Source organism: Gorilla gorilla, chromosome X (assembly GCF_029281585.2).
Source record: "Gorilla gorilla gorilla isolate KB3781 chromosome X, NHGRI_mGorGor1-v2.1_pri, whole genome shotgun sequence".
NCBI lineage: Eukaryota > Metazoa > Chordata > Mammalia > Primates > Hominidae > Gorilla > Gorilla gorilla.
In genome coordinates, this window is record NC_073247.2 from 149,980,831 (window position 1) to 151,134,263 (window position 1,153,433).

Consider the following 1,153,433-nt stretch of genomic DNA (forward strand, 5'->3'; position numbering starts at 1 on the left):
ATCCTAAAACAAAACAAAAACAAAAACTATAAAGCAACAACAAAAACAAAACTCTCAATCCAAAAGAAAACAGGAAAAGAAGAAAAAATGGAAAAAAAAATAAACGGAGCATATATTAAAAAAACTGATATGGTAAATTTAAACCCACTCATATGAATAGTTGGATCAAATGTAAATAGTCTAAACACACCAATTAAGAGGGCGAGTTTGTCAAATTAATTAAAAAAAAGGCAGACTCAACCAAATGCTCTGTATAAGAGACACACTTTTAATACATCAACATAGATTAAAAGTAAAATGATTGAAAAAGTTATACCATGCAAGTAGTAATCATAAAAAGTTTGAGAGCTATATTAATACCAAAGTGTACTTCAAAACAAGGAATACTTGCCAGTGATAAGGAGGGACATGATATAATGATAAAAGGGTTGATTTATCAGGAAGACAAAAACAATCATAAATATTTATCTAATTATATAGAAAACTACACAGAACTGAAACAAGAATTTGACACAAGTACAATCTTACTTGGAGACGTCCACATTTTTCTCTCAGTAACTGGTTAAACAAGTAGAAAGAAATCAGCGATGATGCAGAAAACTTAAACACCATCAAACAATTTAACTTTGCTGACATTTAAATGCCACAACATCCATTAGCAGCATCTTGCACATTCCTTTCAAGTACACGTGGAAGCATTGATAGATCATATTCTGGGTCATGAATCAAGTCTAACTAACTTTAAAAATATTTAAACAGTACAGAGTATGTTTTCTGTCCACCAAAAAACAAACACAAAGTAATTAAAATGTTATTTGAGAAATACTAAGTTATTTGTAAACAAACATCACACTTCCATAAAACCACAGGTCAAAGAAGAAATCACAAGGGAAACTGAAAAATGTTTGAACTGAATGAAAACAAAAAGCACAGCATATTATTATTTGTGCGATGTAGTTAAAGCAGTGCCTAGAAAGACATTTATAGCATTGAATGGATACATTAGAAAATAAAGTTTCAAAATCTGGGCTTCCATGGTAAGAAGCTAAAAAAGAATGTGTTAAATCCAAAGTAAGTAAAAAAAGGAAATAAGATAGACAAAGAGGAAGGCAAAGAACTTTCAAAAAACAGACAATTAATGGAGAAATACTAACACCAAAAGTTGTTTCTAGTCAAAGTGATCAAGAAAAAAAAAGAGACCACAAATTCTCAGTTTCAGGAATAAGTGCAGACTCATTAGATATCCTATAGATTTCAAAAGGAAAATAAGAGTATATTATGAACAAATATACACCAATAATTTTAACAACTTAGGTGAAATGGAAAAACTCTCTAAGAGATGCAAGTTATAAAATCTGACTAAAGAAATATAGAATCTAAGTATCACTATCTCCATTAAAAGAATTGAATTTGTAGGTTAACCCCTTCCAACAAAGAAATGATAGCCCTCTTTTCTTCACTGATGAATTATGCCAAACATGTAAGCAAGAAATAATATCAATCACACAACTTATTTCAGAAAATAAAGAACGAGGGAACACCTCCAAAATCATTTTATGAGGCCAGCATTACCCTGATTTTTTTTAAAAAAGACGTTCTAAGACTAGGAAACTACAGACCACTATCTGTTCTCTATAAGTAGCATCATCCCTCCTCTTAAGGAGCTCCAATATGTGGGTGGGTAGAGTGCTTAAAAATGCACCAAAGTGTGTATATCATAAAGTAGAGCATAACTGGCATTGTAGAAAGCTCCTTGAGCAAGTTTATGTTGTTTGGTGGTGTTCAAGTTTTCTATAGCCTCACTGATTTCAAGTGGGCACACAGAGGAAGCAGCTAAGAAATCTTCTAACCAAGTGTCTGGGGGAATTGGGCAATTATTTGCATCCATATCTGAGCTTCCTTATTATACTCTAAGCTTCTCAAAAATTGGGAAATATCTCATTCATCTCTACCTATGTATGGTTCTCTAATAAATTAATACTTTAAAGGAGGGATTAGCAAAGGTTTTCTGTAAATGGCCAGAAATTAATTCTTTTAGGCTTTGCTGACCACATTATCTATATTGCAGTTACTCAACTCTGCTATTGCAGAGCAAAATTAGTTATAAATGATAAGGAAATGAATACATCTAGGTATGCCCCAATAAAATTTTATTTACAAAGACAATTGGAGGGCCAGATTTGGCCCACAGCCTATAGTTTACCAACTACTGATTTAGAATATGCTACAGAATATGCCCAAAACTGATCCTGTGTGGTGAAGCTAGCAGTATAAGTCAGAATAGTATCTCCCAATTATTGATGTTATTAGTGTTCATTCTAGTACTATAATAGTAAAATGTTGGAAATAGCCCATATATCGAAAAATAGAGTAGTAATTGACTAAATTTTGTTGTAGAAATACAATGGGATGCTTTGCACTCATTCAAAATGGTAAAGATGTACAGCATTTGACATGAAATGATATTCTGTACACATAAGGTAGAAAAGCAGAATATAAAAGTCTTGCTTGCATTATTGTCCTAGGCTCCTAGACTCCTTACTCCAAAGGATTTACATCACTCAGCAGTTAGAGTAATATTTTAAGAATTCAAATAAAAATGTCTCATACTCCTTTTTCAAATCCTTCAGTGGCTTTCCAGCATATTTGCTTACAAAGCTTTACGTGATCTGGTCTTTGTTTATCTCTGATCTCATCTCTTACTACTTTTCCTGCTTACCCCCTATATTCTAGCTAGCACCAACTCTTTATGCTCTGAATGCCTTCTCCACCTCAAGAGTTTTGTGTTTGCCATTTTCTCTGCCTGGGATGTCCCAATTCTCATACTTCAGATCTCAGTTGAAAAGGCATCTTCTTATGGGCACCTTCCCAACCCATTATTTGTTAAGTTGGCCTTTTGCAATTACTTATTTCCTTTGGAATTTTTTTATTAAGTCTTTAATTATTCTGCTTATTAGTTTTTTTATTGTCTGTCTTTCCAACAGGTATGTAAGCTCCAAGAGAACAGGTGTTTTTTCTTAACATAGTACAGGCACATTTTAGCCTCTGAGTACACATTTCTTGAAATAATAAATGAATGAATGAAACACATTCATAGTAGAAAGCAGAGCACTAACAAAAGCATGGGGTTGCAAAGTGCTAGAACATGGAAATAACCCCTAGACTTTTTGTCTTCTCCCTTTTTCTCTTTCTTTCTCTGACATATATGGACACACACACATACACACACAAACACACACACATACACATGGTTTGTAGTCAAATAAAATGTTGGTTAAAGCCTCAGTAAACTTATACTTAATTTTTCAGTACTTAAAATTTCTTTATATGTAGGCTTCATTTAACTGTACTGCCTGCTCTCAAAAGATATTCAGATTTCTTAATAGAGAGTGAGCCATCTTTTATTGTTTGGTTTGTTTTTCCTTTTCACGGTAGGTAGCAGTTATTTCCTGATGGGAAACAGTAAGAACACATGTTTTCATTAAATTTTCAAAGCTTTTTTTACCCCTAATGAGAAAGAATCTCTTAACTGGAAGTGTAGCTTGTGATCTTTCAAATGGCTATTGCATTCCTTTTGCATATATATGCAAATATATATGTATATATAATACATATACATATATATTATATATCCACCAGTAGTGTGATTGCCAAATCATATAGTTTTATTTTTAATTTTTTAAGGACTCTCCATACTGTTTTCCATAACAGCTGTACTAATTTAAATTTCCACTAACCATATATAAGGATTCACTTTTCTCGACAGTCTCATCAATATTTGTTATCTTTTATATTTCTGATAATAGTTATGATATGGTTTGGCTGTGTCTTCACCCAAATCTCATCTTGAGTTATAGCTCACATAATTCCCACATGTCATGGAAAGGACCCAGTAGGAGGTAATTGAATCATGGGTGTGAGTCTTTCCCGTGCTGTTTTTGTGATCGTGAATAAGTCTCATGAGATCTGATGCTTTATAAAACGGGAGTTCCCCTACACAAGCTCTCTTGCTGGCCACCATGTAAGATGTGACTTTGCTTCTCATTTGCCTTCAGCCATGATTGTGAGGCCTCCCTTGCCATATGGAACTGTGAGTCTATTAAACCTGTTTCCTTTATAAATTACCCATTCTCAGGCATGTCTTTATTAGCAGCGTAAGAACGGATTAATACAGGCTATTTTAACTGGAGTCAGGTGAAATCTCATTGTGGTTTTGATTTGCATTTCTCTGATGTTCAGTGGTGTTGAGCATTTTTTCACACATCTGTTGGTCATTTGTCTGTCTTCTTTTGAGAAATTTCTATTCAGGTCTTTTGCTAGGTTTTCAGTCAGATCACATGTTTTATTTTGCTGTTGAATTGTTCGAGTTTCTTATATATTTTGGATATTAACCCCTTGACAAAAGTGGAGTTTCCAAATATTTTCTCCCATTCTGTAGGTTGGCTCTTCACTCTATTGATTATTTCCTTTGATGTGCAGAGCTTTTTTATGTTTATGTAACTCCATTTGTTGATTTTTGCTTTTGTTGCCTTTTTTTTTTGTTTGAGGTCTTATCCAAAAAATCCTTACCCAGTACAATGTAATGAATCATTTTGCGTATATTTTGTCTTAGTAGTTTCACACTTTTGGGCTTCACATTTAAGCCTTTAATTGATTTTGAGTTGATTTTTGTATATGGTGAAAGCTAGAGGTACAGTTTCATCCTTCTGCAAGTGGACATCCAATTTCTCCAGTATAATTTATTAAAGAGACAGTCATTGTGTGTTCTTGGCTTCTTGGCATCTTGTTGAAAATCAACTGACCATAAATGTGTGGATTTATTTCTGGGCAATCTATTCTGCTACAATTATCTATGTGTCTGCTTTTTATACCAATATAATGCTGTTTTATTTACTATACCCTTGTAATATAGTTTGAAGTCAGACAATATGATGCCTGCAGCTTTGCTCCTTTTGCATGGGTGACTTTGTCTCTTTGGGCTCTTTTTTTGGGTCCCTATAAATGAATTTTTTTCTATTTGGAAAACAGAAAAAAGTCATTTTCTATGGAAAATGATATTAGCATTTTGATAGGAATCGCATTGAATCTGTAGATTGCTTTTGGCAGTATGATCATTTTAATATTAATTCTTCTGGTCCGTGAGCATAGATATCTTTCCATTGGTTTGTGTTCGCTTCAATTTATTTCATCAGTGTTTTGTATAGCTTTCCTTGTAGAGGTCTTTAATCTCTATGGTTAAATTTATTCCTTGACATTTTATTTTTTGAAGATATTGAAAATGGTCTTGGCTTCTTGATTTCTTTATCAGCTATGTCATTATTGGTATATAGAAAAGCTACTTGTTTTTGTATGGTGACTTTGTATCCTGCAACTTCGCTGAATTTATTGGTCAGCTCTAAGAGTTTTTTGGTGTTTTTTTATTATTATACTTTAAGTTCTAGGGTACATGTGCACAATGTGCAGGTTTGTTACATAGGTATACATGTGCCATGGTGGTTTGCTTCACCCATCAACTCATCATTTACTTTAGATATTTCTCCTAATGCTATCCCTCTCCCAGCCACCCACCCTCCAATAGACCCTGGTGTATGATGTTCTCCTCCCTGTGTCCATGTGTTCTCATTGTTCAACTCCCACTTATGAATAAGAACATGCAGTGTTTGGTTTTCTGTCCTTGTGATAGTTTGCTGAGAATGATGGTTTCCAGCTTTATCCATGTCCCTGCAAAGGACATGAACTCATTTTTTTTATGGCTGCATAGTATTCCATGGTGTATATGTGCCACATTTTCTTTATCCAGTCTATCATTGATGGACATTTGGGTTGGTTCCAAGTCTTTGCTATTGTGAATAGTGCCGCAATAAACATACATATCCATGTGTCTTTATAGTAGCATGATTTATAATTTGGGTATATACCCGGTAATGGAATTGCTGGGTCAAATGGTATTTCTAGTTCTAGATCCTTGAGGAATCACCACACTGTCTTCCAAAATGGTTGAACTAATTTACACTCCCATCAACAGTGTAAAAGCATTACTATTTCTCCACATGCTCTCCAGCATCTGTTGTTTTATGGTGGTCTTTAGATTTTTCAATATACAATATCATGTCAACTTAAAGAGGGAAAGTTTGACTTCTTCTTTTCCTATTTGGATGAATTCTGTTTCTTTGTCTTGCCTGATTGCTCTGGCTATGACTTCCAGTACAATGTTGAATAGGAGTGTTGAAAGTGAGCATCCTTGTCTTGTTTCATTTCTTAGAGGAAAGTGTTTCAGATTTTTCCTATTCAGTATGATATTAGCTGTAGGTCTCTCATATATGGCTTTTATTGTGTTGATGTATGTTCCTTCTATACCCAGATTTTTGAAGGTTTGTATCATGAAGAGATGTTGAATTTTATGAGATATTTTTCTGCATCTACTTAAATGACCATGTGGTTTTTGCTCTTCATTCTGTTGATGTGATATATCATGTTTAATGATTTGCATATATTGAACCATACTTGCATCCCTGGGGTAAATCCCACTTAATAATGGCATATTATCTTTTTGATGTGCTTTTAAATTTGGTTTTCTAGAGTCTTGTTGAGGATTTTTGTATCTATGTTTATCAGGGATATTGGCCTATAGTTTTCTTTCTGTGTTGTGTCCTTTTCTGGTTTTGTTATCAGGATAATGCTAGACTCATATAATGAGTTAGGGAGAATTTCCTTCTCTTCAGTTTTCTGACAAGTTTGAGGAAAATTGATGTTAGGCCTTCTTCAAAATTTTGGTATAATTTGCGGTGAAGTCATAGTCCTGGACTTTCCTTTATTAGGAGACTTTTTATTACGGATTCAATCTTAATACTCATTACTGATCTGTTCAGGTTTTCTATTTCTTCCTGATTCAGTCTTTATAGGTTGTATGTGTCCAAGAATTTATCTATTTTTTCTAGATTTTTCAGTTCATTAGTGTGTAGTTGTTCATAATGATCTCTAATAATCTTTTACATTTCTATGGTATCAGTTGTAGTGTCTCCTTTTTAATATTTGATTTTATTTCGGTTGTCTCTCTTTTTTTCTTGGTTAGTCTAGCTAGCAATTTATTAATTTTGTTATCTTTAAAAAAGTCAAACTTTGATTTTGTTTGTTTTTGTGTTTTTTTAGTCTGTATTTTATTTACTTCTGCTCTGATGTTTAATAGTTCTTTCCTTCTACTAATTTGGGGTTTGGCTCATTCTTACTTTTCTACTTCTTTGAGGTGCATTGACAGATTGTTTTAAACCTTTCTACTTTTTGATGTAGGTGTTTATTGCTAAAACTATCCTCTCAGTACTGTTTTTGCTGTATTCCATAGGTGTTGGTATGTTGTATTTCCATTTTCATTTTTTTTATGAAAAAATTTCCTCCTTAATTTCCCTTTTGACCCAATGGTCATTCAGTACCATATTGTTTAATTTCCACATATTCGTATGGTTTCCAAACTTCTTCTTGTTAATTTCTAGTTTTATTCTATTGTGGTCTGAGAAGACTCTTTATATGGTTTTTATTATTTTAAATTTGTTGAGACCTTCATCAAGTCAAGCGGCCTTGTGTATGCTGCATATTTGAGATTCAATCATTGATGTTGCTCAACGGGTTTAAATTAGGTTCCAAGCTTCTGCAAGGCCCCCTTTCTATAGCTTCTACCAGTTCTCCAATGGAGGAACATTTTCTTAGACTGTCCTCACTGATCTGGTTTGGGACAGAACAATTAAACAGCCCATACTTAATCTGAGCAATAAAGCTTATTTTGATTAGACCTGCAAAGGTTCCTGGTAGGATATTATCCCCAGCAAGTCTCTCTGTTTCTTTCCAGGCCCTAATTAGCTCTTTATACTCTCTGGATATGAATATTTTAGATCATGTTTAACTTAATTAGTATAAAGATTTTTATGATGATTTTCTTTCATTATTACCAAAAAATGGAAAAAGAAGAGAAGAATTAGTGGATTCAACAACATAAAAATTAAACTGCTTAACAAACTTATTGTAAAAAGTTTCAATTATAAAATAAGAGAAACGTTGGCAACACACATGAGAAAAGACAAAGCCTTAATATATAAACAACACACAGAAATCAATAAGTAAAAAATCAGTATGCCAAAAAGGAAACAGATGAATAATATAATCTGGCAATTAAAACTTTATAAAGTACATGGCTGAAAAATATAAAAAATGTTCAACCCAACAGATAATAAATGAAAAACAAATTAGAACAATAATGTGTTACTACTTTTTTCATACCAAGTTGCACCAAAATTGAAAATATATAGTTTTGACAGTGTTGCCAGGGGGAAAATGTTGTAAATAATTACTTTCATACATGTTTAGTAGGATTATAAGTCAATGCAATCTTTCTGGAGGGAAATTCAGCATTTGTGTGTGTGTGTTTTTTTTTTCTTTTTTATTTATTTATTTATTTTTCTTTTCTTCTTTTTTTTTTTTTTAGTATTTATTGATCATTCTTGGGTGTTTCTCGGAGAGGGGGATTTGGCAGGGTCATAGGACAATAGTGGAGGGAAGGTCAGCAGATAAACATGTGAACAAGGGTCTCTGGTTTTCCTAGGCAGAGGACCCTGTGGCCTTCCACAGTGTTTGTGTCCCTGGGTACTTGAGATTAGGGAGTGGTGATGACTCTTAAGGAGCATGCTGCCTTCAAGCATCTGTTTAACAAAGCACATCTTGCACCGTCCTTAATCCATTTAACCCTGAGTGGACACAGCACATGTTTCAGAGAGCATGGGGTTGGGGGTAAGGTTATAGATTAACAGCATCTCAAGGCAGAAGAATTTTTCTTAGTACAGAACAAAATGGAGTCTCCCATGTCTACTTCTTTCTACACAGACACAGTAACAATCTGATCTCTCTTTCTTTTCCCCATATTTCCCCCTTTTCTATTTGACAAAACTGCCATCGTCATCATGACCCATTCTCAATGAGCTGTTGGGTACACCTGCCAGACGGGGTGGCGGCCGGGCAGAGGGGCTACTCACTTCCCAGACGGGGCCGCTGGGCAGAGGCGCCCCCCACCTCCCAGATGGGGCGGTGGCCGGGCGGAGGCGCCCCCCACCTCCCGAACAGGGCGGCTGACCAGGCGGGGGCTGCCCCCTACCTCCCTCCCGGACAGGGCGGCTGGCCGGGCGGGGGCTGCCCCCCACCTCCCTCCTGGACGGTGCGGCTGGCCAGGCGGGGGCTGCCCCCCACCTCCTGGATGGGGCGGCTGCCGGGCGGAGATGCTCCTCACTTCCCAGACGGGGCGGCTGCCGGGCGGAGGGGCTCCTCACTTCCCAGATGCGGCAGCTGCCGGGCGGAGGGGCTCCTCACTTCCCAGACGGGGCGGCTGCCGGGCGGAGGGGCTCCTCACTTCTCAGACGGGGCGGCCGGGCAGAGACGCTCCTCACCTCCCAGATAGGGTGGCGGTCGGGCAAAGACACTCCTCAGTTCCCAGACGGGGTCATGGCTGGGCAGAGGCGCTCCTCACATCCCAGACGGGGCGGCAGGGCAGAGGCGCTCCCCACATCTCAGACAATGGGCAGCCAGACAGAGACGCTCCTCACTTCCCAGACGGGGTGGCGGCTGGGCAGAGGCTGCAATCTCGGCACTTTAGGAGGCCAAGGCAGGCGGCTGGGAGGTGGAGGTTGTAGCACGCCGAGATCACGCCACTGCACTCCAGCCTGCAATCCCAGGCACTCGGCAGGCTGAGGCAGGAGAATCAGGCAGAGAGGTTGCAGTGAGCCGAGATAGTGGCAGTACAGTCCAGCCTCGGCTGGGCATCAGAGGGAGACCAGGGAGAGGGGGAGGGGGAGGGAGAGGGAAGCATTTGTTAATAAGCACTATAGAATCTGATAATCCTTTGGTTCAATAAAATATTGGCTGACAAAGGTCTAATATCCAGCATCTATAAGGAACTTAAACAAATTTACAAGAAAAAGAAACAACTTTATTAAAAAGTGTTTCTAGTTTATTTGCATAGAGGTCTAGTTTCTCTGATGGTAATTTGTATTATTTGCATAGAGGATTACAACAGGCAAACAGATGCTTCTTAACCATTGCGCATTTGATTTTTGTTTTAAGTATCTGAGTGAAACTATGGCAGATGTGCTCAGGGATAGGAAAGTTGTTTCATATGTCCCTGCTCATTAGGCCACCTGAAGGACTAAGGATGGATTCAGGACTTGCCACTTCTGCCTACTAAAAGAAAATGCTACATAATTTTATTGAATGTGCTGTACCAGAAATCCTGGAAGATCTATGAATATAAAGCTAGAAAGATTATAATTTACCATGTGAAGAATTTTTTCCTTGCTAGGAAAATATTTTTTAAATGAGAGTGCCTGTTAGATTAGATAATATTCTGCATGAAGAACTGATTGGTAAAAAGCACAAAAAAGTTTTCATTTTCTGATACCAGCTCTCTGAGTTGGGCTTATTTATAAAGTGTTTTAAATTTCACTTGTTCCTAGTAGGGACTAAAAAGTCTGTAGCTGACTGTTTCATTTGGAGTAATGGGCAAGCATATAAATGTAGAAACACGGAAAAGCAACCAACTTTTTACCACTGTTTAATAGGACAGTGAAAAGTCAGAGACTGATGTTGTTTATGGTGTGTCTCCTGAATTACAAAGGTACAAATCCTCCCTACCTATATTCCCCTTACACTTCCCTTGGCAGCCTGTGTATGGTGTGTTGCATGATGTACCTGCCTTTCTGCTTTTTGGGATTTTATGCTAGTGTAAATTAGTAAGCTTCTATAGCAAAGGTAACAGCTTGATAGGAAATCAGCTTGATAGCTAAAGGTTATTCTTAAATATTACATTGCACCTTTATTTTTATGTCCACCTTGCAAAAGCGCTTACCAAGGAGGTGTGTGCCAGAAAGCACTATTGATTTAAGAGCCCTTTGCTGTATTGTGGTACATACTCTCATTAGGCCAGCATCTGGAGATGTGAGGGACTCTCTTCCTGCAGCAGGAAGTGTGAAAACAACCAGGAAAGTAGTATGCTAATGACATCACTCTTGCTCCTGCTACTTCATTATTAAGCGCAAACTCCCTTGGCCTTTGCCTATGTTATTCCTTGGAATCCTGAGGTCATTGAGGAGTGGGAGGATGCTTAGCTGCCTGAATTCATTCAGCATTCTGCAGCTACCCTACTTTCCTTATCCCACCTCTAGTCTACTGTCCACTTTTGCCTCTTGTTGTCCCAGTGGTGACTATGGGATTCTGGAAGGAGGTGTGCATGCTTCAGCATTTCTAGCTTCCTTTTCTTAAAGGCAGCTGATTTAGTGAAAAGAACTATTAAAGTGAGACATACGGGTTTCTCTCTGGACTCTGCTACTGTCTTAGTCTGCTATAACAAAATACCACAGACTGGGTAGCTTATAAACAACAGAAATATATTGCCCATAGTTTTGGAGACTGGGAACTCCAAGACCAAGGTACTAGCAGATTCATTGTCTGGTGAGGGCTTGCTTTATAATTTGTAGATGGCCATTTTTTTTTTTTTTTTTTTTGCTATATCTTTACATGGTGGAAGTGATGAAGAAGCTCTCTGGTCCTCTTTTGTAAGGGTACTACTCCTATTTATAAGGGCTCTACCCTCATGACCCAATCACCCCCCAAAGGTCCCACCTCCTAATACCATCACATTGGAGATTAGGTTTCAACATATGACATGAATTTTGGGGGAACACAAAGATTTAGTCTATAGCAGCCACACACTAGCTGTGTGCTTTGGTCTCTGAACTTCAATTTTGTGATCTACACAATCAAAGTAATAATAGCTCATTCATAAAGTAGACAGGGGAATTAAAAGAAAAAAATGTGTCTAACATTTGACATAGAGCCTAATACATAGTAGCCACTTTGCAAATATTAACCTGTATTTAATATTTCTTCAAGACAGAAGCAGTCCCCATCCCACTCAGGGTCCCTCAGAGGCCTCATATCCTTTATGCTCCCCTTACCCACTCAAGGACAACAGTATATACATACCATCTGTCTTTCTTCCCTGACCATGCCCATCTCCCCCGCTCAGTCCTGGCCTCCTTACTCCTCTTCTATCAGCATTCTAAAGGTTTAGAGAAATTAAAAGTAGCCCCTATCCTTACAATCATTGAGGACTGTAGTGGTAACATCTGAGATTAATCTCCTCCTTAACCTGGAGCCCTCTTTAATGGCACTGTTGCCTTCAGTATCCTGGAAAGTGGTTTAAACCCTAGCTTTTTCTTATACTCACAGATCCTTGATTCTAGTTGAGCTGGGAAGGAAGGGGAAAGGAACTTACAACTTCCACCAAATCCCTGAACAAACGTCACAATGACTGGCCATGGCTAGGACTCAGCTGCAAGGCAAGAGGAGGCATTAGGTTTTATTTCACTCACCCCACAGCTTTATGAGCTTGTTAAGACACTATGGCTAGAATCAGTGTTAGCCTTATGAGGCCTCATGACAGGGAGAGAAGAGTTATGAGCAGCAGTTGTCAGTTTTCTGTGCCAAGGCTTATTGCACCTTCAAGTTTAGATTGCAATCTGGGTAACTTGGGCCTGAACAACATGATGACCTCTAAGATGTTCCCTCACAGAGCTGGGGAGAGGCAAAAGCAGTCATTGACTTTACTGAGTTTCCTAGTTGCATCTACATAAACCTAAAGCAAGTGAGAGAAAAATCCAGTCAAACTAGTTCTTTGGAAGTCAATCCAGAGGATTTAGGTAGGGACCAGAGGAACTTCCTCAGAGATAGGCTTGTCAAAGAAATAGGTTCAAATATACACTCTTGGAGGGTGCGGTGGCTTACACCTGTAATCCTGGCACTTTGGGAGGCCAAGGCAGGTGGATCACTTGAGACCAGCCTGAGCAACATAACAAAACACCTCTCTACGAAAAATACAAAAATTAGCTGGGCCTGGTGGCACAAGCCTGAAATCCTAGCTACTTGGAAGGCTGAGGCATGAGAATCGCTTGAACCTTGGAGGCAGAGGCTGCAGTGAGCCAAGATCATGCCACTTCACTCCAGCCTGGGTGAAAGAGCAGGACTCTGTATGAAAAAACGAACAAACAAAATAAAAAAAAACAAATATACACACTTACAAAGCAGAGCAGTGCATTGGAAGACACATGGGTCTTCCCCATTTCCAGTGGAACTATCTATAACATCATTCAATGAAGTGATGAGTTGCCAAACTCCTAGTTACTTTGTCCTGTTATCTAATATACCTACAGAGCCCACTTGTAATTAATTGATTTATTTTGCATTATTACTATTTGTGTTATCACTTTCAGGAGATAGGAAACAAAACTGCTTTTACACATCTGATCACCAGTGACATATTTTGATACTCTTATTTCAGCACAGAATAGGGCAAACAGACAGGGTACCAGCTCTGTGCCCTCTAATAGTCTTTCCATCTCCTGAGTTCAGTTTCACATCAGAGAAGGTATATGATATGTGTTTACTGAATGGATGAATAAATGAATGTGAAATGGGGATAATAATAACACTCAGCTTAAAGCAATTTTGTGGAGAGTAAATGAGAAGATTCATGAATTTAGCACTACACCTGGATCATAGCAGTAAGGGTTTCAATAAATGTTAGCTCCCTCCCTCTTTCCTGCTCCCTCTCCCAGGCATCCATACAGCCTCACCACCTTTCAGGCAGCCCTGTTAAAATTGCTGGAGCAAATATTTCATTTCAGGCTGTCTTCCCTCAGCACCTCTAGAGACTGCCTCCCACGCAGCTGGTATGTGCATTCAGACGGCAAGTGACTCAGGGACAGTGTCAACAGGGTGATGAAAACTGTGACAAGAGAAAAGGGTAGTCTGAAGGCAGAAATAACTACTGTGAATCCAAGTGTTCATTGATCATTGTTCTTATCAAGCTGAGAAGTTGCACTTTGGGTGATAGGAGGTTTTGCTGAAAATGAATTTGTTAGAATATTTCAAGGTTCGTACTCATTTAGATACTTAGACAAATTAAAGAAATCCCAGCAGGAAGCAATCCTGATAATTTACACACAGCACCAGGGGTTGTGAACTAGGTTTCAGATTTCCTTGAGAGCTGATATGTGCTCAGTGATGTATTAAGAAAATAGAGGATATGGGAGTAGCTGCTCCTGCCACAGAGGACCCTCATGGCCCACACCATGCCAGTGAAAAGTAGTTTTATTCTGATCCTCCTGGCCTTTGCAGCTTCTCCAAGACATGCTTCATCCCCACATTTTACTTGCATTTTTGACTGTCTCTGTGTCATAGCTGAAGTTTTTTCTCTCCTCTTCCTTGCCTTCCCTGCTTTCTTTTGTGAACTCCCTTCCTTCAGGGTTGTTGATTTTCCCCTTTCTACTGCGCCATCTATTTTCCCATGCCTGATGTGGCCTCCAATTTGATCTGCCAGATTACCCCAATTATCTCATCCAACTGAAAGAGTTTTCAGCTAGGAAGATCATTTGAGAAAATAAAACTTCCCAAGAGTTTGAGCTGCAGAAAATGAAAATGGGCTTCCTAGACAGGTTGCGAGGTCTAGTTCACAGAATATAAAAACAGAATCTGTGGCCCATTGATGAAGATGTTGGAGAAGGGGTTTTAGTATCTGATGAAGCTCCTTAAGAATTCTGAGATTCTACAGTGTTAGCAACATCAGCCCTCTCATTTTACAGATGAGAAAATTAAGGCTAAAGGTTTAAGGAGATGCAATACCTGAATAGGTTTCCTGAGTTTTAGTCCGGGACTTTTTCCACTATCACACACTGGCTTCTCAAACCCGCTACCAATCTCAATCCCTCTGGAAAGCTCTCCTTGGTTAAATGAATTTCAGGCTTAATTACATTCTATTTCAAATATACCTTGTCTTGCAAAAAATTCCACCACCATTATGAGTCCCACTCACACACCCACAAAGAGGGGCATTACAATTTTTATGAAAAAATATCTTTGTGCCAAGCTACTAGATGCACAATTGCTAATGAAAATAATCAGACTTAGAAAAAGTCATCTAGGGAGTTTGGCTGAGACCCTTCCCCTTTCAGATACTGTCCATAACCCCCTTCTTGATCACTTGTGGTTGCTTAGACAACTAGGCTTGACTGAAACTCTAGGTTGACATTGCCAAGTTCAATATTACGCAAGATGAAGAAAAACAAAAGGTCAGAGTCTTGCCTTTGGAGAGCTTAGATTCCTGTAGAGAAGATCACACATAGGTGAAAAAAAGGATTTAAGAGCAAGTACAAGTAAGATGGTAGCAAATAACACAATTGTACGCTTTAAACTGAAACTGTAGGTAAGTGCTTAGAGCACATTAAAGAAAAAAATTAGGGCTATTTCTCCATCAAATGTTTTTCTTAATAGCTGCTCTGTTGAGAAAAATTGTTCCATCATCATCAACAAACATTGACGAGCACCTTCTCTGCTGGCTGGGGAGAAGAGGAGGCACCTACATCAGGATAGAGATCTAGGCCATGCGTCAGGCAGCAAGTACTCAGGTCCAAGAATGTTCAGGTACACAGGTATGCAGGGGAGGTGCTGAAATCAGAAATCCCGAGGGCCCGAAGAGAAAGAGAGGGATTTTCTTCAGGATGCTGGTCTCAAAGTGTTCCTTGAAGAATAGCTAGGAAACAGAGAGGGCAAAACTATGCCAGGTTGAGGAAACAATATGGAAAGGAGGTTTCGTTTACTATGAGATTTTAGGAGCCAACATTGAAGAAAGAGAAGCCCAGTTGTGGAAGACCATGAATAATACATTAAATAAGGATTTGTACTTTATCCTATAGCCACTTGGGTACCATTGAGGATTTTAAAAAGAAAAGGAGAGGGATAAACTTTACAGAAAGTTTTTAAGAAGTACTCTCTTTACTTTCAGGTGTGGGTTGTTGGTGGTAGTGATGGTAGGGAAATGATCATGTAAGTGTACAAATGGAACCAAAGCTTGGGGATGTGGATCTCAGGAAGAAGAAATGAATAAAACTGTAGTCCTTGTTTTGATGTATTTAGGAAAAACAACGTACTCCATTTTAAAAACAAAAATCAAAGAATGTTGTTTATTTAAAATCAATATACACGTCTTTAGTGATTTGGGGTATTTGACCTCTTCTTCCAGTTTCATGTTTTAAAGGAAATACAAGAACAAGGTGCATTTTGATTTCTTTTTAAAATTATGCATAAGTAAAACTGTCTAATATGCCAGTGAGTGTCTTTCCTTCTTTAAGCCTAAATATACTTAAAACACTATTTATTGCCAAATTAACAATTCTACATTAAAGTTAATTTTAAAAAATAAGTTATTGTTCCTGATGATATAACTCTTTGTTATTTTTCATGTTCCCTTCCAGACCTAATCCTTATATATAATTTATTTTATATAACTGTTATTACAGTCCTTTATGTAACTGTCACTAAAACCTACATATAAAATGAGTTTTAATAGAAAACTAAACCACATAAAAATAAACACAAATGTTGTAAAATGCAGTTAAAAATAAAAATGCTATTTTGATACAATTTTGCTATGCCTCCTCAAACTCTCTCTAAACTACACCTGAAGTCATACAAACTGTTAGAAGGCTCTCATAGTTTACAAGCCTGAGATTTGTCATCACTGGACCATAAACTGTTGATACTTTTAGGGTCATTATACTTCTCATGAGTAAGTAAAGTGGGCTTTAAGATTTGGTCCCTAATAGTTGTGATACTTATTTAATTATTCAAATAATCATAGTAGTTCCTTTTACTGTATGCCAATGGAATGCCAGGCACTGTGCTAATCAATTTGCATACATTAATTATCTCCTTACGACACCTGAACAGGCTAGCAATTATCCTCATTTTACATAGAAGGAAACTGATGCAAGAAAGGTCAGAACCATACCTAAGATCATGAAGTTAGTTAAGTACCAGAATGGGATTTCAAATTTAGGTCAGCCCCATTCTTGTGTCTGAACTCTTAACTGATACTCAACTTGCTATTTTCAATTTTGAAGGGGAAAAGAACTATTTTTGTTCCTATTTAGTGCCTCACCCCCAGCTCCCATGTAACTTTTAGTTTCAGCAGCAGCAACCTACAGAATCCTTGATGGGAGCAATCAGTAGAGTGTGAACAACCTTATGGCTGACAGACACTAAATATATGAATCCTGAGGAAACTAGGCACACTGGGAAACTGCCCTGATCAAACCTTTTGAGGATTCTACCTAGTAGGAAATTGTTTCTTCTCCACAATAGTATTGACACCAGGTTCCCAGCTTCTGGGAATCACTTGCTTGCATAATCCATGTCTTCTAGTAACTGTTGGGGTTGGGGGATGGGAGTTGGTATGCAATTAAAGCATAGCTTTCATCCCATTAGTCCTTCAACAAATATTTTTTGAGTACCTCATACATACCTGGTACCATAATTGAGCAACTTTTATCATTCTCATTTGTGTTTATTCAGATGTTTTCTGTTAATTTAATTGGAAGTTTAATTTGTTTTCTCTTCTTGGTTGTTGCTTATTTTTCTCTACTGTATACTTGAGGAAATGGAAACTTCCTCAGCAGTCTTCTCCTGGGCACTCTGAGCTAACCATGTCAAACACTGTCTGGTTACTTTCCTAATGGAGTCATGTCTGAGAAGAAGTCTTCTAAGGTCTCACAATCAGTGCTCTGGGTGGGGCAGGGCTAGCTTGCTGGGCATGCAGCTTGTGCAGTCATACAGGGCCTGAGCCTAGAAAGGCCCTGTACTTTGTAGAATGCTCTGCTGTTGCTGACTTGAAAATCTTAATGACTTTTGAACAAGGTGCCCCATATTTTCATTTTGCATGTGGCCTCATAAATTATAAGGTTGGTCTTGGATGGGCCAATGGCCCAGTGAAGCCAGTGGGAACTGGGATCACACAAATGATCCTTGCCAGCCTTGCCTAGATCCCCCATTTTGAATTGAAGAAAGATGGGAAGATGAATGGCCAATTCATCTTGTTCAATGTATGTCTGATCTCCATTGAACAATGTGAACCACCTTTGAGGTTTTTGTTTTTGTTTTTGTTTCTGTTTTTGTTTTTGGAGTCCCGCTCTGTCGCCAGGCTGGAGTACAATGGTGTGATCTGTGCTTACTGCAACCTCCGCCTCCCAGGTTTAAGTGATTCTCCTGCCTTAGCCTCCGGATTAGCTGGGACTACAGGCGCGTGCTATCACGCTGAGCTAATTTTTGTATTTTTAGTAGTTTCACCATGTTGGCCAGGATGGTCTTGATCTCTTGACCTCATGATACGCCCGCCTTGGCTTTTTTTTTTTTTTTTTTTTTGTCAGAAGGAGTTTCACGCTTGTTGCCCAGGCTGGAGTACAATGGCATGATCTTGGCTCACTGCAACCTCTGCCTCCAAGGTTCAAGCAATTCTCCTGCCTCAGCCTCCCGAGTAGCTGGGACTACAGGCAGGCACCACCATGCCCAGCTAATTTTGTATTTTTAGTAGAGACGGGATTTCTCCATGTTGGTCAGGCTGGTCTCAAACTCCCGAACTCAGGTGATCCATCTGCCTCAGCCTCCCAAAATGCTGAGATTATAGGCGTGAGCCACTGCACCCAGGGAGTTATCTTATATTTGCAGATTTCCCTGCAGTCAGACATAATCCAGGTGTAAAAGGATAGAATCAGAAGACATGGGTTAAATGTAAGCTCTACCACTTACTTACACGGTGATATTAATAAATCACTTAATGTCTTTGGACCTCACTTTTCTATCTGTAAAATGGAGATAGCAGTGGTCTGCCTTACGTATCTGAAAGAGTGTTTGTGAGACTCAAATGAGATAATGTATTTGAAAACTGTTGAATGTTATTCATGCTTTTGAGATCAGTATAATTGTATATTCTTTCTAAAGTCTATGTAAAATAGATTTTAAATTTTTCTATTTAACAGACTAAGTGTTTGTGATTATAAAATCAAATAAACAACTGCAGAAGTTAAGAAATGCACAAAGAAATAGATCAAAAGAAGAAACATAAAACCCTGTAGAGAATGCATGCCATTTCTTGCACTGGAAGCTATCAAAGTGATTAACAAACTGCCGTGATATTTTCAAATTCTTATTGCAATTCTCATTATTTAAATAATAATTGGGATCTCAGGAGCATCATTTTCCAGCTACAAATCTATTGTCTGTCTGCACATTTGCCTAACACTTCAAAAAGTGGAACTGGAAATATTTGAGAGAAATTTGTACCTACTTGTCTAACTTCCAAATCCCTTGTATTCATCTTTCTCCTGTCCTTCTATTTGTTGACAGTTGATATTAAATTCTTGTTTTTGTTTTTAGGAGAGAACGAAAGAAATGTTTAAAATGGTATGTTTCTCATACGTCAGAAGCTACATCAATCACCTATTCCCCCCTCCCTTTCCTGTCAGCTATGGGAAGTTCACACAGGTATAACTTTTATTGAAAGTTGTTGTTGTTGTTGTTTTTAACCAGAGGAGCCTACATCCACCAGAATTACCAGTCACTTCTCTTAACTGGTATGCGGTGAGCAGTCTAGCCACTTTTAAATGTTGTACTCTCAAATAAGCTTCCTCTAATCCTCCATGGCTGTTCTGACAGTTTTCTGGAAAGTTGGCTCATGCCATGATGTATATAGTGAGTTCATTTTTAGGCTCATTTGCCACATTTTTCGAGTAAAATGCATAACGTGAATTCCTAAGTTACAAGCTGGGCTTTGTAGCTATTTCTTTCAAGTCAAGAATTTGCTTCTTGGTTAAAAACATCATATTTCCAAGTTAATAGACATCCAGATGGGCCATATGCTCCTCCAAAAAATTTAGGAGGGGGATGTCTCACAACCACTGCTAGGGCTACTTCCTCTCCAGGCAGCTCATTTTGGAAGTGGGCAACCTTGCCTAACTTGTACATAAATGATTTTAGCATCCAAATAGTCCATACAAGTTGGTCATGAAGATAGTAAAAAACATTGATTAACCATTTGTGGTTCTATTTTGCTTATCATATACACATGGTTACACAGTGTAAAATTTAAAGTTAAAAAGCAATTTTACAGTTTCTTGTACTTCATTTCATTTTGTCATATCACTAAAAGCCATTCATAAATGAATCTTCATATTTGTATGGCTTAGCCTCTGGTCTTACCGCAGATCCTGCCTTAGCACTTTGGTTATTAAAAAAATAGGCAATACCCCTCCTGGATTAGTGTCTCTGAGGTGTTTCAGTAGATTTGTCAAACTTACTTTCCCCCATATGCTCCAAGACTGATAGATTGAATCTCTTTGAAAGGTGCATATGTGCACAGCCTTAAGTAAAATATACCCCCATTCACAACATTAGTGACAAATGGGAAATGGAGTTGAATGATTCCATTTATCTTAAAACTAGCAAAGGGACTCTTTTTCTGACTGTCTGTGCTCAAACCCCTGAAATAAAGGCTAATGATGGAAGGGCCAAAAGAATGCACGGTGCTCATGTACTAGATGCTTCCTCCCGAGAGATTGGCTGCCCAAGGTCAATGATAGGGCAGGGTATATGTGAATAGTAGGCTCTACTGAAGATGACTTTGGCCCAAGGCAATCCGCTTTTCCTCTCTTGAATTCCATTTCCTCTTCTGTAAAGGCAGAGGGTTGAGGTCAGCAGAAAAAGTGGGCTTTGATAAGGAGGTGATAGATAAGAGACTGTAGAGAATAGTGGCAACGAGGATGGGCTATGTAGCTAGGTTGCCTGCATTCAAATTCTGGCTCTGCCATTTACTGGTTGGGTGGCCTTGGGGAAGTTGTACACTTTGTGCTTCAGTTTCCTCTTCCACAGAAAGGGGGCAATAATAGTGCCTACTTCACAGCATTGTAAGAATAAAATGAATTCATACGTGCAAAGACTTTAGCACAGTACCTGGCACACTGCAAGTGCCCAATATGTTTCAGCTGTTATTATCAGTGGTCTGTAAGCAAAGAAAGGTCCAGAATTGCTGATTAGGACGATATCTCATCCTGGAGTCCCAGAAAGCCCCAAATAGTAGGTCCTTTAGTGCCTCTCAGCCATCCAACTACTGAACATTGGTCGTTATCCTCTTCACCTGGCTGAGCCATTGATAAATGGAATATTCCCTTCTTTGCCTCCTGATCGTATGAACCACACATACCTTACAACTCCCACCCCTTTCACAATGCTTTACCCAAACCACAAGGCACATCCACAGACTCACCATAAAAGTAGGCCCACACATAATATTTAGACACATCATTTAAAATACACTCTCTCACACACCCTCCACACCACACACACACAATCAATCTCTGTCTCTCTGTCTCTCCCGCTTCCCCTGTCCCCGCCGCTGCCCACCGACCCACCGCCTCTCTTTCTCCGCGTCCATGACTTGCCAACATGTAGGTTTAGAACAGTGGGCCAGGCCCAGGTTGTGCCCCAAGAGGGCCACTTCTTGCACAGTGCTGTGTGCCTTGCCTCTCTCCATGAAAATAATGTGCTCTGGCTGGCCTTGCACAATCCTTGTCCAGCTGGCTGGCAAGCAAATGAGAATGCCTCACATTAACTGACTGAGCGAGACCTTCATTACCTGGGGTTCAAAGCTCTTCTCTTTCCAACTCTGTATGGGTGCCAAATAACAGAAAGAGTCCTTTCTTGCATCATGATCCCTGCAATAATTGCTGCCTCAGAGGTCAATGCCATATTACAGCATTAAACATGAGTGACCTGTACTTCCTTGCCTGAGCCTCTGTGTTGCTTCTGTGACCTGTGTAAAAACTGTGAGCTATTCTAACAAACGTACCATTTTCTTTCATAGTTTGGGGTCCAGGTACTAATTACTGGGTCAGAAGAACATAGCATAGTTGAAGCTATAACTTATTTTGATATTCTGAATTTTCAGCAACACTGGTTCAGGTCTTAGGCCAGCTGCTGAGAATGGTGGGGGGGCAGGAAAGAGGCTGCTACTTGATGAAAATTCAATTTAAGAAAATGAGTACCTCCCTTTCTAACTGTAAGTTAACAACAGTGACCATCTCGTCAATATCATTAAACCTTTATGGAACACCCTTTAGCCTCAAAGTTTCTTTTCCTCTTTAAAAACTTTTCCTCCCCAGTTACCTGTAAATTGATGCATTATAGCAGTAACAGAGATAACAAAATGCTGTAGGAATGAAGGGGTGGGTTGCCCCTCCACACCTGTGGGTGTTTCTCGTAAGGTGGAACGAGAGACTTGGAAAAGAAAAAGACACAGAGACAAAGTATAGAGAAAGAAATAAGGGGACCCGGGGAACCAGTGTTCAGCATATGGAGGATCCCGCCAGCCTCTGAGTTCCCTTAGTATTTATTGATCATTCGTGGGTGTTTCTCCGAGAGAGGGATGTGTCAGGGTCACAAGACAGTAGTGGGGAGAGGGTCAGCAGACAAACATGAGAACAAAGGTCTTTGCATCATAGGCAAGGTAAAGGATTAAGTGCTGTGCTTTTAGATATGCATACACATAAACATCTCAATGCTTTACAATGCAGTATTGCTGCCCGCCTGTCCCACCTCCAGCCCTAAGGCGGTTTTTCCCTATCTCAGTAGATGGAGCGTACAAGCAGGTTTTATACCGAGACATTCCATTGCCCAGGGACGGGCAGGAGACAGGTGCCTTCCTCTTGTCTCAACTGCAAGAGGCATGCCTTCCCCTTCTACTAATCCTCCTCAGCACAGACCCTTTACGGGTGTCGGGCTGGGGGCGGTCAGGTCTTTCCCTTCCCACGAGGCCATATTTCAGACTATCACATTGGGAGAAAGCTTGGACAATACCTGGCTTTCCTAGGCAGAGGTCCCTGCAGCCTTCCACAGTGTTTGTGTCCCTGGGTACTTGAGATTAGGGAGTGGTGATGACTCTTAAGGAGCATGCTGCCTTCAAGCATCTGTTTAACAAAGCACATCTTGCACAACCCTTAATCCATTTAACTCTGAGTTTGACACAGCACATGTTTCAGGGAGCACGGGGTTGGGGGTAAGTTCATAGATTAGCAGAATCTCAAGGCAGAAGAATTTTTCTTAGTACAGAACAAAATGGAGTCTCCTATGTCTACTTCTTTCTACACAGACACAGCAACAATCTGATCTCTCTTGCTTTTCCCCACAAGGAAAATCACCAACTTCCACTCAGCCACAATCCTTCTGTGAGACCTCATGGAAGATACTTTGCTTTTTCTCCCGGGTGGCAGTTTCTCCACTAGCTATGTTATGTTTTTAGGCCATGTTTTTGAACTTCCTCTTTGGTGGGTAGCCTGAGATGATCATTGAAGGCATACACACTTATTTCCAAAACCAGAAGAGATTACGTCTTGGGTCTAAAAAGTACCCCTGACATAGGAGGTGCCTCCATACCTATAAGCATTCCCAGAAGCCAACAGGATTGCGTGGATCAGAACATTGAGTAAGGCAACACGGCTTAAACCCTTTGCTGTTCATAGTTGGAAAGCAGCTTCCAAGGAACCAGATCTCAATTTCTTCTACAGCTGAAGACACCTGAAGGCTGAAGCAGGACTAAAGAGCCCAGAGACAGCATGGTGTGTTAGGAGAGAACTGACCTTGCACTTGGAGGACCCAGCTTCTGGTCCTGCTATGCGACCCACTTGCTTGGTGACCAACTTATGTCTCCTCTCAGGACACTTGTTTTTCCATGTTTCAAAAGGGGAAATTGGACTAGATGGTCTCTAAGGTCTCTTCCAGTGTTGATATTTGATTGTTCTCCCTAGGGGTTTAACGTAGATCATAACTATTCTAGAGTCACACCCTCTGTCCCCAATCCTGGATCAGTATTTTGTTGCTAAGGGAAACAGGCAAGCAAAAATGTTTGACAATCCTTAGTGCTATCACCAGTTGCCAAGTACACATCTGTCATGCTGACAGTGTCAGCAGGGTCACTTTTTGTATCTGGATGACAGAATGGTCATATTATTGCTTGATTTGAAGAAGAGCACCATTGACTATCTGCCGGAAAAAAGCTGTGGGTCCTTTATGACTGCATGATGCACTTCCACTGTTTAGGAAACTGACTATCCGATCATGTGAACTGACAGATATGGGGCTGTGTTAAATATTAAGTATTGTAGAAATGAAAACTGTTATTAAAGTAGTAAAATGTTTATCTAGAGAGCAGTGCTGATGAAACACTGTGGTTAGTTCTTGCCCTCTTTGTTAAAATAGGTAATTGATTGTACCATCCACATACCCACGTGAAAATTATCCAGCATGTTGTATTTATAAGCTCCTCCCTACCTGAGAGAAAAAATGAAAATTATCTAGCCTTTTTGTCCTGGGTCACTTAATTCAGTTTCAGTCCAAGTTTTTGACCTTCTTTAATAAGAAAATGCCAGATTTTCCATCCCATAATCTGGTTATCTAATACCTTGCTCAGTGATTAAAATTGATTAAAATGAAGAAAGAGTGCTCTTTTAAAATAAGAAAATGATGGAATTTCTATGGTTTAGGTTGTATTTAAGCAAAGATTGGATTAAATTGATCTGGATTGAATAAAGGACACTCTAAACAATTCTAAACTTATTGCAACTCTGAATATTGCTTTCTGGAATGCCTCAGCACAAAATGTCACTGTCACTTTTGTTTCATAAACACATATATCTTTTAATGCATAGATAATGCACTTTTTAGAGGCGTTTAAAACATACACATTTGCATAGATATTCATTTACAACTGTTTTCACTAAACCAAAATAGAAAAGACTTAGCTGACTTTTAAGCACTTGCATTTTCCAGTTTGAATACAGAGAATTATGACTTTGGAGATCCCCATTTACATAACCAAGAGGTGGCAGTATTACATCCATTATGTATTCACTGCACCATGTATCATTTAATGATAAAAAGTGAAATGTGTAAATAAAAACATGTAACAAATACTTCTGTCCTTTATAAATGTCTGCATCGCTAAAAACCATTAAAGTGTAATGTTTCCTTGTAAACAACAATAACCTTCCCAAAAAAATCAAAGCTAGGAACCACAGTTTATTACCACTAGTGAGTTTATTGCAGCTCCAAGAATCCATACACATCTACTTCAGTAATCACTTGTTTTCTGGTAAAACATTCACCTCCTTCCCAAATATATATATATAAATCAATTTCTAAAAAAGCAATCAATCACAAGATGCCCCAAAGTAAGACCCTCTGTTTCTATATAAGAAACAATTTAGAAAAAAAGTAAGTAAAAGAGTTAAATATAGATAAACATCATCTTATTAACTGATTATTACTATTAAAATAACTATTTGGAATCAAACATTTTTGGTTACATTCCAAGATTGTTTTGAGCATCTACTATGTTATAACATGTCACTTGTGTTATGATCCAAGTAAGTTTTATCTAAGCTACCTAATCTTTTCTGTTTTATTTTTGGTCTTCTATTTCTAACCCGTCTTGGAGATCAAAAAAAAAAAAAAAAAAAACAATAATAGCAGAAGCAAAAACTACGTAAAACTTGAATCTGTTGAATCACCAGTTTATTATAAAACTATCCTCAGTAAAAATCAATACCGCAAATACATCTGAGCAATGAAGTATTGGTATTTGGAATAGAAATTCTTAGAAAAGTAGTTTAAATAGAAACTGAGCACTTTACATTTGGCCTTGTGGAAAGTTGGGTTACTCATAAGGAAATATGATGTTATTTTAAACCACGAACAGCATTGTATAAGATTTCTAAAGATCCATCATCCCTGGAACTAAGCCATTTGAGTGTTGGGAAATATTTTTATGTTATTTAGATGCTTATGCTACTGATTAGAATCAGTGCATATGCTAACTGTATAAGAATGTTTGTTGTACAGGGTCTAAACTTTATCTAAAAAGCTTTTATAGGGCACTTAGATTATCAATATCAAACCAAAATATTTATAGCTCTCAATTTCCAAGAAGGTATTATATAGTTATGAGATTGACAGTTCTAATTGTGGACACTTGAATATTTTAAATGTGTCCCTTTTATTTCTTTTTTTAGATCTCATTTAAAATCAGAAATTGTGGTTGTAATGGAGACAATTGGGCATTTTTTTCATATATGGAATAAACAGCAAACACATTCTCAATGAGTTTAGACTGAACATCTAGTTTGAGAAAATTTGGTTTATGGACAGGAGTCAAAGTTTACCTGTGAAGATAATGAAATAGCATGACAGAAAAGAGTGGTGTTGTGCCAATGGCCAAAAGAGTAGATCAGAGATTACCTTCCAATGATTTCAAAGTGGGCAAAGGTTTTAATTACTGAAGGTGGAAAGGGAATTAATTTAATTATTGTAATCACTCCTAAGAAATCTTCTAGTTTCACCACACTGTGGAATAATTTAGAGTTTATAATTCATTCTTAATCAAATTTGATGCATTACATTGCCATCTCCCACAATGTTAAAATAAAAATGTATTTTAATGTTTTAATTAAATTTATATTTTTTCTATGTATGAATTATGTGGTTGTATTACAATATTTGATACTTCATCAAACTCTCACCTTCCTCTGTGTACAGGTACTCCTGTCACATTTTCAGATTCTTTCCCATGCCTCTATTTTCCTTCCTCAATAAAATATTCATTCCAGGGAAAGATGTTGGTTGGTCAGGAAGAGGAGGAAGCACCAAGATAATATCAACATTTATTTCGTTACTTAAAACATACCAGGTGCTTTGCTAAGAGCTTTGTACTGATTATCCTGTGTAATCTTCACAACAAACATTTCAGGTAGGAACTGTTATTATCCTTATATGACAAAAGGGAAAACCAGAGATGTGAACTGACTTGCCCAAAGTCAAACAGCTGGTAAGCAGCAAAGTACAACACAATTCCATTTACAGGAGGCAACATCACCAACAACAATAATAGCCCCCGTTTGTTGAACTGCATTATGTGTTAAGCACCATGCTAAGCATTTTACAAACATCAGTTCATTTAATCCTCACAACAGTCCTTATGAAACAGGGGCTAATCTTTTTTTTTAATTTCATTTTATTTTTTATTTATTTATTTTTTAAATTATTATTATACTTTAAGTTTTAGGGTACATGTGCACAATGTGCAGGTTAGTTACATATGTATCCATGTGCCATGCTGGTGTGCTGCACCCATTAACTCCTCATTTAGCATTAGGTATATCTCCTAATGCTATCCCTCCCCCCTCCCCCCACCCCAAAACAGTCCCCAGAGTGTGATGTTCCCCTTCCTGTGTCCATGTGTTCTCATTGTTCAATTCCCACCTATGAGTGAGAACATGCGGTGTTTGGTTTTTTGTTCTTGCGATAGTTTACTGAGAATGATGATTTCCAATTTCATCCATGTCCCTACAAAGGACATGAACTCATCATTTTTTATGGCTGCATAGTATTCCATGGTGTATATGCACCACATTTTCTTAATCCAGTCTGTCATTGTTGGACATTTGGGTTGGTTCCAAGTCTTTGCTATTGTGAATAGCGCCGCAATAAACATACGTGTGCATGTGTCTTTATAGCAGCATGATTTATAGTCCTTTGGGTATATACCCAGTAATGGGATGGCTGGGTCAAATGGTATTTCTAGTTCTAGATCCCTGAGGAATCGCCACACTGACTTCCACAATGGTTGAACTAGTTTACAGTCCCGCCAACAGTGTAAATGTGTTCCTATTTCTCCACATCCTCTCCAGCACCCCTTGTTTCCTGACTTTTTAATGATTGCCATTCTAAGTGGTGTGAGATGGTATCTCATTGTGGTTTTGATTTGCATTTCTCTGATGGCCAGTGATGGTGAGCATTTTTTCGTGTGTTTTTGGCTGCATAAATGTCTTCTTTTGAGAAGTGTCTGTTCATGTCCTTTGCCCACTTTTTGATGGGGTTGTTTGTTTTTTTCTTGTAAATTTGTTTGAGTTCATTGTAGATTCTGGATATTAGCCCTTTGTCAGATGAGTAGGTTGTGAAAATTTTCACCCATTTTGTAGGTTGCCTGTTCACTCTGATGGTAGTTTCTTTTGCTGTGCAGAAGCTCTTTAGTTTAATTAGATCTCATTTGTCAATTTTGTCTTTTGTTGCCATTGCTTTTGGTGTTTTAGACATGAAGTCCTTGCCCATGCCTATGTCCTGAATGGTAATGCCTAGGTTTTCTTCTAGGGTTTTTATGGTTTTAGGTCTAACGTTTAAGTCTTTAATCCATCTTGAATTAATTTTTGTGTCAGGTGTAAGGAAGGGATCCAGTTTCAGCTTTCTACATATGGCTAGCCAGTTTTCCCAGCACCATTTATTAAATAGGGAATCCTTTCCCCATTTCTTGTTTTTCTCAGGTTTGTCAAAGATCAGATAGTTGTAGATATGCGGCATTATTTCTGAGGGCTCTCTTCTGTTCCATTGGTCTATATCTCTGTTTTGGTACCAGTACTATGCTGTTTTGGTTACTGTAGCCTTGTAGTATAGTTTGTCAGGTAGCATGATGCCTCCAGATTTGTTCTTTTGGCTTAGGATTGCCTTGGCGATGTGGGCTCTTTTTTGGTTCCATATGAAGTTTAAAGTAGTTTTTTCCAATTCTGTGAAGAAAGTCATTGGTAGCTTGATGGGGATGGCATTGAATCTGTAAATTACCTTTGGACAGGGGCTAATCTTTTCTCTGTTTTGTGGGTAAGCAGATGGAGACACAAAAGATTTGTAACCTACCTAAGGGCATGTAGCCGGTAACCTAGGATTCAAATCCAGGTCTCTCTTCACTCCATAACCCTTAACTCTCCTGCTATAAAATAGAAGAAGACGGAACTGAAGGTGGGCTCCAAGGATGATTCAGCTTGTTCAGCATATTCAAATAATCCTAGAGCTGTCCAAAGATATGAGATTTGACTTTATACTTCTTATTTGTAGCTACCTTCAAAAGTAGACCTGGGGCTCTGTCCATATGCAAACTTATATGGTACACCTTCACTCAATATATTGTTTTGTTCTGTCTTGTGGATAAGGATTAATCCAGGAGGGAACATGCTCATGTCACCCTTCTGACTCAAGAAACTTATTAACTGACCAGTTTTATCAAAAGGGTGGAAAATCCTGCCCATGTAGATACTACTTACAGATACAAGTGATTCCTTACCACCACTCATACCATCAAGGCATCATGAGTAGAACAGATGCCTTTGGATTTTATAGACTATTTATTTATTTATTTATTTTTAATTTTTTAAAATTATACTTTAAGTTCTAGGGTACATGTGCATAACGTGCAGGTTTGTTACATATGTATACATGTGCCATGTTGGTGTGCTGCACCCATTAACTCATCATTTACAATAGGTATATCTCCTAATGCTATCCCTCCCCCCTACCCCCACCCCACAACAGGCCCCGGTGTGTGATGTTCCCCTTCCTGTGTCCAAGTGTTCTCATTGTTCAATTCCCACCTATGAGTGAGAACATGCGGTGTTTGGTTTTTTGTCCTTGGGATAGTTTGCTGAGAGTGGTGGTTTCCAGCTTCTTAAAGAGTAGTACTGGTTGAGGGGGGTAGAGGACACTGACCTGTGGTATTTGCGCTCAAAGGGAAAAGTCATTAAAGACCAAGATGTGAGATCCAAAGAAATGAATCAGAATTGATGAAATTTCTTAGCAGTTGAGAGATTACTTGCAAATATCTTTCATTTTATGGACTATAGTGCAGACCTAGGACTGTGAGCATTCTTTTTCTCAGAAAAAAAAAAGGCTTTTTGACACTAACACACTGTGAGGCAAAGCTATCTACAAAAGACCACAATTAAAGCAAACTTACTTTTACTTTGTACCAAAGATGTGATTTATATCCTAGTCTCCAAAGATTAAAAAAGCTCATGTGCAAAGATAGAGACATCTATGCCTTGAATTATTAAACTTGTCAGTCTCTATTTTTAAAAAGTCAACTTAACATGCAGTCCTGGATGTCTGAACCACATTCCATTTGCAAAAGGCAGCAGTAAGGATGCTCACTTCATCTATTTCTTTGTTAAGTAATGAGCAATCTGAAAAGACAAGTTATTTGTAATCAACGTATCCATTTTAAAAAAGGACACGTCTAAGGAGAAATCCAATCATCATCAGTTGAAGTTTGGATTCAGTGGTAGACTTTCCTTTGGAAAACTAAGTATTAAATCTCATTTATTGGTGCATGAATTAGAAATTTATTACAAGCTAGTCTGCTAGGTTTTACCTTGTGATATGCAGAATGTTGCTGCTATATATAATAAAAAAGCTTAGTGATACAGCATGACCTCAGCGGTTTTCTATTCAAGCATTGTGCATGAGCGTGGATAATTTCAATCAGAGTAAATGCAATGGAGATATGACTTTAAGCCGAAGCTCTGTCTCTGTGACCTTGGAAAAGTTACTTAACCTCTCGTGCCTCAGTTTTCTCTTTTGTGAAGTAGGATGTTAGATTCGTTCATCTCACAGGTATGTATAGGGTACCTAGTATTTGGTAAGTACTAAGGTTGTCATAGTGAACAAGAAAAGCCCTTGCCTTCATGAAGCTCATAGTCTATGTGTAGAGACAGCCAATAAATAGGCAAATAAATAATTTAATGTATAATTTCAGACAGTGGTATGGTTTATGGAAAAAATAAAGCAGAATAAGGAAATAGAGTGTGATGAAGAGGATAGACTTTTTGAAAGACTGCTCCAGAAAGGCTTCTTTGAGGAGGAGACTTTAAGCAGAGACCCAGATAAAATAAAGAATCTAGACATACAAAGATTTGGGTGAAGGAAGAAGGAGACAGAAAGTGCAAAGGCTCTAAATTCAGTGTGCTAAATATATTGGAGATACATAGAGGAGGCTGGAGCTGACTGAGGAAAATCGAGAGCAGTAAGAAAATGGCAAGAGCATAGGAGGCCTTTTGGGCCATGGTTAGGAGTTTTGTTTTATTTTAAGTATGATGGGATGTTATGGATGTTTAAGCAAGGTAGTGCTTTGATTTGATTTACATTTTTAAAAAGATAACTCTGTCTTCTCTGCAGACAATAGACTTTAAGGGGAGCAAGAGTGGAAACAGAGAGCAGTTAGGAAGCTATTACAATAATCCAGGCAGGAAATGATGTTGGCTTAGACCCTGATTTTCATCAGCAGAGGTAGTAAGAAGTGTTCATATTTTGAACATATTTTGGAGGTAAAGCCTACACAATATCTTGATAGATTGGATATGACATGTGTATTAGTCTGTTTTCACACTGCTGATAAGGACATACCCAAAACTGGGCAATTTACAAAAGAAAGAGGTTTAATTGGACCACAGTTCCAGGTGGCTGGGGAGGCCTCACAATCATGGTGGAAGGCAAAGAGGATCAAGTCACGTCTTACATGGATGGCAGCAGGCAAAAAGAGAGAGCTTGTGCAGGGAAACTCCCATTTTTACAACCATCAGATCTTGTGAGACTTATTCACCATCATGAGAACACCATGGGAAAGACCTGCCCCCATGATTCAACCACCTCCCACAACACATAGGAATTCAAGATGAGATTTGGGTGAGGACACAGCCAAACCATATCAACATGTGAGTGAAATAGAGGTACCAAGGATGATTCTGAGAGTTTAGGTCCAAGCAAGTGAAATGTTTGATAGTGAGATAGGAAATATCAAGTGAGATAGGAACTATATCTCACTTGATATATCAAGTGAAATAGGAAAGATGGAAGAACATTGTTTAGGACAAGAATCACTAGTTCTGGTAGACTTGTGAAGTTTGACATACTTATTAGATATTTAAGTAGAAATGTTGAGGCATCAGTTGAATATATGCATCTGGAGCTTAAAGAATGCGAAGATATGGAGTGACAAATTTTGGAATTTTCAGTATATAGAAGGTGTTTGAAACCATAGAAATGTAAAATATCAACTCCTAAAGGAGAAAATACAGTTGAATAAAAGAAGAGATCCAAGGATTAAACCTGGATCACTCTTTCATTAAGAGGTTAAATAGATCAGGTGGATCCAACAAAGGAAACTGAGAAGAAACAACCCATGAGATAGAATAAGCAGCAAGAAAGAATGGTGTTTCAGAAGGAAGTGTTTCCAGATGAGGAAGAGAGTGATAAACCATGTCAAATTTTGCTGAGAGAATAAGTAAAATGAGACTTGAGAATTGGCCAGTAGACCTAGCCACATGGAGGTTGCTGAAAAACGTGTTAAGGGTGGTTGCTGAAAAATGCTTGGTGAAAAATTGTTGGTTGAGAAGACAATGGAATGCAAAGAAGGAGAGACAATGAGTATACATAACTATTTTTAGGAGTTTTGCTGTGAGTAGGAGCAGAGAAATTATGTAATAATAATGCTGTTTTTACTGGCTTATGAAAGTTATTGGCAGACTCTTACGTTTAATATACAAATAATTAGACTGGTAAAAATCACTTTCTAATGTCCATAACTGGCAAATTCACTTTACATGTTTCTACATATTCACGCATTATAAAGGTTTATTAGTATTTTTGACCACATTAATCTGAATGTTAAACACATGGCAGTCTTCACTGAGTCAGAGACCCCCTCATATGAAACATAAACCCTTTGCCCCATGCTTACTGCCATTCCGGATGACTTTGTTCACTCATAACCACTATCTAAGAAGATGTCTATATTTTTCTACCAGCCTATATGCCTTGACACATATACTACATAGAGGGAGTATACTTTCTCTTTAGTCTTCAATATAAGCATAAGATCTGTGAGGAAAATTAAACAGAGTGAGTCAAAGTTCTAGAAGGTGGCTTGAGGTCATGTCATAGTTATGGAAAGGGGAGCAGAAAGCTAGAGAACAAAATATTTATTGATTTCTTCCTTTTCATGAGACAATCATGGAAAGGGGAGGGAAATAAACTTGCAATGGAATGAAACTTTCAGAGACATTGAAAGGTATTTATGTGATTGTCAATTTTTTTTGCTCCAAAATGTCTAAGGAGTTCCTTAGAACCCAACCACATTCATTTATAAAATGAGGGTGTTGGAGGAGTTTATGCCAATAAGTGACTGACAACATTAACTCATTCTAGAGGTTCTGGCCATCACCAATATTCCCTGTATTCCCAAGTAATAGAAATAGAATTTGACTTAAGCCAAAGGAAATATTGACTGCTATTTCAAGGGTTTACCTGGCAGGGTTGGTAATAGCAAAGAATCCCTAGTGTGTCAAGGAGAGAATGGAATCTTTTCTCCAGGTGTAAAGCCTATAATAATCACCGGCATCCACTTAGATCAGAAAATAAAGCTGTTAAGTTAGAAAACAGCAAACATTTATTTAGTGGATTTCAGCTAACCCCATGTGTGCATGTATACACATGCATGTGTGCACACATGCACACACTTTGTGTGATATAATAGCTAAAGGACAACTCTAAATAATGTGCTTCATAAGGAAAAGTAGTCAACAGATGCATAGACTCTGTTTACGTATTTATTCCCAGAGTTGATTGTTTGTGTTAATTTCCAAAAACCCTTGTGTTGATGAGAGCTAGTTGGTAGAAAGAGAAACAAACTCTATGTCATTGTATAATTATGCCCATGTTTGAAAATTTCTTTTTGTTTCTCATCAAGATGCAAGGCTTACCATATATCATTATGCACTGACAATGCTAATAGAGGAAAAAATAAAGCAAACAATTAGCCTCGAGGAAAAGATATAAACTAATGCACAATTCATGAATTTGCTACTCATTCACACCTGTGATTCTAACAGTGAGTGATTTTGAACAATTTTGAGTTAATCTTTTGAGAAAGCACTTGATGTTAGGATTATTTAAAATATGACTTCTTATGGTACGTATGCAAAATAAGTTGTTTTCAACAGAGATGAAGTTCACTGACTTTCGTACAACCTTCCTAAGTAGGCCAGGAATGAGACTCAGGGCAGCTTCATTACTGCCATGAAAGCACCTTACTGTGAGCTAAATGTTTGTGTCCCCTCAAAATTCATATGTTGAAGCCTAAACCCCAACATGATAGTATTTTGAGGTGAGGCCTCTGGAGGTTGATTAGGTCAGGATGTTGGGGCCCTAATGAATGGGATCTGCACCCTTATAAGAAGAAGAGACATGACAGAGTTTCTCTCTTTCACTTTCTCTCTCTCCCTTTCATCTGAGGATATAACAGTAGATGACCATCTACAAACCAGAAAGTGAACTGTCACCAGGCCTTGGATCTGCCAGCAATCTTGATCTGGGAACTTCCCAGCCTCCAGAACTATGAGAAATAGATTTCTGTTGTTGAAGACACCCAATCTGTATTATTCTGTTACAACAAACTCTATGGACTAAGACATGCCCCTAATGATAATGTCCAAATGGGATACAATTTCACAGATACACGTATAATCTGCAGTCATCAGAACTCTGGATAGATCCCAATTTAAATCAGCTGATGCAAAAATGAGGATGTATTAGTTTAGATTACCTAGTATAGAAGGAGTTGTATAGCTGGTTGTCAGCAATGATTACAGCAAGGAATTTTACTACTCCCTGCATATACTCTTTTTCTCCATTGCCTGTCCATTTCTCAATATACAGTAATTTTATTCTTTCAGATTAGCTTTTAAAATACTACAGAAGATATCTTATTGGCCCACCTTGGGTCAGGCTCCCACTGTTATACCAATGAATGGTCCCTTGAGCACTACCTCTGGGAAATATAAGACTCCCTATGCCCCCATGAAGCCTTCAGAAGCCCTGAAAATGTGGTTTCTGGGTATATACCAGCCACACAGCATTACCTGGACTACGTCCAGGAAAATAGTTACTACCTTCCTGGGATTTAGAACTGTTCATATTTCAAACAAGGCCAAATAAAACAAAGGAAAAGAATGCACAGACACATATATCTCCTCAATAAATCAGAGGGCTTCATTTTGCTGGATTCCATTCTAGACTCACAGACACCTGTGTTGGAGTTGGCAGGAGCTCATTACTCAGCTTTTCCTTTGTCTTTCTGAAAGTAATCAAGAAAAGAGGCCTAGGAGCCAGGTTAATTTAAATATTTGTTTATAGTCAGTAAAACTGTATTGGAAGAAGTGGTTTGGACTGGTTGCCAAAGTGGGAATTCCACATTACTTCCCCTCAATCTGTATTATGAGACCTACATATGGGAAGAGTTGGGTCTATAAACCAGGAATTTACCCAGCTAGCCACATGGAAGGCTGATACATACCCTGGCTGAGCAAGAGTCAGAGGGAAAGAAAAGAGGGAGACTTTCAGTTTTGCCTATAGAAAGTAGGTCCTGAGCCCTGATCCAGCTATCTTTACCATATATGGAGCAAGGATAGAGAGAACAAGTGCCCCTAAAGAGAGAGCAAGCAACCGATATATGCATGTATCCAGTGACACCTTTCCCCATTTCATCAATCATGTAAATAATTTTTTCTCCCTAGGAAAGGAAAAGGTGAAAAAATACAGAAAAGCCCTTAAAATGTCTCTCTGATACTACTTTCTCCTGGGGAGTGAAGCCAAAGCTCTCTTATGGAAACATGAGGACAGAGGAATAGGATCCACATCCCTACAAAGTATTATTTTTTCATAACCATGATTATATCATAGTACATTCTTATTGTTTATTCTAATCTACTAAGCCACCAATAATAGAGGCATGTACCAATTTTACCACAACTTTGCAAGCATCATGGATGAACCATTGAACATTTTGGTTTTGACTAATTTAATAGCTATAAAACGCAACTCATTAATTTTCTCTTTTTTATTTTTTGATTGCTAGAGGGTTTAAATATTTTCCCATATGCTTGTTTACTAATAGCATTTTCTTTTATAAATTGTTCACCTCCATTACCCACTTATCTCACCTATTTGTATGAGCTTATTAGATTATATAGACAGCAACTCTTTGTGATATTTACTCTTAACTTTTTTTCTCATCTGTTGTTTACCTTATTATTTTAGCCACTTTCGTATGTATGCAGAGGTTTAATTTTCAGGGAGTCCACATCATCCATTTTCCTTTGTAAATTCTTTAATAGCTTCAAATCTAAGAATGTAATTGACCCCTTGTTCTAATGTATTTTGGGGGATGGAATTATTTAAAAAAAAGAAGCAGTCATGTCTCACTTCCAAAAAAGTTATAGGAATCAAAGCAATCTTGAACTAAATCACAGTTTGTAAATGAATTAGTTAAGCTTCAAGTTAGTTTTTCCTTATTCATGCTGAAAAAGACTTTTTCTCTTTAAGCAACAAAATATGGATCACAGCGGGAAGTATTAACTTCTAACACTTTCGGAAGCGCACAAACCTTCTGTTATTCCATTCACATAAAATACCAGTTGACAGATGGTATTTGCCAGAAAATAGGAGAGAAAAGAATCTGAGCAGAGATTTATAAATTGAAAATTCTCTCAAGAGAAGTACCTATCTATTTGGTTGGATATTTAAGAGATAATAAGTCTAGGGCCAGTGTCAGAAAATGGAAAGAAGATAGGGAGAAAAGGAAGTTCAGTCTTAAGCCTGGTTTCATTTTAACTAACTATGTGACTTTCATCAGCTATTTACCTTCTCTGGGCACATGTTTTCTCATGGTTTTTGTAAGAAAATTGAACAGAATAATTTATTAAATCCCTTTTGATGCTAGCATTCTGATTCTTCATTTATTCATTTAATAAAAATGTCGAGTTCATAATATGTAGCAGACACTCTGCTAGTTGCTAGGAATATAATGTTAAATAAGAATAGTTGCTAGGAATACAATGTTAAATAAGAAATAGCTCCTCTTTTCACTGACCTTTTGAGCAACTTGATAGGGAAAAGAGATACATAAGTAGAACACTGAAAACCTATGTTATTAGTTCTTTAATGGCAGTGGGAGGTAGAGCTATGCACTGTAGGCTAAGGAAACAACTAAGGGGCATCCTCTCCATCCCCAACTTCCATCTCCATGCTTTCCTCAGCACAAGTCAGGTTGTCAAAGGAAAACTTAACTGAAACCTAAAGATGTATAGGATTTAGGTAAGAGGAGAAGAGATGTGGGTAGATGAGGAAGACTATGTGGAGGAATCCAGTAGGAGCAAAGGCTGAGAAGCATAAAACAACAGGAACCATGCGGAAAACTGCAAGTCTTGATTGTCCTGGAGTTTGGAGTGTAAACCAGAATAAGCCAGAGACAAGGCTAGAGGACAGGGCTCAGATCATAGAGGACTTCTTGTGTTAGGGTAAGTAATCTGGCATTTATTCTCTCAGAAAAAGAGACTTATTATAGAGTTTCAGGTATGAGAGTACCATGGTGAGATTTGTATTCTGTCAGAAGACTGCAGGGTGGGTTGGAGGAGAGTACAAATGGAGGCAGGATTAGGTAATATATTGAAAAGCTATTGTCATAAACCAAGCATGATCCTAGAGGCTTAAATAAGGACAGTAAGGGTGGCTGCATATGGTTGTTCTGGTCATTTACTGCACAGTGGTACCTGGCTAGGGGACAAATGGGAGCTAAAATTCAGTTTGTACTCCAATTGTCAAGTCTGCGCCTTGGTAAGAGGCTTCATCCTTCCAGAGAAAGAGACACCATGTTCTAATTCCTGCAAAGAGGTCATAAATGCTAACTAGCATTGGCCCTAAAAATGGTCTTAGACATGAACACGGATTTGAGAAATATTTAGGAAGGATGTAGGAAGGACTTTAACAAAATTATTGTGAGTATCAAATAATCTAACTATTTGTTATTTCTAAAAAATCAATATTAGATGGCATTGATCTTTCCCCTCATTGAATTTACCTGTGTAAGTTCTGAACTATATCAAAGTTAAGTTCATTTATTTAAATATAAGCTACCAGAGTTAACAGGAATTGTTAGTTTAAACATTTACCATACCATGTGTGACACACAATTGCCATCAGCTGGATTGGGCTATTGAAGATGGTAAATAGGACCTCCTATGGCCATACCATTAGGCTCTAAAAACCATGAGGCCATAGTGCTTCATGGTTTTTATAAATATCCACTTTCATTATCGCTTTTTATTTTCACACTAACCTTCTAAGGATGGCACAGAAAAATGGCCTTATTCCCTTTTGTAAATGAAGAAACTCAGGATCAGAAATGCTAAGGGACTTGGCATGGTCACACACAGACACAAGACAAGAACCCGAGTTCCAAGCCTCCCAGGCCAGTGCTCATTCCTTCACACTAATTGGCCTCCATGACTACTCTATCTGTTGTAATCTCACTGCTAAAATAGTTTGAGAAACATCACGGCTGAAAATTCCTATATTAATTTTCAGTAATCATCAGCAGAAATCATACTGATATTTAAAGGTCATTAGTAAAAACAATTTATAAAATACTAAGTGTCAGTCCCAGCAGACTAATAAAACTATCTGAAATGGGAGAGGCACCGTTTCTCTGGCATTCGTTCCATCATCTGTGCCTTCTATTCCTGTATTAGTTGTCATGTGCTGCATAACAAATCACCCCCACCTTGGTGAAATAAGTGAATGGATTCAGCAAAAAATCTTAAATATTTGCTACGTGCCAAGCTTTATACTAGGTGCTGGAGATACTGTGAGACACAGTCCCTGCCCTCGCAAATCTTATAACGTAGTGGGAAAGGTAAACAGGCAAAAGCAATAGACTGTGATGAGGGCTTTGATGGAGGTAAGCCCAGTGTAGTCTGGAAGTGCAAAGAATGTACACTCCTATCTCAAATTCTGTGATAAGGGAAAAGTGAAAAAAAATCACCACAGAAGAAGTAATATACAACTAGAATCTTGAAGTAAAAGTTAATATACCAGTGAGAACAGGAGCAGGGGGAGGAAATAGCATTCCTGGTAGCAAGAAAAAGAAGTGCAAAGGCCTAGCAACAAAGTGTGCTTAGATTGCTGTATTAGTAAGCGTTTTTCAGAGAAACAGACCCAATAAGATAATATGTATATGTTTATATAGGTGCTATATTGTGTGTGTGTGTGTATATATATATATATATATATATATATATATATTTGTGTGTGTGTATGTGTTAGAGTGACAGCAATTAAGAGAAAGAGAGAGATCTTAAGGAACTGACATGCAATTGTGGAGGCTGACAAATCTAAATCTGCAGTGTAGGCCAGCAGGCTGGAGACACAGAAGTTGGTGCTACAGTTTCAGTTTAAAGGCAGTATGCTGGCAGAATTCATTCTTGCTTAGGGGATATTAGTCTTTTCTATTAAGGCCTTCAACTGACTGAGTGAGTCAGTTACATTATATTACATTACATTACATCTACATTGCAAAGAATAATCTGCTTTACTCAAAGTTTTTAACTGTTAATTGCATCCAAAAAAAAAACCTTCGTAGAAACATCTAGAATGATGTTTGACCAAATATCTGGGTTCCATGGCCTAGCCAAGTTGACACATAAATTAACCATCAAAGTTGCTGAACATAGTTGAGTATACCTAGAGAGCAGATGTCATGTTAAGAGGGAGGTTTTGCAAGAGACAAAACTGCAGAAGAAAATGGAGTCCAAATCCCTAAGGATTTTACAAGTCTAGAAAGAAACCGAGGACTGTATCTTGAGGGCAGTGAAGAGCTATGTAAGGCCTAGATTTCCATTTTAGAATGGCTCTTCTGACTGCAGGGTAGAAACTAAATTGGGGAGAACAGGGAATCAAGAACTAGCAAGAGGAAGACCAGAGAGGAGAAAATTGCTGAGTTCAAGCAAGGCATGTTGGTAGCTCGGACTAGAGAGATGGGGATGGAGATGGAGATAAGTGCTTGAAATCCACAGATAATTTAGAGGTAGTAGTCCCAATAATTGATCATGGATTTGATGTATTAGAGAGGGAGAAGTAGCCCTAAAGTGATACCCAGGATGCTGGTTGGGGCACTGGATAAATAGAGATTTCATTTACTAAGATGGAAGAAAGAGAAGGAGGAGGCAATTTGAGGGAAACTATGAAGCATTCCTTTTGTACAAATTGAATTTGAGATACTGTGAGATTCTAGATAGAATGGCAATTGAATGAACAGAGAGTTATATAATCCTATTCTTTCTAAAAACAGTGAAAGGTGCTTTTACGCTACCACAATTCATCTGCCTTTTTCTCTTCATCGGGCAAATACATTCATTGTAAATTCCTGCTATTCCTATAACCTAATGATTGTCAGCCCTTCTCCCTGGATTTTACTGTGGATGCAACTGGAAATAACACAATGGAGCTGCACACACTAGCAATTTAAAAATTCCTGGAACTCCTTGAGATTTTTAGCTTAAAATAATAAAATGTGGATTATTTTTGGCATCAGATTCCAAGCCATTTCCATTGACTCCACAATCCTGGAAAAGTATTTCGTTTTGGTGCTATCAAGCGGGTTCCCAGGATACCCTCATAAATTGTTCTTTTCCACTTTTATCCACACAGAAGCCTGAGAGATACTTTTACAATGTAAATAAGATGATGTTACTGCTTTGCTCAAAACCCTCCCATGGCTCCCCATTTGGTTCTGAGTAAAAGCCAAAGCTCTAATAATGGCTTTCATTCTACAGGATCTGTCCCCTGGCTATTTTTTCTGATCTTATTCCAGTCTCCCCCTTACCCCTTCCATTCTATCCACAGAGGCCTCCTTTCTATTTCACAAATGCACCAGATACACCTCCATCTTAGGGTATTTGTATTTTCTTTCCTACTGCCTGGAATGTTTTTCTGCCAAATATCAACATAAATACCTTCAGTCTCTGCTCCAATGTCAACTTGCCTAAGAGGCCCTCCCTGATAACCCTAAATGAATCTTGCATAAATGTGCCAAATTCAGTGCCTTCCTCTTATTCCTGCCATACGTACACACACAGGCACAAACACACGGATTCAGTCATTTCTCTCTGAAAGTGGAGTTTCCTGGTAGAAACATGTTATTTAACAAAAGATATCCTGGGCTAAGGCAGTGTAGAATGATGGGAATAGAGAGTAAGCAGTGGAAAGATGCTGAAGTCAGCCTTCTTTGGGGATGCTGGTGGCCTAGTTCTACCTAAGATAGACCCACTAAGAGTGGCTTTCTCTTCTTTTTTTAAATATTTCATTGTACTACCACTTTTCTAACATTGCCTTCTCCTGTTGAAATGGCATGTCTCTAGTTCTGCTCCTAGCTTCTGGGTCTCTGTCCCAATTACCTACCCTGAGAAGAAAGGAGCCCTGACCTGGCTATATGAGGTAGAAGGCAGTGCCATAGGTATAGTTCAGGCCCTGGGACATCCAATCCTTCTTCTTTCTCCCTGAGGCCAAGAGTCTTACCTCTCTCCTCTCCTTGTAATAATCATGTTTTGGTTCACTTCCAGCCCTTTGTCAAAGAGAGTAGGACATGGGCTATCCTTTAAGATATGGGCCTAAAATCTCCCTGGCATGATGAATGATCGTATTGGCCCAGAAGCCATTGAGGGCTGTAATGGGAGAGGGCATCATCTCTAATCTAGTTCGTCACTCTCCATCTCAGAAGTGCATGTCTTATTTTCCATTTAAACCACTGGAAGTAAATGTTCTACTTTCAACTCCTAGAGATTATGGTTCTGTTCTTTACCTGACATTTATGTTCTCTGTCAGCAACTCATTAGATATGCTAAGAAAAGAACAAAGTGATGGGGTTGGGAGTTGAATGGAGTACGTCAAAGAGATGGGATATCCTGGAACATGTGATTTGCTTTAAGCTCTATTCTTGTCATGTCTTTTCATCCACTGTGACCCCAACCTCATGATTGTTCCTGTAACATTAGTCTAACAAACACACCATTATAATTGCACAGTTTTTTACTACTATTTCAGAGCATCAGGAGTTGGCCTAACACCTTGGCTATTATATTCAACAGAGCCTATTCAAATTATAAATAAAGCTTTACTGCTAGCTCTTTCCATTTTAATTTCTCACACATGTACATTATCTTTGCTTGCCAGAATGACAGCTCACTATCAGTGAGCAAACACAGGTAGAGGAAGAAACTACCCAGCAGAGAAATTGAAACTAGCTGAGAAGTTCAACATATATCCCTCTCTACTAAGTCTCATCTTGGAAGAAAGAAGACTACTTTCAGTTAGAGTTGGAAATCTAGGACACTGCCTCTAAGAGATAGAAATTCCAAATCCCACACCAACTTTATGCTCTATCTAGTTAGCTATTTTATACCTCTGCAGCTTTTCTGAGGGTCTTTTCTTTCAAGATTCAATTCAAGCCCTACCGCCTTTGGAAAACCCCCTGGGGATTGAAAGGCTGTTTTTACTTTTATGCCCCTGTAACATTTTTTAAAACTTTTTATTTTGAAATACTTTTACATTTACAGAAGAATTGCAAAGATAGTACAGATAATTCCTATAAATCCTTCACCCAGCATCCTCTAATGTCAGCATCTTACAAAATCCTTGTTCATTTGGAATTCACCAGTTTTTCCACCAATATCCTTTTTCTGTTCCAAGAGCCAATCCAGGATCCTACGTTGTGTTTGGCTGTCAGGTCTCCTTAGTCTCCTCCAATTTGCAACATTTTCTTGGTCTTTCCTTGTTTTTCATAACCTTAACACTTTTTAAGAGTACTAGTCCAATATTTTTCATAATGTCATCTTTGTTCACTGTAAAGTTATTACATTCTCTTTTCACACTCTATTCACTAGAAGTGAATCAGCGAATCCAGCCCACACTGAAGAGGAGAGGAGTCAAGCTCCACTTCCTGGAGGAAGGAGTATCAAAGAGTTTGTGGACACATGCAAAGAATACATTTGCAAATATCCAGTTTCTACTTAAGGTTTTGCCTGTACAATTTGCCACTATCATGTTCTAATAGTTCTAATAGTGATTTTTCTATTTATTTCATTCCTTTCACATTTTATTTATTTTTAATTTTTAATTTCCATAGTTTTTTGGGGAACAGGTGGTGTTTAGTTACATGAATAATTTCTTTAGTGGTTGTTTCTGAGATTTTGGTGCACCCATCACCCAACCAGTGTTCACTGTACTCAATGTGTAGTCTTTTATCCCTTACCACCCGCCAACCCTTTCCCCCAAATCCCAAAAGTCCAATGTATTATTCTTATGCCTTTGTGTCTCATAGCTTAGCTCCCACATTTGAGTGAGAACATACGATGTTTGGTTTCCACTTCTGAGTTACTTCACTTAGAATAATAGTCCCCAATTCCAGCCAGGTTGCTGTGAATGTCATTATTTCATTCCTGAGTAGTATTTCAGGGTAGATATACACCATATATTTTTTATCCACTCGTTGATTGATGGGCATTTGGGTTGGCTCCATATTTTTGCAATTACAAATTGTGCTGCTATGAACATGCATGTGCAAGTATCTTTTTCATATAATGACTTCTTTTCCTCTGAGTGGATACCTAGTAGTGGGATTGCTGGATCAAATAGTAGATCTACTTTAGTGCTTTAAGGAATCTCCACACTGTTTTCTATAGTGGTCGTACTAGTTTACATTCCCACTGACAGTCTAAAAGTGCTCACTTTTCACTGCATCCACATCAACATCTATTATTTTTTAATTTTTTGATGATGGCCATTCTTGCAGGAATAAGGGGATATCACATTATGGTTTTGATTTGAATTTCCCTGATAATTAGTGATGTTGAGCATTTTTCCACATGCTTGTTGGCCATTTGTATATCTTCTTTTGAGAACTGTCTGTTCATGTCCTTAGCCCACTTTTCGATTGGATTGTTTGCTTTTTTTTTTTTTTCTCGCTGATTTGTTTGAGTTCTTTGTAGATTCTGGATATTAGTCCTCTGTCAGATGTATAGATTTTGAAGATTTTCTTCTACTCTGTGGGTTGTCTGTTAACTCTGCTGATTATTATTTTTTATTTTTACTGTGCAGAAGTTTTTTTTAGTTTAATTAAGTCCCATCTATTTATCTTTGCTTTTGTTGCATTTGCTTTTGGGTTCTTGGTCATGAAGTTTCTGCCTAAGCCAATGTCTAGAAGGGTTTTTCTGATGTTATCTTCTAGAATTTTTATGGTTTCAGGTCTTAGATTTAAGTCTTTGATCCATCCTGAGTTGATTTTTGGATATGGTGAGAGATGAGGATCCAGTTTCATTCTTCTACATGTGGCTTGCCAAGTATCCCAGCATCATTAGTTGAATAGACTGTCCTTTTCCCACTTTATGTTTTTGTTTGCTTTATCAAAGGTCAGTTGGCTGTTAAGTATTTGGCTTTATTTCTGTGTTCACTATGCTGTTTCATTGGTCCATATGCCTATTTTTAAACCAGTACCATGCTTTTTTGGTAACTATGGCCTAATCATATAATTTGAAGTTGAGTAATATGATGCCTCCAGGTTTGTTCTTTTTGCTTACTCTTGCTTTTGCTATGAGGGCTCCTTTTGGTTCCATATGAATTTTAGGATTGTTTTTTCTAGTTCTGTGGAGAATGATGGTGGTATTTTGATGGGAATTGCTTTGAATTTGTAAATTGCTTTTGGCAGTATGGACATTTTTACAATATTGATTCTACCCATCCATGAGCATGGGATGCACTTCCATTTGTTTGCATCATCTATGATTTCTTTCAGCAGTGTTTTGTAGTTTTCCTTGTAGAAGTCTTTCACTTCCTTGGTTAGGTATTTTCCTGAGGGTTTTTGTTTTGTTTTGTTTTATTTTGTTTTGTTTTTGCAGCTTTTGTGAAAGGGCTTGAGTTCTTGATTTGATTCTCAGCTTGGTCACTGTTGGTGTATTGCAGAGCTAGTGATTTCTGTACATTAATTTTCTATCCTGAAACTTTGCTGAATTCTTTTACCAGTTCTAGGAGATTTTTGGATGAGTCTTTAGGGTTTTCTAAGTATATGATCATGTCATCAGCAAACAGCAACAGTCTGACTTCCTCTTTACTGATTTGGATGCCCTTTGATTTCTTTCTCTTCTCTGATTGCTCTGGCTAGGACTTCCAGCCCTATGTTGAATAGAAATGGTAAAAGTGAGCATCCTGTCTTGTTCCAGTTCTCAGGGGGAATGCTTTCAACTTTTCCCTGTTCAGTATAATGTTGGCTGTGGGTTTGTCATAGATGGCTTTAATTACCTTAAGGTATGTCCCTTCTATGCCAATTTTGCTGAGGATTTTAATCAAAAGGGGATGCTGGATTTTGTCAAATGCTTTTTCTGCATCTATTTAGATGACCATGTGATTTTTGTTCTTAATTCTGTTAATGCGCTGTATCACATTTATTGACGTACATATGTTAAAACATCCCTGCATCCCTGGTATGAAACTCACTTGAGCATGGTGGATTATCTTTTTGATATGCTGTTGGAATTGGTTTGCTAGTATATTGTTGAGGATTTTCACATCTATGTTCATCAGGGATATTAGTCTGTAGTTTTCTTTTTTTGTTATGTCCTTCTCTGGTTTTGGTATTAGGGTGATATTGGCTTCATAGAATGATTTAGGGAGGATTCCTTCTTTCCCTATTTTTTCAAATAGTGTCAATAGGATTGGTACCAAATCTTCTTTGAATGTTTGTTAGAATTCAGCTGTGAATCTGTCTGGTCCTGGATTTTTTTTGTTGGGAATTTTTTTTATTACCATTTCAATCTCACTGCTTGTCATTGGTCTGTTCAGATATTCTATATCTTCATGGTTTAATCTAGGAGGATTGTATATTTCCAGGAATTTGTCCATCTCCTCTAGGTTTTCCAGTTTATGCACATATAGGTGTTCATAGTAGCCTTAAATAATCTTTTTTTAAAATTTATTTGGTGTCAATTGTAATATATCTCATTTTGTTTGCAGTTGAGCTTATTTGGATCTTCTCTCTTCTTGGTTAATCCTGCTAATTGTCTACCAATTTTATTTATATTTTCAAAGAACAAGCTTTTTGTTTCACTTATTTTTTGTATTTTTTTTGTTTCATTTCGTTCATTTAGTTCTGCTCTGATCTTTGTTATTTCTTTTCTTCTGCTGGGTTTGGGTTTGGATTTTTCTTGTTTCTTCAGTTCCATGAGGTGTGACCTTAGATTGTCTATTTGTGCTCTTTCCAACTTTTTGATGTAGTCATTTAGTGCTATGAACTTTCCTCTTAGCACTGCTTTTGCTGTATCCCAGATGTTTTAATAAGTTGTGTCACTATTATCATTTAGTTCAAACAATTTTTAAATTTCCATCTTGATTTCATTTTTGACCCAACAGTCATTCAGGAGCAGGTAATTTAATTTTCATGTATTTGCTGGATTTTGAAGGTTCCTTTTGGATTTGATTTCCAATTATATTTCACTGTGGTCTTAGAGAGTACTTGATGTAATTTCGATTTTCTTAAATTACTGAGACTTATTTTGTGGCCTCTCATATGGTCTATCTTAGAGAATGTTCCATGTGCTGATGACTAGAATATATATTCTGCAGTTGTTGGGTAGAATGTTCTGTAAATATCTGTTAAGTCCATTTGTTGTAGGGTATAGTTTAAGTCCATTGTTTCTTTGTTGACTTTCTGCCTTGATGACCTATCTAGTGCTGTCAGTGGAGTATTAAAATCCCCCACTATTATTGTGTTGCCATCTATCTCATTTCTTAAGTCTAGTAGTAATTATTTTATAAATTTGGGAGCTCCAGTGTTAGGTGCATATATATTTAGAATTGTGATCTATTCTTGTTGGACTAGTCTTTTTATCATTATATGATGTCCTTCTTTGCCTTCTTAAACTGCTGTTGCTTTAAAGTTTGTTTTGTCTGATGTAAGAATAGGTACTCTTGCTCGCTTTTGGTGTCCATTTGTATGGAATATCTTTTTCCATCCCTTTACTTTAAGTTTATGTGAGTCCTTATGTGTTAGGTGAATCACCTGAAGACAGCAGAAACTTGTTTGGTGAATTCTTATCCATTCTGACATTCTGTAACTTTTAAGTGGAGCGTTGAGGCCATTTACATTCAATGTCAGTATTGAGATATGAGATGCTATTCTATTCATCATGCTATTTGTTACCTGAATACCTTGTGCTTTTTTCATTGTGTTATTGTTGTGTAAGTCCTGTGACAATTATCCTTTAAGGAGGTTCTATTTTGGTGTATTTAGAGGATTTGTTTCAATGTTTACAGCTTCTTTTAGCAATTCTTATAGGGTTGGCTTGGTAGTGGCAATTTCAGCATTCATTTGTCTGGAAAAGACTGTATCTTTTCTTCATTTATGAAGCTTAGTTTTGCTAAGTACAAAATTCTTGGCTGATAATTACTTTGTTTAGGGAGGCTAAAAATGGGACCCCAATCCCTTCTAGCTTGTAGGGTTTCTGCTGATAAATCTGCTGTTAATCTGGCAGGTGTTTCTTTATAGGTTACCTGATGCTTTTGCCTCATAGCTCTTAAGATTCTTTTTTTCACCCTGACTGTAGATAACCTGATGACTATGTGCCTAGGCAATGATGTTTTTGTGATGAATTTCCCATGTGTTCCTTGTGCTTCTTGTATTTGGATGTCTAGATCTCTAGCAAGGCCAGGGAAATTTTCCTCAATTATTCCCTCAAATATCTTTTCCAAACTTTTAGATTTCTCTTCTTCCTCGGGAACACCAATTATTCTTAGGTTTGAACATTTAACATAGTCCAAAATTTCTTTGATGTTCTGTTCATCTTAAAAAAAATTTCTGTGTCTTTGACAGATCAGGTTAATTTAAAAGCTTTGTCTTCAAGCTCTGAGGTTCTTTCTTCTGCTTATTCGATTCTATTGCTGAGACTTTCCAGTGCATTTTGCACTTCTCTAAGTGTGTCCTTGATTTCCAGATGTTGTGATTGTTTTTTGTTTATGCTCTCCACTTCACTGAATAATTTTCCTTTCATATCCTGCATTATGTTTTTGATTTCTTTGAGTTGGACTTTACCTTTCTCTGGTGCCTCCTTGATTAGCTTAATAATCAACCTCTGAATTCTTTTTCTGGCAATTCAGAGATTTTGTCTTGGGTTGGATCCATTGCTGGTGAGCTGGTATGTTCTTTTAGGGGTGTTGAATAACCTTGTTTTGTCATATTAATAGAATTTTTTTTTGGTTCCTTTTCATTTGGGTTGACTATGTCAGAGGGAAGATCTGGGGTTCAAGGGCTGCTGCTCAGATTGTTTTGTCCCACAGTATGTTCCCTTGATGTGGTGTTCCCCCCCTTCCCCTAGGAATGGGGCTCCCTGAGAGCCAAATTGTAGTGATTGTTTTTGCTTTTCTTGGCCTAGTCACCCAGCAGAGCTATCTGGCTCTGGACTGGTACTGGGGAGTGTCTGCAGAGTCCCATGATATGATTTATCTTCAGATCTTGCAGCTGTGGATACCAGCACCTGCTCCAGTGGAGGTAGCAGGGGAGTGATGTGGACTCTGTAAGGGTCTTTGGTTGTGTTTTTGTTTAGTACGCTGGTTTTATGTTGGTTGGCCTCCAGCCAGGAGGTGGCACTTTCAAGGATGCATCAGCAGCAGCCTTATAGGGAGGATGCCAACTTGCCCTAGGACACCTGGTTAAGTATTCGGTTTTCTCTGGTGGTGGGCAGGGCCATAGCACTCCCAAGAGATTATCCCCTTTGTCTTTTGCTGCCAAGTTGGGAAGAGACAGACCACCAAGTCGGGGCAAGGATAGGTGTGTCTGAGCTCTGCCTCTCTTTAGGTACGGCTTGCTGTGGCTGCTGTGAGGGATTGGGGTGCTCTTCCCAGTCCAATGGAGTTATGTTCCCAGGGGGATTATGGCTGACTCTGCTGAGTCATACAGGTCTCCAGGGAAGTGGGGAAAAGCCGGCAGTCACAGGCCTCACGCTGCTCCCATGCATCTGTAGTCCTAAAGGCTGGTCTCACTCCCACCATGCACCTGCCCCCGCCAATAGAACTGAGTCTATTTCCAAGCAGTTAGTGACCAGGGCTGGGAACTTGCCTCAGATCCTCAGCCTCCCCACTCAGAAAGCAAGCAGGCTCACAGGTTTTTGGCATCTCAGGGAGCCTGCAGCGGTGATCCAGATCCTTCAAAGAGTCTGTGGATTATCTCAGCTTTCCTGGTATGTTCCTATATTATCTCAGCTTTCCTAGTATGTTTCCTGGTATATTCCTGGTATGTTCCGGGTATGTTTCTGTATCTCAGCTTTCCTGGTATGTTCCTTAGAGCAAAAGTTAACAATGTTAGTTTCCACATGTTACTCTGTCTGTAGGAGCAGGAGCTGCAAGCTACTCCTGCCTCTTCTCTGCCATCTCAATCCTAGTACCACCCCTTTTACATTTTTAATTGGCATTCTTCTGTGAGGAAGATTTGGCCCTTTACCTCATTTATTTATATAATCATCTATTTGATCCAAGAATCATATGGACTCTTGGATATTTATTTTATACTTTGGATTATAATCTAATACTGTTATAATTTACTTTCTTGCTCACATTTTCAAGTGTGAGACATAGAAAGCTATTTTAATTTGGCTCTTCTGTCCTTTTGACATCACCTGAAACATTTTAATATACTTTCCTGTGTGTGTGTGTCCATCTCATTCAATTAGGTTGTCCTCAAAGACAGAAATGTTGTACTATTTATTTTTGTGTTCCTTGCGTTGAACACAGTGATGGACATGGTAGGTCCTTGATAAATGTCTGTTGAATGAATTAGAGGAACAGAGAAATGGGAGTGGAAGATTTATCTCACTAATAAAAGAAGAATTCATCACTTTAGGCCCATACAAGTCCATATGGGATCACAGGAAACTTAGATACAGAGTTGTTTGTAAAGACCTCATCATTTTTATGAGAATATCATCTAACACAGTTATAGATCAATTTGTGAACAGAATTTCTGCTGCCAAAGAAGAAGAGGTATTGTTGAATAAGTGAACATAGATAGGGTGCTTGAAATAGTAAGTGTCCCCAGAATCATGGCCTCAGAGTTTGGAAATGTGCTTTGTGAAGAGTATTTGGAAGCAGTCCATATACATTCCCTGAACACAGAGCCTTCATAAGCTACTTCTGACTGGGAAGTTCTCACTGACTCCTGACATCCCAGAGAGTCACATTCTGTCCAGGATCAGGAGGGTGGTATAGATTTTAGAGTGAGGCTATTCAGCCAGTCAGAATATTTGGCTAAGAAATTTAATGCTTTAAGGTAATATCTCATGTATCCCAGAGTTTCTGAGATTTATTTTTCTTTTTTCTTTGCACCTGTGAGAAAAAGCCAGCTAGTGGCAAAATTTTAGAAAACTTCTGATTCTCATCCATTTTCATCTTTGGTAAGGACCATCGATCTAGGTTTCTCAATAGAGAGCTTAGAGCTCCTGAAGGCAAAGTTGTATGAAACTCAGCCAGGATATTCTTGGTCTCTGCCCAGGTATTAAATAAGAGCCAGAAAAAGCTGCACTCAGGCTACTCACAGCTACCTTAGTCTCACAATGTCCAGAAGAGAGAAGATAACCAATCATCTTTGGGTGGTGGGAAAACCTTTCTAGAACTGTAACATAGTAGGCAATAGAATCAGTGAAACTTGAGCTGGAATTTTCTTTACCTCTTGCTTATTTTATAACCTTGGACAAATTGCTTCCTCAAGCCTCGGTTTCTTCATCTGTAAAATGGCGATAATATTGCCACCTTGGTAGGTGGCTTTAAGGAGATAAATCATAGATGTAAAGCCCCTAATGGAATACTTGGCACACAGCAGGTGCTGAAGAATGACACCTGTTATGAAGGCTCCAAACTCCCATTCCCTAAGCTCTTCTTGCAATTTCAAGTTCTTGTCCAGTCTGTAGTAAGTAACTGTTGCTGCACTACTCCATCCCAAATGTGAAAAGAATTCACAAGCCTTCCTTTATACAGCCCACAATGCCCCCGGCCTGCAACCTTTCCTTTTAGTTTTTAATTATGTTCATAGTTCTCCTCAGAATGGCTCCCAAAAAGTTTCAGATTGTTACCAGCTGAAAAAAACCTCCAAAATCAACCTCCTTCTTGTATCTATTGTCCTCTCTTCAAACCATCCTGTGGCTCTCTTGACAATACTTTGTGTTCCTACAGCATATTTTAGTAAAATAGGATTAAGTCTTTTCTGTTTGGCTCTAGGAAGGCATATTGCTTTCTGATCAAGTGTTACAAGCATTTTTTCAATACAAGGAGAGATGGAGAAAAATGTATACCACATCAGCCAGAATCTCTAGTAGAAAAAATTCCTACACATGGGAAATTCTCTTCACCTGAAAGCCTTAAATATAATATAGTGATTAGTTTAGATTGTTACTTGACTTCTGAGTAGTATGACTCTAAAAACACAGAGCTCTTACATGCATTTTAGCTTTCTCTGCATCCAGTACTCTGCCCGGTCAGGCTGACAGAGATGAATCTTTGAGTATAAGCTTTTAGGTTAGATTGTCGCAAGCACAGCACTGCACATCCTATAAGCTGACAATAATTAATAAGAGCATATAGTAAACACATATAAAAATTATATGGCCTGGCCTCATGTAGTGCAAGATATAACTCCTGTAATCAAGACCTAACTGGCCATTTTTAGGACACCAGTTCCCTTCTATAAATCTCCTGCTTCCAGGACTGCAATTTGATATGTGTAGCTGAGAAAAAAGTTGGTAAGTGGGCAGAATATTTGCCTTAAATATCTGAGGAGAAACCATGAAAGGAAGAGCTGAAAATTATTAATGTGGTCAGTGGGGCAAGAAAGAGATTACAGAGCTTAAATTGTGTTTTCCCAAGCGTCAAGCTAGCTACATCATTAGGGAAAACAGCATATAAAACAAAAGGTGAAACAGAGAGCATTCTAAAAACTCATCATTACAATAATTTCAATATCTTATATTTATAGGCAGATTAGTCAGGAAAAGAAGCCTACAAGATTCCTTGTAGGATGAGTTTCCAGAATAGGGGCACAAGGTCAGGCAGAGTCACTCTGACTGGGATAAGAAGAATTGAAAATGAAATAGATGGGGTTAGCCATCTGTGGAAATCTTTTCAGAAGCAACCAACCCTAAGAGATATCTTGAAAATGTGTTGCCTAATGAAACGAAGGCAAGTCCCTAAAATTTCCTTGGGAAGATGCCAATCAAAATGTCATGCATTTAGGATCTGCTGTAATCTCAGAATTGTTACTTAGATTGGGAGTCATAATAGCTGGCATCCTACACTTGCTGAGTGACCTTGGGGAAGTTATTTGACCTCCCTGAGACTCAGTTTCTTCATCTGCAACATGATAAAGACTTATATCTACCTGATAGAATTGCTGTATTATATGAAAATATTCATTAGAAAGTGCTTTGTAAATGATAAAAACCCTAAAATATTAATTTGATGATGATGCTAATGATGAAAGTGACAAAAATGTAAATGGATATGGGCTGTAGAAAAAGGATAATTGTAGTGTATGTTCTTCTTAATTGTGATTGTGACTAGGTCTCCCTGCCTGGTTTAGGGATATCCTAGGGTGCTACTGCCCACTGCCTACATATTTTAACCCACCCAGCCATAATTACCAGTGATTTGTCATCTGTCTCCCTTGCACATGATGGCAAGTATCTCTTATTCCCTTGCCAAACCCTCCCCTTTCTTACTTTAAAGCACCTCCCATTTCTCCTTGCAACTAGTTCTATGTAATTAAAGGAAGAGAAATCATGATGTAGTCTTGCCCAGCAATTTTCTCTCTTTTCTACCATCTTTCTTTTGCTTATTACTCCCCAAAATACATCTTCATGCAAAATAAGTTAAGTCAAAAGTGCCTTTGATTAGGTCAATAACCATAGCCTTTGATCTAAAGCTTGCTTCATTTTAATTCTACACTGGAACCCCGCCAGGCATTCCTAAATGTTTTATGGCTTATGGTCATACAGTCCTAGGAGACTACCAAGTCTCTATCCAATGTGATTTTTATCATGTGATTTGGCAACTGATTTCAAGTATATGCATATCTTCTACTTATGCTTCCACTCCCATCAGCTCTTTTGTAAATCCTGCTCTAGGACTGTCAACTGGTCAAGTTTGTGTTCTACCTTGGCAATGTATTGTCAAGATATATAATTTATTTTGATTGCTTGAAAAACACTTAATACAGAGTTCAGCATTGGAAAGAACATTACACCAAAAAGTCAGGGGAACTAAGTTCAAGTTCTCAGCCTGCCACTAACTAGCTATGTGACTTGAACAAACCACTTTATTTGTTGAACTGCAGTTTCCTTATCTGTAAAATTAGAATGATCACTGTTTTACTGTGTATCTCACAGAAGCATTGCAAGGATCACTGTTTCCTGTACTTGTGTCTCTCATGCTATTTATTACTTTGTGCTTTAATTGTTTGCTTATTTATCTGTCTCTCTATTCCCAGAACCTAGCAGAAAACCAGACGTATAGTAGGTGCTCAATGACATTTGTTGGAAGAATGAGCACATGAATGAATAAGGTAGTGATTGTGAAAGTGATTTGCAAAAATAAAAATGTATTCAAAATTATTTCAAAATGTCCTAGTAAGACAAGTATTGTAAGTATTTGCATACCCCGTTTAGAGATGAAGTAATAGACTCAGAGGGGTAAAGTACATTGTCCAAGGTGGTAAAATGACTTGATGATGGATAAATGAGAAGACTGGGGTCTTTTGACTCCTAGTCCAGCTCATTCTCTACTGCAGTACATTGTCTCACGTTTTGTTATCAGTATTGTAAATCTTATTGGATGGAGACTTCAGATATCTTATTTTCTGGACCATGTGGGATGAGACTATAGTAATGATCAATTTGGCCTGGGCTTCTCAAAACATTAGAGTGTAAAAAGTGACTGGTAGTGCTTAGAGCCCATTATGTAGTTTTTTTTTTAATAGTTTGATTCTGAAGTAATCTATCAGACCAATAAACTCAGAGCAAAAGAGCACTTTTGAGCAGGGCCTAGCCGAGTAAGAAACCACTACCCAACAACAGAAGTTAAAAACATTTGCAGTCATAGTGACCCGAGATCACACTCCAACCTGGGTGACAGAGTGAGACTCTGTCTCAAAAAAAACAACAAGCAAAAAAAACAAAACAAACAACAACAACAACAAAAATTGAAGTTATGACTACAATTTGCAGATAACCAGACAATTGACAGGAAGCCAGACTTTTCTAAACCACTTTAAACCACTTTCTTCTCATGAAACCAGGTAACTTGCCTTTATTTTATCAAGAAACTGTTACCCTATGATTCTTTACAGCTAGAATGAATGCTAAAAGAGCAATAAACACCTTTAGGAAACAAGTGTAGGACAGAATTCAGGAGCCCTGCAATTGCAGTGTGGTGTCTCAATCAATTACATTGAAAAAGCAGCAGCTGCAGAGGCATTGTTACCTTGGAAACAAAATAAGCATAGCTTATAGAAGTGGGCAACACGACCTGAGCACCCCACGCACTTTTATGTGAAGATAGTTCAGAGCACAATTATGCCAATTCCTGCCACACACTAATACCAATTTTAATACACAGAGAACAGCCCTTGAAATCTTCCCTGAGGTTTGCTTTTGGCACTGTATTATATTGCAAGCACACTGAGTAACCAAATCTAGATGGGATCCAAGAAATCTCTGTGTTGGACTCAATTCCATCCTAGAATATTTATATTTGTTATTTATTATCTATTATTTATTATTGTTTATTTATTTATATTTATTATATACCTTTCAGCTCCACCATCATACCTCCTCCCACAAACAAGAGCTCATCTTTTCTCATATGTAGTATTGCAATAACCTTTTAGGTAGACCCCTTTGGCCTGTTTTTGGACCACCTACAACACTTCCTTTACATGGTTCCCCGAGTAATCTTTCTAAAATTCAAATATTTGATCATGCTATTATCCTATAAAAACCCTTTTAAGTAGTTCTCCATAATCTCAACTGTATTTTAAAAAATGTACCCTGGGGTTTCACTGTCAAATAAGTTTAAGGAAGTGTTTCTTAAAATATTCCTGCTCCTGGGCATTTGCCCTGCATAATAGTGTATTGAGAGCTCTGAGAAGAGTACCATAAAAATCTGTTTGATTTGTTAAATCCAGTACTTCCATACTTATTTGACCACAGACCCATTTTTCATACTACCTCTACCAACATGTCTAAGCCATTGATATATCAATTTATCAATCTCTTCAGTGTCACTCTCTGAAAAAAATGGTTTGGTAAGTTGTCAGTATCTGAACAATTTCTTAGACCCATGTTCTTTTTTAGTTACAAGTTAGCTTAAAAAAAAACCTTAAAGTTTTTAAAATGTTTTGTTTTTAGCTCATTGGCTTGTATTCTATTTTATTAATTAACAAACTTTATTTTACAGAGCAGTTTTAGGTCCACAGCAAAGTTGAACAGAAAGTACAGAGTTCCCATATATCTCTATCTTCACACATGGACAACTTTCCCACTGACCACATCCTGTAATCAGGTACATTTGTTACAATCAATGAACCTATATTGACCCATCATTATCACCCAAAGTCCATAGTTTACATTAGATTTCACTCTCGGGAAAACCTTAAGTTCTCACTGTGAATTGGTTCCTTGTCAATTTCTAGCCTCTATTGGGATTATACTTCTGTTTAAAATAGGGGCACCAAGCAATTCATTTTTAGGGATCAGCTTTTTACTAATCAATAAAGGTCCTTGATAAAGAATCTTACCATACCATGAACTTAGTTGTACATCAACATCTTAGGGAATCAGTTGTTCTCATTAACAACATTTCCCACAGAGCTGAAGGCTAATCCTTTCCTGCCATCAAGGGCATGACACCAAGGTACAGCACACAAACAGAAAAGATGTGTGTTGAGTTTTGAAAAGGGAATAGAAGTTTGCCAAATTAAGAAATAGAGAAATGGATTCTGCTGTGGACTGAACTGTGTCTCCCCCCACCCAAATTCATATGTTAAAGCTAAACCTCATATGATTGTCCTTGGGAAAAGGGCCTTTAGAAAAGGGATTCAGGTGAAATCAAGTCATAAGGGCGGGGACCTGATCCACTACAACTGGTGCCCTTAAAAGAATAGAAAAAGACAGCTGATCTTTCTCTCCACCGTGTGAAGTCACATGGAGAAGACGTCCATCTACAAGCCATGAAGAGGACCCCCCTGGACCCAACCATACTGCCACCCTGTTCTGCGAATTCCAGCTTCCAGACCTATAGAAAATACTTTTCTATTGTTTAAGCTACCCAGTCTGTATTTTGTTATGGCAGTCTAAGCTAAGACAGCGTCCAAATAGAGAGAATAGCCTATATACAGGTAAAATGTCACAGGAAAAGAGTTTGCAAAGACTACCAGGTGATAAAGCCAGATTGCACATGCCCTTTATGTCATTCAAAGAGTTTTCAAAAAACACTGGTCAATAGGATTAAGTCCAATGTGTGTTCTTTTCAACAGTAGTTATATTGTGCTTTAGGGACAATTTACAAGAAAAAGAGAAAAAAGTCAGGAAATACAACTGGAGCCTGTGAATGCTCCAGGAACTGATAAGAAAACTTAAAGATTGATAAAGGATGACCTGATTTTCAGGAGTGGAAACTTCAGTGTCCACATCATCTTTCAACTCAATTGTCGTAATAGCTTCTTAACTGTTCTCTGAAAATCTACTCTTGTCCCTTCCCAACCCTGCAAACCCATTTTTTTTCTACCTCAGACAGAGTTGTAGATAAAGCTTCTCACAATCTGATGTGCATTGGAATCCCCTGAAGGGCTGGTTAAACAGATTACTGGACTCTACTCCCAGAGATTCTGGGTCAACAGGTCTGTGGTGGAGCCCTGAGAATTTGAACATCTACCAGCTCCCAGGTGATGCTTTTGCTGCCAGTCCTTGGACCATACTTTGAGGACCACTGGCATGAAAACCAACCTGATTAGTCTCAGAGTTGCAATTAATATTCATTTTTTCCTCCACTGTACAAATGTAGACTCCCCTCAGCTACTATACCTTCTAACCTTGATGGCTTCTCTTGCAGTGTGAATTTGACTCTCATCCCTGAGTGATCTGAGTCCCTAGTCATCATATTGTCTCATGCTTAACTCCTGCCCTTGTCTATTCAATATTACAATGGAGCAAGGGGTGTGCCAAGAGATGCCCCAGTTGATTATCTGGGTTTCATAAGTATTCACCCTGTTACCATTGTGTAACAACAACCCAACCTCTTCCTGCCAATAAGTCAGTGAGTCCTACCAAGATGATGACTCCTTTTTTCTCTTGTGGTCCAAGGATATAAAGAGTCTCAAGTTCTCTAGTGGTAGTTGTCACTTGTAATTCAATGTTACACTTGCCGTATCCCCTGGTAAAAGTGTGCTGCCTTTGGTGACAAGCATCTCTATTCTAACTCTATTGAGCCTATAGTTCCAGGGACAGGAAGAACAAAGTCTCCCATTGTAAGACAGGCAGTAATAGAAAATGGAATCATCCTTGCTTTCACCCATTGGTTTTCAGATTATGTATTCATCCTGTAGGGTTACAGCACCATATATAAGTCTTTTATTTAATTTATACACTGTATCCTAGAAAAGGGAACCCCATCCTCAAAGAGAATTCCCTCGAAGCTGGCACTTCAGCTGTGCCTTCAGCAGGACTTACAGACAGTCTATCAGGCTGGAAATTTCTGAAAAGCACAATATCTGAAACAGTCAGTGGAACCCATGGTTTTATTTTTTGAGATGTTTTATTGGATCCCATTTTAATGGATCCTTTTATAAGCCCTCATATAGTGGTGCTGGCTGAGGCTCTGCAGGCAAGAAAGGAAAACCCATACCTGATATACCCATCTATTTCTAACAAGAAAGCACTGGCCCTTCCAAGATGGAAGAGACCGACTTGCCACCCTCATGGCCAATTTGCATCTTCAAGGACAGGTTCTATATTGAGGGCTCAGTGTTGTCCTTTGTTTCTGGCCAATTGAATATTTGACAGCAGCAATCAGCCTTGGTGAATGGGAACCCATGTTGTTTGGTCCATGTGTGGTCTCATTTTTTGCCTCCATGTGCTCACTATGCCAGTTCGAGAGTAGCCAATGTCAAAAACAAGTTAATGTCAAATGACTGAGTCATTCTATATATTTGGCAGTTCAGTGTCTCTCCCATAGTAGATGTTTTCTGGTAAGTGTTAACATGTGAAACAAAGATTCTCACATGTTTTACCCACTCAATTATGTCCATCCACATGGCTTTACCCCAGAGTTCTTTATTTCAGTCCTTTCTATTTTTTTTTTCATGCCCCTACCAGCCAGACAAGCCATTTGCTGCTGCTCATGAGTCTGTATATGTATTCTAAATCCTGGCCTCTTCTCCTTCCACAAAAGGTGGACAACCTAGTGCACTGCCTGAAGCTGTTCATCGGAAAAATTGTTTATCACCAGTTTTTCCTGGCCATCCCTGAATAAGATTGTATTGCAACTGTCATCCATTTTTTGTTTGCACTCATCTACCCAGCTGACTAATCTTTAAACAAAGTTTGAACCTCTTCACAACTCCCGCATCAGCCGGTCATCTGAGCCCCCAGATGTGGCCATAGGCATGGCTGAGGCAAGGGAAAGGATGATGGTGCAAATGTGGTAGATGATTCTGGTGTCTGGGCTACTGGTTCATGTAGTTTGCTGGTATCCTTTGGTCTTCCTTGTACTTATCTCAGATGTGGCACTTCTACTCTATGATGGGTTCATTCTACATCCTTATGATTTCATCCTCTCACCATTACCAATCAGCAACCCCAGTCTTCTCGTCTCTTGCCTGCCATCATTCCCTTAAAAACTTTACCCCATAACCCTTCAGGGAGATGGATTTGAGGGTTCCTTCTGTCTCCTCATCCAGCTACCTAATGATTATTAAACTTTTTCTCTGCTGCAACTCCTGCTGTTTCAGTGTATTGATATGTTATGGTACAGCAGGCAAATGATCCTGGTGGTCCCATAACACAGGCATACTGCTTTTCTTGTGGTAACGGGAACAAGTGCAACAGTATGACTTTTCCTTCAGTGAGGTCTCAGCACATTTCTGAAACCAGGACCCCTGAAAACTATACTGATTCAGCAGACTCCCGAATCTTTCAGTATTTGCCTTTTACCTCTTGGAGTGGAATGCATGTGTCTTACCAAGTTCTCCATCATGCTAACCATCCCTTGCTGATGTGGCCCAATTAGCATGAAGTCATTGGCTTAAAGGATCTATGTGATTTTCTGCAGTATTTGCAGATGGTTCAGATCTCTTCAGACTACTCTATAACAAAGGGTCAGAGATTTAGCATAGCCCCATGGAAAAACTGAAAATGTGTGCTAATTTTCATCCTTGAGAACATGAACTGATTTTGATCCTCTTTGATTGGGATATACAAGAAAGAATTTGCCAAATTGGAGGCCACATATTAATCTCTTCTGACAGACATTTCATATCTATCACAATGGCTGTAGTTTGAGCTATCACTTAAATGAATTTGTGGTAGTCTCTAGTTACCATCAGTATTTATTACATTTCTGTAGGGACTAAACTGGTGGATTAAATGGAGATATAATGGGAACTACCACCTCTGCATCTTTCAGGTCTTTAATAGTGGTGATAACTTCAGCTACTCCCCAAAAGTAACACTGGCTTGAATTTACTATCTTTGCCTGAGGTGACAGGGGGTGGAATGAGGCAGCTCTTATCTTATAGTCCAAGGACCCAAGTATGTGAGTTATTCCAAATGCCAAGTATGCCAATCCAATTATACATTTGAGTGTAGGGAAAAGAAAGAGAGATCAGATTGTTGCTGTGTCTGTGTAGAAAGAAGTAGACATAGGAGACTCCATTTTGTTGTGTACTAAGAGAAATTCTTCTGCCTTGAGATGCTGTTAATCTGTAACCTTACCCCCAACCCTGTGCTCCCTGAAACATGTGCTGTGTCAACTCAGGGTTAAATGGATTAAGGGCTGTGCAGGATGTGCTTTGTTAAACAAATGCTTGAAGGCAGCATGCTCCTTAAGAGTCATCACCACTCCCTAATCTCAAGTACCCAGGGACACAAACACTGCGGAAGGCCTCAGGGACCTCTGCGTAGGAAAGCCAGGTATTGTCCAAGGTTTCTCCCCATGTGATAGTCTGAAATATGGCCTCGTGGGAAGGGAAAGACCTGACCATCCCCCAGCCCGACACCCGTAAAGGGTCTGTGCTGAGGAGGATTAGTAAAAGAGGAAGGAACGCTTCTTTGCAGTTGACACAAGAGGAAGGCATCTGTCTCCTGCCCGTCCCTGGGCAATGGAATGCCTTGGTATAAAACCCGATTGTATGTCCCGTCTACTGAGATAGGGGAAAAACCGCCTTAGGGCTGGAGGTGGGACATGCGGGCAGCAATACTGCTCTTTAAGGCATTGAGATGTTTATGTGTATACATATCCAAAGCACAGCACTTAATTCTTTACCTTGTTCATGATGCAGAGACCTTTGTTCACGTGTTTATCTGCTGACCTTCTCTCCACTATTATCCTATGACCCTGCCACATCCCCCTCTCCGAGAAACTCCCAAGAATGATCAATAAATACTAAGGGAACTCAGAGGCCGGCGGGATCCTCCATATGCTGAACGCCGGTCCCCTGGGCCGCCTTTTTTCTTTCTCTATACTTTGTCTCTGTGTCTCTTTCTTTTCCAAGTCTCTCGTTCCACCTAACGAGAAACACCCATAGGTGTGAAGGGGCAACCCACCCCTTCATTTGAGACCAGGGAAGTAACCATTAGGTGGTTTCATGGACCCAGTAAATCCATAGTAAGCCAAACCTTGGCCAGATTTTTGTTTATTATCTGGCCTCCAATATGCCTCCACCCTAACAGAAGAGTCGTAGCTTTTGCTTACATCCTGTTTCCCAGAATTGAGTCATATAGCTACTCCTAGCTGCAAGAAAAGTTGTGAATGTGAATATTTTAATATTATGAGTAGTTGGGCAAATCACCAACCCAAACACAATCTGAGCTCTGTAAGTAAGGAAAAAGTGGAAAATAGATGCTGTGTAGGTAGCTAGCTTGTCTGCAACAGCAATGCCTATTGGATCCAAGAGGTTTTTTTTTTTTTATATGCCATATTCCTTTTATACTTAAATAACCAGTTTAGGAAAATTAGAGCAATATTCATTATTATTCCATTTAAGATAATGTTTACAAAATACTGAAGTCTCCTAGTGTTAGTGAGGTTATTCCCTCAAAATCAGTGCCTATGTGACTCTGAACAATGTCTGTCTCCAGCTTTCCATTGTTCCAGAATCACATTTTCCCCAAATTAATATGAATTGCTAAGAACATTTTCTATTTTGTTATATCTATAAGGGAGAGAGAGACAGCCAATTTTTTATTAGTCTCAAATTATATTCATCCCACTTTTTTGGTGGTAAAATTACCTCTTATGAAGTGACGATGATTATAACTTATAATTAAATAATAATTTATTTAATATCCTTATTTGGAAAATTAATTTCCAAATATATATAACACCTGAACTTAACCCTTAAAAGTAAAGGAAAGATAATGCAGACCTCAAGTAAATTGTCTTAATGTCAGATAATATACAAATGTCTGAGTCCAGAAGAACATAATAAAGTCTCCTTTACTTTTGATTTAACTGTATGTTTCAAATCATCTGAGGCACATCATAAAAATTGTCTCTTCTTTATCATTTTACCCATGCCAAGTTTCCTAATGGACACAAGTTCTTCATTCTACTCTTTTAAATTACCCCACTTAATCAACTCTTTTCAATTGGAAGGAAACCTCTTCCTTTTAAAATCACCCAGCTCATTTCTTTCTCGTGTGGCCACTTAGATTTGGTGATTCTTCCTCTTGTCCTGTGAAAAAGGTTATCGAGCATTGAGTATCTTGATCCTTAGACACCTGATGGATTGCTTAGTATATTAGAAAAGGGGGAGGTTTAGATTCTGAAGGATAAATTGGAGAACTTTAAAAGAAGCTATTACCTTTCTCTGCCTTCAGGGTATAATATCTAAAAAAACAATCAGATATTGTACACTGCAAAGATCAAACTGCTCTTAGCACTTTCACTTGCATTATAAAGCTAAAATAATCTCTAGTTCTTTTTTAGCATGGAGGTACAGGACCAGAGAACAACTTTAGTTATTCTGGCCTAGATATGCTTTGTATCTCCAGAAGAAATGCAAGAAAAAAGAAAAAATATGTATCCCATTACACTTATATCACTCCCTGTCTCAAATTGATTTTTGAAATTTGGTGAGTATAGTGAACTCTAGGTGTACAATAGTAAAATTATAGCAGACTTGTACCATGTAGTTAAAATCATCTCTTACATCTAAATGCCACTTTAAAGTTAGTACAGACCTGTTTTTATCCATTACTTCATTTGATTTTCTTTAATCTCTTATGAAGGTAACTGAGCAAGATAGTCATTAGTACTGATCACACATATTTAAGCTGTCTCTCCCTTTTGGCACATAGGAAGATTGCCCTTCTCTCTGCCTACTTCAAGTTAGGTGTAATCATATGACTTGCTTTGGCCAATGAAAGGTGAGCAGATGTGTCATTTCCAAGGAAAAGCATTGAGAGGCAGTCCATGCTTTTCCACATTTTTTTTTCCCTCTGTCAGGGCAACCGGCAATGTTAAGTCTGTGTCCCAGAGTGAGAATGAAAATTCAGAGCAAAGTCCCCAGACTACCCACAATGAACATATAGTGTGAATGAAAAATAAACCTTTTTGTTGTTTTAAGTCATTAAGACTTTGGAGTTATTCATTACAGCAGCGTAACCTTGCTTAACTTGCAAGATTGAAGTGGCTTTAATCTTAACAATATATTGTTTGCGAAGAATGGAAACCCATTCAAACTAGCTTGAGAAAAGTGGGCTACAAAGGTATCACATTAAACCCAAGTGTAGGAAACATGACCAAGCCTTGTGGAACCAACCACATATTTGATGATCTCTTTCTTCTCCTCTATTCTGTCTCTCTCTCTCTCTTTCTCTCTTTCTCTCTCTCTCTCTCTGTCTCTCTCTCGTCTGCCTGTCTCTTTCTCACTCTTACTTTCTCTTTCACACACACACAAACACCTTAAATCCCAAGTCTACATGATCAAATTTCTAGAAAAGAGAAGCTGATTGCCTAAGCTTGGATTAAGTGTCCTTCCCTGTATCATTCAGCTGTGACCAAGGCACAAGGTCATGTGGCAAGCAAGCTGCTCACTTTCTGCAATAGGCAAGGCATATTCTGTAAGAAGAGAGAATAGACAGAGTGAAATGATAGGCATTTTTAGTCCACCAGTCAAAATTAGTTGGCTTCAGAGCCAGAAATAGAACTCAGGTGTTCCGACTTGTAGTTCAGGGCTTTTTTTCTACCACACCGTTTGCTGAAGCTTCACACTTTTGTATTTGGAAGAAATGATTGGACCTAAACTCTATCTGAACCCATGTAATGATAACACTTTTTATAACAGGGCACTACTGTTATTTTCATTTAAAAAATATATATAGTGATGCAAAAATAGACTGGTATCTCATAGAAGATATCCAGCTTTCATTGGATAATAAGTCAAAACCTCCTTGAATTTATAATTCTATATTTATTGTGCCTTATTTTGTTGTCTTCTTTCAATGTTTCTGTATTGAATGATCTTTGTCCTAAATCTATCTAAAAAAATACAAAAAAGTCTTTGATTTTCTTCTCAAAGTTTCAGAGTTAGATGTATTCTTTATCCAGATTTTTTGGGCTCAATTTTTATTTTCCCTAATTTAACATTAACTTTTTAACTATTAGTGTTCCTTAAAAAACCTTGTAACAGCATGAAAATCAACTTATAACTTGAGTAACTTGTATTTCTACCAAATTAATAAATATGTTATTTTTATGTCATCTGTGATGTTACTCTCACTATATGCATGGTGTACATAAATTCAACATTTAATACTCAATAGCCTCTGAAGAATATTTGCACAATTTGAGCAAGCTACCATGCATTAAAAGAGCAGTGACAGGCCAGGAGTGGTGGCTTACACCTGTTATCCCAGCACTTTGGAAGGCTGAGGCGGGTGGATCACCTGAGGTCAGGAGTTTGAAACCAGCCTGGGCAACATGGTGAAACCCCATCTCTACTAAAAACACAAATAATTAGCTGGGCATGGGGGTGCCACGCCTGTAATCCCAGCTACTACGGAAGCTGAGGCAGGAGAATTGCTTGAACTCAGAAGGCGGAGGTTGCAGTAAGCTGAGATGCCACTACACTCCAGCCTGGATGACAGAGCAAGACTCCGTCTCAAGCAAACAAACAAAAGAGCAGTGACAGCTTGGTTATGGTTCTGTGAATTGAAATGCCAGGCTTCCCTTAGGGTTAGTTCCTCCATAAGAAAGATGACAATTCTTCTATCCTCTACAAAGAAGTAAAATATTTATCTTCTCTCTTCACTCTTCCCTGCCTCACCTATCACACACATTTCTGTACCTGATTATGGTGTTCTCCCTTGCCACTAATACTCGGGCCATGTTTCTGAAATCCAGAGCTTAAAGTTATCCAGAAAATTGCTTAATGTAAAGCTTGCTTAGGGTGCAGCATGCTGTAGTAGAAAAAGCTCAAACCAGGCTTGAGAAAGCTAGATTCTAGTTCTAGCTTTGTTCTTTAAGAATGGCAAACCTTCTGCAAGTCATATACACTCTGAGCTTCCATTTCCTCATCTGGAAAAGATATATTATAAATACTGTTCTACTCACCTCTCAGGCACACTGAAGGCTCAAAGGAGATGTATGTCACAATTTGTTTAGTACTGAGAAAAAATATACTAATGTAATATACCATTAACAATATTTTGTATAAGAATCTCTATCTCTTACAGTCTCTCCGAAATTGACATTAGAAGAGAAAATTTAAGAATAATCTTAAATAGAAGACAAGCAATCCCTTATTTAACAACATCTGTGTCATAAATGTTTCATATATGTTGTTTGCCACAGTTCTTCCAACTGTTTCTGTCAATGTAAGAACAACTGGAAATTTCAGACAACCTAAAGTTTACAAATAGAAGAAGGCAAGATGCTGTTTAATAAAATAAATCACTTCAAGACCCAATGATAGATTTAATAGTCATGTCCTTTAGCAGATGCCCAAATCCTAAAGTTCACATGACCTTTAGATTTTTTTCACTGCTAGAAATCCTACCAATTATAGACTCCATTGTATTAATATGCATCTTCTTTGAAAATGCATGAAAATGCATGTTAATCTCTGCTTTATAAGGTTGCAGATTTTGGTTGAGGTGCAAAGGTAGGTATTTTTGTGGCCAGTAATACTTTGTGGGAATGTAGACCTGAGCGATTTTCTCTGGTAGGGGATTAAGGAAGCATGCAGGTATTGGGCTCCAAGCCCAAGGAATAGGAGAAAAGTAGTGGAAGGGTAATAAAGATAATCTTCATCTATTTTTAATGAAAAAGTAACTAATGATAGCCCTGTAACTTACAATAGAAGAAATATTCTCCTTTCACTTCCTTCTCCTCTTTCTTCTGCTTTCAACACATGAGCCCTGTATTAGGGATACAACTATTATATGGTTTCTAATATCTAGGAGCTTCCTTACCTCAACCCTACATTTCAGGAATACAGCCCTCAGTATCCAGAAATCAGGCAGAGACATTAGATCTAGAGTTACATTTCTGACCATAGTTTACTTTCCATGCTACCTTTTATATCAATACCCTTAGATCAATCAATCTGGAGCCTCTTAGATCAATATGCTTCTCTGTTATCATCCCCTGATGTGTATATGGGAAGGATGGAAGTGGAGGAGAAGGAAAATATTGGGTCTCACCAAGGGTTACATGTATATGAGGCAACTGAAGAAAATGACTCTGCTTTTCCATGTAAGATTCCATGTTGATTTTGTGGGCAAATTCAATTCCTTATCTTGAATGATATACAAAAGTTTAATATATTCAGCAAATATTTATTGAGCACCTTCCTTGTACCAGACACTGTGGCAGATTATGGTATAATATGAGATGAATAAGCCACTATGCACATTCTAAAGAAGCTTACTGTTCACTGGGAAGAAGACACAGGCATCAGATTTCAAAACAATAAATAAATACTGTATTAGGAAAACAAACAGGGTTTTATGAAAGATCAGAAAAGACTTTGTGCAGGGCAGGTTTTCAGACGAGCTAAGAGGAAGTTGGAAAACTGCACCAGACAGAGGAAATAGTGCAAAGTTTAGCATTGAGATAAGGCATAACATATTTGAAGAAGTGCAGAAACTCTATTGTGGCTAGAAGATAGAGTGAGGTGAAAAGGTGGGAAGGGTAGCAAGAGAAAAGGCTGTGGCTGTGAGCCTTATATATTTTATTAACATATTACAGTGGCTTTCCAATTATGTGTGATGATAATTCTGGAAGATTTTGGAGTTAGATGAGGTCAGTAAAGAATATTCTTCTACCATATCTGAGGTTAGAACCAACAGAGGGAGAAAAAAAAAGTCAGATAAGTGTAGATAAAAATATCAACTTTATGTTGGAGAGTATAACTTTGTATATATTATAATGTCAAGTAGACTTGTTAATACTGCATCCTTAATTTGAATTTATCTACCCAATCCCAGATACTACTGAAATACCCTAATAGTCTTCTATAGCAGATCAGCCTTTGTCAACTTTACAGCATGGAAGAGCAGATAATTCATGCGTCCTGAAGGCAAACTATTTCCTGAAAAAAGAGCCCAGGAGCTAAAGAACGTGAGTTGTCAGATTTCTTGTAATGAACAACCACAATAGCAACAACAACAAACTCATTCAGACACATAAAATATGATAACAAAGAGAAGGTCTCAGAACTTCCACAAGGAAGAAAACAAAAGTTATACTACAAAGGGGCGAGAATCAAATTGGCATCAGACTGTTCACCAGCAATTTGTACCTCTGTGCATCTACTGAACATCTGTCATCCTTGAAAGTCCTGTTATACAATAAACAAGTAATCGAATCACACAAACAATAACTTCTTAAGAAAGTGAGGAGAACTCGGGAGACGGAGCTTGCAGTGAGCCAGGACGGCACCATTGCACTCCAGCCTGGGCAACAAGAGCAAAACTCTGAAAAAGAAAAGAAAAGAAAGAAAGAAAGGAGGGAAGGAAGGAAGGAAGGAAGGAAGGAAGGAAGGAAGGAAGGAAGGAAGGAAAGAAAGAAAGAAGAAAGAAATAGGAAGGAAGGAGGGAGGGAAGGAAGGAAGGAAGGGAGGGAGGGAGGGAGAGAGGGAGGGAGGGGAAGGGAATGTTTGGGCACTTGCATATTTGAAAAGATATTTTGTGTTCAAACAAGATTGGTATATTGTGTGTAGAATTCTAGGATTAAAATGATGTTTCATTAGAACCTTGAAGTGTCTACTCCTACTCATTGTTACTCCTACCATCCAATTTTTTTTCCTCTAATAATCTTCCACTCTGTTTTTGAAACTCAAATAGTTAAATAATGGATCTCTTGGATGAATTCCCTCTGTTTATTTTCCTCATATATTTATTTCTTTTTTATTTGTTTTAAATCATATGACTTCTCCACAAATTTTTCTTCTATCAGTTTCTAAGAGCTCTTTTTAGTGCTCTGATTGTTATTGCTTTTCCTGAGAACTCTCTTTTATGTTGCTATCTTCAAACACGTAGTTATGTTTTTTTCTTTGTATTTGAAGATTTAGCAACAGAAAAGCTTTTCATATTCCAGAAGTTTGTTCACTCACAGAGTTTACTTTAAGGGAGAGAAGGCTGTTTCACAAAGTGACCCACAGAAGCCAATGTCATTCTGGAGGTGCTAATTACTACACTAGTTGCCCTAATTTCCCCAATAACATATATTTTTAACTTCTTTAGGAAAGTGTCTTATAATTTTATTTGCTTATTTGTTTACCTGGGAGATAAATTTTGGCAGTGGGTGGTGCAAACCTAATAAGCTTCAGTGTTTTGAGGTTTCATTTCTCTTTACTGACCTCTTTGCATTAAAAGAGATTCAATAATTCTTTTTTTTTTAAGTTTTTTCTTTTATTATTATACTTTAAGTTTTAGGGTACATGTGCACATTGTGCAGGTTAGTTACATATGTATACATGTGCCATGCTGGTGCGCTGCACCCACTAACTTGTCATCTAGCATTAGGTATACCTCCTAATGCTATCCCTCCCCCCTTCCCCCACCCCACAACAGTCCCCAGAGTGTGATGTTCCCCTTCCTGTGTCCATGTGATCTCATTGTTCAATTCCCACCTATGAGTGAGAATATGCGGTGTTTGGTGTTTTGTTCTTGCGATAGTTTACTGAGAATGATGATTTCCAATTTCATCCATGTCCCTACAAAGGACATGAACTCATCATTTTTTATGGCTGCATAGTATTCCATGGTATATATGTGCCACATTTTCTTAATCCAGTCTATCATTGTTGGACATTTGGGTTGGTTCCAAGTCTTTGCTATTGTGAATAATGCCGCAATAAACATACATGTGCATGTGTCTTTATAGCAGCATGATTTATAGTGCTTTGGGTATATACCCAGTAATGGGACAGCTGGGTCAAATGGTATTTCTAGTTCTAGATCCCTGAGGAATCGCCACACTGACTTCCACAATGGTTGAACTAGTTTACAGTCCCACCAACAGTGTAAAAGTGTTCCTATTTCTCCACATCCTCTCCAGCACCTGTTGTTTCCTGACTTTTTAATGATTGCCATTCTAACTGGTGTGAGATGGTATCTCATTGTGGTTTTGATTTGCATTTCTCTGAGGGCCAGTGATGGTGAGCATTTTTTCATGTGTTTTTTGGCTGCATAAATGTCTTCTTTTGAGAAGTGTCTGTTCATGTCCTTTGCCCACTTTTTGATGGGGTTGTTTGTTTTTTCTTGTAAATTTGTTTGAGTTCATTGTAGATTCTGGATATTAGCCCTTTGTCAGATGAGTAGGTTGCGAAAATTTTCACCCATTTTGTAGGTTGCCTGTTCACTCTGATGGTAGTTTCTTTTGCTGTGCAGAAGCTCTTTAGTTTAATTAGATCCCATTTGTCAATTTTGTCTTTTGTTGCCATTGCTTTTGGTGTTTTAGACATGAAGTCCTTGCCCATGCCTATGTCCTGCTGGCCAAGGTAATTTACAGATTCAATGCCATCCCCATCAAGCTACCAATGCATTTCTTCACAGAATTGGAAAAAACTACTTTAAAGTTCATATGGAACCAAAAAAGAGCCCACATCGCCAAGTCAATCCTAAGCCAAAAGAACAAAGCTGGAGGCATCACACTACCTGACTTCAAACTATACTACAAGGCTACAGTAACCAAAACAGCATGGTACTGGTACCAAAACAGAGATATAGATCAATGGAACAGAACAGAGCCCTCAGAAATAACGCCGCATATCTACAACTATCTGATCTTTGACAAACCTGAGAAAAACAAGCAATGGGGAAAGGACTCCCTATTTAATAAATGGTGCTGGGAAAATTGGCTAGCCATATGTAGAAAGCTGAAACTGGATCCCTTCCTTACACCTTATACAAAAATCAATTCAAGATGGATTAAAGACTTAAATGTTAGACCTAAAACCATAAAAACCCTAGAAGAAAACCTAGGCATTACCATTCAGGAGATTCAATAATTCTGCAAGTCAAATTAACCTTCTCCCCAGTTGCAGATGATAGCTCCCACTTTCCCATTCATCAATCGCTAGAACATTTTCTAGAAATTTGTTGAAATCTTTTTCCACTAATGGCCTCCTTTAGTTATTATTATGATTTAGGATTAAAGCGGGCCTCAAGAAAAAGAGGGGTTAAAAGTGGTGTGTTCTGTCATTCTGAACTGGAAGCCTTTGTGAGTCCTTCAAATTTCAACATTGCTAGGTTCGTTTCTCAAATGATTGTTATGAATAACGCTGCCACCAGCGATATATGAGAATACTTGTTGCCCTGTGTCCTTCACAACAATGAATATTATTGCTCTTTTGAATATTGACCATTCTAATAGGTTAAAAATGGCATATCTTTATTGTTTTGCTTTGCAGTTTTTTGATTGAAAAAGAAGCTGAGTACCTTTGGATCTCAGATGGGATTTTTCTCTGATAGAGTTTGCTTTTTATGTACTTTGATCATTTTATTGAGGTTTGATATACACTTTTTATTCATTTGTAGCAGTTGTTTGTATATGTTATGTATTGATAGATACCAGATAAATTTAAAAATCAGTTCTACTATTATAAAGCAGCAAAAAAGTTGCTTTATATATATTAGTTGTTACACAACAACAAAGAATGTACCTAGGAATACATCTAATAAAGGATGTGCATGACCTTTAAGTAGAAAATTACATAACGTTATTGGAGAGTATGAAAGAATGCCTAATGAAATGAAAAGATGTACTTTGCTTATGGATAGAGGACTCAATACGAAAAAATGCAGATTCTTTCCAAACTCATTTATAGCTTCAATGACAGGTCAATTAAAATCTCCCCAAAATTCACTGTGGAACTTGACAGCTGATTCTAATAAACACACACACATGCACACACACACACACACACACACACACACACAAATGAATGAACAAAAGGCCAACATTAGCAAAGATAATCCTGAAAAAGAAGTTTGTGACAGGAGAGAGAGTTGTTCCTTATCTGATATAGATATGTATTATAAAACCATAGTTATACAGATAGTGTGACATTCATAGATACACAGATGAGCCAATGGAACAGAATGGAGAGGCTAAAAATAAATCTATGTCTATATATCTATCTATATATATGCACACACATATATATGGAAACTTGATATATAACAGAGATGCACTGCAGATTAGTATGTAAAGAGCATAATATTTAATAAACAATGTGGTTGTATACATATGTAACAAACCTGCACGTTGTGCACATGTACCCTAGAACTTAAAGTATAATTAAAAATAAATAAATAAACAATATGGTACAATTGATCTTCTGTGTGAAGAAATAAAATTGTTTCCCAACCTCACACCAGAAACAAAATCAATTCCGATTGGATTAAGGTGGCAAATCTGAAAGGCAAAACGTGAAAAAAAAATTCACATGACAATATAGAGGAAATCTTCTATACCTGATGTTAGATAAAAATTTTATAATCAAGGCACAAAAATCCAACCAGACTGGCCAACATGCTGAAACCCTGTCTCTACTAAAAATACAAAAATTAGCCTGGCAGGGTGGCATGCACCTGTAATCCCAGCTACTTGAGAGGCTGAGGCAGGAGGATCGCTTGAACCTGAGAGGCAGAGGTTGCAGTAAACCAAGGTCATGCCACTGCACTGCAGCCTGGGTAACAGAGCAAGACTCTGTCTCAAAAAAAAAAAACAAAACAAAACAGAAAAAGTAACAAAAATCTCAAACCAGAGAAAAATGCAGATAAATTGTATTTAAAATTACAAATTTTTTTTTTTTGAGACAGAGTTTTGCTCTTGTTGCCCAGGCTGGAGTGAAATGGTGTGATCTCTGGCTCACCACAACCTCTGCCTCCTGGGTTCAAGCGATTCTCCTGCCTCAGCCTCCCGAGTAGCTGGGATTACAGGCATGTGCCACCACTTTGTATTTTTAGTAGAGATGAGGTTTCTCCATGTTGGTCAGGGTGCTCTCGAACTCCCATCCTCAGGTGATCCGCCCACGTAGGCCTCCCAAAGTACTGGGATTACAGGCGTGAGCCACGGCGCCCGGCCTACAAATTTCAATTCTTTAAAGGATATTTAAATACTGAAAAGACAAACCACAAACTGAAAAAGTATTGGTGACACATATAGCCATAAAATGTTACTTTATTGATATATAAAATGTCTATTAATTAATAAAGCAGATAGCTATGAAATAGGCAAAAGAAATCCATAGGTATTTTGTAATTGAGACAACAAGAATGGCCAATAAGTTATTAAAAGATACACAGACTCCTTAATATTTAGGAACAAAACCACAATGAGACACTACTACACACATCACATTGGTAAACATTTAAAAGTCTGAAAATACTAAATGTTGGGAAGTTAGTGGAAGAAGAGAAACTCATATACCAGTGATGGAATGTAAAATGTTACAATCACTTTGGAAAATAAATTGCCATGGCCTGGTAAGGTTGACCATGTGCGTATCCTACAAGCTAGCAATTTCACTTCAGGTACAGCCATAGAACACTGGCTTTCAAATTCTCATGACTCACAGTAAAAGTAAAATTTACATCATGAGTCAGTGTATACTTGCATATATTTTGACTAATGTTGAAATGTGTGTTTCAAAATAATACTCACTGCTATTACTTTTGATGCATTCTGATTTTTTCATGTTCTATTCTTTTCTGCACAATTTCCTTTTATCCTAGATGTGACTCAACCCACTAACTGGTCACAACTCTCAGTTTGAAAAATATAAGTTTAGAGAAAGCTTTCGAGTGTGCACTTGGAGATACAGAAAAGAATGTTCATAACTGCACTTCTTAAAATACAAAAAAAAATAGAAACAACCCAAATGCTTTTCAACAGTACAATAGATAAAGAAATTGTTGTTTATTCATACAATGTAAGAATACTATGTATGTGAGGAAATGAATGTCTTATAGCTACACATTACTGTATGAATGGATCTCTCAAACATGTTGAGTAAAAACACAAGTTGCAGAAGACTACATATATGTATTTGTCCGTTTATATTAAAGTCAAAACCACAAAATTATATACTGTTTAGAGATACATATTTATATATTTTATTTATTTATATGATAAACTGTAAGAAATACAAGAGAGTGATTTAGACAAAATTCAGGAAAGTGAATCTTCTGGGAAGATGAAGGTGGATGCCATAAAGGGGTGACACACTGGGTATATCTAAGGTATTGCTAATGTGCTCTGTTCATTTCATTAATAATCCCTAAACTGTCCCCATTATTATATAGGCTTTTTTATGTAATGATATAGTTTATAACTTTAAAATGTAAAGGAATGAATTTATTATTTTATTTAGCAAATATTTAGTAAATGCCTGCTAGGGACAAAAAGATAAAAATCCCTGTTCTCATGGTGCTTGCATTCTAGTGAGGGGAAGACAGACAATAAATAAGACTAATCAGTAAAAGAACTTCTATTTTAGAAAGTGATAAATGCTAAGGATGAAACATAAATCAGGAAAGGAGTTATGGTATGTGGAATATGGATGTCAAGGAAGCCCTTCACAAAAAGTAAGGGAGTAGAAGATGAGGTGTGAGGAGAAATTAGGACCAGATCTAAGTGAGATGGGAAGCCATTCGAAAGTGTCAAGCACAGGGGTAGACTTAATCTGATGTACTTTTTAAGAGTCTCACTGCTAATTAATGCCCTATCACTAGAATAAAAAATAAAATGGGTATCATAAGTGTTCTAAAATGTTACTCTGAAGATAAGAAATAAGGTATTAAATACACCAAGGCCAAAACCCTAAAATAATGGTAACTACATTACTTTTGGATGTTTTTGAGCAAAATGATAACATAAGAGAAACAACAAAATACTTAAGAAAGAAGACATATTGGTGTGGGGGTTATAGTCAAGAACATCAGGTTGGCAGCTATTACAATAGTCCACCTGTGAGGCAGTGCTGTGCCCTGAACCCTCTGATAAGTACTACAGCGAGGCTTCAGGGCATTTGCTGTTTGAGCCTATCTTCATGTACACATCCAGTTTTGCAGTCCCCCTTTCCCACAAAGCTTTTCTTTCATCTTGAAATAACGTCAGAAATAAATGACTGTCAGGAATCTATGTAGGAGCTACATGTAGAGCTACATATATAGTCATGTAGAGATTATAGTTTCCAATGTGATCTTATTGGACAAACCACACACCTGTTCATTACTCAGCACCTGGCAATTGTTTCTATAGCTGAGAAGCTAAAAAAAAGAATTACCTGAAATGTATACACCAAACAAAGATGATCTTGGGGAGAAGTTTGAAAAGTAAGTGCAAAAGTAATGATATAGTTGTCTGCTTCTTATTTCATTGTGTCTGATCACTTTCAGAAGTCTATTAACAAAAGTGAGTCCACAAGCAGACACTGAGATTTATATGCAGAACTACTTGTTAACTTCTATTGTAGAAGATATGAACATGTGAAATTTTACATGTGAGAAGTTTGCAAAAAATAAAAATGTTAGAAGTATTAGTTCACAAAATATAATAAATCATATTTACAAGTATATAGTTTGCTATGCATAATAGCTATACAAGTCAACCTCATTTATTTTCCTTTAGAAGCTTTTACAAACTCTATTACTGGGCATAAATAATACAGTAAATTAGCATTTTCAAAGTCTAGTATGATTCAGATAAATGATAAGAGGCATGGAAATGACACATGGGAAATGTCAGATATGTGGAGGGAAATTTAAAGAGTCATTTTTATTGATTTATTTTCCTTGTACCTAAAATCAGATACTAAACCTGGGAAGCATTGGAATTTTACGGATATTAATTTGACACTGACATGGTAGGGCAAAACAAATACAAATGAGACATCTATGAATATCACAGGAATTGCTACTGACATAAAGAAACTTCTGTCTCTGTGCCACTGGCTAAAATCAAGCTGGTGCTGGTCAATGCTATTACAATACCCTGTAGGACATTGATCACAAGAATTTCTTGCACAAGAATTTAATTGCACTTAGTATTGGTTAGAATACATGAACCAAACTCCGGACTTCGCAATCTTTGTTACACAGAGGTTTATATTAGATATGTATGGAATGATAAAAAAATAAAAACTGAGTGTTATATGTTTAACTTGTGGTATAAATGAATTAGGTTGAATTTATTTCAAAATAGACTGACTTAAAAAAATAACTCACTTAGAAATTAATCAGTCAGAAGCACTTTTGGGCAGACAACACTTCAGTGTACAACAGTATCATAAGAGTCAGGAAAAATGGACTGATGTTGGGGCTATCCGAGGGCTGATCCTCCTCCACAAGGGAGACTGCCCCCAAGACCTGAAGCCAAGGTTCTCCCAGTGATAGAAAAGTATCAGGCAGAGGGAATTCATCAAAAGGAGGCTCTTAGTAAATTAATAATGAAATAAAGCAAGGCTGACATTGAAACCTGCTGAGACTTAGAGTGCTTAAATTGACCAAGAATTGGCTGAGGGAGAGGATCAAGGCCACTTTAGGTCAAGTTAGAAAAGAAATTACCATTCCTTTGTTTGCTTTTACTTTGGGTCTTGAATTGGCTACTTTGTTATTTTAAACACACAGCACTGTATAGAGCATTTTATTTGTTCATTCTACAAATATTTATTAAGCAACTATAATGTGACAGATACTTTTCTCAGTGCAGGCATAAAGTGATGAGCAAAATAGGTATGATCACTGTACTCATTAATTTAATGGTCTAGTGGGATAGGCAAACAAGCAAATTAATCTATACATATATACAAGAATATATACATACAAATCAAGAACAGTCCTCTAAAGGAAAACAATAATGTGCAATAAAGGAAAATAGCAGGGATACTTACTAGTTGATTGCATGTTAAGGAAGGCTTCTCAAAGAACGTGACTCATTTCATTTAAAACTCAATTATCCCTATTTTACACACGAGAAAAGGAAGATTTAAAGTGACTAAGTGCCAGCAGTTAACTCAGCTAGTACTGATAAGGAACTGGGATCAAATCAGGCCTGCCTGATACTGTATTTTATGCCTGCTATTGTATTTTATGCTCTTAACTACTGACCTTAACCATCAGGTTGAGGAACAGGTGTCTGTGAGTTTCCCTGAACTGCTTGTTTGGGTTTATTTCGGTTCTGAGCAACAGCACTATCCTTGCCACCTAACAATCAGCACTGCTTTAGCTTCTGATAGTCAGCAGAGGTCAGAGTGCGATACCAAGAAACAAAGAGATAACAAGACCGAACCAGAAGGTTGTGGTCATAAATTCACAGCAGTATATATAGCAGCATTTGATTGGTATGAAATAATCGCGTCATATTTTGGGTTAAACCATGTATTTATTTACATAAATCTTGTTAAACACTGAAGTTCAACTACAGTTGTGGAACTCTCTTCACCTTTTCCAGAAATCTGGTTAAGTGCAGTAACAGGCTAAGCAACTTTTAGAACTGCTCTTATTAATGAAGCATCCAGTTGCATATTTTTGATCCAAGTAAGTGAGAACAACAGAATAAAATCAACTAAGACAAATAACACATTAGTAGAAGGATAAGAACAAAAATTAATAAACTCATACAAAGACAAAGAGAATATTAATAAAGGAAAAGCTGATTCTTTGCAGAAAGAGAAGAATAGCTAGCAAGAGATGGTGTCAAGTCCAGGAAACATTTCCTTATATTCTTTATTGCCAAATGTGCCATCTTTGGCTAATTTCATTTCTGCCACCACAAAAAAAGGTAGCAACACTCTTATTTAGCAAAATGTCATGGCTTTTGTTTGCATTGAAACAATATATATCTTCTTTCATCTGTAGTTTCCTAAGAAAATTTATTTAGTACTGGTTACGTAATTACTTTGGATCCTGACCTGTGGCTGAGAACCATCCCAGTCAGATGCAGCGGTGGGACCAATACATGAGCTGAGGCTTCAATCCCCTGACACATGCTCTATTGGCCCATCTGACTTCATTTACCAGACACAATTTCTCACAGAAAAAAAGAAATTAAGAACTTCAAGATTGCAACTACAGAGCCTTAAACCCAGTGTGAGGCACTTCTGAGCACAGGGTCCTGTGTGACTATACTGGCAACATGCCCATGAAACCAGCCCTGGTTGATCAAGTGATTGTTCCTTACATAGGGGCTTTTGCCATTTAAGCTCTTGTAGCTTTAATAGGCAACCATACTGAGCTAATTCCATCAAATGGTACATGTACCAATAGAATAGCTCTTCCAACTGAAGATCACTTGTTTAACTTTTAAAAATGGAGTTCTGGAGCACTTAAATCAATAAATACTTGTGCGTCCACTGTGTTTGGGGTAAATCAACAAAAGTAAAGACAAACTTCCTCTTCCCCAAGAGCTCACAAATCTAATTGGAGAGGGAGAAATAAGATATGATCAATGGATGTATATCTAACTTATTTTTCTTAAAAGCTTCATAATGTAACATAATGTGCCACTATTTACTCAAATATTTCCCTAATGTTGGGCAGTCATATTATTTTCAGTCAGTCATATCAGTTAGCTTTTGCTGTGTAACTAACCGCCCCTAAATTTAACGGCTGAAATTAATAATTTATTAATTTCCATGATTCCGTGGGTTGGTTGGGAAGTTTTTCTCATCTAGGTCAACTCAGCTGATATATCCTGGGCTCACTCTTGTGTTTATGATATACAAGCAAATTGACAGAAGGCTGGATATCCAGGATAGTCTCATTCTTATCTCTGACAGTTGGAAAGCTGTTGACCAGAGTGACAGGACTGACAGGTACACATGTCTCTTGTCATCCGTCATTCTAGCTAGTTTCATTCACGTGGTAATCTAACGCTTCCAAGAAAAAGATCAAGCTTCAATGCACAAGCACTTTTGAAGCCTCTTGATCATATTTGTTAATGTCCTATTGGCCAAATAAATCACATGGCCAACTCAAATTTAAGGGATAGAGAAACAAAATTCACCTCCTAATGAAAAAAAGTGATCACTTTTACAATATTTTGCACTAGTTTTTCTGATACTATATAATAAAGATATTTATGCAAGCATACCTTGTTTTATTGTGCTTCACTTTATTTTGCTTCCCTTTATTGTACTTTGCAGATACTGCATCTTTTACAAATTGAAGGTTTGTGTCAACCCTGCATTGAGCAAGAGTATTAATGCCATCATTTTTTCCAATAGCCTGTGCTCATTTTGTGTCTCTGTGTCACATTTTGGTAGTTCTTGTAATTTTTCAAACTTCTTCACTCTTATTATATCTATTATAGTGACCTGTGTGATCAGTGATCTATGTTCTTACCATTGTAATTATTTGGGGCACCAAAAAAAATGCCCATTTAAGATGTCAAACAATTGACAAACATTGTATGTGTTCTGATTGCTTCACCAACCAGCCATTTTTCCATCTCTCTCCCTTTCCTTAAACCTCCCTATTCCCTGAGGCACAAGAATATTGAAATTAGGCCAATTAATAACCCTACAATGGCTTCCAAGTGTTCAGCTGAGTGACACATCTCTCAATTTAAATCAAAACCTAGAAATGATTGAGCTTAGTTAGACATGACAAAAGCTGAGATAAGCTGAAACTAAGCCTTTTGCAACAAACAGCCAAATTCTGAATGCAAAGGAGAAGTTATTGAAGGAAAATAAAAGTACTACTCTAGTGAACACATGAATGATAAAAAAGAGAAACAGCCTTATTGCTGATATGGAGAAAGTTTTAATGGTCTAGATAGAAGATAAAATCAGACACAACATTCTCTTCAACCAAAGCCTAATCCAAAGCAAGGCCCTAACTCTCTTCAATTATTTGAAGGCTGGGAGAGATGAGGAAGCTCTGGAAAAAAAAGGCCTGAAGCCAGCAGAAGTTGGTTCATGAGGCTGAAGGAAATAAGCTGTCTTATAACATAAAAGTGCAAGGTGAAGCAGGAAGTACTGATGGAGAAGCTGACACAAGTTATCCAGTAGATCTAACTACGATCATTGATGAAGTTGGCTACACTAAGCAACAGATTTTCAATGTAAATAAAATTATCATCTATTGGAAGAAGATACATCTAGGGCTTTGATAGCCAGAGAGGAGAAGCCAATGTTTGGCTTCAAAGCTTCAAGGTCTCAGGCTAATTCTCTTATTGGGGCTAATGTAGCTGGTACCTTTAAGTTGAAACCAATGCTCATTTACCATTCTGAAAATTCTAGGGCTCTTAAGAATTACGCTAAATTGACTTTCCCTGTGCCTTATAGATGAACTAATGAAGTCTTGTTGACAACACATCTGTTTACAGTAGGATTTACTACATATTTTAAGTCTACTGTTGAGACCTACTGTGCAGAAAAAAAAGATTCTTTTCAAAATATCACTGTGTCTTGACAATGCATCTAGTCACCCAAGAGCTCTGGTGGAGATGTACAAGAAGGTTCATGTTATTTTCATGCCTGCTAACACAACGTACATTCTGCAGCCCGCAGATCAAGGAATGATTTTGACTTTCAAGTCTTCTTATTTAAGAAATACCTTTTGTAAGTCCATACCTGCCATAAATAGTGATTCCTCTGATAGCTGTATCTGAGGAAAGTAAATTGAAAAGCTTCTGGAAAAGATTCACCATTTACATGCCATTAAGAACATTTATGGCATTAACAGGAGTTTGGAAGTAGTTGATTCCAAACCTCATCGGTGACTTTGAGAGGTTCAAGACTTCAGTGGAAGAAGTAACTGCAGATGTGGTGGAAGTAAGAAGATAACTAGAATAAGAAGTGGAGACTGAAGATGTGACTCTATTGCTGAAATCTCATGATAAAACTTGAAAGGATGAGGAATTGCATCTTATGGATGAGCAAAGAAAATAGTTTCTTGAGATGGAAACTACTCCTGGTGAAGACGCTGTGAACATTGTTGAAATAACCACAAAGTATTCAGAATATTACATAAAAATAGTTAATAAAGCAGCAGCATGACTTGAGAGAATTGCCTACAATTTTGAAAAAAAAATTACTGTAGGTAAAATCCTATCAAACAGCAATGAATGCTACAGAGAACTCTTTTGTGAAAATAAAAGTCCATTGTGCAGCAAACTTCACTGGTGTTGTATTTTAAGAGATTACCACAGCCACCTCATCCTTCAGCAACCACCACCGTGATCAGTTGGCAGCCAGCAGCATGAAAACAAGACCCTCCACCAGCAAAAAGATTATGATTGCTGAAGGCTCAGATGATTGTTAGCATTGTTTAGTAAGAAATAATTTTTTAATTCAGGTACGTACATTGTTTTTTTAGACCTAATGCTATTGTATACCTAATAGACTACAGCATAGTATAAACATAACTTTCACATGCACAGGGAAACAAACAATTTGTCACTAACCTTATTGCACTATTTGCTTTATGGTGGTAGTCTGGAAGTGAACTTGCAATATCTCCAAGGTATTCCTGTACAAGTATGGTGGGTTTTATTTCTGTAAGATAGATTTCCTGAAATGGAATTGTCATGCTAAAGGATATGTAAATTTTTAATTTTAATAGGTATTACAAAATTGTTTCCAGAAAGATAATAGTACTTTATATTTGAACAGCAATTTATCAGTGTTCTTTCCTCTGCATTATCACCAGGAAAGAATGTTAGCACTATTATTTTCTTTTCACAATCAAATGTGTGCAAAATGCTATCTCACTGTTACTGTAATTTGCAGTATCTTGACTACTAACATGCAATAAACTTCAGAAAACATTTATGTTAACACAGTTGTTGAAAGGTTATTTATTAAGGTGATTAAGGACAAGTCAGGAGAAATTCTCAATTGATGTTGACAAGAAAACTGCTTGTCATTTAGTTGTCGATGTAAAACATGCACATAAGTCCAAGATTTGGACTTTTAGTAAAAAGCCATAACAAAATTACACATAAAGTATATTTAATAGAAGTATGGAGAAAGTTTTATCTGACTTTGGAGATCAGGAAGGGTTCCTAAATGAAGTGATAGATGAAATGGCATTTCTTAATCCCGTGCATATTTTAGAGCATATTTTATGTATCAATCTTATCTTCAGCTCTATTTTGCCTAAGTTATCAGAGGTAAGAATTAGAGGAAACAATATATGCCTGGTGGGTGAATGGGAAAAGATAGACTTAATAGAAATTTCACCAAAAAATAGTGCATACAGATGATGGAGATAATTAGGTGTTTCAGTAGTATAGGAATTGGTCTTTGGGGATCAGGCTCAGAAAAAAAAATCTGTTATTTCTTATTTTTCCACCAAACACTGAGAGCTTTCCTTTAGAGGTAGTGAGGTGATTAACTGATTCTGAGTTTTTCCTCATTCTCAACTTTGTTGAGTTGTTGGTGTTAAGCTATGTTACAGTCACAGGGCACCAAATTGTCCATGAACCAGCATTGTTAAATTTATAATCCTAGACAGTTAATCCTAGGAGAGAGAAAAATAATGGAAAAACCAAAGCTTAAAAATCAAAAATACATTGAAGACTTCCATGTCTGCAAATATTCACATATTTTTCAAAGCTTATAATGAGCAGTTGACACTTGGGATTTCTTCCTATATATCTTAGATGGAGTTATGTTCCTTGGCTAGCCAAAATTCTTTCCTGATTCATTAATACACCAACAAAATCACTTCATGCTTAGTTTACACGATTTCATGTTTTAAAAACTACAATACACATATTCATTGTAGAATCAACTAAAAATCACTCAGTGTATGTGGAGATAATTTCCATATGATAAGGGAAATGAAAATGGCAATAACCTTATCTCCATTCCTCCAGGGAAGGAAATTGAATATAACATTTTAACCTTAAAAAAGACACATAGATTGAAAGCTTAGAAAAAAGCCAGTGATAGCTTTCGACAGTGGCAATACGTTGCCCAAATCAACCACTAGAATATGCACCAAAATTGTACCTTCCTCTATTTTTATTACTTGATTAAACTACACAATCTTAGGATCACCAGAGTTTGATGACTAAAATTTTAAAGTATTAGCATGAATTTTTCCTTTCATTTTTAAATTGTGTAATGTCAATTTTAAATGCAAAGCATTTAACTTGTATGCAAAAATCACTAAAATTACACAATTAGTGCTTTGTGGCTTTTCCCTGGAGGGCACCTAGGGTTGGCCAAAAGAAAATAACATGAGCCAGACTTAAATGTTAGAAGGAGAACGAGAGACTAGACCTAGGCCCGAAGCTAGCCAAGGGAGTGCTCCTGAGCACTAGGAAACTAGCAAGATGAATGCATACCCTTTTGTATTAGTCTGTTCTTAACACTGCTATAAAGTAATACATGAGACTGTGTAATTTATAAAGAAAAGAGGTTTAAGTGGTTCATGGTTCCACAGGCTGCACAAGAAGCATGATGCTGGCATCTGCTCAGCTTCTGGGAAGGCCTCAGGAAACTCTGACCCATGGCAGAAGGTGAAGGGGAAGCAGGCACGTCTTATATGGCAGAGCAGGAGCAAGAGAGTGAGGGGAGAGGTGCTGCATACTTTTAAAACAACTAGATCTGAAGATAACTAACTCACTCACTATCACAAGAACAGCACTGAGGGGATGGTGCTAATCCATTCGTAAGAACTCCACCCCCATGATCCAATCACCTCCCATCAGGCCCCACCTCCAATATTGGGATTATAATTCAACATGATATTCAGGTGGGGACACATATCCAAACCATATCACCCTCGAAAGTATGCAGAGGCCTTACTTCATGATATGAGGCATGCTCAGACCTTACTGTCATTGGACTGCCCTGCCCACCAGCTACTAGACCTGTACATTGCACCCCAGAAGAAGGAGGGGTCTGAGGAAGTTAACTTAGGTATTTTACCAATCCACAGCAAACAAGTGACTTCCAAAGATACTTAAACCTTTCCACTGAAGTGTGCTCGATACTTGAATTGTAGGTGGGTGGGCAAAAGACTCACCTCAACCAAGAGGCAGATTAAGGCTGGCCACCCACTAGACAGTCATTTGTGCTCCCAGCCTAGCCTGGGGATGGCTGCTGCCACCATGCCTCATGCTAAGATGTCATGGGGCATGCATGCCCAACTTCAACTCTCCCTGCCCTTTCACCCAGGCTTCTGCAGGGGCCTGGGGGTAGCAGAGCCCAGGGAGGAAGGGATAATAGGCAGGGCACAGAGTTTCAGAGAGTGAGAGGGTGGCCAAGAACTGAACCTGTCTGGGGAAGGTGACAGGAGGTAAGACTGCATGTGAGCCAAGACTCCGAGCCTCCAGTGCATGTCCCATTTGGCTTAACTCAAAAAGCAGAATTGTAAAGATAAACTCATTTATAATATTTAAGACAGCAACTACAGAATATTAAGCCCCAGGTGCAGGGCTTTCTGAATGTAAGATCCTCTACAACTGCACTGATCACATGGCTATGAAGCTGGTTCTTGCAGCAGGACTATGGAAGGTACATGTAACAGGGGGAGTAGGGTTGAAGAATGGACCAAGTTGTGGGCTACTGTAATAGTTTGAGGGACAGAACTGGGACGTAAGCAGTGCCAATGTGCATGAAAGGAAGAAGGCCATTGGTGGGCTGTGGATAGAAATATCTGGAGACACAAAGATGAGAATATGCCAGTAAGTAGGTGGGGCAATGAGAAAGTTGAATGGCTCAGGAAAGTCAAAGGCAGTGTTTTCTTGGGTCAATAAATGTGACCCAGTAGCTTCTTCAGGATACCACGCTAGCAGAGTCCAGTACTGTAAGATGAAAGGCAAAATGAAGTGAAAATGAGGTTAGAACGCTTTAGAACAAGAGGAGTACTTCTCAAAGGCATTCACTCTCTCACCTCTACCCTCTCTTACAGGTCTTCCCTTTTCCCTCTTTCAGTATAGCTACAGTCTCCATATACCATACTACTGGGAATGTATATGTAGTTCTATGGTTTGCTCAGTCATTTTGTGCTGAGCTATGGAAGATAGTCCAGCTACCTGTTTATACTTTGGTATCATCCTTGGGCTATTTGCACACGTATGTTGATACAGCCACTTCTATCTATATAATGAAACTGTTTAAGGACTCATTTTAGAAAAGACTCTCTTTGTCTTTCCCTCCTTTACCTATACCTCCAAAGTTCCTGGTTTTTATTCCTTTTTTGTGTGTGACTCCAAAGCTAAGGAGAAGATAAACCACAGCAGTATTTACCAAGGTTCTTTTTCTTTTTCTCTATCCCGTTTCCTCCTCTAGAGTCACATTTCAGCTGCTCAGAAACTTTTCTGTTAAAGTTGTTGATGTATAATTTATACATGATTATAAGTATATAGTTTTATAAATTTAGACAAATGTATACACCATGTAACATTACACAATTATAAATATAGAACATTTCCACTACCCAGAAGGTTCCCTTATGTATTTGCCTGTATCCCCCACCCTTCCATCTTACATAACCACTGATTTCTATTAACTAAAGATTAGATCTGCCAGTTCTAAATTTCATAAAAATAGAATCACACAGTATGTACTATTGTGTCTGGCTTCTTTTGCTTAAGATAGAGATTTTGATATTTACTTTTTTATCACTGAGTAATATTCCATTATAAGGGTACATGGCCAGGTGTGGTGGCTCATACCTATAGTCCCAGCACTTTGGGAGGCTGAGGTGGGAGGATGGCTTGAGCCCTGAAGTTCAAAACCAGCCTGGGCAACAAAGCAAGATCCCATGTCTACAAAAAATACAAAAAGAAAGAGTATGCAACTAATTTATTCATTCACTCATTGGTTGACATTGTTTCCAAGTTATTGGCTATTATGAATAAAGCTGCAATGAACATTCATTTAAAAATATTTGCATGGACATGTGTTTTTGTTTCTTTTGGATAAATGCCTAGGAGTAGAGTAGCTATGTAATTAGGTAAATGTATATTTAAATTTATATGAAACTGCTAAACTGTTTTCCAAGGTGATTGTACCATTTTACACTCTAACCAGCACATATGATTGATCCAGTTGCTTCACACCTTTGACATTTGGTGTTGTCAATGTTTTCCACTTTAGCCAATTCAATTAGTAAGAAGTGTTATACCAGAGAGTTTTTTTAATTTCCTCCTTCTGGATGACTGATAATGTTAAAAATATTTTCATGTGCTTTTTGTCCTTTCATAAAGTATTTGCTCAAATATTTCATCCATTTTAATTGGATTATCTTACTTTTTAATTACTAGAGTTTTTATGTGTTCTGGACAAAAGTCTATTATCAGATATATGTATAGTAAATATTTTCTTCTAATAGGTAGCTTGACTGTTCATTTCCTTAACTGTGTCTTTTGAGAAGCAGACCTTTTACATTTTGATGAAGGCCAACTTATCATTTTTACTTTTGTATGATTTCTCTAAGGGTAACAAAGTGCCTCCTTAACTTATTAAAGTTTATTTACAGTCAATATCGTACCTCTTCATACCTGACCCTTCATATTCTCACTTTCCAACTCTCATTTAACACCTGACACATCCCACTTCCCTCTCCACTTCACAAATACAATATTCTTACAACAGTTTAATTACACTTACTCACCTCTTAACATTTGTTTTATTGTTGGCATATTTATTACTTCCACACACATTGCAAAGCTCATCTTGCAGTGGTATTATTTTTACTTGAATCAGTCAGTTGTCTTTAATTGAAGACATGAGAAGAAAAATAAAACCTAGTATTTTATATTTACCCACTTATTTATAATTTCTGATATTCTTATTTCCTTTATGTAGATCCTATTTTCTATCTGGTATCATTTCTCTTTAACCTGATGAGACTCTGTTAGCGTTCATTTTATTGCAAGTCTGCTGATAAAAAAATTATCAGTTTTATTTATCTGAACATATATTTTACCATCATACTTGAAAAATATTTTTGTTGGATATGGACATACTAAGAGGTTTTATTTTTTCCCTTTAAGTACTTTACAGATGGTATATGCATCTTAAAGAGTAGTCTTCTGGCCTACACTGTTTATGATAGGAAGCCAGCATCTATTATTACAATTGTTTCTGGTATGTAATGGTGTTTTATATTATGACTGCCTTCAAGATTTTCTCTTTATTTTTGGCTCAGCAATTTGATTATGATGTGATGAATTTTGGCTTATTTTTGGTTGTTTACTTTTTTTTTGAGCAAATTGGATTAATAAGTCAATATTTTCCATCATATTGGGGAAATTTTTGACCATCACTTCTCCAATTTTTTCTGCTCTATTACTATCCTCTTCTATTTCTGAGATTCTGATTACAAATATCGTGTATCTTTCAATATCATTCCACAAGTCTCTGAGGCTCTGCTCATTTTTACCTATCTTTAGCCTTCATCTTTTCAGATAGAATATCTATTGTTCCATCTTTGAGATTACCGACTCATTAGTCTGCAATCTTCAATCTGAAATCTGATGTTAAACCCATGTATTGAATTATTTATTTCAGTTATTGTACTTTTCACTCTTAGAAATTCCATTTTTTACATTTTTGCTTTTACTGTTAATATTCCTTGCCTCTTGACTCATTAAGATCATGTATTCCTTTAATTATTTTAACACATTTTCATTTAGTTCTTTGAACATTTTTATAATAGCTGCTTTAAAGTCTTTGTCTGCCAAATCCAAAGTCTGGATCACCAATGGGTCAGTTTCTATAAACCTTTATTTCACTTGACTATGTGTCACATTTTCCTATTTTTTTCATGTGTACTATTTTTTTAAAATTGTACTTGACATTGTTGATGATATATTTTAAACACTTTAGATTGTGTAATCTTTACCTGGAAAGTGTTTATTTCTTCTTAATTACTAGCCAATCATCTTCAACTTGGGTTAGATTAGGTTTACATTTTGGAAGGTAAGATCTATGGAAATTCCAGTGTTTTCCCAGATCCTCCTACTTAATGAAACCCAACTTCCAACCTTTGTATCCCTCGAAAATTTTGTCAGGGTTTGGTTTTAGTCTTCATTAAAGTAGATCTAGAGTCAGCCATATTGTGGTTCTTAATCTTAAGGCACATCCTTTCTGGTGTCTCCGTTGGGTGGTATAGATATGTTAATGAAAGCTTTATACTCTAGCTAGGTCAGACTTAATATTTCCCAGTGCTCACTGAACTCTAGACTCTCTTCCTTTCTCAAATTCATAGTAGCTTCTCTCTAGTAAGCATCATGCACTCTCACCCAACACTTGCAGAGGCCAGCCAAGAAATCACGCAGTACATTTCCTCAGAGTTTTGGGTGCCTTCTCTACGTGCAGCTCCTTTCTCTTCAGTATTCTGTCCTGCAGATTCCAGCCATTTCAGCTTCCCTGAACTCTCACTTCTGCTTCCTCAGTTCAATGACATTTCTATGCCCTGCTCGATTCCAGTCCTTTGCACCATGCTTGAGATATTGTCCTCAAGCGAAGAGCTATCTGTTTTTTAAACTCTGTGAACTGTTTCTTTATATATTTTGTACAGTTTTATGGTTGCTTATGATGGGGAGGCAAATCTAATACCAGTTACTCTATCATGGTTAAAAACCTAATTATTTTTTTCAACTCCACTCTCACTGTTGATTGCTTGTAATCACCATGCCCCTGGCTAGAATCATGGGGTGTAATCCTGGCCTTTTAAGTCATTCATTTTTAATATACTTATTATCACTTAAGAAAATTACATTTATAAGATCAGAATTAGTGAATTGTTAGTAAGGAAACAGTGTTAGTTATACTAAATATAGCACCGTGAAAGGTTTATCATTTGCATTGCCGTTTCAAGAGTTATTTTTAAGACTGGTTACTTGTTATTCAGTGTGCCTCCCATTTCCCTTTACATCAATGAGCTTTCTATTTTTTCATAAAGTTAATGCTTATTGAACTTTTACTGTGATACACACACACACACACATACACACAGATTTTAGTGTGTACTGTGAATACAGAAATCAAATGCAGTCCCTCATGAAATTTATTGTCTAGTGAGAGAGGCAGACAAATAAACAAATAATTAATACAATGCCCAAGTTGTCGAGATATATAGTACATCTGGGAAACTGACAAATAGGGATGTGTTGATATCTTTATTACTGATCTGTTATAAATTATCTATTAATTAGATTATTATTCGACATCTTATTTTTCCATCAGCTCATGCTCAAACTTTTGCCTCATTCAAAAATCCTCCTTGGTATTACTGGACCATCTACAAAATTAGTCCCTTTAACTGTTGGTACTTGGGGTAATACAATGTAAACTTTTTCAGATATAGTGCTTTAGACTCAAATATAAATTAACTGAGTTTAAGTAGGTGTTTTGATCAGACCTTATAAATATTCAATTACCTTAGTAAAAAACTGAAATACAATTTTATTGCTTCTTTTCCTATGTAGAAAAAATAAGTCATTTAAATGTTCAATAGACAGTACTTTTTATGATTAACCTACAATTTAATATACTATAGTTGGCTGCTACCAAACGTACGGTGAGACTGAAGGGATTGAGGAAAAGCACATAAAACACCTAGACCCCTCTTTATTGAAAGGATAAGGGTTGGAATAATTTTATTTGATAGGCTAAGTGTTGACCTATAAAAGGAGAAAATAGGCCAGGGAAGAAAGGATAAGCCTGGTGGAAAGAAGTTAAAGTATGGTTGCTTTGGAGTTATAAAACTCCTAAACCTAATCAAAGAGAGGGAGGCCAAAGGGGTTCTTTCATGTGCTCGAAAGGATGTTTCAGAACATCCTCATGAAAAATAAGCAATGATTTCTACTTAACTGCGAACTGGATTTCCCAGACTTTTTCTGTTCTTTTATTCCAACATTGGTAGTTTAATCAGGTTTATGAAGAGAGAGAGGAGCTTGTTAAAAATCCTGCTTTGGCTTTTCTCCTTTTTCTTCTTTCTTGCACACAGTTCAAAATCAACCAATAAATGAAAAACCTACATGGTACTATCTCAGCTCATTAATGTGAAGGGAAATGGGAAGTATACTGAATAACGAATAAGTAACCAATCTTAGAAATAACTGCTAATTGATGAAGTATTAAACAGCAGTGCAAATGATGGACCTTTCATGGTGCTATATTTAATATGATTGAAATTCATCCATAAAAACTTCATTTTAGAGGAGATGGGAAAATTGAGCTTTTGATTAGTAAAAAGTGGATTTTCAAAAATGAAGAGGAAATATATGCAATATACCTAAAGATGGTAGGACTAAAATCTTAGTGAAAGTGTATTTGTTTCACTTGTTTTTCTGAATTTTTAGCTCAGAGCAGTCAAGTTCTCAATGCATTGAACAGAAAGATTGCATTAGCTCAGTAGCAAAAATTTAGCCTCAGTGAAAAAAAATTACTGATAGTTTCTTGGTCCATGTGGGATGGGGTAACAGAAGAGGGAAAGGTCTTCTCCATTTTGATGGCTAAATTTCAATGTAAATAAAATTAGTATATTAGTTTTTGGGCAGAGCTGCAAATATTTTTAGAAATAGTATGAGTGACTGCTTAACCAAAATTTCAAAGACTTTTTAGATATAAATCACTGTATGGCCTTTTGTTCTGAGATTGATTCTGTGTGAAAACTTGTGACGTGGAGCCAAAATTCTTGGTTTCAAATCACATCTCTCCAATTTGTTGACTTAATCTCTCTGTGCCTCAGTTTATTCACTTTTTAAGTGGGCAGGGAATTATATCCTCCTTTCAATGTTGTAATAATTTAATGAAATTGTGTATGTAATATGTCTAAGACAGCTTAGAGCATAAAAGTAGGTGATGAGTACATGGCAGTTATGTTATTCACCAAAATGGAAAGTCCACGAGGGCATAAACTGTGTGTTATTCATAATTTCATACCCAATATCTTTTTAAGTGCCAGGCACATGGTAAACACACAATAAACAAATAAATGTTAAATGAATAAATTCCAGTTCCACACTCTTTAAACATATATAGAAATTGGTCATATCAAGGATGGTTTTGGCTTTTGTTGATGAATTCTCAAAGAAAGCAACCAATGTAGTCAACAAAACAGTCCCAAGTAGGTTACCTCTATCTCTGCTCCTATGTAGTGTAGATGCTTGAATTATAAGGCCTAACCGCTAGAAGGTAGAGAGCTAGCAATCTGGCTCTCTTACAACATACCAGTTTCAAGAAATGAAAGGCATATGGTTTTCGTTTTAATATTTTGCTGTTTCTTTAAATTATTCCATCATATCAGTGACACATGATAATTTCCCCAATAGGCAGTGGGTCTCTAAAAACATTCTTCCTGGATACCATGATTTAATCTATGTTGGTTCAAAACTGCTGGATACAGCAGAAATATTCATTGATTTTCATCTAATTTATCCTTTTTCTTTTGTTAAAGTGTTAACAAGTCCCCTTGATCCTCATTGATATGATTTTAAAAGTACCCATAAATACATTTATACTGATCTAATTCCTTGCACTTTTTGATCCTTTTCTTTGTTGAAATGAATCCTCTGGAAGTATACAAATGTAAATGAAAAATTCATAACTTACCAATAGTAAAATAAATATCAAAATGAAGGGGAAAAGGATAACTGTAAGATGGTAATAAATTCTAATTGCACTAAACTATAGCAAAGAGCTATTCTGAATGGGAGCAGAGATAATCAGCAGTCCTTCAGTACATGCACGTTGTGTGAGCAAGTGTACTCTGGCTATGCAATGAGAACCTGCCAGTTTTGAGCCTTTGAAGATTACTTTGGTGATAACGTATGGATTTTGTCCAAAATTCATGGCATTTTTGTGAAAGTTATGAAAGGGTTTTCTTTTTGAGTATGCTTTCAAACCCTGTAATAAAATAAATAGTATTTCTGCTATATTTGCATATCTGTAACTTATTAACAAAAATGTGTGGTTATCTTTCTTATTATGAAATTAACCTCTTTTAATTGAGAGACTAAGTATTGCAGTGGATAAAAAGACAGGTGTTAGAGTCAGGAAACAGGTTTGATTAGACCTCAAATCAGAATCTGTATCAGTTACATATGACCTTCAACAAATCCCTTTGTCTTTCTGTAACTCAATTTCTTCATCCATAAAATAGGAAAAAATAACACCCAGATAATACAACTCTAAATTGTTTTCTTAAGTGTTAAATTCTCTTTCTTTTCCATTTTCAATCTATTATACAAAATAAGAAACAGAGAGAGGGGAAAGTTTCAGATATTTTTGATCTTTAGGTATATAGACTTTATTTATTTATTTTTATTTTTTATTTTTTGCTATTTGAGTGAATATATTTTTTGGAATACTAATTTCAAGACATTACCATAGTTTAAAATTTCTTTTTTTTCCATTGCTTTTTTTTTATTATTATTATACTTTAAGTTTTAGGGTACATGTGCACAACGTGCAGGTTTGTTACATATGTATACATGTGCCATGTTGGTGTGCTGCATCCATTAACTCGTCATTTAGCATTAGGTATATTTATTTTATAAATTACCAGTCAATATAATTAATCACATTTCACCATAGAATAGTAAAAAAAAAATCCTGAGCATTTTCACTGCATTTTACAAAAAGAACAATACATTTACCTAAAACATTTGCCAAAATGATGAAATGTTCTTTTAGAGTACAATATAAGTAATATATTCAAGTAGCTTTCAGGGAGCAGAAAATCTAGCTGTGTCACTTGATTTAAAGAATTGTAGCTATATTATTTTAGATTAGAAGTCTGGTGGCTAGGACTGCCTCCTATCTTTCAAAGCTATGCAGTCTGTGTTTAAGGGCAGTGGAATGACTAATCTCATTTAGATAGGCATAAAGATGTCTGCCAATCAGTGACCCAAGCTTTTCTGCAGAACCAATACGATTGGAGAAACACCTTTTTCACTTCAGGCTGCATTAAGAACCAGAGGCAAATATGGAACTATTAAATGTATAAATGAGTTTAGACCAAATTGGGGGAAAAAGGCAAAAATCAAAAAGGCAAAAAATAACTAGAAAATTGGTACCTCTTATTAATGCAAATAAGTTCAGTTTTAATGGTTTTATTGAGACATAATTAACATACCATAAAATTCACTAATACAAAGTGGACATTACAATGGGTTTTAGTATATCCACAGTGTGGTATAACCACAGCATTATCCATAATTTGAAATTTTTTGTTATCCTAAAGAAAAACCCTGTGCTCATTAAAGAATCAAACTCCATTCTCCCCTCCCCCAGCCCCTAGAAATCACTAATCTTCTTTTTGTCTCTTTGAAGTTGCCTATTATGGACATTTCATAGAAATACAATTATACAATATATAACGTCTTGTATCTGACTTCTTTCATTTAGCATAATGATTTCAAGTTTTATCTAGGTTATATAGCATGTATCAGTACATTATTTCATTTTATTCATTTGTACAGATACGTCAAGTTTTGTTTGTCCATTTGTGTTCTGATGGACATCTGGGTTGTTTCCACTTTTAGGCTGTTATGAATAACGCTGCCATGAACATTCATTTATACATTTTTATGTGACCATATGTTTTCATTTCTCTTGCATATAAACTTAGCACTGGAATTCCTGGGTCACTTGATAACTGTTGAGTTGTAAGAATTCTTCACATATTCTGAGAATAAATCTCTTATCAGTTGTATATTTGTTAACCCACCCAGAATGGGATAAAGTATTATTTTCTCACTTTCTTGATGATATCTTTTGGTACATAACTTATAATTTTGATGAAGTCCTACTTATCTTTTTTTTTTATTTGTTCCCTGTGCTTTGGTGTCATATCCAAGACTATTGCCTAAGCCAAGGTTATATGACTTACTCCTATATTTTCTTCTAAGAATTGTAGAGTTTTAGCTGTTGCATCTAGGTAATTGATAGATTTTGAATTAATTTTTGTATATGGTGTAAGGTAGTTGTCCAACTTCATTCTTCTGCATGTGAGTATCCAGTTGTCTCAGAACCATTTGGCACCATTTGTTGAAAACATAATTTTTCTTTCATTGAATGGTCTTGACACGATTATCAAAAATCAATTGATCATAGAAATATAGGCTTTTAAAAAGAATGAGATCATGTCCTTTGCAGGAACATGGGGATGGAAGTGGAGGCCATTATCCTTAGCAAACTAACGCAGGAACAGAAAACCAAATACCGCATGTTCTCACTTATAAGTGGGAGCTAAATAATGAGAACCAACGGGCACAAGGATGGGAACAACAGACTACTTGAGGGTGTAGGATGGGAGGAGGGAGAGGATCGGTAAAAATAACTATCAGGTACTGTGCTTAGTACCTGGGTGACGAAATGGTCTGTGCATCAAACCCACATGACACGAGTTTGCCTCTAATAACAAACATGTGCATGTACTCCTGAACCTAAAATAAAAGTTAAAACAAAGGAAAGAAATATGGGTTTATTTCTAGACTCTTAATTCTATTTTATCGATCTACATGTTTACACTTAGAACAGTACCACTGTAGATTTGTGGTAAGTTTTTCAAGATTGTTTTCCTTATTCTGCATCCTTTGAATTTCCATATGAATTTTAGGATCAACTTATTAATCTCTGCAAAAAAAGCTGGGATTGCATTGAATCTGTAGATCAACCTGGGAAGTACTGCCACCTTAATAGTATTAGGCTTCCAACCTATGAATACAAGATGCTTTCCATTTATTTAGCTCTCCTTTAATTTCTTTGAACAAAATGTAACTTAATTTTGTAGGATGAAAATTTTTATGGGATGTTCTTTGGCTGTCATCCATCTCCTATTACACCATGACACTTCTCAGTGGCATCCATATTGTCTCATGCTTTAGACCTTTTCGTGGGTAATTATAGGCTTGGTGTTCAAACAGATCTGGATTTAAAACCAACTCTGTCGTTTATGGTCTGTGGGACCATTTAAAAATCAATTAATCTTTCTGTGCTTTGTTGCTCTCTTATTTAAAATAGAGAAAATATCTGCTTCAGGATTACTGTAAGGAATCAATAAGTATTGGAAAGTGTCTGCATGGTTTCTGGCACATGGTGGTCATTCAATAATTGCTACTCTCCTTCTTAATCCTTGCTGACATCAAAATAAATCTTAAGATGAGTGCCAATGGATAATGGGGAAACCAATCAATCACTGGTACTGTGCTACCTTCTTAGGTAGTAGATGTATTAACTTTCTTAAAAAATAATAGACATTTCAATAAATATTTTGGGGAGATTTTAGGACATGTGCCTTTTAAATCACACACTACAGGCCACTCCCTCATAATAGTATTTAGCATTTACCACATAAATTATTCTGTGAGGAATTATAGATATGTCTAAGGTATAAATAGCTCTGCCTAAAGATACTGATATTGGAGTTGGTAGGACAAAAAAAAAAAGCAAATAATTGATAGCTGTCATAAAGGCAATAGTTGACAGCATTTTCTCAAAAAGATTGTCCAAAATAAGTGATATGAGGCTTTAGAGAAAGAAAAGGTCAAATGTAGACTGGACTGGTCCACAAGGCTTTTTGTAAATAAGGTAAATTTAGCCTTGGGGTTGAATAGCCTTAGATAAGAAGAGAAATGGGAGAAGAGAGAATGGCATGAATAAAGGCAGTGTGTCAATGAAGGTTATATGATTGTAGGTTAGGAGATTGACTCCTGGTTAAAAACTTCTGTGTGATTATACAGGCCTACACATACTCAATTACAGGTTTCACCTGGCAGGCCTCGTGGAGAAAAGCTGCCCTTCCCACACCACACATAGTTCACAGCCAATTAACTAAAGTTTTTGAGGGGAGCTGCAGTGAAGGCATCCCCTGGCCAGTCATGTTCTTCACGTATTTGCATTCATAGCACCAGTGCCACAACATGGATGGAACTGGAGGACATCATGTTAAGTGAAACAAACCAGGCACAGAAAGTCAGACTTTGCATTTTCTCACTCATTTGTGGGAGCTAAAAATTAAAACAATTGAACTAATGGAGAAAAAGAGTAAAATGTTGGTTGCCAAAGGCTGGGAAGGATAGTGGGGTGGGGAGGGGAAGTTAGGATAGTTAATGGGTACAAAAATACAGTTAAATAGAATGAAAAAGTTCTAGTATTTGATAACCCTCATTCTTAAATGTGTTTACCTGAGACTTGGGCAGAGGTCTTCTTTAGCTGCCTCTGCCGAGGCTTCATTATAGAGGGAGGAGGGGGAAACCTTAAAGATAACTTTTATTTCACTATGACTCAGTAACCAGTACTTTTCTACTCCAAGCCCACCCGACCCAAACCACCCCCAACTACCTCAGAGTCCATAAAACTCTAGGAATCTTTTGTTTAGACTGAGATGACCCCCATGTCTGTGCTGGTCAACCTGATGCTCCACTGGTGCATCTTTTCATGGAGACAAATAAATAAGGGTGAGTTAGCACTTCATTTTCTTAGGTTTTGACCTCTTATAATTTTGCAGTAAATGATTACAAGCTTAACTCTTATTTTTGAATTGTTGTTTTAATCAACTACTCTAACACCTGGCAGCTCAGCAATCTCCCAAAGCTCAGTTTAACTCCTAACAGTAGATAAGAGCAACTTGCTCTGTCTAAATATGCAAAAGAGAAAATTTATTGGAAGGGTATGAGATAGAGTAGATAATTGAAGGAAAATCCAAAGAACCAAGCTTTAGAAAAGATAGGAGGCAAAGAACGCTAAGGCAGTAGGATCTAACTAACAACATTCCAGGAATCACTTTCTAAATTAATTAAGTCTAATTCTTGTGTTTAGTACGTGTGTAGCTCCATTCTGAGGGAAATTCCAGACAAAGGGAGCTTGGCTTAATTAGGACCACATTTCTACTTTGGGCTCCTTATTTGATAATCCACAAAGATTGTATCCAATGCGGGTTAGGTATTTTCTCAGAGAAAAATTTGCTACCAGACGAAGATAATCGGATACTGGTAGACAAAAAAGACAAGTGTATTGTAGGGAAGCACAAGTTGTCCTTGAAGGACGGTATAGATTTCTGTTTCTCGGGACTGTGGGGTTCATGTAGAGGAGTAGAAGGGGATAGAACATAAATATCAGGGGCTTACTGTGGGACATCATAAAAGTCAGACTAAGAATTTTGTTATTTATCGTATAGCCACTGGGAGCCTTAAATCAAAAACATTTTGTCATGAGAGCAACATGATAAAAATAATAATGTAGGAAGATTGCCTTGGTAACATAAGGATGAAACTGAAAGGAAGAGCGAACAAGGCAGGAGGTTACCATAAGAGTGTAAGCATGAGATATTAGCTTCCAGAAGGAGGATAAGTGGAAAGAAATTGCCAGACATTGTAAAGGTAGATTTTCATAATTGACTGGTTGAATGAGGGGTAGGGAAGTCAAAGATGAAGACTGACCAACAGACAGATTGGGTAGTGAAGAGGAATACTTTAAGAGAGAAAAGGGCTTCAGTTTCTCCATCTGTACAATAAAGCAGTAAGACTAGATTTCTAAGGTGACTTCTAGGTTTCAATTTTTATGATTATATGAGTTTTAAACAACTTTATTGAGGAATAATTGAGATGCAAAAATGGCACATACTTAATTGATACAACTTAACAAATTTTGACATATGCATACACCCTGAAACCACCACAATCGTGATAATAAACATATCCATCACCTCCAAAAATTTTCTCATGCTCCTGATGCTCCTCTGTTTTTATTTTATTTTTTGCAGGAAGAACACTTACTAAAACCCTCAACTGAGCTATAACCCTCAATAACTTTTTAAAATGCACAATACAGTATTGTTAACTACACGCACTATGTTGTACAGAAGATCTATAGAACTTCTTCATATTACATAACTGAAACTTTATACCCATTGAACAACAACTCCCCATTTCCCTCTCTTCCCAGCCCCTGGCAACTACTATTATCTGTTTCTATCAGTTTGACTATTTTAGATACTGCATATATGTGGAATCACATAGGATTTGTCCTTTTGTTACTGGCTTATTTCAGTTAGCATAATGCCCTCAAGGTTAATCCATGTTGTCACATATGGCAAGATTTTCTTCTTTTTAAAGATTAGATCATACTCCATTGTAAATATACACTACTGTTTTATATACATTCATCTGTCGATTGACATTTAAGTTGTTTTCATATCTTGGCTTTTGTGAGTGATGCTATGTGAATATGAGAGTGCAGATACTTCTTCGCAATTCTAATTTCATTTTTTTGGATATATGCCTAGAAGTTGAATTTCTGGATCATAAATTACATTTGAATTTTTTTTGAGAAAACTCCACACTATTTTCCATAGTGGTTGCATCATTTTACATCCCTACCAACAATGTACATGGGTTTCAATTTCTTCACATCCTTGTGAACACTTCTTTTTGTTGTTTTCATAGTAGCCATCTTAATTTGTATAGGATGATCTCATTGTGATTTTTATTTGGACTTCACTGATAATGAGTAATGTTCGGCACCTTTTGATATACCTGTTGGCCATTTGTGTCTTCTTTGAAGAAATGTCTATTCAAGTCCTTTGCCCATTTTTTTTTTTAAATTGGGTTATTTGTTTGGTTTTTGTTTTTGCTATTAAATTGTATGTTATACCTTATAGTTGTACCTTATATATTTTAGATATTGATCCCTTATAAGATATTGGTTTGCAAATATCCCCTTCTAAAGGTTGCTTTTTCATTCTGTTGACTATTTGCTGTGCTGAAGGTATTTATTTTGATACAGTCCCATATACCTATTTTTTCTTTGTTTTCCTGTGCTTTTGGTGTCATATCCAAGAAATCTGGTTTAATGCTGCTGGCATAGCTCTGTGAAATTTAGAGAAGGCACCAGGTGTGGTGGCTTATGCCTGTAATCCCAGCACTTTGGGAGGCCAAGGCAGGTGGATCACGAGGTCAGCAGTTTGAGACCAAACTGACCAACATGGTGAAACCCCGTCTCTACTAAAAATACAAAAAAAATTAGCTGGGCGTGGTGGTGGGTGCCTGTAATCCCAGCGACTTGGGAGACTGAGGCAGGAGAATCACTTGAAATCAGAAGGTGGAGGTTGCAGTGAGCCGAGATTGTGCCACTGCACTCCAGCCTGGGCAATAAGAGCAAAACTCCATCTCAAAAAAAAAAGAAGTTTAGAGAAGGCACATAATGCTAAAACTTCTCCCCCAGGAGAGAGAGAGAGAGAGAGAAGAGTAAAGCATGTATTCACCATTTTGGCCTTTCAGTGCACTGTTATAAGGAAAAGGAATGGATGGCTTACTGCAGCAAGCACAGCTCTGTGAGATTGGGAAAAGGTGCACAATACTGAGACTTCTCCCCCATGATGGAGGGAGAAGACTGGAAAGTGCACATTCGTTAAAAAGGTTTTAAAGGCTTCCAAAATATGTAGTCAGGCTGATCAGTGAAGGTCTTTCCCTGTCAAAGCCAGTCTGTAAAATTGGGAGAGGTCCCTGTTTTTTCATATGCATGAACACCAACACTAAACTACAAGAAACACAAAGAATCAAGAAAATATAACACAACCAAAGCAAAAAGTAAATCTATAAAATGTGACCATAAAGAAATAGACATCTGTGAATTTCTTGATAAAGAATTCACAATAGTAGTCTTAAAGAAGATCAGTGAATGATATGGTTTGGCTCTGTGTCCCCATACAAATCTCATCTTGAATTATACTCCCATAATTCCTACATGTTGTGGAAAGAACCCAGTGGGAGATAACTGAATCATGGGATCACTTCCCACATACTGTTCTCGTGGTAGTGAGTAAGTCTCACAGGATCTGTTGGTTTGATAAGGGGAAACTTGTTTCGCTTGGCTTTTATTTTCTCTCTTTGACTGCTGATATCCATGTAATATGTGACTTGCTCCTCTTTGCCTTCTGCCATGATTATGAGGCTTCCCCAGCCATGTGGAACTGTAAGTCCAATTAAACCTCTTTCTTTCATAAATTGTCCAGTATTGGGTTGTCTTTATCAGCAGTGTGAAAATGGACTAATACAGTAAATTGGTACAGTAGAGTGGGGTGTTGCTGGAAAAACACCTGAAAATGTGGAAGCAACTTTGGAACTGGGTAACATGCAGAGAGTGGAACAGTTTGGAGGGTTCAAAGAAGACAAGAAAATGTGGAAAGTGTGCAACCTCCTAGAGATTTGTTGAATGGCTTTGCCCAAAATGCTGATAGTGATATGGACAATGAAACTCAGGTTTAGGTGGTCTCAGATAGAGATGATGAAGTTATTGGGAACTGGAGCAAATGTGACTGTTGTTATGTTTTAGCAAAAAGACTGGTGGCATTTTCCCCTGCCCTAGAGATTTGTGGAACATTGAACTTGAGAGAGATGATTTAGGGTATCTGGCAAAAGAAGTTTTTAGCAGCAAAGCATTCAAGAGGTGGCTTGGATGCTGTTAAAGACATTTCATTTTATATGTGAAGCAGAGCATAAAAGTTTGGAAAATTTGCAGCCTGACAATGTGATAGAAAAGAAAAACCCATTTTCTGAGGAGAAATTCAAGCTAGCTGCAGAAATTTGCATAAGTAATGAGAAGCCAAATGTTAATCCCCAAGACAATGGGGAAAATGTCTCCAGAGCATATCAGAGGTCTTCATGGCAGCCCCTCCCATCACATGCCCAGAGGTGTAGGAGGGAAAAACGGTTTCTTGGGTCAGGCCCAGGGTCCCCGTGGTGTGTGCAGTCTAGGGACTTGTCCTGCATCCAAGCCACTCCAGCCATGACTAAAAGGGGCCAAGATAAAGCTTGGGCTGTTGCTTCCGAGGGTGGAAACCCCAAGCCTTGGCACATTCCACATGGTGTTTAGCCTGCAGGTGCACAGAAGTCAAGAATTGAGGTTTAGGAACCTCTGCCTAGATTTCAGATGTATGGGAATGCCTGAATGTCCAGGCAAAATTTTGCTGCAGGGGTTGGGCCCTCATGGAGAACCTCTGCTAGGGCAGTGAAGAAGGGGAATGTGGGATTGAAGCCCCCACACAGAATCCCTACTGTGGCACTGCCTAGTGGAGCTGTGAGAAGAAGGCCATTGTCTTCCAGAGCCCAGAATGGTAGACCCACCAACAACTTGTATTGTGCACCTGGAAAAGCTGCAGCCACTCAACATCAGCCCATGAAAGCAGCCAGGAAGGGGGCTGTATCCTGCAAAGCCAGAGGGGCAAAGCTGCCCAAGACCATGGGAAGCCACCTCTTGCATCAGCGTGACCTGGATGTGAGACATGGAGTCAAAGGAGATCATTTTGGAGCTTTAAGATTTGACTGCCCTGCTGGATTTCAGACTTACATGGGGCCTGTAGCCCTTTGTTTTGGCCAGTGTCTCCTATTTGGAATGGCTGTATTTATCCATTGCCTGTATCCCCATTATATCTAGAAAGTAAATAACTTGCTTTTGATTTTACAGGCTTATAGGTGGAATGTACTTGCCTTGTCTCAGGTGAAACTTTGGACTGTGAACTTTTAATTCTGAAATGAGTTGAGACTTTGGGAGACTGTCAGGAAGGCATGATTGGTTTTCAAATGTGATGATATGAGATTTGGGAGGGGCCAGGGGCAGAATGATATAGTTTGACCTGTGTCCCCCACAGAGGTCAGAGGAACAAAAAGAAAAACAGAATGAAAAAGAGTGAGGAATGCCTAAGGGACTAGGGGACACCTTCAAGTGAACCAATATGGAAGTTCCAGAAGGAGAAGAGAAAGAAAGGGGAAGAAAGCTTATTTTAAAAACCAATGACTGAATACTTTCCAAATCTTGGAGGAAGGAAGGGTGGGAATGGAGATCCAGATTAATGAAGCCCTAAGAATCCCAAAGAGAATGAATCCAAAGTAGTCTACCTCAAAACACATTATAATCACACTGTCAAAGAGAATCTTGAAAAGAAGCAAGAGAAAAGTGACTCATCACATAAATGGAGCCTCCATAAGACTGTTGGCAGATTTCTTAGCACAGCCTTTGCTGGCCAGAAGGAAGTGGAATGATATATTCAAAGTGCTGAAAGAACAATTTGCCAACCATAACATTATACACAGTAAAACTGTACTTCAAAAATGAGGAAGAGATAGAGCTTAGGGAATTCATCACCACTAGGCCTTCCTTACAAGAAATGCTAAAGGGACCTACCTCTTCAAGTTGAAATGAAAGGATGCTGAACAGCAACATGAAAGCATATGAAGTATAAAACTCACTGATAAAGGTAAATACATAGACAAACATAGACTGTAATACTGTATTGATGGTGTGTAAATCACTGTATTTTAGTATAAAAGTCTTTAAAAAGTAATAATAACTTTATAAAAAATTTGTTAATTGATATGCTGGACAAATGATGAAAACTGTGAAATCAATAATATAAAGTGTGTGTTGGAGAGGTGTAAAATTGTGGAGTTTTTGTACGTGGTTGAAGTTAAGTTGTTATCAGCTTAAAATAGACTGTTACAAGATGTTTTATGTAAGCCTCACAGTAATCACAAAGAAAATACCTTAGCAGATACACAAAAGAAAAAGAGAAAGGAAGAGAAAGGAATCAAAACATACCATGACAAAAAATCAGTGAAACACTCACCAAAAAAGACAGCAAGAGAGGAAAAGAGCAATAAAATAACTACAAAATGAGCAGAAGGAAATTAATAAAATGGCAATAGTAAGTCATTTTCTGTCAATAATTATTTTAAACATATATGGATTAACTCCCTCAATCAAAATACATAGAGTGGCTGAATAGTTCAAAAAACAAGATCCAACTGTGTGCTGTCTACAAGAAACTCACTTTAGACTTATGAGTTTTGTTTGATTTGATCTAGAAGTATGCTAGGCCTGTGGCATGCATTGTTTAAACATATATGCCCATTCTTTGGGTCTAGTGCTGGAACTGTTATTAACCCACTCATTTTGCTTTGTGCCACTATTAGGCCATTCTTACTCTGCTAATAAAGACATACCCAAGACTGGGTAATTTACAAAGGAAAGAGATTTAATTGACTCACTGTTCCACATGGCTCAGGAGGCCTCACAATCATTGTGGAAGGTGAATGAGGAGAAAAGGCACGTCTTACATGGTGACATATACCCTGAGCATATGCAGGGTAACTCCCCTTTATAAAACCATCAGATCTTGTGAGACTTATTCACTATCATGTGAACAGAATGGGAAAAACATGCCCCCATGATTCAATTACCTCCCACCAGGTATCTCCCATGACATGTGGGAATTATGGGAGCTATGATTCAAGATGAGATTTGGGTGGGGACATAGCCAAACCGTATCAGTGCCCCTAGACCTTTTTTGGTCAAGAAAAGGTTAATGCTTTTCCTTACCATCCTACAGGAATAAATACACATTTCTTTATATTTAAATAACCCTTTACGGTTAGAGTACTCTTCTGAATCTACTATGCATTTCACCCTGTGAGGTAGGCAGTGCAATAATATATTTATTTTGTTGAGGAAACTGGGGCATAACAAGATGAAGTGAATTTCCCAAGGACACACAGATAAAAGATGAAGCTAAAACTAGGATTCAGTTGTTCTGATTCCTAGTCTAGGACTGTTATATTATACTAAACTATATCAAGCAGTTATAGCCTCTGAATGAATTTAGATTTCATATGAATAACTTAGGTGAAAACGTGCTATGGTAGATGACTATATTAGAAGCATTTGAGTCCTCAGAAATCATATATGCTACATTTATTTCCAAAATCTAGAATATAAACTAAACAGAAAAAGTAGATATGTGTGTGTTGCAGAATGGTGTCTTTGGGCCAGTTTCAATAACTTCCCTTTTATTTTACTTCTCCCTAACACAACCACATGGTTCAAAATTGGGTTTTAAAAATAAGCTTATTTGTTGAAATGATTAACAAAAATTGAAAATATAGAAATGGGACCAGTCACACAGTATTTCCACCTCTATTTCCTTTCCCTTGGCTGTAGTATGAAATACATTTATTGGTTGGGCATGGATGTTGCTTATGATAGACAACATTAATGCCTCCCCCAAGATCACTGGATTCTGCTGCATGAGTACCCTGATACCACCCCAAAACTATTTTTTCCCATCCCAGGAAGAGTTAAAGATAGTAGGGTTGGATCTCAGGGCATCATCCTGAAAAGCATGGATGTTTGGAATGTCTTTTATAATTCCCACCCATAAGAGTAGAACCAGCTTCCCACTGGTTCTTCTCCAAGCCTGGAACACTAAAAGTTCTTCTCCAAGCCTGGAACACTTAAAAGTGGGGAAAGAAACTTATTACTCATTAATTTATTGCTTTTTAAAATGAAGAGAAAGGAGAGAGAGATCTAAAAATATTGGCTCAGGTACCTTATCTTCAAGGGGAAAAATTTTAAAACTCAAAATATTCCTCTGACTTGGTCATGCTAACCAGAACAAAATTACTTTTGATTCTTCATGTATTTTGAAAGGAAATGTTTAAAAGAACAAACTAGTTAATGTCTGAACATTACTATGATCTTGGACTTTATTTGTTACAAAAAGGAAAAATCACATACAGAGTCTAAAGTCTGCTTCACCATCCTTTAACCCAACCTCTAAGATCAAACAATCACAAATAAAAATTTCAGAAATATACTCTACTGTCCATCAGTCCATCTATCACATTGAGGCAGAGGCGTAGCAATCATCATTTTGAGCCATTGCTTTTATCTCGAAACCTCACAATTCCAGCTAAGAAAAAGGCCACCACAACAAACTAATTTTCTTGGAATACTGATTTTACATGTGTTTACCATTCAATTTTATATTGTTTTTCTTTGTGTGGTAGAAGTAAAGTCAGTAAATATAATTTTTAAAAAATTTTAATTAGCTTCTTCCATAAATACTTTTCTCAAACTTCTGGTACTTGCTACAACATGTCTTCTAGTGAGTACTTGTAGATAACACAAAAGAATTAGCAAATGGAAAACAGGTTCTATCAGAAAAAAGCTAGTGAAAATCTTATTCACTCCCTATCAAATGAGTGTGGCTTTACTGTATTTGGAAAACTTTTTCAAGTTCATTGTTTAGGCAAGGTTTTCCTCAATATATGCATTTATAATCATTTTCTGCTTGGAACTCTTCAGGCCCTTTTCACCAAAGTCAGTGTATATTTTCTGCTGTGTATCTACCCTGAAAGTAAACAGTAGATATGTTGTTTTAAATATTAGCAGTTCAAATCTGAAAAACCAATATGATGAGTAGAAAGGTAAAAATAGGATTAGCATTTGTTTTTATAATATATATATATACTCGGAATTTGAATTCCAATTAAGCCCACACAAAGTGCCAGGTACCTTGCTAGTTGATGGGATTGAAAACCTAGATAGGAAAGTATCTGTATACTCAAGACCCTCAGCATCTCATAGGGAGATACAGAAAAAGAAGCAAATAATTCTAATGCAATGAGGTGTGATACCGGCTGTCATATATATATGTTTAAAGTACTATATGTAATTTGAGGAGCTGCAAATTTCCTCAAGTGGTGTTAAGGAGAGATTTTCCTGAGGTGGAGATATTTGCTTTGAGTCTTAAAATATGATTAGGAACTCCTCAGACAAAGAAAGATGGGTAAGGGCAATGTGAAAGGAATAAAAACTGATATGAAGTTAAGATGACTGGTATATCCGAATATATGGGGCAAAGTAAAAAATCCAGAAAAGCCCATTGGATTTTTTTTTATTGATTTACAGCTTAATCATATGAGCACAATGAATATTTAGAGACTATATGATATAAAAAGAACAATCAGAATAAGCTATTATGTCTTCCTGAATCTCATTTAAAACTTAATTAGATCTGGCGGGAAGCTGGCAGAATCCTATCTGGTTGGAAGGAGATAGATCTATCACTGTAAAAAAATATCAAAAAGTCAGCTTATTTCTCCACAAGCCCAGAACTTATCTGTAAACTCAACTTTGCAATGTTGGAAGAGTAGATTCTTACCTTAAAAGAGACATTTCAGTTTATAAGTGTTTTCCAAATACATTTTCATTTTATCCTTACAGCTATTCTTTGAGGTATTGACAAATAGGACCTTTATTATTATCCCTTTCATCCATATATGAACTAAGGTCAGAGAAGTCAAGTAACTTTTCAAAGTCACAAAGCATGTCAGTTTGTATAGCCAAGACCAAAATCCATATTTTCTGATACTAAATATTTCATTCCCTACTACACCACACACTATATTTACCAAAATTTACAACACACTTTTAAAACAAATTATGCCATGAAATTATAATTATACTTAAATTGTTCTATGATAATCTTAAATTGAATTGAATTAATTCATTTCTTCAAAATAAATCTACTTATATCTACCTTGAGACATGTAGGCGTGAGGTAACTTTTTTCCAAAAATCCTTACAGTAGAAAATCCTACATTCTTCACCTTGCTCATTGCCCTGTGACATTGACTTGTGTAAACATACACCAACAGGCTTCTTACCTTTAGCTTCCTGTTGGCTTTGGCCAGTGGGAGGAGGCACCTTCAGATGAGAGAAAAGGCAGAAGATGAGGTTGGAATATGTATTATATTCCTTTGACTCCTTCCCTGCTGTTCTACAGTAGGATGGCTATGTCCTGCTACTGAAGGCCACAGCTCCAATCATGTGGCCCTTCACACATAACTATCCTGTCTGGGTTCTGATAATCATTTCCTCCTTTGTTCCTTCAAGCCCAGCGGTGCTAACAGTACCCTATTGTTGTTAGTCCTGGGGTACTTCACCATTACTTACTGCTATTCCTAAATCCTAGCCACACTTTTGTAAATAGTCCATGTGTTAAATTCTTCTCAAATTATTCATCATAAGTGTGTCATATGTTTCCTGCTTGGACTTGACTGATAAAGCCCCTAATCTTCCTTTTTGCTTCCTTGCACCCATTTCTGATAGTCTCCCCATGCAAACTCCTTGTTTCATTCTTTTATAAGGCTAAATAGTATGCCTCTGTGTGTGTGTGTGTGTATGTGCACGCGTGTGTGTGTATGTGCACGCGTGTGTGTGTGTATGTGCACGCGTGTGTGTGTGTGTGTGTATGTGCACGTGTGTGTGTGTATGTGTGTGTGTGTGTGTCTCAGTGTTGGGGGAGGGATGTGGTGGGAGGTGGTTGGATCATGGGGGCAGATTTCCCCCTTGCTGTTTGCATGATAGTGAGTGAGTTCTCATTACATCTGGCTGTCTGAAAGTGTGTGGCACTTCTCCCTTTCTCTCTCTCTCTCCTGTTCCACCACGGTAAAACATGCTTGCCTCCCCTTCACCTTCTGCCATGATTGTTTCTTGAGGCCTCCCAGTCATGTTTCCTGTTAAGCCTGCACAACTGTGGGTCAATTAAACATCTTTTCTCCATAAATTACCAAGTCTCAGGTAGTTCTTTATAGTAGTGTGAAAACACACTAATACAATGGACATTTAGGTTGTTTCCACATCTTGCTTATTGTGAATAGTGTTGGAGCCAGTGAGAAAGGGAAATAGAGTATGTTGGTCAAGGGGTACAAAGTTTCAGTTACACAGGATGAATAAGTGAATAAGTTCTGGAGATCGAATGTACAACAATATGATAATAGTTAATGCTGTATTGTATAATTGACATTTGATAAAAGGTTAGGTCAATAAGTGTTGTCACCATACACACACAAGCAAATGGCAACTATGTGAGGTGATAGATATATTAATTAGCTTATTTTTGGTGATTATTTCACAATGTAAGTGTATATCAAATAATGAGTTTACACACCTTAAATATATGCAATTTTAAATTGTGAGTTATACCTCAATAAAAAAATAAGTAAGTAGCTCCACCCCCATCACTCTTTCACACAACCTTCTTTTTTTTTGTTTTTATGTTGAGACAGGGTCTCATTCTGTTGCCCAGGCTGGAGTACAGTGGCGTGATCATTTTCCACAGCATACTCAAACTCCTGGGCTTTGAAGTTATCCTCCTGCCTCAGCCTCCTGAGTAGCTGAGACTACAGGCACATGCTGCCACGCCCAGTTTTGTTTTGTTTGTTTTGTTTTTTTTTTTTGTTGTAGCCACAAGGTCTTGCTATGTTGCCCAAGTGGCTCTCAAACACCTAAGCCCAAGCAATCCTCCCATCTCGGCCTCCCAAAGTGTTGGGATTATAGGTATGAACCACCATGCCTGGCCTATTTTTCTTATATAATGTATTACTAACTGAAATTTCCCTTTTTGCTTATTGTGTCTCTCCCTTCAAGAAGGAAAGCACCTTGGAGAACAACATGGTTTGTTCATTGCTGTATCTCCAAAGCCTTGAGGAATGTCTGGCATACAGTATGTACTTGGCAAATAATTCCTGAGTAAATGAACAAATAAATAATTTTGGCCAAGTGATTAAGTGGTTAAGAATCAAACTTCCTAGATTTGAATTCTGACTCTCCAATCACCAGTCTTATGCCCTTGGGCAAGATGCTTGACCATTCCATCACTTGGCTTTATGATCTTTAAAAGTAGTAATATAAATAGAACCTAACCCTTAAGGTTGATATGATGTTTGACTTAGTATATGTAAAGTGCTTAAAACAGTATTTGGCATATAGAATGTGCTTTATAAGGATTATATCATTACTGCTGCTATTAGTGCATCATAGATTCACTGGGGCATTCTCATTCTCATTATTCCCCAAATCCTCATATTCCAGTACTAGCTCTTGGTCATTAAATCATTCATGAGGGCCTCTGTCAGATGTATTTAGTGGTTAAGGATGTAACCCTGTAGACACTAAAGATCTATGGAGTCACTGATGCTTAAAATGTAATTGTATTGATTCAACGGCAAGATTCATCACACATTTTACAAATATGGAAGATACTCAACACACACACACACACACACACGCACACACACACACACACACAGCATAACTTTATCAGATGGATCTGTGCTTGTTGAAAATTTTGAGGTCTATGCAGTTGGTAGTGCCCTAGAAAGTCCAAGCTATACGCTTAAATTATAATGCCCACAAGTCTTAGGAACTATTTTTGTCATTTCAGTATAGTGCCTTTCTCAATAATATCTATTTTGCTGAAAGCAAAAGATGTCAGAAAACCAACAAATAATTATAATTCTTTTTTAAAAACTTTTAAGTTCACGGATACATGTGTAAGTTTGTTACACAGGTAAACTTGTGTCATGTGGTTTATTGTATAGGTTATTTCATCACCGAAGTATTAAGCCTAGTACCCATTAACTATTTTTTTTTGATCCTTACTCCTCCTATCATCCACCCTCTGACTGACCCCAGTGTGTGTTGTTCTCCTCTATGTGTTTATGTGTTCTCATCATTTAGCTCCCACTTGTAAGTGATAACATGTAGTATTTGGTTGTGTGTTCCTGTGTTAGTTTGCTAAGAATAATGGCCTCCAGCTCCACCCATGTCCCTGCAAAGGACATGATCTCATTCTTTTTTATGGCTACATAGTATCCCATGATGTATATGTACCACATTTTCTTTATGCAGTCTATCATTAATGGGCATTTGGGTTGATTCCAGGTCTTTGCTATTGTGAATAGTGTTGCAGTGAACATACCTGTGCATATGTCTTCATAATAGAATGATTTATATTCCTTTTGGTATAGTATACACCCAGTAATGGGATTGTTAGGTTGAATGGTATTTCTGTCTCTGGGTCTTTGAGGAATCTTCACACTGTCTTCCACCATGGTTGAACTAACTTACACTCCCACCAATTGTGTATAAGCATTCCTTTTTCTCCATAATCTTGCCAGCATCTGTTATTTTTTGACTTTTTCATAATAGTCATTTTGATGGGTGTGAGATGGTATCTTATTGTGATTTTGACTTGCATTTCTCTAATGATCAGTGATACCAAGCTTTTTTTCATATGCTTGTTGACCACATATATATCTTCTTTTGCAAAGTGTCTGTTCATGTGCTTTACCCCCATTTTTATAGAGCTGTTTGTTTTTTTCCCGTAAATTTGTTTATGTTCCTATAGATACAGGATATTAGACCTCTGTTGGATGCATAGTTTGCAAAACATGTCTCCCATTCTGTAGGTTGTCTGTTTACCTTGTTAATAGTTTCTATTGCTGTGCAGAAGCTCTTTAGTTTAACTAGATCCCATTTGCCAATTTTCATTTTTGTTTCAATTGCTTTTGGCATCTTCGTCATGAAATCTTTTCCTGTGCCCATGTCCTGAAGTAATGCCTTGGTTGTCTTCCAGGGTTTCATTTTACGTATTAATATTGCCATGTAGCCTCAACATAAATTGACCTCTCAGTGGCTACATTTTTCCTATAGTTAAAATGGGAAACCTTTGAGAATGAGTTACTGTGTTGCAGGTTAGCTCCTGCAACTCAGGTAATAAAAAAGTCTCTAAAAATCATGGAGAAGAGGGACAAGATGTTTGACTAGATGCAGTCACAAAGCACTGCTGCCATCAAGGGAGTCCAAATTATCCAGCAAATCACCATAATTTGGAGAAATTATGCTCAGAGTGGAGGTAGAGGCAACGCTGAAGCTGAGACTCTTTAGTCTCAGCTTCACAGCAGGGACAAAGCTGTGAACCCTGCACAGTGTGGACAAATTACAGGGCTTATCCTTGGCCTCAAAAGGTTCCTGGTAAAGGAAGGAGCTGAGGAATAGCTCACTCTCACTGTGGGCCTCTGAGAGCCTAGCTACAAGGAACCCCACATCCCCCATGGACATGTTAGTTGTCAGGGGACTCTCCCTGGGGAGCAGGCAGAAACAGGTCTTCAGACAGCATGGAGCCTAGGAGCTTTTTTGTTCTGAGCAGCTCCAGTGGACAGCAGTCATAGACACCCATTCCCCAGGGCTCCACATGCCCCACCAGGTGATACGGGCCCCAGCTGATTTCTGAGCCAGCAGAGAGTAGGGCTAGCCTTCTTGTGGAAGTTCAATGCATCTGCTCTGCAAATCCTTCTGCCCTCTGGCCCTTCCCAGGGTCTATGCCTAGCTACCTTGCAGGAGGGGATGCATAGCACAACCATTGTAGCACAGCCTGAGTGCATTGCTGCACCTGAACACTTTCCTGTTGGTCAGGAGCACATTGGACCCTACAGTGCAGCCAGGACTCAAGTGGAAGAGAAGACCCCACCATCAGAGTAGTGAGAGGGATAAGACTTGTGGGCTCCTGTGCTGGGGTGGGAACAATGCATGCCTCCTCCTACAAGGTCAGTCCAGAGAAAGAGTGACATATCTCTCTGTTGCAGCCTTTGCACTTAACAAAAGAAATGCAGGCACAGGACTAGCAATTGGAGGCGGCTCCCCCAAGGCCCAGAGGAACATCTCTGATATGAGGGGGTCATCTCTCTTTCTGCCTCCCTGCAGAGGACACCTATGGTGCATGCCTCCTCCTACAAGGTCAGTCCAGAGAAAGTATAACATATCTCCCTGTTGCAGCCTCTGCACTTAACAAAAGAAATGCAGGCAGAGGACTAGCAATTGGAGGCAGCTCCTCCAAGGCCCAGGAGTGGACCTGGTGAGGGGGTCACCTCTCTTTTTGCCTCCCTGTAGAGCACACCTGTGAACATAAGAAAGTACAGAAGAGTCATGTGGCTGGGTATTAACCTAACTACCTGCCATCATTCTCAAGTGCCATCTTCTGGATTGCAGTCCAAACTACAAAACCAAAAATTTATCCAGCTAATATATATACATGTGAAACCAAGTGCAATAATTCAGCTGCACATGAAGATGCTATGCAGACCCCTGGCCCTCTGAAACCATCTGGAAACAAAGCCACCTGACTGTACTCAACTTATATCATAGGTAAAGGAACACCAACCCTTCCAGATGAGAAAGAATCAGCATAAGAACTTTGACTATTCAGAAAGCCACAGTGTCCTCTTACCTCCAAATGAACCCATGTGCTCCCCAGCAATGGTTCTTAACCAGTCTGAAAAGACAGAAATATCAGACATAGAATTCAGAATCTGGATGGCAGGAAAACTCAGTGAGATTCAGCAGAAAGTTGAAACCCAATCCAAGGAATCTAAAGAATCCAGTAAAATAAGCCAAGAGTGGAAAGACAAAATATTCATTTTAAGAAAGAACTAAACTGAACTTCTACAGCTGAAAAAACTCACTACAATAATTTCATAATACAATCAAAAGTATTAACAGTAGAATAGACCAAGCCTAGGAGGGAGTCTTAGAGCTCAGAGACTGGTTCTTTGAGTCAACTTGGTCAGACAAAATTTAAGAAAAACAAATTCAGAAAAATAAACAAAACCTCTGAAACATATGGGAATATGTAAAGAGATTAATCTATGACTCATTGGCATTCCTGAGAGAGAAGAAAAGAGAAAAAGCAACTTGGAAAATATATATGAGGATATAGTTTATGAAAATTTCCTAATCTCAGTATAGAGGATGGTATGCAAATCCAAGAAATACAGAAAACCCCAGCTAGATACTATATAAGATGACCATCCCCAAGGCACATAGTCATAAGATTTACTAAGGTCAAAGGAAAAGAAAAAAATCTTAAAGGCAGCTAGGGAGTAGGGGTAGGTCACATAAAGAAGGAACCCCATCAGGCTAGCAGCAGACCTCTCAGTAGAAAACCTATAAGCCAGAAGAGATTGGGGGCCTATTTTCAACATCCTTAAAGAAAAGAAATTCCAACCAAGAATTTCATATCCTGCCAAACTAAGCTTCATAAGTGAAGAAGAAATAAAATACTTCTCAGGGAAGCAAATTCTGAGGGAATATGTTTCAACTACACTAGCTTTAAGACTCCCTTAAGGGAGTGCTGAGATATGGAATTGAAAGAATGACACCTTTTACCAAAAAAACACACTTAAGCACATAGCCCACAGGCATTATAAAGGAACTACACAATCAAGTTTACATAATAAGCTAACAACACAATGACAGTATCAAAATCACACATATCATTGAATATAAATGGACTAAACATCCCACTTAAAAGACACAAAGTGTCAGACTGAATAAAATGACAAGACCCAATGATCTGTTGTCTTCAAGAGGCCCATTTTACACGTAATGGCACCCAAAAACTCAAAGTAAAAGGGTGGAGAAAGATCTACCATGCAAATGGAAAACAAAAAGAAGCAGGAGTCACTGTTCTTATATCATATGAAACAGAATTTAAACCAACAAAAATTAAGAAGACAATGAAGTGCATTACATAATGATAAAGGGTACATCCAACAAGAAGCCTTAACTATCTTAAATATATATGCACTCAATACTGGTGCACTCAGATTCATAAAACAAGCTGTTCTTGACCTAAAAAAAAGGCTTAGACAACCACACAATAATAGTGGGAGACTTCAACACCTTACTGATAGCATTAGACAGATCATCAAGCTAGAAACTAACAAAGAAATTCTGGACTTAAACTTGACACTTGACCAATTGGACCTAATAGGCATTTACAGAACACTCCACCCAACAACCACAGAATATACATTCTTCTTATCTACACATGGAACATATTCTAAGATAGACCACATGCTTGGTCATAAAGCAAATCTCAACAAATTAAAAAAAATTGAAATTGTACTCTCAGTCCAAAGTGCAATAAAATAGAAACCAATGTCAAGAAGATCTCTCAAGACTACACAATCACATTAAATTAAACAACTTGCTCTTGAATAACTCCTGGCTCAACATTGAAATTAAGGAATAAATTTAAAAAACTTTGAAATTAATGAAAATATGGACACAATTTATCAAAATCCCTGGAATGCAGCTAAAGGGGTGTTAAGAGGAAAGTTTATAACCCTAAACACCTTCATCAAGAAATTAGAATAATCCCAAACTAGTCAAATAACTTTGCACTTAAAGGAACCAGGAAAAACAGAACAAACCAACCTGAAAGCTAGCAGAAGAATAAAAATAATTAAATTTAGAGAACTTAATGAAACTGACATGCAAAAATCCATTTAAAAGATCAGAGAAACCAAGAATTGGTTATTCAAAATAATAAATAACATTGATAGAATGCTAGCTGGACTAACAAAAAAAAAAGAGAGAAGATCCAAGTAAGTAAAATCATAAATGACAAATATAACATTACAACTGATCCAAAGAAATTCAAAAGATCCTCAGAAACTACTATGAATGACTTTATGTACATAAATTAAAAATCTAGAAGAAATGAATGCATTACTGGAAATGCACAACCTTGTAAGACTCCATTATCAGGAAGAGATTGAAACCTTGAATAGACAAATATCAGGTACTAAAATTGTATCAGAAACAAACAAACAAACAAAAACCTATCAACCAAAAAAAGCCTTGGACCAGATGGATTCACAGCTGAATTCTACCACACATATGAAGAACTAGTACCAGTACTACTGAAACTATTACAAAAAATTGAAGAGGAGGGACTCCTTTCTAACTCATTCTATGAAGCCAACATCAGCCTAATACCAAAATCTGGCAGAGACAAAATGAAGAAAGAAAACTTCAGCGCATCTGATAAACACAGATGCAAAAGTTCTCAACAAAATTCTAGCAAACTGAACCCAGCAGCACATCGAAAAGTTAATTGGCCCCAATCAAGTAGGCTTCATTCCTGGGAAGCAAGGTAGGTTCAACATAGGCAAATCAATAAATGTGATTCACCACATAAATAGAATTAAAGCAAAAATTATATGATTATCTCATTAGATGCAGAAAAAGCTTTCCCTGAAATCCAACATCCCTTCATGATAAAACCCTCAACAGACAGGTCATTGAAGAAATATAGCAATACCTCAAAATAATAAGAGCCATCTATGACAGACCCACAGCCAACATCATGCTGAATGGACAAAAGTTGGAAGTATTCCCCTTGAGAATGGAACAAGACAAGGATGCCAACTCTTACCACTCCTATTGAACATAGCACTATGAGTCCTAGCCAGAGCAATCAAAGGAGAAAAAAGAAATAAAAGGCATCCAAATAGGAAAAGAAGAAGTCGAATTATCTCTCTTCACCAATGATGTGATTCTATTCTTAGAAAACCCTAAAGACTATGCCAAAAGGCTACTAGAACTGACAAATGATTTTGTAAGATTTTAAGACACAAAATCAATGTATAAAAATCAGTAGCATTTCTATACACCAATAACATCCAGGTGGAGAGTCAAATCAAGAACACAATCCCATGTACAATAGCCACAAAGAAAATGAAATGCCTAGGAATACAGCAAACCAAGGATATGAAAGAGCTGTACAAGGAGAACTATAAAACACTGCTGAAACAAATCAGAAACAACACAAATAAATAGAGAAACATCCTATGCTCATGGATTAGAAGAAACAATATCATTATGATGGCCATATATCCCAAAGATATTTAGAGGTTTAATGCTTTTCCTGTGAAATTGTCAACATCATTCTTCACAGAATTAGAAAAACTTATTTTAAAATTAATATGGGACCAAAAAGAGAGCCTAAATAGCCAAAGCAATCCTAAGCCAAAAGAACAAAGCCAGAGGCATCACACTAAATGACTTCAGATTATATTATAAGGCTACAATGACCAAAACAGCATGGTACTGCTACAAAAACAGACACATAGACTAATAGAACAGAATAGAAAACTCAGAAATAAAGCCACACACCTACAACCATCTGATCTTCAACAAGGCTGACAAAAACAAGCAACGTGGAAAGGGCTTTCTATTCAATAAATGACGCTGGCATAATTGGTTAGCCATAGGCAGAAGAGTGATATTAGCCACTTAACTTTCACCATATACACAAATTCACTGAAGGTGGATTAAATATTTAAATGTAGGACCTCAAACTGTAAAAGTCCTAGAAGAAAATCTAAGAAATACCCTTCTCTACATACACCTTGGCAACAAATTTATACCAATTCCCCAAGAGCAACTGCAAGAAAAACAAAAATTAACAACTAGGAACTAATTAACCTAGAGAGCTTCTATACAGCAAAGGAAACCATCGATAAAGTAAACAATCTACAGAAGAGAAAAAATTATTCACGAGCTATGCGTGCAACAAGGGCATAATATCTAGAACCTATGAGGAACTTAAATAAATCAACAAGCAAAAAACAATCCCATTAAAGTGTGGGCAAAAGACATAAATATACACTCCTAAAAAGAAGACATACAAGGGGCCAGCAAACATACGAAAAATTGTTCATCATCACTAATCATCAGAGAAATGCAAATCAAACCATCTGATACCAGTCAGAATGGCTATTATTAAAAAGTCAAAAAAATAACAGATTCTAGTGAGGTTATGGAGAAAAGGGAATGCTTATATACTGTTGGTGGGAATGTAAATTAGTTCAGCCTCTGGGGAAAGCAATTTGGAGATTTCTTAAAGAACTTAGAGATACCACTCAACCCAGCAATCCCATTATATACCCCCAAAATATAGATCATTATACCAAAAAAAACATATAACCTCATATGTTCATCACTGCACTGTTCACAATAACAAAGACATGGAATCAACCTAAATGGTCATCAATGGTGGATTGGACAAAGAAAATGTGGCATATATACATGATGCAATACTACACAGCCATTAAAGAGAATGAAATCATTTCCTTTGTACCGATATGGATGGAGCTGAAGGCCATAATCCTAAGTGAATTAACACAGGAACAGAAAACCAAATACCACATGTTCTCTCCTAAACATTGAGCACACATGGACATAAACATGAGAACAATAGACACACTGCAGACTACTGGTGGAGGAAGAGGGAGGAAAGCATGAGCTGAAAAACTACCCACTGGGTACTATGATCACTGCCTAGGTCTAATATACCCATGTAGCAATCCTACACATGCTATGTGTAGGATAAGCCATGTATCTAAAACAAAAGCTGACATTTAAAAAATAATCAGGGAACAACTCTCTGTATGTTAGAACAAAGCATATACCTGTACATGCCTATCAATTAGCTCAAATGAGCATGACTACTTGAAGAGTATGATTTTGCAGAGCCATCTTAGCACTGTGCAGTACTTCTAAAGTTCTACCTCAAAATACTATAATACAGAGAAAACATGAGCAAATATATATAAAAAAAACGTTCTTTTTTGGTGTTAGAAAACTGCATTCAGCTCTTTTTGATGGATTTCTTAGTTGGTTCATTGAAACAAATTCTCAGCTAATTCAAACAACTCATGCATTTTGCTGTTATCGCCCACAAAACTGATGTATTTGTCCAAATTGCTAGTTGCTCTGGTTTTCTGCAGCAGAGGGTAAGTTCCGATGAACTCTAGTAGATGGATGAAAGCAATGTAGTTAGCTTTCTAATAACATCCACAAATGATCACCAAAAACAACACATGTATATAGGATATCAAAAAGATCCTAAACCATCATCACAATTTGACTTTTTAAAACTTACACAACAAGGCAAACAATTTGGTGGTAACTTCTAAAATTGTACTAGAACTAGGGCAACTTGCACACACAGAAACAAATAGAAGAATTTGTTGCCAGAATGTTTCTGGTGTCTGTGGGTTTTAAAATAAGTCCCAGTTTTCCTCCTGATCTAGAACATCTCATTATCATCATCAAAAGGAATACTTGCTTCTGATGTCTTATATATTTACTATCTTTAACAGATAGCCAGGGGATTGCAGTCTTTGATGTTTACATTTATCTAATTTATTGTCCACAGGCTTTGAATTGCTTATTTAATTTAAATTAATGGGCCATGTTTAAATCAAAGAAAGCTAAACTAATTAAGGCAGAATAGCCTAATCTGGCACTTTAAACTTTAAGATTTATTGCGGACATTCAAGATTTGAAATTGACTGCATTTATTGAATAAAGCCAGGAAGCCATTTTATTCTAACGGTTGGGCTAGGTTAATCTGTAATGAAATCCAGTCTAAGAGTAGAGGGGGGAGTTCAATTCAGTTAGACATTTGAGTACTGTGTGCCATATAGATGCTAGATACTGAGGATAGGGAGATGACTAGGCCTCACACTGTACTTTCATGGAGCCCACAGTCTACTAAGAAGGATGGAAAGGAAGAAATAATTATCACAAGGGATGCATCCTCCTTTCTTCTGTAAGTATGTGAAGAGGATTTAACTTCCAAAGATATATTCAGTTCAAAAAGCTTTTACTGAAGACCTATGATTATGTGTTGGAAACTGGTACTAGTGTTAGGGACTGAGAATACATAAATGAAGCCTTTGCTTCTGTCATTGAGACGAAGGAGACAAAAGAAACAAATGTTTACAATACAGTGGAAATAGATATATGAGCACAGTGAATAGAAACACAACTTGCTCTGGAGGAGTTAGAGATAACGAGATATTGCCAATTGATGCATTCAATAAATGTTTAATAAGTGCGCTCACTATGTATCAGGTCATGGGGTAAAGGGATGAATAAGTCATAGATCCTTCCCTAGAGGAGCTCATGATTCAATGGAGCTGTGTATTGCAAAGTGCTACAAATGTTTGCATCTGGTGGATTATTTTAACAAAAAATAAAAAGTGTTTGAAATTCTCAGCCTTCTGAAAGATATAGCACTGGCTTAATGTAAAAATATAGAAAATCCTGAGGACAGAAATAATGAATGATGTAAGACACAGAACTATCAGTTAGATGAAGGTTAACAAACAGTTTTTTTACTGAACTATATTGTGTTTAAAACAACTTACAAGCTGAAGTTAAAAAATGACTCATGACGCAATTATGAGTTCTATCGATTAAATCATGATAAATTGCCTCAAATGTTTTTCTTGGATTGAATTATAATCTATGATATTAGACTGTTTACACAATATCAAAATCACTGGTGGAAAATTGTAAGATTTGGTCAACTAGTTTTTCTCTACTTTATGCTAAATGATTTAAATTTAACAATAATAATTTTCTAAAAATAACACTGTTCAATGATGATAAAATTGTTGTCCCAGTGTATTTCTGTACGATTGTGAGTTGTTGAATTGGTTGAGTACAGAACTTCTTAAAGTTACATAGAGTAGTTGCTTTGCCTTTACAGACATATTCTTTTCAAGTTCCAAGATTCATAAATATTAAGATTGTATATGATTTCCTCACTAAAACATCTATGACTAGAAATTGTTACTTTTTTGGAATTTTTTATATGCATCACCAGCAGTTGACTTTCTTGTGGGGGCTATTCTTCCACACATAAGATTTTATTACTTAGAATTTTGTCAGGTTGACTAGAGAATAATCATGCCACTTGCAGAGAAAAATGCTTTCCAGTCCACTGCTTCATTTACCATCCAAGTGAATACTAAAGGTTGCCAGGGGTGTGGAAGGGAGACAAATCATGATATCATCAAATCCAAGGGTCACTTGAAAGTATTTTAAGCTTTGAATATGAAATCTAAGAATGTTGTTTTGTACTATATAAATAATCTTACCCTTTTATTTTTAAAATACATACTTGACTATGTCTCTAATCCCATGCCAAGCAATACAAGGAACTTAGAAGTAATACCAATCCTTTGTGAGGCCTAGGTAGGCAGATCACCTGAGGTCAGGAGTTTGAGACCAGCCTGGCCGACATGGTGAAACCCTGTCTCTACTAAAAATACAAAAATTAGCTGGGTGTGGTGATGTGCACCTGTGATCCCAGCTACTCGGGAGGCTGAGGCAGGAGAATCGCTTGAACCTGGAAGGTGGAGGTTGCAGTGAGCTGAGATTGCGCCATTGCACTCTAGCCTGCGTGACAGAGCAAGACTCCATCTCAAAACAAAACAAAAACAAACAAACAAACAACGACAACAACAAAAAACAGAAGTAACACCAATCAGCCCTCCCATCTTCCATGTTATTTGTCTAGTATTATAGTCTCATCTTCTTTTTGGTCATATCAACCGAGAAAATTATTCACCAATATGATTGTTTATGTCAGGGGTTAGCAAACCTGTTCTATAAAGCTCGAATAGTAAATACATTTGGCTGTGCAGGCTCTACAATCTCTGTCACAACTGTGTAACTCTGCTAATATAATGCAGAAGTGACCATAGACAATAGGTAAATTAATGAGAGTGGCTGTGTTCCAATACAATTGTACTTACAAAAACAGGCTGTAAGCTGCATTTGACCTGTGTAGGCCATAGTTTGCCAAACCCTGGTTTATATATCAGAGATTTGTTCAGCTTTACCACAATCACCCTGCTTTTTAAAAACGTTTGCATTCCACTTCTTATACATTTAATTTTCTTCTTCCTGAAGGGGAGCTCCCGTTCGTATTTCAGAGAGGGTCTCTAAAGCATAATCATCTTTGACAGCTAGGATTTCCTGAAGCTCTTCAGTTTAGATATTCTAATCTAATTTGATTGGTAAGTGTTTTAAATTTTATATAAAAATTACAAATTCTTTCTAATTCTGTGAAGAAAGTAGCTTGATGGAGATTTCATGTGGAACCAAAAAAAGAGCCCATATATCCAAGACAATCCTAAGCAAAAAGAACAAAGCTGGAGGCATCATACTACCTGACTTCAAACTATAAAGGCTACAGTAAGCAAAACAGCATGGTACCATTACCAAAACAGATATATAGACCAATGGAACACAACAGAGGCATCAGAAATAATGCCACACATTTACCACCATCTGGTCTTTGACAAACCTAACAAAAACAAGCAATAGGGAAAGGATTCCCTATTTAATAAGTGGTGTTGGGAAAACTGGCTAGCCACATGCAGAAAACCGGACCCCTTCCTTACACCTTATACAAAATTAACTCAAGATGGATTAAAGACTTAAATGTGAGATCTAAAACTATGAAAACTCTAGAAGAAAACCTAGGCAATACCACTCAGGACGTAGGCATGGGCAAAGACTTCATGACTAAAATACCAAAAGCAACAGCAACAAAAGCCAAAATGGGATCTAATTAAATGAAAGAGCTTCTGCACAGCAAAAGAAACTATCATCAGAGTGAACAGACAACCTACAGAATGGGAGAAAATTTTTGCAATCTATCCATCTGACAAAGGTCTAATATCCAGAATCTACAAGGAACTTAAACAAATTTACAAGAAAAAAAACAACCCCATCAAAAAGTGGGTGAAGGATATGAACAGACACTTCTCAAAAGAAGACATTTATGCAGCCAGCAAACATATGAAAAAAACCTCATCATCACTGGTCATTAGAGAAATGCAAACCAAAACTACAATGAGATACCATCTCACTCCTATTAGAATGGCAATCATTAAAAAGCCAGGAAACAACAGATGCTAGAGAAGATGTGGAGAAATAGGAACACTTTCACACTGTTGGTGGGAGTGTAAATTAGTTCAACCATTGTGGAAGACAGTGTGGCGATTCCTCAAGGATCTAGATCTAGAACCAAAAATACCATTTGACCCAGCAATCCCATTACTGGGTATATACCCAAAGGATTATAAATCATTCTACTAAAAGACACATGTACACGTATGTTTATTGTGGCACTATTCACAATAGCAAAGACTTGGAACCAACCCAAAATGATAGACTGGATAAAGAAAATGTGGCATGTATACACCATGGAATACTATACAGCCATAAGAAAGGATGAGTTCATGTCCTTTGCAGGGACATAGATGAAGCTGGAAACCATCATTCTGAGCAAACTAACAGGGGAACAGAAAACCAAACACCATGTGTTCTCACTCATAAGTGGGAGTTGAACAATGAAAGCACATGGACACAGGGAGGGGAACATCACACATTGGGGCCTGTTGGGGGTTGGGGGGGCTAGAGGAGGGATAGCATTAGGAGAAATACCTAATGCAGATGACGGGTTGATGGGTGCAGCAAAACACCATGGCACACGTAATACCTATGTAACCAACCTGCACATTCTGCAAATGTATCCCAGAACTTAAGGTATAATAAAAAAAATTATAAGTTCTGATTCCTTTATTCAAAAGGTCATACTCTAATAGAAAATTGTATCTATACTAGGTTTAAAACTGTTTATTTATGATATAAATATAAACAAGGACTGGAAAGGAATGTGGGAAAATAAAAATAGTTGATTTGTTAGAATAGAAGGATTGTAGCTGATTCTTTTTTCTAGTTATATTTGTAGAATAAATAAATCTTTTAAAAGTTTTTGTTTCAACTGATTCAACTTTATTTTCCTTGGCCAAGAAACATATTTATAGCTTTCAAATAAATTGGTGTAATATCAATATCTAAACAGAATGACATTGATTTCTTTTTGTAAGATCTCAGTTTCTCAAAGAATACCTTAGGGAACTCTTTTGACAACTCTGTGGAGTTATGCCGTCTGGATGACACAAATGTGTTGAACACTGATTCCCAGAAGTATACACTGGTTTCTTCCCCAAGAGGCCTGTGTGCCTACCTGATGCTGAAAATTGGTAGCTACTTGGCATAGGAGCTGTATTGCATAGTCAAAACTCAAGTTCCATAAGTATCATTTGCGCTAATGATTGACTGTCAAACATATGTTGATCTTAATGTCTTTGGCAATGAGTGCTTAGGGGAAAAAAAAACTTGTCAGTAGACTACCACTAGAATCACCTTAATTTTACACTCATGACCTTTGATAAGGACTGTTATAATGTAATATTTTTATCAGTTATTTATCACTGCATAACAACCTGCCTCAAAACTTATTGGTTTAAATATGCAAATATGTCTTATGTCTCAAGATTCTATGAGTTTCCTAAGATAATTTTCTGGACTGGGTTGGTTTAATTAAAGTCTGCTCTGCTCACTGATGTGTCTCTCTTCAGGCAGTGGGTTAGCCGACACCTGGATGTTCCAGGATGGCCTCATTTCACATGTCTAGCACTTGTCAGACTTATTAAATGGGGCACATTGGTTATCTTCTGTAGTGGATGCTATGGCATGCAACCTAGATCCTCCTCTACAGGGCCAAGGCAATTTTCCCACAGTGTCTAGAAGTGTTGCCAGCTGACAATTTACTACTGTGCCCTTACCCCAATTATTGCCAAAAGTTGCTGCATAGCCCAAGATCATATTCCCTCACTGAGAGACACCCTCATTCTATTACTGGTTCTTGCAAAGAGAAAATGCCTAGACCCTTTGCCCAACTTGGTACAACTTTGAATAACCATCTCAGTTCTAGAGCTTCCCAAGGAATCAGCTGAGACCTTCATCTCAACTGTGTTGCAGCCCAACTTTATCTTGTTGCCAGTCCTATATTTGTTATTGCCTCACAGTTGTTGCCAACAGTGCTCTCAAAAGCTTCCTGCTTGGAAATCTCCATCCCAGAATCTATTTTCTAGGGAACGTCACCTAAGACATCTTTATGTGGTTTCTCATCCTCTAGCAGACTTTCAGTCTCATTCATCTCAGGGTTGTTACAGGGTTCCCAAGTGCTTAAAGAAGCCATGTCTTTTGAAGACTGGGATCAGAACCTGCCCAATTTCTCTTCTGTCACGTTATTTCGATCAATCTTACCAGTTGTTAAAATAAATTTGAAAGGGTTAAGTAATCATTTAAAAAAATTATAGAGGTGGGAACTTTGCGTATTTCTCAGGCTAGTCTCAAACTCCTGGGCTCAAGAGATCCTCCCATCTCAGCCTCCCAGAGTGTTGGGATTACAGGCACGAGCCACCACTCTTGGCTCTATATAATCTTTAAAAATTTTTTTCAAAACAGGGTCTTGCTCTGTTGCCCAAGCTAGAGTGCAGTGGCATGATCATGGCTCACTACAGCCTCAACCACCTGGGCTCGAGAAATCCTACTGCCTCAGCCTCCTGAGTAGCTGAGACCACAGGTGCATGCCATTATGACTAATTTTTTTTTAATTTTTGGTAGCCATAGGGTGATATTGTTTGGATACTTGTCCCCACCCAAGTCTCATGTTGAATTGTAATCCCCAACACTGAAGGTGGAGCCTGGTGGGAGATGTTTGGATCATGGTGGCAGATCACTCATGGCTTGGTGCCATCTTTGTGATAGGGACTTCTCACAAGATCTGGTCATTTAAAAGTGTGTGGCACCTCCAGCCCCACTCTTTATCTCACTTACTCCTGCTTTCACTATGTGAAGTCCCTGCTCCTGCTTTGCCTTCTGCCATGAGTAAAAGCTCCCTGAGGCCTCCCCAGGAGTTGAGTAGATGCCAGCACTATGCTTCCTGTAAAGCCTACAGAACCATAGGCCAACTAAACCTCTTTTCTTTATAAATTGCCTAGACTCAAGTATTTATTTATAGCAATGCAAGAAGGGCCTAATACACGATGTCTCTCTATGTTGCCCAGGTTGGTCTCAAACCCCTGGGCTCAAGCGATCCTTTTGCCTTGGCCTCTCAAAGTGATGGGATTACAGGTGTGAATTACCACACCTGGACTTAATTAATCTTAATAGTGGTGATGATGATGCTTTTTCGAAGGTTATTTTCTGCCAGGCATGATTCTAAGCACTATATTTATAATGACTTATTTATTATTACAGCCTTATATGGTAAATACTGTAGTTATCCTTTTTACAGGTGAAGAAACAGTGAAGTTTCATCATATATTTCCCTCAAATAGGCTAAATGTACCACATGAAATCTATGAAATACCCCCCCCCCCCCTCTGTTCCTAATGTGAAGATGGGTGATGTGGTTCTGTGATGTACAGAGCAATCAATCAATTGGCTGACTTCACATTTGGGATTTAAGTCATTGAACAATGCTGATGCTAGTGAGAAGTTTCATTAACTCGAGAATTTTATTAAGTGAATGAGACTTGGAAGTAAAGAGTGAGAGGCCTCACATCTCCCAGTTTTTATTTGGACTCTACAAATGTTGTGGACTTCAGCGTGCTTGTGCTCATGAATCCCTACTATATTTTATTCACTGAGGGATTCCCACGCTGAAAGAATTTCAATTGAAGAATTTGTCTGGTGTGGTCAAACTGCCCGTTGTGCATCAGAGCAGGCATTTTAAGCATCAAGCCAGCTTATATTTGAATAAAGGTGGATCTACTTACTGATCCCAGGCATTTATGCTGTCTGCCTTTTATTTTAATGATTGCTTTTCCCCAACCTCCTTTGATAATCAGAAGCTATTTTTATGGCTACTCAAATATTATTGAGGCAGCATAGATTTAGCATAAAACTTTCTACAGCTAAGAACTGTCTCCTCATTCCTCTAACATAAAAATGCAGAAACTATTACTAAGGGAATGTGAGAGCAATGTTGCAACATTTTCACTCCACAGCACGACCGGATGGCAGTTTGGTCTGACTGGCTGCGTGGGTATTCCCTTTCTCCCTCACTATTCAATATATAATTGACTAAGGGGCTGACCTTTCCATATGGTAAAGATTGCTATTTGGTTATGGAAATGCAAGTTGCTGTCCTCTTGTGCTGGAATTTTTAAACAAGCTTCTAGAGAACATAAAGGGCATCTTAAATGCCCTACAATTACAGCATATGTAATTTTCACCACTGAGATATTGTAAGTAGCCTAGAGTTGTCTTTGTGGATTCTCAACCTGAAGCTCCAACACTTCACTGTCACTTGTACTATAGTTAGAACACTAAAAATATAATTCATAATGTAAACATATGTTCAGTTTATCCTTAATAAAATCAAAAAAGAAGTCATCTTCCAAAATGGGGCACTGTTCAGTCGCATTCTTTACAAGCTGGTCTACAATGCATTATCATAAAATTTTGGCTCAGAAGAGGAATTGTAGTATACTTTCTCTAAACTGCAGTCATTGACTTAAAATGTCATAAGTATGCTCCAGGGACAGTTAGTAAAATTATTAATGGAAGGCGACTGAGCACCTATAAAGTTTGAAAGGTTCCCCAATGAATAGCAGCTAGCCAAATCAGAATATTAATGTTTATTGTATTTATGACTTATTGAGCATATTAAATAAACAGAGCTCAATGTTAGGCTCCTGACCTCAGTATTATTATTGATATTACTTACAGGGTAAGATTTTCATTCAGGGAAATTATTTTGATTAATTTCTTTGTTGACTAAGAAAATATTCTCATTTCCCACTTCCAGAGTTGCTACTTCATTTACTTCAGTTGGCAGTAGAAAAGGTGATTAAATTGTTGACCACTCATGTTCTCTTTTGTAGTATATTTGAGTTTGTCTACTTCAAAAAGTAGAACAGGAGCATAATCATGGTGACAGAGTTTCTGGGATCTGTAGCTATGCATCTCCTCAGGTCATTGCTTATTGTATCTGCCTGACTCAGGGAAAGTTCCACCTCACTGAATGTTGCCAAGCCACAAACTGATAGAACACCACCATTTTCGTCGATAGAGCAATTTGCTAAAAAGTCTTTCAGCAAATGATTTGTTATAACTGAGCCTAAGTGTACAGAACACCCTGGGCTTCTATTTGTTTTTACCTTATGCAATTGTGTTGTCAAATAATAGTTAGATAAATTAATATCAGTTCTTAAAAATTGCCTCAAATAAGACGAAATAAAGACCTTAAAGCAGTTTACAGCAGTTTGTTTTCTACTCTTAAGTCCTCCATTTCTACAGATGACATTCTGTTCCAAAAGAATTAAAATCAAACCATCAGGTAATTGTATCTATATACAAAGTTATTTTCTTCCATATTCAAATCTCTTTGAAACTGTCTTCCCTTTAGCACTTAGTTTCTAATTAAGCGTGTCTTTGGTACAAACTTGAAATCATCGTTAAATTGCCACAGATGGTTCTGCCTTGTTCACATTTTTTCCTCAGTCTTTCCCTTGATGTAGCTAGGAGCTAGCTTTCTGCTTTGATTTGCCTTAGATTTTAAGAAGTTAGAAATGCAAATATCATTTTACTCCATAAACTGGACTAAATGGCTTTTCCTTCTCAGAATTCCTTGGAGGATCTTTGTTAACATCAGTTTGTGTCGCTATTTCTAGTCATATGGCATGTGAATTATTTTCCTAAAATGTGTTTAAACTGATATGGTCCTCACAATCAACTGAAGGTATTTATCAAGATCATTAAAATAAATCCATATGTTATCCATTCATCTGCATAGATCTTTCAAATGGATATGTTTTAGTCAATATTTTAAGCCATTTCCCTAACATTCCACCTTGCTATGCAACTGTAAACCTGAGTGTTCTACAAATAGCCATACGCACACAAAAGGGATTTTCAAATGCCAGTGCTGATGTTTGTAATAAGTTTTCCCCAGTTTGTGTGCAAAATTGTATTTGTTTTATGTGCTGGGTAGCTAGTGGAATTTCCTTCCAAATGTCTGTAGTAAAAGAGCCACCTCTTGAGTTAAGCTGTGAATTTTTTAAAGAGGGAACTCTCATTAACCTTGATTATGGACCCACAAGATCCAGCCTAATGCTGTGGACTCTGAGTACATTTTTGGTGAATTACAGACTGATTATCTGTGAAAAGCACAGGCTGTGAAGAGACTGTTAATTAGGGATTAAATTGTATAACTGATTACATCATATTTAATAAGTTTTATGAAATCCAGTTTGATTGAAAAGATATACCAGTGCCACTTAAAAATGAACAACACTATATAAACCATAATAGGAGGTAAACATGAATGCAAACAGTCCAGAAAAAATGCAGCATCGGATTGTGAACAATTGAAAACTTGGACTTCCCATGCTTGGCATGTGCCTTACTTCTGTCTCCTTTCTCATCATATGGAGAAGAATTAAGTTAAAGAAGGGAAACTGCATGGAAGGTGATGTCCTTATTCTTGTTCACTTTGTGGTTATTATTCTTGCCCACTTCTGGTTTACCTTGCTCCTTGTAAGCACCTGCATAGCATTTTATGTTTTAGAAATTAAAATTGGACTTTGGGAATTATAGTTGGGAAATTATTTTCATCTTTCTTAACTTATTTGATCTTCATCAGAACCATAGGATTTAGATAGTTATAGTAGTCGTTGTAGTAGTAGTAGTAGCAGCAGCACTAATAGTAGCAGTAATGATATAATCCTTATAAAGCACATTCTATATGCCAAACACTGTTTTAAGCACTTTACATATACTAAGTCAAACATCATATCAACCTTAAGGGTTAGGTTCTATTTATATTACTACTTTTAAAGATCATAAAGCCAAGTGATGGAATGGTCAAGCATCTTGCCCAAGGGCATAGGACTGGTGATTGGAGAGTCAGAATTCAAATCTAGGAAGTTTGATTCTTAACCACTTAATCACTTGGCCAAAATTATTTATTTGTTCATTTACTCAGGAATTATTTGCCAAGTACATACTGTATGCCAGACATTCCTCAAGGCTTTGGAGATACAGCAATGAACAAACCATGTTGTTCTCCAAGGTGCTTTCCTTCTTGAAGGGAGAGACACAATAAGCAAAAAGGGAAATTTCAGTTAGTAATACATTATATAAGAAAAATAGGCCAGGCATGGTGGTTCATACCTATAATCCCAACACTTTGGGAGGCCGAGATGGGAGGATTGCTTGGGCTTAGGTGTTTGAGAGCCACTTGGGCAACATAGCAAGACCTTGTGGCTACAACAACAAAAAAAAACAAAACAAACAAAACAAAACTGGGCGTGGCAGCATGTGCCTGTAGTCTCACCTACTCAGGAGGCTGAGGCAGGAGGATAACTTCAAAGCCCAGGAGTTTGAGTATGCTGTGGAAAATGATCACGCCACTGTACTCCAGCCTGGGCAACAGAATGAGACCCTGTTTCAACATAAAAACAAAAAAAAAGAAGGTTGTGTGAAAGAGTGATGGGGGTGGAGCTACTTACTTATTTTTTTATTGAGGTATAACTCACAATTTAAAATTGCATATATTTAAGGTGTGTAAACTCATTATTTGATATACACTTACATTGTGAAATAATCACCAAAAATAAGCTAATTAATATATCTATCACCTCACATAGTTGCCATTTGCTTGTGTGTGTATGGTGACAACACTTATTGACCTAACCTTTTATCAAATGTCAATTATACAATACAGCATTAACTATTATCATATTGTTGTACATTCGATCTCCAGAACTTATTCACTTATTCATCCTGTGTAACTGAAACTTTGTACCCCTTGACCAACATACTCTATTTCCCTTTCTCACTGGCTCCAACACTATTCACAATAAGCAAGATGTGGAAACAACCTAAATGTCCATTGTATTAGTGTGTTTTCACACTACTATAAAGAACTACCTGAGACTTGGTAATTTATGGAGAAAAGATGTTTAATTGACCCACAGTTGTGCAGGCTTAACAGGAAACATGACTGGGAGGCCTCAAGAAACTAACAATCATGGCAGAAGGTGAAGGGGAGGCAAGCATGTTTTACCATGGAGGAACAGGAGAGAGAGAGAGAAAGGGAGAAGTGCCACACACTTTCAGACAGCCAGATGTAATGAGAACTCACTCACTATCATGCAAACAGCAAGGGGGAAATCTGCCCCCATGATCCAACCACATCCCTCCCCCAACACTGAGACACACACGTGCACGCACACACACACATACACACACAGGCATACTATTTAGCCTTATAAAAGAATGAAATTTTGTCATTTTCAACAATATGAACATGAACCTGTAGGCCATTATGCTAAGTGAAATAAGCCAACCACAGAACAACAAATACCACATGATCTCACTTATAAAGGGTGGAGCTGCTTTTGGCTATAATCTGGGAAGTCCTTTCTGAAGTGAAGATAATTGGAGGAGGCTGAAACATTTACAAGGGGAATGAAACAGCCATGTAGACAGAGTTCATCATAAAGTAAGAATAGCATTAGTTCAAAGGTGATAATGACTAAAATCACAGCAGAAAAGAGAAGAAGAGAGTGTGTCTAGAATGTAGAGAATGAGGGGGAGAGTGCAGAACATGAGTTCAGAGGTCCCAAAGGGGTTTGGTTCCATAGAAGGATTTTGGATTTTGCTCCAAGCAAAATGAAAACTCATGGAAGACTTTTGAGCAAGAAAGCATTAGAGTCGGATTTAAATTTAAAATGGCAATTTCTGGCTGTTTTGTAAAGAGAGAACTTTGCCCAGTTAAAAGTAGAAGCAGAAAGACCCATTAGTAAGAAGTGAATGGATTTGGGGCATACTTTGGACTCACAGACAGTAAGGAGAGAACCTGGATGATAAATCATGTTGTCTACTCCTCAAAAACTAGTTTCAATTTTATCACCAAGAAAATTAATATTTTAATTGCTGAGTGTGGTAAGGAAGGAAAGAAATGTGCAGGAGACAGACAGGAGAGACAGAGAGAGAGAGGCGGGGCCAGAGAGAAAAGAAAGAAGAGTAAAGAAAGGGAGGGTAAGGGAAAGGAGGAGAAGGGAAGGGAAGAAAGGAAAGAGAAAACATTTAGAATATAAATCTCTGAGGAATATCTTTCAAGTGAGTTGCCACAGTTGAGAGCTTTAAGCAGTAGAAAGTCTCTGGAATTGGGAAAGCAAATATTCAGTGTTTCAGAATACTAGGAGACCAATTTAGCCGAGAAATTCTTCTCAAGATAGACTAAGGCCCAGATAGACTCTAGGTGGCTTCTAAAGTGAGAGACAGAATATCATTGTTGATGCTTATAAAAGTGGCCTCCCTTTTATCCTTACAACTGACATCCTCCCCTAAATTGATAAGCATTACAGAATTTAGTCAACTGAATGTATTTTTATTCTTTTGCTTCTTCAATAGAGAGTTATTTAGCAGAGTCTTGCCCGTTTCCTTTAAATGGGGATGTGTTTAAGCAAAGCATATATCTCTTGTGCATCTTAGCCAGTCTAGTGTGCTGTGAAAGCCTGATAAATGTTCAATCACTCTAATGACCTAAGACTTCTTCCTGAATGTCCTGAGGCTTATCTCTTGGGTGTAAAGCCTACATTGTTCTGGGAAGTAGTCACAGTAATGGTTCGGTCAATTAGTATAAGTATTAGCTGTGACTAGATCCAAATGATAAAACTGTGTTTTTAAGCATTCTGAATGTAAGGCACAATATATCTAAAACCTCTTTGTAGATTAAATCAAGTTATAGCCAATATTTCATCAAGCTCCATTTAACAAAGTGTGCCAAGAATCTTAGGATCACTCTCTCTCAACTTTCTTTCTCCTTCACATCCTGTCTCCTGTTAAAACCTGCTCTAAAGAAAAGATTCGAAAGTCATTTGCAAAAGTATAAATGTCTAATAAGCCTTTAGGTATTTATTTACTCCTTCAAATACATTTTCATTTCAACAGGAAATAAGAAGTCTCGAAGGAAAAGAATGACACTCCAGTTACAAAATTTGCCCATCAATGAAAGGGGCAGAACAAATAAATCAAATGTTTACTGTATTAATCAAGATTCTGCAGAAAAACAGAACCAATAGAATATTGATTTATTATTTATTTGCTCATTTATTATAAACACTTGGCTCACGCAATTATGGAGGCTGAAAAGTCTAAATCTACAATGTGGTCTTGCAGACTAGAGATCCAGGAGAGGTGGTGGTAATGAAGTTCCAGTGTAAAGGTAGTCTGCTTGAGAATTCACTCTTGCTTGGGGAGGCCATTCTTTCTGTTCTATTCAGGCCTCCATTTTATTAGATGGTGCCCACCTGCATTAGACAGGGCAATCTGCTTTCCCCGAAGTTCACTGGTTTTAATGTTAATCTCATCCACAAACATCTTCCAAGTTGACACATAAAATTAACCATCACATCTACCTTTGATAAGAACTGTTGAAAATATGGTTCTATCTGCTTACTTCTCCCATGGGTTGTGTTCCTCATTATATTTGATTGTCTTTTGTTTGGAATTCTGTTCAAAACCAACATGATACATATATGAAATGTTATGTTCAAAACAAAAAACATACATATTTGATATGTTATGTTTTCTGCTATCAATATGTAGATATAGTAAAGAACATACCGGGGATAACTGACCATGTTCAAATTCACAAACGTATGTATTAAGCCCTTATTATAGGATAAGGATTGCAGGTGAAAACACAAATAGGTAAACCATAGACTTACTCTCACACACTCTTGGGGTGAGGAGTAATACAAGTATATAAATTATTATATGTAAGGTAGAATAACAATACTATCGTAAAATGAGTATATGCATGATATTTGAGGATTTAAAGAAAAGAGACATGATATCCCATTGAGAGAATGTATCCATTTCTTTCTTCCTTCATAAAATAAATATGTATGAAGTTCTACTATAGCTAAAGCACTATTTTAGGTGATGGTGATACAGCAGTAAAAAAAAAAAAAAAGAAAAGAAAAAAAAAATCCCTGCCCTCATGGAATTCCCCTCCTAGGAGGGAAGACAGACAGGTACCCAACATGAAAACGAATCAGTAGAGTGGTTTTAGGTCCTGATAATATTTCAGAGAGTGATAAATAAAACTTTAAAATTAAAATAACCAAAGAGAAGGTGATGGGTTACTATTTAAGTTAGGAAGTCTAGGGTTTTGTTATTGTTTTTGTTTTTTGAGTCAGGGTCTCGCTCTGTTACCCAGGCTAGAGTGCAGTGGCAGGATCATGGCTCACTGTAGCCTCAAACTCCTGGCCTCAAGCAATCCCCATGCTTTGGCCTGCTCAAAGTGCTAGGATTACAGGAATGAGTCAGAGCATCCAGCTCCTTTCTAAAGAATGGCATTTGAATGGACACCTGAATAAAGAATGGAAGTTATCCATGCTTTTGTCTAAGGGAAAAGCATCCCAGTAAATGGGAATCACAAATGTAAAGCCTCTCAGGAAAAAATAAATGGGTTTGGAGTGTCCAGGAAAATCTTCATGAGGGGTGGGATTTACAAAGAAGCTTAAAGAAGAGGTGAGATTTTTTGCAAGTAAAAATGGGAGTGAGAAAGTGGTGTTTATTTAGAAATATAAAATCTTCTATGAAGAGTATTGGTTATATGTATTTATATGACCCTATAATATTAATTGTAATATATTATTTCCTAAGTGCTTTTATTTCTCCTCTGTTTTGTGCAATGAATAATTCAAGACATTATGAAATAAATATGAGTGTTGGTCTCATCCTTCTGAAAGTAAAGGAGTGAGGTGGGCAGGTCTACTATCCAGAGTATGTGCAATCTAATGGAAAGAGCTCTTTCCTCAAAGAGTTTTGTTCTCTAATTTCACAATGAGATCCACATAAATAGCTTTTGCACGCCTCAATAGAGGGTTATTTCTATCTGTCATTCACACTAAAGTGAGAATAATTTTGATCAGGTAGTTGAATAATTTCTTTGTATACTCACATAACCTCAGGTAATCAGAAGGAGACTTAAAAGTCACCTCAGCCAAGCACCTCCTGATGCTTTTGTCCCCACCAAGTGATTGCCTATGTTACTGAACACAACTAATGTTCTCTCTGAGACATCCCATCCCATCATTGGTCATCTTGGATGAAATCATTCTTTTTGTAGCACCTATCCATTGGTCTAATACCTATATCTCTATGTCAGGATTCTTAGTCACAGATAATAAAATCCACCCTAGGTAGCTTAAATATAAAGGGATTTATTACAGCTTGTTAGATAGCTTACAGAATGTTTGACAGTGTGGGAGATCAAAGATTGGGTAATACACAGCCAGTAACAAGAAATTCTCAACCAAACTGTAGGGCTACTGTAGCAGAAATTCCACTAACACGAATGCCCACTATTCAGCATCTGTGATTTTAGACAACAAAAAGTAGAATCTCTGCCACATTTTCTCTTGAAGATTCTAACTCTTTATTCACAGTCACCACTTCTCTCTCAAATTTAATGGGCAAGTATATCTGTTTGGTGAAGCCTAGATCACATACAGAAGCTTAGACATAAGGGAATCTGGACAATGCAGTTTTGTGATTGCAAGACTCTTACTAGTGAAAAGTATGGTAGAAGAGGATTGGGAAGGATATGGAATGAGCCAATCTGTAATATTTGTCATATTTCTTCTCTGAGATTTCTTGAAATTAAACAGCTTCAGTTCCTTCAAATGTTGGAGGCTGTTGAGATTTAAGTCGGTTCGCCATCCTGGTACTTCTTCTCTGAGAACACCACTATTTGAATATCTCCTTCAAAATGTCATACCAAGAACATGATAAATTTTTCAGGTATATTTTGACCTGTGAAAAATGGAGCAGTCCTACTACCTCTTCAAGACACTGAACATCTATTGATATAGCCTCCAAATGCTGTTGATTTATGGAGCTTATTGTGTAGGACAGCAAGTCCTTTTCACATGTCTCACTGTTTTTTGTGTTTTTTGTATTTTGTTCTGAGAAGGAGTTTCTCTCTTGTTGCCCAGGCTGGAGTGCAATGGCGTGATCTTGCCTCACCGCAATCTCCGCCTCCCAGGTTCAAGTGATTCTCCTGCCTCAGCTTCCTGAGTAGCTGGGATTACAGGCCCAGGCCACCACGCCCAGCTAATTTTTGTATTTTTAGTAGAGACGGGGTTTCACCATGTTGGTCAGACTGGTCTCCAACTCCTGACCTCATGATCCACGCGCCTCAGCCTAGCCAAAGTGCTAGGATTACAGGTGTGAGCCACCGCGCCTGGCCATCTCACTGTTTTTAAGATAAGTCATCCCAAAACTGTGCTACTATACTTGTAAGGCTGGTTTTATACACAAAGGTAGAATGTTGAAATGTATCACTATTAAATTTCATGTTGTTAAAAATCAGAATTCAAAACCTGGTATCAAGAGGCTAAAAATATGGGCAAAATATATTTTCCAATATAACTCATTATCTCTTCTGGTTTTGTATCTACTAATGGCTTGATAAGCGTTTCAAACTATATTCTCACTCAATTAATTAATATGATTAATATGACAAGGTAGAAGACAGAGACCTATCAGAGATGAGTTAACACTGATATATTAGAATAAATTCTGTTTAACCGTACACACACACACACACACACACACACACACACACACACACAATTGTTGTCTGGTCCCAATTTATTCATCTTATACATAGTATACTAGGAAAGACTTTGAGTGCTAGTTTTTTTGTGTTGCTATAAAGAAACACCTGAGGCTGGGTAATTTATAAAGAAAAGAGGTTTAACTGGCTCACAGTTCTGCAAGTTGTCACTAAGCATGGCACCAGTATCTGCTTGGCTTATGGTGAGGCCCAGGAAGCTTTCAATCATGGCAGAAGGCAAAGGAGGATCCAACAAATCACATGGCAAGAAAGGGAGCAAGAGAGAGCAGGAAGGTGGCACATTCTTAAACAACCAGATCTCACATGGACTCAGAGCAAGAACTCACTCATTATCACAAGGGTAGCACCAAGCCATTCATGAGGAATCTGCCCACCATGACCCAAACACCTCCCACTAGGTCTACCTCCAACATTGGAGGTCACATTTCAATATGATATTTGGATGGGACAGAACATCCAAACCATATCACTTTGCAAAATGCCACATAAAAATCCAGTTACATCATTTTCACATAATACCCTTTATCTACCAGACTGATGAATTTCAACATAATTCATCCCATCATCCTACCCACATAATAGATCTGACTCCTGATTTTCATATATCTGACAAAAGGTCGTTTCTCCTTTAGGTCACTCAGGAATGTTAAACCGTCTTTGAGACCTTTAATTTCCTCTCACCATGATTAATTAATCACTAAGCTGGTTGTTTTTCTTCCATTATAATGCTCTGGTGTCTCCATTTTGTACTTTCACCACCTTAATCTGGGCCTGTATCACTTCAGACATGGGCTGCTGCGAAAATTTAGCAATTTCCCTCATTGTTTTATTTGGTGACATCGTGAAGAATAACTTCCTTTTGTTCTTGTGATTCCCATTTAAAATGCAATCACCCGTCTCCTCTGTACACATTTATTAGAGATTCTTGAGGGCAGTTTCTTTCAACCTGTTTGTAAGCAACTTAAAAGCAAATATTATGGTATCAGCTCCCACAATTATTGTTCACAGAAATATTATTTCACAGCAGTTAACTAGAGCTTGAACCCATTGAATCAATTCACTTATTAAATGTAGGTACGGAATATTTTTGTAGCACTTATGTGAAGATGAATATATGCAACTGTTTTGAACCAAGAGCAGCAATACCACATTGAATTCATTTGAGTGGTCTTGTGGTAAAGCTTTAAGAATTTGTCATTTGACAATCTTCCAAATGTATTGGCTGCTACTGCAGGCAGAAATCTATTGGCAGATAAAATGCCCCAAGTGTTTCACTTGCAGTGTTTGGCTGAATCACATTTGGCAGTAAAATCTATTCAGAGACCTCAGAGACTCATTAAAACCAGATAACATTGGAACATAGCAAAATGGTTTCTATTTGGACCATAGTGCCAACTTAATAGATGTGTGAAAAATAAAAGAATTAAGTAGTTTCTTGTAAGAACATACATCTAACTAGCCAAGTCCTGAAATCAGTCAGTATGTGTATATGTATTAGGTCAATGGCAGTTGACCTACATGGGTGATAAGAGAGAGATGCCTAAGAGCACACTATATATGTGCTAGAGTATTGAAAATAAATTACCTAGCATTAAAGTTAAGGTATTAGTACATAAATATGCTTCATTTGTATGACACAAAAAAGAACAGTCAGTCTATGGGAGAACCACTTACTAATGGGGACATAGCTCAGTGGTTCCCAATCCTATATATGATACACATTTATCTCAAATCTTAAAGCAGTTAAAAAGTTTTTCTAGTCACTAGAATAATTCATTGTCATTATAGAGCATTTGGAAGATGCAGAAGTACAAAAGAAAAAATACCATTACCTGGAATCCTGCCACTCAGATTTTACTCCTATTACCATTTGGTAAAACTATATAGAATTTTAATATATTTTTATATATAGGTATCTTAATGTGCATATTGTCAAAAGAAATGTTTTCTACTAAAATAAAATAGTTCTTCATTTTCTTCTCATTGATGCTTTCAAATGAACATCCATATGTTAATTCTTACCAACTTTAATCTTTTTGTTGATTTTTATCAGTGCTCTAACAGGGAAAATCAAGAATGTATGTATTGTTAAGATAACTAACTGATGCTTGTTTTAGAAGTTGTGCTAGCTATTCTGAAGCTCCTTTCTAAAAGACCTCACTGAAGGCATAATAACCTCCAGTAAAATGTAAAGCACTTTGGTAACTGTCAACAAGTGTCAAATAGGTCCCTTGCAGGGAAGGCTGAGTATCTTACTTCTTGGGAACCTCTCTGGTAAGGAATATTGAACATTGTGAATACTGCTTGCCTGGTAATCAGGACATCAGAGCTCTAATTCTGACTCTGCCACTGAATTGCCACTAATCTTATTTTCTGATATATGGAATGGGGGTGGCAGGAAAGTGAAAATATTTTAAATTATCTGAAAATTTACTGAGGATCTATTCTGATTTAGACAGAAGACATAGGTAATCAATGTATTATATATTGGATGTTAAATGACTGAACAGCATCTTCATCTCAGAAAGGTTAAGCAGTTATAGATATAGCATTAAATTAATTGGAAATGTGGGAAAAGGTAGAGGAAAAACAAATTGTGTCAACTCTCCTAAAATGCTTTTCAGAAAAAAAAAGAAAAAAGCACAATAAGGAAGTCTCCTTGACAAGTATAAATATTTGAAAATAGTCATTAAATAATACTGTCATTGATTTGTTGAGATTGGAGTCTTGACTTTCTGTTGGCTCCTTCCTATCATAACATTCAGTTTTCTTTGCCCATTTATTATTTATTCTAATCATGAAGCAGTGGAGTGACATAGGTCCATGGTAAATACCAAAGGAAGTCTCAAGCCAGGTTCATTATACTAAAGTCTTGAAATATATTATTATGTGCCGTACTTATATTCTTATTAAAGTAGTTAGGGTTAATCTTTCCTGAATGCATGGACTATTAATTTCTTTTAAAATGGACTGGGGGAACAATTGTATATGTGTATTAGTAAGGTTTACTAATGAGATGGTCTGTTTTCATTTTTTGGCTCAACTTTAGTGATTCAAGGTTGGAGAATCACTTAGCTATGTGGCTCTTCAAGACCTACAGCTCACAGAGTAGATTATGAATGATACAAAAGAGTAGAGCTCTGACAAGGCCTCACAGTGATAAAGTACTGGGGGCAGAGACACGCAAAAACCTATGAATCTCAAATTTCTGCCATGGAACTCTCTAAGTTTTCAACACTAATCATAGCCACACTTTAAAAATAAGATAAAGAAGCTCCACTTTCCCAGTCACTGGTTTCTTTCCTCTGCATTGTTCTTGCGTTTGCCTTTATTGACGTGGTATCTCTTCCCTCTATTCATATTGTTCCCTGGTTGGCTTTGACCACTTAGAGGGCAAAGTCAGCAAAAAATTTTTGAGAGTCTGAGAAGACAGGAGAACTGTGAAGGAATTGGAGATTTTGCTTGTGAAGTACTGTCCTGTTGTTCCTTGTTACTAACAACAGGAAACTGAAAAAAAGAGATTGTCAGATAAAGGGAAGAGTGAAAGAAAGGAAACATCAAGTATCTTTTCTCTTCTCAGGGATAGGTGGATGGGGGGCACTCACTGAAAGCCATGGGGGAAATATGAAGAGAAGTGACAAAACATTGTCACAGGAGGGATGGAGCAGGATGGCAGAGTAGCAGGCTCTACCAATCATCATCACTACAGGAACACAAAATATAACAACTTTCTACACCAAAAAAAGCACCTTCATAAGAACCAAAAATCAGATGAGCACTCCCAGTACCTGGTTTTAACTTTATATCACTGAAAGATGCACTAAAAAGAGTAGAAAAGACAGTCCTGAATCACGACACCATCCCTCCCCACCCCTCTGGCAGTGGCCATGTGGTGTAGAGAGAGAATCTGTGCATTTAGGAGAAGGAGAGTGCAGCGATTATGAAACTTTGCATTGAACTCAGTGCCACTCTGTCACAGCAGAAAGCAAAACCTGGCGGAACTCAGCTGACACCCACCCATAGAGGGAACATTTAAACCAGCCCTAGCCACAAGGAATCACCTATCACAGTGGTTATAACTGGAGTTCTGGCAAACCACGCCACCATGGGTTAAAGTGCTTTGGGGTCCTACATAAAGTTGAAAGGCAATCTAAGACACAAAAACCGTAACTCCAAGGACAGTCCTAGTGCTGAACTTGGCTCAGAGCCAGTGGACTTGAGGGACACATGACCTACTGAGATACAGTCAGAGCAGCTAAGGGAGTGCTTCCAACAGCCCTCCCCCAACTCCAGGCCACAAAGCTTGTGGCTTCAAAAGAGATCATTTCCTTCCATTTGAGGAGAGGAGAGGAAATATTAAAGAGTACTTTGTCTTGCAAAGGATTCCAGCTCAGCCACAGTAGGATAGGGCACCAGTCAGAGTTATCAGGCACACTTTCCAGGCCCTGACTCCCAGATGACATTTCTAGACACACCCTGGGCTGAAAGAGAACCCAATGTCTTGAAGGGAAGGACCCAGTCCTGGGAGGATCCATCATCTGCTGACTAAAGAGCCCTTGGGCCCTGAATAACTAGCAGTGACACCTAGGTAGTATGCCATGGGCCTCAGGTGAGACGCTCAGACTTGCTGGCTTCAGGTGAGACTCAGCATATTCCCTGCCTAGCTGTGGTGGCTAAGGGGAGAGACTCCTTCTGATTGAGAAAAGTGGAGGGAAAAATAAAGGGGACTTCTTGCACCTTAGGTACCAGCTCAGCCACAGGGGAGTGCAGCACCAGGCTGGCTCTCTGGATCCTCAATTCCAGGCTTTGGCGCTTGGATGGCATTTCTAGACCTCCCCTCTGGACCTCTGGGAGAGAGGGAAGCTCACTACACTGAATAGTGAGTCTCAGGCCAGGCAGCATTCACCATAAGCTGACTGAAGAGCCCCTGGGCTTTAAGGGAACATTGGTGGGTAGCCTGGGAGTAATCCCCATGGGCCTGTGGTAGTGGTGGCCACAGTGAGAGACTCCTCTGCCTGTGGAAAGGGGAAGGAAGACTGGGAAGAACAGCATCTTGTTTCAGTGCCACCTCAGCTGCAATACGACAGAACACCAGGTAGACCTCTAAAGTATTTTACTCCAGTCCCTGGCTCCTGTACAGCACCTCTGAACCTGCTTGGGGCCTGGGAGAAGTCACTGCCTTGAAGGGAAGGAAACAAACCTGGATGCCTTCACCATCTCATGATTGTAGAGCCCCAAGGGCCTTAAGTGAACATAGGCAGTAGCCAGATAGTGGTTACAGTGAGCCTTGGGTAAGACCCAGTGCTATGCTGGCTTCAGGTCTGATCCAATGCAGTTCTAGTGGTAGAGGCAACTGGGATGCTTGTTCACTCCATACTCAGCTCCAGGTGGCTCAGAACAGAGAGAGACTCCATTTGCTTGGGAGAAAGTAAGGGAAGAGAACATGAGTCTCTGCCTGGTAATCCAGAGAATTCTTCCAAATCTTGTCCAAGACCATCAAGGCAGTACCTCTATCAGTATGCAAGAATGACAGCATTACTGGTCTTGAGGTCCTAAAGCAGATACAGCTTAGATCACAACATCCATGTTATTTCAAATATTTGGGAAGCCTTCTGAAGAAGAAAGAGTACAAACCAGCCCAGACTGTGAAAACTACAATAAATACTTAACTCTTCAATGCCCAGACACAGGTAAACATCCATAAGCATCAAAATCATTCAGGAAAACATGATCTCACCAAACAAACTAAATAAGTCACGAGGGACGAATCCTGGAGAAACAGAGATATATGAATTTCAGACAGAATTCAAACTAACTGTTTTGAGGAAATGCAAATAAATTCAAGATAAGCAGAGAAGGAATTCAGATTTCTATCAGATAAATTTAACAAAAAGATTGAACTAATTTAAGAGCAGCAAGCAGTAATTCTAGAGTTGAAAAATGCAATGGATATACTGAAAAATGGATCAGTCTTTTAATACCAGAATAGATCAAGCAGATGAAAGAATTAGGAAGCTTGAAGACAGGCTATTTGGAAATACATGGTCAGAGGAGACAAAAGAGAAAAAAATAAAAACACAAAGAAGCATGCCTACATGATCTAGAAAACAGCCTCAGGCCGGGCGCGGTGGCTCACGCCTGTAATCCCAGCACTTTGGGAGGCCGAGGCGGGCGGATCACGAGGTCAGGAGATCGAGACCATCCTGGCTAACACGGTGAAACCCCGTCTCTACTAAAAATACAAAAAATTAGCCGGGCGTGGTGGCAGGCGCCTGTAGTCCCAGCTACTCGGGAGGCTGAGGCAGGAGAATGGCGTGAACCCGGGAGGTGGAGCTTGCAGTGAGCCGAGATCGTGCCACTGCACTCCAGCCTGGGCGACAAAGCAAGACTCCGTCTCAAAAAAAAAAAAAAAAAAAAAAAAAAGAAAACAGCCTCAAAAGGACAAATCTAAGAGTTACTGGCCTTAAATAGCAGATAGAGAAAAAAAAAAAGGGTATAAGGTTTATTCAAAAGCATTATAACAGAGAACATACCAAAACTAGAAAAATGTATCCAAGTACAAGAAGGTTATAGAACACCAAGTAGGTTTAACCCAAAGAAGACTACCTCAATGCATTTAATAATCAATCTCCCAAAAGTCAAGGATAAAGAAAGGATCCTAAAAGCAGCAAGAGAAAAGAAACAAATAACATACAATCAGGCTCCAATATGTCTGGCAGCAGACATTTCAGTGGAAACCTTATAGGCCAGGAGAGAATGGCATGACATATTTAAAGTGCTGAAGGAAAAAAACGAACTTTTACCCTAGAATAGTATATCCAATGAAAATATCATTCAAACATAAAAGAAAACTAAATACTTTTCCAGACAAACAAAACCTGAGAGATTTCATCAACACCAGAACGCCTACAAGAAATGCTAAAGGGAGTATTTCAATCAGAAAGAAAAATATGTTAATGAGCAATAAGCAATCATCTAAAGGCACAAAAGAAACTTGTATTAGTAAGTACACAGAAAAACACAGAATATTATAACACTGTAATTGTGGTGTGTAAACTACCCTTATCTTAAGTATAAAGACTAAAAGATAAACCAATCTAAAATAATAACTATGACAATTTTTCAAGACACAGACAGTATAGTAAGATATAAATAAAAACAAAATGAGTTAATTGTGGGATAAAGCTAAGGCATATGGTTCTTATTAGCTTTCTTTTTGCCTGCTTGTTTGTTTATGCAAGCATTGTTATATTGTTATCGGCTTAAAATAATGGGTTATAAGGTAGTATTTTCCAAGGCTCATGGTAACACAAAATCAAAATTGTATAATGGATACACAGAATAAAGAATAAGGAATTAAATCACAATTAAAGAGAAAATCACCTTCACTAAAAGGAATACAGGTAGAAAAGAAAAAAGGAAAAGAAGACAACAAAACAACCAGAAAACAAATAACAAAATGGCAGGAGTAAGTGCTTACTTACCAGTAATAACGTAGAATGTAAATGGACTAAACTCTCCAATGAAAAGACAGAGTGGCTGAATGGATTAAAAAATAGTGAGACCCAATGATCTGTTGCCATAAGAAACATACTTCAGTTATAAAGATACACATAGACTGAAAATAAAGGGATGGAAAAGATATTCCATGTAAATGGAAACCAAAAAAGAACAGAAGCAGCTATACTTATATCAGACAAAATTGATTTCAAGGTAAAAACTGTAAGAAGAGGAAAAGAAGGTCATTATATAATAATAAAGCGGTCAATTCAACAAGAGAATATAACAATTTTAGATATATATGCACCCAACACTGGAGCACCCAGATATATAAAGAAAATATTATTAGAGCTAAAGAGACAGACCCCAATACAATAATAGCTGGACAATCCAACACTCCACTTTCAGCATTAGACACATCTTTCAGACAGAAAATCAGCAAGGAGATATTGGACTTTATCTGCACTATAGAACAAATGGACCTAATAGACATTTACAGCATATTTTATCCAATGGCTGCAGAATACACATTTTTCTCCTCAGCACTTGGACCATTCTCAAGGACAGACCATATGTTAGGTCATAAAACAAGTCTTAAAACATTCAAAAAGTTGAAATAATATCAAGCATCTTCTCTGACCACAATTGAATAAAAGTAGAATTCAATAACAAGAGGAATTTTGGAAACTATACAAACAAGTGGAAATTAAACAATATGTTCCTGAAGGACCACTGGGTCAATGAAAACATTATGAAAGAAAATGAAAAGTTTCTTGGAACAAATGATAATGGAAACAAAACATACTAAAACTTATGGAATACAGTGAAAGCAATACTAAGAGGGAAATTTATAGCTGTGCCTACATCAAGAAAAAAATAAAAACTTTAAATAAATAACGTAAGATGCATCTTAAAGAACTGGAAAAGCAAGAGCAAACCAAACCCAATATTAGCAGAAGAAAATAAATAATAAAGAACAGAGCAGAAATAAACAAATTTGAAATGAAGAAAGCAATAGAAAAAAGCAATGAAACTGTAAGTTGGTTTTTTGAAAAGATAAATAAAATTGACAAACTTTAGCCAGGCTAAATATGAAAAAAGAGAGAAGACTCAAATAAATAAAATGATGGATGAAAACGGAGACATTACAACTGATACTTCAGAAATTCAAAGGATCATTAGAGGCAACTATTAGCAAGTGTATGCCAACAAATTGGAAAATCCAGAGGAAATGGATCAATTCCTATACACATAAACCTACAAAGTTTGGACCATGAAGAAATAAAAAAACCTGAACAGACCAATAACAAGTAATAAGATCAAAGCCATAATAAAAAAAAGTCTCCCAGTAAAGAAAAGCCCAGGACCCTATGGCTTCATTGCTGAATTCTAGCAAGCATTTAAAGAACTAATACCAATCCTACTCAAACTGTTCTGAAAAATAGAGGGAGAGGGACTATTTCCAAACTCATTCAATGAGGACAATATTATTGTGATACCAAAACCAAAGACACGTCAAAGGAAGAAAACTATAGGGCACTATCTCTGATGAATATTGATACAAAAAGCCTCAACAGTATACTAGCAAACCAAATTCAACAATACATTAAAAAGATGATTCGTCATAAACAGACTTTATTTTTTTTTTCAGACTTTATTTTTGAAAGTCTTTTCTTATTAATAATTTTTTAAGTTTTATTTTAGCTTCAGGGGTACATGTGCAAGTTTATTATATAGGTAGGTTGAGTGTCTAAGGGGTTTTGTGTACAGATTATTTTGTCACCCTGGTAAAATGCATAGTATCCAATAGGTAGTTTTTTGCTCCTCTCCTCCCTCCCACCCTTCAAGCTCAACTAGGCCTCAGTGTCTGCTCTTCCCCTCTTTGTGTCTATATGTTCTCATATTATAGCTCCTACTTATGAGAAAATGTGGTATTTGTTTTTCTGTTCTTGCATTAGTTTGCTTAGGACAATGGCTTCCAGCTCCATTCATGTTGCTGCAAGGGACATGACTTCATTCTTTTTATGGCTGCATAGTATACTGTGGAGTGTATGTTCCACATTTTCTTTATTCACTCTACCATTGATGGGCATTTAGGGTGATTCCATATCTTTGCTATTGTGAATAGTGCTGTGATGAAAATATGCATGCAAGTGTCTTTATGATGAAATAATTTATAATTCCTTGGGTACATACACCAAATAGTGGGATTTCTGGGTCAAATGGTATTCTAAGTTCTTTGAGGAATCACCATACTACTTTCCACAATGGCTGAACTAATTTACACTACCACCAGCAGTGTAAAAGCCTTCCCTTTTCTCCACAACCTCACGAGCATCTGTTATTTTTTTCCTTTTTTTTTTTTTTTTTTTTGACAGAGCCTCACTCTGTCACTAGGCTGGAGTGCAGTGGTGCGATCTCGGCTCACTGCAACCTCCACCTCCCAGGTTCAAGCGATTCTCCTGGCTCAGCCTCCTGAGTAAGTGGGACTACAGGTGTGCACCACCATGCCTGGCTAATTTTTTGTATTTTTAGTAGAGACGGGGTTTCTTCATGTTAGCCAGTATGGTCTCAATCTCCTGACCTTGTGATCTGCCTGCCTCAGCCTCCCAAAGTGCTGAGGTTACAGGCGTAAGCCACTGCACCCAGCCCTTGACTTTTTAATAATAGCCATTCTGACTGGCATGAGATTGTATCTCATGGTGGTTTTGATTTGCATTTATCTAATGACTAATGATGTTGGGCATTTTTGCAAATGCACACTGGCCACGTGCATATGTTCTTTTGAAAAGTATCTGTTTATGTCCTTTGCCCACTTTTTAAAAATGGGGTTGTTTTTTGCTTGCAAATTCATTTACATTCCTTATAAGATTCTGGCTACTAGACATTCTTTGGATGCAGAGTTTGCAAAAATTTTCTCCCTTTCTGTAGGTTATGTGTTTAATCTGTTGATATTTCTTTTGCTGTGCAGAAGCTCTTTGGTTTAGTTAGATCCCATTTGTTATTTTTTTGTTTGCATTGCAATTGCTTTTCATGTTTTCATCATCAAATCAGATGTGGTTTGGTTTGGCTGTGTCTGCACCCAAATCTCATCATGAATTACAGCTTCCATAATCCCCATGTGTCGTGGGAGGGACCCAGTGGGAGGTCATTGAATCATTGGTCCAGGGTTTTCCCATGCCGTTCTCATGATAGTGAATAAGTCTCATGACATCTGATCATTTTATAAATGGGAGTTCCCCTGCACATGCTCTCTTGCCTGCCACCATGTAAGACGTGACTTTGCTTTTCCTTTGCCTTCTGCCATTATTGTGAGGCCTACCGAGCCATATGGAACTGTGAGTTCATTAAACCTCTTTCCTTTATAAATTACCCAGTCTCAGGTATGTCTTTATTAGCAGCATGAGAACAGACTAATACAGTAAGTTGGTACCAGGTAGTAGGGCACTACTGCAAAGATAGCTGAAAATGTGGAAGTAACTTTGGAACTGGGTAATAGGGAGAGGTTGGAACAGTTTAAAGGGTGCAGTAGAAGATAAGAAAATGGGGGAAAGTTTGTAGCTTCCTAGAGACTTGTTGGATGGCTTTGATCAAAATGCTGATAGTGATATGGACAGTAGAACCTGGACTGAGGTGGTCTCAGATGGAGAAGAGGAACTTGTTGGTAATTGGAGTAAAGTTCACTCTTGCTATGCAAAGAGACTGGTGGCATTTTGCCCCTGCCCTAGAGATTTGGGGAACTTTGAACTTGAGAGAGATAATTTAGGGTATTTGGGGGAAGAAATTTCTAAGCAGCGAAGCATTCAAGAGGAAGCAGAGCATAAAAGGTTGGAAAATGTGCAGCCTAACAATGCAATAGAAAAGAAAAACCCATTTTCTGGGGAGAAATTCAAGCTGGCTCCAGGAATTTGCCAGAGTCCCTACTGTGACACTGCCTAGTGGGGTGGTGAGAAGAAAGCCACCATCCTCCACACCCTGGAATGGTAGATCGACCGACAGCTTGTACCGTGCATCCAGAAAAGTCAAAGACAATCAATGTCAGCCTGTGAAAGCAGCCAGGAGCAGGGGTGTACCCTGCAAAGCCATAGAGGTGGAGCTGCCCAAGGCTGTGGGGGCCCATCTGTTGCATCAGCATGCCCTGGATGTGAGACATGGAATCAAAGGAGATCATTTTGGAACTTTAAGGTTTAATGACTGATCTGTTGGATTTAGGACTTGCATTGGGCCTGTTGCCCCTTTGTTTTGGCCAATTTCTCCCATTTGGAATGGGTGTATTACCAAATGCCTGTACCCCCATTGTATCTAAGAAGTAACTAAATTGCTTTTGATTTTACAGGCTCCTAGTCAGAAGGGACTTGCCTTGTCTCAGGTGAGACTTTGGACTGTGGACTTTTGGGTTAATGCTGAAATGAGTTTAGACTTTGGGGGACTGTCAGGAAGACAAAATTGGTTTTGAAATGTAAGTACATGAGATTTGGGAAGGGTTGGGGTGGAATAACATGGTTTGGTTTGGCTGTGTCCCCACCAAAATCTCATCTTGAATTGTAGCTCCCATAGCCCTACATATCATGGGAGGGACTTGCTGTGAGGTAATTGAATCGTGGGGGTAGAGTTTTCTCATGCTGTTCTCATGACAGTGAATAAGTCTCATGAGATCTGATGGTTTTATAAAAGGGTGTTCTCCTGCACATGATCTCTTGCCTGCCACCATGTGAGACATGCCTTTGCTTCTCCTTTGCCTTCTGCCATGATTGTGAAGGCCCTCCAGCCATGTGGTACTGTGAGTCCATTAAGCCTCTTTCCTTTGTAAATTATTCAGCCTCCGGTATGTCTTTATTAGCAGCGTGAGAACACACTAATGCAAAATCTTTGCCAGGTCCTATGTCAGGAATGGTATTTCCTAGGTTATCTTCCAGGGTTTTTTACAGTTTTAGGTTTTACATTTAAGTCTTTAAGCCATCTTGAGTTGATTTTTGTGTGTGGTGTAAAGAATGGGTGCAGTTTCAATCTTCTGCATATGGCAAGCCAGTTATCCCAGCACCATTTACTGAAGAGGGAGTCCTTTCCAAGTTGCTTCTTTTTCTTAATTTTGTCAAAGATTAGATGCATGGCACTGGTACAAAAACAGACACAGAGACCAATGGAACATAATAGAAAGCCCAGAAATAATACCTAACTTTAAATTAAACTACAGAGCTATAATAAACAAGACGGCATGGTACTAGCATAAAAACAGACATATAAATCAGTGGAACAGAATAGATAAGCCAGAGATAAATCCATACATCTACGGTGAGCTAGTTTTGACAAAAGTGCCAAGAACATATATCGGGAAAAGGACAGCCTCTTCAATAAATAGTACTGTCAACACTGGGCATCCATATGCAGAAGAATCACACTCAACTCCTATCTCTCACCATATACAAATATCAAATCAAAATGGATTACAGGCTTAAATCTAAGACCCGAAACCATGAAACTACTACAAGAAAAAATTCAAGAAACTCTACAGGACATTGGACTAAGCATAGATTTCTTCAGTAATACCCCACAAGCACAGGTAACCAAGGCAAAAATAGGAAAATGGGATCACATCAAGTTAAAAAGCCTTTGCAAAAAAAAAAAAAAAAAAAAAGGAAACAATCAACAAAGTGAAGAGACAACACACAGAATGGGATTAAATATTTGCAAACTATCCATCTCTCAAGGGATTAATAATTCATAACCAGAATATATAAGGAGCTCAAACAACTCTATAGGAAAAAAAGCTAATAATCCAATTAAAAATGGGCAAAAGAACTGAATAGACATTTCTCAATAGACATACAAATGGCAAAAAGTATATAAAAAAGTGCTCAACATCATTGATCACCAGAGAAATGCAAGTCAAAACTACAATGCAATATCATCTCATCCCAGTTAAAATGGCTTATATCCAAAAGTCAGCAATAAGAAATGCTGGTGAGGATGTGGAGAAAAGGAAACCTTCATACACTGTTGGTGGGAATGTAAATTAGTACAACCACTATGGAGGACAGTTTGGAGGTTTCTCAAAAAACTAGTAATACAGCCCACATATCCCACTCCTAGATAAATATCCAAAAGAAAGGAGATCAGTAGATCAAAGAGATATACTTCTACGTTTATTATAGCAAAATTCACTATAGCCAAGATTTGGATTCAACCTAAGTGTCCATCAACAGATGAATGGATAAAGAAAATGTAGGACAAATACACAGTGGAGTACTTACTATTCAGCCATAAAACAATAAGATCTTGTCACTTGCAACAACATGGATGAAACTAGAGGTCATTATGTTAAGTGAAGTAAGCCAGGCACACAAAGACAATCTTCACATGTTCTTACTTATTTCTGGCAGCTAGAAATTAAAAGAATTTAACTCATGGAGATATAGAATAAAAGAAAGTTTATCAGAGGCTAGGAAGGGTAGTGGGCATGAGTGGGTAATAAGTGGGGATGGTTAAGGGGTACAATAAAAGTTAGAAAGAGTGAATAAGACCTAGCATTTGCTAGCAAAACAGGGTGACTGTAATAAAAAATAATTTAATTTTACATTTTGAAATAACTGAAAGAGTATAATTGGATTATTTGTAACACAAAGGATAAATGTTTGAGATGATGGCTACCCCATTTACCCTGATGTGATTATTATGTGCTGCATGCCTGTATCAAAATATCTCATGTAACTCATAAATATATACACCTACTATGTGCCCACAATTTTTTTTCAACTATCTATATAAGCATCTATTGCTGCAAAAAAAGCATTGCCATATGTTTGAACGCAGTACTACCTGTCAGCAAGAGACCAAATGACATATAAACCTTCCTTACTGAGACTTGAATCAATATGCCACTAGTTTGCAGCAGCACAGCCATAATCACCTACTGAGGAGTTTACAGAAAAAAAAAAAAAAACCAGACACTTAGGTTGATTCCAGGAATTCACATAGAATCAGTGGCCAGTTTATAGCATCTCAAGAGAATAAAAGAGTGATAAGGAAGAAAGGCATCTAGAGAAACAGCCAAAAGCTCCACCGCCTTTTGTTAAATGTTCTGCTCACAGCCAACAACGTTTCACCAAGACCGGTCTTGGCAGAGCCTTGGGAAGACTAAAAACTTAAGTTTACACCTAATCCTTAAAAGCAAAGGGTTAGCTAGGTGACTGCTAAAGTGTGTTTCCAATCTTTCTTGATCACATATCCTCCTTATCAGTAAAATAATAATAACTCCCAACATGGCTGACATTTGGCTAATACACTCCTGTACTTCCCGACCTATTGTTTGCATCCATTCTAATTGGCCAGTGTCCAATTAGGCTATCATATTTCTTTAAGGGGATTTTTGAAACAAAATTTCCTGATCTGTCTTGATTTTCCCTGATATACTTCATAGCTGTGAAGGCCTCTTCCATAGAGTCACTTTGGAGGTCTGAAAGGGTCACAACATGAAAATTTCCCCTATCTTACATTTGATAGCCCAATGTTGCCAGCTATTTAAGGTCTGGCTAAGTTAATAAACCAGAGAACACTTGGTTAAAGGGTACATATAAGTGAAAAGAACTAACTGCTACCAGATGGGTTAGGAGGTCCAGGAGGAGCCTATTAATTCACCGCTCATCAGCTCTGTCTTCTCTTATCACCAGTTGCAGGGAGTTCTCATGGCTGCTCAACCTCCACCAAAACCAGGAGACCCTGGGAGCTCTAGCTATGCAGAAAGCCATACAGCCAAAAGAAGTCCAGGAAACTTCAAGTGGCAGCAGGGACATTCTGAGCAGGTGTTTCTGAACAGCACCTATAATAAGCGATGTGGCTAAAGCAACAGTAGTACCTAGAGGTGAGCAGTGGCAACCTTAGAAAGGTTGACAAACTTTAGGGTAAAACCCAGACCCTAGCTGGTTCCTTGAGATTTGGAAGCATTTAGTATCTTTGGTTACATGGCCATAACTAGTTTCCTGCTGCCTTTTCACTCCAGCTCATGGTTATTCGGTGAGGAGGAGAAGCACCACAGAACAATGCCAACACCAGTTCAGTCTGAGGTGTGAGTGTGGGAGAGGCTGTGAGTGTGAGAAAAGTAGCATGAAAAATGCAAACATTCTGATTCTAAAATAGAATATTAAATCCATTTCTATAAGCAAGTACAGGAGGATCTTGGCAGTGTATTAAAGTTCATGATTCCTGCACATCATCTCATATTGTAAGTGAAGTCCTAACAAGCGGCAGGGAGATGGGCTGTGGTAGCCAAACATCTTTTACACTTTAAGATAATGTTGTCAGGGACATTGTTCAGCCATAAGAAGCTAGTTCAAAATGGAAAGGAAACTCAGATAGATGGGTGCTTTAAAAAGTGGGAGGTAGCATGGTATGATGAGAAGTGTACAGATTTTGGATTCAGGTAAACCTGAGTTCCGATCCCAGACCTGCCATTGAATGTATATTTTGTGACTTCAATCAAGTTGGCTTTCATCTTCTCATTTGTCAAATTGAACTAGTAATAGCATCTATAAACTAAGGTTTAATGAGGATTAACGAAAATGCTATATGTAAAGCCCCAGCACAAGAGTCTGTCACATAATAAGTGCTCAGTAAGTGGTTATTCACATTCCACTTTGCTCTCATTTTTTCTTGGCCTCTTAGAGTATAAGAACTTAAGACACAGACAAAAACATGGGCCTAGGAAGGCCAGAAAGTGGAGGATGACTAGGCATAAGACTTCTTTTTTTGAGACTGTAACTAGAGACAAAGCATTTCTGCCTTCTAGGTTTGGAAAGGTTCTTGTATAACAATCTGGGGAGTATAGGCGGGAGGTTAAAATAAACAACTCATTAAACCAGAACATTTAATATGCTATTACAAGAGGCAGGAGGGAAAATTAATAACTTCTAAAGACTCCTTGGTCTCCTCTGTGTATCTGTGCTCTGAAGATTTCAGCCAGATTGGCTTGACAGAATATGGGCTTGTCAGGGTAAGTTATGCTCTGATGGGAGGCTCAGTGGTCTTCCAGCTTTGCCCCAAATGCATGATGATCTCCATTCATGAAGATCTCATACTGACTCATCGGAGAAGTCTAGGAATTGAAAAGCTGAGCTAAAAATCATTGTGGGCAGCCTTTTCTGAGTATGTAGGAAAGGAAGATCAAGAGATAAATATCTCTGCTAGAAAGGATGCAAACAGCAGTGTTGCCAAATAGGCTGCCCTACTTGCCTTGCCTAGGATAAACCATAAAGATTCTTCCCAGACAAACCAAAGTGGTGGCCAAAAGCCCAGATATTACAAATAATTTAATTCAAAAAAATAGCTGAAAGATACAAATGCTTATGAGAGTCAAGTTGTTTTCCTAGCTAGACTCTCCAAGTACTCTAAGAACTGATGAGATAAAGCAAACATGTTACAAATGTACCACAATTTATTATGTAAAATTGGTATTTCCTATGTTGAATTTGCTTGAAGATAAATTAGAAGCCATTTCCTTATAAAAAGATTCACACCAGGATTTTCTTTCAATAGTGCATTTTAGAATAAATTTTCTCCGTATGCAGCTCTTCATGAATGTGCCTACTGGGCAAAACAGAAAGTCCTGTGAAAAGAAGGAAAGAGGTTAAGATTTATAAAGAGCCAAGGAAAGCAACTGCCTTCTCATTGGTCATAATGTGCTAACAACCAATCATCAGGAACAGCCAAAAATGTTACAAAGGGCTACAGTTATAAATGTGGCTCCTGAATTGTCTGTTTGGAATCAAACATTGCCACAAGGTTGCTACATGAATCAGCATCTCTTAGTAAGTATTATATTCTGTGGATATATATTATGGTTAAAATCTATTAAGTACTGATTCTAGGCATCCAGGCAGTCGACATATGTCACCATAGTTCTTTTGGTGATGGAGGAGAAATTATAATTTAGAAAGGCAAGGAGGAAATAAAATTAGTTTCTATTAAAATTAAAAGAAAGCATTAGCTGACTTCATTAAGGCAAGTCAGAGCCATTAGGAAATGAAATTACGTATCTAAAATCATGAAGCCTTCAGATAGAGCAATAACTATGGAATCTATCTATTTCTCTTCTAAATTTATCCAATGTTACCTCAAAGCCCTGCCAGAAACATAATTCATTCTCTCATGCCTCTTTCATAGTTAGAGTTATAGAACTTTACATAAGAGGCTAAAATTACCCCATATTGTAAGACACTTACAAGGTTGCTATTCATGTGTTTAGTCCTAGAGTTGCATCCTGGCCAAAACAGTCTGTGCAATCAAGAGAAATTTCAAAATAAGCCTGGTTTTCATTTTTATTTATTTTTATTGTTTTTACAGACAGGGTGTCGCTTTGTCACTCAGCACAGCAATCATAGCTCACTGTAATGTCGAACACCTGGCCTCAAGCAATCCTCCTGCCTCAACCTCCTAAAGGGCTGGGATTACAGGCATGAGCCACCATGCTTGGCCATCATTTGTATTGCTTAAACATTGCTGTATCAGTCAGAGTCTCACCAGGACATAGATAGAATGCTCAAATGGTGTAATTGAGGAAGGTTTAATATAGGGGCCGTTTTTATGAAGATGTAGTCAGGGTAGGGAAAACCAACAAAGACAGTGACATATCTGGGGACTAATAACAGGGGGAAGCTGCTACCATGTCCAGAAGTGAAGGAAACAAGAGAAAGAGTGGTGTTACTAAAACTCAGTGGACACTGTAGCCATAAAAGTAGGGCTTCTTAACAGAAGTTTTAACACTTAATAAAGGAATGAAGCCACTGCCAAAAGCATAACCAGGTTAGTTGTTGGGTAGGGAATCAATACCCTACCCAACATCTCTCTTTTCTCATTATTTGATCTCATGCTAGTGCCTTCCATTGACTGAATCTGAAGAAGCCCCAGCTAGAGACCTGGGAGATACAGTACCTAGAGCCTGCAGGGGTGCAAATCAGAGAAGAGAATGGTAGAGAATAAATCTGTAGGAAAAAAAATGGAAAATAACTAGCACTGATAGGGGCAGAAGAGGGCAGGTTCTTGGCAAGAGCCCCACCCTCAAACTGAAAAGGTGATATGGAGGCCCAAAGTGAGAACATACATTCCTGTTTTCTAGCTTGAATGCTGCCTTTTCCAAAACCACTCACAGCCCACCCCGCTCCCCCATCCTGTGCCCATAAAAACCCCAGGCTCAGCCAGTGAGAGAGAGAAGCAGCTGGACGTTGGGGACTACAGTTGGACGTCACAGAGAAGTAGCTTGACTTCAGAGGGAAAGCTTGATGGCATAGCTTCAGAGAGGATCCCAAGAGGGGAGGACCAGACTCCATGGGAAGATTACCTTCCCATCCATCCCCTTCAGCTCCCCTTCCCACCGAGAGCTATTTTCACCAGCAGTAAAATCCCCCACATTTACCATCTTCAATTCATTCATGTGACCTCATTCTTCCTGGACACTGGACAAGAGCTCAGGTGCCACAAGTGTGGGTGCAAAAGGCTGTCACACTATCCCTCCACTGAGCTGTTAACACTTAAGCAACATCTGTGGATGACAAAGCTAAAAGGGCACTGTAACACTTCCTTTGGGGCTTCAGGGGTCACAAGCATGCTCCCCTAGATGCTGCCATGGGGTGGGTATGAAATTTTCTCTTGCTAGTGCCCAAAAGCACTCACCCTGGCTCCTGCACTTGCTCACATGAGCTCCCCCTCCCGCAAGAGGTGGAGCAGCAAGTGAGTGAAGTTCACCCCAGCTGGCACCTGTGCACTCCAGTTTACACCTGTGAAGGGGTCGGGGAAATATCCTGCTTCAGTACCACTATGAACATGGATTCATAAACCACAGCAATACTTCCTTAAGATGTCCCATTTCTCTTTCATCAATTTCCTTCACAAATCACAGTTCTCCTCATAACCCCTTATAATCCCCTCTAGTTCTTCCCTTTATGTACCTATTATTAATATCTTATTCTCCCACCCTCCTTTTTCACTCTTGATTCATTCTATACCACAGAAACTCAAGAGTGAGTCTGATAAGGCAGAACCCTCTTTCCATTGTGCAGGAAAAGAAGAAAGCAAGGTATACCAGGCTTGAATTCCCTTTAGCAAGCAGGAAGAAGGAAACATTGGAAACATTCATTTATTAACAATTTTTATCTCTTTAAAATAGAACTTTCTTAAATTCTAATCTAACTGCTCTTTTATTGCCATCACCATGAACACAACAATTATCAGTATTCTAAGGTCACTCTGCTAAAGCCACACCTGCTTACTCTCAAGGTTTTTAGTATTGTATCTTGACTCGTCTGAGGTTAAATATCACTACGGTTTCTGCAACCTCTTACATTTTTTTCTCTAGGAGTTAGAGTATTCTTGAAAGAAGTAAATGGTACTAAAAATGAACTTTAAAACTTAAAGCAATAGAGTAATGGGCCTGCAATTAGTGGAGCTTATATTCTGCTGGGTGTTGTCAGGGAAAGAGTCAAACAAAGGATTGGTAAAAACATTGTCATCCCAAGGTAACTGTGTGCATGCCCAAACTGTATCCTATGAAGAGCAACATCACAGGCCTCACACTGCAGGGGAAAACAGACTGCCTTAAAGTAATACAGCCAGCAACTACACACTCTCATTTTCACTGAAGTATTATTCACAATAGTCAAGATATGGAATCAACCTAAATGTTTATCAATAAAAGAATGGATAAAGAAATCATGGTATATATACACAATTGAATACTCTTCTGCCTTGAAAAGAAAGAAATCTTGACACTTGCAACAACATGGATGAACCTGGAGGACCTTATACTAAGTGAAATAAACTAGGCAGAGAAAGAAAAATACTGCATGATCTCACTTATATGAGGAATATAAAAAAGTTAAACTCACAGAAGTAGAGAGTAGAATGAGGATAACCAGAGGCTGGTTGGGTGGAGGAAGGGAATGGGGAGATGTTGGTCAAAAGGTACAAAGTTTCATTTAGCCATATAGAATAACTTTTTGAAATCAATTGCACAGTGTGGTGACTACAGTTAATAATAATGTGTTGTACATTTCAAAATTGCTAAGATAGTACATTTCAAATGTCTCACCACAAAAATGATAAGTAAGTGAGATGATGGATATGGTTTAGCTTGATTTAGTCATTCCACATTGTATACTTATATGAAAACATCACACAGTACTCTATAAATATATAAAATTGTTATTTGACAATTAAAAATAATAATTTTAAAAGAACCATATAGAAATTCTGGAAATGAAAAGTACAATAACTAAAATAAAAAATTTGTTAGAGGAGCTCAACAGATTTAAACTGGCAGGAGAAAGAATTAGTGTGCTTGAAGATAGATTAATAGAGATTATGCAATCTGAAGAGCAAGAAAGAAGAACAGAGCCTTAGAGAAATGTGGAACACCATTATGTGCACCAATATATGCATAATGATGGTGACAGAGGGAGAAGAGAGAGAAAAGGGATAAGAAAAATATTTGAAGAAACAATGGCTCAAAACTTCCCAAAACTCTTGAAAAACATTAATCTACACATTCAAATATCTCAGCAAACTCCAAGTATGATAAAAATAGAGATCTGAAAATAGTCACATAATAGTAAGAGTGCTTAAGGACAAAAAAAGGGAAAATATTAAAAACAGCAAGAGAAAAATGGTTCATTACTTACAAGGGAGCACCAATAAGGTTAATAGCTGACTTCTCATAAGAAACTTTGTACATCAGAAAGCAGTGTGATAACATATTCGAAGTGCTCAAAGAAAAAAATGAACAACCAAAAATCCAATATTCAGCAAAGCTATATTTTAAAAAAATGAAGAGAAAATAAAAGCATTCTCAAATAAGTGAAAACAGAGAGAATTCATTGCTAGTAGAATTTCCTTGCAAGAAATATTACAGAAAGTTCTTCAGACTAAAAGCAAATGACCCTAGACAGAAATTCAAGTCTACACACACAAAAAATAAAAAGCACTGGTTTTTACATAATTATAAAATTATGTAATTACATAATTATAAAAGATAAATGAGTCATATCAGCATAAATGGTAGAGTAGGTACCTCCCCACTTTCATCCTACTCTCAGCCCCCACTCCAAAGAAACACCAAAAGACAAGCAGAAACTGTCAAAATCAACTTTGTCAGAACTCCAGAAAACAATCAAAAGTTTGCAGTAAACAAGCTAACAGTGAATCAAGAAAAAGGCAATATGGAACTGTTTCGTGATGTTTTTACCTGCCCTTACTCCATCCCCTTTCCTATACGGCAGTAGTCTTGGTCACTGAACAGTGGCAGTCTGTTTTCCTAGTGTGACCATGGCCCCTGGTTCTAGAAGGGAACAGAGCATACCTTATTCAGAAACTATTGTGAATATATGTTCTAACCCGTCTAGGGGCTACATGGAAAACTAAGGCAAGACACTCATAACTATTTTGCCTAACTTGGGGCTCAAGCTAGAAAAATGGTAGACTTTACTGGAAAACACTGCAAGCTAAACTAACAATCCTTAGATGCTGGGGACAAAAAATTATAGACAAAACATCAAAAAAACCAACAACTAAGGAATGAGAAAAAACCTTGGGAGAATTTCTTTGTGAACCTAGGATTTCAAAAGTAGCAGTTTAGACCTGGTAATTTAGGAAGTCATGCACACAACCAGAGACACATGCTAAGACCTAAGCTTTCACTTTAGGCTGAATCCTAGGCTCAGTGCAAGCCTAAGTGTTAAAGGAGTGCCCTGGCACAGACCTAATCTGCAAATACTGGGAGAGGTGTCCTTTGTTTGTCTGTTTGTGCTCCTGGAGTGCAAGGTAATCTCTATCAAAACACTAGCTGAATACAAGCTAAGGAACAGAAACTTCAGTTACCATACATGACAAAGAATACAGTATTTGCAAAAATTGCTTGAGTTAGACTCTAAACAAATGAACTAGTTCAGCCTTCAGCAATAAAAAAAGCAAACTCTGGGGAAGAGGGAGAATTTCATAAATAAGCTTGTGTTTGAGGTAGGCCTTAAGGAATAGGAAAATTTGCCTTCAATAATAGAATGAGAAGCTAGGAGAGGAAAGCTTTTATCATTAGAGGAATACAGGGAGCCACACTATGGAAAACAACAATATCTAACCTTGGTCTTAGGAAAACTCAGCCTCCAAGATATACGGCCCAGATTGTCCTTTGGGTAAGAAGAGCAAGGAAAAAAATACACACTCAGTATTTCCTGATGAAGCTGTAGGAAAATAGGAGTTACTTTCTGCATTAGAAAGTTTGTCATTTCCATTAGGTTGACAAAGGTCGAAACCAGGCCGGTAGTTCTTGTTGAAGTGGATTAATATAAATGTTGAGAGTTGAGAGCTAGTTACTATCCAGTGGTAGAAATAAGAACTTTGTCCAATACTCTAGCTTTACAGATGAGGAAGACAAGGCCAATGAATAGGGTGTGACTTTACCACCAATATATTGAGGGCCTAGAATTTGAGCTAGGTCTTAAAGAATGGTTTGTATTCTAGCATTTCAGTTTTCATTATACTCTAGTGTGTATTCTGGCAACAAGGGAAACAAGTTATAGGATATTGAAAATACTTCATCAATGTCTCCTTTTAAATACCCTCTCACACCAAGGGAAAAAAAGATACAGATATTATTAATGTTATTTGTACATAGATCTAAAAATGTCTAACAGTAGCCCCTTAATATACAGTATTTGTAATGAAATAAATAATGTCTAACTTTCACAAAGTGCTTTAGAGTTGACAAAGCATGTTATAGATTCAATTTAATCCACGAAACAACCTTATGTGGTAGGTATTATTATCCACAATTTTGTAAATGGTGAAAAAAACAAAGAACAGTTAAATAAATCTTTGAGTGCCCCAAATCATACAACTAAAAGTTTATTAAAGTTCAAACCTAAATTTCATGATTCAAGTCAACTCTAGGAATTATCCTTGACTACGTAATCTATGTTTCTAAGTCCTGTCAATTAAATCCTGCATATTTTTCCTCTTAAGCAGGTTTTAAATCTGTCTTGTTCTCCATGCCTACTACCCCTGGCCTCATCAGACTTTTGTTGTATTTCCCATGTGCTGTTGTAATAGTATTTCAACTTTTCATTCCTCCATTCTCATCTTCCTTAAATTTACCTTTCATGCCACAGCAAAAGTGTTATCAGCCGGGCGTGGTGGCTCACGCCTTTAATCCCAACACTTTGGGAAGCCAAGGCAGGCAGATCGCAAGGTCAGGAGATAGAGACCATCTTGGCCAACACGGTGAAACCCTTTCTCTACTAAAATACAAAAAGTTAGCCAGGTATGGTGCTGTGCACCTGTAGTCCCAGCTACTCAGGAGGCTGAGGGAGGGGAATCACTTGAACCCAGGAGGCGGAGGTTGCAGTGAGCAGAGATCACACCACTGCACTCCAGCCTGGCAACAGAGCAAGACTCCATCTCAAAAAAAAAAATGTGTTATCTAAATACAAATCAGACTTGTCTTTATAATACTTCAAATAAAAATAGAAGAATAAGTCAAAATTTGGTAATATTTTAGTTGAAATGGATTAACACATTGTTAAAGGGAACTCCAATGCTGCAGTGCCATGTAGTGTTGCACTGTATATATGCCTTCAGTGGTTTTATAACTTTACTGGGGAGATAGAATTAACATTCTCAGCACAAATATCCCAAAAGAAAGGAGAGTATATAATAAAGTGCTAAACTGCATAAAATTAAGAGTCAGGATCCGTGAAAAAAGTACCATATGGTTTATTCTCTTGGTTTCAGAAACTGCTTTGAAAAAATATTTTTTTGTCAAATTGAATAGTGTACCCTTAAAGTGTCAATTTTTAAATTTTCCTTTTAATCCTTAAAACAGAGGAATACAGTTTGATATGGTTTGGCTCTGTGTTTCCACCCAAATCTCATGTTGAATTGTAATTCCCAATGTTAGGGGAGGGACCTGATGGGAGATGATTTGAATATGGGGGCGGATTTCCCTCTTGCTGTTCTTGTGATAGTGAGTGAGTTCTCATGAGATCTGGTTGTTTAAAGTGTTTAACACTTCCCCCTTTACTCTCTGTCTCCTGTTGCCATGTGAAGATGTGCTTGTGTCCCCTTTGCCTTTCTGCCATGATTGTAAGTTTCCTGAGGCCTCACATCCATGCTTCCTGTACAGTCTGTGGAGCTGTGAGTGAACTAAACCTCTTTTATTCATCAATTATCCAGTCTCTGGCAGTTCTTTATAGCAATGTGAGAACAACTAATACAGAAAATTGGTACTGGAGAAGTGGGGCACTGCTATAAAGATACCTGAAAATGTGGAAGTGACTTTGGAACTGGGTAACAAGCAGAGGTCAGAAGAGTTTGGAGGGCTCAGAAGATGACAGGAAGATGAGGGAAGGTTTGGAACTTCCTAGAGAGTTGTTGAATGGTTTTGACCAAAATGCTGACAGTGATATGGACACTATGAATTCTTGGTTGAGGTGGTCTCAGATGGAGATGAAAAACTTACTGGGAACTGGAATAAAGGTCACTCTTACTATGCTTTAGCAAAAAGACTGGAAGCATTGTGCCTCTGCTCTAGAAATCTGTGGAACTTTGAACTTGAGAGAGATGATTTAGGGTATCTGGTAGAAGAAATTTCCAGGCAGCAAAGCATTCAAGATGTGACCTGGCTGATTCTAACAGCATATGCCCATATGCAGGAACAAAGAGATTATCTTAAATGGAAACTTGCATTTAAAAGGGAAGTAGAGTGTAAAAGTTTGGAAAATTTGCAGCCTGACCATATGGCAGAAAAGAAAAAAAACTATTTTCTGGGGAGAAATTCAAGCCAGGTACAGAAATTTGCATAAATAAAGAGGAGTGGGATATTAATAGCCAAGACAATGGGGAAAATGCCTTCAAGCTATTTTGGAGACTTTCGTGGCAGACCCTCCCATCACAGACCCAGAGGCCTAGGAGGGAAAAAAGGTTTTGTGAGCCAGGTCAAACACATACAATACTGCACAACTCCATTAAAATATCATACTCATTAATGAGAATGATACCTCTGATGGAAACCATGACTGCTTTCCACTAACACTTTCACACTGATTGGCACCAGCTCTATCCTTCTCAGCCCAAATGGCTGCTCAAGTTGCGAAAAGAGTTCTTCCTCATCATCATAGTGAACTGGCAAGCTTATAATAACCACTGCCTGGAAACAGGAATTAGCAGTCTCTTACACTAAACCTCAGAATCAATTAAACTACTTTATTGACTTGATGAGCAAATTTCCATCAAGTATCCTCTCTAAGGTCCTAAAGCACAGCCATTCTTTCCTTAGATATCCGTTTGTCTCAGAGTTTGCCTTCCTTTTTAATTATCCTATATATCTGTCCATTTTCCATTTTGGCAAAAGATACATGGAGTATTTGGTAGGCCAGGAAAGTGGGTCCTAGTATATGACCACTAAATACAACTTTAGTGAAGAAGGTGATGAGGATAGGAAGGGGAAGAAATAAAATACTAAGTATATTGAAAAGAATAATTTAAAAATTTTTTTGAAATATATCAAAAATCACAAACCTTATTTATAAAAAGACAGCTGCATGAGAATAAACAAAACACATGCCATGTTATTGAATATGAAGACTCCATAGTATACAAATGTCCATTCTTTCTGAATTACTCTATACACTGAACACAATATAAGAAACAATGAAATTCATTCTGGAACTTAAAACTAATATGTTAATCAGGAAAAAATAAATGTATGAAACCCATCAAGAAAATTGTGTAAAATGAAAAAAGTTAGAGGATATTTGTATTATAAAATAATTTTAAAAGCATAATTTTATCACAGAAAGAGTCAGCACTTTGAAACAGAACAGAAACTCTTGACAGATATCACATGTATATCCGATATAAATATGTGATTAAAAATCCATGCAAATTTAGTTGATAAAGCAAAGCCGTCATATATTATGTAACAAAATCCAGCAAACCATTAAAACCTTATATAAGGAAAAAATACTATGAAGAAAATTTGAAGGCAAATGACTAATAAGAAAAAAACCTTACTACTTGAAGTCCTATTACAAATCAAAAAAAGAGTAATGTTTCCCCAAAATTGGCAGCTATAAGTTTGAAAAAGGAGTACAAAAAGCAAACAAATGTGAAGACTAGATAAAATATGAAAAAGCTCAATTTCAAAAATAATAAAGTGATGTAAATAAAGTGAGACACAATTTCACCTCTTAAACTTGCTAAATCATACAAAATTATAATTACTCATGTTGGCAATGTAATGGGGAATGGGAATGTTGATAGGCCTAATTTGGGAATGTAGTCTGGTGAGTCTCTGGAGGCAATCTGGCAATATGTACCAAAAACTCTAAAAACGTGCATCAGCTAGGACACAGCTATTCTGCTTCTAGGAATTTATTTTTAAAAATAATCATGGAAATGCAGAGATTTAGCTGCAAGAATGCTCACTTAATATTATAAGCGATGCCAAAAATTGTTTCTATCTTCTTTTGATCTCCTTTTCCCCTAAATTTCTACAATGAGGAGTACTTTTGATACAGGAGAAAAAGAATTGTTGCTTATGAGCAAATCTAAATAAACAAGAAAGCCACATTAGTTTAATGGAAAGAATACTGGAGACTGAATTCCAAACCTAGATGCAACTCAGAATCACCTGAGTAGCTTTTTTTTTTAAATTATCTTAATTGGAGAATATGCCAGTTCTGACTTCTTGCCTCTATTACTCTATTACCCATCACCTCCATGGCTGCTAACAAGCAAACTACTATCATCCCTGGCCTACAGAAAAGAGCCACTACTGAACTTGGTGATGCTAGCGCCTTTGCACTAGCACATTCTTGATAACCTTGATGAATGGTGAGTCCTTTGGGTTCTCCTGTGGAACATAACTCTCTGGTGAGTTTTATGGCCTCACATAATAAATCAATTCCAGCATTCCTCCTTCCCTGAGCCTTTTTATTTCTTCTTCTACCATCTGCCAGGGCAACTTTGACATTTTCACTTCCCACAGCATGAGACATCACTTTCTCCAGGCTTGTAAGAAACATGCTAGCAGTGAGTTTGTCCCATCCAAGGAGTCTTTGCCAGGGTGTTAAATCCTGTGTCCTAAGGAAGTGCCCCTAAATCAATGAATTCTTGGTAATCTAGTCTTACATTCCAGATTCCTTGTAGAAGCATCCTCGAAACTGAATCCCAGAAAATACTATGGCTTCTGCAGAACATGCTAGCAAATTTTTGCAACTCTTTCAGAGTGTAACGTCTTTCCTCCTTATCAAAACTATCACATTCTGATCCAGGTTATGTTAATATTTAACCCTAGTTATTGTCCTGGCAACCAAGAGAGGAGATGGGACATCTCCGTGTGGGGAGAGGGATAGTACCAGCTGCCTTGCATGAGAGAAGCCTCTGTAATTTCTTTTCTCATAGTAAAAGTACTAACTCTTACTCCAAAATGGTGGGCCACTTCTAGAAGCTTTGAGAGATGTAGGGGGGATCTATAGAGTGAAAATCTTCAAGACCATCCCCTTAGATGTCTCCATCTCATGTTTCAGCATCCCATCTAATAGTAGACTTGAATTTGGATAATGGACCTACTTTGGCTGATAATTTAAACATTTCTGGACCTCTAGGACCCTAATTAGCAAATCCTTAATTTACCCCTAACCTGTAACTATTCTCCCATTGGAGGCCTCCTGTTAGGCTACCTTGAAGACAGTGTGGCTCTCACATTTGGCCTTTAATTGTTTGTTAACCACCCTCATTTTCTCATTATCTCTCTGCAGGGCATTAGTGCAATTTAGTAACAACAAACAATCCCTACTACATCAAAATTGAAAACTTTTACTAGCCAAAAGACATTGTTAAGAAAATGCACAGGTGACAATCATAAAGACTGAACATATTCTGGGCCATAAAGCAAAGCTTAACACATTTAAAATACTTCAAACTAAGTTCTCTGATTGTTACAGAGTTAAACTGGAAACCAGAAAAGAAATATTTCTGGACAATCCCCATGGGTCCAAATGGAAAATATTTTGAGTTGTATGATAACAAAAACATAACATACCAGAACTTGTGGGATACAGCTAAAGCAGTGCTGAAAGGAAAATTTATAACAGTTAATGCCTATATTATAAAAGAAGAAAGGTCTCATCAGTGATACAAGATTTCACCAGAAGATACTAGGTAAAGAAGACCATACTTAACAAAAAGTGAGGAGAGGAGAAGAATCAATGAGTCAAAAGCAGGTACCTTGAAAAAGTCAACAAAATAGAAAAATTTCTAGCCAGACTGATCAAGAACAAAATATGACACCAGTTACAAATATCAGGAATGAAATTGGGGAAATCACAGAAGACAATACTGATATTAAAAGCATAATAAAGGGATATTACAAACAACCCTATGGCAATAGATTCTACAATATAGATGAAATGGATGAATTCCTCAAAACTTGCAAACTTCCAAAATTCACTGAAAGAGACATAGGTAACCTGAATAGTACTATGTAATTCTGAGAAATTAAATTTGTAGTTTAGAAGCTTCCAACAAAGAAAAATTCTGGTCCAGATGGCTTCACTGGCAAATTGTATCAAATATTTAAGTAAGAAATAATAACAACTCCACAGGAATTCTTCCAGAATTTATTTGAGGAAGAAATTCTTCTTAACTCAGTTTATGAGACCAGAATTACACTAATAAGGAAACCAGATAAGAGCATTACAGCAAAAGAAAATTGTACAACAATATCCCATATAAACATCAATGCAAAAAACATCAACATAAATACTACCAAATAGAATCTAAAAATATATAAAAATTATATCATGACCATGTGGGGTCTATCTTGGGAAACAAGGTTGGTTCATTCAACTATCAGAGTAATTCATCATATAATAGATAAAAGAAGAAAAACATGTCATCATCTCAATAGATGTGAAAGAAACCTTTGACAAAATTTAACATCCATTCATGATTTTTAAAAACCTCCCAGAAATCTAGTAGTAGAAAGAAACTTCCTCAACTGTTTAAGGCTAACTAAAAGAACTTTTGAATTTGTTCATCGATGATTTATGTTCATTATTTCTTTCATAATTAAAAAAGTTTATTTTTCAGTTTATGCCGAATAGTGACATTTAGTCAAATCCTAAAAATTCACCATAAGCTTTTGAGACATTGGATTAGTATGGAATATTCTAAGCTTTGAAATGAGTAATATCACACCAGGCAGTCTAGAAACTCTCAACTGTAGTTTCTCCAGAAGATAAACCTCATGTCTCATCCTCTTTGAGTTAGACATGTGACTGTATGAGTTGGTGTTGAGGACCAGGAAGTCTAACAGCATTTTCTGTCGATTTTAAAACTATCCTTATCCTTTCATATCACCTCAAGTTCACACATACTTTCTGTGGGCATGTGTGGAATGGGGCCTACTAATCCAAAGCCTATGCTCAGGTTTGTCTAAGAAAAATTATTTCACTTATTATTTCCATAACTACTTAGGCTTCAGCTCTTTCTGTTCTGATAAGTCATTTCCATCCACTTCTATCCATTGCTTTCCTTTCAAAATGTTGTTTATTTCTCTCTTGTGCTATAGTTTCTTCTCTTTCTCTGGTGGTTGTGTTTATATGTGTGTTATTTTTCTGTTGTTTTAATGGGATTTAGGGTGGCAGCACAGACAAGCATATGTTTTCATGTGCCATTTTTATAGCTTTATTATTTTGTAATTTATACAACATACAATTTACCCACTCTGATTATATACTTCAGTGACTTTCAATAAATTTATAGAGTTGTTAAACTGCTCCAACAGTTCAGTTTTAGAACATTTCCATCACCCCAAAAAGTTCTTTCATGCCCAAGTGTTGTCAGTCAACACTCTCAGACCCAGCCTCAAGCAACCAGTGATCTGTTTTCTTTCACTGTAGATTTATCTTTTCTGGCTAATGCATATAAATAGAACCGTACAATACACAGTCTTTTGTATCTGGCTTTTCTCACTTAGCATTATGTTTTTGAGGTTTGTTCATGTTATAGAATTCATCAGTAGTCTGTTTCTTTTTATTGATGAATTGTACTGCATTTTACGGACACACCACATTTTTTAAAATTCTTACACTAGTGGATGAATATTTGGATTCCAGTTTGTAGCTGTTATAAAAAGAATGCTTTTATGAACATTCTCTCACAAGCCTTTATGGGAAAATGTTTGTATATCTCATGGATAGATATATAGGAGTAGAATTGCTGTGTTGTGTGGTATGTTTAACTATTTAAAAATTTGTCAAACTGTTTTTAAAATTGCCTAAAACATTTTACATTTCCACCAGCAATGCTCTAATTTTTCCACATTATTGTCAACACTTGTTATTATCTGGCTTTTTGGCTACAGTCATTCTAGTGGTTGTATATTGGTATGTTATTGTGGTTTTAATTTTCATTTTCATAATGACTAATGATTTTGACCATTTCTTCATATGCTTATTTCCTATTCCTATATCTATATTTGCTGAGCTGTCTATTCAAATCTTTTGCCCATTTCTTAATTGAGCTATTTGTCTTATTACGGACAAGAAATTGAGTTGTATTGAGTTGTGAGAATTATTTAATTACTCTTGATAACAGTCCTTTACAGATATATGACTTGCACATATTTTTCTCCTGGTTTGAGTTGTCATTTCATTTCCTTGTCTTTTGAAACACAAAAGCTTTTTATGCATATAAAGTCCAACTTGTCAATATTTTCTTTTATGGATCATGCATTTGGTGCTGTATTTAAGAACTTGCCTAATCCAAGGTTACAAAAATTTTCTTCTAAAAGTTTTACCTCTTACATTTTGATACGATAGATGTTTAATTGATTTTGGGGTATTGTGTGAGGTTATAGTGTAGATTCATCTTTTTGCACATGCTACCTCAATGTCTCAGGACCATTTGTTAAAGACTACCTCTCCTCTATCAAATTGACTTGGCAATTTATTGAACATCAATGGAGTATAAAGGTGAGGATGTATTTTGAGAATTTCAGTTTAATTCCATTAATATATATGCCTATCTGTTTACCACTACAATACTATCTTTACTAACGTATCTTTATAATAATTTTTGAAACTAGGAAGTGTGAATCCTCCAACTTTTTTTTTCAAGTTTGTTTTTGGCTATTCTGGGTCCCTTGCATATCCATATGGATTTTAAGAAGAGCTTGTCAATTTCTGCAAAAAGAGCTGTATTAGTCCGTTTTCACGCTAATGATAAAGACATACCCGAGTCTGGGTGATTTACAAAAGAAAGAGGTTTAATTGGACTCAGTTCCACGTGGCTGGGGAGGCCTCAGAATCATGGCAGAAGGTAAGGAGGAGCAAGTCACATCTTACATGGATGGCAGCAGGCAAAAAGGGAGCTTGTGCAGAGAAACTCCTGTTTTAAAACCATCAGATCTTATGAGACCCATTCACTATCATGAGAACAGCACAGGAAAGACCCACCCCCATGATTCGATCATCTCCCACCGGGTCCCCCGCCTCCACAATTGGGATTTATGGGAGCTACAAGATGAGATTTGGGTTGGGACACAGAGGCAAACCATATCAGAGCCACCTGGGAATTTGGTTGCATTGAATCTATAGATCAATTTTCCATCTTATCATTACTGAGAATTACAATCCATAAATGTGAAATATCTTTCCATTTAATTTGATTTTCTTTAATTTCTTTCAACAATGTTTTATGGTCTTCAGTGTATAGACTTCCACTTGAAATTTGTTTCTAAACATTTGCTTATTTTTGCTGCTCTAGTGAATAAAATTGTTGTCTTGGTTTTATTATCATGTTATTCACTGCCTTACAAGAAATACTCTATAATGGTCTTTCTCAGCTGTTTTATCTAAAATATAAATTGCATGATAATGTGTGAAAATGTATTATACACAAATATGATTTCCTGGACCATTTGCAATAACTCTTTGCACCTTCTCCATCAGAAATCCGAGGTACAACATTTTAAAATTACTTTTTTGTTAATATAAACAACTTGGTACCTAAAAATATAATTTAAAAAACAGTAAATATTGCTTTCTAAATTTAGGGAAATGGGATTAAGAGAAAATCTCAGATAATTTATACAAATTTAAAGATTTTCTTTGTTGGTTTAACTCCTGACAATAAACTTTTATTAGAGAGTAGAGTTAGACTTGAGAGTTATAAGTAGACAGGCTGAAAAATGGAAATAAAGTCATTCTCATAGAGTACTTCTGTGTGATATTCTGTACATATATTTGGTTTTCACTCATGACAATAGAGTTTTATTATGGCATAAAATTAAAAACCTTTTTAATGTGCCTTGTGAACAATTTATCAGTTTACTATGGCCACAACTACATTACGTGACTAACAACCACAAAATCTCAATGGCATCAATGTTAATCATTTGTTTAGCTCACAACTCTGTGGGTCAACTAATTTAGGCTGGACTCTGCTGGGCAGCTCTGCTAATCTCAGTTTTGCTTGCTTATACATGTAGGTGATGTTTGATCTAGGCTAGGCTCATCTGGGCAGCTCTTCTTAACTCAGGTGTGCTGGCTCACACATCTGGGGGTTGGCTGATCCAGGCTGGAGTAGAATAGGCTGTTTTGCTAATGTGAAATATGCTTTCTCAAACATATGAAGATAAACTGATCTAGGCTGGTCTCTGCTGTGGTAACAACTCTGCTCCAGTTTTCTCTCATTCTTCTTTGGGGTTCAATGGGCGAGCCTGAGTCACGTTCTTTTTCTGACAATAGGAGAGGTCCAAGAGCAAGTGTAAACATGCAAGCCTCTTGAGGCCTAAGGTTAGAGCTAGCTCACTGTTACTTCTAACGCTAGCTCACTGTTACTTCTAACTTTTCCTACTCCCCAAAGCAAATGTCATAGTCCTACACAAATTTGAGTTTGGGAGGACATTTCTGCAACATGGACATAGGGAGGGATGAGGAATTTGAAACAACACAATATACAACAAAACCCTAAAAATAACTCATTATTAAAATTCTGAAATCATCATGAGTTTACTCAAGACTTTTCAAACTCATATTTGAGAGTTTCACCCTTAGATTCTCTCAAAATGACCTCCAAGAATGCCAACTCAGTGTCACAGTAAGGGACTACTGAGTCTTATTATCTGAGCCTTTGTTGTGTTTTCTGTGTTTTTGGTAAATAAATACATTTCTAATACAAGGCTATATTGGTGTGCTGACCTACACAGTATGTCTTAAATGGCAGACATTTATCTAGATAATGCTTTTTAATGTCACAACGAATATATTTAATTTGATAAAAAATAAAAAAGGCTTTGTACTTTTGAAACTGTGCTCTAAGCATTTGCTAGCCATTTGTACATTACTCCCTTTGATTGTTATACAGCTCTAATGGATGCATGTTTCAACACTCCCTCACCCTCTTGTGTTGAGGAGACTCTGAGTGGGATGTTCAGTAGTTGGTATATCATTCCTAGTTGGCCAGATTCCATATAATCACCAAATGGTAGAAATTATCTCAATGTGTTACAAAAAAAAGAAATATTTGACATGTAATTAGACTGTACTTATTTAGTAAATTATATTGGGAGCAGAGGGAAATTGCGTTTGGAATAAATATACCAAGAAGCTAGTATTTTACCCTAATTTGTAGTTTCACTATGGTTTTCCATTCAACTGTGACTAGGAAATTATCTCACGCAGTGAATTCTAAATATAGAAAAAAATGAAAAACAAGAAGCAATTCATTTAAATTCTAAATTTCTTACAAATCTTTTTCTGTTGGTAAAAATACGAACAATATTTCATAGTCTAAAACCCCATAAAAAGTCACCTGGCACCCAGATATACTGTCTTCAGAATGCTATGAAACCTAAGGGAATCATAAGTTTTTGCTATAGTTAGTGATATGTTTGGATAAGAACAAACCATTGGTTCAGTTTAAGTCCTCTTCTATTCATGAATCTGTTGATTCACTAGGAAAATGGCCACAGCTCTTTTAAAATCAATTCATTTTAACAACTACTTAGTGTGTCCTCATTACTTCCAAGGCCCATGATAAATGCTGAATGCATCCAGACATGGTACTAGAAGGCCTAAGTGTAAGAAAGGAGAGAAAAATCTAGAGAAATACTTATTATAAGAACTCACATTTATTGAGTGCTTACTACATGCCAGGTACTACATTAACTGTGTCATAATCATTATGTCATTTAATCTTCACAATAACCCTAAGACATAGGTATTATCATCATTCCCATTTTACATATGAGGGAACAGAGGCTTAAAATGGTTAAGTAACTGGTGCATGGTGTCAGAGCTAGTAAAGAAGGCAGAACTTGTACTTGAACACACTTTTGTTGGAGTCAGTATTAATCACCATTGTTCAATAGGTTACAAGTACTCTTATTAGTGAAAAAATGCAATGGGCTCAAAGAGAAGGAAGATATTAGATAGGAAGGAAGGGAGTCATAAAGGGGTGGGGTCCTGTGAGGAGGGGAATTCCAGGCTGAAGGATACATGAGCAAAGCTAAAACTCTGCAGAGCATATTCAGGCAATGGTAAGGAATTCTAGCACGGCTGCTGCATTTGAGGTTTGAAGAGGAGGGAAAATAGAGGGAAATGAGCCAGACATGGTAGTTTGGGGGAGAGTTTGTCTCATGTTTTGAATGCTTTTCATAAGATATTGAGCTTCAGTTTTGAAGGCAGTGGGTTGTCATACAAGGTATTTTAGAAAACGAGGTGATTAATTTAAAATTATGAGATCTCTATGTTTACATAAATGGTGATACCATGTACTATTATTCAGAAAGCTGCAAACTTCTATTATTATGGCGTGCTGGTCCCAGAGCAGGTGGATGAGACAGTCAACTTAAAAAGCCCAAGATTGGGCCAGTTTTAGTATTAGACATGTAGTGAAGCTATTGAATCAATGCTATATTAAACAATGCTCATATAGAGATGTTTGTAAAAGCTAAGCCATTTGAAATTTATTTCTCAAGTGGGCAAAATTGATACTAAACATTCAGGAATCTCAAGATTCTTTTGAGAAATGTATGGATTATAAACTGAAAGAAATATATCACCTATAAAAGTTGTCTTTGCAAATGAATTGTTTAATGAGGTGATGAGGTATCACATTAAGGACTAAAAATGAACTTTCCTATCCTATTGATGTTTTTGTTTGTCTTTTTCCTTCCAGAACTCCCATCCTGAATCTCTCTTAGTCTTATCTGAATGTCTTTGCACATAGTGATCCTTCTACTTGGAATGCATTTCCCCTGTCTCTTTGCTTGATTCATTCCTAATGATCACACAAGACTTATCTTGGGCATCACCACCTTCTCCAGTAAGCTACCCTAATACATTTTCCCCACCCAAATCTTAATTAAGTACATATTTTGTGGTCAATCAAAGCCTCTTGTTCCCTCTTCCAGCTTCTCTTACAGTCCTTTTTATATTACATTGTAGTATTATGTTTACTTTTCCATGTCCTAATGACTGTGAAGTCCATGAGTGCAGGGACAGTTTTATTCATCTCTGGGTCCTCAATTTTTGTATTATTTGTTCATATAACTACATATGCAATAAAATGTTTGCTGAAGGAATGAATGCATATGTAACTGTGCAGCTAATACCTCTGAAGAAGCAATTTGATTGCTTGAAAGCCATAAGTTTAATCCTAAATGCTCTAAAACGAGATGAGATAGCCTTTCCTTTTAATGAATGTTTGTTTTTATTTAATGGTTATGTGTTTACAAGGGAAAACAAATGTTGAGGCTAAAAACTGGATGAAACTGAACTATTACAACAACCCTTACTCTGAGAATGAATACAAGGACAATCAAAGGATATAAAGTAGTCCCCCTTATCCTCAGAGGATAAGTTCCGAACACCCAGTGGATGCTGAAACTGTGGATAGTACTGACTCCAACTGCCAGCAATTGGAACATGTTTCTGTTCATGTCTCCCATCCACAAATGTAATGCTTTTTCCATCTTTCAAAAAATGGGGTACATAACAGGTGTATATATTTACGGGGTAAATAAGATATTTTGATATAGGCATGCAATTGTGTAATTATCACACCATGCAAAATGAAGTATCCATCCCCTCAAGCATTATCCTTTATGTTGTGTCTTTTTATCTCAACTAAGTACTTATTATGCACTGTGGCCATAAATTTTGCAATGTGAGGTATGACAGCAAAACTAGCACACATTTGTTTTTCTTTCTTCACAAGTTCATGGACAAAAGATTTGTTCTTACTGTGTATCATAGCAACCTCAGCATACGACTTTTTTTCTTTCCTTATTAAGTGAAGAACTTTCAACTTTTCACTTAATGGAAACACTTTACTGCTTCTCTTCGGCATATTCAAACTGCTAGCTTCACTACTCTTCATAATCTCATGCCTTCACTTGGAAACTAGAAGTTAGATAACCGTCTACATCTTATTAAAGTCATTGCGTTTTACTAGGTCAGCTCCCAGTTAACACAGTCCAGAAATTTCATTCATGTGCATGATTTGGGAGTTTTCACTTACATATTTATCTCAACCGACATCTCTGAATTTGTTTATATATTTCTTAAGAGAGAAAATTTTACTGGAATAGCAATAGGCATTCCCAGTGTTTTTAGACCTATGCCCTCAAAACTGTGATAAGATTCAAGAGGGGACTTCCCAACTTTTAGTTACTTGAATCCCTCTCATCCCAGGATAGTAGGACTGAATTGTCTGTGACAATGTTTTTATATTTACAGTTTAAAACCTCACATACTACACAACAAAAATACACCTTGTTATCTATGATGGCATGATGTATAAAGAAATTAAAGGCCCTTTCCTACCAACAGTACCACTAAGAAGCAAGAAACTAAACATTCACATGGTATACTGAGTTGATTTATCAGTGAATTTACTTTAGGGTTTAAGTGTATTGCATTAGGTATCTCTTAAGGAATATATTATCAATGCAGTTTCTTTTCACATTGTATTCGTTGTCTCTTAAAATCCAAGCATTTATGTTTAAGACATCCTCAAGGAAGAACATGGTTTAATTACAAGGAGAAAAGCCAACAGAAACGCTTTTGGCACAGAAAATTTGCACTCTGCCAGAGTATAATTTATCCCTGCATGTACATACATAAGAGTATAGAGTGAAAAAAAAGGGGGTATATTTTCCTGTCAGACCACATCGTTCACTGCATTCCCAGCAAAATGAAGGGAAGATGGGTTAAATAACACATAAAGCCTATGATTTCCACATTCAGCAGCAAAAATAAGATAAGCACTAATTAATTAATCCAACTAAACTTTGAGTACCTCTTCAATGCCATAATCTGGGGTTGGATTTCCGAGGAAGCCAGTTCTGAGATGGGCTTCATTATGCAGGATATTTACTAAGAAGTGACCTTGAGATAACGTCTGCAGAAAAGAGAGGGAAGGAAACAGGAGTAGGCAGCAGGAGAAGGTGATGTTTGATGCAGCCCAGTGACAGCCCTGTACAACCCCACAGGATCTCTGAAGCTATAGCTGCCCTTCAGAAGTCCCACACCCCTCCATGGGTGGGTAGGATCAGGCATATGTAATCCTAAATCATTTACTCGTTGTGTCTTGGCCACCTTGGGAAGGGATGTGACTTTGAGCAAGGCAACCCTCTACAGCTGAGCTGATCCCTGAAGGGGCTGATTACTGAAGAGGCTGTTTGCGGACAGCACTTCCAATAGCTGAGATGAGTCCTTCCCTGAAGGGGGATCTGGATAACACACCATTGTGTCTACCATAGCCATGCACTGTGCTAAGACTGGAAATACAAAAATGGGCACAATTTTTGCCCTTGGGAAGGTCAAAGTCTCATAGGGTAGATTGTCTTATAAACACACAAGCAAAAAAAAGATATTTGTTTTATGCTATTTGTGTTATTTATTTTGTGTATTTAAGGCACCGTTACAAACATTTGCATACATTACCTCATTTAATCATCACTAGAACCCAATGTGGGTGGAACAATTAATATCCTATTTATCAGAAAGGAGGAATAAATGAATCAATGGTAAAGTGACTTGCTCAAGGTCCAATAGTAAGTGGTTGATGGATCCAGCATTCAAGGCCTTTCAGTTTGACTCCAGTGTGATAACTGTTTGTTTTTTTTTTTAAAAAAATAGGTACTGCAGAAAAGACAAAAGGTGTGTGATCAACTTTGCCTATGTTTATAGGTTTCAAAGAGCAGGATCTTTCCCAAACACAACACACACATGTCACTTCCCTGTTTTAAAGCCTTCAATGACTACTCATTGCCTTCTAGGACAAGGCCAAACTCATCAGCATGAGGTTTACCAAAGCTGATCTAGCCTTTCTAATTAACTGTGTGTGGCCTCTCTCATCCCACACCTCCTCATTCACAGGTTAAACAACTTGTAGTTTTATTAACCAAATAAGTTGATGTTGTTTTAAACTTATAAGCCTTTGCACACACAGCTCCCTCTACTAGGAATGGTTTTACCAGAATGGTCCATGCCCATCCAAGCAACTTTTATGTGTTCTTGAAGACTTGGCTCAAAGATCATCTGCTCTCTGAAGACTTTGTCAAATATCCCAGTTAGGGTAAATCACTTCCTCTTCTTTAGTCCCCATTGTAGCTTGTACATAATTTTACTAAGCTTCCATCATACTGTCTTATAAATATTTTTATTTATTTCCATTTATTTTACCTGAAGACAATTATTGTGTTTTACTTATTTTTAGAATTCCAGGCTCTAGCAGTTTCTGGCACAAAGTAGGAGATAAATATATTTTTGAAATAAGTGGATAAATAAGTAATTCTGGACTCCAACCTCTACTTCATTCTCCACACCCAATCGGTCACCAAGTCTTGGGACATCTGCCTGTTAAAAAAGATTCTAAATTTCTGGTGCCCTCTTTATCCCTGCAAGCACAGTCTCATTCAAGTCAGCAGCCTCCTAAGTGGGGTTTCTGTTTCTTGCCTTCAGTCATACTTCCTCCTCTCCTTGTTCAAGCCATCTTTTGCATGGCTAGCAGAGTAATTTGTCTGAAATGTAAATAAAATTACACCAATCTCACAGTTAAATCTCTCCATGGGTCCCAACGACACACAAGATCAATTTTATATTTTACATTGCATATATGGCCTGCTAGTTATTTGTCCCCTACTGATCTTTGTAGCTTCATCTCTCTCATTACTCCCCCATATTCAGAGCCAGAATGATAAACAGTGGGACTCTCAGGAAAGCTAATAATTTGATACTAATCAAGTCAGTATTTTTTTCAATACTTCTTCATCGATTTTGTCTAAGCAAGGATAGGAAGAAATTGATTTATTAAGGATAAAATTTTATTCCTCTTTATGCTTAAGGTAAAAGATTTATGACATTAATTTATACCATACAATTTCTAAATTCTGACAACTACTTGGGAAGCAGCGTGAACCAGTTAAAATGTAGCTACTAGATAATTTCTAATTCTAAATAAATCATCCAATGTATTGTTGCTGAATATAGGTGACTATCCTCTGACTGTCTTGGGTTTAGTTGTGCCAACTGTAGTTGGAACATGCAACTTGTGCATGTGTGTTGCAGAAAACATTTGACAATGAGAAGTCAGTACCAGTAGGAATGCTTTTTAATTTTTAGGCGAGGTACTGAGTATTTCTGTCAAAGAATGTGTGATTTCTATTTTGGCAGTGATATAATGAGTTGTAGATAGAAACATGACTTAACTGGTGCCATCTACTACTTAACACTTTAATGTTTAATGCCCATAGTAGACTGACATCAGAGCAGCTGCCTGCCTGGCCTCTTCCTGGATATGGCTCATTCCCTACTCACCTTGACCATACCATATATATGCAAGTTTTCAACATGTCATAGTTTCCTGAACACATGCTTTTTGGATACACTGTTCTCTCTCCCTTCAATATCTTTCACTTTCTTTTTCTTCCACTAGGTTTATTTTGTTTTTCTTTTTAAATTTTTTATTTTGACAAATTATAATCATATACAATTATGGGACCCACAGTGATGATATATGTATATAGTGTGGAATGATTGAATCAAGCTAATTAACATATCCATCACCTTAAATACTAATAATTTATTCCCCTGTCTAAATGCAATTTTCTACCCTTTGACCAACATCTCCCTGATTCCTCTCCCCAACCCGACCAGCCTCTGATAACCACGGTTTTCCACTCCCTGCATCTATGAGTTTGACATTTTTAGATTCTACAGTAAATAAAACATGCACTGTTTGTCTTTCTGTGACTGGCTTATTCCACTTAGCATAATATTTTTGAGGTTCATCCATGTCACAAACGCCTGAATTTCCTTCTTTTTAAAGGATGAATAATGTTCTTTTGTGCATATATGCCATGTTTTCTTTATCCATTCATCCATCGACAGACACTGAGATTGATTCCATAACTTGGCTTTTATGAATAATGCTGCAGTGAACATGGAGGTGCAGATATCTCTTCAACACACTAATTTTAGGTTTTCTTTTTGGTGTCATCTCTTCTGTGAAGCTTTCCATGAAGCTTTTCCTAATGCCCACCTTCAAGACACTAGAGGTGGAGATAAAGTTCTCCCTCTTCTTCATTTCTATAGGGCTCTTACGTGATTCCTAGTTTTATCTTCAGTCATTGAGTAGGAGGTGTCCATTACCAGGCTAGATTATGAAGATATTTGTAAGAAAGATAAAGAGTTCATTTTTAACATGTTTAATTTGGGGTTTCTTTTAGAACATCCAAGTAGAGATGTCCAGTGTTCTGCTAAATATGTATGAGTTTACAGTTCAGATGAGAAGTGTTGGGAAACAGTTCCTTATGGTTTCTCACATTTTTGTGCATCTTGAGAGCAGAGTATTCCATGTAGGAGTTCTAGATTTAGGGGAATTTTTTTTTACCATGGAATGAAGATTTCTAAACCTACAGCAGAATAAGCCATGAAAAATAGTCAGTAGTGGAAGGATGATTTCATGCAGAGCACTAAGAAGTGAGAGCAACAATGTCCTTGACTCTAAAAAATAATCTGCATTTAATTATCCTTGTCTGCCTAAAAAGCTTCTATTCATCCTTTTATTCTCCATAATCTGCAGAATAAAAAAGTCAACAACTCTATGAAGCCTTCCCAAATTTCCAAGAAGACAGGTTTCCCTTTCCTATGATATATTTGTAACATCTACATTAGTCTATCACTTTTCACACAGTATTATTACTACTGATTTACATGTTTGTTTTTTCTTCTGGGGCAAGAAATAAATAAATATAAAGAAGACAGTAATTTTCTGAATGTATAGTTATTATAAGTGGGTTTGATGAAAAAGGAGAAAAGAGGTATCTGCAATTGGGCTGATAATAGAGAAATGTAGGCAGATCCAAATCCAGAACAATCTTATACTGGGCAGAAGTATGATTGAATTGTGGGGCAGGGTGGAGTGGCTTAGGAGAGTTGCATGGCCAGTGAGCCAACACTCGGGCATGGCCATGGGGGGAATATTTGTGGTTCTGCAGGGGATGCACAGATGATGATGAAGAGCAGGACATGGTGATAATATAGAGGTGGATGCTAGGTAATGGCTACGTTGCTTCAGCATCTATGCTAGGCACTTTTTGTACATTATTCTATATAATGTTCAAAACATCAATGCAAGGTAGATGTTATTGTTACCAAGAGGCTTAGAGATATTAGAAAATTGACTCAAAGTTGCAAAGCTGATAAAAGTGAAAAATGGAAAAGCCTAGGCCTGTCTAGCTTCAGATGCTTTTTTGAGTACACCAGTTTTTCCCTATCTGAGATTAACATAACACTGATTTATGCATAACTGGCCAGGAGATGTTAGACAAGTGGTACACAATAAAGTATTCTGAGGTCAAATAAGTTGAGAACACATAAATAAGAAAGATAATCAGCTATATTAACTGCAGAATTCCAAAAATTAATTTGATTATAGTATTCCTTTGTTCGTATACCAAAAATTACCATCTATCATGCCACTAGCATCAGGTCAGAGTCTGGAAAATGCTACACTCCACTATGATAGCAAATGTCACCCATGTAAAAATCTTATTTTGTTTACAGAGAAATTGTAACCAAAACAAAACTTTCACGGCCTTCACCCACAAATTGTCACTCAGAAGTTATAAACAAGTGGATCATATGGCTCAGAGCTCCTATGAGCTAGTTCACATTATTAGTTGTCAACCTTTCATTTCATTAAAAAGGTATCAAAGTATACTTATTTCATACCAGGGACACACATTTTGCTTCTGACTAGTTCTAGATAGGAAAATGCTTCCCTCTACCTTAGAAATACTACCCAAGTATAATTATAGAGGAACAAAAAGATCTGCCAGTGATCTTATGCAAATTTTGGAAATATCAGTGTGAGTTATCTTAAATTAAGCAGACTTTCTATGTAAGAGTACTGATTACAAACTCTTTAGGGAAAATGCACTATTTGTTGTTACATAGTAGCTAGGCAGTCCACCTGCTCTTCTTTGATCACTGTTCTATTTTGAATGACCATTTGGTATTTAATTAATCATCTTATTGGAGAACCCATCTCGCATTGTCTGCATGTGATTGTATAGGCAAAGGAAGATGGAGACACTAGCTACCAGAGGCTTCTTTGTATATTTTCATGTAGGTATTATTTCAGATGGATTGCATTTTACTCACAGCCTCAAAATAAATAAAATTTACACTAACTGCTATTTTATTATAGGGAAGTAATACCACAGTTCCACCTGCTATTTAAAGTAAATGCATTAGAATAAAATTTTAGTTCAACTTGGCATAGTAGCTAGAAGTAAAGACTCTAGAAACACACCTTGGACTCTGTCCCTTACTAGCCAGGTGGTATGGAACAAGCAAAATATTCTCTCTGTGCCTTTGTTTCCTCAACTATAGAATAAAGATAATACTGATCCCTGCCTCAAAAGATTTTAGGTGAATTAAATGAACTAACATATATAAAGCACTTAGAAGAGTACCTGAAACACAGTAATGCTATATAACTGTTAGAAGATTAATTAAATACAGACTTTTAGGTCTTCTCAAAACTTTAATATGCTTGTGTTTAGTGTGCATCTATAGGAACCTAGTTGTTAAGAAGGTGACTAGCATCCTATCTATTCGGTATTGTACTAGAATTCCTACAAGCTAGCACCGTAAGGCAAGAAAAATAACCAAAGGTATTAGGTTTCTAAATAAAGAAACAGAACTGATATTAATCACAGACAAGTTTATCAACATAGAAAACTAAGAGAACATGCACACTAGTTTTTGGAACTAACAAGAGAGTTCAGCCACATTGCTGCAAAAAATATCAATATGCAAAACTAAATCTTGTTTATTCACACTAGCAACAAACAGAAATTGCAATTAAAATTAAAACCATTGATATTAGTAACAAAAATATCATCTAGAAATAAATCCAATAAAAATGTACAAAAGCACTATAAAATTATAAAATTATGCTTGAAAGGTATTTTAAACATTTTATTTAAAATAAGAATTGTAGTCATGAGAAGACTTAGGAGAGTACAGAGATGAAATTTTGCTGAATTAATCTAAAATTCAACGTAATTCCAACTAGGAGAGTAAGCTCTGGATATAAACTTGGCAGCATTCAAATTCCAATATAACCACTTACTATGTTATCTGGGGCAAGTTACTTCAACTTTCTGTGCTTCGGTTTTGTTATCAGATAGAGGCAATGTAGTATTTTTCTCTTTAAGTTCTTCTGAATGATAAATAAAATAATAAGGATAAAGTTCTTAAAATACTCCTGGCACATAGTCAAGTGCTCAAAAAATGTTGCCTATTACTTTTGTTCTTGTTATATTAAGAACTCCTACAGGTTTATAAAAAAGAGAAATGACCTAATAGAAAATAGGATATCAAACTAAAAGGAGTTCACAGAATAAGAAATACAAAGTCCAATATGCATTTAAAATATTCTTTACTAATAATTTTTAAGGAAAATAAAACCCTATATTTCTTTGGTAATATTGGCAAAGATTAAAAAATATGTTTCTAAGAATATAAGAGAAATAAGTGTTTTCATACACCACAAGAATGTAAATTAGCACAATTTTGAAGAAAAATATGACAGCATCTAACAAATTATAAGATGTGCATAAATTTTGATATAGCAATTCAATTTGTGGGGATTTATCCTACAGAAGCAATAGCGTAAGTAAACTAAGATGGAATACAGGATGTTTATTGCCATAATTGTAGTAGCAGAAACTGAAAATATCCTGAAGATTCGTATTATTCAGCCAATGAAAATGGATAGACAGATATACATTAACATGGAAAAATGCCCAAGACCTATTGTTAAGTGAAAGAGCAAGATGCAGAACAGTAGTCTAACAAGACATCACAATTTAAATTTTTCATATAAGTTTTGTAATATACATAAAATCCTCTGAAAGAATATACAGAATCTGTTCACTGTGGTAAACTCTGGGGATGGGGGTGGGGAGGGAATACATATGGCTTTCATTATCTCTTTTAAGCATGTCTCAATTGTCTAAAAATGCTACAAGGTGATTGGCTTACTTTTATGGTAAATAGATTTACTTCTGCTAAGTTTTATTTAGTTAACATGGTTTTCACTGTTAAGCTGTCTCTTAGCTTCATATATATGTTAAATTATTTATATTCATTTACTAAATACTAAACACTTCTCTAATTCAGTAAGATGTTTACTATTTAAATTTATGAAAATTTTAGAATGCTAGGTCATTGACATTTTAGTTCAATCTTTTCTGGTTCATGCTTAAAACTGATTATATATTTCTCCAGTATGATGGTTAATATTGAGTGTTAACTTGATTGGATTGAAGGATGCAAAGTATTGTTCCTGGGAGTGTCTGTGAGGGTGGTGCCAAAGGAGACTATAACATCTGAGTCAGTGGACAGGGAGAGACAGACCCATCCTCAATCAGGGTGAGCATCATCTAATCAGCTGCCAGAGAGACTAGACCAAAGCAGGCAGAAGAAGTTGGAAGGACTTGACTTGCTGAATTCTTCCGGCCTTTATCTTTCTCCAGTGCTGGATGCTTCCTGCCCTTGAACATCAGACTCCAAGTTCTTCAGCTTTTAGACTCTTGGACCTCTACCAGTGGTTGCCAGGGGCTCTCGGGCTTATGGCCACAGACTGAAGGCTGCATTGTCGGCTTCCCTACTTTTGTGGTTTTGGTACTCAGATTGGCTTCCCTGCTCCTCAGCTTGCAGACTGCGTGTCGTGGGACTTCATCTTCTTTAAAACCTCCCCTTCATATATACATGTATCCTATTAGTTCCGTCCCTCTAGGGAACCCTGACTAATACAACCAGAGTCAAATTGCAAAGGTTTCGGTTGTCTATTTGAACAATTTTGTCATTTCCCTATACAGTATATACCCCTCACTAGGACAATGAAGAACCATACCCATAAACTTTGTTTGATCAGCATGGCAACTTTGGGTTCATTTGGACATTTAAAAAGCATGACTCTTGATACCTCTGGGCAGGAGTTGGGGAAATGCTAGTGAAGCCAAAATGCTCTGATTGGAGAAAGAGGGTATCTTTTTAGTATTCCCTAAATAGCCTTCCTGAAATGACCTTCCACCTCTCCTCATTTCCCTATGTTCCATTCTGTCGGCACACATGGCAGGGAGAGGATGTTTTCTCTAAGCCTTTCCCCATTGCCAGCCCATTCAGTTAGTGGTTTATTCAATTCTCCCCTACTCTTCACCAGCACCTACTATTTTGGATGTCTTGCCTAACATCCATCCAAGGTAATGTGGCTGTATTTAGTATTTAAGTCTTGGTGAATATGTGAATCATCCCACTTTTCTTTCTCTCTCTCTCTCTCTCTCTTTCTTTCTTTGTTTTCCTCTCTCTCTCTTTCTTTCTTTCCTTTTTTTTTGAGATGGAGTCTTGCTCAGCTGCCCAGACTGGAGTGCAGTGGTGCGATCTTGGCTCACTACGACCACCATCTCCCGGGTTCAAGTGATTCTCCCACCTCAGCCTACTGAGTATCTGGGATTACAGGCACCCGCCATCATGCCTGGCTAATTTTTGTATTTTAGTAGAGACAGAGTTTCACCATGTTGGCCAGGCTGGCCTTGAACTCCTGACCGCAGGTGATCTGCCCGCCTCGGCTTCCCAAAGTGTTTGGATTACAGGCGTGAGCCATTGCATCCAGCCTGTCCCACTTCTTTCTTATAAATTTCCTGTTAAATCTTGGAGGCTTTGTTAATCTCAGAAAGTGTATTACCCAGACTTAGGCTTTTTTTGTCATATAACTGAAGAAGGGGCAGATATTCACATGCTGAAAGTTGTTCTGAGTGTTTGCATTCAGGAAAGTACAACTAAAAGCAATCTGTTTACCTAGGAGGTTGTTCAATTTTGTACTGGAGATTCTATCCAGTGCAACAAGAGAAAACATAAAGATCTCTAGATTTGAAAGGGTGATGTAAAACTGTCTTTATTCACAGACTCCAAGATAGCATATGTAGAATATCCTATTAATCTAAAAAAAAATGTTTCAAGAGCTAATAATTGAGTTTGGCAATATTACAGGACAAATGATCTATATGCAAAAAATCAGTTGTATTTTTATATACTAGTAATGAACAATTGGAAACTGAAAGTTAAAACAGTACAATTTAAAATATTATCAGTGAAAAATCTGGCAAAACATGTAGAAAACCAAAAGCTATAAAAACCATTGCAGATATAAATTAATGAAAACCTAAATAAATGTTGGTCTTGAGGAAAAACCCTATAGAGAAACAGGTTTTGGTGGATTGAATTGTAGTCGTCAAAATATATGTGCAAGTCCTAACCCCTGGCATTTTGAAATGTGACTTTATTTGGAAAAATATTCTGTGAAAAGGTTTAAGTGAGGGATATTGAGATAAGATTCATCCTGGGTTATCTGAGTGGGCCCTGAATCCAATGACAAGTGTCCTTATAAGAAGAAGAAAAGACACAGAGAACACAAAGGAGAGACACAGGAGAAGTCATGAGAAGATGGAGGCACAGATTGGAGTTATGCAGCCCCAAGCTAAGGAACCCCTAGAGCCACCCAAAGATGAAAGAGGCAGAAAAGGACTTTTCCTAGAGCCTTGAGAGAGGACCACTCCACCAACACCTTGATTTCAGACTACAGACCTCCAGAACGGTGAAGGAATACATTTCTGTTTCAAGCTACCCAGTTTGTGATAATTTATGACAGCCCTAGAAAACTAATATACAGATATAAGAATTACAATGGACCTCTTGTCAGCAACCATGCAAAAAAAGAGAGTGAAATGAAATATTTAAAGTGTTGAGAGAAAAAATTAATCTACCAACCTAGAATTTTATATCCAGAAAAAATGTTATTCAAAAATGAAGGAGAAATAAAGACTTTCTCAAACAAAAACTGAGAGAATGCATCACGAGTAGATATACCTTGCAAGAAATGTGAAAAAGGTCTTTGGATAGAAATAAAAAAATATATATTAAAACCTTATATATAAGAAAAGAAGAGTGTCAGAGAAGGAATAAGTGAATGAAAACAAAATGATTTTTTTTCTTAATTGACGTAACTGACAACTGTCTGAAAACAGTGTATTGGGTGATCATAGCATATGTGTAAGAAAAGTGAATAACAGCAATGTCACAGGAAATGGATGGAAGAAATTGGGAACAATCTTTTAATAAAATATACTACATGGGAAGCAGTTTAGTGTTATTTGAAGGTTGGACTTCTATTAAAACTATATGTTGTAAACACCAGGGCAACTTAAATTTCTTGAAAAAGAAATATTATTGATATACTAAGAGAGAGAGAATGAAATGGAATCATATTAAATGCTCAAGTAAAATCAGAGAAGGCAGAAAAGAGAAAAATGAAGAATAAATGAAACAGAAAGGTTACAAACATGGTATATATGAAACCAGCTATATCAACTATACCTTAAATGTATCTATGTACACAATTTTTTAAAAACAGAGATAGAAAAATTCATGGAAAACAACACCCAATCATATGTTGTTCACAAAAAATGCATTTTAAATATAAAGACTCAGGTTAAATGTAAGAGAATATAAAAGATACATCATACTAACAATAAAATAAGAAATCTAGGGTACCTATATTAATTTCATATTATAGTTGGAGAATTCTATACTATTCTATCAGTAATTGGTAGATCAAAGAGGCAGAAAATCAGTAGGGATATAGGTGACCTAAACAGCACTATCAATCAACTTGATCTACTTGACATTTATAAAATACTGTATCCAAAAACAGTATAATACTTATGCACTTCAAGCTACATAAAACGTTCAATAAGATAGGACACAATCAGAGCTATTAAATGCACCTTCACAAATTTAAAAGAAGAGAAATTATACAAGATATGTATGTGTAAAATTCACAGACCACAATACGTATAATTCATAATGCATGATGGAATTAAACTAACAATCAACAACAGAAAGTAGCTAGAATAGCCCCCAAATATTTGGAAACTAAATAACATACTTCTAAATAATTTGTGGGTCAAAGAAGAAGCCCTAAGAGATAGATAAAAAGACTTTGACTTAACTTAAAAATGAAAATAAACCTTCACAAATTTTAAAGAAAGTAGAAAAAATAAAAACAAAAATTAGATAAGACATCAGGGTGTAAAGCCAAGATGGCTGAATAGGAACAGCTCCAGTCTACAGCTCCCAGCTTGAGTGACACAGAAGACGGGTGATTTCTGCATTTCCAACTGAGGTACTGGGTTCATCTCACTGGGGAGTGTCAGAAAGTGGGTGCAGGACAGTGGGTGCAGTGCAACGAGCATGAGCCGAAGCAGGGCAAGGCATTGCCTCACCCAGGAAGCAGAAGGGGTCAGGGAATTCCATTTCCTAGTCAAAGAAAGGGGTGACAGATGGCACCTGGAAAATCGAGTCACTCCCAACTGAATGCTGTGCTTTTCCAACTGTCTTAGCAAACAGCACACCAGGAGATTATATCCCGCTCCTGGCTCGGAGCGTCCTACACCCACAGAGCCTTGCTCATTGCTATCACAGCAGTCTGAGATCAAACTGCAAGGTGGCAGGGAGGCTGGGGGAGGGGTGCCCGCCATTGCTGAGGCTTGAGTAGGTAAACAAAGCAGCCAGGAAGCTCAAATTGGGTGGAGCCCACCCCAGCTCAAGGAGGCCTACCTGCATCTGTAGACTCCACCTCTGGGGGCAGGGCACAGCCAAACAAAAGGCAGCAGAATCCTCTGCAGACTTAAATGTCCCTGTCTGACAGCTTTGAAGGGTAGTGGTTCTCCCAGCACGGAGCTTGAAATCTGAGAACGGACAGACTGCCTCCTCAAGTGAGTCCCTGACCCCCGAGTAGCCTAACTGGGAGGCACCCCCCAGTAGGGGCAGACTGACAACTCACACGGCCGGGTACTCCTCTGAGACAAAACTTCCAGAGAAAAGATCAGGCAGCAACATTTGCTGTTCACCAATATCCACTGTTCTGCAGCCTCCGCTGCTGACACCCAGGCAAACAGTGTCTGGAGTAAACCTCCAGCCAACTCCAACAGATCTGCAGCTGAGGGTCCTGACTGTTAGAAGGAAAACTAACAAACAGAAAGGACATCCACACCAAAACCCATCTGTACATCACCATCATCAAAGACCAAGAGTAGATAAAACCACAAAGATGGGGAAAAAGCAGAGCAGAAAAACTGGAAACTCTAAAAATCAGAGCGCCTCTCCTCCTCCAAAGGAATGCAGCTCCTCACCAGCAATGGAACAAAGCTGGATGGAGAATGACTTTGATGAGTTGAGAGAAGAAGGCTTCAGACAATCAAATTACTCCAAGCTAAAGGAGGAAGTCTGAACCCATGGCAAAGAAGTTAAAAACCCTGAAAAAAAATTAGATGAATGGCTAACTAGAGTAACCAATGCAGAGAAGTCTTTAAAGAACCTGATGGAGCTGAAAACCAAGAAACGAGAACTACGTGACGAATGCACAAGCCTCAGTAACCGATTCAATCAACTGGAAGAAAGGGTATCAGTGATGGAAGATCAAATGAATGAAATGAAGCATGAAGAGAAGTTTAGAGAAAAAAGAATAAAAAGAAATGAACAAAGCCTCCAAGAAATATGGGACTATGTGAAAAGACCAAATCTACATCTGATTGATGTACCTGAAAGTGACAGGGAGAATGGAACCAAGTTGGAAAACACTCTGCAGGAAATTATCCAGGAGAACTTCCCCAATCTAGCAAGGCAGGCCAACATTCAAATTCAGGAAATACAGAGAATGCCACAAAGATACTCCTCGAGCAGAGCAACTCCAAGACACATAATTGTCAGATTCACCAAAGTTGAATTGAAGGAAAAAATGTTAAGGGCAGCCAGAGAGAAAGGTTGGGTTACCCACAAAGGGAAGCCCATCAGACTAACAGCTGATCTCTCAGCAGAAACTCTACAAGCCAGAGGAGAGTGGGGGCCAATATTCAACATTCTTAAAGAAAAGAATTTTCAACCCAGAATTTCATATCCAGCCAAACTAAGCTTCATAAGTGAAGGAGAAATAAAATACTGTACAGGCAAGCAAATGCTGAGAGATTTTTGTCACCACCAGGCCTGCCCTAAAAGAGCTCCTGAAGGAAGCACTAAACATGGAAAGGAACAACCAGTACCAACCACTGCAAAAACATGCCAAATTGTAAAGACCATCGATGCTAGGAAGAAACTGCATCAACTAACGAGCAAAATAACCAGCTAACATCATAATGACAGGATCAAATTCACACATAACAATATTAAACTTAAATGTAAATGGGCTAAATGCTCCAATTAAAAGACACAGACTGGCAAATTGGATAAAGAGTCAAGACCCATCAGTGTGCTGTATTCTGGAAACCCATCTCATGAGCAGAGACACATATAGGCTCAAAATAAAGGGATGGAGGAAGATCTACCAAGCAAATGGAAAACAAAAAAAGGCAGGAGTTGCAATCCTAGTGTCTGATAAAATAGACTTGAAACCAACAAAGATCAGAAGAGACAAAGAAGGCTATTACATAATGGTAAAGGGATCAATTCAACAAGAAGAGCTAACTATCCTAAATATATATGCACCCAATACAGGAGCACCCAGATTCATAAAGCAAGTCCATAGAGAACTATAAAGAGACTTAGACTTCCACACAATAATAATGCGAGACTTTAACACCCCACTGTCAACATTAGACAGATCAACGAGACAGAAAGTTAACAAGGATATCCAGGACTTGAACTCAGCTCTGCACCAAGCAGACCTAATAGACATCTACAGAACTCTCCACCCCAAATCAACAGAATATACATTCTTTTCAGCACCACACCACACCTATTCCAAAATTGACCACATAATTGGAAGTAAAGCAGTCCTCAGCAAATGTACAAGAACAGAAATTATAACAAACTGTTTCTCAGACCACAGTGCGATCAAACTAGAACTCAGGATTAAGAAACTCACTCAAAACCGCTCAACTACATGGAAACTGAACAACCTGCTCCTGAATGACTACTGGGTACATAACGAAATGAAGGCAGAAATGAAGATGTTCTTGGAAACCAATGAGAACAGAGACACAACATACCAGAATCTCTGGGACACATTCAAAGCAGTATGTAAAGGGAAATTTATAGCACTAAATGCCCACAAGAGAAAGCAGGAAAGATCTAAAATTGACACCCTAACATCACAATTAAAAGAACTAGAGAAGCAAGAGCAAACACATTCAAAAGCTAGCAGAAGGCAACAAATAAGTAAGATCAGAGCAGAACTGAAGGAAATAGAGACACAAAAAACCCTTCAAAAAATCAATGAATCCGGGAGCTGGTTTTTTGAAAGGATCAACAAAATTGATAGACTGCTAGCAAGACTAATAAAGAAGAAAAGAGAGAAGAATCAAATAGATGCAATAAAAAATGATAAAGGGGATATCACCACTGATCCCACAGAAATACAAACTACCATCAGAGAATAATATAAACACCTCTACACAAATAAACTAGAAAATCTAGAAGAAATGGATAAATTCCTTGACACATACACCCTCCCAAGACTAAACCAGGAAGAAGTTGAATCTCTTAATAGACCAATAACAGGCTCTGAAATTGAGGCAATCATTAATAGCTTACCAACCAAAAAAAGTCCAGGACCAGATGGATTCACAGCCGAATTCTACCAGAGGTACAAGGAGGAACTGATACCATTCCTTCTGAAACTATTCCAATCAATAGAAAAAGAGGGAATCCTCCCTAACTCATTTTATAAGGCCAGCATTATCCTGATACCAAAGCCTGGCAGAGACACAACCAAAAAAGAGAATTTTAGACCAATATCCCTGATGAACATTGATGCAAAAATCCTCAATAAAATACTGGCAAACCGAATCCAGCAGCACATCAAAAAGCTTATCCACCATGATCAAATTGGCTTCATCCCTGAGATGCAAGGCTGGTTCAACATACACAAATCAATAAATGTAATCCAGCATATAAACAGAACCAATGACAAAAACCATATGATTATCTCAATAGATGCAGAAAAGGCCTTTGACAAAATTCAACAACCTTCATGCTAAAAACTCTCAATAAATTAGGTATTGATGGGAAGTATCTCAAAATAATAAGAGCTATCTATGACAAACCCACAGCCAATATCGTACTGAATGGGCAAAAACTGGAAGCATTCCCTTTGAAAACTGGCACAAGACAGGGATGCCCTCTCTCACCACTCCTATTCAACATAGTGTTGGAAGTTCTGGCCAGGGCAATTAGGCAGGAGAAGGAAATAAATGGTATTCAATTAGGAAAAGAGGAAGTCAAATTGTCCCTGTTTGCAGACGACATGATTGTATATGTAGAAAACCCCATCGTCTCAGCCCAAAATCTCCTTAACCTGATAAGCAACTTCAGCAAAGTCTCAGCATACAAAATCAATAAGCAAAAATCACAAGCATTCTTATACACCAACAACAGACAGAGAGCCAAATCTTGAGTGAACTCCCATTCACAATTGCTTCAAACAGAATAAAATACCTAGGAATCCAACTTACAAGGGATGTGAAGGACCTCTTCAAGGAGAACTACAAACCACTGCTCAGTGAAATAAAAGAGGATACAAACAAATGGAAGAACATTCCATGCTCATGGATAGGAAGAATCAATATCGTGAAAATGGCCATACTGCCCAAGGTAATTTATACGTTCAGTGCCATCCCCATCAACCTACCAATGACTTTCTTCACAGAATTGGAGAAAACTACTTTAAAGTTCATATGGAACCAAAAAAGAGCCTGCATTGCCAAGACAATCCTAAGCCAAAAGAACAAATCTGGAGGCATCACGCTACCTGACTTCAAACTATACTACAAGGCTACAGTAACCAAAACAGCATGGTACTGGTACCAAAACAGAGATATAGACCAATGAAACAGAACAGAGCCCTCAGAAATAATACCACACATCTACTACCATCTGATCTTTGACAAACCTGACAAAAACAAGCAATGGGGAAAGGATTCCTTATTTAATAAATGGTGCTGGGAAAACTGGCTAGCCGTAAGTAGAAAGCTGAAACTGGATCCCTTCCTTACACCTTATACAAAAATTAATTCAAGATGGATTAAAGACTTAAATGTTAGACCTAAAACCATAAAAACCCTAGAAGAAAACCTAGGCAATACCATTCAGGACATAGGCATGGGCAAGGACTTCATGTCTAAAACACCAAAAGCAATGGCAACAAAAGCCAAAATTGACAAATGGGATCTAATTAAACTAAAGAGCTTCTGCACAGCTAAAGAAACTACCATCAGAGTGAACAGGCAACCTACAAAATGGGTGAAAATTTTTGCAAACTACTCATCTGACAAAGGGTTAATATCCAGAATGTACAGAGAACTCAAACAAATTTAGAAGAAAAAAAAAACCCCATCAAAAAGTGGGCCAAGGATATGAACAGACACTTCTCAAAAGAAGACATTTATGCAGCCAACAGACACATGAAAAAATGCTCATCATCACTGGTCATCAGAGAAATGCAAATCAAAACCACAATGAGATACCATCTCACACTAGTTAGAATGGCAATCATTAAAAAGTCAGGAAACAACAGGTTCTGGGGAGGATGTGGAGAAATAGGAACACTTTTACACTATTGGTGGGACTGTAAACTAGTTCAACCATTGTGGAAGACAGTGTGGCGATTCCTCAAGGATCTAGAACTAGAAATACCATTTGACCCAGCCATCCCATTACTGGGTATATACCCAAAAGATTATAAATCATGCTGCTATAAAGGCACATGCACATGCATGTTTATTGTGGCACTATTCACAATAGCAAAGACTTGGAACCAACCCAAATGTCCAACAACGATAGACTGGATTAAGAAAATGTGGCACATATACACCATGGAATGCTATGCAGCCATAAAAAATGATGAGTTCATGTCCTTTGTAGGGACATGGATGAAGCTGGAAACCATCATTCTCAGCAAACTATCACAAGGACAAAAAACTAAACACTGCATGTTCTCACTCATAGGTGGGAATTGAACAATGAGAACACATGGACACAGGAAAGGGAACATCACACACTGGGGCCTGTTGTGGGGTGGTGGGAGGCGGGAGGGGTAGCATTAGGAGATATGCCTAATGTTAAATGACGAGTTAATGCGTGCAGCACACCAACATGGCACATGTATACATATGTAACAAACCTGCCCGTTGTGCACATGTACCCTAGAACTGAAAGTATAATAAAAAAAAAAATTGAAAAAAAGAAAGAAAGAAAGAAGTTCGAACAAGCTAATAGTGTATAATTTCATTTATATGGCATTCTGAAAAAAGATAAAACTATAGAGACAGTAAAAGGATCAGTGGTTGCCAGGGTTCGGGAGAAAGGGAAATAGTTTAATAAGTTTAGCACAAGGGATTTATTAGGGCAGTGAAATTATTCTGCGTGATACTGTACTGGTGGATACACCAGTTGGAGACACTAAACATTTGTCAAACCCTATGGAACTTTTCAGCACAAATAGTTAACCTTCATGTACGCAAATTAAATAAAATCATTTAGAAGGTTGGGGGAAATCTCAGGATGGTCTGGAGAATACAATAAAACAGCCTAATTCTATTACAAAGGTATGGAACAACCTCACTAGAGGGTATTGGCTGGGGCGGGGAGGGGGGTGGCAAGCTGCTGACCTAGATAACTTTGGAAATGAGTGAACCTCTTCAAAAGTAAAAAAATAAATAAATAAAGAACCAAAATGCACTGTACAGAGCAGAGGGGATCAATGTGGATGGGAGGCAGGACTAGAATGCAGCTCCCACTCAGACGGACAGAGCAGCGTGTGGTTTGGAGGCTCTCGCATCGTGAACTTTTGTTCTAGAACAACTGCAGGAATACATTAGGAAAGTCAAGAGAACCAACAGACCCTCTGAAGGAAATAGATTGCTCCTGCACGACTTGGGAGACACCCCAAATACTGTGAGTGCCCAAACTGTGGAAGTGGAAAAGGGAACCACTGGGGAACCTGAAGTTCTAGATTATGGGAGAAGATTCTGACCTTACCTGGAGCTAAGTCCATTTAGAGAACCGAGTGAAATACAGGGGTAGAAGAAGCAGCGGGAAAAGCCCTGTAGGCTTGCTGGGACCCCTAGCAAGCCATTTCTGCCCTACCTCACAGGGGTCCTTGGGGAGGGGGGCCAGAGGCACTGGAAAAAGGCCACAGGGAGAAGGAAACCTCCAGCTGAACTTTGTAACAATTTGAACCCATCAAGATGTCTCCTGGCCAGAACTCGGAAGAGGGCATAAATGTGGTGTTCAGACTCCACAGGCAGGGGGAGAATTAAAGCGCTACTTGCTTTCGCAGCTGGGAGACAGGTAGCCTGGGGTAAGTTCTCCGTGCTGCTCATCCACTGCCTAGAAACAGACTTGGTGTTGTTGAGGGATGGGGGGAACTGTGGAAGTGAGACTGGCCCTTTGGGTTGCGTGCGAGCTGGTTGAGGCCTGTGAATGCCAGCTTTCCCCCCTTCCCTGACAACCTGCATGACCCAGTAGGGGCAGCCATAATCCTCCTAAGAACATAACTCCATTGACCTGCGAACCTCACCCACATCCCTGACAGCAGCCAAAGCAACACTCGCCCACGGAAAGTCTGAGCTCAGACATGCCTAACTTTACCCCCACCTAATGGTCCTTCCCTACCCACTCTGGTAACTGAAGACAAAGGGTATATACTCTTGAGAGTTCTAGGATCCCACCCACTGCCTGTTCCTCCCCATACTATGACAGCTGATGCTCTCTTGAAAGCTCCATCTCCCGGCAGGTCAACCAGCACAAAAATAGTGCATTAAGCAACCAAAGCCAAGGACCATTTTAACCCCCTACCACCTCCAGCAAAGCAGGTGCTGGTATCCATGGCTGAGAACCGCAGATGGTTCACATTACAGGAATCTGTGCAGACAACCCTTAGTACCAACCAGGAGCCTGGTAGACTTCCTGGGTGGCTAGATCCACACGACAGATAACAATCTCTACAGCTCAGCTCTCAGGAAGCCACATCCCTAGGAAAAGGGGGAGGGTACTACATCAAGGGAACACCCCGTGGGACAAAAGAATGTGAACAACAGCCTTGAGCCCTAGACCTTCCCTCTGACAGAGGCTACCCGAATGAGAAGGAACCAGAAAACCAACTCTGGTAATATAGCAAAACAAGGTACTTTAACAGGCCCAAAATTCATGCTAGCTCACCAGCAATGGATCCAAACCAAGAAGATATTCCTGATTTACCTGAAAAAGAATTCAGAAGGTTAGTTATTAAGCTAATCAGGGAGGCACCAGAGAAAGGCAAAGCCCAATCTAAGGAAATAAAAAAAAAAGATGCAAAAAGTGAAGGGAGAAATACTCAATGAAATAGGTAGCATAAATGAAAAACAAAGCTTCAGGAAACAATGGATGCACTTATAGAAATGTAAAATGCTCTGGAAAGTCTCAGCGATAGAATCGAACAAGCAGAAGAAAGAACTTCAGAGCTCAAAGACAAGGTCTTCGAATTAAAGCAATCCAACAAAGACAAAGGAAAAAGAATAAGAAAATATGAAGAAAGCCTCCAATAAGTCTGGGATTATATTAAACGACCAAACCTAAGAATAATCGGCATTCCTGTGGAAGAAGAGAAATCTAAAACTTTGGAAAACATATTCATGGGAATAATCGAGGAAAACTTCCTCAGCCTTGCTAGAGACCTAGACATCCAAATACAAGAAGCTCAAAGAACACCTACCTGGGAAATTCATCGCAAAAAGATCATTGCCTAGGGACATTGTTATCAGATTATCTAAAGCTAAGATGAAGGAAGGAATCTTAAGAGCTGTGAGGCAAAAGCACCAGGTAACCTACAAAAAATTTTAAAAACCTATCAGATTAACAACAGATTTCTCAGCAGAAACCCTGCGAACTAGAAGGGATTGGGGCCCTACTTCAGCCTCCTAAAACAAAACAATTATCAGCCAATAATTTTGTAACCAGCAAAACTACGCTTCATAAATGAAGGAAAAATACAGTCTTTTTCAGACAAACAAATGCTGAGAGAATTCTCCACTACCAAGCCAGCACTACAAGAACTGCTAAAAGGAGCTCTAAATCTTAAAACAAATTCTGGCAACACATCAAAACAAAATCTCTTTAAAGCATAAATCTCACAGGACCTATAAAACAAAAATACATTTTAAAAGAAATCAAAAAACAAAGAACCAAGCTATATAGGCAACAAATAGCACGATGAGTGGAATGGTACCTCACATCGCCATACTAACATTGAAAGTAAATGGCCTAAATGCTCCACTTAAAAGATACAGAATTGCAGAATGGATACGAACTCACCAACCATCTGCAAACACATAAGGACTCACATAAACTTAAGGTAAAGGGGTGGAAAAAGACATTCCATGCAAACGGACACCAAAAGTAAGGAGGAGTAGCTATTCTTCCCCGCCCCCGCCCCCAACCCGAGATGGAGTTTCGTTCTTGTTGCCAAGACTGGAGTGCAATGGCGTGATCTCGGCTCACCACAACCTCCGCCTCCCGGGTTCAAGTGATTCTCCTGCCTCAGCCTCCCGAGTAGCTGGGATTACAGGCATGTGCCACCGTGCCTGGCTAATTTTGTATTTTTAGTAGAGACGGGGTTTCTCCATGTTAGGCTCCCGGCCTCAGGGGATCCACCCACCTCAGCCTCCCAAAGTGCTGGGATTACAGGTGTGAGCCACCATGCCCAGCCGAGTAGCTATTCTTATATCAGACAAAACAAACTTTAAAGCAACAGCAGTTAAAAAAGACTAAGAAGGACATTATATAATGATAAAAGGCCTTTTACAACAGGAAAATATCACAATCCTAAATATATATGCACCTAACACTGGAGATCCCAAATTTATAAAGCAATTACTAATAAACCTAAGAAATAAGGCAGACAGCAGCACAATAATAGTGAGGGACTTCAATACTCCACTGACAGCACTAGTCAACACAGCACAACACAGGTCATCAAGACAGAAAGTCAACAAAGAAACAATGGATTTAAACTACACCCTGGAATAAATGGGCTTAACAGATATATACAGAACATTCTACCCAACAACTGCAGAATATACATTCTATTCAACAGCAAATGGAACATTCCGCAAGATAGACCATACGATAGGCCACAAAACGAGCCTCAATAAATTTAAGAAAATTAAAATTGTATCAAGCACTTTCTCAGACCACAGTGGAATAAAACTGAAAATCAACAGCAAAAGGAATATTCAAAACCATGCAAATATATGAAAATTAAATAACCTGCCCCTGAATGATCATTGGGTCAAAAATGAAATCAAGATGGAAATTTAAAAATTCTTTCAACTGAACGACAATAGTGACACAACCTATCAAAACCTCTGGGATACAGCAAAGGCGGTGCTAAGAAGAAAGTTCACAGCCCTAAACACCTACGTCAAAAACTCTGAAAGAGCACAAACAGACAATCTAGGGTCACACCTTAAGGAACTAGAAAAACAAGAACAAACTAAACCCAAACCCAGCAGAAGAAAGAAAATAGCCAATATCAGAGCAGAGCTAAATGAAATTAAAACAAACAAACAAACAAACAAAAAATACAAAAGATAAATGAAACAAAAACTGGTTCTTTGAAAAGATAAATAAAATAACAGAATATTAGCAAGATTAACCAAGAAAAGAGAAAATCCAAATAAGCTCAATTAGAAACAAAATGGAAGATATTATAACTGACACCACAGAAATACAAAAGATCATTCAAAGCTACCATGAACACCTTTATGCACAAAAACTAGAAAACCCAGAGGAAATGGATAAACTCCTGGAAAGATACAATCCTCCTAGTTTAAATTAGGAAGAACTGGATACTCTGAGCAGACGAAAAACAAGCAGTGAGGTTGAAATGTTAATAACAAAATTACCAACAAAAATGTCCAGGACCAGACGGATTCACAGCAGAATTATACCAGACATTCAAAGAAGAATTGATACCAATACTACTGACACTATTCCATAAGATAGAGAAAGAGAGACCCTGCCCTAAATACTTATATGAAGCCAGTACCACCCTAATACCAAAACCAGGGAAGGATATAACCGAGAAAGAAAACTACAGACCAATATCTCTGATGAAGATAGATGCTAAAATCCTTGACAAAATACTAGCTAACCGAATCCAACAACATATTGAAAAGATAATCCATCATGATCAAGTGGCTTTCATACCGAGGATGCAGGGATGGTTTAACATATGCAAGTCAATAAATGTGATACACCGCATTAACAGAATTAAACACAAAAATCACACGATCATCTCAATAGCTGCAGAAAAGGCATTTGACAAAATCCAACATCCCTTTATGATTAAAATTATCAGCAAAATCAGAATACAAGGGACATACCTCAATGTAGTAAAAGTCATTTATGACAAACCCATAGCTAACATAATACTGAATGAGGAAAAGTTGAAAGCATTCCCTCTGAGAACTGGAAGAAGACAAGGATGCCTAATCTTACCACTCCTCTTCAACATAGTACTGGAAGTCCTAGCCTAGCCAGAGCAATCAGACAAGAGAAAGAAATAAAGGGCATCAAATCAGTAAAGAGGAAGTCAAACTGTTGCTGTTTCTGATGATATGATTGTTTACCTAGAAAACCCCAAACACTCCTCCAGAAAGCTCCTAGAACTGATAAAAGAATTCAGCAATGTTTCTAGATACAAAACTAATGTACACAAATCAGTAGTTCTTCTTTACACCAACAGCAACCAAGCTGAGAATCAAATCAAGAATTCAACCCCTTTCACAATAGCTGCAAATAAAATAAAATAAAACAAAACACTTAGGAATATACCTAAGCAACGACGTGAAAGACCTCTACAAGGAAAGCTACAAAACACTGCTGAAAGAAATCACTGATGACACAAACAAATGGAAACACATTCCATGCTCATGGATGGGTAGAATCAATATTGTGAAAATAACCACACTGCCAAAAGCAATCTACAAATTTATTGCAATTCCCATCAAAATACCACCATCATTCTTCACAGAATTAGAAAAAAAAAATTCTAAAATTCATATGGAACCAAAAAAGAGCACACACAGCCAAAGCAAGAGTAAGCAAAAAGAACGAATCTGGAGGCATTTTATTACCTGATTTCAAACTATACTATAAGGCTGTAGTCACCAAAACAGCGTGGTACTAGTATAAAAATAGGTGCATAGACCAGTAGAACAGAATAGAGAACCCAGAAATGAACCCAAATACTTACAGCCAACTGATCTTTGACAAAGCAAACAAAAACATAAAGTGGGGAAAGGACACCCTTTTCAACAAATGGTGCTGGGATAATTGGCTAGTCACATATAGGAGAATGAAACTGGATCCTTATCTCTCACTGTATACAAAACTCAACTCATGATGGATTAAGGACTTAACTCTAAGACCTGAAAATATAAAAATTCTGGAAGATAACATTGGAAAAACCCTTCTATACATTGGCTTACACAAGAATTTCATGACCAAGACCCCCCCTAAAAATGCAATAAAAACAAAGACAAATTGCTGGAACTTAATTAAACTGAAGAACTTTTGCATGACAAAAGGAACATTGAGTAAAGAGACAACCCACAGAGTGGAAGAAAATCTTCACAATCTATACATCTGACAAAGGACTAATATCCAGAATCCACAAGGTACTCAAATAAATTAGCAAGAAAAAAAACAATCCCATCAAAAAGGGAGCTAAGAACACGAATAGACAATTCTCAAAAGAAGATATACAAATGGCCAACAAACATATGAAAACATGCTCAACATCACAATTGATCAGTGAAATGGAAATCAAAAGCCCAGTGCGATACCACCTTACTCCTGCAAGGATGACCATAATTTAAAAAATCAAAAGATAATAGATGTTGTCATGGATGCAGTGAACAGGGAACACTTCTATGCTGCTGGTGGGAATGTAAACTAGTACAGTCACTATGGAAAACAGTGTGGAGATTCCTTAAAGAACTAAAAGTAGAACTACCATTTGATCCAGCAATCCCACTACTGGGTATCTACCCAGAGAAAAAGAAGTCATTATATGAAAAAGCTACTTGCACATACGTGTTTATAGCAACACAATTCGCAATTGCAAAAATGTGGAACCAACCCAAATGCCCATCAATCATTGAGTGGATAAAGAAACCAATATATATGATGGAATATTTCTCAGCCATAAAAAGGAATGAATTAATGGCATTCACAGCGACCTGGATTAGATTGGAGACTGTTATTCTCAGTGAAGTAACTCGGGAATGGAAAACCAAGAACTGTATGTTCTCACTCATAAGTGGAAGCTAAGCTATGAGGATGCAAAGGCATAAGAATGACACAATGGACTTTGGAGACTTGGGCGGAAGGGTGGGAAGGGGGTGAGGGATAAAAGACCACAATTTGGGTGTAGCTTATACTGCTGAGGTCATGGGTGCACCAAAATCTCATAAATTACCACTAAAGAACTTACTCATGTAACCAAACACCACCTGTTCCCCAATAACCTATGAAAACAAAAAATTTCAATAAAAAAATTAAAATGAACTGTACATATAAACACTGTTTTCTAGTTCTATACAACCACTTTACCTGTATACTGGAATTGAACAGTTAAATGGGTGGCAGATGGTGAGAGCCATGTTTCTCACTATTGGAGTAAATGTTACAGCAAAGCAAGGCTCGAATAATCCTTGCCATAATGAATTACAGGTAGAAACACCAATATAAACTAATGTTCAGTTTGATATAGACGCAGATAGTTACATATATTAATATTTATAGATATGTGTGTATACATGAATTAATACACACACACATGCACATATAGACAGTAGAGAAACCTGAGAAATACCATCTCAGCCAGATAACCAAGATGAGTACCAATGGTGATAAATCATGTTGCTCAAATGTACTCTTGATATGGTTTGATAAGAATAGCACGTCATCTCTCATCTTCCTCCTCAAACTCCATAACCCCAGTCTCATCATGGAAAAACATCAGAAAAATCCAAGTTTAGTGTCATCCTACGAAATACCTGACCGGTAATCCTCAAAAATTTCAAAACAAGCAAAGTTTGAAAAACTGACATAGCCAAAAGGAGCCTGAGACACAATGACTAATAGCATCGTGGCATCCAAATGAGATTCTGGAGCAGTAAAAGAACATTAGGTCATACTGATTTGTTATTTGTGGCAAATGTACTACACTAATACATGATATTAATGGGAGAAACCAGGTGTGGAGGATATGGGAATATTCGTTATTATTTTCATATTTTTCATGTAAATTTGAAGTTATTCTAAAATTAAGTTTTTTTAAAAAATACATTGTTAAGATAATTTGAAGGAAACAAGTCACAGGCTGGGAGAAAATGTATGTGCATACCGTATCTGATTAAAATAACTAATTTTCTGAATGAAGAAATCTTAAAACACAAAAATAGTTCCATAAATGCATACAATTATGATTTGCTAATCAAAAAAATTTAATAAATAATTTTTTTAAAAAAACTTAAATCCCCAGCTACTTGGGAAGCTGAGGCAGGAGAATCGCTTGAACCCGGGAGGCGGAGGTTGCAGCGAGCCAAGATCGTGCCACTGGACTCCAGCCTGGCAACAGAGTGAGACTCCGTCTCAAAACAAAAACAACAACAACAACAACAACAAATTTCAATCCTAAAAAACACAGCAAAATGAAAAAACATATGAATAAAAAGATGTGCAAAAGATTTGAACAGACTTTTCACCAAAGAGGGCATACGGATTACAAAAATTCATATGAAAAAATGTTCGATATCATTTGTCCTTAGGGGAAAAGGCAGATAAAAGCCATAGTACGATTCCACTATACACTTATTAGAGTAGCTAAAATACAAAATCTGAAATTTCCAAATATTGGACCGTATGTGGAGCAACAGGAACTCTTATTCATTGCTCCAGAGAATAAAAATTGATACAGCCACTTGAGAAGACCATTTCTTATAAAGACAGAATTACCATAAGTTGAAACAATCTTATACTTAGGTTTTACCCAAGTGAATTGAAAACTTACGTTCACAAAGCAACCTTTACATGAATATTTATAGGAACTTTATTCATAATTGCCAAACAAGATGTGCTTCAAGATGTAAATGGACAAATAAACCTTGTTACATCCATACAATGGTATACTAGTGAGTGATAAAAAGAACTAGCTATTTATTCATATAACATGCATGGATCTTAAATGCATTTTGTTAAGCGAAGAAGCCAGATTCCAAAGACTAAATATTTATGATTTTACTCATATGACATCCTGGAAAAGACAGTGATGTAGATACAAACAGCAAATTAGTAGTTGCCAGTAGTTTAGGAAGTGGAGGAAGTGGCTGAATACAAAGGGGCTGCACAGAGGAATTTTAGACTTACGGAACTGTTCTATATGATAGTTGAGTGGTAAATATATGACTGTATGCATTTGTTAAAATCCTTACATCTGTACATCATAAAGAGTTAACTTTGATGTATGAAAACTTAAGTAATTCAACCAGCCATTGTGTATTTAAAAGAATCACTGGCTGCTGAGAGAGGAATGAATTTTACAGGGGTAAATGAGGAAGGAGAGGTACCAGGGTGGAAGCCTTTACCATAGTCTAGGTAAGAAATGATGTTAGCTTCACCCACAGAGGTAGTGATGGAGATCCCAAGCAAGGAGAGTCTGAGAAACTGGCACGGATAGGAAGAGGCTAAGGAGATGTGGCCATTGACAGCAGTGTGATATACTGGAGGGCATAAAAAGGAAACTAGCTAAAAATTAGGTAAGGAATTATGAATAAACTATAAGTTTTTGTTAATAATGATGTATCAATATTGATTTATTAGTTGTAACAAATGTATCATAATAATGTAATCTGTTAACAATAGGAGAAACTGGTTGTGGGGCATATAGGAACTTTGCACCATCTGTGCCATTTTTCTGCACGATTCCACTCACATGATGTATATAAAGTAGTAGAAGTCACAAAAACAGAAAGTGGAATGGTTGTTGGCAGGGGATATAAGGAGAGAGAAATGGGAAGATGTTGTTCAATGGGCATACAGTTTCAGTCATGCCAGATGAAAAAGTTATAGAAATTTTTTGTACAACATTGAGCATACACTTAACATGTTAAAAATTGTTAAGATGATAAATTTATGTGTTTTTAATCACAGTGAAAGAAAAACTGCACTAGAACACAAGGTCAGAGGTATTGATATCAAAACAAGTTAAGAGTGATGAATATTGAAAGGAAAGAGAACATATTTGGTAACAATAAAATCTACCCAGAAAATCAATAAATTAGGCATGGGGGAAATTCAAACACTTAAGAGACTTCCAAAAGATTGTGTATGGAATTCACTATAGCAAAATCAAGAGTGCTGCCCCACAAAATCAATAACTAATTAGAACATGTAATAGAAAATATCCCACTTACAACAGCAACAAAATCCAGAAATTATCTAAGAAGCTTGACAAAATTGTGTAAGATCTTTATGCAGGCACCTAGAAGAGTTTCCTGATAGATTCAGGTAAAAAATAAAAGTCCCAAATAGAAAGATCAATATACCGTATTTGTCGATGGAAAACAGAGTATTGTAAACATGTCAATTGTCCTTAAATTATTTACAGATTTGGTGCCTTATCTATACTTGCCAAGATGACAAGCTTGGCCTACTATCTTCCTGGGAAACAGCCCTGGGAAATTATAGAAGGGAGAATGACAAACAAAGGAATTAAACTTGCTAACTATATTGTATTCGTTTCTCAGGGCTGCCATAACAAATTGCCACATACTAAGAGGCTCAAAGCAACAGAAATTTCCTCTCTCACAATTCTGTTCATCAGAATCTGAAATCAGTATCACTAGACTAAAATCATGTCAGGAGGACTCACTTTCTTCGTGCTTCAGGGGAGGATATGTTTCTTGCCTTTCCAGCTTTTGATGGCTGCCACTATTTCTTGGCTTATGGCCTCATCACTCTAATTTCTGCCACCATCTTCACGATGTTTCTTCTGAGTATGTGAGAAATTTCTCTGCCTCTCATTTATTAGGACACTTGTGATGTATTTTGGGTCTACCTGGATAATCCAAGTTAATGTCCTCAGCAGAAGATCCTTAATTTAATTACATTTGCATAGACCTTTTTTCCAAATAAGGTAACATTTATATTTTCAAAAATTGGGACCTTATAGCTTTCAGAAGCCGTTTTCTAGAATACCATAGTCTATTATCTAGCACCCAGAGATTCACATCCATCCCACATGCTATATACATTCACACTATCCCAGCATCTGAAAAAGTCTCAATCTGTTACAGCATCAACTCCAGTCTAAAATCTCATCTAGATAACTTTAGCTCAAAAGTCCCAAATCTGAATCATCTAAATATGGTATAGGCATGATCCATTCTGGGGCATAATTTTCATCTCTATCTCTGAACCTGTGTAACAAAAAAACAAGTTAGCTGTTCCCAAAATACAATGGTGGAACTGGCATAGTGTAACATTTATAAACATTCACATTTCTAAAGAAGATGGGAGGAAAAAAGAGACCACATTTCCAAATCATTTAAAAATCCAGCGGGACAAATTCCATCAGGTTTAAAATCCTGTGAATAATCCTCTCATGATTCAAGGCTTTCATCACTGGGTCCAAGTCTTTGCTTCTGGAGTTATCCATCTTTTTTCTTGAAAGGTAGCACATGTGTACTGATGAGTAGTTCTATCAATCTGTTTTCTACCCATAAAATTTTAAAAATTCAATAGCCTTCCTTCATTTCATATTGTCTTTGTCCCTTTCAGTCCTATCTGGAAGTATTTCTGTTGATATACCTTTCATAAAAACTTTGTGGGCCTCCCATGTATGTCACAGGGATTCACTCCATTTTAAAAGATGGTCCTCCCAAGATATTGCCTGGAAAATCTCAACTCTATTCCTGGCTTCTAACGGTTGAGTGTATTTATGAATTGCACACATAATTTCTTCAGCATTGGCCTTCTCTGCAGAACATACTTTCTTAACAGTAAATCTAATTCAGCAATTTTTGAAACCTGGTAAGCTGAGAATTTCCCAAATCAAGGGCTGGTTCAAATTTGCTTAATAGTTCTTGCCTCAATTTATCTCTCTCCTGTCACACTTTACTATAAGCAGCAAGGAGAACCTAGGGAGAATTCATTCCTTGACTCTTCCAGTTTCTGGTGGCTGCATCGGACCCCATCACTCCAATCTTCATGGACAGTACCTTCCAATCTCTCTGGTCCATCTTCACTTCACCTTCTCCTCTGTGTGTGTCAAATCTCCCTCTGCCCCCCTCTCAAGAATGCCAGTGATTGTATTTACGGCTCACCCATGCAATTCAAATAATCTCTTATGACAAGACTTAATCACACTTGCAAATACCCCTTTCTCAAATAAGGCAACATTTACAGGTTCAAGAGACTGGAATCTGATATCTTGAGGGGCTCACCACAAATAACATCAATATCTAAACAACATGAGAAATGCTTGGGAGTGGCTGAAGATTGTGTTGAATTGGTACTTGTGTTTGGAATGAGAGTAGAGGGAGGTGGCAGTGAATTTGGGGAAAGTTTGCAACCTGCAATAGATACTAGATGACAGAATAGATATGCTATGGTCTGAATGTGTCCCTCCAAAATTCATATGTTGAACCATAATCACCAATATGATAGTGTTAAGAGGTGGGGACTTTAGGAGTTGAATAGGCAATGAGGGCCCCACCCTCCTGGATGATATTAATGCTATCAACTAAAAAAAAGAATCACAAGATCTATACATTTAGAAAAGGAGATTCTATTTCTTATAAAAGATTAGAACCTGCAAGGTGGCCATCCCACAGACTGGCAAGCATAGGCACTGGTAAACACCAGAGACAGGCACTTAGAAGGAAGAGGGGTTAGGGTAGAAGCTTTATGCTGAATGGATTCGCTAAACATATATATTCAATAGGTTATAGGAGTAGTTATGAATATTTATGAAGGTTGTTCTGATACATGCATACTGAACAAACATGCATGTTACATATGACCCATGTTCACCTTAGGGTAAAGACTTAACGTTTAAATATATACAACTGCAAACTAGCCAGAACCAGTCCATCGTGAATAGAATGTTATTGAAATCAGCCTCTTGTCCAATCAGAGCTCTAGTTATGACTGCTGGAAGAGGGGAGTCAGTTAGTCAGTGCCTGTGAGCTGGGTGAGCTGTTATTGTTTCAGTACTGCTTATCTTGAGGCCAGTGCTTGTTCAGTTGGTAGAGAAAGAGAAAAACCTTGTGGCAGTTAGAACATAAATTATTCTTTAAGTGTAGAAGGTACATGACTTAACCATTGCCTGGCACATCCATTAAGTCTTACTTATAATTTGGTATCTTATTGCCACAAAGAGTTGATGCTGTCAGTCTTATGATCTCTATTTTAATATTAATGCTGGTTAGTGGTTGTGCATAAACTACAAAGGGAGTGGATATAATGAGACATGCCCAACTTCCTGTTTCCATCATGGCCAGGAACTCAGTTCTTAAGAATTCTCGGGGGTCCCCTTGGCCAAGGGGAGTCCATTCAGTCTGTTGGGGAGGGGGATTTAGGATTGTATTTTTAATTTACAGTGCCTTTACAAAAGCGCTTGAGAGAGAGAGTTCAGCCCCATTTTGCCCTTCCATCTCTTCTGCAATGTGATTACACTGCTTTCATCCCTTTTTGCTCTTTTTGCCCTTCTGCTTTCCATCATGGGAAGACGCAGCAACAAGGCTGAATCTTGGAAGCAAAGACTAGAACCTCACTAGACAACAAACCTGCCAGTGCCTTGATTTTAGACTTCTGAGGCTTCAGAACTGTGAGAAATAAACCTTTATTATTTAAAAATCACTCAGTCTCAGATGTTTTGTTATAGTGGCAGGAAAGAACAAAGACAAGATAGCAGGAAAGATTTTAAACTTTGGTCTCTGCTTCACCGCATAATTCTGAGGCAGTCCCTCCAAATACAAGTGCCATTAGCCATGGGCTAATATCAGGACAGAAGGAAAGATGGAATGGACTGAAGCAGTATGACTTGAGTCTGTATTGACAACCACCTGAAACCACTTTACAGGAGGAGAACTATTCTTTTAAAAAATTTATGATTTTAACAGTGTATAAAAATGGAGTACAAATAAAATAGCAACTATCATAGTAAATCACACATTGGGTAGGTATTCTTTCGTGTGTGTGTGTATGTATTCTACGCATATGCTTTGTAGAGATGTAAAATACATTTCGTACCAAAAATGAGAGTTAAAAAACTAAAAATCATTGCACCGAATAATGCAACGTTAACTTCAAAAGAGCAGGACCTTTCAAGATGATGAAGAGATAAGCCACAAACTGAGAGAAAATATTTGCAACCGACATATCTGAAAAAGGACTGTTATCCAAAATATACAAAGAATTCTTTAAAACTCAACATTAAAAAACAAAAACCTGATTTTAAAATGGGTCAAAGACCCGAACTGATACCTCGCCAAAGAAGCTACACAGATGGCAAATAAGCATATGAAAAGATGCTCCACATCATACATCATCAGGGAAATTCAAATTAAAGCAACAAAAATAGAGCACTATACATCTATTAAAATGGCAAAAATTCAGAAAACTAACAACAGCAAATGCTGGCAAGGATGTGGAGCAACAGGAAATTTCTCTCATTGCTGGGGGAAAGGCAAAGCGTATAGCAATTTGGAGGAAAGTTTGGCAGTTTATTGAAAAATTAAACACACCCTTACCCTACAATCCAGCAACTGCACTTCTTGATGTTTACCCAAAAGGGTTGAAGACTTATGTCCACACAAAAACCTACACACCAATATTTGCTGCAGCTTTATTCATAATTGCCAAAATTTGGAAGTAACAAAGATGTCATTCAAAAACTGTGGCCCATCCAGGCAATAGAATATTATTCAGAGCTAAAAGGAAATGAATTATTAAGCCATGAAAACAACATAGAAGAAACTTAAATGCATACTACTAAGTAGCAGAAGCCAAATTGAAAAGCCTTCTATTGTATGATTCTAACTATATGACATTCTGGTAAAGGCAAAACTATGGAAACAGTATAAAGATCAGTGGTTGGAGAGGTTGGGAGGAATGAGGGATAAATAGGTGAAACACTGAGGATTTTCAGGACAGTGAAACTACGCTGTTTATGATACAACAATGGTGGATACATGTCATTATTCTTTTGTTCAAACCTGTACAATATCCAGCACCAAGAGTGAACTATAATGTATACTGTGGGTTTGGATGATATGATGTGTCAATGTAGGTTCATCACCTGTAACAAATGTCCCACTGTAGTAGAGGATGTTGATAATAGGAGAGACTATGCATTTGTAGGGGCAAAGCGTATATGGCAGTGGTCCCCAAACTTTTTGGCACCAAGGACTGGTTTTGGGGAAGACAATTTTTCCATGAACAGGAGCGGGGAGGATGGTTTCAGGATGAAACCGTTCCACGTCAGATTATCAGGCATTAATTAGATTCTCACAAAGAGCGTGCAACCTAGATCCCTCACATGTGCAGTTCACAACAGGGTTCGCTTTCCTATGAAAATCTAATGCCACCACTGATCTGACAGGAGGTGGAGATCAGGCAATAAAGCTTGCCTGCTGCTCATCTCCTGCTGTGCTGCCCTGTTCCTAACAGGCCACAGACTGGTACTGGTCTGCGCACCGGGGGTTGGGAACCCCTGCTATACGGGGCATCCATATACCTTCATCTCAATGTTGTTGTGAACCTAAAACTGCTCTAAAACCATAAAGTCTTTTTTAGAAAATGAATTGGCCACAAAATGTCATAAAGTGTAGCAGATTAAAGTACTTTTTTGAAGTCTTGAAAACAAAGAGCATGGCCTTCCAAAATCAGGCTGTTCAGCCTCTTCCATGTAGAAAATAAATATTTCAGAACAAAAGGCTTTGAAAATCTAAATCTGCCTGGTGAAGTGACCCCAGAAAAAGGTGTGCTTCTTCTGTAACAGATCACTTCATATCATGTGTGCTGCTGCTCTCCCTTCTAGCATCTAGCCTGGGAGCTGAAAACATCCTCTGTAAGAGTTACAGGTGTATAAATGCTCAGAGCTGAAAGGGTGTGGTTTCTCTCATGGAATGTTTAATCCAGGATCCAGGACCTAAGACAAGGACCCTCAAGAATGAAGAGTGGAGTTTGCTGTGGGATGGGGAAGACATACACCCACCTCAGAACTTGAGGTCGTTGGTTTGAGGTAAATGGACTCCAGTTTGCAGAGGGAGGAGGCCAACTCAGTGTCAGAAGTCAAGGTGATGATACTGAGGAAGGCTAAGCAGAATCCCCACCACAGAAGAGTCTGGGCTACAGGCCCATCCTGCCTTAACTGTTAGCCTTAGAAGGCTTTGGGGACATGATGGCCCTCAACCTGATTTCCACCCTGAAAGGGGAGAAGTTTCAGGGAAGTGAGGGTCTTGGTCTGAGGGGGTAGGACTCGGGTCAGCAAAGGTAGGAGTTCCAGGCCCTTCAAAGTGAGGACCCTTATTGGGGGCTGAGTTAACCTCCCACCCTCAGAAGGGGCCCCACCAAAATGCAAATTTGTTGTTAGCCTTTGGAGGTCCCTGGCTGTCAGGAACAGGCGGGCGCCAATACCCACCTTCTCTGCAGTTCTGTGAAGGATGTCTCAGGTAGACTGGGGAAAAGGCCTTGTGAAGACAGGGAGTTGAGGTCCTGTAATGAGAAAATATGTATACTTTGAAAAGGACTGATGGTAACCCTTAACCCAGAACAAAGAGAATACCACAGAATCTTATGCTGCCCAGCTCTGGTGGCCCCTTGTACAGGCATGTCAGGCTGAAGCCCCACCGGTTTGGTGGTCTTAGTGAAGTAAAGGCATCAATGAGGGGTGTGGCCTCTGGTGGACAAAAAAACGGGCCCCAGGTATTGCCAGAAGTCAAAGTGAGGCCACTGAGCTAGGTCTAAGCGGTTTTTCCACCCAAAGTGGAAGGGGACTTATGTTGCCCTGCTCTTGTTGTCAGCCCTGAGAAACCTCAGGCAGAGTGCCCAGATGTGGTGTAACTTTTTTTTTTTTTTTTTTTGGAGATGGAGTCTCGCTCTGTCACCCAGCCTGGTGTGCACTGGTGCGATCTCAACTCACTGCAACCTCTGCCTCCCGGGTTCAAGTAATTCTCCTGCCTCAGCCTCCCGAGTAGCTGGGACTACAGGCACGTGCCACCACGCCTGGCTAATTTTGGCATGTTGGCCAGGCTGGTCTTTAAGTCCTGACCTCAGCCTCCCAAAGTGCTAGGATTACAGGCGTGAGCAACCGTGCCCGTCCAATGTGATGTATTTCTTTCTTCTTCTTCTTCTTCTTTTTTTTTTAAATTATACTTTAAGTTCTAGGGTACATGTGCACAACGTGCAGTTTTGTTACATAGGTATACATGTGCCATTTTGGTTTGCTGCACCCATTAACTCGTCATTTACATTAGGTATTTCTCCTAATGCTATCCCTCCCCGTGTCCCCCACCCCATGACAGGCCCCGGGGTGTGATGTTCCCCACCCTGTGTCCAAGTGTTCTCATTGTTCAATTCCCACCTTTGAGTGAGAACATGTAGTGCTTGGTTTTCTGTCCTTGTGATAGTTTGCTGAGAATGATGGTTTCCAGCTGCATCCATGTCCCTGCAAAGGACATGAACTCATCCTTTATTATGGCTGCATAGTATTCCATGGTGCATATGTGCCGTATTTTCTTTATCCAGTCTATCACTGATGGACATTTGGGTTGGTTCCAAGTCTTTGCTATTGTGAACAGTGCCGCAATAAACATACATGTGCATGTGTCTTTATAGTAGCATGATTTGTAATCCTTTGGGTATATACCCAGTAATGGGATGGCTGGGTCAAATGGTATTTCTAGTTCTACATCCTTGAGGAATCGCCACACTGTCTTCCACAATTGTTGAACTAGTTTACAGTCCCACCAACAGTGTGAAAGCATTCCTATTTCTCCACATCCTCTCCAGCATCTGTTGTTTCCTGACTTTTTAATGATTGCCATTCTAACTGGTGTGAGATGGTATCTCATTGTGGTGTATCTTAACTTTCACTTTGGAAGTCTGAGGGAGGGGAAGCTTCCTCTGAGGGGGCGGGCTCAACTTAGGCAAGCAGAAGAAGAGTCCCAGACCCTGTCAGGCTCCAAGGTGAGGCCCGGAAGAAGTAAGGGAACCGCTCACCACACTGGAAGGGTCTCCTCCAGCTTCACCTTGCCCCTGGATGTGAATGCCTCCAGGTAGGGTTCCGGGATTTGGTGTGTCTGGCCTTTCATCTTTAGAGTTGCACGGAGGAAGGAGGCGTCTTCTGAGAGGACTGAAGTTGGCTTGGCAGAGGGAAGAGTCCCAGGCTCTCCAGGTATTAAGGTGAGGGCCCTGAAGAAAGACAGAGGAGATGTCTTACCGCAGAGAGAGGACGACCCAGCTCCCTGCCCCTTCTGTCAGCCCTGGGATGCTGCAGACAGGGTTCCCGGATGTGGTGTATCTGGGCGTCCATCTTTGGAGTCTGAGGTAGGTGAAGCTTTATTTGAGGGGTGTAGACTGAGGTCAGGAGAAGGAGTCGTCCTAGGCAGTGCCAGACATTGAAAGGAGCCGGGCACATTCCTCAGCCCCGGGCTCAAAACAAACAAGCCCAGTACAAACACATCCCATCCTCCCATCTTACCACATATCGCCATATATCTCTCAAACTTCCTGAGCCCAGTACAAACACCACCAGGAAAGTCTCCGATAAGGAGACAGCCGTTCAAAGTTTTACTGAAAAAGTGGGAACCAAAAGAATTTCTTTGTTCCCCTGTAACTCTCAGGCTATAAAAAGCAAACACTCGCATTGTTCAGGGCCCTCTTGTATGCTGTGGAATGGAGGGACCAGGTTCGAACTTGTAGTAAAGATCCTTGCCGCTTGGCTTTGACTCTGGACTCTGGTGGTCTTCTTTGGGGAACTAATGGTCTGGGCATAACAACATCAAGATGAGGACCCTTACGGAGGGCTGAAGGGATCTCCCATCAGAAAAAACGGAGCCCGTAGAAACTCATTCCTGCTGTCAGCCCTGGGAGGCTCCAGTCAAGCAGACACACCTTCCCCTATTCTCCGCACTTCCTTGTTGGAGAGATAGGAATCTTCACTTGAGGGCTGCATCCTCAGTTCAGCAGAAGGGAGGCAGTGCAAGTCCTGTCGGGAGTAAATAGGATGACTTTGGGAAGAACTGAGGAGACTCCACCTCAGAACCCAATGGGATCGCCACAGAAATTCACCCTAATCCTCACTGTCAGCCTGAGAACCCCAGGAAATACTCTCTGGCTGAGCGTCCTCTTTTACATGCATCATACACAGATTGGGTGTTGTAGGGGGATGAGAGCCTTGGTCTGAATAGCCAAGCCTCTGCTTATCGTGGGGAGGAGTCACAGGCCCTGCTAGGCATAAAGGCAAGGACCCTTAGGTAGGGCCGAGAGTACCTCCCACCCCAGATAGAGAGGGCACCACAGAAACCTCCCCTTCTCTGAAAGGCCTCAAGCTTCACTCTAAGGCAGAGGTCCCCCCACCCCACTCATCCCCCTCATTTCCTTGTCTGGCCCATCTGGGATATGGGCACCTTAGCATAAGAGAAGCATCCTCTAGTCAGAAAAAAGAATGGGTTGCAAGCCCTGTTGGGAGTAAAAATACCCCCAACTCAGAACCCAAAGGGAGCCGCATAGATACCTGCCCTGACCCTGCTATGAGCCCTGGTAGAATTTACTCAGGTCTGTTAGGCTGAGGCCCCAACTTATTTCCTTCTTGGTGATCTTAGTTAAGTTAAGGGCGTTAGACGGGGTGCAGCTTCCAGTCAACACAGTGGGGAGCCCAGCCCTGCCAGGAGTCAAGGTGAGAACTCAGAGAATGGACTGATGAGGCCTCCGACTGTAAGTAGAGGGACCCAAACCATGTCCTGCTCCTGCAGCCAGCCCTGGAATACCCTGAGTAAGACTGTTAGGCATAGGCACCTCCCTCCAACCTTCCACTTCCCTCACTTGCTTGTCTGGCATGTCTGGCCGTGGAAGCCCTGGCCTGAGGGAGGTATCCTCAGGACAGCAGAAGGAAAGCAATGCAAACCCTGTCATGAGTAAATATGAGTCCCTTTGGGAGAATTGAGGGCAAATCTTACTCCAGACAAAGGAAGTTTCCATCAAAACCTGCCCCACACCTATTGTCGGCCCTGGTAGCCCCCAGAGAGGTCTGTCTGTAAGTCTCCCCTCATTTTCCACTGACCTGAGAGTCTCAAAGAGAAGAAGGCCTTTGTCTGGGATGGCCAAATTCAGGTCACCAGAGGGAGGAGTCCCAGGCCCTGCTGGGCATGGAGGTGAGGACCCTGAAGGATAACTGAGTGTACCGACCACCCAAGGACATATTAAGTCCAGCCCCTGCTATCAGCCCTAGGAGTTCCTGGGCAGGGGTGGCTGTATGTGGTACTTCTTCACTTTTGTCTCATTGGTCCCAGGGAAGTGAAGGCCTTAGTCTAAGGGGGCAGCTTCACATCAGTAGAGGAAGCTGCATCTAGTCAGCCCAGGAAGGAGAACTAGGTTATACCAAGAGTCCAAGTGAGGATCCTGAATGAGGATTGAGGGGACCCCCTGCCACCTTCATAGAGTTGAGGCACCTGCCCTACACTATTCCTTCCCCGGGAGGCCCTGGAGCATGGTGTCCAGATGTGCTGTGCCCTCCCTCCCATCAGCTGGACTCAGTTCAGCAGAGGGAGGAATTTCAAGCCCTTCCAAGAGTCAATTTGAGGATGGAGGGGACTTGACAAAAACAGATGGGCCCAGCCCTTCCTGCCCTGGTGTTAGCCATGGTAGGACCCAGGAGTAGTGGGGGATCCACTCCAAAGCTGTGAGGACCTCAGAGTCTGGCCCCATCCCACCTATCAGCCCTGAAGGGACCCCCTGAACTCCTCTTACAGCAGATCCAGGAACTGGAAGTGAAGGCCTTAATATGAGGCACATGTCCTCAGCTCACAGAGAAGAGGAGATCCAGTCAATGCCAGGAGTCATGATGAAGTGCAGGACGGGAGACCTGTGGGGCCCTAGAGCACTAAAAGAGGACCTGTTAAGACAGTATTTATCAGAATGACAAGGTTAAGTTTTTCACACTCTTCCTCTCCCCGAGTCCAGTTGGCTTCATCAGCCATCTCCTGACCATGCTCCTGCAGGCTGCCCCCGAAACAAGTCAAGATGCCTCACAGCCAAAAGAGTCGGCACTGTGAGCTTGAGCAAGGGCTTCAGGCCCCCAAAGAGGCACAGGGCCTTGTAGGTGTGCAGGTTGCTGAAGCTGAGAAGGTGAATACCACAGCCTCCTCCTCTTCCTCTACTCTGATCCAGGGCACCTTGGAGAAGGTGTCTGCTTCTGGAACACCAGGTACTCCCCAGAGTTCTCAGAGAGTCTGCTCCCCCTGCACTACCATCAAAGCCACTCCATGGAATCAATCTGGTGAGAGTTCCAGAAGCCAGGAAAAGAAGGATCCAGGTGCCTCCCAGGCCCTGCGAGAGCCCGAGTCCTTGCTTGGTAGCATGCTAGAGAAGAAGGTGGACGAGTTGGTGAAATTCCTGAGTGTCAAGTATACAACAAAACAGCCCATCACAGAAGCAGAAATGCTGAAGGGTGTCATCAAAGAACACAAGGATCACTTCCCTCCGATCTTTATGCAAGCCCATGAATGCATGGAGATTGTCTTTGGCACTGACATGAAGGAGGTGGACCCCATCAGCCACTCCTGTGTGCTCCTCAAATCACTAGACCTCACCTACGATAGGAGGCTGAGCGATGACCAGGGAATGCCCAAGACCGGCCTCCTGATTCTTATCTTCGGTGTGATCTTAATGGAGGCCAACTGTGCCTCTGAAGAGAAGATCTGGGAAGTGCTGAATATTATCAGGGTGTATGCTGGGTGGAAGGATTTCATCTATGGGGAGCCCAGGAAGCTCATCGCCAGAGATTTGGTGCAGGAAAAATACCTGGAGTGCTGCCAGGTATCCAACAGTGATCCTCCAAGATACAAATTCCCGTGGGGCCCAAGGGCTCATGCTGAAACCACCAAGATGAAAGTCCTGGAGTTTTTCTCCAGAGTCAGTGGGAGTGATGCCAGTTCCTTTCCACTCCTGTATGAGGAAGCTTTAAGAGATGAGAAAGAGAAAGCTCAGGCTATAATTGCCACCATGGATGGTACTACTCTCATGGCCAGTGCACATTCCCGGGCCAAGTCCAGCAGCTTCTCTTGCCCTGAGTGAAGTCTCAGGCAGATTCTTCACTCTGTGTTTGAAAAGAGAAGTCAAGGGTTTAAGTAGTGAAGGGCTGATTGCAGATTTTTATCTTTTTGTTTGTTTGTTTGTTTTTGCTTTTTGGTATTTTTCAAATGTTTCTCTTAAAAGGCTTATTAGCTTCAGAATGCAGATTCATGAATGACATTGGTCACACATTTATTACTGTTTATCAGTTTTAAAAATAAAAGTTTTCTATTATATAAACCAAATGGGGGAAGCTTCCGTCTTATTTTGTGATCTGGAATAAGATAACATGGTGTTGGAATAGGAATTTTCTCAGAAATGTGTAACAGCCTAGCAATAAAACTAATGAGATCAATAAATACAGGAAAATCATAGAAGATGGTTAATTGTAGGATTTATGTATGCCTCTTAATCTGTGGTTTTGTATTAAAGATTTATACCTGAATTATTTGGCTTATTCAAGAATGTATGAGAAATTAAATCTTATTGAATATGAGCCCCAGTTCACTGGCTCATTTATTCCCCAAACATTAATTGAGCATCTGCTCTTTGTAAGGCACTGTGTTAGTAGTGGGGATTCCAGGTTAAGTGAGGAGGTTGGCAAGATGCCCTTTAAGACCTAAAGAGCAAGTACAAAGAAGGAGTGAGGAAGTGGGACTTCAGATTAAACAGTCAAGAAAAAATGCTTGAGCTAAGGAAGTTTGGAGATTTGGAAAAGTGCAACTCCTTCTGTGGGAGTTAATTTTAAGTTAAGCTGGATGGTGGCAGGGGCCAGGTGCTCAATATGTCTTGTAGGTGAGATAAAAGCCTGGAATGGAAAACTGCTCCTAGCAGTTCCTTCTAGATGGTGGACAAAGCAGAGAGGAATCTCCACCTGGGGCAAAGTATGGATGGACTGTGGCCTGCACTCATCCCAGTGTAGTTGAACAGAGTGCATGAACTAAGTGTTCATACACATCATCTGCAAGGGTTTCCTGAGAAATAGGGTGATACCCCCTTAAAGTGGTGCCCAGAAGCCTCTAGGCTGGCATTCATTTCCCTGGTGTGGGAGAGCCAGGGCCGACTCTATTAAAAAGGCATTTAATTAAACGATCTTGACTGTAATTTGGCCAGTTCTAAGCAAAGGCTACATTTTGAGTGGGAGTGGAATGAATGAAAATAGTGATTTGCATGGAAGAGAAGTTGGGAGGGTTGGAAGGAGTTACTCCTTGACTCAAAACTTCTAGGATCCTTGAGTTGCATCCAGCTGGTGAAAACTTCCCTACATCCAAATCAAATAATGTGTCTATCAATAGGAAAAATTTACTGAGTTTTATTTATAAAGTAGCATTTCTGACCCATTTGGTGTGTTATGTCCTAGTGTGCTGCATATTCTCTGAAATATCCTTGATATCTCTTTCTCTCCCCCACCTTCCCAACACACACTCTCAGAGGATATGGCACATATGGAGGGTTTAGGGTTAAAATCATATTGAAAACAACTGCCATTCATGAAAGATCCAATACATGCAAGTGGCTGTGCCAGGTGCTTTACTCACATTACGTACATTCCAACACTTCTACAAGACAGGGCTTATGAAATCCACCTTACGTATGAAGAGCCTGAGGCTCATAGTGCTTGATAATTTCCCCAGATCATATAACTAGTAAGTGACAGGACTGGGACTTGACCTCTGGCCTGAATTCATCTAGGCCCACACTGCCCCACTCATCCTAGCCTGAGGCAGGCCTTCTGCCTCTTGGTTCATATCTGTTCTCAGTACTCCATAATGTTGTTCAGGTAACAAAAAGAACCTTGTGGCTAAGGTACTAAAAAGCAGGCCCAAGGAAGGAAGATGGAATGAGAAACACAATCTGAGAGTAGTCTGTGGGCTTTATGAACCTAGGGTCCTCCTGCCTGAGCCCCGTGGTCCTTGAGAGCTGATTCTGCCCAGGCGCTCACATTTTTGTCCTGTCCCAGCACTTCCCTGCATTACAGTACCCTTTCTCTGGTGTTGACCTGTGTGCCCCCCTGTCCAAACCTGGAACCTGGACTGCTTACCAGATCATCATCACTGCCTCCTCCTCTGAGGGCTGTGCCCTGCTCCAGGTGGAAGAACTCAAAATCACCTGCCCTTCCCCTGACACAGAGCATTCCTTCTATCTGCAGATGTTCCCTGAACTGTTCCATCCCTCATTCTGGAATCCCATTGATAGCAACAGCCCTTTCTAATGTTAAAAGCACACTTAGGAGGATGTTTTGATGCCTGGTCATTCCCCCTGGGCCTCTTCAACACATACTCAAATTGTCTTGCAAATGGATTAGTGAGTAGAGTTTGATTTGCACATAATATGCTGGTGCTTGGGATATAATCCTAAAGTTAGAAAAAGAGATCTTTTAATCATCCTGATATTTGTGATAGGAATTTAATAAAGTGTATTATTTGAAGCAGGCCACTGAATGCATTGACAAATGAATGGTAATACTTTGATGGTTGAAAAACCAAAGCCTCCCTTATAAGCAGTAGGCAAAGAAAGACCATATAAATTACTTGATAAGCAAACATCTACAAAAGGCTGAATTCCTAAAATCCTAAATTTCTCCTAGGAGGTGAACAATAATTCCCTGACAGACATGCTAGCTCTGATGAAAAAGAAAATAAAGGTTCATCATCATTCTACTTGCTCTTGTCTGTGTTTCTGCCTCCACAGGAAAATCCTGTTTTGTAGTTCACTTAATGGTACCTGTACAGGTGTTCCAAAGTGTTCAGTCCTGTGGAAGGTAGCAGAGCCTCATAAGTTAAGATTTTGACCATGCATCAAATAGAAGGAAAAAATTCTTAGTCTACTAAAATTATGGAATTTTTTGCAAAGATCAGTGCAGAACTCCCTGCAAAGATTTCTAGGATTCTTTGAAAACTGGATGTGATCCTGTATTTGAAAGCACTTAAGAACCGTGGTGAATTTCAAGATGAATTTAGTTTTCTCAGAAACTCCTCCAAGAAATGAAGAGTGTTGTAATAACAAGTTATGATAGTTGCTTTTTATTGAGCACCTATTATGTGACGGCAAAAGCCAGTGTGCCATTTCCATGCCTCCTCTCGCATTGAGCAGCAAACACGGTGGCCCTGAGTTCAGATGGTGGAGCTACAGAACAGGGAAGCAGCCTGGATCCCTGGGTGGCCTGACAGAGGAAGCCCCTGGCAACCTACATCAGAACTTATGCACACAAAAAGGAAACTTTTGTTGTGTTAAGCCATTCAAATTTCAGGTTTTATCTGTTGCATCAGCTAGCAGTTACTTAACTGATAAATGCACAACTTTTATTTATATATATCTTCATATAATATGTTTTATTTAAATATAAAATCATTATATTTAAATTTTTTATACTTATATTATATGTATACTTGTTTACATAAATATTTGAATAAGTCTCGAGGAACTCCTAGGCTTATTTAAATATTTTCATCACAAAAGTAGCTGTGCAAGTACACTTATTGCAAAAAATTTTAAAAATACAGATCAATCAAAATTCTTGCCTTTAAAAAGTTCCTCCAAAATTCTGGCACCTTTTTGGGGATAATCGCAATCAACAATTTGATGTGTATTATTTTAAAGCTGAATCTAGGCTTTTTCATAGATTAATATAGTAGAAAATTATATTGTGAGTTTTTTTGGTAGAGTTAGCTGAGGCTTTATTTTGGAAAAATACAATTGAATTGGTTTTTAGTTAGGGGGCATGGGCAAGATCAGGTACCCCAGGCAGTAAACTCCCCTCAACGGTAGGCTAAGGGCTATGGCTGAGCATCAGATGGGTCTCCCGCTCCCTATGCTCCCCTGCGCAGTGGCCTCTCCCACAGGTTCTGGGGCAGCCACAGGAGTGGGTAGTCTGGGAGGGGCTGCTGTGGCTATTCACTTGGGCAGCACATCAGGGGACCCTGACACTAGCTTCCCATCACGGGTCTCGATAATCTTCACAACCATGGCCCTGGAGGAGCTCCTGTGGCTAAAGGCATCAGAGCCCCTGCCAGAGCCAAAGCCAGAGCCCAGGCTGTAGAGCTTGTGAGGCTCCCATAGGCCAAGCTCAGCCCACCTGAGTAGCCACTGGTGGTCTTCCTACGGATACTCATGTTACTCATCCCAGATTCCATCCAGCTCTTCTCATCCTCCACTCCAGCAGCCTCCTGTAGGTGGCAATCTTGATGTCCAGGGCCAGCTTGAATTTCATCAGCTCCTGGTACTCACGCAGCTGCTGGGCCATGTCCTGGTTGGCCCCCTGTGGGGCTGCCTCCAGCGCCACTAGCTTTGCATTGACGTCCTTAACGGGCATTGGTGTCCTTAACAGCCAGCTCCCCACACTGCTTGACATCTTCCATGGCGGCATCAGGTAAGCCATCTGGCTTTTGAGGCCCTCAGTCTCATCTTAGAGCTGGCTGATGTTCCAGTTCATTTCAGAGAGATCCATCTTTGTACAACACAGGTCATCTCTGTGCTTCCCAGGCAGCATCTGCAGCCCCTCATACTTGTTCTGGTGCATGTTCTCAGCCTCAGCTGGGTTACGGCTGGCAATCCCCTCACACTGGGCACACTTGGCAATGATGCGGTCCACATCCAGGGAGTGGCTGTTGCCCATGGACAGGAACCACAGGTGTGTCCAAAAACTGGGACTGCACCTCAGGATCTTCTCTTCATACAGCTGCCTGAGGAAGTTGATCTCATGGGTCAGCTCTTTCAGCTGAGACCTTAGCTCTACTTTGTTCATGTAAGCTTCATCCACATCCTTCTTGTTGAGGACAAATTCATTATAGCTGTATGCTTATTGATCTCATCCTTGTACTTATTCCTGAAGTTTTCCACCAGTCCCTGAATGTATTCAAGATCTGCTTCCAGCTTCAGCTTTTTCATGGCCCAGGGTTTCCAGATGTTTCCAAAGGTTATTGATGTAGTTGTCAAACATGATGTTGTTCCAAGCTGCCTTCTGCTGTGGCACGAGGCTCCACTTGGTCTCCAGCATCTTGTTCTGCTGCTCCAGGAACTGCACCTTGTCAATGAAGGAGGCAAACTACTTGAGAGTCTTGATCTACTCTTTCTCCTGGGCGCCCACAGCCTGGATGTTGGGGTCCACCTCCACCTTAAGAGACTCTGACTCACCTTGAGTGGAGGCAGGCCGGCTGAACCAGATGGAGATTCAAGGAGCCCAGAAGCTGCTTCTGAGTAGAAGCATTTTTTTAAAAATATGCATGGGTAATGAAGTACACATTCACCTGACATTTGCCTTTGCCACTTAATAAAGTGGATGCAGAATCTTTCCATAACAGCACACATAAATCTACCTCGCTTTTGTACCTACTCCCTAGTATTCTAAAGAATGTAAGAATGTATGTGTCATAAATAATTGAAAATTTTTCCTCCTAATGGACAAATGAGTTGTTTCTAGATTTTTTTGTATGATTAATAGGACTTAAATCAACATTTTTTTAAACATGAATTCTTGGTCAAATGTGTGTTTTTTTCTCATAAGAAAGACATTTTAATGTGGAAAATTGGGTTTAAGTGGGAGAGGTGTGAATGTTTTTTATTTTTATAAATATTGCTGACATTTTATTCCAAAAATGCTGCAACATTCATTTTCTCATAAACCAACATATGTTAATACCTACATGCTCAGAACCATTTTTTATTATTAATATTTTAAATTTGGGGTAAAATTATGGGTGAACAAGTATTATCTCACTATTGTTTTAATAGATATTTTCTCATTTTCTCATTAGGTTAAGCAGAAAATATAACTTAATTCCTCACCCATACAAAGCGAGATTTATGCAGTGATGTCCAGAGCAACAGAATTCTTCCGGGTATGATTTAAAATTCTGAAATGTCAACCATTCTCCCTTTGCTTTTAGAAGCAAGGGTTTGGTCAGAATGTTCAGGAGCAGAGCCAGGGAAGAGGACCAGACAGGACACCCCTAAGCTAGTGAGGGGCATTGGAAGGATCTAAGGAAGAGTAATTGCCAGAGTCCACGAGCAACACCACATGCAAAATGGTTCCAGAGAGCCCAAGGCCAGCTGACACTCAGAGCTGTAAATCCGGATTTCAGTGTAGAGTGAAGCAGTGCCTATAAGAGAAGGTGGGAAATCTGGGTGGGGAGCATGGTGGTTCAGGACAACTTATGTGAATAGGCTTGGGGAATCTCTAAATCTTTGTTACAAGCTGGAAGCTTCATTGTGGTCTGGGTAGGCAGGTCTCGTGACAGAGCGGACCAGTGGCATGCCAGACACACCACCTTGCCTTAGAGTCATCTTATGTCCTGTCAGGAAGAGCATGGCTGGCTACCCAGCATTATTCTAGGTGAGTTACGTCTCCTGACTACTCTACTAGTCCATGACACCCTTGCCAGTTTCCCAGGCCTGGAGTTGTTGCAATGCCTGCCAGAGTCTGGTATGTTTTCCCCTCCACAGTGGTCCTCCTCCATGGAGGCTGAGGCTTTGTGAATGAATGGGGTTGGTGACTGATGACCAGCAAGATAACAAGCAGAAACACTGAGGAGCAGTGGAAGGGATGCTGCAGCTTCCAACAGGGGCAATTGGAGTGGGAATGCCCTGGGACAAATTATCTCAGTGACTGCAGATAAAGGGCTGAGGGTAGACTTGCCTGGAAAACAGTCCAAATGATGTCCCCTGCTCAGATTACCTCCCTTGGAATCTGAGCCGTTGGCACTCTAGAGGGTGGGTGTCTTGTGGCTATGACTGCTGGCCTACGTTGCCACCAGATGCTGTCTGGCTTAGAGCATTGGCCCAAGGTGCAGACATGTGCAGCGTAGATGGAAAACCCATGCAGATGGCACATGCTTCCTTGTTAAACTAACAGAAATATGTGGGGTGCAAAGCAGGAAGCATCATGTATGATGATGTTGAAAGCATCCCCACAGCCAAGATAGTGTTTAGGCCTGGAGATGAGACATCCATAATGACACACTCGGTGCTACTTTCCCTTGGGAATTCTGAAGTTACATGAGCAGTTGTGGCACTGTAGGTTTTTTTCCATGGAGGCAGAAAGCCCAGGCATGAGGCAGGCTCCACATTTTGAACCAGCTAATGTGACCCTCTGGTACTTTCATTTATTCATTTATTCTTCCAGCAAACATTTATTGAACACGCATTGAAGAAAAACAAATGAAAAAGACAAAGCATTAAATTCAGACTGGAAATTAGGCTGTGCTGCATCAATAGAGATCATTTGAGGTCATAGGTTTAGGGAAAATTGAGGTTTGTATACGTAGCAGCCATCCTCTCTCTGGCAAACACAGTTAGCAACCAAACTCACACAAAACTTGATAAATCCAGGGAAGAATTTAAAGGGAGAAAGTACCCATCCAGAAAAATCCACCAGAGAAAAATGCCCTGTGTTTTCCTAAATATAGTCTATATGTATGTATGTATGTATGTATGCATGTGTGTATGCTTGTGTCCATGCTTGTGTATTTGTGGTTTGTTTTATGTGTATGTAAAAAACACCCACACATACAATTATATATTGTGAGTTTTCAATCTCACATCTGCTATCTTAGGTCACCTCTAAGGCTCTAATCTTACTGGCACCAACACCCAGACCCTCTTCTAACCCTGTGTGGCTGTTTGAGGGAGCTGGCAGATCTGCATTAACTAAAGTTTCTACAGCAAACAGACAAAGTGCTGGGTGCAATCTTGGGCGCCAGGACCTGAAGGTCAGGTCTCAATTATCTATCGTATTTATATCTAGCTGGTGGACAGCAGTTGTCAAAATTTTAGATGCGAGACCCATCATTCAATCTGAAGCCTTCCACAGAAATCCAATAAATGAACATGAGAAGGCAGAGCAGTCTGATTGCAATGAGGACTATAAGACCAGAGTTTTGTCCACTCAGTACCCTTTCTTCTTCCTCTGAAGCAGTGGGCCTTGACACTCAACCCACAGAACTTTAGTCTTCCCTTGAGCCCTGCTAGGAAAGCTCTATGCTAAAAGACCCTTCCTCAGACACGGATTTCATCATACTCTGGTACAGGCAGTTATCTATGTGGACTCCATTGTGTCCAATGCACTGAATTTCAATTTTGCTGTCTAGCTTTTTGATACTGTCAACAACCTGTGGCCCACCAACCTCAGCATCTCCCGATTACCTTACCATTCATTTCTTATTTCTGTGACTCCTCATTGCTCCACCCCATCAAGTTAGACACCTATAGATACACACTGTCCTCCTATCCGCTTACGTAGTCTTCATTCTTAGCATGGGACTGGCTACCTTCCCTCTAATGCATCATCCACTTTCAGATTTTGCCCAGGCTTTTCCTTCCTACCAACACCAATCCCTGTCTCTACCTTGTATAGGTCTGTGTCAAACTCTCATCTCGGAAAAAGTCTCCTACTATTGCCTTTACCTGGTAGCCTCTTCAGCACCAAACAACGAAGAGAGCTTTCTCTGACTTTCCACCATTCCCTTCTTTTAAAACTATTCTCAGGTTCTGTTCCAGCTGTTTCAACAAGAGCAGGGAACTTAGATCATTTTACCTTCACATGTTCTCTCTGCTCTTCCAACATGGCTCACAACCTTCTTGACTGATATTCAGAACCTTAATTCCCTTTAAATCTTTTATTATGTAGCTTAATTTCCCTTTAATAACAAAAGAGGAAGTTGTTCCCATAAGAGTTCCCTATGTAAAATAGAGAAAAGTAATTTGGGGATTGCAACATCCGTTCTAATAACCATGTGCTCACTCTTTAAATTATACATGTTTCTAAAATCCTTGGTATGTGTGACCACAGTGACCACACTGTGGTAAGAGGGCCCTGGGTATAAAGAGGGAAACAGCTGGCTCTACCCACTGGAAATTCAGAATGCTCAGAAACGCAAAAACCAGCGATATACGTCTATTTCAATAAATCTCTTCATATGTTGTTTTTTTATTTTAAACTGTCAATTATCACAAAGGTATTTGCATAATAAGGAAAACATATTTTATACTTACCCAAGTAGTTGCAATTTCTAGTGCTCTTCATTCCTTTATGTAGGATACAGATTTCTATCTGGTATCATTTTCCATCTGACTGGAGGACATTTTTTTTTAACATTTCTTATGGTGCAGAACTGTTGTTGGTCAATTCCTTTAAGGTTTTGTATTTCTGAAAGAGGCTTTGTTTCATTTTTGGTTTTGAAATACATTTTCATAGGGTATAGAAAACTAGGTTGACATTTTATTTATTTATTTTTCCTTTCAGTACTTTAAAGATAGTGTCCCAATCTCCACCGGCTTTCATTGTTTTTGACAAGATATCCACTTTCATCCTTATCTTTGTTCTTTTGTAGGTAAAGTGTCTTTATTTTTCTTCTCGCTACTTCAGAGATTTTATCTTTATTAGTGGTTTTAAGCAATTTGATTGATATGACTTAGTATAGTGTTCTTCATGTTTCTTGTTCTTGGAATTCATTTTGGATCTGTGGGTTTATAGTATGCATAGAAATTGGGGATTTTTAATTTACAATTTATTCAAATATTTTTTCTATCCCCATTTGACCCTCTTTTTCAGAGTCTCAAAATTTATGTATATTAGGCCATGTGAAGTAGCCTCATAGCTTGCTAAGTTTCTATTTATTAGTATTAGTCTTTTTTCTTTCTCTGAGAGCATCACTGTTTCATGGTGGAAAATGTCTATTGCTATACCTTCAAAGACGTTGATTTTTTTCTTCTGTGATGTCTAATCTGCCGTTAATCCAGGCCAGTGTAGTTTTTTTATTTTAATATTGTAATTTTCTTTTCTCAATGTTCATTTGGGACTTTTATTATATCTTCAATGTCTGCATTTAACATGTTTAACTTTTACTCATTTCTTGAACGTGTGAAATACAGCTTTAATAACTGTTTTAATATCCTTGCCTACTAACTCTATCATCTGTGTCAGTTATGACCAACTGATTCTCCTTTTAAGTAGCAATCTTGATTTCATGCTTTTTTGCATGTCTGGCAATTTTGATTGTATGTTGGACTGTGAATTTTACCTTGTGGAGTGCTGAGTATATTTTTTAATTCCATAAATAAATATCCTTGAACTTTTTTTCTGAGACATAGTTAAGTTACTTGGAAATACTATGATCCTTTCAGGCCGTCCTTTAAGCTTTTTTAAGGTAAGATCATAGCACTTTTTAGTCTATGGCTAATATTGCCTCACTACTAAGGCAAAATCCTTCAGAGTACTCTACCTAATGCCCCATGAATTATGAGGCTTCTCACTCGGACTCATGGGAAGAACTATCCCCAGCCTTGTATGAGCTCTTGAGTTCTCTCTGTATGTTGTTGTCTCCTCTTTGGTATTCTACCCCGAAAATTCTAGCTACATGGGCCTCCCTGGACTCCCAGCTCTACATCCTCAATTCAAAGAGAAATGTCAGTTCCCACTGTGGCTTGCATTCTCTCCAAAAGCAGTAAGCTGAAGCAAAGGTAGGGCTCACTTCATGTGTATTTCTTTTCTTTTCTTTTTTTAGTACAATAAAAAATTGTTTATTGATACATAATGACTGTACATATTTATGGGATACATGTGATGTTACATAATACAATGTGTAGTGATCAAATCAGGGTGTTTAGAATATCCATTACCTCAAACATTTATGATTTCTTTGTGTTGGAAAAATTTCAAATCTTCTCTTTTAGCTATTTTGAAATATATATTATTGTTAACTATAGTCACCTTATTGTGGTATTAAAAACTAGAACTTATTCCTTCTATATAGCTGTATGTTTTTGTACCCATTAACCTACCTTTTTTTATCCCCCTCCCTTTCTCAGCCTCTGGTAATTATCATTCTACTCTCTACTTCAATGACATCAACTTTCTTAGCTCCCACTTATGAGTGAGAATGTGCATTATTTGTCTTTCTGTGCCTGGCTTACTTCACATAACATAATGAATGACCTCCAGGTCCATTCATGTTGCTGCAAATGACAGGATTTCTCTCTATTTATGGTTGAATAGCATTTTATTGCTTCTTATTTCTCAGAAATCACTGTTTGTCATTGCCTGATGTCAATAAACTAAAAATCATTGTCTTATATATTTCATCTGGTTGTTAATGGTATATCAGGTAGGAGTGAAGATTCAGTTCCTGTTGCTACGTTGTGGCCAGAAGCAAAGTCCTACAATCTAAATTTGAAACCTAAATTACCTAGGCATGATACACATCCCCAAATTTCAAACTTATTTAAATTAAAATCAGAATTGAAAGACAGGAGGACACACATTATGTTCATATAGACACATTACATACAACTGGGAAAATACCAAAAACATTTTTCTCTGCTAGGTGAAATATGTTACTTTTTATTTTCTTATTTATGGTCTTAAAATTTCTAACATTTATTAAACACATATGAAGTATTTTATCTTTAAAAGTTTTAAATAATATAAATATTTTGATTTAGACGACCAAGAATAAACACACAGACATTCTCAAGATTGTTTGTTGGCAATGTTGATCAGCCTCTTGCTGGGTTCTTCTCAGCCTCTGGCTTGCCTACCATTTGTTTAACTAGAAAAAAAAATCGCAATCCAGTTAATAAGCTGTGGTTAGTCATCAAACTTTCCCTGCGGTTTCAAATACAATGCTGCACAAGTAAGACTCTATCTTCTTTTTAAAGCCCTCCCTCTAGAAAAAGTACTAGCTTATAATTTAAAAGGGGGAGTTACATTAATATCTAAGCCATATTCTCCATGACATGATTGCATCCAATATTTATATGAAGACAGTATACAGGCAATATGGGGCGATTGAATTATAATGATCACATTCATTATTGCGACTGTTGTTTTATATGTCTCTTGTCAAAGCTTATAACAAATAAATTATGATATTTACAAAATATGTTCTTTAGTCGTTACTGCCACTAATTCCAAGTTGTACTTGGAAATGCACCTTTAGTTAAATACTCCTTGATTTTCCTATGAATGTTATTATTCAACATATAGTCTCTTAAGTTTCCATATGATTATCTTTCACAAAGGAAATAGCATGGAGAAAGAGCTTTGATTTATGGTTTTGTTAATGCTTCTCTACCATATATATTATGTGCTTTGTTGTTAGCTATGTGTCACATACTCATTTTCTTCGTTCAACAATTCCACCATTTGAATGATTTCATTCACACAATGTCCTAATGAAACCATTAATTGTCACTGATATGATACCATATTATCCTTGTGCTTTAGGATTTTCTCTTCAGTATTACTTGTTCCTTTGTCTTTTTCTTTTTAGAAGAACCACACAGCCCCTTTCCTTATATGAGCCCCTTTCCTTATGTAAGCCCCTTTCCTTATATAAAAATCTCTTTATTTTTTGACCATGGCCTTCTTTCTGAGACTCATGGATCCCTGGGTTTTACCAAATGATTTTGACTCCAAAGTGTTTGTATACATTTTCATTTGTAAAATATGCACACATTATCTTTTATTTGCAATGGAATCATCTTATAAGACGTATTTTTTAATTTTTTTAAAATGTAGGTTTATGTTCTCCACAAAAGGTGCAAATGAATTAATAAGCACCAATATCTTTGCCGGTACTGTTTTTTTCCAACACCATTTAATATTTAACCAGCATTTTCCACTTGTAAAAATAAGGCTTTCAAAATTTTTTATGTTATCACTTTGTTTCCTCTATATGCATTTGCTATAAATCTAAAGAATTTGATGGCTATTCCACAAGTTCAAAGAATTACAAATTATTATTACACTATAAGGCATGTATTCATTCATATGATTATAATACGTGCTCTTTTATTTTTCCCTTTCTGCAAACTCCTATATCATATATTCTTTTCTCTATTTGCACAGCTTTTTATACTTCAAGTTATGTTCAAAGTCATTGCTTTTCTATAGTCTTTAAAAAAATTTTTAAAAAATATTTCAGCTGATATATGTGTGTGTGTGTGTGTATATATATATATATATATATATATATATATATATTTTTTTTTTTTTTTTTTTTTTTTTTTTTGAGACGGAGTCTCGTTCTGTTGCCCAGGCTGAAGTGCAGTCGCGCAATCTCGGCTCACTGCAAACTCCGCCTCCCCGGTTCACACCATTCTCCTGCCTCAGCCTCCCGGGTAGCTGGGACTACAGGTGCCCGCCACTACGCCCGGCTAATTTTTTGTATTTTTAGTAGAGACGGGGTTTCACCGCGTTAGCCAGGATGGTCTTGATCTGCTGAAATCGTGATCCGCCCGCCTCGGCCTCCCAAAGTGCTGGGATTACAGGCGTGAGCCACCTTGCCTGGCCTTCTCTGATATTTTTAAAGAAATGATTTTTGTTCCATTGATAACTATTTATTGTTTTATGAATTTCAATTACATTGAATTCTGCTGTTATCTATATTATCACTATCTTCTGCTTGCCTTGTGTTTAATTTATTTGCTTTTATAATTTCTTAATTTGGAAGCTGATATTATTGAATTGTCTTTTTTGTAATATGAGCATTTAAGGACATAAATTCCCACTAAGCACTTATTTGGCAGAATCTCACAGATTCTGATATGCTTTAGTTAGATTTTCATTCAGTTCAAAATATTTGCTAATTTTCCTCAATAATTTTTGAAGCATGGGTTAGTAAAATGTATCACGTAATTTCTTCATATTTGTGGACCTTACAGATAATAACAAAATGTAATATTAGAGCCTTAAATGCTAGAGTGACATGTTTGTACCTAATATTTTGAAAAATGGGAGTCATTGATGATTTCTGAGAAGTACACTCACATGATCAGAGCCATGTTTGAGACAAATCAATCCTGGAAGGTAGAATAGATTGGAGGCAGGAAATAAGTAGGTAGGAGTCTGCTATTCATTCTAGACAACTATACCATAGCCTGCACTTACATGTATTGAGTTTGTCTCTGTTTCTGAAGGATGATTCCTCTTAGTACTCAGCTTACTTTGAAATTAAATGCCAATTTGAATGTACTGGCAAATTCACCAGCTGGTGTCATCTGCAATCCTAAACACACACTTTATCTACATAAATGACTGATTTCACTATTATCATGACCAAATCAGTTAAATAACTCAAACTGGGCTAAAACTGTTATTAGTGGAATAGATATTTGCATTTAATATATGCTTTTCAAACTGTAAGTAATTGCTACTTAGTTAGAATCTAAAATGCAATCGTCATGAGACATAATTAGTATGAAATCAGAATCTTATAAATCTGTACCTAATTATTCTGACTCATATACCTAGAAGTCTGGTTGCTATATACTTTAAAAGGTTTTATGATCTTTTAAATCAAAGCATTTATTTCAAGAAATCTCTTGAAACTTACAAATACTGTGGAAGTAGCACAATTGTTATTTAACATGTGTGACTTACAAGGTAAGCAAAACTAAGTTGACCTGGACTCATAAAATAACATTACATTTTATTCAGGAAGAATTATGTGATTTTAAAGATTTTTGTTATTTTTTCAGAACAGCCTATCATAAGATCCATATTATATAGGCAGGAAGTTGGAATATTCTATTCATTTGGCATAAGGGTAATTACTTCGAAAACATATATTGAAGTCCTAACTTCCAGTATCTGTGAATTTGGAAAGAGAATCTTTGCAGATGTAATCAAGACATTAGGGTAAGCCCTAATCCAATATAACAAGTGTCCTTACAAAAAGAGGGAAAACAATGTGAAAACAAAAACACAAGGAAAATGCCATGTAATGAAACAGGCATATTGGAGTGATGCATATAACCCATGGAACACCAAAGATCCCTAGTGGTGTGGATTCTCTTGACATCCATCCACAGAAGACTGAAACGATTTTTAAGAATTTCACCAGCAAAGCATTGCCAGCCTGGATAGAAAGAGAAAGAGGTGGGGCAAAATGAAGGAAGAATGACTTCAAGGGCAGAGCCATGCATGCAGAGGCAAGAGATAGCACAGGCCTTGAGGGGCAGGGCTTCCACTTCACAGTTGCCAGAGACTGAAGCCACCACTCAGGGTCAAGAGGGCAAATCCACATCAGTGGGCCCAGAGGACAGAGCACTGAGTCACAGAGAGTTATTCTCAGGCCTTGGAACCTATTGAAAGTTGCCCTGCTGTGTTGCAAAATTGCTTTAGGCCAGTACCCCTTTTTCTTCCAATTCCTCCCTTTTGAAATAAGATGTCTACATTATACCTGCCCCACGATTGTATCTTGGAAGAAGATAATTTCTTTTCCAGGTTTCACTGATCCATAAAAAGAGAGGAACTTTGCCCTAGTATGAATCACATCCAGAGTCTCATTCATAATTTATTTAAATAATTTACATGATGAGATTTGGGACTTTTGGAGTTGATTATATATAGATAATATTTTGGGCTTAAAATTAATGCTGGAATGGGTTAAGATTTTGAGGATGTTGGGATGAGGTCCAGGTATTTTGTGCATGAAAGGGACATGGGTTTGGGGAGGGCAAAGGGCAGATTCTTCTGGGTTGAATTGTGTCTTCCAAAATGATACGTTGAAGTTCCACAGTACCTGTGAAAGTGACCTCTTTTGGAAATACATTCTTTGCAGATATAATTAAATCATTGGGGTGGGCTCTAATCCAATATGACTAATGTCCTTATAGAAAGAGAGAAGATGATGTGAAGACATATATACAGGGAAAATGACATGCGCAGATGCAGCGAGACACTAGAGTAATGCATCCAAAAAGCCAAGGAATGCCAAGGATTCCTGACCATCACCAGAAGTGAGGAGAGAGAAATACAACAGATTCTCCCTCAGAATGCTCATAAGGAACAAACACTGATGACACTATGATTTTGGACTTCTAGCATCCAGAAAGGTGAGAAAATAAATTTATATATTTTTATGCCACGCAGTTTGTGGTACTTTGTTTCAGTAGTCCTAGAAAACTAATGACTTCACCTTCAAGTCCCATTCATAATGTTTTTAGCAGTCTATGAAACCCAGGATCCTTCCATTGGCAGGTATTTGTTTAGCAGCCAGACATAGTGGCAAGATGCCTTGAATACAGTACAAAGCATATTTTGAACCAACTTATATGACTAAGACTAGATAATATTATATACCTTTTAAGATCTTTGCATAATGAACTACTGAAGAGTGTGCTTTGAAAACAGGATAAACTGGCAGCAGATATTTCATTCCAGTATTCTGATTATCCATCTGACTAACCTTTGCTTACTCATTGATTAATATGTTTACCTGTCTTCTCCATAAGCATAGGATTGAATATCAAGTTTGGAGCTGACTCACCATTCAATAGATATTCAAATACACTCTTTTTCAAATGCTGGGTAAAACATTCTTAGTAAAATAAAATATAGGCAATGGACAAATAAAGTTTTACTTACTAAGCTCTTGATATGAGTTCTTCTTAGGCTGTTACCTTGAATGTATCAGTCTCCCATGCCCATAATAAATATTTGAAATATGCAGAATATATGAGTTTAGCAATGTATGGTGCCTAAGTCAAAAATCAAACAATGTGGGCCAGTACATCATATTGTTTTGAGGTCAAAGCAGTTTTACTGAAAATTCATGATATAGAGAAGGTTTTACAATGTTAAAAAATAGATAAAAATTAAAAATTGTTTTCATTAAATTTATTTTTATATTTCAATCTTCAGGGAAAAGTATACTGTTCTATCAAGTTTGAGTGTTTGACTATATTTAGGAAAGATTTTCTTCTAATTTTCTTTTGTGAAAATGGTAAAATAAATTATTCCAATTAGATATAAAGAGAAAATATAAATACTAGTATCAGGAGAATCATTCATTTATCAAATATTTACTCAGTGCCTATAATGGGTCTGGTACTCTGCTGGATAATAACAATACAGGGACAAATAAAGCATGGTCTCTACCCTCAAGGAATTTTGCTGATAGAGAAAGACACTCAAAATAGTAATTATACAGTATTGGTGGGAGAGAGTGTGGAGAATGGGTGTCCTACTGGAGATAGTAATTGAGCTGATATTAAAATGGGCAGGTGAATTCCAGAGAGATATAACAGCATGAACTAAAACAAATGTAAGAAACAGCATGTTACATGGGAAATACTTACAATAAAAATGTATTAGTTGTTTATCTGAAATTCAAATTTAACTAAATGTCCTATATTTATACTTCATAAATTTGGCAACTGTATATGTGGAGAACTGAAAGCACTTCTATGTTGTTAGAATGTCAAGTGTAAGGCAGGGTTTGTGACAGTTAATACTGGAAAGGTAGGTAAGAAGATGTCAGATCATGAAAAACTAGGTTTACCAAATCAGGCAGCTTGCTTTAAGTTCTGAGGAAAGTAGTGAGCCCTTGACAAGTTTTTAGCAGAGTGGTAGTACAATCAGACTTTTAGTGTGGTATTCTGACAACATACAGGGAATACATTGAAGTGAATAAAATTAGGGACAGGAAAATTATTAAACTGACTAAAGCTAGGTAATCCAGGAGAGATGATGGCAGCTCAAACTAGTGTAGGTTGATAGAGCTGGAGATAAAGTAATGGAAGAAACTTTTAGAAGTAAAACCTGGAAATCTGAGTGATTAACTAAATAGGGTAATGAGGGAGGGGAAGTCTAGGATGACTCCAAAGATTCTATCCTAGTGACTGGATGGATGTCATGGAAAATTTAGAAAAAGGGTAAATTTTTTAGAGAAGATAACAAGTAATGTTTTGGACATGTTGAATTGGTAGTGCTTGTGGGACAGCCAGAGAAAAATGACCAGCAGAAATCAGGGAGCAGTCTAGGTTGACAGTATAGATTTAGGAGTCATTAGAATAGAGTTAAAGTTATAAAAACTAGAGAAAAGATTAAGAATAATCATATTTGCAGTTGGTAGAATTAAAATCTTCTTAAAGGAAAATTGCCACTCAATGTAATCATAATTTTGGCTCATCTATACAGCATAAAATTAGTCAATAAAATAAATATATAATTATGGATAAAGGCACTGTACTTGTTCCAAATCATGTTTCTTATTTGTGGAATGATTTTATATTTGACAGACCTGAACATAATGTGAGAAATTCTAGCAAGGAATGGGGAAACTTGAAGAAAAAGCTAACCATTGATATTTGTTATGGCATGGATATATCATTCACTGCACAAGGCATGACCTAACATGAACAATAAGATAATTCATATGTTCCAATGTGGGCATTTATAAAAGGAACTTCCAGCCTTTAATGTGTATTTATATACATATATGCAGCCTAATTACATTTTATCATTGTCAAAATAGTAAGTTTTAATTTTGATTCATGGTTCATATCATAACATCTTCTTCAAAGGGAAGAGTGTAACATAGATTCCTCCCTCTCTGAACACCTATATCATTAAACAACCAACATAATGCTTTGCCATATGTCAATTTCCCTTTGTAGAGTTGAGCCATGGAATCTCAGAGTTGAAAACTACTTAAAAATGTATCAAGTCTAACCTCATTTTCTATGTAGGAATCTCTCTGTCATCCCTGATATATGGGTTTTATTCCCTGCTCAAATACTTACAGTGACTAGGAGGACAAAGGTCCCTCATTCCATTGCTGGACAGGTGCAGTAGGTCCTAAATCTGCCTTCTAAAGGTATGCAGAACCACACCTTCTGGAACAACACTCTGCTTTTTGAAGACATTTTTTAGGTTATTCCTTTAGTTATCCTGGCTTTTTCTTTTCATGAAATTTCCTTCAGCCTTTCTTTGCATGATTTGTATGGTAGTTTAAAAATATGTCCACATATTCTTTGATACCCCTTCAAGAAGTAGTGCTTAATTTCCCTCCTTTTGAGTACAAGTTGGATTGATGAGTAGAATGTGGCAGAAGTGACTGTGTATGACATGTCATAAAAAGCAATGAAGCGTCTTCCTTGTTCTCCTGTTTAGATCACTTGCTCTGGCAGAAGCCAAATGCCATGTCGTCAGGACACTCAATCAGCCCTATGGAGCAATCCATGTGGTGAGGGGTACTAAAGCCTTATGTCAAGATCCATCAAGGAACTGAAACTTTATGCCAGCAGCCATGTGAGTAAGCATTCTTGGAAGTGAATTCTAGCTCCCCTAGTCAACCCTTCATATGACTGCAGCCCTAGATGACATTTTGATTGCAAGTACCTGAGAGACACTGAGCCAGAACCATGCAGCTAAGCTCCTCTTAAATTACTGACCCTCAGAAACTGAAATGATAAATGTTTTTTTAAGCTGCTAAATTTTGAAGATGATTTGTTGCACAGCAAAAAAACTAACATGATATGGTTTCTAGGTCTTACATTCTTGACCTTGTCCTCTGGACACATTAAAGTTGTTGATGTCTACCATAATATGTAACACAATAATTGATCCAACATTTTATCAAGTGTGTAGATTTGTATATCTACCATGGTAGTCAAGTCCTAAACTGTTAAATACCAGAAGAATCACCAAACTAACTTATACCAACTTAAATCCTTCTCCCAAACCAACCTAAATTCTCTCTCCAAGCAATCTTGACCATTTTGGTAACCACTGATCTATCAACAGTAGAAATGGCAGAGTAGGTAGCTAAAGAGGTCACCCCTACACAGAAACACACACCAAAAAAATGAGCAAAAACTGTCAGAATCAACTATGTCAGAACTCTGGAAAATAGTCAAATGTTTACAAAACTGAAGGAACCAATAAGTCAAGACAAATACAACTTTAAAATAATAGGAAAGGTTTCTGGTGTTTTAACTTGCCCTTGCCTCACCCACCTCCCTGGCTTGACAACTATCTTGAAGATAGGAGCTAGGATAGCCAGTATGAGAACTTTGTCTCTCATTCTAAAAGAAGCAGAATGATTTTATTCTCAAAGCATTGTGTTTGTTTCAACCTATCTGAGAGTTATATGAAAGACTGATGCAAGGTGGTTGCCTTTGTTCTGCCTAATTTAGAACTCTCGAGGTGGAAAAGTAGCTATGCAGAAGGCATTCCTTAAAAACATTGTAAGACAACTGAACAATCTGCCACCACTGGAGAAAAGACATCATAGATGAAGCAAACAACAGACATATTGAAAGTCTGGGAGGAAAATTTTGGAAGAAGTTTCATGAGAAATTCATGTTGTAAAAATCATCTGCATATACAGAGGAATTTAGAAAAGTATACACATGACCAGGGCAAGAAAGTTGCTCAGAATATATCTGAGAATACTCCAGACATTCACTTCTGGATGATCTCTAGGCTCAGCACAAGCAGAAAACGAAAGCGAAGGCAGAGTTGTAAGTGGCCTGGCTAAGCCCCAACACTGAGAGAATCTGCAAAAACAGGGAATTTTTTTCTTTTTCCTTTTGCTTTCTTTTTTAATCTTTTTTTAGCTTTAGGTATTCAAGGAAATATCTGTCAAGAGACTAGCTGACTACAAGCTAAATAAACAGGGACTTCAGAGACTACACACAATAAGAATATAGACTTTACAAAAATAGACACTAAGCAAAAAATAGACACTAAACAAATGAACAAACAAATGTAAAGCACAGTAAATTTACAAATAAAAAGATGAACAAAGGAACAATCTGATTTCCAAGAGTTACCACATTATAGTATTCAGAGTGTCCAAATTTCAACAAAAACTTATGAAGCATGCAAAGAAACAAGAAAATACGGCCCATTCACAGGATAAATTAATAATAACCGTCCCCAAGGAAGCTCAGAAATTAGATTTACTGAAGAAAGACTTTATTTTTTTTTAAATTTATTATTATTATACTTTAAATTTTGGGGTACATGTGCACATGTGCAGGTTAGTTACATATGTATACATGTGCCATGCTGGTGTGCTGCACCCACTAACTCGTCATGTAGCATTAGGTATATCTCCCCATGCTATCCCTCCCCCCTCCCCCCACCCCACAACAGTCCCCAGAGTGTGATGTTCCCCTTCCTGTGTCCATGTGTTCTCACTGTTCGATTCCCACCTATGAGTGAGAATACGCAGTGTTTGGTTTATTGTTCTTGCGATAGTTTACTGAGAATCATGATTTCCAATTTCATCCATGTCCCTACAAAGAACGTGAACTCATCATTTTTTACGGCTGCATAGTACTCCATGGCGTATATGTGCCACATTTTCTTAATCCAGTCTATCATTGTTGGACATTTGGGTTGGTTCCAAGTCTTTGCTATTGTGAATAGCGCCGCAATAAACATACGTGTGCATGTGTCTTTATAGCAGCATGATTTATAGTCCTTTGGGTATATACCCAGTAATGGGATGGCTGGGTCAAATGGTATTTCTAGTTCTAGATCCCTGAGGAATCACCACACTGACTTCCACAATGGTTGAACTGGTTTTCAGTCCCACCAATAGTGTAAAAGTGTTCCTATTTCTCCACATCCTCTCCAGCACCTGTCGTTTCCTGACTTTTTAATGATTGCCATTCTAACTGGTGTGAGATGGTATCTCATTGTGGTTTTGATTTGCATTTCTCTGATGGCCAGTGATGGTTAGCATTTTTTCATGTGTTTTTTGGCTGCATAAATGTCTTCTTTTGAGAAGTGTCTGTTCATATCCTTCGCCCACTTGTTGATGGGGTTGTTTGTTTTTTTCTTGTACATTTGTTTGAGTTCATTGTAGATTCTGGGTATTAGCCCTTTGTCAGATGAGTAGGTTGTGAAAATTTTCTCCCGTTTTGTAGGTTGCCTGTTCACTCTGATGGTAGTTTCTTTTGCTGTGCAGAAGCTCTTTAGTTTAATTAGATCCCATTTGTCAATTTTGTCTTTTGTTGCCATTGCTTTTGGTGTTTTAGACATGAAGTCCTTGCCCATGCCTATGTCCTGAATGGTAATGCCTAGGTTTTCTTCTAGGGTTTTTATGGTTTTAGGTCTAACGTTTAAGTCTTTAATCCATCTTGAATTGATTTTTGTATCAGGTGTAAGGAAGAGATCCAGTTTCAGCTTTCTACATATGGCTAGCCAGTTTTCCCAGCACCATTTATTAAATAGGGAATCCTTTCCCCATTGCTTGTTTTTATCAGGTTTGTCAAAGATCAGATAGTTGTAGATATGCAGCGTTATTTCTGAGGGCTCTGTTCCATTCCATTGATCTATATCTCTGTTTTGGTACCAGTACCATGCTGTTTTGGTTACTGTAGCCTTGTAGTATAGTTTGAAGTCAGGTAGTGTGATGCCTCCAGCTTTGTTCTTTTTGGCTTAGGATTGACTTGGTGATGTGGAGAAAGACTTTAAATCTGTCTTAAATATGATCAAAGAACTAAAAGAACCCATCAATGGTTTCTAGCTAAAGGAAAGTAGGATAATGATGTCTCAATAAATAGAGAAAATCAACAAAGAGATAGAAATTTTAAAATAAACCATGGAAATTCTGAGCTGAAAAGTATAATACCTTAAATTTTTAAAAAACTTACTAGTGGGCTTCAATAGAAGCTTTAAACAGGCGGAAGAGATAATTAGAGAATTTGAAGATATGTCAATTGAAATTATCCAGTCAGAAGAGCAGAAAGAAAAAAAGAGTGCCTAAGAAACCTGTGGGATACCATCAAGCCTACCTATTTTCACACAATAACCATTTCAGGAGAGGAGAGAGAGAAAGAGATGGAAAGAATAACGGAAAATGTAATGCTCAAAATATCTCAAATTTCACAAAAGACATTAATCGACACATCTAAGAGGTTCGACAGAGTCAAAAAAGGATAAGCATAAAGAGGTCCACACTGAAACATATTATAACTAAACTGTTAAAAGATAAAAGCAAACAGAATGTTGAAAGCAAAGATAAGTGACTCATCATTAACAGAGGATCCTCAGTGAGATTAGCAGCCAGTTTCTCATCAGAAATTATGGAGTCCAGAAGGTAGTGGAAGGGCACATTTAAAATACTGAAAGAAAAAAACTGTCAGCCAAAGATTCTACATCCAGCCAGATTATTCTTCAAAAATCAATGATAAAATAAGACAACCTCAGATAAGTAAAAGCTGAAGGAGTTTATTGCTAGAACCTGCATGAAGGAAAGCAAGAAATGCTTTCAAATATAAATGAAAGGATACAAAGCAGAAACAGATAAATAAAGAACATTGTTCAGGTTTAATACAAAAGCCAGTATCATTGTGTATTTGTTTTTGTAACTCTTTTTTTGCTTTCCTGTATGTTTTTAAGAACAAGTGCCTGAAACAATCATTGTAAATCTACATTAAGGGGCAAACAAGGTATAAAGTTTTCATTTGTGACAACAATTATATGAGAGATGAGGGAAGAAGCTGTAAAGAAGCAGAGATTTGATTACTATTGAAGCTCAGATGGTATTAATTCATAAAATATTTTAACTGAGCCTAAAAGGTTAATTGTAATCCTCATGGCAAACACCAATAAAATAACAAAAAATAAAGAAAAAATAAAAATAAATCAAGATGGTACCCTACATGCATTGTCCATTCTTGCATAACTTTAAAGGAATACCTGAGACCGACTAATTTATAAAGAAAAAAGAATTTAATTGGCTCACAGATCTGCATGCTGTGCATAAAGCATGATGGAAGGCAAAAGGGGAGCAAGCACCTCACATGACCAGAGCAGGAACAAGAGAGAGAGTGCAGGGGAGGTGCCACATAATTTTAAACAACCGGATCTTACAAGAACTCACTCACTATCATTAGGACAGTACCAAGGGGAATGGTGCTAAACTATTCATGAGAAATCTGCCCCTATGATCAAATCCCCTCCCACCAGGCCCCATCTCTAACACTGAGGATTATAATTCAACAAGAGATTTCATGAGGACACAGATCCAAATCATAACACTACAAAAATCAATTAAACATAAAAGAAGGCAGCATGGAGGAATAGGGGAACAAAAAGGATGTCAGACATAATTCCTTCCTTGTCAGTAATTACTTTAAATTTTAAAAGCTTAGTTCTCCAATTAAAAGGCAAATACTGCCATGAAGTCTTTGCCCATCCTATGTCCTGAATGGTATTGCCTAGGTTTTTTTCTAGAGTTTTTATGGTTTTGGGTTTTACATTTAAGTCTTTAATACATCTTGAGTTAATTTTTGTGTAAAACGTAAGGAAGGGGCCAGTTTCAGTTTTCTGCATATGGCTAGCCAGTTTTCCCAGCACCATTTACTGAATAGGAGATCCTTTCCCCATTGCTTGTTTTTGTGAGATTTGTCCAAAAGCAATTGCAACAAAAGTCAAAATTGACAAATTGGATCTAATTAAAGAGCTTCTGCACTGCAAAAGAAACCATCATCAGAGTGAACAGGCAACCTACAGAATGGGAGAAAATTTTTGCAATCTACCCATCTGATAAAGGTCTAATATCCAGAATTTACAAGGAACTTAAACAAATTTACAAGAAAAATGCAAACAACCCCATTAAAAAGTGGACAAAGGATATGAACAGACACTTCTCAAAAGAAAACATTTATGCTGCCAACAAACATATAAAAAAAGCTCAATGTCACTGATCATCAGAGAAATGCAAATCAAAACCACAATGAGGTACCATCGCATGCCAGTCAGAATGGCGATTATTAAAAAGTCAGGAAATAACAGATGCTGGTGAGTCTGTGGAGAAATAGGAACACTTTTACACTGTTGTGGGGAATGTAAATTAGTTCAACCACTGTGGAAGTCAGTATGGTGATTTATCAAGGATCTAGAACCAGAAATAACATTTGACCCAGCAATCCCATTACTGGGTATATACGCAAAGGAATATAAATCATTCTGTTATAAAGACACATGCACATGTATGTTTATTGCAGCACTATTTACAATAGCAAAGACATGGAATCAACCCAAATGCCCATCGATGATAGACTGGATAAAGAAAACATGGTACATATACACCATGGAATACTATGCAGCTTTATAAAGGAATAAGATCATGTCCTTTGCAGGAACATGGATGAAGTTGGAAGCCATCATCCTCAACAAACTAACACAGGAGCAGAAAACCAAACACTGCATGTTCTCACTCGTAAGCGGGAGTTGAACAATGAGAACACATGAACACAGAGAAGGGAACAACATACACCAGGGCCTGTTGGGGGGTGGGGGGCAAGGGGCGGGAACGTAGAGGATGGGTCAATAGGTGCAGCAAACCACCATGGCACACGTATACCTACCTAACAAACCTGCATGTTCTGCACATGAATCCCACTTTTTTATAGAAGAAATAAAGAAAACAAATGAACAAGCAAAAAAAAAAAAAGGCAAAGATTGTAAAGTAGTTTAAAATCAGGTAGTGTAATGCCTCCAGGTTTGTTCTTCTTCTCAAGATTGCTTTGGCTGTTTGGGATCTGTTGTGGTTCCACGTTAATTTTAAGATAGTTTCTTTCTATTTCCATGAAAAGTGTCTTTCGAAATTTGATACAGATTGTATTGAATCTGAAGACCATTTTAACATAATTAACAAGATTAATATTGTTAATATGCAGGATAATATTAATTCTAACAATTTATGGACACAAGATATCTTTATATTTATTTGTGTCTCCAATTTTTGCATCAATATCTTACAGTTTTTAATATACAGAGTTTTCACATCCTTGGTGACATTTACTCAAAAATATTTTATTCTTTTTGATGCTATGGTAAATAGGACTTTATTTCAAATTTCTTTGCTGACTATTGCATTTATTTTCTTTCTTGGCTAATCTTTCTGTTAGGGTATAGAATCACAAATGATTTAAACCCTATGGTACTGGCATGAAAACAGACACAAAGATCAATGGAACAGAATAGAGAGCCCAGAAGTAAACCCACACATACAGAGTCAACTAATCTTTTATGACAGTGCAAAAAATACACAATGGGGAAGGGATAGTCTGTTCAATAGATTATATTATAAAAAATAGATATCCACATGAAAAAGAATAAAACTGGACCTTTGTCTTAGACCACATACAAAAATTAACTAGAAATGGATTAAAGACTTAAATATATGTTCTAAAACTATAAAATCCATAGGAAAAAAACATAGAAAAAGCTCCTTGACATCAGTTTTGGCAATGAATTTTGGATATGACACAAAAAGCATAAGTCAAAAAAGCAAAAATAGGCCAAGCACGGTGGCTCACACCTGTAATCCTAGCACTTTGGGAGGCCAAGGTGAATGGATCACTTGAGGCCAGGAGTTTGAGACCAGCCTGGGCAACATGGCAAAACACTATCTCTATTAAAAATACAAAAATTATCTGAGCGTGGTGGTACACATCTATAGTCTCAGCTACTGGGGAGGCTGAAGCATGAGAATTGCTTGAACCTGCGAGGTGGGGGCTGCAGTGAGCTGAGATCGAGCCACTGCACTCCAGCCTGGGTGACAGAGCAAGACTTTGTCTCAAAAAAAAAAAAAAAAAAAAGGAAAATTAAATAAGTTGGATTACATCAAACTAAAAAAGCTTCTGTACAGCAAAGGAAATGATCAAGAGGGTGAAAGTCAACTTATGGAATGGGAGAAAATAATTTTAAACCCCATATCTAAGGCATTAATATCCAAAATATATAAGGAACTCACACAACTTATAGGAAAAAACGAGCAAAGACCGGAGTGGACATTTTTTTCAAAGACATACAAACAGGTATATGAAAAGGTGTTCAACATTGCTAATCATCAAGAAAATAGATACCAGAATGACAATGAAATATCATTTCAAAACTGTTAGGATGGCTATTATCAAAAACGCAATAAATAACACATGTTCGTGAAGATGTAGAGTAAAGGGAATCCTTGTACACTGTTGGTAGGAATGAAAATTGGTACAGTCATTGCAGATAACAGGATAGCTGTTATTTCAACAATTTTAAATACAGCTACTATATGATCCAGCAATACCTCTAGTGGATATGTATCCAAAGGAATAGAAATAGATATCTTGAAAAAATATCTGCACCTCCGTTTTCATTGCAGCATTACTCACAATAGCCAAATATGTAAACACTCTAACCATCAATTGAAGGATGAAAGGAAAAAGAAAATGTAGAATACATATATATGTATATGCATGGATATATGTAGAAAATGTAGAATACATATATATGTATTGCCATTCATCCCTCAATGGAATATTATTCTACCATAAAAAGAAGGAAATCCTGTCATTTGGTACAACATGGAGGAACCTGGAGGACATTATGCAAAGTGAAATAAGCCAGACACAGAAAGACAAATACTGTATTATCTCACTTAAAAGTAGAACCGAAAATAGTTGAACTCGTTGAAGCAGGGAGTAGAATCTTGGTGGTTGCCAGGGGCTGGGGGGTGGGGGAAATGGGGAGATGTTAATCAAAGGGTACAAACTTTCAGATATAAGACGAGTAAAGGCCCAGCACAGTGGCTCATGCTTGTAATCCCAGCACTTTGGGAGGCCAAGATGGGTGGATCACCTGAGGCCAGGAGTTCGAGACCAGCCTGGCTAACATGGTGAAACCCCGCCTGTACTACAGATACAAAAATTAGATGGGCGTGTTGGCACATGCCTGTAATCCCAGCTACTCAGGAGGCTGAGGCACGAGAATCACTTGAACCTGGGAGGTGGAGGTTGCAGTGAGCCAATATCATGCCACTGCACTACAGCCTGGGTGACAGAGCGAGACTCAGTGTCAAAAAAAAGGAAGATGAGTAAATTATGGGGATCTAATGTACACAATGGTGACTGTAGTTAATAATTTCGTGTTGCTTAATTGAAATTTGGTAAGGAGGAAGATTTTAAGTGTTGAACCACACACACAAATGCAAGATTGGTAGCTATGGATGATGGTAGATATGTTCATTGATTTGACTGTGTAATCAATACACAATGTACACATATTTCAAGTCATTATATTGTATGCCTTGAATATAAACAATTTTTGTTAACTAAATATTTTAAAATAAGAAAACCGAAATTGGCAGAATGGAATTTTAAAAAATATGATCCAACTTTATGCTGTCTCTGAGAAACTCATTTTAAATTGAGAGACAAATGGGTTGAAAGCAAAAGAATGGAAAAAGATGCAGATATACCTTTGAGATGTTGTGGGCTAAATTCCAGACAACCGCAATACGGCAATTATCGCAATAAAGCAAGTCACATGAATGTTTTGTTTTCCCAGTGGATATAAAAATTATGTTTACACTATACTGTAGGTATATTAGCCATGCAATGGCATTATTTCTAAAAACCAATGTACATGCTTTAAAAATATTTTACTGCTAAAAATTCTAATGATCATTTGAGCCTTCAGCAAATCACAGTCTTTTTGCTGGTAGAGGATCTTGCCTCAATATTGATGGCTGCTGACTGATCAAGTTGGTGGTTGCTGAAGGTTGGAGTGACTATGACAATTTCTTCAAATAAGACAATGATGAAGTTTGCAGCATCAAGATTTCTCTGTAGCATGTAATGCTATTTAATAGCATTTTACCCACAGTAGAACTTCTTTCAAAATTGCAATCAATCTGCTCAAACCCTGCCACTGCTGTATCAACTAAATCGAAGGAATATTCCAAATCCTCTATTGTCATTTCAACAATATTTATGGGACCTTCACCAGAAGCAGATTTCATCTTAAGAAACCATTTTTTTTGCTGATTCATAAGAAGCAAAGCCTCACTCATTAAAGTTTTTTTTTTTAAATAAGATTGCAGCAATTCAGTCACATACTCAGGTTCCCCTTCTAATTTCAATTCTCTTGTTATTTCCACCACATGTGCAGTTACTTCCTTCACTGAAGTCTTGAACACTTCCAAGTGATCCATGAGGGTTGGAATCAACTTCTTCCAAACTCCTTTTAATTTTGATATTTTGACTTTTTTCCCCATGAATTAAAAATGTTCCTAATGGTGTCTAGAATGGTGAAACCTTTTCAGAAGGTTTTAAATTTACTTTACATGGATCCATGAAAAGAATCACTATTTATGGTAGCTATAGCCTTATGAAATATATATTTCTTTAAACAAGAAAACTTGAAAGTCAAAATTATTTCTTGATCCACGGGCTTCAGAATGGATGTTGTGCTAGCAAGCATGGAAACAACATGAATCTCTTTGTACATCTCCATCAGAGCTCTTGGGTGACCTGGTGCATTGTCAATGAGAAGTAATATTTTGAAAGAGATCTTTTGTTTTCTAAGCAGTATGTCTCAATAGTTGGCTTAAAATATTCAGTAAACCATGCTGTAAACAGATATGCTGTCCTCCAGGCTTCATTGTTACACTTACAGAACACAGGCAAGTGGAATTAGCGTAATTCTCAAAGGCCCTAGGATTTTCAGAATGGTAAATGAGCACTGGCTTCAACTTAATGTCACCAGCTGCATTAGCCCCTAACAAGAGAGTCAATCTGTCCTTTGAAGCTTTGAAGCCAAGCATTGACTTCTTCTCTCTCGCTGTGAAAGTCCTAGATGGCATCTTCTTCCAATAGAAGGCTATTTTGTCTACATTGAAAAACTATTATTTAGTGTAGCTAACTTCATTGATGATCTTAGCTAGATCTTCTGGATAACTTGCAGCTTCTACATCAGCACTTGCTACTTCATCTTGCACTTTTATGTTATGGAGATGGCTTCTTTCCTTAAACCTCATGAACCAACCTCTGCTAGCTTTAAACTTTACTTCTTCAGCTTCCTCACTTTTCTCAGCCTTCACAAAATTGAAGAAAGTTAGGGCCTCTGGATTAGGCTTTGGCTTGAGGGAATGTTGAGGCTTGTTTGATCTTCTATCCAGATCACTAAAATTCTCTCCATATCAGCAATAAGACTGTTTTGCTTTCTTATCATTTGTATGTTTCCTGGAGTAGCACTTTTAATTTTTTCAAGAACGTTTCCTATGCATTCACAATTTGACTAACTTGGGCAAGAGGCCTAGCTGAAAGCTAGCTATCAGCTTTCACCATACCTTCCTCACTAAGCTTCACCATACTTTCCTTTCATCATACCTTCCTCACTAAGCTTAATCATTCCTAGCTTTTCATTTAAAGTGAGAGGCATGTGACTCTTTCCTTCATTTGAACACTTAGAGGCCATTGTAGGGTGATAATTGGCCAAATTTCAATATTGTTGTGTTTCTGGGAAGAGGAAGGCCCCAAAATGATCAAGTGTGGGGAGGAATGGGCAGTTGTTAGAGAAGTAAGAACACAGACAACATTAATCAATTATTATCAATTATTTGTTGTCTTATATGAACATGGTTTTTGGTGCCCCTAAACACTTACAATAGTAGCACCAAAGATGACTGATCACAGTTAGCAATAACAGATACAATGATAATGAAAAAATTTGAAATCGTGTGAGAATTACTGAAATGTGGTACAGAAACATGAAGTTGGCACATGCTGTTGGAAAAACAAGACCATTAGACTTGTTTGATGCAGGGTTGTCACGAATTTTTAATTTGTAAAGAAATATCTGTGAAGCATAATACAAAAAAAACCCCACAATACCTGTGAAGCTACAAAACAAGCCTCAATAAATTTAAAGAGGTTTATATCATCCTATGTATATTTTCTGACAACAATAAAATGAAACTAGAAATCAATGACAGGAGGAGAATTGAAAAATTCATAAATATGAGCAACTTAACAATATGCAACATATTCTTATGCTGTGAAGCATAATACAAAAACCCCCACAATATCTGTGAAGCTACAAAGCAAGCCTCAATAAATTTAAAGAGGTTTAAATCATCCTATGTATATTTCCTGACCACAATAAAATGAAACTAGAAATCAATAACAGGAGAAAAATTGAAAAATTCACAGATATGCACAACTTAACAATATACAACATATTCTTAAGTAATGAATGAGTCAACAAAAAAAAGAAAAATTACAAAATAATTTGTGATGAATGAGAATGAAAATAGAACATACCAAGACTTATAGGATGCAGTGAAAGCGTGGCTTAGAGGGGAATGTATATCTGTAAATGCCTACATTAAAAAAGATACACAATCTCATATCAGTAACCTAACTTTACATTGTAAGAGATTAGAAAAAGCAGAGCAAACTAAACCCAAAGCCAAGAGAAGTAAGAAAATAGCAAAAATAAGAGAAAAGAAAGAAAATAGGGAAAAATCAACTAAACCAAAAGTTGTTTCTTTGAAAAAAATCAACTAAATTTACAAACCTTTACCTAAATTCACTAAAAAAAGAGAGATGACCCAAATTCCTAAAAATCACAAATGAAAGTGTGGACACTACTGCTGACCTTAAAGAAATAAAAATGATTATAAGATAATACTGTTAGCAAGTCTACATAAACAAATTAGAAAAGGAAGACAAAATGAACAAATTCCTAGAAAGGTACAAACTACAAAAACTGTCTCAAAAAGGAAATAATGAATCAGAACAGACCTACAACAACTAGAGATTGAATCGATAATTCAAAACTTCCCATTCCTGAACAGCTCAGCACTAAATGGCTTCACTGCTGAATTATACCCTATCTCATACCATATAAAAATTTTAAACATAAAATTGATCAAATATCGAAATGAGGAAGCTGAAAGTAAAAAAAAAAGTCTTAGAAGAAAGATTTACACTTAGAAGTGTAAATCTTTGTGACATTGAATTTGGCAATAGATTCTTAGATGTCACACCAAAAGCACAAGCAATAAGAAAAAAAATAGGTAAATTAGACTTCAAATTTTTTAAAAATTTGTGCATCAAAGGACATTATGAAAATGGTGAAAACACAATCACAATATAGGAGAAAATATTTGCAAACTATGTATTTGATAAGGGTGTAGTGCCCAAGATATAAGAATAACTCTTACAACTCTACATCAACGACAGCAACAACCCAATTAAAAATGAGCAAAGGGCTTGAATAGCCACTTCTCTAAAGGAGATATCCAAATGATGACAAACAGGCACATGAAAATATGCTTAACATCATTAGTCATTAAGGAAATGTAAATCAAAGCCACAATATATCACTTCACACCCATTACAAATAGCCATAATCAAAAAATGCAAAATGAGTGTTGGCAAGGATGTTGAAAAATTGCTGATGGAAATATAAAATGGTGCAGCTGCTGTGAAAACCAGTTTGGTGGTTCCTTAAATTAAACATAGGATTACCCTATGACCCAGCAATTCCACTCCTATTTACCCAAGATATTTGAAAATAGATGTTCAAACAAAAACTTATACATAAAATGTGCATAGCAGCACTATTTATAGAAGCCAAAAAGTGGAAAACAACTCTCAAATGTTGATCAAAGGGTCTTCAAAGGAAACTTCTCATTACCAAACTAAAACTGATTCTCAATATTTGAAAGGAAATTCCATTTTCAGGAGTTCAGACTCAAAGTTTCATTCCTATCTATAAGTAGATAAACAAAATATACATCCATACAATGACATATTATTCAGCCACAAAAAGAATGAAGTATTGATATGTGCTACCATGTGGATGAATCTTTAAAACATTATACTAAGTGAAAAAAAAAACCAGACACAAAGGGTCACATGTTGTGTGATTTCATTTATATGAAATATCCAAAATTTTTAAATCCATAAAGACAGAAAGCAAATTGTTGTTTTCCAGGAGCTGGGGGAAGGGTTTAATGGGGAGTAACTGCTTAATGAATACCGTATTTCCTTTAGGGATGATGAAAATGATTTTGAACTTGATATAGGCAGTGGCTGTACAACATTGTGAATGTCCCAAATGCCACTGAAATGTACACTTTAAAATGATTAGTTTTATGTTATGTGAATTTTGCCTTAATAAAAATAAATGGTATATAAATGCAATCATACAGTATGTGACCTTTTGAGATTAGATGTTTTCATTCAGCATAATTCCCCTGAGATCCATCTAAGTCATCTGCCTTTTTTGTCTTCAGAAAAACTGATGAAAGAGTCAGTGCCAAGCACAAAGCCAGCTAACATGTCAGTGGCATTCTCTACCTATGTTAACATTGCTCCCTTTGTATTTGTGTACACTTCTATCAGGTGTAATGACACTTCTCTGTCCTATCAGCTAGTCTACATTTCTCTCTCTTGTTCCTAAAGCAATATTAAAATTCTTTGCTGAATTTAATAAGTATCTAAATTAGTTATTATTGCTGCTGTAACAAACTATCACAAATGTAGAGGCTTAAAACTACAGAAATTTATCTTATGGTTCTGGAAGTCAGAAATGTGAAGTGGGCTTCACTTGACTAAAATCAAGGTGTTGTCAGGGCTGCATTCCTTTTGGAGACTCCAAGGCAGAATATGTATCCCAGCCTTTTCCAGTTTTTAGAGACTGCCAGCATTCCTTGCCTAGTGGTCTCTCCGTCTTCAAATTACATCACTCCTACCTCTGCTTCCATCATCACAGCCCCTCTCTTTCTGGATGGGTCATTTTTTAGTTGACCAAAGTATTTTTTTATTATACTTTAAGTTCTGGGGTACATGTGCAGAACGTGCAGGTTTATTACATAGGTATACAAGTGCCATGGTGGTTTACTGCACCCATCAACCTGTCATCTACATTGGTACAAAGAGGAGCTGGTACCATTCCTTCTGAAACTATTCCAGACAATAGAAAAAGAGGGAATCCTCCCTAATTCATTTTATGAGGCCACCATCATCCTGATACCAAAGCCTGGCAGAGACACAACAAAAAAAGAGAATTTTAGACCAATATCCCTGATGAACATCAATGCAAAAATCCTCAATAAAATACAGGCAAACTGTATCCAGCAGCACATCAAAAAGCTTATCCACCACGATCAAGTTGGCTTCATTCCTGGGATGCAAGGCTGGACCAAAGTAATTTTTGCTGAAATCCAGACATATTGGTTCAACATCATTCCCTTGACTTACCAGCCTAGATAGCCTTTCAAGGATACCAATCTAATCTGTCAACTGCAGTGCATTAAATGAAGTGAGTGGAAAGAACCACAGTAAACTGGATATGCCAAATATGCTACAGCAAGGCTGGACATCCACAAACTGACTTTTTTGAGTTATGAATTTTATTAAAGCATAATTAGTACTGCTTTTTCCCACAATCTGCATGTTTGGGGGCAATGCTTGGGATATTTTGCAGACAAAATATGCATTGATTAATGATTCCTTCTGGTGTCTCTTCACTAAGATATTATTTTGGTGGTTTGTATTATTGATTTACATTTTCTTACAGTAAAAGCAAAGTAATAATTTGTATTAATAAATAGAATAAACTGATACTTATTCGTTTGACTTATAATACAACCGGCTCTCTAGAAGGCAGAAGAAAAGAGAGACAACATAATCTCAGAAAAGCTAAGCATTTCTTCTAAATATATGTAAAATGCAAAATACAGCAATGCATTTAATGTATATTTTATATATATAAAGAAGACAGTAATGTACATATATGTCCCCACATAAAGTAAATATTACGTGGATGTGTTTTCTCTCCTTAAAATGTGAAAGCATATCCCAATGGGAGCATTTTTTCTAATCCTTACCCATACCGGGTCTTCAAAAAAATTTCCCATTACCAAACTAAAATCTATTCTCAATATATAAAAGGAAATTCCTTTTTCAGGAGTTCAGACTCAAAGTTTCATTTCTATCTATTGCAATTACTAGCTGTATACATAAAAACATAAAAAAATTTCACCATACCTTCTGAGTAACATTGAGAATACTGGGACATGTATTCTCTCTGTCTGTGATTCCACAGGGACCTTAGTAGCCTCCTAGCTTAAATGTTATCTACTAGGTTTTGTGACATCTGCACATTTATTTAATAAACTTTTTTTTTCTGGGGATCCATTGAATATGTTGACTGAGTAGGGCTAAAGACAGACACTAAAGCAAGAAAGTCCCTTTAGGACACTCATGGCAGATAGGCCTTCAATCTTTAGACGCTTCCTAAAACTGCTTTAGGGTTTTTTGAAGTTGCCTGCTACCCTCTCTTTCTTTCTTTTCCTTCCCATTCCATGCTACCTGCTTTGATGATCATGCCCTTTGCTTTGTATTTACACATATATCTGGTTGGAATATTTTGATATAAGGGAATTACTGAGGATCTCTCTTTAAGCTTCAGTTTCATTCTGTGTCACTAAGTCCAGGGGACAGAATTCTCTTTTTTACAGATGGTGAACTCTATTAATGTTTCCATAATATCTTTGCTGCAGTTTGTAGCAACTGTGGATTTGCCTTACCTTACCTTTTCTCTATATGTTGTCACATTATTTATTTTTAATCAAATGATATATATTGATATTTCATTGTTTCTGTGTTTTTCTTTGTTTCCATTTGTCTCTCTAAGCTGTGAGCTGAGAAGGTTGAGAGCCAGACTTTGAAATGAGTCAGCTGTGTAGAGCCCAGACACTGAAAGAGGTTTCCTTAGCAACGGGAGATGTGTGGGAAAGCCTTATGCACACTATAGCTTAGGAAGCAGGATTTACTGGCTGAGGCACAAAGCTTTCCTTCGGTCCTGGAGTTATATTCTTAGTACAGGGATACTTGGTCTGTGTTAGTTTTAGCTAACAAACATTGTAAAATTTCTTCTCAACATAAACTTTGCATTATGTGAAAATAAATTAAATACTGATATTTAGCACATACTGTTTCAAAAATAACTGTAAAAATCAATAAAGCACTATTGACCAAAGGGGCCAAGCTTGAATCAAAGGTAAATAACAAAGGCATCTTGTTGATCTCATCACAAATACATACACTGCAACAATGACTTCAATCTGGAAAATGTCTTACCTCCATACTTATCTATGACACTTTCCTTAAATACATGGAAAATATGTGACACCTGGCAGGCAGGTTTCCTAGAAGATAGTTGATCTTTCAGATGGCCAATCTTTATTTGATCTGTTGTCAGTTGATTTAATTGGTTAAACATGTTATTAAGCTAGCCAAGACTTTAGGTGCGATACCCCGTTCCTCTCAATCCTAGGTGGTTGCATTGTGAGACAGGTATTTGGCAAAAATGAAAGAATCAGTGCATTTTCACCTTCACTACTGAAGACGCAACACCAAAGACATTATTTCTATTATCTAGACTACTATGTAATGTTCATAAACTCTAAGTGCCATGCTAATTCTTATTTCTGCATTAGTATAACAATATTAAAGGCACAGCTATAGATTTAGCAACCTACTTTATTCAAGACAAATAGTCTTATGGCTGAAATGAGAGGATGTTTGTGTTGGCTGTCTTTTATTAGGTAGGCTCTAAATAGAAAGGATGCCTATAAAAACGTTTTACAAATAAATATATCATTTTCGCTATTCTGCCTCCTTTTCGTCTTGGTAGTACTGAGGTAGTAAAATTAACTCAAAAGCCAATAACAAGTTTGTTGAATAATTAGTATGTTTTAACAAGTATACAGCACATAGTTTGCGCTTAGCAAATGCTTATTAAATGAATGGGTGAGTGAATAATATTCCCGACTGGTTTTAACCAGTCTCTCTCGTGGACTCCCTATCTTCCATCTAATCCCCCCAAATTGCGAGTATTAACCAATGTCCTATATTATGGTTTCAAATGTCACATAACTTGCCAATTTAATCATTTCATTTGAGTCCTAGTTGTAATAACTCTATCTGGATACTAGACATGTTTTTTGAATTGTGAGTTCTTTACCCCGAAACCAATTATGTCCATAAGTGAACTCCGTTTCCCACAGCTACCATATCCGATCAAATTCAGTTTTATTCCAAATAACTTTGTCCCTGTTAATAACATTTTTATTCTCTTAGGCTATTCAGACTTAAAATTTTGAATCATCTTTGGCAATTTCTACTCACATAGCTCTTATTCCAGTTAGTCACAGACCCTATTCATTTCCTTTCAAAACGACTGTCATTTCCATCCATATTATGTTCCTTCTCAAGATTTTGTCTTCTCATCCTTAGATTACTGCAAAAGCCTCCTAGCCAAGGCCCCGGGTGCTGAGTTCTCCTTTACCCCAAATTACCTCAAGTGCTCTCCCTTTCTGCTATCTCCTACAGCATTTAAAATTTGTGTCTCTCAGTTTAGCACTGAATTACATAGTTTTACACTGGTCCTCATTGCTGCATATAAAGTTCATTTCCCTGATATATTATAAATTCCTAAGAGGCATTAATTTCTTAAACTACTCTGTGTATTTTACAGCCCTGAGCAGACTAGCCACTCAAAAACTTAAGAAAGGCGTATGAGTAAAACTAAAGAGAAATAGGGTGGTAGGAAACAGACAAGATGAGGAGAAAATAAAGAGGAAATGAAAGGGAGTTTTTCTATGCAAAATTTCCCTTAAAGGAGCGATATCCCCCAATCCTGATCCACTCTGCCCCTGTTGCACTTGCCCTAGTCAAGTAGATAAGAAACTGTATTCTTTACCTTACTTGTCACCTTTTGGTTGGACTGAATAATCTGATAGACAGGTAGCAATGGCAGAAGTGAGCTCTTAGACTTAGCATCAGAATAGAGCCTGTGATGGAGCTGATGTCTTGGCTAAAGTACTGAATTTTGAGAAGGTTTGGAGAAGCATTGGGGAATAAAGCACCTTCGCTAAAGAAACAATAAAGCCTCGCATTTGTCTTGCAGGGACCACTGCCAAAAGTTTGTCAGCATTCTACATCTCCGGTTTCCTACTGCCTTTCACACGCACAAAAATGTTAAACAACAATGTCTTATGCTTGTGCTGTGGTATGCATATTTGTGTCCCCTCAAAATTCAAATGTTGATACCTGAAATTCCCAATGCAATAGTAGTGAGAATTCGGGGCCTTTGAGAGGAGATTATTTAATAAAGGCAGAGCCCTTGAGAATGGGATTAGTGCCCTTATAAAAGAGATGCTAAAACTTTGCATCATCTGCCAGGTGAGGACACACAGAAGGTGCCATCTGTGGGGAAGAGGCCCTTACCAGACATGAATCTGCTGGGGCTTTGATCTTGGATTTCCCAGTCTCCAGAACTGTAAGCAATACATTTCTGTTGTTTATAAATTACCCAGTCTAAGATATTTTGTTATAGAAGCCCAAAGAGACTAAAACAGTTGTAACACTGTTAATCAGAAGATGCTTCAATATGTTTCAATAACATACAGCCTCAAAATCTCAAAAGATTAATACACAAGTATTTATTTCTCACACACGTAAGGCCAATTGGGAATCATTTGGGGGTAGGATTTTCTGCTATTTAGTGACTCAGTGATTTACACCTCTTCTATCTTACAATGCTATCATTTCAACATATTATCTCTGCAGTTGCTAAAGAAGGGGAATAGAGAGCTTAGATAGCACACCAACTTGTAATGCTTTGACTTAACAGTGACCCACATCTTATCTATGCAAAACCCATTGGCCAAAGTGTTTATATGGTCCCAACATAACTAAAAAGATACTGGGCTATTTAGGGGAACACATGAAAAATTTGGAGAGTACTACTGTCTTCCAAGAGAACCTTTATGTTATCCAATAAATTTCACATCTGTTTCTTACTTGATTCCTGTAACAGTTCTATGAGGTCTACAGAGCAGATAGCCACTCCTTCATAGAAATGTAGCAACTAATTCCCACAGGGTACAATGACTTTTCTAAGGTCACAAATTTGACTGATATAGAGGTTGAATTAGAACCCAGGATGCCTCGGTTCACTCCTTAGTTCTTCGTGTTTCAAAAAATTTCCTCCTGAAAGGAAAAAAATTAAGTTCCAGGAAGAATCCTAGAAGCTAAAGGTGGTCAACTCACTCAGCCAATTTCAGCCACTTTCAGATATAAAATATGATTCTCTATATTCCAAATATATTAATAAATAATATATTAAAACATTAGGAATCTTTTAAAAAGAGATTATTGTATATTTGATAGCAAAAAAGAAAATTAATTTGGTAGCAAAATTAATATGTACTGGCAAAAAAGAAAATTAAAAAACTCTGTTGATCTGACAGCAGTTAGCACCACAAAGCAGTTTTAAGGAAATAGTAGAGAAAGAAAATCTTGATTAATACACAAAAGGGATACTGAAAGGAAATCTAATCAGAGGAAGTTTAATATTAATTATGTGGTCTTATGTCATGATCATTTGACATTACACACACAAGAGTTAATATAGTGTGCTAGACAGATAATTTGGTCAACTGGATTTCAAAATAATTAATATTATCCATTCATTACTATGCCTCTCCTTATAGTCATCTCTCCCGTACTTATGTACCCCTGTTTTACTACTTGTCATATTGTGTTTTAATCATTGATGTTGGTGTCTCTTCCCTCCCCCAGATTTTGAAGACAAGCACTGTGTTTTATTGGTTGTTATAGTCACAACACATAGTGCAGTGCTCCTACCTCTCTTGTTCCTTCTCTGAAGATTCTTCAGCTTTTGTTAATCACTTGCTCTTCCATGTTCCTCAATGTTCTGTCCTACATCTTCTTCTCTTCTCAATCTATACTCTCCTCTTGGGAGATTTTAGCTACTCTCATGGATTTAAGTACCATCAATATTGTGATGATCCTTGATCTCTATTTCTAATTGATCTTTAGACCCATCATTCATTGTCTACAAGACCTCTCCACTGGTCCTGAAACTCAAAACATTTCTAGTTGACTCAATTTTCTCCCTCCCAACCCCCAAAATGCTGTTAATTCTATGTTCCCTAGCTCTTTGAATGGCACCATCATCTAACTAGTTGTTCAAGCCAGATATGGAGGAGTCATTTTTCTTCCCCCCAGTCATCCACTATGATCAATCAATCACCAAATTCTACCCATTCTACTTCATTAAAAATCTCTCAGATACATGAAATTTATTTCCATCTCCACTTCCATTGTACTAATCATGACACTATTACCTCCCAACTGGAATACTCCAGTCTTTCCTCTTCTACCTCACTTTCCATACTTCAGAGAGAGTAATCTGTCTAAAATACCAGTCAGATCTTATTGCTTCCATATTTAAAAATAATTAATACTCTGTTATTACTAGGTGCTTTGAGTATACAAAGAAGGAAACATACATGATTCTTGTTTTTAAGGAGATTGAAGCATAAATTAGAGTGGTGATGGAAAGAAAATAACTAGTTTTTTTGATACCAACAACAGAAACTGACTCTGGCTAACTTAAGCAAAATTTAAATAATATATATTAAAAGAATAGTAGATAGTTTCCAAAACCAATAAGACGTCTGAAAAAGTAGGTTTGGAAAAGAGTCAAGAACCAAAGGTAACTAGGCAGCAAAAAAATATAGCCAAAGTCACTCCACAGGAGCAGCTGATGTTGGCACTACTGCCTCTGGCCACTGACTCTACCGTGTTAATGAATAATCTTTACCTGTCCACATTTCTTTGCATCATTCCCTTAAAATTCAAAATCCCAGAAGGAACCATTCAATTAGAGAAGTCTAAGTCATGCATTCATGACTACATGCCAGAGAGGAAGGAGTGGGAGTATCTGGTTACTTCAAAATCCATGAAGGAGATGGAGCCCTAATTCCCACCAAGACTCACACAATGGAAGATTCTCTCAGAATAGAAAGGTTGTTTAGAGAGTAAGCAGCTCCCCAAAGTGACAACTATATATAAATATATGCAAGTTTACAATTCTTTATCCAAAAGCCTTGGGAAAAGATGTATTTGGGAATTCATAAATTTTCAAACTCAGAAGAGTAACAAGGTTGATATACCATATATTAAGTAATATGATGAGTGGGATTTGGAGCAATATCCCATAATTAAATACATTTATATTTCTTAATTGAAATATATTACTATTAACACTAAACTTGGATAAATAAAGACTAGAAAGAGCCTTACTTCAGTTCAAGTTAGGTTTCACTACCAAATAATTTCAGGTCAGACCAGATTTTTTAATGAATTATGAAAAAATTTCTATTTTCATGAATTTGGGGATTTAAACATTGTAAGAAAGAGTTGATTGTCTTATTTGTGTTAAGCAACATAAATATTAACCAAAGTTTCTCAGATAAAGGACACAATTATTCTGAAGAGATCAGGGAACAATCATCCTAGTCTATCTTAAAAGATTACTAGGATTTGAATGGACCTGAATGTGAGGAAGGACATAAACTCTGGAAGGCATAGCATGAGGAAACACTCTTGGATGGGAAAAAAAGAAAATATGTGAAGGATAGCTTAGATGAAAGTTTTAGGGTCTGTGAAGGGGAAGGGCAGGACATAACCTTGAAAGGTTGAGAACTAGATTAAGGGAGTTCTCCAACCAAGGGGGAGTCATTGAAAGTTTTGAATATAAAATTATAAAATCAGAGCTATGCTTTGTAAAGATTAATCTGGTTGTGCTGTGTCAGTTTCAAACCATCTATATAGATAAATTCTATCTGGTGTCACAGGAGGTGTTTATACAATTGAAATCCATTTTCTCTTGTCCTTGTCTCAGTAAAGATAAACAGCTGCTCAACACCAACAAGTCAATATTACCACACTTGCAGAACATTCCTACTCAATTGCCTACTAAGAAGTATAGAAAAATTGTCAGAAGACTTGTGAAGATCTAGGATACAAATGTAAGATAAACCATAAACACACAATGTAATGCAGAATACTGAAATTAAATGTTAATATTTAGTCACTTCTTCAATTGTTGCTTGTTTCTTTTAATGATCTAATATCAGTATGCCAGATGTTGATCATAATAATGAGTTAATTACAAGTATTCCATTGTGAGGGAAATAGTCAAAGAAAATATAAGTTCCAACAAACATTTGTTGAACATTCAGTGGAGCCGGACATTATCCTGGGCAATTTCTGTATGTGATACTCAGGTCAGGAGTGAACTATTTCTTGGACATACACCAGGACAGTAACCTCTCTCCCCTCTCTCTTCACCCCAAATTCCACCCTCCTTTCTTGGTTGCAGAATAAAACCTCCATATTTGGCACTTTTTTGTTCTTAGGTACAGGAACTGGTAGTTTTCTTCATTTTCAAAGCATCTCTAGTCTCAGCTACAGGAATCAGAACGGCTATATATCAAAGAGCATTGGCTGCTCCAGTTGTTTAGCAGCAAAAAGCACAAAAGAAATGCAGCCTCAGCACGTTTGATGTTATTATCCCATTATGAACCACTAAGTGTGAGCTATAAAAATCTCATAACTGTCTCCACTTCCACCACTGCATTTGGCTCTGTAGTACTGTCCTCCCCACAAGCTGTTACCTGCAGACTCTACCATGACACATATTTGCCAGTTATGGTTGTGCTTAAACTGTAGAATAATTTTGCTCTGTAGGCTAGAATATTTCCAATATTTCCAGGACTTAAGGGTCTTCAGAATGAGTTATTTTAGAACTGATTATTGTTCACTTGTTTCACTAATATCATTACAAAACTATATAGTACAGCTCTTCAAATCTCATAATCCCTCCCCAACAAACAACTCATTCTCCAAAGTGATTCCCCTTTAACTGGGAAAAACATTTTGTCTATTCTTAAAATTGGCTCGTTGTGTTAAAGAGATTTTTAAACAATGGATTCATAACTAGAAAGACAATGTGACACAATGCAGCAATTTTGAACTTTATTCTCCTGTGGCACATGAAACCAAAAAGGTGCATATACTTACAGCACTCCCCTGAGAGAGTTCCGGTGCACTAGTCATAATTGCATCCTGTTTTCTTTCATCAAGAAAGCAAATAAGATTTTAATGGACTGATAGTAACCACATATTCTCCTGGTTTTCCTTCTGTTCCACTAAGTGTCACTTTTTGGCTCTTCCTTCACAACCTGACTTCAAAATAGTGGAGAACTTTGTGATTCAGTCTGGTGACATCTCTTCTCATTCTGTACTCTTTTGTTAGGCATTTCCCCAGATATCTTAAGATCGATTTAATATCTATATGATGATGACTCCAGAAATTTCTATTTCTAAGGCAAATCTCTCCTCTGATCTCCAGAAATCTATTTGTCCCTCTGTCTATTTGATACCCCTTCTTTGATGTTTCAAAGGCATTTCAAATGCAACTTTTCTGCATAATTTTTCTTCAGCAGCTGAGTCCTCTTTCAACAGATCATGCTTCAGTGAATAGTTTCACCATCCATCCAGTCTTGTATGTCAGAATCCTAGAAGTCAGCTATAAACCTACTTCTCACTTAACATCTATAGCTAATGTATTCCCAAATCCTGTTAATGTCCTTAATCTATTTTTGTATTTTTCCCTTTCTATAGCTATCCTTCTAGTCTAGGCCATCATCCCATTTCACCTAGACTACTATAATTTATTTTCTGCACAGTAGACAGCAAATATAATATGAATAGTGTCTTAGGAGTTAGGAGTTGCTCAACTCAGCAGTTCTCAAGCTACTTGAGAGGAAGTAAAGTCAGGGGATCATGGTCAGAAGTCAGTTACTAGAACTGTAGTTGAAGAGATGCACAACTTTAAGCAGATTAATATGAAAGACATACATTTCTCTGTAGAACAGTCTGAGATCACAGGTAATAAGGAAATGTTAGTAAAGATTTTAAGAGTCAGGATTCAGGAGCTGGGAAGACTAGGTTCATTTTCTGAATCCGTTCCTGCTTTCATGACACTTATGACAATCCTGCATCTACCTGTGAGAATGAAACTTGGCCATCTTAAAAAGTCACTACACTGACCTAGCACCTGGCATATAATTTGTTTTCCACAAAGGTCAGCTCTGCCTCCTAGATTATTTCAGCTCTGTCTGCTAAATCCAATTCTCTTGAAGAGGGAAAGGGGTAAACAGGGAGATGTGAATGAAGGCAGGGATAAAGAAAAAAGAGGTGCAGTACTAGAAAAGAGACAAATAAGATGTTCTTATACAATGAGAAATTGTTGCACCTATAACTACCTCTGTTCTCTTGCAAAATCACAAAATCAATTTCGTCATATACTTCTAAGTGGACATGAGCCTATAGCAAAATAATAATATGTCTCATCTTTTCCACTCTCCCCTTCCTTATTCCCTTCTAACCACACCATCTTTTTGCTATTATTGAAATATACCAGGTTTTCCTCAGCCTTAATGATTTATTCCTGGTGTTGTCTCTGCTTGGACCCATCTTCTCCCAGATATCCTCACCACTATCTCCCTCACTTCCTTCAGGTCATTTCTCTGACAATATTTAACCTGAAGTCTTTCCTGACTTCTCTCACTTGCACATATTATCCCCCTTCTTGTCTGTGTCGCACCAGCAAAACATGAAAGCCACCAGAATAAGGTCTTCCCGTTTTTTGCTGTGGTATCCACAATATTTTAGAATAATGTCTGACTTACAGTAGGTGCTCAGTAAATATTTGTTATATGAAAATAATGAGCAAATAATCTGATGCAACCTAGTGATGAAATATCCTAGTGAAAATTCTTCTATTAATTACTAACAAAGGCTAACAAAGAAGCCTTACTTACTTAAGAAACATCAGTCTGGTTGGATAGAATCCAAGAACTGTGACAATCTCTGCCAACACCCGCTCAGAACCTTCTTTGCCCCATCCATCTGCTAAGTGTTTCTATTCATGGATTTGCCTTGCGGCTTTGTTTGCAGTCCCATCTAAACTTTTTCCTCCCCAAAGGAAGAAGCATAATCTCAGTGTCTGGTACATGTTTAGCCTTTTCCTGTTCAAGACTTGGCGTCATTTCTTTTCTCAGGCATTCTGAGCCACAGTCCCACCTCTTCAGTGGTTTTCCTACAGGCCAGGCCTTGTGCCCTACTCACCAAATTGCTTATCTGAAAGAGATTCAGATTTTCTACAGACTGAGTTAAGTCCCTGCTTCATACTGGGAACGTATGGATGAGCTAAGTTGTATGTGGGCAGTACAACTGTGGGAACTAGTTTTCAAGCTACTTTTAGGAGCTGTTTGAGTAGTATGCTTATGACAGTTAGCAGCATAAGATTGTATTCATGTTCTCTAAACCCTAGATAAAAATACTAAGAACTCAGGTTTTCAGAATTTAAAAATAAAAATGTGTACTTACTTATATAGAACCAAAATAAAACACTAATTATTCTACTGCAATTATATTGGACATTTTTCTCTGAAGGTTTTGCAGAATTTTACAAACATGGCTAAATCAGTGTAGCAGGGAAAATAACAGAAAATGCAACTCTCATGCAGTAATTTAGTGACTACAGAAGGTCCATAAAACATATTTTTAAAAACCCAAATATATGACAATTAAACAACTCACTTAAATAACAGGTGAAGAATGAATAAATCACAAGGAAAATTAGAAAACATTTTGAACTGAATAACAATAATAACATAATATATAAATTGTGGAAGGTAGATAAAGCAATGCTTATAGGAAAATTTATAGCTTTCAATGCTCATAAAAGAAAAAAGCCTCCATCCCTAAAAGCTAGACTAAGAAGAGCAAACATAATCTTGAATCGTAAATAAGTAAAATGAAATAAATAATGAAGATAAAAGCAAATATCCATGGAATAGAAAACAAACACTACAAAATATAAACAAAGCCAAAATTTGATTCTTTGACAAGTTCAACAGAAGCAATAAACCCCCAGCTAGACTGGTGAAGGAAGAAGGGGAATCCCGATTACCAATATCAGTAATTAAAAATGTGTAATCACTGTAAATCTTACAGACATCAAAGGTATAGTAAGGGATATTATGAATAATGTTATGATAACAAACATTGTTTGTTTCGACTTTCTATTTTACTTTTTGTCAGTTTTGATAAGTTGTATTTTTCAATAGAAAAATATAAAATAGCTGGGTCAAAAGGCATTTCTAGTTTAGACCCCTGAGGAATCGCCACACTGACTTCCACAATGGTTGAACTAGTTTACAGTCCCACCAATAGTGTAAAAGTGTTCCTATTTCTCCACATCCTCTCCAGCACCTGTTGTTTCCTGACTTTTTAATGATTGCCATTCTAACTGGTGTGAGACGGTATCTCTTTGTGGTTTTGATTTGCATTTCTCTGATGGCCAGTGATGATGAGCATTTTTTCATGTGTCTTTTGGCTGCATAAATAAATGTCTTCTTTTGAGAAGTGTCTGTTCATATCCTTCGCCCACTTGTTGATGGGGTTGTTTTTTTTTCTTGTAAATTTGTTTGAGTTCTTTGTAGATTCTGGATATTAGCCCTTTGTCAGATGAGTAGGTTGCAAAAATTTTCTCCCATTCTGTAGGTTGCCTGTTCACTCTGATGGTAGTCTCTTTAGCTGTACAGAAGCTCTTTAGTATAATTAGATCCCATTTGTCAATTTTGGCTTTTGTTGCCATTGCTTTTGGTGTTTTAGACATGAAGTCCTTGCCCATGCCTATGTCCTGAATGGTATTGCCTAGGTTTTCTTCTAGGGTTTTTATGGTTTCAGGTCTAACATTTAAGTCTTTAATCCATCTCGAATTAATTTTTGTATAAGGTGTCAGGAAGGGATCCAGTTTCAGCTTTCTGCAAATGGCTAGCCAGTTTTCCCAGCACCATTTATTAAATAGGGAATCTTTTCCCCATTTCTTGTTTTTCTCAGGTTTGTCAAAGATCAGATAGTTGTAGATATGTGGCATTATTCCTGAGGGCTCTGTTGTGTTCCATTGGTCTATATCTCTGTTTTGGTACCAGTACCATGCTGTTTTGGTTACTGTAGCCTTGTAGTATAGTTTGAAGTCAGGTAGCGTGATGCCTCCAGCTTTGTTCTTTTGGCTTAGTATTGTCTTGGCAATGAGGGCTCTTTTTTGTTTCCATATGAAGTTTAAAGTAGTTTTTTCCAATTCTGTGAAGAAAGTCATTGGTAGCTTGATGAGGATGGCATTGACTCTATAAATTACCTTGGGGAGTATGGCCATTTTCACGATACTGATTTTTTTCTACCCATGAGCATGGAATGTTCTTCCATTTGTTTGTATCCTCTTTTATTTCATTGAGTAGTGGTTTGTAGTTCTCCTTGAAGAGGTCCTTCACGTCCATTGTAAGTTGGATTCCTAAGTGTTTTATTCTCTTTGAAGCAATTGTAAATGGGAGTTCACTCATGATTTGGCTCTCTGTTTGTCTGTTATTGGTGTATATACCCAAAGGATTATAAATCATGCTGCTATAAAGACACATGCACACGTATGTTTATTGCAGCACTATTCACAATAGCAAAGACTTGGATCCAACCCAAATGTCCAACAATGATAGACTGGATTAAGAAAATGTGGCACATATACACCATGGAATACTATGCAGCCATAAAAAATGATGAGTTCATGTCTTTGTAGGGACATGGATGAAGCTGGAAACCGTCATTCTCACAAACTATAGCAAGGACAAAAAACCAAACACCACATATTCTCACTCATAGGTGGGAATTCAACAATGAGAACACATGGACACAGCAAGGGGAACATCACACACCGGGGCCTGTTGTGGGGTGGGGGGATGGGGGAGGGATAGCATTAGGAGATATACCTAATGCTAAATGATGAGTTAATGGGTGCAGCACACCAGCATGGCACATGTATACATATGTAACAAACCTGCACGTTGTGCACATGTACCCTAAAACTTAAAGTATAATAAAAAAAAAATCTCGGTTCATATTTAGATGACGCATTTTCTTCAACTGAACAAGAGTCCACAGTTACAAATGCAAACAGAAAGGGCACATCTGCGAAAAACAAGCCTCTTAAGCTGGAAGAATGAATAATGATGATTTGTGGGCTGTGCTTTCTATACAGCAAACTCTGGGAAGACCTTTCTGCGAACAGCTATCTAATAACAATTGAAGAGGCTTTGTGCTCCCACCCATTTCCCACTCTCTTTTGTATCAGTAACTCCGCAGGGGAAAAGGAGATTGGTAGTAAAGATTCCTTGGTCATTAGAAACTCAGATATCAATTCAGAATCACAGAATTTGCAGGAATTCTTTTTTTCATCACTTATAGTTTTGAGTATAGAGTAAATCCTTGAGTGTTTTCTTTGGGGATATGAAAGTTGTTTCTACTTTGAGTCTTAAATCCCCAGTAGAAGCTTCTAGATAATGAACCAGATACTTAAATAAAATACTGGTTCAATTAGGATTTAATTAAAGTTTATGGTTATGAAACAATTCCATTTTCATTATAGAAATTACATGTGGGGTTTCCCATTTTTATTTTGCATACATTTCTGTTATTCTAGAAAATGTATAAATTTGCTTCTAATTTGAAAAAATATATATAAAATATATCTTAAGGAAATTGAATTTGTCATTTTAAAAAAAACTGCCCCAAAAGAAAACATAGTGCTTTTATAGTTTTACCAGTTAATTTATTGAACATTTAAGGAGGAAATAAAAGGAATCTTAAAGAAACATTTTCAGAAAATAGAATAGGAGGGACCAATTCACAACTCATTTTATTATGCCTAAACTAAAGACGCAACCTGAGAAATTCATTACAAGCTGGGCACGGTGGCTCACGCCTGTAATCTCAGCATGATGCAAAGCTGAGGCAGGAGGATCACTTGGGCTCAGGTGTTCAAGACCAGCCTGGGCAACATGGAGAAATCTCATCTCTATTAAAAATACAAAAAAAAAAAAAATAGCTGGGTGTGGGGGCACAAGCCTGTAGTCCCAGCTACTGGGGACGCTGAGATAGGAGGATAGTTTGAGGCCAGGAGGCAGAAGTTGCAGTGAGCTGAGATGGTGCCACCGCACTACAGCTTAGGCAACAGAGCCAGATCCTGTTTCATAAATAAATAAATAAATTCATTACAAAAAAAGAAACCAAGAGACCAATATCTCTCATAAATACAAAACCCTTAACACAATTAGTACAATTTGAGCAAATAGAATTCAGAAAAAGAAAAATATACTGTAACCACATATCTTTTATCCCAAGAACATAGGATTGATTTAATTTTTAAAGGTCATTGTAATTTTCTATAGTTGTTAAATAAAGGAGAATCAGCATTTGATAAATTTCAACACCCATTCATCAAAAAGAACCTTCAGAAAACTGGGTACAGAAAGAAACTCTCTTAGTCAGATAAGAGTCATTTACAAAAATACCTAGAGCCAATATCATATTTAATGGTGCAATATTGAATGAATTTCCCTTTCAAACAAGCAAAGAATGACTTCTTTTACCACATCTATTCAGCACTTTGCTGAAAGTAAATGAGGAAAGAAAAAGAGATGAAAGTCATAAAGATCAGCAAGAAGGAAACACCAAAATTAGGGAAGGAGAAAGGAAAGAGACAGCCTGCCTGTCTGGGTGATATGGTTTGGATTTGTGTCCCCATCCAAATTGTAGTCCCCAGTGCTGGAGGAGGGGCCTGGTGGGAAGTCACTGGATCATGGGAACTGACTTCCCCCTTGCTATTCACCTGACAGTGAGTGAGTTCTCATGAGATCTCGTTGTTTAAAAGTGTGTGGCACCTTCCCCCACCTCCCTTTTTCTTCAGCCATGTAAGAGGTGCCTGCTTTCCCTTCGCCTTCCACCACGATTGTAAGTTTCCTGAGGGCTCCCCAGTCATGCTTCCTACATGAAGCCTGTGGAATTGTGAGTCAATTAAACCTCTTTTCTTTATAAATTACCCAGTCTCAGGTAGTTCTTTATAGCAATGTGAGAATGGCTAATACACTGGGAACTCCTGAGAGCCAGAAGTGACTTTCCAATGTAGGGAAAGGGTGAGTGAGAGACTCCCAGCAGCCAACATCCCCATCGTGGAATTGTGCAACCCTGGTTATGGGTTACCTCTTGATGTTCCCAACCTGGAAACTAACGTAGAGAGCTGCCATGAGACTGTGGGATGGAAAAGCTCCAGATAGGGAGCTTGCATTGGGTTCTACACCCTTTCTGAGACCTAAGTGGTTAGAGCAAGGTGCTATTTTCAAACCCAACCTTTGGCAGACTGCACAATTTCCTGGGGGCCAGCAATGCTGGGACTAAGCCATTAGGGAAAATTGGACTGTCACTGCTGGTACTGGAGAGTAAGCTAGAAGCAATCCCGTAGCTGGAGCTGGCCCTAAGAAGCAAGCAAAGCATGGACTACAGCTGCTGATCCCAGGAAGGTAATGTTTTTGGGACAGAGACTAGAACATGAGTGAGGTTTTGCTGCTGGGAATTGGTCACTACTAGGGTGACAGCTCCTGTAGCAAGGTTGGGGGCACTTCTAATCCTTGGGAGCAAGCCCCATCAAAACCAGGGTGGGAAAGGGACATGCATTCCCCACCTGCTAGCCTACACTGTGGCCACTGAGAATGGCCACACCCTCTTCGGTGACAGGGTGTCAGAATGGCTGCTACTGCTCCTCATTCAAGCACTCCATTTGTGGCCTGAGGATTGCCCAGCCCCAGCCCATCATGGATGGTCCCTGCTTTTAGCATTGGGTGATCAGAGCACAAGCCCACGCAGCCTAAGTTTGTTCCCCCACCCCCAAGGCATAGCACATATCCCAGAGTCCTGGGGATTTCCCAAATCAATCCACCACCTTGAGCATCTGAGCACTCCTCCTGAGAGCCTGAGGTTGAGCCTAAACTCCTAGCTGCTACCACCTCAGCTGGCACCTGCCTGCAAGTGCCAATTGCGGGCCTGGAGACTGGCCCAACCAGCCCATCTCAACCACCACCAACCTAAACACACTGTGCTGTGGACCCAGAGAATCATCCTGCCACTGCTACTTCCATTGCTTATGCAATGCTGGCTGCCCAGGGCCTGAGAATTTGCTCACCTGCCTGGTCCACCACTGCCACAACCAGCATCTGAGCAAGCAATCTGGAAGCTTAACAATCAGCCTGCCAGTAACTGCTGATACAGGTGCAAGTAGACATTGCCCTGAGGCACAAAGATAGGAATGCTCAGCCCTGGATAAAGAGATCAATCCAGCAAGATGATATAATAATTCTAAATATAAATGCACCCAACAATGGAGAACCCAGATTGATAAAGCAAATACAATCAGATCTAAAGAAAAAGACAGACCATAAAATAATAATAGTCAAGGACTTCAACACCCCATACTCAGCCTTAAAGAAACTGTCTAGACAGAAAATCGACAAAGAAACATTGGCTTTAAACTGGGCTTTAGACCAAATGGACCTAACAGAAATTTACAGAACGTACTATCCAACAATTGCAGAATACACAGTCTTGTCATCAGCACATAAAATATTCTCCAGGATAAGTTATATTTTAGGCCACAAAACAAGTCTTAACAAATTATTTAAAAATTGAAATCATATCAAGTGTCTTCTCAGACCACAATGGACACAACATAACTGAAACATATATGATTAATATATGTTCATGGATTGGAGAAATTATTATCATTAAAATGACCACATTTCCCAAAGCAAACTACAGATTCAATGCAAATGGTAGCAACATACCAACATTATTTTTCACCGAATTAGACAAAAGCAATCCAAAATTCATATGGAACCAAAAATTGTTCTAAATAGCCAAAGTAACCACAAGCAAAAAGAACAAAACTGCAGGCATAACATTACCTGACTTCAAAACATGTTACAAACTATAGTAAGCAAAATAGCATGGTACTGGTGTATAAAATAGACACACCGACCAATGGAACAAAATGGAGAACCCAGAAAGAAAGCCACATATTTAGAGTCAACTGAACTTCAACAAAACTGACAAGAACTTTCACTGGGAAAAGGTTGCCCAATTCAATAAATGGTGCTTGAGCATTTTGATAGCCAGATGCAGAAGATTGAAATTGGACTCATATCTTTTATCATATACCAAAAACCAGCTCCAAATTGATTAAAGACTTAAATATAAGACCCAAAATTATCAAATTACTAGAAGAAAACCCAGGGAAAACTCTCCTGTATGTTGATATAGGCAAATAATTTATTGCTAAGATCTTAAAAGCACAGAAAACAAAAACAGACAAATGGAACTATATTAAACTGAAAAGCCTGTACACAGCAAAGGAAATAAGCAACAGAATGAAGAGACAACCCATTGAATGGGAAAAAAAAAATTGGCCAACTATTCATCCAACATGGGACTAATATCCAGAATAACCAAGGAACTCAAATACCTCAAGAGGATGAAAATAAATAATCTCATTTAAAAGTAGGCAAAATACATAATAGACATTTCTCCAAAGGAAATACACAAATAGCCAACAGGTATATGAAAAACATGCTCAATATCACTATCATCAGACAAATGCACATCCAAAACACAGTAAGAATACCATCTTACCCTAGTCAGAATTGCTACTATTAAAAAGACAAAAATAAAAGTTGTTGGCGAGGATGTGGAGAAAAGGAAACTCTTATACACTGTTGGTGGAAATACAAACCATTACAACGACTATGGAAATCAGTATGGAGATTTCTCAAAAGACTAAAAATAGAATTACCATTCAATCCAGCAATCCTACTGCTGAGTATCTACCCAAAGGAAAAGAAATCCGGATACCTACATTCCTATGTTCATTGCAGCATGATTCACACTAGCAAAGATGTGGAATCAATCTAAGTGTTTATCAATGGATGAATGGATAAAGAAAATATACTATATACTATTCACAATAGCAAAGACATGGAATCAACCCAAATGCCCATCAATGATAGACTAGATAAAGAAAACGTGGTACATATACACCATAGAATATTATTCAGTCATAAAAAAAGGAACAAGGTCATGTCTTTTGCATGATCATGCATTTTGCATGATCCATGACATGGTTGGAGCTGGAAACCATTATCCTCAGCAAACTGGAACAGAAAACCAAACACTGCATTTTCTCGCCTATAAGTGGGAGCTGAACAATGAGAATACATGGACACAGGGAGGGGAACAACACACGCTATGGCCTGTCAGGGCAGGGAGATGCGGAGGAAGGGAGAGCATCAGGATAAATAGCTAATGCATGTAGGCTTAATACCTAGGTGATGGGTTTATAGGTGCACCAAACCATCATGACACACATTTACCTATGTAGCAAACCTGCACATCCTGCACATGTATCCTGGAATTTAAAATTAAAAAAAAAGAAAATGTGCTGTATATACACAATGGAATGCTATTCAGCCTTAAAAACATGAACTCATTTCATTTGCAGCAACATGAATGGAACTGGAGATCATTATCTTAAGTGAAATAAGCCACACATAAAAAGAAAAATATCATGTGTTCTCATTTCTATGTGAGAGCCAAGAAATTTGATCACATTAGATAGTGGAAAGGTAGATAACAGAGACTAGGATAGGTGAATTGAAAGGAAGAAGGAGGATGAAGAGAAATGAGTCAAAGGGTACAGTAAGATAGAAGGATAAATTCAACATTTGATGGTAGAGTAGGGTGACTATACTTAAAAAAGTATATTATACTCAGGTAATGAAGACTCAAAATACCCTGACTTGATCACTATGCTTTACATATGTGTAACAAAATTTCTCATGTACCCCATAAATTTGTATACATTTTTTAAAAATCAGTAAGGAAGAAGCAAGTCTTTTTGTTTTTAAGTCCCATGAAAGTATATGTAGAAAATTATAAAGAATCTACCACTAAAATTACTATAATATTTATGTCATTTTAGCAAGGCAGCAGGATATAAATTAATATAAAAATCAATTATGTTTTCATATTTTACTGTTGAAAAATAAAAAATAGAATTCACAATAGCAACAAAAACCTATTACTAGAAATAAATCTAATGACAGATGTGCAAAACCTCTACATTGAAAACTAAAAACCATTGCTGAGAAAAATTAAGGCCTAAATAAATGGAAACATTTTCATATTTGTGAATTGGAAGACAACATTTTTAAGATGTCAATTATCCTCAAAATTATCTGTAGATTCCATGCAATCTTAAACATAATGCCACCATGCTTTTTTGTAGAAATTGACTATCTGATTCCCTGAATATATATGGAATTTAAACAACTGACCTAGAATAGTGAAAGTAGTTAGAAAAATAACAACGAATTTGAAGAAATATACCACCTTATTTTTTTATTAATAATTTTTATTTCAGTAGTTTTGGGAGTAGAAGTGGTTTTTGGTTACATGGATGAATCATATAGTGGTGAAGTCTGAGATTTTAGTCCAACAGTCAACACAGTAGTGTACATTGCCCACAATGTGTAGTTCTTTATCCTTCATCCCCATCCCACCCTTCCCTTTCTGATACCACTTAATTTTGAGAATTACTGTAAAATTACATTACTCAGGACAGTATGGTACTGTTAATAGAGCAGAGTTCAGAAAAAGACTCACACTTATAACAGTTATTTAATTTTTGGAAAAGTCACTAATGCAATCCAATGTTGAAAGAAATGGCTTTTCAACAGTTTTCAGAAATACTGGCTCTCCATATGGAAAAATAATAGAACTCAACCCTCACCTTACATCATAAACAAAAATTAATTTGACATAGATCACCTACATAAATGTAGCATAACGCATGTTGTATATTTATACAATGAAACAAAACTTAATAATAAAAAGGAGAAAACTACTGAAACACAAAACAATATGGAAAATCATAAAAATATTATGCTTAATGAAACAAGCCTTACACAAATGAGTACCTACTGTGTGATTCCATTTACATGAAGGTCTAGAACAGGTAAAAGTAATCTACCATGGAAAAAAATCAGAACATTGCTTCTGATGAGGGTATGGGCACAATTTGACTGGGAATGAAGCACTAGGAAACTTTCTGGAGTAATTGTAATGTTCTACATTTTTATAGAGGTTAGAGTTATATTGCACATTCATTTGTTAACAATCTTCGAATGTTACACTTAAGCTTTGTAGGGACTTGAGCTCATAGGTGCTGCTCGGCAAAAGGGGGTCCAACTATAAAATCAATATACCATCCTGGCTAACATGATGAAACCCCTTCTCTACTAAAAATACAAAAAAATCATCCAGGTGTGGTGGCAGGCGCCTGTAATCCCAGCTACTTGGGAGGCTGAAGCAGGAGAATGGCGTGAACTGGGGAGATGGAGCTTGCAGGGAGCCGAGATCGCGCCACTGCACTCCAGCCGTGGCAACAGAGTGAGACTCCGTCTCAAAAAAAAAAAAAAAAAGGAAAAAAGAAAAAATCAATATAATGTGTATACTGGTGCTATTGTACCTTTCTTCCTACATTTTGTGTTCTTCAAAGATTTCATTACAAAATGTTGGTAAAAATCAAACAAATAGAATATCTATTTATTTTGTCTGTTTGATTTTTACCAACATTTTGTAATGAAATCTTTGAAGTGCACAAAAGGAGGTCTTCAGAAGCCTACAGATGTACTCTGCCTCTAGGGGAGAAAGTGTTTGAGATGGTAAGGTTTACTTCTGTCATTGCTTTATCTCATCAATAGAAGTGTCTAAGCTGACTGAGAGAAACTTGGGTAGAGAGGATATGCAATCCACTTTTTCTTTCCAACTCAGATGATGATAATGAGCTTTCACTACATTCTAATTACTGATTTCTGCCTGGAGGAACATCTTGGCTTTTCCAATTAACAATAATTTAATATGTTATTGCTTATCCTTTGTTCTTTTTTCTTTGAGCTCATCCAATTACTGCATACTGCTTTTTTCTTAGCTCTAAACACTAGTTTTATTATTTTTCTTATGAGTTTTTTTAGATCTTGTCCTAATTATGAAATATTTCCAGTTGTACTTAAAATCATGGTTAAATGCTTTGTATTTTTGGCATGCATTAAAAGAGTGGATAAAATATCATCTGTTTGTTACTTGGGGAATAATGTAACTTATAAAATATTGTTTTGAATTTTTTAAACAAATCATTTTCATCTCTTTAAAAGATTATCAATACAAGGTATATGCAATTTAAGCTAAATTGAATCTTCTTTGCAAACGAGTGGCTTCGTAAATAATTTCATTTGTTGATTGAATAATCAGTCCGGGAGCCATTCTGTATTTTCCTTCCTTTTACATATTGCGGATCTCAAACCATCTGAGAAGCACAGTGGTTTCACCATATTCCTGAAATATTTTAGAAGAAATCATTCACTGACATAAAATTTCCCCAGATGACACTCTGTTTTTATTGAGTAATAACTATCTGGTAGGCATCATAATTAGTGTCTTCCAAACAGAGCTTGCAGTCTATACCTCATAATTTACTGTATTGCATTGTTTTACAGTTCCCAAATGTAACTACAAAACTTCTTGAAGGCAGAAACTTATATCATGCCTTTGTATGTCTCCATAGTGCCAAGCAAAAAGGTAGAGTCAGAGTAGGATTCCAAAAGTAAACTAATGGATATGTTGTAGTTGCATTTCTCCTTCAGTGCACTGGCTATATTTGTGCTAAATGGGAATACCTGAGGATAAAGTTCAGTAAAATTAATCTTTTTTAATCTAATCGTTCATCTACAATTACATGGAAATCATGCTTGGTCCCTCTGTGTGCTCACAGACAGACTGACTGATCTGCTGATGAGACAAAAAAAGAAAAAAGAATTGTAGAATAAACACATTTTTCTAGTCTCTACTAAAAAAGTTCTATAGCCCAAAGGCCAAAGTACAACTTTTTTGTTGTTGTTGTTGAGATGGAGTCTCGCTCTGTTGCCCAGGCTGGAGTGCATTGGAGCGATCTTGGCTCACTGCAACCTCTGCCTCCTGGGTTCAAGCGATTCTCCTGCCTCAGTCTCCCAAGTCAAAGTACAATTTTTAAGACTACTTTATTAGCAGAACTTATCAGCTTTATTTAACTGATTTCATTCAAGATTTTCTGGTCTAATAGAAGAAATGTAACCTCTGAACCATTTATTATAAGAGTACTATACTTTCAATCAGGTTGTATACTTTGAAAAAGGTTATAGATATTGGTATGTCTCAATTACTTACCAACCCATACTCTCTTAAGAGACTGGGGCAGTTCCCCTCACTGCAATAAATCATATCCTTGTACAAATAAATTATTAGGAATGTGTCTGTGAGCATTCTTATTCCATTCAAGTTTGCTAAAAATCTTTTCAGTTGAATTGTGCTTATATAAGAGAATATGTTCTAAATGTTGGTCTAATTTCAGCTGTAAAATATGTGGAATAGGCCATGGGTAGCAAAATAAATTCTGAACTTGCAACTGGAAGAACTGTTTCTAGGCCTGAGCATATCACTTATTAGTCAGATAATCTTGGGGGAGTCATTGTACCTCTCTAATGCTTTGACTTCCCCTGTAATGCTGCCTTCCCTCCTACCTCTCAGGGATGTGAGGATTTACATGCTTTGTAAGTGGTTGAACATGATGCAAATTTAAGGGATGATAGCCATAACTTAACCAAACAAATTTCTAGCTTTAGCTGTTCTTTTATGGCTTGAGCATAAATTTTCCTGGGGGAAATTCTAGTATATAAAAGAATGAAAGTTAAAGTCACAGTGGCTAATGTTTGCTTCTTGCATACAAACATTGTCCAGCTCTCTCTAAAAACGTACCTCTGCTTCCCTCTCTCTGACTTGAATACCTTATATTTCTAACTACTGCTCATGCCATGCAATTCCTCCTCATTTTTTTCAGGCCATTTAAAGTCTAGTTCCTTGATACTGTATCTACACCATGCTGATTTCTTCTTCACTGAACTTCTAGAGATTTTTTGATGGTTCAAATTATTTGATTAAGCCAGCTCCTCCAGCAAGCCTTCCCTGACCACTGCTACCAAGACTGGCTTATGGGCTCCTCCTTTGTGCTCCAGGAGGCCCTTGGGCATCTGTCTCTTCCAGCGCCTGTCATACTTAAATGTTTTAAAGAGCATTACGAACTGCATCTGAAATAAAATTGAATTAAATAATATTGTGATCACTTACTTACTCAACAGGAAGCTTAAGAAATAATGACATAAATATATTAAAGCCTCCTAGGTACTTTTTTTGAATTCTGTTCCTCTCCATAACTTTCAGAAAAACCTACTGAATTGATGTACATTATTGCATGTAATTCGATATTATCTAACTACCCATAAGTCTAGAACTATAAAATATATAGTATTATTTGGCATGTTGTAAAAATTTTATCTGGAATTACACTGAAGTATCCTTCTGTGATATATACTTTTACTCAGTGTTGTTTGTGAGATACCTCCATGTTGCATCCTTGAGTACAATACTCAGCTTTGAATATACTACAATGCATTCATCTATTCCTCTAACTGATGGTTTGACTTTTCAAAGAATATTTTAAGAGAACTGTACTATGAACATTCTTACCCTCGCTTTTTGCCATACATGTCTGCATAGAAGTGGAATCGTTGGGTCTTAAAGTTATGCACATGTTAAGCTTTAATAAATATTGCCAAATCATAAAAATTTACACTCCCAGCATCTTGTAGAAGATTTGTGCTTGCTCTACACACTCTTCAACACTTAATATAGTTATACTTTTAAAATCTGATGAATCTTTGTCCCACTCCAGATTTACTCTTCATTCTTTTCTGCCCTACTATGTGATCCAAAAGACTGAACTGTATGGAGGACAGCAAAGGATTACCTTCTCTTTGGCTTCTATTTGGGTTCATATGGGAAGCAATAGAAGAATATTGAAAAAAGGGAAGAAAGCTATTCTCATTCTTCAGTCCCCACTCTGTGAAGAATAGATTTTTTTTCCCTTCAGTTTCCTTTCTGTGAAGTAACCACATCAGAGCCTGGAATACTTGCTTCATCATTTCTATTGAAGTGACCTTTTTCTTACTAATTTGTAGAAGTTCTTTACATATTCTGAGTACTAATCCTTTTGGGGGAGGATATATGCATTGTAAATGTCTTCTCCCAATGTATGACATGTAAAAACATTACATGTTAAAATATTATTATTAAGATTTTTAAAAATTTTGTAATGGTTCTATTTATCAAGTCAATCATTTTACAGTGTGTAATTTGTCTTCTTAAATAAATATTTTTGTACTCTAAAGTCATGGAGGTATTTTCTTAAATTTTCTTCTAGAAGATTAATGAAAATTTGACTTTTAATATTAGACTTTTAATCCACCGAGAATTTATACTTGTATACAGTGTGAAAAAGAAATCCACCTTTACTTAATTTTTAAGGCCATACTGCCTCTGGAGGCTCTAGAGGAGACTCCCGTCTTGTATTTTCCAGCTTCTGGAGGCCACCTGTACTATGTGCATTCCTTGGCTCATGACTCCTTCCTCCATGTTCGAAGCCCACAGCATAGCAACTTCTAACCGTTCTCTGCTGAGGTTGTCACATCTTCTCTATTCTGTGGAAGAATCTCTTACTCCCTATTATAAAGGTACTCATAATTACATTTAAGGCCCACATGGTTAATCCAGGCTAATCGTCTCATCTCAAGATCTTTAATTTAATCACAACTGCAAAGCCCCCATTACAATAAAATATAACATGCACAGGTTCCAGGGATTAGGACCTGGATGTATTTGGGGGGCCAATTCAGTCTACCACATGCTACATTAGATACGTGAGCTTCTTGAGGGCCTATGGTCTTATCAGGCTCAAAATCTCTAGTGCATCCCATATAGCAAATGTTAAGCAATGTTAAGCTAGTGAATGAATACAATTTTGTTTCATTTCCATGGTATTATTATAAATTCCTTCAAGGAAGACTTTGCATCTTTAGCTTTTTATATACCTTACAGTTAGTCTACAACAACATAGATCCCTAGTAAACTCAATACACTTGAGGTAATATGGTAAAGTATAAAAAGATCAAGAGTCCAGTCCTGGTTGTGTCACTTATTAACAACTAATTTTAGGGCAAATTTATTTTTGCTTATCTAGGAGTATCTTTGTTCATTGATAAAATGGAGAAGAGAGAGTAAGCCTAATTGGTAAGAACCCAAACTTCTCATTCCTGATTCATACAGGGCATTTCTGTTTTTATCTGTTTTATGTAACTACTGAGCTTTTTAATACAAAATTTCATTGGTAAAAACAAAGGGTTCTGCTTCTTTAAAAACTTCTGAAAATTATTGTTCTCATCACAGCCCAACACGGGGATCCTGAAGCACAGAGAGGTACATGGCTTTGCCTCTTAAATTTGCTTTCTGAAACCATTGCCTTGAAACCATTCTGTTGAAACCAGTACCTTAAAACCATTGTGTTAAAAAGGCTACTAGGACCATGTCTGTCCTTATCCTGGGGGTTGCCAATATTTCCTCTTGTCCCCACTCAAAGGACAACTGGAGAAGTTCTGAGACACCATGTAAATATATTATTATCAGTGACACATTTCCTATAGGCAGACTGAGATCCAAATCTGCAGCACAGTTTCAGAAATGCAATACTGCAGCAATCATTTAGGGAGGAACGACATAGCAGCACTAGTCAATCAGTAGGTTAGGCAACTTACTGTATGCAGTGTGGTAGGGTGTACAAAATGCTCCTTGAAAGCAGGAATGGTGTCTTATTTATATTTCTATGCACACAGTTATGTTTCATAAATGACACAATATCTTCCCCAAAGGAACTTATATCTCAGTATATTATGTCATATGCACAACTTTAATCTATTTTCATCAGTAAGCCAGCAAAGCTGATTGAACTGACTGTGGGCCAATATTTGCAGTCACTCAGATATGACTTACATTGTCTCTCTCTAAATTTCATCTTACAGCTCCTAGAGCTCACTGTCATAAATCCAGGAAATGGTCAAAAAATTACCGAGGAAGAAGATCTTAGCTTTTCTTGCATGTACTTTCACAGCTTTTCTGAAAAATAAACTTAAAATCACAGCCTCACTTTGTTACATGAAAAATAATCATGTTTATGTATTCTGATCACTATCTGTGTGATCTTAAGTAGTCCCTTCCTAACCCAGTGAGTCATTTTTACCGTATAAAATGTGAAGACTCAGACTAAATAATCCCCAAATTCCTCTTCAGATTCAAAGGTCTATGATCTATGGTTACGTGAGTAAATACATCACTTTAACCCACTGAATTAGTTTTCTTAGGTGTCTTTACTATTAAATGACTATTTATTAAATGCTTGCCAGGTACAAATACTCCACTCAGAAAGAGTAAAAAAGGAGAATAAAAAATGTTGATTCTGTTACTGATAAACAATAATATTCATTGACACAAACTGTGACTTCTGGAAATTTTTTTAACTCCACCAAGAGTAACCATGGCAACAGAGATTAAATTGACTATTGCCCTGTAGTAAAGTATGAAAGTCTTAAATTCTTCCCTTGAAGCAACAATATGGAAGTAAGAAATGTGTCTCTTATTTCTGAAGCTGAATTAGTTGAAATAAATGCAGTAAGCTGAGTAATTTCAATGGACTTTTCAGAAATTCTGTGACAGATCATTTAAGGGTTGAAGAGCAATCTAACTGCTACAAACAAAATAAGATTACCATTTATTAATGTCCCATTCTGTCCACACAACTTGAAACCAATAGTCTGGGTTCTTGAGGAATGTGATAATGAAATATTAATATTGTAATTTTTGTTATGAAAGAGAAGTCTGGTCAATTTTCTAAATGATTAAAATCAGGAAATAATTTTTTAAATTGCATCAACATTATAAGAAAAGGTGGATGAAAAAAATCACATGACATGTGGAAAAGATGAAAAATAAACCAGTGCATCATGAAACATAATTTTTAAAAGCTTGAATAATTTAGAAATACCACTCAAGTAAATCACTTGGGTATTTTATCTTAATTCATGGTTATGTTATAGTGACCCATTTTTTCACTACAAGATATATATTGACAGTGTTTGTCAACATGTTAAATTGCTTCCCAGATAAAGACAATTGAATATTTTTTAGTTCCTCAATATGACATGTTAGGAGCAATGCCCACACATGTCGTGTCCCTAAGCTTTCTTTAGCTACTCTCACTTTCAGCTCCAGTTTTACCAAGAAGATCCAAGGAGATAGAAGTCATCTTCTTTGAGTTCACTCAAAGTCTTTCCTTTCCATGTCTGAAGTCCTTTCTCTGTGCTCTCATTCTCTAATTTTCCTTTTGTATTGTAGAGAAAAAATTGTCTCCTATGGTTTTAAATCTAAAAAATTCATTCCTACTACTCCTTTAATCCCATTACTCTCCTCTGGTTCTTTCTCTCAAGCATATTCATCTCTATTTTTTTTATCCACTTTCTTTACTTCCATTTCTAGTATCTACCTTTCAATCTAGGATCAAAATCAAACATTACCAACTTCTGGGTGGATATTTTTAGGCAAATATTCCTTAGAGTCCTTACATTTAGTGTTTTTTAAAAATAAAACTCACCATTGCCTTGTAAACTCCTATCCAACATGCTGCCTCTCTTGATTCCTCATTTTGTGTAATAGTACTACCCAGTTACTCTGTATCCTCTTGTACCACATTTTGAACCATTCTCCCTGTAATCCTCTATATCCAGGTAGTCATCAAGCTCTATTGATTGTAAGACTACAATATTGATGACATCTGTCCTCTGCTTTGTGGTCAAGTTAACCTAATTCAAGTCTTCATTCTTTCTTTCCTAAGATTACTACCAAAGTCTCCTAAGTCGTCTTTTTCTATTCTCATGCCCCTTCATTCCATCCTTCATACCACCACTAAAGTCTCTTAATATATAGCTCTAATCGTGTCATGCATCTGTTCAAACACCTTTACTAAATCCACAGTATAAAACATAAACTAGTTAACATGTTATTCCATATCCTCAGCAATGTGGGATGATGTTCCTATAAAATTTGCTTCTTAGATATACTTAACTGCTTTCTTTTCTAGACATGATCCTAGTACATTTCAGTCTTTGCAGACCTTGCCTTCAGTATTGGCAATCTTGTTCTCATGTATCTTTACCAAAATTCAAGGTTAGTTCAACTTTCAACTCTTCTGTGAAGACTTTTATCTCTTTGTTTGAAATCAGTCTTTCTTGTTCTGTTTCTCCTTCACTCTCTACTTGTTCTTATCATGCTTTCCTTGTAGCTGTTATATTCCTACAAATTCTGACATAATATAGGCACTTGTATGTTTGAAGTGAATTGAATCAATACATAATTGGTATGATACATTGATTATGGTTGTGGTCATAGTATTATATTCTGCCATATGAAATAACTGTTTTTCTTGGCAATAAATGACTGAATTTAGGTGATTTTCCATAATTTAACCAAACACTTAACTCTATTTTTTTCTACTTATTTTTTTTTTAGAAAAGAATTTTTACAGTACGGCTAGACCGTAATTTAGCTAGTTTGAGGGCCATGGTTCTGCTAGTTAGAATAGAGGATGTCAGTTAGACATTCTTATTTGCATTCCCAACTTTTTAGCAGTCTCGTTTTATTCCCTAGATCATGTCACCTAAATAACAGCACTAAGATCATATACGATCAAAGCTAACAACTAGGCACAGTGCATCACTGAAGAAATGTTGGCACACATATTTGATGGAAAACAGTCATATGGGCCAAAACCAGTATGATCAAACATCCCAATTCAATGGAAAATTGCAATTTTGGTTTAGCTGATCTGGTTCCACTGAGAGAATATGACTACATTCTTGCTGCACTTTACAAATGAACTGAATTCTGATTTTCTTCTTTAAATTCATGAAGTCCTGATGGTAGGAACTTCTAAAAAATTTTCACACATGCAAATGAAATGCACTTATGACCTCCCTATAATTTACTTCACGGCATTGAGTCCACAGAGGCAAATGATTTTCTGGAAATAGGTGGCATACATCAGGATGGAGATCAGTACATTTGAGTTACACCTTGCATTTTCTCAACTACCAAATATGCTCTTTTGGAATCAAAAATACACTGGAAAGTATATAATTTTATTGTCCTATATTTAATTTTTATTATCTAAGTCAACTAATCTTCCTAAAAGTCATAATCCATTTTTAACTGTGCCTCAGATATTGTACTGTTCCGGTAATTATATACCAGATATTATACCAGAATGATAGCATATTATGAGAAGGGTAGAATGATTTTTTATATTTGAATGGCCAATGTACAATTAATTCTACATAAATATTCAATAAATAGTAATTTGTAAATACATCATCAAGTAATTTTTAAGTAATACATCATTTGACAAAATCAAGCATTTTTGTTCATTCCTCTGTTAAATACTGAAAGGAAGGAAATTGACACTTTGTCAACTGGGATTCTAAAATGCTTTCCAGGTTCAACCTATGTATCTGAGCCAGGGTGAAATCCTAAAAAATCTCTCTTTTCCCACCCATTGCCAAAGGTGCAGGTGCCCTAAAAAGAAGCTCAGTAATTTTTTCTAAGTTCTACTTCAATTTTCCATCATCTGTCTTGCTCTGGCCGTATATTGCAGATCTCTATCCTACTTCATCATTTGTGGATGATGCTCTTTGGCCTCAGTCTTTTGTTTGGAATTCTTGAACTCAGTTTTTTTTTCTCTGGATACTATCACTCAACACTCTGAAGACCAGGGGGCAGATCGCTACTACACCCTTTGGATTGCAGCCTAGGTACCCCAGGCTTCAGCTTGTTCAAGCACAGAGTTCAGACACTTGGTCTGATATAATATTGGCCATATTGTGAAGTCAAAACCAAATTCTCACGTCAAATGTTCTTGAAAGTTTTCAAAAGCCAGGAATTGGGACAAATGCATTTTGGTAACTCGATTAAAAGTGTTAAAAAAAAAAAAGAGGTCGGGGTGGGCAGGCAGGAGCAGCAGTTCAACAAAGTGATTTGGAGTCAGTGGGGGTAAGTTTGAGTCTCTGCTCAGGCACATACTGGCTGATGACACTAGACAGGCTACTTAATTTCTATGGGCTTTTAATCCTCGTGTATAAAATAGGATAACACCTTTTTTGCCAATTTCTGAGGGTTGCTGTAAGAACTGAACAAGATAACCAACCAACACACTTTTCATGAAAAGCAGTATCATCCTTATTGAAACTATAAGGACAAACAAGGTAACATTTTGAAAGGAATAAAACCTTTGACACTTTACCATGTAGGTAACAAAATAATAGCCTAAAATATAAAGGTAGCCCAGCAAATATTATTTTCCTGCAGCTCCTGGAGCCTCCTAGCAGAGTTAATTGTTCACGCTAACTGGCCGTTGCCATTTTTTACTTACAATTTTGCCCATACCACACCATCAATCTTATTTCTTACATGCAGAAATAGCTGCCTTTATACATCGCCTCTTCTTTCCAATGTCCAGACTAATACACCACAGTGACATGAATAATAGCCAATCTGCCACAGCGTGCGCTACACCTCATAACATGATTCATTGATGCAGTTTTGGTAGTGCAATGCTTCTTGATTAGAAGTTCTGGAGGTCTATGGTTTCCCTCTATATTAACTTTGAACATGTCCTGTCTAAGACACAGTGGCTTTGGACTGAAGAATGCTATATTTTGAGGCCCAAGAACTCTATTGTTCAGTACAGAACTATAGTTTGCAAACTAATTGATTTTCTCAGTTTTCATGCCCTTGTTTACATAAGAAATAACTGTCACACTACAATTTATATAATGATTGGATTTACAAAGTTTTCCATTGCTTTTGCTTAATTTCCTTTTTATAAAGAGCAAGGTTGAGTTAGCAAAGCTACCATCAAAAGCCTTTTAATTGAATGAGCAGTCTATAAAGTTATCAATGACCATGATGAGGGCAATCCCATCTATGGCTTGTCGGCTTACTTGTAACTTAAAATAACTTCCCAGCACTTTCTGAGAGATTCATTCTTCAAAACTGTGAGATATTCTCTTTGTTCTTAGATATCAACCCTATTTATATCTCTATACCTGTAAAGTCATGTATCTGTAGAAGAGTCAGCTCTCTATTTTTAGCTGTGCTAATGGCCAATTTTCAAACAAATAGAACAACTTGACCAAACAGTGACCTGAAACAGCATGTTAAGACAGATGACATGTAGACCTGCTGCTATAATCCAAAATATTGGCTATTAAAAGCTATATATGACAACAGTTAAATCCAGGGCTGTTTAAAGATGACAACCACAGTACAACTTTGGTAGAGTTATTTTCAGCTCAGTTTCATATAGACGCTAAATTCATGCTATGGGACAATGCAACAAGCCCTTTTATGGGCTGAGGTTGACATTTCAACTGACTGATACATATTTCTTGAGCCCTTGCCAAATGTCCAAGGCTGTCAAAATGACTGAATTGTTTGATTGTGTTTGAAGGCAAAAACAGAGTTTTAAGGCAAAGATCAAACTTAATGAAGTGAAAAACTAAAAGCTAAAATAAAAATGCCTGTACCAGGGCCTGTGCTGAGATACCTTAAAAATTCCTCAAACAGGGAACCAGAAGAGCAGGCTGGGGGACAGCCACAGCAAGGGACAGAAAGAGCAATGGTATACACAGCCTCAGAATGGGACTGTGGAGATGAGGGCAGACCTCCAGTCATTCTGAGAGAACACTGGATGACTCTAGTCTCTTTGACATACAGGCAAACTAGTCAATTGGTAAATATTAACCATGTGTACACACTTTTCTAGGTATTGTAAGAGAGGGATGCAAAGAAACATACTATGGTCTCCATCCTTTAGTTGTTTATAGTCTAGTTAGAGAATGAAGATATCTATGCATAACCATTCTGCCTTAAAAGTTCGAATTGTGTGCCAAATGAATGGCATGGTTTATAAAGGTTATGGAAGTTTATAGTTCTCCATCTGTTTGGACCAATTTCTGCCTTCCTTACCTGACTTCTTAAGCTAGGGCAGGTTATTTCATTATAGGCCGTCCTAGAACCTCCCCTCTTCTTCCTAGTCCTTTTTCCGGTCTGTAACTCTCTGTGATTGCGTTATTTCTAGCCACCTCCCCATATAACCTGTAATCAGGTCATGAAAGACCAAGGCCATTTTTCTGTTTGCCACTGTATCTCCAGCACCTTGCACAGTTCTTAGCTTCTCTCTCATGTACTTAATTTAATATATTTTCTAATATTATTTTTAATTAACTTTAATTAGGTATGATTTACATGCAGTCAACCAAATTTATTTAAAATGTTCAAGCTTCGATAGATGCATAGAGCCATGGAACCACCAACAACAAGATACGGAACATTTCCATCTCCCCTAAAAGTTCTCTTGAGCACCTTTACAATCCATCACTACCTCTGATACTGGCCCCAGAAAATCACAAATGCATTTGTCACTATAACTTATTCTGCATTTTCTAGAATTTCATAGAAATTCTTATTCTGCATTATCTAGAATTTCATAGAATTTCTTATTCTGCATTTTCTAGAATTTCATGGAATTACACAGTTTGTATCATTGTGTCTAGCTTCTTTTACTCAGTCTAAGGATTTTGAGATTTCTTCATGTTATCGTCTACCCACAATATTTTTTTTGCATCCTCCAACAGCATTCTCTGACAAAGAATGTATTTCCATTTTACTATCATATTTTCTTACATATCATTTCATTTTACCATGAAAACAAAATGTGTTTCAACTGGTGTGAGATATTTTCTAATCTTATAGTAATAAGTAAGAATCCTCAGATGAGGCTTTAATACTTTTATCATTTTAAATGAACATATATAATGTATTGAAATGGATATTACATTATTTTAAACATTTTAAAACTCTGGAGTTAACTTTTTTCTTCTTTTATTGTCCTTTTAACTGAATCCTTTTCAGATGTGTAGTCATGATTTTTTCCCTTGTAATACAGCTGATTTGTAACAGGAGTAGGAAATGTGTCAGATATGGCGTTTACTTGTCATTAATTTGTGCTTTTGTTATTTGTTTTAGTCTCAAAGCTAAGTGTCTTCAAAGGAATATTTTTAAGTTACTTGTCAATTTTGTAAAGGTTTGTTTATTTCAAGCTAGATTTTCAAAAATCCACAAATCAACTAGGCTCACAGAAACCATAAATAGTTGTAATCAGCGGAAACTGAGAGGATGAGTGAGGATACCACAACAAAGGGACTTGTCCACTCTTTCCTCAGGACACTTGGCCTCCCTTATGCAATAGGTGGTCATATAAATACCAAGTGGGGGTGCCAGCGCATATTTACATACTCAAAACTAGTAGAACTAGTAGAGACTCTTCTCTTTTTTACTTTTTTGAGCTAAAATTTAGAAATAGAATATACCCCACTTTGGAGACCATTGCTAGGCAAAGGAGAAGTATTGAGAATCTTTAAGCTGAGAAGTGACCTGACAAAAAAAAGGAAGTTTTAATTATATTGACCAGGTGATACTACACACACTGTGTTGCAGGGATTAGAGACTACAGGTAGAGGGAATAATCAGAGGTTGTGTTTGTTTTTATTTCCATTTATTTTTAATTAGTATTTTAAGTACTATACACTCAAAAGATTTAAAGGAATAAAGGGTATATAAAGTCTTCTTCCCCTTCTTATCCTTCAGCCCAAGTCTTCAGAGTTAACTACTATTAAGAGTTTATTGTGCATCCTTCTGGATAGTTTCTAAGTACATATACCATATAGATGTATGCCCATCCTTGTCTATTTGCATAAACATGGTTAACTGTTCACACTGTGCTGAATACTGCTTTTTCATTTAACGATATCTACCTTGAACATCTTCCACATATATAGGTAGAGAACAACCTTATTCCTTGTCAGTGCTACTGAGATATGTTATAATTTGTTAGCCAGTCCCCTTAAAAATTTTGATCCTTGTTAGAAACACAGTAGTGAACATATATGTACATGTGTCTTGTGTAGGATTATCTTTAGAAGCAAAATTTCCTGGATAGAAGTATATTATCAGTCTCTATTGCTGCATAACAAATTGTCCTGTAAAATAACAGTCATTTACCTGTTCATAAGTTTGTGGGTTGGCAATTGGAGGAGGGTTTCTTTGACATGGTTTATCTCTGCTCCACATGATGACAGTTGGACCCACTTAGGCATTTTCAGTTTGTTGGTGGGTTGTCTGGGAGCTTGCTATTCTTAGATGGCCTCTCTCACCTCTCATGGGCCCCAACTCTGAGTGCTGCTAGAGCTGACATGGCTGGGCCTCTTTTTCTCTCCACATGGTCATTCTCTCTACGTGACATCTCATTCTCTCAGAGGTTAGCCCAGACTTGTTTACAAGGCTTTTGTGACCCAGGTGAGTGAGATCAGAAGCTGCAAAACTTCTTCTAGACTTGGAAGTCATACACTGTCAATTTTGTCACATTCTATTGGTCAAAGAAAATCCATAGCATCGAAGACTTCAAGGAGTAGAAAAATAAGCCACTTCTTGGTGGAAGTTGAGACAAAGTAACACTGCAAAGATATGTGTACAGAGATGGGAGAATATTTTCTGGCCATATTTGTAAACAATCCTCAACAAAGAATGTGTGCAAGATCTTTCCAATGAGGGGACTATTGTGATATTCAGGTAACTGCAGGTTAATAACCCAAGAATGATATAAGACACATTGTAAAGGAAGAGCCAAAAGAACTTGTTAACTGATTAGTTGTGAGATGATAGACAAGAATTTAAAAATTTTGATGTTCAAAACTAGACTTTGTCAGTCAAGTTTAGAATTTAGGACTGGAAGAAATCTGCTCCAACCCTGACTAATGCTCAGATTCCCTCTACAAACTCATTCCTAATATGCTTGAGCACCTCCAGTAATAAGGACATCTCTACCCTTGTGACAATAAATTTTTCTGAAAGTTCTGCTACATGAATCTTTCCTGAATCAGGCCAAACTTTGGCTCCCTGAAACTTCAACTGCTCAGTCCTGCTTCCAATCTGTAAACTCCAGAGAATGATTCCATTTCTCCTTTGACATAAGGCCTTCAACAGCTGAAGACAATTATCAAGCGCTGTCCTTCCTTAGTAACTTTTTCTCTAAACATCTCCAGTATTTTGATCTGTTCCCATATCTCATCTCTTCCAGAATATTCTTTCTCTATATGTATAGCAGTATGTGGATATGCTCATGTTTGCCAATCTCTCTCTCTTCCTCAATATATAATGTCCAGAATGAAACACAGTACACGAGCATTGCCTAATATACAGCAAATGAGCGTGATTAGTTTTTCCCCTTGTTCAATTTGATGTTTAAAATTTTTTAAATTTTAATTATTATGGACACATAATAGTTGTACATATTGATTCAATTTTGATTAATGCAAACCAATACTACCCTAGCTTTTCTGGAATCTGCATGTTATATTTTATCCATTTCTACTTTCAATACATGAGCAACCTTTTTTTTATCAGATATACTTCTTTTCACGATGTTACAAGAAACTGTTGAAAAATCATGTCCTTCCAAGCCAGGAGCTTTTTGCCATTCTCCACATGACAGCCCTTCATCTGTTAAAAAAATCAGCTTAATACACTGCTGTTCATATTCCTAGAGAGTAGTATCACAAGTACTGGGGCATTCCATCCTCAAATGATAATTTATGTATTGCATGCTTTGTGAGGGAAGGGAACAAAACATGAGATACTCTACAAAAATGTTATATCTGGCTTTTTGTCCTAAGACACTATGTATGTTAGTTACCTTGTAATTTTTTAAGTACAGGGGAAGCCCATTTCTCAGTGTTCCAAAAAAGAAAGAAAAACTTGTAATAAGGCATTAAAAGTGTCAATCATCTCGGTTATAGAAGAGGTCACTGTAGTTTCCCCTAAGAAGCAATTATCAGGTGAGCTTAGCTTTCCTGAGAAGGTGGAGGAGTGAGGTTTAGACTTTTCAGATTTTTAAAACATAAGAAAGAAAGGTTAGCAGCATAGGGTTTAAAACTCATTACAAGTAAACACAAATTGTTCCTTAATATTATCTTTAGTAGAAGAGGGCCTTTGTTAAAGAAAAAATCTTTTGACTTCCTTTGTGAGTCTAAATTTTTCACCAAATTGCCTTATAAAAATAATCAATTAATACATTTAGGACCTAGAAAGGAAAAATGTCCTTTGATATTTGGTTAAGGATTCCCCTAACATAAGGTAGTATTTCCCTAAATTATATTTGCAGAACTGTTTTTTTCAGCACAAATATAAAACTTTGTATTTATTTATATCAGTCAAGGTACATATGTTAGATTGAGACTGAGTCTACCTTGAAGAAATCTTTAAGGTTCCTGATTATGTCTTAACAATATAGTCACTGTCCCTACTAAATTATTTTCATAAGCAGATTTTATATGCATGCTATGAATGTCCTCGCCCAAGTCATTAAAAAATTGTTGAACAGGGCAATCCCAAGTATCCAGCTCTGCAGCATGGCACTAGAAAATTCTCTTCAGGTTTTCGGTGAGCCATAATCAGAACTGTTTTGGCTGCAGCAAATCAGCTGGTGCTGAATCCACCAAGTTCTCCTGGACATCTAGCCCATGCTTCTCTAACTCATCCAAGAGGACATCATGAGAAATACTAATATCTGCTTTCTTGATGCCTTCTTATCTTTTCCTCTTGGAATTCACAAACTCATCAAGGTTAAAGTTTATTTAAACTTTATAAGAAAATGTTTTCTAATGCTGAGATATTTTTTAATGTCCATAAGGTTCTTTAATTTAAAAATGCCAAATTCATCTATACAACAAATAAAGCAAAATAGCCCAATGCACTCTATTCTTAGCTCAATCTGCCAGAGCACATTTGCATAATATCACAATGTACTGATTTCAGCTGTTTGTTATATCAGTACCAAATGGAGCAAGGCCAGGAAACAGAGCGGAAGTGGCTATAGATATTACCGTACTGCTTTTCATTAATAAGAAGCTTAAAAACTGGCCTTCAAAAAATAACACTTGTCAGAACTTCAAATTGGTGCTGTCTAAGGAATATTGATTGATCTTGACCAGCCAGGAAATTACAAAGAGGAGAGTCATAGTGCAACAATTCATCTTTGTCAATAAAAGAATCCCTGTTTCCACTGGAAACCATCTCTCTCCTGGTTCATGGGATGCAAACTTAAAGAACTGTATGTTTCTGTAGGAGCTTTCATGCGTTATCTTGGAAAGTCCTTCAATTGTAATAATTATGTGTGCTTACACTTGTCATCTTGAATCACTTTTAGTCACATTCTCTTACCAAGCAAAGTGCCACAGAAGTGAAATGTTGACCCAACATACCAAGGAATTTATTAGCATGGTAGCATTGAAAATGGGGAACATTTATCACTTATTTCAATGCAAACTACAAGTTACATTCAGTTATGTTGTCTGGATAGTAATTTTTTCACTAGAATGTAAATGCCATGAGAGCAGGAACATTATTTTGCTCAATGCCATGTCCCTGGCAATGAGATGAGTACCTGACCCATACAAGACAGTCAATAAATATTAATGAGACTGAGAAATAAATTAATAAACAGCTAATACATATCCATAGAATTACTACTATGGAACAAATATTAAATGCTTACTACGCCTCAGACACTGAACTAGGTTCTAATGGTATAGCTATGGAGAAGACAGAATGTGCCCTCTTGTTGATTATAACCCAGTGGCAGGTAGCCAGAAGTAAAAGATTGGTTCTCTGCTCTTGGGAGTTAGCTATGTTAAAATTGAGTTGGAAGGGCAAGAAACATACACACAAAAAGTTAAATAAGGAGACTTTAATATATATAATACAAAGGCTATCATCCTTTTTATATGTATAGCTCATAAGGCTTACAGAGTCCATCTGCAATTAAGTTTATGTCTAGGCTTTTTGTTTTGTTTTATGAAGGCTTAGCTGCCCTTACCACAAACACTTAATCTTATCATTTCCTTCCTCCCTCTAACTATTTTATTTTCACGTATCATTTTTTTCTTTCCTGTATACTATAAACCCCCAACCAAATAGGAAACAAAATAAAGTGTGATACATCTTGTTTACTTTAAAACATCTCAACCTTTCTGCCTACACCACCAAAAGCAATCATACTTCAAAGTCTGTTGGCTGTATCATCACAGCACTTTTAATTTAGATGTAGTTACATTTGCATAACAGTTTAGCTGCGAATTTGGCAGGAAATTTCTGAAGAGTTATTTTGGTTTTACAGAAAGTATGCCCAATGTCTAATAAGCAGATCTCCTGTGCAGTGTTGCATTTTTATCTTTACGAAAATAAAAAAAGACCCGGAGGCTCATACCTTGGCAAAACCTTTTTTCCTAACAAATAATACAATTAGCAACATTGCTTTTCTCAAAGGTGATAATGTAGTAAAGCTTGTTAAATTTCTGAAACCATAGTAACACTACAGGATAAACTCAATGAAAATGATATTTAATATTTGGTTTACTTTTTCTGAGTATAAAATAAATGCATATTCATATCATATTTTTGGAAGATGCAGAGAAATATAGAAAGGATAAAAATTACCCATAATCTTATCACCTGAAGCCTACTACTTTAATATGTTAGAATAAACCATTCTAGTTATTTTTTTCCTATGTGTGTACTTGTGCATATTTAAGAAACTTAGAAGTATACTCTATTGGCCAAGGATAGAAAGTAAGTATTATCTCAAGTGGCCTTCTGGTTGCTTAATAGAGACTACTAACATATTGAAGAGGCTTCTTAGATAAAGATACCATGAAGAATTAGTAAAGGCTGCCTTTTTTCTTTCATTCTTTCTTCTTTGCATTCTTTCTTTCTTTTCACTTTATATTGCAGAAAATTTCAAACATAAATTAAGGAAAATAATATAATGAAACCCCATGTACCTAATCACCCAGCTTCAACAACTGTCAATGTTCTGTCATTATTGTTCCACTCAGTCCTCACACTACTTGATTATTACATTTGTACACTTCTTTTTTAGGTAAAATTTGCATACATTAATATACACACGTTTTAACTGCACAATTTTGAAAACAAATCACACACATTTCCAGATAATTCTGTGTGTCTCTCCACAGTCAATCCTGCCCTCATCCACCTTGGAGGTACCCAGAATTCTACATCTTCTAGAACTTCACCTACATATACATGTACAGCATGTACTCTTGGCTTCTTCACCCAGCACAGTGGCTAGGAGATTAATCCATGTTATTGTGCATATCAGTAGTTCAATCTGTTTTATTGCTGAGTAATAGTCCATTGTATGAACATACCATGGTTTGTTCATCCATTTTTCTGTTGATGAACACCTGAAGTATTTCCAGTTTTGGCAATTATGAATAACAATGCTATAAAATTCTGGTGCACTAATTCACACGTATGGGTGTAGATATATTTTTGTTTTTCTTGAATAAATACCTAGAAGAGAAATGGTTGTGCCATAGGGTAAGTGTATGTTTATTTTTTTAAGAAACTACCAAACATTTACCAAAGTGGAAGTCCCATTTTCCACTCAACCAACAATGAATGAGAGTTCCTTTTGCTCCATATCTTCATCTACATTAGGTGCTATCAGCCATTCCTGTGGGTATATTGGCTTCACATTGTGGTCCAGTTATTAGGATGACCAGCTTCCTCACATGTACGTTTCTAGACCAAAGCCTGACCAGGGCCCAGTGGACACCAATGGCATCCCAATATCTAGAGAATCACAAGGTTATTCCTTTACCAGTCCCAATAACAGGCTGGATCACAGAGTTATAGTGTCCAGGAATGAGCACTTGTTATAGGTGTCTTGAGAGGCTCAGGCCTGTTGGACAATCAAACTGGGCCAATCATAGCAAAACCCAGCAAATACCATGTTTTGGAAGAGAAGGCAAAGGAGCTCCTATAGGTGTAGAAATCAGACTTTCTCCTACTCCATAAGAGCCAAGCAGCAGTTCCTCTTGAGCTGTGTGCACTGCCTTTTGTGGAAGAATCACTGCCCAAGACCTGAACTTGTTCACTACTTTCAAATACTTGGTGGCAACATCCTGGAGCTGATGGGCAACAAAGTCCACAAAAACTATAGGATGCACATCACCCCAAAATATGTGGAAAGAGTAGTGGACAACAATCCATTGCTCAGCCACCTCTTTGAAGGTGACACAAATTCAGGCTGATGAACTATTTTGATCCAGAAAGAACAGCTGTTGTCTGGATCCCAGAACCTGAAGGGAGTCCACACAGCCTCATTTAGCTCTCAAACTTTAACCAGCTGAAGGGCCCCTAGGATACTGCCACCAGCAAATGCTAATAAAGAATCTAAATCCATGGGCATGCTTCTGGCTCCTCTCAATTTCAGACATTCTGAGCTGAAAGTATTTGTGAGACATCCAAGAGGAGAAATCCCATATAAAATTGAAGGGATAGAAAGTGTGGTCAGTGTCAGGTGTTTGAGTCAGTGATTTTAGAGAGGAGCAGTTTCTAATGACGAGAGTGCAGAGCTCATTAGCTCTATGAAAGGCCTTATGAGATCAGGAAGTTGTCCGGGGTCCTCCTAGGCATGTTGAGTTCTCACATGATGATTGTAGTTGGGGTGAGCTGAAGACCGTGGCTGAGATGCAGAAGGCTACATTCGTGATAGGGAATGCCTAAAGGTTGGAGGTGAGAAGGTTGCATAATGGTTGGCATAAAATTAATGGAGTTTTAAGGTGAAGATTTAGGCATGATGGAGAAAATATTAAATAAATATACAAAAAAGAATTATATTAATGTTTATTTTATTTATTTATTTATTATCGCTTTTATTTAATATTTATTTATTTATACACTACCACATTCCAAAGAAGAACTTGAAGCAAAGATTATTAGCTACTTAGTGTTATGGTTCTTCCTGTGAAATAGATCTTTCTGTCCTCTCTTATGACACTGGTAAATAGTAATATTACATACAAGCTACTATCCAGCCTAAGGCATGCACTTCAAGCAGTTCTTACTGCTTATTAAATATTAATGAATATATCAACTTATTAATGTATTCCATTATAAACACAATTATTAATCTCATTCTGAGATGAAACACCAATGAGTCTAATGATTATATATTTGAGAGAGCACCATACAGTGGTTGAATAAGTATTTGAAAATGTGTAAGTATACTCTATGCAAATTCTGTTTCCAGTGATGGATTCAAAAGAAAATATAATTCTTACAGACACATTAACACACGGTATTAAGTTAAAAATAGGTGTCGCATTACATGCTGTGGAAATCTGAGATTAATTTTTATTAATAATAACTATTCTCCCTTGTGAGGGAGATTTTCACTTGCTCACTGGATATTCAAGGGCCACCCTCTACTGCCTCTTGGCCTTCTTACAGAGAGCTGATAAAAGAAAGTCTGTCCAGATGATTTAAAAAATGGAATTAGAAAGCCTAGCTTTGAGACTGCAGTTCACTACTTACTGGCCATGTATTCTTGGACATTCATTTATTCCCTCTGAGCATCAGTTTCCTCTTCTGTAAAACAGGGATAATAAGAGTTTCTTCATCTTTGTGTCTTTGAAGGGATTAAGTCAGCCTGTGGCTTAAAGCCACCTGGCACAAAGTACATCCTTAATTAGTGGCTCCATGGGTCTTCCATATATACCAGATATTTAGGTGTGCTTCCCCAAGGTACAGCTAGATGTGGTTCTCATGTGATTGTTGGATGCTTAGGCAACTAGATGTGAAAATCAGACTCTGCTAAACCTTTTGGAGAGACATAAGAGTGTTGTGAAGTGGAAGTAAGAGTTAGAACAAAGAACTAGACAGTCCATACACTGGTTTCCTCTTGGTTCTCCACTGCCTGGTGACCCACCCTCTCTCTGCTGCTTTCCACCATCTTTCAAAGCAGAAGGACCTGGCTTGGCTTTTGCCTGCTCCACAGGAGTGACCTGAGTATGAAAAATGTAGTACTGGTGTTGGGTTTTCAGCTGTTTGGAATATGTGCTTGCATAAATTCCAAGAAAACTTTGTTGCCACATAATGCTCACAAAGCATCATGTTTACAGACAGCTCATTGTCAAAATGTTCACAAATTTGTGATTTGTTACAGAGTCACAAAGCCTTCTTAACATCAGCAAAGGTAAACTCTTAGTCTTCTTTTTGTTTTACCTGGCAAGCCAGCCTCTCTCTGCAACAGCTGGCAGTGGAGATTCGTCTTCAGGTGAAAACACCATAACACCCACATGGCAGCCATCACCCAACCCCAAAATGAAGTATCTGTTTGTCCAGAACACTGGTTTCTCATATTAAGTTGGTGCAAATGTACTTACGGTTTTTGCATTGTTGGAATTGCCGTTTGATATTGGAATACATTCTTAAATAAATATGGTTATGTTATAATCATTTTAATGGGCATTTCTCACTTATTTATTTTGTTAATGACGTATTAGTTGCTGTTTATTTTAGAGTATAGAAATGATGTTACACAAAAAGCAAATTTAAGTGATTTTCTTATTCTAGTTCAAAATGGCTCATAAAGCAGCGGAGACAACTTGCAACATCAACAATGCATTTGGCCCAGAACTGCTAACAAATGTACAATGGCGGTGGTTCAAGAAGGTTTGCAAAGGAGATGAGAGCCTTGAAGATGAAGAGAATAGTGGCTGGCCATCAGAAGTTGACAATGACCAATTGAGAGCAATCATCGAAGCTGATCCTCTTACAATTTTTTATCTTATTTGTCAAATTTATTGGAGTAATATTTCTCATTTGATATCTGTAGAATCGGTAGGAAAGTCTGTTTTTGCATTACTGATACTGATTATTTGTTCTTTCTCTCTCTTTTTTCTTAGTCAGTCTTGCTAGGCTTTTATCAATTTTATTAACTGCTTCAAAAACCAACATTTGACTTAGTGCATTTTATGTTGTTTATATGTTTTCAGATTCGTTCGCATATACTCTTTATCATTTCCTTTCATTCTACACATGTGGTTCAATTTGGTACAGTTTCTAATATCATAAGGTAGAAACAATGATTTTTACTTTGTGTTTTATGAGGATTTTTAGCATGCTTTAACTGCATATCACGAAGTACGTTATGTTGTATTTTTATTTTCTTTCAATTTGAAATATTTTCTATCTTCCCCTTTGATTTATTTTTACCATGGGTTATTCAGAAATATATTGTTTTATTTTCAATTGGGACTTTTCTAGCTATCTGTGTGTAGTTGGTATCTAATATAGGTCCATTATAGTCAGAAAGACGTTCTGTAATATTTCAAACATCTAAAATTCATTGAGAATTGACTTATGTCCCTGAATATGGTCTGTCTATCTTGGTGTACATTCTGTACACATTTAAAGAGAATATATATTCTGCAATTGTTTGGTGTCATATTCTGTAAATGCCAATTAGGTCAAGGTGGTTGATAGTGTTCTTCAGATTTTCTATATGCCTAATATTTCCTGACTAGTTGTTCTATTAGTTACTGAGACTGGGATGTTAAAATCTGACTATGTTTGTGAGTCTACCTATTTCTCTCTTTAATACAGCCAAATTTGTGTCATTGATGTTTTCCGGCTGTGTTTTGGGCATTCTAACTATGAGTTAGAATTTCTGTGTCCTCCCAATGTATTCATGTTTATTATCATTAATAAATGCCCCTACATTTCTCCAGTAATACTATTTGTCTTGAATTATATTTTGTCTATTTATATAGTCACTCCTGATTTTTTATGCTTCTCATTTATATATTTTCCCAACTTTTTACCTTCAACCTATTTGTGAATGTTTATTTAAAATTCATCTTTTGTAGACATGACTTAGGTGCACCTTGTTATTTCTTTGTTTGTTTTTATCTTGCCCAGAATTCTCTGCTTTTTAGTTTGATGTTTGGTACATTTATATTTAATACAATTATTGACATGATTGCATCTCAAACTACTAATTTGTTATTTATTTCCTAATCAGCTCATCTGGGTTTTGTGCTTCTTTTATGTCTTATTTTGATTTAATAAAAATATTTTTGGCATTTAATTTGAATTCTTCTATTGGCTATTTATTGTACAATTATTTGTAACATTAAAAGCATATCAAGCTTATACACAAGTTGTAAGCACAACTTTTAAAAAATATCTTTAAAATATTTTTTCCTAATCTCATTGAGCTAAGTTTGGTGACATGATGCTCTATTATCCCTAAATATTTTATTACTATATCTTTTAATAGTAAGGACATTCCCCCCAAACAACCACATTACACCATTAAAATTAGAAAATCAACACTGAAACTATTATTTAAACCAAATACTTCATTTAATTCCCATCAAAATTCCCAAAGAGTAGTAAAATATTCAATTCAAAAAGATGTGTTGTGTTTAGCTTCATGTCTTTTAGTATTCCTTGGTCTGCAAAATTTTCTTAGACTTTATATGAATTTCATGAATCACACAACTTTGAAAATGGTAAGGCAGCTATTTCATAAAATGTCTTTTAAGTTGAGCTTGTCTGATATTTCCCTATAACTAGATTTAGGTTATACATATTTTACAGTTATATCACAGAATTTATGTTGTGTTTTCATTTTATTCTATGAGTACCCAACAATGTTGATTTGTCTCATTACAGATGATGTTCACTATGTTCACTTTGTCAGGCTTCTATACTTAAATATCCTTGTGTTCCAAGTTTCCTTTTGGCATCATGCCTGTTCCTCTAACTTAAATCCAAGACAACAAAATTCATTCATGTTTTCTCCCTTTCTGTATTTAGAACTCCGTTCTCTGACATTGAAAAACTAAAATTCCTAATTCATTCATGAGAAGACTGTAATGGAGGTAAAAGCCAATCATCCCAATAGGTCCTTGGAGAGGTCCTAGGCTCAAAATCAGCAGGTTCATAGGATGGAAATAAAAAACAGTGATTGTTAAAAGCAACATGAATTGAAGGTCTCTCTTTCCATCTTATATATTAACAGAGAGTATATTTGACTAAACAAATGAAGAAAAGCAGCATCCCAAAGAGAAGGAAAAAGTTAAACAACTGATTGTGGAGGAAACAGATGTTTCAGGGAATAGAAGATAAATTTAAATCAAATAAAATCTTTCTAAATTGATATCCTTAGGCAGATTTGAGGAATTTGTGCCATCCATGAAAAAAGATATCATAAAAAATAATGAAGGCATAAGGAACAGCTCTTAGAATTAAATATGATTGCTTAAAGAAAAAATTCAACAGAAGAGATGGAAGAAAAAGTTGAAGAAATTTCCTAGAACATTGGGGGAAAATATTAGTGATATACAAATTCAATCAAAAAGTCAATATCTGATTAATAAAAGTTCCAAAAGAAACAATAGAGGCTGATCATTAGAGAAATGCAAATCAAAACCACAATGAGATACCATCTCATGCCAGTCAGAATAGCGATTATTAAAAAGTCAAGAAACAACAGGTGCTGCGAGGTTGTGGAGAAATAGGAATGCTTTTACACTGTTGGTTGGAGTGTAAATAAGTTCAACCACTGTGGAAGACAGTGTGGCAATTCATTAAAGATATAGAACCAGAAATACCACTTGACCCAGCAATCCCATTACTGGGTATATACCCAAAGAAATATAAATCATTCTATTACAAAGACATATGCATGCATATGTTCATTGCAGCACTATTCACCATAGCAAAGACACGGAATCAACCCAAATACCCATCAATGATATACTGGATAAAGAAAATGTGGTACATATACACCGTGGAATACTATGTAGCCATAAAAAGATATGAGATCATGTTCTCTGAAGGGACATGGATGGAGCTGGAAGCCATTATCTTCAGCAAACTAATGCAGGAACAGAAAACCAAACACCGCATGTTCTCACTTACAAGTGGGAGCTGAACAATGAGAAAACATGGACACAGGGAGGGGAACAACACACACTGGGGCCTGTCGGGGGTAGGGGAAGAACATCAGGAAAAATAGTTAATGCATGCCAGGCGTAATACCTAGGTGATGGATTGATAATTACAGCAAACCACCATGGCATATGTTTACCTATGTAACAAATCTTCACATCTTGCACATGTACCCAGGAACTTAAAAAATAAAAAAATAGAGAAACAATAGAGGAAGCTGAGGGTGATAAATTATTAAATAAATAACAAAACAAAATTTCCCATGCGGGCACAAAGACATGAATTGTCATATCAAAAGGACCTATAGAGAGGTGATTAGAACGAACTTTTAAAATATCGTGTCCAAATGTATCCTCATAAAATTTTAGAACACTGAGTACGAAGAAATGATTCTAAAAGCCTCAGTGGGGGCAGGGGACAGTTCATCTACAAATAAACAAATATCAGACAAGCATCAGACTTATGTGTAAAATTGGATGGTAGGAAACAATACAAGAATACCTCAAAATTCTGAAGTAAAGTGTTTTTGATCCTAGAAGTTAGATTTGACTTCATTGTGCTAAGTAGCTAATGTACTTCCTCTGTTGTGTATACTAGGCTTATTGCCCTGCTTAGTCTCTCCCTTGAAAAGGAGTATGACTAAGATCTTTGTAATACAGATCTTTCTTTTTCTTTTTCTTTCTTTCTTTCTTTCTTTCTTTCTTTCTTTCTTTCTTTCTTTCTTTCTTTCTTCTTTCCTTCCTTCCTTCCTTCCTTCTCTCTCTCTCTGTTTTTTTTTTTTTTTTGAGACAGTGTCTGGCTCTGTCTCCCAGGCTGGAGTGCAATGGCGTGATCTCGGCTCACTGCAACCTCTGCCTCCCAGGTTCAAGTGATTCTCATGCCTCAGCCTCACGCGTAGCTGGGACTACAGCCACGTGCCACCATACTTGGCTAATTTTGTATTTTTAGTAGAGACGGGCTTTCACCATATTGGCTAGGCTGGTCTCGAACTTCTGGCCTCAAGTGATCCGCCCGCCTCAGCCTCCCAAAGTGCTGGGATTACAGGCATGAGCCACCGTGCCCTGCCAGATTTTTCTAAATCATGTATTTCTGCTTTTTTTCATAGATTGAATTTTTATAGGATGCTAGATATTGAGTTTTTTGTTGTTGGAACTTTGTTCTATTCTTTTAAATAACCTTAGACTTTTCTATCTTAGTTTAGTTAGTTGGGATATGTTTGATCCCATGTTAATTGCAGCACTATTCACAATAGCAAAGACATTGAATCAACCTAAATACCCATGAACGACAGACTGGATAAAGAAAATGTGGTACATATACACTATGAAATACTATGCAGCCATAAAAAAGAACAATATCATGTTCTTTGCAGAAACATGAATGGAGTTGGAGGCCATTATCCTTAGCAAACTAAGGCAGGAACAGAAAAGCAAATACTGATGTTCTCACTTATAAGTGGGAGCTAAATGATGAGAACACATGGACACATAGAGGGGAACAATACACACTGGGACCTACCAGAGGTTGGAAAGAGGGAGGAGGGAGAGGAGAAGAAAACTTTAGTATTGCGTACTAGGCTTACTACATAGGTGATGAAATAATCTGTGCATCAGATCTGTGTGACACGAGTTTACCTATATAATAAGCCTGCACATGTACCCCTGAACCTAAAATAAAAGTTTTTTAAAAAGATAAATGTCTCATGTTAATATTGGTTATTTCTGGGTAGTAGGATTGGTAGTAACTTTATTCTTATTCTTTTACTTCGTATTTTTCTAAATTTTTGAAAATTCTACAGTAAACACATTTCTTTTATGGCAGAAAAAGGAAATAGAAATTATTTTATTTATTAAATAATGAGGTCTGGTATTAGGAGACAGTATTTTGGTTACTTGAAAGTACAGGAATCTTAAAATAGATGAATGCTTGCCCAATTTTCAGGTCTATACAGATTCTGGGTTTTCTGTGCTAAAGTACAGGTAGTAAACTGACAAAAATATGTCTTCTCATCTTTCTTTTTCTTTCTCTTTCTCTTTCTTTTTCTTTCTTTCTTTTTTTTTAAGACGGAGTTTCGCTCTTGTTGCCCAGGCTGGATTGCAATGGTACGATCCCGGCTCACTGCAACTTCCACCTCCCAGGTTCAAGAGATTCTCCTGCCTCAGCCTCCCAAGTAGCTGGGATTACAGGCATGCGCCACCATGCCCGGCTAATTTTTGTATTTTTAGTAGAGACAGGGTTTCACCAGGTTGATCAAACTGGATGGTCTTGAGCTCCTCACCTCAGGATATCCAACTGCCTTGGCCTTCCAAAGTGCTGGGATTACAGGCGTCAGCCACCGCGCCCGGCCCTTCTCATCTTTCTGTTGCAGGAGGTGGAACATTGATGTGGTACTGATCATTTTGTTCAGGACTCAATTAGTAGGAATTCTTTCCCCAAACTGTCAGTGGGTTGTCTTTCTTAATTTTCACCGCTGCTTTGTGTTTTCATCTTTCTATGTGACTTCCTTGGTGTTTTAGGAAGAAGCTGTGCAAGGCTGCATTGGCGATGTTAGCCTGAAGTCTTTGTAAAACTTTGAACATACAGGAAAAATTGTTTCTGCTGATCTACAATTCAGTTGTCATATACACGATGATATCTTAAGTGGGCATTTTTTTCTTTTATATTATTTCACAGAGATCTGTAATTCCTCTCACTTGAAGGTCACTTTAGTAAGTTGAGTGTGGCTTCCTGACATACTGGGGAAATTTGTTTTGTTTTGTTTTGTTTTGTTTTGTTTTGTTTGTATTTATCCCAGATCTCTGAACCAGAGCACATGTAAGCCACCCTAAGATGCAAAACAAAGGAATGTAACAGATAGGGACTGAGCTCTGGGTGCAGCAAGTTTATTGTTTCCAAAGATCACCTCTGATGGCAGAGGCTACTTTGGTTTTGGTTTCCGGAATCATGATTCTGAGGCCTTTTCAGAAAAGGGAAAACTATTCTGAGTCAATATAGAAAGTTCTAGAATCAATGCTGCCTTCTTGGTTTCCAGGAACTTCAGTCACCTTGTAGTTGTTAGTGTGCTTGGGGTGAAATCACCCTAAAAGTTTGATTTTTGTCTATATTGAAATTAAGGTCAGCACAAGAAAAAAGTAACTGTACATAAATCCCACTTCTTATGTATATGTTGGTAAAACTATTCTTTAAAATTTTTCTGCCAGAGCTGCATTAAAATGTATGAACAGATACATCTAGTTGCATGAACGTTTTATGCAGATTGGGAAATTAGGCTGTCTTAGAAGTTCACTGCAATTTTCTCCTAATATAATTTTTTTGACACCTCAAAATAAAACTTCTTTTTAATTGTGTACTTGTTTTTAGTGCCTTATGTGGGTTACCTTGCATATGTATAATTAAGTTTTATAGATTTATATTTAAAATTGAGAGAGTTTTGGAATTTGAAAATTATCATTCAAAAATAATGATGTAACTGTAGACTCAGGTCATGTTTCAGTTTTGTGCTGTCCTTAAGACAGTGTGATTAGTAATAGTTTTGAATTCTTCTTGCCAAAATTGACAAACCTGAAACATTGTAAAAACTAGTATCACATTTTTTTTAGATTGAAGAAAACTTGGATATTATCTAAACATGAATCTTCATTTTGTAAGACAGAAAGCTGAGAGCCATTAAGAATAAATATATAACCTAGGATCATACGCCAGAGTGTTAAAATCACGCTTTACTGTGCCTTTATGAGATAATCAGCTGTACGCCACATGACCTGCAGAGGACAGACACCATTGCAGGTATACCCTATAATAACAAAATTGTGTACTTATTTGTCAAACAACTATTTCCTTTCTATGAAGAGAAAGGAATCAGAACATCTATTGCTTCTGCTATCCCTTTAGCTACTTAAATTTAGTTCAGATTTTTTTCAAAAGCCTATTTGACAATTGCACAAAATCACAACCATTAGGGATGAGTCATTCTACACTCAAGCAAATTTTTATTGAGATTAATTTATGCTAATCAAGGATAATGGGCTGACCATGAGCAACAATATTAGCTAAGGTAAATACCCGTTCAAGTTATAAGAGTGATGGCGCTCTTAGGAATAAGCCAGTTTGTAATGAAATAGACCTCTTCCACATCTGAGCTACAGCTGTAGACCTGTCAATCCTTCAAACTCCCTGAGGCCTATGCTTCCTAAACTTTAGTGGTAGCTAGCAGAAACTAAAAATGAATTCATAATGTTTTTCACAAAAGTCCTTCTGGCATTTAGTGTCTTATTAGGCGCCTGAGCAGCAGATAAATATCAGCTTCATGAAATTTGACTGTTTGGCTCTGTCTCTAATGGAGATGAAACTGAAGAAAAAGACCACTGATTTCTGACATTATCATGATTTTCTGCAAAATTATGTGAATATATTGTCATTCTGGTATGGACCACTCTAGCTGTTTTTTGGTGGGCTTTTAGATAATAGTTACTAATAGAGTTCCTGGATAATGCAATGGTTGTCTAGTGATGACTCAGTTTTCCACATACAGTTAATGCCTGCAATTTTTTTTTTTTTTTTTGAGAAAGAGTTTCGCTCTGTCACCCAGGCTGGAGTGCAGTGGCATGATCTCAGCTCACTGCAACCTCCGCCTCCCGGGTTCAAGCAATTCTCTGCCTCAGCCTCCCAAGTAGCTGGGATTACAGGCATCCACCACCACGCCCAGCTAATTTTTGTATTTTTAGTAGAGACGGGGTTTCTCCATGTTGGCCAGGCTGGTCTTGAACTGCTGACCTCGTGATCCACCTGCCTCAGCCTCCCAAATTGCTGGGATTACAGGTGTGAGCCACGACGTCTGGCCAATGCTTGCAATTCTACAAGCACCGCCAACCCCATATCCTCCCCCATCTCTCTCCCACAGGAAGTGATCTCAACCTAAAAATGCAACAGTGACTTCAATCCAATATATAATTCCATCTAATTTCTTCTTAAATACATCTGTGCATAGTTGAAATTGTTAAGAGGCCAGTTTGGATTAATGAAAAATTGATATTTCTGAACGCTTTAGATAAAGAGTAATAAAACATTTGGCATGTGGAGTGCCTTTATGCTTCCAAAAGGATTTCAAATCCATTGTTTCATTTGATGCTCAAAACAGCACTCCGAAGTTCATGGCACAGGTACTAGCATTCTCATTTTACATCTGAGGAAACTGAGAGGCAGAGTGGTTGAATGATTTTCCCCAGCTTACTCATAGAGTAAGTCTTACAGTAGAGACAAGTACCTATATACCTTGACTCCTATCTAAATGGCTTTTCTTCTACAAACAGCTGAAACATTTCCCTTTATAAACTGCCATCATTGATATTGTTATTAGCTTATTTACATTAATAAATTTAACAATACTATTTGTTATAAATGAACTTCACCATGACATAACTAAATGAGCATTTCTAAAGTGTTTGAAAAGAGTTAATAAAAATCACGTTATTACAAAATTATTGCAGAGATACTCAGAAGTTTGCATAGAAAAGGCAAGAAATCAGAGAATTCTAGATAATATACAAAATGCTAGCACACAGCCCATCATTTTCTGATCAAAAATTGACCTTTTAAAATTGACAGAATGAGGTTAGCAGGGTTACCATTCCCATTTTAGCATATTTGAGTTAGTGTTTCTAGTGGTGAGTACAAAGTCCATGAAAGTTGAAGAATAAGACATTTTCACTCTTTTGTATGTCATCATGTGTCCCCTTTGCCTCTATCTCACTTAATTGTAAGTCCTGTACCCAGCAAGTTGGCTCTACCAGGAAGTTTTCTGTTCTTATACTTTAAACCCCAAGGAAACATAGCTTATTCACTGCTAGTGGCACTGAGGCTATAACGGCCTCTTGCCTTTTTCTCTTATGTATTAGTCATATCTCTCATTCCCCACATTTATCATGCTGCCCTTCAATACAGGAGGCAGTATAGTGAACTCGTTAAAAAAAAAAATCATAGATTTAGAAGTCAGACCAAGTGAGGCTTGATCTTATCACTTACTGCCCTACCCACTTTGTAGCCATGTGACTGCCTACCCAGGGTTGGGTTGTTGATTCCTCATCTGTAAAATGGTGTTCATGCATTAATCTGCAAGTGGTTGGATAATGTTTGTACATAGAACGTATGTAGCTGAAACAATGCAGGGATTAACACTAAAAGTGGTTCAATTGATTGTTAAACCAGATTGTTTGGTTTGAGGAGTCGCTGTGTCATTTAACATGGTTGTTACAGCTCTTGAATTGTGGATATGTAGGTAGGTAGGTAGATAGATAGACAGACAGACAGACAGACAGATAGACAGATAGATAAACTGATATAGATATTGATAGGTAACTTTCAGATTCTTCCAGGGCTAATTGATTATGCTACTACCTAACTATAAATGTATTCTTCTATATACGTGTATTTGTCACAGTGTTTCTGCAGTTCTTTCAACCAGAATTCTTCTTCTGGGGCCCTATTTTTAGAATATTTATGTTGCAAGTAATAGAATATCTAACTAATAAATGACTTTTAAAATAGGGATTTATTGTCTCACTTAATAAAAGCTCCATAACTGGGCTTTTCCTGGGTCTATAATGGCAAGACTCTCAGTTGGTTTCTCTGAAATTATTTTAGCTTTCCCATCAGGGTTGCGAGATGGCTGCCAAAATATCACATTGTCAGAGAACCCATCAAAGAGTGGAAGAAAGATACTTTCCTGCTGCATCCTCTGCTATTCAACAGGAAGGAAACCTTTCACAGAAGCCTTCCCCCCTCACCCCCCATGAAATAATTCCTCTTACATATTTTTAAACAAACTTGGTCACATGCTCATCCCTAAACAGATCACTGGCAAGAGGGCAATGGGGTTACCATGTTTGGTTTGGACAGGAGAGATATCCACCTTCCCTGAGCTTGTCGCTGCTTATACTGAACAAAATCAGTATTCTGTTAGGAAGGTAGCAGGGGGCATGGCTGTTGGATGAACAATAACCAGCAGTGCCTGCCATAAGGATGCAGAGACTGTTATCAGGCAATAGATTTCTATCTAATGTAACTAAAACAAAGCTCAAGCCTCCTCTTGACCTGAAACTAAACTAAACTAAAATAAAATAAAATAAAATAAAAAGCCAAAGTGATTTACTAAAAGCAATATTATGATGTTAATTATGGGACACTGCTCTGTGCTTCTTTTTTTCTTTCTCTTTTGATATAGAAGTGAAATTTGTTATTCAAAAACATATAGGCTGAAATTGGAACATAGGCTGAAACTGGAGTGGAGAAGAAGAATAATTTGCACATGAACAATTCACAGAGCTTTTCAAGGTTGGAAGGAACATTAAAAAATATCTATACTTATGTCTCAAAATCCTCCATCCATTGTTTCAGTTTGCAAAAGAGAAACTATGTCAAATAATTGTTCCCCTTCACTTGAATACTTTTGATGATGGGCATCTCATTATGTCATGAGGCAGTCCAGTCTCTTTTTTGAACATTCTAACTATTACAAATTTCAACTTATAGTGACACAAAATCTATCTTCTTCATTCATTACAGTGCTTAAATCTAGTGCCACGCAGAACTGATCCAATCTCTCTTTAAAATTCTTTAAATTTAGAAGAAATTGCTCAGTCTTGTTTCCATATAATAACCCTGAATATAGTTGAAGGAACTTATGGTGCACCCTTTTGTCTCCCCTGAAGTTATTTGTCTCTTGATCCTGTATGGTTTCATCCCACGTCCATCCTGGTCCTTTGCTTGCAGTCTCTGCTCATCTTAAAAGTGGCATCTAGAAAACAGTAAAGTCCTCCTGAGTGGATTGACAAGTGCAGAGTAGAGGGTAACACATCTCCATCATTCAAAATGCTAAATATCTGTTAAAGCAGTCTACTTGTGCACTATTTTTATAATGATATTTAAACGATGGACTCATACTGAACTAGTTTTTGACTATATCTAAGTCTTTTTTAAAATCATGATTTAATGTTAAGCCTCAGCACCTATATATCTTGTAAAGATATTGTTTTTATCATTTGAGGAATTTTTAGGGGAGGGGTGGAATTTGAGTAAAGGATGTTAAATTGATTTCTCTTAAAGTTCATCATATTAGGTTAAGGTGTTTCTTTTTCAAAAAAAATCTTATGCTTTTTATTTTTTTAACATACATCTAAGTTTTGGTAACTGCTAAAGTTCTATAAAAAAAGGGGGGGCTTACAGAATTTCTTTAGATTGCTGCTCTCAATCCTGACTACAAAACAGTATCACCTGGGAGACTGAAAAAAAGTCAAATCAAATATCACAGACAAAAACTCTAATATTTAGGCCCAACCCTAAACCAATTTAATCAGAAACTCTGGAGATTGGCTTTGGCATTACTATTTTTTTTTAAACTCCTCATATAATTCTTATGAGCAGCCAGGATTGAAATTAACTGTGCTGTATTGACCCAAGGCAATTCTAGATAGCTGATGAAATGGTCCTTCAATTCAAAAATTATAGCTCTATATCATAGAGACAAGATAGACCTCTCAAGTTCAGATGTCCTTCCAAATTTTTATGTATTTCAGACACAAATTAGAAATTCATAACATTAATTTATATAATCCCTTTTCTACCCTAATACAATTATTATTAACATTTTTGTATGGTTTCTCGCAGTATATGATGTATCTTTTTTTTAACAGTTTTAACCATATTAGTAGTAACCCAAAATATTTTAGATGCTGTTCTCTATTCTTTATAGTTATCATTTTAATGAATGTGTACTTTTCCAGTGAAAGAACATAATATACTTTCTTCCCACTTCCCTATTATTAGACATTTAGGATGGTTGTTTTAGACAATGCTGCACCAAACACTCTCATTGATATAATGTTTACTATATTTTGATTTTGAATAATTTCCTAAGCATAAGTCCCAGAAGTAGAATTAATTAAGGGTATTAATATTTTATTGTATATTTTTAAATTGCTTTCTAAGGGGTCTGTAAAATTGCCATAAAATTTTATACATATAAGGATACTGGTGCTGCCTGATTGTGCCTGCATTAGGATGTATCATTGAAGTTTTTACAACTTATACAAAAAAAAGACCTTATATTGCTTTTAAAAAAGAAATCCCCTCCCTAGATTATCAGCAGAGTTAAATGCGTGCCTGCTTGTAAATATTTCCTTCTTGCTCAGGGTGGCTTTGGCTGTGTCTTTTGTGGTTTCATGTAAATTTGAGGATTGTTTTTTCTATTTCTGTGAAGAATGTCAGTGCCATTTTGATATAGATTGCATTGAATCTATATTCTTTGGGTACTACGAACATTTTAACAATATTGATTTTCCAATCAATAAACATGGAATATTTTTCCATTTTTGTATGTCCTCTTCCATTTCTTTCATCAATGTTTTATAGTTTTCAATGTAGATTCTTTGATTAAGTTTATTCTTCAGTAATTTATTTCATTTGTAGCTATTGTAAATGAGATTAATTTCTTCATTTCTTTTTCAGATTGTTCACTGTTGGCATACAGAAATGGTACTAATTTTTTATGTTGATTTTGTATCCTGCAACTTACTGAATTTATTCGTTCTCATAGTGTTTTTGTGGAGTCCTTAAATATTTCTAAATATCATATCATCTCCAAATAACAATAATTTGACTCTTCCTTTCCAATTTGCATACTCCTTATTTCTTTCTCTTTAATTACGCTGGCTAGGACTTCTAATACAATACTGAATAAAAGTGGTGAAAGTGGGCATCCTTGTATCGTTCCAGGTCTTAAAGGAAAGTCTTTCAGTTTTTCCCCATTCAGTATGATATTAGCTGTGGTTTTGTTGTATATGGCTTTTATCATGTTGAGGTAAGTTCCTTCTACATGCAGTTTTTTGAGGGATGTTGAATTTTCTATATGAAGGGATGTTGAATTTTATCAAATGCTTTTTTCTGCCTCAATTGAAATGATCATATGATTTTTGTCCTTCATTCTGTTGATATGATGTATCACATTTACTGATTTGCATATGTTGAACCATCCTTGCATCCCTGGGATAAAGCCCACTTGATCATAATAAATGATCTTTTTAATGTGTTGTTGAATTTGATTTGCTAGTTTCTTGTTGAGGATTTTTGTACCTATGTTAATCAGAGTTAGTGCCCTGTAGTATTCCTTTTGTGTTGTGTCTTTGTCTGGTTTTGTTATCGGGGTAAAACTGATCACATAGAATGAGTTTGGAAGTGTTCCTTTCTCGATTTTTTGGAATTGTTTGAGTAAGATTGGTATTGATTCTTCTTTAAATGTTTGGTAGAATTCTGCAATGAAGGCATCAGGTCCTGGGATTTTCTATTATGAGAGACTTTTTATTACTGCTTTTATCCCATTACTTGATCTTGGTTTATTCAGGTCTTGGATTTCTTCATGGTTAATTCTTGGTAGGTTGTGTGTGTCTACGAATTTACTCATTTGACGTAGGTTTTCCAATTTATTGGCATATAGTTGCCCATAATAGTCATTAATAATCCTTTGAATTTCTTTAGTATCTGTTGTAATCTCTTTTTCATCTCTGATTTCATCTGTGTCTTCTTTATTTTTGTTAGTCTGGCTAAAGACTTGTCAATTTTGTTTATCTTTTCAGAAAAACAACTTTTCATTTCATTGACATTGTGGATGTTTTTAGTTTCAAATTTATTTATTTCTGTTCCTATCTTTATAATTTTTTTTCTTCTACTAATTTTGGGTTTAGTAATTTTGGGCTTGCTTTTATTATTTCTTTTCTTCTACTAATCTTGGGTTTAGTAATCTTGGGCTTGCTCTTGATTTTCTAGTTCTTTAAGACACATTGTTTGATTGTGTATTTGAAGTTTTTCTACTTTTCTGATATAGGTGTTTATTCCTACAAACTTCCATCTTAGTACTGCTTTTGTTGTATACCATAGGTTTTGGTATATTGTGTTTCCATTTTCATTTGTTTCAAGAAAAGTTTTAATTTCCTTCTGATTTTTAAAATGACCCTCTGGTTGTTCAGAAGCATATTGTTTAATTTTAATGTGTTTGTAGAGTTACCAAAGTTCCTCTTGTTACTGATTTCTAGTCTTATTCCATTGTGGTCAGAAAAGATAAAAGATTCTTGGTATGGTTTTAATTTTTTGAATTTGTTGAGATGAGTTTTGTTGCCTAACATATGGTCTCTCCCTGAGAATCTTCTACGCACTGAGGAGAAGAATGTGTATTCTGCAGCTGTGAAGCAAAATGTTCTATAAATGTCTATTAGGTCCATTTAGTCTATAATGCAAATTACATCTGATATTTCTTTGTTGATTTTTGTCTAGGTGATCTGTCCAATGCTGAAAGTCCTCAGTTATTATTGTATTAGGATCTTTCTCCCTCTAATTATAATTTGCTTTATATATCTGGGTAATCCAATGTTGAGTGCCTATATATTTACCATTATTATATTCTCTTGCTAAATTAACCCATTTATCACTATATAATTACCTTTTTGGCAGGTTATATTATCTATAAGCTTTATTTTAAGTTAACACAGGGCAGTTACAATACAATAAGAAAAGGAACATTTGATTTGATAGGATCGAGACCCACTGTTTCATATATTAATTTATTTGTGATTTTGACATTGAAAATGATCTTACCTTCATCATTCTTTGTCTATACTATATTTTAATGAACAGAGCCTTAGATTTTAATATGATCAAATATAGCTTTTTCCATTATATTTTGTGTTTGTTTCATCTTTCTAAAAAATATTCTGAAAACCCAAAATTAATGGATTTTATCTCATATTTTCTTCTAAGAAAGTTACAGCTTTGCATTTCATCTGGAGTTAATTTTTTTGCACATTGTGAAAAGTACAGGTCTTAGTTCATCTTCTCAGTGTGGTAAAAGTTTTTCCAATTCTATTCATTAAATAACCTATCCTTGATTTGTGATACAACCTTGTAATATGTTTTAAAACTTGGTAGGGCAAAACCCTTTCTTAGTCTTCTCTTTTAGAATTGTCTCTGCTATTTGTAAACATTTACTTCTCTCTAAAAATTGTAGAATCTGTTTGCCTGATTACTGCTAAACTAGTGCTGCATTTTGTTATAATTTCATTAAACCTGTAGATTATTTTGGGTAGAAATGCATGCAACAATATGGGATATAGTTCCATTTATTCAGGTATAAATTAAAGCTTTTTGTAAGCATTTACAAGTTCTTTATTAGGTTTTGTGGGGGTTTTGAATAAATTACATTTTAGATAACTTATAGTGTTCTCTGCTATTGTAAATTTTATCTTATTTTCTATTTTAATTAGTTATTGATCTAGAGAAATGCTATTGATTTTTATGTTCACTTGTGTTCAGCAACCTTTTTGAACTCTTCAACTAGTTCTAATAGTTTGGGGATTCTCCTCAACTTTCCGTGAAAATTATCATACCATCTACAAATAACAGCACTCTTTTCTCTTGTGGTATTAATACCTTTTATTTTCTTTACTTTTCTTATTGCATTGATCAGGACTTCTAATACAGTCTGTTCTGTTCTAACAGGGAATATGAATTCCTAAAAAGCACAATGATATACAAAATTATTCAATAAATATCACAGGGCTTGTGGACAAATGGGGTTAGGGTCACAACATTTGAAAACTTCATCAGGGACACATTTTAAAAAATAATTTTAAGAACTTAAAATAAATGGTATTACAGATTTTTACATGTTAAATGGTTAGGAAATATATGAATGCACCAATAAATATGGCACTTTACCTTGAAAAAGATTTGAAGTAAGTTTGTGGACATGGGTAGTGGAAGTATTGCAGCTTGTGAGTTTTTGTGAAATGGTAGGAGGATTATCTGAAATCAGGTAGAAAGTTGGAATGCCAGATGTGAGCAAGCGTGGCTCATAAGCACGGAGTAAACTGAGGGAGCTGGTGGATGTTGAAGTTTGTGAATGTGTTTGTGTGAGAGAGAGTGAGCACAAACACATGTTTTGTTTACTCCTCTTTGGTTCAGTTCAGCTGGGTATGGTTTCCTGTGTTTGCCTAGTGTTTCTCCTGGAAGAAATCATGCATAAGAAAACACAAAATGCATGTTACACTCAAATTGTTTTGATATATTAATCATGCTAGAAAAAAGTGTGTTTTCAAAATACACATTATATCAGAAACAACGTGCTATCATAAAACATAGTAATGATAGTCAGCATCCTTGTTTAGTTTCTAACTTTACAGAAAATTTGTATGTGCTTTCTGTCTTAAAAAGTGCTTGCGGCTGGGTGCAGTGGCCCATGCCTGTAATCCCAGCACTTTGGGAGGCCTAGGCGGGCAGATGACCTGAGGTCAGGAGTTCGAGACCAGCCTGGCCAACATGGTGAAAACCCTTCTCTACTAAAAATACAAAAATTAGCCGGGCATGGTGGCAGGCAGCTGTAATCCCAGCTACTCAGGAGGCTGAGGCAGGAGAATCTCTTGAACCCGGGAGGCGGAGGTTGCAGTGAACCGCGATCCCACCATCGCACTCCAGCATGGGGGACAAGAGCGAGACTTCATCTCAAAAAAAAAAAAAAATGTGCTTGCTTTGGGTTTTTGGTATATATATTTTATGAAGTTAGAAATATTTCATTCTATTATTAATTTGGTAAATACTTTTATCACGAAGAGAGACTCCTTTTGGTCTGTTAAAGTGGAAATTACATTGACAAAATTTTTCTGGCACTAAAGTATTCTTTTGTCCCAGAGGTAGATCCTATTTGGTCACAACATGTTATTTTTTCCTATACTTGAATACAGCTACCTAACACTATGTTAATAATTTTAATATCAACAGTCTTTGAATTTCTTAATTTTTTATAATATGTTTAACTGGTTTTGGTATTAAGGCTATGAGCCTAATAATATTAGTTTCTCTGCAAAAATTTGTATCAGGTGGTGATATAGTTTGGCTGTGTCTCCACCCAAATCTCAGCTTGAATTTTATCTCCCAGAATTCCCATGTGTTGTGGGAGGGACTCAGGGAGAGGTAATTGAATAATGGGGGCCAGTTTTTCCTGTGCTATTCTCGTGATAGTGAATAAGTTTCATGAGATCTTATGGATTTATCAGGGGTTTCCACTTTTGCTTCTGCCTCATTTCTCTCTTGCTGCTGACATTTAAGAAATGCCTTTCACCCTTTGCCATGATTGTGAGACCTCCCCAGCCAAGTGGAACTGTAAGTCATATTAAACCTCCTTTTCTTCTCAGTCTTGGTTATGTCTTTATCAGCAGTGTAAAAATGGACTAATACAGATGGGGTTGACTATTCTTGGAAAGTCAGTAAAACCTAGCTATAAAAAAAATTTGGGTCTGGTGCTCATCTGAAGGGAAGCCTTTGCCTTATCATTTCATTTCTTTAATGTAATTAGTTTAATGAAGTTTTCAAATTGTTGTGACAGTTTTGGCATTTTGTTTTTCCGGATTGATTCAACTTGTGTAAGTTTTAAAATTTTTATATATTAGTGACTGTTTCTCCTAGTATGTATCCAATGAGTAGCTCTAATTTTCTTGATGCAATTGTTCTGCTAGTGGTTTGAGGGTTTCGCATTTTAGTTTTGTTGCTTTCAGATGTCTCTAGCTTCACAAAGCTATAAGCCCAGACAGTTTGATAAGTGAAATTGTTTCAGAGCTGAATTCCCCAATACTGAAGAGACGGAATATTCATGGGTTCTTGAATGTTGGGAACATGTAGCATTCTTGCATACAAAATTAGGAGTTGGCAGTTGTTCTGATGGGGGTACTTGTGTAGATGCAAGGTACTGATCTCCGAGCATCACAGATTTTAAAGATATAGTGAAGACCTCTGTGGTCAAATTCATCCCAGAGGTAGTTTAGGCTGTGATTAGGAAAACTGACAGATTTTGAGTGTATTACTATGGCTTCAATATCTTCTCAATAACCACATTGGATTAAAATCCAGAAAGCTTTCCTGAGACCCATGCTGAGGGGAGCTCCACCTCTGAGCTTTCATAATTGCTGAGCCAGAAAAAAAGAATGTGATGGATTAGATACTGGTTCTTAAAGCTTTCCCTTGAAAATTACAAACATACTTTTCACTGACATTCAATTGACCCACAAGTGGTGAGACTGGAATTGGCTTCAAGGGGGAGAAAAGTGTCACCTACCTCCTCCCATATCTGGAAAGAGAATCAGAAATATTTGGTGAATAGCAATAATGACTACCATATTTGATGATGAATATGAGACAATATATGACTTCAAGGAGCTCTAAGTTTATGACTTAGGCTCATAAATACCTGCAAAATAAAGCATAATATAGTAAATCCCAAAAGAATGAAACAAAGTTTTGTGGGGCATTAGAGGAGGAGCAGATCTATTTGGCTATGGTGGTCTAAGAGCACACCATTTTCTTCTATGAAGGTACTGATTTTACTTCTAGTTTGTGAGACCAAACTAATCTTTATGGTAACCATGCCCACATGAAGCCTATGAAAACATTAGGCTTGAAATGCCTCACACAATGAATAAGCTCAATGATTTCCAGGTGTACTGCATTAAAAAGGTAAAAATAAATGTAAGATGGAGTTAGAAGATCTATCAGTCACTGGGCTTGATCTCTGATTTAGTCTTGGAGAGAGAATAAATTTTAGGTTCATGTTTGTAATTCAGTTCAACTGCTGCTATTGTGATTATTCTGAGTTTCCATCATTTCAAACTTTCTTCCGAATATATAGAGTCATATCTGAAATGTTTCCCGCCAACACTGGCAAAGTAAAAGTGAACATCACAGTAAACTTTTCAGGGATGATAGTTAGGCCTTGGGCATCAAAACTGATTATATTTTGAAGCTTTCCATTTGCAGTACAATGTTCACTAAATTACCACTCAATTTCTTTTAATCATGCTCTGAGAACTTCTCAGTGGATTTGAATTGAGGCATGTTTTATTTATTCATTTAACAATGATGGTGCTATTAGAATGTCAATTCCAAGCCTCATTATATGTGGAACTTCCTAGATGGTTCTGCTTTTATTTGTGGATTTCTAATTCTCTCATTATTTTGTTACCCTTGAAAATGCTTAGCTTAGGACTCAGCCAATTCCTGTTCTCTAGCTCTGATATACTTTGTCTGATGATGCCTTACTTCAAATTACCCTGGCCAGAAAAGAATGGGCCCAGGTTTCCATTGATCATAGAATCTCAACCCCAGTCCCAGTGTTTGCCTCAATAGTGTGAGCTATATAGTATGTCCCCCATGACACACTCAGATTCATATTATTCTTGGTACTATTTGCCTGTGTATATGGTCCTCACAGATAGATCCTGCAAAGAAAACTTCCCGAGAATTTCTATAACTATTCTGTTTGGCTTTGGCAAAGTTTATATTTATCAGGTCTTTATGTAATTTAGGGAGAGGGATGAGATATTTAAAAGCTTAAATAAGCATTTTTGATTACAGCTGGCAAAAGTCATAGTTACTTTGTATTGGCAACAGTTTTTGTTTTGTTTTGAGACAGAGTCTCGCTCTATCGCCCATGCTGGAGTGCAATGGCACTATCTCGGCTCACTGCACCCTCCACCTCCCAGGTTCAAATGATTCTCCTGCCTCAGCCTCCCGAGTAGCTGGGATTACAGGCGCCTGCCACCATGCCCAGCTAATTTTTGTATTTTTAGTAGAGACGGGATTTCACCATGTTGGCTAGGCTGGTCTCCAACTCCTGACCTTGTGATCCACCTGCTTCAGTCTACCAAAGCGTTGGGATTACAGGCGTGAGCCACCATGCCCGGCTAGCAACAGTTTTATTGTTCTCAAATTCTATGAACTGTCTTTATACCAGAGGTTAGTTGTTATAAGAAATTACATATTACCAATGTAGTTTTACTGTCTCTCTTCATTCTTAGGTGATGACATCCCTACTTTTACTGATAAAATAGAAGCAATCAGAAGAGAATGTCCACATCATCCCACTTCTAACTCTACTAACCCAATTACATTGTGCACTCTGCTTCATTCTTGCTTCTAACACCAACCCTTTCACTTTTGTACAGGGTTCCTAAGCAAGGATTAACACTATCACCCCTTTCTACCGTATCATTATATGCTGATGAGAATGATTGATGACAAACAGAAAAAACAAATATGCTGTATCTCCCATTTAAAAAACCCTCTTTAAACCCCACAACCACCCTCCTCACTCCCCTACCCCCATATTAGTTGTCTATCGCTGTGTAACAAATTCCCCAGAACTTAGCAGCTAAAAGCAATGTGCATTATCTCATAGTTTATGTGGATCAGAAATTTGGGAGCAGTTTACATGGTGTCTCTAGCTTAGTTTCTCTCATGAGACTAATTAAACTATTATCTTCAGTAACAATCCTGACTCTACCATACTCACTCACAAGGCTGTGATCACAAAGCTGGATTCACTTCCATATTCACTCACATGGCTATTGGCTGGCATCAGTTCCTCATGGGCTACTGGATGGAGGGCCTTAGTTCCTTGATATACCACCTGGGCCTCTCCATAGAGTTTCTCACTGTATGGAAGCTTGCTACCTCCCGCACCAGTGTTCACAGAGAGTCATGGAGAAAGAAGGAGACATCAAGAGAGAAGCTATAGGCTGGGTGTGTTGGCTCACGCCTGTAATCTCAGCACTTTGGGAAGCCGAGGCAGGCAGATCATTTGAGTCAGGAGTTTGAGACCAGCCTGACCAACAGAGTGAAACGCTGTCTCTACTAAAAATACAAAAAATTTAGTCAGGCGTGGTGGCACATGCCTGTAGTCCCAGCTACTCAGGAGGCTGAGACAGGAGAATCATTTGAACCCGGGAAGCGGAGGTTGCAGTGATCTGACATTATGCCACTGCACTCCAGCCTGGGCAACAGAGTGAGACCCTGTCTCAGAAAAAATAAAAAAATAAAAATAAAATAAAAAGAAAGAATCTACAGTCTTTTTGTAAGTTAAACTCAGAAGTGACACTATTCTTCCTGCCACTTTCTATTCTTAGGTGTAAGTCATTAAATCTAGCCAGAACTCAAGGGAAGAGGATTACACAGGGGTTTGAATACCAGGAGACAGAGAATCATGGGAGAGTAGTTTAGAGACTGCAGACTCCTCTAGCTACTGCCATAAGTCCTCTGCCTCTCTTTCTAACTAGCCTCACTATTAGGATAGTGTCTTAGTCCATTTGTGCTGCTATAACAAAGTACTACAGAGTGAGTAATTTATAAATAATATAAATTTATTTCTCACAGTTCTGAAGGCTGAGAAGTCCAAGATCAAGGTGCCAGGAGATTCAGTGTCTAGTAAAGGCAAACTTTCTGTTTCCAAGATGGTGCCTTGTAGCTGTGTTCTCCACAGGAAAAGAATGCTGTTTCCTCACAAGGTGGAAAGGACAGAAGGGCAAAAGGGAACTCCAGAATTCATTAGAGCCTCCTTTAAAAGGGCATTAATCCCATTCATGATGGCTCAACCCTCATGACCCAATAATTTCCCATTTATTGCATTGAGGATTAAGTCTCAACATGAATTTTGGAGGAACACAACATTCAACCCATAGCAGATGGCTTCTATTAAAAATATGAAGAAAGAAATTAAGTGTTGATGAGAATGTGGAGAAATTGGAACCATTGTCCACTATTGGTGGGATTGTAAAATGATGCAGCCACTATGGAAAGCAGTATGGGAGTTCCTCAAAAAGACACCACAAGAAAAGGAAACTATAGGTCAATCTCTCTGATGACACAGATGCAAAAATTCTCAATAAAATACAAGCAAACTGAATTTAACAATACATCAAAAAGGTTATACATCATGACCAAGTAGAATATGTCCCTGGATGGAAGATTGGTTTAACATATGCCACATCACTTTGCCCTTAACTCCTAAAAAGTGTAATCCATACTTATTTTCATCATTTTCTCACCTCATACACCCATTATATTTATAGTTCTTTCATTCCACTGAAAGAATTCTCACCTTGCCAAATTCTTTTTTTTTTTTTTTTGAGATGGAATATTGCTCTGTTATCCAGGCTGGAGTACAGTGGCATGATCTTGGCTCACTGCAACCTCTGCCTCCCGGGTTCAAGAGATTCTCCTGCCTCATCCTACCCAATAGCTGGAACTATAGGTACATGACACCACACCCAGCTAATTTTTGTATTTTTAGTAGAGATGGGGTTTCATTATGTTGGCCAGGCTGGTCTTGAACTCCTGACCTCAGGTGATCCACCCACCTTGGCCTCCCAAAGTGCTGGGATTACAGGTGTGAGCCACCATGCCCGGCCAGCTTGCCAAATCGAATGATCCATTCTCAGTCCTTATATTAAAGATTCAATCACAGAATTTGATGGGGTAATTATATCTTACATTTTGAAACACTTTCTTCACTTGGCTTTTAGGACTCCATAGTCTTTTAGTTTTTCTGATACCACATTTGCTTTTTTAAAATCAAACTCTAGTTGGTTTTCCCTCCCCTTATGTCCCATTTCTAAATATTGCAGTCTACAAGAATTCACTCCTAGTCTTTCTTCTCATCTCTAGATTATAGCCTCCAGATGCACATCTAATAAGCATCTAAATCCTAAAATGTCCAAAACAGGACACTTGAGTTCTACCCACAAAATTGACTTCCAGTTTTCCCCTTCTTCCTGAACAGCATCACCACAAACCCAATTGCTTAGGTAATTTTTAGCAAATCCAATATACTCCACCTTCAAATATATCCTCAATTCAATCCCTACATACCGCTTGCATTATTAGCATTTTGATCTATGCCACCACCACATTTTGCCTAGATTAGTAACTCCAAATTGGAAATTATGAACTTCAGGATCTTCACAAGATGACTGATGAGAACATGCCAAAAAAATAGAGTTATGATCAATATTTTTCCTCTAATCATTTATTGCATATGTTTTAGAAGATACGATATATTAGAACATCATATGTGTATATAATCTATAAATAATTAAATACACGTATATTAGGATATGTGCTTGCTTGAAATTTGTTACCATTAAGGGAAATTGATTAAAAAGTTGGGAGATATATTTAACGGAAACTACTACCTGGAGGTCATTTCTGTTATCTTTTTAAACCAAGAAATAACTTTCCTATAACAAAATTTACCATTTTAAAGTGTATAATTGAGTGGTTTTTAGTGTATTTGTGAGGTTGTGTAAACACTACCACTTCCTAGTTCTACAACATTTTTATCACCCCAAAACAAACTTTTTTTTCACTAGCAGTGACACCGCATTGTTTTGTTCCTTGATCCCTTGGAAACCATTAATCTACTTTCTGTTTTTATAAGTTTCCATATTCTGAATATTTCAAATACATTGAGTCATATTATATGTGATCTTTTGTGTGGTTTATTTGACTTAGCGTAATGGTTTCAAGGTTCATGCATGTTGTAGCATCTATTAGTATTTCATTTCCTTTTATTGCCAAAGAATATCTCATTGTATGAATACATCACACCTCATTCACCTATCACTAGGTTGATGGATATTTGAAGTATTTCCAGTTTTGGTTATTGCAAATAATATTTCAATGAGCATTTCTGTACAAGTTTTGTGTAGACATATCTTTTCAATTATCTTGAACCTATAATAACATTACTGTGCCATATATCAGTCTCATGTTTAACTTCTTCAGGGACTGCCAGATAATTTTCCAAAATGGCTGCATCATTTTATGTTTCAAACCAGTAACATATGAGGGTTCCAATTTGTCCACATGCTGACCAACACTAGTAAATGTCTGTCTTTTTTATTGTAACCAACTTAGTGGATGTGAAGTTGTATCACACTGTGGTTTGGATTTGCATTTTCTTAGTAACTAATTATGTTGACCATCTTTTCATGTGTTTATTGGTCATTTATATCTTCTTTGGAGAAATGTTCATTCAAATTCTCTGACCATTTTTACTTTTAGTTTTTTAACTTTTATTTTACATTCAGGGGTACATGTGCACGTTTGTCATATAGGTAAATCGTGTGCCACAGAGGGTTAGTGTACAGGTTATTTCATTACCCAAGTAATAAACATAGTATACCATACATAGTTTTTCAAACATCACCCTCCTCCCACTCTCCACCCTCAAATAAGCCCCAGCTTCTGTTGTTCCCTTCTTTGTGTCCATATGTACTACATGTTTAGCTCACACTTATAAGTGTAGTTATCTAAGTATCTTCATAGGTCTTTAAAAACTTGCTTTATGAATCTGGGTGCTCCTGTATTAGGTGCATATATATTTATGATGGTTAGGTCTTCTTGTTGAATTGAGCACTTTACCATTATGTAATGCATATATATTTATGATGTTAGGTGCATATATATTAGATGTTAGGTGCATATGTATTTATGATGGTTAGGTCTTCTTGTTGAATTGAGCACTTTACCATTATGTAATGCCCTTTGTATTTTTTGATCCTGGTTGGCTTCAAGTTTGTTGTGTCTGAAATGAGAATAGCAGTCCCTGCTTCCCTCTTTATTTTTTGTTTGTTTGTTTGTTTGCTTGGTAGATTTTTCTCCATCCTTTTATTTTGAGCTTATGAGGGTCATTGCATGTAAGAAGAGTCTCTTGAAGATCGTATACCACTGAGTTTTGCTTCTTTATCCAACTTGACACTCTGTGCCTTTTAATTGGAATATTTATCCCATTTACATTCAAGGATAGTATTGATATGTGTGGATTTAATTCTGTCATCATGCAGTTAGCTGGTTATTATGCAAAGTTGTTTGTGTGGTTGCTTTATAGTGTTCCTCCAGTGTGTTTTTGCAGTGTCTCATAGAGATCTTTCTTTTCCATATTTAGCACTCCCTTCAGGAGCTCTTGTAAGGCAGGTCTGATGGTAACGAATTTCCTCAGCATTTGCTTGTCTAACAAATATCGTATTTCTCTTTATCTTATGAAGTTTAGTTTGTTGGATATAAAATTCTTGGTTGAAAATTATTTTCTTTAAGAACGCTACAAATGGGCTCTGAATCTTTTCTGGCTTCTTAGGTTTCTGATGATAGGTTTGAGGTTTGCTGTTAGCCTGTGGAGGTTCCCTTTGTAGGTGACCTGCCCCTTCTCTCTAGCTGCCTTTAGCATTTTTCTTTCATTCTGAACTTGGAGAATCTGATAATTGTGTGTCTTAGTGCTTGTGTGATATTTCACAGGGGTTCTCTGCATTTCCTGAATTTGAATGTTGACCTCTCTAATGAAGTTGGGGAAATATTCATGAATGTTATCCTGAAATATGTTTTCCAAGTTGCTTTCTCTCACCACATCTTTTTCAGGAATACCAGTGAATCATAGATTTGGTCTCTTTACATAATTCCATATTTCTTGGAGGTGTGCTTTATTCTTCTTTATTGTTTTTCTTTATTTTTGTCCGATTGAATAATTTTGAAGAGCCAGTCTTTGAGCTCTGAGTTTCTTTCCTCAGCTTGATTGATTCTGCTGTTAATACTTGCAATTGCATTATGAAATTCTTGTAACGTGTTTTTCAGCTCTATCAGATAAGTTTGGTTCTTTCTTACAATGGCCACTTCATCTATCGACTTCTGTATTGTTTTATTACAATCCTTAGTTTCCTTGGATTGAGTTTTGAATTTGTCCTGAATGTTGATGTCTTCATTCCTATTCATATTCTGAATTCTATTTCTGTCATTTCAGTCTTTTCAGCCTGGCTAAGAACCCATGCTGGGGAACTAGTGTGGTCATTTGGAAGTAAGAAAACACTATGGCTTTTTTAGTTGCCTGAGTTTTTGTGCTGGACCTTTCTCATCTTTGTAGGCTGATGTTCCTCCAATCTTTGGAGTTGCTGTCCTTTGGATTTTTTTTTTTCCTTTTATCCTCTTTGATGTGCTTAGGTGTTTGATTGTTGTATAAGGTGGGTTCATTCAACTAGCTACATTTCTAGAAAATTTTAAGGGGGCCAAGGCTCGGCCCAGGGCTCCTGGGCTAAGTTCACTCTGGCAGGCTTGTACCAGGCCCCTGGCTTTCTTTTCTGGCCCCTTCAGATTAAGAACCTGCTGTGCTGGAGTGGTTGAGATATTATCAGTCCTGTCATCACAGGACTCTGATGGGTGGTGCCAGGCAAAGCTCTTCATCGGGCAGTGGCAGCAGATTCCATACTCACTTGCATATGCCAGCAGCAGTGGCAACGTAGTGAGGTGCACTCTCATTGGCTGTGGTGAGGCCTTGGTGGATGCAGGGGTGCCAGCCTCCATGAAGGCATTCACGATGGTGGCAATGACGGCACAGTACGGCAGAGTTGGGCTCTTTGCTCATTTTAAAATTGGCTATTTGACTTTTTATCGTTCAGTTGTAAGAGTTCTATATATATTCTCTATACAGGCCCTTATCAAACATATGATTGCAAAATATTTTCTCTTATACAAGGGCAGTCTTTTCATTGCCTTGATGGTGTCCTTTGAACACAAATGTTTCTAATTCTGCTGAAGTCTCAGTGGTCTACTTTTTCTTTTGTTGCTTATGCTTTTGGCTTTTTATACTAGAATCATTGCCCAATCTAAGGTCATGGAGATTTATGTTTATGTTTTCTTCTTAGAGTTTTATAGTTCTAGATTTCAAATTTAGGTCTGTATCCATTTTTAGTTAATTTTGTATATGGTATGTAAGGTATGGAACCACATTTGTTTTGTTGCCTATATATATCCAATTATCCCAACGTCATTTGTTGAAAGAACAATTCATTCCTATTGATATCTTAGCATCCCTCTCTAAAGTCAATTGACCATAAATATACACATTTATTTCTGTACTTTAATTCTATTCTACTTATCTATATACACAGTTTTAATTACTGTAGCTTTGTTAGTAATTTTGAAATAAAGAAGCATGAGTCCTCCACATACTTTCAAAAAAATTTTTAGTTATTTGGATTTCTTATATTTTTACATAAATCTTGGGATTTATGTAAAAAGCAGACACCCTTGCCGAGTTTCCAATCTTAGAAGGAAAATTTTAGTCTGTTATCATTGAGCTTCCTGTTAGCTTTTGGTTTTTGTAGACATCCATTGACATTTTGTTTTTTAGTTTCCTTCTGATGTTAGTCTGGTTTTCTTAAATCATGAAAGGTTTTAGATTTTCTTAATTTTTTGCATCTTTTTCAATATTCTAGTCACTTAATATGGTGTATTACATTGATTGATATTAATATGTTGAACCAACCATGCCTTCCTGGAATAAATTTCACTTGGTCATGGTGCATATATTTTTCATATGTTGCTGGATTTGGTTTCCTAGTATTGTGTTGAAGGTCTTGCATTTAATTTCATTAGGGGTAATGGTCTATAATTTTCTTTTGTTTTAGTTTCTTTTCTGGCTTTTGTATAAGGATATCACTGGCCTCATAGAATGAAGTGAGAAGTGTTTTTTTCCTCTTCTATTTTTTGGGAGAATGTGTGAAATAATGGTTTTAATTCTTATTTAAGCTTTTGGTAGAATTCAAGAACAGTAAAGCCATCTGGGCATGGGCTTTTCTTTGTGGAAAGTGTTTTGATTACTAATTCAATATTTTTGCTTGTTATAGGTTTATTCATATTTTATACTTTTTCTTCATTCAGTTTTGGTAATTGGTGTCTTTCTATGAGTTAACTCATTTTATTTAGGTTATGTAATTTGTTGGTATACCATTGTCCATAATACCCACATATAATACTGTTTATGTAAGATCAGTAGAAACATCCCCTTTATCTCATCTCTCCATCTCTATTATGTCTATCTCACCTTTGGTAAATCTATAATACCTAAAGGTTTGTCAATTTTGCTAATCTTTCCCAAGAATCAGCTTTTGGTTTCATTGATTTTTAAGATTCTTCATTCTCTATTTTGTTATTTTCTACTGAATCTTTTATTTCCCTCCTTCTACTTGCTTTGGGTTTAATTTTCTCTTCTTTTTCCGTGTCTTAATGTGGAAGATTGATTTGAGATTCTTCTTATTTTTTGTTATAGGCATTTGCAGCTATAAATTTCCTCACTAAGCACTGCTTTTAAGGTGCATCTTATGAATTTTGTTATGTTGTGCCTTTGCTTTCATTCATTTTTATAATTTCCCTTTTTTGATCCATTGATTATATAGGTTTGTGTTTCATAACTTCCACACAAATGTAAATTTCTCAAATTTATTTCTGTTATTGTTTTCCAATTATATTTTATTGTGGTTGCAGAACATACTTTGTATGATTTCAATTATTTTATGTTTATTTATATTGTTTCGTAGCCTAACACATGGCACATCCTGGAGAAGTTCTATATATACTTGAGAAGAATGTGTATTTTCCTGTTGTTGAGTGGACTGTTCTACAAATATTTATACGATCTAGGTTTGTATAATGTTATTGTTATTTTCATCTGGAGAATTTCTATCTTGATTTTTCAAATAATTTCTCTCCATTTTTATTCTCTATTTAGTGATACATTGGTCTTCTAGTTTCCCTTTTTTTTTTTTTTTTAGATAAAGTTTCGCTCTCGTTGCCCAGGCCGGAGCACGATAGCGTGATCTCAGCTCACTGCAACCTCCACCTCCCAGGTTCAAGCGATTCTCCTGCCTCAGCCTCTCGAGCAACTGGAAAGTGTGTGCCACCACGCCTGGCTAATTTTTTGTATTTTTAGTAGGGATGGGGTTTTACCATGTTGGCCAGGATGCTCTGGATCTCCTGACCTCGTGATCCGCCCACTTCGGCCTCCCAAAGTGCAGGCATCAGCCACCTTGCCTGACTTCCTTTTGTTCTTTTTTTTTTTTTTTTTTTTTTTTTGTGATGGTGTTTCGCTCTTGTTGCCCAAGCTGGAGTGTAATGGCACGGTCTCGACTCACCACAACCTCCGCTTCCCCTGTTCAAGCAGTTCTCCCGCCTCAGCCTCCCGAGTAGCTGGGATTACAGGCATGCGCCGCCATGCCCTGCTAATTTCATATTTTTAGTAGCTCTTTTGAGCATATTTAAGACGGTTTGTTTAAAGTCTATTAAAGTGTAACATCTGTGTTCATTCAGGGACAGTTTCTATTAACTTCTTTTCTTTCTGTTTATAAGGGCCATACTTTCTTGTTTCTTTGCATGTATCATATTTTTTGCTGAAAACTTGGGATTTTATATAATATAATGTGTCACTGATGGAAATCAGATTCCTCTACATCCCTGACATTTGTTATATTTGCTTTTTGTTTAGTGAACTTTCTGAACTAATTATCTAAGGTCTGTATTTATTATAAGCACATTCTTTTTTGTGTGTGGTCACTGAAGTCTCTGCTCAGTTAGCTTAGTAGTAATCAAGTAATGATTAGACCGAGATTACCTAAACACTTGGCACTAATAAGTCTCCAATGTTAGCTGGGGGTCACTGTTTTCGTGTAGTGCATGGCTTCCACCCTCAAGCGGTTAATTTACAACTTTATTTTCACTTTCTACTTGTGCAGAGCCATAACTTCAGCTTAAGGTGAGAATTTAGGACCTGCTCAGGTTTGTCCTGGCCATGCTTAAAGCCCTGGGAATACACACAGCCCTTCATATGTGCATGGTTTTCTAGATTTCCAAAAATATAACAGAGCTTTTCAAAGTCTTCTGTGGACATCTCATTCCCCAGCTTTCTTTTTAAGCTTTTGATTAGCATATAGTTTGCTCCAACTGTTATCCACTGTCTCAGGCAGACATGATTTTAAACAACTGCTGTAATTGTTTTCCACAAATACCTCCAAGAAAAGATAGCTAACTTTGGGTGATTTTTGACCCAGGCCAAATAAAGACCAGCCATGGGGTGGTGTCTTCCAGAGAACCACCAGATGGATTAAGTAATGATCCCTCTGGGAACCGGGCTTTAACAAAACTTCAATCCCATTCTGTCCCCTCCAGTGGCTGCCAACTGCTGGTTTTCATTCTGATTGTAGATCGTTTGCTTTTTTGGTTACTGTGCAGCAGGGAAGAGGGGATTGGAAATAGGGTAAACTAAAATGCCACAAAGCTCTCTGTTCTTACCAAGATGCAGCTATTTTTCTTAAATAAGTGTTCTTGATTATTCCAAGCCTTTGGTTAATTCCCAGCATTCTGAAAAAAAAAAAAAAAAGTATTAACAGTTTTTACTGGTGCTTTCCTTGCCTTTACAGAGGAGAGTGGTTTCCAACGTCTGTACTCTACCATTTCCACTAATGTAGCCTAAATGTTTTTATTATGACAGAACATTCATCCTCTGGATTTTGCATACTTGGTTATCTCACTTTGATCAGGTCTTTGCTCACATTGTAACTCCTCAGAGTGGCTTTTCCCACTCACTGTTTTCACAATACTTATAACTACCTAACTGTACTGTATTATCTTTATAGTACGTGGCAATATACTATATAGTTAACCAATGTTGTCCCCTGTAAAATATTACTCTGTAAGGATGAAGACTTTGTGTATTTTGTTCACAGTTTTAACTCTCATAACACCGTCTTTGGCACATGGTATGAGCTCAATAATTATTTGTTGAATTATTAAATTCATTGATGACCACTTTTCCTTTCCCCACATCAAATACCTGGCTAAATGAAATCAGTTTTTAATAAAATAATATTTATTATTTTTTATGAATATTAATGTGGTATATACTAATTAAAATATGGAAATGTAGAAACATATAGAAAATAATAATTACCCATGGATACTCTTGTGAGCAGTTTGTTACATAACAGTTTGTTTTACTGAATTGGATTTTTTTTTCTGAACACATTTTTAATGTGGATGAACCTGCTTTATTTAACCACTTCCATATCTGCTTTATTTAACCACTTCCATATCGTTGGACTTTTTGAGGTTGCCTTCAATTTTTTGTTAATCCATGATAAATATCTTTGTAAAAAATACTTTTTTTCATTTTTATGTTTAGTTGCTAAGATTAAAATTGTACAATTAAAGTTTCTGAGTCTTAGAATATACAAAATGATGAGTTATTTTGATACATATTACTAAATTTCCCTTCAGAGATGATTTTCTTAACTTGTAACCATTCTGTAGTCTTAGAGATTTCCTATTCCCTCAAAACTTTCCAACCTTTACTACTTTTGTATTTTTTTTATCAGTTCATAGGCCAATAAAAATGTTATCTTGTATTGTTAATTTCTTTCATTACCAATGACACTGAGCATTTTTATATGTTTATTAATATTGATTTCAATTTTATAGTTGTCTGCCCCATAACTATTTTTAGTTTTTTTAGTGTTCAGTGTTTCCTTTTTTATAAGGGAGCCCTCTGTTAAGTAAATAATTCTTTATTGAACATATAAGCTCTTTCTTGGTTTCTCATTTCTATTTTTATATAAATTCTAGCATTTTTATTTCTTATGCAGTCAAATATCATAATTTTATTTATATAAACACAACTCTATTTGTTGTGTTTAATTCTTAATATTTAATATTTTTTGCTATTGTGATGAGGTTTTTGTCCTTTATATTTTCTAAATAATTACATTGGTAGATTAAAAAGGCATTGATATTTATTCAATTTTTACAGATAGTTTTATTGCTTTACGCAATATATTAATTATTCTCTTTTATTTTCATAGTGATTATATTACTTGAAAGTAATAGTTCACTCGTTTCTTCATTTAACACATAACTATTTGGTACATACTCTGTGCCAGAGACTGTTCCTCACACTGAGAATATATTTCCACCTACAGAACAAGACACATGGTGACTCTATCCTCATAGCAGAAGAGAGGTAATGATCAAACAAAACCATCTATAATATATCATATGATGATAAGTGTTACGAGTTAAAAAACGGGGAAAGGGGCTATAGACTGATGATGGCAGAAAAAGGTTACAAATTTCAATTTTCAATGGGGTGATTAAGGAAGAATGCTCTGATAAAGTGACATTTGAGAACAGACTTGAGGAAGTTAGGAAGTAACTTATGGGAAGATCTAGATCTGGGTAAGCAATGTTCCAGATAAAGAGAAGAGTACATGAAAAGTGCTTCCCTGAAGTGGAAACAAGTCTAACATTTTTAAGGAACAGTAAGGAGGCCAATGTGCCTTTTGTGGAGTGATCTTCAGGGAGGATAGTAGGAGACAAGGTCAGAGAAGGAGTAGGGGTCGCAGCATATGTATACTCTTGTAGAATTTGGACTTTTATCATGAGTGAGATGGGAAACCAATAAATAATTTTAACGAAAAAAGTGACATGATCCAGCTTAAATTTGTTAATGTTATTTTTCCGACTACTAGGGGAAGAATAAAGTAATGGAGAAGGACAGAAACTAGTAGTTGTGAGGCTATAGTCTAGGCAATAGATGATGTTGGTTATGACCTAGGTGGTAGTGTCAGAGGTTGTGGGAGTATACAGATTGGGAATATACTCCAAAGGAATAACTGATAATAGTTGTCTGGTCATAAATTATGAGAGAAAGAGGATAAAGAGTGTAATTCCTAAGTTCTGGGCCTGAACAACTGAGTTAATGACCTAACCATTTATGCAGATGTGGAAATCTAGGAAAGGGTTGGGGTTAGAATGAGGAATAAACCAAGCATTCTACCTTGTAAACACTAAGCTTGAGTTTCCAATTAAGCATCCAAGTGGAGATGTCATGTAGGCAGTTGACTATACAAACATAAGTTCAGGGGGAGTTCTGGGATAGAGATGTAAGTTCAGGTGCCACCCATTTATGGAAGGAATTTGAAGTCATTGGGTTGGCTGAGATCATTTTGTGTATGAAATCCTCAAAGGGTGAGCACTGAGGCATTCTCACATGCATACATCATGAAAATGAGGAAGACCTAGCAGTGGAAATGGTAAGAAGTGGCCTGTGAGGTACAAAGACAATTAAGAACAAGTGGTGCCATACAAAAAAGTACTTTAAGAAGGAGCAATTGGCTCTTATTTTCTAAAATGTATATTTCTTATTTGTATTATTGCGTTATATAGAAATTCCAATAGTGATAGTACTAACAATTAGTATCTATTAAGCACCTAGTATGTATTAGGCATTTTGTTTAGCAGTTGACATTCATTATGCAATTTAATTCTCATAATAATATAGGAGTAAGTGAAAATTACCATCCCAATTCCTCAGATGCAAATCCAAGGACCAGGTAATTTAGACCACTTGCTTAAGATTTCATAGCTAGTAAGTTTTGAATCTAGATTTGAACTCAGGATGTCAGAAGTCAAAATCAGTGTTTTTAACTGCTGTGTCATTTTGGCAAAGTACTGTTAATCAATAGTGATGTTAGCAGTAGTCATCAATGGCTTTGAAATACTTGCATTTTTGCATTGAGTATGATACTGGTTGTTGGCACATAAATATAAATAGATTATATGATAGGTAGGTGGGTAGATAGATAGACATAATCTTGCTATGGAAATGTAAGAAAATTACCTTTTCTAATTTAGTAACAATTTTTATTAGAAGTAAATACTGAAATTCATTTAAAACCCATTTGGGGCTCTTTTTGAGTAAATATTGACAAGATTATTTTTAAATGCATATGGAAATTCAAAGGACCCAGAATAGCTAACATAGTTTTCAATAACAGCAAAATGAGACAACTTATCTATTTGATTTCAAAATTGACTATAATGCTATATCAATATAGAGAACTAAATTGTATAATGAATGTCAAGTGCTTAACAAAATGCCTAACACATACTAACTGCTTAATATATTAATTGTTAGTACTATCACCAGTAGTAGTAATAAAAACAAAATAGCACTGACGTAAAGGTAGACATATAGATCAATAGAACAAAATGGAAGTTCAGAAATAGACCCATACATACATATATAGCCAATGATTTTTGACAAAGATGCAAAGGCAATCCAGAGTCAAAAAGATAGTCTTTTAAACAAATTCTGCTTAAACAGTTGGATGCAGAAACAATTAACCTGATTTTTTTTTCTGATCATACACAAAATTAACTTGAATTGGATTTTAGACCTAAATCTAAGATCTAAAATTATTAAATTTCTAGAAGACGTAAGAGAATACCATTATGATCTTGGGTTAGGAAAGAATTTCTTAAATAGCACACAAAGTATATGGACCAGAAGAAAAATGTTTAGTAAATTGGGCTGCATCAAAATTTAAAAGTATTGTTCTTCAAAATACATGAGTAAGAAAATGAAAAGATAAGCCATAGACTTGAAGAAATAGTTGCAAAACATGCTGATAAAATACTTACAACCTTACAATAAGTTAAACAACCCAATTAAAAATTGGCAAAAGATTTAATCGGCCACTTCACAAAAAAAAAATGGTATATGAACCGTCAGCAAGCACATGAAATGAACAGACACTTCACAAAAGAAGACATTTATGTGGCCAACAAACATGAAAGAAAGCTGAACGTTAGATCATTAGAGAAATGCAAATCCAAACCACAGTGAGATACCATCGCCTGCCAGTCAGAATGGTGATATTAAAAAGTCAAGAAACAACATGCTGGTGAGGCTGTGGAGAAATAGGAAACTTTTTACACTGTTGGTGGGTGTGTAAATTAGTTCAACCATTGTGGAAGACAGCGTGGCGATTCCTCAAAGACCTAGAACCAGAAATAGCATTTGACCCAGCAACCTCATTACTGGGCATATACCAAAAGGGACATAAATCATTCTATTATAAAGATACGTGCAAGTTATATTCATTGCAGCACTGTTCACAAAAGCAAAGACATGGAATTAACCCAAATGTCCATCAGCGATAGACTGGGCAAAGAAAATATGGTACATATACACTTTGGAATACCATGCAGCCATAAAAAGGAAAGAGATCATGTCCTTTACAGGGACATGGATGGAGCTGGAAGCCAGTATCCTCAGCAAACTAACACAGGAACAGAAAACCAAACACCATGTGTTTTCACTTATGAGTGGGAGCTGAACAATAAGAACACAATAAGAACACATGAACACAGGGTGGGAACAACACACACTGGGGCTGTGCAGGGGAAAAGGAGCATCAGGAAGAATAGCTACTGCATGTAGGGCTTAATACCTAGGTGATGGGCTGATAGGTGTAGCAAACCACCACGGCACATGTTTACCTATGTAACAAACCTGTGCATCCTGCACATGTATCCTGGAACTTAAAATAAAATAAAATAAATTTTGAAAAAAATAAAATAAAAGATGCTCAGCATATTATCAAAAATGGCGATTAGGCCAGGTGTGATGACTCACGCCTGTAATCCTAGCACTTTGGGGACTCGAGGCAGGTGGATCACTTGAGGTCAGGAGTTCAAAATCAGCCTGACCAACAGGGCAAAACCCCATCTCTACTAAAAATACAAAAATTAGCCAGGCGTGATGGTGCCTTCCTGTAATCCCAGCTACTGGGGAGGCTGAGGCACGAGAATCGCTTGAACCCAGGAGGCAAAGGTTGCAGTGAGGCGAGATCACGCCACTGCACCCCAGCCTGGGTGACAGAGCAAGACTCCATAAAAAAAAAAAAAAAAAGGCAAATATAACCACAAGGAGATATCAGCACACACCATTAAATTTAAAATTTACAAAAATATAGAACATGACAACTGTAATTTTCACACACTGATGGTGAGATGATGAGATACAAAATAGTATAATCACTTTGGAAAACAGTTAACATTTTTCTTATTAGGTTAAACATACACTCATTGATTCAGCAATCCCACACCTACATTTTTATCCAGGAAAAACGAAACCATACGCCCACACATAGAGTAGTGCACAAACATTATAGCAGCTTTGTTGTTAATAGCCAAAAACTATCAACAATACAAATACCCATCAGCACAACAATACAATTAAATACTATTCAGCAATAAAAAGGAATGAACTACTACAGACACATGCTACAACATGAATGAATGTCAAAAATATTAGGCTGAGCAAAAGAAGCCAGATAGGAAAAATACATACTGTATTATTCCATTTATATAAAACTATAGAAGAGACAATTTAAACTGGTGGACTGGGCCTGGCACTGGATGTATTTGGAAGGAGGATTGATGGTGATAGGACTATGATGAGATTTTGATGGCAAAAGGACACTTTTAAGTATAATAGAAAAGTTCATTTTCCTGATAGTGGTGGTGGTTACCTCTGTTAAAATTTGTCAAAACTCAACAAATTGCAGAAAGTTGTATTTTATTATAGATAAATAATCCTTCAATAAGCTTTATTTTTAAAAAAAGACAATCTATTTTGGCAACCAAGGAGGTAATAATAGATTTTTCCTGTCAATTATTAATGTGAGAAAGATAATAATAAATGTCCTAATATTCAACCTCTTTGCATTTCTGAAATGAAGCATACTTCATTATAACAGTTTATTCATTTACTATCTTGCTAGATTTCAGTTTTTAGGGCTTAACTCAAGATTTTTTGTATCTATACTCATGAAGTTGGTCAATGATTTCATTTTCTTATTTTCTTTGTCAGATTTTAATCTCATGGTTATGATAGCACTGTAAATATATTTGGAAGCATTTGTAAAAGAAATTAATTTTAGAAAATCTTAAAACTGATATTACTTTTTTTTCTTGAAGGCTTGAAACAGCTCATTTATAAAGCGTTTTTTACTCAACACATTTATGGAGATTGTTCTTTGATAATGCTTTGGTTTTGTCATTGCAGTGTTAATCTTTTGAACTTTTCTGAGTCAATTTTTTACGTTGAATTGTATGTTGTGTTGTTCGACTTGATTTCTTCTTCAAGATTGTTTGTATTTGCTAACTAGATTTTTGGCTTCTTTTTACTTTTTATTTTCTTTTACGTGAAATATCCAATTAATTATCATGACCAAAATAAAAGCCAAGTCAGCAGGTAAAGCCTTGCTTAATTTCCAAATAATATGCTTCTCCTCCTTCCAGCACACCCACCCCCAAGATTCTGATATACTTTCTTAGAGGTGTTTTTTGTATGTATGTTTGTGTTTTTTGTTTGTTTTGTGACTTGTGACATGCACAGCAATATTAACAATGAACAATTATTAATTGTTAACAACATTAACAATACTAATAACCATCCATTAAAAGAAAGCAAAAAGGAATTTATTTATTCATGTTACGATAAAGCCCAAGCATTACATGTTCATTGCTAAAGAAATTGTCCTGGCTAGGAGCACTCAGTGTTCTCAATGGACAGGTCAGGTTCACATCCTGTATGCACATCCTCTGGGAAGAAAATAGGGTCAGATACCTTGCAGATAAATACTTAAAATAACTAATTAATAAATAACAATTACAGTGGTCATATTTCTCTGGTTCACAATGATTAATTTAACTTATTCTCCACTAATTAATGATGTCCAAATTGAAATGATGTCAATTTATTTTTTTCCATGAAAAATGAACAAGTTTTCATTGAGTCAGTCAAGATTATTTGCAGGGGCAAGTGACGAAAATCCAACACAAACTAGACTAAGCTAAAAAAAAAAAAGAGGGTGGAATGTATTCATCATTTACACAATTATTTCTTGAATGCCCAATACATCACAGGGAAATAAATGTATTGGGTTACATAACTGGAAAGTTTAAGGATTCTAGTTTTTGGCAATGCTGTGGTCTGAGATATTAATGATATCATCAATGTTCTATTGCTCTCTCTTAGTTCTCCTTTCCTTTTTGTTTGCTTCACCTCTGGCTGATTCTTTTCATTTCATAGCCAAGATGTCACCCAAAACTTCTAGATTTACATCAACAATATAGCCATTGATTTCAGTTAATAAGAACACCTATTTTCACACAATGCTGGCAAATGTTCAAGGAAGGATTGTGATTGGCCCAGCTTGGGACATGTGCCCATTTCTGAACCAATCATATTGAGTTAGAAATTGAGGTACTGGGGCCAGTCCTGGGCCATGTGCTCACTCACGTATTCATCTAAAGAAAGGTCAATCTATTAGAAGCTCAATTATATTAGTTCTCAAAAGGAACAAGTGATATTGTTAACAGAACAAAGGGGAATGGGAAATATGCTAGGCTTTCAAACACTGTATGAACACTACTACAAGTACTCTCTTGCACTTCTTACCTCTTTTTTCCTTTTATTCCCTAGTGTTATTTCATAGTCTGTTATTTAAGATCAAGTTGATTACACTTTTTTATTTATTTATTTTTTTTGAGACGGAGTCTCACTCTGTCACCCAGGCTGGGTACATGATCTCGGCTCACTGCAACCTCTACCTCTGACTCCCAAGTTCAATCAATTCTCCTTCCTCAGCCTCCCGAGTAGCTGGGATTACAGGCATGTGCCACCACACTCAGAAAATTTTTGTATTTTTAGTAGATTTGGGGTTTCATCATTTTGGTCAGGGTGGTCTCGAACTCCTACTCCATTCAGTTTCCTTCCAGAGACTGAATCTAATTACAGGAAATTCATTTATCTTTTGCTCCACTGAACTCTAAATATGCGGCCATTTCTCCTCATACTTCCAACAGAGTACCTGGCCAGTCATAGCTTCTCACCTTTAGACTTTTCAGAAAGTCTTTAAACACCATTCTTTGTATCCCATCAACTTCAGGGGATACATGTCAAGTTCTCTAAACTGTTCTGTTGAAGTGACCCTCTCTTGGCATGAGGTAGAGGGAAATAATTCTTTCTCTACTCTCACAAGTGGTTGAGAGAGACTATATACCATACCAACAACTCTAAATTTTTCACTCTCTTCATTTTCTCAAAGAATTCTTAGTATTTGCCTATATTATTTAGAGATGGATGATCTAAAATGTGTTCTTGTTTTCTCCTGTAAATCATTTTTGAAAGTATGCCCTTTCACTTGCAAGACAAGATATTGTCCATGATTGTTATTTTTCCATTTACAAAGTATAATAGACTTAGTAGATTTGACACTTCAAAGGTATTCATAGTACCCTTACAGCTTGCCTTCCTTCATTGTAAAAGCAGAGTATCTAAAATACCTTGCCAGACTGCCTTGAAGCTGACTATGGCTATATGAGGCAATATTTGGTCAATGAAATGCAAACAGATGTTGCTGGGAGGGCTTGCTACAAACTTTCTATATGAACATACTAAGCATGTATGTAAGTGTATGAGCATACTAAACCAGCATGTCCCTTGGATACTTTGTATATTCCTGCCTGAAATTCAGATATGAAGCTAGGAGATACAGCCACCTTGTAACCATGCAGGGAAAAGCTACACACTAAAGCTAACAGAGTAAGAAGATAGAAAAAGCTTAGATATTTGTTGACGTCCTTGAGTAGCTGTACCAGCCCTGGGTTGCCTGCCTCTGGCCTTTACATCACTGAAATATATAGCCTCTCACCTTTGTAGGTGCTGTTGGTCAGCTTTTCTCATATATGCAGACAAATGTGAGTGCAATTTTCTTGTTTACATTTAATACCTACCAGGTTGCTGTTGAAATCTCACACCTTATACTGGAGAGCAGAGTAGTAAGTAATATGTATTAAAAGTAACTATAACTAATGGCCGGGCACAGTGGCTCACGCCTGTAATCCCAGCACTTTTGGGAAGCCAAGGTGAGCAGATCACTTGAGGTCAGGAGTTCAAGACCAGCCTCTACTACAAAAACAAAAATTAGCCAGGCGTGAATGGTGCATGCCTGTAGTCCCATCTACTTTGGAGGCTGAGGCAGAAGAATCCCTTGAACCCGGGAGACGGAGGTTGTGGTGAGCCGAGATCTCACCACTGCACTCCAGCCTGGGTGACAGAGTGAGACTGTCCCCCCCGCCACAAAAAGTAACTATTGATGGAGCAGTGTATGAAGAAGGGGTTGGTGCTTTGAGAAACCTCTGGAGAAGATTTTTATGTTTCTGTGATAGCTTCCCTCTATTTGGTAAGCCACTGAACTATAGGACAGCTTTCTGTATTCAGATGTCTTTTTAGTTAGCTTCCATCCCAGTTATTCGGTAGCTCTGTCTGTCTGGCCTTCTTCCCAAGCCTGTTGTCAGAAATGCAGCCATCTGTACAGACGGCTATCTGCTCCTGGTAGCTCTGTGAATCATGGAGCCTCCGAGAGTAGTTGCTTGTTGATATTATGGCTCTTCACTGGCAAAGGGTACTTAAGGAGGGTTGTTATACATCTGCCCTAACATCCCTCCTTGCCTGCAGCCCTTACTCTTCTAAATGAGGTGGTAATGGTTGGCTTTTTCTGGGATTGCCTCTACATATGGTCATGATTCTGTGATGTCTTTTCAGAAGAGAGTTGACATTAAGATTTGCAGCTTTCTTCAATATGCTGACATGTTCATAATATTAAGAAGAAATTCCCAGTATGTGAATAGCACCCTTTCCAGATTTCCAGAAATGAAACAAATTCCTTGCCATCCTTTTAATTCCTTGGCTTGTTCAATAGGTGGATATTTAGAAAGAGGCATTATTCAAGTCTCAACTTATGCAGAGTTCTCGGAGTTTGCTTAAATTTATGAAGATATGTAAACATTCAGAAGGGAAATTAAACATATCTGTCCCAAATGCAAATGTTCTGCTCTCTGACACTTGATATTAAATCAAATGTCCCTCAGTCCGATCAGTGTGGTGCAATGTGAAGTGCAATGGCTTGGGACCTAGAGATTCAGTTACCAGGTGTGTGACCAGGGGCAAGGGATTACAATTTCTCCATTTCCTCATCTCTAAAAAAATAGTTTGGATTATAGTTTTCTGTTGTCATTTGTTTGTTTGTTGACTAGTCTGTTCTTTGATTATTATTATTATACTTTAAGTTCTGGGATACATGTGCAGAACGTACATGTTTGTTGCATAGCTATATGCATGCCATGGTGGTTTGCTGCACCCATCAACCTGTCATCTATATTAGGTATTTCTCCTAATGCTATCCCTCCCCTAGCCCCTCATGCCCTGATAGGCCCCGATGTGTGATGGTCCCCTCCCTGCGTCCACATGTTCTCATTGTTCAACTCTCACGTATGAGTGAGGACATGTGGTGTTTGATTTTCTGTTCCTATGTTAGTTTGCTGAGAATGATGGTTTCCAGCTTCATCCATGTCCCTGCAAAGGACATGAACTCATCCTTCTTTGTGGCTGCATAGTATTCCATGGTGTATATGTGTCACATTTTCTTTATCCAGTCTATCATTGATGGACATTTGGGTTGGTTCCAAGTCTTTGCTATTTTGAACAGTGCTGCAATAAACATATGTGTGCATGTGTCTTTATAGTAGAATGATTTGTAATCCTTTGGGTATATACCTCGTAATGGAATTGCTGGGTCAAATGGTATTTCTGGTTCTAGGTCCTTGAGGAATCGCCACACTGTCTTCCACAGTGTTTGAACTAATTTACACTCCCACCAACAGTGTAAAAGTGCTCCTATTTGGATTATAGTTTTTAACCAAAATTATACTGAGAAATAGAAACTATCCAATGTCTGTAGTGTGAAACTCAGGAATAAACACATAGAAGAGAGAAACAAAAAGGGACATATTTTCAAGGCATGAAATAGCAGGCAATCAACTAAGAGTCCTTCTAGCCCTAATAGTCTACTATATAATCTGTTTCAGTGTGTGACATTTCTTGGAATTACCATACTTTCATCAAAAATGGGCTTCCACATTCTTGTGAATTAAAGATAGGTAGAATAGATATAGATTTACATACATACAGTGGTTATTTTCAACTTGATGGTTTTTATGTTTTAAAAGTTTGTGCCTTTCTGAATTTTTCATATTTTCTACAGAGCCATATATTTTACATTTCATAATACAAAAGGAGAATTATTTTCCCATAATGACACACATTTGGGGAAGGGGTTGTCTAACAAAGACCAATGGGCTGTGTAATATACTGCTGTCAGTTTCTAAAAAGGTTGATACAATAATTGCTGCAGCAGCAGCAGCAGCAACAATAATAATGATAAAAAACATTAAGCTCTTACTTGAGCCCTATTTTTATACCTTTATTTTTATGTTATATAATATAGTTAATATTTTTATTTACCATGTGTCATCTAACTTCTTTAATCTTCATAAGAAACCTAAAAGAAAGGAACTATTATTTATCCTATTTAATATATAAATAAACTTTGAGATATAGAGTTGTATACCATCAGAATGATGTATCATTGCATGAAACATCAAAGAAGAACCACACAAACCCAAAGAATTCTGCAAAGGTGAAGTCAACTTCTCTGGCACCAGAGCATTGACGAAGTGCTTTCTTTCTTTGTTTTCTAGAGCTGTGGGTCTTAATTGTGTTCATTTGACACATATATTCTGAAAGGTTTTAGACATATTTTGTTACTAATACTAGTTCAAAGACAGAAGTTTCTTAATTGTATACATTTTAAGTTTGTTTTTTTATTTTTAATTTTTAAGGTGTACAATTCAGTAGTTTCCAGTATATACACAAAGTTGTACAACCAAAACCACTATCTAATTCCAGAATATCTCAACACCCCAGAGGAAACCCCATACCAATTAGCAGTGACTTCCCAGTCTTCCCTTGCCCCAGTCCCTGGCAACTATTAATCTACTCTTTGTCTCTCTCTATATATAAATTTGCCTGTTCTGAACATTTAATATAAATAGTATAATAAAATATGTTGGCCAGGCACGGTGGCTCATGCCTGTAATCCCAGCACTTTGGGAGGCTGAGGGGAGTGGAGCATCTGAGGTCGGGAGTTCGAGACTGGCCTGACCAACATGGAGAAACCCTGTCTCTACTAAAAATAAAAAATTAGCCGGGCGTGGTGGTGCATGCCTGTAATCCCAGCTATTCGGGAGGCTGAGGCAGGAGAATCGCTTGAACCGGGGAGGCGGAGGTTGCGGTGAGCCGAGATCACACCATTGCACTCCAGCCTGCACAACAAGAGCGAAACTCTGTCTCAAAACAAACAAACAAACAAACAACAAACAAGAAAAAAAAGAGTAGTTTTTTGTGTCTTCCTTCTTTCAATTAGCATCATGTTTTTAAGTTTATATGTTGTAGATATGTCAGCACTTCATTCACTTTTATGAGTGAATGATATTCCACTGTCTGGAATATGACATATTATTTATCAATTCATTAGTTGGTGGACTTCTGGGTTACTTTTAATTTTTAGTGAATAATGCTGCTGTGAACATCCATGTACAAGTTTTTAAGAGAAAACATGTTTTCATTTTTCTTTGGTATGTACCTAGTAGTGGAATTGCTGTGTCATATGATACCATCATGTTTAGCTTTTTGAGGAAACGCCAGACTATTTCCCAAAGGAGCTGCAGCATTTTACATTCCCATCATTACTGCATGAGAGTTCCAATTTCTCCACGTCCTCATCAAATTATGTGTTACTGTCTTTTTAAAAGCCATTTTAGTGGATGTGTTTATTGAAACCTCATTGTGGTTGTGATTTGCATTACCCAAATGACTAATGGTGTTGAACATTTTTTCATGTGCTCATTGGCTATTTCGATGTAGTCTTTGGAGAAATGTCTATTCAGATCATTTGATCACATTGAATCACAAACATTTGATCACAAAAGTTATATATATATTCTGGATTGATTTGTAAATTTTTTTCCTTCATTCTGTAGGTTTCCTTTTCATTTTCTTTATATGACTTTCGAAGCACAAAAATATTTAATTTTAATGAAGTCAAATTTAGTTATTCTTTCTTTTCTTACTTGTGCTTTTTGTGTCATATCTAAGAAAGTTTGCCCAATCTAGAGTTGTAAATGTTTATGCCTACATTTTCTTCTGAGAGTTTTAAAGTTTATATCTTATATTTAGATATTGTTTATATTTTGAATTAATTTTTATGCATGATCTGAGCAAGTTGTCCAACTGTATTCTTTTGTGTCTAGATATCCAGTTATCCCAGAACCTTTGGTTGAAAAAGTCTTCTTTTTCCATTAAATTATCTTGGCACTCTTGATGAAAGTCAATTGACAATAAGTGTAAGAGTTTATTTTTGTACTGTTAATTATATTCCATTGACCTATATCTATTCTTTTTTGACTTTTATTTTAAGTTCAGGGGTACATGTGCAGGCTTGTTATATAGGTAAACTTGTGTCAGAGTGAGGGGGTGTTGCTGAACAGATTATCTCCTCACCCAGGCATCAGGCCTAATACCCATTAGTTACTTTTTATCATCCTCTATCTTCTCTCCTCCCACCCTCTAACCTCTGGTAGGCTCCAGTGTGTGTTGTTCTTCTCTAGGTATCCATGTGTTCCCATTATTTACCTCCCACTTACAAGTGAGAACATGCAGTATTTGGTTTTCTGTTCCTGCATTATTTTCCTAAGAATAATGGCCTCCAGCTCCATCCATGTTCCTGCAAAGGACATATCTCATTTGTTTTTATGGCTGCATAGTATTCCATGGTGTATATGTACCACATTTTCTTTATTCAGTCTACCATTGATAGGCATTTAGGTTGATTCTATGTCTTTGCTAATGTGAATAGGGCTGCAATGAATATATGCACATATATGTTTTATGATAGAATGGTTTATATTCCTTGGGGTATATATCCAGTAACAGGATTGCTAGGTTGAAAGGTAGTTCTGTTTTTAGGTCTTTGAGGAATTGCCACACTGTTTTCTACGTTGGTTAAACTAATTTATGCTCCCAGCAACAGTCTACAAATGTTCCTTTATCTCTGCAACCTTGCCAGCACCTATTAATTTTTTATTTTTTAGCCATTCTGACTGGTAGGAGATGGTATTGAGGCAGGAAAATAGGGTCTGGAGGCAGGGAACATAAGGCCAATTCACACTACAGCTATGACAGGAAATATCCTCTCCATAGAGGATATTGTCCAATTCTTTGTTCAAGATGCCAAGAACCTGGGTACCCTCCACCGTTGACAGAATCTCATGTAGTTTACATTTGCATTTCTCTAATGATCAGTGATTTTGAGATTTTTTTCCTTAGGCTTGCTGGCCGCATGTATATCTTCTTTTGAAAAGTGTCTGTTCATGATCTTTGCTCACTTTCTAATGGGGTTGTTTTTTCTTGTAAATTTGTTGAAGTTCCTTATAGAAGCTGGATATTAGATTTCTGTCAATTGCATAGTTTGCAAAATTTTTCTCCCATTCTGTGGGGTGTCTGTTTACTCTGTTGATAGTTTCCGTTGATGTGCAGAAGTTCTTTAGTTTAATTAGATCCCATTTGTCAATTTTCACTTTTGTTGCAATTGCTTTGGTTGCCTTCATCATGAAATCTTTGCCCTTGCCTAGGTCCTGAATAGTATTGTCTAGGTTGTCTTTCAGGGTTTTTATAGTTTTAGGTTTTACATTTAAGACTGTAATCCATCTTGAGTTAATTTCTGTATATGGTGTAAGGAAGGGGTCCAGTTTCAATCTTCTGCATGTGGCTAGCTAGTTATCACAGCACCATTTATTGAATAGGGAGTCATTTCCCCATTGCTTGTTTTAGTCAGGTTTGGCGAATATCAGATAGCTGTATGTGTGCAGTCTTATTTCTGGGTTCTCTATTCTGTTCCCTTGGTCTATGTGTCTGTTCTTATACCAGTACCATGCTGTTTTGGTTATTGTGGCCCTGTAGTATAGTTTGAAGTTGGGTAGCATGATGCCTCCAGCTTTGTTCTTTTTTCTTAGGATTGCCTTGGCTATTTGGGCTCTTTTTTTGTTGTTCCATATGAATTTTAAAACAGTTTTTTTTCTAGTTCTGGGAAGAAAATCATTGGTAGTTTGATAGGAATAGGATTGAATCTGTAAATTGCTTTGAGAAGTATGGCCATTTTAGTGATACTGATTCTCCTATCCATGAGCATGGAATATTTTCCTATTTGTTCGTGTCATCTCTGATTTCTTTGAGCAGCGTTTGGTAGTTCTTATTGTAGATGTCTTTCACTTCCCTGGTTAGCTATATTCCTAGATATTTATTCTTTGTGTGACAATTATGAATGGGATTGCCTTCCTGTTTTGACTCTCTGCTTGGCTGTTGGTGGTGTATAGGAATGCTAGTGATTTTTATACATTGATTTTGTATGCTGAGACTTTGCTGAAGTTGTTTAGCAGTTTAAGGAGCTAGATCTGTATCTATTCTTATAGCAATATCACAATTTCTTGATTACTGCAGGTTTTTTTCACCTTTGTTATTGTTTTAGTTATTCTGGTCTCTTGCATTTCCCATGAATTTCAGGACAAGCTTTTAAATTTTAATACAAAAAGCAACTGTGACTTTGATAGGAATTGCAGTGAGTCTGTGGATCAATTTGTGGAATGTGATTGTTAGTTTTATGTGGCAACTGGTGTAGTACTCAAATCAAGCATTAATCTCAGTATCTCCATAAAGGTATTTTCTAGATATAGTTAATGTCTACAGTCAGTTTCCTTTAGGTAAAGGAGATTACTTTTGGTAATGTGGGTGAGGCTTATGCAATGAATTGATAGGCCTTAGGAATAAAAACAAGTTTCCTGGAAAAGAAGAAGTTCTCTTTCCACAGTCAGCATCAATTTCTGCTTGAGTTTTCAGCTGGCTTGCCTGCCCTACAAATTTGGAACTTGCCAGCACCCACAATCACATAAGCCAACTCCTTGAATAAGTATTTTCCTTTTTGTGTGCTTTTGAGACAGGGTATCGCTCTGTTGCCCAGGCTGGAGTGCAGTGGTGTGATCATAGCTAAATGCAGCCTTGATCTCCCAGGCTCAAGCAATCCTCCCATCTCAGCCTCACGAGTCGCTGGGACTACCAGTGCACACAACCATGTCCTGGCTAATTATTTATTTTTTGTAGAGATGGTTCTCACTGTATGGTCATGGGTTGTCTGGAATTCTTGGGCTCAAGTGATCCTTTTGCCTTGCCCTCCCAAAGTGCTGAGATTCCAAGTATGAGGCACCACACCTGGCCTGAAATAAATGTCTTCATAAATATTCTTTCTCTTTTTTTTCCTTCCCTCTCTTCCTGTCTCTCTCTCTCTCTGTCTACCACTCTTTCTCTCCTATTTGCTTTCTCTGGAAAACCCTAACTAATAACAGAGAGTATAGCCATCTTAGCAATACAAAGTCTTCTAATGCAGGATCATGAGATGTCTTTCCATTCATTACATCTTTTCCATTTCTTTCAACAATGATTTATACTTTCTAGTGTACAAATTTTGCACTTCTTTCACTTAATTTACTTCTGAGTATTTTATTCCTTTTGATGCTATTGTAAATGGAATTGCTTTCTTAATTTCATTCCATATTATTTATTGATAAAGTACATAAATACAGCTGATTTTCATATATTGCTTTTTGTATCCTGTAACATTGTTGAACTCATTTATGATTCTAATAGGTTTTTTTGGAAGTTACTTATAATTTCCTCAATACAAGGTCATGTCATTTGCAAATAGAGGTAGTTTTACTTCTTTCTTTCCAATCTGAATTTCTTCCATTTCTTTTTCTTACCTTATTTCCCTGGCTAGGAACTTCAGTAAAATTTTGAAAACATATGGAAATGGCAGATATCTTGTCTTGTTCCTGATCTCATAGGGATAACTTTTAGTCTTTCATCAATAATTGTAAAGTGAGTTGTAGTTTCTCTTTATCAGATTGAGGAAGTTCCCTTCTGTGTTTAATTTGTGAGTATTTTTCATCATAAAAGAGTATTGGCTATCTTCAAATGGTTTTTCTAAATCTATTGAGATGATCGAGTGTTTTTTTTCATTATCAAATGAATATGGTACATTTTTTATTTTTATATGTTGAATTAACCTTGCATTACTGGATTAAAGCTGCTTGTTCATGGTGTATAAAAATTTTTTATTTGTTTCCGGTTTTGGTTAGCTAGCATATTTTTAGAATTTTTACATCTTTATTCACAAATCACATTGGTCTGTTTTTGCTTCTTGTATTTTGGGGTGCTGTTGGTAGGTGCGTATACATTTATAATTATTATGTCCTCTTGATGGATTGAGCCTTTATCATTGTAAAATGTTATTTCTCTCTAGTATGAATTTTTGTACTAAAATCCATTGTTTTCAATAGTAGTATCTACTCCTCTATCATTATTACTTTTTGCACAGTATATCTTTTTCTATTATTTTACTCTCAACATATTTTTGTCTTGGAATCTAAAGTGTGTTCCTTTTGAAAACATATATCTAAACATATCATGTGGTTTTCTTCATTCTGCCAATCTCCACGTTTGAATTGGAGATTTTAATCCATTTATTTTTATTGCAATACAATACATATAACCTAAAATTTACTATTTAGACCATTTTAAATGTACAATTGAGTGTCATGAATACATTCACAACCCTCAAAACTATTTATTTTCAGAACTTTTTTGTCTTCCCAAACTGAAACTCTGTCATTTTATGCACAATTTTTTAAATTATGGTGAATCCAATTTACCTATTTTTTCATTTGTTGCCTGAGTTTTGGGTGCCATATCTAATTCATTTATTTTAATGGCACTACTAAGACAGTAGGATTGACATCTGCCATTTTGCTATTTTTTTCTATATATCTTACATCTTTTTTGTTCCTCTTCTTCATTACTGGGTTTTTTCCCCTGTTAAATAGCTATTTTCTACTGTACTACTTTAATTGCTTTGCCATTTTTATGCTATGTTTTAAAGTTATTTTCTTAGTGCTTGCCCTCAGGATTTCAATTAACATATTAACTTATAACAGTGTATTTTAGATTAAAAACAACTTAAATTAAGTAGTATAGAAAAACTTTCCTCCTATATATCTCTGTTCCCTCCATGTTCCTTTTTACTATCACTGTCATACAAATTCAGTCTTTATACATTATAAGTGCATCAACAGAGTTTTATAATTATTGTTTAATGCTATTTTCTTTTAACTCAGTTAAGAGAAGACAATTACAAACAAAAAAATATACTATCATTTGTATTTGCTTTATGTTGTTACTGGTACTCTTTATTTCTTTATATGGATTTTAACTACCATCTTAATGTTTTTTTTCTTTTTAACCTGAGGACTTTCTTTAGTATTATTTATAGGCAAGATCTGCTAGTGACAAATTATCAGTTTTTGCTGATCTGGGAATGTCTTAATGTCTTCATTTATGAAAGATAATTTTTCTGCATAGAGAATTGTTGGTTGACAGTCTTTTTCTTTAAGCACTTTGAATATGTCATCCAACTGTGTTCTGTCATCCACGATTTCTGATGAAAAATTATCTGTCAATGTTATTGTGGATTCTTTTTACACAATGAGTTGCTTCTCCCTTTCAGGTTTTAGGATTCTCTATTTTTGAATTTTGAGAGTTTGATTATGATCTGTTTCTGTGGGGATTTCTTTGCATCTATCCTACTTGGATCTCATTAATCTTGGTCATACAGATTAAAGTTTTTCTTCAAATTACTGAGATTTTGAAAAGTGTTTCTTCAAATATTCTGTCTCTTTCACTCTCTCTTCTTCTGGGATTTCTATTAAGCATATTGTGTTGGACTGAATAATGACCCTCAGTGATATCCAGGACCTAATCCCTAGAACCTTGAGAATATCACTTTAAATGCCAAAAGATATTTTTCACTGTGATTAAATTAAATATTTTGAGATGATGGGATTATCCTAGATTAATCACAGGGCCTTAAATGCAATTGCAAATGTCTTTACATGAGAGAGACAGGGAGATATTTGACACAGCAGGCATAAGGTAATATGAATGTGAAAGTACAGAGAGACATGAAGACACTATATTGTTGACATTGAAGATAGAAGGAAAGGGCCATACATATAGGAATGAAATTCTAGGAGCTGAAAAATACAGGGAAACAGATTATCTCTTGTGTCTCTGAAGGGAGTGTGGCCCTGACAACACCTTTGTTTTGGCCCAGTAAAACTGATTTCAGTCTTCTGGCCTCAGAACTATAAGAGAATAAGCATTTTTAAAGAAGTCACAAAGTGTGTGATAATGTTTTTTACAGCAGCCAAAGGAAGCCCATATATGTATGTTGGCATGGTTGATAGTATATCAAAGTTCTCTGAAATTCTGTTAATTTTTCTTCATTTTTTTCTTTCTGTTTCTGAGACTAGATAATCTCAACGACCTCATCAAGTTAGCTGATTCTTCATCTTCCTTTTTTCTTTCTTCTGTCTGCTGTTGAATCCCTCTGGTACGTCTTTTATTTCTGTATTACACTTATCAACTCTAGAATCTGTAGTTCATTTGTTGTAATGTTCATCTCTATCAATATTCTCTACTTGATGAGACATAATTCTCACACTTTCATTTAATTATTTAGAAGTAGTTTCCCTTGGTTCTTTGTACATATTTAAAATAGCTGATATAAAGTATTTTGCTGTTAAGTACAATGTCTGCTCTTGTATTTTCCTTTAGTTTGGTCTTGAGGTCTCTCTGGAGAGAGGTTATAAATTCTAGCCCTGCTCTGATGGGGGTTCCAGAGGATTTGGTTGCAGATGATTACAGTGTGCCTTTCATTTCTTAATCCTGGAAGACAGCCTAATACCTAGATGTCCAACCAACATGGAAGGTATCTTTTTCACAGGAAACTTGTTTATATTGGCAGACACCCTTATGGCTTTTGTCTGAACTGTGTACAGTTCATTTCTACCAGGATAGCCATTCTCTAAAAGAGCCTCACTGAGAGGAAAGTAGAGTTTGCTTTTGCCAATCAGGTGAGAAACATAGGAGGCAGCACAATACAACACATGAAATAACAGAAGCATTTTTAAACTCTCAGATCCACAGGAGAAGAGGGGTACCCATGAGGGAACACAGAAAGCCTGAAGGCAACGAAGTGCTCAACTGGTAGGTGAGGGGTGACAGACTCGGGGGACATGTGGGACTATGCCTTTATTAAGGCTCATGGGTGTTATCCCTTAGGCTCTCCCACAGGGACTGTGGGTTGGCTAGTTTAAAGAAAGCATGTATGAAGCAGGAAAATTATTCACATGACTCTGGAGTTGATCACTAGATTTTGTTATGTTCAGCAGCTATGGGATGTGTTAGGTTTTGAGTAAGCGAGATGAAGAACAATCAGGCTATATCAAAAACACAGAGAGAGCAAGTTTTAACTAGGCCAAATGGGTCAGAGTATGACTAGTCAGAGTATGACTAGGTTTTGAGCAACTTATGTCAGGACTAAAAATGGATGCTGAAATAGCAACTATGCTAAACAAATTTCTGATAGCTCTTCTTTAGGGATAGTTTCTACTGACTGCTTTTTCCTCAGGTATGGGCCATAGTTTCCAGTTTCCTTGCATGTCTCAGTTGTTTTGTTGTTGAAACTGAACATTTTAAATAATATAATGTGAAAAATCTGAAAATCAGATTTTTTCCCCATTCCTAAAGTTTGTTGGTGTTTTTCTGTTTGCTTTTGTTGTTGCAGTTTGATTAATGACTTTCTTGAACTAATTATGTAAAGTCTGTATCATTTGATGTGTATGGTCACTAGTCTCTGCTCAGTTAGCTTAGTGGCCAGCTAATGATTGGACATATATTAGATTAGACACATATAAGAAATTAGGGCCTTCTCAAGTCTTCCCTAGGTATGCACACAGCCCTGCCCATACATGCATCCTTCTAAAATTCCCACGAATATATTGAAACTTTTAAAATCCTCCTATGGACATCTCATTCCTTAGCTTTTCCTTTTAAGTTTTTCTAGTCAACTTTGTGTTTGCCCTAACTGTAGTTGACATCTCAAGCAGCTGCAGTGTGGAACAATTGCCCCGGATTGATTTCAACAAAAGCCTGTTCACACCGAATGAGGTTGAATCAGGTGAAACAAAGACAAGTTCTACAGGTTGGGATATTTAGAGAACAGGTCCCTGATGACATTCTGTGGGGATAGAGCTGGCAGACACCCTTAATGGCATTCTTCCACTTTTGATGGCTGCCAGACTGCTGTTTTTATGCCACTATAATTGCAGGGCACTTGGTTTTTGAGAATATTGCAGATCTGAGTAAAAGAATATGGAAATACGGTAAGTTAAAATGTCACAGATTTCACTGTTCTTGCCAATATCCAGCAAATTTTCTAAAATAAAGACTTCTCAAATTCTTACAAGTTTTTAGTTAATTTCCAGAGTTATGAACAAGTTAGTTTAGAATTTTCACCTGTGTTCTTATTGCTTTTATGGAGGAAAGGGTTTTCAGAAGTTCTTACACTGCAATTTTAGTAATTAACCACTGGAAGAAAATATGCAAACTACACCTCTGACAAAGGATTCCTAACTGGACTATATAGCAAACTCTGAAAACTCAATGAAAATTTCTTAAAACATCCAATAGAATATAGAGAAAATTCATCAACAATCATTTTGTAAAATAGGATATATGTATCGAAAATAAACACATGAAAAATATAGCTACTTTAAAAAAGTTTGGCAATATATTACAAAACTGAATATGTGATTATTATATAACTCAGAAATGCTTATTAATTTATCTTAGAGCAATGAAAGCCAATGATCACACAAAATCTTATACATGAATGTTCATAGCAACTTTATTTGTAATAGCCCAAAAGTAGAAAGAACATAAATGTTGTTCAACAGGTGAATAGTTAAACTATGGCACATCTCTACCATGGAATACTACACAGAAATTAAACATATTGCATTACTGATATACACAACAGTTTGGATGCATCTCAAGGGAATTGTGCTGAGTGACAAAAGCCAATCTCTATGTGTTATATACTGTATGATGACATTTATATAACAATTCTGAAATAATAAAATTATAAGGATGAAGAACAGATTAGTGTTTACTAGCTTTTATGGGTGAAAAAGGATGACAGGGAGATGTTTATAAAGGAAAAGCACAAGGGATCTTAGTGGTGACGGAACAGTTCCATATCTTGATCATTGTAGTGGTTACCCAAATATACACATGTGGTAAAATTGCATAGACCTACACACATACACGTGCACGCACACACACACATACAAATTAGTGTATGTAAAACTAGAGAAGTCTGAGTAACGTCTGTGGATTATATGGATGCCAATTTCTTGGTTTATATAAGATACTGCAGTTATGTACGTTGATACCACTAGAGGAACTAGATAAAGGGCATATAGCACTTCCCTTTACTCTTTGCATCTTCCTTTGAATCTATAAATATTTCCAAATAAAAGTTTTAAAAGATCAATTGGAATAGACACATGCTTATTCCTATAGTAGTGTTACTATATTCAGTTATTAATATATTCTCATAGCTTTCTTCATATGAAGATAAGGTATAGGGAAGAGTCATATCTAGTATTTGGGAAACTGAAAGAAACCCCAGTGGACCCACTTGAGTGTACATCATGGCAGGAAAAAAAAATTGTTTCAGATGTACTATTTTCTGGTACCATAGATAAAGAATAAGGATAATGCAATGGGAACAGTTGAAATATTGGCTTGTTTACTTGCATTTGTGTGTTTGTTTTTAAATTTTTACCCTGTGCATTAGTTCATTCTCATGCTTCTATAAAGAAATACCCAAGACTAGGTAATTTATAAAGGAAAGAGTTTTAACTGACTCACAGTTCCGCATGGCTTCGGAGGCCTCAGGAGACTTACAATCATGGTGGAAGGCCCCTCTTCACAGGGCGGCAGGAGAGAGAATGAGTGCCAGCAGGGGAAATGCCAGATGCTTATAAAACCATTGGATCTGTTATAAATCACTATCATGAGAATAGCATGAGGGAAACCACCCCCATGATTCAGTCCTCCACCTGGTCCCACCCCTGACACATGGGGATTATTACAATTCAAGGAGAGATTTGGGTGGGGACACAAAGCCAAACCATATCATTCTGACCCTAGTTCCTCCCAAATCTCATGTTCTCACATTTCAAAACACAATCATGCCCTTCCAATAGTCCCCCAAAGTATTAACTCATTCAAACATTAACCCAGAAGTCCAAGTCCAAAGTCTCATCTGAGACAAAGCAAGTCCCTTCCACCTATGAGCCTGTAAAATCTAAAGCAAGTTAGTTATTTCCAAGATACAATGGGGGTACACGAATTGAGTAAAAACACCCATTCCTAATGGGAGAAGTTGGCCAAAACAAAGGGGCTATAGGCCCATGCAAGTCCAAAATCCAATAGGGCAGTCGTTAAAGCTTAAAGTTCCAAAATGATCTCCTTAGGCTCCATGTCTCACATCTATCCAGGTCACAACGATGCAAGGGGTGGGCTCCCACAGCCTTGGGCAGCTCTTCCCCTGTGGCTTTGCAGGATACAGCCACCCTCACAGCTGTTTTCATGGGCTGGTGTTGAGTGCCTGTGGCTTTTCCAGGTGCATGGTGCAAGCTATTGGTGGATCTACCATTCTGGGGTCTGGAGGACTATGGCCCTCTTCTCAGAGCTCCACTATACAGTGCCCCAGTGAAGACTCTGTGGGGGAGCTCCAACCCCACGTTTCCCTTCTGCACTGCCCTAGCAGAGGTTCTCCCTGAGAGCTCTACCCCTGCAGCAGACTTCTGTCTGGACATCCAGGCATTACCATACATCCTCTGAAATCTAGGCAGAGGTTCCCAAACCTCAATTCTTGACTTCTGTGCACCTGCAAGCCCAACACCATGTGTAAGCTGCCAAAGCTTGGGGATTGCACTCTCTGAAACAATGGCCTGAGCTGTATGTTGGCCCCTTTTAGCCACAGCTGAAGCTGAAGCAGCTGGGGACGCAGGGCACCATGTCTCAAGGCTGCAAAGAGCAAGGGGGGGTGCCTGAGGCCTGGCCAACTAAACCATTTTTTTCCTTCAAGGCCTCCTGGCCTATAATGGGAGAGGCTGCAGTGAAGGTCTCTGACATGCCCTAGAGACATTCTCCCCACTGTTTTGGTGATTAATATTTGTAGTGATAGGAATATTCTATATCTTGAAATGAGTTTCTGTTACATGGTGTATACATTTGTCAATACACATGAATTGATATACCTAACAGGTTTGTATATGATACAGTATATAATTTTAGCTCCATTTCTCCCCAAAGAAATATAGAAATATTAAATTCTACTTCCTGATATGCATGATAAAGGGTTTAAAGATGAATTGCATTGATGTCTGTAACTTATTTTGAAACGCAAAAAAATAATTATTTTATAGATAAGAGCATTAATTGATGGATATATTTTCATAATGAAATGTTGGGGTAAATACTTGGAAGTGAATATAATCAACTAACTTGTAACCGTAAGTTGGAGATTGTATCAAATTTGTTAGAGGTGTGGACCAAGCCAAATTAAATTGTAACTATAAGTTTTTTAAAATTTGTGTTGAGCTAAATTGTAAGGTAAACTGAAAGAAGCTGTGTAAAAGAACCAAGGATCATCATGGTAAAGAGAATGAACATGAGGTGTGTGTGTCTGTGCATGCACACATGTGTGTGAGAGAAAAAGAGAGAGAGAGGGGAATAGCTGGGCACAGTGACTCACAATTGGTATCCTCATGACTTGGGAGGTGGAGATGGGAGGACCATATGAAGCCAGGAGTTCAAGACCCACCTGGGCAACATAGTGAGACCCCATCTCTACAAAAAATTTAAAAATATTAGCTGGGCATGGTGGCACACGCCTTGTAGTCCCAGCTACTTGGGAGGTTGAAGTGGGAGGATGACTTGAACCAAGAAATTCGAGGCTGCAGTGAGCTGTGATTGTGCCACTGTAATCCATCCTGGGTGACAGAGTGAGACCTCAACCCCAGAGAGAGAGAGAGAGAGAGAGAGAGAGAGAGAGAGAGAGAGAGAGAGAGAATATTTTAAATTATTTTGTAAAACTCAACAATTCCAAAATAAACTTATTCAAGGAAAAAAAGAATTAAAATATGCATTTTAGATATCGGGGTGATGTCAGCAAGATGGCGGAACAGGAATTTTCTCCTGTCATTTCCCCACTATCTACAATTTTGACAACCACTCAAGTAGGAGAGTACCTTTGTGGGAGTCTGGTAGTCCAGCTCACAGATGGAGCAAAACAATTATGAGAATAGGCACATTGAAAAGAACCAGAAAATAGTTTCACTACTTATGTCAACCCTCTCTCAAGCTAGCAGAACTCAACACCAAGAGATACAACTTTGACTCATGATTTTTCCACTGGGTGAAAGGGAGAGTGTAGTAAATGAATGACTGGCTTTCCTAGCCATGTGGGACACTGACCAAGAGGCCTACTTCTTTCTATCCCCACTCAGAATACTGAGGGGATCATCATGTCTGAGTGACTGAGAGGCTGTGAGCAGGGAACAGCAGTAGGGACTCACAGCAACCAGAGACTGGAAATTCAACAAAAGGACACATATACTACTAACAACTTCATAGACTCCATCAGGAGGCCCACCCACCACTAGTGGCTTGGGATGCCTGAACTGTAGACCCCCGAAGCTAACACATGGGTGCTCCCAAAACTTTGCATGTCTCCCTCTCTCCTCTACCTTGGCTTGCTCCCTGTACATGGCCCAAACCCTGACAGTGAGTGTGAACTTGTGAGCATGCAGAAGCAGGCAGCTTGACTCTGTGGGAATGGGAGAAGGCAAAAAAACTTGAGCATTTCAGGGCACCACGTTAGAGAAAACAAATGGGAAACTCTCAGAATTTGGTTTGGTTTTATGAAATTAATAAAATACAGATGATCTTAAAATTTCTCAAAAAGAGCTTGAGTGACACATCTACAGAAAAGATGTGCAAGAGTCTTAGTATCCCCAGTCAGGCTAACTGGTATAACTGTTTCTCTTCTGAAGCCAGTCAGTATAGGCTGAAGGAGGAGACTACTTCTTCAAATGTGAACATGGCAACACGAGATTTCAAGGAACACCTGCCAAAAACAACACAAAAATAATACCACCAAAGAAACTCAGTAATTTTCCAGTTGCCAACAAAAAAAAAAATGGAGATCTACAAATTTCCTGACAAAATATTAAAAATAATTGTTTTAAATAAGCTTGGGTTGCTACATGAGAACACAGACAGAGAAGTCAGTAGAATCAGGAAAACAATGTATGACCAAAATAATAAGTTCAACAAAGAGATAGAAACTGTGAAAAACAAACAAGCAAACAAACAGAAATTCCGAAGCTGAAGAATACAATGAATAAAATAAAAAAAAGTAACAGAAAACATCCACAGCATACTCAATCAAATGAAAGAAATAATGAAGTCAAAGCATTAGGAGAAACACTTAATATAGATGACGGGTTGATGGGTGCAGCAAACCACCATGGCACGTGCATACCTATGTAACAAACCTGCACATTCTGCACATGTACCCCAGAACTTCAAGTATAATATAAAAAGAAAGAAAGACAGAAACTATCACAGTGAACATGCAACCTACAGAGTGGGAGAAAATTTTTGCAATCTATCCATCTGACAACGGTCTAATATCCAGAATCTACAAGGAATTTAAGCAAATATACAAGAAAAAAAAACCGCATCAAAAAGTGGGCAAAGGACGTGAACAGACACTTCTCAAAAAAAGACATTCATGAGGCCAACGAACATATGAAAAAAAGTTCAACATCACTGATCATTAAAGAAATGCAAATCAAAACCACAAGGAGATACCAACTCATGCCAGTCACAATGGTGATTATTAAAAAGTAAAAAAATGACAGATGCTGGCAAGGTTGCAGAGAAATAGGAACACTTTTACACTGCTGGTGGGAAAGTGAATTAGTTCAAACATTGTGGAAGACAGTGTGGTGATTTCTCCGAGATCTAGAACCAGAAATAACATTTGACCCAGCAATCCCATTAGTAGGTATATACCCAAAGGAATATAAATCATTCTATTACAAAGATACATGCATGCATATGTTCATTGCAGCACTGTTCAAAAGAGCAAAGATGTGGAATCAACCCAAATGCCCATCAATGATACAGTGGATAAAGAAAATGTGGCACATATACACCATGGGATACTACGCAGCCATAAAAAAGGAATGAGATCATGTCATTTTCAGGGACACACATGGCGCTGGAAGCCATTATTCTTAGCAAGCTATTGCAGGAACAGAAAACCAAACACTGCATATTCTCACTTATAAGTGAGAGCTGAACATGAGAACACATGGACACAGGGAGGGGAACAATACACACTGGGGCCTGTCAAGGGGGGTGGGGTGTGGGGAGAGATAATATTAGGAAAAATAGCTAATGCATGCTTGGCTGAATACCTCAGTGATGGGTTGAAGGTGCAGCAAACCACAATGGCACATGTTTACCTATGTAACAAACCTGCATATCCTGCACATGTACCCTGGAACTTAAAATAAAAATAAAAATTATTTAAAAAAAAGAAATCAAACCATAGTACTACAGGAAAATCATCAATCACAAAGAAAGACAGCAAGAGAGGAAGAAACAAAAAAACTTACAAAACAGCTGAAAAACATTTAACAAAGTAGCAATAGTATGTCTTTACCTATAAATAATTAATTTTAATGTAAGTAGATTAAATTCTCTAATCAAAAGACAGTGAGTGGCTGAATGGATGAAAAAGGAAGAACTAAGTACTTGCTATCTACAAGATAGTCACTTTAGCTGCAAGGACACATATAAACTGAAAGTGAAGAGATTAAAAAGATATTGCATGTAAATAGAAACCAGAAAGAAGCAGAGACACCTATACTATATCAGACAAAACAGACTTAAAGTCACAAACTGTAACAAGAGACAAAGAATGCCATTATATAAAAATAAATGAGTCAATTCATCAACAAGATGCAATTTTGAATATATACACACCCAACATTGGATCACCTAAATATATAAAGCAAATATTAATAGATATGAACAGGAAATTTAGACTGTAATAGTATAGTAGTAGAAGACTTTGATACCCAGCTTTCAACAATGGACAGATCACCCAGACAGAAAATCAATAGGGAATTGACTTGAACTACACTTTAGACCAAATGGACCTAACAGATACAAAACATTCCCTCCAAAAGCAACAGAATGTACATTCGTCCCAAGTAATTGCACAGGTACATTTTGAAGATACATCAACTGTTAGGCCACAAAACAAGTGTTAACAAAACTAAGAAGATTGAAATCATACCAAATATCTTTTCTGACCACAATGCTAAGAAACTGGAAATCAGTAAAGGGAGGAAAACTGTAAAATTCACAAATATGTGGAAATTAAACAATACACTCCTAAATATCCAAAGAATCAAAGAGCAAATCAAAAGAAAAATTTAAAAAACTTGAGACAAACAAAAGTGGAAAAACAACATACCAAAATATATGGGATGCAGCAAAAGGCATTTCTAAGAAGGAAGTTTATAGTGATAAATGCCTACATTAAGAAAAAAAAATCAAATAAACGACCTAACTTTATACCTCAAGGAACTATAAAAGAACCATAAACTAATCCCAAAGTCGGAAGAAGGAATGAAGTAAATATCAGAACAGAAAAAAGTGAAATAGAAACTAGAAAAATAAAAAAGAGCAATAAAACTTTGTTTTTTGAAAACATTAAAAAAATTAGCTAGAGTAACTGAGAGTGAAAAAGACACAAACAAATAAAATCAGAAATGAAAGAGAAGACATTACAACTGATACCACAGAAATATAAATGATCATTAGAGATTATTATGAACAATTATACACAAGTTGGGTAATCTAGAAGAAACAGATAAATTTCTAGAAACATACCACAACCTAGCAAGACTGAATCATGAATAGAGAATCTGTAGAGACCAATAATGAAAAAGAATATTGAATCAGCAATTTTTAAAAAAAGAACTTCCCAGCAAAGTAAAGCCCAGAACCAGATGGCTTCAGTGGTGAATTCTACCCAACATTTAAAGAAAATCTAATACCAATCCTTCTCAAATCTTCCAAAAAAAAAAAAATGAAGAGTGAGGAACACTTCTAAACTCATTTTATGAAACCAGCATTAGTCTCCTACCAAAGCCAGGCAAGGACACTACAAGAAAAAAAAAGAATACAGTCCCAAATCCCTGTTGAACATAGATGCAAAAATCCACAACAAAATACTAGCTAAAAGAACTTAACATCACATTAAAAAGATCATTCACCATAATCAAGTGAGAGTTATCCCTGGGATAAAAGGATGGCTCAACATACTCAAATCAATAAATATGAACAATAAGACAATGAAGGATAATAATCATATGATCATTTTAACAGATACAGAAAAGGCATTTGAAAAAAAAATCAACACCCTTTCATGATGAAAACATTCAAAACATTAGGTAGAGAAGGAATATCCCTAAATATAACAAAGGCCATATATATGACAAACTCACATCTAACATCATAGTCAGTAGTGAAATGCTGAAAGCTTTTCTTCTGAAATCAGGATGAAGAAGAGAATGCTCACTCTTGCCACTTCTATTCCACATGGTACTTGAAGTTCTGCTTAGAGCAATAAGTCGAGAAAAAGAAATAAAATGCATGCAAATCAGGACGGAAGAAGTAAAATGGTCTGTTTCAAATCACATGGTCTTCAATACAGAAACCCAATGACTCCAACAGAAAAATGTTAGAAGTGATAAATAAATTCAGTAAAGTTGTAAAGATTTTTGGGGACTTATGTGGTGCCATATGAATTTTAGAATTTTTTTATTTCTGTAAAAAATTCGATAAGATTTTGATAGGGCTTGCATTGACTCTGTAGATCACTTTGGTTAGTATTAACATTTCTGTAATATTAATTATTCCAATCTATGAACAAAGGGATCTGTTCCATTTGTCTTCTTCAATTACTTTCATCAATATTTTATAGTTTTAAATATAAAGATCTTTCACCTCCTTTGCTAAATTTATTTCTAAGTATTTTTTTGCAATTGCAAATGGGATTGTGTTCTTTATTTTTTAGATAGTTCATTGTTCGTGTGAAGAAACAACTGATTTTTATGTTGATTTTTTTATCAACATTGGTGAATTCTACCCAAGTGAAATTGGTGAAATCCCACTTGATTATGGTGAATGATCCTTTAAATGTGATGTTAAGTTCTTTTAGCTAGTATTTTGTTGTGGATTTTTGCATCTATGTTCAACAGGGATTTGGGCCTGTAATTTTTTTTCTTGTAGTGTCCTTGTCTGGAATGGTACGAGAATAATGCTGGCTTCATAAAATGAGTTTGGAAGTGCTCCTTCCTCTTCATTTTTTTGGAAGATTTTGAGAAAGATTGGTATTAGTTTTTCCTCAAATGTTGGGTGGAATTTACCAATGTTGATACAAAATCAACATAAAAAATCAGTTGTTTCTGTACACTAACAATGAACTATCCAAAAAATAAATTAGTGGCTGGGTGAAGTGGCTCACGCCTGTAATCCCAGCACTTTGGGAGGCCGAGGAAGGTGGATCACCTGAGGTCAGGAGTTTGAGACTAGCCTGGCCAACATGGTGAAACCCCATCTCTATCTACTAAAAATACAAAAATTAGCCAGGCATGGTGGTAGGCGCCTATAATCCCAGCTACTCGGGAGGCTGAGGCAAGAGAATCCCTTTAACTTGGGAGGCAGAGGTTGTGGTGAGCCAAGATCACACCACTGCACTCCAGCCTGGGTGACAGAGCAAGACTCCATCTCAAAAACAAACAAACAAACAAACAAAATAAAATAAATTAGAAAAACAATCCCATTTGCAATTGCATCAAAAAGGAAAATGTACTTAGGAATAAGTTTAACCAAGGAGGTGAAAAATCTGTACATTAAAAACTATAAGATACTGATGAAAGGAATTGAAGAAGAGAAATAAGTGCAACAGTATCCTGTGTTCATAGTTTGGAAGAATTAATTTTGCAAAAATGTTGATACTAATCAAAGTGATCTACAGAGTCAATGCAAGCACTATCAAAATCTTAATATAATTTTTTACAGAAATAGAAAAAAGATTCTTAAATCCTTATGGAATCACCTAAGTCCCCAAAGATCTAAAACAATCTTGAGAAAGAAGTTTAGAACATTTCCTGATTTCAAATTGTATTGTAAAGCTATAGTAATCAAAACAGTATGGTATTGGCATAGAAGCAGACACATAGACCAGTGGAACAGAATAGAAAGCCAAGAAACAAATCCACACATATATGATCAACGAATCTTCAACAAAGGCACTAAAAACACATCATGGGGAAATATAGTCCATTCAATAAATCGTATTTTAAACATTGGATATCCAAATACAAAATAATGAAATTGGACCCTTATCCTATACCATACACAAAAATCAACTCAAAATCGATTAAAAACTTAAACATAAGACCTAAAATTGTAAAATTACTAGAATAAGAAATAATGTCTATGGCATTGGTCTTGGCAATAACTTTTTTTGGCTGTAACACCAAAAGCACATGCAACAAAGTAAAAATAAACAAGTCAGACTACATTAAATTAAAAAGTTTCAAAGCCAGGCATGGTGGCTCATGCCTCTAATCCTAACACTTTGGGAGGTCCCAAGGTGGGCAAGATGGCTTGAGCCCAGGAGTTTTAGACCAGCCTGGGCAACATGGTGAAACTCCATCTCTACTAAAAATACAAAAACTGAGGTGGGAGGATCACCTGATCCTGGGGAGGTCAAGGCTGTGGTGAGACATGATCACGCCACTGCACTCCACCCTGGGTGACAGAGTGAGACACTGTTTCAAAAAATAAATAAAATAAAAAAATTATCTGCCCAGCAAAGGAAATAATCGACAAAATGAAAAGGCAACCTGCGGAATAGGAGAAAATATTTGCAAACCATATTTCTCATAAGGGGTTAATATCCAAAATATATAAGGAACTCATACAAGTCAATAGCAAAAATACAAGTAAACTGTATTTTGAAAAATGGACCAAGGAGCTGAATAGACATCTCTCCAAGGAAGACATACAAATGGCCAACATATATCTGAAAAGGTACTTAGCATCATTAATCATAAGGGAAATGCAAATCAAAACCACAATGTAATATCACACATGTTATTAATAGGAATAATATTATCCAAAACTTAAAAGATAATAAGTGTTGGCAAGGAGGTATTCTTGTACACTGTTTATGGGAATGTAAATTAGTAAGCCGTTATGTAAAACAGTATGGAGATCCTCATAAAAGTAAAAATAGAACTACTGTATGATCCAGCATTCCCACTTCTGGTTATATATCCAAAGGAAATTAAATCATTATGCCAAACAGACATCTGCACTCCCACTTACTCCCATTGCACCATTATTCACAATAGATAAGTTATGGAACAACTTAAGTGCCCATGGACAGATGAATGAAGAAAGAAAATTATATATATATATATATATATATATATATCTTAGCCATATAAAGAGGGAACTCCTTCCATTTACATAAACATGGATGAAACTTCAGAGCATTTTGAAATAAGCAAACTAAGTGAAATAAGCCAGATGAAAAAAGAAAAAAATGCTACATGACATCCTTTGTATAAAAAGAATCTTAAAAAGTTGAACTAATGGAAACAGAGAATTGAATGGTGGTTACCAGGGTCTAGGGGTTGAGGTAACGTGGAGCTGTAAAAAAAATTATTTTAATTTTTCACCTTTATATACCATTTCGGTTGTTCATAGTAATTATGTTACCTTAAAAAAATAAAATGTGCACTTTAGATGGGAAGATGTTGTTAGAACATAATTTTGCTGATTTTTTCTTATATGATTGTACTGGTCAAACTACCCCTATAACTTGAGGAATTCCTTTTTGAGCAGGCAAAATACAGATTGTTCAATAGAAGAAAAGGAGGAATTAGTAGGGCAATCTTCTATAGCCTAATAGGCAAGGTTGTGAATCATACTTTGCTCATAGTCTATTTTCTTTCATTTTGTCTACTGATGAGAATAAATTACTCATTAGGTTTCTACAAAACATGTAGAGCAACTCCATTTCAGAGATGCTCAAATAATACAGACCTAAGTGGCTCATAATGTTTTTCTGGTAATGAGGTATGATGGAATGAGGCACTGTAGAAAGATTGCTCCTTTCCCAGACATCACTTGCATACCAGGGGCTCTGCCCCTCATTGTCCAGCTACACTAGGCTAATTAATATTTTAGAGATACCCAGTGCTATTTCATGTGCCTTTCATGTGAAGCTCTATGCCTTCACTTATACTATTCTGTTCTGTTTTGTTTTATGTGACACGGAGCGTCTACACTTCCCTTCTGGCTGTTGAATTCCTACTCATCTTTTAAGACTCCACTGAAACATTAACTCTTCTTTGAAAATGTTTAAATTTCCCTAATCAAAAATTTTTCCTCCGTTGTATTTTTTACATCACAGCATTTATTGTAATCTAAGTGTGATGCTTGCATGTCTATCTACCACTTTACACTGAGAGTTTGTAGAAAGATCATGCAAATTCCGCTTTTAGTACAGTTAGCCTTGCAGGTGACTCCAAGGAACTTTGAAGCTCTCTTTACCAAAACTTCCCTAAGAATAGCAACATGACTTCTTTATTTAGTGTCCTGCTACACACACACACAGACACAGACACACACACACGCACACAGAAACAATAGGGTAGTGTTTGTTTTGTGTATATCTGGCACTAAATATGTTGGTAAATATATTGGTGGCGTATTTTGAAACGTTAAGACCCATGAAAGTCAACTATTGTTCAAGCTGTTTTATTCAGCTGTTTTACATTAAGAAGAAAACTATAGTATAGCCAGACTTGGAGAACTAATTCATTCTGGTTTTGAAATTTTCGAGGAAGAAAATAACACTTGGATGGTAATCATCCAGTTTGTCCCAGGGTATTAGTGACAGAGAGGTTTCCATATGTGAAGAACATAAAACTGAATAGTTACTTGCAATTGGAGTTCCACTTTATTAATCGCAGTAAGGAAAGAAAAATTCTCTGTTACTAAACCCCAGAATATCTTTTTCTACAAAATTGACACAGTTTCAATCCATTTATCTTTGTGTGAATGCTTTATCCAGGCCTCAGTAATGTGCTGTGCAGCACTGACAGTACTTAAGGTAATAAATATCTACTGTGCCAACAAGCCGAGTGATTGACTCAAAAGGAGCTGAGTTTTTACTCAGTCATTATCCCATACGTTTCTCTTACTCTAATTGCTAACTTTACACAGCATTAAAAACAAATAATTAACAGCGTACACATTATTACAGTACAAAATATGTAGATATGCTAACATGTTGTAGGGCAAACCTGGGCAATACTATTTAGTGTGTGTGTCATAGCTGAAAGGATAGCTTCTGAAGCCAGAGAGCCACATGGATTTTGAACTTGACTGCTCCATTCTCCCAACTGAATAGACATATGATCATCCTCCCAGAGGAAGACAGCAGCTCTGAGTTCTTTTGGAGGCCCATCTACGTGTGTGCCCGTGTGTGTGTGTGCGCGTGTGTGTGTGTGTGTGTGTGTGTGTGTGTGAAGTGTTTGTACAAAAGAGAAATAGAGAGGCAGTGTTTGTAACAAAAACTAATATAAAATGAGAAACTGAATTGACATTTGGTTAATTAGTTTACAATTCTAAAACTGAAAATCATCCACACTGTGTGTTCTAGAAAGACTTCCTGCATTGTGACAGAATTGCAACTGTTACAAACTTCTTCCAGTATGCCCACATAGAAATTGGAAAATCCCCAAAATGATGCCAGGTATTATACGTGTCTGCATTCTTTATTACGGTAAATGTGATGAAAAATACAAGATACTTGTACTCATGTGATATTAGCAAAAGGGTTCATTGATTTGTCATAGATTATTGTTCTCTGTGCAACAAATTCAAACCAACCTCTAAAGAGTAACAGTGTTTAAAGATTAAAAAGGCCCAGAAAATGTGATGGTTCATGAAAGAGTAACTTCCAAAATTCCTCTAAGCTGGGATTTTTTTTCATTTTCTCTCTCTCTGTTTCTTGGAGATAAAGAGCAGTCCAGAATTAGAGACATGTTCTTTTCAGTATACTATTACTTGTAGCATTCTCAATCGTGTGAAACCATGAGACCACATCTTTGTGGACAGAGCAATAAAAGTTATGAAAAGCTGTCTTTGTAAATATGGTTAAGAATTTGAAGGGTACTAGTGGCCTGACCTAGCTATACTTTGCTAATTGTTTTATAATTGGAAATGGTCATCTATTATGCCACTGCCATATCCCTGTACAGATTTTTGTGCTGACAATCAGAGTCCTGCTGTAATCAATTTCTAAAGTGAGAAAATGGCTTTGAATAGAGGTTGAAAGGATTTTCAGAAACAATAGAAAAAAGCGTAGATTGTCTTGCAGAGATTGTTGTTTAAAGATTCTGCCAGTGAAGGCACATTTCAATTTTACCCATGAATGACATCGCATCTAAATGAGGCTTCTAAGACACATTCGTATGAAATTTGTTGAAAATGGTTATCAGTTCTGATCCCACCACCCCTTATCCACAGCATAGTTATGGTCAGCTGATGTAGATGAAGAGATATTCATTTTCCCTCATATGTTCATTTGGACAGTGGATGCTTGGTAAAGTTAAATCCATGTAGCTAAGGTCTTTGAAAAACTCTTCGGTGAGCTTGACTGGCTTAAAACCGGAACAAATGTACTGGTTAGGGAGGGGAGGAGTGCCACAGATCACTTCCCTCTCAGTCCTTTAAGGATTCCATGGCAATAAGCATGTCCTCTCTTTGGATACAAACAAAACTCCTGGGAGGGGGAATTGGAGCCTGTTTTGCTTTTAAAAAGTTGCAAAAAGCCTGAAGAAAGTGTTGTTTTCTTTTCCATATTCATTCTCAGGCTAAATACAGTATAATGATTGAATATACGTTCACAGATGGGGTGGAAAACTGACATTAAGTGCTATGCCATAGAACACTGACATTAAGTGCTGTGGCATAGAACAGTAGGTATCAGATTCAGGAGATTCCCAGGCCAAGCTTAAAACAAAAGAAGCATATAAAACACCACAGGTGATTCAGGTACACATAAAAAGCCTGAGGACTACCACTCTACTGCAATGTTAATAGACGCTCCATGAAAATGGGGCTTTGTGGCCCAATAAGTTTGTCTCAGCATTTGTAAAAGTTAAACAGATTTCTTTAACACAAGACTTTTCAGAAATTAATCTGCTAATGCACGCTAATCCTGAAGAAAGGAATAGTGTATGCCAGTGTGATATGGTTTGGCTCTGTGTCCCCACCTAAATCTCATTTAGAGTTGTAATCCCAATGTGTTGAGGGAGGGACCTGGTGGGAGGTGATTGGATCCTCGGGGCGGTTTCCCCATGCTGTCTCATATAGTGAGGAAGTTCTCACTAAATCTGATTGATAAGTGGCGCTTTCCCATTCTCTCTCCTGCTGCCACGTGAAAAAGGTCCTTGCTTCCCCTTCATCTTCTGCCATGATGGTAAGTTTCCTGAGGCCTCCCCAGCCATGCAGAACTGTGAGTCAATTAAACCTCTTTCCTTTATAAATTACCCAGTCTCAGGTAGTATCTTTATAGCAGCGTGAGAATGAACTAATACCAGTGGTTGTCAAAGTCCCGAGGATCAACAGCCTCAGCATCACCTGGAAACTTATTAGAAATGCCAAATTTCGGGCCCACACAGGACTCACTCAATCAGAAACTCTGAAGGTGAAGTCAAGTGATCTGAGTCTTACAAGCCTTCCAGGTGATTCTGATGTGAGCTAATAGCTGAGACCCAATAGTATTTGAAGTGTTTCCCACAACTATTTGACTAAAGAGTCTTTTTTTTCTTTCATCAGTTATGTGGCAGGACTAGTATTTTCTGCCAGGAGGAATGCTACTAAAGGATGCGCATGAGGGGATGGGGTGGGAAAGGGTGTGTGTGTATGTGTGTGTGTAATGAAGATGTGTGAAAGTATTGATATCATCACTTGTAGGAAGGTTTGAGGACTATTTATTTACTTATTAATTTATTTTAACACCACTGTCTGTTTAAAACAACTTTAAGGCAGCTCAAAAAGAGTGCTGGGGGTAAAGGATTCTTCCTGGGCATTTTGACTCCATCCTATTAACGCAGGCATCCCTGAGACCCACATAGCGCTAATTTGCTTACTACCAGCAGACCTACACTATTTCTGAACAACAGAAAAAGCAAGACCAGCAACTGAAGTAGTCAGTGACCAAACTTTAAAGTTCTTAGAGAAAGAGGGAGACAATGCACTACTTTTCCCTACTGATTGAAAATTAGTAAGAGTTAATAGGGAGAGGTGGTTGAGTGAGAGTCTCCTGATTTTTAAAACATGGTACAAAGGATCCTGCATCCAAGATAGACAGGTGAGCTTACCTCATGTAGGTGTGTTTAGAGCTCAGGCAGGATGAAGCAGGATGAGGAGGACTTATCTCATGAAATTACAAGGTGACTAGACTGGGCTGGGGTGGGCAGGGATAGGAGCTCATGCTGAATCTGGTCCAAACATCTTAGAAATGAGGAGTCTCCCCTCCTTGCAAAAGCAGGCTGTTTGGGGCCCCAGTAATTTTATTTGCAGATGCTCTGAAAAGCACTAGTCAATTACGTTTTATGTATTTCACAATTCTTCCCTCCATATACAGATGATCCTTCACTTACGATGGGGGTCACATACCAATAAACCCATCTTAAGTTGAAAATGCATTTAATACACCTAACCTAGCAAACATCATAGCTTAGCCTAGCCTACTTTAAATGTGCTTAGAACACTTATATTAGCTTACAGTTGGACAAAATCATGTACTACAAAGCAAATTTTGTAATAAAAAGTGTTGAATAGCTCATGTCATTTATTGAATACTGTACTGGAAATAAAAAGCAAAATGGTTGTATGGGTGCTTAAAGTATGAGTTCTACTAAATGCCTATTGCTTCTGTGCCACTGTAAAGCCCCCCAAAAAAATGTAAGTTGAACTATTGTAAGTCAGAGAGCATCTGTATTGACTGTTCTCAAAGTGTTCATTGCCAGACAATGCAGCTTTGGGGAGCTAGAGAAAAGTCATCAACATTAAAAAAAATTTACATTTTCCTTCAGTTCTCAACGGTAGAAAGGACACTAGATATTTAGTCCTGTGTATTCCCTCTAGAGAGGAGAGAAATAAGCAACAGAGAGGGGAAATGACACTGTGAGTGGCAGAGAAAATACTAGCACAAAGGTCTCATTTGTATAATTTGACTACTGAATGGGAATGTGAATTCCTTTGTACCAATCTGAAGTGAAAGTACAGTAACTAGTAAAATAAACACACTTTAAAGTGTTCATGTTAATATGAATCTCTAGACTGCAGACTATCTGAGGACAGTGACCTTATCTACATTATACAATGTTTACTTCCAGTTGCTACTTCAGTTACTGGCACATAATGGACGCTCAATAAATACATGTTGGAAGATTATTCTTTGAATGAATATAAAGAGTTTATTCGGTGCGTATTTGGGTATACAACAACCAATATTAAACAACTTTTTTAAACTTTTTGTGCACAGGACAGAAAACTGCCTGTACATGCTATGTCCACTTTTGGAACACAGATTTTTAACAATTATGAATGCACAAAATCTTACATATCATGCAACTCTATGCCAAGAACCCAACTTTCTTCCATGCAACAGATATGAAGATCTAAATGGAAACCTAGCTAAGTCTTAAACACTTTTCCAGTAGCAAGTATAATATATGTTGTTGAGGGAAAACCAGTCTTAACAATTCCTTGTACACAATATTCATGTGCCAAATACAATGACAGGAGGACTCATACATATACAGATAAGACATTTCTTATTTTAACAACACAAAAGACAACATCACAGTTCCACAGTTCCTGTCTTTACACAAGAAGCCACAACAATAGTTTAACATGATACACAAATGGAATTAAGAGAAATCTACACTTGAGGATAATTTTTTGAAGTTATCTTTACTGACTGGGGTTGACAATACAACTCAATTTCTACGCACAAAGTACAGCACAATAACTTGACCAGAATACCACAAATCTAAAAAAAAAAAAAAAAAAAAAAAAAAAAAGAAAGAAAAACAATTGGTAAAACCACAAGAACACTGTTACCTTGAGCCTGAGAAGCCAATTCAGATTCAACCCTGAATTTGGTTGATTTGGATTAAGTGACACAAAAAGTCAATAGAACCATTGAATTTCAGAAATCATAAAGTTGCACTATGCCAAAGAAAAGAGTACATGTGAATCAAGCGTAGATAGAAAACATCAAGCCAAGAAAACAACACAATTCACATAATTTTGTTTGCCCCGACAAAACATTTAAGCAGTTAATTTTGTTTTGTTTTGTTTTGTTTGTTTTTGAAGAACAAGTGTGGTCTTTTACATTTTCTTGGTGGGAGAGCAAATTTTGATCAGCATTAGTGCTGTGAAATACTTTTGGATTATCATCCCCAAAGTATAGGTGAGATCATGAGAAAATTTGGTAGTCCTTCTCCCAGATTTAGTTCACTAAAATGCTTGGCATTCTTATGCACAAGCTCAATCTAAATAATGGGGCTTTAGTATGGATGATAAGAAGGTCTAACGGCAGATAGAATAGTGAACTCTGCCTGTTTGTTTGGTAAATGTCACTGACAAATTTGAACTTTTGGGTGAAGGACTGCTAGAAGAATTCAACAGCACCTGGAGGTAAGGTTCTGTTACAGAGCCCTTCTTTTGCCCTCACTGGCTACGTTGATTCATTGTGGCTCATGGATTTGCCTCCGTTCAGCACGCCAGAGACACTTCTGCTCTTGGTTGGGGTCCCGCTTCCAGATCGGGAGAACTCCGTGAGATCGTGCAGTGATGGCTCCTTGTACATGGCCACTGAAAAGCACACAAAGACGGTGTAAAAGGCCTTCAAATGGGCATACCAATTGTGAAAATTTCTAAGAATAGTTTGTAGGTGTTCTATTCCACACACCTAAATGATAAGTACGTGAGGTAATGCATATGTTAATTAGCTTGATTTAGCTATTCCACAATGTATACATATTTCAAAATATCTTGTTCATAATAAATATATACAATTTTTATGTCAATTATAAATTAAATTCAGAAAAGGAAAAAGAGAAAAAAATACATTTAAAAAATGGGCATACCACACTGGTCCTCAACTTTTCTTTTGGTTACTAGGCTTCTGTGCCTTAAGCCAGACATGAAAAACACTGCTTTCAAGGACTCAGTAGAGAGTGGACAGGTTCAGATTAAGCAAAAATCTAGCCTTGGTGTAGTAGTGTGTAAAGAATTTTAATGCCTAACTTCAATCACATATGGTTATGTAAGAGAGGATTAATAAAAAATGCATTAGAAGTTTAAATATGATCTATAGCATACTGTACCAGGCAAATATTAAAATTTAAAATATTTTAAAACACTGATTTCTATCATACTTTAAAATGAAACACTTCAAGAGTCTAAGTATTGGATAATTCTTGGTACAGTAAATGGTAAAATTTATTATTGTTGTGCTATAAATAAACATAATAGCTTATAGTTATGGAACACATAACATTAGATACTACTCTAAGTTCTTTGCATGCATTATCCCATTTAGTCCCTATGAGAATCTTATAAGTACTCTTATCCATATTATACGGATGAACTTGAGGCATACACAGGTAAATAACCTGTTCAAGACCATCAGTTAGCAAAAAGTGAAGTTGGGCCTTGAATCTAGGTAGTCTGGCTCCAAAAAATGTGCTGTAAAACACAGTGCTGTGCTTATTCGAATTGCACAGTGTCTGCCTCTACTCTAAACCCCTACTCTTACCTCAGGCTAGTAATCTCTTTGAAGTCTTCCTCTGCTTTGCCTGCATTTTCTGTCTCTTCTCTACCATATCTCACTATTTCTTACATCCCTATCTTCCATAGCCTATTCTTGTCCCTCACCCTTTCTAATTTGCTATTAATCTGCTAATAATGATGGGAAAACTATAAGCAAAATTTGCTGAAATAATATGTTGGGCCCTTAGAGAGGACCCAAGGAGCTTTCTGGTAAGTGTTAAGTGTACACACATTTTTTTTTTCTTTTGTTTTTTGAGACGGAGTCTCACTCTGCCGCCCAGGCTGGAGTCCAGTGGCACGATCTCAGCTCGCTGTAAGCTCCGCCTCCCAGGTTCACGCCATTCTCCGGACCTCGGGATCCACCCGCCTCGGCCTCCCAAAGTGCTGGGATTACAGGCGTGAGCCACCGTGCCCGGCTGTGTATACACATTTTTAACACCTATGTTTCTGCCCAGGCAACATTTTAGCATAATTTGGGGATCTTGGCTGTCCTGAGTTAGCATGTAAGTTACTTCCACATAAGTAAAGTGTCACTATATGTACATGCACTATGGAAAAATTAAAATCAGGAGAGCAAATGTTTTTGAGTGCTACAAAATGTAAGTTTTTTAAATAAATGTCTTAATGTGGAACAACTGTTTCATTTTCAAAAGTATTATTAAGGACTGCTTTAAATTACTATTTCTAAATGTTCAACATCACTAATCATCAGGGAAATGCAAATTAAAGCCACAATGAGATACCACCTTACTGCTGCAAGAATGGCTATAATTAAAATATCAAAAAACAACAGATGTTGGCATGGATGTGGTGAAAGGGAACACTTTTACACTGCTGGCGAGAATGCAAATCAGTACAACCACTATGGAAAACAGTATGGAGAATCCTTAAAGAACTAAAAGTAGCATTGGATCCAGCAATCTCACTCCTGGCTAGCTACTGAAAGGAAAATAAGTCATCATATGAAAAACACAACTGCACAGGCATGTTTATAGCAGCACAATTCACAATTGCAAAGATATGGAACCAACTTAAGTGCCCATCAATCAACGAGTGGATAAAAAAATGTGGTATATATATACACCATGGAATACTACTCAGCCATAAAAAGGAATGATATGATGTCTTTTGCAGCAACTTGGATGGAGCTGGAGGCCATTATTCGAAGTGAGGTAACTCAGGAATGGAAAGCCAAATACTGTATGTTCTCACTTAAGTGGGAGCTAAGCTATGAAGACATAAAGCATAAGCATGATATAATGGACTTTGGGAACTTGGTTGGGGGGAAGGTTGGGAGTGGGGTGAGGGATAAAACACTATATACTGGGTACAGTGTATACTGCTTGGGTGATGAGTGCACCAAAATTTCAGAAATCACTACTAAATAGCTTGTCTATGTAACCAAAAACCACCTGTACCCCCCAAAACTATTGAAATTTAATAAATAAATAAGTATATTTAGTAGCATAATCCATAGTTCCCACAATATCAAATGTACCTTTCAGTGGTTTAGGCAGAAAATGAGCTGCAGGCTTGTTCTTCTTCACATGGTTGCCTTTCATGATCTCTCCTTCTTTGTTCAGACCCAGATACCACCCTCGGCCTGACTGCTGCTGACGGTATATCATTGATGAATATGTCACGTAATAATTTTCAAACACTGATTCTTTGAATTTGCACTCAGGTGTGAAAAGTTCCTGCAACAAAAGTAAATAAACAAAAGTTCAGTGTTTATAGCTATGAATTTCCTGTAGAATCATGTGGTATTGCCTTTTAGGAGATTAAGACATACTTTGTAAAAGCTCGTATGACTGGTGCTCTATTTTAATAGTATAAACTATCATCATTGGAAACCATCAGACTATATATAACATTTCACATGATGCTTTAGAAAAAGTCATAAGTGAAAATGCTATTGATCAATGATTAGCTCTCTTTGTAATAGGTAATGGGAACATTAGAACAAGCCACATAAGTGAAATATATTGGACAACTACAAGAGCCAAGGATTGAAAAGACAAGCATAAAACTGACACATGGAGCTTTGTTCCCTTCAGGGTTCAATATGAGAAAATAAACATTCGGTCCTTGTACTTAATTTTCATGGATTCTTGAGTTATTATACACTATGGTTGTCAATTGCCTCAGGCTGAAATCTGTGTTACAATGCTTTCTGCCTATATTTCTAAAAGAATGCTACCAAGAAAGCCTACCTTTTACTTTTAGGTAAACCAAATTGATTTTTTTTTTGGATCATTGGACCTTGACTTGAGACAGAAAGAAAAATTCCCCCCTCACCCCATCCTTGCCTTACAGTAACATTTACATGCAAATCAATACAAAAGCAAGGAATTTACAGCAATTTTACTAGCAGACATGACAGAGCAGCCCAGTGGACTTTGAACTGAGGAATATGGTTTTCTGTCATGCATTTGGCCATTTTTACTTTAGACTGGATTTTTCAGATGAAGGGCTCCCGCCCTCATTAGACCATTTCAAGGAAACAAACAAACAAAAAAACCAACAACAACAAAAAACCTTTTGTGTGTTTGAGTGTGCACGTGTCTACGTGTACAATAAACAGCCATTAAAAATGATAATTTCTAAGCTAAATGAAATGAATAGTAGATTTGAATGTATAAGTAATCCATAGAGTAGCAAAGGGCCTACTTGCAGTGGAAGTTTATTAGGAAAATGCTAACTGAGCTACATGTCATAGAGGCACCAATTAAACTATCAGATTTTTGCTAATTTGCTGAGATGTTATCAGGAAAAACACTTGGTACTATCACCAAAAACATGTATACAAACAAATATTGCAAGCTTTCTGGGGCACTAGTCTTTTAAAAACAATGTCTCCATTGTTCTACTTTCCTTTATTTTTCATATTGGATACCATTTTAAGCAATACACACTAGCTGAGCAGCAACATCTGAAGCCCTCTCAGTCATTTCAGCAAAGAGGGATATATTCCTCAGGCAAGGCAGCTTTTCTCTGAAATTTAAGCACTCAAGCAATTTCCTTTCCTTTTTTTCTGGGATTCTACAAACAGTGTTTCACACAGTAATCTGCCTAATCTCCCCCCATCTTCCCAATCTGGCTCCCAGAATGCACGAACTGAAGTATCTTTTGGGGTTATTTCAGCCTAGGGGCACACTCGATAGATCTTCAGAGGATTCACACAAATTCAACCTACTCAAGAAGCAATGTACTTCTAAGGCAACTGTCACATGTTAGGAACCAAAATGTTCTATTTATGGGCTGTGAAAACTCCTCTTTGTAGGATTTCTCAACATAGAGAAAGCCAAGAAAGTACCAAGAAATTTGACTAGAAGTCTCCACATTTCCTTTAGTGATGAGGAAAAAAGTCATCATTGGAGAATGGATTTTCCTTTCATAAAGAATCAAACCATTTGAAAATATATCTGGTGAAAAATGCATATGATCAAGGCAAATGATACCAATTAGCCACATAAACAATGTATGGCTGACTCCAGAATGGTGAGATGGGATCACTGCATATTCTGAGTCAGGTCCCAAAAATGGGCTGCATTTAATGTCTTGTGTGATAGCAGCATTCATTCATTCATTTAATACACATTTTCTAAGGATCCATTATGTAGTTGGTTGGTGCTAAATATTCATAGGTAAGTAATATGTGGCCTCAGACAGCTTATCATGTATTTGTAGGTATCAAGCATGTACACAAATGTCATAGATACAATGTGTGCTACCATAAGGAAAGAAAGGGAGGCTTACAGGAGGTGCTGTATGAAAACAGAAAAAGCCAGACTTAATTCTGACTGAGGGACTAAGGAGGGATTCACAGAGAGGGTATCATTTTAGCCGAGCTTTTCAATACAGAAAACAGGGAAGAATAATATTTGAAGCACAGAGCCACACTTCCTCTACTTTTCCTGTGTTCCCTGTCTTAGTAACTGGAATCCACCATCCTGGCAGTTGCTCACTTAACACTTCAGAGGGCCTTTCATTTCATTCCTGTGCCCTCTAGTCCATGATCCATGACCTTCACCTTCCATTCCCAATGCCACTGCTCTACTTTGCGCCTTATTACCTCTTCACTGGACTGCTGTCATAACATCCTAACTGGTTTCTTCTCTTCAGCTGGCAGGTTTGCTTTCCTAAAGCAAAGTTCCCTTCCTTGGGAAATTTTGATGATTTCACCTTGCCTATAGTAAAAACAACAAACAACTTGATGTAACATTTAAAAATTCTCCACAATTCAGTCACTACCATGCCTTCCAGCGTCATCTTCCAGTGTCATTCACCACAGAACCATGTGTGCCTTTGCGCTTTACTGATGCCATTCATTTCCTTTGCTTAGAATGTCATTCCTTTGTTTCTCTACCTACTGGCTTTCCTCTAATCCTCCAAGGCCTAGCTCAAATATGACTGTTTCCAGAATCACATATAATCTCTCCCAATTAGAACTGATTACACCTGTTATCTGTGCTCCCATAAACTCTATCTACATCTCTAGCATGGCCCTGTGACTCATACAACTGTATGATTAGCTCCAGATGGTAGGGAACTTGTCTTATTTTTTCCCCAATCTACCTTCCCCCAACAAAAATGACACGTTAGCACATGGCAGACCGCTTGATTATTGTTTATATAATTTGAATTTCAGAGATTCAGATTTAAATACTGGAAATTCTAGGACTCAGAATTATCAACTAGTAAAAAGTCTGCAGGGATTTTCCTTAATACCATAGCATGAAGTCAGCTGTATGTAAAATGAGGCTGTCACTGCATGGACAGATTCTGCAAGTGTAATTTAGTATCTGTTAAGAATAACATGGCACCTATAACATCAGGAGAAAATCTTGGCAATTGTTACAACTATTGAAAAATGGCAAGGAAGGACTCAATGAATTGAATGCTCTGTCACATCCTGGCAATTTCTTAGTCATCACCACTAAATTTGGACTCAAAAACTCAGTAGAGAGGGAGAAAAATGAGGCCAAAAAAAGAATGTTGAAGCAACCAAAGGAGTGTTCTGTTCTCTGTGTATGACACTGTCATTTTATCCAGTGTTGAGTAGGCAGAAGAGGCTTGATTTTTATCAAATGTGGAAAAATGTGAGCATGTCACCCAACACAGGCAGGTCCACCAAAAGGATACAGTTTCACCTCTATGTCTCTGCAGTGATTCATATGAATAATAGAAATTGGATTTGTCCCAACCCACGAAATCCCTGTTCAGAGGAGACTAAGTAGATGTATGCCAAGGAACCAACCTACTTTGACTGATCTGGAGATGCTCACTAGTGCACTGGAAGAAGGTACCATAGCGCTCTTGACACATGAGAGGCACTAAATAAAGGCAGCAATCACTGTGTTCTGGATTTAACAGGCACTGGATAAATGTCTGCTATTGTCATTAATGCATGAATGAGTTAAAAAGATGTCATGCATTCCCTGCATAGTCACTGAGAAATTACTTGACATGAGTACAAAATAAAAGATGCTTTAAGTCTTCTAACCTTTCATGTGTTGATTTCTCTTAAAAGAAATATATGTTTTGCATATCTATGTTTTTTCAGAAAAATAACAACTTTTTAGTTAATGAAATAATCAGTCTGTCTCTAATATCTTTCCTCTGTATAATCATGTCTATTTCTCTTGCAGTTCAATGTTTGTTTCTTCTCAGTGAATACTGAACCTTTTATTTAAGAAATTCATGGTGGCTCATGCCTGTAATCCCAGCACTTTGGGAGGCTGAGGCAGGCGGATCATGAGGTCAGGAGATCAAGAGCATCCTGGCTAACACGGTGAAACCCTGTCTCTACTAAAAATACAAAAAAAAATTAGCCGGGCATGGTGGTGGGCACCTGTAGTCCCAGCTACTCAGGAGGCTGACGCAGGAGAATCACTTGAACCTGGGAGGCAGAGGCTGCAGTGAGCCGAGACTGCACCACTGCACTCCAGCCTGGGTGACATAGCGAGACTCCATCTCAATTAAAAAAAAAAAATTCATATCAGTTAGTATCATTATAGTATAATGATAATATTTTGGATAAGGAATGAGGAATCTACATTCAGAGAGTAGGTGGATCCAGGAGCAAAATCTAATACTCCTTTTTACCAATGTACTCACATTATTAAGGAGGAAATAATTCCTTGGAGGTTGAAATATCACTGGCAAGAATAAAACATTTGAACCCTAAACATCACATCCATATAAGATATTGGGGAATTGTTACAGCCACAGATGTTAATGATCAGTTGCCCTTCTCAGGGCATATTAAGACCTCCACACAGACTTTAGAGAGGCAAGTGAAGAATGCATTAGTGCAACCAGTTATGTTGAATATATGCAAATAACCACAAGACCCAAGGGTGTGCCAGAAAACATTTTTTCCCTCAAACAAAGGCTTGGGAGCAATATAAATTGTTATTCTCTGTTACAGTCAGAAGAAGCAATAGTGGCCTGGCTTGCCCCTGGCACCGAGGGCAAAGTATGGACAGAGTGTAGTATCTCTTTGGCCTCCCGGAGCTGGAGCCAGGTTAATAGAAGAGTGGGCTGTGATGATGGCTTCCCTGAATTGAGCCAAGTAAGGACCATGTCAGTCAGCAGATGGTGTGTAGCTATATCTTCAGCAGCCATACCAAAATGATGAGAGCTAAAATATCTGTATAACATTTATGTTGTTTCAGCGTCTTAAACACATCTCCAATACCAAAAGATACACACCAAGACTAAATGCCTTCCTGATGAAAATAAGTAATTTGGCAAACATAGGCCTTAATAACAGGTTTTTCATACTTTTTTTTCACCCTGCTCTTGTATTTTCAGCTATAGTGCAACTGATAGGGTGGCACTGTTTCATGTGTGTCCGTATCTCAGCAGGATGGGAGGCTTTGAGGATTGCCATGCAGACTGTAAATGTTTCCCTTTAACACATTTCTCTCAAAAACATATTTTTTTTACATGGGCTGCACTGATTCCCTTGGATCTAGAGAGAACAACAGAGTGTACTGAAGTTGTCCATACATAAAATGGGAACACTAAGTCCTCAGCCTGGCGAACAAAGCCTGTGATGGCAGTGTTGCCAAGTGCACACATCCTGGTATAGAGTAATGTGTCTCAATATATTTTGTTTAATTCACATGTAACATTTTTTTAAAGCAAGAACCATAGAACACAGAAAGAAAAACAGTTGATAGATATTATGAGTGGGCATTTAAAGAATGTTTCATAATGAACCTAGAAACACAGTTTCCTCTTTTCAGTAGGTTTTATAAACCTATTTTAACTAATCTACCTTTTCCTTCTACATTCCCACCTCTCTCTTCTTCTCCTCTCTTCCAGTCACATTTTCAGTAGCCTGACCATCCAATTAATTGAACAATTACTGCCAATAGCAAGGGTCACTCTTCTAATTCTGAGCCATGTTCTGATGATAATTAATTTTCCAGATTAAAAGTTAGGTTATTTAAGCAGGTTTGACTTGTGTACATCAATTATTCCCCAGCCTAATGAAATTAATATGCAGATTAAAATTAGATTTTCAACTCTGTTAAAAAACTTGAAACAATAGAATCTTAAAACATAAATCATGCCCATAGGGGTGACAATGTAACTACCTATATTCTCTATACAGGCTTCCCCTCCACCAGTGATTTCAAAATCCAGGACTAATTATTATATTTAGGGCTTTGATGTTCTCTTCCAGGGTATATTTGATGTGAATGAATTTCATTATTACTGAGATCAAAGCATGGGAAGGGAGAGACTGAGGAAGAGGGAATCAATACTCACCCAGTGCACTGTAGCTAAGCAAAATTATTAATTCACGATAAACAGAATATGGATTGCTCACTCAAATATCCGCTGGACTATTAGATACTTGAGGGCAGCTCCTAACATAAGGGCTGGTGTACAGTAAATTATCAATACATACCTAGTGAAACAAATAAATTAAAAGTAGAATATATGAAGAAACTTTGGAAGCTCCCTTGTGTAAATCCAAAAAAGGGTTAAATGTGGCACTACATTTTCCAATGAATAGAGGACTATTTTACAGTAGATACAGGCAAGTCAGAAACTTGCCTGTGAGGGCAGAAAAAGTAGGCGGTCAAAGGAGGAAAGTGGCCTAGAGGTAAATTCAATTTCAAAACTGGAAAGGATGAGAGAAAGGGGAAGGAGGGGAGGTATGGAGAAAAGGGGGAGAGAGTGAGGGAGGGAAGCAGGGAGGGAGGGAGGGAGAAAAGGAGGAAAAGAATAGAGAATAACAAAAGCAAAACAATACCTAAGCAAAAATAAAGAAATTCCTAATAATCCTGATATAGGCAAGAACCTCATACTCCTGGTCTTTTTGTCTGCAAATAGTTAAATGTTTCAATTAAATTCTATTAGACCGATTTTTGTAAAATGGTGAAAAAAATCTACCAGTTCTGCTGATCTTACTGGTTGTTGTATGAGGATGCAATAAGATGATCTAGGGTGAAAGAAGCTCTGAATATTGTAAAGCTCCATAAACATGAAATGTGGGATTGCTTCTGATAATACAGGCCCAGAAATCAAGGCCAAATAAATAAATCCACTTTTCAAGATTCTTTTTCACTATGGAATCAATTTACAAAAAAAAGGCCTGGCTATATGTGTTTTATTAACATGGAAGAATATAAATTCTATCAAAAATTAGGACTGTACATGAATTACACTTTGTGTTCAGTACTCTCCTTCAAGCTTGGTTCTCAGAGAACTGTTTTGCCTCCTTTCATTTTTCATTTCTGTCTGCAATAGGCTGAAATGGCTGCAGTAATCCAAGCCATAGCACTAAAGAAATGCAGTGCTTAAATAAAAGGGCTTCATGAAATACCATGCCACAAAATGACTTAAAAATACACAGGTTAATTAGCAACGATTTCTAAAGAAATGCAAATTGGAATTAAGAGTATGCACATTGGGACTATTTTGCCTCATATGGTTACACTGAATTCTTTACCAAGACTTTCTATATTTCTAGATATTTCATAGATATTTTAATTTACCTTATGTTGACCCCACAAAATATGTCAACACAGTGTTGCTTTTTCTCCTTAGTTCTTCACAAACAAAAATAAGAAAACTATTCAGGAACCTGTCAACCAATGGCCTGCTGAAAACAGAGCCAGGACTCAGATATGACCATATTTCAGCCCTGGAGTTCATTTAGTCCTCTATACTGAATTGTTCTGGATTTTCATATATTTCTCTAAAGCAATGTCATACAATGGATTACCCAGGCTCTCCATTCTTCCAAAACAATGTTTTATAAAACACACTGAAATAAGCTAGAAGTTAAAGAATGAGAACAAACAAATACAATACATCCCTTCCAGAGGCTAAGATGGGTTATTTTTGTCGTGATATAAAAATTACATGATCCAAACGCCTCACTCTCCTGCAAGCCTGGTCAGCAAATACATTTTGACATGGAAGTAGCTTGTTGAGACTCGTGACAAAGAAGAGAGATAGGCCATATGTCTTCAAGACTGTGTGACTGGCCCAAGACTGTGTCAGTCTGACCTTAACCTTGCAGAAGAATATGGATTGTTTAGGCAATCCAATTAGGTGGCAGAGGGTATAATTCATTTTACATAAAATATGTTCTAGAGAGACTGTGTGAACTGTTGTATATTTTAAAACTTATTAGGGCATCTCACTGTTTAACAGAAATCTGTGGAATTTTTTATTTCAAGTGAAGGACACTTCTCTAAGGTGAATAACCCCCTAGAAAACCCCCTATTAACCTGCTTATTATGTGTATTAATTCAGTATATTGGTTTTTTTAATGGCAGTGTTGATCTATGTGTTTTGAAAGGTGAATCAAATATCAGATATGATTTCTAAAAATAAACCTCTAGTCTTTTAGCCATTCTCTGTAATTAATTTGTGCCTATTGGATACATAGTCTCTGCTACTATGAAGCTTTCTAATTTGTGGCAGTCCTCTTCTCTGTACTGACTTCAGAGTGGGATCTAAATCCAGCTGCAAGAATATGAGTTCTGAAGTACATGTTATCAGGAGAACAAGCTTAGTAGGTTGTGTCTTTTTAAATAGCTGTTGCAAGCACTTGACTAAAAATTCAAAGCTTAGGAGCTCTGAAAAATTTTCACAGAGATCCAACCAACTGTCATGCACAAGACAAAGGTCCTTTCCTCCTAGATGAATTGAAAAGCTCTGGCAAGGCCTATTAAAAATAAAATGATACCAAGGTGGGTGCATATTATATTCTTGTACCTCAGGATTTTTTTTTCTTTTCTTTTCTTTTTTGAGATGGAGTCTCGTTCTGTTGCCCAGGCTGGAGTACAATGGCATGATCTTGGCTCCCTGCAACCTCCACCTCCCGGGTTCAAGGGATTCTCCTGCCTCAGCCTTCCAAGTAGCTGGGATTACAGGCAAGGGCCACCACACCTGGCTAATTTTTGTATTTTTTTAGTAGAGACAGGGTTTTACCATGTTGGCCAGGCTGGTCCTGAACTCCTGACCTCAGGTGATCCACCTGCCTTGGCCTCACAAAGTGTTGGGATTACAGGTGTGAGCCACCGCACCTGGCCAGGAATTTTTGAGAATCACACTTTTGACACACATTGGATAGCAGCTCTGTTACATTTGGTAGGGTTTGTCTCTGAAGAAAAGTGTCACAGTAATTAGGAGTCTGCTTCTTCAAAAACTTTGAAAGGAGACTTTCTTGAACAAGTAGGAAAGTAATGCTAGCCAACAGCAACTGCTCAAATGGAAGTCACCAATGCATTCTTTCTGATGCGAAACATAAAAGCTGGTGTCACAGGGCAAGGTGCAAAGGCCTCATCTATAAACCAAGGATTTGAATGGATGAGAATGGTACTGCAGAGGACTATTAAACTGCTGCATCACATTACATCTGCAAATGACTGCTGAGGATAACAAGTGCTAAAGAGAGGAATCTTTTTTATGAAGAATGCATTTCTACTCATCAGCCCCTTGAAAGGAGCTACATGAGAGGACGCTAGTGAGAGTCATTTGTCACGAATCTGAATGGAGGGAGCCAATTTATTCATTTGAGACCCAAATAGAAGAATTAATTCTAATCTAGGATTTAATGAAAGCCTACTGTGTCCCAGGCACTGTGACAGCCCCCTTTGAAATATATAATAATCTGCTTTACTCTTGAAGGCACCTCTCAGTAATTACTTCCCTCTGGCCTGAGAGGAGAGTTCCTCCCACCTCACAGGTGAGAAAATCACAGCAATGGTGCCCTTAACAAGTCATTTCTAAAATAAACTCAATTGCAAGTGCACCTTTTCACCCACAGAGTAGTCACTGGGTAGACAACAGCTGTAATGTCAACTCCCTTCTAAATGCGCAACTTCAACGTTTGCTGAAGGCTCAGCCCTCCCTCCTATTTGTGTGCCCTGGCCCTTTTGAAGAGCTCAGCTCAAAGTTGCCTCTTCCACTTCCAAGTTTTCTGACTGTAGGCAATTCGTGTGTTTTCTGATCCTGCATCTGCAAGATGGGGACAGCGTCATGTGCTTCATACGGAAGATCACAGAAGGCATGGGGAAGCAGTTAGCCTAAGTGGAAATGCTCAACAACTACCAGATCTCTTCCCTGCCTTTAACTTTCCATTTGTGTGATATATAAGAAAATGTAGTATTCTCCCCACCCCGCAACTTGAAATTGGTATAAAAACTGGTGGTGGTCAATAAAAACAGAGAAGAAAAGCACCTTTCCATTTCTGTGAGGGGAGAATGCTACACATTAATTGTATGTGTGAGAAATGCTTACAGTAGTGATTCCTTTTCAAGGATGACAATGCATGAGCCTTTGATTTAGGGCTTAAAATATTCTAAGAATCTAATACTAGAATTACTATAATGTGTATCAGTGAGACCACATGATAATAAAGGGATTTGTGAAATAATTCCATATTAATAGGCCAGATGACATTTACACATCTCACTTTAATTACTATGCTACAAAACTACAATGTTATTATCTCACTTCTTTTGTTCCAAACCACTGTTTTACTAGTTCTACTTTCATAATGTAGGTTACTAATAACAATAATGAAAAATATAACAGTATTTTATGTTTAAGCAGTGCCTACATTTAAAGTTTTCTATAACTGCTTGAATAGTTATGGCATTCAAGTGACAGGTAAGGGACAGTTTAACAAAAGTAATGATAACAAAAGTAATGATTATAATGGGTTTTGGTAGACTTTTAAAAAAATCTCTAAAGAGCTTGTTTTAGAGTCAAAGAAATGAAACCAGAGATGCTAATACACTGGAACCTGGCATTAACACTTTCTGCTGGAGAACTAATCCAGTGCAGGGAAGCAGCTCCTTCTAGAGGAAGCTGGAATCTGTTTACGGTAGCTGGTACTGGCATGTGATATTTCTGGGGCTGCAAGACACTGAAGATCCAGGAGCTCCAACTGATCCTGAGTTCCAGAGGGTAGGAAGAGGTCTGACACAGAGCAGAAGCCAAGCCAGGCAGCCTATCCCCTAGGTCACTTCTTTTTCCATTACAACGGGCAGCAGCATTCCATTTATCTTATATAAATCTGTCCACTTAACATTCTCCTAGATCATGGCATGAAAAGTTCACTCTTCTATTGCAAAAATATTCACAACTGAGTTTGGGCACATGTTGGGTTTTTTATTTCCAGTGAACTCTACTCTAGAGGTATTCAGGAAATGACCCTAGAGCACCTTTACTGAAATTAGGCTTCTGCCTTTTCAGGTACAGATGCAGGTAACACATATAAGGAGATATATAAATTATTTAGTCAGATTCGTGTGTGTTTATGTGTGCACTCACATGCATACATACATGAGAGAGACAGAGCGAAACACAGAAATACAAAGCGGAGAAAGACAACAGAGAGTGAAAACACAGAAAGTTAAAAAAATGGGCCATTTGCTTTCCCCAATTCTATAAACCTGTGGACTTTGAGAAATATCCATCACCCTCACCCGTGAATGTTTAATGGGGAAGGCTGGAAAGTAAGTTGTCTCCCCTTTGCTGGAGAAGACATCTCTTTACTGTCCAAACTCCCAGCTGTGCTCAGAGCTCAGGGTGAAATCCGATAGGCTGCCCAAGGTAAGTAAAGTTCTTCTGTAAAGTTAGTGTCTATAGAGGAGCCAAACAGAGGAGTAAACATATTTCTTCCTGGAGATTTTCCTATGCTCAATGCACATCCATCTCTGGGAAAAAAAAAAAAAAAAAAAAAAGGAAATCCAGGACTCTTGAGAAGTTCAAGATTGGTGCAAAGAAATCCTGTGAAAGCTCATTAAAACAAGACACTTTGAAATATGAATGTCACCATCATAAAGTGAATCACATTTTCACAAGGGACATATAATGCTTACATGTGTAGCTATGTTGCAGTGAACAAGACAACGGTTTCCTATTTATGACTAAACTGCCATCGCCTGTGATGCTGTTTATGATTATCATCTTATATTATGGCTCTGCAGAAACCACTGCGGTGAAGCCTGAATCCTAAAAATGCAATGCTTTACGGGAGTGTTTGGCCACGTATCTAGCTACAATTCATAACTGAGCCCCTAGTAGCTTAAATTAAATTTGGCTCGCCTTGTATTTCCTGAAATACTGCAACATTTTATATTATTTTTTTAAAAGGATTTTGATGACATTAAATTTTGAAATTGGCAAATTACAGTTCTTTATCAAAATATGCAATTTAAATTTTCAAATATTTGTTACCTAAGTATCACTGTAGCTGAAAACACAACACAGTAATGTAATATAAACTATGAGAATATATAAAAATGATGAATACTTCATAAGCTTTGTACAACCATTACCTATCTGAAATAATGTTCAGTTCTATTTTCAACAATGTAGACTGTTAAAGTATTTGCATGAAAATACAAAATGCATAAATTATCCCTGCAGGGAGCACTTAAAACTTAAGGTAATTATATAGCATAGAAGTGGTTTCAGATAACTCAAACAAAATAACAAATAATTCTACAGTCACCCTTTAAAATGATTACTATTCTGTGTTACCAGTGATCTTGATCATTTAAAAATCCCTCCTTACAATTACATTCACATGATCAATTCGTACTTTGTTCTTTTACCATCAACCTCTTACAGCTGGCTCTGAAAATTTGCATGCTATAAAAACTGAACTAGTCAGCTAGTAGAGATGAATCCTACAGTTATATTCATGCTGTGAACAGAACCGTAACACTCCCTTAATATATCTTATCATTGCACTTTTATACTAAGCGTGCATCCAAATCAAGTCCTATTTTTTACATTCCTCCTGCTCAAAATCTTTTAATGGCTCTCTGCTGCCTACAGGATAAAATCTAAACTCCCTGGCCGGGCGTTCAAGGCCCTCCACAATCTGGCACCTGCTCTCCTACAACTCTAGCATGAGATTCCTCAACTCAAGCCAGATTGGAGAAATAAGTCCAGGATGAAAAGTAGGAGATTTTTTTTTCTTATGAATGGAAAAATATCTCCTACAAACCAATTACTGTGCTTCAAGGGTAAGATAGTCTCTGTGGGTAGAGAGAGAATCATTAGGTCACAAGGAGTATGTAACTAATTCCTCCTAAATCTCTTTCTTATGTTCTGCAGTATTATTTTTTTAAATCCTGAAAAATGACTTGCAGTTCTCGAACATCCCAGTTGTGTCATGTCATGCTTCCTCACACTGTGATTTAGCAGGCAGTGCACTTGTGCAAGGCTGCCACTATGCACGCAATTCTTTGGGGCCACTTGATAATAATAGGCACCTCTCCTTTTCACAGCGCACAGAGAAAAAGAATCAAACGTCAGCATGTAGGAAACCTCCAGGCTCAGCTTTGACAGGAATGCAAATGCACTTTACCATTGATTATTTCTGAAGACTTTTCACAGCATCAAGGAAGAGGATAATGAAGTTGTATCTGAACAGAAGGAAGCTAAATTATTTATCTCATACTAATTTTTACCAGATGGCTGGTGAAGAAAAATCTATATTGGCAAATATGTTGTATATATTACCTTAAAGATAATCAAGGGGGCTAAAACTTTAAATGTCCACAATATATTTGCATTCAGTCTTAGCGCTCACATTGATTTCATGCACAGGTTCTTCTGAGTGCACGTGATTGGTATACAACAAATTGTTATCATCAAGTCATTATAAGTTGCATCACCTATTCATGAATCACATCAGCAATTGGATTGCTTCTAATTTTTAAACTCTCAGATAAAATACATTTGGTATGTCATTACATGATGATGGCTACTATATCCCTCAACATCAGGAGGATACAAACAACACTCCTTCCCCAAGAGAAAGAGAATATTGCCCTTCAGTGAGAACACAGTTCTCAGAATCAAACTCCCTCACTAAGCTTCAGGCAGAACTGGTTAAATGCTGACTTCCAACTAAAATAAACACAGTCAGTTGATGGAAAGGTGATAACTGTAAGGGAGACAGGGTGTACCAGATATACATTCTTTTCCTCTCCTGCCCAAGTTATGTCTCTGGGGGTAGGGTTGCACGCACTCCACATCTGATTCTTCCCTCCTCGGCCCTGTCATGGATCCATTTGCTCTGCTTTGAAGCTCACTACTGGGGAAAGGAGACATAGACTTGTTCTTTGATTGACTCTCAAATGCCAGTTGTTCAGGAAAGAAGACATTCAATTATGTGTGCTGGTTTATATCAAATAAAACGTTTTCAGATGAGCCTAGCTATTCTACTCTGTTCTCTAGGTAAAGCAGGTATAAGTTCTGGTTCCAGAAAGAAAGTGGTTTGTGTAAAGAATCACAATGCATGATTTCCCTAGACAGTCAGAACTCCTCTGAACAACATCTTCATATAATGTTTGTTGCTTAGCAGAATGTGTGGTATCACCTCTGGCTGACCTATGAAGACCATTTTTTCTATATGCCATTTAATGAAGAGTTTACTCATTCAATTCAACAATGAATTCTTAAGTGCCTATCACGTGCACTAGTTTTCCTAAACTAGATTCTGACAACCATGGTGCTTAGCACTTTTGGAATAGCATGTGCCTTCTCTAGACAGTTGTCCAAAGAGCACTTCCCAGGTCTCAGCCTGAACTCATGAAGTATCCTAAAGTGTATTCTTACAGCAAGAAGACAACAGACCAAAACTGAGTTCTATAGTCTACACTGGCCAAACAAGATATAACTCTACTTTGCATGAATCTCTTCCTACTAGAATAACCTGCTTGAGCATTTATTCCATTCCAAAAGGATTCATTTGGTAAATTCATGTTATAGTTAAGTATTCTATTATCATTAGAAGCGGCAGCAGCTAATTGCTTACCAATCTCTAAAAAAAAATGTGATTATCCTAGAGCAAGGAATAGATTAAAATTGAAATAGCTTATGTTGAAACCTAAAACCAGATCTTTCAGAATCACACTTCAGAATGACCCAAGGTACTGCCATCATGACAGTACCTACAAGAACATACAAATTGTACATGTTATGACTAGCCAAATATGAGTCAATTAATCATAGTGAACTATAAATAATACACTACATTCTATGCCAATATAAGATATTAAGATTCAATTTTTTCTTTCTCTTTTTAGTTTACACATAATAATTGTACATATTAATGGGATATAGAGTGATGTTTCGATACATGTATACAAGGTGTAATGATCATATCAGGATAATTAGCATATCCATCACCTTAAACATTCATCATTTCTTTGTGTTGTGACCATTCAAAAATCCTCTCTTCTAGCTTTTTGAAACTATATAATAAATTATAGTTAACCATATTCACCCTTTACTGCTGCACAACACCAGAATTCATTCCTCTTATCTAGCTGTAATTTTGTATAAGGCGGCTCCATTTTTAAATCACCTTTCTGCACAGGAAGATTGCTTCAATCATCAGAAACAACATGCTACGAAACACACTTTGGTGTCACTGAAGTTATACTCTATGCAATTCAGATCTACTGAAGGAATGTTTACAGAAGCTGGATATTTGCTGAAAACTATAGGGAGGAGGAAGGAACGGGGGAACCATAAGCCAAGTGACCAGAATAAAAGATAGTATGAAGACTCTGAGTAAACACTAACAGAGTTTCAAATCTCATAGCTTTGGGGTAAGCTCTGCAGACTACACTTAGTTGCCAGGGACTTCACTAATTTTCTAGCATTTGAAGGAAATAGGAGTAGACAAATTTAGCAGGTATGAAGCCATTAGAATAGGGATGTTTAACTCTGTGCAAGCACATCAAATTATGTGTACAACTCCAACAAAAAAGCAAAGAGATGGGTGTGTAAACAGCAGTGACAGGAAGATAGACATACACATAAGCAGTGAAAATAATTTCAGACTACACATTTGTTTTCTTAGCAATATTAACTCTCCATTCTTTTAAGTATTCTCAATATTTAGCCACAGTTGCTCACTGTATTCTGAATATATAATAATAGATTCGATTTTTCCTGAGCCTGAGTCACAGCCTGGTAGTAAATTAGGTGCTTAGGAAGATACTTTATTTCCTTGAGGCCACTGAGCCATCATTTAGGGCGTAATATGCTTGCCTTGGTTTATGAAGATGCTCCTGACTCACTTCAGTGGGAGTTGTTTTTGCTGCACTGCTGATAGCTGAGTTAAATGAGTGTACTCATTATTTTCTCTGTGCAGTGTAGATGGGATGGGCTGAGCTAATTATACTTTCTTGCCAATTCCATTCTGACCTACAGAGCAAATGTCCACAGTGTTTTGTTAAAATCTGAGGTTCATTCTTTGTCTGTGGAACAAAGCAAAGCCAGTGAGGCCACATGGGGTGGAGGGAAAACTGTGGACTCCTTGATAGCATTCCCTAATTCACTCTGTTAGTTGGCCACTATACATGTAAACTATACATGTAGTATAACATTAATTTACAATATAAAGCAGATCATGTCATTCTTCTACTCTACACCTCCCAATAGCTTTTCATTTCACTCAGAGTCAAAGACAAAGTCCCTGACTTGGCCTATGAGATCATCTGTGATCTGACCACTACTACATCTTTGATCTTATGTATCATTTGTCCTCTTTTTTCATTTTATATGTCACACTGGCTTCCAAGCTTGTCCCTTTAATATGCTAAGCATATCCCCACCTCTGACTCTTTGAACTGGCTTACACCTCTGCCTTGAATAATTTTCCTCCAGATATCCGCCTGAACCTTCCCCTCTCATCCTTCAAATACCACTTCAACAGAGAGGCTTTCCCTGACCATCCTATATGAAAGAGAAACCCTTATCTCTCCACACTCTCTACCCCTCTAACCCTTCTTGTTTATTCTCCAAAGAAAACTATATCTTTATTTGTTTAAAGTCTGTCTACCCTCTCTACAATATGAGCTCCCTGTGGACAAGGATTATGTTTTGCTCATTGCTGTACTCCAGTGTTTGGAACAGTACATGGTACTCTATTCCTGACACAAAAATTTACTAAATTAAGGGATAGATGAATCCTGGTAGCCTGGTACAGTGAAGGGACAAATTATTCCAAATTTTTAAGGTCTTTGCATAATTATTAAACAATTAGACCTGTCATAAAATATTTAGGACTCTACTGAGGTACAGTTCTCAGGACTTTAATTTTCACTGCTGTTATGAACTGCATTAAAATTATAAATCAGCACCTCTACCCAAAGAAACAAAATAAACCTTTATGAATACTCTTTTGAGCTAAACATGAAAGGCTATTCACAAAAAAGGTAGGGCAAGATGAAAGGAAACAGCTAAAGAGAATACCTTTGAAAACTGTGCCAACAGGTAATTAATCATTAAAAGCAGCAAATCCTGATGGCTAGTAAATTTCAAGGACTTATCCTAGTAATATATGAAAGTGAAATCTTCTCAACATATCAGAAATGCCAACTCCTTGTATTGAACCAAACAACAAATGAAGAATACATCTTTCCAAAGAAAATTCTGCAATTTTGATGATTTAATTAAAATACACTGCAGATTACAGATTGAACATTAAAACATCGAAAGCAGGTTAGCCAGGGACCTAGTATTTATCTCTGATGTTTCATGGGGGCTTAACACCTGATATCACTCATGCTTAAATTGCTCTTTGTAGAATATGGGCATCTCAGGCTGAGCACATACAGTACAGGTGGGTTCATGGTTCATTCTTTTTGCCATGGACCACAATTTCTCTTCAATTTACCAAAACAAAGATAATAATTTTTTTAGAAAGAGAAATATTAACCAAATACATGCCACAACTTGCTAATTAAGTACAATGGGATACAAAAATCTATCACTTCAGTGCCACGCTTCCAATGTTGTTTAGAGAAGGAAATGATTTCAAAGGAAGCATAGTGAAGGAGAAAGAAAAAAAGAATGATTAAGTTAATTATTAGTAATTATTAAAATTAAATAAAAAGTTAAATTTTTAATTAAAAATTGAATTAAAAGTGATTAAATTATAAATTACACTTTACACAAGTGTTTTATCAACAGCAATAAACACAAAATGTATCTTTATTCTACTCACTGGCAAGTAGGTACATCAGGACTCCATCATAGTGTGCCTTGCTAATAAGTGAACTCAGAAGTAACGTATCTAATCAAATACCTGGGATGGCTTAGCCAGGAGCAAAGGTTCAGGGCCCTGACCTAAGAGCAGTGCAGAGGGTTAGCTGAATTCCCTGCAAGATAGTCTCTTTTGTATATAAACTAACAGACTAGATACTGGACTCAAAACAAAAGTAAGGCAACAAGCACAATAGGCCCTTTAGTCGCTCCTTTCATGGAAACTGGTTTTTAAGACACGCCCACTGCAATCAACTGTCTTGGCTTGCTGATTTTGGCACACTGGGAAAAGGAAAAATGTATAACGGGTGATTACATGCCTTTAAAAAATCTGAACTAATGGCAAATAGTGTCCCAGATTGGTGTGCTGTACACTCTTGTTCTTCACTTTACATTCTGTATTAAGGAAGCTTTGCATTTGCATACTGGTTGAGTTTTTAAGTCAGTAAGTTGCAGAACAATAATTAGAACCCAGTCGGGTCTGTCTAACTTAGTAACTTTGGGCAAGTAATGTTACCTCCATGCCTCAGTTTCCTCATTTTTAAAATGGGGAAAATATAGTACATTCTCCATAAAGTTGTTAGGAGGATAAAATAAGTTAAGATTTGTAAAGGGCCACCCAGCCTATCATAAGGAATACTATTTCCTAAAGCAGAAGTTTATAAATTGAGGAATGAATGGCAGTATTTTAGAATGTTTGCATTCATATAAAACAATTACTTCGTGCCTGAATAAAATAGCATAGTAATGGCTGCCCCTATGTATAAACCAAAACAAGACTAACAATCAATTAGTGTCTATAGTCAGCATCAAATCTGCTTCAAGGTGAGTGATTTAGGCTTTTGGTTTTCAAAATGGGGTGATGGGCTGGGCCTGGTGGCTCATGCCAGTAATCCCAACACTTTGGGAGGCTGAGGTGGGCGGATCGCTTGAGGTCAGGAGTTCAAGACCAGCCTGGCTAACATAGTAAAACCCCGTCTCTACTAAAAATACATAAATCATCTGGGCGTGGTGGCACTCACCTGTAATCCCAGCTACTTGGGAGGCTGAGGCAGGAGAATCGCTTGAACCCGGGAGGCGGAGGTTGCAATGAGCTGGGATTGCACCACTGCACTCCAGCCTGGGTGACAGAGTGAAACTCCGGCTCAAAAATACATACACACATACATACATACATACATACATAGCGGGGTGATGGCAGGTAATGAAGTTCTGTGACCTCATTTTTTTTGGTAAACTTTGTTTTTCTTTCTGTACTTCATCAGTCATCCTTAGAGCATAGGTTAGAATCCTCCAACTTGAAGAATTTAAACCCTATTTCTAAATATCTGGCTAAGAAATCCCCAGGAGATTTCTCTGCAAGTGCTTTTCCACTCCTCTGCTCTTCCATAGCTTTTGAGGAGTGAGGCTGCTCCTCCCATTGCCAGGAAATGAATTCCAAGAGCTTAAATTTTGATAGTGACCACCTAAAAATGCATTTCATTCTAGTGTACCTTCTTCTTGTCTACATAGTAGTTCCTAGGTTTTTCTTGTTGTTTTGTTAATACTCTTATCTAAAATATTGTCAAACTGTTGCTCTGCAACAGTAATCTGTGCCTGGTAGTCTTCATTTGGGAGTGGCCGTATCATAGAAAGAAGGAAACCCGGAGTATCCACTGGCTTTTAATTCAATGTCTGTTCAATATCTGTTTCTCCCATTTAACGATAAGCTCAGATAAGGCAGAGGAAGTTTTTGGCAAGTATCAGACAATCTGTGGATTATTGTTGAGTGAATAAATGTTTGGATGGATGAAGGGATAGAAATATATAATGTAGGAAGCTATCTTGACGATGGTAGAAGGAGTAAATATAAAAAGGTCAAAAATACATTTATTCAGAATCTTGCTAATTGGTTAAAGAAAAACAAGAGAAGTTTAGATTGTGTATATAATTTGGTGAGACTATTGATAACAGGTAGACAAAGTAAAAAGTGAGAGAGGGTTAAGATGTGCTAAGGAGGGGCTACCAGGGTTGATGAATGTGGGTGACAGTTACTTGAGAGGTGAAGTGCCTTTTCGAAGCTGCTACTCTAAGCAGATTTTAGCCAATCAGTAATGATACTGAATAATGATGGTAAAATAATAATTTATTATGCAATCAAATAATTTTAATTAATATTAAAGTGTTATTATTATGTTACATCCATCCTGAGATTAGTATTTGGAGCATAATTGCTAATATTAATGCTTTGCATCTATTCATAGAAAATATGTTGATTATGCTAACCCTATGGTTTCAGAGGGTAACTGGAGAATACATACCTTCTTTGGGGACTTCTCTCACTCTGTAGGAATAATTCAGAACCTGTGATACTAGGATACTTTTCATTCATTCATTAATTCAATAAACACTTACTGAACACCTACTACATGCATGAAAAGTGTAGACACTATGCTAAAGCCCTAGGGATACTACAGTGAACAAGTCACAGCTATTTCCTGCTTTTTCAGAATTTATAGTCTGGTTAGAGAAACAGGAAGGATAAATGTTGCAAGTATTGTTTGGCAAGATGAGTACCAAAGGAGGAGTAATCATAGTGCACTATAGGAACTTTGAGAACACATGGTGCTTTAATCAGAGAAGGAGCTGCTGTTTAGTAAGAGCATCCTAGACTGAGGTATAACAGTCATTTTAGCCTAAGGGCCACTAGAGAGGTCAGTCATAATAATGGATATTTGATAATAGAAATAGCTGACATTTATTCAACACGTATAGCATGTCAGTAATGTGTACAGGACTTTACATATATTATCATAGGGAATACAATGGCATAGCGTATGTAAATCCCGTAGGTGTTAGGGGGGAATAGCAGAGTTGCCTTGGGAAATTTTCTAAGGCTTTCTCTAGGCTGCAGTGGCTCCTCAAAGCTGATAGCAACAGCAAATAAGAACAATCCTGTCACAGTATCTCTTGGTTGGCAAGGAGTTCAACTGAGCTTATTGGAGGAGGAGACCATAGCACCTTGGGGGGTTCATGATAACCGGTGAATGATAAGACTTGGTATAATATTTCACATTGCCAAACACTAGAAGCATATGGGTTTAACACTAACAAATCTTCTGGCAGACGCCAGTAGGTTATTAGCTTAATGCTGGTGGGTTAAAGTGTCAGAAAAGTAGGGGGCACAACCTCCTTTTCAATCTTATAGGTAGGTACTACTAAAGTGTGAAACAAATGGCAGACTCCTCCTCAAAAAATAGACACAATGTCCAAAAAACAAAGAAGGCTGAAAGATACTAATTTGAGAACATTTTGAGGCATCTTAACCAGGGAAATGCTACACATAGAAAGGAACAAAATACCAGCTATGGACATCATTAAGGCCTAACTTTTCAATCAGACTGATAGTACTGAATGAAATAATCTGTTATATTTAATAACCCTTGTTAAAGCTTTTCAGAAATCATGATGGCATTTCATAGATCACCCCTGTGCACTCTGAGCTCAATTATCAATTATTGGTAAAATGACTCCTACATATTATTCTCCTTGACCTTGTTCTTTAGGAATTATTGGAAATCAATTTTAGAAAAAAAAAAGCTAATTAATTGGCATATATTTATTGATTGCCTATGGGCAGGGTAATGTACTAGGTTCTTGGAAATGAATGAAAATATTTAGTTGAATCTTTAATTTTGATCCTCCGGGGTCCCATTTGTCATGAATAAACACAACCCACTAACTTAAGAATTAGGTGTTTATATGACTCCATCTATTATTAAAATAACATTAATCACCATGTTATTCACTTATCTTATTAGAACTGCAAACAGAATTACCTTTAGCAATTACTGACTTCCTATAGACACAAGCATTTAAATATGGGCATTTGCCGTTAGCCCTAAAGAGCCAACATTAGGAGCTTTTGCCTCAAGCCACATGGGTATGCATAAACTATTTGAAACTATTTTGAAATTTTGACACAATATTATACAATCATATTGCATGTGATGATGGAACTACATTGCCTACTTTTATTATCTCAATTTTCCACTTAATGGCTTTGGCTATATACTTAAGGAAACCAAATCTTTTACTGACTACTGGGCTCTATGAAGGATTATTCTGGTAATCCACACTTGATCTTAGCCAAAAGGCCGAGAAGCCATTATTCTGGTAATCCAAAACCAAAATTCAGATTCTGCCTGCTAGAAATAAAAACAACCAGTTCCCAGTATGATTATTACACTGATGTCAGAAATCACAATCTGAAATATGTCATTGATGTAGATCTTTGATAATTATGTTTCTTCCTCCATTACTGCATAGGACAGCAGAGAATTCTAACAAAGGTCTTGCCTTACAGAGTTGCTTCTGGTTTTTAAAGTGACTATGTTCAAGTTACTAAATCAAATATTTATTATGCTTAACTGGTTGTTTTCTTTTATTGAGGATCAGTCGTGAAAGTGGAAACTATGAAATAAGCTTCCACTGTAATGGCAGAACCTTACTGAAACAAAGCCAACAAGTGAAGTTGAGCAGTTAGCTTTCACCAGGACTACAATATTTGTGTTCAGGAGGGAAGGATGTTTTTCTACGATACAAAGAAAACAACTTTTCTGCACTCAAGTAATTTTCCCAAGTAATTTTCAGAATGAGCAAAAAATGTGAGACTGTCAAAACAGACAAGTTTCCTTTAAATAAAGGTGTAAGCAAATACAACCAGCAATTACTAACAGAAATTGCCTTCACTACAACAGCTATCAGCTAGACTGCATAGCACATGAAAGAAACTAATCCTTAAAACCTCTTTTCTTTTGTATGAATACTTAAATGAAAGCAACTAGTTAAGCCAATGATTCTAATTGGACTTTTTAAAGTAAACATTTTTATTTATTTAGGCTAGGTATATAAGTCAAAAGTTACAATTATGACAAATTTAAATTCAATCTATGAATGCAAAAGAATAATCATTCTTATATAATAGTACAGAAAATAACTTTTCAGTTTGTCTGAAAAACATTTGAACATTCGAGTGTCGGGAGTAGCTTAAGGTCAAGACCAGTTACATTCTTTTACATCCAGGAATTCTAATGGAGAGGAATCTCTGGATCGGTCACTGGTTTAAAGATGACCCTTACTAAAGTCTGGCAAATGCTCTGAGCCTTGAGCTTCAAAATTTATACAACAGAAAGAATGATACTGACCTTTCTCATTTACAAGTTAAGGGATGATAAATATTATTTCTACTAGGCTACATAATCATAGTTTGATTTTATTCTCAAACTTGTCTTTAAAGAAGAATTTTTTAAAGTGTAAGTCCTCATCTCTTGCCTATTCTGACAAATACCTCAAATTGAAAAACATTCGCCTCTATCACCTGTATAAGTCAAAATATGGAATCTTATCTCAAGCTGATGGTGGAAATACTGGCTTGCTTTTTCTATCAATCTTACATAATCTTGAAAGTTGATCTTCTTATCTCTCTAATCCTTCTGAAATGTGAAGGACACGAGTAATGACTTGAAAAAATGAATGACAGATCTGAACCATCACATTAATACCTTCTGAAGCAATGAGCTAAAAATGTTCTAGAAAGATATTTTTTAATTAAGTAAGGCTAGGTGCAGTGGTGCATGCCTATAGTCCCAGCTACTCAAGAGGCTGAGGCAGGGCGATCAGTTGAGCCCAGGAGCTGGAGTCCAGTCTGGACAACATAGCAACAACCTGCCTCTAAAATAATTAAGTATAAAAATGAACATTATGTGCAAATCAAAACCACAATGAGATACCATCTCACGCCAGTTAGAATGGCGATCATTAAAAATTCAGGAAACAACAGGTGCTGGAGAGGATGTGGAGAAATAGGAATGCTTTCACACTGTTGGTGGGTGTGTAAATTAGTTCAACCATTGTGGAAGACAGTGTGGCCATTCCTTGAGGATCTAGAACCAGAAATACCATTTGACCCACCAATCCCATTACTGGGTATATACCCAAAGGACTATAAATCATTCTACTATAAAGACACATGCACATGTATGTTTACTGTGGCACTATTCACAATAGCAAAGACTTGGAACCAACCCAAATGCCCATCAATGATAGACTGGATGAAGAAAATGTGGCACATATACACCATGGAATACTATGCAGCCATAAAAAAGAATGCGTTCATGTCCTTTGCAGGGACATAGATGAAGCTGAAAACCATCATTCGCAGCAAACTAACACAGGAACAGAAAACCAAACACCAAAAATTTTCACTCATAAGTGGGAGTTGAACAATGAGAACACATGGACACAGGCAGGGGAACATCACACACTGGGGCCTGTCGGCAGGTGGGGGGCAAGGGGAGGGAGAGCTTTAGGACAAATAGCTAATGCATGTGGGGCTTAAAACCTAGATGACGAGTTGATGGGTGCAACAAACCACCATGGCACATGTATAACTATGTAACAAGCCTGCACATTCTGCACATGTATCCCAGAACTTAAAGTATAATATTTTTTTTAAAAAAATGAACATTATAAACATAACCATTCTTCATGGTCTTATAAGCTATGTACTTAGTTGCTAATTTAATGCATGCTTGAAGTGTTCATTTCTAAATAAAGGTTTCACATAGGTTATTAATTCAACATTGGTGAGATGAAATAAAATGTAACTGTATTTCCAATTTAATCTGTAAAAGGAACTTACTCCTTGAGAAGTGAAATGTTGTAGCCTTTCCTGACAGCCCTGTGGGTGGCAAACAAGTCACAGTCTTTTTTTCCTTTTACCCAGCTGTATATTGTGTTAAAATAATTTACACTTTGTCTAGCAAGGCAAACCAATGATTTGGAGTGCCCTTCTTAGAAATTCTCATGACACACATTTAATTTTTTAAATTTGAATTTAAAAATTTATTTGTGGGTACATAGCAGGTGTATATATTTATGGAGTACATGAGATATTTTGATACAGGTATACTGTGTGTAATAATCACATCAGAGTAAATGGGGTATCCATCACCTCAAGCACTTACCCTCTCTTTGTGTTACAATCCAGTTATACTCTTTTAGTTATTTTAAAATGTACAATAAATTATTGGTGACAGCAGTCACCCTGTGAATATGAAACACTAGATCTTATCCTATCTAACTATATTTTTGTACCCATTAACCATCCCCACTCCCTGCCTCACCCTTTCCAGCCTCTAGTAACCATCGTTGTACCCTCTATTTTCTATGGCAAATATTTTATTTGAATCTTGCTCTATGTAAGATGTACTTCATTTTTAGAATAAAGTGATTTGAAATATATTACAGTTGGGGGAATTACACAGATAATACACACCCACTATAGTATACATCTAAGAAAAATATAACTAGGAAGTTTCATTTCTCTCCCCAAACAGTATGTTATACAATCCAAAGGTCCAACAGAAACACATTTGAGGAAGTCTGCTCCTTTAGGTAATATACACTGTGTTGTCTTTTCAGAAATCTACTACCACTACTCCTCATTGACTAGAGGAGTTAGGGATAGTTAACAGATAACAAGTGACCCAAACTACATAAGTTACTTGGCTAGTATATGTCCATGGAATTTTCCTTCCTTCTCCCAAACCCTATCACAGTTCTCTTACTCAGCCTCTCCTTTTGTTGTACTCTAAATAAATAACAGCTTGGAAAAGGGTATAAGAAGCAGCATATCCCTCAAAGATCTTCCTCTCAGATACCTGGTGCTCCTCTACAATTGACATTTGTGGATACAGAGTAATGGTTTGCTTTGTGCCTCTTACATAAATCAAAACTGTGATTCCATTTCTTTGCAGAGACTTACAGCTAACGAAGGCTTCAGTTTCTTAAGTTCTGATGCTAAGTCCACTTGGTGCTTTGGAGTTCCAGTGGGGATGAATGAAAACATTTCACTGTGAACTCTGGTGATGTTACTAGTGCTGCATTACTTAATCATATTAGATGACTTCCATATTAGGAAGTCCAGGAGGCACCATGATTGTTTGGAGATTTTCTCTGTTTCTCATATAGTCTTCTGTTTTCACCAATAGTATTAGATAGAAATTTAATTTCTCTGCCTCAGAGTACTTTGGTAAAAGAAAATGAGAGAAGGAGAGTTGGTACATTAGGTTAGAAATAAGGGTATAGGAATAGTTGAAGATCAGTATTTCCTTGTTCATTTTTACAGGCAGTTTGCCATTTTCATGTGTTTCATTCTATAGGAATGGCTTTGTTTTATTTCGTTTGATAATTGGGATATAATGAGAAATAGAATCAAGCTGTGAAAGTGTTCATGACAAAATCTCACTAAGTACTATTTCTTTGAATGTGATGCAGATTTCATCAGGGGGTTCTAACCTTCTTTACCACCTTAGTCTTTAAGAACAATAAAACACAATCCTCAATAAAAATTCTAATCTGCATATTAACCAAGATTTTCTTCTCTTTGGAGGAGTTAGAATAAAAATACAAATAAACAATGCATCAATATAAGAAATGAGAAAATTTGCATTCACATAAAGCTTCATCCAAGTCTATGTGAGAAATATAACAAAATCCACATTAGTAAAGTTGAAATTCCTGAAGCCCTAATGATGTTTCCCTGAATTCTATAGGACTGGCATTGAGTGATTCACTTCCTGAGCATTGACAAAATCAGATCCATTGTTCGTTTAATTTCATTATTTTTTCTTATACCATAGTGCCTTTTCAGACAAGAGTACAGTAATAGGTAATGACAAGTACAATAAAAAATGATAATGTTCTTTGTTAACAATGAATGATTAAACTGTCTTGGTAGAAGTCAATACGGTTCCATATTCTTGTAAGTTAAAAGATGACTTTGGAATATGCTTCAACCATCACTTTAATATACGTTGTTCAGCATGAAAAAGTTAGCTTACTAAAGAATGCTTTCTAAAAAGCATCTGAAATAAATGCAGCAATCAGCAAGACATACTGAATCTACATCCAGAAAATTTCCGTTTTTAAGTGGAATGAAGCATGTAACCCATGGCAGACGCATAAAATGGAATTCAGGTAAAATGGCAAATCTGACTCTAAAAAGAGCATTTTGATTCTGTTCAAAAGTTACATCTAAACACTAAAAGCAGCAAGGGCCTCTTCAATTTTCCATTTGCTAATTGTTTCTAATCTATTCTGCAATAAAAACATGGTGTGCTAATGGGTAATCATTAAGAAGGAGAGAATGGCTTTCAGCTAGCTCCCATTCTCTCGAGGTCCACCAGTTGTACTTCAGATGCTCTGGTGCCTACTGCATAGCTACTGGGTACTGTCACCATCCAGCTGACAGGCATAAGATTTGGGGTGTTTCTTTGTTCTAGAAGGCTCTGAGCTTTCACATTTCCTTTTTTATTGTCTGGTCCAAAGCCTTATTCAGGATTTCTAAACTATCTCTCATTAATAAGGAGCTCCAGCTTGAACAAGACTAGTTCCCCCTCCACCCTCAAAGTCTAGAGTCTGGACTAATGGAAAGAAAGAAAAAATTCCACATTAGTGAAGTTGTGGAATCACAGGCCTCTATTCACAGTTAAGTTATCCAAGTTAAAAAAAAAATTACCTCAAATGTATTTCTCTTGGAGTTTTGTATTAATATTATGCATCACAGTATCCAGGGCAGAAATTTATCTTCCTATTTTATTTTGCTTAGGTGAATATTGAAATGACTGCGTATTTTCTGAGCCTCCTCAGATAGGGAAGAGGCAGTCAGAAGTGTGGTGAGGCTAAGCCAGCCTGGAATCAAACATTTTCTACAGACAGAAATCACTAATCAATCTTGTGTTAAACTGCTCAAGAAAATCCATAAAGCAGTTAACATCACCTTGATTATTTATATACACAGATAGTTAAAAGTTGACTAACAAGATTTGGGAACAAAATATACAAAGCAGCTGATGCCCATCATGAAAAGGTGCACATAAAATCCACACCATAATCCAGGATGACAATTTCTAAACTCATACCTTGTGTTCAGCCATCTATTAAAACCTTGAGAATGATAATATTTGTGTTATATTTTAATTCTGTATCTAGTCCCAAATGAATCATCATTGACTACTCTCCCTCACCCAACATTATGTAAACATATAATAAATGGAGTTGTGGTTGTGGATAATCTTAGGAACAGACATTCAAATAAACAGGCATATAATTCTTATTTAAAAGTAAACTGGCCATCTATGCAAAATCCAAATACAATTTGTATCGGAAAAATTATAGGGTTGGGGTGTGTTTATACGATAAGAGAGAGAGGAGGGGGACCATTTTAGTCTACGTTTTCAAGGCTTTACACTTCACTCAACATAACTGCAGCTGAAACTTTAGTTTTTCTAAAGTCATGGTGGGGAATTCCTTACAGAAAGTCTCACAGCATCTTCTTTTGTGATTCACCTGTATCTTTGGTATTCTTTGTCATCTGATCATCTACTAGTCTAAATTAGGTTTCATTCAGCACACCTCCAAGGCTGTTCTGACAAACAGGCAGCTGCCACTAGAGCATCTTCTTAAATGGCTCCATAAATGAAGTAGAGTATGTCTGTTCCAGTGGCCTGTTTTGGCTCAATGGTACAATCTTCCAGCTGGTGAATTCCCCAGTAAGTAAGCACTACAAGAACAATTTGTTTGATTGATGCAATGAAGCCTGAAAATTGCTATGGCACAAAGCTGCCTCCAGATTGGGAGGACACTTTGGCTAGCACAGTCCCTTGAAGACATAAATGTGAAAGGCCATCTAACATTTTGTTTTGGCTAGGGCCCTCGAAAAGCTCAAAGTTACTTCAAATTATTAGTCAGGTCTGAAATGTTATATTCAATACATGTACGAGTCTTTAAAAGACCAATCATTCCTTTGTTTCAGTGAAATTATTTAAGTGATTTTAGGAGATAAAATTCAGAAAAGCGATCAGCTGAAAAAGGGAAGTTGTTACAAGAAAGATCATTTGCTCATTGATCTTCAAACACTAGTTTGCATGTGTGTGAGAAAGAGAGAGAGAAAAGGGAAATGAATTAATTTAAAAAATTAACTTAAGAAAAAAATATTCCACAGATGGCTAGTTATAGAACACTTGGCAGTTAGAAAATGCCAAGAGGGTTTCCCACATAAGGCTGAGAAAAAAATGAGTTTATTTCTTTTTAAAAGAAGCAGTGGCAGAAGGACCAAGAAACGGAATAAAAAAGATAGAGGTGGAAAATCTGAACCTCCCTCTACCAATAGCCAACAATGGTCTGATTACAAGAATTTAGGAAACATACTACTTATTTTGGCTCAAAGAAGTCCAAAGGAAGTTCCCTTCTCATCCTTTTCCACCTTCCTCACCACTGCTCCATTCAATTTTATACCTATGTTGTTTTTAAACTCAGTATGCACTGACCTTAATACTCAAGGGTATGCTGGGTCCAATGAGCTCTCTGGAAGTGAGGGAACACAACCAAGATCTTTGTTTGTAGGAAAGGGGTTCTCAGTGACCTAGAATTTGCTCCTTTAGTCCCTTCATAGTCTTCTACCCTGGAGAGTAGATTATATCCCAGTTTCCAGTGATCACCCCAAAACAAGATCCAGGTCTCACTTAAACCTAAGATTCCTCCACTCAAAACTAATTTGAAGGAACAAAGTGAGGCTGTCTGCTTCTCCTTGAACCTGTGAGGCCTTAGAATCTGTGTCAATTCTTCTTCAAGTATCATAGGGATTCCATGGCTACCTGGGGTTCAGTTCGAGCCAAGGCTCTAATGATCTCAATTTATTATTGATTTGACTCTGTAATTAAGTTACTTTAATCCTTGTGCACTGAACAACCAGTGTACTTACTGCAAGTGTTCCTGACTGGATAGAGGAGATAGTAGGGGAGCTGTTTCCTGTGCCTTTTAAGCAGACACAGGCAAAATAATTTTGGAAGATTTTGTAAACACTTAGAATATGTGTATCTGCAATATATCTTTCTGGCTGGGCCTTTGGAAATATATCAAAAGCGTCTAGCATACTTTAGTTAATGCCTAAGCATTAACTCTGAACACAGGGATAATATTAAAAGCATTTCATTAGTATTTATGAAAAACATGTAGATTTTTTGCAGTAGATTATATTTCAGTATTCTGTAAGTGCTTGTCAGATGAAGGCAGTTTAACTGAGATGTAGCGGCACTTAATTTTTGAAAAGAGAAAGCCCCTACCCTCATGTAAAACTAGTGACAAAAGTGTGTGCCTAACCACTTTTTAAAAGAGCACAAGGATAAGACAGGGCAGCAAAAGGTGCTATTTTAAAGTAAAAAAGAATAGCAATCTGCTATAAAGAGAAAAAAAAGAAAGCAGGGAGCAATAATGCCATCAACTAAATTAGGGCTGACACAGGGCTGGGAGGTACATAATCATCTGTTTCTCAGATAATCAGATGAGAAGTGAAACCATTCCAGTGTTTTCAAAAATTTTAACATGTATGCTATCACTAAGATGTTTTCGTAGGGAGTTTTTGTCCTATGATTTAATTCCCTGGCATTTACATTGTATTTCTTCAATTGTCTACATTTTGAAATCAAAATGTTCAAATGCTGAATGATGGTAGTCTAGACTCTCTAAACTGTCCAACAAAAGACATGGATTTTCTTCTTCCTGAGAAAAGCCTGAGTTGTTATATTATCTCATAAGCCTCATCAATAAGGATCCCATATCTGAGAGTTTTTTCTAGATATAATACACTGTGTATTTGCATTCCTGAAAAGAAAAAAATGTGTTTTTATTGTTAAAATCTAGCCATATTCAGTTGTCAGCTAATGAGGAAATTAATGAGAAAGCTACATTCTCCTAAGGTATGATCCAAAAAGTACGTATGACAATAATTGAATAAGAGGTGCTAGAAAGAAGCACTTAAAGTGAAGTTGGGACATGGCAAAGTGTACTGGAAAGAGTATTGGTTAGGAGTCACAAGATTTGCTTTCTAATTCCAAATTCCAATGTTGTCAATTATTTATTAGCTACGTGTCTTTTGGAAAACCACTTCATCTTTCTGGACATAAGTTTCCTTATCCATAAGGACAGAATAATAAGCCCTTCTCTATCTCACAAGGTGTAGCAGGGATCAAATGAGGAAATAAAGATGAAAATACTAAAAATTTTAAAGTGTTAGATATAGGTCTATTTCAATTATCATATATGAACAGAATACAGAAACATATATAACTTATAAATAAAAGATCATTATTCCATTTCCTAACACTTTTTTAAGAATTCAAGTGCCTGATCTAGACATAAAGGTTGTACACATTTAGGTGTGAACAGTTCCTTGTTCCCAAAAACAAAAATAAATAAACAGAGAACAAACTAAATAATTACTATTCAACCACTAAAATGTAGATTAAGAATAATATTTTAATATATGGAGGAATATTCATAATAATGAGTAAAGAGCAGGTTTGAAACATGGTATGCATAGAGTTATTCCAAATGTACATATATATCTTTATGTAATATATATGTATTTTATATATGTACACATATATGTGTATACATACATTATGCTATATCATATATTAGGTTATATATGTATATTACGTATTTATACATATATATAAAATACGTATATATTACATGAAGATATATATGTATATTTGGAATATATGTATACATATATAATATACATATATATTACATAAAAATGTATATTTGGAATATATGTATATATATAGAGAGAGAGAGAGAAAGAAAGACAGAGAGAGAGAGAGATACACGAATTCCAGCTAGCCACTACAAGGATCTATAACAGAACATTAATATTGGTTTTCTCTTGGTTGGGGGACTTTGTAGATACCTTTTTGTATTTTCCAATTTTTCTGCAAAGAACATATATTACATTGGTAAACAGAAAATAAACATACACAAAATAAGTGTTCAGAAAGAAAAGCTCAATTAGAAACTTAACATTCTTACTGAACCTGACTATAAGAGAGTTACAAACACATTTCAATAACTACTAAAGAGACTTATCAGGATTGAGTTTCTTCATAGAAGAGGATCAGTTGAATTTTCATGAAGCATTGGGGTGGTGGGGTAAGATTCCAGGTGAAATGGCTTTGAAGTTGAGTTCCAGTCAACATTTGCCATACGGTGGTAGTCTGTGCCCTCTGTATGGGAAACCCTGCCCTGCACTCCCTTCAGTAAGAATACAGATAGAGTGCAGACCAGGGTCTCCCAACAGCAGCTGATTCAACATTCCACTCCATATTTTCTGTCTTCTGTTGTGATTCTATGTGGGAAATGGATGGCTCGTTGAGTTACCTTTTCCTTTTGAGTTATTCCACTTCAGTGATGGACACTAACTGATGAGGGTAGACTGTGGCCTTTTGGATCAGTTCGTCCCCTGTAAACAGCTGTACTTTCGGACTTTACATAAATTTTTCTTAGTCTTAAAAAAAATGACAATTTAATATATGATAGGATTTCCATAGTCTTCCAAGAAAATTACAGGCTTATATATATTGGCCCGAAGGCAGCATGTTATTATATGGACTGTAACAGCAAATAATATGAAGCATTTGTTAACTTAATGAACTTAACACTGTAAAATGCTGTGCATGTATTATCATTCCATTTAATCCTCTTAAGAACCCTATGAGGTCTATACTACTATTACCTCCATTTTATAAATGAGGAAACTAAAGGACAGATGGATTAATAATTCCTTTGCCCCAAATCATAAACCTTATAAGCATTTGAATTGTGTTTCAAATCCATGTAATGTCAGAGCCCTCCCTCTTAACCACTACAGGCATTTTAAAGGCAGATATTATGTATCATTTATTATGATGCTGCAGCCTGCTTAAAATCAGGATAGCAAAAGGTTGTTGCCACAGGGTAAAAAGGGGAAGAAGTGGGGGAGGGTAGTGTGTTCTATTTCAGAGACAGAGACAATGACTCCATTGTTGGTTATTTTGAGTTTAAAGAGCCATTAGTGATAGGTTAATGTGCAGCAGCCATTTGTATATATAAGCCTGGCTCTCAAGATGAAAGGTGTCTGCATATGGATGGTAACTGAAACCACAAGAATACATTTAATAATCTAGAGAACACAAGCAGAATACAAGACAACTACTGAGGCTGGAAACTGGGGGTGGGGAGGACATCAAACATTTAAGAAAAGATGAGGGAAGTGTAAAAATTAAAAGAAAAATAGTGATGGTGTAGAACAGAGAAAAAGCAGTGTTGTGAAAGCCCAAAGAAGAGATGGTTTCAATGAAAAAGTTGACCAACCTGGTCAAGTGCTGTAGAAAGGAGAAATAAGGTAAGGACTGAAAGGAGAAATGGATTTTAGTTGGCAGTCACTAGTGACATTAGCAGGAGGAGTTCATGGATGGCAATGTGGGCAGAAGATAGAATGCGGAGGGCTGAATAATTAAGAATTAGATGAGAAAATAAAAGCAAAGGTAAAGCTGAATAATTTAAAAATAGGCGAGAAAATGAAGAAAGCTCTTGCCTATCAAAGGAAAGAGACAGTATGAAAGAGAAACTTAGGAGGGACTTTTTAGGATGAGAAGTCTTGAAATGATCTGTATGCCAGTGGAAAAAAGTTAGTAGTCCAGGAGGTAGTGAAGGTACAGGACAAAGGATAATTGATGTATCTAGGTCCACATGGCTTTGGGAAGAGATAAAATAAATGGAAATATAGGCTCTGAAAAAGAAGAGGAACTTTTCTTTTGGGAGACGGTTGTTGAACTGAACGGCTTTTAAGGCCCTTCACAATACTGATGCAATTTCATAAAGGATGGAAAAATCCTACAGTTATTGCAGTGAGTTCTGGAAAACTAGACAGAGGATGTACTCCAGTGGTATCAGGCTGGCAATACATGGCAGAAAACAATGTTATAAGGCTCCAGTGTACTTCAGACAACTACCAATAACCCCTTTGCCTGATGCTAAACCCAGACTTTTTTCAACAAATAACTGTCTCTTTTCCTTTCTTGTCTGGCTTCTTTTAAAAGCTAAGTTTGAAATGTGATACCTTTGCATGAAAGCGGCATGCAACCTACATGTCAGTTGATAACAGTATACTGGAAATATTTCACTTTAATAATGTGGATAGGATCCTTCTGCCTCTCCCCTTCTCCCCTGGCCCCCACACCTTGTTCTTAATATCTCTGGATTCCATCTCTTCCCTAAAGTACCTTCAGGATTTCTCCTATGTGCATAACAAATAACAGCATTATTTACATTTTAGCACTTCTTCTAAGAGGTTTCCAGGTGCTAGATACAAGCTGTAGAAGAGCTTGCATTTTTTCCTTTAGATCTAAATAGTCTGAATCTCAGTATTGCTCTTGGGAAACTGTTTCAAAGGCTGAAGTGTCAGAAGCAGAAAGGAAAGAAATGAGTGGGTGGGAAGTTCTACATGCAAACCTGTCACACTCTTCTTTCATTTTCAGACCTGAATATGCATGGATGCAGAAATTATAGCTTATTCCAAAGTTTTTATTGTCAGCATCAAATTTAACAAAAAAATGTCAAGAATATCAGATTGGTATATTTAAGTGAAAATGTTCAACAGACTTCATCTTTAACACAAATAGTCCTGTCTGTTAATAAGCCCTTTAATTCCCTTTGAATACACTTCAAGAGAGGGCTCCAGGCAAAGTACACAGTAAAATCTCATTTATTCCAATTTCACTACTTTGAAATTTACAATAATTTAAAAACAGAATAGGGAAGAAACTTGATTTTGTTTAGAGATCCCTTTATACGTATAGAACAAAATAATGACACTGAGAAAGAAACTTTAAAAATACTTGCAAGTCAAATTATAAAGATGATGCATGCATAAGAATGTTTACCATAACATTATTTTATAACAGCAACAAAGAAAAAAATGCATCAGCAGAGGACTGGATGAGCAGATTATGGTACATACATACAACAGAATGTTATTCATCTTTTAAAACAATAATGTGGATGTACATTTATTGACATAGAAATACATGCACAAGATGTGCGTAAAAAAGCAAGTTACAGAACAGGTTATATAAAGTTATCTCATTTACATACAATCAAGTAGATATATGTGTATATATACACAGGGAGGCATACAGGTGATAGACAACTGAAATATCTGTGTAGTGAGTTTGGGGTGATGTTTTCTTTTTGTTTCAGTATAAAATAAAAACTAGAGATGAAAAAGTGCCTACGAACAAACTTTTTTGGAATACTCAAACAACTTATATTTACATGTAAACAACTGAAACACTAATTATATATCATTTCATTAATTCAAGTCATCTGAGGACAAGAGTTAGCATAGTTTGAGTTAATCTAGAAAATTCATGTAATTATGTTTCCTTAAAAATACTTTATAAGACTGACCTACTTCATAATTAATTTTTAGTTATAAGTGGATTTTGTGTGTGTTGTGTGCACTGGAAAAGTTTCAATGCTGTTCTTTAGCTATGACAAACACACATGACCATCACCATCGCCACCACCACTACCACCGCCATCATCATTTCCATTATTAATCTACATCATCATAAAGTATATTTAAAATATATTAAAATTGATTAGATAACTCTTAGTGGAAATAAATGTATATTTCAAATACTCATAATGCTCCCTAGCAACAAATGTCAGCAAGTGATAAGGAATCAATAGTTGGACTATAGGAGTTCAATATAAATTAGGCTGAATTACGTCTCTGCTTCATATAGAGGGATACTCTTATCAAGAAAAACCTCTGGTTTTTCTATTTATATTTACCTGCTTTTGGACAAGTCAACATTTCCTCATCAAAGAGTAAAATTATGAATCTTATAAATACAGGCAATGTTTATCAATATCTTTTCCTCATACAGTACTTGGATATGTATCCATTACATTGATTGAGTTTAAACATTACTCTTGGAAGCTGTTTCAATGTCTGAACTAACTAATCAATTAATTAAATATTGTAGGCAACATTTATTGAGTACCTAGTATATTCCAGACTCTGTTCCAGGTACTCGGGATAGATCACTAAGCAAAATAAAGACCCTGCCCTCAAGGAGCTGACATTCTAGTAGAGGAAGACAATAAACAAATAAGCAAGTAAGTATTTATTCGTTCAACAAAAAACAGTGAGCAAAACAAAAATCCTGACTGCCAAAAAATTTATACTCTACTGCGCATACACAAACAATATACAAATAGGCATTTTATTCAATAAATGTACATTTAACATATTTAACATGACTTGATTTATTTAAATGTGCTGTATAAATCATGGATGCATAAAATGGATATATAAATAATAGATAATGGGAGATAGGAAATTATGGTGACAAAATGCTATTTTAAATTAAGTAGTCAGGGAAGCCTCTGTGAAAAAGTCATATATGAATAGAGACCTGAAGGTAGTGAGGGAGTGAGCAATGGGGAATCTGGGAAAGAGGAGTCCAAGCAGAAGAAACAGCCAGTGCAAAGGCTCTAAAGCAGGGGTGGGTTTGTCATGATGTGAAGAAACGGCAGGAAATCTGATATGACTGGAGCACAGTGAGTGGTAAGTAAGGAGCTAGTAAGGGTTAGGGGGATGAGGTCAGAAAGATAGTCCCCTAGGCCATGTTACAGAGGGCATTAAATTCCATACTAAGGATTTTGGACGCTGAAGAATCCATTGGAGAAATCTGAACAGAGGAGTTGTCACATGATCTGACTTACTATGAACAGGATAACTGTGGAGCACAAAGTGGGGAGGCATAAGGATGGAAGCAGGGATGCTAATGAGGAGACTATAACAATAACTCAGGTGTGAGAGGGTAGATGTAGAAGGTAGGAGTGGAAGTGATGAGAGTTGGTTTAGTTCTGGAGTGCATATATTCTGAAAGAAAGCCAAAGATTTGTGGTGCATTGATGTGTCATGTCAGAGACAGAGAGAAGGCAAGGAAAACTCCAAGGATGTTGACCTAAGCAAATGGAAGGATGGGGTTGCCGCTTATTGAGATGGAGAAGACTGTGAACATATAATATTTAGGGAAGTGACATGAATATTTCTATTTGGGACTTGTTAACTGAAATATGATAATCAGGCATCTACATGGAGAAGTCAAGGAAGCAGTTGGAAATATGCCTGAACTTTAAGTAAGAATGCCAGGCTGGAGAATTTGGGGAATCACCAGTATGTAGACAGTGTTTGAAGTCATGAGAGTAATACACAAAGAGGGTGAGTGTGCATAGAGAAAAGAACAAGTTCAAGGATGAGTCCTGGAGCCCACCAAAGTTTACAGGTTAGGAAGATGAAAAAGAACCAATAAAGGAGACTTAGAAGGATCAGTCAGTGAGGTAGAAGAAAAGCTAAGCGAGTGTGGTGTCCTGAAGCCAAGTGAAGAAAATGTTTTCAGGAGGAAGGAATGATGAACTGCATCAACCACCACTGTTTAGGTCAAGGAAGCAGATATTGAGGACAAGACACCATATTTGGGAAGGTGAAGGTAACTGGTGACTTTAGGAAGAGTAATTGGGTAGAATAATGCGGGGAGGGGTAAAAACCTGATTGAAATAGGTTTAAATAGAGAGAATGGGAAGAGATGAAGTGGACACAATGATATACAATACTTTCAGGGATTTTGCTGTAAAGGGAAACTGGTAAATGGAATGGTAGCTGGTGAGGGATATGCAATAAAGGAATACTTTTTCTCATTTAAATGAAGCTGAAAGAGGAGACCTTGTGTTTAGGGGATACCAGCCAGTTACATGCGATGGCTGGAGGAGGTGGTGTTTGATTTGCATAGGGCTCAGGGGATTGGTTTGACCAGGCATGTTATTTACGTAGCCCGCGGAAAAACTGACTCTTCCACCCTAGTCTTTTAATATGGAAATGCAGGGAGCCATGATGTTTTACACATATGGGGATATGTGGGAGTAGCCATGCTGCCAAGCACATGTGGAGGCAAGGGCAAGGGGACAACGGTGGGAATTGCCATGTTGGGTGGATCCAGTTTTTATTGGCTTGGATTTGCATATTAAAGACTGTCAGTTTGGGTTTAAGAGCCAGGGATTTTATGCTAGACAAGAAATTACTTGGAACTGCAAAAAACCTTTTAAGGACCCCTTTTTCTTTTTATTTGCCTAAATCAAATGGGATAAATAACAGTAATGATTGTATGCTGATGGGGTTGATATGGAGGAGAGGGATACGAAGACATGAGAGAGAGAGAAAGAAAGAAAAGAACAATTTCTAGACTGATAAATTTGAGTATGAAATATGGAGTTGAATATACTGCATGACTGTAAGAGCTGGCCTTATATAAGAACAAGGAAAAGGATCCATAGTAACAAAGAAAAAGACAGAATATGGGTCGCAGCTAGAAGTGGGTGAGTAGATATGGTGGTGGAGGTATGAGGACATTTTGTTCTGACTTTCTGTTTTCTCTGCGAATTAAAAGCCTTAGCCTTAGGAGGGGGAGAGGGAGGCATTCAGGATTTCAGGAGAAATAAAGTTCAAAATAATTAATTAGGTTGGTATAAAGGTAATTTAACTAGGGGAATTCTAATATAGTACTACTAAAAAGGAGAAGGTGGAAGAGGAGAGGGAGAAGGAGGGAGAGAGGAGAGGGAGAAGTAGAATAAATTGAGCCCTTACTAGGTACCAGGCACTATTGTCAGGTTCTTTGTATATGGGAATACACTTAAATCCCTCAACTCTATGACTATAGTTTTCTATTATTATCCCCATATTATAGATGAGAGAACAAAGTAAAGTCAGTAACTCATTTGAGTAGAAGACTTATTGGTCTGCACTGATGGTCATTAAGTTTAAGCAAAACCAATCAGCATGGTTGTATTTTCCTCCAGCAGAACTAGTATAGATGCTGAATTAGCACAGATGTGGATTGAACAAGGGCTGGAGTATTGCCAGTTGATTAATTATGGTGGGAGAAACCGAAAATTGAATCAATATCTGAAAGTGTGATTATTATGAGGTCTGCATCACCTAAGATGAGGAAAGAGAGAAGTGAAGACATGGAAGCAAGCTGAAAGAGGGAGTGGAGGTTGAGGAACTGAGAAAAGGTGTTAGGGTAAATATACTATCTCTCTGTGGGGTCAAGAAATTTGAAGTCTGAGAACAAGAAGGAATAATCTGTAAATGTAGAAGGTAACAGTCAAACAGTGGGATGCTTGAAACGGAGATGGGGCAGAGGGCAGAGGTTACTGATGATGACAGTCTAAGGTTTTCCATAAGAGTGGATGGCTGAGATAGGGTGGACAAGATCATTGGAGGACAAAAGTTCAAGGAACTGAGATGGCAGAGCACTTAAGAATCATCTATATGGATACTAAAATTATCAAGATTTATAGTAAGAGTAATGCTGGAGGGTGTGACAAAATTGTCAAGGGGCAATTGATAGTGGTGTTGGAGAGAATGATAATCAAACACAGGAAAGGCTCCCAAAGAGTTTTATCTCCCCTTTACAGGAGGTGCAATCAAGGGAGAACTAAACAGTCGTGTACAGTATAAGGTAAACTAATAGTTAAGGACAAACATTTGGCAGTTCTCATGGTTATGGCTCTGATGAGCACCCCAAACTCTTGCCGCTTTCCCAAGTAATCAGTTTATGTTTCTATCAGTTTGCTACTTGATAACTTATGTTGTCATGAGCTTGTTAAATCTATGGATACTGTTTCTCGTGCCATTTTCTTCCCAATGAAGCAAGCTAGACTTTGTACGATGCAAACGCAGAGCTCATTTGTTGTAAAAAGCTCCAAACAGAAATATTTGTTAGAAAAAGATTTTTCTCTAAAGTCCTGGTAACCTAGCCGAATAAATAGGATTTACTCAACTGCAAGGCAAAGGATAAATGGAATCTAAATCTTTGACATTTGAAACATTCATAATTTTATTATGAAAATCTTGAGAAATCATAATATTCATCTGCCACATTTTTAACTCTACATTGTATATTACATGCAATAATAATTCTGTGAAAGAAAAATTCTTTTTCTAATTTTTGTATTTATTATATAAATGTTATAAAATAAGTATGAATAACATCTATATAAATATTACAAATTCTATTTACTATTATTTTCATATTTATTCTATTTTGATTTATTATTCTTAATTTTACTCCTTTTTTCACACTGATGCAATTCTGATAATCTAATATGCATCTTAATAACGATGCCACAAATTAAATCAATGCCTACACAAAGGGGAGTGGAAAATTGAGATAAGTTAGACACTGTCTAAAGGGTCCATTCTTCTGCTTTTTTTTCTTTAACAAAGGTAATAAAACTAATTTAGAAACTTGCATATGGGCATAAACGTAAGAATCACATATGATTCCACCATGTGTTGACAGCCATTTTGAATCTTTTTGGGGAATGTTCATCTTTGGTAGGGAAGGAGACCTAAGAGATGAGACCTGAGTCTTCCAAGAGATATTTTTGTTGCTGTTATACCCTCTCACTGTTTGCATTTTGTAGTAATTCAGCGTTCTGCTAAATCATCGAGAAAAATCATAGTTGCTAAAGCATCGTTATTATTAACTAACAGTTTTACTTTAAACAAGAAATAGTTGTTTTGAATGAATGGAAACATTTTCAATCTGCAGTAAAACCAAAGGGGGAAAAGCAACTAAAGATTAGAGTCAGCAGAAAAAGACATAAGGAAAAAAAGCTGAAAAACACTTCCATATTTTAGACTTGTAATAGCACAGTGAATCCACAGCTACCTCATGCCTGGCCCCACCAAGCCTACAAGGTCTGTTAGCCTTGTAGGCAGACTAAGAAAACTGGGTGAGTTGGAACTAAGGTACAGGCTAAGTTTAGGGGCCAGTCAGGGTTCAAAGACATGTTAAAACATGAATGGGATTAATGGACTTGGAAAACCCACTTAAATGTCCAGTAAAGATTTATCTTTATGAATTTATCTTTTCTTCACCACTATGTCTCATTGACTTCATAATGCCTTAACTGTGTCCTCAGTCTTTCAATCTATGAAATACGGACCCTATAAAACAGTGGTCCCCAAGCTATTTGGCACCAGGGACTGATTTCATGGAAGAAAATTTTTCCACGGATGGGGTTGGTGGAAGGGGTGAGGGTTTCGTGATGAAACTATTCCACCTCATATCATCAGGCATTCGATTCTCATAAGGAATACACAACCTAGATCCTCCATATGTGCAGCTCACAATAAGGTTCAGGCTTCTATGAGAATCTAACGCTGCTGCTGATCTGACAGGAGGCGGAGCTCAGGTGGTAATGTTTGCTCCCCCATCGCTCAGCTCCTGCTGTGCAGCCAGGTTCCTGACAGGCCATGAATTGGTACGGAGGTTGGGGAACCCCTGCTACAAAGCATAAATGGTTATATTATCTGAATTATAGAGTACATCATCCTTATGGACACAGTCACTATTTCCTTATAAGGAATTCACATTGCTACAGAATCTTTCCCATAAATCATTCAATCAGAAATTTAAAAGGTTGAGAATATGATTCGTATTTCAAACTAGCTCTCTCTTCAAATTTTGTTGATCCTTTCACAGAGATTTTCATATTTCACTATATTATGTACTATCTATTATAGTTATGTGCTGACAGAAAATTTCTGTAAAACAGACCATCAGGAATAGTGATGAATTGTGGGATGATAGCTTAAGAAATAAACGTTAGACCTAAAACCATAAAAATCCTAGAAGAAAACCTAGGCATTACCATTCAGGACACAGGCATGGGCAAGGACTTCATGTCTAAAACACCAAAAGCAATGGCAACAAAAGACAAAATTGACAAATGGGATCTAATTAAACTAAAGAGCTTCTGCACAGCAAAAGAAACTACCAACAGAGTGAACAGGCAACCTACAAAATGGGAGAAAATTTTCACAACCTACTCATCTGACAAAGGGCTAATAGCCAGAATCTACAATGAACTCAAACAAATGTACAAGAAAAAAACAAACAACCCCATCAAAAAGTGGGCGAAGGACATGAACAGACACTTCTCAAAAGAAGACATTTACGCAGCCAAAAAACACATGAAAAAATGCTCACCATCACTGGCCATCAGAGAAATGCAAATCAAAACCACAATGAGATACCATCTCACACCAGTTAGAATGGCAATCATTAAAAAGTCAGGAAACAACAGGTGCTGGAGAGGATGTGGAGAAATAGGAACACTTTTACACTGTTGGTGGGACTGTAAACTAGTTCAACCCTTGTGGAAGTCAGTGTGGCGATTCCTCAGGGATCTAGAACTAGAAATACCATTTGACCCAGCCATCCCGTTACTGGGTATATACCCAAAGGACTATAAATCATGCTGCTATAAAGACACATGCACACGTACGTTTATTGCGGCACTATTCACAATAGCAAAGACTTGGAACCAACCCAAATGTCCAACAATGATAGACTGGATTAAGAAAATGTGGCACATATACACCATGGAATACTATGCAGCCATAAAAAATGATGAGTTCATGTCCTTTGTAGGGACATGGATGAAATTGGAAATCATCATTCTCAGTAAACTATCGCAAGGACAAAAAACCAAACACCGCATGTTCTCACTCATAGGTGGGAATTGAACAATGAGAACACATGGACACAGGAAGGGGAACATCACACTCTGGGGACTGTTGTGGTGTGGGGAGTCCTCATCACACTCTGGGGACTGTTGTGGGGTGGGGAGAGGGGGGAGGGATAGCACTGGGAGATATACCTAATGCTAAATGACAAGTTAATGGGTGCACCATACCAGCATGGCACATGTATACATATGTAACTAACCTGCACATTGTGCACATGTTCCCTAAAACTTAAAGTATAATAATAATAAAATAAAAAAAGAAATAAAGTAGCATTCCAAATAAATTATCCCTCAAACTGGATAACTAAACTGTTAGATTCACGCATGCCAATCTTTCTTATTGTAGTTTTAAAGCACTCTTTGCTCCTTTCTGATATATGGCATTCACATTGATCTTGAGTCCATGACCAAGTTAGAGGAAGCTACAACTGTGAGCCTATCATCATGCCCTATTTGTGCACATTTACAACTGAACCGTAGATTTTTTTATTGTTACACAGGTGAGCCATGTAAAATCTTTGCTTTGAAATGATGGCAAACTTATATAATATGAACTTGAATGAATGTAGTGTTTCTTTTTCCACTGACAGTCTCAGCTTATTTAACTTATAGGCTTTTGGCCTCTACTGAACAAAGTACCCTCAACCAAATTAAACAGGGAACAAAGCACTCACAAGAGATGTTTTTCTTTACAAAATGTTTCATTAAAAGTTCAAAAATCCTGATTGCTTTTCCTCAAGTTGCACTTCTAAGCTAAAATTAGATTTTAGATTCTACAACTACATGAGCCTCAAGAAATGTTTCCAAAACTTTTGGCACATAGAAGAAGGTAGCTTTAGTCCGATGTTCATTCAGCCACAGTGATGAGATGCAAACATTTATTTAGCAAATATATATGACTAACAATTCACACAAATAATCTCACATAACCCCATGAATAGATAATGCTCCATTTTATTTTTAGAGGCAGGGTCTCACTCTATCAATCACCCAGGCTACAGTGCTGTGACGTGATCACAGATCAATGCAGCCTCAATCTCCTGGGCTCAAGCAATCCTCCCACCTCAGTTTCCTGAGTAGTTGGGACTACAAGCACATGCCACCACACCCCGCTAATTTTTTTTTTTCTTTTTGTAGAGACAGGGTCTCGCTATGTTGCCGAGGCTGGTCTTGAACTCATGGGATCAAGTGATCCTTCCACCTCAGCCACCCAAACTGCTGGAGCTACAGGCACGAGCCACCACACCCAGCCCCATACTCCATTTTTTATTAAGGATTCTATTAGGTAACTTTCCCAAGAGCACACAGCTTGGGAGTGATAGAATATACAGGCATACCTTGGAGATATTACAGGTTCAGTTCCAGACTACTGCAATAAAGTGAGTATCTCAATAAAGTTAATATTGCAATAAAGTGTGTCATATGAATTTTGCTTTCCCAGTGCATTTAAAAAGTATGCTTACAGTATATTATGGTCTATAAAGTGTGCAACAGCATTATGTCTAAACATTCAGTGCATATACCTTAGTTTAAAAATATTTTATTGTTAAAATATGCCAATGATCATCTGAGCCTTTGGCAAGTCATATCTTTAGTCCTACTTGAGGGTTTTGCCTGGATGTTAATTGCTGCTGATTGATCAGGATGGTGGCTATTTAAGGTCAGCATGATTCTGGCAATTTCTGTGACAATAATGAAGTTTGCTGCATCAATGGACTCTTCCTTTCATGAAAGATTTCTCTGTAGCAGGTGATACTGTATGATATGACTTTACCCACGGAAAAACTTATTTCAAAATTGGATTATATCCTCTCAAACCCTGTATATGATTTACCAACTAAGTTTTTGGAATATTCTACATCATTTGTTGTAATTTCAAAAATTTTCATAGCATCGTCACCATTCAAGAATAGATCCATCCTAAGAAATTCTTTGCTCATCCATAAGAAACAACTCTTCATCCATTTTGTCATGAGTTTTATCATGAGATTGCAGCAATTCTGTCACATCTTCAGGCCCTACTTTTAATTCTAGTTCTCTAGCTGCTTCCATGACATCTGCAGTTACTTTTTCTAATGAAGCCCTAAACCCATCAAAGTCATCATGAGGATTGGAATCAACTTCTTTCAAAGTCCTGTTAATATTTTGACCTCCACCTATGAATCATGAATGCCTTAATAACATCTAGAATGATGAATCCTTTTCAGGTTTTCAATTTGCTTTGCCTGGATCCATCAGAAGAATCACTATCTATGGCAGCTATGGCCTTATGAAAAGTATTTCTTAAATAGGAAGACTTGAAAATCAAAATTACTCCTTGATCCATGGGCTGCAAAATGGATGTTGTGCTAGTGGCCATGAAAACAACTTTAATCTCTTTGTACATCTCCATCAGAACTCTTAGGTGACTAGGTGCATTGTCATCAAGCAGTAATATTTTGAAAAGAATCTTTTTTTTCCCCCAGCAGTAAGCCTCAAAAGTAGGCTTAAAATATGCAATAAACTATGCTGAAAACAGATTTGCTGTCATCCAGGCTTTGTTCTTCCATTTATAGATTAGAAGTAGAGTCATAATTCTTAAGTGCCCTAGGATTTTTGGAATGGTAAATGAGCATTGGCTGCAGCTACACTAGCTCCTAACATGAGAGTCAGCCTCTCCTTTGAAGCTTTGAAGCCAGATATTGACTTGTCTCTAGCCACGAAACTCCTGGGTGGCATCTCCTTCCAATAGAAGGCTACTTCATCTACATTGAAAATCTGTATGGCCGGGCGTGGTGGCTCAACACTGTAATCCCAGCAGTTTGGGAGGCTGAAGCAGGCAGATCACTTAAAGTCAGGAGTTTGAGACCAGCCTGGCCAACATGGTGAAACCCTGTCTCTACTAAAAATACAAAAAAAATTAGCCTGGCGTGGTGGCAGGCACCTGTAATCCCAGCTACTTGAGAGGCTGAGGCAGGAGAATCTCTTGAACCCAGGAGGCAGAGGTTGCAGTGAGCCAATATTGTGCCACTGCACTCCAGCCTGGGCAACAGAGTGAGACCAAAAAAAAAAAAAAATCAGAAAAAAAGAAAATCTGTTGTTTTGTGTTGCCACCTTCATCAATGATCTTAGCTAAATCTTCTGGATAACTTGCTGTAGCTTCTGTATCAGCACTTGCTGCTTCACCTTGCACTTTTATGTTACAGAGATGGCTTTCCTTAAGCTTCATGAAGCCACCTCTAGCTTGCAACTTTTCTTCTGCAGCTTCCTCATCTCTCAGCCTTCACAGAATTGAAGAGAGTTAGAGCCTTGCCCTAGATTAGCCTTTGGCTTAAGGGAATGGTATGGCTGGTTCTATCTTCTATCCAGACAATTAAACCTTTCTCCATATCAGCCGTAAGGCTATTTCTTTCTTATCATTTATGTGTTCACTGGTGTAGCACTTTTACTTTCCTTCAATAACTTTTCCTTTGCATTTACAACTTGGTTAGCTGGTGCAAGAGGCCTAATTTTTGGCTTATCTCAGCTTTCGACATGCCTTTCCTGCTAAGCATAACCATTTCTAGTTTTTGATTTAAAGTAAGAGAAGTGCAACTCTTACTTTCACTTGAACACTTAGAGGCCACTGTATAGTCACTAGTTGGCCTAATTTCAATATTGTCTTTCAGGGAATGGGGAGGCCTAAGTAGAAACAGAGAGATGGGGGAATGGCCTGTCAGTAGAGCAGTCAGCACACACACAATATTTATCAATTAAGTTTGCCATCTTATATGGCCATGATCTGTGGTGCCCCAAAACAATTATAAGAGTAAGATCAAAGATCACTGATTACACAAGATCACCCATAACAGATACAACAATAATGAAAAAATGTGAAATACTTCAAGAATTACCAAATATTACCTGGAGACATAAAGTGAGCACATGCTGTTGGAAAAAATGGCGCTGATAGATTTTCTTGATGCAGGGTTGCCACAAACTTTGATTTGTAAAAACTGCAATATCTGCAAAGCATAATAAGACAAGGTATGCCTGTACATGCTTATGGTGGCTATATTTGGTATCAGGAGTGGATTCCCCTATATCTCTATTTTCTAACTCTGTATACAAGGAAAACAAGGCTGTGTGTAGCTACCACTGTAATTCTTTCCCATAACTGTCTATAAGTATATTTTGAAATGGAAAATATAATGCATTGCCATGTCTAGGAAATATTTACAGTACCCACACAAGTTGTGCCATTCAGGTGAGCTATGTCTCTAAAACAGAAAACAAAAAGTGCCAATAGTGGAAAGCTACATCATTGAATAAGTTCCTTTCCTCTGTTAATATCAGAGGGGTGTGTGTGTGTGTGTGTGCGTGTGCGCACCTTTGTTTAATTTGCCCCCTACAGTGCAGTCTTCCAAACCATTTGTTATTTTTATTTTCATGTCATGTGAATAAATGTGAGTAATTGTGGTAGTTAGAGGCTTTACTCCCTCGGATGGTAATTATCCAATCTATAGTTCCATTCCAAACTCAGTAAAATAGTATTAGAAAAGTTGATCTTCATCAGAAAGGATCTCTGGGCATAGCAGAATAGACAAGACATGTAATCATAGGTCAAATTAAAATAATTTTACCCCCCGAAAGTACCTGTTATTTACTATGTTAACAGGTTTTATTTGTATTACTGCAAAATGTCAGCAAGCTTATATTCATAGGAATCTTCTATCTTCTATGAATTTATCAAGCTATTATTGCCTAGGACTTATATTACTTTTGCTGGCAAGAAAACATGCTTGAGAATGCTTCAGAGGAATTGTTAGCAGATGAAACATCCAAGCTCTGGTGATCTGAAGTGAGTGGAAGGGCTAATGCACAAGGTTGGCCTTAGTTTTGCTTATTTATTCCTTTATATTTAACTCTATCAAGTATAAAAAATATTGATATTTAGGATTTCTGAAAATTAAACCCAAGGAGTTCTGTCCTATTCCCTCATAAGCGAGCCAGGAAAAAGCTAGTTTATAGTTTACAAACTCCTTTTGTTGATCACTAAATGGCAATGAAATTAAACAAAACTATTAGAGGACACAGAGTATGTCATAAAATTCCTATTTATGCACAAATTATTATATTTTAGAGAAACACAGTAAGATCAATGATTCCAAGTTCCTCCTGCAAAAAATGTTTGAAGATGGGGATTATCGGTCATCAACTATGAAGATTCTGAATCCACTTAATTTGCAGGACCATCAGTGCTTGGATGGAAGCTAAACAAACTAACACACACACACAAACTCTCTCTCTCTCTCTCTCTCACACACACACACACACACACACACACACACAGCTCCAATGTTAATAAAGAAATCATGTCTCTTCTCTTGTTGTATAGGGTATTGATATTTTAGTTTTAAGTCCACTTGATTTGCTTCCCTGAGTCATTATCAGTGAGGCAAGTATACAGACTAGGCACGTGAGCCCTCAATTAAATGATTTAACAACTAATTGCACCATAGATGCACATGTCTAAGCCCAAATGAGAATTTTCTTCAGTTTAGAAATATCTAGTTATACACCTTACCATTTTCAAAAGCTGTCTACCCCCCTTTACATAGAGCAAATTGCTGTATTTTGACACTATTCACACATTCATTTGTTATATGAGTCATAGGCCAAGGAAATGTGACTTTTCCATAATTCAGCGGGATGACGAGCAGGACAATTAAGTGGAGGCAAATAGAAGGCACAAACAGTCATCTTTTATTGGTCAAGTCCAGTTATGCCCCAGTGGAATTCTGTTACTTTTATATAAATAAACCAAATAATTAAAGGCAGAGGAAAATAAAAGAATGCTGTCATGAAAGATTCATTAGAAACCTATGTCCACTGTTGTAATCACGAGCAGGAAATAACTGTTCATTTCCCTAGGTATATCCCATCTATTTCAAATATGATCCCCTGGCTACTCAGTGCTAAAGAGCACTCATTAGATCTATATTCTACATAACCTCATTGCTGTAGATTTTATTAAAAATTTAATAATGCATGCAAAGTTAAGGGATTTATTACTTGCAAAATAGACTTAAGAGGTCAAAGAAATATATTATACACTATCATTTGATATTTAAGGTAATTGATAACCTGACAAAGGAAGGGAGCTGCTCAAGTTCATACATTCATTTGAATAGGGGTTAGAAACTGCACTCCTGTATTTCTAATTCGGTGTGCCCATATTGTGAAACACACGTAATTTGAACCTCCAAATTCTTCTTTACTAAAGTGTATCATTTTGATCCAGTCATCTTTTATTATGTGAAAGAGAAAAATCACTCATTTTTTTTCTGTCTTTGGCTTCGTACATAGTAAAATTATCTTCTATCATTTATTTACTAAATATTGGTAAAATATTTACTTGGTATTTAGTAATGAATTTGGTATGGTGGGAAATATAAAACATGGGGAAGGCACCATTCTTATATTCAAATAGGTTAAAATATGGTTTGGGAAATATCAGATTTACATGCAACAAACATTTGGAAATAAAGGAGATATGAGAAAATATTACACACATTGTGCGTCAAGAACACAAAATGAGGCACAGTGATGCCTCTGCAGGCTTTTTATGAGGTTGTAACATCACAAGAAAATAGCCTGATATTAGCCAATATTACTTATCTCTAACATCTGTATTTACAATTGACTTAATGAAGCCCAAACAGGGTATGTGGTCTCATGGGCATGCAATCCAACTTCTTCTACTCAAGAGATTTTTTGCTAAATAAAAATATGAAGGCAGTGAGTCCTTCCATAAACAATTCAAGAAAGGGAATAATTGAAGAGAACAACAAACAATAAAGCAAAAACAAACCAAAAAAAGATCCTAACTCATTTGAATTTAGAATGTTACACCTGAAAGGAAAATGAACTACTAAATATTCGTAGAAAACGAAACTTCAATTAAAAGCAGGAAGTACTGTTGAGCTGGTATGCTTCGTTTAGCAACCACAAGGAGATATAATAAAACTATCTAGAGCAACACTTCTCCCTTTAATTAAGTGGGATGACCACTAAAGGAGCATAATTGCCTTGGGGACCACCAGCAATGTCGTAACAGCAAGAGAAACTTTCTAAGACTTCCGGAATCTATACAAATCTGCCACAAGATCATACCGGGGCAGTGATTTGAGAATTCTACACGAGATTGAGACTCATCAAACAACTAAAGAAAAGTTATTGTATCTTGCAAGAAAGCCAATTAATGGTTTCTTGGCCAGCACCCCTAACAAATAAAGGTACTTCATCTACAACTTCTAGAATGAAATAACCCTTTCAGTGTGACCCTACACCATAAAAAAACTGTCATAAATGAAAAAAAAATGGACAAAATGATGAATTGCACATATGTGCTATCACGATTTACTTACTGTTACAAATATATTTACTTGGACTTTATATTTAATTCAACAGTTCAAAATAGCAACCCAAATACAGCAGCTTTTCTCGATCACTTGACAAGTGCACACAGTATGATGTAAGATAATGCAGGCAATAGGGCTTTAAAAGTATGAATTGCCATACTTAAAAGTATGTATTTTAATATTATTATTACACTGAGCTGTCTCTATAATCCTACTCTTAGAATCCTAGAAGCAATTTAAATGGAAACTATTTTTATAGCAAAGTTTATTTGGCATGTTACAAACTAAATTCCCTCAGATGAGATCCCCCTATATAGAGTGAGAACATTTATTATTTTTTTTATCAAGGGTCCCTATGAACTTTTGCCCCTCAACGTATTCTGATCTAGTAGCACTGCATGTGGCTTCCTGAAACAGCAATTTTCTCAATATACTAAATGAAATGCTGTTTGTGATGAGACGGTAACAGGTTGCGTGACCACAATAACAGCAAATAAAGGTTCAATAAAATCTAATAAAAAAGAAAAATTCTTTACTATGGCTGTACTTAGATAAACTTCCTATGAATAATATTATTACGTTTTAACATCTTGCTGCTAACTTTTAAGAAAAAAGGTTAATCTTACGTTCTAAGGGAAAAAAATACTATTTATGCAAAACTGATACTGGTTGCCGTCAGCTTTTCCCTAATGCTCCAACAAATATTAGAGAATGCTGTTTAGCCACTTGGTAAGGTGAACCTATATTCTTATTTATAATGTATGAAAGAGTCATTGATTCGTTAAGAAATTAAATGTCGGCAACATTCTGTAAAAGAGAGTGTTATTGTGCTTATAAAAGTGAAATGGGAACATGATGAACAATTTGTGAAATAATTAATGTGCCAGAAATGAACAATTTGTTGGTAATACATTCCAGGATTTTTCACAATGTGCCCAATTTTCATTTTTCTTGACTTGCAAATACTATATGAAGTTTGAGATCTGTAAGGTTCAGGGCTCTGAGACTTATAAAAAGCAAGATTTAACTATTAATACATGTTATTTATTCAATAAATCAGTAGGATAATATTTCATACTCTTACAACACATTTCATACAGAGATCTTAATATACTTACGCCTCTATGCAAATGACATTGATGTCTTGGTAGAATTTCTTGTATTACTCAATTTTAGGTTTGATAAAATCTATATAATGTCAGCTAAGAAAATTATATCATATTAAAGGAGTGACTCAAACAAACTGTGTAAATGACACCTATACTTGATGATTAGTTATACTTAGAAAAAGCCTAGAATGTGTATATATAAAGCCTCTTAAAGGCTGACTTAGTATTCAATGATGCATAATAATATTTCAGGAAATAATAATAAAACAATTAAGCACGCGTGGTTAAAGCAATGTAAGAACCCAAAACAAAATAATGATCTATCTTCCTTCAGCATGCTTTTGTCAGCATTTCACTAGTACAATAACCTACCACATTCAACACATACAAAAATCAACCCAAAATGTATTAAAGATCTAAATGTAAGTCCTGAAACTGTGAAATAGAAGAAAACATCCAGAAAATGCTACAGGACATTGGTCTTGGCAAAGATTTTTTGGGTAAAACCTTAAAAGCACAGAAAACAAAATTTAAAAAATAGACAATACATGAAGCTAAAAAGTTCCTGCACAGCAGGGAAACAATCAACAGAGGGAAGAGACAACCTACAGAATGGGAGAAAATATTTGCATACTGTCCACCTAACAAGGGATTAATAAGCAGCATATATAATGAACACAACTCAATAGCAAAAATAAATAAATAAATAAATAAATCCAATTAAAAATTGGGCAAAGGACTTGAATAGACATTTCTCAAAGGAAGACATACAACTCTTCAACAGACACATGAAAAATATGCTCAACATAACTAATCATCAGGAAAATGCAAATCAAAATAATGAGATAGCATCTCACCTCTGTTAAAATGGCTAATATAAAACAAACAAAAAATAACAGTTGCTGGGTACGGATGTGAAGGAAGGAGAATCCTTGTACACTGTTGGGAATGTAAATTAGTACAGCTATTATGGAAGACAGTATGGAGGTTCCTCAAAATACTAAAAATAAAACTACCATATGATCCAGCAATCCCACTACTGGGTATATATCCAAAAGAAAGGAAATCACCATATCAAAGAGATATCTGCATTCTCATGTTTACTGCAGCACTATTCACAATAGCCATGATATGGAATCAACCTAAGTGTCCATCAACAAATGAACGAATAAAGAAAATGTGCTACATATACACAATGCAAAATTATTCAGCCACAAAAAAGAATAAAATCATGTCATTTGCAGCAACCTGGATGGAACTGGAGGCCATTATGTTAAGTGAAATAAGCCAGACACAGGAAGACAAATACTGCATGTTCTCACTCGCATATGGGAACTAAAAAATTGGATTTTTTTTTTTTTTTTTGAGACGGAGTCTTGCTCTGTTGCCCAGACTGGAGTGCAGTGAGTGGCACGATGTCGGCTCACTGCAACCTCCACCTCCCGGGTTCAAGTAATTCTCCTGCCTCAGCCTCCCAAGTAGCTGGGACTACAGGTGCGTGCCACCATGCCTGGCTAATTTTTTGTATTTTTTTTTAGTAGAGACGGGGTTTCACCATGTTAGCCAGGATGGTCTCGATCTCCTGACCTTGTGATCTGCCCACCTGGGCCTCTCAAAGTGCTGGGATTACAGGCATGAGCCACCTCGCCTGGCCCCAAAAATTGGATCTTATGGAGGTAGAGAGTAGAATGATGGTTACCAGAGTCTGGGAAAAGTAGGTGGGAGGGGGAATGCAGCAAAGTTGGTTCATGGGTACAAAAATACAGTTAGATAGAAGGAATACATTCTAGTATTTGATAGTACAGTAGGAAGATTATAGTTTACAAAAATTTATTGTATCTTTCAAAATAGCTAGAAGAAAAGATTTGAAACATTCCCAACACAAAGAATAGAGAAATGTCTGAAGTGACAGATGTCCCAGTTACCCTGATTTGATAATTACACATTGAATACATGTATTAAAATACCACGTGTACCCCCTAAATATGTACAATTATTATATATCAGTAAAAAACTTAAAAAAAAAACCTACCCCAGTAACAATCAAATCTCATTTTGGTTCCAATTTTTAAACTAAGGCAGTTCACAATAATTCTGACAAGGACAAGTGTTTCCCCTTCAAAATGGAAAACTGACCATATAAAAAGAAGACTGCTCAAATGCTTCTATATTTACCATAAAAAATACTTTTTTCAAATATCCTAATAGAAAAATGCTAAATGAACAACAGGAGAATCTGACTTTTGGGTATGAAATCAAATCATTTAAAGCCTATTTGCATAGGTATGCATGTGAATATTAGCACAGATGGAGAGAAAATCAATGATAAGCATCTTTGAAAATATCTGTCATCATGTAATTTCCACTACTAAATAACTGAATTTACTCCTTTTTATACTGTATTTCTTACTACAGAGGTGATACAGAGATTACTGGGCATCTGGACCAAGAGCTCTCACACTGTTGAACCCTGAGGGCAGAGGCTAGTCAGAATTTCAGAGAATACTAAAAACCTTGTGGAAGAAACTGCCTTTCATTTTCATTTTGATTCCCTGAAACTCCCAAGAATGGTGCCCTGTCTGCCAAAAAGAAAGGTAGCTAAGTCTGAAATAAATCTAATTCAGAATTGTTTTACATTTCTGGAATTCTCATTTCTTTACTATTATTATCTCTCATTTATCTGCCAGCATCTTTTGAATGTTTTGATTTTACATAATTACAAAGCAACACTACTATCCAGGCAGTTTGTTGCAAAACAACTTTCTCCATGGGTCTACACCTACACTCACGCCCCAAGTGGCAGAGCCCTTGCCTCTGACAGCAAGGACCATGAGTGGTTCCAGCAAACTGACAGGCATCACTAGAATGTCTTACAGATACTGAAAAACAAATGAACCAAACCAAACAAAACACCTCTCTTGATGCTGAAACTCCTAGTCTCACCAAGGCTTCCGAGGTTCAAGATAGCTGCCGCTGAGCAGACGAGGCAAAAAGATGAGTTATAGAGAAGAAAAGCCTCACCTCAAAATCTGAAGAGAAAGCATACCTCAAGTAAGTAGGGTATTGGAAAAGAGAACATAAAATAAAATGCTGCTCTATTTGCTCTCCATGTGGACATTTAAGGCCGAGGTCCACAGCAAAGAAAATAACTCAGCAAAACCACCCATCATGGTTCTGTTGACACCCTATTTTCAAGTTTAATTATTTGTTTGAACAGTTTCATGCCTTGATCAGAGATAGCAGTTAAAGTGTCTGTTGAGTGTATTTTCTTATGTGAAATTTAATAATCGTTTGACTGAAATACCCTTGTGATGTACATGAGCTTTGATTTTTTGACAGCCCTACTGAAAGCAGAACTTTTTTGTTCAAGCAAATAATTATTTTTGGGACTAGAGGAGTACAGAGAAACATAATGAGTTGGCCAGGTCGCTTCCCTTACTGGTAAAGATATGAGGAACATAAATGTAATGAAGAGCTTTAATACATGTGTTTTGTATCCACTTATTGCTTCTAGTGTTAACCACCCATCTAATCACAGGGAAGGGGTAAATGAGTAATGGGGATCTCAAAGAAGGAGGAGATAGGAGGGTCAAAACTTTGCTCCTTCCTCATCACTCATGAAAGTCAATAGTAGAAAATGGTAACTCTTTTTTTTAGAGAAATAAGCACTTTCTGTTCCTCAAAATATCAGGTGTTAATATATATTGCACGTTATAGCTTCAGGAAATTATATCTCTCTCTATGGGTCAGCATTGTTTCTCTGTTATGCCTACTATTGGAACTTGAAATTATAGAAAAATGGAGGGAAATATATCCCTGTGTCATTGGCCAAACATGTGAGGTGGACTTTGATACATCTAAAAGCTTTGGTTGGTTGAATCTACTGTAATCCACTTGTGCTGGGCAAGTGGGAGCCTTTTTTTTTTTCTGAGTCACACATATATAAAAATTTTAAAGCATTTTATCCTACATCATTTCTTGATATAATTGAAAACCATTGTCCAGTGTATTCAATTTTACCTCCTCATGGCATAGAAGCATGATCTTAGTGTGATCTGCTAAAGTCTGTGGTGCCAAGCAACCAATATATATTGTTTGATATAACTGGTAAATTTCCATAATGATGCACTCTCACCCACCCCCATCCCAAGGCATTCAAATTGTTTCCCTATATGGAATCTTCTTACAGTGAGTTCTGGGCTAAAAATAGCATTGCCAAGCTGCAGAAGTCAGGATGAAACAGTTTATGCTGATCCTGTAGTAGATCAACTATTAACAATTACAGATCTGAATTTGGGATGAATCTCCTTATTTATACTATAAATTCCAGACATTGACAGTATGAATGGATCAACATGACCATGGTTTGGGGTGCCTAGAATCTTATGGATATTCAACAGGTATATGCTAATCAATTGGTTGGCAAAGCTTGTGGACCATTTTATGCTTCGACTTCCCTGGGAGATTAGATGTGCGACTGGGCTCTCTGAGACTTGAAGAGCAATGAAGGGAGTTTTCAGGAAATTTCTGCTTCAAAGGTTATGATACAATATAAAAGCTCTCAGCTTCAGGTCTCCCATAGGCTCTATCTTCCTCAGTGAAAATAACACTGCAAAGAGGCTCTTTCATTAACATGTTAATTACAGTGAATCACTGTTATGACATGGGAAGGAGCCCGGGAATACTTTAATAAATATTTTTAAGAAGTCTTTAATCAGATCAACCACCAAGCACTCTAAAGAGGACTTTTGTTGTTGTAGCCTTGCTGATTTTGTGGCCAGGATATAGCAGTAGATTTGTTACACACAGGCTTTTTTGTTATAGTATTTACTATACACAATGAAGTTTTACCTTTTCGAATTTCATTTCTGAAAGCTATGACTTTCACTTCCTGGTATCTCATTGACAATTATGAAAGTATTATGGAATGACTCACATCTCTTTCTATCAGACATTTTTCACTCTTCGTATTATTACAGTCTAAGTTATAATACTTTGGGGTTGTTATTTACATTTGACTCTTCCAAATCTTTATAGGACATTTTTTCTTGGGTAAAAATGAACATCATACCTAATTTTAATTACTTTTGTTATATGATATGCCAGAATTCCTATACACATCTGAGGCCCTTTTAAAAGGAGGTGTTATATATCCAAGAAATCAATTGAGGTTTTCACAGTAGTTCTATTTCCAGAACTGTCAAAGTAGTTAGCATCAGATTATCTGATGAATAACTTAATCAGAATGATAGCATAGATGTGTTATCTACTCACACATTCAGCTGGACAAAACATATTAACTGTATTATTCAGGGGCTTGCCAGTTATTAACCTTGGTTACAGCTATTATAATGATCAGAAAATGCTTTCATTCAAAACTTCCCTGTTCAGAAGTCACAATTCCCTTTAAGTGGTGTAGTCATTGAAACCAGTGCTGTAGCTTCCAATTTTTTTCTTGTGTTTCAGTAATTCACTTTCTTATGTAATTTTGAAATGTTAACACTTCAGAGGACCCACAAAAGTTTATAATTGGTCTCTGTAACTTATTTAAAATATTCAATAGGCCTTACAGAAACAATATCATCAGTCTTTATGTTTTATTATACACATCTCTATTAATTATTTCAATAAATACGTGTTAAAAACATACTTTTGCTAGGCTGCTCTATGACTAAGGGGGAAGTAGAGAGAAAACAAATCAGTTACTAATTAATGAGCATAGGATTTTGTAGGCAAACTATTTCAATGCACAAGGTTGATGGGGAAAAATGTTTTGTTGAGCTGTTTTTTTTTTTTCTATCATGTTGTGGATTAACATTATACAAATGAGGAGATAGAGACTAAAAACAACGTCTTCACCAAGACATGAGAATCACTGGGTAATCACATAAAATAAAGCTAAAAAATCATATTTGCTCTCTTTCATAAAGCTACTTAGCATTACCAAATATGTTGCTAGAGCAATTTCCAAATGTTCAGTGTAGGTTATGTATTTAAAACTTAGAATTATTTTAGGAATTCCAAAATAACTAGTGCCGTTATAGCAACAGAGCAATGAATATAACATTACATTTTTCCATTTGTCTTTCTTATATGTGTGTGTGCATGTGTGTATGTGTGTGTGTGTGTAAATCCCCTTACATCTGGCTTTACTTGCTAAAATTCCTCTTAGTCTTCCTTGCCAATTATTTTATTGTTTAGCTTCAAGAGTCTGGCTTTTTCCCACAAATATGAATTTAGCTTCAGAGTTAAAATCATGAAACACTCTGTTAAATATGTGCTCCATGACCTCTAATTTGGATTTTTTTTTTCAACTTGGCCTCAAAAACAGAATACAGAGCCAGTCACATTCTATTTAGCTACAACCAATAGTCTCCCTGATTTCCCAGAAAGTACCATTCTCAGTAATTCTTACACTTAAAACACTAGACCATCACCCTGAATACTTTACCCATTTTTGTTATTTTCTTAGAGTCCATAAAGAGAAAATAGTTAACTTTGAAGGTACAAGCAACCAGACTTATGCAATTTCATATACAAATAATGCCAAGCTAGGTTTTCTTCATATTTTAGTGAAACTTACATTAGTTGCAAAGAAAAATAAACGTGAAATAATCTGTGATGTAGGAAAATGTTTTTTGGTCTTGAAAATTAAGCTGATTTACTTGTGTTTGGAAGTAAAATCTAAGATGAATACTGCTACTTCTGTATATTTTTCACTGCAATAAATTTAAAGACTTTCATCTTAATAACACCAACTCAATAGCTGGACACCTCTTTAAAACATAAAATCTAGCTCTTTGAGCTAGCAGATCCATTTGGTAATAAATAAAATTTGCTTATTTTCTCTGCTTTTTTTCCTGTAAAAATTTAACTTTCTATATTTTCCATTTCTAGTGATAGCATTCAGAAATATATGTGTTTGTATAATTACCCATACAAACCATTAGTGTGAACTGAAAACATTCATCAGAAATGTTTAATCCCATAAAACTAAATGATTCATCAAAAAAGTTTATCAAATGTATACTACACACCAAAATTAGGAACCTAAGTTTTGATAGTAAACACTTTTCCAATTTTATATTAAATAAACCAAATTCAACAATTTGTTAATTAACTGACATATATCAATAAGCTAAAGTTTTAATCTGAAGTTAAAATACCTTTGTGCCTATGCTTTTTGATTTTATTTGCTAATGATCATTTTCTTCAATATTGGATATGATGCTGCTTGTGTTTATTTTAAATCAATTTCCTTCAATAATTGAGTCCATATCACTTTCCTAAAGAGTTTTCATTATTAAACAAAGCTCTCCATTTAATTCTATTAGATTTTTAAGCCTCTAAAAAGTAACCCTACAATTTAAATTAGATGTACTTGCTGATATACCATCTAATATAATTCAAACATTTTACATGCTACAAATATTTGCTAGAAGTACATTCATCACTGTAAATTGATCAATGAGTTCATCTAAAGTTTGACATCCTTTCTGTATTAGAATAAGAGCTAAAGATGCAAAGCCATACAATTGAAAATTAGGTCTTCGATTGTCACACATTAAAATCACAGGAAGTAAACAAATCAGCAAAAGTGTAACCCTGCATTTGACAGGTAAACATACTGAACATCTGAGGCATCTTAACATGAACCAACCCCCTACTCATGGTATGAAATTAAAACATATATCAGAATCCATTTTATTGCACCTAAACAATGCAAACAACCTTTCCATTAATTGTATTTAAGCCCAGTGACTAGAATGCTGAATCCAGAAATTGCTGCCAGATCATATTTTTTATGACTTTTTTTTTTTTTGGAAATACATGTTAATTTTTTCTTTTCTTTTCTTTTTTTTTGTTTTTTGAGATGGAGTCTCGCTCTGTCACCCAGGCTGGAGTGCAGTGGCGCAATCTTGGCTCACTGCAAGCTCCGCCTCCTGGGTTCATGCCATTCTCCTGCCTCAGCCTCCCCAGTAGCTGGGACTACAGGCGCCTGCCAACAAGCCCGGCTAATTTTTTTTTTTTTTTTAATTTTTTATCAGTAGAGACAAGGTTTCACCGTGTTAGCCAGGATGGTCTCGATCTCCTGACCTGGTGATCCACCCACCTTGGCCTCCCATAGTGCTGGGATTACAGGCGTGAGCCACCGTGCCCGGCCATGTTAATTTTTTCTACCTCAGTTTAGCTATCAGTAAACTTATATGACATATCTGGGAATCACTGGTTATTTCTCAATTTATGGACTAATTATTTTACTTTTCTAAAGAGGTTTGGGATTGCTGAAAACATAACATTAAAAACTGGGATCTTAGGAGTAGGATATTTACATGGTCTCAAAGTGTCTCCCAGTGGATTATTTACTAGTTGAAACACACACACACACACACACACAAACCCAGAAAACCAAGAGTTATACAGGGGAAAATCAGATAACACCTTGATTTTATCATCAAAATTAACGTCCAATGAGGGGCAAATGGATACTGCATACCTCCAGATGTGATACCCTTAGAAGGACATACTATCACCTATGCAGTACTCTGGCTAAAATACTTAATCTCAATTGAATTAAGAAAAACCATCAAGCAAACCCAAAATTGTGAATGCTTATTTTAAAATTAGAAAGTGGACTCTTGTCTTCAAACATTCTAATGTCATAAAACACAAAGAAAGTCTCTGGAAATGTTCTAGATTAAAAGAGACTAAGAAGACATGCCAATGCTGTAACTGACCCTAGACTGGATTCTCTACGGAAGGAAAAAATGAACATATTTTTTACTTAAAAAAATTGGAATATGGACAGTAGATTAGCTAAAGTATTGTATTACTGTTACATTTACTGCAGTTCATTACTGTCAGTATATAAGAGAATATCCCTATTCTTAGGAAATAGGTGTAAAGTGCCAGAGTACATACTCTCAAATGGCTCAGAAAACTGTGTGTGTGTGGGAAAGAAAGAACAAATGATAAAGCAAATGGAGCAAAATGAATTGGAGGATAGGATATATGGAGTCATTTGTACTAGTGTTATTCTTGCAAACTTTCTATAAGTTTGAAGTTGTTTCCAAATAAAAAATTTTAAGCAAAGGAACTAAAATCGGACTATAAGTACATATTTTCTTTCCCTTTTGAAGACAACAAAGTCAGTAAATATGTATTGAGAAAACAACAGCATGCATTAATCAAGGCACTGGGGATACAGTAGTGTATAAGAAAAATGGAATATATGCTGTCAACATGTTAAATTCTAGTTGGGGAAGATGAAAAACACACAAAATAATAATTTTAAATAGTGATAATGCCTTGAAGAAGATAAATGTGGGTAATACAGATAGTGAATGTACTGCTTTAGTTAAGGTGGTCAGAGATGGCCTTTCTAAAGAATGTCATTCCAGTTGAGACGTGAACAAAGAAGGAAGCAGCTATGCAGGTACTTGGGGAAACAATCCAAATGTCCATCAACTGACGATGAATAAACCAATGTAGGAACATACAATGGAATATTACTCAGCCATCAGATGGAATGAAGTACTGATACATGCTACAACACGTAAGAGTCTTCTAAACTTTATGCTAAGTGAAAGGAGACAGTCATAAAAGGCCATATATTGTATTCCTTTTGTATGAAATGTTCCAAATAGGCAAATCCATAGAGAGACAAAGTAAATTAGTGCTTGCCTGAGACTACGGAAAGGGATAAGGTGTGTCTACTAATTGGTATAATTTCTTCATTTAGCGTGATACAAGTATTCTAGAATTACACAGTGGTGATGGTTGGACAGCCTTGTGAAATATACTAAAAACAACTGAATTGTACACACTTTAAATGGATAAATTTAAGATCTGTGAACTATATCTCATTCAAGCTGTTTAAAAAAGGAAAGAGGTAATAGATAATGGAAAAGCGGTCAATAGTCTGGAATATGAAAAGGTCCAAGAGTATGGCCATGAGATTGATAAGGCTGAGGAACAGAAAAATATCCTTACAGCTAAAAAAGGTCACAGAACTTGAGACCAGTTTTGTTGGATGGGTCATCTCAGGGATTCTGAAGTTACCAAGAATGTTAACATATGACTGACAAACTCAATGTTAGTGTCCTTGAGAACAAGGAAAATGACAAAACACTTACTAATTGAATTATCTGTAGCAAATGCTGCATCTTGGGCTGCCATCTCGGGCTTTTCCCTATTCATCAGCAAAAGCATTCTAAGAATATTTATGCATGTATTCATATATCACACACTTCAGTAATCAAATGCATCTCTCTAAATGTAACGTGTTTAGAGACATGGTCAAATGAAGAATTTTTCCATTTAATATTTATATTTCTCATATTTAGTTTGTTTAAAACAGTAATTCTTAACTGATTTTACAATGGCCAAAAATTTGCAATATGTGTTGAAAAATTATAAAATTTTAAAAACCAAGCTAAATGCATTAAATATAACCTAAATATTAACTTAGGCATGTAACATTCTTAAAGGAAAGCAAATCTAAGTTGTCAAAGAATAAAACAAGTGAAGCTAAGGTGTCACAACTGCTAAGGGGCTGGTATTGTTTCATTTGTCACTATTTCTGATAGTGACTCCTTCAAAGGAGATTGTATTATGAGATGTTGTGAGTGATGTGTAAGAACAACTCTATGTAATGAGAGAAGAAACGGTAAATTTAAGGTATGTGAAAATAATCCAGTAGAGAAGAAAAATATGTCCCCTTAGTTCAGATTGCAATCTGACTGAGCCGTTGGGATCAGTAACACAAGCTGTCTCATTCCCATGGCATCAAGCTGACTCTCAGAAAGAGGACTGCTTTCTGGTCTTGCATCTAGTTTGCTATGGTAGTCCCAGGACTACAAAACATGACAGTAAAATCATTCCTACAAGTTTTCCCTGGAAATTCATGAATGAAAAAGGCTTGTCAAAGGATTTCTACTTGTCTATACATTTTGTCTGCCCCAACCTCAACCCAAGCAATACTGTGTATTGTGAAAAAGGAAAACTAGATTTTTTTGAAAGGTAAGTAATTATATGGGTAGAACTGCTGCTAATGAGTTCTAGAACATTCCAAAATAAAAAAAATAATAATAATGCTTTTGGTTTAACTTTGAGTTTTTGCTATCCTGTTTCTAATATCTGTTATTTCTTATTAAAGTAGACATAGAATGGGAATTTTTTTTTATATTTAAGACACTTGACTTTCTATAGTTAATGATTATTTATTTCAAGCAGTTTTAAAACATTTATTACAAATAGCTTTATGTTATTAAATATTCATACTGTGAAGTTTTGAGGAACTCTCAAAAGCTTGTGTACAACTCCTTATTATTGCTAAAGAAAACCAAAGGTAAGAACAAAATTATCTCTGCACAACAAATAACAACTTCCTTGCAGTCCCAGAAAGACTCAGCATATATCACGGACAAAAGTAAATATGTTATGAAATAATGGCTAATTATGATTCTCTGTGCCACAGATGGTTTTGCACTGCCACTTGAGCCTACATCAAGTCTGTCCCCCATGGCAACAAGAAAAAAAAAGGGGGGGGGAAGGGAGGGTGCAGTGCAAGAATTCTGAGATTAATCATGGAAAGTAAATTGCTATCTCTGTAACAATAACAATGTGGAGGTGGTGTTTCTTTATTTAATGGACAAAAGGGAGAAAATAAATGGCAAAAACTGTAAAGTTGAATTCAACCCCCCCAAAATTGAGGGATATAGAAGTAGAAATGCAAAAGAAGGTAGAATAAAGAAAAAGAGATAAAATAAGAACGCTCTTCCAGGGATCAGCATTTTCCATCATCTCAAGAAATATTCCTTCAAAAATGTAAAGGCAATTTGCTTGCAAGAACAGAAAAACATTGGTATCAGGAATTTGGAACAAATGATTAAGTGCATATAAACTCATGGTTTCTGACTTCAGTGGCGTGTCCTGAGTGCCTCAGTGCTATTCAACAATCATTTTTCTTAAGCTCAGATCAGTGGTTTTCATAAGCATTAGCTGGGGAGCCTTTGAAAATATTCATGCATAGATCCCACCCTTGGATATTCTGATATAATTGGTCCAAATGTAACACAAAGAATGGAATTTTTTAAAGTTCCTCAGGTAATTCTGATGGGTACCTAAGGCTGAGAATCATTATCTGATTACAATCTAGGGGTCAGCAAACTTTCTGGGAGGTAAAGGGGACAAGTTATTTGGTAAATAATTTAGGCTTTGTGGGCCATAAGGGCTCTGTTGCAACTATTCAACTCTGCTGTTGCAGTGCAAAAGCAGCCATAGACAATAAGTAAATGAATGGGTGTGGCTGCGTTCCAATAAAACTTTATTTTCATAAACAGGTAGTGGGCTGGATTTGACCCATGGCCTTAGCTTACCTACTCCTGTTTATTAAACTGTTTCCATTCCCCTTGCCCAAAACAGTTGTTCCCACCCCTGTTTACCTGTGGTTACCCCCATACCTTTGACTTTCAGTAGGTGACCTCTTATTCTACTTTAATGGAAAAATGCAGATCATCTGGTAGAAAATTCTTCTACTTCCTTGTCTATTACTTGCAGACTCAGTAAACCTATGTCTGCATCTGTCCTCATCTCTTTGTCTCCTATTAGAGATTCAGTGTCCCTTCTTTTCAAGATGAATGTAATTCTTTCACTTATACTTAATTCCATCACCCTTCCATCTCTTCTGCAGCTCTACTCCATAAAGAATACCATTTCTTATGTCTGTAATCACTCCCTTTCTATTTGTTCATTTCTTTTACTTAACAAATATGTTCAAGTGACATCCTTAACCAAAGAATCCTCAGTCTTCCTCAATCCTGTGTTCTGCCCTAAATACACACCCACCCTTCCCTTCCCTTAGAAATTCTATACCTGTTGCCTCTACTTCCTCTCATCCCATTTACTCCTCAAGCCACTAGAATCTGGCTTCTGTTCCCAATATTCCACCGAAACTGTTTTTGTTAAGATCACCCACAACATATGAAACATTTCACATTGCTGACTCTTCTTAAAACTCCTTCCCCATTTAGCTTTTGCAATACCATTATATCTGCCATAATTAGTTATTCTTCCTCTGCTGGTCACTTTCATGCTGTTATTTTCTAACATTATTTGACAAGCTCTCTCCTCTTCTTATGCTATATATTTTCATAACTATTTCCATGGCATGGACTGCTACCTACATGTGATGACTCCCGAGTTTTATTTCTAGTTCATGTCCCTTTCTCAAGTGCTAGGTTCATATTTTCAAATATCCCTTGAAAGCTATACTCAGGTATCTTCCTCAAATCTGCTTTTTCCTGCTTTATTCAGCCTAAATGCCAGAGGCAAAATTCCCCCTCTCCCTCATGACGCCTGATAATCCACTGAGCACTTCTGTGAAGGTTTTTTTTTTAATTCTCTACCTGAAGACACCTCATTCTCATCTGTGTGGTGAATGGCAACCATACATGTTTAACCATGTATGGTGGTCCTGCTTTCCTTCCAAATCCAATCAGCCACCAAATCCTGATGATTCTACCTCTAAAATATCTCAGCAATCCATCTCCTTTTAGCCATTCCCACTGCAACTGCTTTTTAAGCAGACTGTAGTCATCCCTCACCAATTTTTTTTAACTTGCCCCCATCAGTAGCCCCTTACCTCCTTTGCTTACTTTTGCTTTCTCTTTAGGTCATTGTCCTGTTCTGTCTTCTCTTTGTTAAGAGGCACTTTGCAAAACTGCATATAGCATTTCTGTAGTAGAAGTGCCATGGTTTTATGCAAGGGAAGAGTGATCCTTCCTCTTTGGTTGCTGTCTCTTCTTGATGAAACATGATATTTCATTAAGCTTTTGATCTCAGCAATATAAGTTGCTGAAGTTATTAGGATAGAACTCCATCCTAAGTAATCTGGGCACCACACTTTAAATAAGATGACAACAAAATGAAGTGCCCACTGAGGATGGTGATCAACTTGGTGAATGGATTCCCAGCCACAATTAATAAGGAGTAATTGGAAGAATTGGAAAATTAATTCTAAAGAGGATTCTGATTTATTTCCTGGAGCAGACTAATTTGGATATTCTTTCCATATATGAACTCCAGGATCATCAAGCAGGCATATTTCCTCCTTAACAAAAACATAGTTCCTTTTCTCTAATAGAAACACTTACTTAAGGCTTCTTTTTTCTTAATAGTAAATACATACAAGGTGTGCCACATTTGGGTGTATATTGGCCCACCCATCACGGAAAGGAAGTTCACCAATCTATAGTCCTCATTTCCCTGGGAAGCCTTTCTAGAAATGAGCTCACATTGACATTTACCAGTTTGCTGGAATAATGATTAATTTGAATGGTAGGCTATGCATTTTCAACGTTGGTTCCTTAAGTGTAATGCTGAATGCCCTAATTTTCTTGAGTGGGGGCACCTGACATATAACCCAAGTTAAATAATTTTCCACATTCTTACTTAAATATTATTTCCAAAGTACGTTCTTCAATTGTGATGTTGCAAAATTTATATTTAGTCAGCTTTTCTCATTAGGGCACCATAACGGTGACTGCAACCCATTGAAATTCTGGATGATTTATCAGTAATTATTTCATATGATATCTGGCATGTGCTTTCTCAAAAGTATGCCCAGTACATTCCGTTTCCTTATCATGCCTTCACAATATTTTCAGAAAGCGTCTATTTTATTAAAAAACCTACCTTTGTATCTGGTCCTGCTGAGGCAGTCTGTTGATCTAAAGGAAATTACTTAAAATCCTTCATTATTAAATTATCTTACCTTAGTACACAAATCTAAAATAAAATCCCCTTTCCTATCTTTTATAGTAGCACTCTAGTAATAAAGTGACGTATTTCATGAACTTTGCCATAAAATCACATTTTTCATTTAGTAAAAAGAGCAAACCCCCATATTTATTAAGCAATCAGACCGCTGAAATTGCCTGATAGGAAAACTGATAGTGATCAGGGTTTGAGGTATATGCTGATAATTATCTTTTTTTCATAATCTTTTCTCATCATATGAAACAAACTACCTGATTTACCAAATAAACAGGCCCTCTGTGGCCTTACTCTATTCCCACCTCTTTCCCATCTTGGCCTCTGCAAAACAGGGTTATGATATGGTTTCCACCATATCTGCCAAGAGTCTTCCTGCACACCTGGCTTTGAAAGAAATTCAGGAAACAAGCGAGCAAGAGTGGTTAAAGGTAGTGTTTCACCTGAAGTTTGAGGAACAGATTTTTATTGTCATACTAACAACCTGCTTCAAGACTTGCTAGTAAGAAGTTTGACAAGCAATTTTCTCCATTTTAAACATTCTTTTCCTTTATTAAAATACATGAATTCAAAACAAAGATTTAAAAAATACTCATATATTACGCTGGGCACGGTGGCTCACGCCTGTAATCCCAGCAACTTGGGAGGCCATGGCAGGCAGATCATTCGAGACCAGGAGTTCGAGACCAGCCTGGCCAACGTGGTGAAACCTATCTCTGCTAAAAATATGGAGTGTCACCACGGCACTCCAGCCTGGGCCACAGAGCAAGATTCTATCTCAAATAAATATATAAATAAATTAATTAATTAAGTTAAATTAAAAATTCATATATCAAATAGTCTCCTATAATCTGAAACTAGATCTGCCAATAAGAATAAAATCTTAACCCTAATACTGTATCATTTTGCTTATATCTAAATGTTAACTTTTTTTAAAGTTTAATTTGGCCCCATGTTCCATATTGAATTGTAGTCTACATTGTTTATACATTCATCTGAGAAAAAGTTCCATTTTTCATTCTGTTCACTCCAAAGTTACAAGAAAAAGACAAGCAGGAATTTATAGGTAAGGTAAGGTTAAACAGTGCTTATATTTAAAGCAGAAGCAATCAGGAATCCTGTTCAATTAAACTGAAGATAAGAAATAGAACTCTAGAAACCCTTCAAGAACTGGTTTTCATGTCCTCGAGCTGATCTGAGGGAGAGATCTCATGTTTTTTTAGGAGTAAACCTGGATAAATATATGTTCAACTGAGTTATAGAAATGACTTTGTTTCCCACAGCCACAAAGCAAGGCAGCAAGACAGACCATTATATGCTACATAAGATGACCCAAATGACACTGTATTAAAAAATGTTCAGTGAATCTTTGATTATATACTAAAATGCTTGCTTCAAATAACTGATTAGTAATAGATATATTTTTCACAGAAAGTTAATCTGTCCTTTCAATGAAATATTTCCATCAACATTCTTCTCCTCATCACAGAAATCTGTAATGATCACACATATAAAGCACATTTTCTTTCATATTGGATGAAAACTAGAATAGTCAAAACATGCACACAGTCAAAGGCTTACCGAGGTGTACAAGTATCCCTCACTGTTCATTGCCAAGTACAGCTTGGTTTGAACTCCTTGGATAGCCACCACTCGCAGACCCACAGGGATGAGGTTAAACAGAGCTGAAATTAAAAAAGAAAATGAAAACAGTGTTACAATTCTGAATTTCAGAACTTTTCAATGTTTCCAGCAGGACTGTCTGGTCCTCCAAAAGTAGTGTGTAGTTGGTGAGGGTATGCATATATGTCTGTTTATGTATACATGCATACACATACAGACCCCCACAAACACACCCACACATACCCCGAGGCAGACAGATACGTCTCATTCTACCTTTTAGTGTATTTAATTTCATGGTTGCAGCCAGGTAACTGGAGCTGTAACTACATATTATTTAACAGCCTGGAGAAAATAGAAGGCTTTTGGTCACAATTTCGTGGTTTTTACAGTGTTGGAGGTGGGGAATCTTGATGCTTCTGGAAAGATACAGTCCCAAGAATTGTTCTGTACGTTAAATAGTGTCATTCTCAACAAATTAAGGTTTTAAACTGCTCCCCAAGATAACTGCTGAAATTCTCACAGTCATATTTAAAATCTACCTGTTGGGTAGAGAGTCCTAGACTTTTAGAAGAGTCCAATGCCCTCATCTAAATTATCTGTGTTATTCCAAATACAAGAACTCCAAAATAAATTCAGGTCTTGTAAAAAGAAAAAGTCATTTTGTAGTCCTATGTTTCCAGAGTAGTATTTCCTTTTTTTATTTTTTGAGACAGAGTTTCGCTCGTTTCCCAGGCTGGAGTGCAATGGCCCGATCTTGGCTCACCGCAACCTCCACCTCCTGGGTTCAAAAAGTGATTCTCCTGTCTTAGCCTCCCTAGTGGCTGGGATTACAAGCATGTGCCACCACGCCCGGCTAATTTTGTATTTTTAGTAGAGACGGGGTTTCTCCATGTTGGTCAGGCTGGTCTCGAACTCCTGACCTCAGGTGATCTGCCTGCCTCGGCCTCCCAAAGTGCTGGGATTACAGGCGTGAGCCACCATGCCTGGCTTCAGAGTAGTATTTCTTAAAGGACCAACATTTTCCAAGATTAGAGTTGAGAGGGTTCCTAGCTTTTAGTCTCCAAGAACAAAGGACATAGGAATAAAAATAATGAACTTGAAAGAGGTTTATTTTATTATTTTATTATTATTATTTTAGCAAAATAGTTGCAAGTGGGCAGCCAGTTGGTGCCAGTGAGGACTTCATTTCTCCATTTGAAGATGTGACTGCGTGAAACTTACACCCAGGCTTTCCTCACAACCACACACCACTCACTGGAGACAACTAGTGGGTGTCCTCCCACTACCAGCTGTCTACTCCCTCCCACACTGTGAATAAAAATAAAACAGTACATTTTTAAAACGTAGTGCTTGCCACACACATCTTTTGAAAATAGCCTGTGCACCTTTCTCTCAGGAGTCGTAGACCAATGTTGATGATTTTGCCTTGTTTTGTAAGTTTATTGAGGATAATAAATCAGTCTGTTATGGTTTCTGTGAACAAGAATGTAAAGGAGTCACCCTGTGGGTAAGAATAGTTTTTCTGGGATCGTTTATCTCTGTGCATATACATTCTGCTGCAGTAGGTGGGGTAATATGGATGAGAAATACTAATGAAGAACTAAATATTCCTTGGTGAGCCTACAACGTATCGTTCCTTTAAAACCAGGGTGTTACCAAAGAGGAGCTAGGACATATTGTACGGTTCAAAAGACAAGTGTTCCTACCACATGCCACTGATGGCACTTCATTCAATACTCATCAAATTAAAAGCTGTGCCCTTCTGTTATGTGAGGTAAAGGAATGTAATTGCACAGATTGCAAGCCAAGATCTCATGCTATATTTGACAATGCAATACACAGGCAAGAAGTCTGACATCTCTGAGCATGTCATGTGTTTGTCATATCCCTTTCTGTTGACGATGTCTTGTTCACAGCAGGTGTTCAACACCCATTTGTGGATTGATAGCAATCTGTATGGTGAAAATATGATACTATGTTTTTGAAAAGTAAGAGACCACAATCCCATTTATATAAAAGCTCATACTTCAAAAAATCTGAGATCTAAAAAACTAAACCAAAACTTCCAATATGGGGTTGGTTTAAAAGCCATATCACTACATACCACTTGACAACTATAATATCAGTATATGTTTGACACCTAGTTTAGTCATAGTAATAAATGACAGAGAATGATAAATGAAATTCAGAATTATTTATAGAACTTCAGTTTTTAAAATAATATTCTGAACTTTCTTAGTTCTCTTAATGCAGCTTATAACAAGCACAAGAAAGAAACAGAGAGAGACTAAAAAAAACTGATTTGATTTTCACCGTGTTCTCCAATCACTCTGACTCAGGTTTTAATGAGCAATGAAATGTCTAAATTTCAAACATCAGACAACAGAAGGAGGAATAGAAGAAAAAAACTTCAGCAGTAAATTCCTGTGATTATTTAATCTTGAATAATGGTATTAACTATATAGCAAAACTATGTACTTTTCACTATGTACTTTAAATTTCCATGAAGCCTGATTAAAAAACAAAAAACATCACCCCAAAATAAAAACTTGTTGAGAGTAGCGAATCTAGGGATTGACTGATCATACTACTACGATCTTTTCATTTCTTTAAACATTCAAGATAGATCATAAACTGGGTTTGTTTAAAATATGTCTAAAGGGACAGTCTGCCCAGATAAAAATGCAAAGAAATTATATCAGGGGTGAGCTTAAACCAAATAAATATCTTCCTATGTGCTTTTGTTTCTCTATATCTGGTACCTTTCCTCATGGATTTAAGATATTATTTTGATCAGGATAAAAATACTATAAATATGAGAAGAAAACAGTTGACTTCATTTATGTATTTAAAACACATTCATTAAATACCTAAAATCTCTTCTTCCATTTCAGTGAAAGTTTTGAAGAAGCTTTTAAAACATAAATGTGCCTGTGTTTCTTGTTTGTTCTCTGTTATGTCTGCATAAAAACAAACACCTTCTATTTGAAGGGCCACTTCATCAGAGCCATGCACCTAGTTGGCACCCAGTGTTTGCTGAAGGCAACACTGAAGCCATGCTTCTTCATCAGTTGGCCAAGGTCAATTTCTCAAAAGAGAATAATTAATATAAGTATATATTAACGTAGGTTGGAAAGGCAACATGTTGAACAGATAATGCTACCGTGAGTTTGAAGAGAAAGGGAAAACTAGTCTTTTAAGATGTCCTTCCTTGCACCCAGGGCAGATGTAATAAAATTACTGCCATGGAATGTCTATCATCTTTTCCTTTTCAAGGGAAAATACATAATTTATAATGGCTGATTTCCTCATGATGAGATTTTATGGAACTTACATTTATCATTGTAATAAATCTACATAAGGTAAGGTTAAATGCATAATATCAAACATATGTTTTCAGAAATGGATATATCTGGATAAATGTGAACTGATTTATCATGACATTGCTTACTATGTCTGAATAAAAATAACGCAATTCAATCAAATTAAACTAAATGAGAAAATATGCTGAAAATAATGAAGGTTAATAAAAATAAGAAGAGTAAGAAAAATATAAACATAGTATCACGAATACATATTAGGGAAATATTATATACATGAGTGATAGTTGAAAAAAACAACTTGTATTCTCGTTATGCACAATTAAACAATACCAATAGAACGTCTTGGTTTTAAGGAAAAAAAAGAATAAATTTGGATGGCTGGCCTTCATGATATATCAGTTTAATCATTAAACCTTCTTGTTTCATGATGGCTTATGCCCCACAATATCCTCAATGGCAAAGCTAAGCTAGCTCACTAGCTTCTGGTCACTCTTAACATCAGGAGCAGATCCAAGCTCTACTGACTTGCTATTTCTATTGAGATACTTTCCATTTGTATGCATCAGGTTATGACAATACTCACCGTTAGTTGACTTACCTCTCTATTTTAATCTGCCTAAATACAGATTCCTGTTATCAGGCTATGTTCTTTAATGGTCTTTCAATATCATTAGTAGTACACAGAAATGCCATGCATATCAGTCAGTTATAAGACAACCAAAGGCAGAAGCTATGCATATGTAGGAACTGAGGAGAAAAACCTACTGTATGATTTAAAGCTCCACAGTAAGAAATGGAGCCTTGATATATGTGTGTGTGGTGTGTGTGTGTGTATCTCTTAAAATGATTACTTAGAATGTGATCTTGATGAATTTGGTATATTGCTGTTCATAGGACACAGCACATGAATTATCTATTTTTTTTTTTTTATTTCTTTTCAGGAAACACATGTGAACACCAGATCCAAAATATTTCTTCTCTGATTTGTACCCGGAGATGTTAAAAAGGGGAAAGAAACGTGACTGGATAGGCTCACTGGCAGCTAATCATGAACTTGCCTTCAATAATGCTCAACAGACCCATTTTCCTGAGGCACTCTGGAAAGCAGGGCAGCTTACATCCCCTAATTCCTTCCCCAAATATCAATTTGCACAATAACTTATGGGAATGTTTTATTGCAGATGATCACTATGCACTAATGTCTGTTATTTGATTACAGCAAAGCCCTCTAGTTACACTTGCCTAATAGTTTCAAATAGAAGACTATGCATAAAAGAACAACTAGGATTCACTATAAAACTTTAATATCACAACAGTGACATAGAACTTTTGCAAAACAGTGAAGAACCATTCAGTATGAGGTTTTTTCATCCTCCATACCAACAAAGCTTTCTTCAATGGTAATTAAAAGTGACTTCCTCTCGAGGTTATAGATCGGCCATCAGCCCACGAAGCATTCCTAAAAAGTGGGAAACTCTTTACACTTATTGAGACCCTCGTCAATGGCATTGCTGTAGCCATACAACCCTTAAAAAGCTGCAGAGTATACTGCTTAGCATTCAGACCTAGTTTCCTTGGTTATTTTCTCAGCCGACAATTGGAATATTAATGCGAAATTATCAAAGGGTTTGAGAGAAATTCAGTAGAAATTGGAGAAAACAAAAAAAATTGTGAGAACTAAGTGTTTTAGCCTTGTGGAACATTTAATAAGTCTCCAGAAATCTGTAAATTGCAAGAAAACATCAATCATCATTGAGGAGAAGCCTGCACTATTTGTGAGTTTATATTTTTATTACTCCTAATAAATAAAACATGTAATTAAAGGTTACGTAACATCTTGGAATCACCTTCTTTCAGTAATTAGAAATAAAACCTAATTATTTTTTATGTGTTTCTTTTTAGGCTCACCATCATAGTCTCCAATTTGGTCTTAAACCATGGTTAAAAAGAAAGAACTAAAAGAAATCCCTTTACCCACCTGTGGAGGTATCTCAATGTTAAAATTCCACTAGTCTCAGAGTTATCAGTGTGTGTGTGGAGCAGGGAGCAGAAGTGAAAGCTTGTAATGATGAATTTTCATGGTATGAAACCACTCCTCTCTCTTGGGTTAAGACCGGTTCTTAAGAGTAGAGATAACATGCTATTTCTGGATCAGTGTGTGGGTGAGTAAATTTTCTGTGGGAAAAAAGTAATAAAATCCAAAGGATAGCCATAAATCTATCTAGATTTCCATGGAGATGACATTTGGATTATTCTTCAGATGGTGTCAACATTATTTGCCCTAGTTTACTATCTTAGATAGACTCATATTCAACTTCCTTTAGGTTAACCTGTGTAAACAGGATTATGTAGTGTGAATATATTTTGCATTTAATTCAGGATTTAGGAAAGCATATTTATTTTTAAAATAAATAAAAAACAGAATGTTAACAACATGCTGGCATATACTATTTATTTTGCAGTCACTTACTGTAAGTGCTGTCCTCATCTTTGGTGCCATCAATGGTTCCATCCGCCTGCAGCTGCAAGTGGTAGCCTTGTCGGCTGTATAGCTTGGTAACTATACCCTTAAGCTGAGGCTCTGCAAAGAGAACAATGATTTGGATCAATTGATAAATTGTGCCTATGTAGTTGAAAAGACTCGGGAATTTCAATTTCTAATTTCATTTACAAATCTTAATGGAAAAAGTCAAACTACACTTTTAAGGTGTCTGGAAGAAAGAAAACGAACTCCGAGTTTCAGAATAAATTTTCAAACTAAAGAAACATTTTATTTCTACCTGGAAACATTGGTAAAGCTTCTGAAAGTGTCTATAGTTTCTGATAACCTGTCCTTTGGTTTATAGAGTGGAACTCTATCTCACTGAGTATTTGTAATGGGTTGGCAAATGGCTATTCTGCCTTTTGAAATTGTGCTACTTTTCATGTGAAAGGAAAAGGAGAAATACAAAGATAATTCAGAGTTGTCTGCCAACCGACCAAGGACCAAAAACCCACTAGCAAAGGTTTCCTTCAGAATGACCACAATTTGAATAAACAATCTCCTTTATTCTAAGAAGGCAGAAAATGCGTAAATAACGTGGAACCCCATTAAGGAAACTGTATTTGGAAAATTGAGCCTTTTATACCAAAAAAGGGAGGAGGGAGATACAACCACCATCAACAAATCTTGTCATATTAATTATCATTAGTGAAAATGTGTGTGAAAAGAGCAGGGTTTTTGTTGGTAGGAAGGAAAAAATCAGTGCATACTAATTTTTCAAATTTCATATCAGAAGTATGATTATCAAAAATATGAGTTCTTAATTAAAATGATTTTCAATTATGAACAACCATAGATTAATCAAGTGTCTAATTTACCAATAACAGCCATGTTATCCAAAATTTTCTTTTACTGAATATAGACACCTGCGCTGAAATAATATTTATGTGATTATTCGAGCCACATAAGCATGCTTTGCAACCACTTAAGCCTTTTTGAAACAAGCCTAATTTACAGTTAATGCATTAAAAACTTTGTGCAAACAGAAAACGTTATGTCTGCTTTTCCATCCCAGGGTGTAGCACACATAAATGGAGAAATAACAGATCGGTGACTCTTATTTTTTTTGTAATATTTATCTAGTAAAAGGCAGAAAAGAGTGTAAAAGATTCATTTGGTTAAGAATGGCAAATAAACTGCATGCTCGCCTGAAGGTCTACCTTGACGCAACCTGACACCTAGAGCTGAATTTCCAGTCGCTGGAATATCGCGCTACTCCTACCACTGAAAATGTTCAAAAGCACCACAATCTGGGTATGAGTTTAAATCCCCTCTTCAACACCGCATTTTAGTAGCATGTAACCAATTACACTAGTCTAACCAAATCTCTCAGCTCTTTGCAACAAGGTTCTAGAAATCCCCCCTCCCCCCGCCCCAGCAAACATTTCGAAGCTGCACAAGTCAAGTCTGTCCCAAAAAGCTTAAAAGTAATCAAAGAAACGCAATGCCTAGACAGCAGAAGCCCACATCCCTTGGAGGTGGAAGCTGGAGGGGAAGGGTCTGAGGCAGAGATAAAGGCAAGAGAGGGATTCCCCAGGCTCTCCTGGGGCGGGAGGATGGTGTCTGCCCAGCTCTGCGCCTGCAATTTCCACGCCATACATATCATAGCCATGTCTGGGTCACGCCTGCCCAGAGCCCACCGGGCATGCACATATGTGACATGTCCGAAGCTGAGGGCAAGCCACCCAGGGCAGAGTATGCCCTCAGGCTCTGCGCCTGTCCCAGGGCAGTTGCAATGCAGCAAGCGTGTTACTGTTACGGCGGCAAGAAAGCCATCGCCTTCCCACGCACGCACACAGGCTAGGTGGCCTCTTCTGCACAAGATGGGCCACCAACAAACTCACCTATGCTACATACCTGCTCCCCACCGCCCCCACCTCACTCGTAAAGTATGGGGAAAAGAAAGCAAAAACCCTTTCCGACCTGGTCTTCTTCTGCGCCTCTTCTTGGAGCCGAAGAGTTTGACCCGGGAAAAGACATTTAACTTGTTTTTGTCGCAGCTGGTCTTGCCTTTGCTGGGGCTGCTGACACACTTGCAGGCGTTGGATTTCTCGCGCTCGCGGGCTTGCCTCTTCTGACGGATGAGCGAGCTGGCGATAGCCGCCGCCATGGCCACGACGCCCACCACCACCGCTTCTTTTGCTGCCCCTCTCTGGGTTCGCCTCCTCCTCCTTCTCCTCCGCTGCTTGTCCGCTGTCTCGCGACTTCGCCGCTTTGGTCTCCTTAGCCTGCGTTTGCCCGGGCTTCTCCGCACTCGGGCTTCAGCCAAGGAGGGGGCTCAGCATGCCGTCCGAGCTCCTCCGGCGGCGGTCCGGCTCCCGCGCGGGCTGCTGGCTGCCTGGGTCGGAGTCGACGCCACAGCCCCGGGCCGGGATCGCGGGCGAGACTGGCAGGCGGAGGCAGAACTGCGCGACTGCGTGCGGTCGGCCCCTGCGCCCGGCGGACACTGTGCAAGTCCAAGTGGCTCGGGTCGGAGTTTCGCGGCACCCCCCGCCCTGTGCCGCGCGGAGGGGGCCAGAGGAGGGAGGCGGGCGGAGGGAGTGAGCGCGGGCGGGAGAGAGGCCGGGAGCTCGGGCGGCCGGAGGGAGGAGGGAGGAGGCAGCGCGCGGGGGAGCGCGCCCTCGCCCTGGCCCCTCCGAGTCTTCGACTAGTCCTTGCAACTTCTTGGCGTGATAATCGGGAAAAGTTGGCCCGTGCCAGGTTTCCGACAGGGATCAAACAGGTAATGGCCTCGCATCTTCGCTGTTGCTGCTGCTCTGGGCGCGGCACAGTCGCAGCACAGGAATTCAGCCGCCGCAGGCACCCTCCGGAACAGCGCGACAGCCTCCTTGCAGCCCCCTCCCGCGACGGCCCCTCCCTCCCGGGGCTGAGCCCGTAGGCTCGGAGCCGCAGGCCGCCCCTCCCACCCCCACCCCCACCCCCACCCCCCAAGTCCCCGGCCGGCCGTTCCGGCTAACACCTGTAGGGGCTTCCGCACTGCCCCAGTCGTCCAAATCCTTCTCCCCTCCTTTTCCCGAAAGGAGCTTCGGGAGGAAACAGTGATGGAGGAGGAACTGAGATGAGGTAGTTGGGCTGACGGAGCGGGGGTTTGCTCGGCGTTGGGGGATGGAGTGGTGGGGGTGTTTCCTCAGTGTTTGAGCTGACCAGATTGTGCTCGGGCTGGAGCCCCTCAGAAGTTCGCCAGATCCCTGCCTCAGGCTTGGACGCACCAACAACCCGGAGAACCCTCACCCACCCGCGCAGAGGTATTTTGCTTGGCGACACTTGTAGCCATTCAGGGGAGGAGGCCAGAGTCCCCAGACGGGTTCAGCCCCAGCGGTAGCAGCAGAAGCAGACACTGCAGAGCTGCGCCCGCACACCACGCTGCCACCCAGTGGTTTTTGCTGACTTTTCATTTCAAGCCAATTTGTAGGGTCCAAAACCTGTTTTTCCTCTGCTCCCCCTCATCTGTCCGCTCAGATTTGGGATTCAAGTAGAGAGCTTGGGTCGTGTACCATAAGCATTACGTATTTGGGAAATGCAGAGTCGAACCTCTCTATTTAAGCTGTGGCCCATCTCTAATCTCCTAACTTATTTTTTTCTGCTCCTCCAAAGTCAGGCAGCTTCCTTCCCTCCAATTCAGGAACCAGTCTGGCTTTTTGCTGGCCTCACTCTATTAACAAGTTCTGTCCTCTCCCTGTGTTATATTTTATTCTGGAGGAAAAGAAAGAAGAGGTTTTGAGGCCAGAAATGCAGCAAAGAGAAATGGCCTGTCTACATCCCTACCTTCAAACAGACACAATTATTTGACTATTTTACTTGATTTCTGAGGCCAAATAGGAAGCAAAATAGAGCAGCTCTACTACCTGGCAGCCCTACACCGTCTTTACTGGACTCCTACATGGCAACCCCCATTACCTCTTTTCAGAACTAATGTAGATGCAAAACCAGATGCTCAGCTTATCTTCAGACTCTAGCCCTTTTTTCCTTGCCTGACTACCCAACAAACAAGCTCGGACTCAGCAACACTGAAATGCTTTCAGGCTTCTTAGCCCATAAGAGCTGAATCACCGGACCCTTCTGTAGATTCCATTGCTTCACAGGGGAAGCTGTTGCTACCCCTCCTTCCACTTCTCTCCAATCTTGAAATGTCTCTTGCTCCATCAGAAGCACCACTGTGTGTCTGCAAGGCAGACTGGGGTAAAGGTTGCAGTGGGTTGAGACTGATAGTTACAAGAGAATGATGCCAAAGGGTCTGACATTTTCTACCTACTCTTTTGTGCTTTTGGCTTTCCCAAATGAAAAGGGAGGACAAGGTAGACGAGAGTTTTAACACCTCAAGTCTATTCAAGTATCCACTTCTTTAAAATTTGATTCATAGGGAAAAATAAATCCCTGATGAATGACTGATTGATATTGATTCTGAAGAGTAGGAGGCTATTTCCTAGTTCAAAATGTTTGTGATTGTTGTTTAAATTCCAGATACCATGAAGGGAAATATCTTACATAAAGAGGGGTCAGGAGAAGCTTTGATCAAGCCCGAATATTTGGGGTGGGTGATGAACAGGTACAAGGTCTCTGCTTATTCTCTGCATGTTTTTACCTTCTGCCGAGCACCAACCCCAAGGGCCTTTTATTCCTACTCTCATTTCTCTCTTGGGATCCTGACCCAGAGCAGGCATGCAAAAGCTAAAGAAAGATGAAGTTCTGATTCAGGAAGGGGGTAGACCTTAGAAGAAGAGATGGTATTGAGAAAATCATAAGGGCTTTCCCACACCGTTTTTCCTCCACTTCTCCTCTCAGATAGCTCTCACTGTTTGCTTCTGCAAACACCATTCATAAGGTATTTTCAGGATGCCTGTAGAATTATTGGTGTGGACACTCTGTGGTACATATTAGAGGTAAACAGACTCAGAGAAGACTTCAGGAATATATAATAAGAATGGCGGGGGCATTTACTACAAATTTGCAAACACAAACTGTAAATACATCCTTTTGTTTCTAACTCCTGTCTACCATCCACATAAGCTCATGGAACCACTGGGCCAAGGCTGATAACCAGGTGATTCTACACGTGTTTGTAGATGTCCTTCTTGCTCTAATCCTTCTCTCCCTGATTAAATTGTATAATATTGAAAAATGAGGAGTATGGGGGAGGGGGAACGAGACTCTCCCTCTGTCACATGTTCCTGCCAACCCACAAAAGATATTTCTGTCTTTTTATATCCTGACCCCCTTGAATCTTTTGTTTTCATGAACAGGAAAATGCATGGCACATTATTAATGAGACTTGAGAAGGGGGCATCTCTCTGTGATCTGTCTGTCTACGGACCTCATTCATTCTCCTCTCTCTTCCACAAAGAGAACTCACAAAGGCCTGTGATCAGAGGGTAAATTCAATCTGGGGCAGAAAGTGAAAGAAAACCATTTTGAAATTGGGTCCAAATCATATTGCTCAATGAACTTAACCATTAATAATGCAGATATTGGCCAGGCGTAGTGCCTCACGCCTGTTATCCCAGAATTTTGGGAGGCTGAGGCAAGCAGATCACCTGAGGTCAGGAGTTTGAGACCAGCCTGGCCAACATGGTGAAACCCTGTCTCTACTAAAAATACAAAATTAGCCAGGCATGGTGGCGCTTGCCTGTAGTCCCAGCTTCTTGGGAGCCTGAGGCATGAGAATCGCTTGAACCCAGGAGGTGGAGGTTGCAGTGAGCCAAGATCAGGCCACCACACTCCAGCCTGGGCGATAAGAGCGAAACTCCACACACGCACACACGCGCACACACACACACACACACACACAGAGCAGATATGTTCGCATTTTCCTAACTCTCATGTCTATTTCCCAGGTGCTTAAAATTTCAGAGACGAATGTCAATATTACTTTCAAATCTCCAACAGGAAACTATGCCAAAGTCACATCCATCTTGAGAAGGTATAATGAAAGAATTGCAGCCAATCCTAGAGAAGCATATTTTGCTTGTCTTTGCTGTCCCACTGCCATCCTGGGCCAATAGTATGACATTTGTGTAGGGGAAGTAATAAAGAATTCTCTTTTGACACCTATTTCCAAATCCCTTTTTCTCCAGTTTTGATTTGTTCCTAGCAGTTCACATTGTGGCCTTGCTATGGAACTTCCTGGATCTCCTCCATATTTGTAAATTTCAATTATCTCTGCTTATCCCTGGTGGTTCAAACTCTTCTATGCTCTATTCTAAGGTAGGGTCTATTCTCCGTTGTTTCTCCCACATGTCCGCTCTCCCATTGCATTGTCCACCAACCTCTCTTTTTGACCATGTTCAGAAAGAAAGCATTCTTAGCTTCTTTTTCTAACTCAACTCCCAAAGAGTTCTAGCCTGGCAGGCTGGAAACATATGTTTTAATCCTATCTCTGCCACTAATTGGCTGTGTGACCTTGAGTATGTCATTTCTCCATATTACAGGCCTCAATTTTCCCATCTTTAAAGTAATACTTAGACAAGATTGGCAGTTTTCACTTTGTATTCTTCAGCACTCTAAAAGTAATGAAAAGTAATAAAAGTTCCCTCGCCAATGTTTCCACAGTAGATTTCATCTATTTTGACTGTTTTCATTCAACGGTTTATTTCTCTTTCTCTTTTCATCTGTTTTATATAGTGGAGCTCATTGTATGATTTCTTATGTAAAAAATAAAAATGAAAAGATTCTGGTACTAAAAACAAAATGTTTGGAAACCTCCAGATGACATGTTCCTTAAAGTCCTTTTGGCTCTGGGAGCCTATGATTATTTTTCCCATATGTTCCTGTTCCTACTTCTTTATCTTCCTCTCTTCATACTTCCCATCTCTCTGTTCTCTTCCCACCCCATGAGAACATAAATTCTAAATTGGATTCCAAGGAAAAATGCAAAAGTCCCTTTGATTCCACTCCTCGTGGGTTCACTTGAGAACTAGGTTTTAGCATTCTTTTCAGAGAGAGTTATGTGAGTTATCTGGGCATAGAATGCTGATCGTTCTCTGCCAATCTCTTTTGGCAGGCCTCAGAGGAGCTGTAAGGAAGCTGAGGGGACCTGCTCTCAAGAGGCATCTCCAGGAGAGAGACAGAAACCCAAACAGATGTGACTGTGATGAGTAAAAATGAGAGAACTCAGACAGCCTAATCGGGAGCAGCCTCAGTCCATTCTGAGCAGAAAGGAATTGGCTGTCTTTCTGAAATTCTGAAAATGAGAAATTTCAAACATCCTTCCTATGTGAAGATAAGCTCACTCAGAATCACTTGCCAGTTTGTTCTCCTTCTACACTAACAGTTCACCAAAATATCTGAGTGGGAAGTTACCTGGTCAAGGACTGATGATGAGCTCAAAGAAAGGAAACGTTGGCAGATTCAAATGCACCAACGTCGAGTAACACTGGGATCTCCCCATTCACTAAGTGAGGCAGCAGAGAGAGTATTTACGAGATGAGGTAGCCAAGTACCACCTTTTGTGGTCTAATTATGTACAAAGGCTCAGAGAAACAACTGGATAGAAATACAAATGAGGAGTTTAGAGAAAAGCTAACAGAATAGGCTCTTTTCAGCCAGCCAGGCACAGTGGCTCACACCTGTAATCCCAGCATTTTGGGAGGCTGAGGCAGAAGGATCCCTTGAGCCCAGGAGTTCCAGGCTGCAGCAAGCTATGATCCTGCCACTGCATTCCACCCTGGGTGACAGAGTAAGACCCTGCCTCTAAAAAAAAGAAAAATAAGAACAAAGAAAGAAAAGAAATAGACACTTAACTCCAGGAAGAAAAGAAATAGACACTTAACTCCAGGAAGAAAAATGCAATTTAAGGAAATCTTGTTAGTGTCACACTAGAATTCCAGGTAAAGAAAGAGTGACTACTGTATTCTGTTACATACCCTGACACATATATTAGCTGGCAAAGATTAGATCATTTAGGGGAGTTATACTTCAGAAACAAAGGTCTCCAGAACCATCCTTTTAGAAACTGATTGGCTTTCCTGAATTGCATTTAGAATGAAAATCCACAAGACCTTAGGCTTGCATCACACTAGGATGGTGGCTTGGTCTTCATTATGTCCTGTTTCTGAGATCATTCTCTAAATACTTAAGCTATAGAATTTACTGATGCTACCTCTGATTTATATTTAAAATCGATTGAGAAAACACTGATTAATTCTGATCCTTAAGAAGAAAAATCCTATAACCCACATACAAATTTCATTGTTCAGTCATAATTTATGAACATTAAAGCCATAAAACGCCCTGATGGTATTAATCATGTCAGTGAATTCAGCACTTCACCATTTAATTAGCCATGGCAGCTGCAACATCGAGAGTTCAAGGCCTCTGATTACCTGCTTGGCCATTTAATCAAGAAAACCTGGAGAGAAATAGCAGCTTTCTGGGGCGGAGGTTTCTCTCTTAATCTTGAGGAGAGAATACAAGGAAATGAGCTTAAGCTTTAATATGTGGGGATTTAAGTTTTCTACAAAGAAAACATTATTTTCAATGAGCGTTGTTAAATACTATGATTGATTGCTGATTTTTCTTCTATAAAACCTTTTATGAATACAACAAAAACCTTTTCTATCTAGCTAGGTATGTGGGTTGGTTTCCATTAAGACTATCATTCTGTCATAAAAACTACACGACTATTTGTATAACCATGACCTGCCACCAAGAAGTAATCACTAGGAAAGTGGAAAGGGGCAGTAACACCATTATGAGAAGGCAAAGGTCCCCTCTGATAGGGCATGGGGATTACTAGTGTTTTTGTTGTTGTTGTTGTTGGTTTGTTTTGTTTTGTTCTGAGATCTGGTCTCTCTGTCACCCAGTCAGGAGTGCAGTGGCGTGATCAGCTCTCTGTAACCTCTAACTCCTGGGCTCAAGCCATGTCCCATCTCAGTCCCCAAGTAGCTGGGACTACGGGCACGTGCCACCACATTTAACTATTTTTTTTTTCTAAGGCTAAGGTCTCACTTTGTTGCCCAGGCTTGTCTCTATCTATCTCCTGGCTTCAAGTGATCCTCCCGCCTTGGCCTCCCAACATGCTGGGAATTACAGGTGTGAGCCATAACACAAAGCTAATTGTTAGTGCTTTTGCCTTTGGAAGATCATACTGGATGAACTTGGAGCATGTGGATCAAGGCAGTCACATTCATTTCCTGAAGTTTCTCTGATCCAACTTGCAGAAAACACTTTGTAGACACAATAAATGTATTATTAATCAAATGGGTTGCTTCAGTGGTGACAGAGTGTCTAGAGCCAAGAAAAGCATCAGGTTCTCTAAGTGAATTTGATTCTGTTTTACTCAATAATATTTGAAGATCTTGAAGGAACAATTTCTATTTTATGAACTAAGTGATGGCTAACAAACATAAGTGAGGTGCTTCTATGGTGAGACATTTATGGCAGGCTAAAAATGTACAAGAATCAGAGGCAAAATATCTGTAACACTGGGTTCATTTCTTGCCCAGTGAACTAGGTAACCTAAATGAAAAGCTAGGGGAAAAAATGATGGAGGATTTGAGGCAATGGCAGACAACCTAATTTTTCTGGATTTAAGCCAATTCAGGAAATAAAGTTACTGGAAGGTGACCTAAACTCAGTATTTGAGGAAAGGAATGCAGTGTGGGCAAATGATCTAGTGTCTGTTATTATTTAGCATATGGAGGCAAGATTCACAACCAGCATTAAGGAACACTGGATGGATTTCCTACTTTCCAATGGCACTGTTTGCTCCAATTTCCTATCAAGAATTTATATTTTTTAAAGCAACAGAGAGGTAATGGGGAAATACTTTAGTGTTCCCTCAGGATTAAGAGTCTTAACACATCTCTTTTCAGACACTGACCAAGATTTGGGCAGAAGAACCTGGTATATTCAGAGAAAATACTATCCTCCATATTCTAAGGAGGAGATGAAAGACAGGTTGATAACCCACCTGAGAATTGTGCAGATGCCCTAGATGATTTTTAAGCTCTCCCTTCTGCTTTAGATTTGTTTTTCCCAAAACCGGGGTTGGAAATGGTGATAACACTCAATAAATACTATGGTTATAATTGGACAAGCAACTTGTTAAGTGCTATAACCTTAATCCCTTTAATCCTTACAACAACATGTAAGGTAGGTATTATCATTATTGCCATTGCAAAGGTGAGGAAAGTGAAGCCTGGAAAGACTAAGTGATATGACTATGGTTTCCTGGCTAGTACATAAGTGGAAGTGCAAGTATTTAAACTAAGGATCCTTAGCCAAAAAGTACATTTATGTATACAAGGCCAGACCTTTAAATACTACTTCTTTCCTCATTGGCAGTGGGTCTGGAATTTGGGTTGCTCAACAGTGGTGCCTGGATGTGACTATCTTTTGGCTTGGGGGACTGAACAAGATGAAATATAGCATGATTTTTCTAATCAGTTTTTTTTTCTTTAACAAAAGTGAATTATGAAATAAAAATAATACATATGATCTATGCCTAGTTATAAGCACAGTTTATAACACTCAATAACTTCTTATAGCAATATTTAAAGAAAACATTGCTAACTTTCTCATGAAAATTATAGGATTATAAAGCACTACTTAATGTTATTCTGTGTTTCCTAGCCCAAGAAATAGTTTAACACTACAACCTGTTTTGACTCAGGTAATCTGGGACTTTGGAATGCTATGAGACCCAAAGGACACTTCCTGGCCTTTCTCTCCATCACTACTTAGCAGAGACAAGAAGTTAAAGCACTCCAAACACTCAGTTCTTTTCATATAGGAAAAACTGGCTTTCCACACTGTAAGCTTTTTTGTGCCATCTGTTTTTAGCTACAGGAAGCTTGAGTTCAGCCAAAAGAGAGAAAAATATTATACACAGTGTATTCACTTCCATACTCGGAAGCCCATGACTATCCTTTTGCAATTAGGAGCTTCTCCAATATCTATTCTAGCTAATTTGCTCTAACTTTTCTCTTCTGACAAACAGTTAAAAGTACAGTCAACAGACTGAAATTATTTAGTAACTTTTCGTGCAACCACTGAAGGCCTCAAGCAATTTTAGAAACTGATTTCCTAACAGAAGCATTGATGCTTACCTAATGATTTCATTTTAGAGAAGAGATCTGAGGCAAGAGAAGTTAAATACATTTGGCTTGGGCCATTTGTTCATTTGTTCATTCATTAATTTATTCATTCAACATTTACTGAGAACTATTTGCCAAGTACTGAGCTAAGACCTGAAGGATGCAAAAATACTAATAGCTCTAATGTATTGAGCACCAACTCTACTCCGGGCACTATTCAAAGTACAATAAATCATTACTTATGTCATTGATATGTTCTTGAAAACTGCAATTTTAAGCGAAATGACATAACGAAACCAAATTTTTTTCTCATCAACATTATAAGGAAACAATATTGAAGGAAGTGACATTATTTGAAGACCTGCTGTATGTCATCTCACTTAAAGTTGCAATTTCCAAGAACTTATTTATGACATTTAAGCGAGGACTTATTGTACTTTGTTTACTCTTTTAATACTTATAATAACCTTATGAACTTATCTGCATTTTACAGATTAAGAAGCTGAGATGAAGAAAGGGTAATGCATTCATTAGTGTAGGGAGTGGTGGAGTCAGAATTTAAATTTGTGCATACTGACTTTATATCTCATGTTTTAAAAAACGACTCTACTGCCTCACCAGTGACTGTCCCTGGCCTCAAGTGGAGGAGAAAGAGAAGTAAATAGTTAACTAAAACACAAGTGTGGTAAGCACTTTAAGAATGATACTAAATATCCAGTGTTTTCAGAGCCCAAAGAGGGTGCAGCTAACTCCGTGGGCAGGAGGGCAGGAGGGCAGGAGGGCAGGAATTGAATCCAGCTTCAGAAAACAAAACCTGTCACTGAAGATGAATGTGGGAGGATGGGAAGAAGCTCAAAAGTTGGGGAACGAAATTAGGTAAAGCCAGACTTCAGACCTGGATTTCAACTGACTACTGGTACTATATTCCTCTTACTAGGCCATATTACTTTCCCTCAGCTAAAGAATTTGCAAAACCTTAGATTTTTATATCACTACACTTTGAACATCAACCACTGGGGACTGGGAGAAATCGACTATGCTATGTGGATATTCTGATGAACATTTGTAAGTTTTTATTCCTTGCTTTAAAAAGATCGTCTTCTTTTTCCTACTGATCGCATTCAGTACATATTGTCAACATTGATGTTCAAGTATACAGTTGTTACTGATTTCTGACTGGCAACAGCAGAGGGTGTAGTAGAAGTAATCCCTTTAGAAAGATGCCAATAAAAATGAAAATTACGTTGGCATGTATGTCATGGTAAGTCAGCCATTCTCCTGATATAACTGGAGTGAGGTTGGAGACCAGAGATTTTTCACATGGGCAGTCAATAAATAATTTTTATGATGATAAAACTTTAAGGTAACAAATTAAAGACTGTGTGAAAAGATTGTCCAAGCCAGGTAATGCCAGTAATTCATCTATATAGATTTCAATATTCCTATGGGAGAGGAACAACTAGGATTTGGTTGGTATTTGAATATATTGAAAACATATTGAAAATTTCCCTGCTCACTGTATTCCTCTTCAATTGTGCTTAATCAGTTTTTCTATTGCTGTGCTTCAATTCTGGAAATTTAGCTATCAACTCTTTACTTATTGCCTCTCTTTAAATCTCTGTTGTTCTACTGAAACTTCTGTTAGGTGCATCCTACCTATTCTTCCATAAAACATAGAAATAATGGATAAAATATTCATTTTATTTAGTCTCTCCCTCATGATTCCTTACTTCTCTTTCCTAGTTCCATCTCTGTATCTTTCTTTGCAAAATCTGGGTACTTCACTGATCCCCTCTTTAGCTGGATTTATCTGTTGATTTTGTTTTTATTTCATTGGTAGAAATACTATATATTATACAATAATATTTTATGAGTGGCATACAAAATTATATATATACACACAAATGTTATATATAAAATATATATACACACATATTAAATACATATATATATTTACAATTTCTGTTTGGTGTTTGATAATATGTCTATTTTTTCATAACGTTCTGATCATATCTTAAGAGTTTTATTCCTTTATCTTACTGAACATTTTGATCACACTTATGCACTTATGTTAAAGCCTCTTTCATATTGCCTTATTTCTGGAATATGAATTACTCTGGTTATTGTCAGTGCTGACCTACCTCATTCCAAAGAACAATTGAAGTGGCTTACAAAAAGGTGCACAAGAAAATAAAATTGAAACACAAATAAAGAAACATGAGAGTGAACGACCAAGAGTCAGATGGTAGAGGAGGCCAGCAGGGTTTCCAACCAAGGTTTCTAACTCTTAGTCTCATTCCCTTTCAGCTCCATTAGGCTGCCTCCAAAAGCTTTTGAACCACTGGGTGGTGACTGGCAAGAGATTTGTTGGCATTAATAAAAAAGTAGCAACAATTTTGACCTCACAAAGCAAACAGCCCAGTATCTATTTGAATAATCTCCCATCAAATGTAAGCACTGAAAATTGAATCCAAACTTGAATTACGGCAATTATCCTGCTTGGATTAGAAGCCTAATCAACCCACAGACACAAGTAAGGTGAAATGAGCTGAAACCACAGAGAAAATTGGTCCATGAGAGGACAGGGGCCTGGGTTTAATTTTCAGAGCTACATATATGTTTAAAAAGCTAGCTCTATTTCTGAGATAATCTAATTCAGTTTTGATCACATCACATTTTATAGATATCCACCTGCTCCCGGATTTTGATGAGAGTTTAAATAATACAGTGGCTTTACTTGGATCCTATGCTTCAACTAGTATCACAGCTATCATTTTCTTAAGTGTTGTACTGAAATTGAAAATGATAATATCTATAAAACCTCTCTAGTGCTGACATTTCCAAGTCTCTTTTCCAGCGCAAACAAAATTAGAAAATGAAAAATATAACCTTTCCCACTCTGTAGTTTCTTTACAGGGTATAAAATAGAAAAGTAGTCTATATTCAAGAATTATGGCCAACTAACAGGAATAATAATAACAGTGATAATAACAATAGCAGCTAACATTTTCCCAAGCATTTACTCTGAGCCAACCATTGTTCCAAATACTTTACATGTGTTAACTTATCCAAATCTCATAACAACCTTCTGAGGTAGGTACTGTTATTAGCTTTATGTTATAGGTGAGGAGAAAAGATACAATGAGATTAAAAATTTTGCCTAAGGTCACACAGCTAATGGATGGTGGAAGTAGGATACTAACTCAGTCCTGCTACACACAGATATGCAAATAATCCTGACTTATAGTTATTTGGTCAGAGGGATGGATTGTATATTTTATGAATGATTTCAGACCGTCTTCTACTCCCTCTTACTTTCTTTCTGTTTATATCACTGTCAATTAACTTTCCAGTAGTAGAGGCTCAGAGATGGTAAAACTACCACTAAATTTATAGAAAGTTGTATGAATTTCTTTAAGAAGTGGGAATACTTCTCCTTTCCTCAGTTTTTTCCTATTTATGGTCATTGCAGTAATTTCTATCATCCTTTGCAGCTTTGAAATCACTTCTTCACATGTAAACAGCTCACCCTGGTGTTGCCATGGAGATTTATATCAATGCCATGAGCCAGGGCCTAATGTGCGCATTCTGCTGATTAACAGGAGTATTTGCTAATCCCTGCCAAGCTCTCCCATCCACTGCCATGACTAATCTCACCGGTTGGCGATGCGTGGAATTCATGAATGCTAGAAACCCATCATCTTAGGTTATTTAACACTTCAATTCTGTTCAGTAACAACTTAATTAAGTCTCGAGGGGAAAAAAAGGTCAACAGAAAAATAAAATTAAACCTTTTAAGAAATTAGTTAACAAGAAGGGAACGTTAGAATTCACTGCTGTGAAGCAGAACTAATAACACAATAATGCAATATAACATAAATGGTACATTTCATCTTGGGTATTCAGGGGGTGATCATCTGACCAAAAGGTAACTATCATTTATTAAGAGAATTCTCTGAGCTTGTCAGTGTGCTAGGTGCTTCAATATATGTTATTTCTTTCATTTTCACAACACTCCTATGAGGTAGGGCATTTTTATGTTTGTTTTGTTTTTATCAGGTAAGAAAATTAAGGCCCAGAGAAGTTGAGTCATTAGCCCAAATTCACACAACCAGCAAGTGACACTATGTGAACAAAGCTAGGACCACCCAATTGTGTCCGACTCCTTGCATACAACTTGAGTGGAACTGTGCACGGAGCTTACTTTCCATCCAATATTTTGATTTTCTGGAAGACAGAAATAAGACAAATGAAGAGAAGCTGCACGGAAATAGATTAGGGCTCATTTTGATGAAGACATTTCCAACAATAGGGATTGTATAAAAATAAGTAGCATGGACTATCTTGAAAGGTAATCAATGTCTTGTCACTGGCAATGTTCACAGAAGGGCCATGGGATCACACAGACCTATTCCAGTACCAATCAGATGTTGTGGAAGGGATTCTTGCATTTAGTAGATGATTGAATGGTATCATCATAGACCCTTTTGTCAAAGCCCTCACACAAAGACTACCAGAGAAACCTGCTGATCATACAAAGCTGGGTATGTGAAACACACTAAGCAAGAGAAAGTCCCCCTTGACAGAGTCTCAGTACTATGTTAAAAAGGAGGAGTTAGCAAAGAGTACTTACAGGGTTTTCAAGGCTGGGGTTAGTCAAAGGTAATTCATTTTAGGACAGAAGTTTTTAAGTATAGTGCTTAACAATGCAGGTTAGAATTTGTAAACTAGGCGAATTGCTGGAATAGTCAGTGGTCTTATCTTTAGGACACATAAGCCACGTGGAATTACTATTAAAACAGTCTGAGCTAAAAAGCAATAAAAAGCAAAGAAACTCTCACAAACCAGAGGAGATTGAGGAGATATAATGACTAAATGCACTGTGCTATCCTGGATTGAATCCTGGAACAGAAAAAGGGCCTTAGTGGAAAACCTGGTGAAATCCAAATAAAGTCTGGGGTTTAGTTGATAATAATGTACCAGTGTTGATTTCTTAGTTTTGACAGACGTACCATAGTATGTTAACTTTAGGGAAACCTAGATGAAGGGTATATATGAATTCTCTGTACTATATTTGCAACTTTTCTGTAAACTTAAAATTATTCAAAACATTTTTATAAGTTTATTAAAAATATTTGGAGTTTCATTTGTCTTTCACATCATAGTTGGCTTCAATTTATCTATTTTGCGAGCTATGGTTCAATATGTTTTACAACTTACGGTTTACTTCATTTCTTACCTTGATCTGGAAACCACCTCAGAGAACCATCTGGTCTGAACAGAGTTTCTACTTAATTCGAACTATGGGGAAATAAGTAATGCAGTATTATGGGACTGGAAAAGATGTATGTAAAATAAGGCCTATTTTTCACTCAGTCTTTTTTTCCCTCTAACTTTATAATTTCTGGAGTTAAGGGGACCATCTTGAGTACACAAATAATACTGCACCAACAGGTCTGTAGGAGAAGCATGCACATCCTTCGTCACTGCTAATAGAAAAGCAAAAAGTAAAGACTACTGAAGGCCATGATATGGTTATTTACCCAGGGGATACAACTCCCTGGATCTAAGAGCCAGTGCACGAGAAGTCAAAATGGGTCAAGAACAGTTCCTTTATGTCTCATTCAATCAGAAACTGCACACTTGTTCTTCCTAAGCAGTACGGTAAGATTTTTCAGCATTAAGAGTGCCAGCACCAGACATTATGAATTTCAAGTCTGTACTTCTTCAGGGAAGCTGGCTGCAGATGGTGTTCATGATTGCAGTAGAGAAATGCCATTTAGGGCAGTGAGTACTGATAATATAATGGATTTTTTCCTAACGGTATTTGGCATGTATTTCTACTGATATTTACTTTTAGGTACTCAGGAAGCTTGAAGTTCCTCCCCCCGACAACCCTCCTGTAAAAATATTATATTATTGGTAATGAACAAAGCATGACTTTGCATTTGCAAAAGCAAGGACTAGGCATTATAATAAGGCAACATTTGTTATGGGTTTGCACATAACTAGAAACAGCATCGAGTTGTATAAAAGTTGCATTGTCATTGCCATTTTTCAAACTACAGGCTTGGTAGAATGTTGGAAAAAAAACATCCTGGGGTTTGAGTATCAGTTTTCCTGCCAACTCGTCTTAAACTTTAGGAAAGGTCCATCTATACTCTGGGCATCTACTTCCACACTGATAAAATGACAGATCTAAGTTATATGACCTCCAAGGCCTATGGACATGAAAGTTCTTTGAATTTAGTTAGTCCACCACTAATCAAAAAGACAATAGTTTTGAGGGTTTTCATTTGCTACATCAAATTGAAAAAAAAATCATGCAGCACAGGAATCCTGAAGCCCTGGGGTAAGCTTCCCCCTTAGTGCAGAAGAGGACTATATGGCAGAGTGGTTAAGAGCATGGGCTTTATAACTAGGAAACTTAACTGTGAATCGTGATCCAGTAGTACATTAGATATGTGACTTTAGAATGCTATTTAACCTATCTGATCTTCAATTTTTTCTATTGTGAAATTTAAATAACTGTAGTGTCTACCTCCTAGGGTAATTGGGAGAACCAAATGGTTAATATTTGTAAAGAGTTTAGCATGTGCTTCGCATGTAGTACACACTCAATAAATTGTAGTTGCTGCTTTTGTTTTTCTTCTTGTTGATATACATACACTATTAAAGACAGCTTTATCTGCACATACATTTTGACAAAAAGTCATAATCTCTTATCTACTGTAGACCAACTGAGAGGACTGATACTCAGTTGAGACCTCTAATGGCCTCCCATCTCCTCAGCTTGCCCTAGTATGGGCTGTGTGAAATGGAGAAGAATAATAGCAAATACTTATATTGCACTTACTCTATGCACCAAACACTGGTCTTACACATGTATTAATTAACCTAATCCTACTGATGAGGTAGGTACTGTTATTACTCCTAACTTTTGGATGATAAAACTGAGAGGTAGGGAGGTTAAACAATTTGCCCAAATGGCAGCTAGTACATATCAGAATCAGGATTTGGTCACAAACAGTCTGGCTCTGGAGTCCCTACTTTTAACACTTCGCTTTGCTGCCATAATGACAGCTCATATTTGGTAAGTGCCTACCAAGTACAAAGCTCATTATAAACCATATCTGTAATCGTTACGATAATCCTTCAAAGTAGGTATTATGTGTATCTCATTTTTTTCTGATATGGAAAGTGATGCTCAGAAAGACTAACTTGCCCGACATCACATAATGAAAAGGAATAAGATTCATTTTTTTTTTTTAACTCAGAGGCTTTAGGAAATAAGGCAAATTTTACTCTGTATCAAATATCTAGAAGGGTTAGTAACTGCAACACCAACATTCTGTCTGGGAAATATGCATAGCACCCCTATCAATGAGGCACGGGAAGCAGTAGCCTTCATTGAAGCCCCCCCTGCTGTTAGTTCAGGCCCCCCAGGCACTGGGGAGATCTGTAGATCTCTTCAACAAGAAGATTTTCTCTTATATAAAGGGAGAGAGTTACTGAAGCACATAAAGCTATCATATGAAATTCAAATTTGTTCAACCTTCCTGAGAATGAATCTTAAGTGAACAAAATAACATTCTGACTAAAGCCCATAATCACATTACTTTCTACACGATGAAATACAATGAGATGCATAGAGAAAATAACTGTGGAACAAATCCACCCTATTTAATTATATGGGAGAACAGTTCTAGATTTACCATAGAAATACATAGGATATCAATGTGAAGCTAATACATTCTTCATACTCTACTAAGAAAATGTACCTAGGAAAAACGTGGAACTAGGCTAATGATTAATATTTTCTTGTCTTTAAATTAGGTGTTTGAATGTATAGCCCATAAACAATGCTCCCCAAAGCATTACAGTGAACATGAACAATAAAGAGATGGAAAAACATATATGTTCTGCAATTTCATGCTTTCATCTTTGGACATTAATTTCATGTAACTCATTTCGATTTTGTGCAAAAAATGTCTCCCAAGTTCAAAAGGTTGTAACAATAAATATGAAAAAGAAGACAGATGGGAAAACTTATATGTTAACAGTGACTTTTATTCATCCAATATTTTCATATTATATTATCCTTTCCAAAGTCAAACTTAGCAAAAACTAAAGAAAAATGCGTGAATTAATACTCTGAAGAGGATCCTTACATGCAGTAAAATATAAACACATTTATATTAGATCAAAGCCTTTTATGAACCATAAGCCATCATGGAATGGCTTATTTGATAATATTTCACTCTAAGTGATATAATTTTTGCAACTTTCTTGTTTTGGCTCTGTGGGTTATAACTCCTGGTTCTCCAGAGTTTCAGAGTGGAATCCATCTCTCATCTAGCATTTAAATGGGCAGTATCTCCCATTCCCAAATACTCCATCCCTTGAGCCATTGCCCCTTGAAACTTTAAAGACTATTTTCATTTAAAATTTACCAAGAACAAACTCTGGTATCCAAATTGGAGACTGGGTTTAACCAGGCAATGTGTGTAATTATTGCTTAGTCAAGTATGCACAGAGTTTTGGAATATTAGGTGGCTGGTGGATATTTTATTTACATTATATTGAGTTCACATACTTCTGCGATAATGGTCCTCAGGCACAAGTCTAATATATGCTAGTAAACAAATTTCAGAAAGTATGAGTTAAAACCCTCCCACACTCTAGGCTTTACAATGAGTGGGAAATAGTGACCATCTACTATTGAGAGAGGGGAAGGAGGGCTGAGAGAGACCTCCTCTCCCAGTCCTAGGTGCATAGTACAGGAAGGCTAGGAATAACATCTGAGAGACACCCCATGGGCATTGAGTACCTTCAGTACACTGATTACCACCCATTGACCCTCTACTGTTGTGAAGCCTAAAAAATATAAGAGAGAACACACCCTCCTGCCTGTGTTATGGAACACAGAGCTTGCAGAAGTATGGCGTTAAGAGAACAGAGACAAACCATCCAGGTACTCAGAGCTAAAGCATTGCTGTAGATAAGATGGTGATCCTGCTCTTAAATAAGGTAAAGTCTGTGGTGAACTGAATGTCACTAAAGCTCAGACCTAGATCAATATAAGAGTAGATTGATCCCAAACAAAATACTAATGGCCTAATAGAAGAAAAGGTATTCTCGTTTTTGGACATTGACATAATTTACCACAGTTTCTGTTCTTTTACACATAGTGACTTGCCTTCAAGTAGAAATTAGATAAACAACAAGAAAAGACTTACAAAAAAAGGAAGAATATATGAAACATACTCAAGTGATAGATCTGAGTCTCAGAGATGGCCCAGATTATGGGATTATCAAACAGGGACCATAAAATAACTATGATACATATTTTAAAAGGTCTAGTGAGAAAAGCAAATGACATGCTTGAATAAATGTATTATTTACGTATGGCGATGGAAAGTACAAATAGAGAAAAAATTGAAAAGCTAGAAATAAAATGTAGAATGTCCAAGATGAATTCTTTTTAAGAGCTAATCAGTTGACTGAATATAGTAGAGAAAGGAATTTGTGACTTGGATACATTTGAAAACAAAGTATCCAAATGCAACAGAAAGAAATAAAACAGTCAAAAAAAATTGGAACAGTGTGTGATATCTGTGGGACAATAGGAAATCATCTGGCACATGAGTAATTTGGAGTCTCAGGAGAAGAGAGAATCAAGCAGAAGTATATGAGGGGATAATGGCCAAGAATTGTTCAAAATCAATGAAAGACAACATGTTATGTATCTAAGAATCTCAGAGAATATCAAATAAGACGAATAAAACAAACAAACAAACAAAAAACAGCTAAGCATATCATAGTTAAACTGCTAAAAACCAAAGATAATGAGAAAATCTTGGAAGCAGGCAGAGAAAACAGAAACACTACCTACAATGGGACTACAATAAGAGAGATATATAACTGCTGACCAAAACAATGAGGGAAAGAAGACAATGGAATATCTCATCTTTAAAGTGCTGAAAGAAAAATAAAATCTGCCAAACGTGAATTACATATCCAGCAAAAATATTCTTCAAAGATAAAGGTAAAATAAATAAGTTTTCAGAAAAAAAGAAACAAAGAATTTTTCTCCAGCAGATAAACACTAAAAGAAATGAACAAAAAATGTTCTTTATAATGAAAGAAAATTATATCACATAAAAATCCAATTCTGCAGGAAGAAATGAAAAACACGAAGAGTAAATAAATTTGTAAAATATTAAAGATCTTTATTTTAAAAACAATGTGTGCATGTCCGGGCCTGTCGTGGGGTGCGGGGAGGGGGAAGGGATAGCATTAGGAGATATACCTAATGTAAATCATGAGCTAATGGGTGCAGCACACCAACATGGCACATGTGTACATATGTAACAAACCTGCACGTTGTGCACATGTACCCTAGAACTTAAAGTATAATAATAAAAAATAATAATAATAATAATGTGCACATGTATATAGAAATTACATCAATGAGTATTGACTGCTATTAAAAATAATAAAATTGTAATGAGAGGTTTATAGCACATACAGAATAAAATATGAGAAAACAATCATGAAGGTTGTAAGAAAATTGGAAGAATAATGTTGTAAATGTCTTACCTTGTTTGTGAAGTAATAGAATATGTTTTGAAAGTAGCAGAGATAATTTAAAGATGCATACTGTAATCTTGAGAAACTGCTAAAAATAATAAAAATAATGTAATACAAAAGTTATTTGATTCACTCCCAAAACATTAAAAAAGAAAAACAGAGGGACACAGAGAAGATGGGACAAACAGAACTCAAATACTAAAATGGAAGATTTATATCCAAACACATCAACAATTACAATAAAATTGACTGAAAAATGAAATAAAAGTCAGAATTTGGGAGCTAGAAGAAGAGAGACTCAATTACATATTGCTTACAAGAAACAGACATTAAACATAAAGGCACATAAACAATAACAGTCAAAAGATAGAAAATATACACATTGCAAACACTAATCCTAACAAAGATGGTGTGGCTGTATAACTATCAGATAAGGTGGACTTCATGGTGAAGGATATTATCAGAGATAATGGGGGAAATGTCATAATTATAAAATGGTCAATTAATCAATAATATACAAATTCCTATATGTGCGTGTACCTACTAACAAAGGCACTACATGTTTGAAGCAAAAAATTGATAACACTAAAAGAAAACATAGGTAAATCCATAATCATAGTTGGAACTTGCAATACTCATCTTTCAAGAATTGACAGAAATTGTATACAAAGTCAGAATATAGAAGAATTGTACAACACTGTCAATCAATTTGACCTGATATAAACGTATAGAACTGACCAACAGCAAATAACACATTAATTCACGTGAAATATTCACCAAGTAAACCATAAGCTGAGCCATAACCCAAATTTAAATACATTCATAAGAAATCAGAGTATGTTAGCTGACTGCCAAATATCAAGCTTGGAATTAACATCCAGAATGTACATAGACCACCCCCTCAATAAGAAATCAAACATTATGTATCTAAATAAGTCATGAGTAAAAAAAAAAAAAAAATCAAAAAGAAGGTTAGAAAATAGGTTGAATTGAATGATAAAGTACAATCTATCAAAACAATGAAGTTAATGTAAAGCTGTTATTATAGGAAAATTTGTAGCTTTAAATGCCTTCACTCAGACAGAAGAAAGTTATAAAATAAATGATTTATGTTTCCACCTTAAGAAACGAAAAAAACTAATTAAACCCCAAATAAGTAGGAAGAAAGAAGTAATAAAAATGAGAAAGGAAATCAGTGACAGAAAACAAATGGAGATAATCACCAAAGCCAAAAGTTGGTTCTTTGAAAAGATTAATACAGTTTTAAACCGCTAGCAAGACAGACCAAGAAAAGAGAGAAAAAAATGAATCATTAATATAATAAATAGAAGTGGAGATATCACTAGAGATGCTACAGACATTAAAAAGATAATAAAGAGCTACTGTGAACAACTCAATAAGATAAGAAAATAAAGATTGGCAAAAGACTTGAACAAATACTTCCTTAAAGAATATGTACAAATTACCAATAAACACATGACAAAGTACTCAACATCATTAGTCATTAGGCAGATGCAAATTATTACCAAGATGCAATGCTACCATATACATGCAAGAATGAATAGAATGAAAATAATTGACAACCCTAAAAGCTGATGATTATGTAGAACAACCAGAACTCTCATACATCACTTGTGGGGATATAAAATGGTACAGCCATTTGGGAAAATTCTTAGGCAGTAGCTCAAAAAGTTAAACTTATATCAACTTTATGACCCAATAATTTCACTGCTAGGTTTTTGTCCAAAAGAAATAAAAACATTTGTCCACAAAAAGATTGGTAAAAAATGTTTATAGCAGCTTTACTCATTTAAGCTAAAAGCTAGAAACAATCCAGATATCTCTGAATGAGAGAATAGATACACAAACTGGCATATTCATGCAATGGATACTAGTCAGCCATAAAATGTAGTGACTTACTGATATACACAGAAAAATAGGCGAATTTCACAAACATTATTCTGGGTGAAAGTAGCCGGACACACAAAAAAGCACAAAATGTAATGCTTCCATTTCTATGAAGTTCTAAAATAGGAAAAACGAACCTATGGTGATAGAACTCAGTTAAGTGGTTTCTTCTGGTGGCAGAGAAATGTTGACTAGGAAAAGCCATGTGGAACCTTTTTGGGGTGATGAAAATATTCCAGATCTTGAAAGAGGAATAAATTGCACGTGTATGTGTATTTTGAAAAACTGATAAAAGTACTTAACATCTGAGCACTTTATTTTATATAAATTACACTTAAATTGAAAAAAAAAACTTTAAAAGCAATACACAACTGCTTGTGTACGGATGGGCGAGGGGACGACAACAATGAAGACTAGTGAGTCACTGGTGCAGAAGAATACTTACAGAAGTGAGATGTGGATGGTCTTCCTGTATCAGAATCACATGGAGTGCTTATTAAAATGTAGATCCTTGGGTTCCAACCAACTCAGCTTGAAATCTTCAATTTTAGCCAGTTTCACAGAGGATATTGATGGCACACACTAAAGTTTGGGAACAGCTGGGCTGAAGAATTTTCAGCCCAGAATACAGAATTTTCCCATATAGAAATAATGTAGTTAGACAACATTGAAGCTAATGCTCAAAATGTGATTTTGGATATTTTCATGAGTTATGAGTGTTATGAGTCAGCTTTCATATGTCTATAAAATCAGATTATTTTATTTTATTGCAATGAGCTGACACTTATTTTTAGTTGGATCTTTGAAACTGGGCATCTTACAGAAACTGTAACTGGGATTCTAAATCTTTTTGTGTTATTTATACATGAATTGTCAATACGTATTCATGTAAAAATGTTTAAAGAATGTTTAAGCATCAAAATAATAGCTTTGTTTCTATTAAGCATAAAGCATTCATGTAATTGCTATTAGGAACTTAAACACACATGCCTGGGATTAATAGCTACCAAAGACTAACAACCTCTTATATTGTAATTTAAAATATATAAAGATCTTTCAATCAGAATGGTAACAATCAACCAATGAACAAACCAAAACTTGTTGAAAATCTACTATATCTGGGATAGGATGGCATTACATGAACCGAAGACTGGCTTCAGTGTTCATTAATCACAAATCTTGGTCATGTTATGTAACCTCTCTGAGCCTCAGTTTCCCTCAGTATTAAAATGAGGAAAACAATAATCTACATTGTGCAGTTACTGTATGAATGAGTTACACCTGTGCTGTGTACAAGCTGGGAAAGGGGCTGTAGTTGACACTTAACAAACGGTAGTTTTTATTTTTTGATCACACAGTCTAACCAGTAGGGTGGTTATTTAAGACTACTTTATTTAATGAAGAGGAGCCAAGAGACTGTTTAACAAGGATCAAGTGGATCACATACTCAGAGAATGAAATAGTATGGACAGGAAAAAAAAAATGAAAACCTGACATTTTGTCTTTGGACTGTTTTCCTTTGGAGTACTAAGATATATAGGATAGATGCTCAGCACAAGGGGACAAAAAAATTTAGAAAAGCTGTATAGGACAGGGTTATGATGCGACTTGGGGGAAAAGGACCAAAAGGCTGTTTGAACTGCTTCTAGACTATATATATATTCCATGTCCTATTCAGTACTGCATACCTAGAAGCTAGCACAGTGCCTGGACTATTATTGTAGGTTCTCACTGCATATTTGTTGAGTGAATGAAAGAAGGCAAAGGAATCTTCACAGCTTGTATGCAATCCAGTGCAGTTTCCCAGGAGACTATATTAAGGTTTGGAATGAAGTTCCCAGCCAGTAGTAGTAAATTTGAGTCATTTTGTCATCTGTCTTATTATCTTGGTATACTACTGTATAGCAGTGGTTAACAAAGTCAAGGAATTCTCAGAACCCAATCAGGTTTTTTTTCACATAAATGACATGTGTAGTTACTATCATTAGTAGTTCTGTGCTATCAGTTAGGGAAATAAAGTGTTGAATATGGGCCTTGCCTCCTAGGAATATAATAATCTAGAGGGGAAAATGAGCACAAAGGTAAAAACAATGTAAGAAAGTTTTGGATGAGTGTCATATGATTGGTTTAGCCAGTAAGTACTATGAGAGTTCTAGAGGTGAAGAAATCTCATTTGGTTGTCAGGAGAGGAAAGGTATCTCAGAGGACACAAACCAAATTTTCACATACATTTAAGTCCCTGGTTAATTTATACCTCCTCGATGAGGCTATCCCAAATCCAGCCAGCAGAAAGCATCTTTCCTAGTTCTAGTCCTCTGCTGCTTTTTTGTTATTTTGGTTATAGCATTCATCACAGAGTGTCTGATAGAAGCTAGCTGGGCAGCCAGCCTGTGCCTTCCTGGAAGGCAGGGTCCATGATTCTTTCATCTTGGCACCTTCCTTGGTGTCTAGCACACCACAGAGAGAGCACTGCATAGATTATACATTAATGAATTGGGCAAATTCCTCTAGGAGGCAATTGGATTGGCTGAAGTAGTTCTTGTAGGAAAGGAAGGAGATAAGACTAGAAAGGTATGTTGAGCCAGACTACTGTAGGCTTTGCTTACAGAATAACATCAAACACTGCCTCCAACTAGTTGGCATTCAAAGTGAAGCCAGTAAAAGTTTTGATATAAGGAAGGGACATAATGAATGTGGTATTTAGAGACTTTATTTAGATTTTATCATATTAGCTAGTATTAGAGCTGGAAAAATATCTTCTCATTCAGCTATGCAGTTAAGCATTAGTGGAACAATGAATACTACAAAGAACACTTATATTTTGTATTTACGCAGAGATGCATGCACTAACCAACCACAGAAAGAGTCCTAGTAAACACCTCCAAGGCTGACTGCTCTGGAGCCTTGGAATGTGCCTAAATAACACCTACTCTGTTGTACAAGGCGAAGTTCCTGTATCATAACTCTTCATTCTCTAAGAACAGAGTAAAGGATGGAGTACATTGGGGAAGAGCCAATATTTAGACATTTCAGCGGCATGTTGAACTAAATATAGGGAATTGGCATGGTAACAGATTAGAGTTTTGGGTCCAGGAGATAAGTGTATACCCTATTTACATAAGTAAGTGGCCATGCCAGTTATTCATGGCTCCTTTGGATAAAGTTTTTAAAAATTCTATTTTAGAAGGCAATAATATAATGTCATATCAGATAAAGCTGCTAAATAGTGAGAAACACCAATAAGCTCTTCAGAAACTTCCAAAGCAAAGTAAGCAGACTTAAATGTAACCATTTTTAACATTCTCACAAATGAGGCATTATTACATTAAAGCATACATAAGCTTAGCAAGCTTTGGTCAAATAATTTCTTCTGAATAGAATGCAGATATCTTGTTTTCATTCTGACATTTTAGAACTCAGACTTTCAAATGGATAAATTAAAGAGTAATCATTTTAATATGTCTATTATAAGTCTTCGCTTTATAGAAACACTCACAAAAAGGCTCCTTTCTTTACTGCATATCCCATGTGGATTTCACGTGGGATTTGATTTACATATAATTTTCTGGAAACAATTTTATTTTATAAAACGAGAGACACTTATACTGCCAATTGAGATATGCCTAAACTTTTAGGCCATACCCAGTGGCCCTGCCGGAATGAAAATAAAAGTTATGGCACATTTTTCTCCCATGAGACTGGTACCCCCAAGGGGGACTTACAGAACTCCTTCTACCCGGGAGGCACTCACTTCCTTTTGAATACTCTCCTTCCTTCTCAAGAGCTTAGCTGCTGGGGTGAATTTTTCTACCATCCTGGATGTCTTCACTTGTAATAGTTTTCTCAGTTCAAAAGCTTCCAGTTTCTAAGGCAAATGGCAAAAGGCAAATATAGACTACCACTATACATTCTAAAAACCCAAATTGAAGATGGTCATTTATGCTTTGTTTTATAAGATCAGCTAGATTGTTTAATCATTTTCCCAAAGAAAATATAAAGAAATATTTTCTAGTGGTCTATACGGCCGTTTTGGGTATATACAGTTACTCAACAAAAACTAAGTATATACTAAGCACAAGCCCAGGGCCAGGCAGTTGGAACTGCATATCATGAGAAAGCACTTTGAGGCACTGCCCAGGTGATAATGGCCTCAATGTTTGGAATGAGTGATCTATAGAACAGCTGAAAGTACACATTTGCAACCCCTGAAAAATGGACAGGGGATTATTGATAAAAAAATTAGTAAACATATTGTTTCCTAAGTCCTTACAGCTAAGGAAATGATTAACAAATATACTGTTTTATATATATATACACAAATATATATATACAAATATATATGTGTAAATATATTGTTTTCTTCCCCGAGAGAAGAAAATCTGTCTTCATGTGCTGTTTGAGAAACTCTAAGTCAATATGATACATGGAGTACTAGGCAGGTGTAGGAATAGCCACTGAATAGAAAAACTCATAATTACTTAGAAAAGAACACGAAAGGACCTTAAAAAGCTGAAGAAGTAATTGTGGACAAGCAGAGGGGAACACAAGAAGGACAAAAACATTTAGAGAAGTAAATGGGTGAGCTAAATAAGGTAGGTTAAAAACAAGATTGAAAGGGTAGACTAAAGAAACTAGGGTTCCTTAACTTAAATAAGCATAATCATGAGAGCTTCTGGGCTGGGAAGGGTTACACAGAGCACAGCTGCTGTCTGTTCTTTAGCTTCCCTGAGGATCAAATGAGAGGCAGCAGACTTAACTGGAGATGGAGAACTTAGGATGGATGTTCTTGCCTTGAGAGCTTTTGAAATGAGTTCTTTAGAGAGCTTGTGGATGCGGTGGCTGGGACAGTCTCATCTGTATACAAGGGTTGAAGTGTTTTCCCGTATGAAGGCTAAGAGATAAACTACATGACCTTTCTTGCGACTCGCCATTCTTTGGCTGCATATCCTTTCTCCTGATTTCATTTGCATCGCATTGTTCTACCATGAACTCAGAGCCTATGTTATATCAGATATTTTAATATTTCTTTCAGAGGAGCAACTGCAGCATTTTCAGTCACTACCAATCTGTCCCACAGCTTGCATTCATTTCTGCAAAGGGGCTCAGTTTCCCACAAACATACATTTATTAAAAATGGACATGTCTATTTATAACATTTCATCAATCAACCTATAAGTCTATTGTAAGCATAAAGTTAGTTTGTGCTTGAATCTAACCAAGCAGCTTAGATGGCAATTTGACAGTCTCCAATTCATAGACTCACATGTCAATAAAATAATTGTTTGGTGAGAATTTCCTGTGTCACAGATCTTACTCAGCAAATAATTAGTGTGTGTGTTTCACTCAAATACTTTACAAGCAGAGTGATGAGTGTAGTTGTTTCAGCCACATATACTGTATCCTGAGTAAAGAGGCATATAGTCTGTAGCTCCTGCCTTTAATGATGATTATAAGCTGTCCACCACCTGGAAGGTGAAAACTCTAACGGGTTTCTTAGAGACATGAATTGTGGAAATAATCAGAAAATTAAATGTTGAACTAATCTCACAAATTCTATAACGATTTTCATCACTAATATTGCCCTTGATGTACTAATCTTTCAAATAAGCTTTTTTTTTTCTCTCATTTTTATGGGGAAACCAACTAAAAACAATCAGATAAACAATGCTCATGCAACATGGCAGATCAATCCAAATCTCCATTTGGGGATGCTCTAGGAGAACTCCAAATAGCTGAGGATATCCTGTGAAGTACTCAGAAGAGAAAGCCTATTAATCCCAGTTAATTACATGAATAAACACATGCTACTCAGCAGTTGCAGGACAGAGAGAAGGATTTCGAGGAAACAGAAAATCACCATGAATAATTACTCATCTGGACAAAATATTCTAGCAAAATAAAACATTTAGCAAGGTTAGAGTTCTCTGGGATTCTTTCAGGTTCAACAATAAAGAAAGTGCAAAGGGTTTCAATGAAAGTGTTTGCTTCATGAGGTTGCTTTATTCAGCTAATATGAAGATTGGCAAAACCATTTTTTTATTAGTTATATGTAAAAACTTCCCATTAAAAATGTAGCTGGAGGAGTGATTTCACTCCTCCAAAAGAATCCCTGTCCTGCTCTTTTCAAAGAGACTTGAAACTGGTCGCTCCGGCAACCTTCTCTCAGCTTGTTTTTCTCCGTGAGCTGGAAGCTCTTGGGCGTTGGTTCCATCAGCTATCTGCGGCATCTGCCTTGCCGCCATGGAGGAACAGATACTCTCCTAGTTTCGCTGAGACATTATGGAGTGCCTATCTTCTGTGATTTCCCTGAAGATACACCTAATAAGTTTCTCAGAATTAAAGTGTGATTGTGTCCACCTTCTCTTAGCTAAGTGTCATCTTCTCTTTCTTTCCTTTCTTTCACTAAGCTAAAAGAAAAATACATTAAAAGCCAATTACAATTACTTATTCTCTTTTTTCTTTAGAAATTAAAATTAATGTTTTGTGCTGTATGCATAGAATAAATGCAAATCTAGAAGTAGGAAATCTCTCTTGAATCAGTTAGTGCCACCATTTTCTAAATGTAAATAGAGTTTTAAATGGTCAGAAATACACATTCAGTTTCCTATAACAATTAATATTTTAAATTCCTCCCAGAAAAAAAAAATGATGCATTTTTCCAAAAGAATCCATTCTTAACAGTCAAACATCCCGGAGTAAAGGGAATCAAGAACCCCTGTCCCATCCAGAATGAAAAATATCTCAGCAGAAAGATCCCTGGTATAATTTTGTTAATTTCTACAAAGGCATTAATGTCCAGGATAAACATTCAAATCTATGTCCTTCAAAAACATTGCATAAATAAATCTTACCTGAATACGACTTCCTTAACAAAGCCATGCTTCTTTATAAGCTGGTCCTACCCAGACAATTGCTGTCTACATTTGGAGCAGACACAGAGAGAGAGGAGATCAGAGAAAGTTTAAGGCATATCTAAAGTATTCTCCAAGGTAATGGCCAGAAACATCAAGCCCATACTCTCAGTATAGAGAGATCATTAATGGGCATTAGTGACAGACCATTATGACTCTCCCAGATCATTAATGATTCATCATGTAGCAGTATTGTTCTGGCAGTAATCAGACCATTGCTTGGACTCAGACATAAGCTTTGCCTATACTATTTGCTTAAACTTATTATTTCCAAGCATAAAATTTTATTTTGCCTTCTAGAATTATGAAAAACGGTCTGTAACAGGATCCCTCAGCACATTAGAGAAGTTTTTGGAGCTGGCTGCCTTATTTGGTAGACTTCTCCCACAGTCAGGAATCTGAAAGTCTCCCCGACAGCGTTTGGGATGTTGAAATGTGTCTTTTATTTTGAAATTGAATTATTGATGAATAGAAAACGCTACAAGCAAAATAGACATTTGTAAGAATTATAGTTGCTCAATCCTCTGTAACAATTACTCGTAAAATGTTGAGATTCTACCAGAACTTTTAGTTCTGTGCCACAAAATTATATTTTCATATCAAAGTCCCTTGTTAAAAATTCAGAAAATCTATGAGCAGCCTATGAAAAGGCTTTTAGCTAATTATAACAAAGAGCAAGAAACAGACTATTTTAGCATTACACCATACTCGTTACTGAAGCACTGAATAGTGTTAATATAGGAATCAAAATTTTAAGAAAAAGCAAACCCTGAAACAAAATTGCCATGCTTTTTATTTTTGCTTTATGGAAGACCCACTATTTTTGTTAAAAATTCAAATAGAAATGGAAATGTAAGTTATTCTGGGATCAAATGAGTCTTTCCTTTTGAACAGACTGGATTCTCCTTCTGTGTGGCTCTGGGAAAACTGCCCTTGAGTCAGAGAGAAAGGAAATCTGTCTCAAGTTCTGAATATTGTCACTATCAATGAATATTGAAGAATTACCAACACCCACGAGGAGCTATATTTATTAAGCCCCAGTACCCATATTCAGTGCTATATGGAAAGGAAGATAATGTATATCCAAAAGCATTCCATAAACTTACATATTTTTTCATAAGCTTCTCTGCATAATCAAAATTGCCTTGTGCTCTCTCCCTCCACTTTTCCATCCAACACTAAGCATGTAACAGACAACAGCTGCAAATGTTAGCCCCTCCCAAAGGGATCCAGCCTCAACAAAATTGCTTTAGCTCTGAGGATGGGATTTCAGCAGTAGGCAGAGGATGGAGAAAATTTGTTCTGCCCTGAAATCAAACACCGTCCCCTATACCCCAGTAGCCATCCACAGCCCAGGGACCTGAACAACAGGAGCCTTTAGAACCCAAAAAGGCAAAATAGCTGTTCTTTGGTAGGGCTACCTCCTGGACACATGACCTATGCAGCAGCAAAGGGCCATGCTCTGAGAAGGGCCCTGCACTGGGTTTAATGATTTGCTGTCACCATTTTGAAACTAACAATTTTTTGAACAAGGGTCTCTACATTTTCGTTTTGCACTAACCCCTGCAAATTCTGTAGCCAGTCCTGTTTCCTAGAAAACCATTATTTTAACTAGTCAATCATGCTTAGAAGCACAGATGATCAGATTCAGAATGTGGCCATGGGGTATTCCCCATTGTTCTCTGGTTGGGAAGCTGAGCGAGTGCTCAGGCCACCAGGTAAAAAGCTGCATATATTCAGATCCCTGTTTGCAAACCAAAATGGCTAATGGAAGAATTTAGGCTTCAGCAAACTCTACACAGGAGAGATGCCAACTTCCTTCAAACAAAAATAGAAAAGCTTAATATGGAGGCAGTCTCTCTTGGCCAATGTGAGAGCTCTTAAAAAGGCATTTCTCAAGGGACAAAATTAAGTCATCTTAATATGAGTGGTCTTATCAGGTCTAATCAAGAGACTCAGTCTTTCAGCTATGCCATAGCTTCTTATAATGGCCCTGCAGGGGGCTGCACTGGTCAGTGTAGTGGGGAAGGGGGTCCCCAGGGATGGGAGCAGCTCAATCTGTTGATGTCTAGACAGCACAGAAATAAACAAAATGAGAGCTGACATGGAGCCAAATTGCAAGTCAGGTAAAATTTATTTCTGCTATCCTCTCTTTCCTTTCCCCTAAACTAATTCTCAGCCATGCAGGGCCTTTGTGCTGCTCCCTAGCTGCCTGTAATTCCACTGCAAGAGGAGCCCTCTCCACCCTCAGTACCCCATGCTCCTACCTTCTTTTGCATTCCACATCCCCCTATTCTCCTAGTCATCAGAGTGGCTGGTCTTGGTCAGGTGTTGTGGAGGAAAGCAATCTGATTAAGCTAATTCACACAAATGTGTCAATTTTCACAAAGGTATTCTCATTTTGGAAGCAAGTGTCTTGTTCTCCAATTGGCATACTTTTAAGAAGTATGACAAATGGAAGGATTTTAAGCAATAGAAAGGCACAGAGAATGGTAGTGCTCACCTGTTCTATTTAGCATTATGTGGTGATATATTTCAATAATGTCATCATTTATTGATTAAGTTTTTAAACCTGAGGACTAAGGTCACCCCATCCTTTAAAAAGTACCAGAGGACTCAGGTTCCACACTACCAGACTGGGTTCTTGGAATGTACTAGGCTTTTTCACACCTCCACAGGTTTGTTCAAGAACTTCCCTCAGTTCGAAGTGTCCTTGTCCCCTTGTCTGCCTACTAATCTTTCAAGTAGAACCTTCTCTAGAAAGAATTTTCTGCCAGCCCCTCCACATCTCTCAATTTGAATGTGACCTCCTTGGTCCCCTCACTGTAGCCAACAACATCTATCACTGTACTGGATTGTACCCAGCTGCTTACATGTTCCCTCATTTACTGGACTGTGAGTAGCTAGAGGGCAAGAACCACATGTGATCTGACCAGCACCTGTGAATAGATGAAATCAATAGAGAAGGTGAATACACTAGATGTTTGAGACTGCGTGTCCGTCATAACTGTGGCACACACATATTCACAGGTTAGAGTGCAGTTTGCATTAGTTGACTTAGGCAGTGACTACATGGGTGGCTTTCACTTGCCTTACAATGGTTTTAATCCAGATAGTGTAAACACTGAGGTCACCACATGGTGCTGTGTCATTCAGCCTTTTCTAATAGATGCCATCAGCAAGGGGCTCTCTCTCTTTCTCTCTCTCTGCCAATTGACGAATAATACCCTGGAGGTCATGATCTATCATCTGTTCCTACAGGCAGAGTCCAACTAAACAGAAGGTGACAAATCTAGTTAAATTTTCGGCTACTGGCCTTTAATTCCAGCCCAAGGAGTTACAGATCTCCAAGCTTTCACTGCATTGTGGTCAAGCAGCACAAGAAAGCTTCCTGCCTTCCTGGAGGCCTCAATCAATACTCTGCCCTCCTCTTAAAGCCTAGACACATCGAAGGCAATAATGCCTGAGATTTAATCATTTCCCATTAAAATGCAAAGCTCTTGTCTGCAGGCCCCCTTGACAGTTTAATTGTTTTAAAATGTCTGCAGAAGCCGCTGTAAACAGATTTGTAGTACGTTGTTTACTTGCTGTGCCACCGCAGCCTCTTGGCTAATTAATGAGCATTTTGCTGCAAATTAGGCCTCTTGTATGCACTGATCCCTCACCTTGGGAAGAATTGATGGAAAGGAGGAATTTATGGGAGTAAGGACAGATATATTTTTCATTTAAAAAATACTGAGTACCCCTGAGTTGAAATCTAATATCCACACAAAAACCTGCACACTAATGTTTCTAGCAGCTTTATTCATAGTTGCCAAAACTTAGAAGCAACCAAGATGTCCTTCAGTAGGTGAATGAATAAGTAAACTGTGGTACATCCAGACAATGGCATAAAAGAGGGCTAAAAGAGATGAGCTATCAAGCCATGAAAATACACAGAACTTTAAGTGCATATTACTAAGTGAAAGAAGCCAATCTGAAAAGGTTACTCCACGTGACTCCAACTGTATGACATTCTGGAAATGGCAAAACTATGGAGGCAGTAAAAGGATCAGTGGTTGCCAGGGGTTGGTGGGGAAGGAGGGATGAACTAGAGGAGTACAGAGGATTTTTTCAGCAATGAAACTCCTCTGTATGATACTATAATGGCCTTTTATACATTTGTCCAAACCCAGACAATGTACAACACCAAGAGCAAGCCCTTATGTAATCTATGGACTTTAGGTGATAAGGACATGTCAATATAGGTTCATCAATTGTAACAAATGTACCACTCCAGTGGGTGGATATTTCTAGTGGGGAGGCCATCCAGGGAATCACAGGGTATATGTCAACTCTGTACCTTGTGATCAGTTATGCTATGAACCTAAAACTTCTCTAAAAATAAAGTCTATTTTTAAAACTTGTACTGGGTACCTAATATATTCCAGGAGTATGTTCTCTCTGATCTTCACGACAACCCTATAAGGTTTTGTTTGTTTAGTTTTTTCATTTTTGCTTTTGTTTTTGCCTGTGTGGAAACTCACTAAGAGAGGTGAAGTTTTTGTTCAAGGTCACAGAGACGGCAATTTGGAATACTATCAGGGGATTCAAAAGCTTGCTTAGTGGTTAACGTGGATACCCTTGATGGTTTCTCTCAACCCAGAGCTTTCAAGATTTTGTGTTCCTCCTCCTCCTCCATAAAATGTTCTTCAGTGAATCCAATTGCTTGAAGTCTATCGCAATTGCCCAAGTCACTCATTTCCTACAATACTAAAGAGTTCCAGAAGGAGGGGAAATGCCACACAGGAAGCTCTCCAACCACAGTTAGAAGGTTGGAAACCTTCATTCCTGTCAACCACTATGTACTGTGCTTCCTTTCATTTTCACTGAGGGTAACAGGGGCAGACAGAACAGCCAGGAAGATTCCTGCCCTCCTGCATGAACACAAGAGTCAGCTTCAAATAACAACCCATGAACTATACTAACCCACAGTGCAAATCCTAGTCAAGCACCATTGAGGCCCTGATGTATGGAAGGCATAGGTAAAGACTATTATATACCTCCAAATACCATCTATTTGATTATTCTGATATCATGGCCACAATCATGCAAAAACAGGTGGTGGGACTGGGGTGATAATTATTTCTTTATTGGGCTTTTATAAGAATTAAATGAGATATTTATATAAAGTCCTCAGCACAGTGCGTGGCATTTCGTAAGCAGTCAATGGAAGTTAGTCCTCTTACTTTACCCTTAGTCTCTTCTTGCCCATTCACTTGTCTCTCTTGTAACCTCATCATTATCCTGCTTGACATTTTTTGGCAGCATTTTTGTGAAAACAGATCAATAAGGAAGCAATCCACAAACATTAACTGAGTCCTTACAATGTATCAGGACCTTTGTCATGTGCAGGAGTTATAAATATGGAAAACACACACATACACACAGAGCCCAGGGGTTAAAGGAACGAGTCTAAATGGGAAGACATACATGAGTACAGTTCGAAAATATTACTCAGAATCCAAGGCCATCAAAATATGCTGAAGGTAGAAACTGGAGATGAGATGTTGAAGACAAGATTTGATTTGCTTAAGCCACTGGTTACACAAAGTACAACTTTCCCAAATATTGACTGTGTTATGTGTGCTGCCCATCATGGTTTCATAAGAAAAAAAATCTAAACAAGTGTACACAGCTGGTACTACTATATCTACGTGTTATTACTGACAAGAGCTGACTGATATCTCTGATACCTGGATGAGTCTTCCTCTAAAATGGTCTGTCCTATACGAGAGTTAAAAGCAGCATAGTGCATGCTTTTATTCTGTTCAGTTGTGTTTCTGACATCATACTACATAACATCTAAATCTGTCGATGAACAAATTCCAGATATACCACAAATCATACATCTTTAAACTTGATGCCTGAATCTTTTAAAGGAGTTAGGGGTATGTGTGTGAGTGTGAATCTTATTAGTAGGAAGCCTTGTCCGAGGCATACATAATTTTCTGGCAACGGTGGAGAGTTATTCCATTCTTGCACAATTGTATACAATGCAGGGAAAATAAAAAAGTTACTTGGTTTGTGCAGTTCCTCTCTCTCTCTGAGGAAGAATAAGAGAATGGCCTCGTTTGTGTTCATAGCACCCCCTTGTGGAGAATAACGTATTTCAGTTGCATGCTAATCCTCCCAACAACAAGGCACCAACACTGGCTTCAACAATTTCTTTTTCCTCTCAGGAGTTTCATGGAAAGATAAATTAAATATTTAGATTTGTCCAGGTTAGCATCTCACGACAATAGGGACAAAACAAATCAAATTACAATCCTTATTCATTTCATTTATCTTGAAGATTCTCTTGGCCAATTTCAAAATTAATGTCAAATTCTTACCCTATTTTAGGAAAACTTCCTTTCCATTCTTTTATTCAGCAAACATTTCCTGGGTTCCCATTATGGATTAGGCCTGTTCTGGGTGTTTGAGACACGAGAATAAATAATCCCAAGTCCCTGCTGGGGAAGGAGCTTGTCTAGAGATGAGAGATACCTGCAGAAGGCAATCAGTGCCATCTTAAAGAATATAAGGCTCTGAGGCTGTACCAGGCCTGGTAAGACTCAGAGAAGGTGAGAGGGAACCAGAAAAACTTCACACAGCAGGTGACAGTTGAACTGAGCATTGAAAATTGAACAGCTGTTCCCAAGGCAGATGAGGTTGGTGAGTGAGCATATTTAGAAGTGTGAAATTACCTGAAACTAAACAGGACACAGCTGAAACTGGAAGTTGTTTGGCATGTCCACAGACCAAGGGGTGAGATTTGGCACAGAGGAGAGGGTTTGGGAGGTACACACTGAAGAAATAGGCAGGGAATAATTTAGGAAGCCAGTTTAAGGAGTTTGGATTTATCTCAATGGTGACTAGGTTTTACACCAGAAAGGAATCAAATGACATTCAGAAAGGTGACCTGGGCTGCAGAGTGGAGAATATGAGGGGGAAAGAGGAAGATAGGATATAGGGAGCTCTGTTAAGAGACACAGGTGACAGTGATGAGGATCTAAGTTAGCACCTCGTTGTGGGGATGAAGACTGGAGTTGTAGGTTCCCTACCAGAACCTAGATCATTGTCTATAAAAAAAAAAAAATAGTTCTATTGACCACAGAGCTATTTCCTAAAAGTAATTGGCTCTTGCAGGAGGGGACAGAAAGAGACTATTTCAAATAGCTATCTAAGGTACTCTTTGATTTGACCGACACAATGCAGATGGACCTCACCACCTCCCTAGATTCACCCGGAAGCAACAGAGAAAAGTAGTGAAAAGCAGGGACCCTAGAGCCACAAGGGCATAGACTGGAGTCCTGTGCTCTTCTGCTCATGCTAAGCTATGCTTCATTGGGCTTGTCTCCTCATATTTTTGAAACTCAGTTTCCTGCTCTGTAAAGTGGATCCAAAAATTCTGTCTATCTCATAGGTTGGTTGTAAGAACTCGAATAATGTATGCAAAGCACTTATTACAGTGCCTAGCATACAGTAAGCAGTGGGGTGGTTTCCTTCTTATTATTCTTCCTTGGCCAGTGTGGCCAGGCAAATTAGCCTTTTGTAAGATGGCTAGTATGCAAGTCCCTTAGTATCTCCCTAGGGCACTCTACCCTGGGCTGTAAGCAAAGCCTCTATTTGAAAGGTATCAAGTGATTTCATCTGTTTCCCTCCTAACCAGGGTGGACTCTAAGCTCCCCAATAGAGTTAGGAACAAACCAGGTTCTGACACTCCCAAGGGCCTGATCTGTGTGCCCACCAATTCTCATCAGAAAGAATGGAACCTGGAAACAAGGCTGACAACAGAATCCTGTGGAAATTCTAAGTCAGTCAAGAAAAAGGCATGCTAACAGGAGAAGGCAGCCCAGCCAAGATAGGAGGCCAAACGAATTTGGCATTACTGGGGGCCAATGTGTAGGTGGCTCAGGGAGGGAGAGAGCAGGGTAGGCCTGGAGGAATTATTTGAGTCAAAGTGCATCTCACAGCAATCGCTTTTTTCATGATTTTCTTCATTGTTACCCTTCCTAAAAGAGAGTCTTGGAGAATAATAATCTGATCAAGATTCTCTGACTGAAAAGGTCCTGTGATCAGTGAGTTTGTGAAAGACTGCAGAGCACACCAAACTATTGGTAATTAGTATTATGTATTTGGCTTGCTAAAGGTTCAACTAAAGCCTACGGTAAATAAATCTATTTAATGTGAGAAACTCTGGAATAAACATACTAATTTGCCTTCAGAATCCTTTATTTCCCACAGTAGCTACTAAGGTCCCTTAATAGTAGCACTGAGTGAAAAACACTTCAAGGGCACGCCAGGCTGATGTCTCCTGGGCACAGGCCTCTTTAGCCAGGACTGACAGAATCACTCAGATAGGCCCTTCTTCATGGCCTCTCAAAGGTCTTAATCTCAGTTGGCACTGTATTCTCAACCCATCTATCAGATGGCCAGAGCGGGATGAGGTCATACAGTTTCCAAGGATGAGGCCGTCTCCACTGCTTCCAGTATTTTTGGTTCTATTCTAGGCAAGGGTTCTTTGAGGGAGCTTTTGGAGGCCTGGTACCTTGGAAATGGTAAAATTAAAGTCCTTGAAGACGTCCGCTTGACCTGGAGAGAATGGAGCTTCTCTGCCTGCCAACGAGATTCTAGGCTTCAGGAATGGTAACCTGAAGGGATGGAATGGGAGAGAACTCAAATACCGTTTCTCAAGCCCAAAGGTTCTCTGGGACTTCCACTAGTCCCTGCACTGCTCCAGCAGCATAATCCCCCTCCTTTGAGATACAAGGTAAATGACACTCAGAACATTTGATCATTGGTTACAACTAATTCTGCTGCTTTGCTCCAAGGTGATTTAAATATATTGTTTCATATAATTGCACAAAATTTTGATAATCTTGGGATGTATACCTGTTATGAACTGAATTGCGTCCCCCAAATGCATATACTAAAGCTCTAACCCCCATTGTGACTGTATTTGAAGACAGGACCTTAACGAGATAATTAAGGTTACATTAGGGCCCATAAGGCAGGGCTCTAATCTGATAGATCTGGTGTCCCTATAAGCTGAAGAAACACTAGAGCTCAATCTCTTTCCATGGAGAGGAAAGGCTATATATGAGTATAGCAAGAGGTGGCCATCTATAAGCCAGAAAGAGAGGCTTCTCCAGAAACCAACCTAACAGTACCTTGATTTTGGACTTCTAGCCTCCAGAACTGAGAGAAAAATTCATTTGTGTTGTTTAAGCCACTCAATCTGTGGTATTTTGTTATGTCAGTACTAGCAGACAAATACAGTACTCATTTATTTGAAAGCATATACAACTTTGCCATTTCTTTTTCAAACAACGCCACCTAGAGGACAAGATAGCAGTCCAAACTTATACAAAACTATATAATGCTTGGAAAAGTAACCAAAAAGTAACCCGGAGTGTTTTAAAAACGGAAATCCACTGTACAACATTGTGCTCATAGTTAACAATATTGTATTGTATACTTAAAAATTTAAGAGTAGATATCATGCTATGCTTCCTTACCACAATAAAAATATTTTTTTAAAAAATGGGAAAGCAATTTTAATGAAAGAAATAAGAGGCAAAATCACAATCTCCAAAAGAAAAGTGAAGCAGCAAATGTTTAACAAGTGTCTAATCTGTACTGCTTTCTGTGCTTGGCTATAGGAGGTTGCAGTGGGAAACATAATTATGAACAAAACCTAGTCCCTTTCTTCAAGGAGTTCAGTGTTTAGTGGAAGAGACAGACAATAAACAGGCACTTTCAATGCAAAGGAGAAGTTCTATGCTACAGAGGAGGGATATCTCACAGAACCTTCCATTGGTTGGGGGTTGGGAGGTTGAAGTCAGGGAAAGCATCCCAGAGAAGATGATATTAAGCTGAGAAACGAAGGAAGAGCAGGAGGCAACTAGGTGAAGAGAGTAGCTGCTCTAGAGAAATCATACAAAGCCTCTGGCCTAAATGAGCTTTTAGTCCCAGGGGAGAGAGACCAAAATACACACACACACACACACACACACAGACACACACACACACACACACACACACATACACATAATTATCTTAAAAGGTGATAAGTGTAATGACAGAAATGTGGCACAGGCATTGTAAAATCACAGGGGGGGCGGGTACCCATGCCTACCTACCAAACCTAGCCTCAGGGATTATCAGGAAAGCCTGTCTCAGAGCAAGTGTTTGCAGCTGAGTTTTGAAGGCCAGTGGCCATTAGTCAAATCAATTGTTGGGAGGGTGAAAATGTGCTGGGCTGAGAAAATTGCAGGCAGAGTTCACAACTACAAAGACATACAGGCTTGGGACAGTCTAGCACAGTTTAGAAATGCAGGCAGTTTGGAATGGCTGGAGCACAGATTTCCAGAGATAGGATGAGGGATAAAACGATGGAAGGTGTTAGGAGTCAGATTATGTGTGACCCCCTGGATCACGGGATAGGATTTGACACAATCCTTTATGCCATGGGGAACCATGCCAAGCCTTTAAGCAAGGCAGAGACTTGGTCAGATTGGCATTTTGGAAAGATTTCAGTGGCTGCAGCATGAAGACTAGTATGGTGGTTGTAGGCACAAGACTAGAGGCAGAGAGAACTATGGAGAGCATGTCAATTGTGCAAGAGCAATGTTGATAGCCTCAATTAAGGCAATGACACTGTGACTAGAGAAAAGGCAACAGAACACAGGGCCACTGTGGATATACAATCTACAGACGTTGGTTATGGACTGCAATGGGGAGGGGAAGAGGAGGTAGGTTCCAAAGAGTACTCTAGGGCTTCTGATTGGGCAACAGGATGGTTGCGGTGTTAGAAACCTGGAGCGCATTTCCCCATTTTTTTAAATAAATAAAGGTTTATAATTATATGGGTGATTTAAATAACTATGGTTAGGTGAAAACAGTTGTTGGCTATTAGAGCAATAATTATTTCCAGCTATATTACAATGCTAAACTGTCAGAGTTTTAAATAATTCAAATTAATGGAGGGACATTTTAATTTTTTTTATTTCTTTCCAAAAGACAGCTTTAGTTAACATCTTTAAAAATTTAGATTCAGGGGGTACATGTGCTTGTTTGTTACATGGGTATTACATTTGTAAATGGGGGGGGTGGGCTTCTAGTGAACCCATCACCCAAATGGATTTTTTTAACATTTTTATAGGTGAGGAAACTAAATGTGCACAACATCACTCAAAAAGTGACAGCTCATCCTACATACCAATTTTTTTTTGACTCTCTGCCAACTAATTGTTTTGCTGCACACATGTGAACGCGCACACATATACACATACATTCAGTGTTAGGTATGCCTGTAGGGGTATGGCAGTGAAGATAATCTAAAAGTAGTAAGCCTGGAATATGGGAAAGGGACCTGGTCTAGAGATAAAGATTCTGTAGTGATGAGCAAAGAGATGGTGTTTACAGTCATGGCGGGGGTGTGGAGATGGATGAGCTGCTCTAGGAAGAATGCATAGAGCAAGATTAGAAGAAGGCTGAGGATGAAACCATGAGAAACACTAACATTTATGATAGAGGAAGAGGAGGCAGTGAAGGAGACTAGGGAAGATCAGACAAAAGGTAAAAGACAAAGTAGAAAATAGTGATATCACACAAACCAAGGAAGGAGAGAGTTTCAGGAAGGAAGAAAGGCCTCCTGAGAGTTCAAATAAAACACTCTTGAGAAGTCGAGTTAGTTCAGGATTATATATATCCACTGGCTTTTGTCATTAGAAGATGACAACCTTAGTAGGACAACCTTGGTGAAAGTGGTGGAGACAGTGGGGTGAGGAAAGAAAAGGAGGTGAGGAAGTTATTTTTCCTTCCTTCTTTCCCTGCACCCTCTATTGCCCCATTGCCAACTCACAGTATAATCATGCACTATACTCCAGACTAGCAGAATCTGGGCTCTAAGGAGTCAGAAGAGAACTGAGAAATGTGAGTCCCTGCAGAACTTTTCCTGGCTTCATTCCTGCCTTACTTCAAAGTGATCCATGCTCAGAGGCATAGGCAGGTTCTGATGAGGGTGGGGAGGCAGGTGGAGGGTAACTCTATGTCTCATAGTTGATTAGATAGGGGAGTTAGTACATAAGATGTCACCCTTCAACTCCTCTAAGTGTGTCTTGGTCTTGCTTTTATATCATTTCCACTAGCATCTTTCTTTCACAACTTATATCATTGAAAGGTACTACTTTTGGAGATATGCTTAAAGAGGGTAAATACATCCTCCTTTTTTGCTTTTCTCTATGCCCATTACCAGAAAATTATGTTCACAGGCTGGAACAGATGTCCTGCAGGAACAGATCCTACTTCAAAATCCTGTGTATGGAATGCATCATATCAACTGGAATATATGAGGTGTATCCATGGTTAAAAGTAATGATGTGATGAGGGCAAGACCTAAATCATTTCATCTAAGAAGTGGAGAATTAAACATGTTTTTCCATTGTTATCATCATCATCAATATCACAGCAATTGTTATTAACATTTGCTGTATTACTTAATTTATGCCTCACAACAACCCCCCAATACAGCTATCATTATTTATACCATTTTATGGATGACAAAACAAAGGCCTAGAATATGGATAGCAGAACCTACCCAGGTTCACACAGTAAGTAGAAAAACCTGGATTTAAACTCATTCAATAATTCAACAAATGTTATTAATTGAGCACCTATGATGGACTACATGCTAGAGAAGTGTTCTCCAAAGCGGGATGCATGAGCCTCAGGAATGGGCAAGACAATTATATATGGACGGCCAGGCGCGGTGACTCACACCTGTAATCCCAACACTTTGGGAGGCCGAGGCGGGCAGATCACCTGAGGTCAGGAGTTGGACACCAGACTGACCAACATGGGGAAATCTCGTCTCTACTAAAAATACAAAAATTAGCTGAGCATGGCGGCGCATGCCTGTAATCTCAGCTACTTGAGAGGCTGAGGCAGGAGAATCGCTTGAAACCGGGGGCAGAGGTTGCAGTGAGCCAAGATTGTGCCACTGCACTCCAGCCTGTGCAACAGAGCAAGACTCCATCTCAAAAAAAAAAAAAAAAAATTAGATATGGAAAGAGCATATTGGAATATGTGTTTTTCTCAACTTTTAAAATGTGTATGTTTGTGTATACTCTATAATACAGCAAATAAAAATATGAAATATATTAGTAGATATATACATATGTATAATTTAGACATACATAAATATGCACACTCAGGCAGAGGTGTGTGATCAGAAAGTTTATAGATGGCTAGTCTAGTGATAGTGGGAAACAAGACCTCATTACCCCTGACCTCCTGGAGTTCACACATTCAGACATAGGACTGTCTGTCCTCTGAGCCTATGCTCCTGAGTCTCTCAATTTTATACTGCCTTGAAGTACACAAATCCTTCACATTGTTTGGACCAAAGCACAGACCATGGGTTTAATCTAAAATATATTTTTGTGAACAATTTATTTTCCAGACATTTATCTCTGAGGCCATTCCTCATTGTCAGAAAAAAATCAAAGGTATCTATGTTTGAATCTGCACCTTCCATAACTCATTTTTATTGATGATGAAATTTTTATAGTTGAAACATGAAATGAATCTTAAAATTTGAAATAGAAACCCAGATAACTAACCATATTACAGAATAGTTTCAATTTTCCCACACTCCCTAATTACTATTTTGTGTTTATATATTTAATTAATCCATTCTTTCAATAATTAATTCACCAGATATTTATTGAGAGCATGCTGATTTCTGGCCTCTGTTCTGTTGTTCTAGGCACTAAGGAATTCAAGCAGTGATTCAAGTTGTACGTCAGCATGTCTCAAAATTTTTGTCATTTCCAAGAGCTAAATGCTAGGAAAAGCTTTACTTATCTGGAGTGCTGTGTTTTTCTCCTTGCTGTTTCTTAGCTACCTACAGCAGACAGGGAAGCACTGTCAGTTACTCAGCTTTGTCAGATAAAAACTAGCAAATATATAGAAATTTATTGTACTGGTAGAAACAAAGTAACAGTTCCAAAAGTGGTTTCCCATTTTCATGGCTATGAGCTACACTTTGGAGTTTTAGCGTACAGACATCAGGATAGATCTGATTAATCAACTTTCTACCTTATCAGTGTACTGGAGTTCTGAAAGAGACTAATTCAGTTGAAAATAAACAATGTCAATCTATAAGATTCATGGGACTTTGAGATGAGTGTATAAATGCTGTAACCTTCCCAACCTCTTAGTTTTGTGGCCAAATCTGGTAAATTTCTGAGTGTAAGATTGAACTCTGTGAAAGTAGATGTTTCTTTTATGAAATGCCTCAAGTTAAGCCAAGAGGAACTCTCAGTGGTATAATATGGAGACAGGATTGAGATGTGTCCTGGCTGACTACACTTGACAGTTAACAAGAATAGTTCTAGTCTACTAAATGGCAGCATTCTTGTTGACTTAATCAAAATTGATCTGATACTAGGCTTCTAATGATGCTCTTTTGTTTGAATAAAGCTGATTGATCTCTTTACTGAACTGGTTGTGTCTTACTGCTCTCTAAATAGCTAACAGGTTGTTCTTCATTATGGTTATCAACAACAACAAAAAAACCACACTACCAGCACATAAATGGGTTTCTGATCATGGGACTCACAACTGACAAAATGCCAAGGCCTCTGATCATAGTGGTAACAAATAGTTTCCAAGTAGAATCAACTTTATCAGCATTTAATACACACAGGTTACTAATACACAGGCCTAACTGGAATTTTGAGTAGAAGGCATCTTCTTGTGTTTCTTCTTATCAAGGAGTGTGCGAAATATATGTAAATGTTGATGTTTTGCTTGAGACTGGAGAATTTCCAGTAAAATGGATGTGACATAATTCAGTGTATGCATATAAAATGCACTAAAATGGAGGCTCCATAAGGACATGAATATTTGTTTGATTCCCTGTTATGTCCTCAGTTCCTTATATAACACCCAGTGCACATTTTTTGAAAGAATAAATGGATATGAGTATCACAAAGAGTGTCCATTTGATTACCTTGACTCCCTCACCTTCTCTTGGGCATACCCAACTACTTTCAGCTTCATGAGTAAGTCAGGCTCCCTCTCCCACTAGGCTTTTGCATCTTTTACTGCTGCCATTGGGAATCTTAATTTCCAGAATACTAGCCCCACTCACATTACTTCACCAGTCTCAGGACCTGAGACTTCTGTCCTTAGAAAGGACTGCTTCAACATTTGGCCCTTGGCTGGTGTCTGGGAACTTGGCTGGCAAAAGTTCTTTACACTGATACAAAACTTGCTAAATGGTAAAAGTGCCTCACTATGTTTAAATAGTTTTGCACAAACAATGTGGTTTATGCCAAACACTTACCTGTTTCCCTTCTGGGCATCTAGAATTTTGGTACATCCCAGGCAGAAGATGCCTATGTGATCAGTCCCCAGCAAAAACCATAGGCAGTAATTCTCTAATGAGCTTCTCTGGTAGACAATATTTCATGTGTGCTGTCATACTTGTTGCTGGGGAAAATAAGCACGTCCTGTGTGATTGCACTGGGAGCGGATTCTTGGAAGTTTGTGTGTAGTTTCCTCCAGACTTCTCTCCATGCACCTTTTCCCTTTGTTAATTTTGCTGTGTGTCCTATTGCTGTAATAAATCTTAGCCAGGAGCATGACTATGTGCTGAGCCCAACAAGTTCCAGAGTGAATCATCAAACCTGGGGGTGATCTTAGAAGCCTCCAACATATCTTTTACTATACACTCATCACATTTCATGAAATAAACAAGTAGCCTCAGATTCAATCTAGACAGTAAGTTTTATGAGGGCAATAACCTTCCTGGTTTCACTCACCACCATATCCCTAGCACCTAACTCCATGCCTTGCACATTGTGGATATTAAAAATACTATTGGAATTCAGGAATCAATCAATCAATCAATAAACCAACCAGAGAATTCTCTATAGGGAATTAAGTTAATCAAAGTCTATACTTACAAACCAATTGTTAATAGTAGAGGAATGGTTATAAACTCAATATTGGTTTTGATTTTTACACTTCAAGGTCCAACAATTTCTTGTGGAATACATGTCTAAACTTATAATAAGAACTAATTCAAAAATATGATCTAATGCATTCAGCTTTTTCTTTCTCACATTTAGCCTAGTATGTGGCATGCATAAGGCAATAAACATGGTTATTAAATAACAAATACATGAAAATATATAACAAGTTCAAACTCTATAATGAAATTACATTAGTTTATTCTCAGAATAAGAAATCACCCTGAACTGTGAAACACCATTCATTAGCAAGTCATCACAAACTTGCATTTCTTTTCTGCAAAACTTGTTTGACAAGAACTCCAAGTTTCTTGCTCTAACCCATTATTATAGTGATGGGGAGACAAAGGTTCAGAGAGGGAAAGAATCAGGGCTCTCTGATAACTGTATGCAGTGTGTTATGGATTGAATTGTGTCCTCACAAAATTCATAGGTTGAAATACCCCCAATACCTCACAATGTGACTATATTTGGAGATAAGGTCTTTATAGAGGTGATTAAGTTAAAATGAGGCTGTTAGGATGGGCTCTACTTCAATCTGATTGGTGTCCTTATAAGAAGAAGATATTAGGACATACAAAGAGACACCAGGGATGCATGCACAAAGAAACGTCCGTCTGAGAACACAAGGAAAAGGTGTCCATCTGCAAGCCAAGGAGAGAGGCCTCAGAAGAAACCAAACCTTGAACTTGGACTTCTAGCCTCCAGAACTGTGAGAAAATAAGTTAGTGTTGTTTAAGTCACCCAGTATTTTGTTATGGCAGCTCTAGCAAACTAACAAAAGGAGTTTCTCATCCTCCAGATGAAAACCTTTGCTACAATTCCTGTCAAACCAGAGAAAAGAGAAGGCAGCTGGCAGTCAAGGATTCCAGAAGCCCTGGGCAGTTTCTCCCTCTCTCCAGCTGTCCAGTCAAGTTTCAGGCTGGAGAAGCCAAACTAGTCACTGGGAACTGCGGTGGGGGTGGCAGGAGTCTGCCTGGGCAGCCAGTTTGAAGCAGGACTGCTGCGTGCTGGCTATTAGCAGGCAGGCTCCTGGAGATGGCAGCATTAGCTAATGATTGCTCCTTCAGGCAGGACAGCTGCCTTTCTGCTTTTTTCCATAGCAATTTGTGGCAAGGGAAGGCTAAGCAACGGGCCCAAATAAAGCAAGGACCCTTGCCAGTGCCATATGTTTCTAACTGAAATGGGGAGCCCTAGAAATGCTTTTAGAAATAACCATTTGCTCTTAGCTAATTGCAATTCCCCTACCCCAGCCCTTCGTCAGACCGCAGCCTTCAGGAATACCAGGCTGCCTGGGGGACAATTGTACATTACATTGTCAGTCTGGGGTGTAAATTTCCCACTCCAGTCATCCTGTTGAACTCACAGTTCTGTCCCTCCTCCTAATCCTCCTTCCCCAGCATGCCATCCATATTTCTGGCTCCAGGTGATGCCCACTATATACTCCATCTGGAACACCCTCCTTCTTTCTCTTGATCTAATTCCAGTCCTTTACCTACTTCCAAGCTGAATTATACCTCTGTTATCTGTGAAGCCTTCCTTGGGCACCACAAGCTGCAGTAAGGCTTCTTTTCCTGAAGTGTAATGGTGCATAGTGACAAGGGACCTATACTGGAGCCACATAGAAGGAGTTGAGCAAAAGGTACACAGAGGCAGGGGATGGATGCGATGAGAAACAACCCTGTCTGTGCACCTAGTATGCCATTTACTGGCTTGGTACCTAATCCCATGCTGCCTGAGGAACATACCTAGCATCATGGTTTGACTCTTGGTCACATTACATATCATGTGCATTGGTCACTGCTGCCTCAGGGTTTTCCCTGCCAACCTCACCCCTTTCCCACCCCCCCATCCTTTGAGCATCATCTATAGTGTATGTCGCTGAATTCCAAGTGGCATGCAATTTTCTGCATGCCACTTGGCATATATTCTCCCAAGTGTCTTGCAATTTTCTGAACTTGGTGCTGAGTAGACATTTAGAGGTGAATTCAAATCCAGCATGGAACCTCTGTGAATTTCCAAGAAACTCTAAAAACAACTATTTTGCTGTGTTTTCTGCCATCCTTAAAATGTCAGTCAAAGGCCTGAAGGAAGAGCTAGCTGCTCTGTGAATTTTTTTTCTCTGTGAATTTTTTTTTCTGTGCCTAGAAATGTGTGTGAACCAATAGTGAGCTGGCAGTATATGAGACATGGCAATGGAGCACAGGAAGGAAGACACCAAAAAATGCCCAACACAGGATCTCTGACCTTGAATTGTTTAGACGAATAAGGAAGACAATATACTAAGTGCTACAATGAGGGACAGGCAAGGAGATGTGGGACCATTAGGAAGGCAGAAAGGAATAGAAAATGAGGAAAGTTTAATGAGAACCTACTATACACCAGATTCTGTGACAGCTGCTTTACATGGATGATCTACTTCAGTTCCTTTAGCAACCATGTGAATTGGTAGTATTATTACATCCATGTCTGACAAAACGAAAATCAAGGATAATTGAGTTGCCCAGAACTGCACATCAAAAAAGTAGTAAGGGTAGGAATTGAACTCAGGTCAATTGTACTTCAGGGACTGTACTGTTAGTCACTGTGCTGAACTAGCACATGCAGTACTGAAATTCAGCTCTAAATCTGTGGCAAATTAACTTTTACTAGGCGGGAATAAGGAAGCTGTGTCTGCTCCTCAAAGTCAAGTTGGAAGGGGAGAAACAAATGCAGGGGAAGCCAGAGTGATCCCTAAATGTCCCTACTACTACACTTCTTCCTCTCATCTGAGCTCAGGGAACCTAGTCCTCTCCTCCTCCCTCAATGTACATACTGGGGGAATGTACTCTGGGGAAGAGAAAAGGACCTGTCATGTGTTCACACAGCATGTCTCCTGATGCTCAGTGCACTTCCCTTGCACCCAGGTTTTAGTCCCAGAATGTTACCTTCTCAAAGCAAGGACCGTACATTTCTATGCATGGTCTTTTCCAGACACATCCCAGCTAGAGCAATCAATAGCCAAGACCTCAGCAACTGGACCACTGAAACTGACAAGAAAAACACATCAAGTTCCTAGGTCCTCATGCTTGGCATTGAAGCTCTCCACTCATCTCTGCTCTGGATCTTCGACCCTCTCTTCTCAGTGACCACTAGCTAGTGGTTGAGATGAGTCCAATCTGGCTCCTCTCACACAGGAAATGCAAGGCCCTTGGCATACCATGTGTCCCCTCCTTAAACTGCTTGGCTCCTGCAGCCTACCCTGAAGCTTTCTGGTCCCCCAGCTCTTTTTGCTTTTCAGCAAAAAAAGAGTTTTGATTACAAAAACTGTCAGAAGTAAGAAAATTTATCCTTGTTAAAGGACACAGCCAAAATCAATATATACATTCTATTCCATATAACAGTCATTTCATTTATGCTAATTAAATAACAGCTCCACAATCAATTATTTGGCTATTTACTAATGGAAAATAATGAAAGCGACTCATGTGAATAAATTCATGCTCCTCCTTTTAATCATTTTAGGATGGTCTGCACACATTTTAATACAAAAGTGCTCACATTCCAGGTCTGCCGGAACAGCAGGCAGGTCCTTTCCTTGAACGACAACTCCTTAAGGCCAACGGGGTAACAAAAAGTAATGAGTGGAAGCTGAGAGCGTAAAAATATTTACTGCATATAGTCCACATTTGGTTTCCATTGCAGGTTGGTCTGAGTCATTGTTGGCTTTTGGTTCATAAATTAAAAAAGCAGATTTCTGGGTAATTGCAGATTCCTTGACCAAGGGCTTGGGGTGGCATCACGTATCTGACAAAACCACTTTTGCTTCAAGAACTCAACACTCCTAACCTTCTGCAATAGATTGGGAACACTGCATACACCAAGCGAATATTGATGTCCCGACATCTCCTTAGGGCTTATTTCAAACTGGTTGCCTCCCCTGTAAAATGCCATTTATGGCAACTGGCTGAGAGGGAGCTATTTATAGTAAGCAAAGCAGGGCATTGCTCTCCAGACACCTCAAGTATGCTTTTCTCATCACCTGTTTCTCTGAACAAGCAAACAAGGGAAGAATGAAGTTCTAATGCTGGCTGAGGAGAAAGAAAACATGTGGAGCAGCTACAAAGGATCAGCTTGCTGTTCTCAGGCCCTGGTTTCCAGGGGAGATGCGGTAATCTTTAACCTTCTCAGTGCAGTCCCGCCTGCCTTACTCTGTGGCTGAATTCTGGCCACTGCATTGTCCCAACTGGCCTACTTCTCAAGTGCAGCATTGGAAAAGTGGAAGGGGTACGGGCTGTGGAATCCAAGAGACCTAAATCCACTCTGCCACTTAGAAGTCATGTGACTTTCGACAATTACATCACCTCTCTTAACTTTAGCTCCTCATCTGTAACTTGGAGCTGTGTAGGCTTGTTGTGAGGCTAGAGCAGTAAAGCCGCTGTAAATGGCAATTGTTACTGTTAATAGTGAAGGTCAAGATCCTGTATTTCACCTGTTCTCTATACCTAACAATGATTAGCACAGTGATTTTATGAATGAAAACAGCCTTTAATAAACCCTTGCTATATGCCTGGAACTCTGCTGGATGCTATGCATGCCTTGTTGGGGTGTATGAGGATGTAGTGGGGGTAAGTGGGGAGATGATTGTTACAATGAAAGGAGTCCTCTGCTTTCTGAACTCCTGTCACCTTTAGCAACCATTATTAAGCTCAAAGATGTTTGTGCCAGAGTTCCTAAACAATGCGCAGTTAACCCAGATCGATGTTATTTATATTGTTGTGCACCTAACACATATTTACCATCTTTCAACAATTCTTTGCAGTCATCCTAAACAGAATAAGTGGAAAGGCACCACTGTGTGGTTTGAATGTCTATGTGTGCATGTACCTGTGTGTGCATACTTGGACCAAAGAGAAGGCAAGGAATAAAATCCCTTTGCAAGTGCTTAAAAAGCAGTTTCTTTCCATTAACCCTCTTCCCCTTTGTTTGAGTTCCAGTGTTCATTCCTAGGGAAAAAGGACCACAAAGCTGACACAAGCCTGCCTTGGTGTTAGCCCCACTTTACAAAGTTAGAGAAGAGAGATTCTGGAACCCACCAAGGTGGGCAGGGGAGGGTGTTGGGGGGAATCTGGCCAAAACAAAGGAAAACATTTACAGACAATTAGTTGCAAGTTAGAAGACTGAGGGCTAGCAGGCTTGCCTTTGTCCATACCACTCCTCCTTATCCACAAAACCCTGTGAAGCTCAGCAAGTTTAACTACTTTGTCCGAGGTCATGTGGCTAGTAAGAGGCATAGCCAGGATTCCACTTCAATGTGAGCTTACTGTCAAGGCCTCCAGCTTTCTTTCCTCTTGTACCATAATGTACCATGAGGACTTTATTGAAAGGTCACTGAGTCAACACAGAGCCAGATTAGAATCCATATCTAAACTGTTAACCTAGGTTCTCTAACATCTCACCATAAGAGGTGCCTAGAAAGCTACAAGTGAAAACAAACAAAAAAACAAACCTGGAACAATCAAGTAAGGACAGGTCAAAATGAAAGCTAAACTTTCTCCCAGCTTCTAAGAACATCTGTCTGGTCACAAATTGCATTACATCAGGTACTGGATCAAAATCCAATACTGTCATACTGGATGTAGATTTACATGGATGTAGATACTGGATGTAGATACTGTCATATCATGTAGATTTATGTTCCTCTCCGGCCCTGATCTCAGCAGAATCACCATGTTAAATGTGCCTGAAAGAACTTAAGGGGTTTAATTCAAGTCAACTTAAAAGGCCTTTGACAATACTTTTTTATGGTTCTTGAGATTTAATATTCTCTACAATGCTGCCTGCTCTTTCTCTTGCTTGCCATTCAGATCTTGTTAATGATTACTTATGAATTTCACAAAGGTCACAGACACAATTTTTTACTCTCATTACTATACTCAGTCAACACCTTTGAATTGAGTAGTACTGCTCTCCCGGAGCTCTGAGTGCTTCACCACTCCTGGAACTGCTTTGGGAATGTTTAAGGTCAAAGGCTTTGAAAGGACCACTGAGGCAGCAGATAGGTAAGGAGCCATGCTGTCATCCACAGGGTTAAAGCCAGTAGTAAGCCAGTGGCAAGTCAGTTGCTCAAAAAGCAAACCAATACTGCACTTCCTCATGATGTCTGCCCCATTGGACTTGAAAGCAGCAACTGTGACTAGGGACCTCCACTGTCCAGCACAGTGCCAGTTTAACAAAGCTGCCCCATCATCAGTGTCCATCATGTTTGCCCCATATGTCCACCTCCAGAGGATATTTTTGACCTTTAACTTCAAAAGACTGCTTGCCAGCATTGGACATTGAGAACCACACTTTATTCTTTGATATTCCCATACCTTGACTTTCCTGACTCTGCATTATCCTGGTTATCTTTCCACCAAATCCATCTCCTCCTTTGTCTCCTTTACTGCCTCGTTTTCCACTTTCTGACTCCTAATTGTAGGTGGCGACTGAGGTCTGTCAACACCTCTTTTTTCTTTCTCTTCTTGCCTTTTTTCTCTAGGTAAGTGCTATGCAATAGCACTTTCTGTGATAATAGAAATGTTCTATACCTCTGCAGTCCAATATAGTAGCCACTTTCTATATGTGACCATTGAGTAATTAAGTATATCTAGTGTGACTGAAGAACTGAAATTTTAATTTCATTTAATTTTAATGTTTAAATTTAACTAGCTGCCTGTGGCAGATGCCTATCTTATTGGATAATGTAGCTCTAGACATTTGCATGTGGCAATCTCATCTCATCCTATGGTTTCAGGTAGCAACTTTATTTATGATTCCTCAGTGTCATTTGGCTTGATACCAACTTCCCAATGGTGCCTTTGACCTGATAACCACTGTATGTGGAAGAATTTCATAGCCGTTAACTCCACTGAAATCTCTACTTACTGCCCTAGCATATATAATAAATACTTATTTAATGAAAGGATGAACAAAGGATAGGTAGTTAATTTCAATTTCATCCATTTTTGTGAGAACTAGATTTTTTGGACTGAGAGGAAGACTGTTCAGACAAAGAAGAAATTAATTGGCTGGTTGTTCAAAGATAAAATTTACATCTTTCTTCAAATTTATTATATTTCTCCACCACATTTAGGACGTTATGGGCTTCAATTCTGTCTTATGAGGAGGAAGCATAGTGTTAGAGTTAAGATCTTGGTATTGACAGTCAAATTGTCTGGGTATGAACCCTGGCTGTACCACTAACAAGCTATGCAACAATAGGCAAGTCACTTACCCTCTCTGTGCCTAAGTTTTCTTATCTGTAAAATGGGAATAATAGTAGTACTTACTTGATATTCATATTGCAAGAAGTAAATGAGATCATGCATAAAATTGCACCTAAAGCAATATCCAGCATATAATAATGATGATAATAATAGCTAATATTTACCTGAATCACAATCTTCCTGTATTCACTAAATTTGGCTTGGATATGTGATCCATTGCGAAGCCCAGGAATGCTGGATCACAGGTCCAAATGAAATACCCTTAAGGAGGTCCCCAAACTCCAGAATCTAAGTTAGCAGAACTGCTGAGTAGACACAGTCTTGTACATAATTTCCAAAATGGCTGAGTTTTGTTTTTACCATACTTGACTATAAGTAGAGAAAATGGAGACACCTGCTTAGCTCACAGCAAACTTGGGAAAAAATGTTTATGTTTATGTATATGTATTATATCATACATACCAAGATAATACATAGTTTATATTATATATACATATATATATATATTTCAAAGCATGCTGTGAGTTAAGCAAAGGGATCCATTGTTTCAGTTACACTACATACATCTTATATAAATATATAATGTATTATGCAGATCACAAACTATATATATTTTATATATATACATGTTCTATATATATGGAGGGGTTTCCCCTATTTGGGTGGATACTTACTACCTACAAGTCTAGCTGGGAAATCACGTATGTCCTTGCTGGTTTGGGGACCGATAGAGAACACACTCCACAAGTGTTTGTAGTCCTTGCATTGTCACATCCAACACATTTGCCTGTGCACAAAAGCGTGGCTTGTTGTATCTGCAAAGACACTGTGTCTCTTGTACTGCAAGCAAGATAATTAGATGCTAAGACCCTAAAGTCAACATTTGTTTTTGGATTGAGTGTTCTGGTAACAGTTAATTAGCATCTTCATGCACAGTATTATCCTCTACCCTAAATGATGAACCTCAACATGAGGGGCTGCTTCAGTGGATACTAAAGAGTTGGCATTCTTCCCTTTGCGCACCACCCCCTGCCCGCCTTTAATTCACCAGCTGTAAAACATGGCCTTTAGCTCTTTCTCCACATGGTATGTTGTAGTTATATGCTACATCCAGTGTTAATAATACATCTTCAGCAATGGGACAGCTGTCACTCTTGCATTTACATATCAGATAGTGAGAAAACAGAGCCAGGGAAATGGCTGTACCAGGGCAGCATGAGGACAATAAGTGCTCACACACCAGCGGGCTGCTCCTTAGAAAGACGCAAGAGGTTGTCAACTAGATACCTTGCCAACTACCCTGTGCCTGAGGCATAGTAGAAAGGTAAGCACTGACAGTTCCACTGATCCAATCATTCCAAACCAGCTTTATTTCCCCCTGCATGAGTAGCCTTTGCTGACTGTGTTTCTAGCTTAGACCCTGAGCTGAGAAGCCCCTTCCATTCCTAAAGAACTTCAGATCCAGGGAACTATGAGAAGAATCCAGCATCTCAGGAACAAACTCTGATGAGGAAGCATGCCATCTCTGAACCTGGGCCATAGACTCTTGGCATAAACCTCAACATGAGGGGCTGCTTTTCCAGATGAAAGCATGTGTAATTAACCCTGTGATACTCTAGCTGAATAAAATTACATTCTATTTTTCTGCCCGAAATAAAGTTTGGATATGGAGCAATCCTCTAACCCCCGATGATGTAAACACTCAACTTTTTGCAAATAGTATAACAGTTATTGGGCATACACTCTAGTGTAGGCTGCTTAAAGGCAAACTGTGGCCACAAGGTCAAATCTGGCCCAATGCCATCTATGTTTACACAGCAGCAAGTTTAGGGTGGCTTCTACATTTTAAAATGGTTTAAAGAAATAAAAATCAAGACTGTTTCATGATACATAAAATTATGTGAAATTCAAATGTCAAGGTCTGTAACTATAGTTATAGAACCTGCCATTAGTTACAGACACAATCATACTCATTTGTTTTATAGTCTATGGCTGTTTTCTAACCAGAAAGTTGAGTAGTTGGAACAGAGGCTGCAAACCCTAAAATATTAAGTACTTACTGTCTAGCACTTCACAGAAAAATTTGCCAACCCCTTTCTTAATGCTCCAGTAGCCTGTTTTATAAAATGTGGTTAACTTTACCTTTATTTTTAGACTTTTGTAAGGATCCAATTAGGTGATGCATATAAACATGCCTTCTTGGGGATTTGAAAGGCAACACAGAGGCAGGAAAGAAATCTGGGGTCGTCAGAGAAATGGCTGTTATTTCTTCTCTTCAATAAGTTCCTCCACAATAATGGCAAACATATATTCAACACAATAAACATGCGCTAAGCCTCTGAATGGCAATAAAATGGTTAAGAACTCAGGAGTTGGAGGGATCTTGCTTTGGATATGAGTTCTATCATTTCCTTAATATGTATTTGGGAAAAGTCTTATGACCTCACTGAGCCTCTTTCTTCATCTGTGAAATGAGGCAATAATATATCATTCCATGTAATGTTCACAGCAGTCCAGTGAGGGAAGTAATTATTAATAAAGTGTTTTGTAATGCAAAAATGCTTTGCATGCAGCTGTGATTATTATTACATGTACTGTCTCTCCCTCATTCACTTGCTTAGTCACCCCTCCAGAAAATTCCAGATCTATTAGGCACGGCTTCTCTTTACAGAATCTAATGACACATACTGCCTTTCTTCAGATAGATTTCTGTGGTCCTGTTCTCTATTATAAATTCCACCAGCTTATTTGACATAGAAAGCTAGACTCACTCATCTCACTGGTACTATAACAGGCACCCTGTCCCAGTGCCCATTTGTTATGTAGTAGAAAACACCCAAGACATCTTTCAAAACAAATCAAGGCACAATTTGAATTAGAGATGGCCTGAAGTTTAAGGCCTGGAGGAGATTTCAGAAAAAGTGTAGTTGCATAAAAATGAACAGGAGCTATATTGTGATTGAAAGAGCTGTCTCAGCAGTCAGATGGCCTTGGGTTTGAATCACCACTGTGTCCTTTACAGCTGTGAGGCCTGGAACAAATTATACTCAATCTCTCCGAGCCCTTTGAGGTCTCCCCATTGCACTAGAGAAAACATCACCATCCTTCCCATGACTATCAAGGCCCTGCACAATCACACTTGTCGTGTGCAACTCTTCCTCTCTCTTTACTCTCAAGTCTTACTGGGCCTGTTTCAGTTCTCGAATGTTCCATGCTCTTTCCCACCAAAGGGACTGTGTACTTGCTATTTCCTCTGCTGGGAGTGAAGCCCCTATTTCCACTCTGCTCTCTCGCCCATCTTACCTAGTTGACACCCATTCATCTTTCAGACCTCACCTCAGCTTAAAAGTCATTTCTCTAAGAAAATCTTCTCTGACTCCATCCTCCATGTCTACATAACTGACTTTATTCTTTCTCACCGATCCCCACTGTAGCCTGTACCTTTGTGTACTAGCATTTGACACCAATACTTACATTTTTTAAAGTGTAAATTGAGCATTATTTGTTAAATGTCTGTCTCACCCAGAGAGCTCACCATTGAGTTTGGACTTCCTCACCATTTTATCTGTAGCACACAGATTTGCACCTGCTACATAGTAGGTGGTCAATAAATGCTTGTTGTATACATGAATGAATGACTCTGTGATGTGCTCTTGCTAATGTGAAATTTTAGAGGACATCAACTTTACAGAGCTAACAAGTTCTGGAAGACTATCAATTGCACAGTGGTTGTTCCACTAATGACAAAATGCCTTGGGAAGCAGGAAGGATGTTTTCAGAGTAGCAGTTACAACCTCCCTGCTGACATGATTTCAGTGCAAACCCATTTCTCTTTGCTATTGCTAGTCAGAATGCTATTAGAAGTCAAATAACGCAACGCATATTTAGGGAGCTTAAATATCTTTTTGATGTTGCACATGATTTATAATGTCTACAAAGGCATAGCTGAGATGGCTGATGTTTCCTTACCTTGCAGCAAATTAAGGAGTCTATTTTTCCCTAGCAGGTGTGTGAATACTGTAAACCTAATTAATGCTAACGATAGAACACGCCTGCAAAGAGACCAAAGTGAAGGAGAGAGATCCTTCCTGTTAGAATCTTCTCACCACTCCTCATGTTATAGTTTGAGGTCTTACATTTACATCTTTAATCCATTTTGAGTTAATTTTTGTATATGGTGAAGGGTAGTGGTCCAGCTTCAATCTTCTACATATAGCTAGCCAATTACCTCAGCACCATTTATTGAATAGGAAGTCCTTTTCCCATTGCTTGTCTTTGTCAGCCTTGTCAACGATTAAATGGTTGTAGGTGAGGTGCCAAGGCCGGGAAAGCTCACCAGAGCATCCATGCCCAGATGGTTCACAGGCCCAGGTGCTCAAGGACGAGGCCCTGTGTGGGCCAAGTTTTCAGAGTCTAAGCAGCTTCAGGGGAATCTACGTTTTCTCCTATATGATGTGAGGTGAGAGGGGACCAGAACTTGGAGAGCGATTATGGAAATAGGATTCAGGAATTGGGATCGCCAAGTTGAGTTTCTTGGCCTCAGCAAGGCACTGGTGCTGGCTTCTTCTTCTTGAAATAAAATAAATAATCTCACTCATATTTTTATGTCTTTTATCCAAGATATAAAATCCACATAGCCCATTTAGCAGAATATACTAAACTTTGTTTCCAGGCATTCAATGATGCATCTGAAATTTTAATGTGTGCACAAGGCCCATGGGGATCTTGTTAAAATTCAAATTCTTACCCAGGATGTGGCCTGAGATCCTTCATTTTATTCTGCTGGTCCATGGATCAAACTTTGAGAAACAAGCAATACTTTAGTCTGGTTCTGATATCATCAGTAGTAACTGATGTGATTAATGATCATTCTGAGGCCCTGCAAATTCCTTCTGAACCATCTCAAAATAGTAGAAATTCAGGACATCTATCTGAAATTCTGGAGGCCATAGTCAAACTGTCTCCAATGAAGCAACTCTTGGTGAAGCTATGGAGTGTTTCAAGCTTGATATATAACGGATACAGGCAGAAGTTCTAGTCAAAACAGACATGGCTTTTCATCCTGGCCCAGGCATTTACTAGCCATGTGACCTTGGTCAGGGCATTTAAACTTTCTGAACATCAGTGTTCCTAGCTGTGAAAAGGGAATAACGATTCCATGGGGGAATTTGGAGAATTAGAAACCAGAGATATACTACAGAGTTTGGCAGGAATTACATCATCAGAGCAAAGTGTTGTCTGTTCCGCCACATAAAATCTGGTTGCAATTAAGACTCACACTACCTGGCCAATGAAGCTTTGTCAGTGGCAGTTTTCTACTGTGGGAGTATCTTCTCAGAAAAGAGAGCCCCGAAGGGACTGCAAAGTGACAGAGGTTTAGGACTTGGCCCTTAGCCCTTTTTGATCACTACTGTCATGAACCCATCCAGGGGGCAGCATCATGAAAGTCAGCCATCATCATGGGCTCCCCTCTCCACAGCCATGGTCACTCTTTCAGGCCTGGCTATTTAGAAACTTGTCATTTTAACTTCAAACATCATGAAACATTTTTTGAACTAAAAATATTCTTCCCTCTATGAAATGTGGAAAGGCTTGTAGTTTTAAGCATGCATTGTCTGATGTATAAGCTCTGGAGTCAGATAGTCCAAGTATGTCTGTCATTTAGTAGCTAGACCATGGTTTCAGTTCTTCTAGCTTTTATGCTGTTCCAATTTAGGATAGAGGTTAACCTTAAGGGTTAGTGACCACAGTGGCTCTTTTTGGGGGTGCTGGTAATGTTCTACTTCTTCATCTGGGTGCTCATTATTTAGGTGAGTTCAGTTTGTAAATATTCATCATTAATTGTACATGCACTCTTTTGTATGTATGTTATATTTTACGACAAAATTAAAATATGTCATTCCTACCTATTAATGTAACTACAAGGACTATGCAATGATCTGAATGAATACTTTTAAATGCAAGTGCAAAATGTAAAGTCAAAAGTAGTATATATATATCATACTTATATATAAGTATATATATATACTTATATATACTTATATATATATAAGTATATATATATACTTATATATACTTATATATATATAAGTATATATAAGTATATATATATACTTATATATAAGTATATAAGTATATAATATATACTTATATATAAGTATATAATATATACTTATATATAAGTATATATTATATATATTATATCATACTTATATAAGTATATATAAATATATATACTTATATATAAGTATATATTAATATATATACTTATATATAAGTATATATTATATATATTATATCATACTTATATAAGTATATATAAATATATATACTTATATATTAATATATATTTATATATAAGTATATATATACTTATATATTAATATATACTTAATATATAAGTATATATATTGTATATATTATATCATACTTATATATAAGTATATATTATATATATATACTTATATATAAGTATATACTATATATACAATATATATACTTATATATAAGTATATACTATATATACAATATATATACTTATATATACGTATATATTATATATATATTATATATATAATATATACGTATATATAAGTATATATATATTATATATAAGTATATATATAATATATATATATACATATAATTTCACAAGCGGCCAGTCTCTGGGCCAACAGCCTAGGAGGAGACATTTCATTAATTAATTAATTTCATTAATCCTCACAACCAGCCTACTTCGTTTTATTTTGGTCTATGTGTGAGAAGATAGAAGAAGCAGATTCATGGATCCCTAGAGCCTCTGAGGGAAGAGTGGGGAAGACTCACTAGTTTGGGGTCCAGCACAGCATACTCTTGACTGCTTTTGTTCTGTTCCGGGGGTGTCTAATTGTGTTATGCTGTGAGTAGTTAATATCCTGCATCAAGTACAAGTTATGAATCAGGGTTTAACATGATTCAGTTGACTGTTCTAATAACACTGTAACACGCTTGACCTATTCACATATATAGCAATGATACATAACTGATCCATGACTACTTGGCAAGTAGGTATAAATAGATCCTATTTAATGGTAGTCATTGAGGTTAGGATTGTTTTCTTGAAGATATACTTGTGTGGACATAGGAGTGAAATTGAACTTCTCTTTGATTATACACTGCAAAGGATTTATAGTAAGCTTAACAGTAACATGGCGGGGTGGTTAAACATGTAATATGTAAGCTATGGCATCAGGCAGACCCAGGTCCACGTCCCTCATCTGCAAGTTACCAGCTGTGTAACTTTTTACAAGTTACTTAACCTCTCTGTGCTTCAGTATTGTTATAAATGAGTTGGGTTGTCATGAAGGTCAAATGAGATAACAATTGTAAACTGTACTTAGCCCACTGCCTGGCAGAGAGTAAACATTCAATATGTAATTATTATTATACCACTATAACCATGACCATCATGGAAAATCGGTAAGTTAAATTGTGGAAAGTGTCTGGTGTAAAGTTAGTGCTTGATACATGTTTTTACCTTAAGACCACAGTTTCTGAGATTAGCATTGGTGTGGGACCATTAGGCCCACAGGGAAAGTGAATATTTTTCTGATTAGCTATAGAACAATCTGAACGTGTAAACAAGGGAAAATAAAAAGTGAATACAAATTATTGTTGCCGAAGAGGACTTGCAAAGCCCCCTGGAATTTGGGCCAGCCCACCTTGTGTCCGGCCTCTCATGCTGCCCACTATCAATGAATCACCTAGTTCCAAGAAGATGATAGAGAAAAAATTGAGCACCATTTCATGTAAGCATAAGCCCTGAAACCTTATCATAGATTTCTCTCATTTTATATTTATTCATGTAGTTTTACATTTTCATGTCTCCTTTAGAACATGATTTCCCCAAGTGTGTTTCAAAAATAATAGATTTTAGAAATGTATTATTCAGTGACAAAAACAGTTATGTGGTCAAATAAGGTGAGAATTCTGCATACTATGCCCCTCTCTTGAGATCTATAACACACATTGTTCTATCAAAGGCTCTGACAAGTCCTGCCATGTATTCAATCACTTGTTCATTCATTCATTTAATAAAACATATATTGAGTACTTACTATTAGCTAGTCAATATTTTCGGCACTGGGGGGAATATAACAGGAGCAATGTTACCCCACAGGGCATTGCTTAATTCAGTGTTTCCCAAATCATTCTCTCTCTAAAGACCCTTTATAATTTGCCACATCCTCAGCCCCCCACTTTTACCCCAGCTAAAATGAGTTATCTTGAGGTTTCCCAAGCAGGGCACTCAATTTCAGATCTCTGTGAATTTGCTGGTGCTGCGTCACCCTCAACCTAGAATGCCTTTTCTCCCTCCCTTCCACCCGGTCTTGACTCACTAACCCCATTCTTTCATTTACATCCTGCTTAAGTTCCAACCCCTCTGAGAATCCCTCCTAGTTCCATGCTACTGGGCTGAGATAGCTTTCTGTCCTCTGTGCTCTCATCGTGTCCTGTGCACACCTACTATTGTGGCACGTTTTTAAATGATTTCTTTGCTTGTCTGTCCCATGCCAGACTCTAATTTCCTAGAAAGAAGAGACCATGCCCCATCCATCTCTGCATTCCCAGAACTTAATGTGGTGCTTGGCTCTGGGTAGTGACTTTGCAAATGGGCATTAAATGTTTTTATGAATCAGGGCCAAGAGTCTACTGCCTTCATGCAAATTATATAAAAAGGCACCAGCTCTGAGGAGGCACAAACTGGGAGTGCATGATCTGGCAAGTGCAAGGCACGTATGTGCATGTCTGGGTCGGTGTGAGGTGGAGAAGGTGGGAAGTGCCTTCTCTGGGTGCAAGGTTTGAAAAGCAGAATGTAGGTTGGTCTTTGGCCGCGACTGACCCCTCTGGCCTGGTAACATTTTGTCAGCAACCCTACAGTGTAAAGAATGGGGTCCCGGGCCAGGATGGGGGATTTTGGAGGTGACATTACACCGATGGACCTCCACACCTTTTTCAGACTCTGAAATACTATACATCTAAAATGAGTAAACTAAAGAAAAATTTCTATGCAAGCCTACATATAATTAGCATGCATCCTTGCTCCTGCTTAAATTATTATGTAAGTTGGTTGTACTCAGCTGATAGCCCATTCACCAAATCAGACATCTGCTACTCATTTGTTTCTAAGGAAGTGAAGACAATTCGGCAGGATTCCCACTATGATGAAACAAGTTAAAATTGGTCTTACTGCTGTAACTCAATTATGTAATCTGGAAATTATAATTAGTATATAGGTTTGCCAGATGAAATACAGGGTGCCAATTTAAATTTGAATTTCAGATAAACGATACATTTTTTAGTACAAGTCTGTCCCATGCAATATTTGGGATCAACTTATGCTAAAATTGTTTTGTTGTTGTTTCTCTGAAGTCAAATTTAACTGGCTGGCCTCTATTTTTGTTTGCTAAATCTAAAAACCCAACATGTGATACCCTTGCAACAGCTAAACAGGGAAGATTTTCCTGGTACTTCCCCTCCAGAAAAAGGTATATTTGGGGTAGTAATTAATAGAGACACATGAGAACGCTCTCCGGTCATTCCCTGTCTGCAAGATAGAGTATACAAGGAAAAGAATACAGTCATGATTCTGGAAGATAAAGAAGCTCTTCTCGCAGAAAAAAAAGGAGGAAACTCAGTTTAGAAGGATTTAGAACACCAAGGTGTCACTGCTAAATTCTGTACAGACTGTGATAACAAATCCATTTGAAGTGAAAAAGAGTGCCTTCATTTTTGCTGTTGATTTGTTAGGTTTTGTTCTCTCTGCTTTAAGAGAGCATATAAATTTATTTTTTCTTTAAAATGAAGTTTTTAAAATATTACATTGAGGAGAATAAAAATATTTATATACAAGGATTTCATAAAAGCAAATATTAAGATACATATATATATATATAGTAAAATCATCTCTATAGTGGGACAAATGAACATATCCATCACCATGTTGTATACCTTAAATATGCACAAAATTTATTTTAAAATTAATATACTGAATGTAAAAAATAAAATAAGATTTCAACTGGAAAAAAAGCAAGAATTAAACATGATAATGCATTTTAGGCATGTAAACATGCCTAAATATTAGGCTAAATGTTCCAGAAATTAGACTTGTTAATATTATCATCTTTATTGTTGTTATGATTTCTACATCTGGAGCAATCTAATATGAGCTTCCTTTCTTTTAGCACATAACAGGAGGACTGTTATGTGCTTATGTGTTATGTCCCCTTAGAAAAGGGGACATCCGTACCTTGAACTTTACCCTCAAGGCTGTGTTTGTGCTCTCAAATTATGGCACACTCAACAGCAAATGTTTTACCCAGACACAATTTTGATGCCATTTATCTTCATTCCTTATATATTTTGTATGTGAGTTCTTCAATCCATGCTGTTTTCATCCATTTTTTTAAACATTGGCATTGGGCAAACTTTGCTGAGTTTTGTTAGTGAGTTGCAAACATTGGCAGAGGTTGTATGTTACTTTCCATTCAAAGGCACGTTCTGCTAACAAGATTATGAATTAGAAACCTGAACTCTACCACAAGATGATTCACCATGGTTTAGGCCAAGCCACTTTTTCTTTTACCTCCGGGACCTATTTAATAGGCCATTAGCTTTGAAAACCTTCAAAATCCAGGAAGTACTCTAAGTATAAACAGATCCTACATAAAGCTGGTGTTACCTTTCATATTATTAGTTCCTGATAGCAATCTGGACAAGTATCATTCATTGAGTCTTGCTGGCATAACTAGCTATAAAAGTATCTATAGTGGGCTCAAATCATAGCAGCATAGAAGAATATTTCTGCACTATTGACCGAACTAACTGGTGTGCCAGTTTTTAAGTTCAAGTTGATGGCTGGTCTATATTTAGTAAAAAAATAAAAATAAAAATATATAAATAATATATTTAAAAATGCTCTCATTGAGAAATGATAGAGGTGATTGGATGAATGATCAGCAAAAGCAAATGATAGTTGCCACATAAAATTAAAAGAGGCATCAGGATTCCAGGAGGGAAGTCAATTCAAATACAGCCATGAAATCAGTTAGTCCACCCATATGGCCTGTGACCCCACAATGTATAGTGTGCCTGGGAATCCATCCTGATGCACAGTGCTGCTCCTTCCAGTGGGGTCACTTGCAGGCCTTCCAGAAAAATGCTGATCTCACTGGGTCCTCAGAGGACAAAGGAGCAAAGGTGGACTTGACAATGGGTGAAGTTGATGAGATTTCCAGATTTCAGTGATCAAGTCACAGGGAGTGCAAACATGTCATTATTCCCACTTGGACTTTTTTACAACATAGTAAACACTCGTGACTACAGCCCATCATGATCCCACTCTGAAATACTGAATTTGAATCTCCAGACTCAAATGATGAATGTTATCCATGTTTCATAAAGTCACGCTACAGTATGTTGTCAGGTGGTTAAGGCATTAAAAACAAAGTGAAATTTTAGCCGTTCTTAGTCCATAGCAGTTAATTTTATAGTTTTACTTCTTAGCTGTCAATACTTTTGCCATGGCACAAAATTAATTTATGATTAAAAAATTTATTAGTGAAAAATTTTCAAGGAGGGGTGATTTTACAACTTGGGGACAAAGAGCATTCAGCATCAACGAAGTATCCACAGAATAGGCCTAAGGTACTATATGCCAGCAATGCAGCATGCCTTTGCCCTTACTTTATGTAGCTTCTGTCCAGCTATTTCAGCTGATTTTGTTAAAGCCAACCGAGAACAGGTTTTGCCTTCACAAATATACACGTGAATAGATACAAATAATCTAAGTCTTGGCTTATCTCCTCCATAACTTGATACAAGCCCCCATGAGCCATTCATTCCAATGACAACAGTCTTACTGTCCTCTGTCCTTTCATTTTCCCATGCTTTTGCCTGTAAAGCTCTTGCCTCAGGCCCAGACTTTACAAAAGTGATGACCTAGTAGAAAAAAGTAGGTAAGGGTATTCCTACCCATTCTTCACAGGAACTGGGAAAAATAGGAACTCAATAAATAAATTATTGGCAACATTTTCAAAAGAAAAAACGAATAATGAAATTTAACTCAGCTTACAAAACACAACTCTAATACTTCTGCAGGAATAGAGATGATGATGGTAATGATGATGATGATGATGATTGATGATGGTGACGAAGACAGCTAAAACTTATACACTACTTGCTATGCATGAGGAATTATTCCAAGTACTTTGGAACTCATTTAACCCTTGCTTCAATCATATGAGACGGGCAGTATGTGATCTCAATTTATATATGAGGAAACTGAGGAATAGAAAAGCATAGCACTTTGGCCAAAGTCACCCATCTAGTAAGTAGTGAAATTAACATTCAAACTGAGAGAGTTTGGTGCCAGCGTCCTTGCTCTTACCCACCATTCCAAACCATTATGCTTTCCTAGACCTCTCATGGCACCTCCGCAAAATTTGGCTTAACTCCACACTGTTGGCACTTAACAGAAATTATTAAAATAGAAGGCATGGTATCTAAGTGCCCACTTCCACACCAAATTGTAAGATTCCTAAAGGCAAGGCCCATGTATTATTTGTCCCCGTATCATCTAGGGCCTACTACAATACCCTGACCTATCACATACCCAGAATAAATTCAGTGAACTGATTTAAAATATTAGGCCAATCCATAAGAAACTGACATTGTTATAGGTCAAAATAGTTGATTGTCAGCAATTTATTTTCATTAAACTTAATAGAATATGGACAACACCCACCTGCTCTGAAGCTACCCATATTCTTCATGCTCTTTGTTTTTCTTATTCTTAAAATGTTTATTTATTTATTTGAGACAGGGTCTTGCTCTGCCACCCAGGCTGGGGTGCAGTGGTGCAATCTCGGCTCACTGCAACCTCCACCTCCAAGGTTCAAGTGATTCTTGTGCCTCAGCCTCCCAAGTAGCTGGGATTTCAGGCATGCGCCATCACGCTGGCTTATTTTTGTATTTTTTATAGAGATGGGGTTTTGCCATGTTGGCCAGGCTGGTCGTGAACTTCTGACCTCAAGTGATCCACCCTTTTTCTCCTCCCAAAGTGCTGGGATTACAGGCATGAGTCACTGTGCCCCAGCTCTTCGTGTTCTTTGAATGATTTATTAATTTGCAGCACATTGATAATCAGGAAGCGAAAAATACCATTAGAAAGTTTACTCACCTACTACTGATAAGGCCAGGACAAGAAAAAGTTCATAGTTCTTGATTTCTTAATGCAAATATTTTATTCTTCATTTTCCTTTATGGTAGGTACATAATAATGCCTTGGGGTGTCTACACCACCATTTTTAAAGGTCTCCAAATCGCAATGGACAGTGCGTCCGACATTGTATCAAGGTGACGTTTAAATTAACAAAGTCTCCATCCAATTCTTATCTCGTCTCTCATTTATTCATTTAATTCTGCAAGTAATTTTCAAGCATTTCTTGCAGACCAGGACTTGGGAGATACTAAAAAAATATAGCCCAGTTCTCATTGGCGACTCTTAAGTGGTAATGATATATCACTCCACAAGATGGCACCAATTCTTCTTTGTATTCCTTTCCCATCATGATAGAAGATCCTACGATTTTTCTGCTGTCACAGAATACATAGAAGCATGACTTCTGTTTTGCAATTTATGCAGCTGACTGCCCATATTAACATATTCCAGACACTTGAGTCCATTTGGCTTTCTCAGGGACTTTCAAATGTTACTTTGGGAGAGGGTGTATATTATAGCATGGAGACATGTTGTGATGTGAGGGAGTCGAAACCTTTTCCTATTGCCGGTCTCTACCCTGGAGGAGCACTCAGACTTCAAGAAAAGGAGGGCAGAAAGCTGCATACAACATAGCAAAATGTATGCTAAGGCTGGAGAAGCTCAGTGGGCCTTGGGCACTTGCCTAAAGCTTCCCAGGGAAATAGATGCTCCAACTGCATCTTGGAGTTCCTTGTATGCAGCTTCCCCATCCCTACTATTTCTATCAAGACTGATATTATGTATTTGTGCCCACTGTCACCTAGACCCTCTCTGACAAAAACATGGGATTGGCAAATTGTGACCTATGATTTTACTTCAAGAAAATATCCTAAGCCTGCAAAGAATACTTTTGAAAATCATAGTAACACTGAATGTTATATACCAGGCAGTTTGCTGCACACATTGTAGAGCTTATCTTATTTAATACAAGAACCTTACGAGATACTTTTGCCTACATAACAAACACTTATACCATATTAAATGCACTTTTCAAATATTAACTCACTTCAATTAACCATCATAACGGTCCTATGAGGATATATGCTGTTTTAATTTCAATTTTGAGGGAAACTGAGGCACAGAGGGATTTAAGTGATATGCCAAAGGCCTCACAGCTGGTAAGAAGTGCAACTGGGGTTCATAACCAAAAATGTAAAACATCGAGTTTGGGCTCTTATGTTGCCTCTCTGTTTCACGGGAAAGTAAGTAGATCCATCAGCTAAGAATGTCCTCAAATTCCTGCTACCAAACCTATAAACCTATCTGAATATGCATCTTCTTTCCTCTCTGTCCCTTGCTAATACTTATATCCTCATCTGTGTTCTGAGTTCTTTTCTCTAAGCACTTTTTAGGACCTCGCTCTGTTGACTCTCCTCTCTCTCTCTTTGCTTCCCATTTTAGGCCTTTAAACTATAATCAGATGTCTGGTCCAGACAAGATGGTGTAGATGTATTTCTCCCTGCTCCTCTGCCCAAAGTATTAATACAAATATGAACCCTGGGAATAATGCAAGCAACAACTACAGGAAAACTCTGTAAGGTGGTAAAAGCCTGGCTAACTGGTTTAGGATCCCAGTATTGGATAAATAGCACAGTAGCAGGGTGTCTTATGATCCTCCCCCTATCCAACAGAACAAGGTGACACAGACCCAGCATTTCCTGATCCCTGACAGAACAGCAGATGGCAGCCCAGGTAGGCTTGCTTCTTTACTGGATCAAATGGTAATTCCTCTCACAATATCAGGTGAACCTGGGAATGGCAGCAAGGGGACATGATTGGGAGCCCTACTAATAGTAAGCAGCCAGGGGAAGCACTCTCCTTCCCTGCCAGCCCGGGACTCTCTTCCCTTACTGTGAAACACCAGGCAGCCAGGCAGTACTGGCAATGGGTATCCTGCCCCAACAAGCAGACCTTGTCCAAAAAGGTTTTTTGTTTCTACAGACCTGACACTCTCTCCCATTTTGAGAGACATCAGGTATCCAGGAAACAGCAACCAGGGGATTTCTACCACAAGAGGGTGCCCTGTATGTGAAGCATTTTTGTCCCAACAAAAGAGAAAAAAGGACCCAAGAATCCCTTCTTCTGCCAGAAGATGCTGGAGCAGGTGGGTGGAAATGATGGGAAGGGCCCAGCCACGACAAGTGGCCTACCAAGGAAGGTTCTTTATTTCTGTGGTCCTGGGAAAACCCTGTCTGCTCCCTCAGGCAGCACAAGCAAGGACCAGTGGGAGTTCCCAAGGCACCAGATAAACCACGCCGACCAAAATAGCACCGCGAAAGCTCTAAAAAAAATATTAAACTGCCATTGTAGCCTCAACTCACAAAGTAGACCAGAACCTTAATGCCAAATCTCAATGGAGTGACTTCTTGCTAAAAATACAAGATTTAGATAGGATCCATAGTCTCCCAATATATTAGCCAAAATGTCCAGGACACAAACAAAAATATCACCTGTCATACGAAGATCCAGGAAACACAAAACATAAATGAAAAAAAAAAGATACTCAGTTCATAATAACATTGAGATGACTTAGATGTTAGCATTACCTGATTGATAAGGATTTTAAAGCAGCTATCATAAAAATGTTTAAACAGCAATAACTTATTGAAAAGGTGTCCTGAGTTCTCTTGTGTCAGTTTCCTCATTGCCCACTCAATCTTTAATCCACTACAATGAATCCTACCATTCCATTGAAATGGCTCATATTAAGGTCAACAATGATCTTCTTGTCATTATATCTAATGTTTACCTTTCTATCCCTATTTTACTTGATGTCTTGACTAGTTACCTGCTCTTTCCTTTTGGAAATACTTTCCACCTCCTATCTCATTGGCCAATCTTAATCTCATTTTTGGGCCCTTATTTCTCTATTAGCCTACTTCTTTTCCTTCCAGTTCATATGCCAGAGTAATCTCATTCTATTAATTCTCTAATTCTAGCAAGACCTGCAAGGTACTGACCTCACCACCTTCTCACAGTTCGTCATCTACCTCATGTATTCAAGTCTCTCTATCCAGACCTTATATTTGATAATCCATTATATTCACCATTTTCCAAATATTAACTCCCTAATTTCTCTTTCCCTCCATCACACACATCTGCCTTGCAAAGCCCCAACTCTAGTTAACTCTACTCTCTTCCTACTTCACTGCTGTATTTTAGCAGGTGAGTTTTGCTTGAGAAAAGCACACAGCAGTGTTAACAAGTTTCACTTTAAAATCATGGTTGGACATTTCAAATGAGCCCTCTGTGTTGCCTGAACAGTCTACTACACTTCCCTTTAATGTTCACACTTCCATTCTCCAACACAATGATGTTACAGTGTTTTTTCTATTCTCAAACCTACATGTACATCCAACATCCAGACCTTCAGTCACATATGATGGCCTTGACTCAATTGACCAGGAGGAGCACTGTAGTGAAATGTCCTTACTTCGCTCCATGGCTAACTCCTCCAATTGTGCTCAGTATCCATCTCAACCCATCTAACCTTCTCAAGGGCTTTCCTCTCTTTCTTGCATCTTAAGTTTTTCCCTCTTTACAGGATTGCCCACATCAGCAGATAGGCATACCCTATTTATCAAATATCTTAACTCACCTCTGCATTCCAGCTACCTCTCCATGTCTCTGTCCCCTTTCACAACCAAATCTCTTTCATAAGTAATCTACCATCACTATTCTCAACTCTAAATTCTTTTTCTCCCCTTGACTCACTCTAATGTAGCTTTTCCTTCTCCACCACTATATAGACATCACTGTTATCAAAGTTATCAACAACCTTCAGGTAATCAAAGTCAGTGATCTCTGCTCTTCATTCACTTGAGCTCCCAGCAGGATTTGACACAGCCAACTAGCCAATCTTTTAAAAAAATCTGTTCTTCTCTGGGTTTCCAGGACATTTTATTCTCATAGTTCTATTTCTACGCCACTGGTCTTTGCTTCTAAATATTTTTTACAGCTCCTTTTCTTCTCACTCTAAATGACCTCGGCCTCATTCAGTCCTACAGATTTAAACACTATGTATGTGTTGATGACTCCCAAGTTTATATTTCTACTCATGTCCAACTGACTACTTGACATCTCTACTTGAATGTCTCATAGGCACCTCAAACCTAGGATTCCAGATGCAAACTCATGATTCTTACCCACAAATCATCTCTCCCAGCAATTTCTAGTTGCTCACATAAGAAAGCTAGGATTGACTCCACTCATTTTCAAACATCATGTTCAATTCTTTCTAAGTCCTTCTGACTTTGCTTTCAAATATACATACCAATTCTGTCTACTTTTGTCCATCGCTACTATTACCATCTTAATCTGATCCACTATACCCATTTGTTCCAAAGCAATTGCTTCAGATGTTTTCTTTCTTAGCTTCGTTAACTTTGTAGCATCCATTCTTCACTCAGAACCAGAGTAATCTATTTAAAAAAATAAATCAAAGCATTCACTCCTTTTCCTAAGATCTTCTAGGAACTACCCAACAGACTTATAATAAAATCCAAACTCCTTTTTCTGCCTATTTTTCCAACTAGTCCTGTAGGAAAAGCCACAGAGGGATTTCCATCTTCACTCCCCAGAAAAAAAAAATTGGGCCAAGGTGGGATGGAACTAAAGTATAAATACCCACTCTGTATCTGCACCTGAAGAGGAGGAAGCTGCTTTACTTGCAGGAAATCAAAAGACCATGGCAGCTCTTTTCCAAGTAAGGATGACTCAGTCTGCCACCTCCAGAGCCTTCCTTGGGGGACTACTTTCCAAATTTCTCTAATATAAAGCCCCTGCTTCAAGCATGCTTATTTCTTCAAGGTGTCACAGTGAGTCAGACAACTTGTTGCCTCTCAGAGTTTGTCAGAATTCCCCCACCCATCTCTTTACTTCACCTCCTACTGTATCCTCACTTAGCCAAATCCAATGATCATTCACCAGCAAGGCCAGAGGGCAGCAATGACCCAAGGAAAGGCAACAGAAACTTTTTGGCCTCTCGACTTCAGGTCCCATGTAGATCTGCTAGTAACTAGTGTGTGATGCTGGGCAAGGCACATAACCTTTCTGTGCCTTCATAGTGGTAAAGTGGTCCCTATTAACACCACAATTCCATCATTAGTTTCTACTTTTCAGGTCACAACATATCACCAGTTCTATTAGCACCAAGTCAAGGAGAGGAAATGCAATAGGTCATTTTGGAAAAACTGTAACTGGGCATTTTCCCTTCTTTTTGGGAAATCCTATATAGTGAATCAATGCTTTAATCTTTCCCTTGTGAAACAGAGAAATCTTAAGCTCCTGGACCAAATTGTCACTATCTGCTCACTTACTAGTTTACAATTTGCAACAGTTTTAGACTAATTTCTTTAAAGTGGTGGGTTTTGTTTGACTTTTCAAAGCAGAAGATTCTTCCTCATTATCTGCACTGTGAAAATGTTTTAAAAGAAATTAAATGAGGAACAATTAATTGATATTTGAATTAGCCCTTAATCAGCCAGATGGGGCTGTGGAAGCATCAGGGAAGTATTGGCTTTGGCAGCCCAGATTTTGCTGCACAGAGAAAGAGTGCTGCTCCCCATAACAGACACTGGATGTCTTAGTCATTTGGGGCAGCTATAACAAATTACCAGAGGCTGGATGGCTTAAAAAACAAGCATTTATTTCTCATAGTTCTTGAGGCTAGAAATTCAAGATCAGGATGCCAGCATAGCTGGGTTCTGGTGAGAGTAGTCTTCTGCATTGCAAAGAGCCAACTTCCCTTTGTCTCTTCACATGGCAGAAAGACAGCCAGTTAGTTCTCTGGCTTCTTTTTGTTTATTTGTTTGTTTGTTTATTTTGCTCTAAGTTCCCAGATACATGTACAGAATGTGCAGGTTTGTTACATGGGTATACATGTGCCATGGTGGTTTGCTGCACCTATCAACCTGTCATCTAGGTTTTAAGTCCTGCATGCATTAGGTATTTGTCCTAATGCTCTCCCTCCCTTTGCCCCCCACCCACCGACAGGCCCTGGTGTGTGTTGTTCCCCTCCCTGTGTCCATGTGTTCTCATTGTTCAACTCCCACTTATGAGTGAGAACACTGTCTTCTTCTTATAAGGTCATTAATCCCATCATTAGGGCTCCACCCTCATAAACTAATTACCTGCCAAAGACCACACCTCCTAATACCATCACATTGGGATTGGATTTCAACATATGGATTTTGGGAGGATGAAAACATTCAGTTCATTGCATTCCAATCTGGCTTCCCAAAATTCTTGTCCTTTCTAAAAGCAAAATAATTCATTCCATTCAAACCAACCCCCACATTCTTAATTTTCAACTCCAAAGTCTCATCTAAATGTCATCTAAATCAGATATGGATGAGATTCAAGGTACAATTCATCCTTAGGCAAAATTCTTCTCTATTTATAAACTTGTGAAACCAAGCAAGTCATGTCTTTCCAAAATACAGTGGTGAGATGGCCATATGATAGACATTCCCTTCCAAAATGAAGAAATAGGAAAGAAAGAAGGGGTGACCAGTTGCAAGCAAGTCTGAAACCTAGCAAGGCAAATTCCATGAGATCTTAAGGCTTGAGAATAATCCTTTTTGGCTTAATGCTCTGCCCTCTAGACCCATTGAGATGGAGGTCTCATCTCCTGAACATGCTGGGGCAGAGGTCCCAACTTCTGGACCCACTGGGGTGGCCATCTTGCCCCTGCAACTCTGCTGGGCAGGGGTCAGGTCCCTAAGGCTCTGGGTATCCCATAAGTCATGGCTATGGGTGGAGATTGTTTGACCTTTTGAAACTCAGGCAGTGGCACTAATGATCTCTGAATCACCTTTAGGATCCTTCTTGCCTTGTCTTCAGGAATAAAGCACATTTTCAAGCAAATAACTCTGTGGTCCTGTCCAATACATTCTAAGAAGTCTGACAGCCTTCCTCCATTCCTTCCCATCTCCATTCCCTTCAGTTCAAACTGTCAGTTTTTTCTATTGGGGTAGCTGATTATGTTTGTGGTTGACATCCATGCTAATCTCCCTGTCAAAGATTCCTTGGTCAAACATACTTTCACATTTTTTTTTTTTTTTTTGCAATATGGACATACTGAGAAATTTCCAAATCTTTAAGTTCTAGTTCCTTTTTGCATAATTCCATCTTGAAGTCATTTCTCTCCTCTTGAATTTTACTATAAGCAGTGAGAAGGAACCAAACTGCTCATTCAACAGTTTGTGTAGAAATGTGCTCAGCTAAATAAATATCCAATCTCATCACAAGTTCCGCCTTCCACAAAACACCAAAACATGAACATGACTCAGCTAAGTTCTTTGCAACTTCATAAAAAGGATCATCTTTTCTTCATTGTCTAGTAACATGTTCCTCATTTCCATCTGAAATTTCATCAGAATGGCCTTTATTCATATTTCTACCAGCATTCCATACAGGATTACTTATTTATTTATTCATTTGTTTATTTTTATTTTATTTATTTATTTATTTTAGACAGAGTCTCCCTCTGTCGCCAGGCTGGAGTGCAATGGCGTGATCTTGGCTCACTGCAACCTCCGCCTCCCGAGTTCAAGCGATTCTGCTGCCTCAGCCTCCCGAGTAGCTGGGATTACAGGTGCCTGCCACTACCCTCAACTAATTTCTGTATTTTTTTTTTTTTTTTTTTTTTTTTTTAGTAGATATGGGGTTTCACCATGTTGGCCAGGATGGTCTCGATCTCCTGAACTCATGATCTGCCCGCCTCGGTCTCCCAAAATGCTGGGATTACAGGCGTCAGCCACCGCTCCCAGCCCAGGATTATTTATTTGTTCTCTAAGAAGATGGAAGTTTTGTCTACAGTGTTCTTCTTTCCTTTCTGAGCTCTCACCAGAATCACCTTTAAAAGTCCCTTCACCACCAGCTTCTTCCAAAATGCACTTCAAAATTCCTCCAGTTTCTAGTATCTAGTTCCAAAGCCACTTCCACATTTTCGGTATTTATTGTATCAGAACCCACCTCTTAGTACCAATTTCTGTCTTAGTTCAGGCTGCTGTAACAAAGGACCATAGATGGAGTGGCCTTAAAAAACAAACACACGGCCAGGCCTGGTGGCTCATGCCTGTAATCCCAGCACTGTGGGAGGCCGAGGCGGGTGGATCACGAGGCCAGGAGATCGAGACCATCCTGGCTAACACGGTGAAACCCTGTCTCTACTAAAAATACAAAAAAATTAGCCGGGCGTAGTGGCAGGCGCCTGTAGTCTCAGGTACTCAGGAGGCTGAGGCAGGAGAATGGCGTGAACCTGGGAGGCGGAGGTTGCAGTGAGCCGAGATCACGCCACTGCACTCCAACCTGGGTGACAGAGCGAGACTCCATCTCAAAAAACAAACAAACAAACAAACAAACACACACACACACACATGCTGGCACCATGATCTTAGACTTCCAGCCTCCAGGACTATTTTTCACAGTCTTGGAGGCTGGACGTCTAAGATCACGATGCCAGCGTGGTTGCATCCTGGTGAAGCCTTCTTCCACGTTGCAGAAAGCCAACTTCCCATTGTATCCTCACATGGGGGAAAGAGAACTAGCTATCTCTCTAGCCTCTTCTCATAAAGGCATTAATCACATCACGAGGACTCCACCCTCCCAAAATTACCTCCCAAAGGCACCACCTTCTAATATCAACACATTGGGATTAGAGTTTCAACATATGAATCTTGGGAGGACACAATATTTCATCCATGGCACTGGAGCAAACCTGAACTGCCCATCCAATATCCAACCCTAAAACCACATGGCTTGCCTGCCTCCACACTCTTTTTCCTTTTCAATAGCCTATCCATCACCTGGTCCTGGCGAACCCACTTCAGAAATGTTTCCCAGATAGGTCCAGACCTAAAGAACCAACTCTTTCTCTCATCACCTTCATCTACCTTATGGTTTATTTGTGTTTTCTCATCCTTATGCCTTTGGCCTCTGCCTTTAGTAAAATGTCTGCCTCTAATCCTATGTTTGCTTCTTATTCATCTTCTCAAATGCAGCTGAATTGTCCCCTCCTCTTGGAAGCCTCACCTGACTCTCTAAGACATAGGCATGCTTTACTTCCTCTGTACTTTCAAAGCTATTTGCCATACCCTTTCCAAAATGCACCATAGTGTATCAAAATATTTCAAATTTACCTGTTAAGGCTAGGTCATTGTTATCTATATATTGCCAGCACCTGACATAAGGCTGGTGTACTCAAGTACAGTCAACCTTCCTTATCTGTGAGTTCCATATCTGCAGATTCAACCAGCCACACATAAAACATATTCAGAAAAAAAGAACAATAAAAAACTGTATAACAATAAAAAATACAAATAAAAATATGTCAAGAACCCCATAAATATATACAACTACTATGTACAGATAAAAATTTAACAAAAAGAAAACCAAAACTTTAAGAAAACCAATACAGCATAACAACTATGTCCATAGCATTTACATTGTATAAGGTATTTTAAGTAATCTAAAGCTGACTTAAAGTATGATAGAGGATATGTGTAGGTCATATGTAAATACCACACCATCTTACATAGGGCACTATGGCATCCTCAGATTTTGGTATCCACATTGTGGAGGGGGGTTCTAGAACCAATCCTTCATAAGTACCAACTGATGGCTGTACTTAGTCACTGTCTGTTGAATAAACGAACACAACAATGGATCCTCAAAACCTGGATTTGCCTATTCATGAAACCAAAAAGTTGTGCTTCCTTTACCTAATCTCTAGAACGATAGCTAGGCGCACCTTTTTATGTCAAACTGTTAATTGGCTGTTTTATTTGGAAAGTTCTTTCTTCTACCATTGGTTGTGCTGTTGCATTTGAACTGATCACAGAAGACTTAGCTACTGCTTTGTATTAAACTGCAATCAAAGGAAGAAGTAATAACTCCTAGATTGTTGTCCTGGAAGGCTCTCTCAGTGGCCTGAATGGTAGTATCTTAATGTCTGTACCAACACTTTAATTTCTGTACAAAGCAAGATATTTATGTACATTCAAGCTGGTTTTGTCACCCTAATGAACATCATTGGAAAAACTCCAGGAGCATTCAGCTAGAAAAGTAAATGCAATTTTAAAAGGTTCATTTGTTAGTCATCAACATTTCTCAACTTACCCCCAGGATATATTTAAAATCTATGAATTTTGACAGAAAAGACGTTAGCTTTGATCTGTGGTCTTGATATCAAAATTTTAACCATAGTTAAAATGCTTGCCCATTAATATTTAATTCACCCCCAGCTTCTTCATTCTCCTCTAAATTCCTAAAATTTATGCAATTTTACCCAAGAGCAAAGATGACTTAACTGTATTCAAAGAAAATAATTTTAGTGGCCAAAAAGCTGAGTAGTGTTGCTAGCTTCTCACAATAATACTATCTTTCTCCCTTACGATCAATCTGCTCTATAGGAGGACTGAGATACATATCTGCATTGCTCCATCATGCATGGCAGAATGTCTAGCATAGACTAGGTACTCTGTAAGTTGTAGCTGACATCAACAACAATAACAACGATAAATTTAATAAACATGAATTGACACCAACTATATTTTCTGTACTTTTTAAAATTAAATCTTGACATCTCTTCAAGTTATTACGCCTATTCTTCAGATTAGGAAACTAACGTTTAGAGAGTTTCAATGTCTTGCCCCAAATTGCATGGCTAGATAGTGGGTGGCAGAGCCAGGAAATAAACCCATGTCTCCTTGTCTCCAAAGCCTAGATGTTTTTTTCTCCCTAGAGCATGTGACCAAAGTGATCTCATTTCTATTTTGCAGGTGAGCATTCTGAGTCCTAGAGAGGTTAAAATAACTTATCCAAGGCCATATCACCAAGAATTATTGGAGTAGCTTTTAACCAACTTCTGTCATATTCCTAAATTTATACTCTTTCTCTTATACTACTTTGTTTCAGTGAACAAATGGACCTAGGATGGCCTGAGACTGATCCCACAGGCTGTTAAGAGAATCTGGAGACTGATGGGGCATGATGAGTGAGGAGTGATATTTTAAAAAGTAGGAATGGAAGGCAGCCATAATTCTCTCTTCATATTCCTAGTGGTCCAATTTGGCCCTGTACATCCTGGTTTCCTGTATTTCAGAGCACAGTTGGGGATGCCAAGTCCCCTGTAGTGGGTTGAGTTATGTTCCCCCAGAATACCTGTCCCTGCCCTAACTCCTGTAACCTGTGAATGTTACCATGTTTGGAAAAGGGGTCTTTGTAGATGTAATTAAGAACTTTGAGATAAGATTATATTGGATTATCTGATAGGCTCTAAATTCAAAAACAGCAGTTTCTTTATAAAAGGAAGGCATAGGAATATTTAAGACAGAAGAGGAGAAGACACATAAGAAGAGGAAGTGATGCGAAGACAGGTAGAGACTGAAGTGCGACAGCCACAAGCCAAGGAACACCAATGCCTGGGGCCACTATAAGCTACAAGAAGCTTGAAACGAATTCTCCTCTAGACCTTCTAGAGAGAGTGCCCTGGTGAAAACTTGATTTTAAATTTCTTGCCTCCAGAAACTCAAGAGAATAAAACTCTATTGATTTAAGCCACCAGATTTGTGGTAATTTGTTACGGCAACCACAGGAAATTACTACGTGCTCTGAGCATGGTTTAAGGTACCTTCATTTCTAGATACACAAGAGGATAGTTCTATTTACCTCTAGGGCTGAGTACTTTAATTCTGACAAATCCCCAGCTACGGATTCCAGGATGGTCAGCATTCAGGGTGCAGGCCAAACTTCTTGGACTGCAAGGCATAGGGAATCAATGGGTGGCAGTCAGGACCTAGTAAATGCCCTGTGATTGGAAACATCTCCTGGTCTAATATGTGTGTCAGTAAATTCTTGATAATTCTGAATGTAAAAATTCTAACAGAGGAGGAATCAATACCGTACAACATGTATTAACCTATACATGTGAGGGCTTCAGCTAGGCTTCAATTAGGTCAATTTGCCCTGCCTTTAAACTTCATCTGAAGATTCATGATGTAGTGAAGTCCACATGGGCTTTGGCCTAAAAACCTGGGTTAGAATTCTGGTCCTGTCCAAGGTCACAGTTATTTTGAGCTGACATGACTAGAAGCTTCTCAGTTTCCTTGTATGTAAAATTGGGATAGTGACAATAACTAACTCATTGAGATGCTGTCAGGATTAAATTCAATATTGCAATTTTACATGCAATATCATTGACACAAAATAAGTGCTCACTAAATGGTAGTTGTTGCTCCATTCAGTAATGAGACCTCAGGCTGCAGCTCTAACATTGCCATCCTCTCCTCCAGGTGGTTTGGGAGTAAGGGGCAGGGACTGTACTCCCATGCCCAATACTCTAACTTAAGTGGAAGATGGCTCAGAACAACAGCCTCCCCTCCATCCTAGAACAAATTCTCAAAGTGGGGAAATGGTGAAATCCAGTATATTTTATAACTCTGAAAAGAGGTGATGGCTTCTTACCTTATCTGCTAATTGTTTCTCAGATCTTATGATAAAATTGTTTGGGTGAGTAATGCAATTGCCCCCAGCCAGTATTTTTTGCAACTCAGGATAAAATGTAGTCACATTTATGAAGTGAATGATTCATAAGGATTAAATTTTTTAAATGAAGTCAGCAAAACTATACAAGTTGCCATCACAGCTAATAGGCTATACTCTAGAATGTCATGATGTTCAGTGAAGGCATGCACTTGAGTAGCTATGAAGATTGGATGATCCTAGTGACATGAGTACTTTCTATGAAGTCACACTTCATTTACATTGTGACATTTACATTGCGACAGCATATGATTCAGCTCATCTGTTACACTCAGTTAACAGGCCTTACCTCCAGTCTGATCTCTCATGTCCTTTTAGAGGTATTACAAGGAAGATCTGCCAACCTAATGGGTGGTCTTTTTAAAATTCTGACAAGTGAGAAAATACCTGTAACTTCTTATTTAGTCGCGGAGAACATCAAAGGTAAGGAAACTGACCTATTGTTCCAAAGGTAATAATTTGTTTTGAACTATTCTCTAGGGAAAGGAGAGGTCAGGATGCAGTGAGCAAAATTCGGTGTGCTTTTAACAGTCTCTATCGCTGTTACCAAGTCACAGGTTAACTCCCTCTTCAGAATGTCAGTCATTTAAGAGAGAAAAAAACAGAATCATAAATAACTCTAGCCAGAAATAGTACAATGCCTGTGTTTGTCCTTAACTGAAGAGGTATTTTGACATTTTGTGCTGTGCCTGACATCTTAGAGTTTCTCCATGAAAGTATGCAAGAAGTTAAACTCAGACAATCCAAGTGAGGTTTTATTCATTCTGTTGGGAGTTCTCTTTATAACTACAAACTCAGAGTATAGGAGGGGTCAAGTTATTCCCTCAAGAAGCTAAACTGTAGGTGGAATGGAGCCAAATTAATTAACTCCTACATAGGTTTAAGTTATTCATAAACCTGAGAAATAAGCACAGCCTGGATTCCCAAGTGCCTCTAGCTAACACTCTTAACTCTTTATTGACCAACTAAAAATATCCTGAGTCTAGCTTCTATAGAGGAGAAATTTTAGTTTAACCAGGTCAGTTCTGCTAGCCTTACTCATTCTTCACACTATATAATTTGGCAAAAAGTCCTACAATAAACACAATGGCACAAAACAGTGCTAAAATACACAATTATTTCAGGATACTTTGTACTATAAGTTATTCCTGTAAGTGACAGAGTTACTCTGAATCATCAAGATCAATCCAAATTGAATGGCTGTCATGGTTGATTGGCAGGTAACACATAGATAGCAGGTCTGGGACAGGTGAGTTCAGGAACACACAGCCTATGTTGGAAAGACAATGGTGTTGAAAATGGTTCCTTTCATAGACCACATGGCCAACATAGATGTTTCATTCCAGTCAAGTTCATGCTAAAAGAAATGTAGGACTGGACTGGCCCATAAGTAATAAATATAATTACATAAATATAATTTATTGTCCAAATCAGGATACTTTTGAAGATATAATGAAGAACTATGAAAAATTATACTAAGACCCAGCTATAAAGCAGGGAGCAGGCACTGCTAATATTATACCTCAGTGGCAACAGAGAGCTAATACCTTGCATGATGCCTGGCTTATAGTAAAGTCCAATAGAAGTTTATTAAAGGAATAAATTAAAGTTGAATCACTTTACTTCTCCAGTGCCTTTCAAGCACTGATCACTGAGGTTGGTGAAGTGAACCATTATTAAAGACTTGGTGGTGGCAGTACTGATGATATAATAAAGGGAGAGAATGATGTTCTAACCATCAAATCCAATGACTTTGTTTCAGATGACACATTCTTCTTGAATTTTTTTTTTAGTAAGTTTTGTGTCTTTCTTTTTTTTAAAATTTTACTTTAAGTTCTGGGATACATGTGCTGAACATGCAGGTTTGTTACATGGGTATACATGTGCCATGGCGGTTTGCTGCACCTATCAATCCGTCATCTAGGTTTTAAGCCCCACATGCATTATGTATTTGTCCCAATGCTCTCCCTCCCCTTGTCCCCCACCCCCCGATAGGCCCGGTGTGTGATCTTCCCCTCCGTGTGTCCATGTGTTCTTATTGTTCAACTCCCACTTATGAGTGAGAACATGAGGTATTTGGTTTTCCATTCCTGTGTTAGTTTGCTGAGAATGATGGTTTCCAGCTTCGTCCATGTCCCTGCAAAGCACATGAACTCATTCTTGTTTTATGGCTTCATAGTATTCCATAGTGTGTATGTGCCACATTTTCTTTATCCAGTCTATCATTGATGGGCATTTGGGTTGGTTCCAACTCTTTTCTATTGTAAATAGTTCTGTGATAAACATACATGTGCATGTGTCTTTATAGTAGAATGATTTGTAATCCTTTGGGTATATACCCAGTAATGGGATTTCTGCGTCAAATGGTATTTCTGGTTCTAGATCTTTGAGGAGTGGCCACACTGTCTTCCACAATGGCTGAACTAATTTACACTCCCACCAACAGTGTATTTCTCTGCATCCTCGCCAGGATCTGCTGTTTCCTGACTTTTTAATGATCGTCATTCTAACTGGCATGAGATGGTATCTCATTGTGGTTTTGGTTTGCATTTCTCTAATGACCAGTGATGATGAGTTTTTTTCATATGTTTGTTGGCCGCATAAATGTCTTCTTTTGAGAATTGTCTGTTCATTTACTTTGCCCACTTTTTGATGGGGTTGTTTTTTTCTTGTAAATTTGTTTAAGTTCCTTGTAGATTCTGGATATTAGACCTTTGCCAGATGGATAGATTTCAAAAATGTTCTCCCATTCTGTAGGTTGCCTGTTCACTCTGATGATAGTTTATTTTGCTGTGCAGAAGCTATTAAGTTGAATTAGGTCCCATCTGTCAATTTTGGCTTTTGTTGCAATTGCTTTTGATGTTTTAGTCATGAAGTCTTTGCCCATGCCTGTGTCCTGAATGGTATTGCCTAGGTTTTCTGCTAGGGTTTTTATGGTATTACGTTTTATGTTTATGTCTTTAATCCATCTTGAGCCAATTTTTGTATAAGAAAGGAATCCACTTTCTGTTTTCTGGATACGGCTAGCCAGTTTTACCAACGCCATTTATTAAATAGGGAATCCTTTCCCTATTGCTTTTTTTTGGGGTAAAGTTTACTGAAGACCAGATGATTGTAGATGTGTGCTGTTATTTCTGAAGCCTCTGTTCTGTTCCATTGGACTATATATCTATTTTGGTATCAGTACCATGCTGATTTGGTTACTGTAGCCTTGTAGTATAGTTTGAAGTCATGTAGCATCATGGCTCCAGCTTTGTTCTTTCTGCTTAGGATTGTCTGGACTATACGGGTTCTTTCTTGGTTCCATATGAAACTAAAGGTAGCTTTTTTTTCTAATTCTGTGAAGAAAGTCAATGGTAGCTTAATGGAATAGCATTGAATCTATAAATTACTTTGGCCAGTATGGCCATTTTCACAATATTGACTCTTCCTATCCATAAGCATGGATTTTTTTTCCATTTGTTTGTGTCCTCTCTTATTTCCTTGAGCAGTGGTTTGTCATTCTCTTTGAAGAGGTCCTTCATGTACCTTGTAAGTTTTATTCCTAGGTATTTTATTCTCTTTGTAACAATTGTGAATGGGAGCTCATTCATGATTTGGCTCTCTACTTGTCTATTATTGGTGTATAGGAACGCTTGTGATTTTTGCACATTGATTTTGTAACCTGAGACTTTGCTGAAGTTGTTTATCAGCTTAAGGAGTTCTTGGGCTGAGATGATGGGGTTTTCTAAAGATACAATCATGTCGTCTGCAAATAGAGACAATTTGACTTCCTGTGTTCCGATTTGAGTACACTTTATTTCTTTTTCTTGCCTGATTGCCCTGAACAGAACTTCCAATACTATGATGAATAGGAGTGGTGGGAGAGGGCATCCTTTTATTGTTCCAGTTTTCAAAGGAATGCTTCCAGCCTTTGTCCATTTAGTATGATATTGGCTAGGGGTTTGTCATAAATAGCCCTTATTATTTTGAGATATGTTCCATAAATACCAAGTTTTTTTTAGAGTTTTAGCATGAAGGGGTGCTGTATTTTATCAAAGGCCTTTTCTGCATCTATTGAGATAACCATGAGGTTTTTGTCATTGGATCTGTTTATGTGATGGATTACATTGATTGATTTGCATATGTTGAACCTGCCTCGCATCCCAGGGATGAAGTTGACTTCATCGTGGTGGATAAGCTTTTTGATGTGTTGCTGGATTCGGTTTACCAGTATTTTATTGAGGATTTTCACATCGATGTTCATCAGGGATATTGGCCTGATTTTTTTTCTTTTTCTGTTGTGTCTCTGCCAGGTTTTGGTATCAGGAGAATGCTGGCCTCATAAAATGAGTTCGGGAGGAATCCCTCTTTTTTTATTGATTGGAATAGTTTCAGAAGGAATGGTACCAGCTCCTCTTTGTACCTCTGGTAAAATTCGTCTCTGAATCTGTCTTAACCTTTGCTTTTTTTGGTTGCTAGGCTAATAATTACTGCCTCAATTTCAGAACTTGTTATTGGTCTATTCAGGGATTTGACTTCTCCCTGGTTTAGTCTTGGGAGGGTGTATGTGTCCAGTAATTTATCCATTTCTTCTAGATTTTCTAGTTTATTTGTGTAGAGGTGTTTATAGTATTCTCTGATGGCAGTTTGTATTTCTGTGGGGTCAGTTGTGATATCCTCTTTATAATTTTTTTGTGTTTATTTGATTCTTTTCTCTGTTCTTTATTAGTCTGGCTAGCGGTCCATCTATTTTGTTATTCTTTTCAAAAAACCACCTCCTGGATTCATTGATTTTTGAAGGGTTTTTTGTGTCTCTATCTCCTTCAGTTCTGCTCTGATCTTAATTTCTTGTCTTCTGCTAGCTTTTAAATTGGTTTGCTCTTGCTTCTCTAGTTCTTTTAATTGTGATCTTAGGGTGTCAATTTTAGATCTTTCCCACTTTCTGATGTGGGCATTTGGTGCTATAAATTTCCCTCTTAACACTGCTTTAGCTGCGTCCCAGAGATTACGGTAGATTGTCTCTTTGTTCTCTTTGGTTTCAAAGAAGTTATTCATTTCTGCCTTCATTTTGTTATTTACCTAGTAGTCATTCAGGAGCAGGTTGTTCAGTTTCCATGTAGTTGTGCAGTTTTGAGTGAGTTTCTTAATCCTGAGCTCTAATTTGATTGCACTGTTGTCTGAGAGACTGTTTGTTATGATTTCCATTCTTTTGCATTTGCTGAACAGTGTTTTACTTCCAATTATGTGGTCAATTTTAGAGTAAGTGTTATGCGGTGCTGAGAAGAATGTATATTTTGTTGATCTGGGGTGGAGAGTTCTGTTGATGTCTATTAGGTCAGCTTGGTCCAGAGCTGAGTTCAAGTCCTGAATATCCTTTTTAATGTTCTGTCTCATTGATCTGTCTAATATTGACAATGGGGTGCTAAAGTCTCCCACTAATATTGTGTGGGAGTCTAAGTCTCTGTAGGTCTCTAAGAACTTGTTTTATGAAACTGGGTGCATATATATGCATATATATGCACCTATATTGGGTGCATATATATTTAGGATAGTTAGCTCTTCTTGTTGCATTGATCCCTTTACCATTATGTAATGGCCTTCTTTGTCTTTTTTTATCTTTGTTGGTTTAAATTTGTTTTATCAGAGACTAGGATTGCAACCCCTGCTTTTATTTGCTTTCCATTTGCTTGGTAATTATTCCTCCATCCCTTTATTTTGAGCCTGTTTCTTTGTACATGAGACGGGTCTCCTGAATACAGCACACTGATGGGTTTTGACTCTTTATCCAATTTGCAAGTCTGTGTCTGTTAATTGGGGCATTTAGCCCATTTACATTTAAGGTTAATATTGTTATGTGTGAATTTGATCCTGTCATCATGATGCTTGCTGGTTATTTTGCACATTAGTTGATGCAGTTTCTTCATATTGTCATTGATCTTTATATTTTGGTGTGTTTTTGCAGTGGCTGGTACCAGTTTTTCCTTTCCATATTTAGTGCTTCCTTCAGGAGTTCCTTTAAGGCAAGCCTGGCGGTGACAAAATCCCTCAGCATTTGCTTGTCTGTAAAGGATTTTATTTCTGCTTCGCTTATGAAGCCTAGATTGGGTGGATATGAAAGTCTGGGTTGAAAAGTCTTTTCTTTAACAATGTTGAATATTGGACCCCACTCTCTTCTGGCTTGTAGGGTTTCTGCACAGAGATCCGCTGTTAGTCTGATGGGCTCCTCTTTGTAAGTAACCCGACCTTTCTCTCTGGCTGCCCTTAACATGTTTTCCTTTGTTTTGGCCTTGGAGAAACGGACGATTATGTATCTTGGGGTTGCTCTTCTTGAGGAGTATCTTTGTGGTGTTCTCTGTATTTCCTAAATTTGAATGACGGCCTGTCTTGCTATGTTGGGGAAGTTCTCCTGGATAATATCCTGAAGTGTGTTTTCCAACTTGGTTCCATTCTCCCCGTCACTTTCAGGTACACCAATCAATCGTATGTTTGGTCTTTTCACTTTTTCACTTAGTCCCATATTACTTGGAGGCTTTGTTTGCTCCTTTTCATTCTTTTTTGTCTAATCTTATCCTCATGCCTTATTTCAGTAAGTTGATTTTCAAACTCTGATATCCTTTCTTTCACTTGATCAATTCAGCAATTGATACTTGTGTATGCATCACAAAGTTCTTGCTCTGTTTTTCAGCTCCATCAGGTCATTTTTGTTCTTCTCTAAACTGGCTATTCTAGTTAGCAGTTCCTGTAACCTTTTATCAAGGTTCTTAGCTTCCTTGCATTGGCAGAACATGCTCCCTTAGCTCAGAGGAGTTTGTTATTACCCATCTTCTGAAGCCTACTTCTGTCAATTTGTCAAACTCATTCTCTGTCCAATTTTGTGCCCTTGCTGAAGAGGAGTTACAATCATTTGGAGGAGAAGAGGCATTCTGGTTTTTGAAATTTTCAGCATTTTTGTGCTGGTTTTTCCTCATCTTTGTGGATTTATCTACCTTTGATCTTTGATGTTGATGACCTTCGAATGGGACTTTTTGTGTGGGCGTCCTTTTTGTTGATGTTGATGTTATTGCTTTTGTTTGTTAGTTTTTCTTCTTACAGTCAGGCCCCTCTTCTGCAGGTCTGCTGGAGTTTGGGGGAAGTCCATGCCAGGTCCTGTTTGCCTGGGTATTACCAGTGGAGGCTGCAGAACAGCAAAGATTGCTGCCTGCTCCTTCCTCTGGAAGTTTCACCCCAGAGGGGCACCCGCCTGATGCTAGCCACAGTTCTCCCGTATGTGGTGTGTGTTGACCCCTGCTGGGAGGTGTCTCCCAGTCAGGAGGCACGGGGTTCAGGGACCCACTTGAGGAGGCAGTCTGTCTCTTAGCAGAGCTCGAGCACTGTACTGGGAGAACTACTGCTCTCTTCAGAGCTGGCAGGCAGGAACGTTTAAGTTTGCTGAACCTGAACCCAATGCCACCCCTTCCCCCAGGTGCTCTTTCCCAGGGAGATGGTAGTTTTATCTATAAGCCCCTGACTGGGGCTACTGCCTTTCTTTCAGAGATGCCCTGCCTAGTGAGGAGGAATCTAGAGAGGCAGTCTGTCCACAGCTGCTTTGCTCCACTGTAGTGAGTTCCACCCAGTCCGAACTTCCCAGCCTTCTTAGCACTGTCAGGGGAAAACCACCTACTCAAGCCTCAGTAATGGTGGATGCCCCTCCCCCCACCAAGCTTCATTGTCTCAGGTGGACTTCAGACTGCTGCGCTGGCAGCAGGAATTTCAAGCCAGTGGTTCTTAGCTTGCTGGGCTCCATGGGAGTGGCACCCACTGAGTGAGACCACTTGGCTCTCTGGCTTCAGCCCCCTTTCCAGGGGAGTAAACAGTTCTCTCTTTTCTCTCTTGCTGGGTTTCCAGGTATCACTGGGGTATGAAAAAAAACAAAAACAAAAACAAACTACTGCAGCTAGCTCAGTGTCTGGCCAAACAGCCACCCAGATTTGTGCTTGAAACCCACGGCCCTGGTGGTGTAAGCACACGAGGGAATCTCCTGGCCTGTGGATTGCAAAAACCATGGGAAAAGCATAGTATGTCAGCCAGGTAGCACAGTCCCTCACGGCTTCCCTTGGCTGGGGGAGGTAGGGTCCCAGCTCCTTGTACTTCCCAGGTGAGGCAACTCCCCATCCTGCTTCTGCTCACCCTTGCTGGGCTGTACCCTCTGCCCAACCAGTCCCAATGAGATGAACTGGGGACCTCAGTTGAAAATGCAGAAATCACCCATCTTCTGCATTGGTCTCACTGGGAGCTGCAGACTGGAGCTGTTCCTATTTGGCCATCTTGCCAGATGTCCTAAAAGGAACACTTCCTTGAATTTTTTTAAGTATCTGACATTATTGGCCAACTCCTCTTGTATCTTGGCTTCTATGACATTGTGCTGTCCTAGTTTTCTTCTTACCTTTCTGACCACTGTTCCCTGCCTCCTTTTCCTAGTTGCTCTTTGTCTTTTTCTTTCTCTGCACTAAAAGCAAGTATTCACAGGGATTCTATCCCTGACTCCCTTTCCTCTCTATCTACATGCTCTTCCTTGTTGGTCTCACGTACTTTTATGTATTACTCACTCCATTCTCCTCAAATTTTTGCCCCCCTCCAAAGCATCAATTGCAGAATGCCATGTTTTTTCAGCACCTCAGACTCTTAATATTTGAAACATGGCTAAACAACTTCCACTAACTCTTCCTTCTTATTTCTTTCTAGGAAGAGCACCTCTGTTTATTAAGGAACCAAGACTTGAAACCTCAGCCTCATTGTCTTTTCTTCACTCTCTCTGAGCCACACATCCACGCCAACACCAAGTTCTCCTGGAACTTTTTACCCAATTATTCCTGCATTTCTCCAACTCTAATGGCAACTACTTTGGTTCAGGCTCACCACCTCTTTCTTATTATAGTGTATCTATCTCTTAATTAGCCTTTCTGCCACCATTTCTAGTCTACCAATTCAAATCATTAGGATTTGAAGTTCCCTCTATTTGGATGTGAAGGTATGACCTATCTTGGCTACATAATTGCTACTGCTGAAAGCACGTGAGGATGATTCAGAGGTGATCCAATCATTAGATAAAGAATTTGAGTAGAAATCTGTAAGATCCCTTCCATTAGCTAACAGGGCAGGTAAGAGGTACAGCTCTAGAAATTAGATCAAGACGAGCATCTAGACTGCTTGGAGTGGGCATCATCTCATGTTTATTGAAGTCCATTCCATGGTATTCATTTCTGCTTAGGCTAGTCTCTCTCACTATTTATTTTCCTGGGTGAGGGTCTTGGCAGTTCAGACTAAGCCTTTAGGATTTCCATCCTCACAGCCTACTGGGTGAAGCCCAAAGGAGCATTACCCACAGAACCTATATTAGAGGCCAAGTTTATGCATGACATCTGAGCCCCAGAGTGTGATGTTTTAGCTAAGAGTTTATGAAACTGGTAAGATACTGCCTCAGTTATCTGACGATGTCATTGTAGGGAATCTCTTGGCTACTACAGCTATCCATTTGTATGTCCTTCATGACTAGCTGATAATGTTTTGGACCAGAGTTCTGATAAGGCCTTCCTCTGTTCCACACAATTCCACAGCATTTCAGAAAAATAGCAACAGCATAGTTTTCACAAAAAGCACAACTTTGTGGTGACATTTCTTCCTGTGAAGCAGAGTTGGTCTTTTGATTTGATGCCAAATGCAGTGGCAGCATAGCGTGTGGCTTGAAAGTAAGAAGCAAATGAAAAAAAAATAAATTCATACTCTAACCAATAATGCTCACTTTGGTGCAGTCTGTGCCATCATTTCTGAAAGGAGTCAGCTCTCCAGGTGACCCCTCCAAAGTGAGGAATGCATTACCACATTTAGACTTAGTGTGCTTTATAAAACCTGACACACTTTGCTCCCACAGAATTTACATTTTCTTTTTCATTCACTTAAAATATCCTTAGCTCCCTAACAAGGAAAAGGCACTGAAGTTAAACAGCAAGCACTCTGCTTCTGATTTATCCTCTCAAACCCGTTTTCCTGACCTTATCAGAACCATTCACTTTATTCTCATGGACAGCTAAATTCTTCAAATGTGGCATTATATTTTCTCAGAAAATGCTCTCTATCTCATTGTCACAGCTCTTCCTGCCACCATCATTATCTGTCATATGTCACCTTCACCTGAACTGTGCAATTCACTGTGCACCAATTTCCCAGGGTATGTGGCCACAATCATTATTTGGAGCCATTAATTGTTCGATGAATGCACTTTTAACCATAATTCTTCAGCATGAATTATTCGAATATTATGTATGTTTCTGTGGGATGTGTACACATTCACACAAACACACATATACTTGAAACCACATATATTATTGAGATCTTCCTGGTTTATAAATGGGGAATCATTAACATGATAGGTCACTATGCAATTTGACTCAGGTTATATTTGTGTAAGTACACACGTCCTATTTTTAGAAGGCCACCTTGCGATTCAAGTCTGTGCTGTATAAGTATATTAAAAAACAGTTCACATTCAATCTTTCTTTGTACTATGTTGTGGTAAACTTGGAAACATATGATTATTTGATTTTTCAGACTGTCTTTTCCACTAAACTACATTAAAACAATTTTCATATTAGAAACAGATTCTTTACAGTCTTATAACTTCATTTCAGAATGTGGAGTCTAAAAGATCCCATCTTATTTTAAATAAATATTGAAATATCAGATTGATCATAGGGTGAAGATGGATAATAGCATTTAATACTAAATGGTATCATGATTCATTCAGGATAAAACTATCTTATAAAAATTATTTCTTGACACCAATCAAATTGAAAAGGCAGATGCTTTAAGCAGGTGAAATATTAATTGACCTGGGTTTATGCATGTTTTGTAAACACAAATTTGGAGATGTATAACTTCCTACACATTCAACTTTATATAAATACCCTCAGATATGGATAACAAAAATCATCTACATATGGTAACTTGGGGGAAATAAATATACAAGGTAATATCAGATGCTAAGATTGATGTCTGAGGAAATTTCATCATTTCCTTCCCTTAAACCCATTTAAAATACTTTGCTATATGTTCAGACAGTTGGCAGATTACCCTTGAAATTAATTGAATTGAGAAAATTGTGATAAACATAAGCACACCCATACTTTTAGGAAGGAATCTAACTACAAAAATGGCTGATGCTTTCATTAAATTCACTGCATGGATTGTATTTTTTTTAAATGCAACATTTGATTGGACCTGTGCTCCAGCAATCTGAAGTCAAGGGTGAGAGTGGGGGAATATTTTAAGCTCTACAATCTAATCAATCATCTGCTAAGTAGTTGGAATGAGAAACAAAAATTGCATAATTCAAAAAAGCATAAAGGCCAGTTAAATTCTGTAAATTTTAGGATACAACCAATTCAAAAATATTTATTTTCTTCAAAAAATTTTATTTTATCGTAGTAAGAACACAACATGAAATCTACCCTCTAACAAATTTTTACACATACAATATATTATTGTTGACTATCGGTACAAGGTTGTACAGCAGATCTTTAGATCTTACTCATCTTGCTTAAATGAAACTTTATGCCCCTTGATTAACTCCCCCTTTTTTCACTCCCACTTTGAATCCTAAAGAGAAAGGGGAATGTTGGGTCACTACTCAAAACCTGGTATGGCTGATTATTTGATTAAAAATGTCTACAACCCTTGCATCTAGTTCGTCTTTGTGACCCTAGGATGAAGCATGGCACTTGACTCAGTATGGGTGTTTAATAAACGGCTGTTAATGAATAACTAGGTTAATGAAAATAAGATCCTTATATAATAACATAGTTTTCCAAAATATTCTCTTAATCATTTAGTTCAGTGGCATCTTACTCTAGTCATTTTTGTTGTTAACTTTGAAGGTTTATTCTCCCTTTAAAATTCATATTTTTTCTGCTATATAACTTACCTAATCATAAAAATAAACTTTCTTATGTTTCAGAAGCAGCCAACAATTCTGAAAAAAATATCTCCCAACTTATTGAAAGACTTTAGTCATATTAAGAGCGTGAATCTCAGTCAGTGGAGCCAGCACAATCTGCCCCATCCTCACTGCGTGCCAGGTGGCCCACCCACCACTGTAACCATGGACACTATCAATAAGAAAATTCACACGCTAAAGGTGGAGAAGGATAATGCCACCAACCCCGTCGAGGAAGTCAAAGCCAACGAGAAGCAAACTGAAGACTGCTACAAACAGCTGGGTGAGGAGCAGCAGGGCCTCCAGAAGAATCTGAAGGGGACAGGAGATGACACAGAAGAGTATTTAAAATTCATGAATGATATCTTGGAGAAACTGGAACAGGAGGATAAGGATACTGTTGCTGAGGCAAATGTGGTCTCTATAAAACGCCTCATTGAGCAGATAGAAGAGGAGCTTGACTGGGCACAGGTGCATCTGGCTGTAGCCCTGCAAAAGCTGGAAGATACTCAGTAGGTAGCCAATGAGAGGGACAGAAGGATGAAGTTCATCAAATACCAGCCCATGAAGTATGAGGAGAAGATCTGGGGAGGAAAACTAGATCACTCAGGAGAGACAGCTGAGGTGACCAAGATCTGAGCCAGACATCTGGAGGAGAAACTTCAAGCCATGGACTAGGCCATCAAGGCACTGAGGGCCTTAGAGAGGGAATATTCCATGAAAATGTGTAAATACGCAGAGGATATCAAATTGGTGGAGAAAAAGCTGAAAGGGGTTGAGACTCAAGCAGAATTTACAAAAAGGTCTACAGCAAAATTGGAGAAGGCCACCAATAAGCTAGAGAAGACCACGAATAGTCCCAAGGAAAAGAATGTGGAGGCTCACCAGACCTTGAACCAGACCCTACTCTAACTATGTAACCTGTTGAGGGCCGGCCCTGCCTTCAGCCAGGCTTTATAGTTGATGCCCCAGTGCGATAAAACTGATGTTACTAGCAAAAAAAAATGGATGATTATTTTCTATTATTCTTACGTTTTACAAGAGCAAATTTCAGTTTATGTAACTGAAACACTATGTGAAACTCAAGACAAAACAATTAAAAGCAGAGCTTGGATGTATGGGGAGGTAGGAAGCTAAGCTTCATAAGTGAAGGAGAAATAAAATCCTTTACAGACAAACAAATGCTAAGAGATTTTGTCACCACCAGGCCTGCCCTACAAGAGCTCCTGAAGGAAGCACTAAACATGGAAAGGAACAACTGGTACCAGCCACTGCAAAAACAGGCTAAATTGTAAAGACTATCAATGCTAGGAAGAAACTGCATCAACGAACAAGCAAAATAACCAGCTAACATAATAATGACAGGATTAAATTCACACATAACAATATTAACCTTAAATGTAAATGGGCTAAATGCCCCAATTAAAAGACACAGACTGGAAAATTGGATAAAGAGTCAAGACCCATCAGTGTGCTGTATTCAGGAGACCCATCTCACGTTCAGAGACACACATAGGCTCAAAATAAAAGGATGGAGGAAGATCTACCAACGAAATAGAAAACAAAAAAAAAAAGCAGGGGTTGCAATCCTAGTCTCTGATAAAACAGACTTTAAACCAACAAAGATCAAAAGAGACAAAGGCCATTACATGATGGTAAAGGAATCAATTCAACAAGAAGAGCTAACTATCCTAAATATATATGCACCCAATACAGGAGCACCCAGACTCATAAAGCAAGTCCTTAGAGACCTACGAAGAGACTTAGACTCCCACACAATGATAAAGGGAGACTTTAACACCCCACTGTCAACATTAGACAGATCAACGAGAAAGAAAGTTAACAAGGATATCCAGGAACTGAACTCAGCTCTGCACCAAGTGGACCTAATAGACATCTACAGAACTCTCCACCCCAAATCAACAGAATATACATTCTTCTCTGCACCACATCGCACTTATTCTAAAATTGACCACATAGTTGGAAGTAAAGCACTCCTCAGCAAATGTAAAAGAACAGAAATTATAACAAACTGTCTCTCAGACCACAGTGCAATCAAACTAGAATTCAGGATTAAGAAACTCACTCAAAACCGCTCAACTGCAAGAAAACTGAACAACCTGCTCCTGAATGACTACTGGGTGCATAATGAAATGAAGGCAGAAATAAAGATGTTCTTTGAAACAAATGAGAACAAAGACACAACATACCAGAATCTCTGGGACACATTTAAAGCAGTGTGCAGAGGGAAATTTAGAGCACTAAATGCCCACATAAGAAAGGAGGAAAGATCTAAAATTGACACCCTAACATCACAATGGAAAGAACTAGAGAAGCAAGAGCAAACACATTCAAAAGCTAGCAGAAGGCAAGAAATTACTAAGATCAGAGCAGAACTGAAGGAGATAGAGAGACAAAAAACCCTTCAAAAAATCAATGAATCCAGGAGCTGGGTTTTGACAAGATCAACAAAATGGATAGACCACTAGCAAGACTAATAAAGAAGAAAAGAGAGAAGAATCAAATAGATGCAATAAAAAATGATAAAGGGGATATCACCACCAATGCCACAGAAATACAAACTACCATCAGAGAATGCTATAAACACCTCTATGCAAATAAACTAGAAAATCCAGAAGAAATGGATAAATTCCTGGACACATACGCCCTCCCAAGACTAAACCAGGAAGAAGTTGAATCCCTGAATAGATCAATAACAGGCTCTGAAATTGAGGCAATAATTAATAGCCTACCAAACAAAAAAAGTCCAGGACCTGACAGATTCACAGCCGAATTCTACCACAGTTACAAGGAGGAGCTGGTACCATTCCTTCTGACACTATTCCAATCAATAGAAAAAGAGGGAATCCTCCCTAACTCATTTTATGAGGCCAGCATCATCCTGATACCAAAATCTGGCAGAGACACAACAAAAAAAGAGAATTTTAGACCAATATCCCTGATGAACATTGATGCAAAAATCTTCAATAAAATACTGGCAAACCGAATCCAGCAGTATATCAAAAAGCTTATCCACCACGATCAAGTTGGCTTCATCCCTGGGATGCAAGGCTGGTTCAACATATGCAAATCAATAAATGTAATCCATCATATAAACAGAACCAAAGACAAAAACCACATGATTATCTCAATAGATGCGGAAAAGGCCTTCGACAAAATTCTACAGCCCTTCATGCTAAAAACTCTCAATAAATTAGGTATTGATAGAACATATCTCAAAATAATAAGAGCTACTTATGACAAACTCACAACCAATATCATACTGAATGGGCAAAAACTGGAAGCATTCCCTTTGAAAACTGGCACAAGACAGGGAGGCCTTCTCTCACCACTCCTATTCAACATAGTGTTTGAAGTTCTGGCCAGGGCAATCAAGCATGAGAAAGAAATAAAGGGTGTTCAAATAAGAAAAGAGGAAGTCAAATTGTCCCCGTTTGCAGATGACATGATTGTGTATTTAGAAAACCCCATCTCAGCCCAAAATCTCCTTAAGCTGATAAGCAACTTCAGGAAAGTCTCAGGATACAAAATCAAAGTGCAAAAATCACAAGTATTCTTACACACCAATAACAGACAAACAGAGAGCCAAATCATGAGTGAACTCCCATTCACAATTGCTTCAAAGAGAATAAAATACCTAGGAATCCAACTTACAAGGGATGTGAAGGACCTTTTCAAGGAGAACTACAAACCACTGCTCAACAAAATAAAAGAGGACACAAACAAATGGAAGAACATCCCATGCTCATGGATAGGAAGAATCAATATCGTGAAAATGGCCATACTGCCCAAGGTAATTTATACATTCAATGCCATCCCCATCAAGCTATCAATGACTTTCTTCACAGAATTAGAAAAAACTACTTTAAAGTTCATATGGAGACAAAAAAGAGCCTGCATTGCCAAGACAATCCTAAGCCAAAAGAACAAAGCTGGAGGCATTATGCTACCTGACTTCAAACTATACTACAAGGCTACAATAACCAAAATAGCATGGTACTGGTGCCAAAACAGAGATATAGACCAATGGAACAAAACAGAGCCCTCAGAAATAATACCACACATCTATAAGCATCTGATCTTTGACAAACCTGAAAAAAACAAGAAATGGGGAAAGGATTCCCTATTTAATAAATGGTGCTGGGAAAACTGGCTAGCCATATGGAGAAAGCTGAAACTGGATCCCTTCCTTACACCTTATACAAAAATTAATTCAAGATGGATTAAAGACTTAAATGTTAGACCTAAAACCATAAAAACCCTAGAAGAAAACCTAGGCAATACCATTCAGGACATAGGGATGCGCAAAGACTTCATGACTAAAACACCAAAAGTAATGGCAACAAAAGACAAAATTGACAAATGGGATCTAATGAAACTAAAGAACTTCTGCACAGCTAAAGAAACTACCATCAGAGTGAACAGGCAACCTACAGAATGGGAGAAAATGTTTACAATCTACCCATCTGACAAAGGGCTAATATCCAGAATCTACAAAGAACTTAAACAAGTTTACAAGAAAAAATCAAACAACCCCATCAACAAGTTGGTGAAGGATATGAACAGACACTGCTCAGAAGAAGACATTTATGCAGCCAACAGACACGTGAAAAAATGCTCATCATCACTAGCTATCAGAGAAATGCAAATCAAAACCACAATGAGATACCATCTCACACCAGTTAGAATGGCAATCATTAAAAAGTCAGGAAACAACAGGTGCTGGAGAGGATGTGGAGAAATAGGAACAGTTTTACACTGTTGGTGGGACTGTAAACTAGTTCAACCATTGTGGAAGACAGTGTGGCGATTCCTTAAGGATCTAGAACTAGAAATACCATTTGACCCAGCCATCCCATTACTGGGTATATACCCAAAGGATTATAAATCATGCTGCTATAAAGACACATGCACACGTATGTTTATTACAGCACTATTCACAATAGCAAAGACTTGGAACCAACCCAAATGTCCAACAATGATAGACTGGATTAAGAAAATGTGGCACATATACACCATGGAATACTATGCAGCCATAAAATATGATGAGTTCATGTCCTTTGTAGGGACATGGATGAAGCTGGAAACCATCATTCTCAGCAAACTATCCCAAGGACAAAAAACCAAACACCACATGTTCTCACTTACAGGTGGGAATTGAACAATGAGAACACTCGGACACAGGAAGGGGAACATCACACACCGGGGCCTGTTGTGGGGTGGGGGGCGGGGGGAGGGATAGCATTAGGAGATATACCTAATGTAAATGACGAGTTAATGGGTGCAGCACACCAACATGGCGCACGTATCCATATGTAACAAACCTGCACATTGTGCACATGTACCCTAGAATTTAAAGTATAATAATAATAAAAAAGAATAAAAAAATAGTTTTCTGCCTCCGTAACAAGACTAGGGGCTCTTTTAAGATAGACACTGTATAGTAATTAACTGTGTAGCTCTATGCCAAACTTCTACATCTCAAAATGGACATGACTATAACAGGACTCTAGATTTTCAGTCCCACCTGTACCCTATCCTACTTTCCCTCCAGTATTTCCTATGTTAGTAAATGACACCACCATCCACCAGGTTGTTCAATCACAAAAACTAAACTTTACCCTTTATTTTTGTCGTTCCCTCATCCCGAATCCTATCCATCATTACATCTCATTAATTCTACCTATAAAATATATTACAAATCCAACCACTTATCTTTCTTTTTTTTTTTTACAGTTCAGTGGTTTTTAATGTGTTGACAAGGTTTGCAACCATCACCACAATCAATTTTAGAATGTTTTCAACACCCCAAAAAGAAACCCCATACCCATTAGCAATCACTCTCCATCCCTCCTCCTCCCAGCCCCTGCAAGCACTAACCTACCATCTGTCTCTAGATTTGCCTACTCTAAAACATTTCACATAAGTGGAATCATACAACATGTGGTCTTTTGTGATTGGTTTCTTTCACTTAGCATAATGTTTTCAAAGTTTATCCATTTGTGGCATGCATAATATTTCAGTTTTTATCATAACAGTAGTACAGACAGCCCACATTATCTTTACCCATTCATCAGGTGATGAACTTTGAGTCATTTCCACTTGTAAGCTACTATTAACAATGGTGCTATGAACATTCATGTACAAGATTTTGTGTGGACACTTTTTCATTTCTCTTGGATATGTGGCACTTGTTTTGAATAGTCTTTGGTTTTTGGTTCATCATCTACTTATCATTTAAACTTTTTAAGTGGTTTACCTTCAAATTTTTCCACTTTTGATGGTATCTGTTAATGTCTCACTATGGAAAAAGGAGAATTTATGGCTCTTATACCACTTCCTACCTCTCCATTCCTGATGATCTTGGTTATACCTTGATTTTAGACCAATGTGATAATACATTCCATATGTAGAAAAGTTGGGAAATATAGTTACACATGTTTTTACATGAATAAGATTTGTAACATTTTCTTTTAAAAAATTTTTTGGATACATGGGCAGAACGTGCAGGTTTCCAGGTTTGTTACATAGGTATACGTGTGCCATGGTGTTTTGCTGTACCTATTGACCCGTCTTCTAAGTTCCCTCCCCTCACCCCCACCCTGTAACAGGCCCTGGTGTGTATTGTTCCCCTATCTGTGTCCATGTGTTCTCAGTGTTCATCTCCCACTTATGAGTGAGAACATGCAGTGTTTGGTTTTCTGTTCCTGTGTTAGTTTGCTGAGGATGATGGCTTCCAGCTTCAGCCATGTCCCTGCAAAGGACATGATCACATTCCCTTTTATGGCTGCATAGTATTTCATGGTGTATATGTGCCACATTTTCTTAATCCAGTCTATCACTGATGGGCACTTAAATAGTGTTGCAATAAACATACATGTTCATGTGTCTTTATAGTAGAATGATTTATATTCCTTTGGGTATACACCCAGTAAAGGGATTGCTGGGTCAAATGGTATTTCTGGTTCTAGGTCTTTGAGGAATGACCATACTGTCTTCCACAATGCCGATAACGTTTCATAATCTCCACTATCATTGTGGAGTCTAGCCAGAGCACCTCATACTCTGCTTATTACTGCACCAACAGCTTCCTAACTGAGCTCTCTGCTTTTGTTGTTGCTCTATGATTGTCCATTCCTTCATTCTAATTCTCCCTCTCTTTCTTCACTCCCTCAAATTGTTTGGTCAAATAAACTTTACTAGGAAATCCAAGTTGAAACAACAGCTGCCTCCTTGTTTTACTTTTCTGCTGCTTCTTGATCCACCCTCTGGGGCAATGATGTGCTACTGATACCCATTTAATGAAGCTTGGATAAACATACTATTTTAACAGTTGCTACACTGAAATAATGTGCTCTGTTAAGTTTGCAGTCAATCTAGATACCTCCTCCAGATGTCAAAAGTAATGCAGTTGAAGCAACTTTTTCCTGACTTTCACCTATGCAATTCCACTTTTAAGACTCAGTGCAGAATTTTCTCAACTTGTTGAGTTTAGGTTGATCATTCCAGACTGTTAAGATGGTTTTGAATTTTGAGTATTATCATTCATGACTGTCATCTCTTACGAGTATTCTCATTGGTTTTGGTAAGTATGTTTTCTGGCTTCAGTGGAGTCACCAATGAGAATATGTGAACGAATAAAGGAAGGACTAGGACATTTCTATCTTGGAATATAATTAGAATGGCATTGGAGAAAATTTGTTCTTCTCTGCTTGTTACATATGCACATGTTCTGCTTGTTAAATATACTTTTCACATCCTGTATAAATTCAAAATCCCAAAACTATATTTTTCTTAATTTACATTTTCTCCATCCATAAAGGAAAGGAAAGTAGACTTGAAGAAATAGAAAGACATTTCTTGTTTTTTGATAGGATGACTCAATAGTATAAATATGTAAATTAATTCATAAATTTAATATAATCCCAATAAAAATAACAACAAGTTATTTTTAGAATTAGACAAGTTGTCACTGAACCTCACATGGAAAAATTAACAATAGCCAGTGAAACACACAAAAAATGATAAACTATGAGCAGGTACTAGCCCTACTAGACAGTAAAACATACTATAAATCATCTATAATTTAAAGGGTGTTGGGATTGCATCAAACTAAATAGCTTCTGCACAGCAAAAGAAACAATCAACAGAGTGAAGAGATAACCTATGGAATGGAAAAAAAATTTCAAACCATACATTTAAGGGATTAGTATACAAAATATATAAGGAACTCAAACAACTCAATAGCAAGAAAACAAATAACCAAAAGAAAAAATGAGCAAAGCACTTAAGTAGACATTTCCCAAAAGAAGGCATACAAATGGCCAACAGGTATAAGAAAAAATGCTCGACATCCTAATTATCAGGGAAATGCAAATTAAAATCATAATGAGATACTACTTGATACCTCTTAGAATGACTATTATCACAAGATAACAAGTGTTGGGGAGGATGTAGGGAATATCAATGTGTTCTCATTCAGTGGGAATGTAAATTAGTACAGCTATCATGGAAAACAGTATGGAGGTTGCTCAAAAAATTAAAAATAGAACTATCATATGATCCAGTAATTCCATTTCCGGATACACGTTAAAAAAATAAAACCAGTATGCCAAAGAGATACTTGCACTCTCATGTTCACTGCAGCATTATTTACAATACTCAAGATATGGAATCAACCTAAGTGTCCATCAGTGGGTGAATGGATACATAAAATGTGGTCTATATACACAATGAAACAATAATCAGTGTTAAAATAAAATGAATTCCTGTCATTTGCAGCAACATGGGTGAACCTGGAGGGCATCATGTTAAGTTAAATAAGCTAGACACAGAAAGATGAATGCTGCTTGATCTCACTTATATATGAAATCTAAAAATGTCAAACTCATAGAAGCAGAGAGCAGAATGGTGTTTGCCAGGGGCTGGGGAGGGGTGATGGGGTTGGTTAAAGAGTACAGAGTTTGGATTAGATAGGAGAAATAAGTTCAAAGAATCTTACATATAGCATGATGATTATAGTTAATAATACTACAATGTATACTTAAAAAGTGCTAAGAAAGTAAAACTTACATGTTCTTACCACAAAAAATAAGTATATAAGGTAATACATATGTTAATTAGCTTGACGTAATCATTTCACAATGTATACATATATCAAAATGTCACACCGTACATTGTAAATACATAAAATTTTTATTTGTCAATTATATCCAAAAAAAGGCTGTGGGAAAAAATGAAAAAAAATGCAGGTGTGGTACTGACACATCAATAGAGCCCAGTTAAATAGAGTAGAAAGTTCAGAAATAGACATAAGAAAATATGTAACTTTAGTATATAATAAAGGTGACATCTCAAATAACTTTAGAGAAGATGGAGTTTTCAAATGATACTGCAACAATGGACACCATTTAGGAAAAGATACATTACATCCATGATTCATAAATTCCAAATGGATCAGGGATCTAATTGTTCAATAAAACCAAACAAACACTAGGAGAAAACATGGGTGAATTCTTCTTAAACTGGGTGTAGAAAGAGTTCTCCTAATTAGAACTCCAAATCCAGGTACAATAAAACAAATGATTGTTAAATCTGACTATATAGCAACAACCAAAAACCTAATGCATGCCCAAAATTACCATAAAGAAATCAAAAGATACCATAAAGAAACCATAAAGAAATCTAAAGATAACTGGCAAAAGAGGAGAAATAATTGAAACACATATAACAGATAAATGGCTAATACCTCTAATATGCAAAGAATTCTTAAAATTCAAGGGGATAAAAAAACAAATCTCAGATAGAACAATGATCAAAAATATGAAAATAAGTCACAAGAGATATTAAAATGGCTTTTACATTTATGAAAAAATATTCACCCTTACTCATAAAAAAGGACATGTAAATTAAAACTACACTGATACACTAGTTCTCACCTATCAGGCAAAAATTAAATAGTACAACCTACTCTGTACGTGAGGCTGTGAAGAAACAGGCACAATTCCTATTGCTGGTAGAAATATAAAATTTCTGAAGGGAATTTGGCAATATTTAACAAAAATATATGTATTTTGACCCAGCAATCACACTCATCAGAATTTATCCTGAAAATGTATCACCAACAATATGAAAATATTTAAGCACAAGGCTACTTATTGCAGCATTTCTTGTAATTGCAAAAAATAGGAAACTGATGTACTATAGAGTACTGTTTTTGTGACTTTTCTGGAAGTCTGAAATCACGTCAAAATTAAAAGTTTAACAAATGATTTTTTTTTTCTCTAAGGCAAGCTTGTCCAACCCATGGCCCATGGGCCACATGAGGCCCAGGACAGCTTCGAATGTGGCCCAACACAAATTCATAAACTTTCTTAAAACATTATGAGACCTTTTTTGCAATTTTTTTAAACCTCATCAACTATTGTTACTGTTAGTGTATTTTAAGTGTGGCTCAAAGACAATTCTTCTTCTTCCAATATGGCCCAGGGAAGCCAAAAGATTGGACATCCCTGCTCTAAGGAGACCTTCATCTGCTTATCAGAAGAGTATTCAGGACACCTATTGTCATAGTATCCATCTCACATTGCATTTTAAAAATAATTAGAGGATTAAGGCTTTGAATATGAAAGTGAAAAGAATATTTTACAAATCATTAATCACACTGTTGTAGTCCTCTCCAGATTGGTAGGAAATTTTGAAGAATACAGTCAATCAGTCAACAACATTTATCTTGAGAATTTCAACTGTGCGGATAGCACTTCAGGAGGCCCTGCAATGACAGGAGGGCAAATGTGATCATTATGGTTATTTTTCCATATCTGCCCTAAAACTGATTATTGAGAACTTGTGAGTCCTGCTTAATAGGACTTAGGTATACTGCCTTGTGGTAACAACAATGGCCACAGACACTGGGCTTCCATCCCTCTGTATGGGAAGAAGGATGGACCCTAGTCCTTTATTTCCTGAAGAGTTTCCTATAGATTGATGTCCTCAGCATGAACCAGATAAAGACCCTGAAATTGTTTGGTTTTAAATTAAAACAGTAACATGAACATAACTGGTTCTTAATTTATTTTAGAATGCAAAGGCAACCTATGGATGTTGCTGTCACTCCTGCATAAATTGGCAGGCTAAACTTTATATAATTTTGCCACTTATCTGTAGGGTGCATGTATGCTCTCCTTTTTAAGAAAATGTCAGTGGTGTGTCATGAATGCTATAGGGGCAATATGCAGAGATACTGATGGAAAATGAAGACAGTTATAACCTGTAATGTCTCTTCCCACTCAAAGACAGCACAATGATATGGTTTAATTCCTCTGAAAAATTTCTGATCCTTGTTCAAGAAGAAGTAATCATATGTGCTGCCTTTATGTTTTCTCCAGTTTCCCACTTAGGTCACTGGATTGAAGTTACAGATGTACATGTTTATCTACAACAAGGCCTGGCAAACTTTTGTTATAAAGAATCACATAGTAAATACTTTGGGTTTTGTGGGCCATATGGTCTCTGTTGCAACTGCTCAATTCTGTTGTAACGTAAATGTAGCCATAGATAATATGAAAGTGAATAAGTATGGATGCGTTCCAGTAAACTATCACTACCAAAACATCCAGTGGGTGAGATCAGGCTTTTGGGCCACAGTTTGCACACTCCTGGTCTGTAACATTCAAGACAGAGGCAATGTCCTAAGTCTTGACATCTCCAGTTCTAGCACTGTACCTAGAATCCTCAAAGGTACTCAATAATCAACTGTTTAATGAGTGTGTAGTTGAGCACAGGGTTAAAATTTGTGGTTGTGCTTAGAGATTTCTACATATTTGATTTCTCAGAGTGTGAAGTATGGAATAACATTAATCATAATTGTAATCCAATCATCAATTTAATGTCTGAATGACTACTATGACATTTCCAACAAGTTGCTATCCATTTCTACTTGAATAACTTCAATGACAGGAAATTCACCACTACTTACGGTATCTCAGTCTACTTTAGGAAGGCTATGTCCATACGAAGGAATTTCTTGTTTGAGCCCAAATCTATCTCCTTCAATTAGTCCTGGCACCTCCTAATCATACTCCTAAAGTTATCTAATCATACTCCTAAAGTTATATAAGGATATATATATGCACAGACACACACACACACACACACACACACACACACTCATATGCTAGAAAGGACTTTATATTTCATCTAGTTCAAGTTCTTCATTTTACAGATGAGAAATTAAGGCTCAGAGAAATTTAGAGATTTGCTCACAGCACCCCAGACTGTCAGCAGCAGAACTCTTAAACAAGCAATTCGGTATGTGCTGGCATCTCTGGCTGGATTCCCTAAAGATTTGGTAAAAAAGAATCATCCTTAGTTTACTTTGGGAGGGCTGTCATTTTTTCTTTCATTTTCTCAAAGCAGAAATACTTTTCTTTAAATGAATTTTAAAATAAAAATAAAATGGGTATGTACTTGGCTATTTTTATCCAGAAATGTGGATTGAAATGTAGTATACAGAGCAGTAGACCAGGTGTCAGGAGGCTAGAGAATTGTATGGGCCACTAATTTTGCTAAGTTAACTTGGGCAAGTCATTCAGCCTCTTAATAGGTGACTTCTCTGGCCCCTCCCAGCTCTAGGACTTCATTCTTCAGAGGAAAAAGGTAGAATATTTCAAAGCACCATATGGAAACTTTTTTTTCAGAAGCCCCATTGCTTTAATCTCAGAAAATCTTACAGTTTCTATGGTAGTGAAGAGCACGGGCTCTAAAGACTTAGGTAGAAGACCCAGATCTGCTACTTACTTCTTATGTAGCCTTTTTGAGGCTCAATATCCTTTTCTGTAAATTAAAAATATTAGTACCTACCTCAGTGGGGTTTTTTTAGGACAAGATGTCAATTATATAAACAAAATATATAAATGGTATATAGTATAGTAGTGCTCAGTAACTAGAATCTGTCATTAACCTAAGAATTCTGAGAAAAGGCAAGCTAGAAACATAAACTATAAGGCTGGAGGTTGGAGTGAATAATGAATGCTTCTAGCTACTAGTACATAGAAAGTCCTTATAGAAATGGAACTCCCCAGTGACAGCTCTTGTACTTTTTGCTTTCATATCATAAAGCCTCCAGATCCTTCTCTGAGATTTGTATGCTCTTGTTCTTCAAGTTCTCCATTCATAAATGTATGCCTCAAGTGTGGAAGCCATTTCCCAGGTTTGCTTTCAGAATTCCGCTTTTTAAATATGACATTAAAAGGGATGGCCAAATGGTCTTTTGGTGTTAATATGGAAGTATTGGTGGCCACCAGTTTCTTACCCAAAACAGAAAACTTTCAATACTGGAGGCTGACTCTAAGTAATGTTTAAAATCAGCACATATAATGTTTATTTCTCCATTTTTAGTGGAGAAAAATACCTTCTTTATTTAAAAAAATTATGTTCATAATACTTATTATGGAACTGCATATTGCATTCACATGCACTTCAAACAATAACTTGAAGGTGGAATATTGTGATTTGCACTGAAGATTCAGAAAAAAACAACAAGTTAGGCCAAGTGGCTTATCTGAAGCAGCCAATTAGACCAAAGATCAAGCCAAGACTTGAGTTCACAGCTTCCATTATGTAATTGTGTATTGGAGGCACTCAACTTCTCAGGATTTAATCCATTTGCATCCTTGAGAAACAAGTAAAATCAAATAGAAATTACAGAAAAAATGGTAGGTGGTACATAGTATTAAACAAAAAGAATGAAGGTGGTAAAACAAAAATTCTTTTATTTAAGTGAACAGTTATAAAGTAACTAACAATAAGGTAAATATCATAAAGCATTCTAAAGAAATAGCAAGAACCATTCCTGTCCTCAAATAACTTACCAATTACAGACAGAAACATCAACTTTCATAAAACCCATCAATTCAATTTGATTCAATTTATCTATTGTTCGATTCCACAAACATGTACTGAAAACTTGCATGTACCTAGTGCGATGCTTAGCACTGAGGATGCATAAGACAGTGTCCTCATCCTCTAGGACATAGGTAGCCAAACTTTTTCTGCAAAAGGCAAGATAATCAATATTTTGGGTTTGGGGTCATTAAGTTTCTGTTGCAACTATTCAACTCTGCCACTGCAGCATGACAGCAGCAACAGATAATATGTAAATGAATGAGCATAGGTGTGCTCCAAAAAAAAACTATATTTATTAAAGCACACAATTTGGCTCACGGGCTATAGTTTGCTAACCTCTGCTCTGAGCTCACAGACTAGTTCGTGAGACAAATCAACTTACATCTGAAGGTAACACAGTGGGAAAAGTATTTTATTTGAGAGATACACGGGAAAGTTACTACTGTCTGACAGAAGGGCTTGTGGAAAGCTTCTTACAGTAAATGGCATTTGATCTGGGTTCTGAAGAAAGTGCAAGATTTGGGAGACATTAGTGAAAGTGAATTTGTGGAAGGTTGTTTGTGCATGGTGCTCCTAGATAATAGAGAATAGTCCAGTGCATTTAAAGTATAGGGAAATACATGAGGGGTGGCAGACTAAGACACTAGGAAGGTTGTCAGGGACCAGCTCAGAGAGGGTCCAGCAAGTCATATTCAGAAAATTGGGCATTGCATTTCAGTCAACAGCGGGCAGTAAAGAATTCTTAAGCAGTAAAATTATGTGACCAGATATGTGATTTACCAAAATGCCTCAGGAATCAGGGAGGATGACAGCCTGAGGTAAGCTGGCAGAAAATTAAAGACAAAGAGGCTAGATAGGAGAATGTGGTAATAGGCCAAACAGCCAAGGGTAAAGCCTTCATCTTAGGCTTTATCAGTGAAGTGAAAAAAGGAGATACATTCTAGAGATAGCTTATACCTGCATTGTCCAAGATGGTGTCCACTAGCAACATAAGGCTCTTGAACACCTAAAATGTAGCTAATGTGACTGAGCAACTGAATGTTTAACTTGTTTAAAATTTTAATAAACTTTTATTTCGATACAAAAACCCGTACGTGGTTCAGTTATCAGAAAACTTTTGAGTATGCCTGGAACGACTTGGGCAATGCCAATCTACTTTTTCAGCTATAAATGTGATGAAATTGAAATACAAAATATTTCTGATGAACAGTTAGTATCTGCATTGAGACGTACTTTAAGTACAAAATCTATACAAGATTTTGAAGACTTCGTATTTAGAAAGAACACTATTTCACTAAATATTTTTATAATGATTAAATGTTGAAATAATATTTTGGACATATTGGGTTAAATAAGATATATGATCAAAATTACGTTCACCAGTTTCTTTTTAGTTTTTAAATGTGACTACTAGAAAATGTAACATTACACATGTGGCTTACATTATGTTTCTATTGAATAATCCTGCTTTAAAAGAGATTTCTATGGTTCTGTGACTAAATACATGGAACAGAGTGGAGGGATCAATGGCGATAAAATTGAATGACAGGAGGAAGAGTATAAGAAAAAGATAATTTCAAGCCTTTTAAAAAGAAAAATAACCAAATTATTCTCCCATAGCCTAGTTTCTTCAATATGGGAAGGAGAACCAAGGCTCATACCCTGCATTTTTGTGTCTAGCATTACAGGTCCTCACATATGAGAGGTACAAAATATCTGATGATGATGACATGATCATGATTACACACCAAATCAAGATCAACCTCAGGTTTAGAAGTGACCTAAAAGATCAAGATCAAGATCAAGTCAAGAAATGTGGTTTTTCCTCTGCCCAGGATTTCTATGCTCGGTTAGAATCAATCATTCTAAAGCATACAGAAGGCCTCCGTTTATCTCCTCCTGCAGAAATGAGGACAGGTTGTAGCACTATATTCTTCACAGTAAGAGAGTCAAAGCAATTTCTTACCTTTACATTGTTGCACATAGTAATGCTACGGACTGTCAACAACTTTCCCGGACTACAGTTATAGATAATGGGATAGAAATCTTTCGAGACACCTCAGGGGCAGTCAATAACCTGATGGAAACAAATTACCAAAAGCTACCTGGGTTCACTGAAAGAGAAGGGTCATTTCATATGGGCAGTGTCCTTGCAGAAAATAGATAGCACACTCAAGGGAATAACTGAAGAGTGTTTAATAAAGGGACCATTTAAAGAAGTATAGATAGCACTCACAAAACCCTTATGAGGTGGTGAAGCTCCCAGGGTTGAGCAAGAGTATAAAGTTGTTATCACACTTAAACTTGGAAGGGCAAGTGGACAGAGTTATTACTGAAACTTACAAAGAGCTGCAGGCTTGAAAGAAGGGCAACGGATAGAGGAATCCCAAATTTTATCTCTCTCCTGTCCTCCAATCTGTTACCAGTGCTCTCCATTGGCCTACTCTAACTGAACCAACTTGAAGCCAAAGAGCAAGAGTTTCTGGATGATTCACTCAGCCCACATCTTATGGCCAGCGAAGCACCACAAAAAGGAAGAGTATGAATCCAGAGGGGCAAATGGGGAATATTTTCCTTCTGAATTCATTCTCCAGCCCAGGTATGTAATCTGTGAAACTATACTGAAAATTAAAGCATATGCAAAACCTATGCCCAGATGATGAGGAACCTAATGAAAAGGGAAATCAATTAATAGGCATAAAATTAAACACATACAAGTCCTTATAATAGATAAACACTATAAAAATATCCAGAAAGCGAGTGAGATTGACTCAACATCATTCTTTGGAGAAAGCCTGCCTTACCTATTGTGTTCTTCCTTTTCTCTTTCTAAATTAACAGCACAGTGCCATGTCCTGGCACTGAGGCTTCAAAATGGATAAAATCAATAACAACATAAGTCAACTTTCCCCCTGTCCTCTCCTATGAATTCATAGTGATCCCAATTGGCAGGTCTTATAACTCTTTTACATATGTGGTGGCTAAGAGGGGTTAAATACCATGCCCAAAGTCAATTATCTGGTCAATGACTATGCTGGAGATCTTAACCACTGTGCTCAGGATAAAGGTATGAAGAGTCTTGAAATGATTCAAACAAGGATAAAAGGGGACATTTGAAGAAACTGACCTTTTAGATCACTTCCAAACCTGAGGTTGCCAACAAGTAGAGAGCAAAGTAGAAAACTCACTTTTGGAAGAAAGGATCTGATCTCCTTGCAAGAAAAGCAAAGTAAGATCTTCAAGATATCTATAGGTAATGACTAAATATAACTAAACCATTACCTGTCACAAGGTTGTCAACCTCAAAAGAAAGCAACAATCCTAGTCCCTTGGCTAAGGAAGCCCTTTATTCTTCCTTCCTCTTCAATCAATTTCTTGTCTACCAGCAGCATACCCCTGACCCTGCCAACAGGATTGAGCCAGAGCCAATCGGATTCTCCTGTCTACAACTCTTTGTTAAATGCTGGAGCTGTGATTTGCATCTTGGATGAAAGAGTAAGTTGATGATAACTACTGCTTCCAAATTTGTTATGTGGCCATATACACATCGAACAAGGAATATGGCAGGGTTGTCTTTAAATTTGATGAGAAATCACTAAAATAAATCAAGCCTTCACAGAGAGGTGAAGGAAGAATGGCCGAGAAGAGATTCTGTTTATTGGAGCCAATTATTTTGAAGAAGCTACCTGCCCCTTGTAATCAAGAAACTAAAAGGTCCAATGTCTTAACATCTATTGGAATAGAAAGAGAGGACAAAAGTTTGTATTATTTCCTTATCTATAGAATTTTCAGGAAAGTGACATTGCTATTTAACTGCTCTAAAATTTCAAAAATAAAGAATCTCTAATAATGTAGTCAAAATTTTTGTTAAATTGGCCATACAGTTCCTTACCTGGCAGGCAGTGTCATGGTGCCACAGAAGTTGTCCATTACCACAATCATTATGCTTTTACTGAATGCCTAGGCAGTGGAGATACCAAGCTGAACTCATCCTTGTCCTCTGGGAGTTCCAAGTGTAGCAAATGGAAAACCAAGTCAGCTATGAACATACAGTGTGGTACAGTACATATAGAGACTGTGGGATAACCAATACTGCACAGAGTAGTGTAGAGATGAGGAAAGTGTCACATATCAGAGAACATCATTCGAGGTCTTATGGAGAAGGGGGAAAGGCAGGGAAGACTGAAGGAACAGCTTGAACAGAGTCAGGAGGTGTGAAAGTTCACAGCATGTTTGGGGATTGTCAAGTGGTCCAATGTGTCTGGAACAAGAGAAGCTTTGAGAGGAGATGATAGAGGGTTTAGATACAGTTGTAATATATTAAACACTGTGAAAAAGGATTGGGCAGTGGGGCTATGGTGAGATAGCTAGGTGGGAAGGAGTCCCCAGAGAGACTCCAGCCCGCCTGCGCACTAGGAGGAGTGCATGATGGGGTGGGGCCACATTAGTTCACAGTTTGCAGCAGGGAGGAGCCCGGCCTCTCCTCTTTCGGGGTGGAACTCAGAATTCAATCTGTAAGTCAGGAAGCCCGCTGGCAGGATAAACACACTCTCTCACTTCACTAAGAGTCTCTGTTTCCCCTTTTCTTCCTTTTTACCCAATAAAACCCTGCCTTACTCACCCTTCAAATTGTCTGCAAGCCTAATCTTTCATGGCTATGTGACAAGAACCCTATCTGTAGCTGAGCTAAGGAAAAGTCCTGCAACAATGGGATTCAAGCTTCCACTTTTAGAAGCAAGGGGCACCTTGAATCTATTTCAGTTCAATTCACCTATACAATTACTCCTGCTATTACTACTATAAGTACTGTAAATAACACCATGACTGCAACTGTTATCATTTCTGAGCACTTACTAGGTGCTAGTTTCTATGTTTGGTGATACATATTGTTCAGTGAGGTGACATGCACTGTTTCATCAGATCCTCAAAAGAACCATACCATGCCCATATTATTATATCCATTTAAGAGATCAGAACATTAAACTGATGGATTATTTTTATATGGGGAATAGGTGAAGCATGTGAGTGAACCTGTAACTCATTTTCTTGCACGTCCTATCCCTGCCAATTGGCACCAATAGTCATCCAGTCTCTAGAGCTCCTTTATCTGAGCATATTTATATTTTGAAAGACAGCATAGTCAATGAAGTGAGAAGGAAGAAGCTAGAAATGTAAGAAAGGGAAGACTGATTGAGATCAAGGTAATTGAAGGGGCAGGAAGAATGTGATCCACAGCACATACCAAAAAGGAAAGGAGGATTAACTTGGCACAGGAAGAAAGACATTTTCTCTAAGATGGGGAATGGGATGGAGGCTGACTACAAATGGGGGTAAGTTTGAAGGTGCAGAAGAGGGAAGCTAAGGGAATTCCCCTGGACTTTCATCTGCAAAGCCAAGACAGTTCATCTGATGAGTAGGCTTCAGATGGGGCAAAGGCTTGAGCCCAGCTGCAGAGGTTTAGGACATCTGCTGTGGAAGATGAAAGAAGAAAACAATAAGATACATGACTGAATGACTGATGTGGTGACTTCAGTGGCAAAGCTATATCCTAAATGCACTTGACCTACTCAGTTGTCAGGGCAAAGAGCAAATAGGGAGAATTATTCTTTTTAAATAACCTAAAAAATTAGAACCTGACCAACTATGATACTTTTTGTTCAAAACTGACCTAATGCAGGTCAAAAGTTAAGGGATAACTGAACATATATAATGACAGTAATATGTTAGTCTTAAAGATAAAAAGTACATTTTAAGTGGAGCTATATATGATATTGGCCATAAATACAGGCCAAATTTTACTAAATTTTGCCTATATTCCTTCTAACTATATTCAAAGAGCCCATGATATGTTAACATTTGGTCTTTGAAGAAAAGTGATTGGGCACGGTTAGGATTTTCTATGTTAAAAAGTCTCTAACTCACCTCCTTTTCCTTCACTTAGTTATAGTTTCATGGCCCCTAAGGAAAAGGAACAATGTCTTTCTGCTTCAAGGGAATTATATGCCCTGTTCAATTCGTGCGTAAGAACAATATTCATGCTCAACCATTTTCTCCTCTGGGCATTTCCTCCACTACACAGGTAGCTTCCAATACATTTTTTAGGCATACATGACCAAGGACATGAGAAAAGTGTTCCTTTAAGGAGGATGACTCTAGGATCACTGAATAAGGCTACAGGATGTTTGGGCTGTTATTACACTGATCTTCTCTTCCTCTTACCTATCACTGTGACATCTCAGTTGTGAGAAATCCCCATACAGGTTGTGACAGTTTCAATGTTTTAGGAGTTGCTTACTGGGGAAATGTATACATAATAGTTAAAGAGCATTGTCTTTGGAGTCAGACAAATCTGGGTTCAAATTCCAGCTCCAATTTACTTGCTAGGTGATCTTGGGCAAGTAAACACAAATTCATACTCCACATATCCATTTCTCATCCAGAAATTAAGGACAAACATTAAGATCAAACTCATGATATTCTTATGGCAATTACAAAAATAATGTGTATAAAGACTTATTATGGTACCTGGCACATAATAGTGGTCCATAATGTGCAGCTACATAAAAATAACTCAGTGCTTTCTCTTGCTTTTACTTCAAAGGAAAAAGCAACTCTTTCATCCTTTACTTTTCCAGGCCCCCATGATAAGCACACAGACCCTCTGAAAATGAACTCCTATAGTTAAGAACTTGACCTCTGGACTCTGATTGCCTGGGTTTGAGTCTCTGCTCTGCTACTTACAAGCTGTGTGACCTCAGGCAAGTTACCTTTCTAAGCCTCAGTTTTCTCATTCGCAAAATGAGCAGTAAATGGAATCATGTATTTAAAGTGCAGCTACTAGCATAAAATATGTTAAATATGTAAGCAAATGATATTAATAGGCAGCCTCACTCTTAGCTCATGAAGATAAGCTGATAGTTTTTTCAGAGGCAGCATGACGAAAATGGAATTTTAGGCTTCCTACCAATAGTGTACAAAATTCTGCACTATACCTGCTTCTGTGGTGGCAGCAAAACTCACCCTAGGATGGTTAATTACATGGCTTCTTAAATAGGGAGTTTCTAAGTCCTTAGGCAATAAAGAAATAGTTCAGCTACACTGGGACAACCTATGAGGACGTCTAGACCTCCAATTATGGGTCTCACAGTGTGGGCAAGGGCATTCAGAGATAGCATCTGACAGAAAAACTTTTCTGGATTGAATAGCCATCTATGCTCTCAGTCACCATCAGCTCAGCTTTCTGATTCATAAAGATCCTTTCTAGAAGATCATTACATCTGTCCTTTCTTAAATATTTGGATGCGCTATTTTCCACAGAACCATGTGCCATGGTGCTGTAACTCTAGTTTTAGAATGCCTCGCCCAATGCATTAGGTTATTGCTATTTCCGGAAACCTCTTAATTCTTTTAGGCTAAGTGAATTCCATTAGACAACATATGTCTACAATATACTAATGGCACCCAGGTGGCCTAAAATTTGGCACACCCCTTAAATTCCTAACTCATTTCCATAAAAGTCATTTATAATTTTCAAACAAAATCTATCCAAAGTGAAACCAAATTATGACATCTTTCCACAGAATATAAAACACAGAAACACATGTTTAAAGTACGCATTTCTCAAGTGGTAAAGGAAAGATCTACATGGTAATATTTCACAATATATATTCCAGTTATGAAAGCCTCTTCATGATCTGCCGACTAAACGGAAACAGAAAATCAGATCCTAAGAATGCTGCTAAGGGATGGAATCAAATAAGGTAATCCCTTATTTTATCTAATAAAATGGTTTGATCTTAGAAAGGTGCATATGAATCAATGCTTATTTAAATATACTTTGGAACAGCATTACAAAGCAATCTTTCAGTGGATCTATTAGCAAATTGAATAATCACTCCCATTTACCTCTTTATAAATCCAAATACTCAAATAGTAATAAAGTGGCATTTACTTATGACCCAAGAGATCCTAGCTCAGTAGCTACATACCTTAAGTAACTTTTATTCCAACAAGGATCTTATGGCACTACACTGGTACACAGGTATATTAAGGCACAGTAAACTGAAAGACAAGCCATAAGGCTTGTAACATCAGGAATTGTAACATGGGGGAGCATTTATGGCACATAGCCGCCTCTATATAGATTCCACTTCCTGTTCCATTGGCTACATTTTAAGATTCAATGGTATCAAAGGAAAAGTCTGCCAGCTAGCAGAGCATGTTCTAATGCTAGAAGAGTTTGTATCCAAGATAGAAAAAGGCATTGAGAAGCAACTCCCTGGAAACTTCTAATGAACAGATCAGGTTGTTCTGCGGTGCTGTGGCTGGATCCCAGTGATTGCAACTTCATGCCCTTGCGTATTGAGGGACACTCCTGAAGTAGAAAGAGAGTGAAAGAATGTTGAGGGTCCTGAATATAGAAATTAAGACAGCAGCACAGAAGAGCTTTCATGGGGGGAGGCAGTACTTTGTAACTGTGGAAATGATTTTATATACATAAAATAAATCATATAGGACTGTTTAGATTATTTAATATTCTAATGTACAGTGAAAAATTTCCAGGGCAGAGTTATGGCTAGTACCTGTTTCTCAAATAGTTTTTACTCTTGGGAACTTTCCTAGGTGAGTATTTCCTTTGCGTAACATATTAGGAAATGCTGCTGTAAAGACAATTTTAACAATAGTTAGAATAACTAGAATTTATTAAGTGTTAGGAACAGAATATGTGAAACTCAGGAATCATTCTAGAAGCAAAGTGTAAGATAGGTCCCAGTGAGCAGTTTGCGAGTGGCTAAAAACAGATGAGTACTCTGAAGGCCCATTTTTACATGTCAATGACTGTATAAGCTTAAGGATGGCAAGATAAGTTAAAAGAATCACTCAGAGCTAAATCATCATAATCATAAACAAAGGTAATAAAAATAATTTCCCTTTATTGATTACTTGCTATGTTATAGGCACTATGCTTAATCAATCCTCAAGACAACTCTGTAAGTTGAATCTTATCATTGTCTCTATTTTATGCTTGTTTTCCTCCAATCACACAGCTAATAAGTGGCAGAAGGTGGGGTTAAAACCCGGGTTTGTTCAGCTACGAGTTCTTTGTTTCAATTCTAGTGGAATGTTCCCTCATGAATACACTGGTGACGACAAATTCTCATGGACCTTCAGAATATCATGTACAGTGGTTTACACTATAGGTAATTGCAATCGGCAGAAGGCACTAGGAGAAAATGATATATATGAATGGATTCTCACAGCTCAGAATTAAAAATACAGGAAAATACAATCAGCAACCCAAATGTCTTTAACCCAAAGTAACTTGCAAAAAAATCTATGTGGAGGCTAGTTGCCTCGATTAACTAATGAATCTATTGCTCACTCTGCATTTTAAAATCTCCATTAAGGTAAAACAGCACTCAAGAGACAGATCTTATTGTGCAACACATTCTGTGAAAGCCACTTACTAGTAAGGCTAACATGCCCTTAACAATGGTGTGGAACAGTCAGTATTTCCAATTATGAGAAGTATTTTTTTTTTTTTTTGCATTGAGAGGTATCAGAAGGTTCCATTTACTTTGTATGCCCCCCTCCCCACCATCTGCTTTATAAAACAGTAGCATTGTGGTCTTCAATTCAGAAACATGTATTGGGCACCTACTACGTGCCAGGAAAAAGACACAGGACATTCCCTCTATGGGAAGACAAAATCCTTTAATTTTTAGCAGGAAGTGATGAGAACTTAAATGGAGAGTACAATAGTTTCAATATCCCCTCTAAAACCAATATTGAAATTTAATTGCCATTGTGATGGTATTAAGAGGTGGAAACTTTAAGAGGTGATTATGTCATGTGCGCTATGGCCCCATAAATGAACTAATGCTGTTATAACAGGAATGGGTTACTTAAGGCAGAAGTGTGCTCCTGATAAAAGGATGAGTTTGGCCCAATTTCCTTTCTCTGTCTCACACACACGTTTTCTCAGCATGTGATGCTGCTATAGTTTGGGTATGGTTTGTTTGTCCCCACTAAATCTCATATTAAAATTTCATCCCCAGTATGGTGGTGTTGTAAGATGGGGCCTAGTAGAAGGTATTTGGGGTATGGAAGTAGATCCCTCTTGAATAGAGTAATGCTGTCCCTGGGGGGTGAGTGAGTTATTACTCTACTGGTTCCCAAGAGAGCTGGTTGTTAAAAATAGCCTGGTGCCTCTTCCCCTTCTCTTCCTTCCTCTCTCACCATGTGATCTCTGCAGACGCCTGTTCTGCTGCTTCTTCCATGAGTGGAAGCACTCTGAGACCTTCACCAGATGTAGATACCAGTGCCATGCTTCTTGTTCAGGCAGAACTCTGAGCCAAATAAACCTCTTTTCTTTACAAATTACCCAGCCTCAGGTATTCCATATAGCAACACAAAATGGACTAAGGCAGATGCTTTCTGCCATTTTTTGACTCAGCAAGAAGGTCCTCACAAGATGCAGCCACTCAATCTTTGACTTCACAGCCTGCAGAACCCTGAGCCAAATAAGCTTCTATTCTATTTTTTTTTTTTAGACAGATTATTGCTCTGTCACCCAGGCTGGAGTGCAGTGGCATGATCTCAGCTCACTGCAACCTCTGCCTCCCAGGTTCAAGTGATTCTCCTGCCTCAGCTTCCCAAGTAGCTGGTATTACAGGTGTGTGCCACAATGCTTGGCTAATTTTTGTATATTTTTAGTAGAGACAGGGTTTCGCCATGTTGGCCAGGCTGGTCTCAAACTCCTGACCTCAGGTGATCCACCCACCTTGGCCTCCCAAAGTGCTGGGATTACAGGCGTGAGCCATCGCACCTGGCTTAAACTTCTATTCTTTATAAATTACCCAGTCTGTAGTAGTTTACTTTAACAACAGAAAACAAATAAAAACAGAAAATGGGTAATAAAGATGGGAGTGTTGTTATAACAAATTCCTAAAACTGTGGAAGTAGCTTTGGAACTGGGTAATGGGCAGAGGCTGGAACAATTTGGAGGAATAGGCTAGAGAAAGCCTAGATGGCTGTGAATAGAATGTTAAGGGGGATTCTGGTGAAGGCTCAAAAGAAGAGAAGAGCTATAGGAGAAGTTCAAATCTTCTTAGAGATTACTTAAGTGATTATGATCAGAATGTTGACAGAAATAGGGAAAGTAAAGACCCTTCTGAGGATGTCTCAGAGAGAAATGAGAAACAAAGTATTGGAAACTGGAGTAAAGACCATCCTTGTTATATAATTTAAAAAAACTTGGCAGGATTATGCCTGTGTCCTAGAACTTTATAGAATGCGTAATTTAAGAGTGGTGAATCTGGCTGAAGAAATATCTAAGCAGTATAGCATTCAAGCTATTGCTTGGCAACTTTTAACCACATACAGTGAGATGTAAGAGAAAAGAAATTACTTAAAGATAAAATTTATAATTAAAATAGAGAAGCAGAACAGAAAAGTTTGGAAAATTTGCAACCTGGCCATGTAAAGAGTGAAAAGGGGTGTTTGTGCATGTGTGTGTGTGTGTGTGTGTTTTAAGCTATCTCCTACAGTAGGAGAAAAGGTGTGTTTAGGAGAGCAAATCAAAGGTATTGCCAAGCAACCATTTGCTAAAGAGACTATCATAAATGAAGGGAGCAGGTGCTACTTGTCAAGACAATGGGAGAAATACCCTGAAGGCATTTCAAAGATCTCGAAGATCTTTGAGGCTGCCCCTCTCATCAAAGTCCAAGGGCACCAGTGGGGCAGAATGGTTTTGGGTGAAGGGCTTAGGGCATCTTCCATGGACTCTCTGCCTAAGGATGCCTTGGGTCTATTCTCCCCACATTCCAGCACAGTGTCCCCTGGCCAACCCAGCTGTGGCCCAAGTGAGCTCAGGTGCAGCTCAACCTGTTGCTCCAGAACGTACAAGCCATACATGTTAGCAGCATCGATGTGATGCTAATTGTTCAGGTGTGTGGAAGGCAAGAGCTGTGTAGAGATATATTTCACTTATATTTCAAAGGATGTTGTGGACTGCCTGGGGGCTTAATTAGAGACTTGTCACAGGGGTGGAGCCACCACAGAGAGACTACTAGGGCAATGACTAGAGAAGCCATGGGAGAAAGGCAACCTCAGAGAATCCAGAACTATGGGGCCACAAGTGGGCAACTCCATACTGGGAAAGCTACAGGCATGAGACTCCAAATTGTGAGAACTGCTGGGTAGACTGGGCCCAGAAAAGCCATAGAGGCAGAACTTTCTGGGACCTTGGGGGCCCAACCCCAACCTCAGTGTATCCAAGAAGTGAGACATGGAGTCAAAGGAGATTATTCTCCAGCTTTAAATTTAATGATGTTTTCCCTGTTGGGTTTGGGAATTATTTGAAACAACTAACCCTTCCTGCCTATTTCTCCATTTTAGAATAGGAATATATATTCTATTCCTGTCCTTCCATTGTATGTTGTTATTTTTTCCTTGCTATTCCATTTTTCTTTTTTTTTTTTTTTTAACTTTTAAGTTCAAGGGAACAATTGTAGGTTTTTTACGTAGGTAAATTTGTGTCATGAGGGTTTGTTTTACAGATTATTTCATTATTCAGGTACTAAGCCAAGTACCCATTAGTTATTTTTGCTGATCCTCTCCCTCCTCCTACCCTCCACCTTCTGAAATGCACCAGTATGTGCTGTTCCCTCTATGTGTCCATGTGTTCTCATAATTTAGCTCCCACTTATAAGTGAGAACATGCAGTATTTAGTATTTGGTTTTCTGCTCCTATGTTAGTTTGCTAAGGATAATGGCCTCCAGCTCCATCCATGTTCCTGCAAAGGAGAGGATCTCATTTTTTATGATTGCATAGTATTCCATGGTGTATATGTACCACATTTTCTTTATCCACTCTATCATTGTGTCTTTGCTATTGTGAATAGTGCTGCAATGAACATACACATGAATGTGTCTTTATAATAGATTGATTTATACTCCTTTCAGTATATATCCAGTAATGGGATTGTTGAGTTGAATGGTATTTCTGTTTTAGGTCTCTGAGAAATTGCCATATTGTCTTCCACAGTGGCTAAACTAATTTACACTCCCACCAACAGTGCATAAGTGTTCCTTTTTCTCCACAACCTTGCCAGCATCAGGTATTTTTTGACTTTTTAATAATAGCCATTCTGACTGGTGTGACATGGTATCTCATTGTAGTTTTGATTTGCATTACTCTAATGACCAGTGATGTTGATTTTTTTTTTCATTTGATTATTGGTCACATGTATGTCTTCTTTGGAAAAGTATCTGTTCATGTCCTTTACCCACTTTTTAATAGGGTTGTTTGTTTTTATTCTTGTAAATTTGTTTAAGTTCCTTATAGATGCTGGATGTCGACCTTTGTCAGATGCATGTCTTGCCAAAATTGTCTCCCATTCTTAGGTTGTCTGTTTAGTCTTTTGATAGTTTATTTTGCTGTGCAGAACCTCTTTAGTTTAATTAGATTCCATTTGCCAATTTTTGCTTCTGTCACTACTGCTTTTGGCGTCTTCGTAATAAAATCTTTGTCCATGCCTATATCCTGAATGATATTGCCTAGGTTTTCTTCTAGGGTTTTTATAGTTTTGGATTTTACATTTAAGTCTTTAATCCCTCTTCAGTTGATTTTTGTATATGGTGTAAGAAAAGGTTCCAGTTTCAACCTTCTGCATATGGCTAGTCATTTATCCCGGCACAATTTATTGAATAGGGAATCCTTCCCCCATTGCTTGTTTTAGTCAGGTTTGTCAATGATCAGATAGTTATAGATGTGCAGACTTATTACTGGGCTCTCTATTCTGTTCCATTGGTCTACGTGTCTATTTTTGTACCAGTACCATGTTGTTTTGGTTACTGTAGTCCTGTAGTATATAGCTTGAAGTCAGGTAGCATGATGCCTCCTACTTTGTTCTTTTTGCTTAGGATTACCTTGGCTATTCAAGATCTTTGTAGGTTCCATATGAATTTTAAAATAGTTTCTAGTTCTATAAATAATGTCAATGGTAGTTTAATAGGAATGGCACTGAATCTATAAATTGCTTTGGGCAGTAAGGCCATTTTAACAATATTGATTCTTCCTGTCCATGAGCATGGAATGTTTCTCCCTTTGTTTGTGTCAGCTCTGATTTCTTTGAGCAGTGTTTTGTGATTCTTATTGTAGAGATCTTTCACGTCAGTCATTAGCTATATTCCTAGATATTTTATTCTTTTTGTGGCAATTGTGAATGGGAGTTCATTCCTGATTTGGCTCTCGGCTTGACTGTTGGTGTACAGGAATGCTAGTGATTTTTGCACACTGATTTTGTATCCTGAGACTTTGCTGAAGTTTCTTATCAGCTTAAAAAGCTTTTGAGCTGAGACTAGGGTTTTCTAGATAAAGGATCATGTCATCTGCTAACAGGGATAATTTGACTTTCTCTCCTCCTATGTGGAGGTGCTTTATTTTTTCTCTCTTCACTGATTGCTCTGGCCGAGACGTCCAATACTACGTTGAATAAGAGTTGTGACAGAGGGCATCCTTGTCTTGTGCTGGTTATCAAGGGGAGTGTTTCTAGCTTTTGCTCATTCAGTATAATGTTGTCAGTGGCTTTGTTATAGATGGTTTTTATTATTTTGTGGTATATTCCTTTGATACCTAGTTTACTGAGAGTTTTTAACATAAATCAATGCTGAATTTTATTGAAAGCCTTTTATGCATCCATTGAGATAATCATGTGGTTTTTGTCTTTAGTTCTGTTTATGTGATGAATCACATTTATTGATTTGTGTATGCTGAACCAACCTTGCATCCCAGATATAAAGCCTACTTGATCATGGTGGATTAACTTTTTGATGTGCTTGCTGGATTTGGCTTGCCAGTATTTTCTTGAGGATTTTTGTGTTGAGGATATTGGCCTGAAGTTTTCTTTTTTGTTGTATCTCTGCCAGGTTTTGGTATCAGGATAATGCTGGCCTCATAGAATGAGTTAAGGATGAATCCCTTGTTTTCAATTTTTTGGAACATTTTCAGTAGGAATGGTACCAGCTCTTCTTTGTACAACTGGTAGAATTCACCTGTGAATCCCTCTGGTCCTGGACTTTTATCAGTTGGTAGACTATCTATTAATACCTCAATTTCAGAACCTGTTATTGATCTGTTCAGGGATTCAATTTCTTCCTAATTCAGTCTTGGGAGGGTGTATGTGTCCAGGAATTTATCCATTTCTTCTAGGGTTTCTGGTTTGTGTGCAAAGAAGTGTTCTTCCTATTCTCTGATAGCTGTTTGCATTTCTATGGGGTCAGTGGTAATATCCCTCTTGTCATTTCTGGTTGTGTTTATTTTAATCTTCTCTTTCCTTCTTTATTGGTCTAACTAGCAGTCTATTTTATTTACTTATTTTTTTTCAAAAAAAAAAAAAACAGCTCCTGGATGGATTGATCGTTTGAATGGTTTTTCATGTTTCTATCTCCTTCAGTTCAGCTCTGATTTTGGTTATTTCTTGTTTTCTCCTAGCTTCTGGATTTGTTTGCTCTTGGTTCTCTAGTTCTTTTAGTTGTGATGTTAGGCTGTTAACTAGAGATCTTTGTATCACTCTGATGTGGACATTTAATGCTATAAATTTACCTCTTACCACTGCTTTAGGTGTGTCCCAGAGATTCTGGTACATTGTATCTTTGTTCTCATTAGTTTCAACGAACTTCTTGATTTCTGCCTAAATTTTATTATTTACCCCAAAGTCATTCAGGATCAGGTTATTCAATTTCCATGTAATTATATGGTTTTCAGTGAATTTCTTAGTCTTGATTTCAAATTTGATTGTGCTATGGTCCAAGAGGCTGTTTGTCATAATTGCAGTTATTTTCCATTTGCTGAGGAGTGTTTCACTTCTGATTACGTGATCAATTTTAGACTAAGTGCCATGTGGTGATGAGAACGTATATTCTATTGTTTTGAGTTGGAGAGTTCTGTAGATATCTGTTAGGTCCATTTGATCCAGTGATGATTTCAGGTCCTGAATACCTGTGTTAATTCTCTGTGCCAGTGATCTAATATTGTCAGTGGGTTATTAAAGTCTCCCACTGTTATTGTGTGAGAGTCTAAGTCTCTTTGAAGGTCTCTAAGAACTTGTTTTATGAATCTGGGTCCTCCTGTGTTGGGTGCATAAATATTTAGGATAGTTAGATCTTCTTGTCCAACTGAACCCTTTACCATTATGCGATGCGGATTTTTGTTTTGTTTTGTTTTTTGATCTTCATTGGGTAAAGTCTGTTTTGTCAGAAACTAGGATTGCAACCCCTACTTTATCTGTTTTCAATTTCCTTGGTAGATTTTCCTCCATCCCTTTATTTTTGAGCCTGTGTATGTCACTGCATGTGAGATAGTTCTCTTGAAGACAGCATACCAATGGGTCTTTGATCTTTAGCTTGCCACTGTGTGTCTTTTAATTGGGGCATTTAGCCCATTTACATGTAAAGTTTGTATCTGTGGATTTCAACCTGTCATCATTATGTTTGCAGACTTGTTTATGTGGTGCTTTATAATGTCACTGGGCTGTGTACAGACTGTGTAATTCAGTGTTTTTGTAGTGGCTGGTAACGGTCTTTCCTTTCCACATTTAGTGCTTCTTTCAGGAGCTCTTGTGAGGCAGGTCTGGTGGTAACAAGTTCCCTCAGCATTTGCTTGTCTGGAAAGGATCTTATTTCTCTTTCACTTATGAAGCTTAGTTCGGCCAGATATGAAATTCTAGGTTGGAATTTCTTTTCTTTAAGATTGTTGAATGTTAAAAAAAGAAAAGAGAATGTTGAATATTGGCCCCCAATGTCTTCTAGCTTACAAGGTTTCAAGTGAGAGGTCTGCTGTGAGTCTGATGGGCCTCCCTTTTTAGGTGACCTGGCCTTTCTCTCTAGCTGCCTGTAATATTTTCTCTTTCATTTAGACCTTGGATAATCTAATGATTATGTGTCTTGGGGATGATCTTATCGTAGAGTATCTTAGTGGTGTTCTCTGCATTTCATGAAATTTGAATGTTGGCCTCTCAAGCTAGGTTGGAGAAGTTCTCATGGATGATATCCTGAAATATGTTTTCTAAATTGGTTCCATTCTCCTCATCTCTTTCAGGTACATCAATCGGTTGTAGATTCAGTCTCTTTACATAATCCCATATTTCTCAAAGGGTTTGTTCATTCCTTTTCATCCTTTTTTTCTCTGTTCTTGTCTGCCTGTCTTATTTCAGAAAGCCAGTCTTCAAGCTCTGAGAGTCTTTCCTCCACTTGGTCTATTTGGCTATCAATAGCTGTGATTGCATTATGAAAGTCTTGTAGTGTATTTTTCAGCTCTATCAGGTTGGTTATGTTCTTCTCTATACTATCTATTTTGTCTGTCAGCTCCAGCAATGCTTTATCATAATTTTTAGCTTCCTTGCATTGGGTTACAATGTACTCCTTTAGCTCATTGAACTTCATTCCTATCCATATTCTGAATTCTCCTTCTGTCATTTCAGACATCTCAGTCTCAGCCTCAGCCCAGTTCCGAACCCTTGTTGAAGAGGTGATGCACTCATTTAGAGGAAAGAGGGCACTCTAGCTTTTTGAGGTTTCAGGGTTCTTCTGCTGATTATTATTATTTCTCATCTTTGTGAAATTATCTACTTTCAATCTTTGAGGTTGCTGACCTTTTGGTGGTGGGTTTTTTTTTTTTTTTTCTTTAACAATCTGGCCCCTTTTCCATAGGGCTGTTGTGGTATGCTGGGGGTCTGCTCCAGTTTCTAGTAGACTTGGATTTGCGAGTACCTGGAGGTATCACCAGTGAAGGCTGTGAAACAGCAAATACGGGAGCCAACCCCTTCCTCTGGGAGCTCCATCCCAGGGAGGTATGGACCTGTTGCCAGCCTAAACACATGTACAGGAGGTGGTGGGCAATCCCAGTTGGGTGGTCTTGCCCAGTTAGGAGGAATGAGATTGGGGACATGCTTTAATAAGTAGCCTGGCCACATTTTTGTAGAGCTGCTATGCTGTGCTGGGGGTCCACTTCATCCCCTGGTCACCATGGACATGCTGAAGCCTGAAGACTGGAATGGTTAAGTTTTCCTAAGAGCAATGATGGCGGTCTGCGCCTACCATTGGGAGCTGCATCCCAGGGAGAGCTGAGACGTCTGTCAGCCAGAGAACACCATTAGGCGTAGCCAGAGACCCCAGGTGCGAGGCTCCACCTGGTGATGAGAAATGGGGTTGGGGACCCACTTTAAAAAGCAGTCTGACCACATTTTCGTGGGTTTACTCTGCTGTGCTGTGGTATCGCTTCCACTCCTGGTCAGCTTTGGCTCTGCAGAAGCTGGAGGCTAAGTTGTTTAAACAGCAAAGATGGCAGCCTACCCCTCCCTCTGGGAGTTTAATCTCAGGGAATTTTCAAAACTCTGTAGACCAGGGAACACCATTCGGGGTGGTTGCAGGCCCTGGCTGGGAGGTTCTGCCCCATGAGGAGGAAGAGGATTGGGGACCTGCTTAAAGAAGAAGTCTGACCATGCTTTTGTAGAGCAGCTGCACTGTGCTGGGGTACTGCTTCTGTCCCCTGTCAGTTTGGACTCTCCAAAGCTCACAGGCTGGACTGGCTATGTCACCTAAACAGCAAAGATGGCAGCCTGCCCCTCACTCTGGGTTCTCTGTCCCAGGGAGTTTTCAAATCTCTGTTGGCCAGAGAAAACTGGCTTGAGTGGCTGGTGGCCCCCGTTGGGAGCTCCTGCCCAGTGAGGAGGAAAAGAGCAAGAACTCACTTAAAGAAACAGCCTGGCCAAGTTTTGATAAGCAGCTGTGCTGTGCTGGGGTATCCCTTCAAACCTTGGTAGGTTTAGACTCTCCAAAGCTTGCAGTCTGGATCAGCTAAGTTGCCCAAACAGCAAACATGGCGCCCCACCCTTCCCCCAGAAAGCTTTGTCCCAGGTAGGTGCAATACTGCTACCGGTGACTGGCTGGAATTCTAAACCAGAGGGTCTTATCCTGTGAGGCACAGTGGAAGTGGTGTCCACAGACTATCACTGCTTGGTCCCCTGGATTCAGCCTCTTTTCTAGGGGTATGTACAGGTGTCCAACCTCCCACTTTGCTGGAGTTGCAGTTACTTTTGCTGAGAAGCCTGAAATGCTGGCATATCTAAAGCTCCTGGGTCTCCACATGTGCCTGAGTGGCTACTCTGCAGAAACTCCGTGTAGCTCTGTGTGTCAGGCTGAAGGTCCCAGTGGAGTGGATTCATGATGGGATCTCCCGACCTGAGGGTTGCAAAGATCCATGGGAGAATTGTGGTTTCCCAGGGTCACACATTCACTCAACTGCTTCCTTGGGTAGGGGAGGTTCACTTGGTTCTGTGTCACTCTCAGGTGGGCTGTCATTCTTTGTTCTTCATGGGTTGAGTTGTTTACTTCGTTAGTCCCAATGCGAGTACCTGAATGTTTCAGTTGAAGGTGCTGTGTTTACTGTCCTTTCCATTCCTCTCTGTGAGAGCTATGGAGCTTCTAGTCAGCCATCTTGGCCAGTCCCCATTCCCTCCATTGTATTTTGAAAGTAGACAGTTTGTTTTGATTTCACAGTCTCACAGCTGGAGAGAATCTGCCTCAGGAATTTGCCTCCCTGAGTCTCACCCATATATGATTTAGATGAGACTTTGAACATTTGAGTTGGTATTGAAATAAGATTGCTGGGGCTACTGGGATGGAATGAATCTATTTTACATGTGAGAAATACATGAATTTTGAGGGACTAGGAGAAGAATGCTATGGTTTGAATATGTCCCCCAAAACTCATGTTGAAATTTAATTGCCAATGTGATGGTATTTATGGGTGACACCTTTAAAAGGTAATTAGGGCGTGAAGGCTCTACCCTCATGAATGAATTAATGCCATTATTGTAGGAGTAGGTTAGTTAAGGTAGGAATGGGCTCCTGATAAAAGGATGGGTTTGGTTCAATTTCCTCTATCTTTCACGCCTCCACACTTCTTTGTCATATGATACCTTTCATTATCTTATGACACAGCAAGAAAGCCCTCACTAGATGTGGCCTTTCGGTCTTGGACTTCCCATCTCCCAGAATGGTAAGCCAAATAAATAATTTAAAAAAAATTTTCCAGTCTATGGTATTCTTTTATAGTGGCAGAAAACAGACTAAGACAGAGGGGGTCAGAAAAGTGCTGAGAAATTGAGAAGGAAGGGTCATTCCATGAATATATCAAGATGACAGTTTCGGGAATAGATCTGGGAAGGCAAAGGGTGAGGTTATGGTTTGTGCAAGGTTTTTAAGAGTTATGAACTTGACAAACTTTGAACTTACAGAGATGAGCCGTGCTGTTCACAGAAAAAGGAAAGTGAAAAATCTCAAGTTAAAATGTCAGATATGAAAATCTTTAATAAATCAGGTCTTCTATTTATGAACAAGCAGATTTGAATGCATACATATGCAGCTACCATCTTTACAGCTAACAAAAGATTTACCAATGCAGTGTTTTTGTATCTAGTATAGCAATTACTCTAGAATAAAATGTTTTGTCAATAGAGAATATAAATTTAAGTTTAGTCACATCTTAAACAACAGTTCAAGTCAGTAACCCAGGTAACACCCCAGATGTAAAAGCCATCTGGCTTAGAAAACTTATAGTTCAAAATTCAAATCACATTATATTTTTAACACCTACTGGGGTTTTCAGTTCTGCCTTACCTAAACTCTTTGAGGTTCAATTTCCTTCTGTATAAAAATGGGATAAAATATCTACATTCTAGCATTTCTATCGAGATTATAGAAACTTGAGGTGATATCTGGCCCAGATTGCACTTTAGCAATGGTGGTTATAGTGTTGCTGCTCTTAATCCAGTGTCAGATGCTGGGGACAAGGGTAAAGAAAGGTGAAATGAAAACCTGACTTGAGGCAATATTCTACAAGTTTCTCTAGTTTCCACTGAAACTGGAACATCTGTATGTTTATCTGGCTATTCATTAAATTCCTCCATTATCTAAACTACTGGAATTTGGAATAGCTGTAGAAATATTAGAGATCTGAGCAGCTACGGTGCTCATAAATCAGCAGTGCTGATTCTATGAATAGGCTACCACCTAAAAGAGAACTGGGGAGTTTGAAAACCTTTATACTTTCAGTTGGATAAACAAACATCCCACCATGATACCTAATGCTTATCCAGAAACAGTTTACACACAGGGAGAATATGGATTGCTGTTCAACTTCTAGCAGAAATAGGCAAACATTGGAGTAAATGAATGGTAAAATTCAATATGCACAACAGGTCGCCCTGCCACTGTATACTTCTCTACAGGGGAAATCATAATAAAACAATAATAAGACAGTGGGTATCTAAACGAAAAAGGGAAAGTGAAAACAGATGTGGTTCCTTTCAGAATAGAGCCTCCCCATACCTGACTCTCACTGTGTTATCTGGAAGGGAAGGAAGGAAATATAGGTAGAAGATGAATGCCAGGGAAGCCCCAAGACAGGGGCTGGTGAATTGAGGAGTGATGTTAACATTGATATCTATCATTTTGAATCAGGATATAAAGGTACGAAGTCCAGTGGCCAGGGTGGTGGTCTACCAACCAAGCATTTTCTCTTGCTTCCAGTTTCTGACTTTCTGCCTATGGTGAGGGGATTTTTTTTGCTCCAAATTATTCTTCCACAAAATAACACAAAGCAAGGGGTTCTTTGCATTAGGTTCATGAAAGCATTAGGTCCCTGAAGTCAAGATTTGAGGCACTAAAAGGAAGAGTTAACAGGTCACAGAGTTAACAGGAAAAGTATGCTTACCTCCTAATCCATATGGCAGGTCTTGAGAGTCTCCCTTTTGGAAGAAACAGAGTGTGGCTTGGAAAGAGAATATAGTTTTGTACTTCGATCTCCCCATTTTCTAATGGTGAGATGTTGGGTAAGTTACTTAGCTAATTCAATCATATTACCTAATTTTCAAAAGGAAGACAGGCAAGTACTTACAAAATGTTACTTTTCCTTCTCCCTGTGCCCATACCAGGTCATGCCTAGGCTTTAATCTTCTCAAAGTCCAGAATTAAGATCACGAGTTTCAGCAAAAATGTGAAAAAGGAGAAGCCCACGGCCATCACTATATGGCCAGGAAACCTCCCCTCAAGCTCAACCAACGCAGCAAAAACTTGAAACAATTATGAAGTCAGACTTCAACCATATCTATTAGTTGAATTTCCATTTTAACTATGCATAAAGTTGTCAGGAAACATAATAACGAATTGAGTCTTATTTTAAACCATCTTGAGATATATAAAATAAGAAGAGAATTCAGTACCTATCCAATCCTTTTTAAAAATTTTTTTTATTTATATATATATAAGGATGTGGAGACTCAACGAAGGAAAAGACCTTATCCAAAGTAACATGAGTCACCGAGGACACTTTACTACGATAAAGGAACAAAATCAAAGCTAAGAAACAGGAACCAGATAAACCACAATTGCTTTTGAAAAAATAAATCAAAACACATTAAATTAGCTAAGAGGTAAATTTAATTCTATTCTTTGATAGTCTTTTGGAGTATTAATTTCTCTGAATTTTAATGAGTTTAGTTACTGCATGTCCCCCAAAATATTATGTGAAGCTTCCAAAATTCCTTCTTTCCTGATCTCATAGACTTGCTGACAGTGTAAAGGAACCAGGATGAGGTAAGGAAAAAGTGATGCTTCATTTTGGCAGTTATTTTAAAGATTAAATACTGAGTGAAGCAACTAGCCCAGTGCCTGGCACCATCATAGGTACCCAATGTTAGTCGAGTCTGAATAGTTAGCTTGAATGTTCTAAGTTTTTCAATCTTGAACTAGATATGAAAACATGAAAAATAAAATCTTGAGGAATACCTTCACCTCTGCTCATCATCAGCCCTGCTGAAGAAAGGCTAGACTGAGCAGAAGCCTTCTAAAAGGACAGCAATGAAAAGATTTTTCTGAATGAGCTTATATTTGAACCTGAGCCCATGATATAACTGACTTACATTCCTTTTCATATACAGAGTTTTCATGTCAAGCTCCTAAAAGGCAGGGACTCTGTCATATTTCTCCAGATCTCCTATAGTAGACACAGGGAACAAACCAAGTTGGAACTCATTCAATGACAGTGGAATTTAACCCGAAGCAGCCTCAGTTTTCTTATACCAAATCATTGCATTGAGCTCTACTGGAGAGCCTTATATAATATAAATATATTTATATTTGTATAAATAGCTGAGATAAGTTAAAGGTTTGAGAAGGGCAGGGGAAGGATCAGGAAGAGTAAGGCAGAGTTTGAATTAAGTTGAAACTATTACCTTAGTAACCCAAGGATGGAGAACCTTGGTTATGATGAAACAGAAGTATTTTGACTGGCTCTCAAAGAAGCAGAGTAATTTTCAGTATATATGTGTTTTGTTTGTATAGGTATTACACAGCCCAGTGGTTCTTAACAAGGTGATTTTGCTCCTTATGGGATATTTGGCAATATTTGGACATATTTTGAGTTGTCACAACTAGGATGGGGTGCTACTGGCATCTAGTGGGTAGAGTCAAGGGATGCTGCTCAATATCCTTCAATATATAGGACCGCCCTTGACAACAGAATTATCTAGCCCCAAATGTCAATAGCACCAAAGTCGAGAAATCCTGCTCTAGCTCAACACAGAGCCTGGCACTACTGACTGAAGGAAAAATAAATATCTCAACTAATTTTTACAGCAGAAAAGAATCACTAACAGATTTGCTCACTGGGTTTTAGGTCTCACTTGTGCTTCTCATGATAATTTGGTGTAATTTTTAAGCCAATGTTATTCATTATCAAGTATTAGAATGTGTTGCTTGATTTGTTAAAACCTTCTATGTAGAAAAAAAATAGGTAACATTCCATAAATGTAATAAATACTAAAGCTCTGGAGCACTCTAGGGGCACAGGTTGGCTTCTGATTTTCCCAGTGTCCACTCCCTGCTCCTCCAACCAGCAGTGATGTTACTAAACAAGAGAGAAGATAAAGTTCAGGTCGCATGTTAAATGTAACCTTCTTCCATCTACCTACAGAGATATTTCTCCTTCTTCTTCAAAGTCCTTTCTCTAGGTTACCACATAGGTGAGAAAAGGATGACAGGATATCAAAGGGGTTCACAAGCTCCCTGGTTAGCTCACATGTTCCACTATTGAGATTCCAACCTATAATCAAAGCACAAGATCCTGTCTCAGCACAGATTTAATTTAAACAAATTCAGGAAGAAAAGTAGTATTGGATATGCTAAGGAAAAAAATGGAATGCTGCTAGAGGTAGGTCCATGAATGCAGTATTTCCTTTCTACATTTTTTTTATTTCAATAGATGTTTTGGGAATGCAGTATTTTCTGTCATGACATTCTCCTGTCTTACGAAAAAGGGCAGTCAGCAAAAAGTGTCTAAAAGCTCTAGTCTCTCATGTTAGTTTAGAAATGGGTAGTATCCTAATACAGTCTGAATTAAGGGACAATCCAAGTGCAAGGGAAAAAAACCTTCAAATACATAGGACAGACCTTCAAAAAGGATTTTTTTCCCAAACACTCTACCTTACACTATGAAAAATGAATTCATTTAATTTCTTTTTTTTAAATCCCAAAAACACATAGCCTATTTCCTCCCTTGAGGCTACTAAGGAAGTAGCATTTGACCTTGGTGAGTGGGACACTCTGTACAGAAAACTTTCATCATATTTTGCATAGGAAGTTATCATTTCCTTAGGATCAACATTCACAAATCCTAGACAAAAACTTAGCCTAATTACATAGACTCTATATCATACTGTTAACAGTTCTTCACCACAAAACTGTGTATTTGTTCTTTTTAAACACTACTTCTTTCATTCAGCAAGAAACGTTCACTGCTAGACAAGGAATCAATTTCTACAGTCTAGCAAAAGTGCACGTTTGTAAAGTTGGCAGAAAACTTGCTTTATTGGAAACACATGTAATGTCATCTTGATTGTATCATATTAATATGGCTTCAAAGTTTGTCAGTTTTAAAATACCAAACTCAAGGGGTGATTTAATTTTAATTCTCAGTGGTCCAATATTTTTAGATTACAGAAAAATTTACCGAGCAAGCTTAACTACATTCAAAAGGATAAACAACAAAAGAATAAATTGGTCTTGCCAAAGCCTTAAACTTTACAGGCATTATAGAGAAGAAAAATCGATGACATCTTTACAAAGACCTACTCTTTCCTTAGCAGTTAGACAACATCTAATTCCTCATCACTCTATCTATCAAGGGTCATTTTAACTATTTCAGTGATTTATGCCATTTATTCCCAAGAGCGTGAGAGGCAGAGACATCTGTTCTACATTGAAAGGAATTGGATTACAAAGCCTAGATGCTAAAAGGGATATATGAAAGGATTGTATTAAATTAGCAACGATTTACTGCATTCAGCTCTACTGATCCATTCCTCCTTCCTGAAGCCGAGTTCTTCCTTGGCTTCCTTAGACCTCATTCTTTTGGTTTTCCTTCTGTTTCTTCTGGAGTCCTTTCTTCTCTATAACATCTTACAATGTTTCTATGCCCCAGGCCTTGCTTCTCTAGTCTCTCTCCCTATGTGTCTCATCTGCTTTCATGGTTTTAATACTGGCCAGAGGCTAACAATATTGAATGTCTGTTACCAGCATAGAACTCATTCCTGAGCAATTGAAATGCAAGGCCATATAGTGCCTGACACACAGAAAAGTTGCTCAGTAAATGTTCAACGAAAAAAATTAATAAATGAAATATTAAAATAGATAAATAAGACTTGAAAAACACATGGAGAGCTGAGGTGTCCTGTACAAACTCATCGTAGAACAGTCAATGCCACCCTGCCTTACCAGCTGACCACAAATATATTGTTGAGCCCAGGAAGGATAAGCAATGCCCAGCTTAGATCAGCAGAACCACAGAGCTAACCTATAGCCCAAGAGAAATAAAATATATTTAGAGGGTTTAAGCCACTATGTATCAGAGTGTTTTTGAATGCAACACAATCTTGATAATCAACTAGTTCAAAGTCTGCTTTCCTGCTAGTCTTTAATTCCTCCTTGAGGGCAGAGATGTAATCTGTCTTATCACGCTGTGCCTACCCACCATAATGCCTGGCTTGTGCAAGACACTCAATAAACATCTATTAACAAATATACCAATTCTGCTAATGGTGATGAGAAGCACTCAGTCATTTGCCACCTGGAATTACAGCAAATGGCCGTTGAACACAGAATATCAAAATGTGTTAGATAAATAAGTTATTTGTAATAATAAATATTCATTGAGCACTTACTGTTGACAGACACTGTGCTATGCTTATGGTATCCATTTAATAAAGCTCTATTAAGTAGGGATGCAATGGAGGTTGTACATTTAAATGGAGTCCTGACTGGGAAGGGAGAGAGACCACTTTTAAGACACTAGTAGCCATTCACAAAGAAAAAGCGGCACTAGAGGAACAGGTTCCTAAACTATGCTGATTTGCTTTGGGGATTTTTTTTCTCCCTCACTAAATATTCTGGGTACATTTAACCAATTATCCACTAAGTGAACAGCTTACCATGTATGCCAATTAGAGATTTACTGAATTAGTTCATGAATCTTCTAACATGGATTCTAAATGCTATCTTCTCAGAGAAAAATCAAGTAAGTACAGAGGGGAAATGGCTGAAGAAGGAACATAAGAGAACAGTTACTTGCTGGCAGCTTCTATAATCCCCACTTTTTGAAATGCCCTTTGTTCCTTCCTTGTTGCTTGAAAAGAACCCGATTTTGTTCACAGCCTGAGGCAGTTTGCTAGACAAATGTCCTCGCCGTACGAATGGCTTGCTTGAGCCCATATTATCCCTAAAGGGCTGTGATTAATCTGGGCTTTGTTGGGCTGGATGTATCGTAGAAAGGACTCCAGTAGAGGAACCATGTGAGCTGTACTATTCTGCTTTTAAGTGTTTTTCCCCCAAATAAACTATTTTAAATAGTAATATGTGTCCATTTGTGTGTGTGTGTGTGTGTGTGTGTGTGTGTGTGTGTGTATTCAAACCCTCTTTGAATCGCAACTAGCGACTACAAAGGGGCATGTTTCCCTTGTCCCAGTGTTTTGTGCTTTTGGAAGGGACAGAATCAACTGTGCCATTATGAGAGCAATGGCAGGTCTCTGGTGGAGCTCAACTGAGACAGCTCCTGCCCCATCGAGGTCCTCTGTGAAGGTTTTACACCCAATTCAGGGCAAGTCACCTGTGCTCATGCACGGAAAGAGAGAGAAGAAGCAAATAATTTCAATATGGATGTGTCATTTCCTCGAATCTCCCTGTATTTGTGGACAGACTATCGTAAAAAGGATGCCACCTCTCTCAGTGCTGGCTCCCGCATTGCCTTCTGCCATGATTAAATGTCTCCTGAGGTCTCCCCAGAAGCTAAGCAGATGCCAGCATCATGCTTCTTGTACAGCCTGCAGAACTGTGAGCCAGTTAAACCTATTTTCTTTATAAATTACCCAGTCTCGGGTATTTCTTTATAGCAGTGTGAGAACTGACTAACACATAGGTGGAAAGGCACATTCCCTAGCCTAAAGAAAGCAGAGTAGACAAGTGAGCTTTTAATATCTTTTATCTAGGAACAGATCTACTGCATTCAAATCAAATTTAAGTATTCATTAATCACTCCATTATTTCTTTGTATGCCGGGACCAAGTCATCAGTTCCTTAAAGGTAAGGGTCATTTCATCTCTTCCTTTTGAGTGCTGCACTCTACCTAATCTTAGGCCTACAGAATGAGCAAGTACCTCCTGAGTCCCTTCTGCTTATGACAAACTCTTGCTGTCACAAAGCTGAGGAAGGGCTGTAGACAGAATTTTATTCCTTTACACTTAAGATCACTTTTTAGCACTACAGTTTGTTTTAGATAACAAATGCACTTATGGAGCAAGAGTGGGGAAACTGAGCATATGGAGAAGCCATGGAGGGGAGAAGGCATGGGTTTCAGAAGCCAGAAAAACTAGGTTCAAATCAAGTCCTCTCATTTACTGGTGAAGTGACTTACTCTTTCTGCATCTTAGTTTGCTGATCTGTGAAATGGTAGTAGCAACCCTATCTGACAGGGTGTTCGTGATCAAGCTTCTAAGGGGCTATGCACAGTGTTGTCACTAAAGATGTGGCCCAGTGGAAGTACGCTCTCTTCCCTTTCCCTTTTGTAGATATAGTCTTGGGGCCATTGTACACTTGCTGCTTCCAAAGCTGGACATGCTTGAAGGTTGTCCTGGAGCTCTTCTGAGAATATATATCTTAAAATAGCTAGGGCTCATAAGTAAAAATTTGCTAGCACATGGGTGGAAGTGGACAAGTGATTTTCATGTGTTGGAGTGAGTGTGGATATTGGCTGTGAGGCAAGACAAGGGTAAGTGCTGATAAAATGCAGAATATAATGTCTCTTGTTTAACACTTTCCCAGTGGTCATTATTGAAGGTGCTATTCTTAAGCACACTAAAAAATGCTGTAGAGTATAAGAAATGAATATCAGAATCCATGTAGTTTAAAATGCTAGGAATGATTTATAAACATGGATAGCAATTAAAGCCTCCTAATCATGTCAGAGTCAATTTTCACATATGGGCTGCTGTAATCCTTTTATGCTGCAGTAGCCGATTACATTTAGATGATAAGAGGGCAATGCCTCGATGACAGCCTCTGGTGTAACACAGAGACAGATACCCAGGCTACAAGCTGCTTGAGTCAAGCTTTGCAATCTTACTCTAGAGCAGTAGCAATCAAGTAAAGAATTGTCAGTACTTTTCTGGCATATCATGACACCCTTTTCTCCTTCTCCATCTTCTTGTTTAAGTACAGTCTGAGAAACTCTTTGACCCATACTTGCAAGCTGCATCAGATTCTGAGAGCAGAACAAGTGTTTCAACAATTGCTTGCAAGAAAGAATGTTGGTCACAAGGTGGCAGATTACCACACGCTTATGGAGAATCCTAATTATTTTTCTAAAAGCACAGAGTGGCAAACAAGTAAGGGAACTTCAGAAAGGTGTGTGTGCACATGGTGGGAAAGACGGATACCTTACATGGCCATAAGTTCTAAAGGTCATATAAGGGCTGCCTCTCCAGCTGAGCCCTCTATCACAGGGCACCTTTTGAAGAGGCCCATGCAATCAGCATGATAAGATTCCTGGATTGACAGCTGACATCACACAGCAGACCTTATGCCAAGGTGATTATTTCCTAAGGCAGTGATTCCAACCCTGTTAGCACATTAGAATCACTTAGAGACATTTTTAAAAAAAGTACCCCTGTTGAGCCTCTACCACAATAAATTTTTTCCAGTTATAAAGTCCTTTTTACTTAATTATTTCTTCTCAAGAAATATTTCTTCTCAAGAAAAAATATACAATGAGGACATAGAATGAAATGTTTTATCCATATAAAAACTAGTAACTAAAAGTTGAGTAACTCTTATTTGAAATGCTTGGGACCAGAAGCATGACAAGAGATTTTGCAGGTTTTCTTTGTTTGTTTGTTTGATTGTCAGTTTTTGGTTTGATGTTGAGCTCAGGCGTCAGTAGTATTTAAAGATCCTCAGTTGATTCCAATGTACAGCCAAGTTTGAGAATCACTAATCTAAAGCAGTGTTACTCAATGTATGGTACACAAACATAGCACTCGTCTGTGAACTATGTTACTTAATACAGTTCTTATTTAGTTCAGCTGACATTACTTTTCACAGCAAGACAGCAATATTTTCTTCATGAAGGAAGCAGTGATTTACCTTCTGGCATAAGATCCTTATCTAGTCATGGATTGATAACAAAGAATTTGAGATACATGAACAACATTTGAGTAGCCTTTCTCTAACGATAGTAGGTGGGAATCAGAGAGGAAGGGAACAGCAATCATTTTCAAAAGTGTGCTACTTGACAAAGCTCATGTTTGATGAGAATACACTGCTTAGTAGAGCCAGCAGAGCCTTTCCCAAAGTGTTACTTGGAAGATGTTCATCTGTATTATCAGTAAAAGGGTCCAGTAGCTGGAAGATGCTGTTTACCACTGAACCGCCTAAGGTAGACAGCTTCCTAATCTGCAAGACTCTTTAAAATCTTTCATATACTCATATGCATTGTGACTCTCTAGGAATGGCGTGTAATTTGGGAAACATATATTTGACCACAAATGCTGTCTTTTTACATAAATGTATGATCAGTGTTGCATGAAATATTATTGGAAAACATTGATCTGATAACTATGTAAGAACCTGTGAAAAAGATTATAGTTCACTCCTGTATTCTCTTCAACCAGGCAAGTGAATTGTCATTTAAAACAAAAGACAGGGTGAAAATTGGAGCAGAGGGAGCAGAACATTCTTGTGCATCTCCTTAATAGACGTAGACATCTAATATCAGGATTGGGCTTGATTTGGGGAATCAACTAGTCTTTCAGGCTATGCCTTTATGGACATGGAACATAGCCTAGCTGGGTCATACCATGCTGGGTCCAGAAGGCAGAATTTCTTAAGTGGTTTATCAACTGGCTGGGAAGAGAAAAAAACTCCAGAAAAGTTGGCAAGACATCATCCCAAGAGCATGTTGGCAACACAATCCCTGATGTCTTGGCCTTGAAAGGGGAAGCACCCATATGGATGTATAACTTCCAGATGTTTTCAAGTATCTTTGATTTTGACTTTTTAAAATCAAAATCACCAGCATACACTGTCATTCATCTAGTAGAACTTTCAAAGCACTTTCGCAGATAAGCGTCATTTTAAACATAAATGCCTGAAACGGGTCATCGGTGCTGGCTTCATACAGGAGAAATGTCTGCTCCAAGTATTAACTAAGGAAGACTTCAGCCAAGAGAGTTACAAACGAGAAACAACTTTGTCTCAAGGAAACCACCACCATGATTGGAACACATAAGCTCAAGGGAGAGGAGAGGTCAGCTGCTCTAAAAAGTGAATGATATTTTAAAGAATGAATGGTTATTAGTTTGTACTCTAAAAGCCAGCCTCCAGCCTAGAGACTGAATGGAGATGCATATATTCAATAAGAGAATGATAAATGTCCATCTTATCATGAAAGTGAATTACTGGCTACTATACATACTCCTTGATTAGACTGTAAGTTTTCCAGAGAGTAGAAACTATCCCCAAAATATGACTTCATTTTGTGTTTGCTGCCATAAGGTAGGGGAAATAAGAGGAAAGAAAGAATGGGTTTCATTGCCATTGCTGGTTTCCTAATGTTATCAGGACATAAGCTGTAAGAGAAATAGAATTAAATACTTTGTGAGAGAGGATAGTGTTTACTCGTTGCTAATGACCAAGGCCACCAGATTTCTGGCATTAATTTGGACTAATATTTTTTTATCTTTCTTGTGACTCTGCAATTAAGCTGCCATTTGCTTCAATGAGCAAAGAAAATTGTCTTGTGTCATTTTGTGATCCTTCAGGTCATAAATCAAAGGCAGGGTGGCCCTAAGTCATGAAAGAAAAAAGTGACTTTGAAATAAAAAGGTTGAGAACAAAGTCTTCTTATCTCTTCAGAGTCACCAGAACACATGGTCCCATGCTTTTCTTTTTAAGTTCCGGTGTACATGTGTGGGATGTGCAGGTTTGTTACATAGGTAAACGTGTGCCATGGTGGTTTGCTGCACCTATCAAGCCATCACCGGAATATTAAGCCCAGCATGCATTAGCTATTTTTCCTGATGCTCTCCCTCCCCCCATACCTCCCACCTCAACATGCTCCAGTGTGTGTTGTTCCACTCCCTGTGTCTATGTGTTCTCATTGTTCAGCTCCCACTTACATGTGAGAACATGTGGTGTTTGGTTTTCTGTTCCTGTGTTAGTTTGCTGAGGATAATGGCCTCTGGATCCATCCATGTCCCTGCAAAGGACATGATCTCGTTCCTTTTTATGGCTGCATAGTATTCTACAGTGTATATATACCACATTTTCTTTATCCAGCCTATCATTGATGGGCTTTTGGGTTCATTCCATGTCTTTGCTACTGTGAATAGTGCTGCAGTGAACATATGTATGCATGTATTTTTATAACAGAATGATTTATATTCCTTTAAGTATATACCCAGTAATGGGATAGCTGGGTCAAATGGTATTTCTGGTTCTAGGTCTTTGAGGAATTGCCACACTGTCTTCCACAATGGTTGAACTAATTTACATTCCCACCAACAGTGGAAAAGCATTCCTATTTCTCCACAGCCTTACCACCATCTGTTGTTTCTTAACATTTTAATAATCACTATTCTGACTGGCATGAGATGGTACCTCATTGTGGCTTTGATTTGCATTTCTCTAATGACGCAGAAAAGGTCTTCAATAAAATTCAACTCCCCTTCATGTTAAAAACTCTCAATAAACTAGTTATTGAAGGAACATACCTCAAAATAATAAGAGCCATTTATGACAAACCCACAGCCAATATCATTCTGAATGGGCAAAAGCTGGGGGCATTCCCCTTGAAAACCGGCACAAGACAAGGATGCCCTCTCTCACCACTCCTATTCAACACAGTATTGGAAGTTCTGGCCAGGGCAATCAGGCAAGAGAAAGAAATAAAGTGTATTCAAATAGGAAGAGAGGAAGTCAAATTGTCTTTCTCTGCAGATGATGTGATCCTATATCTAGAAAACCCCATTGTCTCAGCCCAAAAGCTTCTTAAGCTGGTAAGCAACTTCAGCAAAGTCTCAGGATCCAAAGTCAATGTGCAAAAATCACGAGCATTCCTACACACCAACAACAGACAAGCAGACAGCCAAATCATGAATGAACTCCCATTCACAACTGCTACAAAGAGAATAAAATACCTAGGAATACAGCTAACAAGGGAAGTGAAACACCTCTTCAAGGGAACTATAAACCACTGCTCAAAATAAATCAGAGGACACAAACCAATGGAAAAACATTCCATGCTCATGGATAGAAAAAATAAATATGTTTAAAATGGCCATACTGCCCAAAGTAATTTATAGATTCAATGCTATTCCCATTAAACTACCATTTACATTATTCACAGAATTAGAAAAAAACAATTTTACAATTCATATGAGACCAAAAAAAGCCTGCATAGCCAAGACAATCCTAAGCAAAAAGAACAAAGCTGGAGGCATCACACTACCTGACTTCAAACTATACTGTAAGGGTACAGCATGGTACTGGTACAAAAGCAGACACATACAACAATGGAACAGAACAGAGAACTCAGAAATAAGACCGCACACCTACAACCATTTGATCTTTGACAAACTTGACAAAAACAAGGAGTTGGGAAAGGATTCCCTACTTAACAAATGGTGCTGGGTGAACTGGCTAGCCATATGCAGAAAATTGGAACTGGACCTCTTCTTTGTACCTTATACAAAACTTAATTCAAGATGGATTAAAGACTTAAATATAAAACCCAAAACTATAAAAACCCTAGAAGAAAACCTAGGCAATGCCATTCAGGATATAGGCATGGGCAAAGATTCCATAATGAAAACGTCAAAAGCAATTGCAACAAAAGCAAAAATTGACAAATGGGATTTAATTAAACTAAAGAGCTTCTGCACAGCAAAAGAAACTATCATCAGAGTGAACAGACAACCTATAAAATGGGAGAAAATGTTTGCAATCTGTCCATCTGGCAAAGGTCTAATATCCAGAGCCTAAAAGGAACTTAAACAAATTTACAAGGGAAAAACTAAACAACCCCATTAAAAAGTGGGCAAAGGACATGAACAGACACTTCTCAAAAGAAGACATTCATGCAGCCAACAAACACATTAGAAAAAAAAAAGCTCATTATCACTGATAATTAAAGAAATGCAAACCGAGGCCCCATGCTTTTCTAACAGAATAGGAATGTCCCCTCAATTATTCTAAAGGAGACAGACATGGAACCTAGTTATGTCTTTCCTGAAAGTCAAGATATTTTCAGCTGACAAGCATCAGAGGTTATTACCCAACTCTAGCTTAGTGATAAAACGATTTAATAACCATAGTTTAGTTTTATTCAACTATTAATTCAAATTAATGCTGACACATTTTTCTCGAAAGGAAAATTAGCATTAAGATGAGGAAGGCACAACAGGAAAACAACAATGTTGAAAAAACATGAAGATGAAAAACATTTCCCTCAGCATGTTCCTCAGCATTCCTCTGACTTCTTCCTCTCCCATCATTAAGGTAAGACTGATATTCATGGTGATGTATGCTCTTTCTGGAATAACCCAACGCATTATCAGAGTAACAGACGTGGTAGTTACAAATATACCCCCTTACCATTTAGCATGTAATTTTGCTTTCTCTTGGTTGGTGGAAGCTGCCATACTTTATCATCAATCTCCAGCACAGATTCTCTTCTCCAACCAAAGCCACAATGGTTGGCTGGCTCTCTGAATAAAAAGGTTACGAATGCCCTAAGGGAGACAGAATGTGTGTGTGTGTGTGCGTTTGCATGTGTGTGTGTGTGTGTATAATCACATGAAAACAGGACTATAGCAAAGAGCTCAAATGCCTGATAAAAAGATGGTGACAAATCACCAAGCTCTGTAGTACTTTCCTATGTTGCATTAATTTCTTCACATTTACTATTGTAATCAGAATTTTAAACCCTAAAAGCAAACACTGGGAATCCATGATTTATTTTTCCCTGTAGATTTCCAACACTGTCTACTTGCAAGCATATTTATCTTGGTGTGATTCTCTTTAACAATCTTCGAACATCAGTAAAAGTCCAAGGAGTGGCATTTAGGAAATGACAACTATGCTAATATTAGATTGGCTTCCAGGAGTTACTCTAAATTAGTGATTTCATTTTGGCACAAATGGCATAGAAAGATAAAGTGAACAAAAGAATAAAGCTATGAAGCTTATACTTTCTTTTGCCAAAAGGCTCCTGGAGCGGTAAGAAAAAGATTTTGGTAATGATCTCCACTCTCCATGTGGCTTTCTTTTAACAAAGAACATTGCTGGTACTGGGCCAAATTAGACTCTCAGATACTTGTGTGCACTTCTTCAGCCAAATTCCAGCACTCACATAATATTATATCATAAGTGGTTTTTATAGAAATAATCATGTCACTGAAAATCGCAAATGTTTGGAACAGATTAAAAATGTTTTTGGAATTGGATATTCACAAATAGAAACCTGGTATTGGCAAAGTGTAATTTGGCCTTCGTGTATCCTGAAAAGCCAGTGAGATATTTCAGTCCCTTTGTGTATTATTTTATATGAATTCTGAGGGCCCTGGACGTAAGACAAAAATATCTATAAAAGGATGGGTGACTATAAACAATGTTAAATTATCTGTAGCAAATCTTAAGAGGTCATAAACTATGAAAACAGCCCAGCCCTTATAAACCACTGCCAAACAAAAGAAACAGCAAGACTTTATCTATACTAATTAAAAAAGAGTTGGGTAATTTTTATCAATTTAGTAATTCCAACTGTATCACAATACACATAAACCTGTTTAATTAATCATTTCTAAAGCTTACGCAAACATTTATGCAAGCTTATTATTACGCAAGCTTATTCAAACATTTATTTCCCCAAAAGGCTTAAATTTTTTTTTTAATTTTTCATTTGGGGGTTTTAACATTGCATAAAAAATAATCTCATTAGAAGAGGTTATACTAGCATATGGGCATTGCATAGATCAAACAATGTATGGTTTAACCACCCCGTCCATTGCCTTCACCTGCTGTAGAATTGGTGAGCATCCACAGCCAAGGTCAATTAAGGTCTCATGTTTTGGCACCGAGGCCATGACAGGGAGTATCTCTTCAAAATGTTTCAAGTAGCAATAAAATGTTTCAATGTATAGACATAGTTTAAATGCAAAACACTATCCATTTGTTAAAAAAAAAAGAGGTCTTTTATTTCTACTAATTATAACAAAATGTCACAACAACTTTAAGAGGGAACCGAACACTATAACTTACGGCAATTAAAAAACAGTCCTGCAAAAATCTTCCAGGTTGCCAGAATGACCAGTGAACCCTTCCAAACCCATAGTTACTTCGCCTCCTGGAAATGATGAGCTTCGATATCCTACATGAAGTAAGCATGTTAATTTCTTGGCAATGTTTCCTTATTTTTCCAAGATCAGCTCCACAGCATGTTTTCTTTCGCCCCCATCTAAAGTCTTCCGGATCCTGTTAACTTGTGTAGAGATCAAGTGTTTTCATTTTAAGGTCTGAGTTCATCATTAGACTCTGGGATCTTGTTTGAGGGGTACAGTAAGATTGCAAATAGTATTTAAATGTCATCCCAGAACACCTCCGACTTTAATACTAGTTACAAATCATTCATAAGAATAAAGACAGAAATATTAGCTTTGATATCATGGCAGGAGGACCTGGAAGGAGGGCAAGACTGAGGAAAATCTCCAATCTGAAAGAAGGCAATGCCCATCATCACAGTACACAAGTGAAAGGATGGCAGCCCCATTAAACACAATGGCAACAGCTCAATATGTGGATTAAATGACAGATCAAAAACTACCTAACTTTGCAGAAGAGAGTCTAACTGCTACCTATTCTCTTAAGAATTCTCTATATCTGAAAATATTCATAACAGTATTTACAATACACTCCAGATGGTACTTGAAAATAACAGATTCTGTCAAAATTATATGTAATAATAAAAGGAATGGGGTCTTAACTGTTTTTTAAAATCTGAAATATTGTTAAAAATATTTTAATTATGTAACTGATTGCTTGACCGAATTTAACCAGCTGCTTCTTAACTGGCTTATTTTTCTTAACGAAACCAAACTTTGATTTTTAGGCTGATTTGCAAGTACAAAAACTGTGTGTGTGTGTGTGTGTGTTTATAAGTTTTAGAGAAAAGAAAGCAGAAAATATTGGAATGTAGTATATATAGTAAAGTAATTGTCACTGGTTAAAATTTTTTTGTTTCATTAAAGTACAAAATAAAGTTAGTTATCTTCTCCACTAAACAACCAAATGATTGCTTTTACTCACTGTAAAAGTTCACCATTTATACCTCCAGATGAATATATGTGGAAGTCGGTGGTCACACTCAACGTGAATAGTTTAGACACCAAAAGTATGGGTAGAATATAAATATGAGTGCTCTATTCTATTGCTGAATTAAACACAGATACATGTAGGCTTCTCATTTTCTGCCAATGATTGTCTAAAACTCTATTTGGAAAGAAGAAAAGGGGAAACTTTGAGTTGTGAAGTTTTGCTTCCAAAACTACGGACTAGAGTGCATTTGGAGAAATTTATTTACTCACCGAATTTTAACCCACATGCCAGTCTTTCCCATATCAGAAAGACAATTATCATAAGGATTCCCATAATGATGCAAAAGGGCAACTTGAAATAGAAACAAGGTCGCTTTTAGAAATTATACAAAAACCACTAATGCAAAAGTATACACCAACTGCCAAAGAACAGGTGAATTTCGTCACTTCCAAATGTTATTCATTGGTAAACTGCCTCAGTGATATTTAATGTGAGGGGAAAATGGGCTGTTTAACAAGTATTAGCATTTACATTATAATTCTCAGATGTTATTTTGGAAGCTGGAATGTAAACAGATGGCAATAAATTTACCACATTTTATTTGTAATGTGAAAAATATTTCTCTTTGATAGATGCAAAAATGTTGGAAACAATGAATAAATACCATTTCTGGCCAGATGAAATACTTTGAAGATATATTTGTGATATGGATTGCAATGAGTACCTTATTAACCTCAGTTTAAGTAACAGCAAGTAGAGTTGTCCAAACCTGTACTTGAGCTGAAAAGAAAAAACAAACTACTCATAGTTTCCTTGAGGCATGCATTTTACCATGGCAAAGTGCAACGGGGCGTGCATTATACAGGTAATCTGGGCCTGCTTCAGCAAACTAAGTAGATCATGAGCATTCTTCGAGTGCAATGCAGAAGCTTTATGGAGTGAAGGAGAGTTGAAAATTTTTGAAACAATCTTCTCATTATTTCATTTTAGAAGTTTCATTCCTCAGCTGACTGCTGCTTTAGGAATGCAAGGTGATGGGAACAGAATTGGCCAGATGTTGGCTACAGAAGCAAGCAACTTTGCCAGCCCAAATGGGGCAGTAAAATGACAGCAACTGAAAATGTTTCAGCTGTGAAAAGCAGGGTGACACTGTGAGCTGTGCCAGAGATGACCATATTATACAGCGTCCCATCTGAGACTGTATAACACTTTCACCAGCCAGCCAGGGGGCCTCCTAGCTATGGCAGGGCCTAAACAACACACAGCACACCAGAGGGCAATGCACAATCCAAAAGAAAGAGAAAGAAGAATGAGAGAAAACAAGCAAAACACGCGTCTGTCGTGCACAAACCTTCCGGCTCTGTGTTCTCTTTGTGGTGTACTTGCTTCAGCGGGCAGCAGAAGATTTCGTGACACTTAGCACGAAAGGGGGACTCTTTTTTCTTTAATTCCGCAGATTGGATGGAATCTTGTCGTAACATAATGTATTCCTGTGTGCCAGGGGGGGCGTCATCCAGAACTGTGGTCACCACATAACAAAATGAACTCAAGTTAGAGCCTCAGAAAAGCAGCAAATGTCTTAAATCAAATATACTCCCAGGGAAGACTAAAGAAACAACAGCCCTAAGAAAAGTTTCAAAGAAAAACATCTAATAGCTTGGTGATTTTATTTTAATGGGCTTAGTTTAAAATACTAAAGCCATGGGAATAGCTACTCGACTATATATACCTCTGTTGCTAGTACAATGAAAACAGTGTTAAATCATACCCAAAGTGCAAAAACGTATTTTAATATGGATACTCATGTTGTATCTAAATAAACACCATGTAGAACTTATAGGTTTCAGATTGAGTACAATATAAATATTTATAGGTTAAACTGGCTAATAACCACCAATTATCAGTAAATTTGCTTCTGTTTCTTTTCTTGGTCTGCTCCTGGTGAGGGCCTTACTTCCAAGCAGTATACACGGAGACAGACAGAAGAATCAGTCACTGCTCTTTATTTACTCTTTGATTTCCAAAGAGAACTGAAGCTGTTGCAAACATTCTTCAGATGTTCAAAACCCCTTAATGAAGACAAGAGATTCCAGCTGAGAGCCTACGAAACAACGCTTGGTCAAAGGACTACCTTGCTGGATTGTAAAAGAGCCAGGCCTGGTTTAATAATTTTGGCCTTAGGTATACACCAGGATCCTCTCAGTTCACATTTTTCTTTCTAGGCTCTTTATATGCTTCCTAAGTGTATCACTAGTGTTTTTGTATCACTATTATTTTTATTCCCTGCAAAAGCAAGATATCTGCCTTTATAGGGTTCACTGCTACATTCTCTATTCTGAAAACCTTCCATGAAAATAGGTGCAAATTTGATCTGCATTTTCAGAAACAGGGAACTGACCCCAGCATGAATTTTTTTCTTTCACACCCTTCCCAATGAGGCCATTCCATTTCACCAGAAGTGAGTCAGTGCCTCCAAAGCTTTGATTAATGACGAGCTGACTCATTCTACTACCCGAAATGCATACACTTAACATGCATGTAGGAGGACTGATACTACTAGCAAATTTGTTGTGGGGTGAATAATGCCATGGTGTTTGTAAAAAAAATAAATAAATAAACAAATGGTGGCTGAATTTAGATGGGATATGAAGCTTCTGTGTTGGGTAAAACATTCCTAGCTCATTGGCTGGGATCTTAAGGGGCTTTAAGAACTTCCTTTCATGTTAAGGAAAAAATAGTATAAAAACCAACATAACTTTTAAATTAGTATTATGAGTTTAGAACAAGTGCTTAATAGATTGACTCTATGAGGGATTGTTGTCTTCCTTTATAACTCATTAAATTATGCAAGATGGTGATATTTTAGTCAGTTCTCTATTTTCCTCTAGCATTCAGCAGCAGCAATCAAAAATATTATATAGACACACCACGATAGCTTTTTCCGTAGAGAGTTCCCTTCATCTACTAGGAATGTGACTATAACTTCTTAGAATCTCGTTGTTGAATGCACATCTTTGCTAGCAACAGCTGCTATTCAAAACATTTGTAACCATTTCCTGCCATGAGCAGATAGTTATGATAATATAGACACTCATCAAATTCCAGCATCACAGCTGAAGACAAATTCTAGTTTTACCATCCAAAATATTTAAATAAAACTCCCCAAATTGGAACTCTTTAAAAAAAGAAGCACCCATGATTATATGGAAACTGAGAAATTCCATTTTCACCCACTGCTGTATAGAAAACATATTATAAGACTGAATGAAGGACAATTGGAGGATAAAAGAGAAAAAATGACTTTTTGACAATGTATAAGGAATTTGTTATTCAGAAGTACATGACAAATAACAGTAAACTGTCTTCCATTTTCATTGTTCAGTACCAACAATGATGTCACAAATGGGCATTTCTGGAGATTAATAGTGGACTGAAGCTAATAGCCTTTGGCTGACTCTCCAGCCATCAGCTTTTCCCAGCTGGTCATTAATTCCCAGAAAATGCCTTGTACTGGCATCATTATTGTTTAATTAGATACGACTGGTTATCTGTAACACACAACAAAATTCTAGTGAAAGCTACATGCTGACTGATACAAGTGCTAACCCCAAAATTCATCATGATGGGAAAAACATGAAGGTCATAAAAGTGCAGGATAATTGCTTTCCACAAAATTCTCCCTGTCTTTTGTTCTTTCTTCAAATTGAATTTAGCAAGTGCAAAAGGTGCCAAGATGAGAGTGTTTAAGGAGTCATCAGAACAATAACCACAGTTTCCTCGGAAATCGTGAACATCTGGGAGTTAACGGGTCAGCTTTGGGTCTCAGGCTGTCTCTACTCAATACCTCAAATGTCAGTCAATTCAAGCAAAACAGAAAAAAAAAGAGTAGTCAACCAACAGTAGCTTGATGTTATGTTGGCAAAAGAGCTAGAAACACTGATTTTTTTAAACCAGAAGTGGCACTGTATAGGCAACACATTATGCTGGCTTATAAAATCTCTTTAATTAGAGATATTTTGGATGGAAAATTTAAACTGTTATATCAAATGCACTTATTCCCAGGGCTCCCTCAAGTAGGAGGGTGGCTGTATGTGCAGTTGACAGCAGAAAGAATAAAAGATGACTTCCCACAGGACTCCAGCAGTAAGATAGGTGGGTAGCTTTGTTCTAATTCCCTAAGAAAGTGATGAGGATGCAATGCGTCCATGGGGTACCAGCTTTATGAAGGCAAAAGGAGACCTGCAAAGAATCCAGCCCATTAAGATAGGAAAAAGGAATGGGTTTCTTTTTTCCCTGGCTTAGTGCAATGTTTTCTGCCATTCTACCCAATCTGGTACATTCCCTTCTTGCACATGACCTCTATCCTCTGACAACCACTCTTGCCACTGTTCATCTGAACCATTTGTCCACCTTTCATTCAGTGACTCCTGCTGCCCTACCCAAAAATAGATTTATCCAGTCTTGGAGGTGGACAAAAAATTCCAGTGATTAGGTAGACATTAGATTTATACAAAGCTTCCTCCGATTTCAGAAATTCAACTTGACTCTTCAAGACAGATAAGGTGGTAAAAGTGGCTCATGGTTTATTTCTGGATCTGGAAGCCCCATGCTTTTTGAAAGGCTGCTGAGCCCCATGAGAATAGCTGCCAAAGAACAGGCCTTTGGGGAAAAATTTTGCCCATATAGGCAGTGCCCCCAGCCTTGAAAACACAGCCCTCCCATTCAGGACTCCGAAGTCTCACAGGAGTAGTGCAGAGTAGGAGGACACAAGTGCACATGTGCAAATCCACACATCCACAGACACACAGACACTGACAGGTGGCATACTCAGACACAGAGGTGTTAAGAATAAGTGACTTTAGTGGTGGGATGATGGTTATAAGCAACTTTTACAAAAGAGCTAGTTCCCATTGCAAATGTTGTTCCATTGACTAACCATCAGGTGGGCAAGCTTGCATCTAGGTTTGGTTTCTCAGCAGCAGCAGTGCTGTTCTGCCATTGTCAAGGTCAAGGACACAGTCAGGGAGCAGTCATGGTAAGAGGAGAGAGTTTGACAGAGTCTAAGCCTGCTGACCTGGCCTAATGTACTCATGTTCACAGAAACACAGTATTCCCATTTCAAACTAGAGGTAAAGAAAGAACCAATCTATAGTAAACCTTAATCTCTGATAGAATAAAAAAATTCCAGTGCAATGTATCCTTTAAATATATTTGAAGCTAAATAAGTTAATCATTTATCTTTCCTATATTTAGAATGTTTTGGTTTACTCTATAAAAGTTGTATCAATAGACATAACATTGGCCTCAGAAAACAGCTACCTAAATATTTAGTACGTGACAAACACTATGATGAAATCCTCTATGTCATTTCAAACAAAATTTCTTTAGAGATAATTTAATGCCACTCCTTTGTTTTAAAACATAAGGAAAATCAAACTCAGGAGGGGAAGCAATTTCTTAAAAGTCACATAGTAAGTTATTGAAAAAGCCTATCATGTAGCCAGGATTCCAGTGTGTTTGTCAACAAGTCTAAAGTAAGACAGCTTTTGCCGGGTGTGGTGGCTCACGCCTGTAATCTCAGCATTTTGGGAGGCCAAGGCAGGTGGATCACCTGAGGTCAGGAGTTCGAGACTAGACTGGCCAACATGGCAAAACCCTATCTCTACTAAAAATACAAAAATTAGCCAGGCATGGTGGCACACGCCTGTAATCCCAGCTACTCGGGAGGCTGAGACAGGAGAATTGCTTGAACCCAGGAGGCGAAGGTTGCAGTGAGCCAAGATGGCACCACTACACACCAACCTGGGCGACAGAGTGAGACGCCATCTCAAAAAAATTAAATAAATAAATAAAGTAAGACAACTTTGTAAAAGCATCAATATATTAGACAGTTATTGAGTTCTTCAGTATTTTTTACTTTTCAAGACTACCCCTGTCTCCAAAAAACTTTTTCCCTTATTCAAAGACAGAAAAGCAACCAGAGACAGCCTAGGAAACTGTTTTGACAATGCCACAGAGGCATCTGCCCCCTCAGCAGGCCACTGTAATTCGCAAGGTTTGCTGGCTTCAAGCTGGAAGCAGTTAACAAGCCCCCAATTATTTGATGATGATGCTGTTTGCCTTTAAATTAACTCTTCCGAAAGATAACAGAACATAATTAATGATACATGATTTTAAATCAAAGCAAATCTGAGATCACCAAGGCCACAGCAATGTAGACAGCAATGGGACTACCAATCAAAATTATTAGACACATATTAGTGACTCCAACAATAAAATTCTTTAAAAATCTATGAAACAGAAAATATGGCAAAATGTACAGATTATCAGACATCCTTACCTAATCAGAAAGACAGAAAAAAAAATGGGGTAATTAGAGCAATTACTCTTCCATGTCACTGAGCACCTGTCATGCTGAAAAGTGCATTCAACCACAGGATGTGTTAGCTCAAGACCTCCATTTTTCCTCCCAACTAACCATCTACTTATCTCTATATAAGATTTAAGCTTTACTGCCACCATGGACACTATGAAGTTAGCAGGTTTAAATGTGCATGAGTAACTTAAGTAAATAATTCACTGAATGGAACAGATCAATGCTAATGGTCTTTCAATTTGTCCAAGGTAGAAACAACTTTTAAATGTTTGGAAATTTCAGTTACCTTCTCCTTTGCAACCTCCCTCATTCTCCAAGCATTACTAGGTCTTCATCCATCCTATGTTTCTTCAGGCTAACTTGCTCTTTTCATGGTAGAATGAAATGCAAACTCCCTACCATGCTGGCCTCCCACCTCCTGAATTTTATTATATGCCTCTCTTCTGGCTCACGTTAGCTTTCCATTAGTATCTAGAATATGCCAGGCCTTCTCCTGCCTCAAGGCCTTGTACCCCTTTATGTCCTTCAAGTGGCCCCTTTATGTCCTTCAGGGTTCCACTAAAATGTCACCTCCTCAGAGATGCCCTTTTAGCCATGTTACGGAGGTTTCCATTTGTCACAATCTATAATTACTTATATATGTATGTATTTCTCTCTTGTCTGGCTTTCCCTACAAGAATATAAGCCCCCTGAGGCAGAGACATTATATGTCTCATTGACCATTTATATGTGGGATCTAGGATAGTGCTTACTCATAATACACACAAATAATTCTCTTTGACCTATGTAGCCTTCCCATGATGCTAAGGCATATGGTCAGCTCCCTCTCCTAACTCTTAATTTCCACATACGTTTTAAGAAATTTATCTTGTGGTGCCTCGGGACAGGTTTTTGGTTATTATCATGGGCCTTAAGTAAAAAGTTAGATGATCATTATTTTGACATATATCTTTTCTCCACTACTTGAATGTAAGCTCCCAGGACAAGAACCATGTCTCAGTCTCTTTTGTAATCATTTTTGCTTTCCTAATGGCCTATAACACTTTTCATACAGTTGTTTTGCATGCACAAAATGAGCCACTTCTAGGGACAGTCATGCCTACATTGAAGGTGAGTGCTATGAAGCGGTAATAAATGAAGAGTCTAGCCCATTGCCTGGCACCTAGTAGGCACAAAGTAAGTGGTATCTGCAATGGAGGAAACACTGTCCCTGCCAGAGATGAAACTGTTGAGCAATGCACTCTGGTAGTTGGAAAACCAGGAGCCTCACCCTGACTTGATGCTTTCTGTGTAATCTTTAGAATGTAATTTCACCTCTGTGATCCTCAGCTGCCTCATTTCAAAAATAAGGGGTTTAGACTAGGTCAGGGTTTCTCAACACTGGAACTTTTGACATTTGAAGCCTAATAATTCTTTGTTGTGAAGGGCTGTTTTGTCCATTGTAGGATGTTGAGCTGTGTCCCTAGCCTCTACTCACTAGATGCCAGTAGCACTGCTCCCCAAAGTTGTGACAACAAAAAATGCCTCCAGACATTGTCAAATCCCCCCAATCCCCGCCCTGACAACTGAAGGCAAAATTGCCTTATTTGAGAATCACTGGACTTGATGGGTAAAGTCCCTTTGGCCTACAAACCTCTTTGTGAAGAGTTAGCACCAATCCTGGAAACACTTTTGTGACCCTCAAAGATGCTCAGCATCCTGCAAGGACTCAGCTATTCCATTTTGGAGAGTTTGGACCATACAATGCAGACCAGGAAGAGAGGGGAATGCACTGGTGTGCACATCAACCTCCCAGGTAAAAGAAAGCCTCTGACTGGCAAAACATAAAGCACCACTGCTACACATCAGTGGGGTCTTTACTCAGCATAGGACAAAGACTTTCTCTACTGAGTGGCATCACTTGGCATTCTGTGAATAGCCTCAAGGGCCTGCTGTGAATGGCAGGTGGGGCCCAGCCAACCGAAGTCCTGGCCCAGGTGGGAACGAGAAGCAAAAAGGGGAGGTTGGGGAACCCTCTTTCACCTTATGTATGCAGCTTCCTCAAAGCCCAGCCTTTCCATCAGCCAAAGGCCCATGTGGCCAGGGAGGATAGATCCCCCTGCTGAAGACAGAAATAGGTCCACTAAGAAGAAAAGTGCAGCTTCTACCAGAAAAGCAGAGTCTTCTTCCAGAAGTATTCTGCCCCTGCATGAATGACATATACTTTTTTCTGTGCTACAGTTTCAAACAGATAAGAAAAATATGGTAAGACTAGAGAGGAGTACATTCCACCTTAGAACACTGGTTATTACTGTACATCTCAATGGTATCATCAGGAGAGTTGACACCAGCTTGTTATGTTCAAGTTTTATAGCTTTAGCTCATTGCACTCCCTTTCCATAAACATTCATGTCCAAGTCGAACTTAAGTGAGCCTCACAGTCACCTAGAGGGCTTATTGAGACTGACTGTGGACCCCCACCCAGGAGTTTCTAATTGAGGTAGTTTGGGATGGAACTTGAGAACTGGCATTTATAACAAGTTCCCAGGTGGTGCTGATGCTGCTGGTCAAGGATCATACTTAGATTGGAGAACGACTCTCCCAAGCTACTTGTCTCTCCCAGGTTTCTCTGCCTGTATGCATTCTCCTCTGCCCAGTACGAACGCAATCTAAACCAGTGGTTCTCAGTTGTGGTTTAGCATTAGCATCACCTGGAGGACTTTTAAAAACTAAAACACACCAGATCAATTAAAACAGAAACACCTGGCTGGGGCCTGAGCACTGGTAGGTTTCAATGCTCCTCAGATGATTTGACTACAGAGCCAAGGTTGAAAATTACTGCTCTAAGTAAAGCCTTTCTTTACTCTCTCCAGTGAAAATTCCTCTCTCTCTTCTCTCTCTCTCTCTCTTCTCTCTCTCTCTCTCTCCTCATGAGGCTCTGGCTCATGATTATCCAATTATTTGCATTTCTTCCCACACCTCAGGCTAGAGTATGCACTCTTGTGCAGTGGCGCTGTTCACTGTGTAAAATTGCACAGCAGCACACATCTCTACACAGAAGCCCTGTTCCAGCCTCACCCACCAAGGTGGTTTGCTCAGAGTTCTATAGCATTAATCCAACCCTGCACTGTGTTCTCATTTTTAAAAATGACCATCTCTTGACTAGCCAGTTTTGTGGAATTGAATAAAATCAAATTCAGTTTTTCAAAATACCCCCCCAAGAACTTAGGTTAGCAAGAAAATCAGGACCTACAACATGTGTCTTTGCCCTGGAGCTGGTCTATGATGTTGTATCTTTCTACTCTCTTCCCTCCTTACCAGCTCCCCACCCTTAGGGTCTGTACAGAATCATTTCAAACTTTATATAGGCTGCAATCTCAGAGCAGTCCAAGCTCGCAGTCACAAAATAAAATGGTACCAAGAACTAATTGGAAATCTTGTTGGTGAATGTCTAGTTAAATACACTGGACCTTCTTTAATGACATCCACGAGAAAGGGGACTGAGGCTACATTTTTCCAGAAATTGTTTCCTTGAATCTGTAATTCAGTGGTTCTTTATCCTAGCTGCACATCAGAATCACCTGGGGAGCTTTAATAACATGCCCATGTTTGGGCCCCACCTCCAGAGATTCTGGTTTAATTGGCCTATGAGTGGGGCTTGGGCCTTAGTAGTTTAGAGTTCCCAAGGTGAAGCAAGGGTGGCAAACCAAAGTGTCTATTTGAAGAAGCCAAGAGAAAAAACATAAACGTATGCACAATTAACTGCAAAGACCATGTTTTTCTGAGCTTAGAAGAAAGAGCTTTAGAAGAAACTAGGACTTTAAAGTGCCAGGCCCCTTCATCAAGCCTGGAATTCAAATGGATTTTCTCCTCTCTTAAGAAGAAGGTTTCAAAAACCTTGGGCGATGTGGCAGATTGCACTGTACCGGCAACAGCCTTATAATCAACCTCTCCTGCTTTCAAATCACAGTTCCGCTCCCACCCCCACCACCACTTACCACCAGTGTGACCTTGGGCAAGTCCTGTATACTCCTTGAGGCTTAGTTTCCTCAACCATAAGATGAGATGATAGCTAGGGTTAAGTGTAAATCCTGGCCCAGCATCCTGGGTTTCACCTGGGAGCTTGTTAGAAATGCAGACTTGCAGCACTGCTAACTCCAGATCAGCAGAATCAGAATCTATTTTCACGAGGTTCTGAAGTGACTGCTATGCACATTAAAGTTGGAGATGCACATTGCACAATAGCTGGCACACAGTCACATAGTCAGTACTAAGTATGGGTCAATTCTCTTCTCTTCTGAGGCCAAGCATTATTTGGGCATCAGTTAAATGTATATGCATGGAAACACAACTAAAGGTTGGGGAAAGAACACCACCTACAGCATGACCTTGTTCAAGTCAATTTCCTATCTCTTACAGATGACCAAACTGAATCTCGACGTTTAATTCCTAACAAGGTCACTTTAACAATTAAAAAAGATAATGTGAGTGGGAGCATCCAGCATAGTGCCTACCCCATGATAGCTATTCCCTATGTATAAGTACTCCCTGGTGGGTGCAATGGCTCACACCTGTAATCCAAGGGCTTTGAGAGGCTGATGCAGGAGTTTGAGACCAGCCTGGGCAACATAGTGAGATCACATCTCTACAAAAAAAAATTTAATGTAAAAAATATTAGCCAGACATAGTGACACACACCTGTAGTCATGGCTACTCAGGAGGCTGAGGTGGGAGGCTTGCTTGAGCCCACGAGTTCGAGGCTGCAGTGACCTATGATTGTGCCACCCCACTCAAACCTGGGTGACAAAGCAAGACTCTGTCTGTATTAGTCCATTTTCATGCTGCTGATAAAGACATACCCCAGACTGGAAAGGAGTTTTAATGGACTCACAGTTCCACATGGTTGGGGAGGCCTCACATCATGGTGGAAGGCAAGGAGGAGCAAATCACATGTTACATGGCATCAGGGAAGAGAGAATGAGAACCAAGCAAAAGGGGTTTTCCCTTATAAAACCATCAGATCTTCCCTGGAGATTTTGGGCAACCATCAGGACCAAATTTCTCGCTTGACCCATGAAATTTGGATCAGAGATTAGGCTTCCAAACACCAAATAAAAGTATGAAGGGGATAGTGATGATGCATAGTGCAGGGCTCTTCCAGCATGCCATGTGGAGAGGTGTGGTGTTGATGAGCACATTTTCTAGGAAGACAGGAGCTCCCTGCCTCACGAAGACCCCACCCCAGGCTCAGTTGACCACTAGGAATTCCTTGGTTCTAGTGCTAGCGGCAAAAAAACTTATAGTGCAAATGTTGCTTGAAAATTATATGATTGGAAGAATGATCAATGCCATCATGTGCACCTCCATCTTTCCATAACCACCCCCCAAAAGTATCTAAGTAGCAAACTCATTTTACCTTATTAGTCAGGAAATACTTTTATTTTCAAGCAGGTAGGGTGCTCTTCTTTTCCTTCCTGCCAACGTTCTGTGATCATATATGCTTCTGTCACCTATTGATGCTTTTCTCCATGCCCAGGAACAATGGTGAAAATTCACTCAAGTACATTAACAACCCATCTTGACTGACCTTTTGGCAAAAACCATGAGGCAGATACCAATAGGTGGGCTGATCTATAGAAACCATTTCTGAAATATGAAGTATGTGTATGACATTTTGGCTTTGTGCTACCTGGCTTTCCATGTGATGTGGCTGTGCCACTGATGAGAGTAGTAGCAAAAGCAGGGAGGAAGTAGAGGAAGGGATGTAGGAGAAGCTCTTCCAATTGATCAAGACATGAGTCCTTGGATCCTCCTGTTTCATTTAAAGAATGCACTGGTAAAATCCTCTCCCTAGTTAGTCACAAGCTGCACTCAAGCTCATCAAAAGGCAGTTAGTTCAATTTGGCTGCAACATTGTATTCATCAGTTTGCAAGCTCAAACGGTCAACACCTCCAGGAAATGCATTTCTCTACCTATATGCTGTGGAGGAATTTGTCCTCCTTAGATACTTAAAAGAAGCACATTTTTAGCTAATGGAAAACACTAGAACATAATTCTCAATTACGATAGTTGAAATCCATTAAACAATTCTAATAGAGAAAGAAATATTCCAACTAAATGGGTGCTTTTCTTTGCATTCTTGCCTGCCACAGATTCTAATTCCCCATTCAGTAAATAGCGCTGGTGTTTATTTTCAGGGGGGCTGTCCTTGCAGGGATTACAGATGGAAGAATATATTGTGCCAGGTTAGAACCCGCTCCAAATTTGTTTGAGAACAATTTCAAAGCAAATGGTATTTTAGTTTGTTTACTCTTGGCAGCATTACTATTTAAGAAAAAGGCATTACGACTTCTTTGAAAGCCTCAAGTCATCAAATGTCCTTAAAATAGCATTTAACGATTTAGGTATAAATGAATTATCAACACTTATATGTAACTCCCCTCTCATTCCCTATAAACCTTGCTGGTTAATTGAGGTTTTAGCAAAAGAGCACTTGGCCTCCTTTGTTTTATTAAAGGCAATGTCCTCCACATTGAGCTCTAAGCTGCATTTGATGCTTAGATTCAGAACGTTAGGAATTGTCACATTTTTTTAAGTAGTAAAGTAGAGTTCTTGATATATACCATACACTTTTACATATCATTGTTAATATTCATAGCAACCCATGTTCACATTTAACAGAGAGAAAACTGAATGTCAAAGAGGTTACAACATATCCCGATTAACCCAGCTATCAAGATGCAGAGCTGATTCAAACCAAGGTCTGCATGCCTCGCAAACCTACATTCTTACCAACTATCCCATACCTTCTATTTGTCTGCGTATCTCTGAAAGGCTGAATAATGGTCCTCAAAAACGCCCATGTCCTAAATCCCTGGAACCTATGACTATGTTACCTTAAGACTGCAGATGAAATTAAGGTTGCTATTCAATTTACCCTTAGATGGGGGATATTAGCCTGGATTATCCAGGTAGGCCCAATGTAGTCACATGAACTCTTAAAATCAAATGAGGAAGGTAGAATAGTGGAGCAGAGAGATGAAAGGAAAGAAGAGGCAGGAGGGATCAAAAGTTTGAAGAGACTCAGCTTGCCATTGCTGGCTTTGGAGATGTAGGAAGGAAGCCATGTGCCAAAGAGTACACATAGTCTCTAGAAGCCAGGGATGGCCCTCAGTTGACAGCCAACAAGAAAGCAGAGATCTCCATTCTGCAAGGAATTGAATCGTGCTGAGATCAAAAGGAGCAAGGAAACAGATCCTGCCTAGAGTCTCCAAAAAGGACTGCAGCCCTGCCAAGACCTTAATTTTGGCCTAGGGAGATGGGTGTCTGATTTCTGACCTATAGAAATGTAGGATAATCAATTTGTGTTGTTTGAGCCCCTAAGTTTGTGGTAATATGTTATGGCAGCAATAGAAAACAAATGAAATGTTCAAATCTTGATACTGAAAACCTAAGTAGGTTTTAAAGTCCACATACCTTCTATAGTTATAACAATAACCAAATATTGTATGCAAAATTGACACAGCTTCACTGTATTTAACCTGAGAAGAAAACATACACACAAAGAAGCTTCCTTTGAGGTTTTTATTTTCCATTCCTTCTCATCACACTACCTTTCAACATTCTTCCAACAAATATTTATTGGAAATCTACTGTATGCCAGGCACTATTCAAAGCATACAGTATATAGAAGATGGGGGGGAACAGACAAAAATTCTTGCTTTCATATAGTTTACACATTTGAGGGTGGTGAGGAGTAAAGAGACAGTAAACAAATTGTTAAGCTGAGACCTCCAAGGGTATCTGAGTCACTGATTGGAAAGAAGCTGCTCCAAATTGCTGCTAGATCCACCTAAGTGAGAAATAACTATTTATGAGTTAAGTTCCTAATGTGTCAATTAGCTTTCTGCTATTGCAGTATAATTTAGCCTAATCTACATAATATAGAAGTCCTCACTAAGAAGAAGACATTGGCGCAGAGGCTGGAGGAAGTGCGGACGGAAGAGAGTGAGCCACAGAGATACCCAGGAGAAAAGAGTTTCCAGTAGAAGTATCAAAAATGTAAAGGTCCTGAGATAGGAGTGTGAATTGCTGTTTTTGTAGAAAATGAAGGAGACCAGTATGGCAGGAACTGAGAGATTGAAGAGGAGAGAGGTAGGAGATGAGGCCACAAGGGTAAAAGGAAGTCTGCTCATGTAGGCCATTGTAACAGCTCTGGCTTTAATTCTGACTGGCGGGCAGCCACTGGATAGTGTCAGGCAGAAGAATGATGTGAGCTGGCTTATGTGTTCAAAGGCTCACTCTTGCTGCTATGTAGAGAACAGACTCCAGGGGGCAAAGATGGAAGCAGGGAGACTGGTTAGGAGGCTACTGCTATAATCTAAGCAACAGGTGACAGTAGTTAGGACCAGTGGCAGTTGTGTAGTTGGGAAGAAGTAGTTAGATTCTGGTTATACACACTAGGAATATAAAACTCTGATGAACAGAAGTAATGGCTGATGGCAGGCAGCATCTAATGACACTATTTAATATAGATACCCTTTGATAATAATAACTCCCTGGGATATACATTTCACAAAGGGAAAATAATTACTGTGGATTAGCTAACTCTACTCTTTGGGCAAGGAGGAGAGACATCCCACACTTAGCTCTCTCCTGTAGTGTCTCATTGCACTAAATCTATCTATGTAGAATGTGATCAAATAGGTACTCGGCAAATACTAACATTGCAGGAGAGTACTGATGGCAGTGATGGAAATGATGATGGGCAGTTTGCAAAACAACATCCTTGAAAAACTGATTCTCTAGAACTCCTACACCATTCTTGTTTCTGTCCTCTAGATCAGCCTAAATCAGCCTAAGCTCTACTCCTTATTGAATAAGCCACATCATCGGTGTGAATCCAGATTTCCTCAACTGGAGTTGACCAGATGACCTCTAAGTTTTTTCAGAGCTTACATGGGGCAGGGGGTTCTTCCCTCTTCTTGATACTGTTTTTGATATGAATCGCATTAGCATAACAGTGCTGGCTTCCCTCTGGCCCATGATTCACTCTTTCATGGAAGTGGTAGACTGACTGGTGAGGTTTCAAAAGATAAACTAGCATTCCTAGCTCAGCTCCTTCCTTTTTACTTTCTCCTTGGGAGTCAGCTCACTGGAGAAAGCATTCATTCTTCTCTGCTCCTTTATGCCTTAAGTTTGTAGGGGGAGGGCCTTTGTGACAAGTGAGGGGTGGAAGAGGGAGACAAGGGTCTACTGTCACTCAGGGTTTTCTGTGGCCAAGTGATTACGTCTATCCAATTGCTTTTTATACACTGTTCTCATTTTACTTCTTAATTTGTTTGCAACTTAGGGGGAGAAAAAGAACGTTTTGAGGTTTTTTTGTGCTCCGCTGCCACAACTCCCCGCAATATTTGTGAATGCTCAGAATCATGGCCTTCATAGTATTGGAGAAGCCTAAATCCTCTACAAAACGTGAAGCTTTGCTGGCCAATTTGGCTCTGGCTTCCTGTGTTTCATGGTCCAGATCAGTACCAGGAGACCTGCACTACAAGGCCAGAAAAAAATTGGAAGGAGGAATGGTAAAAACACCAGGTAGAAGGAAAGAGAGAGGTGAGGGAGTGCCAGTTTGGTCCTTCACAGATGGAAGGTACAGACTGCCACATTAATTTAAAAACCTTCTGCTGCCATGGAAATCACTAGTTATTGACTGAAGTTCTTGTAGTCCCACAGGAAGCTCTGTCAAAATCTCTATTTCAAAGCAGCAATAAGGACATGGGAAAGATAATGTAGGTCATACATGGGAACAGGAAAACTAACGCAAAGGGGAAATAAAGTTGTGAATTCATTTTTCTTGAATGGCATTGGAGTAATGTCCACACTGGGAGGCAGCACAAGCTTCCCAAATCTTACCTCCCTGTCTTTTCCAGTGGCCCCTGTCAGTGAGTCTCTCCTGACATGCCTCCGATTTTCCCATTAATTAAATTCATGTTGAGAAACTGGTCATTTGGGGAGTGTTTATTGGTGTCTTCTAGAAATTGAAACATGCCAGTTTTCACAAGCTTGAAAAATGTCAGCCAGAGTAAAACCATTTCCCGACTGGATTAAGAAAATGTGGCACATATACACCATGGAATACTATGCAGCCATAAAAAATGATGAGTTCACGTCCTTTGTAGGGACATGGATGAAACTGGAAACCATCATTCTCAGCAAACTATTGCAAGGACAAAAAACCAAACACCGCATATTCTCCCTCATAGGTGGGAATTGAACAATGAGAACACATGGACACAGGAAGGGGAACATCACACACCGGGGACTGTCGTGGGGTGGGGGGAGGGGGGAGGGATAGCATTAGGAAATATACCTAATGTAAATGACGAGTTAATGGGTGCAGCACACCAACATGGTACATGTATACATATGTAACAAACCTGCACGTTGTGCACACATACCCTAGAACTTAAAGTATAATAAATATACATACATATAAAATAAAATTTAAAAAAAAAACCATTTCCCAATTCTCATACTAACGACAGCTCTCTGCGTCTTCCTTAATGGACAGTTAAGTAGAATTTAAGATTAGACTCAAAAAAGATAGGGCAAAAAGTTCCACATAAATTATCTCCCAGCCAATTTAGATGCTTACTTGCTGAGTGGTAAAAGAGATACTTTTAGAGTTCTTATGAAATGCAGAATAATCACAATCCTTTAAGAGTTGCCTAGAGGGCAATTCTTTCTTCTCTTTTTTTTCCCCCAACGGCTTTTTGTAACACCTGTTTAACTGACAGCCTCTCAAAGACAAGCTTACCATACATGAGATATTCTAAGCTACTCAAGACATCACTTGACGCAAGTCTCTATCTGGCAAAGCGATCATTACGTGAAGTTATGGCAAGCTTGAAAAAGATGTTTTGGGCAAGACAGCAGGATGGGTCACACTCAAATCTAAGAAGCAGCAATGATCATGGACTGACTTACATGGAAATTTGGGTTGTCAGCCTTTTTCAGCAGGCCATTTCTCTATAAGTTCCTCTTCTCTGCAGGGAACATTGGGAGTTCCTTACCAAATTCCTGGTCAGCAGAAGAGTAACTTGGTTCTCTTTTTGATATCTATACTTAGGTCAGTCCTAATGAATGGAGAATGTGGCAAAGGCAAATAGACAGAGGAGGCAATAGGCATGCCTAGCTGGGAAACTACAAGCAGCCTCGGGCCTCTCTCTGTACTTAGCTTCATGTTAGCCTCTCTGCTCCTGAGAAAGTGCAGCTTGTGACTGGGCGAAGTGGCTCATGCCTGTAATCCCAGCACTTTGGGAGGCTGAGGCGGGCGGATCATGAGGTCAGGAGTTTGAGACCAGCCTGACCAACATGGTGAAACCCCGTCTCTACTAAAAATTAGCTGGGTATGGTGGCACGTGCCTGTAATCCCAGCTACTCAGGAGGCTGAGGCAGGAGAATCACTTCAACCCGGGAGGCGAAGGTTGCAGTGAGTCAAGAATGCACCACTGCACTCCAGCCTCGGTGACAGAGCGAGACTCCGTCTCAAAAAAAAAAAAAAAAAGAAAAAAGAAAAGAAAGAAAGTGCAGCTTACTTCTCTTCTCCCAGCAGTCCAGCAGTTCACTGGAGACACACAGCTTAAAATCTTGTAACCACACCTGTAATGTACTCCAGCAACAGATGCAGGAAACAGCCTGATGGAGGCCACTCATCCTTGACTAGTTTATTGGAATAGCAGAAACTGGTTGAGACCATTTGTCATAATAACTGAATTAGTGTCACTTGTTAGGGGAAATGACATGCGAGTACTGAAGGACAATGTGATGGCTAATTTTATGTGTTAACTTGACTGTGCCATGTGGTGCCCAGATAGTTGGTCAAACATTATTCTAGGTATGCCTATGAGTGTTTTTTTTTTCTTAATCGGTAGACTGAGTAAAGCAGATTACTCTCCATAATGTGGGTGGGCCTCATCCAATCAGTTGAAGGCCTGAATAGAACAAGAGGACTGATCCTCTCCTAAGTAAGAAATAATTCTTCCTGCCTGGTGACCTTTGAACTGAGTCATCAGCTTTTCTCTTGCCTTCAAACTTAAGCTGAAACACTGGCACTTCCTGTGTCTCAGCACTGCCAGCCAATGGACTAGAATTACATCATCAGCTCTCCTGGTTCTCAGGCGTTTGGACTTGGATTAGATATATACAATCAGCTCTTCTGCATCCCTAGCTTGTTGACTAACCCTGCAGATCTTGGGACTTGCATACGTGCATAACCATGAAAGTCTGATTTATTATTATCTCCCTATTGGCTTGTACACACACACACACACACACACACACACACACACACACTTTATTGGTTCTGTTTCTCTGGAGAACCCTGATTGAAGCAAACGCACACTGTGGGAAGCTGAAACACATAAAGGGACCACTTGCCCATTTCTTTTACCAAGTTTGACATGGCTGCTTTGGTTTTTCATTGTAAAAATCAGTTCTCTTCTTTCCATCTCTCAACAATACAGGGTGATAGTTCCACATTGTGGTGGACACACCCTAGAATGATGCCCAATGGATTACACCCTTGTATAACCCTCTCACCTTAAAATGTAGGCAGAACCTCTGATATGCTTTTAGCCAATAGAATATAGTAAAGGTAAAGTGATTTTTAAGATGTAATTCATGCCCCTGATCAGTTGATTTTGAGTTCATCAAAAGGCACATTAATCTGGGTGGGCCTGACTTAATCAAGTGAAAGCATTAAAAGAGAGATTTACCTTCAGGCCTTAAAAAAGTAAGCTGCCATGTGAGCAGGCCTACGAGGGGGCCACATGGCAAGGGATTTTGGGAAGTCTCTAGGAGCTCGGAATAGGCCCTGTGTGACAGCCAGCAATAAATGGGGATGTTGGTCCTATTGCCACAAACAACTGAAGTCTACCAACAATCACATGAGCTTAGAAGAGGATGCTGACCTCCAGAAAACAGCACAGCCATAGGCCTTGTGAGATACTGAACTACCTATGCTATGTCCTCTAAGCATTCACTGGCAGAGAGTTTACTAGCCCCAAATGTGCTGTCATTTTGAGACTTTGAGTGTTAAGTTTGAAGAAACAAACTATGGTGATGGACCAGAATATTTAAGATGGATCTCTCTATGTGGTCTATAAAGATTACCATGATAAAGATAAACAATTATCTCAATACTTAGTTACCTCAGAAAGGATACAACAAAAGAAAAATTTCTTAATAGAATCTAAGTAAAGCAAATAAAGTGTCGGTACTATTTCTTCCATCAAAAAGTCATTTTAAATATGAAATACAAAAGCTTCCTTTTAACAGAAAACCAAGCACCGCATATTCTCACTTATAACTGGGAGTTGAACAATGAGAACACATGGACACCGGGTGGGGAACAACACACACCAGGGCCTGTCAGGGGGTGGCGGGGGGCGAGAGACGGGAACTTAGAGGACAAGTCAGTAGGTGCAGCAAACCACCATGGCACACGTATACCTATGTAACAAACTGCACTTTCTGCACATGTATTCCGTTTTTTTTTTTAAGAAGAAATAAAGAAAAAAAAGGAAAAAAGCCTCCTTTTAATGAACATTTCATTTTTATTCATAGAAGGGACACATTTTTGATCATCTTTATTTTCTCTATTAGAGAAAAAGACGTGAAAACACTTTTGCTTCATTTTAAATAATGAAACCACTTTTGAATAACTTTATTTTTAATGGGAGTTTTTTATTGTGGTAAAATATATACAGCGTGAAACCAGCCATTTAAATAGTTTTTAAGTGTACAATTCAGTGGCATAGATTATAATCACCATGCTATGAAGCCATCACCACTATTTCGAAAATCTTTTCATCACCACAAACAAATTCTGTAACCATTAAACAACAACTTTCTATCCTTCTCTTCCCCCAGCCCCTAGTAGCATAAAATCTACTTTTTATCTCTATGAATTTGCCTAAGTGGAATCACATAGTATTTATCCTGTGGTAACTAGCTTCTTTTACTTAGCATAATGTCTTCAAGCTTTATTCATGTTGTAGCCTGTATCAGAACTTAATTCCTTTTTATGGTTGAATAATATTCGATTGTGCATATATACAGCACATTTTTGTTTATCTTTTCATCTATTGATGGATTCTCAGGTTGTTTCCACCTTTGGGCTAATCGTGAGTAACACTACAGTGAACTTTGGCATACATATATCTGTTTGAGTCCCTGTTTTAAATTATTTTGTGTATATACACCTGGGAATGGAATTGCTGAATCACATGATGAGTCTCTATTTAGCAATTTGAAGAGCTGCCAAACTATTGTCCACAGTGACTGTATCATTTTACATTTCCATCAACACCACATAAGGGTTCCAGTTTCTCCACATCCTCATCTTCACTTATTTTCCTTTAAAAAAGTATACACCCTAATGAGTGTGAAGTGGTATCTCATTTTTTTAAAATTTTATTATTATTACACTTTAAGTTTTAGGGTACATGTGCACAATGTGCAGGTTTGTTACATATGTATACATGTGCCATGTTGGTGTGCTGCACCCATTAATTCGTCATTTAACATTAGGTATATATCCTAATGCTATCCCTCCCCCCTCCCCCCACCCCACAACAGTCCCCAGAGTGTGATGTTCCCCTTCCTGTGTCCATGTGTTCTCATTGTTCAATTCCCACCTATGAGTGAGAACATGTGGTATTTGGTTTTTTGTCCTTGCGATAGTTTGCTGAGAATGATGGTTTCCAGTTTCATCCATGTCCCTACAAAGGACATGAATTCATCATTTTTCATGGCTGCATAGTATTCCATGGTGTATATGTGCCACATTTTTTTAATCCAGTCTATCGTTGTTGGACATTTGGGTTGGTTCCAAGTCTTTGCTATTGTGAATAGTGCCGCAATAAACATACATGTGCATGTGTCTTTATAGCAGCATGATTTATAATCCTTTGGGTATATACCCAGTAATGGGATGGCTGGGTCAAATGGTATTTCTAGTTCTAGATCCCTGAGGAATCGCCACGCTGACTTCACAATGGTTGAACTAGTTTACGGTCCCACCAACAGTGTAAAACTGTTCCTATTTCTCCACATCCTCTCCAGCACCTGTTGTTTCCTGACTTTTTAATGATCGCCTTTCTAACTGTTGTGCGATGGTATCTCATTGTGGTTTTGATTTGCATTTCTCTGATGGCCAGTGATGATGAGCATTTTTTCATGTGTTTTTTGGCTGCATAAATGTCTTCTTTTGAGAAGTGTCTGTTCATATCCTTTGCCCACTTTTTGATGGAGTTGTTTGTTTTTTTCTTGTAAATTTGTTTGAGTTCATTGTAGATTCTGGACATCTTTGTCAGATGAGTAGGTTGTGAAAATTTTCTCTCATTTTGTTTTTTATTTGCTTTGCCCTAATGATTAATGATATTGAGTATATTTTCACATTCTTATTGGACATTTGTATATCTTCATTGGAGAAATATCTATTTAAGTCCTTTGTCCATTCAATTTTCTTTTGTCTTTTTGTTGTTGACCGTTAGGAGTTCTTTCTATATTCTATATATCAAGTCTTTATCAGATAAACAATTCACAAATATTTTCATCCATTGTGTAAATTGTCTTTTTCACTTTCTCGATAATGTTCTTTGATACACAACGATTTTTAATTTTGATATAATCCAATTTTACTTCCATTGCTCATGCTTTTGCTGTAATATCTAAGAACCCACTGCCAAATCCAAATTCATGAAGAGTTACCCTTATGTTTTCTGAGAGTTTTATGGTTTTAGATCTTATATTTAGATACTGGTCAATGTTAGTTAACTTTTTCATTAAGTTCTGGGGTACACGTGCAGAACATGCAGGTTTGTTACATAGGTATACACGTGCCATGGTGGTTTGCTGCACCCATCAACCCGTCATCTACATTAGGCATTTCTCCTAATGCTATCCCTCCCCTAGCCCCCCACCCCCTGACAGGCCCCAGTGTGTGATGTTCCCCTCCCTGTGTCCATGTGTTCTCATTGTTCAACTCCCACTACCTAGTCAATGCCATTCAGCACATAGGCATGGGCAAAGACTTCGTGACTAAAACACCAAAAGCAATGGCAGCAAAGCCCAAATTGACAAATGGGATCTAATTAAACTAAAGAGCTTCTGCACAGCAAAATAAACTATCATCAGAGTGAACAGGCAACCTATGGAATGGGAAAACATTTTTGCAGTCTATCCATCTGACAAAGGGTTAATATCCAGAATGTACAAACAACTTAAACAAATTAACAAGAAAAAAACAAACAACCCCATCAAAAAGTGGGGGAAGGACATAAACAGACACTTCTTAAAAGAGGACATTCATGTGACCAACAAACATATGAAAAAAAGCTCATCATCACTGGTCATTAGAGAAATGCAGATCAAAACCACAATGAGATACCATCTCACGCCAGTTAGAATGGCGATCGTTAAAAAGTCAGGAAACAACAGATGCTGGAGAGGATATGGAGAAATAGGAACGCTTTTACACTGTTGATGGGAGTGTAAATTAGTTCAACCATTGTGGAAGACAGTGTGGCCATTCCTCAAGGATCTAGAACCAGAAATACCATTTGACCCAGCAATCCCATTACTGGGTATATATCCAAAGAATTGTAAATCATTCTACTATAAAGACACATGCACACGTATGTTTACTGTGGCACTATTTACAATAGCAAAGACTTGGAACCAACCCAAATGCCCACCAATGATAGACTGGATAAAGAAAATATGGCACATACACACCAAGGAATACTATACAGCCATAAACAAGGATGAGTTCACGTCCTTTACAGGGACATGGATGAAGCTGGAAACCATCATTCTCAGCAAACTAACACAAGAACAGAAAACCAAACACTGCATGAGTTTATTTTTGCATATAGTATGAGATATGGGTTCAACTTGCACGTGGAAATCCAGTTGACTGTGCAGCACCTGTTAAAGAAACTGTTTCTCCATTGAATTGACTTAGCACTCTTTCAAAAATCAATTTATCTTAGATGTATAGGCTTATTTTTGAAACCTCAATTCTACGCTATTAGTCTATATGTATATCCTTATGCCAGTATCATACTGTTTTGATTACCGTACTTTATAGAAAATTTTGAAATCTATTAGTGTGAGTCCTCCAACTTTGTTCTTCTTTTTCATGATAGGGGTCTATATAGGAGGCCCTTGTAATTCCATATTGTTTTGAGGATGAGCTTTTACATTTCTGTAAAAAATGCTATTGGAATTTTGATAGGGATTGCACTGAATCTGTAGATCACTTTGAGTAGTACTGACATCTTAACATTATTAAGTCTTTCTATTCATGAACACAGGATGCCTTTCCACTAATTTAGGTTATTAATTTCTTTCAGCAATGTTTTATAGTTTTTAGTGTGTGCAAGTCTTTTACCTCCTTTGTTAAATTTATTCCTAGGTACATTATTATTTTAGATGTTATAATAAATGGAACTGTTGTCTTAATTTCCTTTTTGGATTTTTCATTATTGGTGTTTAGAGACACAACCAAATTTACATGTTGTTTTTGCACCCTGCAATTTTGCTCTATTTGTTTATTATCTCTAGTAGCTTTCTTGTGGATTCCTTGGGATTTTCTGTACATAGTATTATGTCACATGCAAAAAAAAAAAAGTTTTATTCTTCCTCTCCAATTTCGTAGCAGGGTAATCCTGGCCTCAGAGAATGAATTAGGAAGTGTTCCCTTCTCTTCTATGTTATGGAAGTGTTTGAGCAGGATCATTGTTAATTCTTCTTTAAATGTTTGGTAGAATTCAGTAGCAGAGTAATCTGGTCCTGGACTCTTTATTGGGTAGTTTCAAATTACGGATTCCATCTCCTTACTTGTTGTCAGTCTATTTAGATATTCTGTTTCTTCATCATTCAGTCTTGGCAGATTGTGTGTTTCTAAAAGTTTGAACATTTTGTCTAGGTTATCTGATTTGTTTGCATATAGTTGTTCATATTATCCTCTTTATATTTATATTTCTGTAAGGTTGGTAGTAATGTCTCCACTTACATTCTCATTTTTGTTATTTGTATCTTCTCTGTTCTTTGTCAATCTAAACAAAGTTTTCTCAATTGTTCTGATCTTTTCAAACGACCAACTTCTGATTTCATTGATTCTCCATATTGTTTTTCTCTATTCTCTATTTCAAAAATCTCTGCTCTAATCTTTATTATTTCCTTCCTCTGCTTGCTTTGTGTCTAGTTAGTTCTTCTTTCTATAGTTTCACAAGGTGTAAAGTTAGGTTATTGATTTGATATCTTTATTCTTTCTTAATTAGGTATTTACAGTTTTAATTTTACTCTGAGTAGTCCCTTTGCTATATCCCATAAGTTTTGGTATGTTGCTCTGTGTTTTCATTAATCTCAATGTATTTTCTAATTTCTATTGTGATTTCTGTTTTGGCTATTGGTTGTTCAAAATTCCTGAATTTTCCAGGTTTCCTTCTATTATTGATTTCTAGTTTCATTCTATTGTGGTTGGAGAAGATACTTTGGATGACTTAGATCTTTTTTAAACTTCTGAGACTTATTTTGTAACCTAACATATGGTCTATCCTAGATAACTTTCCATGTGCACTTGAGAAAAAATATTTATTCTGCTGTTGTTGGATGGAGTGTTCTATATATGCCTGTTAGGTCTGGTTGATGTACAGCGTGATTCTATTTAACAGTCATTTTATGAGAAGAAGTTTGGCATTATCAGGTTGGAATCAAATAACTTTCTCAAAATAATTAACTTTCTTCTATCATCCATCCTCAAAGGAGCCCCAAATTCTTCAGGATAACCAACAAAACCTTTAGCTCCCCACTAAGTAAGCTGTTACATCAAGGGAAGCATGGTTTCATTTTACACCTCAGGAAACTCAAGCCATCCAGGGTAAACTAGCTGTTAGCCTCAGCTCTCATTTTGTAGGACTCAGTTGGGCTGGTTTCAGAAGGTAACAGAAGTTACCTGTTTAGTGCAGTAGACCAGTGATTCCCAAACTTTCCTCAACAGCCGAATCCTTTGTTCAAACAAACTCTTGCATGGAAACTCAATACATAAACTTGTTTGAGGAAGGGTTAAAGAGGAATCCCTGCTAGATTTCCTCCTTCCCCTTCCCTCCCTCAAGCCTCCCTCTTCATCCCAGAGGTTTGAAAACCTCTGCCCTAGATCACAGGCTTTGAGGCTAGGAGAAAAGATAGAGAAACCTGCCCCCCAAAACATGTCTATCCTCTCTGCCTCTAGGATAGTGGCAGCCACCACTGGCCTATGGAATACTGTCAGGCACAGAAGTAGATATGATGTAAAGAAGAAGCACACACACATGGATCAAGCAAATTACAGTGTTGTCATCTTTGGCATCAGCTGTCCAAGCCTTGCATCAGCTTCAACAAAGAAGTTTTCTGCTGCAGTGTCAGCACTCATTTCACTGCAACTTTTCCATGCACCAAACAAATAAATTCAGCCTAGTGTGAACATTTCCTCTCTATTCCAGAGATTGCAGAAGTAATCGCCTCTGATTTGGAGGTAAAGCCCAACTTCATCTCTGTCAGCCAGAATTGTATCCAGCAGCATCTTAGCCAACATATGGGAATTAGGTATTGGGTAGAGGACCAGAGACGAGTACATGTGATCCTACCTCATAAAAGAAAGCTTTTCTTCAGGTCATAAGGTGAGCTCATGTCCAAACTGGGATACCAAGTTTGAATTTAGAAGAGCAAGCACAGGCTAATGGAGGGAAGATCAATCACTTTAAAGGGATGGAAGGCATGCCACCACGAAGCGGAGGTATAGAGTCATGGTTACTGAAAATCTCATACAATGGTGTATGGGATTAATTGATGATATGTCTCAATAATAGTCAACCAGGAGCCAAGACAATAAAAAGAAGGTGGCAAATATGCTAGCAGATAACAGACATAGACAAAGAAATAGGTGTCTTACATCTGATGAAAAGCAATGTAAAATGAGATCCAGGAATAATACAGCCACAATCCAGAATATCAGAGCTCACAGAACCACTCTGTGGGAATCACAGCCAATCTTCAGGGGGCTTTAATGAGAAGAGCACTACCTCAGCAAATTACTTGGAGAAAACAAAGATTTGGCTTGAATAAATGGAAATTCATTGGCATCCCCACACAAAGAAGAAGTAAAATGATCATATTAACAAGCAAAATGCTAAAAAAATGAGTCATTATCTTTCCCTGACACTTTCTCCAGAAGGGTATAGCAGTTAGAAGACGTGGGGTCTATTTCTGACTTAGCCACTTGCTAGCTTTGTGATCTTGTGTAAGTCACTTAAATCTCTGAGTCTTTATTTCTTCATCTGCAAACTGGAAAAAATTGTGACTCCATTTCCTAATTCACAGGATAGTATTAATTAAGGCAAGGACAGGGCAATTCACACCATTTGGACTACTACAGGTGTTGGAGAAATAGAGAGCCAGACAAAAGGAGTATATTATACAGTATGAGTTTCCCTGGTCTTATACCTTAGAAGTGGTTTTGTGAAAGGGGGAATCAAATGTCCTCAGGACCATGGTCAAATCACATGCCAAAGGTGGGTAGTGGAGAACCTCAGAGTTGGAGCAGCTTTTCCCAATCTCGGATTTGCTCATTCAGAGCCCATGCAAGGGAGAGGGCCTCCTGTTGGAATTTTCTCACACTGCTTGCTAAAGTTCATACTTATAAGCAGACACCTGTTACCCAAAGTATTTGTTCTCTAAACCTTGTCCCCAATAACAAAGTCCCTTTGCCCAAACTAGTGAGAAGTGGAGAAAAGTCAAATTTGTTACTTGGTATTATTGAGATTAGTTCAGATTTTCCAGCCACAGCTTATTTCCCCTTCTTAAAGTTGATACAAGGAATATCTTTTTATTGTCTTGGCTCCTGGTTGGCTATTATTGAGAAATATCATCAATTAAATGACGTAAAGACAAAGTGACATAAAGCACTAGGGTATCTCAGAAAAGGACAAATACTACATTCACACACACAATTGCAAGAGGACAGGAAGGAAGTCGATATTTATTGACTAGGATTTCAAATAACTAAAAGGAGGCATCTAATGGGACCTTCCTGTGGATTCACTTATCAATATAAAAATGAATCAATCGCTGCAACACCATGCCATTGAGACCCTAGTTAAAATGCTCCCCTTTACTGAGTGACAGAATTAGAAAGACATTCACAGATGTCGAAAATGGCACCATTAGCCATCTAGTTCAAAAATATCTTTCCTAGCTCCTTTAGACTGGCAAGAATGATCTGCCTTACCATCAGGGTGCCTAGTTTAATAAAATGTAACTCAAAGTTGACATTTGCAGAGAAAAATAGAGCATATTAGCTTCTAAAATTATGTTGTTGAAAGTTTGTTGTTTTAGGTCAGGTTCCTTAGGTAGAAGCAGATCCTGAGATGGATTATTTGGGGTAGAACGGGATTAAGAAGGAAGGGGAAATGAAGGAACTAAAAAAGCAAGGCTGTGGTCTCACCTGGAGTCTAGCTCTAACTGACCCCAGGAGAAGCTCAGGACCATGAATGGAACCATAGGATTGGTCTCACCTTGAGGCCAAGGGGTTGAGCCAGTCATTGGCTGTGGGCTGCCCCCAGTGCTCCTGCTATAGAGAAGGGGGTGACTATAAGCTTTAGCAAACAACGCTCCAAGTAGCTAAGGGAATAGGTACCTCTGCCTGGTAAAGGGGATCAACAGTGTCCACTACACAGTTGAATATCACCAGTTACTTTGTAAACTTCTTTCCATGGGTCAGCCAACTCCTGGCCACTTCTTTGACTTCATCTCCCATTATTCTCTGTCTTGCTCACTCTACTTCAGCCACATTGGAGTATATCATCATTGCAAGGTCTCTGCTTGGAGCTCTCTGTGAGCATATATCTGCGTTACATCCTCCCTTAACTCCTTTAGTTCATTATTCAGATGTCATCTTCTCCATGAGGGCTTCTCTAACCCCCCCACCAATACTACCACCCATTACTTCCCCTCTTGAATGTTAACTCCAACAGGGCATGAATTTTCATCTTTATTATTATTCTTCACTGATGTATCTCCAGTGTCTAGAGCAATGCATTGTTCATTAAATATGTGTTAAATAAATGAATAAATATTTCCTTAATTTTAATTTCTTCTACCCTAAGCTTGAGCTAACTGGAATATAATTCCAATGTTCATATATTTCCCTGTACTTCATCTACACCACTTCCAGTGCATTCGTTTCCCTTTAAAAAAATAACTACAGTAATGGTATTGTTTATTCCCACTTCGTATTTTCAAATGTTCACCAAATCAACTACAGTCGTTGCATCCACATGGGTTATGAGTCATGTTTGTTTTGAGAATGAAAATACTTAAAGCTACCAATTCTGCCAGTCATGAGGGACAAGGCACTATAAGAAAGAATGTACTTTCACTTACCAAGTGCAAAAATGACATTCAAATGGAATGAAGGTGCGTTGTACATTCTAAAAAAGACCCAGGCCCCTACCCCCACCCCAATGAGCTGCATCTGAACAGAAATCCAAGTAGCTTTTATTAACTAAAGATATCCATTATATACTATTTATTTTGAAACCTAGAAAATAATGCATGCTACTTTTGTATTCCTATTTATAATACAGTGTTTTATGAACAAAGTCAATACTTACGGAGTCAGTCTTTTGAATCTGGAATGAAAAAGAAATCCTAGTATTTTGAAAAGCCAAATGTTTTACTAACCGATTCATTTCAATTGGGACACAAAAACAGAATTGCAAGCTCTGGTAGATTTCACCCATTTCCCATAGTAAAGGTGCACAGCAATGGCTCCAAAACCTTAGTAGTTTCATGACCTTGGGCTTTCTCAGCCTTGTTTTCTCAACTATAAAATGTGAATAACCCTCCTCAGGGTTGTTGTGAGCATCTCATGAGATCATGGATGTGAAAGTACTCTGTAAACAATAATACACATGGTTTGAGGTAAATCTGGCCTCTCAGTAGGCCTCTAAAATTCAGCAAGTATAAGCGTTGTGTTTCATAGTTTTAATTACTTGGAAAAAAAAACTCCACCACACTAGGCAGATATAAAGTCCTTGTAAATTATGACCACAAAGTACTATGGATACAATAGTAGGAAAATTGGATTCAGTAGTCACTTTTAAGTCCAGTCCTGCGCTTTTGTACCTGTTAAACAACTATGACTGGGAGTCCTGCCAGGAAGAGAAAACTTTGGCCTTTATCCCAGACTGCTCCTTTGTCTCTGGGCTAGTGTCATCTACTTTGTTCTAGTCTGGTAAGTAGGTCCAATGTTGCATGGTGGTTAAGATCATGGGTTGTGGCATCAGATTGAATGAGTTTGCATCCTATAACCCTAAATTACTAACTGAGCAAGCTTAATAATGCTGCATAATTATCTCCCTGAGTCTCAGCATTCTCATTCGGAAAGTGGGCAAATCAGTACAAGTATTTACCTCACTTATAGGATTGTTATTAGGATTAAATAAATACATGAAATGTGTACAATGTCTAGCTCACAGCAAACTCCAGAAGGGCTAGCTATGATTGTCACACAGACGAGCTATACCCAAATTCTATTTTTGTTTCAATTTTACTTTAATAGAATCAAGTTCCCACCGTGCTAAGTGAGCATTATGGAAACCCTTATCAGCTATTAGAACAAAAGCTAAGCTACCTCATCCGGCCAAGTCATCATGGATGTAACTAACCAGGCCTCTTCCTTGTTGAGCTGCAATGTGACACCATGAAAAGAGCACTGGACTTGAAGTCAAAAGACTTCAAGTTTTGGCCCTACCACTTACCAGCATTGTGACACAGATAAACTCCTGCTACTTCCCCACTAGAATGAAAGCTCCTAGAGGGGAGAGACAATATATAAATGTGTTCATCCAGCCCCAGCACAATGATTTGAAACTAGTAGGGGCTTGACAATGACTCATTAAATAAATTAAATAAATCAATATGTCTGAGTCCCAACTTATGCATTCAAGGGGATGATGATAGTTGCCCTGCCTCCCTGTCAAGGTTATTTAAAGACTGAGCAGTGGCTCCTGTAGTAACCTCTCTTTTCCTTCCCTAGCATTTATCCCACTTAAATGTGACTGCCTTTTTATGTTGGCTTCCTCTGCCTAATAGAATGTCTCTCATGATTTCTCTCCTCCTTCTTCTCCCTTCTAGCTTAATACCTATTCATCCATCAGTTCTCAGCTCAAAAGGCCCTTTCTCTCCTCAGAGCTTCTCCTGCCGTTACAGTTTTTCCCATATCTCCTTCATGGAACTTGAATTATGTTACATTTGTATGGTTGTTTCATTCTTCCTACTAGACTATAAAGACTGTCAGGGCAGGGCCCATGTCTACCTTGCTCCCCACTCTATTTTTTGTGCCTTGGCCATTTACTAATCTACATTTGTTAATCTTGGCCATTTGCTAACCTATATCAATAATGATACGCCATTGAGTTGTATCATTCCATTCCAATGCTCTTGGGAATATCACTTTGCAAGTCCTATTATTTATCAGGAAAAATGCACTATAAAATATTCTCAGATACTGAAATTGAGAAGGCCAGAACTCCACCTCAGTCTTTGTGAGCACCCATCTGTTTCATTATGATCCCAAGAGACTAACTTTCTTGTCTTTGGACTCTCACTATCTCTTCTACTTCTAGGATTTGAGCCCCCAGCCACCTATATCTACAGCTTAGCATGGAACCTGGCTTAGTGCTCTACTGTTGGGTCTTCTAAGACCCATGCTCACCAGGTCTTTATCTGTGATGGTGATTCTCAGGCTCCCTAAGGTTGGCAGCTGACATTTAGCACTCCTTTTGGCTTATCAAGGGTGGTGGGGAGGGGATGGAGGTGAGGAGAGAGAAGAGGTGTCATCTTTGCTTGCTTCCCAAGTTACTGCCATCTTTCCTTCTTCTTCCTTCTACCCGCTCATAGGACCAAGAAAAATTCCACCTGCTACCATAAAAGTCATGAGTCAGCAGCACCCTTTAAAAGATCTTCCTGCTGAATCTCTACAACCTTCCTGCAATTCAGTATTATCATGCCTACGTTCCAAATGAAGAAACTCTATCGTCAACCATTCTGTTAGCAGCAATCTCATGAATGCCATCATTCTTCTGATATCTTTGTCCACAAGAAGTCCTTAGTGCAATATAAATATGATGCATGACACTGTAATTATTTTTGCTGTCTTCCATGGGCATTAGACTCATTCATTCAACTAATATTTTTTGAGCACCAACCATGTCCATGTGCTCAGCACTGTCAGACACAGAGCCCCAGGAACAGGAGTGGGAACAGAAAGACAGGCGAAAACAAATATCACAGTATCGTGAGTGCTCTAATGGTGGATACAAAGTATGTCTGTTGGTGCAGAAGAGAGCAGGATAATCCAGGGTTGGGGTGTAGGGGGAGAGAAAAGGCCTTCTTTGCTGAACTACAGAAGAGAATGGCCAAATCCAAATAGGCTAGTAACACAAAGCATTTCTTCCCTCTGCAAAATATGTATGTAATCAACACATGTCTGTTGCACACCAACTCTATGCCAAGCACAGTGATGTGCACTAGAGATACAAAAGGAAATAAGGCAAACATGGTCCCCACCCTTAGATGGGAATTTGGACCAGATGTACTAAAAAGACCTCCCAGCAAGAATATTTGATTGTTTTTCCTTTCAAGCAAATAAAAATCCTTTGATTTGGTGTCACCATGACAAACCCCAAGGGTAACAACAGGCAGTCTGTCCAAGATAAAAACATCTCCTCAGAATCTTAGAAAATGAAAACCCATCAAATCTCCCTGGTGTCTTAGAGAAGACAACACAGGTGGCTTTCACAACCCATCCCATAGCCTGGCTCTCTTGAAATGGCCCATAAAAGAAATGACAAATAACTCTAAGCAGCAGGCATGGAGAGAGCTCCATGAAAAATCATTCTCATTCATATGCCAGAGCAAAGAGTTATTACGGTGGCATCCTTGTTTAGAACTGTATATCAAGGCTAGAACAGAGAAAAGTCTGCCATGAAAAGGAGGCAATGAGCACTACTGAGCCAGAAATTGGGCTTTCGGAGCTCAGAATGGAGAGAGAGGCTAGATGTTAGTGTATATTGGAAACCCATTCATTTTAACATGAGAGGAATATGTTACCCAACCTCTCCCTTTTGAACTTTTTTTTTTTTTTGAGATGCAGTCTTACTCTATCGCCCAGGCTGGAGTTCAGTGGTACAGTCTTGGCTCACTGCAACCTCCACCTCCCGGGTTCAAGCGATTCTCCTGCCTCAGCCTCCCAAGTAGCTGGGATTACAGGCACCTGCCACCACACCCAGCTAATTTTTGTATTTTTGGTAGAGATATGGTTTCACCATGTTGGTGAGGCTGGTCTCAAACTCCTGACCTCAGGTGATCCACCTGCCTCAGCCTCCCAAAGTGCTAGGATTACAGGTGTGAGCCAACACGCCCGGCCTGAACTTTTTCTATGTAGATACTTGAGCACTGTGAGGGTTTGACATCATTCCATGACTTTTTCAATTTACAAATATTTTTGTAGTACCTGTTATGTGGCAAGTACAGTGCTGAGTTACATATAAGATAGTGATAGTGCTTCTCTTTCCTTGAGATATATGAATCATTGGTGTCATTATTAACACTAGCCCTCTCCATTTTGTACCAAGTTACACACACTAACACCAATGGCAACAGCAATGATACCAATCACAAAAAAAAATAGGTCTTTCTCTTTGCCAGGTATTGAGTATTGTACATACATTAATTCATTTATTCCCCATAATAACCTTGTGAGGAAGGTACTATTATTATTCTCATTTTACTGATAATTAAAGTAGGGAGAGCTTAAGCCACTTGAAGAAGTTTTAGCATTCTTTTTGCTTACTTACTCAGTCTGGTGTTGAAATACACCATTTCAGGAATGCTTTCAGTACCCTTACCATGTGCCAAACTAAGATACACTATGCTAGCCTTTACTAAGGTTCAGTAGCCTCTCACTTCTTAACCAATCAATTGGGCTTTGGGATCAACTCACAAATACTGAGCATAAAACAAGTTCCTAGGTCCATTCTAAGGTCCTAAGGAGAGATCCTTCAACGGATGTATGTTTCTGTGATTGATATTATTGCTGTTGTCATTTCTGTTAATGTGTGCAACTTGATACAAAATGGAGAGGCATGTCTTAGCTGGAGCTGCTATAATAAAATACCATAGACTGAGTGGCTTAAAAAAAATTTGTGGCCGGGAGCGGTGGCTCACGCCTGTAATCCCAGCACTTTGGGAGGCTGAGGTGAGCAGATCACGAGGTCAGGAGATCGAGACCATCCTGGCTAACACGGTGAAACCCCGTCTCTACTAAAAATACAAAAAAATTTAGCTGGGCGTGGTGGCGGGCACCTCTAGTCCCAGCTACTCCAGAGGCTGAGGCAGGAGAATGCCATGAACTCGGGAGGCGGAGCTTGCAGTGAGCCGAGATTGCGCCACTGCATTCCAGCCTGGGCAACAGAGTGGGACTCCGACTCAAAAAACAGAAAAAAAAAAATTGTTCCTCACAGTTCTGGAGGCTGAATATCCAAAGTCAGGGTGTCAGCATGTTCAGCTTCTGGTGAGGGCTCCCTTCCTGGTTCAGATGGCCACCTTATTTCTGTATCCTCATGTTGTGAAGAGAGGAAGCTCTGGTTTCTCTTCTTATAAGAACACTAATCCCATCACTGGGGCTCACCCCTCATGAACTCGTCTAAGCCTAATTACCTCCCAAAGGCCCCACCTCCTAACACTTTCACGTTAGAGGTTAGGACCTCAATGCATGAAACGTATGAATTTGTCAGAAACACATTCAGTCCATGTGATGGTTAATACTGCGTGTCAACTTGATTGAATTGAAGGATACAAAGTATTGATCCTGGGTGTGTCTGTGAGGGTGTTGCCAAAAGAGATTAACATTTAAGTCAGTGGGCTGAGGAAGGCAGTTCCACCCTTAATCTGGTATGCACAATCTAATCAGCTGCCAGCAAATATAAAGCAGGCAGAAAAACATGAAAAGGAGAGACAGGCCTAGCTTCCCTCTTTCTTCCGTGCTGGATGCTTCCTGCCCCCAAACATCTGACTCGAAGTTCTTCAGTTTTGGGACTCGGACTGACTCTCCTTGCTCCTCACCTTGCAGATGGCCTATTGTGAGATCTTGTGATCGTGTAAATTAATACTTAAACTCCAATCTCTGTCTCTCTCTCTATCTATATATATGTGTATGTGTGTGTGTGTGTGTGTGTGTATATATATCTCCTACTAGTTCTGTCCCTCTAAGAGAACCCTGACTAATACAGTCTATAACAGGGAAATAAGAGTTGATGTCCAAGTCTTATCTTCCCATCTAGAGTGCAAGCACTTTTAGGGCAGAGATTATTACCCAAATATGTGGTAGTTATACAGTGCTGAATCCATACAATAACTGAGTTTAAACCTCAGTTTCACCACCTACAAACCATGTGTCCTTGGGAAAGTTACTCAACCCCTCTGAACCTTATAAAATGGGCAAATTGATAACACTGAATGGTAGGGATTAAGTTATGTTATTGATGTAAAATATTAAGTACAGTGTCTGACACAAAGCAAACAATTCATACTAGCAATACATATATGTATATCACAAGAAGCAGAGAAAGATTAAGTAGGGAATTAGTGGTACAGAGGGTAAAGTGCTACAGAAGGTCAGCAGAGACAAGTAATATACAGACAAGATCTGTATAAACTGTGTCAGTGAAGGTTTTTTGCAGGAGGTAAGGGCTAAAGGATTCTTAACAATAAGTGAAGCAGAGGAGGCAGAGTGTTTCAGATGGGGAAACAACTTGAGCTAATATAGAGGTCTGGGAGTGGGAATGAGTAGAAGCCTCCAAAGGAGTGACCAGGGATCAGGCTGCCAAGAATAGCTGGGGCTTAGTGGGGAGCCTCTAGTTATAAGTTTGGCTGATTTAGATGAGCCCTCGAATACCAGGAAGAGGAGATGGGGGCTCATATATAGTGGGTTCTAGAGAACCTAGTTGAGAATTCAAGGGGAGCATATATGGGTGGTAGACATACTTAGCTACATGAATGTTTGTCTCCTCTAAGGTTTAAAGTGCCCTAAGAATGCACCCATCCAATATTTAGTGACTACCCACCAAGACCCAGGAATACACAGATACATGTGGGGAGGAAGCAAAGGGGGGTGGGCAAAAAGGGATGGAGGGAGGGAGAGAGAGAGAGAGGAAGATGAAGGTGATGTTGTAAGAAGCTACAAAGCAGACTACAAAAGGTAGCTACTGAGGCAGCTCAAAAAATCCATGCAACATTTGAAGCACGGGGATTAGAAGAGAAAGGGGACAATTAAGAGACTCCCAGGGATATGAGAAGGACCTCAGAGGTAATTGAGAAGTCTGAAAAGGTCAGATGGTATGAGTGACTGGCTTTGCCCTGGTGACATCTATCTTCCCTTCACCCTGTCCCCACACCCAGATCCTTTGCTTTCTGAGATATCCTTCTCACTCCATTTTTGCCATTTGCCTCATAGCAAATTGATACACGAGGCTTGTCCTTGCGCTTATCATTTTTCCACCTTATGTTGAAGTGGTGCCTCGGAGATTACAAGGTGCCCTCACGTTTATTTATTATCTATCAAAATCCTCACAGCTCTCTTGTCAGGTGGGCTCGGAAGGGATTACCACCCCCATTTTAAAGATAGGGAAGCTGATGCCTAGAGAGATGAAATGCCTTGCCCAAGAGTCACCTAATAAATGACGTCAGGTATGACCACTCAGATGCTTCCTTCACCCTGCTTTGCTGCCTCCTGCAAGGAGTTGAGCTTTTTGTCTGAGAATGATTTCATGTCATCAATCACTTAAGGGTAAGGAAAAAAAAAACAGGTATTAGAGAAAAGCTTCACCTGAGGCCTACATTGGTAACACTTCACTAGGTGGATAACTTGAAATAAGTCTGCATTACTTGTGCAACCTGTAAGGTGAGCCACCTTGTAAAGTGCCCAGCATAGACACCCACATATTGCTCAAAAATAGGAGCTATTATGGGTAAACAGGCTCACAATTGTAATGCTGACTCCAGCCTGTCCACAAAATGCTCCTCAATGCACTAATCAGAGTCATGATCTGAATGAGCCAAGCAGAGAGCTCATATTTTTCTATTCATGATGTTTACATTCATTATTATTGGTATAATACAGGTCTACCATACCTTATGAGGTTATTAGTAATTCCAAACTCCAAAAAATTCTACATAGAAAAGACATATTTCTGTGGTATTATATGAGCTGAATGGACTTATTGGGCAGCAAAATTTTATCTGAACTGCCAGGAGGAAACTTACTGTCTTTATTAATCCAACTTTTTACCATTCTAATACACAAAAGTGTTCTCTATTTCAAAATGCCCCGGGTCTCGGGGGATTCGGAGGAAAGACTAAAGGACCTGTAGTATCTTCTCTTTCCATCACAATGGAAAGAACTAGAGAAGCAAGAGCAAACACATTCAAAAGCTAGCAGAAGGCAAGAAATAACTAAGATCAGAGCAGAACTGAAGGAGATAGAGAGACAAAAAACCCTTCAAAAAATCAATGAATCAAGGAGCTGGTTTTTTGAAAAGATCAACAAAATTGATAGACCGCTAGCAAGACTAATAAAGAAGAAAAGAGAGAAGAATCCAATAGATGCAATAAAAAATGATAAAGGGGATATAACCACCTATCCCACAGAAATACAAACTATGATCAGAGAATACTATAAACACCTCTATGCAAATAAACTAGAAAATCCAGAAGAAATGGATAAATTCCTGGACACATACACCCTCCCAAGACTAAACCCAGAAGAAGTTGAATCCCTGAATAGACCAATAACAGGTTCTGAAACTGAAGCAATAATTAATAGCCTACCAACCAAAAAAAGTCCAGGACCAGACGGATTCACAGCCGAATTCTACCAGAGGTACAAGGAGGAGCTGGTACCATTCCTTCTGAAACTATTCCAATCAATAGAAAAAGAGGGAATCCTCCCTAACTCATTTTATGAGGCCAGCAACATCCTGATACCAAAGCCTGGCAGAGACACAACAAAAAAAGAGAATTTTAGACCAATATCCCTGATGAACACTGATGCAAAAATCCTCAATAAAATACTGGCAAACCGAATCCAGCAGCACATCAAATGCTTATCCACCATGATCAAGCGGGCTTCTTCCCTGGGATACAAGGCTGGTTCAACATACGCAAATCAATAAATGTAACCCAGCGTATAAACAGAATCAAAGACAAAAACCACATGATTATCTCAATAGATGCAGAAAAGGCCTTTGACAAAATTCAACAGCACTTCATGCTATAAACTCTCAATAAATTAGGTATTGATGGGACGTATCTCAAAATAATAAGAGCTATCTATGACAAACCCACAGCCAATATCATACTGAATGGGCAAAAACTGGAAGCATTCCCTTTGAAAACTGGCACAAGACAGGGATGCCCTCTCTCACCACTCCTATTCAACATAGTGTTGGAAGTTCTGGCCAGGGCAATCAGGCAGGAGAAAGAAATAAAGGGTATTCAATTAAGAAAAGAGGAAGTCAAATTGTCCCTGTTTGCAGATGATATGACTGGATATTTAGAAAACCCCATCGTCTCAGCACAAAATCTCCTTAAGCTGATAAGCAACTTCAGCAAAGTCTCAGGATAAAAAATCAATGTACAAAAATCACAAGCATTCTTATACACCAATAACAGACAGAGAGCCAAATCATGAGTGAACTCCCATTCACAATTGCTTCAAAGAGAATAAAATACCTAGGAATCCAAACAAGGGATGTGAAGGACGTCTTCAAGGAGAACTACAAACCAATGCTCAACGAAATAAAAGAGGACACAAACAAATGGAAGAACATTCCATTCTCATGGATAGGAAGAATCAATATTGTGAAAATGGCCGTACTGTCCAAGGTAATTTATAGATTCAATGCCATCCCTATCGAGCTACCAATGACTTTCTTCACAGAATTGGAAAAAAACTAAAGTTCATATGGAACCAAAAAAGAGACCGCATTGCCAAGACAATCCTAAGCCAAAAGAACAAAGCCGGAGGCATCATGCTACCTGACTTCAAACTATACTACAAGGTTACAGCAACCAAAACAGCATGGTACTGGTACCATAACAGAGATATAGACCAATGGAACAGAACAGAGCCCTCAGAAATAATGCCACATATCTACAACCATCTGATCTTTGACAAACCTGACAAAAAACAAGAAATGGGGAAAGGATTCCCTATTTAATAAATGGTGCTGGGAAAACTGGCTAGCCATATGTGGAAAGCTGAAGCTGAATCCCTTCCTTACGACTTATACAAAAATTAATTCAAGATGGATTAAAGACTTAAATGTTAGACCTGAAACCATAAAAACCCTAGGAGAAAACTTAGGCAATGCCATTCAGGACATAGGCATGGGCAAGGACTTCATGTCTAAAACACCAAAATCAATGGCAACAAAAGCCAAAATTGACAAATGGGATCTAATTAAACTAAAGAGCTTCTGCACAGCAAAAGAAACTACCATCAGAGTGAACAGGCAACCTATAGAAGGGGAGAAAATTTTTGCAATCTACTCATCTGACAAAGGGTTAATATCCAGAATCTACAAATAACTCAAATTTACAAGAAAAAAACAGACAACCCCATCAAAAAGTGGGTGAAGGATATGGACACTGCTCAAAAGAAGACATTTATGCAGCGAACAGACACATGAGAAAATGCTCATCATCACTGGCCATCAGAGAAATGCAAATCAAAACCACAATGAGATACCATCTCACACCAGTTAGAATGGCGATCATTAAAAAGTCAGGAAACAACAGGTGCTGGAGAGGATCTGGAGAAATAGGAATACTTTTACACTGTTCGTGGGACTGCAAACTAGTTCAACCATTGTGGAATACAGTGTGGCGATTCCTCAAGGATCTGGAACTAGAAATACCATTTGACCCAGCCATCCCATTAGTGGGCATATACCCAAAGGACTATAAATCATGCTGCTATAAATACACATGCACACTTATGTTTCTTGTGGCACTATTCACAATAGCAAAGACTTGGAACCAACCCAAATGTCCAACAATGATAGACTGGATTAAGAAAATGTGGCACTTATACACCATGGAATACTATGCAGCCATAAAAAAGGATGAGTTCATGTCCTTTGTAGGGACATGGATGAAGCTGGAAACCATCATTCTCAGCAAATTATTGCAAGGACAAAAAACCAAACACCGCATGTTCTCACTCATAGGTGGGAATTGAACAGTGAGAACACCTGGACACAGGAAGGGGAACATCACACACAGGGGCCTGTCATGAGGTGGGGGGAGGGGGGAGGGATAGCATTAGGAGATATATCTAATGTAAATGACGAGTTAATGGGTGCAGCACACCAACATGGCACATGTATACATATGTAACAATCCTGCACATTGTGCACATGTACCCTAGAACTTAAAGTATAATGAAAAAAAAGAAAGTTAAAGAAAATAAAAATAAAGCACTTGTAAGTGCTCAATAATAAAAAAAAATTAAAAAAAATAAAACCAAATAAATGAAACCATCTTTTGCCAATTTGATAAATAGAGGCTTCTTTTTATTTTTCTTTTTTTTTCTTTTTTTTTTTAATTATAATTTAAGTTTTAGGGTACATGTGCACAATGTGCAGGTTTGTTACACATGTATACATGTGCCATGTTGGTGTGCTGCATGTTGATTACTAGAGAAGAATGTTGAGCATTTTCTCATAGATTTATTGGATATTAGTAGGTTATATTTTGTAAATTTACTCATTAAGTCCTTTGAGACTAGGGTCATATTTAAAATGATGAGATTCTAGATATTTCAAATAAGAAGAAATAAAGTTTCCTTATTCTTTCCTATATCTACCCTAAAAACCTCTTTCCAATATCCAAACCTACTTTCCCTTGTTCTGTTCTTAATGGGGATAGCTGGCTTTCTCTATGCCTTTAGATATATAAAGATCTTAATTAGTTGAGCCCTCAGCATCCTCTTCCTTAGAAAGATCCTTTAGTGTAATGGCTCTCAGTCTTTAATGCACATAATAATTTGGCATGCTTCTTAAAATTCAGACTCCTTTATCCCATTCCCGGAGATTTTGATTTAGTAATATTTGTGTGGGACCCAGAAAGTGCATTTTAACAAGCATACCAGGTAATTCTGATGTAGGTGATATAGAGACCATACTTTGAGAAGCACTGCTTTAGCCATTCATCATAGATCTTTAGTAACTAGAAATTTCTAAGGAACTCTCCTGTGCTTGCTTCACCAGTTTCCTCTTCAGTGTTTTTTTCCAGGGAACTTTAGCATTTAGGCCTGGATAATTTCTTGTTGTATGGGACATCCCACTCAATGCAGAGCATTTCATAACTCTATCACCTGCCCACAAAATGCCAATACTTCCCTTCAGTCAGTACAACAACGCAAAAACACTCCCAGAACTTTGCCAAATATTCCCTATAAGGGTAACACTGCCCCTGGGTGAGAATCACTACCATAGACATTTTGGCACAAATTGTAAGGGCACCTCTGACCAGTGCTGAGACTCCCAAGAGAAAGTCACTCTCTGTATGTGCATGTGTGTCTATGTTTAACCCAACATCATGTTTCTTTTTACTTTTTTTTTTTAGTTGGGTCTCACTCTGTCACCCATGCTGGCACACAGTAGTGCAATCATGGCTCACTGCAGCCTCAAACTCCCGGGCTCAAGCAACTCTCCTGCCTCAGCTTCCTGAGTAGCTAGGACCACAGGTATATGCCACCATGTCCGCCTAATTAAAAAAAAAAAAATTGTAGAGAAAGAGTCTCACTACATTGCTCAGGCTGGTTTTGAACTCCTGGCCACAAGTAATCCTTTTGGTTCAGCCTCCCAAAGTACTGTGACTACAGGTGTGAGCCAACACATCTGGCCCATGTTGTTGGTTCCCCTGCACCCACCCCCCCGCCTCCACACGACCTCAGATCTACTTGTTACCCTTCAGCAAAGATTAATACACTTGGCACACACAAGATGGCAGAAGTAGAGCAGAGAGTGAACTAGGGAATGAAAAGCACACATCTGTCTCTTTTGGTCTCTAGACAGCAGTCACCATTCAAGTATAATGGAGGAACAATAAGGAGTTTGAAAGCTACACAATGACACAATTAGTGCTCATATTCCTCTCACATAATAAAGTCCTTGCTATACTTTTCACCAAAGCTGTCATCCTATGTCCAGGTTGACTCTGGTTTTAGGCAATCAGGTGGCTACTGGCATTGGAGGCTAAGGTACATGGAGTATGCTCCCTTGGACTGGCCATTACACAAGAGCAGAGACGGGCAGAGCGAGACAGTGGGTATACATTGGGCAGCTCTTGGCAGCCAGAGGGCAATTTGTGTGGAAGTATATGGGCATTTTGGTCACTATGAGTTTCAGTGACTCCTGGGCTTTCTTTCTCTTCCTTCCTGATAGTGAAGCCACAGTTAGGATGGCTTGCCATGAAAATGTCTCTGCATTAGTAGTTGATCATCTGAGATTAAGATGAAAGAATCCATTTCTGCCACAGTCTATGGAATGGAATGGTCCAGCTAGCATGACTGTCAGCTTCTTGGATTCATTTTATTTTTTATATTAAGTGGGATGGAGGAGACAGGTTCAAGAAGTGATTCTACTAGGGATATCTTCTGGTCAATAACCAACAATGCAAGACCAAGGGCTACTCAAAACGCCAAGTAGGCAACTTGCCATGGAGCTGAAAGTTACTATGCAGGGCTATGTAGTATAGGCCACTGGGGTGCGGCAGGCCTTACTGCTGCTCCCACCACTTAAGCAACCACTGTGGGGATGGACATTTCTGTCCTCTGATTGATGGCCAAAGGAAAAAGAAACATAGCATCCAGGATGAAAAGGTCATTCTTGAGAGTTCCAAAGAAAAGACTACAGAGCAACAGTGATTCAGTAAGAATTTCTAGGCAGCAATATCAACAGGGCATCTATTCATGCATTTTGCTGGCAAGGATGATTAGTGAGTTCCTCTCTCCAGAGTTTTTGCCAGTTCATTGACTGGCTGCATGACCCCTTGGCAGCAAAAAACACTAATAATCACTTGTTTCTTATTCCAACTGCCCACTTCCTCAGCTTGCAAGGTGCATTTTCTGTCTTGCCTCTGAAATGGCCCCAACATGTACATGCTACACATCCAGACTGGGAATGTGAAACACCTGATTTGGCTCTGTAAATATACCTGATACTTTTCTTGGGCTCCCTTACTTGACAACCTATTTTTTTTCCAGCTTTATTGATGTATACTTGACAAATAAAACAGGATATATTCAAGGTGTACAACTTGATGATGTGATATATGTGTACACGGTGTAATTATTACACCAATCAAATCAGCACATCCATCACCATCCACAGTTACCATGTATGTGTGTGTTGGGAGGAAGGGTGAGGACACTTTTATCTGATGGGTTAATATCTAAAATGTATAGGGAATTCATACAAACAAAAAAGGAAACCCCAAATCATCTAATTAAAAAATGGGCAAAGGATTCAAATAGACATTTTTCCAAAGGAGACATAAAATTGGCCAATAAGTATATGAAAAGGTATTCAACAAATCAAAACCATAATGAGGTAATCACCTCACATCTGTTAGGATGGTCATTATCACATAGATAAGAGATTTGTACAGTGTTAGTGGGAATGTACATTGGTACAGCCATAATGAAAAATAGTATGGAGGTACCTGAAAAACTAAAAATAGTACTACCATATGATCCAGCAATTTCACATGGGTATATATCCAAAGGAAAGAAAATTAGTATGTTGAAAAGATATCTTCAGTCCCAAGTTCATTGCAGTTTTATTCACAATAGGCAAGATAAGGAGTCAATGAATGTCCATCAATGGATGAATAGATGAAGAAAATGTGACATATATACACAGTGGAATACTATTCAGCCACAAAATATAAGGAAATTTTATCACATGCTACAACATTCATGAACCTGAAAAACTTAGGCTAAGTGAAATAAGCCAGGCACACAAGGTCAAATACTGCATGATATCACATACATGTGAAATTTTAAAATGTTGAACTCATAGAAATAGAGAGAAGAATTATCAGAGGTTGGGGATGGAAGAAGGTCTTGAACTCCTGGGCTCAAAGGGTACAAAGATTAAAGGGTACAGCATTTCAATTAGGAGGAATACATTTGTGAGATTTATTGCACAGCATGCTGACTATAATAATAATGTAGTGTACTTTTCACAATTGCTAATAGTAAATTTCAAATATTCTCACTATAAAAATGGTAAGTATATGAGATGATGGATATGTTAATTAGCTTGATTAATCATTCCACAATTTGTGTGTGTATATATATATTTTTATTTATATCTCAAAACGTCACATTGTACCCCATAAATATGTACCAATACTACTTGTCAATTTAAAATAAAAGTTAAAAAATATACTTGAGATAAATACTATGATAGGGGAATTAAATATCAGTAGCTCAGTACACAATAATGAGTCATAAATCATTTTCAACTATACTTTTCTTTCACCAACCAGTTTCTATTCTAGCCTCTCACTTTCCTAATCCATCCTGCACATGGCTGCCAAATTAATCTTCATAAAACATTGATTTCATCTTCTAAGTCTCCTCTCTAACCATTCAATGGCTCCCGACTTCTTATAAGATATATCCAAACTCCTCACCCTATCCTTCATAAGACAGCATATGTACAAATAAACAGGCTTTGGAGTTAGGCAGACTTGAGCTTGAATCTTGGCTGTGCTTTTAGCTATGTTAACTTAAGCAGGATGTCTAACTTCTCTAAACATCAGTGTCCTTGTTTGTTAAATGGGAAAATAATTGCCCTTCGACATCTGACACTTTTACATGCCATTCCTCCTTCCTGGAATGCCTCCCTCAACCTTACCTGTGCCACTCTGTCTGAATGTGCCCTACCTATCCCTCAGGACACCGCTGCAGTAGCTATAGCATATTAGACAGAAAAGTAATGAGATCACGTAGATGATGGCAGATGACGGTGAGCACCTAAATCCTGGATCCAGTCTAAAGTTCCGGGGGTGGGAACGGGGGACGTGTAGCATGTACATGTTGGGGCCATTTCAGAGGCAAGACAGAAAATGCACCTTGAGACAGGGTCTGGCTCTGTCACCTAGGCTGGGGTGCAGTGGTATGATCTTGGCTCACTGCAACCTCCGCCTCCCAGGCTCAAGCCATTCTTCCACCTCAGCCTCCAGAGTAGCTGGGACTACAGGTGCACACTACCATGCCTAGCTAATTTTTGTATTTTTTGTAGAGATGAGGTTTCGCCATGTTGCCCAGGCTGGTCTCCAATTCCTGGGCTCAAGTGATCTGCCCGCTTTGGCCTCCGAAAGTGCTGGGATTACAGAGGTGAGCCACCACGCCCAGCTTATTTTCAGTTTTTTTTTCTTTATTCAAGGCTAAGTCTGTTGCTCCTTTGGCTTGCATATTGGAAGGGCCTGGGACTCTATTCAGCCTTGCTTGGCTAAGTGAATATGGATCTCAGGCTTGGAATGGTTCACATTCTGTTGATCACTAACTGCTATGAACAATTATGTGAGCAAGTTCTAAGGCCACATGACATCAGGTAGAGTTGTTGAGAGTCTAGAAGAAAAACCTACCAGTGAAGCATCAGGGAAGCAGAGCCAGCCACAGCAGATGCTACACACTTGTCATATCTCTGCCTGCTGGGCCAGCACTATTTCCATCGTGTTGGATCTCGAAGACTTTAAGGGTCCGTCTGAGGCTGGGCACACTTGCTGATTAAGCTGAGCACAGCAGGCACAGAACCAAAGAGTTCACACCACCAAACTACTTTGAGGTTGATGAGTCTCAGCCCTCACACCACATCTAGGGCTTGCATGATCAGCCATGGCAATTTATCATAAGAATGCACTTCACAGCCAGGGCACTGGTCCAGATTCAGATCTGAACCAGAATTATTATCTCTGTGATAAAGGAACCCAAAAGCCCATGCCTTTGTTTTATCTTGATGAGGTCAAATATTCATAGGACTCTCACAAACACCTCATGGATCAGGGAACACCCTCTCAGGCTTTCAGTAGCACTGCTGACAAATCACACCACATGTACAAAGCTTAGACAGAACATCAGCTGCCTCTGAAGTTAAATCCCACTTGCCTAAATAAATGCCATGGGATCTTTCTCCCACTACAAGAGGCATATTTGCTCTTCTATTTAAAAATGCATCCTCTGACATTAACAACAATACAAATTATGACTTCCTAGTAGAGCTGCAAACAAGCAGGAGAAAGGGAGGGGGTATGAACAGCATTTCATTGCACACCCTTTAACTACCTAAAATGTATGAGTTGTTTGAGTGCAAGCACTACCTATATTATTTACTTATGCATCATCAGTGACTAGTACAGGGTCAAAGCTAAAAGTAGTTGGTTCATAAATATTTCTTGAACATCTAGTGGGGGCCAGGCCAGGCAATTTACCACGTGCTAAGTAGACGCTTGGTATATGTGGATTCAATGGATGCTTTTGTCTCATTTCCTTCTACTCAGTCACTGAGGCAAACATGTAAGTGCAAGGACCATGAAAGGCCCAGCACCCATTTTATGCCCCAGTTCTTTGAAAAAGAAACACAAAGAATTATTTCACCTTCAGTCAATGTGTCTAGACTCCCTTTTTTCCCTCTGTGTCCTTTTACTATTTTGAAGCATTCATAGATTTTTTTTCATAGAAGGTTTAAATAATATCGAGAGGTGATTAAATGCCCCAAGTTTGTTGGGAAGGGGGAGATTCGTGAGAGGGAGAGGATAAAAAAGAGAATCATTTCTTTTAACATCTTCATAAAATATTAGAGCAATTTTACAGATGGAAAGGAGAGAATTTGCGTCAACTGCCTTTCCTGTGCAATTGGCAGTTTGAGGGAGAAATAATTGACAAAAGCTCTTTGGTGATTTATTGTTGCCTCCCTTCTCCTCTCTCTTATTCTCTCTTCTATGCCCGTATCAAAGGCTCAGAAGGAGGTTGTCACACTAAAATGCTTGGAACATCTCCTTTTACTGAGGAAAAAGCTTTCTGGTGTTTACTTTCACACTGGTGGGACTGGCCTCCCCTCCCTGCTCCATCACGATTCCAGCCGTCAAGTCCATGGAATTAGAAACCAGATTCAATGCTGTGTCTCTCATGTTTTCTCAGGTTCTCTAGCTTTTATTTAGTCTTTTATTCAAGGCTAAGTCAGTTGCTGCTTTGGCTTGCATATTGGAAAGACTCAGATGAGAAAAAAAGCTTGTGTTTTTTTGGGGGGTTGGGTTATAAGAACATGTAGAAACTCAACAGTTGCTGGCTATAGGCTAAGGTTGATATGCATGAGTAGGAGAAACATGGGGAAATGGAAGCTTGTATTTAAATACAAATTTCAATGTCATGGTTGTTAAGCCAATTACAATCCCCCTGTCATGTGCAGCATAGCACCCTGTCCAGACTATACCCTGCACTCATATCCCATGGAGCATCCTTCCAGGTGCTGGTTAAGGTCATTTTATCATCCCTTTCCTTAGCACAAAAAGCCAGCCATATCAGCACAATTCTCTCCATTTCTTGGGGAGAATGCTTGCCAAAGTTGACATTCTTGAAATGCTTGCAAGATTTCATGAGAAACTGAGGCTGCCTGGTCCACGATACACATACCCAGAAAAGCTTTCTGGATCTCAAACGAGGAAGCTGCCAGAATTAGAGAAAGAAGTTTCAAAACTATGTACATGATGGGCCAAGACAAGAATGAACTGAATGATACCAGCTCAGGATGCCCTCTATCTTGGATTTCTCCAAAAAAGAACCTTCTATGCAGTGTATTTACCCCAAAAAGAATATTTTTAGCTTTTCTTAAGGTAATTAATAAATGGATAACTAGTTCCCACCGCCCTCAAGAAATTGCCTGCAATTTAGAAGCATGAAGCAGACAACTAGCTAGTCCAGCTCCCTAAGTGAGGTCACTCATTTTTGGTCAGAAAATTAGAAATAGCACAATTATGTATGTATATGAATATGTAAGTGTCTATGCATGTGAGTATATGTGCATATGCCCTGGGTTTATTCTCATGAAAGGAGCTTGGTTTGGGAGATAAAAAAAATGGGAGAAGAGAAAAGGAAGGAGAATTAAAGCTAAAAATGATGAGATGTCCTACCAGGCCTGGTAAGTCAGTCAGGTTCTTTTTACTAATTGAAAATGTAATGTGATTCAAGAGCACCAGTCAATATTTTGAGGCTCCCACTGGACTCTCAGCTGCATTTACATACCATAAGCTGACCATGTCACTTAGTAATGTCTAAAACTCCACTAACTCAGGGATCTACACAGGATCATGTCCAAACTCCTCAACAAACCATTCTTACACAGTATCTCCATTCTCATCCCTCCATCCCTCAAAACTACAACTCTTTATATTCATCCTTCCACCTCTGTTCCTTCTCTTAATCTTCTCCATCTCAATAAAAGGTACTATCCAGGAACACAGTACAGAGAATCTGGATTTCTCTCCTTCCCACACACCCTCAATTCCAATCCACCAGCAGTTCCCATGAGCTCTATGTCAAAAACAGGTCCCAAATCTGATCACTCTCATCATCCTCACAGCCACAACCCTAGTCCAAGATACCACTACTCCTCTGCTAGATTCTAATAGCTTCCCAATATATCTCCCCTTCTGCATTTTCGGCCCCTTCTACTCAATTATTCATATAATCATCAGAGCAAGCCTTTAAAAACTGAAATCTGATTGTGTTGCCTCTCACTTAAAACTGTCCAATGGCTTCCCATGTCATGTAGAAGAAAACCCAAACCCCTTGGCATGGCCTACAAGGCTTTATATGACATTACCCCTGGCCACTTCCCTGACCTTATCTCCTCTGACTCTTCCCCTAGTTCACTGCTTTTTTTCTGCCCTTTGAACATAATCAACATGTCCCTGCCATAGAGGCTTTGCAATTCCTCTGCCCTTGGCCTGGATCACTCATTAACCTCTTTCCTTGATGAGGCTAGCCCCTTCTTATCACTTGGGTCTCATTCTTAATATCAACTCGACCCCACCTTAAGTAAAGAAGTGCTCTCCAATTATTCCCTGTCCACTCACCTTGCTGTGTTTCTTTAGAACATTGATGACTTTTAGACATTAGGTGTATATTGGCTTCCACATTTATTCTGTCTCCTCACTTTGGCACATAAGATACACATGAATAGGGATGTGGTCTGTGCACTGCTGTATCCTCAGCATATTTTCTGGCACATAATCAGTAAGTATGTGCTAAAAGGCATGCTAGAACTGCTTTTGTTTTTTTAAGTTGGTTATTCCTCTTTCCTCTCCAGTTTCGGAATTTAGCATCTGGACTGATACGCATTTATGAAATGATGAAGCGCACGGTGGGGCTGTTTGCTGGAACTTTACCCAAGCCTGGTAGTTCTGTCACAGACCCTACGCCCATAGGTCCTGCATCTCTTTGTAATCATCAGGAAACTTGCATGGGAAAGTGGGGAGCTCAGTGTGTTGAGGGCACAAGTGCCTGTGCAAGAGGCCAGGGCAGAGGATTACCTATTCCTTTGATGTTTATAGCATTCCACTTGACAGGAGCTATTGATATGGTCGTCCCCAGGCATGTAGACTCTCTTGAATCTCTGAGCCTTTGGATATAAAGTGTTTCCTTTCTCTCTTCCATGATTTATCCCCCTGGCAGACTTGTATTAATAGACTTCTCATCAGCACCAAATGGAGTAGTATTTTTAAAGTACTGAGGTTGTTGGTGGGGACTGAGATATCTCCATCCAGCTAACCCATCATTAAACCAGTGAAAGTGAAATTTCAATCTCAGAAAAAAATAAAACTGAGAGAGTTCATTGCTTATAAAAACTTCACTAAAAGGATACACTGTAGTTTAAACAAAAGGCATGGAGTAGGATGTAAGAAAAAAACGGCAAGCAAAGAAGTTGCTAGTGAATTTAAATAAACACTAACTGTAAATATTAAAAGAAATAATGGTTAATGGAGGAATTGTGAAAGTAAGGTAGAACTAAATAGTGACAGACAATAATTTGGTATGTAGTAATTGGGAGATCAAAGTTAAAACACTCTAAGTTCCTTACAAGTATTGGGAGGAGAGTAGAGAAACTGAATAGTTTTAGATTTGTGAAGCTAATCATACTTCCTAACATTTTAAGAAAAACCAGTAAAATAACAGAAAGGGAAAGTTTGATTATGGTTCTGAGTGTTTGGTAATGCAGAAATCTATTTTCCAGTCTTTTAACCTGTTGAGTTGCAGATTTAAGTATGTCAGATATTTCTGTTAGACTGCTAGAGCAAAGCACTCAACACAGGTTATTTTGATGGTTATAGCAAGGGATAAATGTTGCACCCATTTTGTATAATACAGAAATGTTCTTAATCTGGCCTATAAGCTTGAAAACAAAGTGAGGGTATATTTCACTTATTTGAGTAATTCAATCTTGTTCTCATATGATCTTCTTGTTCTCTGAAGGAAACCATCCCTCCTTTTCTAAGTTCGATCACCCCTTAACGTTTTCCTTTCCACAGATACTCTCACAGTCTCATTTTAACTAATAATTTTAACATTCTCTCCATCAACTTTTTAGCTATTTTGGGGGTAGGAACAAAATCTAAATTGGAGTTTTACTTCCTCATTTTTTTCTATCACTGTGATAACAACAAGTAGGAAGGATAAAAGAGGAGGAATACAAAATCATATTGATTAAAACTCTGCAAAGAAAACTCTTGGTAGGAATATTTAAATACCAAAAATACATTTATTTGGGTAATGGTTTTTTGAAATCTATGAAGGAAGTCTATATATATTTGCTAATGGCCTCTCTTTAATACAAATTATATGCAGCATCACCTAAATGCCTAAGAAAAACCACAAAATCATGTATAAGTGCCTTTAAGGAACCCATTACCACATTTGACTAAATATTCTTAGTTTTAAATAAAGATCAATTTCATAGAAGCTGAGATTAGCTATTGTTTTAGAGCAGAGTGAAAAGAACAAGGAGAAAAAAAGATCTAAAGTTTAAAAGCCGGTTGACAATTAAAAATGAAAAAAAAAAATACTAATTACCAGATTTTGTCCATCATCAAAGGACAAGCTTGATGATTCTTCCTTGCATACAAACTTCTAGGACATCAATAAAAAGTGGATTTCTAAATTCCCATTACTGAATATGCCAACAATCAAATTTTAAGGTTGATATACTACTGGATAAATGTTATTGTAGAAAGGAAGACAAGAAAACTGACAAGTCTATAAAAATATAAAATAGCAAAATGAGTAGGAACCAATAAAACTATACTCCATCAGCTGAAAGCAATCAATCTGGTCCAGGAAAATGATTTCTTATGGCGTCGAGATGTCCACAACTGTTTAACAGGGCATAACCCAGCACCCTCCCCAAGCATCTCTACCACATTGCAGGTCAGGCTGAGAATGAGTTTCTCTTGAGTATTCAAAGCATCTTATTTTCACTGGTGGTTGGTATCTTTGTTTCTCAAAACAGAAAGGAGTGGTTCAAGTGGACCTTAGGCTGCATCATGATCACTGCTCCTTCCAAATAAGAAGTCTCCAAACCCCAAACAAGTAGATTAAACGGACACAACTACCATTATATTTGAGACAAGCTTTTCCCAAATATCAAGCTCATTTCTAGCTCCACACCCATGATCTTGCTTTCCACTTATCCAAGATGCCTTCCCAGGCCTCTATGCCCATCTTAGTTCTATTATAGTAGAGTCAAGGTATCTGCTCCCTCTATTAAAACTGGAGAAAATTCTTGCCTCTTATGACCACTGTAGCATTTATTTTAAACCAAATCACCTTGCATATTTGCTCTGTTTATTTCACATATTCTTTCCCCCCCCAAAATAGAGTATTCTATGCTGCTCAATAGCAGAATGATACAATTCTGGGCACCTCAAGTCTCAAATACTGGCCCAACAATGCTTCCGTGAGCAGGTGTATATGCATGGTAGGTAGGAAGGGGAAACAAAGGAAGGCCACAGTGGCAGTTATGATTGACTATGTATAAATGGATAGAGATTGATTCTTTAGGTGAAAGTTTCTAGCTATACATATTTTTTAAAGTCTTTTTTCCATTTGGCAGATATGATTGTTCTGCCTCTCTTTCTCCCAGAGCTTTAGAAAAGAGATATATGAACAAAAACCTAGTAAATACTAATGTCGAAGTAAAATATGTTAAAGACGATTTCAAGCACAAAAAGACAGTGGCTTGTGTCAGGATACTTTAAGTATGGATACACAGAAGCAGCACAAATAAGATTTCAAAGAAGCACTCTGCAACTCCCAGGATGACATTTAGAATTTGTGTGTGTATCGTGGTTGTGTGGGGTGGGCGAGGGGGGCAGTATCTTTTAAATGAAATGTAGTTGGAACTGTGTTGATGTTTCTGGAAATGACATAAGGTGTTTGACACAAGTTGAATTGTTTCGAACAGCTGTTATCTTCCACATATGAGTGCTGAGCACCTACCAGGTTCCAAGCCGTTTGCTAGGCACTGGGAAAACAGATAAAATATAGGGCCTTCCCTTAAGACACTCCAATTCTAGATAAGTGGTGCTCAACTTGCACTGGCTGCACAAATAAACTCTGGTGGTGGACAGCATTAGAAATTCTGTAATTCAGTGGTTCTCACTCTTGGGTGCACATTTAAATCCTCCTAGGCCTTACCCTGAGACATTCTAAGTTGCTTGGCCTGTGGTAGAACCTGGAGGCTGGACACTGGTAATTTTTAGAAGCCCTCTCAAATGAGTTTAATACGCAGCCAGGATGAGAACCTCTGAGTTAGTTGGGAAAAGAGACATGCACACTCCAAGAGAACAAATCACATGGGCCTTTTTTCTTCCTTGATAACTTATGACTTGAACTAGTAGAATATGTTGAAAGTGAAACTTGGTAAAAAATGGATTTTTCTCTAATGTGACAGGAATCTAAGTGTCAGGACTCTTTCTATTAGAGATTTAGTCATTACCTGCAAATCAATATGAAATATTGAAAAGGACTTTGAAATCTCAGTTAACTCACAGTAAACGTAAGTACAATTATGACCAAACCTGACGGAAAGAAAGAAGAATGACTTAAGAAATCTGGCAGTGGTCTGTACACTGAGATGCACTCTATGTCCAGATCGGGTTGAGTGGCGTAGAATTCCCCTAAAATCTGGGATTCTTGGGACAGGGACCTTACTGAGCACAGAACCCATGGAGTAGACGGTGCTAGAGCTTGCCTGTTCTTTGAAAACAGAGCAGTGACCCCTTGAATTTTGCATGAAAACAGAGCCTCTCACTCAAATGTAGGTCTCCTCTAAAAGGAATAATAAAACTATTTAATTAGGTAATTATAATACAAACACATAATAGAGACTTTAATTTTTATAAACACAAGATAATGTGACTACTCTGACAATGGAATATACCAGATATTGCCATGTGGATAAACTATGCTCAGGATAAAAATGAGACTCCATATACTCCCTAAGCCACGTGGTTGACAGTGCATGGGAGACCCCAGAAGGCAATAAGACTCTAAGGGGACCTTGACAACTTTTGGATGCACATATAAATGAATATGCACTGCCCTAGAGAGCTCAGTGGGCAGCTTTTACTAGGTGTGATTTTGTGGTCTGATGTATTTTTGTTGCATTTTATTTGGGGAGAAGGGAGTACAAACAGATTGCACTTTTGTGAATGAAAGTGACTAAAAACATGACCAGGAAGCCCTGACATGCTCTGGCTTTGCAAAACACTTTAAGTTGGGAAACGTGGTTGTTTAGGTCATGGATCCAGTGGGAGAAAGTCCACATTAGAGCATGTCAGAATAGCCATTAATCCTTATTCTTAAACCTTTAAGGAAGAAACCACCATTCTCTATCTGATCTAGCTTCACCATTGAACCACAGCTAAGCCAAAAATTGTTCAATGGGTTCTTTTTGTCACAGAACAATGAGGCATATCCTGCTCTTCTGGTTGGAGTTTATAATGACAAGTCCATGGATGCTATAGGTTAAGCAGATGGAAATGAAACATCCATCTCATATGGTCATTTTATTGAAAGAGTTTTACAGGGCCAGGTAAGAATCATGGAAGGAAATTCCAAAAAACCAATGCAAAATACTATTAAGTGAATGCTCAGTCTGATATGTCTGGAATCACTGTCCCCAGGCCAATGATCAAACCCTGGCTGTATTATTTATTCATGCTGTGACCCAAAGGCCACGGAGGCAAGTCACTTAACCCCCAAGTCTAATTTCCCTTAAATGTAAAACGAAAATAAGGACAGCATGTACCATGCAGATTTACTGTGAGGATTAAGTGAGTTAATGTGCAGCATGCAATAATTATTAATTGCTCTTGTTATTTTTATTGGCATACTCATTGTCTATTGGATACTAAGTTTATTCATTCACATGTTCATTCATTAATTCATTCAACATATATTTCCTGAGCACCTATCATGTGCTGGGCATAGTTCTAGGCCGTGGGGACATAGCAGTGAACAAAGCCAAGCCTCTGTCTTTTTGAGCCCTACATTCCAGTGGCTGAGACAGAAAATAGAAAAATTAATAAACAGATAAAAAGCAATGTCAGGTAGCGATACGTGCAGGAAAGAACAATAATGCAGGCTAAAAGAAGCGTCATCGGCAAGCGTTACTTTTAATAGAATGCCAAGGAAAACCTCACTGAGTGTAACATTTGAGCAGAGATCTGAGGTTTCAATACTCCTGGTGACTAGGCCACCTATTTCTTTTCTAATTAAATCAATCGGGCTATTGGTATAGCATGCACCCTCAGCCTTCAGTTCTGTGACATGGAGTCCTATGTTTCCTTTCCCCAGCGTTCATGTTTTAGTTGCCCAGGGATGTGCGATTACACTGACAGCATTGCACTGAGGCAGGCACAAAAGTCTGTCTCATTTGTAGCCCAGCTAAAAAATCTTGAATGTTAAAATTTAGCAGATCATTATTCCACCTGCCGATCCCAAAAGAGTAAGCTACTACTTTTTCCCCCCTTCTAAAAATAGATAGCTGCTTCACTAACGTGCTGTGTAACAAAGAGGCTGCCTGGCTCTCCATCCCATTTATTTCCTATTATTCAAGTTGGCTAGGACGGTAGAGTTAGCTCCTGCCTCCCCAAGGAATTGTGGCCAGCCAGCAAGACACAGAGAATGTAGATTCCCTGTTAGGAAAAGCTTGGAGGGATCATCTTAGCTCAGCTTAACTAAGGGAATGCGGACAAGGAGGCAGGGGTTCTCCTACTCTCTCCCCAGTGCAGCGATGGTTTAGCAAAACCTTCACTAAGACAGAATATACTGGAAGGCCATTCAGACCTATCTCAATTGCCCTTAGTCACATCTCTGCTAGCTCCCCCTCCTCTCTCCCTAACAGATCAGAATCAGACTGATAACAAGATTGTGGGTTGGGAAGAGAACAGGGAATTAAAGTTCAGGCTGCAGCTGGAGTTCTAGTAATTCAGCCTTGGGAGAGAGAACTGAAGCTGAGTCAAAATGCCTAGGGCCTAGGCATTGCATTCCTGACATTAACAGGACTGTAGGAAGCATCCCATGTGGCCTTTTCATTTTCTGCTTCATTTCTGAGCTGGGATGAGCACAGGCAGACAGCCCTTGTTTCAGATAGAGGTCATGCCACTGAGCATGCTCCTTGAGGGCAGGGATGTGGCTGTGCTTTTTTTTTTTTGCAAGTTGGAAAACAGTTTAATGATCACTCACCAAAATCCACAGGAGAATCTTAAATGTTTACAAGCACCAATTATTCTGCTATTCCTGCCATCACCGCATCCTTCATGGTAGAGTATCACAAGTAAAAGTTTCTGGTTGTTTCATCTACTTAAAACCAGATATAAGAAACAACCTAAGTCTTAGCAACTTCAGGCTTCAATGTGAAACCATTAAAGCCCTCAGCACTTTAGGAGGCTGAGGCAGGAGGATTGCTTGAAGCCAGGAGTTCACAACCAGCCTGGGCAACAAAGCAAGACCCCATCTCCATAAAAAATAAAAATAAGTTAGCTGGGCACAGTAGTGTGTGCCTGTAGTCCTAGCTACTCAGGAGACTGAGGTGGGAGGGTCACTTAAGCCCAGGAGTTCAAGGCTGCAGTCATGCCGCTGCACTCCAGCCTAGGTGACAGAGCAAGACCCTATCTCAAACAAAACGAAACCAAAACAAAACAAAACTCTCTTGGAAAGGTTTTCTCTCTGAAAGCAGTTCCCCTGTCCAGAAGATGCTTACGGCCCACGTATCTTCTTCCAACTGGTCAAGACTGTTAAATACTTCAAAATGCCCCAAGAGGTCCCAAAATTTAGTCAAGGCAAGTATCAATCAGGCTACATACTTTCTAGGTGTGACAAATATCAGAGTTTTGAGAAAGACATTAAAATCATCATGGAATCCTTGGAGGCCTGAGATACTAAAGCACCAGTGCAGACAGTCTTTTTTTTAATTTTTTTTATTTATTTTTTATTTTTATTTATTTATTTTTTTGAGACGGAGTCTTGCTTTGTCGCCCAGGCTGGAGTGCAGTGGCGCGATCTCGGCTCACTGCAAGCTCCACCTCCCGGGTTCACGCCATTCTCCCGCCTCAGCCTCCCGAGTAGCTGGGACTACAGGCGCCCACTACCACGCCCGGCTAATTTTTTGTATTTTTAGTAGAGACGGGGTTTCACCGTGTTAGCCAGGATGGTCTCGATCTCCTGACCTCGTGATCCGCCCGCCTCGGCCTCCCAAAGTGCTGGGATTACAGGCGTGAGCCACCGCGCCCGGCCCCAGACAGTCTTATAGGAAGTCTGGAACCAATACTTCTTCCGTCAGTAATATAGGCCTTTCTAGACTTTGGTCTAGAAGAAGATGATTTTTTTGTGCTTCGAGTTAGGGATCTGTCCTTTTGACTTTAACCTTCTAACGGCTTCCCTCATATGTTTGGGTTGTAGCGGTGGCATTTCTCCCCACTTCTCACACACATCCAGTGCTTCTTCTACCACCTCCCTGACGAAAACCTTGCTTTTTGAGACACCTCTGTCTAGCATCATGCTTGGCTCTCTGATCTAGGCCATTTTGGTGATCTATTTATTCATGATTTCATTATTACACCTGTTTTCTTAATGAGCCATATACACATGGGGTTTCACTGGCAGCTTTACTTGGTTTTGAGAATTTAAAACCTAACTCTTGTTTACCAAATATCAAATAAGAATGCTGATTAGAAAGGCAGCCTGATATGCTAAGAGAAAGCACTGAGCGTGAAGTCAGAAGACCTGAGTTTTAATGTTTCTGAACAGGTGAAAGAAAATGCACACACAGAGAAGACAGAAAGAGAGGTATTTGCTATTTGGTGCATCGAATACACCAAAATGTTAATGATGTATATGTCTGTAGAGTAGGATTATTGGTGATCTTTTTCTTCTTAATCATTTTCTTTTTTTTTTTTTTTTTTTGAGACGAAGTCTTGTTCTTTGGCCCAGGCTGGACTGCAGTGGCGCTATCTCGGCTCACTGCAAGCTCTGCCTCCTGGGTTCATGCCATTCTCCTGCCTCAGCCTCCCGAGTAACTGGGACAACAGGCACCTGCCACCGCACCCAGCTAATTTTTTTTTTTTTTTTTTGTATTTTTAGTAGAGACGGGATTTCACCATGTTAGCCAGGATGGTCTCGATCTCCTGACCTCATGATCCGCCCGCCTTGGCTCCCAAAGTGCTGGGATTACAGGCGTGAGCCACCGTGCCTGGCCATCATTTTCTATTTTTTTTTTCAATTTTATCTAACGAGCATGTAAAATCAGAATATTGACATCATACAAGAGATCAAGTTAGAATGTCATTTTTGTCATCTATTACTTCTGTCACTTTGAAGCCAGGTACAGTTCCTTTTGAGGGTCCTTAGTTTTCCCATCTGTAAAAGGAGAGGCAGGGATAAGGAAGATCCTTCAGCTCTAACATTCTGTGCTGCTAATGAAGTTTTTAAAAATTATATTAGTTTAAAAAACACACAATTTAAAGAGCTGAGACATTACTACTTCTTCAAGTCACCATTACCAGAGTTGCCATGTGCTGCAGGCGCTAATCCTTTCAGCAGGGTTCTGACTGCCAGTCTGAGAGCTCACAGGTATTGCTATTATTCTGAATTCATTTGTGAGTCACAGTCAGCCTGATACTGGATGTTGAAATGTGTTTGTTGCCAAAGGGTGGGATTAATAACAAACTATTCCTAACATCTGCCTTCAGCTGAAGCAATGTCTTTATTTCAAATTCTGCCTTAGAGTGTCCATCAGACATACACAGAACATAGTACATCAATTATCTCCTTGAATCACACTATGAAACAGAAACAAGTATTATTATCCCCATTTTATGAATGCTGAAACTGAGGCTCAGAGAAACACAGCAATGTACCAGAATTTGAACCTAAGGCTGCTTAGACATGCTAAATGTGCATAGCTAGGTTTGCTGGGGGTTACTGAGCTTCTAGTTGTCTTTATTTGGTTTTCCTCTGTGACTTAGGGACAGGAAATCTTATAGCCAAAAGGATTTTGCTATTGTGCTGTTTTCCTGTTTCCCGGGGATGGAGATAATGATCAGCACTACAAAAGCCTCTACCATTGCTCTCACCCGGAGTGGGAGACTTGAGGGTAGATGTAGAAGCTGACAGAGTACCCAAATGGAGCAGGTGGTAATTATGCCACGATCTCGGCTCCTTCCATGTGAGAATGTCCCAAAACCCAGAGAGAGGTAAATGTGGCAGCAGACCCAATGGAAAGCTCCTGGATGTGAGACTAAATGACACACCCATGGAGGTTTCTCAACTTGGTTTTGTGGTCTCAGTTCAATTAGACCTGAAGTAGAGCCCATTCATGCTTTAAGATTAAGAGAGGTAGCATTGGCTTCTGATTGGCATGGCCACCCTATGGAAGGGTATTGTTTCCCAACTTTGTGCTAGTATGACATTTTTATCACAAGGGCCAATAGCAGGGCTAATGCATGCAGGCACAGTGAGTGTGGTCAAAGAGCAGCAGGATTACTAATTAGTGTGTACAACTCTACAACTTACAGTTAGGTGATGTTGGACAAATCCTGTAAGTTCTTTAAACTCCATTTCTGCATCCATAAAAGGGAGATAATAAATCCATTTCACAGCATGTTTATGAGGATTAAACTAGGACATTTTTCCAAAGTGAGAGAAAAACATTATCTGAATATGTTAGCAGGCATTTGGTGGGTATATATGTGAATTGGCATGCACATGAGCAGGAGTGTGCCATAATCTAATGAGTCTGGGAAACACAGGAGCAAAAATAAATTAAGTTAGTGTATCATAGCTCTTATATCACAAACTTCCCATTCCATCATGGAGTCCAGAGGCTGCTCAAAAGCCCCACAGACAGTTCAAAGAACAGCCAGAGAGTCAGGATGGCCTGAGGAAGTTAATCTAGCCCACCAGCTTGTTTAGAGTATAAAGAGACAAGATCAAGCTGTGTACCACAGGTCTTCCTGCATTTGGCTAAAGGACATAAGGACATCATGTTAGGAGTCTTCAAGGTTAAGGAGTCCACCTGAAGCTCAAGAAATACTCACACTGGCCCCAGACTGGTGCCCAAGACCCTCCGTCATGATCATGTTGGTCATTTTTGATCACAAAGAGCAACCCATAAGATTGGCAAGATGTGCCATATGAAAAGACCAAGTTACAAGAAGACATTAGTTTAGCCTAGAGGTGACATTGATACCTTGGCACTGTTGTGGTCAAATTCCCAAGCAGATAGGGCAAAACCAGCAAGATTAGAAAGTTCAAAGTAGAGGCCAAAGCATAGCAAGATGGCAGCATCAACTTAAAGAAGTCCCAAATGAATCTAATGTCAACAAAGGAAGCCACTGCAAGTTCTAAAAGGCTGGTTTTTCTGCTAGATCAGAAATATTTAAGGGAACATTCCAATCTTGGCTAGAGCCAAGCAAAAAGCTGAGATTTGAAGGAGACAGAGTATGCTATAAAACAGCAAGAGAAATATACTTTGGCTCTATGGAAACCCAGGTGAGCATCTACCATCCCTCCTTGAAACATGGTCTCTACACACAGGACCCAGGTAATTAATTTATTGAAAATTTATAATATACCAACTGTATCAGCTACATGACAGACATTATATTTAATGATTAAATAATGTGCCTAGGAAAACATTAATAGCAAGAACCAGGATTGAAATCCAGGCTGATCTGATTTCCAAAGCCCAGGCTTTTTCATTTATACTGTGAGGTAAGCAGGTTGTTTGGCTTTCCTAAACCTATTGGCTTCTATGTCAGTATCCCAGTGCAGGATCCTTACCAGTGTCCTACAACTTGGTCCCATGCCTATTCATTCACTCCCACAGCTCAAAGGCCCCAGCACTAAGGATTTTTTTCAAGCAAAGGAGGTGCTGGGATGCTGGGATAACTAACATATCCTCAGGTGACTAAATAGTAAAATGAACCCCAACTTATGTCAATAAAGAAGCAATTACCTCATTTCCAGGGAAATCTGAAAGTCTTGCAGTAGATTTTGAAGACAATTTCATACATACTTTGCCTGAGTGCACCTCCAGGCCATTGTTCCAGCTTTTTTCTGTAGTGAGAATGCCTGTGTCTGGTCAAATCCTGTGTGTTTTTCAAAGTCTATCTCATCATGTCCTTTGCAGGGACATGGATGGAGCTGGAGGCCATCATCCCTAGCAAACTAATGCAGGAACAGAAAACTAAATACCACATGTTCTCACTTATAAGTGGGAGCTAAACGATGAGGACACATGGACACACAGAGGGGGGCAACACACACTGGGGCCTACCAGAGAGTGGTGGGGGGAGGCAGGGAGAAGATTAGGAAAAATAATTAATGGATACTAGGCTTAATACCTGAGTGATGAAATAATCTGTACAACAAACTCCCACAACACAAGTTTACCTATATAACAAACCTGCACATGTACCCCTGAAATTAAAATAAAAGTTAAAAAAAAAACAGTCTATCTCAAATCTAATTTCCCACTTGGAAGTATTTGCTCGTTCTCCCAACATGCAAGGGCCTTCACTGCTCTGAATCTCCATGGCAAATATTTTATCTTGTATCACAGGCAGCTAATAATTTACCTTTACCCAAAACTTTGCAACCATCTGTAAACTTGTCAAAGTGGAGACTGCATATTCCTCACATCTATATGTTCCGAAACACCCAGAATAACACCCTGTCTCAGAAGATACTCAGGAATAATTCCTTGACTTAAATGCATATGGAAATGTCCAATACATATCGTAACAGAATAGCTCCTTCCAGCTTCCTGGTTTGAAGTAAAAGGGAGTAACACCCTTGGTCTCTGAGCAAACAGCTTTCCTACTATCTTGGAGACTGGTATTTTTATATCTCCCAGAAGTAGCATGGCACATTTTATAAAAATGTTTGGAGTTGAAATAAAAAATACTAAACCAGACAAATTCTGACCTGAAATCCATAATTCCTTTAAAATCCTTCTGTTTAAGATGACAAGCAGAGATTGATTAATCCAAGGTTGATGAATGGATAGCTTCATTCACCCCAATCTGTCTTCCCCTTTATCTACTGAGAATACATGTTTTACCAGTGCCATAATGTTTCCATGGCAATTTACATTTTGAACTTTTCACAGTCGTTTTCTGTCTGCATTCAGCATGCTAAAAAAGAGTGGTTAGGTCCACATAGGAAACAGGGAAAGACTCAACCAGTGAGATGTTAAAGGTCACCCTTCAAATCAGAGGCAGTGCGGAGAAGAGAACACTGACTTCAGAGACTTGGGCTCTGAAGGCATATTAACAAGCCACTTGTCCATACAAAGGAAATAAAGAAAAATGCTACTGAATTAGAGTTAGAAACTTCTATAAATATATCACTATTTAATCAACTTAGAGTAAAAGATTGATGGAAGTTGATCAAAATTGGGTGGCCTAACGAGCAGATTAAAGAACACAGATTCCAAGCCCTACCCAAAACCCACTGAGTCAATAGCTTGGCAAAAATGCCCAGTGATTTGCATTTTAGTAGGCTCCCAAGAGATTCTGTTGGGCAGCTATGATTAACATCATGGATTTATGTAACTGCAAAGATGTAGGATTTGAACTCTCACTCCCAGATTCTGTTCTGCTTTGCCATGAAGTTGCCATTCAAAATGGCAGTGGGGGTTGGGGAATGATGTGGATAGTTTTCAGTCTGCATCCAGGGAAAATGAACCCCTTTAAAGAGTCCTGAACAAGTCTCTGGAAGAGAGCATCCTGACCCTTCCTCTATTTGCACACAGTGTTTGGCCCTGACATTTCCTCAAAGCCAGGTTTTCACTCTTGTGTTGTCCTGGTATGAAAAGAAAACAAACCCCTAGCAGAGACAGCTCATTTAAACCCAAGATATCATTCCACAGCAATAAACTGTAAACAAAATTTCACTACATCTCAAATCCATTTGTAACCAGACAGCATCATTTTACTTTTAAGGGAAGGACCTTGTTATGATTTTCTTCTCTTGCACCTGGAAAGAAAAAGCATCTACTTTTTTTTTTTTGAGATGGAGTCTCACTCTGTTGATCTTGGCTCACTGCAACCTCCGCCTCCCGAGTTCAAGCAATTCTTCTGCCTCAGCATCCCGAGTAGCTGGGACTACAGGCATGTGCCACTACACCTGGCTAATTTTTGTATTTTTAGTAGAGACGGGGTTTCACCATACTGGCCAGGCCGGCCTCAAACTGCTGACCTTGTGATCTGCCTGCCTCGGCCTCCCAAAGTGCTGGATTACAGGCGTGAGCCACCGCACCCGGCCACATCTACTATTTAGAAGTCCCAATTGTAGTTGCGTTACTGTTAGACTTGCGAAAATTTGGTGAATTAGATTACTCAGAATCACAGCAATAAACAAGTCAGGAAGGGGAAAGAAAAAAGAGAAGAGAAGAGAAGAAAAAGAGAGAGAGAGGGAGGGAGGGAGGGATGGATGAAGGGAGGAAGGAAGGGAGGAAGGAAGGAAGGAAGGAAGGAAAGAAAACTATCAGGTCGAACAAGGAGTATTTTAACATCAACCTTAGAACATAATAATATGACTTGACTGTTTTTTCCAATCCTTATGATTAGAAGAATTTTTTGTTTTGGGTTTCTGGTGCAAAGATAAGACTCCAGGATGAAATAACTTAATAGAAACAACATGTCTCCACCCCAGGATTACATCCAGACCAACCCTCAGGGAAGGCTCTCACTGTTATTCTGTTAGTATTCTTTGTACTGTGCTTGAACCAGGTGAGCTAATGCCTCATTAATGAGGGCAAGGCCACCACTGAGATAATTCCTCCCCTTCCGGGCCTTAAAAATAAAGAAAATGCAAAACATCATGGAAAATTTTCATAAGACTTTGACAAAATCCATTCACTAATTACAAATCAATCATCAGTCTTCTCAGAGATCCTACGCTCAAGGCTCCTCCTGAGAGAGCACCTTAGCCTCACCTCTTACCACTCCCCTGGACAGCAAGTAGCTCATGGCCAATAAAGTATTGAGATCCAGGCAACAGGATACTAGATGGGATGGTTCCTCCTACTTGTGCCCCCCGAGCTGCCATTGCCTTTCACACAAATACCATTACAATCCTTCTGACCCCATCCCATTTTCATGAATCCTTCTCCTACCATTATTTTGCAGCTATCCCACACTGTATGTTAGTCCAACTTTGTGGTCTCAGCCTGCTCTTTCTGAAACCATTTGCAAAAAGTGAAAGTCTAGCCCTTCATGCTGCCTTCCTTCTCAGATTCCCCAGACAGCAGGGTTGGGGTATTCATGGCATGGGAAACATTCATCTCTGCGTTTTTCTTTAGATTCAATCTGCCTGACAGCACACTGGCAGCTTCCAAAACCACCAATGGTTTCCTAAGGTTTTGTACAGCCAAGACCTCACTAGTTTCGAAGCTTGTGTTGGACTTTTTTTTTTTTTTTGCCTTACAAACAGAAAAATATAAGAAATAAGGAAAAATAATCTTTTTTATTTGTACAAAAAGACCTCCCATGCTTATGTTGGAAAGGCCCTGCTGAGAATTCCTTGCAGAGAAAAGGAAGTAGTAGGAAAACTGCTCCAAGATTAGTTTAGTTAGTTTTAGTTTATCTTAGAAAATCCACTGGGTTGTTTCAGGTCCCATGACAAATGTGTCACCATCTATACTCCACTTGTAACCACTTGGCACTGCCTGCTCCTGTGCACATGGACAATTCTTTATGGCGATTATTTGCAATTTCTGCCTGCCAGAGTGCATTCTCTGGCCCCAGAAGCTTGATCAGCCTGGGCATAGAGTAAGCTAGAGAGTTAGTAATTTCCAGGGAGTTGACATTCCTAGGAGTAGCCCTTAGCCAAGACTGATAGCAGTTAGTGAATGGCTACTCCAGTTTTTTCAACTCAGAGGCACGTTCTGCACAATTCCTAGGGTTCCCAGGATGACTGAGCTCCAGTTGCTCATTAATATACTTTATATTGGCTTAAATAAATTCCTTTCTTCCCTGTTTCATTTCCCTACTCCATTACTAGTGCTTCCGGAAATCACCTCCCAAAGAAATCACTGGAACTCAGATCCTGTCTCAGGGCCTACTTTAGGAAGAAGCTGACTTAAGACACTTATCCTCATTATCAGACCCAATAAACTTGGAAGAAGAAATTGGACATATTCGATTCAGTAACTTTCTCATTCTTGCTAACTGCTTGCTTGAAGGAGCATGCATTCTTGTTTGCTTGGCCACCGACCTAATCTATGTTCTACAAGCAGCTTTACCAAAAATTGAGGTGACATTTTCACCTTTATCTACCTCACACTTTCTCTCATTTTTTCAAGACTCAAATGGGGAATGAAGGGGTGTTATTTATTGATCCACTAAAGCTTCAACAGGTATTTGTGTCTTATCACCATCTGTTGTCAGACGGGATCTACAGATGAGTAATCCCAAATCTTCAAGAGTTCAGGCTGACAGGTCCATGGTCTTCTCTTCATCATTGTTACCAATTTTTATACCCCCTCTTCAGAGATGTAAAAATGCTCATTTCTTGAGATATGAACTTTGGAAAACTACTTAAACCTCTCCATTTCCATCACAGAATTTTTGAAGGATTAGATGTGAACTAAAGTGTCTTTAAAAATGCCTGGCTTATAGTATGTATTGAACAAATGGTAGGTAAATTTAAATGGTGAACTGTGTTGACTTCTCTAAGTTCTTCTGGTCCTAGTACCTTCACTGATCACATTTACTTCTTACCCATTCCATAGCAAATAAATTATGTAAATACATCTTTGTTTTGGGTCATTAGAAGCTGCAAGATATGAACAGCAAGCAGCTCTGTAATGTTTGGGTAATTTCTTTTTCAATTGGTCCTGCTGGTGTTGCATAAAGGTGCCTCCAGAGCTTTGGGAGACCTGTTGATCACAGAGCAACATCTGTTCCATAATTCGCAGTGAGTCGATTGCAAGACAGCAGGAGATGACTTGAAAATCTCACTCTCCAAGTCTAGGATAGCAAACTCCTGACATATGGGACACTCTGACAATTCTGAGTGCACAGTGCCCAAAACACTTTTCACAATACTTCTAAATACGGACTCCTGGTATATTTCCACAATTGATTGGAGTTGACAAGTGAAATGAGCTCATTTGCAATCCCTGATCTGGTTAAACTAGATCAAAGAAGAAACAGTCTTCATTTAATGTGGGAAAGCTTACAGGTATGTCTGATTATGATGCAAAGAAAGGGTCTGCATTTTGATAGACCACCATCAGACAGGGACAGCAATGAATCAGAAAAAGGCCAGCTTTCAAGACATCATATTGATTATAAACTTATTATCTATTTCTGATGTTGACAAAGATATCATTCAGTGAAATATTAATATGAAACTGGCAGAGCAAGTTAACTCCTTTATAACAAATTAAATTCTCTAAAAAAAGCTGCTTCGTTTAAGAGACTGATCACATTCTACATGCTATTCAGGTATCACATCAATATTCAACTGAGTACTGATCATATTTCAGTGAGACCAATATGAGCAGAAGCAAATGAAACTTTAGAGACCAAGTTATCCAACCTACTCTTGGTACAGATTAGAACACTGATTTCTACAAAGAAAAAGAAATGTGCCCAAGTTCACATAGTGAGTTAGTGGCACAGTCAAGGTGTCCCGGCTTCTGGACCAAAGCTATTTTTACTAAATCAGATTATCCCTAAATTACCCAAACAAAACCAAATGGATGGAGGGAGCACGAGTGAAGGGAAAAGAGGGAAAGAGAGGGAACAGCAAGATAGTAGAAGACGTGAAAGTTTTGTTTTAAAGCTGACCCTGACTATAACTATGTAAGTGGGTTCAAATAATACTATTAATTATGCAAAAAATGAGAAATAAAGAAAAAGAGAGCAGCATTATATTGAATTACTAAGTGGCCTAACACTTAGGAAAATGCACGTTTAGTTTTTGCCTCCTGCACTGTTATGGACTGAATGTCTGTATCCCTCCCAAATTCATATGTTGAAGCCCTAACCCGCAATGTGATGATACTAGGAGCTGAGTCCTTTGAGAGGTAATTAAGGTTAAATGGGTTTGTGAGGAAAAGCCCCTATAATTACTGTTCTCACAAGAAGAGGAAGAGATACCAGACTATCCTCTATTCACCATGTGAAGGTACAGCAAGAAGGTAGCGATCTGCAACCAAGAAGGCAGCCCTCACCAGAACTCAACAATTCTGGCACCCTGACCTTGGACTTTCAGCCTCCAGAAATGTGGGAGATAAATGCCTATTCTTTACAGTAGCCCCAGCTAACTAAGACACCCACACTTCACTTTACTTTTTGAGCAGCAAGTCCCACTCAAGGTATTTTATTTTCCTATCATTTACAATCAATTCTAAATGATAGCTCACTTTTGGACAATTGCTTCAAGTTCACTAAAGATTATCAAAGTGTGTTCTTTATATCTTCTGCTTCCTTGGAGTTATGCTTTATTTTTCTTTTTTTACTTTTAAGTTGCCTTTGCTATGAACATATTTTGCTACAGGCAACATCTGGGGGTGTGTATTTCAGATCCCACAGGTTACCATGGCATAAAATTAGGCGTTCAGCTCTCTAATTAAAAACAGACTTTTTGCTTCATAATGGCAAAGTCCAGAAGCAGCAGGAATTGACTCGAAAGGAGGTTCTATTTTCCCTCACTTACCATCAGAACAATCTTCCTGAGTTATGATGAATCTGAAAGGAATGTCCATTATTACTTCATCTGACATAAGGAGGTACTAGGAATTTTATAGAGTCTGATCCATCTCCCTTGGAAAGAACATGTGTCTGTGTCTATGATGGGGAGGTGAATCATACCAACAGATAGTTTAACCATTTTGGACTAAAACCTTTCCAAAACAATTGACACAATTCTCTGCTTCTTTAAACAGAAGACAAAAAAAAAATAGGATTTCCTGTTTTCTTGTGCTTCAGTATTATTTTAATGCAGCTCTTGGCTTTTGACACTGAGCCTTGTTATTCGTACATACTCTGGGAATTGGACTTTGGTTTTCCTTCACTCTGTCATGATTAAACAACCCCTTTTATTACCAAGGTCTTCACTGCCTTGAGCACAAATCCCCCACACTGCATCCTGTGGCCCCCAGACCCTTATTCACTGTTCTAAGCAGGTCAGACTACAGAGCTCTGGCCAGTCCTGCTTCTCTCATGAGGAATGGACCCATGGACTATAAGGGAATTTGCCTTTGAACTAAGCACACTGAGGCTGCTTTGCTCTGTGAGGTCTTAGGTCTGCTTATTTTGAATGCATCTCTTTCATCCCCACATTCGATAAAGGGTCACTGATCACTTACTATCCATCAGACACTGCACTGAGGGATACAACTATTAAACAAGTCACAGTCTCTTCTCTCATGGAATCTACAGTTGGTTGGGGGACACAGGTGAGTAAACATACAGCTATGCTGCAGTGTGAGAAGTACAATAAGGAGGGTAGCACAAGGTGAAGATTAAACATAAAGCAGGAGCGCAAAACAAGTCTTGGGGAATGTAATGAAAGGCTTCGCAGAGGAGTTAATATTTGAGGACTGAAAGATGACCAAAAGTAGATGACCAACTGGAAGAAAGTAGAATTAATTGAGATGGCCTGAAAAATCATCATTTGTTGCCATCAGAGTATCTGTCTATAGAATTTCCCTTATGCCTTCCAATGTAATTCTAACTTATGAGGTGCTTCCAAATTAGATCAGCAGAAGTATTAATACTGTGTATCAATTAAGAGCAAAGAGGCTGTTTGGTCCCTAGGGGCTTACCTATGGAAAAAAATGCAAAGGAATTTATTATGTAAGATCACAAAAACCACAAACCATAAAGGAAATGACTGATAAACATTGCTACATTAAAATTTAAAATGTATGCATGAAAAAATACACCACGTACAAACTAACTCAACAGGTCACAGACAGGACAACATTTGTGGTATATTTAACAAGGATTAGTGCTAATAATTTAAAAAAGAACTCTAACAAATCAGCAAGAAAGAGGCCAAAAATCTCATTAGAAAAAGATGGGCAAATTATATAAATGGAAATTTCAAGGAAGAGAAAGCCCTAGTGACTTTATCACATATAATCTCGAAAGTGTAAATTAATAAGAGGAAGATGGTACAAAAACTCAGAAAAATAGTTTGGCAGTGCCTTTCAAAACTAAATATGAACTTATCATACAACTCAACAGTTGCACTCTTGGGCATTTATCCTAGAAAAATAAATAAATTTTGTAAATTGTAAATTATTCAAACGTCTTTCAATGGGTAAACCGACACAACTGCATGCAACAACTTGGATACATCTAAAGGAAATTGTTGCTGAGTTAAAAAGGTCAATTTCAAAAGGTGACATACTATATAATTTCTCTTATCTAGTACTTGTGAAATAATAATTGTAGATATGTAGGACAACTTAGTTGCCAGGGATTAGGGAGAAGAGAGAGGAGATGAATATGGTGTAAAGGAGTAGCACAGAACAGTCTTCTGTATAGTGGAGTATGTTAACTGTCACGGTGGTTACATGAGACTACACATATGATAAAATTACATAAAACAACACACAGAAAAACACAAAGGGGCTCATGTTTAACTGGTGAAATCTGGGAAAGCTCTAAAGATTTTACCAATGGTTTTGATATTGTACTATAATTATGTTATATGCTAATACTGGAGGAGGCTGGGGAATGTTGTATAGGACTTTTCTGTGTATTTGTTTGCAATCTTCTGTGAATTTGGTTATTTCAAAATAAAAATTTTTTAAAAATTAAGAAGAGGGGAGAGTAGATTTGAGGCAAAGTAGGCCAAATGACATTTGTTTATCTTGTCAGCAGGCAAGTGAGAGTAGGTAATATTTCTGCACCAACACTGTATGTTTAAATTATTTTGTGATCATAGTTAAATAATAATAGTAATAGAAAAAACAGGTTTGAAGTCAAGCATACCTCATTTAAATCATATGACTGTCACTAATTAGCTATATGATCATGGGACTGTCAATCTCTCAGAGTATCTATTTCCTCTTTTATGAAGTCAGCATAAAAATCCCTGTTTTTAGAGAGTTTTTTTCGTAAGATTGATTAAAATAATGAACATAACTCACCTGGCATATACTATGAATGGAATAATGACTGGTATGAATTTATGATAATGATGATGATAAAGGTTGTTCCTTCCTATACAGCATCAGCTGAAATTAATTTGACATGGTCCCACAAGACAAGCTGAAGATTATTCAAGTTAACCTATGGAGGCTTTTTCTTAAATGAGAACAAGTCTACCTTTGGTGGTTTTCTTCACTTTAGCAACATCAAATCATATCATCCTTTAGATAATTTCATATAATACCATGAAATGCTATCACACAGAAGGTAAATGGGGATAACTGATGTGCTATCAACTCTGCCACAGAGTTGTATTACTAGTGTTCAATGTTGTAATGATAGAGAAAGGACTGGACGAGCGAGGTGAGAGTAACTGCTGGGAAATATGCTCCAAGTGCTCCTGGTCTTCTCTACTGTCTACCTTATCTCTGTAGATAAAGGTTTCAACAGTTCTTGGCAAGTCTCTATGAACTCGGCCAACTATGCACAAAAGAACTGGTATCAATTTTAATGTAGTTAATATATTATGTAAGCAGTTTAGCCTAGTTCTCTTAAGAGCATGGATTTTAGGTTTAGCTGACCACTAGCTCTGCCACTTACTTCATGTATACCCTCAGACAAATTACATGGCCTCTCTAAGCCTTTACTTTCTTATCTATAAAAATACAAATGATAAAACCTACTTCAGAGGGCTATTATCAGCATTAAATAAAATAATCTATGTAAAAGTCTCAGTCTGGTGCCAGCTACATAGTAAGCACTCAAAAATTAGCTAATATTTACCTACCAAACCACTAAGTATTACTTACATCAAAAGCAATCTCTACTGAGCATGACATTTTTTTCACAAAAGTTCCTAGAGGGAATTAAGAGGTCATAGAAAACGAATTGGGTTAGAACATTCATGCACTCATCACTACCACCATGCAGAAGTTGTGCAATGTGAACTCCAAAGTGTATAAAGGCTTCATTTCACTGTGTGAATTCAGGTGGTAAATACTATGGATATTTGTCAGGTTATTTGCATATTTATTATTTCATTTTACAGTATTAATTCTTACTCCAATGTAGCCCTGACCATGTTACCGACAATGTTGATGGAATAGGTATTATAAGAAATGCTACCAAGTTCCTTAGTGTGAGTCCTACATGTACCCTTTCCTGTCACTATTACTTCCAACTTTCGTGGTATGTCTGACTTCCAGCTGTAAAGAGCCCATGAAACTATGGTTTCTCTACTTGTCCTTTTTGCCTCAGCCTAAGAAACATATCTTGTGATTTACAAGAAGACAGTCAATATTATGGGGCAGCTTGATTGCTATCCTGCACAGAGGCATGAGAACATGAAACCATCAGAATTTTTGCAGTATGATGTGCTTCATAATACCAGCTTATTAACATTGTGTGTTCATATCTATGGTACTGCCTTTTGGAAACTGAGCAAAATTCTCAGAGTAAGGTACTCACAGTGAGATGGGTCATACTACTGGCCCATCTAGGGCAATAAGGAGGCAATCACTAAATTAAGCTCTGGTGAATGTGAGAGGTTAACTTATTTCTCCAACCTAATCCATTTATTTTCAGCTCCACTAACTTACTAAAGGATCAAACGGAATATATTTAACTATATGATCAAAATATAAGGATGATTCACTGACTTTTCTAGGTTGGTAGTACAGCAATTGATTTGCTGGTACAACCCTGCAGACACCATCTTGTACAGCTACACTGCGTGAAACAGTGCCAGGCAAGGCACCCTGCATTTTCATTGAATGAATGCAGGCCTTCTTTGCTGCCCTTGTTGCCGCCCATTTGACTCCTGTGCCAAGTCAGACAATCTTGAATTCATGCATTCTCCTGAAAAATGCACATGGCCCTTGGCTTCTTCTCCATTCCTATATGTCTCCTCCTCTTTCACAAAGATCCAGCCACATGAACCTTCTGTGGAGTTCTTAAGCCAACAATCAGCTTCTTCTTCCTTTTCTTCCTTCTTCTTCTTTCCTGTCTCTGGGCCTTTGTGCTTGCTGTTTCCTCTACTTAGAATGCTTTTCCTCTAGATAAGCTGCTTCTCATCATCCATGTGTTAGCTCAAATGCTTATTCCTTTATTTAAAGGAGCAACCCTTACCACCACATCAGGTGCTCTTCAGCCCATTACCAAGGAAATCTCTCTCTAGTGGCATCATTATTGGTGCATTCCTGAATTGAGTAAGGCAGGAAAGGATAACCATGTTGAAACTTTGATACTAGAATGAATAACTTGTTGCTAATGGAAAGTACCTTTTGATTTTCATGAAGCTTTATGAGGTACTGAGGAGAGGATGTATTAGTCAGTTCGCTTTTTATTGCAAATGGCAGAAACCCCACTCGAATTAGCTTTAGCAATGATAGGAATTTATTGGCTCACATATGGGATGTCCAAGGGGGTATGTTCACTTCAGGCAAGCCAGGATCTTATGGTTTGAACAATATCAGCAGCACTCTGCCTTTTTTCTCCATCTCTCAGCTTTGCTTTTCTCTATGTTGGCTCTATTGTCAGACAGGTTTTTCCCACAGTTGGAAAAGATGGCCACTAGAAGCACTAGGCTCTGGTCTGGAGACATAACCATGAATAGGAAAGATACAGTTCCTGCTCTCTTAGAGGTATGACTTGAGGAATGATGAGCTGTCTGGACATCTACCTCTTGTGACATGATACAGGAGTAAAATGGACAATAATGAAGGCAGCAAGGACATATAGATATGCAAATAATGAAATAAATAAGGTAATTTTAGATGGTGACAACCACTATTCAATATGCCTTTAGGACATCTTGGTCACAGCTTCCCATATATTTCAATTCTAGCCAGTCTTTATAGAGCACCTATACTGTGCTTCCCTGTGTCAAAGGGTTGGGGTGCAGAATTGAGTAACTGAGTCCATAACCCTGAATGACATACAGTAGTATGCTATGCTATGCTCACTCAACTGCCACACAGTAAGCAGAATAGGAAGGAAACCATAAGGGACATCCTAACCAAGGGACCATCCTAGTAGGTGAACTCCCAGGCGTTTGAGGTAGGGGGAAAGTTAAAAAAAAAAAAACCTGGTAAAATATTCTATGTATGAAGTGGTGAAGGGCAGAATTAAAGTCCTGGTAGTGGTAATTGAGAAGTGATCAGCCATCAATATATCAATATGCCTGGGCGAATGATGGTTTCCTGAGAGCTACAATGAATTCAAGTAGCAGCAGGTCTCAATGAAAACAGCAGGGCAGAGAGTGATAAGCTTGCTTTGAGATATGTTAGTTTGAAGAATATGTGGAAAGCAGTGATCAATATCATTTCTGTTCCCATTTGTTGAGGGACTTTATGTGCCAAGAAGTATGCTTCATATACATTGCTCCACTTAATTACACATCTATTGTCTCTTGGCAAAGCAGATGTTGGTAGCCACACTTTTTACTTTTGGGACACTTGAAACTCTGAAAAGTTATGATACTCATGCAAGGTCACACAGCAAGTTACGGCACAGCCAACATTTGACCCCCTACCACTGTCTGACCCGTTCTGCCTTACCACGCTGTGTTATCACAACGATACCTTCAAAATCGGCAACCAAAAAGATCTTACTGGCTTACCTTCCCATTAAAATCATTTCCAGTTGAAGAAAGAAGAAAAGGGGATGACTCAACCCCAACAGGAAGGTTGATTTATTTTGGAAGACTTTTCACAAGACTCTTTACGGAGCTCTCTGACAGTGCTAATTTTAACCAAGTCATTGTGAAGCAACCTTGGATTCCTCTATGCAAGGCAAAGTACAAACACAAGCGTATGACTCAGCACAAAGCAGCTGTGGCTCTCCCTCCACTCCATTACCCACACCCCAAAAGGGATGAGTAACAGGTTCACTAATAAATTCAAAACTTTTTCAGAAAGCCCATCCACATCCCCCACTGCTCCAAGTTTTTAATACTGAGGCTTTAGCATCACTTCCCCAAAAGTCTACCCTGGTGAATATTCTTCCCATAATTCCCTCTTGCTCTGGTGTTGAAGGCAGAATGAGCTTCGTTGTGGGACATGTCCTACAATTGGTAAATGTTAGTATGCATCTGCTTTCTGACACCACTGATCAAAGGGAAAATTGGGCATGGAAGAGCTCAGATGTAGTAAGAACAGCATGAGGGCATGGCCCTTCGCTTCTCAATCCCACCTCTCTACTGCATCCTCCTACACAAGCTTAAATTAATTTCTTCTTGAATTCCCCACAGACTTAGAACAAAAAAACATGTCTTCGTAATAGATCTTACCACCTTCTCCTTTGACTATGATTTATTCAACAAACTTGCATAGTGTGCCTGATATGTGCTGAACACCATTAAAGGAGAAAATGCCATGGTCTTTACCATGGAGAAGCTTTCCACCTACCAAGCTGATATAAACTACAAGCCATGCTATTACTTAGTACCAGCAAGGATGAGGTAGTCAGCCGCTACCATAGACTGGGGGTCTATATAAATTGGAACTATATAACAAGACCTTAAAATGTCAAATCATTTTCCCTAATAATTTCAATCCTTGAAAGCTGGACTAAAGAAATAAAGATGTGATCAAATATTTACATATAAAGCTATTTATCGGAATAATTATTTAGGACAATTAAATCCCCCTAAATTAGTAAATATTAAAATATATTACAGTAAAACTATATAGCTACCAGGAATATTTAATGACATGGAGAAATGTTCACTAAGACAAAATGGATACAAAACTATGTATAGTATTGTAATCATTTTATTTTGTATAACATACATGCATAAAACATTGAAAAAGAATACAATAAAATACCAATTTGATCTTCTTTGGATGTTTAGGGTTACATGTACTTTGTAGTAGGCCAAATTTGTGTGCTTTCCTGAATCCTCCAGACTGAGCAAATATTTTAATTTATATATTAAATTTTAATAAATACATAATTTATAAATTTTAAAATTAAATAATTTAAATATTTTAAAGTAAGCAATAGGCATTACACAAAAATATATATCTTATTTTTGGAAATTTTCTCCAAGAAAAAGGGCATGTATATTCTATATGTGTATTGCATTATATCTAGAGAGGTGATAGTTAGAGATTTTTTAATCTTTTCCATTTCGGCCTTTGAGGGACACACTCCTCTTGCAGGAAGATGTTATCGCGGTGCTCTCAGAAAGAAAAAGACCCCACCCAGGGGTGCCCTCACATCCCAGGAATCTCCCAGTCCCCAGAGGGCAGCATAATCCCTACAGCAAAAGAGTAATAAACAAAGTTCCTCTCAGAAAGGAATCTGCAGGAGCCTCAAACCAAATAACTATAGGCTGGGAAACAATCTTAGAAAATGCTCACTCCAGTCCCACACCTCCTCACTGATGACAAGAATTTTGTCTACAGTTTCTCTGCAACTTAGCCAGTCAGAATGTGCCTCAATATCAATGAGACATGAAGACTTCCCTTTTCCACACTTAAAATGACGTCCTAAAATATAGACCCACCATATCTTTCCAGTTTTCATTCTCACCATGCCCCTCCATGGAAAGCCTGGTTTTCAGTGATACAAGTCTCACTACTGTTTACCAAACACCTGTGTTGAGGTCAGATATTAAGCCCCTGCTTGGGCTTTGCTCTTTCTCTCAGCAATGACTGACTGTACTTGAAATGACAATCATTTATTTCTCTTGCTCTCTTCTCAAAGTCATACAACTTGCCCAAATAGGCATCACTGATTGGATAAAAATGGACAACTGACCAAAGCTGGGTGACTTTGGCATCAGGACACAGGAATTCAAGTCAATCTCTGTTGGATCCTCAAACTAGGAAGTAGTTTTAAAGTGAAAGCTGATATGACTACAAGTGTGTGAAAGCAGAAGAGGAAAACTCTGTGTGTGTGTATGTGTGTGTGTGTGTGTGTGTGTGTATGTGTGTGTGTGTGTGTGTGTGTGTGTGTGTGTGTGTGTTTAGTGTGGAGAAGAGATAAGCTTGAAGTGGTCTTTGAAGCAGCAACAAAAGTTTATATGACCCAAGATGATGAAACAAGTAATCTTGGGTTCTCAAACTTTCAGTTGTTGCATCCTACCACAAGATCTAGGGGCAGGCTGTAATCATGGACTCTTCCAATATAATCTCCTTTTTTTATTTGAGCAGTTCAAATGGGTTCTCAACTTACTTACAGAAATTTGCACATAAGTTAGCCAGTAAAAAAGAATTAAAATAACTGTCTTCATACTAAAAAGCTCCATTAAAGGCCAGATGATGCCTGGCTCATTCCTCACTCTGTCCCTAGCACTTAGCAAATAAGAGGCCCTCAACAACTATTTGCCTCACTTTGACAGCATCCTGAATCCCTGTCCCTTGTGCCTAAAATATATCCCCATTTCTACTTAGTCCAGTTCAAACTCTATTTTTTCCACAGCTCCTTTGTTGGCTTCATGAGTCCACAGATAAGACATCCTTTCCCTGTATTACTCTAGAGCAACTGCAGTCCACAGCATTCACCCTGGTCCATTGTTGTGAACTGCCTTAGCTCTGTGTGTGTGTGTGTGTGTGTGTGTGTGTGTGTGTGTGTGTGTGTGTGTGTGTGCTTGATATCAAAAGATTATAAAATCTTGGAAGGAAGGGGCCACCCTTTCTCCCACTTCTCAGTATATTTCTAGTACTATCTTTGCCAGAGAAGACATTTAATAAAGATTTGCCTAAAAAGCGCAGCATGCATTCAAAATTTACTTTTTCAAAAGTCCTCAAGTCAGTCTGGCAGGAAACTGATAATTTTTAAAACCATGGACTCAAGCCAGCAGGGTATTGGTTGCCTAGCAGCAAGTGGCCTGAAAGAGTTAACAAGCCTCAAGTCTGAAAAAAATATATAACTTGTTTACATTGAGGCCAACATATTTGTTTAATTCCTAGCAAAACATGCACTGTGCTAGGGTGTCTGATTTCTTTCCACTGTGTTTATACTGTAATAAAGTAATGATTCTATTTGAAAGCTGACTGAATTCAACTAATAACTGCTGTGTTCATTTATTTAGTAAAAGCAAAGTTTAGATTGTAACGTTTTGTTTATTTTAATGTTCACATAAACAAGGCAGATAGTAAAATGCATACAGAATGGAAAATATGATCCGCTGCTTTCTGGATGGGCCAACTTTCCCCTTCAAAACAGACTCCAAATCCGGAGAAATCGCAAAAATGAAGATGTATGAACAAAACCTAGGAGAACAGATCTGAAAGTCTTTTAATCTCTTCTATTTAAAGTCAAAAATAGTCATTTGTTCAGTGTCATTTCTCATCATGAATCTAAGACCCTATGCTGTAAAACTCTACCCGTTTTCACTTGCTGTATCACCGTCCCCATGCAGTTATATGGCGGCTTAGTGGAGATGGTAACAAATAAGCCCAGCTGCTTCTGTACTGCAGCTGTTTACCAAAAGTGCATCACAGGGGACACACACAGCTCAAACCACAACTTGACCAAATGGATTTATAATTGAAGTTGAAAAGTCAAGAGCTGTAGAGACACCCCAAACCTCCCTTGGCTGCTATGGGCTGAAGCACTTGATGTATCCCTAGCAACTTGGGTCACTGAGGTACACACGTATCCTACATTTAATAATTGATTGTCTGTAGGAAATGAAAAATGAACAGAAAGGACGGAAGAAATGAGCAGGAATACAGCTCTGAAATCAATTCTCTTCTGAAGTATATTTCTTATGAATTATAATACATTAAAAAGGATTTTCTACCATAATCAGAATTCCAATCTTATTTTGCCCTTATGGCCAATCTTTGGGACTATTTACTCTCTAACTACCCAAAATGTTTAGCAATAGTGACTATGTGCTGTAGGAGATACCAGAATACCTGTGCACTGGATACAGCCCATTTGCAATAGCAGACTTGGTCCTTTACTGAAGTGAATATGACAGAAAAGGGCTCTCTCTCTTTTTTTTTTTTAAATAACTGTCAACTTTTCCCTAGGCAGCAGGGCTGTGGGCCCATCTACAGCTAGGGAGTAGAGACTGACAGGGACTCTTTCAGCTACAGATGCTTCTGGGAAACCTTCAAGTGAACACTGTCTAGGATAGTATGAATCCCCTTTGCTTTAGCGCAGATGTTTTTGTGAAACTCCAACCCACCAGGGAGCTGAGAGTCTAAGCAGAATCCTTTTGTCAAGAATCAAAATGATGAACTAACACCTCCAAGCTGAAACAAGAAAATAAACTCATTAAAAATAGAACATGTCACATTATCTAGTTTGGGGGCTGAGTGTTCTTCCAATCCTAAAAACAACTCTCTGTGGCCAAATTGCTCCAGGCCTCCAACATATCCAACATAGCTATATGTGAATAGAGTCATCAGCTTCTGCTGTTCGTATACAAAAGCCTGTGTATTTCTAGTTTTATCCAAGAATATGGAGATGGCAGAATTTATCATTTGCAAAACCTCAAATGTACTGTACTCAGCTGTACCCTAAATACATATGTGTCTACTAAGAAGAGTGTAACAAAGGGTGATTTGCAGCATTCAAATATAGATTTATGTGCTCAGATAAAAACAAATAAGTATATAAATAAGAAAAAATGACCAAAACTCAGTTTGTAACAAATGGGCCCTTTAGCTAGTGTGTTTCCCATGTCCATTCCCCAACAGCTTAGGTGGCTACAGGGAATGAAAAGCCAGCAGCAAACTATCCCCCCACCCCCCATTTTAAAGGTCACTCCTCCATGGAGTTTGCAGCAGTTTGCAGCAGTTCACTCCTGCAATGCATCTTTTTTAAAAAGAGTTGAAGGCCATTTACTGTTCCTGAGATTGGATCCAATGGAGTCGTCACTCCCAGCAACGTCCTTAAAAGCTTAAATATCGCCACGAAGATAAAAGGTGCAGAGTATAAAGGTGGAAGAGCTTAGTACCATTTGCAGCAAAGAGCCCATTAATCCCATCCTTTTGTACCAGATCACAGTTTACTGAGCCATTAAAACGAAACCCCGGCAGAGTGCAGTGGCTCACGCCTGTAATCCCAGCACTTTGGGAGGCCGAGGCGGGTGGATCATGAGGTCAGGAGCTTGAGACCAGCCTGACCAACATGGTGAAAACCTGTGTCTACTAAAAATACAAAAATTAGCCGGGCCTGGTGGCACGTGCCTGTAATCCCAGATACTCTGGAGGCTGAGGTGGCAGAGTCGCTTGAACCCGGCGCGGAAGGGCGGGGGGTGGGGGTGTGCAGAGGTTGCAGTGAGCTGAGATCGCGCCATTGCGCTCCAGCTTGGGCGACAGAGACCGGAGAGGGACTCCGTCTCAACCACAACGACAAAAAAAGAAACCACTTCCCAGAACTAAACTGAAAGATAACCCCAACTGAAAATAGAAAGGGGAAAAACATGTCAGGAGTGTAATATGTGTGTGTGTGTGTGTGTGTGTGTGTGTGTGTGTGTGTGTGTGTGTGTGTGTGTGTGTCTGTTAACTTTTAAGTTGGTTTGCTTCTTGGTTGTTTTTACATTATAGAACTGTGTCTGCTAGGATCAGTAGCCATCCTGGGCTGTTGTCTGGTCTTTATGGCTAGTGCCCCTGCTCTACAGGCCCTGGCTTATAGAGACACCTATATCTCCTCCAGCCTAGAAGCAATTTGTGTTTCATGGAGGACCAGTGTTAGTTGTCTAACGCTAAATTTTAGGCCCACCTCTGCCACTTAATATGTGAGACCTAGGGCAAGTATAACCAGGAGACTAGGTGTTCTGTCTGTAAAAGAGAGGTCACCAGCTTTCTTTACACCATGCTGCCTTTAGATAAAAATTTCAGAAATATTTTCATCATGTCAATGTCCAGCTCAAAACTTGTACTGGCTCTCCACTGCCTGCAGGACTAAGTTCATGTATTTGTCTTCCCTACCAGTCTGTGAGGTTACTGAGGGCATTGACCATGTCATATTCATCCTTAGGTTTGCAGAAGCAAACATCTTTGGTTCTATACCTTTCTGACCAAGGGCATACTAATTTTTTAAGAAAACCAAAAATATTTGGAGGAGAACAGCAACAGACTTGTGGAAGATTCCCTACGATATTTCTTAACATGGACACCCAGTGGCATGACTTGGGGTTAAATATCTGTCTCCTAAGACTCAGGTTCTGTAGTGTAGACTGGGAGCTCAGCCAATCAGATGGAGAGAGAAAAAGTTGTCCCCCACTCTAAATACAAACAGTGAGGGGCTGTCAAAGTGCCTTGTTGCTCAGTAAATGTGATGAGGGCAAAGCTAATCTCTAAGTTTCACTTTTGGAAGACCCAAGGGTAACTAACTTGAGAAGGAGGTCACTCTGGTTGAATAACATTGTGTTTGCCTTAAGGCCAAATAGTAAAATGTGTGGCCTTTTAGCATTGGCTTCCGAATTGGTCTTTATGCTTCAGGCCCAGCTTTCTTCACACCATGCTGCCTTTAGATAAAAATTCCAGAAATATTTTCATCATGTCAATGTCCAGCTCAAAACTTGTACTGGCTCCCCATTGCCTGCAGGACTAAGTTCACGTATCTGTCTTCCCTACCAGTCTGTGAGGTTACTGAGGGCATTGACCATGTCATAGTCATCTTTCGATTTGCAGAACCAACCATAGTAACTGTACACATTAAACTGGATTAAGTTATGAACCCAGTATCCTAAGTTGAAAACTACAGATGATTTTAATTTTCTATGTCTTACTAACCAATATTTCAAAATCTTCTATAATCAACAGATACAATTTTACTTTTCTAAATGAAAAAATAGGTTACTTAGAATTTCGGTGTAACCTCTTTTGCTTTAACTTTCAAGAGCTAAATCCCAGATTCCAGCAATCCACAAAGAACTCTGCAAAGTTCTCTGAGCAAGACTTGGCTGCTGTGGAGGGGCTCCTACACTACTCAGATATGTGTCAAGTAGAGGAACAATTATACCATGAGGCAAAATGTGGCAACAGCTGTAAAAGTGGCCCTAGCAAAATGCCATAGGAGTTCAGTGGAGGAAGCGGACCCATAACCAAGAGGAAGATGAGGATGCCTTCTCCTTAAAAAGCTGATCAAGATAAGGAGGAGGAACATTCTTCCCCATATGATCACATCTAAAAAGTGCTTGGTTTGATCATTTCATGGGCAAGCAGAAATGACCTGCCATCATGCTAAAAACTGCTTTTCAATCCTGCCTAATAAGTCTGAAGCACAGTAACAATTTGGCATCTTGTCTAACATGTCAGAATATCTTGATGGGAACTTGTATTTTATTTCAAATGTGTGCTGCTCATGGAGGATGGCTCTCTGCTTACAGCTTTGAAAATAAACGAGATGAAATGTGCTGTAGGTTGCAAAACTGCGTCTGTGATTCGGTTGCTTAGTAGGTTGGAAATCAAAACATATGCTCTAATGGGAATAAATCGTAGGGGCCCAAGCCAGTCCATCATAAATCCTATTCAATTGATCCTCATCCTCATACAAATGTACCCAGCATTTTGACATTTGACTCAGTCCTTCTGGGAGTTAAGCAAGGCAGTAGTCATTAGCCATGTATCCAGGATGTGAAAAGAATCTAAAAGTTTTAAATGTCTGGCCAAAGGTCCCACATCCAGTAAGGAGAGGAGTTTGGAAAAAAAAAAAAAAAATACTATGCATATTACTAAACATAATCTAGTGAGAATAGAATTTGTGATAAAATTTTCTCCCTCTTCTCCTCCTGCCCTCAGGAGGGCACCCCAAAGATTTCAGGAGGAGGAAAAGAGTGAAAGGGGAGATGGACACCTCCCTGATTTGGTAAAGATGAGTGGTCCTCCTGTCCTATAGCATCAGAATCGAAGGTTTCAGAGTCTTTACTCTTTGCAGGAAACTTTGTTGGGCGACCTCTTCAGTGGGTCAGGGTCTCTGGAAGTCAAGGTCTGCTTGCTCTGTGCTGCAAGTACAAACAAGAACTACAGTCATGTCAAATACTGTTAGAAAGCTGGGAAGCTGAGCGTTTGAGGATTGCGGGCCACAGTCTGGGGAAAAAATGAAAAAAAAATGCTCTTTCACACAGCTTCACACTGGTTTCCTGGAGAGCGGACTGTGATCATGCACCATCCTATTTTGCCCACATGGCATTTTTCAAATAAGGGCACTCAGTAGCTTAACAACAGAGATGGTACAAGGGAGGATAAATTAGCTTCTCATGACTTGAAAAGAATCAGGTGCCAAGATCAAGTAATCTCCCCACTTATTACCCTTCTTCCAACTCTGCCAAATCATTAAAGGCTTTGAATGCTCACATTTTGTACAGCCTGAGAGCTGAAAAATAGAGCACACGAGATGATGTGTGATTTCTTTTATATTTGGACTTTTAAAATTGACATACAGTAAACTTGACTTTTCTTGGTGTATAGTTCTATGAGTTTTAACACATGTGTAGATCTGTGGAACCTCCATTGCAATCAATCACTCCCACAAAGTCCCTCATGCTACACTTTTTAAGTCACACAAACCCTCTTCTATATTCTGACAACTACTGCTTTGTTCTCCATCATTATAGTTGGGTCTTTTCAAGAATGTCGTAAAAATGTGAAAATGGAATCTATGTGGTATGTGTTTTATTTTGATGTGCATGAGGCACACTTACAGGCCCTGCTGCTTCCAAATGCCAGTGGTTAAATGTACAACCTGGCTGGGCTGTGGGATCAGGAAGTTCTTGTAAAAATGTCATCTCTCCATTGCTTCTTCAGGGTCACTTAGGCATCCTTAGTGTCAGAGACAAAGACAAGGCATATTGGGTGATTCCAAGGTCCCAAAGTTGTACTTGAGCAAAGGGGAATTATCTCAAAATTCTTGATAAGGCTAAATCATCTCTTGGGGCGAAGGCCCCACAGTCTACACTGGTTGTGCTCCCACAGACCAAAGAGCCTACAATGTTCTACTGCTTCTTCCTAAACCTCTATCCCTCGGATGCTTCTTTTTCCACAAAAAGAGCTCTCCCTTAGTAATCTTACTGATGGCTGCCAAAACTCCCCCAAGCTTCATCCCAGACCCAAGCAAACATCAAAAGCACTTTGGATGACTCCGAGAAAATTATTTAACCTCATTGTGACTATCTGGAGAGTAGAAAATAATAAAATATATCAAGTAGAGTAACTGTAAGGATAAAATGAGATAATGCACATGAAGCATTACCTAGACATAGTAAGGGCTCACTAAGCATTAGCTATTGTTATAATAAGTATAACACCAAATGGTCATTACTTGTTAGCATATCAGTTTCTTGTATCAGACTGGGAACTGAGTTCCTTGACAGCAGGGACCTGATGTCATTCACCTGTGTACCCCAAACATCCATCATAATGGCTGACCAGAATAAGTTCTGACTAACTCCTGCTCACTCTATAATTCATTAACTCATTCAATAAATACTAATTGAGCACCTATTATGCATTCCTTTCTACAGAAGCACACCTTCTGTGGGAAAATTTCTGCGAAAACTTACATATTGTGGTCTCCAGGGAAAGCATTAATGTTTCCCCATTCTCCCTCATCCCTCCACACTGGGGACCGCAAGGCCACAGTGAGGGGAGCGGTCAGAATGTTATAGGGTAAAGATTATACTTCATTGAGAAAAGGGATTAAAGGTCTGGGCATACGTGGCACAAAAATGAGGATGAGTGTGACTTTGGCTTTTTTCTTTTACATCTGTTTGTGAGAATATCTCCCTGCAGTGCCAGGCCATCTCTCTCAAGTGGTGCTCTTAGATAGCTAGTATGACAAAAGCAGGCCCGGACCCCCTTTCTTCTTGAGAACAAGTTTCCTCTTTTCTCTCCAGTCCATCTCTACCCCCTCCTTTATAGAGCTTAGTAGAAACCCAGAGAGACTGAGTTTAGACAAAATGAGCCCTTCTGGTCTTAGAAGTCAAATTCAGCTCACTAGGGCTAGAGTTACACAGTATGTTGAGAACGAAAGACCCAGAGAGTGTTCCTTTGTGTATATCATGGGGCAAGATGGCAAGGATGTAGCAAATATCAATATTTTCAATACAACTTATAATAACACACGCAGAAATATACACAGGCTAGATATGAACCCTCATCTGTACTCATTTCTGCACCCAAATTATCTCTATATGACACTTCCTGCTGCCTTTTGATTGCCTTCTGACTCTAACTAAACCACTAGCTGCATGTAAGCAGGAGCTATGCCCTTGTCCTCATGGTATTTCTAGTGTGTGGCATAGCACCCAGTACATTGGCATTCTCCATTAGCATTTGCTGAATGAATATTTGTATGTAGCTATGTACGTATGACTGCATGAATGTATACACATTTTTCTAGTATCACATGGAATCCTATATCCCAGTACATGTAACTTCCTAATCCCCAGTCTATACTGCAGCTAGCACTGTGTCTGACACAGTATAGATTATCTTTTAATATTTGTGGAAAGAGTAACTCTAGGTGAACAAGTTAGAAAAGAAAAATCGAAGGCCAAAAAGAAAAAGAGAAGGCTATTAATCAGTTGACTGCTCTTTAGTATTCTGCTTTAGAGAGAAGATTTAGCACAATACATGTGGCTAAAAGGATTAGGATTGGAGATAGAAATATAGAAGTCAACTGCATAAAGATTAAAGCATGGGGAGTAGATAATCTCACTGGAGCAGGATGTAGATGAAGGCAAGAAAGCCCAGAGGCAAATCTTAAGGAAACTACCATTTAGAGAATGGTAAGTGGGAAGAAGCCAATTAAAGAGACTGAGAAGGAGTGGCCATTGAGGAAGAAGAACAAGGAGAACATAAATGAGGATGAGGGTGACTAAACATAGGCATATTACTAAACATAGTGTAGTTCAGAATAGAATTTGTGATAACATTTTCTCCCTCTTCTCCTCCTGCCCTGGACTACACCACACCCAACAGCAGTCAACAGATGGATGGTGCTAGGAGACCAAATGGATGTGAAAAGAGAAGACTGGGTGACACAGGAGTTCACTGGTGATCTTGACAAGAGCAGTCTCAATGGAGGGATGGCTGAAATAGCATGAAAAGATAATGGGAAAAGAAGAGGCTGTCAGTATAGACACAAAGAGTAAGTCCTTCTTCCAGCTTTTGGGGGAAACTTAGTCTGCCTGCCAAATACCTTTAGAACTTCATTCCTTGCCCACTACTTGAAAAAACATTTCTCCTGGCCAAATCAGAGCAGTTGTAGGATGTAAATAACAGACATATATAAAAGGAAGCCAGAGTGGAGAGCTCTTGGCCTGGGATTCACGGGATTCTGCCGCCCCAAAGAACTATGACTTAACTGCTTATGCTACCCTCTGTTTGCTACTTAGCCCCTGGCATAGTCTCACCCATGCCCCCACCCATTCCATCCATTATTAATAACATAATTGTAATTAAAGACAGAGAGAATTTGGAATGCATCAAGTAGGAGTTGCAACAAAATATTTTGTTATTCAATGATGAATTTTTAAATGAAACATCTAAATACAGATTTCTCCCCAAGAGATGTTCTGATTTGAGGCTGAGCTTGATGTACTTCCAAGAAACTGTCTAATTACAAACTAGGCCCTAAACCTAGATGCTTAGGTACGTTTCTCATGCAGAGCACAATGCAGTTTTTTCTACTCAGCTTCTTGTGCGGGACTGGGGTGCAATGCAAGGCAAGGGTTAGACAAGCTCTGCTAAGGAACTTGTCCATTTAGCCCAAGGAAATAGCCCATTAGGCGTTGAGAGGCATTTGCCATGTTGAGGAAGTACTTGGAGAATAGAAATTGGTATTTAAAGCCATTTCCTAAAACAACAACAACAAAATCTGAAACTTGATTTGTCCCAAGATTTTCATTCTTGGTTGAGATAGTGCCAGGACATAGTGAAACCAGGCCTAGTCTGGCCTCCTGCTGGCATTGCCAAAGCTGCTAGTAATGGTTTATTTATGGAAACAAGGCCAAAGATCAACTGACCCAGAACAAGCCCTAAGTCAAATGATTTCTCCCTTTATTCATATGCTAAAACTAAGACAACACAAATATTGCTTCATATTCCATGAATTGGAAATCCTCAGCTTTTTAAATTTAATTTTCATATGTTAGAGTTTATTTATTTTAACTTTTATTTTAGGTTTAGGAGTGTACATCTGCAGGATCATTATACAGGTAAACTGTGTGTCGGGAGGGTTTGGTGTACAAATTATTTAGTCATCCAGGTAATAACCAAGTACCTGATAGGTATTTTTTTATCATCTCCCTCCTCCCAACCCCCACCCTCAGGTAGGCTCTGGTGACAGTTATTCCTGTCTGTGTCCATGTGCTCTCATTGTTTAGCTCCCACTTATAAGTGAGAACATACGTTATTTTTTTTTCTGTTCCTGCATTAGTCTGCTAAGGATAATGGTCTCTAGCTTCATCCATGTTGCTGCAAAGAACATGACCTCATTCTTTTTATGACTACATAGTATTCTGTGGTGTATATGTACCACATTTTCTTTATCCAGTCTACCACTGATGGGCATTTAGGTTGATTCCATGTCTTTGCTCTTGTGAATACTGATGCAATAAACATACACATGCATGTGTCTTTATGGTAAAACATATTATATTCTTTTGGGTATATACCCAACAATGGAATTGCTGGGTCAAATGGTAATTCTGTTTTAAGTTCTTTGAGACATCGCCATACTGCTTTCCACAACAGCTGAACTAATTTACACTCCTACCAGAATTGTATAAGCATTCCCTTTTCTCTGCAACCTCACCAGGATCTGTTATTTTTTACTTTTTAATAATGGCCATTCTTACTAGTGTGAGATGCTACGTTACTGTGGTTTTGATTTGCATTTCTCTAATGATTAGTGATGGTGAGCATTTTTTTATATCCTTATTGGCCACATTTATGTCTTCTTTTGAAAAGTGTCCTTTTCAAAACTGTTCATGTCCTCTGCCTAGTTTCTAATGGGGTCATTTTGTTTTTCTTGTAAATTTGTTTAAGTTACTTATAGATTCTGGATATTAAACCTTTGTCAGATGCATAGTCTGCAAATAATTTCTCCCACTCTGTAGATTGTCTGTTTACTTTGTTGATAGTTTCTTTTGCTGTGCAGAAGCTCTTTAGTTTAATGATGTCTCATTTGTCAGTTTTTGTTTTTGTTGCAATTGCTTTTGGGGTGTTCGTCATGAAATCTTTGCCTGTGTCTATGTCCTGAATGGTATTTCCTAGGTTTTCCTCCAGGGTTTTTATAGTTTTAGGTTTTACATTTAAGTCTTTAATCCATCTTGAGATGATTTTTGTATATGGTGTAAGGAAGGGGTCAAGTTTCAATCTTCTACCTGTGGCTAGCCAGTTATCCCAGCACCATTTATTAAACAGGGAGTCCTTTCCTTATTGCTTGTTTTTGTTGGCTTTGTTGAAGATCAGATGATTATAGCTGTGTGGTATTATTTCTGGGCCCTCTATTCTGTTCCATTGGTCTATGTGTCTGTTTTTGTACCAGTATCATGTCGGTTTGCTTACTGTAGCCTTGTAGTATAAAGTCGGGTAACGTGATGCCTCCAGCTTTGTCCTTTTTGCTCAGGATTGCCATGACTATTTGGGCACTTTTTTGATTTCCTATGAATTTTAAAGTAGTTGTAATTGTGAATAATGTCATTGTTTTATCTCAACACATGCAGAGAAGGCCTTCAATAAAATTTAACATCCCTTCATGTTAAAAACCCTCAATAAACTAGGCATTGAAGGAACATACCTCCAAATAATGAGAGCCATCTATGACAAACCCACAGCCAACATCCCACTGAATGGGCAAAAGCTGGAAGCATTCCTCTTGAAAACCAGACAAGAAAGGATACACTCTCTCACCACTCCTATTCAACATAGTACTAGAAGTTCCGGCCAGAGCAATCAGGGAAGAGAAAGAAATAAAAGACATCCGAATAGGAAGAGAGGAAGTCAGACTATTCCTGTTTGCAGACAATATGATTCTATACCTATAAAACCCCAAATTTTCTGCCTAAGAGCACCTTGATCTGATAAACAACTTTAGCAAACTTTCAGGATGCAAAATCAATGCACAAAAATCAGTAGCATTCCTATACACCAACGATGTCCAAGCTGAGAGCCAATGCAATCTCATTCACAATTGCCACAAAAAGAACAAAATACCTAGGGATGCAGCTAGCCAGGGAGGTGAAAGATTTCTACCAGAATTACAAAACACTGCTAAAAGAAATCAGAGATGACACAAACAAATGGAAAACATTCCATGCTCATGGATAGGAAGAATCAATATTATTAAAATGGCCACACTACTCTAAGCAATTTGCAGATTCAAGGCTATTCCTTTCAAAATCCTCAGTCTTATACAGAAAGAAAGTCCTCAAACCTCATGGGATGATATTTAAGTGGAAAGTCCCTGCTTCTGAAATTTGAAGCCAGATTAGGTTGTATGTATGGCATCTCATTCCTCTGGAAAAAAAGTAGCATTTCTGCTCATCTACAGGCACCTGATGCTCCCTCTCCACTAGTGTGTCTATGATCAAGTCCCCTTATTCCTGGATTTCCTCAAAACCAAGGCCATAATCTGGAAGAGCACCAGATAGAGCTTAAATGTGCAGTCTATATACTTGTGTCAGAATTCTTCCCTGAGTGAGACTTACTGGCCCAAGAGAAAAACACCTCTCATTGGCATTATTTTCAAATAAACAGAGTCTATAGTCCCAGCCTTTCCTTGTCCTACAAAATGCTGTCGTGCTCATCTATCTTTTATTGAGCCACTATGTAAGGATATGTCTGGCATGGTGAGATGGGTTTTCCATGGATTATCTCATTTGATCCATACAACAAGCCTTGGAAGTTGGTATTATTATTCTCCCCATGTCTTAGGTAAGCAAACAGAGGCTGACGGTGAACCATTTGCCCCAGGTCATATACATAATAAATGACAGAACTTAGCCTCCATATCTTATGTTCCTACTCCTGCATACTGTCTACTCTGGAACAAAGTGCCTGCTGACTCAATAAGCACATTGTATCACCTCCATTAGGAAAGATGCCCTCCAAACAACCAGGGCTGGAGTGTGTTTTTAACACATACACATCTGCATAACAATTTGGCAAAGAAAGGGATGCCTTAGAGGCAGCCTACAAACCTTGACCCTAGGTTAGCTGTGTATGAGATACAGTTCTGGGTCCAAGAAATCTGGTCATTTGAGCAATAAGATAATGTCCTTTTCGGTTTTTCTCTCCTTCCCCACTTCCTTGGAAAAGCCATTAGGAAGAAATGGGCCCTTTTTATGCTTGCTACAGAGCTAATTCTTCCTGTCCATACAAAGAACCCTTCCCAGAATTTTACCTCTAACAACAAATCTCTGGACAGTTAATTAAGAATCCATTTTCAACTGGACACAAAGGTATTTTCTATCTCTTTAGTTCACAACAGGGGGAAAAACAACGTCGATATTACAAGAAAAATTCAACTGGGGAAATTCTCATTATGCCGACTCCTTGTATATTGTGTTCTTCAAGTATCTTGTTGTTTTTTTTGTTTGTTTGTTTGTTTTGCCATTTAACACATAACTTTTCATCTTAGAGATTGCTCTAGGCCATTTACAAGACTGAAAAATTTTATTTCGGCCTGACAAATAGTTTCTGAAAGCATTAGACTATCCAAGATTCTACTTTGCTCATGTAACTTATATTAACTCCACCTAAAATCCCCCCAAAAACCCACCTGTTGTCTCACAGTGACTATAAACCCTTCATCAGAATGAAATACTGTGCATATATATATACTTTTTTGTACCATGGGAAACATGGAAGGGGACTGTTGATCAGGGACTGGGCAATCTGTTCCTCTCCTGGGCATCACAGTGGGTGGGCCCCAGGGCTGTGCCTGAGAATACCACTGGCTCACTCCCACTGCCCATGGTCTGTGATGAGGGTTTGCAGAGGCCCCTTCTGAGATCCAGTGTCCAATGTGTAGTAACTCAACATTTAGTCTTGCAGGCTATGCAGAACTCATTCTGGTTGATGTGAAGGGCACCCTGCATGTAGGACAGTACACGGCAACTAAAGCCCTGCAATTGGGCCCATATTTCAACATTTCACTGAGCTAAGAGAATATGAGCTAGCTAGGAGCTCCCAAATATGAATTCCTATGAAAATCACATAAAGTATGCACTGCTGAAGCTCTAATATCTGACCTACTTGGAAGTAGGTATCTTGTCTGTCAAAAATGTCATTCACTAAATGTCATTCACTAAAATGTGCCCCACATGGATAATTACAGGACATTTGAACAGTAATAGAAAGGAAGAAAAATTGAAAAGCTAAGTGGATCTTCACTATGACTTCATCTAGAAGGACTGAGAATGAACTATCCTGGAGTAGAGGTATTCAAATTCTCATCATTTTAGCAAGGATCACCACTGTAAAGGGGATGAAAGCAAAAGAGGAGGGTGAATTTCACTGCTGAGAATAATTCCATGCTATTTTCACCTGTCGGAGACAGGGTATAACAGGATACATGGACACTATTTGACTGCCTGAGTAAACCTTTTCAAGAGCAACAGCAGCTGAAATACTCTATAGGGAGATGTCTGAAATCACTCATGAAAAGGAAAGCAAAGGAGGCTGGGTACAAATTCAGAACTGGGAACTGGATATTTGTACTATTTTACTGGTTGTTTAATGAATTCATCATGGATTTTTTTTGTATCTCCTACACTTAAGTATTATTGCCCCTGTTCCACCAACTCATCGAGCAAAGATTTATGGAATGCCTATACAATATTAAGCTCTTAGACCTAAGGCACATGAAAATTGGGTGTGTAGAGAAAGAAGATTGAGACTCAGGAGACACAAATTCTGGTCCTCCTTGCCATTAAGGTGCTGTGTGACCTTGGGCCAATCACTTTGCTTTTTAAATCTGATTCCCCTCCATTCTTCCCTACAGAAGGATAAGATAAATGGCTTTCCACAAAGATTATAAGAAGGTCATCATGGGAATCCATGAGCTATTTTTAACATTTCAATAAGCCTAAGGGAGATGGTTTGTAAAGATTGCTAAGATCAAGCTGACCCTAGACCAACTCAACCATCTACTGCCTTCACTTTGGGAAGGAATTATATCATCTTATTGTGGTTACACTGGTTATTTCATGCTGACCAGATTCTCTACTGAGAGATCATTAATGGCTCTGAGCAAAACAAAAAAAAAAAAAATGAGAGAAGGAATTATTATGTGATAAAGGTAATTTGTTTAGTAGGCCTGATATTTCAAAACACAGTATGCAGGGGAAAATTAATTAAAGATGCCTTAGATAATGAAAACTTTTGGAATCACTAGACTAGATCATTTCTAAGGGCCCCTCAAGTTCGAAAATCCTCTAAAGCACTCTTGAGCAGCCAATAGATCATAGGATGCATCTTACAACCAGGCAGGCTAATTTCAGGCTGAAAGATTAAAAAGCAGGTTCTGTATTGCCATTTCTCAAATATGACTAGATATTAAATTTTTTTTAGTTGCTAAACAGAAGTGGCAATTCTCTCACTGGTATTTTTCTACTTAGGAAAAAGATGATATAAAATTTGAATAATAAGCTACCCATCCTTCCTTCCTTCTCTCTAAACTTATGTATTGAGTGTCCACTATTTGTCTCATACAGTTTTCTTTTTACCAGTTTGACCTTCCACAAAAGCTGTTGGTCACCATTGCTCTAAGGACTCTGTTCTTCTTGGTGGTAGAAGGGCTGAGGTGAGGTGTCGAGCATATAAAAGCAGTCTACACTAGGAGGAGGTCAAAGTGCAACTGCAAGGAGCAGCCTAGTAAAAGGTAGATACTGTAGTTAGAATCTGCAGGATCCCATGATAGACATGTAGTATAATGGAGGGCTTGGATTTTTGTTTCCTACATCTTTATAAACCAAAATGGTATTCTTCACTGCTATGAAGACTACGTGCGACATGCATTTATCCCCTTGTGGTGCAAAGTTCTAAGTCCTAAACGCATGGGAAATCATTAAGATGATTTATCTTAGGACTGCTCCTCTACTCCTCAAGCACAGTTGCTGTCCTCCACAATCTTGAGTAATGAGGGTGAGTCACAGGCAGCAACAAAAAATGGTAGTCAAATGTCTACTCGACAGATGAAACAGATAGCAGGACTGGTTAGTTCGGCACTCCTGCCTGCTCCAATGAACAGTGGGGGGTCATTCCTAGAAGAAAGGATCTACTGCCCCAGGGCTTTTTATTATTAACAGGGGTTGCCAACAGAACGAATTAACCCTTTGTCAGGAAAGTAGCCAGTAACTGTGAATTATCTTGGTGAGTATGTGTTCAATTAAGTGACTATGCACGAACTAAAAAGAATAGGTACATGGAAAAATGATTCAGTGGATTAGAGACATAGGAGAACAGAAATAGTTTTGTATTAGAAATGAGCAAAGAAGGTATCCTCTGTGCACTTACAGTGACTGTAGGTTACCCTCAGAGAAGCTTGTCTTATACCACAAGCTTTCCAATCAACTGTAGAAAACTATTACCAAATTAGATGATATAGATAAATTAACAATTTAGTTTTTTTAGTTTTTTGCATTTTTTTAACATTATGATTTTTTTTGTCAACCTATTTCCTAAGGAATGGATTCCTCCAAGCTGTAACTTCCAAATAACTCAGTTAAAAAGTCAATGTACTGAATTTAAAGAGTTATGGTGGTTTAAAGCAATGGTCTGAAGCCAGACTGGATAAGCTGAAGTTCTGGCTCTGCCACTCACCATCTGTGTGATGTTAAGAAAGTTACCTAACAGCTCCAAGCCTCAGTTTCCCTATTTGTAAGGTAGGTATGATAATACCTCTCTTGCAGAGTTATCAATTGTGACAATTAGAAATAACATACAGCCAGTATCTAGCACATGACTGATTTCCAATAAATGGGGGCTCTTTGTTAGGAAGTACAAGCAGCAGGAGGAAAGCACTGCGCATTGAATTCACTGTGTGTTCTCTTAAAGAGGCTGGGGAGAAAAGAGCCGCTGGATCTCAATTGACATCCCACTGGACATTTGAAACTAGTAAGCAATTATTAATGGTCCCAATTCGACATAATGTTTTTCCAGGAGGACAAAATGTGCACCAATTTAAAGTGAATTAACTCAGTGTACTGGACTTACAAAGAATAATTTAGCAAGGGAGTTGTTGGTGATCAAAGATGTGGGAGTTTGTCCTGCCTCCATTTAACCTCTTTGAATCTCAATTATTGCATATGGAAAGTGGATATAACAATCCCTGACTGATCACTTCAATATGTTTTTGTGAAAATCAAGTGAGATATAGAAGATCCATATAAACTCTAAATGATGCAACAGCAGGAAGCATTGCTATTATCAACACCATCATCATTTTTAAATGGCCCTCCAATACTCTGAAATACATTTCCTCTGTCACAGGACCCAATACCCACTTTCTCAGCAAATAATCTATCCTTACAAACTGCACCATTCACTAGGTAGAAAGAGCATCCTAAAATGTGTCACAATCATAGAAAATGTTCAGAAAACTGGGATGTTCCTGACTCTTCTGTCATTCTCCAACAACTTCCAAAGTTTGGGAACAAAACTGCAAAAGAAACAATGAACATAAATAGACCATTTCAGTACTGTAAAGCAATTTGTTGTGACAAAACAAACAAGAGGTTGATTGCAGAGGCCACAGGACAAATCTAAACTACTTCATTACACCAGTGTGGCTAAAAGTGCTCTCTGCACCATCATCCCCCAAATTGTTTTTTCAATGTATAATTAATCACTTCGCTGTCATCATTTCCTGATTCTTCAGTTGTTTAAGTTTCCATGGCAAGCTCAAAAACAAAGTGAAGCAATGCTAGTCAAGTATGAGTATATGATAAATGGACATATGAATAAACGATGACTGTGAACATCTAGAAACTCTTTCATATAATTGTTTTTTTCATTCTAATGTCACAGCTTAAAATGAGAAAAAAAAACTTTTTTTTCAATTCCAGATAAAGGATGCATGAGGAAAGGGCATGAATTTATAGTCAGACAGATTTATATTCAATTCTTAACTCCAGTACTTACTAGTTTTATGCCTTTGAGCAAATCACTTTAGCCCCTCTGAATCTTAATTTTCTCATATGGAAAATGGGGGTGTAAATATTTATTTTTGCTAACTGATTGTGAAGAAAAAATAAAAAATCCTATTACCATGCCTGTCACATGGTAGGTGTTTACCAAGTGGTGACTTCCATGATTCTTTTGCCTCTCCTGTCATGAGGAAGACCTGTGAATTGTGCTTGAGTTAATTTCTCTGTGTATACTACGAGGCTAACGTCTCAGCTCTCAGAGCCCAAGACCAAATAACAAACAAATCCATCACCAAGTGATTGCAAAATAATTTGATCCTAATCACAAAACTACGGGGCTGAACTGTCACTACCCAAAGTTCTTATGTTCAAGTTCTAAACCCCAGTACCTCAGAGGGTGACTGTATTTGGAGATAGGCCTTTAAATTACAGTAATTTCAGTAAAATGAGGCCATATGTGGGTGGGGCCCTAATCCATTCTCACTCCTGTCCTTAAAAGAAGAAATTTGGACACAGATAAATATGTGCACAGAGGAAAGACCATGTGAAGACAAAGGAAGAAGTGAAGACAAAGGAAGAAGTCAAGCTGGCCAACTACAAGCCAAGGAAAGGGGCCTCAAAAAGAAGCCAACTCTGCCAACAACTTGATCTCAGATTTCTAGCATCAAGAACTGTGAGGTAATACATTTCCATTGTTTCAGCCGTCCAGTCTGTTGTATTTTTGTTATGTCAGCCCATGCAAACTAATACAAGAGCTTACCCACACAGAAGGGGCAGGTGTGTTGTGCTTACTACCTTCCCCACGTTATCCAGGGTAGAGGTCAACACCTATAAACCCTCCAGTATGCTTCGATAAAAAGTCTCTCAGATGATTCTGATGATATGCCTGGAAAAGAAGATGATGAACATAAGGGGATGATGTTACTTGTTGCCCTTTTTTAAAAAGATTGGTGGGCACAGAGCCTGGGTATTCAGACAAAGAAAACTCAGGAAGGATAAAGAGCACATGCTAAATCCCCACTTTTGGCCAGGCAGTGTAGGCTGCAAGAGTGAAAAAACAGATTTCCTCTAGAGCTGAGGCCTTTGGGAAGATGCCCTAGAGGAAGAGAGACCAGAATGCCATGTGGTGAACTTTTGGCTTTATCAAAATGTGCAGCCAAGTATAAGCATGTTCCAGTGTCATATACAGGAGCTGTGAAATCAGTAGAGGGCTCTAACATTTCCAGAATTTTTGCTCCATTTTTAGGCATTAAGACAAAATCTACCTTGGATATTACAATTCTGGAATTCAAGGACTAAAAGGAGGCTTCTCCATTTCAATTTTATGAATCAGCTTCCTAGCTTATAGTTGGAACTCCTAGTGTAGACAACTGAATTCCTGAGACTGTCAATGTGAACAATACTTGTCTCTACCCTTGTTAGATAGCACATTTTGTTTTATTGTGTACAAAGCTGATTGCTTACCTATCTATGCTCCCTCCAGCCTCTGAACTGGAAAAAAACAGAACTATATTGTCTTATTACAAAATTATTGCAATCTGAGGCAGAATGGGTGAATTAGAGAGGTAAGGAACAGTCATATTTATTGACACAACAACTCTGTTAGGTAGGTATTATTATTTCCATTGTACAGGTGAAGAAATCCAGTCAGTAGCTGGGCCAGGATTACAGCCAAAAATTCTCTGGCACCAAAGTTTGTGATCTTTTTTTCTGCTACAGCATTGCTACAGAGGTGAAGAAGAGAAATTACATCTAGTTGAAGAAATCTGGAAAAGACATTATATTTGAGCTTGACCTTGAAGAAGGATGTAAAAAACATTCCTAAGGCTGCCATAACAAATTACCAGAAACTGGGTAACATAAAACAACAGAAATTTGTTCTCTTACAGTACGGTAGGTTAGACATTTAAAATCAAGCTGTTGTTTTGGCCATTCTTCCTCTGAAGGCTCTAGAGAAGAATCCTTCGTTGCCTCTTCTTAGCTTCTGGTGGTTGCCAAAAATCCTTGGTGTTCTTGGCTTGTTGCTGCATCACTTCAATCTCTGCCTCCATCATTACATGGCCTTCTCACCTGTGTGCCCGTGTCTCTGTTATTTCACATGACTTCTTATAAGTCTTATATAATCCAGTCATTGGATTACAGCCCATTCTAATACAGTATGTTCTCATGTTAACTAATTACATCTGCAAAGACCCTATTTCCAAATAAGATCACATGCTGGTGTTCCAAGCGGATGTGAATTTAGGGGGAATCACTTCAACTCAGTAAAGATGGATATATGTTTAGCAGATAGATATGGGAGGAAAGGCTTCTCAAGATAACAGAATAAATGGAACAGCATGAATAAAGAGGCAGAAACAGTAAAACATTGGAATTATTTGAAAAATAGTAAATGGTTTGCTGTGGCAAGAAAAGAGGTAAGGGTATATAATCAGGTTGAGACCAGAGCACAAAGGGCCTAGAATAATTTGCATTGGGAGAACACCAGTAGATGTAGTTCTAAACACTGGGATAGAGACTTTGATGCCTAAGGCAAAAGGAATACTCAGTTTTTTGTGCTTCTGCCCATGTATTGACTCTGAAAACAGCAGTGGTAGCATTAGCAGAAAACAACTTACATACACAACCCTCTCCCTCCCCATCCCCTACAACAGAAGGACGTTAAAAACGGAAATGTATGGAGCAAGTTCCACATTCTTCTCTATTACTAGAATCATTCAAATATGTGTTTCCATCATTCAGACATGACAAATAGCCAGGGATCCTCCTCTATGATTCAGAAATGCATTGAATCAATGAGTGAGCTGCAAAATGACCTCACATATCAAACAGATATATTCTGTGAGTACCATTCCTGAACACAGAAGAGAAATCTATCAAAAAATAAACCCACAAAACTATCTTTCACCTTTTTAAGGATGTAACTCATTTGAAATTGGATATCTCACTTTAGTTTACTATTACATATATGTCATTACAAATATGAGGTTAACCAATAAGTACCATTTTGAGTGCCTATGATGTTAGCTAGTGCGTTCATATTCTTTGAAGCACTCATATTCTCCAATATTTACGTAAACCTCTTTCGATAGATGATAGGAGTGAGCCTCACAGCAATCAAGTCATATGTCCTTGTATTCAAGTTCTATGTTTGTTTTATGTCAAAGTCCCTGCTCTTTTCACCGTACACTGACTTAAAAACCTCTTCAACATCTGCATTTACCCACATGTAATGAGCACATCGTGTTTCTGGAAAAGCATTACATGTATTCCTTCATATAATTTCAGTTTTCAATGATAAAATTGTCCTTTATGCCAGGGAGTTTTATAATCATATCTGTCATGTCGGTGCTTGGAGATTCAGTTATTAGTATTACTCAAAATAATAAAGATGCGATTTTAGACATATAGAAAGAACTGTTTGTAACTACAGCCTACCCCTTCTTAATGGGTCATCTCTATGTCAATGGTTCTGTTTGAAGTCTAGTAGGGGAAGAAAAGGTAACCCTTCCTATATTTGCTTCTGGCACTAAAAACTCTTGGTGAAACTGGTATAATATGAATGAAAAGTATTGTAAGTACAACAGACACCACTCGTTGAGGGCTTCCTATGTGCTATGCCCTGTGTTAAGAAGTGATCATATACTTGCTTATTTAATAATGATCCTGTGACATAAGTTGGTGTTATTATCTCCTTTACACAAATGAGAGAATTGATACACAGAAAGATCAAGTGACTTGCCTAAGGTCACGCTGCTGGGACTGGAGTCAGAAATTGAACAAAGATCTGTTGAACTTCAAAGCTGTCTTGTTGAATTCTATAGTACTCCGCCTCCCATCAGCTTACTCTGATAACAATTATCTCATGGACTAACGCATCCTCTATAATAAGCAAGGCAAAGCCAAATGCATGCTGTAGTCGTTAAAATGTATGCTCTCGAAGAAAACAAAGAATATCTTCATGACCTTGGAGTTGGCAAATATTTCTTAGACAGGATATAGTATAAACAATAAAACATTGATAAATTAGGCATCATCAAAATTAAAATATTCTGTACATCAAAAGAACAGAAAAAGATTAAGCAAGCCACAGTCAGGAAAAAATATTCACAAAAAATATACCAGACAAATAACTTATATTCATAAATCCTATGATACAATAAGAATACAAACAACCCAATTTAAAAAATAGGTAAAAGACTTGAACAGATACTTCACAAAGCAAGATATATGAGTGGCCAATAAGACATGAAACAGTGTTTATCACGGAAATATCAGGAAATACACATTAAAACCACAATAATACAGCAACATACCCACTAGAATGGTTAAAATTTAAAAAACTACATATATTAAGGCTGGCAAAGATGTGGTGCATCCACAACTCTCATATATTGCTAGTACCCTGTTTGGTATAGCCTGTTTAGAAATATGCTTTGTAGTTCCTTGAAATGGTAAACATACTTTTTCCATTATCATCCAGGAAATCCACATCTAGGTAAATAAACAAGAGAAATGACAAACCACTGCTCAATGAAATAAAAGAGGATACAAACAAATGGAAGAACATTCCATGTTCATAGGTAGGAATAATCAATATTGTGAAAATGGCCATACTGCCCAAGGTAATTTATAGATTCAATGCAACCCCCATCAAGCTACCAATGACTTTTTTCGCAGAATTAGAAAAAACTACTTTAAAGTTCATATGGAACCAAAAAAGAGCCCACATTGCCAAGTCAATCCTAAGCCAAAAGAACAAAGCTAGAGGCATCATGCTACCTGACTTCAAACTATACTACAGGGCTACAGCAACCAAAACAGCATGGTACTGGTACCAAAACAGAGATATACACCAACGGAGCAGAACAGAGCCCTCAGAAATAATGCCACATATCTACAAACATCTGATCTTTGACAAACCTGACAAAAGCAAGAAATGGGGAAATGATTCCCTATTTAATAAATGGTGCTGGGAAAACTGGCTAGCCATATATAGAAAGCTGAAACTGGATCCCTTCCTTACACCTTATACAAAAATTAATTCAAGATGGATTAAAGACTTAAATGTTAGACCTGAAACCATAAAAACTCTAGAAGAAAACCTAGGCAATACCATTCAGGACATAGGCATGGGCAAGGACTTCATGTCTAAAACACCAAAAGCAATGGCAACAAAAGACAAAATTGACAAATGGGATCTAATTAAACTAAAGAGCTTCTGCACAGCAAAAGAAACTACCATCAGAGTGAACAGGCAACCTACAGAATAGGAGAAAATTTTTGCAAACTACTCATCTGACAAAGGGCTAATATCCAGAATCTACAATGAACTCAAACAAATTTACAAGAAAAAAACAAACAACCCCATCAAAAAGTGGGCGAAGGACATGAACAGACACTTCTCAAAAGAAGACATTTATGCAGCCAAAAAACACATGAAAAAATGCTCATCATCACTGGCCATCAGAGAAATGCAAATCAAAACCACAATGAGATACCATCTCACACCAGTTAGAATGGCGATCATGAAAAAGTCAGGAAACAACAGGTGCTGGAGAGGATGTGGAGAAATAGGAACACTTTTACACTATTGGTGGGACTGTAAACTAGTTCAACCATTGTGGAAGTCAGTGTGGCGATTTCTCAGGGATCTAGAACTAGAAATACCATTGGACTCAGCAATCCCATTATTAGGTATATACCCAAAGGATTATAAATCATGCTACTATAAAGACACATGCACACGTATGTTTATTGCAGCACTATTCACAATAGCAAAGACTTGGAACCAAGCCAAAGGTCCATCAATGATAGACTGGATTAAGAAAATGTGGCACATATACACCATGGAATACTATGCAGCCATAAAAAATGATGAGTTCACGTCCTTTGTAGGGACATGGATGAAATTGGAAATCATCATTCTCAGTAAACTATCGCAAGAACAAAAAACCAAACACCGCATGTTCTCACTCATAGGTGGGAATTGAACAATGAGAACACATGGACACAGGAAGGGGACCATCACACTCTGGGGACTGTTGTGTGGTGGGGGGAGGGGGGAGGGATAGCATTAGGAGATACACCTAATGCTAAATGACGAGTTAATGGGTGCAGCACACCAGCATGGCACATGTATACATATGTAACCAACCTGCACATTGTGCACATGTACCCTAAAACTTAAAGTATAATAATAATAAAACAAAAATAAATAAATAAATAAAAGAAAATGTGGCACATATACACCATGGAATACTATGCAGCCATAAATAATGATGAGTTCATGTCCTTTGTAGGGACACGGATGAAGCTGGAAACCATCATTCTCAGCAAACTATCGCAAGGACAAAAAACCAAACACTGCATGTTCTCACTCATAGGTGGGAATTGAACAATGAGAACACACGGACACAGGAAGGGGAACATCACACACTGGGGCCTGTTGTGGGGTGGGGGGAGGGGGGAGGGGGGAGGGGGGAGGGATAGCATTAGGAGATATACCTAATGTTAAATGACGAGTTGATGGGTGCAGCATACCACTGGCACATGTATATATATGTAACAATCCTGCACGTTGTGCACATGTACCCTAAAACTTAAAGTATAATAATAAAAAAAAAGAAAACATCTGTCTGCAAAAATACCTGAAAACAAACAACGACGGCAACTTTATATATAATAGCCAAAAACTAAAAACAATTAACATGCCCATCAACAGTAGAATGATAAGCAAATTGTGATATATTCATACATTGCAACACTACTTAGCAATAAAAAGAAACCACTGATACACATAACACTATGGACAGATCTTAAATCACCATCTGAATGAAAAACAGCTAGATACAAAGGAGTTCATAGTATATAATTCCACTTATATGAAATTCTAAAAAAGACAAAACTTGGGAGGGATAGCATTGGGAGATATACCTAATGCTAGATGACGAGTTAGTGGGTGCAGCGCACCAGCATGGCACATGTATACATATGTAACTAACCTGCACAATGTGCACATGTACCCTAAAACTTAAAGTATAATAAAAAAAAAAGAATTTTCTTTGAAAAAAATAAAAATTAAAAATAAAAAAGACAAAACTAACCAACATGTGGTAAAAAAAAAAAATAAACATAGAAAAGCCTTTGTCTCTGGAATGGGTGAGGCAGTTGACTTAAAGAAACAAAGAGAAACTTTCTAGGATGAAGGAAATATCTTTATCTTGTTAGGGATGTGATGTGTGTTATACAGTGATAAACATTTGTCAAAGTTCATAAAATTTTACACCAAATGTTGGTGCATTTCATAGTATGTAAATTTAACGAGAGAGAGAGAGAGAGAGGAGAGAGCATACAAATTACTGAAGAGCAAGCTTTAAAATCAAACAGACTTGGGTTGAATCCAGGCTTCATCACTTAATTTATTCCATGAATATTTATTTACTGAGTCTCTGTTGTACGACAAACGCTGTTCTTATTGCTGAGGATACAGCAGTGACCAAAACGGACAAGTATTACTGCCCACACAAAGTTGTTTAGATAATTTTTTAAGCATAATGAATAAGTCACTGAAAATTTTTAAGACAGAAAGTGATTCAAGTTGCATTTTTTAAATACCATTTTCATCCCTGTTCAACACTAAAAAATCACTTAGCAGTTGTGTGGCCTTAGGTAAGTCACTTTATCTCTTTAAGTTTTATCTTCTTTGTTTTAAATTTAGGGAAAATATTAATGCCTGTTTCAAATATTGTCATAAGGATTATGGAAATATAGGTAGCAACTGACACTGAGAAGTTACTCAGTATCTATTATTGTGATCTACTGTGAGATAATTCTACTTTATTACATATATTGCTAAACTTCATTACTTAGAATTCAATCACAAAATAGAGAGAATGCATTTTTTAAAAATGATCTGAGAGATCAGCTGGGGAAACTAATTAAAAGCAGATCCCTCAACGTTCACCCTATTCTGTATTACATGCCTTGTGGATCTGATATCAAGCCACTAAAGCGAAACAAAATGAATTTTCTGTGGTGAAAAATATCATCTTTGAGGACCACTAGCAACATTTTCTTATTTTCTCTGTGTGAAAATCACCATGTTTGAATGATGTAGGAAGTCACAGGCCTCATTAATGGAAAGACACTTTCAAACTATAAGAAGTTCCAAGACTGAAAGCAGGGAGGAAAGGGAGAATCTTTACAACTCCCTGCATCAGTGGTTCCCACACTTGACTGCTGATCAGAATCACCTGTGCGACTGGACATATAGTATACATCCTGTGACTATCCCCTAGATCTCCTCAATCAGACTGTCTGGGAATTGCAACAGTACATCTACACTTAAAAAATAACTTTTAAGATAATTTTGACACACTCAGGTCCTGAGTCAGCATAAAGAACACGTGCTCAAGCACAAACTCTTCATTGCCTAGTGGGGAAAATTAGTCCATAGAGACGGGAGGGAACTAAATCATGTTTCACACAACAGTTATTGGCTAAACCAATGCTCCTTAACCCATGCCCTGCCATGTTTCCTGTGTTCCCTCCGTTCAACAGGGATACAGATAATTGGTGGTGAATACAACATTCAGAATACAAAGTCTTCTGTGGGGTCCTGATGAAGATAGTCAAAATAGCAAACGTTTGGTAGTCTCTCTTTTAGTCCTCAAAAGACTCTCCTAATGTGGGTATTATTTTCTCCAATTTGATTGATGAAAGCAGGGAGGCCCAACAAGAATAAGTTAACTCGACCAAGGTTACACAGGTAGTAAGTGGCAGAGCCATGATTCAAATTCATGTCCGACAGGATACAAAGTGTGTGCTCTTAACCACAACACCACACCACTCTCCTGGTTTGAAACTCTGGCCTGGCAATTTTTAATTAGTTTTTAGTTCCTTGGATAGGCTGAAGTTATCTCTAAGTAGGTCTCTGGTTTGTCAGATGAACTATCTTTGTTTCTGAGGTAGCACAGAGAAATTCCACCCAAAGAAACATCAGTCTTCAACTCAGGAAGTCTAAAGACCACCTTGCCTCTAACCCTAAGAAAGGGGTCTGTGCACTGCCTTTCTACTTTCTTGAGTTTGTTGGTTTGTTTCTTCCTCTCCGCTTTGGTACTCTGAAGCAATGTCCTCATCCTGCACCAATACACAAGAAAGAGAGACCAGGAAAGACTAGGCTTGGCTCGCCCATAGTCAGGTCAATAACGGGTAGATACTTCAGCTGAGGCTCAGTTGGGTTTCTTGACAATTACAAAGAAGGTTGGAAGACTGGGATGGAGACAAGCCCAATAATAGCTTAGGTTGTTTTGCCAGTGGCCTGAAGCCAAACAAGCACCATACCAGGGCGGGCACCAGATACTGCTTCTTTAAGAATTAGGGGCAGAGAGTGTGTCTGTGGGAGGCCAACAGGATGGCACTTTGTCGAGGAAAAAGAGGATGCTTTTGACTATGATGTATATTTGAATAAAATACATGTTGCAAAATGGAGACAGTTCACAAAGACACGAGAACCAGCAGAAATAAGACAGAAAGAAGGAAGGCCTTGACGGAGTGATAAAACACAAATCAGCTGTATTTCCTTTGCCTGCTGCTCAAATGGGGGTGATTATTTATAATCGTGGGTCTAAATTACATTGTGTCCAGGATCTTTGAGAAGTTACTGTGGTATGAATGTAGGAGGTTTACAATTAGAAGAGAAGTGAGGGTTGGCTGAGACTCTGTCCTAGGGAACAAGGGCATGGGTTCCAGTCTCAGCTGTGCACTGACTGGATGCATGGCCTTGAGTTAGTCAACTCTGCTCTTTTTGGATCAATTTTCTCATATAAAGAAATACAGGAATTAGACCTAGATCATGAGCTTTCAAACTGTGTTCCTCAGAACCTCCTCAGGAACCACTCTGAGCGAGGTAGGGGTGTGCATGACTCAGTCTCTCCCTTCTTTTTACCCCCCTTTTCAACCAGGGATTCTCTGGTTAAAATAGTTTTCAAAAACCAGTGAATTCAATGATCTGTAGGGGTTGTCCAAGCACTGAAATTCTGTGGTCTTCACATACTATGGGCATGCATCCAAGACTCGGCTAAACCCTTGAGACTCCTGTAACTGGATGATAAATTATATATGTAAAAGTACACATTTCTGGAAGAAGTGTTCATAGCTTTCATCAGATTCTCAAGAGTCAATGATTCCTCCTAAAAGGGATTTCAAAAGTCCCCATATGCTCTAAATCAATTACACTGTAATCAAGATTCAGTACACGTTAGGACATTAGTATATGCCTACAGGGAAAGAAGAAAAGAAAGGAAAAGGAAAAAAGAGCGAGAGAAAGATCAGCCCACATCTAACCCATCAAATCAGAATTAGAGAAATCATCAAAAGCCACACACAGTCTCTTCAAACAGGAGACTGGAAGTATTGTCCAAGCTAATTAGACCATGTTGTAGTGAGAAGAAACAATTAATATATCCATGACACAGTATCAAAACATATAAATGATTTCATGGTATTCAGAGAAGCTTGGCACAGCTGCTGGGTGCATTTTGTGAAAAGATGGATGAAGAATGAAGACACAGGAATATATTTACTGTTCATCTCCAAATCAGACATATGTTCAAATCAAGATGAAGAAAGCAGATGGCAGTTAAAAGTTCAGACATCAGAAGCCAGGTAGCGTGATGCCTCCAGCTTTGTTCTTTTTGCTTAGGATTGTCTTGGCAATGCAGGCTCTTTTTTGGTTCCATATGAACTTTAGTTTTTTCCAATTCTGTGAAGAAAGTCATTGGTAGCTTGATGGGGATGGCATTGAATCTATAAATTATCTTGGGCAGTATGGCCATTTTCACAATATTGATTCTTCCTATCCATGAGCATGGAATGTTCTTCCATTTGTTTGTGTCTTCTTTTATTTCGTTGAGCAGTGGTTTGTAGTTCTCCTTGAAGAGATCCTTCACATCCCTTGTAAGTTGGATTCCTAGGTATTTTATTCTCTTTGAAGCAATTGTGAATGGGAGTTCACTCATGATTTGGCTCTCTGTCTGTTATAAGAATGCTTGTGTGTGTATAAGAATGCTTGTGATTTTTGCGCATTGATTTTGTATTCTGAGACTTTGCTAAAGTTGCTTATCAGCTTAAGGAGATTTTGTGCTGAGACGATGGGGTTTTCTAAATATCCAACCATGTCATCTGCAAACAGGGACAATTTGACTTCCTCTTTTCCTAACTGAATATGCTTTATTTCTTTCTCCTGCCTGATTGCCCTGGCCAGAACTTCCAACACTATGTTGAATAGGAGTGGTGAGAGAGGGCATCCCTGTCTTGTGCCAGTTTTCAAAGGGAATGCTTCCAGTTTTTGCCCATTCAGTATGATATTGGCTGTGGGTTTGTCATAAATAGCTCTTATTATTTTGAGATACGTCCCACTGATACCTAGTTTATTGAGAGTTTTTAGCATGAAGGGCTGTTGAATTTTGTCAAAGGCCTTTTCTGCATCTATTGAGATAATCATGTGGTTTTTGTCTTTGGTTCTGTTTATATGATGGACTACGTTTATTGATTTGGGTATGTTGAACCAGCCTTGCATCCCAGGGATGAAGCCAACTTGATTGTGGTGGATGAGCTTTTTGATGTGCTGCTGGATTCGGTTTGCCAGTATTTTATTGAGGATTTCTGCATCGATGTTCATCAGGGATATTGGTTTAAATTCTCTTTGTTGTGTCTCTGCCAGGCTTTGGTATCAGGATTATGCTGGCCTCATAAAAAGAGTTAGGGAGGATTCCTTCTTTTTCTATTGATTGGAATAGTTTCAGAAGGAATGGTATCAGCTCCTCCATGTACATCTGGTAGAATTCAGCTGTGAATCCGTCTGGTCCTGGACTTTTTTTAGTTGGTAGGCTATTAATTAGTGCCTCAGTTTCAGCGCCTGTTATTGGTCTATTCAAGGATTCAACTTCTTCCTGGTTTAGTCTTGGGAGGGTGTATGTGTCCAGGAATTTATCCATTTCTTCTAGATTTTCTAGTTTATTTGTGTAGAGGTGTTTATAGTATTCTCTGATGGTAGTTTGTATTTCTGTGGGATCGGTGGTGATATACCCTTTATCATTTTTTATTGCGACTATTTGATTCTTCTCTCTTTTCTTCTTTGTTAGTCTTCCTAGTGATCTATCCATTTTGTTGATCTTTTCAAAAACGCAGCTCCTGGATTCACTGATTTTTTGAAAGGTTTTTTGTGTCTCTATCTCCTTCAGTTCTGCTCTGATCTTAGTAATTTCTTGCCTTCTGCTAGCTTTTAAATGTGTTTGCTCTTGCTTCTCTAGCTCTTTTAATTGTGATGTTAGGGTGTCGATTTTAGATCTTTCCTGCTTTCTCTTGTAGGCATTTAGTGCTCTAAATTTCCCTCTACACGCTGCTTTAAATGTGTCCCAGAGATTCTGGTATGTTGCGTCCTTGTTCTCATTGGTTCGAAGCACATCTTTATTTCTGCCTTCATTTCGTTATGTACCCAGCAGTCATTCAGGAGCAGGTTGTTCAGATTCCATGTAGTTGTGTGGTTTTGAGTGAGTTTCTTAATTCTGAGTTCTAATTTGATTGCACTATGATCTGAGAGACAGTTTGTTATTATTTGTGTTCTTTTAAATTTGCTGAGGAGTGCTTTACTTCCAACTATGTGGTCAATTTTGGAATAAATGTGATGTGGTGCCGAGAACAATGTATATTCTGTTGATTTGGGGTGGAGAGTTCTGTAGCTGTCTATTAGGTCTGCTTGGTGCAGAGCTGAGTTCACGTCCTGGATATCTTTGTTAATTTTCTGTCTCGTTGATGTGTCTAATGTTGACAGTGGGGTGTTAAAGTCTCCCATTATTATTGTGTGGGAGTCTAAGTCTCTTTGTAGGTCTCTAAGGACTTGCTTTATGAATCTGGGTGCTCCTGTATTGGGTGCATATATATTTAGGATAGTTAGCTCTTCTTGTTGACTTGATCCCTTTACCATTATGTAATGGCTTTCTTTGTCTCTTTTGATCTTTGTTGGTTTAAAGTCTGTTTTATCAGAGACTAGAATTGCAACCCCTGCTTTTTTTTTGTTTTCCATTTGCTTGGCAGATCTTCCTCCATCCTTTTATTTTGAGCCTATGTGTGTCTCTGCACATGAAATGGGTCTCCTGAATACAGCACACTGATGAGTCTTGATTTTTTATCCAATTTGCCAGTCTGTGTCTTTTAATTGGGGCATTTAGCCCATTTACATTTAAGGTTAATATTGTTATGTGTGAATTTTATCCTGTCATTTTGATGTTAGCTGCTTATTTTGCTCGTTAGTTGATGCAGTTTCTTCCTAGCTTCAATGGTCTTTACAATTCGGCATGTTTTTGCAGTGGCTGGTACTGGTTGTTCCTTTCCATGTTTAGTGCTTCCTTCAGGAGCTCTTGTAAGGCAGGCCTGGTGGTGACAAAATCTCTCAGCATTTGCTTGTCTGTAAAGGATTTTATTTCTCCATCACTTATGAAGCTTAGTTTGGCTGGATATGAAATTCTGAGTTGAAAATTCTTTTCTTTAAGAATGTTGAATATTGGCCCCCACTCTCTTCTGGCTTGTAGAGTTTCTGCTGAGAGATCCACTTAGTCTGATGGGCTTCCCTTTGCGGGTAACCCAACCTTTCTCTCTGGCTGCCGTTAACATTTTTTCCTTCATTTCAACCTTGGTGAAGCTGACAGTTTTGTGTCTTGGGGTTGCTCTTCTCGAAGAGTATCTTTGTATTTCCTGAATTTGAATGTTGGCCTGCCTTGCTAGGTTGGGGAAGTTCTCTTGGATAATATCCTGAAGAGTGCTTTCCAACTTGGTTCCATTCTCCCCAACACTTTCAGGTACACCAATCAAATGTAGATTTGGCCTTTTCAATAGTCCCATATTTCTTGAAGGCTTTGTTTGTTTCATTTTACTCTTTTTTCTCTAAACTTCTCTTCTCACTTCATTTCATTCATTTGATCTTCAATCACTGATACCCTTTCTTCCACTTAATCGAATCAGCTACTGAAGCTTGTGCATGCATCACATAGTTCTCATGCCATAGTTTTCAGCTCCATCAGGTCATTTAAGGTCTTCTCTATGCTGTTTATTCTAGTTAGCCATTTGTCTAACCTTTTTTCAAGGTTTTTAGCTTCCTGGTGATGAGTTCGAACATCCTCCTTTAGCTCGGAGAAGTTTGTTATTACCGATCTTCTGAAGCCTACTTCTGTCAACTCGTCAAGGTCATTCTCCATGCAGCTCTGTTCCATTGCTGGTGAGGAGCTGCAATCCTTTGGATGAGAAGAGGTGCTCGGTTTTTAGAATTTTCAGCTTTTCTGCTCTGGTTTCTCCCCATCTTTGTGGTTTTATCTACCTTTGGTCTTTGACGATGGTGACCTACAGATGGGGTTTTGGTGTGGATGTACTTTCTGTTGATGTTAATGCTATTCCTTTCTGTTTGTTAGTTTTCCTTCTAACAGTCAGGACCCTCAGCTGCAGGTCTGTTGGAGTTTGCTGGAGGTCCACTCCAGACCCTGTTTGCCTAGGTATCACCAGCGGAGGCTGCAGAACAGCAAATACTGCAGAACACGATCCTTCCTCTGGAAGCTTTGTCTCTGAGGGGCACCTACTGGGAGGTGTCTCTCAGTTAGGCTACTTGGGGGTCAAGGACCCACTTGATGAGGCAGTCTGTCTCTTCTCTGATCTCAAACTCTGTGCTTGGAGAACCACTGCTCTCTTCAAAGCTGTCAGACAGGGACGTTAAAGTCTGCAGAAGTTTCTGCCGCCTTTTGTTCAGCTATGCCCTGCCACATACTACAAGGCTACAGTAAGCAAAACAGCATGGTACTGGTACCAAAACAGAGATATACACCAATGGAACAGAACAGAGCCCTCAGAAATAATACCACATATCTACAAACATCTGATCCTTGACAAACCTGACAAAAACAAGAAATGGGGAAATGATTCCCTATTTAATAAATGGTTCTGGGAAAACTGGCTAGCCACAGGTAGAAAGCTGAAACTGGATCCCTTCCTTACACCTTATACAAAAATTAATTCAAGATGGATTAAAGACTTAAATGTCAGACCTAAAAACCATAAAAACCCTAGAAGAAAACCTAGGCATTACCATTCAGGACATAGGCATGGCCAAGGACTTCATGTCTGAAACACCAAAAGCAATGGCAGTACAAGCCAAAATTGACAAATGGGATCTAATTAAACTAAAGAGCTTCTGCACAGCAAAAGAAACTACCATCAGAGTGAACAGGCAACCTACAGAATGGGAGAAAATGTTTGCGATCCACCCATTTGAAAAAGGGTTAAAATCCAGAATCTACAAAGAACTTAAACAAATTTACAAGCATAAAACAAACAACCCCATCAACAAGTGGGCGAAGGATATGAACAGACACTTCTCAAAAGAAGACATTTATGCAGCCAACAGACACATGAAAAAATGCTCATCATCACTGGTCATCAGAGAAATGCAAATCAAAACCACAATGAGATACCAGCTCACACCAGTTAGAATGGTGATCATTAAAAAGTCAGGAAACAACAGGTGCTGGAGAGGATGTGGAGAAATAGGAACACTTTTACACTGTTGGTGGAACTGTAAACTGGTTCAACCATTGTGGGAATCAGTGTGGCGATTCTTCAAGGATCTAGAACTAGAAACACCATTTGACCCAGCCATCCCATTACTGGGTATATATCCAAAGGATTATAAATCATGCTACCATAAAGACACATGCACACGTGTGTTTATTGCGGCACTATTCACAATAGCAAAGACTTGGAACCAACCCAAATGTCCAATAATGATAGACTGGATTAAGAAAATGTGGCACATATACACCATGGAATACTATGCAGCCATAAAAAAGGATGAGTTCATGTCATTTGTAGGGACATGGATGAAACTGGAAACCATCATTCTGAGCAAACTGTCTCAAGGACAGAAAACCAAACACCACCATGTTTTCACTCATAGGTGGGAATTGAACAATGAGAACACTTGGACACAGGGTGGGGAACATCACTCACTGGGGCCTGTGATGGGGTTGTGGGACGGGGAGGGATAGCATTAGGAGAAATACCTAGTGTAAATGATGAGTTAATGGGTGCGGCACACCAACATGGCACATGTATACATATGTAACAAACCTGCACATTGTGCACATGTACCCAAGAACTTAAAGTATAATAAAAAACAAAAAAGAAAAAAAAACTGCAGCCACCAGAAATAGAATCCCCATTTGACTTTCTTGGTACATAGTAAGGACCTCAAGAAACACTTGCTGATGGATTAGGAGACTGTCCCAAATCACGCACTGGTAGGAAAATTAAACTCTTTCAGGTTGCTAGAGTCTTTTCTCATGAGTCAGAAAAACCCTTATCTAACTTCTTGAGCATCTGTTAGAACCCCACTCCTGGCAAGACCCTCTGACCATTCCCACCGGTGGACAGCTCTCAGCATTCTGCAGTTGCAGCAGTTTGAGGAACATATCACTGGGAAAAAGTTCATGAGTGTCCCTTCACACCTGCTCTAGAGGTTACTGTTTGCTTTGCATTGACTAGCCAATGTCCACAGAATTGACTCCTGAAGGGATGTGGCCTATGTGACTCCCCTGGCTTGGCTTAGGACTTGCCTCTGACTTTCTCTTTGACCCCACCTTGCCACAGCAACACATGCCCCACATAAACCTTCTTGGTACTTGCCACCTACTAACTTGGGTTGTCGGACTTATTTGCTATGCAGTTATCTGACCTCCCCTATTATATTGCATATGCCATGAGAACAAGGAGAACATAAACCAAACACAATCTTTTTCTGTTTTAGACAGTCTCACTATGTTGCCCAGGCTAGTCTTGAATTCCTGGGCTCAAGAAGTACTTCTGCCTCAGCCTACTGAGTAGCAAAATATAATCTTCATGGTTAGTGTTTTGCTTACTGAAAGTCCTATTTAATTTGTCTTCTTTGTCCTATTTCTAAGCATCCTATTTGAATGTTTAAAAAAGCAGTGTAGTTAACTGGAAAATTATTTCTATTCTACTATCTAATAGCTTTTAGTGTGGTCCCAATCAGCTAGCTATGCCTCAGTTTCGTCATCTGAAAAATGGGGACAGTAATACTGCACTCATATGTACACTTAACAAATACTTGTTGAGCAGCTACACTCAGCCAGGCAGTGGGCTAGGAGACTCACTTGAACTGTTTAAATAATAGGCAACTGTAAATTTTTCTTCCATTAAGTCTTCAGTGTATAAAGAGACTTAAACATTAAGCAAACAATGTAGGAGTTGATAAGGAAGTCCCAAGGATACTATAGAGACATACAGCAGCATAAAAATCAGTTTAGGCAAGTCTGTAGAGAAAGAAGGATTCACTGAGAGAAGAGGCCTACAACAGAAACAGGTTGAGGGAGAGTTTTCCAAGCAGAGGGAAAGCCAAGGCAAATAAAGAATCTGTGGCCTGAGGCAACTTAATTCTAAATCAGAAATCAGCAAACAATGGCTTATGGTACAAATCTGACCCCCCACTATTTTTCTATGTCCTGCAAGCTAAAAATAGTGGCTAGGTCTTCCAGGGATCACAGAAATTTTGGTAGAGTAAAAGTCTATTTGAAATCTAGGATTTTTAAAATATCCAGAGGGGGTGATCAGGTGCCTTAGAGATAAGGGGCACAGTGGATATTTATCCTTTCTTCTTCCATAGGACATTTCAGACATCAAACAGTATGTAATTCCAGCTGTCTTAGTCGACTTGTGCTGCTATAAAGGAATACCCAAGGCTGGGTAATTTGTAAAGAAAATAGGTTTATTTGGCTCACAGTTCTGCAGGCTGTACAAGAAGCATAGTGCCAGCATCTGATTCTGGCAAGGACTGCAGGAAGTTTCCACTCATGGTGGAAGGTGAAGGGAAGCTGGTGTATCACATGGTAAGAGAGGGAGCCAGAGAGACGGGAGGGGTGCCAGGCTCCTTTCAACAACCAGCTCTTGCAGGTAGCTAATAGAGTGAGAACTCACTAATTTATGGGGCTGGGGGGTACCACAAAGCCATTCATGAGAGATCCACTCCCATGGCCCAAACATGTCCCACCAGGCCCCACCTCCAACACTGAGGATCACATTTCAACATGAGATTTGGAGGGAACAAATATCCAAACTACATCACCACCTATTCCAGGAGACAAGTACAATAGGTAGCTTGGAATGGGAATAAACTTCCCGAGAAGAGGCCAGCCAGCTGTTCCATACACACCCGACCCTTAACCTGATGAATTCCCAGGGTAGGTTAAGATCCTTGCCCTGCTGATGAAAGAATGATGAAAGAACAAAAGGAGGACATGCTGTTTCCTTGGCCTAAATGGCCTCCCCAGGATATGCCTCTCACCTCCACTTCCTTTACCCCTTCAGTTCGTTTAGATGTCAACTCCCTTACTCATCTCTCAGGCTGTGTTAGGGGCCCCTGCTCTGGGCTCCTACACTTTCTATCATGTAGTATTGCCATCTATTCACCTACAACCTTGCCTCCTTTAGAGCACTGACTGAATCCATCTTGTGCACCACTGTATCCCCAATGCATAGCACAGTGCTTGACACAAAGGATGGACTTGAAAAATGTTTGCTAAATTAATGAAGGAATAAGTGAATGGATGTCAGGGTATCTGGTACACTGACAAGGTAATGAACATCCAGGTGCCCTTCTATATTCTCATTTAAGTCCAATGTTATTGAGCAAGAGGTTTCTTGCATTCTTTCACCAAGCATCATTCAAATGTGCCTGTCATTAAAAATTTCACTATGAGCAGTGAGGTTCCAGAATGATTCAAGAGACTCAGGACTGGCTACACAATTTGTGGGGCCCAGTACAAAATAAAAAAATGAAATGTCCCTTTTTCCAAAATTATAAATGTCAAGATGGATACAACAGAGCATTGAACCAAGCACAGGATCCTTCCATGTGTGGTGGCCTGTGCGACTACACAGGCCAAACACCCATGATGCTGGCCCTGAATAAAATCCAGAAGTCCCTTTGATATCTATAGCCCATGAAAGGGAGTGGTAAAGAAAATGTTTTTATTTTTGATGTTTTGATGAATGAAAGCTTTGGTTTTTATTTTGTTTTACATTTTGATATATCAAATCTATCGGTCATTTTCTTTGTGATTTCTGCTTTGGCTTTAAATGCCCCTGTGATAGTTAATACTGAGTGTCAACTTGATTGGATTAAAGGATGGAAAGTATTGTTCCTGGGTGTGTCCATGAGGGTGTTGCTAAAGGAGATTAACATTTGAGTGAGTGGACTGGGAGAAGCAGACCCACTCATGGAGAATCTCTGCTAGGGTAGTGCAGAAGGGAAATGTGGGGTCGGAGCCTCCCCCCACCCCCACAGAGTTCCCACTGGGGTATTGCCTAGGGGAGCTGTGAGAAGAGGGCTACTGTCCTTCAGACCCCAGAATGGTAGATCCACGGACAGCTTGTACTGTGCACATGGAAAAGCCACAGACACTCAATGCCAGCTGTGAAAGCAGCCAGGGCAGGGGGCTGTACCCTGCAAAGCCACAGGGACAGAGCTGCCCAAGGATGTAGGAGCCCACCTCTTGTATCAGCGTAACCTGGATGTGAGACGAGAGACTAAGGAGATCATTTCAGAGCTTTAAGATTTGACTGCCCCACTGGATTTCGAACTTGTGTGGAGCCTGTAAGCCCTATGTTTTGGCCAATTTCTCCCATTTGGAAGGGGTGTATTTACCCAATGCCTGTATGCCCATCGTAACTGGAAGTAACTAACTTGCTTTTGATTTTACAGGCTCATAGGCAGAAAGGACTTGCCTTGTCTCAGATAAGACTTTGGACTTAGAGTTTTGGTTAATGCTAGAATGGGTTACGACTCTGGGGGACTGTTGGAAGGGCATGATTGTGTTTTGAAATGTGAGGACATGAGATCTGGGAGTGGCCAGGGGTGAAATGATATGGTTTGGCTCTGTGTTCCCACCCAAATCTCACCTTGAATTGTAATAATCCTCATCTGTCAAGGGAGGGACAAAGTGGAGATAACTGAATCATGGGGGGTGGTTTCCCCCATACTACTCTTGTGATAGCAAGTTCTCATGAGATCTGACATTTTTATAAGGGGCTTCCCCCTTTGCTCAGCAGTCATCATTCTCTCTCCTGTTGCCCTGTGAAGAGGTGCCTTCCACCATGATTTTAAGTTTCCTGAGGTCTCCCCAGCCACATGGAACTGTGAGTCAATTAAACCTCTTTTCTTTATAAATTATCCAGTCTTGGGTATGTCCTTATAGCAGCCTGAGAACAGACTAATACAACCCTCCAAAATTGCTCCCTGCCCCCCAAAATAGTTAAATATTCCACATTATTCTGATATTTATTATTTCATTTTCTTTTATATTTAACTCTTTAATATAGCAGGAATTCACTTTGTCTATGTTGTAGGATAAGAATTTAATTAGATTTTGTCCCTTAATGGGCAGAAAATTAACGAATACCATTTGTTGAAGACTCCATCCCTTACCCTTTGCGGTTCTTCCTGATTTTCTTGGCTTACAAAAAATGATTGCACACTAAGCTCAATGCACACAATTTAAACGTAAATTTCTCATCTTCTAAAAAGGAGAGCCATTAAGAAAAAACAATGTTTTGTGACACAGAAGTCACAGGTGGCAGGTCTTCCAACGTTACAGAAACCTTAAGGAAGTAAAGTAAAACTGGATAAGGAGGCTACGGCAAAGAAAGGCAGTGGATAAAGGGAAAGAGGCCTAACGAAGATGGAAAGTCCTGGGGGGAGGGTGGATTAAGACACCAGGGAGATCAACATCCATGACATCTGGGTGGAGAGACTCAAGCCACAATTTTGAATACAAGCCATTTGATCCAACTGCATAATGCCTTCAGAATCTATCCCTTGGTAAAGGTCAAGACAAAATACAGTAAACAGAATATAAGGCTATGATGGGATTTATTTATAGCCACAGGAGAATACAAGGCTGTACCTTGTGGAGGAGATGAAATGGAAACTAAGGCAGTCTATAACTGATCATCACTCAATTAGTATGTAAAGTTTCCTGCAAGCAGGAAACTAAAATGAGAAGAGACAAACTGGAAACAGTACAGTGAGCAGTCATTCTGGTTCCTTCCTTTTCCAGACGACAAAACTAAAGCTCCCCACAGTGAAAATGCTTCCCCTAATTCGGCCAGCTACTAAGTTGCAGAAACCAAACTCGACTTCATATCTCCTAACTCTGCTCTTTCTATTTCATCTTGATGCCCCTCAGGAACATGATTAAAATAAAATAAAAATATACCTCTTGCAAGTTCTGACAATTATTACATAGCAAGAAGATATGAAGGCAAAGATTAATTCACCTGTGTGTGATGGAGATTTCGTTTAATTTGTTAGTTTAATATTAACTTGTAGGATAATGATTAATAAACCAAACCGCAAAGGGAAATATCCATTTCTCCCATACTTTTAAGGAGATATAAGTTGTAAAATTTAGTGGCACTTTCTTGACTATGCAATCCTACTGGGTCATAATACAAAACTAGTTATACCTTTTCCAAACCAAGGAGAAATGAAACTAAATTGACTTTTCTCCCTCCCTCCCTTTCTCCCTTCTTCTCCCCATCCCTCTCTCCTTTTTATTTCCTTTTTTCTGTCTTCCTCCTTTCTTCTTCCCTGCCTTCCAGGCTTTCATGGACTCAAACATCTTTTCTGTTTCCTGACTAAGTGCTACAACAGTGCCAAGTACTGTGAAGACAGAGTAGAAAAGATATAGTCCTGTTAAATAGAGAATGCCACGAGGGAGGGTTCTGACATGCAAATAATGAGAAACAACAGCAAAGCAGAAGCTATAGTGAAACTCTGAAAAGATACAGAGAAAAGATAAAAGCAGGCTGAAATCTCTCTTAGATGTCATACTTGCAAGCTGATTTTCTGAAAGAGGACTAGGCAATTTTTAGAGAAATGGGGAGTGAGAAAATTACTTCAGGCAGAGGAAATGGCATATGTAAAGACAAAAAAGTTGTAGAAATAATGTATCCATTTAGTTTGTTTCTCTCACTAGAATGTAAAGTCTATGAAGAAAGGGCCTTTTGTCTGTATTGCTCACAGCAATATACCCAGTATCTAAACAAGTACCTGGCACATAAATATCCACTGAATGAATAAATGCCTTATTCTGGAGCTATAAATATTTTGGATTACTAGAAAATAAATACAGTTGATGAGAGTTGAAACTGGAGGGAGAGGGGCAAATTAGGCTGACCTTTGTATGTCATGCTCAGGAGTTTGGGCTTTATTCTGCACAGACAATGGAGAGTGACTGAAAAACTCGAAAAACAGAAAAGTGACACAGTCAACTGTGTGTCAGAAGACTTATTCTGTAGTATAGGTAGTAGGAAAGATGGAGGAGAGGAATTGATTGGAGGTAAGGAATTCCGTTAAGTTATTGCTGTAACCTTGAGATAATTGGAGCATGAACTGAGGTAGTGGCAGTGGGGATGGGGATATATTTATGGAGCAAACTCAAGAGAACTTTGGGATAGGACATATCTAGAGAGATGGGTGACAGAGAATGAAACATCTAGGCTGGTTTGTAGGTTTTGGATTTATCTGGTGGTATCACTTACAAAAATTTGGAATACACAGGGCAAAGCAGTTTGTGGAGAAGAATCGAATAGGACATAAAATTGCAATATAGCTTGTATAATGTCCGAAAAATAAAATAAGGTTGTGGGGTGTCACATTTATGAAATTTCTCATAAGATAGTATGGTGCATTTTTCTTACTAGTGTTATAGTTTTATAAGAACACTGGCTCTGAATCCAAAATGGAATGTATTAGGAATGTGTTTTAATTAGCACACCACTACAGCAAATTAGAGAGTTGAGAGCTTGTCATTGCCTCCCGTGTATAACAGGCAGCAAGAAACTAAATTTAAAAGTCTAACACCAATGGAAATCCATAAAGCCACCTGACTCAATGACTATATCCATACAGCCATTGTCGTTTGTTGGCAGGCAAGTAGCTCAAAGCAAATCAATCAAATCTGTTTTTGATTGGCTGACTCACCTACCATAATAGCTGTGCATGAAAATGGCAACAATCTTAGACTAAAATAAGTGAAGCTATAGAGAATTGAGTGTGCGTGTCTGTGTGTGTGCATGTACACACCCCGGATGCTATGCTGCATGTACATGCCATCTACAGCTAACGTTATAATGCCAAAATGAAGAAAAGGAAAGGAAATTCACACTTTGTGAACACAGTAAATATGTTCTGGGCACTTTACATCCACCACGCCTATTTATTCCTCATGGTAGGCTTACTGATCAGAAGGCAGATACAATCTATTAAATTTTTAGTTTCAGGAGTGCATGAATGATGTCTGTTTTATTCGCCATTGCAGCTACAGTGCCTAACACAATGTCTGGCACATGGTTGGCACTCAATAAGTATTTTTAAAAATAATTAGGTGGAGGAAGAGAAGGAGGGCGGGCATCAAGACCTATTTTACAGTGAGTCACGCAGCTACTAAGGGACATAGCTGGGACTGATATGCTCTTTGTTCTCAGACTCTGTGCTATGTCTGCACTGCCATATTGTTCTCCACAATGACATAGGAGGGGGAGAAAGACGAAAAACAGTATGTCACTCTGTTTGGAGATTGGTAGGCTACAGAAACAGTATCAATTCAGACGCTCCTAAAAACAGCCTTGCTGAAAAGCTTTTGACCCAGAGCGCGTCAGGATGCTTCTAGTTCAATTGTTTCCAATTATACCTAATTCACCTACAGGAGAAATTTATCTTCTCACAAAGCACCAGGGGGACCCACGATATTTGCTAGTGACTAACAAAAAATGCATTTAGAAGTTAATAGATCACTTCCAAACTGGCCTTCGTCTGCTTGAGTTTCCAACAAGCCTTTCAGATTCTCCTAAATTCCCACTTATTTTCCATACCTTTTTCAGCAACCAAATCCTATTTTCGAATATGACAAGAAAGAAAATGATTTTAGGCACTAGAGTTGAGAATTTATAGATAAATGTTACATTTAGATGCTTAATTCAAATAACCACACAATGGTAGCACATAGTCTTTTAATCTTTCAGCAAACTCATTGGCAACTTGAGTTAAGAGTAAAATTCAAAACCTGGTCTCCGCAGTTAACAAAGATTAAGTGGGTTCATGATGAACTGTATTTCCTAAACTTCAGAAGTTGAGTGTTTCTAAGTTACGAAAAAGAATATATGCAAATCTGGGGAGCACTGACCAAAGTGGCCCACAACACCAAGGGTTCCCTGGTGAGAAATAGGACAGGGTATTGCCAAGGGCCTGGAGTCAAAAATAGATTGAATTCCTGGCTCCTCTACCTATTAGCTGTATGGCTTCTGGCAAGTTAACTATCCTTTCTAGATCTCAGTTTCCTCTGTTAAATGGGAACAGTATCTACCTCAAAGGAATATTGTTAGAATTAAATATAATGTTACATGTAAAGCAGTTAACTCAGTGTCATGTACATAGTAAGTGCTAATAATTGCTAGGGGTTTTTGTTTTTCAGTTTTATTTTGTTTTTAATGGACAAATAATAATTGCACATATTTATGTAAAACTGTCTACAGATTCTCCAATTTAAAAATTTGGTTGTCTTTTTTAATTGAGTTGTAATAGTTTTTCATAAGTCCCTTGTCAGATATATGGTATACAAATATACTTTTTTCATTGTGTGGGTTTTCGTTTTACTTTTGCTTTATTTTTAAGGTATATTTTCTTTTTAATTGTCATATAATAATTGTACATGTGTATTGGGTACAGTGTGATGCTTTACACATATATATTGTGTAAAGTCAAATCAGGGTCAATAGTATGTTCATCACCTCAAACACGTGATTTCTTTGTGGTATGAACTCAAAATCCGCTATTTTGAAGTATACAATACATTATTGTTCACTGAGCACTCTGCTGCGCAATAGAACACAAACATTTTATTACTTCTAACTGTAACTTCATACCCATCGATCAACCTCTCCCCAGTAGTGGTTACCCAAGTCTTGGTAACCACTATTGTACTCTCTACTTCTATGAGATCAATTTTTTTAGATTCCACATGTAAGTGAGATCACATCATATTTGCCCTTCTGCACTTGGCTTATTTCACTTAACATAATGTCCTCTAGGTTCATCCATGTCATAAATGACAGGATTTTATCTTTTTATGGCTCACTAGTATTCTATTGTGTGTGTGTGTGTGTGTGTATATATATATATATATATATATATATATATATATATATATCACATTTTTCTCTATGCATCCATTGATGGACATTTAAGTGGATTCCATATCTTGTCTATTGTGAATAGTGCTGCAACGAACATGGGAGTGCAGATATCTCTTCAACGTGCTTATTTCAATTCCTTTGGATATATACCTAGTCATGGGATTGTTGGATCATATGGTAGTTCTATTTTTTTTTTTTGAGAAGTTTCCGTACTGTTGACTTATACTAATTTACATTACGACCAATAGTTTATAAGGATTTCCCTTTCTACACATCTTCACCAGCATTTTTTTTTTTTTTTTTTTTTTGAGTCAGAGTCTTGCTTTGTCCCCCAGGCTGGAGTGCAGTGGCGCGACCTCAGCTCACCGCAAGCTCCGCCTCCTGGGTTCACGCCATTCTCCTGCCTCAGCCTTCCCAGTAGCTGGGACTACAGGCGCCGGCCACCACGCCCGGCTAATTTTTTTTGTATTTTTAGTACAGACGGGGTTTCACCATGTTAGCCAGGATGGTCTCGATCTCCTGACCTCGCAATCCACCTGCCTCGGCCTCCCAAAGTGCTGGGATTACAGGTGTGAGCCACCGTGCTCGGCCCTCACCATCATTTTTTATTTTTTGTCTTTTTCATAATAGCCATTTTAATGGGGGTGAGGTGATATTTCATTGTAGTTTTGATTTGCATTTACGTGATGATTAGTGATATCGAGCATTTTTTTAAATGCCTGCTAGCCATTTGTATGTCTTCTTTTGAGAAAGTCTATTTAGATCTTTTGCCCACTTTTTAAATCAAGTTTTTTTTTTTTTTGCTATCGAGTTTCTTATAGATCCTGAATAATTTACTTCATTTTTTTTTTCTAGGTAGAAGCCTTGTCAGTTTTGTTTATTTTTTCAAAAAGCTCTTAATTTTGTTGAGCTTTATAATTTGTTTAGGCCCTATTTGTTAGTTTTGCTTTGATATTTAATATTTCTTTTCTTCTACTCATTTTGGGTTTAGTTTGCTTTTGTTTCTGTAGCTCCTTGAGGTGTAATGTTAGGCTGTTTACTTCAAATATTTCTACTTTTTAATGCAAGCATTTATTGCTATAAAATTCTCTCTTGGAGCTGCCTTTGCTGTATTCCATAGGCTTTTGTATGTTGTGTTTCCATTTTCATTTGTCTCAAGAAATATTTAAATTTCTTCATTGACTCATTGGTTGTTCAGGAATATGTTGTTTAATTTCTATGTATTTGTGCAATTTCCAGAGCTTCTCCTGTTATTGATTTCTAATTTCATTCCACTGTGGTCAGAAAATATAGTTAATATGATTTTGGTTTTTTAAAATATTTTTAAAACTTGCTTGGCAGCCTAATATGTGACCTATCCTGGAGAATGTTCCCTGTGCTGTTAAGAATGTATATTCTGGTGCTGTTAAATAGAATGTTCTGTAAATGTCTGTTAGGTCCATTTAATCTGGAATGTGGTTTAACTCTAATGTTTGTTTGTTGATTTTCTGTCTAGATGATCTATCCATTGCTGAAAGTGAGGTATTTAAGCCCCTTACTATTATATTGCAGTCTATCTTCCCTTTTAGGTCTATTAATTTTTGCTTGATACAGTTTGATGCTATGATGTTGGGTGCATGTATATTTGTAATTATTATATCTTCTTTCTGTATTCCCCTTTATCATTATATAATTGCCTTCTTGGTCTCTTTTCACAGTTTTTGACTTAAAGTTTATCTTGTATCATATGAGTTTAGCTACTCATGTTCTATTTTGTTTTCTATTCGCAAAAAATATCTTTTCTCCTTCCTTTACTTTCAGTCTATGCATGTTCTTACAGGTGAACTTGAGTCTCTTGTAGGCAGTATATAGTTGGGAGGCAATAAGGATTAGATAATGTCATCAGGGTGGAGCCCCCATGATATGACTGGTAGCTTTATAAGAAGAAGAGAGATCTGAGTTGAAGCACTCTTGAGCTTTCAACATGTAATGTCCTCTGCCATGTTGTGATACACCAAGAAGGCCCTTACCAAATGACATAACCATGCCCTTGGACTTCCCAGCACAGAAAACTCTAATAAATATATTGCTATTGTTTATAAATTACCCAGTCTGCAGCATTCTGTTATAGCAGCAGAAAACAAAATAAGACAAGGGGTCAGAGGCCAGGAGTCAGGTGAATGCAGAATTGGGTAATACGGGACAGAGCAAATTTGGGGAAAATAAAGTTAACTAAGGAAACTATAATGTTAACAGAACTGGGTTACCTGTGACTTTTCACTATTGGGTGCTTGGTACATGATGAGTTGATTAAAAGGATATAAGCAGGAAATATAGTGGAGCTCTCTGGCTGGTGTGATTTTATTCATTTTATAATACAGCTTACAAGGATCCCCTGACCCTGGAAACAAGGGCTCAGGCAAGACTGCCACCCTGCAGAAGCCTCATCTCTATAGTTCAGCCAAGTAGCTACTATGCGACCTGATTGTTACCTTTCAACAGCCTTTTCACTGAATCATTATCTCCTCTTTCTGGTTCTAAGTCTTCTATTCTTGAATATTTAAAGAAAGTTAGGAGAATTCAACTCCATAGGAAAAGTAAGGAAAGAGAAAAAGTCTAACAGCATATCAAATGGGCACAATACGTGTTTTGTAATCTAACAACTAGGATTTCAGTTACATATATTACATGCATAGATACTTACATTCATCACAGCTCAGTAAAGGAGACTGTGAGAATTAGCATATTCTATGGATTGGCATCAGCATGGTGCTAAGCAATGTAGAAGACACAGAGATGAATCATATGTGGTACCTGTTTTCATGAAACTCATATCTAGTGCAATCAAGTGCTGTAACTACAGGCACCCTAATTTTTAAACCCTAAATCAGAATACACAGTGGGACTGAGGATTTCAATTTCTTTTGTGGTGCCAGAGGCAGTCTGGAGAGTAAAGTTTGGAGGCTGAAATACTGAAGTTTCTGGGACACTTTGATGGTTGTGCTCAGGGACTGACTGACAAACTTCATCCTTCTGTGCCATTCAAGCAAATTGCTTCAAGCAGCCTTGGCTGATTTTTCAATGGAAAAACAATAATGAAAGCAATAATACTCCCCATGTGCATGGCACTTCACTGTATATAGAAAGCTTTCCCATGCATTATCTCCTTTGAGTTTCACAGCAAGCCTGTGACATGTGCAGGAAAGGCATTATTATCTCCATTTTCCAGTTGATGGCACAGGCTCAGAAAGTGAGGTTGACTATCTTGTCCAAGATCATGTACATAGAAAATGGCAGAACTGGGATCCAAACTCAGGATTTCTGATTCCCAGCTCTTCTACTACACCAGAGTGTTAAAGAACCAGAGAACTGTAAAGAAGAAAGGCCTTAATCCAGTCTATCATTGATGGACATTTGGAACATGTATACATATGTAACAAACCTGCACGTTGTGCACATGTACCCCAGAACTTAAAGTATAATAAAAAAACAAAAGAAGAAAGGCCTTCAGTATTACTGGGGGCTCTAAGAAGGTTCCTTGGAGTAGATAGGATTTGAACTTCAATTAGAAGAATGGGTAGTTCTTTTGTCACAGATCCAGAGGAAAGAAAGGGCCTTGGAGGAAGAATGGTGTGAGCAAAAGATGGCAAAAAAGCGTGGGGGATGACATCAGGACCGAGAGCAGTTCACTGGGGCTGCAGGGGAACAAAATTGCTTAAAAGCAATGTTGAGAATGAGGGTAAGAGCAAAATTGTGAAGGACTTTGACGAATATGGAAGGTTTGAGATTATCAGAGTTCAAGGTCACTATGCTGTGTTTTAGGAAGCCTAAGCTGGCAGCAATGTGAATATACTGGGAAGGTGGCAGTTTGGCCTATATAGGAAATGGAGCTTGAGGGAGTTGCCTAAGACCAAGCGTATTAGATTTTGAGCCACTGTTCATTGGACACTTCTCACTTTCTCTTAATAGAAAAACAAATTAAAAATCTGAATTGCATTAGTGTCCATTCATTGACAACTGCTGTTTTCAGTCTGCTCTTCTGACACTGCATTACTTTTGTTATGCGCTGGACTCGGGAATGCTCCTGGCCCCTTGTGACCACCGGAAACAAGGCTCACATTCCTCTGGCCTTTCAAGTAAATCATTGTTAATAAATACGTTTACGCTGGAAACATGTGAGAGCTTTCAACAGCTCTATTTTAAAGAATATTTTTTAAAAATTGTGAATTGCAAAGACATGCAACAAACCTATGTGTCCATCAACCAATGAGTGGATAAAGAAAATGTAGTATATATACACCATGGAATACTACTCAGCCATAAAAAAGTAAAAGAATAATGTCTTTGGCAGCAACTTGGATGGAGCTGGAGGCCATTATTCTAAGTGAAGTAACTCACGAATGGAAAACCAAATACCATATGTTCTTACTTATAAGTGAAAACTAAGTTATGAGCATGCAAAGGCATACAGAGTAATATAATGAGCTATAAAGACTCAGAAGGGGGATGGTAAAAGAGGGACAAGAGATAAAAAATGATATATTGGGTACAATGTACACTACTCAGGTGATGGGGGCACTAAAAGTTTCAGACTTCACCACTATAAAATTCACCCATGTAACCAAAAACCATTTGTACCACAAAAGCTATTGAAATAGAAAAATTTTAAAATATTTGTGCAAATTTTCTGGAAAAAAGGCCATCGAAAATGGATTAAGGTGAGCTGTTAGCAGATAGATGGAATGACATTTTACAAAAAGAAAATAGGCACAATAACACATTTGAGATTTGATTGTTGAAATTATAGTCCTTTTCTCAGTGGTCAGATGGAATAAAAGGTCAGAGTCACCATTTTCTCCACAGAAAGCTGCTGAAGTTATAATTTTAATATGGATGGATCCCATAAATAAAAAGAGGTTTTACAGTGCTCTATAAACTAGCCTCTGTTAGAATAGCAAATGTTCAAGTCATTTAAGATATTAACTATGACTCAGTGCACATTTAAGATAATCAAAATACTAACAATGAACTCTTTGAATCTGAATATTAGGAATGTAGAGAAGGGTAGTTTTGGAAGGTCCAGAAACTTTGTTCACATGATGAACACTGGCCCAAAGCAGTGCCTGGATAGCAACATGAGTGATGCTCACTTCATGTGGTCTGGCCGGTACTTCTTCACATTAAATGCAATTCGTTTTCTTGACGTATATTAAGTGTTTCTCTTTCCCTTAAAGGACTATTTAAGCTTTCAAAATATAGTGTGTTATAACACGAGGAAGGCATTGAAATGTCATCTTTATATAGCTCTGGGAAATAGTGGGAGCTTTTGCCGTCAGTCTACAAAATCTTAAATGATCTTGCCTATGATCTACTACTTAATAGGTGAGTGGAATCAATACTAACTTGATGGACAGTAATTCCTCACATGAAAATAATGTGGGAAAAGGTTTCTTTTTGCCACAGCTTGCAACTTCCTCACAATCACATGCCATTCCTAAGAAATTGGCCTTTGCACCATAAGTGTCTTCATATACTTGCTCATGAATATCCGACCTTAATTTTTAAGAACATACCTATACATGCACAGGTATCAAAATAAATTTGGCTGAGGAGCCTGGCTTTAAAGAAACATGGAGTAATGAAGGAGGATACCACAGATGAAGTGTGAGAAATGGGAGCAGAGCTAGAGAAAAAGAGATGAAGGAGTAACAAAGAGATGGACAGAGCTGGAAGAGACAGTCTTACCTTCACTGTTCTCATGAATTATTTAAGCTGGTTTACTATTCAAAGATTTAAGGTAATTGACAAAAGCAAAGCTGAAGTCTTGGATCTGTGCTGGCCAAAATGTTAGCCACTAACTATACGTGGTCATATAAATTTAACTGTACATTAATTAATAAATATCAAATACGATGAAAAACTCCATTTTTTATTCAGATTAGCTGGATTTCAACTGCTCAGGAGCCATATGTGACAACTGGCTATCATATCAAATAGCAGCTATCATAGCAGAAAGTGTGGATGTAGAACATTTCTATCATTGTAGAAAGCTCCAGTGGACAGCTTTGTTCTAAACCATTATTTCAGACATGACTTGATGGACCGTCCATAACACTGCCAGGTCACTTCCTTCTGCAGGTCTGTTCTCTCTGCCTCATAACTTGCCTCTGTGTAAATTTAATCTACTTTCCAACCTGTTTAATCTCTATGGGCTAGCTGCCCTGGTGTTTTTGTTTTTTTTTTTTTTTTTTTTGAGATGGAGTCTCGCTCTGTCGCCCAGGCTGAAGTGCAGTGGCGCGATCTCGGCTCACTGCAAGCTCCGCCTCCCGGGTTCACGCCATTCTCCTGCCTCAGCCTCCCGAGTAGCTGGGATCACAGGCGCCCTCCACCACGCCTGGCTAATTTTTTGTATTTTTAGTAGAGACGGGGTTTCACCGTGTTAGCCAAGATGGTCTCGATCTCCTGACCTTATGATCCGCCCGCCTCGGCCTCCCAAAGTGCTGGGATTCCAGGAGTGAGCCACCGCGCCCGGCCCCTGGTGTTCTTAATGTTAGATTACTTGATGGTTTCAATCAACAATGATGATAACAATAGTTAACATTTACTGAAGACTTACTATGTTTGTACCAGGTACTTCAAAGCATTAGATTTATATAATATATTCAATCATCACAACTCATTTTACAGAGGAGGAAACTGAAGTAACAAGAGGTTAACACTGCCTCCAAAGTCATACTGCTAGCAGGTGGCAGACCAATATCTGAACTGAGGCAGTTTGACCAAATTACTGAATGTTTTACAGGATTTTGAGATAATGGAGTAAAAAACAGAGTTATGTACTTTGAGACCTTACAACTAAATCTACAAAAATAGCAAAATTAAGTAAATAGTAAACTATTCCAAAAAAAAATGATAAGCATCAAGAGATTTAGGCCCCATGATGAAAAGTGCATTTTCCACTAACATGGAGCAAGCTTCTCAAATTACAGGTTTTTGAATGAAGACTTGTTAAGTAGTCACCTTACCTGCTTCAACTGCAAGTAATGTCAGAGAACATACAAACAAATAACTACCATCTTGGCATTCTCTATGTACACACACCTCCCTGTAAAGAAATGTAAAGGTCAGACCTCTTCTATGAGAAAAACCCCACTGTGACTGGATAAAGAAATGACAATCGTTTAAATATAGGACAGATTAAGGAGACACCATGAGGCAGGAAGCACATTAGTTGGGAAATGAAAATACCTATATTCCAGTACTGGCTTTGCCACTGGTTAACAAGCATTGGTACCTGGGATTAGTCCATTCTTTTTTCGAGGTATCAGTTGGCCCAACAACAAAATAAGGGAGGAGTAGATAAGATCAGAGATTTTCTTTTTTTTTTTTATTTATTATTATTATACTTTAAGTTTTAGGGTACATGTAAACAATGTGCAGGCAAATTTGGGTATCTGACTTTCCAAAGAGTGAGTAGCCTGGTATATCTTCCTACCATTTGTATATTCCTTTTTTTTTCCATTTCAATTTCCACAATGACCTTTTTCCCATTTGACAAAAGAGAGACAGACATACTTCTCATCCTGAATTTTAGTATGGAGCATTGTACCAGAGGGCAAGATCCTCTGGGGTACCAAACAACAAAGAAGGGATTCAAGGACACAGAGACTCCTGAAAAAGAGTCCCTGGAGAGCAAAGCAGAGTGTTTGGGTAAGAAATATTGATGAGGCAGTGCCTTTATCTCATCCAAGTGACAAACCATGGCAAGGCTCTGTACCTTAGCTACCTATCTTTATGTTAGAATTCAGTAGCGAGATGCTTGTCACAGGGGAATATAATGAAATCAGACTCTTTCAAACAGAAAGCCAGTCTGAGTTGGCAGGCTGGTTTGACAATGAGGACTGGTTTCACTATTGAGGTTACATGGCAGACATTTCCCATAAACTGAATGAGTTAATTGAGTAATGCCAAGGCTGTGATAAAAATGTACTTAAAACGTATAATCAATATGCAATATGCTGAAAGTTATTTCCTTCATGACCATTTAAACTCATGATTAAAATGTATATACATATATCTCAATATAAAGATGTATGAACAGTTATGTAGTTTTTCAAAATGTTTTTTTCCTTTTAGAGGTGATATAAGCAAAAAGAGAAATTGAGGATCACCAAAATAGATATTCTGAAAAGTCTGTCCATCTCTATCAGTCTGGGCTTCTCTAATGTTCAGAAGCACTTTTTACCCATTCCTTTTCATCCCTGAGCCAAGCCTTACCTGATTTTCAGTCTTCAGAATTTGTATTACTGGATTCTGCAAATCTCCTTGAAACATGTAGCATCTTACCTTTCAAATTCTTAAGTAGAAATCAAAAAGAATATACTACTTCATCTCTCTCCTGGCTCATGAGTGATGATCAATAATAATTTCATGTTGTCTTTACCATGAGGACTTGATTAGGGAGAGAATGTTTTCTTTTAAAAACCAAATTTTGCATTAGTTGACACTTTGTTCCTGCAATTAGCTACAAAATGCAATACAATTGCTAACACTCTTCCCATGAAACAGCTGCTTGATAAATTCTAATAATCTTCAGAGAATACAGAGAATAGTAATGATCGTCATCACTATGGATGCTTCCAGAAGTGTGGTTTGTTTTTTTGTTTTTTTTTTTTTTTTTGCATTAATGGCAAGGAAAGCATAGAAGAAATTTGTGTTTAGGAGAAATACAGGTTGTTTTCTGGATGATAAGAATGAATAGGGTTTGCTTGTAGATGCCCATTCATTTTGGTGACTTCTTAATATATGTATTCAGTTTACAGACAAAAAAATGAAAGTGAACAAAAAAGTCAAATAGAACAGAGAAGATAAATAGGAGGAAGGTTTCCATTCACATATTAGGAAACATACATTGAAATCCTAATACGTACAAGGCCTTGGGTTAAGCACTAGGAGTAGAAAAATACAAATAAGATGCAGTCCCTGCCCTCTACAAGCTCATGGTTCAATATGGGATGAAATCAGAAACAAAACTGTCAAGTTTTGTTTATTTCATTCTTACGGCAATGATGCCTTAAGAGTGGAATGCTATGAGAACACAGAAAAGGGACATCTGAGGAGATTCTAGGGCCAATAAGAAAAGCTTTTTGGACAAAGTAGTGCTTGTGTTAAGACTGGAAGACTGAGCAAAAAACAGAGGAAAAGGGTACTCTAGGTAGAGAAACAACAGGTACAATGGCAAGAGGATGTGAAAGAGCTTGGCCCCGTTGGATAAACACAGCTGGAACAAAATTGTGTGCTTACACACACACACACACACACACACACACACACATGCAAACACAAGGGAGGAGGCTTATCCTGATGAGAACTGAGGCAGTTGAGAATCAGGGCTCTATATGCCATATTAAGGAATGCAAGAATTATTCTGAATAAATGATCCTATTTTGAGCAACCATGATATGTCAGGTATATACCAACATGCTAGGAGTGAATGGGAAGAAATGAGGATGGATAGGACATATTCTGTACATCATCATTCACCCACACAGGGTTCCAGAAAATGCCCAATCAGCCTGCACCATCAGGCTCAGGTGATACAGTCCAACAGCCCAGCCCATTTGGACCACAGTTCACAGAGAGGTAAAAATTGGGAACCAGCCTACCTTATTAAACTCATTCTCAATACCCACCCACAAGCAAAAGGCATTTAATTCTAGACTTGGTGGCCATGCCATGAAGCCCTTCTCATACTCAGTCCCCTTACCCTTTTTCTCACATCTTATTTCTCTCTCTCTCCCACATATCTCTTGGTTCATCCAATTCCTTTGCTCTTACCGCCTGCCTTAATCTGGCTTCCAGAATCAGTCACCAGTTGGTGTTCAGAATCAAGGATCACACTGGACATCTGATCAGAGCCAAGCAGTTTGACAAGGCTTGGAAGAAGAGTCAGAAAGGGTGTGTTAAACACTATTGCTGTGTGGCCACTTTAGCGAGCATGAGGATAGAAGTATAATTAACAGCGGAGGACGTGATTAATGTGGTAGAATGGCCTCAGCTCAAGTGGCTTTTAATGGTTGAAGGATATAATCAAGGTTGGGAGAAGGTCGTTAAGGTCAGGAATGCGAACAGGTCTGGGAAATTTATCTGAGTTGTTGGGTATCATCAGGATTCAGGGATATGATTTTGTTAAGGGACGTAGTTGTGCTTGGAATATGGTGAGAGCTGAAAGATGTAATGCTACAAGGGACAGGGAGCCATTATACTGTATTTTTTTTTTCTCTGATTTCAAGCTCCACCATTGTCTGTGCTTTAACAATATTCTCAGCCCTTCTCCTATGAAACGTTATTTTCCTTTTCCAGTCCTTCCACATAGTCAGGACACACCTATGCTAAAGAAAACAAAAGAGGACAAAACCCCAGCTCAGAAGGTGTGTATTTGAATGAGGAACAGATTATTACTAGTGGGCGAAAATGGCTTCTGCATTTAAGTAACGCATTTCTGCATGCAGACTCAGGAATTCATAGAGGAAGTTGCACAAGAAAGGCTGAAGAAATAATCATTTCAGCTAAATATGATAGAATCCATGCCCTCACAGACTGGTAGAAGAGAAACTTTAATACACATGATTTAGTGGCAGAGCAGTCATCAGCACAAACTGGAGTGGGAAAAGTAAGCCCAAGGAATCAGAAGGCCAAGGTTCTCATCCAGGCTCTGCCACCAGATAGTTTAGAGTCTTTGGGCAAATAACATCCTTTTTTGACCCTCAATTTCTCCATCTCTAAAATGGGATTTGATTTGCCTTTCCCTGTTGATTAGTGATGGTGAACATCTTTTCATATGCCTGTTGGCCATTCGTATGTCTTTTTCTTTGGAGAAATGTCTATTTAAGCACTTTACCAATTTTTAAATGGCAATATTTGTTTTTTGCTATTCAGTTGTAGGAGTTCTCTACATATTTTGGATATTAACCTCGTATCAGATATATAGTTTGCAAATATTTTCTCTCATTCTGTACGTTGCCTTTTCACTCTATTATTTCCTTTGCTGTACAGATGCTTTTTACTTCGATGCAATCCCACTTGTTTATTTCTGCTTTTGTAGCCTGTACTTTTAGTGTAATATCTAAGAAATCATTGCCAAGATCAATGTCAAGAGGCATTTTCCCCATGTTATCTTCTGGGAGTTTTACAGTTTCATATTTTACATTTAAGACTCTTTTTTTAGTTGATTTTTGCAAGTGGTGAGAGACAGGAGTCTAATTTTATTCTTTTGCATGTGGCTATCCAGTATTTCCAGCACCATTCATAGAAGAGGCTATTCTTTCCCCATTGTGTATTCTTGGCACCCTTATCAAAGATAAGTTGATCTTATATATATATATATATATATATGAGTTTATTTCTGGGGAAATGTAAATCAAGACCACAGTGAGAGATCATCCCATACCTGTTAGGATGGCTACTATCAAAACAAAACAAAAACTACCAGGTCTTAGTGAGAATGCTGAGAAATTGGAACCTATATACACTGTTGGTAGGAACGTAAAATGGGGCAGCTGCTATGGAAATCAGTATTGAGGTTCCTTAAAAAATTAAAAATAGAACTACCATATGATCTAGCAATACCATTTTTGAGTATTTACACAAAAGAATTAAAATCAGGATCTTGAAAAGATATTTGGATTCACATGTTCATTATAGTATTATTCACAACAGCCAAGATATGGAAACAACCCAAATGCCCATCGATAAATGAATGAATACAGAAAACTTGGTGTAGACGTACAATGGGATAGTGTTCAGCATTCGACTGGTATAAAGTTTCAGTTATGAAAGATGATTAAGTTCTAGAGATCTGTTATAACATTTTGCCTATAGTTATATGACATTTTGCCTATAGTTATCAATACAGTAGAATGCACTTAAAATGTGTTTAAAAAAACAGGTTTCATGGTAAGTATTCTTACCACAATTGCAAAAAATGAGGAGCTTTGACTAGTGAGCAATAAAGATCAGAGCTAGAAGAAACCTCAGCATTTTGTTTATGGTTTTGTTTTGCTTTGTTTTTTAAGAAGAAGCAAGGTAGGGTGGGCACAGTGGCTCACATCTGTAATCACAGGACTTTGGCAGGCCAAGGCGGGCAGATCACTTGAGCCCAGGAGTTTGAGATCAGTCTGGCCAACATGGCAAAACCTCGTCTTTACTAAAAATACAAAAATTAGCCGGGCATGGTGGCACATGCCTGTAGTACCAAGTACTCAGGAGTTTGAGGCAGAAGAATCGCTTGAACCCGGGAGGCAGAGGTTGTAGTGAACCGAGATTGCACCACTGCACTCCAGCCTCCAGCCTGGGCGGCAGAGTGAGACTCTGTCAAACAAAGGAAGAAGAAGAAAGAAGAAGAAGAAGAAGGAGGAGAAAGAGGAGAAGGAGAAGAAGGAGAAGGAGAAGAAGGAGAAGAAGAGAAAGAAAGAAGAAGAAGAAGAAGGAGGAGGAGGAGGAGAAGAAGGAGAAGGAGGAGAAGGAGAAGGTGAAGGAGAAGAAGAAGAAGGAGGAGAAGAAGAAGAGAAAGAGGAGGAGAAGAAGAAGAGAAGGAGGAGGAGAAGAAGAAGAAGAGAAGGAGGAGGAGGAGGAGAAGGAGGAGGAGGAGGAGAAGGAGGAGAAAAGCAGCAGCAGCAGCAAGGTAAAGATAAAAATGTACTGAGGTCCTATGTCAGTTCTGTGTGTGTGTGTGTGTGTGTTTGTGTGTGTTCTAATTTTTGTATTTTTTAAGAGCAATGAGGCAACACTGTCATCATTTCTCATTAAAATGAAAATACAACTGGAGATGTTCCCCAGTCACAAAAATTACCTACAGTACAAATAGGATAAAGGCAGTTTGGGGGAATATTAATGACATCACACTTAATCATACTAATGTCTCTTAGTTAGGTAGTAGCTTCCTCCTGAAGAACTCAAATGATGCATCCCTACTTTTTTCATGCTTGTCCTCATGACACCTCTGTGAAGTAAGGAAACAAAACATCAACATCCTCCATTAGGCCTATGTGGAAGGAAAAGTTTAGGCTGTGTCTAGATCACACTGAATATGTTGTGACAAGCAACTAAATGTTTCGCAGATTTACAGAAAGGAACTGATGTCCTGGATTTTGGTTTTGGTTTCTGTTTGTTTTTAACCAGCTAAAGTTAACAAGGTTCATAGAATCACAGAGTTTTACAGAAACACACAGAGAGGAGAGGACAATGAATAGTGGCAGAGATGGGAAGAGGATTCAAGTCAGCTGTCTCTATCTATGGCTTTCCACCATGCCCCTGCCTACCTAATATTCCTGTTAAACAGGATGGAGTTTCCTGTGACAACACCTCTTCAATCATTCTCGTTTATCACAGAGATTAAAAATAAAAGTGATCCTTAATCTAAATACCCTACCATCTCTGTGAGTACAATTTAGAAGATGAGATATATCAGTAGTCCAACAGTCTGGAAGAGCCTGAAAGTGCTTCCAGGTTTTGCACAAGGTCACATTGGACTATTCTCAAACCCCAAGACAATGGTTACCTAACAAATATGAGTGATTACTGAATGTGGTTCCTAATTTGCCTAAGTGTCTTATCACTTAGTCTTAAAGAAATGGGTTAATTATTACTCAAACTATTGTTGTTAGAAAATAAGTAAATAGTAAATAAAAATATTATTTTCTCAGCAGAATGCCTAGCATTGGAATAATTTTATTAGGAGAGACTATCATTTTTGATAAATAAAAGCCATCTGGTAATAAAATTAAACGTGACTTTTTTTCTACAAGATGCCTTGAAAGGTGAAAAGACTGCTGGCATATGTGGTCTATATAAATATCATATAACTTGGCTACTTGAAAAAAAAACAGCAAACAGCACCCTGTTTATAATCGACTCTTGAATCTGACGGTTTTACATGCATTACTTCATTTTATTTTTACAACCAGACAACTTGGCATTATTATTACACTCATTTGACAGATGAAGAACTGGGGCATAGGGAAGTTAACAAAGCCAACTAAGGTCACATAGTTTGTAAATGATAGAGATAAAATTCAAACCCAAATAGACTAGCTCCTATGTCTATGTGCCTGGAAATGTACCAATGGTAGGATTGTTTGTTTTTAATTTTTTGCCCTATAAGAGCAATGGAGTTCAGCTCCATCTCCATGTCTGATCATGGTAATTACAAATAAAGCAGCACTTTGAACTCATCTATCACAATTCCTTTCATTTTGCTCATGAGAACACTGAGGATTAAGCCAGGTCCAAGATCGAACAATGAGTGAATAGCAGAGCCAGGAATTGAAACTATGTGCCATTACCTCACACTTCCCCAGCCTGAATTTCTTCCACTACGCTATGCACTTGCCCTCTACTGGGTTAGCAAATCCAGTTAATCACTGCTTCAGCAGCAGCATGTATTACCCCAACATGGGAGGAAGGAGGGTACATTTTCCCACAAAATGGCAACATTTTAAAAATTGTTTTAAAGATGGGGTCTTGCTATGTTGCCTAGGCTGAATTTGAACTCCTGGGCTCAAGCAATCCTTTTGCCTCAGCCTCACAGGTAGCTGGGAGTTCAGGGGCACAGCACTGCATCCAACTGGAAACATTTTTTAAAGAGTAGGCTGACATACCAACTAAATAAATTTGCTCTAGAATAAATTTCTATAAAGCAACCTGATTTTCCCATTGAATCCATTTTAAAAATAGAAATGTGTTATATTAGATTATCTTGTCACATGATATTATAAAAAGTATATCAAAATAGTCATAGGAAGGAAACAGAAATTTAACAGAAATAGAACATTCTTAATAATCACCTATTACCTCACCATCTCTTCATACCAAATATTTAATACTGTTATAATGTTGTTTGTGCAACAAATATTTAAAATAAACAAAACCTGAAAAACCTTCAGAAGAAAGAAGACTGACATAGCTTTGTAAATTTATGAATCATTCTGAAGGCATGTACGGAGTTAAATGGCCCAGCCACACTTCAGTTCCTCTACATACTGAGGAACTGGAGATACTGGCAAGAGACAGAAAATGTCTCTAAGATTTCTCTGAAGTATAGCACAAATGCTATGTCACATCCATAAAGGTAGCAGCAGTGTTGGCAGATGTGAGAGTAAGCATTCAGTTTTTCTAGAAATCTAATTATTTTAAGTATTCAGATCTCCCTGGGTCACTGTTTGCTCTGCCCCATCCTTTCCCTTTCCTTATAGTATTCACTCTTAGACTCTGTTCCTACTCTACTAATAAGCCTCTGGGTTATTCTGAATACTCTGCCAGAACTGCTGCAACCAGCATAAGCAGCAAAATGGAAGGTGCAAATCCTGCAAGTAGCTCCAGATGTGCAGTTCCACAGAGGGAATTCATGGCTTAAATTCATTTAATTAAACTTTAAAATTCAAAATTGGATAATTTTCAGCTAAAGTAAAGCTTTGGCTGATGTTCATTTTGTTGAATAATCTTAATACTGACCAAAATGACTTCTTAATGACTCAGATAGTAGATAAAGTTCTGATCCAAATGATGTATAAAAAATGTTAACACTGAAAAATTAGCTGATGATAATGTTAGTCAGATATATCAGGGAAAATCAATGAATTATTGAACTCATATTGGAAATTTCTTAGGGATCATGGTGAAGTTAACATTTGTTTTCTTAACAGCTATTATGCAGCTTTTGGCTATAAAATACATGTACATTTTGATGATAAACTAAGCATATATAAAACATGCTATTCATTTGTGAGTTCATTCTCAATGTTGATGAGGGGACAAAAACATAATCTATATGACTTCCTTTGTAACCTACAATACCTTGGAGGATAGGAATGAATTTTCTCATTACAATAATAAAAACAGCCCATTGTTTTATTGTTACACATAAAAATAATAGTTTGATTTGTACAGCTTAATTATGCTCTCTCTGGTTTTCACCTGTTCCCTAGTTTCCAACAACAAGCAGAATCATTTTCCACCTAACTCACTATATTATCTTTCACAGTTTCCTTGGTGGACTCTTTTACATCTACACTCCTTGCCTAAATCTTGGTCTTCCAAAATCTCCTTTGTTAACACCTTCCTCTTCTTTCTCTATACTCACTCCTGCTGTGAATATCATCTGCTCCCTGGCTCCAACTAGCCATATGCTAACATCTCTCTCTAATCACCTTATTTTCTGTAGCAAATGCATTTGGCACTTAAGTCAGAAAATCCGATTTCTAATTTTTATTACAGGTGAAAAGGCATACACCACGTGTTTCATAAATATTTGTTGAATGAACAAATGAATAATTGAATGCAATCTATGCTATATAATGATGAGCTATTATCATAGGCTCCTCAGCTGATATCTCTAAATCATGTTCTATAAAAATGTAGGAAAGCCCACAGATTGAAAATTTATCAAAATTTGTTACTATTTTTCTAAAAGGCTCCAGGTTCTGAATGTAAATATTCTCATTCAAAATAGCTTTTCTCTGCCATTAGTATGCAAAGGGAGTATGCAGGCATTAGTATATATGATTGCAACATGTGCATCACACAGAAAGCCCCAACTTCCTCTAGCTCTGGAACACACAAACATCATTTACTACTTAGGTGAATGGGACAGTCAATCTACCTAGCTGCCTCATTTTAAAATACAATCAAAGAAAGCAGGAGCTGAAACTAGCATAGAGTTTTGAGGTTTAAGTAGAGTGGAAGAGACAAATGCACACCACTGCACCATTCTGAGCATGCTTGCTGGCATCTTCCTTATTGTAGCTCATCTCTTAATAAATTTTTATATTCATTTTCTCAACACTAGGAGATACATACAAATATCCTGAAGATTGCTGAGAACAGAAATTAAGAATGACTAAGTATTCGTTTTAGAAGGATGAGGGCTAAGGTTTTTATACTCTTAACATGTATCCTTGGCTGTCTGCTACCACTTATAGATGAGTAAAATATATGCCACAGTGAGTTGGGAAATACGTTTCTTCTCTTACGCTAATGATATGTTTTTAATATCTGCAACCAGGAACAATGAAAAGAAGAAACTAAGAGAGAAACGGCATCTATATTTAACTACCAGAAAGGACTCTTTACAAACCGGATCAAAATGAAAACTGCCCTCCCTAGAAGAAGAACTCCATTTTGAAACTGATTTGGTATCCTGGGATTTTATTTTACTGCCGAGTTGTACTGGCCAGAATACCACGAGGCTACGGTGATCACAAGCACACTTCTTACTGGATTTCCCTACAGTTGAAGTGAACAGCTGGTGAGGCCCACCTTGAAACATTTCCTAACCCAAAATATTCATTTAGAAGGGATCCAGCACCTGGTAGATACTCAATAAACAGTAACTATTGTTACTAATTTTTCCATATTTAGAAATTCCCGAGCTAAATAAATTTCTTGGTATTGTCATAGATATCTAGAGTAGGCAGATTTCATCTGAAAAATAACACTCAGAATTAGAGGCCTTGCAGAGATAAAGCTCTATAAGAGAAATTATCACAGTTATGGGAAATAGCACAGACATCTAACCATAATAGGAGATTGATTACTTTTGATAGTTGAGCCACACAATGATACTATGCAGACATAAAAATAATTATATAACACGATAATGACATGGAAAAACAATCATAATTTACTATTAAGTGGAAAAAAAAACAGGTAATACATCTTTGTGGAGTTAAATGGCCAGCCCAGAGTTATAAAACTACTTTGAAAAAGCACCAGGAAAGAACCAAGATTCATCCATACCCAAACCGTGTTCACACTATTGTGTCACATTAAAACCCCAAAATTCAAGTTTGGAGTCCCCAAATAAGCTATAATATCCACTGCCTTGAATTAAGTGAAGACTTAGTATAAATTTCCAGGCAGATATTTTTAAAGGCTTTATAAAAACAAAGGAATGCTGAAAGTATGTTTTTGGCATCTTAAAAGAATCCTGCCTGAACAGTATGTCTCAAGGCCTGGAGACTTCCTAATATTTGAAAAATTAAAGACTTCCTTTTTTTCCAGAAATACACTGAATGATACCTTCAGAGCAAGGTATATGTACTGTGGGATTATGTGCAGGGCACTTAATCATAAGGGGCCAAAATTATAGTCTATAAAGGGTAAGATTTGGAGCAGATATTCTATAAAATCTTCTAGCTTCCTGCGTTAAGATTTAAAAATACAGCCCTTACACCTATGTACCCATAAAAATTAAATTATTAAAAATAAAAATAATAAATAAAAACATAGCTTTCTGAGTAAAGATGGAGAAACACAGGCTTTATATTTAGACAGACTTGGTTTTACATTCTAACCAGAGCCCCTGTATTAGTCCATTTTCACGCTGTTGATAAAGACATACCCGAGACTGGGCAACTTACAAAAGAAAGATGTTTAATAGGACTCACAGTTCCACGTGGCTGGGGAGGCCTCACAGTCATGGAGGAAGGCAAGCAGGAGCAAGTCACATCTTAATGTGGACGACAGCAGGCAAACAGAGAGCTCGTGCAAAGAAACTCCTGTTTTCAAAACCATCAGATCTCGTGAGACCCATTCAGTATCACCAGAACAGCACGGGAAAGACCCGCCCCCATGATTCAATCATCTCCCACCGGGTTCCTCCCACAACACTTGGGAATTATGGGAGCTACAAGATGAGACTTGGGTGGAGACACACAGCCAAACCATATCAGCCTCCATTACCCTATACAGCACCTCTGTGTGAATTAATAAGCTCTCCCCTCAAGGTAGACACAACTCTGTAGGCACATGTAGACAGCCTTTGGGAGAACAAAGTCCCCCTTCCTTGGGAAAAGACAGTCCCAAGCAAGGGCTCCAGGTTTAGTTAGCAGATCATACGCCGGATTCTAGCTCCCATTACCTCCCTCGGTATGCATCCTTGTGCACTGTGCAACCACAAGCCTCCTTTGAAATGGAGGCTCCAGGCCCAGTGCAGGCCCACAGTTACTAAAGCTCGAAGTCAAACTATCAAGAGGAAAAGATAATAGAGCTGGACTGAAATTTAGTAGTCACCACTCCGTTGATGCCTTCTCATGATGTTAAGTGCTAATGGATGCTTGCTACTTGATAACCCTGGGAGAAATATTATTAATGATTACAGAAATAGAGTGTATGCTTTCCTCAATTTGATACTTAAAACACAAATTCCTCTCATGGAATGAAATTGGGAACCCTTGCACCCTTTGAAATAAATGGTTGTTATTGCTCTCATATATTGCATGCCTACTGTGTGTCTGGTAATTTACACATATCTTGCAAGAGATATGGAGCATTCTGGTCAGGACCCTTTTCTTCCAGTCTTGGCTCAGTGTGTGACCCTGGACAAGTCATTGCCCCTCTCTGGGCCTCATTTACTCCTCTAAATCATTCAGGCTTGGGCTAGATCATCTCTAAAGGTCTTTTCAGCTCTGAGTTATATGACTCTATAGCTCTATTTTCTTTTAGAAAATAACTCAGATCTCTGAATCAGGTGGAGAGTAGGAGGGAAGCAGAAATAGTTTCAGTAACAATGGAGATGGCTGGCATTTTGACGCTCCCTGAACATGACTATATTTCCTTAAAGACAATCAATAAGGGAAAGTTTGGGAAAGTATTTCAAGTAGCTATAAATGTCAGTTGTATAATCTTATGTAATATAACTTACATTACCAGTGACCTCCAGAAACATCATCGTAATGCAGCCTTCTCCCAAATATCACCAGAAAATAAATACATTTCTGTTTCATCTGTATAACCTCTGTGCTAGATAGTTGAAAAAGTCCCCTTTTGCACTGGTTTGCATTCCCATCAGCAATAAGGAGTAGTAATTCCCCACAGCCTTGCCAAGAGAATATGTTGTCATACTTTTAAATTTTCACCAGTTTCAAAGGAAGAAAACAGCATCTTGCTATTGTTTTAATGTGCATTTCTCTAATTATAAGTGAGCTTAGGCATTTTTCCTATATTTATGGGACATCTTTACATATACACATATATATACATATGTGTGCGTGTGTGTTTGTGTGTAAGTGTGTGGGTGAATTTCCTGTTCATGTCTTTTTATCCCTTTTCTATCAGGTTTTTAGTCATTTAGCCATCAATTCAGGAGTTCTTTATATTTGGGGGATATTAGTCTTTTGTGATATGGTGCAAACATTTTCTTCCTGTTTATCAGTTGTCTTTCAATTTTGTTTATCGTGTTTTATAGTGCAATTGTTTTAGTTTCATGTAGTCTAATTTATCAATATTTTATGTATTTAGTTATTTTTGCATATGGAATTTCATGTAAATTGAAAAGTTGTAGTTGGAAAGCCTTAAACAACAAACCTTAAGAGGAAATCACCCATATTTTCTTCTAGCATTTCTGTGGTTTCATTTTTACACTTATTTAGCTGTTCCTTTTGGAGTTCATTATTTTATATAGCATGAGATATAGGGATAATTAAATGATGATAATAATAGAGTCCAATCCATATAATAAAATAAATACCTTGGAGTATATACTAATAAAAATAAATAATTGAATAAATAAATAAATGGAGAAGAAGGGCAGATCTTTTTACAGTAGAATTCAAATTAATAAATGTAGAATGAATGATATAGATAGAACATTGCTATTGGGCAAACGCCACAAAAGTGATTATTGTAGTTAAGAAATGTTGATGAGTGCTAAAATTAGTGAGCAAAACATATGATGAATAAACAGGTATTCATGGTATTTACATAATCTCAAAGTATTTCCTAATAAAATACTAATTAATACAAAGGGAAAACTAGTACCATCCTTCTAATGGAATGACCTGGTGACACCACATTTCCTAAGTGATCAAGGTTAACATTACCAGTAAGGAGACATAGAGAAATTATGTACCTCTTGATATCATGCTCTGGGAAAGACACACTTCTGTGTTATCCCTGCCAAAAATTCCTAATCTGAATTTAACCATGAGGAAACTTCAGAAAAACTCACATTGAGAAACATACTGAAAAATATCTTACCAGTATACCTCAAAAATGTCAAGGTCATGAAAGACAAGAAAAGACAGAACTGTCACAGACTAGAAGAGACTAAGGAGAATGGCAACTAATTGAAACATGAGATACTGGATGAGATCCTTGACCAGGAAAGGAACATTAGTGGAATAACTGGTGAAATCTAAATAAAATCTGTAGTGCAGTTAATAGTATTGTATCAATGAGTGTCTCCTAGTTTCAATAATTATACTACGGGAATAGAAGAAGTTAAAATGAGGGGAAACTAAGTATGCAGAAAATCTGTACTGATGTTGCCACTTTTCAGTAAGTCTAAAATTATTTCAAAATAAAAAGTTAAAAATGTCCCTTTTTGCAATCCAATCTATTTCATCCAAAGTGAACAGCGTAAGAACTAAAGCAGCTTTCATCATCAATGCTCAATGAAAACGTATCTCTAAGACAATAGAGTACTCAAACCTAAACTCTAGCTATTGGTTAACTATCATAGCTGAATACCATCCCTTCTAAAAACTCTTCCCTCATTACACCCAGTTGGCATAGTGATCATCAAAATAACAGATACATAGGAACCAGACAAACTAAATTCTCGCTGCTTTTTGCACATGATAGCTATATGATCTTAAGTGCCTTAATCTCTTAGAGATGTGCTTTCCATATCTGTGAAACTGAGATAATCCCCACCTTCCCATGAAGCATAATAAAAATTAAGTGACACACTGTGTTGTCATAAAGATTAAATGAGTTAAGGTGTAAAAGTGCCTCTTACAGTGTCAAAAACCTAGTAGACACCAAGTAGTAACTACTCTTTCCATCAATTTTATTATCATGCTAATTGATCCAACCTTTCCTCTTGGGATCTATGCTTTTAAAATTACTGGAACAATTTCTGGCCATTAGAGATATATATTTTACCTCCTGTATAGTACTAGAGACTACTGGATCCTTGAAATAGAAAGCCTCCAGTTTTGCTGTTGTCATTTGTTTTAGTCTGATCAGACTGCTATAACAAAACAACATATTCTGAGTGGCTTAACAGAGACATTTATTTCTCATAGTCTGGAGCCTGAAAGTCCAAGCTCAAGGTACCAGCATAGTCAGGTTCTGGTGAGGGCTCCCTTCCCGGTTGCGGATAACCACCTACTTGCTGCATCCTCTGACAACAGAGAGAGGAAGCTCTGGTCTCTCTTCCTCTTCTTATAAGGGCACTAATCACATCACAGGTGCCCCAACCTTATGAACTCATCTATACCTAAGTGTCTCTTAAAAGCCTTACCTCCGAATATCATCATGTTGGGGGTTAGGGCTTCAACATGAATTTTGTGGGCAAACATCTAGTCCATAATTTTGTTGATAGTCATTTTACTTGGTAGACTTAATTTCAAATTTAAAAATAAATACATTTTAAACAAATAATTCCCCTACTACAAAAGTTGACTAATTACTATTTCAGGATATGATCCCTTATATTTTCCTATACATATAGGTTACAGATATTATAAATTATACTGAACATATAGTGTGTGTTTTCATTTAGCATTTGCATCAATATTCATACAGACTTAGAAAACACCCAAAATTCATGATTTTTAACCATGCTTTATATTTAATCAGAGTATGTATTATAGTACTAATTAATCCTCTATCATTTGATATTTTATGGTTTGTTTCACCCAATATTATTCTTATAAACAATGTTACAATGTGTTGAAAAGCATGTAAACAAGCATCTACACTTTTGAGAGCATTTATCTATGCCAATAAATATTCTTTCGTAATATTCTTTTTAACAACTGCATTCAGAGAAGGGTGTAGCTACAAGGCCAAACAGAAGGCTCCACTGCTTGTCCCACCCCAACTCAAGGACACCAATTCAACAACTATGTAACCAAGAAAAAAAAAAAAAAAAAAAAAGCATCTTCAATCAGGTAAACACTCACAGTACCTCGTGTTAACATTGTATCACTGAAAGAGGCAATGAAGAGGGCAGGAAAGACAGTCTTAAATTGCCAACATTACCCCTCCCCCATCCCCTAGCAATGGTCACATGGCATGGAGAGAGAATCTGTGCACTTGGGAGAGGAAGAGTACAGCAATTGTGAAACATTGCATTGACCTTGGTGCTGCCCTGTCTCAGCAGAAAGTAAAACTGGGATAATTCCAGCTGATGCCCACCTGTGGATTGAGTACTTATTTTATTTATTTTTTAATTTTGATTTTCATTTATTTTTTAACTTTTATTTTAGGTTTAGGAGTACATGTGAAGGTTTGTTACATAAGTAAACATGTGTCACAGGGGTTTGTTGTAGGTATTATTTCATCACCCAGGTACTAAACCCAGTATCCAATAGTTATCTTTTCTGCTCCTTTCTCTCTTCCCAACAGCCCTCCCCCAACTAGTGTCTGTTGTTTGTTCTTTGTATTCATATCTTCTTACCATTTAGTTCCCACAAATAAATGAGAACATACAGTGTTTGGTTTTCTGTTCCTGCTTTAGTTTGCTAAGTATGATAGCCTCCAGCTCCATCCATGTTCCCACAAAAGACATGATCGCATTTTTTATGACTGCATAGTAGTCCATGGGGTATATCTACCACATTTTCTTTATCCAATCTGTCATTGATGGGCATGTAGGTTAATTCCATGTCTTTGGTATTGTGAATAGTGCTGCAATGAACATCTGTGTGCACGTGTCTTTATGGTAAAATGCTTTATATTCCTCTGCATATGTACCCAGTAATGGGATTGCTGGGTCGAATGGTAGTTCTGCTTTTAGCTTTTTGAGAAATCACCATACTGCTTTCCACAATGGATGAACTAATTTACACTTGGAGGGAGTATTTAAACCACCCCTAGTTAGAGGGGAATCGCCCATCCCAGCAGTTGGAATATCAGCTCTGGCAAGCCTCACCAGGGTAAGCTAAAGTGTACAGGTACCCTAAGTAAACTTGAAAAGCAGTCTGGATTGGGTCCGGCAAGATGGCCAAATAGGAAGAGCTCTGGTCTGCTGCTCCCAGTGAGATACCCACAGAAGGCAGGTAATTTCTGCATTTCCAATTGAGGAACCTGGCTCATCTCACTGGGACTGGTCGGACAGTGGGCGCAACCCACGGAGGGCAAGCCAATGCAGGGCACGGCATCACGTCACCCAGGAAGCGCAAGCAGTTGGGGGATTTCCCTTTCCTACCCAAGGGAAGCCGTGAGAGACTTCCAGGAGGAACGGTACACTCCTGCCCAGATACTGCGCTTTTCCCATGGTCTTTGCAACCAGCAGACCAGGAGATTCCCTCCAGTGCCTGGCTCGGCATGTCCCACTCCCAAGGAGCCCAGCAAGCCAAGATCCATTGGTGTGAAATCCTCGCTGCTAGCGCAGCAGTCTGAAATCGACCTGGGGTGCTCAAGCTTGGTGGGGGGAGGGGCGTCCACCATTGCTTAGGCTTGAGTAGGCAGTTTTATGCTCACAGTGTAAACAAAGCTGCTGGGAAGTTCAAACTGGGTGGAGCCCACCACAGCTCAGCAAGGCCGACTGCCTCTCTAGATTCTACCTCTAGATGTTCAGGGCATCTCTGAACAAAAGGCAGCAGCCCCAGTCAGGGACTTATAGATAAAACCCCCATCTCCCTGGGACAGAGCACCTGGGGGAAGGGGCCGCTGTGGGCACAGCTTCAGCAGACTTAAACATCCCTGCCTGACAGCTCTGAAGAGAGCAGTGGTTCTCCCAGCACAGCATTCGAGCTCTGATAACAGACAGACTGCCTCCTCAAGTGGGTCCCTGACCCACATGTAGCCTGACTGGGATACACCTCCCAGTAGGGGCCAACAGACACCTAATACAGAAGAGCTTTGGCTGGCATCTGGCGGGTGCCTCTCTGGGATGAAACTTCCAGACGAAGTATCAGGCAGCAATAGTTGCTGTTCTGCAGCCTCTGCTGGTGATACCCAGGCAAACAGGGTTGGGAGTGGACCTCCAGCAAACTCCAATAGACCTGCAGCTGAGGAGCCTGACTGTTAGAAGGAAAACTAACAAACAGAAAGGAATAGCATCAAATCAACAAAAAGGACATCCACACCAAAACCCCATCTGTAGGATACCAACATCAAACACCAAAGGTAGATGAAACCACAAAGATGGGGAGGAACAAGCGCAGAAAGGCTGAAAATTCCAAAAACAAGAACGCCTCTTCTACAAAGGATCACAACCCTTCGCCAGCAAGGGAACAAAACTGGACAGAGAATGATTTTGATGAACTGACAGAAGTACGCTTCAGATGGTGGGTAATAACAAACTCCTCTGAGCTAAATAAGCATGTTCTAACCCAACGCAAGGAAGCTAAGAACCTTGAAAAAAGGTTAGACAAAATGCTAATGAGAATAACCAGTATAGAGAAGAACATAAAAGACCTGATGAAGCTGAAAAACGCAGCACAAGAACTTCGAGAAGCATATACAAGTTTCAATGGTCGAATCGATCAAGTGGAAGAAAGGGTATCAGTGATTGAAGATCAAATGAATGAAATATAGCGAGAAGACAAGACTACAGAAAAAAGAGTAAAAAGAAATAAACAAAGCCTCCAGGAAATATGGGACTATGTGAAAAGACCAAATATATGTTTGATTGGTATACCTGAAAGTGACAAGGAGAATGGAACCAAATTGGAAAACACTCTTCAGGATATTATCCAAGAGAACTTCCCCAACCTAGCAAGGCAGGCCAACATTCAAATTCAGGAAACACAGAGAATACCACAAAGATATTCCTCGAGAAGAGCAACCCAAAGACACATAACCATCAGATTCACCAAAGTTGAAATGAAGGAAAAAATGGTAAGGGCAGCCAGAGAGAAAGGTCGGATTACCCTCAAAGGGAAGCCCATCGGACTAACAGCAGACCTTTCTGCAGAAACCCTACAAGCCAGAAGAGGGGGGGCCAATATTCAACATTCTTAAAGAAAAGAATTTTCAACCCAGAATTTAGTATCCAGCCAAACTAAGCTTCATAAGTGAAGAAGAAATAAAATCATTTACAGACAAGCAAATGCTGAGAGATTTTGTCACCACCAGGCCTGCCTTACAAGAGCTCCTGAAGGAAGCACTAAATATGGAAAGGAACGACCAGTACCAGCCACTGCAAAAACATGCCAAATTGTGAAGACCATCGACGCTATGAAGAAACTGCATCAACTAACAGGCAAAATAACCAGTTAGCATCATAATGACAGGATCAAATTCACACATAACAATATTAACTTGAAATGTCCCAATTAAAATGCCCCAATTAAAAGACACAGAAGGCAAACTGGATAAAGAGTCAAGTTCGGTTGGTGTGCTGTATTCAGTAGACCCATCTCACATGCAAAGACACACATAGGCTCAAAATAAAGGCATGGAGGATGATTTACCAAGCAAATGGAAAGAAAAAAAAAAAAGCAGGGGTTGCAATTCTGGTCTCTGATAAAACAGACTTTAAGCCAACAAAGGTCAAAAGAAACAAAGAAAGGCATTACATAATGGTAAAGGAATCAATGCAATAAGAAGAGCTAACTATCCTAAATATATATGCACCCAATACAGGAACACCCAGATTCATAAAGCAAGTCCTTAGAGACCTACAAAGAGACTTAGACTCCCACACAATAATAATGGGAGACTTTAACACCCCACTGTCAACATTAGACAGATCAACGAGACAGAAAATTAACAAGGATATCCAGGACTTGAACTCAGTTCTGGACCAAGCAGATCTAATAGAAATCTACAGAACTCTCCACCCCAAATCAATAGAATATACAATCTTCTCAGCACCACATTGCACTTATTCCAAAATTGATCACATAGTTGGAAGTAAAGCATTCCTCAGCAAATGTAAAAGAAGAGACATCACAACAAACTGTTTCTCAGACCACAGTGCAATCAAATTAGAACTCAGGATTAAGAAACAGACTAAAAACCCCACAACTACATGGAAACTGAACAACCTGCTCCTGGATGACTACTGGGAAAATAACAAAATGAAGACAGAAGTAAAGATGTTCTTTGAAACCAACAAGAACAAAGACACAATGTATCAGAATCTCTGGGACACATTTAAAGCAATGTGTAGAGGGAAATTTATAGCACTAAATGTCCACAAGAGAAAGCAGGAAAGATCTAAAATTGATACCCTCACATCACAATGGAAAGAACTAGAGAAGCAAGAGCAAACACATTCAAAAGCTAGCAGCAGATAATAAATACCTAAGATCAGAGCAGAACTGAAGGAGATAGAGACACAAAAAACCCTTCAAAAAAATCAATGAATCCAGGAGCTGGTTTTTGGAAAAGATCAACAAAATAAATGGACCACTAGCTATACAAATAAAGAAGAAAAGAGAGAAGAATCAAGTAGACGCAATAAAAAATGATAAAGGGGATATCATCACCAATCCCACAGAAATACAAACTACCATCAGATAATAATATAAACACCTCTACACAAATAAACTAGAAAAACTAGAAGAAATGGATAAATTCCTGGACACATACACCCTCCCAAGACTAAATCAGGAAGAAGTCAAATCTCTGAATAGACCAGTAATAGGTTTTGAAATTGAGGCAGTAATTAATAGCCTACCAACCAAAAAAAGTCCAGGACCAGACACATTCACAGCCGAATTCTACCAGAGGTACAAAGAGGAGCTGGTACCACTCCTTCTGAAACTATTCCAATCAACAGAAAAAGAGGGAACCTTCCCTAACTCATTTTATGAGGCCAGCATGATCCTGATAACAAAACCTGGCAGAGACACAACAAAAAAAGAAAATTGTAGGCCAATATCCACGATGAACATCGATGCAAAATTCTCAATAAAATACTGGCAAACTGAATCCACCAGCACATCAAAACGCTTATCCACCATGATCAAGTAGGCTTCATTCCTGGGATGCAAGGCTGGTTCAACATACACAAATCAATAAACATAATCTATCACATAAACAGAACCAATGACAAAAACCACATGATTATCTCAATAGATGCAGAAGAGGCCTTCTATAAAATTCAACAGTGCTTCATGCTAAAAACTCTCAATAAACTAGTTATTTTTGGAATGTATCTCAAAATAATAAGACCTATTTATGACAAACCCACAGCCAGTATCATATGGAATGGGTAAAAACTGGAAGCACTTCCTTTGAAAACCAGCACAAGACAAGGATGCCCTCTGTCATCACTCCTATTCAACATAGTATTGTAAGTTCTGGCCAGAGCAATAAGGCAAGAGAAAGAGATAAAGGGTATCCAATCAGGAAAAGAGGAAATCAAATTGTTTCTGTTTGCAGATGGTATGATTGTATATTTAGATAACCTCATCATTTCAGCCCCAAATATCCTTAATCTGATAAGCAACTTCAGCAAAGTCTCAGGATACAAAATCAATGTGCAAAAATCACAAGCATTCCTATACACCAATAACAGACAAACAGAAAGCAAAATCACCAGTGAACTCCCATGCACAATTGCTACAAAGAGAATAAAATACCTAGGAATCCAACTTACAAGGGATGTGAAGGACCTCTTCAAGGAGAACTACAAACCACTGCTCAAGGAAATAAGAGGACACAAATAAATGGAACAACATTCCGTGCTCATGGATAGGAAAAATCAATATTGTGAAAATGGCCATACTACTCAAAGTAATTTATAGATTCAATGCTATCCCCATCAAGCTACCAATGACTATCTTCACAGAATTGGAAAAAAACTACTTTAAATTTCATATGGAACCAAAAAGAGCCCACATAGCCAAGACAATCCTAAGCCAAAAGAACAAAGCTGGAGGCATCATGCTCCCTGACTTCAAACTGTACTACAAGGCTACAGTAAGCAAAACAGCATGGTACTGGTACTATAACAGAGATATAGACCAATGGAACAGAACAGAGTCCTCAGAAATAACATCACAAATCTACAACCATCTGATCTTTGACAAATCTGATAAAAACAAGCAATGGGGAAAGGATTCCCTATTTAATAAATGGTGCTGGGAAAACTGGCTAGCCATATGTAGAAAGCTGAAACTGTTTCCCTTCCTTACACCTTATACAAAAATTAACACCAGATTGATTAAAGACTTAACTGTAAGATCTAAAAACCATAAAAACCCTAGAAGAAAACCTAGGCAATACCATTCAGGACTTAGGGATGTGCAAAGACTTCATGACTAAAACACCAAAAACAATGGCAACAAAAGCCAAAATTGACAAGTGGGATCTAATTAAACTAAAGAGCTTTTGCATAGCAAAAGAAACTATCATCAGACTGAAAAGGCAACCTACAGAATAGGAGAAAATTTTTGCAATCTATCCATCTGACAAAGGGCTAATATCCAGAATCTATAAAGAACTTAAACAAATTTACAAGAAAAAAACAAACAACCCCTTGAAAAAAAAATGGGTGAAGGATATGAACAGACTCTTCTCAAAAGAAGACATTTATGTAGCCAACAAAGTTATGAAAAAATTCTCATCATCACTGGTCATTGGAGAAATGCAAATCAAAACCACAGTGAGATACCATCTCACACCAGTTAGAATGGTGATCATCAAAAAGTCAGGAAACAACAGATGCTGGAGAGGATGTGGAGAAATAGGAATGCTTTTACACTGTTGGTGGGAGTGTAAATTAGTTCAACCATTGTGGAAGACAGTGTGGCAATTCCTCAAGGATCTAGAACTAGAAATGTCATTTGACCCAGCAACTCCATTACTGGGTATATACCCAAAGGATTATAAATCATTCTACTGTAAAGACACATGCACACATATGTTTATTGCAGCACTGTTCACAATAGCAAAGTCTTGGAACCAACCCAAATGCCCATCAATGATAGACTAGATAAAGAAAATGTGGCACAAATGCACCAAGGAATACTATGCAGCCATAAAAAAGGATGAGTTCGTGTCCTTTGCAGGGACATGGATGAAACTGGAAACCATCATTCTCAGCAAAGCAACACAAGAAGAGAAAACCAAACACCACATGTTCTCACTCATAAGTGGGAGATGAGCAATGAGAACACATGGACACAGGGAGGGGAACATCACACACCAGGGCCTGTTGGGGGTAGAGGGCTTGGGAGGGATAGCATTAGGAGAAATACCTAATGTAAATGACGAGTTGATGGGTGTAGCAAACTCACATGTCACATGTATACCTATGTAAACAAACATGCACGTTGTACACATATATCCCAGAACTTAAAGTATAATTAAAAAAAAAAGATGAACACAAAAGCTGTATTGCGTTTTTAAATATGGAACTTTAATAAAGCTAATATTGCTGTCAAAAAAATAGAAAAGGAGTCTGGGCCACAAGGACTGCAAATTCAAGGCAAGTCCTAGTGCTAAACTTGGCTAAGAGCCAGTAGACTCAGGGGGATATGTGAGCTACTGAGACTCCAGCTGGGGAAGCTAAGGAAATGCTTGTACCACTTGTCCCCCAACCCCAAGCTGCACAGCTTGCAGTTCCAAAATAAATCCCTTCCCACCACTTGAAGAGAGGAGAGGGGAGAGTAAAGACATCTCTGTCTTGCATCACGGATACCAGCTCAGTCACAGTAAAATAGGACACCAATCAGAGCTGTGAGTTCTCATTTCCAGGCCCTAGCTCCTGAATGACATTTCTAGACACACCCTGGGCCAGAAGGAAATCCATTGCCTTGAAGTGAAAAACCCAGTCCTGCCAGGACTTACCATGTGCTGACTAAAGAGCCCTTGGGCCCTGAATAACCAGTAGTGATACCCAGGAAGTATACTATAGGCCTTGCGTGAGACTCTAAGACTTATTGACTTCAGGTAATATACAGCAAATTCCCAGCTGTGCTGGCTATGAGAAGAGACTCCTTCTGTTTGGGAAAAGTGGAGGGACAAGTAAAAGGGACTTTGTCTTGCACTTTAGGTACCAGTATGTCCGGAATTGGTGGGTTCTTGGTCTCACTGACTTCAAGAATGAAGCCACGGACCCTCGCGGTGAGTGTTACAGCTCTTAGGGTGGCGCGTCTGGAGTCTGTCCCTTCTGATGTTCATATGTGTTCGGAGTTTCTTCCTTCTGGTGGGTTCGTGGTCTCGCTGGCTCAGGAGTGAAGCTGCAGACCTTCGCGGTGAGTGTTACAGCTCTTAAGGCAGCGCGTCTGGAGTTGTTCGTTCCTCCCGGTGGGCTCGTGGTCTCGCTGGGCTCAGGAGTGAAGCTGCAGATCTTCGCGGTGAGTGTTACAGCTCACAAAAGCAGCGTGGACCCAAAGAGTGAGCAGTAGCAAGATTTATTGCAAAGAGCAAAACAACAAAGCTTCCAGAGTGTGGAAGGGGACCCGAGCGGGTTGCCAATGCTGGCTCGGGCAGCCTGCTTTTATTCTCTTATCTGGCCCCACCCACATCCTGCTGATTGGTAGAGCTGAGTGGCCTGTTTTAACAGGGTGCTGATTGGTGTGTTTACAATCCCTGAGCTAGATAAAAAGGTTCTTCACCTCCCCATCAGATTAGTTAGATACAGAGTTTCGACACACAGGTTCTCCAAGGCCTCACCAGAGCAGCTAGATACAGAGTGTCGATTGGTGCACTCACAAACCTTGAGCTAAACACAGGGTGGTGATTGGTGTGTTTACAAACCTTGAGCTAGATACAGAGTGCCGATTGGTGCATTTACAATCCCTGAGTTAGACATAAAGGTTCTCCAAGGCCCCACCAGAGCAGCTAGATACAGAGTGTCGATTGGTGCACTCACAAACCTTGAGCTAAACACAGGGTGCTGACTGGTGTGTTTACAATCCCTGAGCTAGACATAAAGACTCTCCACGTCCCCACCAGACTCAGGAGCCCAGCTGGCTTCACCTAGTGGATCCCGCACCAGGGCTGCAGGTGGAGCTGCCTGCCGGTCCTGCGCCGTGCACTCGCATTCCTCAGCCCTTGGGTGGTAGATGGGACTGGGCACCGTGGAGCAGGGGGTGGTGCTCGTCGGGGAGGCTCAGGCCGCACAGGAGCCCACGGAGTGGGTGGGAGACTCAGGCTTGGCGGGCTGCAGGTCCCGAGCCCTGCCCCGTGGGAAGGCAGCTAAGGCTCGGTGAGAAATCAAGCACAGCGCCGGTGGGCTGGCACTGCTGGGGGACCCAGTACACCCTCCGCAGCCACTGGCCCGGGTGCTAAGTCCCTCATTACCCGGGGCCAGCAGGGCTGGCCGGCTGCTCTGAGTGCGGGGCCCGCCAAGCCCACGCCCACCTGGAACTCCAGCTGGCCGGCAAGCGCCGCACGCAGCCCCGGTTCCCACTTGCGCCTCTCCCTCCACACCACCCTGCAAGCTGAGGGAGTGGGCTCCAGCCTTGGCCAGCCCAGAAAGCGGCTCCCACAGTGCAGTGGTGGGCTGAAGGGCTCCTCAAGTGCCGCCAAAGTGGGAGCCCAGGCAGAGGAGGTGCCGAGAGCAAGCGAGGGCTCTGAGGACTGCCAGCACGCTGTCACCTCTCACCAGCTCAGCCACAAAGGGATAGAGCACCAAGAGCACTTTTGACGTACTCAATTCCAGGCCTTGGCTCTTCAATGATATTTCTGGATGTGCCCTGGGCCAGAGAGGAGCCCACTACTATGAAGGGTGAGTCCCAGACTAGGCAGAATTCACCACAAACCAACTAAAGAGCTCTTGAGCTTTAGGGGACATTGGCTACCTTCTGTGGGCCTGTAGTGGTGGCAACAGGGTGAGGCTTCTCTGCCTGTGGAATGGGGAGGAAAGCGTGGGAAGGACCACATCTCACAGTTTGAGTGCCAGCTCAGCTGCAGTACAACAGAACACCAGGTAGACTTCTAGAGTGTTTTGACTCCAGGCTCTAGATCCCAGACAGCACCTCTGGGCCTGACCAGGGCCCAGGGGAGCTCACTGCCCTGAAGGGAAGGACACAAGCCTGGCTGGCTTAAGCACCTGATGATTGTAGAGCCCCAGGGCCCTGAACAAACATAGATGGAAGACAGGTAGTGGTTACAGTGGGCCTTCAGCAAGATCCAGGACTGTGCTGGCTTTAGGTCTAACTCAGGAGAAGCCCACTGGCGTTGACCACAGGGTTGCTTGTGTCACTGCCCTCCCCCCCCAGCTCCAGGTGGTACAGAACAGACAGACAGACTCCATTTCTTTGGAAGAAATAAGGGAAGAGAACAAAAGTTTTTGTCTAATAATCCAAGGAATTATTCTGGATATAATCCAAGATCATCACAGTTGTACTTCTAGAAGTTGGCAAGAACCACAGTGTTACTTGGCTTGGGGTGCCTCCTAATGCAGACAAGGCTTAGATCCTAATACTTAAGTCCTTTTGAATACCAGGAAAGGCTTCTCAAGGAGGATGCATACAAACAAGCCCAGACTATAAAGACTAGTAAATATCTAACTTTCCAACACCCAGATCAGATACAGGTGGATTTCCACAAGCATCAACACCATCCTGAAAAACATGACCTCACTAAATGAACTCAATAAGGCACCAGAGGCCAAGCCTGAAGAAAGAGATATGTGACCTTCTTTCAGAAAGAGAATTCAAAATAGCTGCTTTGAGAAAACTCAAAGAAATTCAAGAAAACACAGAGAAGGAATTCAGAATGCTATCAGATAAATTAAAAATATTGAAATAAACAAAAAAAATCAACCAGAAATTCTAAAGTTTAAAAATGGAGTTGACATAGTGAAAAATGCATCAGAGTCTAATAGCAGAATGGATCAAGCAGAAGACAAAATTAGTGAACTTGAAGACAGCTATTTGAAAATACATGGTCAGAGGAGACAAAAGATAAAAGAATAAAAAACAATGAAGCATACCTATAAGATGTAGAAAATAGTCTCTAAAGGGCAAAGCTAAGAGTTACTGGCCTTAAAGAGGAAGTAGAGAAAGAAATAGGAGTAGAAAGTTTATTCAAAGGGATAAAAACAGAGAACTTCCCAAATTTAGAGATAGATGTCAATATCCAACTACAAAAAAGTTATAGAACACAAAGCAGATTTAACCCAAAGAAGACTATCTCAAGGCATTTAATAATCAGACTCCCAAAGGTGAAGGATAAAGAAAGAACCCTAAAAGCAGCATGAGAAAAGAAACAACATAAAATGGAGCTCCAATATGTCTGGCAGCAGACTTTTCAGTGAAAAACATACAGGCCAGGAGAGAGAGGCATAGCATATTTGATGTGCTGAAGAAAACAAACCTTTACCCCAGAATAGTATATCCGGTGAAAATATCCTTCAAACATGAAGGAGAAATAAAAACTTTCCCAGACAAACAAAAGCTGTGGGTTTTCATCAACATTAGACCTGTCCCACAATAAATGCTAAAGAGAGAACTTCAGTAAAAAAGAAAACAATGTTAATGAGCAATAAGAAATCAACTGAAGGTACAAAACTCACTACTAATAGTAAGTATACAGAGAGACACAAAATATAACACTGTAAGTGTGGTGTGTAAACGAATTTTATACTAAATAGAAAAACTAAATGATGAATCAATCAAAGATAATAACTATAACAACTTTTCAAGACATAGACATTACAATAAAATATAAATCAAAACATCAAAAAGTTAAAAAGTGGGGGGATGAAATTGATGTGTAGAATTGTTATTACCTTTCTTTTTGCTTGTTTCTTTGTTTATGCAAACAGTGTTAATTTATCATCAAGTAAAAATAATGGATTAAAGACAGTATTGACAAGCCGCATGGTAACCCCAAATCAAAAAACATGAAACAAATCCATGAAAATTAAAAAGCAAGAAATTAAGTCATATTACTAGAGAAAATCATCTTCCCTAAAAGGAAGACAAAAAGGAAAGAAAGAAAGAAAGAAAGAAGCAAACACTACAAAACAACCAGAAAACAAATAACCAAATGCCAGGAGTAAGTCCTTAGTTATCAATAATAACATTGAATGTAAATGAACTAAACTCTCCAATTAAAAGACATAGACTGGCTGAATGGATTTTAAAAAACAGAAAAAAGATCTTTTGCTTACAAGAAACATATTTAACCTATAGAAATACACATAGACTGAAAATGAAAGGACAGAAAAAGATATTCCATGCCAATGGAAACCAAAAAAAGAGCAGTAGTAGCTATGCTTATATGAGACAAAATGGATTTCAAGACAAAAACTAGAAAAAGACAAAAAGAAAGTCACTGTATAATGATAAAGAGGTCAATTTGGCAAGAGGATACAACAATTATAAATATATACATATAGAACACTGGACCACCCAGATATATAAAGCAAATATTATCAGAGCTAAAGGGAGACAGACCCCAATACAATAATAGCTGGAGGAGGCTTCAATGCCCTACATTCAGCACTGGACAAATATTCCAGACAGAAAATCAACAAACAAACATTGGACTTAATCTGAACTATAGACCAAATGGGCCTAATAGATATTTACAGAACATTTCATCCAACAGCTACAGAACACACATTCTTTTCCTCATCACTTAGATCTTTCTCAAGGATAAACCATATGTTAGGTCACAAAACAGTTATAAAACATTCAAAAAATTGAAATAATATCAAGCATTGTGGTGGTCTATAGAGATTAAGGTGGCAGATAGGAAGCAGGACAAGCTTGCAGCTCCTCCTTGGACTGACAAAGCAGTGTGTAGAGACTCATATCGTGAACTTTTGCTCCAAGAACAACTGCAGGAAAATACTAGGAAAGCCAAAGGAATCCACAGACCCTTTGAAGGAACTGGATCACCACTGCAGGCTCCGTGAAACACTGAAAAACTGTGTCTGCTTGCTTTCTCAATGGGGAGGTTTGTGGTCTGGGGTAAGTTCTCAGTGCTGGTCACTGGCTATCTGGAAATAGACTCAGTGCTGTTGTGGGGGCATAGTGGGAGTGAGACTGGCCTTTAGGACTGCAGGCTGCAAGGCAGTGGGATGAGGCCTGTGACTCCTGTCTTTCCCCCACTTCTCTGGTGAACTGTATGACCGAGCAGATGCAGCTATAATCACCCTGGGAATATAACTCCAATGGACTGGGAACCACACCCCCATCCCAAAGGCAGCCACAGGAAGCCCTGCCCAAAGAGAATCTGAGCTCAGATATGCCTATCCCTGCCCCCACCTGGTGGTCTTTCTCTACCCACCCTGGTACCAAAGACAAAGGTCATAATCTCTCGGGAGCTCTATGGCCCTGCCCACCACCTGAGAAACCTGAATATTTAACCAGGTGACCCTAGGGCAAGTTTGCATCCTCCCTATAGGACTGCAGCTGATGCACTCTTGAAAGCGTCACCTCCTGGCTGGAGGCCAACAAACACAAAACCAGCACACTAAATAAAAACAACCAAGGACCTTCACAGAGTCCACTTCACTTCCCTGCTACCTCCACCTTCACCGGAGCAGGTGCTGTTATCTACAGCTGCAAGACCTGAAGACAGATCACATCACAGGACTCTTTGCAGACACTCCCCAGTGCCAACCCAGAGCCTGGTAGCTCCACTGGGTGGCTAGACCCAGAAAGGCAAAAACAATCACTACAGTTCAGCTCTCAGGAAGCCCCATTCCTAGGGGAAGGGGGAGAACACCATATCAAGGGACCACCCCATGGGACAAAAGAATGTGAACAGCAGCCTTTGAATCCCAGATCTTCCCCTGACATAGTCTACACAAATGAGAATGAACCAGAAAAACAATTCTGGTAATATGAAAAAACAAGGTTCTTTAACACCCCCAAAACATCATACCAGCTAACCAGCAATTAATCCAAGCCAAGATAAAAATCTCTGAATTGCCAGAAAAAGAATTCAGAAGGTCAATTATTAAGCTAATCAAGGAGGCACCAGAGAAAGGTGAAGTCCAGCTTAAAGGAATCAAAAACATGATCCAGAAAATGAAAGGAAAATTCTTCAGTGAAATAGAATAACTAAAAACAGAATCACAACTTCTGGTAATCAAGGACACACTTAGAGAAATGCAAATTCACTGGAAAATCTCAGCAATAGAATCGAACAAGCAGAACCAAATCCATCAAAGACAAAGAAAAAAGAATTTTAAAAAATTAACAAAGCCTCCAAGAAGTTTGGGACTATGGTAAACCTAACAATAATTGGTGTTCCTGAGGAAGAAGAGAAATCTCACAGTTTGGAAAACATATTGGAAGGAATAATCAAGGAAAACTTCCCTGACCTCGCTAGAGATCTAGAAATCAAAATACAAGAAGCTCAAAGAACACCTGGGAAATTCATCATAAAAAGATCATCACCTAGGCACACAGTCATCAGGTTATCTAAAGTCGAGACAAAGGAAAGAATCTTAAGAGCTATCAGGCAAAAGCATCAGCTAACCTATGAAGAAAAACTTATCAGATGAACGCAGATTTCTCAGCAGAAACCCTACAAGCTCAAAGGGATTGGGGCCTTATTTTTAGCTTCCTTAAACAAAATAATTATCAGCCAAAAATTTTGTATCCAGCAAAACTAAGCTTCATAAATGAAGGACAGATACACTCTTTTCCAGACAAACAAATGTTAAAATAATTTGCCACTACCAAGCCAGCACTACAAGAAATGCTAAAAGGAGGTCTAAATCTTGAAACAAATCCTCAAAAAACCCCAAAATAGAACCTCATTAAAGCATAAATCTCACAGGACCTATATAACAATAACACAGTGAAAGAAAACAAGGTATTTAGGCAACAAATAGCATGTTGAATAGAATATCACCTCATATGTCAATACTAACATTGAATGTAATGGGCCTAAATACTCCACTTAAAAGACACAGAATGTCAGAATGGATAATAATTTACCAACCAAGTTTCTGCTGTCTTCAGGAGACTCACCTAACATGTAAGGACCCACATAAACTTAAGGTAAAGGGGTGGAAAAAGATATTCCATGTAAATGCACACCAAAACCAGCAGGAGTAGTTATTCTTATATCAGACTAAACAAACTTTAAAGCAACAGCAATTTTAAAAGACAAAGAGGAACATTATATAATGATAAAAGGACTAGTCCAAGAGGAAAATATCAGTCCTAAATATATATGTGCCTAACACTGGAGCTTCCAAATTTATAAAACAATTACTACTAGACCTAAAAATGAGATAGATGGCAACACAATAATAGTGGGTGACTTCAATAATCCACTGAGAGCACTAGATAGGTCATCAATACAAAAAGTCAACAAAGGAATGATGGACTTAAACTATAGCCTATAACAAATGGACTCAACAGATACTTGCAGGACATTCTACCCAACAACTGTAGAATATACATTCCATTCATAAGCACATGAAACGTTCTCCAAAATCAACCATATGATAGGCCACAAAACAAATCTCAGTAAATTTAAGAAAACCAAATTTATATCAAGTATTCTCTCAGACCTCAGTGGAATAAAATTGGAAATCATATCTAAAAGGAACCCTCAAAACCGTGCAAATAACATGGAAATTAAATATTCTGCTCCTGAATGATGGTTGGGTCAACAATGAAATCAAGATGGCTATTAAAAAATTCTTTTAATTGAAATATAATAGTGACACAACCTCTCAAAACCTCTGGGAAACAGCAAATGCCGTGCTAAGAGGAAAGTTCATAGCATTAAATGCCTTCGCCAAAAAGTCTGAAAGGGCACAAATAGACAATCTAAGGTCACACCGCACAGAAGTGGAGCAACAAGAACAATCCAAACCCAAACCCCGCAGAAGAAAAGAAATAACGAAGATCAGAGCAGAACTAAATGAAATTGAAACAAAAAAAATACAAAAGATAATGAAACAAAAAGCTGGTTCTTGGAAAATATAAGTAAAATTGATAGACAATTAGTGAGATTAACCAAGTAAAGAAGAGAGAAGATCCAAATAAACTCAATTACAAAAGAAACGGGAGATATTACCACTGATACCAAGGAAATACAAAAGATTATTCAACACTACTGTGAACCCCTTTATGCACATAAACTATAAAACTTAGAGGAGATGGATACATTCCTGGAAATATACAACTCTCCTAGATTAAACCAGGAAGATACAGAATCTCTGAACAGACCAATAGCAAGCAGTGAGGTTGAAATGGTAATTTAAAAATTGTCAGCAAAATAATGTCCAGGATTAGATGGACTCACAGCTGAATTCTATCAGACATTCAAAGAAGAATTGGTACCAATCCTATTGACACTATTACACAAGACAGAGAAAGAAGAAATCCTCCCTAAATCATTCTATGATGCCAGTATCACCCAAATACCAAAAACCAGGGAAGGACCTAACAAACAAACAAACAAAAAAAAGAAGAAGAAAACTACAGACCAATATCCCTGATGAAAATAGATGCAAAAATCCTCAACAAAATACTAGCAAACCTAATACAACAGCATATCAAAAAGACAATCCACCATGATCAAGTAGGTTTCATACTTGGGATGCAGGGATAGTTTAACATATGTAAGTCAACAAATGTTACACACCACATAAACAGAATTTAAAACAAAAATCACATGATCATTTCAATAGATGCAGAAAAAGCATTTGACAAAACCCAGCATCCGTTTATGATTAAAACCCTCAGCAAAATCGGCATAGAAGCAGCATACCTTAACAAATAAAAGCCATCTAAAACAAACTCACAGCCAACGTTATACTGAACGGGCAAAAGTTGAAAGCATTTTCCCCTGAGAATTGGAACAATAAAAAGATACTCATTCTCATCACTTCTATTCAACATAGTACTGGAAGACCAAGCCAGAGCAGTCAGACAAGAGAAAGAAATAAAGGGCATCCAAAGAGGTAAAAAGAGGAAGGCAAACTATCGCTGTTTGCTGATGATATGACCGTATACCTAGAAAATCCTAAAGATTCATCCAAAAAGCGCCTAGAACTGGTAAATGGATTCAACAAAGTTTCAGGATACAAAATTAATGTATGCAAATCAGTAGCTCTGCTATACAGCAACAGCGGCCAAGCTGAGAATCAACTCAAGAACTCAACCCCTTTCACAATAGCTGAAAAAAATAAAATAAAATACTTAGGAATATACCTAACCAAGGAGGTGAAAGATCTCTACAAGAAAAACTACAAAATACTGCTGAAATAAATTATAGATGACACAAACAAATAGAAACACATCCCATTCTCATAAATGGGTAGAATCTATATTGTTTAAATGACCATACCACCAAAAACAATCTACAAATTTAATGCAATTCCCATTAAAATATCACCGTCATTCTTCACAGAACTAGAAAATAAACAATCCTAAAATTCAGATGGGACCAAAAAAAGAGCCCACATAGCCAAAGCAAGACTAAGCAAATAGAACAAATCTGGAGGTATCAGATTACCTGACTTCAAACTATACTATAAGGCCATTGTCACCAAAACAGCATGGTACTGGTATAAAAATAGGCATCTAGACCAACTGAACAGAAAAGAGAACCCAGAAATAAACCCAAATACTTACAGCCAACTGATTTTCAACCAAGCAAAGAAAAACATAAAGTGGGGAAAGGACACCCTGTTCAACAAATGATGCTGGGATAATTGTCAAGCCACATGTAGACAAATGAAACTGGATCCTCATCTCCCACCCTATACAAAAATCAACTCAAGATGGATCAAAAACTTAAATGTAAGACTGAAGCCATAAAGATTTTAGAATATAACGTCGAAAAAACTCTTCTAGACATTGGCTTAGGCAAAGATTTCATGACCAAGAATGCAAAAGCAAATGCAACAAAAACAAAGATAAACAGATGGAACTTAATTAAACTAAAAAGCTTCTGCACAGCAAAAGAAATAATCAGCAGAGTTAACAGACAACCCACAGAGTGGGAGAAAATCTTCACAATTTACACATCCAACAAACTAGTATTCAGAATGTACAAAAACTCAAACAAATCAGCAAGGAAAAAACAAACAATCCCATCAAAAAGTGGGCTAAGGACATGAAAAGACAGTTCTCAAAAGAAGATATACAAATGGTCAACAAGCATATGGAAAATGCTGAACATCACTGATGATCAAAGAAATGCAAATCAAAATCAAAATGCAATAACACCTCACTTCTGCAAGAATGGCCATAATCAAAAAATCAAAAAGTAATAGATGTTGGCTGGAATGTGGCAAATAGGGAACACAATTACACTGTTGGAGGGAATGTAAACTAGTACAACCACTATGGAAAACAGTGTGAAAATTCCTTAAAGAACTAAAAGTAGATCTACCATTTGATCCAGCAATCCCACTACTAGGTATCTACCCAGAGGAAAGGAAGTCATTATACGAAAAAGATACTTGCACACACATGTTTGCAGCAGCATGATTTGCAACTGCAAAAATACGAAACCAGCCCAAATGCTCATCAATCAATGAATGGATAAAGAAAATTATATATATATATATATATATAAAATGAAATACTATTCAGCCATAAAAAGGAATGAAATATTGGCGTTCACAGCAACCTTGATGGAATTGGAGACTATTATTCTAAGTGAAGTAACTCAGAAATGGAAAACCAAACACTGTGTATTCTCACTCATATGTGGGAGCTAAGCTATGAGGACGCAAAGGTATACAAATGATATATTGGACTTTGGGGACTTGGGAAAGAGTGGGGGGTAGCAAGGGATAAAAGACTATTCATTGGGTACAGTGTACACTGCTCGGGTGATGGGTGCACCAAAATCTCAGAAATCACAACTAAAGAACTTATTCATGTAACCAAACACCACCTGTTCCCCAAAGACCTACTGAAATAAAAAAATATTTTTTAAATCAAGCATCTTCTCTGAACACAACAGAATACAACTAGAAATCAATAGCACAAGGAACTGTGGAAACTGTGCAAATACACAGAAATTAAACAATATGCTCCTGAATGACCAGTAGGTTAATGAAAAAACTAAGAAAAAATTTAGAAAATGTATTGAAACAAATGGAAATGTAAACACAATATGCTAAATCCTATGGGATACAGCAAAAGCAGCACTAAGAGGGAAGTTTATAGCTATAAGTGCCTACATCAAAAAAGAAATAAAAAACTTAAGATAATCTAATGATGCATCTTAAAGAACTTGAAAAGCAAGCACAAACCAAACACAAAACTAGTGGAATAAACGAAATAATAAACAGCAAGAGCAGAAATAAATGAATTTGAAATGAAGGAAACAATACAAAAGATACACAAAACTAAAAGTTGGTGTTTTGAAAAGACAGACAAAACTGACAAACCTTTAGCCAGATTAACCAAGGAAAAAAGAGAAAATAGCTGAATGAAAATCAGAGATGAAAAAAGAGATGTTACAAATGGTACCACATTAATTACTACTATGAGCAACTATATTCCAATAAATTGGAAAATCTAGAATAAATGAAACAATTCCTAGAAACATACAACCTATTAAGATTAAACCATGAAGAGATCCAAAACTTGTATAGACAACAGGTAAAGAGATTTAAGCCATATTGAAAAGTGAATTTGGTAGAATTCACTGTTGAATTCTACCAAAGATTTCAAAAACTAACACCTATCCTACCCAAACTATTCTAAAAAATAGAGAATGACAGAATAATTCCAAACTCATTTTACAAGGCTGGTATTATCCTGATACCAAAACCAGACAAAGATAAATCAAAAAATGAAAACTATAGGCCACTATTGCTGACGAATATTGATGCAAAAATCCTCAACAAAATATTAGCAAACCAAATTCAACAATATATTAAAAAGATCATTCATCATGACCAACTGGGATTTATCTCAGGCATGCAAGGATGGTTGAACATACAAAATCAATTATTGTGATACATCATATCAACAGAATGAAAGACAAAAATCATATGATCATTTCAATTGATGCAGAAAAAGCATTTGATAAAATTCATCATCTCTTCATGACAAAAACCCTCAAAAAACTGGACATAGAAGGAACATAACTCAACATAATAAAAACCATATATGACAAACTCATAGCTAGTATTGTAATGAATGGGGAAAAAACTGATAGCTTTTCTTTCACGATCAGGTACATGATAAGGGTGTCCACTTTCACCATTGTTATCCAACATAGTAGTGGAAGTCCTAGCTAGAGCAATCAGATAAGAGAAAGAAATAAAGGGCATCCAAGTTGAAAAGGAAGGAGTCAAATTATCCTTGTTTTCAGATGGTATAATCTTACATTTGGAAAAACCTACTAAAGACTTCATGAAAAAAATTGTTAGAAATGACACATAAATTCAGTAAAGTTGCAGGATACAAAGTCAACATACAAAAATCAGTAGCATTTCTATATGCCAACAGCAAACAATCAGAAAAAAAAATTTCAAGAAAGTAATCCCGAGGGAGGAGCCAAGATGGCCGAATAGGAACAGCTCCTGTCTACAGCTCCCAGCGTGAGCGACGCAGAAGACGGGTGATTTCTGCATTTCCATCTGAGGTACCGGGTTCATCTCACTAGGGAGTGCCAGACAGTGGGCGCAGGCCAGTGGGTGCGCACACCGTGCGCGAGCCGAAGCAGGGCGAGGCATTGCCTCACCTGGGAAGCGCAAGGGGTCAGGGAGTTCCCTTTCCGAGTCAAAGAAAGGGGTGACGGACGCACCTGGAAAATCGGGTCACTCCCACCCGAATATTGCGCTTTTCAGACCAGCTTAAAAAACGGCGCACCACGAGACTATATCCCACACCTGGCTCGGAGGGCCCTACGCCCACGGAATCTCGCTGATTGCTAGCACAGCAGTCTGAGATCAAACTGCAAGGCGGCAGCGAGGCTGGGGGAGGGGCGCCCGCCATTGCCCAGGCTTGCTTAGGTAAACAAAGCAGCCGGGAAGCTCGAACTGGGTGGAGCCCACCACAGCTCAAGGAGGCTTGCCTGCCTCTGTAGGCTCCACCTCTGAGGGCAGGGCACAGACAAACAAAAAGACAGCAGTAACCTCTGCAGACTTAAATGTCCCTGTCTGACAGCTTTGAAGAGAGCAGTGGTTCTCCCAGCACGCAGCTGGAGATCTGAGAACCGGCAGACTGCCTCCTCAAGTGGGTCCCTGACCCCTGACCCCCGAGCAGCCTAACTGGGAGGCACCCCCCAGCAGGGGCACACTGACACCTCACACGGCAGGGTATTCCAACAGACCTGCAGCTGAGGGTCCTGTCTGTTAGAAGGAAAACGAACAAACAGAAAGGACATCCACACCGAAAACCCATCTGTACATCACCATCATCAAAGACCAAAAGTAGATAAAACCACAAAGATGGGGAAAAAACAGAACAGAAAAACTGGAAACTCTAAAACGCAGAGCACCTCTCCTCCTCCAAAGGAACGCAGTTCCTCACCAGCAACGGAACAAAGCTGGATGGAGAATGATTTTGACGAGCTGAGAGAAGAAGGCTTCAGACGATCAAATTACTCTGAGCTACGGGAGGACATTCAAACCAAAGGCAAAGAAGTTGAAAACTTTGAAAAAAAATTTGGAAGAATGTATAACTAGAATTACCAATACAGAGAAGTGCTTAAAGGAGCTGATGGAGCTGAAAACCAAGGCTCGAGAACTACGTGAAGAATGCAGAAGCCTCAGGAGCCGATGCGATCAACTGGAAGAAAGTCAGTGTGGCAGTTCCTCAGGGATCTAGAACTAGAAATACCATTTGACCCAGCCATCCCGTTACTGGGTATATACCCAAAGGACTATAAATCATGCTGCTATAAAGACACATGCACACGTATGTTTATTGCGGCATTATTCACAATAGCAAAGACTTGGAACCAACCCAAATGTCCAACGATGATAGACTGGATTAAGAAAATGTGGCACATATACACCATGGAATACTATGCAGCCATAAAAAATGATGAGTTCATGTCCTTTGTAGGGACATGGATGAAATTGGAAACCATCATTCTCAGTAAACTATCGCAAGAACAAAAAACCAAACACCGCATATTCTCACTCATAGGTGGGAATTGAACAATGAGATCACATGGACACAGGAAGGGGAATATCACACTCTGGGGACTGTGGTGGGGTGGGGGGAGGGGGGAGGGATAGCATTGGGAGATATACCTAATGCTAGATGACGAGTTAGTGGGTGCAGCGCACCAGCATGGCACATGTATACATATGTAACTAACCTGCACAATGTGCACATGTACCCTAAAACTTAAAGTATAATAAAAAAAAATAAATAAATAAATGTGAATTATGTGAAACTAGGAAGGAGTTCAAAATAATATCTGTTTGTGCTTTATATGTTGATAACAAGCAATATGTGAAAAGAGGGGGGAAAGTACTATTATCTCTATTGCTATTTTTGCAAATAGTGAAGTTGATGCTCAGGATATCAAAGAAATTTTCCCAAAGTCAGTGAAAGATCAAATCTTCTAGCACTCTTCCTAGTTCTCTCCCAATCTGAAGTAAACACATGGCTGATAGGCAATCCAAGATTTTCTAAGTGCAAGTAAAAGTGTAACATATATAATTTAGTGATGGAGTTGTCCCAGCACTCTCCTCTCCTCTCGCCTTTTCCTTCTAGCATAATCTTGGCAAAAGAAAGCAAAGGGAGGAGGAAAGTAAGGCAGCTGGACTCGGGAGGTCTCCCAAGCATAACTAGAACATATTTTATTCACTTCAGCATTTGGCTCCACAACAGTACTTGAGATGACAGTCTGTGAGGTGCCTCAGGGCCAATCACATGGCCTCCCTACTGATGTCCTATCTAGGTTGCTCCAGCCTCCCTGGTCTCCAGTTTGCCTTTTGCATGGAGATCCAAGAAGAAATGGGCCACTTGAGGGACAGTTGCTTTCCCCCATACCACACAAATAGACTCATTTCCTAATTTATTTTCTGTGTTTTTAAAGAAAGATGGAAATGCACTGATCTCTTTCAGTCAAAGTAATATTTTATTTTTGTCTTTCTAAAATATTCATATCCTTCCTTCACACCGAATACTCAAAACAGATCTCTGTGGTAAATAGCTTCAGCATTCCTTCAAATGACTTAAATAACTACCCATTTTACTCCAGAATACATGTATATACACACATACACATATACATGTGTGTATATATATATACACACACACATATATGTAATACATATACGCATACATATATATCAAAACATCCAGGCCAGGATGGTTTGTGTGGAGATGGGGGGATCAAACTTCTTACAAAATTTAGGCCCAAGTTATGTCCCCAACTCTGTTATATAGATTGCATTGAAAGTCCAGAATAAATCTATGTTGTTGGGAGTAATTCTAGGATGGTTCCAATGGCGATGAATAGATGTGTATATATGTATTACATATACATGTGTATATATATATTATATATATATACACACACACACAAATGTATATGTACACTCCTATATATGTAATAGATATGAATACATACACGAGTGTGTGTAAATATACATGATAAATATACCCATGTGGTTGTATGAATGGAGACAATAGAAATGGGTCCAGAGGCAGTGAGAACAAACATTGGTTAAGAGACTGCTGTGTGCCAAGTACTATAACTATATTATCTAATTGAACCTTCAAAGGAATTCTTGAAGTGGGAAAAGATGGCACCAGGTTAGTCTGTCAGACCAACTGGACGTATTCACTCTTCAGGTTCCCTTATCATACAGAATGTCTCCAGTAAATGCCTGGCCATAGAGAATGCCTGCAGTAAATCTGCATGAAGTGATTTCACTCTGGGCAGTGTTAATTCAGGATTCTTTGTAATAGAGATAAGTAGGAGCAACTTCTTACAAAATTGCAGCCTGAGGTATATCATCAACTCTTATATATTCCAGAAGTTATTGAAAAACTGGAGTAATTCAGCATGGGAGAGAGACAGGCCAGGGTTGTTTTTGTGGAGATGGGAAGATCAAACTTCTTACAAAATTTAGGCCCAAGTTATGTCCCCAACTCTGTTATATAGATTGCATTGAAAGTCCAGAATAAATCTATGGTGTTGGGAGTAATTCTAGAATGGTTCCAATGGAGATAAATAGATCCAACTTCTTATAAAATCAAAGTGCAAGTTGTGTCATTTCTTTCAGCTTCCTTTTAATGTGGATTGGCTCAGTGGAAGGTGAAAGGCAAGAATGGTTTGTTGTGAAGACTGATGCATGGAACCTCTTATAAAATGGAGACCCAGGGCATGTCTTCAACTATTAAATCTTCCAGATTGTATTAAATGTCTCTAGTAAACCTGCACTGAGTAATCCACATTGGAGGATATTTCTCAGTGCGGACGATTAAAGCAGATTCCTTAAAACATATGCCCTTAAAACTCTATAAAATGTCTCAAGTAATTCAGCATTGGAATTACCAGGACTATCAGGCCAGTGCAGCTTGCATTAAAGACAAATGGATCAGACCTTTGAAAAAACTGAGGCCCGAGGTATGTCTCAACTCTTCAGCTGAGGATATTAAGAGGCAACTAAGTTCCATCTGCCATAAAGCCCCAGGTGGCAAATTATTTTTGCTCTGTGCTTACCTTAGGAAGCTGCCTAATGTAGCTTCCAAAATCCACAAAGGGATAGAGGTTTCCAAGCTGTGTTTCTAAAGGGAGGCAAGCCTGTTAAAATGGTCACTGTGATGCAGCTGAGGAGACTCTGTCCAGGTCCAAGACCACATACTTATGAGAGTTTCATTAGGCTACAAACCTGGATGGCCAAACTAGAACATGTGAAAAGGTTCATCTGGGCCTTTGAGGCCGAAGGGACTCCATCGTTGGCCATCTCAGGAAATTTCCCTCCTTTAATCTTTTTTTTTTCTTTGTAAACAGCTTAATTGAAATATAGTTCATATGCCATATAACTCACCCTTTAAAGCTAACAATTAAATGGTTTTTAGTATCTTCACAGAATTGTCAAACTATCACCACAATCAATTTTAGAACATTTTCACTACCCCAAAAAGAAACCCCATACCCTTTAGCAGTCAATGCTCCCCACATTTCCCTCCTAGACCCTCTTATCACTAGGCAACCACTGATGTATTTTCTGTCTCTATAGATTTGCCTAAGCTGTACATTTCATAGAAATGAAGTCATAGAATGTTTTAAATGTATCTCTGAAATGTAGCTATCTTCATGTCTTATTTTAAAAATGAGCACTCAGAGAAGTCAAGTAATTTCCCCATGGATACACAGGTAGAAAGTGGTGGAGCCAGGATATAAACCAGGGTGTTCTAGAAAACCTGGGTTCCAGCCCTACCTTAGCCACTATTTTGCTTTGTGAAATGAAATGATTCAACGCATACTTTGGATGTATGTTAGAAAAGATATGGCAAGGTTTTGTCTGTAAGAATTCAGACACAGAGAGCTCCTGGCTTGAGCAATTGGGTGGATGAAGGTTCCATTTATTGAAATATGGGAAAAAAGGAGGGAAAGGTAGGTCAAGAGAGGCACATTAAGTAAAAGCCAAACTAACACTACAGAAAATAAAACAAAATCCTCACATTCTGAAGGTCTCCAGAGTACAAAAGTCAAAAACTAAAACATGGAAAAGAAGAGAGAAAGGAATATAGATATGAAGGGCTGAACTGACTTAGCCATCATAGGCATTTCGATGAAGGTGACAGAAAAACAATTATTAAAAGTATAACTGAGGATAACTTTTCTGAGCTGAGGAAAAAGCTGAGGATATTGATAAAATGAGTCCCTCAAATTCCAGGCAAAAACAATGAAGAGATCCACACCTAGATAAATATGATGTGTATATGTGTGTGAGTGTTCATGTCTATGTGTGTGTGCATAAAATCCTACAATGATCCAGTCTAGAAAAAAAAAGGGCTTAATAAACAGTAACTATAAGGCTGGACTTCTCTGGAGATTTTTTCCTTCTGATATTTAGTATTGCAGAATTTTGCTAGGAAAAATTAAGACCTTACAGACCTCAAAGGTGTGAAAAAAAAAAGGCTAGCAACCACTGTTATCATCATTAAATAGTATCACATTGAGCCCTGAAGAAGCAGTACAGAGTAATAGAAAACCTGTCAAACTATCTGCCCTAAGATCTAGCTTGTGGTGTTGGTCATATGAAATTACTCAACCCCCTTGAGATCTGGTTCCTTCCTATTTAATATCAGGATAATTATACTTTCTCATACTTTTATAAGAAGGACAAAAAATGATGATCTATGCTAACTTAGGGTTACAAATTCACCAGCAAAATCAGCCTAATGTTTTTCGCTTTCCTTTCTTAAAGCAGTTCTGCTTTGTCCTTCCCTTCTTCACAGACAGAAATTTGTAGTTGAGACTGCATAACCCATGGGGACATAAAAATTCCTCTTTCCTCATCTCAAACTACCAGCTTATCAATGTGGCAGCAACACAGCTAGAAGCATCTCTTTTGCACAGAAAGCAGCAACTTTTTTGACAGTCTAGGTCCTCCAGAATTTGGTCCCATGCTGCTTGGTAAATTGTATACCTGCCCCTCTCAAGAGTAAAGCTGACGGGTCTTCCTATTACATTACTGCTGTCTATTCTACTTTCCATCACCCACTCTGTATTATGGGGCCTGGTTCATACCTGCCCTAGTACCTTTGCTAAATGGAGTTGGCTTAGCATTGACGAAGAGATCAATGATCAGCTTAAATTCCACCTTTGCTATAAGGCTTTCCCCAAGAACTGCAACCATTGTAGAAACTCGATAATTCAAGTTTCTAAACTGTGGTACAAATAACGTGATTAATGGTCAAGTCATATTCTTTAGTTTCCGTTCTTCCCAATTTCGTTCTGTACTATTCGCTATTTTAGGTGTATTTTATTGCATCCCAAGGTTCACTGTAATTCTCTTGGTTGTTAGGGGTGGAGAAGTAGGATGTACAAAAGAGTTAGTAATGACATGAGAAAATGTTTAAGCTATAACGAAAGTTAAAACAAATCAAGATAAAATATTGAATTGGATAATAACCTCAACCAGAAAAAAAATGTAGAGAAGGAAGAATGGAAGGCTGTATGATGAAATGTTGGCAGTGATTATGACCGGGTGATGAAATATATTGTAAAATATATTTCACTTCCTTTTTAGTAGAAGTGAAATATATTCAACCACATTCAATTGCCAGAAGCATCTAAGACGTTCTCCACTAAGGCCAGCAACCAAAAATAATTAAAATGTATGTATAAATAAAAGAAGCCAATAATTCAAATTCCCACAATGAACAGTTAATTACATTTACAAGTTAACAAAATTAAGAGATATGCTTTTGGAGGTAAATTTTGGGCTGCCATCCCCTAAATCTTATAACATTTCTAAGAGGTAAGTACTTGTTTAAGGTTTTATCTTTTATTAATTTTACCAGTAATAAACAGGTTTATTATAAAAAGATTAAATGTAAAAATATTAATAAAGTAGCACTACAGTCTAAAAATAAGTGACACAAAATGGCATACTTATAAGGAAAAATAATAAATCCACAATTACAGCAGCAGTTTTAACACACACCTGTCAAAAAGTGCCAGATCAACCATGCAAAATTTAATACAATCATAGATTTGAACTACATAATTAACAAGCTTAATCTAATTAAACCATATAGAACCCTGCACCCAGTAATTAAAGAATACACATTTCTTTCAAGCACATGCAGAACATTAGAAAATCTGACCACACATTGGTTGTAAAGGAACTCCCAAAAATTCCAAAGAATTGCTTTAATAAAGAACACAAGCTCTTTCCAAAATCCCAAGATCCAATAATAAATTATTATGAAAGACAGGAAGGAAGGGAAAGAGAAAGAGACCTACCAGCCTGTGTGTTCAGAAACTGAAAATATAATCTAAATAATTTATAGGCTGAAGATGGATTTTCAAATATTTTGAACAAAGTATGCATGGTAAATACTTTAAAAGTGAATACTTAAATAAATAGCCACCACATCGACTTCACATTCAACCAGACTAGATGATTGAGAATTGATTATGTTAAGAGACGTCAGTGACTAGACTCTTTTATCCATATTAGATTCTTTCTTTGTGTTACTCCAAATACCAGAGAGAATTCTTTGATAAAACTTCTAGAGAAAGTATCACTTGGAATGGTTGAGGAGTAAGTGAGATGGAAAGGATAATTGATGAAGCAAGGTGGGAGATTTGCCAGGTAAGGATGGGACAGGAGCAAGAGGAGGAAGGGGAAGTAGGACTAATGGACTAGTCTTTGTAGGAAAAGAGGGACTATTTTCTTCTAAGATGAGAGAGGAAGAAAAAAGGGATGGATATGGAAAGAAGCACAGAAAAGACTTAAGTTATATAAAAGGGGCAATAACTCCAACCTTCGGTTACATAGCAGCATTGGGGTACTCAAGTCATTTATATTAATGCACTTAAAATCCTATGTTTTCTGTATTATTTTTAGGCACACAATACACAGGGCATTGTAAAAATAATTTTCCTACATTTATTTAAAGTTAAAAAGCAGTAATCACATCCAATATTTTTTCTTCCGTTGGCTTCCCTCTACTCTGTCAAGTCCCTTTTTTCTTTCTTTATATCTTCTTTATCCAACCCAGTTTTTATCTTTCCTTTGGTGAAATTGTTTGTTCCATGTGCATTTGCAATCCATGTGCTGCTGACAGTGACTTTGTAGAGCAAGTGAAATATATTCAACCACATTCGACCACCAGAAGCATCTAAGATGTCCCCACCAAGGATAGCAACCCAAAGTTGCTACTTTATCAGGGAGACCAATTCCCACCCCAGCCACATGAAAGAGCCTCTGCAATCATTTTAAAAGGCAGATGTGGGTCAAACATATACAGTATGAGGTTCTCCAAAAGAAGCAAGCTCTGTCTTCCTTCCTTTGAAATGAATAGCACACTCTTCCAATGGGACACTTTGCAAGCAGCTGCATGTCCTCTAGTGGTGTTACTTTTCAGTTCTGAGCCAAGCACTATTCAAATACTTGAAATGTATTTCATTCACCCTTCACAAAAACCATTTGAAATTATCACTATTATTAGACCCATACTACAGACAAGGAAACTGGGGTTCTGATTCACAATATTAGTGTATGGCATACAAGAAAATTGTTCTGGAATCAAGTTAAAGGATTTACATTATCTATAATAACTTTGTAAACTCCTCAGGTTTAAATCAGGACTCATCAATCATTTCCTGTAAAGAACCAAATACTAGATATTTTAGGCATTGTGGGTCATATAGTCTCTGTTGCAACTACTCAACTCTTCCACAGTAGTGTGAAAGCAGCTATAGATAGTATATAACCAAATGGGCATGGCTGTACAACAAACTGTATTAATGGATCCTGAAATAAAAATTTCATATAATTTTATATAATTTTCACATATCACAGAATATCATTCATCTTTAGAATTTTTCAGCCATTTAAAAATCTAAAATGTATTCTTAGCTTGTAGGATAAAATTGTTTTCAAGTGTAAATTGTAGCAAAAAAAGAAAAGCAGACAAGAAAGCAGGAAGAGAAAAAGAAGCAAAGAGAGAGAAGGGAAAAGAGAGAGAGAGAGAAGAAAACACTGTGATCCAGTCATTACATTTCTAAGAATGCATCTTAAGTAATCATAAATGTATGCAAGATTAATTTCTCTTTTAAGAAAGTTCATACCAGGGTGATTCATAATTCTACAAAGGTGAAAATAACCCAGATGAACAGCATGAGAAGATTGGTTAAGTATATACAGTAAGTCGATGAAATACTATATTGAATATCATGCGGTAGAAGATTATTGATGACGTCATCATGTTCATAAGACAATCAAGAAAATATAAAATATGTTGCTATGATCTCATTTTAGCTAAAAAGCATATTCAAAGACATAAAATATTGAATAATATGCATCCAAATGTTAACAGTGGATATCTCCAGCTGGTGAGATTTAATGTGATTTTTTCTCTTTTTCTATATTTTTAATATATTTTACAATGCATATAACTTACTTTCATAATCAGGAAAAAAGTTCAACTTCTACCTGCTCCACACCAGTCAGTAGTGCTATAAAATTTCTGAAGAATTACTAAATGTTTCTCCGGGCTTAAAGCATTTTTGGCTTAGGTCCATTAAAAAAATTTTTTTTTCCAGAAGGGCTGGGTCTTCTGTTCACAGGGGCAGTGAACCTACAGACAACCAGCAGGTGCATGGAAAGCAGTAATCAATGAAATCCACACATAGTGCCCCAAACATATTTTTGACCAAAAGTCTCCCCTGTAAGCCATTTTTTTAAAAAGTCTGTTGCAATGTAAATAACTTGAAAGCTGTATCTAAGCAAGCTCCCAGCTTGGTAAGAAAAACTGACATAAAGTACTATGTAAATTTAGGATCCTTATACAAACTCGAGCTCCGGACTCCAACAGCTCTCACCCATGACTCGCTTTTATACAACTCATAAAATTGCAAGGAAGCTCCATAAGGCTTCCCATTGGCCTTATGCACCAACATGAGGCCAGCAAATCTCAATAGTCCTCTATCCCATACTTGTCATCCTTGGTCATTGCCCTGAATATAAGTCCCTTTGTCATCTACAGTCAAAAGTTTCTGAGAATGCTTCTATCTAGTTTATATGTGAAGATATTTCCTTTTCCACCATGAGCCTCTAAGCGCTCCAAATGAACACTTGCAGATTATGCAGAAAGAATGTTTCAAATCTGCTCTATCAAAGGAAAGGTTCAACTCTGTGAGTTGAATGCACATATCACAAAGAACTGTCTGAGAATACTTCTGTCTAGTTTTTATGTGAAGATATTACCTTTTCCACCATAGGCTTCAAAGCGCTCCAAATGAACACTTGCAGATTCTACAAAAAGAATGTTTCCAAACTGCTCTATCCAAGAAAGCGTTCAACTCTGTGAGTTGAATGCACACACCCCAAAGCAGTTTGTGAGAATGCTTCTGTTTAGTTTTTATGTGATGATATTTCGCTTTCTACCATAAGCCATTCTCACCCCATTGTGCTGCTTCCCTCTGCCTCAAGATTGTATTGCTGCCCTTGTCCATAAACATTCTCGTTGTGTGTTCTGGATCCTTAAGATCATAGTAGATTAATTCATATACTTCCTAAACTTGACAGAATGCTTCTCCAACTCAAACCTTTAATGGAACCTGGCTCTTCTCTGATGACACTGCTTTCCCTGAAGGGTTTCAAGTGAAGACTGCTTAGTCTTTCATCTACTCCTGCCATTGCAGGATCAGAGTATTGGTGATCTGGCCCTGTTGTTTCCTACCCAACATTATGATCATTATTCCCGGATCATTAATCTAAAGACCTCTGGTCTCTTCAAATGTTTGTTTCTCGACTATATACCTCTCTAGGCCTCCTAATAATTCCTCCACATTCAGGATGATTCTGGGGCATAGTTTACTGCTTCTTCTACCCCATCCTGTCATCACTCTCAAAGAGTTCTGCCATCCATAGGTCTCTGCATCTCCTCCCAGACTAGTAAATGCCTCCTATCTTCACTTTCTTTCCTGCCCTGCCTGGATATGATGGCTATGATTAAAAACCACTTGTCCTCCAGTCCCCTCAGTGTCTTTTCACCACTGTCCTTCTGCCAAAACCCTAAATCCCAAACCCTGGTCTAATTTTACAATCCACCCTTTCTGATTTACACAGCAAGAGAAAGACATGCAAATCTGGAAGTTTGGCATCATTACAAATTCCAACCTTGGCTGGATTTTCAGCTACACTCTTTTATACTTTTCTTCAGTCCATTTTCTATTCTGCTCAATGACCCTGTTCAGTCTTTACTCCCTTGCTCAAAAGTCCTTAGATCAATCCCCATTCCTTCTAATTTCAATATTTTGCTGGCCTCTCTGCTTCATCAAGACAATTGAAGCCATAAGCTATGATTTTCTTTAACTTTCCACATCACAATATAAGCATTCAAGAGTGAGGACAGTGGGGTCTCTCATCCAGTTCAAGGTCAATCAGTTCCTTCTGTGCCCTGCCCCACATCTTTCTGTTCCTTCTGTGGCATTGGTCTTCAAGTCCCTTCCTATATCTCAAACCATTCTCTCCCTTTTCTTTCAGACTCCAGTAGTTATGCTAGAGATGCTCCATTTCCTTAAACTTGAAGAAATACCTCTTCCTTACAGATGTGTTCCCTCTAGAAACCACTCTTCTTCCCAGCAAAACCTTTGGAAGGACTGTACTATTCACTAACAATCTTCTCTCTTCCTTCCCTTCCTACTCATCCCTCATTCTGCATATCTGTTTGTTGCCCTTTCAATTTCATGGAAGGAGCTCTTGGTAAGGTCAGGATTGACCTCCCATCTGCAAAGTCCTATGGCTATTTTCAGTCTTTATCATTCTAGACCTCTTTTCTACACCTGACAATGTTGAACACTTCCTCCTCCTTTGCATCCACAACAATGCAAATTCCTGGTTCTATTTGCACCTCTCTGACTCATGGACTCTCTTGTAAGGCCTGCCACAGGATTCAGAACTAGACTTGACATGTGTATGCTTAATGTGGCTCATTATATTCCAATTCCCATTGCCCCAACTTCCCTGCCCTTACACCACTTCACTGGTGAAATGTCCTTGTTATAATTTTCAATACCTAATTAACATTTTTAACATAATATATATCTATTAAAAGATGATGCCCTCATCTTTATGTCACATTATGTGATACAATTTTATTTTTTTTAACGTTAACATATTTCTCCTTGAATTCAGGAGAGCCACATCATGAAATAGAGGGCCTTGGTTTAATAATTTTAAAATAAAAATATCAACTTATTTCTAAAATATTATGATTATTAAATGAGATAAAAAGTGCCAGAGTGACCAGAATACTGTCTGGCACAAAGTAAATCACATAAAAAATGTTTACTGAATTCAAATCTAAAGTCAGTGAGTCTCCTTGGCCACTAAACGATTGGCCAATTGGCAAAACACAATGTTAGTCAAGGCAAGTAAAGCATATCAGTTCAACCAATTGTCTGGTGTAGTGACATCAAGGCCCAAGGTCAGTATCCTCTGGTGTTTGTGCCAAAGTATGCAAATCATGCCGGGACAGTCCAGTTTCTCTGGTGGGAAACCCTGTGGCTTCCTCCCTGCTGCTCACTACCATTCTCGCCAGCAGAATGGTGACAAACCAGTAGCAATAAAGAGGTGGGAGGACTTGAGCCTGAGCTCCCATGGCTGGCAGGCACAGTATGCAAGGGAAACCTTTGTTGCTGCTCCAACCAGTGTTCATTCAGCATTCTCTTCCCCAAACTGTGACCCAGCACACCTTGGCACACTCCTTTATAAAACTGCCAAACGCCAGCATAAAGAAAACCAGTGGCAGATGGACTGGATACTAACTTTTACAAGCAGTCATTTTGGCATTATGCATCCAGTCTTTGAGTAATTCTCCTCCCCAAGATTAATGAGGTCACCATGGGAGTTTGTGAATAGACATAGGAGGTGAAACTGCCACATTTCTTTAACTCCTCTTTTTTGGCTGTCAAATGAAATTACTCAGTGTGGCTTTAGTAGTGCCCAAGGCAATCACAAATTTAGCACACATTACACATATCCATTGCATCTCCTCTACTGTGCCCCTTATTCAAAGTGGCATTTGATTGTATTGAGAAAATATTTGTTCTTATGTAAGCTTCCTTAGACCTTATAAAATGTACTGTCACTTGCAATATAACTGATACAAAGATGTTTACATAATGTGACACTGATCTTTTTGAATTTGGAAGTGGCATTAATGCATAACCTTTTTTCCAGAATGGCATGCAAGTTTTCATTCTACATTTTCCCCAAAACATAAATGTTCAAAAACTTATCTGTGCAGTTAATAAACTTTATCATATAGGAAACTTTCAGTGAAAAGTAATACAGCATGTCACCTATTTTCTTTCCTGAGTGTAAGGACTCATTTGTAAGTTTTAAAATTCTCAAGCCATTTGTCTCCCTAAATATAATCTCATTCATACTTTGAAGTTACCACATGGATTCAGTTTATTTACATCCAAATGTATACACTGACAGTGACATTTAAAACATGTAACATGGATTAACATCTATTCTTCTTTTGTTCAAAACACAGAGAGGTGTGTTTCCAGTCAAGTTTTCATTCAATACTGATAAGCTGTAAGTAGAGATACATCTGTAAACACGTTAAATAAAAGGCCAAGGGCCTTTTGTGCCCTCTCTTTAATGTCACTGCAAATGAAGAAACAGAAAAATGCAGGCAGACCAAAAAAAATGAAAGGAAATTTCTAGACTCAGGGAGAAAGAATTCTGGGACGAAGATATGCCTGTTCTCTCAAGCCAGCCATTTCGTCTCAAATTTTTGAAACAATATCACAAAGTGTCACAAGAAAGTATACACAGATACTTATTTTTGGCAAATCATTTCTACATGCTTTCAAAAGAATGGACAATACAAAAAGTTCTAAGGCAGACAGTGTCAGTCACATAGAACCCCTCCACCCAGAGATCACTAACAGTATTTAAGCACAGGTTCCTCCAATTGTACTTGTCTAGGAGTAAGTAAGCTAACACACACATCTCCACTTAAATACATCATGCAGGGAAAGCTGAGACTGCAGTATATACAGAGCTCTTTTATCAGCATTACACTAAAAAGATTTCTGATTTCACTAAATATCTTTATAAACATATTTTTTAGTATTTGTATATAAAACTCCATCCACATGGAAGTGCCAAGCTAAAAATAAGTTTGTGAAAACAATGGTATTGAGACTACCTTGGATTTGATGGGAAAATCTTGAGCTTGGAAGTGATTAAAGCAGCCACACCTCACACAAATGAATAGCGTAATCCTTGATTTCTTATTTCAATTGTATGGAATGCCTTGGAAATTCCTGGAACTGAGGCAATAGAGCAATCAGGTGTTTGTGCTATGAGGAAAATAAAGACTGAATGATGATGGTCCAAACCTCGTGTCATTCTATCTTTTGTTATAGGTCCTGAAAAGGTCCACCATATGTTTAAGTTAAGGCAGAAGAGAGAGGGAGAGAGAGCGTGTGTGTGTGTGTGTGTGTGTGTGTGTGTGTGTGAGAGAGAGAGAGAGAAAGAGAGAGTGTGTGTGTGTGTGTGTGTGAGAGAGAGAGAGAGAGAGAGAGAGAGAGTGTGTGTGTGTGTGTGTGTGTGTGTGTGTGTGTGTTGCAAAGAAGAGGTGTATGATCACAGGAGCACTTTAATCAAATAAGTTCTGCTTTAATCTGTTTTATACACATTGGATAGAATCGTTGGTAGCTTTTTTAAGTAAAATAAGATTCCACTGCCAAATACATAAATTCTTACATAAATACATACATACAATAAAATAATGAGATAAAATTTTTTAAAGCACTAGTATAGAATAAAGAACCCAATACTGGGCCCATGGACTGGGTTCATGTCCTAGCCTAGCCATGTCAGTAGCTGTATGACCTTAAGGAAATCATTTTTTTCTCTCAAAGTCTCAAATTTCCTTACTGTTAAATGGAGACAGAAATATCAATCTCACAGGATTATTATATGTAGCAATGAATGGCATAAAAGAAAGCATATATCATGGTACTGAAGGAGTGCCTCTCCAAAATATGCCAGATAAGTAAATTGATTATTTCAAATTGAAAACACTGGAGAAATTGTAGTTTCAGAACCCTGGCTCTTCCTGCATTCAGCAAGCCGTAAAAGCCATGAAGATTCCTCTGGAAGGTGTACCCTCTCTAAACCAGGGTGAGAAAACCGTCCTTATTACCAGACACTTGGAATTGATGGCTGCCATGGACATGAATAAACATACCTAATGAAGTAACTCATATCTTCCACCTGTTTTACACCCGTAATATATCTTCTAGTGACTCCTCCAGGAAATTTTACTGCCCTATCCAGATCTTCTTAGTCCTACCATTTCTTTTCAAATTTATTGCTCTTTGTCAGAAAATGTATAAGCATCTTGCTTTGGCCGCTTGTTTAGACTTCACTCTCTTATGAAGATCCCCTGTACATGTAAAACTAATAAAATGTGTCTGTTTTTATCTTGTTAATCTGCCTGGTGTCAATTTAGTTTCTAGATCCAGCTGAAGAGCCCACTAAGAGCTAAAAGTAGGGCTGGAGGTGATGTGATCTCTGGCTCTCCTACAGTAACTATTGCATAGTAGGTACTTAACATACGTTATATGAGGCTCAATTTACCTGCTTGGTGGTCCCCAGCAAAGATGAAATTAGAAGAACATTATCATGAAGTCAAGATCTCAGACTGACTCTGTGATACTGCACATAATCTCAAATATCATTAACCAGTTAGTTCAATAGTCAAGACCAGGGTTTGGCAAATTTTCTGTAAAGGTTAGATAGTAAATAATTTTAGTTTTGTACACCATACCATCTTTCTCACAACTATTCAACTCTGCAATTATAGTGCAAATCCAGAAATAGACCTATGTAAACAAATAAGCATGCTCCAATAAATCTTTACTTACAAAAACATGTGGACTGTCTGCAGGCCCTACTTTGCCAACCCCTAGTTTTAAAAGTTAGACAGAGTTAGCCTGGCAAGTAATTTGGGAGAACCATGGCAAAAATCCTCCATATAACTTAAGAATAAGAAATAAAGTGAAAATTTTGATGCCAAAGAGTCCAATGGGAAAGATAAAAGCTGGATTTTTGTTTCAGTGGCCTTGAACCTAATAACAAATGATTTTCTTGATCTGAGCAGCTAAGCCTTAACGACTTGAGTAAATGGCAACGAAAGCTGGCCTAATTACTAGGAAGCTCCAGGACCTCTAACAATCCTACCAGACACTGTGGTGGTAGCTTCAAACAATTCACCAGTATTTGTATTTATGTGTGCCTGCAAACGATGTGTAATTTAGGCATCTGTTTCAGTTATCTACTGCTGTGTAAAAATCACCCAGAACTAGTAATTCAAAACAACATTTTACTATATTACCTCACAGTTCTGTGGGTTAACTGGGCCAAACTAAGAGGTTCTTAGATAGATCTCTTCTGCAATTGCAGCCACCAGGGCTGCATGTCTAAAATGGCTATTTTACTCAAGTTTCTGGCACCTCAGCTGGGACGACTAGAGCAGCTAAGGGCTGGTCAGACATCTCTCTCCCTCCATGTGGCCTCTTCCTATGTAAGTTTCTCCAACATGGTGGAGTACACAGTCAGACTTCTTACCTGGTTCCCAGCTTCTCCCAGAATAAACATTCCAAAAACACAGACTGAAGTTGCAAGTCTTCTTATGATTTAGCCTACAAAGTCGTGCATTGTCACTTCTGCCACATTCAGTTAGTCAAATGCTAGCCCAGGTTAAAAGGAAGGGCTTGAATCCAGGGAAGCATAGTCCACCAGAGGCATGTTAAAAGGTACACATTTTAAAGATCCGGTTTTTGGAACAGGCCCTGGCGGACTTATTTAAAAGCCTGAAGCCAAAGTACATCACAAACTCTAAGCGTACACTATCTACTATAAATGTGTACCTCCCTAGACAATTTGGCTACAAAGTGCAACATGTCAGCAATTTAGTCAAAATCTCATCTTCCTCAGGGAAACTCAGAGCCACTTTACAATAAAGATGTAAAATCCCTTCAAAGCAGCTGAAGATATTTGTAAAACATTTTTAAGCTGGATTTTGAGGCAAAAAAAAAACAATAATTTCCCAAGATTCTATACCTAAAACCCATTTGAAGGTAAATCCAAAGCAAAAAGGCAACAGCTTCTGGATTATTTGACAAAACAAAGCAGAAAGGATGAACCAACAGAGAATCTCAGCATTATAAGGGACCCAAGAGCATCTAATTCAATTTTCCACACAAGGCAGATTGTATTTTCTGTAATAAATTATAAGGAATTTTAGGGAACTGACATTTTTACCACCTACTCTGTGCCCACCTAATTAACTCCTCCCAACAACTTTATGAGGTCATTATAAAGTAGGCAATATCATTACTCCCATTTTACAGATAAGAAAACTGAGACTCTGATAAATTAAGTGATTTGCCCAAGGAAACATATGTAGAAATTGGAAACAATAGAATTTAAAATATGTTCTGGGTTGATGCAAAGGAATCAAGCATTGAGTCTGTCATGAAGTAGCCCATTCCAATTCCAATATTGGGCAGTTCTAAAGATCGGGGTCAAAAAACAAACAAACAAACAAACAAACAAACATGCTCCAGAAGTTTGTATGGTAAATCAAGAAGCCTCTCCCGCCAGGTTTCTTATGCTCAAAGTGCATAGTTGGACTTCAGTGACACCAGAACTCCTTGAAATAATATGTAAATTGTGCTGTTTACAGATGTATTTTATAACAGTGGTTCTACAACTCTGATTAGATTATTAAAAAAGGACAGCTCCAAAAAGTTTAATAGCAGCCAATCCATAAGACAGAGTTATGCCCAATAAGAACAGACCAGGTGTTTATTCATAAAGACAGCAAACCTAGGCCGTGATCTTCATGGGTTCACATTCCAGTTGAGCAAACAGAAAATGCATCTATGCAACCACAGCAGGTACAAAATAATATTAACACTAAATGTTAACATTATTAACATTACTTAGGTCCTTACCCCTCTACAGATAAGTAACAGGGCTAAGCAGATGCTCTCCCCACTAATTGTTTTGGCCACAGAACTCTTTATCTAAATATTTGCTGATGCCAAATATAAGATACAGATTAAAGTGGAACTTCTTTGGTGGAAGTGATGATGGCTTGCCCATAGCCCTTTCTGTTTAGCTTTCCTTGGACACCAAACCACGCATCTTCCACCAACTTCCTTTTTATAAAACCTTTGGGATTCCTTCAGAATATACCTATAGGGTTCTTTTGAAGCACAGTTTGAAAACCACCAAGTATAACTGTTAGGATGGTCACTGAGAACCCATTTATCTCTATACTTCTAGCACTATGCCTCTGTATTATACCTAAGTAGCCAATGAGCCCAATGAGCATATAATGTGTTCCCAGCTAGATTACACAAAGAGTTCTTTGGGAATAAGAGTAAATGAGGAAAAGACATTCTGAGAAGGAAAGAGAAAAAACCCCAGAGACATAAACAAAGGGCAACTTTGCTTAGATATTGAAAGGCAAAGGTAGGAAGAAGGAAGGCATCAACCAAGTCACTGAGTGGCCTAAGGAGTTTTGATCCTTCAGTAGAAGCCAGGAAAAACCAATGTATGCACTTTCCAGCTCACTGCTTCCTGCTCTGCTGGGGTCTGAATGACAGAAGAACCACGACATCTGAGATGGATGGATATTTCTTTATTCAGTTCTCTACCACCTTCCTGCTGCAAGTTAATAACCTTGCAGTCTCAGGAGGCAGATCACAAGCATTTCAAAGGAAACAAGAACTTCAATGGACTTTCGGTTCTTCTTTGAATTTTTTGGTGCCAAGGAAGAATCAGGCTTATTTGTCAGCTCTCCTTTCCTGGCCTGGTAAAATAATTAGAAGACCAAAGTCAGAATATCCGATTATCCAAAAAAAAAAAAAAAAAAAAAAACTACAGCTCACATTCATGGGCTAATTTGGAGAGATTTTTTGGCTCTTCCTTTTCCCCTCAGCTCTGTGAGGAAACTCCTAGCTTGTACTGGATCATATCAAATCAGAGCAAAATTGGAGTTTCTGGCAACTATTGCTTTAACAAATCAATTTTCTTTGGAAAGGTAAGTTACATTTGACATTTTTCTTTTCATAACTGATTTGCAGAGGGGTAAATAAGTAATACTACTAATAATAAAAATGATTAAATGCATTCACAAACTTTGCAAAAGAGGAAAGCCAGAAAGTTCACACTTATTCCTTCCGATGAGGTAAGTCTTTCCTTGACATTTGGATTTAATAGACCTTTATCAATCACTGACTTAGGTACAAGAGAATTTTCACCAGGTTAGTATGAAGCTTATGTCACTGCCCCCATTTTAGAGATAAGGAAATCAAAGCTCAGAGTGATGTATTGGCCTGTCCAAAGTAACACTGTTAGGAAGTAGAAAGATGAAAAAGTTTTTACTACAAATTCAGAGCTATTTTCAATATACTACAGGGTCTTGCTTACAAGGAAATAATCAAAATTGTACTGAGAAAAAAGCCATGTAAACATGCGTGACATTTTATAACACCCGCCTCTGTGCTTCTAACCCCTAACTGTCTTATTTCAGGCACCTTCCACTTCTACACCAAATGACTGCAGCACAGGGCAGAGCTTCTGAAGCTTTGAAGCATTGAAATAGGCAATGGTCTTGGAAGCATTCAAGCTACCAACTAATATGACCTTTTCTTGCATAGAGCAAGTGTTAACTAAAAGTGAAAATCAGTTTGGGATGAGCTGATTTCTCTCCATTGCTACATGTCTTATTATAATCTCTAACATAATATCTGAAGAGAAAACCCTCAGCAGGGAAAAGTAATGTCCAGCTACAGGGTCCACATACTGTCTGAGCATTCTGTGTTCTCTCACTGAATGATTATGGCGTCCTTCTCTAAAAATGACTTCTATCAGAATTATTGACGTATTCCAAGTGCCTTTCAAACATGAAAAACATAAACCTTATAATAACAACAGCAAAATATATGCTTTGAGTACTTACTCTATCCCAGGCACTGTGCTAGGTGCTGAAAATACAGTGACAAAACCAGCGTCCACAGCCTATAATCTAACAGGAGAGACGGATGTTCACTAAGTAATCACCATTCATTGGAACAAGTGGCTTAATAGGAAAAGTACCTACAGCAGGGAAGCAAGTCTGAAAACTCAAAGAAGCTCCAGCAGGAAATGGCATCTAAGGCAAAACATAGAAAGAATGAAGGGGAGTTAGCTAGGTGAATGGGGGAAGTGGGGAGAGAATGTGATCCAGAGGTAACAACATGTATGAAGACCCAGAAGAAAGACCATGTTCTAGAAACTAAAATATGTTTATCCTGACTAGAGTTGTATGTGGGAACGGAGGGGAGGGGAAGTGGTGAATGGCTCGAAAGTTGAAAAAGTAAATAGGGGCCCAGTTTTAGAGATCTCATAGGCTATGGTGTCTGGAGCCCAGCAGGAAGTCACTAAAATAAGTGGCTTGTTCTTCTTATGTGACTTGCAAGTAGCAAATGCGGATTCCAAGCATCTTGAAGACTGGGCTTATTTTTCTTAAATACTTCACTTGTTGATTTTTCTACTCCTATTGATTTTCTTAAATAGACGTCTTCTAAGGATAGATGAATGCTCTGAAAAAATCAAAGGTTTTGTGATGTTGGGGGATTGGAGTTAGGAATTACTTTTTAAATTTCCTTTTTCTTTACTTTTTAAAGCTATTGGTAATAATTCTTCATTTTTTATTAAAACATGAAAGAACTGTGGGAATGTTTTCATAATAACTACACAAAAGACAATGTTTTCTATAATTTCTGCAGCAGGATTGGCCCATATCATTCAATTTGCTGCATCTAATGGTTAGAAAAATGCCCTAGCAGTAACTAGACGCAGTATAAACATCGCTTGGCAATGATCTATCTTTCTATCATCTCTCCATCTACCAATCTATCTATTGCCTCATTTCAAAATCATTTGAAGCAGATCTAATAAATATATAATGAAAAATTGATTTAAAAAATAGGTAAAGAAATTAGGAGGAAGAGTAAATCAGAACATGTCACTATGATCAAGCCCAGATCAGAACCACACTGAGAAAGGCACATCCGGTACTGTATAACTGTTCAAAAATGCCCCAGACTTGATTTTGAGTTTTCCAGTGACTAAATCACAGGGACTATTTTGTTATAATAGTGATCTTCAACGTTAGCTACATATTAGAATCAGGAGGAGGGTTTTTGCAAAATTAGCCTCGCCATTTGAAAAATTAAGTTCCTGAGAGTGGGGCCATGCATTCACGCATATCTAATATGCAGCTATGGTTTTGTTATTCAGTGGGTCTGGCCACTGAATAACAAAATTCCAAATACTCATAAGCTTAAAAACACACTAGTTGCTGAAGAGAAACACAGCTTTTCCTGGCAATGAGGTCTGAGAGAACTTCTTTCCTTTCACGGGTTCTTCTAAAGTGTATTTGGGATATTCTGGACAATGCTCCCAATACCACCCCTACCATAAAGACAATGACAAGTCTGTGATGAAGAATTTTTGGAGTGTTCTCTATTGGAGGTCCAGCACCTAATACTGAAGTACAATTCAGAGAAGGTGGGCTTAGGAGGGTTGAGGAGCATTTCAGGGACATAGCTCTCTGATGCGCTCATTTCATTCAGAAAGACCATTTCTAGAGGAGCAGACAAAAAAAGAGTTTCTTCGCCCACTCACCCACCTCCAAAAGAGAAGTCCTTTAAAACACAAGCACATTTCTCAGCAGCCAGTCAAAGTAACAGCTCAATGTGCAATAATTTCAGATGATTTATTTAAAGCATTAGAGATAGGAAGTGTTCTTAGTTTGCCAAGGGACCAGTAAGTAAACCTTAAAAGTCATTTTTATGTCAAACAAATGCTTAAAGATCACAGAGAAAGTCACTAGTGATCTATGGAATAATAGTGCACCTGACCTATGACATAAGGGAACATTTGCGAATTCTATTGACTTTGACCTTTGCCAATGCAACAGAAACACCCCGCCATCACAAATGTGTTTAAGCCTCATAGGATATGGAGTTCCAAATGTTATAATCTACTTTAAAAATCAAATAAGAGCCCAGATGCTGTCATATATATGATATTCTGCTGCTTCTCACAGCCAGCTTGTGCTTGGGGGTCTCCAAGAATTCTGCTCTACCTCATCCTCCTTTCTATGGAGTTTACTGAAAATCACCCTGGAGTTTCTACGTTTCTACTTCTTCTTATCATCTACAGTGAAAGTCTGCAGAATGTCCACCATTATGTCCAAACTTCTTTTTAGCCCCAGAATTGTTTTTGTAAATTGAAATGTGGCCTACATCAAAGTCAATTAGTTAAAAAATAGATAAGCATAGAGCTTCTCTGGTTGAAAGAACCCCATCACCCCACATCCTTTTCCTCAAAAGCCCGAGGTCTCTGGGGCTTGCTCCAAACATGGGTTTGAAAACCACTGCCTTGCATCAAGCATAGTGTATTAGTCCATTTTCACACTGCTGATAAAGACATACCCGAGACTGGGCAATTTACAAAAGAAAGAAGTTTAATGGCCTTACAGTTCCACATGGCTGGGGAGGTGGCACAATCATAGCAGAAGGCAAGGAGGAGCAAGACACATCTTACATGGATGGCAGCAAACAAAGAGAGAGAACTTGTGCAGGGGAACTCTTTTTAAAACCATCAGATCTCATGAGACTTATTAGCTACCATGAGGAAAACCCACCCCCATTATTCAAGTACCTCCCACTGGGTCCCTCCCACAGCACGTGGGAATTGTGGGAGTTATAATTCAAGATGAGATCTGAGTGGGGACACAGCCAAACCATATCACATGGGTTTCAGTGAGCATTGATACTCTGAATCTGAAGGTAGGTCAGATCAAGCAACAGAATGTTAGCTCCAATGGAGACAACTCTTCTACCACAATACACTGAACCACCTATTTGTCCCACATCTCCCTGAAGCCTCGCTTTCTTCTGCTGCTTCTCTGCAGAAAAAAATTTAGTGTATTGAGGGAAAAGGACACTGCATTTGGAGTCGAAAAAGCTGAGTTTCATCTCTAGCTGCATCATGTGATAACCATAGGCAAGACTTTTCAAATCTCTGACCCTCACTTTCTCTCTCCATATACTAAAGAAAATAATTCCTTCCTCACAGAATTGCTGTGAATATTGAAAGAGGTAATGTTCATGAGCATGCTTGACAGTAGTAAAAAACAGTATAGAATTAGAAAGCTATTTTATTAGTTTCCTATTGGTGCTATAAAAAAAAAGATTACCATAAATTTAGTATCTGAAAACAACACAAATTTATTCTTGCAGTTCTGGAGGTCAGAATTCCAAAACAGGTCTCTGGGCTACAATCAAGGCGTTAGCAGACTGTGTTTCTCCTGGAAGCTCTAGGGGAGAATCTATTTTCTTACCTTTTCCAGCTTGAAGAGGTTGTTTGCATTCCTTGGCTCATAGCTCTACAGCACTCTGACCTCTGCATCCATGGGCACATCTCATTCTCTTGTCTGCCTCCCTTTTATAAAACCCTTACAATTACATTAGGCCTGCCCAAATATTCCAGAATAATCTCCCCTCTCAAAATCCTTAATCACATTTGCAAAGTCCATTTTACCATTTAAGGTAATATATTCACCTGTTCCAGGGATTAGGCTATGGACATCTTCGGGGAAGGCATTATTCAGCCTAGCACAATTATATATTAGATATTGTGATAGATAGTTTGAATTTGTCTCTCTGGATCTATACTCCACCCCTCTCCACATTCTGTGTGCCCCAGAAGACTGATCTCTACAGGCTACATCAAACCAACTCCCTTTTCCCTCTGGCTTCCACTTGAGTATGCCCAATAGGAGGTACTGGCAAGAGAGTGAAAGAAGGGCAGGGTATGTGTCCCTACCACCAGATCCCTTGGTTCTGGACTACAGATTGATAGCAGTTATGTTCCTCTACCAAAAACCTTAGCAGGCCTTCTCCATGCAGCTGCTGCCCTCTCCAAGCTCTGTAACCACCCCCACTCCTAGTTTCATCAACACACAGGGTGATAATCCACCCCTGCTGTTGCTTGTCCTGGGATGCTTCCTTGTCCTTTGTTGGCTTTCTTTAACTATTAACCTTAAACCCCGACCACAGCGTTGTATATATCCCTTTATTACATTATCCTCTAGCTACCCACTTTGCATGTACCACCTGTTTCCTGTCGGGACCCCCAACTAATAAAATATTGATATTATTTTGGAAAGTTTACCATGACCACCTTTTAAAACCTTCCTACCTGCCCTCACTCCCTTGACTTCTCTAGTTTATTTGATAATGTCAACAACTCTTCCTTACTTTTCTAAATAAAGGATAGGTATATTCTCTCAAAATAATCGGGACATCAGGCTTCTTTTAGCTCATTGAACAGGCCAAGCTCTTTCCACTTCAGGATCTTTCTACATGCTGTTCCCTCTGGCTGAAATGTTCTTCCAATTGCTAGATTCTTATCATTTGGATCTGTTTGGATGTCATCTCTTAACGAAGTCCTCTCCTCTGATTTAAATTAAACAACCATTATTCTCTAGAACAGCACTGCTTATTTCCCTCATAAAATTTTCACATCATTTGTAATCATATAGTACATAATTTGTCTTTCTCCAAAAGGGCAAGAGATCATGTCTATATTATTCTCCCAGGGCTGGATACAAGGCCTTGAAAAATTTGGTAGTGAGCAAAAGACATAAAAGTAGAAGGAATATATTCTGCACAATGTCATTAAATTTTTCTCACTTAATCATTAGAAGAATTATTCAGATAAGTAGATATTAAATTTCATTTTACAGAAAGGGAAGCCCATATTCAGTGAAGATGAGCAACTTGCTGAAGGTTAATCAGCTAGTAAGCTTGGAACAGAGATTTGAAACCAAGCCTTCTTTACTGGGTGGCTCTTGCTAAAAATAGCTAATGTTTATTGAGCACTTAATTTGTGCTAGGCTTGTACAAAGTGCTTTATAGACATTCTTTCATTTTAATGCTCATGACAGCCCCACAAAGTGACATTCATTATCCTTACCTAAAAATGAGGAAACTAAGCCTCAGAAAGGTAAATGATTTGCCAGGGGTCACACACATTGCTAAGAAGCAATTAAGTTTAGATTTAAGTTCGGTTGAGCCTGAAGGCAAAGCCCTTTCCTTTGCATCAAGATTTTCTGAAGCCCTTAACACAGTGTCAGAAATATTAAAGCCTAGAATAAGGTGAAGCTTTCCTAAAAAGGATGTGTTTTATATTTTCCAGAAAAAAATAAAAGAGAAATTCGTAGGCTTGTTCTTGGGAACAACAACATGCTATAACCAGAGGAGAAGGAAAACAGGTATTTTCAACTACTGTTTTGCTTATGTATTCTTCATTATAGGTAATGATCCAAAGATTGGAAAAGGTACAACTAAGGTAGTTTGTAACAGAATAATGGAGTGGGGGGGAATAAGGAAGACAAAGCTAGGCAAAGAGATTGGAAACGAACCCCTGGCTATTTAAGAGATTTCTAATTACTGGGATTGAAGCTTCATGAAGTCATTGATATTGTTTTTTTCACCCTATATCCCTAGAACGGCAACTGTCACATAGCAGGCATTCTATCAATATATTATGAATGAACTAAGTCTCCTGATACATTTAGATGGCATCCCAGGCAAAGAGAACACCTGCAGATCAGATTTCTGAATGACCCTTTATAATGCAAGGGAAGGTGAAAAATATGAGACGTGTCAGAAGACAAGAGATGGGAAAACGTTTTGAAAAGGTTGTATACTTACATTTTCAAACAAATTAAAATAAATCAGTGAGATACTTTCTGAGTGGTTTGTTTAATAGTATGGCCTGAGAGAACTTATCGATGAGGAACCCTAATGTTCACCAACGTCTTTTGTTACATTAGTTGAGCACTTACCAGGGACTATATAAAGTGTTTAAGTGTTTTATCCCATTTAATCCTCATAATAGTCCTATCAGGTAAGTACTATCATTAGTCTGTTTTCACAGCTGAGGAAAGTGAAGCACAGAGAAGTTGAGTAACTTGCCCTTTGGTCTGATTCCAATGCCTGGCCACATCATGGCCTCATCTAATCACTGTAGTAACTAAACCTGCCAAGGAATTTGGAAACAATATCCAGTCATAAAAGTGAATTGAGAGACTCACAAAATAAGGAATTGTGTTTCATTGAAGGATCACCTGTGTAAGGGGAGAGGCGGTTAAAGATGGAAGAAAACAGAGATGCACAGCAGCTAGAAATAGAACGTAGATTAAATCTTCAACATCAAAAGACACTTAAAAACCAAAATCCTGGAAGGGGTAGGAGAAGATCAAGATTTGCCTAAGACTATTATTAAAAAGTCAAAAAACAACAGATGCTGGCGAGATTGTGGAGAAAAAGGAACACTTTTACACTGTTGGTGGGAGTGTAAATCAGTTCAACCATTGTGGAAGACAGTGTGGCAATTCCTCAAAGACCTAGATGCAGAAATAACATTTGACACAGTAATCCTATTACTAGGTATACACCTGAAGAAATATAAATTATCCTATTATAAAGATGCATGCACACGTACGTATGTTCATTGAAGCACCATTCACAATACCAAAAACATGGAATCAACCTAAATGCCCATCAATGATAGACTGGATAAAGAAAATGTGGTACATATACACCATGGAATACTATGAAGCCGTAAGAAGGAACGAGATCATGTCCTTTGCAGGGATATGGATGAAGTTGCAAGCCATTATCCTCACAAAACCAATGCAGGAACAGAAAACCAAACATCACATGTTCTCACTTGTAAGTGGGAGTTGAATGATAAGAACACATGGACACATCGGGGGAACAACACATACTGGGGCCTGTCGGAGGTGGGGGTGGGGGTGGGGAGCATCAGGAAGAATACCTAATGGATGCTGGGCTTAATATCTGGGTGATGGGATGATCTGTACAGTAAACCACCATGGCACACATTGATCTATGTAATAAACCTGCACATTCTACACATGTACCCCTGAACTTAAAATAGAAATTGAAGAAAAAAAGATTGTCTAAGAAAATAGAAGCTTAGACAACCTTCAGTAGACCAATATAATATGTATGCTTAAACAACAAAGGATGTTGTTTTTTTAATTTCCTATTATGTAGAATAGAATGAGCAGATCCATTTTCTATTATAACCCATTTAAATGAATGAGATAGCACTCTTGAGAGGATTAACTAAGATTATAACGTGCATACAAAAGCACTGATACTAATACATGTTATCTAGGTTAGAAGTAGAATTTCTATCTGAATCTCTTCTGCAGGATGGACTCCTCCTATTGACACCTAAAATTATATTCTAGATGAATTTCCTTTTTTATTAATTACTACAGGTACTCATCCATTTAACTGGTATTAGTGTGTTTTAAGCATTGCATTTAGTCACATTTTAGCTTTGCTCTTCTACATAAACTCAGGTACTTTAATAGAACTCAGTTGCTTCCATAAGTCTGATTCTGTGTTCTAAATGCAATCACAGTTCCTAACATTTTTCAAGCAAGCCTAATAGGTATTTTCCAATAACATTAACCACACCAACTTGAATTTAATTTAATGTATAAGATGGCATTTGAACACAACATCACAACCCTTAATGATTGTTGGTGGAAAAACAATATGGAAAATCCACTATAAGAATGTGTTCAAATTCGGGTAATAAACCTCAAAAGCATGTATTCCCTAGAAAGAAAATGATGTGCATTCTCCTGTCAAAAATACTCAAATTATGTATGGTATTTAGTAGCCTGTCATGGAGAGAAAATAGTCTGAACATTCAATCACATGTGTAAAACTGCAGACCTGTCAGAATATTTCATCATGGTATTTGACAATACTGGGCTGTTAGCCATTAACTAGAAGAATGGGTATGTCTAAATTACCTAAGAGCTTAAATAAAAGTTACACAGAGCAATAAAGACGGCATGGTTACATGTGTTTCTTTCCATTTCAAAAGCCAGAGCTATGCTGTCTATAGAATAGTGCTGTTGTTCTTAGCAAGAGATGGGTGTTCTCTGTGGCCCACACTAATGTGATATCCAATGATACGGAACATGGGTTTTGGGTTTGTGGAGGCAGATCCATGAGAAATGAATCATTTGGACCAGGAATCATCCCAAGAATGGAGTGTTGTGTTGGTATATAATATTTCAGGTAGTGCCTGACGATGGTTAAATGGAGTAGGTCGAGATATAATCAGCTCATTGATAATGCCTGCACTCAGTTTAGGGACAGATTCATGTTTTACATGATGATGGTAAATTCAGTTGTAAATCGAAACTGACAAATATAATGCAATTATTGCAGTGTATGTTGTCTAGCTATTAACATGCATTTACGTAAAAAAAAATTTGATTTTAATAATCAAGTTCAGCTAGTGATTAGTTTGGTTTCTTAATTTAAATATTATTTTAAAGACAGATGAACCACTGTAATTTATTCAATGTTGTGCAGTGCTCATCTTAGCTGAATTATGTGTAATTTTTTAGACATGGTCCTCTACATATTTTATGAACTGACGTAATGTGAGAGTAAGGTCACTTATCATTGAGAGACATCCCCGTATAATGTTAAATTTGTATTCCAGATAATTGGATTTTTAAATGTATCATGGATTCTGATTAGTGCATTACGATTTCATTAAAAATTAGTGCTCATCTTTTAGAATCTGAGCTTATGGAGGACAGAAAATTTTCCTTGTTTCTGGATCCACAATGTTTGCCACAATTTTTGGTACATTAGAGGTCTTCAAGAAGTTTGTGTTTAATAGCTAGATGTCAGTTATTGCTCCCAGCTGTATGTCATCTGCTGAAGATGGCACGCTCTTTTTCCCTGCCCTATGTGTACATGTGAAGGAACTTCAGGTGTAGTAACATCCTGGCTTTATACCCACGTGTGACTTACCCCACCCCAAGGAGGAGGAAGTTATCTAATTAGTGGGGCACATCCACTGGGCTACACTTTTCAATTAGGGAAAGCTAATCAATATTTTTTGGGGTGGGGATGGAGTCTCACTCTGTCATGCAGGCTGGAGTGCAGTGGTACAATCTCGGCTCACTGCAACCTCCGCCTCCCAGGTTCAAGCGATTCTCCTGCCTCAGTCTCCTGAGTAGCTGGGATTACAGGCGACTGCCACCACACCCATCTAATTTTTGTATTTTTTTGTAGAGACGGAGATTCAGCATGTTGGCCAGGCTGGTCTCGAGCTTCTAACCTCAGGTAATCCGCCCGCCTCGGCTTCCCAAAGTGCTGGGATTACAGGTGTGAGCCACCGCGCCTGGCTGCTAATCAATATTTTAAAGCCACAAGTGTGGAAAACAGTCTGGTGCTTTCTCAACAAGTTAAACATAGAATTACCATATGACCCAGAGATTCCACTGCTAGGTATCTACCCAAAATAATTGAGAGTAGGTATCCAAGCAAATACTAGAAAACAAAAGTTCATAGCAGCACTAGTCACAATAGCCAAAAAGTGGAAACAGCCTAAATGTCCATCAACAGATAAATGAATAAACAAAATGTGGTATATGCATACTATGGAATACTATGCAGTCCTAAAAATTAAGAAAGTTCTGTCACATGCTACATCATGGTTGAACTCTTGGAAACATTTTGCTAAATGGTGAAAGCCAGACACAGAAGGCAACGTATTATATGATGCTATTCATATGAAATTTCCATAATAGGCAAATTCTCCACAGAGATAAAATAGATTAGAGCTTACCAGGGTCTTAGGGGAAGGAAAGTTGCAGGCGGAGGTAATTGTTTTGTGGGTACTGGGTTTTCTTTTGGGGTAATAAACATGCTTAAAACTAGATACATGTTGTGGTTATACAATATTTTGAATACACAAAATGCCACTTAATTGTATACTTCAAAATAGTTAAAAGGTAAATTTTATGTTGTGTATATTTTACTGTTTGTTAGGCCATTTTTGCATTGCTATAAATAAATACCTAAGACTGGGTAATTTACAAAGAAAACAGGTTTAACTGGCTCACAGTTCTACAGGTTTCACTGGAAGCATGGTGCTGGCATCTTCTCAGTTTCTAGGGAAGACTCAGGAAGCTTACAATCATGGTAGAAGCCAAAGTGGAAGCAGGCACATCACATGGCAAAAGCAGGAGCAAGGAAGAGAGAGAATGAGGTGTGAGGTGCCACACACTTTTAAATGACAAGATCTCAAGGGAATTCTATCACAGTGACAGCACCAGTCCATGAGACATCTGCCCCCATGATCTATACACCCACCAGGTCCCATCTCCAGCATTAGGGCTTACAATTCAACATAAGATTTGGGTGGAAACAATTATCTAAACTATATCATTCCACCACTGGCCCCTCCCAAACCTCATGTCTTTCTCACATTGCAAAATACAATCATGCCTTCTGAACAGTCCCTCAAAATCTTAACTCATTCCAGCATTAAAAAAAAGGGGGGCCATGCGTCCCATGCAAGTTCAAAACCCAGCAAGGAAGTCATTAAGTCTTAAAGCTCCAAAATAATCTCTTTGACTCCACGTCCCTCATCTAGGGCATGCTGGTGTGAGGAGTCGCCTCCAATGGCCCTGAGCAGCTCCACCTCTGTGGCTTTGCAGGATACAGCCAACATAGCTACTCTTTAGGTGTAGGGTGCAAGCTACTGGTGGATTTGACATTCTCGGGTCTGGAGGACGGTGGCCCCCATCCCACAGCTCCACTAGGCAGCACCCCAGTGGGGACTCTGTGTGGGGCCTTCGACTCCACATTTTCCCTGTGCACTGTCCTAGTAGATGTTCTCTGTGGGGGCTCTGCCCCTACAGCAGGCTTCTCCCTGGACACCCAGGCTTTTTTCATACATCCTCTGAAATCTAAGTGGAGGCTGCCAAGCATTCTTCACTCTCGCATTCTGCACACCTACAGGCTTAACACCACATGAAAACCACCTTGGCTTATGGTTTGCATTCTCCAAAGTGGTACCTCAAACTGCACCTGGGCCCCTTTGAGCCACAGCTGGAACTGGAGTGACCAGGATATGGGGTGCAGTGTCCTGAGGGTGTGCAGAGCAGTGAAGCCCTGGGCCTGGCCCATGAATCCATTCCATTCTCCCAGGCCTCTAGGCCTGTGATGGGACAGGCTGCTGGGAAAGTCTCTGAAGTGCCTTTGAGGCCTTTTCCCCATTGCCTTGGATATTATCACTTGGTTCACTTTTAGTTATGCAAATACCTCTAGCAAGTGGCCTGCTAGAATACCTCTCCCTAAAGAGCTTTTTCTTTCTCTGCCACAGGGCCAGGCTGCAAGGTTTCCAAACTTTTACACTCTGCTTCCCTTTTAAATATACGTTCTAACTTAAGTCATTCCTTTGCCCCTGCATCTGAGCATTGGCTATTAGAAGAAGCCAGGGTAGCTCTTGAATGCTTTGCTGCTTAGAAATTTCTTTCACCAGATGCACTAAATCATTACTCTTTAGTTCAAACTTCCACAGATTCCCTAAGGCATGAACAGAATGCAGCCAAGCTCTTTGTTAATGCATAACACACGTGACATTTGCTCCAGTTCCCAATAAGTTCCTCATTTCCATCTGAGACCTCAGCAGCCTGGACTTTATTGTCCATATCACTATCTGCATTTGGTCACAACCATTTAACCAGTCTCTAAGAAGTTCCAAACTTTCTCTCATCTATCTGTCTTCTTCTGAGCCCTCTTAACTCTTCCAACCTATGCTCGTTACCCAGTTCCAAAGTTGCTTCCACATTCTCAGTCATCTTTATAGCAATACCCCACTCCTGGTACCAATTTTCTGTGTTAGGCCATTCTTGCTTTGCTATAAAGAAATACCTGAGACTGGTTAATTTACAAAGAAAACAGGCTTAATTGGCTCATGGTTCTGCAGGCTTTACAGGAAGCATGGTTCTGGCATCTGTTTGGCTTCTACGGGGGACTCAGGAAGCTTACAATCACAGCAGAAAGCAAAGAGAGAACAGACACGTCATGCGGCAAGAGCAGGAGCAAGCAAGAGAGTGGGGTCGGAGGTGCCACACACTTTTAGATGACTAGATCTTGTGAGAACTCACTATAACAAAGTCAGAACTGAGCCACGAGGGATCCGCCCCCATAATCCAAACACCTTCCACGACGCCCCACCTCCAGCATTGGGGATTATAATTCAACATGAGATTTTGGGGACAGGGTCAAGTATCCAAACTATATCACCTTGCAATAAAAAAGGTCAAAGGCACTGAGGATTCATACTTTTCTGTCACTATCTGCCTTGAATCAGTAAGAGGCAGCACCCTGGGTAAATGTAGTGGCTCCTATGGGCTTAACCTTTCCCTTGGGTTTGCTGTCCTGATGTCTGGACTTGAGACAGTTGGGGGATGTGACAGAGTACAAATGTCAGAAAACCCTTTTCACTATAGATCTAAAACCAAATTTTTCTGTTGGATTTATTAGTAATAATTCTGGCATTCTGTCTCCATCTCTCCACCTCTTGAATTTTATTTCCCAATGAACTTTTAACTTGGAAAGGAATGAATGGAATAATATTTATTGGCATACACCCTCTCCATCATCAAAACTGAAAAACCTGACTAGCGTGGCTCCTGTGGCTTCCTCAAATTCGATGATTTATAGGTTGAACAATAAAGGGTTAAAGACAGAGAAGAGCCTGCAGGGCCCCCTCTACTACAGTGCACCCTCCAGGGTCTACTAAGCCAGGCTGAGTATCTGCTTTGATAATACAAGAATTAAGAAAATAACTGGTCTGTCCTCAAAACCCTGGAACAATGTAGACACAGGGCCCTCATTCAGCATTCTCCTGGTTCAGTCATTCAAGCCTCTTATGTATCTACCTCATGGGATCTGAGAGCCTTGCTGAGGATTTCTCTGTGTGTTAGCAGTCAAGCCAGAATCAATAGACTTAATTCCCTGGCTACTTGAAGTCTTCTTTGAACTATACTGCATTATCAGCTCTATGTCAACAATGTTGGGGTATATTTTCTTAATGACCTAAAAATTCATCTAACTATGCCACCAACTAGCACATTTTCCCAGGCTGTGGATAGTGCAGGAGTCAACATTAATTTTTTTTTATAATTACTGCATTTATTATCACTATGGTTTGTTCCACCATGATAATTTCCTTATTGAGCCAATCTGAACTTCCAAAATCAAGGTATAATTTCACTTTTTAAGATTTTAATTAATTTTTAATTGACAAATGAAAAATGGTGTATATCTAGTGTACTGTGTGATGTTTCGATATATGTATACATTGTGGAATGAGTAAATCAATCTAATTAACATATTCATATACATATCACCTCACATCCTTATTATTTTGGAGAATGAGAACATTTAAAATATACTCTCTTAGCACATTAATGTTAACTATAGTCAACATGCTGTACAATACATCTCCAGAAAATATGCTAGCTTTGCCACTTTTGGACCGCATGACTTTGGAAGAGTTAGTCAAACTCATTAAGCCTCAATTTTCTTATGTGTAAAATGGATAAATTAGCATTAACTGCCTGTAAGATGAGTTTTGAGGCTTAAATGAGAAGATATATTCCACTTTTCATAGTACCTAGCATACAGTGGGTTTATCATATATGTTAATTTACTCCCTCTGTCAAATGGCAAAAGTGCGATTATTTTTGCACCAATCTAATAATATTCCAAATAAACGTTTCAACAAATTTGTAATTTCTCCTTTAAATTGCCTATCCAAATCCTTTGTTCATTTATCTTTTAGGTAGTTCTTTTCTTTTATGAATTTGTAGGAGTATTTTTATATTAGTAACATCACGCCTTTCTTCTATCAGATGTATGCAAATATTTTCTTCCAATAGATTAATTTTATATAATTAAATCTGTAGAGATTTTTTTTCTTTAAAGAACATGGATCTATGTCTTGTTTAAGGAACATCACCCCACAGACATATACATATTTTTATACCGTTTTCTAATACTTCAGTAGTTCTTTTTTACATCACTTTTAATATATCTAGAATTTACCTTTGTATATGTTGTGAAGAAGCAGTTCTATTTTTATTTTCTTCTAACACCATATATTGAAAAAGTCACAGTTTTGCTACTGATTTCAATACCACTTTTATCATGCAGCAGATTCCCACAAATACTTGGATCTGTATTCTCCATTCTGTTCCATTGATTTGCTTGTCCACATTTGGACCAATATTACTCTCATTTACATTAAATTTCATATCTAACGGGGCACTTTTCCTTCACTTTTCTTTTTTCCTAAGATTCCCTTAACAATTGTAGCACCTGTGTTCTTCCATAGAAACTTTAGAATCATGATCTTAAGTTTTAAAAAATATTATTAAGTGCTTAAGATAATATAATTCTTGCCATGCAGGGGGCATGGTATGTCTCTCACCTTCTACAGCTCTTGTTTTTTTTTTTTCTATTGAATACAATGTTGTGATTAATCTCACATAGATTGTATTGTCCTAATTAATTCTATTCCTGGGTAATTTTTTAAATTACTACCTTGTTTGTGAATGGGATTTTGTCCTGTTTCTAACTGGTTAGTGTCAGTATAATTAAAAGCAATTGTTTAATAATATATATTTTGCACCAAGCCACCCAGTTAAATTCTTATTCATTCAAATGATTTTATAGTTGAATCTCTTGGATTTTATAGATATATAGTGGTACTGTATGCAAATAATAATAATTTTGTCATTTTCCTATTTATAAAACTAATTTCTTTTCCATGGCATGCAACACTAACGAGTACTTCTAAAACAGTGTTGAATAGTAGTAACAATGGGGAAATCCCTGTCTTGTTCCTGATTTTAATGAAAATGCCATTTATATTTCTCTATTTATTATGATGTTTACTATTGGTTTATGGTAAATGCACTTCGACATGTTTAAGAGTTGGCATTATTTTCTTAATTTTTAAAATTTTTAATTATCCAGGTGCAGAGAGCCAAATATCACATATTCTCACTCATATGTGGAAGCTAAAAAAATTGAAATCGTGGAGATAGAGAGTAGAATAATGGTTACCAGCGGCTGGGAAGGGTAGTGGCAGGGGGAGGTAGAGAGGGAATGGTTAATGGGTACAAACATACAGTTGGGTAGAATTAGCTTTTTTTCTGTTTCTACTGATGATATGGCCTATTTACTTCAAATCTATAATACTGAGAGATCTATCATACTGATTACCAACTGTTGAGACAGCCTTGCATTTCTATAACGAACCTATCTTTGTAATTAAAATGTTTCTGTCACTCTTCCCCTCCAACTCTCCATCTTCTCTGCCCAACAGTCAACCTGACTCCATGGAGATAAATGAGTTAAAGGAAATCTATTTGTTCAGGAATGTCAGAAGACTGACTTGTGTGCTTCCCTGCCCTTTATGGTCTCCACTCTGGGTTAAGTACCTCTGCTTTTAAGTTCTTTGCTTTTTCAAGCTGGGAACTTGCCATGAGTCACAATGGCAGCTGGGCTTCAGAGGAAAGCTGGTCTGAGTCTGCTAAGTTGTCTGCCTATGCAGATGTTATTTCTATCTTGCTGACTGAATGACTTTTCATAGTTCAGCCACACATGGCCCAGATGGCAATAAGTTTCGGAATCCCATAACATTCCTTTTGATTTCTGGGATATGCGCATTTGTGTAATAAGCAGTGAGGAGAACAATGTAGGCTACCTTTTAAATAAGACTGTCATGAACATTTGAGCGACATCTAAATGGTTTCCTGCCACAGTCCAAAGCCAAGTCAATTAACATCTTCTTCCTAGATGTCAATGACAGTTTAAAACACTACATAGTAACATATATTCACCACATTTTACTTTTCTAGAACAGTCCCTCCCAAGTTATAGCTCAGACTCATGTCTGTCATTCATTGAGTAGGTGCATAACCAACTCTGTAGGAAGTGTGCTAGGTTCTAGCCATTCAAATTGAGTCAAAAGCCTGCTCTCAAGGCACTCTAATAGGGAAGAGACATATGTCAACATATCAATGTGATACAATGAGATGAGGTGCAATAAAAAAAGAGGTATAGGATCCATGTCCTTCAAGTCTTCCCCCTTAGCCTCCATCTTGGATATAGTAATCAACTTTCTTTCTCCAGTCTTAATCAGGGGCTTCATCCAAGACAATAATCTATCTTCAAGACATTATCTTCTAAAATGCAATAACATACTAAGAAGAGTGGCTAATCATCTCTATATCCCCAACAGTGCCAAACACAGAGCCTTGCTTTGACTCAGTAGGTGCTCTGTCTGCTCTGGATTGTATGAACACATGAATACAGCCAAATATCAAAAGCATTAAGGCCTACAGAGATAGAGTAAAAAGCAAAAATGAATGAATGAATATGGAATAAAGAGGCTGATAAAAATGGATAAATGCACATAAAAGCATCACTAGTGCCACAAAGTTATCTCTCTCAAGAAAAATGACACTAATAGCACCACTTTCTCTCAAAGGGAGGCCACTATGTTTTAAAATAGAATGTGCTATATGCCTCCAGCTTATTTTCTTATAGACGTTGGGTGTATTCTGACAAAATCTAGATTTTGCTTTCATGCACGTGTTTTTTAGTCACTTGGAAATGTAATAGCTCAGAACAGCCATTTTTAGTCATAGTTAATTCAGATTGCCTGAAATAACACTATGCCTCAAATAAATCAGCCTTTACTATATGTGTATAAAAAATTGACCAATACTTCATACACACTCCTCCTCTCTGGTTCTTCCTCATGACATCTTTTATATAGGTGTGAGAAGCATTGCCTCAACTTCAAATTCTTCAGTCTGATTCGATAAACTTTCAACTGCCTGGCATAACTGGGGAATGGCATATATAGGTCAATGAAACATTCTAGTTACTGGAGACCCACCAAATATACTTAAAGCCTCACTAAATATACCACACATAGATAGAAATATACAATAGTAAAATGACAATTAAGCCAAATTTGATCTTTCTCTGATGATTCAGAAGCTCTTTTAAATTCAATAATCAAGGTGTAAGATGTCCTAGGTAACATGGTAGGTCATTCATCACTGGGCATGTCTATTACCATCATCATTCCAGCCCTAGAACTGGCTAACATATCACAGACAGATAAGTTACAGAATGTCACAAACACCTACTTTGGTTATCCAGATATCACAGAACCTTAAAACCTGAAGAACCTTGATCAGGTTGTGTATCCTAAGTCAGGATCATTTAGCCTGGGAGTGCCCCATTTTACTCAGACCTTAGAACCTTTTATTCAAATGAAACCCCAAGAATAGCCCCTATATATAGACCAGTGGACAAAAGAACTACTTGGGTCATAGTTGGGGATTAAGGTCGCAGAGTCCCCCCTGCAGTGATCTCTGTGGCACCTCTGTGGAAGCCTATTACTACAGAACATAGTTTATAATTAATAATTTTGACTAAACAAGTAGTTTTCAAATGAGGAAAGTAAGATCCACAACATTAAAGTGACTTGCTCAGGTCACCCTATAAAGCAGTGACTGATCTAGAACAAAAAGCCAAGTCTCCGGATTCCCAGTCAAAGGGCATTTTTCCACCCACTAGCAGTCTGCCTGTGCAGTTTCTCTTGTCTTATATTTGCCCTACAAAATATGAATTAGCACTGATATCTGAGAGTTCAAGGTTAAGCATTATGACGGATTTCAGCCATGTTCTAAAACTTCCTCTGAAAAAAATGATCTTTCTCTTATTTTAGGCCATCAATCCAACAATGGAATATCCCATATCCAGGAGTTGGTATAAATAACAAGTCTCTGAAGCTTTAGTTCTAACAATTACCAGTTTAGCAGAAGTTGCTTTATAGTTCATTCATCTGTTCATATCTTTATGTTATATATTGGTTTTTGTATGGAAACATTCTTTCCAACATTGCCTTGCTTTAGTATCCTGGAACCTAGCACTGGTAATAATGGTTATTTATAAAAATCATAAGTTAAAAATAATAAAAATAAAATGTGACATGCTTTAATGTGAAAATTTTGTTTTCACACCACACACACACACACTCATTACACTAATATGAGGATATTTCAAAAAGTTAGTGGAAAAAATGGAAGTAAAAGATAAAAATAAAAAATATAGACTTTATTCCTCAATGTAAGCTCCATCAAGGTCAAGACAGTTTTGTAAGTGATGATCCCAGCCATTTAGTCCACCTCTAAAGAACTGAGCGTCCTGGGAATTTAACCATGTCACTGCAGTCTTTTTTACATTATTAACTGGAGAAAAATGAGTGCCCTTTACAGATCTTTTTAAGATGAGGAAACAAAAAGAAGTCAGCAGCAGCCAAATAAGGACTTAAAGTAGATGCATAACAATTTCCCATTGAAACTCTTACAAAATTGCCCTTGTTTGATGAGATGAATGAGTGGGAGTATTGTTGTGGTGGAGAAGGACTCTCTGGTGAAGCTTTTCCAGGCATTTTTCTGCTAAAGCTGCGCCTTGCTTTCTCAAAACACTCCTGTTATAAGCAGATGTTATCATTCTTTGGCCCTCCATTCGAAAGTCAACAAGCAAAACGCCTTGAGCATGTCTTGACTGGCCTACTTTTGCTTTGACCGCTTCCACTTCTTAGTAGCCATTGCTTTTGGTTTGTTTGTTTGTTTTTGAAACACCAATTTTCTATATTTTATTTTATTTTTATTTATTTTCATGATTTTTATCTTTTGTTTTAATTTTTCCATAAGTTATTGGGGGTACAGGTGGTATTTGGTTACATGAGTAATGTCTTCAGTGGTGATTTGTGAGATTTTGGTTGCACCCATCATACAAGCTGTATACACTGCACACTATTTGTAGTCTTTTATCCCTTGCCCCCTCCCACCCTTCCCCCCAAGTCCCCAAAGTCCATTTTATCCTTCTTATGCTTTTGTGTCCTCATAGTTCAGCTCCCACATATTAGTGAGAACACACGATGTTTGGCTTCCCATTCCTGAGTTACTTTACTTAAGTAGTCTCCAATCTCACCCAGGTCACTGCAAATGCCGTTAATTCATTCCTTTTTATGGCTGAGTAGTATTCCATCATAGATAGATATGTGTGTGTGTGTATATCATATATCATTCCTCTGAGTACATATCCAGCAGTGGGATTGCTGGGTCAAACGGTAGTTCTACTTTTAGTTCTTTAAGGAATCTCCACACTGTTTTCCATAGTGGCTGTACTAGTTTACATTCCCACTAGCAGTGTAGAAGTGTTCCCTGATTGCTGCATCCAGGCCAGCATCTACTGTTTTTTTGGTTTTTATGGCCATTCTTGCAGGAGTAAGGAGGTATTGCATCGTGGTTTTGATTTGCATTTCCCTGATCATTAGTGATGTTGAGCATTTTTTCATGTTTGTTGGACATTTGTATATCTTCTTTTAAGAACTGTCTATTTATGTCTTTAGCCCACTTTTTGATGGGACTGTGTGGTTATTTTCATACTGGTTGGTTTGAGTTCCTTGTAGATTCTGGATATTAGTCCTTTGTCAGATGTACAGATTGTGAAGATTTTCTCTCACTCTGTGGGTTGTCTGTTTACTCTGTTGACTGTTCCTTTTGATGTGCAAAAAGCTCTTTAGTTTAAGTAAGTCCCAACTATTTATCTTTGTTTTTATTGCATTTGCTTTTGGGTTCTTGGTCATGAAATCCTTGCCTAAGCCAATGTCTGGAAGGGTTTTTCCAATGCTATCTTCTAGAATTTTTATAGTTTCAGGTCTTAGGTTTAAGTCCTTAATCCATTTTGAGTTGATTTTTGTATAAGGTGAGAGATGAGAATCCAGTTACATTCTCCTACATGTGGCCAGCCAATTATCCCAGCACCATTTGTTGAAAAGGGTGTCCTTTCCACACTTTATGTTTTTGTTTGCTTTTCAAAGATCAATTGGCTGAAGGTATTTGGGTTTATTTCTGGGTTCTCTGTTCTGTTCGATTGGTCTACGTGCCTATTTTTATACCAGTACCATACTGTTTTGGTGACTATGGCCTTCTGGTATAGTTTGAAGTCAGGTAACCTGATGCCTCCAGATTTGTTCTATGTGCTTAGTCTTGTTTTGGCTATGTGTACTCTTTTTTGGTCCCATATGAATTTTAGGATTGTTTATTTTCTAGTTCTGTGAAGAATGATGGTGGTATTTTAATGGGAATTGCATTAAATTTGTAGATTGCTTTTGGCAGTGCGGTCATTTAAACAATATTGATTCTACCCATTTATGAGAATGGGATGTGTTTCCATTTGTTTGTGTTGTCTATGATTTCTTTCAGCAGCATTTTGTAGTTTTCCTTGTAGTTTTCTTTCCAGCATTTTGTAGTCTTCCTTTGTAGTATTCCTTCAAGGAGGTCTTTAACCTCCTTGGTTAGGTATATTCCTAAGTGTTGTGTTGTGTCGTGTTGTGTTGTGTTGTGTTGTGTTGTGTTGTGTTGTGTTGTGTTGTATTGTATTATATTTTGCAGCTATTGTAAAAGGGGTTGAGTTCTTGATTTGATCCTCCGCTTGGTCGCTGTTGGTGTATAGAAGAGCTACTGATTTGTGTACATTAATCTTGTATCTGGAAAGTTTGCTGAATTCTTTTACTAGTTCTAGGAGCTTTTTGGAGGAGTCTTTAGGGTTTTCGAGGTAAACAATCATATTGTCAGCAGTGACAGTTTGACTACCTCTTTACTAATTTGGATGCCCTTTATTTCTTTCTCTTGTCTGATTGCTCTGGCTAGGAATTCCAGTACTATGTAGAAGAGGAGTGGTGAGAGTGGGCATCCTTGTCTTGTTCCAGTTCTCAGAGGGAATGCTTTCAACTTTTCCCCATTCAATATTATGTTGTAGTCATTGCTTTGATTGTACTTTGTCTTCAAGATTGTACTGGTCAAGCCAGGTTTTATCTCCTGTTATGCTTCTTTGAAGAAATGCTTCAGAATCTTGAATCTTGTTTAAAATTTCCATTGAAAGCTCTGCTCTTATCTGCAGCTGATCTGGATGCAATGGGTGTGGCACCCATGGAGTGGAGAGTTTGCTCAACTTTAATTTTTCACTCAGAATTGTGTAAAATGAACAAATCGAGATGTCTGTGGTGTTGGCTATAGTTTCTTCTGTTAATCGTCAGTCCTCTTCAATTAAGGCATGAACAAGATGAATTTTTTCCTCACAAATTGATATGGATGGTCTGCCGCTTCAGGCTTCATCTTCAACATCATCTTATTCCTTCTTAAACAAGTTATCCATTTGTAAACTGCTGATTCCTTTGGAGCATTGCCCCATAAGCTTTTTATAAAGCATCAGTGATTTCACTATTTTTCCACCAATCTTCAAGATGAATTTTATGTTTATTTTTGCTTCAATTCTAGCAGAATTCATGTTGCTGTGATAAGGGCTCTTTTCAAACTAATGTCTTATCTTTCTTAGTGCCTCAAAACTAGGTCCTGTTCAGACATGTTATAGCAAGTTAGTATGAGTTTATTTTGGTGCAAAAATAAATTGAAATTCATATGCAATTTTTTATAATACATATTTTTCATGAACTTCTTGAAGTCCTCTCATACAGGGTTAGGAAGCAACCAATCTTTGCTTTCTCAGTATATTAATGAATGAATATAAGTGTCTGGGGAATCCCCAAAGCCTGCCACTTTTGTTCCTAGACAACAGCCTTCTCCAGCAAAGAATCTAAAAGTACCAACCATATAAGGAACACCTACTAGTACTACGTGTTTTACACAAATTAATCCTCAGAAATGGGTATATAATCCTCATATTTTACAGCTCAGGAACTGAGGGTTAGATAATTACTGAAGAACTAAGGTTCTCCCACTTGAAGTAAATTCACAGTGAGCCAAGAGATCAAACCTTGAAACCTGGACAGCCACTCTGTGTTAGCATCTCCATCTGAGCACCAAGGATAACAAGACCGGCCCAGGGCAGTCATCACAAAATAAGGATTAGGAAGTTCATGTTTATAGCATTTCCCCTAATCTCCTTTGAAAAAATACAAACTCCATGAAATTACCAAGCATTGTTGTTATTACAAGGGATTTTGAAAACTGCTGAATGTACTTTCAACTCGAAAGACTGTGCTAGGAATCATTTTAATTCAGATTCTCATTTGGTATGAAAGCAATAAACATCCTTTTAAAAGATTTCCTTCTTTGCTCTAAGTGGTTATGAGTAATAATGTGGGTGTAAATCTCCTTAATTCTTCCTGAGCTATTTGAAATTCTTAATCATGATCAGAGTATAAAACAGAAGATATTATGTGTGTATTAAAAATGGTATTTGCTGAAAAGTCACTTTAAGTTTTCTTTCTCTGGCTTAAATGATAGTAGTTTTCAGTGATGGAGCATGCAAGCCTTCAATGGGAGGAGAGCTGCTTCTTTGATGTTCAATTTAAGCCCTAGAAACTTACAACTTTTTTCCTGTCAAAGATGAATTTCAATCTCTTCAAATTAGCAGCAAAGGAGAAGCAAAGATGAGTAGACAAAGCTGTCTGGGGAGACAGAAAGAACCATCGACTAAAGTCAGGAGACTTGCCCACTAGGCCCATGTTGGCTGGTCATGTCCATTCCCTTCCCTGAGCTTCAACTGTCTCATCTATAAAATGATGGGATTGGGTAGATGGCCTCTAATGCCCTCCCAGAACTTGGATGCAAAGATTCTATAAGAAGGGGCATCTGAGCTAAATCTTGAAGGCCTTGTCCACATATTTTAGAAATGACAGGAAAATACTTGTCGCTCCAATTAAATCCCTGGATAGGAAATGACTTAAGATTAGTTAATTTATAGAAGTTGGTATCAGTATTATTTTCTGAGTATCACAACATTATATAAAAACCTGTCAAGAAGAAAAAAAAAAACAAACTTTTCCACCAGAATGGCTAAAATTAAAGACACTGACCATACGGAGTGTTGGCAAGGATGTGAAACAAGTGAAACACTTATACATTACTAATACAAATTTAAAATGGTGCTGTCACTTTGAAAACAGTTTTGCATATGACCCAGAAATTCCACTACCAGGTATATACCCAAAAGAAATGGAATGTATACCCAGAGAAAACGTGTACCCAAAATAATTGAAAACATATGTCCACACAGAAACTTGTACATCAATGTTCATAGCACAAGTATTCATAACCACCACAAAGTAGAAAAAGCTGAAATCTCCATCAACTGATGAATGGGTACAAATATTTTGGTATATCCATACAATGGAATATTATTTGGCAGTAAGAATGAATGATTACCGATACATGTCACAACATGGATGAGCCTTGAAAACGATATGCTAACTGAAAGAAGAAAGTCACAAGAGCTGCATATTGTTTGATCCCATTTATATGAATATCCAGAATAGGGAAATCAAATTAATGATATTAAAAGTTATAGCACTTAACCTTTTGGTGAGAAATAAGGTTTAGAAGAAAAGGACAGAAGAAATTCTGGGGTGCTGGTAATGTTATCTTTCTTTATATGGGTGCTGATTACTATGGTTTCTCCAATTCGTGAAGATTTGATGAGATATACACTTAGGATCTGTGCACTTTTTTGTGTGAATGTCATTCTCCTAAAGAACTATACTAAAAAATCTAAAGAGGCTATTTATAATTCAGCTATTTTGATTTTCTGGGGGAATATTAACTCTGCACAATCAAATACCTGCATCGTCTTGAATGCTATGTTTGAACACAAAACCAGAAAAGGAAAAGGTGCAGTGTAGCTTTGATGTGATTTTCTTCCCTTACTCCCTGGAAGGGCTTCAAACATTTTCAAGATCATAAATAGCAAGCATCCTGTGGCTGGCACTCTGGGTATCCAAAGTAAGGGGACAGATTTTTAAATATAAAAGACAATGTTCCTATAAAGTGAATATCTTCTTCATGAAAGCTATTTTCAAGCAGATTTCTCCTTTCCATCTGTCTGTTCTGTCTGTTCTTCCTTTCTTCCTTCAATTCTTCCTTCCTTCCGCCCATCCATCAATCCATTTATTTAACAAATACTGACTCATAAACCTCCACAGTCACAATTTAGTCACATAAATGAGTAAAATGTCCTTTTTTAGACAGAGGACCAGGTCCAATTTTCTATATTAGTTGTTAGAATTGACCATTAACTCTATAATATTAAAATAGTATCTGTACACACTGATTCTCAACATAATGTGTGAACATACTAAAGTAAGATGAAAAAATCTGTAAATCAATAATTGCATCAGAACTGTTTATTAGCACAAAGTTACACATCAACAAATGTATTATAATAGTTGCAGGTTCCTGGAATGAAGAGAAAAAGTTCCAAATGAATACATAATTCAGCCATGCTCTTTCGTATATGCAGAGGAGATTTCAGATCAAACCCCAGGACCCATGAACCCTACCACCTAGCTTTACCACCTACGTATGGTGACAGGAGCCTGGGTAGCCATGAGGTCCTGATTTGATCTCTGCTAGCCTTCCCTTTTTCTCTCTTTTAAAGTTACATTGCATTCAAGGGGATTACTCAACCAAAAAGTTAACTCTTCAAAACTGCCTTCATCTTTTGTGTTCTGAGATTGAAAGAAAAGGGGGTGGAGAAAGAAAAAAGTCTTTTAGTATCACTTTCATTATTAGTATGGCCCAAAGCATGAAAATTATGCTGAATTTTGAGAAGTGACGTTCTAATCTTTAACAAAAACCAACCAAAAGCTAGGTGATTAGAATAACCACTAAGAACTTTTTCTTTCAAAAAGTTTTCAGTGATGCGTAAAAAAGAGAGAGAAAAAAAACACAATTTAAGTTCCTCTGGTTCAGCCTGTAAACTCGTCCTTTTAATCTAGAAACCTTAGTCATTTGACCCCTCAACTCTCCTTGGCAGAGAGCCACCAGACAGTATACCTGAGTCACTGCCACAATAATAGATGGTCTTAACACCAGGCTTTTCTCCAATGATAAAGTGAAGAATGTTCTTTAAAAAAGAGAGAGAGAGAAAGAGAATATTCTCTAGGTAAAAAAGGCCAGGAGGACCTCTCTGCTTCACTGCTTCAGGTTTGTCAGGCACGAGGAGACAGTACTGAACTTTTCCAACAATCTCCTCAGAGAACTTTCCTCGGTTTTGTGGGGCCCAACACACAAAAGCCCTGAGAGACCCTCTAGGCATGACCAACTTTCCTGTCCTTTTGCATAAATGTACGGAACATAATGTTTTCTAAATTCTTTTGCACACTCAACATTATTTTCCAGATTCATTTTTGTAGAAGTATATGGATGTGATTAGCTACTTTAAACTGCCATATAGCCTTCCATTTTAAAACATGCTGCTATTGATAGTATTAATCCATTCCCATTATGTTGGACATTAATTTTATACTATGGAAATGAACATTCTTGTTTATGTCTCCTGTATACACATGCCAGGATTTCTCCATGGAAAATATCTAGAAGTGAGAGTTGGGATTATAATAAGGTGTGCATATCTTTGACTTTGCTAGATGTTGCCACATGCTGTCCAAGGCAGGTGTATAAATTGATACTCCCTCAAAAGTCCCAGTTCCTTTCATCTTTGGGATATCACCACTTGGTATTATTCCGCTTTTTAATATTTACTAATTTGATGGTTGTGAATTATTTTGAATTTAATGTACATTTCCCTCATTACTAGTAAGCTTGGGGACCTTGGATCATATGTTAATCTGTGGAGAATTAATTCCTTTATGACAATGAGCCTTCCAAATCACTAAAATGGCATATTTCTTCTATTATTTATATTTATATTATTGTTTATGTTCTTCAATAAAATCTCATAATATGTACTTACATATCTTGCATATCTTTTGTGAGGTATATTTCTAGATCTAATATGGGTTTTGCTGCTATAGTGAATGGGAGTTTTCCATCTTCAATTTAGCATTTTCTCTTGCAAATAAATTCTAATTCTAGTATATTTCTATAAATTAAATAACTAGCTAACGATACAGATCTTATGCTCTTGAAAGCAGCAGACACCCTGAGCTCACCAAATTTTAGTCAATTTTGTCATTCCATTTAACAAAGTAGGGCAATTCCTAATGTGTTCACAGACTGCTTTTTGGTTTGTTTGACATTGTTTCTTCAATATATATATTTCAGAAATGATATTTTTCCTATAAAAGCTTCTACTTTTCCTGCATATGACTCCTCTCCATTGTGGTACTCATATATGCAAGTTTTTTCTTTTTATTCTTTAGAATATGTGTTGGTGCTTAATTTTCATTTAACGTATATACTTGTTCAAGGTAACTTTTTTCTCATTAGAAGGCTCTGGGTTTGGAGAACATATTATTTACACACAAAAACAGACACACACATGCACATGCAAACGCAAACATACTTTTTCTGGTTTTTTTTTCTATATAAAGTGCTTCTTATTTTCACAATTTACTTTGTTTTGCATTTGTATTCCCTTCCAACTATTCTATATTTCTAGTCCTTCTGTCCCTATTTTCCATTAAATTTTTCATTTTTTTAAATCTCTTCTTTATAGACAAAGCAGCTTCTTCACCATTTTCCTCATTTTAGATATACTTTCATATTCTTTAGTAATTCAGAACTTAATATACAAGAACTACCTTTCACAAACTTTGTATCACATTAATCTGCAGGTTCAAGATAACTGCTGTCCTCTACGATTGACTCTCCAACAGGCTCTGCAGCTACCTAAATATTTATGTCTACAATCATCCAGGATCTTTTTCTAAATCTTCACCAATATTCCTGGGTGGCTGTACTAATTTACATTCCCACTGCGATGGTTTCAATATGGTTTGCTCCTACCAAAACTCATGTTGAGGATTGATGCCCAATGTAACTGCATTAAGGGGTAGTGGGAGCTTCAAAAGGCATTTGGGTTATGAGGGATTCACCCTCATGAGGGGATTAATGCAGTCTCAAATGAGTGAGTGAGTTCTGACTCTTATGGTACTAGATTAGTTACCCAGAGAGAATGCTGTTATAAAGCGAGGTCACTCCTCATGTTTTGTCTCTTTTGCACATGCCCACTCTCACATGCACTCCACCATGTGATGCCATCCACAATATTATGATGTAGCATGAGGCCCTCATTAGATGCAGCCCGCCTACCTTGGACTTTCCAGCCTCCAGAATTGCAATAAATAAATTTATTTTTTAAAAAATAAATTACTGAGTCTCAGGTATTCAGCCACAGAAACAGAAAATGAACTAAGAAGCACAACCTACAGGGTACAAGGGTTCCCTTTTGCCCATATCCTTGCCAACTCTTATTAACTTTTGTTTTTTTGATAATGGCCATAGTAAAGGGTATGAAGTGGTATCTTATTGTGGTTTCAAGGCGCATTTCCCTGTTGATTAGTCATGTTGAGTGTTTTTTTCATACACCTGTTGGCCATTTGTATGTCTTCACTTGAGAAATGACTATTCAAGTCCCTTGCCCATTTTAAAATCAGGTTACTTGTCTTCTTGCTATTGCATTCTCTGAGCTCCTTATATATTTTGAACATTTACACCTTAATAAATGTATAGTTTGAAAATATTTCCCCCATATATAATTTGTCTCTTCACCCTATTGTTTCTTTTGCTGTGCAGAAGCTTTTTAGTTTTATGTAATGCCATTTGTCTATTTTTTCTTTTGCTGTCTGTTCTTTTTCGGTCTTATCCAAAAAAATCATTTCCCAGGCCAATGTCACGGAGCTTTCCCCCATGTTTTCCTCGAGTAGTTTCGTGGTTTGGAGTATTACATTTAAATCTTTAATCCATTTTGAGTTGTTTTTGTATAGGTGTAAGCTACAGATCTTGTTTCATTTTTTTGCATGTGGATACCCAGTTTTCCCAACAACATTTATTAAAGACTGTCCCTTCCTCATTGTGTGTTCTTGGCTCCTTTATCAAAAATGAATTGGTTGGAAATGCATGGATTTATTTCTAGGCTCTCTATTCTGTCCCACTAGTCTGTGTGTCAGGACAATGCTATTTTGATTACTGTAACTTTATAGTATATTTTGAAGTAAGGTAGTGTGATACCTCCAGCTTCCTTCTTTTTGCTCAAAATTTCTTTGGCTATCTGGGGTCTTCTATGATTCCACACAAATTTTAGGATTGTTATTTCTACTTCAGTGAAGAATGCCACTGGTACTCTGACAGGCATTGCAATGAATCTGTAAATCATCTTAGGTAGCATGGACCTTTTAATATTAATTCTTCCAGTCCATGAACACTAGATATCTTTCCATTTATTTTTACCTTTTTCAATTTCTTCAATGGGACTGGTTTTTAAAGGGAAAGTAACTAGATGGACTTCTTGCTTGAATACACTAAGAGGGGGGCACACAATCCCTAGTGGGGGATCCTTTACTTAGGTAGATAGGAATAAGTTGAATTTTGCTTAAGCCGGTACCAGAAAAATCAGCATTTTCACTTTGATATTCAATTTCCATAGCAGTAGCCAAATCAAAGCCACTAAATACTTGAAAGAGGAACTACGACTGAGGGGTATTCTCTAAGTTCTTCTCAACTATCTTGTTCACCTTAATTTGTATTTTTTGCTTTAAATTGGTTAATTGCTATTTAGACGGTCTGGAAAAAATAAGAGAAAACCTCATAGCTCAAGCATATTGTGGCAGGGAAGAAGGAGGTAACAAATCTTGCAGAAACAACTTAAGACCTGAAAGAAAGTCAGAAGTAAGATAAGAGACAGCAGTGCATGATTATGGATGCCATATTTGTTGTCAGAAAATGTTTTTATAACATTTTCTTCTTGTTTCTTGCTATTATAGAGGAGGACTATAGATTTTTACATATTGATCCCATACCCAGAAGACTGGTTGAACTCTATGTTGGTTCTATTAGTCTGTCTACATGCTCTCTTACATTACCTGTGTAGAAAACATACCATCTGTGAAAACTAACAATATATTTTTGACCTTATATTTTTCTTTGCCTTATAATTAGTTAGGACTGCAATTATAATGCCCAATAAAAATAGTGGTGAGAGGTTTTCTTATCAGTCTTCTTCCTGACTTGAAAGGGACATCTAGTATTTCAAGTTTAAGTATAATGTTGGCTATAGGATTTTGCTAGATAACCTTTATCAGGTGAAGGATCTATTTCCAGTTTGTCAGGTGGCTTAATGTTTATTTTTCAAAATTTATAGAGTGTTTTATGTACCTACTGAGTTGACAATAAGGTTTTGTTTTCTCCTATAATCTAGTTTATAGTTGTGGATTTCACACTATATTGCATCTTTATCAAATAATCTGGTCTACAGAATACTGGCTTTTGGTACTACAGATTTTCTTCAGGACGCAGTAAAAGGTAAATTTTTGAACATGTTCCCTATTTGTTAGAAAAGAATTTGTATTACCTTATTGTTGGGTGCAGGGCTGTATACATGTCCATTGGATCAGATTTAACCATTTTGTTATTCAAATCTTCCATACCCTCAATACTTGTTTGCTTGATCTATCAGTTTATATGAGTACAGTACGTTAAAATTCCCCAGTATGAGTGTGTACTCATCAACTTCTCCTTATAATTCTGTCAATTTCTGCTGCATATATTTTGAAGGTACGTTATTAGATGAACCAGGTTCAGGATGGTTATTTTGTGTATGAAATTATTCAGTGTATCATTAAGTAATGTCCTTCTTTATTTTTAATGATGCTTTGGTCATTAATATATATTTTGTCAACTATTGCCTAAACCAAAATTTTTAAGTTAATATTTGTCTGGTGTTTATTTTTTCATCTATTTACTTTCAACATTTCTCTGTCATTATGTTTTAGTAATGTCCAGTTTAATAAGCATAGAGCAGAGTTCTTTATAAAATACAACACTGTGGGTAACCCGACCTTTCTCTCTGGCTGATCTTAACATTTTTTCCTTCATTTCAACCTTGGTGAATCTGATGATTATGTGTCTTGGGGTTGCTCTTCTCAAGGAATATCTTTGTGGTGTTCTCTGTATTTCCTGAATTTGAATGTTGGCCTGTCTTACTAGGTTGGGGAAGTTCTGGATAACATGCTGAAGAGTGTTTTCCAACTTGGTTCCATTCTCCCTGTCACTTTCAGGAACACCAATCAAATGTAGATTTGGTCTTTTCACATAGTCCCAAATTTATTTGAGGCTTTGTTCGTTTCTTTTCATTCTTTTTTCTCTAATCTTGTCTTCTCACTTTATTTCATTAAGTTGATCTTCAATCTCTCATATCCTTTCTTCCTCTTGATCGATTCGGCTATTGATACTTGTGTATGCTTCATGAAGTTCTCATGTAGTGTTTTTCAGATCCATCAGGTCATTTATGTTCTTCTCTAAACTGGTTATTCTACTTAGCAATTCCTCTAACTTTTTTCAAGGTTGTTAGCTTCCTTGCATTGAGATGTTATCACCAACAGGCCTGCCTTACAAGAGCTCCTGAAGGAAGCACTAAACATGGAAAGGAACAATCAGTTCCAGCCACTACAAAAACATACCAAACTGTAAAGATCATCGACACTATGAAGAAACTGCATCAACTAATGGGCAAAATAACCAACTAACATCATAATGACAGGATCAAATTCACACATAACAATATTAACCTTAAATGTAAATGGGCTAAATGCCCCAATTAAAAGACACACACTGGAAAATTGGATAAAGAGTCAAGACCCATTGATGTGCTATACTCAGGAGACCTATCTCATGTGCAAAGACACACATAGGCTCAAAATAAAGGGATGGAGGAATATTTACCAAGCAAATGGAAAGCAAAAAAAAAAAAAAAGAAAGGGGGGTTGCAATCATCTCTCATAAAACAGACTTTAAACCAACAAAGATCTAAAGACACAAAGAAGGGCATTACATAATGGTAAAGGGATCAATACAACCAGAAGAGCTAACTATCCTAAATATATATGCACCCAAAACGGGAGTACCCAGATTCATAAAGCAAGTTCTTAGAGACCTACAAAGAGACTTAGACTCCCACACATTAATAATGGGAGACTTTAACACCCGACTCAATATTAGACAGATCAACGAGACAGAAAATTAACAAGGATATCCAGGACTTGAATTCAGCTCTGGACCAAGCAGACCTAACAGACATCTACAGAACTCTGCACCCTAAATCAACAGAATATATATTCTTCTCAGCATCACATCACACTTATTCTAAAATTGCCCACATAATTGGAAGTAAAACACTTCTCAGGAAGTGCAAAAGAATGGAAATCATAACAAACAGTCTCTCAGACAACAGTGCAATCAAATTAAAACTCAGGATTAAGAAACTCACCCAAAACCACACAACTACATGGAAACTGAACAACCAGCTCTGAATGACTACTGGGTAAATAATGAAATGAAGACAGAAATAAAGATGTTCTTTGAAACCAATGAGAACAAAGACACAACGTACCAGAATCTCTGGGACACATTTAAAACAGTGTTTAGAAGGAAATTTGTAGCACTAAATGCCCACAAGAGAAAGCAGGAAAGACCTAAAATCAACACCCGAAGATCACAATTAAAAGAACTAGAGAAGGAAGAGCAAACACATTCAAAAGCTAGCAGAAGAGAAGAAATAACTAAGATCAGAGCAGAACTGAAGGCGATAGAGACACAAAAAAACGAATCCAGGAGCTGGTTTTTTGAAAAGGTCAACAAAATAGATAGACCACTACCCAGACTAATAAAGAAGGAAGGAGATAAGAATCAAATAGACACAACGAAAAATGATAAAGGTGTATCACCACTGATCCCACAGAAATACAAACTACCATCAGAGAATACTATAAACGCCTCTACATAAATAAACTAGAAAATCTAGAAGAAATGGATAAATTCCTGGACACATATTGAATCCCTGAATAGACCAGTAACAACCTCTGAAGTCTAGGCAGTAACTAATAGCCTATCAACCAAAATGTCGAGGGCCAGATGGATTCACAGCCAAATTCTACCAGAGGTACAAAAAGGAGCTGATACCATTCCTTCTGAAACTATTCCAAATGACAGAAAAAGAAGGACTCCTTCCTAAATCATTTTATGAGGCCAGCATCATCCTGATACCAAAGCCTGGCAGAGACACAACAAAAAAAAAAAAGCAAATTTCAGGCCAATATCCCTGATGAACATCCATGCGAAAATCCTCAATAAAATACTGGCAAACCAAATCCAGCAGCACATCAAAAAGCTTATCCATCACGATCAAGTCAGCTTCATCCCTCGGATGCAAGGCTGGTTCAACAGACACAAATCAATAAACATAATCCATCACATAAGCAGAACCAAGGACAAAAACCACATGAGTATCTCAATAGATGCAGAAAAGGCCTTTGATAAAATTGAACACCTCTTCATGCTAAAAACTCTCAATAAACTAGGTACTGATGGAACATAATTGCAAAATAATAAGAGCTATTTATGACAAACCCACAGCCAATATCATACTGAATGGGCAAAAACTGGAAGCATTCCCGTTGAAAACCAGCACAAGACAAGGATGCCCTCTCTCACCACTCCTATTCAACATAGTATTGGAAGTTCTGGCCAGGGCAATAAGGCAAGAGAATGAAATAAAGGGTATTCAATTAGGAAAAGAGGAAGTCAAATTGTCCCTGTTTGCAGATGACATGATTGTATATTTAGACAATGCCATCATCTCAGCCCAAAATCTCCTTAAGTTGATAAGCAAATTCAGCAAAGTGTCAGGATACAAAATCAATGTGCAAAAATCACAAACATTCCTATACACCAATAATAGACAAACAGAGAGCCAAATCATGAGTGAAGTCCCATTCAAAATTGCTACTAAAAGAATAAAATACTTAGTAATACAACTTACAAGGGACAAGAAGGACCTCTTCAAGGAGAACTACAAACCACTGCTCAACGAAATAAAAGAGGACACAAACAAATAGAAAAACATTCCATGCTCATGGATAGGAAGAATCGATATCGTGAAAATGGCCATATATCCCAAAGTAATTTATAGATTCAGTGCTATCCCCATCAAGCTACCATTGACTTTCTTCACAGAATTGAATAAAACTACTTTAAATTTCATATGGAACCAAAACAGTGCTTGTGTAGCCAAGACAATCCTAAGCCAAAAGAACAAAGCTGGAGGCATCACTCTACATGACTTCACACTATACTACAAGGCTACAGTAACCAAAACAGCATGGTACTGGTACCAAAACAGAAATATAGACCAATGGAACAGAACAGAGGCCTCAGAAATAACAACACACATCTACAACCATCTGATCTTTGACAAACCTGACAAAAACAAGAAATGGGGAAAGGATTCCCTATTTAATAAATGGCATTGGGAAAACTGGCTAGCCATATGCAGAAAACCGAAACCGGATCCCTTCCTTACACCTTATACAAAAAATAACTCAAAATGGATTAAAGACTTAAATATAAGACCTAAAACCATAAAAACTCTACAAGAAAACCTAGGCAATACCATTCAGGACATAGGCATGGGCAAAGACTTCATGACTAAAACACCAAAAGCAATGGCAACAAAAGCCAAAATTGACAAGTGGGATCTAATTAAACTAAAGAGCTTCTGCACAGCAAAAGAAACTATCATCAGAGTGAACAGGCAACCTACAATGGGAGAAAAAATTTGCAATCTATCCATCTGACAAGGGGCTAACATCCAGAATCTACAAAAAAATTAAACAAATTTACAAGAAAAAAACAAACAACCCCATCAAAAAGTGGATGAAGGATATGAACAGACAATTCTCAAAAGAAGAGATTTATGCAGCCAACAAACATGAAAAAAAGCTCATCATCACTGGTCATTAGAGAAACGCAAATCAAAACCACAATGAGATACCATCTCACACCAGTTAGAATGGCGATCATTAAAAAGTCAGGAAACAACAGATGCTGGAGAGGATTTGAAGAAATAGGAATGCTTTTACACTGTTGGTGGGAGTGTAAATTAGTTCAATCATTGTGGAAGACAGTGTGGAGATTCCTCAAGGATCTAGAACCAGAAATACTATTTGACCCACCAATCCCATTACTGGGTATATACCCAAAGGATTACAAATCATTCTGCTATAAAGACACATGCACACATATGTTTATTGTGGCACTGTTCACAATAGGAAAGACATGAAACCAACCCAAATGCCCATCAATGATAGAGTGGATAAAGAAAATGAAGAAAATGTGGCACATATACACTATGGAATACTATGCGGCCATATAAAAGGATGAGTTCATGTCCTTTACAGGGACATGGATGAAGCTGGAAACCATCATTCTCAGCAAACTAACACAAGAACAGAAAACCAAACACCACATGTTCTCATTCATAAGTGGGAGTTGAACAATGAGAACACATGGACACAGGGAGGGGAACATCACACACTGAGGCCTATTGGGGGGTGGAGGAGGGATAGCATTAGGAGAACTACCCAATGTAGATGACGAGTTGATGGGTGCAGCAAACCACCATGGCACGTATATACCTATGTAACAAACCTGCTCATTCTGCACATGTACCCCATAATTTAAAGTATAATAATAATAAAAAAGAAAATCCAACACTGAGAATCTTTATCTTTAAACCAAGTAATTTATCTATACTTATTATAATTCCTGATTATTCCTATGACCTAATTTTGAGTTTTGTATTTACCATGTTGTCTCTACTTCTCTGTCTACCATTTTATTGACAATTTTCATTTTTTCGTTTATGCCTTCGATTGGTTTGGAAGTTTTATGTTTTATTACCATCCTTTTAGTGGTACACACAAGTTTTTTACATAATACTTAACTTTGAAAAGCATGAAGTTGACCAATATCTTCATCTTCCTCTTACAAAATGCAAAGATTCAGAATGTTTTAAATCTTATTACCTCTCTTCATCTTCCATGTTACTGTTGTCCAAGAGTTTTGTTCCTTCTTATTTCAACCTTCTTAAAGTAATGATTATTGTTGTTTATGCAGCCCATGCTTATTAAGATTTATGTACTTTATCAATAACACTGGTCCCCATTGCTTCTTACAACTCACACTTTCTTTGTTTTAATAAATTTCCAATACAGTCCACCCTATAATAGTACTTTTTATTAAGGACCTGTTATTCATAGAATTTCTCCAGCTTTTTCATCTCAAAATGACTTTATTGGCTGGATGCGGTGGCTCACCCCTGTAATCCCAGCACTTAGGGAGGCCAAGGCTGGCAGATCACAAGGTTAAGAGATCAAGACCATCCTGGCCAACATGGTGAAACCCCATCTCTACTAAAATTACAAAAATTAGCTGGGCGCGGTGACAGGCACCTGTAGTCTCAGCTACTCAGGAGGCTGAGGCAGGAGAATCACTTGAACCCAGGAGGTGGAGGCTGCAGTGAACCGAGATTGTGCCACTACACTCCAGCCACAGAGCGAGATTCCATCTCAAAAAAAAAAAAAAAAAAAAGCCTTTATTTTTCTCTTTTCTCTCCTGCTTCAACAGTAATGTTTTGGAACCAATTGTGCCCCCTCCCCAAAATTCATATGCTGAAGCCCTAACTTGTAACTATTTTGGATATAGGCCCTTTGGGGAGGTAATTAAGGTTAAATGAGTTCATAAAAGTGGGGCCCTAATCCAATAGCACTGGTGTCCTTATAAGAAAAGGAAGAGAGAACAGAAATCAGAAATATCTCTCTCTCTCTCTCCACACACACACACACACACACACACACACACACACACACACACACACACACACACACAGAAGAAAGTCCATGTGAAGACACAGCAATAGGAAGCCTTCTGCAAGTCAGAAAAGGAGACTTTACCAGACACCCTCTCTGATGGCACCTTGATCTTGGACTTCTAGCCTCCAGAACTATGAGAAAATAAATTTATGTTGTTTAAGCTACCAAAGATGTGGTATTTTGTTATGACAGCCTTAGAAGACTAATACAGTGACTTTAACTGGATATAAAGTTCTAGGTTAATAACTATTTTTTCTCACCTATTGGAAGATACTTTTATTGTTGCTGATATCAGGTCCACTGTCTTCTAACTTACAATCTTCTAATAGGTCATCTCTTTTCTCTCTGACTTTTAAGATTTTCTTTTTCAGGGCTTTGCAGTTTCACTACAATATGTCTAGGTTTATTTGTTTTTGTTACTCTGCTTAGGATTTAATCGGCTCCTTTGAACTGAGTATCCAAGTCTTTCTTCAATTCTAGAAAATTTGGAGCTGTTATCTATTGAATATTGACTTTCAAGATTTTCTTGATTCTTTCCTTCTGGAACATTTCTTAGATTTATACTGGGCCTCCTCATTCTACTTCCATGTCCTTGAACCTCTTTTGTATCTTTTTATGTTTCTGTGTTGCATTTTGCGTGATTTCTTCAAATATTATTTTGACCTTCCCTTTTAAAATTTCAATCATCATTTTTTTCTAGAAGTTATATGTATTTCTTTTCAAATCTACCTGTCATCGTATACTTTCTCTCATTAGCATTTCTAATCCTTCCTTTATCTAGTTAATCGTCTCAACGTTTCATTGTATTGTTTTATTTTTTCTAGTTTGGAGCTGTTTTTACCCCCCCTTTTCTGTGTCTCACATTGCTCCCTCCATTTCCCCATGGGGTTTGTAATTTGAGTTTTCTATACTTTTCTCTACAAAACTCACGAACACTTGGCTTAGGCTTCCCAGTACAGTGCAAAGAGCATATCTTTTGAAATCAGATAGAGCAGGGAATGACTTTGGACAAGTCGCTTAAGCTTCACAACTAAGGAAACCCCAGTTTTCTCAGTTGTGAAGTAGGGATAATAATAAAAATAACAATATGATAAGAGCTGTTATGAAGCCCAAAGGATAAAATGAGGTTAAAGTAGGTGGTGTACAGAAGATTTTAATAAACATTAGCCTTTGAATCACCCTTATTTCACTCACTCTTTTCCCTTTCTTAAGGTGTTAAGGTAACTATATCTCTCTTTCTTGTGTTACAGATCCCTGGTTTCTAACTTTAGCCTTCCTATTAGACAAAAGGATTCTTGCTTAGTCAAGTGGGAAAAGGAAGTGATTGGACAGCCCCATGACTACCTTCTTTGAAGATATCTAGCCCAAGCCCTTGCCCAGAGAACATGTACCACAACACATATCAATCAAATGGAACTGAACCATTTGAAAGACATAGGCATCTAATTTCAGTGTTTTTCTCCTCTCCACTGGGAACGTTATTTGGATACCCAGAATAGAAATCTTCACTCACAGAGCTATTAGTTTCCTATCACAATTGGACACTGTGCAAAATTATTACAGGGTTTAGTGTGATGAGCTGGCAAGAAATGTTTGCCAAGTTTCAAAGTTGTATGGAAAGATGTTATAGCCCTGAAAGGCACTTTCTTTTTAATTCTGTTTGGAAGTGTTTGTAACTCTCAGAACAAAATGTAGTCCTTGGGTTGTCTTTTCTCAGATAGCTGGCGCTAAATTTCTCTTTCCTGTTACCAGTTTCCTAAATAAGTGTATCTGTATTCAATTACTGCTGAATGCTGGGGAATCTTCTATTGGTCCTTTTGTTCAGTACTTTAGGATGAGAGGAATAACATGTATGGTGGCATGTCAATGTTCTTTTATTCATTTGAAAGCCAATTTTTATTACAAAAATGTATAACTCATCCAGACCACCAGCCTAAAGGGAGTAATTTAATACAATTCTGAATAAATTCTAAAGACTCCAAGCTAGTTCTATCTTTCATTCATAAATCAAGTGTGGACATAAAACTTTTTGTTGAATAGTTAACACGTATAAGGGAGGTTATGCACAGCAGATAATCTGAGAGGCAAAACCCAGTGTACTCATTAGATATGTTAGGCCAAACCTGAAAGAAAATAAGCTTAATTAGGCTCAGAGAGGTGAAGCTACTTGTTCAAGGTCACACAATCCATTCATTTTTCTCCTTGATTCTACCTTAGTCCAAGAAACCATCATACCTTGTCCAGACTGCTGCTAACAGCTGCCTAAATAGTCACCATGCCTTCAGTGTGGTGTCTACTTTAATCCATTGTCCACCTTACACTTCCAGAGACATCTATTTAAAACACCATCTTCCATAAAACCTGCCAGTGGCTTCCCATTGTTCTTACACTAATGTTCAAGTGCTTTACCATGGACAGGTAGACCTGGAAGTCTCCGCCCCCTTCTCAACTCCTCAGCCTCAGCTTTCTCCACTTTTATGTGCTGTGCTCCAGACATGCTGGCTTTCATGCAGTGCATTAGAACATACTGTATTCTCTTGTTATGCCTTAGGAATCTTAAGCCTGCTCTTCCTTCCTTCAGGAATTTTCCCTTCACATACCCTTGTCTAAATAACTCTTCATTTTTCATATTCCTTGTTTATACCTCAACTCGAGTTTCACTGTCTCAGAATGTGAAGCTCCATCAGTGAAGTTCGCTGATGCCCCAGACTAGACCAGGTCTCTCGTGACATGTACTTTTTCCTCATAGCACCTACCACGTTTGTAATATAGTAAGTTCAATAGCTATTTGGTGAACATATGAATAACTTGATTAACAACTCACTTCCTGACTAGGTATTAAGCTACAAAATGATCGTTAGTTAAGTAGTAGTCCAGGATTTGAACCCAGGGATTCATCCCCTCCCTATTCTCTCCCATTACCCAGACTCTATCTTCCCATTCTGCTTTTCTCCACTCCTCTGTTCCTTTGTCCCCAACTTGTCTGGCCAGTGGTCTCCTCACAACAGGCACTACCCGATCCCACTGGTGGCTCAGTGGGGACTATTCTCAGTTTCATCTAAACACACATTGGCAACTGATCTTTGTCCAGGGAGAGCTTTCCTCATACACAGAAGAGGCAATTACCTGCTAATGCTTAAAATGTCACCATCAGCATATTGTTCCATCCAATAAGAATGGCTCTCCATATATCCCTCTCAAAATCCTTATAAGCCTATTGTGGGAAAGGTAACACTTGCCTTGTCCACACCTCAGAGTCAACATTTTTATGAGTCCATTCTTTTCACCTGGCTCAGAGTGGGCTTAGGCACAGATGAAAGAAGGAACTGAAATAAAAAGAAATGGAGGAGAAAAAGAAGGCTCTCAACTTGTCCACAGGCTAAACCTGCCTCTCTTTTCCCGTCTATTTTCCCATTTGCCATTAGTGCAGAATGGGTATTTTAATTTTTAAACCTGTATATTATCTGTACATTAAGTTGTCCATACCAAACCAATAGCAAATTGTGTGTATGTGTGTCTGTGTATGTGTATTTCTTAAAGTACCTTCATTTATATAGCTTGAATCTATAACAATCATTCAACTCACCCACATGTAAAACTGCTCTCTGATTATTATACTGGTTCCCTTTTCTGGCCATTTAGAGCCTCCATGCATGAAGATAGCCTTCCCCACATTTAAAGTTCTCCATTAGCAAGAACATCATATAAATGGCTTCTCTGATCACCTAACACTGAAGTACTCTGTAGGCCATTAGTGCATTCTGGTTTAAAAAAACTCAAAAAGTGTAAAATGGGAATTTGTGATTTGAATGTGCTCTAATTATCACATGGTCAAATAAAATCCATGCAATCACTGGAGTAAATACACTGGTATGGAAGTGCAATTTGCACTTATTTGGATACTTATTTACTTTCAAGAGTATCTGGTTTTCGCATTCACCAGATCTAAAAAGGTAAAAAAAACAAACACACACACACACAAAACAGGGAACCATAGCACCTTCTGCATGTATAGAGATTAATTTGCTTTAAAGCAATCAACATTAGTGGGTGGTGTCTTTTTAATTTTAATGAGCTGATATTTTCTCTTCTGTCATTTCATTGACCAGTGAAATAAGAATACTAAATAGAAATCTGAAAAAATGCAACGCTATACTACCATAATGTTTCTGAGTTATAATAATGCACACAACTAAACACTGGAAAACTGAAAAAAAAATTGCTCAACTGAGGCTGGAATCTGGCTATCACCTTGACGTTGGGAAAGAAGGAAAGTTTCATTTTTTCTCAGTGCCTTACCTTATGATTCTCTGATCTTTTGGTAGCTCTATTAGGGAACCCAATATCTTGAGGGCCATTTGGCCCATGCACAAATTATGTATCTGAGGTTTGCCCAGAAGTATAAGAGGAGGTATTTCAGTCTATCTCACACTACACTACGGTCCAGGGAGAAACCAGCACCTAGTACAGGTGTGTTTATTTGATGACAAAGAAAAGAAAGAATGTTCTCTTCAGATTTGAAGAGGTGGGTTTTGGGGAACCGCAGGGCTGTTTGTCCTGTATCACTGCACCTGCACTGTTTTGGGGATCAATTCAGTGTTCTGCAAAAGAATGGGACAGTGTGATGCTGAATGGCACTTAGGGCACAGCTTCCGTTCAAGTGCATTGATTCAGTATTGATGTCACTGCTTTCTAGTAAACTCCACTTGCCATCAGACCCCTTGGTAGCATTCAATAAATGCCAGTTAAGCTTTAATAAAATGTATCGCTATTTGAAAAGCCAATGGAAGATAACTAAAATAAAGATTATCAGTGAAGTGTTTGTTATTGATTAGTTTCTAAGACAATTCTGTTTGGAGAAGCTTAGGTTTGTTTGAAATAAAATTCGCCTTTGAATGTCACAGGGAATTTTTGTTATACTCTATTTGCAATACTGTGCCACTTTATTACAGAGCAGAATGTGGTATTAGGCAATTTCATTCTTAGGGTTAGGGACAATGATTCATGATCTCTGTGTCCTCAGCACCTAGCACGGTGCCAGGCACAGCATAAATATCCAGTAGCTACACACATACATATATACTTTTATGAGGTGGCACCATAGCATAAAATTGGAACCAGCCCCTGAATACAGACTTGAAACAAGTGCTTCATATACTTAGCTTTTAAGAATCTTTTAAGTGTAGTGATTCTCAGTGGGGATTGACCTGCAGATAATGTGTAAACTTAAAATGCAGAAGCCTGATTGCCACATAAGAGTGAATCATAGCAAGCACTCAAATATTAAGTATATTTTTTAGTGATTACTAGTCACTTTGCATTTTCTCATTCACTCCTCCCATAACCTAATGAAAGCAGGGCTATCGTGTTACCCATTTGAAAAATGAAAAAAAAGTGATGAGGCTAGGAGAAAATAAATGATTGCCCAAGGGCACACGACTAGCAAGTGATGGAATCAGGAGTCAGACCAAAGTCCATTTGTCCTCCTCTTTTCTACTGTCTTACACCTACTCGAGCTATTCGAGCAACATCTCCAGAGCCAGAGCTTAAGCTTGTGGTGGATTTTTGTTTGTTTGTTTGTTTATTTAGTTTCCACAGTGATTCTGATTCATATGCCTACTTGAGTCAGAAATTCAGGGAATGATTTAAATGAGAGAGAGAGAAAGTGATGGGGAGGGAAGAAGGAAGCAAACTGCTCAGGCCATTAGCACAGTTCTCCAAATCTGAGTAAAGCTATGTGAAATAACCCATCCATGTGAATCAAGCAGAAGATATTGGGCCCTCACTTCGCTGCAAATCAAGCATGCTAACACTTCTGTTGCCAGTGGCTTGCCCTAAACAATCTGTCACCTCCTAGCAGAGATGGTCCAGCCATTTACGGTACCATTGCACAGTGCTCACTAAGCCTGATAGATGGGAGTACAAGGACAATGACATGATCTACATGCTATACTAACTTAATACAAAAGGGTAGATGCTATTTTCAGTTAACATTGCTGATTTTCCCCCACTGAATTTGTTAAGACTTTGAAAAATTCTAAACTTCAGTGCTACTGCACAATCAAGAAGCAACTACTGTCCCAGTTCCACAACAAATGCAGATCAAATACATTTGAATTGGAAAAGTAAATTTAATTTGCAGGTTTCTGTCTACATCCTCTGCTTCTATTTTCTTTGATAAGATTAGTGAACAAAGTTCAGAGGACTTTTTCAGTTCAAACGTTTTTTCATAATGGCAAATCAATCTGCTCAGGCAAACAGAACATCAAAACGCTAACAATAAGGAGCTATCATTGGAAGCTGATCCGATTTACACATAAATATACCCGCTAACATTTAAATGAAACTTTACAGAGGAACAAAATTGGTGAAAGAATCTTTTTAGTCTTTTAAAGCAGCTACTACAATAATAACTGCAGAAGTATGCACAAATCGTGCCAACTCTAATCAATCTTGTGTATTTCTTCTGCACTGCTACAAAATACATTTCATAGAAGAGTAAAGCAAGTTCACAGCAGGCAAAATGTAGTAGCTGAATTCAAGCATAGCTAATTTGCTGCTTAGGACAGATGTGATCTACAGAATTCACCAATCCATCCTCATCAGCTCTGACATGGAGCACCGATTCGCAGCGTGTGTTGCTTCTGTGGATTTTATGTTGATGAAATAGGCCTCCTGGATCTAGATGGATATAGGAGATGATGACAGCATGTGAGCAGAAAGCATACCCTATTTTACAGGCTGGCATTAAGTATGATAAGAAGGCAATTTGTCACGCCAAGCCTGATGAAGTGGGAGCCAGGAGCAGGTCTCAGAAAAAGGTGAGAGCTTATAGAGAGGGCAGGGGCAAGAGACAGGATCATAATATGGAGAACAAGACAGTTGCCTAATATCCATGGATCAAGAAAAAACAGAAGATAAAACTAGGTCTGAGAGATGAAGGAAGAAGAGGAATGGCCCCAAAGGCTTTGTCTTCAGAATACATATTATGAGCCCAGAACACAAGTCTCTGGAACAGCTTTGCAGGACAAACACCATCCTCCCTCTAGCTTCTTTCAGAATCCCTATATGAGCACAAAAATGATGAAGAATTTGGAGCTGAACTTCACCCACACCTTTGCCCCAACTAGCAACTAACACAATCACTTAGCAAAGAGACTGGACATTGGGACAGTTCTACTGAAGGGATAGAGAGATGGACAAGCGTACCAACTTCAACATGTAAAGTCTTTGGCACTGAAAGGCAAGGCAGGAGTGGTTAAGAGTGTGGACTATAGAATCATAATGTTCTGGGTTCAAAATCTAATTTTGAATGTTGTTTGTCATACACTGGATAAATTACCTAACCTTATCTGAAAGTGGGAGTAATGGTTCTGAATTCTTATGACTGTCATGAGGATTAAATAAATTACTGAATCAAATGAAGGAACTTAGTGAAGTGCCTTCTTCATGGTAAGTACTCAGCAAATGTTAGTTGCTTCTATCAACATCACTGTCATCATCACCATCATCATCATCATCATCATCAAATGATCAGAAGGTTTTTACATTGACCAAAATAGAGAAACGATTACCAAACACACACACACACACACACACACACACACACACACACACACACAAAGTAGAACCACAGTGAGTTTTTCCCCAAAATACGTGTTATAAAGTTTCTTAATATTAAATATTCTACAAGGCCCCCACGCCCTGCCAAGAAATCTTTCATCCTCACTACACTACTAAAAATACTCTAACCAAGATCACCAACCTCCTTGTTGTGACATTTAGGAGAAAATTTTTATTCTTCCATGCCAATCTCTCTTGGTAACATACATGTGCTTCTTCTGGGACTGTGTCATTTCCTTACTCTCTCTTCCATACCTGTTTGTAACAAGTGGAACATACTCCACATTCAATACTTGTGTAGAAGTATTATCTGTCATGTTATAAAATAAGAGAAGGCGCAAAAAGGTAAGGAGGAGACATTAATGAGGCTGAAGAAGATGAATCCAAGAAGAGGTTTGTATACATCCTCAATTCCCAGCCTCCTGTCTTCCTCTGTCATGTATCTTTGGCAAAACCCAAATTTGAGTTAAGTCCAACCCTTTGATGACTTCATGCCTGCTCCCAAGCAGCTTATTTTGGCTAGAAAAACACACAACCATGCTGTCTGTTCTCATTTAAACTGAAGGCCTCATACCCCAAGTGTGGGCCATCGGTGCTGTCTGCCATCTATTCTCTTGGATAGTTATTTCATAATTTCCCTTTTTTAATTATCCTTCCCTCTTCCTTTGTCTCAACTGATGTCCAAGCTTCTGATTTCAATGAGGAAATAGAAGCAATTAGAAGAGACATTCTACATCCTGCCACTACCACATTTACCCAGCATCTGTACAATACAGTCTCCCATCCTTTCTTAATTATTCAAAGACTTTGCCCCTGTAATTACTCCCTCTCATGTCTATACCACTGCATCATCCTCATCACATTACAATAACTCCCATCTTTAAAAAATATAAACCTATTCCTTGACTACGCATTCTCCCTCCTCCAGCCACCACCCTATCCTTCCCTTCCACTTTAGAAAACAACTCCTTGAAAAAGTTGTCCATCCATGCTTACTGCTCCAATTCGTCTCCTCCCATTCTCTTTTGAAATGCCCCCCACGCCCTGCCAAGCAATCTTTCATCCCCACTACACTACTAAAAATACTCTAACCAAGATCACCAACCTCCCTGTTGTGATATCTAGGAGAAAATTTTTACCTTTATATTGTACAACTCTCTGCAGCATTCATAGAGTTGATTACTCCTTCACCCCTGAAATATTTTCTTGGTTTCTAGGATATCTCACTCTCTTAATTTTATATCTATACCCATCAGCCACTCCTTCTCATGTCTATGTTGGCTTCTTCTTAACACCTGACCTTTTAATGTTAGAGTAACCCAAAACAGAATGCTCAGACTTTATCACTTTTCCATCTACACTTCGTTATGATCTCATCCAGTCTCATATCTCTATGGATGGCTTCCAGATTTATATTCTCCATCCCAGTCTTTCCCTTGTACTCCAATCCTGTATATCCAATTACCTATTTGCCACCTGCATCTGCATTCTAATATGCATCTCACTCTTTACTCATCTGAAACTGAAGTCTTGATTTTTTCCTGCAAACCCTCTCGCTTTGCAGTTTTCTCTAACTCAGTAAGTAACGCCACTGAGTGTGCTCAGACCAGAAACCTTGGAGCCATTCTTAATTCCTCTCTCTCTCTCTCTGTCTCTCTCTCTCTCTCTTATGTGTTGCACTAAATCCTTTCATCTCTATTTTCAAATGATGTAACTAATCTGACTACTTTTCATCACCTCTACTATGACCACGCTACTTCAAGACACCATCATCTTTTGCCTAGATTTCTATAATAATCTCCAAATTTGCTCCTAGGACACTACCCTTGCTCCGTGACTGACTGTTGTCCACACAGTAACTACAGTGATCATTTTCAAATTGAAGTCAGGTTACATCAATCTCCTGCTCAAAAGTTTCCAGTGGTTTCTTTCTGCCTTTGAAATAATACCCAGATTGTTTCCCCCGATCTTTAAGGTCCTGTATGATCTGATCTCTGGTTTTCCTCTGACCTCATTCCCTACCACTCTACTCCATGCCTTCACACCGCACTCTAGCTGTGCTGATCTCTTTGTTTCTCTTCTAGCACAACAAGCACACTTCAGATTGACAGCCACTGCATTTAGCCTTTCCTCTGTCTAGAGTGCTCTTCCCTCAGATATCCTCATGGCTGGCTCCACTTCTCTCAGTTCTCTCCTCAAATGTCCCCTCTTCAGAAAGGCCTTTCCTAACCATTCTATCTAAAGACCAACCGTAATTATCCCTTCTCTTTCCCCATCTGCAGTGAGTTTATTAATGCCTCCCTCCACCCAAACTTCATGTCCACGTAGAACATCAGAATGTGATCTTATTTAGAAAATAGAGGGTCTTTTCAGAGGTAATCAAATTAAATGAGGTCATGCTGCATTAAAGTGGGCTCTATATCCAATGACTGGAGTCCTTGTAAGACGAGAGGAGGACGTACGGGCACACACAGAGAAGCCCATGTGAAGACAGAGACAGGGATTAGAGTGATGCAGACAAAAGTGAAAAAACATAAAGGATTACCAGTAACTACCAGAATCTAGGAAAAGTCAAGAAAGGATTCCTGAGAGCTTTGAGAGGGAAGATGGCCCTAATGATGCCTTGATTTCAGATTTCTAATCTCCAGTACCATGAACGAAAAAATTTCCATTGTTTTAAGCCATTCAATTTGTGGTAATTTGTTATGGCCATCCTAGGAAATTACTACACCTGTTTCATTTTTCTTCATAGCATTATGGCATTATGGCAATTACACGATAATATAATATAGGTCTATTTGTTTACTGTCTGTCTCCCTCACTAGAATATAAATGTTTGAGGATAATGCTGTATCATGGAGATAAAAGCAGTGCTGGGCACTTATTAGGCACTCAATGAATGTCACCTGAATGAATGAAAAAATGAACAAGGAAAGAAAAACATGAATTTCTCACTGTGTGTAAAATTCTGTTTTGCATGCTTATAGTGCTCGCTTTCTGTCTCCCTCCCTCTCTCTCTCCTCCCCCTCTTACCTTTTGGAGAGAAATCTAATGCCCCAGGAGTCTAGGTTATTAAAAGTTGATGTTCCCTTTCCCTGCTTTCCCTTTCTTTTTCTCCTCCTCCTATTTCATTTTATTTTTTTCCAGTCTCATATTCATAACATCTCTGCTATGTACCATGTATGCTATCCAATTAACAAGCTATTATTACATCCATTATCTCATTTGACTCTTCATGTATCGTGCCCCAGTGCTCAGAAACTGGGCTTCCATGTGAGTGATGATGCCTTAGATAGAACCTGGTCTTGACTAAAGAGTGCCGAAGAGTGAGGCCTTTCCAACAGAGAAGTGCCAGCCAGGAAATATGGGAAGTATGTTTGTCAAGCAAAGCTTGATTTAAGACCTGGATCCAATGACAGGAAAGTTTCTTGACTTCCTTCCTTTTTTGCCACTGAGTCTGAGATTATGCCAGAGAATGTGGTAACCCTCAAACACCTACAGAAAGTATCCCAGGGAGGGCCGGGCACGGTGGCTCACGCCTATAATCCCAGCACTTTGGGAGGCCGAGGCAGGCAGATCAGGAAGTCAGGAGATTGAGACCCTCCTGGCCAACATGGTGAAACCCCGTCTGTACTAAAAATACAAAAATTAGCTGGGCGTGGTGGCATGCGCCTGTAGTTCCAGCTACTTGGGAGGCTGAGGCAGGAGAACTGCTTGAACCAGGGAGTCAGAGGTTGCAGTAAGCCGAGATCCCGCCACTGCATTCCAGCCTGGCGACGGAGACTCCTTCTCAAATAAAAAAAAAACAAATAAAAAAGAAAGAAAGAAAGTATCCCAGGGAGAGAGTCCATGGCTTGTATACAGGATCTGCACAGTGCTCAGAAAGCCAGTCAGCCTTTTCAGTCGGGGGGTGCCGAGGTGGGGGACTGGTGTGTTGGCTTGCACATTCTGCATCAGGGTAAGATTTTCAGTTTCTGAGCACTACAGCCATGATACATGAAGGATCAAATGAGATAATGGATGTAACAGTAGCTTGTTAGTTAGCTAGCATACGTGATACATACCAGAGATGTTGTTATGAATATGATAATGGAGAAAAAGAAAATAAAACAGGAGGAGGAGAAAGAGAAAATGGGGAAGAGGAGAAGGAGTGGAGAAGTAGAAGAGGGAAAGGAGGGAGAAAATGAGAAGGAAGAGAAATCGTTCATTTAGTCCTACATGTCATTGGTGAATATAACATACAGAAGATTGCAAATGTGACCACTAAACTTTTGACACTCTGGCAGTCACTTGTTTGGGCACCTTGGACAAGTCCCTCTCCTTGCCTAGGCCCTGGTTTCCCCACTAGTCAATTTGAGGAGTTCACTCCTTAGATGCTCTCCAAGGACCTGCACAACTCTGACCTCTCTAAGTCCATAATCTTTGCATCATAGCTAGAAGAGTTGAAATATTCCCAATGCAATAAAATAATAAATGCTTGAGATGATGGATACCACAAATACTCTGATTTGATCATTAACACACTACATGCTTATATCAAAATCACATGTGCCCCATTAATAAAATACAAGTATTATGTATCCATAATAATTAGAAATTTAAAAATGGAAAAAAATGTTTAATATGTGTTGCATGAATTTCACTTTAATAAAAAAATAAAAATTAAGTCACCAACTAAGTGCAGGTAACTTGATTATTCATGTGAAAATGTTTGCCTCTTTAGTTTTTGTGTGGCCAACATACAAACACCTGCACAACTAGATCAAAATTTTAACAGAAGCCTTTTCACTTTGTTGTGGAGAGACGTATGTTATTAACCAATATGCAGATTTCATCACGTTGTTATCATAGTCATAGAACGTCAGAACTGAAAAACAGCTCAGCCAGTTCATTTTAAAGAATAAGAAACTGGCTGGGCGCAGTGGCTCAGGCCTGTAATCCCAGCACTTTGGGAGGCCAAGGTGGGTGGATCACCTGAAGTCGGGAGTTCAAGACCAGCCTGACCAACATGGAGAAACCCCGTCTCTAGTAAAAATACAAAATTAGCCGGGCGTGGTGGTGCACACCTGTAATCCCAGCTACTTGGGAAGCTGAGGCAGGAGAATCGCTTGAACCCGGGAGGCAGAGGTTGCAGTGAGCCAAGATCGCGCCATTGCATTCCAGCCTGGGCAACAAGAGTGAAAAAACTCCGTCAAAAAAAAAAAAAGAATAAGAAACTTAGGTGAGAGAACAAAAAGCTTAAATACAGAAGTAAGTTAAAATAACAGATTTAGAATTCAAGTGTCCCTGTTCAGCATTCTTTCCACCGTAATCTACAGCTAGTCTTTTCTTCATTTATTTTTCTGGGCCTCTTTAAGAATTATTTTTTAAATAAATATTTACTCTTTTATCAGATTCTCTGCCTTCATGCCATTTTCCAGAATTTGCTTTGTGAACCCAAAATCTTTTGATAAACTGTACATACGCCATGTGTTTTGATGGTTATATTGAGCAAAGTCATCCTTGTTTGATATAGTTATTTCAGTTGTGAGAAGCAGGTGATGGGTTTTGGATTGACTCAGTAATGCTCCACACCTTCTCGGCCCTACCACTTTATTCCTGGGAAAGCTGAAGACCTAGGTTTTATCTGGGTCTCAAAAGCACTATCATTAACACAGCAGTTTCTGTGTCTGTGCCCCTTACACTGCCCTGATTCCAAAACCCAGCTAGACTGTTTATTTGCTGGAGAAAAACATATTTCCATCAACAGCCAAGAAAATTATACCTTACTTGATCTTTGTATAGATTAATTTCTGAGAAAGCCTATGATCATGTGGCTCTCAAATTTGTCTCCATAGTTGAACAGTACAGTTGCCAGTGATCTCTCCTATTTGGAATCAGAGGAGCATTGACATGAGGGAGGCAGCAAGGACCTTCTGGAACACCTTGTTAAGTTTCATGTCATTAATTTTCAGCTTTGCAACACATCCATGCGGCCATTTGGAGTCTGACCTGAAGTATGTTATTCCTGCAAAATGGCAGGTTTTCGAAAACATGCTGGGCAGCTATGACATTGTTAGGAGTTCTGATACATTTGGAGCGAATGATCTGATTTGAATCTGTATCCCAGCCTCTGGGGGTTTACCCATTGCACATCTTAGCAGTGAAACCCTATATAGTGATTCAAAATCACTTCCTAAGCTTTAGAACAAACAAGATTAAGGAGTTCAGTTTGTTTCTTGCCTATCAGAGAACGGTTAATGACTCGGTAAGTAATAACTTGCGCAGGAAAGAAAGGAGAAGGAATTCTATTTGTTAACATATCCCAATCTGTGCAAATAATCAATTTTGAACCAAGGCCAATTTTATGGTGGGGCTTCTGATGCAAGGGAACAAGAGTTTTCCCAGGCAGATTCAACAAAGTCAGCTACAGTTGGATTCACTCAGCATTACTTGCAAGGAAAAAAAAAAAAAAAAAAAAAAAACGAAAACAAATGACCATTGACACTAAATTTGGCCACTATACATAGATAGATGTAGACCAAACTTTGAAAGGACTGCCAATGATATGTCCCCTCTCACAATCTCCAATTCAGGGATAAAATGAGAAGGTTGACTGCTGTGATTTTCCACATTTTTTTTTCCACAGTGACACACAAGCAAGGAACACACTCCATCGAGGAGGCTACAGTCTGAATGTCTGCATCCCCACAAAACTCATATGTTGAAATCCTAGCCTCGAAGTTGATGGCTTTTGGGAAGTTATTAGGTCATGAGGTTGGAGGCCTTATGAACAGGATTAGTGTCCTTATAAAAGAGGCCACAGACAACTCCCTCAATCCTTCCACCATGTGAGGACACAGTGAGAAGGCATCATCTATGAGCCAGAAAGTGGGCCCTCACCAGACATTAAATCTTCCAGTGCCTTGATCTTGGACTTTTCAGCCTCTGGAACAGTGAGAAATAAATTTCTGTTATTTCTAAACCACTCAATGTATGGTATTTTGTTATAGCAGCCCAAATGGACTAAGACAGGTGGTTACCCAGATTATGATAAATCATGTGTGCATGTGTGTGTGCACACACGTGTGTTGGGGAGAAAGTGGGAGGAAGCAAGGCAATGAGGCAGCTGAGGACAGGTGGCTGAAGCACTCCAGGTAAATCTTGGCATACAGGAAATCAGGTGGCTCATAGACTCTAATTTATTTCAAAAGGTAAATCAAAGTTGGAAACTCCTGGACTGCATACATACTAAAGTCCTTTGCACTGTTTAAAATAACTGACTTGAATAAAAAATACTATTATCCTTATGAGATTTTTAAGTATCAAAACTTTCTTGTGGCCACATTTATGTGGTACCCGACTGGACTCTTACGAAGGGGTGAAAACTATGCTTCAGATGTCATGTTTATGCCCATGTCAACCTCCACATGATTAACTTCATTCAATGGTTATGGGCTGATATAAAGGATGGATTTTAGAGACAGAAGACCTGGACTCAATTTTTTTTTTATCTGCCATTGACTAGCTTTATATGCCTCAGTTTCTTCATCTCAACTGAAATCCTGGAGCAACTATCTGAAATTTCCTCAATTTCTCTATGGTTTGCTCTCATCATCTATAAAATGAAGATAATAATAGTACTTCTCTCCTAGGCCTGTTAAGGATTTAAAGAAAAGATACTTGTAGAGCTCTTCAAGTTGCCTATGGCAGACACAATGCTCAATAAGTGTTACTGATAGGTAATAGTAACATCATCTTCGTGACCATCATTATTATTATTATTGATGGGATCTACCTCTGTCACCCAGGCTGGAATGCAATGGTGCAATCATAACTCACTGCAGACTTGAACTGTTCTCCTCAAGCAATCCTCCCACCTCAGCCACTCAAGTAACTGAGACTACAGGCGTAAGCCCCTGCACCTGGCTTTTAATATTATTATTAAGGTGCTTTTCATAGCTCCCAGGATACAGTAGGCACTTAAAATTGGCTTTTGAATGAATTTATTAAGTTCCTATACCATAAAAATGCACATAAAACTACTACTACTAATAATAATAAGCTACATTTTTGAGCTATAATGTGTCAAGCACCATGACCACAGCAGCTGTTTTAACATAAAGTAACTTACTTAACCCTAACAATGCATCTGCAAAGTAAGTTTCCAGTAGCAATTCCCATAGATCAAGAACCTGACATCACTAGTCACACACCACTAGTAAATCACAAAGTCAGGATTTGAACTCAGGTCTGTCTTACTGGAAAGTGACTATTAATAATGATAACAAAAATAGCAAAGACTCATGGAGTGCTTAGTACATAACAGGCATTAATACCTGTTACGTCGTAAGCAATACCCAATGTGTTTTTTTCAAACTCTTATTTTAAATTCGCAGGTACATTTCAGGTTTGTTACATAGGTAAACTTGTGTCATGGGGGTTTGTTGTAGAGATTATTTCATCACCCAGGTAGTAAGCTTAATACCAATTAGTTATCAATATTTTCCTGATCCTCTCCCTCCTCCCACCCTCTGCCGTCCGATAGGCCCCAGTGTGTGCTGTTAAACGTGCATTGAGACTGCATCTAAGGCCGAGTGTGGTGGCTCACGCCTGTAATCCCAACACTTTGGGAGGCTGGGATGGGGGAGATCACTTGAGCTCAGGAATTCAAGACCAGTCTTGGCAACATGGCAAAACCCCATCTCTACAAAAAAATACAAAAATTAGCCGGGTGTGCTAGTGTACGGCTGCAGTCCCAGCAGGCTTGGGGAAGTGAGGCAGCAGGATTGTTTGAGCCTGGGAGGTTGAGGCTTCAGTGAGCCATGTTCATGTCACTGTACTCCAGCCTGGGTGAAAGAGTGAGACCCTGTCTCAAAAAAAAAAAAAAGACTGTGTACAGTGGATTCTTGGTTTCCAGGGTTATAAATTAGAAAGGCACTGGAAATATTGAGAGAACTGGGGTGTCAAGATGCAAAAAAAGCAGAGGCTATCTCTTGCTCTCTTTCTTTGTCTAAAGAAGGAAGCAAAGGTAACAAAAGCCCATGCTGCAGAGGAGCAATTTGGGATCTAAGTAGAGCACAAACAAACACAAACCCTTCTTGGAAAGTTGGGTCAGAATCCTAGAACTAGCCAAGGCCTTGAAAAACAAACTTGGCAAACCCTCTGATTTGTAGTCCAGAAACCTGAAGTCCTGAGAAGGGGAGCAATGCAGTTTATCATCTCCCACAGGATCTCAAAGTATTTGCAAGCTTTGGAGTCTGGTGGGTAAGGCCACTACAACATTTATCATGGGCTCTGTAGGGCCCAGAGGCAAAATGTGACAATCATGCATCTGGCACAGGTCCTGGCCCTCAAGGAGCTTACTGTCCACTGAGAGAGACAAACAAGTCATGAGCACATGAATTTAAGCCAGGAGAGAAGTTCAATCACACAGACAATGTGAGTTCTGAGGAAGTAAATCCCTTTCATTTGGTGTTAGGGTGTCAAAAGAAGCTTAGTAAAATAGATGATACTGACAAAAGACAAGTAAAATCACCAGAAGGAGAAATACATTTAGGTAAACTGCTATATATCAGAGGCAGAAAACTTCAGGGTGTGTTCAGCAAGAGGTAAAGGGTCTAGTTTTGCTGGAAATGAGCGCACATGAAGGAGAACAGAGGGGCATAGGCTGCTCAGTTTATTGGAAAGCCTATGGACAAGAAGCTAGGGAGGGGAGATTCTGTTCCTTAGCTGTTGTAGTCTGAGTACAGGATGAAGCTGATAGAACTAAGCCTTAGAAAGAGGTACCTGGCACCACTTTATGTTAAATGCTGGAAAGAGAAGAGGCCAGAGAAGGAAGGCATGGGAAGTTGAAGAACAGCTAGGAGGCTATTTGTTGCAATATACAGGCAAGAGGTATCGAGTGCCTGCCTAAATGAAATAGAGAAATGCCCTGGGAAGAGGAAAGGAGGGGTGGCTGCCAGCTACACTTTTGCTTCTCTTCCATTAAGGCTATGCTTAATTGCTGAATGGCACCCAGGTGACCTGAAGCAATACCTAGTCCCAACTCACACCTATCTTATTCCTTAGATACTTTTGCTCCCTAAAAGGATGTGACTCACTAAATAGCTTCTGATTATTCAGTCCTTCTATTCCGGCCTGCATTTGGTCAAACTCTGGCATAATTGAACACCTTTTAACATTCTCAAATCTTAAATTTTATGATCTCATCAACACATTCCTACTGATTGCCTTCTTTCTTGTCAGAGAAAAGTATGGAAGTGGGATGCACAGGCAGAAGCCAGCCAGTTCAAACAACAGCCCTTACTGTGATCACATCAACAACTGCATCCCATTGTCTGTGACCACTGCTTTTCTGGGTCTTAGCTTCTAGTTGGAGCTTCTTGCTGCACCAGTCCTCAAACAACAAAAGGCATCTGCCTCTCAGGATCGGCGCTACTTGGCAATTTGATATGTGCATTCAGAAACTAGCATTTACCAACTGAAATGCTTCAAAAGTAGCTGGGAGGCAAAGGGCAGGAGATCCCTGATTAATTCTCCACCATGTTCTTAGACATTCCAAGAACCCCAAAAGCCCCACAAGAGAAACTAGTCCTTGGCACTGCATGTTTACGTTTGACCTACTCAGAGCAATCTGCACTATCCTCCCACCATTCAGTGAAGATATCTGCTAAAAATAAACTAGGTGGATTTGACTTTCTCCACTAAGATAAGTTACTGATCTTAGGGTAAGGCAATAATACTCAGTAAAGCCATGTCTGTACCAACAGAACACATCTCAAATCTTACTACAACAAAGTCTGTTTAACAACTTTCACAAAGACTAAAAATGGAACCACCACAAGCAAGCAAAAGAGCTTGGAGTGATCAGCAGGGAAAAGAATAATAAAGAAGGAGGCATTAGCCTTACAGGGATGAGCACTGGGGCATGCTGCAAATACCTGTGGAGCACTATTTAATAGAACCAATGGCGAGCAAAATCATCCCTATGAAAAGAGATGTAAAATTAGTCAGTTGGTCAGCTTTCTGCAACACACCAGGTGGAGGGTATGGTTCTAGGAGACTGGGGATAGTTGTCACAATCACACCCCAGCTTTCGCAGCCATGTGATTTCTTGCCTTCAAATTTGTCCCATCCTGATTCTAATTTACTACCCTGCCTGTGCATGCAACTTTCAGACAGCTCCTCCTTGGAAGCTGCTTTCAGAGCTGGTCATACATACTTTGAAACATCTGCTATTGCGAGAAGAACCAAGGGTCAGTGGAGAAGCAAGTGACAGATGGAACTGACTCAAGAAAAAGAGATAAACTCAAACCTCCCACTAGAGAGCTAAAAACTTCCAGAGATAGTGAAGTGGGCTTAAACTTACTTCAGGATTTGGTCATCTATTATTCTGGATGTTAAAGGAAGATGTGATCCCAGAATCTACACTGGGGTATTACTTTTACAAGCTGCTCTTCTTGGGCAGGACTACTAATGGCCTCAGTCTACTGGGGATGCTAGTGGTTCCAGCCTGCTGGATTTCCATGGAGCCAAGATGCACATGTTGGGTAGCACTCAGGACGCTGGGCTTAGGAACACGTGCAAGAGTACAACAGTATCTCTGCTGTCACAACACCCCCCATATAACTGAGCCCTCCAATAGCGAACAAGTGTAATGCTACTATTCAGAGAACTGAATACATCATGTCCAAGTGCTTTGGCAGACATTACTTTATTAGATTCTCCCAACATTTCATGGTCAGGGTTTTTATCTCTATCAACAGATGAAGGATCTGAGACTGGGAGCAATGAAATGACTTGACCAAAGTCACTTTGCTTGGTAGAGGACGCCAGGGATAGCACCTCAGCCTAATACAGAAATGTGAATGAAGAAAAGACTAGCAAATCTGATATGCCTTTCAGATATCACATTGTCATACAGGCCGTCTCTAGTGCCTTTTTGTTTTTTTAGATGAATATCCCAAGAGAGGATTCCTTTCTTAAAAATGTGGCAGGACCCAGAAAACTAAGATTTAGAACTGAGTTACTCTGCATCTTATGAACATGGTAAACAGAGCTATATATCTCTGTTAATGGTGCTGCATGAAGAACTATCATGTAGTTCTAAAGTTCAGTGAAGAAAACTATACAAACTATATGTACACAATGCAAAACCACTGTTTTCAAACCTACATGAATTAGAAACAGAGTTTGGAATGGACTTCAAGGAACTAGAGCTAATGGAGCTACTGGCTGTGGAAAAGCTGAGGTTCAGCACACTTAGGAGCCATATCCAGGTGAGAGGAGTTGCATACAGTTAAGGGCTGCATAGTGGCAAGGGCAAGGCCATACAGAGATAATAGGAGTCATGTTTAATAAGAGTCAGAAGAGGAGAGGGCTGACCTGACCAACAAACCCCTATATGTACAAATCATGGTAGGGAGCCAAAAATCAATTACAAAATATGTTTTCAGTCTTCAAGGCACTTAAGGACTAACTGAAAATAAAGAACATATTCCATAGAAAAGATAACTGATAAAAAGGGTAGTCTAAACTGAGGGCCAAATAAAGTTTCCCAGCCTGGGACGTTCCATCAAAAGTCCTGAGTCTTGATGCAGGCTTGACTCCCACTCTGCTATGTGACTCTGGATGAGACACTCCTCCTTTCTGGTCTTTAGCTTTTTATCTACACAATGACGGGTCTGGACCACAAGATCTGTAAGACTATTGCTGTGACAGCCCTAAATGGCGCTGCCAATTGGTGGAGTAAGGGAAGAAAAAATGTGCTCTCCTAGCCAGCAGAGCTCTGTTTTGAAACAGCAAAGCACAAATTGCCCCCAAATATATGCTGTCACCAAACATTCATGCCCTCTGGCTGGCCTCCTGAGCAATCTCCTGAGGATAACCTTTGTTCCCAGCTTCCTTTCAGATAGTTGTCTGCCTCTTCTTTAATTGAGGAAGCTGTTGTTTCCAACAGCTGGATGTTGGTGTGCTCAGGCTTCAGGAAGATCCTACAGATGGGGTTGGAACTACCTGACAAAGCAGAGACTTGTTTCTGAAAAAAAGTTCCAGATCCTTTCAAAACCCAAAAGCCCTCGCTCAGGGAGCAGAGTAAGATGTTGTAGGGACAAGAAGCAGCCAAAGGAATTGCACACATCACACATTCTTGCCTCATTCCAGCAGCTTCAGAGATCAATCAGCAGAGATGAGGTCACTTTTGACCACTAAAATAAATACCTGAAAAACTGACTGTGGAACAGTGTGGAGCCGGGCAGAGGTTACTCACATAACAGGTGTTTGACAAATAGCTGAGGTCTTGAGATGAGGTCATAGAGAAGAGATAGCTTGGGTAGTAGAAGAATAGTCTATCAGACTTCACTTTGAATCTCAACTCCTCCATTTGCAGGCTGAGTGGCTTCGGCTTAATTGTTCTACCTATCTGAGTCTCAGTTTTCTCATCTTTAAAACTGGAGATGATAATGGAACCCAGCTCTTTGATTTGGTGTGAAGATTACATGTGACTTGGCACAATACTTGGAATACAGTAGATACTAAATAAAGAATAACAACCATATGTACCCACCACTTTCTGCATCTTTGTTCTCCCCTAGGGATGTTCCTTTTCCATGTCCTGCCTGTATATCTGCTCTCAGGAAAAGATCTAGGAAAGCTACCATTTGTTAGGTAACAGGGAAAACTGTGAGGGGTAGGGTGCAATGCCAGGGAGGGCCTCCTCTGCTTTCCAAGACCAGTTAGCATTTTTAACAAGAAAGAAACACATTAAGAAAAATTAGTGGAGTTCAAATAGTGGATTTTCAGACTTCAGCCAGTTGGTGAAGGGGGAATTCTAGGGGGTAAGGAAATCTTCACATTACTCCAGTATGAATGCCTGTTCAATTCCACTTTAATTCATTCCAATTGAATTGAACAGATTCTGAGTAGTCCCCTGCTAAGTGCTTAGAATGTAGGCATGAAAAAGACAAGGATTGGCCTTCAAGAGGCTCACAACCTACTAGTTTGCAGTCATGTAAGCAACTCATTAAAATAAAACAACACAATACTTGCTATGAAAAAGTCTGAGGGAATGTGTGCTGGAAACACAGGAGAATGAGTTATCTATTCTGTCTGGGGGAACCTGGGGGAATTCACGGATCGGGTAGAATTTGCGATGAGCCTTGAGAAGCAATGAGTATTTCAAAGGATAAAGATATAGGAAAGAGTGGTCAAAATGGTGAGAAGGGTATAAACAAAGGTACCAGGTTATGAAAGTTAAGAATACATCAGGAGAAGTACACTAGTTTTGTGTGGCTGGAACTCAAAATAATAAGTAGAAAAATTGTGTTTTTTAAATGGAAAGCTAGGCTGGAGCTAGATCATAAAGGGCACTGAAAGTCCTCCTGGGATTTGTAAGTAAGGAAGATAATTATATGACTAATAACATGTTTAATAACATTGATTTAGCAATTATGTGGACTTTGAAATAAAAGGAGTAATACAAGAAGCAGAGGCACAAATAAACAATATTGAGAATTAAAAGGGTCATAACTACAGATGTAGCAGATAATAAAAAAGATCAGTCAATGTTATGAGTAACTTTACACCCATAAATTTAACAATTTCAATAAGATATCGACATTAGTAGAAAAAAAATTTTTTAATTGACTCAAGAACATTCTCATAAGCACTAAATTTTTTTAAACTTCCCATTAAGCAAACATCAGTCAAGTTTTACTAAATATTAAAGAAACAGATCATTCCAATCTTATACCAACTCTTCCAGAGAAAACAAGACAAGAATATTTCCCAACTCATTTTACGGAGCTATTCTCACCTTGTCACCCCAAAATAGACAATAACATGAGAAAGGAAAAATATATACTAGCATAACTTCTGATCATAAATACAAAAATACTAAATAAAATATTAAGAAATGAAATCCAGCAATGTATAGAAAACAAAATAAATCATGACCAACTCAGATTAAATCCAGGAATTTAAGTTTCACTTTAAAAGTTCTATGAATGTAAAGTGCCATATTGCTTTAAAGCAGGGCTGTCCAGTCTTTTGGCTTTCCTAGGCCACATTGAAAGAAGAAGAATTGTCTTGGGACACACATAAAATACACTAAGACTAATGATTGCTGATGACCTAAAAAAAAATCACAAAAAAAAATCTCGTGTTTTAAGGAAGTTTACTAATTTGTGTTGGGCCACATTCAAAGCCATCCTGGGCCACATGTGGCTCATGGCCCACGGGCTGGACAAGCTTGCTTTAAAGGATTAAAGGATGAGATCGGGTGCATTCAGGATGGCCCAAACCCTCAGCATCCTACAATATACCCAGGTAACAAACCTACACATGTACTCCCTGAATTTAAAGGAAAAGGTGGGAAAAAAGGGTTAAAGGAGAGAGAAAAATAAATAAATTACACTATATGATCATCTCAAAAGACGCAGAAGATGCATTTGATAAAAGTCAACATCCATTCACAGGATAAAATATTGTAGTATTCCATTTAAAAGTCTAGAAGAAGAGTGTCTACTACTCTGATTCAACATTGGACTACAGGTCTTAACCAGTGCAGTAAGGCAAAACAATGGAGTAAATGGCATAGGGATCAGAAAGGAAGCAATAAAAGTGTCATTATTTGTAGATGATATCATTGACTATATAGAATAAAAGAATGTTACAAATTATTAGAATTTTATTAAGAGAATTTAACAAGGTTGCCAGAGCCAGGCTTTTAAATATAGGTAACACTCTATTTCTCAAGCTATATGGTAAATACATGGGAGCTCATTTTATTTTTTCATTATAATTATTTTTAATCTTCATGGATGTGTTATATGCACTTTTTGAATGCATCTTTCACCATAAACATTAGAAACACACACACACACACACACACACAAAAAAAGTTTGGAGGCAGAAAGATGAGTGTTATGCTCTACTATTTCAGGCGAGGGAGAAAAGGGTGTGAAACAGATCAGTGACAGTGAGCGTGGGCCAGGTTAGGGCTCTTAGAAGAAGCCCATGACCCCCACCTCTGAGCTCAGAGGGGGATGGAGAGAGTGAGAGGGATCTGAATAGGGTAGCACATCTGTTTTTTTTTTTTTTTTTTGACTTTTCAATAATAGTCATTCTGACTGGTGAGATTTCTCAAAGAACTAAAAATCGAACTACCATTTGACCCAGTAATCCCCCTACTGGGTATATACCCAAGGAAAAATAAATAATTCTACCAAAAAGACACATGCACTTGTATATTTCTCAAAGCACTATTCATAATAGTAAAGACATGGAATCAATCTAGATGCCCTTCAATGGTGGATTGGTACATATATATCATGTATATATTGGTACATATACACCATGGAATACTACACAACCATAAAAAGAAATGAAATCATGCCTGTTGTAGCAACATGGATGCAGCTGGAGGCCATCATCCTAAGCAAATTAATGTCCAAACAGAAAACCAATACTGCATGTTGTCACTTGTAAGTGGAAGCTAAACGCTGGGTACGCAGAAACACAGAGATGGGAACAATAGGCACTGGAGACTCCAAAAGTAGGGGAGGAAGGGAGAGGGACAAGGATTGAAAAATTACCTATTAAGTACTATGTTCACTATTTGGGTGATGGGTTCAATAGAACCCCAAATCTCAACATCATGCAATATACCCATGTAACAAACCTGCACATGTACCCACTGAATCTAAAATTTAAAAAGAAAAGAATGAACAGCAAAAATAAACAAAAATAAGGCAGGACAGAGCCACTCTTCACCTATCTAGCAATGAGGACTCCCCTGAGTTAGCAACCTTTGCCACAGAGCGTCATTCCTGACAGCCTGCTCCCTCTGTACCCCTGCTAGGAGAAAATGGGAGCTGATCTCTTATGGCCCCCATGGCTACAAATGATGGTCTCATCTCACCTTGGTTTGCTTCCTCTGGCCACTCCCTGCCTATGGACACACGCATCTTAGCCATGGCCTAAAATAACGTAGCCAAATGAATCAAACAAATATGCATTTACTGGGTCTGACTAACCTAGCCTCACATAGAATAAAAGTTAGAAATAACAACCTAATTATAAGAACAGAACTTACTTAAACTATCTATTAAAAGCATGGCAACCTGTCGAGTTGCTATCCACAACTGGTTCTGTCTGAGGCTTGTGGCTGCAGAGAATAGCGGTGAAGAGGTTTCTATCTCAAAAAAAAAAAAAAAGAAAAGAAAGAAAAGGAAAGAAAAAACAAAAACTCTACTTGCTAAGCCTCAATACTGGCTGGACAGTTGTTAGAGTACTGACAAATGTAGGTAGGATCAATGGTTGTCCTTTTGCTTCATGCAGGACCAATGACCAGGCCCTGGTCACAAGGTACTTCAACGTTCTGCCCTTGAGCCTTTATGTTACTGTCCTCTCCCCTGTCCTTGTCTCTGGTTCTCACCTATGAATTGAAAGAAAAGAGAATCAATCCAAGGGTATATCAAAGTCTGCTCCAAAGAACTGTAGCTGAGGTGGGGAGGAGGAAGGAAAACTCTGAATTCTCCATCAACATCTGAAGCACAGCAGCTACAATTTGACCTGTTTGAAACACTAAACTTTACATAAGATTTCAGAGAGAATTTTTTTAATTACTGTTAGAAGAAAACAAAGCAAAACAAACCTTAAAAGGTGTGAAAACTGCTACATTAGTAGACTTCTGGTCATAAAAATGGCGATTTATTTTTAGATTAGTTAAGTCCAGAACCATAGCCTGAAATACTGGTGGCAGCAACTGAGAGGCAGAATTGAAAGTGATCAGGGCCCACCCACAACCCCAAGAATAATGCAATGGCCATGTGGGTCATCCTTCCCATTACTGGGGAAAGCAAACACACACACACACACACACACACACACACACACACACACACACACACACACACACACATAAACACATGTTCAGTAACCGCCAGGGAGGCAAAATAACTTCTCTGGGGCTGGAACTCATTGTAATAGTATGGCATCAGAAAGATTAGGTATGACCTGGAATTTGCAGAGCAGATGGCCCCAGCTTGGAACATTGCTTTACCATGTACAATAGGCCACAAACCAAGGACACACGAGCAGATTAAGGAGGCGAGGTAAAGCTATCAAATATGTACCTCAGGAAGAACATGTTAGCACTTAAAAGTGAGAGGAATGGAGAGATGGTGGGAGAGAGAGAGGAGGGAAGGATAGAGAAAGGGAAAGAGAGAGGGAAGAAGAGTAGAGACGATAATAGGCAGATATGAACAAGAATGAGTGGCTCTGTGCAGCACTGACTATAAACAACACTAGGAATTTGATCTGAAGCCCAAACCCCAAAAGATGATCAACTCAGGGAAAGGCAGACTACCAACTGAAAAAAAAACTTATGTTTAAAGGACCATGATGAGAATTCTTCAGTGGAGCTACAATACAACAAAGACGATAAAAAGCTTTTTTCCTTTGAAAAATGTGGAAACCTGTAAATGATAGGATTCCTCCACTAGCCAAGAAAGGTGAAAAGCTTTGTAATAATTACCACTTCCTTGAAAAGTAAAAGCTCAGAAGCCAAGCATCACATTCAAGAAGACATCACAGCATTCCCAGGGCCTCGGTTCACGGATGCAATCTCTTGTATTCTAACAGGGAAAGCGGGATCACTAACCTTACGTGGTCCCGTAGGTGGTTTTCTATGTGGTCCACTTTCCATGGCCCAAGTATAAGAAATGGATATACTATTAATATCATCCATTATCTACTCTTCTCCTGTGATACCATGAATGAATAAAGGCAGTTGCTATGGCTTAGCATCTCAAAAAGACACAAAAAATCAAGCAAGAAGAGTAATCATTTGTAAGGGTGAGATGCTCTGAATTTGTCCAGTACTCAAATATGACTTATGCCCATTTAAATTGAACAAGTTCATCAGGGCTGAAAAAACTTTGCTGCTAAACCATTAATGCACTGGACTCAGAGACCCAATTCTGACTTCTGCTGAGAAGCTGCTATTAGTACCAAAGGCCATACTCTCCTCAAAGCCATTCTGGCAAAAAGCCAATAGTCTACTATCCCTCCACAGATTATTAATATTATGGTTTTGTTAGAAATCAATAAATCTACTTTTTAATCATCCTTGAAGCCAACAGCTACTGAATAGTCTGCTGCAAATACCTAAAAACCTGTGTGATTTATCTTACTGCTATTCCAACTACAGCATTTGTTTTTAAACACATTTTGTTGTTTGTGGTTTATAATCAGACTTGGTATTATACTTTTACGTGTGAAACAGATTTGCAATTTTGAAAAAGAATATTCGACGCATTGGGTACTATTTTGCCTTTCACAAAAACTAAAAGAACTATTATACTTGGAAAATAAAAATTTGAATTTGAGGAAGTATAAAATCTTTATAATAAATATTAAATATGTCTGCAATTAAACAAATAAATAAAGGCCTCAATCTATCCCCTTTAACACTGTAGTAAGTGAAAATACAGATTTTTGAATCAGGACATCATTGAATTGTATAATGTCCTTGCCTTTCCCTTTGATAAATATAAACATATTACAAAGCCACACAACCATTTCAATATTATGCAACTATTTGTTTCCTTCTAACAGCTGTCCCAATGGTGGTTAAAACCAGTGTCTACAATCTTTCTTAGAGAATTTGAGTCGATGTGGAGGACTGGGCTGGGAGAATGGCTCCACAAGAAAACTTGAATGTCTTTGTCTCTCTCCTTCTCTTTGCCTCTCTCCTTTGTGCTTAGCTAACCTCACCCATCCTTTAAGGTCTAGCACCAGCCTTCCTTCATCTAAGAAGTTGTCATGACTTTTTTCAAAATTTCTATGACATTTATAATCCCCACCACAATACAGTATCTTATAGTTCTTCTAGTTGTTTGTGTATGTGTATCTTCTCCTCCCTATTGTTTTATAGCATGATAATTATTATAAAACAGCCTGCTGAGGCCCCAACATACACAAATATCATGGTAAGGAAAATAAATTTGTGCTTGGAGACAGAAGTTTTAATTTTAACATCCCTGCTTTATTACTTACTATGAACGTGGCTCTGGAAAAAATACCAAACTTGTATGAACCTTAATTTCCTCATCTGCAAAATGAGAATGATGCTGGGTGATGACAAAGGAGGAAGAGGAAGAGAAGGGACAGGACGAGCGAAAAAAAAGTCATTGTCAGCACAGCATTGTGGAAATTGCACTTTGGCATCAGATAGACCTAAGCTCTATTAGTTACTTGCTGAGACACCAAATATGTTATTTAGGCTCTCTGAGTCTGTTTCTTCTTTGATGAAACTGGAATAACAGCTCCTACCCTGATGTCTTTTCTTGTTAACAAATGTAAGGATGTAGTAAAAGACCCAGCACATAACAATGCCTAGGACAAATGATAGGGATTACTGTTATACTAATGATCATGATAATAAGTCATACTTGATCCCTGGCCTCAAGAGGTTCCCAGTCCACCAAAGAAAATGAGATAGAAAAGCAGCCCCATCTCATTGTGCAGCCCCACATGCTGACGGCCAAATGGGCCGTACAGACGGTGAGAGGCTTAGGGGATGAAAGGGAAGGGAGAGCTAGCTGAAGCCCGCAGCAACGTGGAAAGGCTCCATGGACAAGCAGGGTTTAGAAGGGCCTGACTTAACCATAAAACAGAAAGGCATTTCAAGGAGGAGAAACAGAGTCTAGACAAGACAATGAGAAACATATTTGAAGAATGATGCCTAGATCCATGTAAATATAAGAGAGAGTTTGTGTTGAGGATCTTGGGAGATAAGGCAGGGTAAGGACAAGGGCTCAGTAAAGCACAGTTCCCTTGCCATTCCTTCCCCAGTATAAGTGCTCACTCCATGCCTTGCACTTTCCCACAATAAAATCCAAACTCAAAAGTTTAAACAGTGTCCTAGAGGCAATAAGAAAACAGTGATGACTTCTAATTGGAGGGAAGACATAATGAGAGCTGTACTTTCAGAAAATTAATCTGAGAGTGCTGTGCAGAATCTAGTTAAGAGGCTGGTTAGTTCATAATGTCCAAAAGATGGAAACAACCCAAATGTCCATCAACTAATGGCTGGATAAACAAAATGTAGCATGTCCATACAATGGAATATTATTCAGTCATCAAACGGAATGAGGTACTGATACATGCTACATGTGAGAATTATAAACAGTACTAAGGCTAAGTGAAAGAAGCCAATCACAAAAGGACATATATTATAAGTCCACCTATGAAAGTCCAGAATAAGCAAATTCATTCAAACAGAAAGCAGATTAGCAGTTGCTTAGGGCTGGTGGGGAGGGAAGTCACAGTGAACAGCGATAGTGGCATGATAGCTGAAGGGTCTGGGCTTCTTTTTTTGACATGTTAATGTTCTAAAACTGACTGTGGTAATGGTGCCAAAATTCTGTGAATATACTAAAACCATTGAATTGTATGCCTTAAATGGGTGAATTGTATGGTACTATATGTGAATTATATCTCAATATAGTTGTTTTTAAAAGAAACAGTTAAGAGCTACTGCAGTTATCCAAGTGTGAATTACTGTAGGCCTGAGACTGAGAATTGAATAACATGGGAGAGGGAGAAGTGAGAACACATTCTCAGAACTAGACTGAAAGGAAGATGGAGATAATGTCTGCTTTAGAAAGGCAGGCTCCTTGTGCCTTCTAGAACCTTAAACAGGGATGAAAGTGTGGCAGAGTGGTAAACAGCAGACTTTATTATCACCCAGCATGAGCTTCAGATCTGCCTCAGCCACTAAGTAACAGTGACCTGGAACAAATCACTGAGCCTCTTTGAGCCTCAAGTTTCTCATCTGCAAAATGGCGGAAATGGTAGTATCTGCCTCATAGAGTTGTTGTAAGAATTGGATGATAAAAATGTATTAATGTTGGGTAAAATGCCTGACACATAGGAGGTCTTCAATAAATGTTAGCCATAATGATCATCATTATCATTATTCATAAATACTTTTGAACAAACACAGACAATAATAGAGAGGGTGAAGCTTTAAATTCAGAGGAGCAGTCTGTAGGGCCTGGTATTTGATGAAACCTAGGCTGGGACTTCTTGTCATTGTCATTGGAATACATATCAGCTGATGGGACTTCACTGCCCAAAATAGCTTTTAAGCTGGGTTTCCAAGCAGAAGAGTGAAACTTAATAGCCAGTCTATCAGTAAGAAATACCCTCAGAGAAATGTGGCCTTTGGCTACCCAAAGGTAACCAGGAATATTGGGCAGCACTGGACTACTCTGCCTTTACTCAGGCTTGGCCATTTCCTGCCTGCCAGATAAAAAGAGAATACATATCCCAAAGCAGTCATAAACAGACTGTCTTAGTCTGTTCAGGCTGCTATAACATAGTACCACAGACTAAGTGGCTTATAAACACCATAAATGTATTTCGCACAGTTCTGGAGGCTTGAAGACGAAGATCAGGGTACCAACATGATCAGATTCTGGTGAGGGCCCTCTTTTAGGTTGAAAGCAAACAACTACCCCTTGTATCCTCACATGAAGGAAAGGCAGGGAGCTAGCTCTCTGCTCTATTCCTATAAGGGCACTTAATCCCATTCATGAGGGCTCAATCCACATGACTCAATCACCTCCCAAATGCCTCACTTCCTAATAATTTCACATTGAGGGTTAGATTTTAACATATGAATTTGTAGGGGAGACAAACATTCAGTCAAACTCCACTCCTTTTACAGAGAAAGTTTGTCAACCCCTAATTTAAGTTATATTGAGCCTGCAACTGTGTCCTTTATAATTTTCCATTTCTTTCAAGTTTTTTTTTTTCATTTTAAAATCGTTATTCTTCTTCACTGTATTTTACCAAGACCATTGCTAATACCAACACTGGTTTTCAGTAGGACATAGGATCGATTCCCTATCTGGCCAACTCTCACCTCAGGTATAAAGAGTCGTGGAACTCAGGGCTGCTGGATGCTTTGAAAGATAAGGCCTGTTTACAATTCATTCCATACCCTCAATGGCCATGCTACAATTGACATCTACAGACCATGAGGTGCTGTGTGTAGTAGACACAATGTGGTATGGAGGAACAGGTGCTGAGTGGGAACCTAGGCCTTTCCACTAACTTTTTTAATAACTCAGGGAATTTTTTTTTCTTTCTAGACCACAGAGTCCTCTTCTGGTTGCAACCTAAGATTCTTTATGTTCTCGTCTGACCTCATGATGCAGGTTCCAAATTCTATAGAATATAAACTACCAGAATCTACCTTCATGCTCATGAACTCCTATCCTGAAGTCAGGCAGGCCTGGATGTAAACCATCACACTGGTATTTGGCCTGCTCTCAAACATCAGATACATGACTTAACCTCTAAAAGACATAGTTTCTTCTTCTGTTAAATAGTGAGGATCCAATAAGATGGGGCATATAAAGCAACTAGCACAGGTCGGGACACATAGTAAGCAAACAATAAACAAGTAATTATCAGCACTATTACTAAATATTCACTATTTATTTAGTAGATATCTAAATGACATCAACATCTTTTTAGAATACATTATGTTAACACTACAATACTTTAGAATGCATTCCTGGCTGGCATGACTAGAAAAAATTACATAAAAGAACCTAAACTTTTAGAATTGATAGATTAGAAGAGATTACAATAGGGCTTTTTCTCTTACCAAATAATTCATCACAGGTTTCCTGCAAAAAGTAAACTTCCCTCAAGAAAATATTATTCAATTCTTTAAGATCATTTCCATTGTGTAAAAACATATGGTATGCTTGATACAGATTGTGGAGAGGCATTTGGTTGACTTCTGTTGGTAATAGCAGCATTCCAGAGATAGAGTGACACTGCATGGGAATGCTAATCCTGTACATTTGCAAACTGAGGCTAAAGCAAACCTGTGCTTCTAATGCAAAAATCTCTGAGTAGCCATCCTAAGATGAGTCCCTCCCATGTACATGACAGGCATCTTCCAGCTGACAGAGCACATTCCACACACAGAGGCGCCCTTAAGCCTCCTGGCAACTCCACAGAGGCAGTCAAGATTGATTATGCTCATTTGTCAAATGACTCAACAGAGCCACAGAAAAGTTGGGTGACTTACCCAAGGCCATCCAGCTGGGCAGCCACAGAGTTGGTGTTTAAAGTTCAGTGTTACTCTTGTCACTATACCTTCTGCATAGTTTTGTTCCATTCCAATGTCATGAATTTCTGAAGAAAAGTTGGGCTTTGCTTGCAGGAGCCCAGAGTTTTGCAATTTCCTGCTGACTATGGTCTTACGGACCCTGCATTTATAAATTTTTAGTGCTGGATAGAGTACCAAACTTCACAGATGGAATGGGAGCATAGAATAATGGATTTGGGCCTCCGAGATGTTTATCCTCATTATTGTTTCTAGTAGCTGATTTAAATATTTTAATGAATCATTTTCTTGTGCTTAAGCTCAGAGAATATGTGAGCAAAGACAGTGACTTCTAAGATCTAGTTAGGATTCCAAATTTACTAATGAAAATACTACATAAAGTTCAAATGTAGTTTTGACATTCTTTACAAAGGGGTTTTAAACTCTTCATAGCCAAGTGTGTAAGAGTCTAGATTTGCCTATGCAACCAGTGCCATGAGGGCCAGAGAGGAGACCAAGAAGATTCTAAGAAACTAGGGGGAAGAAAGCAAGAGTGTCTGAGCAGCATCTCTGTAAGGCCACTATTACCCCCACTGAACAGATGAGGAAAGCGAGCCTCCGGATATCTCCGGAAGGCTTCAGAAGCTTGTAATTATCCTTTGTGCCAAAGCTATGCTATTTTTTTTCATTGTTATTCCACTTTTAATATGTATGAGACCCTGGGGATATAAAAGTGATTAAGACACAGTCCTGTCCTTAAGGAGTACACAATAAAGTAGGGAGGAGGGGTGTGAACAAGTAAATTGACAAGTATGATAAAGTGTGATGAAGAGTGGCAACATGCTAGGCACTATTATAAGAGGCACCTGGCCCCTGGTAATAATGCTTATAGAGTAAGTTAATGCCTAAAATTATGGTTGTGAGAGGAGAAGCATATTGTGACTTGCTCCTTTAAGATGGCTTTCCCTGAAACAAAAGCAACTGGTTATTTATCATGAATACACTACATGCAAGAAACCTTTTAAATAGCCCAGGCAACAAAATGAAGTAGACCCCACAGACGGAAAGTAATCAGAAAGCCTTAGGTCATTGATAAAATATGCTGCTCCTGAAATATTCATCCTTCACTGCTGAAAAGAGAAGGATCAGGTTATGAAAGCTGACCTCTCAGGCCATCTGCCAGGGCTAAGTGAATATTGTGAAGAACAGTTCAAAGTAAATATTTATGGAAGTAACTGAAGAATGAGAGAAATATGGAGGAAAGGAGGGAAAGGAGGGAGGGAGGAAAGGGAGAGAAGAAGATGCAAGAGGGATGACTTTGACCCCTCTTGGATTATGAGACTAGTTCATGAACGGATATTCAGACCCTCAAAATATAAAATATTAACTGACAGAAGGATATTGAACAGAAGGAAAAGATGATGGTGATGATCACAATGATGAGAAGGAAGAGGAGAGGAGAGGCAGCAGTGGCGGTAGTGATGATTTTATTGGATATCTAGTATTATTTCAATTAATTCATGAAAATACTGTAGTGAAGCAGCAAAAGTAAAAAAAAAAAAAAAAATGTGGATTCAAGTCTTGGCTCTGCCACTCCCTAGCTGTCCATATCAGGCTTCAGTTTTCTCACCTTTAAAACGAAATAATCCTATCCTACCCACCAGGAAGACTGTGAAGACCAAATGAGATGATGGAAGTGAAGAGCCCATGTAAACTCTAAAAAGTACCACTCAGAAGTTAGTTATCATTTTTCATCATTGTATTTTCAATGATAGAACACTGTTTGCCTTTGACATAATGCAGTTTTGAAGTCCCTTGTGAGTCATAGATCTCAGTAAGGTACGGATTTCTTGTTGTTTCCACATCAAATAAGACACAGAAACCTATGTAAGAAAATATATTCCAAAGGTCAACAGTCCCAAATTTAGAGGGTCCAGATCACTGGAAGTTCTAAGCTATGGACAGTCTTATAAATGCCTTAGTCAGGCATCTGATGCAACCCTAATGTCTAGAAACCCCAGCTCTGCCCGGGCAGCTGACATAGAAGAGTGCTGTGTCTGATTGACTGGGAGGCAGAGGCACAGAGGAAAAAACGTAAGAGACTCAGCTATAAGAAGATACCAATTAAGACCATGGTCAACATTTTACTTTATCATTCTTACAAAAGTCATACAAGCCCATGACAGAAAAATCTCAGAATATACATGAGAAAATAAAATCAACTAAAATATGTCATAGCTGTACTACCTATAGACAACCATGGTTAATACCCTCTAGTGTGTATTCGAAGTTCTCATTCTGTGTTGTATGCATGGATTTTTTTATATTTTGTCTGTTTTTTTTAAATTTTAACTTTTATTTTAAGTTCTGGGGTACATGAGCAGGATGTGTAGGTTTGTTACATATGTAAATGTGTGCCATGGTGGTTTGCTGCACCTATCAACCCATCACCAAGGTATTAAGCCCAGCATGCACTAGCTATTTTTCCAAATGCTCTCCCTCCCCCAACCCCCACCCCCCAACAGGCCCCAGTGTGTGTTGTTCCCCTCCCTGTGTCCATGTGTTCTCATTGTTCAGCTCCCACTTATAAGTGAGAACATGCGATGTTTGGTTTTCTGTTCCTGTGCTACTTTGCTGAGGATAATGGCTTCCAGCTCCATCCACATCCCTGCAAAGGACATGATCTCGTTCCTTTTTATGGCTGCAAAGTACACATGGATTTTTAAAACAGCAATGACATATAGTTATCTTTTTTAAAGAGTGAGAATATTTTATCACAAAAATAAGCAAGTTTTATAAAATAAAAAGTATTAAATAATGAATGCAAGGAAGAACCAGGACAATATGGTGAGGGCACCACAATAAAGTTTTCTACTTTGTATTCTCTTGACAGGTATTAAAACCTGTTCCTGTGGTATCTGTCCTTGCTCTGGGAGATGCGACCAACTCATTAGTGTTTATTAACAACCATCTCAGCAACAAAAAATGCTCTCAGATGTCAACACATGTCACATGTGGAGTAAGCACTTTATTACCAGCAAAGGGGATGAGAATCATAAAATGCATGCCAAAGTATCTGCAGTATGTTTTTGGATGATGACGAAAATGAAAAAGAAGACATGGCAGGAGAAAAGCAAGGGAAGACAAATGCATGCCCTAGATGTCATTCTCTTTGAGAAAACTAGGGCTTTCTCAGCTATTAAGAGTATGGGCTTAAAGTCAGGCAGACACGATTTGGCATTTGAGCTCAGCCACTCACCAGCGGAGCGACCACAGACCAGCCATCACTTTTTTCTGAGCACCCATTTCTTCACATCTGAAACAGTACTGAATAATGACCAAAACTTCTTCACCTGGCTGTTGAGAGGCTCAAGTGAAACAATGCATGTTAAATGCTTAGAACAAAGCCTGGCACATAATTAGAGAACCATAACAGTAGCTCTTCTTTAGGCTGCCCTATACAAATCAACCTAAGGAGCCCTTAGGGATATAAACTGGAAAGAATTTAGAGATCATTGAGTCCAAGCCCTTCATTTCTCAAAGGAAGACCCAGCCTCGAAGAGGAAAAGATAATTTACCAATGGCACACACCTATTTTCAATTAATTCACCAAATACTTACTGAGCATCTGGGCAAAACACTGCTGGATGGAATAAAATGTGTCTCGTAGAAGAAGATGCTTACAATCTGTGCAGGTTACTTAATTTCTCTGTGCCTCAGTTTCCTCATCTAAAAAATGGGAGCAATTTTGTAGACCACTGCCTGGAACATAACAAGCTACATATATTTTTGTTTTTATGTAAATATATTTATATTTCAAATATTTATGTATTTTATATTTGTATACTATAAATAGATGTGTACATGCATCTTATGTACATATAATGTATATATAAATGCATATAAAATGTATATATATAAAATATAAAAAGATATACATATATCTTTCATTTTTATATGCTGATATGGTTTGGCTGTGTCCCCACCCAAATCTCATCTTGAATTGTACTCCAATAATTCCCACGTGTACTCCAATAATTCCGACCGAGGGACCCGGTGGAAGATAATTGAATCATGGGGGCGGTTTCCCCCCATACTGCTCTTGTGGTAGTGAATAAGTCTCACGAGATCTGATGGTTTTATAAGCGGTTTCCACTTTGCTTCTCCCTCATTCTCTCTTGCTGCTGCCACGTAAGAAGTGCCTTTTGCCTTCTGCCATGATTGTGAGGCCTTCCCAGCCACGTGGAACTGCGAGTTCATTAAACCTATTTTTCTTCCCAGACCCGGGTATGTCTTTATCAGCAGCATGAAAATGGACTAATACATGTGCCTATATATTTTATAAACGAGAGTAAGGCAAAGATTATCTTCCCACGTCTCCAGCTGTTTAGCTTTTTACTCCTGGTAAGCAAAGTTGTGGAGACATGGAGTATTCACAGCAATATTTGAGCATCCAGTGACTTATTTTTCAGGTGTTGAGAGACAATTGCAGTAGCAGTGGTGGTGGCTTCTTCCCCTTGGACTGCGGCATCAGCTATGCGTCCTGAAATCTAGCGTTCCAGTGGTGGCTTCCCAACTCCCCACCTCTCTGCATGTAAAAGCAGTTGCAGCTCCCTTTGGAGGGCCAGTTTTGTGGTGGTGGTCTAGGTTTCATTCCTGGAGACACAGCCTAAAGCCCCCACTTCCACCCACCCCATAGATTTTATAAGTACCTAATTAACAGCACTAAAATACCTATTTTAGCTTATGTTACCTACAGATGAATGTTGACTGCTACAGATGGCTAAGATCTCAAAAGGCAGAGATAGAGTGGAGGGAGAGTAAATGCATCCCAGCTGGTGGGAACAGCCAGATCAGGTATATGCAGCATACTTTCAGGCGACCATGAGGAGAAGCGGCCTCTGGCCAATCACAGCACGTCTGGCAAAGGTGTTCAATAGGAATTGATGCACCAAAATGAACTTCGTGATCATGTTATCAGACATGGAAGAGGACGGGATATAATTGCATACCACCCCAATGAGGCAAAGCTGGGAGATCCTCAGTAGCATCACAACTTCTAAGAGTTCTCTTTTAGAACTGGGGAAAGAAAATCTGGAGATATATAGTTATAGCAACATACTCTAAAGATGAAGATGTTTTAGCAGTAAGGACAAAGATAGAACCGAGGCTGCCTAATACTGAATAACTCTATTGCTTCTAAACAGAAATTTTTGATTAAAGCATATCAATATTAACTCTATTTTATAGGATTCCAGTATTTCTGCCAAGACATTTCTGTTGCAGTGCCACAGAAAATGTCCCCAATGAAACTGTTTCAGTTTATGAATGCTATCTATTTCTAGAAAAAACACACACTGCTGCTTCTCATAAACGGGGAAAGTTTACATAAGAGAAACAAAACATAACACCCAAAATGAACAGTGTATTTAAAATAAAATGCTTCTGTACTGCCGGAAAATGAGCACAACGAATACCTAATATATTTTCCCTATTCTAAATTCCTTATACATGAAGCATTTTTTATTCCTTAGTTTTTACCTAATAGATTAAAACTTAATCATTAAATTGCTGGATGAACAACCTCCTCCCCCAGCCTGGGCTGTTTCTATGTGGAAAAATAAAACATGTGGGTAGTGATGTGGCAGAAACATTGCAAAGTTTTATTCCATGACCATTTAGTAGTAGAAATGGTCATAAATTCTAAGACCAATAAAAACCAGGGCCATATTTATTTGATACCAAAAAGAAAATCAATCACTTTCCTATTTTACAAAGACAGAAAAAGCATAATCTTTAAAGTCAAACAAACATGGGATTGAGTCCTGGCTCCCACACTTACTATGTACATGATCCTGGGCAAGTCTCTCAATCTTTCTGAGTCCTTATTTCCTCATCCGTAAAATGGGGGTTATGATACACTTACTTCACAGGGCTGTTGTGAGATGAAATAAAATAATATTTGTAAAACTCTTAGCACAGTGCCCAACATATAGTAGGGTCTCCACAATCATTAACCATCAAGTTACCCTGCTTTTTTTTGTAATAACAACATTGAGATACCATTCATATACTATACAATTGACTCATTTAAAATATGCAATTCAATGATTTTTCATAGTAAATAAAAAATCACAGCTGGGAAACCATCACCACAGTCTAACCTTAAGATATTATTGTCTCCCAGAAACAAAACCTTGCACCCATTAGCAGTCCTTTTTAATCCCCATAAAATGTTGCCAAGACCTTAGGCCCTGGAGCCAGTCACAACTGGGCTCAAATCCAAGCTCTACAACTTACTAGCTACATAACCCTTGGCAAGCTGCTTCGCTTTACCAGCTCTCAGTTTCCGCACTGTAAGAGGGAGATGATAATAATACCTGCCTTATAGGCCAGTTGTAAGAATCCAGTGACACAATGTATACACAGTACTGGCTAATGTCTGGCCCATAGGGAGCACCAGATAAATGGCAAGCATCTTCATTGCTATCCTCCTCTTCATACATTCTGCTTATTTTCCTCTTCCTTTTCTTTACCTGTGTTTCACATCATTCCATTAGAATGCATCTCCAGGACCTGGAACAGTGCCTCATACATAGTAAGCACAATATTTATTTAGTGAATTAATTACTTGATTATGTAGTGTGTGTGTGTGTGTGTGTGTGTTTTCATTTAGACCAGGTTCTACTCCAGAAAATAAAATTAAAGTGGCTTTTTGAGTAGTGCCAAGACACTAAGTCATGAAAACAAAAGGGTAAATGTTCACAACCAATGCCAACTGGAGGCTGTGTCTATCAACAGTGCTCCAAATTATCAAAATCCCTGTCTAGATTCAGCCACAGAGACCTAGTGGGATTCAGCTGCATTCAAGAGCTCCAGACCAACCCATCATCTGTCTCTCCACCACCCCTTCTCATATTCTTCAAGTGTATGTACCTACACCTGCCAGGTTCTCCAACAGCTCCAAGAAGGTTCTTACCAAAGGCTCACAAGGCTAGTAGATTGTGAAGCCATGACTTAAAAACAGGCCACCTGACACCAAAGCCTATGACCTCTTGGCTACAGCACATTCCCACCTTGCTAGAATTATTAATGTTACTTCAGGAATTAAAAAGAAAAGTATACTCCCTCTTTGTGTATTCTGCAATAGTAGCAGGTAACACAAAGATAGAAAAACACTACTAAAAAATAATCATTCAATATTCAATCACAAATGTTGTTATTTCAAACCAGGTTGGGGGTGGATTATACTTGGCTTATCATTTAAAATACGTGGTTACATTTTAACAAATCACCTCTTTACCCTTTAGTAAACGTCCGTTCACAATTCCTTATACATGATGAGAATACCTTTTAAGTGTTGAATAAGTGGTAGCATGATAGAATAGAAAGAGCACTGGAGTGGGAGGCAGATGGTGAGGCCACTAAATGCTTGACTTGGCCAAGTGCCTGTTGCCACTCTGAATCTCTACTTCCTCTTCCGGAAAATGAGGAAGACTGAAACAAGGATGACTAAGCGCCCTTCTGGCTCCAATATTCTCAGATTCTGGCTCCAATATTCTCAGATTCTCCGGTGTCTCTAGGCAAAGCAAAAGTGACTTCGGATTCTCTTAACACCCACTTAATTTAAATAATTAACGTCTTTACAGCCTTGGATGGCAAGTCATCAAGTGACTTCACCATGAGCTACTCTGAGTAAAACAGAGAGCTCAGGTCTCCTTCTAAGGCCTCAGGGCCTGGTTAACTGGAAGCTGGCTTGCTAAAGGGAATGGGAAAACTCATGCTCATGAAAAAATGCCCTTTGTTTAGAATGATTTGCCTTGGAGGATCTGAGTTATTTTGCCTTAAAGTAAGCAAGCTCCATTATGCAAAAAAAGAGAACTGGTTCTGCTTCTGAAAATACAATTACCTAAAATCTAGATGTACAAAATACATGAATCAGGAGGCAACTGTTCAAACACACGGATAGACCCAAATCCTGGCTCTGACAAATAAACGCTAGGTATGTAAACTAGGTAGGCCAGTTGTGTTCAACAATTGGACATTTACTGAGCATTGACTATATGCTAGGTTCCAGGTCAGGGGATAGGACTATCAAACTCAGTACAATCAGTAGCTGCCCATGAAGATCTCACTGGCTTGTGAGTGGAAGAAACACTTAAACAGGAAGCTTTCCTGGAGGAGATAACACATGGGCAAGGCATTGGACTTATCCAACTTCTCTGAGCCTGTTTCCTCATCTGTTCAACGAGGAAAAAGAAGTCTGCCTCATAGGACTGATATGAGAGTTCAATGAGGACATCAGTGAAGAAACTGAGCACAATAAAAATCCATAATGATAGTTAGTGCTCATGATGTTTTCTCAATATTATATAAATGATGACTTAACTAATCTACTTATTTTTATGTTAATTATTTCTTGTCTGTCTGCCTCACTAGAATGCTCTACACCAGGAAAGAGATCTTTATTTTGCTCTAAATATATATCCCCAAAACCTATAACAGTGCTTTACTTATACTAAATGCTTATTAGACAGTTCTGGAAGAAAGAAGAAACTATAGAAAACTTTGAGATTTTTAGAAATACCTAAAATACAATTTAAGATAAAAGTGTATGTATTATACAAATACATTTTCATGTTGTCTCTGAGCTCTCCCTTTCAATCATAAGTCCTTCTTTTATGAAAACCTGGGGTTGACAGGAGAAGTAAGGTAGTGGTATGTCAACCTGAAAACTCAACTGTAAGTCTCACAGCCATCTTAAAATTAATGTGTCCTAAATGGAACTCTTGCCGTTCCTCTAAACCCATTCCTCCCAGCCTTCCCCATCTCAGTAAATGTTACCATGCAGTCCTACTCTTTACATCCTTCCAGTCTGTTTCAAATCTGCTAGTTGATTATCCAACATCCATATCTGCCTTCTTTCTTACTAACAAGGCTCCCATTTTATTCAGTGTGACTACATATCTGGCTAAAAGATAGCATGTCCTAGCCTCTTTTGTAACTGATATGTAAAAGACAATCACTAGGTGAGGCTTCCAAGGATTGCTCTTCAAAAGGACTGAATTACATGGTAAGCAAGCCATTTTGCGTCCACATAGCCATCCTCCTCCTTCCTAACTGGAAGGCCAGCAGGCATCTTGGACCAAAAAGTGACTTTAAGGATGAGAGCCCCATTCCAACTCTGGAAAACAGAAAGCCAGAAGGAGCCTGTGTCCTGATATCCTGGAACTACCATATCTACCCTGGAATGCTCACCTCCAGACATCTTTCACTTGAAGGAAACATATTTAAGCTACTACTTCGAAAGATTTCTGTTATCTAGAGTTGAATGACTTTCTGATACAAATTCTCAGGTCAAATATTTATTTTCTTCATACATTTCTCAACAGCTTTCAATAATTGTTCATTTTCTTTCAGTGTTCTATTGTTCCGTTGTTTGTCTTCTCAACTAGAAACGTGAACTCCATGACTACAGAGACTGTATGTTTGGTTCACCATCTTGTAGCATGTGCCTGGCACATAATAGAAGCTTAATAAATATTTTCACATGAGGGATTCAAATGTCTTGGATAATACCTCATATATAATGGGTACACCAGGCCACTCCCGTTTTTGGAATCATGAAGGGCTCTTTAGCTCAATGAGTAAATACATAGATCTCCAGGATCACTTCTGTGAATACAGCTCAACAAATTTTATTGAGCACCTACTAGGCGCCAGGCCCTATGCAGGAGACTAAAGGGAAGTGTTCCCAAATGTTCAGTTCAAGCATGTCATACAAAACCTATGTCTTGATTTCAATAGAAAACTAAAAGCAACCCGACCCTTATTGTGGGCTACTTTTAAATCTTACCAAGAAATATACAATGAGTGATCATTGCTAATTTTCATTAAAAATGTATAAATTCCAACATAGTGGGATGTTCATTTTATGACATCAGGTTTAGTATTCTTAATTTATTTTGCTCATTTCTGGCATACTTCATTTCCATTGGTATTTTTCCTTCTAAGTCAAAAAGAAATGCAGGAGCAAATATTTCTAATTTATCCCAAAGACCAACTTGTTTTGGGTAATTAACATATTACAGACTATAATAATTCTATTATGGCTTTGTCTTTTCTAGCAGTTGAATTCTTCCCATGAATATTGTTTTGGCATTTTTTGAATCTTGAGAAAGAATATGAATATTAATATGAAAAAAGCAAATATCCCTTCTCATTGCAAACCGAAAAGCTCATTTTAATTGTCTTTCCATGGAAACACCCTGGAAGTTGTGCTGAAGGTTGAATCCTGCTCCTTCAAGCTGGTGAAGAAAAGAAAAAGGAGAGCGGGGGGAAAAAAATCCATTTAGCACTGTGTCATGTTCACCAGAAAAAGAGAAAAGAACACCAGGGGGAATATTAGTGAGGAAAGGAAAGGCCAAATTGAAGAACATACAGCAGGAGGGAGAATGGTACAGGGTGACCATGTTCCCATCTCCGCCATAGCAACCACCTGATTACTGATGACTATACTTCCCTGGGGACTGCTAACAAGAAAGTAAAGCAGCCCACTTGGCTTTCTAAGACGTGGTGTGCTACCAAGTTGAACATTAAAAATATCAGTCACAGTATGACATGAGGAATAGCCAAGCTATCAATACTACTGAAGGGAAGCATATAACAATATTATCAACTACCATTAACTGAGAACTTAAGATGTGCCAGACACTGTGCTAAAGGCCTTTTAGGAGTAATCACTCAAGTAAAAAAAAGGAAGGCACCAGAGACCACTTAACCCAGTGGTTCTCAACTGGGGGTAATTTTGTACCTCTCAACAGAAAACATATGGGCAATATCTGGAGGCATTTTTATTTGTCACAACTGGAAAGGGAGGTGCTACCGGTGTAGAGTTGGTAGAGGCCAGGATTACTGCTAACCATCTTACAATGCACATGACGGTCCTACACAGCAAAAAAATTAACAAATCCAAAATATCAGCAGTTCAGAAATCTCAATTAAGCTCTATACTTTATGGTACAGAGAAGATCAAGGTCCAGGGATGTGTGTCTTATCCAAGGTCATTCTTATCTATCTGTCATCTATATATTGGACCTATCTTTTTATCTATCTATCCATCCATGCATGCAGGCATCTATTGGGCTTAGCTTAAAATTTCACTTAAAGGGTCCTGCTACATTAAAAGTGTGAAAATCACTGCTCCAGTCCCCAGGTATTCTCAGAGGAACTGATGCAGGTGTTCCTTCCATTTTCCAAGAAACCCACTACTATCCAGAAATACATATAACACTCTAAGTTAATTCCTGTTGCTATCATTAGTTTTAAATGAGAAGCACAGCTATCTAAACAAGAGAGGAGATCATCCACCTCGCCACCCCACTCCCCACATACACATTACATCTATCTCACAGATGCCTGGGGTAATACCTCCCTGTTGCTCAGGACTCATACAGTGAGGCCCCTGTCCTTCCTCAATCACTACCCACTTGTTTGCTCAATGAAGGATCCTCTTTCATGCTTCCTCACATATTCTATCCTCTTCATATTATCTCCTTGGTACAAGGCACTAAGCTGGGGCTAGGCATAGGGGATAAGGAGATCTCAAGAACAAGGCACAGTCCAGGTCCACTAGGGACTCCAAGGCTGGTAGGGGATGGAGTGGGTAATGAATGAATTTTCCACCAGGTATGCTGTGATAAGAATCTCTGCAGTTCGCACAGTCCTATAGGGGAACACAGGAGAAGAGGAGTACATATGGCAGTTTAAATGATGAGAGAACACTTCATAGAAAAGGTAGCAGGCATTCTCCATGGCCAAAAGCAAGTAGCAGATTTCCCCTTTATAGAAATATACATACAGATTCTCCTCTACTTACAATGGGGTTACAGCCCAATAAAGTCAACATAAGTCGAAAATATTGTAAGTCAAAAGTGCTTTTTCAAGTTATAATATTTTCAACTTACTATGGGTTTATCTAAGTTAAGGAGCTTACTAAATGCGTATTGCTTTCACACCATTATAAAGTTGAAAAATTGTAAGTCAAACCATCATAAGTTAGGAACTCTCTGAATTAGGAAATGAGAAGACTCCACAAAAGAGGAAACAGACAGAAAAGGAGGCCCCAGATCCATCCTAGTTTTATAGCTTTTGACATTTAAGCAAAACAACAGAACCTTACTGTAACCCCCTTTATGCCTTCTACTCAATGGTTTATAGGCTATCACTAGAGAAATAAAAAAATAAATTCCCTACCTTGGAATCCAATGCCCTTCACTCCCTACCTTAAACCAAATCTCCCTCCTCAGAAACCTGCTAAAGGATACAAACTGGTCTGTTCATCACCACCAGAACTCCCTGAGAGCTTTTCACCTTCCTGCCTTTGCCAGTATCTAAACTTCTCCCTCTCAGCTTTGGGAGGCTAGGCGAGGAGAATCACTTAAGGCTACAAGTTCAAAACCAGCCTGGGCAACATATGGAGACCCCCACCTCTACAAAAATTAAAAAAAAAAAAATAGTTAGGTGTGCTGGCTCATGCCTGTAATCCCGGTGCTGTGGGAGGTCAAGTCAGGAGGATCCCTTGAAGCCAGAAGTTCAAGACTACCCTGGGCAACATAGAGACCCCATCTTTACAAAACATAGAGACCACCAACACAAAACCCCATCTCTACAAAAAATAAAAATAAAAAATTAGCTGAGCAAGCTGGCATGCACCTGTAGTCCTAGCTACTCTGGAGGCAGAGGTGGGAGGAGCTCAGAGGTTCAAGGTTGTAGTGAGCTATGATTGTGCCACTGCAATCCCGTCTGGACAACAGAGCGAGACTCTGTCTTTAATTAATTAATGAATTAAACCTCTCCTCCCAAGTCCTTATTTACCCAAATCCTTATTTACCTTTCGCACTGGGAGCTTGCAGTCCGCCAATAATAATGAGAGTTACTCCTTGTATTCATTACAACTATGAGGCTTAGTAGTAATTCGTGAATAACATCTTCATTTACTGAGTACTAACCATGTGCCAGGCACTATTCTAGGCCCTTTGTCTGTATTACTTTACATAATCCTCCCAAGGACGTGCTGTCATCTTCTCCATTTTGTAGTCAGAGAAAGAGGCACAGCGAAGTGACATAAGTTGTCCAAGGTCACTCAGCTAACAAGTGGCTGAGCCGGTATTCAAACTTACTTCTTGTAGGCTCATGGCTAAGGGCTTTCCATCATGCTATGCAAGGTTCCTAGGGCCTGCCTGCTCTGGATGCCTCTCTTGAGTTCCCAGCTCTCTGAGCTCCCTTGTTTCTCTGAACTCTGAAATACACAGGGTCTGCAACTCTTGTGGTCCATGTTACCTTTGTTAATGATATAAATTAATAGTTATGACAGCAGACTTTAAATAGTCCTTCCATAAAGCAGGCACTCTTTTAATTGCTTAACATAGGTTAACTTATTTAATCCTAGCAACATCCCTATTATCATCATCATCCCCATTTTACAGATGAGGCAAGTGGAGCACAAAGAGGTGAAGGCACTTGACAAAGGTCCCACAACTAGTGATATGGTTTGGCTCTGTGTCCCCACCCAAATCTCATCTCAAATTGTAATTCCCAGAGGAAGAGACCTGGTGGGAGATGATCGGATCATGGGGGCAGTTTCCCCCATGCCGTTCTCATGATATTGAGGGAGTTCTCAGGAGATCTGGTTGTTTGATAAGTGTCTGAGCTCACTCGCTGTCTCTCCTGCTGCCATGTAAGACATGCCTTGCTTCCCCATAGCCTTCTGCCAAGACTGTAAGTTTCTCGAGGCCTCCCCAGCCATGGGGAACTGTGAGTCAATTAAACTTCTTTCCTTTGTAAATTACCCAGTCTCAAGTAGTATCTTTATAGCAGTGTGAAACAGACTAATAACAACTAGTTAGTGGTTGAGCCAGTTTATGAACTTAAGCAATGTTGCTCCCACGCTGTCCCTTGTCTTCCTAATCCCTGTATTGTATTACCTCTTGTATACTAACTCACTTAATCCATGCATCAACCCCATGGGGTAGGTACCATAATTTCTATTTTTATAGCTGAGGAAACTGAGGCTCAGAGATGTTAAATAACTTGCCCGAGGTCCCAAAGCCAAAAGGAAGAGGAGCTAGGATTGGAATCCACTCAGTCTGGCTCCACAGTCAGTGGTCTTAACCTCTACACTATGAACCCTAACCAGTGATAAGCTGTCTGGGGCCTCCCAAGCTGGGTCCATTATTAAACCACCCACCAGAAACAGTAGGTTTGAGCCCAAGGAAAAGTATTTTCAAGCCACACTGCTAAAGGCCCCCAACAGGTTTCCCCCCAGGTCTATATGGGAACTGACCTCAATTAGTTTGGGACATGTCCCATGGATAGCTTCAGAGCCTGGGCTTCCTACGCCTTCAGGCACTGTGGGCTGTGGGCCAGCCAGAGGACTTAAGTCCCTGCCTCCTTAGCCGCAGACTGAAGTCAGGCCTAAAGTGACAACCAGATTCACTATTGAAATACAGATGAATAATGAAGGCAGAGGAGGCAGAGAAAATGACAAGCGTATTACTCATTCTTAAACCATAAACGTACAATTATGACCTCACTCACGAATAATTTCAGGTGGCACTCTGCTGACAAGTAAGGATGACTCTCTGCATGCAATAGGACCATTTAATATAGTAGAAAGTGGTATGGGGAGAAGCATATAATCATTTGTTGTTGTTTACATTTCCCCTAAGGGCTTCCAATCTTACGATTCTGACATCATTATAATTTATTACATTTCTTTCTATTCCTCAATAGATCTTGTCACAAAATGTTAGCAATTCTCATTCTTTATGAAAAGATCAGACAGGATTTAAATGTTTATAGTGTTTTCTTGAGACCTATATCTCCACACCATTTGTAAAATAAGCAAATTTTACAGGGTAAAAGAAAGAGCATGCATCTTAATTTTGGAGATTTGGATTTCAGAAGTTGCTCCATCACTACCTATATGATCGTGAGCAAAGTAGTCATCCTTCTAGGCATGTTTAATGGTACCAAATATTTGATTTAGGGTCTAACTCTGTCATCCAGGCTGGAGCACAGTGGCAAGATCATGGCTCACTGCAGCCTCCAACTCCTGTGCTCAAACTCTCTTCCTGCCAGCTTCCTGAGTAGCTGGGACAACAGGCATGTGCCACCATGCCTGGCTATTTTTTTTCTTTTTTATAGAGATGAGGCTATTTTGCTTAGGCTGGTCTCAAACTCCTGGGTGCAAGTGATCCTCCCGTCTTGGCCTACCAAAGTGCTAGGATTATAGATATGAGTCACCACCCCAAACTGAGGATTTGTTTTAATCAGGTATTTAATCGGGTACACAGACATGGAAATGACTGTCAGAAGAAAGGGGTTCAGTATACTACTCAAAGGCCCCCAGAAGCAGGAGGCACACCACACCACATAGGGCCATGTGGGGAAGCACCAAGGCTAGTCAGGAGACAGAGGGTGTGAGAGAAAATGTGAGCAAGAGCACTTATTGTGGTTTCTGCAGGAAGACATGGGTAAGGCAAGGTAAGCAAGCTTAGGATCGTCTAGTTTGAATAATTTTGTGGACTCTGGGGTAAAAAGTCTGTCCCTAGTTATCTGGTACCTAGCCCTGCAGTGATTAGGCAAGGAGATAGTAAGGCAGACCATGAGATTCTGATAATGAAGGCAGTTGGGGTATAGGCTTTGTATTGCTTGGTTTGCATATGAAAAGACACTCAAACTGAATTGTTTTCCATCTCTAACAAGTGGCTAACACCAGGAGGGGTGGTCCCTTCAGGGTCAGTAAGGCCCCAAGATGCCAAAGCATCAGAATACAGAAAATAAAAGACAGGATTAATACAAGACCTCAATTCCCTTCTCTATAATTGGGGATGGTAATCATGGTGTGAAGTTATTTTGAGGAGTAAATATCATATTTGTAAGTGCAAGTTACTCTGTGCTATTCCAGAACACACAGAAGTAAAGCTGTTAGACAGAAATCATAAGGAGGTGGATTCTCATTCAAAAACCTGCTCCAAGCAGGTTTTCATCTCTACCACTCCACTGGCACCATACTTACCATGATTACCAATGATCTCCACATTGCCAAATCCAATAGGCAATTCTCATTCATCTTATTCAACCTTTCTGTGGCATTTGACACGTGAAATCTTTTCTATACATGGCTTCTGTAACCAGCACTCTTTTGATTCACATTCTTCCTCCTTGGCTACTCCTTCTTATTCTCCTCTAAGGAATCTTTAGATATATAACAGGCTTCTCAAAATTCAACATTGAATTCTTGATTACTCCCATCCAAACCTTTCCCCTAAGACTTCTTCATCATAGTAAAATGACTGGCATTTACTCAGTCCCTCAGACCAAACCTTTTGGGACCATTCTTGACTCCTCCTTACTCTCACACCTGCATCCAATCCATCAGCAAATCTTGCAAACTCTATCATCAAAATATGTGTGTATCTCTAGGGTAGGGTTGTCTAACTTAGGCACTATTGATATTTTGAGCCACATAATTCTTTGTTGTGAGAGGCCGTCCTGTGCACTGTAGAATGTTTAGCAACATCGCTGACCTACACCCACTAGACACCTGTAGCAACCCTGCACCCACATTGTGACAATAAAAAATGCCTCCAGATATTGCCAAATGTTCCAGGGTGGCAGGAGCAAAATCAACCCCGTTGAGAACCACTGCCCTAAAATAATAACTTCTCACCACCTCCACCCAAGTCCAAGCCACCACCAGCTTTACCCTGGAGTAGGACAGTGTTCCTGTTCCCACCTCTGCCTCCCCACAAGTTTATTCTCAAAAGAACATCGACTGATCCTTTAAAAACATAAGTCAAATCATGTCACTTCCTGGCTCAAAACCTTCTAAAAGCTTCTTATTGTATTTTTTTAAAAATGCTCGTGTTCTTACCATGGCTTACAAGGCCCTACAAGATCTGGCCCCTGCCTATCTCTTAAACCTTGTCTCCTGCCACCTTCCCCCTCACTCCCGCCATGATGGCCTCCTTGCTGGTCCTCAGGTACAACAAGCAGATCTTGAGCACAGATGCTTTGTGCTTACTCTTCTCTCTCCCAGGCATGCTCTTGTCCAGTTGTTCAATGGCTCACTCACCATATCTAGGTCTCAGTTTAAATGTCACCTCCTTGGAAAGGACTTCCATAGCTAAAACAGCACTCTAGGCACTATTCCCTTCTTTTTTTCTTTTAAAGCACTTATCACAACTTGGTATTATATACTTGTTTATTGTGTGTCTTCTGTATTAGAATGTCAGCTCCATGAAGGCAGGCACTTTGTCTTGTTCACCACTGTATCCTCCCCACTAAGAATGGTACTAAGCACACAGCAGGTGTTGAATAACAATGTGTTGAATATATGTGATCTAAGTCCTAAATTAAGGCCCAGTATTATGTGCTGCCTTCGCAGGTGGTAAAATTAGGAGGGCCTTGAATGCCATAACCACAAGTTCTCTTTCCCACTCTACTCTTGTAGATAAGGTCCCCTAGCCAAACCATCCTCCTTAACAAGGGGATGAGGCACAATTGTTGCCTGTATATGAGTAGGGAGTTTCAGTTCCCTGCCAGAGTGTGGAGTTATTCAAACCGACCAATCACATCTTCCCAAGGAACGGGGAACCCCACTCTCTTGATACTACAAAGCCTGCCTCCCACAGACCCTGCTGCTTCAATTTCTTCAGGAGTTTCTCTTTGTTCACCAGTGAACCCCCATGTGTCCTTGCATGAAATGTAGTGCCCTCGTCCCTGGGATGTGAGTATATGTGGCTAATAAACTGCTGTCAATCTTGTCTGTTCAGTGACAGACGTCATGTGTTCAGCCATCCACATAACCCCATGACATGAATCTCTCCCTTAACAACGAGATAATAGGAGGCAAGTAAGACATTGTATGAATGAACATAGAAATCTTTTCATAACTAAGGCCCATCAGATATGGGAATTTAGCTCTCACTTCCCTCTAAGTCTTTTCTTCTTCAGGATAAACATCATCCAGTCCCTTCAGTGCCCTCACAGGTCTTGACTCCCAGACCCTCTCCATCCTCATACACTACTTTGGATGTCCAGATCATACCCGCCTTGCAACACAGGGCCTACAAGTGAGCATAGGAACTTCTCTCCACATGTGGGCTGACCACTGAAATGAAAACAGCAGATCCTGGAATTAGACAATTCTGGGGTCTGATCAAAGCCCTCTAGCTTCCACTCTGAGTCAACCTAGACAGGTTACCTCACCTCAGTTTCCTCATCTGGAAAAGTGGAAATAACAATAAGTTCCCCGTAAGGTTTTTGTGAGGCTCAATCAAAAGCATCTCTATGGAGTGCAGTCCAGAGTTGGTACTCAATGAGCAGCTGCTATTATTAACATAATCAAGTAAGAAAGACAAATGTTCCACAGAAGTAAACCAGGATTTGGGGAAGAAAGCAGGCTGAGGGTGGCCTGAGGATGAGTACAACCAGCCTAGGCTTCCAAATGGGAGCTCTCTCACATGGTTCCCCTAGGAAGAGGGTGCGACTGCTAACTCCCATCCCAGCTGCACAGACAGCAAACATTCTCAAGCTCCAAAACAGGAGTCCAATTACCAAAATCACATAATATATGTTTTTTGCTTCTGTCCATGAGACCAAAAGAAAATCTTTTAATTTTTTTTCAAAATTATGAGTCCCAAATGTTCATGACATGGAACAAGGACCCAATCAATTAAAATCAATTATGGAAGTAAGGGGGGAAGTCACAAAAATAGAAATTGATACACATCTGACTTCAGGAGTATTTTTAAGTCTCCTTAGAAGCAGTTTCCTTATGGGAATATTCATATTTAGGACTGATTTTTCATAAATGTCTTCAATCAGATCCAGAAAAAAACTGTTGTCACTAACACCAGCAATTTTTTTGGCAATAAAAAGACGTTCAGCTCTTTCTCAGCTTGCAAAATTATGGATGTTGTAGTGTTCCACCTGCCATTCACTTAAAAATAATTAGTTAAGAATGAAAACTATTTTTTTTCTCTTTGGGGAAGCTCCAGCATAATCTGGAAGAGTTCCCATTGTTGTGATGCAGTTCCTATGGTTGTGATGCAGTTCCACAAAGTTGTATGTCTTAGTTTTTATGAACACTAAGTTGCAGCAATTAAAACAAATGGAAATATCAAAAGAATCTGACACCAGTTATATTAAAAGGAGTTATTTAAAGGACCCATAGCCCTTAACTGAATGCTAGGTAAATCAGTTAAGCAGACGTGGTCTGGGCATCTGCTCAGTGCCTGGCCCTGTGTTAGGGGGACAGTAAGAATGAAGATTCATGGCTGACAAGCACACAGCTACAGCAGAGCCAAGGCCTTAGAAAGGGATAGTCTGGTAGGTGGAAGGGACAAGGATAGAGGGTGAAAATAGATCCAGAGTGCTAGGACCATTCTAGATTCTCATAGCTCAGTCCATGCCCATCTACTGCAGCTCACCTACATGCCATATCCCATGTACACCCTCAACCCCTGCTACCAGTGCCTGGGTTTCATCTGTTCAGATGAGGTGCTTAACACACAATCAACTGGTTGGCCTTCAGCAAGTCACTTCACCGCTGTGAGACTCCATTTCTTCACAGTCAAATAGGGATGATAAATGTACCTATACTTTACATGACAGCAGTCAGCCATGGCTACAACAGTAAAGTTCATGTATTTATATATTGTCTGCTGTGGTTTTTGCACTACAAGGCCGAGTTGAGTCATTGTAACAGAGAATGTATGGCCCACAAAGCCTAACATATTTACTATTTGGCCCTTTACAGAAAATGTTCACTGACCCTTCCCGTAGAACGTCCTCCCCTTTTGTTTCTACTTGGCTAAGCCTTACTCATTTTTAAAAATTCAGCTCAAGAGTCCCCTCCTCTAGGAAACCTTCCCAGACCTTTTGCCCTGTCAGTGCTCCAGAGAAATTGGGAATCTAACCCTTCCTCTCCACCCCCACTTTGCACTCAATTCCTGCCCCTATCAAAGTACGAATCACACTGGGCTGGAATTATCTGTCTGAAACCCAAGACAGTGACTTCTTTGTGGGATGGCTCATTCATCTGTGGATTCTGAGTACCCAGAACACAGGGCATGGCCTGGAAAACGGTAACAAATAAATCCTGCTTCAATGAACAGGCTTGGCTGGCCTGTATTTTTAATGTCACAAAGTCAGCATTCAATAATCCCCTTGGCACTTAGTTGAGGTCACAGCCATGTCCCGTCGGCAAGAATAATGACCTCTAGAGGGAGCTGTGCTCCAGTAGACAGGTGTGGCTGAAGAAAGTCAGCAGGAGAGTACAACCTGCTCCTGCTGGGCAGTTTCATCCCTGCAAGCCTCAAGCCCAAAAGCTATTTCCAAATCTTTCTCCACTCAAATGTCAGCTCTGAGAATGGCTTCACCAGGGGTCTGTTGTCTGAGCCACATCCCAGTCCATTGGGTCCTCTTGCCTGTCCAAAGGGCTTACCTCCTTCATTTCAGCTCACCACACCCAACTTTGGCCAATCCCCGACTCGCGACACCACAACCAATGTGTCTTAGGTACTACTTCACTCACCATCTACTAGCATGGCTATGGACCTTGGCTTTTCACTTGATCATTTTCTTCTTAGGTATTAATCTTAGTACTAGGAATGGAGGGTGCAGTGCCGCAGAAAAAAAGCACTGGACTTGGAGTCAGAATACCCAGGTGTTACTACAGGTTCCTCCACTTTCTTACTGTGAGAACCTTGAGCAACTTAGGCCTCACCTTCCTTATTCACAATTTGGAGATGATATCACCACCTGGTCAGAGGAAGGGAGGAGATCATAGGAGTGAAAATGTTCTTCCATCTAAGATGTGTGATTCTCAATAGATAGGAGCATGACCCCCTTCCACAAGAAGGTTTTTCAGAGCCACCTGGAGTACTTTCTCCAACTATATCCAGCCCTGGGAAGATCTAGAACAAGGTCTTCACCTCTTGAGAATGAGAGCTGGGTGAGGTATCTTTACCTGTGGTGGATTAGTGTGTCTCAAAGGTCTGAGGCAGGAAAGGGGTTGACAACCACCACTCCGGTGTTGTACAAATGGAAGAGGACATTGTAGTGTAGTAATGAAGAGGCCAACAAGGAATGGGGCTCCAGTAATGTTTCCCAACTTTTTTCATGTATGGCACTTAGTACAGCATGCCAATCGTACATGGCATGCTGGGGGAAACAGCTGAGGCTGCTGGCCACCACAGGCAACTCAGGGCCAGCACTCTTGGTAGTCACAAGGGCTAAGGAGAATGACATGCCAAATACCCCTTAACTTATTTTTCAGCACATACTTAGGAAACTGTGCTTGAGCAGATGTTGGTAACTTTGACATATGACCACCTTTCAGGGGCAAGTAAGCCAATACAAGGGTTAAGAGTATACTTATAATCATTACCCCACCAACCCCTGGCATACAAGGAGTCAAAACCACATCCCATCACTAGGAAAACAGGCTGATGTCGCTTTAGAACCTCACCCTCCTTTGAGTTTAAGGGAGGTTCTTGGTTCACTGCATGAGTCTGCCTCTCTTTCCACTTTTGATGTTCCTTAGCCAGGACTCAGGCATTATTCTACCTAAGCCTGAATCCTGGACTATGCTCAAATGGGGAAAACAATTTGCCCAGAAGCTTAAGAAACTCAAGAGCTTAAGAAACAGCATCAGTACCAGGATCACGCTCAGGACCAGGGATGCAAGTGCTGCCCTGGTCCTGGACTCTAGTTCTCATTACCGGGATTATCCTTCTTCCTTAGAGTGAGATCCCTGCCTCATCTTCCAAACCCAGTAACTTGTTTCTTGTTTTGTTTCTGTGTCCAAAGCTATCTGTTTTCCAGTTCCTAAAGGCCTGGATACCTATCTTATTCTTTCCTAATCTCTAAAGGCCTAGAATGCATACTCTCGGCAGTAACTACGACACCAATCATTATATACTACCACAATCCCCTAGGCCCACTTGGTTCTCTGGATCTCATACTCTGAATTTTTTCCAAGACCTTGATGCTAATTGTTCTCCCCAGTGCTTGTGCCATCCTGTCTGGGGTGCCTGCTGTCTACATCCATGCCCTTCCTGGTCTGGCCTCTGCCTAGTCAATGGGGTCCAAAGGCTCTTTCTCCTACATAGCCTCTGCTTTATGACAAAGACATGGAGTAAAACTGCAGGTCAACTGCTCACTAGCTGTATGACCTTGAACAAGTCAGTCTGCTTCGACTTCCTCATTTATGAAATGATAATATGAAAATTGCCTACCTTATAATGTCATTGTGAAAATTAATGAAAACGTTGCATTCATTCATTAAATAAATGGTTGAGTGCCTACTGTGTGTGAGGCACTGTGCTAATCAGTCAATAGGAGATAGAGTGGTGCTCTCTGGTATTAACATTCTAATGGAAACTAGTAAATAATTATCTATAAATATTAGTTATAATAATGATAATGCTGGTCAGGGACCATTTCATTTTAAGTGTTTACTAGACCCTCTGCAGTCTATTTCAGCACCTGCAACAACGGTTGGCATAGCAACACTATAATCAGTCTGAACATTGTTCCTAATTTAATCCCTTCATTCAATAAATGTGGTGGTGGGGGAGGGGGAGCTCCTCTGTGCAGCTACTCTGTCTGATGCTATGGAGGCATTCTTCCCAAACCTGGTTCTTCAGCAAAACAATCAGGGAAATATACACACACACATACACATACATACACACATACACACACACACACACACACATATATATATGTGTGTGTGTAATTTATGTAATATAATATGTAATAATATAATGAAATATTTAATATAATGTAATTTATAATATCATATGATATATTCATCACATATTACACTTCCAGTTCTACTAAATCTGAATCACCAGGGTCAAGAATATGTGTATTTTAAGGCTCCTCAAGTGATTCTGATAACCAGCCCAGCTCAGAAACTGATGCAGTGGAGAACAGGGAGAAGACAGCCTAAATCCCACCCTTGTTAGCATGGCCTTCTTTAGGCCCTTTGTAGAACAAATAAACTACTGCATGCATAAGTGCAGAGGAGGAAGAGGCATTTTTTGTAAGGGGCACTTGAGAAAGATTTCATATTAGAGACAGGCCCCAAAAGATGACAGATCTCTTGTGTCTGAAAAAGACCCAAAGCAGCAAAAGAAAGCTAGGAGATACCAGACTGGGGCCCATGTTCAAAATTCTCACATTTCTTTATGAAGATAATGATGAGTTCGAGCTCCCAAGTGTCATGATGGCCCTATCTGTAACACAAACACATGCTGAGAAAAAGTCCAGGCAGAGGGCTAGGAGGCAGATCCTTTATTTGCTTGAAAATGTCAGCAGACAGACTACTAGACCCAGGAACAGTCTCTTCCTTTCTCACTGTGACCACTCCTGCCTTACTTGTTTAAAATGAGGGCAAGTCCCTGATGTTCCACCTTATCAATTCTCTGACATTTCGGAGAAAGCCACTTGTCCGTCTCAAGCCCATTTTCAAAGTCCTTCAGTAAGGATTCCTTTCTGCTTTCAACCAATATTTATGGAGTACCTTTTATGAAGCAGGGACAGTAGTAAGAACTGAATGAACAGGGAACAAGGAACTAACAAAAGATTGAACAAATATGTGACAGAAGTATAACTTCAAATGAACAATTTTTAAACTATTTAGTATTTCTGCCTCCTTATTCTTCTATACAAATTTTGCTAGCAATTTGTCACATCTTATAAAATAACCCACTGGGACTTTAATTGGCATGTAGTCACACTATATATTAACTCAGGGAATATTGCATCTTTCTTATATTTTGTCTTTTCATCTGGAACAAGGCATCTCTCCATTCATTTATTTAATGTCTTTTATTCTTCCCATTACGATTGTATAATTTTGTTTAAATAAATCTCATGTCCCAAATTAAATTAATGCCAAAGTATTTAATGTATTCTGTCTCCATTGCAAATGAATTATCTTACTCACTATATTCTTCAATTGTTTGCAACTAAAAACGTGTTAATTTGCTTTGAATTTCATGACATTGCTAAGCTCATTTATACCAACTAATATTTGATAGTCTTCTGTGTCCTAGACATGCACAGTCTTTCTGGAGTGTATCCCCAGTACCTATCACAATGCCTGGCATACGGTAGGTGCTAGACCTATTAAGAAAGGTTTGGCTTTCTTTGCTGATGGCATTACTTTTTCCTTACTAATGCCTATGGCTCAAATTTCTACTATACTGTTAAAAAATGGTAGAGCCTTAGTCCTATTTTTGTCATCTGTAATTTTTTCTACTTTCATAGGGACTTTCTCTTTTCTCCATGAAATAGTGTTAGATTTTATACCAAAATATATGAAAATCATACTCATTTTTGGGTTGCCAAATAAATTATCCAAGAATAGTTGTTTCATTTATTGGATGCTTTTTCAACATCTATTTAAAAATATTATTTTAATTATGTTTTCGTATTAATATGATTATCATAATTTTTGTTTTATCATCGTATCCTGTGCTCCTAGATTAAATGCCACTTAAAGATAAATTTGTAAGTGGAATGATTTTTCTATTTATAATTCTTAATGAAGAATGAATATCCATAAATAAGGTTGGCCTATAATTTTCTTTTTTTTGTGTGCTTTTTCCCAATTTGAGGATTGAAATCATGTTTCCTCAAAATGTAAATTAGGAATTGGGTAAACTAGTGTCAATTCAACATTTAAAAACAGTTTATGAGAGAATTTTTTTATTCTGGTAGAAAGTATAGCATAGGAAAAGATTATAAACTTTGTAGCCAGATAAATCTGGGTTCAAATCCCCACTCTATCACTTATTTGCTGAGGGATTCAGGCAAGCCATTTAACTTTTCTGAGCCTATTAGATCAGCTGTAAACTGGTTTTACTAATGGTACCCATATATAATTGTTGTATGGATTAGAATATAGAGGGGTGTGTGTGTGTGTGTGTGTGTGCGCAAAGGATTAAATTTACAGTAGGCAGTCAAAAATGATGAACAGAGCTAGGTGCAGTGGCTCACATCCTGTAATCCCAACACTTCGGGAGGCTGAGATTGGAGGATCTCTTGAGACCAGGAGTTCAAGACCAACTGGGGCAATATAGGGAGACCCTGTCTCTACCGAAAATTTTAAAAATTAGCTGAGCATGGTGGCATGTGCCTGTATTCCCAGCTACTCAGGAGGCTGAAGTGGGAGGACTGTTTGAGCCCAGGAGATCAAGACTGCAGTGAGCCATAATCATGCCAGTGCACTCCAGCCTGGGTGACAGAGCATGACCCTGTCTCAAAAAATAAAAATAAAAAAGATCAACGTTGCTCTAAAAGTCTGAATTCTTTCTATTAATCTATTGGAGCCAAAAACCCATGGTTTGTGTGGATTTTATGATAGGACTTTAATTATTTTTCTTATTCCTTCCTTTGTTACCAGTCTATTCATGTTTTCTATTTAAGCTTGCACGAGTTTTCTATTATATAATTTTGCAGGAGGTCATTCATTTCTGCTCTGGTTTATCTGATTTATTAGCACATAGAGAAGGTTATTGTTTCTCTGCAAATTTCTAAGTCTTTCACATTTGTCATCTGATCTCCTGTCTCAGTCCTAATGTAATGAATTTGTGTTTTCTTTTTTAGTTAGCTAAACAGTTGTTCATTTTTTTCAAAGACAAGATGTAGTATTTAATAGCTTTTTCTCTGGTTTATTTCTGGTTTTACGTTTACTACTTCCTCTGCCCACCATTTCTGGCTTCTGACATTCTTCCTATTAGAAAGCATCTAGGTGCAAGCTTAATTCATTATATTTGGCCTTCCTTTCTTTCAAACATAAACACCTAGAGTAATGTATCTTCCTCCAAGCACCACTTTGGCAACATACAACACTATTTTGTTATGTTCATACTTATGCTTGTTTTGCTTTTTAAAATGTCTAGGTTATTAGGATCTGCACTTCTGTCAAAATCAAGGTGTTATGTAAGAGAGCATGTTGGTAATTTCCCTTAATTTTTTCTCATTTTATTGTAGTTTCACAAAATGCTTTCTTAGTACTTTTGTCTTTTAACATTTACAAAGTATGCATCTAAGTCCAAGTATGTCATTTTTATGAATGATATGCATACATCTGTGAAGAAATCTTATCACTACCTTAAGAGCAAATAATGTGATTAGTTTGAAATCTATGCTGTCATTTTTAATTAAAATAAGAGCAAGAGGACTGTGAAAAATGTATATTTTCATTTTAAGATTCTAATCTTGACTATGGGAATTCTTCCAAAGGAAAATGAAATGCTCTTAGTTAATTTCCTAATATTGCCACTTAAACATAAGAATGACAGACTAAACAAACTATTTTAATGTGTTAATTCTAACCAAATGTAGTAATTCTTGGTATTTAAACTCAGGAACATAGTAAGATCTCATTTTAGTAGAGTGAAAATACACCAGTGTTGCAATATGTACCTCTTCTATGGCCACAGGTCAAGGGAAATAAAATCCACATACTTCTTTTCTTATAATTGACCAGCACTTTCCAATGTATATCCACTGGGTATTGATGGAGAGTAAGTGGGAAAAAAGGCTTCAGTGGTAAAATACATTTGGGTAATGCTAGGTAACACAAAGGATTTCTTACTGCAAAATCTCTTAGGTTCTTTATATACTAATGTACCTTATGAATCTCTAAAAGAGGGACATATGTTCTCAGGATTTGACCATGGATTCTTTCATTGTTCAGCCTGTTGAAAGACTAATATTTTCATGGAATGCACTCTGGGAAACACTATTGTAAGTAACAAAAGCAGCTCTCCAAAGGCAGGGCTGCTTGGCCTTTGGAAGCAGTTTCTCCAGGCAAGCACATATCTGAGCCTGGAGGAGGCTCAGTAAACTCAAGCTGGGACCACGTGAAAAAAAAAAAAAAAAAAAAAAAAAAAATTCTCACCAGAAGACTGGTGAGAAACGCCCAAGATGGAGGGGAAAGGAGTGAGAGGAATGTCCTGTGGTTGTTGTACAGATTTCAAAGGGTATTCATCCAAAGGCCAAAGCATAGACTGTCCCAAGTCAAACTCGACTTAACATAGCAAAGGAAGAAGAATGGCTTCATATTGTAAGAAATGTATCCTTTCTCCTTTGAGGTTCACAACTATGCAATTATAGTGCTCTCTCTCTCTCCTCATCACTGTCACCTTAGGCCTCACAGGCACCTTCTCATATTCACTGGGGGCTGTGGTACCTGACTCCCAAGTTTCCTCTTGGCCACAAGCCCCACCTTCACCCCAGGTGACTTCAACACACATGTGGACAACATATCCAACTTCCGGCCTCTGAGTTCCTTGCTCTCTTCCTCTCCAAAGATATTCACCTTTACATACCCACTTTGACCACTAGGGTTTGTTCTCACCTGGAACAGTTCAACTCTGAAATCTTAAATTGAAGCAGCCTACTTTCGGAGCACTAGTTTCCTCGGCCTTTTATTCTCACTCTTCTGGAACTTAGAAACTAGAAGAGTCAGGAGGCTATGAAGTCTCCATCAAGTCTATCAATCAGGCCACCCTTGTCTTCCATCTTAGATACCATGGTCCCTGACTTCAATAATTATTTTACGACTATTCTTAACAACTTTGCCTCTTCTTTCCATTTTTCCCACCTGGCAACCCCCTAACTCCAGATCAACATGGCAGAACGTATGTCATGGAATCATATGGCCTGGCACTACTAGTTATATTGTCCAACCTCATTTGGGTCTTCAACCATGCTCAACAACATTATTGTGTACTAATACTATGTGTCCTAATCCAATTTCTTTCCCATTCCTCAATACAGCTCATTTAATCCTTTCATCTGTTTCCTCAAGCTTGATTTTACTACCTGTCAAAATATAGCACCTGTTTTAAATCCCCTTCATCTGCCATTCTGCAGATCCACATAACTATTTATTATTTTCAGAAGAAATCAGGTCTCTCTGGCCAGTGGGACTTTGCACATGCTGTTTCCTCTTCATGGAACACCTTTCTCCTGTGCTGGTAGAAAGTTACCTCCCCTTAAGCCTAGATAGCATCTCTCACAGAATGCTTTACCTTACACCCCGTCCCTTGCATCACCTTGCATCATGGTTTCCTCAAAATCCAACCATGTCAACCCATAAACTGCCAGACTCTCCTTGAAAGCAGGGACCATTCCTGTTCATTATTGGAGTCCGATACACAACATAGAGTAGTTTAAGGCATAGTTCTCAACCCGTGTTTGATGAATGATTAAACATAGAGTCATTAAACCCTTTCAAAGAAAGCAGTGAGTTGCAACCTCAGCCTCCCGGGTTCAAACAGTTCTCCTGCCTCAGCCTCCCCAGTAGCTGGGATTACAGACACCCATCCTCATGCCTGGCTAATTTTTGTATTGTTGTAGCGATGGGGCTTTGCCATGTTGGCCAGGCTGGTCTCAAACTCCTGATCTCAGGTGATCCTCCCACCTCAGCCTCCCAAAGTACTGGGATTACACTTGTAAGCCACTGCAACCGGCCTGTCAAGACAACTTCTGAGGTCTCTTCCTCCTTTTAACTGGGCAGAACCTTGATTGGAACTATTTCACAGGAGCTCAGATGAATGGCAGGAAAAAAAAACTGCTCATTCATTCTTTTTAAATTGTTAATTCATAACTTTATTTTTAAAAACTCTTTAATTCACTAAAATCATTTATCCTTGAGTCTTACTCTGGTAGAGAGCAGTGCACAGTGAGACTGACTTTAGAAAGCCAAAGATAGATTTGGCCAGTCCTGCTGTCCTTTCTATTTGCAATGTCTTGTAGGTATTAGTGGGAGTGAAAGAGCCTACCTGCAATTTTAGAGTGGCTATATATCCATTTGTTCAAGATTCTAGTATCCTGGGGCTGATCCTCACCTGTTTAGCTCCATAAGAAAGTGATGATTATAAAAGTGACTGTCCAGGCAGGGTGTGGTCCACAGAAAGTGAAATGCTGCAAATTGCTTTAAAAACATTTTACTGTGGAGATCTGAATTGAAGGGTGATAGAGCAATTTGGTGTTGCTGAAAGAGATGATCATGTAAAAGCATAATATCTATGGTAATTCTTTTCAAAGCAGCATGGAGTGTGTCTTTGCTAATTTAGATCACATATCTGGTCTTGGTATCAATGATCAGTGCTTGGTTATGTGAGGCACCTACTGAATTTCTTGTGCTTGACACTAGGACAGTTACAGATTGCAAATATCTATACAACCTTAGTTTCCTGACTCTATGTGCCATGTTTCTGCAATGGGAGTCTTAGATGTTTAAAATGACTGATAGTATATGGAGGTGCTAAAAGCATCACTACCAATTCCTAATATTTGGGGGCTCAAAGAATTGTTTTTACTTCCACTTTCATATCTGCACAGTGATCCACTCAACTGCCACCCTATGGGGGTTCTGTCTCTGTACGTCTTCATCAGTCCTATCACGTCCTTCATCATGTCAAAATTTCAAAATAAAATTAAATAATGCTAAAAAAAAAGAAAGCGGTGAGTTAAATCTAAAATTATTTAGAAGAGCATGTTATACTTTAAAGGTATATAATCTCTTTTCTTCCCGCTTCAGATAGTTAACTTCTAATTACCTTTCAAGATTTAACAAGTGTTAACTCTTCCAAAAACCTCTCCCAGATCCCCAGGGCTACTCTTCAGGGCTACCCTTGCCCTCTGCACTAACATCACTCATTGTATTGTAATTATATGCTTACATGTTGGGCTTTCTATCTAAAGTATGAGTGTTGTTTTTTCAATATTTTTTTTTATTTAAATAGCTTTTGGTGTACACGTGGCTTTTGGTTATGTGGATGAATTCTATAGTGGTGAATTCTGAGATATTAGTGCACCTGTCACCTGAGTAGTGTACACTGTAACTAATGTATAGTCATTTATCCCTGCCCCCCCACCCTCCCCGTTCTGAGTCTCTAAAGTCCATTATATGACTCTGAATGCCTTTGCAGTAAAGTGTGAGTGTTCTGAAGGGCAACACATGTGTTCTACATTTAAATCTATATCAATGTGTTAGGTTCTCAAGATCAAGCCCAGGTTCAATAATCTGCTAGGAAGACTCAGTGGATTTAACAAATTGTTGCACTCACAACTATAATTTATTACAACAAAAGGATACAAAGCAAAACCAGCCTAGGGAAAAAGCACATGAGGTAAAGTCCAGGAAGAAACAGGTGAGAGCCTCCAAGAGTCCTCTCCCAGTAAAGTCACATAAAACATGCTAAATTCTCACAGCAACAAGTTGTGACAACACATGGGAAATGTCATCTACTAGGGAAGCTCATTAGACTCAGTGCCAAGGGTTTTTGGAGAGAGTTGGTCATGCAGACACTTTCTGCCAAGCACATACCAAAATGTCAAAAACCCCAGAGGAAAGCAGGTGTTTGGTAAAAATGACAGTGTTTGTACAAATGGCTTAGGCACCAAGAGACACTTTATAAATTAAAGAATGGTGGAAACCCTCCTGAAAGACGAATTCCCAGATGCCAGCCAAGGCCCAACCATGTCAACAGATAGCAGTCAGGCCTACTAAGCTAACTCTTTTCTGCACAATCCATTACACCTAGTATTAAGCCTGAGACTGCCAGACATTTAGATAGGTCATTCACCTATGTTATCCCATGACTTTTCACAATCACACTGGAACATAAGCATTATTATTCTAATTGTTAACAGACAGAAACAAGCTCAGAGAGGCTAAACAACATGCCCAGAATCACAGTCAATTAAATAGGGCTATGATTTGATATTTTAGCTGCCTAATCTAGATCTCACGCCTTTTACACTTTACCACAATTGCCTATTCAGGGGGATTATATAAGCAGCAAATAAGTAGAACAAGGCAGCAGAAACTGCATGGTTAGGCAAACACACAAACACGCAACTGAACTTGCAGAACACATACCAACCAAATTTCCAAAAGTTCTCAAGAGGCATTCTTGTAGTACCTTATGCAGAGATTTCTGGGCCCTTTTCTGGATTCCATCCACTCTCCAGAGGCAGCTACTTAACTGTGCAATTGCTAAGTTACAGACTTCTTCACCACTTAGAACTCAGGCATGTACCAGATGTACTGCCACACTCATTAGGGCTAAGCACACAGAAGCCCACCCAAGTATTCCACTTGGGATCCAGCCTAGCAATGAGTAGTTGGAAATAATCAAAGCACCAGAACCCTCAGGCCCTAATTGAGGAACACTCACTTTTGCTAATTATTCTTTCCTCAAGAAATATTTTGATTGTGTCAACTCTGGCACCCACTGATGGAGTTTTGAGACTGCAACAGCAGGCCAAATCCACTTCAACAACTCATCTAATGAGTTAGGTGTTGTGTGTATGTTTAGGGAAAGCATTTTAGATCACCGTGAAGCAATGGTCACACGGCCAGTTCAAGTTCTCTGCCCTGTATTCAGTGCCTGCTCACTGGCCAATGCACTAGCCTCGGCCCTGAGAACGCAGAAATGAACAAGATCCAATCATCATCTTTGCAGACAGAGTCCAGAGTAATGGTTAAAAAGTGGAATTTCCCTTGTTCCCATATCCTATGATTGACTAGGGACTATCCTTTGTCAATGCAAAGTTGAAAGGACCCACTGGAATAATCATAAACAATAATAACAATAGTACACACCATTTATGAAGCACTTACTGGGTACACCAGGAACTATGCTAAGCATATTACATGCTTCATCTCATTTATTCCTCAAAATAGCCCTGTGAGGTAGATATTCTTATTATCCCCAAATTACAGATGGTAAAACTGAAGGTTAGAGGAACCAAGTAACTTTCTCAAGCCCAAACACCAAATATGCGCCAGCAGTGGGATTCAAACCCACTTCTGCTTTACTACAAAGCCCAAGTTCTTAACCACAGCACTCCCTACCTTAGAGAAGCTATTATAGAAACCAATTGAAGAAGTAAGACAGCAGGATTTGGCCACTCTGCCCCTCTCTCCCAAGTCAGAGGCTATTTCTGCACCAAGGACAAAAAGTCTGCTCATTGCAGGTCCACACTAGGCTCAAAGAGCAGGTCTGTGACCTACAGCCCATCAGTTATTTTCACATGAACAACTCCATCCACAGAGACCCAAGTACACAGAGGGCTTAAGGCAGCCACCAAAGCTCACTTAATAATACACCCATATCTTACAGACACACAGTGCAGGGGAAACAACAGCATAGACTGGGTACAGATCATGTACCCCAGGCCTCAGAATGCTTGGATGAGGTTTCAATGGCAAGCTTCCCTACCACAGAGGAAGGATTTCCAGTTTACAAAGCACTTTCATATCTGATCCTCCTGGCAACCTTTTTAAAATGATTCTCACTTCTGATTTGAGGAAACTGAGGTTCAAGGATGTCCAATGACTTGCCAATATCACACAATCTGTACGAGACACAGCGTGGACTCCGACCCAGGTCTTTTGATTCTAAACCAGTTTGTCTATACCAGGTCACACTTGTTATTTATCTTTTTTTTTTTTTTTTTTTTTTGAGATAGAGTCTCACTCTGTCGCCTAGGCTGGAGTGCAGTGGTGCAATGTCGGCTCACTGCAACCTCCTTCTCCCGGATCCAAGCTATTCTCCTGCCTCAGCCTCCCAAAGTAGCTGAGATTGCAGGTGGGCACCACCATGCCTGGCTAATTTTTTTGTATTTTTACTAGAGACGTGGTTTCACCATGTTGGTCAGGCTGGTCTCGAACTCCTGACCTCAAACGATCTGCCTGCCTCAGTCTCCCAAAGTGCTGGGATTAGAGGCACGAGCCACCATGCCTGACCTGTTATTAACTAATATAAACCCATCACTACACTGCTAAGCTAGTTAGGCAAAGACGTATTGAGTGCCTTACTATCTACAGAGAACTGTATGAAATGCCCAAGAGTCCACAAAAATAGGTATGAGTTATGCATCTTCATGTGCACACAGAAATGCTTACCTGGGAATTAACAGATCACTCAAAGTTCAACAAAACATGAGCATATTTTTAAAGAAGTCTATTAAACAAAGTGTTAAATTCCTTACAGGCTTAAAAAGGAGACTACACAAAGGAAGGCGTCCAGTTAAAGGTACCAAGAATGTTCAAGCTTTCAGGATTGCACAATGGTGATGGATTGAAAGCGGGGAAAATTTATTTGTTTTAGTTATCTTAAAATGATTCAAATATACCTTAAAGAAAAAGGTAACCTAAATGTAGTAAGACCTGTCATCTTTATGGGTCCATTATAGATTCATCCATTCATTTACTCAACAAATACCTACTTAGAACTACATGCTAAGCAATATACTAGTTGCTAGGCATGAAAGGAAAAATAAGGCATACTGTAAGAGAAATACACAGAGAAGGGTAGAAGGGAAGTCTAGGTACTGAGAAAAATGCGTACAAAGGCACTGAGGCAAGAGAGTATGGTGATTGCTATTGATAACCACTATTTGAAACACCCTATACATGGCTTTTCTGAAGCATGCCCTCTTGATTTTCCTTCTACGTCTTTAAATATTCTGTTTCTATGTCTCTTACTGATTTTACTCCTCTCAACCTTTAAAAGAGGTGTTACTCAACTTAGGTCATATCTTTTTCTCCTCTCACTCTGCTCTTCAACAAGATCATCCATAATCCAGGACTTCATTTCCCATTCATATCTTCCTCCTCATTAATCTTTAAATCTACATCTCCAGCCTGGGTCAAACATCTGAAATCCAGACTCATATATCCAATGATCTACTCTGTTTCTCCCCTTTCACATTTCGTAGGAATTTCCAAATCAAACCCAGTTCAAATTGGAGTCATTCACTCACCTCACCACCAAACTAGTATGTGCCTAGTGGTCCCAATAAATGACATCACCCCAGTGCTCCAGCCAGACACCCAGAAGTCATCCTTGACTCCTCCCTCACCCTCATTCCTGACATCCTACCCATCGGCAAAGTCCTGTGGGTCAGCTCTGTGTTCTAACTAACTATCTGATATTCCCACACCTCTCCATCTCCAGGCCCATATTCATTTCCAGAACACCATCAGCTTTCTTCCAGTCTCCTAATGTATCTACTGCAACAGGCTGCTCCCTGCTTCTATTCTCACCCTCCTTCAAATGTGTTCTGTAGTAAGTCATTCCATCTTACCACCTTTACAAGAAGCCCCTGGTCCAAGTCGTCATTTCCTTGCTTCCACTTTGTCCCTTAGGGTCTATTTCAACACAGCATCCAGGCAGTATGGGGGAGGGGAGATGGGGCAGCAATCAGATCAATCCTTTTAACACTTCATGTGCATTTTATCATTCCCCCAGTGTCTTCCCATCTCACTCAACATGAAAACTAAAATAATTACACTGGCTAACAATGCTCTCCATGATCTGGGTCCCTACTATCTCAGAGATGTCATCTTCCACCGCATTTCCTTGCTCACTCCATTTCTGTCACATTGGCCTTGTTGCTGGACCTTGAATATGCCAATTCTCCTTTCTCCTAAGGGCCTTGTGTCTGCTCTTCTCTCTGCCTGTAAAGCTCTTTTCCTTCATGGTCAATCTCTCACTTCCACCAGGCCTTTGCTGAAATGCCAGCTTTTCCGCGTGGTCTTTCCTCACCACTAGATAGATGATAGATAGATAGATAGATAGATAGATAGATAGATAGATAGATAGATAAGAGTGTACACACACACACACACACACACAATTGGCACCCTTTCCCCAAGGGCACACTCTTGGACCTTTGCTGCTTTCATAGCACTCCTCACCATGTGATATGCTCTATATTTACTTGTTGGTTTCTTTACTATCTCCAAACTCCACCCCACTAGAATATAAAATCCACAAAAGCAGGGAATTCCTTGTCTATTTTATTATTTGGCTTATCCCTCAGAGCCGAGGACAATGCCTGGAATGTAGTAAATGTTCAATAATTACCTGTGAAATGAATAGTAACTGCACTGACCTTTTCAAAATGTAACTGAAAATTGAATCATGTTACCCTAGGTTTAAAATCCTTTAATGACTTCCCACTGCTGTTAGAAAAAGGTTCAAATCCAGCACCGTCTTATCCACCCTCCACTCACTCTGTCTGCTCCAGCCCTGCTGAATTTCTCTGTTTCTCTACCATGGTATTGTTTATTCTACTGATAAGCCTTCACACATGCTGGTCCCTCTAACCGCAAAGCTCTCCTCCCTTCTCATCATATAATGACCCCTCCACATTCTTCCATCCCAGCTGAAAAGTCACTTTCCTGGAAAAGTCCATCAGGTTTGTACATCTCCTTTACAGTTTTTCCCTACTTCTCTTATTAACTTATGTATATTTAGTTCTTCAATGTTCTGTTTCTCTGAATAAACCATTAACATGGAGACCATATATATTCTATTCAATACTCTGGTTTCCAGTAGGCACATAATAGGTACTCAGTGAATATTTCTTAACTAACTGCTAAGAGCAAGTGCCTTATAATACAGCTCAGATCACATTAACATCTATGAAAGTAGTAATGTCATGGGTTTTGTGTGCCCTAGGACCCACACACTGATTAGCCTAAGAAGCCAAAAAAGAGATCCTTGGAACTCAGGCAGACTGAAGACATTGCCGGGCTCAAACACTTAAGGTACACATTCTGCCTGAAGAATACATAGGCAAGTGAAAAAAACCCCATTCCTCCTGTGAGATCTAAGTTGGTGCTGTAAACATCAGTTGTTTACAAGTGCGTCTGTCACCTGAATATAAAGACAGGTAGTTTCCAAAACTCAGTTATGATAAATGTGTCTCACTGCATTTTTTTCTAAGCTGCAAGCAATGACTGATGTTTATTGTCAATATTTTAGTTGTCAAGTGAGAAAATGGCACAGATAATTGGCCACAGGTTCTATAGGTAAAAATGACAGCTAACAGAAAGAAAAAGATAAAAATACCACCACATAAAAACATAAATGGCATCATCACAGACAATAAAAATAGGCAAGGTGTAAACTTTCAGAGAATAGCAAAGTACTCTCTTCAGGAAAACTTTAATTAAGTACACGGCTTTTCAAAATCTGCCAGTAAGTAGTACTGGCAGAGTACTGAATCTCTCTAATTCTTAACAGTTTGGGGGAAAAAGTGGTTTTCAATTTCTGGGTACGGTGTAATGGTTAAGAAAGAGCAATTGGCCACCAGCCTGCCTGAATTCAATTCCTGGCTTGGTCACTTTCAAGCCATATGACTTTGGCAAGTGGTGTTATTTCTTGGAGCCTTGGTTTCCTCCTCATCTGTAGAAGAGTAAAATTAATGCCTGTCTCAAAAGTTGTTGTGAGAATTAAATGCAATAACATAAGAAAAGAACAGAAAAAGCACTCATCAGTTTTTTCTTACTTTCATTGTGGTGGTGGTTGTTGTCATCATCCACATATCGCATGTAACTGAAAATTGAATCATGTTACCCTAGGCTTAAATTCCTTTAATGACTTCCCACTGCTATTAGAAAAAGGTTCAAATCCAGCACCATCTTGGATGGTTGATATGTCATCATCCACATATCACAAAAAGAAATATTTGCAAGTAGAGGTCCTGATAGACTTTTTAATGAAAAGACTCGGCATTTGGAGAATCATCTAAGGCCATACAAAATAAAATGTTATAACAACACACTGTCAAAGATAGGGCTTAGCATTGTGAACACTATATATGCCCTAAGTTTGGTAACCAGGATAAGCAATTCAAGGAACTCATGAGAATAAAAACCAGTGGGAAATATCCTGCCTCTGAAAATCATGCTATAAAGATGTTGAAAGGGGAGCCAGAAGTCTCTAAGCTCATTTGTGTTTGGATATTTATTTGGTAATCTGGGTTACTGATTCCATATTACTCATGCCTATGGTAATAGTCCTAGTAGTCTGGAAGAGCCCCAGTGCTTCACAGTCATCAACAAGGTGCCTATCATCATTTACAGGTGTTCCACACTTTGCAAAAACTGATAAGCTTCCACACAGCAACCGCAACACAGGCCTGACTAAATGTTAAATGTTAACAAATATATAACATAATTACAAAAGTAAATATTACAGCCCTGGTTTTATCCGAATGGACGTTATTTGGATTACTAGTATTCAAATTAGTGGAGGTTTAACAAAGTTCAGAAGGACGTACTTCAGTACACTCTGTGTTGTCTGTCTTCCCCACGCTGTGGATGCGATCTCACTGTTCAATTAGGGAAGATGTCCCCCATTCATCCCAATTTGGACCTGCTTGTCCCCCAAAATGTTCTCTGGACTTGAAGACAAACTAACCTAAATAAGGCGCTGCTGTTTTAGGTGATGAAGACTGCTTCCCTCCAAGGTGGGCTCCAACCAGACTCCACTAGGGCATTGCTGGAGCCTTTGAGCACAGATTGGGGATGCATCAAAATCTAGTCCCAAGGGATTTCCACGCACAGTGGACCTACATACTAGCTGATCACATAAATCAAACTCTCCAGTCTCCTGAACAGCCTTCTAGTGTGGTTTCAGGCCCAAATGACTGCCTTTCTCTTCTTGCTACCCTAATATGCACCTGCCACCCCCAAATTTCTGTTAGTTCACTTCCCTTCCCAGTGGCCAGCTCTGCAGACCACCAACATGCAAGCTGAAGCCCACACACACCAAAGCCAAGGAAAGGTAGCCCTGGCAGGGTGCAGCACTCCCCTCCTTCTCTCCCTTCCTGTTCTCACTGGCACTGCTAGCCTCAGGCCTGGGATGGCGTACTCACTGAGCTGTAACCCTCACCACAGTCTCACTCTATGCATTCAGTGCCCATTGAGCAGGGAAGCCTGAACCCCCTCCTGGCCTGTGTGAAAAGAACTCTGACCTTAAGTTCAGCCCAGCCCTTGCCAACCCTTTTCCTCTACTCTGATGGTGTTCTACCACAGCCCAAGCCAGAAACCCTGGAGACAAGAAGTTGCTTCTCTGTTAACCACTGCCTGAGACACTCCCCTTTTGGGGAAGCCAGTTCACATTCACATCCTATGAGAAACAAAGCCCTGAGATTGTACCTCCTGTCCTGATTATTCCTCAAGCCATATCACTTTCTCCAGAAGTCCCCCCTGACATGCACTGCAGTCAGGCACTCATTCTGCCTTGCCTGGACTCCTGCAATGGTCTCCTTCCTGGTCTCCCTGCCCAGTCTTCCCCCATCCTTATACTGCCAAAGTCCTCCTTCTAAAAGCAAGTCAGATCCCCTCATTCCTCTGCTGAAAAGATCTTCAACAGGTCCCCATTAGTTAAGGAAAGAAATTCCACAAATGTTAGCATGTTATCAAAGCCTCTAGAGCAACGATCATCAAGCTTTTCGATCTCAGAATCTTAAAAATAATTGAGATGTGGCAGAGAAAAAAAGGGTGATTTCTTGGGGAAAAAAAACAGTACTCCAAAGACCTTATATTTTGTGAGCTACATCTGTCAATATATATTGAATTATAAATAAAAACTGAAAAAATTTTTAAATATTCAGGTATCAATTCCCTTGAAATTCACAATAATAAACCAACAACATGTTCATATAAATAATATAATTACATGGTAACATTAGTAACATATTTTTAAGAAAAATAACTACAGTTTTATGAAACATAACCATATTTTTCAAAACAACCAAAAATGTAGGTCAAAACAACACGGTTTTGTATTTTTGCAAATCTCTTTAATGTCTGGCTTAATGGAGGACAGCTGGATTCTTATGTTTGTTTCTGCATTTGATTTGTTATGGTAGTTTGTTTTAGCTGAGGTACATGAAGAAACTCCAGTATTACACAGATATGTAATTAGAAGAGGCAGGATTTTGCAGACCCCCTCAAAGGGACTCTAGTGAGGAGGAATCAAATCAGCATCAAATCAAATGGGCATCAAATCAGAGAGGCTGGGAGAGAGGGATAGCAAAAACGAACAAGTATACTTTTGAGAGTGATGGATGTTTTCATTATCTTGATTGTGGTGATGGTTTCATGGTATATACATATGTCAAAACTTATAAAATTGTATATTTTAAGTATATGCTATTTGTCACATGTCAATTAGTTCAATAAAGCTATTTAAAAATAGGAGAAAAAAGCTTCAAAAATGCTGCTCATCATGACGTCAACCTCCCTTTCTTCCCCCTCTGCCTCTACTCCCCTTCAAGCCATAAAACTTACACTCCAACTGTGTGTTACTAACAGTGGTGCCCCAGACCCACCAGCACCGGTCCCTTTCTGCACCTTTCCTCTCATCCCTTCCTCTACCTAAAATCCTTTCCCCACCAATGCCTCCACTCTCCACCTTCCCTCCTCTCCAACTGGATAAATTCCTCAAAATCTACATCAAATGTCATCATCCCTAAAAAGCTTTCCTAGATCCCAACACCCTCTTCCAGGAAAATTAAGCTATTGTTTCTTCAACTTAGTGGGTCAGGAAGGAATCAGGTGAGAGCAGCGGGGGCACATTTCTATCTGAAATTCCTCAGATTGACTTGTCTCCTGTTAATCTTCTTTGAATCAAGAAAAGACACTAAAAAAGGGATCCAACCTTTCCTTACACCGTATACAAAAATTAATTCAAGATGGATTAAAGACTTAAATGTTAGACCTGAAACCATAAAAACCCTAGAAGAAAACCTAGGCAATACCATTCAGGACATAGGCATGGGCAAGGACTTCATGACTAAAACACCAAAAGCAATGGCAACAAAAGCCAAAATTGACAAATGAGATCTAATTAAACTAAAGAGCTTCTGCACAGCAAAAGAAACTACCATCAGAGTGAACAGGCAACCTACAGAATGGGAGAAAATTTTTGCAATCTACCCATCTGACAAAGGGCTAATATCCAGAATCTACAAAGAACTTAAACAAATTTACAAGAAAAAATCAAACAACCCCATCAAAAAGTGGACAAAGGATATGAACAGACACTTCTCAAAAGAAGACATTTATGCAGCCAACAGACACATGAAAAAATGCTCATCATCACTGGCTATCAGAGAAATGCAAATCAAAACCACAATGAGATACCATCTCATGCCAGTTAGAATGGCGATCATTAAAAAGTCAGGAAACAACAGGTGCTGGAGAGGATGTGGAGAAATAGGAACACTTTTACACTGTTGGTGGGACTGTAAACTAGTTCAACCATTGTGGAAGACAGTGTGGCAATTCCTCAAGGATCTAGAACTAGAAATACCATTTGACCCTGCAATCCCATTACTGGGCATATACCAAAAGGACTATAAATCATGCTGCTATAAATACACATACACATGTATGTTTATAGCGGCACTATTCACAATAGCAAAGACTTGGAACCAACCCAAATGTCCAACAATGATAGACTGGATTAAGAAAATGTGGCACATATACACCATGGAATACTATGCAGCCATAAAAAAGGATGAGTTCATGTCCTTTGTAGGGACATGGATGAAGCTGGAAACCATCATTCTGAGCAAACTATCTCAAGGACAGAAAACAAAACACCACATGTTCTCACTCATAGATGGGAATTGAACAATAAGAACACTTGGACACACGGTGGGGAACATCACACACCGGGGCCTGTCGTGGGGTGGGGGAGGGAGGAGGGATAGCATTAGGAGATATACCTAATGTAAATGACAAGTTAACGGGTATAGCACATCAACATGGCACATGTATACATATGTAACAAACCTGCACATTGTGCACATGTACCCTAGAACTTAAAGTATAATAATAATAAAATAAAAATAAAGAACTTACTTGTGTAACTAAATACCACCTGTTTCCCAAAAATCTATGGAAATAAAAAATTTAAAAACAAGTTAAAAAAAAAAAAGGGATCCAAAAGTCTATGAGCAGATGAAGACAGCCTAGGGCAAGCAGCCTAGTGCTACAGGGCCTATTGGAAAAGTCAATTTGCTCCGTGTTCCATCTCCCCACCACACACATCTGCAGGGAGCTTGCTGATAGCAAGGCCTACACTTAGCCACCTATAATCCTTAAAGCACCAAGCCCATCACAGGTTCTCACCACATACCTGTGCTGCAAGGGAAGCAGGACTTCCTCAGTAAGACTCAGCTTCCTCAGTAAGACCTTCAGACATAAAAGGCATCTAAGAGTATCCACCTGCCAGGGTTGCCATAAGTCCTTATCAATAGAGTGTATTATTTTCCTAGGGCTGCCATAACAAAATCGCAAACTGGATGTCTGAAAACAACAGGAATGTATTCCCTCACAGATCTGGAGGCTAGAAGTCTGAAATCAAGTTGTCAACAGAGACATGCTTCCTTGGCTAGTAGCTGCATCATTCCAATCTCTGCCCTCGTCTTCATATGGCCTGGTATGTCTCCGTGCGTCTCCAAATCTCTTTCTTCTTATAAAGACACCACTGATCGGATTTAGGGTTGATCCTAATTAAGTATGACCTTGTATTAATTTGATTACTAGGTTCTTGCAAAAGTAACTGTGGGTTTTTTTTGCCATTGAAGGTAATGCATCTGCAAAACCAAAAACAAAAACAAACAAACAAACAAACAAAAACCCTATTCCAAATAAGGCAACATTCTGAAATTCTGGGTAGACATGAATTTTGGTGGATGTATCACCATTCAGCACAGTATACAGAGCATGTGTGAAGGTACACAGTAAGTGACAGGCTCATGTGAACATCCTCCTTTCTTTCTACAAAGGTAGAAGAGTAGCAGAGGCCCCTTTCCCAGGAGGATAACCTGGGCTTATGGAGGGCTTTGTACTTAGACACTTACCAACCAAGTAGGAGCAACTGGAAGGAAAATGAGAGACAGAAGCGGATGATAACTGTTTTCCTTCTCAGCCATTGCCCTCCTCCCGTGACTGCTCTGCCTTCATTTTTTCCTGTTTCCTCACTCCACACCCACATGAGCAGTGCCATACAGAACACACACCTGCCTATTCAGAGTAGAACTTCATACACTGTCCAGGAATTGCTTCCTTACACTTAGGGAATATAATTTATTGCTAAAATTTCTCAGTGATGAGTATAGAACATCCCAGTGAGGGAATGTTTGTTGTGTGCAGCCTACACAATAAATCATAAAGGCCAGCTTTTTAAAATGAATAAAAGGGAAAGAATGACTGAAAAAAACTACTCTAAAAATGCCTTCACAACTAGCTCTGATCCAAAATGCTATAATGTGATTTGGCTTTCTAATGCCAGGTAGCAGCCATTGGTTTAAAAAAAAAAAAAAAAAGGAAAAACATGAAATATCATGGCAAAGTATCAAAAACCTTCATGAAAAAACAGATACAAGTAAATATTCTATGTCCATCTTTAACACTGAAAGGCCAGGGATGTTCAACAAGCCCACATTTAGGAACCTGCACTTGATCTGTTAGCTGTACTGAGTGTGCTCCTAATGTCAGTTTTGCTGTAAGTGCATAACAAACCCTACCAGCTCACAGAGGCTTGGATGCCTAGGAAATATGGTGACAATAATGGGGGCAGGATGGGCAGGGTCCTGACCCCCGACCCAGAACACAGGAATTTGTCAGACAATGAGGTAGCAGGCCTGGAGTCCTTCTGTGATCCCCTTTTGCCCCCAATACCAAATCTTAAATTCAGTTTTGAGTTGCTCAAAACATCATTACTTCTCAGAGGCAACTTGAACTGAGTCTCCTGCAATTTTAAAATGACCTTGACCTTTTCTGCTGTCAGTCTTGGCGATTTGGTGAAGTATTTACACAACCCTATTATTTCCCTTGAGAATTCCTTTTCCCTCCCTGTTTTTCTTCTATCCTTTACTCTCCCTTTATTCTTTCAAGATATTCACACTGCTTTATTCAAATTGTGATATTTAACACATCATTAATTTGCACCATTTCAAAGGTTTTCCATTTCTAGACCTGTGCACATAATATGTACTATTGCAATACATTAGATTAAGGATTTAAAATCGGAAATATAGAATTGACATCAAAGGGAGGCCACATGCCATGTTACACTGGAAATACTTTGTTAAATGTACATAGGAACCTAATCTTCACATATGCTGAAAATTGGTACTGTTCACACTTATAAGAGCTACTGATATTATCTCTTACTAAAGTGTGTTTGGTGAAAGAAAACTGTGTTTAAGTTTAGAACGTCCTGAGAATAACAGGTAAGTATCTGGGTCAAAATTCCCATTCAAGTAATTACATTTCCCCAACCAAAAGTTAATTAGCACTTCTTGATAACACTGTTGGATAGTGCTACTGAATAAGATTATTTGAGCAGGTACAAGTCCACAATGTACAAAACAACCTAGATCCCCATAGGTTACTTTTTCTACTAATTGGAAATCTGTGGTCTCTTATTAAAGGAATCTTGGACAGTCCATTAAGACAAAAATAAACTTCATGTACATACTCTCCATAAACTCTTCTGAGAAAATATGATACTAATCACTTGCTCATCCAGCACAAAACCTATCAGTGCATGTCACCCATCCAGAACTCAGGTGATAATGGGAAGAAGGGCAAAACAGATTCTGTAGAGGTGCACAATTGCACACACCCACACCCACACCTACACACAAAGTTTCAGAAATTGTTATTTACAGGAGAACTCCTCAACTCCTCACTAGGAACTTCCATTTTCCTACTTTACACAAAGTTTTTACAGGGTTGGCTAATTCTCTCCATCTGAATATCCTAGAACTACCAAATGAGAGGGAGGAGAGTGAGCAAGTGCTACCAGTAGGCCTCTAACAACAACTCAAAGTGATAGCTGCTAGCCTGCCAGGGAAGAAGACAGAAAAACTCAGAAACTCCAGCCCAAGAACTCAAAAAGTTCTTGGTTTCAGACCATTTGTTGCAGGATAAAGTGATCCCCGTACCTCAAGAACTGATACTTATTAGGAAGATTCTGGGTTGCCAACAAAAGATAAAATATATTCAGCAGTATTTGCTTTAAAAAACCAAAGTAGTGACTAACACATTTTAAAAAGAGACTACTGAAACTTTTCAAATTAAAACTGCTTTGCTATCTAAATGGCAAATGGTCAAACCCACCTATCCACAATGACTCCCTCCCTGGTGCTCAAAGAGATAAGGTGGTGTTAAAGAGAAGGCTTTGTTTGGAGGTGGTGGCTTGGGATTCTTTTCAAATAGTGAATCTTCTTTTTCCTGTTATTGTATCTAGCCCTCATCTAGCCTGTGAAGTAGGCTGAGTCCACCTGCAGTGCCTTCTCTCTATCCTATCAACAAATATTTACTGAGCCCTTTCTATGTGCCAGGCACTGTGCTAGATAACTGGCAATAGGAACAAGATAGAAACAGCCAATGCCTGCACAGAGCTGACAGACCAGACAACTTATAAAATACCAATTACTCATTGTATGATAAGCACTGAGATGCAGTGAACCTAAGAGATACAAGAACTCCAAAGAGCAGCCCCTAATTCTGCTTTGACTCCATTACTGTAGTAACCTCATGCTAGTAGCCTAGTCCACTTGTTTCAGTGGCCCACATAGGGTGCTACACCCACAGCAATGTCTCATGACTGAATCTTTTCTCATACTCTGTCCATATCCTTTTAATACTTAGCTCTCCTGGGCCCCGTATGTTAGGAAGTTAACACTCCTAAGAGGACACAATCAGATAAACCACGCATTCTCAAAGGGTCAATACAGTCTCCAAAGGGTTGAAGTTGGTTCTTTGGGAGGGAAGAAAAAAAAAAAACTTACATATTACAATGGTTTTTGGCTCTCGAGAGCTCAACCTTACCCAACAAAATCCTACACCTTGTTATTTAATTTCTCCTGTTGTGTTTTCTTGGGTATCATACTAGTAACACTGACCTTGACTTCAGAGTAGACATACAAAATGTGTGCCAGATCAGTACTAGAAAACTATGGTGAATAGATGACTGTGATTGGAAACTTTCTCTCCATTGATCGCCCATTCTAAAAGTTAAATGGCAGAGGTGGCTGCCACTGGCTGCCTTGTAAATGTGGTTTATATTTGATCTTCAGTTTATATGTTATCATTTAATTCTAATAACATTATTCAGCCCATTATTAATTATGTCAAATATAAAGAAAAACTGTTAGCAAGATCTGAATGACTGTCTAGCAGCTAGTTAAATTAGAAGTTATTTTCCCATATCAAGCAGTAGTTAAATGTTAAGTTCAGTAAAATTTTTTAAGAAGCTAATTTAATTTTTTCAATTACTTTACTTTCGCCGGAAAAAGAGCAGATTTGGATGAATTTTTTAAACATTGAAGCACCTTGCTATTAAATATTACAAATTTATATAAATTGTTAATTTTATATGTAGTTGATACACTGAAATTTTTAAGTAAATAAATTAAATTAAAATGTACTCAGCAAATACACACAAAGTTAATTGTTAATAGCTTTTTAATTTTTAACTTAATTGTTAACTGCAAACGTTAGTCATTCTTAATCCTTCATGTTATAAAAAGAGTAAGTAGGCCTTATACTTATCCTTGTTCTATATAAAGGACAGATATAGGTACAACACATAAATAGTATATCTCTGGTATTAAAATGTCATGGTATTAAAATGTCCTACAATTAGGAAAAATGTCCAGAAAGGCTCCTTAGGGGAGCAATAATGAAAAATAAAAAGCCTTGAGAAACATTAAGATAAGCTAATCTCCATTGCCTGAATGAGAGCTAACTGTAACACCATTAACAGAGACTGGGTAACAGGAGGGTGCCTCTGTGTACTAGAATTTGAGGAATTCCCTGAAGATGGAAAACACATGGGATCAGATCAACAAGAGAAGAGCAAACCATAGCTCAAATCATGTGCAGGAAAGGTAAAAGCAGATCCAGACAAACACTAAATTCAGAGCGAACTGTCATAAAAAAAAAACGGAGGAGGCCCTGGGGCGATTACCGATGTGATTAAGTTAAAAAAAAAAAAAAAAAAAAAAAACACGACGAGGCCAGTATGTACTGGGCCTCCGATGTGGGCCCAGCACACAGGTGCACAAATATACATACTGAACAGTGGCCTTCAACCACAGACTAAAACCTGAAAACATTATAAAAGGGAACTCTGGTTCTAGGGCCTGATCAAGCACTGTGGCTAATTCTGAATCAACAAATGTGGGGCGAAAGGTTGGAAAGGTGGATCTACCCAGAATGGAGATCCCTGAAGCCTTATTTGTTTAGAATAAAGCTCCGTTCACTATCATATGGGACTTGGGATCCCCAGTCTGAATGCCTACTCCATGCCCAGAAACCTGAAATGACTTCCCACTGCCCAGGGGAAAAAAATCAAATCTCTTCAAAGTTTACAAAACTCTTCTTGATGCCCCCCAGACCCTGTGCTTCAGGCAAACTGAATTTCGTGCTGTTTTTCCACCATGTGTTTCTCTCTCACCGCCAAGCCCTCACACAAAGCCTTCCCTTTGTCAGGAATACTCCTTCACCTGCAGCCTTTTGTACTGCTCCTTTACTGGGTAACTCTTACTCATGTTTTGGGATCTCAGCTCTTTGACCTTCCCCCACTCCTACCTCCCTTCCCCCAAGGTCGAAATGGATGCCCCTACTATGTCCTTCTCTTACTGCACTCAGAAAAATAAGTAGGCAATTGGAGTCTAGCACTGTTTAGGTGCTCACTGTACTGTGAGCTCCGTAAAGGCAGGGATAATCTCTACCCTTGTGATCAGTGAATCCTCAGGGCCTACTTCTGGTTATTAGCTCAATAAAAAGTATTGATCAGATTGAACTGAAATGGGTGGAAGAGAGATTTGGACCTTGGTAGGGCTTTTGGCTGTCAATTCACCCTCTACAGACAGCCAAGAATTCCAACTACTGGCAGGTCCAACCTGGCTTCCGCTTTCCCAGCTATTTCTGGTTTTATAGAAATTTGCCTCAATGTCTGTTGCCACATGGTTTTTCAACCACTATTGCCAGTACCTTTATGAAGAGATAATGAAAAAAAAAAAAAAAAAGTCCTATCCTAATCTCAGAATCAGGAAATGAAGTCTGACGACTGGCTCTATCCCTTATCAGATTTCTGACCTTAGCCAAATAGCCTCCTCTCCCCTAGACCTCAGTTGGTGAAAGAAATGGGTTATAATTTCTTCTAGGACTTTCCTCCTCTTCTAACATCTATGACTTTTAATCCATATAAATCAACTCATTCCTGTGCCACTGGGTGGAAGGGAGTTTTCCCTTCTTTAAAACTTAAAAACTAGGAAAAATAACAGAGACAAGGAAAAGCCACTGTTGTGAGTTAAATTATGTCCCCCAAAAAGATACATTTAAATCCTAACTCCCAAGTACCTGTGAATGTGACTTTATTTGGAAATAAAGTCTCTACAGATATAATCAAGGTAAGATGAGGTCATAGTGGACTAGGTTAATTGGGCCCTAATCCAATGACTGTTATCGTTACAAGTAGAGGAAAATTTGGACATAGAGAAAGGGGAAATACACGCACACACATGGGAAAAGGCCTTGAGAAGACAGAGGCAGAGACTGGAATGTCAAAGATTGTTAGCAACCAGCAGAAGCTAGAAGAGGCAAGGAAGCACTCTCCCCTAGAGTCCTACTAATACTTGGATTTCAGACTTCTAGCCTCCAGAACTATGAGACAATGATTTTCTGTTGTTTCAAGGAATCAAATTTGTAGTCATCTGTTACAACAATTCTAGGAAATAAACACAGATACCATCTTGAGAAAAGACCAAACACAAAAAAGTCTTCTGATTTTACCTGAAATCTAACACCCCATGACTACCCCCTTGTATATGCACACATAGGTCCCATTGGTGAGAAAATTTCCTATGACCACTATTAGCAAGATGAGGTTCTGGCTAAACAGAAGCAAGCATGTGTGCAGGAGTGGGCAAGGGGACAAAAAATAGCACTCCTGAGAGTCGCCATGAGTTTTTTCCACTCAGAACATTATGTGCTGATCACAAAGCATGACATAACTCATTATTTTAAGAGCATTGATGAAGCGATGGATTGACCAACTCCAAATCAGCAACAGGGAGGTATCCAGGACAACATATCAATTGTCTAAAGAAAGGGCTGGATAAATACATAACATAACCATGGAAGCAATAATTATGAACAAGGGCTCTTCTGCAGATATTAAATGAGAGTCATGTGTCCAGAACAATTACCGCTTGTAAGTTAGAAAAGTCTCCAATAGCAAAATGTAGCCATTAAATGACAATAAGCCCTTAATAACAACAAAAGGTGTGATTGCTTTTCGTTAAGCAAAGAGACAAAACATGCAATCTGCAATAGTAAAAATGATGTGGCAAGTGTAGTCAGGAGCCCTAGGCCCTGTCCCTGGCTCTGCGCTCATTTAAGGAACATAGCAGCAGTTGTGCTTTCAATATATTTTGATTGAGAAAACAACAAACTGCAAGCAGCTACCATGTCTTGAGTAGTTCTTCCAATTTGTATATTAGTAGTAATAAAGGTTAATATATACAGCACTTACTTTGTACCAGGGACTGTTCTAAGGATTTTTAAAAAATATTTAATATAAGGTAGACAACAACCTTTTGAGGTACATGCTTATTATTATATTCATTTCCCAGACAAGGATGTTGAGGCTCAGAGAAGTTAAGCAATTTGTCTAGCATCATTATACATACATACAAAGCTTGTATGTTCTAGATGGAGAATCTCAAACCATGCAGTCTGGTTCCAGAGCTTATTACTTATCCTGCCATCACAAGAGTATGCATATACTTGTGAAAAACAGGAGCACATATACAGGCCATATTAATCATTTAGTCTATAGCTAAAACTAGGTGTGCATATTTAGTACCTTAAGCATTAAGGACACCCCCATACCCTCAGGGTCCATGGCTCCTGACTACTTACCACATCATTTTTGCTATTGCAGACCCTACTTTTTGTGTCTTGAAGCCTCTTCTTAATGAAAAGCAATTGCTTCTTAATGAAAAGGAATTGTCATGTAATAGCTACATTTTGATATTGGGGATCTCTAATTTACATGCAATAACATGAGACCCAGCACTGAAGACGCTTTAGAGCCTAATCCAGCTCTGTCTCTCTATTAGGCCCTTCCAGGTCAGTGCTGGCCAACAAGTATCTACTAGAAAGAAAGTCTCCCAAGTCACCAACTTAAGCAAAGAAATCCCCCAACACTCAGATGACAGGTGGAGGGACACAACTTCTTTGACTTTTTCGTTTGTCTCCATGAGTTATCTTCAGGACACTGCAGCTAACCGTGGACTACTTTGACTCACCATTCTAGGGTAGGGACTGTAAGTTTCTGGGGACAGGAAGAAAGGCAGAAATGTGCAAAAGTTCTTACTGGCCACAACACAGGAGACTAGCTCCAGCAGTCTTCAGAGGCATGTTTGCCCTGGAGATGTAGATGCCTAGTGAACTGACGATGGGTGCAGAAGAGTAGGGAAATGCTTGTCTGAGAAGTCAATTTTTCTCCTCTGCTTAACATGAGCTCCCAAAGAACAATAGACCTGATACAAAAGCAGTCTTCTGGAACTTGTCCTCCCCACTCTTCAGAAAGTGCTTGGGATCATGGTTTAGGGATTTCCATTGCTAATGGCCACCTCCTGGTAAAAGCTGCTAGGCCAGGGATATGCAAGCCACAGCTCGGGGCTGTTTTTCAGGGTGAGCCCTGGGCAGCAGAATATTCTCCAGACCCAAGAAGCTTTCCCACAGGCAGGGAAAGTCAATGTTTGGTGAGGCTTCAAGTTTATACAATTTCAGAGACTCTTTTTAGGAATGGAATACAAAATGATGAACATAAAATTGTTTTGTCAGGGGTGAGCCCTGGTCAGCAGAGTCTTCTCCTGTGAGAGAAAATAAATCACCCAAAACTTCTTTAGATTCATTATAAATCCACTTTTGCCCACAAGTTTTTTAAATGTCACATGCAGACAACTGAACTTACTACCTCCCCTCTCCCCTCACATTCTATGGGGACAGGCTTTAAGGTGGCCCCCATGATCTCTGCTTCCTGGTATTCATGCCCCTGTATAAACTCCTCCCTTTGATCCTGACTTGCTTCTAACCAACAGGACATTGCCAAGGTGATAAGACGAATTTGATTATGTGTACATGATTACAATGCATCAAAATGTAACATTTATATTGCTAAGTGACTCCCTTACTGGCTTTGAATAAGCAAGGAGTCTTATTGGTAAGGCCCATGTGGCAAGAAACTGAGTGTGGTCTCTGGCCAACAGCCAGTTAGAAACCGAGGTGCTCAACCTTAAAGCCCACAGGCCTAAGTCGTTCTCCAACTTTAGTATGCACAAGAATAATCAAGGGAGCTTATGATAGTATTTATTCTAACATATTCTACCATTCTTAACAAAATCAGAGCCCACTCCCAGAGATTTTTATTCAGTAACTCTACCATGGGGCACATACTTAACATCTAAGGTGAGAAAAAGTACACTGCAGTCCGCAAGCCAACATGTTTAAGCTTTATGGGCCACAATAAATGAAGGTGAGAAAAATGTACCTGGTCCTTACGTCATTGCTTTATGTCAAATTGAAATAAGAAGTAAAACGCTAAGGAAACTAAGTAAACATCAAAAAGTCATCTGAGGAAAACAAGAACCAAACAAGAGGCCGCTGAGAAAATCTAGGAGCACAACACACTATTCCAGGAACCATTAGAAGGGCAAACTGCCAATATAAGAAGAGAATGGAAAGGAAAGTGACATTTGCTGAGCATCTACTATATGCCAGCCACGTGAAATATGCTGTAAGTCTGATTATTATCATTGTTATTATTATTTCCTTACCATAGCCCTGTAATGTAGGAATTGTCATCCTTATTTCACTGATAAGCAAACTAAACTCGGAAGCTATATCATTTGCCAAAGGTCACATGACTAATAAGTGGCAAAGCAAGGACTCAAACCCAGGTATTTCTGATTTAGACCCAGGCACTTTGTACTAGGTCAGATTATAATGAGCCCCACCTTCCACTTCTATCTTGTTTAAATTTACTCCAAACTGCTATCTGAGAGACCTCTGCTATGGTTTAAATGTATCCTCCAAAAGTTCATGTGTTGGAAACTTAATACTTCTACCCTCATAAAGGGATTAATGTCACTATCAGGAGTGAGTTTGTTATCTCAGGAGTGGCTTTGTTATAAAAGCAAGCTCTCTCTAGCTCTCTTGTTCTTGCCTTCTTAACATGTGATGCCCTTCACCATGTTGTGATGCAGTAAGAAGGCCTTCACCCCATGCAGGTGTAATGGTTTTTAACTTCCCAGCCTCCAGAACCATGAGTTAAATTAACATCTTTGTTTTATAAATCACCCAGTCTGTGGTATTCTGTTTTAGCAATAGAAAACAAAGAAAGAAAATTAGTACCAGAAAGTGGTGTTGTTGCCACAACAAATATCTGAAAATGTGGAAGCAGCCTTAGAACTGGATGATGGGTAGGGGCTGGAAGAAGTTACAGGATGTGACTGTCGGGGTGGCCGAATAGGAACAGCTGTGGTCTGCAGCTCCCAGTGAGATCAATGCAGAAGGCATGTGATTTCTGCATTTCCAACTGAGGTACCCAGCTCATCTCACTGGGACTGGTTAGACAGTGGGTGCAGCCCATGGAAGGCAAGCTGAAGCAGGGTGGGGCGTTGCCTCACCCAGGAAGTGCAAGGGGGCGGGAAACTCCCTCCCCTAGCCAATGGAAGCCCTGAAGGAATGTGCCATGCGGAATGGTGCATTCCAGCCCAGATACTATGCCCTTCCCATGGTATTCATAGCCCACAGACTAGGAGATTCTCTCAGGTGCCAACACCACCAGGGCCCTGGGTTTCAAGCACAAAATGGTGCGGCCATTTGGGCAGACACCTAGCTAGCTGCAGCATTTTTTTTTTTTTTTTTTGATATCCCAGTGGTGCCTGGAACACCAGAGAGAGAAAACCGTTCACTCCCCTGGAAAGGGGGGTGCAGCCAGGGAGCCAAGTGGTCTAGCTCAGCAGAGCCCACCCCCATTGAGCCCAGCAAGCTAAAATTCAATGGCTTGAAATTCTTGCTGCCAGGAGAGCAGACTGAAGTAGAACTGGGACACTCCAGCTTGGTGGGGGGAGGGGCATCATACATTACTGAGGCTTGAGTAGGCAGGTTTACCCTCACAGTGTAAAGAAAGCTGCCAAGAAGTTCAAACTGGGCGGAGCCAGGAACAGAATGGCTCTGCAGCCAGACTGCCTCTCTAGATTCCTCCTCTCTGGGCGGGGCATCTCTGAAAGAAAGTAATTGCTAACTAGAATAACCAGTTTAAAGAATAACATAAATGACCTGATGGAGGTGAAAAACACAGCATAAGAACTTTGTGAAGCATACAGAGGTATCAGTAGCCAAATCAGTCAAGCAAAAGAAAGGATATCAGAGATTGAAGATCAACTTAATGAAATAAAGCATGAAGAGAAGATTAGAGAAACAAGAATGAAAAGGAACAAACAAAGCCTCCAAGAAATATGGGACTATGTGAAAAGACCAAACCTACATTTGACTGGTGTACCTGAAAGTGATGGGGAGAATGGAACCAAGTTGGAAAATACTCTTCAGGATATTATCCAGGAGAACTTCCCTAACCTAGCAAGACAGGCCAACATTCAAATTCAGGAAATACAGAGAACACCATAAAGATACTCCTTGAGAAGAGCAACCCCAAGACACATAATCATCAGATTCACTAAGGTTGAAACGAAAGAAAAAATGTTAAGGGCAGCCAGAGAGAAAGGTTGGGTTACCCACAAAGGGAAGCCCATCAAGCTAATAGCAGATCTCTCTGCAGAAACCCTACAAGCCAGAAGAGAGTGGGGGCCAATATTCAACATTCTTAAAGAAAAGAATTTTCGACCCAGAATTTCATATCCAGCCAAACTAAGCTTCATAAGTGAAGGATAAATAAAATACTTTACAGACAGCCAAATGCTGAGAGATTTTGTCACCAGCAGGTCTGCCTTACAAGAGCTCCTGAAGGAAGCACTAAATATGGAAAGGAAAAACTGGTACCAGCCACTGCAAAAACATACCAAATTGTGAAGACCATCAACACTACGAAGAAACAGCATCAACAAATGGGCAAAATAACCAGTTAGCATCATAATGACAGGATCAAATTCACACATAACAGTATTAACCTTAAATGTAAATAGGCTAAATGCCCCAATTACAAGACACAGACTGGCAAATTGGATAAAGAGTCAAGACCCCTCAGTGTGCTGTATTCAGGAGACTCATCTCACGTGCAAAGACACACAGAGGCTCAAAATTAAGGGATGGAGGAATATTTACCAAGCAAAGAGAAAGCAAAAAAAAAAAAAAAAAGTGTGGGTTATAATCCTAGTCTCTGATAAAACAGAGTTTAAACCAACAAAGATCAAAAAAGACAAAGAAGGGCATTACATAATGGTAAAGGGATCAACACAACAAGAAGAGCTGACTATCCTAAATATATATGCACCCAATTAAGAAGCACCCAGATTCATAAAGCAAGCCCTTAGAGACCTACAAAGAGACTTAGACTCCCACACAATAATACTGGGAGACTTTAACACCTCACTGTCAATACCAGACAGATCAATGACACAGAAAATTAACAAGGATATTCACGACTTGAACTCAGCTCTGGACCAAGTGGACCTAATAGACATCTACAGAACTCTCCACCCCAAATCAACAGAAGATACATTCTTCTCAGCACCACATCACACTTATTCTAAAATCGACCACATAATTGGAAGTAAAACACTCCTCAGCAAATGCAAAAGAATGGAAATCATAACAAACAGTCTCTCAGACCACAGTGCAATCAAATTAAAACTCAGGATTAAGAAACTCACTCAAAACTGCACAACCACATGGAAACTGAACAACCTGCTCCTGAATGACTAGTGGGTAAATAACGAAATGAAGGCAGAAATAAATAACTTCTTTGAAACCAATGAGAACAAAGACACAACGTACCAGAATCTGTAGGACACAGCTAAAGCAGTGTTTAGAGGGAAATTTATAGCACTGAATGCCCACAGGAGAAAGTGGGAAAGATCTAAAATTGACACCCTGAAATCACAATTGAAAGAACTAGAGAAGCAAGAGCAAATGAATTCAAAAGCTGGCAGAGGGCAAGAAATAACTAAGATCAGAGCAGAACTGAAGGAGATAGAGACATGAAAAGACCTTTAAAAAAATCAAGGAATCCAGGAGCTGATTTTTTGAAAAGATTAACAAAATAGATAGACTGCTAGTCAGACTGACTAATAAAGAAGAAAAGAGAGAAGAATCAAATAGGCACAATAAAAAATGATAAAGGGGATATCACCACTTATCCCACAGAAACACAAACTACCATCAGAGAATACTATAAACACCTCTATGCAAATAAACTAGAAAATCTAGAAGAAATGGTTAAATTCCTGGACACGTGCACCCTCCCAAGACTAAACCAGGAAGAAGTCAATTCCCTGAATAGACCAATGACAAGTTCTGAAATCGAGGCAGTAATTAATAGCCTACCAACCAAAAAAATCCAGGACCAGATGGATTCACAGCTGAATTCTACCATTGGTACAAAGAGGAGCTGGTACCATTCCTTCTGAAACTATTCCAAACAACGGAAAAAGAGGGACTCCTCCCTAACTCATTTTATGAGGCCAGCATCATCCTGCTACCAAAACCTGGCAGAGACACAACAACAACAAAAAAATTTCAGGCAAATATCCATGATGAACATAGATGCAAAAATCCTCAATAAAATACTGGCAAAATGAATCTAGCAGCACATTAAAAAGCTTATCCACCACGATCAAGTGGGCTTCATCCCTGGGATGCAAGGCTGGTTTAACATACACAAATCAATAAACATAATCTATCACATAAACAGAACCAATGACAAAAACCACATTATCTCAATAGATGCAGTAAAGGGCTTCAATAATATTCAACACTCCTTCATGCTAAAAACCCTCAATAAACTAGGTATTGATGGAACATATCTCAAAATAATAAGAGCTATTTATAACAAACCCACAGTCAATATCATAATGAATGGGCAAAAGCTGGAAGCATTCCCTTTGAAAACCGGCACAAGACAATATACTCTCTCAGCACTCCTATTCAATAAAGTATGGGAAGTCTGGCCACGGCAATCAGGCAAGAGAAAGAAATAAAGTGTATTTAAATAGGAAGAGAGGAAGTCAAATTGTCTCTGTATGCAGATGACATGATTGTAAATTTAGACAATCCCATTGCCTCAGGCCAAAATCTCCTTAAGCTGATAAGCAACTTCAGCAAAGTCTCAGGACACAAAATCAATGAGCACAAAAATCACAAGCATTCCTATACACCAATAATAGACAAACAGAGAGCCAAGTCATGAGTGAACTCCCATTCACAATTGCTACAAAGAGAATAAAATAGCTAGGAATACAACTTAAAGGGATGTGAAGGACCTCTTCAAGGAGAACTACAAACCACTGCTCAAGGAAATAAGAGAGGACACAAATGGAAAAACATTCCATGCTCATGGATAGGAAGAATCAATACCATGAAAATGGCCATACTGCCCACAGTAATTTATAGATTCAATGCTATTCCCATCAAGCTACCACTGACTTTCTTCACAGAATTAGAAAAAACTACTTTAAAGTTCATATAGAACCACAAAAAGAGCCTGTATAGGCAAGACAATCCTAAGCAAAAAGAACAAAGCTGGAGGCATCACACTACCTGACTTCAAACTACACTACAAGGCTACAGTAAGCAAAACAGCATGGTGCTGGTACCAAAACAGATATAAAGACCAATGGAACAGAACACAGCCTCAGAAACAAAGCCACACATCTACAACCTTCTGATCTTTGACAAACCTGACAAAAACAAGCAATGGGGAAAGGATTCTCTATTCAATAAATGGTGTTGGGAAAACTGGCTAGCCATATGCAGAAAACTGAAACTGGACCCCTTCCTTACATCTTATACAAAAATTAACTTAAGATGGATTAAACGTAAGACCTAAAACCATGCACACCCTAGAAGAAAACCTAGGCAATACCGTTCAGGACATAGGCACGGGCAAAGATGTCATGACTGAAATACCAAAAGCAATGGCAACAAAAGCCAAAATTGACAAATGGGATCTAATTAAACTAAAGAGCTTCTGAACAGCAAAAGAAACTATCATCAGAGTGAACAGGTACCCTACAGAATTGGAGAAAATTTTTGCATTCTATCCATCTGACAAAGAGCTAACATCCAGAATCTACAAGGAACTTAAATAAATTTACAAGATAAAAACAAACAACTCCATCAAAAAGTGAGCAAAAGATATGAACAGACACTTCTCAAAAGAAGACATTTATGTGACCAACAAACATATGAAAAAAAGCTCATCATCACTGGTCATTAAAGAAATGCAAATCAAAACCACAATGAGATACCATCTCATGCCAGTTAGAATGGCGATCATTAAAAAGTCAGGAAACAACAGATGCTGCAGAGGATGTGGCGAAATAGGAATGCTTTTACACTGTTGGTGGGAGTGTAAATTAATTCAACCATTGTGGAAGACAGTGTGGTGATTCCTCAAGGGTCTAGAACCAGAAATACCATTTGACCCACCAATCCCATTACTGGGTATATACCCAAAGGATTATAAATCATGCTACTATAAAGACACATGCACACGTATGTTTATTGCAGCACTATTCATAATAGCAAAGTCTTGGAACCAACCCAAATGTCCATCAGTGATAGACTGGATAAAGAAAATGTGGCACATATACACCATGGAATTCTATGCAGCCATAAAAAAGGATGAGTTTATGTCCTTTGCAGGGATATGAATGAAGCTGGAAACCATCATTCTCAGCAAACTAACACAGGAACAGAAAACCACACACTGCATTCTCTCACTCATAAGTGGGAGTTGAACACTGAGAACACATGGACACAGGAAGGGGAACATCACACACTGGGGCCTGTCAGGGGGTGGGGGCCTAGGGGAGGGATAGCATTAGGAGAAATACCTAATGTAGATGACAGGTTGATGGGTGCAGCAAACCACCATGGCACGTGTATACCTGTGTAACAAACCTGCATGTTCTGCCCATGTATCCCAGAACTTTAAGCATAATAATTTAAAAAAAGAAGAAGAAGTTGTACACTGGAGAAATCAAACTCAAGGATGGTGAGGGAGTCCTGATCACATTGTTGGAGGTCATTCAGCTTTGAAGCCAGGTCTACTTTTACTCCTTTCAGGTATGCAAATCAATATTATAACTACTACTACTACTACTATTATTACTGCCACCACTACTATCACCACCACCATTATTATTTCTATTATTATTTGGGTTAATGTCTGTTTCTATCAAATGAACTCAACAACTCTAAAATTTTCCTTAAGTTTTCTTAGGAAAATCCAGTCTAAGGATGCTGTGCATTAGAGATCCAAAAACAGTATGTTCAAGGAGCATCATGAATTTAAGTTGGAATAACTGAGCACAGCATGCTTATTTGGTATGTTTTTTTTCCTCTAGAATATTCCCCCCAAATATTCCAAATAAGGAATCATATTTTGTGAACAACCAAAACCAAAGTATTTATGACAACGTTAAGGTGGGGGCTGACAGCTCTGAAATTTGCAGGGCAGGCTTGCAGGCTGGAAATTCAGGCTGAGTTTTCTTTTTTTTTTTTTATTATTATTATTATACTTTAAGTTTTAGGGTACATGTGCACAATGTGCAGGTTAGTTACATATGTATACATGTGACATGCTGGTGCGCTGCACCCACTAATTCGTCATCTAGCATTAGGTATATCTCCCAATGGGTTTTCATGTGGTAGTTTTGTGGATAATTCCTTCTATGTCGGGGAACCTCAGTTTTTGCTAATAAGGTTTCCAACTGATTGGATGAGGGCCATGTACATTATGGAGATTAATCTTTTTTTCTTAAGGTCTACTGATTTAAATGTCAAATCACATCTAAAAGTACCACTAGCCAGGTGCAGTGGCTCACGCCTGTAATCTCCGCACTTTTAGAGCCCAGGCGGGTGGATCACTTAAGCCCAGGAGTTTGAGAGCAGCTTGGGCAACATAGCAAGGCCTTGTCACTACAAAAATTAACAAATTTTGCCGGGCGTCATGAGATGTGCCTGTAGTCCTAGCTACTCAGGAAGCCGAGGTGGGAGGATTGCTTAAGCCCAGGAGGCTGAGGCTGCAGTGAGCCAAATTGCACCACTGCACTCCAACCTGGGTGATAGAGTGAGACCTTGTCTCAAATAAATAAATAAATAAATAAATAAATAAATAAATAAATAAATAAATGGAGAATTCTATTAAAAAATACATTCACAGCAACATTTGGACTGATGTTTGAAGAACTGTTTACTTACAGCTTAGCCACATTGATAAATAAAGTTAATCATCACAATAGTAAATGAACTACTTAATATTATTTTCTCTTATCTGTACTTTAAATAAGAATGGTTGCTAAACTGAAAAAAAAAAAAAATTTATAGGAGCAAGTTTAAAAACCCTAGATTGCTGTGAATAGGGCACTAAGGGAGATTCTGGGGAGGGCTCAGAAGAAAAGAAGACTAGAGAAAGTCTGGAACTTCTTAGGGATTACTTAAGTGGTTGTGATCACAATGCTGGTAGAAATATGGACATTAAAGTCCATTCTGACAAACTCTCAGATGGAAATGAGAAACAAGGTATTGGAAACTGTAGTAAATGGCATCCTTGTTACACAGTTGCAACGAACTTGGCAGAATTGTGTCCATGTCCTAGGATTTTATGGAATGCAGAAAATAATGAACTAGGATATCTGGCAGAAGAAATATCTAAGCAGCATAGCATTCAGGATGATGATTGGCTACTTTTAACCACATAAAGTGAGATGCAAAAGGAAAGAAATGACTTAAAGATGAAATTCATAATTAAAAGAGAGTAGCGGAACAGAAAGATTTGGAAAATCTGCAGCCTGCTACATAAAAACTGAAAAAGCTTGCAAGAGTGTGGCCAAGTGACCATTTGTTAAAGAGATTGGTAGGGCCAGAAGGGAGCCAGGTGCTAGCCATCAGAACAATGGGAGAAAAATCCCGAAAGCACTTTGGATATTTTTTACTCTGCCCCTTCCATCAGGGGCCCAGAGCTCTCAAGGGCAGAATGGTTTGGGGGAACAGGCCTGGGTGGCCTCCAAAAGTTCACTGCCCTGTGCAACCTCAGGATACTGCTCCCCACGTTCTGGAGCTTTGTCCCCTAGTTTGCCCCAGCTGGATTTCAAGCAGCCCAAGGTATGCCTCAATCTCCCACTCTGGAAGTTACAAGCCATTAAGCTTGGCTACATCCACATGGTACTAATCCTGCAGGCCCAAAGAATGCAAGAACTGTGGGGGTATGAGGGTATGATAGTCTCCACTTAGATTTCAAAAGAAGTATCAAACAGCCTGGGCCCCTTTGTTTTGGCCATTTTCTCCCATTTGGAATGGGTGTATTTACCCAATGCCTGTACCTCCATTGTATCTAGGAAGTAACTAACTTGCTTTTGATTTTACAGTCTCATAGGAAGAAGGGACTTGCCTTGTCTCAGATAAAACTTTGGAGTTGGACTTTTGGGTTAATGCTGGAATGAGCTAAGACTCTGGAGGACTGTTGGAAGGGCATGATTGTGTTTTAAAATGTGAGGACATGAGATTTGGTAGGGGAAGGTCACAGAATGATATGGTTTGGCTGTGTCCCCACCCAAATCTCATCTTGTAGTTCCCATAATCCCCACGTGTCATGTGAGGGACCCACTGGGAGGTAATTGAATCATGGGGGCAGTTACCCCTATGCTATTCTCGTGATAGTAAGTTTTCACAGGATCTGATTGTTTTATAAGGGGTTTCCCCCTTTGCTTGGTTCTCATTCTTCTCTCTCCAGCTGCCATTTGAAGAAAGACGTATTTGCTACCCTTTCTGCCATGATTGGAAGATTCCTGAGTCTTCCCCAGCCATACTGAGCGGTGAGTCAATTAAATCTCTTTCCTTTATAAATTACCCAGTATGTCTTTATTAGCAGTGTGAGAATGGACTAATATAGTGCTGAAATAAATTAAGGCTTCAAGGCTATTTGGATGGAATGAATGTCTTTTGTATGTAAAAAGGACATGATTTGGGGGGATCCAGGGGCAGAATTCTGTGGTTTGAATACCCCCACCCAAAACTCATGTTGACATTTAATTCTCAATGCAACAGTGTTGGGAAGTGAGGCCTAATTGGAGGTATTTAGGTCATGAGGGCCTTACAGATGCCAGACACCATGCTGCTGGACTTCCTAGCCTCTAGAACCATTAGCCAAATAAACTTCTTTCCTTTATAAATCACTCAGTCTCTGATATTTTGTTATAATCACACAAAATAGACTAAGACAGCCTCCCTAAAACCTTTTCCATATGAAAATTTCACTTTTCCATATGAAACACTCCTTCAATTCCCCTTAAAAGATAACACCCAAGCTCCTTATCATGATACATGAGACCCTTCATGATCTGGCCCAATCTCAATTTCCAGCCTCCCTCTTACCCTCACATATGCTTCCCAAACTCATCGTCCTCTTTTATGCTTCTGTGCCTTTGCAAATGATATACCCTCTGCATTTCAATTTGGCAAACTCCTATTCACCCAGTAAGACTCACATCAAATATCACCTCCTCTGAGAAGCCTCCCTTGAGCAATTATTTTATATAAACGAATATCTCCTTCCTTTTCTGTTCCTCTAATACATTGTGCATAAGTCAATGGAAGCACCTGACAAAGTATACTGTCTCCCTTATTGGACTGTGAGCTCTTCAAGAGTAACTTGTATATACCCTGTACTTGGCATAGTAGCTGGCGTATAGGAACATTTGATAAATGATTATGGGAAAATGACAGGTTTAATTTAATCAAGAGAAGATATATTCTAATTACAGAGATAAAGATAAGCAAAAGTCAAGTCAGCAAATACACGTATGTAGGTACACACACGTGTCAATGTCACTCATCTCAACTCACCCTAGGTAACTTTTTATTCCTGAAATCTGAGATATTAATGTTGGCAACACCTGAAAATGAGGACATCTCACTCAGTGATGTGGTAATAACATTGTGCCAGATGAGTGACATCCAACAAAGCCAAAACATTAAATACATGGCCAGGTGTCAAAACCTCAACTGACCCTGATCCTTTATGAGTGATACAGAATGATAAAGATCATCAATGTCTCTGGAGTCCCAGCTAAAAGTCTCAGATCACATAAGTGATAACTGCACTGATAAGCCACAAGATTGATTCAGAAATAAATATGGCATCATTCATCAGCCCACAAAGTCAGACACATTCCACTTAGCAAAAATGTGGGACAATGTGTTAATGTATATGCCATATTCTGCTTTAAAAGAAAAAAGCATAGGACTCCTTTCAAACAGTAAACTATAAGTGCTGTGGATTAATAATTTGCAAACTATAACAATGCAACTTTACCAGAATATAAATGCCAATATCTATTCTTTCAAAAATCATACAATTGTAGTTAAAGAGAAGACATCATATTTCACAAATATAAGACTCTGGAGTTCAAAATGAAAACTAGGATACTACTTCACACTCAAATGGATAAATATGAGAGAATGGTTTATAGATGCATGCTATTTCATTTAAAACCTTTCATGAACCCAATGATTTTTCAAGACAGTTTCATACTTAATAGTCAAGATGCCAAGTCTCCAAATCCAAGCAAGTGTTATGTAAACAGAATTGTGGATGTTTCATCAATACAACCATTCAATCAAGGTTTAATAAGGTGCAGGTTTTGGTACCCTATAATTATGAGTGGCCTGTAGGTATATCAGGTAAAATTCCAAAAACTAACTCTCTTTCTACCTAGATCTTTCAGAAAGTCAATTTGAAATACATTTAGTATTTTTAAATATATCATTTTTTTATTTTACAACAAAAAGCTGACACTCTTCTCCATAATAAATAACAATTTTTATTACTTCCCTACCTTATGTACAGCAACAAGTATATGTTTATGTTAGGTAAATGTTGAGGGGGAAAAAGAGGGCTGTTGAAGAAAAAATACAGTAAAAGGTCTTCTACACAAAGTTAAAATAATTAAAACACAAATTATACATTCTTTACAGATAGCTACAAATGTAATAGCAATATTAAAACATTCATGAAAGTTATTCACGCCAAATTCAGAAACTTGGTCCCCTCCAGGCAAGAAGGAAGGGAATATCAGTGAGGGATACACAAGGAGCTTTAACTGCATCAGTAATGTTTTACTAAGCTAAGTGGTGGGTCCATGAGTACTCCCTGGATTATTCACCATAGCATCCAATTTTGTATCTGAAATATATCTAGTAATTTTTAAAATCCATGCTAGTAGTCATTCCTTGTATTTCTTTTATAGGACATAACTGAAAATATAAGATGCTCATGCCCATGTTGTTGAACTGAGAGGCATTCTTTCTCAGTAAAGAGAAATGTATCAAGATAGGAAGTCTGAAGTTACTGCTGTAATGGAGTAGACGGTGTTCTGATTACAAATAAAGAATATTAACAGCCAAAATATATCCAACACTTACTATGTACCAGGCACTGTGTTAAGTACTTTACACAAATTATCTTCTTTAATCTTCATAAAAGCCCACAACAGGAGGTACTAGTATCATTCATGTTTCATGGAGAATGAAGCTGATGATCCAAGAGATTAGGGAAGTTGTGCAAGGTCACACACCTCATAAGGGTTGAGCAGACATTTGATTCCAACCCCAACTCCCCATTTATCTCTTGCTCTTCACCACCTCTTCATGCTATCTTCCCAAATATCCAATGCTAGAGCATAAGGTGCCTTTGTATGAATTAGAAAAAGGTAATCCCTCTGAAGAGTGCAGCTCCTCATCAGCTGCCAAAAGCACTGTCTGAATATCAGCCTCACTGACCCCGAGGGCCAGACATCCCTGTGCAATGGCCCTGTCTCCAGCTCCCCTTGCTTATCTCTGGCCTAGGCACCTCTTTTATCCCCTGCTTGCTTGCTTGTATGTTTTAAAGAGACAGGATCTTGTTCTGTTGCCCAAGCTGGAGTACAGTGGTGCAATCACAGCTTGAACTCCTGGTCTCAAGGGATCCTCCTGCCTCAGCCTCCCAAAGAGCTAGGATTACAGGCATAAGCCACTGCGTCTGGCCCTGCTTTCTACCTAGAACCCAGAAATTCCTTTCATGAATTCGGCCTGATTGGACTACAAACGATTGTTCAAAATGCCTTGGGAACTACAATGTCCCTAGGTATCAAAGAATACTCCAGATGCCTCATCAGTGAGCCACCAGGATCAGTGAGAGCCTCTAAAAGAGATCAAGTTCATTGTCCCTAGATAAGCCTGCCTTTTTCAGTGCCCAACCATGACAGCAAGAGGCCAGTTTCCCTCTCCCAGCAGCATGGATGGAGGGCAAAGGCCTGGGTTTTTGGTGGAGCACATGAATCTTTTCAGGGCAGTGGCTTTCAAACTGCATTTGCTGAACTACAAAGGGTTCAAAGAGGTACCTCAGGAGCCATCACAAAATTGCAGGATTTCAAGGGAACAAGCAGGCTTGGATCCAAGCCCAATTCCCACCTGAACTCCATGCAGCTTGGCCCTTATCTTTCATGGAGTTTGCGTAAGATTTCCTTTGAAACAAAGAGACCTATTGTGAAAACCACAGCATTAATTAAAGTATAAAAACCATTCCCCCTAAATCCTTTCAGTCCACCCTCTGTCTTGCCCAGACTCTCTCTAAGCCCCAAACACTGTTTCTTTACGTATTTTAGCTCCATTGCCACCCTACCACTCAGCAAGCTAAGCCTTTCTCATTTATGCTAATGCATCCTCCTCACCACTGCTAGCGTGATATTTCTAAAAGCACACATCACAATTGTTTCCTGCATACAGCCCTTGAAGTTGAAACCACCCAGCCAGGCCTACTAGTTCTGCTGGGATCTGGTCTTTGCCCTCTTCCTAGCTTGGTCTCTTGCTACCCAATTCCCAGATACCTGCATTCTCTACATCACAGTAATTGCCATTCTTCAGCATAACATTCCCTCATAGACCACTGGGACTTTGCAGGTGCTAGTCTTTCTGCCTGAAATGTCCTTTCCCAACCTATTCCCTGGGGAATTCATATCCATCCTTCAAGGTTCAGCAAAATGTCATCACTTTCATGCAAGCTTCCTTGACGATGCTCCAGCTTTCACACCTTGGCAGCTTAGTGGCTCCCTCCTCAAGGCCTCCAACCATCCTGCACTCATGTTTCTTGCCACAATATGCTGTAAGTATCTGTTCGTGACACTGCCTAGCTAATTCTCTGGATATGTCTTAGCACTACCTATAAAGTCCCAAAGACATTGGCCTGACATTCAAGGCTGTCCCTACCAATCTAGCTTCAACTTATATTGCTAACCTGACCTCCCGTCATTTCCCTTCCCAAGCCTCAGACTCCAAGAAAAAAGTGCTTTCTGTTAGCCAACACATCACATGATTTCTCAACTATGTGACAGCTGCCTCCATCTCCTCCCATCTCTTCATGTGCAGATCCTACCTATCTGCCAAAGTCCAGCTCTGATTGCCCTCTTCCAGGAAGCCTTCCCTGAGTCCCTTAGCAGGAATAAATTTCCTCCCTTCTGAATTCCCACAGGGCCTTGATAATGTCTTTATGCTTGACTTATCCTGAGCAGCCAACTGGATTATGAGATCCTAGCAAGTAAGGTTGTGCCCTATTCATCTTAGTGTCCCCAGAGCTGACAGCATATTCTTATGCTGAAAGAACAAGGATGCATTCTTGGGGCTACTTTTAAAAGAAGAATCCTTATTAGAAACATGAGAAATACAAATTCTACTTTTTTTTCCTTTTGCCTCCTTAAGAAAACTATTATTAGATGCCTAATTTACTTTAGGTTGTTCAACAGAGTACCCAAAAATGCTGAAAAAACTTGTGAAAGAAACAAGTGCAAGAGAATAGGGGAAAGAGAATACCTCTTGATGGCTTCTGATGGGAGGTTCTAATCCAACCCTCTACTGTATGCTCTTAGGCTATAATCTTCCTTCAACAGAAATGGGATGTGAACAGATCCTATGCCCCAGTCAGGGCTCTGCCCTGCTGTCTTGTTTGTCTGCCTGCTTGTCTCCCTACCTCCTGTAGTAATGACTTTCATTTTGTAAAAAGAAAAAAAAATCAATTTAATTTCTAAATTGGATGCTTTTTCTAAAATATATAAGCATTAATAACAAATCAGCATGCCCATTTTCAACAGCTTCCTGAGTAGGCCTGAGGACTTATCACAGATATGTGAAAGAGTGTGCTAATTGTTTTCTTTTCAATGTGTGATTTACAAATGAATGAATAAGTTAGAATGCTAATGACTTTATACAAGAAAACAATGGATTATCTTCTCTACTTTGTGATTATGATATTGCTTTGACATGCAGCTTATTCATAAACTTTTCAAGAGTAAAGGATGTGCATTCTTCTATGATTTTCCTTTATAAACATTCAAGTTGCTTCAATGTGACTGGTTCTTTCTTTCCTGCAAAAATTTTAAAAACTGAAAAAAAATACCTTGAATGTGTTTTGTCCCCAGTGGGTCCTCAGTAAATATAGTTGTTTAAAACTAACTTCATCAAGATATGATTTCAACATAAAAACTCAAATATGACTCTATATTTCTACTTTATTTGCATTAAATTCCCCGCTGCTCCATAAAATTCCCATATACTTTCACAAATATTTGAAATGATGTTAAGATGTTTTAACTCGTAAATATCAGGACCCAAAACCAATCTGAGTGAAAAGTTACATGTGATGAATTTGATAGCTCTTGAGCTATTCCTGCAGCAGGTTGTAAGGCCAGTTAACTCTTTCTGGCCAGCAGGTCATCTGGGGAGATGACAATCAGCCCTGCCAACAGCCTTGTTGCCTGATTCAAACATGGGGCTTGCGTCCAAACTCCTACTCACATTGGCTTACACTTTCCATTTCTTCCTTCCTCTTGCCCTCTCTTCATTTTCTACCCGTGCATAATCCAGCTTCCACTTTCCTAGCTCTTAGCACACACCAGGTATTCGATCCATCCTAGGATTCCAAGGTTCTGGTCAACCTTTGCACAAAGCTCTAAAGACAAAAACCTTTAAAGGAGAAACAAGATCAACTTTCCACTATTGATAGACATCAGAAAGCTCTGAGGACAATTTAGGTAGTATTTCACAAACCCTATGGCAGAACTCTGCAATCTCAAATTAATCTTTATATTCATGTTCCAACAGTCAGAACACACTGGCAGATAAAGATTTTCTCAAATCAGGATACAAATTTTACATAATACCTGATTAGGCTAGAAAACTTGCAAATTTTATTACCCATGATGCTTTTTATATCCTGAGCCAAGAACCAAAAGAGACTTTAATTTCCAGATTTATATTAGACATACACCAACCTCCAGCTGACTTCCACTATCAGACACTAAACAAATATTTGTCAAGCATATATTACAAGCTAGGTACCAAGGAAGATTCAAAGGCAGTATAAAACCTGGCTGGCCCTCAATCCTCAGAGAGACTATAATATAGTTAGAGAAACAAAATCTCTACAAATTTTAAAAGTTAATTACCAATCTAAGGCAATTTGCAAGTGCCAACGAATACCAGTGTCAAAAGAATAACATAGGAAGTGATTCCTTGACAAACCCAAAAGGACAGAAATATCTGTTTTGAAAGAAAAGAATTCAGAGGCAATATGGTGTGCTACAAGAAATCAGAAGATCTGGACTTTAGTCCCAGCTGAGCTGCTGGCTACATCTTGGGCCGTTAACCAGCATTTTAACCTCCCTGGCTCTAAACTGTCTCTTCTAGAAATTGATACAAAACAACCTGCCTCACCTGTCTCATCAGATAGCTCTTTTTTTAAAATATATGAATATAAATATAATATATATACACGTAAATGTTTTTAAAATTATACTTTAAGTTCTGGGATACATGGGCAGAACGTGCAGGTTTGTTACACAGGTATATACGTGCCATGGTGGTTAGCTGCACCCATCAACCTGTCATCTACATTAGGTATTTCTCCTAATGCTATCCGTCCCCTAGTCCCCCATCCCCTGACAGGCCCCAGTGTGTGATGTCACCCTTGCTGTGTCCATGTGTTCTCATTGTTCAGCTCCCACTTATGAGTGAGAACATGCAGTGTCTGGTTTTCTGTTCCTGTGTAAGTTTGCTAAGAATGATGGTTTCCAGCTTCATTCATATCCCTGCAAAGGACATAAACTCATCCTTTTTTATGGCTGCATAGAATTCCATGGTGTATATGTGCCACATTTTCTTTATCCAGTCTATCATTGATGGGCATTTGGGTTGGCTCCAAGTCTTGTTATTGTGAATAGTGCTGAAATAAACATCCGTGTGCATGTGTCTTTATAGCAGAACGATTTATAAGCCATTGGGTGTATACCCAGTAATGGGATTGGTGGGTCAAATGGTATTTCTGGTTCTAGATCCTTGAGGAATCACCACACTGTCTTCCACAATGGCTGAACTAGTTTACAGTCCCACCAACAGTGTAAAAGCATTCCTATTTCTCCACATCCTCTGCAGCACCTGTTGTTTCCTGACTTTTTAATGATTGCCATTCTAACTGGCATGAGATGGTATCTCATTGTGGTTTTGATTTGCATTTCTCCAATGACCAGTGATGATGAGCTTTCTTTCATATGTTTGTTGGCCACATAAATGTCTTCTCTTGAGAAGTGTCTGTTCATATCCTTTGCCCACTTTTTGATGGAGTTGTTTGTTTTCATCTTGTAAATTTATTTAAGTTCCTTGTAGATTCTGGATGTTAGCTCTTTGTCAGATGGATAGAATGCAAAAATTTTCTCCCATTCTGTAGGTTGCCTGTTCAACCTGATGATAGTTTCTTTTGCTGTTCAGAAGCTCTTTAGTTTAATTAGATCCCATTTGTCAATTTTCGCTTTTGTTGCCATTGCTTTTGGTATTTTAGTCATGACATCTTTGCCCATGCCTATGTCCTGAATGGTATTGCCTAGGTTTTCTTCTAGGGTGTTCATGGTTTTAGGTCTTAACGTTTAATCCATCTTGAGTTAATTTTTGTATAAGATGTAAGGAAGGGGTCCAGTTTCAGTTTTCTGCATATGGCTAGCCAGTTTACCCAACACCATTTATTAAATAGGGAATCCTTTCCCCATTGCTTGTTTTTCTCAGGTCTGTCAAAGATCAGAAGGTTGTAGATGTGTGGCTTTATTTCTGAGGCCTCTGTTCTGTTCCATTGGTCTATATCTCTGTTTTGGTACCAGCACCATGCTGTTTTGCTTACTGTAGCCTTGTAGTATAGTTTGAAGTCAGGTAGTGTGATGCCTCCAGCTTTGTTCTTTTTGCTTAGGATTGTCTTGGCTATACAGGCTCTTTTTTGATTCCATATGAAATTTAAAGTAGTTTTTTCTAATTCTGTGAAGAAAGTCAGTGGTAGCTTGATAGGGATAGCATTGAATCTATAAATTACTATGGGCAGTATGGCCATATTCATGATATTGTTTCTTCCTATCCAGGAGCATGGAATGTTTTTCCATTGGTTTGTGTCCTCTCTTATTTCCTTGAGCAGTGGTTTGTAGTTCTCCTTGAAAACGTCCTTCACATCCCTTGTAAGTTGGATTCCTAGGTATTTTATTCTCTTTGTAGCAATTGTGAATGGGAGTTCACTCATGACTGGGCTCTCTGTTTGTCTATTATTGGTGTATAGGAATGTTTGTGATTTTTGCACATTGATTTTGTATCCTGAGACTTTGCTGAAGTTGCTTATCAGCTTAAGGAGATTTGAGGCTGAAAGGACGGGGTTGTCTAATCTAAATATACAGTCATGTCATCTGCATACAGAGACAATTTGACTTCCTCTCTTTCTATTTAAATACGCTTTATTTCTTTTTCTTGCCTGATTGCCCTGGACAGAACTTCCAATACAATGTTGAATAAGAGTTCTGAGAGAGAGCATATTGTCTTGTGCCAGTTTTCAAAGGGAATGCTTCCAGCTTTTGCCCATTCAGTATGATATTGGCTGTGGGTTTGTCATAAATAGCTCTTATTATTTTGAGATAGGTTCCATCAAACCTAGTTTATAGAGAGTTTTTAGCATGAAAGAGTGTTGAATATTACTGAAGCCCTTTTCTGCATCTATTGAGATAATCATGTGGTTTTTGTCACTGGTTCTGTTTATGTGATAGATTACGTTTATTGATTTGTGTATGTTAAACCAGCCTTGCATCCCAGGGATGAAGCCCACTTAATTGTAGTGGATAAGTTTTTTGATGTGCTGCTAGATCCAGTTTACCAGTATTTTATTGAGGATTTTTGCATCTATGTTCATCATGGATATTGGCCTGAAATTTTTTTGTTGTTGTTGTGTCTCTGCCAGGTTTCGGTAGCAGGATGATGCTGACCTCATAAAATGAGTTAGGGAGGCGTCCCTCTTTTTCTATTGTTTGGAATAGTTTCAGAAGGAATGGTACCAGCTCCTCTTTGTACCAATGGTAGAATTAGGCTGTGAATCTGTCTGGTCCTGGGCTTCTTTTGGTTGGTAGGCTATTAATTACTGCCTCGATTTCAGAACTTGTCATTGGTCTATTCAGGGAATCAGCGGCTTCCAGGTTTAGTCTTGGGAATGTTTATGTGTACAGGAATTTATCTGTTTCTTCTAGATTTTCTAGTTTATTTGTATAGAGGTGTTTATAGTATTCTCTTATGGTAGTTTATGTTTCTGTGGGATCAGTGGTGATATCCCCTTTATCATTTTTTATTGTGTCTATTTGATTCTTCTCTCTTTTCTTCTTCTTTAATCTGGCTAGTGGTCTATCTATTTTGTTAATCTTTTCAAAAAATCAGCTCCTGGATTCACTGATTTTTTTAAGGGTTTTTTTTTTTTTTTTGTCTCTATCTCCTTCAGTTCTGCTCTGATCCTATTCACTTCTTGTCTTCTGTCTTCTCCTGGCTTTTGAATTTGTTTGCTCTTGCTTCTCTAGTTCTTTTAATTGTAATGTTAGGGTGTCTATTTTAGATCTTTCCCAGTTTCTCCTGTGGGCATTTATTGCTATAAATTTCCCTCTAAACACTGCTTTAGCTATGTCCCAGAGATTCTGCTGCATTGTGTCTTTGTTCTCATTGGTTTCAAAGAACTTATTTATTTCTGCCTTCATTTTGTTATTTACCCACTAGTCATTCAGGAGCAGGTTGTTCAGTTTCCATGTAGTTGTGCAGTTTTGAGTGAGTTTCTTAATCCTGAGTTCTTTGCACTGTGGTCTGAGAGACTGTTTGTTGTGATTTCCATTCTTTTGCATTTGCTGAGGAGTGTTTTACTTCCAATTATGTGATCGATTCTAGAATAAGTGCGATGTGTTGCTTTGAAGAATATATCTTCTGTTCATTTGGGTTGGAGAGTTCTGTAGATGTCTATTAGGTCTGCTTTGTCCAGAGCTGAGTTTGAGTCCTGAATAGCCTTGTGAATTTTCTGTCTGATTGAGCTGTCTAATATTGACAGTGAGGTGTTAAAGTCTCCCAGTATTATTGTGTGGGAGTCTAAGTCTCTTTGTGGATCTCTAAGAATTTTCTTTATGAATCTGGGTGCTCCTGTACTGGGTGCATATATATTTAGGATAGTTAGCTCTTCTTGTTGTGTTGATCCCTTTACCATTATGTAATGGCCTTCTTTGTCTTTTTTGATCTTTGTTGGTTTAAACTCTGATTTATTCAGAGACTAGGATTGCAACCCCTGCTTTTTTTTTTTTTTTTTTTTTTTTGCTTTCTCTTTGCTTGATAAATATTCCTCCATCCCTTCACTTTGAGCCTCTGTGTGTCTTTGCACATGAGATGGGTCTCCTGAATACAGCACACTGATGGGTCTTGACTCTTTATCCAATTTTCCAGTGTGTGTCTTTTAATTGGGGCATTTAGCCCATTTACATTTAAGGTTAATATTGTTATGTGTGAATTTGATCCTGTCCTTATGATACTAACTGGTTATTCTGTCTGTTTGTTGATGCAGTTTCAGCATAGTGTTGATGGTCTTTAACATTTGGTATGTTTTTGCAGTGGCTGGTACCGGTTATTCCTTTCCATGTTTAGTGCTTCCTTCAGGAGCTCTTGTAAGGCAGGCCTGGTGCTGGCAGCAAGAATTTCAAGCCAGTGGATCTTAGCTTGCGGGGCTCCATGGGGGTGGGATCCGGGCAGCTAGACCACCTAGCTCCCTGGCTTCAGCCCTTTTCCAGGGGAGTGAACATTTCTCTCTCTCTTGCATTCCAGTTGCCACTGGGGTATGAAAAAGAACTCCTGCAGCTAGCTATGTGTTGGCCCAAACTGCCAGCCATTTTTGTGCTTCAAACCCAGGGCCCTGGTTGTTTAGGCACCCAAGGGAATCTCCTGGTCTGCGGGTGGCAAAGACCATGGGAAAAGCATAGTATCTGGTCCAGAATGCACTGTTCCTCACAGCACAGTCCCTCATGGGGAGGGACTTCCCCAGCTCCTTGTGCTTCCCAGGTGAGGTGATGTCCCACCCTGCTTCAGCTCGCCCTGCATGGGCTGCACACACACTCTAACCAGTCCCAATGAGATGAGCTGGGTACCTCAGTTGGAAATGCAGAAATCACCTGCCTTCTGCGTTGATCTCACTGGGAGCTGCAGACTGGAGCTGTTCCTATTCGGCCATCTTGCCAGCCACCTCATTAGATAGTTCTGAAGAGCAAGCAATATGATCAATGGAAATTACTTCTAGAAGCTATACTTGGCTATGCCAAAAAACCTTGAGCAGGTCCTTTACACTCTCCAGGACTGAGTTCATCAACTATAGAAAGAATGGCCAGATGAACTCTGAGGTCACTGAGTTTAGGAAGATAGAAAATGGAAAGAAAGGATATGAATGACATCACTTGCACCATACTGCCAGAGGGAATTTGCAAACATCAGTATTTCTGTCCATTCAGGTCTAATAGCCTCAGAGAAAATGCTGCCAAGTATATGATTATTTCCATGCGAACACTACACCAATCCCATCACAAACTTAGAGCCAAAGCCCACACTCCACATCACCATGTCACATAAGGAATTTTTGCATTATTTCAGTTTGAAACTCTCCATGTAAACCTCAAGTGAGGGTAAGGCAGATTCAGATTGTGATTATGGGAGACAAGATAGCTCAAGAGCCAGTTCTTCATCTAAGGTCTTTAAACAAACATCAAACAAGTTATGCGTAGAAAAACAATACACCGTATGTTTCATGTGGTCTCAATCTGCATAATTTGGGAGTCAGGTCTATAATAATAATTTTGGTGTGAGGTTTGTAATCACAGTCAATTTCTTTTTTCCTCTCTGTCACAAACTGATTCCAGTTATCTTCCTACTTTATCTTTTGATTGCAGAAAAGAATAAGGGATTAAACTGGACATCAGTGTTCTATAATAGATCTTTTATATATTTCTTTTCTTATCTTAAAATTATTGACTCAGTGAAAGGAAGGAAGGAAAGAGAAAGAAAATCTACATAATGGACTCTTGCTTTTAAAAATACATTTATAAATGCAAGCCGGCAAGATCAATAACTAACACATGAAGGTGATTACATAACACAAGTGACTTTTTAACAATAGTTTTACCTTATAGAACATTTAACTCTATGGCCAATATTCCATGATACTGCCTATTACTTTTAATGGCAAAAACCGCAATTAATTTTGCACCAACTTAATATCTCACAGTGGACTAGTAAAGCAACACACCTCAATGTGGTCCCTTCTTATTTTAGTACTTCGTTCACTCTCCCATTACATGTCTTCAAACTTTTCATAACTTCCCCTGAGTTGATGGCAATTTTCCCATTCGAAGAATCATTCTATCATTTTCTTAGAAGATGCCTCTCTTTTCGCAAAAAATCAGTTTTCATTTTATTTCATTTTATTTCTGCTCCTACAGTATGAGTCAAATACTCTTGTGATTCCAGGACATTAAAAAAAAAAAACATACAGAGGAATCGGATTCACTTCTCAGCTCAGCTACTTCTTAGCAGTATGAGCGTAGACAAATTGCTTAACTGTTCTATGCCTTAGTTTATCAACTAAACTCATAATCTCACTTTCATAATCTCTTAATTCATAATCTCACAAATTATGTGAGATGGGGAATATAACAGAAACAACCTCACAAGATTGCTATGAGGATTAAACCTGCCTCATATGAGAGAAGCACTTTGCAAATAGCAAATAGCTGATTGTATGTTTTAACACATGCATCTACCTGGAGTATGAGAGTATCTTGGACTGGTCTGACTCATTTCTGTATCCCCAGCATCCAATGCTGAGTAAGACCCAAAACAGACACTTAATAAATGTTTGTTGAAGGCATGAATGACTCGTCAGTCATTTAACTGTATGGTCAATAAAGGAAGGCACTCCTTGTGTGTCCCCATAGTATGCCAAAAGCAGGGACCACGTCCTGTGTATCTCTGTGTCCCTAGTATCCATCATAGTGTCTGGCCCAAGGTAGTCAGTTAGATAAATTTCAACTGATGAATTAATGAATAATCCAGTGAGGATACACCATTACTAACACCTCAGGTTCACTTTTACTTTCATTCCCAGGTTCCCCTACCCTCCCACTTTGACTTTAATTTCCACTCACCTACTGCTTTTATCATAAAGCCTTCCTTGACATACCCCACCCTTAGCATGTCTCCTCTGAATGCCTCCCACATGCACAAAATAGACAGCTTAGCTTTATATTTTATACTCTTCCAAGTTGCTCACCACCACTGCAGATATAACATCTGAGATCATCAATTAGAATGCAAATTCTTTGGGGGCAAAGGCCATGCATCATCAATCTGTCAAATTTTCTACAATGACTGGCATCATACTGGGCACTAAGCTAAATGATGATCTTCTGGAACTTACATACCCTAAAGGTATTCCATGCACAAATTGCTCTGAGCTGGGTAGCTACTGTAAGAATTCTATCATCCAGAGTCCTCAAAAATTGAGTTTTCTGAAATATTACAAATTATTTTTTTCTTAGTTCTGTTTCTCTCTGTATGAAAAAAAACCCTCATTCTAACATATAACATATATTTCTTTTACTTTTCAAGTGGAGGCTCACAAACATGATTTGGCCACCTTATATGCATCAGTAATTACAATTGGCTGTACACACAACTGAAGATGGAGATGATGATGTGTGCAATAGGGCTGCCTGATTTAACCGGTGACTGTGTGTGGTCACAGTCCCCGATCTAAACTGTACAGGTTGGCACACTGACCCCCTCCCCAAAGGACAACTGCACTATGGGTTGCTGACCTATATCTCTGCCTCCAAATACATCCAGAAAATAAAAGAACCCTACATGTGTGTTGCTCTCAGGTGCCATTCAGTTCAATAGTTATCTGCTGCACTATTCCTACGTGCCAGGTACTACGTGAAAGAGAACAGTTCCACAGTTTACTGAAGGTTGAAACAAGCAGAAAAGATGACTGATAAACAAGTAACAAAATATGCCTCTTAACAGCATTTGGACAGATCACTGAAGTAGTATCAGAAAGACAAACCGATTCATTTGCTCATTCATCAACCATTTACCTAAAGCAGCTCTACAGAACTGAAACCTCACAGTTCCTGCCCTCATGTGACTCACAGTCTGGTGAGAAGCAGATGTGCAATAAAATCACTAGTCCTTTAATAGAGATGTTCAAATTGCAGTGAAGCACAGGAGTACTAGCAGTTAGGTGTGCCTGGGGGCATCTCAGAAGACCTCACAAAAGGGGTAACACAGGGCATGTTCTTGATCTCAGCCATGCTCTTGATCTCAGTCTAGCTGGAGTACTGAGTTATAGGGAACAGCTATGCCCAACACTGACCCCAACTAGCAAAGATGTACTGTCCCTCTAGTTGCCTCTTCTCTTCACTTCTGCCCTAGCAATCTCCAAAGCTCACCTTGGTTTTGATGACTACTTCATTCAGATGTTTAGCTCCCCACTGCAGAGAGTCCAGGCCTTTGGCCAAGTGGCAAATTGAGGGCGGTTGAGACTGACTCTAGTCTAGACCTGCAGGGAAGGAAATGAACACAAGGAAGGGCAACCCTGAAAGAGAAATCTGCCCAGCTATAGTCTGCCACTTCATGAGCATCAATGGCTTACTGCATACCATGACACTATGCTTGAATTACACTAGTCCCTGCCTTCAAGGAGCCCACAGCCTAGTGAGGGAGAGACCCATAAACAGATAATATAATGCAGTATGATAACTGCTATAATTCAGAAACTGACTGATATAATTCAGAAATAAAGTGCTGAGATAACAGTGGGAATTATCCACTGGGAGAAGGGTGGAGAAGGTGGAGAGGGTTGATGCTTGAACAGGGTCTTGAAGGGACTGGCGGGGCTTTTCCAGTTGGATGAGGTGGGGAAGAACCTTTGCAGCAGATATTGCTGGTTCTTTACTGAAAAAAATTCCTTCACCACCCTCTTCTCCCTCTCCAACACAACCCAGACTTTATGCAGACTATTGTTTTAGACAGAGACACTCTAGGCAGATAATCTTCATAATAAGGACTTAAGTAATAATAATAATAATAATAGCAAACACTTATATAGAGCTTACTCTGTGTCTGTCACTATTATATGTGTTGTATATATTAACTGATTTAATACACACAACAACCCAATGAGGTAGGTACTACTCTTATCCCCATTTTACAGATGGGAAAACAAAGGCACAAGCTCTGCATGCTTAACCACTACACCATATTCTCTCTTTACTATGAGATGTTGAAGGTCCACACAGCAAAAGGGACTTTATAAGCAATCTTAGGTAGTACCCTGGATTAAATATGAAACAGTAAAGCTCAGGGAGAGCATTTCCTAAATAGTATAAATTGTCCTTCCTGAAAATTTCCCAAGCTTTGAACTTCAATAGGACCATCAGTCTTTTATGTTAAATAAATTGAAGTGTCATAAGGTGGCTTCTTCTGAAATTGCGTATTGTTCTAGTTCATATAGTATTAAATGTTCTGTAATATTTTCATCACTGAATGACAGCAAGGCAGCAGAACTGCAGGCTCTCCTGCTGATTCGGGCCTGTCACTTTCACAACACATTATCTTTTATCCGTCAATAGTAAATTGCTCACATATTCCCTCGGGATGGGGTGGGGAAGGTAGCAAAATAAAATAATCTGGGCCATGAAAACTTAGAAACCAAGTATGTAATTTCAAATGTGAATAATGCTAATTTAGGAAAAATTCCGGATAAAAGGCCGTGTTTTTTGATAGCTGAACAATATTCTACCAGTAAAGGCCTTCTAGGGAAAAGCAAGTCCATTCGTTAAAAAAGTACATTTACATGTATAATGCTAACCAAATGCTTTCACATATCATATCTTTTTTATACTCCAACAAGCTTAGTGGACGCTTAATGTTATTATTCTCACTGTAGAGTTTCACAAAACTGTGACCCATTGAGATTAAGAGGCTCACTCAAGGGCACCCAGTTCCTGTCTTCTTTCCACAAATACACACAGTTCCCTCCCTCCTCACCACCACATTCAAATATTTATATAACAGATGGGCACTTCACTGAAGACAAAGGGGAAGGGCAAATCTGCAGCCCCTTACTACAACAGCTAATTGTCCTGGCATGGATTCACTCCCCTGCTCTGTCTATTTGCACACCATTGGCTGGCAGGACACGCCAAAAACATGTCAAAAGTATCACATGTCCAAATTTTGTACAAGGGAGGCTGGAGCAATAATTTTTCACATTAGGTCTGTGACCTCCTCAATACAGAATCAACTCTGCCCTTCCAGACCTAGTGGGTCTTCACCACCTTATCCACCTAGAAGTGGCAAGAGTTACACAGAGCACTGTTCAGAGAGTGAAATGATTTGGATGTGTGTCCCCTACAAATCTCACATTGAAACGCGACCTCCAGTGTTACAGGAGGGCCTAGTGGGAGGTGTTTGGGTCATGTGGGCAGATGCCCCATGAATGCCTTGGTGCCATCCCCATGGTAATGAGTGAGTTCTCACTCTGTGAGTTCACATGAGATGTGGTTGTTTAAAAGGGCCTGGCACCTCCTCCCTCTCTCTTTTACTCCCTCTCATCATGTGATAAGGCAGCTTTCCCTTTGCCTTCCACCATAATTGTAAACTTCCTGAGGCCTTGCCAGCAGCAAATGCTGGTACTACACTTGTTGCACAGCCCACAGAACCATGAGCTAAATAAACCTCTTTTCTGTATAAATCTTCCAGTCTCAGGAATTCCTTTATAGCAATGCAAAATGACCAACACCAGGAAATAGGGAGAATATGGATCTACTAGTCCTAACAGTAATCCACAGCAAATACTGAACAACAACCACTCCTCTCCATGACTTTGACTCACATACTACTCAATGCAAGTGGCTCCACACTGCTCTTGCTTGCACTTTGCAGGTCCTCAGGAGAGGCTGATCTATCTAGCTGATAATTTCTCCTACTTTCAGGAGTCAAATGGTCTAAAGTAGCTCAAGCAGAACCTATGTTCCTGAGAGGTGCTCATTCTTCCCAGACATCAGAACAGTTAATACTTTTCTTTTGCATAAATGAAAATATGGTATGCCTGAATTTGCAAATCATCAAGTAGCTTCAACACCAAAGCAGGTATATCCATGGGTTCATACCAACTTAGTACATGTAAATGCTATCTGTATGCATATACAGAAATTTCAGAGAGTACAATTTAAAAAGCTGTTCATGAACTTTTAAGATTCAAATAACCAGAGACTACATTTGAAATTCTGCCTTGCAGAATTTACACAGGAATGCAGAAAGGGCTTTACCCTTGTTCAATAAAAAACACCTCTAACTTCCTGAATTATGGGTAATAGATTTTTATACTTGTGCACTTTTATTTTACCCAGGCAACATGCAAAAGTTGGTAACCCTCTTCCCCAAGACACCTGCATGGCTTCCTCTCAGAATTTTACTCAAATATCATCTTCTCAGTAAGTCCATACCTCATCATCATACTCAAAACTACAGCCATTTACCACCACCACTACCATACATACACATTCCCAGATTTATTTTCCTCCATAGCACTTGTCAGCAGATAACATATCTTTTTTACCTATATATATATTGCTTATTGTATGTCCCTACACACACACACACATACACACATACACACACACGCACACGAATGTAAGCCCAGGAGGGCAAAGATCTTTGTTTTATTCATTGCTATATCACTTATACCTAGAACACTGCCTGGCACATAGTAGGTATTCAATAAATATTTGTTGAATTAATGTTAAATGAAAAATCTTTATTTTCAAAGTTGAAATAAAATTTTCCCATACAAGCCATAAGTGTTATTTCAGAATGAACAATCTTTTTCATTCCTTCTTTTGCTGATTCATTTCTGACTTAACATGGTTGTCTTATTCTTTAGAGAAAGCACTCAAATGCACATTCCAGGACACTTTATTGGGAGGACTCTCATTTTAGCCTCACATGTAAACGATTTAGTTCTAGTTCACATACAGATGAAACCAGACCTGGAAAGTACTTGTATTAAGTTTGTTTTGCACTGGAACAAAACTCATTAAATCAGACCCAACAATGCAGAATTCGTTTAGCTATCTATGGGAAAAGGGGATGCTGAGTACATAGTAATACTTGCCAACCACACTCACAATAACTGCTTTCAAAAACAATAGGAAAAATTTAAAATATTTTTATTTCTTCATTATGGCAAATCATGAAATCCATAAAATTCTACTAGCTAGAAGTTCATGTTACTTTGTATACTTGAGCATAATAAGTGTCTCTTTTAACCCACTACATAATACTGGCTTTCATTTCTATTGTTCAGAAAACACCTATACCCTGATGCAATTATTGCAAATCTCTGTGCCTTTGAAATGCTGATCATATAATCTAACTTTTGTCAATAGCAGTTCCAATTCCTATACATTTCCCCTTTACTGCTAAGTGAGTTCTTGCCAGTTGTAGTTTTGGCTTTTACATTTGATGTTCTGAAACATGAGAAGACCATATTGCTACAAGACTATGCAGAGCAGGGAAGGTCCATAACAGCCGGAGTCCACCGTGCATGACCACCAATGGGCCCCCACTGAAGTTGGTGTGGGGTAGAGTTAGGACCTAGATTCTCTGACAAAGCTCTTGAGGGGCTTCTGTTCTCTGCCTTACACCACCTCCAATGACAAACATCAGGAAGTTCTTAGAGGAAAGGTCTATTATAAACACTAAATGATTATGCTTAAAAGCTATTATCTTGTTAATAATATCACCCCTAAAACTAAAGTCAGGATCTGGCATTATCATAGACATTTTACAAATGGGAATACTGATATAAAGCACATAAGTGATTTTCTGTTGCACTAAATAAAGGCAAGATAACAGCAAAGTAAGGGGGAAAAATGTGAGTTCTTAAGGCCCAGTCCAGTACAGGGGACCATTATATCACACACAATCTACGGTTTGATTTCCACTTTAGATTATTCCCAGTAATAAGCTACAGATAAGAAAGACTAAATAGGCTAATCTGCACCTAACCAGGAAGTATACCTGCACAAGAATGTAGCTGCATAATGCCAATTCATTTATTTGGGCAATATTTATAAATGGTCTGCTATGTACCTTAGAAGTAAAGGATATTAGGATCATTATGAATCACCATTGAAAATCAGGCTGCAATCACAGTGGGAAAATGTAAGAGATGAAAAAAAGGAGATGCAAAGAAGAAGTGATACTGCTCAATCACACAGTTGTAAGTGCTAGAGATGGGACTGGATCCCAGAAACATAAGAGTCATCATTCACGACTCCTGTCTCCCACTTAAGTAAATGAGATATCATTGTACCACTCATGTTATTATTTGCACAAAACCCAATCTACCCCAATTCCTGGATAGTGCTCTCAAATCTTTAGACATTGTCCATCTTCATTCTTACTCTACCAAGTCTCAGCCTGGACCCACCGCATCAGCTTTCTCACTGCCTTCCTAGCCAGACAGAGTTTTTAAAAATGTACATCAGATCACAGGGCTTCCCATCAGGAAACTCTCCAAAGGCTTTCCAATGCATTTGAAATGAAATCCAAACTCTTCATCCTCATACACAAAAGTACACCTCAATGCCTTTGTGTGCCAGCCCCTGCCTACCTATTCAGGTACACCTCATGCCTCTCTAGCCATAATGCATGTCATACAGTTATGCCCTTTTACATTTACATTTGCAATACCCTTCCCTCTCTCTCTCCCTTCCTTCCTGCCATTCTTCTCACTTCTTTGTCTTCAAATGAGCTGTTCTCTCTGCTTGAAATTCTCTTTGTCCTCCTCTTTGCCAGGCCAGGTCCTAATTCACTTTTCTGATCCCAGCTGATCTCTCTCCTCAGGGAGCATTCCCTGGTCCTTCAAGGCTGTGTTAGCTGCCCTCCTCTGAGCTTGCACAGTTTCCAGGGCATCTGCTATTACAGCACTGGTCACACTGTATTTGTCTCAATTGACTATTTGCTTGTCTGTCTTCCCCACTACACTGTGAGCCCTGCAAGGGCAGGGACAATCTGTAGCTTGGTCACATTTTTCCAACACCTACAATCAAGCTTGACAGAGAGCCAGCACCCAATACATGTTCCTTGAATGAATAAATGGTATGAATGGAACTATCCTGAAATTTCTGTGTGGTAACATCTGGGAAGTATCTGTGACAGTACATTTACTTTCATGCAACTGCTGGAGACAAAGCAGAAAGTCAACATGAGTGATATAGTTGGAAGTCAGAAATGAGTTGTGTTCTGCCTGATTACACCCTACACTGCCAAGAATGGCATTATCTGTTAAATATCAATGTTCTTTTTGACTTAATAAAAATTCATGGCCTACTAATAATAGCCATAAAACTATGTACTTTCATATGAATAAAGTTGATTAAGCCACTTTCTGGAATAGTTGTGTCTTACTGCTAAATAATGCATATTCTGAATAGTTAAGAAGTTATCCTTCTTTCTTTTTACTAATAAAAAAATCATGGCTGCAGACACATATATGGATTTCTGATCATGGAGTCCACAATTAACAAAACCCTGAGGCCTCTAATCTTAGCAGAAAAAAAATAAGTCTTCTACTTAAAATCTAATGGGTTTCATTCATTTATAATGATAGTATCCTGAAGTTTTGTTCACAATCAGCATTTCATCAAGTGCATTAAGTTACCATTGAGCCTACTTGTTTTTCATGTATTTCTTCCTACCAGGGAACCTCCTTGTTAATGCACAGAAAAACTGCATTTTCAATATTTCTGCTTAAAAATTGGAATCAATGGGACTGTCCACTGAAATGAGAATGGCATAATTCAGGATATGTCAGGACTATCCATGTAACTAAGGTGACTCACTACTCTAGGAACAATGTACTTCCTTCCGTTCTCTAAGTAAGCCATGTTCTTGCTCATCTCCTAGCTTCTACATGTGCTGTCCCCACTTTCCAGGACGCTCTTATTCCTCTTCATCAACTGACAAATTCTTACTCATCCTTCAGGTGTCAAGTTAACGATCACACTTGCTACCACCACCCAACTATGTCAGCTCCCTCTCCTATGAGCTTCCCTAGTTCTCTGTGTTTCCCAGTCAAGGCACTGCTTCCTTTTTATTTCTCCCACTATCAGCTCTGTAAGAGCAAGAATAGAGACTCTTCCCCATCGGTGTTTCACCAGTGCCTGGGCCTGCCATAATGCTTGATGCTCTTTGAATGAATGGAGTCCAGATTCTTAAGCATGTGTCTCTAAAGTATTGTCTATCACCTGAAAATAAATATATCTGCAGGCTTTCTGTCCACCAATGGGAAATAATATATCAAGGATTGAGGGCGTTTATTACAAACGACAATCCCTTTGAGAGATTTCTATTTCTGGAACATTATAAAGAGGTTGGAGACAGTTCAGGAGAAGGCAGGGGGCATGAAAACAAAGCTTAGGAGCCAATACATGGAGTGGGAAATCTGTGCCCTGATACAGAAACAGCACTCACAGCACTAGCTGCACAACTCAAAGCCACACACAGCTCTTCAGAGGTGGCAGGGAGGAGACAGAATTCACAGTGGAAATTCAGAGGGACTTACTCAAATCAAAACTTAAGTCAAGGCCTGGATATTTCCTCTATTTGATGCCAAGTATTCAACAAATGTTTCTCCCACTGCCCAAAAAGAGTTAAAAACAAAAAAAACTTGATTGCTTCATATTTAAAACTAATTTGTGCTCCTAAACATGAGCTATGTTTCAAATATAAAAGAAGCAGATAAAAACAAATAAAAATGTTGAATTATTCCAAGACTAACTGTGAAGTTAAATTTTTCCAAATGACAGAGTGAGTCAAATTTCTCTTCAAACATTTATTGCATTTGCCTTATGAGCCAGGCTTTGTCCTAAGTACTATTCAGAAATTAATAACTTGGTCCCTGCACTCAACAAGTTTACAGTATAGTGGGAGACACATATAAACGGGAATGGAAATAAATGGTAAAGGGCAAAAATGCAAGGATGAAGGATCATAGAGGCTATCACAGAGGAAGTTCATTGTTTCCACACACACACACAAAATCACTATAAAAAAGTAACATAATAGACCCAAGAGGACCTAAAAAAGTCCTATTTACTCTACTCATGGTTCTCAAACTTGCAAGTCATTTGGATTGATGCCTCAATTCTCCAGTACCTTAAAAATTTGCATTCTTCCTTTATTTTATTCACCATGTTATTTTAATAATCTTAGACTAAAGACTGAGAAAATAAATTGAGTATTTTAAAACAATTTATCTCATCAATTAAAAAAAGATCTACACCCAAGTTCATAGCAGCATTATTCACAAGAGTCAGAAGATGAAAGCAACCCAAGTGTCCCTCCATGGATGAATGGATAAGCCAAATGTAGTCTATATATACAATGTAATATTATTCAGCCTGAAAAAGGAAAGAAATTCCCACACACACTACAACATGGATGAGCCTCAAGGCTCATCTTTTCCTTATAAATTACCCAATCTCAGGGGTCTCTTTATAGCAATGCTAAATGAAACAAGTCAGTCACAAAATGACAAATAACTATAGTTCCACTTATATAAGGTAGCTAAAGTAGTCAAACCCATAGAAACAAAGTAGAATGGTGGTTGCAAGGGACTGGGGTAATGGGGAAATGGGGAATTGTTTAATGTGTACACGGTTTCACTTTTGTGAGATAACGTTCTGAAGACTGGTTGCACAACCAGTCTTCAGATTATATACTTCAGTTAAATACTTAACACTACTGATCTGTACACATAAAAATGGTTAAGATGGTAAATTTTATGTTATGTGTATTTTACCACAATTAAAAGTAAAAATAAAATTTTCAAGAGGGATCATGTTATAATGCTACATGGTGTATTGTCCTGAAGCTCTACTCCAAGAAAACATGATTGGGGTACACAAAGGCCCCAAATGTGAGAAAATGCAATATTTCAGTTCTTTTAGTCATGAATAAATACATTGTGATGAGAGGGATGAACATAGTTTTAAAAGCTGTTCTTGCCTTTGTGGGGAAAACAATACAAGCAAACTTATTTAGGTCACAGCAGTTACTGTAAACATCCCAAGAAAAGCTTATTAATGACAGCCACCCACAAAGGACCTGGTTTCAACCAAAGAATGCCATGGAGTCAGTGAAAGGAAGGCTGGGGAAGAATTGTCCTGTATTTTAGAAATAAGAATGTTAGCATCTTTCTGTAGTTCAACTTGGATTTAGAAATCACAAATACGGCCAATTATTTTAAATAAGGAAATTGAACTAGACAGTGTCTGAAGGACCTTCTGGCCCTAAACCATAATAATTGGTTGCTTGCTTGATAAAAGAAAAAAAAACCAGAAAAATACCCTAAACATTTATGTCAATCCTTGATTCTGCTATCAGTAGAGTAACAGAGGCCACCTGCCTGAATCTGTTACCGTGTCAATGTGGAAATGTACTGGGCTAGGCCCCTGCCACTAACTTGTTCTATGACCTTGGGCAAGTCATTGCCTCTCTGTGGGCCTAATTCTTCTACTCTGTAGTGGGAAGGTTAGACCAAATGATGATGAAGGTCCCTTCCAGCCATTATAGCCTATGATTAAGGATCTGTGGAGCATGGTGATTAAGGCTGCAGAACAATGTGAATATACTTAATACCATAGAACTGGATACCATAGAATTGACTATAAAATGGTCAGTTTTATGTTGTATATTTTGCCACAGTAAATATATTTAAAATAATTAAAATAAAAAAGATAATAATCCGAGAAGCAAGACAGCCACTCTGAGCAACAGTTTCTAATTAGAATAGCAGGAAACAAATGCCTCAACAAGAGGCCTCTAGGCTTGGTTTTTATTTCTTTCTTTTTAATCAAGTAGTCCTTCATGCCCAAAGAAACGTGCGAGTACACTAAAGATGATGCTATTAAAAGAAAAACTTTTCATAAAACAATAACTCTTTCAATATTGTAACTACCTCCACATTCGGCATTTGAGTTAGATTTGTATATATAGTTTTTATAAATTGAGTCTCCCCTATATACAATATGGTCAAGAGAGATGCACTCTGAACCAAATCTCACTCTCAGCAGAGCAACTACTCTCATTTCTTCCAGCCATGTAAAACAAGCAACTCAACTCTGGCTCAAAGGCAGGGAAATAAGTTTATTATCTTCTGCCAGGATTTTCAGATCCTGGGGAGATGCCTCTGCACTAAAAATCAATACAAGATTTTTCAAGGTATTCAGTTTTGTCACTTGTTCGGAGACAATGGCCTCAGAAAAGAAGATGAACTGCCTTACTTCCTTTTCCTCCCTTTTTCTGCATGCTGCCCTTTAAAGACATGCTCTTTGTGCCAGAAATTCAAAGGTTGCTTTTATGTCCAGTGGGGTGGAGGGAGGAAGCTCGGTGTGTTTTAAACGGTGAAATCTGTCAAAGTCCCAAAGGCTCTTGTGATACAAATCAGGTCATCCTATACAGCCTGAACCCCCAATTCCACAGAGGAAATAAAAACCATTTATAACTCAAAGTAACTAGCAGTAATAGGTCAATGCACTTGATTGGTCATGAACCACTTACAGAGACACTGCTTGGTGCCTCAAGGATGAGAAGGGGTGGGGGTGCACCTAGGCCCAGCCCAACACTCACACTCCTGCTTCCACCTCCCATCACCACCTGCTGCCAGATACAGGCAGAAAAATTATGGCCAAGGAAAAGGGGAATTACCTTGTCCACCCTGTGTCATCCTGCTCTAGACTGGCAGAGAAATGTCTTGGAAGTCCCACTCCCACCCCCTTATCCCACCAGTTTAAGATCCACTGAGGTTCAAGCTATCATAAGGGTCAAAATATTTGGACACTGACCTCTGCTATTCTAACAGCTGTGCTAGGATTGCCGTCTCTGAATGGCATGCCCGAAGCTCCCTCCCAGCCCCGCCCCCTCTGCGAGAGCCAAGGCTTTGAAATTCTCCCGCTTCCCTACTTTCTCCTAAAGGGAGACCATCAAGGGAAACAATTGAGGCAAGACTGGCAATAAGATAGAAAACAGCAGCAAAAAGAGAGAAAGAAGGCTTCCAAGCAGAACATTTATATGTGGAAGATGAATAGGGCCGAGAAGGTCTTTAAGGTTGCTTAATTCAACCCATGAGGACACTGAGAACTCAAAACATACAGTTGACAACAATGCTGGTCCTAGACGTCAGGGCTCCACCTCATGTAATATTTTTGGAGTGGTTGACTCCTTTGAGAATCTGTTCGAAGCAACGGAGCCTGCTCACCAGAAAAATTGACATTTATATATAATTTCTAGGGGAGTCCTGTGATTGTCTCTAGGACAATGTTTCCCCAACTAGCCTGATGATACGAATCACCAGGACACCTGCTTACAAGTCAGATTACCAGCTCCTTTCCTAAAATTCTAATTCAGTAGGTCAGCGGGAGGGTTTTTGTTTTGTTTTGTTTAGAAAAAACAAACAAACAAACCCTACAGGTGATTCTTTAGGCAAGCTTGAGAAACACTGCCCAGAGGCAGTAGGTCCCTAAACCAGCTGTGCATTAGAACCACTTGAGGAGCTTAATTAAAAATGTGGCTTTCTAAGGCTCATGCCCAGATATACTGAATCAAATTCTCATGGTCGGGGGTATATGTGGTTAGACGTGATGCTGATGCCCAAGCTGGTCCAGGAACCACAGCTTCAGTGGTTCCTGAACCACAGATAAGTAACCCATGTATGACTCCATCCAGCTTGACTCATTAGTAATTTGGCTTGGCCAGAGCCTGATGGCTATGATGGGCACCAGATCACTCACTGCTTGACATACCGCCAACATGAAACAGAGTGCTTCATGCACTGAAAGTCTGTTTCCCTAAGGAAACTTGCAAAATATGCTTGTATTATCCATGAAGGCAGGGATAGTTATCTGTTCTGCTCACTGCTGTATTCTCAGTGTCTAAGAAAGCAGATGGCACATAGAAGGTTCAATACATATTTATCGAGTAAATTAACAGATGAATTAATTTACACATGCATTAAAATAACTGAAATCACTTAAGTTGGGGTATGACCGTCCAATGCATGTGTGAATCTGTAGATTTATTTCTACCACCAAGAAACCCTCTATCAAGAGTCCTCTAACTTGAAAAATCAATATGAAAATCACTACTATTTCAGTAATAGTATCATCATTGACCAAATTCTACATAGATAGCCGATTATGAAGTAGCAATTGTATCCTAAATTAAATTAGCAAAACTAAATCCAGCAGGATTATTGCTGTTAGTCTAAGGGCTTTTGGTATAGAGTTTCAAAGGTAAAGGAGCGTTTACAGAAACCTACGATGGATGATAAGCATTGTCATTACGTAACACATTTAGTGAGCACTTGCTTTGTGAAAAGGATCCTTGAAGACATTCCAGTCTATTCAGAGAGATAAGACATAAGCAGATGAGAAGTTAACCATGAGATATACCCAAAGTAGCCCATGGAGATTGCCAGATGGGTGACATAGAAGCCCTGTACAGAAAAGTAAGCAGTCAGTGCCTACTGGGAGGGCGGAAGAAAGGCTTCATGGAGGATGGAGATTTAGCTTGGACTTGAAGCATCATATAATATAAAAATAATAAGTAGGTCACGGTAGATCAAGGAATGAGGGAGCAGAAAACTCAGTTTGAAGACAATCAATAAGTAATATTTCATTAATATTATTTTTATTATTATATCATTAATATAATTATGTATTTCCACTATAGATAAAAATAGAAAATATGACTAAACACTATAAATTTCTATAAGCCAACCACCCAGAGATTCCTTTTGGTGTATATTCTTTCAAGATTTATTCTTAGCATATTTGTTGTGTATCTATTTACATATGTGCATAGTTGTCTATGTGTGTTTAATTTGGTATTTACAGATTTATACACACATATACATAGCCCCATATGGGCACATATTCATATATGTACTTTTACAAAATACTAATCATGCTTGTGGTGTCCAGTGAGAAGGATCTCAAGGAGGTGCAGGAAAAACGTTCACACCCCAGGCACAAATCACCATCTCTCCTTGGTTACCCCTAAGTCCACACCTAGTACACACACTGAAAATGATGGTGCAAATTATTTAACGACATAAAATAACATTCTAACACGTTGAGGGGAAAAAAGGAAGTTATCGTGTATGTGCCTGATCCCACATACACACTTAAAGATAATTAGCCATGTCTATGTATTATAATATGCAGAGAAAAAAGACTAGAAGCAAAGCCTCAAAAAGTTAACTTGGTAGTGGAACCTTGGGTGATATTTTCTTCTCTACGGTTTTATGATGTTCCAAATTGTCTCCGGTAAACATGCATTATTTTGTAATCTGAAAAAAATCAATGTAATAAAACATAAGCAATATAAAAACACACACATAAATTCAAATCTGCCTGTGAGCGTCCTGCTCAAGATGCATCTTCGGTTTTTGAGCAGCTAAAGTCAAATTAGCATTAACAAGAAGACAGAGAAAGCAAAGCTCTTGTGTTGGTCAAGCCCTGACTTCAAGGCTCTTGGCCTTCTATGCCCGCCTTTGAGGTGTCTAGCGGGTGGGTCAGGTGCACGGAACGCAAGAAAGCCTTGATAGGTGTCGCTAAGGGAGGAGGGCGCGCCTCCCTGAGCCCCGCCCGACCACCACCAGCGCTGCTCTGACCGCCACCATCTTAACGCTGCTTCCCCACAGGCTGCAACGTGCCCGCAGACTGCGAGGCCGCGGGCTGCACCGGAGCGCGTAGTATCTTCCCCCGGACTGCGACCACCCGCACCGCCAGCCACGGAGACCTGGCCCGGGCCCGCGGTTCCCTTTGCGACGCCTCCCCGTGAGTCGACTGGGCCGTGGGTATCGAGGACAAGCAAACAGAAACCCCCACTGCCCACCGCCGCTGCCGCCGCCAGGAAGGCGCTTTGTCATGCCCGGAGCCGGCGCCGGGCAGCTCTTTGCCAAGTTTCACCTTCGGTGACACAACTTTTCCGTGTTTCTTTTTTAGGCAGCTGCCACATCACGAGGCTAATGAGCACACTAAGGTTTGTAATAAACCTGCCTGCCAGATACACAGGAACTGAGGGAGGCTGGTTGACCAGACCTTTCAGCGCGATCGTCGGGTTCCCAGCTAGCCGAAAAACAAATGTTCCCTGGAATGAGAGCATCTAGGAGCGCCTTGTCCTGTTTCCAAGAGAATGGCTCACATTGTTCCCAGAGCTCCGAAAATCACTCACAAATTCAAGAGCTCTTGGAAGCCTTAATGTTCAATAAACCCCCCAAGGGGAGAGGCAAGCATACACACAGAGAATCAAAGGCAAAATAAGCAGGTCAATTCTCAATACTTTCAAAGTCACCATTGAAAGAAGATTCTGAAAATATCTATGGGCATATTCAAGAACTGCACTCAGCCTGTCTTCTTTAGGTTGTTTACTTCTACTTTTAAGAGCTAGATAAATATTTTAAGAACCCTAGCTATTTACTAACCCTCAACTCCAGAACAGTAACAAATGCTACCTACATTATTTGGAGCAAGTTTTGAGAACTGGGTTTCATGTTTGTTATTAAATTTACCTATAGCCATGCAATAGACCCATCACTGTTAATTATTACCATTGAGCAACAGTTCTACAATACAGATAAATACTACATGATTCCCAACTTCGAGAACTGTAATTAATATGCTTGTTCAAGGCGTTGTGTCTCTGTTAACAAGATATATTTTTGGAAATATTATCTAACTGAAGGCAGCATAAATAGTATACAAAATAAAGCTTGCACTTTTTTATTTTTCCATTTAAAATGAGTTACATAAGTAGTGAAAAATCTCTTCTGTGGAGCTACACTTTGTTGTGGGGGGTGGATTTCTTTCATCACGATTAATATAGCTATCAAAGGAAAAAATCCAGAAATGAAAATCTTTCAATGAGCTCAGCACACCCTGAGGAGCCCCATTCGGTTAATAAAAACCACTGACATTTGTTAACAAGAAAAGGAGGGAGGGAAAGAAGGAGAGTCGGAGGAAGAACGGGGTAGGGTTGAGAGACAAAGAGAAGGGAAATGAGACATATGATTCTGATGGGAGACAGACTGAAAGCATATACCATGTAATGAAAACTAAAATAAACAAGTGGAGTTTTTACTCAACAGTGAATTAAGAGGATGTATAATCTTGAAGACACAGGTGAAACAAGGTCCCAGATGCAGTTGCAAAAGAAAGTACCATTGTTTTTAAACCAATATGAAAGCCAAAGTCACCTGGCCAATGAAAGACACAGTCACCTGGCCAATGTCCTGTAGCAGTGGTTCAAGAGGATGGCCAAGTGAAGTGAGATGCACATCGGAAAGTTTAAAGTCCGAATGTCCCAGGCCAGAGAAGAAGGAAAGGGCACCCCGGCACAGCACCTGATAGAGAAAAGTCACTCAAAAAATGTTCAGATTTTGTTTAACTGAACAAAGACCACAGCCCTGGAGCAACCATGCATTTAGTATAGGCACACTCCTCCTAATTATGTCCAATTTGGTGAATGGAAGTAATTTTGTCTTTGTGCAAACCTGCATTAGAAAGACTCAGCTGTGCTGCCTAGGAAGGGAGTATGATATAGTGGTTAGTGGTTAGGAGGTAGATTTGGAGTCAATCAAATCTGGTCAAATCCTCACTTCACCATCTTGTTAGCTGAGTGACCTAAGGATGACCTCGGTCTGTTTCTTCATCTGTCACATTGAAGAATAGTGTGGATATTCATTCTCCATACATTGAATGTCCATACATTGTTATGAAGATTTCATGAGATATTTCATGTCAACTCCCTGGCCTATAGTCAGTGCTCAGAAAATACTATTATTTTTAGGACACCAGTCAAAAGTATTTCTCCCACGTATCTAGGTGTTAGAAAGTCAACCATTAACTACTGAATTCTTTGAGTGAAGGCTCTACCCCAGGCAATCTTTAGATAGAATGTAAATATCCCTAGGTATTTGTCAGATTAAGCCACCAGGAGGCTCTGAAAAAGTCTTTCTCTATCACAGTGCCTTCTGATATGACAACAAAACAGGAAGTGAGCAGGGCATAGGACCAATGAGTTTTCATAGGTGCATGGCATATGCATTCATCATTTATTGATTACTGCAAGGCCAAGCACCGTGTTAGTAATTTGCAAACCACTAGTGGTGTGACTTCATATAAGCTACATGATCTCCATGAACTTCAATTTTCTCATCTCTAAAGTCTGTATGTACTAAGAGCTACTGTACTTCATTTGGCTGTCAGGATTAAATTAAATATATGTAAAAATAATGTTTGCCTAGTAAATAGTAACTGCTCAATAATTTAGAGGCTACTATTATAAAGACAGCCATGTTCATTATTGTTATTTGCTATTAAAGGATGAATAAAACATACCTCTGCTTAAAGGATTTCCCTATCTTTCCCAGGTCATTCAACAACTACTCCTAGAAGACTAACCATGTCCAAGATTCTATTGAATGCCCCAGTGTGGGGCAGGGTGGGAGTCTTCCAAGAAACCAGAGGACAAGACAAGAAGGGTTATCAACAGGGGATGAAGAGTGTTGGATGGGGAGGTGGCTAGGTGTGTCAGAAACCAAAGAGTGCATACAGGAAAAACTAATAGATGATGATAGAAATAAAATAGGAGGCCAGGCGCAGTGGCTCACGCCTGTAATCCCAGCACTTTGGGAGGCCGAGGCGGGTGGATCGTTTGAGGTCAGGAGTTCAAGACCAGCTTGGCCAACATGGTGAAACCCCATCTCTACTAAAAATACAAAAAATTGGCCGGGCGGTGGTGGCGCGTGTCTGTAATCCCAGCTACTAGGAAGGCTGGGGCAGGAGAATCACTTGAACCCGGGAGGTAGAGGTTGCAGTGAGCGGAGATTGTGCCACTGCACTCCAGTCTGGGTGACAGATTGAGACCCTATCTCAAAAAAAAAAAAAAAAAAAAAAGAATAAAATAAGAGTTGTCTTTAGGTGAGGGGAATGACTAGAAAAGGGCATGAGAGAACTTTCTGGGGTGACAAGAATGTTCTGTATCTTGACTTTGGTGTTGATTTTACGGATGTAAATATTTCTCAAAAATCATTGAGATGCACACTTAAGATCTGTACATGTTACTACAGGTAAATTTCAATTACAAAAAAAGGAAATTGAGTTTTACTGTTTTTATTTTCTAGTTTGGCCTTTGACTAGGCCTGCCTTTCACCAGAAGATTCTTTTCTTTCTTCCCAGCCCTACTTACAGGAACCACAAAATAAAGGACAGACATATACAACTAGGGATTCCTTTAGGCCAAAGAGTGATTGTCCAGACCAAATCTGATGTCTCTGCAGGCAGGCCAAGCAAGCAACTTAGCTCAGGACAGCCCTATTGTACTCCCTAGAATGTCAACCACAACCCTACACCAGCAGAAGCCTTTGCCTGTGGGGAAGGTCATTAGCCCGTGACACTAGTACTATTTCCATTTGAAAATCAATGCTAAAAGTAATTTCAAAGGGCAGAGGCAAGATCAGCCATGAGAACTGCTTTACAGTAATCACAATAAACAGTCATTGTAATTTAGACTTAATATTTATTACAACTCAGATCCCTTAATGGTCCTTCATATATCCATTGTGCCCTAAGAATCAATAATTTATTTCTTTTCTAATAACCCCTCCCCCCCCATTTTCAGAATTAATACTCTGGAAAACACTGCTTTAAAGGAAAAAAATGGCCATCCAATTCAAGGAGAAATCGGATCTAAGGCCTGGAGTGGTGGTCATAATGACTACTAAATATTATTTCACTTCTTTAGGAAATTAATGCATTTACCTGGAAACCCACACTCTTAGGAAATGTTTCATCAATATATGACATTCAAAAAAGTGATAAAATGCCATGTTAAAAAACGTCAGAAATAAGATTCAACTAAGTTTGTAGAGCTAGTATATTACAAATAGATAACCTACATTCAAGTTGATGAAAACTAACAAAGATGACCCACATTACACAGGACAATGAGCCTGAAATCCACTCTTCAGCCTGTGCTGATATATCCTGGTGATGATGTGTCTTCCTGATAGGGAAACATAAATCAGTGACTGCAGAAAATGAGTTATGCAGACATTCGTGTTCTGTACTAATTGCTAAAACTATATTATGTGCCTAGTCTTCACATTTCAAAGATAATGTTAAGCTGAGCAAGGTAATAGACCTGTAGGATCCCCTTCATCCACTCTACTTTAATGCACATGGTTTTTCCCCCCTCCTTCAATTGCTTAATCTTGACAATTATTGTCCATTCTTTTCAAATTTCTCAACTCCAAAAATATAAGTCATACTGAAGCAGACACTAGAAAGCCTTTTTATTGGATATATTTGAAGAACTGCAACACATTCTGGTTGTTCTATGTTGATTGTAATTCCCAGAATAAGAAGTTGATTTGGACATAAAACAGCACAGCTGCAAAGAGACCTGGAACGCTGTTTCATATCCTTACTTACCGCCTTACAAATCAGCCCTCTGGCTTATCCAATTCTGATTCAAATCCTCTCCCCAGTCCTGACCCTGTCCTCAAAGCCACCCATAAAATCTCCCTGCTGTGGGCACAGACCTCAACTCCTTCCTTCGCCCCACAGCTCACCCTCTGCTTCTTACCCAGGCCCCAATTCAACATCCATTCCCACTCCAACCTCACCCACATCTCCAGACCTAGGACACATACTAAGCCCTTTAAATTATTTGAACTGTGCTGAAAAGAGGCTTAGAGGAAGCAGTACTAAGCTAGAGAAAAGATACAGTACCCCTAACCCATGCCTCAACTTGCTCCCCCTTCTAGCTTTAGCCTTTGTCAATAAAGAAGCTACACGCTGCTACAAATAATTATGAAGAGGATTTGGGTATAATGTGCACTCATTTTCTCCACCTATCCCCAAGAACAGACCAATATTTCTGATTAGAGATCTCCCTGGTCACACCTCCTTAGCAAGGCTATGATCACCTCCTGCAGCACAGAAGAGACCGTGTGGCTTCTGACACTGTATGTAAAACCATGGGATCATGATGTCAGAGTGAAAAAAACAAGTCCCTACATGAGTAATAGACAGATGATCACTGTTACTTTTTAATAAGAGGTCACCAATCTCATAATTTCTTGTCGATAAAATACCTCTAAACATCTGCTTTTGCCTGGCCCAAGTCTGAGAAAGACACTTGATGAAACCTATTATAGTAAACCACAATGATCAAGATGATCTTTTGGAAGGCATTCAGGACTCAAGCCTAGATATGCTGGCTGCATGACCACAGTGCCCTGTCCTTCTTAAGTAGGATAGGATAGAAAGACTATTGGAAAGGGCCAGGAAGTGAACAAAAAACGAACTGTGGTGTAAATGCATGGGGCCACTACTACCCATTACAACAGCAGCTGTACAAGTGGCTGGCTTCTTGGGCTATGCATGGAATTATCCTCCATTGTCCAGCAGCCAGCATGAGCCCAGCCTGACAACAGTGCTGTCTCACCAAGAGAACCCACAGCCCACAGAGCCTTGAAACTTGCCTGGATATGGTGGCTGTTAAGCTAAGCACAAAGGAAAGGGTTGTTGAAAAGAACACACCCAACTCCAAACATGTAGCCACAAACGTAAAGACAGTTTTGAAAGCGAGAATTAGCTAGCATTTTTACTTAATCCAAAAAAGATTTGGTTTTATCTATAGCAGCCTACAAGATTTCCGATGCCACAGGAAAACTGTTGCAACAAACCAGAAACAGCCTTAACTGAGTGCTTTTCCAACAGAAGACTGCTGAAAAGATCTTATGTGACAAGGTAGAGAAGAGTGAGTCAAAGCTAAGAGAATATCTGCTTGAACAAACAAATATTATGCTTTCTTCTTCCCTGAAATGGAAACAGATCCTCCGGTCCAAGAGCCGCGTGACTCAAACTATATACACATCTGCCAATTTTAAAGTTTATACAAAGCATAAATAAATACACAAAAGGCGACTGGCTGCACAAGAGGCCTTTTTAATAGTTTCAAACAGAATCAAGGTCCCCGCCCCCTTTCCAAAGAGAACAGCCTATCTTGTCTGGCTACATTTTTGAAAAGGTTATGAAAAAGATCAGTGTCCATCACTGGTCTTAACCTCAGTGAGTTGAAGAAAATGTCATTTAAAAAGACAATCAGCAATTTATGTACTCTTAAGGCCATATTTCATTCAGCAGCACAAAATAATTTACTGGAAACCTACTACCTGTGCTTTAAAAGCTCTGGAAACACTGTACTCTACAATAATTGATGTAGTTATGATACACTGTGGGTATGAGCCCTAACTGATGGGGGTGGGAGGCTGAATTTAAATGAGCAGTAGACTCTGAAAACAGATTATGAAATTCATTCAAACTGTTACTAAATTATTTGATTTCATCCAATCATCTGTCACACCATTGTTCAAAATTAAATGTGTGTATATTCAAGGTATCTATGAAATGCTTGATCCTATATCTTGCTATGTTACAAAGAATATGCCAATTAGTTTTTCAGCTTAAAAAATTAAAGATGACCTATATATAGGAAACTTGTAAGTAAGGAAAACTCTTCAGAAATATGGTCAACATATATAAACTCTATTGATTAAAAGATAAGTAGGCCTTGTACTTTTCATCTCTAATATAAAAAGTAGTCTTTAAAATTTAGTCACATAAGACTTTTCATATACTTGAAAGAAGAAAATACTAATGGCTACTATACACTTAATATTTTGAAAATGCTCTAAATTCAACAACGAACAGAAAGGCTGAAATGGCAATCTTGCTCTTAGCAGCCAAAAGCTTCCCATCTTCTCGGGGAAGTAAACTCCCTTCTTAAAAGTTGCCTTGTAAAATTAATTTATTCTAATTACAGCCATAATTTCAAGTGCTAATTACACAATTCCTACAGAGGTATGTGGTTTCAAATGTGGTGAGTCAACACAAGAAAATGTTATGACACATGCCTAGTACAAATTTGTATTATTGAATTACAGAAACCTGTCCTGTTTCCAGATGCGTTAATCCATTCTGGACAACTGCAAATTATATTCCTAAAACAGAAACTCATTTTCTGTGAATGAATTTGGTTTCAGGGTCTCCCAACGGTAGCCTGAAATAAACCTGAAGTAACCACCTGATGGAAATCAGGAACCAAAGTTCCAGAAACAAACGAGAAATACTCCCAGATTCAACAGGGGAATGACGTGCCTAGATCAATCTGGTGCTACATTCTTTAATTACATTTACTTCTCTGGGCCCTCAGTGGAAAACAAAACGATTTAATGACCCTGAAGTCATTTTCCTTTATCATATAAATGCCTGTTTGAGACTCAACAATTAGGAGAGCTCTGGAAACCTACAGCTGTCGTTCTACTTTCCAAAGTTACTCTTTCACTTGGGATTGAATGCTAGCCTTGAGCCAGACCGGGGGCAACAATGACCCGTATGACAACGGATCTAACCCCTCCACAAACTTCCGGAACCTTCAGTCACCTTTTCGCCTATTTGGGGAAGAAATGGCTCCACTTAGAAACAAGGATAAAGGCCTTAAGCTGAAGACTTTGACAACTTTCCGCGGGGGAGGGCTGGTGCTGCCCTAGAATCTCCCGGGAAAGAAAGCTCTGAGAGATGGGGAGAGGCGAGAAGGAGGAGAGGATAACAAGGAATAGAGAAAGGAGTGGGAGTGAAGGGGGCCTGAGGGCTCAGGAAGGAACTGGGGCCCCCATGAACAAAAGCTGGGACTCCCTGCGCTGCAACCTCACTTCTGCAGTGGGGACTCAGCGTGGGTCGCTGCGGTCCAGTGTGCTTGGGGCCCTCAGGGCTAGTCCAGCCCACTCCAGCGTCTGCTCCGTGGCCATTCCGGACACTTGCACCTAAGGCACCTGCTGTTCCCCACTGCTCTTCCATATTCCCTCTCTGTGCCTCTCCGCACCCCGGTCTCCAAGGCTGCTGTCTCCAGTTTACATTCTGGAGCTAATCCCGGTCCTGAGAAAGGAAACGGCTAGAACCGGCAAAGGGTGGGGGGCGTCCCCTTCCTTTGCCTTAGTTCTCCCCAGCCTGAGCATCGCTTTGCTGCGCCTCCCCAACCCGCCGATGGGAGGCCCTGGGCAGAGGCGCGCACTCCAGGGGGACCAGTGGTCGGGTGCCCCGGGCGCGGTGGCTGAACCTCAGCAAACAGAGGAAGAGGACTGCCCCCTCCCGCGGAGGCCCACTCACGCTGGGCACTAGTGACAAGGGGACAACAGCCTTTGTTCTCCTGGGGCTTGGCGAGGCTGTGCTGCCAAAGCGCAGCGCGGGCGGCGCCAGGGCACCAGGATTGCTCACTTTTGCACGCGGCGTGTCGAAGGGTGCAAACTCCTGCCTTCCCGGAGGGTTGGGGTGGATAAGGAGTTTGGGATTAGGAGGTGTCGGGTGGGGGGGCGGGAAGGAGGTGGGGGGAAAGGAGGGGGGGAGGGGTTCTGCGTCTCGACCAGGCTCTTTGTTTGCATTGGGGGCGGGGAGAGGGGGCTGAAGGTGGGTTCAAGCTTGGGTTCTGAGAGCAGGGCAGATTCCTGAGTATGTCACCATGTTGCACGCGCGCAGCACACATATGCACACTCGCGCACACGCACACACATGCACTCATACAGACAGGCGGCCGGCTGTCAGCAGACAGCGCGGTTCCCGGCGCTCCGGGCTGCAGCAGCTTCGTCTGCCCGCAGCGCCACCACCGTGCGTCCAGAGGGGGAGTGGAGGAGGCTGGAGGCACTCGAGGGTCGACAATTCCGCGAGGAAGGAGGGAAAGTGGTGCAAACCTAGATCCACCCCCTAGCGACCTCTGCCCCCCCTTTTCTCCCGGGGTCGCAGAGGTCATGGGCAGCTTAGGCTCCGGGAAGGAGGCAAGGAGCCGCCGGAGGGCGGCGCGCACGCGAGGGGGCGAGGGAAACGAAGGAAAGGAAAGCAGGCGGACTCGGCGGGCGGGCTTACCCTTAGAAGCATCTTTCTCCTCTTTGGGCTTGGTCACCTTTCCACTCATAGATCCCAGCTTGCTTGACAAGGTTCGCTCAGAAGACGGAAGTCCTCGCCGAGCGGGCCGGACTTGGGAGAGTGCTTAGGGCGGCAAGTCTCGACCACGAGCTCCCCTCGGTGTGGTTCGGGGCGGAATCCGCTTTTCCCCACCGCTGCCGCCGCCGCCGCCGCTGCCTACGAGAGAGTGGGGAGGAAAGGAAAGGGGTGAAGGAGGAGCCGCCGTCGCCGCCGCCGCAATCCCGAGCGGCCGGCCGCGGGAGGAGCCGCTCGCCGCGCTCAAGAAGTGAAGAGACAAAGCGGCGCGGCGCTTCCTCCGCGCCCCGCGCCCTCAGCTTCTGCCCGCCTGCGGAGAGCCACGCTCGCAACCCCCGGGGCGGCCGAGAGGAGCGGCCGGGACTCCCCGGCTTCACTGCCGGCCTCCCTGGGCTCCGCGCGGGCCGCTCGCTGGGAGTTGCCTGGGTGGGCTGCCCGCGCACCGGCAGGCTGCTTTCCCCCGCCTCTCCCAATCCGCTGCGGGCCGCCAACTCGATCAAAATAAAACCCCGAGGAAGGCTTTTAAAAAAATCAAAACAAAGATAAAAATATTCACTTAAAAATAACAAGCCTCCCTGAAAGGGAAATGTTTGAACATGTGATGAGCAACGTGTGAGCCTGTTACACCGCAGAGTCGCGCAGCTTCTCGCCCGCGGGGAATCGAGAGGAGAGGGTCGCCTCTTTTCTTTCTTTCTATTTAATCCATTTCCAGGTTCCTATTATTTTGCCAAAAAGGGGGACGGAGTTGCTCGCCGGCGGAGGAGTGGGAGACGATGGCCCTTACCTGCTCTCTTTCTCTCTCTCCCTACACCCACACCCCCTCGGAGCTCGCCCGCTCCCTCGCTCGCGCTCTCCTTCCAAAGAACTCTCCGGTCCTAGAGAGCCACGAATCAACACCGCGGCGCATTCTATATAAACGGCAAGGTGTGGGCACGCGGAGGGTGGGGGCTGGCGAAGGCGGGGCCTCACAAAGCCGCCTGCCCGCTGTAGTAAAAGGAGAGCTCGGCAGGGGCGCGCCGACGTCAGCCGCCGGTTGGCAAAACCCCGGCGAGCCCCGCGTAGTGCGGGCGAGCGTGTCTGCTGGGCGTACCCTGGCCCCTCCGGGGCAGGGAGGGCCCGCGGGTGCCGCTGTAGCGGGCTCCCACCGTTGGCCAAGGAGATGGAAGCCCGGTGCTCCCCCCACCCCGGCCACTGTAACTCCTCTACTCCTAGCGCCTGCTTTCCCAGGCCCGTGCTGGTCGCCACCTACACTTTGGGGACTCCCCTGTTGGCAACTGCTCGCACCGAGCAGTGGAATCTCAGTCCGGGAGTCGACGACTTTTCGCTTCTGGCTAGCTGCTCAAGTTGAGACAGTCCGGCTCTCAGGGGGGAGAGAAGGGCTCTCTGGGATCTGGGTGTCAGTAGGTCAGAGAGTGAAACTGACCGCGGCGGCTGCCACCTCCCACCCCCACCCCCACACGCAGGCCCCTCCTCCTAGGGCTGGTCGCTCTTGTTGGTAAACTGGAAGCAAAGAGTGCCCACCGCCCAGGATGGCCAATCCCAGGCAAACGGGTGAGGTGGGACTGGGGGCGAGGTGCTGAAGAGGAATAAGTAGGATTGAAACGTTGCCTGAGGAATACTTGTGACAAAACCCAGAGAAGGTCCCTGAAGATTAGAACTAGAAGGAAAACTGCTCAAGAATTGTTCTACAGAGGGCAGATGAGGAAGGAGAGAAAGAGAGAGAGAGAAAGAGAGAAAGAAAGGAAGAGAGAGAGAAAGAAAGAGAAAGGAAGGAAGAGAGAAGGAGGGAGGGAGGGAGAGAAAGAAAAAGAAAGAAAGAAAGAAAGAGAAAGAAAGAAAGAAGGAAGGAAGGAAAAGAAAAAGGGAGAGAAAAGGAAGGGAGGGAGGGAAGGGAAGGGAAGAAAATGAACGAACTAGGGAAGGAGGGTGAGATAGTAGTCAGGAAATAGCCCCTGGGGCGTCCTGGAAAACCTTTTCTGCGATGGCCTTTTTTTTGTGCATGCGAGTCCCTGGTAGCCTCGCGCTCTATTGAGGGACTGGGATGGTGACTAGCAGGACTTGGTCCTCAGAACAGTCCATTAATCAGACCTTAGGCTTCAGCCTGGCCATGAAGGCGCGGTAGCGACTCCCATGCAGAAAATTCGTTTTCCCTCATCCTACTCAGCCGCACCCCCTTCTTAATTCGGTTTTGTTAATGGCATTAAACCAGGCGAAGAAATCATATAGATGGATTAGTCTTACTGAATCCCAGGCGGTAACTCAATTACAAGAGCCTGCTGTGGCTTTCAAGACCAGGAGTGTGGGCTGCCCCTGCTCCCAGTCCAGGTCTAAAGGTCGGCAACCCTCTAAACTCAATTTGCAGCCTCCATCCTCAGTCTGAGAGGAACTCCAGGCCCATTTTTCTTGTAAATAATATCTAATAATCTGGGGCTTGATGACACAATGTGATTATCCAACCCAATGTTAGACCATTAATTAATATCAGTTGTCTGGGAAGGAAAACATTTCTCTTCAAATGATCGAATTCAAAAGGGTTGGAGGTTTAGATGGGTTTAGAGGAAAGGTCGAGGGGAAGGGGAGTCCTACCCCAAATCTCAGCATTATGCAGTATACCCATGTGATGAACCTGCACATGTACCTCCTGAATCTAAAATGAAAGTCAAAATTTTTTAAATAATAATAATTTATACCCAAAAACAGTAAACATCAATTTAGCACCTAACCTGTGCCAAGCAGCATGCTCAATGTTTTTACATCATTATCTTATTCCATCTTCACAACAACCCTAAGGACGTGTTTGTTTTGTTATTTTCGTTTCACAAATGAGGAAAATGAAGCTCAGAGAGGTAAAGTAACTTGCCAGGAGGTCACACAGCTGGTACATGGTGCAGCATGGATCACAAAGATGGGCAGCAGGCTAGGATACCAGGTGGGTCTGTCTCTAAAACCAGTGTTCATCTGTTATACCACGTGGTCTCTCAAAACTCCTATCAGCCTCTTAAAAAGAGGTGGGAGGCACATTTTCACTGGTCCTGTCTGCCAATTCTAAACTCCTAGGTCTTTTAAAACTTCCCTAGCTCAGCACATTCAATCAAAAGCATACACACACATACTCCTCCGTTGTGTACATACCATTCAATTTGTCCACATCCCTCCAGTAAGCAACAATACCTTATTTTGGGAAAACGGTCAGTTTCTGTCTTGGAAGATATCAAGCATGGCATTGATGTGGACACTGGGTGTCTCAGCTTTCCTGCCACGTTAAGATTTCCAGGAAAGTTCTCTCCACAGATAAGACCCCTCTCTAAGCCCTATCAACAATGACACCTCTAGCAAGGGTAACTTCCAACTGGAAGCTAGATATAATTCTGTTCCTTAAAGGAGACTAATCTTCAATATATGACTAAACCTAGGTTAGTTAATATGATCAAGGTGAGTTGAGATGTCTGCTTCGGAAAATTAGTGGAGTCTGTCTGTCCATGAACACAAACAGGTAAAATACAGTGTTTTGCTTCACTGTAAACCACCTTGGAAAAGAAATATCAGAAGATAAAGGAAATACACACTTCATGCAAGAGCAGTATGGTGGTTTGTGTCCATATAGAGACAAATCAATGACATCATAAGGACACTCATGTCAGAGACCAAGGATTATGAATAGTCAAGTGCAGGGACAAACATTCTTATCTAAACCAAGCTTCTGAAGATTCTGCTAAAGAGGTCACTGGCAGCTTGTTTTGTGAAAGGAATGGGGGACTTTCTCTCTTCAAAGCCCCATGACAAATTTAGTATGAAAAAAGTGTTGTTGCAATTGACTCAGAAAAAGGCATGCTCCAGTGTCCAGCCCCCAAGCTACTTGGGAATGCAGGATGGTCAGCTGGAAGATCTGACATCTGTGTGAGGATGGTCCGTAGGTCTTTTCCTGCCACCAAAGGGACTCAGTCTTCAAGCATCTCAAGGAAGACCTGGCTGAGCTTATAGTACTTTCCCTTTCCCACCCAGCCTTTCCCACACAGATCCATCTCCCTCATCCCACTGTAGTGGAAGTACGTTCAGTTTTCAGTGTAGCAATTTGCACTTAACTGGTCACTTCACCTCTCTGTGCCTTGTCACTTTGGTAAAATGTGTCCCATCCTGTCTCTGCTGCTCTTATGAGAGAAATTCCATTGACCCGGTAGAGTATGGGGTGCAGAGTTATTCTGTGTACTAGAGTGAATTAGTCCTGGAATTAAAGCAATATTCTAAAACAAAATGTTGCATGGCCACGCCTCTAAAGAGGGCTGGGCTGCTTTCTGGAATAAAGGACAGAGGCTTCACTACTTGGTAGTGAAGTGGAAAAGGTCCTAAGAGGCTCACCCTCTTGGCCCTATTATCTCAGTGTCAGTTTCCTGCTAGTCTACAAATGCCTCAAGACACCAGACTCTGGATTCCAGGTTTGCTCATCCTACAGCAGCTCTGAGCAATGTTTCTGGGCAAGAGACCACATGGTTCCCTTGTCTGTGCTAAAGGGTAAAGTTGGAGTGAGCAGGAGGGCAGAGGACACATACACTTAGGGCTTTTCTTTCTGGCAGTTTTGGACTACCTGGGTGTAGAGACATTGTCATCAGGCACCACCAAATTAGATGTTTTAGTGACAAGACTGCTTCTCACTGGATGAAACATGTTTTTCATTTGTGAAAACATTTCACAGCAGAAAGCTGGTTCAAAAGGAGGCAGCCTGGTAAAAGCTACACTTCCAGCCAGAGTGCTTGAGATAAAGAAAAGCCCACTGGGCCAAGATCTGGGAGTTGGAAGCCACTTTAATTTTTATGCTTAAGTCTCAACAATTTGAACGTTCAGATCCAAATGCCAGAGCTCTGAAAGGCATTCATTTCTGATTCAAACCCTGCAGTGTTTATCTATATCATGATTTAAGGTTCATTTCTATTGGAATCTCCAAGTAGTTGGTGGATCTCTACAACAAAAGACCTGGAAAACATAATCTGCAGCTCCCCAACTCTTGGCCACTGTAGCAGTTTTAAAATGTGGCCATTGAAAGGTAGCCACTATGTCCTCCCTTCTTGATACTGACTGGGTTTGTAACTGCTTCAGCCCATACAGTATGGTAGAAGTGTTACTCTGTTACTTTTAGGCTAAGTGAGAAGAGGCCACATAGCTTCTGCCTGGCAGTCTTTGGAATGTTTGCTCCGGGAAAAGCCAGCTACCATGTATGAAGTTTGTCCACACTGAGGCTGCCATACTAGAGAGTTCACATTTAGGCTCACCAGTCAACCATGCTAGCTGAGCTCCCAGACGACAGCCAGCATTGCTGGCCAGCAAAGGGAGAGATCTGTCTTGGATGTCAAGTCCAATCATACCACGAGATAACTGCAGCCCCAGCTGACATGTGACTGCAGCTTTATGAGAGATCCCTCAGTGGAGAACTACTGAGTGGAGTCCTCCTCACATTCCTAACCCATAAAATTGTGAACAAAATTAAATGTCTTTAATTTCTAATTTGTTTTTGGCTACTAAATTTTAGGGTAATATGCTATGCAGCAATAGTTACTGGAGTCATGACCAACAAGTTCTCCTAATCCTATATATATTTATATGCCGCTCCACCTTGCAGAGCTAATGTCTATTTCCCTCACCCTTGAATCCAGGCTGTCCTTGTGACTTGTAATGTGGCTAAAGTGATCCTATGCCAGTTTCAGTCCTCACCTTTAAGAAACTTGGCAGATGCAGTTCCCTCAAGGGAAAGCCAGACACCATGTAAGAAGTCAGACACCCTGAGACTCAAGTTGTAAGGAAGCCCGAGCTGGCCATATGAAGAGTCCATGTGAAAGGGAACTGAACAACCCAGCTGATGGCAAGAACCGAGGCTCCAGACATATCGCACCAATTAAGCCATCTCAGTCAGCTCCTAGCCATTCAAGCTGTGAGCCTCCAGATTTCATGGGAAACCAAAAAGCTATTCCTGCTCCACCCTGTCCCCATTTCCAACCCACAGACTTGTGAGCAAATTGGTGGTTGTTTTAGGCCACTCAGTTTGGGAGTGCTTTGTTACACAGCAATGGATAACTGAAATGAGTAGTCCAGAAAGATTTTCAGATCAAGTCTTCTCTGTTCCCTATGTTTGCCTGTTACAAACCAGAATGGGTTTTAAAGTGAGAGAAAGTTACAAGACAGAGCGATGTCAATGATGTATCCAAAAACAGCTTAACACTAAGACCCTTCCAATCTACATGAAGCAGATGTGTGATTTTCTGCTTCCTGTAAAATTGACATTTGGGCCATTATAATGCGATGTTGGGATGCCTGTCAGGAATGAACATCTTTAAATGTTTGTCACTTTCTTCTCCAGTGAAGAAGGAAACAATGAGCTACAGCTTTTCCAAAGATTCCATCTCATTCCCAACCAATATCACCGGGCAGCACTGGATCTTCACCCAGAATCCCTATCATTCCACAGTATTCAGAATCACCTGTGTCAAAGAGGAATGGGTAATCAAAGTTAGCCTTTTCCTCATAGCATGCTCCCAACATTCACTACATCTGAAACTGAGGACCTTGCCATTGTCTCTCCCAGGAAGTAACACACAAAAGACTTTGGCCTGGGTCAGTTTCCAGAAGATTTTCAGGTCTTGTTCTTGCCTTCATTCTAGCAGTCATACTGACAATGGTAAAATAAAACAGTTCGGGAAAGAAAATTTTATTTCACAAAAAAATTATTGGATATAGTAGTAAGTTGTTAGCCCTTCACATTTGCCTATATCTTGAATTCTCTCAACAAGATTGTAAATTCGTAGAAGAAAAGGACTGTGTGAAACTCCTCTAAGATTAACTTGTCCCATGCCCAACCTGTGGTATAACATAGTGCCTGGCACATAAGAGGCACAATAAATATCCTCATCATTATAATGTTATTTGCTTAATATACTAGTATGTACTACATATTTATCCAGAATATGGCACTTTATACTGAAAGCAACCCTCTGAGTTAATGGTTATTATTATCTCCATTTTCCAGATGAGGAAACAAGCTCAGAGAGGTGAAGCAACATATCCAAGATTATACAGCTAGTAAGAGGTGCACCCAGGCAGGATTGAGATGCAGGTAGGTCCTTCTGCTTCCAAAGTCCCTGCTCTTTCCACAATATGACACTGAATATTTTGTTAATATTATGAAATAAAAAATACCTCTAAAATTTCTCTGAAGATAAAGTCAAACATTAGAGAAAGAGAAGAGATCTCAGGGCTTACTGGGCTCTCCTTTGTTTTCTGTCAATGCGTTTGTTTTCTTTCTTTGTTTTCTGTCAATGCCTGACCCTTGCCCCTCCCCACATCCCGCTACCCCCCACCCCCACGGTGTGATAGACATAAAGGAGTGCTGTCCAGATTCTCCTCCCAAGAAAGGCTTGCTGCCCAGCTATGGGGAGTGCAGTCGCTAGGCAGCCTCCAGCTGTCAGCTCCCTCACGGTTTGTGTCTGCTGCGGAACTGCTTCACTTGAGGTCATTCCCTTCCTAGGTCAGCCCACATTCCATGAATGAGCAAAGCCTGGCCATTTTAGATCAACACAGGCACTCTGACAGACAATACTCACTCCAGAGCTCCCTGCCAGGTAGGCTAAGGCTTCGTTAGTCCTGCTTCACAGTTCAACTTCTCCCTCTGCCCAACTCAGCCTCCTCCCACTTCCTTTCACAGTTGTTGATCCCTAATGAAAACATCTTCCACCACAAACTCCATCTGCTTTCAGACATTCCCATCTGTGACACCTTCTCTCTCTGTTTCTCTCCAACCCTGTCTGATTGCCCACGATTTTGGTAAAGAAAGATTCTGGGAATCTTCCTCTTCCTCTGATAGTTTAAATGATCTTCACTGCATTACCAGTCATTTTGCTTCTGATCCTTTGTCTTCTTGGGTAGCTTCTTGGAGCCTTCTTTGGAGTGCCAGGGGTTGGGACATGTGAAGAGCCCTTATACACAGCTGGTACTGTATACAACTGTTACATTTTAGAGAAAGAGAAGTGATTTACAGATGGTCAAGAAATAACAAGCTGGGTTTCTCATGATGAGACACTTAGACCTATACTTTCCTTCACTTGAAACTGTAACCTACTTGGTATGATTTTACGTGGTGTAGAATGGATGTGTCTGGCACATGGCTGAAGTGACTTTACCCATTACACTGTTGTCATAACTGTACCTGCCATACTGTAGCTAACTGTGGTCTTCTCTAAGGGACCTCCCTACTCATGTACTCTTCTCAGTATCCCACGTGTGGGATTCTTTATTCTTCCCCATTCTACTTCTCCCAGTGCAGTCTCTGCTGCTATTTCCCTTTCCATGTTCTCATCCCCTCTCCCACTATGAGGATCTTGCATGATTGTTTCTTATTACATTTTTTTCTGTATTTATTCCACTCTATTCTATAAGGCCTTTTCCCTCTCTGCATCACCCAGCCTGCAAGGTAAGGAATCACTGTTGTCTGCTTTGGGGAGGCAACTCAGATCAATAGGAGCCTTACTGTTGCTTGGACAGCAAAAGAGAATCTCCCTGGAGGGTCCCCACTTACTATAAAAGAAAAGAAACAACAGCATCATTTTCCTTTGTTTTAGGCATACACCAGAAGCATTGTCAAGGCAGCAAGACTAATGACCCAAAATAAATGAGGTAATTAATATATCGTGCTTTATATAAACTGTCATTTCATCCTTGTACCTTTTCTCAGTATTACGCAGTGTCAGCCTTGATTTACAAGTAATGAAAAGAGCTTGGAAAGGGTAATTACCAGCTCAGGTTCCCATATCTATGGAATAGCACTAGCAGTATTTGAACCCAGGTCTTTCTGTTGCAAAATCCAATACTTTTTGCATATCAGATGCTGACGTTGTCAAGAAGGCTGCGGTTGGCATGGGCCAGAGGATTCTGAAAGAATCCATGGATAGTGAGTGATGCTCTGTCTTTTTTGGTAGTGAAGAGGACATTTCTGAGAACCACATCAAAGCACACCAATCAAGAAAGCTATGGCACTGTGACTAAGGACAGAGGAGTCCTCTCAGAGGCTTCCTTAGCCACACTCATAATCCTACACTGCTAGTCTTTGTTCTTTCTTCTGGGGTACTGTGCTGGATTGTCTGATGTCAACTCAGGGACCACTTCTGGTTAAGGCTGGGAAGTAGGTTTTCAGAAGCTCCTTCCTTATATGGTTGCAAGTTAGAGTTTGCCACTGACAGAAACTCACTCAAGGCTTGGAATGTGGGAGTGAAGCAGAAGTCATTGTTCTCAGGAGGCTGTGACAGTCAGATAGTGTGGCTTCACAGATCTCTCTATGACGTCCACTTCCGATTAGCCTTATGCAACTAGACCTGGTGACTTCTCAGAATTCCTGTGAGCTTTTGTTTCCTCACCTCCTCCAGTGTTTCAAGTTAAAGTCATTAGAGACATTTGTGTGATCCTCCAGCATGAATCTTCCAGACTTTCACTCTCTAGCTCCTCCTACTTTTTATGAATCCAGTTTCTAAAATATATTAAATTCCTTATCATTGTTAACATTTTAGTGGCTCTATTTTCATGAATGTACCCAAACTGATGCAGGTACCCACCCTGAATTTCACCACTAGTTCTGTGTTATTATAAAGTGACTCCCTAGGAAGTAATGTAACTAAAGTCCATTAAAAGGCCTTTTTTCTTCTTCTTTAGAAACCACAGAGGGCTCTGGGAAGATACCAACTAAGCATGTGTTGTTTCCCATTGTCAGCTCCAGGCTTCCTGCTTCTCCTCAACCTAATGGCTATTGAAGCCTAAGGAGAAGAACTGGATATGAGTAGGGTCCTAGACGTTGCAGAAGACTTAATAAAAATAAGTGTTATCAGGCTTTGCCCCTTGAGCAAAGCCTGGATCCAGCACTAGAAAGGCCCAGCACAAACAGACTAGGAGATTGGGAAAACAACATTATACTTGTGTTCCTGGTCTCCTAGACCTTCAAGAGGCCAAGAAGGAATGAACTAAAGGAACAGACAGGGTCAGTGTAGACCTGGGAAGACAGTAGCTTTCTCCAGGTACTAGTTTCTAGTATCCCACTACTCAATGGCTTACTACCCCTTGGGGAGCTCCCCTTCTAATATGAGCTGACCTCAATGTGCTGACAACAAAATGCTTTATAACCATTTCTGTGGGTTCAGCAATCACCAACCAGAGAGAGGTAAATTGAGCAATGTATACCTAAAAAAAATTAAACTGATGGGAGGAGAGACAAGTGACAACTTGAAAACCATCACTACCAATAACGATAACAAAATAGGAGCATATAAGGAGATACATGCACAGCATAAAAATAGACTTTCTAGAACTGCAAACAAAAATGTGATTTCCCAAATAAACAGTTCAGTAGATGCATTTAAGAAGAAGAGGATTATTGCTGAGACCCAAAACAGTGGCCTGGAAGATAAAGTGGAAGAAGAATCACAAAGCACAAAGTCAAAAATATAAAGACGATGAAATGATGAGGAGAAACATAAGAACCTTGGAGGATAGATCCTGAAAAATAATAAGTCTCCTAGAACGAGAAAAGAGAAGAAATATAGGAAAATCTGTGATTTTTTTTTTTTTGGTCAAAGATAATGGAAAATAGCTTTTCTGAGCATAACAACTATAAAATTTAAATGAATAATTTAAAATATGCAAAAAATAACTGTTTGGAGTATATACCCAAAGGAAAATGAATCAGTCTACCAAAAAGACACATGCTCTTGTATGTTCATTGCAGCCTTATTCACAATAGCAAAGACATGGAATCAACCTAATGCCCATCAACAGCAGACTGGATACAGAAAATGGGGTACCTATACACTATGGAATATAATACTGCCATAAAAAATAATGAAGTCATGTTCTTTGCAGCAACATGGATGCAGCTGGAGGCCATTATCCTAAGTGAACTAATGCAGAAACATAAAACCAAATACCATAGGTTCTGACTTATAAGTGGGCGCTAAACATTAAATACATGTGGACACAAAGATGGGAACATGAGTTGGGAAGCTACCTGTCAGATAGTATGCTCACTACCTTGGTAGCAGAATCATTCTTACAACAAGCCTCAGTGACATGCAATTTACCCATGTAACAAACCTGCACATATACTCACTGAATCTAAAATAAAATAGAAAAGAAAAAGAGGAAATTACAAAATACACTCTTAGAACACCATTGATTCAAAAATTATAAACTTTGTAAACAGCAATTAAAAAGAACATTTTATTCCAAAACCTATGTGGCACAAAGAATGTTGTACTCAGAAAAAAATTCTATTTTTTTTTTTTTTTACTTTAAGTTATGGGATACATGTGGTGAACGTACAGGTTTGTCACATAGGTATACATGTGCCATGGTGGTTTGCTGCACCTATCAACCCGTCATCTAGGTTTTAAGCCCCACATGCATTAGGTATTTGTCCTAATGCTCTCCCTCCCCTTTCCCCACACCACCGACAGGCCCCGGTGTGTGATGTTCCCCTCTCTGTGTCCATGTGTTCTCATTGTTCAACTCCCACTTATGAGTGAGAAAAAATTCTATTCTTAAATGTTTTCAGTATTAATAAACAAAGACGAGAAGGTAAATGAGCTTAAAATTCATCTTAAAATATTTGGAAAAGAACCACAAATAAAACTAAAAAGAACTAGGAAAGGCTTTGATAACATAAAAGCTGGAATTAATGAAATAGCCAAAAATTGTTCTTTGAGAAATAAAACAGATAATCATCTTGCAAGTCTAATTAAGAAAAAAACAATAAATATTTACAAGACTTGAAAAAACAGACATAACCACAGATGAGACAATTTTAAATAATTATAAAAGAAAGTACATTAAACTCTGTAACAACACATTTGAAAACCTAGAGAAAAAGGATGATTTTTTAGAAAGCCAAATTAACCCCACAAGAAGAATAAAAATTGAATAGGTCAATTATCAAATAAAAGAATTAAATCGTGAATAAACATCTACCACTGAAACAGTCATCATAGCAGAGAATCATTTGCTCCGATTCAACTTTTTTCTTTTAAAACAAGTAATTTTACTGTCATTTAAACTCTTATAGGCCATAAAAAAATAAAGAAAGCCCCTTAATTCTTTTTTATAAAGCCAACCTAAATTTAATATCCAAACCTAGAAGGAAGACCACAAAAAAGAAATCTATAGACACTAATTCCTGGGTGTAAATGTTGACATTTTGAATAAAACATTAGCAAATACAATCCAGCAATCTTTCTTTTTTTTTTTTTTTTTTTTGAGACGGAGTCTCACTCTGTCGCCCAGGCTGGAGTTCAGTGGCGCGATCTCGGCTCACTGCAAGCTCCACCTCCCAGGTTCACGCCATTCTCCTGCCTCAGCCTCCTGAGCAGCTGGGACCACAGGCGCCCGCCACTACGCCCGACTATTTTTTTTTTTATTTTTAGTAGAGACAGGGTTTCACCGTGTTAGCCAGGATGGTCTCGATCTCCTGACCTCGTGATCCGCCCGCCTCGGCCTCCCAAAGCGCTGGGACCACAGGCGTGAGCCACCGCACCCGGCCACAATCTTTCAATAAAGTATAATTATAACCAACTAGAGTGTGGTGGATTACAGTATTGGTTCCAGTTCTTCACTCCTCCCTGTGTCCAGGTATTTTTACATGGTGTACATTTCCCTGTCCCTTAACTTTGAAATCAGCCAAATGCCACTTCCCAGCCTAGGCCTTAAGAAACCTTGTGCATTTTCTCCTTCTCTCCTGTGTCTCTGCAGTCACCTCGAGACTAGCCTGGCTAGCCTACTTGCCTTGTCAGGAGGATAAGAGTTACTTAGGGCAGAGCTGCACTTGCCACTACAGCCTGAAGTAAAGCAGCCCCAACAGACCAACAGACCTACAGTGACAATCAGAGCCACTCAGCTCAACCCAAACTGGATCAGCCAGACCCCAGTTAACCTGAAGACACATAAGCAGTAACAAATGATTGTTGTTTTTAAAGCCACTGAGATTTTGGCTGGTTTGTTTCATAGATATTACTAACTGACATAGAGAATTGAATTTGGAAATGCAAAGGAGGTTCAGTATCAGTAAATCTATCAACATAATTAATTACATCAATAACTTAAAGAGGAAAACCATATCAGTGATGATATCAAGAAAGGCTTAAAAGTCAATTGATAAAATTCAGCTACCTTCCTAATAAATTTCTAAGTTAAATAAGATTAAAATAAAACCTTTTAAAATAGTACAGTTTACCAAAAATGGATGTGAAATATAATCCCAAATGGCAAAGCACTGACCTGTTCAAATAAAATTCAGAACAAGACAAGAATGCCTCTTATCTTTGTTTATTATTCAACATTGCCTTGGATCGTCTTGTTAATAAAAAGACCAAAAAATAAATGAATACAAACATCAGAAATGCTATCTATTTCTTTGTCTGCTAATGGTATATTTGTATAGCTAGAAAACGAAACACTCTAGTAAAATCTATGAGACTTATTCAAAGAATGTGGTACCATAAAGGAATACAAGGTTACTATAAAACAAATAGTATATCTCTATTCAGACAACAAACACCAAGAAATAGAAATGAGAAACATTATATTCACAATAATGAAAATAACCTATGTAATACACTGGACTGAATTTAACAAGAAAAGCATCAGACCAGTATGAAGAAAATTGCTCTACCTTATTGAAGGATGTAAAACGAAATCTGAAAATAAGGAATGAACGAATGAATAATAAAACTTTATATCAGAAGACCTCAATTCTCCCAAAGTCAATATTATTTTTTAAATTCCAGTTGAAAATTGCCAGTGTGGTTTTTTAGGGGAAAAAAAGAGGGCATTTATACAATATAATCTTAATACTTATATAAAAGAATAAATACCCTAGAAAAGTAATGAAAAATAATAATAATGAGAGAGAAATATCTTAACCAGATACCAGAATATACTCTAAAGTCAATGTAATTAAATCAAAACATGGCAGTGGCATGGGAGTAATAGACAATTAGATCAAAGAAACAAAATAGATAATGCAAAATTGGAAAGCATATATAAGCATTTAATACATGACCAAGGTGATGTTTCATTTCAGTGGGGAAGAGATGGATTGTTAATGAACAGTGTGGATGCAACTGGCTGTTAACTTAAAATAAAGTTGGACCTCTATTTTATACCTAAAAGCAATATAGTTTCCAGATAAATACATATTTTAATGTAAAAATAGTAAAAGTCCTGCAAGAAAATCTAGGGAACAACATGCACAATCTAGAAATGGAGAGACCTTAAGGTATTTGACTATATACAATTCTTCAAAATTTTGGCAGAAGACATAATAATTAAATCAACAGGTAAACAAGGAATTGGAAACATAGTTGCACCCAGAGAACAGATGAGGGGTTTATAGGACCTCTTAACAATTGACAAAGAAAAACAACCTATTCAAAAAATAGGCAAACAGTGGGAAGAAGCACTTCATAGAGAAGCAAATTCAAATGGCCAATGATTTTTTTCAAAAGATACTCAGACTCATAAGTAAACAGAGAAACTTAAGTTAATGTAACAATGAGATGACTTATTTTTATCCATAAGACTTACAAAATTTAAAAAGAGCAGTAAGATAAACTGTTGGTGGGATTGCAAGGGGGAAATTTGTACTCTCATAAATTACTAGTAGACTTGTAAATATGTTATATGCTTTTTAAAAAGCAATAAGTCAACATTTGATGAAATTAAAAACAATATGCATATACCCTTCAACCCAGATATTTCATTCCTGGGAACCTGTTTCAGACTGAAAAAACCAACAGCATGTAAGGGTATATATATATAAATGTGTTTATTGCTATGTTGCTTTTTAGTGGTAAAATATGAATTGGAAATAAAGTGAATGTCCACTAAAAGTGGAATGGTTGAATAAATTATTCTCCATCTATATCACAAAATGCTGTGCAGCCATTAAAAAGAATGAAATAGTGAGATTGCTGTTGACTTGTAGGTTTTATTGAATGGGAGTAATAGTAACGATGATAACAGCAAACATCCATATATGGTACTCTTTTAAGTGCTTTACGTATTTTAACTAGTTGACTGCTCACAACAACTCTATGAGATAGGTTCTATTATAATCCTCATTTTCTCGATGAGGAAACTGAAGCTCAGAGAATCTAAGGCCACATAACTAGTAAAAGACAAGAAGAGTAAGATACAAAAAGGTGTGAGTAACATGACATAATTTCTGTAAAATAATCTATAGTAAAAGAGGCATGGGCATATGTGTATATATACATATATACATGTTTTATATAATTATATGAGACTGGCAATATGGAAATATAATACTCAGCTGGTAGTATGGATTATTATATATATATTATATGTAAAGTATATTAAAAATAATTCAGGAGCCTCAGCATTTCAAAAACAATTTCAAAGAAGTTGCAATTCCTGCTTCAGGTGAGACAAAGAAGGGAAGCCTGTCCCAAGGTAAGTCCATCCAGATCCTCATGACCAAATATCTCTTGCCCTTCCTCTGTACCCCTTGATACTGTGCTGATCCCTCCCTTATGGTGGGAGGGATCCGCATAGGGCAGAACTACTGTATTTAGAACTGCCAGGTGCTTCCCATCCTATCTAAGCCAAGAGACTCCCTGGAATCCAGTCATCACTGTGCTCTGAGACTGCCCAACTGCAGAAGGCTTCTGAGACCCTACTCTTGTGCATAAATCTCAGATCTGGGGCATGCAGACAGGGAAAAGACCTGCCTCATGTACACATCTCCTTGGGAAAATAAAGTCTTATCTTGGGACAGGTTCTATCCTCCCTCCCATCTACAGCAAAGAGATTTAAACTTTACCACCCCCATTGACACAGACCAGATTCATGCCTAAGTTTACAGCGATAAATAAGCAGAGATCTCCTATCTCAAAGAGTTTAAGTTCTTGAAAGAAAGATATGCCTTTTATATCCAATAAATATGTGTTGAGTGAGGAAAATGATGACATACATGAATAAATCAAATACAAGGTAAAGAGTGAAGTGTTAAATCACAGAGCTACAAACAAAATACTATAAGAGTTGTAGTAGGGAAGGGCGAACATTTCCAGAAATGGTTTTGTAAAGAGATGGCATTTGAGCTAAATGCAGTGTTTCTGAATGTGTGGTCAGCATCAGATTCTCTGAGGTTCTTAAGAGCTCCAGATCTACTGAATCAGAAACCCCAGAAGTGAAACCCAGGAGTTGGCATTTTAAAGAAGCCTTCCACATCAATCTTATGCACCCTATAGTATAGACCATGAGAAATGGGGTAGATTTGGGTGTGCAGAGAAGTGGGGAAGGACACGTAGTCAAGGGCAATAGCATGAGTAAAGTTTCCAGGCATAAAAGCAAAATAGAAAACAGTGGCCAGTTCAATTCGACCATGAGTGTTGGAAGTGGTGAAGAGGAACAATGAGGAATAAGATTTGAAAGATAGGTTAGGGCTAGATCATGGAGGGCTTGGGGGATGCTGAGTTAAAGAATTTGAACTTTATCCCAAAGGGAAAAAAAATTAAGAGATATGAGACAAAACAAAAATATGAGAGCCTAGACTTTCACAGTGCTTCCCAAACTTAGCCATGCCTCAGAATGATTGCTTGCTAAGTCTAGCTTCTGGGGCTCCACCCCAGGCTTTCTGAATCAGAATTTCCAGGGATGTGGATCAGAAATGACATCTTTAAACAACCTTGTTAGGTGATTCCTGGATAGCCAGCCTGGCATTGGTTCATAAAATGGAGTTTGGGAACCACTCCTTTACTGACAAATGCATTCCTAAAAAGTTGTTTGTATATAGAAATTTTATTAGTGGAGTCACTATTCAAACTATTAAGCAAGTAGACTATTCAGAGGCAACCTCCTGCAAATCTCTTTGTTCAGCAGAAGAAAAAGAAGTCACTTTCTTTGGAGTGTTTCTATTAAATAAACACCCAATTTAAATGTAAAACCCCTGACAACTTTCCATAACATGTGACAACACATTTTAATGCTGGTATTAGTGATGATATATGGTTGTACAAATAGAACATGGGAAAAATAATTCAAAATATTTAAGTTTCCTCTAGATTTATAGCAAAATGAATGACTGTAAGGTAATATTGGAAAAGAGATAGTGCTAGTAGGATGTGATGCTGATAGAGCATGGCTTCAGGATGGACATATCTACCATGTAGCCCTTTTGAGGTTGCAGGGGAAATTGAGGCACCAATATAGGTAGAAACCAGATGGTCACTCATCTCAACTCAAGCTCCAATAAGGATTAGACTATATGACTTCCAAGATTTCTTCTAGCTTTAAGATTTTAAGTTTGTGTTATTTGCACACCATCTACCTTGAAGATGGGCAAAAGGAAAAAAGTGGGCAGGGGAAACAAAGTTCAAGGATCAGTCTAATTCATCTTTCTAAAAAATGCACAGACACAGATGATTCTGAGGCTGAAGGTTTGTTTCCTAAAGCCATGTGATATTTTAAAACTGTCATTTTCCTTTAAATAAAGTATATCTGTTACTAAAGTGTCTCTTCATTTTCATGAAAACACCTCAGTTTGGCTAGTTGGAATGTTGGCATAGTAATTTGTTAGCAAATGCTCAAAAGTCAACTTTGAGCAAGAAATTGCTAGTGTTTAACCTTCCAACAGCCAAGCTTGCTTCTTTCCCTCTCAGAGGGTGTCTAACCTCACCCCCAGAAGTTTCTAGCTCCTCTTCAATTCCAACTCCTTCCCTAATGCCCACTGCTATAAACAGGCCAGAAATCAGAGATGAGTTCTGACAGCAATATTTCAGGAAGGAAATGGAATCCAAGCAAGTCTTTTGTGTACCTGGGTTGGAGTCTCTCTTTCACAAGGTCTGTCTGAACTATAGGAATTCCTGCCCTGTGCAGCTCTATATTACTCTCCACTACTGCACAGCAGACAAGGAAAACACAGATAACCAGTGCTCTGATCCAAATTCACATTCACACAGTAATGAGTCAGGAAGGACAAGGCACCTAGAATAGAGCAGCTCCAGGTAGAGTAGTTGATAAAGGGTTAAATTTAACATTGAGGTGCTTTCTTTCTAGCTAATTCCTTAGCTTTTGGGTGAGAGGGTACAAGGAAAGGAATTAATTCCCAAACATTACTGTGCCTTGATCAGTGTGTTGGGAGCATGGAGTTGTATTTTTATTTGTAGGCCATGTCCTGCCCAGACATTTGTCTCCCCACACTAGGCCACGGAAACCTGGGCCTGGGTTACCTAAGAGGATACCAATTCCCGTAGCATTTTCCCAATGAGTTTGGTTTCACCTACCTTAGAAATGGAGACGCAATGGGCCTGGTGGTGAGAAACAAGCAAGATCCCACCATGGACCAAAATCTTAAAGGGCCCTGTTGTTATTAGTGCCCACGGTCACTTGCTCCCAGGCCAGGGGTAGGAAGCTTCTTGGTCATGTCGTCACTGTGAGTTTCTGCGGTTTGCAATAGTCTGCATCTGAGCCAAAGCACCCCCAACACCCTAATCCCCTCCTGGCTTCAAGGGCTCCAGGCTGGAAAAGCAAATAGTCCAGAGTGATTGCAGGGGCCAGTGGACCCTATGCAGTTCATATCAGACTGTTCTGAGGAGTGGTAAGTCACAGGGTCTATATTGCAGCTATTTTTAGTGAAACTGAATTCCTTCCCCAAGTTCTCTTGCTTCCAACTTGTTCTAAGTGTAGGAGACCAGCTGTGGTCAGATCATCTTACTGGACCAAGGCTCTGTCAAGGCGAAGGGACCAAACCAGGGAGGTGGAGCAAAGAGCTCACGGCTGTTGGTGCTTGGGCCCTTTCTCACTGTCTCAGACATCTCCAGAGCGGTAGGATCCTTTGGAAAGGAAAATGTCACTACCCAGGGGAGTGGGCATTCCCCTCCAATCTGGCAGAAACTTGATAGGTAGATGACATGAGAGGGAAAAATCGAGAAACTGGCAAATCTTTCTGTTTTTTCCCCTCAATTTGTAAACACACACACACATACACACACACACACACACACACACACACACACGTCAGATTCTACAGGCCAAACCCAGGTCTTGGACAGACTTGCCGGAAGGGTCTAGAAAAGAATGTCATCATCCATGAGCCAGGCCAGAGGTGAAAGTATGAGGAGCACTGGTGCCTAGTCACTTTCCAGCTGTCATTTATTGTTCTAAGAGGGAGTTTTAATGGGGAAAAAAATTCCAGGAAGATTTATTTTGGCTTTGAACTTTGGCAAGAAGTGTTAATTCAGAAGAGGCAGTTCTCTGGGCTCCTGAGGGTGCTAATTTCTTTCCCTGCCTTCATCTAGGTAAGTATTGTACCAGCTGTGGGCTATGACCCATTAGACAGTAATGAAATCTATCTAGTGGGGCATAATCAGCATTAAAAAATGAAAAGAAATAAAATGTATAAAATAATTTTTAAAAGTTTCACAGAAAATACTCACTGTTAGTATGTGCAATGGAGTGTATTCCACATAGTATGTTCTGTAAAACTTTTGTTTCTTCTATGTACATGTGTACTCAATTGCCGCATAAAATGTATTTTTTTACTCTTGGTGACCATAAAATTCTACTTTTTTGGAAAATACTGATTTTGATGATTTGGTAGAGAAGTGCATGAAGATAAATCATTTAGCACTCCCAATTTTATGAATACTACTACTGTTACTATAATCACTATTTTAGGGGTGTTCATTATATGTCAAGCACTATTCTAAGTATTTCATTTTCATCATTTTCTTTAGTTGTTATCACAACCTTCTGTGATAAATTTATCTCAGTTTCACAGAAGCAACAGCAGAGGCTCAATATCAAGTTCAAGACCTATCAAGAGGAAGTGCTGGGGTATAAACGTAGGTCTGTCTGTCTCCAAAGTTTGTGTTCTTAAAAATTCTAGACCACTTCTTTCCTTAATTGGCCAATACAGAGTTAATTCCATCTGTTAAACAGATTTGAAAATCTTAGCTGTGCTGGTAGCTTTATATAAAATCAAATGAAAATGTTTAGAAAAATAATTTCAGATTCCTAGAAACTTCTAGTAACCTCTTATTTAAAAAGACGGTTTAATTTTGAATTACTTACCTATTTTACTCAGAACCTCACACCCCAAACTGAGCCTCAAGATTCTCTAATGGACATCTGAAAGATCAGCTGAAGGAATATGATTTTAAGGTATTCTATTTTCATGGCCTTACCCCTCTAGTTACTGCCATTCTATTCCACACAGAAATCTTGTCCCAGGGCGCATTTGGTTTTTGTCTTTTTATAGTTTGAGCTAAATCAGTTCAGCCACTTTTTGAGTTGATGAGGAAAAAAATCATAGTTATTCTACTTCCAAAATAAGCTTCTCTTTTTGGGTACACAGAAAGCTCAGAAAAGGCTGAAACTTTCAAACTTCCCACTTCACATATGGGGACTACTAGGTCCTCATTACTTTCAAATTTACTTTAAAAATTCCTAGTGATTTGCTCATTTTGCAAACTCCTATGTTCTGTTGTCATTTTTGTAATTTCATGGCACATACTCTGCGTGCATGCCCAATATGTTATAGACCAGAGGTACTGGTTTCCATGAACGGGTTTCATGTGGAAAGTGTGTTTGTGGAGAGAGGGAGAAAGGTTAAGTAAGAGGAAAATATTGAATACAGCCTCCTGCAGAGCCCCTGTGGGAGTGCAGGTTAGATGAACGATGCCCCAAAGGGAAGTGTTTCCTGGCTGCTTGTGTGGATCAGAGCTACACCACATGGCTACTGGCTTCAGAATGGTATTTTCTCCAAACCAGGGAAAGCTGAAACCTGACCTAACTGGTGATTAGCTTCTCTGTAGCAGATCCTGGCCTCTCATCAGAGCTTCTCTGATCTTCTTTGTTTGGAATGAAAACTAATTGACTCGTAAACACATGCGGAATTTCCAGGCAAGAAGTTCTCCATTGTTACCAGTGACATGGCCAGACGCTGGGGTCACAGGTGCTGTCAGGAATCCAGCCCAAATCTCAGCTCCCCACCATGCAGGCCCTGCAGCTTCCTGGCTGGGCTTGGCTCTTAGGGGCAGACATTAACCCCCACCTGTAGCCACATCCTTCCGATGCTTTTCAAAACAGGAACAGTTGTCTCAGTCCTCGCATTCTCCTGGCTATTCTATTTTTGCCGGGATGGAATAGGATATTGCAGGGCTTCTCCGGCCAGAGCTGGGCAGACTTGTCTAAAGGGAGCCCAGTACTCCCTGCCCCAGGGTTCCCCACCCCAGGGCATGCTCCTGGCTGTATCTGTTCCAGTCACCACATTCATGGAAGCAGTGTGGAAAGGGGCTCTACTTAGCAACCTTACCACTCTGCTGAAAGCTTCGATGAACAAAAGGACATTTAATAATAGAATTCCTCCTCTAGTATTTATAGCACCAATTGCTCAAAGCTGTTTTCGGTTTTATTTTTTAAATTCAAGCCTTTGTCACAACCTCCCCAGGAACTGCAGCAGAAGCCAGGTATTAGCAGCTCCACTTCGCAGACCAGGAGACTGAGGGATCAATGGAGAGAGACTCTTCCAAGTATGGACAACATGCAGAGACAGCTGAGAGCTGTCTATGTCTGAAAGCACACAGCCCATTCAAACACTGTGCCAGGATGATGAGGCAGTGGTCCTTAACTCACTGACTCACTGACTCACTAACTTGATCATCCATTCACCTAACATTAAGTTCTGATTATTTCCTAGCCACTGCACTAGGCACCAGGGATGCAGAGATGAATATGTTATGCTCTCCTGTTTCTTCAACAAATAAATTTCAAGGAAACAAAAGGAAGGCAAACTTAATGATTGAAAGAGATTTGAAATATACATGAACCAAATGTAATGTGTGGACCTTGTTTGGATCCTGAATCAAACATACCAAATGCAAGAACACATTTATGAAACAAGAGGGAGTGGATATTTAGTCGTTAAGGAATTGTTGTTAATTTTTTAGATGTGATATAGTTACTGTGTTGAAATTACCTTACCGTTTAGGGTTATATACCATAGCATTTATAGATGAAATGACATGATGGTTGAACTTAAAGGGAATGGGTAGGGATATAGAATAACCAAGAATGCCCTTGAGTTGATGATTGTTGCAGCTGAATAATGGGTATAGGGTAGTTAATTGTACATTTCTCTTTAGTTTTGTGTGTGCTTGAAAATTTCCACAATAGATGCATATTTTTAAAATAGAAGTCACGGTATGGTAGCTGACTTCAAGGAATTCCCAGAGTCTACATTCCCCGGAGACCCTTACTGACAGCCATTTTTGATGAGCCCACCTTCTCCTGAGTTAGAGAGGTCAACATCAAGTAATGTGAGGCCCCAGCATAGAGCCACAAGTTCAGAAACAAGTTAGCTGGAGCACTGCAAGGCAGGACAGGAGTAACTCTGACTGATGTGGGTCTTGATGTCATTTCTCTCCCCATCAAAGACTCACCAGGTGATGGTTGAAATGGAAGGGCCCTAAGGTCCTCAGATAGGGAAACAGGCTGAGAGGCTGGAAGTGCTTTCCCAAAGCTACACAGCAAACAGTGATAAAATTAACAGTCTAAAACTGGGGCCTTTGACTTCCATAGCACGACCCTATTTTTTAAACATGTATAATATGCCCCCTACATGCCAGCAATCATGCTGGTACTATTATATAGTAATTTCATCATTAGATCCTCAAATACAGAGAAATCCATATTTATTCCTTTCGGCTGCACTTAGTCCAGTATCCCCACACAGTAAACACTTGACTGGAGTTGGATTTAATTAGGGTTGGGTCCTGAAGAACAATTTTTGTTTGTCATTAGGATGGTAGGCTTTAATCCAATATGACGGCTCTCTTTTTAAAAAGGGGAAATTTGGACACAGAAACAGAATTATATATAGGGAAGACAATGTGAAGAGAGATAAGGAGAAGACAGCCATCTACAAGCCAAGGAGAGAGGCCTGGGACATATCCTTCCCTCATACCCCCCCTGAAGAAACCAACTTTGCTGACACCATGATCTTGAACTTTTAGCCTCCAGGTCTGTGACACAAAACATTTCTGCTGTTAAAACCACTCAGTCTGTGGTACTTTGTTATTGCAGACTTAGAAAACTAATACAGCATATATGAGTAGGCAGCTAAGTGGAGGAGGAGGAGGCTGAAGGAGGGTTGATGAAGAAATTCATTCCACAGATGCATATTGTGCCCCTTTGATGTGGCAGGCACTGTGCAAGGTACCATGGCAGCTATAAAGATAGCCTTTTGCTCCCAGTGTCCTGATAAGTAGTCGTCATAGAGATGACATGTTCATTCACAACTATAATATAGGAAGGAAGACAGTAAATAGAACCATGAAGTACTGATAAAGTGCCAGTGAAGTTCAGAACAGGAGAAAGAACTCTTTCAGCTAAGAGAAGGAGAGAATTAGAGAAGACTAAATACAGAGGGTGTCAGTTAAAGTATATCTTAAAGATTGAATAAAATTTAGACAGGCTAAGATATCAGAAAAGGGCATTCCAGTGGAAAAAATAGCATAGGCATAAGCATAGCAGTGACATAAAAAGAGGGGACTCCAGTGGGAACAGTGAGGAGTTTTTCAGATCAACGTCTAAGGTGGGTGGAAGAGAATCTGAGGAGAAAAAGCTATCCAAAGGTACGCAGGAAACCAGTTAGAAGGCAGTTTTAGGAGTGTAGCTGAGATAGACGATGGTGGCCTGAAGTAGGATAGATATACAGCATAAGATTTGAGGCAGAAAAGGTAGCTCCCAATGGACTTATTGAAACTTTTTCTCAGGTTCACGGCTATGGCAAACAGAGGGGTTGAAGTCACTTGGTTTAGTAAACTAATAGCACTTAGATGAGTCAGAGTGCTCCTGCTTAGGGCCAAGCTCATGCTAGGCCCTGACTAGCGCTTCCAGACCCAGGAGTGGGCAACACCATGGTCAATACCCTCAGAAAGCTCAAGGTGGGAAAGATGGGGGCAGTATATACACAACTAATTGCACGTTCATCTCACTCCACTTTGAGAAATGCTAAGAAGGAGATATATGGGATACTGAGGGTTTGTGTGTGTGTGTGTGTGTGTGTGTGTGTGTGTGTGTGTGTGTGTGTGTGAGAGAGAGAGAGACAGAGAGAGAGAGAGAGATCTTCCCAGTCTGAGCATTCATCAGTCTGAGCATTCATAGAGAGAAGGCTTCTAAGAGGAAGTAATATATCCATTGAAAACAGAAATTAAAGGAAATTTGTGGTGAAGTGGTGGGGATTGAAAGGAAATCCTCTCAAGTAAAAGGAAGACTCTGAATTGGGGAAAACCTCGAGAGAAGGTTAATGTAGTTGGAGCACAGAGAACTAGGGCAAGCATGGCATGAGATGAAGTTAGAAAGGCAGAGAAGGAATAGATTATACAGGGCCTTATGGGCCATGGTAAGGAGTAGAAACTTTGCTCTGAAAGCAGTGGGAAGCCATTAAATTGTTCTAAGCAAAGTGTTGACATGCTCAGATTTGCATTTTTAAAATATCCTACTGACAACATTGTGGGAACTTGAATGGTGGAGATAGGAAAAGAAGCAGGGGACCAAATGACTGAGAGTTACAGAGAGCCAGGTGAGAGACTACAGTGGCCTGGAATGGGGGGATAGAATGAAGATGGAGGGAAGTGGACACTTTTGATAAAAATTTAGGAACTATAATAAACAGAATTAGGTGCCTATTTGGAAGCAGGGGTGGAGTGGGAGGAGTCAGGGATGACTCCTAGGTTTTGGCAGGAGCAGCCAAAAAATGGTAGTGGTAGGGATTGCAGCAAACATATTTAGGAGTGAGTGAAGGTCATGAGATAAATTTTGGAATTCCATGTCCAATGTTTGCTGAGCAGTACAGTAAGGATGTAGTGGCTTCACCAGGCTGAAGGCTAAGTTTGTCTAACGTCCTCTCATTTAGAGCAATCTGTAGGCTAAATCACTGAGCAACCTGGGGTGTCATGGTGCCCCACTCCTCATTCCTGCCTCTGTGAGTATATCTAAGGTGATCATGCTGGGTCTGTGCTCCCTGTGATCTCTGTTCTCCAGGAGTTCCTTATCTGGGACTTTGTATGGATAGGTTCAGCCCTTGGGCAGCATGAAACAGGTAGAGTCAAAAACAAGGAGACTCTGGATCGGTCTGGAAATTCTAAGACCGACTACAAGGCCACTCCCATTCCCACCACCCACCTGGAGAAACTTGACGTATTTTCCCAGTTATGAGCCCATTTGTTCTCCACGACACTACTATGACAAAGACAGGAAATGAAACAGCTGACAGATGTGGAGACTGAGGCCAGAGAAGTTAAGTAACCTGTCCAAGTCATTTAACAAATACTCAATGTGTGTGCTTTGGGGACTGTATGTACCTTCTTTGTTCATCTCTCTCTCTTTTTCTACCTCTCAGTACCCCTAGCATTTAGCACATGGCTTGGCACAGAGAAGGGACACAGCGAGCACTTAGTGGAAGATATAAAATGATATCATTTATTTTAAGTAAACAAAAGAAACAGCAGCACCTTCTAAATCTCTCTAGACATCACCTAAAGTTCCAATCTAAAGCTGTCTGGATGCCCTTTCCAGAAATACAAAACATGCCATACAAAACAAGTAGTTTTAGAGGAACTACTTTTATTTGTTATCATTTGTTATATATCTAAGCATTTCAAAGTGCCAGGTATAGTAAATGATGGGGCCTAGCCTTCTACAAGCCATATGATCCTTCATTTAAATAAATTTAATCAAATGCCTTCAATAGACACAGAAATTGCCATCTGGGAATATGAAATCTGCAAGGGAAGGAGCAGACGTTTGTTACTAGAAGCTTGGATCAGCAATAAAATTGGCAATGCTGGAGGTGGGGAGTACAGGTTAGGGGGTAAGGTAAAAGAGGAAAACAGCTCTCTTGGTGGGAGAATCCATAAAGGCAGAGACAGAGGTGTACAGCATGGGCCTTAGGAGGAAACCAGCTTTGGAGCTGCTTAGGTTTCTCAGGCTGAGGTCTGCATGTCATTAGGGCAACTTATCAAAGGGCCAATGTATTTGTGGTTGGAAAGGTGAGGGAGAATAGCAGAGAGGGACTTCTCTCTGTTGTTTGCAAATAACAGAAGCCCAATTTCAGCAGGGTTTCCCTGTCAGACTGGCCCCTTTCTGATAACCTCAGAGATATAAATCTACTAAAAAGAGATCTATTTTCCAATAATTCCAACCAAAACTCTAGAATTGAGTTCCATTGAGCTGGATTGAGTTCCATGTTTAATCCTAAACCATCAATGTGGAGAAGTGATTGGAATTTATCAATAGGCCAGGCCAGGCCCACATGCCTATGCCTGAGGGATGGATGGGCATGAATCCCACCCAAACTAGTTGGAGTGAGAAGAGAGGCCAAATGATTCCTCAATGAAAAGTTAATGTCATCAGAAGATGGGGAGATTAATGCTGGGTAGGCAGAAATAACCAAAGTGCACTCACCAGCACTCACCAGAGGACAAGACTGCGGAAAATAACACACACGGAAAATTTTGAGGGGAATGAGTCAAGGCAGGAGATGAGGAAACAGCCTTGGATGTGGATGGGAGAGGAATATTGGTGGAGACCTCCTTGAGACCATCTGCATGTCCTTCAGGGATTATTGCTTTGTGTTTGGGACAGTGACAAAATTCTTCACAGAACTAAGAGAAAAATGCTCCTCTGCTGGGATACCCAAAACAGAAGCATCACTTGTGGGCAGGAATTTGAAAAACTTAGTAAGACCCTGTGTCCACAAAATTTTTTCTTAAAAATTAGCCAGGCATGATGGTGCATGCCTGTAGTCCCAGCTACTTGGGAGGCTGAGATGGGAGGATTGCTTGAGCCCAGGAATTCGAGGCCACAGTGAGCTGTGATCATGCCACTGCCCTCCAGCCTGGTTGACAGGGTAAAACCTCGTCTCAAAAAATAATAATAAAAAAGTAGGGCCTGAAGCTGGTCATGTGCTGGGGAGCAGCAAAATGCATGTGTCATGAACTGAGCAAGTGTGCATAGTTTGTTTGTTTTTGTGTGTTTTGTTCTGCTGTTCCAAACTCCTTCATAAATATTTGCTACTACAAAGGATAAAATGATTAGTACTGTTCCACAGAGTACCACCAGGCATAGTCTGGCTTCTCGTATTACTAGGGAAGTCAGAGAGTAGAAATGAGAAACTGAAAAGTTGTCTATCAGCCTGTTGGGGTCATTCCATCTCATTCAGCTTCAGATTTCTTGTCTGTAAAATGCAGATAATAATATTGTGTTTGTAAATACTTAGCATCCTACCTAGTTCATGGTAGACAGTCAAAAGTGGTAGTTCCTTTTCTGCTCTACCCCCCTTCCCACAAGCATACACACCCCAAGGTGACAAGAAAAGCCAAGCCTTTTTCTAAGAGCATCTGTTCACTCATTAGAACACCCTTAGCCAGAAAGCCTGTAAACAGAGGTAAACCATGCTATCTTTGTGCACCTCCTCACTGCTTGAGGTCACTTGTAATTGCCTGATGACCTTCTCCATCCTACTTGCCTAGGAATCTAGGACTGTTACTGGTCTTCTTGTTCTGATCATTCTGCCTTACCAGTATATTCAGAGATTCATAGCATTTCCAAAACTCAAGTGAGCCACAGGGGTAATCTGGTCTGATTCTCTTCCCTGTTTTACAGATAAGAAGACTGAGGCCCAGAGGGGAGAAAGAGTTGGCTCAAAGTTTCATAGTATCTTAGGAACAGAGTCAGGGATAGATATTGGGACTGAAAGACCAGTGTTCTTTCTACTATTACGCAGCTGTTACTAAGCTGATTTGTTGTTTTCACCAAATGTAATATATACTTTATCAGCTAAACCAACTTCTTCCAACATACATCTACAATAAGTGCTTTCAGGAATGAGGCAAAGGGATTAAATGGGGACTACTCCTCAAAGAAAAGAGTCATCCTTCTATTTATCCAACCAGGGCTGATTAAATGTAGTGAGGAAGGCGAAAGAAGGAGGAATCTAGGTCTTACCCACATATTTACAGAGGACCTCAAAATTAAATATTTGACTAGTCATTACTTGACAATAATGACAACAACAGCAAGAACAGCCACATGGTACTTGCTAGGTATGAGACCCTATTCTGAGCCCTTTATAGATAATAACACATTTAATCCAAATGATGTTATGAACTACAGTGATATTTTAAGTGCATGTTAAAATTGTTACTATGTTAATATTTTAAACATAATACAAGTGTTGTGACTCTATTTTGGCATCACTTGTTTTCTTAATGTATCATGAGCTTCAAACAATGAAAGAAGCCTGGATCTATTGACCTTGGAAAAACTCTGCCACCATCTCTCATCTATCACCCATCATCTATTCAGCTATCATTCATCAGCCATCATCCATCCATCCAACCATCCACCCACCAACCCATCCATCCACCCAACCATCCATCCATCTGCCACTGCTGAGTTCTTCCCATAAACCAGGCCCTGTGGTTGGTGCCAGTGATATGCAGATGGAGAGAATATAGTACCTGTGCTTGAGTTGTTCACAGTTTGTTTGGTAGAGGAGGAATAAGTATGAACAGACCATAGGGCATGGAAATCACTTGGAAACAGTGGCATAGAGTAGAGAGAGGAGGCACCTTGCCCAATCTGTTTGCTTGATTGTTTTAGAGGAAAGTGTCAAGGAAGACTTGCCCAGGAAGGTGACACCTCAGAGGAGACCAGGATAATAAGAACAGAAGATTCCGGTGAGAATTCTTCAGCCAATAAGTCATAATATTCTTGGAATATCTGATGAAAATTGTTATCACTCTAGATAAATGCATTTATGTATTTGTAGATGTATTTCACCTTTTCAGAGGTGACTTTAAAATTCAGCTCCATCACTCAACAGCTGTAGGACTTTAGGTCTCAGTAACCTAATTGGTAAAATGAAAGTAACAATAATACTTGTTGTCCTCTCAGAGTAGTTGTCACCATCACATCCAAAATTGTGTGTCAGATGCCGGCAGAGACTTGACAATTAATAAGTTGTAGTTTTTTTTCCCTAAGTGGAATTTAACTTTCAAAAGCAGTGAGATGGCAACATAGCCAAGAGGGTAAATTGATCTTTTCTTGTTTCATATGGAGTCCATTTTTTTCTGCCTCTTCTATCATGCAGGTTATTCTATCTAGCCTCATTTTCCCAAGTGGCTTCTTATGGCCAACCTCTTAGATTATTTGGAACCCCTTAGGGTATCGAGAGATATGATTCCTGCTCAGGGTGGGAGGCAGTTCTTTCCCTTGTGGAAATCTTTTTTTCTACCTAAAATGACTTCAACCCCTTTTCTTGTAGGGCCCTTAGAAGTTTCTCAGCCACATTCCAATCCCCAATTTGAACAGAAAAATGGCATGGGCAGGAGGTGCTGTGTCAGACCTTTGTTAAAATATCTCCACCGCCCCAACTAATCTCTTAGCTTACCTTCTAGGGTCTGTATTAGTTTTCTAGGGTCACTGTACCACAAACTGATTGACTTAAAACAATAGAAATTTATTCTTTCACAGATCTGGAGGCCAGAAGTACCCACACTTGGAAATCCAAGTGTTGGTGGGGTGGTTCCTTCTGAAGGCTCTGAGGGAGAATCCATTGGCTGCTGCCTCCCTCCTAGCTTCTGATGGTTGCCTGTGATGCTTGATGTTCATAGATACATCACTCCAATCTCTGCTGTCATCTTCACACCCTCCTCTTCTTTATGTCTCTCTCAGTATCAAGTCACCCTTTCCTCCATCTAAAAAGGACACTTGTCTTTGGATTTAGAGCACATCCAGATAGTCCACAATAATTTCATGTCAAAATCCTTAACCTAATTACATCCACAAAGACCCTTTTTCCAAATAATGTCACAATCATAAGATCTAGGAATTAGGACTTGGACATACCTTTTAGAAGTCCATCATTCAAGCCACTACAGGTCTTATTTCTTTGACCAAATCAAGCCTTTTCAATCGTTGGGTTTAGGCTTTTTTTTTTTATTGTTGCGATGTCACTACCTTTGAATAAAAGAAGAAAAAAAATAAGATCAGTTACAAGTTGGTGTCAGACACAGTGCTAGGAACTGTATATGCATTGTCTTATTGAGTCCTCACAACCTTTGTAGAAGGCAAATGTCATGATAATTCCTATTTTGCAGGTGAGGCTGAGAGTGATTCAGTAATTTGTCCCAGGTCACAAAGCTAGTACATAGTGAGGTTGACATTCAAACTCATCTCTGCCTAATTCTGAAACTTAATTGATTGCGCATTGACCCTGGGCAAAGTACACTTCTATGTGTTTTACAAATCAAAACACATCTGGCATTCACAAGAACCCTACACATTGAGTACATTATTAATAGCTCCTTACCACAGAAATAAGGAATTTGAGGCACAGTGAGATTTAGTAATTTGCCCAAGATAATATATCAAAAAGAGCAATCATGAACCTGGATGTCCTTCATCATCGAGGTTAAAAACAAAGGTTTACTGAACACTTACTACCTGTCACCTTGTTTTTTCACAATGAGTCTTCCCTGGAAACCTGTGAAACAGACACTATAATTATTCCATTTGATAGAAGGGAAAATGAGACTTGGAGGGGTGAAATGACTTGCCCACGCATGATAGAAGTGAAACACAAACCCAAGTCTTTGCAGTTGGCCAGCTATGTTATTTCCACTGGCCTTTATTGCCTTCCAGAGTCATCATGTGGATCTAGTGAGATAATGTGGTGACTGGGTCTCACTTTGAAAAGAAGGGTCCTATGGAAAACTAAGTAATTCTCCGTATCGTTATAGTACTCCTCTTCATCATCATCATCATCATCACCATCATCATCATCATCACCATCATCGTTGTCATTATTGTCATCAACATCAAAGTATTACTGTAGTTGCCTAACCAGAAAAGTTCAAGGCCAGGGACAGCAGTGCCCAGGGGATGCTACTGGCTTGCACAGCTCTGATCTGACTCTGATACTTTTGAGAAAAAAATTACATAACCTGAGGAAGGGAGGATAAGTTGGCATAAAGCACACAGTTCAGTCACATTGTAGTCATGTTTGAAATGTCTAAGTATTAAGTGTGTGCCTCTTGGCAACAGCTGAAAAGAGGGTCAGGACAGAACCACACACACCCTGCACAGAGGACTGCACAAGGAACTGAGAAAGTAGAACATGAAGGCGCAACAGAACCATGTGGTACCAACGGCTTCTCAAGGTAAGCCAGCTGTTAAAAATGCTGGGGCATGGTTGGGGATGGGGGAGGATAGAGTTAATGCCATCAGAAATACAGTCTGCATTTGCACCCTAGAAGTATGGGGCAGCAGGGATCCAAGCACACAGAGCATGTTCCCCATTACGCTAGCTTTCCCTGGGTTTCTTTTTGAATGATACAACCAGTCCTGAACCATCAGGTGGCCTTGACTCCTTCTTCACCCCTATTGACTGTGTGACTTGCATGGTGGTGGTGGCCCTGGTCCCAGAAGTCTCTACAGGTGCTATGTCTGTGGTCCCCACCTCTCTTTTGAGAAACCGTTCCTATTCCACCATGACTATGTGACCCTAGGAAGCCACCATTCCTAGCACCTCCTCCCATCCCTGCTACTGTTGTGGAGGTAGGTCCAAATATAAAGTGCTCATAAGATATAAACCTGGCCAATTCACATTCTTTTGTGGAATTTTTCTCATTGGAGCTAGAGATGAAAACCCTTTGTGTTCTTGGATCAATGGCGTGGAAGGATGTGAACTTGAGGCAGCCCTGTAGTAAAGTTTCTCAGCACATGGAGAATGCCAGCCTCCAGCAGGAAAGAATACAGCTGACGAATAAACAGAAGACAGATGAGAGGAAGAAAGAATGCTTAAAAGCACTGTGTTTCTTTCTGATTTCCAGCTGTCCCCAAGGCCAGCGCTACTCTTGTCTTTTCCCTGGCTTGATCATGGGAACAAATATAGTCTGCCTTTTTGGGGAGTTTAAGCTCAATTGAATTGTGTTTCTGTGACTTGCAACCAAACAGCTCTTATACATCCACATGCCAATAAGAGTCATAGTAATTCTATGTAGTCCAAAACATTGGTTGCCTCATAAGATTTTTTTCTGAGTCAGCTAGCTCCATTTTATAGATGAGGAAGCTGAGACACAGAAAAGTTAAATGAATTGCACTAAGTCCCACAGCTATTCAGTAGGAAAGCCTGGAATCTGTGTTTTCCCCTACCCCTTGCTACTAAATATTGTTAATTTCACACCTACAATACATCTTGTAGCCTTCATTTCCTTTCTGTCCCTTCTGTCACCTACCTAGGGTAGGGCCCCTTCACCTCTTTCCTAGTGTATGACAGTAATATCCTCACTAGTTTCCCTGCCTCTCACCATCTCCAATCTGTTGTTTCCCAATCAGTATTCCTAAAACATTCTCTCTGGTTGTGTAATTTACTCAACTAAAAAAATCTTTGAGGGCCTCCTATTGCCTACTCAATTAACTTGTTATCCTGGCATTCAAAATCTGAGCATAATCAACCTTTATATGTTTCTCTTCCTTTCCCTTGATCATCATTGTCCAGATTCCAGCTACATCAGTATGCATTCCTGCTTCCACTCCTTTGCTCAAGTACATTTTCCACCCAAACTGCCTTGGTGTCCACTTTGAAAATCCAACTGGTTGTTTAAGGCCCATCTCAGAGGCCATGATTTCATACATCCTTCACAGGGCCACTAATTATCCACAGGGCCACTAATGATCCCCTCTCAGATCCTGATGGATCCTTCCTTCCCCCTTGTTTAGGGCACTTTTCTCATTCTGTTGAATATTATAGCCATCCTGAAGTTTTTCTTAAAATTTTTACCAAGACAAGAGTGCCTGGAGGACAGAGTCTGTGCCTTCCTTCCTGTTTTCATTCAACACACATTTTTCAATATTGTCTGTATGCTTGGCCCCATGCTTTGTGCTGAGTATAGTTAATATTATTAGATAATATGCAAAACACTGAAGACCTTAATGTACATTAGCTCATATAATTCTTAAAATAATTCTACAAAGTAGGTATTGCTGTGCCCATTTTACAGATGAAGAAACAGAGGCACAGAGAAGTAACTTGTCCAAAGTTACACAGCTAGTCATTTTTCAGTATCTTCTGTATGCTTGGCCATGTGCTTTGTGCTGGGTATAGTTAACATTATTAGATAATATGAAAAACACTAGTCTAAGACCTTTATGTACATTAGCTCATATAATTCTTAAAATAATTCTACAAAGTAGGTATTGCTGTGCCCATTTTACAGATGAAGAAACAGAGGCACAGAGAAGTTAAGTAATTTGCCCAAAGTTACACAGCCAGTAAGTGGCATAGTTGGCATACAAACCCATGCAGTCTGGCCCCAGAGACTGCGCTCTTAAGCACTACACAAGGCTACCTTTGAAAGCCGTCTCCTCAGAGTGATTCAAGATGGCTGATTACAGGCAGCTGTGGTCTGTAACACTCACAGAGAGGAATGAAAAGGGGCAAGTGAATTCAGCACTTTCAACTGAGATATCCAGGTTCTTGCATTGGGGCTGACTGGAGGAACAGCTCGACCCTTGGAGAATGAAGAAAAGCAGGGAGTTGGTGATGGCCCACCGGGGAGCAGCACAGAGCCAAGGGAAGCAATCCCAGCCCAGGGAAGCAGTGAGTGATTGTGTGACCTTGCCTGGGAAACCACACTTCTCCCACGGATCTTTGCAACCTGCAGATCAGGAGATCCCCCTTGTAAGTCCATGCTACCAGGGCCTTGGGTCTAATACCAAAGCTCTGTGGAGTTTCAGCACAGCAGCCACTTGGCCACACACAGAGGCCCAGAAGTCTTACATATTCTGGCCCTGAGTTTCCCAGCACAGTGGGAAATCTTTCTGTACATATCCCTAGGAAGGGAGCTGAATCCAGGGAGCCAGGAAGCATCTTTTTGTGGGCCCCATTTCCACAGCACATCACAAGTTAACATTTACTGGCTTGGAATCCCAGCCCCCAGTGGCAGTGAGTTGGAGTCTACTTGAGATGGTCCAAGTTCCTGGGGGAAGGGACAGCCACCATCTCTGTGATTCAGTAGACTCAGCTGCTCCAGCCTGCCAGCTGTGGAGAATACAGAAGATCCAGACAAGGAAGGGTCCCCCACAATGCAGCACAGCTGCCTTGCCAGATTGTGGCCAGACTGCTTCTTTAAGCAAGACCCTGATCCATTCCTCCTCACTGGGCAGGACCTTCCTGTGGGGGCTTTAGCCACTCTAGCAAAGCTTTAGAGACAGAGCTTTGATATCTACCTGGGACAGAGCTCCTTGGGGGAGCGGTGGCAGCCATTTATGTGGTTCTGTCAACTCAGCTGCTCCAGTCTGCTGGCTTTGGAGAATACAAGCAATCAGGACAAGGAAGTCCCCACCCCCCACCCCCCCAACTCCCTCGCCCCGGCCAGTGCAGCACACCTGCTCTACCAAAAAGCACCCAGGCTGCATTTTGGGGCAGGTGCCTGATCCCATTCCTCCTGACTTGGTGAGACCTGCCAATGGGGAGCTTCAGCTACCTCCTACAGGTGCATGCAGGCCAGGAACAGGTCAGTAACCCCCGGCACAGAGCTTCTAGAGGAAGGAGCTGGCAGCTATTTTTGCTGTTTCACAGCCTTCACTTGTGATACCTCTGGGTACAGGAGAAATCAAAGTGACTGGGGTCTGGGGTGGACCCCTAGCAAACTGCAGCAGCCCTACAGTAGAGTGGCCTGACTGTTAAAAGAAAAACAAACAGAAAACAACAACAACAACAAAAGACGTCACAAAAACCTCATTCAAAGGTCAGCAACCTCAAAGATAAAAGGTAGATAAGCCCCAAAAGATAAGAAAGAATCAACACAAGAACACTGAAAAGTCAAAAAGCCAGAATGCCTCTTCTCCTACAAATGACCACAACACTTCTCCAGCCAGGGCACAGAAGTGGGCTGAGGCTGAGATAGCTGATTTGACAGATGTAGGCTTCAGAAAGTGGGTAATAATGAACTTCACTGAGCTAAAAGAGCATGTTGTAACCCAATGCAAAGAAGCTAAGAATCATGATAAAACAATACAGAAGCTGATAACCAGAATAGCCAGTTTAGAGAGGAACATAACCTACCTGATGGAGCGGAAAAACACAACACAAGAACTTCACAATGCAATCACAGGTATCAATAGCAGAGTATATCAACTGGAGGAAAGAATCTCAGAGCTTTAAGACTACCTTTCTGAAATAAGACAGGTAGACAAAAATAGAGAAAAAAGAATGAAAAGGAATGAACAAAACCTCTGAGAAATATGGGATTACGTAAAGAGGCCAAACCTAGGATTGCCTGGGGTACTTCAAAGACACAGGGAGAATAGAACCAGGTTGGAAAACACACTTTAGGATATCATCCAGGAGAACTTTCCCAACATTCAAATTTAGAAAATGCAGAGAACCCCAGTAAGATACTCAATGAGAAGATCAACTCCAAGACACACAATCGTCAGATTCTCCAAGGTTGAAATGAAAGAAAAAATGTTAAGGGCAGCCAGAGCGAAAGGCCAGTCCATCCACAAAAGGAAGCCCATCAGACTAACAGCAGACCTCTCAGCAGAAACCCTACAAGCCAGAAGAGATTGGGAGCCAATATTCAACATTGTTAAAGGAAAGAATTTTCAATTCAGAATTCCATATCTGGCCAAACTAAGCTTCATAAGTGAAAGAGAAATAACATCCTTTTCAGACAGGCAAATGCTTAGGGAATTCATCACCACCAGACCTGCCTTGCAAGAGGTCCTGAAGGAAGCACTAAATATGGAAAGGAAAATACGTTACCAGCTTCTAGAAAAACACACTGAAATACACAGACCAGTAACACTCTAAAGCAACCACACAAACAAGTCTGCAAAATAACCAGCTAACATCATGATGACAGGATCAAATCCACACATATCAATACTAACTTTAAATGTAAATAGGCTAAATGCCCCAATTAAAACAGAATGGCAAGCTGAATAAAAAGACAAGACCCATCAGTGTGCTGTATTAAAGAGACCCATCTCCCATGCAAATACACACATAGGCTCAAAATAAAGGGATGGAGGAAAATTTACCAAGCAAATGGAAAACAGAAAAAAGCAGGAGTTGTAAACCTAGTTTCTGGCAAAACAGACCTTAAACCAACAAAGACCAAAAAAGACAAAGAAGGGCACTACATAATGGTAAGGGGTTCAACTCAACAAGAAGAGCTAACTATCCTAAATATATATGCACCCAATACAGGAACACCCAGGTTCATAAAGCAAGCGCTTAGAGACCTTCAAAGAGACTTAGACTCCCATACAATAACAGTGGGAGACTTGAACACCCCACTGACAATATTAGACAAATCATCAAGACAGAAAATTAACAAAATATTTAGGACCTAAACTCAGCTCTACATTAGGTGGACCTGATAGATATCTGCCAAACTCCCCACTTATTTAACAGAATATACATTCTTCTCATCACTACACAGCACTTACTCTAAAATTGATCACATAACCAGAAGTGAAACATTCGTCAGCAAATGCAAAATAACTGAAATTATAACAAAGTCTCTCAGATCACAGCACAATCAAATTAGAACTCAAGATTAAGAAATTCACTCAAAACCACACAATCACATGGAAATTGAACAACCTGCTCCTGGATGACTTTTGGGTAAACAGTGAAATTAAGGCAGAAATCAATAAGTTCTTGAAACTGATGAGAACAAAGAGACGACATACCAGAATGTTTGGGATGCAACTAAGGTAGTGTTAAGAGGGAAATTTATAGCACTAAATGCCCACATTAAAAAAGCTAAAATGATCTCAAGTTAACAACATAACATCTCAACTAAAATAACTAGAGAACCAAGAGCAAGCAAATCCCAAAGCTAGCAGAAAAGACAAGAAATAACCAAGATCAAAGCTGAACTGAAAGAGATAGAGACACAAAAAAACACTTAAAAAAATCAGTGAATCCAGGAGCTGTGTTTTTGAGAAAATTAATGAAATATATAGACCATTAGCTTGGCAAGTAAAGAAGTAGCATCTCAGTTAAAAGAACTAGAGAACCAAGAGCAAACAAATCCCAAAGTTAGCAGAGGACAAGAAATAACCAAGATCAAAGCTGAATGAAAGACATAGAGACACAAAAAAAAAAACTTCAAAAAAATCAGTGAATCCAGGAGGTGTTTTTGTGAGAAAATTAATAAAATATATAGACCATTATCTTGGCTAGTAAAGAAGAAAAGAGAGAAGAATTAAATAAACACAATCAGAAATGATAAGGGGGATATCACCACTGACTCCACAGAAATACAAACAACCACCTGAGAATACTGTTAACACCTCTATGCACATAAACTAGAAAATCCAGAAGAAGTGGATAAATTCTTGGGCACATACACCCTCCCAAGACTGAATCAGGAAGAAATTGAATCTCTGAATAGACCAATAACGAGTTGTGAAATTGAGGCAGTAATAAATAACCTACCAACCAAAAAAAGCACAAGACCAAATGGATTCACAGCTGAATTCTACCAGTGGTACAAAGAAGATCTGGTACTATTTCTATTGAAATGCTTCCAAAAAACTGAAAAGAAGGGACTCCTCCCTAACTAATTCTGTGAGGCCAGCATCATTCTGATACCAAAACCTGGCAGAAATACAACAACAACAACAAAACTTCAGGCCAATATTCTTGATGAACATGATGCAAAATTCCTCAATAAAATACTGGCAAACCAAATCCAGCAGCACATAAAAAAGCTTATCCACCATGATCAAGTAGGCTTCATCCTCAGGATGCAAGGTTGTTTCAACAAATGTAAATCGATAAACGTGATTCATCACATAAACAGAACTAAAGACAAAAACGACATGATTATCTCAATAGATGCAGAAAAGGCTTTCGCTAAAATTCAACATCCATTCATGTTAAAAACTCTCAATAATCTAGGCAATGAAGGAACATAGCTCAAAATAATAAAAGCCATATATGACAAACCCACAGTCACCACCATACTGAATGGACAAAAGCTGAAAGCATTCCCACTGAAAACCAGCACAAGACAAACATACCCTGTCTCACCACTCCTATTCAATATAGTATTGGAAGTTCTGGCCAGGGCAATCAGGCAAGAGAAGAAATAAAGGGTGTTCAAATAGGAAGAGACGAAGTCAAATTGTGTGTATTTGCAGACGACATGATTCTATATCTAGAAAACCGTATCGTCTCAGCCCCAAAGCTTCCTAAGCTGATAAGCAACTTCAACAAAGTCTCTGGATGTAAAATCAATGTACAAAAATTGCTAGCATTTCTGTACACAAACAGGCAAGCAGAGAGCCAAATCATGAATTCACAACTGCTACCAACAGAATAAAACATTTAGGCATACAGCTAACACGGGAAGTGAAGGACCTCTTCAAGGAGAACTACAAACCACTGCTCAAAGAAATCAGAGAGGAAACAAACAAGTAGAGAAACATTTCATGCTCATGGTTAGGAAGAATCAATGTCATGAAAATGGCCATACTGCCTAAAGTAAAGTATAGGTTCAATGTTTTCCCCGTTAAACTACCATTGACATTCTTCGCAGAATTAGAATAAACTATTTAAAAATTCATATAGAACCAAAAAATAGTCCAAGTAGCCAAGACAAGTCTAAGCAAAAAGAATAATGCTGGAGGCATCATGCTACCTGACTTCAAACTATACCATTAATACAAGGTATAGTAGCCAAAACAGCATGGTACTTGTACAAGAGCAGAGACATAGACCAATGGAACAGAATAAAGAACTCAGAAATAAGACTGCATACCTACAACCATCTGATCTTCGAAAAACTTGACAAAAACAAGCAATGAAGAAAGGACTTCCTTTTCAATAAATGGTGCTAGGAGTGCTGGCTGGCCAAAAGCAGAAAATTTAAACTAGATTCCTTCCTTACAACATATACAAAAATTAACTCGAGATGGATTAAAGACTTAAAGTAAAACCCAAAACTGTAAAAACTCAAGAAGAAAATCTATGCAATACCATTCAGGATATAGGCACGGGTAAAGATTTCATGATGAAGATGCTGAAAGCAATTGCAAGAAAAGCAAAAATTGACAAATGGAATCTAATCAAACTAAAGAACTTCTGCACAGCAAAAGAAACTATCATTAGAGTGAACAGACAAGCTACAGAAAGGGGGAAAATTTTTGCAATCTATCCATTCAACAAAGGTCTAATATCCAGAGTCTACAAGGAACTTAAACAAATTTACAATTAAAAAAAACATTAAAAAGTGGGCAAAGGACATGAACAGACACTTCTCAAAATAAAACATACATGTAGCCAACACACATATAAAAAAAAGTTCAATATCACTGATCATCAGAGAAATACAAATCAAAACCACAATGAGATACCATCTCACACCAGTCAGAATGGCTTTTATTAAAAAGTCAAAAAACAACAGATGCTGGTGAGGTTGCAGAGAAAAAGGAACACTTTTACACTGTTGGTGGGAGTGTAAATTAGTTCAACCATTGTGGAAGACAGTGTGGGGATTTGCCAAAGACACAGAGGTAGAAACACCATTTGACCCAGCAATCTCATTACTGGGTATATACCCAAAGGAATATAAATCATTCTATATAAAAATACATACATGCATATGTTCACTGCAGCACTATTCACAATAGCAAAGACATGAAATCAACCCAAATGCCCACGGATGATAGACTGGATAAAGAAAATGCGATACAAATACACTATGGAATATTATGCAGCCATAAAAAGGAACAAAGCACATTCTTTGCAAGGACATGGATGGTGTTGGAAGCCATTATCCTCAGCAAATTAACCCAGGAACAGAAAACCAAACACTACATGTTCTCACTTATAAGTGGGAGCTGAATGATGAGAACACATGCATACATGGGAGGAAATAACACACACTGGGGCCTGCCAGGGCGGGTGGTGGGAGAGAGAGCATCAGGAAGAATAGCTAATGGAGGCTGCAATTAATACATAGGTGATGGGATGACCTGTGCAGCAAATTAGCATGGCACACATTTACCTATGTAAAAAACCTGCACATCCTGCACATGTACCCCTGCACTTAAAAGTTGAAAAAATATATATATTATATATATATACACATACATATTTTATATATATACACATATATATTTTATATATATACACACACACACACATATATATATAGATGTAGCCACCCCTGACCCCATACCACTCCCCCAACCAAAAAGAAAGCCATCTTCTCTCTCAGCATTCTTCCTAGATGACACCACCTACTCTTGCATCTTCATTTCTTTATTCTTTTATCCAGTCATATCACATGGTTTTATTGGGGGCCTACTAAGAGCCAGGCAATCACAGTGATTCAGCAGTATAGTGAGCTGAATGGTGGCCCCAAATATATGTCCACGTCCTAATCCCTGAAACATGAAAATATTACCTTATATGGCAAGATGTGTGATTAAATTAAAGATCTTGAGGGGAGGGGCCTACACTGGGTCAAATTATCTGGATGAGCCCAATGTAATCACACAGATCCTCATAAGAGGGAGTCAGGAGGGTCACAGTCAGTGGAGATGTTACAATGGCAGTAGAGACTGGCATGGTGCAACATAAACCAAAGAATTCTGGCAGCCATCAGAAGCTGAAAGAGGCAAAGAACAGATTTCTCCCCTAGAGCCTCTGGAGCGAGTGCAGCCCTGCTGGCACCTTCATTTTGGCCCAGTGATACTGATTTCAGATTTCTGGCCTCTAGAATTGCGAGAGAATACATTTCTGTATTCTCAACCACCTGACTTATAATAATTTGTTATGGTAGCTCTAGGAAACTAATAAAAACAATGAGCAAGATGAATGTGATTTCTGCTCTCATGGAATGGGCAAGACAGATACTAATAAAAAAATTAGGAGGTCACTGAGTATTAGAAGTTGGAGGTGCAGGGCACTATGAGAACTTCTATACTAGCAAGCCCACAGCTCTCCTGCATCATCATACACATGAGAGGGACAAAAGGATGAGAGGGATGGCTGAGGGCTGGAAGAGAGACTTGGTATATTGAACAAGCATAGCAGCAGTGCATTTTGACCACTGTCCCTGATAATGTGAATTTACCACGGCATTGCTTTATGAGACTAACAATGAAGGGATATAAATCTCATCCTAACAGCTATCAGTGTTTTCATGGAGGTTACACAGAGGCTTTTGTAGCCCGTGCCTAAAAGAGTGCCTCTCTCTTTTGTTAACATATGTTCACAGGTTCCTGTTGAGGCATTTGTGTAGCCACTTATGCTGGGATGACAAATAGATCTCCATTAAACTGGTAGAGACTGACTAGAGTGCCATTTTGAGAAACACTCTGAAGCCATGTCCACGTTCAATCAGAAAGGGTGTCATGATTGATTAGCCATACTTGCCATAGGCTACGTATCATGGAATGGGAGTATCATGCTTTTCTGTCCATGCTCTAGACAGTGGCTCTCAAACTTTAGCTCACATGAGAATCACCTTGAGGGCTAGTTAAAACACAGATGGCTGGGCACCACTCCCAGAGTTTCTGATTCAGTAGATTTGGAGTGAGGCCTGACGTTTTACACTACTGTCAAGTTCCCAGGTGATGCCAATGCTGCTGGTCCAGTGTAACACTTTGGAAACCACGGCTCTAGAGTGTTTCTGGAAATGTAATATAAGTACAAATCAGTTAAGGTCCTTGTTAAAAGGTAGATTTGGATTCAGCAGTTGTAAGTTGAGGCTCAACAGTCTGTATTTCTCGTCAGCTCCCAGGCAGTGCTCATGCTCAATCATGGACTACACACACCTTGAAAAGAAGGGAGCTAAATAAATGGTTATCAATTGTGGTGACAGGGCACACGAGTGTACCAAGGCCAATTTGAGGGGTCACAAATATTTACAGTTAACCTCCCTTATCCACAGGGAATATGTTCCAGGATGCCTAGCAGATGCCTGAAACTGCAGACAGTACTTAACTCAATTGCCATCAACTAGAACACGTTTCTTCATGTCTTCCACCCACACATGTAATACCTTTTCCATTTTAGCTAAGTACTTATCGCATACTGTGGTTGTAACTTTTGCAGTATGAGATGTGACAGCAAAACTAGCACAATTTTTTTTCCTTCTTCACAATTTAACAGATAGAAGATTTGTTCTTACTGTAGGTCTTAGCAACCTCAGCATACGATTATTTTTCTTTATTTAAGTCAAGAATTTTCACCTCTTTACTTAATAGAAGCACTTTACAGCTTCTTTTTGTCATATTCGAATGGCCGGCATCACTTCTCTTGCACTCTGGGGCCATAATGAAGTAAAATAAGGTTATTTGAACACAAGCAGTGTGATACCATGACGGTCAGTCTGATCACCCAGACGCCTACTAAGTGACTAACAGGAAGGGAGTGTCTACAGTCCTGAATATGATGGAGAGAAGGATGATTTGTGTCCTGGGTCAGACGAGGTAGAACAGGGAGAGATTTTTATCATGCTACTCAGAACAGTGTGCAGCTTAGGAATTGTTTATTTCTGGAATTTTCTATTTTATACTTTAATACATTGGTTGACTGCTGATAATTAAACATCCAAAAGGGAAACGATGGATAAACAGGGGACTACTGTAAAACTAATTACTATCTCTAAAAGTAAACTAGGGGAGATTCATTTTTTCTCTGTTTAAAAAAGTCTGTCTTGCACTTGTGTACTTGTGCAGTATGAGAGAAAGGGATCCAATTATAGCAAATCACTAGGAATTGTGTGCAAATTCAGAGACCATCCCATCTGTGCAGTAGTTCTTAGTGCATGTCATGCCTCCAATGGTCATTTATTGTGTATAGCAGCAGAAAAAGGCTAAGACCACCGTGCTAGAGATTTAGATGCAATCCTTTGGCAAAGAACACCCTAATTCTTCCCACTAAGCTGAATTACAAGAACACCATGAAGGGTGAGGAAAGAGAGAGTAAGTTCTCTAATTAAAAAGAGCAAGTGGGAGCACAGTAGGGTGACAAACATGCTGGTTAGCCCAGGTCTGAGTGTCTGCTCAGAATGCAGAAATCTCAATGCAAAATCCTGGACGGTGTCAGGAAAACAGGGATGTTTGGTCACACTGGCATCCAGCGTCTTTCTTCTGCCCTCCTCACATTTTATGCTCCCATGTTACATAACGTCCTGCCCCTCGCCATACATACCATATTCTCTGGAAAGTTTCTGATGCAGTTCTGGAACATCATAACTGCCTCCTGAATATTAGCCATTATTATTTCAACTGTGGACACTGCTGGAGACACACAGTATAACTTCCAGTTTCCCCACTTCTCTCCATCTCCAAAAAAAAAAAAAAATAGGCAAAGGACAGGAAAAGAAGAGAGAAGAAACAGATGAGAGGCATAGGAAAAGGAAGAGAGGCTCTGATTTCGGAAGAGGCCACACAAGTGAGCAGGGAATTGTGTTTTCAGAGAGACAGAGAAGATATCACACACACACACACATTTCCTTTCCCTTCTTGTGTTCCCTTCTGGTTAGTTTTGTAGCTTTTCTTCTTTGCTCCCTACCTTGCTTGGTATAATGGGCCTATAAAGTGGGCCTGAGGCTGCCTTATTCAGGGATCTGGTTTATTACAAACAAGCTGGAATCTTTGTGGATAAAGACGGTTGGACAGACAAGGGAAAATCACCCACCCAAAAACCTGCTCATCTGGAGTCACGCATGAATGTGTCAAGCCCACACGTTCTCTAAAGATAATTGGTATGCCCTGGTCATTCTTGCATAATTCGGGAATTCCAGGCTTGTGTTTTCTCACACAACATTGTCAACGAAGGGAAATAGAAGAACAGGGGTCTCTCTTTTTTGGGGGGACTATCTTCTGGGGTTGCAAAAGAGGAGATAATAAAACCAAATTCAAACCAAGCTGTCATATTTAGAACCCTGATGCTTTAAAAACCCAAGTTCCTATCATGGTCTGCAGCTTTCTCAGAAACAGTAGAAGAACTTTTAGTCAGTACTTAGATGAATTGCAGCATGTGTTGAGGGAGAAAAAAGCTCTAAGTCATGTGGTGTGGCTATGAATTTTAGAAACAAATACATGTATGCAAAAATTAAGCTTCATTTCTCTAAAGCTTAACTTAGCTCTTATGCCTCCTATTTCTATTGAAGACAGAAAATGTAACCTTACCAATACAAGGTAAACTGTCGTTTCTGTGTTTTTCCAGTCTCTTTTAAGTAAATACTTAGACCAAGCTTGTCCAAACCACAGCCTGTGGGCCACATGCGGCCCAGGATGGCTTTGAATAAAGCCCAACACAAACTTTCTTAAAACATTATGATTTTTTAATGATTTTTGTAAAGCTCATCAGCTATCATTAGTGTTAGTGTATTTTATGTGTGGCCCAAGACAATTCCAATGTGGCCCAGGGAAGCCAAAATGTTGGACACCCCTGATACAGAGAATCCAGGACACTTCCTCTCCCCTTTCTTCTTTCCTTCATTCTGGGGGGTTAACATAGGGTCCACATATGTGTGATCTGCTTCTTGTCCTTGATCAGTTTCAGTCCTACACTGACATCCACTGTCCATGTAATTTAGCCAGTCTGTTCTTTGCTATGTTGCTATATCCATTGCTGAATTTGCCTGAGTCCTCCTCTAGTCATTATTCCCCTGGACCCTGCTGATTGTTTTGCATCATTCTTTTTGACCGTGCAACTTCCCCAAGCCAACTGGCCTACTTTTAGACACCATGCCCAAATCATAGGAGACAGGAGTGGGTGTAAGGCAATGTCTTGCTAATCATTCCATAATGCCCTTGATGTTGGCAAGGTGTTGTGGGGTAGAAGTAGATATCTTTACTGGCCCCAGAGTGTCTCCTGATCAAGGGATACCTCTGTCCTCAGAAGGAAAAAAAGAACCAGAGTAGCTCCGAGGGAAAAGAAGACAAAAAGCAGGCTGCTTAGCTTGTCTCTGGTCTGGGTAAAAAATGTCTTGGCCATGCAGAAAAGCTCACCAGAGAAGTGATCACACAGGGACCTGTGGTCAGAGTTCCGACTACTAATTTGTTTTAAGATATGACTTCCACTTTCAGGAACCTATAGTAGTAGGAGAAAATGGCTTTAGGGTTAGTAGATTTGGAGATCTGGCCAAACTGCTTGTAACATCCAGAGACCAATTGAGCTTTATTTCCCCAGCTATTGATTACACTTATTTCTGTTATGCTCTCCCATCTTCCAAGTAATATATTTTGGCATTAGCTCAGCTCAGTTATGTTGGCATTGCAAAGAAACACTTTTCTCTGTAAGGCAAGAGTTACTGTAAGGTGATCTTTACACAACCTCTCAGGTGTCTTGATTATTGAAACCCACAAAAAAACTAACTATCAAATGTTTTAATGATAACATCTTAGCATGTGTTCCTTCCTATTAGTTTAGAACTATGTATCTGGTTTTTTTAATAAAAGATATAGTTCATTTTAGTTCAACAGAAAAAACATTTTTAATCAAATACACCTTAGTAAAGGGATCGTTTTATTTGATATAGAAATTATAATGCTGGACTATTATAGCAGTAGCTGAAGGAAGTAGATGTGCAAAATTTTCCTTACAGCAATTTGGCCATATGTACAAAGTAGTCTTAAAAACATGTTTATGCATCTCCTTTGTTTCAATTGCACTTCTAGGAATTTATAGTAAGAAATAATTAGAGATGTATGAGCAGACTGTGCTTCTACTTAGGATATAGAGAGATGCAACTGACTATCTCCTCCACCCTAACAATGAGAAAAAGCTGGATAATTTATAAAAATGTAACATTTATTTAACCCATCAAAAATCTGAAGGCATAGGATCTTAGTCCATTTAGTGTTGGTACAAAGAAATACCTGAGATTGGGTAATTTATGAAGAGAAAAGATTTATTTGGCTCATAATTACGCTAGCTGAAAGGTCCAAGATTTTGTGTCTGGTGAGGGCCTCAGGCTGCTTCCTCTCATAGCAGAAGGTAAAGGGAAGTCAGTGTGTGCAGAGATTGCATGGTGAGAGAGGAACCAAGAGGTCGGGGAAAGAACTAGTTTGTTTGCTTTTTTTTTTTTTCAACCAGTTTCCTTCAACTAATACAGCAAGAACTTACTCACCCTTTCCCCGAAGGAGGGGATTAATTTATTTTATTCCTGAGGGATCCATCTTCACTCCCCAAACACCACCCATTAGACCCCATCTCCAACACTGGGGATAAAATTTCAACATGAGATTTGGAGGGGACAAATATCCAAACTACAGACTAGGGAAAACAAGCAAAATGAGTTCCATGGTAACCAACCACTGTAGAAAGAGATGAGACACATAATATCTTTCATGTTTGGCAGAGCAGAAGGGAAAATGAGGGAGCCGCACAAGTGGTTAAGAAGAAATAAGCTAATTTTTAAATTAATTCTTAAAAGACAAGTGGGGATTGGCATATCAGTTTGGAACATATAAAAACCACAGACATAAGGAGAGCTCACACTCACTTCCACAGACCTCTACAGGATGTTCAATAAAAAGGTTGAGGAAAAGTCAGGAGACTGAGGAGAACTCCTCTCAATGCCACAGATATGCAGGAGGTGATTGGCTACTGCTGGAGAAAGACACAAGTCCCACTTGCTTCCCTCACGTTTCATTTCTCTGAATCAAATGCTTTAAGTTACTGGTGAAATGGCAGCAAATTATTTAGCGCCCAGGCCACTAGCAGAAATCTATTTCTTCAAGAGGAGAAGTAGACAGGGCATGGTGGCTCACGTCTGCAATCTCAGCACTTTGGGAGGCTGAGGTGGGTGGATTGCTTGACGTCAGGAGTTCAAGACCAGCCTGACCAATATGGTGAAACCCTGTCTCTACTAAAAATATAATAATTAGCTGAGCATGGTGGTGTGTGCCTGTAATCCCCACTTCTCGGGAGGGTGAGACAAAATAATTGCTTGAACCCAGGAGGCAGAGGTTGCAGTGAGCCGAGATTGTGCCACTGCACTCTAGCCTGGGTGACAGAGAGAGATTGTGTCTCAAAAAAAAAAAAAAAGAAAGAAAGAAACAAAAAGAAAAAAGAGAGGAGAGGTAAAAGCAGAAACCTGCTCCTAAGAGAGAGGCAGGAATCCACCTTGTAGTCAGGATCCTGTAAGGATACAAAGAAAATCCACCTTGGGCTCAGGATCCTGAAAGGATATTACATTACCTAGGAGAGGGGAAGGAAACTCCCACACCAGATCAACCACAAAACAAATTAGAGTTTGACTGCCACACAAAAGAGGTAAGAACGCTGAGAAAGCCCTACGTTTGAGGCCCAAGTGCACAGGACTTATCTAAGGAAGAAGCTGCAGTAAGACAAAAGAAAATCATTCCATCCTCTACCATAAGCCCAGCATGGAGTAAGAAGCAACAGTAGTTTAGTAAGCATGTATAGAGAGTTCACTGCTGTAGTGCAGTTGTGAATGGACAAATAAAACTGAGGGGATGTGTTAGTCTGTTTGCATTGCTATAAAGAAATACCTGATGTTGGATAATTTATATAGAAAAGAGGTATATTTGGCTCGCAATTCTGCAGGCTCTACAAGAAGCATGGCACCAGCATCTGCTTCTGGTGAGGGCCTCAGAAAGCTTCCATTCCTAGAAGAAGACCAAGAGGGAACAGCTGTGTCACATGATGAGAGAGGAAGGAAGAGATATGCCATGCTCTTTTCAACAATTAGCTCCTGCATGAACTCATAGGATGAGAACTCACTCATTACCATGAGGATGGCAACAAGACATTCATAAGGGGTTTACCTCCATGACCCTAATGCCTTCTATTAGGCCCCACCTCCAACATTGGGGAACACAGTTCAACATGAGATTTAGAGCAGACAAAACACCTAAACCGTATCAGGGGGGTAATGGAAATACTGAGAAAAACCCACTCACACCCCAGTCCCATCCTAAGCACAAGGTAACAGCAACCAATATCTGGAGGAATTTAAAGTTCATGCCACACTTAAGGTAAAAACAGCAACAACAAAACCCAAATTCCATTCAATTTCTGACTACACTGATTCAACCCCTAACACTAATGGCCTGACAAAATAAGATATGTACTCATTGCCAGGCTAAATACTATTTACTTCTATATCTAATGTTCTTCTATAAATGATGTCCAGCATTCAATCAAAAATTACAATAAACACCAAAAAAGTAAATTTAAGAAACATTGTCAGAGATAACGTAATCAAAAGAACCAGATTCAGTGATAACCTATTTGTTGGAATTTTTAAACAGGAATTTAAAACTAAATACTAATATATTAAAGGCAAAAGGAGTATGATGATAAATGGAAATTTGGACATATGTAAATAAATTAAGAGTGTCAGAAATGGTAAAGATTAAGGTAAACATAAAATATACTATTTTCACATTTCTAATTGCTTTAAAAGATAATTCATAAGTTCAAGTTCTCAGTAATTTGGAGAAAACACACTCTATACTCTCTCCCACTGAATGTAGTTAAAAAACCTTGGTTAAGTGTGTGAGTTTCTATTCAAGGACTCTGAAAAGTAGATAGTAGCAGGAAGACTGGAGCAGTAGACCATAATTTAAAGTATTACCAATCCAGCAATGAGTTTACCATTTTGTACCTCCTCTGATATCCTCCAGCCTAGACTTAATGCAGCCCAAAACCTGCAAATGGGAATTGGCATGAACAGAGGAAGTTTTAGGAAAAACCCTCTAGTTATCACTCAAGAAGCAGGGAAGTAACTTTCAAATGCTCAAAATGAGGAAAATTAACATTTTTTAAATGTCTCAATTTTCTCACACTCTAGTCCCCAAGCCATACTGTATCAGTGGCAGCAGCAGCAACAGAAGCAGAAACAGGGGTTGGTAGGGGCCAAAAACTCCAAGAGAGTGGGACTGTCCTTTCAAATGAGAGGACCTGTGGTCCAGAAAAGGCAGACTGAACCTGCATTGCATTTCTTCCTCTGTCCTCCCAAAAGCTGGTGCCAAATGTGGGCATAGTCATGGGAAATGCACAGCAGTGTGGGGGTAAAGACAGCCTTAGCTACTGAGCCAGAGGACCAAAAAAGGGAGACACAGGGAACCAAAAGTACCTGTAAGACTATAGAAAGCAAGAGAGTATATCAGGATAGAAAACCCATAACATTGTTTATGAAATCATGTGCATGTGTGAATTAGACCCCGAAAAGCATAATGTAACTTTGAAAGCTGAGGAGAAGGTAATCTGCATTCAAGTCCCAGATGGAACACTTGGTGGGACACACATGGGACCAATAACAATCATACTTCAAAAACTTTGAAAGTGGAACTAACATTGAAATCACAACCCACAGAAGGATGGTTAAAACTTGGGACCTGAACCTGACAGAGGTGACTGCTTGTGAGAGCCAAAATATCAAGATTTTCCATTAGATTTAAACAAAACCCAGACTCTTGCAATATGATATTTTAAATGTTCAAGATGAAATCCATAACTACTCGGTACACAAAGAACCAAGAAAAGGTAAACTTGCATAGGAAAAAATAATCCACAAACATCAATGACCAAATGACAGACGTCAGAATGATCAGACAAAGCAGCTATTAAAAATTGTTTGTTTAAAGAAGCTGTTATAAAAATGTCTCAAAAAGTAAGGATGAATTAATGAAAAGTATAAACCTTAGCAAAAAAAGATACAAGAACATAATGTAATTTTTTGAATTGAGAAATACAATTAAAAAACATAATAAAAGGGCTCAGTAGCAGAATAGAGATGACAGAGAAAGAGTCAGGAGAACTTGAAGACAGACCAATCAACCAATAGAAATGATCCACTATGAAAAACAAAGGGAAAAAATTAAATTAAAAAACAGATCCTCAGACACACGGAGACAACCAAAAGGTCTAACAGTTAAGTCATTGAAGCTCGAGAGGAAGAAGGGTGCTTAAAAATTATTTGAATAGGCCAGGCACAGTAGCTCACACCTATAATCACAGCACTTTGGGAGCCCGAGGTGGGCGGATCATGAGATCAGGAGTTCGAGACCAGCCTGGCCAACATGGTGAAACCCCGTCTCTACTAAAAATACAAAAATTAGCCAGGTGTGGTGGCATGTGCCTGTAATCCCAGCTACTTGGGAGGCTGAGGCAGGAGAATCACTTGAACCCAGGAGGCAGAGGTTGCAGTGAGCCAAGAACATGCCATTGCACTCCAGCTTGGGTGACAGAGTGAGACTCCATCTCAAAACAAAAAATTATTTGAACAAATTATGGACGAAAATTCCCCAAAGTTGGGGCAAAACATAAACCTATAACTTCAAGAAGCTCAATGAACCCCAGACCTCAAAAGATAAGCCTAAAGAAATCCATGCCCATCATAATCAAATTGCCAAAAACTAAAAACAAAGAAAAAACCTTATAAGCAGGCAGAAAGAAATAGCACATCACCTTTAGGGAATAATGATGTGAATGACTAGATTTCTTGTAAATAACCACGGAGATCAGCATTTCAAAGGACTGAAAGAAAATAACTGTCAACCTGAAATTCTATATTCAGCATAAATATTCTTCAGAAATAAAGGTGAAATAAAAACATTTTCAGATGAAGAAAAATGAAGAGAATCTGTTGTCAGCAGACCTGTCATAAAAGAACTGCTAAAAAAAGTTCTTTGAGGAGAAGAGAAATGATACGTAATAGAAACTTGGTAAATCAGGAATGAAGAAAGTACAACAGATATAACAAGTATCCGGGTAAACATAATAGAACAATCTTCTCTCCTTGAATCCTTTAAAATATGTTTGATGGTTAACTATTCTTTAAACATTAGGTGGAATTCTGCAGCAAAATTCTCTGAGCCTAGAGATTTATTTTTATGGAGTTTTGAAATTAGGAATTCAGTTTTCTTAGGAGTTATAGGGCTATTTGAATTATTCATTTCATATCAAGGGAGTTGTAGTAGTTTTTGCTTTTTGAGGAATTGGTTTCTTTTATCTCAGTTGTCAAATTTATGTGTGTACAGTTTTTCATAGTTTCCTTTATTATCCTTTTGCTGTCTGCAGGATCTGTAGCAATATCTCCTGTTTCATTCCTGATATTGGTAATTTATGTCTTCTGGCTTTCTTGTTTTTATTTTACAGACTTGTTACAAGTTTTTTTCCCCAATATTATTAATCTTTTCAAAGAGTCAACTCTTTACTTTGAAACAATGTTCTTCTCTATTGATGTTATAGTTTCAATTTCATTGATTTTTGCTGCTTATCTTTAAGATTTTCTTCCTTCTGCTTGCATTGGGTTTATCTTGCTCTTCTTTTTCTAGGTTTTTGAAATTAGAGCTTAGATTATTAATTTAAGACTCTTATGCTTTTCTATTGTATGTGTTTAGTGCTACAAAGTTCCCTGTCAGCACTAATTTAGCTGTGTCTCATGAAATTTGATATGTTTTATTTTTATTTTAATTCCATTCAAGGTATTTTTTATTTCCTTGAGTCTTCTATTTTATCTGTAGATTTGTTAGAAGAATGTTGCTTAGTTTTCAAGTGTTTGGAATTTTTCTGTTATTTTTCTGTTATTAGTGTCTAATTTGATTTCATTGTGGGTGCAGAACACAACCTATATGATTTCAATTTTTAAAAATTGGTTGAGGTTTATTATGTGGCCGAAGATACAGCCTCTCTTGGTAGATATTCTGTGGGTACTTGAAAAGAATGTTTATTCTGCCATTATTGGGTGGAGTGTTCTAGAAATTTTGATTAAATCCTGTTGATTCATTGATTATATTGTTTATTTTATATGGCCTTGCTGATTTTCTGTCTACTTTTTCCATCAAATGTTGAGAGAGTGTTGTTGAATTCCCCAACTGTAGTAGTGGATTTGTCTATTTCTCCTTTTTATTTTTTTATTTTTTTGCTTTGCATATTTTACCGCTCTATTGTTTCATGCATGTGCATTTAGGACTACCATGACTTCTTAGTGGATCAACCCACTGGTCATTATATAATGTTTCTTTCTTTCCTTCATAAATATATATTTTTTGGCTCTGAAGTCGACTTTATCTGATATCAATAAAGGCACTCCTGATGGCTTTTTATCCCTCCTTTCATTTACAACGTGCCGCTATTGTTACATTTGAAGTGAGTTTCTTACACACAGTACATGCTTGGATCGTGATTTTAATCCATAATGGCAATCTCTGTTCTTAATCAGTATATTCAGACTATTTACGTTTAATGTAACTATTACTTTGTTAAGACCCGTCAATTTATTTTTTGTTTTCTGTTTATCTTCTATATTTTTCTTCTCCATTATCTTGTTCCTGTATTCTTGTGGGCTACTTGAACAATTTTCAGAACTCCATTTTGATTTATCTAGTGTGTTTGAGTTTTTCTATTTGCAGTTATCTTAAAGTAGTTTAAGATACTTTCACTATATATATCATTACACATGCATAACATATTGCGGTTTACTGGTGTCATCATCTAACCACTTGGAGTGAAGTGTAAAACCTTACCTCTATTTACATCCTTTCACTTTGTCACTTACAATATACTTTTCTTGTATAGTTCATCTATGTACAATTAGAATCATATGAGACTATTATAATTTTTGCTTCAACTGTGAAGCATAATTTAGAAAACTCAGCAGGAAAAGAACAATCCATTTTATTTACCCATATTCTTACTTACTGTGTCTTTCTTTCTTCCTGATGCTGCAAGCTTCCTTTTTAATCATTTTATTTTTTTAAAGAACTGTCTTTAGTCTTTCTTTTAAGATAGGTCTGCTGGTGACAAATTCTTTTAGTTTTCCTTCATTTGAAAAGTTTTGATTGCCCCTTCATTCCTGAAGGATATTTTCAGTGGGTATAGGATTATGTGTTGACAGTTTTTTAGTTTCAGCACTTGGGAACATTGTGCCAGTGTTTTCTAGACTTCATGTTTCTTTTCTTTCTTTTTTTTTTAAATGAGAAATCGTCTCCATTCCAATTGTTGTTGTTTTTTTTTTTTCTCTATACGAAAGGTGTTATTTTTTCTTTCACTACTTTGAAGATTTTTTCTTTACCTTTATTTTGCAAAAGTTTAATTATGATATGTCTTAGCATGGATTTATTTGAGTTTATTCTTTTCAGGTTTGTTTAGCTTCTTAAATCTGTAGGCTAATGTCTGACAAATTTGGGAAGTTTTCAGCTATTATTCTTAAAGTACTTTTTCAGCTCTACCTTCTTTCTTCTCTCCTCTAGGACGCCTACTAATGTTATATATTTTATCTTAGTCCTACAGGTCTTTGAGGCTCTATTCCTTTTTCAATCTATTTTCTCTTTTGTTCACACTGGGTAATTTTTATTACTCGATCTTTCAGTTCACTGATTCTTTCCTCTGTCCCCTCCATTTTGCTGTTTAATCCATACACTGAGATGGTTATTTCAGTTATTGTGTTTTTCTGTTCTAAAATTTATAATTTTTTCTTCTTTACATTCTCTATTTTTTTTTTGAGAATTTCTATTTCTTTTCTGAGGCTTTCTACTTTTCACTTTTTGGAAGCATGTTTGTAATTGCTTCTTGAAGTATTTTTTATGATGGATACGTTTACATAGTTGTAAATAATTCTAACAGCTATGTTTTCTTGTTGTTGGTGTCTCCAGATTGCCTTTCCTCATTCAGTTTGAGATTTTCTTTTTTTTTTTTTTTTGTATGCCATATAATTTTTTAGGGAAACCTGGGGAATTCTGTATTATGTTATGAAATTCCAAATCTCATTATTTAAAAGCTCTGCTTTAGCCAGCTGTATCTGACATTAGTCTGGGAGGGGAAGGGTGATAGAGCCTTATTACTGACAAAAGGGGTTAGACATCCAGATCTCCCACTTGGCCTCTGTTGACACTTAAGAGAAGGCACCCTTTACTGTGAGAGGTGGGAGGGTTCTGGATCCCCATTAGGCTTCAGTTGATACCTCTCTGGCTGGGAGGGGTAGGAGTGCTTTGTTTTTGCTCTCTACATGACCACTACGGACACCTTGAGGTAGAAGAATGGCCTCATTACAACTGAGAGGTGCCAAAAGTCCTGACTTTTCACTAGGCCCTCTCTAACACCACCCCAGTAGAGAACTGGAGGAACACTCCATTAAAACCAGTGGGGAATAGAAGTCCAGGCTTCCCACTTGATCTCCACTGACACCAGAAGCAGAGGGTCTCACTACCAACTGGTGAGGATGAACGTAACTCCCTACTTGGTCTTCTCTGACACAATCCTGGTGACAGTTTGGGTCTATTTGTTACAAGCTACAAAGGTGGATGTCTAGCCTACCCACACTTTATTTGCTTATATGAATGGTTGTAGGACAATTGCTTTTTCTGTTGTGTTTGGCTGGAGTACAACAGTTACTGTTTAAAATTTTCTGTCCTGCTATGCTTCCCCTTTCCTAGTCCTTTGGTTAGAGAGGCAATGCTTTGATTGGAACACTTTTATTTTGTCTGTACCCATTATCGTTTCTGAGTTGGTGATTTCTCTAGCTCTGAGTCTGGGATATACGAGACAAAGAGAAAACCCTGGGAGCTCAGTACCATGTCCTATCTTTTCCAAAATCTTTTTATGTTTGTTTTGTATATAAGTTCCAGGGTTTTAGTTGTACTTAGCAGGGGAAACAGGATAAAGCATATCTGCTTCATCATCTAAGAAATGAAAGTCTTCTGCAAATGTTTAAGAATTGAAATCATTCAAAGTATGTTCTCTGGTCACAAAAGAATAAAGCTAGAAATACGTTATAAAAACATATCCAGAATATACACAAACATTTGAAAATCAAGAAATATACTTCTAAGTAAATCATGATACAATAGAGACATCACAAGGAAAATTAAAATATTTTCAGTTTAATACAATTAAAAGCATAACATATCAAAATTTGTTAAAGGCAGCTAAAGCAGTGCTGTGAGAGAAATTTATAGCACTCAAATGCATAAATTAAAAAAAAGAAAAAGTCACAAATCAATAATCTAAGCACACACCCCCAAAATCTAGAAAGAGGAGAGGAAACTAAACACAAAATACCAAAATGAATGAGATAATAAAAGTAAGAAAATTAATAAATAGTTTAATTTGGGTTTAACCCATTTAACCCAGGAATGTAAAGCTGGTTCAAAATTTGAAGACCATAGAATACTGATGAGAAACTTTGAGGTCTTAGTGTACTTCCTAGTTTCCCTAAAATCATCACCATAGGCAGCTTTCTACTCTGCTGAGGTGGGCTGGCTACCTTTTTTTTTTTTTTTTTTTTTTTTCCAAAAACAATCTCCTCCTCAGGCACTTTCATTGGTAAGCCTTGTTGCTAATTGAAAAAAAAAAAAAAAAAAAAAGAAGGAGCAAATCTTTCCTTTATTTCCAAGAAATAGGAGAGTTTATGAAGATGTGCGGTGTAGTAGATTATCAGAAAGGATAGACAGAGTTCCTGCTGAGCCCTATGTAATGGAGCAGCCTATGAGGGTGGTGAAAAATGTGTTTTTGAGTGTTCCAAGACGGCCAAATAGGAACAGCTCTAGTCTACAACTCCCAGCATGAGCGACACAGAAGATGGATGATTTCTGCATTTCCAACTGAGGTACTGGGTTCATCTCACTGGGGTTCATCGGACAGTAGGGGCAGGATAGTGGGTGAAGCCCACTGAGTGTGAGCCAAAGCAGGGCGAGGCATTGCCTCACCCCGGAAGGGCAAGGGGTCAGGGAATTCCCTTTTCTAGCCAAGGGAAGGGGTGACAGACGGCACCTGGAAAATCAGGTCACTCCAACCCTAATACTGCACTTTTCCAATGGTCTTAGCAAACGGCAGACCAGGAGATTATATCCCGTGCCTGGCTCAGAGGGTCCCATACCCATGAAGCCTCACTTATTGCTAGCACAGCAGTCTGAGATCGAACTGCAAGGTGGCAGCAAGGTTGGGGGAGGGGCGCCTGCCATTGCTGAGGCTTGAGTAGGCAAACAAAGCTGCCAGGAAGCTCGAACTGGGTGGAGCCCACCGCAGCTCAAGGAGGCCTGCCCGCCTCTGTAGACTCCACCTCTGGGGGCAGGGCATAGCTGAACAAAAGGCAACAGAAACCTCTGTAGATTTAAATGTCCCTGTCTGACAGCTTTGAAGAGAGTAGTGGTTCTCCCAGCACGCAGCTTGAGATCTGAGAATGGACAGACTGCCTCCTCAAGTGGGTCCCTGACCCCCGAGTAGCCTAACTGGGAGGCACCCCCCAGTAGGGGCAGACTGACACCTCACACGTCTGGGTACCCCTCTGAGACGAAGCTTCCAGAGGAACAATCAGGCAGCAACGTTTGCTGTTCAGCAATATTCACTGTTCTGAAGCCTCCACTGCTGATACTCAGGCAAACAGAGTCTGGAGTGGACCTCCAGCAAACTCCAACAGACCTGTAGCTGAGGGTCCTGTTAGAAGAAAAACCAACAAACAGAAAGGACATCCACACCAAAACCCCATCTGTACGTCACCATCATCAGAGACCAAAGGTAGATAAAACCACAAATGCGGGGACAAAACAGGGCAGAAAAGCTGAAAATTCTAAAAATCAGAGCACCTCTCCCCCTCCAAAGGAACACAGCTCCTCCCCAGCAATGGAACAAAGCTGGATGGAGAATGACTTTGACGAGCTGAGAGAAGAAGGCTTCAGGTGATCAAACTTCTCCAAGCTAAAGGAGGAAGCTCGAACCCAATGCAAAGAAGTTAAAACCTTGAAAAAAGATTAGACGAATGGCTAACTAGGATAACCAGTGTAGAGAAGTCCTTAAATGACCTGATGGAGCTGAAAACCATGGCACAAGATCTACATGATGAATGCACAAGCTTCAGTAGCTGATTTGATCAACTGGAAGAAAGGCTATCAATGATTGAAGATCAAACGAATGAAATGAAGTGAGAAGAGAAGTTTAGAGAAAAAAGAATAGAAAGAAATGAACAAAGCATCCAAGAAATATGGGACTATGTGAAAAGACCAAATCTACGTCTGATTGGTGTACCTGAAAGTGACGGGGAGAAAGGAACCAAGTTGGAAAACACTCTTCAGGATATGATCCAGGAGAACTTCCCCAACCTAGGAAGGCAGGCCAACATTCAAATTCAGGAAATACAGAGAACGCCACAAATATCCTCCTCGAGAAGAGCAACTCCAAGACACATAATTGTCAGATTCACCAAAGTTGAAATGAAGGAAAAAATGTTAAGGGCAGACAGAGAGAAAGGTCAGGTTACCCACGAAGGGAAGCCCATCAGACTAACAGCTGATCTCTCAGCAGAAACTCTGCAAGTCAGAAGAGAGTGGGGGCCAATATTCAATGTTTTTAAAGAAAAGAATTTTCAACTCAGAATTTCATATCCAGCCAAACTAAGCTTCATAGGTGAAGGAGAAATAAAATCCTTTACAGACAAGCAAATGCTGACAGATTTTGTCACAACCAGGCCTGCCCTATAAGAGCTCCTGAAGGAAGAACTAAACATGGAAAGGAACAACCAATACCAGCCACTGCAAAAACATGCCAAATTGTAAAGACCTTCGAGGCTAGGAAGAAACTGCATCAACTAAAGAGCAAAATAACCAGCTAACATCATAACGACAGGATCAAATTCACACATAACAATATTAACCTTAAATGTAAATGGGCTAAATGCTCCAATTAAAAGACACAGACTGGCAAATTGGATAAAGAATCAAGACCCATCAGTGTGCTATATTCTGGAGACCCATCTCACATGCAGAGACACACATAGGCTCAAAATAAAGGGATGGAGGAAGATCTACCAAGCAAATGGAAAACAAAAAAAGGAGGGGTTGCAATCCTAGTCTCTGATAAAACAGACTTTAAACCAACAAAGATCAAAAGAGACAAAGAAGGCCATTACATAATGGTAAAGGGATCAATTCAACAAGAAGAGCTAACTATCTTAATTATATATGCACCCAATACAGGAGCACCCAGATTCATAAAGCAAGTCCTTAGAGATCTACAAAGATACTTAGACTCCCACACAATAATAATGGGAGACTTTAACACCCCACTATCAACATTAGACAGATCAACGAGACAGAAAGTTAACAAGGATATCCAGGAATTGAACTCAGCTCTGCACCAAGCAGACCTAATAGACAGCTACAGAACTCTCCACCCCAAATGAACAGAATGTACATTCTTCTCAGCACCACATCACACTTATTCCAAAACTGACCACATAGTTAGAAGTAAAGCATTCCTCAGCAAATGTAAAAGGACAGAAATTATAACAAACTTGTCTCTCAGACCACAGTGCAATCAAACTAGAACTCAGGATTAAGAAACTCACTCAAAACCACTCAACTACATGAAACTGAACAACCTGCTCCTGAATGACTACTGGATACAAAACAAAATGAAGGCAGAAATAAAGATGTTCTTCAAAACCAATGAGAACAAAGACACAACATACCAGACTCTCTGGGACACATTTAAAGCAGTGTGTAGAGGGAAATTTATAGCACTAAATGCCCACAAGAGAAAGCAGGAAAGATCTAAAATTGACACCCTAACATCACAATTAAAAGAACTAGAGAAGCAAGGGCAAACACATTCAAAAGCTAGCAGGAGGCAAGAAATAACTAAGATCAGAGCAGAACTGAAGGAGATAGAGACACAAGAAACCCTTCAAAAAGTCAACGAATCCAGGAGCTGGTTTTTGAAAAGATCAACAAAATTGATAGACCGCTAGCAAGACTAATAAAGAAGAAAAGAGAGAAGAATCAAATAGACACAATAAAAACTGATAAAAGGGATATCACCACCGATCCCACAGAAATACAAACTACCATCAGAGAATGCTATAAACACCACTATGCAAATAAACTAGAAAATCTAGAAGAAATGAATAAATTTCTGGACACATAAACCCTCCCAAGACTAAACCAGGAAGAAGTTGAATCCCTGAATAGACCAATAACAGGCTCTGAAATTGAAGCAATAATTAATAGCCTACCAACCAAAAAAAGTCCAGGACCAGATGGATTCACAGCCGAATTCTACCAGAGGTACAAGGAGGAGCTGGTACCATTCCTTCTGAAACTATTCCAATCAATAGAAAAAGAGGGAATCCTCCCTAACTCATTTTATGAGGCCAGCATCATCCTGATACTAAAGCCTGGCAGAGACACAACCAAAAAAGAGAATTTTAGACCAATATCCCTGATGAACATTAATGCAAAAATCCTCAATAAGATACTGGCAAACCAAATCCAGCATCACATCAAAAAGCTTATCCACCATGATCAAGTGGGCTTCATCCCTGGGATGCAAGGCTTGTTCAACATACGCAAATCAATAAACATAACATATAAACAGAACCAGTGACAAAACCATGTGATTATCTCAATAGATGCAGAAAAGGCTTTTTGACAAAATTCAACAGCCCTTCATGCTAAAAACTCTCAATAAATTAAGCATTGATGGGATGTATCTCAAAATAATAAGAGCTATTTATGACAAACCCACAGCCAATATCATACTGAATGGGCAAAAACTGGAAGCATTCTCTTTGAAAACAGACAAAAGGCAGGGATGCCCTCTCTCACCACTCCTATTCAACATAGTGTTGGAAGTTCTGGCCAGGGCAATCAGGCAGGAGAAAGAAATAAAGGGTATTCAATTAGGAAAAGAGGAAGTCAAATTGTCCCTGTTTGCAGATGACATGATTGTATATCTAGAAAACCCCATCATCTGAGCCCAAAATCTCCTTCATCTGATAGGCAACTTCAGCAAAGTCTCAGGATACAAAATCAATGTGCAAGAATCACAAGCATTCTTATACACCAATAACAGACAAACAGAGCCAAATCATGAGTGAACTCCCATTCACAATTGCTTCAAAGAGAATAAAATACCTAGGAATCCAACTTACAAGGGACGTGAAGGACCTCTTCAAGGAGAACTACAAACCACTGCTCAATGAAATAAAAGAGGATACAAACAAATGGAAGAACATTCCATGCTCATGGGTAGGAAGAATCAATATCGTGAAAATGGCCATACTGCCCAAGGTAATTTATAGATTCAATGCCATCCCCATCAAGCTACCAATGACTTTCTTCACAAAATTGGAAAAAAACTACTTTAAAGTTCATATGGAACCAAAAAAGAGCCCGCATCGCTAAGCCAATCCTAAGCCAAAAGAACAAAGCTGGAGGCATCACGCTACCTGACTTCAAACTATACTACAAGGCTACAGTAACCAAAACAGCATGGTACTGGTACCAAAACAGAGATATAGATCAATGGAACAGAACAGAGCCCTCAGAAATAATGCTGCATATCTACAACTATCTGATCTTTGACAAACCTGACAAAAACAAGAAATGGGGAAAGGATTCCCTATTTAATAAATGGTGCTGGGAAAACTGGCTAGCCATATGGAGAAAGCTGAAACTGGATCCCTTCCTTACACCTTATACAAAAATCAATTCAAGATGGATTAAAGACTTAAATGTTAGACCTAAAACCATAAAAACCCTAGAAGAAAACCTAGGCAATACCATTCAGGACATAGGCATGGGCAAGGACTTCATGTCTAAAACACCAAAAGCAATGGCAACAAAAGCCAAAATTGACAATGGGATCTAATTAAACTAAAGAGCTTCTGCACAGCAAAAGAAACTACCTTCAGAGTAAACAGGCAACCTACAGAATGGGAGAAAATTTTTGCAATCTACTCATCTGACAAAGGGCTAATATCCAGAATCTAAAATGAACTCAAACAAATTTACAAGAAAAAAACAAACAACCCCATCAACAAGTTGGCAAAGATATGAACAGACACTTCTCAAAAGAAGACATTTATGCATCCAAAAAACACATGAAAAAATGCTCATCATCACTGGCCATCAGAGAAATGCAAATCAAAACCACAATGAGGTATCATTTCACACCAGTTAGAATGGCGATCATTAAAAAGTCAGGAAACAACAGGTGCTGGAGAGGATGTAGAGAAATAGGAACACTTTTACACTGTTGGTGGGACTGCAAACTAGTTCAACCATTGTGGAATACAGTGTGGAGATTCCTCAGGGATCTAGAACTAGAAATACCATTTGATCCAGCCATCCCATTACTGGGTATATACCCAAAGGATTATAAATCATGCTGCTATAAAGACACTTGCACACATATGTTTATTGCAGCACTATTCACAATAGTAAAGACTTGGAACCAACCCAAATGTCCAACAATGATAGACTGGATTAAGAAAATGTGGCACATATACACCATGGAATACTATTCGGCCATAAAAAAGGATGAGTTCATGCCCTTTGTAGGGACATAGATGAAGCTGGAAACCATCATTCTCAGCAAACTATCGCAAGGACAAAAAACCAAACACCGCATGTTCTCACTCATAGGTGGGAATTGAACAATGAGAACACTTGGACACAGAAAGGGCAACATCACACACCGGGGCCTGTTGTGGAGTGGGGCGGAGGGGAGGGATAGCATTAGGAGATATACCTAATGTTAATGACGAGTTAATGGGTGCAGCACATCAACATGGCACATGTATACATACGTAACAAACCTGCACGTTGTGCACATGTACCGTAGAACTTAAAGTATATTAAAAATATATATATTAAAAAATAAATATATAAAACTGTTTTATCTATTTGCTTACTTGTTTTTCCTCATTTTTATACATGAATATATGTAGCTTGTCATAAAAATAAACAATATTTATATACATTACATTTTGCCTCCATCAGCTCTCTTGTATGGTTTAGAAGAAATGTGAGAGTGAGATATATGTACCATCTTTCTAAATTTCTCTTCATCCTTCCTATCTTCATCTAAGTAGCTCTCTAGATAAATTTGGCCCCAAGCTTATCACTAAACTAAGTTGAGATTTGGATAATTTCATTTGACCTTCATATTTTCAATATTCTAGAATCTCAATTACATTTCCTGTTTCTCTGAAACACTTTAAGATCCCTTTATATTTTGACATTCATATGGAATTTTGCCTTTTTTAATTTCTTTTTTTTCCCTCGTTACATTTGGTGTGATAATGGGACACATCACTAATTTCAACAGTAGTTTTAATCAAACAATAGTATAAATGCTCACATTTTCATCTGCATTTTAAAATATCACTGAGTATTCATACCATGGATATATATTTATTCTGATAGTGCTAAGGAATGTAATTTCTGTTTTACTTGTACAGTCTGCTTTGGAGAAAATAACTAATTTACATCTTGAAATTATTATTATGTTAAAATGTTCCTGAGCAGAAATCAGATCCTGAATCAACAAAGTCTTTTGCCTGATCCTTTTTCTAAAAGTCACCTATCCTCCCATCCCCTTTAAAGGATTGTAGAAATCATTACACACTAGTAAGTTGCTGACCCAGGATTCTAGCATGTGATGCTGAAATTGAGTAAAAAATCAAGTACTGATAACTGAGTTAATCATAGCACGTCTGCAGCATAGCATAGTGTTTAGGACAACAGGCACTAGCATCATACTGCTTGATTTCCACATCCTGACTTACGGGCCAGGGGTCCTTGGAAACGTTACTTAATCTCTCTCAGCCTCCATTTCTCCTCCTATAAAATAGAGATAATGCCAGTACATTTTTCAGAGGAATGATATGAAGATAAGTTGAATCATTGCTTGAAATATATTAAGGACTCAATAAATATTATCAATTATTATTTAATGAACTGGTGGTTTGGGGTGGGGAGTTTTCAGGATACAGTTTAACAAACAAAGAGACCCTAATTAATCTAATGACAGCTACATGACTGACAAAATGCTCTGACATTTACTTACTGAGTACTGGATTCCACATATCAGTGCTAAATGCTACTGCATAGGCCGGGTGCGGTGGCTCACGCCTGTAATCCCAGCACTTTGGGAGGCTGAGGTGGGCAGATCATCAGGTGAGGAGTTTGAGGCCAGCCTGACCAACATGGTGAAACCCTGTCTCTACTAAAAATACAAAAAAATTAGCCGGGCATGGTGGCACGTGCCTGTAATCCCAGCTACTCAGGAGGCTGAGGCAGGAGAATTGCTTGAACCCGGGAGGCAGAGGTTGCAGTGAGCCGAGATTGAGCCACTGTACTCCAGCTTGGGTGACAGAGCAAGACTCCGTCTCAAATAAAAAAATAAAGTAAAATAAAAAGAATGCTATTGCATAATGTTATCTGGTTCAATGTAACCCCTCCCCACACACATAATCTTATGGGATAAGTATTAGCATGTCTGTTTCATAAGCAGCATAGCATAGCAGTTAAGAACTCAGGCCCAGAATCAGACTTCCAGGATTTTAATACTGGCTTTACCAGTTATTAGCCATGTAAGTTGGAGCAGGTCATTGTAATATTCAGAGCTTCAGTTCCTCCATCTATAAGGTGAGGAGCACTTTAAGAAAAAGCCTATGTCATATGATAACTATGAAGATTAAATGAGCTACTGCATATTAAGCTCTTAGCACAATGCCTGGAACAGAAGTGATCAAAAACTCTTAGCTGTTATTATTGCTACTAGAATAGATGATAACAAGTATCTTGTCCTAGGCACAATGTTCCCTAATTTTCTATTTTATGTTTTTTGCATATTTCTGCTTATGATGGTAATTCAATTATGTTTCCTTCATTTCAGTGAAGATTCTCATTGTTAAAATGTGTTGTGATCTCTGGCTGCTCTGTAAGGTCCTTGCTACTCAAAAAGACAATAATTTTTGGACAGATTTACGTAGTTTAAGTTAAAAGTTGAACAAAGAGCAGGAGGGGATTCTTTCCCGGCATCACACAGCATGTCAGCATATATGCAAGACTGAAAGGGAGATACCAGTAATTGGCTCTGTCGTTTACAGGAAGGATATTTGCATGATTTGTGAACTATCTTGTCTGTTTTTCTTTTTCTTTTTTTTTTTCTTTGTTTTGTTTTGTTTTGAGACAGTTGCACTCTGTCACCCAGACTGGAGTGCAGTGATGCAATCTCTGCTCACTGCAACCTCCACCTCCCAGGCTCAAGCCATCTTCCCACCTCAGCCTCCTGAATAGCAAGTAGCTGGGACCACAGGCATGTGCCACCACACTTGGCTAATTTGTGTGTGTGTGTGTATTTTTGGTAGAGATGGGGTTTCACCATGTTGCCGAGGTTGGTTTCAAACTCCTGACCTCAGGTGATCCACCCACCTTGGCCTCCCAAAGTGCTGGGATTACAGGCATGAGCCACCACTCCCAGCCTGTGTTTTTCTAACAGTTATGAGTATAGAGCATATATGGTCCAATATTCTGGCTAACCTTACTGAAAAGTGCAGTAAACTAGGAATATGTTTTGTCCAACCCAGAGATGAGATGAACTTGATTCTTGGCAGTCCTCTGTGAAAAAATGGGAAGGTGACATGTAAATGGAAAAAGGCAAGCATCAAAATCCACATTCATGTGAAAATCTTTATTTTTATAATGTTAAACTATTTATTTGTTTGTTTGTTTATTTATTTATTTATTTATTGAGACAGAGTCTCACTCTGTCGCTCAAGCTGGAGCGCAGATCTCGGCTTACTGCAACCTCTGCGTCCCAGGTTCAAGCGATTCTCCTGCCTCAGCCTCCCGAGTAGCTGGGACTACAAGCATGTGCCACCACGCCTGGCTAATTTTTATTTTTGGTAGAGATGAGGTTTCACCATGTTGGCCAGGCTGGTCTTCAACTCCTGACCACAGGTGATCTGCCTGCCTTGGCCTCCCAAAGTGCTGGGATTACAGGTGTGAGCCACCACGCCCGTCATGAGAAAATATTTCTGTGGAGATAACCAAGGAGCTCCAAGCAAAGATCTCCTCTGAACAGCCCTGAATACCCTTGATGAGATATACCCTCTAAATTTGACAGACACAATTTTTTTAAATTTATTTTGATGAGAAAAAAAGATCATTTGAATCCTGAGATTTCACTTCAGTAGTAAAGTGGTACCAAACCAACGTGAGTTTTTGTTTTATGTAGGCTATATGATTGAATGATCTTTTAAAAAACTTTGAGGATTGGACAGTTGTGGTGACTCACACCTGTAATCCCAGCACTTTGGGAGGCCAAGGCAGGCATATCACTTGAAGTCAGGAGTTCAAGACCAGCCTGGCCAACATGGTGAAACCCCATCTCTACCAAAAATATAAAAAATTAGCTGGGTGTGGTGGCACACGCCTATAATCCCAGCTACTCGGGAGGCTGAGGCAGGAGGATCACTTGAACCCATGAGGCGGAGGTTGCAGTGAGCCGAGATCACGCCACTGCTCTCCAGCCTGGGTGACAGAATGAGACTCTGAAAAACAACAACAAAAACACAGCTTTGAGGATCAAGATTCAGAAGTCAAAAAGGTCATGACAGACATCTTAGCAAGAATACTAAATTTTGTGAAACATCCCAGGAAAACAATATGAGAGAAAGTGGCTAAGCATAATGCCTCTTTACTGCATTCTAAACCTTGCACCATTTACATTGTATTTAAATTGTCCTTGGAGAAAGCTGTATAAAAGTTTCCACACTAAATAAAAATGTGAGATAATTAGTTTATATTTGTGTTTGAAGAAAGTTATTTGAAGCAACTTATACATCAAGAGTATAGCTTCAAATAAGTAATACTAAGTACTGTAAAGCACAATGCACATTAACAAAAGTACTTTTATCGTTACATCCTTGATCTAGGATCAGTTGTATGACAACACTCCCTTACCAAGTTTTTGGTTCTGACAAATGTAAAACCAGAGGGATTTCTTGTCAAGGTAGTGTACTAAGATATCGGTAAAAACAAACACAAACTTCTTGCTCCAAACACAAATAAATACTAGATAAAACATTACAAAATCATTTTTAAATGCATAATCAAGGTTAAAAATAAAAAGAATAAATCTCCATGTCCCAAAAAACAAGAAGAATCTCAAAGTCAGAATGGCAAATGGCTGTTGAAATAGAGCAGCTTATGGAGATCTAAGGAATAGAGTTGCATCTGGGAGTTTGGATTTTAACATCTACTAAGGAATAGCAAATAAGGACTCAGGCCTATGTAGAAAACTAGAATTGAGCCCACTGCATAAAGCCACATGCCACAAAAAGTATCCCTTATATAAAACGGGCAATAGGAAAACTCTGCCTACTAGCCAAGGGAAGCAGCAAAGTATTTCATCATCTTCTTGGCACTGCGGATTATTATAACAATAATACAGAGAATTGACTGCACATACAGGCCCCCAAATCTGAATCATCCACGATGTGAGTTTTCAATTCACAATACTTGCATGTTATAGAAACCTGAGGCCATATAATAATCATAAAAATAAGTCTGAAGAAAGCTAATTCTGTAGAGATCTCAAAAAAAGCCAAATTGACGTACAGGATTGGCTCTCTACAACCAAATGATCTAGGATGCCTACTGAAAATAACTCCTTTGAAGACTGGTTGACATTCAAAAATTTCAAGAAAAAAACATATGGTGAGAATTTGGACCCCCAGAACAATAAATAGTTCAGAATTTAAAATGTACTTAGTTTAGCATCTTTTGAAGTCAACTAAAAGAATAAAAGATAAAGGAAGGAATAAACAATATAGTAAGAATAAGTAGGTTTTGAAAATATATAAATAAGAATGCACATTGAAAAATGTAATTATTGAAATTAAAACTCAATGTATTAGTTAAACAATATATTAGACATAGCTGAAGAGAGTTAAATGAACTGGAAGATAAATCTGAGGGCATCACTGAAAACTCAGCAAAAAGAGATAGAGAGATGGAAAATATGAAAGAGGTTAAGAGACATGAAACATAGATTCAGAAGAGTTAACACAAGGCAATCAGGAGTTTTAGAAGATTACAATATAAATGCAATCTTTAAGGTAATAACTGCCAGAAATTTTTCAGAATTAAAAAAAATTTAGCATCCCCAGATTCAAGTAGCATCTTGAATCTTTAGGAGGATAAGTTACAGCAAACCACACCTAAACACACTGTGGTGAAATTTCAGAACAAATAGCAGCCAGAAAGAAAATAATGATTAACTGCAAAGGAAAGAAATGCATGTTGGCTGTAGATATTGCATTACCAATGAGATCTCAGAAAACAGTGAGATAATGTATTCATAGTACTAAGAAAAAAATTAACAATCTAATAAGCTATATGCAGCTAAACTATCATCCTAAAGTGAACATAATATAAAAACTTTAATAGACATATAAATCCTGAATTTGTTACTGACAAACTAACAGAATTACTAAATGATATGTCACCATGAGAATAAAATAGAAGCTAGAAGAAAAGTGTTAAATGCAAAAAGCACTGTAAATAAAGTGTTAAACACTTTGATAAATCTAAACATTATTTCCACTACTAGTACATAATACTTATAAAGCAATATGAGGCAGACACTGTCATAAACATTTTACAACAATCCTGTGAGACAGTTTCCTATTTAATCCTATTTTATAAATGAGAAAACAGAGAGGTTAAGTAACTTGCTCATGGTCTCACAGCTAGTAAATGGCACAGTCTGACTACATAGATTGTGCTCATAATCATTTTGCTCTATTGCCTCTTCAGTAAATGTCAACTATAAAAATGTCCTAATAAAAGTGATCATTATAAGGTGAAATTAAACATCTAAACAATAGTAACATGGAAAATGGAAAGTGTGAACTCAGAATTAAAGCAGCTTAAAGTCATTGTGTTGTTTAGAAGGATTGAAATATTGATTAACTTTGGTTTGTGTTAAGTATAAAGAGTAAAAATTTAAGGATAATGACTAAAATAATAGAAATAAAATGTATAACAAACCAAGAGAGGGGGGAAAAGGAATAAAGACTCCTTGATTGTTCCAATAAGCAGGTAAAGAGAAAAAATGAATTAAATAAATAGCAGAGTAAAAAGAAAAGACAAACTGAAGAGGAGAAATACCTCAAGATACTTAAACGATAAATGTGAACAGGTTAAATACAACTATTGAAAGAAAGATTCTCATACTGCATTAAAAGTAGCGAGCCATCTGATACTTACAAGAGATACATCTAAAACATAATAATACACAAAGTAAAAAGATTGAAAAATATATACTACAAAAATACTAAAAAAAGTTGATTTAATTATATTAGCATCAGATGAAATAGATTATAAAATGCAAAGGATTACTGGAAATAAGAAGACATTTAGTAACAACAAAAAGAAAAATCCACCAAGAATAATCACAGTGATGTACCTCTATGTACTTGACAATATAGCATCAATATATATAAAGCAAAACATTAACCAAATGACAAAATTTTATAATCCACAATTAGAGTGGAAGACTTTTAATATACCTTACTAAGAAACTGATGGCTCAAGCAAACAAAGATTAGCAAACCTATGGAAGATTTGAATAACACTTGACAGGTACTCTCTGGTAGACTCACATGGAACTTTGAGCTCAAATAATAGAGAATTCACATTCTTTTCAAATACATACGTAGGATGCCACAAAGGACTGATTTGAGTTTATTTTTGAGAGAAGGAGGCAGTGAACTCTTTATTTCAGTTGGCCTTCGTGTATTTTTATTCTAATTCTCCCCAAACTTTTAACAACAACGTGCTCCTTTGCACATTTTAAAGTTGACATTTTTTGTGATATGTGCAAATAGGTACAAGGGTTATTATTTTCCACATAGTGTAAAGAAAATAAAACTACTAAACCATTCTTTATTGCTCATCAGTGTCTACTTTAAATATAAATACTTCCTGTTTTTCCTCGACCTCATACATCCATTCCATTCTGTCCCCGGATTTTTATGCTTGAATATCTATAATTTATCCACATTAAAATGTGTACATAAATTAAAATTAATTTCTTTTTTATTAACATAAGGCTCTATGTGTTTTTTTTCCTGGACTGGGCTGTCATTACAATGATCCATATTACGCAATTTTTAAAAACAATATACATGTATTAAATATTTTGATGAAAAATTACTAAACCCAAAATTAAATTTTATTGCAAATGCATCTCTTAATGCATTGGTTGAAAATGGGTTTTTTATTAATTCATGTATCTCAGGGTGAATATTACTTTTTGCTAGAGATAGAGTTCAGTATCAATTCTATTCTTCTTTTAACATTTTTGTATTTGCCAGGACTAAGAAATTTGGTTTATATAAACAAGTACTAGGAAGAGTTTGGTATAACAATGTCACTCTATTCCTTGAACTCTTTCTGAGTTACATGCCAAAATCACTTAAGATATTTTATCACAAATTATTTTTTGTACAGTCTTGATGATAGTGTAAATTAATGCAGTCATTATGGAAAATAGCATAATATATAGTACAGAGGTTTCTTTAAAGATTAAAAATAGTACTACCATATGATCCAGTAATCCCACTACTGCGTATATACCCAAAGGATTTAAAATCAGTAGGTTGAGATACCTGCCCTCCCACATTCTTTGCAGCATTATTCACAATAGGCAAGAAATAGAATCAACCTGTGTCCATCAATGGATGAATGGATAAGGAAAATGTGGTACATATCCACAATGGAACAGTATTCAGCCTTAAGAAAGAAAGAAAGAGTGTCATTTTTGACAATATAGATGAACCTGAAGGACCACATATTAAGTGAAATAAGCCAAAGACAGAAAAATAAATACCACATGACCTTACTTAAATGTGGAGTGTAAAAAGTCAAACTCATAGAAATAGAGTAAAATGGTGGTTACCAGAGGCTAGAGGGTTGGCAGTGGGGGACTTAGGAGATGTTGGTCAAAGGACATAAAATTTCAGTTAGACAGAAGGAGTAAGTCCAGAAGATGTATTGTATATCATAGTGGCTATAGTTGATGACAACATATTGTGTATTTAAAAATATACAATTTAAACATTTTAAGTGTCTCACCACAAAACATAATAAGTATGTAGGGTAATGCACATGTTAATTATCTCAAAGTATACATTTTCAAAACATCATGTTGTACACAATAAATATATATCTTTTTTTGTTCATTTTTGAGACAGTGTCTCACTCTGTTGCCCAGGCTGGAGTGCAGTGGCCCCATCATGGCTCACTGCAGCCTCGACCTCTTCGGTTCAAGCGATCCTCCCACCTCTGCCTCCTGAGTAGCTGGGACTACAGGTGTGCACCACTATGCCCAGCTAATTTTTGAATTTTTTGTAGAGACAAGGTCTCACTATATTGCCCAGGCTGGTCTTGAACTCCTGGGCTCAAGCCATCCACCCATCTCAGCCATCTAAAGTGCTGGTATTACAGGTGTGAGCCACCACCCCGAGCTTCAATAAATATATATCAATTTTGTCAATTAAAAATTAATTAATTAAAATTATTTTTAGTGATCTATCAGTGGGCAACTTTATTAAGTCATCCTGAAATCTTTTCTCAGGCAAATCAATTTCAGGAGAGAATGCATAAGGAGGGGATATAGAAATAAACACAAAGTGCCTATGTAGTCCCATGAGTAAATTCACCCAAATTCAAAAATCACTGTTTTACTTCACCATCTTAAAACTTAAAGTTTCTGCAACATAATTTTTTAATTAAAAAAATAAAAAAAAAACCTGAGCAAAATGTCAACTTTTATTAATTTGGGATGTGGGCATACGGGTGTGTCAATTCTAGTACGTTCTATACTTTTCTGTGTATTTAAAATATCTCATTTAACATAATATAAGAATACCTTGGAGATACTGTGAGTTTGGTTTTAGGCCACCAAAAAATTCACAAGTCACATGAATTTTTTGGTTTCCCAGTTCACATAAAAGCTATGTTTACACTATACTGTAGTCTATTAAGTGTGCAATAGTATTATGTATTTAAAAACAATGTACCCACCCTAATTTAAAAATACTTTATTCCTCAAAAATGCTAACAATCATCTGAGCCTTCAACAAGTCTTAATCATTTTGCTAGTGGAGGGTCTTTCCTCGATGTTGATGGCTGCTGACTGATCTGAGTTGGGTGGTTGCTGAAGGTTTGGGTGGCTGTGGCAATTTTTAAAAATAAGACAAAAATGGCATTTGCCACATTGATGGACTCTTCATGAAAGATTTCTCTGTAGCATGTGCTGCTGTTTGATATCATTTTACCTACAGTAAATCTTTCATAATTGGAGGCAATCCTCTCAAACCCTGCTGCAGCTTTATCAATTAAGTTGATATAATATTCTAAATCCTTTGTTGTCATTTCAACAATCTTCACAGCTCTTCACAGTAGTAGATTCCATCTAAAGTAAACACTTTCTTCTCTCATCCATAAGAAATAAGGCCTCATCTGTTAAAGTGTTATAAGATTGCAGCAACTCAGTTACATCTTAAGGCTCCACTTCTAGTTCTCTTGACATTTCCACCACATATTCAGTTATTTCCTTCATTGTAGTCTTGAACTCTCAAAGTCATTCATGAGGGTTGAAATCCACTTCTTTCAAACTCCTGTTAATGCTGATATTTTGAGCTCTTCCCATGAATCATAAATGTTCTTAATGGCTATGGAGTAGCCATCTGGAATGGTGAATTATTTCCAGAAGGTTTTCAGTTTACTTTGCCCAGATTCATCCAAAGAATCTCTATGTCAGCTATAGCCTCATAAAATGATTTTCTTAAATAGTAAGACTTGAAAGTAAAAATTACTCTTTGATCCATAGGCTACGGAATTGTTGTGTTAAAAAGCATGAAAACAACATTCATCTCCTTGTACATCTCCATCAGAGTTCCTGGGTGACCAGCTGCATTGCCCATGAGCAGTAGTATTTTGAAAGGAATCTTTTTTTTTCTGAGTAGTGTGTCTCAACAGTGGGTTTAAAATATTCACTAAATTATGCTATTAACACCTGTGCTGTCATTCCTGCTCTGTTGTTCCATTTATGGAACACAGGCAGAGTACATTTAGCATAATTCTTAAGAGCCCTAGAATTTTAGGAATGGTAAGTTAGCATTGGCTTCAACTTAAAGTCACTAGCTGTATTAGCACCTGAGAGAGTCAGCTTGTCCTTTGAAACTTTGAAATCAGGTATTGACTTCTCCTCTCTATTTATGAAAGTCCTAGGTGATATCTTCTAAGAGGCTGTTTCATCTACACTGAAAATCTATCGTTTAGTGTAGCCATCTTTGCTAATGATCTGATCTAGATCTTCTGGATAAATTGATGCAGCTTCTACATCAGCACTTTCAGCTTTGTCTTGCAATGTGTTATGTAGACAACTTCTTTCTTCAAACCTCATAAACCAGCCTATGCTAACTTCAAGCTTTTCTTCTGAAACTTTCTCAGCTGTCTCATCCTTTATAGAATTGAAGATAATTTGGGACTTGCTCTCAATTAGGCTTTGGCTTAAGGGAATGTTGTAGTTGGTTTAATCTTCTATCCAGACCATTAAAACTTTCTCCATATCATCAATAAGACTATTTCACTTTCTTATCATTTGTGTGTTCACTGGGGTAGCACTTTAAATTTCCTTCAAGAACTTTTTCTTTGCATTTAAAACTTTGCTGACTCGTTGGTACAAGAGGCCTAGCTTTCTGCCAGTCTTGGCTTTCAACATACCTTCCTCACTAAGCTTAATCATTTCTGGCTTTCTAAAATGAGAATCATGCAACTTTTCCTTTCACTTGAACACCTAGAGGCCATTTTAGCATTATCAATTGGCCTAAATTCAATATTGTGTGTTTCAGGGAATAGAGAAGCCTAAGGAGAAGGAGAGAGACAAAAGAATGGACTGTTGGTTGGTGAAGTCAGAACACACACAAGTTTTGTCATTTTATATCGGCACAGTTCATGGTACGCCAAAACAATTACAATAGTAACATCAAAAATCACTGACCACAGATCATCGTAACAGATATAATAATAATGAAAAAAATTGAATTATTTTGACATAACCAAAATGTAGTACAGACATGATGTGAACACATGCCATTGAAAAAAATAGCATCAGAGATGTGCTCAAAGAAAAGTTTCCACAAACCTTCAATTTGTAAAACAAAACAAAAAAATGCAACATCTGCAAAGTGCAATAAAGTGAAGTGCAATAAAATCGGGGTATGCCTATAATTCATTCCAACTTGATAATGGTTAAAAGGTACAAACGAGAACATTTTGCTCAAGTCTTAGTACAAGCCCCACTCATTGTGTAGCACATCTGGTTTTTTCTTTGTGACATTCTGTTGCTTTGATTTCTCAGATTTCACTGTAAATTTCAAAATGTATTATTTAAAATAATCACAGGCAACCAAAGCAAAAATCCACTGAATTGTGTATAGAGAATGTGGAGACTTTTTAAGTTTGGAAGCCCCAGATATGGCTGATGTTCATTTATGTTTGCTAGCCTCCACCACTCCATATCCATCCACTCATACCTACACTCACACACTCTGAAAATACTCTTTGGGAAGGATCTTTGAGAACAAGACTATAGTCAAAGTTTGGTAACCAGGATATCTGGATTAGGATGTGAAAGGGTTGAGTGTAGTATGACACTGAAACTATCTAGCCTGAAGGTGGTAGCATAAACAGTAAACGCTAAATTTGATCACAGAGGGTAGACTACTAAAATATAGTCAAGTAAAGAAGTGTTCATTGAGTAGCTACAACCTCAAGACTGTATGAATATCACTGCAAAATCAGCCTATTCAGTGGGAAAATGTACAGACCTAGGAGTCGGAATGACTTGGGTTCAAATTCTGATTATCCTGACATACACTAGCTGAGTAAGCTTGAACACATTGCTTAACTTCTGCAAAGCTTAGTTTCATCATTTGTAAAAATGGGGGTTATAGCATCTATGTGAGAAGTTTGTTGCAAGGATTAAATTAAATCAGATTATTTTATGTAATAGGTCCTGGTCAGGTCTAGCACAGAGTAAGCATTCATTCAAAACATGTTTCTTACACCTACAGTGAACTCATTTTTGACATAGGTGCCAAGAACATACACTAGGGAAAAGACAGTCTCGTCAATAAATGATGCTGGGACAACTGGGCATTGATATGCAGAAGAATGAAACTAGACCCCTATTTCTTGCCATATACAAAAATCAAATCAAAATGGATTAAAGACTTACATCTAAGACCTCAAACTGTGAAACTACTACAAGAAAATATTGGTGAGATTCTCTAGGACATTGGTCTGGGCAAAGATTTCTTGAGTAATACCCAATAAGCACAGGCAACCAAAGCAAAAATGGAACAATTATCAACAAAGTGAAGAGACAATCCACAGAATAGGAAACAATATGTGCAAACTACCCATCTGACAAGGGATTAATAACCAGAATATATAAGGAGCTCAAACAAATCTATAGAAAAAATCTAATAAATAAATTAAAATGGGTGAAAGATCTGAATAGAATTTCTTAAAAGAAGATATATTAATGGCAAACAGACATGTGAAAAGGTGCCCAACATCATTGATCATTAGAGAAATACAAATCAAAACTACAATGAGATATCATCTCACCCCAGTGAAAATGGCTTTTACGCAAATGTCAGGCAATAACAAATGCTGGTGATGATGATGCGGAGTAAAGGGAACCCTTGTAACTGTTGATAGGAATGTAAATTAGTACAACTACTTTTGGGAACAGTTTTGAGGTTCCTCAAAAAAAACCTAAACATTGAACTATATGATTGAACTATACGATCCAGCCATTCCACTGCTGGGTATATACCCAAAAGAAAGGAAATCAGTATAACGAAGAGATATCTGTACTCCCTTGTTTGTTGCAGCACTGTTCACAGTAGCGAAGATTTGGAAGCAACCTGTGTCCATCAACAGATGAATGGATAAAGAAAATGTGGTACATATACGTAATGGAGTATTGTTAACCCACTAAAAAGGATGAGATTCCGTCATTTGCAACAACATGGATGGAACTGAAGATCATTATGTTAAGCCAAATAAGCCAGGAACAGAAAGACAAAGACTGCAAGTTCTCACTTATTTGTGGACTCTAAAAATCAAAACAATTGACCTCATGAAGAGGCTTGGAAGGGTAGTGAGAGGGAGGTGGGAATGGTTAATGGATACAGAAAAATATAAAGAATAAATAAGAGCTACTATTTGATACCACAGCATGTGACTATAGTCAATAATAATTGTACATTTAAAAATAACTAAAAGAGTATAATTTGATTGTTTGTAACAAAAAAGATACATGCTTAAGCGGATGGATACCCCATTCTCCATGATGTGATTATTATGCATTGCATGCCTATAACAAAACATCTCATGTACCCCATAAATATATATACCTACTATGTATCCACAAAAAATAAACATAAAATAAAAACAAAACTAAAAAAGTTTATTTTGTCATTTTATAAAGACATTTTTTCATCATTTTAGGTATTGGAGCTAGAGAAGGTTACAAAGATAAATTTTGCCATTGGGGAATTTATGAGTTCTGGGTGGATGGTCATATGCAGGCTTGGTATAGTGCACTGGTTAAAGAGCTCTGTTGTCCAACTCTCTGGGCACAATTCCTGTCTCTGCCACTTTTTAGATGTACAAACGTGGACAACTTTACCTTCTTGTCCTCCATCCCTCAGCTGTGATAGTGTCCCTCGTGGGATTGTTACAAGAATTAAAAAGGAATAATCCATATGAGGCTTTAGCATTGTGCCTGGCACACATACTAAACATTCAGTTTAGTTATTTGACAGACACACACACACACACACACAACTTTATGCAAGACCTCAAACCCAACAAACCATGCCTACATGGCTTTCTATTATAGTTGTTTCTTTAAAAAAAACTGCTGAATGAATGGTTTAATTGACAACTAAGTCAGACAATCTTTTTTGGTTTTGCTTCTCAAAGTAAGTTCTGCAGAGATCAGCAACATCAGTGTTACCTGGGAGCCTGTTAGAATTGCAGAATCTCAAGCCCCACCTCAGACCTGCTGCATCAGAATCTGCACTTTAACAAGATGTTCAGGTGTTTCCTATGCCTATTAACAGATGCTCAGGTGTTTCCTATGCCTGTCACAGTTTGAGAGTTGCTGATCTACACCTCCACCTACACTCTTGTTCTTACCGCTAATTGCCTCACTGGCCTGTAGCAGACAGAATGTCTTCTAGTATTTCCATGAAACCTACCATTGTGACCTTGGTCTCTTCCAGAAGTTCTTGGTGTCCTCTTTGGTCTGTCCAGCCCTTCCAGTATAGAGACTGCAAGATTTATATCTGGTTCCCCTCCAGCATTAAGCAAGGAAGGCCCTTGGCGTTAGTGTGGTCTCCCCAGCTAGATTGTAGACTCCTTGAAGGCAAGGACTATGATTTTATGTTTCATCTGTATCCTACCATTTCCCTCAGATATTCAGTGTAAATTATGTATCATAGTCTACCTTGGTGTCTTCATTATGATAATTTCAGCAGACCTTGGAGAGAGAGACTATAACTGCTGTGGCTCAGGAGAGCATTTCAGAGGGGGAATAAGGAAGAGTAGTTGCTCTGTCCCTAGCACTCCTGATTCCAGTCCAGAAAGCTGTCTTCCAAAGTGAGTAATGGCCCTAACAGAGCTGAGTGTGTCCTTGATGATTTGCTTGTTAAACACATGGTCAGCAGGCCTGTTGGACCACCGGCCCTTGAGATCCAGAAATCCTCAGTATAACAAAAGCGGAGGCAGCCAGGACACCAGTGGCTGGCATAAGTAGAAAGACTGAATAATTTGGAGAAAAATGCCTCTTCTTATTCTCTTCAGGCCCTGATAAATCAGAGTGACAGAAGTGGGGGTAAGGGAGCTCTGCTTGGTTGAACATTGTGCTAAGCACTTATATAAATTCTGATTTATTTTATCTAATTTGTTTCATTTAAATTTGATGTGATTTCTAACTTAGAGTTGGAAGAAATAAAGAACTTCTGTATACTCGTTCCTGAATTCACCGACTGTTTACATTTACCCTCATGTGTTTTATGGTTTTATTATTCATTCTCATTCTCTCTTTGCATTTTATATATATATATACAAACACACACATATACATATGCATACAGCGATTCAGAAAAAGGATTATATGTGTGTGTATGTATATATATGTATTTATGTACATGTATATGATTTCTTTTTCTGAACCATTGTAAGCGGGACACATTGTGCCACTCAACCCTTAAATGCTTCAATGTGTAGTTCTTAAGAACATTCTCTTTTTTTATTGTGGCAAATATACATAACATAAAATGTGCTATTTTAGCTAGTTTAAGTGTCCATTTCAGAATGTGGTTTGTGACATTACCACTACCAATCTCTAGAACTTTTTCATCATCCAAAACTGAAACTCTGTACCCATTAAATAATAACTCCCCACTCCGCTCTCTACATAGTCTCTGGCGACCACCATTCTACTTTCTGTCTCTATGAATTTGACTACACTAGGTCTTCATATACGTGACATCATACAGTATTTGTTTTTTGGGGACTGGCTTATTTCACTTAGCACAATGTATTCAAGCTTTATCCATGTTGTAGCATATGTCAGAATTTCCTTCCTTTTTAAGGCTGAATAATATCCATTGTGTGTATATACCACATTTGGTTTATTCATTTATTTGTCAATAGATACTTGAGTGGAATTGCTGGATCAAATGGTAGTTTGTTTTTTTTTTTGAGACGCAGTCTCACTCTGTTGCCAGGCTGGAGTGCAGTGGCGCGATCTCGGCTCGCTGCAACCCCTGCCTCCCGGGTTCAAGCGATTCTCCTAGCTCAGCCTGAGTAGCTGGGACTACAGGTGCCCGCCACCACGCCCAGCTAATTTTTGTATTTTTAGTAGAGACAGGGTTTCACCATGTCGGCCAGGAAGTTCGATCTCTTGACCTTGTGATCCGCCCGCCTCGGCCTCCCAAAGTGCTGGGATTAGAGGCATGAGCCACTGTGCCCGGCCCTATTTTTAATTTTTTTGGGAAGCCACCATACTGTTTTCCATAAGAGCTGCACCATTTTACATTCCCACCAGCAGTGTATAAGGACTCCAATCTGCCCACATCCCTGTCAACACTTCTTATTTTCTGTTATTTTGATAATAATCATCATAATGGGTATAAAGTGGTATCTCATTGTGGTTTTGTTATGTATTTCCCAAATGATAGTGATGTTTAACATCTTCTTATGTGCTCATTGACAATTTATATATATTATTTAAATTATATATTTTCTTTAGATTTATAAATTTTATTTTATTTTTCCTAAGAGTTTTATCATTTTAACTCTTATGTTTAGGTCATTAATCCACTTGGAGCTAATTTTTGTCAGTTGTCCCTCAGTATCCACAGGGGATTTGTTCCAGGACCACTTGTAGATATCTAAATCCACAGATGCTCAAGTTCTTCTTTTTATTTTATTTATTTTTTTTTTTTTTGAGACGGAGTCTCGCTCTGTCGCCCAGGCTGGAGTGCAGTGGTGCAATCTAGGCTCACTGCAAACTCCGCCTCCGGGGTTCACGCACCATTCTCCTGCCTCAGCCTCCCGAGTAGCTGGGACTACAGGCGCCCGCCACCACACCCAGCTAATTTTTTTGTATTTTTAGTAGAGACGGAGTTTCACCGTGTTAGCCAGGATGGTCTCCTTCTCCTGACCTCATGATCGGCCTGCCTCGGCCTCCCAAAGTGCTGGGATTACAGGCATGAGCCACTGCGCCCGGCCTCCAGTTCTTTACCTAAAATGGTATAGTATACCCCTGAGCCCACGGAATCCACGTACTGTACGTGCTGTAAGGTAAAGGTTCAACTTCATTCTTTTGCTTGTGGATATACAGTTTTCTCAGGTTCTCACTTGTATGTGGGAGCTAAAAAGTTGATTTCACTCAAGTGGAGAGTAGAATGATGATTACCAGAGGCTGGGAAGGGGGCGCTAAAGAGAGGTTGGTTAATGAGTATAAACATACAGTTAGATAAAAGGAATAAGTTCTAGTGTTTAACAGCAGAGTAGGGTAACTATAGTTAACAACAATTTATTGTATACTTCAAAATAGCTGGAGGAGAAGTTTCAAAATGTTCCCAGCACAAAGAAACAATCAATGTTTGAAGTAATGGATGCCCTAAATACCCTTATTTGATCATTACACCTTGTATATATGTATCAAAACATCAGACATACCTCATAAATATGTATGATTATTATGTATTAACAAAAGACTGTACTTTACCCATGGAATAGTCTTGGCATTTCTATCAAAATTCAATTGACTATAGATATGTGGGTTTATTTATGAACTCTTTTTATGATTTTACCACACTTTTTTTATTACTGTAGCTTTTTAGTAAACTTTTAAAATGGCAAGTGTGACCCCTCCATCTTTGTTCTTTATTAAGATTGTTTTGCCTATTTGAGGTCTCTTTAAATTCCATATTAATTTTAGGATCAAAATTTCTATTTATGCACAAAAATATTACTGGGATTTTTTTCTTTGAGACAGAGTCCAGGCTAGAGTGCTGTGGTGTAATCGTAGCTCACTGTAACCTCAAACTCCCGGCCTCAAGTAATCCTCCTGTCTCAACCATCTGAGTAGCTAGGACTACAGGTGTGTGCCACTACACTCAATTATTGGGATTTTGATAGAGATTGCATTTAACCTTTAGATCAATTTGGAGAGTTTTGCTGTCTTGACGATATTCTTTCAGTTCATGAATGCCAATGTCTTTTCATTTGTTTAATTCTTCTTTAATTTCTTTTAACAATGTTTGCAGTTTTTAGTGTACAAGTCTTGCACCACCTTGGTTAAATCTATTGTTAAGTATTTCTTTTTTTGATGCTATTATGAGTGAAATTATTTTCTTGAGTTTCTTTATGGATTGTTCATTTTTAGTGCACAGAAATGCAACTGATCTTTTAATGATGATCTTGTATCCTGGAACTTTTCTTAATTTATTAGCACTAAATTTTTGTGGATGCTTTAGGATATGTAAGACCATGTTATTTGTATTAGTCCATTTTCACTCTGCTATAAAGAAGTGCCCAAGACTGGGTAATTCATAAAGGAAAGAGGTTTAATTGACTCACAGTTCTGCATGGCTGGGGAGGCCTCAGGAAACTGACAATCATGGTGGAAGGGGAAGCCGGCACCTTCTTCACAAGGCAGCAGGAGAGAGAAGAGTGAGGATCAAAGGGGGAAGAGCCCCATATAAAACCGTCGGATCTCATGAGAACTTACTATCACGAGAACAGCTTGGGGGAACTGCCCCCAAGATTCAATTACCTCCCACCAGGTCTCTCCCTAGACACATGAGGATTATGGGGATTACAATGCAAGATGAGATTTGGGTGGGGACACAGCCAAACCATATCATTATCTGAGAATAGAGATCATTTTACTTCTTCCCTTCCAGTTTGGATTCTTTTTTTCTTTTTCTTGTCTAATTGCTCTAACTAGAATTTCTAGTACAATATTGAATAAAAGTGACAATAGAAAGCATCCTTGTATTGTTCTTGATCTTAGGTGGAGAGCTTTTAGTCTTCTACCATCGAGTGTGATGTTCATTGTGGGTTTCTCATAAATGTTCTTTATCACGTTGAAGAAGTTCTCTTCTATCCCTCCTAGTTTTGTTTTTATTATGAAAGGGCATTGAATTGTATCAAATGTTTTTCTGCATCAATTGAGCTAATCAGGTGGGTTTTAAAATTTATTCTATTAATGTGGTTATTACACTGTGTAATGGACTGAATTGTGTGCCCCAAATCCACATAGTGAAGCCTTAACCTCCAATGTGAGTGCAATTGAATATAGGGCCTTTAAGGAGGTAATTATAGTTAAATGAGGTCATAAGGGTGGGGCCCTAATTCAATGCTACTGGTGTCTTTATTAGAAAAGGCAAATACTCTCGGAATGCCTGTGCACAGAAGAAAAGTCATGTGAGGACACAGCGAGAAGGTGGCCATCTACAAGTCAAGGAGAGGGGCCTTACAAGAAACAAAAACCAACCCTCTCAATATCTTGTTCATGAACTTTCAGCCTTAAATTTCTTGTTTAAGCCAACCAGTCTGTAGTATTCTCTTACGGTAGCCTTAGCCGACTAATAACCATTGATTAATTTATTTTTATAATGAAAGCCTTGCATTCATTAGACAAATCTCAATTGTTCATGATGTATAATCTTTTTGATATGCTGCTAGATTTGGTTTGCTTGTATTTTGTTGAAGATTTTAGCATCTATATTCATAAGGGATATTGGTCTATAGTTTAGTTTTTTGAAGCATGTTTATAATGGCTAAGTTTTAGTTTTTGGAGAATAAATCTGTCATCTGGGCTCCCTCAGGGTAAATGTGTATTGACTGCTTTCCCCCTCCCTGTATGTGGGCCATATATTTTTGTTTCTTCAGACATCTTAATTTTTGATTCTAAACTGAACCTTTATAATAATATAATATAGTAACTATGAAAATCAGATTCCTTCTCTCCAGAATTTATTGCTATTACTGTTTATTGGTGTTTTGCTTTTGTTCATGTTCGTTTGTTTAGTGGCTTTCCTAGACAAGTTCTATAAAGTTTCTATTATCTTTCATGGGCAGCAATTGAAGTCTCTGCTTCATCACTGTAGTGGTAAGCTAATAAGTCAACAAAGATTTTTCTTAAATGTTGTGAACCAAATCAATAACTCTTCCACCCTTTGCTTAGAGCAAGCTTGTCCAACCCATGGCCTGTGTGCTGCATGCAGCCCAGGACAGTTTTGAATGTAGCCCAACACAAATTCATAAGCTTTCTTAAAACATTATGAGATATTTTTGTGTGTTTTTTTTTTTCTTAGCTCATCAGCTATTGTTAGTGTTAGTGTATTTTATGTGTGGTCCAAGACAATTCTTTTTCTTCCAGTGTGGTGCAGGGAAGCCAAAAGATTGGCTACCCCTGCTCTTGAGCGTGTGTGTGTGTGTGTGTGTGTGTGTGTGTGTGTGTGTGTGTGTGTGTTTTAGGGTACCTGTTTAAACGTTCCAGCAGTTGGCAACTCTGCCTTAGCTTTTACTTCCTGCTTGTGCAGGGCTTCCATATTAGCCTTAGGTGATATATTAGTGCTCTCGGAGAACTTTCCTTGGCATGTTCACATTTCTATGTACATCCATGGCCTTCTAGATACCCAGGACTTTGTTGGAGTTTTTCAAAACACCCCACGGGCATCCCATTTCCCAGTTTTGCCTCTAAAGGTTTTGGCTGGCTTCTTTTTTCTCAAATTGATATTTCTGTATCAGGCAGCTGCACTATTAAGCAATTGTTGCTGATCGTTTTTACTAAACACCTTGTGGATAGGGTTATTTGCCGTGGACAAGATGTGAGTCAGATCAAAGAAAGAAAAGCCCTGAGAATGGCACTTTTCTGCATGCTGCCAACTAACTAGGTCCAATAGTGACACTTCTCTAGGGATGGGCTTTGGGGGAGCTCCAATCCATTCTTCCCTTTCCACTGGCTGCTGGGCAGCTGATTTTCAAGGCTGCTGTTGAGGAAAGAAAGATGTGAATAGGGAAAATGAAAGCGCCACAAAGCTCTCTGTTCTTATCAAGATTCAGCTGCTTTACTTGAATAAAATGCTCCATGGATTTTTGCAAGCCTTTAGTTAATTTCCAGAGTTCTGAAAAAGTTGATTTTGACAACTTTTGCCAGTGATTTCCTTGCCTTCACAGAGGGGTGTGTTTTTAGAGATTTTTACCCTGCCATTGTGCAAATACTTTTCTTTTTCTATTGCATTTTGGTTCTAGACCCATATTGTCTCTGTGGCCTTGGGAAACTCACATTACTTCCTTGGTCCCTCTTCCCCTGTACAACATGAAGGAGTCTGGAGGTGTAAAGGGTAGATAATCTCAAGATTATTTTTCTTACTGAGTAAGAAATTTTAGCAACACTGAATTGGAATGCATGTCATAATTGAATCGTAAGACAGAATTGTATCACAGTTGAATTTTCAGTGTTAAAAAAATTCTTATTGGTATGTAACATAAGAGAGTATCTTACATATGTGGCATCTTAGATTCTATAAGGTACATTAAGTTAGTCCTAGTCAGAAGGCTTTAAAGCATGAAATTACGGCAAGCTAATTCAACCTTTTTGATTAGGGTGATCAGATTATATTATATTTTTTCCCTTCAGGTCTTGGACCCAGGCTGAAGTATTGTTAGACTATACAAGACACTTCCTTCTCTAAAAACCTCATAGCTTGGAAAAAGAGGTGGAGATGAATTGTAAACCTCAACCTGTTGGTTTTGTAGTCTTAGATCATTACAACTGGCAGGAATCCTAAAGATCAATGTCCATCCACCTTTTTGTGTACACTGAAACACTGAGGCCCAGCTTGGCAAAAGGTCTTCTCAAGGTTGCTCAGAGAGTTAGTGGCAGAATGGAGTTGAAACCATGGTGTATATGGCAGGCTGCCTCTCTTTTTATTCCTTCCCTCTCAACTTCACATTTATCTGCATATCATTTTTCAAACCATTCTAAAGGCATTCACCCCACCTTAATGGGCAGTTAGAATGGAGACAGCTACATATTTTTAAAAGTCATTAAATTATGTTTGTGTTTCAAGTAATGTGATTCCCATTTAGAAATGAGTAAATATGCCAAGATAAGCCAGAGCCTTTTTGCAGACCAGGTTCTCCACCTTTCAGGCCCCAGCCAGATCACTGCTGATGAGTAGGGGTGGGGCGGGTGAGCTGGCAGCAGCCTTTGTTAACTCTTAGCAGTAACCCAAATGTTTACCAGTCATTGGGTTAGGAGATATGGAATACAGAAATACTGCATATTTCAGTGAAAAAACTAGAAATAATATTCAGTACGATGTGATTATTTAAGTAAATAAATGATAATATCCCTTTACAGTGAAATGTGATTCAAGTCATCAAAAATAAAAGTAAAATATGTATTTATGGTGATGGAAAAATTTTCACAGTTGATCAAAAGGCAGGTTATAAAATAGTGTGTGGGCTGGGTGTTGTGGCTCATGCCTATAATCCCACAGCACGTTAGGAAGCCAAAGCGGGAGGATCACTTGAGACCAGGAATCCGAGACCAGCCTGGTCAACAAGGCGAAACCATGTCTCTACTAAAAATACAAAAATTAGCCAGGCATGGTATCATATGCCTGTAGCTCCAGCTACTTGGGAGGCTAAGGCAAGATAATTGCTTGAACCTGGGGGGCGGAGGTTGCAATGAGCCAAGATCTTACCACTGTACCTCAGCCTGAGCAACAGAGCAAGACTCTGTCAAAAAAAAAAAAAAAAAAAAAAAAAAGAAAAAGGAAATAGTGTGTGAATTATAATCCCATGTTGATAAATCAGAAATATATGCATCTCTATATGTGGACTGGTAGCTCTGGAAGACCGGAAGGATGTCCACCAAATATCAGCAGTGTTTTACTCTGGTCAGTGGAATTAATGCATTTTTTCTTCTTTTGCTTGTCTATATTTTGTATACCTCCTACAAAGAATATATAATTTTTGCATAATTAAAAAACGTGGTGCTTAAGAAAAGCAGGACGACAGACCTTTAAACGCAGAAGAGGCTAAGTAGCAATAAAGACTATGGGAATGAATCCACGAAGCGAAAAATATGAGAGCCTGGGCAAACTGAGCAGTGCTGACCAGGGGAAGGTAGAATGTCACTCTGTGATGAAAGCTCCTCTGGCTTTCTTGAAGGCTCCTGTGCAAGAATATGGGGTGGGTCTTGAAAGCTTAAGGGCCAGTACCCCAGAAGAGGGCACTGTCTTTTGCCCATACATGGGCACACTCCCGCAAGCAACACCTAGCATGGTGCCCCCAATAAATGCTCTGTAAATGTTTAATGACTAAATAATGATAAACAGACATGCAGCTATTAGTCATTCATTAAGAAACACATTTTTCACATAACACAGCAGAGGCAAAAACTGCATGATGTCAGGCAAATCTCCAAATTAATATTTCAGAAAGAAACACTTCATTTACAACACTATGATATCATCAAATAAATATATACTCAAAGATATTACTCGCTCAGCTATATTTCCACAACTTCCCCTGAGTTTGGGGGAAGATTTGCCTCCAAGCTCAGTGCACTGTACAAGATTTATCACATTAAACTTACTTCTCATCTTTATGAAATGATGAAACCCAAATTTACATTCAAAGAGTCTGGAGCAGTCAGCCTTAATCTAGTTCTCGCTCTGGCACTGACCAGCCATAGGATGCTGAACAAGTCTTGTCTACTTCACTCTCCGAAGCCTCCATCTGTACAATCCATACAAAATCTCTTCCAGATTTAAGAGTAATGCCTCCACAGGTTGATGAGAGCTACAATAAGCCTCTGTGTTACCTGTTAAAAACATAGATTCTTTGCATTCCTGCCCAGGGCCCTCTCTCCACTGAGGTATCTGGTATTGAATACGCAAATCACCGTTCCCCAATAGTGATTCTGCTTGTATTGACCCTCATGGGTCAGAGTCACTGCAGAAGGGTTAGGAGGACAGATTTACCTTTAGATAGATGCACCAGGACTGGTGGTGGGGACAGAAGACCTCCCTCAGGTCAGTAGTGACTGCCACACATTAGAACCCTCCTCAAAAATATCTCCCCCATATTCCACCAATTGGAGAGATACTGAGGTTGATCAATGTGTTTGCACGTACATGGAAGTCATTAACTCATTGGCGTCTGCTGCTTTAATCAACTCTACATGGAAAGTAATGCTCTCACTCGGTCAAAGTTCTGTTGATTTCTTTTCAGAAAGGAGAAGACAGTAATAAGATAAAGAATACAAGGAAGTGGAGAAAGAGGGTTGTTCATTCCAGCGTATATCAGTTCCTCCTCATCAGTGTTTCTGCTTTTCTTGACTTGTTTCACCTCCTTCCTTTCAATCTAAGTTATGGACACCCCAAAATTATATTTTCCTCTATATTAGTTAGAGAAAATAAAGCTAGCTTCTGTATCTCAAATTTCAATGACTTAACACAAAAAGGCTATTTCTAACTCACGTCACCATCCAGTGCAAATATTCCTGGTTGAGCAGTTCCCACATTGTCATCCAGGACGCAGGCTCTTCTAAGTCCTCAGAGTTCTATGCACTAATCTAATACATAGGAAAAGGGAGTGAGGATCAAAGACTCATTATGAGCTAAGTCTAGACACAGTGCACATCATTTCCTCTCACATTTTATGTGGCATAATCATGTGGCCGTACCTTATTGCAGCCTGGGAACTATAGTCAAGTGTGCCTAATATGATTAGAACATGAATGTTGGTGAGTGCTAAGGGTCTCTGCCACATCCTCCAGAGTCAAGGGCCTCCATTCATTGGTCTTCAGTCAGGATTGCAAATCACCAAGTCATTGAAATAAATCTGAAGATGAGTAAAAACTTAGGGAGAACATGTGGGGATCCTGAAACTGACCACAGCATGACTAATACCTCCTCTAAATAACCGAAAAGGAAATATTCAGACCACAAATTAGAGGTTATTTGAATGAAGACAGAACTTTCTACTGACAGGAGCTGCTCTCTGACAGTGAAGTACTCAATAGCTGAGTCACATAATTAGAGGTGAATGACAGATGATACAAGTCATGTACTCCTCCTCTCAGCCTATAAAATTATGCTGCTGCTTAGGGGAAGTTAAGAAATGAGACCACTGTGAGATGTGGGAGAGGTTGTAGCATTCCTCATGTGTCTGCAGACATATTTCTAGGCTTTGGGAGGCAGTGGGTTTAATGAAAAGAGAGCTGGTAGACAGTTTGGTTTTAATGTCTTACACCAGATATATGGCCTTAAGAAAGTAACTCAGCCTCTCCAAGCCTTGGTTCTCTCATCACTAAGATGGGTATAATAACAATACTTTTCTCACAGAGTGGCTGAGAAAGGTCAATAATTTGTGTAAAAGTGATTGGCTTGAAACTTGGCATAGAGTAGGTGCCCAATAAAGGGTCTCTTTTAAAAAATATTGGCAGGCTAATTTCTAAATGTGGGGCCTGCTGTTCTAGCCTGTCCTCATCTCTCATATACTCCACCAGGTAAAGGCGAAGAGAGGAGGCAATGAGTTTGAGAGCTAACAGGGACTTGCAGGCTATTGCAAGGGCTTTGGCTGTTATTCTGAGTGAAGTGGAGGAACTCTCGGGGATAATATTAGCACTTACCTCACAGGTTTGTTTAGAAGATTAAGTGAAATAATATATGTCAATGCTTAATCCAGTGACTGGCACACGCACATCAGCTATTATCATACACAACACTGATATTATTTATTACTCCTCTTTTGAAGAGATGAAAGTGGTAATGGCTGGGTGAGGAGAAACGGAAAGGAAATTATGGAGTCCCTCTGGCTGAACTCAGTCTTCTCAGTCATGTAGAGGGTGGGGTAGGGGTGCAATGGAAGGCTTGAGGCCAGTCATAAAGGCCTGTCAATGCTGCCATAGTCAATGCTGTTTTCCTGAGTCCAGCCTCATAGGAAGATAGTTGAAGACAGGATGAGATCATGCCTTGAAAGTTCCTTGTGCTCCAGCAGAGAAAGATGTCCTGCACATTTAAGTCACTATTATTTTGAAAGCCAAATGCCAGGCTTTGAAATGCAGCCTGCCTCTGTTCAATATCTAGTTATGTTTCCACAGCACAGGAAGAAAGAAAAAAATACCAACTGTTTATATGCAGTAGTATTTCTGGTAACTGAACTTATTAGTTTAAAAGGCAATATTTACAGAGCTCACAAAATAGCATGCTTTCTGTCCACAGAGACCTGTTTTAATTAAAGTTCTACCTTTAAAATTCATTAAAGTAATCAGTTCTAAGAGATTAGGAGCCTGCATATTAGATTTCAACATATGAGTGCCACATATTCCCTTCCACAGGTGTAGGAGGCAGTGATTTAAGCAATTGTAAAGATCTCTTTTTTCATCTGATTTCAGTTTTATTTAAAGGCACTGACTGGCTAGCCTCAGGAAGTTCACTTTTTTATTAGGCATGAATAGCTCAGTTGCCTATTATGTAGATTACCTCACTATTATTGTCACCTGGGCAGAGCCACGACTCAGAAACTGGTCCAGGGGAAGAGGGAATGGAAAGGGGGCAGCTGACTGTTGAGAGACAAAACATCACCATATTCCCCTGCCACAAAGAGGTTTTGCTCTTATACCATAGATCCCTGGCTGTGCATGGAAGAGGGATGGCTGGAAGAGCTTAGTGGGATAGCTTAAAGTAGTGATGTTATAATAACTCTAACAATAGCAATTACAACAACTATTATTAATGCAATGCGTAGAACATTTACTATGTGTTAGGTATCCACATTACGTTTTGTGAGTCTTATGGCAACCCTATGAGGTGGACCGTTTTGTCATCCTCATTTCTCACATGAGGCTCAGAGAGGATAGGTCACTTGCCAAAACCCACATAAAGATTAAGTGACAGGGAAACAGTGTAGGAGGAAAATGATTGGCTTTGGAATTCAGTTATGTCCACTTTCTAGATGTGAGCTCTTGGGCTTCATTTTTCTAGGCTTTTGTTTGCTTGTATGTAAAATGGGCATGACTATATCTGCTTTTACAGGGTTGTGGCAAGAATCAAATCAGGTAACACAAGTAAAACATTTAGCACAGAGCCAGGCACAGAAGACACGCCCTATATGGGGTAGCAATTACTATTATGAGACGGTGAATCATGAAGCTAGGCCTCCAACTGCCAGAGAACCAGTACCCCGGGCCTCAGTTCCCTCCCTGGCAACCCTGACTGGGAGACCAGAGTGGAGGGCTGGAATGGCGCCCCATAAAGGGAAGATAGGGACTTAAATCAGCTTGTGCTAGAGACATAGAAGAGTCCTGAGGGTGAGGAAGCTGTGGCAGCAGATAACAGTCAGCTCTTCTACTCACAGAGGAAGTGGAACAAAGGTTTCATGGAAGGCACTAAGGCAGGTATCCTAGGTCCAGGCTGACAGCAGAGAACAATGAGACCAGGAAGAGGACAACTGGGCTTTGAAAGGGGCCCCAGCCACTTCTCCCAGGGAAACAACTTATTGCTGCCAGGTGGAAAGATTAGGAAAGGTCTTTGATGGCAATCTTGTCCAGCCTCCTCAGTTTCCACATGGGGGTACCAAGGCCCCGTGGTTGTAATTCACATAGTTGTAAGTCTATTCCATTTTCTTTAATGTCCAGAGAGCAAATCTCCACACCGGAGTTCAAGATGACTCTGCCACCTTACTAGGTGTATGACCTTGATAAAAATAACCTAATCCCTTTATGCTTCCGTTCCCTCATGTATAATGTACATTACATTATGCATTATTCTTCATGTATACATTATCCCTCAATATGCATTATTCCTCATGTATAATGAAGCACATACTTCACAAAGTTTTTCAAGGATTACATTAGACAATGTCTGTAAAACCCTTAGCACAGTGCTTGGCATCTGGTAAGCATTCAATATATAGGAGCTTCCTCTTACTTTTCTCAAATTCTGTGAAACTTTACCTCCTATTATAGCTATCATAGTCACCTTCTCTGGTGTTCCTTACCTCTGCTGTTCCTAAAAGCTATCAGTCAAAGCTTGCCTAGATGCCTGCTGTGCTCAGTCCTGCTACCTGTGGCAGTTAGGTCTTCACTACTAATGTCCACAATGGGGAGGTGCTTATTCTGTGTGCCTCTGGCAAATGGAGGGCCTGCCTCAGTGTTTTTGTTCTGGGAGCCCATCTGTGACAGAGATGAGCTTCAGAAGTCCCCTCTGGATAGGCCTGCCTTGCCAGCTATGGCTTCTCTTGCTGAGAATATGGAATGTACCTCTTGCAGGCTTGGCATTCAGTTGCAGGCTTCTACCTACTTTTCTCATCGTCCCTGAGGCAAGGCTGGTGCCTATTCCTGAACCCAACTCACAAACTCCTTCACTGGGCACTGAGGTTGGCACTGAAACTACAGTGGTAAGAAAAATAGACACTGTTTCTGCCCTCAGTGATCTGGAATGATAATTGATTAAACAAGAAATAAACACAAGGTGATTAGAGCTATTCATTTATTTATTTAACCAATATGGATTGAACCCATATTTTGTACTAAGTGCTATGCTAGTTGTTAGAAATATGATGTGAATCAAAAGCAGACACTGTCCCTGGCAATATGATACTTAGTCTAGTAAAGGCGACTGCGTAATTGTAATTATATATACTTCGTGTCATAATTTCTTGCTTGACAACTAGGTGACAGAAAAAAAGGAACAGGTTGCTAAGACAGCAGATCCTGACCCAGCCTGGAGTTTCAGGGGGCCTTCTCTATGGAAATAACATTTGACTTGAGCTCTAAAGAATGCAGAGTTATCCAGGCAAAGGCAGTAGGAGGCAGGATTGTGGGTTGGAGAAACTATTAGAGGCAGAGAAAACACGAGGGAAGGCCTTAAGGAAGAAAAGCATGTGGCATATTTAAGAAATTGAGATATGATTAGTGTGTCTGAGGCTAAATTAGCAAAAGAAGGAATGGTACAAAATGAGGTGATGAGGTTAATGGGCTCAGATCACACAAGGCCTTGTGTTCATAATAAGGAGTTCAGACCTTCTTTTAGTGGCAATGGGGAGCTGTTGATGGATTTTAAGCCAGAGAGTGTCAAGATTGGACTTATGTTTTTTAAAGAACTAGCTACTATGCAAAGAATGGATTGCGGGAAGGCAAATCAGGGGGAAAATTGCAGAGACGAGTTCAGATGCTATTATCCAGTGAGAGATGATGGTAGCTTAGACAAGGGGGGTGTTTAGAGGGAATGACGGAAGTGGGTTGATTTGAGAAGATATTAGAGTTATAATTGAAAATACTTGATGATGAATTGGATGTGGAGTGTGAAGGAGAGGGAGGTGTTGAGAATGACTCCTTGCTTTCAGGCTTGCACACTGGGTGGATGGTGGTGACATTCACTGAGATGGGAAACATGGGAGGAAAAGCAGTGGAGCGGGTGAGAGGAAGATGTGTTCATTTTGAGATATGTTGAACTGAGGTGTCTTTAAGACATGGAAGTGAACAGGTCCATATATAGATCTAGAGCTCAGAAGAAAGGTGCAGACTAGAAATAAAAATCTCGTTGCTGTCATTTCAGCACCAAGGTGATAACTGAAGCCAGGGAGTGAATGAATTCACCTAGGGAGAATGGAAAGTGAGCACAAAAGAGGACCAAAGGCAGAACTCCGATCATCTCCAATAGTTAAGTCAGGTAAAGGGGGATAAACTGAGAAGACTGAGAAGAAGCCACCAGAAATAGAGCTAGGATACAGAATGCTTCAAGGAAGGCCTTGTCAAGGGTAGTTCCTGGGACAGATGTCAAGTAAAATGAAGACTGAAAAATATCCATTAGATTCAGCAACATAAAGATAATAGGGCGCGCTGAAGAACCAGGCCAGCCCCTCCCATTCTCCCCTTTTGCTGAAAGGCATTCTTCTGGCAACTGGCCTTAGGCTGTGGAATCCAACCTCAAGTTTTCCACATGTCCCTTTGCCCTTTGCCCAGGCCCACCCACATGTTGAGGAAAACTCCAGTGGCTGAGCAAGACCCCCTTCAATACAGTTCATTCAGTCCTTCAGATCTCTGGGTTACTCCCAACTGATTGGTGTTCCAGGCATCATTTTTATAACTACCACTTATCACTAATTTGTTCTTAATTCTAGCTTCATGTTGTTTTCCTTTTAAGCCCTAATAGTCATGCATTAGCTACAATTTATTCCTACAATTACTTTTGAAGGACTCATAGTGGTTTTTAGTCCTATACTATAAATTGTGTTTTTGATGCTATTATGATTACATAATTGTATAAATAAGTAAATGAACAAATTATTCAAAGCAAAATTCTCTTAGACTCCCAGCATCCCATTTTATTCTTTAGTATGTCAGGTACATTCCCTTTCAAATACTTCTCAGTAATCTTCCTCATCCCTGTATGGATATGTGAAAATTAAGCACAAGGCTGGATTACTAAAGCAGCAGACAAAAATTTCCAGGTCCATCTTAGGGAGGAAATTTGATGATGCAGAAGTCATTGAGAAATGGGCAGTTATCTAAAATCACAGAAATTCATAATCGAATAAATAAAATGCAGGATCACAATTCAATTTCCGTTTCAAAATTAGTTATTATTTTTTCTTATATAAGAAAGTAGAACATATTGAGGGTGGATTTTCCTCATATTGTACAAGTTCATCCATTAACATCTCCTTTGAGGCTTATCATCAGGCTTGGTTTCAAAGATGCCATGACTGACTACTTAACATTTGGACAAAATGGTTCCCTTTTACTCTGTAGTTGTGTTTGAATCTGTTGGGAATGTAACTGAATGCTATCTACCCAGGTTAGCATCTCAAAAATACCATACAATTGTGGGTAAGGAAGATAAGACCAAATGTGATGTGTGCATATCCTATATTGTGCACATGTGGTGTGAAGTCTGCCAGCTTCTTCCGGGACTTTTGCCCATTGTTCTGGGCTTCAGGCCCCACTCAGAAACTTGGGGAATATACCTTCTCAGTCAGCTGAGCACTTCCTACCAACAACCCTTTAGCTCAATTCATAGATAACTTTAAAAACAATCACTATGTAACACTGTGCCCTTACAACAATCTACCTGGTCTCCATTCCCTTTGTGGGGACCCAGTCTCTTAACTCCAATAAGGATCCGCTTCTGCAAGTCTTCCTTTTCACTGCCTGGTCTCCCTGGTTCTCCTGAGGTTTGCTGGTTTATGTCCTTGCTACTTCTAGTTATCTTTAAAAATGCCCTCTCATTTATGAAAAATGCCAACTTCACGGGAATCACTAGCTCACTTATAATGTCTACTCATGAAGAGACATACCCCTTTCTTTATAAAATCCCTCTTACTCTGCTATTACTGGCATTCAATGAAACATACCTCTAATCAGTTAGAGTGGCCAATGCTGTAGGCCAGACTTACTGTATTTCCAATCCCACTTGAAAATTGAGAACATTCTTTTTCAGAAGACTGCACCGTAAATCTCCACAGGCTTCTCCAGCCCCTTGTTTATGTCTCGGTTATCTGGAAGAGACCATGGAAGCATAAGAAAATTAGCCAAGTAATAATCAAAGAGGCCCCAACAACAGTCAGAGGTTTGAAGGTATTTTTAAACGGCAGACTTTCTGATTTTGACCAATTTCTTTATTAAAAGATTTCAGTGCCCTAACTCCAGTTTAAGAAATGAAAAAGAGGAAACTCTCCTCACACTATTTGGAAAGCACAGGGCCAACTCTTTATTTTAGAAAGAACAAAACAAGTGTCATTATCTTGGTATTTGACACGTGGCTTCCCTTTTATTTCAAGGTCCACTTGATTTTTATCATTATTAGTTTTAAAGATCTTCTGCAAATTTTCCAGAGCTTGATGGTATAAGGTTAAGTGGCTCTAAAGTCAAGTCAGTAATTCCCAAGACTCATTAACAATGAAGAGAAACAATGGGATATGAATTTCTAGGTGAGCTGTGCTCTAAAATGAGTAGCTTATAAATAAGCAATATGCTTGTGATTTATGGCATTACTAATATACCCTCTTTAAGAAAATCCTACCCACAGAACTTAGAAATAATACAGATGAATTAGGGAAAGACTATTTACATTACAAAAGGCCTCTTCACTTTACAAAAAGATTCACCACAAGGCTTCTTTAACTAATGAGAGAGCATTGGTATGAGATTTTTGTTTACAAAAATGAAAACATCAGTTGGTACCAGAGTTACAGGAACTCTCAAATGGGTAATATGAGATCCACCCTCTGTTAGATGATTTATCTTGGGGCAGCTGGAATCGAAGGCCACACTGGGGAATGTGCTGGCTCACTCCTTCAGGACCCTGAAATCTACTGAGTAACTCTAAACTTGTATTTCCCAAATGCCCCACTCTCCTTATCTGTTTTCTGAGTGCACCTATGTGGAAGAATGCCCCAAGAAAACAATCTTTGGAGACATTTCAACTCAGAGTTAAAATCTGCCCTGATCCTGTGTTATCTATCCCAAGCTTGAGGAATTATACCACTATTATCTTCCCACTTTCCAGCTTTCTGACCACCAAAAATCGGGAAGTTTGGTAGTCAGGTGCCCCCTAGATCCATGAGGCTTGACCTTAATTCCTATCTGCAGAGACAGGGCTCTTTATTCTCTGCTCTGATGTTGAACTTGGATGAAACTGCTTTAAGTCTCCCTTTAGAAAAATTTTGTTAATGATTGGCTTAAAACATCCATGAAGGTTCTTTTCTAGCATAAGCCCCAATTTGAGACTGGAAGCTTTGCAAAACAAGGACATGTGTTCATTTAAACAATTATTTAAGGAAGCTCTAAAGCATATTTTAATGATGTTACATCTCTTTAAACTTTGTAGTTCCAGAGAAAGAAGGAAATGGCATAAAAAGAGGACCATTCTGTAGTCCCCAGAAAAAGATATCAGTGAAAAACCTTTACCATTCAGGGACATATCCTACTGTGATGGGACAGCTTCTCCTTCCATTTCAACTCTGGGGGAAACAGGAAGAAACAAAGTGAGCATCACATAAATGTGGAATGCTTCTCCTGTCTGGAGATGAGCTGGAAAGGCACCTGGAAGCAGTTGAGCATATTATTAGAAAGAGCCTGTGGAGCTTGGCAGCTCAGCAGACTTGGGTGTGAATCCTAACTCCACCATTTATTCTCTGTGGAACTTGGGCAAGTGAATGTATCTCTCTAATGATATGATTCCTAATCTGGGAAATTGGGAGAATACCATCATCCTTTCAGGGTTGTTGTAAGTGTTAGATGTTGTTTATGTAAATGATGTAAAGGGCACAGAACCTGGCACATGGCAGGCTCCCAAGAAATGTTGAATTAATGAATGACTACATATAAATATTGAAACTAAAGCTGCCCCTTTAATTCATTCTAAAACTTAAGCAAGGTCAAGGGAACCCCTAAGGTTGATACATAATGAAAACTAGACAGGTCATTAGGCATTTAAAGCAAATCTTAGACCCAGGAAGGATTTGATTCTCAGATAATATTTATAGTAAGTTAACAAGAATGATCTCATCAAAGCCTATAAGCAGAAAGAGTCAGATGAAATGTCAATATTACAGTACTTTGTCTCAAATAACCAGTGTACATAGTAATAGTATGACTGCTTTACATATAACTTACCTGTGTGGAAAAATAGTGCCAGTGAAAAAACCTATCAGTCTTATTACCTCAAAAGTGCGGTACCCATGATAACAGCCCGTTCAAATCACTGTCAGTTACTGAACTAGGTTCTTTAGGGAAAAGAAGGATCAAATGTTTTTCCCTTTCAAGCCTGTGACTCTCAGTCATGGAGGTTGCAAGAACAAGGTAACACGGAGGTAAGAAGGAAAAAGGAGGTAAGAACACTGAGGTAAGAACTTCTGAAGTTCTCCTTCTTATAGCATCAGGCTCCTTGGCTCTTCTTGTTGTTGTCTTGGATTAGTTTGATGAGAAACATATGGCTAGAAATAGAGTGACACTAGCAGGTGTTCTACAAAGCAAAGCAAAACAGAGCATGAAACTTTCTTTGGCTTAATGAATCTGTTTTTCTTTACCCAGCTTGATATTGGATAAAATGTTAGCTGATCTCTCTTATTCAAGCTGTACCAGCAACCCTCTATCCTGCCCCCCAGTTGAATTCACCTTATCTGAGGGGTGAATGCCTTTGTTTTCCCGCGACTCCCTCTCCAGAAGTCAAAGGCAGCCTTTCTCTTCCCTTACCTGAGTGTGAGGGGATCTACAGCCTAGTGCCATAGAAAAGTGTTGTGAGCTCCAAAGTACTCTTTACACAAGGGCCCCATTCTGGCTATCCCAGCTCCTTAGGCTATAGATTACCACAGGTGGTATTTCTGACCTTCTTTAGTTCATTCATTCATGTATGCCTTTATTGAGTATATATTGAGCACAATGAGGAACACTTATTTGATTGGTAAATTGGGGTAGATTACCTGGACATTCTCAAGTCAGTTCATCCTCTTTTCTCTTGGGAGCAATCGTATTCATGAGAGTGGGTGTTCCACTCTGCTCCTTCAGTGGGCAATCTGTCCTGCTCCTGCGCTGCCTATATTTAGGTGAAGTCCTCCTAACTTTTGCAATCCATTGAGTAGACACTTTGACTTTCTCATTAATTTAGATCATCTAGCCTGGCCTCCATCAGTAATGAAGTGATATTTTTAAGTTCATATTTACTGTTTTGTGTATTTATCAACTTCAGAATCTGGATGATAAGATGAAGTGCTACTTAGTGAGGTTTTTGGGAGACCCCCACAAGTACCAACTATGTGCCAGGCATGTAGTCTAAGTTGCAGGGATAAATGGTGAGCATCATAAACAGAGGTCTTGTCTTCATGCAACTTATATGTCTAAGTCTCGCAGGAGACATTTCTGGTGTGAATAGCATTTCTCTCCCCATCACTTGTGTAACATGTTATCTCTATGGAGTAGACTGTTGGGGAGGTCTCCCAGCCATATGACATCAGTGGCAGAGCCAGGGTAGATGATCTGCCCTGCCTTTCTGCTCATGCGTTTTCTTAAAATGGCTTTGCTTGGAGTTGTGTTCATAAGAGACAAGACTGTTGCTGAAATAGAGACAGACTCCTGCCTATTAGACCTAATGTGGAAACTTAGCACTTTTTTCCTTTTCAAATATTGTTCTCTTCTTGTTTATAGATCATCACTTCAATGCCCTATGGTAGAGTCAAAGCTTTTGAAGGTTCACTATTTAGGACTCAGCAATACTTCAAAGTCCTGGAAACTTTAAGCCTTGACCAAATATCAGATATAAATTTCCAAATAAAACCAGAGAGTTTCCAAAAATATTATATGTGGTGCATTGTGCTTAAAGTTCTAAGATTGTTTCAATGTTCCTAGGTGTGCAAGTCCAGAACCATGACTTAGGACCAATTATAATTTTACTGGATAGATTGGCATTACTTCCAATAAGTAATGCTCCTGTCCCTAGGCCCATCCTCCTCTGTGGTAAGGGCACTAGTTCAACGCACCCTCAGCCCGGGCCCCTCCCTCTCCTGGCGCACTCCTCCCTTGCCCCCCATGGCACTGTGCTCTCCAGATTTTCACTCTCCCGGGCTCTGGCCTTGTTGCATTAGCCAGCTCTGTTTCTGCATATTCCACTCTTTTTTTTTTAAATAAGTAGTCTCAATCGACATGCTTTGACCAAATGCCAAGGATGGTGCCCAAAAGTATGGTAATTGTCAACCCCTACTTGCCTAGTCACCATTTGTGTGTGTGTGTGGGGGGGGGGGGGGGGGGGATAAGAACACTTAGGATCTACTTTCTCAGCAAATTTCAAGTTTTACAGTTCAGAACTTAGTTTCCTCATCTGTAAAACTGCCTGCCCTAGATGTTCTTTAACATTCTTTGTTCCATTTCTAATCTTGCCCTCAGGAACGAGGTTCTGGCAAAGAGGCAAAGAAAGATATTATAATACCATTATCTAATTTCCTGCTATGCAAATAAAATGTCCGTGATAGGGATTTGAAAGAATACGTTCTATTAAGGCTCATGAAAAGCAGTGAAATGCGTATGTTTATATGTGTAAAAATGGTTTGGCACTGCATATTGTGAGAGAAGGCAGGTGGCAGGTATCCATTTTGATCTTTTTCTAATAATGCTAATATATATGTCTGAATCATGAATAATTGTGAGTGGGGAAACAGAATATAGACACTGGCTAAGCATTTTTCATTCACCACTAATTGACTATTCACTAATTTTTCAACAAACGTTGAGCACCTCAGCTTCTGGAAATGCAAGGCTACCTGAGCAGGTTCTCTTGTCTCACAGTTAACTAGCATTAAGAAGTGTCACATTTCACTGAAGAATATAACAGTGGGAATGTGGTGGCTGAGGTGTTTCCAAATGGTGTCCTCCCTTCACATATAAATCAGTTGTATTCAATGGATTTTGGAGCTACAAGGATCAGTCACTGTCATGGGAAAGAAGTCATAGAGGCTAGATGGATGAGACATTTAATATAGCAACCCTGCTTTTCTGCAATTTATATATTTGATTCTTTACATTTTTTCACTTAAAAACAAGTTTTACTGGTTGTGGAAAGCTGAATATTGCCCTCTCCCAATAGACATATAATATCCTAATTCCTGGAACCTGTGGATGTTACCTTATAAGGCAAAAGGGACTTGCCAGTTGTGTTTAAATTAAGAATCTTGAAATGGGCAGAATATTCTGGATTGTATGGGTGAGAGCAAAGTAATCACAAAGGTTCTCATAAGGAGAAAGGAAGGTCAGAGTCAGAAAGAGAGAAGGCAATATGACAATGGAAGCAGAGGTTTGAGTGATGCAGCAAGAAATGTGGGAGGCCTCTAGAAGCCAGAATAACCAAGGAATGGATTCTACCCTAGAGCCTCCAGAAGGAACACGGCCCTGTGAACACCTTGATTTTAGCCCAATAAGACCGAATTTGGATGTCTGACATTCACAATTATAACATAATGAATTTCTGTTGTTTTAAACCACAAAGATTGTGGTTATTTGTTACAGCAAAAATAGGAATTCAGTAATATATATATAACACATATGATATTTAAAGGTCTTTCTAATCAAAACCAGGCCTCCTTTAACCTACAGGTAGAGAGTTTTCCCAGAGCAGTGCCTCTCCATAACTCTTCCTAGGGCCCGTCTAATCCTGACACTGCAGGTAGAATTCTAGGTGCAAGCTACCCAAAGGCTGCCATTTTGAGATGATTCTGCCCCCACCAGTTTCTCCAGGCCAGAAGCTGATTGTCTGTTGTTTTAGGTGCAGCTCAAAACCTCCAGTTTTTCCTTCTGTAAGAGCACTGACCCAACTCAGCAAACCATTGCTAGTTAGTAACAATCAGAAAAGGATATGTGAATGCTTATTCTTCTCCATCCTATTTTCTAACCTGGCTGTATTAACAGCTAATCAGAAATTAATGCTATGAGTAGGCACTCTTCTGACTTAAGAGGGAGCAAGTCAGTGAAATATTTAAGTGACCATTTCATTGCCCGCCTCCATTCCAACAGGGTTAATGATCATGAGGCCTGGAACTTAGTCGTCATCATTTCCCATTGGGATTTTGGCTGTTCTTTTAGTTCTTGAATTTAGAACAAAACAGAAAATAAACAGTGCATGGCAAAAACTTGTTACATAGTGAGGTTAAGGAAGGTTTTCTTCAGTGCCTTTTTCCATTTGGGGTGGCAGGGCAGGTGAGAGGAGGGTTCAGTTAGCCTGAGTATCAGGTGATTGGAGTTCTAGTCTTGGTTCTGCTCCCAACATGCTTTGTGAGTTTAAGTCCCTCAGTTCACTTATCTGCAAAATTGGGATGAGGAGCTTAATGGTGAAGAATCCTTTTATATCTTTGGCAGTCTGAATCAAAGGCTGTCAGATTTTTTTAGACTTCATGGACCAATATAATTTCCCACAAGCAATTTAACAACCGTTATACATAAACAAATATATAAATCTTATATATATATATACACATACACACACACACACACACACACACATATATAGACTTTATAGATAAGTATGTGTAAATCCTATTCTGTAGGATATTTATATTTAGGATTTATATATATGCTCATATATATACATACATAGGATTTCTACATACGTGTGTGTATATATGTACATGTACACATATTTATATATACACAGATATATAGGATTCACAAAGTTTGACTCCCAACTGAATGTATTTTAAAAAGCTACCACCATCATTTTATGAAAGAAAAGACATTTTATCACCAGAAACGTTGGAAGGGCATAATCTCAAAATAGAGGGCAGTTCATTATGTTGAATCTTTTTAACTTGATGAAAAACTCTCACTACCTTGTATTTATTTTTTCTCATTTAGATACAGATATGAAAAACGTTGTTCAAGACTGGTAAAGTTCCACAGACCCACCTTTAGAGTCCAGTGTTCCGCAGCACCAAAACTTTATCCTTTCTCTCCTTAAGTCACCCTAGGTGGGGACGGTGATCACTTCCATCAGGTCTGCTCATTACTGCTCCAGTCAGAACCACATCCAGGGGGATACCATTGGGTTTTTCCCTCTCCCAAAGGGGAAAAAAAAACCACCCTCTGTTTAAAAGCCTCAGAAAGCAAGAAAGAGAATAAAGTGACAAAAGAAGCTGGGTTTGATGAGCTGGAAGAAATCAAACAAACAAATCAAATAAACATGCGTGGGTGTGCCCACACACATATTTCAAAAGAAGAATCCAGGAAATTTGAAGTCTGGCTTCAGGTATCTGAAGCCAGACCTCATTTGTGGGACTGTGGTTTACAGTGGAAAAATGCCATGCTCCAGGTCACTCCGCCCATTAGGGCAGGCTGAGCAGCTATTTTAAAGTCAGGCCTCTTTAAGCATTTCAGAAATGGTACTCGAATAGTCCCAGCCCAGAAACGTTGTGGCTGTTTATTGGCTCACAGGATTGAATCCCTAACCAATGTTGCTGCACTATGCTGACTTTTTATTTCATAGACTAAGAAATTTAGGTGACTTACCCAAAGTCACAATTCAGTCAGCGGAGAAGCTGAGATCCCATCAAGAACTGTTGAAAAACAATGCCTATGTTCTTAACCACAGTGATATGCTGCCTTCAAACAGTCCATTTTTATGGTAGCATAGGCTATATGATGGCTTTGTTTGCCCATCCATCAGGAAGTATTCTTAAATTCCAAATAGTAGAATGACAATAATAAAGCCATTGTGATAAAAGCTGCATGAGGAGTAACTGGGAGTTCTTTGTAACTATCTCTGTAAGTATGAAATTATTTCAAAATGAAATGTTACCAAAAGAAATAAAAGATTAACAAAGAGTCCAAATCTGGCAGGAAATGATCACAAAGGCCAGAACGTGTTGAGCGCTTATTATGTGTCAGGCACTGTGCAAAACACTTTACGTATGCTATTTCATATTATTCTCACAATACCACTTTACCACTTTAAGTACTGCAATTATCCCAAACTTACAGATGAAGAAACTGAGGTACTAAGAACTTAAGTAACCTGACAGGTCACAAAGTAGTAAAGCCTGGACTTATCCATGATCTAGATTGGTGCTTGTCCACTAGAGCACATTGCTTGAATATGGAGTATTAATATTTCAAGCACATAGATGTGAATAGATAATAATAATAAATACCCATTTACTCACATTTGGTGTTATCAAATCTTAACTTTAGGACATATTTGTTTCAGACTTCATTTCTTTTAAGAAATGGCATTTCAGTTAGAGTTGTGAACCCCATTGTACCCTCCCAATTCCATTCTACAATTTTCTCTTCTTCCTGTTAGGAAATCAGTATGAAAGTTCCCATGCATATTTTAAATAAATTTACACCATACATACACATCCATAAACAATATACACTATTTGTTTGTGTGTTTTTCAACATTTAACAAATGTGGTCATACTGTATCAAGAGGCAAATTGTTCTTTTCACTCAATATTATGTTTTCAAGATATTGCATAGTATCTCTGTACTGATTTTTTTAAATGCAGAATCAAATATATCAAGGGATCCTTTTATGATTGATGCTTTTTTGTTTTATTTTGTTTTGTCTTGCTCTGTTTAAGAAAAATTTCCCTGTCCTATGTCTGAGTCCATTTTGTGCTGCTATGATAGAATATCTGAGACTGGGTAATTTACAAAGAACAGAAATTTATTTCTCACAGTTCTAGAGTCTGGAAAGTCCAAGATCAAGGTACTGGCAAGTTGATTGTCTGGGGAAGCCTACTCTCTGCTTCCAAAATGGTGCCTTGATACTGCATCATCCAGAGGGGAGGAACACTATGTTCTAACATGGAGGAAGGTAAACGGACAAAAGATATGAACTCCCTTCATCAAGCCCTTTTATAAGGACACCTGGTCCAACTAAAGGAAGAGGAGCCCTCAAGGCCAAGTCACCTGTTAAAGCCTCCACCTATAACACTATCACATAGGCAACACTTGAATTTTGAAGGGGACACATTCAAACCATAGCAGCTATGGTCATAAAGATTTTCTCTTGTGTTTGTTTTTGTATTATGTATGTTAGGGGCTTAATTTTACTTTTCTCTGCATGTAGAACTATTCTATTAGAATCACATATTGAATATACTTTCTCTTCCTGACTCATCTGAAATGCTACCCTTGACATACATCTGACATGGTTTTGCTCTGTGTCCCCACTCAAATCTCATCTCAAATTGTAATCCCTACATGTGGAGGGAGGGAGGTGATTGGATCATAGAGGCAGTTTTCTCCATGCTGTTCTTGTGATAGTGATTTCTCAAGAGATCCGATGGTTTTATAAGCATCTGTCATTTCCCCTGCTTGCCTGTCTCTTTCTTGCCACCATGTGAAGAAGGTAATTACTTCTCCTTCAGCTTCCACCATGGCTGGAAGTTTCCTGAGGCCTCCCCAGCTGTCTGGAACTGTGAGTCAATTAAACCTCTTTCCTTTATAAATTACCCAGTCTTGGGTAGTATCTTTATAGCAGTGTCAAAATGGACTAATACATTACATTGGTACCAGGAGTGGGGTATTGAAATAAAGATACTTGAAAATGTGGAAGTGACTTTGGAACTGGGTAACAAGCAGAGGTTGGAACAGTTTGGAGGGCTCAGAAGAAGAGAGGAAGATGTGGGAAAGTTTGGAACTTCCTAAAGACTTGTTGAATGGTTTTGACCAACATGCTGATAGTGATATGGACAATGAAGTCCAGGCTGAGGTGGTCTCAGATGGAGATAGGAATTTTTGGGAACTGGAGCAAATGTCACTCTTGCTGTGCAAGAGACTGGTGGCATTTTGTCCCTGCCCTAGAGATCTGTGGAACTTTGAACTTGAGAGACATGATCTGAAATTGGAACTTATATTTAAAACAGAAGCAGAGCATACAAGTTTGAAAAATTTGCAGCCTGATGATGCAATAAAAAAGAAAAGCCAATGTTTCTGGGGAGAAATTCAAGCCAGCTGCAGAAATTTGAGTAAGTAATGAGAAGCCAAAGGTTAATCACGAAGACAATGGGAAAAATGTCTCCAGGGCATGTCAGAGACCTTCACAGTAGCCACTCCCATCACAGACCTGGAGGCCTAGGAGGGAAAAATCATTTCCTGGGCTGGGCCTAGGGCCCAGATGCTGCTCTGTGTAGCCTTGGGAGTTGGCACTCTGTTTCCCAGCCATGGCTAAAAGGGGCCAAAGTACAACTCAGGCCATTGCTTCAAAGGGTGTAAGCCTCATGGATTGGTGGCTTCCATGTGGTGTTGGGCCTGCTGGTGCATAGAAGAATTGAGGTTTGGGAACCTCCATCTAGATTTCAGAGGGTATATGGAAATGCCTGGATGTCCAGGCAGAAGTTTGCTGCAGGGGTGGAGCCCTCATGGAGAATCTCTGCTAGAGCAGTACAGAAAGAAAATATGAGGTTGGAGCCCCCACACAGAATCCCCACTTGGGGACTGCCTAGTGGACCTGTGAGAAGAGGGTCACTGTCCTCCATTTAAGATTTAATGACTGCCCTGCTAGTTTTGAATTTGCATGGGGCCTGTAGTCCCTTCATTTTGGCCAATTTCTCCCATTTGGAATGGGAGGATTTATCCAGAGCCTGTACCCCCATTGTATCTTGGAAGGAACTAATTTGCTTTTGATTTTACAGGCTCATTGGTGGAAGGGACTTGCCTGTCTCAGATGAGACTTTGGACTTGGACTTTTGAGATAATGCTGGAATGACTTAAGACTTTGGGGGATTGTTGGGAAGGCATGATTGGTTTTGAAAACTTGCCTTGTCTTGGATGAGACTTTGGACTTGGACTTTTGAGTTAATGCTGTAATGAGTTAAGACTTTGAGGGACTGTTGGGAAGGCATGATTTGTTTTGAAATGTATAAAGGACATGAGATTTGGGAGGAGCCAGGGACAGAATGATATGGTTTGACTCTATGTCCCCACCCAAGTCTCATCTCAAATTGTAATCCTCATATGTTGAGGAGGGTGACCTATAATTTCCACATGTAGGGGGAGGGAGGTGATTAGATCATGGGGGCAATTTCCCTCATGTTGTTCTTGTGATAATGAGTGAGTTCTCATGGGATCTGATGATTTTATAAGTGTCTGGCATTTTCTGTCCTTGCACTTCTCTCTCCTGACACCATGTGAAGTAGGGGCCTTGCTTCCCCTTTGCCTTCTGCCATGATTCTAAGTTTCCTGATGGCTCCCCAGCCATGTGGAACTGTGGGTCAATTAAACCTCTTTCCTTTATAAAGTACCCAGTATCAGGTGTACGTTTATAGCAGTGTGAGAATGGACTAATACAACATCCAAGTTTCATTCATGCATATATGGCTAAATTTCTCAGCTCTCTATACTAGTTCATTGGCATTTTTGTCTCTCCCTACACCAAACATAGCATCATTATCACTTTAGCTTTACAGGGAGTTTTGATATCAGGTAGAGCAGGATCATATGCTTAGTTCTCCCCATGTCTCTCAGCTATTTCTTTCCTATTTTTATATTTTCTGAAACAGTTTGTAAAAGACAAGAATTATCCGATCCTTCAAGATTTGGTAAAACTTTTCTATAAAACTGCCTGAGGCTAGTGTCTTTGAAGGTAGAAAACTTTTGAATACAGTTCAATGTTACTGATGTTTATTGGTTTATGGAGGTTTGTGGTTTCTTCAGTCACTTTTGACACATTTTCTAAGAAAATATTGACTTATAAGTTTTCAAGATTATTGGCATAAAGTTTATTGTAGTTCTATTTTATGATCTTGAAATCTTTAATTTATCTATAGAATCATTGCATTCCCTTTTTTGTTACTAAATTTTTTTGTGTCTTTTCTTGACCATTGTTGATATTTTCTCATTGTATTCATTCTACTTTTTTCTGAAGAACCAACTTTTGATTTTGTTGATCCTCTCTATAGTTTATTTGTTTTCTACCAAACTCATTAATTTCTGCTCTAATTTTTACAATTTTCTTCTTTCTAGATTACTTTGTTGTTCTTTTTTCTGGTTTCTTGAGTTGAACACAACTCATTTTTATTCAGTCTTCCTTAATTTTATAATTAATTGTGATTAAGATTGTACAATTACCTTTAATGATTACTTTAGCAAGATAACACTAGATTTTGTAATATAGTATTTTTACATAGTATTTTATGATATAAGTTTTTGTTTTACTTTTAAATAATTTGATAGAAAAGATGCAAAAGTAGTAAAACAATTCCCATTTATCACAAACTAATTCTACAAATGTTGGCATTTTATCCTTTTTGATTTAACTTTCTCATTTTCTATCTTCCACACACACATATACACACATAAACACACACAGCTGTGTATGTCTATATGTATGTCCTAAATTGCTTTATTGAAAGAAAGTTCCTAACATAAACATCCTTTATGCCTTATAATGTAGTGTGTATTTTCTAAAAACAAGGTCAATTGTTTATATAATTAAAGTACAATGATCAAATATCAGAAAACTGTCCCTGAAACAGTATTATAATCTACAGCTCTCATTTATACTTCACCAATTGTCCCACTAATACGTTTTGTAGCAAAAGGCTCCTATCCAGAATCATGCATTGCATTTAGTTTTCATGTTTCTTTAGTCTACTATAACTGGGAACACTCCCTTGGCATTGCTTTATCTTTCATGATCTTGACAATTTTGAAGAGTATAAGCCATTTATTTTGTAGAATGTCCATCAATCTGAGTTTGTTTGATGTTTCCTCATGGTCATATTCAGGTAGGTTATATAATTTTGGCAGATATATCACAGAAATTATGTTGTGTTCTACTTGTATTATATCAGAAGATACATGATGTATATTGGTCTTAACTGGTGATGTTAATTTTGATCACTTGGTTATGGTGGTGTCTTCCAAGTTTCTCCACTGTAAAGTACTACTTTCCTCTTTGTTATTAATATGTGTCTTATAGAGGGAATATTTTGAAAATATGTAAATATGATATTTCTGATTCAACTTTAACCAACTAATTTTAGCATCAATTGATAATATTTGCAAGTGGTGATTTTCTGTATTATTCCTACTAAATTTATTAGTTAATTTTCTTGTGAACAAGTAAAAGATTTCACTCATTCTTCATTTGTTTAGTATTTATTTATATTTGTGTGAACTTGTAGATTCTTAGCAGGGCCTAGTAAGGAGAATTGGGCAGCTGGGGTGCAAAATTTATGGAGGCCCTCACTCTCAGTGTCATTCAAGTGTCTTCTTAAGAGTGATGTGCCTAGGGCCCCTTTTTTTCTGTGTTCGCTTCTATTTTCTGCCATTCCAATCTAGCAATTTTATAGTTGTCTCCACCTAGACCTGCAGGTCCTTGTTCTAGAACCAGGTCTCACAGGGTCAATTTGGAGTTTCTGCCCAGGGGTAATATTGAGGATGTGAAAGATCCTTTCACTGAACAAATGGACAACTTGGCTTATTTTTAAGTATGGGACCATGTTCTCCTACCTCCTTATGCCATATCTTGATGGGGGATGATCTTAGCTAACATTTTGCAACTTCCTTGCATGAGACAAGATGAAGTATTCTGTCTCCCATTCCCAGTTTTTTATTATAAGCATTCAGTCAGTCCTGTTCAATGTCAAATACTTTAGCCATCTTACCCATAGAGGACCTAATTCCATAGCCTTCATTGTCTGTTATTAGACTGGGAGCCCAGTAACACTCTGCCTTGCTTAAATTTGAATTTTCTCTTCTGTATTTAATCCATGGAGATGCTTGTATGCTATCTAAGACAAGCTATGTCTTTTTGTTTATCTTTTCTATATTTCACCCATTAACATTGTTGTCTGTAGCAGAGGAGAGAAAGTATATGCCTTCTCAAAGTATGTGTCATTTATCTTATTTTTTATTCAGAGATAATTAACCTATGAGTATAGAGACACATTATAAATGATTGATCTGTCATGTTAATTATAATTTTAAAGCCTCCTAAAGAAATGTATATGCTTTCTCTTTATTTTATTTAGGTATTTAAAATCCAGCTAATAATATATTACAGTGTTAAATAAGGCTTTATATTTCAAATAAGAGAAGCTGGAAAACCAAGTACAAACAAGGTAGAAGAGCTCCATAAGAAAGCTTGATTAGCATTGTAAAGTGAAAAAGAAGAAAAGAGTGAAATGAAATAGTTCTGCTAGATATTACAAATAGAGCTTGGAGCTTCTGTGATAAATACCTAAGAAAGAAAAAGAGGTTATTTTTGTCTTACGTATGCATGCAAATTTTGTTTTCATTAGCAATTATGATAACAGATCTCTTTCAGAGGAGAGGCTAATTGTCCATTTATCCAGGTTCTAGCCAACTTTACTATAAAATTAATTATGTGGCATGTACAGTATGTTTATTAGTCAACTAATAAGCTCATTTTAAGAAAAAACTGGAGGTTGGCATTTTAGACCTTCAAATTTTTTTTTGTTGTGGGCTCAATATTAAAATTAAAGGCATGTTCAATGTTTTAAATTCCTAAGCTCTCATTTTTTCCAAGGCCTGATTTATGTATCACATAGCTAACATAGTTTTGTGGTGGAAATGTGCAGCTTTAGCTACCTAAGACATGTGACTAATTACTCTGGACAGCGATTACATGGACAGATAATCTCCCTTTAATTAAATATCAGACTTAATATCTATAACATTAATGTCACTTCAGAAAATGTAGTGGAAATAATGCAAATGCAAGTATTTTAGAATCACAGATTAGAAAACTATAAATATGAAGCTCAATCTTATTTTAGGACTTATTATCATATATTCTCACATCCCTTGCTTTTATCTCAAAGCATTTCACTTCAGTAGTTATAGAATGGCAAGACTTTGAGAGATATGAAATCAACACACTGAATGCCTAAAAATGATAAATATAGATATTGTAAAACTGGAGTCAATGTCTTGCAGTCTAACAAGAGCCCTACAAATACTACAATGCACATGATAGATACATTTTATTTTGAAATCTGTTCTGCATTTGATGGCAAATTATTCTGGCTAAAGTAAGATTCCTTTTGTTCAAAAATCTAGCCATGCAAGGAACAGTCACTGTCTTCCACTTAACATGATTACTTTCTCTCTTCCCATTCTCTTTTGCCACTATCTTGGTAGGCCCTTACCATCTGATGCCAGGATTATGATAACCTCTAAGCTAGTCTCACTACTTTTCCTTTTTAGAAAAGGGGTTCTACTACGGTTTGAGTGTTTGTGTCCTCCCAAAATTCATGTTGAAACTTTATCCTCAATGCAATATTATTAAGACGTGGGGCCTTCAGGAAGTGATAAAGTCATGAGGGCTCCACCCTTGTGAATGAGATTAGTGCCCTTATAAAAGGACTTGGAACAAGTTCATCCTTTTTTGTCTTTTCCATCATGCGATGACACAGCAAGAAGGCACCATATTTGAAGCAGACAGCGAGCCTTCACCAGATGCGGAATCTTCCGCTGCCTTAATCTCAGAATTACCTGCTTCCAGAATTATGAGCAAAAAATTTATGTTGTTTATACATTACACAGTCTAAGGTAATTTGGCAGAGAAACCTGAGCTGGCTAAGACAGGCTCCCATTTACTGTACCCATGTTACCCATGGTAACATGGGTCAGGCACTGGGTAGAGCATTTTACATATTTTGTCTTGTTTAATCCTCACAGCATCCCTGTGAAGCAAGCAGGTTGAGTAAACTTTATCAGAAATGCCTGAGACCAGAAGCATTTCAAGTTTCAGATTTTTTTTCCTGATTTTGTAATACATGCATTATACTTACCCACTGAGGGTTGAGCATTTCAAATAAAAAAATCTGAAATCTGAAATGCTCCAATGAGCATTTCCTTTGAGTATCGTGTTGGCACTCAAAACGTTTCAGATTTAGGAACATTTTGGATTTCAGATTTGGAATGTTCAATCTGTACATTCTATTATCATCTTTATTCTAAAGCTGAAACAATTGAGGGTAAAGAATGAGAGCATATCTTGACTAACGTCACACAGCTAATCAATGACAGGGCGTGGCGCTGGCTTCAGACTCAAGTCTCTAGGGCCTGTGCCTATTCCCCCGTTCTTGGGCTATAGAAATAGCATCTTAACTCACCCAATTTCTGCCATTTAATTCGTCCTTGTTTTCTAATGCCTGAGAATCTTCCTAAAATACAGCTCTCATTAACTCAATTCTGCCTTCTCATGAAATTTGACTAACTCCCCACTGTCAATAGGCTAGAATCTCAGAATACTTGTAATCTGGGCCCAGTGGACCTTTTCAGTACTACTGTAAATTCTCTGTTCCAGCCACACATCTATTCATGGTCCCTGGGCCAGGCCTTACGCTTGTCTACCTCCGCATGTTTGGTCATGCTACTCACCCACATCTGGCTATATTATCTTGCTTAGTTTTTGTTTCCTAATCTACAAACTGGGAATAATGACATTGCTCTGGTAAGACCCAGTCATAACTAATTTAAAGTACCTAGTGCAATGCCTGGCACATAGCAGCCTCTAAGTGAAAGAAGGTTCTGTGTATTCAAGTTTTAGGTATCCCTCAATGATGCACTTAATCACTTCCTCTTCCATGGAGCCATTCATGGACAGTCAGAAATGGTATCTCCTTCTTCCACAGGACTACTTCTTCTCCTTCCTCTTCCTCCTCCTCTGTCCTTACTCTAGTCCTCCTCTTTCTCGCCTTTCCACCTGCTTCTTTTTCATTGCTCACATGGCACTTATTGCACTAGGCTTTGTATTTTAGTGATTCATATCTAGGGCCCCTTCCCCACAGATTAGAACACAAATTCATAATGAGCAAGGATGCCGTTTTGTTCATCTTTGTAGCTTCCTTGAAGGCTAGTGTTTTAGAATCAGAAAAATTGGTATTTGAGTTTCAGCTCTGCACCATACAAGTTAGACGACCTTGGGGAAGTTATTCCGCACACCAGTTTCTCAATCTTGATGACAGGTGATAACAGTACTTACCTCTTAAGGCTTCTGTGAGATTATTTTTTTAAATGAAGCACTCCACACAGAACTGGACACAATATTTTCACGAATATACTGTAAAATTTCTGTAGTGATCTGATATATCCACAACAATGCACCTAACTTTTTAGGTTGATCCATAACTGGGTTTAATGGCTAAGAGCACTGGCTCTGGAATTGAACTACTTAGATTCAGTCTCAGCATTGCCTCCTACTGTCTGTCCTTGAGAAAATTAGTTTCTCTGAGCCTCAATTTCCTCTTCTGTTAAATAGGTAGGATGATAATAATACTTTATTTCCCACATGACTGTTTTGAGGTTTGACACTACTGCCAGCAAAGCATCTACAACAATATTCCAGCACATTGCAGATACTTGATCCTGTCACATAATTGATGCTCAGTAAAAATCAGTATATGTGTGCATGTGCATGTGTGTGTGTGTGTGTGTGTGTGTGTGTATTGGTAGTGGGAGTGGGTTTGCAGTGTCTGCCATACTCTCTTGTCTTTCTCAGGGTAATGGTTGGCCCTGAGCATGTCAATATGGAGCACTTAGTAATTTGGGGGGAGGTAATGACATAAAACTACTTTTGCCATTATGCTTCTTTGAGAAGCATGGCTTTCTCTGTTTTCCCGCCTCCCAAGGTGAAAACTAACGCACACAGCAGCTGTCTGATCCCCAGTACTATCATAGTCAGAACTCCAAACCAAAGCCACGTGTGGTTTTAGCCTCATTAGCATATATGGCTTTGATATCAGAGGACTAGAGAGTCTCACTATTTGCATTCACTGTTCATAAGAAGAATCAAGCTATAATCGACATACCATGTGTTTTAGTTGTAAAGAGAAAAACACGCCAGGAAACTATCAATTTCTCCCAGCCAAAACGACCTCTTATTTCAAAACAGGGGCCCACTAATGCTTCTTGGAAAATTATAGTTCTGTTGCTAGAGTGCCCCTTCATCTGGAAGCAAAATTGCCCATTCATGTGGTTGAGCAAGGATGAATAAAACATGCTGGTAGTGAAATTCACTAGGTATGAGGTTCTATTTAATTTCATTCCACTGTGTCAGCACATTCTGTGGAGATAAGTTTCCCAGACTGCCACAGGGTTTTGCTATTAAATACTTAAAATAGCAGAGATTTGGTAGCTTGTTGCTTCCTATCATGTTGAAGCAGGCTTGTATCCAAGTATAGCGTGTAAAAGTAGAAGTGCCCCTGCTTATCAAGAATATGTGTGAGGTTGAAACATTGAAAATAATGCCTCTCTACTTAGAAGCCTCTGTAGTTTTGGTACAAATCTAAGGATCTCAGGTTTAGGTCAGCTTCTCAGCATACTTCCTGAAAGGCATTCTTTGTACAAAGTAGAATCATTATTTGCAAATCTCTCAGGTAGTATTTTGTCCACTAAGACAATAAATTACTCCTCCAATAGTCCCCATTTGATGATGCAAAAATTAACAAGGCAGAAGAACTCACTACCCTATCATAGCAACAGGATAATTGTCATCATCATTCTGACTATTTGCTATTATTTACTGAATGCTGATTTTTCTTGACAGGCACTTTTCAACATGCAACTCTGGGAGACGGGTATTATGAGTTCTACTTTCGTTACCAGCTACATGACCTTGGATAAGTTATTTTACCTCTCACTTCTTCTACCTACTCATTGGTAAAACGGTGTTTGTGATAACTTTTTGTCCCCACAGTTACAAACATACACAGGGATATACACAGATGTCAGAGAATTAAACCAATTATTTGCCACTCTGCTTGTGAGCAAACTTGATCTATTACTGAAAGCCTTTTGACAGTGTTAGGCACTCCAAAATGAGGGCTGAAATTGCCAACTGTATGCACTTTCCTACAGTGGATTCTTAGTGTAGGGGAAAGATCACTGCTGAGACCTTGACATGCATGGGTTTTAGTTTAACTGCTTTGCCTCCTGAAGACTTGAAACAAGGTACTTAACCTCTCTGGGATGGCTCTGGAGACACACTAACTGGGTTTGAATCCTAGTTCTGCCATTTACTAAACTTGTGACTTTAAATAGACTATTTAAAATTGTTGTGTCTCATTCATATCTTACTGTCTTTATCTATGAAATGTAGTATCTATCTCACAGTGTTCTTTTGAGGATAAAGGAGAATACACACAAAGCACTTAGCACAATGCTTGTCCTGTAGCATGTGCTTAATAAGTTTCCATTGGCCAGGTGCAGCAGCTCACGCCTGTAATCTCAGCACTTTGGGAGGGCAAGGTGGGAAGAACGCTTGAGGCCAGAAGTTTGAGTCCAGCCTAGGCAACACAGAAAGACATGGTCTCTACAAAAAATTTAAAAATTAGCCGGGTGTGGTGACTTGCTCCTGTAGTTCTAGCTACTCAGGAGGCTGAGGCTAAGAGGATCACTTGAGCTCACAAGTTCAAGGTTACAGGGAGCTATGATCCTGCCACTGCATTCTACCATGGGCAACAGAGCCAGCATCTGTCTTCTAAAACAAAACAAAACAAAGAATAAATTTCCATTGTCACTGTTGTGATTTTCTGTACAATGTGGATAAAAGTACTTAATCTGTGTGCCTTACTGGGTTGTTGCAAGGGCATTGCATGGAGGATATCATGACAGTTTCAAATAGACAGTATTTAAAATTCAGTCTCCAAGCCAGAAGATACTCTAAGTGCTCAGCTACTTTTACTTCTCTTCCCTACTCAAGCATGCCAATCCCACAAATGGAATATAGCTGCAAATATTGCATCCATGTAAAAACCTTGTAGTAGGCAGACACCCCTTGATGTCTGTCCTGCAGGTCATCCCTCATGGTAGCCATGTATTGTTGTAGATGGCATCTAGCCCCACCTCAGGTTACCTGAGATGACCACACCCCTTCTGATTTAGTAGGGTTGAAGCCTACCCCTTTATTACTCCCCTTATTCCCAAGACACAGCTCTTAAAATACTTAAAAAAATTTCAAAACTATTTTGTATTCAATGACCATATAAGAAAGATGCCTCGGTTGGGTGCAGTGGCTCTTGCCTATAAACCCAGCACTTTGGGAGGCTGAGGCAGAAGGACTGCTTGAGCCCAGGAGTTTGAGACCAGCCTGGGCAACATAGAGAGACCCCGTCTCTAAAATAAAAAATAAAAAGAAAAAAGAAAAATGCCTCTAGTATTTGGTTCAACCAATTATAAAGTACATTAAAGTCAATTATGGCTAATTAAAATAGATATTATCAAGAATCCATTAAATTTGACAATATTTGTGAAGGGCCTTAAACACGTATATATGTTTCAAACAATAATTTTACTAGGAATTTATGATGAGGAAATAGTTGATCAAAATATAGTCAAATGAATTCATAGTAGAATTATTTGGAATTTGTTTTTTGTAATAGCAAGAAATTAAACCAGAAAAATGTCCGGTAATAAAGGACTGGTTAAATAAATTATGGTACAATTGAATGACATGCCACCATGAAAATGTTTTTAACAAAATTGAATGACTTGAAAATATGCTTATAATAAGAGGTTAAATGTTAAAAACCAGAGTAAAAAACCATGAATAAAACCTGTCCATTTAAAAAATATATATCTATGTATCCCTCAGGGATGACAATTTGGAGAAGACATCAAATGCAATAGATATCTCTAGGTTAAGAAATTATAGATCATTTTTATTCTTTTTGGTTTTTTCATTATACTTTATCTTCCTCAAGTTTGTTCTAATGGTCATGCATGGAAACAGGATTTGAAGGCAGTAGTGCACAGGCTCCAGAGTCAGAAGACCCAGGCTTTGATTCTAGTACTGCCATTTCCTAGTTATGTAACTTTGAACAGGATGCTGAATTTCTTTGTACCTCAGTTTCTTTCTATGTTAAATGGAAATCATAATATTTACCACCGAAAGTTGCAGTCCATGCATGCAAAACACTGAGCCCAGCACTAGCTGGTAGTATAGACTCAAAAGTATGCCATTATTATCATAATCAGAAAGAAAAAGTTATTTTAAAAATAGCTCTGGACTTCAATACCTAAAGTTGGCCATAGGCACTAGGCGTTTTGTTTGCCTGGAAGTTTATTGGGTAAGAAAACATGAGCAAAGCAAAGAACGTGCTTAAATTAAGGCCTCATTTAAAACACATCACTTAAGAGTTGTCTTGGATGAAAATGAAGTTACACTCTGATTCTCCTATAGGAAGAAAAACTAGTTTCTTTCAGTTTGAGTATAGAGCATGGAAAACCAGATCCAAGTTCCCTGGGATATTCATTGAGAATGTGTACTTTATGAACACATGGCATGTTTTCACCATATCCTCCATTCAGATATTTTATGAGATGGTGATGGTGTGAATTGTCTCTGCATTGTGCCAGATAGACTCCACATCTCTCCTCAGTAATCCTTTTCAGATAAGCCATGCCAGGCTGCACTATGCATGTCTAACAGCTTCCTTATACAAACTCAGGGTACCAAAAGACACTGGACATGTGACAGCACAACCTGGACTGTAAGTAGCTCATCAATCACTCTCCAAAAACCTGGGCAAGGACAATAATTTCCTTCTTCTCCGGGAAGTAATCAACTGTGGGTAAGATAATCCAGAGTCCTTTTGAGACGCCAATTTCAAAACCCAGTGTCAGGTCAGAAAGAAGAAGATGGATTGAGTTTACACATGGGTGGAAATGTAGACAGTTCAACAAAGCATTGTAGATAGAGAAAGCAGTATCCAACATAGACTAAGGTCATAGTGAAGTAAATGACCAAAGATAACATGCCGGACCAGATGTAAGGCGAAGAATCAGAGACTGAGGATTCACTCTAAGATTGGAGATAGCTCAATGCACACAAAAAAAGGCTAGACAAACAAAAAAGACACTAAGAAATTTGTGTGAAAATTGGTAGGGCACAGTAGTGCACATTTCTGCTTGTTTTATTCAGGAACAAGCTGAGTATCCTCAACAACTTCAAGAAAGCCCCCTGGGAAGAAAACTCCCAAACCCAAATAACTGCCCTACAAAATGATGCAAAAACACAATGCAACTGTAAGTGCTCACTAGACTTACTAATGGCTGTGAGTGATCACCGGTATCCATGGTCTTTTCTTCTTGGGTACACAGCTAGATTACATTTTGTAGCCACTCTTGCAGCTAGATATGGCCATGTGACTGAGTGATGGCAAATAGAATGTGGGTGGAAGTGAAGCATCACTTCCAAGCTGGCCCCCAAAACCTACTACATGCAACAGCTCCCTCACCCTAGTCCCTGTGGGAGTTCATTAGACTATCAGAGAAAAACTAACTTTTATTCCTTTCAGCCACTGAGTCTTTGAGGGTAGTTTTTTTATAGCAGTTAGTCTACCCTGATTATGCAACTGATTATATTGTTCCCTTCCTCCGTATTTGAGCACCACAATTATACTCCAAAGTTATGTCTCTTAACTATGCTTTGACTATCTTTTCCTTTTAAAATTTTCTTCTTATTATTGATATAAAACAATACATGCTCAGTGCAAGAAATATGAGAAGCACTGGACAAAACAAAGAAGACAACAAAGATCATTCATAATTATCATCTACCATTCAGAGATAATTAAGGCTGACATTTTGGTTCATGTCCTGCCAATATATTTTCAGGATTGTTTATATATGTATATATTTCAAAACTGGAACCAGTGCGCACATCATGTACATTCAATACATATACTTCCCCATCATAATTTTACAGCTATGTAGGAAATTATTTAATAAAAATAACATTAACCTTTCCATTTATGACAAGCAACCAGTTAGGAAATATAATCAAAGAAAACAACCCATCTAAAAAATAGCAACAGAAATGATTCTCACTAAAACAATTCTGGCAAGAATATTTATAAATTTCGACAATCCAAATAAAATACAGTAGGGCTTCATTTTCAATCAGCCACACTATAAAGTTCAAATTGAAATATAACTTTCAGAAACCTAAGGGAAATTCTGAAAAAGAAGTGTATTGAGAGTATGCTAGCAATAACACCTATTAAAATACCATAAATCTTATGTAATTAAAGTTTGATATCAGTATATAAATAGACAAATCAAGGAAACAGAACAGAGAGCCTAGGAATAGGCATACACACACACGCACACACACACACACACACACACACATATATATAAAATATATGTAATTTAGTTTATTATGAGGGAAGCATTTCAAATCAACAAGGAGAAATAAATTATTCAATAAGTAGTATTGGGCCAACTGCCTAACCACTTGAAAAAAAATAAAGTTAAATACTTGCTTCACTTCTTATACCAAAATAAATACTAGATGGGTAAAAATTATAAATGTTTGTTTTAAAAATGATACTGAGAGGTGACAGCGTGCTGGCAGTCCTCACAGCCCTTGCTCACTCTCGGCACCTCCTCTGCCTGGGCTCCCACTTTGGCAGCACTTGAGGAGCCCTTCAGCCCGCCACTGCACTGTGGGAGCCCCTTCCTGGGCTGGCCGAGCCCAGAGCCGGCCTCCTCAGCTTGCTGGGAGGTGTGGAGGGAGAGGTGCGATCGGGAACCAGGGCTATGCGCGGTGCTTGCGGGCCAGCTGGAGTTCAGGGTGGACATGGGCTTGGCGGGCCCTGTACTCGGAGCGGCCCGCCGGCCCTGCCGGCCCCGGGCAATGAGGGGCTTAGCACCTGGGCCAGCGGCTGCGGAGGGTGTGCTGGGTCCTCCAGCAGTGCTGGCCTACTGGCTCTGCGCTCCATTTCTCTCCAGGCCTTAGCTGCCTCCCCGCGGGGCAGGGCTCGGGACCTGCAGCCCACCATGCCTGAGCCTCCCCCTCCGCCGTGGGCTCCTGTGCGGCCCAAGCCTCCCTGATGAGCACTCCGCCCCCTGCTCGACGGCACCCAGTCCCATCGACCACCCAAGGGCTGAGGAGTGCCGGCGCACCGTGCGGGACTGGCAGGCAGCTCCACCTGCGGCCCCGGTGGGGGATCCACTGGGTGAAGCCAGCTGGGCTCCTGAGTCTGGTGGGGACTTGGAAAACCTTTATGTCTAGCTAAGGGATTGTAAATACACCAATTGGCACTCTGTATCTAGCTCAAGGTTTGTAAACACACCAATCAGCACCCTGTGTCTAGCTCAGGGTTTGTGAATGCACCAATCGACACTGTATCTAGCTACTCTGGTGGGGACTTGGAGAACCTTTGTGTCCACACTCTGTATCTAGCTAATCTAGTGGGGAGGTGGAGAACCTTTGTGTCTAGCTCAGGGATTGTAAAGGCACCAATCAGCACCCTGTCAAAACAGACCACTCTGCTGTCTGTAAAATGGACCAATCAGCAGGATGTGAGTGGGGCCAGATAAGAGAATAAAAGCAGGCTGCCTGAGCCAGCAGCGGCAACCCGCTCGGGTCCCCTTCCACACTGTGGGAGCTTTGTTCTTTCGCTCTTTGCAATAAATCTTGCTGCTGCTCACTCTTTGGGTCCACACTGCCTTTATGAGCTGTAACACTCACCGCGAAGGTCTGCAGCTTCACTCCTGAAGCCACCCACCGGGAGGAAGAAACTCCAGACACGCCGCCTTAAGAGCTGTAATACTCACTAGGAAGGTCCGCAGCTTCACTCCTGAGCCAGCGAGACCACGAACCCACCAGAAGGAAGAAACTCTGAACACATCCGAACATCAGAAGGAACAAACTCCAGATACGCCACCTTTAAGAACTGTAACACTCACCGCGAGGGTCCGTGGCTTCATTCTTGAAGTCAGTGAGACCAAGAACCCACCAATTCCGGACACAATACCACTAAGGTAACAAAAGAAAACAGAAAAAACTGATTTTTAAAATATTCTTAGGAGTGTTTTGTAAGCATGATGCATACTCGCAGAGTCATTAAACAAGAGACAGAGACAATTGACTAAATTAAAATTTAAAATTTTCCATGTATCAAAATACCATTAACAAAGCCAAAAGATAAGTGGCAGACAAAATACTTCCAAACATATATGGCAAATAATAGAAATACTCGATATATAGAGAGGTTTTACAAACAAGTAAAATAAATTTAGTAACACATAAGATAAATGGGCAAGGAACATCTATGTAAAAAATGCAAATTACTTCTAAATATATTAAAAGATGATCAATTTATCCATAGAAACAGAGATACAAAATTAAAGTAAAAGAAATGATCATTATTTAACTATGACTGCAAAGGATTATAAAAAACTATACTGTGTTAGTTCCGGATGTGAAAAGACTCTCTCATTCATTCTTGGTGGTAGTTAAACCATGACACTCTCTATGAAGGAAAATTTGGCAATATTTATCAACATTGTAAATGTACAAACATGTGATCAGTGATTCTAGTAACAGCCATTTATCCTATGACTTTACATGTACATGAGCAATAATGTGTATATGAAGATAATGCCTTCAAAATTACTTGTAATGGCAAAAGACGGTAAACAACTTTGGGACTATTTACATAAATTGTGAGATATCCATATATTTGAATATCATGCAGCTATTAAAAATAATGAGTGAAAGCTATTCATGCTGAAATGGAAAGATCACCAAGAGACATTGTTAAATAATAAAACCAAAGTTAAAAACAGTGTGTAGAATATGAGATCATGTGTGGGAGGAAAGGCAGGATAAAAATGTACAAATATGCTCTATACAAACAGAACAGCTCTTGACAGACACACAAAATAATTGCAGTAGTTACTTCTAAGAAGGATGAATTGGGGGCTGGGGTGGTGAGAAAGGGCAATTTATTCTTCAGTGTATAACCTTTGATAGCTTTTCCTTTTTACTTCATGTGCACATATTATTAAATTCTAGTGTTCTGCACCTCATAGGATGACTATAGTTAGCAACAAGTTATCATATAGTTTCAAATAGCTAGAAAAAGGATATTGAATGTTCCCAACACAAAGAAATGATCAATGTTTGAGATGATGAATATGCTAATTACCCTGATTTTATCACTATACATTAAATGCATTGAAACATCTCTAGGTACCCCACGAATACATACAATTGTTATTTGTCAATTAAAAAAATAAAATCTAAAAAGAAAATTAGAGAAATTAGTTAATGGATACAGTGTACATTATTTGGGTGATGGACACCCTAAAAGCCCTGACTTGACCACTACGAAACCTATGCATGTAACAAAATTGCACGTGTATTTCATACATTTATATCAAAAATAAATAATAAATAAAAACAAAAGCAGGATAGTCTGGAGAAATACAAAATATATATAAAGTAAGAAAAAGGTCAAATTTTGGAACCTTCTGTGATGTACATTCTTTGAAAGGTTAGCATTTCCACATAAACACCAAGAGAACAGAAAGCTTGGATGTTAAGGGGAAAAAAATAAAGTACAAAATTGTTCCAGCTTAGTTTTCCAATTTATTCAAATTCTAATGAAAAAAAATACATACTCCTAATGAGAAAATAGTAGAGCTAAATTTTAACTATGACTCCTGTAAAGCACAAACTGAAAGTTGCCAACTGTCCATAGAAAGGCAAGATCTACAATTATAGGGAAGGGAAAAGTAATGAACAAATAGATTCTGGACTAGACCTTCTGTATACTTTCTCTTTTAATCTTAATGGCAAATGTGTATAGATGAAGAATCAAACTTATAGAGAATAACAGATTTGCTCAAGGTGACATGGCTGGTGACTCTGAGAAAGCAAAAAGATAACAGTTCAATCTCCATGTTATTTCACAGAGGGCTACTGATTAAAAAGAACAGGAAGAATGAGGATGAAGAGCAGGATGGTGATATAGAAGGCTCCACCGATTGTTCCCCCAGCAAGGACACGAAGTTAACAACTATCTACACAGAAAAAACACATTCATAAGAACAAAAAATCACGTGAGTACTCACAGTACCTGGTTTTAACTTCACATCACTGAAACAGGCACTGAAGAGACAGAAAAAAAAGAGTCCAGAATTGATGACATTACCCCTCCCCCACCTGCTGCAGCAGCTGCATGGTGCCAACAGCATCTCTGGGCACTGAGGGAGAGAGAGCGTAGCAATCATGATGGATTGAACTCGGTGCTGTTCTGTTAGAACACAAAGGAAAACCAGACCAAACTCAGCTAATGTCCGCCCACAGAGGGAACATTTAAACCAGCCCTAGCCAGAGGGGAATCACCCATCCCAGTGGTCCAAATTTGAGTGCTTGTTAACCTTGCCACCAAGGGCTACAGCATTCTGTGCCTCCAAGTAAACTTGAAAGGCAGTCTAGGCCATGAGGACAGCAAATTTTAGGCAAGACCTAGGGCTGGACTAGGCCTAGAGACAGTGGACTTGGGGGGCATGTGAAATACTGTGACATCAGCTGGGATCAGCCAAGGGAGTGCTTGCATCACCCCTTCCCTAACCTCAGGCAGCACAGCTTGTGTCTCCAAAAGACACCCCTTCCTTCTGCTTGAGGAGAAGAGAATGAAGAGTAAGGAGGACTTTGTCTGGCATCTAGGATACCAGTCTAACCACATCAGATAGGGCACCAGTCAGAATTGTGAGGTCCCCGTTCCAGGCTCTAGCCCCCAGACAACATTTCTAGACATATCCTGGTCAAGAAGGGAACCCACTGCCTTGAAGGAAAGGATCCAGTCCTGGCAGCGTTCTTCACCTGCTAACTGAAGAGCCCTTGAGCCCTGAATAAGCAGCAGCGATACTCAAGTACTACATCGAAGACCTTGGTGAGCCTCTAAGACTTGCTGGCTTCAGATGAGACTCAGCACATTACCAGCTGTGATGGCTATTAGGCAAAACTCCTTCTGCTTGAGAAAAGCAGAGAGAAAAGTAAAGTGGACTGTCTTGCACCTTAGGTACTAGCACAACCACAGGGGAATAGGGCACCAAGAGGGCTCTTGGAGTCCGTAATTCCAGGACTTGACTCTTGGATGGCATTTCTGGACCTGCCCTGGGACATAGGGGAGCCCACAGCCCTGAAGAATGCATCCCAAGCCAGGCAGCATTCACAACAAGCTTACTTAAGAGACCTTGGGCCTTAAGGGAACATCAAGAGTGGTCTGGCAGTACTCCTCATGGCCTGAGGTGGGGGTGCCTATGGGGTGAGAACTCCTCTGCCTTTGGAAAGGGGAGAGAAGAATGGGAAGGACTACCAGACTGTTATCTTGTGGTTTGAGTGCCAGCTCAGCTGAAATACAATAGAACACCAGGTATACTTCTAAGGCTTTTGACTCTAGCCCCTGACTCTTGGACAGCACTTCCGAACCCAGCTGGGGCCTGGGGAACTTCTCTGCTCTGAAGGAAAGGACACAGGCCTGGTTGGCTTTAACATCTGCTGATTGTAGAGCTCCAGGGTCATGAGAAAACACAGGCAGTGGACAGGGAGTGGTTATAGCAGGTCTTGGGTGAGACCCAGAACTCTACTGGCTTCAGACCTGACTCAGTGCAGTCATAGTGGTGGTGGCCACAGGTACTTATGTCACTCCACCCCAGCCCCAGGTGGCTTTGAACACAAAGAAAAACTATGCGTAGGAGAAACTAAGGGAAGAGAAAAAGTCTCTGCCGGCTAATCCAGAGAATTCTCCTGGATCTTGTCCAAGACCACAAAGGTGGTACTTCTACAAGTCTGCAAAAACCATGGCATTATAGGGCTTGGGGTGCCCCCAAAAGCAGATATAGCTTAGAGCACAATACCCAGGTTCTTTTAAGTATTTGGAAAGCCTTCCCAAGAAGGACAGCTACAAATAAACCCAGACAGTGAAGACTACAATAAATACCTAACTCTTCAGTGCCTAGACACCAAAGAAAATCTACTAGCTTCAACACCATCCAGGAAAACATGTCCGTACCAGATAAACTAAATAAGCCACCAGGGACCAATCCTGAAGAAACAGAGATATGTGACCTTTCAGACAGATAATTCAAAATAGCTGTGTTTTTTGAGAAAACTCAAAGAAATTTAAGAGACACAGAGAAGGAATTCAAAATTCTATCAGATAAATTTAACAAAGAAATTGAAATACTTAAAAAGAATCAAGGAGAAATTCTGGAGATGAAAAATGCAACTGGCATACTCAAAATGCATGAGAGTCCTTCAATAGCAGAAGTGGTCAAGCAGAAGAAAGAATTAGCAACCTTCAAGACAGGCTATTTGAAAATACAGTCAATGGAGAAAAAAAAGAATAAAAAACGATGAAGCAAGCCTACAAGATCTAGAAAATAGCCTCAAAAGGGAAAATCCAGGGTTACTGGTTTTAAAGAGGAAGTAGAGAATGAGATAGGGAGAGAAAGTTTATTCAACAGGATAATAAGAGAGATGTTCCCAAACTTAGAGAAAGATATCAATATCCAGGTACAAGAAAGTTATAGAGCACCAAGCAGATTTAATCAAAAGAAGATTACATCGAAAGATTTAATAAGCAAACTCTCAAAGGTCAAGATTAAAGAAGGGATCCAAAAAGCAGCAACAGAAAATAAACACATAACATACAATGGAGCTCCAGTATATCTGGCAGCAGACTTTTCAGTGGAAACTTTATAGGTCAGGAGAGAGTGGCATGACATAATTAAAGTGCCGAAGGGAGGAAAAAAAAGTTTTACCCCAGAATAGTATATCTGGTGAAAATGTCCTTCAAACATAAAGGAGAAATAGTCTTTCCTAGACAAAGGATAGCTGAGGGATTTCATCAACACCAGACCTGTCCTACAAGGAATGATTAATGAAATACTTCAGTCAGAAAGAAAAGGACATTAATGAGCAATAAGAAATCACTTGAAGGTACAAAACTCACTGGTAATAGTAAATACACAGAAAAACACAGAATATTATAACAATGTAACCGGGCATGTAAACTATTCTTATACTAAGTAAAAAGACTAAACAACAAACAAATCAAAAATAATAACTAGAACAACTTTTCAAGACATAGTACAACAAGATATAAATAGAAACAACAAAAGCTTAAGACATGGGGAAACAAAGTTAAGGTGTAGAATTTCTATTAGTTTTCTTTTTCCTTGTTTATTTATGCAAATAATGTTAACTTGTCATCAGTTTAAAATAATAGGTTACACGATAGTATTTGCAAGCCTCATGGTAACCTCAAACCAAAAAACATACAATGGATACACAAAAAAATGAAAAGCAAGAAACTAAATTATATCTCCAGAAAAAAATTACATTCACTATAGAAAGACAGGAAGGAAAGAACGAAGGAAGAGAAGACCATAAAATCACTAGTAAACAAATTAAAAAATGACAGAAGTAAGTCCTTATTTATCAATAATAACAATGAATGTAAATTGACTAAACTCTCCAATCAAAAGACATGGACTGGCTGAATGAATAACAAAACAAGACCCAATGATCTGTTGCCTACAAAAACATATTTCACCTATAAAGACACACATAGACTGAAAATAAAGGAATGGAAAAAGATATACCATGCCAATAGGGATCAAAAAAGAGCAGGAGTCTCTATACTTATATCAGACAAAATAGATTTCAAGACACAAACTATAAGAAGAAACAAAGAAGGTCACTATATAATGATAAAGGGGTCAATTCAGCAAGAGGATAAAACAATTTTAAATATATATGCACCCAACACTGGAGCACCCAGATATATCAAGGAAATATTAGCACTAAAGACAGAGATAGACCCCAATACAATAATAAGAGCTAGAGACTTCAACACCCCACTTTCAGCATTGGACAAATCTTCCAGTCAGAAAATCAACAAGGAAACATCAGACTTAATCTGCACTATAAACTATATGGCTCTAACAGATATTTACAGAACATTTCATCCAAAAGCTGCAGACTACACATTCTTTCCTCAGCACATGGATCATTCTCAAGGATAGACCATATGTTCAGTCACAGAAAAGTCTTAAAACATTCAGAAAATTAAAATAATCAAGCATCTTCTTGGACCACAATGGAATAAAACTAGAAATCAATAAGAGGAATTTTGGAAACTATACAAATACATGGAAATTAAACAATATAAATCTGAATGACCAGTGGGTCAATGAAGAAATTAAGCAGGAAAATAAAAACTTTCTTGAAACAAATAATAATGGAAACACAACATACCAAAACCTCTGTGATATAGCAAAAGCAGTATTCAGAGGGAAGTTTATAGCTGCAAGTGCCTACATCAAAAAAGAGGAAAAATTTCACATGAACAATCTAATCATGCATCTTAAATAATTAGAAAAACCCAAAATAAGTAGAAGAAAAAAACAATAAAGATCAGAGCAGAAACCAACAGAATTGAAATGAACAAAACAATACAAAAGATTAATGAAACAAAAAAGTTGATTTTTTGAAAAGTTAAATAAAATAGACAAACCTTTAGCCAGACTACCTAAGAAAAAAGAGAGAAGATATAAATAAAATCAGAAATGGAAAAGGGAATATTACAACTGATACTGCAGAAATTCCAAGGATAATTAATGGCTACTATGAGCAACTATATGACAATAAATTAGAAAATCTAGAAAAAAAATGGACACACTTTTAGATATATACAACCTACCAAGATTGAACCAGGAAGAATCAAAAACCTGAACAGAGCAACAAGAAGTAACAAGATTGAAGCCATAATTAAAAGTCTGTCAGTAAAGCAAAGCCTCGGACCCAGTGATGTCACTGCTGAATTCTACAAAATATTTAAAGAAATAATACCAATCATACTGAAACTATTCTGGAGGAAGGAATACTTCCAAAAGATTCTACAAGGCCAGTATTACCCTGATACCTAAAACATACCGAAAACACAAAGACACACCAAAAAAAAGAAAAAAGAAAACTACAGGCCAATATCTCTGTGAATATTGAGGCAAAAGTCTTCAAAAAATACTAGCAAAACAAATTCAACAATATATTAGAAAGATTATTCATCATGATGAAATGGGGTTTATCCCTGGGATGCAAGGATCATTCAATGTGCATGAATCAATCGATTTGATACACCATATCCACAGAATAAAGGATAAAACCATATAATCATTTCAATTGAGGTTATAAAATCATTTGATAAAATTCAACAACATTTACGATAAAAGCCCTAAAAAAACTGGATATAGAAGGAACATACCCCAACGTAATAAAAGCCATATATGACAGACCCACAGCTAGTCTCATACAGAATGCAGAAAAACTGAAAGGCTTTCCTCTAAGATCTGGGACTCAACATGGATGCCCACTGTCACCACTGTTATTCAACATAGTACTAAAAGTCCTAGCTAGAGCAAGGACTTTTCTTGCTCTGTTTTATAGAGAAAGAAATAAAAGTCATCCAAAGTGTAAAGTTAGAAGTTAAATTATGCTTGTTTGCAAATAATATAATATTATATTTGGAAAAACCTAATGAGTCCATAAGAAAACTATTAGAACTGGTAAAAAAAAAAATTGAGTAAAATTGCAAGATACAAAAGCCACATATAAAAATCAGTAGCATTTTTATATGCCAACAGTGAACAAGGTGAAAAAGAAATAAAAAATTTAATCCCACTTACAATAGTCACACATAAAAGTAAATACCTAACAATTAACTTAAAAAAGAAGTTAGAGATCTTTATAATGAAAACTATAAAACATTGATGAAAGAAATTGAAAAGAACACCAAAACATGGAAAGATATTCCATGTTCATATTCTGGAAGAATCAATGTTGTTAAAAATGTTCAAACTACACAAAGCAATCTACAGATTCAACGTAATCCCTATCAAAATATCAATGACATTATTCGTAAAAACACAAAAATCAACCCTAAATTTATATGGAAACATGAAAGATCAAGAATAGCCAAAGCTATCCTGAGCAAAAAGGAAAAGACTAGACGAATCACATTACCTGACTTCAAACCATACTACAGAGCTATGGTAACCAAAGCAGCACATTACCTGACTTCAAATCATACTACAGAGCTATAGTAAACAAAGCAGCATGGTGCTGGTGTAAATACAGACACATAGAACAATGGAACAGAATAGAGAACCCAGAAACAAATCCAAACATCTACAGTGAACTGATTTTTGACAAAGATGCCAAGAACAGACATTGGAGGAAAAGAGAGTCTCTTCAATAAATGGTGCTGGGAAAGCTGGTTATCCATATGCAAAGGAATTAAACTAGAACCTTATCTCTCACCATATCCAAAAATCAACTCAAAGTGGATTTATGACTTAAATCTAAGACCTCACTCTATGAAACTACTGCAAGAAAACATTAGGGAAAATCTCCAGGATATTGATCTGGGCGAAAGTTTCTTGAGCAATACCCCATAGGCACAGGCAACCAAAGCAAAAATGGACAAAAGGAATTACATCAAACTAAAAAAATCTTCTTTACAGCAAAGAAAATAATTAACAAAATGAAGAGACAAACCCCAGAATAGGATAAAATGTTTGCCAACTACCCATCTGACAAGGGATTAATAACAAGAATATATAAGGAGCTCAAACAAATCTATAGGAAAAAATCTGTTAACCCGATTAAAAAATGGGCAAATATTTGAATAGACATTTCTCAAAAGAAGACATACAAATGGCAAGCAGGCATGTTAAAATGTATTCACCATCATTGGTCATCAGATTCAGCAATCCCACTGTTGGGTATATACCCAAAACAACAGAAATCAGTATATGAAAGAGATAGCTGCACTCCCATGTTTGTTGTAGCACTGTTTACAATAGCAAAGATTTGGAAGCAACCTAAGTGTCCATCAACAAATGAATGGATAAAGAAAATGTGGTACTTATACACAATGGAGTACTATTCAGCCATAAAAAGAATGAGATCCAGTCATTTGCAACAACATGAATGGAACTGGAGATCATTATGTTAAATGAAATAAGTCAGGCACAGAAAGACAAACATTGAATGTTCTCACTTATTTGTGAAATAAAAAAAATCAAAACAATTGAACTCATGGACATAGAGAGTGGAAGGATGGTTACCAGTGTCTGGGAAGTGGGTTGTGGAGGAGGTGAGGATAGTTAATGGATACACACAAAATATAAAGAATGAATAACATCTACTATTTGATAGAGCAATACAGTGACTATTGTCAATAATAATTGTACATTTTAAAACAACTTACAGTGTAATTGATTTGTTTGTAACTCAAAGGATAAATGCGTGAGGGGATGGATACCCCATTCTCCGTGAGGTACTTATTTCACATTGCATTCCTGTATCAGAGCATTCATGTACCCCATAAATATATTCACCTGCCAAGTACCCACACAAATTAAAAATAAAAATAATTTAAAAAGAAAAAAGAACAGTTTTGACCCTTCTTACCTGCTCAGGATATGTTTAATGAAATCCAGTAACATACGTCTCTTTTGCCCCTCATAGGCATTCTTATATTCACCATTCTTCCCCCCCTCAAAGAATATGAAGTTCACAATTAGGAGAAGAGGTTTAATCTCTACAAATTCCAATTCCTTATCCAATAAAATGGGAAGCACCTATTTAGTAGGGCTGTCATGAGGATTTAAAATAAATTCTGTAAATTGCCTGGCACATCATAGATAATCAATACATGGCAAGCCTTACCACTATTACCATGATCAGTTGAAAGTGAAATTTGCATGGGCAACAGTGGGATTCTGATTCCAGATTATGAAAATTTCTGGTAGCAAAATAATGAAGGATTTAAGAATGTGAGCTCTGGAGTCACACTGACCTCTGTCCAAATCCTTTTTTTTTTTTTTTTTTTTTTGAGACGGAATCTCCCTCTGTTGCCCAGACTGGAGTGCAGTGGCGCGATCTCGGCTCACTGCAAGCTCCGCCTCCTGGGTTCATGCCATTCTCCCGCCTCAGCCTTCCGAGTAGCTGGGACTATAGGCGCCCGCCACCGCGCCTGGCTAATTATTATTTTTTTTTATTTTTTAGTAGAGACGGGGTTTCACCGTGTTAGCCAGGATGGTCTCAATCTCCTGACCTCGTGATCCACCCGCCTCGGCCTCCCAAAGTGCTGGGATTACAGGCGTGAGCCACCGCGCCCAGCTCCAAATCCTGACTTTATCACTTCCTAACTGTGTGACCCAGAAAAAGTAATTTAACATTTCTTCTCCTATAGAAAGGGGATAATAGTTTGCAGGCACTATCTCATAGATTTGTATGTCAATAACTATTTTTTGCACTTGTATTCTCTAATAAATTGTGAGCCTCTTGAAGTGAATAAACCAGGTTTTAATTACTTTTACACTTCTCCAGTACTTCATTTACATTACGCCTGGATAACTTTAGGTGCTTGTAGAACTGTTGGGCAAATGAAACCTGTCACCACCTCCATGTGAGGTGTCCCACTGCATGGAGGATAGCAAATAACAAAACAATGCCTGACACCAGAAGCAGCTGTTAACATGCTCCAGCATGTGAACTTATTCCATGGTTTGGGGAGGGATCATCAAGAAAGACATGACTCACACAGGCACTAGGCAAAATGACTCCTTATTCACATGGAGAAGAGACAGAGCAACACTAGCTTCAATTGTGGGCATTGGTAACGCATAGGAATAAGGTCCCATTCCATTACCAATACAGGGAGAGGGTCTGCACCCACCATTCTCAAGCTGCAAGAGAAAGGACCCTGTTTCTTCACCACCAGGAACAGATATAGCAGTGTGTTTGGCCAGATGCTGTATGATGCACACACTTAAGCAGAACAAAGGAATACACACTGAGTCTGAAGCAGGGAAAGATATTCCTGCCTGTCCAGGCTCTTTATCTTTTGGCAAGGAATTCCTCTAGGCCCAAGATCCATTGTTGTATGAAAGCCTTTTGTTGTCAAAAGACTGTTGTTGCTCATGAGACTGACTTTCCCAAGAGTGCTTAATGAATATTTTATTGACTAAGTAAATTGAAGTAATATTATATTTTTTTTGTCTGAAGTCTACATTCCTAACTAAGCCTTCCAGGGTTGTTTGAGAGGGAGGATCAAGTGTCACCAACTAGGCGCTGAGAATGGGAATGTCAGAAAGCATTAAGGGACTCATGGTAAGATACTGATTGATATATTAATTGATATTCCAACATTTGTCAAATGCTTGCTACTTGCTAGGCACTAGATAAAAGGGTGACTAAGACTCATCCCTGTCCTCATGAAGCTCAATGGATATGAAGAATATAGGCAAGGGAACTAGTGATTATAGCAGAGCATAACAAGCACTCTGGTAGAAGTAGACCCAGAAGGTGGTACTTATATATAGACCTGGAGAGCCAAATCTAAATTCTAAAATTGCAGAATTTTAGAGCTAGGAAGGATCTCAGAGAGGAACTGTTTAACCTGTTGCACCAATAATAAAAATTGACCATCATTTGAATCCTTACTATCAGCTCTACATGCCCTTAATCTCACAATAGTCCCTTGAGATATATATAATGATTTTCACCATTTTAGAGACGATAAAACTGAGAATCAGAGAGGTTAGATGGTTCTCTCAAGGTCACATGGCTAGGAGGTGGCAGATCTGGGCTTTATCTAACCCATGCCTGTCTGGATTCCAAGCCGGGGCCCTTTTTGCTATGGAGTATTCCCTCCCTTTGTGGCAAAGCTTCCTGCTCCTAACACCCCTGAGTTGTAGACTCACAGACCTGTGCCCTTGGGACTTTATCAGTGCTATAAAAACAGGATTCTGTGAGTGCTGAGCTTCAGAAACCATTTCCAGAGTCAGAATCCTGGTCTATATATTGAAACTCCATTTAGCCTCTCTTTTTTTCCTTTTTGCTCAAAAAATAAAATTTATTATTTTTTTAAAAAATTATTGAATACAGTTAAATGCCCAGAACTTAAGTGTACAAGTTTTGATTAATGTATATACCCATGTAATCACCACCTGAATTCACAATGAAGAATATTTTCATCACCCCAGAAAGTTCACCTGTGCCCCACTTCCCTTGACGGTTACTGTTTTGTCTGTTCTTGATGTTAATATAAGATGAATCATACAGGATATACTTTGTCTACTTTCTTTCACTTGTAATATTTTTGAGATTCAGCCATTGTTTTGCAAGTATTAGTACTTTATTCTGTTTTTTTAGTAGAATTGCGTTGTATGAATATATCACATTTTGTTTATCCATACTTCTGTCGATAAACATTTTGGTTATTTCCAAATTTTGCTTTATATGTAAAGCAGCTATGACATTCTTATGCAAGAGTTTTTAGACACATGTTTTCATCTCTCTTGGATCAATAGCTAGGAGTAGAATTACTGACTAGATCATAGGGGTAGTTCTATAAAAACTGTAAATCTACTTCCCAAAGTGATTTCCATTTTACACTGCAACCAACAAGATATGAGATTTTAGTTTGCTCCATATTCTCACCAACATTGATGCTGTCAGTGTTTTCAATTATAGAAATTATAGTGAGTGTAAAATGGTACCTCAATGAATTTACTTTGCATTTACTTTAGGACTAATGATATTGAAAAGTTTTATTGGCCACTTGTCTGTTTTACTTTCTGAAATGTCTGTATACTTTTTTTCACTATATTTTTCGGGGTTGTTTTTCTGTCATTGATTTGTAGAAGTAATTTATATATTCTTCTTATGAGTCATTTGTCAGCTGCATGTATTAAGAATATTTTTTTCCTAGTCTGTGGCTTACCATTTCATTTTATTTCCTTTTCTTAATAATTTCAACTTTTATTTTAGATTCAGGAAGTACATGTGCAGGTTTAATATACGAGTATATTGCATGATGCTGGGGTTTAGAGTACAATTGCTCTCATGACCCAGGTAGGGAGCATAGTATCCAATAGTTGGTTTTTAAATTTTTTCTTATTTTTAAAAATTTCAATAGGTTTTTGGAGAACAGGTAGCTTTTGGTTACATGAGTAAGTTATTTAGTGGCGATTTATGAGATTATCGTGCACCCATGACCCGAGCAGTGTACACTGTACTCAATGTGTAGTCTTTTATCCTTCACCCCCCTTCCACACTTCCCCCCAAGTCCCCAAAGTCCATTGTATCATTATTATGCCTTTGTGTCCTCATAGCTTAGCTCCCACTTGTAAATGAAAACATACAATGTTTGGATTTGCATTTTTGAGTTACTTCACTTAGAATAATGGTCTCCAACTCCATCCACATTGCTGTGAATGCCATTATTTTGTTCCTTTTTATGGCTTAGTAGTATTCCATGGTATATATATATACTTTTTTTTTGAGATGGAATCTTACTGTTGCCCCGAGTGGAATGCAGTGGCATGATCTCCATTCACTGAAATCTCTGCCTCCCGGGTTCAAGCGATCCTCCCACCTCAACCTCCCAAGTAGCTGGGAGTACAGGTGTGCACCACCAAATCCAGCTAATTTTTGTATTTTTAGTAGAGACAAGGTTTTGCCATGTTGGCCAGGATGGTCTTGAACTCCTGACCTCAGGTGGTTCGCCTGCCTCAGCCCCATATTTTCTTTACCCACTCGTTGACTGATGGGCATTTGGGCTGGTTCCATATTTTTGCAACTGCAAATTGTGCTGCTATAAACATGCAAGTGCAAGTATCTTTTTCGTATAATGACTTCTTTTCCTCTGGGTAGATACCCAGTAGTAGGATTGCTAAATCAAACGGTAGTTCTACTTTTAGTTCTTTAAGGAATCTCCACACTGTTTTCCATAGTGTTTGTACTAGTTTATATTCTCCCCAGCATTGTAAAAGTGTTCTCTTTTCACCACATCCATGGCAACATCTATTATTTTTTAATTATGGTCATTCTTGCAGGAATAAAGTGGTATCACATTGTAGTTTTGATTTGCATTTCCCTGATAATTAGTGATGTTGGGCATTTTTTCATATGTTTGTTGGACATTTGGATATCTTCTTTTGAGAGCTGTCTATTAATGTCCTTTGCTCACTTTTTTATGAGATTTTTTTTTCTTGCTGATTTATTTGAGTTCCTTGTAGATTCTGGATATTAGTCCTTTAAATGAAATGTAGGTTGCAGAGATTTTCTCCCACTCTTGTGGGTTGTCTGTTTACTCTGCTAATTATTTATTTTGCTCTGCATAAACTTTTCAGTTTAATTAAGTTCCATCTATTTATCTGTTTTGTTGTATTTGCTTTTGGTTTCTTGGTCATGAAGTCTTTGCCTAAGCCAATATCTAGAAAGGTTTTTCTAATGTTATCTTCTAAAATTCTTATGGTTTCAGATCTTAGATTTAAGTCTTTGATCCATCTTGAGTTGACTTTTGTATAAGGCGAGAGAAGAGGATCCACTTTTATTCTTCTACATGTAGCTTGCCAATTATCCTAGCACCATTTGTTGAATAAGGTGTCCTTCCCCACTTTATATTTTTGTTTGCTTTGTCAAAGATCAGTTGGCTGTTAGTATTTGGCTTCATTTCTACATTCTCTATTGTGTTCCATTGGTCTCTGTGCCTATTTTCATAGCAGTACCATGCTGTTTTTGTGACTATAGCCTTATAGTTATAAGTCGAGTAATATGATGCCTCTAGATTTGTTCCTTTTGATAAGCCTTCTTTGGCTATGCCAGCTCTTGTTTGATTCCATATTAATTTTAGGATTGTTTTTTCTAGTACTGTGAAGAATGATAGTGGTATTTTGATGAGAATTGCATTGAATTTATAAATTGCTTTTGGTAGTATGTTAACTTTCACAATATTGATTCTACCTATTTATAAGCATGGGATGTGTTCCCATTTGTTTGTGTCATCTATGATTTCTTTCAGTAGTGTTCTGTAGTTTTCCTTGTAGAGGTCTTTCATGTCCTTGGTTAAGTATATTCTTAATTTTTTTTTCAGCTATTGTAAAAGGGTTTGAGTTCTTCATTTGATTCTCAGCTTGGTTGCTGTTGGTGTATAGCAGTGCTGCTCAATTGTGTACATAGATTTTGTATCCTGAAACTTTACTGAATTCATTTATCAGATATAGGAGCTTTATGGATGAGTCTTTATGGTTTTCTAGGTATATGATCTTATCATCAGTGAACAATGACAGTTTAACTTCCTCTTTACCAATTTGGATGTCCTTTATTTATTTCTCTTGTCTGATTGCTCTGGCTCAAAATTCCAGTATGATGTTGAATAGAAGAGGTGAAAGTGGGCATTCTTGTGTTGTTTCAGTTCTCAAGGGGAATGCTTTCAACCTTTCCCAGTTCAGTATAATGTTGACTGTGGGTTTGTCACACATGACATTTATCACCTTAAGGTATGTCCCTTCTATGTTGATTTTGCTGAGGGTTTTAATCATAAAGAGATGCTGAATTTTGTCAAATGCTTTTCCTGCATCTATTGAGATGATCATATGATATTTGTTTTTAATTCTGTTTATGTGGTGTATCACATTTATTGACTTGCGTATGTTAAACCATCTTTGCATCCCTGGTATAAAACCCATTTGATCATCGTTGATTATCTTTTTCATATGCTGTTGGATTTGGTTAGCTAGTATTTTGCTGAGGATTTTTGCATCTATGTTCATCAGGGATATTGGTCTGTAGTTTTCTTTTTTTGTTATGTCCTTTCCTGGTTTGGGTATTAGGGTGATATTGGCTTCATAGAATGATTTTGGAAGGATTCCCTCTTTCTCTATCTTTTGGAATAGTTTCAATAGGATTAGTACCAATTCTTCTTTGAATGCCTGCTAGAATTCAGCTGTGAATCCATCTGGTCCTAGATCTTTTTTTGTTGGCAACTTAAAAATTACCATTTCAATCTAGCTGCTTGTTATTGGTCTGTTCAGAGTTTCTATTTCTTTCTGGTTTAATCTAGGAGGGTTGTGTATTTCCAGGAATTTATCCATCTTCTCTAGGTTTTCTAATTTGTGCACATAAGGGTATTCATAGTAGCCTTGAATGTCCTTTTGTATGTCTATGGTGTTGGTTGTAATATCTACCATTTCATTTCTAATTTGAGCTTATTTGGACCTTCTCTCTTCTTTTATTTGTTAATCTTGCTAATGGTCTATCAATTTGGTTTATCTTTTCAAAGAACCAGCTTTTTGTTTCATTTTTGTTGTTGTTGTTTGTTTATTTCAATTTCATTTAGTTCTCCTTTGATCTTTGTTATTTCTTTTCTTCTGCCGGCTTTGGGTTTGGTTTGTTCTTATTTTTCTGGTTCCTTGAGGTGTGACCTTAGATTGTCTATTTGTGCTCTTTCAGTCTTTTTGATGTAGGCATTTAATGCTATTAACTTTCCTCTTAGCACTGTTTTTGCTATATTCCAGAGGTTTTGATAGGATGTGTCACTATTATTGTTCAGTTCAAAGATTTTTTAAAAATTTCCATCTTGATTTCATTATTGACCCAATGTTCACTCAAGAGCAGATTATTTAATTTCCATGTATTTGCATGGTTTTGAGGGTTCCTTTTGGAATTGATTTCCAATTTTATTCCACTGTGGTCTGAGAGAGTACTTAATATAAAATGTAGATATTCTTACATTTATTGAGACTTGTTTTGTGGCCTATCATATGGTCTATCTAGGAGAATGTTCCATGTGCTGATGAATAGAATGTATATTCTTCAGTTGTTGGGTAGAAAGCTGTGTAAATTTCTGTTAAGTCAATTTGTTCTAGGATGTATTTAAGTCCATTGTTTCTTTGTTGACTTTCTGTCTTGATGACCTGTCTAGAGCTGTCGGTGGAGTATTGAAGTCCCCCACTGTTATTGTGTTGCCATCTATCTCATTTCTCAGGTCTAGTAGTAATTGTTTTATAAATTGGAGGCTCCAGAGTTAGGTGCATATATATTTAGGATTGTAGTATTTTCCTGTTGGACTAGTCCTTTTATCATTATGTAATGTTCCTCTTTTTCTGGGCTGGTACTGGAGAGCATCTGCAAAGAGTCCTGTGATGTGATCTGTCCTTAGGTCTCTCAGCTGTGGATACCAGCACCTGCTCTAGTGGAAGTAGCAGGGGAGTGAAGTGGACTGTGTGAAGGCCCTTGGTTGTAGTTTTGTTTAGTGTGCTGGTTTTCTCGATTGCTGGTTGTGCTAGCAGTGAAGCTGTGATGTTGACAGACTCAGGACCTCTGGTTAGCTAGGATGTTACAGGTGGTGGAATTAGCTGTTGTTTTCTCTTTTCTTGGAGCAGGCTTGTTCTTTTATAGGTTGCTTTAGTGGATTAAGTTGCTTGGACTCCAGCCAGGAGGTGGTGGTTTCAAGAGAACATTAGCTGTAGTAGTAGAGCGGGAATACAAGCTTGCCCTAATATCACCTGGATAAGTATTTGGGTTGCCTTAAAGTCTGTTTTGTCCAAGAATAGTTACTCCTGCTTGCTTTTAGTGCCCATTTGCATGGAATATCTTTTTCTACCCCTTTACCTTAAGTTTAGGTGAGTCCTTATGCATTAGGTAAGTCTTTTGAAGACAGCGGATACTTGGTTGGTGAATTTTTATCCATTCTGCCATTCTGTATCTTTTAAGTGGAGCAATTTAGGCAATTTACATTCAATGATAGTATTGAGATGTGAGGTGCAGTTCTGCTCATTGTTCTAATTGTTGCCTGAATACCTTGTGCTTTTTCCATTGTGTTATTGTTTTATAGGCCCTGTGAGATTTATGCTTTCAGGAGGTTCTATTTTGGTGTACTTCAAAGTTTTGTTTCAAGATTTAGAACTCCTTTTTGCAGTTCTTGCAGTGCTGGCTTGATAGTGGCAAATTCTCTCAGCATTTGTTTGTCAGAAAAAGACTTTATCTTTTCAATGCTTCCTGCACCAAAATGATGTGCAGTTCATTTAAGTGTTTCTATCTGGAGCTTGAAACACTTTCATGTTCTCATCAATGTGAAAAAAACAACTTTGAATCCATTATAAAGTGCTGGGCTTTGCCATACTCCAAATCAAACAATTTGCTGTGAAATTTGGCACAATTTCAATTGAGTGACCAGCTAAGCATAACTCAAGGAACAATACAAGCCTAAAAAAGTGATTCCATTTCTTTGTTACTAAAAAACATTGAATTCCACTTTGTGAGGCACAAAAATGGAGAAAAGACATCTGAAGCTACCAACAATAGAAAATACCAAAGTAAATCCAGCCTGAGCTGTGAAAGGTACAGTTAGAGCCTTCATTTTAGTTGCCTAATTGGATAATGCCAACCTCATCCAATGAATACAGTTCCTGCCTCTCCTAGATCAATGCATGAATAGTATTTATTCTTTTATAAATATTTATTGAGCACCTACTGGGTACAATGAGCTAGAAACTGGTAGCAAACCCTGCCGTCGTGAGAATTGCATTTCCATGGGAGAGACACTAAACAAATAAGCAAATGGATGATTAAATATTATAATAAATGGCAAAACAGAAAAAGTAGGGAGCTATAATAAAGAATAATGGAGTTGGCCAGGCACAGTGGCTCATGCCTGTAATCCCAGCACTTTGGGAGGATGAGGGCAGATTATGTGGTCGGGAGTTCGACACCAGCCTGGCCAATATGGTGAAACCCCATCTCTACTAAAAATACAAAATACAAAAATTAGCCAGGCATGGTGGTGCACACCTGTGGTCCAAGCTACTCAAGAGGCTGAGGCAGAAGAATTGCTTGAACCCGGGAGGCAGAAGGTGCAGTGAGCTGAGATCGCGCCACTGCACTCCAGCCTGGGTGACAGAGCAAGACTCTATCTCAAAAAAAAAAAAAAAAAAATGGACTCGGGGGAAACATAGTGTTCTTCCTTTTCACTATGCTTAATATGTTTTTTGTGACTATTTTCTCCCAGTACTTGGCTTGCATATTCATTTTCTTAATGGCATCTTTTTGATAAACAGAAGTTCTATATTTTTGTTAGGTCTAATTTGTCAATATTTTTTCTTTAATATTTATCTCTTTCTGTGTTCCGTCTACAAAAGGTTGTCTTCCCCCAGATTGCAAATATTTTCACTTATATTTTCTTCTAGAAACTTTGCAGCTTGAGCATTATATTTATTTCATGATCCATCTTTAATTACATTTTATGTATGTTGTGAGGTATGGGTAAAGATTTATTTATTTCTTCTATATGGTTATCCAGTCACTCCAGCACCATTTACTGAAAAGACTTTATTTTCCCAACTGAGCTACTTTGGCACATTTGTTAAAAATCAACTGACTTTAGAAGTCTGAGTTTATTTCTAGAACGTCTCTTCTCCATTGATCTGTTTTTCTATCCTTATGCTTCTACCACACTGTCTGAATTACTGAAACCTTACAGTTAGACTTGGAGTCATATAAATAGGCCACTAACTTTGTTCTTTGTTTTTAATGTTTGGCTGTTAGAGGTCTTTTGAAGTTCCCCATACATTTTAGAAACAGCTTTTCAATTTTTACAAAAAAAAACCTGCCAAGACTTTTATTTTATTGCATGATCCTAGTAATTACTTTGAGGAGAATGGGCATCTTAATAATATGTAGTCTTTATCCAGCAATTTTTGTGCTTTCAATATAAGAATCATGTGTTGTGGATATTTTTCCTGAATCATATTATGTTTTGACGCTATGATAAACAGAATTATTTGCTTAAATTTTTCCAATAGTTTTGTGCCATTATAAAGGTGTACAACTGCTTTTTGTATATTAAATTATGGCACTTTGGTAGATTTACCTATTACTTTGAATATTTGTTTTGTAGATGTTTTAGAATCTTTGACATAAACAATCATGTTGTGTATGAATAGATATGCTTTTACATATTCCTTTCCAATATTTATGCCTTGGTGAAGGGATGGGTTGCCCCTCCACACCTGTGGGCGTTTCTCGTCAGGTGGAAGGAGAGACTTGGAAAAGAAAGAGACACAGAGACAAAGTATAGAGAAAGAAAAATGGGCCCAGGGGACTGGCGTTCAGCATATGGAAGACCCGCGCCGGCACCGGCCTCTGAGTTCCCTTAGTATTTGTTGATCATTATCGGGCGTTTCCCGGAGAGGGGGATGTGGCAGGACAATAGGATAATAGTGGAGAGAAGGTCAGCAGGTAAACACGTGAACAAATGTCTCTGCATCTTAAACAAGGTAAAGAAAAAAGTGCTGTGCTTTTGATGTGCATATACATAAACATCTCAATGCCTTAAAGAGCAGTATTGCTGCCAGCATGTCCCACCTCCAGCCCTAAGGCGGTTTTCCCCTATCTCAGTAGATGGAATATACAATCGGGCTTTACACCGAGACATTCCATTGCCCAGGGATGAGCAGGAGACAGATGCCTTCCTCTTATCTCAACTGCCAAGAGGCGTTCCTTCCTTTTTTACTAATCCTCCTCAGCACAGATCCTTTACGGGTGTCGGGCTGGAGGACAGTCAGGTCTTTCCCTTCCCACGAGGCCATATTTCAGACTATCACATGGGGAGAAACCTTGGACAATACCTGGCTTTCCTAGGCAGAGGTCCCTGTGGCCTTCCGCAGTGTTTTGTGTCTCTGGGTACTTGAGATTAGGGAGTGGCGATGACTCTTAACGAGCATGCTGCCTTCAAGCATTTGTTTAACAAAGCACATCCTGCACAGCCCTTAATCCGTTTAACCCTGAGTTGACACAGCAGATGTCTCAGGGAGCACAGGGTTGGGGGTAGGGTTACAGATTAACAGCATCTCAAGGCAGAAGAATTTTTCTTAGTACAGAACAAAATGGAGTCTCTTATGTCTACTTCTTTCTACACAGACACAGTAACAATCTGATCTTTCTTTCTTTTCCCCACACCTTGGATTTATTTTCTTGCCTTATTGCACTTGTTAATATTTCCAGAACAATGTTCAATATAAATCGTTGGAATGAACATCCTTGCCTAATTCCCAACTTAGGGGAATGTTTGTAGTTTATCATTAAATATCATGAGATGTAGGTTATCAGTTGAAGGAAGTTTCCTTCTTTTGGTAGTCTGTTGAGGATTTTTTAAAAAGTCATAAACAGGTGTTGAATTTTGTTTTACATTTATTGAAATGATCATACATTTTCCTCTCTTCCTTTAATATGATGAATTATAGATTGAGCTGCAAATGTTAAACCAACCTTGCGTCCCTGGAATAAACACCATTAGGCCATGTTGTAGTATCCTTTTTAGAGATCACTGACTTTAGCTAAATGTTCCGTTAAATAATTTTACATCAATGTACATGAAGTATATTGGTTTGTAGTTCTTTTCTGTAATATTTTGAAATATTTTGGAATCAAGTTTTTGTTGCTTCATGGAAAAATTAATGATGTGGCCTGCCCCTTCCATTTCTAAAAATGGTTTGTATCTGATTAGTGATGTTTCCTCCTTATTTTATTCAATTCACCAATAAAAATATGGACCTGGAATTTTCTTTGTGGGAAAATATTTGATTACTTTAATAGATACAGGGCTTTTGAGAATTTCTACTTCACTTTGGGTTATCTTGATCATCTATTTTTTGAAGGACTCTGTCCACAGCAGTAATGTTGAATTTACAGGCCTACGATTTTAAATTATATTCCCTTATTATCTTTTTAATATGTGTAGCATGTGAAGTGATATCTCACATTATTTCTAATATAGGTAATTTGTATCGTTTTCTAGTTCTTGAACACTCTAGGTGTTTATCAAATTTTAAATCTTGTTAAATGAAAAACTTTTGGTTTTGTTAGCTTCCTCTGTTGCTTGTCTTTCTTTTTATTACTTTCATTCTATTGATTTCTGTACAATTTTAAATAATTATTTCCTTCTTTGTGTTTACTTATGTTTCATTTGCTTCTCTTCCTCAGAATTCTTATGGAGAATAATGAGATCATTGATTTTAAATCTCTTCTTTGCACTGCTTTAGCTGCATTCCATATATAATGATAAGTTGTAATTTAATTATCCTTCTGTTTGAAATATTTTCTAATTTCACTTGTGATTTCTTCCTTGACCCATGGGTTACTCAAAACTTTACTTGTATTTTTTGCAGTTTAAAAATATCTGGGGCTTTTCTAGCTATCCATGTTACTGATTTCAACATATTATGTATGGTTCCAATGTTTTGTAATGTTTGATACTTATTTTTCACCCAGTAAAAGATCTATTTTGTTTAACATTCTATATTCACAGGATTTAATTCTGTGTATTCTGCAATTGTTGTCTGTAGTGTTCTGTTTATTTCATTTGTATCAACAATGTTCATAGCCACTATTTATTCAAATACCCTTTATACCCTATGCTATCTCTTCTCTCCTAAGACTCCAAAAACTTTTATAACCTTTGATGTTTTGCTATAGTTCACAGTTCATTGTTTCCTTCGTAATGGGTTTGTTTTATTTATCTAATCTTCAAGTTTACTGTCACTTCTAATCTGCTCTTAAGTCCAGTCAGTAATTTTTAAAATTTCAGATATTTATTTTTAGTTCTAATCTTTCCATTTAGTTTTATTTTTTATGGTTTCCATTTTTCCGCAGAGATTTTCCATCTGAAACTTCAATGTGAGTATATATAATATTATACATTTTCACCTTAGAAGAACCTAACACTGTCCCATAAATTTTAATGTGAGGGAATTATTCTTTTCATTACTTTGTAGATACATGGTAATTTAAAATTTTCAGGTCACTTTTGTGCTAGGGGTGTATTTAAGAACATGATTCTTAATTTACAAATTACTAAGATACTTTTGACCATCTTTTTATTGGTTCATTCAAGATTTAATTTCATGATAATCAGAAAATATGATTTGTTAAATCCATTTGTCTGACTTCTTGTTTGTCTTCTGATCAATTTTTGTAAATATTCCATAGATATAAGTGAATGTATACTCCGTGTTTATAGGATATAAGATTCTGAGGATGTCCATTAAATCAAGTATGTTGACTGGATTATGTGTATATGCAATGATTTGTTTAGGTTTTGTTTTTCTATTTGACAAAAATTTGAAAGTGGTATAATAAAATCCCTTCCAATAATTTTATTTTATCAAGTTTGCATTAAAATTTGAGGAATATTTTTGTACCTTTAGCTACTATTTTGAGAATACCTAATAAGTTATAATTACTAAACTTCTTTTTTAATTTTAACTTTTTTCATTGAATGATGTCCTTTAAAAACATGTTTAATATTCTTGAAGTTAAATTTCATTTAGCCTAACAGACATTGTTCTACTTCTACTCCTTTTTTCTTCCTGTTTACCTGTTATTTCTTTACTATTAATTAATTTTTATCCTTATTTTATCGCATTATTTTAGATATGTTCTTTTCAATAACATATAGCTGGACTTCACTTCCTTTCAATGAGGGAATTCATCTTGTTTTTATTAAAACTGATATGCTTAGCTTTTTTTTCTTTTATCTTGTTTTGTGTCAACAGTATAAGATACATTCTCTCTGGTTCTCTTATTTGTTTTCTTGACTTTTGCTGGTCAAGTTATTCTTTGTTCCTTTATATTTTCTTGTTGGTTTGGACTGTGTTTTCAGTTCTGCTTATGGTTACTATTTCGTTTCTAATCATCCCAATTATACTTACTTCTATTAGCCTGTGATTAAATGAAAAAAATATCTACCGCTTTTCTGCTTCTTTGCTGTACCTTTTTCTTATCTTCTCTATATATTTAGAACAATTTTATGTCATCACTCCCCTTTCTAAATTTTAATTCCAAAATATTAATAGACTTTCCCTTATAGTATGTCTCACATTTCAACAACTGCTATTTTACATTTAGAGTAGAAATGTACTAATCACCCTATGATCATTTATTAAGATTTGACTAAATATAATATAAAAGTTACTGTTCCCTATGGTTTTCTGCCTGCTTTATCTTTTATTATGCTGAATCCTCTAATTTATTATCTTTTGTCTGTAATCCTCCTTATAAAATCTACCTTCTCAAATAAATTCTTCATTTATAGTATATGCATAGTGATATATTTGTTTAATATGCCTGTCTTTTCCTCACTCTGAAATATGAATATCTTAATGAGTAAAAATTTTGTTGTAACAGTATTTTTCCTTCATTAGGTTGTAACTATTGATTCAGTCTCCTATGTCTTCTGGATTCCTGAATTACAGTTGAAAAGTCTAATACTGGTATGATTCTCCTTCCATTACAAATAACTTGCTCATGAATTTGATGACTCTTTTGGATCCTGAGATTCAAATTTTTTTCAAGTCAGGGTTTTTTTGTTTTGTTTTGTTTTGTTTGAGACTGAGTTTTGCTCTTGTCGCCCAGGCTGGAGTGCAAAGGTGCGATCTCGGTTGACTGCAACTTCTGCCTCCTGGGTTCAAGCAATTCTCCTGCCGCAGCCTCTCTAGTAACTGGGATTACAGGCACCCACCCCCAGCCCAGCTAATTGTATTTTTAGTAGAGACAGGGTTTCACCATGTTGGCCAGGCTGGTCTTGAACTCCTGACCTCAGGTGATCCACCCACCTCAACCTCCCAAAGTGCTGGGATTACAGGCATGAGCCACCCTGCCCAGCCAAAATCAGGGTCTTCTTTCCTTATTACCTGTTTAAATATGTCCTCTCTTACACAATTTTCCCCATCTTTCTGGAACTCTTAATATTCTCCCATTCAGCCTCCCGGATCTGTTCTTCAAGTGTCACTTCCCCCAACTATTTCTATTTCTTTGTATTTTGCTCTGGTTCTGAATTATTTCTTCCATTAGAGAGTTTTCAGGTCACGAATATGACATTTAACAGTGACCATCTTCTTTTTCAGTTCATCTATCAAATTAATACCAAATCATATTATTTTAATTCCACTCAGTATATTTCAATGTTCCCATTACATTATTTATTTAATAATTTGTACTTTTTTTTTTTTTACTAACACCCTTTCTTGACAATTTTAATTCTACATAAATAGGGAACACTGAAAAAGTTGTTGAACAAAATTTACTTCTCATTGTAGCTGAATCTCATTAAGTGCATTATTATTTGTCTTAACCATTTCATGTTTGGTTTATCCTCAGTCTTCAGTTAAGGCTGTTTGGGTTTCTTGAACAGTGGCAGTTTTCCACTCTGTGTGCACAACCTTGAAAGCCATTATTCCTCTGAAGAAGATCAAAAGCTTCACTGATCCCAGAATTCACAAAATACAAGAGAAATTTATCACCTCAAGGACTGTACAACTCAAACCACCGGTTTGTTTTCACATCAAACACTGATAGAGAACAAGATTATGCAGCATTGCAGAATCACAAGCAAACGAGAAGAGGAAGCTCTTCCCTGATTCTTGCCCAAGACCTCTCTGCTACTGATTCCTGGGTTTCCAGTCAGTACAAAGTGCCTCAAGGTTCCATATCTTCTTTACTATCCAGAGATACTTGTGGAGTGTGTAGACTCAAACGTACCATCCAGGTTTGACAGCTTGCCTGCTAACACCTCATTCAAAAAGAGAGTTGAGGAAAATTTGATATGGATAAGGATTTAGGCATGTTGCTCTCATGCCATCATCTTTTCTGAATTCTCCGTACATAGATCAGTTGTTAGCAAACTGTGGACCTTGGGCCAAATCTGGCTCACCAACACTTTTGTATTCCTTGTGAGCTAGGAATTGTTTTAATGTCTTCAAATGGTTGGAAAAAATAAAAAGATCAATATTTCATGACATATGAAAGTTACATGAAATTCAAACTTCAGGGTCCTTAAATATACATTCATTCATTGACATGCTGTTTATAGCTGCTTTCATACTACAGGAGTTGAATAGTTACAACAAAAATGTAAGACTTAAAAACTTTATCTGACCCTTCACAGAAAAAGATGATTAATATCTTATATACATCTTGAAAATTATTTTATAATAATTTGTGAATTTGTATCAAAAAGTAAAAAGTACAGTTGAAAAAAGTAAAGCATACTAAGAAAGAAACTCTGTATAATTATTAACTCTAGATGCTATTAGAAAAGTGTAAGCTGAAGTACTGGTATTTGTTATCTATTGATGTATAACAAGTTACTCCAAAAGTTAGTGGCTTCAAAAACACTTACTTTCTATTGTTCCAAAATTGCTGTTGGTTAAAAATACAGAAGTAACTCAAGGTGACTCTAGCTCAGGTTCAATACATGGTCAAGGCTAAAGTCACCTTAAAGCTTGAGCGATCTTGAAGATCCTTCTTTAAGATAGATCATGCACGTGACTGTTGCCAGAAGGCCTCAATTTCTTGCTAGCTCTATGCAGGAGTTCTTTGTTTCTCACCACATGGATCACTTCATAGGATGCTTGAATGTCCTCACAACATGGCAGATAGATCTCCAAAGTGAGAAAATGGAGAGAAATGGCAATGATGGAGCTGTAATGCCTTTTCTTTAAAATACAGGCGTGCAATGTTTAATAATCACATCAGAATAAATGGGATAACAATCATCTCAAGTATTTATCCTTTGTGTTAAAAACCATCTATCCAATTATACTGTTTTAGTTATTTTTAAATATATAATTAAATTATTATTCACTACAGTCAAGCTGTTGTGCTATCAAATACGAGGTCTTATTTATTCTTTCTAACTACTTTTTAGAACCCATGAACTATCTTCACACCTCCAAACCCACCACTCTTCCCAGCTTCTGGTAATTATCATTTTACTGTCTAGTTCAATAAGTTCAATTGTAGTAATTTTTAGCTCCCAAAAATAAGTGAGAACATGTGAAGGTTGTCTTTCTGTGCCTGGCATATTTCACTTAACATAATGACCACCACGTCCATTCATGTGGTTGCAAATGATAGGATCTCATTCTTTTTTATGGCTGAATAATACTCCATTATGTATATGTACCCCATTTTCTTTATCCATTTATCTGTTGATGGACACTTAGGTAGCTTCCAAATCTTGGAATTGTGTAACAGTGCTGCAATAAACATGGGAGTGCAGATATATCTTCCATATACTCATTTCCTTTCTTTTGCATACATACTTAGCAGTGGGATTGCTGGATCATATGGTAGCTCTATTTTATGTTTTCTGAGGGGCCTCCACTGTGTTCTTCATGGTGGTTGTACTAATTTACATTCCCACCAACAGCGTATGAGTTTCCTTTTCTCCACATCCTTGCCAGCATTTGTTATTGCCTGTCTTTTGAATATAAGTCATTTTAATGGAGGTGAGATGATATCTCATTGTAGTTTTGACTTGCTTTTCTCTGATGACCATTGATGGTTAGCACCTTTTCATATACCTGCTTACAATTTGTATGTCTTCTTTTCAGAAATGTCTATTCAGATCTTTTGATCATTTTTAAATTGAATTATTAGATTTTTTCCTATAGAGTTGTTTGATCTCCTTATATATTATTGTTATTAATCCTTTGTCAGATGATTCCTTTGCAAATATTTTCTTCCATTCTGTAGGTTGTCTCTCCACTTGGTTGATTGTTGCCTTTACTGTGCAGGAGCTTTTAACTTAATGTGATCCCATTTGTCCACATTTACTTTGGTTGTCTGTGCTTGTATTGCTCAAAAAATCTTTGCCCAGAGCAATATCCTGGAGATTTTCCCCAAAGTTTCCTTGTAGCAGTTTCATAGTGTGAGTCTTACATTTAAGTCTTTAATCCATTTTGATTTGATTTTTGTATACAGCAAGAGATAGGGGTCTAGTTTCATTCTTCTGCATATGGATATCCAGTTTTCCCTACACCATTTATTGAAGAGACTTTCCTTTCCCCAATGTTTGTTCTTGGTGACTTTGTTGAAAATGAGTTCACTTTAGATGTATGGATTTGTTTCTAGGTTCTCTATTCTGTTCCACTGATCTGTGTGTCTGCGTTTATGCCAGTACCATGCTGCTTTGGTTACTATAGCTTTGTATTATAATTTGAAGTCCAGTAATGCAATTCCTCCACTTTTGCTTTTTGTGCTCAGTATAGCTTTGGGTATTCTGTGACTTTTGTGGTTCCACATAAATTTTAGGATTGTTTCTCTATTTCTGTGAAGAAAGTTATTGCTATTTTGACAGGGATTGCATTGAATCTGTAAAGTGCTTTGGGTAGTATGGACATTTTAATATTGATTCTTCCAATCTATATATATGGAATATCTTTCTTTTTTGTTTCTAATTCAGTTTCTTGCATCAATATTTTATAGTTTTCATTGTAGAGATCTTTCACTTCTTTGGTTACGTTAATTTCTAGGTATTCAATTTTATTTTTAGGAATCATAAATGGGATTACTTTCCTGATTTCCTTTCCAAATTTTTGCTGTTGGAATATAGAAATGCTACTGATTTTTTAATGTTGATTTTGTATTCTACAACTTTACTGAATCTGTTGATCAGTTCTAAGCTTTTTGGTGGAGTCTTTAGGTTTTTCCTAATATAAGAACATATCATCTGAAAGCTAGCATAATATGACTTCTAACTTTCCAATTTGGATGCCCCTAATTTCTTCCTCTTGTCTAATTGCTCTAGCTAGGACTCCCAGTACTATGTTGAATAACAGTGGTGAAAGTGAGCATCCTTGTTATGCTCCTGATCTTAGAGGAAAGGATTTTGGTTTCTCTGCATTCTGTATGACACTGGCTATGGGTCTGTCACATATAGTTTTTATTATATTGACGTATGTTCCTTGTATACTCAGTTTTTTAGGGCTTTTTATCACGAAAAGATGTTGAATTTTATCAAATGCTTTATCAGCCTCAATCGAAATGATCATACAGTGTTTGCCCTTCATTCTGCTGCTGTTGTGTATCATATTGATTGATTTGTGTATGTTAAACCATTATTGCATACCTGGGATAAATCCCGTTGGGTCAAGTTGAATGATCTTTGCAATGTGTTGTTGAATTCAGTTAGCTAGTGTTTTGTTTAGGATTTTTGCATCAATATTTATGAAGGATATGGATTTGGAGCTTTCCTTTTTTGATTTGTCTGTATCTGGTTTTGGTATTGGGATAATATTAGTCTTGTAAAATGAGTTTAGAAGTATTCTCTTCTCCTCTATTTTTTGGAATATCTTAGGTAGGATTGGTGTTAGTTCTTCTTTAAATGTTTGGTAGAATTCATCAGTGAAGCAACTGGGTACCAGGCTTTTCTTTGCTGGGCAACTTTTTATTATGGCTTTGATCTTCTTACATATTATTGGTCTGTTCAGAATTTGGATTTCTTCACAGTTCAATATCATTAAGTTGTGTTTGTCTATGAATTTATCCACTTATTCTATATTTTCCAATGTACTGGTGTATAGTTTCTCATAGTAGCCACTAACAATCATTTGAATTTCTGTGGTATCTATCATAATGCCTCCTTTTTCATGTCTGATTTTATCTATTTGACTCTTCTCTCTCTTTTTCTTATTCTGGCTTAAGGGTTTTCAATTTTATTTATCTTTTCAAAATACAGACTATTTGTTTAATTAATCTATTGCATTGTTTTCTTTATTTCTATTTCATGTATTTCTGCTCTGATTTTTCTTATTTCTTTTCTTCTACTAATTTTGGGTTAGGTATACCCTTGTTTTTCTAGTTCTTTAAGATGCATCATTAGATTGTTAATTTAAATTTTTTATTCTTTTTTCACATATGCACTTATAGCTATAAACTTCCCTCTTAGTACTGCTTTTGCTGTATCCCATGGGTTTTGGTACATTGTGTTTCCATTATCATTTGTTTCAAGACATTTTTCAATTTCATTCTTAATCTCATCATTTACTCACTGATCATTCAGGACCATATGGTTTAATTTCCATGTATTTTTATAGTTTCCAAAATTCTTCTTATTGATTTCTACTTTTATTCCACAGTGGTCAGAGAAGATGCTTGATATTAGTTCAATTTTTCAAAATGTTTTTAAGACTCATTTTGTGTCCTAACATATGGTCTATCCTTGAGAATAATCCATGTGCTGAGGAAAAAATATCCATTCTGCAGCCCTTGGATGAGATGTCTACAAATATCTATTAGGTACATTTGGTGTATAATACAGATTAAGTCTGATATTTCTGTGTGGATTTTCCATCTAGATTATCTGTCCAGTGCTGAAAGTGGAGTGTTGAAATCTCCATCTATTATTGTATTTGGGTCTATCTATTTTTAACTCTGATAATATTTGCTTTATATATCTGTGTGCTCCAGTGTTGGAAACACATATGTTTATAATTTCCATATTCTCTTACTGAACTGACTCCTTTATTATTATGTTGTGACCTTCTTTGCCTCTTCTTATAGTTTCTGTCTTGAAATCTCTTTTGTCTAAAATAAGCATAGCTACTCCTGCTTTTTTTTTTGCTTTCCGTTGGCATGGGATACCTTTTTCCATCCCTTTATTTTCAGTCTATGTGTGCTTCTATAGGTGAAATGTGTTTCTTGTGAGTGACAAATCATTGGTTCTTTTTTTTATCCATTCAGCCACTCTGTCTTTTGATTTGAGAGTTTTATCCATTTACATTCAATGTTATTATTGATAAGCAGGAAGCAGGGAATTTCTTCTGCCATTTTGTTATTTGTTTTCTGGTTGTTTTTGTGGTCTTCCTTTCTGTCTTATCTTCCTTCCTGTCTTCCTTTTAGAGAAGGTAATTTTCTCTGGTATTGTAATTTAGTTTCTTTGTTTTTATTTTTATTTTTTGTATATCTGTTGTAGGTTTTTTGATTTGAAGTTACCATGAGGCTTGCAAATACTATCTTGTAACCCATTATTTTAAACTAATTGCAACTTAACACTGATTGCATAAACAAACAAGCAAACAAGCAAAAAGAAAACCAATAAAAACTCTGTACTTCAAATTCTTTCCTCTATCTTTCAACTTTTTGTTATTTCTATCTTGTACTGTTTACATCTAGAAATGTTTCAGTTATTATATTTGATTGTTTCATCTTTTAGTCTTTCTTAAGATGAGAGTAGTTTACACACTACAATTATGACGTTATCATATTCTGTTTTTATGTGTACTTACTATTACCAGTAAGTTTAGTACCTTCAGATGATTTCTTATTGCTCATTAATGTCCTTTTATTTCTGGTCAAAGTATTCCTTTTAGCATTTTTTGTAGGACAGGTCTGGTGTTGATAAAGTCCCTCAGCTTTTGTTTGCCTGGGAGTCTATTTCTCCTTCATGTTTGAAGGATATTTTTGCCAGATATACTATTCTAGGGTAAAAGGTTTGTTTTATTATAGCACTTTAAATATGTCATACCACTTTCTCCTAGCCTGTAAAGGACCTTCTTTGTCTCTTTTGAAAAAAGAAAAGTCTGCTGCCAGATGTATTGGAGCTCCATTTTATGTTATTTACTTTTTTTCTCTTGCTGCTTTTAAGATACTTTCTTTATATTTGACCCTTGAGATTTTGATTATTAAATGCCTTGAGGTATTCTTTGGGTTAAATCTGTTTGGTGTTCTATAACCTTCTTGTACTTGAATGCTGATAATTTTCTCTAGGTTTGGGAAGTTCTCTTTTATTATCCCTTTTAATAAACTTTCCATCCCATCTCTCTTTATACCTACACTTTAAGGCAAATAACTCTTAGATTTGCCCCTTGGAGGCTATTTTTTACATCTTGAAGGTATGCTTCATTTTTTAGATTTTTTGTCCTTTGTCTCCTCTGACTGTGTATTTTCAAATAGCCTATCTTAAGCTTACTAATTCTTTCTTCTGCTTGATCAGTTCTGCTACTAAGACACTCTGATGCATTCTTCAGTGTGTCAGTTGCATTTTTCAACTCCAGAATTTCTATTTGATTCCTTTTAATTATTTCCATCTCTTTGTTAAATTTGTCTGATAGGATTCTGAATTCGTTCTTTGTGTTATTTTGAATTTCTTTGAGTTTCTTCAAAATAACTATTTTGAATTCCCTGTCTGAAAGGTTACATATCTCTGTCTCTCTGGGATTGGTCATTGGTGGCTTATTTATTTCGTTAGTGAAGTAATGTTTACTTGGATATTCTTGATACTTGTGGATGTTCGTTGGTGTCTGGACATTGCAGAGTTATGTATTCATTGTAGTCTTAATAGTCTGGGTTTGTTTATATCCATCCTTCTTGGGAAGGCTTTCCAGGTATTTGAAGAGACTTGAGCATTGCCATCTAAGCCATATCTCCATTAAAGGGCACTTCAAGCCCAGTAACCTTGTGATCCTTACAGAGTTGTGGAGGTATCACCTCAATGATCTCGGGTAAGTTTTGGAAGGATTCTCTGTATTAGCAGGCAGAAACTCTTGTCCTCTTCCCTTATGTTTCCTAAATAAATGGAGTCTCTTCCTCTCTGCTGAGATGCCTGGAGCTGGGGGTAGGGTGACATCAGCACCCCTGTGGCCACCACCACTAAAACTGCACTGGACCATACCTGAAACCAACACAGCACTGGGTCTCACCCAAGGCCCACTGTAACCACTACCTGGTTACCTCCTATGTTTGTTCAAGATTCTAGTACTCTACAATAAGCAGGTGGCAAAGTCAGCCAGGCTTTTTTCCTTCCATTCAGGGTGGTGAGTTCCCCCAGGCCCCAGGCAGGTCCAGAAATGACATTCAGGAGCCAGGGACTGGAGTCAAAAACCTTGGAGATCCACCTGGTGTTTCATTTAATTATGGCTAAGCTGGCAGTGAAATCAAGAGGCACAGTCCTTCCCAACCTTCCTTCTAATTTCCACAGGCAGAGAGGCTTCTCCCCGTGGCCACCACCACCATAGGGCCATGGGGAGTAGTGTCAGGCTCCTGCTGATGTTTACTTAAGACCCAAAGCCTCTTAAGTCAGCCTGTGTTGAATGCTGCCAGGTTTGGGACTCACCCTTCATGGAAGTGGGCTCCTTTCTTCCCCAGGGAGCCAGAAATGCCATCCACATGCCAAGGCCTGGAATCAGGGACCCCAAAAGCCTGCTTGGTGCTCTACCCCACTGTAGCCGAGCAGGTACCTAAGGTGCAAAACAAAGTCCCTTTTACTTTTCCCTTGACTTTTCTCAAGCAGAAGAAGTATCTCATTGTAGCCACCACATCTGGGAATGTGCTGGGTCTTGTTTGATGTCAACATATCTCGGAATCTCCCCCAAGCCCCATAGCAAGTACTGCCTGGCTACCATTGCTGATTATTCAGGGCCCAAGGGCTCTTTAGTCAGCAGGTGATGTATCCTGTCAGGATTTGGTCCTTCCCTTCAAGGCAGTGGGTTCTCTTTTGTCCCAGGGTTTGTGTAGAAATGTCATCCAGGAGCTAGGGCCTGGAATGGGGGCCTCGTGACTCTGACTGGTACCCTATCCTTCTGTGGCTGAGCTGGTATCCAAGATGCAAGACAGATCCTTCCCACTCTTCCCTCTCCTTACCTAAAGCAGAAGGAAAAGGTCTTTTTTGGAGTCACAGCTGGGCAGCGTGGGGTTAGGGGAGGGGTGATGTCATCACTCCCTTAGCTGTCCTAATTGATGTCTCACTAGGTTGTGTGTGCCTCAGTTCCACTGACTCTGAACCCAACACTGCACCAGGTCTCACCTAGGAGTTGCAGTGTTTGTGGCCTAGACTGCCTTTCAAGTTTATTTAGGACCCTAGAGTGCTTTAGCCTGCAGTGGTGAGGCTTGCCAAAACTCAACTTCCAACTGCTGGGATGGGTGATTCCCCTCTGGCAAGAGCTGTTCTCAATGTTTCCTTCAAGAGCAGGAGTCTCATGAGGGAGCTGAGTTCAGCTCGGCTTTGCTTTCCACTGTGGCAGGGCAGCACTGAGTTCAATGCAAATCCCACAATCACTGTGCTTTTCTCCGGCAAGTGCACAGATTGTTTATCAGTGCCACACAGCTGCTGCCAAGGGATGCAGGATGGGTGGCATCAGTGATATAAGACTATCTTTCCTACCTGCTCCAATGCCTCTTTCAAAGATATGAAGATAAAGCCAGGTACTATGATTGCTCACCTTATTTTTAGTTTCTATTAAGGTTATTTTTTCGTGTGGATAGTTACTACATTTGGTCTTCCTGCTGGGTGGGGGATCAGTGGAGTCTTCTATTTGTCCACCTTGCACCTTGTAGCACCTTTCATGACCCAGTCTCCAAAGTTACATATCATCATTTCCACTTTTTTTTATTCTTTAGAAGAAAGTCAGTAAGTCCAACCTATACTCAAGGGACAGGCAATTAAACTCTACTTCTTGAAGGGAGGTGTGTCAAAAAATTAATGACCATTTTAAAAATCCACTATAATGCAGAAATCAAAATTTTGAAGGTCACAATATTCCATTAGAAATTACATGCATAACCTTCAAAGCAATCGAGCAGAAAAGAGGTAACAAGAAAAAAAGATGACTCAAAAAATAGCATGAAATATGACAGGAGAAATAACTACACAATTTAATATATAGTAAATAGAAAATAAAGTGGTTGGAATGATTCCAAGCATATCATTAATCACAATACATTTTTAAAGGGTTATGTTCTCCAATTTATAAAAAGATTCTCAGACTAAATTTTTAAAAATTGAATGCAATTTTTTAAAAAAAGAAACCTGAAACAAAATGAACAAGACAGGTCAAAACAAAAAAAAAAAAAAAAAAAGGAAAAAGAAAGGATACAGAGTATTTGAAGAACATTTAACAGAAATGATCTAATACCGATTTAGAGAAACTTTTACTCAAAGATAATCTATCTATGAAACAGTCTTAAAAATTAACTATGCTCTATTTCATACACACACACACACACACACACACAAACACACACACACACACACGTGCTTGCATACACACATCTCAGGAAATTATAAAAGTACATGTCATTGAGGCAAAAATCTATTGATAATGCGACAAACTTAGGCATCAACCGGAAGATGCTGACTGTAAAACAAAACAAAACAAAAACTACAAACAAACAGAGATTCAAAAAACTATTAGAGGTAGTTTCTTAAATTAGACATTTGAAACTCTGGAATTACAATTATTTCCTTCTTCTTGGGGTTTGCTGTTGTTGCTTGTTTTTGTTATTGCTGCTGGTTCTACTGTTTGTTTAGTTACTTTCCTGGACTAAGTCTGCAAATTCTGTACTCTGTCACGGGTGGCCACTGAAGTCTCTGATTGGTTAGCTTAGTTGTCAGCTAATAATTGGATAGAGTTTTCGATAAATGCCTTGAGCCATCTGCTACCTGCCCATTAGTCACTTAGTAACTATGTCGGTTCTTGGTTCAACTGCCATAATATCATAGTGCTTATGTTCAAGTAGTCCTTATTTTACTTCGTAATGACCCCAAAGTGCAAGAGGAGTGATACTAGCAATTCAGACATGTCAAAGAGAAGCCATAAAGTGCTTCCTTTAAGTTAAATGGTAAAAAATTTTTGACTTTATAAGGAAAGAAAAAATATATATGCTGAAGTTGCTAAGATGTACAGTAAGAATGAATCTTCTATCCATAAAATTGTGAAGAAAAAAATAAATTTATGCTAGTTTTGCTATTGTACCTCAAGCTGCAGATATTATAACCAAAGTAGATAAGTACTTAGCTAAGATGAAAAAGGCATTAAATTTGTGGGTGGAATACATGAATAGAAACATGTTCCAATTGATGGCAACATATTGCACCAGAAAGCATTAAGCCTATATGAAAACTTCAGCAAGGGATCCCCTGAAAGGAGTGACGTGAAGTCATTTGCTGCAAATAAGGGACGATTACACAGATTCAGGAATAGGTTTGGACTAAAAATGTAAAAATTACTGCAGAATCTACATCTGCTAATGAAGAAGCTACTGCCACATTTCCAGAAGAGTTGAAGAAGTTGATTAAGGAGAAAGGATACCATGAAAAGCAAGACTTCAATTGTGATAAAACTAGACTTTTCTGGGAAATCTCCAATAGAGCTTAAAAATTCATGAACATGCAAAGAAGGCACCAGGGTATAAACAAGGACAGATGAACTCTGGTACTAGTGGCAATGATGCAGGGCATATGCTAAAGCCAGGAGGAGTGTGCAGAGCAATGAACCCACGCACTTTCAAAAACAAAAATGAAAATTATCTGCCTATGTTCTGGCAACATAATCAGAAAATATAGGTGAGAGTCATCTTGTTTATGGAATAGTTCTACTAACGCTTCTTCCTAGAAGTAAGAAAATATTTGGAAGAATGGTTGGAATTTAAAGTTGTATTAATAATAGACAATGCACATGGCCATCTTGAATCTGTTTGCTATGAAAATAAAAATGTCCACGTTGTATTTTTACCTGAAAATACAACCTCATTGCTTCAGCCCCTTGACCAAGGCATCACTTGATTTGTCAAGGCCACATATGCATGTCTGGTATTTAATAACATTCAACAAGAATTTAATGCCGACCTTAATCTGGACATAAAACAGTGCTGGAAATCATTCACTATTGCTGGTGCAATAACATTCATCAAAGCTGCAACTGATGAATTAAAACCAGAAACTATAATGCCTGCTGGAAAAATTTGTGAAGTCATGAATGATTTTAGTCTTCCCAAGGATCAATGGAGAAGTTAGAAAATTCATTCATGCAGCAAGACAAGTTGGTGGAGAAGTATTTGTTGACATGCTTGATGAAGAAACGGAAGAACATATTGAAGGCCAGTGAGAAGTGTTAACACAGAGGAACTAGAAAAACTTGTTGAGTCATCTACAGAGGAAGAGGAAGATGAAGAAACTGAAGCAGAACTGGATTACTGAAATTTGTTAAAGTGTTTCAAATTGCACAGACATTAACAAATAAAATTATGAATGCAATCCTCTGGTAGAACAAAACATTTAAATCACCCACATGACAACAGAAAAATTTTAACCTCTGCAACAACACTTTGATGAGTTAAATAGAAAGAGACAACCTCCCATTACAATGTTCTTCCAAACTGTTTCTGCACACACCCCAAAAAACCTTTGACTACCGAGCATCCCTGTGTTAGTCCGTTTTCATGCTGCTGTTAAAGACATACCCAAAACTTGGTAATTTACAAAGAAAAAGAGGTTTAATGGACTCACAGTTCCACGTGGCTGAGGTAGCCTCATCATCATGGTGGAAAGTGAGGGGCATGTTTTACATGGTGGCAGACAAGGGAGAAAATGAGAACCAAGCAAAAGAATTTCCCCTTATAAAACCATCAGATCTCGTGAGACTTATTCACTACCCATGGGAACAGTATGGGGGAAACCACCCCCATGATTCAATTAACTCCACTAGGTCCTTCCCACAATACATAGAAATTGTGAGAGCTACAATTCAAGATGAAATTTGACTGGGGACACAGCCAAACCATATCAATCCCTAACCATCCACATCATGTATTCCTGGCATCCAACCATGGACATTATCATGGCTTGATGATCTAGGATCACCCAAGGTAGAAGATCCTCCTTCTGATGTATTGTCAGAAGGTCTGTATTAGCCTAGTGATACGTCACAATGCCTACATCATTCACCTCACATGATTCTCATCACATAGGCATTGTATCATCTCATATCATCACAAGAAGAAAGGTGAGTACAGTACAATAAGATATTTTGAGAGAGACCACATTTATGTAACTTCTATTACAGTATACTGTTATAAGTGTTATATTTAATTATTAGTTATTGTTGTTAATCTCTTGGTGTGCATAATTCATAAATTATACTCTATCATAGGTATGTATGCATAGGAAAAAACAGTGTATATAGGGTTTACTACTATCTGAGGTTTCAGGCATCCACTGGGGGCCTTAGAACATATCCCTCACAGATAAGGAAGATAATTGTTATGAAGAGCTGGAAGGGGGACGGGAATAGGCTAGTTAAAATATCACAAAGCTTATGGTTCTTACCATGATTTAAACATGTTTTAAAAATAAACACTCCTCAAATTATTGCAAGTCTTTTTTGGTTAATTTCTATAATTCTGAAAATTTAATTTGGGCAATTTTAGCTAGAGTTTTTATATATTTTATAAAGAAGTGGAATTTTGGAGGTTTTTACTGCACCATTCTGGAAGTGCTTCTCCTAGATTATTTCTGAGTTAAAGACAAATTTATAATGGAAATTATAGATAGCTTTAAAGCTAACAAAGAATTAAAAATTACATATCTACCTCTGTGGAATGCAGCCAACATTTATTCAGTATAGAATTTACACCATAGAGTGCATTAACTAGAAAAAATAAAGGCCAACAACAAATAAATTTCATTTATAATTCAGGAAACAATGAAAAGAATCAACATAAATAAAGCCAAATAAAGTTTAAGAAAGGAATTAAAGATATAACAAGGAAACCTTGAAATGTAACAAAATAATTCCTATGGAATTCAAAAGTCATTCAATATATTTTAATGAAGGCTTAATAAGTACTTTCAATGCTCTAGAGCAGAACTGTTCAACAGAGCTTTCTGTAGTGATGGAAAATCTGCACTATAATCTGCACTGTCTAATTTGGTAACCACCATTTACACTTGAGCCTACTGAGCACTTGAAATGCAACTGTGGAACTGAATTTTACATTTTATTTATATGTAATTAGTTAAATAAAAATAAATAAATAAATTTAAATATGTTTAATTGCTATCATATATTATACTATTAAATTAATATAATACAATATTAAATTATATAATGCAATTACATTTAATTAACATAAAATAATATTAAGCTATAGTAATTAAAATGTTATTAATTTAAATTAATTAAATACAAATAATTAAAAATAGTCACTCAGTCACATTGCTGAGTCCTGACTGATGAGAGGGAGCCAGCCAAATAAAGAATGAAAAGAATGACATTCTGTGAGAGGACATAGCAATTGAAAAGGCTTTAAAGTAGGAACAAGAAAGGCCTTTTTAAAAAAGTGAACAAGAGCCAGTGTAGCTGGAGAGCCAGGAACCAGAGGGAAGAATAGCCAGAGATGGCATCAGAAAAGTAAGTGAGGATGAGCGCATGCAGTCCTAATACACCAAAGGAAGGTGCTCGAATTTTTTTCCCATTGCAATGGGAAACTACTAAAATTATAATTTTTATTTTAATATGATCAATCAAATGCAATATAGAAAATGAATTGGGTGTGGGTGAGAAAAACAGCAAGACCAATTCAGAGACGATAGCAATAACCTAGACCAGATATTATGATATTTTTGACTAAGGCTTTAGTGTTGAGGATGATACAAAGTGATTATATATAGAATATATTTTATTGGTAGAAGGAGCAGGACTTGCTGCTAAAGGTAAATTAAAAAAAAAAACAAGGTTTTTTAAAAGACTAAAGGAAAATGAACAGACATTTGGCAATTTTGACTAAGAAAAAAATAAAGAAATCACAGCATTTAAATGAAAAAGAGAATATAACCACAGATACAGAAGAGATGTTTTAAGTATAAGTGTAAAGCATAATGATATGTACAATTTCAATCAAAACATTAAAACCTATATTAAGTGGATAATTAAAGCTATACAAATTGTCAAAAAGAGAACACCCCAATAGACAATAAGCAACAAAATAAATTGAAATTTAGTCAAAGATCTATATCCTTAATAGGTATAGGCACAAGGCCCAAATGGCTTTATGTGTGAGTTCTAATAATCTCCAAGGCATAAGTAGTGTCTAACTTGAACTGTTTGAAAGTATAAAAAGGTTGTAAAACTAACCATTTATTTTACCAGAAAAATATATCACAGGAAAGGAAAAGTGAAGCAAATTTCACAAATGAAAACAGATGCAAAAGTTCTGAATAAAGTGTTAGGAAATCAATCCACCACTGTGTCAAAAAAATAACATATGACCAAGTAAGTTTCATTCTAGACATACTAACATGGTAACACACTGGAAATTCTGTTATTATAATTCTTCATATTATCAGATTAAAAGGAAAAGATTATCTCAAGAAGCATTTTAATTGGTAACATTTAGTATTCATTTATGATTATAAAAATCCTCTTCTCATTTCAAGAGTAGAAAAAAGCATATTATTTTAATAAAGGGTATCTCACAAAACCATACTGTAGGATAACTGCTTCAGACCATTTTTGATTGACTTGCAGCAGACCAAACCTATTGCCAAGAAGAACTTAAAAAGTTGGATGAAGAGTGGAGTGGCTGTCAGAGATGCCTGATGTTTTGGCCTAAGGACCAGTCAGTGAGGCAATGGAGCAAGCAAGGGATCACTTACACCTGAGATGGACTACAGAACAGCACATGCCCGAGGTGGAAGTTCAAGTCAAATACAGAACAGCTGCACTGAGCAACCAAGAGTGTCAATTGTACCTGAGGCATTCTCAGCAGCAGCAAGTGCTTGTGGTGGATTTCCAGGCCAAACTGAGACAGGTATTCATAACTGAGACACCAAGATGTGGTAAAAAGCCGTACTGGAACAATGAGGAAGCTGAATCCAAGCAAAATCCAGGCTCCATCTACTGTTTGCTTCTGCTTATTCGGGGAGGAATGAGTGATAGCCTAATAAAAAGAGAAATTAGCAACTCTGAAATCGTAAGTAAGAATAAAAAGAATTGAGGCCTTCATCATGTTTTTATTTTTGCTGCTGTGGAAGCTGTATCTTTAGGTAAATACATAATATAAACATTTCTGGATACAGAGTTGGTGTTCAGAGAAAAATATTTCATTTTCTAGAAGAATATTTATGTTGCCAAACATAAGGACAAGGGAAACGGTCCATCAGAGGACTTCATTGCCCATGTGACCTATTTTTACCTCTCTTCTCCCAAGCAAAGGCAAAATATGGGAGGCCAAGGCGGGCGGATCACCTGAGGTCGGGAGTTCGAGATCAGCCTGACCAACATGGAGAAACCCCGTCTCTACTAAAAATACAAAATATTAGCCAGGCATAGTGGTGCATGTCTGTAATTCCAGCTACTTGGGAGGCTGAGGCAGGAGAATTGCTTGAACTCGGGAGGCGGAGGTTGCAGTGAGCCGAAATCGTGCCACCGTACTCCAGCCTGGGCAACAAGAGTGAAACTCTGTCTCAAAAAAAAAAAAAAAAAAAAAAAAAAAAAGAAAAAAGAAAAATCCGAAGTGGAATTGGATAGGAATAGTAAATCAAGGAACTCCCACAGAAATCATAACAAAAAGTCAAGACATAGAAAATCTAAGATAATTTCTTTTTAAAATTTTCCTACTCGATTGACACCAAATGACCACAATATAAAACAAAATGGAATTTACCTCAGAAACTCAAACCCCATCTGAGCATACTTCAATACTTGGTTGTGTTCCTAGGTCAGTGATAAAATAAAGATCATCAGGAATAACTCTGGACTTCATGCTTCTCTGTGCAAATATTTCTCTTACACCCTGTTGCCTTCCCCATTGATGATTCCTCCCTTTTCCCCTTTTATATCTTCTGCCTCACTTTCCATGTTGACTCTTCCTACTCATAAATATCAAAATGCTTAAATCATTCCTAATTGTAAAAACTCATTCCATAACCCCCAAATACCATTGCATTTTTTTCCTTCACAACTAATCTTCCTGAAAGAATTATCCACATACAGAATCCTTTATCTTCCACTACTGAATTCACGGCAATCTGCCTTCTGACTTGCCACTTAGAGGTAACTGCTCTCACCAAAGCCATCAATGTCCTTCTAGTTTCTAAGTTCAAGAGATAATTTTCAGTCACTCATACTTGACCTGGTTGCATCATTTGTCACTGTTGACCAACTTCTCCTTTCTAGACTTGGTTTCTGATATACCACTCTCTATTTGTGTGTTTCCTTTCTCTCCCTCTCTGGCTCTTTCTCAGCTCTTTTTCTAGTTTCTCATCTTTTAAAGGATCCTAAATATTAATGTTTTCCAGGTTTCTATCTTCAGCACTCCCTTCTTCTCAATCTACCAATATTTTTCACGTAATCTTATCCACTCTTATGTCTTTAAATTGATGATTTCTAAATCAATTTAGAAATTGGCCCATACCACCCATACCACCTTTGGGGATACATATCTCATTCATTCATTCAAACTAATTCATACAACATTATTTTAGGCACTGAGGATCCAGCAGTGAACAAAACAATTCTTCCCTATAGAGCTCACATTCTAGTGGGGAAAATGTACAGTAAACAATCAAATATGCAATGAGCCAGATGGTGATAAGTTCTATAGAGAAAACTTAAGCAGTAATTGGGGAGATAAAGTTGTGCTTTGGAGGGTCCAATCTAAAATAAAGTGGTCAGAGGATAGTAGGCTCATAGAGAAGATGTACATATGAGCATAGGCCTGAAGGAGTTGAGGGAGTGACTCAGGCAGATATCTAGGGAATGAGTGCTACAGGCAGAGGAATAAACAAGGGCAAGAGTCATGAAATGAGACTATGCCTGTTGTGTTTGAAGACCATTAAGGAGGACAATGTGACTGTAATGCAGTGAAAAGGGCAGTAGCAGTATGAGATGAGAACATAAAAGTAACAACTAGCTTAGAATAAGACAATATCAATTTCTGGTTTCATGGCGCTTACAGCCTCATCTATCCAAATTCCTACTGGACATCTCTATTTTGGATGTCCCACAGACACATCAAATTAAACATGCCAAAAACAATTCAGGCCTCCTTCCATCACATTTCTTCCCCTTTCTATGTTTCCCTCTTGGGGTGAACAACATCATCATCCAATTGGTTTCTCAAATTCAGAAGTCATCTGAGATCCTTCATACTCCCCCTTGCATATAATCAATCACCCAAGTTGTCAATTTGCCAACTGTATCGGTGAGACTCTAGTCAAGAAACAGATACCACTCCAGAAATTGCAAACAGAGGGAATTTAAGAAGGTAATTGGCTTAATACGTGATTAAATTGCTGGGAAGCCCAACAGCAGCCATAAGGTAACCCAGAGATTAGCTACTACCTGCCTACCAGGGACTGGAGACAACAAATGTAGTTAGTGTTATCAGATCCCTGAAATCGTAGCTGCCCAGTGGTAGCTAAAACTATGGTGGGGATTCCTCGTAGAAGCTGAGCTCATATAGGCAGGGGCTATCAGGAACAACAGAGGGGGCACAACCACTGTGGAACATGCTCCCCAAAGTAGAGCAAAAAAAGGAGCAATACCTGGACTTTTCCCTTCAGTTTCTACCATTCATTCTCTATACTGCTCAGATTTCTAACATGTATATAATGTCATTATCCTGCTCAGTATCCTTCACTATTTCCCAATCACCTATGGGCAAAATCTAAATTCTTTTGCGTGGTATATGTGCCAGTTTTCTATTGTCATATAACAAATTGCCACAGACATAACACTTTAAAACAACACAAATTAATAATCTCAGCGTTTTCGTGGGACAGTACAGGTACAGGTTAACTGAGTCCTCTTCTCTGGGTCTCAACAGGCTGAAATTAAGGTGTGGCCCAGGGCTACAATTCTCATGGAAGGCTCGGGGTCCTCTTCCACACTCATTCAAGTTGTTGGAAGTATTCATCTTCTTGCATTTGTAAGGTTGAGGGTCCCATTTTATTGCTGTTTGCTGGAGACCATCCTCAGCATCTAGAGACTACAGCTAGTTCCTTGCCACATGCTTCCCAAAGGCAGTTCACAACATGGCTATTTGCTATCTTGCTAGCCAGGAGGAGTACATCTCTGACTTTTTACTACCCATTTAAGAGCTCATACAGTATCATCTCCCTTTTTATGAACTCTAAATCAGTTGATTAGTAACCTAAACACTGAAGTGATATCCTATTATATTCACAGCAAAATCAGTGTAGTTAACACTGGGAATTTGGGGGCCTCTTAGATTTCTGTATCCCTTAGTGGATAGGTCTCTAGCTTCAACTCTGATAACTACTCTCTCACTCTTTTACATTTCATTCTAGAATTACAGAACTATGTATAGATTCTGGAATATGAATTTCTATACTTCTATACATGCTGTATCTCTCTACTTAGACTACTCTTTCTTCTATTTGTCTACCTGGTAAACTTCTCTTCATCCTTTAAGTGTCAGCTTAAATGCTACTTCCACAATGACACCTTTGTTGACTCCCAGGTAGACTTAAGTGTTCCTTATCCTCTGTTTTTTATTGTATTTTGTATATGTCTCTTTAAAATTACTCTCTCCTGGACTAAGTTTCTCAAGGGCAGGTGCCCTATCTTTTTGGCTGTATCTCCACATCTAGTGTAGTGCTAAGTATGAATAAAAACTCTGTCAATGGTGGTTAGGTAAATGAATACACTAATGAATAGCTGAGGAATTATAAGAAGTCTGGTATGGGGAGGAGAGGTTGAAAATAAGGTTGTAGAGATTGCTAGAAGCTGCTTTGTGGAGGGTTTTGTATGCCATACCAAAGAATTTGGACTTTATCCTAAAAGCAATAGGGACATCAGCAGGTTTTAAAGCAGGTAATAAAAATATGAGATTTGTGGTTTTAGTAATTTTACTCTGAAAGTTGTAGACCAGTGTTTCTCATAGTGTATTCCTTGGTACACCTCCATCAGAATCAGTGGTGTTTGGATAATGCAGATCACCAGTCAAACTCCTGACCTATTGCATCAGTGAGTGTCAAAGGGTAGAGTCCAGGAATCTGTATTTTAACATACCTTCTCCTCCAGAACTCTTATGTTCCATAAAGCATGAGAATCATTGCAATACAGATGAATTTGGGCACTCACTGTATGTGTGTAAACCTGGACAAGTTTCTTCACTTCTCTCTGCCTCAGTTTCCTCATCTGTAATATGTCAACAATAATGGCACTTATGGAATGGTTATAAAAATTAAGCAAGGTAATGAATATAAAGCTCTTAGAAAATACTCAGCATACAGGAAGAACTCTATGGTAACTATTATTATCATTATTTCCAGAAAGAGTGAGAGTGGGAACAAAAGAATCTTTTGCACCAATTTGTGTCAGTGATGATAAGGACATGACTTAAGGCACTGGCAATCAGAATAGAAAGAAGGGTATTAAAGGACATTTTGGAGGGATTATCCACAAGGCTTTTTCATTGTACAGGAATGGGGAGAGCAAGAATTTGGAGTTGAAATTAAAGGGAATGAGGGGGAATCTTAAGTTTTCGAAGGAAAATCCTAAATTCATTTTGGAATATGGTGAATCTGAGATGCCTGCAAGTCTTCTAAGTGAAGCTATCCTGATAGATTGGCAATACCCTGGAGAGGAGAGGAATATATTGTGAAAAACAACATCAAACACATGGTTATCAGGACTTGCTCAGTCAAAACATAGCTGTTTTCTCAAGTCACTCACCAGTCAGTCACCCAGCTCCATTAGGAGTTCTTCTGCAAGTCAGACATCAGAGTGGATGTAGGGGGTTGGCATCTTACCTTAACTCTTGGGGCCTACCTAGAGACTAGCTTCAGTTAAAAACCAACTCATAAGAAATGCTCTTCTAGAACTACATGTTGTGAGGTTGAATTAAACCAAGATCAGAAGTTTTTTTCTACATTTGCAAAGGTCTCTGGAATAAGTCTGAAGTGTTACTAGGCGGAGTATGGTAGCCATTCAAGATGAAACATGACTGTGACCACTTAAAACCAAGGTGGTGGAGGGGTACTGCAAACGAATGCTGTTCAGCCCTTGATGTCTGTGGAAGAGGGAGTCACAGGTCCAGGGTGTGTGTTTGCTTGTTTTCCCAGCTTTATTAAGGTATACTTGACAAATAAAACAATTAAATATTTATGGTGTACAACAGCATATTTTGAGATACACATTCTTTGTGAAATGCTTAAATCAAGCTAATTAACATATCCATCACCTCACATTCTTGTAATTTTCTTTGGGTTGAGAACATTTAAGATCTGTCTTAGCAATTTTCAAGTATACATTATTAATGACTATATTCACCAGGCTATACCATAGATCTCCAGAACTAATTCCTCCTATCTAACTGAAACTTAGTACCCTTTGACTAACATCTGTCTCCGTATCCTTGTCTCCCAACCCCTGCCAACAATTATTCTATTCTCTGCTTCTATGAATTTAACCTTTATAAGATTCCACATATAAGTGAGGTCATGCAGTATTTTTCTCTTTATTCCTTTATTTATTTCATTTAACATAATGTCTTCTTGTCACAAATGCCTGCTTTTTTAAGGCTGAATAGTATTCCATTGTGCATTTATAACACATTTTCTTTATTCGTTTATCTGTTGATGGACGCTTAGGGTGATTCCATGTCTTGGCTATTGTAAATAGTGCTGCAATGAACACGGGAGTGCAGATGTCCATTTCACATGCTGATTTCATTTCCTATGGATATATACCCAGAAGTGGTATTGCTGGATGATATAATAGTTCTATTTTTTAACTTTTGAGGAAACTTCATACTGTTTTCCATAATGGCCGTAATTTCCATAATTTACATTATTCCCAAGAGTGTACCAGGGTTCTCTTTTCTCCACATCCTCAACAACACATATCTTTTATCTTTTTGATAATAGCCATTTTTAACAGGTGTGAGGTGATAGCTCATTGTGGTTTTAATTTGCATTTTCCTGATGATCAGTGATGATGAACATTTTTTAATATACCTGTTGGCCAGTTGTATGTCTTCTTTTGAATAATTTCTATTCAGGTCTTCTGCCCATTTTTAAAAATTGGGTCATTTTCTTGCTGTACAGTTGTTTCAAAAGCTGTTAGAGCAAGACAGCTGCTGGTCAACTCCCTCCTAGGATGTGAAACAGGATGTAAGAATAAAAATGAAGGGATAAACAGATAATTTTTTAAAATGGAGTCAAGATCTCATTCTTGTTGCCCAGGTTGGAATGGGGTGGTGTGATCATGGCTCACTGAAGCCTCAAACTCCATAGATAGGTTTTATGATAAAAATGTTGCTGTGGGGGTATTGATTTATCAGACATCTCTCATCAGTGTAAAAAAAAAAAAACGAACATTTTCAAAATCACATTGGCCCTGGGTAATCTAAGTGTGACCTACTCCTTTGCTGTTTACAGACTCTTTTGTTTGTGCAGTCTTTCCTCTGTATGTGGCTAAGGCTTACGTTTAGCTCAAAAGGTCTCAGAGAATTTATGTATTAATTAATTGTACTGAAGACCTGTTCCCTAGCTGTTTCTCGTTTAGTCAAAATGTATCAAGTCTTTTCAGAAATTCTGATACTCTCTGAATTAGGCCCAGCTGATTTATATTATCTGACATCAGTTCCTCTCTTTTCTGCTGGTAGGCTGTAGAAAATATTCGCCACCTACTGCTGTCAATATTATTGATATTTATAACCAAGCATTAGAAGGATTCTAACTGTAAAATTATATATGCCTGTTTTCATGCACATATTTGCAATGTAATCAATGAGACAGTATAAATGACAAAACACAAGCACAAAGAATTTGTTTCCTCCATAAAGTTTGGCATCAAAATACAGGGCCCTAGAACCATATTTTTGAAAAACTACCATTGGCTGTTGCCTGGAGTCTGGGGGTTTGTAGTGTCAGAGCGATGGGAATTGTTTTTTGATGAAAATTTCTTCCTCCAGTTGTAACCACCCAATGGGTCCTTCTTGCCCATTGCCCTGGTAGACCTGATTTATCAAGACAGGAAAACTGCAATAAAGAGCTTTACACACATAGAGTTGGCTAAACAGAATACCACAGTTATATTACTACTCAAATCAGCCTTCTTGAAAATTTAGAGGCTAGGGTTTTTCAGAGATAGTTTGGCAGGAAGAGGAGTGGCTAGGGAATAGATGCTGCTGATTGATTGGGGATGCAATCACAGCAGTGTGGAAAATGGTCCTCCTTCTCTCAGTTCACTTCTGGGTGGGGGCTACAGGACTGGTTGGCAGGTCCAGGTGAAGCCATCCTATCATCAGAAATGCAAAAGCCTGAAAAAACATCACAAAAGGCCAATCTTAGGCTCCAGAATAGTGATGTTATCTACAGGAGTAATTGAGGAAGTCACAAATCTTCTGACTTCCAGGATAATGGCTGTTTATCATTTATGTCTGCATATTAACAGAATTCAGGCTCCTCTCAGTCTCCTAACTTGGTGGTCTTTCAATTAGTTTTACAAAGGTGGTTTAGTTTTAGAGAATGGCTAATATGATTTAAACTATAAAGTAAATTTCTCCCAAAGTTAGCTTGGCTCAAGCCGGGGCATCACTAAGTGCAGGTTGGAGGTTAAAGGTAAGATGGGGGTTGGTTAGATCAGGTCTCTTTCACTGTCATAATTTTCTCATTGTTATAATTTTTGCAAAGGCAATTTCACAAAGACACCAGTAAACTCGTTTGCACCCTGTAAGATATTTCTTATAAAATCCTTTACTTCATGTAGTAATTATGATAGCATTGAAGATAAAAATTCATATTGTAACACACTAAAGTTTATATTTTACCTAAGATATTCTATTTCTATGTGTTTTAAAATATAAATTAACACAAGTAGTACATGCACGTGGTTTAAGAAAATCAAGTGCCACAAAAGGGCATATTTTTTAAAGTGAGTCTTCTCCCACTTGCGACTTTCCAAAGGTCACTACTTCAATAATTTCTTATGTTTCCTTCCAGCAATTTCCCATGCCAATATACAACTATGTAGATATGCATCCATTCAAATAATAAATGAGAACATACTGTACAAATTATCCTGCATCTTGTTTTACCAAAGTCAAATTTCCTCATCTGTTCTCTAGACTTCTGTAGTAACATGTTTAATTGAAACTTTCATTGAGATAACTAAAGATTCACGTGCAGTTCAGAAATAATACAGAAGTTCACTTGCTCACTTTTCCCACTTTACCTGAGTGGTAACATTATGGAAAACTATAGTATAATATCAGAATCAGGATACTAATCATACCATCCACCAACATTATTCAGGTTTCCCCACTTTTACTGGTACTCATTAGTGTGCACTTAGTTCTATACTTTGTTTTTTTCTCTCATGCAGGTTTATGTATCCACCACAAACTCAAAACACTGAACAGTTCCAACAACACAAATATCTTTCCTGTTGCCCTTTTATAACCACATATATCAACCTCTGGGTGTTCTCTCCCCCAACCCTGACCCCTGGCAACCACTAATCTGTCCTCCATTTCTAAAATTCTGTCACTTCAAAAATGTTATATAAATTGAATCATATATTGTTTAACCTTTTGGTATTGGCTTTTTCCAATCAGCAAAATTTCCTGGGGATTTCTCCAAGTTCTTGGTCTATCAATAGTTTGTTTCTTTTTGTTTCTGAGTAGTAGCATTCCATGAAATGAATGTGTCACAGGTTTTTTTGTTTTGTTTTGTTTTTTTAACCATTCATTTGTTGAAGGACATCTGGACTCTTTCCAGTTTGGGGCTACTAAGAATAAAACTGCTATGAACATTTGTGTACAGGATTTTGTGTGAACATAAATTACCATTTCTTTGGGATAAACACCCAATAGGATGCTACTTGTGTCATTTGGTAACTGCATGTTTAGTTTTGTAAGACTGTGAAACTGTTTCCAGAGTGGCTGTACCATTTTACATTCTTACAGCAATTCATGAATGATCCAATTTTTTCTGAATCCTCACCAACATTTGGTGTGGTCACTGTATTGTATTTTAGCCATTCCAATAGATGTGTAGTAATATTTTCTTGTGGTTTCAATTTGCACCTCCCTGATGACTAATGATGTTGAACATCTCATGTACATATTTCCCATCTCTATACCCACTTTGGTGAAACGTCACTTATTATGTCTCTTGATCATTTTATAATTGAATTGTTTTTGTTTTTACTGCTGAGTCTTGAGCGACCTTTATATTTTTTATACTCAAAAATATATATCAGATGTATTGTTTGCAAATATTTTCTCCAAGTCTGTTGTTTATCTTTCATCCTTTTCACATGGAATTTCAAAGAACAAAAGCTTTTAATTGTGTTTAGGTTCATTTTTCTATTTTTCCTTTTATGGATGATACTTTTGGTGCCAAATCTAAGAACTCTTTGCCTAGTCCTAGATTCCAAAGATTGCCTCAAGTTTTTTTCTAAAAGTTTCATGGTTTCATGTTTTACAGTTAAGCCTCTTATCCATTTTGAGTTAATTTTTGTATAAAGTATGAGGTTCAGAAGAATTCTTAATTTTTTGGCCTGTGGATATGCAATTGCTCCAGCACTATTTGCTGAGAAGCCCATCTCTCCTTTATTGAATTGCTTTTGTACATTTGTCAAAAATAGTTGAGTATATTTGTCATATTTGTGAAGGTCTACTTCTAGATTCTTTTTCTTTTTTTGAGACAGAGTCTCGCTCTGTCGCCCAGACTGGAATAGATTCTTTATATTATTTGATTGACCAATCTGTCTATCCCTCTACTGATACCACATTGTCTTGATTATTGTAGCTATATAGTAAGACTTGTTAGGTAGAGTGATTCCTCCCACTTTTTTTGGTCAAGATTATTTTATTTATCCTAGGGCCTATGCCTTCCTATATAAATCAAAAATGCAAAGAAAACCCATTTGCTGAGATTTATATTAAACATATAGATTAATTTGGAGAGAATTGACATCTTTATTATGTTGGGTCTTTCAATCAGTGAATGTGGTCTATGTCTCCATTTATTTGGGTCATTTTGGATTTCTTTCATCAGCACTTTGTAATTTTCAGCATACAGATAAAATACATGTTTTGGCACATGTATTCCTGATTTTGTTACATTTGGAGGGATTATATATTGCACTGTTTTAATTGCTATTTCCACAGGTTCATTGTTAATATATAGAAATGCGATTGATTTTTGTGTCTTGCTCTTATATCTGCAACCTTACTGAATTCACTTATTAATTCCAGGAGATTTTTGTAGACTCCTTGGATTTTCTATATGTGCAACAATATTATTTGCAAATAGAGATTTATTTCTTCCTTTCTAATACATATAAAATTATTTTTTTGCTTTAACGCAGATATTAAACTTATAGTACTATGTTTAATAAGTGTACTGAGGGCAGATATCCTTGCTGATATTAGAAGGAAATCATTCTGTCATCATTTAGAATAATGTTAGCTTTTTTCTTTTAAATTTAAGTTCCTTGTACATTCTGGATATCAGCCCTTTGTCAGATGGATAGATTGCAAAAATGTTCTCCCATTCTGTAGGCTGCCTGTTCACTCTGATGATAGTTTTTTTTGCTGTGCAGAAGCTCCTTAGTTTAATTAGATCCCATTTGTCAATTTTGGCTTTTGTTGCCATTGCTTTTGGTGTTTTAGTCATGAAGTATTTGCCCATGCCTATGTCCTGAATGGTATTGCCTAGGTTTTCTTTTAGGGTTTTTATGGTGTTAGGTCTTATGTTTAAATCTTTTTTTTTTTTTAATACTTTAAGTTTTAGGGTACATGTGCACAATGTGCAGGTTAGTTACATATGTATACATGTGCCATGTTGGTGTGCTGCACCCATCAACTCGTCATTTAACATTAGGTATATCTCCTAATGCTATCCCTCCCCCCTCCCCCCACCCCACAACAGGCCCCGGTGTGTGATGTTCCCCTTCCTGTGTCCATGTGTTCTCATTGTTCAATTCCCACCTATAAGTGAGAACATGAGGTGTTTGGTTTTTTGTCCTTGCGATAGTTTGCTGAGAAAGATGGTTTCCAGCTTCATCCATGTCCCTACAAAGGACATGAACTCATCATTTTTTATACGAACATTTTTACACTGTTGGTGGGACTGTAAACTAGTTCAACTATTGTGAAAGTCAGTGTGGCGATTCCTCAGGGATCTAGAACTAGAAATACCATTGGACCCAGAAATTCCATTACTGGGTATATACCCAAAGGATTATAAATCATGCTGCTATAAAGACACATGCACACGTATGTTTATTGCAGCACTATTCACAATAGCAAAGACTTGGAACCAAGCTAAATGTCCAGCAATGATAGACTGGATTAAGAAAATGTGGCACATATACACCATGGAATACTATGCAGCCATAAAAAATGTTTAAGTCTTTAATCCATCTTGAGTTAATTTTTGTATAAGGTGTAAGGAAGGGGTCCAGTTTCAGTTTTCTGCATATGGTTAGCCAGTTTTCCCAACACCATTTATTAAATAGGGAATCTTTTCCCCATTGCTTGTCTTTGTCAGGTTTGTCAAAGATCAGATGGTTGTAGATGTGTGGTGTTATTTCTGAGACCTCTGTTCTGTTCCATTGGTCTATATATCTATTTTGGTACCAGTACCATGCTGTTTTGGTTACTCTAGCCTTGTAGTATAGCTTGAAGTCAGATAGCATGCTGCCTCCCACTTTGTTCTTTTTGCTTAGGACTGTCTTGGATATACGAGCTCTTTTTTGGTTCCATATATAATTTGAAGTATTTTTTCTAATTCTCTGAAGAAAGTCAATGGTAGCTTGATGGGAATAGCATTAAATCTATAAATTACTTTGCGCAGTATGGCCGTTTTCACGATATTGATTCTTCCTATCCATGAGCATGGAATGTTTTTCCATTTGTTTGTGTCCTCTTTTATTTCGTTGAGCAGTGGTTTGTAGTTCTCCTTGAAGAGGTCCTTCACATCCCTTATAAGTTGGATTCCTAGGTATTTTATTCTCTTTGTAGCAATTGTGAATGGGAGTTCACTCATGATTTGGCTGGCTGTTTGTCTATTGCTGGTGTATAGGAATGCTTATTTTTGCACATTGATTTTGTATCCTGAGACTTCACTGAAGTTGCTTATCAGCTTAAAGAGTTTTTGGGGTGAGATGATGAAGTTTTCTAAATATACAATCATGTCATCTGCAAACAGAGATAATTTGACTTCTTCTCTTCCTATTTGAATACCTTTATTTCGTTCTCTTGCCTGATTGCCCTGGCCAGAACTCCAACACTATGTTGAATAGGAGTGGTGAGAGACGGCATCCTTATCTTGTGCTGGTTTTCAAAGGGAATGCTTCCAGTTTTTGCCCATTCAGTATGATATTGACTGTGGGTCTCTCATAAATAGCTCTTATTATTTTCAGATACGTTCCATCAATACCTAGTTTATTGAGTCTTTTTAGCATGAAGCGGTGTTGAATTCTATTGAAGGTCTTTTCTGCATCTATTGAGATAATCATGTGGTTTTTGTCATTGATTCTGTTTATGTGATGGATTATGTTTATTGATTTGCATATGTTGAACCAGCCTTGCATCCCAGGGATGAAGCCAACTTGATTGTGGTGGATAAGTGTTTTAATGTGCTGCTGGATTCGGTTTGCCAGTATTTTATTGAGGATTTTTGCATCGATGTTCATCAGGGATATTGGCCTGACATTTTCGTTTTTTGTTGTGTCTCTGCCAGGTTTTGGTATCAGGATGATGCTGGCCTCATAAAATGAGTTAGGGAGGAGTTCCTCTTTTTCTATTGTTTGTAATAATTTTAGAAGGAATGGTACCAGCTCCTCTTTGTACCTCCGGTAGAATTCGGCTGTGAATCCGTCTGGTCCTGGGCTGTTTTTGGTTGGTAGACTATTAATTACTGCCTCAATTTCAGAACTTGTTATTGGTCTATTCAGGGATTCAATTTCTCCCTGGTTTAGTCTTGGGAGGGTGTATGTGTCCAGGAATTTATCCATTTCTTCTAGATTTTCTAGTTTATTTGCATAGAGGTATTTATACTATTCTCTGATGGTAGTTTGTATTTCTGTGGGATCAGTGGTAATATCCCCTTTATCATTTTTTATTTTGTCTATTTGATTCTTCTCTCTTTTCTTCTTTACTAGTCTGGCTAGTGTTCTACCTATTTTTGTTAATCTTTTCAAAAAAAAAAAAAGCTCCTGGATTCATTGATTTTTTGAAGAGTTTTCATGTCTCTATCTCCTTCAGTTCTGCTCTGATCTTAGTTATTTCTTGTCTTCTGCTAGCTTTTGAATTTGTTTGCTCTTGCTTCTCTAGTTCTTTTAGTTGTGATGTTAAGGTGTCGATTTTAGATCTTTCTTGCTTTCTCTTGTGGGCATTTAGTGCTTTAAATTTCCCTCTAAACACTGCTTTAGCTGTGTCCCAAAGATTCTTGTATGTTGTGTTTTTGTTCTCATTGGTTTCAAAGAACTTATTTATTTTTGCCTTAATTCTGTTATTTACTCAGTAGTCATTCCAGAACAGGTTATTCAGTTTCCATGTAGTTGTGCAGGTTTGAGTGAGTTTCTTAGTCCTGAGTTCTAATTTGATTGCACTGTGGTCTGAGAGACGGTTTGTTATGATTTCCATTCTTTTGCATTTGCTGAGGAGTCTTTGACTTCCAATTATGTGGTCAATTTTAGAATAAGTGCGATATGGTGCTGAGAAGAACATATGTTCTGTTGATTTGGGGTGGAGAGTTCTGTCGATGTCTATTAGGTCCACTTGGTCCAGAGCCGAGTTCACGTCCTGAATATCCTTGTTAATTTTCTGTCTTGTTGATCTGGCGAAGGATATGAACAGACACTTTTCAAAAGAAGACATTTATGTGGCCAACAAACATATGAAAAAAAGCTCATCATCACTGGTCATTAGAAAAATGCAAATCAAAACCACAGTGAGATACCATCTCATGCCAGTTAGAATGGCAATCATTAAAAAATCAGGAAACGACAGATGCTGGAGAGGATGTGGAGAAATAGGAACACTTTTACACTGTTGGTGGGAGTGTAAATTAGTTCAACCATTGTGGAAGACAGTGTGGCGATTCCTCAAGGATCTAGAACCAGAAATACCATTTGACCCAGCAATCCCACTACTGGGTATATACCCAAATGATTATAAATCATTCTGCTATAAAGACACATGCACACGTATGTTTATTGTGGCACTGTTCACAATAGCAAAGACTTGGAACCAACCCAAATGCACATCAATGATAGACTGGATAAAGATAATATGGCACAGATACACCATGGAATACTATGCAGCCATAAAAAAGGATGAGTTCATGTCCTTTGCAGGGACATGAATGAAGCAGGAAACCATCATTCTCAGCAAACTAACACAAGAACAGAAAACCAACACCACATGTTCTCACTCATAAGTGGGAGTTGAACAACGAGAACACATGGACACAGGGAGGGGAACATCACACACCAAGGCCTGTCAGGGGTTTGGGGGCTGGGGGGGGAAATAACATTAGGATAAATACCTAACGTAGATGACGGGTTGATGGGTGCAGCAAACCACCGTGGCATGTGTATACCTATGTAACAAACCTGCATGTTCTGCACATGTATCCCAGAACTTCAAGTATAATAATAATAATAATAATAATAATAATAAAGAAATTAGGCTGTTATCATCCTGCTAGATTTCTGAGCTCGTCTACTGGTGTCTGCCCTGTGAATATGCCCTTTGTTGAAAGACAAAGACATTAGTAAGAATTTATATTTCCATGGTGTTTGTATGAAAAAAATATGATGTTAGCTACAAGGTTTTTGTTGATGCACTGTATTAAGTTGAGGCAATTCTCTTCCATTCCTAACTTGCTGAGAGTTTTTTCATGATTGGGTGTTAGATTCCATCAAATAATTTTTCCTGTATCAGTTGATATGATCATGTTTATCTTCCTTTAGCTTCTTCATATGGTAGATTACATTAATTGTTTCTCAAATGTTGATCAAACCTTGCAACCTGGAATTAATCCCATTTGGCTATAGTGTAAAACATTTTTATACATTGCTGGATTCAATTTTCTAATATTTTGTTGAGAATTCTGGCATCTAAACTCAGGTGAGATATTGATCTATCATTTTCTTTTCCTTCCTTCCTTCCTTCCTGCCTTCCTGCCTTCTTGCCTTCCTGCTTTCCTGCCTTCTTTCCTTCCTGTACTGTCTTTGTTTGGTTTTGGTATCAGGGTAATAGTAATATTGGCCTCATAAAATGTGCTGGCAATTGTTCCCTCCTCTTCTATATTTTTCTTTAAATGTTTGGTAGAATTCTCCAGAAAAAAACAGAAAATTTCTTTTCAGGAGCTTTTACGTTATTAACTCAATTTCCTTAGTAGTTACAGGCCCATTGAGATTACATATGTCACCTTTTGTGTCTATAAACTTTTGGTTTTCAGGGAATTGGTCCATTTCTTCTAAGTTTTCAAATTTATTTGTGTAAAGTTGTTCCCAGTATTTTCTTATTATCTTCTTAATGGCTGTAGGATGTATAGTGATATCTCCTAGTTTAGTACTGATCTTGGTGATTTGCATCTTTTCTTTATATTTTTGCCAGTTTTGCTACAGATTTAGCAATTATTTTGAGGTTTATCAATATTATTGATTTGTTCAAAGAGTTAGCCTTTTGTTTCACTCATTTTCTCTGTTTCCCTATTGTCAATTTCATTAATTTTGGATCTTATTATTTCCTTTCTTCTGCTTGATTTGGGATTATTTTGTTCTTCATTTTTTAGTTTCTTGAGGTAGAAACTTAGGTTGTTGATTTGAAACCTGTCTTTATTTCTAATTTTAAAATTTTATATTGCAAATATCCTTCTCACTCTAGTATATTCCACATATTTTGATATGTTCTATTTTTACTTTTATTCAATTCTATGTATCTTTTATTTCCACTGAGACTTATTCTGACTAAGGGATTATCTTAGAAGGATGTTGTTTAATTTTCATATGTTTAGATATATGGTGTTGTATTTTTGTTACTGATGACCAGTTTGATTCCATCATTGTCAGAGCACACACTTTATAATTTTAATTCTTTTAAATTTCTTGAGGTTTATTTTATGGACCACAAAATGCTGTATCTGTGAGAAATTCTCTGGGCACTTAAAGATATCCATTCTGCTGTTTGGGGGTGAACTTTTCTATATATGTCAATTAGTTCCCATTGGTTGGTTGTTCAGCTCTTCCATAATTTTGTTGATTTTCTGTGTAGTAGTTCTATCAGTTGCTGAGAGGGGAGGTTTTGAAGTCTCCAACTATAGTTGTGGATTTCTTTATTTCTACTTTCAGTTCCATCAGTTTTTGTTTCATATATTTTGAGATTCTGATTTTTGGTGTGTACACACTCTGGATTGCAACATTTTTCCTGAGTGATTGGTCCTTCTATAACTATATAATGACTCTCTTTGCAGTGATTTTTTTCTCTAATGAGAAGTCTATTTTATCAGATATTTGTATAGCCACACCTGCTTTACTAAATTAATGTTTGCATATATCTTTTCCCATCCTTCTACTTGCAACTTATTTATGTCATTAAATTTACATATGTCATCAAAAAATAGTGTTGAGAAGGAAATTTAAAGCACCAAATGCTTACATTAGAAATGAGGACAGTTCTAAAAAGAATAACCTAAGTTGCTACATAAAAAAATAAATCTAGAAAAAGCATTGATGTTTTGGTAAGGAGCATATAGTTGGGTCCTGTTTTTTTAATTTACTAGTCTTTGTCTTATGATTATTGATTTACACCAATTTAATATAATTATTGACATTTTATCACTTGAATTTGGTATTTGTTTTACTTTTTTGCCTCTGGTGATTCTTATTCCTCTGTTTCTCTTTTCTTGTCTTACTGTGGCTTGCTTAGACAATGTTTGATATTTCACCTTGATTCATTTATATAGTGTTTTTGAATCTCTCTCTTCATATGGTTTTCATAGTGGTTGCTTTGTGTATTACAATATAAATATGTGCCTTATAATAGTCTACTGGTATCAACCAACTTTATTTTTCTTTAGAAATGAAACTTGTTTAATGACAGATGGCAGGAACTAGCATAGTAGGTTGTACAAGTTCAATAACTGTTTGCTGAATAATGATTATACTGAAGCTTTGGATAATAATGACACCATTCTAAACAACTTTATAACACGTTTTACCTTATACTTCCCTCAGCATTGCATGAGTGTCCATTGCACTGCACCTCACTCACCCTCAGAATGAATACTACATTTAAAAATTTGTGCAGCTATGGCAAATGAAAGTTGGTCTTTCATTTTAGTGCATATTTCCTTTTAGATTTTTTAAAATTGTTAATGTTTATTTTTTATTTTGAAAAATAAGTTTCATTGTGTATATTTGATATTTACAACATGATGTAATGTAATTCATATAAATAGTTAAATGGTTACTATAGTGAAGCAAATTAACATATTGGTCATCTCACATAATTACTTTTTTTGTGACAAGAGCAGCTAAGATATACTTATTTAACAAAAATTGCTATTACAATAGAATTTTATTAACTATAGTGGTCATGTTGTACATTAGATCTCTAGACTTGTTCATCGTACATATCTGCTACTTTGTATCTTTTGACCTACATCTCTGTATTTCCTTCCCTCACCCCTACCCCTGGTAACCACTGTTTTATTTTTTATCTCTGTATATTTGACCCTTTTTGATTTTTCCTTTTAAAAAATATTCCACATACTAGTTAAATCATGCAATCTTTGTCTTTCTGTGCCTGGCTTGTTTCTTTTAACATAATATCCTCTAGGTCCATCCATGTTGTGGCAAATGGAAAGATCTCCTTTTTTAGGCTAATATTTCATTGTGTGTGTGTGTCTGTCTGTCTCTCTGTGTGTGTATCATGTTGTTGTCCTCTGTTTGTCCAGCAACAGACACTCAGATTGTTTCTATATCTTGGCTAGTATAAATAATGTTGCAACGAACATGGTAAAAATACCATTTTACCAGATGGTGATTTCATCTCCTTTAGGTATATATTCAGAAGAGGAATTGCTAGGTCACATGCTGGTTCTATTTGTAATTTCTTTAGAAACCTCCATACTCGTTTCCATAATGGGTGCACCAATCTGCCTTTACACCAACAGTATATTAAGGTACCCTTTTCTACACATGCTCACCAACATTTGTTATCTCTTCTTTTTCTTTTTAAATTTTACTTTAGGTTATAGGATACATGTGCAGAACGTGCAGGTTTGTTACATAGGTATACATGTGCCATGGTGGTTTGCTGCACCTATCAACCTGTCATCTAGGTTTTAAGCCCCACAGGCATTAGGTGTTTGTCCTAATGCTCTCCCTCCCCTTGCCCCCCACCCCCCCGACAGGCCCTGGTGTGTGATGTTCCCCTCCCTGTGTCCATATGTTTTTCTTTTATTTCTTTTTTTTATAATAGCCATCTTAATGGCCAGGAACTTATGGATAGTGTTATGCCTAGACTGTTAGTTCCTTAAAGAAGACCACCAGAGTCCAGAGTGTCAAAGCCAAGCGGCAAGGATCTTTACTACAAGTTCGAACCTGGTCCTTCCATTCCACAGCCTACAAGAGGGCCCTGAACAATGTGAGTGTTTGCTTTTTATAGCCTGAAAGTTACAGGGGAACAAAGGAATTCTTTTGGTTCCTGCTCTTTCAGTAAAACTTTGAACGGCTGTCCTCTTATCGGAGACTTTCCTGGTGGTGTTTGTACTGGGCTCAGGAAGTTTGAGAGATATATGGCGATATGTGGTGGGATGGGAGGATGGGATGTGTTTGTACTGGGCTTGTTTGTTTTGAGCCCGGGGCTGAGGAATGTGCCTGGCTCCTTTCATTCCCCCCCTTTCTTTTCAGGTATTTTTTAGAGCCAATCTTGGGTCTTATAAGTCTGATTCTGTTTCAGCGTTTACAGGTTGGTATTGGGCTCTGAGGACCATGAGTTGTACAGTGTTAAACCTTTCTTTAACGAACCGCAAAATTCTGTTAACAACACAAGGTCCTACGGTAAGCAGAAATAGTAGACTCAGTAGGGGTCCAAGGAAGGGGGCTAACAGAGAAAACATAGATGAGTTCTACCATTGGTCTGCAGCCGAAGCAAACTGCCGTGTTCTTACTTCTGTGCTTAACTTGCGTAACTGTTGGACCTGGTCTTCCACGAGCCCTGATTCATTTATGTAGAAACAACAGTCTTCCTTTAGAAACATACACGTTCCCCCTTTTTCAGCAGTGAGTAGGTCTAAGGCCCTCCGGTGCTGCAAGGTTACCTGTGCTAGGGACGTGAGCTGCCGCTGGAGGGAGGCAAGGGACTCAGCTGACTCCTCCATAGCAACGGCAAATTGTTGGTACAGCTTGTTACTTTCTATGAGGGTGTGACCTAGGGCTCCTCCAGCCAGTCCGGCCGCCATGAAGGATGCGGTGAGGGAGATTCCTGCAATGAGGGGGAGAAATATGGCTCGTGCAGGTCTCGGTCTAGGGTCTGGGTGAATAACAGCACTAGTCCAGTTACCGGTATACCGTAGGAACTCGCCGGCAGTAAGTAGAGTTAACCGGGGAACTAATGTGACAGGAAGACACAGTAGGTTGGTAACAGAGGGGCTTGATAGGTTTTTAGATAATGTTCCATTACACCAGAAGAATATGCCTGACGGAGCCCTTAAGGTGATGTTAGGGGGCGTTGCAGTGATGTTGCAGAGGCTGGAATTAGTTCCTGAGAAACAGTAGGGAAACTTTTCTTGACTGGGGTTTAGGTATAGTGGCACGTTAGGGATAGGGGCATATGAGAGGTTTCGGTGGTTGTTAGCTTGGGCAGAGGTGGAGGATCCTCATGGCAGGGGGACAGCGGTTAGCGGTGGACGCCTTAGAGTGGCACACAGAAAGCAGCCAGACAGGCTGTGAAGTCCTGTAAGGTTGGCAAGTTCTAATCCTTCTTGCAATAATTTTAACCAGGAAAAAGGACGTAAATCTTGTGTCAGGCGGTTTTCTTGTCGCTGGATATTTCCATGGACCAGGGGCCATACTTGCACTAGACCCCGCCACAGATAGAGGTGACTGTTAGGCCATGCGGAGGCGGAGGAGTAGTATACAGCCCCGTGTTGAGGCGTGGTCCAGCGGGAGTTCTAGGGGTCTCTAACTATCCATGTATATGAAAGGTCTCTATCTCGTCTGCGATGGAAGGGCCATCTGGGATCTATCTGTTCTTTTTCACCTCACCATTGGTACTTATGGATGTTACAATAGTCATAAGGGCAGCCGGCACTTTGGTGCCACCAATAGTGTTTACAATTGTATTCAGTCTGATCATACTCGAAGCATATTATTGGTGCCACTGGTTTGGCTACTGGGAAATCGGTAAAATTTAGTAAAAGTGGGCTATTGCACCCTGAGGAGGGGCAATCTGCACTGGCCACTAATTTCCCGGGCTTATGAGGTTGCCCAGGGTGGGTTTGGTTTTCATAAAGCCAGAATCTCCAGACAAAGGGATTAGGAGCTGGCTTTATGTTTTTCCTAGCGGCCACTAGGGCGACTAATGTTAGAGTTAGACTACCTAACTGCATGTTTGCAGTGAGCTATGCTGCCGGCGCAGGGTGAGTTTTAAGGGGTTGTTCTTAGCTCTGTCCACAGTCCACGTGTCCGGTGCTTCAGCCGCCGCCGTGATTGGCCCCAGAAGGTCGGAGGTTGGGTCCACTGGCTTGACGTGGGTGTAGTGGATCCACGACGCAATGCCTTCTACCTTCAGGGCGGTGGGTGTGGTCAGGAGTACTTGGAGTGGTCCTTTCCACCTGGGCTCTAGGGTCTCTTGTCGGTGTTGCTTAACCAGGACCTAGTCTCCCGGCTGGTACGGATGGGGTGTCGGTGGGGGACTGGTTTCATATAGCTCTTTCAGCTTGGGCCAGATTTCTTGGTGAATTTTCTGTAAGGCTTGTAAGGAAAATAAGAATTCAGAGACATTTTCTGTTTCAGACTTAAGCAGGTCATCTTTTAAGCTAGGAACCAGGGGTGGAGGTCTGCCATACATGATTTCGTAAGGGGTAAGGCCCAGTTTGTAAGGGGTATTACGGGCCCGGAACAGAGCATAGGGGAGAAGGACTACTTAATTAGCGCCAGTCTCTATAGTCAATTTAGTTAAGGTCTCTTTTAAGGTCCGATTCATCCTTTCTACCTGTCCTGAACTCTGGGGCCTGTAAGCGCAATGTAGTTTCTAATTTGCCCTAAGGATGGAAGCCAAGTCCTGACTTACTTTAGCGACGAAAGCGGGCCTATTATCTGACCTTATCTGGATGGGGAAGCCATACCTGGGAAGGATATCTTCCAGAATTTTATTTGCTACGACCTGAGCAGTTTCTCTTTTGGTTGGGAATGCTTCAGTCCACCCTGAAAAAGTATCTACAAAGACAAGTAAGTACCGGTACCCGTACTTTCCTGACTTTATTTTAGTAAAATCTACTTCCTAGTAGATACCGGGCCTGGTTCCCCTGAGCCTTGTTCCTGCTGCAGCTTGAGATTGGGGGTATGCGTTGTTAAGCTGGCAGACTTTGCAACTTGTCACGATACTGCTGGCCGTCTCAGCTATATGTCTGATTTTGAGCTTGGAGCGTCTGATCAGGTCTATCATCCGCCGGGCCCCTAGGTGGGTGGTTTGGTGGATGTGTTCTAACACCTGTTGTCCTAATTTTTCTGGTAGGATGGTTTGGTCATTAGTATCAGTCCACCACCTATTCTGGATTTGTTTCAGGGGAAGTTTGTCAATCCACTGGAGATCTTGTTCTGAATATTCAGGGAAATATGGCAAGTCCTGGGGGCCCGGGTCAGGGAGCTGGAGTGCAAGGAGTTGGCTGGGAGCCTTCGCCACATTCCTTGCAGTTTGGTCTGCCAGAAAGTTGCCTTGAGCAGTTGGAGTAGTTAGTTTCTGATGCCTTGGGCAATGTACAATGGCTAATTTTTCTGGCCTCCATAGGGCTGTTAGCAGGGCTAGGATCTCTTGCTTGTTTTTTATCTCTTTTTCTTTAGCCGTCAGTAACCTTCACTCCTTGTAAATGGCCTAATGTATATGCGCCGTTGCAAAAGCATATCGGCTGTCTGTATATACTGTCAGCTTTTTCCCCGCCCTTAAGGTAAGAGCTCAGGTGAGCGCTATCAGTTCGGCCTTCTGGGCCGATGTCCCCGGGGGCAGGGGTTCCGCCCAGATTACCTCAGTCTCTGAAGTTACTGCCGCTCTAGCGTACCTCTGGCCTTGATGCATGAAGCTGCTCTTATCAGTGAACTAGACGAGGTCGGCGTCAGGAAGTGGGCGGTCCTGCAGGTCTTCTCGAACTCCGTGCACCTGAGCTAGTATCTTGGTGCGGTCATGGAGTGGGGCGTCCAGGTCCGGGTTGGGCAGCAGCGAGGCAGGGTTTAAGGTCGTTGGGGGCAGGAAAATTATCCTGAGAGGATTTAGTAGTAGTCCTTGGTAGTGGGTGAGCCGGGCGTTACTCATCCATCGATTAGGTGGCTGTTTGAGTACACCTTCGATGGCATGTGGAGTAACGACCTGCAATTCTTGCCTTATGACAAGTTTATCAGCATCTTGCACCATCAGAGCCGTGGCCGCAATCATTTGGAGACAAGGGGGCCACCCGGCAGCTACTGGGTCTAACTTCTTTGACAGGTAGGCAACTGGCCTCCGCCAGGGGCCTAAGTTCTGAGTTATTACCGCCTTGGTGACACCTTTATTCTCATCCACGTATAAGTGGAAGGGCTTGGTAACATCAGGTAGTCCTAGTGCAGGCGTGGAGAGTAAGGTGGTTTTAATCTGTTGGAAGGCCAACTCGGCTTCGTCTGTCCAATTAAATGGCTGTTGCCCCCGTATCGACCAAGAACTGGACTGGGGACCCCTCCACTTGCAAAGTTACCTTAGGTTCGGGGAGGGGGTCCGAACCCCGTCTTCCCTAGTCTTCGTCTTGAGTGACTAGTATGGGTGTAGACCTAGGGGGTCCGGGTCCTTGTCTTTGTGGTTTCTTTTTGGGGCAGTCTCTTACCTAGTGGCCAGCCCCCTTACAATAGGCACACTGGTCTTTGCTCAGATTATCATGCCGGGGGGGCCGCCTAGGTTGGGTGTACTCTGGCTGTAGATGCTCTTTCTGTACCACTGCTGCCAGGACCTTGGTCATTTTTTCAGTGGCCTTAAATTGCTTTTCCTCTGGAGTATCTCTGTTATTGTAAACCCGCTGGGCTATCTGAAGGAGGTCCTGAATCCGCTTCCCCTCCAAGTCTTCTAATTTCTGGAGTTTTCTCTTAATATCTGGGGCTGCCTGATTTACGAAAGACATTACAACAGCTGCCTGACTTCCTGGAGCCTCTGGATCTATGGGGGTGTACTGTCTAAAAGCTTCCATTAATCTTTCTAAGTAGGTAGCTGGGCTCTCTGTCTTCCCCTGCAGAATAGAATGTACTTTAGTCAAATTAGTGGGCTTGCGAGCAGCTGCCCGGAGACCTGCCATTAGAGTCTGGCGATAAAGGTGTAGCCGTCCCCTACCTTCTGCCGTGTTGTAGTCCCACGCCAGCCTGGTCAGAGGAAAGGTTGCGTTTATGAGGTCGGGGTTGGCAGTCGGTTGACCGTCGTCCCCCGGGACCAGCTTTCTAGCTTCTATCTGTATTCTCTCTCGCTCTTCTGTGGTGAACAAGATTCGGAGGAGCTGCTGACAATCATCCTAAGTGGGCTGGTGGGTGAACATGACAGTATCCAGTAAAGCCAGTAAATCTTTGGGGTTGTCTGAAAACCGAGCACTCTGAGTCTTTCAGTTATACAGATCACTGGTGGAGAATGGCCAGTACTGGAGCTTGGGGATTCCTGTGTCATCTGGGGGTCCTATTTCCCGAAGGGGTAAAGCCACCGTGAAGTCAGGCGGCTGAGGGGGGCTAGTCCGCGAAGTGCGCCTTCGCGTCCGCCCCGCCGGCCTTTCAAAGTTACTTTCCTTTTCAGCGGGCCCGTGTGTGCCGGCCGCCTCCCGTCCGCCTGCTCCTTCCCGCAGCTCAGCCAGGGGGGCTGGGGCCTGGGGCCCGGAGGGGTATGGAGGGGGTTCTGTGAACAGTGGGTCCCCGCTGTCAGGTAGAACAGGATGGGGGGGGCAATTGGTTGCTTGGATTTTAGTGGTCGAGCAACCAGTGCCTTACAGGGTTCAGAGGCTAATTGGAAAGGGGACAGCCAAGGAGGCGGGTTCTTAACAAGGTCCTGCCATATGAGGATATATGGGATTTGATCTAAGTGGCCCGCACACCCAGGTAGGAAAATCTTGGACTTTACCTTAGTGATGACAGCAAGTCGGAAGGTCCCTTCGGGCGGCCACCCCACATCAAAGGCAGGCCATTCGGAGCGACACAGAGTAATTAGCTTTCCTTTCCTGATTTCTATACCAAGATCATGGCCCCTTGCTCTAACTTCTTTGAAATTACTCGTAAGGAGAGATAGAGGAGTGCTCTGGGTATTACCTATCCTGTAATAATTTGTAGTCTCTTCCTGTAAAGGAATGTGGGTTTGAATCCCTGTAAAGGAAATCTGATCTGACTTATTAATGATATCTAATCGCAGGCGCACTTTGGCAGCCCTGGTCAGAGTTAGCTGCCTGGATCGCGATCGCGCTGGGGCAGCCCAGATCAGAGACAGCTGCTGCCTGCCAAACCGGGGCAGTTCAGATCGCAAGCGCGCACCGGAAGCCCGGGTCAGAGTTAGCTGCCCGGATCGCCGTCGCGCTGGGGCAGCCCAGATCAGAGACAGCTGCTGCCCACCAAACCAGGGCAGCTCAGATCAGAGACAGCTGCTGCCCGCCAAACCGGGGCAGCTCAGATTGCAATATAGATCAGATGAGAGCCAGGGGACGTCTCCCACCGGTCTCCGCTGGCCGTCCTATAGCGCGTCCGCCAGGACTGTGCCAGCTCCAGTTTCAGACCTCGTGAGTCACAGATTCGGATTCAGAACAGACACAGACAGACAAACGGAGACGAGCCAGCTCACCTATCAGTAGATCGATCCTAGCAGATCCGTTGACCAGGGGTCTGGTGGGCTTGGGGAATCCCGGACGAGCCCCCAGATGTTATGCCCAGACCGTTAGTTCCTTAAAGAAGACCACCAGAGTCCAGAGTCAAAGCCAAGCGGCAAGGATCTTTACTACAAGTTCGAACCTGGTCCCTCCATTCCACAGCCTACAAGAGGGCCCTGAACAATGCAAGTGTTTGCTTTTTATAGCCTGAGAGTTACAGGGGAACAAAGGAATTCTTTTGGTTCCCGCTCTTTCAGTAAAACTGAACGGCTGTCCTCTTATCGGAGACTTTCCTGGTGGTGTTTGTACTGGGCTCAGGAAGTTTGAGAGATATATGGCGATATGTGGTGGGATGGGAGGATGGGATGTGTTTGTACTGGGCTTGTTTGTTTTGAGCCCGGGGCTGAGGAATGTGCCCGGCTCCTTTCAATAGCTAGGACTTTTCTCTGGTCTCTCCTTAGAATTCTTGCAGCCTTGAGCATGTACACCTTTCTACACTTCCAGAGACATGTGGGAGCCTATCCAGGTCCATCATGGCTATCACATTCCTTGAGTTTTCTTTAGTTTAAGGCTAGTCTGCCAGTCTGTTGCTTTCTAACCAGGATCACATCAGGTAAGCTGTGATGTTGTCTTTCTCCCATTTGTTTGTCACCAAGATCACTCTGTTTCGCACAATTCTCAGGGTTGTGGGTTTTTTTTCTGCTGCACTTCAGATCAATTCAGCCACCTCTAGTAGCAAAATTGGTTTTGCAGCTTTCCTATTGTAGTAGAACTGCTGCACTGATCATTGTAGGGTGAACAGGAGGAGCTTCAGGCTAAAACACATCAGATTCTTGCTATTCTTACATGAGGTTTGGTAATTTTGTTTTTTAAAAAATAAACAATGCTCACATTGTTATATGCCCTTAATTAATTTCAGAGTTCAGAGATTCTTTTGTCAATTTTGACCAGCTTGATGGTTATTTTGGGGGAGAGTATTTGCTGATCTTCTCTTTTGGCATAACCCATACTAGTCTTTAACTGTTCTCCTTGCTGCTCCTCTTGTCCTGCTGTATTTCAACCCAGAGGAGCACACCACTTATTTTCTGTAGTGCTAAAAATAAAATCCCAGACTTCTTAGAGTGGCCTACAGGTCCCGATGTTACAAGATCTCTGGGTGTCGATTTTTCTGGCCAGAAACCTCTGTGGCTGTGGCACCTTTGCCTGAGTTCTCTTCCTGTGTCCAGGAAGGAGGTATGTAGACAAGTGAAGGGTGAAGAAGAAGAGTTTTATTTAGTGTTAGAACCACTCAGAGGAATAGGTAGCTCCTCACTGCAGGCAGGTCGTCCTGTCCAGAGATTTGGCTCTCAGCAGAGAGGAGGCCCTGGAGAGGGTGGCTCCTCTCTGCAGACAAGTCATTCGGGCATCTCTGCAGGTCTCTGAAGCTCTCAGCAGAGAGGGTAGCTCGTCTGTGCTGGCGGGTTGTCTCTGCAGCTCTCAGCAGAGAGGGTACTCCTCTTTGTAGCTGGTCATCCCCGCAGCTGGTCATCCCATCATTTCCAGCTATCAGCAGAGAAGGTAGGTACTCCTCTCTACAGCTGGTCATCCCCTCCCAGCATCTCTCTGCCCATTTTGTCCTCTGGCTATCCTCTGCCCTGCTCTGGCTGAGTTCAGGGCTTTCATGGACCTCAGAGGGGAGGAAGTGCCTGCTGATTAGTCCATGGGCAGCCATAGGCTGCCCAGAAGAGGGACCATGAGTCACTCACTACTCTGGTCTGCAGGACTGGCAGCCCAGCCCCCAGTCTTCAGGCCCTCCCTGGCCCAAAGGTAGGGCCTTACTGCGGGCCCACCCCCTTCCACTCAGGAATCAGTCTGCCTCCTGCTGCTATTCATGGCCCCAGGCTTGGCCCCACCCCCCACTCTGAGATCGGAGCAGGCACCAGGAGTGGAAAGAAGCCAGGCAGTGGGAGAAGACACCCCTGAGCCTGCAGGAACTGGGGTCCTTCCTGGGGCATCCTAGGGTACAGGCTGTAGAGACACCTGGCTCCTACGCCCACAGCCACAGCCGGGAAGGCAGATCCTGCCTGCTCGCGGCCCTCCCCCAAGAGCACAGGGAGGCTCGGATCCACAGCTGCATTTTGGGTGACTATAGCCCCACCCAGGAGGGTGGGGCTCCTGCCTGCTCCGCAGAGCAGGAGGCCTGGGTCTGCAGCTGTGGTTTAGACGGCTGCAGCGGTAACCAGGTAACCAGCAACCGGGGAGCGCCAGTCCCAACTCAGAAGGGGCGAGGCTCCCACAGGCTCTTTGGAGTGTGCAGCCGCAGCGGCGCCTCCCTGCTGCAGCCAGAATGACGGCAGCAGCCTCTGCCATCACTGACATGACCTCAAACTGCACCCCCTACCCAGTAAATCCACTATGCCCGGGCCCCAGGCCCCTTCTTTCTCTTTCTGCAACATAGATGCTCTTTCCTTCTCTGTTCTCCTGTACTTGCTGTTCCCTCTGCCTCAAATGCAGAACTGTCTTCTTCTCATCACTTAGATCTCACCACCTCAGAGAGGCCTTCCCTGAACACCCAACCTAAAACATACTCTCTGGTCCCATTATTCCATTTAATTTTGTTCATAGCACTAGTTTATTATCTGTGCCAACCCCCCCTTATACATGCTCCGTGAAGGCAGGGACTTTGTATTCATTGGTACCTCATACTGTGCCCAGCATGTAACAGGTGACTATTGGGCATTTTTGCATGTATAAATAAACAAAAGTAGATGTATTTCTACACCTTTACCATTCTTTATACTGGCTATTTTCTCATTGTAAAATGTACTATAATTCATGTCCTTGAACATCTTATTACTATAAGAACTCAGTATCGGCTGGGTGTGGTGGCTCACGCCTGTAATCCCAGGACTTTGGGAGGCCAAGGTGGGTGGAGTCAGGAGTTCGAGACCAGCCTGGCCAACATAGTGAAACCCCATCTCTACTAAAAATATCTGTTGTATGTGTAGATGGGGGTGGGGGTAGCTGGAAGTGATGGGGCAAAGAGATATTTATAAAATTTACATTTATTTGGTAGAAAATGAACTTTGCCAGAAAATGAAATTTTAAACCTCAAATTTTTCTTAATTAGAATCATACAAACCAAAAACAATGGTCTATTTGATATGAAGTAATATTATTGATAGAAGGTTACATCCAGATTTTAAAAATCTGAGGAGGCTAGGCATGGTGGCTCACACCTGTAATTCGGGAGGCTGAGGTGGGTGGATCACCTGAGGTCAGGAGTTCAAGACCAGCCTGGCCAACATGGCGAAACCATGTCTCTACTAAAAATACAAAAAATTAGCCAGGCGTGGTGGTGAGCACCTGTAATCCCAGCTACTTGGGAGGCTAAGGTGGGAGAATTGCTTGAACCCAGGAAGCAGAGGTTGCAGTGAGCCAAGATGGCGCCATTGCACTCCAGTCTGGGTGACAGAGCGAGACTCTCTAAAAAAAAAAAAATATATATATATATATATATATATACATCTCTGAGTAAATTTGGCTTCCTGTTATGCAACCTAGGTGTGGTAGGGGCTTTCCCTTTTGACTTAAGAGGCATTGTTGACAACCACAGGATGCAATTTGAATTTCTCTTGCACTTGGAGGCTCCTCTGTGAGGTCTTCTGTTTCAGGTAACTAGTGGAGACTCCCCCTAATAAACCAGTTGGCAGAGGACTGCCTTTCCAGTACCATCTTATTCTGAGCAGTATGTATGCCATTTGCAGACTTATAACCATCCCTTCTCGACAGCCTCACCATTATTTCACAAGCATATACCAGATTACAATGAGGGGGGATATAAAATTCTTTAATAAAGAGTGAGAGAAAGCAAGAGTAAATGGGAGTCACAGTCTTTTAGAAACGGTCTACTACATTTGCTATCCAGTGAAGGGGCTGCTGCAATCCAGTGAGAGAAGCATGGTCTTTTCAATATATGGCACTGGATCAATTGCATATTCATGTGGAAAATTAACCATGGCACTCAAACGGTACGCAAAAGGTAACCTGATGGCCGGGTGCAGTGGCTCATGCCTGTAATCCCAGCACTTTGGGAGGCAGAGGTGGGTAGATCACTTTAGGTCAGTAGTTCAAGACCAGCCTGGTCAACATGGTGAAACCTTGTCTCTACTAAAAGTACAAAAATTGGCCAGGCATGGTGGCAGGTGCCTGTAATCCCAGCTACTCAGGAGCCTGAGGCAGGAGAATTGCTTAAACCCAGGAGGCGGAGGTTGCAGTGAGTCGAGATTGCACCACTGCACTCCAGCATGGGCTGGACTGTGTCTCAAAAGAAAAAAAAAAGGAACTTGAGATAGATTATAGTAGACCTAAATGTGACAGGTAAAACAATAACACTTCTAGGCAAAAATATCAGAAAACACCTTCATGACATTGGGTTAGGCAAAAATATCCTAAACAGGGCATAAAAAGCACCAAGTCTAGATGAAAAGATTTAATAAGTGAATTCACTACCGTTATGAACTTATTAATGAGTTTTAATTAAAATACTGTGTAAAATAATATATTAGCTTAATTAGCACTAGCTACTGAAACAAACCATGCAACAGTGGTTTATTTCTCATTCACATTATAGTAAAATGTGGATTAACTCTTTTCTAAGAAGTGACTCAAGAACTCAGGCTGCTTCTATCTAGTGGCTACAAGGTCACCCTGGTATTATTCAGATAGAGGGCAGGGAAAAGAGTGTGATAGTCTGAATGTTTGTATCCCCCTAAAATTTCCTTGTTGAAATCTTAGGCCCCGAGGTGATTGTATTAGGAGGCAAGGCCTTTGGAAGAATTATAGAAGAGACCCCAGAGAGCTAGCTAGATCCTTCCATCATGCCACAGCAAGAAGGTGTCACGTATGAACCAAGAAAGGCGCCCTCATCAGAGAGTGAGTCTACTGACACCTTGATCTCAGACTTCCTGCTTCCAGAACTGCGCAAAAATAAATTTCTGTTCTTTATAAGCCACCCCAGTCTATGGCACTTTGTTATAGCAGCCCAAATGAACTAAAAGAGTTTAGAAAAGGCAAACTGCATATTTAACCACCTAGGTGCAAAAGTGATTCATGTCACTTTCACTCACATTCTATAGATGAGAACTAGTCTCAGGGCCAATCCAACTGCAAAGGGATGCCAGGAAGTGCAGAGTAGTTTAGGGATACCCATAAGCACCAATAGTCTCTGCCAAGATCAGCCAATGGAAAGTGAAGTATCAAACACTGTTATTACTTTTAGTCAAAAGAATTTTGAAATGATCACATGCCAAAAATAAGTGTGAAAGGAAAAAATATACTTGAAAATGACCATATTCCAAAAGTAAGTCTGAAAGGAAAAATAAACTTCAAATTTAGATATTCTTGGCATGTCCTGCTATTCCTGATTTACAAAGACCATTTTTCTGCCTGCCTGCTTCTTGAGACCACTTGGAGGATTTACACTGGACAGAGCAGAAAGGTACTGGTAAGAAAGAGATAAATAGATCCTAAAGATGGGAGGAAATAACAAGACAAACAAGAGCCAGCAGCACAAGCTAGACTTGGAGAAAATTTGAGAGAAATTGAGTGAAAAATGAGAGAGGTGTGGGGACATCTGCACTGTGGGTAAGCTTCTGAGAGAGAATGACATGGAAAAGGAAGTTTTAGAAAGAACTTTAGGAAAGTTTGGCTTACTGTGATATCGAAATCCCCTTTAGTGCTTTCTGAGACAATATCTATAATGCTAATTATAATTGTTTTTCATATTTTTCTTGATATTTAGAATGTTTCTTCAAATGTGACCATGTGCCAAGACTGAGCCTTGGGGTACTTTAAATTTATAGAGGTTACATAGAAGTTCATAGTAGATGCTACCAAATGCTTGCATAAAATTCTCACTTTCAAGGAATATAGCAAAGTAGAATGTTCTGTGTACAAGCCTCTTTTCCTGGAATGACTGCACCTAGTTCCTTTGAAATACAACAGTATTATGACTGTGAATGGGACTCCTATGTCTAAGAACTTAGAACTCCCGTGTTATCCAATTGATACCAGCAATTGATATGTTTCAATTGCTAACCTTAATATCAAAATAAGTATGGCCACAACATTTCTCCTGGGAAGTTAATGAACAACTTGAAAGGCAGATAGAAGCACCTAGCTTTATGAGAAAGAGCAGAATCTTTGGAGTCGCGGAAAACTGAGTTTCTTTCTGGGCTTATTAGTTTATCTATGTCACCTTGGTTGAACTCATTAAGATTTCTGAGTTCAAATTTCATCCTCTGTAAGATGGAAGAAATGGTATTACTTCATGGTGTTATGATGGGGGCTAAATATTATAAATATAAAGAATTTAGCACTGTGCTTGGTGCATAACAGGTACTTAATGTACGTTAGGAACTAGTTTCTCTTCATCCACACTCCCTAGATGCCAAAATTCAGGGAATGAGAAGATGAGTAAGACTTTGTGTAGGAGATGGATGATGAGAAGAGGGAAGCATTCCTGAGGAAAATAAAAATACAAGTAAAGAACTGAATGTGGGTAGCAAAGCAGGTCATGGCATTTGCTGAAAAGAACAAAGACTTTGTAAGGGGAAGAGCGGAAGATAAAATTGTACAGGTCTTCCCACAGACTGCCATATTCCTCATGGATTGCCCTAATGATGTCTCCAGCTTCATTTTGTCCTGCAGAACTCCTTAGCTCTGAATTTCACCCACAGTGGCTCTCTCAGGTTTTTTTGTTGATGTTGTTGTTAATATTCTGTGCTTCTTCATATACCTGCCTTGCATGGGGAGGCAAGGTATTTTGCATTTGCTGTTCTCTTTATCTGGAATGCATTTCCCATCTTCATTTTTTTTTACTTAGTTAACTCTTATTCATCCTTTATATGTTAACTCAAATGTCAGGCAAGTCTTCCTTAAGATCAGACCTATTACATGCTCTGAAAATAATCTGTATTTTCCCTTTGTATCACAAATCGTCATTTGAAATTATGTATTACCTTGTGTGATGATTTGTCTAATGTGTATATCCCACAGTTGACCCTTTTTATTTTACTTGGCATTGTATTCCTAACAGCTAGAGCATAGAAGGACCTCAATAACTACTCTTTTTTGACTGGATGAATGAATGAGTACATGTCTTTGGGAGGGATTAAAATATAATCCTGTTAAAGTTTTACCCCTAGGCCCTCTGAATAAGAAATGACAGGTTGGTCTAGACTCCCTCATTAATATCTCCAAACATCCAGCCCCATGGCAGAAGCCCATTGCGATGTTATTTGCAGGCTGAAGATTGATGGATACCCTCCTAGTAGCCCTGGTTGTATCCTCCAGCTGTATGCTATGTGTGAAACATGTCTCAAGAGCTAGAAGGGAATTTAGACTCCTTTCCCAAATGCTATACTCCAAGTCCTTTATGTAAAAGAATTGAAGATTCTGCTTAAATTATTGTCACCAGGATCTCTAAGCAAGAGCTCTTTCTGCCGACAAAACCAGTAAGAATGGCAATGTGCAGGTAAAGCTGGAAGCCCCTATTTCAACTCTGTTGCTGTTTTCCAACCTATAAAGAGTTGGCTTACAGCCATTCTGTTGATTCCACAAGGCAGGCCTAGGTCCGATTTACAGAATGATGGACACTTGTAATTCACATAAGAAAAAGTTAACAGAGTTGTTTCAAGATTAAGTGGGTGACACTGAGAGACAATGAATTCTCTGTACCTGGAGATAGTCCAGAAGAGACAGGATAACCTTTTAACAGAATTATTGTACATTATATGGGGAACAAAATGAGAAAAGCTCTGGAGTTCTTTCCACTACTGCCGTTGGAAGATTCTGAGATGTGTGTTCTTTGAGTTGTCTCTCTAGTCATGGGGGATGGGTTACACTGAGTCATCTCCTCTCTCCCCTGGATTCCTTTAGCCCCAAGAGTCTTCTGGCTAGGGTTGGGGTACAGCCTGTGGCCAGGGAACATAAGTGAGTTAACACCCTCACAGAGACTGAACCCATGACCTTGTCCTCATTAGCTCTGTCCTCTAATCCCCCAAGTTCACAGGCACACTTCTGATACACAGCAGTGAAATTAACTCCAGAGTTTTACACCATGCAAAGTGATGTAATCCAAAGACATCTATTTCAGCATGACAACATTATGCTCCATTTAAAAATGAAATTTTCAGGGTGATAAAACTTAAAATGATGGTTTTGAAGTATTTGAGTGAGGAATTTTCTATCAAAGCAAGAGGAAATGTTATGCATAAGGATTTGCAGTTTCAACCATGCAGAGACATAAATATCACATATTAATAGACGTGACCTAGTTGCAATCATAGTCGGCCTCATTCTCATCTTGTCTCCCTCACATGTTTATTCTCTATTTGGATAGCTTACTCTGAAAGCTCATGGGATATCTGTGGATATGCAAAAAGAATGAGAAGTTGACAGTGTGATAATAAACAACACAGAAAATAAAGTGAGCTTAAAGAAATATTTTATTATTACTAACTTGACTTAAAATTATTGGGATTTGCTGGTTGTTGGTCCTTATTACTTTTGCTATCTCTAATTTAAAATCATATATTAGATAAACTCCTTACATAGTTAGATTTTTCAATTATACTTACCAATGGCAAATATAATACAGCCTTCACTGAACTACCTGTTGAGTTTCCTATCACTCTGTGCTCTGCTAAGGAAGAGCTGTAATAAAACTGCTTAGCCAATCTCTTTGAAATTTAGAGCTACACAGGAACTTAAAAAGTACCTAGCTCAGAAACTCTTCATTTTCTGGGCTTATATGAACATCTGAGAATCTGATGAAAGTCATAGACTTTATCCTTAGCACACTACATGTAAGTATTTACATACACATATACATGCAATTTTGCATAGTTCCTGGGCTTTACAGTCCCCTCCATAAAACCTGTCCATCGAGCCCAGATTAAGAATCTGTGTTCCAATGCAGTTTTTTCCTTTTAAAGATAACAAAGCTGAGGATCAGGACCTATCTAAAAAGCAGAAAACTTAAAAAAGAAACTAAAGATATAAGATTTAAGAGAAGACCTTACCTGAGGAAAAAAACACCATGAATAAACTTTGAGATAGTAACCATTTTACAATCTATACGTATCTCATAACATCATGTTGTAAACCTCAAATATACACAACAAAATGTATCTACAACACAGGAAATCAAAGTAATAAAAACTCTGACATACAAAAAATAATTCTATGGAAATTAATAATAGAATCTGAAGATTTCTAGTTCAACAAACTTGGCTCCTGGCTTTTCTAGAATCATGTGTAGGCAACAATTATTACTGTTATTGCTGTAGACTCAGTTGTTTAGTCTGAAAACATATGATCTTATGTTTTTGGGTCCCATATTTCTGCAATTAATATTTATTGAGCTCCTAAAAATAATTATATAAAAACTTCAGATAATATTATGAGTAAAATAGTTAAAAATAAATAAGTAAAATAAACTTTGAGAGTCAAGAGTCATTACTAAAATGTGGGACTTGCATCTGTAAATGGAATATTTTAAGTGATATATCTAGAGAAGAACAAAGACCTTTCTACCTGCTAAATTTATTATAAGTTCTCTTACTTCACACAGTCATATATATTTTAATGAATCTACACCTGCCTTTCTGTTAGTGTTTTGAAACTGCACACATCAGTCAAATAATATTTTTTCCCATTCTAAGGAAAGCTTACAAAGGAACTGTTTCTTTTCTTGTCTGTCCGTCTGTTTGCTTGTGGAAATAAATTTAGTGTGGACCCACTAATACATAGAAAGATTCTCCTAACTCTTGCAGTTAAGCATCTTGAAATGCCAAATGAAGATTTTCACGTTGACCAAACCCTGGCCGTTTCCACATTGTCTGCTTTGGAATGGTTTCCCTTGGGTATCGTTTTTTTTTTTTTAGAGTTAGCTTAGGAGTGTTTCCTGCAGTGACTGATATAGAACCATGTAGCTTGAGACCAAGCAGTTACTGTAAATATATCATCTGTAATTCTCTCAAATCCCATTTATCCACAGAGTCATGTGAAGACTAGAACTAAACATTGACACCCGGAAGACGCATAACCTATAGGTTTCCACAAATCTCTTTTTCCTTCAGTACAATAAATCCACCGAGCTATGATATGTTCTATAAACCTTAAACCAAACGTTGTCATCCTGAAGGGTGAGCATAGTTCCCAGTGAGAATATTGATGCTAACAGATTGAATGCCATGGAAACTGAGAAAGACCTAATTTAAACAGAAACCATTGCTATTTATTTATTTATTTAGATCAGTCTTCTAAACTCAGAGCGAGCAAGAGTTTGAGGGCTTCTAAAAATAAGATTCATAATATTTAAAACCAGTTGTGTTTTTCTGAATGTAGGGCAATGAATACTAAATTTTCTTTGCCATTTACTTCTTCCTTGCAGTGAATCAAGAAAAGACTTCATGACTATAAAATTCTTGAGGTTGGGCTTGAAAATTTTGTAGCAATTGGCAAAAATGTGTAGAGTTCCCAATCTTCACCTGCAGAATCATATACTTGTACAGCTGAAAGTCTTCTTGGAACCAGTTCAGAGATTATTCAATCAAGTCAAAGATTATTTTACTATACTACTGATAAACATGCCTGCTCACTTTTCTCCAGGGGTATGACATAGCCAGATGAATATTGGTTTCACTTTCATTCATTTGAACAAAAGGGTGATTTGGTCCACAACATAATTAGCAAGAGTAGAATCAGTTGACTAGGGGGAAAATGGCTCAATTTTCACCTGGGGAAATGATAAATTACTAGGGGGCAATAGGCTGTGAAACCCAGAGTGCCGTGGAGATGAGAGCCAAACTCCTCCTGCTACTTCATGGGGTCCATGGTAAGGCCTGGTTGCCAGTCAAAGCATAGTTCTTAGATGCCACCTACTGAGTCTCCCCACAAAAATGGACAAACAACAATCAGACTGGTGAAGAAGCAAATCTAGGCATCTTCTGGGATCTTCTAAGAGTCTTATATTGTGGCCAAGCGGTCTCCACGTAGCTTAGTGTTTAACATATGAACTATGAAGCTAGACAAAGCTAGGTGTGAATCCTGAGTCTGCAACTACTTGCCATGTGACCCTGGACAAGTTATTTAATATACCTGTGCTTCAGTTTACTCATCTTTAAAATAAGATAGTGAAACCTACCTTGGAAGACTGCATTGAGAATTAAATAAAATAATATAACTGTGGCAATGAATCCTTAGTTGCCTCAAAAGTTGAGCATGTAAGCACATATCATGTTACAATGGCTGACCTGGAATAGGGAACTCAAAGTACCTATTATTTTTTCTGCTTTTTAGCACTGGGTTGCAAACTTCTCTTAGCAGCTAAGAACACTTAACAAATCATGGGACACAAGTCAAAGCTCAGTAGCGGTTTTACTCACTTCCACCTCCAGGTAACAACCTTACAATAAATTACCCTTTCCCAAGCCTCAGTTTCCTCATTTATATGATGAAGGGGTTAGATCATCTCTAGGGGCCCTTTCAGCTTTGGTATTCTAGGTTCCTGTCATTTTATATCTAGAGATATAAACATGTAGAAACATTGTGTTCTTGGGATTTTTAAAGAAGTGATAGAGACAAAGATGACGGGGAGAATTATTGGGAGTAGTGACGAGTTCAACCCTTAGGAATTCAAAGTGAAAGAGAAAAGAGTTACAGAATTCCCATAGGCTCTTCTAGGCAGGGAGTAAGGAAGCAGGTGTATGAGAGTTAATGACCTGACCTCGATCAGTTTCAGTGAAGACAAGAGATGATTGTTGGAGTGGGATATTTACCTCTCTCCCCTCCTCTCACCCACAGACATGGGAGACTCCTACAACTCATAGCCCTGGGGCCACTTGTGCCCTACTGAACATTTATAGACTAGGACCATGGACTAATGAAATCTGGCTATGGCCAGGGGTTTGTTACAGAAGAAACTGTGATCCATGCACCAGGGCCAATTTGAATGCAAATTTACCCACTGTAGGTCTTGGCATGAAGTAAGAAACAGATTTGTTTCAACCAAACAGTCTTTCTATTTGCAATCATACCACTGTGTGCTGTGATCCTATTAGTTATCACAAGCAAAGCAGCTCTGTGGGGCTGACTGCCTCCTTCCATGTGCACACACACATGCAACCTCCACGGAACACTCAGACTGGTATCATGGAGGCAGTAGGTGGCAGTCCTCTACTTTGTAACTCAGAAAGAGTTCAGGGATTGGAGGCTGTCTTCTGCTGAAGCAAAACTGTGGTCCTGAATATTTCTTGAAAAACCACTGTCTATTTTAAGGTTGATGGAAGGAATCAGATCTGTTCTTCACCAAGAGTAGGGCAGAAACCCTAGTTAATCCGCTAATGGGAGGCAACATAGTATGGTGGATAAGAGCATGGTTTCTGGAGACAAATTGCCTGAGTTTTCTTCCCAACTCTGCCATTTATCAGCTGTGTGACACTGGGCAAATTATTTAACATCACTGTGCCTCAGTTTTCTCCTAATGTAAAGTGAAAGTAATAGTAGAGCCTACCTCACAGGGTTGTTGAGAAAATCAAATGAATTAATACATATAAAGAAGTTATGACAGTGCCTAGCAGAATAAGTGCTATATAATTGTTTATTAAACAAAATAATCTTTATATGTTTGGCACTGTCTAAATTATCTCAAAGTCAATATTAATTTAGCTGTTTTTCTCCTTTATTAAAAATCTGCAGCCTACTTACAGAACACAAGTACTAATGGCCAAAATCAGTAGAGAGGGTTTTAAATAGCTTCACATTACTTTGAAATCCAAATTATAAATCCAGAAAGATGCATCTCACATAAGACACTTGTGTTAGTTAGGGTAGGATAACTTCCAGGACAAAAAGATCCAATATATACAACTGGCTCAAACACAATAGGAGTTTACTTCTCACTCATTAGAAGCCCACATGGATGCTCCTGTTAGGCAGACAGCTCTCTTCTAAATGGAGAATTAGGGACCCAGGCTCCTTCTACCTATGGTTCCATCATCTTCAACACGTGGCTTCCCAGGTCAATATGCTCCTCTGCAGCAGGTCAGTAAAAAGGAAAACTTTGGGACTTCTCTACATGTATGTTTTTGTGATAGGTTTAATTCATACAAATTCCCCTTCCCTTTCTCCTTGAATTCTAGTTAGGGATCAGCCATTCCAAAATAGGTCAGATGAAACAATTCCCGGCAGCACTTGTCAGTCCCATGGAGCCAGGCTTTGATGATGTGAGCCAATTCCAGCATCTCTCGGAAGCTGAGAATTTAAGCATGAACTGTCGATGTCACCCAGTCTTTACTGAGTGGCAAATGGCCAAGCTCAGTAACTCCAAAAATTATCCTTTCTTGGATGAAGAGCAACAGTTTCTGATGCTTTGTGTTTCTTCTTATAAAGATTCAAAAGTAAGGCTGGAAATGAATTCAAAGCAAAGCTCTTTTCAAATCTTCACTTTGATAGATAATATGAATATAAATTGTTTAAAAGCAGAAATGAAATCTTCCAATAATGATTTTAAAATTCTCCTGGTGTGATAAGATGTGTTTCACCATTAGGTATGCTGTGGGTTTGAGGACTGATCTAGTTTGAACATAGATCAGAGGCATGGGCACACCTGAAACGTAGAGCCTGGTTCTTATGCAAAACAGAACAATGATGTGAATGTGTGTGTGTGTGTGTGTGTGTGTGTGTGTGTGTGTTTGCATATGTGTATGAATGTGTGTAGGTATGTATGTTTATCTGTTTGTACATATGTATATGAGTATGTATGTATATTGTGTAGGTATATGTATAGGCATGTGCCTGTATCTGTGTATGTGTATATATGTGTATATGTATATGTGTTTATATGAGCATGTGCATCAGCATGTGTGAACATGTATTTGTGTCTGTATGTTGGCATACATGTGTGTGCATGTGTGTATGCCAATGTATGCCTATGCATCTGTGTATGCATGTTTGTTGTGTGTATGTGTTTGTATATACATATATACGTATGTATATTTTGGCATGTACGTATGTATATGTGTATACGTATGTATGTATGTATATGTTAATATGTGTGTATTTGTATATGTGTGTATTTGTATATGTGTGTATTTTATGTTAGTGCATTGCATGTTTACATATGCATATGTGCATGTGTGTGTGTGCATAGGTATACATGTATTTAAATGTATTTGTAAGTTTGTATGCATGTTTCCTTGTGTATATGTGTTTGCGTACCTGTGAATATGTGTGCAAGTATATATATGTGTATATGCTGTGAATGTGTGTATATTTATAGGTTTGTGTTTGCTTTTATAAATGGATCTATATATTTTCATGTATAAGTATGCATGTTTTCATGTGTACTCATCTGTGTATATGTATGTGAGCATTTATGTGTATACATATATATATTATATATACATGCACACACAAACACATGGAACAAGTTTCAAAAACAATATTTCCATCTCCAACATTCAATGCATTCACATTTTTTATTCATTGCTGTCTCATTAATAAAATATCCAGGTCATGACTACATATTTATCATCATCTATTAATGGGTTGCAACCACAGTGTGGAAAATACTGGTAGGATATAGTAATAGCAAATGTTTGTTAAGCACTGGCTATATGCCAAGCATTTTGCATATATTATTTCATTTAACACTCATAAAAATCTGATGAGGTAGGCTCTGTTATACTTTATGGATGAAACAGCAAAGTCATAAAAGGGTTGATTAACATGCCACAGCCAGAATTAACAAGTTCATCGTGGTTCCTAAGCAGAGCCAGAATTTGAAGAAAACAGTGTGGTTCCAATGCCCTAGCTCATAACCAATAGCCTACAATGTTCTGCCATCCATTTGTAAAGAGGCCTCTCTAATCCCCTTGTCTATGGTCCTTGTTAAAAGCATATTCCTCCCCCACACCTCCCTACTCTATTTTCCCACCTCCAGTGCCTGCTACAGGGGCCATAGCTGCCAGCCTCTATAACTTTGGCTACAATTACTCAAGAGAATATGGCACTGCTTTCTGAGTCGATGGGCACAGATGTCATGGAACCAGATGCAGCTGTAAGATGTAGTCATTAATCTTCAGCAAGTTTCATTACTATGATTTTTCCAGTAATAATGCTTCCCAAGTCTTTGGGCCCTAGTCAGTCACAGGAATTGGGAGATGGGCCCCAGCAAATCAAATTGACTGAAATTTCCTGGCATGTCTGAATGAATTATGGGCATAAATCTATGGCTTTCATCACCTTTATGAGTCTTGTTTTGACATCTACTAAATGAAGATAATAATAACTGCAACCTTTATTAAGCCCTCCTTGCTGATTTCTGTTAATTTTCATACTTGACAACTGTCAACTGTTCTTTTTGTTCTTGTCTTTGTTGTTGTTGTTTTTGTTGTTGTTGTTGTTGTGTGTGTGTGTATGTGCATGATTGCTTTCTGCTTTTCATCTCCCTAACTAGATCATAAGCAACTCAAGGCCCAAATCATCCATCTCATTTCCTGACTGTTCCCCAGCCAGCTGAGGGAAGTGCTCTGCATACAAATGCTCCAGTGCAGCTGTGCCTCCTTTGCTCATGTACTGAGCTCCTATCCTGTGCCTGGCACTGTGCTAGAACCTGTGGATACAGAGAGCCAAAAACACATAGCCCAGGGGCTATTAAGGAGCTGTGATGGTTAATACTGAGTGCCAACTTGATTGGATTGAAGGATACAAAGTATTGATCCTGGGTGTGTCTGTGAGAGTGTTGCCAAAGGAGATTAACATTTGAGTTAATGGGCTGGGAAAGGCAGACCTACCCTTAATCTGGGTGGGCAAAATCTAATCAGCTGCCAGCACAGCTAGAATATAAGCAAGTAGAAAAATGTGAAAAGGGAGATTGGCCTAGCTTCCCAGCCTATATCTTTCTCCCATGCTGGTTGCTTCCTGCCCTTGAACATCAGACTCCAAATTCTTCAGTGTTGGAGCTCAGACTGGTTCTCCTTGTTTCTCAACTTGCAGACAGCCTATTGTGGGACCCTGTGATCATGTGAGTTAATACTTTATATATATATATATATATATATATATATATTCCATTAGTTCTGTCTCTCTAAGAACTCTGACTAATACAGATTTTGGTACCAGGAGTGGTTCTAGACGAACAGAATATTAAGGATGGTTTTAGGGTTTCTGGAGTTGGTTGCTTAATATGATTATACCCCAAAATGCAAAGGACTCTACTTCTCATAGTATGGAAAATACTGATAGTCCTTGGTGTGAACTGTTTAGAGAGTTATGCAAAATAAATGCATTTGACACTCCTGATTCATCGCTCATGAGAGGCAAGGAGTTTACTGACTCTTTTCATAATACCTTTGACCACATGTGTTCAGTGGACAACATGATGAAAGAAAATGATGAACTCAGGGATTTTATCTCCCGGCTTTAGAAGCAGATACTGAGCCTCACATCTGCTAAGATTGCCCTGAGTGAGAGTCTTATCTCCCGTAGAGAAAGCACTGAAGTTGTGGAAAAGCAGACACAAGCTCTTATCATGCGAGTGGCTGACCTGCAAAGAAAGGTGCCTGCACAGCCTTGCCAGGTGCCTACTGTTAAAGTGAGGGCATTGATTGGAAAAGAATGGGACCATGCAACTTGGAATGGGGACGTCTGGGAGGACCCTGATGAAGCTGGGGATGCTGAGTTTGTAAACTCTGATGAAACTTTTTTTTGCCAGAAGAAGCAGCTTCCCCATCCCCAGTAGTAGTAACACCACCTCCCCGACCCATGCTGCCATCAGCTTTTCCACCTTTGTCTGAGGAGATAAACCCTGCGCTGCCTGAGGCAACAGTGATAGTGTACCCTGAGGCAGTTGCCAGGCAAAATAATGTTTATTCTCCTCAGGAGCCACCCCCAACACCCCTGTTTACTTCTAGACCTATAACTAGACTAAAGTCCAGGTGGGCCCCTAGAGGAGAGGTTGAGAGTGTGACCCATGAGGAGGCGCACTACACTAGAAAAGAACTGCTTCAGTTTTCTAATTTATATAAACAGAAATCTAGAGAACAGGTATGAGAATGGATATTAAGCATGAGGGATAATGATGGAAGAAACATAGAGTTGGATCAGGCTGAATTTATTAATTTGGGCCCACTAAGTAGGGACTTTGCATTTAATGTTGCAGCTCAGGGAGTTAAAAAAGGTTCCAATAGTTCATTTGCTTGGTTAGCTGAAATGTGGATTAAAAGATGACCCATTGTTGGTACATATACACCATGGAATACTATGCAGCCATAAAAAATGATGAGTTCATGTCCTTTGTAGGGACATGGATGAAGCTGGAAACCATCATTCTCAGCAAACTATCACAAGGACAAAAAACCAAACACTGCATGTTCTCACTCATAGGTGGGAATTGAACAGAGAGAACACTTGGACACACGAAGGGGAACATCACACACTGGGGCCTGTTGTGGGGTCAGGGGAGGGGAGAGGGATAGCATTAGGAGATATACCTAATGTAAATGACGAGTTAATGGGTGTAGCACACCAACATGGCACATGTATACATATGTAACATACCTGCATGTTTTGCACATGTACCCTAGAACTTAAAGTATAATAGTAAAAAAAAAAAAGATGGCCTATTGTGAGTGAGCTGGAAATGCCTGATCTCCCTTGGTTTAATGTAGAGGAAGGGATCCAAAGGCTTAGAGAGATTGGGATTGTGGAGTGGATCAGTCACTTTAGACCTACTCATCCAGCTGAGGGATCCAGAAGTTACACCCTTGACCAATACCTTGTGAAATAGATTTATGAGGGCAGCACCTGCATCTTTGAAGAGCCCTGTAATTGCTCTTCTCTGTATGTCAGATCTAACAGTGGGAACCACAGTCACTCAAGTACAAAATTTAAATACAATGAGAATAATTGGATCCTGAGGTGGCAGGGGCCAAGTGACGGCACTCAACTGTCAAAGGCAAGGTGGCCATAGCAACCGTAATGGACAGCAGAGACAAAGCAACAATCAGAATAGTTTGACTCATGTAGAGGTCTGGCATTGGCTAATTAATCACAGTGTTCCTAGAAGTGAAATTGATAGGAAGCCTACTGCATTTCTACTTAATTTATACAAGCAGAAAACTTCTAGGTTGAATGGATAAAAGACTAATTTTAATTATAAAAACAGAGAATCACGGCCCCTCAATCAATTTCCAGACTTGACCCCCTTTACAGACCCAGAACCCCTTGAATGAAGGGGAGGCTGGGTCCCCTTGAGGAAGAACCTCACTACACTACTGACAATTTATGCAGTGAATCTTTCTCCCATCCTTCCCCAAGGAGACTACTGGCCTTTTACCAAGGTAACTGTGCACTGGGGAAAGGGAAATGATCAGACATTTTGGGGACTACTGGTCACTGGCTCTTTGCTGACGTTGATTCCAGGGGACCCAAAACATCATGTGGTCCTCCAGTTAAAGTAGGGGCTATGGAGATCAGGTAATTAATGAAGTTTTAGCTCAGGTCTGACTTATAGTGGGTCCAGTGTGTCCCCAGACTCATTCTGTGGTCATTTCCCCAGTGCCAGAATGCATAATTGGCATAGACATACTTAGCAGCTGGTAGAACCCCCATATTGGCTCCTTGACTGGTAGGGTGAGGGCTAATTATGGTGAGAAAAGCCAAATGGAAGCCATTACAGCTGCCTCTACCTAGAAAAATAGTAAATCAAAAACAGCATCGCATCCCTGGAGGGATTGTGGAGATTAGTGCCATCACCAAGGACTTGAAAGATGCAGGGGTGGTGATTCCCACCACATCCCCGTTCAACTCTCCCATTTGGTCTGTGCAGAAGACAGATGGATGTTGGAGAATGACAGTGGATTATTGTAAGCTTACCCAAGTGATGACTCCAATTGCAGCTGTTGTACCAGATGTGGTTTCATTGCTTAAGCAAATTAACACATATCCTGGTACCTGGTATGCAGCCATTGACTTAGCAAATGCCTTTTTTTTTTCATTTCTGTCCATAAGGCCTACCAGAAGCAATTTGCCTTCAGCTGGAAAGGCCAGCAATATACTTTTACTGTCCTACCTCAGGGGTATATTAACTCTCCGGCTCTGTGTCATAATCTTATTAAGAGAGACCTTGATCACTTTTTGCTTCTGCAAGATATCACACTGGTCCATTACACTGATGACATTAATGCTGACTGGATCCAGTGAGCAAGAAGTACCAAACACACTGGACTTATCAGTGAGACATTTGCATGCCAGAGGATGGGAAATAAATCTGACTAAAATTCAGAGACCTTCTACCTCAGTAAAATTTCTAGGAGTCCAGTGGTGTGGGGCCTGTCGAGATATTCCTCTAAGGTGAAGGATAAGTTGCTGCATTTGGCCCCTCCTACAACCAAGAAAGAGGCCCAACACCTAGTGGGCCTATTTGGATTTTGGAGGGAACACATTCCTCATTTGGGTGTGTTACTCCAGCCCATGTATCAAGTGACCCGAAAGGCTGCCAGTTTTGAGTGGGGTCTGGAACAGGAGAAGGCTCTGCAACAGGTCCAGGCTGCTGTGAAAGCTGCTCTGCCATTTGGGCCATATGACTCGGCAGATCCAACAGTGCTTGAGATGTCAGTGGCAGATAGGGTTGCTGTTTGGAGCCTTTGGCAGGCCCCCATAGGTGAATCACAATGGAGGCCTCTAGGACTTTGGAGCAAGGCCCTTCCATTTTCTGCAGATAACTACTTTCCTTTTGAGAGACGGCTCTTGGCCTGTTACTAGGCTTTGATGGAAACTGAAGGTTTGACTATGGGTCATCAAGTCACCATGCAACCTGAACTGCCTATCATGAACTGGGTGCTTTCTGACCCATCTAGACATAAAGTGGGTCATGCACAACAGCATTCCATCATCAAATTGAAGTGGTATATATGTGATCAGGCTCCAGCAGTTCCCGAAGGCACTTGTTCAACTAAACAAGGAAGTGGCTCAAATGCCCATGGTCTCCACTCCTGCCACCCTGCCTTCTCTCTCCCAGCCTACACCAATGGCCTCATGGGGAGTTCCTTATGATCAGTTGACAGAGGAAGAGAAGACTAGGTCCTGGTTCACAGATGGTTCTGCATGATATGCAGGCACCACCCGAAAGTGGACAGCTGCAGCACTACAACCCCTTTCTGGGATATCCCTGAAGGATAGCGGTGAAGGGAAATCTTCCCAGTGAACAGAACTTCAAGAAGTGCACCTGGTTGTGCACTTTGCATGGAAGGAGAAATGGCCAGATGTGCGATTATACACTGATTAATGGGCATAGCCAATGGTTTGGCTGGATGGTCAGGAACTTGGAAGAAGCATGATTGGAAAACTGGTGACAACGAAATCTGGGGAAGAGATATATGGATGGACTGCTCTGAGTGGTCAAAAACTGTGAAGATATTTGTATCCCATGTGACTGCTCACCAACGAGTGATGTCAGCAGAGGAGGATTTTAATAATCAAGTGGACAGGATGACCCGTTCTGTGGACACCACTCAGCCTCTTTCCTCAGCCACCCCTGTCATCGCCCAATAGACCCATGAACCAAGTGGCCATGGTGGCAGGGATGGAGGTTACGCATGGGCTCAGCAACATGAACTTTCATTCACCAAGGCTGACCTGGCTACGGGCATTGTTGAGTGCTCAATTTGCCAGCAGCAGAGACCAACACTGAGCCCTCGATATGGCACCATTCCTCAGGGTGATCAGCCAGCTACCTGGTAGCAGGTTGACTATATCAGACCTCTTTCATCATGGAAAGGGCAGACATTTATCCTCACTGGAATAAACACTTACTCCATATATGAGTTTGCCTATCCTGCACACAATGCTTCTGCCAAGACTACCATCCGTGGACTCACGGAATGCCTTATCCACCATCATGGTATTCCACAAAGCATGTCTCTGACTAAGGCACTCACTTTACGGCCAAAGATGTGTGAAAGTGAGCCCATGCTCATGGAATTCACTGGTCTTACCATGTTCGCCATCATCCTAAAGCAGCTGGACTGACAGAATGGTGGAATGGCCTTTTGAAGTCACAATTACAATGTCAACTAGGTGACAATACTTTGCAGGGCTAGGGCAAAGTTCTCCAGAAACCATGTATGCTCTGAATCAGCATCCAATATATGGTACTGTTTCTCCCATAGCCAGAATTCACAGGCCCAGGAATCAAGGGGTGGAAGAGGAAGTGGCACCACTCACCATCACCTGTAGTGATACACTAGCAAAATTTTTGCTTCCTGTTCCCACGACATTCTGTTCTGCTAACCTAGAAGTCTTACTTCTAGAGGGAGGAACACTGCCACCAGGAGACCCAACAACAATTCCATTAAACTGGAAGTTAAGATTGCCACGTGGACACTTTGGGCTCCCCCTACCTTTAAGTCAACAAGCTAAGAAGGGAGTTTCAGTGTTGGCTGGGGTGACTGACCTGAACTATCAAGATGAATTCAGTCTACTACTCCACAACAGAGGTAAGGAAGAGTATGCATGGAATACAGGAGATCCATTAGGGCATCTCTCCCTCTGTGATTAAGGTCAATGGGAAACTGTAACAGCCCAATACAGGCAGGACTACAAATGACCCAGACCCTTCAGGAATGAAGGTTTGGGTCACTCCACTAGGAGAAAAACCACAACCTGCTGAGGTGCTTGCTGAAGGTAAAGGGAATACAGAATGAGTAGTAGAAGAAGGTACTCATCAATACCAGCTATGACCACGTGACCAGCTGCAGAAACGAGGACTGTAATTGTCATGAGTATTTCCTCCATCTTTTGCTAAAACCATGCTTGTGCATGCATACACTTGTACTAAGAAGATATCTTCATTTTATTTTCTTTCTCCTTTATCATGTGACATAAGATTTATTGACTTCACATCAGTATTTAAGTATTGTTAACTTTATGTATAGTATTTGGGTTGGGGATTGGTGGATTTCTGGTTATATGAAGGATAGTTGTATTATGTTAGGCATAATTATGGCCTTATTATTGTCCTTATTTGAAGATTATGTATGATCTCAGGAGATGTGTATGGGTTCAAGGTGACAAGCAGTGCACTCCTGAGGCAGGAGAATCACTTGAACCTGGGAGGCAAAGGTTGCAGTGAGCCAAGATTGTGCCCTTGCACTCTGGGCAACAGAGCAAGATTCTGTCTCAAAAAAAAAAAAAAAAAAAAAGTGGTTGGAAACTTCTAAGAAGGAGGGTGACATGACCTGATTTACATTTATAAAGGATCATTCAGGCTGCTATTGTAGAAAAAAAAATGGATTGTAGGCACAAGAGTGACCATGTAGAGTGACCAGAGAGACGACCAGTTAGGAGGCTATTGGCTGTGGTCCAGGTTAGAGGTTATATGTACAAAAATTGTATGAGTATATACAACATACATACATGTAATCACTTTCTGTATATGTTTTCAAGATGGGGACAATTTGGTTTTCTTTGTGAGAGTAAGAATTGAAGAAAAGAGACATATGCTATCCCAAAAGAACATAATATCACTGAACTTTGAGTGAATCATGGCAATTAACCATCAGACTGAACAATTCTGAAGTGGTTTAGAAAGAAAGTCCTGAAGCAAACAGGCTTGAGGAGGGGATATTAAGATAGAGGTATGATCATGTTCTACAACGATATTTGATGATGCTGAGGATGATGGTGATAATGATGATAATGGATAGAGTTTGTAAATAGTGAGGTAATGATCTGGCAGTGGCTTACTGGAAGAAGCTACCCTTCATGTGAGAAAATGAAGAACATGAAGAATATGGTGAATACTCTCAATCCTGCCCAAACCTCAATTACTAAGAGTAAGATCATACCCATTCTCATTATTTTTTAAGCATGGAGCCATAGAGCTGGCAAGTCTTCTTACAGTGTAGGAAAGCTAAAATTAAAACAACAACAAAATTCTTGTTTTTAAGCTTCTTACACTTTCCTTGCATGTGTGGTATTGTACTGCTGCCAGTTCAAAGATTTTGATACTTAGCAATTGCCTTTAGATTTGAAAGGTTCATTCATCAAACAAGGTTTAATCACAGCTGTGAGCCAACACTAAATTGAGTATTGTATAACATGCTTTATACGCTTAAACAAGCACATGATATCCTGGTCCCAAGATTAAAGATGAAGATGCAGGGCTAGCTGTGTATTCAAGAGCCCTGGGCAAGGCTAATTATGGCCTATTTTCACCTGGTCAGAAAGAGAAACATTTTGCTGGATTCAGGGTTCTAAGGACACAGGACAAAGAAAACAAAGAGCTCCACACTGGCTCTTTGAATATCTTGAAATCATTATTTTAACAAAAATTATTTAGTGGACTTGAGCTTGGTGAATGGCACATACTGATGGGATTGGGGCAATTCCCTTCAGAGGGGTCATGCCCAAGCCCAATAGCACACTTAATTTACCAAGCCACTAGCAAACATCAGTAGAAGAATAAGGAAGACGGGAAGAAAAACTTGCAGCAGCAAAAAAAAAAAAAAAAAAAAAAAAAAAAAATGCTTTTAAAGTGTGTAATATATGTTGTATAATATTCATTTTAGCATTGGCTCACAGCTGAGATAAAACCTTGACTAATGAATGAATCTTCTTTCTTAACTTTCTATAGATGCTTGCCCCATTGTCAAAAGTCTGTATGTTGGGAAACTGCTCTTTGAAAATATGGAAAAGTGGGTTGGTACTTGAAAGTAAAGCATGTATTCTTAACAGAACCTAAAGAATTCTCAAATTGTCAGCACCCTCAGCCATTGAAAATGAGAACACCTTCCTCTGAAAAGGTTGACCTTCTATCAGAAAATCCACCACCTGGCTGATGTCAATATGATGGTAGAGATGATAGAAAGCAGTAAGTTGCATGGGAAAAAGAGCACAGGTTCTTAAGGCACAGAAATCTGGGCTCTGATTCTGGCTCATTTAATAATTATTAGCAACATAACTTTACCTTTTCTGAGCCTGTTTTCTCATCTGTAAAATGGTAAAGACACAACAATTATAGGATTGTTCAAAGATTACAGGAGATATACATGTAATATGTTTAGTGTGTAATAATCATAAAGGTTAGTATTTATTACACACCAAATGTATTGATTCATCTATGCATTCATTCATTCAAATATTTGAGTGCTACATAAGGGCCAGATACTCTTATTGGTGCTGGAGATGTACCAGTGGACAATTTTTCATAGTTACATTATTTGATTTAATTATCAGAATAATCCTGTGTGGTAGGTATTTATTATCCCCATTCTACAGAGAAGGAAAGAGGCTTAACGATCTTAAGTAACTTTAAATCACTTCAAAACAGTTTTCACCAGTGTTTATGGACAATCAAATGTGTGCTGGTCACAGAGCAAGTAATGGCAGGACAGAGATTCCCACCGATCTCATCCTGACTCCAATACCATATCCTTCCCATTGTATACCACTTCAGTAACTGCTGCTTTTCCTTCCCTTCTCCACAGTAGCTTTGCATATTTGGATAATATGATTGAAAAAGCAAACAAATGCCATGTTGAGGGTGTGGACCATGTATCAGATCCTGCTCAAAGGAGGTGCTGGTTGCAGGGCACTGTGTGCTAATGACAGAGTCCCTTGGGGCAATACTGTGTTCTTCTCTGAACCTTTCCATTAGTGAGATCGTTCACAAACTGTAACCGGTACTGACACAGGTGACCAGAATGGTGGGGTATGTGATATACATGGACTTGCTGCACCCCTGCAGGGAGTGTGATCAGCACACAGGCTCCAGCTGTCACCTCCTTCATGGTCCACCTCAATTGCAGAGCCAGTTGGTCTCAGGTAATGCCTACAAAAAGCAATGTGATGCAATATAATGACTTTCTCAAGGCTGTCATCATCTGATGACTGAGCAAAGTTGGTGAGGGGTGATAAGTTAAAAGGCCTGGCCATTTCAGCCTGTCTGGGAGCAACTGTGAAGGGCAACATTTGTTCCAGAGTTCCTCATTAGGTTGGCCAAGGTTTTTCAGGACTACATTACACATCGACTCCTCCATCAACTCAATCATGCTTCCTTTCAAAGGTGTTGGTCCATAAACAATATCGTGTACTCTAAACTCCATCTCAGTGTCTGCTTCCAGAACATGCAGCATGCAGAAAATAGTGCCAAGAATGATCAGCATTAGCAGGTAATAAGATTGGCCTTTGGAGATGGATCACTTACTGCCAGGCTGGCAGTGAGAAGCCCCTCACCAGTGACAGGTGGAACACAGACAGCTCCTGGCCCAAAGTGTTGGTCCAATTGTTAAAACTTTCACCAAAATTGGGAGAGTGGTCCCACAGGAAGGAAGGTACTGATGGGAAAAATGTATCAGACTTTTATGGAGGAAGTAGTAGACACTACTAAACCTCGGGAGTCTACAGATGTAGCTCATCTAGTAAGAGTTAGTTCTCCATACCATTGCAGGAAGACAATACAGAATTCTCTACCCAAAAGGCAACAGGCACCCACCTCGATATCTGCCTCACAACACTTCTCCTGGCAACTAGGCCTATGATTAGGGATAAAGTGAATCATAACCCAGCTGGAAAGGTGTTGGGCTTGATGAGGGAGGAAAGGAATTATACCCCAAAGAAGTTCTAAGAACCAGTCAGCATGTCCCAGCACATGCTCAGAGAGGAACACATGAGACTGGATTCTGAGGGTGTTTGATAAAAGGGATGTATATCATAAAATTGGATACAGAGTCTATGGACTTGTGAGTGTTCTCCAGAGGTACAGGATTTAACATCCTGGTGAGGACTCCAAGATATAGTGTGAACTTCTAATGGAACAACTCCTAAAAGCAGGGAAAAAGTGATGGCCCATACTGAATGAAGTTGAAATGCCAAAGCACATGGTGGAAAAAAAGATGTAAAGGCTCAGAGAAATAGGCATGGTAGAGTGATCTACTTTGTACAGCTGAGAGAGACTCATCAGATGATTATGTTCCCCAGGATGGATCTGGATACACACAATACACCAAGGCCATAAAGAACGCTCTGATAAGAGAGGCACCAGCTTCACTTAAGAAGTTCAGTTACGTATCTGCTCTGCAGACTAGGGCTTATAGCAGGACAGTCAGTAAATAATTTAGCTTGCTGACAGCAGTGTGTATGAGAAGATGCCAAAACTATAGAGGTCAAGTAGTGAACCTTAAATGTCCAAAGCCACAAGGACACAATTGCCACAATGCCTGACAACGTTAGAGTGGCGGTCAATAGAGTCTGATCTATAAGAATGTTATGGAGATGGCTAACAGAATATAAGATCTTACAGGTAAAATAGATGAGCATGGAACAAGAAATTAAGACTGGATGACTGGGACAATAAAAGAAGCAACTCCAATAAAAATATGATTCCTGGCACAATTTCTAAACCTAAGCCAATTTTATGACCTGGATTAATGGGTTAAAGTGGCTGGATCCACAAGAGGAAGGTCTCTGCAAAATCACGGCAAGTATACACAATAATAGTTCCCTCAGTCCTTTCTCAAAGAGTATTACAGTCATTTACTCAGATATAGGTGTGCTGGTGTGAAAGAATGCCTGGACATTTCAAGGACTCCTGGACCATGGGACTGAATCAACATTATTATCCAGAGATCAGAAGGGTCATTATCATCTCCCTGCTACAGTGAAAAAATAAAAGGGCTAGGTAATAATATAGATTCCTGGCCAGAGTCTAGCTTACAGTAGATCCACTAGATTTGTGGACACACTTGATGATCATTCCCACCTTGTCCAAATGTATAAGACTGACATATTTAGCAGTTCAAGCAATGGCCATGTTGGATCCTTGGACTATGGAGCAAGAACCATCACAGTGAGGAAGGGCACATGGGAGCATCTGAAACTGCCTCTTAATCAAGATAGTAATTAAAAAACAATCTTGCATCCTGGAACAGGAAGGAAGACGACAGAAATTCGTGCCACCCTTAAAAATCTAACAAATGCAAGTGTGGTGGTCCCCATCAAATCTCCATTGAGTTTACCAGTCTGGCCCTGCAGAAACCCAATGGTCCCTGAAGGGTAATTATAGACTACACCAAGTTTAACCAAGTAGTAGTTCTGAATCCTAACCACTTTCCCAGATGTGGATCTTTTGTTTTGTTTTGTTGATTTTTGATTTTGCTTTAATAATTTTGTTTATTCATTTGTTAATTTTTTATTTAAAGTTTAGTGGGTACATAGCAGGTGTGTATATTTATGAGTTCATGAGATGTTTTAATACAGGTATGCAAAGTGTAATAATCACATCATGTAAAATGGAGTATCCGTCCCCTCAGGTATTTATCCTGTGTTATAAACAATTCAATTATACTCTTTTAGTTATTTTTAAATATACAATTAAATTGTAATTGACTATAGTCACCCTGTTGTGCTGTCAAATAGCAGGTCTTATTCATTCTTTCAAACTACTTTTTGTACCCATTAATCATGTCCACCTCCCCCAACCCACCCACTACCCTTACCAGCCACTGGTAACCATCCTTCTGCTCTCTACCTTCACGAGTTCTATTGTTTTGATCTTTAGATCTCACAAATAAGTGAGAACATGCAATATTTGTCCTTCTGTGCCAGGCTTATTTCACTTAGCATAATGACCTCCAATTCTATCCATGTTTTTGCAAATGACAGAATCTCATTTTTTTTTATGACTGAATAGTACTCCATTGTGTATATGTACCACATTTTCTTTATCCATTCATCTGTTATGGACACTTAGGTTGCTTCCAAATCTTAGCTATTGTAAACAGTGCTGCAACAAATATGAGAGTGCAGATATCTCTTCCATATACTGATTTCTATTCTTTTGAGTATATGCCCAGCACTGGGATTGCTGGATAATATGGTAGCTCGATTTTTAGTTTTTTGAAAAACCTCCAAACTGTTCTCCATAGTAGTTGTACTAATTTACATCTTCACTTTGTTGATTGTTTTCTTTGCTGTGCAGAAGCTTTTTAATTTGGTGTACTCCTATTTTTCCATTTTGGTTTGGTTGCCTGTGCTTGTGGGGTAATATCCAAGAAATTTTTGTCTAGACCAATGTCCTAGAGTTTCCCTGATGTTTTCTTGTAGTAGTTTCATAGTGTGAGGCCTTAGATTTAAGTCTTTAACCCATTATACTTGATTTTTTCATGTGGCAAGAGATAGGGGTCTAGTTTGATTCTTCTGCATATGGATATCCAGTTTTCCCAGCACCATTTATTGAAGAGATTCTCTTTTCCCCAATGTATGTTCTTGGCATCTTTGTCAAAAATGAGTTCACTAAAGGTATGTGGATTTGTTTCTGGGTTCTCTATTCTGTTCCGTTGGTCGCTGTGTCGGTGTTTATGCCAGTACCATGCTGTTTAGTTACTATAGCTCTGTATTATAATTTGAAGTCAGGTAAGGTGTTTCCTCTAGCTTTGTTCTTTTTGCTTAGGATAGTTTTGGCTATTCTGGGTCTTTGGTGGTTCCATATGAATTTTAACATTGTTTTTCTATTTCTGTGAAGAATGTCTTTGGTATTTTGACAGGAATTGCATAAAATCTGTAGGTTGCTTTGGGTAGTGTGAACATTTTAACAATATTTATTCTTCCAATCTATGAACAGAATATATTTCCATTTTTGGTGTCCTCTTTACTTTTTTATCAGTGTTTCATAATTTTCATCATAGAGGTCTTTCATTTCTTTGGTTAAGTTAATTCCTAGGTATGTAATTTTACGTGTGGCTATTGTAAATATGATTACTTTCTTGATTTCTTTTTCAGATTATTCACTATTGGCATATAGAAATGCTACTGACTTTTGTATGTTGATTTTATATCCTGCTACTTTAGTGAATTTGTTTATAAGTTCTAACAGTTTTCCTGTGGAGTCTTTAGGTTTTTCCAAATAGCCATATCATCTACAAACAAAGATAATTTGACTTCTTTCTTTCCAATTTTGATGCCATTCATTTGTTTCTCTTGCCTGATTGCTCTAGCTAGGATTTCTAGTACTATGTTGAATAACAGTAGTAAAGGTGGGCATCCTTGTCATGTGCCAGGTCTTAGAGAAAAGGCTTTCAGTTTTTTTCCCCTTCAGTATGTTACTAGCTGTGAGTCTGTTGTATATGGCTTGTATTATGTTGAGGTATGTTCCTTCTACCCTCAGTTTTTAAGGGTTTTTATCATGAATGGATGTTGAATTTTATCAAATGTTTTTTCAGCATCAATCAAAATAATCATATGTTTTTTGTTCTTCATTCTGTTAATATAAAGTATCACATTGATTGATTTGCATATGTTGAACTATTCTTGCATACTTAGGATAAATCCCACTTGGTCATGATGAATGATCTTTTTAATGTATTGCTGAACTCAGTTTACTAGTATTTTGTTGAGGATTTTTGCATCAATATTACAACTGCTGTGTAGTTTTTGGGTTTTGAAGTGTCTTTCTTTGGTTTTGGTATCAGGATAATACTGTCCTCGTAGAATGAGTTTGGAAGTATTCCCTCCTACTCCATTTTTTCAGAATACTTAGAATACGATTGGTTCTTCTTTAAATGTTTGGTAAAACTCAGCAGTGAAGCCATCTTTTCCAGTACTTTTCTTTGCTGGGAGACTTTTAATTATGGCTTCAATTATATTATTTTTTATTGATAGGTTCAGATTTTGGATTTCTTCCCAGTTTAATCTTGGCAGGTTGTATGTCTCTAGGAATTTGTCCATTTCTTCTAGATTTTCCAATTTGTTGGCATGTAGTTGTTCATAGTAGCAACTAATGATCCTTTGAATTTTTGTCATATCTGTTGTAATGTCTCCTTTTTCATCTCTAATTTCATCAATTTGGATCTTCTCTCTTTTTCTCAGTCTGGCTGAGATTTTGTTTCACAACTTAAAACAACAATTTTTTGTTTCATTTCTCTTTTGTATTGTTTTTTATTTCAAATTTATTTATTTCTGCTCTCATCTTTATTATTTATTTTCTTCTACTAATTTTAAGTTTGGCTTGCTCTCGTTTTTCTAGTTCTTTAAGATGCATTATTAGATCATTCATTTGAAGTTTTTCCTCTTTTTTGATGTAGGGACTTATAGCTTTAAACTTCCCTCTGAGTACTGCATTTGCTGTATCCCGTAGGTTTTGATACACTGTGTTTCCATTATCATTTGTATCTAGACATTTTTCATTTTCCTGCTTAATTTCTTCATTGACCCACTGGTCACTCCAGAGCATATTGTTTAATTTCCATGTGTTTGTATAGTTTCCAAAATCCCTCTTGTTATTGGTTTTCAGTTTTATTCCACTGTGGTAAGAGAAGATGCTTGATATTAGTTTAATTTTTTGAATGTTTTAAGACCTATTTTGTGACAACCTATGGTCTGTCCTTGAGAATAATCCATGTGTTGAGGAGGAGAATGTGTATTCGGCAGCTGTTGGATGAAATGTTCTTTAAATATTTATTAGGTCCATTTAGTCTATAGTGCAGACTAAGTCCAATGTTTCTTTGTTGATTTTGTGTCTGGAAGAACTGTTCAGTGCTTAAAGTGGGATACTGAAATCTCCAGCTCTTATTGTATTGGGTGTCCTATCTCTCTCTTTAGCTCTAATAATAGTTCCTTCACATATCTGGGTGCTCTAGTGTTGTGTGCATATATACTTACAATTCTACATCCTCTTGCTGAATTGACCCCTTTATCATTTTATAGTGACCTTCTTTGTCTCTTCTTACAGTTTTTGTCTTGAAATCTATTTTGCCTAATATAAATGTAGCTACTCCTGCTCTTTTTAGTTTTCCGTCGTCATGGAATATCTTTTTCCATCCCTTTATTTTCTATCTATTGGTGTCTTTATAGGTGAAGTGTTTCTTGTGAATAACAAATCAATGAGTCTTGTTTTTTCATCCATTCAGCAAGTCTTTGTCTTTCAATTGGAGAGTTTCAACAATTTACATTCAATGTTATTAATGATAAGTAAGGACTTACTTCTGTCATTTTGTTATTTGTTTTCTGGTTTTGTGGTCTTCTTTTCTTTCTTTCCTTCCTGTCTCCTTTTTAGTGAAGGTGATTTTCTCTGGGGATGTGGTTTTGTTTCTTGATTTTTATTTTATGTGTATTCATTGTATGATTTTTGGTTTGAGATTACTACGATGCTTGCAAATACTATCTTGTAATCTATTATTTTAAGCTGATAACTTAACCCTGTTTGCATAAACAAGCAAAAAGAAAGCTCACAAAGACTCTGTCACTTAACTTTGACCCCCTACTTTTTCACTTTTTGTTGTTTCTATTTATATGTTATTATACTGTCTATGTCTGCAAACATTATTGTGTTTATTATTTTTGGCTGGCTCATAATTTAGTCTTTCTACTTAATAGTAGTTTACACAACACAGTTACAGTGGTATAGTAATCTGTGTTTTTCTGTGTATTTACTATTAGCAGTGAGTTTCATACCTTCAGGTGACTTCTCATTGCTCATTAACATCTTTCTCTTTCTGATTGAAGTATTCCCTTTAGCATTTCTTGTAGGACAGGTCTGGTATTAATGAAATCCCCCAGCTTTTGTTTGTCTGGGAAAGTTTTTATTTCTTCTTCATCTTTGAGGACATTTTCACCAGATACACTATTCTAGGGTAAAAGTTTTTTTTCCTTCAGCACTTTATATCATGCTACTCTCTCCTGGCCTGTAAGGTTTCCACTAAAAAGTCTGCTTCCAGATGTAGTGGAGCTCCATTGTATGTTATTTGTTTCTTTTCTCTTACTGCTTTTAGGATTCCTTCTTTATCCTTAACCTTTGAGAGTACTACTCCCAAAGTTCTACTTTCTACTCCTATCTCTTTCTCCACCTCCTCTTTAAGGCCAATAACTCTTAGATGTACCCTTTTGAGGCTGTTTTCTAAATCCTGTAGGAGTGTGTCATTGTTTTTTATTATTTTTTCTTTTGTCGCTTCTGTATTTTCAAACAGCCTAACTTCGAGCTAATTCTTCTGCTTAATAAATTCTGCTATTAAAAGACTCTGATGCATTCTTCATTATAGCAATTACATTTTTCAGCTTCAGAATTTCTGCTTGAATCTCTTTGTTAAATTTATCTGATAGAATTTTTAATTCCTTCTCTGTGTTCTCTTGAATTTTTTTGAGTTTGCTAAACACAACTGTTTTGAATTCTCAGTCTGAAGAGTCATACTTCTGTTTCTCCAGAATTTCTCCCTGGCTTCTTATTTAGTTTATTTGGTAAGGTCAAATTTTACTGGATTGTGTTGATCCTTGTAGATGTTCTTTGGTGTATGAGCATTGATGAGTTAGGTATTCATTGTAGTGTTCTCAGTCTTATTTGTAGTTGTCCTTCTTGGGAAGACTTTCCAGATATTCAAAAGGACTTGGGTGTTGTGATTAAGCTGTATCTGCTTTAGGGGGCACCCCAGCCCAGTAATGCTGTGGTTCTTAGAGGCTTCTTGAGGTACTGCCTTGATGGTCTTGGACAAGTTCCAGAATAATTACCTGGATTACTAGGCAGAGACTCTTGTTCTCTTCCAGTACTTTCTTCCAAAGGAACAGAGTTTCTCTCTCTCTCTCTCTTTCTGTTCTGAGCTACCTGGAGCTGGAGGTGGTGTGACACAAGAACCCCTGTGGCCACCACCACTAGGACAGCACTGGGCCAGACCTGAAACCAGCACAGCACTGGGTCTTGCCCAAGGCCTACTGTAATGAATCCCTGGCTATGGCTTATGTTCACTCAAAGCCCTGAGGCTCTACAATCAACAGGTGGCAAAGCCAGCCAGGCCTGTGTCCTTCCCTTCAGAGTGATGATTTCCTCCAGGCCCTGAACTTGTCCAGGGTTGCTGTCCAGAAACCAGGGACTAGAGTCAAAAACCTTACAAGTCTACCTGGTGTTCTATTGTACTGCTGCTGAGCTGACACTGAAACCACAACACACAGTCCTTCCCATTCTTCTCTTACTTTTCCAAGGGAAGAGAAGCCCCACCCCATGGCCACCAGTACCACAAGCCTATAGGGAGTACTGCCAGACTAACCCCAATGTTCCCTTAAGGCCCAAGATCTCCTAAGTCAGATTCTGGTGAAAGTTGCCTGGCCTGGGACCCAACCTTCAAAGCTGAAGTCTCCCCTCTGGCACAGGGCAGCCCCAGAAATTCTGTCCAAGAACCAAGTCCTAGAACTGGGAGCCCCAAAAGCCTGCTTGGTGCTCTTATAGCCCTGTGGCCGAGCTGGTACCTAAGGTGCAAGACAAAGTCCGCTTTGCTTTTCCCTCTGCTTTTCTCAAGCAGAAGGAGTCTTGCTCCATAGCCACCATAGCTGGGAATGTGCTGAGTCTCACTTGAAGCCAGCAAGTCTCAGAGGCTCACCCAAGGCCCTCAACATAATACCTGGGTATTACTGCTTGTTATTCTGGATCCAAGGGCTCTTCAGTTAGCAGATGATGAATCCTGCCAGGACTGAGTCCTTCCCTTCAAGGTAACAGGTTCCCTTCTGGACCAGAGTGTGTCTAGAAATGTTGTCCTGGAGCTAGGGCCTGGAAAGGGGGCCTCACAACTCTAACCAGTGCCCTAGTTTGCTGTGGCTGAGCTAGTATCCAAGATGCAAGACAAAATCTTACCCACTCTTCCCTCTCTTACCTTCAAGCGGATGGAAGGAGTCTCTTTTGGAGCTGCAAGCTGTGTAGCCTGGGGTTAGGGGAAAAGTAATGACAGCACTTCCTTTGCTGCACTGGCTGGTATCTTAGTATGTTGCATGCCCCTCAGTCCAAAACACTAGAACTCACCTAGGAGTCGCAGTCCTTGTGGCCTAGACTGCCTTTCAACTTTATTTGGGACCCCAGAACACTTTAGCCTGCAGTGACAAGGGTTGCAGGAACTCAAGTTTGGATGGCTGGGATTGGTGAGTCCCCTTTGGCTAGGGCTGGTTTAAATGCTCCCTTCATGGGTAGTCATCAGCTGAGTTTGGTCTGGTTTTGTTTTCTGTTATAATAAGGCAGCACTGATTTCAATGCCTCACAAATGCTGCGATCGCCCCCTCCTCACCACAACAAAACTCTCCACACGATGCTGCCACTGCCAAAGGATGGGAGATTGGTGGCATTGGCAATTCAAGACTATTTTTCCTACCTCTTAATGCCTCTTTCAGTAATATGAGATTAAAACCAGGTACTATGAGTGTTCACCTGATGTTTGGTTCTTATAAAGGTGCTTTTTGTGTGTGTAGATGGCTGTTAAATTGGTGTCCTAGGTTGTGGGGGTATGATCAGTGAAACCTTATATTCTGCCATCTTGCTCCTCCCAACCTGATGTAGATCTTTTTTAGAACAGATTTACATGGCTTCAGTACACAGGTTGTAGCTGTTGATTTGACAAATACATTCTTTCCCAATCAGAAAAGAGGATCACAATAATCTTGAATTCACATGGAAATGTCAAATATATATGTGTGTGTGTGTGTGTGTGTGTGTGTATATATATATATATATATATAGTTTTGATGCAGGGCAGGGCTAGTTAACTCTCTTGCTATTTGTCATAACATAGCACAAAAAAAGTCTAGACCATTTGGGCATCCCATAGAATACTGTGCTGATTTATTATGTCAGTAATATTACATTAATTAGGATGGACGAGGAAGAGATACCAAGTGTGTTGGAGGCCTTGGTAAAACACATATGCTCCAGAGGGTGAGAGATAAACTCAATGAAGAGTCAAGGCCTGCTACATCTGTAAAACTGTTTAGGGGTCCAGTGGTAAGGAGCATGTTTGGACATCCCCTCCAAAGTAAAAGACAAATTGTTCTATCTTGCACCTGCAGCCACGAAGAAAATAAAACATATAACAGATCTCTTCAGGTTTTAGGGCACCATATTCCACACCTAGGAATATATCTCCAGTTCATATGTTAGGTGATATGAAAATCTACCACCTTTGAGAGGGAGGCTTAGAGTAAGGAAAGCATTTTCAACTATTAGTGAAAGCAGTACTGCCTCTTGGGTCATAAGATTCAGCAGATCTATGGTGTTGGAGGTATCAGTGGTGAGAAACAATGCCATGGACAGGTTCTAGCAAGTCCCAGAGGGAAAATTACAAAACAAGCCACTGAGATTCTGGAGCAAGCCCATTGGCCACGGTGGTGTAGATCTTTAAACTTTAAAACAAACAAACAAAAACCTCATGGTGTGCTACTGGGCCCTGGTAGAGATAGGATGTCTGAATATTAAATGCCAAGAGACTAAGAGCCTAGAATTTCTCCTATGGGCTGGGTTCTGTCAGATATACCAAGTTACAAGATTAGGTGGGCCTACCAATGATTCATCCTAAGAAGGAAGAGGTATGCTTTTGATTAAGCATGAGTAGGGCTGGTGTACCAGTGTGACGCATGAGCAGGTAGCACTGATCCCAATGGCATCTGCCACTGTTGCCCCAGACCTCTCTCTTAGCTGCCATTTACGATTGTATCACCACCTGAGAGAGGAGGAAAAAACCTGAGCACATCCATACGTGAGTGTATGTGGGTGCTAGCCAAAAATGGGCAACACCTGTGATACAGCCTCGCTCAATGATGGCCTTGAAAGACATTGGCAAGGAAAAACCCTTTGGTTTTGGACAGAGTTTTGGACCATGTACCTGGCTGTCCACTTTCTATGGAAGAAGAAATAGTAGATGGTCAGGCCGTCTACTTGGTTAGAGGCCTGGAAAGAGAAAGACTGGCATATAGGAGACAAGGAGACAGAAGCATATGAATGGGTACATGGGAGTGAGGACAAAGTGTGAAGATATTTGTATCACACATTAATATCCACCAGACCACCAGAAAGCATCTACCATGGAAGAGGCACTGAAGAACCAAGTTGACAAAATGACTGAGCCAGTTGACCTTAGTCAGCCTTCAGTATCAGACATTCCCCAAACTGGCACAATGAGCACATGAATGGAGTAGACATGGTGACAGAGATGAAGGTTGCTGATATGGTTTGGCTGTGTCCCTACCTAAATCTCATCTTGAATTATAGCTCCCATAATTCCTATGTGTCGTGGGAGGGACCTGGTGGGAGGTAATTGAATCATGGGGTGGGTCTTTCCCATGCTGTTCTTGTGATAGTGAATAAGTCTCATGAGATCTGATGGTTTATAAAAGGGAGTTCCCCTGCACATATTCTCTTGCCTGCCATCATGTAAGATGTCCTCTTGCTTCTCCTTTGCCTTCTGCCATGATTGTGAGGCCTCCCCAGCCATGTGGAACAGTGACTCCATTAAACCTCTTTCCTTTATAAATTACCCAGTTTTGGGTGTGTCTTTTTTAGCAGCATGAGAACAGACTAATACCGTTACACATGGGCCCAACAGCATAGACTCCCACTTAAGAAGGTTGATCTAACTCTTGCTGCCTCCTAATATTCAATTTATCAGCAACAGAGACAAACACTGAGCCCCTACTATGGCACTATTTCTTAAAGAGTTCTATTGGCCAATTGGTGGCAAGTTAACTGTAGTAAGCCCTCATTACCTGGGAAAATCAGTGGTTTATTCTTACAAGAATAGTATGAGTTCACCTTTCCTGTCCACAGGACCACAGTTAGCACTACTCTCTAAGGGCTTTGGAGTATTTGATTCATCAACATGAGGTTTCACACAACATCCTATTAGACCAGGAGACCCACTTTACAGCACAATATGTGTGGGAGTGGGACAATGACCATAGGATCCACTGGTTGTATAACACCCACAACCTGCTGACCTAACGGCATTGGAATAACCTGCAGAAGGCACAGCTAAAGCACCAGCTCAGGGCAACATTTAGTGAGGAGTGGGAAACTTCCTTCAGGATGCCATAGATTGAACGGAATCAGAGGCTTCTATTTGGTGCTGTGACCCCAACAGAAAGAATACACAAGTCTGGGAACCAAGAAGTAGAAGCAAATGTGACCCCACTTATTATGGAATAAATAGTGTCCCTCCACAATTCATATGTGGAATTCCTAATCCCCAGTACATTGGATGTGACCATATTTGGAGATACAATCTTTACAAAAGCAACTGGCCATAATTTAATATGACTGGTATCTTTGTAAGAAGAGGAAATTTGGATACAGATACACACAGAGGAATAATGATGTAAAGACACAGAGAGAAGATGGCCATCTACCAAGGAGAGCAGCCTGGAGCAGATCCTTCCCTCACTGCCCTCAGAAGGAACCAACCTGCTGACTAAGGCTTCTAGCCTTGATCTAAGACTTTCAGCCTCCAGAACTGTTAAAAAAATAAATTCATGTTCTTTGACTCACCCAGTCTATTGTACTTTGTTACAGAAGCCCTAGCAATCTAAGATACCACTTATCACTCACAAGACCCACTGGAGGACTTCGCGTTTCCATCCCTGAAAGTCTGGGCTCTGCTGGGTTAGAGGCTTTGATTCCCCAGATGGGAACACCTCCTCCAGCGGACAGAACAAGAGTTGAATTATAAGCTACAGCTTCCACCTGGGCACTTTGGACTTCTTACTTCCAGAAACGGGTAGGAAGTGTAATTGCCTTGACAGAGGCACTTGACCCTGGTTATCAGGAAGAAATAGGGCTACTGTCAAACAACAGCATAGAACCCAAGTAATCTACTGTGACATCTCTTGGTGGTCCCTTGCCCATTTGTGACTATAAATGAACAGATAGGGCAACCTCTGCTTGAGAAGGTGTCAAACCCCTCAGGGATGAGGGTCACAGAGATGGTGACTGAGAGTGGGGAGACTCTAGACTGGATAATGGAGGAGGGAAATGGCATCAATTGTGGTCCTGAAACCAACTGTCATAGCAGAAGCTATAATTTGTCCAGTTAACTTCCTTCACCTGCCTTTTCTAAGGTTCCCCTCAGGAAGAGAGGCCCACTGACTCCACTGGTTCCTAGAAGACCCATGTCTTGTATTTGTCTGAAGTGAATCCACATGGCACAGCGGATAGGCTGATAGACAGGGGAGTGTGCTAACCCAGATACCTCTCCAAGGAAGGACATGCCTAGATTTATGAGGTACAGTCAGCAGACAGACTCAGCTGCAGAGGGCTGCCTCATGCGATGTGACACTCTTCCCATATCTGGGGACTGAGAGAGAGGTTGGGCATAATAGCTGGTCATTCCAGCTTGTTGCTGGGCAACTCTAACAGGCAAGACTCTCTCCAGAGCTCCTTGCCAAATTAGTTGCAACTCTGTTGAGCCTCACGTGTAGTTCAACCTCTTCCTCTCCATTGTGCTGCTTTGCCCCCCATTCCTTTTATAAGCATTGATCCACAATAGACACCTTGCACCCAAAAGTCCATTTCAATGTCTACTTCCACAGAACCAGTCTGTGACAGAGTGAGGAAGCTATATCCTCTGAGGCACAGCTGAAGCTTTGGGTGATTTTCTGAATAGATCTAATTTCAAAACGTCAGGAAAGCTCTTTTTAAACATATCAAGGCATGTTCATAAGGTATCAGGTATAGTAGAATCTATTAAGCTTACTCTAGGTGGCTCTACAAAGCAAAACTAGATAGGCCCAATGGAAGGGTATCACAGGCAGACAGATCTGGGCTCAATATAGGAAGAGAATTTCCTGGCATTTCAGATTGCATAAAAAATAAAATAAAACTTCCTTGACATCAAATCCTATCCTGGAGAATGTGCAGAGGAAACTGAATGCACCTTGGCAGGGCAATGGTAGCAGAGTTTCCGGCAATTGTAGGGGGAACAGGCTGGATGACCTCCGAACTTGTGGCCAACTTGGAGACTCTCTGGGAACATGACATGGCAGTTGATTTCTTTTGTCTTTTTTTGGCACACAAAAGTTACAACGGTAGCCTATGCCATCTATAAATTTAAAACAATATAGAAGGGTATAAAGTAAAATGTCAAAGTCTTCCATTTCCTCCACCATCCCAAATCCACTGCTCAGAAGTGACCACTCAGAGTATTTTACATGCAACCCTCCAGACATTCATCTGATTACCTACTATGTTTCAGGCACTGTGCTGTACTTTACATTTATTGATTATTTAACCCCAATCTTCAACAATCCTGTAAAGTAGGTACAAGCATCCCTGTTTTATAGATGATAAAACTGAGGCTTAGAGAATGGTGCATGGTTAGGACATGTGATAAAGCCAGGAGTTAAAACAGAGTCAGCTCTGTCTGATTCTAACTCTGGGCTCCTGTACATAACTGCTGCAGATGAAATGGACATGGGGGTAGACATAGGCAAACATTACTATGACGGTTATTTCTTAGTGAAGGATCAATGATCCTGAAACTTTTCAAATTACCAATGGCCATACACAACTTACTGAAAATCAAAAGATTTATCACATTCCAGTGACTTATCAGGTTCCAGGAAGCCACCAGGAATTTCTGCCACCCTGACCCTCGGGGATCTATTTCCAACAGCAGTGACCCTGATCCTCAGGGATCCAATTCCAGAAATCTGGAGATTTCTGCTTGTCAGAAGTACTTAAGCCCAGCTTTTGGAAATTCAGATTATTCTACAGCAGACGATTTCAACTCTGACTACACTTTAAAATCACCTGGTGAACATCTGCAAATTACCTAGGCCAGACCTCATCTCAGCAGTTCTGAATTAATTGGACTAGGAGAGGGTGTGGACACTGGGATTTTATAAAAAATCTCCTCCAATTCGTTTAATGTACAGCCATATTGAGAACCACTGGTTTAAAGCAATAACAAGGCTCTCAAACATGGAAATCACCCTGAGGATAAATCAATGCTATAGGCATCTGGATAACCTTGGGAAAACAGGATTCATATAAAAAGTAGTACAGGTGCTGCCATCCTCTACTAATAAGCCAGGCACAGAAAGACAAACTTTGCATTTTCTTACTTATATGCGGAAGCTAAAAAAGTGGATCTCATGAAAACAGAGAGTAGTTTCGTGGTTACCAGAAACCAGGACTTCTGTGTGTGTGGGGGTTGGGGGTGGGGAGTGGATGAAGAGAGGTTGATTAATGGGTACAATAATACAGTTAGGTAGAAGAAATGAGACCTAGTGTTTGACAAATCAATAGAGTGACATAGTAAACAATCATCTACTGTACATTTCAAAATAACTAGTAGGGAACAATTTGAATATTCCCAGCATAAAGAAAAGCTAAATGTTTAAGGTGATAGATATCCCAACTATCATGATTTGATTATGACACATTACACAAATGTATTAAAATATCACATGTACCTTGAAAATATGCAAATTTATTATGTTTCAATAAAAATATAAATTTGCAATCCCCACCTCAGAATACAAACTTCAGAAATGGGACTCACACATGTGTGTTTTATCAAGCTCTCCAAGCAATTAGTAAGCACTCTAAAGTTTGAGAACCACTGATCTATAGAAGAGATTTCAACTCCTTAGGCGGCGCTACAAAACCCTTTACCCTCTAATCCCAATTTCCCTTCCTAGCCTCATCTCCTCATCTCCTACAGGCAGCCAGTGCACCAAATACTCTCTCTCCAGAGCACAGCATGTTCTTTCTATGAAAATTTAACTCATTTTTAATAACCTACACAAATATCTCTCACGTGGAATTTTCTTCCCTGTTTCTTCATTCTTCTATTCATTCAATTATTTATTCATTCAGTCAGCAAACATGCAGTAAGCTCATAGTTGCTAGGTTATGGGGATACAAAGATAAAGAAGCTTACAGTCTAGTGGGAGAGATTAAAACAAAAATGAAAGGTTAAAATACAATGTGGTGAGTGATACAATAGAGGCAATAGTAGAGTCCTATGGAAGTTGAGTTGAGGCATCCCTAACTCTGCCTGGATGCAGGCAGAGTATTGTTCTGGAAGTCTCAGAAAGGAGGTGACACCAACAGAGTCCTGAAGGACAGTAAGAAATCTTGAAACGCATACCAAGGTTTCCCAGACCTTCCTTAAACAGAATTGGTTCCCTCATCTAAGCTCACCGTTCTTGCCACTCCTTGACCCATTGCTCACTGGATACCATACTCAACCTGCCTCATAAGCCATCTCCTACTTGAGGACCTGGGTCTGCCCCTCCAATCACCTGAACTGCTCTGGCGTTCATTTCTGGTAGTTAGTTCCACTGTCTTCCTAATGTGGCTCTTCTACTATGGCTTAGAGTTCTTAATAGTCATGTCCCTGTTTTGCTACTGAATAAAGTTCTTACAGGCCCCCAGAAAGGCTGGACACCATGACACTGTCCCTGTTATAAGAACATTGCATTCGCAACATAGAAGGCAGAGGGAGAGTTGCAATATGGAGGCACAAAAAAAGAGCTTTCATCTTCTGTTTAAAGTTAAATTGCCCATTTGAAATTCAGTCTATGACCTTGGCCTCATCAGCACTGGGCCCTAGCTAACAGAGAGCTGATTACCCCAGTGCAGGTTTGCTACAAATAATATTTTCAAGGTGCTTCTGTATTAGGGGTAAAACTGTCCTTTGGAAAAATAGTGTCAGATACTCACTGGTAGCCATGTTGTGTACAATAAACAAGCAGCATATGCATTTACCTCTTTAGAGTCACTTGAAATCTGTCAGAAGGAAACTTTTTAGAAACTGCTTCATAGGCAGTGTTTAAGACCAACACGATCAAGCTGAGTGGAGGCACTGAACACCTCAGGACTCCAGAGGATATATTTCCTGCTCACTTAGTCTCTGGTTGTTTAACAAAAGCAACGTCTTATAATCCTCAGTGCAACGATCTGCAACTTGAAAGCATCTTAGTTTTCCAATTGTGGGGAACTAAAGGTATTTCAAGAAGTGATTTTTAAATATTTCTAGACTTGAACCAACTAAAGATAGCCAATGCAAATAAACACAACATTGAAAGTCAAAACGTAATTTACCTTCTGTTGCTACAAAACTAGGCCAAGAATACAGCAGCTTACCTCCCTTCTGCCTTGCTGAAGTAGGCATTAGTCCCTGGAAGCTCACTCAGCAGGCAAATGGAATGGAAAATAACTGCTGTGTGGTGGCAAGAAGGCCCTTGAAGGATCCCATTTGCCCTCTGCCCCTAAGTAAATTCCCTTTTACCATGCCTGAGAATCTTCCATTCTAACTTCATTCTTCTGAGTTCCATAAAGCTTTTCAGCCTTCCAGAGTCCTCTATGAATTAAACATGAGAATCCTGGGAAGGCATCAAAGCACAAACCCTTCCAGTTATCATGTACCAGGAAGAGGGTAAATGAGGACCACAAAGGATCTTCTGGCACTGTATTCTAGTGAGGAGGTACTGAGAGGAGAAGCAAGATACTGCAGAAGATATGACTATTGAGCTAATCTGGGCATAGCTGAGCCAGAATAAGATTGCATAAAAGATTTCATTGAGCCTACTTGTGTTTGCCATTTCCAGGGGAGGACTTTTTTTAAGTTGTCTTGAAGTCCAAATTTGAAGGCTGGGTAATGACAACTCCAAAGTTTTTGGCCCCATGCCTAACTTGTGGCTCCCCAGATCTGTTGGGATTTTTCAGACCCTCTGTGTGGTTCCTTTGTGCCTATCTCAAATAGCTCCTTTTTTCTAAGCTCAGTTGTAAGGTTGCAACTCTGAGTCTACATGGATTCTGCCAAATTCTGCCCTGATTCCAAGAAGGAAATGCACATCCGGAAAGGGCTAAGAAGAGCAGCAAGATTTTGCTCACAAAATCAGGATCTATTTCTTCATGTCTGAAATCCCAAGCTTTTCTCTCCTTATTTAGCAAAAATAGTAACTGGGTCAAATATAGAAAACTCACCACCTCTCCCTTTTATTTACTTCTCCATCTGTGTACAGGCTTCATCAATGATGACAGCGGGAATCGGCTTGGCTTTTGAGCTCTGGTTTGTTAGCTATTTGATATGAGGAAGCAGCTGGGAGAATATATACACATGTCATTCCTGGGCCACATTCCACGGGGGCCCGCCATTGGGCTTTTCCTCATTTGCAGAAGTGAGAGACTGTTCTGGAAGTTGGTTACAGAACCCTTAGAAAAGATGCCTTCCCTCTTTTGCTTTTTTAAAAAAAAAAAAAATACATGGAAGCATTTTAATAATATGTATTGTGTCTTTCTTCTAGATACAAAGGTAATAAACGCCCACTCCAGATCACAGTGCTGCGAAAACAGTAAAACAAAGTAAAATAAAAGTAATCCATAATGCCACTACCATAAATTAACCATAATGATTATTTTTGTTTATGTCTTTCTGGGATTTTTCTCTGCATACCTATGAAAATAAAGAAAATTATTAGTTATTCATAATCTTCCCATGCTTTTCAGTAATTTCTAAGCAAGGTGGATGCCGAGAAAAAGTCATTGAGTCATTTCTTCCATTTCCTGTACACAACAAAGCAAAGTTGAAGATGAAGAGGAGACTTAGCTTGTTCTGCCTAAGAACAGACTAGAGCTGTGTTGTCCAATACAATGGCCACGAACCACATAGGGGTAACTTAGGATCTCTATTATTAAACAAAATGTTAAAAATACATTTCTTCAGTTACACTAGCCACATTTCAAGTGCTTAATTGCCTTGTGTGGTTAATTTAAATCAGTTAAAATTAAATACAATTAAAAATATATTTTCTCAGTTAGACCAGCCACACTTCAAGTGCTCAATAGCCACATGTGGCTAGTGGCTGCCACACTGGGCAGAGCAGTTCATAGTACCTTTTGATCACTGCAGAAAATTCTATTGGATATGCTAGACTAGAGAAGCACAGAAGGCTGTATGGTGGTGATGGTGGTGATGGTGGTGGCGATGATGTTAGAGGAGGAAAAAGAGGAGATGATTCTGCCAGTAGAAAGGGAGTCACTGAACGCGTTTGAGACAAAGAGAAGGGAGAACAGCAGCTGCAGAAGGACATTGGTGGAAAAGAGAAACATTTAAAGGGAAGGCTGTCTGACATATGAAATAACTTCATCCCTATGACATTTTCTTATAAAATCTTTGAGAAAACCTATGTCATTTATTTATATTTAGATTTGGATTTGTGGGTGTGTGTTTTTACATGTGATATATGTTACTGACCTCAAAGTGGACATCTAGAAAAAGCAAGTTTGGCCTACATTCGGGTTATGTAAGATATACATGGGTATATAAAACAAATGAGACATGAGATTTTAGAAGAATGTATTGTCTTGTTTCTTGCTCTTATTCACTTAGCAATGTAAGAAACATTTCTCATGTTCATCTTTTATATACACATACAATCAATTAAATACATATATAATTATATATACAACAAACACATATTCCTTTAAGAAATAGGTCTAGAAGTCAAATAGGTTGGGATAGAAGATATACACAATTTTAATACTCTCAACATATTATTTTGACATTGTTCTCCAGAGCAGATACAACAACATAATTGCCCACAGTAATGTATGCACATTCCCATTTCTTCACATGCTCATCAAAACTACATATTTTTATTCTTTTTATTTTTTGAAGTTTTCAGAGGCAAAAACATAGTATTTGTTTTAATTAGAAGTATTTTTGAGGTTTCTCTAATCATGTGCGGAAAGAACAATGTCAATGCTAACACTAATATCATCTTTAGTCTCTCAAAGCATCATGGGGAAACCTCTCCATGAAATCTGGAAGAGGTACCCTAAACCAAACAACCTCTTATAATTCAATTCAAACAAATCTCTTCTGACTTAAATCTCCAAATCACTTGGTGCCTCTATGAGAACACTTAGTAATCTGCTTGTACTAAATATATTTATATACATCTCCATTTATCCCCACTGGATCAGGATTATATTTCATTCCCTTGTGAACAACTTTGGGACTTAGCACAATGTTTTATATACAAAGACAGTGAAGGACGTATATATTAAGTTGAAGAGCTTTTGCTCTTCTTTGAAACCTTGAGCTTCTGATGGGGAAATACAGAGACATGGTGCTGACAGTACCAGAACTGTTTTTAATCCTAATTCTTCTCTTTTGAGCTTCGGTTTCTCTCTATATAAAATGAGAGAGTTAACCCAGCTGATGTTTCTGATCTGTTGCAGATCTAAAACAATTGTATTCCAAGGCCCCAAGTGTGTGTAGGGATTGAGTGGGATAGGGTGAGAGAGGTGTGTGTCTTCACGTGAGTCTATGCATGCAAGTGTGTGTGTAGGAAGAGGAGAGGAGTGATTAATTGATGTTCCCTCCTCTCTGCTGGGAGCCCTTAGAGATAAGGGAAAAGAAGAGACAGCAACAGGTTTGAACACCAATTAGATAAGACTTCATGATATACAAGCACACCCTAATAAATTGTTTTGTGATGCCTGCTCTGGGCCTTGGGGAGAAAAGTTCCCATGATTCTTTCAGAAGCTGAAGGTCATATCAAAGTGCCAACGTTTGCATTGTTCTTTCTGTACTGAAGTTGCAACCAAAAAAGGAACTCTGTGTAGCTTAGTTCTTGATTAAAAGCAGCAAGATCATTTCCAACATGAGTTAGTAGCCCCCTGAGGCTGACATTGAATAGTTCTAATATTTTGAAGTCTCTATTCTAATTACCATTCTGAACAAGTTTTATGCCAAGGACAGAACATTTCATCGGTGGAATATCTGGGTGCTATGGCCTCATGAATAAATGACTGCCTGGCTGGTTGTTGGAGATTTTGTGGGTAATAAGGGTTTTCAGAAGGGCATGTCTTTATCCTAATAAGGAGATAGTTATTCTTCAAATAATACACCACGAGCTTCCCACATCCCAGTCACAGACAAGGCTGTTTTAAGGCATGAACACAACATCAGGTTTGTACCTTATACTGTAGCCTGAAGGAATCTATTTTTCTGCCTTTTTCT

The 1,153,433-nt window shown here is 38.5% G+C and overlaps 3 protein-coding genes and 1 non-coding gene across 6 annotated transcripts; 2 read left to right on the forward strand and 2 right to left on the reverse strand.

Annotated features, from left to right (window-relative positions):
• The first annotated feature begins 209,674 nt into the window (after positions 1-209,674).
• On the forward strand, positions 209,675-210,727 carry LOC109024728 (putative MAGE domain-containing protein MAGEA13P). Its single transcript, XM_019019146.3, has one exon. It carries the CDS (start codon positions 209,675-209,677, stop codon positions 210,725-210,727), a length of 1,053 nt encoding a protein of 350 aa, XP_018874691.1.
• Positions 210,728-351,297: 140,570 nt separating this feature from the next.
• FGF13 (fibroblast growth factor 13) lies at positions 351,298-925,470 on the reverse strand. 3 transcript variants are annotated; one of them, XM_019019754.4, is made up of 7 exons: positions 925,115-925,470; positions 924,256-924,471; positions 578,316-578,483; positions 434,431-434,541; positions 428,596-428,699; positions 361,147-361,345; positions 351,298-358,688 (listed from the first exon to the last, which is right to left on the reverse strand). In XM_019019754.4, the coding sequence occupies exons 2-7, from the start codon at positions 924,302-924,304 to the stop codon at positions 358,552-358,554; spliced, it is 768 nt and encodes a 255-aa protein (XP_018875299.1). In that variant the 5' UTR covers positions 924,305-924,471; positions 925,115-925,470; the 3' UTR covers positions 351,298-358,551. The 3 variants fall into 3 exon arrangements, with proteins under 3 accessions (XP_018875299.1, XP_018875300.1, XP_004064994.1); XM_019019755.4 differs by lacking the exon at positions 578,316-578,483; XM_004064946.5 differs by lacking the exons at positions 578,316-578,483; positions 924,256-924,471; positions 925,115-925,470 and adding an exon at positions 436,426-437,388 and having other exon boundaries at positions 351,299-358,688.
• Positions 393,299-393,407, reverse strand: MIR504 (microRNA mir-504). The gene has a single exon (NR_106376.1). It is a non-coding gene; the product is annotated as a microRNA mir-504 (primary transcript).
• A 156,710-nt stretch (positions 925,471-1,082,180) lies between the features above and the next one.
• LOC101130171 (putative SNURF-like protein) lies at positions 1,082,181-1,082,546 on the forward strand. Its single transcript, XM_019019145.1, has one exon. It carries the CDS (start codon positions 1,082,181-1,082,183, stop codon positions 1,082,544-1,082,546), a length of 366 nt encoding a protein of 121 aa, XP_018874690.1.
• The last annotated feature ends 70,887 nt before the right edge of the window (positions 1,082,547-1,153,433 follow it).

Excerpts from the sequence above, each read along its gene's own strand:
- LOC109024728 (XM_019019146.3), top strand. The coding sequence starts at position 209,675 with ATGCCTCACAGCCAAAAGAGTCGGCACTGTGAGCTTGAGCAAGGGCTT.
- FGF13 (XM_019019754.4), bottom strand. The coding sequence starts at position 924,304 with ATGAGTGGAAAGGTGACCAAGCCCAAAGAGGAGAAAGATGCTTCTAAG. Across the intron at positions 578,484-924,255 it reads GGAGAAAGATGCTTCTAAGG|TTCTGGATGACGCCCCCCCT; the intron begins GTAAGCCCGCCC and ends TGGTGACCACAG. Across the intron at positions 358,689-361,146 it reads TCTGCCTAAACCACTGAAAG|TGGCCATGTACAAGGAGCCA; the intron begins GTACATTTGATA and ends TGTGCTTTTCAG.
- LOC101130171 (XM_019019145.1), top strand. The coding sequence starts at position 1,082,181 with ATGGAGCAAGCAAGGGATCACTTACACCTGAGATGGACTACAGAACAG.